We start from the raw sequence: 1,129,242 nt of genomic DNA, 5'->3' as shown, positions 1-1,129,242 counted from the left end.
TTCAAAACGACATTAGCTTTGGCTAAATATCACAGTAATATATTATAGTCTGTGTACATATAATATAATTATAACAGTTCTTTGAAGAAAATAAAAACATTTAAATGACAGTAAGATAAATTATTTTTTTGTAAAAAAAAAACGTCAAGCCCATCCCCAAAATTGGTGTATCAAAATATTTTGAGCACGAACATAAAATATTCATTTGTATGATTTGAAAATCTTTAAAACGAAAGTGATAGTTGATCACGATTAGTAACTGACAAGCTGATTGGTTATCACGACTGTGTTGTATACGTTGAATATAGAATGCGTTATGTATTATAGTGCACTAGCTTATTATAAACCTAAAAGCTTTACTAATATACTAAAAAAACATTTAATGTGTCATTGTCAGTAAGTATTGTGCATCAATTTATAATAATATTTTTCTTTTAATTTACCTCGTTATAAACTACAATGGTTTTCAAACTTTTTTGATTTAACGGCACTCTACAAGGTCGAATCGTGGATGGGTAAACAATTGTTCACCACACTGTTTCACAAATATTGAAATCAAGTTGATGTTAGTCTTTTCTCTTAAGAGTAATATCCGATTTAATGATTTATGGGTTGTCACTGTGTGTACTTCTTCCATCTTTTCTCGATGTTTCGGCCCCGTTGCGTGGAGAAAATAAGGAAGAAGTGCACACAATACGATAGTAACATCCAATATTATTGCTTTTTTATTTCTGCTGCCGTCAAAAACCTATTTTTGAATGGCCACTAATAAAAATGGTTTACTAAGCTTTTACAATCAATAAGATATATTTTATCTTTTCTTATTTTCCACTTAAATCTCATGACTGAAGATTGTGATCCATCGGACAGCCTTCTGCTTGGCTTGGTTTTTCCGGTGTTTCACAGCGCATAGAGCATATTATTATTTCAGTGGAAAACTTACGGCATTCTTAATTTGATCCGTCCATAAGAAGTAAGCTGTATCCTCTGATTTCATTGTCTATCGGAGATTTGCCACATCAAAGCAATCCTTGATGTATTGCCTGCTACCCGGAACAGTTTAGTAAAGGTCTAGTTGTACCAAATAAAGTTTTTATGCCCCAAAATGCAATGTCTTCCTCTACTACGTTTACCGATGAGTTTAAGAAAACTATATATAATATGCTTGTAAAACATGGACTCTCAACACACGAGAGATCCAAAAATTGAGAGTTGTGCAACGTGGCATGGAAAGGTGCATGTTGGGCATAACTCGTAAGGACCGCAGAGGAAACCAATGGATAAGGAAGCAAATAAGAGTGAGAGATGTGATAGAGGTCACCAAATTGATAAAATGGCGGTGAGCCAGACATATCGCACGGCGAACGGACAACCGCTGGACAAATACAGTCATTTAGTGGTACAGTGGTACCCGAGGGGCACTAAGCGGCCACAGGAGCACCCTAAAACCCGCTGGATTGACGAACTTGTCAGGTTTGGTGAAAGTACGTGGCAGAGAAAAGCAAGGAACCGAGAAGAGTGGAAGGAGCTGAGGGAGGCCTTCATCTAGCAGTGGATTGACTCCAGCTGAATATATATATATATAATAATAAAGCCAAGATACAATTTCCAGGTTGAGCGTTCATATCTAAATGTGATAGAAAATGTTTGGGATAACACAATAACAAACCATACACAGTTTCAGATTTAGGTTGAAGTCTCAATTGTTTAGTATACACTCGGTTTTGATAAACGTTCTCTTTGCCATTCAAATCTTTGTTTTATTTTCTTGAGACTGTTTGCAAATAATTGAAAATTTTTATCAATTATTACTCAAAACTTCTCTTCAATTTATGTTTATTAAGTTCACTTAAACGTTACCAGCTACAGTCATTCATTGCCAATCTGTAGACAAGTGGATTAAAAGTGAATCATGTGGCTCAGATAAACCACGAAGAGCCAGCCTATCATGAATGTTGACATCAACAAGTTTGACTACTTTTTATACAAAATTTTGTATAAGTCACTACAGGAAACTCCATGCTAATAGTAATATACTAATTTATATATTTAACCATAGGCGTGGTACGATATCATTATGTGGATTAATTTACATATAATAATTATCATGATTGACTGTTTTGTTAAATGGTTACAGTTACGAGATACGACACGTTTAACACTAATTTAACGATAATCGAATCATTAATTATCAAAAATGTGAAAGTAATCAAACAATTTATTTTATATTTTAAAATACTTTTAAATTTGTGGATGTCTAGTTGCAAAATTGTCCATAATACGATATAAATATAAAATTTTAGGCAATCGTTATGAATCATATATAGCTTAATCTTAGCTAAATATTATTTGTATCTTTACTTACGTATTGGGTAATATCGAAATGTTTTATTTAATTACAAATAATTAATCAAATAATAAAAACATTTATTTCTTCAATACTACAATGCAAACTTTTGATATTTCGTTTGAAACGGTTGATAAAAATCTCTAAAAATTTTATAAGTAAAATAAAATTTAAATAAGAATCTATTCACAAAAGTGTATCTACTTCTCAAATGATTTATGTTTTTTTTTACTCTTTAGACGTTTCCAGTGCGAAAAAGTGTCTCAAAGTCATATGATTTTTGTAGTTCCCATGTCATGTAAGAAAGTATTTAATAAACACAGTTTCAATCATCTTCAAAGCATTATTTTTACAAATGTGTGCTGGTTTTTTGCATGATACCTATGTTTAGTTTTAATTAAATTTTGACCGGATATGCTGCATTATATTTTGTTCATTGCCAAATTTCTAGAACGGATTTGTTTTTCATGTTTAACCGGCAATAACATTTAAATAAATAAAAGTCTGTACAATATTTATTACTTTCTAGTAGGTATGTTTTCTTGTAACTATTTTTAGTGTAATGAAATAGCTGAAACTAATTTTAAATGATTTAAAAATAACCAATCACAATTTGAGAATATATATTTAATACTTCAAAATTCATATTACTATTTAGACAATTTATCAAAATAAATTTAGCGCTACTGTAATATCACTTGGTATCTGCATCTAGTGATGGGTTTACAAAACATGTGATTAAATACAATTTAAAAAAACTTTTGTCATAAGTGTGAAAAGTTAAATAGTGTAGTGGAGGATTTTTATCAGACTTTTTGTGAAATATCGTTGTAAGCCAATCAACCAATTCATTAGATCCTTGCACTGGATCAAACATACATTTTGATTATACGGCAGATGTAAATGGTGAACCATATCTTTAGACACGGCCGTTTTTTCTAGTAAGCCACTATTCGTGCTATGAAGTTGTAGGAGAGATTTTTTTTAAATAAATTATAATAATTATAATGTGTTTTGATAATTATTTTAAAATTATAATATAAACACTGTATCTTGAAACTATTTTTATTTGTATCTAATCCATGTACCTACAGTATTATAACAATACTAAAAATATAACAATTATTTTTGTTGAATATTTTTCAGTAAAAATCAGAAATAAAACAACATAATAATAATTATATTGAGGGTTGTCTGCAGAATAGTGACGTATCTAAAAAGAGAATTTTACATGAGAGCAATATTAATATTTTAAATTATATATAATTCATTCATGCTAATGTTTTGTGGACAGTTTAGAGTTGTCATATAAAAATATAGGTATATAGTAAAATAATTGCACCAAAATATTACTTTTGATCGATTGTGGACATGTCGCTACTGTGCAGACAACACTCGCTATATTACATTTATTTTAACATGAAGATGTACATATTTTATTACCAACGTACTTTAATTTCTTCAATACCAATAAAATTATTTTAATCACTTCATTAACTGTAATAGCTTTTTCTTATAATTATTGTCAGATATTTCTTATGTTTTACACAATTTTACGACCTTCGTTAAATCGATAATATTCATGCTAGTATTAAGTACCTCAATAACCAAGATCTTTATATGTATTCATTTTACATAATAGTATTTTTTGAATACATTACGAAAATATGTATTTTACTAAATAGATATAAAAAAATGTATTGAAGTTATACTTCTTTTGGCGCGTTTGGGATATCAGATCAGAGTGTATTTTTGGCGTGTGACATGTAACACATAATTTATTTTTCACACGAAAAACAACGCACTCGATTGGGTTTGAACCACCGATTGTTCGGTTATCAGCCGAACGCACTACCTTTACGCCACAATGTGATACTACAATCGTGACGATTATACAGTATAATATTATAGCTTAGAATTGTTCCGTTGCCTAGGCAGCAAATTTATTATTGTCGGCCATTTGCAATTCCTTACGTAAACAAACGATTAAACGTCAGTTTCAACGAGCTCAACGAGTGACAGTTGATACTTTAAAAATAAAAACAACGAGAAACCATTATATAATTTAGTAATATAAGTTAAAGTGTATATAAATAAACCAACGGCGTTCCAATAAGCGGTCCTTTTTCTTGAGTGTGTAATTTAACAAGACAATTAAGATCTAGTTTATCACAAGTTTTGCTAAGCCAAAAAAGTATAACTTCTAACGCGCGTACATAAGTACACACACCGATTATTTAAAATTGTAATGGTATTTACACTTGCATGGTGTGCCACTCCAACCTAAATATAAAATATAATATGTTCCATTTTTCGAATTCTAGAAAACAAAAAAGTCTTAATTTAAAATATTTTTTATTTATACCTAATTGAGCATCTGTATATAATATGCAATTTTAAACTAAAACCATTTAACATATTATGCTCATTCTAGAATTTTTTTTGTAATTGTGAATTTATTTTGGAAAATTGTAAAATAAAATATTTTTCTTTTCATAGTTTCTTTTAATAATTCTCAATCCCTTATTTATAGCATTTATAGTATAACATTCTTTCTGAAGCTTAAACAGAAAAAAATATAAAATATTATAACGGGATGTCATATTGTCTCACAAAAATTAGTTTAATCGAAAAACAGAAAAATGGTATTGCAAATATAATTCCAAATAATGTCTTGATTCCCTAAAATTATTTATTTTATACATTTTTTATGAATCATAATATCACATAGCCATTAATAATAGGCAATGCTTTATGAACCTTTCGCTAGAACTGAAATTGACCTTGTGACCCCTTGCTCAGTGAGGCAGAGTCATAGACACTAAGCCTCGGGCCATCTTTGATCGCCCTATGGTTATCCAATGGACTTGTAACTATTCGAGTAGACAGCTTTAATTAAAATAATCAATCATATGGATATAATAAATGTACTTAGTCAGAGTCGCACTTGAGTATCTAACACAAAATAAAAAAGGATATTTTCTCATAGTATGTATCCTGTTTCAGATCCCTTTTCAGTATTAACAAAATTATTTATAACGAACATTGAATTTTTGTGTTCGTATCTGATAATATTTATAATGTAAATAAAATATGTTGTTATCAATTTACTTTAAATATTATTTATGACATCTTTCAATTACGGTGCTAGTTTTATCCATATAAATATTAACAACGATTACAGACCAATAATTGTATTGTGTTTAAAATACTCATGTATTTGTCTTGTTATAATTTTATTACAATATACAAAATATGGAATTATAAATCTGTTAATATGTCTAGGATTAAGCAACCATCTCTATATTTACATATTTATGCATGAAACTGGATTCAAACATAAATAATAACTGATAGGTATGAAATGATATAAGCATTTTGTTTTTAATATTGGAGTTTATCCAAATACGTTGTCGCTATTATCAAAAATTTATATATTTTTTTTTCTATTCACTTATTTGTTTTTTAAATACTGTAAATATTAATACAGATAGAGTAAAAATATCATGGAATAGCAATAAAGGATAATTTTAAAAAGAGACTTAATTTATAGAATATTGAAAATAGTTACGCAGAATTTATAATTTCCTATTTAATTCTGAAGTAGATTTACACACCTCAATTATTCCTATTTATGTCATGTCTAATATTTTTATCTAATATCTAATATTACACCCACGATCGCCGCGCAGCTTAAACGTCGGCCTATAGCATCTTGGGTCCTAGATTCGAATCCTGGGTCGGGCAAGTACATATTGTTTTGTTAGTACAATTTGTGTATCAGTCAGAGTATGGATCTAATAGATTGGGCAAGTGGCTGACATACATTTCTCGTAAAAACAAAATCTATTAATACAAACCTCCACTCTGTGGAGCCCCATAGGATCGGATATGATCGGAAAAATATTTTTACAATAAGTATTCTTCAAGTTCCATCTCCAGTAGAAGTTTGATGATTGTAAAACCTTTCTATAGTGTGATGATTATATAAAGTAATTTAATTGCAGTTTTATATTCGTACAATTATTATTGAAACTGTGATTAATTGGCACTTAGCTTAACCTCAGCATTTCCATTATCAACTTACTTACTATTCGTAAAAATTACATTATATTATATTTCATAAATTAAAGTTTTTAAATATAATATTTTACGAGTCATTGTAAACGTTAAATAGAATCGAGTCTTTAATAGTGCCAACTGTGGGCTCAATATAGTAATAATGAAAATAATATAATCCACATCTAGCCCTGCACAACATAAGTGTGTAGAGGTCCGATAGAAGGAGGTCAGTCGAAAAGAAATTGGCGACGGAGTCTTGAAACCGAAAGTTAAATGCCGACGAGAGCACATCAGACATGTTATTTTTTATTTGGGTATTGACTTCTGCACAAAAGATCGATGTATGTGAAAGCATTCGAGAGGCGTGGTTGATTACTCGCCCGTGGCCATTTTTTAACAATGGAATTATAACAACATTTAAGCCAGTGGTGGTCAGTAGACCGAGTGAGTCGTTCATGTACGACTGACTTGAAACATTTGAGTCAAAAGCTGCCCGTGGACCAGTCGTATACCAGTTATTATGCACATGCGTCATGATTGATTCAAATTTTAAGGCTAAAAACTATATTAATGTATAACCAACATCTTTTTTAAACGGTTTTAAGATAGAAACGAGTCATATGGTACTTTGTAAACGCTGTCAAGGCAAAAACAAGTCAGAATATTTTTTGTGAATACATTCACTAGAATTTTGGTTATTAGTGATTCGAAAGACCAAATCAGTAAGAACGAGACATGGAATGTAATTGACGCGAAGTCTTATATTTTATGTTTCAAATGTAATTGACTCTTTTCCTATGACTAGTGTTCAGTAGTAATAATTTCATCTTCGATATGTTTACCACCCCGCATTATCGTCATGCACATACTTTTATTATTCTATTTTGTGTTATTATTTCTAGCGTTATATAGATTTGTATTTTTTTATATCTAGACTATTGATCAGTGTTTTCCAAACTGGGATACGCGGAAAAGATTCAAAAAAAGTTTGTTTATAAAAAAATAACACCCATAGATTGAAATGGAGAATTAGAATCGCTTTTATTTTGATTCAGTTAGAAAAACTTTTGATTGGTTGATGTAAAGAGTAAAGACGTACAAAACTAAAAAAACTATTCTTAAGAATAAGTCTTAGATCTAATGGGGGATTAGTGCAGTGACTTTATAAACTCCACATATATTATGTACTGCCTGGGTATGAAAAGATAAGAAGCAAGGTTAAGTAGTAATATCGTTACGTAATGTAAGATAAGGTATCCATGAAGTCGTATGGGGGTAGCAGGGGATTAATATACATCAAAACTTCTGGTGGTTAAAGCACCCATCAGCCATTGCCTCGTGTTACAGCGACTGACCGCTTTAGTAGGCGGAATCCCTAAACGGGTATATCCCGAGACGACAAATATAACCTGACTCATCTTCAGATATACCTACCTACTAGCAAATTGAAAGTTTTTGGTACACAATACTTTGGATAGATACACAATTCATTCTTTGAATTATAAGTATTTTAATCATAGTGCGAGGGACTAACGGCATGTACTTGTATAAATCGTTTAAACTTATTGTTTATACAATGCTAATAAAATAATATAATAAAACTACTACCAACTTAGTTTGAGAATCAAAAAAGTTCTGAAATATACATATTATACAAAAAATAATATAAACAATGCACACATTCTCCGTTTATTCTAAAAGCTTTTCAGTCGAGGCATAGTCTAAAAAGATCGTGGCTAGGCGATGCGCGGATTGTGCAAATGACGCGTGCCGAACGAAATATAATTTGTCATATAAATCCAACATACGTCCATTTAATGTTCTGTTTATTGTTCTATTAGTAACAATAATAATATATTCATTGACATGTTTTCTTTTTCAAGTAAATTGGTAACGTTTTTTAGTCATCTTTACACGATTTAAGAATTAATACCCCCGTCGCCATCACGAAACAAATTGACGTGTTCACAGCTTGACGTTCGCTCTCCGATTGCCAGCGAGTCCAAAATTTCGTCGCACCTATAGTTGAAAATTATTTGCCGTTTCACTGAAGTACCGTCTTAAGCTAAATAAACCCGAAATAATTTCCGTTCGTCGCTTGGCGTTATTGTCTATTATATTATATGCATTATCATTGTATTAGTTTACACAGCGCTTACCACCATTCAACAACTAGTCTTCGCTATAAACACTGTCAATTTACGCTCATGTGGATTTGACCCTGCCGTGGGATTCTAACCTATAACCTATCTATCTAAACCTGAGAATCAGAATCTCTACTCTACTGCAAGCGCTGACATAATAAATGATTTAAAATATATATATTCAAAAGTATCTTTCACCAATCACGATGAATAGGGATGCCCTTTTTTTTTCGTTTTTTTTTAGTGACTTCTAACCTGTTGGCTCAATACAATTCACATATTATTTTCTCAATATGAGTATTTTGTCATATCATTTAAATTATGCGATCGTGGCCTAAAACAAATGACGCAGTAAATTATAATGTATACGTAGTAAGCAATTTTAATGGCAATTATAAAATCTGGTGAAAGACATTCACCTAGCCTTAATGAATGAACGCATAATCATTTTTTAAATAACCGCAAGATTGACTGAATAATTTTCTCTTTTGACCGTGCGTTGACATAATCTACTAATCCTACCTGGCCGGCTAGTCGACATAACGAAATATACAATCAATAATAAATCACAAAAATAAAAACACTATTTATAATTTTATTATAGTAGCACACAAGCCATTTAGTACACCTTTCTTTAACGTTACTTTTTACATGACAAAATATAATTTATATTACATTGTTTTAGATGTATAGGGGAAACAAAGTAATGTCCCACCATATTGAAGAAAGTACCCTAGTACCAATACAACGGTGATATAATTTTGAGTATATTTTTTGCAATACAAGATAAATTAAACAAATAGGAATATTCTATATTGTCATGTTACATTTCACGTGACATGTCTACATTTCAAACGCAGACTTAAATAAATAATGTTAATTTAATTAACAATAAATTTGGCACAACCTTGTTAAAAGTATGTGTCAACCTTGTTTCTAAAACAATGATCGTTAAAAAAATAGGCCAATGGGGTTTCTTCCCGCCTTTTTGAAAGCGTCATATCAACAAATAACTTATTTCCGCCCAGAAGATTTCACTCCGGGATTAGATTCAGTGCAGTGCGGATGTGTCAGGTTAACATTTAGATACAGTTTCCAAGCCATTTGTAGTTACTTCCTTTCGGACAGGAAGAAGGATTCGCAGTTCATAATTCCAGCCAAGATGAAGTTCCAGCCATCACACTTTAAACATAAAGCTAAGTAATCATTACCATCTTACAAGAAATTCTCTATGTCCATACCAAGGAACGCTTCTCAAATTTGTATTTGTTTTCGTATCATTTTAAATTTCAATGTAAATTGGTTGTGTGTAATTAAATAACACTTTTCACGATAAAGCTGTGTTCTTATTTTTATATTGTTATATTTAATTTGTAAATACACACATTTTAAGGCGCCCAAAAATTATAATTTAATATTTCAAACGAGTTTACAAATGACATTTTATTTGAGGTAGATAAATGATTTATAAAGCATTCTTTACAGAAGGTTAAGTTGGCAGAAAACCGAATCTCATACGCTGTGAGATTAATAGTACTAAATATTTCATGTTTTATTGATTGAATTAGTTGGCACTCCATGTTTAACGATTGTGCATTACAATTATTAAACTTCTTTTACTATTATCATTCTAACTATTTACTATTTTACACTCTTCTCTCGTTTTTAAATTTGACAATATATGTAGTTCAATAATAAAAACTCCACATTCCAAAAGCAACATAACTAATATTTCAGGTGATGACAGATCTACATACCTACTATTACTTTCTTAGCTTAGCGAATCAATATGGAAAACATTGTGGAATACTTTAGTAAATTGTAATTTTAAAGGAACATATACATATATATTATTAATTTCTTTTGACCACCTGAATAATGTTTTCAAAAATGACTTCTCACTATGCCCAAAGCGCAAAATTCTCAACCAATGAGTGCTTCCCTTAAGCGTCAATTACATTGAGCTTTTTTACGAGCTGCTTATTGGCGAATTTAAAAGCGGGCGGTTCAGCTACTGCGATTTCATGATTACACACAAAACTTTCCATTCGCTGATAAGCCACAAGCCAGCGAGCGATTTTGACGGAACGTAGCTCGTTTTTTTACCGGGAGGTCGCTACGCTCCATAACAATGTTTCCATTAAACGTCAAAAATGTAAATTTCAAAATGAGTAGTTCGTTTTTGCACCACCATCGCTCTACTGCGCAGACGCAGTAAGCCCACACGCCGGCGTGTAGTGTGAAAAGTTGACTGGATTTCAACTTTTCTAGGTGGAGTGTTTACAACCTGCTTATTAGCTTATTCGATGATTACACTGGGCAAATTTACAGGCAGATTATAAATTTGCCAATAATCAGCTCATAAAAAAGTTCAATGTAATTGACGCTTTAATCACATATGCGTATGAAATATGGACCCTAAGTAAAAGAGAGATCCAGAAACTTAAAGTGACACAGCGTCGCATGGAGAGATGCATGCTGGGCATAACGCAATAGGACAAAAGGTGGAATGAGTAGATAAGGAAACAGACAAAGGTTTGCGATTTAATAAAGTTCGCTAAAAACCTCAAATGGAAATGGGCTTAACACGTAGTTCAAAAAAGGGATAATCACTGGAGAAATCTAGTTATCCAGTGGTAATCAAGAGATGTAAAACGTCCGCAAGGAAGACCTAGAGGCGGCTGTATTGATAAAATAGTTTAGTTCTGCAGAAGTACATGGCAACGCAACGCACATGACCGAGAGAAGTGGAATTAGCTTGGAGAAGTCTTCATCCATCTGTGGATAGATTCGGACTGATGATGATATTAATAAGAAGTATTTGAGTCTTATAGTTGATTGTATTCATTTAATTAACTAGTTATGATACCTGAGAATTTTTTGACATAGGTATAATAATATTCTATTGAGTACATATTATATCTATGATTGAAATACTGTAAACTTTTCTATGCACTACGCAGAGGTATATATCAAGTTCCGCGAACAATCAAAACAAATTAATACTTTCAGATTTCACCGAAATTCAATATGTAATCATAGAAATGCATCTTGCAAAGAATAGAGCTATCAAAATATAATATGTAGGTACTGAATCACTTTCATTTATTAAAAACAGTCGTCACTTTGCAACATGCAATTTATTGTCTCATTTAGTACCTACATCATTCAAAGCGCTAAGTTAAATGATCACATTCATGCTTTGAACAATGAGAGAAATTATTCAATGTCTTCTTTTTGATAACGTTTCGTTTAATATTCTTATGTTATTTTTTTAAACATAAATAAATATATAGAGATTTTAATGTGGTACTGTAGTTAAAAACTATGAATCAATGAATATATTTAAATTTTATAATAGGCATAATAATGTATTATCATCTACGATTTTACATTCATGAGAGTTATATATGACATTGCTAAATTATTATTTCTAAAATCTTGTGTATATTCAGTGTTTAATAAAAAAAAATGTTTATTTACAATTAATTTGGTATACGTCAAACTATATGTTACTAATACCATTATATTTATTAAATATATAGCTAGTTGTCATCTATTGGCAAAATTTCATAGCATAGTTATTAAAATTTAAGCGCATGAGTAATAGAATAATAGTTTAAAATATAAGGGCACTCGCTCGGATAGTAAAAGAGTTCAAAAGACGCTTGTTCCAATATGTGTCGCTAGATTTCAAAATCAGCCAAGTCTATAATATATGAATAGGAGAAAAACTGCTTTTTGTTTTCTCAAATACACAGTCTCAAGGGTGAAAGTTTATATTATTTCGAGTATAGAATATTTAAAATGAATAAATTCCACATTTTGATAATGCAGAAATGTTTGAAAGCAGTAGTTTTTCATCAATTCATAAAAAAAGTTGAAAATACCTAAAGGTGGACTTGGTGGATTTTGAAATGTAGCAATACATATGTATTTTTTCGGCACTTTTCTTATTAGATATGTTTGGAAGGTTTTTTTAAATTATGTATTATAGAAATTTGTAGTTAGTGTTAGGTAGCACATCAATATACCTCCACAGATTAATTTTGGGAATGATGTAACATATTGAGAATTTAATGGAGTTAACTAATTCGAAATATTAATAATATAAGTACCTACTAATAATAAATAATAATGGGTAGGTATTAATAAACCCACGATTAATGACACCCACGGTGGCCGCGCGGTTTAAGCGTTGGACTATCACGCCGTGGGTCTCAGGTTCGAATCCTGGGTCTGGCAAGTACACATATTGTTTTTCAATTTGTGTGTGAGTCAGGGTATGGACCTAATAGGTTGAGCAAGTGGCTGACATCCATTTCTAGTAAAAAACAAAATCTGTTAATACAAACTTCTACTCTGTGTTGGCCCATGTGATCCTATTAGGATCGGACATGGTTAAAAAAAAATAATAAACCAAAATTGGTAAAAATGTTAGCGTTTAAAAATGTTATATTAAATTTCCGATACGTTATCCAGTGTCATTGTTTTCCAGTAATGACGATTTATACGCCTATTGAATTTATTATTAGTGATAAGTATATAATGATGTATTTGGTAGGGTTTTTTACAAACACTTTAAATATTCATAATTTGTTTATTATATTTTTTATTGTGATGCTTGACTTTATAGGAAGGTGATAAAAATTGTACCTACTTTATTCTATTAATTTTTTATATAAGTTAGAATTAACTGTATTCATTGTCAGCGTGTATTTACCTTTTGGTGAGTATAAATAGTGCCTGAATAGTGCCTTAATAGTTAAAAAATATTATTTTTAAATCTAAAATTTATACATTACTTTTACATTACATTTATACTTACATACAAGTCACTATCATTTATTACAACGTTTTTATTAGCTCGTATCCTTATTTGTCCGGTGGTTGTTTATCCAGTACAAATATTGCAATCGATTTTTAACTAATTTCCTGACTAGTTAGACATTTGAAACTTTTAGAATATATCAGAACACGATGCCAATGCATTCTTTTAATACGTTTAGCCATTTTTAAGTAGAATTAAATTCATTTTCAGTTAATTCTGTTTTGTATGAAAAGTTATTTCGGAAGAAATCCGTAATCCAATCCACTATTCTTGGTTGCTAAGTGGGTGGTCCTAGTAACTAAATTATTAATATATACGTGCGTTACTATGGAAATCAAAATGATATTTCAGTATTCTATATTTGTTTGTTTGTTTGTTTTTTATTTACTTCATATCAAGTACAAGTTTGAGCATATTGAGCATAATAATTGAACAGAAAATTTAAAAACGTTGTATATAAAAAGTTCTTTTTATCTTGTAATTATTTTTCTCTAAGCCTGGGATACCTACTAAATTTTTAAAATCTGTCCGGTATTGCAATCTTTGATAGTTTTGATTTTAGTGTTAAAGTGATAAAATCTCATTAGGTAATTAGTCGTGAATAACAAAACATTTTTAAGTCGCGAAAATAACATTATTATAATATATGTACATGCATATTATATTATTTGCAACAACCTTGTTTATACTATGTAAACTAGTGTAAACCATACATGTAATATAATATAACTAAATTCACATTGATATTTTTTTTTCAATTTTAAACTATAATTACAACGAACACTTATACATATTTAGACATATATACTTTTTAATGCTACCATTTTGTATTTACATATCAATACAAATCATAAGTTGTAAATATAATAATAATATTCATGTTAACCCACGCAATATAACACTTGTTAAAATATACGCACCATTAATAATATTGTCATATTGGTGCCTTACATATTTTCGAAAATTTGTTAAGCGTGTGTTTAAATTTCAATAAATATATTTAACAAATTTCTGTCAGACATCGAATAAACAATTCGATATTTTGTTTATTAGCAATGGTTAAAATACTCTTTCCAGTAAAATATTTGATTTATAATAGTTATAAAACATTTGAAACATTCTTTTAGTTATTTTTAATAATCCCAGTAGGTTATTTATATTCACTTCATGCATCCTATATGCAAATATGCATGTTAATTCCATACACCACACGTATACATTATTAACTAATATAAGCTTGTAATATTTCTGTTCAGAATTCATAGCAATACTTAATCCTAACATCATATTTGTGTTTGTAACATCTATTGGCATTCTTTAATAAATAAATAATTTATTACATAGTATTATAAATTGTCGTATATACATTTGTATATTTTAAAAAATGTACTTAATGCCTTGTACACACCTACAAAATGCGTCAGTTGCGTGCAGCTCGCGAACACATTATTTTTCCTATTCTGAGATTTTAACAGCTCGCTGGAAAACTGGTGTTTTATATCAAATATTATATTGCCCTTACAAATTTTATTTCCTTGATAATAATATAAAGATATAATATTTCTCTTGATTTTCATTTGATATAAACATATATAAATAGTTCGCAGAGTCAAACTTGCATGAAGCGAAGAATTTAATCTGAATAGTATTTTCAAAAGTGACAGCACACTGTGTATTAGGCGTAAAGTGTTCGACTAATGTGTCATATCAGTGCTCACGTATAAATACATGTGAAATATGGGCCATGAATGTAAGGTAAATCCAAAAAAATACGAGTAGTGCAATATGGCATAGATAGGAGCGTGTTGGGCATAACTCGAAAAGACCACCATGTAACAATAGTAGCCAAACCCAGCTGCAATGGGTTGGACATATTGCTCGGCAAGAGGACAACCGTTGGTCAAATACCGTCATACAGCAGTACCAAATGGGCACTAAATGACCATAGGGATGCCATAAAATTCTCGCTGGATAGATTAACTCATAAAGTTCAGTGGGTGCAGCAAATAACTAAAGACCGAGAAAAATAGAAGGAGATAGGGCTAGCCCTTATCCAGCAGTGGATCTAACGGAGGAATAGTTGATAGAACGCCTATTTCTGAAAGCGTGGGTTGGAAAAAATCACTTGTTGTTTAGTCAATTTGCGTTCGGTAAATGACTAACAATTTACTTTTCTTCATTAAAAGTCTTTTAATAAAACATAAACTCTATAGATACCCAACTCTGTAGAAAAAATTGATAAATTATTTAATTTTTTAAATTTTAATATTTCTTTATATAGATCAAGGCTGTTAAAAATGTAACATCCCTAAGTGACACATCAAATATTTTTTTTGATAAAATGTCCCTCCTGCCTAAATGAATTTATAATGTATTAAAACAGTAGCATAGGATCTATAGATGCGGTGGATTCGAAGCAATACTCGATAACACGCGTGTATTTACCTACTGTACAGATAGATGTCATATTGTATTTAACTATATTTTATAACGGTATTGTAGATTAATTGTGTTATGTTGTATACTTTTGTGTGACAACCGTTCAATTTGACTTTCTGTGTCTGAAATTATGTATGTAATTGATTACAGTTGTATTAAACAAACTGAACCGACAAAGTTTAGGAATGCTGATAAGTTCTAGTAAATAATGAGTAGTATGTATTTATGAATTTTTTCAACAGCATGCCCACGAGAAAACTTCACCGCACGCCACTGTATTAGAAATATTATAATGATTATAATGAAAATCTTTAGTTATACTTAATAGGTTGGCACTATTTCTTCACGTTGCTACCGTATGATTTCAATCAAGTAGTAAAAAATAAATGAAATAATATAACAAAAGCTGGTTTTAAATTTAAATGAATTTAGTAAATTAATAGTGTGTTCTTTTATTGTATCTAATAATTGTTAGATCATAAGTAAAATTTTTGCCAATCTTTTTTTTTAATTTACAAATTTCTCAGCATTCGACAAGGCATTTTCAGATAAATAACAAATAGTCTATAATTTCATAGCTCCACTTCGCGGTAATATTCATAGGAAACAATTCAGCCGTGAAAATGTAACGTAAATAGATAACTGTACCATTTTAACCTTCACAAATCTTATAATTAAATTTATCATTATTTATTGCAAGTCCGGAGTTTATTACAGTCTCGTGAATGAATAACGCAAAAATATACAGTAATAATTTCGTTCTTTATTACTTCTGAATCAATCTACCACAACAACTAACAATTTATTTTTTATGATAACGTAAAATATTGTGGGAGTTTTGTCTTGTGACGAACGGTTGTGAATTTCAAGGACACACGGTTACATTTATCATATTATTTTTTTACAAGTTTAGTTTTACAAAAATAACTACGATGGGCGACCATATTAATACATACCTTAGCAAAAAAAAATATTTATCCAATATAGTTTTTCGACAGTTGGATGCACTTTGTCCACTATTATTTCAATGAAGTTAACCCATTTGAGTTCAAATATTCCTAAATAAACTTGTCTTCTTCAATCGGGGCCTAGCACTATCTTTTAAAGGGAATGGGACGACTGGCCTCCGGACAATTGGACGCCGCACTGTCGTAGACACGTGTAGACGAGGTATTTTAATCAGTTTCTATCTACTTCTTAGTAGTTTGAATTCATTTTACTCTTAACATAATGTATTCTTTATCGCGGATTGAGTGTTACCATGCCTAAGGCTTTATATAAAATAAAAAACTCTTTTTTCGTTGGAACTTAAACATATGCACGATTATATCATTGTGTACGTCTACATATTTACATTCTCACCAACTATCAAATCATAATATATTCATTGAAATACAAATAATAATATTGAATATTTTTTTTAAAGTACCTTTAAGTACCTAACGTCTATTTATTTTCGAATTCTGTGGCGTCCAGTTTTCTGGTGCTAATCGTCCTAGACCTCTTTTAAAGTATCTCGTGATATTTAAGAAACTTACAGCTATTCCACAAATTTATGTCTTCCACATTATTTTGGATGTTGCTTCTACGGGTCATTCAGTAGAAGAGTCGTTTACATTTGATGCTTTAACCCACTTATACTGCTAGTTTCATAATTTTACTTTATAATTTGAAGGAGAAGACTCCTTATAAATGACCACCGTGTGTTTATGGATGGCTTTTGGATTATTTCCTTGTTTATGCAAGAAAATATCACTATGCGATATTCCAAATTTAAAAATACTCAAATTAGTTCGTCTTACCTACCCGCACTATAATGTATCTTACCTAACACTATAGTAGTGCCAATAAAATCGACAATTAGTAGCTTTTCTGCTTACGGAATTGACTAAACTCTACAAGCTCTAGAATAAGTCCTAATAGAAGAATTGGAAATAATAACAAGAAATAAACACGGTTAACCAACTATTGTGTCAAAATTCTTTCGCACACCGTATAATGATTTTAAAAAAAAATAATACGGTTAAAACGACTTGAAGCCGGCAAAAGCTGGCTGGACTAACTTAATTAGTTTTTCTTTACGGTACACATTTCAGGACATTTTCATATTATGTGGTTATAAAATTGTATTCACATCAATAGAGATAATATGTAGATCGATCTAAGGCCAAACTGAAAGAGTTGAAAAATCTGCATTATCGAAATAGAAGAGTTGTAATGATTATGGTAGACATTAAACCTTGATGATGGTAGATGCCTACATAAAGACCGAAGAATATAGAAAACTTATCATCTAATATTTATGATCAATAAATCAATATACATGTAGAGATTGGTTTACACGTAAACTTTAAAACACTCGCGCGTGCATTTAATAGACAGGTAGAGTGACTTTGGGAGTCGATAATTTGTTTCTCCAATATCAATTCACTTTCTACAAGTCCCGCATGCTTCCATTATTAAACCATTAACGCTGGAGATACTGTGGGAGATAAAAAACGGTAACTGAAATAAATTTCGAGAAAACTTCCCAACGCGCCTGTTCAATCAACATTAAAACAAATCAAAATGTTTTAGTTTAGTAAACCCTTCATCTGACAATATTATTAATAAACTGCATTTAACATTTTAATATAAACATCCAATTAATATTATATCTTTTATAGACCAGGGTACACTGAACTAATGAGAATTTGCTTACCCTCAGGTGTCTATCAGGTGTGGTATATGGTGTAGAGATTTTAGGTCTAGAAAAATATGGAATAAACCTTATCAGGTCATTCAAGAAGGCATTCTATAAACAAAACAGTTATCGGCGGCTATCTAAAATTCATATTATGGCGAAAATTTAGGTTGGTAGACATGTCGGTCAAGTTCGGATATGTTCGTGCTGCCAAACCCAAGCGGATAAGATCAAACACAAGCGGATAAAGCCATCTAGTCGGTAATGAGCCGAATACAAGAATTTTGTATTGACACGTTACAATTTAATGAGTCGTGTTATTGTGATCGCAGTACGACAGTCGGATCTTGCACCTCAATTCTCAATATTTAAAATTGACGTACTCTGTTTCGTTCTCAAAGTTAGCACAGTCAAAAGAGGACTGTTAAAAGATATCACCTTTTGACAGTTCAGACGGTTAATTTTTTTACATAATTAACCGCCAGAAAACGTAAAGTGATAAATATGATACATATATTTATCCTAATTAGCTCTTGTTTTGTATTAAGTGATATGTTAGAATAGGTCTGCACGTGTTAAAGAATATTTTATTTTGATTGGTTTCGTCTGTTTCATAATTTGCATTTAATATTTACGTACAGTTGGCTCGCTTTGTTTCCCATGGTTGTATGGCATAAAATAATAAATGGAATCATGCTTCTATACTGCTACTACGTTCTGGATGGTAAGTCAGTTTCCATTAATCTTTTGTATGGTACAGACTAATATTACTATCAGAAAGAAGGAAAAGCTTTACCGAATCTATATTTTTAAATTTAAATTGGAGTGAATAATTTAAATTTTAAACAATTGACAATATAATTATGGGATATAAATAAAAATACTATATACTGATACCAAATATCATAATGCTTAAATCCCCCATCAAAAATCTTGTAATCAAAACCCATACCTATCAATACTTATAACAGATAAATGCTGAACAAATCTAGTCATATAGTGATATGCAGAAGAGAATACATTCAAAAGGGTTGCTGGAGTAATGAAATAATTAAGATAGACACCATCAACGTGCAAGAATATGGCAATGCAACATACTAAACCGAACAAGCGCATCTATTCTATTCACAAGAATATTGAAACAATTACAATAAGTTAGTTGTAATTGTTACAATATGTGCTATGTTTTAACAGTACCTCTCTTGGCTGTGTTAAGTTTTTGAGCGAGATAGACAGTTGTCACTGTTGAGATGGCTAACTTATTTTAATTATTGTTACAATAAGTGCTAATACTTCGATATAAAAATGTAAAACTACCATATATAGCTGCCGATAGCGGCATATAGCAGTCTTGTGTATAGAATAGAAGCGCAGCTTAGAAAAGCCTTCACTCAGTAATGTCCAGGTTGATAATGAAAACTTTCCGTATGCAAATAAAATTCTAACAAAAAGTGCGACTAAACTAATTTTATAGTCAGTAATATACTGAAATAGTGATGTAGTTTGTAATAGAAGTGAAGCAATCACATACACCCAGACTTGTCTATTGTCTATTTCAGGGTTTCCAAACCCGGAAATTTTAACGGAACACTTAGTTTATTTTGTAGGTTATTTATTAGCGCAGCTAACCGTTCTGCCATGACTTGTCAGCCGGTTAGTTAAAAACAATATACCCCATCTTTCATCTAAAGATGGTCATCGCCTGTACATCCCGAAGCGGGCCTCCAGGCTAGGATCTTTGGCGGGCCCCCTACTTATCGCCAAGGTTAAAGACAACGTGACGATCTACAGTTGCATATTCCAAATTGTATTTGAGGTAAAATTAAAGGTATTTTAGCGATTTTTTGTATTTTTAATAAACCCACTTTTATGGGGATATGCACAATTATGGACATATCAAATATCGACAATAATCAAAAATTGTAAGTATGACAAAACTACATATTATTAAATGTTAGTATGCTTGAAGTGAAACCGCGTCGCAGGCGACATTTTTTTACTATTAGTGCATGTTTGTGATGTGTTTTTATCTCACTTGGCTGGTCGATCTCTCACGCTGGGCCCCCGTAAGCCCAGGGCTCCAGGCTAGAGGCCTGTCAGTTCCCCCCCCCCTTGTGGGAGCCATGACCTATCTAGATACTTGACGTCATAAATATCAGTGGAGATTGATCATCACTCGCCTTTCAATATGAAGCAGATACTTTAATTATTTTAGTTTTATTTATTTTACTTCTACTTAGTAGAAGATCTTTAAATGTGTTACAGTGTATAAAACTTTCCAAATGGTCGCGGAACACCTATTCAGGTTCGGCGGAATACTGGTGTTCCGCGGAACATAGTTTGGGAAACCCTGCTATTCTATTCACTTATGTAGAATATATTGTGAACTCACCTTGAATCGTACTGGACTACGATGGTCGATGTTTTATATACCTACTTAATTACATTATAGTATTTAATTTATATGTATTAGTCTAATTTCTTGATAAAAAGACGAAACTTAAGGAATGAAATAAAGAAACTAGTTTAAAAAATTAATATAGTAACAAACATATAATATAATTCTCTTTTTCTTATCGAATTAAGTTTTAAATAGAATTTATTTTAAATGCTGAAGAGGGCTTGTTACTACGATAGTTCATTGAAAGCAATATCGCAATGGGTTAAAAGTAAGTGGCTCGCGTGGGCATCGAACCCGGGTCAGAGAGTCCAGACGTAATGACACCTCCACTGACACTGACAGGTGCACCGCCGTGACCTTCAGTCGGCTGATCAGTGAAAGTATTCTTCCGCCTGTGTTACTCGGTTCGCTTCACAATACACCATTTTATTGACGATAAGTGCTATTGATGAAGAAGTTTTATACTGGATTTATTGTTATCGATCTACAAAAGCGTATAGCTACATCCGGCGTTGTATTTAATAGAAAAATAGAACATTTATTGTGATCTAATCTAGGTTTTTACGTGCCTCAAAGTAGTTTAAATTAGGTACTTGTATTTGTAAATTCATATAAGCCGAGTGGCAAAGTTAAACTCGTCACAACTGAAACACGTCAAATATTATGTCGATGTAATTTTGTTGGTACCTACCAACAAAACAATGCGCCGGCTACACGCTCATGTTTTACCGTGAGCTTAACTGCGCAAACCGGATCGTATTGGGAAGTCCATGTGTATGGATAGGAAAACTGTAGCTCGCGCAAACCGAAAAGCGCTGTAAAAGATTTTTTTGTACAAACTATACCGCACAGGCAAGTCGCTGCCGTCTAGCCGGCGCATAATGTACCTCCGCATACTGCTTGAATGCGACATTTCTGTTTGAAAAAAACATATGGTGTCGCAAGCAACAAATTTCACTAGGCCAGGTATAATTTCTAAATATCGTACTGGTACATGTGCAGAAGTGACTTTTTCATTTGTGTCTTCACTATCCCGGCATAGCCTCGCCAATGCGCACGGAAGACAGTTATAACATTGCGCTTAATTGATGACTATATCATAGACGAGACGATCTTCAGTCTACAACAGGGCTAAGAATTTCCAACATTATAATTTTTTATAGATATGAATTAATGTCTTGATATACTGAGGAATTATTTTTTTGTGACGTAACATCCTCTTAACAATAAAAAAAATCGGATGTTCATATTTAGTATCGAGCAGTACCCGCTTTATAAAAATGCATTTTTCAAGGATACGATCTTTCAGCCATCCCATGATATATTAATTAATATTATCCACTCCATAATATATAAATATAAGACAAAACCTGAAATGTCTTCCGTCTTATTTTACCACGTTTTTATTAGCTCGAATTCTTGTTTGTCCAGTACAAATTTTTTCTTGTTTGTCCAAGATTTTTATTGGACGATTAAAGATTTTTAACTAACTTCCCGACTAGCTAGACATTTGAAACTTTTAGAATATATTCAGAACACGACGACAATACATTCTTTTAATACTTTTAGCCATATTTAAGCAGAATTGAATTCATTTTCAGTTAATTTTGTTTTGTATGGAAAGTTATTTCGGGAAAAATTCGTAAAAAGTAAAACACTATTATTGATTGCTAAGGAGGTCCTAGCAACTAAATTATTAATATATACGTGCGTTACTATGGAAATCAATATGAAATGTCAAAATGATATTTCAGTATTCTTTATTTATTCAGTATTTCTATCAAGTACAATAAAAAGTTTTTATTAATACATAGAATTTTCAAGTTTATATGATTCAACAGAAAATTTAAAAACGTGGTAAGTATATAAAAAGTTCCTTTTATCTTGTAACTATTTTTTGATCAGATCATACGGTTTTTTCGCCTACTTTCCATATTTATACACATGTGCAAATACGTTGACATTATTTTATATTATAATTTGGAGGTAGTCAGAAACTTAGCGTTTTGATACAAATCATAAAAACACTTTTTTGGTAAATGATCCTATCAATTTAAAACCTTTAGTAGGTAATAGATTCTTAACGACTGAACGATATCTATATCTAAATAAAAAAAAATAAAAACATATGTGTACCGTCAATCTACTTTTCGAGAAATTAAACAATGCATCAGTGATAAGTAGGCTAGCGAGGCTGGTATCAAGGCCCTGAAGGCTACCATGGGGCAAATACCCTTAATGGTGACAAGAACTCTACTGATATTTTATAAATCGGTATTTTTTTTGAATATAGTCGACTGTATTTTTTTCATAAATACCTACAATAACCGATCAAATTGAAATCCTCGCATGATGGCACTTTTTCAGTCGTTGTAGAATGTAACTCTAATCTAGCGAGATTATTGTGGACATCTAAACATATTTATTAACCATTGACTTTCAAAGTGGCTTCATAGTCCAGTGCGTAACGCGCTGGCTTTCATCCAGGGGCTCCGAATTCGATTCCCAGTGAGGTCACAATATATTTATATGAATTTCTCAAAGTCAGGGTGTTTGTGATTGTTTCATTACTAACACATTACTATTTCACTACACCACTATCATTGGGCCTCATGGTCTGTTGTAGTGTTATAAAGAATATAATAATGAATATACAATTATTACTGTCTTATATTCCCTTTTATATATTATCCTATCATGATTTCCCTTGGTAATGTAAAGTTTCTTGTCAGAAATACAGGAATTATGATACTTGACTAAAATACTAGGAAATTTTCAAAAATTAACACGTACTCGTTTGATGATTTCCGTGTTCTGATGAAAAAAATTATATTAAAGAGTTGAAACATAAGTCATTCTTTTCAGTTTTGTTTGGTCTGACATTAAAAGCCCTGATATGTCAATGTTTATCAAACATTAAGATACTTTTAAATAAATGGTTTAGAAAAGTTTTCGATCCCTGTTCTAGGCTAATACGAGTATAAGCATTTTTACCTAATACTATCGAGATATGTTAATTAATAGTATATTACGTGTTCTGTAAATTTAATTGTACCAAATAGTTATTTACGTTTTTTAAAGTTTTATCGCTTAAAACATTTTATTATCAAATATTTATTAACAAAAATGTACTTGATTCTCTTTATTGTGGAGTATCTAAAAACGTGAGTGATTTCATTTTTACAGCTGCTGCGTTTAAAAATATTTTAATGATGGCTTAATTTTTTTTGTATATCATGTGAGGCCACTTTCTTCCGTGCCTCGTAAAATCATACAAGTATCATTTTACTATAATTACTTAGACGAGGTAGTAGCACAAGAAAAAAACTAACATAATTATGTCAATTATGGGCCTTTTATCAGGCCGTTAATATTTATGACTGCCACTTGATTAAACTGTGAAATAAAAAAATGGTTTGTGCTATTTTGAAACACATTTTGTAGTAGAAAATTAATACTTTTCACACCTGCTTTTCATTAACTTATAATAAATATTACTTTAATCAGATAACGTAAGAAACTATACGTTTAAAATAGCATGCGTTCGTTTATAAGACGTATCATAATCAATTTCTCGTAATCACTCCAATAGACAAATTGTCGAGATATGAAAGACAAAAATGATATTAACATTCAGTACATACCAAGCGAATATCCTAATAAAGTCTATTAGTTTTTTTTACGGTACTGCACACTTTTAAATGTATAATTTAACGGCACACTGAAGAATATGTTTTAATACCGGGGAGAAGGGCACAGGTGTATCTGGGTAGACCCTCCATCCAGCATCGCTTCATGTTGGGAGAAATGTGTGACGTCATAGGGCGTAATTATTGATAACACGTATTTTTGAGTTATAATTCTGCGCAGAATCGCAATATATTTAAGCTAACACATAGACAAACAATGATAATTTACATAAGAGGTTACATCGAAGATGTTTAGATTAAATATGTTATTATTGCGGGCCTATTGCCGCGTCACCATTAATTTCCTTCATTAAATTAAAGTCCCTTTGCGAGGGAATTGTCTCTGGTAACAGTATGTACTCACAAATAGGGATTTTAATACCCAAAGAATATATCAATACCGGTATTTTGGTAGCTATTATTGAATACCGGTATTCGTCAAAACATATTATATAAAAAAAGAAGTACCTATCAATAAATATATCTATTAAAATCGTAGTAGATTTTTGGGTTTTCGACGTGTGTCCTTCTTCCTTCTTTACTCGACGTTTTGGGCTCGTTGCAGAGACCATTATCAAGAGATGATATGTTTTATGATGAAAATGTAGTGTAAACCCTGAAAATATTGATAGGAATGATGAATTACGGTTAAAACGTCATGGCTTCCGGCACTATCAGCAAAATCCAATATTCGAGCCGGTAGCTTTGGTTATAACGATTGACAGATTACTCTGAGCAACGTTTGCTCTTAGCTAATCGGATTCCTTTTGACATTCTTAGAGCAACGTTTACATTCATATACATACACTACATTTCCATCATAAAACATTTTAATTTTTTATAGAAACCTAAAAATCTACTACAATAAAAAAAACCGTGAAAGCCTCAAACATTATATAACTATTAAAATCTATTTAAAACACTATTTTATATCAACCTTCAGTACCTACATTTATTATGTTGGCCTTTGTAAATATGTATTGATCATGACTGCCAATTTTTACAAATAAATACTCTTAATTCGGGTATAGAAAAATCTCCCTGAAATTCAAAGTTTTTGGGATTTACTATCAACGTTGGATCAATAGTTATAGAATAATTGGAAATATTTGGCACGAATGTTTTCTTTTTCGAAATATGTTAATTATTCATTGTGACAATAATTATATAGATAAGGTTTCAGTCAAATAGATTTGCGTTTGGCAACATAAAATTTATACAATATGGTAATGACATTAAATTTATTTTTGAAAATCACATACGTGTACGCCTTCTTAATATTGAAAATACTGGTAATTTAGATTTTTGAAACCGGTATTTCGTTATCGATAAATAATTGAATACCGGTATTGCAATCCCTACTCACAAAGTTATCACTTGTTTTTTTACTCTTAAGTTACTTATCTTTTGTTGCGTATTTCACTGAACAAAATAACTAGATTAAAGATTTTGGACTATAACCAGAGGGTATCATATGATTTTTTGTTTACACAATTAATGATGATTCCATCATGTTTTATTTTAGATGAATTGGTAGCTTTACAATATATATGTATGTATTTACCATAATATAATTTTTGGAATAATAACAGTTAGAAAATAAAATAATAAAGGTATGTGCATGTCATGTTAGTATGTATGTAGGAAATTAATATCTTATATTATGTTAAAACATTATTCTTTATAATCGTAGTATTTAGAGACTTATGATATGGGCCTATTATAATATAAGGATAAATAACTGTATTCAATTGCTACGTTTTTTTATCAATAAAATGTAGCCTAATAGTGAGTTTTCAAGATAAAAAATAATTACCTACACATATAAAACATTTTGTGTTCCTTGTGTTACACTATTGATAAACAAATACTCAACAACACGTCATTATCCTCTAACAAATTGCGCCAAAGGCTATTTTTTAGTAGAAGAAGGGAGAAATAAATTCACATAAATATATTATACAATTTAAAAGATATTTTTATCAGAATTTACATCGACTTTGGACTTTGGAAAGGAAAAGGGTGTATTCCACACAAATCACATTTTACAGGAGGCACAAAAACGTTTTTTATATGGTTTTCGTTCAAAGTTAAATTACAAAATAGACTAGAGAATAGAGAATTACAAAACCTTGAAGTGCATGATAATTAATTATTTGGTTTTTATAACCCTAGTCTGATATTAATTATTGAGTTAATTTAACCAAAAGCTAACTAAAATGATAATTAAGTCGTTTTTCCCACGTCACTTCCTTCTTTTTTTATTTAAATGCTAGTTAAATTTAGATAATAATTCAGCATTTGCAGCTAACATCCATTGGACAGAACATTTATTTAGTCGTGTACAACATTATTATCCAAAAAAGCCTATTTTGAAAAAAACTGAGGGTTACGCCCTTTTTCCTTTCTAAAGTCGACATGTAATATGAAGGAAATGAAAAAAAATGTTAGCTCACTTTCCAATAACTCGCAATGCACCGGTTGGTTATCACTACAATATGCATAATATTATCGTCATGTAATTACGCTTTCATATTAAAGTTTGAATACAATGCTATCTAGTGTGATTCATGAACTATAATACTTTAATGAACATCGTTAGCTGTAATATTGGTATTGACGTATAGACAGCAATATATTTTTTCAAATAGACTGATATTAGTAGTCTTTTTAATGTGTGTTAAGATTCAGATCATGAATTCAGTTGATTAACTGCGTGGTTAACAACCATTTCTCATAAAACTTTCATTTAGAGACTTGTTTGAGGAATCCATATCAAATTTAAGAGTCTGCTAGTATGGTAGAATTCTCCATCTTTAATCAATCACACAGCTACATAAATTCGTATATTAATCTCATTAAATGGCAAACATTCGTATCTTTGAAAAAATCTATTATAGTACAAAAGAATCCAAGATCTGCACTTGTCTGTGTATGAATGACAAAAAATAGCCCTTATACGCATAATAATTTAAAAATCAGTCATGATAAGTATACTTAAATAATATATATCTCTCGTATGATCAACGTCACTTTGCTAAACAAGGTGCACGCTAGCGGTATTCGGTCAGTGGAATAGAAACACGCCTCTGTGAGATAAATACACTATAATATTCGTTTAAAAGTAGAAGGTATGAAGTTAAAATAAATAATCCGAATCCATCGACAATATTTCCATAAATCAAATCAGTTTTTGCTTTGTACCTGTACCTACTAAAAAAAACTATCCTCTTATTTTGGTATTATATCAGTACAATATTGCGTGTATAGTACGATAGTACGGTGACCATAATGTCTTCAATACAATAATAGACAATTTAAAAAAAAAACTTTCAATTCAACCAAATGAAAAAGTGAAATAATATTTTATTATTATAAATATAACGGGCATTAGGTACTTCTAAAAACAAGAAAATCGGTTAAAATTGTAATATTGACATTTTTATTTTGGTATATCGTCACCTTAACCTCGTAAGTCCGATATTATGGAAAAATTAAGTTTGTAAAAAATTTAAACATAAAACATAACTTCACATTAAGAAAATCACGACAATTCTATAGGAATGAAAAGCATATTTTTATTATATATTTGTCCTTCAAAATATTGTTTATATTACGTTTTCTTCTTACCCTCAACATTATTTTCAATTTCGAGGTTTTAATAGTAAGGTTACGGTATGGTGTGTAATTTTTATTCTTCCACTATTTTACAACGTTTTTCTTAGCTCGTATTCTTATTTATCCGGTACAAATCTTGCAATCGATTTTTAACTAACTTCCCAACTAGCTAGACATTTGAAACTTTTAGAATATATCAGAACACGTTGCCAATGCATTTTCTTAATACTTTTAGCCATCTTTAAGTAGAATGAATTCATTATCAGCTAATTCTGTTTTGTATGAAAAGCTATTTCGAAACCATTATTGGTTGCTAGAGGGTCTGGGGTCCTAGCAATTAAATTATAAATAAATACGTGCATTACTATGGAAATCAATATGACATGTCAAAATGACATTTCAGTATTATTCCTATCAAGTACAAATTTTTTTGATCGTTTAAGCTAGTCAAGTCAAGTTTATATGATTCAACAGAAAATTTAAAAACGTTGTATATAAAATTTCTTTGTATCTTGTAATTATTATAAAACTAATTTTAGCTAACCATAATATATCTTTGTCCACTATTACTATTGTATGTAACTAAATTCTTTCTACAATACCACATTACATTAGACTTAACAATTTGTAGCAAATAGTAAAATCACCGCTGTAAACGTTTTTAGCATTTTTCTTGCCAGATCAAACATAATATAATATACATATTTCAATTTTTCAATAACACAAATACCTCAAATGCTTATATATAAAATTTAGAATTATCATTATATTTTCTTGGATATTTTTTTCGTACTAACCGGTTGTACCTTATATTTTAACAATACAATTTTTTTGTTAGCTATTGTATTTAATTTACCTATAAATAGTTACAGTTTTGTAATTATATATGCGCAAAAAAAAACTAGTTAAATAAAAAAATATGTGTACTTATTTCTTTTATATTCATATATACGAGACGCGTCCAATTATTAACCCCGATAAGTTTAGTAATTTCATATATAAATCTGGAGATTATACAAAGATGTGTATAATTGAATCTTCGTTTGACTTTAGTTTTACATATTGTATACACTGTTATTACATATATATGATGTTAATAATATAATATACTGCTGTGAGAGCTCCACTAAGATATCATTTATTTATCTTTATATTTATTTTTTAATTATTTGTTTATTAATTTTTTCGAACTAACTTGTTTTCTTATCCTGACTGGCGTATTTTTGACCACGTCAATTGTCAACATTAAGAGCGTACATAAGTGAAACGGCAAATAATTTTCAACAGTATGTGGAACGAAATTTCGCAGTCGTGGCCAATCGGAAACTGACAGTCGAGGTGTGAGCACGTCAATTTGTTTTGTGATGACGTCGGAGGAATATATTCTTAAATCGTGTAAAGATGACTAAAAAACGTTCCGCATGTACTTGAAAAAGAAAACATGTCAATGAATATACTATTATATTACGAATATAATAATAGACATAACATAAAAATGACGCATGTTGAATTTTTATGACAAATTATATTTCGTTTGGCTTGCGTCGTTTGCACAATCCGCGCATCGTCTAGTCACGATCTTTTCAGACCATGCCTCAGCAGCCTTAATTAAGATGCAAAATGAAATACCACCTAACACAGATTATTATTGAATAATTTAATAAAACGCACAATTTTTTAGTACTTTTTCCATTTTTATTATTAAATAAATCTGGACCGGTTTTGTCCGCCTCAGAGGGATATTTTCAACTAAGTCAGTACTAAAAAATGTGTGTTTTATTAAATTAATCAATAATACAATCAGTTCCACCATGAATTGACAGTTAACACAATAAAAGAAATTAACACAGATGTCATGAACCGACACTTTCTTACCAATATTTATATCTAGGTACCGATTTTCTAATTGGCAAAAATCTGTTTTTGGTCACAGTAATATAGAGTTATCTCAAAAACGGTGTTACTGTAGGAAATAATGTATTACGAAAATTCGCAGAATCATCGAATTTCTTATGCTTTATTGCGCTATTCGATAAACGTGATAAGTCGCGGCTGATTATGTGACTGCATTGTTGAATGTAGATCAGCAGTTTGCCGATAATACAGTGACATATTTATTTGTAACTCTCTTGGTCACGGCGAATCGATCGCCGCACAAATCCGCCGTGATCGAACGAATAAATAAATATTATTCGTAATAATTAAAAGTCGACGCGAAATATTCAAAGTGAATTGGAACAGAATCATCGGGACTCCCGACCTGATCGCTCGTGCATTCATAATTAAATTTATTTTCAACCAATTCATATGGAGTCGCTTTTTGTATTTTGTATCGAGCGACCAGATGCGCCCGGAATTAGGCCAAGACATTAATTAAAATGACATTTAAGGCCATTGCTTTTTCAAATACAATACTTTTTTTAATACTTAAAACTTCCCTAATTTCTAAATATTAGTTTCAGATTCATCCAAAAGTGAGTTGATACGGAGTTTTCAACATATATTTTTATTGAACATACATAATTTTGAAAACACTTCTGAAAAAATATATTAAAACCAATAGAAAAAATCTTTTTGAAAAAAGTAAGACCCCGCAGGAATCGAGCCTGCATCTCTCGGGGTATTGTTATATTAAATTATGAGTTCAATTAAGCCACAGTACTAAAATATCTTGGAGTGATCCGTGACGTCGGTTAGTAATTAAAGTAACACCTACTTTGATTTAAAATATAAAAGCCGATAGCCAATAGTAGCTCAATTTAGAAAGACCTTCAGAGAGCCATTAGTTAAAATTTGTCGTAATTAAGTATGGTACATTTAGCATATAGTGGTATATGTGCGTGGGCGCGAAACCCGAGAGATGCAGGTTCAATCTTACTTTTTTCAAAAAGATTTTTTTCTATTGGTTGTAATATATTTTCTTAAAAGTGTTTTCAAAATTATGTATGTTCAATAATTATAATGTTTCATTCTTAAATCTTGTGAATTATTCGTTGAACAATTCGTTGTTGTTATTATTATGATATCTAGTTACCAATAATAGTATTGGTGGTATCATAATTATGTTGCCAGTATTGTGTATTATTAATCCGGTTTTAATTAATTTGTTGTTTCTTTTTTTAAACAATACAGATTTTGAGAATTTTTAATAATATTCTCTAAAAATACAAAAAAATATTAACATTCACTACAAATATATTATACAATAGGCATTCTAATATGCCTACACATCTAATAATCTAATATGACATTTATTAGTTAAAGATGAACTCTGATCCTTTATAATGTTTTTATCGTACGATATCAATGCACATGCAGATAATGCATATGCAGGATTTTTTAATATAAAATATATTTTAATAGTCTTAAATGAACTTATTATTATTGATGTACTGAACATTTTAATATAATAAAAAAAGCTAGGAGCAGGTTTCACATTCGCATATATTTATTTATTCGCGAAATATGAACCAAACATATAATTGCTTTATATAAAAAGTTGTCAACATTTTACTCCTAGCATTTGAGTGTATCAAGAAGAGGGTCTGACAGGGCTCTTATCTATTGGCCCGGACTCAGGGGGGGCGGTGTGGTGAGTCAACCAGATAAATAAGATAAACACACATGAAGCGCCTAGTTTCAAAAGCCCCTAAAACGGTTTTTGAAAATTTTTGAGTTAGATATGTAATTAGATGGATATTTTTATTACATATATGATGGCCAAAGATTGAACTTTAAAAAACGTCAAAAACCGTCAATACGTATGATCAAAAATTAGGGTAAATTTCAAAACCTGCTAAAATGGTTGGGTTGCTTTTCAAATACCCCTAAAATGGAAAGCCAAAATACTCCTTAGAATTTTACAAATTAAAAAATAAATACATTAAGTTCACAGATTTAATAGATATGATTTCCTCTCATTTTTTTCATAACTACCTAAAATAGTTTTTTTCATTTTTCTCAGAACTACCTAAAATCGTTTTAGGGGCTTTTCAAACTAGGTGCTTCACATCTTAAATTTTCTCTGATAGTAAAAATAGTCGCTTTGGGGTTATAACCATTTTAAAATACATGGTTCGATGCAATTTTAAGTTATTATGTGTCTATAGAGCGTCAAACTGCCTTTAATATATTGGACGCTTAAGACCGCCCAGCGCGTAACGATTAGGCAGTCATTCGATATAATTAGAATGCTATTTAAATGTGGTAATTAAAAAGTAATCATCTAGTCAGCAGTCAATATGTTAACCTTAGAGATAGGTAGGGGAGCGCCAAAGATCCAGGTCTGGGTTCACGCTTCGGGATGTGGGGGCCATGAGTATATCCCATGGATATGCTATATAAAATGTCGTTATTATTTTCATAGCGACTGTATCACCAAATTTTAAATATTTTGGCTTGATGTGTCTTCCTTCAATCATTAAAAACATTAATAAATATAAATAAATATCAATAGGTTTGTCATGTAGTTATAGTAAAGAATTATTTTAAAACGTTTAAAATTTACAGAATGTTGAAAATAAATTACATATTTATATATAATTTACTGTCGCATATTTTACTTTGAAGTCGATTTATTTATTGTCCCGGTCTCTAGGCTCTGTTTGGTAGCCCTGACCTAAGTCATTCTGGTAAATCTATGCATGCTTTCTACAAACAATATTGAAATATTTTTGTCTATAAAACTGATCTACTCAATTAGTTTAATGAATATTAAAGGCTGTCATTTTGATGTTGGCAATAACTATAGTAAATACTTGTCAATCTTGTTATATTTAGTATTTTACTTGCTTAATAGCTATTCATTTGTTAATATTATTGTTAAATTGATACTGGCTTACACTATTTGTTATAGCAGTATCATAAAATACTAAATAACACAAATTATTCTTGTCATATTGGTGACTAAATTAAATTTGAGAAAATGTAAAAAACCTACCATGAATTCAAAGCAGGTCGTAGTCTAATAAAATATAGAAAATCGTTGATCTTTATACAATCCAATAAAAACAATAATATTGCCGTTCCAATGTTTGTTTTTCGTGTTGAATTGTTTATTGCTTTAAAATTCAAGAGCTGGTATAAAACAATAAATACGTGTTTCTGTGTTTTCAAACCAACAAGTAAAAGTGAGAACTGAGGTGAATAGTTGACCGATAATAATATTATAGTTTAATATATCTCAAAAATCTTTAAATGAGGATACTTCTATTAGTTAACTATACATAAAATAAGCTTCAAAAAACACGATTCAAGAATAATAATAGCATTGCATTTATTTATATACTTATTCAGAAATAAATATTTTTATATTGAAGAAATAAATTTTGCCGTGACCCATTTTTGAACCACTTCTAAAAGTCACAAGAAGATGTAATTGAGCTTTGCAAAACATTATAGATACCTAATCTTTTGAAAACCTCATAAAAACGCAAATAACAATAAATACATACATTTATATAAGCAACGAAAGCAATATATCGACAATAAAAGATTAAAATGGTTCCCCATAATGCAATCTCATTTTTTAATTCACAATTACGTCGTGTACTTACTCGTACCTTATATCGGATTAAAGTGTTATTGTTTTCATTGTGTTATCTTCTGTTTAAAATCGTTTCTTGACACTGATGTTTATTTATATATTTTGCAACCACAATTCAATTAAGTGAGTATTCCAATTTTCACATTTGTTTTTTTATATTTACTTTCTAACGCGGCTTTGCGATAAAACTCAAAAATTATTAGTTAAATGAAAAATCGTTTTTAAAATACATAAATATAAAAAATATTAAAACTATGAATTAGTGAAAAAATCTCTACGACAAAATATAGAAAACTTAAAAAACTAAATTTTAATAATAAATATGACCATAAAATATATGTAATATTAAGATGGGGTCCTTTGACAAATTCACATTTTATAACATTGTTTTACAATTATTGTAAGTTTATCTTTGACTTAAAATGAAAAAATATTTTTCTTTTTATTGTTTTCAGATACATATTTATAAATTAATACAGTTTAAATTGTAAATTATCAAAAAAGTGTCTCAAATTGCAAGCTTCATATTTTTCCGCCAGGTGCTTCTGGTAGGTAAAGGTGTCGCCTTAATCATTTTTTTCTTGCAGTTGTAAAGTATACGTGTAAAACATGGGCCTTAAAATCAAAAAATGGATAAAAACTAACAATGACGAGATGCATGTTCGGCACAATGCGCAAGGATTGAAAAATAAACAAATGGATAAGGGAGCATACAAAAGTATTTGATGTAATACAATGTCTTAACTTAAAGACAGACATCATTGAGCAAAGAATAAATGCAAGTATTTTTTTGCTGAATCAATAAAAATCAAGTTAAGCATACACACGTAGCAACAAAAGACTAAATACCGAGAATAATGGAGACAACAAGAAGAGGTGTCCAGCGATGAATTGAAAAAAACTGAGATTATGATACCATCATTAGTTTTTGACTGCCATATTCGATAAATGATATATTTTATTGTTTGCTAAAATACCAATAGAAAATCCCTCATTCTCGAGTCTAGTACAAACAATAATGTGTTGACCGCGACATGTTTTATTACCGAACAAAGTGGAGCAATATTTCCACGACCGATGTTCCAAACATTCTCCATTCCATATTAAATTATCGTTGGAACAGATTCCAGCTGGAATTATCGCCGGTCACGGCGGCTTGGAACACTGTCAATATTCGTGCCTACACCAAAGCTACGCGGAGTGAGCACGGTCTTGCGAATTATTCAATGCAAATCTAAGACGAATGGTATTTATAAAGCGTGGCGTGTATTTTTAATCTCAAAATAATTGTATTCCATTCATTTTTGCGCCATTTAGCGTCAGCTAGCAACGCTGCATACTATATTTATTATAACTGTGCTATGAACATAATCATTTGTAACTAATACTAACTATCGATTAAGATTAGGTGATGTATATACAATCATCGTTTTTATTAATTGAGGCGTGTATTTTCAAAGTGAACTTATTCCACCGTAAACAGCCAAAAAACTGTTTACGGTGTTGATGTTACATTTTTTTGTATTGGAATAAATTACTTTTGTAACTAACACTGATTTTGAAGTTGATTTTTCTACTGGATTGAATGTTATTAGATTCTTCCATAGAAAAAATACTTGTTCAAAATGTTATCCTTTAAATTATGGCATTCATAACTCATTTTTGTCAATTAGTGGAATAAGTTCACTTTGAAATTACATCCCTCGCATCTATTCAATACTGAATAAAGGCCTGCTTTAGTACTTTCCACTCTTCTCAATACATAGCAACGCAACCTTCTTTCCTTATCTGCCACGTACCTACTTCTGTTTAATTTGATGAGTTTTTCTATGCAACGGATTTCAGTGCCCCTTGAGTACCATTACTTACTTACTCACTTTACCATATTAGGCCAGAACTTTGGGACATACACAAGTACAAGATCGCGCCATTTTCTTCAGTCCATCATCATGTCCGACATGCATCACTTTTGTAGCACCACTGCAGGATGAAGAAAAATTGACCACGGTGAGTAAATTTTTGATATTGTGCCACAAAGGTCGCACTTTCTGGCGGCATCCGGAACACATGTCCCAGCAACTTGAAGCATATTATTAATGTAATTTATTCAAACACTATAGGCTGACATGGTTACTCACAAACTCAATTATTTATAATGCGGTCGTACCAATGTACCCTAAGATTCGACGGAGACATCGATTCTTAAAGCTCAAAAGTCGATAAATTTTGAGCCTAGTAAGATGCCAGATATAGAGTACCATTATTTGACTTTCGTTATCATATTATTTATTCGTTGAGCGATATGTCCGACTTATAGCCATTTCATCGACTTGGAAACTTTTACCATGTCATATCTCCCCCCCCCCCCCCTTCTCTCAATACACTTCCAGCATACATAATTTGGTTTTCTTTCGAATATGTTTATAAAGCCGAATATTAAAACTACGTGAAGTTTTTCCAATGTATATGGCGTTACAGTAGTTTCATGTCAATTTATAAATATCTAAAAAGTTTATCTTTATTTTTGTTAAATATCTTGTTATACGGAATGTTATATACTATTTTATTCCAGTGTTTATAATATTACATTAACGAAATCTTCCAAAACTGGCATTATTAGTCCTCAAATATTTAATTAAATACTCTTTAGTAATAACCCACATTCAAAATGATCTTCAAGCAAATATTGATACAAACAAAATATCATTAAATAATTCTTGATAGTACAGAATACACATTTACTTAACAATGCCATACTGAATCAAAGGCGTTATCATTTACAAAAATATCTTTTCAAATCGCCTAAGTTATCAGTAAATCTCAAACACCGGTAAATAATACTAAACTTCTATTGAAATCGATAAAAGCAAGTAGGCAAGCCCTTTATGGCAGTTGTTCTCAAACTGAATGCGTATAGACAATATGTATGTGATTAATAATTATTTTACGCATTCATAAATGCATATAATAATTTCCATTTTTATGTTTTTTTAATTTTAATAATATATTCATATTCAAAAAACACATACTAAGTAAATACATAATTTTCAAATGTGAATTTTTTTTTTAATTAAATATTTTGATTATACTAGCATTACTACACTCTGTTACTTGCGAGTATTTGAGCATATTATGGCAAGCACAAATTTGCGCCATTTTTCTCGGTCCATCGCCATGTCTCGTGTCCCTCATGTGAGACCGTATTAACTAAAATAGATAGTTAATCTCAATAGTTTATAAATGATAAGATGTGTCTTCGTCAACATATTGTTTACATAATATACCCCTACCATTGAAAAAATTCTTCATCGTGTCGTAGTTGAGAGAGCACACGTTTCTGGTGTTGTTGTCAATGTGTTTTTGATGATTAATGAGTCAATGAATGGGTTGGTAGAATAGCCAACAACTTTTCCTCATAATAAAAATTTAAACATGAACCCAAAAGATTATTTACCTTTTTTATGTGGACAATTAAAAAGTATGCAAATAATACCCACACTGGTCTAGTTGCAAGAGCGGGCGACTTTATATAAATATGACGCTGTGAGTCTGGACTTAAATCCGCTAGTCAAAATGCATGAAGTATGTTTTTTCAATGTTTATTTAATCCAGTATAATGACTCAATGCATTAGACGAACGTCTAAAAGCTATTCCTTATAAAAAAATTAATAAAAACTCCATGTTTTGGAGACCCACACTATTATTCCGTTTAGTAGCTAACATAGTAATTTACTCTGAGCAATAAATATCAATTATAATATTAACATAATTTATAATTATTACAACATAAGACACCATTTGTGTTTTATGTTTTTGAATTGGTTTCTGTATACGACTATGTTTTTAAATTATATAATTTAACTTAGGTACTATATCATACATACCAGTCACGAAGAGTGCCTGTTCAGCATATGGAAACGATGAATAGGTACCTAAACAAAAAAAAACAATTCATTAAATATAAAAATCTTCTAATAACACTTAAAATTCAGTAAAAATTACAAATTTTCCTGACTACATAATAATATGTTTTAAATTCTGAATTATTATATTTTCCATAGAATTTATCGATATTTTTGCTTACTGTATAATACTCGTATATAAGTAATACTGTTGTATAAGTGAATATATTTATATTATAATATGAACTGTCATTGAAAATATCTTCCCCCCCACCAAAGTATGCCCCAAATCACGCATCAGAACTTCATATCAAGTCAGTACTCTAACCAAAAACATCACTAGGATATCCCTGACGAAGAGTTAACTAGCCCTGCCTTACAAAATAATATTATTGCAACACGAGTTCTTCATCTCGGTATTAGTACCTATATATAATTTTCAAATCAAAAATATACGATAAACAATGTTTAAAAACTTAATATCTTACACAAACCGATAAATAAAAAAGAAATTACTTATCCAACTGGCGACATCTAAAATGCGGTAAACATTATAAACTCGTTTAGTAATGAATCATTGAAATATGTCACATATTTACAAATAGACCTTATTTCTATTACGAAAAATAGTATGAAAATTCTAAGCTAAATGGCGTATAGTACATTTTGTCGAAATATATCATCAGTTTCCTAAAAGTAAGACCCTAACGAAGCAACAACATTTTTTAGTAGAATATAATATGACGAAAACAATGAAATTCTTTTTTCAAATTGCTTTCTTGTAATGTTAAAAATTACGACTTGTGCCTGTTTTGAATTATAAAATATTGAATATAATAATATATGTAATATAACGCTATGATACAATTTGAAAAGCACTGCGGAAAGACAAGCTGATATTGTAGATTAATTACTATGAACACGTCAGGCCATCATTCATCCAATAATTACACATATCGGAGGAATGGTAATTACGGGTTTCGTTTTCTTAGAACCCGCTTCAAACCTTCGGGTTAATAGATGATCCTAATATGCATTCTAAACTATTAGAAGTTTCAATCGATGCAAGTCATTCAACCGAGTTACACATTCCAGTAGCTTGGGCGAGTCGATGATAAAATAATATTTTTTTAACTCGACTTACGTGTTATATAAAATAATATACTCACTATTAATAGATAATAATATAAAACCACATTAACACTTATAATAATATAATATGAAATAAACATAATTTTGTTTCATGTTTTTATTTATTTATGAGAATAACATGCATTTGTAGTCAATAGCTAATATTAAACAAGATTAAAGACACAAAATAATGAAAATAAATACTGCTAAACAATGCCAGTTATTATTAATAAATCCTCCGGTTTTGGTAGTGTAAACAAGAAAATATTGTGTAAAATATAAATAGCGCATCTATTCTATAAACAAGACTGCTATCGGGCGCTATCGGCAGCTATCGAGAGTAGTTTATCATAATATGATATGTTTATATTATGTTTGTAACTTTTTATTGAGGTATTATAATTATTGTCACAATAAGTTAGCCGTCTAAACAGTCAAAACTGTATATCTCGATCTAAAAGTAAGCACAGCCAAGAGATGTTATGTTAAAACATAGCACTTATCGTAACAATTACAACTAACTTATAAAAAAAAATTTAATACTTCAATACAAAAATATGAAAAACTACCCTTGATAGCCGTCGATAGCGGCCGATAGCAGTCTTGTGTATAGAATAGATGCACAGGGAAGCCATTATGAAAACACTATCACGCCAAACTCGACTGATGTAATGCTGTGTGTTTTATAGCAAAGTGTAATAATTGTACTCGTATTTCTTTTGCCAACAATAAACTGTCGCAACAAGAAAATGTTTCAAATCCATTTTAATTGAGTTTAAACGCTTGCTAAATGAACAACGGTTTTATAGTAAATATTTCTTCATATTAATTTATAATGTTACTGTTACTTTCAGAATACAACACTGTATCGAGGGATGAATGTTGGGTATAACGCACAGGAATCGGGGAAGAAATAAATGGGTATAGCAGCAAAAATTGGACATCATCCAGTGTTACCCGATATATATATATTATTTAAAAACCCAAAAATCGATAATATTATCAACTAAGTATAGCAGAAATAAATATGTAACAATGAAAGACTATGTACTGAAAATAATGGAAACAATAAGTTAAGGTCTTCATCTGGCAGTGGATTATGATTGGTTGAGAAGATGATTATCATAATATTTTGTAATAGTCATGACAAACTCATACATTCCTTCTCATTGTCTATGAATAAGAGTTTCTAACACGGCAGAAAATAAACAATCCTGAATAATCACTATCTTAGGAATCTAAACCATCGGTTTCTTGTTCTTCCAAACTAACTTGCCATTTGTAATGCCAACGGGGCAATAACTGTGTCCCACCAAATCGCTTCCGATATTTATATATTCCACTTGCGTTAGATGATTTTAGGTGGATGTTGTTTTTTTTAATACGGTATATTTATCTCTTTCGGTGGACTTCCATATAGTTACTTTTTTAAGATGTTTCTATTTTAGTCTTTTAATTACTGTTTTTGATACTTTTACACATATATTTGTTTTTTTTTTCTCATGTCATGCTGTGAATGTCTTGAATTTTTAATTTGTAAAATTTATGACTTAAATGTTTTAAAAAAAGTGGAAATAATAAACAAGTCAAATTATTTAGTTAATGTTTTTATTGTATAATAACATATCGGTCATATGGCATTGCGGCCCTCGTAGTCATATAGGTACGTAAGGATCCAGTTTTGAGTCCTGGTGAGGTCACAATATATTTATGTGTTTTTCTCAAAGCCTGGGTGTTTGTGATTGTTTCATTTCTATTACTAAATACATCACTGTTTCACTTCACTACTGTCATTAGACCTCGTAATCTGTTGTAGTATTAAAAATAATATATATTTATGTATACATATAAAATATATTGTTTAAAACAAACATAATTAATATATTACATCTAAGACTGGTTTCATCCTAACAGATACCTTCAATAGTTCTTGTAAAATGGAGAAAGGGCTATTAATAGATATATTTATTCTCCACAAGAACACTCTACAAAAAAATAATATATTGTTAATACGTGAACTAAAATAATATGATCGAGAAAGGTAAACAGCATAGAAAGGCTTTCATTTAGTAATAGATTAACAGTAGCCGAGATAATGATAATGATTTGTAATATACACATAAATTCACCATTATTGACATGTAAATTTAATAACCCTTATGTACATAAACGGATAAGATTATCATACAAGTCTGTGGCTTAATAAAAGTTTATGAAAGCTCTTAAACGTTTATTAACGCATTGGGGTGGTCTTCAAGCGAGCTTAAAATTAAATACACCAACAATTCAATCAGCCATATCGTAAAGGCATATTTTCTTCAAACAAGTAAGACGTCAATTATTTCCTGGCCCTAAAAAAAGTTTTACGCTCCGTTACTCTTAAACTGTGTATAATTTTAGATATTATTTTTAATAAAATATCATAGACCATTTTGTTAGCGTCTCTAAAATAATGATTTCACGATAAAAATATTATTTATTAATTTATTACATAGAACTTTGATGTTAAAAACTCCAAATTTTCACTAAGCATTATTATTATACATTATTGACTTTACGTTTATTAATAATAGAAAGTTGTATGCGTATTGCAGAGTATGTTTGATTATTAAAGTTAATGTATTAAAAAGGATGAAATATTATTAACTACGCTTTATTTAACTTGAATTTGTGTATAAAACGGATGTAAAATCGCTAGTTTTGACAGATTCCTTTTTCTCAGCCACAAACAACTTTTATTTTATACCACAAGTTATCAATATAATACTTTAATTTCTATATATTGTCACCTGAATACTACAACTAGATAACTCTAATTTGGTCATTGTTGATAAAATAACATAACTTGGTTGTTTAATTGGGAACAATTTAATAATGTTCAATTGCATGAAAAAATATTGTAGATATACTATTTTATTTATTTAATGCATTTATTGGTTTAGAGTTATCTAATATTTTCAAACAAAACATTAATACAGTTTCCATTAACTTCTGACTTACCTAGTTTTATCATTTTGCAGAGAAGGAAATGTAGAATCACATTCAATAGCTATCTCAAAAACAGTGAAAATCAAGTTATTTAGTTGTGTAATTGAGGTAACGATATCATTTGCATAATTAAGAAACGTTGGAAATACTGCCGAATTGTCTATCAGCTTTTTTTTCATATTTTCATATTGTCTGAAAGTCTTGTGATTAATTTTAGAGCTTTTTTAATTAAGCCCTCTACCCGGCTACTCCTATTTTACCATGTTTTTATTAGCTCGTATTCTTGTTTGTCCCGTACAGATTTTTTCTTGTTTGTTCAAGATTTTAACTAACTTCCCAACTAGCTAGACATTTGAAACTTTTAGAATATATCATGAAACGACGGAAATGCGTTTTTTTTTAATACTTTTGTTTGTTTAATTCTTTAAGCAGAATTGAATTCCTTTTTAGTTAATTCTGTTTTGTATGTTTTGGAAAAAATTCTTTTAAAGTAATATTTGCTACTCACTATTATCGGTTGCTAAGTGGGTCCTAGCATCTAAATTATTAATATATACGTGCGTTACTATGGAAATCAATATAAAATCTCAAAATGATATTTCAGTATTCTATATTTATTAACACATAGAATTGTCAAGTTTATAATTATGGTTCAACAGAAAAATTAAAAACGTGATATATAAAAAGTTCTTTTTATCTTGTAATTAGCTTAATTAGCTAAATTAGCTTTTAATTTATGTTGCACTTACTTTGAATGCTGACAAATACAATTATCCTTTAAAGGCGTTTTAGATATCGGCAAACTGTGTATCCAAAGAATCGCACAATTAGCTGAAGCCACACAAAAGACCATGTCACACAATATTATGATTTATTTTAATTTAAGTATAAAATATTAAGTTTACTCTGTATCAAACGTAAAAACTTTACGTGAATAAAATACTAGTGAAGGTATTGTAGACATCACTTAAATATAATAATACTTGGCACACGGTATCATATATATCTGTCTGTAGTTATATCTCTCAACGTGCCGTGGCGAGATATATATTAAGTATATATATCGTAATGTAATGTTACATTGGCCCAGTTTTATATTAAATTGACGTATCAATTTCATTTGGCCAATTACGATTCTCGACAGTTATAATTTCTATCACAATTACGTACTTAAAATCGAAGCGAAAGATAATACGTACTGTGCTATTTTTCACTTTCATCTGCATGAATATCGTATTATCGTTTTGTATGGCAACAAATCAAAAAGCTATCGACAGTGCATAGTCTAACTTTGATTCGTTCATAAATACAACTTTTACTATATTGCTATAAATAGTTCAGTTCTCGATTACCAACCAATTCGATCATGAAAGTATCTTATTTCTTTTACTCTTGTGATAAAGTATAATATATATTTTTAATATTTGGGCATTTCTCATTTTTGTAACAGCTTCATACTGTATTAACTGCCGCTTGTGAAACCGCAGTCATACAAATCGCCGAATTATTAAGCATTAAGAAAAAAATGAGGGCTTCCTCTGCACCACTGATATTTCCATGGAATATTATATATTATTTATATCCTCTAATAATGTGACCGAATTAAATACTGAGATGAACTTTCCCGTCATTTCTTTTATTTGTTTTAAAACTTCAACAAAAGTGACAAAAGAAATACATTGACTTCCCGAAAAGATACTCTAAAAAATAGTGAATTTCAAAGCGTTGCTTGACAACAAATAATAGAGATAAATTATCTAACATAGAGTCATGGTATTCAATGCTTATAAAATTGTAAGTATGGTATTGTTTTATTATTAATACTGACCTCTTATCAAAAAATTACTTGTTTATTTGTTCAATTCTTTAGTGTTATTAATAAATTTAGACTACACCTAAAAGGCACTCATTGTGAGACGTTTTTTTCATTATTTCACGATTTAATAACGTATCCAGAATAATATTTGAATACCTTTTTGTCAATATACATAACATCAGTGCCAAGTGGTGATTTTTTTAAGTAGGGATTGTGTTGAATATATTATATACGCCTACGATGGCCGATCTGTTTACGTGTCGATTTATTTATAACGTCGTGGGTCCTAAGTTTCTTGGGTCTGGCTAATACACATATTGTTTTTCAATTTGTGTTTGGAGTCAGATTATGGACCTAGTAGGTTGAATAAGTGGCTAACATACATTTCTCATTAAAAAAATCAGTTAATGCAAAACTCCACTCTATGGAGGTCTATATGACCATATTATTATCGGACATGATCATAAAATACTTATATTATTATGTTATTATGTCAGTTTTACACATATATTTTTTTTCTTATCACTTAATTGCAAAAAATACAATATGAAATTAAATATATGATTTTGTATTTCTGTGGATGCTTCACATTTACAATATCCACGGACCGGATGCCACTAAATGACAATAGTATAATAGTAGTAGAAGTGAAACGATTACATAAACACCTAGATTTTGAGAAAATCGCTTAAATATAAAATGACCCAACCGGAAATCGATACCGAAACCCCCGAATGAGAACATAGTACTTTATGTAATTGGTAACTAAATAATAACTAGTATTGTCTCTATTGCATTATAAATAACATAGTATAACATTTACTCAACAAACTAGACTCAACAATTTTTCACTGGACGATTCCCAAGTCAGTGTATGTAAAGACGAAACTTGTTATTAGCTATTTTCAAATCTTATCATTAGCGTATTTCTTCAAGTATTTCATTCATTTTTATCATCACCAAGTTAGCAATCATCTAGTGGTCCTGGTATCGATATGACAGCATCAAATTTAATAACATTATTTTTTACCATGTCCGATCCGAAGAGTACATATTGGTCTCCACATAATGGAGGTTGTATTAATAGATTAAGCCGATACTCTGGTTTAAAACACACTTTGAAAAACAATCCAGCATTCAAACCCGACACGTTATCCGCTCGGCTATCGTTGGCGAATAAGTAATTAGATCAGTGAAATCTGCATTTAAAGTCATATTTTGTATTAATGTTTAAATTTCTAAAGTTATTTAATATAAAGGGTTTCCGGCTGATAGATGGACGATATTAAGAAGATTATTAATAGGCGTAAAGTATAAAGGGACAAAATGAAGTGGAAGCCAGATAGAAATACCTATAATCTATACACAGCAATACATAAACAAGCCTGACATGAAAAAGAAGAAGAAGACGTTCTTGGCATTAGTTTCCATACACCAATGATAAAATTAATATAATCTATGTTTTTCTGCGCAAAAATCTTAAAATCTCATCACATAAAGTCCTATGATTTTTATCTCGTTTCTCAGTAACGACAGGCCGGTGCGAAGTTTTTTCCACCTGGTAAACCGGCTCCTGTGCATTTCTCACCTTAGTAGAAAGCCGAGACATCTCAAAGATCCATCAAGTTGTATCAGTGTTGTATTTTTTACCGTGGGTAACTCTGAATTTGTCTGTGTTTATTTTTATTGTAGGCAACACTTAATTCGACTATGTTTTTGTTTTACTCTTATATCTTATCAAACGATCTATAGTGGAGATTTGAGAGTTGAGTGCAATACTGCTGTGTCATTTTCAATACATTTCAATTTAAAAAAAAGCATACTTTATTTTTAAATTTAATGTAATAGATTAAAGTTGTTTTTTTTCTCTTTGATTTTAGATTCATCGTTATTTATCTACAATCTAATAAATGTTGATAAAAATCACGCATTCCAGTTTATGGCAACATATTATATTATTTTTTCTTAATTCTATTTGTTATTCTACTTTGAGTGTTTTCCTTTTGACTGAGCTTAACTACCCGAACTATTTTAGGAAATGGTGTATAAGTGAAGTGGGTAATTTTATTTATATAACTTCCAAAACAATCACACTGTTGTTCCATACTCAAAGAATCATATTATGCTAGACTCTATATTATGTACCACAACTTGCCTTAAAATGTATTAATTTTTGATATCTTGCGGTTGAATTCTGGTGCAGGACACGCATTTTGTAGCAACATATATTGCGTAATTTTTAATCCCATACTGGTAAAAGCTGCTATCTTCTCTCAGATACTATGGCACGCAGTATAGTTGGAATTATTATTTTTAATACTTACTATGTAATTTTCTGTGCATATTATTGTCTATAATATATAAGAGCATAGACAATAATGCGTCCGTTGTAGGGTTGAGTAAACCTCTACAAATGTTCTTAACAATGATATATAATACGTAACTTATGGTATTGATGAATCAAATAAAAGACAATTTATTGTCATTGGGGAGATATCATAGAGAGGGTAGTTATAGCTCCATAACAAGTGTGGCGGGAGTTAAAAAAAAGTTTGACAGATACTGGATTAATTTGTTTGACTACTTAGTTATCAGCGCGATTACTACAAACATTGTAAAATATATATTGCACTGTTATCTCATAATATCACCGTTAAAATCAAACGCAATCTTGCTCACGCTACAAGAAGAGTTTCCTTAATCTGGAGTGACAGACGCTCCGATCTTCACATGATCTCGTCTCGCTTTCACCGTTGGAAACCGCCATGAGAAATTCGGACGCCAAAAATGGCGGTTCAATTGCACTGGCCGACCACCGGACCGACCGCATGCCTATTATCGAGAAAGTAATATTCGGATGTAAGTTGTTGTAACTATGGCCACACCATGCGAACTGAATGGTTGAAAGACGACGCCCCGGGCATCCAACCGGACGGCAACAGATTACACCGTGTAACCAAATGCAAGTGAATATTATTGTTCATTTCTAAATATAAATTAGACGTGATTTATTTGTTTTCATGACTTAAAATTATTTTTCAATGGTCAATTTGGTTACATGTCAATTGTACGTAAAACGTATCACCGTAGCACAGTTCGCCGTAAACTTTCTATCGAAAAGAGATGAACGTATTCCAGTAGCGAAGGGTAGAAGTAGGCTATTAATATCCGCCATAAATAGTGCACAATAGAACTTTGTCAGTCATACGTAAGTTTTCATTGAAATAACACTACAATTTACAGATGGTGTTGGTTAGTTTTTAAAATTCAATTAAACCCTGCGAAAACCATGCCATAATAGATAATAATAAAAAAAATACTCGTCTATCTATAAAATATCTAAAATCATACGTGACTTTGTATATTTTATAGATGGAATAATATTTTTATCTATTATATTTTGGTTTAGGCAGGACTTAATGAATATAAAAATTAACCAACAATATGTGTAATATAAAATATTCTTAATCCAACGAAAACAAATAAGTACGAATGAAAAGGTGTGCACAATTGTGTCGTATCGCCTGAAATATGGCAAAACTATTATGGTTTGGTTTAGGCAGGATTTAATTTATTGTTAAAAACTAACCCATACCATCTGTAAATTGTAGACTTAGTTCCATAAAAACAAATACGTATGACTAACAGAGTTTAATATGCAATATTTATGGAGGATCTTAACAGCTTACCTCCACCCTTCACTGTTTACGTATACTATACGGTCTCCAATTTTCTTAGATTCAATATGAACAATAATTCAATTTTCATAGCTGATTTTGGCAAAATTCATGAATTCAAGAATGAAAACCTAACCTAACAAATAATACAGTAAATCGGCTATTTTCAAAATTTGTTTGCTGCTGACTTCCTATAAAGTGTAAATCGACAAGAACCGTGTTTTATTTCGACATGAATTTTATGTCAGTGCTATACGACCCAAAGAGGTTGGACGGTCTTTAATATACGGCCATATATTTCCGATACAATATTTCACGGTGAAGTGTGATACTGCGAACTGCATACGTACAAGTTTCAGAACACGGGGCAATTTAGGCTACCTGTACACTGTTATCACTTGTACGTACGACATATAGTAATGTTCTTCCATGTATCACAAAATCAGTAACTTCATCAAGAAGTAATTAAATCGTACCAAGATTTTTTTAAATTTTAGTAGTAAAGTTTAGTAGTTCAAAAACATAGGTATAGGCATGAGCAATTATAAAATACACACGATTGGTTTTCTCTTTTACACCAACTACAACGCTGCGACCAGTGACGTCCCGTGGGGGTAGGCAGATTGAGCGTCGCTTGGGGGCGGCAGTTACTTGATAGGCGGCAAATCAACGAGAATCATACGCTATATTTGTAGAAATAGCTACATAAACTTAGTAATACCTAACGAACATAAATATTTCCACTAAAAAAATCAGCTCACTGGTTGGAAACGAAATGTATTAATTAATATGAGGCGTCTAATTACAAAAAGCGTCCAAAAAGTTCACAATTCAATATTTTCGAGAAACAACGTTTTTATGTTTCAAGCTTCAATTATTTGTTTTAACGTGAGATTATTTTTTCCATTGTATTCTATATCGAAATTAGAACCAAATGGCAATTTATTTCAGCCGATAAACTCTTAAATGTAATAAATATAGGCAAAATAAAATTGGACGTAGCGCTATTTGTACTTCATTTTTTAATTTACATTATAATTATATTTCCGTGGTACTGTCATGAGTTTACCAGATGCTACAGCATGGGAGACGCCCTTTTCAATATTGAACGTTTTCTTATTGGTTGACTTAAACACGCGCAAAATCAACCAAGCTTTAAATAATATGAAACACGGTCTTACACGTAGGGTTATGTCGCGTTTTGAAATTTATAGATCAATACATATTGTGTAAAATTATACAAAGAATACGTGCGTATTTTTCTCGATTTTGACCAAACGTGGACTTATCGCTTTTTGGAATTAGACGCCTCACATAGAAGGTTGAACGGGACTGTATTTTTTTATCAGGCATTCCATTTTAAATTTAGTATGTCAGTAGCTTCATTTGGACTTTTTATAGAATCGGTAAATAACAAAGGACGTACCCCGACCATTTCCAATTCTAATAAAATCATATGGGCCTCCACAGACTGGAGGTTTGTATTAACAAATTTTGTTTTCACGAGGAATGAATGTCAGCCACTTTCTCAACCTATTACGCCCATACTGTGACTCATACAACTATTTAAAATATAAATAATTGATCCATATTTTGTTATAATGATCGGAACGGGTTCCGTTCAATGGACATTTCCAAGTACCTACCTAATGCAATTTTCATTTTTCAGTTATTCATCCAGAGAAATAATTATTAAAATCTGTACCAACATCAGAGCGAGTGAGTCGTATCTAGTATTTTGCAAAATATGTGGAACATACAGATTTTTTATCATCATGCGCTTATGATGGCTGATTGGTAACGTGTTGGTTTATAAATCTCTAGTCTGGAAAATTTACATTTTGTTTTTTTTCCAATGTGTATTTGGACCCAGAGTATTGACCCAATTGATTGAGCAAGTGGCTAACATGTATTTCTCGTAAAAACAAAAATCTTTTAAAAGAATATCCACTCGTTGGATGCCTACATGATCTTCTCGTGATCAAACTTGGTAAAAAAAATAGAACCTAAGTATTATTTTTGGATATGCAATACTCTTGGGTACACAAATAAAATCCAGACACGTAAGTTATGAAAATGATGTAGATATAAGTATATGAATATATTGTACATAGAAAAGTTTTTATATTTTGAATATTTTTGTTCAGAGACCGTGGTCGAATTTAATCGTTTAGTCAACTGGGCACAGTGTACATTGTACAAGGCACTCACGTCGCGCTTGCATCTCTACCGCATAACAACTTTTATTGCCAAAATTGAGAGAAAACAACAGCATTCCCCACGAAATTGAACGCTGTACTTGCAAGCTCTTAAGAGGACGGCCGAAACCGGGAAGTGGTTTTCTCAACGTCAAATAAATTGGGCAGGGCTTTAGTAAATGCAGTCAATTTTATACCTACGTATTTTTTTATAAACGATTCTGCAATACTTGAGTAATGACCGAATTAAACGTATATAATATATTATACACATTAGTACACAGAATATCATTTTGTCAATCTGTCCATTAGGGGCCTGTATTCAATGTCACGGAGAAGATTTTTTAATATAATATAGGATTTTCCTTTGAAAACTAAGACCCCGCAATATACCTAATCGTGACGTATGTATGTTTCTGACCGGCCAAGCCTCCCAAAAGACAGCATCCCCCTTTTATAAATTCTGTTATTCCATCTTGTCTTGTGTCCCTCGGGTTACTGAACCGATCCTTAGATCCCTTCGTAAAATAAAATAACCAACACTTAATCCCAAAAACTCTTGTATGGCGGCGCTCGTGGTGCAGTGGGTAAGGCACAGGCTTTCCGCCCGAGCGTTCTGGGTTCGATTCCCGGTGAGGACACAATATTTATGTGTTTTCCTTAAAGCCTGGGTGTTTGTGATTGTCCAAAATTACCTTGTACGAAAAAGCATGGACATGGTTATTAATAATTCAAAAACACATTACATAATACAATATATTGTTTTTATTTACAGCGAGCTTTTGTTATCCAGTATGGTAATTAGTGCCTAAAGAAACTGGTTAAATAAACTTATTTATTATTTTTCCGTTATTGTTTTGATTGCAAATGGCAATAAAAAATGATTATTTATTATCCGTAAGAATTCGGCTATGACATGTGCAGGTAAATACACGTCACTAACATAATGATTTTGTACAAATACCAATTTTATTGATTGTGATTGATAAAAATATCAATACTAAAAGTTTCGGGATTATGTTTACTAATCCCGGGATTCATAGCTATCTAATGTTGTCTGGGATTGGATTCCTTAGTCACGTTCATAATATCATAACAAAACTATACAATTTTTTTGATTATTTTTTGATTATTATCAAAATAAATAGAAAATATTACTAATTTTACACAGTAATATGGGTTGTTAAAAAATATTAAAAACGATAAATATTTTAATTGCCATCGATAACATTTTGCAGAAACAACTATTAATGCGGTATTACTTGACTGTACCTACACAACTTCAGAGTATCAAACCTTACAACTTCCTTATTATTCTACATGCAAAGTTTGGAACATTAAAATCAGCCTCATTATAAATTTAAGTGAGCGTATTATTTTTTGTAACCTTCCTCAAAAAAATACAGAAAAATTCGTTGAAAATTGTACTCGCATACATTTCTTTTTAATAAAATTACCCATATAGAAAAAAACATTGTTTAAAATTTATTTTAACAGAACTAGTAGCTATATAAAGAGCGAATGTAGAAGATAAATTTATTTGGAATATAGAACCAATGGCGTATGCTGAGAGTTTCATGTATGGCCAAACGTTTGAACCAGTAGTTAATCATCAGCGAACTACAGATTCGAGATAGACTCTCTTTAGTTTACTTGGAACCAGATGCTCTATTCTTTCGATCGTATATTCTGATGATAAAACTTATGATATTTTCACAGGTGATATCGAAATGGCGAGGAATATCTCTTTCAAGATGGACACACCAAATCAAGAAATAAGGGGGTTATCACCGACACATTCCAGCATGCTGTTGATTACCGAAAGGATTTGATCCAAATTATGAAACTAGCTATCATATATGACCAAATCATCTGGATCACGATCCTTAGTCCTTATAAAGAAGAAAAATAGAGCAATACTTACTTTATCGTGTAATTTATCATAATCCATTCCACGAATTTACTTACTAATAATAATAAACATAACATGTAAAAATAAAATAACCTTAGTAAGAGACACCACCCATATACATCAGGTTTTACTAAAGTCTGCTTATACAAAATATCGTAGAAAATTGAGCATTATCTATATTGCAATACGGGTCAATACTGGATATCTGTTAACACGTCCATTTTAATAATATTGATACTCAGTTGGAAGGAAGTATGCTAATAGTATATTAATGAATAATGATGTATCAAATTCATTCAACATAATATAAAGAGAAGATTTTTATGTGGAGAAAACTTTCTGAAAACACCTATTAATTAGCTATAGACTAATAACATTATAATTCCCAAAATGGTTTTTACTGTCAGAATTAGAGTAATGAACCAAACACCCGCGTCTAAATACATTGGTTGTTGTATTTTATTGGATAACAGGATCAAATTAAATTGACAAGCTATTTAATGCATTCGGATTTAGAATATGGACATGTCGGTTGCGCGCATGGATGACAATTATTTGTTTAAAAAATAGTTGATACAAATATTTCCATAGAAAACTGCTAATATATTATACACATTTATCATTTACCTGACGTTATTCTTAGCTCGTATTCTTATTTGTCTGGTGGTTCTTTGTCCGGTACAAATCTTGTAATCGATTTTTAACTAACTTCCCGACTAGCTAGACATTTGAAACTTTTAGAATATAATAACACGATGCCAATGCATTCTTTTATTACTTTTAGCCATATATTATAATGTATACATATTCGAAAAAATTTGCCATCTTTAAGTAGAATTGTATTCATTTTCAGTTAATTTTGTTTTGTATGAAAAGTTATTTCGACACCATTATTGGTTGTTAGTGGTCTGGGATCCTAGCAACTCAATTATTAATATATAAGTGCGTTACTATAGAAATCAATATGACATGTCAAGTACATTTTTTTTTATCGTTTAAGCTAGTCAAGTCAAGTTTATATGGTTCAACATAATTTAAAAACGTTGTATATAAAAAGTTCTTTTTATCTTGTAATTATTTATTTCCATTCTTATCCATTGGTTTATTTTGTGATATTTTCACGTTCTACCTAATACAACACGTGGTGCTCTTATTTTTTTATGTTTCATATATAAATTAAATTTATAATTAATTCATATTATTACAATAAATATAATCATCATCATCATCATCAGTTGGAGCCAATCCATTCCTCTTTACACTTTTCTCAGTCCTTAACTCTTTGCTGCCACGTAGATCCATCAAATTTGATGAATTAGTTAAATCATCGTATTTTATGACAACCATCTAGTCGTTTAGTGCACGTTGACTACAAAAATATATGAATACATTTATCCAGCGATTCTACTAGCTGAGCGATATTTCTAACTTACTGTCACGTCATTAGCGTCTATCTTATAATAATAATTATTTATCAAACGATGTAGAAAAAGTACCAAACACACTGTTAACATTATTGAAAAAGTTGTATAAGGTATTATGGAAAAATTAAATTTATTAGAGTAAACCAAAATATTGATACCAGTATATAAAATAATTGTATTTATATTTAAATTTTATTTCTCCATTCCTTTTTTTTCAGTGTGCCAAATATTATAATATTATTATGTTAGTTGCATCATTAAAAGGGTTATTTTATTACACCTCTAGTTAAGTGTTTCATTGGAATATTCAATCAGTCACAGTCGAGTGAACAATTTTATTCTTCGGCACCATTATTATTATATTTTAGTACTTATATAAGATCCGTCTTACGATGGGCCATTGACCACTGTTTAAGTGCGATCATGGTCGTCAAAGAAGATGTTAATGATCAGATACTACAACATTTTATTGTTATGGTTAAATTACATGAATATCCCCGATAACTCGCAGACTTGTTACATGAAGCGAATAATCGTCAAATAAGTTTTACATACGTACTATAATTCAAATACCAATAATTGTATCGTTGTTTTACCTTTTCCTGCCGTATCAACATTATTTAATATATTAAGGCAAACACATCATTTTTAATTGACATATATACTTATTATTGAACTCTCTTGGCTTAGTTCTACTATACACAGAGCCACCAGCGCATCTATTCTATACAGAAGACTACTATCGGCCGCTATCATCAGTTAACGAGGGTAGTTTATCATAATGTTTGTATTGAAGTATTATAATTGTTACAATAAGTTAGCCGTCGTAACAGTCAAAACTGTTTTTCTCACTCTTAAAAAACAAGAGAGGTGCCGTTAAAACATAGCATTTATTGTCACAATTACAACTAACTTATTGTAACTGTTACAATAAGTGCTAATACTTCAATACAAAACTACCCTCGATAGCTACCGATATCAGTCTTGTGTATAGAATAGATGCGATGCTGATGCTGATCTAAAAAGGTAATTTCCTTGCTCCGAAAATATTGCGGAATTAAAACATTTTGAATGAATTACACAAAGTCTAGCTTTCTCTTAATTCAAGCTCATAATACCCAGATTGTTGCACTCAAAGACCATGGCCATTTTGTGCTTCTCTTGGTGCAGAACTATGAATTTTGAAAATGTTTTGTGAAACAAGATCAAATTTCTCGCCTATGAAATTATTTATTATTTGGATTTTTTGCGTATTTTTCGTATACAGGAAGACATACAATTTAATACACTCATGTACTAACTAACATGTTGACAATGCATTATTTAATTAATTAATTAAATATTTATTTTATTTTTATCAACACAACGAGTATAAAAGGTGACTTTTGAATATTTACAATTTAAATTGATTTAACTATTTCTTAGACCGTACTAAAGTCTATAGATACGTCTTAGTCTAGAATTTCAACATATAAGATCCTTTAGTCTGCTCATCCAACAAATAGCCACGAAACTTGATTGAAATTGACAAGGTATTGATGACTAAGAAAACTTCATTTTCTATCAGTGGACCGATCGCTTTGATGACGATATAAAGTGAGTTTTTTTAACACTTTGATTTTTTTTTAATAAAAATATTGTATTTGTCAATGCCTGAAAATTGACACCTATAATGATTTTTATTACCGTCTGCCGTGTTAGAAATGTTTTTTTTTTCACTGGTATCTCTCGGTTTACACTGAAACTTTTCGTGTCTTTGTACAGATTCGTCAATAATAATTATGTCATTAAATTCGCAGTCATCAGAAGGCCGAAACTAATTTGTAAATTGGTCTCGTCGGGGTAAGTGTATATTGTGCAGGTGTTAATGTAAATGTACATGGAAGTTTGAATGTATACGAAGATCAGTGTTGCCAACAGTTTCCTTACAAGATATAACAAAAAATCTTCATTTTTTGATAAAATAATTAAACGCTTTTGCGTAAATTGAAAAATATGATTATTTTTTATTCAACGAATAATTCACAAGATTTAAAAATGTAACATTCTAATTAGTAAACATACATCATTTTTCAAAAGAGATTTTTTCTATTGGTTGTAATATATTTTCTCAAAAGGTTTTTTCTAAATTATGTATGTGCAATAATTATAATGTTACTTTCTTAAATCTTGTGAACTATTCATTGAATAAAAAAATATTTGGTACTGTTCGGTTATACCGGAGGCAGCGGAAAACGCATTTTGAAAATAGTCGATAAACTGGATTATTTGTTAGTTTGGGTTAGTTTAGGTTCGGTTAGGTTGGGTTAGGTTAGGTTAGGTTAGGTTAGGTTTGGTTAGGTTAACCTAACAAATAATCCAGTTTATCGGCTATTTTCAAAATACGTTTTCCGCTGCCTCCGGTATAACCGAACAGTACCAAATATTTAATTAAAAATTATTAGCAAGTACAAGTAAGTTACAACAAAAAATCTTGGAGTGATCCATGACGTCGGTTAGTAATTAAAGTAATACCTACTTTGATTTAAAATACAATCAATTTGAAAAGCACTTCAGAGAGTATTAAGAGCCATAAGTTAAAATTTGTCGAAAGGTATGTGTGCATGGGCGCAAAACCCGAGAGATGCATGTTCGATTCCTGCTGGGTGTCTTAATTTTTTTCAAAAAAGATTTTTTTATAATGCTTATAATATATTTTCTCAAAAGTGTTTTCAAAATGATGTATGAAAAAAATGAGATTATTCAATCTTATTTACAAATGGTAATTTTCAAAAGTGGTCAACTCAAAAAAAGTACTGTCGATAAGATAACTTTCTAGAGTTCTTGACAAAAATCACTATAAGTATTAACTTTAGTATATTTATACCAAGATGGTTATATAAATTATATTTAATTCCACATCTTAAAGATAAACGATTCGTCTCTGCTTATGTAGATGCTTAATTACCAGGAAACACTAGATCCTCCATCTCACTCATTAGCATTCAGAAAAACATAAGTATAATAATTAATATTCTTAAAATTCATGTTACCAATTATTAACATATATTTTTTTCTAAATAGTTGTGTAGTGAGTAAAAGGAGGGTTACTTACACTTTCTGTACATTAATAGACAAAGTGTTTATTTTTACAGTCTTGATAATGGTGGGGCAACTAAAATAGCTATCGACTTATAAATCAACCAGTAGAATTTAATATAATTTTGTAAAATGGAATTATGATTAAAAAAATATATACTTACTTAATTTATTGTTTTTAAAGAAAAAGTACAGCTATCCATTTTATTAAGACAGAACATAAAAATGATTTCACATTTTTACTTTACGTTTTTTTTTAATTCATTAACAATTCTTCACTTGCAAGTTTTCTTCTACGTGCGATAAGCTACAGCTGTGATATATTTTTTTCTTCCTGTAAATTTAACATTTTTACTATCAATTAATTATTTTCTTATTTTATGTGACATATTTTTGTCGACTAGAGTTGGTAACACTGACGTGGGTACGTTTGTCCTGCACAAGTATTAATGTGTAGTATAAATTAGTGTAAATTAATGTACAGGTTGGTGTTGGTGTTTCAGTAAGTGGTGTGAAATATTTTATATTTAATTTTTGAGGAAAGGAAATTACACAAATAACTCTAAAATTGCCGCATTTAAGTACATGCAATCAATGTTTTTTTCATAAACGAAATTCAGTACAAACATACAGAATCATTTGTTCAAGTATGTTACTTCATCTTAATATGATTTTTTTCGGAGTGCAATACAACATAGTATGTAGTGATAGTGAGGGGTTTATGTTGAATGATAAATATTGACTTAAACCATTGATTAAGAGCAATTAAATATTAGGTATATTTTACTTTTTACAAAAGATATAGGACATATTATTGTGTCTATGGAGGTAATTAAAACATAAGTGAAAGTTTATCTAATAATTGTATCGTCTCACTACCAAGATGCTATCTTGTTTTTAGGGGTGAAATTATTTCGTCAGATATTTTTTTTGGCGCAAAAATAATGGATTGTTATTATTATTAAGATGCGCCTAGACAGTTAAGGGCTAGTTGCCGACTGTTATGTTTTTCTTGAAGCCACGCAGAGGTATTACGTACGAAAATATGTTTATCATAGACTATAGATTAGACGCCACCCGTTGCATTGCTAAATGAAGCGGCGTGCCGTGCGTTTGGTTTGTAGGCGAGCTAACGCATTCGTCTACAAATCTTCGAGACGCTCAGAATTAAAATATAATTTTCTATTTTTTTACGTTATATAGTATTTTTAAGCGGTCAAAATGCAACCATTAGGTAAAGATATCCATAATTTAAGTTATTTTAAAGAAACACTACGTCACTTATATTAAAATAAATAATAATATACAAATAAATTATCACGAACATGTATCAACTTACCTATGAAACGTAATACCATCTTCTTGCTTATCAGTACGGCTACCATATTTTAACACAACACACAGAACCATCTTTCGTACTTAATTAACTAAAAATATTTACCACTGACTTTATGTCTAACACAAAAAATAGCAATTTTAGCAACACGAGCTCGCAAGTTATCGACGCTACGTAAAGCGATTCACCACGATTTGCCGGCGATACTTTTGGAAACTAACTCACACATATGTAGACCTTTTATCTTATTCTAGCGCGTGTTGCAGAGATTATAAGGGTGCCGAATACTTTCTCACTCGCCCTCATGCATCGTTTTTTTCAGGCCTGATGTTTATCTATTTTACATTGTAAACATATAAAATCATATTAGCACTCATTACAAATTATGAATTTATGATGTTAACAATAATATGACGGTAAATAATATTTTTTTTTAAATTAGAAAGAATAATAAATATAATTATAATCAATTCGATAAAAAAATATTTTAATTTTACACATTACAATATACTTATTACACCAATTTACATCGCTTAATAGTACTTATATAAAAAAATATCTACATAAACTTACCCGACACAAGTAAAATATACCGATAAGCGATTTTGTCGAACACCGTTAATGCTCTGCTAATTGGCATCACCAATGGCAAGTGGCAAGTTAGTTCTACTCTGCACGTTTCTTTTTCTTTCTTCGATAGTTATCAGAGACGCATAGATTAACAGTAGAAAGACTGGTATAGTTTTCATTTAGACCGTGGAAATGAGAAAAAAATTGTTATATTTAAAATAACGTAAGTACAGTTAATAAAAAATATAGTTAAATCGTCGATGTAGCTGCAATACCACAAACGCACCATTTTTCAATAATCTATATAACCCGCGCTTGCTTTCACGTAATTCCATATAGGTACGGGTAATATATAATTGATTTACGTCAAAGTAAATCCGTGTAGTAACAGGGTGTATAATTCAGACCAAAATATTATATCCATAAAGAAATAAACATTCCTTTTAATCATTCTGCATTTGATTAAAACTGGTGAAAATACTGTCAAGCTAGTAATTGTGGCCATATTTGGTCGAAATTATGTTTTGCCTTTTCATGAGTAGCAACATGTAGTTTTGTAGAATATTTAAAATTTAGAATTTGTACGATGTGGACTATTCAAACAATGTATAATTTTATTCTATTGTTTGCGTTGTGAACATGCATTTAGTATGCAGCGGCAAAAGTTAACAAACCGTCGTATAATTATTTTTATGCTACCATATGTAACTAAGTTTGAGCTAGGCATTACAGAGAACAATATGAATGATTTCTACGCGCTATTGATTCAAGCCGATAACAAGAAAACTATTAGACGATTCAGATTTTTTTAATACAACAGTCAACGCCAATGTCATTTCTAACGGAATATGGCAAAAAATGTATTTTATCAAAATTTGGCACTTATATTGTATTGTAACTCCGTCGACAAAATATTACTTGCATACACCTGTGTTTTATTTAAATTTGAGATTCGATATTATACCACAAAGAAAGCATTCAATCATAATCCGTTATGTAAGATAATACTATGTGTTTAAAATTACATAAACTTTATGTGACTATTATTTAAATAATAAAATTATATAGCACTAGCCGTTCAGTTCAATAGGATTTACAAAAATAATGATTTTCTGATAAATTTAAATTACTTGCAAAAAACATAAGTGATCGTTATTTGTAACAGGTTTTGTGTTGTTAGTTTAATAAAATACAGTAAGGTGCCTAAACCAAATATTCAACGTTATCATCTTTACTTTTCGCTGAAGGCGTTTAATCGACCAGTATGTACCAGACAAGTCTAGTTACAGAATAACAAGACATGGAATTAAATACAATTTACTGAAATTTTTCGATTAACACTATTAATACATAACTAAAAATAAACCAACAATAATACAAAATGATTTTTTTAAATTCAAAAATTAACTTCAATGAACACGTTTATCAAATAAACATTCATGAAATCGTTATTTACTTAGTATTAATTACTTCATTTTTATTATTATGACTATGAAATAGTAAATAAATCATGGAAATATTGAAAAAACGGAAATAATAATCGTATATTTTTCACAACTACTATTATACCGTAATAATAAATTGAACTATTTATATCCTAATTTTGTTTTATGATTTACCTAGAAATTAGATATTTTCCCATTTACTGGGACTATTTACAAATAAAAAATTGCTCCATAAGAATTCTGTTAGATTTTTTAGACGGCCAAATCTAACATAGCGGCGTGGTGTGTTAAGTCCGATTATAATTATAATAATAACAAAATTATTAAACATTACTTTTATACTCTATGCGTTCACTCGAAAAATAAGACATTGCAATGAGTATTTGTCCCAGCATTAAAATAATGAAATTAACCCGCAGTATATTTCAATTGAAGCTATTAGTTTCAAAGTTGATCACCTCCATTTTTACTTTTTTAATATTTTTCTTGATTATGATTCTGTAAGTACTTTAAATCATATGTATATTCATAAAATTAAATTAAATCGAAGATTGACTGAGAAGTGGTTTATTTTTATCAGTTGCCATTTTTTTAAGACTAACTTCAAATATGGTTTTTTATTAATGTCAGGGATATATTATTATTTTGCTATTTAGTTTTTATAAATGTCATTTAATAAATTAATATGATTGCAAAAAGAAAATTTTCTATTTGCAATCCGAAATGTACTTGATGGTTTTTTGCGATTATCTCAAAAATGATGAATATGGAAATTACAGACTTTGAAATTAACACCTCAATTGATCAAGGTAGAAACCGTATAATATTGTGCATTTAGACACCTGTCGAGGATAATGGATCATTTCGCGACTAGTGTCGAAGTTTTTCGTCTACACTTAATTGTCAGGTATGGTCAATTTTCCGTGAACCTTTATCAATTAATCAAAAACATTGATTACCTACTTATCATTTCGACGCAAAAAAAAACATTTCGCAACATCACTTTTAACTCGTTAACATTCTTTGAATTCATAATTAATGTAAAAATAATACCTCACAATGACGATATGATATTCATAATGACCTAATGAAACACTTATGTATGTAATACTATTTTTTTATATAACACAGGCTTGCCGCATAAGAATATGCAAAAGCATAGGAAAAATATTCTCAGACAAAATAATAATATGATCATATCAAACAAAAATGATTACTGCAAAATATTATTTTATAGACCTAATAAATTTCAGTTTACAGTAGCCCGTACACTAAATGTTTCGAAATCAGACGGGTACAAAGCCCAACGTTTTATTTATTTAAATACAAGATTGTGTACGTTGTATCCATCGGAATTGGTGTTGGTGAGTTTCATACATGTTGAGAGAGGTTCCCAGCCAAGAGTCTCTGGCTAATTTGTTATGGGTTCTACTCCAACCGCAAGTTTTAACCGCAGGTCTATTTGCGTCTGACTTGCAAAATTGCCGTTCGCTGCTCTTGGCTTATTATCCAAGTTGACCACTGGAATGGTGCGCTAATGTGGATTTGCTTGCATAATAATATGACTGTTACATGTGCCGGTTTATTTTTAAAATAAATGAATTCTCCGAATCGATGTATTAGGTCGACTTTTAAATTAGATTGCAGACAGGTTAACTGTTTGTTGTCTATAAAAAAATATGTCAAATCGGTAAAATGTGTTGAGAGACGGAGAACTAATCAACACAGTTTTATAGCGATATTACTCAGACGAAACGACTGAATATAGTTAGATCAATTGTGATGAAACCTGGAAATTACAATCATCATCAACGATGGAACGTTATCAGCAAAGATCAGGAAGAAGATTAAATAATTTTGTGGTACATTTTTGTCAAGAAATATAATATGAATGCCAAAACTCATATTACTTTTATAATTGAATTGATATTTATATGGAACTAATGTGGCCAAACGTCCCGTATTCAACGGTATTTTTTAACATTTTGTTTCATTGTCCCAATAAAGGTGATCAAACACTTAACTGTTACTTATTGACATAATAATTCATAGTAACAATCTATATTCATAACATAAAGAATATAATTTTAAAATGTGTATAAATATATCTACAAAAGTTATTGTTGTAACCGTAATTTTCAATTTCTGTTATAATGTTAAGGCTATACCTCAGTTGAGGCATGGTCTAAAAAGATCGTGGCTAGGCGATGCGAGGATTGTGCAAATGACGCGTGCCGAACGAAATATAATTTGTCATATAAATCCAACATGCGTCCATTTAATGTTCAGTTTATTGTTCCATTAGTAACAATAATAATATATTCATTGACATATTTTTATTTTCAAGTAAATGGGTAACGTTTTTTAGTCATCTTTACACGATTTAAGAATTAATACCCCCGTCGCCATCACGAAACAAATTGACGTGTTCACAGCTCGACGTTTGCTCTCCGATTGCCGGCAAGTCCAAAATTTCTTCGCACCTATAGTTGAAAATTATTTGCCGTTTCACTGAAGTACCGTCTTAAGTTTTACTGAAGAAAGCGTCATATTATTGATTTTTAATTCATGATTGGATATTTTTAAATCACAATTTATTTCGGTGAACAGATTGCAGTTTTACAATTTAAAAAAATTGAATAAACGTAAGTTTTAGCTTATCAACAGAGATAAATACCAGTTATCATAATGGTTTACACTGAATGACCCGTATTTACATTTCCTAAATCTGTGGGTCTATTCTGTACTTATCGACCGCTAAAGGGATAAAGTGATAAATATTATCAAACTTAGGGTACGTTTGTATCAAAGTATTAGCACTTATTGTAACAATAACAATACATTGGTTCTAATTATTGCAACAAGCGCTACATTTTAACAGCGCCTCTCTTGCTGCTGTTAAAATATAGCACGTATTGCAACAATTACAATACGTTGGTTGTAATGGTTGCAATAAGTGCTAATACTTTGATACAACCTACCCTAAGCTCGATAATATCTATCACTTTATCACTTTAGCGGTCGATAAGTATAGAATAGACACACTGGCCTCCATTGGAATAATTCCATTAAGATTATTAAAAAAAAAGTTTTATTAAATCTGCAATTTTCAATATATTGGTGTTTAAACCTGTCGCAGGCTAGAAACCTAATCTGAAAGCAATCTAACGAGATATCATTATATTAGTACCTGAATTATGTTGCATTACAGTTGCATAATATTACATGTTCAGATAAGCTATAAGCCCGCGATGGTTGAGCGGCTAACGCATCGGCTTATAATGTCGTGGGTCCCAGGTTTGAATCCTAGGTCTGAGAAATACACATATTGTTTTTCAATGTGTGTTTAGAGTCAGAATATGGACCTAATAGGTTAAGCAAATGGCTATCATCAGAACGAAAATGTGTTAATACAAACCTCCACTCTGTGGGGAGGCCCATATTATGAAGTGCTAGAAGATATCAATACTTGGCCACGTATTTTTTTCGACTTATACGTGGTGTGAATGAGAACTCTGCCATTCTTGGTAGTATTGACTTGTGTGTCCCTGATAACTATCTTAGAAATCGGGAGCATCAGTTGTTTGTTCTCCCGAGGAGCAGAACTAACCTGCCATTGGCGATGCCAATTCGGAGGGCAATAACTCTGTTCAACCAAATTGCTTCGGATGTTGATATATTCCATCTACGTGAGGATGAGTATAGGTGGACGTTATTTTATAAATTCTTAAAATAGGGTCTGCTTAACTCATCTGGTGTACTTCCTTGTACATATATATTTTTTTGTATTTACACATTTATACTGTAGAATGACTTAATACTGATCTAATCTCTTTTTTTATGTATCTTATATTGTTTTAATAATATTTCGTTGTTTCTAAATGTCATGTTGTGAACGTCTTAAACTTATAATTTGTAATGTCCACAATATGTAAAAATAAATGAATTGAATTGAATTGAAAAAAAAATCTTCTTATGATCGGACATGGTCAAAAAAAATAGATTTCCCTACATAAATTTCTCTGCTCCAACTTGACAGGAGAATATCATACACGAGTTGCTATCACACTAACTTCTGAACACAAAAATATGCTTGACTAATCTCTTTATTGTCAATTCATAGTGGAAAGACACTTTTAATAAAATGGAGCATATTATATAATATAATGTAGGGAGTCATTGTGTGGTGTATGAAGAGGTCGAGATTTGGTGGTTGCTCCAATGGATGGAGGAGCGAGTTTTATTTGCAACGTAAACAGTCGGTACAAGAGTTACAGTAGTTATGCTACAATACTTATGATACTGTTCCGAGGTCCGAGTTTCGGTAGAATAAAATGTTGTGCGGAGCGATACAGAGACCGAAAACTCATATTCGAGTGACATGTCCAATGAATTATGATCCGCTATTTATTGACATACAATCAAAATTATATCTAAAACTAATATTTAGGAAATAACTATTAATTATAATTGAGTAAGCTACTGTGTATGGAGTTTACGTCATTGCATATGACTGACTATGTGGAAAAATGGATATTACGTAAATTATAATTGCAGTAAGCTATTTACTGAGTTTATCATAATTTGACACTACGGAAAATGGCTATTAAAGAATTTATAATTGCGATCAGTCATTTAATATAGCCGATCAATATGCTGACACGGATTGAGTTTCTTATCCCCATTATCTGTTTTAAATACTCAATTTCATAATTATCGTTATTTTTATTGACCTTTTACAGTTTATGCGTTGATATTTAATACAAATAATTTAAATTTATTTACGAACATGTAACATTTTATACTTACTTTTAATTACAAATATTTATGAATATTGTACATCTAAGCTATATAAGGAGTTTAAAAATTATAACCATAATAGCAATAAATATTAATTGTATCCATAAATGGCGTCAGTATCTCTATCTCGTCATAATTGTTAACGACTTCAATGACGTATTCAATAAAAATATGTACTTATTTGTATAAAAAACTATCTTCTTCTTGATTCACCCTGTCACGACCCAGCATTGGGGCATAGGGCAAGCACAAGTTCGCGCCTCTTTCCTCGATCCATCGCCAACTTTTGCGCCTTCCGCCATACTATAACTTAATAAAATATATTTATGAACTTAACTAATTCTGATTGCCATTAAATCACGTGATATAAAAGTCTTGACCAATAAAAACTTAGTAATAATCTAACGATCACAATATGATGTTGAGTTTTTTGCCAAAACTATCAATAATCTTTGGAAGATCTGATGGGAAATATCGGTAAAGAACAAGAAGCGAAAGACTTCGTTTTCAGCATTTCGGATTAGGCCCGTTTCAGACGGGACACCGGTGTCGCGGTCGATATAATATAGGAGACCTTTGTATTCGAATAAAGGGGCATTTGTATTATGTTTATGAATGCCCCGGAGCTAATGAGTCAAAGCGTGTCCAGTACACTTTTCCGTCGGCCGCAACATTCTCAAGCCGCCATTTTAATTATCGCAGCCAGTTTTATGTTCTAATTTATAACACGAAATTATGCGTTAACTCGTTAGCTCTAGGGCATTCATAAATATAATACAAATCCCCCTTTATTCGAATACAAAGGCCTCTTATATTATATCGAGCGCGACACCGGTGTCCCGTCTGAAACGGGCCTTACTTGATTCAATTTCAACTAACAATACCATTACCAAATGGTTATCAAATTGCACGCATAATGTTGTATAAATTATCCTTATTTTACAAAAGACGTATTTTTATAACAACTTCCTCATATTATAGTGTTCACTTCCATAACCATAAACGTTTTTCCAGAAGATTACTTACTAAATACATAATTGACTGTCATTTAAAATTATGACAAAGATATCTACAAGCATGTTTAATTCACAAACACTGAGATGCGAGGTCATATTATTATGTTAGAAATGAGTTTAAATTAATTATTAACATACACCATTCGAAAATATCTAAGATATATAGTATACCTACTACTAGAAAAAATATTTTCAAAAAATACGACACCTAGTGGTTGGTACTCGAACCCGGATCCACTGGATTTGCGACAATGTACTTCATCTTATCTAATTACGACGAAATTAAGTAGTAGGTTTTACACCCTGAAGCGCTTGAGGCGAAGTCTTCACTGAGCCTTTTTTAAAGAGGCACCTAGCGGAAAAATACGAAGCTTGCAATTTGAGACATTTTTTTGATAATTTACAATTTCAACTGTATTATTGAATAAATATGTATCTGAAAACATTAAAAAGAAAAATATTTTTATTTTAAGTCAAAGATAAACTTACACTTGTAAAAAATAAAATAAAATGTGAATTTGTTGAATCGGACCGCACCCTATTATTACATATTATATTTTATAGTCATATTTATTATAAAAATGTAGTTTATTAACTTCTCTAAGCATCACTTAAGAGATTTTTGACTAATTCATAGTTTTATTATTTTTTATATCTATTTTAAAAAACATCGATTTTTATAAAAAATATAAATGTGTATAACTTGAAATCATTTTTATTTGTGCCTTTTTAAAAAAGGCGCAGTGAAGACTTCGCCCTAACAGATTGAGTCATGAAATCATGGAATCATGAAATTAATTACCTTAATTATTAACTACCACTAAGGTCTCTCCAAATTTTATTTATAACGTTCTTGCACTTGATAATAATTTAATAATCTATATTATTCATTTAATGAAAAATTTATAATATAACACTCTTATACCAGTGCATCTATTATATACACAAAGGTGCTATCGGCGGTTATAGGCAGATATTGAGGGTAGTTTATCATATTATGTATGTATTGAAGCGGTTAATTGTTAGAATAAGTTAACAGTCTGAACTGTCAAAAAGTGCTATGTTTTAACAGGACCTCTCTTGACTGTGTTAACTTTTAGAAAAATATAGACAGTTTTGACAACTTAGACGAAACACTTATTGTAACAATTATAATACCTCAATACATAAATATGGTAAACTACCCTCAATAGCCGCCGGTACCAGCCTTTTGTATAGAATATAATGTACTGAGGAGTATGTATACTCAATAAAGAATGTTACATTTTCAAATCTTGTCAATTATTTGTTGAATAAAAACATAGTTTATTAATTATTAACATTCTAATAATATATAAGTTGTTAAAATCGTCGATGTGATAAAATTTTAATTTTAAAGGAGATACAAAAAATTGCTTGATAAGTTGAAAAATGAAGCCAAGTTTTGTTGAGGAAATAACTTGATTTATTATAATAGGAATACAAAACCTTTGATGTAATCTAAGTGACTAATTAATTCTTACTTAATTATAAATTTTTAAAGTATTCTTTAAGTTTGTTTATATTTGGTAAATTATCAAGAATAGAATATGCCTAATAGTATTATCACATGATACAAGTTTAAAAATAAACTAAAAAGTGTTTACAAAAACGAATCTTAGTCATTGCATTGGGAAACAAATGAATAAAAGCTTACTTTTCTTACTACTGGTTAACTTTTTATAGCCACAAAGTAATAAACCTATTTCGATACGTCATTGTTTTCCTAGCGGTACAAATCACCTGACGCAATTGGTGGTCAGCATTTGAAATAGGTCAATCATGATACAGCCAATAATTTATGGTTGAGTATAAGAAATAGTAAATAGTTCGTTACATGTGACTAGGGATGTCAAAAAACTATCAATACAACCGAAATTTCTATACTTTTAAATCGACACTTTTTATAGAACATCCAGTGACACTAGATTGTAAAATACGTATGCATTGTAAATCAATACTAATGAAGGTTGAAAATATAATGTGTAAATATTTTAATGCATTTAGTATATTGCACTAAAATTAGTATTAAGCTGTGTTTTGCAACTAATGTACCATGACTGGTATACCATTAGTATTTTCCTATAAAGAGCATAATAATATAACGTCAAACCTTCTAAAAATCTAGTTATGAGAACAATTATTGGCAGATAAGCAACAAAACTATTGAAAAAGCTCTTACCACTCGTTGACTATTTTAAAATGGGAAAACTGATAATATATAACAATAATTCAACAGAGAATTGTATTAAAAATATGTGCAACATACATCAAGCACAAATTTTGCATTGAAATTATATAATGTTATCGTTGTTTCAAGTCTAAATATCTTCTTCTCTACTCATTCGACCATGTCTACCCCTTAGTTGGAAAATAACACGGCGCCTTCAATAATCCTTGATGATTTCCAGTCATCGTGCATCTTTCCAGGCTATGCTAGTATTCCGTGGCTTTGCTGTATACATTCTGTGGTTGGTATTTAGCTAGAAGAACAGGAAAGCAAATTGATGCTATTTTTAGGCATCCATAGCAAGTAGCTGAGCCAGGTCCAATGTCACTTCTTCACATTCAGTGTGATGAGATACTGATTGGTCGCTATTGCACCCTGTCAATATTCCAAAAGTTGTACCCCACCGCACATACAGTATCCACCGCAAACAATAATATATTTTTAAAGCTCAGCAGGTATATGGTTGCGCTAAGCCTTCGTAAGGTATTGTACTATATTGTTCCAATATAAATACGTATCATTAATTCTATATCACATAATTGCAATACTTATTAATCTGATTTTTTAAGTTCCGTTCAAATTTGACGTTCAATACAAAAATTTTTTTCCTAAATCATTACCTTTTGAAATACGGAACTCTTAAATGTATTCATTCAATTAATTACCTAATATCAAATCTTTTTTTGTTTAGTCTACACATCAAACATCAAATTAAGTACGTGTGAGTAGCACATTGTTTATAAGAAGCGTCATCTATAATTATTATTGTATTATTAATACCATCGACTGAAGGTACTTGATGGAATTTGAATTTTGGGGCAATTGTTACACTGTAATCTATAAATACAGGATTTATTTTTAACTTTTACTAGTTACCTTTGTTCCCAGAGCGGACGATTTTATACCTCTTGAGTGTAGTATTTTTATGGTTTATAATTACTAATGATCTATTATTAGGTTTTGACGATTTTTATACGCTTATCAAGTTTATTATTATTGATAAGGTAATGAGTTTTTTACAAACACTTCAACTATTCATAATTTGTTTATGTTTTTTTATTGTGACCCTTTACTTAATAGGTAGGTGATAAGTTTTTACCTACTTTATTGTATTGATTTGTTATAATATAAGTTAGAGTTAATAGTATTCGGTGTCAGTGTTTATCTGCCCTTTGGTGAGATTATACATTGCCTAAAGATGCCGAAAGGCGAAAAACAACTCAAATGGAATAGTACAAAGCTTAAATCCATTAGAATTTATAATTATTGTGTTGATGGTTGGCTTTCTATAAGAGTTAGGCAGGTGGTAAAAAAGATATATCCTAATAAATACAAACTTTCCTATACCGTTATACGTTCTAGCATCCAATTATAATGAAGCTTTTAACATATATTTTTTTTTATAAAGTAATTTATTATAACAAAAATTATAAACAATAAACTAAAATGCATTTGTAAGGCTATACGTTAGATCAACATACATCAGTTTAAATAAGTGTGTTGGTTTCTAGATCAATTTCAGTTTTCTCTTTAATCTTTCGGATGTTTTCCAATCAATGGTATATATAAATAAATAAATGTACTTAACTGACAAAAGCTCTCATCATTCCGGCAACGAGAGGAGAGAGTTTCGTCTCGCTGTCAATAATACTCCTATTTGTTTGTTGTATTCATAAGTGGCTCTCTTCCGACAATACAAACGAGCTTCATTGTTGTCAGCAAGAATGGAAACTTACCACAATGCGATTGTACCGGTGGCTGTATTAACACTCGTTAATTTTTTTGATTTATAACACCTGATTCACCATCTGCAGCCATTATTAAATGATCAATTGTACTGGTATTTAAACATTTTTTTCACATTAATGGTTTTAAGGGAGAGTAGTACAGCTACTCTCTCATCGTACCAATTTATATATATTCCTCTGAGTCTTAGACGGTAAAGGCAACCTTATCATAAGCTGGTCTCCACATCGTATTTCATTCAGATACATCAAATTTTAATGACGATCAAGACCGATTTCATATATTTACAAAAGACATTCTTAACTGATACAAGTCAACCATTGATTAAAATAACAACATGAAATCAACTTTTTCAGTTAATGTACCTACCTATGTCAGTTGTGTCTAACTTTAAGTACCTAAACTGTAATTTACAATCCATTTTTTTTTTGAATTATTAATAACCATGTCCTTGTTTTTTCGTACAAGGTGGTTGTTAGTAATTTTGAACAATCACAAACACCCAGGCTTTGAGAAAAACACATAAATGTTTTTGTCATGACCGGAAATCGAACCCAGAACTCTCGGGTAGAAGCCCGGCGCCTTACCCACTGCACCACGAGAGCCGCCAATTTACAATCCATTATCACCAATACTTTTTCATTGTCATTCTTAAACTTAAACAAACCCATATTTGGCTAACTACACTGAGGTGTTACAAATTGATCAAAACGTGTCATCATCACAAGAAAACTATCACAAGAAAAACTATGCACAATTTTAAAGCACGATAATTCACTTCTACTCTTTCTCTCACTTCTTCTGCTGGCCGTATGTGTTCGAATACGAATCAAGTGATACGAAGGGGTCACATGGGCTTCCTCGTAGGTTAATTTTAAAAGGGATTTAACGTAAGCTGCTTAGGGAAATAAAAATAGTAAAAGTTAATGCTTCTTCTTACATCGCGGTGCAGCACGTATGGACCTAGCCTTTAACCCGGGAGCTCCCGGTATGATTCTCGGTGAGGACACAATATATGTAAGTGATTTTCACAAAGACTGGGTGTTTGTGATTATTTCACTTATATTACTACATATAATACTCTATTTAAACCACACTTCTATCATTGGGCTTCCGATCCTGTTAAAATATTAAAAAGAATATAATATAAAATAATCTCAATGTGTACACAACTATATAATATTACAATTGAATGTACACGCTTTTTATATTTTTAATGACTGGATTTCTATGGTATGATTGACCGATCAATCGCAATATACGTGTTGGACATGCCTGCCGTATGCCATCCCAAGACCCGTGGATCAATAGTTGAACATTCTAGTCTCCATTTTTACGTGTATTTATTTTAATTGCTTTCACCTTTCTCAGATAGGATATTGTGTAGTCAGGCTTCTCTTGTTAATTATAGCTGGCAATCAATCTAATTCAATTGAATTAGTAAAATCCATTTCCTTAAACGGTCGGATGTTCACTAACGTACCAATTTCGTATTGATGTAAATGATGCTTGGAAAGTACAGGAAACTAAGCCAATCAAACAGGTATAATTGGTTAAGTATAAATTATGTATATATAATATTAAAAAATACAATTTATCCGTGTGTATTTTACTCACTTTAATTAAATGTATGTACTAAAATTATATTAAATTAAATATACATAAGTTATCTAATTTGCCAAATAAAACAACGATCAACATCAGTTTTGTTCTGTTTAGAAAAAATCAATTTCTGCTTTATAAAAAACTAGAAGATATTTTGAAAAATTATATTATATAAATCAACACAATATTTTTAACAGTTTTCACTACGATTTATGTTTAGAGTTCCGTGTCACCGCCTGACTATTATAAATAATGCTCCTTTTAACCGCATACGCTGCAGACATAACCGATGTACTTATAGAATGCATAATCGGAGACTAAATTCCATAGTGCTGAGGAAGCCAAACCACCGAGCAATCATAGAGACCTGTATATCGTGTATATCCGGTGGAACTTTTGCCATTCATAAAACTTATGAAGATGCGACAGCATATCGGTGAGAACTATTTTATTTATTTTTAATGATTTCTATGTACCTAGCTGTCTGTAATTATATTTCTATGTATATTCATTTATTATCATTTACACTCTGTAAGTATACTAGTGAATAAGAGAGCAAAACTTATAATGAAGATAAAATACAAACGATAAGTTAAGAAAGTACATTGGAATCTACAACTCGATATCATATCGTTAAGGAATCGGTGTTTTTTTTTAACTAATTATTACTGTGAAGACTTTCTTAGTTAATTAAACTCATGGTTCTGTGAAACGGTTAAACATTATTGTGGTTAGTTACCAGTTACGGTTATCATAATTGAGATAGCGTTTATTAATTGCATGTACCCTTTTCTCTTTAATTCAGTACATCTTAGACCTTTAATCATATACAAAATCTTCACTGTGTCTATCAACCAAGTTACTCGAGTTTCCATATTTCGAACACAAATGTGGCATGGTTGCGTATCCTGGATGGCACAGTTTGTCAAACATTTTTCACTTTTTCTTTTTAATTTATTTAGATTATTATCGCATGTATTTTTTATTATTATTATTTTCTGGTAACGAGGCTGGCAATCATTAGGCATGAGTAAATTATTTTTAATTTTACGTCCACTGGACGAGTTTCTTGGCTTCAGGCGTCCACGTAAATATAACTTATATCTAAACTGAACGTGTTTTTTTTTCATAATATGTATTTATTATACATAATCAAGACATAAAAGAGTCCCCACTTAGAGAGTATAATAAAATTCAAACCACGAAATATATTATTCTATCACTTTTATGCTTTTCCCGAATATTTTTAGATATATACCGAGCCGAACCGGAGCCTTTTGTATGGATTGACGCTCTGCTGGTTCCACTTAAACTTATTCTATGACTTGTTTTTTGATTTTATTTTTTTGGTGTATTTTTTTTACCCGGTAACTATCGCTATATCGTGGTATAAATATTTTGAGTATGTATCTATGTTGAATAATTCATTATACTAATAAAATTTAGTGTTAATTGAAACTACTTAATATATCAAGGACAAAATACTTAACTAATACTTTTATACTGCAAAACCTGAATATATTATATATAATTCCATTTTGCATACAATAATAAACAAGGACTAGGCAGTCTTATAAGATCAATAATCATATCTACATTCTCTCCAAGCGAGTAATATTACCTTCATGGTTGTTACTATAATACCTAGATTAACATAAATTAAAGCTACTGTTGTATTGGATGCACCGACCAAACGTACTGATTTAATCATTAACGAATTAATACCGAAATATGTACCGGTTTTGATAACCTAACCACAAACCGTTGAATATATCTAAAAACACGAGTAATCTGTTAAAGTTTGATAATATAGTAATTAATGGGAACTGAAATACCTAACGGGTTTGGAGTAACAAGCAACCGATCTCAAGTCTAGAAGAATATGGGATAAACTTAAACACGTGTCAAGAATAAGTCATTCTTTGCTTGACCTTCGTTCTGACAACTGCTTTCGGTATATGGACTGACGCTCATTCAATATTGGTATATTTGAAGGTTGCAACGCACACACACACACAATATTGAACGTCTATAATGTGTATTTCCTTTTTGTAAGACACTCACACATTCAAAACCCTGCTTCAAAATGTAGTGTATTGGGATATAGCCTATCTGAATTCTATTTAATAATCTGTTTTGTGATAATATTATCAAACTATACTAGTAAGTAGGTGATATTTTGGTTTGGAGGACCGAATAAATTCTGTACTCTTCTATTTTCGTATAAAATCCTTGCTATACAAGTTCCATTCTAACTTATTGTACATCTTACGAAATTTGGCACTTCTGGTGTTTACACATGTGTGGTTGTCATCAAAAGAAGGATGTTGTGGATAATCTGGAGAATATTCAGCTACATAACCATAACTTACTATAACCGTCATCAAACTTTGAAGATTAAAAATACCATACATGTAACGAAGCACATATTTGACACCAGCAAAATATCAGAACAACCGGTGGGCAGGCGATTAGGACCTTAGAACGTGTTACCATATTTTCCAGGGTAGCCGGAGCAGCCAGTTTTAGGGGATCGGTATGGAATAGGGAATAATGGTGAAGATTCTTGGATGAGGCTAGAACGAGCCCTTGGCTGTCAAATATTGATGATGATAAATGCGCCAACAAATATTTAGAAGCATTAGCGTCCACAATTACACTAAAACACAGTTTTGCGGTAGATTAAGTCGATCCGCTACGGTTAAAATTAATTTCCTGCTTTTGAAGATTGTGTTCCTGAAGTTAACTCAAAATATACAGACAGTATTATAGTCTTACAGACGAGAGGTGAATTATTACAACATCGTCATTAAATAATACCTAAGTAAATGTAAGTCCAATTAAATTAATATATTGTATGGAGAACTATTATTCGTTTAGAATATTAATCAATAATTCAATTAGATATCAATATTTTAGTCATGTATTGAAAAAATTTACATTCCAAGCTCGATAGTTTTTTATTTACCTATTATTTTATTCTTATATTATGATATAACTTTATTTAGTGCCGAACTGGATTATAATTTGTTTAAAAAACATCTTGGAAAAAATGTACTGATTTTTTTCATATTTCTTGTACAATAAAATTTATTTTTATGTGTATGTCGGCCTATAGCGTCGAGGGTCCCCGGTTTGAATCATATTATGGACCTAATAGGTTGAGATAAGTGGCTAACATCCATTTGTCGTAAAAACAAAATCTGTTAATATAAACCTCCGCTCTGTGAAGGCCCATATAATCTTATTTGGATCAGAAATGGTCAAAAAAAATATTTTAATGCAGATAACTGTCAGTTTGTTTTAGAAATAGACTATAATAAAAGCTAATTCATAATGGACATAACTTAATATAAATCAAGAACAACTCAATGTCCATCTGAATGGATATAAGTAGTTAATATTATTATCAATTGTATTGATGAAATATTACATATTTTCCTTCACAATTTTAATATATATTGTTTTTTGTAAAATTTGTTTTTTCTTAATTTCCTCAATTGAAATGTGACATTTTTTTACAAATAATCACAGTCTACCAGTTTTTTCTGGGTAAAAGCAAAAGCGGATTTAATCTCGCACCGACAACTTTAGAGATAGTCGCTTTACCAACTACTCCACCGTATAAAATAAAAAATATAACGTCCATTCCATGGAGATTCGCCTAAAATGTTCCGCTTAGAATGAATAGTAAATTACTATTTCTTTACTTAATAAGTATTGTAAATTTAATTGAAAGTCATTTTGAATGAGCTATTACTAAATTTATATATTTTTTGTTTATATGAAATTGTATTAACATTTATATTTTTTGACAGTTAGTAGTTTACAAAATTAATAATAATTTTAATTTAATTTCTCTGTAGCTCAATCTTTGTAAATACATCTTTAGATAATAAGACATAGGTAAGTTAATTTGGTACGTATGAGATTCGTTAGTGCACCGGAGTGAACCTTGATGTTACGCACCAAAGTTTATCGAGTTAAATCCTTCTCACAGTGGTAGCTCGTAAACAAGTGGTAATTTTCTTGTTTGATTATTCTCTTTTTTTAGTTTTCTTCGATGTATTTGTAAACACTTACAGTGACTGCTATTTTTCACTGCAGAATTTTAAAATAACCTAATTTTACTCCATCTCGCGGTGAAAAATAATAGATATTATAAAAAAATCGGTGTGTGTACTTATGTACGCGCGTTAAAAGTTATACTTCTTTGGCGTAACAAAACAAAAACAAAACTTGTGATAACCTAGATTCTTCGACTAGCTCTTAATTATCTCCTTAAATTACACACTCAAGAAAAAGGGCCGCTTATTGGAGCGCTGTTGGTTTATTTCTATACACTTTAACTTATATTACTAAATTATATAATTATTTCTCGTTGTTTTTATTTTTAAAGTAACAACTGTCACTGTGACGTTTAATCGTTTGTTTACGCAAGGAATTGCAAATGGCTTATAATAATAAATTTGTTGCCTAGGTAACAGAACAATTTTACTATCAAACTTGCATTTGTATACAGCTGACTGATTTGCAGCTAATTTCATACTGTTGCGCACTTTCGTATCGGTGTGCGTGCGCAGCTCTCAATTTTACTCTTTACCAAACGCCCCAAAAGAAGTATAACTTCAAAAATATTTGATTGTATTCCAAATATGTTAAAGATAAGCTTTATATGCAGATTTTTTGTTATCTATTTCCTGGGTTGGACTCTCTAGTTTTTTCTAATACTTTCTTATATACCGTACAAGGTCGACTAGCTTTTTTTTTACCTTGTGTCTTCGTGAATATCAGTTTTTATTATGTGTGACTCATCCATCTTATGTACCAAATCAGTTGAGGTTGCCAAATCTAATGAACTGACTGTTAAGCATATAACTTAGCACCTATTCTATATGAATATTAAGCTGGAAAATAATTATTATTTGCTAATAATCAGTAAATACATTAAAAAGTATTTTTCACTAGAGATATATTTGTAGTAGGCCAAATAATTATTACGTCTTACATACATAAACAATACGTCTTAAATTATTTCACAACGCGTGAGAGAAAACATATAAAAATATCTAAAAGAAAACGAGACAGGGATTGAATGTATTGGACATACACGCATAAACGCAAATTCTAAATTTAAAAAATTCGCAGTAATCGTTTATTCGTAAAAGAAAACAAATGATTGTCTCATAATAGTTTGACAGATGCTTACAGTGTGCAAATGTCATTTCAAACTAATGTGTTTTCCAAAAAATTTAAGGGTAATTATAATTTGCGATATGGTTGTGTAACCTACTGTGATGTTAAGCAATATATACAGTCAATCAAAAAATAGAAAGATAGTGGATAAAAACGGGCCATCAGCTAAGCGTTGTCGCTTCACAAATGAACGAGTTCAGCAATGGCGTGCTCGACAAAATCAGGAGACTCTACAAAGACTTCGCCAGGCTGATGCAGCAGCTCACCGACAAATAATTGAGTCTGAAGCACCAGAACAAAGGCAGTAATATAGAATATACACGTAATCCTAAGAGAAAGATGGAGGCAGAGAAAAATACGTATGGAAAAGTTAGCAGTAAGACTGCCAATTATTGGTAATATTTTTTGCTAGTGTTCTAATATTTATTTTCACTGACAATTATTGTTTATTAATGGAACAGTTTCTGTAGTATTCAGATAATTATTTACTTTACACTCGTGACAGCAGTTTTTCCCAGCAACTTGTATATTATATTATATTTTATTAATTAATTAATTTTTACTGACAAATTGTATTTTACAACGTTTTTATTAGGTCCTATTTTTATTTGTCCGGTGGTTGTTTATCCGGTACAAATCTTGCAATCGATTTTTAACTAACTTCCTGACTAACTAGACATTTAAACCTTTTATAATATATCAGAACACGATACCAATGCATTGTATTAATACTTTTAGCCATCTTTAAGTAGAATTGAATTCATTTTCAGTTAATTCTGTTTTGTACGAAAAGTTATTTCGGAAGAAATCCGTTATCTAATCCACTATTATTGATTGCTAGGGGTCTGGGGTCCTAGCAACTACATTATTAATATATACACGTGCGTTACTATGGACATCAATATGACATGTCAAAATGACATTTCAGTATTATTTCTATCAAGTACATTTTTTTTTTGATCGTTTAAGCTAGTCAAGTCAAGTTTATATGATTCAACAGAAAATTTAAAAACATTGTATATAATGTACTGAAGATAAAGGAACGGCTTTCGACGATATGTCTGAGAAGAATTCTGCAGTTTTTTGGACATATTGTCAGGCACGGACCGAACAACCTGGAGAGACTGGTAGTTTTGGGTAGCTTCCAGGGAATGCAAAGCATATGAAGAGCGTCTGCGCGATGGAGCGACCAAGTGAAAGAGCTGACTGGGGGCACCATCCATTCTGCTCTGAGAGAAGCAGAAGATCGAGAAGGATGGAAAATTTTGGTCGCTCAAAGGATGGCTAAATTTAAATGTGGTCACGATCCTCAGCCATGAGTGCACGACCAAGAAGAAGAAGAAGTATATAAAAAGTTCTTATTATCTTGTAATTATTTTATCCAATATTGAATACATTTACTTGCAATATTACTTAGAGGCCATCCATGTGCCATACTAAACTTATGATTTGTGTTCATGAAAATATATTTCCACTAAATTTGTAAGTGGTAGTGTATGTTATGAACGGATACGATCAGATGCTTATAATATACTTTGTGAAAATATATTTCCATGAACAGAAAAGATAAGCTTGGTATTGCACAAGGTTTTAAGCCGCATACGGTTTCAGTCCATGGATAGCCTATTACAAATGTTTTATATTTGGGAACATAAATTTTATTGGTGTTTGTAAATCTACTATTCAATTTAAAATGAAAATTGAATATGAATTACATAGTATTTATTAAATTATTACGTTATAGATATTTAATTAACTTGAGAATTATACGAACTCTCACTGAATTGATAATTAGTTAAGGGGTTTATCTTGAACCAGCAGATGGTACGCAGTTATGATTACATAACCGCTAAAAGATATTGATTTGCAACAAAAAAAAAATGCTTAGATAATTTGCATAATCCGACGTATGGAAATGAAATCAAACAGATCTAGCATTATCAGCAATCAATTTCAATATCAATCAGTTCCCCGATCGAAAATGCGAATTTAATGAAGCAATTTGATAGCATTACGTCAGATTAGAGTCATGATTTATGTAACAATTTTACTGTTTTATTATCATAATTTTATTTTGTTATTTTTTTAAGTGTAAAGAAAAATGTAGTTAGAATATAAAAAATACATGCATATAAATTCGGAGTACAATATTGATATATACAAACTTTTTAGGCATACAAATTTGTACGGAATTATTGTATTTACGTAGGTACTATTATTTGATTATTATTATATTATATTGTACCTGACAGTGACGAAGGGTGACTTTTGGAAAGAGGTAGGCTGTGGAGATCTGATGAAAAGAGCACACTTGCCAGGTATACTTACGAGAATAGTACAATATTTACTACTAATGAATAGGTACACACTAGTAAATGACAACGACACACTAAATCAATGAAACTTCAAAAACTCATTGACGACATAAAAATGAGCGATGTGTTTAAATTACGTATTTTTTCAAAACATGTATACCCATCAAAAATCATGAGATAAAATTTATTTTTATTTATAAAAACAATCTATACTCACTTATTTATTAATATTCGATTAAACGCCGTTGAAATTATTTTTTTAATTATCTAATTATTAATGATTTTGGACAAAAAGCGCAGTTGTGACAACATTATTATGCGCGAATGTTTTAGGCTCTGCGATAGGAGCTTACCTTATTTTGTACAAATCAGCAGACTTGCTGAGGTTACGAGACATAAAGTCCATTCGAAAAAAATTCAGAATTATTTCACACATAATTGGAGATTTATTTACGTCGAGACGTCGCGGCGTTTATTATTTATTTACGGCGCGCTGTGGTATATTTTTTTATACCTTTGCAGTTGTTTTGTAAACTGTGTAGTACTATAATACATTCCTACATATACGACATCTCTCGTTGGCAAAATAAATTATTTTTATATAACATAAAATAATGAAGTGATTAAGTTTATAAATATGTCAATATGCAATTAAAAAATATTTTTCTTAAGAAGGTAGGCTTTAAATAATCGCCTAGTATGGAGTCTTCGCCACTGGTACCTGAAGATAATGCTAAAAGGTAATTCAATTTCAATTCAATTCAATGTAATTTATCTTTACATATTGTGGATATTACAAATTATAAGTTCAAGGCGTTAACAACATGACATAAAACACTATTATAAATAAGAAATAAAACAAAAGTAATAAAAGGGATAAAAATGAAAATATAAAAAGAGAACATAATATAAACATACAAAGAGAATGAAAATACTATTGTACACACATATATATATATATATACAATATACATATTCAAAGAAGTACACCGAGTTTGTTAAGGAGACCCTATTTTAAGAATTTATAAATTAGCGTCCACCTAAACTCACCATCACGCAAGTGGAATATATAAACACCCGAAGCAATTTGGTTGTACATAGGTATCGCACACATAATTGGCATTACCAGTGGCAGGTTGGTTCTGCATTACTCATTAACTTTAAAACACTAAAAAGTTTATTTTTTACTCAAAATAGAAATTGACAGTCAAAAAAATATACTTGCTTATTCAATCTAACATGAACTATTACGACCTCAAAATGACATTAAGATACATTTTAAATATAGTAAAAAGTTTAATTACCATTTTCGTTTGTAAAATAAATGAAATATTTAAATGAGGTTATAATAACGATGAATAATTGTGAGGCATTTTAATTGGTCACATTAAAAAACAACACAAATTTCTTTCCAGTTGCAGGATCAAACCCGATATGCACAGCTGCAACGAAGGGCGCTCTACCAATCCAACTAGGTTACCATGGATGCAAATGTGTAAATATAAAACAAATATAAATAATATGCCATCTTCATAGGTGCCAATTGCATCAACAACGAGTAAATAATTATATAATGTATTTATATTCAATTATTTAAACACGTGGAGACCCGAGGCGCTGACTCCCTTATAAAAATAATCCTCTGCAGTAAACCGCCGTTGCGTTAAAAATATATCAGTAGTTACATATTTATCCAGGATTTGTAATATTTTGTGATTCTGAAAATATGAATAATTTTTATATGTTCATACTTTCTTACGTAAGTGATTTGCTACATGGAAAATCATCACAACTATGATTTTATAACTTATTATTTATTTTATTTGTAATTAATATTATATTATTACAGAATTTCAGTCAAAAAAATATTAAAAATGCTAACTTCATTGATATATTTTACAAAATTGGCAGAAGAGCAATTTATTTTAATACAATTTTACTTTTTGTTGTTCTCTAAATTGTTTCCGTCAAATTAAATGTACGATAAAACCAAAAACATTTTAGCCAGATTTATATTTTTATGTTAAAAGATTCATTCAAACTCGGTGGCAAAAAATACAATGTAATGAGAGCAAAAAAACACAATCGCCTTATCATTTACCGTTGCTGAAATATAATTAAGATAATACAAGTCTTGTAACACTGGCATTATGGTGAATTGTACCGCCATGTTATTTCGAAGAAAGTCTTTATTTAAATGATTACAAAACACAACAACGTTCGAGAAAAATCAAAGTTAATAACATACTTTACCTCAACATGTCGGTCATGAAAAATTAACAAACAATCCAACTCAATCAATTCAACCATCTAAGTTATATTTTGATTCTAGTGTTTTTTAACTGTTCTATATTTACTTTGGGTTACGACTTACTAGAGCTTGAGATTGAGAAATTTCGTTTAAAGAATTCTCAATAAATGATCAGAAAGGGCGAAACTCGAATCTTTATAAATAAATAAACAATGCCATAATTTCTAGAGAAATCACCAATTAGAATTTCCTGAAAAAGAAAATATGAACCCTCATAAAAAATATCTTGTAAATCTAACAAACCTTTGGGCAGTAAAATCTTAAAAAAAACGTTTTTGACTTTAAACTAGAACGGTTTTTGTAAAATCACTTGATAAAACCAATCTCGAATTGAAGAGATAACAAAAATTAATTGAAGAATTTTCAAATCCTCAGTAACAAAAAACTCAAGGAATCACAATATCTGCAACTCAGCGTTCATTTGGATGCAAACAATAATGAAAGTACGAAAAAATGACAAACTACACTTGAGACTGAGTTTCTATTGTTTACTGTTATATCAAGATAAATAATAAGTATATTTTACTGTGTTAACTGTCAATTGATGGTGGAAATGCATTGTATTATTAATCTAATTTAATAAAAGGCAACGCCTCCAAGGGAAATTATGTCCCTCTAAGGCAGACGAAACCGGTACAAATATAATTAGTAAAAGTGAAAAAGGGACTATAAAATGTTGCCTTTTATTAAATTAGATAAATGAATAATAGGTAGTAAAAATAAAATAAAAAGACATTTAAAAATAAAATCACAAAAATAAAATCATGGAATAAGTCTAGGAGTACAATATGTATGACTATATGGCTACAACTCCTCCGAGAAAAGCATACATGTTGCAGAAGTCCGTAAACTGTTCCGTGTTTGGAATCTCACAATTGCAAAATGGGGAATTTTTGAACTTCCCCTTCATTAGGTTAGGTACATGTTCATATTTAAACATGTACCTAACCGAAAATTATTTTTTTTTAAACGGTATATGTTCAAACACGTGCGTTACTATGATTTTACTCCCTATTTCATTTATCGTTTGTCAATTTATGGCTACGGCCGTAAGTTGTAGCTTAACCACTGGGAAATGCCAATAGAAATGGCGTATTACAAAAAAATACTACCTTATTCTTAGGTCAATAATTATTATAAAGCAATCAAAATTCGTAGGATGTGTATCAAATTTGAATGGCCAAAGACATCGCTTATAATCATTATCTTTAGAATTATCTTCAAATGTGTTAATTGTGCCCATTTTTTGAATGATAAAATGCCTAATTCTTGTAAAATTTGGGATCACAAAGATTAAAAAATATAGTTTTTTATCGTAAATATGTCACTATATAATGTTACCATTAATTTTACTAATAGTTTTTTAAATTCGTTGAAAAGTTAATAAACGTAAAAAATTTTAACACCACTGCACATGGATGTACTGAAATATGACTATATTCTAAAACATTAGAGCGGGAGGTTTAAAAGAATACTATTTATGTATTAAAAATACTTTATGAAGTTTTCAAATGTTTAAAATAAATATAATGGATAATAAGGCTTCAAAATTATATAAATAGATTGTCTACAACGTTTAAAGAATTTCCAGGGTTATGTTCTGAAAATACCATAAAAGCTCCATTTTGATCTACGCTGAGTATGTGGACCCTTAATAGAAGTGTATTCTTTATTTAATTCTATAATAAATATCAAGAATGATATTATGATAGCAAAAATTGCACCTCATTGATTGAAACCGATCCGCGATTTATTGATATTGCGTTTTATTACTTCATATTCATAATAATTTTCCGCTAAGACATTTAACGTATATGCAGCATGCTGGAATTGCAGAGCTGTAATATAAACCAGTAATCGATTTTAAAATTCAAACAGATTCGTATTGAGATATTTTTCAACTCAGAAGTAATGTCTTGAGGCGTTTATAATTAATACAGACTTTAAATTATTTAAAAATACGCCAAAAAAACACGATATAACAAAAAGCAAAAAGTATTAAAAGTAAAAATTCAAGACTGCTACCGGCCTTTACGGCAGCTAAATAGGGTAGGAAAGTATCGAAATATTAACACTTATTGTAACAATTAGGTACAATCAAAACTGTCTATCTCACTCTAAAATTAATCACAGTCAAGAGAGGTGCTATTAAAACATAGCACTTATTGTAACAATTACAACTAACTTATTGTAATTGTTACAATAAGTTCTAAAACTTGGATACTTTCCTACTCTAGATAGCTGCCGAAAACAGTCTTGTGTATAGAATAGATGCGCTGGTTCGACAATAAAATGCTTGATAGTGAAACAATTGTGACAATAAACTGCTTGAAAAGCTGGTCACTATAATTTTTCAGCATCCCTAGGTCGCTTAGGTATAATAAATGATCCTAAATAATAATACGGAAGCGATAATGAAGATATAAGTCATGTTGTCTGGCATTATCCACTGTATGATGGTCAAAGACGAATGCTCTTTAAAAATTTAAGACGTCAAAATTATTAATTACCACATAATCTTGAGATATGTATAGCTCAGCCAAATATCAAAGCGTTTTTGTGTATTCAAATATTTCTGAGATAATATAACCTGCTAGTATAAATTATAATACCTCGTGGTTAAAACTAACATAAATTGCCTACCTACCATTATAAAATAATATGTGTTTTTTTTATAATCATTAATCTTTATAAATGTAATAAACAGTGTAACTAAATAAGCCTCAGCTGGTACGTTAGGATCAAACAACGAAATATTTAAACATTTTCTATGACAAACGTATGTTCAATACATAACGAAATTGCAATCTTGTACGCCGTTTGCACTCTGAATGAAGCATATAACTTCACAAATTTTCAGAGTTAACTTTATAGACAAGGATTGGTTATAAACCATCTTTTCTGACTATATTCAATTGGATGGAAATTTAGGGAGCTATATAAAAACATTACAAACATTCACATGATACGAGTAGATTTAAATACACATAGGTACACAAGTGTTTTTCTTTCATTTATCCTGTTATTCGAAGAATTTAATTTAAGAATGTAGCAAACGTACACTATTTTTAACACCTCATGGTATGTCATCAACTTCATTATGTCTTCAACCGGGGTCGATACACTGCTGAATGAAAGCCTCCCATATCTCCTTCCATTCCTATCGGTCTAGTTTTTCGCAGCCACTTATATCTACCGAACTTTATGAGTTCGTCGATCTAGTGAGTTTTAGGGCGTTCCTGTAGTCGTTTAGCGCTCCTTGGGTACTACTGTTTGATGGCATTTAACCAGAAGTTGTCCACTCGCTGAGCGACATTCCATCCCATTGCAATTTAACTACTTGGCGACCTCTATATCGTATACTCTACCCATCTGTCTATTTGTTTTTTTTTTGTGGTCATTACGAGTTATTTTGAATATGCAGTTTTCCATGCCACGTTACGCTATTGGTAATTTTTGGTTTTCGCTTACATCAAAGGATAAATTTTTCACATGCATATTTGAGTATTGGTATGACATGATTTAGTTATGCAAGCAATCACATCATACACGTTTGATAAGGTACATATCGACCGTATTTAGGAAAAAAGGCGTAACCCACACAGAACAAATTTTACAAGAGAGGCAAAAAACGTTTTTTGAATGATTTTGGTTCAATATTAATAAAAAAAAATAGGCGCAGACTGGGTGTATGATGATTGATGATTTGGTGTAATATCTTTTCGATCTATTAATAATCAAAGAGTTATTACAGAAAAATCATTTAAATTGAGGGTAAATGGTTTTCTGCTTAAATTAAAACTTAATTAAAGGTCAATTAAAACCTGAATTTAGATAATAAATCGGCATTTGTGGCTTACTTCCTTTTTACAGAACGTGTATTTAGTTGTATGCATTGTTAATATCCAATAAAAGCACTTTTCAAAAAATCGAGGGTTACGCCCTTTTTCCTAAACACAGTCGATATGTATTTGGAACAATACTCTCTTAAAGTTATCCATTACAAAGTATGCTCGTCTATCACTATCTGCGACAAATTGTGAAACATTTCATATTATATGTATTTCACTACTCATACTTGTATTAAATTATTATTTTGAAGGCAATTAATATCGTGATCCGGCCCTGGCAGAACTTGAATTTAGTAACGCATCCGAGTAATACAAACAGTGAGTATAAATCTCTTTCTAGGTGTCATATACGGTCGTCGCCTTACTTGGGAAAAGCGAATAAATACCAATAAAAAGCATTTCCTTTTTAGGGTTTGTAATAAACGTCTTTCGAAAAATTGGCACAGTAGGTAAAGAAAAAATTACTAGATTTTTCAATCGGTAGCAATGGCCGTTTGAAATAAATTACTGCATTTTAAACGATTTGTTATACCGTAAATAAAATATTATACCTATGTAATAATATATTTCATTATAAATAATACCTACAATTGAACAGTATGTGATGCCACAGCAGTGATGCCACAGCATGCGTGAAACTCCACAGTCTACTGCCAATTCTGTATAAGGTTTTCACGAAAATACTCTCAAACCGCCTCGAAACAGTTCTAGACGAGAACCAACCAAGAGAGCAAGCCGGATTCAGAAGAGGCTACAGTACTATGGATCATATACAGGTCGTCAGGGAAATCATAGAGCGCTACCAGGAATACAAACTGCCATTATATCTTGGTTTTATAGACTATAAAAAGGCGTTTGATTCCATCAAAAAATTCTCAATTATAGACGCCCTTAGCAACCAAGGAATTTCCAGACGCTACATAAACATATTGAACAGTATATACAGTGATGCCACAGCATGCGTGAAACTCCACAAACGGTCGTGTAAATTCCCCATTAACAAAGGTGTCCGGCAAGGTGATACCATTTCACCTAAACTATTCACCGCTGCTCTTGTATTTAGTATTTAGGAAACTTGATTGGGAGAAAAAAAGTGTTCCAATTAATGGAGATCACCTCAGTCATCTGCGCTTTGCAGATGATATTGTAATACTCTCACAAGATCCGAAAGACCTCCAAGGTAGAATGCAAGAACTCGCGGATGTCAGTCAAACGGTCGGTCTTAAGACAAATGTCCCAAAGAAAAAAGTGATGAGGAACTGTTTTTCGGACCCTGCGATTATCTGTATTTCTGGCACCCAACTCGAGCAAGTCAGCAGCTACGTCTATCTCGGACAGCAGGTGTCCATAGACGGAAGCATGCACGATGAAATTTCTCGAAGAACAAAGTTGGGATGGAGTGCTTTCGGACGTCTGAATAGTATCTTCAAGAGTGACCTACCATTATGTCTTAAGCGTAGGGTGTTCAACCAATGTGTGCCACCCGTGCTCACGTATGGCTGCGAGACGTGGACCCTCAACACGAGAGATGTCCAAAGGCTAAGAGTGACACAGCGAGGCATCGAGAGGTGCATGTTGGGCATCACGCGAAAGGACCGTAAGAGAAACGAATTGGTTAGAAAGCAGACAAGAGTACGCGATGTAATAGACGTTGCCAAACAGCAGTGGATTGACCCCGGCTGATGATGATGAATACCTACAAACATTTCACGTTTGATAGAACTGTCTTGGTTAATAATTTATTACATACAAAGTTTTGTAATTTTACATATTTTTTTAATCCTGTAATGCAGTGAAAGTTACATATAAGGTCAGTTCACAGTTTTCAATTTTTTTTTTCGTCTTTTTCATTCGCAAAAATCAGGATTTTATCGTTTTTAATTCCATTGTGTTGAAAATCTCTAGTTATGACGGTGCTTAATCACAATATCTTGGAAATCCTGACATTAACCTTTATAAAATGAACCTACAGCATTTGAAAAAAGAATTCTCCACCAATCAGGGATAGTAACAATATTGAAGGTAAAATACAACACTAAAATCTACAACACGCTCAACCAATCAAGATTGGGCGACTCCGTTGAGTAGATAGTTATTAAACTATATGAATGTCATCTAAGGAAATTTTTAATTCCGTATATTATATAGTATGAATGAAAGGTGGGTACTGCATATTATCATATTCATAAATGGACATAGTATGTTTTCTCAGACTTTATAATATTAAAATGGCCACACCTTTTGGCCGTTACTTGGTCTTAAAATGACAAGCCATATACAAAGTTTACTTTTCATCTTTAGTTCTCCATATACAGACAACATTAAAGAAGAGAAATTATTCGTACTACTATTAAACTCAACATGTTTAAAAAAAATGTCATTAAAATTAAATTTGGCTGTCTAGGTTACAGTCAATAAATTAAATATGGTGTTGACAGTTAGTAGTATTAAATAAATAATAAAAATATACGTTACATCTCGTGGCGTAACGAACAAAAAACCGTCCTTCAAAATAGTTCCAGGAAGACTCTTATTATAAATGGCGTACACTAAGTGTACAGCATTCATAGTTTGATTTACATTATTAATACTTTTAGCCCAGGCACCCATAGACTTTTCGTATACATAATATGCGGAACGTACGAGTATTTTGACAATTGATATAGGTTCTAGGGGTCACAAACATTTATATAATATCGATGTTGCCAGGAAATATTTGTGGTCAATTTTTTTTTATTGATTCCGATGCATTGTATTTATACTGTTTAAGGGCTTTATTTCCGGAAAATCTCACTTAATCCACTTTTTGTACCTATTGATCCTATAATTAATTTGCTATGAGTTACGAGAAAATAATTTGTATCAAAACTAATGACAAATGGACATCTACCAGATTATTTAGTTATACCATGCGAATTTAACTCTAACTGCCATACATTACCATGTAGTTGTTAGAAATTGGCTTTGGCATGTGCATAATTTCATTGTGAAAATGTGTAAGTAGTATAAAGAACTGAAGCAGTTTGAACACTTGCTCGTTTGTATTTGTGTACTCACCTACCTATAATGTTTCTGGGTTAACCATTTTATTAAAACTATAGTACAAAAAATCAAATTGAGTGACTATATACACATACTATTTAATTAGGTAATCGCATCCAAGAATGATCCCACGAATCGGTAATTTTAAACACATTGTACTACCGACTATTTTCATTTATCCAAAGGGGACAAACCGTTTTGTGACCGTGCTGATAGCATGGTAAAAACTATCGCATTTCTAATCGATCCGTGCTTTGGTTTTACTTTCATTGAAGAACTCAGAACAATAATTTTTGGTTGGTTTTATTATTATTTTTATTACCCCAATAAAAAATGACGACTAATATTTCCAGGCAACATCGATATTATATATCTTTGTGACCTTTAGAACCTATATCAATTGTCAAAATGCGTTCCGCATATTATGTATATGAAAAGTCTATGGGAGCCTGGTCTATGTGTAGTCAATCCCAGGTGACAAGATAACTTCTCTATCGACGTATGACGCTGTAAATTTACTAAAAGCTAAATAATTTCGCCACGTAGAAACCAAGAGATAGTCGACCAGCCCAACTAAGTTAGATATAATATTTAAATAGATTTTCTTTTTTTACATGCACATGGAAACACTCTCAGATGACTTTATCAGTATTTTCGATTATCCACATAAGCATATTTAGGAAATTAACATAATATATAAAAAACACACTTTTCTCAAAATCTCAGAAACATACATATAAGAAAAAATCAGGTAGATGTCTAAACAATGAGTTCTATTTAATGTAATTTCGTCAGTAATTATTATTCTAGATTTTTCCGTAGTTTTCCGTAGTTTTCCGTACTACGACAATTGATTATTGATCAATTAATCTTAGTTAGATAGTTTTAATGTTTGTTCAACACTTGCGTGCTACACGTGTTCCTGTATAGCTTTGAGGCATGGCATCTTACTAAGGTTTCGGCTTTTGAGCTTTTTTGAGCGGAGGACTCGATGTCTCCGCCGAATCGTAAGGATACAGTGATACGACCGTGTTACAAACACTCGAGTTCATGAGCGGGGACAGCACCCCTCGGTAATTTAAGTATCGCGAAGAGACGCTACACGTGGCTAGGACATGTGTTCCGGATGCCGACAGAGAATGCGACACTTCGTACTCTTGTAGCACAACATCAAGGGTTCCGTCGCCATGGCCAGCCTTCCTTCACCCTGCAGCGGTGCTACAAAAACGATATACGCATTGCAGGTCTAATATGGCGGGAGGAACGAGAGTTAGCGATGTAGAGTGGCCGACACCTATCCTTGCCATTTGGAATAGATTTTTTTAAATTAAAACGTGAGTAAACCAATCAAGTGCTTAGAATTTACTAATACAATTTTATTATACGGCGTACCTGAGTAAACTAATCTAGTGTCTTGTTTAACTAATACAATTATACGGTTGCGTATACACATCGTATACCATCCTTGTCACTGTGTACAATGGAAAGTTTATCTGGAGGAAACTCTACCAAGAGGATTGGCGTGTGACTTGTGCTTGCCTTTGCCCAAATACTGGGCCGTAACAGGGTGAAAGAAGAAGAAGAAAAAAGTAATAATCTAACGCTAGTTTGCAAAATATTTTACTGTAGCTTTAAGACATCAATATTATTAATTACTGTCTATTTATTATTGAATTAATTCATCATACATTAAAGGATATCGTTACGATACGTTTTAATATCATTCATAGTATATATATTGTTAATTTTATGAATTTATGATGTTCATAACATTAGAGACATACTTAAAATGGCAGTAGTGCGTAGGCCTATCAAAAAAGTACAGTTGAAAACGAAACACTACGAAATTTTATACAGCAATGCGATGCAGCACGTTTGCGTTTAATTGCATACGTTTACTCAAATTTTAGACTATCGAATCAGTGATATAAAACATTATAATTGAATTTAAATTTTTTTTTTTATTTTTGTTAATAATTCACCCCATTCAATTGTCTCTTTCGACATCTATTTTGCAATCAAACCTTTTTCTTTACATTTATAATAGGACTACCTACTACTGTTATGTAAAGTACCTATATCTTTCATAATATTATTATATCACCAAAAATATCATAATTTGTACCATACTTTTATTATCTCTTTACGACTTTAATATTGATACATACCTACTTAATATGCATCATAAATAAAAATTTTAATTTTAAATTTATAATATGCATTTACATAAGTAATTAATATTAACTCGTATTTGGTATTACATAGTTTGCTCAAAAGTGATTTTATTTGCCGGTTGGGCCAAAAAATATTCAATTTTATTATACCTGATTCATATTTTCGACATACGTATTTAAACTGAAGACTGATTTTATTGTGTTATATTGTATTTAGGGCCAAATGCAAATATGTCGACTAACTTATTATTAAAAGTACTGCCTTTTTTGAAATTCCGATTTTACTTATTTTAAAAATATATATATTTTTCAATTCATATTATGCAATCGTAAAAGTGTCAAAATTGTGAAATTGTATAAACGATTTATATGGTTACTTTATCAGTATTTTTTTTCAATAAATTCATACACCGCGGATACTGTGTGCCTAGCATTTTGGCAATACTATTTAAATTTTAAGCAATGTCAGTGGAGATATGCATATAAAACAAATGTCAAACGGGTTTCAATAGTTCAAAATAGAACATAATAAAATTTTCGAATTTTTGTAGATAATCGGTTATGAAAATTAATATATTATATTAAATACAGTATTTACATCATCTATGTATACAATATGTATGTATTAGACTCGTTATGTACTGTGTGTTATACGCCCGACAATTAGCTATAACCCGACATACCTACAGCAGTATGACTATGCATAGGGTCCTTAGTTTTCCTTCCTAAATTTGATGCTAATCAGTTATCATTTTTAAAAAAAAAGTGCAATACTTCAACATAATGGTGTAGTAATATGCTTCACTTTTGCACGAATATAAATTAATGGTTCAAAATCCCTGCCGTAGCGGGGCAAACAGCAAGCCGGCCGTTTTCTATAGAAACAGGCGCAGACAACAGACTTGTTAGAAAGTAATTGTTGTCTTCATTTGTGAAGTAAAAGGTTTAATTTGATGAAAACACACACAAATAATGCATTCTAACTAAATGTATGTCGAGAAAATTATTCTAGTTATTTGCTCACATATTGAGTCCATGATTTATTTAAAGATGCTGAATAATATTAATATTAAGATAACAGTTGCTATTTGTATGTGCATTTTATTAAGGCAATAACAAATTAAAATCTGTGGTGGGGATGGCAAACCTTTTTCTTCCAATGTATAAAATTTTCTGCAAAAATATTTAAGTAGGCAACAAATTTATTATTGTCGGCCATTTGCAATTTCCTACGTAAACAAACGATTAAACGTCAGAGTGACAGTTGTTACTTTAAAAATAAAAACAACGAGAAATAATTATATAATTTAGTAATATAACTTAAAGTGTATAGAAATAAACCAACGGCGCTCAAATAAGCGGCCCTTTTTCTTGAGTTTGTAATTTAACAAGATAATTAAGACATAGTCGAAGAATCTAGTTTATCACAAGTTTTGTTTTATTACGCCAATGAGTATAACTTCTAACACGCGTACATAAGTACACGCACCGATATTTTTTTTGTATGTAAGTACATTTATTTATTTATAGTTTGATTGAAGACTGTCGGAAATTAATTGAAGATGCAATTTTTATAGGAGAATTTTACACATGGTTCAGTCAAACCATTACGAATGTGGTCATATGTTTACTCAAAGATGCTCAAAATAGCGGTTTGTTTTTTTTCATAGAATTAAATTATCGGGTTAATAAATATTAGTCATAACCTGCAATAATTATTATGTTGAAATTATTCAAATTTTCACATAACCTTTTCGAATACCAATGAAACATGGCAACATTTTCATATTAAATGAATTTAAAAACTCGTTAAGACTAATTAAAACTTTTACAAACAAAATTCGAACCGTTCCCGCGTGTCATACGAAAATGGTCCTCATGTCACTTAGTGATATGCTTGTCATAGATTTGCCATTCCTGATCTAGGGTATAATAGTAGAATAGTTATAACATGATTTTATTTTTAGAATCTTCTTCCAAATACTTGTGTATATCAAAGATGTTGACGAAAATCTTTTTTCATATAGACAGATGGAGCCTAAACACGAAAGTTAAGCAAAAAAAACTCTGCAATCTTGTGGCAGATCTGCATTGATTCTGTAGCTCTAGCCCTACCCGATTCTACCTCACCCTGCAGCGATGCTATAAAAGTGATCTACACGCTGCAGATTTCTCGTGGTAGGTAGCACCATATACCTTAATCTTATATAAATATTAGGTATTGAATAAAAATAAATTGTGATTAATATAGTGTTATCAGCAACTAAAATGACATTTTATTTAGATGATTACTGACACTAGCTATAAAATCATGTTACTAATATCATTACATTGACTTACTTTGTAAAAGTAATACCAATTTTCTGACGGAATTTGAGAAACCTCTGGAAGTATTTTATAAAGTGCTCACAATAATTGCATACAGATCGTGGATGGAATAATTAGTTAATTAATAATTATTGAATGATTTTTTTTTTGTGAATTACTGTTGTTTTTTATTTTGTTTCTTTTCTATAAAATTATTTCTCGCTTTGATTTTTTTCTCTACCTCGTTTTTACAACGTTTTTCTTAGCTCGTATTCTTATTTGTCCGGTAAAAATCTTGCAATCAATTTTTAACTAACTTCCCGACTAGCTAGACATTTTAAACTTTTAGAATATATCAGAACACGATGCCAATGCATTTTTTTAATACTTTTAGCCATCTTTAAGTAGAATTGAATTCATTTTCAGTTAATTCTGTTTCGTATGAAAAGTTATTTCGTACCATTGTTGGTTGCTAGGGGGTCCTAGCAACTAAATTATTAAATAATATATACGTGCGTTACTATGGAAATTAATATGAAATGACATTTCATTATTCACTATTTCTATCAAGTACAAATTTTTTTGATCGTTTAAGCTGGTCAAGTCAAGTTTATATGATTCAACAGATAATTTAAAAACGTTGTACATAAAAAAGTTTTTTTTATCTTGTAATTATTATTCTAAATGTCATGTTGTGAACGTCTTGAATTAATAATTTGTTATGTGCTTAATGTGTATTTTTTAAATAAATAAAAGGCATTCACGCTGAAAGCGAAAGACGTGAGTTTGAATCCCACTTAATGGATAGCTTTTTCAAAATAATATTATATCCACGAAGATAATACAGCCACGATAGGTACATTATTTTCCATCCCTACTGTATTGTATTGTTCCGAAACGGGACGCATGCAAAAATTATTGCGATCACCTCTAAAACAAGTGGAACTTTCGATTCGAGCAATCGCAAGGTAAAGAAAGGTCCGTTAAACGAAGCAGTTAAGAACTCCGGGCACGTCCGCAGAAAACTGATTTATTCATTTACGAGTCGCAGTCGTAAGTTGGGCTGTGTTCATTATGTCGTATGTGAACCTTCAATGAATACAAAGGTATTGTTGTGCATGTAGTAAAATTCTATTTAAATAAAATATATTCTGGCAGGCTTTACTTATGTTGTAACACATAATATGAATGGTGTATAATGGTTGCCATATTATTTTATTTTTTTTATCATATTATATAGATATTGTCTTGTAGAGGTTGGGTTTTTAACAGAATTCTCTTTCATATCTTAACTTTTTTGTATGTTTTTTAATAATATTTTTATAATAGAGGTCTCCAATTTGATACAAAATAAATACAATGAATAAGTTTCTTAGCGGCTGAATAACCGCTATAAAATATACATAAGAAATGCTAAACTATCAAAAATTTCCATTAAAACCCACTTAATCGACGAAATAATTATTTACAAGTGTAGCGAAAATACAAAACAAAGTAATGGATAACGTAAATAGTGAAATTAGCTATGATAGGCTTTTATCAAGTGTTGGATTGCACCCACGCTGATGATTGTAATGATTGTTTTCATTGCAGATTTACAGATAAAATGAGATAAATAAAATATAAATATGGAAATTATAAAAAAACTATTTCACTTAGATGTGTTTATTCTATTTATAAATAATAATTATTTATAATGTTCACATTAACCATATTTAAAGAGCTTCTTTCTAAGTCCACCATAATGCCACAGTAAACAAATGTTGGAATGTTTAAATATTTTCAACTCAGTAGAAAACATATTCTCCATTATTTGCTCATTACATCTACACCCAGACAAATTAAGGGCTGTAGATTTCTTACAACTTTGCAGCCAGGATAGACACAAATTAATGGATATTTTATTTACAGCACAGTAGGTACCATACGACTTTCTTCTTCTCTTCTTGTTCATTCCCTCGTGAGTGAGGATCATTACCACCCTAAAATGCAGTCATTTTCTGAGCGAACAAGAGTCTCTACCACTTAAGGACATCTGCTACCTTTATTCCTTAATATTTTAATACTGCATTTGAATAAAAATAATTTTTAAATGTTTTTAAATCATTTTCATCATAAAAGTTAATGCTTAAATTTAGATTTTCTTCAATAATTATGTTATTTAGGGTTTGAAAAAAGATTTAATAACGGATAAAAAATAATATCTCACGTAACAAAATTCACAATGTCAAGTAGAATTAGTAAAGACGCGGCAAAAGCAAACAAACGGTAGCTAAGCGACCAGTCAAGCTAATAATTAACTACACAGGTATAGCAATTTGTTAATTTACACGGTCTATGGACGTGAACTCGACGAGTGTGGCATTTCATGAGCAATATTGCTTGTATACTTCTCACAAATATTACATTTATAGATAAGATTGACTTGGATATAATATTATAATAGTAATCGTGCTGTTGCGAAATTAATCAAGATTATTTTTCATATAAATTTCAATATGATGTGCTCTACCTTTTTGGTTTGTATTAATAGTATTATAACTAGTTTCAGTAATTTAGAAAAAAATTCAAAAGCTCTATAACTATTGTAATGGTAATGTAATAATTTTATTATCAAAATTTAATAGAGACAACCTAGGCTTGATAAAAAACCTCTATTGATATGTCTTAGTGATACTTCTTTACGGGGTTGAAACCTTAACATTGACATAATCTACAGAAATATAATATCCAGCAGCTTTTTACATATGTTGTTACACAAGTATATTAAATATCTCCTGGGTTTCCAGGGTCCGAATAGAAGAATTACTTAATCGTGTAATTTTATTATAATGTTTGAATGATTTTTTGTGTTATGTTAACAAATAGTATTTTTAATTTAATTCCTGTTAACGATTCATTGTGAAATATCGATATTCTATATATTCATTTTCATTACCTAAATGTGATTTTAATAATATTGTCTCATAAGCTAGTTAAATATATTTGTTTTATTTGTGAATATTTATTGTCTCTTTTTAAACTGATTAATATAATATGTCTGTTTATTGTATACTCTTTATTAGTTAAAAATGGCCCTCTGAGGCAAATGAAACTAGTCCAGTTATATAATTAAAGTGGAATTAGTTCGATAAATTTGCGTTTTATTTAAATCAATAATACAATGCATTTCCACCATGAATTGACAGCACCATAAAAAAATTAGACTAACTTGAAAAATCAATTATTAAAAAATGTTATTTATAATAAAAAAAAAATTGGGATATTTATGACGTAATGTGATAGGAAGTATGAAATCATATAGACCATACTGCAGGGACAGTTTGATGAAAAATAAATATTGAAAAAAAAACAATGCATTTTATGGCTGATTAATATCACTGAATACTACAATAATTATAGCTCACGACTTCTTCATAGGTTATAAAAAGAGAATGAAAATTAGACTACGAGTATTAACCCATCTGCATACGTAATATCGATTTTGATGGATCGGCTTTCATCATTGTTCAACCACAAATAGCCCCATTTGACTTTATGGCATATTAAGGTCTTTAGATGCTGAGAGATGGCTTTGAATGTCATAACGATAGGTGTTTTTCACTATACTCCATACGTAAATAGCCCAATGGAACAATATAATATAGTAGATTGAGTTAAGCAGAAAAAAACATGCTAGGTCAATTTTTTTTAACCATGTCCGATCATTATAAGATCATATGGGCCTCCACAGAGTGGAGGTTTGTATTTACAGATTTTATTTTTACTAGAAATGGATGTCAGCCACTTGTTCAACCTATTAGGTCCATACTATGACTCATACACAAATTGAAAAACAATATGGGTACTTGCCAGACCTAGGATTCAAACCTGGGACCCACGACGCTCTACGGCCATTGTGGGTATTAAGCATTATAGAAAAAAAATCAGTTTTTAGAAGAAAGATTTACATAATAAAAAGACTATTTCGGTTACAATGAATTTTTGATCTGTTCATTCATTTCATTTGTTTCAAATATGCTATACCTTTTTAAAACTTTGACCATCATTTTTTTTTCAAATTCCATTAGCTTTAGAATTAAATATTTTCTCTCATATTATCAAGGTTGGTTCTTGAATACTTTATTGACAATTCGTGGCGAATTTAGTTTAATAGTAGACGTTTTTTCTTTCAAGCGTTGGTATCCTAATACTGCTGAAGAAGTATAAATTAAAGAAAAAATTCGGTATTTCAATAGAATATTCATTCAAAGTAAGGTATTAGTTGATATTAGCACATGGTTAATAATACTAGTAAGTAAATAATATAATATATTTGTTAGAGTAGGTAACGCATTGCCATCTTCGAAATACCTGTCCGTATAAGCAACATTGTAACGGAATATACTACGGAATTGCAACAAGTCATTGATTCAACAAACATCTAATATAATGTGACTATTTATTTCGATTCAAAGATGTATTACTGTAGTGTTTGTACTAATTTTATAAGCAAGTAGGTACGTAGCTTTGATTTAATATATATATATATATATAATTTGCCGTTTTTTATGCTTCTAACAACAAGAGTTCCGGGTTCGATTCCCCGTGAGATCTCAATAAATATATGTAATTTTCTCGAGCCGGAGTGTTTCTGTGATTGGTATACTACTATGATATACCACTCTATTAAGGTTTTGCAAGAGATAATCGATAAGCTGCGTAACATTAAAATTCCACTTATGTCGATCAAAGTTCAGGAGATTTCGTTTCAAATCATTTTTTTTACTATCCTGGTAACAATTTATCGATTTCTCGAGGTTCTCCTTGATGATTTCTCAAAAAATGAAAATCTGGAAATTTCTAAAAAATAATTTCTCGACAAATTTCGATCACTACCTCTAATTGATAGTATAATGCTCCAAATAGAAGTGGCGAAGGGTGACTTTTGGAAAGAGGTAGGCTGTGGAGATATGATAAAAAAAATATACTTGTCAGATATACTTACGGGTAATATGGAAATAAACCGATATTACTACTGATGAATATGTACACATCACAAAATACAATTATTTTTTATTTTTAAAATCAATTTTTAATTATATCTCATTGAATCCAACAGAAATTACTTTTTAAATCATTGTATGTATTTATTATTTGCTTAAAGCGATAGATATCGACAATAAACATATTCCTAAAGAGTGTAGGGCCTACAGTAAGCGTATTCTGTAGCGCTTATAGATTCGGTTCAAATTTACAGACATGCTTGATGTTATGTGACGTCATAGCAATACAAAATGTAGTTTGGATTCTGTCGATTGGAATTAGAAGCTAATTCAGTTGAAAATAGTTGGCGCTTGTGGCCACTTACTTTTTATTCGAAACTCAACTAAATTAAACGGTATTCTAAATTCTGACGATAGATGACTCTGAATCGTTTTATATTTTGCATACATATTTTTTATTAATCTATTTAATATAAATCAAATACTTGAAGATATAATTTTTCTTAGAAGGTAGGCTTTAAATAATCGCCTAGTATGGAGCCTTCGCCACTGCCAAATAGAATCATGTGGAATCCATATTCATCTATCTATACAATTATCTTGAGTCTAGGTAATATTTATAGATGGCGTCAAGGTTTATTAAAATATAAAAAAATCACCTTAGGTAGTCTAGTGAAACGAAAGTGGTGGGCTCGAATCACACTCGCTTCTAGATTTTTTTTAATAATAATGTGTTAAAGACTTTTCACAGTTATATAATATTCAATGAAGATTATTATATTCCTTTAAATTGTGGATATTATAAATTATTTTACGTGACACAAAACTGTCAAAGCCTTAAAGCCTACACAATTAAAAAGGTAGTAGTAATAAAAGCGATAGAATAGCGGCCACCCTTCGTATTCCCATTTCATTATTTATTTTCTCTTTCTTCGCGGGTTTCGCGTGTGACCATGCGTCGATACTTCTTATTGGCTTTACAGAAATTCTACAAATACATTGGGTGCATCTGTAACTTTACTTTCAATGAATAACAAGTAGACATTGCAACATAAATTAGTAAGTTCGACTACTAAAATTGGAAAACTATATTCATTTTACCTTTGCAGTGAGTATTTGGCACGTACTATGCATAATTTAACATTGACTATAAGGAATTTATACGTTGGCGAATAATATTTAATTACCCATTCTATGACCTTTAGAGACCTTCCAATTGATAGGCAAATATCCATGAGTCGGGATTTTATATCGAAAGAATAGCAACAAACAATACTTACACTCTCGGATTCCCGAAGAACGTATTTATTTATAGAAATTTTATGATTCAACAGAAATAAAAGATAAACAATATTGTACTATCATACACATTTAATTGTATTATAAATGAGTGGCTCAGAGTATGACAGAATATTTCCCTAACCCCCCCCGAAAAAAATAATGAGGTATTTCAATTTACAGAAGACGACAAGTAAAGGAGGCCAAGGCCCACCCAGGTAATAATGATGATGATTAAATTGAATATAATATACTATACTCATATAATATATACATTACGGTGGCAAATCTGCCTGTTATACTAAGATAAAAATTACTAAATCAAAGAAAACAATACATATTTTATTGTTAAGTAATTTGCAGCAATTTGTTCGGGCTTTTTCAGCTAAACTAAAAATCGAGATATGTTTAGTTGTTTATTTTATGTAATATTTTAATACAAATTTCCAAATTCCTATGTCAACAAATTGTAGTCAGTATACAAACTGTGTATATCTAACTTTATTTAATGAAATCATACTTTAAGGTTCGGAACAATTGATCAAAGGCAGAATATATTATAATTGAATGAATGATACAAAACCTTATTATATACATTCTAATGGATTCAAGCTCTGTACTATTCCATTTAAGTCGTTTTTTGCGACCCGGGTTTCGCCTTTCGGCATCTTCAGGCGTCGTGTACACTCACCAAAGGCAAACACACACTGACAACGAACACCCTTAACTCTACCTTATATAGTAAAACAATACAATAAAGTAGGTAAAAACTCCATTACCTACCTATTTAGTCAGAAATTACAACAAAAAGTACAATAAACAAATTATAAATAGCTGAAGTGTCAGTAAAAAAAAACCCAATTAGTAAAAACCCTATCTTATTAATAACAATACACTGGACACATAACAATATCTTATTAATAACAATACATATGAGACTATATTATGGTCAATTGTATTGACACACAATTTATATATGTTTGTATGAGATTATATATATTTGTAGGAGAGTCTAGGGATGAGGATTTAGGTATGCATAATTGTATAATATATATATATATATATGTTATGTTAGGTGAGTTATATATTATATTATATTAAGCGAGTTTATATGTATAATTTTGTTTGTTAAAAAATAATGTTATATAAAAATAAAAGTAGGTACCTTGTAAGTAGTATTATTATAGACATCTCATTAGTTAACTCGATTAATTATTTTTCTTAGAATTGACGATTTACACCTCTTGAGTGTAGTATTTTTTATTGTTATAAAGAATTTTGACCTATTATTAGGTTTGACGATTTATTATAATAATATGCTGTCCAGTGTATTGTTATTAATAAGATAGGGTTTTTACTAATTGGGTTTTTTTTTACTGACACTTCAGCTATTTATAATTTGTTTATTGTACTTTTTGTTGTAATTTCTGACTAAATAGGTAGGTAATGGAGTTTTTACCTACTTTATTGTATTGTTTTACTATATAAGGTAGAGTTAAGGGTGTTCGTTGTCAGTGTGTGTTTGCCTTTGGTGAGTGTACACGACGCCTGAAGATGCCGAAAGGCGAAACCCGGGTCGCAAAAAACGACTTAAATGGAATAGTACAGAGCTTGAATCCATTAGAATTTAAATTCAAATTCCATCAAGTACCTTCGGTCGAAAGTATTAATCTTATTATATACCATATGCGGATGTACATTTTTTAGTATAAATAAAACGAATAATCCACAATAATTAAGACTATTACATTCTTTATTGATAATAAATACCTAATTCGGAAACTCCGATACAAAAATTTCACTATGAAATATGGTCAGTACCTATTATCGATACCGCGATTTAAACCATAAAAACCTATCGCCAATATTAACAAATTTTTAGAAGCGTTTCAGTCATATGACTATAATTAATTTCACCGTAACTAAGTAGTGTGCAGGTGGCTAAATTGGTGAAACACATTGGCCATAATCAGAATCCCACCCAACGAATGATTTTCGAACTGAATGTCGATTAAAAACTGGGCATACAAAACTATGTATATATGCACTAATTCATCGATATTATGTAAATATAAACATTACGTATATATATTATTTAGTATACAATTTTCACCACCGATGTAGTATATAAATTATTATTACATATACATAATTTCATAACACAATGTAATTATACACAACGTCTTATGATTTGCAATTTCATAAGTATAAATATTATAAATCATAGCACGTGCACTGACTGCCAACGCACATCGAGTATAAGTTGTCAATTCCTGATGTCGTATAGATGAGCGCAGCCTCATGACTGCGAGGCGGCTCCGCGGATCTGTTGGCGTGGTTCACGCTTGTGATTTCCTTCGCATCCGCAATTAATTACCGCCGAAGAAGTTGATTACAATCGTGCCCGCTGGATTGTTGGCAGCGCTGAGCGCATGCTAATGCAAGCTTCAGATTTGCACAGCACCGGGTTTTAATGCGTTAGAATATTTTTGAATATGGAATGTGATTTTAACTGTATATCTCGATTTGTTTAATTTATCTTAATTTAGTTTAGTTAGTTAAATAAACATGGTTTAATTTGTTTCAGAGATTAGGTATCTCATTTTCTCATCACTGCTCTAGCATAATATAATTTAATATATTGCTTTTTAAATAACAACACGTTTTTTGCACTTTTTGGACGTATATTTTATTTGTTACTGATATTTACTACAACATATTCTACAATGGTTTATATATACACCACATGTTTGTTCTCCATATGTATAGAACATTTTTTTTTTTCTTTAAATATACATTTTGAATTATTTCTTATATACGTACATACTATACGTACATCAGTATTTATTATAATTTGTCTGTTTTAATATTTTTAGACATACAATATTTATGGCATCCATGACTCACTGCTACAACCTACAAAATATTATTTTTTGTAATATGACTATTACCACATAAAAAATGTACGGTATCGCGTTTGCAATCCATATTTTTTCGATAATATGCACTTATTCATTTATATTTTCGGAATAAATGCATTAAGCATTACTTACTTAAAGGAATGTATTAAAAATTGGTGTTCACTGAACTGAACCAATTTTTTGTGTAGTTAATAAATGTTATAATTAAAATCGATAAATACGCGAAAATCAATATTTTTCCATACATAATCGCCTTATCAAATTTCTCATTATATAAAAAAGTAATTGTTGTTTATTATTGTAGTTAAATAATTGATAATCAATAAATTATAAAATATAATAAAGCCCAGCTTTTTACGCAGTATTTATTTTAGAATCTCATTTTGTATAACGTCATTTTTTTTAAGAATTAGGGCAGATTTTCAATGAAAACATCTTTAATTCTTTACAAACTCACTCATCAATTTGATCCGGAGCAACAATGTTTAATTATTTTATAACCAACCATAAAAGTCAATACTTGAAATACGGTGTATATTAACGGTTGTTTTTTTTGTGGTTAGAATAAAGGATTTACATCAGATTAGTGGAAACAAAGTATTAAATTTATACCAACATCACAAAACCTGACCGTACCGACCATTAAAAGCTGCGGAGTAGCCAATCTGAATTAAATCAAAATTCTACGGGCCGTGAATAATTGTGATTTACAATGAGAGTTTAAGATTATTTCTATGCACGGACTTATACAAATACAAACGTTTTATTGCAGTGACGTCTAAAGAAAATTGATGCACTTTTTCAGACAATAAATTTTAAATAACCACATAAAAATATTGGGTACAGTTCGGTTATGAGGAATACATTTTGCAATACATACAATGCATACATAGGAAAACGCATTTTGAAAATACCCAATATACTAGATTATTTATTCATTTGGGTTAGTTTAGGTTAGGTTAGGTTAACCTAACAAATAATCTAGTATATCGGCTGTATTCAAAATACGTTTGCCGCTGTATTCCTCATAACAGAACTGTACCAAATATTGTTTTAAATATGAAATACTCAAAACTGTGACTAATTATTCTAAGATATGACCACTAAAATTATATTATAGTAGCATGTCATATTAAATACAGAAAAATATTTAATATCACAATAAATTCGCTCATATAATTTGACCATGTCCGATCTTAATGAGATCATTATGGACCTTCACAGAGTGGATGTTCGTATTAACAGATTTTTGTTTTTACGAAAAATGGATATCATCCACTTGTCCAACCTATTAGGTACATACTCTGACTCAAACACAAATTGAAAAACAATATGTGATTGTGACTTGTCTGCAGTCGTCACGTAATTATTCTATCGGCTCGTTACAATTATTTATTACGTACACCAATGTACCGGTAGCGTAATCTCGGAAGAAAGATATCCAAGTACCGTTTTGTTTGTATTTCATCGGAACGGAAAAAAAACTCATAGCGTGCTTACGATAATTACTAGAGCGTCTTTAATGTAATCGATCTGCTAAATGATTATGTCGCCATTTTCGGAATTTAAAATGAGAGAAAAGAACACTAGGTATCTCATTCCTCGATTTACGCAGTTTTGCAAAATTATTTTTCGGTAATACTAATTAAATGTATAATGATCCAAATGACTTCCTAGGACAACTAGCAGAAAAAATCAACTAAGTTGGTTTCAAAATAAATATCTCAAAGAATGATGAATCTTAAAATTTGAGACTTTCACTGACGGTAAATTGTCTTTTATCGAACACGCCAAAACGGCCGCTTCGAAGGCTAACATAGCCTATCAGAAGATGGCGGGAAAAAATTGGGGACTTAGTGCTAGGACCCTTATAATATTTATGTGGATTTCCGTTACACCTCCAGCGTATGGCACCCTAGAATAAAATCATTATCCAAAGTAAGAAGTATTTTAATTAGCCGTCAGCGACTCTCACTGATCTTATTGACAAAAGCCTACAGGACGACATTATCAGACGTGCTTCTTGTTCTGGTAAGGGTACTGCCCCTCTACCTGCACGTGCAAGTACAAGGATTGATCACCCTTCTCTTGAAAGGGATCAATACCACCATTGAGGGCGTCCACCGTGATCTGAAGACGTACCTTACAGGCATACTGTTAGCACGTTAGTCTACAAGATAGCACTTGATACATGGAAGTCGAGGTGGTCGGCATCCACCAAGGGACAACAAACGTATCTGTTTTTTCTAGATGTGTCCTGCAGGCTTCAGATGAGACAACTAAGACCAACACACTGGGTAAGCCAGTTCCATGGTGACTTCAGCAACTTGCAGCCAAGCTGCATGGTTTTCGTTTGATAGGACATGGGCCGGAATGCACATGCGGGCATGACCATCAAGACGTTGAACACGTCCTCCGGGACTGCCCGTTGATGGGATCCGACCGAGCGGAGCTGTTTTCCAGGATCCGTCCACAGACGAGCCCGATTGACCACGCCGACTTAATATCAACCTAGGCCAACTTTGAGGCATTTGAAAAATTTGCTGCGTCATATGGCGGACGGAATAATTTCGGTCCCTCCTTAGATTCATCACTTTCAACTCCTGACTTTTCTGTTTCGGTAGAGTATCAGTACATGGGTAGAGAGGTCACTTTATGTCATTAAAGATAAATGACGGCAGAGCAAGTCAAGAATCTTTTTATTTTCTAAAACTCTTTCTTTCAGCACTAAGGTGCTCTGTTGCTACATTAGTCCCGTGCAGCATCGCTTCAGGACAGGGAAGTGTGGCACTAAAATCTATTCATTCTGACACGTTTATAGGATCATGGAAGACGGCCGTGTACAAACCGCGACTGCATATACATTGCGGGTGGAGACAGGGTAACTCGAATCATTGTTCGTCGTGATGGATTTTTGAGTTTATATCGCATTTTCTTCCTCTTTCTTTCCTTGACGTTTCGGGCAGAGGCCATTCTCAAAAATTACCTCTGAAACGAGCTCTAAATGTCGACATAAGAAAGAGGAAGGAGATGCAGTGAAAACCCGAAAATATATTACGAATATAATGAACCACTTAATTGACAAAAAAATATAATCGATCATTTCAGAATATAGTGAAAACAAGTATATTATACGGTAGTATATATGACAAAATTATCCACCAAACGTAGAGGTAATCTAGACGTGCGAACATAATTTTCAACAGTGATCTTGCATTGTGCTTCAAACGAAGGATATTTAATCAATGTGTGCTTCCATTGCTTTCATATGCATACAAAATTTGTCCTCTTAATAAGAGATTTAGCCAGAAATTAAGAGTTATATAACGTGCCATAGAAAAGTGTATGATAGGTGCCATCGTAAAGACAGCAAAAGGATTGAAGAGATTAATGAAGAAACAATAGTATGTGACGTGATTTACCATTGATTGACCGGATACATATATCGTAGATAATATGGCCATTGGTTAAATGCGACAATCAATTGGTACTTAATGGATATAATATGAAGACCAAAAAATTGCCCCAGGGTTTTCTATAATAACAAAATATTTAAGTTAGGAACTTTCTGAAATTTTTATCAAATATTGTCACAAAATAATATGCTCATCTTAAATACAAGATGTTTATAAAATTAATATGTATATATATCCACGTAATAGTGTTGTTTTTTTAATCTGACATAATTTTATTTCATGCAGCTAATTTCGAACGTATAATTTTGAAATTCGCACGCAGAATCAACATATTTTCAAAATTTGGTTTTATTATGATAACCGTAAACGAAATATAGGCATTTCAAATAGTCAAACAAATATAGTTTTAATTAACTGTTTCTTTTATTCAACGAATAATTCACAAGATTTAAGAATGTACCATTCTGATTATTGAAAATACATAATTCTGAAAACACTCATGAAAAAATATAGCCATTGAAAAAATCTTCAAATATAGTTTTTTTCCCAAATGAAATACATATAACATAAGTCTTTAAAAAGTTTCTATTATAATTAGGTATAATTATTATTTTGCATAACTTTTAGTTTGTCTAATCTTGGTATAATTAATCTATTTACATGTCTAACATAACTTAATCAACACCAGCTGAGTTTTGTAGTATAATGTATGTTGACCCAGTGAAAGCCAATCTCGCTTGTGTCTTTTATTTAATGGAACGGAAGAAAAAACGCATGTTTTCGCGTGCATGTGTTATTAAATTATTACAGATTTAATCAATTTCTGTAATATGACAATTAATAATATGATATGCACCGGTATAGAAAAAAATATATTTTTTTATCAAAAGAAAGCGTTATTAATAACAATTAATTGAATGTTCTTGACTGCAGATATTTATTGGCAAATGTAATCTGTAATACGTATTGTATATATTATAATGTCGACGTTATGTAAAACTAATTAGTTAATATAACAATAATTCATAGTTACATTAAAATTAATGGCACATAAAAAAATAAAATGGTAACATTAATAAATAAATTACGATTTTTCGTATATTATTTTTTTTAATTCACATACAATAATAAAATTATAAAAACTGCATAATATAAAATGAATATAAATTAATCGTGAATATAAATTTTAAATAATTTAATTGTCACTTTATCAGTGTTTTAGTTGTAAATGCACTCACTACGGATAAAATATTTCCTGCATTATTTATTCATAAAATGGCAACACACTCTTCGTAGTCATTCATATTATATATTACATAAAATTCTATAGGGCGTGCCTGGATTTAGGGTGTAGCCTCATTAATAAAAAAAAAATTCTTGAACATTTTAATTTTGTAGATTTATTAATCTGGACAAATATGTAATTTTAATATGGTGGCTTTTTCATTGCAAATAATTAAAACCTAGCTTGTCTGTTCTTTCAGCCAACTGGAAGGCCGCCACATACTATCTACTGAGTCTATAGATGAAATTACGAGATGCTGGCATAACCTAGAATGACGCAACAGGGATTCTTGTAGGCACCGTGTGGTGTACATCTGCTCCGACTAATGGTCGAACATCGTTAAATAAGAAGAAAGAAGTAAAGTCTTGTTTATATCCACCATCTTTTTATCATATATATATATAAAAACGTTTGATATATTTGTGATTTTTCATCTAAATACCTTGACAAGTCTGCAAATGTTCTGCTTCTGAATTCCATAATATTGAGAACACGTTTCACTATTCACATAATATTACCAATAATTTCAGGTTAACTTGTATCTTATTCTCAATTATCAAACTACACGAATGCCGCAGTTTTAGGGATTGAGCATGAACATAATTTGTAGAATCTATAATCTAAAATTGTGTTGAAACCTGGTTGGAATTCTTGCGACTTTTTATACGGTCAAAAATAGTAAAATAGAATACAAATGAATCCAGAATGCGAAATGCGAAATGAATCACTGTTAATTCAAACAGTAGACTTTAGACGCGAAAGCGGTAGTTACAAAATGAATAAATACATTCACTTAATACTCGTATTTCAACATATTCTTGTTTTAGTTAAAAGCATCGATACAATTATTTGATGTGTGAAAGTTTTGCCATTGAATTATTACAAAGTGATTCGAGAATCGTGATTGTCGAAAAATATTACCGAGTGCATATTATTATATTTTATTTTATTCAAATCGAGATTTGAAAAAGAAACATGTAATTTTAACTGACATGAAAACATCACCAGAAAGAAATCACATATATATATATATATATATATATGTTTACAATTTTCTTTTCTTTGCAATAAAAATGATATTGACCCTAAAGTATTTCATTATCAATGTATACTTAACTAGCGATAGACTGCAAGATCATCTAATTAAAATATGAAAATAAAAAGTACAGAAATATACAAAATGAATAAGTTGGCATAATAATAAGTTCATTCATCAATTAGATAAACAACGGTTGGATCTAGGCGCGCGTATCTCTTCCATTACTAACTTTACTACACCACCGCTGCTATCTGCCTACTCGTAATGACATATTGCAAATGCATTATTTGTTGTAACTTAAGAATCGTTTATGATAACGATATATTATAAGTAAATTAAACTAGCACCTACTAAGAAAATAGTCTATACCCTGTGCACGATTCATTTACATTGGTATAGTAGCTTGTGAGTTACAACGGAACAAATATTCAGATAAATATTTAAAAGAGATGAGGGATTTGAACCTGCGACCTATGATTTCAGAAAGAGATATTTTACCATTCGACCCAATTTAGATTCTGCTCCAGATTACTTGACATAATAAGTCTTTTTTTATAAAACGGAACCTAAATATACGATAGTAAAGCTAAGAAAGGACCACTTTGACTGTTAATTAAATTAACTGCAAGTGATTTTGTATGGAGATTAATTTATAAGAAATGTTACACTACGGTCACCTGCATCTCTCAAAAACTATAAGTATTTGAAAGCAATTTTAAATTCAATAAGTTAAAAATTTGATTATGAAATATGCAGATATCGCCAATATAAATCATGAATGGCATTGTTGCATTATTATTACGTACACTGATTATTTTACACAAACAAAGTTCACTTGTATCAAACTCAAAACATTCACATTTTAATGTAAATGTAGCCTGTGAAAGGACAAATCGTATACATATATTATTGCACATAGATTGCACAGAATCACCATTATTTAGAATAAAAAAACATTTATTTCATATGGACATTATCGAAAGTAGTGATTTCAATACAGAATGAAAATAGCAAAACCGTTTTTTCGGTATTACATACTGAACACCCGTAACAATACCAGTATTCATTAAAAACATGTCAAGAGAATTCTTTATAAATCTTTTCTTAGCGCCATCAACTTCCCACACAAAATGAAATAATATTCCATCCATAAACCATAATCGACAAAAATTTCCATTCAAAACCAAATTCGGGAGTTTTTCACCTAAAATAAATATATGGACTATTTTTTATTAAGTATTTCACTTTTACCGCGTGATTTAAAACATATTGTTATTATTTTTTTCTACTTTCTTAATACCAACAATACCATTACTTTTTTTAAAACCGGTATCCTGGTTTTTGGAATACCAGAATAACAACCGCTAACCAAATCATCAAAAATGGCAAAAATGCTAATGTTTCAATGCACCAAAATATATAATATTATTATTTATATAGCTACCAATTCAACCGTATTAAAAACTTTGTGGAAAACGGCATCAAGTGTAGTTAGACAAAAGTTCATAAATCTACCTCTAGAGTCCAACCATTTTGATTTTAAAATATTTTATTTGGTTTATTATAATATTTCAACATACTCGTAGTAAATACGCTAGAATCAAAATGCAGTGCATGAAAAATATCACGTACGTATTAAAACGATTTGAGACGTTGATGTTTTGTTGCCGGGTTTACGAGGCTAGGTACTTTCCATGATAGCAATTAAAATTATCAATAAAAAACAGGGACTCTTAATAATTTCAAGCTAATACCATTATTTAGTATCAAATTATTATTTCTTGATATTTATAACAAATAATATACCTCCACAATAGTTATTTACATCATATTATTTATCTGTATGGTAAAAAATACAATTTAATAATAAACTTTTCCACGTTATAAATATATGTTGATAAAATTGTACGAAAACTATTTTTTTAATATACTATATAAAATTTAAATAATATATCTGATGAATCATTTGAGAATTTCCTGCGGACGAAACTGATATTAATTATTAATTAATGTAAATAGTACGCAAGATTTAAAAATGTAACATTTATTATTGATTATTACAACAAACAGTAATGCTACTATTCATTGAATAAAAAAATATGTATAAATCCAAGATCTTGACGCCATCTAAGAATTAAAATAACCGCTTAAAACAACCGAAATAACTATATACATAAAATATTTTGTAGTATTTAATACATATATCTAATTTATAATATGATCATTTTGTATTATTAATACTTTGATTCAAAACTACAAAAGCCTCGGATACATAGTTATTAATTATTTTAATTATGATTAAATATGGTGCGAGTGGCTAAATTGGTAAATCACATTGCGCGAGTGGAGAACTACAAGGTTCTAAGTGTTTGTCCTTGGAGAAACAAAAGTAACAATGAGGCATCTTAGAATACTACTTCTTTGTTGGGTGTGTTTTTTCAAGGACGAAAACTTAGAACCTTGTAGTATTAGGCTCAGGATTGGTTGAAATCCGATTGGAGTCCTACTCGCTACCAAAATTATTAAAAATATTTATATGTTTTTGAGGTACCTATTTCGAAGTATGAATATGAGAAAGTGCAACTTTTTGGGATTTATTTTAATTTATACAATTTCTTTCCAATGATAATGAAGTTGTTAAACCGATGTATTTTATTATTTGCATCAATCGTAATATAAACAAAAATAGCTGTTTTTAAAATATTTGTAATATATAAAACTAAGTTAACTTATTTTGTTCAAATTACGTAGTGAAATCAGTAGAGATTAAATTATTTTCTTTGTATGGTATTTTTTGTACAAATGATTTAACATATATGCTTTGTGAAAATTCTCAAACATAAATCATTTCCAACTTTAGTGACACCTGTTAATCACAGGGCCACATGTGACGTGACATATAAATGTATTTTGATTATATCAATATAACCTGGACCTTAACACTTGCCAGACTGATATAATATTTTTTATACGACATAATTCACAAAATTTTATTAAACTAAATGAAATCATTACTTAGCAATCGTATCGTGCATATTATATAAAATAACTGACTGACTAAAACTTTCAAGTTGTAGTTTAAGCCGTTCTAATTTTTACACATTTGTACCAATGTGGATATTAAATAATTTTGTTATGTTTTCGGCAACAGAAATCCTTACCAACGGGCTCCAATCCTTCTCGTGATCCAGTGGAAGGTTCATTTCAGTAATAAAACTCGATGGATGTTAATCTTCAGAGATGTTTATTCGTCAATACTCAATTTACAATTACATGGTGTATAAATAAAAGGGAAAGAACTCAATAGGGTTCGATCCGCAGTGAAACAACTCGGTGAGCAGAGCTGAATTATGTTTGAACAAGTCGAATGGTCCGAGTTGAATGAATTCAAGGATCATTTACAATAGTATTAATATGAAATAGTAAGTAAGTAATATTAGTGATGCTTAGTTCATGTACAAGGGTTTATATGTGTGTAGTAACACAGCTAGATAGGGTGGATAAATTGGGGTTGATCAATAATATAATATTGAGTAAGTACATCGTAATAGTCGAAATCACATTGATCGAATATTCTTAACAATAGTACATTATTAGTAACTTAGGGTATCGATGAATCAACAAAAGATAATTTATTGTCATTGGGGAAATATCGTCTCTGTTCTGGCAGAAGACACTAATTCGAAAAAATGACATATTGAGTTAGTTATACCAAAATGTTCCTTATTTCAAACTTTACCGTCTGTAAACTTTCTTAATAAATAAACAGTTTTTATTTTAAAGTCATCCTTTTACGATTACTTAATAAACTCATATGATAGACCATTTCAAACATTTTAAAAGCTTCAAAGTCAAATTATTCAAAACTAGTATTCTCCAGTTAGTGTGTTCTGCCAGAACAGAGACGATATTATACAGAGGGGAGTTACAGATCCATGACAATTTATATATTTATTTCCTGTTGATTCATTTCTCTTCGTTGAATTTATTTTATATCAATCTAACTTTGACATGTCAGGTAACTCTTCACAAAAACAAGGAATATATTATAATATGTGCTAGTAAGTATAACATACATAATATAATCTTGTCATCGCTTGATTATCTAACCTCATCCGGGTGTCTTCTTTTTTCATTGTGGTGAAGATTTCCATCTTGCACCACAAAGGTTATTACGCAAGGTAACTAAATGTTTTAAAAATAGCGTCCTAGCTCAAGTCAGTCCATATTATGCCTTGTACGAATTTTAGTTAAAATTATCTGACGAATAATTTCATTCTCAGTTAGTAGACGAGTGAATGAAAAATTAATAGTATTAAAATAAGTATATTTAGTTAGTTATCATTCTCAGTGTGTTAAGTACCACTAACTACAATCACAGTATATTTTTTTGATTTCTAGTACTCCGGGCACTATCACAGAGTGTGCAAACAGTTTAAAAATGATGGACGACATGTCATGTAGAATAAATTCGTGTGGGTGCCACAAAACAATGTCCTCATTAAAAGTTTAAAAAAAGAACATACCTACATATATTTATATATATATATATATATGCACGCATATATAACTTATACCTGTAAGTACATTTTACTCTTACAAAACTAGACCAACTCGTTAATTTACTTACGATTTGAAATTTGCCGCCGGAGGAGAAAAACGTTTTATTTCACGTGCGTTTTTATTATATTTTATTAAACACCTGCGACAAGTTATAAAGTTATAATTTTATATGGCTTTTTATAATTTCACTTTGATTTGTATTTTAACATAGCTTTACTTAAAGAAACAGATTTAACCATTATACCTACATAATTAATATACTAACCATAAACCAACTTATGTTAAAATGTAAGTACATAATGAAATAAATTGAATATATTTAAACTACAACAGTGTATTTTACTACGCTTTTATTAGCTCGTATTCTTGTTTGTCCAGTACAAATTTTTTCTTGTTTGTCCAAGATTTGTATTGGACGATTGAAGATTTTTAACTAACTTCCCGACTAGCTAGACATTTGAAACTTTTAGAATATATCAGAACGCGACGACAATGCATTCTTTTAATACTTTTAGCCATCTTTAAGCAGAATTGAATTCATTTTTAATGAATTCTGTTTTGTATAGAAAGTTATTTCGGAAAAATTAATAAAAAGTAATACACTATTATTGGTTGCTAAGGAGGTCCTAGCAACTAAATTATTAATATATACGTGCGTTACTGTAGAAATCAATATAAAATGTCAAAATGACATTTCAGTATTCTATATTTATTCAGTATTTCTATCAAGTACAAAAAAAAGTATTTATTAATACATAGAATTGTCAAGTTTATATTATGATTCAACAGAAAATTTAAAAACGTGGCTTATAAAAAGTTCTTTTTTTCTTGTAATTATTTTGTATTAATTAAATACGCATCTTATTATATATTCTCCAAGTAAATGTGTATGTTTTATATTTTTAAAAGTTGCTCAAAATTAAATACGCAAAGTTATACATGGATATTATAAGTGAGATATGATATGGAAAAAATATGGAGTTTTTAATTTATATCTGTTGTACCTATATCATAATACGAGTAACATTTAATATTTTTGAAATTATAATAAAAAAATTTACTTATATTCTCTTAGAGTTTAGTAATAAATACATACATGAATACTTTAAACAAAAATAACGGGTAAATTTAATTAAAATAAAATATAGTTCGCAATCAATCAAGCACTGAAAGAATAACATTATCCGTACGTCCCAAAACATCTTTTAAATTTTAATATATATATATGACTCTAAATTATTATTGCATTTTATAGGGTAATAATTACATATTCTATAGGTACAAAATTTATTGAATATCGGTAATCATTTTCAACTTATACTTATATTATTTACTCGGTCGAAAATCAACAATGCTAGATAAACGATAATAATTGAAAAATGAAAGCGTACCAAAGTATTCATTCTCCACATTGAAATATAACAATACATATGCGAAAAAAATATTTTTAAACGATTAACCTAACTAAAAACCATTAGAAGCTTCATTACTTAAAGAAATTCGGCTAGAGGAATTTTATAATAGATATATTATGACTTCTTCAAATTGGCACGAAACTGTGCCAGCGGTAATTTCTATACAACCTGTTACTAATTATCAAAGTCGGGTTATTATTTATTTATTTCGCAGTGAAAGTCGCAAAAAAAACATGCAGTAAACGACCGATTGTTTCGTTTTAAAGTCAATAGGCTTCGTGTTATTTCCGCCAATTTTCCCCTTTTGTTCTGGTTATATATATGTACTTGTATCATCGACACGAATAGGTCTTCTCTCACCCTAGATAGTATGTGTATTATATTATTATATGACCGTGTGTTTTCTTGCATACCTCGTTTGGATCATCAAAATAATTTATAGATATAATAATATAGTCATTTCGTATAGATTTCAATCTTGTCAGAACATAAAATCAACTTACGTAACCATCTGATTTAGTCATCAGATATTTAAAAAAAAAATAGTTTTCATCACTCATCAGCAGGTATGGCTAGATTTATATGTATGTAATACCCTTGCAAATACCAATATCCTATCTACTTTAATTCAATCCAAAATCTTATTATCTTAAACTAATAAAACTATAGTAGAGTATACGTTTTTTACTACACTGATTCCCCTCTCTGCCTGATTCTTCTTCTTCAATGGCGCTACAGCTCAAGTTGAGCCCTGGCCTCCTCCACCGCCGTTCCCCAGCCGGAACGGTCCTCCGCACGTCTTTTCCAGTTCCTGATTTTTATCAGCTGGTTGGCATCTTTTGTAATGTTATCACCCCATCATGTGCGTGGCTTTCCCACTGCCTTTTTCCTCCCTGGGTTTCCTTCGAGGATCTTCTTCGGTATCCGTGACTCAGGCATGTGCTGGACATGGCCTGTCCAGTTTAGCCTCTGGAGTTTTAATGAAGGTGGAGAGTTTTGAATCTTGGTATAAGCGGTATAGTTCCGTGTACCTAATTCTCCACTCCCCACCATCATTCATGGGTCCGTATATCCGCCTCAGGATCTTTCTCTCAAAGTAGTCCACCATTTCAGCTGCTTTTATATTTAGCGTCCATGACTCGCACCCGTATGCAACGACTGTGTGTATGACGGTTTTATAAAGCCGGGTCTTAGTTTTTCTGTGAACAATTCTAGATTTGAATATGGGCAGCAATGAGAAGTACGATTTGTTTGCAGCGGTTATTCGGGCTTTTATTTCTTCCTGTTCCTCGTTCTCTTTTGTAATATTGGAACCCAGGTATGTGAGCCGGTTGACAACCTCAAATTGATGGTTTCCAAAACTGGAACTTTGGCCCAGCCTACTCTGATTTTGTCGGCTTTGTACCATGATTTTAGTTTTGTTTTCATTTACTCTTAAGTCAATCTCTAGTGCGGCCCTTTGGAGGTGGTCAAATTTTTTCTTGACAATCTGTATGTATCTGCCCATCATGTTAAGGTTGTCTGCGTAGCCAACCAGTTGGCTCGGTCTGCTTAATATAGTGCCGTCTCTGCCTGATTACCTCGCATTAAATTAGATCAAATGACATTCACTTGTATTAATATAATATGTAGTAATAAAAAAATAGATAATACACGTAAAAAAAAATTGAATATATTACATCATTTCCATCCTAGAGCCAGGAGTGCAAAGTTATAAAATAACAACTCTACTGGGGTAACGATCAACATTCTCTCTAATTTTCCTATTGTGTGTGCACATCATAAGCTGAACAGAACAGTTAATTTTATACAAATAAAAAAAGTTTGCACAGTTTTTGCATAGATAAATTAACGCGTCCAATAGTTGTACCGTGAATGAAAGTACCTACCTATAAAAAATAGATTATTTTATATAAATAATGTGATGACATTCGTTCTGTGAGAAATAAGTCTGAACAGAACGTACGCAAATAGGTGGGTATAAGGTGTTATGGAATGTTGATCATTGTTAAGTATACTTAGTTAAGTATAACCAATAAGCTGGTATCGCTTTTTTTCAAAATTTATGTGTGCAGTGATTGGAAACATTTGTACGAATATTTTTTTAAACACTTCTTAGGGAATATCACCATCATGTTATGCAATGAAATGGTTTTGTTATGTGCCAGCTAGATGGCATCGACTTGCCTGCGCGGTATAGTTTGTGCAATCCAGCGCTTTTCGGTTTGCGCAAGTTACAGTTTTTACGTCCATACACACAGACTTCCCGACACAAACTGGTTCGCGCAGGTGAGCTTGTGATAAAGCATGAGCGTCTAGCCGGCGTTTTAAAGGTGAAATACATACAAAGTAATCTCCGCTGCAAAGTTTTGAAGATAAGTGACATGATTCTGGAAACCTAAGGAATTAAGTATGATCATTATCAAACGGCGTCGATCGACTGCTAGATGAATACCTTTTCTGGTGTTTTCCACTTTTCTCAATTTCTAATTTTTCTAAAAGTATTAATAGCAAACTTAATCATTTCAAGAGATTGACATTTTATCAATACATAAGATGTCATATACATCACAAAACAAGTTAATTTCTTTTATAGTTTTAACTGTCAATTTATTGTAGAACTGCATTGTATTATTTTATTAATTATTTCATTAATTAAATAAAATACATTTATAGTACCTTTTCCATTTTTTAATTAAATTTTGGACCGGTTTCATCTTCCTCAAAGAGACATTATCATTATTGAGATATATAAAACAAATAATTAATCAAATAAAACAAATTAAGTACTTATAAAATTTTATTTATTATGTTAAATATTATATTATATTGAGTTATATGTTTCATTATATAAATACTTACTTATGACGTTATTATACTATTATCTTTTAAATAATGAATGAGTGAAAAATTATATACATCCATTGAAAAATTTTGTGTTAACACATTGCATCCCATAAACAGAACAGTTCACCTTGCCAGTAGCGGTGCAAAGTTCATCATTTGTTAAGACAAGTCGAACAAAGCGTAAGCAAAGAATTCGCCACGGTTAAAACACACGGAAACTATGTGATGGAAGTCGCACTGCCGTTAATATGGTTATTACAATAATATATGATGGTATAAAAAAAAATAACGACTCAATTCATGTGAGAAGCGGTTCAGCCGCTTTCGTCTATATTCCACTCTACATTCACGAACGTTTTAACAATGTTTATCGACGTCCAGGAACGAATTGGATGTCAAAATACGATAAAATATTTCAATATCGCTACCTGAAACAGTGATATAAAGTAAAGTCGGTTTTTAGATAAGTATGCCAATATGTTGTTGAAAGCTATACCAACATAACGAATCACTTAGATTTATAAAATGTTATTTCCCATTTAATAGAAAAGTACCAACATTGCATTTATTAAAAAAAATGTCTTGTTACTTCTAAATAACAGTGAGATAACTGAAATAGCATTATCGATATAGAATTATCATAACTATATTCTAAGCTGTAGAAGAAAAAAAATAAGGCCATAACTAACGATTTTAATTTTATAAAACAAACATTATAGTTCGATTATTTAGAAGCTAGTATTTATGACTTATCCCACTATTGCTATCAGGTAGCGAATTATTATACATAATTACATTACTTTTGATTCAAGGTACATGTTATTCTTAATAGTTTTTTTAAATTTTTCATGATACATAAAACGTTCATGTTACTGGAACCTTTTTTTCATTTCATCATCATTTACAATTCGCTGTTAATCTCGGCAGTGTTCTGAGGAGTTTTATAATATAGTTTGCATGTAAATATAACATAATATTTCCTATATAATTGTAAATGTTATTGTTTTTTCAGTTGACAACAGATTAATAATAATATGACTTCGATAGTATATTATGTTAGCAACTAGGTACAATGTTTTTTTTTTACTTTGTTTAATGAAATGTATAAATCTTTACTACGGCCTATCGACTGTTTTCATATTTGAACTATTTAAAACTGCATATAATTGAAAGTAGATCTATCCATAACTCAACAATTAGGCCACGTAATGAAATACGTTTACTATGTTTGTAGTAATTTATTATTTTTGCGATATAGTTTTCTAAATTTTACGTCACTGAGTCATTTGTAAAATTCTAAAATATATCTTAACAATTTTATTATTAGTCGAAAATTGTATTCTAAATGTGAAATTTTGAATAGTTAAACTTTTGATTCGACACTTGATAAATGTTGCTATAAAATAGCGTTAAGAAAATGAATGATTATTATTAGGGAAATACTGATGCGGTACTGTCAAGAGTTGCTCTTGATTTAACCACACAAGGTCGATTTCAAAGATAATAATAACTTTTCAATGCACTTTTGTGTGAATTGGTCCAATTTATGAAAGTTTTTTCCCCCCATCACACTACAATCATTAGCCAAAAAAAGCGCAACGCAAACCCGCCAGAAATTATTATTTATTATTCGATACAAATTCGTTTTTATTACTCTCTTGTATACCCATTGTCTTCGTCATATTACCAGTGATTTACAGAGCATTGATTATTTTTATCGGCAAGAACACAAAAATGTGTTGTATTATTTTGCGATTCAGTTCACACGGTCTTTTTTATTTTAAACTTAAACTTTAAGTGATTTCGAAAGCTTCGGATACTTTTTATTTAAAGTATTGTTAAGTTAAATAATTTTGTTGTTAGCTTTGATTTACTGTCATTTTACGAGGTACACATTTCTTCCCATAATAATAAAAATATAACAACAAGTACTTATAGTCATTTTTCACATGATCTTTTGATATTTAATACGTTTGGGAAAATTCTTTTTTAGTCTTTCGGATTATTTTTATTGTCAGTAGTGAGTGATTTACACCATTCATGAGTTACACCATTTTTTCAATTCTGAATTAATCGTTCGGATTGGTTTAGTTTCTCACAATAGTCATAATTCTGCCTAGTTTACAACGTTTTACACTACTTTTGGCAAAATAAGATATTTTATTAATTTTTATGATTCTACTTCTTTAATTGTGTTGTTTCTTTAAGTTGGTGATTTACTCGCCTTAAGACAATAAAATTTTGTATAATCTCTTTCTTTTGATCTCTTATTCTCAAGAGCACAGCATTATTTACGACTTGATGAAGTGATATAGAAAAGGCAAATTATATACATAGCTAACTAAAGCTATCTCCTTTGGAGAACTGACCTACATACTAACTATTAATTAAGTTCGTATGACCTATACACTACTTTACACGGATCAAATAAATAAATCAATAAAACTTTAAGGGGGACATGCTCAGCGTAGGTCAAAATGGAGCTTTTGTTCTATTTTCAAAGCATGATCCTGGACATACCTTAAACGTTGTAGATAATCTATTTATATAATTTTGAAGCCTTATTATTCTTTATATTTATTTTAAACATTTGATGACTGCATAAAGTATTTTTATTACATAAAATAATATTCTTTTAAACCTCTCGCTCTAATGTTTTAGAATATAGTCATATTTCAGTACATTCAAACACGTGCGTTAACATCATTTTACTCCATACTTCAATTATATTTTATCAATTTATGGCTACGGCCGTATGTTGTAGCTTAACCACTGGGGAATGCCAAAAGAAATGGCGTATTAAAAAAAACACTACCTTATTCTTAGGTCAATAATTATTATAAAGCAATCATTATTCGTAGGATGTTTATCACACTTGAATGGTCAAAGACATAGCTTATAATTAGTATCTTAAGAATCATCTTCAAATGTGTTAATCTTGCCCATTTTTTGAATAATAAAATGCCTAATTCTTGTCAAATTTGGGATCACAGAGATTATCAATATAATTTTTTATCGTAAATATTTTACTAAAATTATCTCATCATAAATTATACTAATGGTTTTATAAATGCGTTTAAAAATTAATAAATGTAAAAAATCTTAACACCACTGCACAGTTATGTACTTAAATATGACTATATTCTAAAACATTAGACCGAGAGGTTTAAAAGAATACTATTTTATGTAATAAAAATGCTTTATGCAGTCATCAAATGTTTAAAATAAATATAAAAGAGAATAAGGCTTCAAAATTATATAAATAGATTATCCACAACGTTTAAGGTATGTCCAGGATCATGCTTTGAAAATAGAAAAAAAGCTCTATTTTGACCCACGCTGAGCACGTCCGCCCTTAATAAATCCGTTATTAGTAATTTTAAAATATTGTACAACCATTATTGGCATTATTATTACATAACTATACATATTTTATTATTTACTAGAGTTTTGCATATTTTCATTGTTAGTTTATACATGGTATATCACAAAATAGTTTTCAAATGTTCTGATACGATAACATTGAATCCTAAACCTACTGTATTATAACATAAATGAATATAATATTTTACTTCTTTATCATAATAATAAGGTACGGATCCACATCCGGGAGTACCGGGTTTGACTTCCGGTGAGACCACAATATATATATGCGATTTTCTCAAAGCCTGGGTGTTTATGATTGTTTCACTTAGATTATTACTAAATACACTACTGTTTCACTACACTACTGTCATTAGGGCTATTGGCCTGTTGTAGTGTTAAAAAGAATATAAAATAGAATATCCGTCGCCATCGGGCGTGCTCGCAATGGGGAAGGTACTCGTAGTTTCGGCTCCGCATCCCCCTCCTCAGAAACGGAAAAGTACAGATTATTTAGGTAAATATAATATTACTTCTGCTTCGTCTTCGTCAGGACCTCATGACTGAGGATCGTGAAACGGATGACTTGGCTGTCAAGGACCATTCTCAATGGGTTGATGCCACTCATCTTGACATTCTACGACACGTGACACCTGTGGTGACTGGAAGACTCGTGGCACTTACAAATTGGTCCAATTATCTGGAGCATCCAACGTGTGTTTTAATATGCGACAATACAAGACAGCACGGAAGATACAAAAGGACACTTTATACGTTAAAAGGACACTTTATACCTCTAAGATATACTCATTTGACAGCCAATGGATGCGACAGCTCTAAATGACCTCAAGACTTAAAGTGCAGAGTATCTGGGTATTGCAATTTACCTGGAATAGTGCGTTACATTAACGGTTTAAGCAGTAGGATAGGAATATATAGAGACAGTATTATGAATATTTTTCCAAATTGGGTTTTAAAAAAATATACATACAAAAAATATTATTTGATATGCAATAAACTATTTATGTACCTTCGTAGGATCCATAATATAATCTATAACTTTCATAAGTACTGTACTGGATTCTCTTGCGGGGGTTCCGGGTTCAATCCGGGTTAGGTTATAATATTGTATATATATATGTGATTTTGTCAACCTTGAGTGTAACTGTAATAATTATTGTTTCACCACTATGACAATTACGCTATACATGCTACTGTTTTATCATTATCACAGTACTGTAATTGTGTTCCTTATACTAATGTAGTGTTTTTATTGAATATAATAATATATGTTATAATATGATCAACCCAACTAGTTTTATTCGTTTATTGGAAGATATTAACTACGATATAAGCTATTTTATTTAATATTATAAATATGGTATTTTATCACTAGAAATTGTCATTTTTAATACAAATTTTAATTTAAAAAACAGTTATTTTAACACTTGTATCACGTCTACGACGTAATAGTTTACCTATGTATATTATAAATTTATGTATTTTAATTAAATTAAAGGATGTTTGTTAGTATGGAAATTTTTTGTATGTACAGAGATAATACTATTAAAACATAGGTTAATGGTAATTATATTATAATAAGTAACTTTTAGCTATTTATTAAACACACATAATTAAGAATTTGACCAATAACACGCCCATTGAAAATATTCTAGAAATGTATCGAATGGAATTTGAACCCATACATATCGCAATTCGGAGGAAAAAGTTAATTGGAAAACTTTCCAGTTAAGTTAATTACTGAAATGCGATTCATGCAGAAATTGAAAAGAAAATCAACTATGCATATGATACTATATATATATACTATTTCAAATTCCGTAAATATTGGTCATTATCAATTTATTTGCTAACTTTGATATCTAGATGGTGTCAGAATTTATTCAATTTTTAGATTTAATTTTCATAAGATATGTTTCTGAGGTGATAAAATGTCGTATGTTCAATGAAGAATGTTCATTTTTTATAATCTTAATGTATTATTCTGTCTGGGATAAAAAAAAACCTAATCATTATCTATTTATATTTTGCAGTATTTGGGTCCCGACAGTCTGAAAACAGTGCCGTAGATAATATATTATAAAGTTGGGTCGCATTGACGTTTGACGTGTGTGTGCGTCGGCCATCGTGCCTCTCCGCCTCTCGGCAACTGACAGATCAATGTCGTCGACCCCATTTCGTCTGCGTCGATTTGCGTCGCGACCGCGCACCGTTTTTCCACTAGGCCCCGCTAGACCGGACGTGAGCCCTGGAAAAAAATTGTCTACCCGACGCCACTGCTGAATTTTCAATGTGATAAAAAAAACTTATTTGATATTATCGGTAGATGATTTTCCCATGTCCGGTAACTTGTACAAAAACACGTCTTAAAATCAATGTTATTCACATATTACAGATAATTATTTAAACATTTTTTTAAAGCCAGATAACGACACTTTATAAATTTAAGATGAATTGCTCAAAAAATTTAATAAAAAACCTCTTCTCTGATTTTGAAAATATTAAATTATGATACTGTGAAAGAATCTTTACACACCAAGGTGAAACGAAATAATTTGAAAACCACTGCATGAAACTACCGATTTGTTTATTGTAGATGCGAACAATTGTATTTTGTATTTTCAATAATAGAGAATCTAAATTTTTTTAAATGTTTCTTCTTCTTGGCCGTGCACTCATGGCTGAGGATCGTGACCACATTTGAATTTCGCCATCCTTTGAGCGACCAAGACTTTCCATCCTTCTCGATCTTCCGCTTCTTTCAGGGCAGAATGGATGGTGCCCCCCAGTCAGCTCTTTCACTTAGTCGCTCCATCGCGCAGACGCTCTTCCTCTACTTCGCCCTCCCTGGAGGCTACCCAAAACTACTAGTCTCTCCAGGTTGTCCGGTCCGCGCCTGACAATATGTCCAAAAAACTGCAGAATTCTTCTCAGACATATCGTCGAGAGCCGTTCCTTTATCTTCAGTCTCTGGATGATTGACTGGTTTGTCCTGTTCTCCGCCCAAGAAATGCGAAGCATTCGGTGCCAACACCGCATCTCAAAGGCATCAATTGCCTTCCGCTTTCTTGCCTTCAGGGTCCACGACTCGGCTCCGCATAGAAATATCGAGAACACTAATTTTGCACAATGCACAAGCATCATTTTTGTGGCAATCGAAATTCCCCGATCTTCCCATATGTTGGTAAAGAGTGTCATCGCATTTTTTGCAATCTGTGCAATCTTCATATTTCCGCTTCGCATCCGCCCTTTCTACTAATGGTCGATCCCAGATATACAAACTCGTCGACTGTTTCGAGGTTTTGGAGTGTACTTGGTGTTGGTAGAAGGTTGGCCCGACCAACAACCATTAACTTGGTCTTAATCCTAATAATAAGGAGGCCGTATCTGCGACTCTTTTCCTCTACCCGGTGTAGCAGCTCTGTGAGTTCTCTTTCATCAGCAGCGATTAGTGTAGTATCACCTGCGAATTTTAAGTTGTTTATTTTCTGGCCACGAATTGTTATTCCACCTTGCCAATGATTATGTTATGTAACTATATATTATTAAATAAAATAATGATTATTTATTTCTTTACTTCCATCTTAGGAATGAGGACTAATGCCCGTATGCATAGTTGTATTGGTGTAGTTAATTGGGCTTATACATTATGTAACTGATTTTCGGGAGGATAATTATGCTGATATTGTAAACATAAACCATGTCAATATAGTACCTACCTATTTTTTAACTTCGCGTAGGAAACTGCCAAATTTCCTATTTAAATCAAATTATATTACTGACATAATTTAAAGCTGTATACACTATATATAATAATATAATATGCACATGCCTTTTTTCACATTTAGCGAATATTATTACGCGATATAAAGTTGCGTGACTATTTTTCATATACATGTTAACGAACAATGATCGCGCGACTTTGTATAATATGCGCTGCTTGTGTAAAATATGGAGCAAGTCCGCCAAAGCGGGCAGAACGTATGTCTTAGCCAAAAGTGTGCGTTGATTTAAAAAAAAAAAATTTAAAAACTCTATGTTTGCACTCGAAAATAAAATTATTTAAGTATGTCCGCACAAAGATTACGATAAATCTTACGTTTAGTTTAGATTCTATGCACCACAAAAATTTATTTGAAATATCACAACGATTGCTTATAGGTATTCTTATATTACAGATCATTTCGCGACTATTATACACTTATACGTCATTATATACTATACAGCATTGCATTTAAACAACACAAAGAATGATTAACTATTTTTAAATTGAGTTATAATCATCCACAATATATTATCATCACTGTAGTGTAATCAGCTGTCATTAATGCTTTTGTTATTTATCAGTTAATCAATCTCATTATATTGATTAATTAAGCATGACGTGATTAAATTGGAATAATGAACAATCAACATTCATAAGTATATCTTCTATTTAATTATTTATAATATATTTTACTAATGTTATTAGTGAAAGGCTTTGAAAGTAATACAAGATAAGGATCCGGAAATGGACCCCTAACAAAAAACTTAGGACCTTTTCACGTAGAAGTCCATTTAATATTGTCATAAGGACAAGATTTATGTCGTTTTTTTTTAAAGATTTATTAAAGACAATGATGAATTAAATGATTAAACATTAGAATTTTTTAATATTGTTCCTTTTATTGACATTTTTTTTCAAATTTATCAGAGTTTCATCTCACACCGTCTAAAAAATATAGTGTGATATGACATATTGATGCAACTTTATATTGCACCGACAAGTAAATAAACGTTGAAAGTACAGTAGCAATGAGAGTAGGCAAGTCGGTCGTTTTTATGGCGTATTTAAGTAGTGTGTATTGTTATCGTCCGATATCGACGACTGGCGATCTAACTCACTATCGAGAGAGAAAGCTCACACAGTGATGTCGGAGCGATTTTTTCCACGTTGTAATTAATTTATTAAATATTTTTTTGTAAAATTTAATAAAACAGTATTTTTTAAATTCAAATTTATTTATTTTTCATAATATAACGAACATAACAAATTATAAATTTAAAACGTTCACGACATGACATAAAATAAGTTTTAACAATTTTTCAAATAAAAATACAGAGCAATGAGAGTTAATAATACAATAAGTAATAAAATAAGAAATAAAAAAAGAAAAGAAATAAAGTAACAAAAATAAAAGTAGATGGAAACATAAAGAGTGAACTATTGAAAGACCCTGTGTTAAAAACTTATAAAACAACGTCCACCTAAATTCTCCCTCACGTAAGTGGAATATATCAATATTCGAAGTGATTTCATTAAGCATTGTTATTGCCCTCCCAATCGGCATTACTAATGGCAGGTTATTTCTGCACCTTGGGAGAACAAACAACAGATGCCCTCGATATAAGCAAAAAATGTTTGTACGTATTTGTAATTGCATTATAATTAATATTAATTGTGTCACTGTACCTATTTTATTATAATGTAATTATAATTATAATTTTACATATTTTTTGAACTACAATTCACATCTCAAAAAAACACAAATAATACACTCTTGTCTAAAACGGCTAATAAAATATTTATTATTTTTTACCAGGGAACTCAGAATTAATGGGAACTGAAATACCTAACGGCTAAGGAGTAGCAGGTAACCGATCTCTAGTAAGAAATAATCCGGGATAAACTTAAACACGTGTCAAGAATACGTCATACGTCGAATACTGACAACTGCTCTCGGTTTATACATTGACGCTCATTTGGTAATATTGGTGTATTACACACACTATTGCACGTGCATAATGCGTGTTTCATTTTTATAGGACACTCATACATGCAAAACCCTGCATCAAAATGTAGTGTATTGAATATTGCCTATCGGAATTCAATTTATTATCTTTTTTGTGTTTTTTACCATATTTTTTTTAATTTATCGTCATTTTTCAAATATACACAAAAAAATAAATAATAAAAATATAATAAAAGCTAATAGACAACGTGACCGAAACAAACATAACCTAGACAAATTTGAAAACTTTTGAAATTTTGGTAAATTGTCCGGGGCAAATGTTAAGCATTACTTCCACGGTGCAACGCATCTCGTATCCAATCTGAAGATTTTATCTTTAGATAACACATCCAAGACCGGATGATTGTAACGTTTTGAAGATTGATTGACACCCGTCTGCCTCGCAAAGACGCTCGTTCTCTACATGAATACAACTTTATTTATTAGGTTAGCGTTTTCTTGGAAGTTAACGATCCTTATAACGATCAACGTACGGCTAGATTTTGATTATATTTACTTTCTGAAAACCATTTATGCTTATTGTTTAAGAAAATATATTCTCAATAATAAAAGGTTTCATCAACCGGGATCGATTCACAGCTGGATGAAGACTTCCACTAGCTTCATTTACTATTCTCTTTCCTTATTTATTCGCTGCAACGTACATCCACCAAATTTTAAGAACTCGTCTATTTAAGGGGTTTTATTGCGTACTTGCGGTTGTTTAGGTACCACTATATGATGACATTTATCCAGCGATTGTCCACTCATCCAGTGACATGTCCAGCCCATCAAAATTCAAATCAAATCAAAGCGACCTCTATCACATCGCGTACTTTTGTCTGCTACTTTATCCATTTGATTGTTTTATGGTCTTTTTTGGGTATGCTCAACATCCACCTTTTAATACCACGTTGAACTACTCGTAATTTTTCATATGCATACATGATAGGTCACTTTTTAAAATACTATTCAGGGCCCCAAATGCACTCCATGCTAGTTTGGTTCTGCAAACAATCTCTTCAAAAAAGGTTCGCGTAAAATGAAGTCAATATGTTTTTATTTATTATTGTGAACACACAAAAAATAGTATTGAAAATCAGTAAAAAAAAATCACATGTCCAAAAAGATTATATATTAACAGTTATATTATAGAATCATTACTATTAATATATCAACAAAAATAAATTGTACACAATAAGACGATTATTAAATTGTTACAATGTAATGTGATTGTATTAACTGGGGTGCCGGACGAAATCCCGAAGGCCGAAATCCCGAATGCTGAAATCCCGAATGGCCGAAATCCCGAATGCTGAAATCCCGAATAGCCGAAATCCCGAAGGCCGAAATCGCGAAAAATAAAAAAAATATAAACAGTAATAATTGCGCAATCTTAACACTTATCTTGAATTACGCAAATTTTACAAGAGAGATAAAAAACCATTTTTTGTAGAAAATAGGTTTGTCTCTCCTGTAAAAATTTGCGCAATTTGACAATAAACCATTTTTTGTTGAAAAATGGGTTTTTGTCTCTCTCCAGATAAGTGTTATAATTGCGCAATTATTACTGTTTGTATTTTTTATTTTTCGGGATTTCGGCCTTTGGGATTCCGGCCATTCGGGATTTCAGCGTTCAGGATTTCGGTTTTCGAGATTTCGGCTTTCGGGATTTAGGCTTTCGGGATTTCGGCCATTCGGGATTTCGGCTTTCGGGATTTAGGCTTTCGGGATTTCTATTAATTGTACTGGCGGTTACGTGGTAAAACTGCAGTATCGTGCAGTTACTATAGCTTTAAAAACTATTATTATTCTATTATATAATTTAGAAAAACACTTTCTGAGAGAGTATATTATAACCAATAGAAAAATCTTTTTTGAAAAAAGTAAGCCACCCGGCCGGGAATTGAACCCAGCATCTCCACGGGTAAACGCCCTAATCGTCGCATTTATCCAATATGCTACGGTGTGACATACTTTTTTCATAAACGATTTTTTCTATTGGTTATAATATACTCTCTCAGAAAGTTTTTTTCTAAATTATATAATGTTCAATAATCAGAATGATATATTCTTAAATCTTGTGAATTATTCGTTTGAATAAAAGAAATAGTTAATTATATATTATTATTCTATGATTTTTATTAAAAAAATTGTTTTTACACAAACACGTTTAAATACACGTTTATTTAATTTTCTCATAATACAACAATCTGGTAAATACATAATTTGAAAATATATTTCTGTGAAATATTTGACCATTAGAAAAATACTTTTTGAAAAAATATGATTCCCAGCAAGATTCAAACCTACGCCCCTCTGGATTCGCACCCATGTGCCTTGACCACAACACTTGTCCTATTTAGTTGCGACGAAGGTAACTAATGTTTTTAGAATATTCTCTGAAGCGCTTTCTTTATTGCGTTACTAATTGGCAATTGGCAATTGGCTTTTTATTTTAAATCACAGTGTTGAATTACCTTAAGGCTATACTTCAGTTGAGGCATGGTCTAAAAAGATCGTGAATATTGGATTGTGCAAATGACGCGAGCCGAACGAAATATAATTGTCATCAAAATTCAACACGCGTCCATTTAATGTTATGTTATTGTTATATTAGTATTAATAATAGTATATTCATTGAAATGTTTTCTTTTTCAAGTAAATGGGTAACGTTTTTTAGTCATCTTTACACGATTTAAGAATATATTCCTCCAACGTCATCACAAAATAAATTGACGTGCTTACACCTCGACTGTCGGTCTACGATTGGTGACGAGTGAAAAATTTCGTCCCACCTACTGTTGAAAATTATTTGCCGTTTCACGTTTATCTACGCTCTTAAATACTACGTTATAAGAAAAAAAATTAAGTGACCCTCTCAACAGTTAGGTTAGGTTAAAAAAAGATTTATTTCTAGTGGTTATATATTTCTCAGAAGCGATTTCAAACTATGTTTGTTCAATAAACTATTGTTACATTCTTAAATCTTGCGAATCATTCATTGAATAAAAAAAATACTTTATTTTATCTCATATATCATAATAATGAATCTGTCGTGTACTTCAAAAATAGTAAACTCCATGCCCTGTAAATGTGTGTTAAGTAGTTTTACAGGATTTAACGGAAATCACCGGCCGCAAAAGATTGTAGCGACAGAAGGATTCCCTTGGGCAAGAAATTCTTCGGCGCAACTCGCTTTCAAAAGACTTCGGGCCGTATAAATCAGCCTTTACGCATATCTTAGGCTTTAACCCTTACATTTTTGCGTTGCGGAAATAGGAAACACTAAAATCTCAAACCTCTTCATTTTGAATAATAATACTATCGAACGAAGGTACGAGGGTGGGTCAATAATTCCTTAGAAAAAAGCATTAAAACAGTTTTTATTTTTGTATTTTTTTTTTATTTCTCAACATAATCTCCTTGGAGCTCAATACACTAGGTTAGACGTTTCTCAATTTTTTTTAAACCGTCAGAAAACTAAGTTTTCGGAAGGTCCTCAAAATAAGCATTCGTCCGATCGATGACTTCTTCATTTGAAAAAAAACGTTGTCCACTTAGCCATATTTTTAAGTTTGGGAAAAGGAAAAAGTCACTGGGGGCTAAATCTGGCGAATACGGTGGGTGGTCGACCAATTCAAACTTCAATTCTTCAATTTTAGCCATTGATCGTAAACATGTGTGAACACGGGCATTGTCCTGGTGAAAGAGGATTTTTTTCCTGTTTAAATGAGGCCGTTTTTCTTCAATTTTGTTTTTTAGCTGGTCCAATAAAGATGCATAATAATCCCCTGTTATTGTTTTTCCTTTTTCCAAATAGTCAACGAAAATAATTCCACGTGCATCCCAAAATACAGTAGCCAAACCTTACCAGCTGATTTTACGGTTTTCGCCTTCTTTTGACATGGTTCGCCTTTCGCAATCCACTGCTTTGACTGTTCTTTCGTCTCGGGAGTATAGTGGTGTATCCATGTTTCATCTACAGTCACAAAGCGACGAAAAAATTCATCCGGATTGCGTTGCATGAGCGACAACAGGGCTTTAGAGGTCACCACCCTATTGCGTTTATTGTCGACTGTGAGCAAACGCGGCACCCATCTTGCAGAAATTTTTTTCATGCCCAATTTGTCATGTAAAATAGAAATGACGCTACGTTTTGAGATCCCTGTAACCTCAATTATCTCACTCAACTTTAATCTTCGGTCACTTAACACCATATCGTGGATTTTATTGATCATTTCTGGTGTAGTCACCTCTACAGGACGTCCTGAGCGTGGTTCATCCTTTGTTGATGTACGACCACGTTTAAATTCATTTAACCAGTTATAAATAGTTGCAAGTGAAGGAGCAGATATGCCGTGAACTAAATCCAACTCATTTTTTATTTCCTTTGCTGTTAACCCTTTTATATTAAAATGTTTAATAACAGCTCTCTAAACTCAATTTTCTCCATTTTTGTAAACAAGCAAATTTTTTTTTTAAATGTACGAGAAACACACAACAACCCGACCAATCTGATTGAAACTTCGCAGCATACTGAATCGGTAGTGCCGCTGCATGAAAACAAACCGCTTACAGTACTAGTCGCGCCACCTGTCGGCTTTTCTAAGGACTTATTGACCCACCCTCGTACCTACTTGATGGAATTTGAATTTAAATTCTAATGGTTTTAAGATTTATATTATTCCATTTTTATATTCTTCATTTTGAATAAATTAACAATATACATTACGAATACGTAATATCACCAAGATAGCCGGTAACACTTTTGTTGAATCCACAATTGAATACTTAAACCACATCATTATACCAAAAATAAGTTATTTTTGATTTTACTTCTTCTCACATATTGCAAAAAAATTTATTCGCTTAGAAACTTATAAGTTTCTTATTGTTAACTCCTATGATATTGCTCATTTTATAATTAAACATTAGGTACTTCTAGGTTCCATTCACTGTACCTAGTCGATTTTTTATATTTATTTTTTTAATAGTCTAATATAATATTTTTATTATGAAAGTGAAAAATTGTTACAGGTACATACCTACTATATTAAATACGGTTTCCTGTATTTTTTCATATTATCCGGATTAACAATAAGTATACTTGTTTAGTCCATATCTATGTCACATATTTTTATTTTAGTTGTAGGTTAGAACATACTAAATATAACAATTTGTATAATAAGTATACCATCTATTATGGTGATTTCTAATTCTAATTTTTAATTTCAAAAGAGATTAATGTAATTATTTTTGGTAATCATAATATATCAGACTCAAAGTTCCTAGATTGTTTGACAAAGTCGCATTGACAGATTTCTCAATGAAGTAGAATATTATTATCAATTTGCAAAGAAATCAATCAGACAGATATAATCTGGCATTTAGCAATGTGATAAAGATATACACGCACAGATATATCCGTTCAGAATAAATACAAAATTGTATTATAAATAATTTAGTCAAATATACTACATAATATAAGTTATTTAAATATACACCACGAGTTCCACAAATGTGTCTCCAAGAATATCTCAAAAGCAATTATTATTACCCTAAGGCATTTTCACTTTATACGTACTTAAGTTGAGTGAATACTATTTGTCGTTTGAACCTTTTTTTACATAATATGACATATATGGTACTAATTTAATATAATTCATAGAATGTTACACAACGTTTAATAGTTCTACAAGAGCAATATACGCATTGCAGGGTTTACATACAATGAAGTCAACGATTTGTAGCTGAAATATATTAAAATAAAATGGTCCTGCATTGTGATTTCCTTATGCTCTGACGCAAGAAACGATGTAGTATATAATAGTAACATTTTCCGTACTGGATTTTGTGTGAGAATGCTTAGAAAGTCTTTCAGTTTTAAATTAGAGTGGAGAGGGACTATTATAGGGACTTGTATAATACGGTTATTTATCTTGTAAAAGAAGATAACACATCGGTTGACATTACTTTCTTCTCTGTACACAGTTAGATTTGTTATTATGAATACAATAATATTAGGCCTACATATAAAATGCAAACAATTAATCATTATAGTACACACGTGGCTTACATTATAAGTAAATTATTATTAGTGCTAAGAGTCAACGAGGCATTGAGGTTTCGGGTTATTTACACTTTGGACATTTTCATTCACTGTAACAAAAATAATTATTAGTTTACCGCAATATACGATAGCTATATATTATTATTAATTATACATAATAAAAACTTAATTTTGGCAGACTTAGAAACGTCCTACAAATAGTCATTTCACCCACTTTTCTCGGATTGTGCCGATTTTGTACTATCTTCATTTATAAATCAAATTACGAGTATATTATTGCATTGGTGATGCGGCTCCTTGAATCTTTCAGAACCCTGATATTAGAGAGATGTAGCTTTCTGCCGGATTCTTCTATAATAAAATACCACTCAGCCTTTATCACATCGACCAAATAAACACACATTATATATTAAATCACAATGGCGATTATAATACTAACAATTGTAACAAAAACATCATAAAATAAAATTACAAAAAAGTAGACAGATAACAATTCCCAGCAGTACTGGTAGAGCATCAGACACACATTCAAAAAATAACATTTAATTTTTTCCAGATACAGTTTCTAACCCGCAGCCATTTTAAAATTTACATAATTGAAGGGTTAAAAATCTATAGGGTCTAAGTGCCAAAAAATTCTATAACAAATATTTTACTTTAATATAATCTGTATGCCAAGCCTAGTGATATTCTGAAGGGTCTAAGTTCCTAACTTTACCATTTTTGTCACACAAATACATTGACATATGGGCGGGGTCTGTATCTCCTTACATACCCCTCTACATAGAACGTTTCAATATTGTCCATGTTTAAATATGTTATTCTTCCTTTGTTTGTTTTAACTTTATAATTATGTAAACTTATCATATTATACTAATGTTCTTCTGTAACTTTGTAAAAATAAAAATGTAAGTTTTCGAAAATGTATGGTTTTATTCTTTTTTTTTTATTATATCTCAGTTACAAATTTTTGGCACATAGACCCTATAGACTTTCAACTCTTCAATTTATCAGTTAAGTTTGTATTAAGTAATGTATACATGTCTCCGTGTTACGTAAAAAATAAATAAAATGGATACTCCAAGTAAGTCTGGTTTCAACATTCAATTCTTCTCAAAAAATCTTCCATTGTAGGTAATATAAAGGTAGCAAATGCCATCTAGAATGAGATAGCGAGAGATCTTAATTTTGGCAATTGAGGTTGCGAGCGGTTTATTGTAAGGAATACAAATCTGATTGAAGATTAAGGCTACTAATGGACGCGTAATCAAACACATTGATAAATTTTTGAAAGCCATTAATTCTTCTCAGTACCCGTCTCGTCCGCGATCATTACCAGTTAGCACATTTCGCCAAGTATCAATTTTAATACCTACTTAAAGTAATACATTTCTTTCTCGCCATTTTGACAACATGAATAGGCATTTTACAGTGGCTTATCGGCTAAGCGCTTGATTTTCAAGTTTTGATCAATGAAATTGTATGCATGAACGGATTAAAAATATGATCGAATGAAAGAGTAGTTTGAATACTTACTATTTCTACCGATATGAATTTTATCTATTCAATTACGACTTTTATAATTAAGGCTATACTTCAGCTGGGGCACGGTCTAAAACAAAACACAATTTGTCATAAAAATTCATTCATTCATTCATCTTTACACAATTTCAGAATTAATTCCTCCGACGCCATCACAAAACAAATTGACGTGCTTACAAGTCTACTGTTGCTCTCCGACTGGCAACACATGCAAAATTACGTCCCACCTATTGCCGACAATTATTTGCCGTTTCACTGAATTATTCTCTTAATAAAATATCATTAGATGATATTATATAGAAACTCAATGTATAATCTAGACACATAGGTACTGTCCATTGTGATCTATTTCAATGCATACTATTGCACCAACGACCAAGTTGATTAAATCGACCTCAAAATTAAATAAGAGATCACAGCTGATTTTAATAAAGAGATTATTTGGTATGCCAGTTTGTGCATTTCTGTAGGACTGACTTTTAGTTACATTTAATCTGTCCGCTGATAACGTAGCACTGAAAAAAATGCCAAAAAAACAATGTGTAAAAGAAAAAGAGCCTACAGGATTAATTATGGAATACCCAGAACAGATTATTAAGATAGAAATGTAAAAGCCATCGCCATGGTTCACTGTTTTGGAGCAGAGTACTTTATGACACTCATGTCATGAAACCCAAGTAAAACAAAGCGTACCGAATATCCTCAAATATTAAATGCGCGTTACATTTACGTGACAAACATTAGTGCATATTATTACAATTAAAAATTACATATTAGGTTGAAGTATTTATAATTTCCATTAAAAGTGTTCAAAAACCCAACCACCTTACAATGTTGCTTTATTATTTTATAATGCACATTCCATGGTACTTTATACAATTACCCTATCCAATCCCCAAATATCTAACAAAATCATTTCACACTACTTCTTTGTACAAAAACATATTATATTAATAACCACAATAATCTTCTTTTTACCCGTATAAAATGGTATCTATATCTAGTAATCATTTATAATATAACTGTCAAAAACGTTAATTCAGTAATAATGTATTATGTAGTAACTGTAACATTGCTCTGAACTAAAGAACGTGGGTTTAAAGAAAATTGTCTTGATCGGTATTAAAGGAAATTGTATATATCATCATCTTACTATTAAAACCTTGTAAATCTGTTGAAGATTGAAGATTGAAGAATGTTGAGGGGAAGGAAAAAACGTAATAAAAACAATATTTTAAACACCTTTCTAATCGATGAATCTGCCAGCACTGGTTGTGAAATACGAGGTTTTAATTCAATTTTTGACCTACGAGTTTTTAAATTTGTCGATAGATGGACAGCATACTAGTCTATAGAGCCGAGGTTTTAATAAGATTTAAAATGTTTTTTTGTTTAAATTTTGTCAAACAAACTTCATTTTTCCATAATATCGGACTTACGAGGTCTTATTAGTATGGTGACGATATGTACAATAATTGATTAGTAATCTTATATAAAATATATTCCGATAATCATGTAAGTCAGAGTCACATTACAGTTTTTCTCGTCCCTAAGTAAATCATGCCATTGACTACAGTCGCTTTACTAATGCAAGTAACTCGCGCGAGTAATAAGGACTATAATGCGCTTCCGCAATAGTGCGATCTTTGAAATTTCTCAGATTACACCTTGGTGGGCAGGTAGGAGTATCAAAGGTAAGTAGTTTGGAGTCTGAAGTCGTGCTTTGGTATCGTTATACGATCACCGCTAATGCGTTGACCCGATGCCTGATGCTAATATCTCGCAGTCAGGATAGCCGGTCAACAAACAAACACCCCGTCTATCATCTTATTCATAATGAATAACATTCTCTATCATAGTCTCTTTTTTAATTACCTATTTTTTTATTCAACGAATAAAAAAAATATTTAATTAAAATTATTAGCAAGTTCAAGTAAGTTACAAACAAAAAATCTTGGAGTGATCCTTATTTAAGACAAAATTCAAGTTATTTACAAAATATTTCGCCTGCGGCATCGTAAAGGTGATGCAATGTAGTTACCTACCAATTCAACAATACTAAAAAAACTGGAATTGCTATCAAATGTTATAATGCAAAAAAATCATATTTCTTCCTATATTATATTAGTTAAATCTCTATTTATAAAATATTATTAAAAGATAATTATCCAAGAATAGTGAAATGGTTACGGCGTCGGCTTATAATGTCGTGGGTCCCAAGTTCAAATCATGGGTTTGGCAAATTCACGTAATGTTTTTCAATGTGTCTTTGAACCCGGAGTATGGACCTAATAGGTTGAGCAAGTGACCAACAGTGGATTTATCGTAGAACAAAAATCTATTAATACAACTTCCACTTTGTTCTTCTTAGGATCGGACATGGTGTTATTAAAATATTCTACTTCTCATATGTTGGGTTATATTTTATTTTATACACATGTAATTGAAATGCATAGTCATTTTAATTGCTGTCAATTAATACAAATTACTAAGGTTGCCATGTAAATAATATATAATATTAAGTTAATTACTATTTCATAGACAATTATTACCTTCAATCAGTATACCATAAATATTTTCTAATAGTAAAATAATTAATTATTACTTACGACTACTATTTTACATCAAGAGAAATGGTTTATATTCTAGTCAATTAATTAATTATTACGATTGGTAGTTTTTTTAATTATGGCAATAAATATATTTTTTACATAGTGCTCATTAGTTTATCAATAAATTATCTCTTAATTGCAACAGATGAAAGGGATAATAGTCATACCACAATCTTTTATAGAATAAACCTAAATGGTGAATGCTGTTTCAAATCCCATTCGGTACATTTTGTTCTAAGATTATTTACTGTAGATTTTTTTATCACAAAGGACAATATTAGAATATTAATACTATAGACCAAGGGTACTTTGCGAGAGAATTTAAATTCTGATGGATTTATGTTGTGTACTATTAATTCCAATTGCGAATTTTTTGCGACCCGGATTTCGTCTTTCGCGATTTTAGACCTATTGAATGTAGTATTATTGTTGATTATTATCTAATGTTCTATTATTAGAATTTTGGCGATTTATACGTCTATCGATTGTATTATTAGTGATAAGGTAGGGGTTTTTTACAAACACAATTGTTTTGTTATATTTTTTTGTGATTCTTGACTTATTAGGTAGGTGATAATTTTTTTACCTACGTTATTGTATTAATGTATTATATAAGTTAGAATTTATTATATTCGTTTTCAGTGTGTATTTACCATTGATGAGTGCGCATAGTGCCTGAAGTTACCGAAAGGCAAAACCCAGGTTGCAAAAAACGACTCAAATATAATAGTACTTAGAAAAATGAAATCCATTAAACAATATTAGAGTTCACACAAATTTCTTTATCAGATATTTTTTTACGAAATTGTAATATAAACATAAAGAGATAAAAAATAATTTAATTAAATCTCCAATGTATCTTTTAACGCATTATATTTTTTTACTATCGACAATTATAATTAATAATTACCTCCAACCTGTTAAATATTTATAAACCTACCGATTGATCATTTCAAAATATCATACCTTCAGATTTGGTTAGGTTAGGCGTTGAACGCATTTCATCAGAAGATTTATAAGTAGATATATTTAATGACATAAGTTTATCGTGTGATGTACGTTACCATATTATGTTAATATTATAACCGGCAGTCGAATTTAAATGTCTGTGCATTTGAATGTTTTTCTTTCATTTCATTAGCATTTTTTGGTCTGACATCAATTAATATATGATACTAGAGAGACTATTGAACCATGGTGATTATGTGGTGTGATTGTTCTTGAAAAGTGGTTGTGTTATAGGTTTAATATTTTGATAAATTCCGGAGAATTTAACTTTAATACAAATGAAGTTAATTGTGCCGCAGATGCCCACATGAGCTTTTATACATTTATTTTAACGAAAGCAGTTTATTCCATGTAGACAATTATATTAAATACTTTTTTCTATCCGCCCAGATGCTTTTCGATCTAATAATTGTTAATTTGAAATTTTCATACACTATTAGGTTATATTAGATTGGGGTAGGTTAGTTTTTTTTTTAAATATTAATAACCATGCCCTTGCTTTTTCGTACAAGGTGGTTGGGTGGGTTAGTTGTATTGATGTGGGGCTAATTAGGTTTTTTCCATTTATATCTTTAATTTTCTTTATGGCCAGGATTAAATATGTTGTGTAGTGTTCTTGTGTTGTTCTATTGCTTAATACTTCATGAGGCTTTTGGAGGTCAATTTCATGATTATGCTGTCTACATCGAGTCCTGAGAGTCCATCGCTCCCTTTCTAGTATATGGCAGTCGTTGATGACATTCCACACAGTTTGAGATGTGTTGCCGTCACATGGACAACAGTCATCATCCCTCAATTTAAATCTTTTTAAATAAGCTCGCACCCCTCCATGGCCTTTTAGTATATGTGTGAGTTTGTGTGATATTTTTAAGTTCCTGGCAAGAATGATGGCAGAGTTTATGTTTGGAATAAATTTCTGCGTTATTGATCCTGTGGCGGATGTTGTGTATCTATGGTTCCATAGCTCTATTGTGTCTTCGCTGGGTTAGGTTAGGTTTGGTTTGGTCTAAAAATAATGTTACAAAATCTCATACGGGCATCTGCGGCATATTTACCCAAACAAATTTGCAATGCGAAATGATTTCTAACTAATTTAATCATTAACCCTATCAACATGTTTTACGTTCGCTCGATATCGTAGGTTATTATTACCTATTTTAAAAACCTTCAAATACATATTTATAAGGGGGAAAAAACCAACAAAGGGGGACGTAGTGGGATTCGAAGTCATACCATACACTTTTTAAATAAGTGATTCATTTATTCTTAAGATATCGTTCCATCTATGACTTATATAAATTATTTGTAATAACTTCTTAGTTTAAGTTTATTTTTTCTAGGATGTGTATGTTTGCATGTAACTACATGAATAATAAAAAAAATACAGCTATATTACAATGTTTTCTTGAATAAACTATTTTAAGATTGCAACGTATATATAGCACGTTATATGCAATAAAATAATACATACGCCGCATCTATACAATCATGTTCAATGTTAGTACTTAGGCACCTGACTCCAGGAAAGAAAACTTGAATGGGAAACCGTAGACTTAGCGCCAGACTGGAGCCACTGGTTGTTGTACGGTACTCTGTCATCCATTTACAGAAATATTCGCACATTTAAATGTCGACACTTTGTAAAAAGTACATAATATTAATTTGAATCAAAACCTTTTAAATATATCGGTTTAAATAAAATTTAAACCATTATTCGATTGAAAATTTTGCTTCGACTTCGTAAGATATTCGAAGTCGATGTTATTTTTTATAATTAGTTATACACAAAATATCAGGAAATTGTTTAAGTAAACCATTATATATATACGTGGATAGAGTCATCAGGTTATTTAAAAAAACTATTACTTACCTACTTTTATCTAAAGTGATATAGAAGAAAATTAATAATTACCATGCCTTTACATATTACTAATTGTATATTTCCAAAAACAATAATTTCAAATAATACAAACTCCTGTAGCTATTTATAATATTAAAAAAATTGAGGCTATAGCAAATTAAATGAGTTACACCATTCAGCTTTTCATTTTATTAATTTTGAATAATGGAGCGCCCATAAAATTGCCAAATAAATATTTATTAAGTTTGTCGTATCATAATTATAACCAAGCTTTTGTCTTTGTCGTCATCTGGACAAAAAAAATATCGGACTAAGTCAACTCTTATATTAATTCTATAATAATTATTTGTCATTAAATGTATATTCATTAAAATGCCTAATTAATATTTCATATTCCTAGGGTCGTATGCATGAGATTCCCAAATACTTTATAGGCTAAATACTGCTCATTTGTATGCATGAGTGCAAATGTAATCCGATGGTTAGCGTCGTCACGATGTGACGTCATAATGTGCCACGGCGTCCATATAATGGCAAACTTATAAAATTTCATCCCCCGATCAATAATTTAAAATTTTGAAATTGTAAATGTGACTGAAAGTGTGCGAACGGTACCATATAAATTTAATAATTATAAATGAATAATTATTATGAACTTTAAATAATTTATCAGTTATTTTATCATATTTATTTTATAATTCTACTGTGCGAAAGGATAGAGTTTTCCCAGTAAACATTTCCATTTGGTGGCAATACATACATATGACTAACTTCACTTCAATTACTTCTAGTATGAGATGTCAAAACGGAATAAGGATAAATGAATGAATGAAATGAATAAACAGCACGACTAGCAACTGTTTTTAAAGTTCGCAAATGTTTTACAGAGTCTAAAAAATGAACGAGGGCCTCAAGCAAACGTTTGTTGTAATGAATGCATTAATAAAATGACATTTTAAAGTGACATATAAGCAGCCATTTTGAATGACGTGTGATGTCATATTGCTTACGTCACAAACAGTGATATACGCTATATGGTGGAAAATCGGTTAAATAGCTTATTAAGAATTTCGGAATCTCATACATACGGCCTCTAGTGAATTAATATGTTTTCCGTAAATATAATATGTACGTATTGCAAAGTCAGTTATCTCTGTAAACTTTTATTTTGAGGCATCCTTAGCTGCATTCTATTTGTTATTCAACTATGTTTTGCTTTAGAATAAAAAAAATGTAAGATATCAATATTAACTAATAGACAATAGTGATTATTTAACTAGCTGATGTTTTTACTCGTACAAGTAGCATTTTAATTGACGTGGATGTCCCATATACTGATTTTGCATTGAAAACAATCCAATTAACTAATCTAGTTTAAAAATAAAAAAGATATACAAATTCATTTTTATAAATCTTACAAAGTTACTTTTATCGATTTCAATGAATTCGCATAACATCGACGCATGAACGTAGCCTCTTTTTTGTAACTTCTACATTTCGGGAAAAACAACGACTACAGTTCCGTATCGTATAAATATATTTAAAGTATTACAAATAAAGGTAAATGTGCTGCAGTGGTGGACATGAGATTTTACAACTTTCTTTTTAGACCAAACCAAACCTAACCTAACATAACCTAACCTAATCTAACCTACCCCAACATAATATTACCTCATATAATCTTAGTTTGTGATAATGGTGTATCAAAATGTATGAAAATTTCAAATTTTCAATCAACGATCGAAAAGCCGATGCGCCGACAGAAAAAGGTATTTATTATCTCGTGTCCACTTCTGCGGCACAATTACCCAAATAAAAAAGAGTGGTGTTAGCTTATTTTGAAACATACGCCTTCGAATTCTAACTATTTGATGTTTCCTAATACATGAAATATTCCAATGTCTAAAAGTGGCATGATCTTATATAATGAGTATAAATTTTATAATACGACCAGTTTTATTTTCATGACAAAGACAAAAATAAATCTTCTAAGAAGGCGTTCCAAAACTTTTAAAGATCAGACATTTTTTGTACAGTCAAACTTCTTTAGTGATTTAAAACGCAGCAAATTAAATACAAAACTGGTTAATTAAACAACTACCGACTGCGTTTTTTGTCATGTAAGTATATAGAAATCGAAGCATTACCGGTTTTACGTGATTGCTGATTGAGCATTTTCTAACTGACGCGTAAAACTCTAGCATTATTTCCAATTATGTCATGCTAATGTATGTCATTCAAATAAATAACCTCACTAATGTTCGCCGAATAACATAATCAGAGAAACATAAATTTCAAAGCCACCTTTGCACTGAAGACGATTTAAATTGTAGACCCTTGAAAGCACAGTTTAAAAGTAACAGTACACGAGCTTCTCGGAAGCTTTGGACGCTAAAGAGGTTGCATTAATTAACTTAATAATTATTGACTATTAAAAAAATAAATAGCTTTTGCTCGGACGCTTCTCGGACTTGACATGCAATAATATAATAATGATAATTTTACTTAGATACCAACTAACAATTCAAAATATTTTTTTTAACAATATTTTTCGAATAATGGTTGTGATCAAACACGCATTAAATTGTAACACTAATTTTTGCTATGAAATGATAAAAAATCACGTACAAATTTAAATCACGCGTTTGATAAAATTTATAATCCAGAGCAAGTGTACAATAAATTGGGGGAATGTTTAGAATTATTTTTCGTATATTATTAATTATTCAACCACCACTCCATTAACGCCTTCGCTAATGAGTGAGAATTGAATGTACCTACCTTTTTTAATGAAATATTATGTTAGTTTAATATAGGTTATTTAGTAATATTTTACCTATGAGTATGTTATATTGTCACAAGATTGTTATTAGATTACTTTTTCTATGGAGTAAAAGCATTAATAAAATGGAAATGGTGTATCAAAATGTATGAAGATTTCAAATTTTCAATTAACGATTATTGGATCGAAAAGCCGATGCGTCGACAGAAAAAGGTATTTCTTATAATTGTCTACATGGAATAAACTGTTTTCGTAAAAAAAAAATATAAAAGCTCGTGTCCACCTCTGCGGCACAATTACCCATTAGGTATATTATGGTCTCTTGTCTAGTAAATCTTCAATAATAGACGTATAACAGTTTATATATTATTGTTTCAATATTTTTGTCTGTTTTTTTAGTCATGTTTTCAATATTCAATACCGTCAACCTCTGTTTGATGGTGTACTTACTACTCACGTGATTATAAAGATTATACTTTATGAGCAAATAAGTATTGCTATTTTCAATTAATTATTAACTACATATCAAGATAATACATTAAGCAACTTCCTAAAAATCTTAACTCACCTTTTAAGCGCATGTGCAAGGCTGCAACCCCATGGCCTACAGAGCCTCCAAGTTGTATGACACTTCCGGCCAGTGAAAACTGGCACCCCAACCAATCGGAAACACTAACTAATAAATCAAACCACTTGCAATGCTTTTCAAAACCACTTAAAATAAAAAGAAAATACTGTACCGCATTTAGCACGTGCGGTATTTTTTTATAATTTATCAATTAAAGTTTATTTAATTAATTGATTGATTTAAATCATTGTTTTTTTATTATATTTTTTTCACTGTAGTTTATTTCTGACACTCGCGTATGTTATACGTGTTTTTTTATAGTAAGCTGGCACGTGCGCACGTCTCACTGCACTTCGTACGACACGACCGCTGATTGCAACGGCTTCGGCCCGACTAACTCTACGGAAAGTCGCGTGTATGCTGTCAACCTGCTGAACAACTGAAGAGACGGTCGACCAGCAAGTACTTCCACCGACCGGGAAGGGGAAAATTTCTCTCAACCTTTCCAACTCGCAAATATCCGTATGGTTTTGTCTCATTTCTTCTTCAGCTCTCTGGTGCAGTTTCACCGTTGGACCGATTTCACTGGCTGGTCGGTAATGCAGAAACCGCAACGATAATTGGGAGATCGGAAAATGCTGCGATCGCGCCTAATTGTATTTGAACAAGAGTGAAAGCCCGCCGGATGCGTCCACCATTACGGGAAAAGGGAAAAACTAATATTTTTTAACGGTGCGTAACTGGATAAACTATTTCAAAGCTTATATCCACGTTGGGATTTTTTTGTGAGACATATCGTCGTTTTTTTGTAAAAAGGGCGAATTAACCAAAATGCTATTTTACAGGAGGAGGATTTTTAACTTTTGAAATTTATTCATTAAGACGGTACTTCAGTGAATCTGCAAATAATTTTCAACTATAGGTGCAACAAAATTTTGGACTCGCTGGCAATCGGAGAGCGAAAGACGAACTGTGAGCACGTCAATTTGTTTCGTGATGGCGACGGGGGTATTAATTCTTAAATCGTGTAAAGATGACTAAAAAACGTTACCCATTTACTTGAAAAAGAAAACATGTCAATGAATATATTATTATTTTTACTAATAGAACAGTAAACAGAACATTAAATGGACGCGTGTTGGATTTATATAACAAATTATATTTCGTTCGGCACGCGTCATTTGCACAATCCGCGCATCGCCTAGCCACGATCTTTTTAGACCATGCTTCAACTCAGGTATAGCCTTAATTACCTGTGGATGATTATAATAATGTCTAACAAGTTTAAAATAATACATTAATTTACTGTTTGGTCGACAGGGACTCTTGAAGGTGCTACGTGGTGCTGATTGTGGAGCAGACACGGAGAAAGAAGAAAAAGAAATATAAAAATTCTTAATGCATTATAAATGTAAAATAGAAATCAATATCTGGTTTTAAATACACGTTATTGACATTTAAAAATTACTGAACATAAATATTGCTATAGGCAATCAGTTATTTTAATTCACAGATGATTGTACATGCAGAAACAATTAATATCAATATAAGAAGCATGCATGTTCAATAGAATCCTTAAAACTTTTATTTATGGTACAATCAAACCACGCCCTCTCTTATAAATGGTTTTAAATTACCATGGACCACCTATGTGAACATCACCCCAGGTCATGATATTCAAATCGAGAAAAATCAAATAATAATTTTGGCAATTTGGCAACTTTTTTTATTCGACATTCTTAATTAATCGTCATACATTTTGAACCTCTTCAAATGTTTCGCGGCATACATACTTCGGTAGTTTTTTGACGCTATTATTATTTAGAAATTAGAATTGATATTATCATCAAAAGACTTTTAAATTTCTCGATTAGATCTTGTAACATTATAAAAGAAATATCATTAATTATAAACACACTTCGCAAATCAGATACGAGTATGTACCTATATCGCGAAGTGAAAATGTGTTATGATCAATGAGATTAAAATTCCGCTTTACTATAAGAAGATATCTCAGAAAATTACCATTAAACGTTTACTTAGACTAATTTTCATAATTAATTAAAATATATGTGTTTAACTAAACAATGCAATCTCCACAAACAAAACGCATTGATTCATTTTATTATTACATCCATCATTAAAAAATACAATACGATAAATTATAAGTGGAACAATTTTTTTTTTAAATCATTCAATAAAAAATATTTTATGATGAAGGTATATTTAAATGTTTTTAATTTACAATATAGTGGAACAACTTAACCTTGAAATTTTGCAGATTGTGATTTCTTCTACTGCGCACGAAATACATAGTGTAATCGTAATAGATTTTTGGGTTTCCACCGTGTCTTTCTTCTTTCTTTTTCTTTCTTACGTTTCGGGCTCGTACCGTGGAAACCGCGCGTGGAAACCCAAAAATCTACTACGATAAAAAAACAACCGTGAAAGCCTCAAACATTTTATACATAGTGTAAATTTAATTATTGTAACCATTATTATATCTCTTACATGAACCCTATTGCATTGTTTTGTCTTGCTCGGCTTCACTCTATATACGTCATATTTTCTGTCAAAATTATCGAACTTAATGTAATATGGTATGTTTATAGCGACGTATATAAAAAGTATGAACTTATTCTTCTTCTTCGTCCACCCTGTCACGTCCCAACATTGGGGCATAGGGCAAGCACAAGTTGGCGCCACTTCCCTCGGTCCATCGCCAACTCCTGCGCCGCCCGCCATGTCAGACCTGCAGCACGTAGGTCGCTTTTGTAGCATTGCTGCAGGGTGAGGGATGGCCGGCCACGGCGACGTAACCCTTGAGGCTGTGCCACAAGGGTACAAAGTGCCGCACTCTGTGGCGGCATCCGTAATACGTGTCCCAGCCACGTAAATCGTCTCTTCGTGACAACTTCAATCACCGAAGGCTGTTGTGTCTGCTCACGAACTCGGGTGTTTGTAACGCGGTCGTACAGACATCGATTCTCAAAGCTCAAAAGCCGAGACTCTTGAAGCTTAGTAAGATGCCATGTCGCACAGCCATACAGGGGCACAGGTAGCACGCACGCGTTAAACAAACGACATTTTGATGTCGTGTCGTATGAACTTATTAGTTTGTAATATTAACTAATATATGAAGATAAACTACTAGCGCACTTTGGAGAAATAATAATGATTCAGATATTATTCATATTTATACATCTGAAAAAAGGCGGTGGACGCTAATCAGATATTATATGTAGGAGAGACCGAGGTGGCTTGACACCATTTTTACATTTTTGGTCATAACATGCTCAGTTTCACTACAAAGACTATTAAAATGTACTTTTTGGATAGCATATTTCATCATTTACTTGCATTTAAAAGCACTAGGTATAGTAGCAAACAATTACTTATTAGTGAAATTAGTGAAACTAAAATGATTATGCTACAAAATTATATTAAACTCACGTGCACTCACCAAAAGGTAAATACGCACTGACATAATATATGTACTGAATGATACACACGTTGCTCGACTGCCATGTATTAAGCGTCAATGACATTGGGCGAATTTGCAATCTGCCTGTAAAGTCGCCCAGTGTCATCATCGAACAAGCTAACAAGCTGATTGTAAGCATACAACCGAGAAAAGTTGACAGCCGGTCAGCTTTACACGCTACACGCCGACGTATGGGCCTACTGCGTCTGCGCTGTAGAGAGATGGTAGCAACCTCCCGGTAAAAAAACAAACTAAGTTCTGTCAAAATAGTCGCTAGCTTATTGGCTTCTCGGGGAATAGAAAGTTTTGTGTGTCACATCACTGAACCGCCCGCTTTTAAATTCGCCAACAAACAGCTTGTAAAGTAGCTCAATGTCATTGACGCTTTATTCAGCGTTGGCGACGAACGAAAGCAGTCATAGAGTTGAATTATCGGAATTTCGTTTGGGATAGATAGTTAAATGTTTGATACAGCATTAGTATTTCTAAATCTTCAACTAAAACATGAAGTAAGCTGCTCCCAGTTATAAGATCACCCCGTTTTAAGTCGGTTTCAGCTTAATTCCGGGAAATCATCAATATGAATGTAAATAGGTAGGTATTATCAAGGCTTTTTTTCACGGTATTTTTAATGTTTCAAAAGCAATTAGATGAAGCAATGTTCGCGTACATAGTACAAGTTAATTTTCCTGAATCATCTCATATGAAAAAACGGTACAGTTCGGTTATGAGGAATACAGCGGAAAACACATTTTGAAAATACCCGATATAGTGGATTATCTGTTAGATTAACCTAACCAAACCTTACCTAACTCAACCCAACCTAACCTAAACTAACACAAACTAACAAATAATCCAGTATATCGGGTATTTTCAAAATATGTTTTCCGCTGTATTCCTCATAAGCGAACTGTACCGAAAAAACATATCCTGAAAATTCGTTTGATATTTGCTATATGCATTGAATTCCATTGCCATTTCTTCAAGTGAATGTGAACGCGAATTTTCACAAACGAATCTAGTCAATACCCCAGTAAGAGCTTCGTTGAAGACCAAAACAGTTTCGGTACTTTTGTTCACCAAACTCGTCGGACCACCTTTGACACTTTTCGATCCTATCAAAATACGTTGATCGGTGGTTACTCAGTGGAAGACATTCGGCTATAGACTCTAACACTAATAAGAGGAATCGAGACAATTTACCAGACGAGAATTGGACTGAACTTTGGAAATCACCATTGCCACCACAAAGGGGGGGCTGACAGGGCTCTAGCCCGGGGGATCGACTAGATAAGTGAGATATATAGCGTCACACTGCCTTTAACCTATGTGATAGGTAGGGGATCTGCCAAAGATCCTGGACTGAGGGACCGTTTCAGACCGTTATGTGGGAGCCATGGAAATCACTATATACTCGTACTTTTATTCAAATATATGATGTTTTTACAACTTTAGTTGTTTATTTATATTAATGTTAGTTTGTTTAATTTTTACGTGCGCTTCGTGGCATAAGAAAAATTACTTTAAATGATATTTGAACATAATTTTCTTTAGTAAGTGAGAAGTTTGGCAATAAGTGAGTTCCGGCACCTTTATTTTTCAAAAAAAAGCCCTGGGTATTATCTATAAACATGATTCTCTTGTACTTACCACATGAGTCTTCACCTCTAGTGTACTCGGCCGAGACAGTGAATTCTGTAAAAAAAAAAAAAAAAAGAAGTCGCCCACTAAAATATAATAGTCAACATTTTTCTACTGGCGCAGTCTGATCATCTGAATAATATGATTTCGGTATATTAAAAGACGTTTTATTGATTGATGATAAGGAGGAACCAATAGTTTGTTGTATTTAAAACCTATTTGTAACTGATACACTCCTTTTCCATGTTAAAAGGCTGTCTGTAGATTACATTAGGAGACGAAGCGTTGAGTTCGTATCTCATTTCAGATCAAACCGTGTAAAGTTGATTAAACATTTCCGTTCTACCCCGCGCTTATAAAATATAAATAATTGTACTTACGTATACTATAACATATCTTTCGTACACATAAATATTGTTATGTTAGTGATCGTCAACTTTTATTTTATTTAAATTTCAGTAATTTTATCATTATCATTTCTGATTGCTTTTAATCTGTTTAGACGCATACCTTAGCCATAACAAGTTATGTTACAATCATAGAATAGATAAATAATAGAATTCCGATATAAGCTACATTTTGATGCAGGGTTTTGAATGTGTCCTGGGTCTGGCAAGTACACATATTGTTTTTCAATTTGTGTGTGTCAGGGTATGGACCTAATAGGTTGAGCAAGTGGCTGACATCCATTTCTCGTAAAAAAACAAAAATCTGTTAATACAAACCTCTACTCTCTGGAGGCCCATATGATCCTATTAGGATCGGACATGGTTGAGGAGTGTCCTACAAAAATGTAACACGCATTATGCACGTGCAATAGTGTGTGTAATACACCAATATTAAATTAGCGTCAATGCATAAGCCGAGAGCAGTTGTCAGTATTCGACGTATGCCATATTCTTGACACGTGTTTAAGTATATCCCGGATTATTCTTTACTCGAGATCAGTTACCTGCTACCCGTTAGGTATTTCAGTTCTTATTATTTCTTAGTGCCCTGGTTACAATATATTCGCATTAACTAAGTGTATCATGGATGACAGTAATATTTTGAAACAGAAGTACAGTAGTGAAACGAAACGATGATATAAACACCCATGCTTTGATAAAACCACATACATATATTGTGACCTCCCAAGGAGTCAAACCCGGAGCCCTCGGGAGCAAGCCCATTCTCTTACGCACTATACCCATGAAGGGTATCACTATATAACTGTATTTTTTAGTGTTTCTCTATACCCGAGCGACATGTCTCGCCGCTTCATTTGCTTGGCGACTTGCATTATATCGCGTAATCTTGTCTCTCTTTATCTATTCGTGTATTTTGTGGTCTTTCTGCATCGTGCCCAACGTGCACCTTTCCAAACCATGTTGCAGAACTCGCCATTTTTTTTAGTTTTAGTGTCATGTTTTACATGCATACGTGGTCACTGGTAGCACACATTGAATAATTTACGTTTAAGATACAATGGGAGGTGACATTTTGAAGATACTATTTAAGCGTCTGACATATTTTGTTATCCAGTATAGACGTAGTTTTTAACTCGCTCGATTTGAGTGCCATTGATGAGGATCGCTTTTGATTCAGCAAAGCAGTTTACCATTATATTTATCTTTAAACGTATTTCCCGGTTTTCATTTGCAAGCTACGAGTACTTAATCATATTCCGAATATCTTCTGGGTCATTGATATAGTGTAGGAATAAAATAAAATAATTGTTAATATCACCCATATTCGCATCAAAAGTATTTCACAAAGAATTAAAATATTGCGCTAAAATGTATGAAAAGCAAACAAGAGACTTAATTTCATTATTCCACGCTACTGCAGAAGCTCCATACAAAATTGCAAGTGACCTATATTTTTCCATTTCCCCATAAGTCCACACAGCAATATATTTATTACGCCAATGTGTTTACCAGTATGTGTACGCAGACTCTTCAAATCGTACACTAATCCATTAACTTGACTTGAACTTTAAAAATATATATCTTTGAAATAGTAAGTATTTATTCTTTTAAAATAAGTTTGTTTTTTATTGAATCGGTTCTTTGTGTAGGTTTAAATAAACAAAATTATGTGATAAATAATTATTATACATGTATCTCTAGTTAATTGATTTTTTATCTAAGTATATCTTATTTATAGTTATCTAGTTTCGGATTAAATTAATACCAGGTATTAACATACGAAGTGTTAACGACAGTACACCATGAAACTGCGTTACAAAAGGGAATACAAAACCATAAAAATAACAATTTAAAAAATGTGCAATTCAAAAAATCAGCGAAACCATTCAAACCACTCTATTTAACCTGTATATAATATAATATACCTGTATATTATAATACCTGGGCTCCGTGATGGCTGCCTATTCGGTGTATTTTAAAGAGATTATATTATATAGCCCACATCTTAAGCGACCTGTTTTGACGTTTCGCATAAGTCATTTATTATGTAAATAATCAAACAAGTAATGTATTGGTTTATTTCAAAGCTTATCTATTTGGAATTATTCATGATGACTCTTTTTTAGGTAGGTAGTTATCACTACATTTGTATTATAATACTAATACATATTTGTATCCGGTACACGTCAAACATATTATATGTTTCGTTTTTTTAAATGATCAATATAATATAATGTTGTTTTTAATAAATCAATACTATCCACTAATACCAAATCATATCAGAGTTTATCTATAATAAACAATAGTTACAATAGACATAATTTGATAGGAGAATAATTGTTACTTAATAATGTTTTCACAAAGCTCTTATCATACTTTTGTCGTTTAAAAAAATGTTCTCAAATGAATTCATCCCTCTCGCTTATTCACTTCCCTTAAATGCACACTGTACTACGTATAGTACAAACTTACAGTTCTTTGAGCAAAACAGAAATCCATTTTACCACACATTTTATATCCAATGGTAAAGTAGGAATCATTATTTCAAATTTGCCGATAAATGTCATTGTAAGTTTTTTTGATATAATTTTTAATCAAACGACGCAAGCTGGAGATGATATTATATATGAATATGTATGGACAGGATTTTGGCAATTATTTTTTAACGGCTATATTCAAATTCAGTTTAAACTTAAACGATAAAAATATAATATTTTCATCTGGAAAAAAAATATTACTGGATTCTATAAGGTGGATTAATTGATTAGAACTCTGCCATTCTTGATAGTATTGACATGTCTGTCCTTGATAACTATCTTAGAAATTAGGAGCATCAGTTTCGTTCTCCCAAGGTGCAGAACTAACCTGACATTGATAATACCAATTCGGAGGGCAATAACTCTGTTGAATCAAATCACTTCTGACATTGACATATTCCATCTGCGGGAGGATGAGTATATGTGGCCATTGTTTTATAAATTCTTAAAATAGGGTCTGCCTAGCTCAGCGATACTCAACCTGCGGCCCGCGGGCCACATGCGGCCCTTTAAGCTTTTGTGTGCGGCCCGAAACACATTTATTATCAGGAATTTCATTTATATTGATATTCGTTTCGACTCTGACGCACAGATAGTGACACTCGAAGAGGATTGTCATTATGGTCCACATCAGATTTGGTATAAGAGTGTTGCTATTGCACACGGTTAATTTAAATAACACGCATATTTTTTTAAATCTCAAAAATGTTTTGTAAAAAAGGGGGGATTTCATGATTTTTTTCGTCACACCAGTAGTGATGCGGCCCGAGTTACTTTACAAATATATGTATTTTGCCCAAAGAAAAAAAAGGTTGAGTATCATTGGCCTAGCTCATTCGGTGTACTTCCTTGTATCTAAATTATATTTGTTTGTATTTACACTTTTATACTGTTTAATAACTTTTATAATTAATACTGTTTTAATATTATTTCTTTGTTTCTAGATGCCATGTTGTGAACGTCTCAAATTGATAATTTGTATTATAACATATTATAATATATTAATTAATTTGAAAAGAAAGTTGAATTATTTATTTATTTATGATGAAATAATTGTTAAAAATAATTTCAACATAAAAAAATACTAAGTGTTTTTGGATAAATATATGTAGAAAAAAGGATTAAATATTCTTTAATTGTTGTTCCCGTAATTACGCCTATCCGTTGTATATGAGTATATTGTTGTTTTTATTTAAAAGTAGAAAATCATGCATTTAAGGGTTAAAGCTTGTACCAAGTTGACAGATTAGTGTTGGTCTCATACAAAGTTCCGGTTAAGAAAACAGACATATTCGCGGCACTTTAAATTCAGGTCAGGCGTAATCCTTATTTGATAGTATTATGTTCGATTGTTTGTCATACCGCATTAGTGCCATACACAGTTGCCCACTATTTGTTTAACTTCCTATGACACGCGCATCACTTATTTGCTGTTACATAATTGCTTTATGACACAAGAAGGTGACGAATTATATTATTAGTCGTGTCATGAGACATAACATTTCAATAATTGATTCTCAGATCTAAAAAAATAGATTTAACTTTCTCCAATTAATGAATCATGAATTAGAATTAGATGTATTTTATGAATCCGTTTTCCTCGTGGTAATTCCTTATTTTTTTAAATCATAAATTACATAATATAATGATTATTTTACTTACTTAATTTACTCTGTGACACCTCGGCATTGTGACATAAATGTCAAGCACAAAATTGCGTCACTTCCCACCGTCCATTGCCACGTCTCGCGCCTTCCGCCATGTGAGACCCACAGTGGTGCTACAAAAGCAATCTACGTGCTACGGTGAAGAAGGGTTGGCGACATAACGGCGACGGAACCTTTAAGGTAGTGCCACAAGTGTATAGAGTGTCGCACTCTCTGTCTATTACAATTTCCAGCCGCCTGAAGCGTCTCTTCACAAGGGCTACCGTGTTTTGTATTAGCTTTTATTACTTACAACAATTATAATCTTGTCTCTACGTGCTCGTCATATAAATTCAGTCAAAGCACATTTGAGTGCGTGGTGCCCTTAGTCTTGGGTAACTCCTCCTGAGACATTCCCAGTTGTAAAAAAAAAATGCTTCACATCCAAACGTCGGGTAGGTATCGTGATACGCCTTATTAAGATCGAGTGTAGTGCGACGCGGGTGTGGTTTGACGGGGCCATTACATTTAATGTAGGTGGTATTTTTTGGGTTTCTAGAATGCCGGAATATGTTTGATTTAAACAAAGTATCTAGCACATTTCCGAGCAAGATTCAATGTCGCTTTTCTATATTTAATATGGCAAGAGTCTGCTGTTGGCTTTCTTAAGGTACTCTTAAAGTCACACCCAGTATTCTACACAAACATCTTTCGACAAAAACTGTAACCAACGCTCGCAATTGATAATACAGCACTCTTCAGAAAAGAGTTACTTAGATCCATTGATATACTACTGGATGAATAATATGCTTCTTAAAATGACGCCTGATTTTCAGTGACTCGGCCAGTGCTAAAACTTTCTGTTTTAATATCAACGGACTTCACTCGATATAAGCTCACCTAATATTTGTCTCGAAAACGATCTGGCAATAATATGAGTAAGCCCGATCTAGCTTGCATCTTACTCTAACTAATAGTCAGCGCATGACGACTTGCTCTGTCCGCTCAGACTTGAATTTTTGGTAGCTTACAAGCTTTGGGTTGCATACACCCTTAGGGTCACTATTCCAAGAACGCAAATTTGGTTTTACAGCCAAGGCAATACGGGTGAAATTCGGGAATCCATGTTAACGGTCTTAACGCATTATACCTACAAGGAAATATTATAAGACGATATTCGTAATATCTTCTTTCGTGGTACATTTTTAAAATGACACTTGTATGGGAACTCCTCATCTAGTAGTATAGCAATGCTTAGATCACATTGTAATTTAGTCGCGTCACATAATTTAATCAATAAACATCGATCAAAAACAGTTACGTGTATTAATTAATTAAATCTGACTCCACGTCCCATAAACGTAAACTTAATAACCAAACAGCTACAAATTTGTGACCCCTAAATTGAATAAACAGCTGCACGGTTATTATGAGCTCCGTATGACATCGTTACCGTCAAGCCGTATCATCAAAATGCAAACGTATTTTAAATTTTGCAAATTATCGTGAACCAAAAATTGTTTTCATTCGCAACATCTGAATTATTTTTATGTCGCAAAATAATAATTTACTTTAAATCTTTTTTTGATTGAATGACAAAGGACCAACAGCGAAGCTAAGACAATGCTATAAAATTTACACATAGATATTTTTTTTTATTTATTGTCAAATAATTTTAAACGGTTTTCCCCGTGTTTTAAGTCTTTTGTCAACACGCATGCGCTAGAAAGAACATGACTAAATCATCTCGCAACGCAATTTGTCACAATGGAGGCTTAAACAATAAACAAAAATTGGGTAACCTTACGCAATGCAACACAAATGAATTGTTTGCCATACAAAACGCCATCTCTATTAGACGAACAAACATAATTTAGAACAAATTTTTGGATTTTTCAAATCTATACACTTACCTACTTCCGATTAAAAGATAAAATTGTTTCTAATCGTACTGCAAGCCAAAATTTATTAATACTTGTAATTAAAACTCAATAAATAATGAGACGCAGGCAGAGTAACTGCAGTCGTAATCTTTGCGAGGTTGTTTCAATGGGTGAATAAAAAATATTCAAATCATATTTTTATCTAACTGTTTTTTTATCCACATTTGAGTAATTTCTCGGTTAAACCCGACTAAATGTAGCTATTCTACTGGTATACTTCTATTTTGTTGATCGCCCGCACTGAAACCGTGGATCACGGATCCCACATGACTAAAAATGCCTGTTACTTAATTCCAATGTGTCTTTGTTCCATAGGTACATAGAAATATATAAGAAATAAAAGCGGTAATTTTCTGGGTTTTTATATCTCCAATATCTTAAGCCGGCTACTTATTTTCCACTCACGGTGCGATTAGGCCATGACCGCATCCTTCCTATCGTAATTCTACCATAATATAAGTTACATAAATCTTGTAAGATTTTCAGAATTTATACGAAAGGATCAGCAGTATTTATCTCAGCTAATGTTTTTTTTTCTAGATGCCTTCATGGATTGATACCTCGCATTTACTATCGAGGTTTTTTTAAGGACTTTGGCTCGCAAACTACTCTACTTGATGCTAATCAAATGGAAATTGTGCCGGCTGAGAGAATATGCCTTATTGAAAACTATTCTTCTACCCGCATCGAGTATTGCTAATTTTAATTCGGCCAGGGCCTATGAAACCGCCTTGCAAAAACCCTGGAAAATTCTTTGTAGCGCAAGGCGGTGGTGATTCTGATGAATATTTTGTCGTATTCATTGGGAACTGAGGACTGCGATTTGTAGCATATACTTATCCTATCTTATATGACTGCAGTCACTGGATCTGAAAGGCATGAATCATCATTATATGTCACCATTTATTATTTTTATTCTTTTTATTACATCAATACAGAAATTAAAAAGTGCATCTCTTCCGGCCTCGTTTAGCTATGGTTTACTTAGGGCAGTGTTTCAAAAAAACAAATGAATCATTGAAGTCATTTGAATCATTCTTTTATGTTATTTATCATGGAAGTCCGTTCCTAAATTATAGATGCCCGCATAATATTCCTATAATTCGTAATTAAATATTTTTCGAGCATCCTTGGATAGGCTTATCCTTTCCTAGTATTCAATGAACATCGCACTTATTTATACCGTTTGTTGGAAAATACTTATACTTATTACTAGCAATACTACCAAATCATCATCATCTGGCTGAATCTATCCACTGCTGGGTGAAGGTCTCTTTAAGGTGCTTCCACTTCTCTTGGTTCTGTGCATTGCATTGTCACGTACTTCCGCAGAACTTTATCATTTCATCGATCCAGCGGCCTCTAGGTCTACCTTGCGGACTTTTTGTACTTCTTGGATACTATTGGACGACTAGTTTTGTCCAATGATTGTCTCTTCTTTGAGCTATGTGTCCAGCCCATCTCCGTTTAAGGCTACACTACCAAATACTATCAATTAAATATACTCGTATATATATATTATTCATTCTATATGTTGTAGATATAAAGACAATGTCACTGAGTACGACCTTGTGTCACTATACAGAAAACACTCAGAACTTAAAATGGAACCGGAATCGAACTCCAGAGTTCTGAGAATCCCTAATTATTTTCGATCCGGAACCCTTCAATTGGAATTTTGACTAAGTGCTACTACCGCCATCTTGTGACACTTATAACCCGTAAGATGCAATTAAAAATCAAAGAAAAACATCGACGAAACGTCTTTAAATAGATATAAAATATCATTCTCTCGAATTTACCGAAGAAAATTTTATATTGCATTTAAAAAAAATGAAAATATAAAGTATGTATTTATAATGAAATTCTTTTTATTTATGTAAAATTTAACTACGGTAGTTCGCAAATATATACCACCATCAATAAACACATCGACTGTAATCATTATTTAATAAACTGAGTACATAATAAATAAAATGAACATAATATATTATTGTCTACGTATGGAATAATACGTGCTCGTATATATATGTTGCGGTGTTACATGCATTTTTTAATGCTTACAATAATTAGCATATTATTATGACTTGTGTGGTTTGTGTGTTATCAAAATTCCGTTTGCCAAAAAAACTACCACAAATTTTAAGTAGGTCAATGACAAATTCTCATACCGCATCAAAAATTGTTTATTTCACCGCGTCATAAAAGTTATACGGGTTTTATCGGTGTCCTTCCCGTCAAAAATCTAAACTTATAAACATATTTTCTATCATAGTATTTATGATATATTATCATACAAAATTTATAGTGAGTACTTAATTACGAAGGGACTTTAAATTCGAATTTAACATATTATATATTACTATTATATGGGTTTCGGTCGAAATCTCGAAGCCCGGAATCCCGAAGGCCGAAATCCCGAATGCTGAAATCCCGAATGGCCGAAATCTTGAAAGCCTAAATCCCGAAAACCGAAATACCGAAAAATACAAACAGTAATAATTCTCAACAATTACCAACTCGAAAGCAAAAAAATACTACTTTTTATAAAAGAAAATACAATAAAAAAAAATATATTTATATACAATTATTATTAATATCTTAGTTTCCATTTTTCCACAAAAAATTGTTTTTTGTCTCTCCTGTAAAATTTGCGCAATTCAAGATAAGTGTTAAGATTGCGCAAATTTGTACAGGAGAGACAAAACCCCATTTTTTTACAAAGAATGGTTTTTTGTCTCTCTTGTGAAATTTGCACAATTCAAAATAAGTGTTAATATTGCGCAATCATTGCTGTTTTTTTTTATTTTTCGGAATTCCGGCATTCGGGATTTCGTGCTTCGGGATTTAGGCTTTCGGGATTTCAGCATTCGGGATTTCGGCCTTCGGGATTTCGTCCGGCACCTCTATTTTATATATTGTAATATATTATAAATTTAATATTTTCATATAATCAATGAGAAGATCAAATATTGAGGATTATCGTTATATAAAATTAATGAAAATAAAATGTTATTGCGTATTTTATTATTTCAAGACATGCACACCTCATAAAATTATTATGGGGGATCCATTTATAAAAAATTCCTTCATATTTACCGCGTTGTCACTTTGATTTCAGTGAACATCCGACCTTCATTTAACCACTGGTGGGTCGCACACTGATGAGTGTCGATCCTATCGTGTGTCGGCCTATCGACCCACAAGTGGCTGTATTAGTTTCCGTATTAATGTCCGTTTGTGTTATCTGCGACGCGATTTCTTGCCGCATGGTAATATTAAAAACAAAAATATATATTTTCAGACGATAACACTGTTTGTCTATGTGCGCATGTATAATATTAGATCTAACAACGTCGTTTGTAAAATAAAAATATACATAATAATGAATTATAATAACTACAATCCGGTGTGAATATTACTCGCCTCCATAAGAACTTTTTAACTAGGAATGCTTGTTAACCATTCGCTCAACTTCTTAGGTCGATTATATGAATCAAATCACTTAATTTTTAAATTCATTGCCACACTAAAAGATTGGAACATTACTTTTTCAAATTGCATAAATTCCTAATTAATAATATTTGTGTGATGAACCCGACAACGTATTAGTGTTGCTAGTATATTAAAAAAATGTCTCTAAAATAGCAATATGCTTTTTCAAATGTCATTTTGACGTTTGATACCAAACTTTAGGCTCGGCGTCTACAGAAAAATTTATTGTGCATTTTTAAGAAAATCAAAACTGACAAAACGATTTTAATTAGTCTATTCTGTCGTTATCTATACTGCCAGGGTAACTAGGTATTTGCAATGTTAATATAATATGACTCGAATTGTCTTGTTTAAAGAAATTTACCGAGCCTAAAGATGTTTATCCGGATTGCAATTTATCCGGCACATTTAAATCGGGCACTTATGTTTGCATTACTTTGTAGAGAAATGCAACATGTACTTTACTTGTTGTAATAAACTTGCAATTAATTATTTTCTAATTACGGAGATGTTTAATAGAAGCTTAAATACTCTAATTATTAATATATGTTTACATTTAATATTTTCTATATTCAATGGGGAATCTATATTTAGTGTTGATCATCAGTTTATGGTGGATAGATCATTCAATAAATCACTTTTTAATAATTATTAACCATATATAATATGTATATACATACATTCATAACATAATATTATACATTTAAGTAGGTGTTTATTTGTCGGCGGATATCCGTACCTACACTCTATGTCAAAGAATTTGGAAGTAGGTAATTTGATTCAATGCTATTTTTAGAAATTTTATTATTTTTTATTTTTTATAATGTGTGTACTCGATAAATGTTAATATATTACTATTTTATTTTACAACGTTTTTCTTAGCTCGTATTCTTATTTGTCCGGTGGTTCTTTGTCCGGTACAAATCTTGCAATCAATTTTACCTAACTTCCCGACTAGCTAGACATTTGAAACTTTTAGAATATATCAAAACACGATACCAATGCATTTTTTAAATACTTTTAGCCATATATAAGTAGAATTGAATTCATTTTCAGTTAATTCTGTTGTGTATGAAAAGTTATTTCGACACCATTATTGATTGCTAGGGGTCTGCGGTCCTAGCAACTAAATCATTAATATATACATGCGTTACTATGGAAATCAATATGACATTTCAGTATTATTTCTATCAAGTACATATTTTTTGATCGTTTAAGCTAGTCAAGTCAAGTTTATATGATTCAACAGAAAATAAAAAGCGTTATATATAAAAAGTTATTTTTATCTTGTAATTATTTGATTTCAGATTTATTGATGCATATTAAGTAAATCTAAAACATTTCAAACATTATATGAAAATTACCTTATACTACATTACATTACATTAAATTAATTGAAAGTAATTGAAAATAAATTACATTATTCTAATATAGGTAAATACGTACTAAACATGATATTAAGAAAAGTATATAAAACATCATAAAAAGTACAATAAACTACGCTGAATGAACTTAATAGACCCTACCTTAATAATTTATTGAGCATCATCTACCTAAATTCGAAATAATCAAAACGATAATCAAAAAGAAAAGATTTCAATATCACAACAAACATTATTGATTAGTTTATAATTTAGAAAATAATCTGTATGTATGTAAGATGTCATGCTGGTATTTCACAATGTACAAGAATTTTAATATACAGGAGAACCTCGATATAACAGACTTCTGATATAACGGACAAAATATCTAGTCAAATGTGAAAATCTTTAAAAAATATCCTGTTAATATTATACATGTTTAAATCCAAATATATCCGCTTGAAAACAATGTTCTCAATATTGACTATTCGTCAGATAACGAAATTTAACTATATTACACATATTTTTGTAATTTTAGAGAGTTAATTATAAAAAAATTCAAAAGTGCTAAAAAAAATTTGATTCTTTTTTAAAACCTGTCATTCTATTCCATACACAAAGCGGTTATCAGCGGCTATCGACGGTAGTTTATCATAATTATGTATTGAGGCGGTTAATTGTAACACTAAGTTAACCGTCTCAACTGTCAAAAAGTTCTAGGTTTTAACAGCCCCTCTCTTGGTTGTGTTAACTTTTAGAGCGAAATAGACAATTTTGACAGCTAACTTGTAACAATTATGATACCTAACCTAAATATATAAATATGATAAACTACCGTCAATAGCGCCTAATCCCACAGGATTATCGAAAGCAAGCGCGTCGACATCGAACATTAACGTCACTCCACAACGGGTGTGTCTGGATATACCTACCACCCGAAGACGAATAAATATGATTTTATTTGTGATTTTATACAACGAACTTTCGGCTTTAACGGATACCCCTCACCCGCATTAGTCCATTATATCGAGGGTCTACTGCAGTAGTTAACCGGTGCACCGCTAGCTTGTTTCAAGTGCACCGCGAAAAAATAATAAAAGCAGAAAAATCCGCGAAATAGTGAAAACCGAAAAAGTCCTTCGCGAAATTATGAAAATGTACCAAAAAGAAGAAGAATTGGTCACCTTAACAGATCGTACTCTAAAAATTAAGTTTTCTGAAATAACTATGGAGAAGTTTGGATTCCTGTCCAGCTATCTACAATCTACATGAGGGCACTGAATTGTATGAGCTCGGTTTCTCAACAATAACTAATATAAAAACTTTACTTAAAAACGAGAAAGACTTGAATTTGATGGTAGCTACATTAAAAATTCGACCTAATATTTCTGAAATCTGCAAAATCCGACAAGCTCAGGTATCACATTAATTGATTTTCACATCAAATAAATTCGATTTTGTTAAGGGTAATTTTAGTTACAGTTTTTCCATATATCGTCACCTTACTATTAAGACTCGTGGTTTCAAACATGGAATTAAAACCTTGCATTTCACAACCAGTGTTATCAGATTCATCGATTAGAGAGGTATTTAAAATATTGTTTTTATTACGTTTTTTCCTTCCCCTCAACATTCTTCTAAAACAAACTTACAAGGTTTTAATAGTAAGGCAGTGTTGCCATATTTTTCTATGCCGATTATAGTACAAAGGCGTAAAAATTATAGTATTTCTGAAATATATATAGTAAAGGAACATTTTTCGTCTTAAATTCTTTGAAATTATAGTATTTTGGTATATTTGGCGTAAAATTATAGTATTTTACATTTTTCGCGAAATCAAAATTATAGTATTGTACTATAATTATAGTACGGTTGGCATCACTGTAGTAAGGTAACGATATCTTTTGTTTAATATTTTTTTTTCTTTGACTGTTTAATTAAATCTGTTTAATTTGTAATAAAAGTTGTATCCGCATTTTTTTCTTTTGCTCAAAAGTGCACCGTGACGTCGAAAAGGTTAAGAACCACTGGTCTACTGTATTATTACAATTACGTATTCATCGGGTAGAAATAATATTTCATAAGGGATACAATTAATTAGTATATGTCTTTTGTATTATGGAGGCATTTATGACTAAGCCCAGACCCCATAACATCCAGATTGTGTGAATGAGAAACAACGGAGATCTAGAAGACAAGCCTAGTCTGCACAAACACAATTATTTCCTTCTTTATAACATGAGTATGACGATGTGCGCTACATACCATCACGCAAGTATTACAAATTACAATAGCCGCCGATATTTCGAGTAATGTTTTATTATATTGGACATAAACAAAATGAGAAAGTCGCCGGCAGTGTGCTCTGTCAATCTCTCGCCCCCTCTCCCTCTGATCCCTCTTTCCTCTCCACTTTCTTCCGCCGACCACTTCAGACAGACTGATGACAAAAATATTCGCAACGGCAAAAACCTGAAGAAGCTGGAACCGGTTGTTGCGGACCCCTCCCTTCCCACCACTTGGGACATCAATCATTCTGGAGCTCAGGGATGGAAAACTAATGGATATAGTGTTCACATAATTTCATTTATCAGGAAGAGTAGTTGTTTTTCTATAATTATAAATTGAATTGCAGTGTATGATTAAATGAATAAACACTGCCAAAAATCGTTACTTTTCAATTAACAAAACCCGCAATATACATTACTAAGTAAGCCACGGGCGTTCTATCTAATTACGATGAAATTAACTAGTATTTTTTACATTTCGAAATACGAATCAAATTGTGTTAATTTTAGCTTTCTGCTTTTGTGTTTAAAATCAATGTTCTATTTTTTTTAATTTATTTTTTTTGACCATGTCCGGTCCTAATATGATCATATGGGCCTCCACAGAGTGGAGGTTTGTATTAACAGATTTTGTTTTTTACGAGAAATGAATGTCAGCCACTTGCTCAACCTATTAGGTCCATACCCTGACAGGCACAAATTGAAAAACAATATGTGTACTTGCCAGACCCAGGATTCGAACCTGGGATCCACGGCGTGATAGTCCAACGCTTAAGCCGCGCGGCCACCGTGGGTGTAAATTTTAGTTTAGGGGGTTTTATTAGTACCCTAATAATTACTAACCGACGTCCGGATCATTCCATATTTTTTAGTTATAACGTACTTGCACTTGCTAATAACCTAATGAATTGTTTCTTGCATTCAACGAATAATTCACAAGATTTGAAAAAGGAAAATTCTTTATATTGACCATACGTCATTTGCAAACACTTGAGTATAATATAAGTATACTAGAAAAAATATTTGAAATAGAACCTTGATTTAAAATACAAAAGCCGATAGCCGAAATGAATGCAATTTGATGAACATTTCAGTGAATTTGGTAAAAGTTATTTAGCCGAAATAACATTCATCATGTTATTCATAAATTATCAAGATAGTATGTTATGTTTGTTAAATTTTATTATTGGTACCATTATTATTTCCGACTGCTCTTGTGTGAAGCCTATTGTATCGTTTTCTCTCGCTCGGCGTCGCTCTAACTACGTCATATTTTCCGTCAAAATTATGTAACTTCACGCTTATGTGGTATTTTTACAAGGGCGTTCGATTAGGCGGTAAACAAAACTGAAAATGATTAAGACAAATTTTAATACAACATTTATTATGAAACAATTAAACGAATTCTTCTGTCAGAGCAATGAAATAACTGTGACACGAATTCTCATATAATAATATATTAAGTATGTATTTATTTTGTTATGTGTAAAAAGAAGACAAATTCTTAGAATACAAAATGTCTAGGCCACATTCATCATGATGCTGAGTCAAATTCATATGTTTTGCAATGTGTGTTTGATGCAAAATAAGGACCCATTTGGTGAAAGACTAACATCCATTCTTCGTAAAAAGTTTGTCAATATAAACTTCACCGCTTTTAGGCCTACATGCTTCGCTTTAAATCAAAAATATTAAATGTTTTATTAAAAACTAGACTTTGTGCAAATTCATTATTTGTATTGGATTCAAATTATTATGATATAATGGTTGAATGAATAAAGTCTCATTTCTTAGAAATGGACAAACAACCTTTCCCAGTATTATTTTAGCTAACTGCAATATCACTTTCAGTGAATATTAAATCATCATCAATTGATTAAATCATATTATTAGCTTTGCTTCCAACTTGTAGACATTTGAACCAGTACTCCGGGATGCTGTGACATTTGCAACGAAGCTTATTAAAAACCCATACAAAATTCTTAGTACCTACCTATGTAAAATATTCGAAAACCTACTTTTGATGATTTAGAACTTTAGCGGATTTGCTTCTTGTTGGTTCGTTTATATTTTCTCCTCCGTCATTTTTTTATTTATATCGTCAAATACTGAATAATATCAATATTAAAAAACCTAATATATCATTTTCATAACCCGGTAAACGACTAGTGAAGTGGTATTGCACGCTGAAGCTCGATACAACAACACAAATGTATTGAATAATTTCATTCAGAAATCAAGTCCAAAGTGTGGGCGGTATTCTCGCAAATTCCACATCTTCATATTATAAACCTGATTTTATGCAACAATTATTGTAATAAAACGACATGCAATAATATTGACATAACTTTCTCGTTCAGGTGGGTGACAAATGAATCAGGTGTTGCGAAATTATCGACGTAAGTACGATATTACTGAGAATGTTTACTTATACAACGATACTTTAAGTGCACACGACATGCGAGCATTGACTCATTCAACATTATTACATAGCCTTACATATAGAATATATATAATTATTTAAGTGGACAAACTAGCAACATATTATGTCAAAAAGATAATCAATGTGCACCCTTATTATAACGTAAGTGGTAGTCATGGGAAACGAGTCACTTAAATTTGAGCATAAGTCTTCGCGTCAATTATATGTCACGACTCGTTCTTACTGATTAGGTCATTCGAGTCGCAAATACAGACATAAAAACTTATCTGAAGAATGGATGGGGGAGTCACAGTCGAAAACTACCCAATCAAGACTCGCAACTGGACAGAATCTGACATTCGAATGGCGTCCATTATGGTAGTGTGTAGTTCCATTTCGACCGTTTTTTAGATAAGTTTGTAGGACTGTAACAAAGTTTCTTATCGAACGCATTCACAAATAATGCTAGGACTTGCTTCACAGCGTTAACAGAATACTCAATGACTCGTTCATGGCCCCCACATCCTGAAATGCGCCCCAGACTAGGATCGTTGGCGGGCCCCTACCTATCACTAAGGTTAAAGGCAGTGTGACACTCTATAGTAGCGTTTTCCAAATGTTGTTCGAGTTAAATTAAGGGTATTTTATTCAGTGTTCAGTGTATTCAGTATTCAGTGTATTTTAGCGATGATTTGTGTTTATGAATACCTACATCCACTTGAATTATGAAGTGGTCGAGTATTGACACAATAATCAAAAATTGCATTACACAACCACTGCTCTTTTTTACTATTAGTGTAAATTTGTGATTTGTATGTTTATCTCACTTGGCTAGTCGAACCGTCACGCCGGGCCCCCATAATCCCGGGCCCTCAAGCTAGAACCCTGTCAGCCCCTACCCCTCTTGTGGGGACCATGGACTCGCTCTTATCTTTAGAGCGTTTACAAAAGACGTAGGTTCGCTGGATGTAAACGTAGTTTTTAGCCATAACATGTGTATCAGTCATGATCAAAAGTAAAATGAAAAACCGAAAACCATGACTTTGGTGGATTGATGACTAACAGACAATGTCTAACAAATGAATGGTGAAGTCTACTTAAGTCGCCCAAGGTCCATGGTAACGTCAGCTGTAACGCTGTGAAAAAATGTACCTACACCTAACTAATTTCGATAATACACTCAGAGGTTTTAACGTTAATGTATTTTTGACTCATTTACATAATATAGAAAGTAAATAAAAATATAATGCAGACGACTTTGATACCACCAAAATAAATAATATATGGCACCAGCTGCATTATGCAAAACCTTTCAAATTACTTTCATTGTCTTTTTCTTTAGAAAGATGCGTGGTTTCCCATACTGTTTTGTATGTAAATCAGTTTCAATTTTATACACAACCTTCACCTAAATTTTGAGAACAATCACGACGATAGGTATTATTTTCATACACAAACATTTATCTGACACCGTTAAGCTAGTATGTTATTTAAATAATGGTGTATTATCTGCATGTAAGATAAGGTTTATGACTGAACAGGTTTTTCCATATTACCCACCTTAAGAAATTAGGTCTGTGCTTAATACCATGTACATAATAATATTATTCCATAAATTATAACGATAAGTTTTTGCACAAATTTTGAGAGTACCTACTAGTTAGAATTTGAAAGATAGATTACATATAAATCTTGTTGAAAACTATATTTGACCGTATAATACTTGTACACCATAAATGTAGGTATAATTAATAGAGTAAAAACTGGACATACAATATCTGTGCGAATTATGTACTATATTATAATAAGGGCTGGACATATTACGCAGTCACATATTTTTGTACCCAACTGGCACTATACGACCACACTACGGCTTTTAAATACAGAGCGTTGGATCGGAGCTCGGGGCAGGAGCAGTGGAACAATGGGGTTTCACCCGGAGCAGAAGTGGTGCTGGAGCACTAAGAATTTGTAGTGCTCCACAGCTCCGGATGTTTTTTATTATTATTAAATTTTCGTCCTAAAATCCAATGAAAATATTATATTTGAGACTTTCCAATGCTGGAACTATTCGAAATAGGTACCGCAACACTGCCGAATGATAAATAACCTCACTTTTTTTGACAGAAGAGGCAAATATTGAAAATGACGATTATTTTAAAACATTTTTTTTTATTTTTAATATTTGCATACTCATAGCCTATCTACCCATTAATACATATTAAAACTTTTTATCCGGAGCGAAGCCGGAGGGGGGAAACTCAAAAAATGGTCCGCTCCAATTCTCTACTCGATCTACAAACTCGTCAAGTTATGAAAGTTTTAAGTATTTTATCTTGTAAGTATTTGTCCATTTGCTAAACATTAGGAACACGCCCACATGGCTCGATAGAAAAAAAATGCTGCAATGGAACCCATATGGGACTTTGCGTACTTATATACTTATCAACAGAGGTGGATTGGTAGTCTGAGATCGACCTGAGATTTTTTTTATAAGCTCAGATTAAAATTAAATAATTGTACATAAGCCGACGATGCCCGAGCGGTAACTTATCAGCTTACAATGTCGTGAGCGTCGTCTGGTTAATTCACATTCTGTTTTTCAATTTGTATGGATCCAATAGGTTGAGTAAGTGGCTAACATCCATTTCTCGTAAAAACAAAAATAATACAACCTTCACTCCAACGTGACCCATATATATTCATGTTAGGATCGAATATGATGATGTAATATACAATACATTTATGTCCATAAAAATCAAAATAAACGTTATCATTAAACTCAATGAATTCTATTATTGAATATTGAACGGCTTGAAGGACGATAAAAGGGTAATGAACACAATACGACAAGGCATCGTGAATTGTTATATACTTAATATCATTCGACATTTTTTGATGTCATATTTGGAATGAATATAAGGATGTATTAACTGTTTTAGTTAAATTGCATAACAAAAAAATGCTTTCGAGGCTCGTCGACCTACTTTGATTTCTCCTGGTATCCTGCAAGAGTCCAGGTCTGGGAAAACTTTTTGGATGAAGGGCCACATTAGGAATAGGCATAAAATGAATGGCGGGCCGCAAGTAAAATACTATTTTAGACATACATTATGTATTATTATTAAAAATGAATGTCAATTCGGGTTTTAATTTTGTAGTTGAGATTCTTAAAACTGCTTGTAAATGTTCATCGGTGATGCTTGGTCATTAAGAGTTTTTATTGATATCCATAATTGAAAATGTTTGTTCACATAAATATAGGTTGATCCAAAAATAACCAACATTTTTCAAGCAGAATTTTTAAGTTGTTCGAATTTGTCCGAATTAAGAGTGCTATAAAATTTTCAGATTTCTTCTCAGCGGTGCAACTGATGCTTGATATGCATAATAATTATAAGATAAAAAGAACTTTTTATATACTTACAACATTTTTAAATTTTCTATTGAATCATATAAACATGACTTGACTAGCTTAAGCGATCAAAAAAAATTGTACTTGATAGAAATAATACTGAAATGTCATATTTATTTCCATAGTAACGCACGTATATATTAATATTAATAATTTAGTTGCTAGGACCAACTTAGCAACCAATAATAGTTTTACTTTTTACGGATTTCTTCCGAAATAACTTTTCATACAAAACAGAATTTACTGAAAATGAAATCAATTTTACTTAAAGATGGCTAAAAATATTAAAAAAATTCTAAAAGTTTCAAATGTCTAGCTAGTCCGGAAGTTAGTTAAAAATCGATTGCAAGATTTGTACCGGACAAATAAAAATACGAGCTAAGAAAAACGTTGTAGGTAATAATAAAAAGACGTCGAAACATAGAAAAAAGTAAACTTTTTCATAAATACGATTAAAGTTTGCGGGCCCTACAGAAATACTTGGCAGGCCGTATGCGGCCCACGACCCGTAGCTTTCCCAGACCTGGTCTATACAGACGCGCCCCTGATCATCAATAATGTTATCTCTACACAAATTTAAAATAAGTAATCATAGAAATTTGAAGAAATAAAGACAGTTTATTTATAACCAAAATGTTATTTTCTAAATTTGGTTTGACGCATTGTAATACGTGCCCATTTTTAAGGAATAATCGAAAGTTAAAAAAGTATTTAAGTACTTCTTTATAATGAGAATATTTCATTTTTTTTTAAATGTCTATGAATATTTTTGTTCAGTGCACATGACTAGGGTCATATCGAAACAAAAATTATCGGAGTATCGATACTCGCAAGTATCGGTATAGAATTATGTTCGTCTGCGAGGGATTTATTTTTCTAAAAAAAACGAAAAATCAGTATCGCCATCAAAAGAAAGTATTGAGTATCAGTCAAAAATGATAGATTCTTTTTTGACGTCCTACACAATAATGACTCTACTGTCTTGCGGTTGACGTTTGGACAATAATACGAGTACAATGAGAACATTTCAATATTTTTTATCTATATATATATATATATATTTTATCAATAGAAAATAGTCGCTTGATGGAAATAAAATATTTATACCCAATGAACAACATTTTTTTAAATAATAATATGTAAATGTTATAATTAAATGTAATTATTTTTAATTGTATTACTAGTTGTTTTGGTCAATAATTAGATACGTACATATAGATATTTAAAATACTCAATTAATAAAATACAACATATTTAATTAACTTTCATTTTGCACTGTTTATTTTAATGTGTTTCGATTTTTATCGAAACAAAATTTCAAAAGAGCATCGTCATTAAACATTCTCGATTATTTCTGAATTGAAGTCATTATTACAATGTACATTTTATCTCTGAATCTGTTTACAGAGTAACCCAAAATGAATGTACGATGGTATTTATAGTAGGTATATATTGTTATATTAAAAATGTTTATTGAATAACCGCAACGTGGTTTAGCAACGTTATGCTTTGCCAAAGTATTTTTCAAAGAGAAACGCCATAGTCGAGTTTGTACAAATTTGTACAAATTGAAGAAGCGGCACTACGAACTCGATAAAATAATATTATATTCTCTACAAATAGTTCACAATGAATCCTCGTTTAAGACCGATTTCACACAAAGGATTCACATACCCGACGCTAATATCACGGATACTCAGTTCACATTCTAACATAATTTAGTCTCCCACACGTAGATACTCGTGCGGCATCCGTATCTTAACCGCGTGGTAGCAATGACATTAATATGGACGAAGCATCTGGAAAAAATAATGACACTCTTTTTTTGTCGGGTCTGCCGAATGGCATAATCTGTTCTAACGCCGTTACAATAAAGGTGATATTGCTATAAATTCCCAATACTTGTTGTCGGGTCTGCCGAATGGTTCGCTTCGAACGGGTTCGCTCAAATGAACATTGACACTAGAAACACTGTTATAACGCCATTACAATAAAGGTGATATTGCTATAAATTCCCGATGCGTGATATCACTGATATCGCATAATGGAAATTGCGTGACGTATACTTATACACGTGCGAATATCGATATGCACGAATTTACTTGCTAGCTACTGTATTGAGCGCGTTGTCCATTAATAATGTCATTGCCTGGTAGTATTCGGACAGCAGGCAACAGTTTTATACTTAGTATCCGTTATACCCATGTCATAATATATGCGAATTCTTCGTGTGAAACCACTTTAAGAGGAGTCTGGTAAAACACTTTGACACAGTGCCGTTCATATTAAGCCTCGGTTCAGACACGGCGGATTCCGCGCGGATCAAACAGCGCGGTTTACATCCGCCAGGAGTCATTTTGTTTAGAGCACACTCATATTCAGTAAGTATGATTTCAAACGTATTATGGACTTTTTAACATAAACATATAATACGTTTTTCACATAATGTTAGGGAATATGAATTGTACGTAATATATTGTGTTTTAATCTAATTAATATATTGTCTTTCTGTCAATTATCGACAGTTAACACTATTTATGTAATATTATGGAGAATAAAAAATATTTATCACGAGCATAATTTGACGCAAAAATCTAACATTTGAAATGACCATATCTAAAGATATGAAGCATAACTTATTAAAAGCAGATATTTAAAATTTCAGTGAACAGTCTACATAGATACTAGCAAGAACAAAATCATCTCATTTTCACCACGCTAATAATATAATGAAATCAAGTTAAAGAGAACATGACGTAACATATGAATGCTCGAATCTGGTAAAAGGGCACTCCTAATATTTCGTCTTATAAATTAAAGAAGCAGATAATACGTAGTGTTGTGTGACCAGGTTCGAATCCTGGGTCTGTACACATATTGTTTTTCAATTTGTGTATGAGTCAGAGTATGGACCTAATAGGTTGAGCAAGTGGCTGACATCCATTTCTCGTAAAAATAAAATCTGTTAATACAAACCTCCACTCTGTGGAGGCCCATATGATCCTATTAGGATCGGACATGGTCGAAAGAAAAGAAGAAGTTGTGTGACTGGGAATACAAGGGAGTTATTGAATTGATTTCAATGATACGATAATAAATTCAAACTAATTTATTTTCAATATTTTATAAATAATGGCATATGTTCAATGGAGAGTACGTATATGAAAGAGATAGCAGCATAAGAAAAAATATTGCTTGCAAAAAAAATATTTTGTTCCCAATTATGGGATATCTTAGGAGATATACCTTATATTCAGATTGACATATTCAAATTATTCTTTGATATGAATAACAGCACCATTTACACACTTATATACCATGGGACTTAATCGAATGTCACTAATAAAATTCCAAACTATAGTATGCTCTAATGACGATTCTAAATACTTGATAAATCGGTTCCGCGTGTGAATCTTATTTTTTAACGTGTGTTAGTTATGTAATGATGTTAAAATTGTGACTTATTTTAACTGACACCTGTTATACCTCTTAAGTCAATTATAAATTCTGCTGTTTATAAAAACAGTTATTGCAATACATAATATATACTTTCATTCATTAAAATGACGTATTTACATACAGTATTTGTCATGAAAAGTTTACGTCAAATGTGTGGTAGGTATTCTAATGAATAGTTATATTTCTTGCAATTTATTTCTTTTGCGGTATCCGTTTCTTTTTAAATGTATGAGAAACGTTCTCTCATTATTGAAACGGACGTTGGACTGCACTTTTCATAGAGAAATTCAAGAGACACACGCTGTGATTTGAGAAAAATATTACAATTATTCGAAACATTTATTTTGTTTCACTTATTATACCTACTATTTAAGTATTCAGTAAACTTTTATTTTATCTATACACGTCACTGTCAGATCATACTATTTCATATATTTTTCGTAGAAAGTCAAAGTGGTACTTTTTACAGTTTAACTGAATATAAGAAAAGACACCAGATGAATCAACTACTTAATAATAATAATAAATCTTATTCTCACGTGCACTGCGGAAAACTGGACATTGATTATGTAAAATTATTAATCAATGAAAATCGGGAAATCATGTTTGCTCGGTGATATGTATCAAATCAACAGTGACGTCTCGTGGGGGTAGGCAGATTGAGCATCGCTTGGGGGCGGCAGTAGCTCGAAGGGCGGCAAATCGAGGAGAATCAATAAATATATATAGGAATAGTTACCTAAACTTAGTAATAACGGAAATATCTTTCCATTAAAAAATTCAGCTCACTGGTTGGAAACAGGACTGTATTTTTTGTCGGGTTCGCGATGTCTAGTTTACTTCCGTTGTCTTTGGACATTACTCCTTGATGACCAGCAATGACACGTGCAGATTTGCGAATTATATTTGAATTATAGGTAGGTGCATACTTAGATACCTAATTAATTTATCCAAATATATTTGCCAGTCATTCGCGAGTTTTGAAAGTTGTCAGGTGTATTTTTAAACGTATCTGAAACCGTGGACTCGCAATATTGTCTATTGAAGTAGAGATGACATTTAAATTAAATTTTGTGGTATATATTTTGTTTATAATGTATTTCTTAGATATTGAAGTCATGAAAGGATAATAAAAATACTGTGTAATGTGGTGGCATTTTGACGCTGCCTAGGGGCGGCATTTTGTCTAGGGACGTCACTGCAAATCAATGACAACAAACCATCAACGAGACAGTCGAAAGCGTGTTTGCTAACAAGAAGAGAAGAAGATTTAGCTATAAAGGACTGACAAATAATTGGAGTAACGAATTGAAAAATAGGTACTTTATAAACATGACTGGAGAGAAATTTTAGACAATGCCAAAACATACCTACACCCATCGCGCTTATGATGGTGATTCTACCAATATTTTCCCATAATCTTGATCGACACGTTAATCTTCATTACCATCATCATCATCAGGGGCGCGACAACCCGGTGTGGGTCTTGGCCTCCTCCAACAGCTTCCTCCACCTGTCCCTATCCAGTGTGGCCGCTTTCCAATTCGGTACCCTCAGAATACGGCAATCACTGGCAGCTCCATCCTACCAGCGAATCCTTGGCATGCCTCTTCTTCTACGTCCTATTGGATTGCTGTACATCACTCTCTTTGCCGGCTCATTGTCATTCATACGGTGCACATGACCTAGCCATCGCAGTCTCCCAATCTTAGTTGATTGAACTGCGCTGCAATCTTCGTACAGCCTGTAGAGCTCAGCATTATATCTTCTCCTCCAATCGGTGCCGTCCCTGATCAGTCCATATATACGGCGGAGAATTTTTCTTTCAAAAATGTTCAGGGCTCGTTCATTTCGCAGAGTTATTGTCCAGGTTTTCGATGCGTAGGTGAGCACTGGCTTCACAAGTGTCTTGTAAAAAGTGCTTTTAATTCGGCGAGATAGTATGCGGGACTTAAAATGTCTTAACAGGCCAAAGTAGCATTTATTCGCAGACATGATTCTCGACACGTTAAACTGGGAAACCAAAAACGAACGTTCTCAACATTTTGTTCCCATTTTAAATCTTGTAAATTATCATCAAAATTAATATGTTTGTACATTTTTCTATTTTGACTATTTCTATTTCTATTCTTTAATCCTATTTGGTGTGTATTATTATGTTATATTATATTTATACGCTATACCTACCACATATGAAGGGGTTATTGCAAGACAATGATATGGCACAGAAACATAGTTTGGAGATATGAGCAATTTAATGTTCTTGTTCGTTAAGGAAAAATTACTATCCTCATTAAAATGTTCGATATATCTCACATCTAATTATTCTGTTTGGAGCAGAAGGCGTGGATAACTGACCGATATCAATTTTGACTGGCATGGCATATCATATTATGAATTGAATTTGAATTTGTAAGAACTACACATTGATCATAATTATTGAGACATCAGTGTATTTTTTTTAAATGTCGTGTATGCCCTGGGAATTGGTTTTATTCAAAATCAACAAATTCATAATTGTGTGGCATATCATTGTCTTGCGATAACCTCTTAATAAATTTTCATTTAGAAGGTATGTTTATCATTAATTAAGTTCGCTTTGTCTGATTTTATAATGAAAACTTGCTGTTTTTGCTCTTATATAAATTAATATATCAATTGGTAAATTATTTTTAATTTATATATAATACACGGATAATAATTAAACTATGTTAACAATAAAATTTAATCACTACTTTATATGAGGGGTGTAGTTGCAAAAGCGCCACTGTTGATTTTGGTCAGGGCTCGAAATGGACCGGAGCGCACCGGAGCACCGTTCCTGTTCGTGAAGTTGGAAAAATTGTCGCTCCGTCTCGTGGATAAAACAATTTGACCGTCTGAGCTAGATAGGCCATATAATACAAAATCTAACACACTTATTTTTATGAATTACACATAAAATTTGATAACTATGTAAATATCTTCTGAAAACTGTCGGGCGCTCCGGTTCGTAAACTTTTCCATTTTGAGCGCTGATTTTGGTCGATATTGAGTTAGCTACTGATCATGAAAGTGTATCAAAAAGGCTATCGAACGCAGTCTTCGTTTTTATGCAAAAGCAACCCTACATACTATAAAAATCACTTTAAAATGTGCTGTTTGGTGCAAATTCACCACTGTTTAAGAAGTAACTTGCAAAAGCGCCACTGTTAAATTTCAACCAATCACAGAACAGCTCGGGTATAAAATTTGTATGGCTATGCGGTATTGTTTTTGTCAGTTGATAGTCATTATGCTGTATTAAAAAGTTCATATTATGATACTTAAGCAGAAACTAAATGTAGTCTTTAATTGTTGTTTGTCTGCTTATTCTGTTATAACTCAGAGTCTACTAAACCAATATTCATGAAACTTAGACAACATTAATTATAGACTACATTATTGGTACTAATTTATTCTCTTCAATCTTATTGGTTTGAAAAGTCCTAATCGAAACAGTAAATTATTTCTTCATTCTGCACACTTGCTAAATAAATAACAACAGCAAAAAACCTATTATTTTCAGGTCACCATGATTTAATTTTTTTTTTTCATTAAGAGTGTCATATCATGAAAAAGTTTGAGAAATACTGCACAGCACAACGGATACAAGACGAATGTTACAAATATTTAATAATGATTCATCGGTCTTCCCTCGCGGATATACTTCTAAAGTGAAGTATATGGTGTGCTATGCTGTGCATATCTTCGGATAAAAGTATCATTAATCAATTATATCTGATGTAATACATTGCATTGAGCTGGTGCCAGGTGAAAATCTTCATCACACACTCGTGCGCTCTCGTGCAGTGATTGCAAACATTTACATAAGCACTCGATTTATTGTAGTCACATAAGTACGCGTTGCAGACTCTATCAACGGATGCTGTCAAAATGAAGGTGGGTACTATATTTTCTTTTTCTCACATTTTTTTACTCTGATAAATCTCAGTAATATTTTCCGATTTTCACTAATTAAATATTATCATTTATCAAATTATAATGATATCTATTAATTATTGATAATACATAACATTGAAATCATATATTTTTTTAATATACACAGAGGGCGGCTCTCGTGGTGCAGTGCGTAAAGCGCTGCCCTTTCACCCGAGAGTTCTGAATTCGATTCCCGGTGAGGACACAATATTTATGTGTTTTTCTCAAAGCCTGGGTGTTTGTGATTGTTCAAAATTACTAAAAAAACCACCTTGTACGAAAGAGCAAGGACATGGTTAATAATAATTAAAATATATATATACACAAAAAAATGAACCAAAGGTGTTCAAACAGATGTTTTTTTAATAACTATGTTATCTCAGATGATTAGGTGATAACATTACAAAAGATGCCAACCAGTTGCTAAAAATCAGGAACTGGAAAAGACGTGCGGAGGACCGTTCCGGCTGGAGAACGGCGGTGGAGGAGGCCAGGGCTCGACTTGAGCTGTAGCGCAATCGAAGAAGTTATCTCAGATTTTTTTGAAATTACGTTAAATTTGATTTTTAATTTATAAACATATTACGTGAAGTACGATAATTGAAACAGAAAATATGACGTAGTTAGAGTGATGCGATTGCGAAAATAATGCAATAGGCTTCATGTCAGAGCACTCGGAAGTAATAATGGTAACAATATTTCAATTTACCCTTTGTAGATAATTCGTGCGCAGTATAATAAATCGCAATCTGCGCAATTTTAAGGTTAAGTAATGTTCTACTATAAAAAGGAAGTACACGTCATAAGCTAAATTTCGAAAAATCTTGACGTCACAAAAAAAGAGCATTCATATAATTTGATGACCTATTTTGACGTTTCATCAAAATTTACTTTCGCTTTTATGTATATGATTGACCCTCCAAATATACAATTACACATAGGTAAAATAATAAAATTGATGATAGTTTGTGTTACAGTAAAAAAAATGTATTGCAATGACAGTGCTTCGGTTCCGGTACAAGTCGAAACATTATATATATAATAAAATCCCACTAATTCGTAATACATTCAACAGGGTTCAACCCGCGCACTTGATTTTCTACGAAATTGACTGAATCTAATTCTCCATTTCAAGAAAATGTATGGGTAAAAATGTATTATCCTGCAGTTGCAAGCTTGCGTGCATGAATCATAAAAGTTTGGAAGCTTCTGAATTTTCATGCGACAGTAGGGCTTTTTTCGATCTGCGCCTGCGCACTAGAAGTCGTGGCGAAACTGCTGGCAAAAAAAGAACTATACTCATTTTAAGGTTAACCGATGTTCACTAACTGTCAAATAGTACCATAAAATGACAACATGACGTCTCACTTACTCTTGAAGAATGAGATTAGAGAGACAGTCAACACTTTTACATGTAAACATTTATTGTCATGATAGTTTAAAATGCACGTGTACAGGCGTTATACAAACCTTATTGCTATTTTTGACAGATGCGGCCAATGATAATGTAAAGTTTACTTCAAATGATTCTTCAAAGCAAAATAACTTGCAGTTATTGTAATCATTATTGTTATTAAGCACTTTTAAAGGTAAATATATGATATTTAAACCTCTTTCTATACAGACAAGACTTTCTTTGTGTGCTTAAAATTAACTAATAAATACAAATCTGTGTACCCCTGCTTGACTAATATGAACAAAAAAACAATGACATCTATCACCGTAATATATCACATTAAAATAAATATATTTATTTTGACATTCGTATTTTACAACAGTCGAAGAAAGTAAAATCTTTAAATAATACGACATGCATGCCCAATGAATCATTATTTTTCTAAATCATTTTGCCGAAGGCATATCCTTATTAAGGTCAGTGGCGTTCGTATTACAATGTACGACGATCATTGATCTTTAATAAAACATACCGGATTTTTTTTGGTATTTGATGAGAGATAATGAAAGAGATAGTAGCCTGTTCATGACGTGACGAAAAAAAATCGCTTGGAAATTAGGCAGATTTGTGACGTACAGTCAGCCAAAATAATATTGACTGTTCTTAATTGAACAAACGACTGGAGGCTTTCGAGATGTGTCTGAACTGATTGGTATACAAATAGTATTGTATGGGCTGATCTCGTCACTATTAAGTAGGATTGCAATATGATCCACTTGAGGAATTTACATCTACCATCAACCCCAGAATAGATGTCTACTACCGCTATATTTTTGAAATGAGAAAAATTATTAACTCCAATTTATAGTGCAGAAGAGGGTATGTAGCGGCAGGGACATAGGCAGAACGAGATTCTCTTGGTTTTTTAATACTTATTATTTATATGTGGCGTAATGTCCAGGGTGATAGTGGTTGAAATGAGTGGACCAAAATATGGAGATATATCGCAATTTTGTTACCATTTTTTGTTTAGAATGTTAATTAAGTTTAAATTTTACCTGAATAAATTCAATTTTATACAATATTATAGCAAATAAAACACGAATTAATGTCTTAAGACGGTACTTCAGTGAAACGGCAAATAACTTTCAACTATAGGTGCGACGAAAATTCAGATTAGCTGGCAATCAGAGAGCGAAAGTAGAGCTGTGAACACGTCAATTTGTTTTGTCATGGCGACGGGGGAATTAATTCTTAAATCGTGTAAAGATGACTAAAAAACGTTACACATTTACTTGAAAAAGAAAACATGTCAATGAATATATTATTATTATTAGTAATAGAACAATAAACATAACATTAAATGGACGCATGTTGACTTTTTATGACAAATTATATTTTGTTCTGGACGCGTCATTTCCACAATCTTCGCGTCACGTAGTCACGATCGTTTTAGACCGTGCCCCAGCTGAAGTATAGAAAACATTAAGCTGAATAAATGAACTTATTTGTAATTTAATTATTCAAATAAATGATAATTACGAATTAAATAAAACATAATTATGTCAAACAAATTGATGGAGAGTAAAATTCCAGATTTGAAAATCACTAATAATATTCTGCCCGAAGCCAGAGCCAAGGAAAACTGACGTGATAGACAAGATAGAAAAAAAACATGTGGACAAAAGAAGAAAGCTTTAAAAATGAAAGGTAAAACAGGCAACCTACGAAAGCTAGCTTCGAATGCTTCAGGACCAGTAACCGCCATAAAAAGCGAAGAAGGCAGAAGGAAAGAAGGAAAAACATCCTAAAGTAATGTCTTTTATATTAATGTTTGAAAATTAAAAAAACTATACTTATAAACAACTTTATTAAATCCCATGAATTGGTTTTTAGTTGACAGCTATTTCGTTTGTCACATCATTGTTAAAGGTATTAAAGAATGAATTTTCTTCCATGCACAAGGCAAACAATCTAGATAATTTGTCTATCAAAATATCCATATTTGATAAAACAATGCATTTTTTTCTTTATTAAGTATTAATTTAATTTGAAAAGGAGTCACCAAAAATGTCTTCGGAGATGTGACACTCCAGAGTTTGTTCATCCCTCTCGTAACAATCAAACTATATACTGTTAAAATATTACGTATTTATTATCAAAAACCGTATCATCATTGAAATGTTTATATACAAAATAAAATCATAAAGCTGCACTGAAAATTATTGTAGAAAACTGGACACCTACATTGCTATGCAGGTAAATTACCTCAGTAAGAATTTAAACAGAATATTGAAATATCTTAAGACGCTGTCAATTTTTATAGTATACTATTTCAGTTGACTGTACCTACTTACATAAACAATAAAATATTGGTAGGCACATAGATGATTAATATCAAAAAACCACTCATTTCAACCGAATGAAAATACGAGTATTGTATTGTTTATTTGTCATAATCGAAATTAACTCTCCATTTTTTGATTGATTCTGCAGATATCAAGAAATATTGGAGAAAGTGATGTGTTTATTTTAACAATTTATGTGAAATTTTAATGCTTTTTTTTCAGTAACTTTTCTACAAAATCTTTAATAGTTTAATTTTACTATAATATTTTACGTGTGTTTCCACCTAAATAAAATACTCGTAATCTCTGTAACATGCAATAAACAATAAAACTGTTCTTTATTCAAATTAATTCTAAATATAAATAACATGGTAGGTAAGTACTAACACCTGCTTATTACCATAATACGTAGAATTTTATTGAGCTTCTATCACTCATTAACAAAATTATAACAGTATTTTTAACCATATAAAAAATAAAGGTGTCAAAAATCAGATTATAAATCGCTAATTTTAATGTATCAAGATTTTCAATTTACGATATCCTTGTAGAATCACAAACTATTCAAATACTTTAAATAGTCCGTTAGCCGAATGCTTCTTAGCGTCATATTTTTTTTTTATGTAACATTTCTGTTAAACGAAATATTTATACATATTTAGTACTGGAACTGGATATGATAAAAATAATATTTTTTGTTATGTTTCCTAATTTTTTTTACTGTGGTTAGGCACTGTAGTATTGTTAGGTTAGTTCCAAATAATGTTTTAATAATTTTAGACTTGTGTGAATGTATGAAAAAGCAATGTGCCAAAAACTGAATTTTACATTCTATTAAAAGTGCATTATGAAGTGCAATTTTAGGTACATTAAATATTATTGTCATTTGTGTATACCTTTTAGATTAATCTGCATAATAACCACGACGTTGTCAATAATTCAATGTGTAAAATGCTGTCAAGATTTATTTATTTATTTATAAACATATTAGAAAGAAAATTTGAAATATAAATACATATTATTCACAAGGTATCTTCCAATATATTTCCCTTATCTTAACTAATGTTTGCCGCATATTTTGGTATTTTGTTTAGGTGAATATATAAAAGTATCTCTTTTGCGTTATATATATATATATATATATATATATATATATATATATATAACGCAAAGAAAAAGAGAGAAAGTTATCGTGAATTATATTAAATAACTACAAAACAATTTAAAAATTAAAAACATAAATACGTCCTCGGCAAATAATTTATTATAACGCAGTGAACTTGTACATTGAACTGGCATATAACTATCATATTTTTAAAAAAGACCTCCTCTGATATATACCACTATTGGTACTATTATATTCATATAACAACTAATATTCTTCTATTAACTTCTTTTTTTGACCGTATTACCGTCGATTGTCGAACAAGAACTTCTTGTCTACGTGTTAAAACTGTGAACTAGCAAGTTCCTCCCGTGCAGATAATCGCACTTACATTTTCAAATGAGGAACGCCCCCAAATTTATTATTTCATTTTACGCTTCCGTAGTGTACGGATCTATCAATTTACGTAATTTGATGCTTTTAATTATAAAAATATGTATAAAACGATCAGGAGTGATGTTAGAATTATTATTAGTAAACTTTTGGTTTATTGCGAAGAAAAAAGAGTCGCATCTAGAAAGAGACCCGTTACATTATTTAAACACGCGTTGCCCCCATGACAGGTACATCACTGAGAAGTTTCATATATGCGACTACAGCGACTTCCTATTATTGACAAGATCTTGTTGTCGGACAGCACACGAAGCATCTGTCTATACCAAAATACGTATTTGATGAAAACTAACATTTTTTTATAGTTTATTTTAAAGTTCCATTTTTTTTCAATGCATTAATGAGAATGGACCAATCACACCCGCCGGCCTCTACAATATTAACATTGTATATTTTCTGGACATTTCAAATCAATCCTAAATTTTCAATAAAATATTTTGTTTTTGACAAGAGTATAGTCTGGTTCTTGTAAAGATTTATTTGACGTCAGATAATAAAGAATGTTGGGACATGACTCCAGCATTCTTCAGACACGATGAAAGTAAGAATCATAAAAAATCCAATCTCGGAATTATTATTCGATGAATCATTAAACTCGATATTAAAAAATGTATCTATGTCATAAACAAACATTATATTTTCTTCATAAAACGATAATTATTATTTTTTTTCAAACGAATATAATACATCTATAATTCTACACTGAGTAATATACAAGATTTAAATATCTAAATTCTTCATTAAACATACATAATTTAGAACAAACTCGGAAACACACATTAGAATACAAAATCGGTCCAAGATATCTTTTCTATGGTGTTTCTATTTTCTGCCTAGAAAGCTATTTAAGATTAGTAGGTACCAAAAAATTCGAAAATGAAAATTCGTTTCACTTCTTAAACACGTACAGTAAAAAATTAGACGTATAATACAGAGCGTTGGAGTGGAGCTCGGTTCAGGACCACGGAGCACTGGACCAATGGGATTTTACCCCAAGCAGGAGCGGATTCGGAGCACCGAAAATTTGTAGTGCTCCACTACTCCGGATGTTTTTTTTACTATTAAATGTTCGTCCTAAAATCAAATGAAAGTGGTATATTTTGACAATTTGCAACACTGGAATTATTTGAAATATGCCAACACTGCCGAGTGATAAATAACCTCACTTTTTTGACAGAAGAGGCAAATAATGAGAGACGATTTGCTGTAGGTAATTTTTTTTAATAGAATTCATAATGAAAATGACGATTATTTTAAAACTACTGATTTTTTAAACATTATTGTATACATAATATAATACGTATTAAAACTTTTTACCCGGAGCGGAGCACACCCTGGAGTGGAGCTGGAGCAAGTATTACGTCCCGGAGCGGAGCTGGAGCGGAGCAACCCTAAAAAGGGTCCACTCCAACGCTCTGGTATAATATACGAGTAGGTATATAAAGTTGAAACTAACGTGTGAATTTTACAGTACCTAAGATTTGAACCCAATGCTCTCGAAATTATAAGCCGACGCAGTAACCACTCGGCTATAGTGGGCGTCAAATATGTAGATATTATAATTAGGCCATTAAAAAGTTGTCACAATCCTCAGCAGTAAAAACACGAAAAAGATTTGTGAGGTTGATGAAAACCTTATTTTTAACTGACGGAGAGACAGTACAAATGTATAAGCTGTCACAAGTAGCAATACTAATGAACACGAAAACGAATAACGTAATTAACAGTCATTCATATTACGATTATTGCAAATGGTGATTACTAGAATTACAGACGTTGCTCTGCGCTGATCTTTTTGCTTTTAACCAACGCTGACTGTATTCAGGCCGCGGCAGAGAATTGTGAATTACAACGGTAGTGCTAGTTACGGATTATCTTCAAATGCAATTCGGTAACCTTTTTGCAATAAATGAAGATTTTTGTTTGCATATTTCGTTAAAATTATTAGCATTTATATGCAACAATCATTATTTTCTACAAACAGTGTACTATAATATTACATTCGAAGTGTGAGAAGTAACTAGCACTACCATCTAAATATACAGTTTCTGGTTTTTCATGACTGTAGTGGGACTTGCTTCTGTCATTGATAATTTAGTCGCTTTCTTGAGATATCGCTCGATGCGGAAGACATATGTATTTACATTGCGACGCTATATACCAGTGATCATCCTTCCCTTTAGGCTATTCGGATCTATAATCTTTTAAAATCTTCTGTAAAAATATCCAAACAAGCACCTACATAACAGATATAGAAAGGCAAAAGGATTTAACCCTCAGTTTTTACAAAATTGATTTATTTAATAATAGCATTGTAAATGACTAAATAATACACGTTGTTCTCAATGGATGTACGCTGCATGATTACATGTAAGTTGTACGTAAACAGTTCACCGCAGGACACTTATTCGTGCGCCGCAGTACGTGAAACATGAGTTCGTATAACATTTTATGAAATGACGAGTTCTTCGTTAAACATTTCACCGTCAAATACATTTGTACGTATCTTACAAAATGCGGCGATAGTTTGCAAATAGTACTGTTCTAATTAGATTAACCCTAACCTAACCTAGTAAAGACATTTCATAAAATTCACCACATGTTGTAGCATACGTACAAATATACTCCACGGTGAAATATTCAACGAAGAACTCGTCATTTGATTAAATGTTACACGAACTCATGTTTCACGTACTGCGGCGCACGAATAAGTGTCCTGCGGTGAACTGTTTACGTACAATTCTCTGGATACGAAGCTGCATAATAATATACACAGTATAATTTCTAATTTTAGATTGTAATTTTTAATAAAGAAAGAATTTAAGTGAGAAAAAAGTACTAACCAACATTTAAATTGTGTTTTCTTTAATTACCCTATTAATTAACATCAAATTGGGAAAATAAAACACAAAATTATGAAACATCATGTACTTCAAGTATATGTATATTTTATATTCTGACTTTGACCAAAAATCATAATAAAAACAATTCTCCTATAAAATTAGTCCTGTAAAATTTAATTTGTGCGGGTTAAGTCCTTTTGCCTTTTGAAAATCGATATGTGTGTTTTTTAAATGATTGACTTTCTTTTATTACAAGTATTAAAAATGTAAGGCAAAAAAATCTTTCACGTCGTAATAAAATAAAAACATCTTCATCTTAATAATATACAGCGTCTATTTAATAAACAACACGATGCAACAAAATCTTTGTATTATAATATTAATTATAAGAGTTTACAGATGTGATGAGAAACCGGTTCTAATGGAAATATTAATAATATAAAAAAGACGATCATTAACTCGTAAATTGAGAATGATTTTTTTTCAAGGAGCATTGTATAATTCATAACATAACTACCGAAACTATTTATTTTCAATTAATTCCACAAGATTGATTTTTTTCGCAATAGCATAATTAAATATGCAAACGACCTCATTATACGGAGACTCTTAGAAAATTTCCCATCATTTTTTTATGTTAGTGGATATATCGAACCGCCTGACTGACACATATAGACTGACATTATTTTAAATTAAAAAAATATGTAATTACGTTACCAGTAAGTGAAAGCTAATTTAAATTTTAATATTTTATAAAAACACATCTGCTCTTCTTCAAAATTAAATTGGTTAAGATAAAATCAGAAAAATAACTTTTGTTTGTTGATTTTGCCGTGTCACTGTCAAAATTCAACTTGAATTCAAGTTGATCATAATAGTGAGTGATATCACGTCCATTTGGTTGCCATGTACTTTGACCGTACAACACCATCTACCAGTTGGATGCCGCTGAATGAGTAGATTATCGATTGTCTATTCTTCGAACAATGTGTTGGCTTATTTGTAATTCAAGATTATTAGCAACCCGATTAATTCACACACTTTCATTTGTTACCTCAATTCAGTGAAATGGTTTTTTTTTTCAAAAATTACTTACAAATATCATTTTACATAACTTAAGGATAAATCTAAACAATTTTTGATAAACGGTTGTTAAACGGCAAAAGTTTGCAATTAGTGGTTTTATCGCCTGGCAAGCGAAATACATATTTTTAAAAGACATGGTTTTTCCTAATTTTTAAATTTCTGAGGTTTTTTTTAATTTATGTATTTTTATTAATGAAATCATGTCATGTATCGTATGGACTCTGTAGATGAGGAGGTTTTTTCAACATCTTTGAGGAACCAAAATTACGTGCAGTAAATCTTGTCTCGTGATATAATATCTATAAATATATTATATATTTTATTGTAAGCAAATGAGCATTGTACAAAACTGTTTAAAATAATATGTATAAGGACTGCTTGCGAACATTTGAAATGTTTTATAGAAATACGTTTTAGTATTGCACCGCAGTTGAAAAATATATACAAATAATTTACTGACAAATAAACAAATATTTAGGCTTTGTGTACTAAACGTAAAGTGTTCAAACCGATGTGTGCTACCAATGCTCGTGTGTGCATGTGAAACATGGACTATTAATGTAAGAAAAATTAAACCAATGGATAAGGAAGCAGGCAAGAGTACGCGATGTGATAGAGGTCGCTTGTCAGATGAAATGGCAATGGACTGGACATGTCGCTCGACAAGTGGATAACCGTTGGATAAATGTCGTCATACTGTGATAACGAAACGACTACAAGGATGCTTTAAAAACCGTTGAATAGACGAACTCATAAACTTCAGTGGATGTACATGGCAGAAAAGAAATTTGGACCGAGAAGAGTGGAGCCAGCTAGGGGAGGTTCGTCCAGCAGTGAATCGACCCAAGTCGATGATGATGAAACAAAATATTTGGCGGCAAATTTCACCATTTAGACTGTAGACTGACGATGTAGAATTTCGAGCAAATTATTATAAATGTGCAATTAATTGCTTATCGGCAAAAATGTACTTAAGTATTATTTGTAAAAAGTGTGTTGGGTCACTACTGTGGTGTTCGATGTGTGGGTTAAGGATGATTATAATGAAGTCTACGATGTAGCAGGGTGAGATTTATTAGCAGCGTATCGGTACAATAGCATATTATACAACGATAGTACATATAATCTACTGAGATAGTTACGAGCTAGGTACTTGGATTCTAGTGACATTTAGATAAATTATTCTTCGTTATTTATACAATAAAAAGTAACACATTAACATTAAATTCTGGTACATAATCATATTGGACTAATTATAGAATCAGCGTTTTAAATCGCGTAGCGAAATGAAATATCATTTATTATTACAGTCGTAAGAAAATATGATACCATGAAAAATGATTATTCGGCTAATACACAATAATGATATTAATGTGCTGTGATATGATGTAACAATATACCATATCTAATTTCGCCAATCAACTTGCTGATCTAGCTAAGAGTTGTTTGCTGGAAATTGATTCGCTGGGAATATATTACTGCAGAGTAATTTAATACATTAAACAATAGATATTGGATCGCTATTACTATGCAGCTACAAGTGTAATGGTGGACATAATATTTATCTTAGTCTGGACAAGGTATTAGAATCAAAATTGTTGCATTTGACATTTTTGAACATCACAAAAAACACAAAAAACTGTGTTCAACGGGAATCCCCGCCAAGTAATACTAAACGGTAAAGTGTATTCTGACAAACAGAGTAAGTGTAATTTAATTAGTGTCGAAACTAATGAGGTAACAATCATGCAGGCCAAAACCACTATTCCGCGGTGGAGAGCATTTTAATATTGGCTCAGTATGCCACTGGAACCTACAAACCGTGACCGACCAACTGAATACCATTATATATATTTTACTAGCGTATACTACACGTTATCTACGATACTAGAACTGGCGAAGACCGATTTTTGATTGGAGGTAAACACTTAAGGGGGGACATGCTCGTCGAAGGTCAAAATTGAGTTTTTATTGTATTTTCAAACCATGATCCTGGACACTCCTTAAACGTTGTAGATAATCTATTTATATAATTTTGAAGCCTTATTATCCTTTATAGTTATTTTAAACATTTTATGACTGTATAAAGTATTTTTGTTACATAAAATAGTATTCTTTTAAACCTCTCGCTCTGATGTTTGAGAATATAGTCATATTTCGGTACATAACTGTGCAGTGGTGTTAAGATTTTTTACATTTATTAATTTTTAAACGCATTTATAAAACCATTAGCATAATTTATTACGAGATAATTTTTGTAAAATATTCACGATAAAAAATTATATTGATAATCTCTGTGATCCCAAATTTGACAAGAATTAGGCATTTTATTATTCAAAAAATCGGCAAGATTAAAACATTTGAAGATGATTCTAAAGATATTTATTATAAGCTATGTTTTTGACCATTCAAGTGTGATAAACATCTTATGAATAATGATTGCTTTATAATAATTATTGACCTAAGAATAAGGTAGTGTTTTTTTGAAATACGTCATTTCTTTTGTCATTCCCCAGTAGTTAAGCTACAACATACGGCCGTAGCCATAAATTGACAAACTATAATTGAAGTAGGGAGTAAAATGATATTGACGCGCGTGTTTGAACATGTACCGTTTAAAAAAAAATAAAAAAAAAATCGGTTAGGTACATGTTCAAACACGCGCGTCAATATAATTTTACTCCCTAATTCAATTATAGTTTGTCAATTTATGGCTACGGCCGTATGTTGTAGCTTAACCACTGGGGAATGACAAAAGAAATGACGTATTTCAAAAAAACACTACCTTATTCTTAGGTCAATAATTATTATAAAGCAATCATTATTGATAAAATGTTTATCACACTTGAATGGTCAAAAACATAAATTATAATAAATATCTTTAGAATTATCCTAAAATGTGTTAATCTTGCCGATTTTTTGAATAATAAAATGCCTAATTCTTGTCAAATTTGGGATCACAGAGATTATCAATATAATTTTTTATGGTGAATATTTTACAAAAATTATCTCGTAATAAATTATGCTAATGGTTTTATAAATGCGTTTAAAAATTAATAAATGTAAAAAATCTTAACACCACTGCACAGTTATGTACCGAAATATGACTATATTCTCAAACATCAGAGCGAGAGGTTTAAAAGAATACTATTTTATGTAACAAAAATACTTTATGCAGTCATAAAATGTTTAAAATAAATATAAAGGATAATAAGGCTTCAAAATTATATAAATAGATTATCTACAACGTTTAAGGAGTGTCCAGGATCATGGTTTGAAAATACAATAAAAACTCAATTTTGACCTTCGACGAGCATGTCCCCCCTTAACAATTATAATAAACAAATAAATAACAAAATACACTTGGCGATGATCGTTTAATAGGGTAATTGATTTTCTACCAGAAACAAGTTACCAGTAAAATATTTTATAAATATGGAGGTTATATAATTTTGAAAAACACTTCTGTGAAAATAGTATTATAACCAATAGACAAAAGTAAGACACCCGGTAGGAATCGAACCTGCATCTCCTGGGTTTACGCCCCAATTCGCGCATTATCCACTATGCTTTGTCTTCATTAGTATATCACCTTGTAGCGTAGTGGATAATGCGTGGATTGGGGTGTTAACCCAGGAGATGCAGGTTCGATTCCTGCCGGGTGTCTTACTTTTTTCAAAAAGATTTTTTTTATTGGTTATAATAATATTTTCTGTGTTTTTCAAAATTATGTATGTTCAATTTTTAGAGTGGTACATTCTTAAATCTTGTGAATTATTCGTTGAATTAAAGAAATAGTTAATTGAAAAATATGGAGGTATTTTTCTGTTTTAAGACTATTGCATGCTATGAAGCTGAATGACAGTAGTGTATTCGTAGTAATGAAATAATCATAAAAACCCAGAGTTTGATAAAACGCCACACGTAAAGGAACCCTTAGATGGGTAGCCAATACCTCATGGAGCTAATTACGGAAACCATAATCATAAGAGTTTTTATCGTCTTCATTTTTATTTATTTACACTGCCTTTATTCTAAAAATTCAACACAAATCTTGAACATACGTGATCTGATTTCAAATATTCATTATATGTTAATTAAAAAATAATTTAATATCGTCAGTTAGTTAAGTTAAGTCTACATATGGTAAAGAAAGATTACCTATTGATTGGAGATAAGTCCCGTTGACAGAGATTATTATATTACAATTACAGTAGCTATAAATAGTTAAATATACCAAGTAACGCGAGCGAAATTTTCTATCATATTTAATAATGTTTTTTTTTTGTACCTAGAGAAAATTATGTAATTATGTAAATCCCTATTTTTCGCGTTGCAATTTAATCACGATGGACGAGCGGCGTACGTGAAGGGCTATAATGTCGTGGGTACCTGGTGCGAATCCTGGGTCTGGCAAATATACATATTGTTTTTCAATTTATGTTTGCAGTCAGAGTATGGTTCATAAAAGCAAAAATCTGTTAATACAAACCTTCACTCTATAGAGGCCCATATTATGATCCTATTCACTACAATCAAGTATTGTAGAATTCGATAAACTGTATATTAACCACCCTATAAAATGTTAGAATAAAGTAGATTTTTACCTAATTTAAAAAAAAAATCTTGGACTGATAGAATGACAATAATGTTGGCACCCTCAAACAAATGGGAAAGGACCCAAAAATTCTGCGTAGTATCAAAACCAGAAAATTACAGTATCATGGTCACGTTATGAGAGGACAAAAGTACAGCATTCCCAACTCGTTATCCGAGTAAAATGTAAAAGTAGCAGAAGACGATGCCACGTTTCATGGCAAAAAAACACATGATTGATATGAATGTAGTAGCTCTATTGTATTGTTCTAGGCAGCAGATAATAGAGCAAAGAGTTCCCTGATAATGGTCGACCTCTAAATGGTTTATAAAAGAAAATTTAACGATGCATATAATATAATATAGCCGAGTCAATCAGGGTATGGATATAGTATTCTCATTGGGAGAATAAGCCCGTGGGGCGACCGAAACTTTACTGGATGACATTGAAGTTAATGCCCCCACCAAATCATTGTCGTCTGCATGAAAAATCATTTAACATTTTCTAGATATGAAATTACATTGGATCGGAAATACATCATCGGTGTTTCACAAAATAATATATTATATTTTTATTCAGTTGCGGCCTCCTTAAGCAATATGCTTGAAATAGCCATGCCATCTTCCATACTTCACTGACTAATTAGCTCTATATTTAACTAATACAGTTGCTGTAAACCATTGGCATTAGTGCCTCTTGTTTAATGTCATAGAATCTAAGAAGAATCATATGAATACCGTCCAGAAAACGCCACGATGTCACTGTATTCTATATAATACGTATTTATATTATATCAAATTTTCAAAAAATCTCTCTTCACACGGATATAATATTTCCATAATTCATGGGAGGACTTAGTTTAACTAACAATAAGCCTAGAAAAGTGGTCACGACATAAATAGCAGGCATTTGGTGTGAGAAACTCCCATCTGGTGAAAGACCAAAAGGTAGAGCTTCCAGGCGGCCAAGTCTTCCGCAAAGACATTATATGGCTTAAGGCTATACTTCAGTTGAGGCATGGTCTAAAGAGATCGTGGTTAGGCGATGCACGGATTGTGCAAATGACGCGTGCCATACGAAATATAATTTGTCATAAAAATCCAACATGCGTCCATTTAATGTTATGTTTATTGTTATATTACTAATAATAATAGTATATTCATTGACATGTTTTCTTTTTTAAGTACATACGTAAAGTTTTTTAGTCATCTTTACACGATTTAAGAATATTTTCATCCGACGCCATGACAAAACAAATCGACGTGCGCACACTTTAACTGTCGGTTTCCAGGCAACGAGTGAGAAATTTCGTGGCACCTACTGTTGAAAATTATTTGCCGTTTCACTGAAGTACGCTCTTAAACCAAACACACTACTGATATATCTGGTTTGAATATAGATGAAAACTTTCTGATATGTAACTGAGGCTCTACCGGTATCTTTAAAGTGATAACTATTTTGTTGACAATGTGTTGGTGACAATGTGTTGGTGACTATAGTTTTATGTAATATAATATAGCTAATACCATAAATTTCATGTAATCTTGGACTAATCTTAACGAAAATTCCCTGGTCTTTTTCTTGTTCATCTGGATTCTACCAAGTGATATAAAATATAAGCCAAGACTAAGACTTCTTGGTCCATCCCCTATCGGAGATTAGCCACCATCACAGCGGTTTTCACTTTATCATTTTCAATTTGGAACAATTTTGTGGAGTGGCATTTGTCTCGAAACGCCGCGTCTCCCTCAGCCAATCCTCGTTGACAACAGGTACCTCAACCTGGGCATGAAACTACGTATGGATCGCTGACATATTAATATCTCATTTTTCTATCACATGAAGGTATGGAGACTGATCATGGAAATATATTACAATACTACATATTACTACATTAGCCATAATATCATGAGGTTATTATCCAAGGGAAAATTAAAGATATTAACAACAAAAATATACACCTGTTAGATTTGTTAACATGAAAGGTTATTGACTACTGAATACCGCCAACAACTTTTGATTTATATTGTAAGAACACAAACGATTACTTACTGTTTGACTCAACCATATTAAATAATGTAATATAGTAGAGTAAGTAAGTACTTTGAATAGGTAGTACCTAGTTACATTGCAGAACTGCATTTAACAAAATTAATTATTATTAATATATTATATTGTAAGTTGCACGCGCCATATCTCGTTTCAATAACAAATTATGATGATTTTGATATGATAAAATATACCCCATAGTTTCTATGAATAATAGATAGGCCTGTATATGATAGTATTAATTAATTTATTAGAACACACGAGATTATAACTGTCAAAATTTCTTACATCTTCATTATTTTATCAAATAGGTAATATTATTATGAAGCAACATTATTAACATAATTTCTTTTATTTTGTTAACTGTCAATTCATTGTGGAAATGCATTATATGGTTGTTTAATTTAATAAAACGCATTTTTTTTTTAAGTACTTATTCCACTTTTAATCGAAAAATTTTCAACTAAGTTGAAAATGTCCCTCTGATGCGGACGAAACCGGTCTTAATTTATTGATTAAAAGCGGAATAAGTACTACAAAAAAATGTGTTTTATTAAATTAAACAACAGTTATTAACATAATTGTCTTATTTTGAGTTCAATATATTCAAAAGCAGTACCTTCTAACAAACCGTACTCTGGCTTGAGACGAATAAGGTGAGGAATCGAGGGGAAGAAGAGATAAAATGTTTTCGGTTATGGGGTGTTATTTCTAGATAAACACTTATGAAAATGAATTACGTCACCTTGCTTGTTCACTGCCAGATGTAGATAATGCGGTATCTATAGTCTAAGAGCGGAATGCAGAAACATTTGTCATAACTAAAATTTCCTTAGCAAAAAACACTATGCAGAAACATTGTCCTTAGCTAAGATCATTTCTATTGAAAATAATACCATATTTAAAAAAAGTGTATGGACTGTTTTATAGCACGCGAATTTATTTTGACAGCAGCTGTCAGTGGTAAAATGGTAATAAGGAAAGAGGCGTGTTCATAACAAAAGTTGTCTATGCGACTTATCCTTAGGACCGAAATCTTAGATTGTGCATGCCGCTCGGCTAAGGTAACGCGTTATTTTTGCGGAGCACATCTGGACAAGGTCATAGCATGGAACTACCACAAAAGAGCACGAAAGGAACCTAAGAAGACTGATAAGAGTTTTGATTGTGATAGAAGTCGCCAATCTGCTGAGATGGAAACGAAGCGGATATAATGCTCGACGAGTGAGTAAACGCTGGTCAAAATGTAGTCATACAATAGCCATAGTACTGGGAAAATCCGCCAAATGTACGAACTTATTAAGTAGGTACAGCGAATAACTAAGGACCGATAAGAGTGAAAGGAACCATAAGAAAGCCTTCATCTAGCAGTGGACCAACCTCGGCTGATGATTATGATATACATATTCGTATTAATATTATATTAGAAATACGTTATTTTTACAACGTTTTTATTAGGTTGTATTCTTATTTGTCCGGTGGTTGTTTGTTCGGTACAAATCTTGCAATCAATTTTTAATTAACTTCCCGACTATCTAGACATTTTAAACTTTTAGAATATATCATAACACGATGACAATCCATTTTTTTAATACTTTTAGACATCTTTAAGTAGAATTAAATTCATTTTCAGTTAATTCTGTTTTGTATGAAAAGTTATTTCGGAATAAATCCGTAATCCAATCCACTATTATTGGTTGCTAAGAAATTATTAATATATACGTGCGTTACTATGTAAATCAATATGAGTGTCAAAATGACATTTCAGTATTATTTCTATCAAAAACAATTTTTTTGATCGTTTAATATAAAAATAATGATAATTTAAAAGCGTTGTATATAAAAAGCTCTTTTTATCTTGTAATTATTTTTACTATCTTTGAAATCAAGTTTTTTTGTTGTATTGTTTATTAAAATTACTTATACTATGTATCGGCACGGAAATAGTATTAATTAAACATAATTATACACCTTGGTCAGAAAGATAAATTAGGTTATACAAAAAATCTTCAAAAAATGCATTTTTTTCTGTCGATGCAAAAAATTAAATGCTGTTATGAGTTAAGTCCACTTTTCTAATATTTAAAAATGAATGCACCTGCAATGGGCGAGTGGTAACGTGTCAACTTATAAAATCATGGGTCTCGGGTTCAAACCTCGGGTCTGTTAAATTCTCGTAAAAACAAAAATCTTTTCGTGAGGCAGTTCAGATCGACATAGGATTATTCAAACAATTAAACATATATCGAAACTCATACGCACGTATCTTATTACGATCAAAGTTCATGTTTGTAAAATGATGTAATTTTTCCGAAATAAATTGAACAGAATTGCTTAAAATAAGCCCTTGACCTTCTTAGCACCAAATCGGTATTTTAACTTAAACTAACATAAAAATACAGATGGCACTCGTGGTGCAGTGCGTAAGACACTGGCTGGCCTTCCATCCGAGAGTTCTAGGTTCGATTCCCAGTGAGGACACAATATTTATGTGTTTTTATCAAAGTCTGGGTGTTGGTGATTGTTCAAAATTACTAACAACCTCCTTGTACGAAAAAGCAAGGACATACACACAATATTATGATATCGTCACAAATGCCTCCATAGCTTCCTCTCTCGGCACATATTTTCACAAATCTTGCTAGATCTATCGACTAAGCGACTCTGAATATCTCTGGAGTAGCTTGCTACCTTTGGACGATGGTAATTATCCAATGTATTTGAGAAATATTTATTAATAAAATTATTATATTCTTATTTAGGAGGATTCCGATCAATTAATATAGAATAAGACATCACAGGTGTATTAAAGAATACCGAAAAGCATTCTTTCAAAATCTCAATAGGATCACTCAGCGTCGTACAATAATAATCAAAATATTTCTGCAACAATGTAATTATTTATGCTTCCGTACTTGGCCAACTCCATCAAACACTTTAATCATTTCAAAACGTTTCACGCTATTTTTAGAATTTTATATTTCTAATAGCAATATAAAAATATAAGATTTTTTTATTACATGGATATTTTGATTTAAAAAATCTTAGTATTTTTTCCATAACCTAACTTTCAATACAACTTTTCTTCTGTATTTACAATAAAAATATTTTTTTATTATTTGGGAGGTGACAATTTTAGGGTAGCACACCGGCAGCGCGACCTCGCTCATAAGCTAGCACAACAATCCTCGATGACGGATGTAATAATGAAGAGGCACTTCACGTGATTTTGACATACTTAATGTATTCCTGATGCCACCATATAGTGATGCACTTCGCATCCTTATTACACAGCAAGAAGTCCGTCGCCATAGCCGACTTTCATTCACCCTTCAGCGGTGCTACAAAGACAATCTACACGTATTTTGTTTCACATGGATATAGACAGAGGAAACTGACGCAACTTTGTGCTTTCTTTATGCCCCGTGATTTAAGTAAGTATGTAGTAAATCTGTTAGGTTATATTTTAATTTTGAAAAGCTTATATTCTATTCCGATAAACATATCGTTGAAAGTTGCCTCAGTACATGCACCTGTTTATATTTTGTAATTTTATAATGGCCATCCATCATGAATTGACAGCGAAAAACATTACCCACGTATGGAAAGTTAACCTCGCCATGGTTGGAGTATTCACTACTATTCTCTCTCAATGCAGCTACGTACAATCCGTGTTTACAAAGCATGGCAACTTAACAAAATTATACAATGCAAGTATATACTTAGCATATGTTTAAGTAGTTACTAATATTTGACATTGTATGACTTTCTTAATGAAGACGTTAATTTTTACCTTATTAATTTTTATTACAACTTTCTTTGCGCTTATTAGTGGCAGAAAAGTATGTTTACTTTCTCGTGTTTTCGGTTAATTGAAAGTCTTTATTATACTGACTGCAATTTTATTGCTATATTATTAAGTTTATTGTTGCTCTTTGGGAAATTTTCTAAAACCGAAATTTGCATCACTTTCATTTATTTTGCCAATGGTCCAAAATCTGGCCATTAAATGTCATCAAACCTCTTCCAAATTCAAATTTCATATTTTGACACTTAACAAATTTTCTTTTGTTTCATTTTGCATTATGTATGTTGTTTCATTCGATTCCAGCTCGTTTTTATGGGAGACCATGAAGATTTCATATGCAAATGAGGAGGTTTTAAGATAAGCCAATACGTCGATAGAAAATATAACTACTTATGTACCTACTACCAGAGCATTGGAGTGGACCTAATACTTGCTCCGGCTCCGCTTTGAGGTCTGCTCCGCTCCGGGTAAAAAGTTTCAATACGTATTATACCTATGTAGGTATAAAAATGTTAAAAAATAAGTATTTTTAAAATAATCGTCATTTTCATTATGAATTCTATTAAACAAAATTACCTACAGCAAATCGTCTCTCATTATTTGCCTCTTCTGTCAAAAAAGTGAGGTCATTTATCACTCGGTAGTGTTGCCATATTTCAAACAATTCCAGTGTTGCAAAGTGTCAAAATATACTATTTTCATAGTGTTTTAGGACGGAAATTTAATAATAAAAAAACATCCGGAGCAGTGGAGCACTACAAATTTTCGGTGCTCCGGGTAAAATCCCATTGCTCCAGTGCCCCGTGCTCCTGCTCCGAGCTCCGCTCCAACGCTCTGCCTACTACCAAGCACATAAAACCTGTATACTTCGTCTATGCAATAAGAATTATAATTTTTACTCCACCGTATAATGCAGTGTGGACATAGCATAAGTATGACTCCGTAATTGGCTCAATGTCCAGGGCGTTGGTAGTATGATACGACTGGCACAGAAAAGGGAGGTGTACTGCATTTTGGTCACCAACCTTCGATAGAAGACAACACCAAAGAAGAAAAGTTTACGGGCATGTGTATAATAAATACTTGAAACTTTGTACAAGACAATTTGTTTGGAATGTTTTCTCTGATAAAAGTTGTTTCATGAAACAAAAACTACCCTAAATAACAACACACATATTTAGCATTTCTAGCTGTGATATAGAAAACCCGCAAATCGATAATTCTTATATAATATATTCTTGTTTTTTTTAATACTACAACAAATCATGAGGCCCAATAACAGTAGTGTAGTGCCGTAATTAACATGAAATGACCACATAATCATCCAGGTTTTGAGAAAACTACATAAATATATGGTGGTCGTGAATCGACCCCGAACCCCCGGGTGAGAGCCCAGTACTTTACGCACTAGACCACGAGGAAGCACGTCGTGTATGAAAAGTGTTTTTTACGTCTATTGTTTTCATCCATTTCATTCATGGTGTTTGAAAATCGGACAACATTTCAAGCCTAGTGACGAATACCATGTTATAAACTGCGAACAAAGATACCTAGTAGAATTCAATGATATTTTCTAAAGAGCATTGTATTTCCATAGGTATACAACCATAGACAACTCAACACTCCAAGAAATCTTTACATACGGATAGTATTCTGATTGCTCAAACCTACTATTCATGGATGTGTATAGTATCAAAATAATTTGAATATGTGGTACATATTATTATTATTTCATACAAATTTAATAACGTATGACAGTATATAACTTTTATAATATAATAATTATTGATTGATGCAAGTTCCGAAAAGTTGTGACAATGGCATTTGAAAATACGAGCTGCCATCACGCGTCTACAGAATCTTAATCGGACTAACAAATCATGAGGTGTGTCCCATTTTTGGAGCAACATAATATTCATAATACAACATGGCTTATATTATAAAAAAAACTGTAAATTAATGCGACACTATCATAACAGGTATGCCTTAGAACAATGTAAATATGAACAAACATTATTAAAAACATGTATTTAAGGCAAAAAAAAAATATTTGTTTATTATTGAATTTGGCAGTTCGGTAATAAATAACGATGAATTTATAATACATATGTATCCAAGGTTAAGGCCATTCTACACGACCAAGTAAAACGCTGCGGGTTACCGACTACCGACCACCTCTAAATTTTGTAAACTACACATGACCGTCAAAAGCGGCTAATCTAAACATATAACACAAACACTGATAGATCTCGCAAGACGCATTAAATGACACAATCGGTTCATCAGAATAACCGCTTGCTTCCGCCTCCAGAGGCGTTCCGACCGCCGCCCGCTTTCCGAACCCCTCCATCCACGACCTAAAAAGTTTGCGTGGTTTTATAAAATTATATACCAATAGCATCGCTTCGGGACAAGGAAGTGTGGCATTAAAACCTTGTCATTCTGACACGTTTATAGCGTATGGAAGACGGCCGTACATAAACCGCGGCTGCATATACATGGCGGGTGGAGATGGGGTAACTCAAATCATTGGTTCTGTTTATTGATGCGGTCAGTAGCAGGTTAACCGTGGTATTTTACCTGCTTGTGTAAAATTGCTTTTAGTTATCGCTTCCCGTAGTGAATCGAAATTATGATTTTAAATTTATTTTTCTGACAACAATTTAGGACGGGTCATGGATTTTTTCAACAACTCCGTATGTCTTTGTCCAAATCGATACCTAAAATATACTACATGACAATAATTTCCATGCTCAGTATTCTGTAAGAAAACACTTGTTTCTCAGACAAGCAATGTTTTGTTTAATTCGTGCAAATTATCGTATCGGAGAAGAGCTAATCGATGAAATTCCCATTCGGCTTAAAAACATTTATGTTATTTATAAATTGACCTGATTCCGATGTTAATATAATTTTCCTTCGTGCAATTAGTGTTTTCATATGACATAACTTGCCTAACCGATTGCTTATCTTGCCAGCGAATTTTTGGCCCATGGATTGCTGTAACTTAGTTTATTCGTCGGTGCATACACTGTACCTTACCCAATAAGCGCAATCTGCCAATCTTGGTAATTGCCAATATCGGTGCTGTATATTTTCTTCTATGAGAAATTTTCAACCTCTATCAAATCTCTAATACGTTTTTGCAAATCACAAAAGGTTTCACAGACCGCAAATTATAAACTGCTACTTAAAATAGATACAGTAAATTTTGATTAATACATTAATTAGTCTACTCTAAAGTTATTTTCTTGGTAAAAGTTACAGATCTAGAAATTGATGTAGAAAGCTTCGTACTTGCAACGGGCGACGTACCTACTTAATAGTGTGCAGTACATCTTATTTGAAAGTAAGCGGTAAAAATTAGCTTCATTCGAATCTTGATATGGAAGACGATAAAGAAGTAAATAAAATAAATGTAGTTGAGGTAATAATGGTTTAGTATAAACTTGCATACCTTAAACTGTGTTGCAAGTAACAAAAATATTTATATTTAAATTATTTTTTGCACACTTTGTCTTCATTATAATAATTTTACACTAATTAACATTAACTAATTAAAATTCAAAGGATTATACTACGTAATAGAAATGACAAAAAATACTTCAGAACAGTTTTTACGGTACAAAAAAACATATTTATACATAGATTAGAATGTAACTGTTTTGTATGAAAATAATATATATACATAACCATTTTATTCCCTATACTGTGGTAAGTAATCACGTGGACTTCTTTCAGTACTGTTCGGTTATACGGAATACAGCGGAAAACGCATTTTGAAAATAGCCGATAAACTGGATTATTTCTTAGTTTGGGTTAGTTTAGGTTAGGTTAGGTTGGGTTAGGTTAGGTTAGTTTAGGTTAGGTTAGGTTTGGTTAGGTTGACCTAACAAATAATCCAGTTTATCGGCCATTTTCAAAATGCGTTTTCCGCTGTATTCCGTATAACCGAACAGTACCCTTCCTTCTTCTTTCTTTTGACCATGACCGATCCTTTTAGAATCATATGGGCATTCACAGAGTAGAGGTTTGTATTAACTCAATTAAATTATTTTGTTTTTACAAGAAATGGATCTTAGCCACTTGCTCAATCTAATAAGTCCATACTCTGACTTCAAACACAAATTGAAAAACAATATGTGTATTTGTCAGACCCAGTATTCGAACATGAGACCCACGACATTATAAACCGACGATTAAGCCGTTCGGCCATCGTGGAAATGTGTATAAAATGTCGTTGTTATACAGTGACGTCCCAAGACAAAATGCCGCCCCTGGGCAGGGCCATTATGCCGCCCCATTTTTTTATACAATAATTTTTATCATCAGTGCTCGTGTCGTATTTGGTCACCAAGGACGTTGAAGGGCAACGAAAGTAAACTAGACATCGCCAACCCGACAAAAAATACAGTCATGTTAAACCTCTTATGTCAATTAATACTTTTTGTTTCTAACCAGTGAGCCGAATTTTTTAAAGGAAAGATATTTTCGTTATTAAGTAGGTACTCAGCTTTCGTATCTATTTCTATATATACAAAATGATTATCCTCGATTTGCCGCCCTTCGGGTAATTGCCGCCCCCAAGTGACGCTCAATCTGCCTACCCCCACGGGACGTCGCTGTTGTTATAGCAACTGTATACAATTTGAATGTTTCAATTTAACTTGGGCTCCCATAAACACTAAAACCATTGATAAATATAAGATTCATCAACATTTTTTATAGAAATTCATGGAAAATCATTTGAAAACGGTACCTTACTTGAGGAATATTGACTGTATTATAACAGTTTTGTTCGATTTACGATATATTTAACTTTGACGTAAATTTAGTAGTCGTTCAATCCTCGTAGGCATAGATCGTACCAGTGACGAAGGGTGGAGGTAGGATGTTCAGATTCAACATAAACAGCGCATACTAAACATTGTCCGTCATACTTATTTGTTTTCATTGAACTAAAAATACAATTTACAGATAGTGCCGGTTAGTGCCGGTTAGTGCCGGTTAGTTATTTAAATTTCAATTAAAACCTGCCTAAATCAAACAATAATAGTTTAGGTATTCTATGGGCGATCAGACAAAAATGGTGCACACTTTTTCGGTCATACTTATTTTTGAATTAAGAATACATATTACAGATGGTGTTGGTTAGTTTTATTAAATTCGTTAAGCCCTACCTAAATCAAACCACAATCGATAAAACATATTCTTCTATCTATAAAATATCTAAAATGATGTATAGTGTAATGGCATTATTTTAGATATTTTATAAATAAACGAATATTTTTTTGACAATTATCTACTATGGCTTGGATTAGGCAGGGTTTAATTAAATTTTAAAGTCTAACAAACACTATCTACACATTGTAGTTCAATGTCTTCAATGAAAACAAACTGACTTTGACTGACAAAGTTTAGTGTAGGTACACTATTTATGTTAGATCTTAACAGCCTACCTCCACCTTTCGCCACTGTCTCGTACACCGGATGGTCACTGGATGAATGCGATAATTCAATTCAATATACATAAAGTACAATGAAAGGAGGCTCGGAGATACGGTGGATTGATTAAATATTAAGCTTCAGCGGAAATACGTGACAGCAAAAAACAAGAAAGTGAGGACAGTTTGAGAAAACCTTCATCCAGTGGTGAATTGAAACAGGCTAATTCAATTTCAATTTTCAATTTTCAATTTCAATTTTAATTTATTTGATGATGGTGATGATACAGATATAGCGTAAAAGTTTGAGAAACGCTTCTAAATGTAATCTGAGCTTGCAACTTTGTATCTCAATTTGTCGGTACGTGAAATTTAATTTACGGTTTCACATTGAATGCAATTGCAAAACTAATACAGACATACAAACCAACTTTATACCGATGTTTCTTTACCGTGTCTAGATAATTTATCATATAAGTAAACCTTTTCAACGTAAGAAGTTAACTACAAAATAATATATATCGACAGGCGGACAGTACACTAATAATTGACAGGTATCTTAAACATGCATACTGTCTGCTTCAATAGCGTATTTAATAACTCATAACAACTATAATAAATATATTTTTAAACTCATTGCAAAGTCCAGACAAACATACATCATATTATGTTCGTAAATAAATGTACAAACAACCAATTGTGGACATATTTTGAATATTTTTACTGTGTTACTAGAAGTAGCGACGGGTGGTTTTGTGTAATAGTTTATTTGTGAAACCGTCCTTTAAAGTTAATATGATGTGGACTGTCTAAATTACATTTAATTTTATCGAAATGTGAACATGCATTGGGCTTAAAACAAATAATTGAAGGCATCCCTATAAAAAGGGTATATTAAATACATTGATACCAAAAGTATTATATTTAAAGGGTCTATATAACAATATACACAGCTTCGGGAATTTTATTTTCATAATATTGCCACACTTCTTCAAATCAAAATTTATTCGAAAAGGTTGGTTAACGTGTAAGATGGGTCTACTTGCGATGTACAATTTGATACTTTTACTTTGGTTGTTTTAATGGTTTTGTTGTTTGCTCTATTACGTGTTAAATTAAAATAAGAAAATGCTTATCTTTTAAAATAATATATCTACACATAAAACATCGAAATTTTTGTATTTATTTCGCAGTGTTTTTCATGTCTCCAGAACATTTTTGTTTTTGCATATAGACCCTTTTTATAGGGACGCCTTCAATTATGCCCGTGCATTTGTGTAGCAGCAAAAGTTTAAAAACTAGTTAACATATTATAATTTGTATGTAGACATAAACGTTTATTAGTCCGGAATAGACTTTACAACGCTTTTCCCCGACACTATGCTCTTCCTCGACACTTTCTTGTATAAGTATCTAGAAGTGTGTTTTTTCAATGATTGAGTGTATGAATGAGAAAGACAGGTGATAGATTCAAACCAATTTGTGCGAGGTTGTTTGACACCCTTTTCAATCAAAAGAAAGTTGACACTTTTCCAAGAATACTATGAAAACGATTTACGCACTGCTGGGGGGGTAACATGAAAAAGGGCACAATACCAAGTCAAGAAAATTATGTTTTAATTAACAGGTAACCCATTGCGATTTATAAGTCAGAACTTACAATAATCAATACTAACTTTGCTTGTATTAAAAATCACTATTGTGCGTTTTTCAATCAGACGTATATTTTTTCGTTTTTTTATGGCTGTACAATCAATTATTATCACTTCCCTGCCCACCTGGTGGATAAGCTTCAACAAAGGTAAATATAGACATGATCAGATCTAGATAAGCACAAAGTTCTCTCTCTCTTGTTGCCTCTGTATTACATTCGCCCTGTTATTTTGGCACTCCCTTTTTGGACGAAATAATCAAAAGATCAGTCGGCCATTGTTCTCGAAGAAGTGAAATTCGCACCCATTGTCATTCTTTTTTTTTCGTTCAACTGGCGACTCACGTTTTCTTGCATTTTATTCGAGAGACCTTAGAAAAGCACCATAGATATTTTTACATCGCAGATAGATGGAACATTTTTAAATGTCATATTAACGTTCTATAGAATTTCAAATTGATGTCTCCCGCTCATTTATAAACGTCATTATAAATACATTTTCAGCGATAAAATCTCTAAAACTATACTATGCAAACTATACAATTTAAGTATAAAATATACCAAAGATGTTAAGGTAAATGTGCCGCATAGGTGGATTGAGATTTTACAACTTTCTTTTTAGACCAAACCAAACCTAACCTAACCTAACCTAACATAACCTAACCTAATTTAACCTACCCCAACCTAAAATTACCTCATATCGTCTCTGTTCTGGCAGAACACACTAACTGGAGAATACTAGTTTTGAGTAATTTGACTTTGAAGTTGTTAAAATGTTTGAAATGGTTTATCATGTGAGTTTATTAAGTAATCGTAAAAGGATGACTTTAAAATAAAGACTGTTTATTTATTAAGAAGGTTTCCAGACGGTAAAGTTTGAAATAATGAACATTTTGGTATAACTAACTCAATATGTAATTTTTTCGAATTGTCTTGTCGAAATGTCTTCTGCTAGAACAGTGACGATATAATCTTAGTTTGTGATAATGGTGCATCAAAATGTATGAAAATTTCAAATTTTCAATTAACAATTATTGGATCGAAAAGCCGGTGTGCCGACAGAAAAAGGTTATTATTATATTTGTCTACGTGGAATAAACTGTTTTCGTAAAAACAAAATTATAAAAGCTCATGGCTACCTCCGCTGCACAATTACCTACCGATGTTAAAATTTCAAGGATCCCATCGCGTGGTGCTACAAAAGCGATATATTGTAGGTACTAAATGTATGGCGATGAACCTATTACAAGTGTCGCGACTTTGTGCTTACTCTATTCTCCGATCCAGTAGGTCTATTCTTAACGGTTATCACTTTAGCACGTTTCCGTTATTATCACTGTTCCAAATTAACACGGAAGGTATTCTATACACTAAACGGTTATTGGCGGCTATCACTAATTCTTAATGCGAAGAAAATTTAGGTTGGTATACATGTCGGGCCGCGTGGCTTAAGCGTTGGACTATCACGCCGTGGGTCCCAGGTTCGAATCCTGGGTCTGGCAAGTACACATAATATTGTTTTTCAATTTGTGTGTGAGTCAGGGTATGGATCTAATATGTTGAGCAAGTGGCTGACATCAGTTTCTCGTAAAAACAAAATCTGTTAATACAAACCTCTACTCTGTACTGGTACTCTACTCTGGCGGTCTTGCATCTCAATGTGTAAAATTGACGTACTCTGTCTCGTTTTTAAAGTTATCACGGCCAAGAGAAGATAATATCAACTTTTGACATTTCAGACGGTTAGCTAATTCTAATAACGGATCACTAGTTCTTAATGCGGAGAAAATTTAGGTTGGTATACATGTCGGGCCGCGTGGCTTAAGCGTTGGACTATCGCGCCATGGGTCCCAGGTTCGAATCCTGGGTCTGGCAAGTACACATACTATTGTTTTTCAATTTGTGTGTGAGTCAGGGTATGGATCTAATAGGTTGAGCAAGTGGCTGACATCAGTTTCTCGTAAAAACAAAATCTGTTAATACAAACCTCTACTCTGTGGAGGCCCATATGATCCTATTAGGATCGGACATGGTCGAAATAATAATACATGTCGGTCAAATTCGGATATGTTCGTGCTGCCGAACCCAAGCGAATAAGACCGAACACAAGCGGATAACGCCGAACCAGCGCCATCTAGTCGGTAATGAGCCGAACAGAAGAATTCAGTATTGACACGTCAAACATAATCAACATAACCTACAATTTTATTAGTCGTGTCATTGTCATGTCGATTGCAGCAAAACAGGCGGTCTTGCATCTCAATGTGTAAAGCGTCAATTACATTGAGCTTTTTTATGAGCTGATTATTGGCAAATTTATAATCTGCCTGTAAATTCGCCCAGTGTAATCATCGAATAAGGAATAAGCTAATAAGCAGGTTGTAAACACTCCACCTAGAAAAGTTGCATGCCGGTCAACTTTTCACACTACACGCCGGCGTGTGGGCTTACTGCGTCTGCGCAATAGAGCGATGGTGGTGGAAAAACGAACTACTCATTTTGAAATTTACATGGAGCGTAGCGACCTCCCGGTAAAAAAACGAACTACGTTCCGTCAAAATCGCTCGCTGGCTTGTGGCTTATCAGCGAATGGAAAGTTTTGTGTGTAATCATGAAGTCGCAGTAGCTGAACCGCCCGCTTTTAAATTCGCCAATAAGCAGCTCGTAAAAAAGCTCAATGTAATTGACGCATAAAATTGCCTACTCTGTCTCGTTTTTAAAGTTATCACGGCCAAGAGAAGATAATATTATCAACTTTTGACAGTTCAGATGGTTAACTTTTTACATAATTAGCCGCCAGAATACGTAAAGTGATAAATGAGATATATTTATGACAATTAGCTCTTTTTGTGATGTTAGAATATTTGTACCAGTCTTACTTCAAATTTTGTATAAAATTAATCGTCCAGAGGTTCTTTCTTGTTTAATTACAATAATTAAACTATTTAGGTTTCTCTTGAAGAATCTTTTGATAAATAATTATACTCTTCACAACTGGGCTCTCTGTCTCTGTGTAGTCTGTGATCGTCCTGCAATAGTTTTTTTTTTAATAATACTAGGTAGTTATATCTTTAATACTTTTATCTATTACGGAATGTTAACTACACGATTCTTTATTGCATTATGTCGTCATTTAACTATGATAAATTTTGAATTATTTAACTGTACTTACAAATATTTTATGTCATCTTCAAAAATGCCATGATTATTATTTAATTTGCAAAATGACAATTCACATTGTTTACATGAAAACGGTTGCAAGCGGTTACACAAATGACACAACCATAACTCGTGTTTGTTCCATTGTACAAAAGTGAAATTTATTTCTAACAAACACAGGTAATGAATTATTTCATGTAGGGACATCTTCTCAGTGAAATACTTCACTAAAATAATTTAGAATATATTTCATGACAAATATTGAAATAGGCATTTCAAACAGAATTAAGCCGAATAGAGCAACTATGAACAAACAATTGAGCTGTTGAGTAGGCATTCCATTTTACCACGTTTCTTAGCTCGTATTCTTGTTTGTCCGGCGGTTGTTTATCCAGTACAAATCTTGCAATCGATTTTAAACTAACTTCCCGACTAGCTAGACATTTTAAACTTTTAGAATATATCAGAACACGGTGCCAATCCATTCTTTTAATACTTTTAGCCATAAGTAGAATTGAATTCATTTTCAGTTAATTCTGTTTTGTATGAAAAGTTATTTCGGCACCATTATTGGTTGCTAGGGGTCTGGGGTCCTAGCAACTAAATTATTAATATATACGTGCGTTACTATGGAAATCAAAATTACATTTCAGTATTCTATATTTGTTTGTTTGTTGCAAAATAGCAAAAAAATGATTTGTTGACAATTGCATAATTTGTCCTAAATTATTAATACATAGAATTGGCAAGTTTATATGATTCAACAGAAAATTTAAAAACGTGGTATATAAAAAGTTCTTTTTATCTTGTAATTTTTAAGTATCAGGGCAAAAATATAATCAAGGCTATTTTTAAAACAAACCATCCAATGAATAAATAATATTGTGTTGATATCTAACAACATTATTTTCGCTGTGAAATCAAATAATAATATGATTGATAAGGTAACCGATCCAATCTATATAATATTAATTAAACTATTTTTGTATTCAACACGCAAATTTTAAGACTGTAACATCATTTATTGAACATACAGAATTTAAAACATGTGTATTAATAAAAAATAGAAAAATTTCCGCAGCAAATGGGACATGTAATCCGGGAAGTGCGCTTTACCATTTAAGCTATCAATTCAATCGATAATACGTTCCTTTAATATCGGGGAGCATTTTAGTTTATTCCGATTCGGTACTAATATTTTTTTTTATAATCGGCATGTTTTTGAGGTGTATCAAATTATGTATAGTATTATTAAACTTGATAAAAATATGTAGGTCTACCACCAGGCGAACAAGCAGGGCGGCAGTAAAGAGCCCGGACCGCCCCCTGTATTTTATAATTTACATAGTAGGTATATTATGTTTGTGAAATAACATTAATATGGCATTGGCAAGTATTTACGACACTATCTTTAGACCAAAATCTCTTCTGCACATAATATTCGAATACAATAATGTACCGACATAACACTTCTGTGATTAGCAACATATTTTATTAGATTTTAAATTAAATAAAAAATCACTCTCATAATGTGCAGAAGAACAGATTCTTCTACCATTGCGGCAACGACGAAATCACTTTGGAACGGTCTTAGTGTCATTTGAAAGCAACGAAACCAACACCTAAATGATTCGCCTGCACTGCCGGAAGAATCTGACACCATTCTACTTACCTATCAAGCTTATAATGATATGTGTATTTTGTGTAATTTTAGTGACGACATGGCCTCGCAATTTGCTTTGAATTCTTGATAGTATGCAAATCTTGAAACCAAATCAATGCAGATTTCAGTTTGAATAAATCCTTCCAGCAATCACGATAAAATTCTCACACATCTGTCACACTCGCGAATTACATAAATATAAATCAGTCCATAATCTATGGTAGCTATTTCCGTTGTCTACTGGTTCCTACATGCTCTTTCCGCCTCGCTCTGGCGGTGTTGCTTTCGTTTCCCGGACATGTGTGTCAATATTTCATTCGAAGCGTTTACTTTTCTTTTATTCTTCCGCTGAATTTATGGCGTTTATTGGGTAAATAAAACAATAATTAAAGAATCGCGGAGCGCCGAGCCACGTTTTGTAGGTCAATGGTCTACAATTATTATTGCCATTTTTATTTTGCTTGGGATCTGACCAATAGACAGAACTGAAGGCAATTATTATGAAAGCCAATGAAATTAAAAATAAATTTGCTATATTGGTTTCGGTCTGTATTCCTTCTAAAATCTAAGCTGTGCTGTGAACAGGTAAAATTGAAAAATACCGCATATAACTCAGTCGAGTTTAAAACCTAAATAAAAGTGCTGCATTAAAAAATAAATTGGTATTTACTTATTATTCGTTTCGATATTGCTTTATAAACCAATGTTTTTAAAAATATGGATATAAACAACCGTCTCTAGAAAGTTTTCCTGTTTCTACGTAACAATTTTTTGCCGTCCAGATTCTGGCTTTTGCTTTTATATCCAGTCGCACACACGTACAACGTAAAATTATTTAGTGACGTCCCGTGGCACCAAGCACGCCATTGCTTAGAAGCGGCACATTCTAAAAAACGACAGCAAGAAATACAACTAGTCCTTAACTTACTCTATGCAGACGATACAGTTCTCATTGTAGACAGTCGGAATGGCTTATTAATTAATATGGTAACGAAGGCAAGCAACAAATACGTCCTAAACCGAAATACAAAAAAACTAAACACCCATTTGAATATTAGTACAGCTCTACAGAACCTTCGAAGTAAACCGAATGCCCTTGGAGATGACACATTACATTGCATACTTTGGTTACTATTTGTATGATTACTGGGGCCATACCATTTCACTGAAATCTGAAATAAGTCAAGAATGTTAGGGCTGCTTTTACATGACTAATAAAAATACTATTTAGCCACGACATAAACACGGAACTCAGATTGAGAATATTAAGATGATATTATGTCTTTTCACTCCTATTTTACGGAGGGAGGCGTTGACATTTACAAAAAAACACTCAGAAACTTAAAGCTTTCGAAATGTGGCTGTACACACAAATGATCCGTATACGCTGGAAAGACATAATTATGATTGTCGAGGTAATGTCGAAGATGTAGAAGACGAAATAAATAATCAGAGAAATAAAAACCAGACAGTTGGCGTATTTTGACCACAACATGCGACGTCCCCAGAGATATTATCTTCTACTTCTTATCATTAAATAGGAAATCTGCGGTAATCGAGACCCTAGATTCTAGAAGAAGGTGAACGTCCTAGCGAGAGAATCTCAGAGACTAGTTTATGCCCAGCACTCTATCCCTATTTAGAACAACGATAGACAGGAAAAATTGTCGTAGTGGAATTTGGAATTACATTCTATAGTAACAGTATGAGCGCGTGGCAGCGTTTGCGCTAAACGCTACTGATTTTCGATAAGTTGCGTTTGAATCTGTACTAGTTTGTTTGAGGGACGTTGAAATGCGGTCGCCAAAAGCTGCATCAATCTCTGCGCGAAAATTTGGTCTACCTTGTATTCTGATAAGTAGGCTTTGGTACGACTGTGCTGGGTTCTTTTCCGCTCTGTCGTGATACTTTACATGTTTGTGTTTTCCATCGCCTTGCCACTATCTTTCTGTACAAACGTTGAATGAATGACCAATAACAGCATCTACCAATCCTCGTAAGAAATGTCTTTTTATTTATTCCTCCGCCAATTTAAGGTAGCCCGGTGGCCGTGCGGCTTAAACGTTGGACTATAACGCCGTGGGTCCCAGATTCGAATCCTGGGTCTGGCAAATAAGTACACATATTGTTTTTCAATTTGTGTGTGAGTCAGGGTATGGACCAGCGATACTCAACCTGCGGCCCTTTAAGCTTTTATATGCGGCCCGAAACACATTTATTATCAGGAACATGATTTTTAATTTCACTATTGTAATTTTTGACGAACAGATATGTATATTATTATTCTGCTTCAGTTTATAATTTTTAAAATCTCAAAAATGTTTTGTAAAAAAGGGGGGGTTTCATGATTTTTTTCGTCAAACCAGTAGTGATGCGGCCCGCGTTACTTTAGAAATATATGTATTTGACCCAAAGACAAAAAAGGTTGAGTATCATTGGTATGGACCTAATAGGTTGAGCAAGTGGCTGACATTCATTTCTCGTAAAAACAAAATCTGTTAATACAAACCCCTCTACTCTGTGGAGGCCCATATGATCCTATTAGGATCGGACATGGTCGGAAGAAGAAGAAGAATTTATATACTCTACGACTATAAGAGATTGTAAAGTAAAATCAAAAACTCATTTATAATACTATAATATCACTCTTCATTTTATTCAAGAGAATGATAAGAAAGTACAATTGAGTATGAATTCGCTTTATCGTGAATAGACAAAACGGAATAAAAATTCAAATCAAAATCTCACAGATCTAAATGCAATCGCCATAAAATATTTTGACGCACAATAGTCTGCAATATTAAATTTATTATTCAATTTGAACAGACGAAAAATGAAAGTGTTACCAGTTATGTTTTATTATAAGCGAAAAATTTAATTAATAATGTGTGAAAGATCATATTGAGAATGATTACTTTTTAGGGCTATTTACATCGAAAGAAGTTCATTGCCGATAAATTTTACCGGTAAAAAATATATGAGATCAAGATGAGAATAATTGATTGATAAGAAGCACTTTTAAAATATAAAATACTCGTCTACAATCGACACATTATATACATATACATGAGTGCCCTACGATGGAAAGCGATCAAAGGCAACATTATAGTATATAACTCACCATTAGAAAACAGTGAAAAGCCGAAAAGCTTTCGAGATACGGTTGTATTAGGGGATTTCCTGGGTTGATCGTGACAGTAAAGTATCGGGAAGTGGACAATCCAAGAGAATGGATATTACTATCAAATCTACATACTTCAGTATTTTTTTCCTGTTATGAGAAATATGAATTATTGCAACGTATATGCAGCTTCATCGTCAACTTACAATGTCATGGATCCTAGGTTCGAGTCCTGGGTCTGGCAAATACACTTATCGATTTTGAATTTGCGTTTGGAGTCAGAGTATGGACCTAATAGGTTGAGCAAATGGCTAACATCCATTTCTCGTAAAGACAATTTTTTTTATACAAACCTCACTCTGTGGAGGCCCATATGATCCTATTAGGATCGGACATGGTCAGGAGAAGAAGATGCAGGAAAGGTAAAGTGCAGTTTAGTAGACATTTTTCTCTTGGCAGCGCAAGCTCCGTAAGTGGCTCAATGTTAAGAGTTTTCGTAATCCGATACGACTGGCTCGTGCTAGAAAGATGTACCTACCTACTAGAATTTTATGACAAACGTTTAACCACTTGATCCAAGGAATTCAGTGGGTCTATTCTATACTTATCGAACACTAAATTGATAAATAGTATCAAACTTAGGGTAGGTTTGTATCAAAATATTAGCACTTATTGTAACAATTACACGAAGCCGGTTTTTATTGTTGCAATAAGTGCGATATTTTAACAGCAGCAAGATAGGTGCTGTTAAAATATAGCACTTATTGCAACAATATAAACCGGCTTCGTGTAATTGTTACAATAAGTGCTAATATTTTGATACAAACCTACCCTAAGTGTGATAATATTTTTCACTTTATCACTTTAGCGGTCGATAAGCATAGAATAGACCCAATGATGCATGATCTACAGGAGTTGTCAAGAAACAAACTTATTAAAACTCACCGCCTAAAATGTGATAGATTTGGCATCAAGTTTCATTTAATATGTTTTCTATTGGGTGTGTTTCTGATGCTGTTCCAAATATAAATGTAAAAAATGGAGCTTTCTTTGTCCCATTACGAGATTTCTATTCTTATGCGTCGATGACATTGAACTACTTTGCAAGCTACAAGGCAGCGAATTTACAATCTGCTTGTAAACTTGCCCAGTGTCATCATCGAACTAGCTAACAAGCAGATTGTAAACAATCAAAACAATACCGAGAAAAGTTGAAAAAGTTGTTCGTAGAGCGCCCGTCTTAAACCTCAATGACATTGAGCTACTTTACAAGCTGCTTGTTGGCGAATTTAAAAAAGGGGTGTCAGCTAGTGCGATTGTGATGATGACACACAAAACTTTCCACTCGCTCAGAAGCCAACAAGCTAGCGAGTTGAAACCGTCATTTTTATACTATTTTGACAGGACGTATTGAGTAGTTCATTTTTTTTCCGATAGGTCGCTACCACGCTCTGCGTAGACGCGGTAGGCCCACAAGCCAGCGTGTAGCGTGTAAAGTTGGCCGGCCTTCAACTTTTCTCGGTAGATTGTTTACAATCTCCTTATTAGCTTGTTCGATGATTACACTGGGCGAGTTTACAAGCAGATTTTAAATACGCCAACAAGCAGCTTGTAAAGTAGCTCAATGTCATTGAGGCTTTAGAAGACGTGTGTGCAGTCGAGTGCCCGCGTTTGGAATTAATTGGATGTTATATTTTTTAAGAAAGTCTGATAATAAAACTTCCACTTTGTGGCAATTTATGGTAATTGTCTATAATACCTACTCATCATGTAATATTAACATTATAACAGTGCCGGTAAAGTGATTTGTTAACCGGTAATCCTATGCCGGCCATTGCAAGCCCTGCCACAATATACATGCATGCCATATATAAGCTAATGCAATAGCCAACCATCAATCTGAAAGTGACATTTTCCTTGAGCGATTAATGATAAGAAAGTCACACGTCGAATACCGGCAGAGCGGCGAATAAAATATCTCGTGATCATCAATTAATTTGCGGAAGTGTGCTGGAAGAGGTAAAGTCTCGCCGACACGGCTTGTCTCTTCGTGTTTTACCACTCTTACAAAACATCATAAGAGATACAATCTATATAGCTACATACCAAATACAATATCTACTCATACTTTTAAAATCAAGTCTAGTCCAGACCAATATAAATCTGCCTACAACAGTGTAGGTACTATTTAATATATCTATGGTTTAATATACCATCTTTTTCTACAGTACAAAGGTGTAAAAAATATAGTGTTTCTGAAAAAGCTATTATAGTACCTACATGAACATTTTTCGTTTTGAATTCTTCTCAATTTTATTATAGTATTTTGGCATATTTCACGTTAAATTACAGGGTCTAGGACGATTTGGCGCCGGGACAACTGGGTGCCATACAATCAGCGCTCGAAATGGAAAAGTTTACAAACCGGAGCGCTCGACAGTTTTCTGAAGAACAATACGTAGTTATCATAGTTAGAAGACATAGTTATCAAATTTTATGTGTATTTCATAAAAATAAGTGTGTTAGATTTTCTATTATATGGCATATCTAGCTCAGACGATCAAATTATTTTTTCGACGAGACGGAGCGATACTTTTGCCGATTTCACGAACAGGAACGGCGCTCCGGTGCGCTCCGGTCCACTTCTAGCCCTGCATGCAATCGAATGAAATTTGAAAATGAATAGAAGTTCGTGCATTATTATAAGTAGGTAATTACCCACTTTTAAAATATATATTTTATATTATTATTTATATTTAAATTATTATATTATTATGTAATACTTAGTGAGAATTTAAATATGCACAATTAAATAATGATTTAATTGTACATATGTTTAAATTCCAGACTTTCCAGAGATTTTCTCAGACATGATAATTCTCAATCTGCAATAAAAAACATTATTTTGACAGAAATTGATAAAATTCCTCATCTATTTTCTCTATAAACCCGTATCGAACTTATATTTCTTTCTTTCGGCAATACGGCGCCCAGTTGTCCTGGTACCCAGTTGTTCCATCCCTAAATTATATTTTACATTTTTGTAATTGCAATTGTACTGATTCGTATCATGGCACCAGGGGTATTGGAATGTGGCCCTTTCTACCACTTCCACCAATGGCGCACCCAGGGGGGGGCAAGGGGCCCTGGCACCCCCCAAACATGAAAATTATCAGAATGATTTTAAACATTGAAATTGAAAGCCAATAAACTATACCTTTGAGCTTAGACAAATAAAAACACGGCAAAAAAATGATTTGAAATTCTCCAGCACCCTTTTTAGAAAAATTTCTTTTCTAATACAAAAATTTCGAAACACTAATGTGAGCTTTTTTTAGAAACCCAATCCCTAATGGAACTGTCAAAAAATTCTCGGTGTCCACCCGAATTCCGGAGTGGTGTAGGTCATGGCTGGGGAGGGCTGACAGGGCTCTAGCCTGGGGTCCCGGGCTGTGGGGGGCCCGGCGTGTCGGGTTGACCAGATAAGTGAGATAAACACACATCATAAATTAGCTTTAATAGTAAAAAAAGTCGCCTGCCGCGCTATTATACTTCATGGCCATAAACATTTTCAATTATATAATTGTGCAATATATTTTTTGATTATTATGTGTCGATACTCGACAGCTCCATTATTAAAGTAGATGTATTAAAAATCGCCAATAATTCACTGTGTAAGTACCCTTAATTTGAACTAAAACACAATTTGAAAAACGTTAATGTAGTGTTTCACACTGCCTTTAATCTTAGCGGTAGGTAGGGGGCCCGCCAAATATCCTAGCCTGAGGGCCCGTTTCAGGATGTGGAGACCATGGTGTAGGTACACTGAGTGCAATAGACAAAAGACCGATAAACGAGAAATTAGGCTGTGACGAAGAAAAAGAGTCTATTGGACTAATTTACATTCTCCTCCTTGCCCCCCCCCCCAATATTAAATCCTGGGTGCGCCACTGACTCCCACTACCCCTCCCCCACCCCCACGCACCATCTGGAACATTGGGCCCATTGACCATAAAGTATTAAGGCATAAGCCTATTAAGCAGTTCTGAAATTGCATACTATTATTATGAACACAATCATAGGAAGTTTTTACGACTTTTTTGTTATCCATTTACTCTACTGCTATTTTGAGAATTCGACACTTCACTACCAACATTACCAACCGAATACCAGTTACCTACTGATACTTACATTTTGGACGCTCTTCAAAAACATACCAGTATCAAATAAGCAAAGCTGCAACATTTATAATATTAAATTTTATTTTAATTAAAAAATTTAAACTAACTTTAAGAATTGAAATAATAGAAACTATCTTTCGTTGAGAGCCAGAAAGTTGCACCATGTGGTGCTATCCTTCACCGGAAATGGCTTCACGTGAAAGGGGTAGAAACGTCGTACACATCATCACTTAGACCCGGCCTCTTACCCGGGTCGCTCGGACCTTACTTCACATGCAATTTGCTAGACCACCCATATCATGATCCTGTAAATCTTCGTACTGTAATTGTACCTTCGTCAAATTAATCATCAATCATACTTGAAACCCATCTGACATAGCTTCATGACCCTGAGCTGACTGCCCATATTTTAACCTGAAAAATCACATTATTATTGATAAATTTCACCCGGTCATCATGAACTCTTCAATGTCCACCAGTGGCAAAGACCGTATTGTAAAAAAATCAGAATTTTACAATCAAGTCAAGTAACACACAGCAATCTGTTCTATCATAGTCGGCTTAACTCTAAAATTTTACGTTCAGATTAGTTATTAGTGTTGTATGGAGTCTTCTGAATCCCATTTTTTCTCAAAAATGTGATGCTGTGAAATTCATACAAATATTAGTTCCCATTATAAACCTAATAATCATGCTATTCAATAAGTTATAAATGCTTGAAATAATTAATGATAATGATAATAAATAAAACCACAAATTAGTTATGTAACATTATAATTTGTATTTCTACTACTTCTATTTCATCATGATCATCAGGGACGCGACAACCCGGTGTGGGTCTTGGCCTCCTCCAACAGCACCCTCCACCTGTCTCTATCCAGTGTGGCCGCTTTCCAATTCGGTACCCCCAGAATACGGCAGTCACTGGCAGCTCCATCCAACCAGCGAATCTTTGGCCTGCCTCTTCTTCTATTAGATTGCTGGACATCGCTCTCTTTGCCGGTTCATTGTCATTCATACGGTGCACATGACCTAGCCATCGCAGTCTCCCAATCTTAATTGATTGAACTGCGCTGCAATCTTCGTCGTACAGCCCGTAGAGCTCAGCATTATATCTTCTCCTCCAATTGGTTCCGTCCCTGATCGGTCCATATATACGGTGGAGAATTTTTCTTTCAAAAATGTTCAGGGCTCGTTCATTTCGCAGAGTTATTGTCCAGGTTTCCGATGCGTAGGTGAGCACTGGCTTTACAAGTGTCATGTAAAGAGTGCTTTTAGTTCGGCGAGATAGTATGCGGGACTTAAAATATCTTAACAGGCCAAAGTAGCATTTATTAGCAGACATGATTCTCTTGTTGATTTCTTCTGTAATATCATTATGTCGAGTTACAAGAGAACCAAGGTATATGAAACTGTCGACCGTATCAAACTTGTATGCACCAATATCTAACTTTGGTGCGCCTTCTCGTAATGTGACATAGTAGTCATAATGATAATGATAATAAATAAAACCACAAATTAATTTTGTAACATTATAATTTGTATTTCTACTACTACTATTTAGCAATCATAAAATAATAAGTAGGTATCTATACATATCATTCAGAACAGAAGACGCTGTCTCGCCTCCAATATATTTAGATACACCTAAAGATCACCTTCACTATTCAAGTGCATAATTAAAACAAATGTTATCTACATTTTAATCTTAAGTTTAAAGGTTATCCATAAATGTCATCACTCCCTCTCCTCCCATTGTTATATTTCGTCAAACAAACTTTTACCCGGTTGTCTAAATTATTTCACATTTCTGACCCCTGCTCCCCTCATTCATTTAAAAATAAATTTGTTGAAATGATGATTTGTGATATTTTCCCTTCATCACAAATCAAATTATAACAAAATCCCTTATTGAGTGACGTCATAATATGGATGGCCTTTTTCAAGAAATGGTTATATAATTAATAAATTAACTTATTATCCTTTATTGCATCTAGATAATCAACAATTCAACAAATCAATGCATAATGATTTATTAGTCTGAACAACAATTATTCTACTTTTAAGTAGTTACAATGGTTAAAATTAAAAGATGAAATATCAATAATAAATTGTCAAACAAATTAAATATTAAAATTAAAATTGTGCATTATATGAGGCTTGTGAATAAGCACTGTTGGGCGTTGTTAGGTATCTGCAAAAAAATATATAAAACAATTTTATTATTCATGTCCAAATACATAGATGTCACCGTTAAGTTAACCAAACTAAGATGTTCTAATAAGCTTTCTTGTTTTTCTCATTGCCACTATACTATGTCCCAAATATTGATAGTGTAGTGTTTCTCAAATCCACTTAAGTATGACTATGCATTAGCCCCTTAAATGTTAAATAAATTGACTTTGGAAATTAGTAATCCAAAAGTGAAAAAAAAATCAAATATAATACTGACATCTGTCAAGAAACCATTTAATGCTCAGGTTTAAAATGCAGTAATACAAAAAATGTTGAAAACAACCTTCTATAGAGATGGAGCCTAAATGTAGGAAATTAACCAAAAAAAGGACCATTGTTCTACTGATTAAGTTATCTACAAATGACTTCACATAGATTTATTAGCCAGTGAACTTTAGACTACTGCTATATTGAGATGCACGCCGCGTACTGTCATGCTGTCACGGCGACAAATTTAGTCTATGGTTTCGTCATTTTGTAGAATATTTTGAATGATCACTACCTCTGTAAATTCAATTATGGAGAATGCTAACTCTAATGTGTTAGTATTTTGAATTATTATTCATTATTCATGCTGATTTCAATTAATTTTAATAGTTTCTATGTGTGCATACGTTAAAATTACTTGCGATATTATATCCATAGATAATATTTTGAACAGAGCCCAACCTGCAGACCATAGATAATAGACAGCATTCTTATAGAAAATACATAGTGCCAACCACTAAAAACAAAAACACGCGATTTTGACATCATTACGACACAATCGAAAATGTGTGGGCATGTGGAAAATGATAAAAAACGTTCATTGAGTCATGCAGGTGTCGATGCAGTGCGGTACAACGTGAGGTGACCTCATTGTTATTCTGATGATTTCGGAAGATTTCGCTAACTGACAATGTTCGTTTAAAGGTTCAAAATGTGCTACGGGATGGGAGTATCAGTCTGATAACACCAAGAAAAATGAAATTACACACTTTTTTCCTATAGTGGCAGCTTACTGTGACATCACGTGATAGTAAGCGACGTGCATCTCAATATAATCACAACTTTATTTGCCAATCTGTAGGACATTGCAAAATTTTCTAGAAAACCACCACCCATGTAAGGCTGTAGGAGTGGGAGCGATGAAAATCAAATTGATATACGAGTGCTTTGGATTACAAACACGTATCCAGAACGAATAATTATGCTTGCAATCGAAGGTTTCACTGTATATGTTATATTAATATGACTACTCACTACTTTAATTAATATTAACTTTATTCTGATTACATACCTAGAGCCTGGGGTGCTTCCATTTATCGACTGGGGTGTCAGCAATGAGGATGAACAGACGTAGGATGGTCCACACTCTGCTTGGGATGGGTTTCTCTGTAAAGTTCACGTTTCTTACAAATGCATATCAACATAAGGCAATGACGGTAACACTATATTATCTAATATCCGTAGAAGTGTTTAAATACGCCTGGCACAAAATGAAGTGAGACTAGAATACAAATATTATATTACACTGTTCAGTTCATGCCTTGCAACGTATTGAGCTTTTGTTTTTTAATTTCTCATTAAATAATGAGACAAACAATATTTTAAACATAATATGTAATTCAAATAATTATGCTTACTATTCTTCCAATTTTCTTAGACCCGATGACAGCGTGCTTCGTATTTTGAGCTTTATGCAGTCGCAGAGGTGTTACCAATGTAGATTGGAAAACCTGAAAATATATACAAAAAATAAAGCATCTCGGCTCAGTTAGCCTGTGGCGCTTACCAAAACAATTAAGTAGGTACTTATTTCTATAATTAATCATGTCTTGTTTATATTAGAAGTATTTAATCACTTTACAATACCTAACAAATTGATAAACTATGCTGTAGAAAAGTAATACGGGTATATTAGGTTATGTTTGAACCAATACAACAATATTGTATGCCATACTTTTTTTTACCATGTTTGATCCTAAGAGGATCATTATGGGCCTCCCCGCAGAGTGGAGGTTGTATTAACAGACATTTGTTTTTATGAGAAATGGATGTCAGCCACTTACTCAACCTATTTGGTGCATACTCTGTGTCCAAACACACATTGAAAGACCACATGTAAATTAGCCAGACCCGGGACCAACGTTCCCTCTAATTTTTTTAGTGTGTGTGCAGATCATCAATGTATCTGAGTAGTGGCGTAACTAGGGTTGGTGTCACCCACCCGGTGCAGCAAATTTACACCCCCCCCCCCCCCACAAACACACTCACATACAATTTTTCATTAAAACTTTTACTTTTAAGGTATTTCTTAATTTCAGTGATTTTATATAATAATACTACCTAACAACGATAATAATAAAAAAAATAGGAAATAAAGAAAAAAGTATTCGTTGATAAAATATATTAAATACTAAACTTGCAAAACGTTTTTTTATATTTACTTAAATTAAATCTATATTTTTTTGTACGTTGGGTTGTTTTTGTTCTAAATTTGTTGTAAATACTAGTCTACCCAAAACTCTTTGAGTCAACCAATTTTTTGCACAATTTCAAAATACAACACTTATTTGTTTGTCTCGACAAAAATATGACTTAAAATGTTATGAATTAATGTATTGAAAATTATATTATTATAAATGAGTTTAATTCGGACACTTAAAATAATGATTTATGTTTATACAATGAATATCTAAATAATTTATTTAGATTTATTAAATTAGAAATCTGGCAAAGGAAACTTTTTTTTACAATATTTTTGTGTGAGGACTGTGCGGGGGACACATTTTGGTAGGTGTGCACGCGCACACCTTACAGGGAACATTGCCCAGGACCCACGGCACCATAAGCCTAATGTGTAACTGCTTGGCCATTGTGTCTATTATTGTTAGGTATTATTTAATTCATGTGGTTATCTATTAGACACATTAACATAAAAAAATGATTTGAATTACATTCCCCATAATCATTGAGTGATATACAAAGTTATTTTTATACTAACAAAACATTGTCAAAAGAGCATTAAAAGGGTGTCTTTCCTTCACAGCTTTATCTCATACAAAAAATGACCTTTCTTTAGTCTTTCCAAAATGCTTATTTTAATCCAATTAAAATTGCAGTAGGTAAATTATTATCACCTGTGGCATGCAGTTTTTTCCACTGTTCATATTCATATTATTGGATGAAGATGAAATCGATCCTTGGGAAGATGCTGATAATGGCAAGGAGGTACCCGGGAAACAAGGAATAGAAAATGGAGATTTCTTCTCTAAACATAAGAAAATATTGAACATACATAATTTTGAAAACACTTCTGAGAAAATATATTATAACCGATAGAAAAAATCTTTTTGAAAAAAGTATAGAATCGAACGTGCATCTCTCAGGTATTGGTTATAATATATTTTCTCATAAGTGTCATCAAAATTATTCAATAATTACAATGTTACATTCATAAATCTTGTGAATTATTCGTTGATAAAAAAAATAGTTAATAAGAAAATATTATGCAAGCAAGTAGTTAAACGATGTCACTATTAGTTTCATTAAAACCGTTTAACTGCCGAAAGCGCAAAGTTTACACGCCGTAATTACACCAATTCTTACGTTAATTACACCAATTAACTAATTGCGGCATAGAAAAGATGAATGCTTATAACACATACATACATATTGCACAAGAATGTGGAAAACGTTCCTACAATTAAATTAAAAGATTTCTTAAAATTTCTTAATCACAGAGTGTTTATATTATGTCGCAGCTGTAATTCTTAATGTTATTTCTTATAGTATTTTTACCTATCTCTTTACTACAGAGTGTGCTTCATCCCAAAGATGTTGTTCTTACAAATAAAAAACCTTAATGACGAAACCTAAATATATGAAAGAAAAGTTGAAAAAAGGTTACTTAAGTTAATTTTCCAATGAGGTACAAGTAATTTCGCGTTACAAATTCATTTGTAGGAAATTTCACAGTTTTGTACTCTGACATTAATTCTGTAAGCGAAAGGAAGAGGGCAATACATCTTATAAATTTAAAAAAATAGTTAACATACCGTTGTTCGTGTACGAAGAAAGTGCTGCTTTCAATAATTTGTTTTGTTTATGGAGTTCCTTCATCTCGTCATACATTTTTTCAGCAATTTCATTTACGCGTTTTACCTCATTCCTTGCCTCTTTATACTTCTGATTCTGTTGGAAAATCATTAACTGTTTTTTATGTGTTCTTTAGTAATGAACAGTAAGTATGCAAAAATATTAAATATTTATGCACAACAAAGTTCTCCGTTATGAGAGTGATTTAAAAAGAAAGTGTAGAAAGGAAGTACAAAATGCAATAAAAAAATAGTTCAATACCTATTAGGAAATAATTTTTTCATAATGCTTTTTAATCAGCGATAGACGGAACATAGAGAGTATTGACTGCTAATAGTACCTAGTGGTGCACATCACGGGGCGTTGACACGTCATAAAGAGTGTTCACTATCCGAATGAGAATTGCTTAAGTAGAATTAAACTTAATGCTAGGAATGTCTGTGACCAAATGTTGCCTGTTCAACACTACTGACATTGTGGTGATGTTTTTTGGGAACTGGTCAAAAATATGTTGAGAACCTTGATTTACACAGCTCTTTTCAAGTTTTATAGGTACCACCATAGGTGCGTTATTTAAATACTACATTTTGCTTATTCTGAATGTTCATTAGCATAAAATAGCTATGTGATACATGGAAAATATTATATCTAATGATGAGAGTCAAAGAGTATATAAAACAAGACCTAGCAAGAAAGCTGGCTCTACTGGTATAAAATAATTAATTGACAGATCGGTCCCCTATATATTTGTAGTGTCATAGACAGAATTTTAATATTATGTTTTAAAACTGATTTTCTTTGTAGTTTACCACTGTTATCCAATAAGTTGTCAGCCTCATTCTGTGCTGTTTTTGAAACTCCAATAACTGCATCATCTTTGTAAGCATCTCATCCGGCTCCATGAAAAACTCTTTGACCTCACTCTTCATCTATTTTAAATAAAACACAATCATATGAAAACAATATTATGGTATCAAATTAAAAATGAACCTACATTATTATTAGTCTCACTATTATAAAGATTCTTACATCAGCAGTCAGCTTTATGGTGGTACATTCTGATTTGCATTTTAGACATATTCCACCTTCTGTGCCTGTAATTACAACATTACATATTATAAAAATGTAGTGATAGACATCGTTCTGAAATGCATATTATGCCTACTGACACTAAATTTTAGTACTTGAAGGAAATGTTGACAAACCATTTCTCACACAATCACAACAGTACATGTGGCCACAGCTTGTGATGGAAAATGCTTTTCCTTCCGATGGTTGAATATAGCAAATATTGCAATGGATCCAATCCATTTTTCAATATTTATAGTTTGTTGTTCACTCCCGGTCCACATTCAGCTGGTTTAAATTGTGTTCCAAAACAAAATTAAAATACTATAGACAATTTTTAATACAATAGAATAATTAAATTATTGTCTTTGGTAGACTTTTATGGCTGCTAAATTTCAATAATATAATTTCGATAATAAAAAAATATATGCGAAATCGTACCAACACCAATCTCATGTTTATCTAGGTATATTATTCAAAGTATATTGTACTATTTAGCTATAAAATAGTAAACACACAACAAACAGGAAAACCAACCTGTATGAACCAATATTGAAACCAATGAATTAATATTATTATCTTTTGAGATAGTAATTAATAATCATTGTTGTGTGAAATGAACAGATATATTTTAATATAGAGAAATATATCGGAACATAGTGATTGACCAATATAAGTTTTATATTAAAATAATGCTGTTGATAACATTGATTTTCAAAAATTTTGACTGATTTTAAATTCTTCAGCATTTTGAGCAAAATATAAAGTATTCTTATGCTCCAAATACATTATCATTACGTTCAGTGTTTCCCAACCTTATTTCTGCCAAGCCCCACTTCAACGCTTCAAAAATCTCCATGCCCCTCTATCAAAATTTTATAATTAAATACCTACCTAATTCTAAAGAAAAATGAATTGCTTCAAATAAAAAATGCTCATGGGCAACACTATTTTTAATTTAACTTCTGTAAGTAAATATTATGTAGGTATATTACGTTACATGTATACACTCAGAAGAAAATTAGTGCGATCCTTGTGCTATGCTTCGTCTTCAAATGGTTTTCAAGATTACCTACCTTTTTACACCCCCAAAACATTCAAATTGCCCCTCGGTGGGGCGTATGCTCCATGTTGGTAATCACTGCGTTACATGCTGACACAGAAAGCTGCCACTGCGGGAAAAAAATGTGTATTGTCATTTTTTTTTGGTAGGTATTTAAAATGTTATCAGACTGACGTTCCCATACCGTAGCCCATTTTGAACCTTTAACCTTACCACTGCCAGCCAATTTTTACTAGGTGGACACTTGTAGGCTAGCTTTAAAAATATGAAATAGGAACGGAATGATAAATATTTGTGAAAACTTAGCAACACAACATGTTTATCAAGTTTATCGTGAATATTTTCACACTAAAATGATAAATATTGTTTAGAAAATATACACAGAATGTTTATTCAGAAGTTATGACGTTTACAGGAACCCGCGAATATATTCGTCTGTGGCCTGACGCGACATACATGCTTTGGCGAGTTAATTCGTCCGTGACACGGATCAGGTTAAACGAACATTATCAGTTAGCAAAATCTGCCGAAATCGCTAGAACAGTGAGGTCACCTCACGCGTATCGCGCTACATCATGAATCGCACGAGTCAATGAACAGTTTTTTTATTTTCTGCAGGCCTACACATTTTCAGCTCACGTCAAAATCGCATGTTCTTTGTTTTTAGTGGTTTTCTCTGTGGATTTTCTATTAAATTATTATCTATGGTCTGCTGATTATCTATGGATGCAATATCGCAAGTAATTTTAACGTACGCACACGTAGAAATTGTTAAAATTAATTGTAATTACCATGAAAAATAATTCAAAATACTAATAAATTAGAGTTGGCACTTTCCATAATTGAATTTATAGAGATGGTGATGATTCAAAATATTCTGTGGAATAACCATAGACTAAATTTATCACCGTGTCAGCATGTGACGTGATCATAATCGCCGCATTAGTCACAATATTTTAATGTTTAATTTGTGTTAATGAAATGTTGATATACTTAATATGGTGTGCATTATAATATTCCAAATAAATAAAAGACATTCTGTATTGGATGAAAAGTTTATTATGAAATTCCACTATTAGTTTATAATTGTTTTCATACACATCACAGCGCATTAATCAAGTAAGTATAAAATTTAATAAATGTTATTAAATAAATGCAATTAGAAACTTACACAATATAAAAACTTTCCATAAAATAAATACTTAGATAAGAATGCACAAATTATTTATCATATTATGTACTAATTTTTCAGTGTCTCTCACATCAAATTAATAATGATGGGCAAAACTTCATATTATGTAAGAATGTAGACTGGAAGAGTGTCTAAATATGTAGATATATTATTTTCAAATTGTACACAAAAGGCAGGACATTGATTCTACAAAAACCCTTATGTGGGATTCTAGTGATTAATCTAAAAATAGTATGTAAATAATAAAACCTACTTTAATGCTGGCTACTAATTATTATTTCACATCAATAGACACATGTAATTAAATGCGGTACCATACAGTTCTAACTAGTTCAAAAGCTTGCACAAATACATCAAGACCGTCAAAGTTGACAAACAAGCAGTTTTACATATTTGGGAGCAACATTCTCAATGGTTGAAATATAATTAAGTAAATGACAACCAATAGAAAAATTTTAGTATGCGAAAATCTTTCCACTACCCATTGATCAATAGACATTTGTAAAATTACAGTAAATAATTGAAATTTGATTATTTGGTTTTCTTGGGGATATCGTCAATCTTTTCATCTTTGTCCAATTCATCATCAGAGCTGTCACTATCACTCGAACTGCTTGAACTACTTGAACTGCTTGAACTGCTTGAACTACTTGAACCATCTTCTTTCTTCGGAGAATCTTTCTTTCCACCTTTTCTTGTGGGAGTTTCAGTGCTAAAAATATAAGAATATAATTTATTGTTTCACAATGACAATAAGAAATACTAGCCTATGATTAGCTGAACATGATCAATGAGTTACATATTTAAGATTATGTCTTCTCTTTAAGGTGCCATCTTCTATTGAAGGTTGGCAACTAAACTGGAGTACATTTACCTATCCTGCCCCGGTTGTATCAGAGATTGCATAGTCTGCCTATGACTGCTTTCCTTTAATCATTCCTTGTACATATTATGACCTGGAATACTTCTCATTGCAGGAAATATGCCCGAAGTACACAACAGTATTAGATAGCAGCTGTATGTTGTATTGGTTTATTGGCATGTTTTAAAACATCTGCATTGATGACGTGATCAGCCCAGGAAATCCTGATCTGATACAGCCACATTTTGAAAGCAGTCATTCTTCTGAATATCCCATAGGCACTCGTAGTCTAATAAACTCAGTCAAACCACACTTTAATGCATAGCGACCTCAGTCATGGCATTCCCAGTCATAAACAACTTAAGATGCCTTACATCAAAAGACCTGGTATGGTACAGGCGGATTTAGTTGGTAGGACCGTTAGGTATTTGTCTGACTATTCATTCCTTTAATGTCCAGGTTTCGACTCTGTAAACAACTACATATGCAATGTAGCACCTGATTGCCGTAGATAGAGTGCCCAGGCTTATGTTTTTTCAATTCTGATATTGATTTCATGGTCTGGACTCGTACAAAATAAATTCAATAAGTATGCCATTTTTGCTTCAAAAATTTATCAACGTCAATACATGGAGAAATCGGATCTTTCTATTTAAATTAACAAAACATTCAGAATATATTGAATTTTATAATTGTATAGTATGTTACAGCCACTTGAAATGACCGAATAATTAAAATAGATAAAAATTTGGCCAACAAGATTCATAATACTCATAATATAAAACCAAACTTACGGATTTATAACAGAAAGAAGGCTAGCTACACTCGGGTCAGATACAAAGGATTGGTCAACTTTTTTATCGGCTTTCGTCAACAATTCCTCCACTTCTTCTTTCGGACGGTTTAATACGACTCCGAGTGTTTCTAAAGCACCTTCCTTAGCTTCAGCAAAACCGCTTTCCGATAAGTAAGTCAAAGCAGTCTAAAAAACAATAAACCATAATGATATTAGAACAAGAATCTAACATTCATAAATCTTGCATAACATATTCAATACTGAATAAAATATATACTAAATAAAATACACCAGTAATAAGTAGTCCGTACTAAAATGTATGTATGTACGCAGAAATTATTATGTACATAATAATGTTTTCGTAAATATGTAAGTAGGTCTAATTTATTTTCACCTATCCTTTGTAAAAAAACACATTATTTAAAAATTGCATGATGTTTTATTCGACTTTTTTGACATACACGAAAATCTTCGGAAAAAATTAATCACGTAAATCGAGGGCTTACTGTATAATGTATATGATTAAAATATGCAAACTCACAGCTGCGTAGCTAGGTCTCTTATTGGCCACAGCCAGGCGGGTAAACTTGAGAAGAGGCTCAGGCGATGTGGGAACTCCGACGGCTTGCGCTTCGGAGGAAAGCCGATCAACAGCGAGTTTAGCGTCTTCCAGTCGGCCCGCGGGCACCAACAGAGCTACCACGTCACTCAACATATTGCCGGTCCACCTTTAAATAGGGCATAATAACTATGTATCACCATAATTCAATATTAGCTTCACTTGGATTAATTCAATTCTGATACTCCAATCAGTTAAGCACCCTCACAAACATTATGACACAGGATTCCCACAATTCATGACAAAATAACATGTGAATTTGACCTGGCCATGGGATTCGGTCCTGCGGTCAAACAAAACAAGAAGCGAATATTCTGGCTACTTCTAGAAAGGCGCCAAATGTTGAATATGAACATTTTTCTTGGATGTGGATAAAATCTATTGTGTTGTAATAAAAATAGCATTTAAAATTCATAAATACCTCACAAGCATTAAATATTGCAGTAAAACCATGTTAAATCGACAGAACAGAAAATCGAAAAAAAAATCGAATTACGAACCTACAAAATACAAAACGTGAATTTTTTTTGTTCAAACTTTGTAAAATTGTTAAAATCTCTATGAATAGATTTTATGAATTTATAAAGCGTATGTATGCATGTGTAGTAGTATTTATAAATGAAATAAGTCGGCTTGATCACTAATTGGCCGAAATTAAGATCTAGTGGCTAATAACTGATATGCTGCGCCCGTAAGTTGGTGCAATCAGTTGACAACACTGGCAGCAAACCATTGAAAAACAACCATAAATACGTTTTGTAAGCAGAAATACTATACATATATAGTTTCGGACAAAGCAATATTCTATTGATTACTGATTTCCGGTGCAGACATCTACCAAAAAAGAATGACTAATTTGCAATAATTGTCGGTGGTCGATGGATTTTGACAAATTCAAGTGTTGTTTAAACGATGGAGTGTTGCTATTTTTATAATGAATATAAGTTATGTTTGGAATACTTTAACCGTGCATTTACAATTAAAACATTCAATTATTTAATGTTTATATTAACCATTAAATATATATTGCGTAGTTTTCATAGTATTACGTACCATTGCAAAGCAATTAAAAAATTTCAGGAAATAGTGATATAGTCAAGATAATCACGGTTTTGGTATTTGTCATTTCATTGACATCGTTGCATAGGTTTACATAACGTCAACATCACCAGCTTCATTCAGTGTACCCACCGCGAGTTCAATCTACCGCACTGATTAGCGAGTTGTTATCACGTCGGTCACTCAAAGCAACTTGAATCCACAGAGCGGTAATCTACCACACCGATTGCGCAACAGGATAAATTAGTTGCGCAACAGTTTTACAACTTATTTAAGTATTTTTGAAATGCGCGTGAGCACTAGACAAAACGAAATGTCATTGTGTAATTTCTATTGCAATTATGTACCTAAGTATTTGCTTCAAATTATAAAATGACAATAAATTCGCAGATGAAGGATCGTTTACTACTGTGATAATATCTCCACATATTACTCGCCATAGGATGTAGTCAGAAGGAATATTTTTATAATTAAAACGATACTGTAATGAACAATGACATTAATATGGACGAAGCATCTAGAAAATAAAATGACACTCACTTTGTGTCGGGTCTGCCGGATGGCGAAATTCATATTTTAATATCGGTATCCTACGCTCAAATTAACATTCTGCTTGCAAGCGGTCTGGCGACACCGCTGGGTCTGCCCATACAAAATTTCTGACTGTCAGGTTTCGACTCCACCGTTATTATTGTGTTACAAAATGCCAATGTGCCTAGTTAAAAATTGTAAAAAAATCTACTAAACACTCCAAGAAAGATGGGATATCACTTTGTATGTGTTAGTATTATTTATTATTTATAAAATGCCATTTTAAGATATTGATGAATGTTTATTCAATGCAATTGAATGACAGGAACCATTGGACAGTCAGTCGCCTGTGATTCGCTGCGCTCACTTGCGTCTAATCTCCGAGAAGTCGTAAGTAACGGAGAATCTGTTTCTAACGCAATGAGTCATGACACTAATACGCCATTACAATAAAGGTTATATTACTATAAATTCTCGAAGCTTGTATCGCATAATGGAAACGGATACGTCAATGGTCACGTGACATCTACCTATACATCTGTGAATGACTTTCATGCACAATTTCTCGTGCGCGCCGGGTATGAAGTGAGTCGTCCATTTAATATGTCATTGGTAATGAATGAAAATCACAGAACATGCTTGAATCTTTTGACATTCAATTTGACATTACAATATTACTGTCAATTTAAAAAGGAATAAAAAATAACCTAAACTACACAATTCTAGGCGAAACCAATATGAAACAAATATTGTATGAAAATGTAATTAACTTTTAAATATATTCAAAATGTAATTAATACAATTTCTGGTTACATGTAAATTGTTTGTAAAACATTTCACTGTGAGACAATTCGCCGTGAGCTTTCTTATCAGAAAGAGGTGACCGTATACTATACGGTCTCCAATTTTATTAGATTCAATATGAACATTAATTCAATTTTCATAGCTGATTTTGGCAAAATTCATGAATTCATGAATTCATGAATGAAAACCTCACCTAACCTAACCTAACAAATAATCCAGTATATCGGCTATTTTCAAAATTTGTTTGCTACTGGCTTCCTGTAAAGTGTAAACCGACTAGAACCGTGTTTTATTTAGACACAAATTTTATGTCAGTACTATACAACCCAAAGAGGTTGGACGGTCTTTAATATATGGCCATATATTTCCGATACAAAATTTCACGGTGAACTGCATACGTACAAGTTTCCGGACAACACAATTTCTATATAATGTACTATTTTCCGCGGCCAACTGAAGTTGCAGAAAATACTCGCGACAAACATCTCGACCCGTGGAACTATTCACGGATTCAAACATGGGTTGAATAGACATATCATTTATCATGGATAAAACCGTACAACACCTGCGTCACGTTTGAATACACCTGAAAGCTTAGTCTTTCTCCTAATAATCAAAAATTCTATAGAAAAATGAAAAAGTTGTTACACTATAGACTTCACTCTGTCAGCTGGTTGCTCCTCAACCCTAGTCCAAATTTCCCAAGCAATCCTTCCAAATTTATCCTCCACAGTGTCGGGTGCTTGCGGTTCCAGTGCATACTTCTGTCTTACAGCCTCCAGCCCGACACTCAAAGCTGCACCCAACGTATCACGTTCAGGTTTGCCTGAGGTAATATCTGAAACAATAATAGTAAACACGTTGCGGTACTTTTCATTTTATGAATGTCTAATTACGGTATTACCTACCGATGCATGCTCTAATTGTGCAACTCTGATATTGCCTACACAATATTGGCCAAAAAGGATAATTTATTTACAAGTATTATAAGATAATTTGTAATATAACAATAATTGTTCTACAGCAAAACTTGGAGTGTCGTTTGCAAATCGATACTGAAATTGCATTTGTCACGCAAGATCTTACTCATTAGACCCCCCTGGATTAAAATACATATAGGAAATAATAAGTTACCCTTGGTCGGTGGTGATTTCTCTATATCTTTATTGGGGAGATTTCTGACCATGGATTGGAGCAGATGTTCCAAAAGAGGCTGCCGGTTTGCCAATCGGAACATGACCATGTGTGACCAGATCAAAGGATAGTGGTCGCACGCGCCGTCAGCGTCAATCATGCGTATAATCTGATAAATAACAAAATGAAACATAAATACACAATACAAAATATTTGCCAACTATTGAGGGAAGAGAATAATGATAAATCGTGAATATGACTATGTAATAATTTTTGCAAATATCTTTTTTACAAAATAAATAATGAATATTACTGATTACTGAAGTGATAAAATTTAAGTGACTGTAAGCGATGGTGCCCACAGACGCGTCGGGCGCGCGAAGTCGGCGAATGCAGTGTTAATTCATAACCACACGTCTCTTCCCGCGCATTACCCTTCACCTATGTTATAAGCGGCCCAGGCAGCACAAAATAAATATTATTACAGCGCCTCTCATAACAAAGCAATAAAAATATTATATTATTTCGGGGCTTGTAATTAAAATTTACGATGACATTATTCAACCAGCGATAAACTGAACACGCAATAAAATAAAACAATGACTTCTCTGTAATTAAATAATTGCTTTCCGCCCGTCGATCGACGATGCCTCGCGCAGCATGTTTTTGCTCGCTGTGTTCAATGAATGGACTCATTGTATTTTCTTTCATTCGTATCGCCGAGAAGCGGTGATTCGCGAAAAAACGATGATTCATGCGGCGCGCGCGTATAATGCGTCGCCATATCCAGTGGGCGCTGGCGTATTTGATTACGTTGTATTTTCAATGATTTATGCGCCACTTGTAGAAATTTTGCGCGAGTGCGGCGCCCGACGCGTTCTGTGGGCACCATCGCTAAGGTTTATTCGAGCTTAGATGACAAATTCAGATAGCAAAAATATTACGTAGTGGGTTTGTAGAATTATTGTACTCGATATGTTACCATTCCTAGTGATTGATCGTCATATTAAAACAAATTAGGTAAGTAAATGAATACTGTCAGCAGTAAGTCCATGCACATGTAAACGGGTATTATTAAAAATCAATCACGATAATATAACGAATTCGCACTTGCCAGGGTCGCGATGAACAAGGCTTACCTTTATATGCAATGTGTTGCAATTAGGTGTGGACTACGTGATATTCACACCATAGATCATTGCAATAAAGTTAAACAGATTATTTTAAATAGTGTAACATCCAAACCGAGATAAAATTTAATCATCAAATGAATATGTATACCTACATAGAGTGAGTTCTCGACTTACAACCATCCAAACTTACGATGAACAAAAAAATTTAAAAAAATCCGTTTTCTTAAGTTTATCTCACCCCGCGTGCGCTGCTGATGTAAATAATAATTATGTAGCAATCGATTGCGTCATCTATATTATTTTTTAAATGTGCAGTTGCCAGCTAGTCATCCTTTGTGTGCGCATCTGGACGGTGGTTTATTTGCGGTTTAAATAGAAGCTAGGGCATGCCCGGCTATAAAGCATGTAAAGATCGTGTAACCCTTTTGTCGGGTGGAAATGTCGCCGGTTATAAGCTGAAGCCATTTTTAATTTATCATTCTAAAAATCCAAGAGCTTTCAATGGAATCGATAAGTCTATTTTACCGCTACATTATTGTTCGAATAAAAAGACATGGATGACACAATGCCTTTTTCAAGACAATTGTTTCATACCATAGCTGTTAAAATGTAATACGAAGCACTGAAAGAACTAGATGAACTTGACGAACCACCCAAAAAATTGTGCTAAAACACATAACTGCAGCTTTTAGCTAAATCAATGATGCAATTCAAAAATTTTAAAATTTGGACTCGGACACCGATTCGAAGGTACACCCGCCTCATTCAGCAAGCACTCGCCTGTTGTAATAAAATTCGACTACTGACCTGGGTGGCGGAACGGACCCCGTCATAAGTCGAGAACTCACTGTAATTTGAAAACAACTACTAGAAAAAACTCTTTGAAAAAATATGACCGCCAACGGAACTCTAACCCGCATCTGCTGGATATCTGAGGTGTTTTAAAATTATGGATGATCAATAAAGAATGTCTCAAAACAATCGAATTATTCGTTGAAACTAGTTTCTTTCAAAAAATATTGTAGATTTAGATTTAAGGCTTATTGTAGGTTGAAGAACTGATATTGTACCTCTTCCATGACTGCGGATTCAGGAACATAAACATGGGGAACGAGGTCATTGTACATCTGCATGAAGTTGTCTAGGGGCACAGATCGACACATCAAGGTGAAGTAATGGCGATAGTAAATACTCTCTTTACTAGAGTCACCGATCAGGTCGTAATTGGATTTATGTAACAACAACGCGTGAAGACGGTTCGCCAAATTTATGTCCTGAAAAAGAAAGAGAAAAAATAGGAAATGTGATAAAAACGATAAGAATAATTATTATTATTTACCTACGCTTAGATCATAGGTGGCCAACCCGCGGCCCGCGGGCCGCATGTGGCTCGCTGGGTGTCAACTTGTGGCCTGTGGCGCAGTGAGAAAATAAAAATAATATCAAATGCTACCTACCGCTAGATGTGCTAATTTCGGAAATTGAGATTCGATATTGGCTCAAGATTTTAAAAAGCACCGTGCGCTTTTTGCTGCATTTGTTACACAATTCTCTGTACACGTGAATTTATTACCAGGAAATTTACAAATGGAACATTGTGAACTATGTTGCGATGAACAGTTAAAGAAGAAATTCCATCAGGTTGGTTTGGAAGAGTTTTACAAAACATATTTGGACAAGGGGATTTCCCATCCTGCATTTTACAAACTTGTTCTAATGATGACTACGCTATTTGGAAACACTTACACGTGTGAACAGCTTTTTAGTCGGATGAAGCATATCAAATCCCGAGTGAGAACACAAATCACTGATGTGCATTTGGAAAACTGTTTGCGTGTAGGAACAACCTCACTCGATATCGATATTGATGAACTTAGTTCTGCCACACAAAATCAAACTTCTCACTAAAATTTATTATTTTTATACTTACTATTTTGCTTATTTTTTTATTATTTAAAAAAAGTCTAATCTAATAAATATGTTTGATTCTGATTTTTGTTTTATTTTATTAATATATATAATATATATTTCTTTTTTGTTTTGTACTATAAAATAGATCAGTTTTACGGCCCGGTAGGAAATCTCATTTTTAGAATCTGGCCCGGCTGCTGAAAAGGTTGGCCACCCATGGCTTAGATACATATGTATTATTATTCAGTTGTTCCACATTAGTTGCCAATTACCTTGAACAGGCTACTGCGTTCAGGAACTACTGGCCACCGGATAAACATATTTGTTTTTTCCTAAAATCAAAGGGCGCATAGAGATAACCAAGCTGCACGTAGACTAGTGGTCGGCAACTGGCGGTCTGCAAGTCGCATGCAGCCCAAACGCACATTTATTACGATCCACAAATGGTTGCCCATACTAACATTACACGTTGAATTATTTCAATAATAATTGTACGGTAAAACCTCGTTAATACGAATTCCATGGGACCGAAAATCGAAAAAAATTTCAAATTACGAATTATGAAATGTATGGGGGAAAAATATTTAAATTTCGAAAAAAAAAAAAAAATGATTTTCATTAATATCGTTTACGATCATAGACGTGTCTACCAAATTTCCGGTTCCGTGTGTATTAATAGGTCATAAAATGTCAGGGTTATTTTTATTACCTTCTTAAAATAAGTAATTTATGATGTTTTAAGAAAAATCTGTCACAATTTTCAATGACTGGCTCATGAAATAGTGTACTTTATTACAATTTATTGAATATTTTTATATGCCAGGACTATGAAATAATTTCGAATTACGAAATTGGAATTAAAGGTATGGTTTTATATGAAAATAATGTTCAAGGGACTTTTTTTTCGCGAAAATTTCGAATTATCCGTGTTCTTATTAATGAGGTTTTACTGTATATGACTAAAATGATTTAAGAATATATACATCATTTAATTTGTCGCAAATGGGTAGCAAGAAAAGAAGGCACTTCCGTTGCCATAATTCTGAAAAATTTATTTTTTGGATTTTCGTAGAAAAGCAGTGACTTACAAATGTTTTAGAGTCCCATTAATGTCAATGACATAGCAAACCGACCATAGATAGAAATTTTGATATAACAACATAGTACATTTGTGAACAAGCACATTTCATGTCATGAGTTTAAGAAAGAACAAATTTTCTTCTCGACAGACTGATTATGTATCTGCATGGTTCTTCACACTGTATTCAATTTAAATTTATATCCCGGGTATTAGAAATGGATATAGACAATTTGGCATGGGAAAGCAACCACAAGTCATATTTAGTAGAGAGACAGGGATGCATAGGGATTATCTCGATATCTGGGTTGGAAGGAAAGATCTACTCGATAGTGGTTTTTACAAGGAAGAATTATTTAGTTTTAAGTACAATTGCAGCGTCAACGTACACCCTATTAATCCATTAAATGCCGGGAGGTATTAGCATGGCGGTACACGGCGGGCCATGAATTTCAATGGATATATTAAAACTATATCATAACGACTTGTATTTCAGTAAAATATTTTACCATGATTCCAAGAGATGGCAGTGTATGTACAATATATTAAATTATTTAAAATAATTGACTGGGGCTAGTATGAGTGTAGCGTTTTTCATGGCTGGCGTTGCTCGTACGGAATTGTACACTCGTGGCATACATTCGATTAACAAATCAGGCTCTTGAGATGGAGCCTCTCCTAAAAGAGTATGGAGACATGGCGGGTGGTTGAGTGATGGAGGGAAAGCATGTTTATATCACTAACCTGCAATCGATAACGGCAAATATTCATAGCAGTCACAAAGAAATTGGTATCTTTTGGATCTTGTGCGAATAATTCTTTTCCTTCCAATTGATCCATAATCAGATACATGACATCATTTTTAGATGCCCCTGAAAAGTAAGATGGTTAATTATTAGGCAGCAAGTAATATAAGATATTACATATATGGAGCAAACACTATTCACTGATAACTAATTATACAAAAAACAAAATTAACGTGTCTGAAAATTTGTACATACACAGTTGGCCGTATAACAATCTATCGTGAGCCGTTGTATCAGAAAAAGGTGGCTGAGATCGAGTAGTAGAGTAGAGATAGAGAAATAAAACATTTAAAATACGCAAAAATCACCGGAATTTACGGCGAAGACAGAAGAAAATAGGTATATACATATATTAGAAATACAATCATATTATCATATATCTATTTTATATAAAATTTTGAATGATTCAAAAGTATGTTAGCGAGTAGGTGTTTGTAAGTATCAAATATCTGATACTAATAACAGCTTTATTATGAAATATTTGATAACAATCAATATCAAATAATGTTCTTATTAAATCTAATAAAATTACTGTCTGTAATGCTCCGCGAACAATGCATTATTTTTTTATCTCAATGCTATAGAGCTATCTCTTTCCGGTAAGACAGCTCACGGTGAACTGTGAAACCTAGTCCAATTCTGTTAACATAACGTTTAAGATGCTCAATCTTCATTTGAAAAATATAGATAAAAAATGTACATATATGTATTACTTACTATCTTTATAAAACATTTCCATAATATAATAATATGTTGCCAGAGACGGCTGTACACCGCATTTGGAAAACTCCATCAGAATACTGCAAGCCTTTTCTTCAAATTGAAACCTTTGCAGAGATAGACAATATAATGTCGCATTCAGCGTACCTATATTCGGTGTAAGACCCTGCAAAAAAGGACAGCATTGAAAGCATTAGTCTTTAGCATTTTATAAACCCAAAGTTAAAAGAAGAATTGCGCTGGGTAATAAATGTCACTTCGGTCTAAATTTCGGTAAAGTTCGCTAAATTACACTTATTGCTATAAATGCGAAAAGTATGGTATCTGTCAATAATTTTCAGATATTTTATGGGTTATCATATGAAAATAGATTACCCTATATCAGGGAGTGCGAACCTATGGCACGCGTCCCACTAGTGGCACGCGAGATGATTTTGCATGGCATGCGAATATTTCATTTTGAAGAGAAAAGAAATTACTATTTTATTTACACCCGATCGATCCTCTTTTTGCATGGTTTCGAAATAACACGATTTAAAAAAGTACTGATTATTTTTTATTTACACTGATTTTTTTGCTTTAAGTAGCACAGTTTAAAAAAAACTAAAAAGAATAAAAATATTTACAGTATAACCCCTATTTTACGTTTTTTAAGGGACTGAAGAAAAAAAACCTAATTGGAGGGAAAATGTAAAAGGGGGGTATTGAAAAAAAGAACATGTTTCTAAAAAAATAACGTTTTATTAAAAAACAACATTCAATTAAAAATTTTGCTGAAAATTTTTTTATTTTTTATTAAAAAATCATGTATATTAGTTTGTTGCATTTTTGTTTTTTTGTTATGTAAAGACCAATCACCGTGCGCCATTCTAAAGACACGGAGTTTTCCCTCCAAACACCTTACACCGTTCGAATGTCACGACCCAATCATTGTCAAGCGCACGTAACTCGCATATTTTGAATATTTCTGACGTAAATCGCGGGAAAGAAAAACGTAAATGCGGGTATTAAATGTACTGAAATAGATCGGGACTGAAAAAATTACACGCAATTGCCGGGAAAACGTGAATTCCGGGCACGTAAAAACGAGGTTATACTGTATGTATGTAAATATTTATCAAAAAATTGCATTGCAATGGACCGGACCGCACACGCCACCGGTGCATACTTATTATATTGTCACCGGATGCCGCCCAGACATACATACGTACATATATGGTGCCAGTATACATACAAACCTTAAGAAATATATTATCGGCAGTCATTCAAATATTATAACTGCTTGTTATTTTGCCTCAAACATAATCTCTAAAAATGGAAAATCGTTCAGCGATGGAGAATATAATATGAAAGAAGAGTGGTTTAAATGCTTCCCAGATCTCTTTCAGAATTTTGAAAAGAAGGAAAAAAATATTCAGAATAAAAGATCGGCTATAAATACAATGAAATATAGAATATCAAGAACTCAATTGTAATTTTTTTCAATAGTATAATTCTTTTACTTTTAATAAAATTTTTATAGAAAACTTTAAAAACCTCTTTTATGTTCAAAAAATCAAATCATTTAAACAAATACTTTTTGAATTATTAATATTTGATTGTTGGAAGTCAATTTTGCATTCTACATACAAAAGTAAAGTCGGTCACCAATGTGCTGAGAAAATAATATATTACCTGTGAATCCATGTCCTTCAACAAATCTAGAGTCATCTGCCATCTCAGATCGACACCTTCTTTTAAAAAGCCTACCACCGAGAGAAGACCATTATAAACGGTAGTATTCAACTTCACACCGGCCGCTTTTGATTCTTCAAACAGTTGATACGCTCTCTCGGCCTGAAATCATAAAAAAAAAAAACGTTTCAAAAACTGCCAGTAGATGTAAACGAATTTTTGTAAAATTTGTTATACACACAATACAAACAGCATGTATAAAATTACTCAGGCATGGTAAAATCTGTAGTTACATATATTGAACATAAAAATACCCACTATTGATAATCTTTATAATATTAAAATGTCATTACCACATAATAAGTAGGTACAGTACACTCTCAGTAATCAGCCGCTAGATTATCAGACAACTACTATATATTTTTACTAGTTGAAAGCACTAAATCAAGCTTTACAATTCGCCAGTATTCGATTGTCAAATTCAGTAGTCCGCCGCTTACAAGTATACAACGCAGATGAGACGGGTTTATTTTGGAAACTTCTCTTTCGTAAAATGTACGTTCATCGCGAAGAAAGTATTGTACCAGAGAGGAAAGTGCCCAAGGACCGCATAACAATTATGCCGTGCTCCAATGCAACCGGAACACAAACTGAAGCTTTTGGTCATAGGGAACGCCAGGAATCATAAGCCATTCAAGAATATCTGCCTCACTGAACAACTGGTTGTGTCAAGTGATTTACTGTTTAATATTTAGTTAATAAACTTAGTTAATAAATATGTATTGTTTAGTAAATACATGATTTTGATTATAAATAAAACCGTAATTTGCTAGTACAAATTTCTCAAAAAAACTATTTTTACAAAATACCTGTTTTAATTTTTACCATATTTTGTATGTATGCACTATAATCAGCCGCTTTCACTAATTGGACATTTGTCTGGTTTTTGGGGTGGCAATTTACTGAGAGAGTACTGTACTTAGTCTTGATAAGTGTGTTACAACCAAGATACCTATCGAACCATAAAAAAGCTATCGAATTTTGTGTTACTTATTAATATTATAATAAAATATCTTAGTTTGGTTGTTGTGTTGTCCCCAGAGTAAAGACGCAGTCAGAAATCCTCCTGCCCCTGTTGAAAATTTGAAAACGAGACCTCCCGTTGTGACGGTGATGGGTCATGTTGACCATGGCAAAACGATATTGCTCGATTCACTGAGGAATACCCACGTTGTCGACAGAGAATTTGGAGGAATCACTCAGCATATTGGTGCATTCTCAGGTATTTTGACTCATTTTATAATAATTTAGTATTGTGTGCTTGTCTGAAGAATCAATGTCTCCGGTAGCTGCGAAAAGGAAGTTAAACAAAGAATGCCATGAGTTAGTTGTCTTACCAAGATATCGACTGCTTAATCAGCAAACTAGCTAACTGCACTTTTGACCAAAAATGAGATTTCGATGGCATTTTGTTATAAAGCATGTTTTATATATGCTCACAAAATTTCAAATTCCTAAACCTATAAATAAATGCGTTATCGTTCTTCACACCAAACACCCAACTACAGGTGCCAAATTCCCAATATCGTAAATGGAACAACTCCGCTCTTTATATAATTTTTTTTATATATAATCCGCTGCTTTCACTAATTGGACACACTTGTCTGCTTTTTGGGGTGGCGGATTACTGAAAGAGTACTATAAGTCAAATTCAAAAAAGTCAAAAAAAAGGTACCTTCAATCAATAGTAGTATTTTTTTAATGTCATACCTGGTAATATTTGCACATTCCTTGTATCATCGCGCAATATGATTCGGGGGTTTTAGTTTCCATGCCAGCAAAAACTGCCTCCGCGACACCCCTATCTCTGTAATAATTTTATTCAAGATTAATATTATTAAGTTTACGGTATTTACTGCCAACCCTTGATTGATGAACATGGTTGATTTTTTTATAATATAACACAAGATTGGACCTGAATTATAAACATTTGAACACATTTTTTTATCATGTCCGATCCTTAGAAGATCATAATATGGGAGGTCGTATTAACAGATTTTTTCTTTTTTTTAAAACACATTTAAGTACAACCAAAAATTGCTATCGTTAATGAAGTTATGATTATTTTCAATTAAGTTCTAAATTATTTTCTTATATTTGTCAATAATATTGTAAAATAAAGTGGGCTTAAAAATAAATAGCTTAGAATTCCTAGAAATAAATAAAGATTTCTACTGCAATAAAACATTAATTAATATTTTAAAATCCTAATTGCATCCCACTATTCACAATTCAAACCCCCTCCACTCAATTGTAACTTGGAAATTTTATCAGCCATCTCTTTCTCATATTACGAGGGTGGGTCAATAAGTCCTTAGAAAAGCCGACAGGTGGCGCGACTAGTACTGTAAGCGGTTTGTTTTCATGCAGCGGCACTACCGATTCAGTATGCTGCGAAGTTTCAATCAGATTGGTCGGGTTGTTGTGTGTTTCTCGTACATTTAAAAAAAAAATTTGCTTGTGGAAAATGGAAAAATGGAAAATGGAGAAAATTGAGTTTAGAGCTGTTACTAAACATTTTAATATAAAAGGGTTAACAGCAAAGGAAATAAAAAATGAGTTGGATTTAGTTCACGGCATATCTGCTCCTTCACTTGCAACTATTTATAACTGGTTAAATGAATTTAAACGTGGTCGTACATCAACAAAGGATGAACCACGCTCAGGACGTCCTGTAGAGGTGACTACACCAGAAATGATCAATAAAATCCACGATATGGTGTTAAGTGACCGAAGATTAAAGTTGAGTGAGATAATTGAGGTTACAGGGATCTCAAAAGGTAGTGTCATTTCTATTTTACATGACAAATTGGGCATGAAAAATATTTCTGCAAGATGGGTGCCGCGTTTGCTCACAGTCGACAATAAACGCAATAGGGTGGTGGCCTCTAAAGCCCTGTTGTCGCTCATGCAACGCAATCCGGATGAATTTTTTCGTCGCTTTGTGACTGTAGATGAAACATGGATACACCACTATACTCCCGAGATGAAAGAACAGTCAAAGCAGTGGATTGCGAAGGCAAACCGTGTCCAAAGAAGGCGAAAACCGTAAAATCAGCTGGTAAGGTTATGGCTACTGTATTTTGGGATGCACGTGAAATTATTTTCGTTGACTATTTGGAAAAAGGAAAAACAATAACAGGGGATTATTATGCATCTTTACTGGACCAGCTAAAAAACGAAATTGAAGAAAAACGGCCTCATTTAAACAGGAAAAAAATCCTCTTTCATCAGGACAATGCCCGTGTTCACACATGTTTACGATCAATGGCTAAAATTGAAGAATTGAAGTTCGAATTGGTCGACCACCCACCGTATTCGCCAGATTTAGCCCCCCCCAGTGACTTTTTCCTTTTCCCAAACTTAAAAAAATGGCTAAGTGGACAACGTTTTTTTTCAAATGAAGAAGTCATCGATCGGACAAATGCTTATTTTGAGGACCTTCCGAAAACTTATTTTTCTGACGGTTTAAAAAAAATTGAGAAACGTCTAATCAAGTGTATTGAGCTCCAAGGAGATTATGTTGAGAAATAAAAAAAAAAATACAAAAATAAAAACTGTTTTAATGCTTTTTTCTAAGGAATTATTGACCCACCCTCGTACATAGGCAGTTTTTTTTCTAACCCTCCTCCCCATAATACACAAACTCAAAAAAGTGTATTTTTTATATGTGGTGGATACCAATTAATTATAGATGAATTATCAGTAAACACTGAATCTCTTGAAAAGATTAAGATTCTGGTGTTCTATGAGGAAGCTAAATATGTACCATTCAAAGGATGTATTTTATAGGAAATAGAAAACTATGGATATAAATACCATTAGGACACGGATAAAAAATAAAATATAACAAAAACATTGATATCTCACTTCCAATTGACAGACGGTACGTTTACTTTGTTATTCTCGGTTTGTTGGAACCACTTCTCCTCGATCCACTCCTCGGGCGGAGGTTCAGACTCGTTGTAAAAGCACATCAGTTCCAAAAGCTGCTGGAGAGTGTCAGGAGAGATGGCGCCAGGGCTGTTGACCTCCAGTAAGTTGTAAACAGTTTTGGCGTCAGTCACCAGCGAATTCTTTATCACAGTTATTAAGTCTTGTTCGCATACCTGAAACATTTTAATTCTTTATTACTAATACGTACAATTTTCGCTTGTACAAGCGTCTCTATGAGCATAGCGAACACTTTCAAAGAGATGTATGTGAAATGGCAGATGGATTTATAGTTCTCCGTATGGCCACTATGATGTGTCAGCCAGAATATAGAAGTCGTACTCTAATGCATGGTCACTCATTGATGTCTGTCACTTTAACTTCCTGAGTAGTATGTCAATATAAATGTTACTTACTTCTGTTTTATCATTATAGACCGGTCTTGGGATGTAAGCCTCAATAGGGGGGTCGGCGTTTTTATGAGGTGACAGTTTCCTCAGTGGAGGATCGGATACGGTATACATAAATAACTCTTTATGTTCTTGTCGAATCCAATGAGCAGCTTTGCGACCGGATTCCTGTGCTAATGCGTACATACGTTTATTCATATTCGAAGTAGGAATAAGATACGGGTCGTCGTGAAACCTGTCAAATAAAATTGTTTATAAAATTAATACTACGAATTCCTTAGAAAAAAGCATTAAAACAGTTTTAATTTTTGTATTTTTTTTTATTTCTCAACATAATCTCCTTGGAGCTCAATACACTTGGTTAGACGTTTCTCAATTTTTTTAAACCGTCAGAAAAATAAGTTTTCGGAAGGTCCTCAAAATAAGCATTTGTCCGATCGATGACTTCTTCATTTGAAAAAAAACGTTGTCCACTTAGCCATTTTTTTAAGTTTGGGAAAAGAAAAAAGTCACTGGGGGCTAAATCTGGCGAATACGGTGGGTGGTCGACCAATTCGAACTTCAATTCTTCAATTTTAGCCATTGATCGTAAACATGTGTGAACACGGGCATTGTCCTGATGAAAGAGGATTTTTTTCCTGTTTAAATGAGGCCGTTTTTCTTCAATTTCGTTTTTTAGCTGGTCCAATAAAAATGCATAATAATCCCCTGTTATTGTTTTTCCTTTTTCCAAATAGTCAACGAAAATAATTCCACGTGCATCCCAAAATACAGTAGCCATAACCTTACCAGCTGATTTTACGGTTTTCGCCTTCTTTGGACATGGTTCGCCTTTCGCAATCCACTGCTTTGACTGTTCTTTCGTCCCGGGAGTATAGTGGTGTATCCATGTTTGAACTACAGTCACAAAGCGACGAAAAAATTCATCCGGATTGCGTTGCATGAGCGACAACAGGGCTTTAGAGGCCACCACCCTATTGCGTTTATTGTCGACTGTGAGCAAACGCGGCACCCATCTTGCAGAAATTTTTTTCATGCCCAATTTGTCATGTAAAATAGAAATGACGCTACCTTTTGAGATCCCTGTAACCTCAATTATCTCACTCAACTTTAATCTTCGGTCACTTAACACCATATCGTGGATTTTATTGATCATTTCTGGACACCTCTACAGGACGTCCTGAGCGTGGTTCATCCTTTGTTGATGTACGACCACGTTTAAATTCATTTAACCAGTTATAAATAGTTGCAAGTGAAGGAGCAGATATGCCGTGAACTAAATCCAACTCATTTTTTATTTCCTTTGCTGTTAACCCTTTTATATTAAAATGTTTAATAACAGCTCTAAACTCAATTTTCTCCATTTTTGTAAATGTACGAGAAACACACAACAACCCGACCAATCTGATTGAAACTTCGCAGCATACTGAATCGTTAGTGCCGCTGCATGAAAACAAACCGCTTACAGGACTAGTCGCGCCACCTGTCGGCTTTTCTAAGGACTTATTGACCCACCCTCGTATCTTGATGAAATTTTAATTTAAATTCTAATTGATTTAAGTTTTGTATATATTCTAGATCTAAGAACTATATTCTGTGTTAGTTGTGCATTTACCATTGGAGAGAGTACATAATACCTGAAGATGCCAAAAGGTAAAACCTGGGTTGCAAAACATGACTGCAATAGAAGTACAAGTACAAAACTTAAATTAATTAGAATTTACAATTGATTTTACACTGTTATGTCTTCAAGAGGGATATTCACGGAGCGCCTAAACATCCAAATAATTTAGGTGGAAAGGTAGAATGAACTCCATTTCATTTCCAAGCACCCGATATTGTGAACTTTTTAAAAATCTTAAAGTCTCAATCTCAATCAAAATCGTGAAGCATACAACGAGTTAAATGGCTATCTATAGACAAGTCAGATCCACTCAGGATTAGTTGGTAATTGACTCCACACACTTTCAGGAATTTACTGTTGCATGATAAACAAGAAGCACTCTTCAAAGTTGTATTTGGAGTATCTCAGGAAAAATATTCCGGTTGTGAATGGCGTGCATTAGATAATGAATACCCAACATCCTGAACTGGAATATAGTCTTCAAAGACAGAGCCTCTCTTTGACAATGCCAACTGCTTCAGCTTGTCAAGAAATGATGAAGAAATATAGGGCACCATTTTCATCCATCAAAGAAAACCAAAACAATTCTCTATAAAACCCGTATATGCCTAATATTACCGTATGGAACAGAATACAAAGCACTCAGTAAACAGGAAGAGAAAGAGATATCTTTGCCGGCCGAATCTAAGATGGCTGGTCTGCGCCATGATAAATTTAAGAATGCCGGCCAAAGCAACTGGAGAGCAACAGCACTGAATCGTTCAGGATGGAAAAACCTTTTTAAAGGTAACAGTTTTAGTGCCATAAATGATGAACATAACACCCTTTTTTATGAGGATTGGTTATAAGTGGGTCCCTACACAGTTAATAGATACAACACCATCTTAATCTGCACTCAGAAACGTCAACAAATTGCTTCCCCCATTTCATAGACGCAATTTAATTCTTAGTCAAAACGTCAATATCAACTTAAGGCTATACCTCAGTTGAGGCACGGTCTAAAAAGATCGTGGCTAGGCGATGCGCGGATTGCGGGTCGCGGGTGCAAATGACGCATGCCGAACGAAATATAATTTATCATATAAATCCAACATGTGTCCATTTAATGTTCTGTTTATCGTTCTATCAGTAACTATAATAATATATTCATTGACATGTTTTCTTTTTAAAGTAAATGGGTAACGTTTTTAGTCATCTTTACACGATTTAAGAATTAATACCCCCGTCGTTATCACGAAACAAATTGACATGTTCCCAGCTCGACGTTCTCTCTCCGAATGGCAGCGAGTCGAAAATTTCGTCGCGCCTATAGTTGAAAATTATTTGCCGCTCCACTGATGTATCACCTTAACAGTCAAACACCTAAACTGGGTAAACATCATTGAATGACATGTCATCAAACATTATTGAGACAAATTTATGCATTATTTTTTTCAGCAATATTGCTCTATACTCTATACCGGTGGTCTCCAAACTCAATAAGGATGTGAATTACTTTCAGAAATTGAAATTGTCTGGTGAGCTACTTACTTATACATATTCCTTCTATATATGTTTTTTTTATCATTGTCCTTTATCTTACCTTACATAATATTATTATATTACTTAAAATAAATCAGGACTTATTAGGATTACAAACAAAATAATAATTGAAAAATATCTTGATATTATTGTGAGTAAAAGTAAAAATAATTAGTGATAAGAATGGCATTCACTTTCCTCCACAATTTATTCAATTCTCAGTGAGTACCTTGTCACTCCCAGCTGAATGCAATTATCAAGATGTACATCTGCGAGCCTTGAACAAAGTGTTTTTGGAGAGCATGAGCCCTCAACTGGTCAATAATTTTAACAAGTTTCATTACCTCGTTGAATTTTAGGAATTTTGCACACAGCGTCTGCTGGTGAATAATGCAGTGATAGGATGAGTGGAAACATTTCATCTTTCTGGTATAAGGAAATCATTGTTGACACCACAAAAAGCTCGAGCACCATCGGTAGTAATACCCACAAGAAATATGTTATTTCTGTGTCCAATAATAAAATTTGAGAGGCAAATTTTAAATATGATAAAATATCCTATGCGAGCTACCGAAAATGCCGCCGCGAGCTACTGGTAGCTCGCGAGCGACAGTTTGGCGATCACTGCTCTATACCAGTGGCGAAGAGTGGAAGTAGGCTGTTAAGATCCGACATAAATAGTGCACACCAAACTTTGTCAGTAATACGTATTTGTTTTCATTGAACCAATACCACTGTGTGTAGATAGTGTTTGTTAGTTTTTTTAAAATTCAATTAAACCCTGCCAAATCCAAGCCATAGTAGAATTATAATAGTCAAAAAATATTTGTTTATCTATAAAATATCTAAAATTATGACATTAAATCATATGATTTTTGATTTTTTATAGAAAGAACAATATTTTTTATCAATTGTGGTTTGGAATAGGCAGGGCTTAATGAATTTAAAAAAACTAACTAACACCATCTGTAATATGTATTCTTAATTCAACTAAAACAAATAAGTATGACTGACAAATTTTAGTGTGCACTATTTATGTTGAATCTTAACAGCCTACCTCCACCCTTCGCCACTGCTCTATACAACTATTAAAAAATCAAGGTGGGCTGTTTCAAATAACTGTCTTGTAAAATATTTCAAACGTAACTTTACTTTACGAAATATCACAAAATTTTTAAAAAATCAACATCAAAACATGTTTTTTACTGAATGTCAACAAAATTACATAGATAACATTGACGAATTGGGGTTACGTCGAGTTTGTATGAGCAAAGTCGCTTTTGCATTTGTTCAACCTTACAGTGACCCCCCACCTAGTATTCAAATATTCAGATTGACTTAAATACAGAGGATCAATTTAACATATCGAGCAGAATTCAAACCCACAATCCACCAATAACAAATACAAGTCGATGACATCTGCTTTTCAGGGAACATAGATGAATGATTGATAATATATAAACATAAACCTACTTGTAATGAGGCGCTGTAGGATCACGAGAAATAGTGTTAGCCAAAGCTTGCAGGATGTCAGTCGGGCCTCTCGGAATGCGCTGTGGAATTATTATCTCATTGTGTTTCTCTGAACTGCTCTGTACAGACGTGGAGGTGTATCTTTCAGATACACATGTCAAACAATAATTTAGAGGTTTGTTATACCTGTTAAATAATGACAAAGAGCAATATAATAGATATTTTCTTTTGGATGAGGATTTGGATGTTCTATCAAGATTAGTCGATGACCAAAATTTTAACATTGTTCATTTCAGTCAGTGTTAAGTAGACATAATAAGCCTAAAATCATTACTTTGAAATTTCTGTTTAACAACCGGTATACTGTATTGAATATAACTTTGAGGTTATGTCACAATAACATGCACATAATTACCTTATACTACGAATAACAGGCGAATAAATATTCATTTTGGCATACATTTTGTTACTTTATGCCAATAAATAACAACCGTAAGACGACTCTTGAAATAAACAAGCAGCTCGATCAATAACTTTCTGACAGATTCAAACCCTCCCTTCCCGAATATAATTGCCAGTATTGAAAAATTAAAAGTGAATTATAAAAAAATCAATAAAGTACCCAATTAAAAATTTTATTAGAATTTTAGGGGTAACTAGAAATAAAACATGTACTCTATTTATTGATTTCAAAAAGATTGAGCTAAAGAAACCTACATCGACATTACTGGATCATCTTGTTGGAAACGGAGATACAACAAACAAGCTGTATGCTTTATTTAGATACCCGCACATCGTTAACTTCATCGAATTGGGCTCTCTTAGATGGCTGGCAAGTCCAACATGACAAAGAAACTGACTAGTGGCGCTTATCACAGTGGACTGTATAATTTGAAGGATGATGAGGAGTCCGGATCTGGGGGTGGGGGCGATTTAACTGAATGCCAGTCACTGTGCTTTTTGATGATGGCTCCGTGGTCTGGTTTCACTGTCACTCGCGCGGTATTGTTTGTTTTGGGTCACCCTGTTCGCAGCACTTGGTACACAGTTTTATGGATGATATGTGAGGGTGAATCAATAATAATGATCTGTATGATTGAATAGGATGAGAGGTTCACTAAAGCCGTAACAGACTTAGTGCAACGAAAGTCTTACAGAATGTTTTGAATCACTCGATAGTTACCGTAGTGCGGCAACACGCGCTCAATCGTATCCTTGAGCCGACTGGAGCTGGTATCACGGCTTGGCATGGCATTCAGAAGTATCTGACGGTCACACTATTATCAAGCTGACGAACCACTTCTTAATCAGTCTTTATTTTCAATTGAATTACTAGTGACGGTAAGCTATCAGAAGCCCGCTCACGTCCCCTATTTGAATATAACTGCATGTTCATTGCAGTTACGATCGATTTGTGACCCATAACTGCCGGTCACTTGGGCTTGTGGCAATAATACTGGATTCGAGGTATGTGGGAAATAAGGATGGAATGCGAATATAAATGGCGCAACCACTGACATTCAGTAAAAAGAAAAATGAATGAAGACCTGGTCGACCCCATATAAGATGGAGGAATAGTATTGAGTTAGATTTAATAGCCTTGGACGTTCAAAACTGGAGTGAAACAGTTTTTCACAGACCTAAATGGAGACGGATGCCATAGGAGGCCAAGACCCACAAAAGGTTGTAGCACCAGGAAGAAGAATAGTTCTTCAAAAATCTTTTGTTTGTTATACATAGAGTATAGAGGCTGAATAGTAAGGCAAGGCTAAGCACGGATTACTAAAACCAATAATTACTATAAAATAGTATGTATTCAACTCTTATCAATTAGAATTTAGTTTAATGTGGGTGAGAGAGATGTAGAGCTTTCGGAAAAATGAACTGTATTATATTTTTATGACTGATACAAGTGAATAAAAAATTCCTTTTTAGCCATTGTACAAAATCAAGATTGGAGAACCTTCTTTTGTTGGAAGGCTGTATAAAGTTATAAGGCCACATTCATAAAAACATCAATTAGATTCACTTCAAAATGTATATTATTTAAAATTTTATGTGTGAATACCATATTATGTGTAATAGAATAACACATTTTATAAAATAAAATAAATAAAACAAAATTTCAAATTAAATTAATACAATTTATTATTCGCTATTTAGTTCAATGAATAAACTTCATTATTACATAATATTATAATTAAACTCTATCTTGGTCGTTTTATAACATCGAATTTGTCAAATTTATATCCATTAATGTCTAACTCATTCTTAAATACTGCCTTATCAATTTTCGACTGCGGACTGCCCGTGCTCTGAAGCCAAGATTTCCTGAAATTAAAAATAAGAGTTATACCTATTTTTTTTTTTAAATACACGTTGCTACACAATCTTTCACCCGGAATAGACGAATTGAATTGGCCTATAATAGAAATATGTATTTTTATTTTGCTCATGAGTCGATGAAAAGATTTAAACATTTCTACATAGAGCTAGACAGTGGATATGATTCATCCGAGCTAGACAGTGGAAATGATCTGCTCAAGTAATTTTATGAATAAGTGTAATCGATCACGCTTGTAACATAATTGTATGTTGTACGTTATTACTGATGACTATGTACTTACATTTCATTTATTTGAGGTACCGGACCCTGCGCCTGTCCTTCGACGGTCCCTTGTGGTGTGTTCTTACACCAGCCTCGGACGCCGAGTTCTACTGCTTTGTCATGGGTACACTAAAATTGAAAGAAATATTTAATTAATTGCTCCCAAATATTATCGGAAAATAAATTATTGTATTGATGTATATAAATATAACCAGTAAAACATCATGTCATAAAAAAATACTTCGATGAGATAAAAAATGATAACTGTCAGTGTGTTTTTGTTCTTGATTTGTTATTATTATGGGATTCATGTCATAACTTTATCCGTTGAAAGTATATTAATAAGACTGAAATTATTAATCCTAAATAGTTTGTTCATCAACATGTTCAATACCTCCATGTTTTCCATTCAGGTTCTCAACCAATACAGTTGATTAAACTTTATGGATAGTACTCAAACTGTCTTCTAGTCTGCATATTACCTATTTACTATTTATATAATAATATAATACCTAGGTATGTAGCTATTTTATTTTATTATATTACCTACTAACATTTATGTGCTGTTCTAACACATTCAGGGGAGGGACGGTCTGATAAAATGTGATGGCATAGGAAGAAGATTTTAAAATGTATTGTGATTTATGGTCTACCACTAACTTATGGTGTACAAGTACTTCAATACCTAGTCAAGGAAAATTATTACACCCAGTACCTCCTTCTGTATGTTCCAAGAGCACTACCACCCCTTGGGTTTAATAATACACCATAATATAATATGGGTGGGGCATACAATATAATATTAGGTATATGATGGCTTTCCAAACCAGTTATTCATATAAATTGAATTCTGTCTGTTTTTTAAATTAGTAATTGCAAGTCACATACTTTGCTGTTTAAAATACCAGCAATATGAAGTAACATGAAACACTTATTTCTTCTTGCAGACAATAAAGCAAACATGGGTATGAAGGAGGGATTCGTTAGCAACACATATAAACAAAACAAACTGATGATTCGTAATGCCTATATAGTATTATGTGAGATAACCTAAATATCCAAAGTAAAAATTTATTACGCAAATATCGAGTGCCTACACTCTACAGGACAAAATATGAATTTATCTCAAATACCTATCGATAGTTAAATTGAATTTTAAAATTGATTTTTTTAACTCTAGACATTCCAGGGAGGCACCGCCGGATGTGATACTTATCTATTTACATGATGGAATATAATGTTATTCTACAGTGTATTGAATGAAAATGGTTAAAGACACTTTATAGCCGTACCTTGCGAAAGAAAACTCCTTGAACTCGACCAAATATTTCAAAGTCAAAAGATTTTAGTTTGACCGACATGTCGAATCGCGCCAGACAAAAAATATTGACAATTCGATTAGTTTTTTGTTTTGGTATATGGTTGTTAAGTTTCAAAATGCTAATTAATGAAGAAAAACCTTTTCCCTAATAAAAAAAAATACAATTAAAATACAGCATACTAGACTGCTTGAGAATTTAAGAAAATGCATAGCTTATTAAAAATAAACGTGAAATGATTTAAGCACGCCCTTTTTTGATGTGTGACACTTCTACATTGATAAAAAAACATTGTCGGTAACTCTACCCGAGTGCCATTTTACCCACTAACATAAACATTGTTTATATAAAATGAATATTATTAGTTATTATTATTCTTATTAGTCTTAAATCATACCACTACATTTTCCAAAATCTACTGATATTATAAGGAATCTACTGAATTATTAGTCAAAATCTATTGAAATTTAAAATTTTGACTTGGCAACACTACTGCGCTGTCAAATTGTCAACACGACCACTTTTTTCTACATTGATTTTATTATTCGCAGGTACCTATAAAAGTTGTAAATATTCACAGAATGATCTAAAATATTCACTTGATCAAAATACAGTAAACATGAAACCATATTTTTTCTGAAATGGGCATATTAAAGCTGTTTCAGAGTTTGAAATATTTTTCAGGTTAGTATTCGTGACAATACTAGGTAGTGTTATTGTACACGTTTATTTACTAATGATATCCCGCAAACATGTTTTGCATCCTTACACAATTTTAAAAGGTCTAATATTATAGATTGACTGATGTGAAAGCAGAATCAAGCGCTTTAAAGCAATTTAATATATTTTAGTAACTTACCTTTCTTCTACTAATGCTATTCTGTTAGTGTTTCTCCTGCAAATTTTAATTTTCATGACATACTTTTTTATGTACATTTTTTAAATATCTTTTAATTTGTTAACTGTCAATAATTCATGGTGGAACTGCATTGTATTGTTTGATTTAATAAAACGCAATTTTTTTTGTAGTACTTATTCCACTTTAATACATTCACTGCTGACCAGATAATTACTAATTAATTACCACATTTAAATATGTTAATTATATCTAATGGCCAACTAAACCGGTTCAAAAAAAAATTGCGTTTTATTAAATCAAACAGTCCATTTTTTTATTAATTTCTAGGGTCTGCAAACTTTTCGAAGATGCCTTTGAACAAAAACAATATTGTTTGGGTAGACCTTGAGATGACCGGTTTAGATAGTGAGAGGGATCACATAATGGAGGTTGCGTGCATAGTTACCGACTCAGAACTGAATGTAGTCGCTGAAGGACCTGATATTATCATCCATCACGATGTTCAAACTTTAGAAAACATGAACGAATGGTGCATTAAACAACATGGAAAGGTACTTACCTATATTTTAAAAAAATACGTTGAAAAACTTTTAAATCTATCACTTCCCTGCCCATATCCATTTAATCCATCCATATTCAAATTCAAAAATGAAAACCTAACCTAAACTAACGCAACCTATCAAATAATCCAGTATATCGGCTATTTTCCAAAGTGTTTGCCGCTGGCTTCCCATAACCGACTTGTACCTTTATTTTTACCATGTTTAATCCCAAAAAGATCATAATTACGTCCCTTCACAGAGTGGAGGTTGTTTTAACACATTTTTGTTTTTACAAGATGTTAGCCACTTGCTCAACGTATTAGGTCCATACATACATTGAAAAACAATATTATGTGAAATTTTTACGAGACCCGGGACCCACAACAGTATAAGCCTGATGCGTAACCACTTGACCCCCATGGGCGAAAAATATTAACACTGATGAATTGCCATCAAATAGAAAACTCGAAAGTAGCTCTCAACGCCAAAAAACTGGGCGCTCATTCCTTAGTCTTGTGACGTAATTCTATTCATACTTAAAGTAATTCTTATATGCAAACAACTGAAATAAAACTCATTGTCACAGGCACTCATGGTAATTGCGTAATTGGTAATCAATAGAGTTGTTGACTGACAAGATGTTTCGGTTATAACCGGTTTGGAAGCTCTACTTACAATGTTCAGATCACTTTTGATATGCGCAAATATATATGTGCGCCATTAATTAATATTTCCTGTCATGAATTCTTTCAGACAGGCCTGACGAATGCCTGCTTAAAGTCCACAATCAACCTTAAAACAGCGGAAATTACAGTTCTGGATTTTGTTAAAAAACATGCGCCGAAGGGTGAGTGTCCACTTGCCGGCAACAGCATTTACATGGACAGAATATTTTTGCAAAAATACATGCCAGTCTTCAATTCCCATCTCCACTATAGAAACATCGACGTCTCGTCAATCAAAGAACTCTGCCAGAGATGGTATCCAGATGTATATAGAGGCATGCCGCCTAAACGTCTCGAGCACCGTGCGCTATCGGACATACACGAAAGCATCACTGAAATGATTTTCTACAGGAACAATTTATTTAAAAAACCACTTGTGACATAAGTTATTTATTAACAAAAAAATACATATTTACACATCACGATGGTTTAAAATTTAAGTAGCTCACGAATAATACTGGTAAGATAAAAAATACCCTAGGAGAAGCCGAATACAATATTAATGCCATGAAAGCACAATTTTATAAAATTCACCTATCACTTGGTATTCATCACATATATTATATTTTATATAACAATTATTATTTGTATTATAGTATACCTACGTATTATAATATGTGGTAAATATCAAGTGATAGATTATTTTTCTAAAATTATCATGATATAATTAAACGCAGAATCTCTTTATAAGATCAATTTGTTAATAATCTTAAGAATGTAAACAAAACAGTAGGAATTTATGTATTAAGTATTAAATATTGTACCAAATATAATATGAAAATGAGCATTTTTGGCAGTTGATCAGAAAGTGGAAATTTAGACCTGTTGCTCCCTTCTATATAAGTGCCTAGTACATCACTTGGATTTTACCAACTATTGCTGTCAGCTTCATATATTTTTTTTAAATAAACAACAAGGAAAGGTAACTTTAGTAAATTAAACACTATGAAAAACTTAGAGAGATGCAACAATAGCTGTCAGCAAGGCAGACGCACCGAGCATGGTGTATCCTGTGCTGTAGACCCCTTTGATGGTCAAAAACCGGCCGGTGTCCCAAATCAAATGCCTGATTCCGTTGCACCAATGGTAACACACTGGGAATGCGACCAAGAACTTGGCAGTCATCAATAAGGCCGGGGAGAGTTGCATGCTCTCGATCATCGTCGCGTAGTGGTTGAAGTCATTCGGCAGCGCAAGATAACCGATGCCCAGTGAAATCATGTAGCCAGAAAGTGCCGCACCTATCAAATAATGACAAGTTTATAATGTGCACCAAAATTCAAAATCTATCAGTTATTCCGCACGTTTGATGGACTTGTCTTTTATTCAATATTGCCTTAAAAAGTCTATCAAGGACTCTAAAGATGAATTTAATGGCACCTTCTTTCTAACAATGTAACATTCTTTTTATAAAACATACATAATAATACAATATACATAATTTGAAAACATTTCTGAGAAATATATAACTATAGAAATATTACATTATTAGCAAAGCCATGAAAGATCCATGACGTCAGTTAGTAATTAAGGTAATTTAATACCTACCTTGATTTAAAATACAAAAGCCGATTGCCAATAGTAATGCAATTTAGAAAGCGCTTCAGAGAGTATTGTAAGAACTGTTAGTTAAAATCCGTTGCAATTAGGTAAGATTCCTATAGCATAGTGGTCAATGCACGTGGGTGCAAATCCTGCTGGATATATTTTCAAAAAAACATTTGTTCTATTTATATATTTCTCAGAAGTGTTTTCAAATTATGTATGTTCGATTAAAAGAATGTTACATTCTTAAATCTTGTGAATTATTCGTTTGAATAAAAAAAAAAATTAAATAAGTACGTATGCAGTTCGCCGTCCCTGCTGTCAAGGATCATTAAAATTATACTGATACTTTTCTTCAAATGCTGATACCAGTATCAAAACTATTTCTTTTAATATGGCATCCCTAATTAACGGTAATTTGTACATTCATACTCACTCATAAAGAATAAACTAATGCATGAGAAATCTATCGAAAAGTTCTTTATTTTTATACAAATATAGGTGTTAAGTGACTCAAATAAATTTCTTGGAACAGGCAAGATGAATTATTTATCTTTCCAATCATGTAAAAAATGTCACTAAAGGGCTATAGGTATTTAGCCTTCCTAAAAAACGCAATTAATATTGTTATGTATAACCAGGCCTTTTTTGTAATGTAACGTGGTAGAACGGCATTCTGGCACCTTTCTTCACAGTATTTTTAATGTTTCAAAAGCAATTAGATGAGACATTGTTCGCGATTACATATTACAAGTTAATTTTCATGAATCATCTAATATGAAAAGACATATCCTGAAAAGTTGTAAATTATCACTATCATTATTTTGGTGTAGCACAATAGATATCATGGACACAGTCGTGTGGCAAGTCGGGTAGATATAATTTGAGAGTCGACCACACTAAGAACATTGTAACACCAAATGATACGTGTGCACACAGCGACCTGTGTACACGCCATTTGACATGACCAATTCCAAAAATGTCACCATATCCATTATCGTGTAACCATAAGGTTCCATATTCTTTGACTCATCGCATTCCTTCTCGTCTTTATTTTATAAATTTAACTTAGAATCCAAACTGTAAAAGACAATAGGTTATTATAATAAACTACAGTACTCTCTCAGTAATCCGCCACCCCAAAAACCAGACAAATCTCCAATTAGTGAAAGCGGCGGATTATAGGGCATACATACAAAAAATGGTCAAAATTAAAACAGGTATTTCGTAAAAATAGTTTTTTAAGAAATTTGTACTAGCAAATTACGGTTTTATTTATAATCAAAATCGAGTATTTACTAAATTATACATATTTATAAACTAAGTTTATTAACTAAACAGTAAATCACTTGACACAACCAGTTGTTGTGTGAGGCAGATATTCTTAAATGGCTTAGGATTCCTGGCTTTCCCTATGACCAAAAGCTTCAATTTGTGTGTCCCGGTTGCATTGGAGCACGGCATAATTATTGTGATGCGGTCCTTAGGCGCTTTGCTTCCTGGTACATTACTTTCTTCGCGATGAATGTACATTTTACGAAGGAGAAGTTTCCAAAATAAACCCGTCTCATCTGCGTTGTATACTTGTACGCGGCGGACTACTGAATTTGACAATCAAATATCGACGAATTATAGAGCTTGACTTTGTGCTTTCAACTAGTAAAAATAACGGCGGATTATAGTAGTTGTCGGATAATCAAGCGGCGGATTACCAAGAGTACTGTATTGCGAAAGTAGGCTCGTGTACCATACCATCTCAACTACTACCGCCAAAGTTGAATATCAATTGCATTTTTTTATCTTTTGAGAGGAATGTCACTATTTTCATATTACAGTACTTACCTACGTTATTTATAGGAATAAATGGATATTACCTGTTAATCTGTGGGAAATGGAAAACAAACTGGTGACTTGTATGGCGTAGATTGATAGATGAGGAGATTGTGGGCGTCCAATCCTGATATTGCGGAGGTCATGATCTTCGATTGCCTCGTTTTGGGCTTTTTGCGCTTTCAATGTGACAGGTCGGCATAACAGAAGACCTGTGTTGCTTTTCGATAGTAAATGAGATTGGAGGGCTCGTCCAAAAATCGAGCTGAAACAGAGCAGTTTATACATAAATAAGAGGTATTCACGGATCCATATTTACCAGGGACAAACATAACCTACATACTAATGACGTGTGTTGACAGTATTTTGATATTGAATAGAAGCACTCAATATTATTTTTGGACAATCCTGTCAAAAATAAAATGTAGAATGAAATTATTAGTGTTTTAATCAATTTCCTGCAAAACGCTTTGATTATCATTACATAATGGATTAAATTTGTTGACTGTGAAATATTGTCAATATAACAATTAAGTAATGAAATTTGTTTTGAAAAATAAATAAATCAAGATTATAAAACTTCACCTTCTACTAATTAAAGCCATGTCTATTATGCCAAAATTATTGAAAGTTGAAAGGTTTCGATTATTCGTGCTGTCAGTGAGTAATGTTGCCCACTTACTTACTAATACTCATAGACCAGTGTTGCCATATTTTGAAAGTGGAATTATAGTATTTGGGGATAAAATATAGTACGCGTTGTCATCTGTTGAAAATGTATAAGTTTTTTGTTTCTCAGAAAAAAATAACAGAGAATTTAGTAGAATGTGTAAATATTTCACTGCGGGCCGCAGGTTCCCAATTTTTCATAGTCGGCTCGTTTTTTTTAGGAAAAATATTTCACCGCGGGCCGCAGATTCCCTATTTTTCATGGTCAGTTCATTTTTTTAGGAGAAAATTTTACGAGAAGACAAGACGCGGAAAGCAGATTTTCAAATTTCCGAAGACGAGTCGATTGCAAAATGGCAAATGCAAAATTATAGTACTTTTATATTAAATTATAGTACGATATTCAAAATTATAGTATTTTGGGCGTACTATACCTATTTTATATCGTACATAGTACGCGGAACAAAATTATAGTACAAATACTATAATTATAGTACGGTTGGCAACACTGTCATAGACTAATATACTTTCTAATACTAATCTTACTATTGCTAACTATACTTTATGTTGCCAATGGTAAAATTTTTGTTTATGGAAAAAGAACAGAAAATCAGGTACACAAAATTATTCGCACGTACAAATCAAACGATTGGGTTTTAAGATAATTGACCAGAAAAAACCCAACTGTAAATCGAAAGTACTGTCAAGAGCACCTAAAACAGCTACTACTAAAATAAATGATAGCAAACACCAAGGCGAATATTCGCAGCGAATTCGCAACTCGCCCGCTATCGCTATCGCTACCGCATGCATTTGATGCAAATTTCGCGTTTGGCTGTTTGGCATCACAGCATCACACCAAAGCGTCAGCGACGCAGCCATACACTAGATAATTTTATTTCCGCGCCAGATTTAAAATTGTAAATAATATTAATATTTTACGCCAAATATTCTATAATTTTTATGAATTAAATATGAAAAATATATGTACATTATTGCGCTTTCAGAATTGCAACAACTTTTACCCACTTTGCGTAAAGTGTATTATTCGAATTTGACTTTGAAGTCCTTGAGATAGGGTTTGCTTCCTTCTTCGCGTTTTACTAATTTAATTTCCTTTTTCTTGTCGTTGGTCATTCCTCCCTTTTTATTTACTGGTCATACCCGCGCGTCCCTTTTTTATGTAGGGTTTGGGACTCCTTTGTCTTCATTCTGGATTTGGCTTCCTTATTGTTTAGATGTAGCGTCTGACATTTCATTTCTAACTATCAAAAAAAGTATTTTGGACGAACGTTAAGTAATAGTTAAGTGAACGTTAAGTGATCAATGATTATGGCGCAACATCTGAATGACCGTGAGGAGGATATTCTAAAAGTAATGGACACCAGACGGCGAAGCAGAACTGCTACAGGGGGAAAAGTTCAACGTGCGAGCGTCGATTAAGATGCTGATGTTTAAGGTATCCTCGTTACGTACCTTATTTCAGCAGGGGGGGCGCCAAAGAGTGGCACAACGCCCAAAAACAATTCCTACGTTCGTAGAGTTATGTCTAAATGACGAGTTTCAGCTAACCATCTGACGGAGAGGACCATCGCGGCCCTCCAGAATGCGATGTTTTCCCAACGGGACATCTTCTGCAAGGGTATGCAAGGGTTAGTGGATTGGGCAACAAATCCTCAAAACATCATAACAGCGATGGGCCTGTACCAAAAAATCGAAAAGGGTTTTGGGGACAACGCATAATAAAATTTGCGAAGACATGACTCAGATTCTTACTGGGAAGCGCGCCGAGATTGTACAAGTTCGGCGCCAGGTGATTTCGTCGTCAGTGAAGGATACCTTCACTCGGGAGGCACTATCAATAATTCCTCGGAGCTCAGAGTGCCGGAAGGCCCTCGAACTCACATTATGGCCAGGGTACTCCCAAGGGGCAACGTCATGTGGGAAGGGAGTTCTCCAGGGGAGGTACTGGCTCCACCAGGGGTCCGTAATCCAAGCGGAGGTGACTGCATCTGGACGACCAACAACATTAGGGGCCGCCTAAGAGACTTTCGGGGAGTCTAGATGGCGTAGGGTACCCTCCCCCACCCCCCAACATTGGTAAAAATAATAGCCGTAGCCTGCATACCTTTTGTGCGGACACCACCATTGGTAAGTCCTTCTTTACTTTTACGGAAAGAATTTCAAACGCAACAATCAGCGGGGGTCACTCTCGAGATCGAGGAGTTAAAGAACTCAAGGGTTCTAGAAGAAGCAGATCCAACCCCCAGTTTTCTCTGAACCCTCTTTCTGGTCAAGAAACAAGACGGGACCCTATGCCCTGTTTTAAACCGAAAGCGTTTGAATGCGTTCTATCATTTCCTTCCATTTTGAATGTGAATTTCAAACTGTCACTTTTATTTTTAGTATGGTTTTTTCCGTCTGGGTTCGGGATGTGAAGGTGGATAATTAAGGCACCGGAATAGTGATCAGAAACGGCGAGTTTATTTGGTGTTAATATATACTAGATTACTACATTTTATATAATTTATTTTTTGGATGACGAAATATGCGAGCGCGAGCGAACAGCGTTTTCTGCGTGCTGTCAAAAAAGCTTCTCCCCGCCAAAAAAAACCGTCACACTCGCGAGCTGTGCACAAAATGCGGCCTTGCCATACCTATTTTTTTTTTTGACAATGTTGCCGGTCAGATATTTATTAGACAGATATTAAACATTATTTAATTATTTTCGCAATCAGCCGTTATTATTTGTTGGCTTCGATACCGATTCGGGCCTCTTCAGATACACAAAGACATCCCCAAATGGGGACCATACGGGAGTGTCACAAGCGCACCTCTCCGGAAAGGCCCGAATGGGGGTAGGGCCAACTATGGGCTGTTTACGCTAGAGCGTGTAACCGGACAGTGCGGCGGCTTGATAAGGGGTGGTTGCGTCTCTAGACGTTGAACGATTGAAGCCCTCCCGGTAGGTCGGCGGCTGGAGAGACTCGGATGCAGCACTGTAGCATAGTGGTTCGCGGTTCCCGGGCCTACCGTAAAGCTGCTCAGAGAGGAGGGCGTCGCGCCCAGCCCTCTCAACACCCTCAGACCGTCGGCGACCGGAGAGACTCGGATGCAGCACTACGCCGCTTCGTGAGCGTAGTGGTTTGCGGTTCCCCGTGTCTACCGTACGGGCGGATGCTGAGAGAGGACGTCGCACCCAGCCTTCCCAACAGCGACCGTCCGAAAATCAGTCGATCCCTCACGAAAATGCATACCGGCATATTACTCGACCCCCTTTTTGCTCGCTTGCCCTGCCGTGGCTATCGAATTACACGCACTGCACTGATATTATACTAATATAATATGCAGAAAACTTAATTTAATACTTAAATGGCTTTAAAGTTTATAAAAATAATTTTAAAAATATATCAAGCCCCGAAATGGACTAGAACGCCATTCTGCCTCATACAACCGCTCCGGGTTGTAAAATTTTCCACTTCGAGCACTGAAATAACTTATTATACATCGTTTCCAAACACAAAACACTTAAAACTAACTATTCTATGATGCTAATGGCTGAGGATGCTGCTTGGCTGCTATCCGCTGATGGAGGCTGCTTTGCTCAGCTAAAGAAGGCCGCTTTGTAGCTCTCTTCATCCTGGTGCATCTGGGCCAGGGCTGATTGCAAGGCTCACAGACACGCTGCTGTTGACGAAGAGGGCTCAAGCGGCTGATGATGCAGGGCATTTGATGCCGTTTTCCCTCGTTGGAGCCAGGGTCTTGCCCGATACACTCGTCCGTGGGCCAAGTTCGCTGGCGGATGCAGTTGGTCGGGAGTACATCGGGAGCCCTGACTTCGCAATCCGGGTGTTTCTGCTCTTTTCTTCACTGGCTTGGCTTTGGAAGCATCCTCTTTCTACTGCTTATTATTATAGTTTGTTGAGCGCCACCAGAGGCAAGCCTCTGGATGTTTCTTCCTCGCCGTTTCCTATTCCAGTGTTTGGATCTCAGGGTGTGTGTCCGGGTGAAAGAAATTTCACCTGCTTCTTGATTCCAGACGATCAAAATCAAGAAGCGTAGCCCCACGTTGACTGGGGCCACTTATCATTTTCCTCCATTTTGAATGTGAAAACCAACTGTCACTTTTATTTTTAGTATGGTTTTTTTTCGTCTGGGTTCGGGATGTGAAGGTGGATAAATAACACACCGGAATTGTGATCAGAAACGGCGAGTTTATTTACGTTAATATTATAATCGTTACATTTTTTTATAATTTAATTTTGCGGAGGACGAAATCGGCGTGTTCGCGATTTAGCTGTTTGTAGCATTCTGTCAAGGAAGCTTCTCCCCGCCAAAAAAAACCATCACACTCGCGAGCTGTGCACAAAATGCGGCCTTGCCATACCTATTTTTTTTTTTGACAATGTTGCCGGTCAGATATTTATTAGACAGATATTAAACATTATTTAATTATTTTCGCAATCAGCCGTTATTATTTGTTGGCTTCGATACCGATTCGGGCCTCTTCAGATACACAAAGACATCCCCAAATGGGGACCATACGGGGGTGTCACAGTTCCTACAGCCAAAGCCATTCAAACTAATTCACCATTACGAGGTTCCAGCCGTCTTACAAAAAGAAGACTGGCTAGTAATAATAGATCTAAGCCAGGCGTATCTCCAGGTACCCATGGATTCTCAACATCGTTAATTCGTTCGACTAGCCTACCGAGGGGATCTCCTACAATTCACGTGTCTCCCGTTCGTGCCATCAGCCACTCCGATTATATTTTCATCCCTGACCAATTAGGTCACCGAACGCCTATGAAAGAATGGCTAAGAATATTCACTCACCTAGATGACTTTTTAGTAGCCAATCAATCCGAGAAGCAGTCTCGGTTCAGGTGGAATACAGGATAACCTTCTGACATGCCCATGGACTTTCCGTCTTAAATGGAAAGTCGGAAATATGGTTTTTTAGGCCTAAAGTGCGGCTCTTGACCTCCTAAGTCAATTAGCGGATATTAAGTATAGAATAGTGAAATTGTAATTTACCAATATGCGATTTAATAATATGTAAGATTAGATTAAGAAAGTACCGTATAAGTCAGAGTACAAAAAACAGCTAGAAACGATTTTCAAATCGATCGTAATTCTGCGAGCTCGTAATTTTCTTGATATCTGTAAACGCTATCCCTTCTGAATTAAGATCACCTATCTTTTGACACCTCAACGAGCTGATTCCGAGAAGGTTAATTTTTTTCGGAATGTCTGAAATGTATCTGACAGGTGCAAGGGCGGGGTGAGAAATTTTCAAAAAGAATTTAAATGAACATTTTCTGGAATTTTTTTTTGGAATCAAGTAACCCACTTATATGAAAGAAAACAAAAAAACTACAGCCTTTGAAAATGTGGGATCGCCAAATAAAGTGGAGAAAACGGCTCAGCATTTTGTAAACACATGGGCTCTATCGCAGCCATTTTGGGAATCGACCAATCACAACTTTGCAATGGCCGCTGCGGGCTAAGATACCGCCCATGTCTTTTAAATAAAACAGTTATAAATTGCCATTCGAAAAAAAAATCGAAAACATCGCGGCTATTTTCACACCCGCCGCGTAAACAAACAAGCACCCAGCTGTCACATTGACAATTCATAATTTAATTACTTTCCGTTACAAATAATTGTGTTGATTATTTAAATATAAATTACTATAAGCGAATAAAGACGAATAAGTTAATTGATAATATTATTAATCTAAATAAATAATGAGATTATAAAGTCAACCTATTGTGGATAAACATAGTTTCAAATTTAATAAATTAATATTAAAATACGCTGACGAGCAAACAATATAATATTAACCAGTGGTTTCCAACTTTGTCAATATTCTGAAGGAGTTAATTTTATTGTGGATAAACATAGTTTCAAATTTAACAAATATTAAAATACGTTGATGAGCAAACAATATATTAAACCAGAGGTACTCCAAGTAGGACCCTAAATTTAATTGCCAATAATAATGAAGCTAAATTTAAATAAAATTAACTTCACCGTTTGAAGTTAGAAATGAACTATGATTAAACCAGGGGTTCACTGAAAGTGGCCCTAACTTTTTGTAGTTTATGACTACCAAAATAATTGAGAAAACAATGTTAATGTGTACTTGTGTTCTGAATAAACAATAACTCGGACTCTGAGCGTTTTATTACTGGAAATAAAATAAAACTGTGTTACACACCCGGATATACATAATCAACGAGAACGACTAGAAATAACAAGTTACTAAAAAAGTAAAAGAAAAAATAACAATTTTAATTTTGTACTGTCGAGGTGTGCTAAACACCACCACCTGAGCTACCCGACACCCCCCTAGATATGTCACTTCCTACAGTGTTTAGGGTGGTTAATAAATATAAAAGATCCTGTCTGATCCCAAGCCAACAATGAGGGTTCCTGGACATCACGTGGGACACACACAACAAGCGGACGTTTGTAGTGAAGAAGTTTGTAGCACTCCGTCACCATCTGCTAACGCAGGTACAAAAAGGCAGTTGGTCCCTCAAACAGGTACATATCCAATCCCTTCTGGGCGACTCAACTTCATATCCTACCTCCACGAGAAAGGTTGCATTGCCGACGGCTTCAACGCTCTAGTCATCAATATGGCCAAGGTCCCATCCTCGCCAATTGATGACAATCCCACCACAGGTCCAACAAGACATCATATGGTGGCTCTAGGCGATAGGATCCTCAGAGTTGACACAATGCAGGTACAAAAAGGCAGTTGGTCTCTCAGACAGGCACATTTTCAATCCCTTCTGGGGCGACTTAAATTCGCATCCTACCTCCACGAGGAAGGTTGCATTGCCGACGGCTACAAAGCTTCAGTCATCAATATTGTCGAGGTACCATTCTCGCCACTAGGCGACAATCCCACCACAGGCCTAACAGGACATCATGTGGTGGCTCCAGGTGATAGGATCCTCAGAGTTGATACACAGAACGACATTCAATCACTTCCTGACGACAGACGCAGCTGACACAGGCTGGGAAGCCCAACTGAGTGAACACCACCTATCAGGTACGTGGAAACAAGACCAGTTAGCATGGCATGGCATTCCAACAGGGAGGAAATGTTTGCAATTCAATCTCGGGTACAAGCAATCATAGGATCAGATCTGCTTCTGCAAATAAAACAGTGGTGGCATACATCAACAACGAGGGCGGCACAAAATCTGTCACCCTCCTAAACCTATGCCGACAGATACTAGTATTTACCAGTCGAGCCAACATCACGTTTACTGCATAATACCTCCGCAGAAATCACAACTGCGTGGCAGATCATCTCTCCCGCAGATAACTCATTCCCGAATGGCACCTCATCAACACCGCAACCACCCCCTCGTTTCAAAGATGGGGAGTTCCCGAGGTGGATTTATTTGCAAGCGAAACAGCACATGTCGTTGCAACATACGTCTCACGAGACGTTACAGACAGTAGCGCGCTATTTCACGACGCCTTCAGCCGAGTATAGGACTTCAGACTGGCGTGGATATTTCCCCCACCAAACTTACTTCCACGAGTCCTAGCGCACCTGAACTCAGAAAAATGAAAGTACTTACTAGTGGCACCGAGCTGGAAACAATGCTTTTGGGGAGTGGACTTCCTGGAAAATGGCGATAGTACCTCCTTATACAATATCACTCACCTACATACGACACTAGTAGATACGGATGAACCTAATGGATCATAATACTCCTCAACCAATGGAATTGGCCAGATACCTAGGCTACTTGCACAACAAGGAGGGTTTGTCGTACAACACCTTCCTGGTGAATAAGTTAGCCGTAGCCACATTTTGCAAACCGATGATCATTGGAGATATCAGCAGCAACGTGGTAGTACAACACATATGTTAAAGGCAATTTCAGTACATAAATCCAAACCCGTCAAATCACCGGCTTGGGATCCAAGACGTGTGGTAGATCATCTTAGGAAAACAACACCGGTGAAGTACAAGCTGTACGAAACGTCTCTCAGGACAGCTACTCGGCTGCTTCTAGCATCGGGACGAAGGGTTCATGACCTCACACTACTCAGTAATATTAGACAATGGATTAGTGGATAAAGGTGGCCACATAATTGTATAGCCAATGTTTGGCGCAAAGACAGATACCGCCAAGCATCGTCAATCGGAATGGAAGCTGAGCGCTTCCACGTGTCAGAACATCGACCCAGTATTCTGGTTGCGGAAACTCGTCTGCGTGTCAAACCCAAGGAGAGAGGAAGGTAGGGATATTTCGGAATTATTTATATCTTTAAGAGGACCACCAAAACCAGCCACCAGGACAGTTATAGGGAATTGGATAAGGTCAGTACTGTTGGAAACAGGGGTACAAGAACCACCAGGCAGTGTCCGCTCAGTGGTGGCTTCCTTAAACTGTAAATATACCCAATAGATGATATCTTATAGAGAGTCAACTAGCGTAGTGAGTCGACATTTCACGACAACTCCCAGAGAACGATGGACACACCACCATCACAAGGGGAAAAGAACCAATCAACTTCTCTATTCAACCCTATACATCAAGGACTTCAAAGTCAACATGAATAATAAGAGTTTTATTGGTAGGTAAAACTCCTTTAATGGTGATAGCATTGGTTGGAGCCATAGACTAAATACATCAGAAAATTGATTTTGAGCTCTTTTTTCCACATTTTTTAAATGCATACCTTTGAGTAATTTTATTGCATATTTTTTCATGTTTTTTTATGGTTTTTCCATTGAAATTACGCGAAAAATTCGTATTTTTGTATTTTCACTAAGTACCCCGTCAAAATATCCCAAAAAAAAGCACAGGCAAGTCGCTGCCGTGTCGCCGTGCACTAACAAAGCTATAAAGTTATGACGCACATTAATAATAATATGTATTTTATAAATATCGGGACACAATAATTATTGTATTTTTATAATATCGTATTCATGCTGTCAAAAAAACTGTACATAGGTTAGGCAGCGACGGTAATCAAATAGGTAGGTACCTACTTTTTTTACATATTTTGACGACATCCTTACCACTTTCATTAATTTCGCTGCCAATTTCATCCCATATTTTATCTGTTTTTCTTATATTTTTATAGTCCTTGTCAAACAAATCATAAATCATTGGATATTTCCGGACCAACTCGATCAACTTTTCAATCTTCGCGATTTTGATTTTACTAATTCCCCTGGCGAAATCTGTCCGTCGCGAATAATTATTCGCTGCAAATTCGCACTCAAGACGCAAGGCGGTCGCGCAAGAGTGTTCTTTCCCGTAAGCCAGTACGAGCTTGATTGGCGAATATTTGCTTTGGTGTGTGGATCGCATTACCTGGATTTCTATACTCTTATTTGCTGTCTCTTGACTTATCAGTCAAGCTAACGTCGACCCATCTGCCACCGTCTTCAAAGCATAAGGTCAAAATGTCTCGAAACCCAGGGGACAGCATATAATTATTAGGTGACAGACGGTCGTATTTTCGGCTTTGTTACTCAGCCAAAAGAGCCGCTACGGCTAAATCTAATGATAAGTACCTATTGCACGTTCTTATTCGATGGTTTTACGCTCATTCGAACGTGTCTCAACGTATACCTACCATCTCGCTCGATGCTTTTTTGTTCGATATCGAGGAAACGGCTCGATGCGAAAAAGATTCAAGGGCCGTAATTCTTGCTCGATGCTCGACAGAAATTCATAGCTCAAGACGTTTTGATTGAGCGTCTTGTGTCAAGCTGCTCGAGCGTGCGGACGCGACGACGAGCATTCTTCCAAATCAACATGTTCGATCGAGCAAGAAGTGCGTGGGTACTTAGCATAGGTAACGTTTGAACTGATTTATTTAGGTGAGATAACGCGAATCCCAAACCATACATTTTCCTTCTCTCCTTCCTCCCATGGAATAACAATAAATACTTTAAAATATAATATGCCAATAATAATATTACCTAGGTAGGTAGGTAGGTAGTATGAATACAAAGAGATTGAAGGAGTCCAATCTCTTTGTATGAATAGCATTCAATTTTTTATAATAATTCATAGCAATGATTCAGTATACCTAATGTCAACAAAACATATTATTTAAAAAATGGCAATTATTTTTTCTGAAACGGGATACGCGAGTTGTTTACGCAACAGCGTTCATCTTTTGCTTCGACCAATCAAACGTAGGCATTCAAAATAAACGTCCATATTTTCGCGTCGCCAAGTGCTTTTGAGGCGTCAGGTTGGGATATGTTTTGTTTTTGTTTAAAATTTATAGTTATTTTAGAATAATTGCTATAAAATGGGCTCTGCATTCGTTTATCTCATGCGGTGTATAATTAATTTTGTTTGATGCGCTCTAGTCTTGAACATTTCTTTGTGAAAACGATTCGCTATCAAAGTTCGTGCGTTCCCAGTTTTTTGTGTTAGATAAGAAACCGCATTATTATAAAAGCGCGATAATAATTCATTTATCTCCAGCGTTGACTTATTGTCGGATTGGTTGTTTTCAGGATGAAGTCCGCGAAGGTCGAAAATGAGAAGCGAAAGGCTACGAGAAATCCGAAATTCGTTACTGCGGAGGATGTCCCGCCGACCCCGAAATCTCCCGCCAGAAATCGGAAGTCGTCTCCTGTGGCTAAAACGACTCGCCGTTCGCCGTCGAGGAAGTTGTCTCCTTCGAGGAAATCGCCGAGCAGAAAGTCGCCCGGCAGAAAGTCACCCAGCCGGAAGTCCCCGGCGAGGAAATCTCCTGCCAGAAAGTCACCTTCGAGGGTCGTGAAAGAAATAGCTGAAATAGTCGAAGATATTCCGAAGTCACCGTCCCGAAGACGAGCAATCAAACTTAGTTATACCGAACAGAAGGACAGCACTATTTTCAAGAAAGAAACCAAACTGCCCCCTCTCCCTTCTCACATATCTCGAAGTGAAGTGATTCTTGAAGATTTTTCAATCAAACTCAAGCCTTACAATGCAGAAAATCAAAACGGCCAAGATGTTTTTATCGGTGCTCGCAGCAACCTCCGCGAGAGAAAGACCAGGCTCCCGCAAGACTTTGGAACGTCTTCCAAAAGGTCCACTCGCTTGAAGGAGGCAACTGAAAGCTTCGAGAAGTTACTGTACAAAGCGCAGAACACTGCGCTGCCTCCGAGTGATTTTCAATACGACGATGACGCCGATAATTATTCTGAAGATGATACTTTGTTCAAAAAAGACATATCGGTCACCAGAAAATTGGCAACGCCGCTAAGAGAAATGAGTCTACCGAAAAGCGTTCGTCTAGAATTCGGCGGTGTCTTAGGTGTCAGCATTTTAATGTTGCTGCTTCCTCTATTTGTCGTGTTGGTCAACTTGTCATGCACGAGAACACAATGTTCATTCGCTTCGCTTCCCAATTTCACTCAGTTCATGAAACTCAACAGCTGGCTCACATTGCGTGGAGTCGGAGTCTTCTTTGCGTTTCTGATAATCCAGTGTACTGTAATTTTGATCCCATACTTTGGGAAGAAAGCGACACTTCCAGATAGCCATCAAACATGGACATGCAACGGGTTGTTTTCTCTGTTTGTTACGCTGACTACCTTAGGAGTAATGGAATTCTTCAAATATCCGATCCTGCAAATCATCAGCAGAGAATATATACCGCTGATGTTTATGTCTATCGTCTTCGGGTTGTTTTTATCTTTGGAAGTGTTCATGTTAGCCGGAAGAGTTTCTGATATCCAGAGGAATAAATTTGGTAACACAGGAAGAAAGCTGTACGATTTCTGGGTTGGACGCGTGCTCAACACGAATGTTTTCGGATTGTTTCCCATCAAAGTGCTTCTGATAAGATCGGCATTGATTGCAGCCGTAAGTACATATTAAATATCTTTGCTCATTCAACAAACTTGTTTTCTGTACACCATTCGTTCAAGGTGAACCAGATTATTTAGATATGAGTACTTAGGTATGTGTTGAGATAATGTAGATGATTTATATCTACATACAGTTAGTACTGGTTATTCCAGATTGTTAATTTATCTATTACATGTACAGTCCGACCATACTCAAATTTTATTGAATACATAATTAGGTACTTGTGACGATTTAGGACAGTAGTAAAAAAAAGATTAAGTAGGCATGTAATGATTTTAATTTTTTTGTCCGGTCTCAGACGTCCCTTTTAGACTAGACTACAAATAGGTTCAAGTCATTCAAAGAAAATAATACAAAATAACTTTTTGGCAATTGTACAAGGCAGATTTGGCAACGACACGCTTTAGGAATTTATGTTAAATAAATTTAATATTGGTAACACAGGAAGTAATCAGAAAGTTAAAAAGTAAGTATTTGCTTTGCTGTTGCGAGTACATGCGACAGAAGTGAAACTTCATTTTGCTCCCTATTTTCGAACACCCTGTCATATTCACTTACAAAAGTTTTATTAGGAAGTACCTACATTTGCAAATTTTTTTTCATACTTTGTCAATAGTTGTGCTGCTGATTTTGGCATTATTGAACCAATGAAGTTTATCTAACGAAACATATCTGTTTTATTTATTGCTGACATTTCCATAGCCACGTGAGCGTCGAGCAATTTACGCAGTTGGCCGGCTGACTTATTATCAAAGCAATCCACCTTGTCAAATGGTTGTATGTAGATACTAAGTTTTGTCAGTGTCAACCGAAAGACTGCTGGTTGAAAACCGACTGGGCGTTTATCGATTTTTGAATATCCAATTAATAACTCTACTTACAAAATTGTGTGCGCATGTAGAAAATTTGCATGCATTCTATAAATGTGTTTACCCAACATCCACTCCGTGGAGGTTCATTATGCTCTGCTTAGGAGCGAACGTATTATGATAATTTACTATTTTATTTTGTATGAATCGTTACGGGATGCGTTAACACAAAAACACAACATTTTGTGTTTTTTTTCTTCTTTTTATCAAAGGGAGTTGCAATGCCAAAAAGGTTGGAAAGTATATAGATCCACCACTATAAGTTGTCCGCTGAGTGAGGGCGTCGCGTCCTAACATTCGACATACCATTCAATACTTTTTATACTGTGATGAGCTTAGTTCTAAATTCGAACACCTGGCGATTTATGATGGTATATGGTATATCTATACCGGTTGCGGGGATTTAGAGAATATTCTTATAAAAAATGTGTAGGATTTCTGTGGAGGTTTGTGCTTTTTCTCGAATTTGACGATTCAAGTACCTGTTTTGTACTATAATAAATTTCGATAAATTCAAATACAGTAGGCGCTTGGTAATCCAGCGTTCACCAATCCTGTACATGCAATAGTCCAGCATTTTGCAACTCAGCTCTCCTGCTCTATAATCCGACAGATTTCACATTAAACTGCCGGATTACAGAGCGGAGAGCCGTTCACTTGGCAGTTTGGTGCCCGACCTTGACAGATTATTTATTATTTCCTATAGAAATCCAATAATCCGGTATTTCTGACAATCTGGCATAGGTGAAAAAATATGGGTGCCGGATTACCGAGTGCCTACTATAGTTCTAAATCGAATCAAATTGTTTTAATAGAAGACTCCCAGAGAAATTATAGCGATTTATATTGTACGTATATCGCGAGTGTTTCTATTAAACTTCTCAGTAAAATTGGCAAATAGACCGGCCGTTCAATCTCCTACTATTTAATTCAATCCAATTGTCTCAATTGACATCAAATTTATTTCACCACTGTCCTCCCATCCATCGCGCTGTATATTTATTTCACTCTATATAATTGTTTATTTACAGCTCCTCATGAACTGCATCACCCTCTACAACGGAATCAAACTGAAGAAACAACCGGCCCAAAGTCCCACTGTGGCCGTGAACGACATGGCTGTAGACATGGAGGCTGTGAAAAAAACCATTTTGTCCGCTTCTGTCAGCCCCACGCTTCTGGTGTTCACCGCGCAACAGATCATCTTCCTACTCTACTCCATCATCACCGAAGCCAGGAGTGCGCATTCATTCGACGTGCAGGAAGAGGGCACCGGCTACATGATCGTCATGCAATACTCTCTGTACCCATTCACGGCCGCCCTCATCTCCAAGTACATCTTGGAACATAATATTGTTGTCTCCAACGTTTTGCTTGGAGCGTCAGTGGCCGTCTACTTGATTGGTTTTTCCATCTACCACCTGAGCAGTACACAACAGCACGCTTTCAAACTCAACCCTACAGATCCGAAATTATGTTGTGAGTATTAATTCTGGTTAAGTTATGGTGTGAGTGCACTACTGCCAAAATACAAGACGCGTAAATTGATAAGTATATGATTTCATAATCGACAAATACTTTTTTAGTTACCGGATTAATTAATGCTATACTTCAGCTGGGGCACGGTCTAAAACGATTGTGACTACGCAACGCGAAGATTGTGCAAATGACGCGTGCAGTACAAAACATAATTTGTCATAAAAAGTCAACATGCATCCATTTAATGTTATGTTTATTGTTTTATTACTAATAATATATTCATTGACATGTTTTCTTTTTCAAGTAAATGGGTAACGTTTTTTAGTCATCTTTACACGATTTAAGAATTAATTCCCCCATCGCCATCACAAAACAAATTGACGTGTTCACAGTTAGACACTCGCTCTCCGATTGCCAGCCAGTCCGAAATTTCGTCGCACCTATAGTTGAAAATTATTTGCCGTTTTACTGAAGTACCATCTTAATGAATACTGAATATGAACCGTACCATAGAAAAACCAACCTGCCACAAATTACGGTAAAGCAAACCCACCCGCGTATGACAAGGTTTCTCCTCTCCTGACCGTCATCAATAATGTTTCATTCGAAGTATTGCACATACATACCTCAGTGCTATTTCTTTTAGTCTGGTTCAACATAATAAATGCAAATGTTTTTATTACATAGTGTTATTGAATTTTTAATAATCAAAAACTAATTGTTTCATTTGGAATACCAGAAGATCAATACGTATTGGTACAGCTGGCAGAAAATAAATAGATTTTTGATGATAGTGGATTTCAAAAACACTTGTGATGACTGTATGTACGTTGAATTTGTTTGTTTGTCTTGTGTGAATATCATTTTTGACTATTATTACTATATAAAAGCTATTATTGATTTCAAAGAGATTAAATTGCTGTTATTACAACTTGTGATTAAATCAGCAAATATAGACAAAATTATACTGTGGAGGTAGCATTGATCACTTTTTTTTATAAATAAAAATTTTAATAGCAGCCTACTGGTGACGTGTTGCTTTGTTCAGTTAGCCGGCTCTCACATCTAAAGCCGTCTTGCCTACGTGTCTAATACGTCACAAAACACACGTTGCCAAATGGATCTCTGCAGATTGGTCGAATGCGACTGTTACATTTGAAAAAAACATCTGTTGCAATCGACAAGTTGCATGCTTCTCGGGCTCCAGAGTCGAAGAGTCAAAGTCGCATACAAACACCTACGAATTGGTCATTCCTATACCAGCTCGCCGATCGCCGCATTCAAATATCTATGCGTTTCGAAGGCCACGCGCGTCTGTCGCTAGGTAGATGTGCTTCACAAGCAGCACTGGATTGCCATTCTCGGAAGGTTTGATTTATGGCTTTGCGGCACACGAGGCGAGTTTAGATGTGATAGATATTTGCAATCTTACATGATTTTTCATCTAAATAATGTTTCAATCTAAAAACAATTCATTTAGGCTTTGTAATGCTTAATGTAAGGCGTCTTTTATCTATCAGAAGTCAGAGCACACGTGTATGAATGAATTTGCACTGTGAAAAATGACTTGCCGCTAACTAACTAAATCATTAGCTTCTGAAACCTTTTTCTCAGTGTCACTTCTGTATATAGCGGCTGTGTCTTCACAAAAGGAGATTTATTGCCAAGGTGATGGATTAATTGATTTATTTATTTTCAGGTTTGGAATCGACATTCGGTCGTCGAGTTCTCATCAGCGGGCTGTGGGGGCGGGTGCGTCACCCCAATTACTTGGGTGAAATACTAATCGTCCTGTCGTGGGGCTTCGCGACGCTCTCAGCACCTCCATTACTTTTCATCTTGTCGTCTGTCGTGCTCCTCGTCTTGAAATCATTGAGAGACGGCTCCCGTTCGCATAGAAACTGCGGCGTCGCATGGGACAGATATCGTCGTAGAGTCCCGTACAATCTCTTGCCGAGAATATTCTGAATATTTTTACAGGGAACTCGATTTTGACTTCTTAATGTATGTAATACATTAATGTACTTAGGATAATATTATTATACCGGTTATAATAATGCTGTTTGGTTTTTTTTCACATGTTTACATTTTCCGAATTATTATCGAAGCGGCTCGATTGGGTGTTTATTGAATTTGTGAAACTAGAATTGAAATTGCAAGACTTCTCCGGTCGGACATGACCAGAAAAGACTTGCCAATTTATCTCTAGTTACGAGTAACGATCAAACTGTACTTTATAACTTTTTGTCGTTTATCAATTCGCAATGATGCCTGACCCCGGATATAGTAAGGTCGGACATGGTTGTGGTTGATTCATCAATATTAAAATACCTGCCTGTATTTTTTTTTAAGTGAGTGTAATAAATTTTTGTGTAAATGTTATTCTAGATCCGTTTACAATCTCGTTTATGCGTATGAGCCACCTATACCTATATAGGTATTAGTTTGAATTAAACATAATAAATGATAATTGAACCGTAACTATTATTATAAATAAAATTTTCTTAGATCTCTTGTCAATAAACAAAAAATGAATTGAAGATTTGACAATCTTGCAAGTTATACATGATCGTAAATATTTAATTTTTTTTTATCCAGAGTTGATCCTTCTGAAATTAGTTGGTAGTGTGCCTGTATAGAATCTATCTTTTTTAATAAACATAATGAAACACATAGAACTGAGTTGAATTTACTTCATGTTTAGTATGTATTTAAGATTTAAAGTGTACATGTTAAAATTACTTATAGATTAACATTATTGACATTTTCTATGAAGTAAGTATTTGACAGTTGGTTGAGAAAGAAAATATTATGTATTTGCATGTCGCCTATTATGTAAAGAATGAATTGTAAACAATACTCTGGCTGCAGACCATTTTGTAGATTTGTATTCTTGAGTACAAATATAACATGAATGACTGCAGAGTAAGCACATACATAATCTACATTGCGCATTTATAGACCAGCGTAACGAGTTTCCGTTATTTTTCTTGATCCAAAATAATATATCACTTAGGGCAATTCCGTATACAAGGCTGATATTTACAATAATCGGTAGCACAGTGATCCGCGAATAAGTTGGTAACTTCATATGAACTCATGCGGACCTTCGTGCATGCATATCTATGGCGTTAGTTAACATGACCATAGTGTCAGAAATTAGTATTAACTTGCAAAATCGCTGCATCTCAATATGTAATTTATGTACTCTACCTCACTCTAAACCAGGGGGTGGGCAAACTGCGGGCCGCATGTGGCCCGCCATCATTAATTGTACTTCTGATTACGAATAACTTTTTTATATATTTTTAAAAAAATATTGACGATAGATTAAAATTTGAAGAATTTGTTGTTTCATAAATGTATTATCTCAGTACGTCTTCCTTGCGTCTCGTCTCACACTATGTAACCACTATTTTCTACGTTGAACATCGTGACACATTTAAATACTTTTAACTCCGCGTTGCAAGGAAAAAAATATATGCCCATGATATGGTAAAAAGTTTGAATGGATTTCAATTAAAACTCAAGTTATTCTTTCGACAAATATCGAATAATAACGTGGACCACTTTCCAACTTTGAAGTTGCTGAATATACCAGAATATAAATTTGAAGAATATGATAAAATTAATAAAGCTCTGAGATTTTTCACAAAGATTTGGTGACTTCCGAAAAATTGAGACAAGTTTAGCAGTAGTACGCGATCCATTTTCAATAGATATTGATAGTGTACCGACAGAGCTACAACTTGAGATGCCCATTTACAAGCAGTTTTGAGAATATCAACTACAAAATTAACACCTGAATTTAAAAAAATGTTAAATGGTCAACAGTTTTATTCTTCTCATTAATTTTTTTGTAATGTTTATTTTTCGTGATGATAAATAGTGTATGTATATCTAAAAATGGTATTTTACGTGCGGCCCGCCGCTCATTTTGAATTCTTAAATTTGGCCCTCCATCCAAAAAGTTTGCCCCCCTCTGCTCTAAACCAATTAACGCAGCCATCTCAACCTGCGTTAAAAAAGATCATGCCTGACAGTTCATATCCAGGGATAATTAACTGCCGGAATATGACATATCATTTTATTTATTAATTTTGGAGTCAAGTAATATGTTAAAATAGCTCTGCAGGTGTCATTGTGACGTTACTGAACTTTTATCAACTACCCATTTCTTTTCCAGTCATTAAATCAGTAATCATTTTTCATTCCATGTACAGATCAACATTTTGTCTGTAGACAGCCGTTAAAGACAATATAAGCGTTCCGCTGAATTCCACTGTAATCTAACAACGGATTAAATTCATATTACCAATAATCTTATGGTTTTCATAGCCAATGTCTGCTTACTTGAAATTATAAACATAATTGAAATTATGTTTATAATTTGGTGTGGCCCTGTGTTGAAAAAAAATGCTTGATTTTTATACAATATCAAAAAGTTTGTTGTGGATCTCCCAGAACTATTATAATAATAAATAATATTGGGAGGATACACGGTAAACAGTGTCAATAATATACCCTGCCATATTTAAATTATTGATAAAATATAATATTGCAATGTGACATTTGTATAATAATTGAGATACAAGCACCACACCTATTTGCCTATTTGTTTACTGTAATATTAATCTTACCTCCTCCGTGAATAAGTGAAATGTTTTGTGTAATATTATGCGTTTAAAGACATTAGATACTAGTTTCTTAATATGTATGAATTTTTCAATTAGTTTAGAATAGACGAATATAATTACTAATGTAATCCTTATTGCGATGTGGAATTTTTAAATATTTCGTAACTATGTATATGTTGCAATTTATATGAAATATTTAAAATTTATTAGCGTAATTTTACAATTAAATTGAAGAGTTTGTCTATCGTAGCTATATAAATAATTAATGTGTCCTATTCTTCGTTCAGCAATATATTATTTTAATTTTGATGACAATCCGTTTTGCATTAAACATATTATTTTTTAATAAAATTACTGGTTTATAATGTGTATAGATTCTCTATGCCGCGAAGACGCACCTCCGCTATGCTAGCCAGGAAACCACAGCAGGACTACTATTCAAATACGAAACAATCTCTCGTTTGGTATGCGTATGTTGGTCGGCGGTGCGGGGACACCGTTACGAGATAAATCTATATGAATTTTTCCAGTTGTGATTTAGAACTCCAAATGATTTATATAAGCTTGCATTGAATCTTTTTATTTTTGACATCTATATGACAGATCTCATTTGAATAATATTATTTCAATATTAGTATAATCTGAATGTGGCCTTCTGTATAGACTAAGTTAATTAAGTAATGGTTTCCAAAGGGACTTGCTCAACGATAATATACATAAGCACACTTTTAATTTAGATTTTTAACTGTTGTGTTTTCTTATATTTATTATAGAGGTTTTGGAATGATTCAAAATTGTATTTTCTTCAATAATTAATTCCCTGCCAACTTGATACAGTAAGTACATTTTCGATTGATAATGTTTCCATTTGTTTTATTAACTCCATTTCACATATTGTCTCTTTATGTGTGTCTCATAAATAAATTAAAATATCATTGGATATGTTTCATTAATGTAACTAAAATGGTACAAATCATGTATTTTTAGTGAAAAATAGTATCTACATATAAGTTTTTTTTTAATAAATATGTTTTACATACCGCTTATTTTATTTTATCCTAATATTGTATACATTCGAAACTTTGTAACAGCAGGTAGGTATACCAAATATATTTTCTGATCTCCGATTTCCATGTACAGTATGATACATTTTATTGACAATGGAAATGGGAAACAGGATGAATCAGGTCTCATACTCTAAACCAGTGTTTCCCAACCTTATTTCTACAAACATTACAAACACATTCGAAGTTTGCCGCACACGTACAGACCACGTGATATTTGTTTACGCAAAATCGTCGCTTTTCAAAATGGCGAATTTGATTACCAGATTTTACTGCGATGAATCAGTATGTTCCTTTTTGTCTTTTTTTATTCGTAGTTTGTTTACTATGTACACCGAGAAATTTCCATTTATAAACTCGGAAACGATTTTTACAGAAGAGTTTTGGAATATAATGCAACCAAAACTGGAAAAAATTCTATCATGGGTGTTGACTTCCTGAATTAGTTAACCCCAGGTCCATGCCACTACGTGAACCACAGTGGATATTAAGCCATTTCCACACTGGCAACCTCATTAAATTTTACGATACTTACCATAATTGCTTAAGAAATTTTACGAAAATCATAATTATCGTAAAATCTAACGAGGTTGCCAGCAACTTAACTTGTTGCCAGTGTGGACCCGGCATTAGATGCACAAAACTTAAATAATATATATTATAAATAAAAATTTAAAATTATAGATATATATGATTTCTGTCTTCGACAGCCCTGATGAAATAAATGTGAAATATGAGTCGGATCAGTCATAGAGCAAATTTATTAACACAAACAACTTTGACACGACCTTTTTATATGAACTAGTAGACCAGATATTATGGACCACATGTTAAAAAATCATATTTTCAATTCTCAAGGCCAATTCTGTAGAACGTCCTCTTATTAAGTACCTAGGTATACAGAACATATGAGGGGCTAGTATCATAACCAGTGTTGCCATATTTTGAAAGTGGAATTATAGTACAGTGCCTTCAAAATTATAGTATTTCGGCAAAAAATATAGTACGCGTTGAGCGACCAATAATTTTCTGCATTTAAAAAAAATTAAACGTGGGGTAATTTACGTCTTGTTTTTTTTAGACAAAATATCCATGAAGGGTAATTAACGTCTCGTTTTTTAGACAAAATTCAAATGTTAAGTCAGTGGTTTCCAAACTTTATATTACTACGCCCACTTAAAAAAAATAATATAGACACCTTTTTAAATAGTCAACAATGAACCTACTGATACACCCCTGTTACAGGCGGGCTTCTCCCGGTGTAAAATAATCATTTAGTAGCTATAAGTCGAAACGTAACCCTGACCTCTAGAAACGGCTTCATAAAACATCTAATCTGATTCCTTGCTCAACCACGTAAGTATTTTTTAATCATAAGTAAAGGCCTTCGTCCGGTGTGTGAAAATCGCATATTGGGCGGAGGTGTAATTAAGATAAATTTAATTTAAAAGGTATAAATGATGATGGATGAAAGCGATAATTTTAAGACTAAATATAAGTATTCAAATATAATAAATTTTGCCGCGCATTGTGCGTGAAATCCTCGCGCGCCGGCGCCAGGGTCAGGCTCGTGATTCGCCGAATCAAAGATCATGCGATCAAGATTTGGCCAATCACTAGTCCCTTTTACTAATGGAGTGGGTACGCGAAGTTTAAAAAAATAAATAAGTTAGTAAGCGTCCCCTTTCCGACATATACGGATCTGCGTAACTAATTGTAAAAAACCTAAACATGTAAAGAAAGTGTAAAATATAAGCTAATACCAAGTTACACGAGACAGGCGTGATTTTATTTAATTCCACCCTCAAATATATCGTACTTTTTTTTTGTGAATCCGGGGTTCGATGGACACCTGAGCTAGCCGCTGGAACCCCGGGGATCTCACTACTTATAAATACAAAAATGAAAAAAAATATACAAGATTTTACTACGTATATAACATTAATCTTTGACGAATGTGCTTGTTTATTAGCACAATCAATTTCAATAGTAGTCAATCCAAATTCATCTTCGTTCATTGACAAATGTATTCTATCAAGGACCCCACATCCTGAAGCAGACCCTCCGGGTCAGAATTTTTCAACCATATATTAAAAAAAATTAATGGCTCCGAAACAAAGCAGCCCTCAGGCAACTTTTTTTTGCTATTAATAAAATAATGTGAAAAATATATTAGCAAACTAACCAAGAACTCAGTAAATAGATTTTTGTTTGCTTCAGTATATCTGGCGTAAAAATCATTTAAAAGTGGAGATACGGCGAACTTTTTTTTTTGTCATTTTGATTTCCTAAGCTCCAATATTTTTATGAATTGAACTGACTTAAAACGACAAAGCGAAGCGAAATCAATTCAACGACCACTAATATTAGTGGTCCTTGAATTGATTTATCCACTTAATTTTTTTTAAATTTCAACCAATATTGCCTCAAATTTCAACATTATGATTAATTTGACCCTTTTATTCCATTTTTTACGAGATAGCCATTGCTCTTCACAATAGTATAGAAGTGAGGGATTATAAAATTAGTCTCCATATTTGCAGAAAGGTTTGCAAACAACCTTTTATAGGACTGTTTTTTTTGTAGTTTATAACTAGCGGCCGTTTTATAAACTATGCATTTGCAAACTGCAAACCTGTGGCTACATTAATTGTCTCCCTTTGCAACACTCCCCGCCTCCTAGTTTGGAAATCGCCGTCACCTTTTTTTAGACAGAGGGTTTTTTTTTGCTTCTAACGAATTATTTTGGCGTTGTTTTTCTTTGTTTAACTTTTTTTCCTATTTCTCAAAATTATAGTATTTTGGGCGTACTATACCTGTTTTATATCGTACATACTCGTAGTACGCAGGCGAAAATTATAGTACAAATACTATAATTATAGTACTGTTGGCAACACTGATCATAACTCAGAATCTCCATCAATGTGTGTTTTTGGCAAACCAAAAAAAACTGTTTTCATGCTACAGTTACGAATAAACAGTTTGATTAGTATAGTTTTATTAGATGGAGGATCGCAAAAAAAATTGCCTATAGTAAACACAGATGTTATTTTTCGTCAAACATTCAAGATATCTTCAATTTAAACTTGGAGATTCTTAGTTTTGATGTGAGTCTATGGAGATTATTAGTTTAGAAAATACGCCATAAGGATATTGAGTTTTGAAAATAAAAATTTTAGGATGATGTCATGTTGGGATGGTATTTTTGATAGGGTTGTAAAAAAAGAAAAAATAACGTTTCTTGAAAAAATCTTTATTTTATCAAATTACGAAACAACTATTCTAAATAAAAATGAAGGAAATTAAAAATAAGAGTTGTTCAAAATAAAAATAATTCGAACAAAAAAACGAAATTTATTGGCACAGAAATCAAGAAAATCAATATAACTCAATAGGTATTGTATTCCTCACATAATTGAACATGAGCTATGAAAAATAATAAATTGACAAATTAAATGAACAAGAGTATGTACAATCTATTTACATCTAAAACATACTGGACCTATCTCAATTTTTCAATATGTTATGCGCGATAATATTAATTAATGGTTGATATACTTACCTAAGTATTGAACAGACAATCCAACCAAAATAGCAAAACTCATTATTTGGCACATACTGAATACATCAAAAACTCGTCATTGAACTTATTAAGTCAGAACTTTCTACTGAATATTTACAGACGTTTTCTTCATCTACTTCACTTTCTAGAACATGGGTGGCCAACCTTTTCAGCAGCCGGGCCAGATTCTAAAAACGAGAAATGACGGCCGCACAACTGATTTTTTTTATTAAGTATACAAAAAAAGAAATTCAATTCTGCCTTCTCATTGGCTGGAATGGAGATTCTTAGTTTAGAAAATCATAGGGCATTGGAGAATATAAGTTTTGAAAATAAACACAGATTTCACATTCATTTTGTATGGGAGATTGTCAGCTTAGAAAAATAATCTATACTTTGAATGGTAGGTATGAGCACGGAGAACAATGCTGCATTCATAACTCATTTTTGGTATATGCTGGAGATTATGAGTTTTGATACCAACGCCCTCATATGCAGAGATGATGTAAAAATAAATATTCAAAGGTGAAAGGGAGACAATGCAGTAGATTGCAAGTGTTGCATCTTGGAGCATTCGTTTTTTGTAACAATACTGGAGAAGTACAGACCACACCGCACTTTCAGGTATAAATACATACGCCTCGACCCCCTCTATAGTCTGTAACACTGCATATAGAGGTATAAAACCACGGCCAAGATATAAAGGTTCATGAATAGGTAGGTAATGCAGCGGATATATATTACTTTTAAATAATAGTAGGTGTAGGGGTCGTCGATGTGAGGGCCAATGGTGTTGTGACGAGGAGAGATGAGAAGTCGTTGTCGTGATTATGAAGGGTGTGAGTTTATTTAAATTGCATAAGTACGGGTGTACAATTGTTACAATAATGTGAATCACAGCACAGAGCGATGTGCTTCGGTCGAAAACTTACAATCGAATAATTCTCTTTTTATCAATCATGACGTACTGATTATTATTTTATCAACTTATAATTATGTAATAATTAGGCTATTAACTGAGTGAGAACAGATATACAAAGATTATTGTCGCGGTCATTGATCTACAAAGTTAGCTATAACTTGATACCTACATGGAAATGCCTATTAATTCAATATGTAATATGTAATATCGCCATATAACTCCCCTAGCAGTAATTACAAAGTAATTACGTTATATTGTAATATGATTACAGATTTATGATTGCTTAAATTAATTACAATTGTTTAGAGCTTAATTAAAACAAAATAACTGAAATAAAAATAAAATGACTAAAAATATTACTTAATTAAAACACTTGTATTATTTATATTTCGTAGCACTTTTGAATATGCAATTTTGGTGTGGTTTTCAGCAGTCTAGACGGTCGGGAAAGCGTACACGTCTGCCTGTACGTGTGACGTAATCGTGCTGGCTGATGTTTTCTGGTGCTGGATCATTCAGTGCCGGTTTCTCCTTTGATGAGTTGCCATCCTCCTCTGCCATTATGTATGCAGGTTTGAGGCGGTCTACAGTGACTGTGGTGTCCTTGCCTCGAACTTGAATGACGTAGATCCGGGTATTCCGGCGGATAACTTTGTGTGGGCCAGTGTATGGCGACTGCAAAGGTCCTTTGACCGTGTCATCTCGGAGTAGCACATGCGAGGTCTTATCCAAATCCTTGAACATGAATGAGTGCTTCCCGCCGTGGTGCGTTGTTTTGGCGGGTTGCAACTCACAAAAATGTTGTCGGAGATATTTGACGAAATTGGCTGGTTCGCAGTCGTTGGGTTGCTTTGACCCTAAGAATTCGCCTGGTAACCGTAGGGGTTTGCCATAGACCAGCTCGGCTGAGGTAGTTTTGAGATCTTCTCGCCAAGCTGCCCTGATTCCAATCAAGACTGTGGGTAGTGTCTCTGTCCAACGCGTGTTTTGATGGCTGCTTTCATTTGATGATGTAATCTCTCGACCATGCCATTTGCTGCGGGATGGTACGCGGTGGTGTGAATGTGAGTTGTACCTGACAGACGATTTAGTTGTCTGAACAGCTGTGACTCAAACTGTCTTCCTTGGTCCGTGGTGATTCGGACTGGAGTTCCGAGCCGCGTGATCCATCCGGAGTAAAATGCTCGTGCCACAGTCTCTGCTTCTTGGTCTTTCAACGGGAAGGCTTCTGGCCATCTAGTAAAGCGGTCTACACATGTTAAACAGTATCGATATCCCTCCGACGGTGGTAGGATGACAATGTCGATGTGGACGTGTTCAAATCGAGTTGACGGTGGCACAAACGCGCCTAATGGTGCTGAGACATGGCGTGTAACTTTATTTTTCTGACATTGAATGCAACTGCGAGCCCATCGCTTGCAGTCCTTTTCGATAGAAGGCCACACGAAACGCTGTGTTGCGAGTTTTGTGGTCGCGGTAATGCCAGGATGTGAAAGTCGGTGTATTTCGTTGAATGCAGCTTCACGGAATGGCTTGGTGATGAAGGGTCTTGCGTATGCAATAGACACGTCGCAAAAAATAGCTACGTTAACTTCCGGAATCTGCACCTGTTTCAGTTGTAAGGAGGATCCGTCGGGTAGGAATATCTTCAGCTCTTCATCTTTTTGTTGATCAGCTGCCAGGCTTGCGTAATCGAGTGGATTTTCGGCAATTGCTTCCACTCTAGAAAGAGCGGCTGAGTTTCTTGGAGAAAAACGCAAGTGGTTCCCATTGATCGTCGACCAATTGGTGGAGTGCTGCGCTAACAGCGGTGTCTGAGGCGTCACTGATGATAGCTAGCGGTGCATCATTTTTCGAATGAGCTAGCAGTGTTGCGTCAGCCAAACTTTTCTTGCATGCTTCAAATGCTCTGATAGTCTCGGGAGTCCATGGAATAGACTGCTTGCCTTTCATGTTGCCCTGGAGAAGTGTATGCAGAGGTGCTTGAGTACTTGCAGCATTGGGTATGAACCTTCTATAGAAGTTCAAAATACACAAAAACCGGCGTAGGCCCTTGATATTCTCTGGGCGGCTGTACTCCCGAATGGCTTCTACCTTGTCGGGTAGTGGACAGATGCCATCCGAAGATACGAGGTATCCGAGGAACTTGACCGTTGAGGTGCCGAACTCGCATTTCCTCGAGTTTACCACGACTCCGTACTCCTGCAAAGTGTAAAGAGCGTTTGCAGGTGTTGGAGGTGTTCCTCTTCTGAGCTTGAAGCAATCAAGATGTCATCGACGTAGGCATAACAGAAGTCCATGCATTGTAGTACTTCGTCGATGAATTTTTGGAAGGTTTGCGCCGCGTTACGGAAACCAAACGACATATATGGAAACCCGAATAGGCCAAAAGGTGTCGTAATGGCAGTCTTCGGTATGTCTTCTTCGGCAACTGGGATTTGATTGTATGCTCGGACCAGATCGATGGTGGAGAATAACTTCCTCCCGCGGAGAGCTTGGGCAAAATCTTGGATGTGACGTATCGGATACCGATCTGGTATGGATCTGGCGTTCAGACCTCGGTAGTCACCACACGAATGCCATTGTTCATTCGATTTGGCGACCAGGTGTAACGGCGATGCCCAACTGCTACCTGATGGTCGAGCGATCCCAAGTCTTATCATATCTTGAAACTCCCTCTTCGCAATCTGTAGTTTGTCCGGAGCGAGTCGCCTTAGGCGCGCAGCCACTGGTGGTCCCGGTGTTGTATTGATATGATGTTTCGTTGTGTGATGCGGTGTTTTGACTGTGCCATCGGGACGTGTGATATCTGGAAATTGTTGCAACAGGTCATGATACGCAGACCTGCCTGAAACGGTTTTGATCGACAGGACCTCTCCCGTACTGCGGTTTCCGGAAGTGGTGAGATGAGTGGTTTGGTCTAACAGACGTCTATTCTTGGCGTCGGCTAACAATCCAAAATGGATTAAAAAAACAATTCCAATGATGGGCTTACTAACATCGGCAATGACGAACCTCCATGTGAAGTCTCGTCGTAGGCCCAAGTTTAACGTCAACGGTAGGTTCCCGTATGTAGCGATTACTGTACCATTCGCCGCTGACAGCTCGTATGTCGTTTTTGTTAGACGTCCCGGAATCTTAGAACGTGGGACACACAGAGATCGGCGTCTGTGTCGACTAGAAACTGTATTTTCGTGTTGCGGTCGATGACAAATAGGCGGCTTGGTATTGGAATGTATTCGCTGGCCGCTATCAGTGATTGCCCGGAGCGTTTCCCTCTTCATGGCTGCAGGGTTGTCTGCACTTCTGTGCGGCTGCTCCGAACATATGGTGGTACCAGCATTTGCCTTGGGTATCTTCTCTGTTGCGACTGGATGAACGTCCACTTGTACGGCTTCGTGAGCGGCTGTTGAATCGCCGGCCGTGGTTCTTTACCCGTGGGTGTGATTTCATCTCGGATGCTTGTCATTTGCTCCTGCAATGACAATGCGAGTATCCGCATCCTGGTCTCAATCAGCGCTTCGATAAGTTCGTTGTTACTGGTTGCGGCGGGGCTGTGGGTGTCGTCGTATCCTCTCGGCATTGTCTTGAATATGTTGAATTTGCGGTTGCGTGGAACGTCGGGTTCACCACTGTAGGGGTCGTCGATGTGAGGGCCAATGGTGTTGTGACGAGGAGAGATGAGAAGTCGTTGTCGTGATTATGAAGGGTGTGAGTTTATTTAAATTGCGTAAGTACAGGTGTACAATTGTTACAATAATGTGAATCACAGCACAGAGCGATGTGCTTCGGTCGAAAACTTATAATTATGTAATAATTAGGCTATTAACTAACTAAGTGAGAACAGATATACTTACAAAGATTATTGTCGCGGTCATTGATCTACAAAGTTAGCTATAACTTGATACCTACATGGAAATGCCTATTAATTCAATTTGTAATATGTAATATCGCCATATAGGTAATAATACTTAAATTGATCACTGCCTACTGCTTATTATGAAAATTTATATTAAAGAAACGCATCTATCTAGAGATTTTACAGCGCTCGAAATGGAAAAGTTCCTTTGCGAACCGGAGCGCTCGACAGTTTTCTTAAGATATTTACATAATTATCAAATTTTATGCGTACTTTATAAAAATAAGTGTATTGGATTTTCTAATATATTATGGCCTATCTAGCTCAGACGGTCAAATTATTTTTTCCACGAGACGGAGCGATAATTTTAGCGATTTCACGAACAGGAACGGCGCTCCGGTCCATTTCGAGCCCTGAGATTTTATCAATTTTATGTAGGGACGCGAGGGGTGGGTTACTAAAAGGTTTTGTACCCACCTATCAAAACTAAGTAGTTTGAAATTTTGTGCAGAGCATTATTTTAAAATCTTGCTTACAATATTATTATTTTAATAAAATTTATCGATAAGGATAAGGTAGGTACTTCAAAGAGATAAGCGCCGTCCAACCTCTTTGGATTTCTACTTGTAGGTACCTACCTATTACCTAATCGACAATTTCACTTCTCAGAGTACGCCTACACAGCAGATTGGTGAACAGCTTAAAAAGTATAAACGTCAAAATAGTTCACAATGTTCACATAACCTCACTTCGGCGATGATCTGTCACATTAAGTTTCTATAATTTAATTATTTAACCAAAAATAAACATTAATCATAAATATTTGAGGGAAATTATAATATTGTCATGGCGAGAAGGTCTTTTGTAGTAAGTGAACATAATATTATGATTCCTTGAAACTTTGTATGTATTCTAATTATTAAAATTTAATAAGGTAGGTATATAAGATACCACAATGATTAACTCATTCGCTGCTGACTATATAATGATTTTTTAATTAGCACCTTTAAAATGCACGTTAATTACATCGATCGGCCGCCCGGTCATTACGCGCATGTGCGTCTTCAGCGTCCAAAGTATTAAGTAAATAATATTGCCTTTAGATATTATACAATATACACATTTTCTTAAATTATATTTTTTTTTTACAGAAAAAGCTATGGTCTATGTGTTATCTTTCGGCCGGCGGTTTCGCAGTCTACAGTGGAGTTTGCATCAACAACAACAATGAAAAGTTCTACAGGAATATACTAATGCCTCTCACCCACTGCTTGAGTCCGGAAGCTGCTCATAATTTGGCGATAATTTTAACCAAGTACGAATTATTCCCAAGAACCAAATATGAAGACTCACCAGTTTTGGTAATTTATGATTACTATTTAAAAAAACAAAAATGATTGAAATCATAAAGAATACTCCAAATATTAGGAAAGGCAACCGTCTATAATAAGGAACCGAATTTGAGTGTAGATAAAAGTATAGGTACTCATTTGTATGAACGCGGAGTAATCCAAGTCACTGAGCATATTGTTGAGTCCTTACATGCATACCACATGTCTTCCTGCCTTCTCTTTGTGTATCATGCATGCCAATTTCTTTCCAACACATGGGAGTAGGATACGATCAGCGTTACTAAGAACATTTTTCTTGCCAGATGTGACGTGAACACCAGCTTATAAAATACAGACTCTAGCTCCCTCTGTATCTGCACTGGCAGCCTCACCTGTTGCTTTGATGTTGTGTAGTTTATTTGGCCTTTAAATTTTTAAAACATCCGTGGCTTGCAGTGGATGTATGAGTATCAACACAACCATCATTTTTACACTAGGTAACTTTTTTAGCGCTTAATACTCTTTCAAACAGCGCTGTGGCACACAGTTTGAATAACACTGTGTTAGCTAATCAAAATGCGCTTATCGTTCCAGTTTGAAAATACAATACGATGGAAAAAGAAACTAATCTTAAAACATGATTACCATAAATTTAATATTGACTCGTGAGCTTATCAGTTTTTTGAAATAGAAAATTCATATACTATTAAACATAATGATTTCTGAATATTATTGTGTTGAATGGAGTGTAGCAGGTCTATGTTTATTTTTTAGTCGACCGAGTTTATCGGTAAAAAGCTGAGTAACCCAATTGGTATCGCTGCAGGCTTTGACAAACAGGGAGAGGCGGTGAACGGTTTAAACAGATTGGGATTTGGCTTTGTAGAAATTGGTTCCGTAACACCCGAACCCCAGCCCGGTAATCCTAAACCGAGGGTTTTCAGGCTGCCCCAAGACAACGCCATTATCAATCGGTACGGATTCAACAGCGATGGCCATGCGAAGGTTCATGAGACTCTCAGTAAAGTAACAAATGTTAATGGAACCGAAATGTTGGGAGTGAATCTTGGTAAAAATAAAACCTCTGATGATCCAGTCGCTGATTACATTTCTGGAATTGAAAAATTTGCCTCGATTGCCGATTACCTTGTTATCAATATTAGCAGGTATGCACTTTTTCATATTACTTAATTTTATTATCGTGCAGGATATTATTTATATATTATGCCGCAAGAAGGAAAGGAAAAGGAAGTTAAACATGGGCTGCCTAACAGACCTCCCATTGACACATCTCAGTGTTACTATTAGGTACAGAGGCATGCTCACTTTTCACTCTCTTTAATCTTGTAGGTCACTTCTGCTCTTGAAACATTTTTGCCTGCTATCACGAGGGATGGTTTCTAATCCAGGCGTCCTAAAGAATTTTAATTTATATGCGCCTGTCAATTATCTACGTGGTCGCAGCCATGACCTATTCTGGGTCAGAACTGTTTCCTCGAGTCAAGCCTATCAGGCACCATTAGTGAGGGATGCAAGACTAGTAAATGCGCTCCCTAAAGATATAGACATTTTTAATGATGTCCTTTGCATTTTGTTTTTGAAACTTTATTTTATTGTATAAAAGTGTTTGTTTTTTTTTTATTAATATTATTATTTTCTTCTTCTCTCCTGTGAGAGTAATATTTGTTATAATATAAATCTCATGTTGTGAATGTCCTGAATTTTGATTTTTTATGTCCACAATGTTTAGTTTTAATAAAAATAAATTATCTAACCCATTGAGACAATTGGCAACGTTGTTACAGGATGCCGGACATGGTGAAAATCAAACAATTTTAATCAAATTTCGACTTTTTTAAAGTTGTAATTACTTAATAATAGATGTAGGTAGCTATAATTTTATGATGTTAGTTATATAGAATCCGATATTTTTTTGTAAGAATTATTTGATTTATATCTATTTTTATTTAAATTTATCAAAATAAAGATCAGTTTGTAAGTATGATGTGTTTGAGACAGTAAAAAAACATTTAATGGCCATCCAGCTTCTAAATATCTTGAAGAGTATTTTATTCAGCTTCAGTTTTAATATACCTTTATTTTATCATTTTCTTCTATCATGTCATTTTGTATACAAAAAACTATGTTTGACATGTTTTCTTGATTCCACTGATACACAAAGTTAACTTAAAATATAAACAAATAATAGAATTTTCAATACCTATAAATATTTAAAAGATTTATTTGAGTTAAACGAATATTAAATGATTTACATCAATTTTAGTAATCGGTGTGCCTTTTTAAGTGATCCTGAAAATTTCACCCTGTCTCCAATGGGTTAATTTTGGGTAAAAATGACTTTCGATTGTGAAGATACTTTGATTGTATACTTTAGCACACATGGGACACTCCGACCCCCGAGTGGGAATCATTAGGTATCCCACAGTATGCACCTGAACAGGCGTGGAGTTTGACATACATATTCAAAATTCATTTAAAATTAAAATTTATTCCAACACATTTAATTAGGTACATGAATGCGAGGTCGAGGTAACCATTGAAATAAATATTTTGTTGCATTTGGATATGAACGGTTCTTTTTATAGAGATTGTCTGCAGTGCCTAAAATGCTAATGCGTTTGATTACTTTAGCCATGTTGGTCACGCAGTATTGTGGCATTCCCTATTTTGGCTCGAATGTTACGTTCGCAGTCGCTTGCTGCTGTCATTTTCCATTCTTATTGTTTACATCATTATTACGTTTTGTTTTTTTTTTGTATGTTATTTTTGTGCGTACACGCATTAAATTTATGATATACCTACAAGACGAAACGTTGAATTCAGTTTATAATAAAATATAAAATTCATTGTACATTTAAAATATTATCATTGTAAACAATGTTTTTAGTGTTTTATTATTCTTTCAAATTATTGAGTGTGAATTTGAATGACAGCTGGTGTCAGGCAAAATAACGAATATTTATGTAGGTTTGGTGCTTCTTCGTTTAATATTATTTCTCATAGCAAATTTTTACTTCTACAAATCATGTTAATTAAATTAAATGTTGTTTTATTTGTGTGAATATGAGTCAGTCATTGAGAAAACGTTATTGATGTGTACATAAAATCCTGTACAATGTATCGCGTGGCTTTATTTTTGCTATTACCTTCTTCACGTCGTGTGCTGTTCTAGGATGGCCATAATACGTATTAAAAGTAAAATGAGAGCATATCAATATTTACTGATGATTCAGCATCCTCATGTAACCGATATCTTTTGAATTTTGTTTTAGCCCAAACACACCAGGATTAAGAAATTTACAACAAAAAGATCATTTAAAAACGTTATTATCGGCCATTGTCTCATATAGAAACTCTTTGAAAGTGGATAGGAAACCATTACTATTGCTGAAATTAGCACCTGACTTATCGTCGAAAGAGAAAACTGAAATAGCAGAGGTCATAAGCAAAAAGGAATGCAAAATTGATGGTTTAATTATCTCGAACACGACTATACAAAGGCCCGATTTGAAAAATACCACATTTTGTAACGAAGTAGGCGGATTAAGTGGAGAACCCTTAAAAAATATGTCGACAGAACTGATAAGAGACATGTTCAAGTTAACAAAAGGTGATGCTTTTTTAATATTTATTTAATACAAACATTTATTTTAATTTTTTGATATTAACGTATAAGGTTTTGGAATGAATCATGTCTGTGGAGCAGTGTTGCCATCTTTTTCTATGCTGATTATAGTACAAACGCGTAAAAATTATAGTATTTCTAAAAAATATAAAGTACAGGAACATTTTTCGTCTTGAATCCTTTAAAATTATAGTATATTTGGAGTGAAATTATAGTATTTTACATTTTTCGCAGAAGTAAAATTATAGTATTGTACTATAGTTATACTACGGTTGGCATCACTGCTGTGGAGTCATTTAAACCTCCAAATACAACTCTTAACAATTGTGAAAAAAGTTTCAACTGACATTTTTTCCATTAAAAGTACATATACATTACCGATTAATTTATTAAAAGGCATTTAAAAAAAGGATGTAGTACGGAAGATAAATTGATTGTAAATTTATGTAAGATTTTGTTTTTCTATTTCTAGGTAAAATCCCCATTATTGGTGTTGGAGGGGTATCAAATGGTAAAGATGCATTCGAAAAAATCTTAGCTGGTGCCAGTCTCATTCAAATTTATTCGGCATTCGTTTACGGGGGCCCTCCCGTAATAACTAAGATTAAAATAGAGCTCTCTGAACATTTGCAAGCTAATGGATTTAAAAATGTCAATGATGCTGTTGGAAAAGAAAAAAATATTCAAAGCTAATAATTGAGCATACTTCAGTGAAACAGCAAATAATTTTCAACAATAGGTGGGACAAAATTTCGGACTTGTTGCCAATCGGAGAGCGATAGTTAAGCTGTGAGCACGTCAATTTGTTTTGTGATGGCGTTGGAGGAATATATTCTTAAATCGTGTAAAGATGACTAAAAAACGTTACGCATTAAAATTTAATCGGAAAAGAAAACATGTCAATGAACGTATTATTATTACTAATATAACAATAAACATAACATTAAATGGACGCATGTTGAATTTTTATGACAAATTATCTTTTGTTATGCACGCGTCGTTTGCACAATCTGCGCGTCGCGTAGTCACAATCTTTTTAGACCATGCCTCAACTGAAGTATAGCCTTAATAAATTAGTTGGCATAAAATTTAATATCCTCAGCTGATCACACATTGAAAGATTATATTTACTGAATCAATTGAATTGATTATGTAATGTATTTTTTTTTATAATATAAGATTAGGATTTGTGTTTATAAATAATTGGTTGAGCTTTTGTGGACTGAAATTTTGAAGGATGCTTGTGGATTCCGGATCTGGGGGAGGGGCGATTCAAACAGGATGTCAGGCACTGACCTTTGATGTTGAAAGGGCTGGTACACGCTGGAACTGGTCCCGGGTCATGCACTCACGCACTAGTAGGTAAATAGTTTTGGAGCGTCACTCTCACTGTTAAACTTGGGTTAATATGAATGATGATGACGTTTGTATAAATGATCAGACACCCTGTGCCGGTACACGGCTTGAATAGATGTTCTGATTTACTGAGCTCGTACGGAGACTTGTATTGAGTTCTTGCTTAAAGATGGCCACACTGTAGCAAGTTGACTCTCTCGTTGTCTACTAATAACTGACTGTCATTAAATCACGGTCTGCTAATGACCCTAATGACCTGGATGACAATAATAATTAGGATGGTAGGTGTGACATATTTTTGCGGGTTTAAGGATGGGATTGGGATCATAATGGGCCCAACCAATAATATATTATTATTATGTTTTTATTACAAAATAAAACAATCTAATATTTTGAAGTTTTTTTATTTGAATCTGCTCAGCGAGGAAAAATATAGGTATTGAATAAAGAATACACATTTTTGTAAATGAGGGAAATTATATCCAAGTATTGAATACAAGAAAATATTAAGAGATGTTTGAATTATTCAGTCCAATATCAGAGAATCTAGAAAACAGACATTTTCATGTATTAATTCAAGGTAACCTTGTTATTGTTATGGTATTCAATCCATTGAGACAGTTTTGATTTTGCAGGATCACTTACAAACGCATACTGATAAACTAAGATCATTACACATAATTTATTATTTAAGAAAATATGTAAAAAATCCATGATTGAAATAAATAATAAAAGAATGATATTCTAAAACTGGTTAACTCTTCAATACAGTTAAAAGATGGAAGGCTATTTAACGCTTTTTACCTGCCCAAATAGCTCATACCTACCGATCTGGTTGAAATTTTCTTAAATTGAAATGATAATCGATTGATTATACTAACCAAATAATGGGCAAACTATATGCTATCATGCAATGATATTATGTATTCACATCTTCGACTAAGCTAATATAGCTTATTAAAAATCGAAATATGATTATGAATGGTCAATTTTCCATTCATCCAAGGCTCCAATGGGCTAACGTACAATAAATATAAACACAAAATTGTCTCTAAATGAAGATTATATTACTTACATGAAAATTTTATTTTCACTCATGACATGATAGATAAAAAGATTTACCTACAATCCATAAAAAGTATGGAGATTCCCGACATGCCTCTATGTATTATCGCTGTAAACAGAAAAAAATATGATTATCTGCCTGTTATTTCATAATCGTCCAACACTATGGCATATGGAAATAAATCGGAAACCTCTAAGTTGTTTTAATTAGAGTTTATAAAATGGTTTGAAAGCACCAATATAATATATATTCTTTTAATAAACCGTCAGATAGAATTTTAGACCACTAGACTACAAGATGTCAAGTTTTTGGTTGAATTTATTTTTAAAATTGGGTTCCATGTCTAAAGTTTGCCAACCACTGAACTAGAAAGTTCTAAGATTACGTAAAATATATCTTGCAGGAACATAATTTTATTAATTCAGACGTCTAATTACAAAAAGCGATATGTCAACAATTCAATATTTTCGGGAAACAACGTTTTTATGTTTCAAGCTTCAATTGTTTGTTTTAACGTGAGATTATTTTTTTCGTTGTATTCTATTTCGAAATTAGAACCAAATGGCAATTTGTGTCAGCGGATAAACTCTTAAATGCAATAAACATAGGCAAAATAAAATTGGACATAGCGCTACTTGTACCTCACTTTTTAATTTATTCCGTATAAGGCACATATTTCCGTGGCACTGTCATGAGTTCACCAGATGCTACAGCATGGGAGACACCATTACCAATATTGATCGTTCCCTTATTAGTTGACTTAAACACGCGCAAAATCAACCAAGCTTTAAATAATATGAAACACGGACTTGGCGCTTTTTGTAATAAATCGAGACTTAAATATTTTTTTTCTTAGGGTTATGTCGCGTTTTGGAATTTATAGATCAATACATATTGTGTAAAATTATACAAAGAATATGTGCGTATTTTTTTCTCGATTTTGACCAAATGTGGACTTATCGCTTTTTGGAATTAGACGCCTCAATTACTTGAGTAAGCTTTGACTTACTTGGATTCCATTGCACAAAATAATAATATAAATTTTAGAAATTGCTTTTACTCCATAGCAAGATTCAATTATTGTCACACCATTATCAAGACTACAAAGATAAATAATTTGTATCTGTTTAAATACTTTACTTATAGAAAGAGTGGCATTCTTATTTAATACAACAAATACTTCAGAAATAATACTTTAATATAATATATTTTTAAAACCATTTTCAAAAGCAGTTCTGAATATTAAATGCGAGTTAAATTTATAAATAATTATTATGCTTACCCATTTTATCTTTTTGAATATAAATTCTATATACATATAATTATTTTCGTATCGTGGTCGTTTTAACGGTGAGTAATATTTAGAAGGTCTATTTCTTTTGTGAATCGGTAGTAGTTGTTACTTCACAATTTTGAAGTTTCTTTTTGATGTCATCTATACAACTGTTCAAATCTTTTACTCCAGAGAGATTATTCAATACAAGACAGCTCAATGTTGCTAGTTTTGGTAAATTTTTAAGTCCGTAATCGGTGACACTGTGACAACTAGATATTTCAAGGTATTTCAATGGAGAATCCGCATTAGACAATTCTAGAATGGCTTTATCTTCAATATAGTTGCACTTATTTAGAATTATTTTTTCAATGTGCTTGCATCCCTCTGAAATAAATAAATTGGCATCAGATTAGAAATTTTAAGGCCCCGATCTATACTGCCTATAGAAATATAAGAATTTAGGGTGTCATTATGTTTCGAATAATTAATTTTAGTATCGAAAATTTAACTTTAATTTCAATTTATTTATTTTTTTAAATATATTGTGGACATTACAAATTATAAGTTTAAGACGTTCACAACATGACATTTAGAAACAAAGATATATAAATATAACAGTATTACATAAAAAAAGAGATATATCAGTAGATGAATTAGATAGGTACAAGGAAGTACACCGGATGAGTTAAGCAGACCCTATTTTAAGAATTTATAAAACAACATCCACCTAAACTCATTCTCACGTAGGTGGAATATATCAACACCCGAAGCAATTTCGTTGAACATAGTTATCACTCTCCCAATTGGCATTACCAGTGGCAGGTTGGTTCTGCACCTTGGGAGAATAAACAACTGATGGTCTCTATTTCTAAGATAGTTATCAGGGACACACAGGTCAACACTGCCCAGAATGGCAGAGTTCTCATTTATACCTTGTATAAGTCGAAAAAAATACGTAGCTAAATAAAGATTTCTTCTAAATTGCAGACTGCAGTATGTAAGCATGCCTAAGAGAAAGTCAGTTGGATAAAGCCACGGATAGTATCCATACAACCTCAAGTAAAGGAGTCTCAAGAATTTCTTCTGTACCCTCTCCACCATAAGGCCATACTTCAACTGGTGCGGTGCCCAAACAATAGACCCACTCTCAAGTCTGCTTCGAACTAAAGAATTAAATAAAAGTTTTAATACCGTAACATCTGAAAAGAGCCGGGAAGTACGCATGACGAAGCCCAACATTTTAAGCGCCTTGTTACAAATGGTAACTATATGGCTAATAAATGTCAGTTTACTCTCAAACGTAATGCCAAGATCCCTTACAGATGATATTCGTGACAGAACTCTGCCATGCATCGAGTATTGGAAAAACAACACTTTTGAGGCTCTGGTAAACGACAAAAGATTGCATTTATCAATATTGAATTCTAGTTTGTTACGCCTGCCCCAATCTAATATATCGTCACCGTACTGGCAAAAGTTGGTAGGTGACAAAATTGAGAAAAATGAGTTAAGTGTACAGCGAGATTTTTGGGTATCAAGTCTTCGTCTGGAATAACTCAGTAGGTGCAATTTTTATTCCAGTTTATCAAGAAATAGCAATTTATTTTATTGGTAAGTACTTTAATGCAAATTATACACAAACAATTGTTGGTAAAGTCACTTCCCGTTAAAAACCACTCATAATATGCTTTACTATCAAAAAAATAGACTGGAAGAAGTTGGTAGGTATGCACTTACTAATTTGTGCCTGACAGCAATGTGTCGAATGTCAATCTTACGTTGATGTCAGTTCGCTGTAATCGTCAGTAATTGGGCAGTCAACATTAATAAATCTCTCCGTAAAAATGGATTACTATACAAAACCAAGAAAGGAAGTGGTCATGAAATGCCAGGCAAATTGCCTAAAGAAGTTAATTGTGATACATGTAGATTTCGATCCACAAATATATTTTCTGGAGATGAGATTTGTCGATCATTTTGGAGTTTAGATTATTCAAGACAAAAGGATTACCTTAATAATATTAATGAAAATCCTCCTATTCGATTAAAAAATGCAAATATTAGACCGAATCATAAATTATCCAGATCATATTACTTGAAAAAAAATCTGCTCATCGTGTGTATCAAAAATTCTTTATGAGCACTTTGCACATTAGTGATGGACCTATAATAAATGCGTTCAAGGCAAAAAATTCCTTAGGTCTAAATGGCAAACCTGACCAACGAGGAAAACACACCCCCATAAACAAAACCCCCGAAGAAACGGTCACTAGGATTAAAAATCACATTTAAAAGTTTCCTGTGACTGAATCACATTATTGCCAGAAAATAACATCGAAAAAATATTTGGATGCGTCACTATCTATTGGTAAATTGTATTAGTTATAAATGTTGCTGAATGTAAGGACGAGAAAGTTGATTTTGTTTCATTCATAACGTATAAACGCAACTTTGGTCAAAATTACAACCTCTCGTTTTATAAACCAAAAAAAGATCTCTGCACTCTTTGTCAAAGGTATCAAAATGCAATTGGCACAGTAAGAGCTTCTTTAGAGGTTGAATATCAATGTCATAATCAGAGATAGGTGGAATGTAATGAAGCAAAAGAAATTGATAAAAGGCGATGCTAGACAGATAGGAATTTCATGTCTGCTACATTTGACATGCAAAGCGTTTTGCAAATTCCTTCTGATTCAACTTCCCAAATGTATTATTCAAGGAAAATTAATGTTTATACCTTAATCATCTACAAAGCTGTTTCACCAAACGATGCCTATTGTATCTCTTGGACTAAATTGAATGGAAAAAGAGGAAGTAATGAAGTTGGAAGTGCTTTATTTTACTGGACTAAGGAGCTGCCTTCTGAAATTCATTACTTGAGATTATTCTATGATACATGCGGCGAACAGAACAAAAATCAGAATATTGCAGCACTTCTCCTACATATCGTAACTACCACAGGAAAACCTACGATCGAACAAAAATTCCTAGAATCAGGTCATACACATATGGACGTAGATTCTGTCCACAGCGCAATCGAACATAGAAAAAAACATGTGTCTAGGTATTCCATGATTGATTTGCTGAATATTGTAGTAGATTTTTGGGTCTTCACCGTGTGTCTTTCTTCCTTCTTTCCTCAACGTTTAGGGCTCGTTGCACAGGCCATTGTCAAGAGTGATAATGTAATGAAACGTCGAGGAAAGAAGGAAGAAGGACGGTGGAAACCCAAAAATCTACTACGATAAAAAAAACAACCGTGAAAGCTTCAAAGATTTGCGTGAATATTTTTCGCTCTGCCCATTCCACGAGAAATCGTAAATCTGCTCGCCCTTGTAAGACAAGGCAGTTAGATTTTTCTGAAATTTTGGATGTTGATATTTTATTTTAATTTGATTTAATTTCATCAATCCACTGTTTATTTCTAATTCACATCTTAGAGCCGCATGCAGAATCTAAGAAATCGTTCCTAAGGATAAGTCGCCGAAAAGGATGACTTAACTATAGACAATCCTGAGTATAGAGTTAAGGAATCCTTAACCATAGACTACTTTTGTTATGAACACGCCCCCTTTCGTATTACGCATGAGTGCAGGACCGTAACAAAAATATCGATATTTTGAAGTATCAATACTTTATGAAAGATACATTGATATTTTGCTATTGATAATTTCTTTCGATAACGATGGATATATAATAAAATTATAAATAATCCTTCGCAAACAACCATAATTTGACAACGATATTTACAAACATGTCCCCCGCAAGGCGGGGGGCTAACAGGGCTCTAGCCTGGGGGTCAATCAGATAAGTGAGATAAACACACATCACAAATTTGGTCTAATACTAAAAAAGTCGCCTGCGCACTATTTATTTCAACAATTTTAACAATAGTAGTACGATGCATTTTTTTATTATTGTATGTCGCGATACTTGACAACTCCGCAATTCAAATAGATATAAATTCTAATGGTTTTAAGTTTTGTACTATTCCATTTGAATCGTTTTTTGCGACACGGGTATCGCCTTTCGGCATCTTCGGGTACTATGCACACTCACCAATGGTAAATACAATTGACACACCGGCCCGGGTCGTATAAAAATGACCCATTCACTGCGTCCAACGCAACTGGTGCGTTGCCCATCGGGTGGACATTAAATATAATTAGCATGTTATTTAAATGTGATAATTAAATTATAATTAAATGGTCCGCAGTGAATGGGGACTGCGGACCTTTTAATATAGAGATATATTAAAAAATACACAAAATCACTAAAAATACAGTGAATATCCTTCATTTTACCTCGAACACCGTTTGAATGCTGTATTTCGAAAACGTTGCTTGACACATTTTAAAAAACAGTGACATAAGTTGCAAAAATCTTCATATTACCTAAATACACAAATGTTAGTAGTTTTTTTAAAGAGAACGGTTAACATTTGCTATAAAATAATATATTTTACATCTACCTACCTATTTATTTTTATACCTATAGGATTGTTGTTTTCACTATTTTGACTAAAACACAATAGTGACTTGTAACGTTTTCAAAATACAGCATTCATTTTGAAAACGCTAATATTGAGCGTCACATTGCTTTTAACCCTAAGTAAACTTAAAAATCCTGGCCTGGGGAGTGGGGGCCCGGTTCAGGTTGTGTGGGCCATCCTTTCCTTAAAGGACGACACTTTCTTTCGATACGATACCCATTCCATGTATCGATACTTTTTCAATGGATAGACAGGCCTATTCTCCCCCTCTCTACTTATGTTCGCCTGATACCGCGCAAAAAACAAGAGTGTTACAATGTTAAAAAAATATCTTGCGGTGCCTGTAGAATCACGTATAATGACTTACAACAGAAACATAAGAGTATTATAATTAAATATTAATATGTATTTATAGTTATTGCATTTATAAAGTGCAGTTGTCATAATTTTGTCATCGTTTAACAATTATAAAATAATTTACCTAAACTATAGGAAAGAGAATTTTTCAATATGGTATTATTTTCAATAGAAAAAACGACCGAAGCTTTAAGCGCTTGGCCGTAGTCATGGGGCGTGTACGACGCGGAATAGGCGCGGGGACAGGCACGGGTAGAGTGTCCGTAGTAGCCCGCGCGCGTCCAGTCGGGTTCAGCGTCAAATCAGGGATAGGAAACCATAAACACAGAAAAGTTTTTACTGGAAAATTCCTATTTGAAATGGCAAAACTTTGCAGCAAAATATGGGGCCAATGAAATCAATATGGAAAACACTAATTTAACAGAAGAATTTTATAACTTATACAAGAAACTGCGGGAACAACCAGACAAGTTTTTCGAAAAAGAGTAACATGAGAAAATATTTGATTAAGTATATTCTAATTGGTCTAAGTTTTTTTCTATTCTTTTTGAGTCAATTTTTGCGATCCGACTATCGCCTTTTGGCATCTTCAAACACCACCAATGGTGAATATACACTGTCATCTGATATAGTTAATTCCTGTTTATTTGGTAAATTTATATTTATGAATTTAAATTCAAATTCCATCAAGTACCCTTGGTCGATTTTATAATTTGATTATATATTGGATAATAATATTATCCAATATATAATCAAATTATCATATTATCAAATAATCATATTATGTAAGTAAAAGTTTAAAAAAGACTTTTCGGTTCATATGGTGTGAATGTAGGTGTAGAATGTACGCTTCATAACTTTGCACCCCGGCTCTAGGATGGAAATGATGTACCTACTTAATATATTTTATTTTTATTATGTTTATATTTTTTTATTAAGGAAAACAAACAGTTACATAGACTACAAATATGTATAAAATAGACTAGAAAAAGAAATTGCAACAAGCAAAGTTTCCATATAAATTATAATAATTATAGTTAATCATATTATAATTTAAATACAGAGAAATTAGATAAAGAGATAAATGAGAAAGAATATTGAATAATTATAGACAAAAAAAAACATTTTTTATGTACCTTCCTTTATAAATATAAGTAAGATAAGTATACAATATTATATGTGCGTTAAGAATTATTGAAATTTAAAGATATTATTTTTACATAATATATATTTATTTAGTACTACATATTATATTAATACAAGTGAATATCATTTGATATAATTTTATGCGACGTAATAAGGCAAAGAGGCGTATCAGTGTAGTAAAAAGTGCAAAGTTATAAAGCGTATACCTACTTTACATCACTTCGCACTATCTATGCTTTGTGAAAATAATACCACAAATACACCAGACGCGCGCGGTAAGCTCATGATGGTTTGAGACACCCGCTACTCGCTCGTTTCCCACGTCGGCGCCCGTCCATTCAGTGCGGACACCTCTATGCGCGTAGTATGGGAAGAGCCCGCCGCATGTACGATCTTGCCTGCGTCGAGCTAAACACGCCAAAACAACACACGCGAACACCCGTCCCCGCGCATTATCTACGGACACGTCGAAACATGTTCATACGTTTGAGTTGCCCGCACCGCCCCCGCGCCGCGCCCGTCAAACCACCACGGACGAGCACTAAGACGAGGTGAACCATAGACAACATGATCTTAGCTAAGGACGATGTTTGTGCAAGTATATTAGTCTATGGTTTGTGCATAGTGTTTTGTCCTGAGGAAATCTTAGTTAAGACAAATGTTTCTGCATCAGGCTCTTAGTATCTACTCTTATACTTGCACTCATTCTTTGAGAAGCAAAACTTTGTAAGTGCAACCTTTTAAATAAAAACTAACAAAATGGATATCATTTGTTTATCTATTTATACCAAACCTTATTTGTATCAGATCAGCATAAATCAATTTATATTTTGATATTATAATGACCAACGAAACCGTATATATTGAAGCTAGAGGCTCTATCCTAAAAGATCAAATTTTCATTTGCTGTTTTCTCAGAACTATCAATATGTTACTTACCAACTTCTGCCAGTACGGTGACGGCCTATATCAAGTTGGAGCTGACGACAATCGTCCAAGGTGACAACTTCCAAAAAGAGTTTCAAGTCATCAGCGAACAACAAAAACATAGCATTTTTTATTACCAATGCTATGTCATTTATAAAAATCGTGAACAGCAACGGCCCTAAGTTTGAGCCCTGAGGGACACCAGAAAATGTGTAAAAGGCCTGTGACTGATAAAGGCCGTACGATACGTATTGTTGACGGTTCCTAAAATAACTCCCGAATAGCTTCAAAAATCGATCAGACAATCCAATAAGTTGGAGTTTTTCCATCAGGACATCATGATCGACTTTGTCAAATGCTTTCGAGAAGTCATTGTAAGAACAGTCGACCTGGTGGCCTCTATCCATGGCCGATGACACATAATTGGTAAATACCATCAGGTTAGTTTCTGTCGATCGGCCTGCTCTAAATCCATGCTGTTCATTTATTATAAATGACTCAATTTTTGGAGAAATCATGTTGTGCATGATCATCTCAAGAACTTTTGCTGGTGCAGAGAGAACAGCTACCGGCCTGTAATTTTCCACTGATGACTCTGTACCACTCTTATGGATTGGAGTAACCTTCGACATCTTCCACGTTTCCGGAAAGATACCTGTCTCCATTGTAAGATTATAATATATATGCAAGTGGGCCTTTGACAAAATCAACACACCTCTTTAAAAAAAATGTAGGGACGTTATCAGGTCCCAAAGAGTGAGTATTTTTTAGTTTTTTAATAAATTTTAACACATCACTCTCATCAACTGGAAAAATATCAATGGACTGGGCACCGCATGATGGCTGTCTCGACGCAGAGGCAACATCCAAATAAGGAATACTACTTGCGTAGACAGACCTGAAGTGACCAGCAAATGCTTCTGCCACTCCATGTCCGGTCACCTCTTCGCCTTTCCAACTCATCGGATCGGCATACCCGCCATCCCTTCTTAATGATTTAATGTTCTGCTAGGCCTGTCAGTCTGAAGTGGTGTCAGACGATATTGTGAAGGCCAGACTCCAGAATATGACCCCAAATTTATATTGGCAGTGACGACTTGCAAATCGTAAAACTGACAAATCAGCGAAATGCCAAACTGTCTGAGGTGAATGAAAATCCATCCCGAAGGGAAATCTATGGCGCCGTCTATGCATACTTCACAATTATATTAATATCCAACACAGCCAAGCCGTCTGCAAGACCTAGCGAGACAGACTGGCGACCGCCAGCTGGCTCAGCTAGTGCAGTATAATATTATAGTTTAGAATTGTTCCATGGCCTAGGCAGCGAATTTATTATTGTCGGCCATTTACAATTCTTTACGTAAACAAACTATTAAACGTCGGAGTGACAGTTGGTACTTTAAAAATAAAAACAACGATAAACCAATATATAATTTAGTAATATAAGTTAAAGTGTATAGAAATAAACCAACGCGGTCCTTTTTGTTGAGTGTGTAATTTAACAAGATAATAAATAGCTAGTATAAGAATCTAGTTTATCACAAGTTTTGTTTTGTTACTCCAAAGAAGTATAACTTCTAACATGCGTACATAAGTACACACACTGATTTTTTTTTCATGTGTAAGCATAGAGTTTTTTGTAGGTACTTAATGTTTTCGAAATTTTATTATAAAGCCATTGACCAAATGATTGACAAAAATTGGCAAAGACAGGCATGTTACCACTTTGAGGATCTAACTCCGACTGCGTAATTAGGTATCCATTTGGCAAAGGTGAAAATACTACTGTCATTTTGCTATATTGTGCATTACTGCATGCACTGATGCTGACGCTCATCTGCGGGTTTTCGGTCTGCCTGTCGAGAGCCGCCAAGTTTAAATACGTACAACAGTTGCCGATGATGACAGTCTTTTCAGTGTGCATTCAGGCAACTTAAGAGACAAGTGAAGGTCAATGCTGTATTCTGTGATGACCTAATGTCATGCCAAATGGGGTACATTAAGACGACATTACAAACACTTGGGTTCTTGAACGGACAAGTCAACAATCAGTGATTTACGTAGCATTGAAAAGGCTTGAACATGTGTTCCGGATACCACCAGAGAGGGCTGCCATCTGTATCCTTGAGACAGAGCCCCAGAAATCTCGTCGCCGCCCCTCTGTCACCCCACAACGGTACTACAATATCAGTAGGTGCATGTTGTCTCTACATTCAGTAATTCCTATTGATTGGCAGATGGTTAGATATTAATTTAATGTTCTTACTTAAATGGGGAAATCCATAGTGAGATATAGAAGAATCGGTGCCGTCAATTTCTTGAACGAATTTCCGAACTTTCTCATCGGGTAAAATATTGTAATCGACAGTGGCGATTTTATCATCCTTCCACCGAATCGCACCGCCGTTCCTCAAAACCCATTCGGCACAAGCCCTGTCCGGCCCCACAGTTTCAATTCTGTTTTCGTCCGGCTTATTAAACATCATATTGACCCATTCCCAAAGGCCGCGTTTGTGATACAACTGTACATTCTGAATATTTCTTCTTAAAAGCTGCATATTGAAAAGATTAACAATATTATGTTTTGATATAAGACCATAGACTAATATACTTCAGGACTGACAGCCAGTGCTGCCATACTTTGAAAGTGGAATTATAGTACAGTGCCCTCAAAATTATAGTATTTCGGCAAAAAATATAGTACGCGTTGAGTGACCAATAATTTTCTGCATTTTCAAAAAATTAAACGTGGGGTAATTAACGTCTTGTTTTTTTTAGACAAAATATCCATGAAGGGTAATTAACGTCTCGTTTTTTTAGACAAAATTCAAATGTTAAGTCAGTGGTTTCCAAACTTTATGTTACTACGCCCACTTTAAAAAAAATCGAATTTAGCCGCCTCCCCCCCCGTATTTCATTAAATAATACAGACACCTTTTTAAATAGTCAACAATGTACCTACTTACGAATACAAAAATGAAAAAAAATATACAAGATTTTACTACGTATATAACATTAATCTTTGACGAATGTGCTTGTTTATTGGCACAATCAATTTCAATAGTAGTCAATCCAAATTAATATTCGTTCATTGACAAATATTCTATCAAGGACCCCACATCCTGAAGCAGACCCTCCGTTCAGAATTTTTCAACCATACATTAAAAAAAATTAGTAGCTCCGAAACAAAGCAGCGCCCCCCGCAGGCAACTTTTTTTGCTATTAATAAAATAATAATATAATAAAAAAATATATTGTTGTTTGCTTCAATATATCTGGCGTAAAAATCATTTAAAAGTGGAGATAAGGCGAACTTTTTTTTGTCATTTTGATTTCCTAAGCTCCAATTTTTTTATGAATGCCTTCAGTTTGTCGTTTTAAGTCAGTGAATGCATTAGTTGTCCTTGGATTGATTTATTCACTTATTTTTTTTTTAATTTTAACCAATATTGCCTCAAATTTCAACATTATGATTAATTTGACACTTTTATTCCATTTTTTACGAGATAGCCATTGCGCTTCACAATAGTATAGAAGTGAGGGATTATAAAATTAGTCTCCATATTTGCAGAAAGGTTTGCAAACAACCTTTTAGAGGACTGTTTTTTTTGTAGTTTATAACCTAGCGGCCGTTTTATAAATTATGCATTTGCAAACTGCAAACCTGTGGCTACATTAATTGTCTCCCTTTGCAACACTCCCCGCCTCCTAGTTTGGAAATCGCCGTCACCTTTTTTTAGACAGAGGGTTTTTTTTTGCTTCTAACTGATTATTTTGGCGTTGTTTTTCTTTGTTTAACTTTTTTTCCTATTTCTCAAAATTATAGTATTTTGGGCGTACTATACCTGTTTTATATCGTACATAGTACGCAGACGAAATTTATAATTATAGTACGGTTGGCAACACTGCCGACAGCTGATTTCTTGAAATTGGTGCTGCCCTACGTTAAATTTATATTCCATACTTTAGGTAGATTTTTTTCAATTATTAAATCTTTCGTATTGATTTAAATAAGAATATTCAATTAATTCTATTTACTCCCATAGAAATTTAATAATCACAACAATGCTGTGAATATTTTGTGAATCCAAAAAAATCCATGTTATCTGCGAAGTGTTGCGTCACCGATAAAATATAAGGAAAATAATAATAAAAAAATCTGTTTGTTGTCTTGTCAGATGCGTTGATATTGAAATGTCAGAAGTATTCCGTTGCAATTTCATCTTCATCCGATACGGCTAAACTACACTGATCACAAGATGTCCGAGTCCTACGGTAAGTTAAAAATATTAATAATACACTTTTATTAAACTAAATACGGGTGACATCTCGCTATACAATAACAGTGTCTTCCTTTTTACGTTTCAGAATACCTTTTCAAATTCTTGATCATCGGAAGCGCCGCGTCCGGAAAGTCTTCTCTACTTAACAACTTTATCGGGAACAGATGTATGTCATTATATGATTATATTTATGATTTAAGACACTATTTGACACAATGTGTTTTCCGCTGTATTCCTGATAACCGAACAGTACCTAATATCTTCATCTAACACAACTAATGTAGATAATAGTAATAATAAGCTCTTTTTAAAAATTGTAATGGTCATCTATAATACATCTTGCTATTTGATATACTGTAAAAACTGTAGTTAAATTATCAATACAAATTCTTATAAATTAGAAAGCACCAATAATCACTATCATTAGCAAAATCTCTAGAAGACAGCATAAATATTATATGAAAGCGAAGCGGAACAAAATACTACCTACTAAGAGCCAAGGCACATGTGTAGCAAACGTGACAGTCACAACGCGTCGACATACAATCAAGATAGATCGATCTTCTCATCGGCAGTACTTTAGACATCTGACCAGACAAAAGACAGCTTTGTGGACTAGAATAATAAATCTTTTTTTTCAAAATCTTTACAACTGGTATGTTCGCAATAATATAATATTACTCACTGACATTTTGCAACGGTGTGCGTCCTCGAATTACTGCTCGTGTGTCTACCCTCCAACACTAATAATTAAATCAACTGCAAGTCGTTTCGCATTGCAGATTCATTTGTAGCAAACTATCCAACATGCACCTTTTCACATCACGCTGCGGTACTCCCAATTTTTGGATCTTTCCTGCATTTAGGGTTCTTGTTTCACAACCATAATATTATTATGTGTACACTGGTTGTATACATTGGTTGAAGACAACACTTTTGATCCAATAAGATTCAAGCATCCTAGCTGAAGTATTTCTATGAGAATTTTCAAGAATAGAAAAATAATTAGGTAGCTGTAAATTCTGTAATGTCAACAGCGAGGCAGTGTAATGTCAAATAATGTGAGATGAAGTGACCTTTGATTTGTTTATTTTTTATACTCATAATTCTACAGATAAATTTTACAACAAAAAAACATGTCTATGTACATGGTTTAAAACTAATGTTTACAGTTCAATGCCATGTCATTTTTGTAAAACATAACACAATTATTGCTAATTGACGCAAGTATTTTGTAGTAGAATTTAAGCCGTCAATTATGACAAATAAACGTTGAGGCGAAATTTTGTGACATAATGTATTAAATCTATCAAAACAATGGTAATGTGGATGTCTATTATCTATAATCCTTCCTTTAAAAATAAAAATATGTGCTTAGTCACCATCCATTGATTCCCAACTGTTTTTGTTTAATGAAACATAACCTTTGAAGCTTTCGTAAAATCTCAGATAACGAAATTACAATAGAGATATGTAAAACAGTGATCAATGACATCTCTCAGCAAAGTGCCGAATCCCACGTCTTACTAATTTTATTCCTACCTACTTACTATAAATTACTGGCTATATTTTTCCAAAGAAAATCTTTTAAAATTATATCAAAAAACATCGGCACCCTGTTTATGCTGCAGAAGTAAGATTTGTCAACTCCACGGAATACTCTTTCGAAAATTGTGTTTATCGCAATCCTTTATTTGGTCGCCCCCTAGAGTGTGTCATTGATTTAACTTATCACATACTACGACATCTTTGCCAGAAAATTAGTAAATATCAACACTGTGCTGTAATTAATTGAAATAAAACACAATATAAGTGATCCTCGACTTTTGTACACAATTGGTTCCTGAAATTGTGAACATCATAAAGTGTATTTTTAAATTTTTATTTATTAATGGGTATGATAAAGTTGACGAGGCGCATTAGCACTCAGGTGTTTTTTTTGTGAGCTTGTCAAGAGAGGGAGCGGTGGAGAGGGGAGTGACTGCATGGAAGCGTACAGTTTTTGCATTATCAACAAAAATCTAAATTTTGAGAAATGTACGAAAGTAGAACTTACGAAAGTCGAGGACCGCCTGTATGTAGTACTAATTCTGCTTCATTCAAAGATGTGAAACCAGTACTGCATATTGTGTTTTTATTTTAATTAATACAATGCATTTCCATCAAGACAGAAAATGAACACTGCATAGTACCTAGGCCAGTGGTGGCGAACCTATGGCACGCGTGCCACCAGTGACACGCGAGATGATGATTTTGCATGGCACCCGTTCGAAGAAAAAAAATACCTACACTAATAATCATAATGACAGATCGCATTGTATAAAAATAGCAGGCAAATACTCTTCGAGAATAATCATTACATTTAATATAAATGTAATATAATTGCATAGGTCAGTCCTTAGACTTTATGCGTCACATATACTATTATCCCACTAGCCTCATCAGGCCGCGGGGAATGCCGTGCCGCAAACCCATAATTTTGATCGATTTATAATGCTTAAGACCAAACTTGGTGAAGCTAATTGTAGTAATTCAGGCAGACAGTTTCAAAATTGGTGGACCGAAATGTATGGTGTAATTGAAAAAAGTGATAAAGCTATATGTGTGATGTTCTGTGAGTAGTATTTAGAATGTCATCATTAGAATTTTGAAAACTGTTTTTCCCCCTAACTGCTCGGCACGCCAGAGAGTTGAAAAATATTATTTGGGAAATTTTGGCACGCATTCGTTAAAAGGTTCGTCGACCCTGACCTAGGCAATGACATTTGTTTATTACTGACACCAAATTCTTCAATTATTATTAGTACATTACTTCGTGCTACTTAAATTCCTCCCCCAGCTCTCGCTACTTCAATAATAACTATGTGCATTATCTCACCAAGCTGCATTTTCAAAAAGATCCATTGTTTCAAATTAGTAACATTAAATCTTTTTATTACTTCATTACCCATTTCAATTCCTACTTTTTTTCAGTATGAAGTATTACGGAACCCCAGGGTCCTGTGGAAACCGGTTGAGAATCAATGCGTCATCCGATAAAATGAATCAAATAAATAATTTGGCTCAATATTTTTTCAGTCAAAGATGACAGATGTCACACGGTCGGAGTGGAGTTTGGTTCGAAGATTATAAACATTGGTGGCAAATCCACGAAACTTCAGATATGGGACACCGCCGGTCAGGAGAGGTTCAGATCCGTCACGAGGTCTTATTACAGAGGCGCCGCCGGGGCTCTTCTGGTTTACGACATCACTTCCCGGGACTCTTTCAATGCCCTGTCCAATTGGTTGAGGGACGCCAAAACATTGGCCGGAGCCAATATTGTCATATTGCTAGTTGGTAACAAGAGAGATTTGGAGCAGTCCAGAGAAGTTACTTTTATGGAGGCCAGTCAATTCGCACAGGAAAATGGTAAGCGTTGATTTTTCTTATTAACCTCGTCGGTATGTACTTAGGTTGCGCATATTAAAAATTTGTAATTTCATTACGAAGGGAAATCATTAATTTATAGAGGAAGAGAGAATAATATGTAATTCATGATAATGAATTATTTACTAGATATTTATCAAATTGTGGTGGCATAATAATTGATAAAGCGTCTTCCTTATAGAGTGCTTGTACACATGCATGGATTTATTAGCACCAATACTGTGTATTTTAAACTATCGCAATAATAACTGTTTACATGAAAAAGTCCGACTGTCTCACTAATCTCATTCTTCAAGCCTAGCGAGACGCGATGTTATCATTGTATATTGGTATTTGACCAGTTGCGGTTGTGAAAATTGGTAAACGTTAAAAATCGTTGTACATATAAGTTGTCTTCGGTTACATTTTTCCAGCTAGGCGGGACATCTAAGTATTGAAAAGTTTCAGAATGTACAGGACCAATATTTCCTCCCTCGGGAATCTCGTCTTTGTCTTCTTGATCTTTTTCCTCTGATATTCTTTCCTCATCATTCAAAATTTGGAATCCAGTATAGTTTGCACCGCAATTTAATGCAATTCATACCCCCCCAGTGCAGTATTTTCACGTCTTGATGCTACCCAGTAATAGGATCATTGCCTTTTGATTTAAAGAACAGTTAAAAATGACGACCATAACTTTTGTTTGTTGTGCTCGGTTAAAGGGACGTTAAAAAAATAATATTTCTTAAGTACCTACTTAATTAACGTAAATAATGCACAAAACAATGAATACACTTTGTTGAAAGGTTATTATATTGTAGGTATGCGCGCAGAGGGGCAAAAAGTTTGATGTGCTATTATGAATATGAATCAATTCGCGATTAAAATCTCATAGGAACATAAATAGATAAAAATAATAAAGTACATGTATCAGTTTATCATGTTTATCTGATTAAAAATAGTTTGTCGAAAATGTTTTTATATTAGTAAAAATGCATTTTAAAATAAAATTTAAATATGGAGCAAGGCACGGCGCCATGTTGGAAATTATTTGTTATTCAGTGTTGCACACATGTCAAAAAAATGTTTTCCCACATAAATGCATGGTAAAAAATAGTGATGCGTGGAATGGTAAAAATTATTATGGATCAATCGAATACACCGTAATAGAATATTGGGGATTGAATTTTTTTTTGGACCTATCGGACATGATAAATAAGGCACACAATCGCTCGCAAAACGGAAATAGCTCTAGAATAATAATATATTTGTGATATTGCGATCCTTATTTAACTCTAATTAAAATGGTAATTTACTTAATTGGTGTAATAGACATAGTACTTAATCAAAGTAATCTAATAACGATTAGTACCAAGGCTGTCCAATGAATAGTTGCAAAATGGTCCGTAATACGTGGGTGATGCAAATGCACAAATCTAATGGTACGTTTATACCTGGATACTTATATCGTGATATTTATGTCTGACACCAAATTCAACTAGTGTAAACTCTAGTTACACTAGTATCTACCACTTGTATCGTATGTGTCAGACGCTTACTTCGCCACTTCTATGGCTCAAATGTACACACGAAAACTGCGACAAGTTCAAACTTGCAAACATAAATCGCAAAAGTTGAGCCACCGACGTCTACTTTTATATTAAGTCTCTGACACATTGTTTTGGTTCGCTAGTTTATATGTGTGTTTATATTGATATTGTTGTAATAATTGTATGAATAAAACATGTGGAAGTATACAAAATATTGTGTTTTAGTTTCAAACATAATTAACTAATACAGTCGAACTCGGTTGTTACGATCACGGATATAGTGAGATCTCAGATGTAACGAGAAAACATTCGTTGACATTTTAGTTTATGATTTTCTCCATTCATTTATTCACTTTTATAACGAGCTACTTATCGAGTATACCGAGTTAAAATACCGTCAAAAATTTTCTTAAAACTGTTAATGTGTCTATTGTTTAAAAACATTTCGACCCTAAGCAATAAAATCTGACTGGCCAGGATGCCGCCGGAATCGGATTACGTTTATGACACTAGTTAAGTGTCCAAGTACCTACCTAATTGGTGTTTTCGCCGACAATATTGAAAAACTATTCACGCATATGGTTGAAATGCATGTAAAATATCCAAGATTTGTAAAGTCAATAGGTACCTACCAGCTTTCATTACAATAAACAACTCCTTTTTAATGATAAATTAACCTAATAATATATTTTGTTATAATGTCTCCTTAAAACTGTCTGGGAAATTCAAATCTTTATCAATGCGTGTTTGGAAGAGTATGGACCTAATAGGTTGAGCAACTGACTTAACATTCATTTCTCATAAAAAAACAAAAATGTATTAATAACTACCTCCACTCTGCGGACCTATCTTAGGATCGGACATGGTTTAAAAAAATTGTCTAATTTTACAGAATTGATGTTCCTAGAAACAAGTGCAAAGACTGGAGAAAACGTAGAAGAGGCCTTCCTGAAATGTTCCAAGATAATTCTGGCCAAGATAGAGACGGGAGAGCTCGACCCGGAGAGGACAGGATCCGGCATTCAGTATGGATCAGCCGCCACGCAACGACTCTCAAACACCAAACCTGCCGTCAAACCCCAACCAGATTGCATTTGCCGAACATAATTTTACACACACGCCAGTCATAAAAATCCAGTGTATAAATATTGGTAACACTTTTGAGGAACACCGCATGATAACATTTGTCAAATTCAGCTTGACGACTTGTCGTCAATTGACATTATTAATAACATAACTTGACCTTCTCATATTGTTCCTATTGGCGTTTGAATACCGTAATGGCTATCTATCTGCATCTTGGAAGTTTAATCTCTGTAGTAAAGTTATTCAAGTAAAATAAAAATAGAATCACAAATTCATTTGACAGTTGCGGCAATACTATCAATTTATTTTTTTTACGTTGGCTGAATTTTACCAAAGATATTATACCCAGTGTTTCTCAACAGTACTACCTAAAGATGTTGTAATTACATAAAATAATATGTAATGTTTATTACCTATTTCTAACTACTTATTAATTGTTAATTTCCAAGTTAGTAATAAAGTGTTTAAACACATCTGATTACTAATACAACATGTGTTTTAATAACATCTGTTTTTTTCTTGTTCCTATTATTAATATAATTATTGATGCGATTATGGCATTGTATGAATACATGAACACATAAAGCAGTCTCTTTGTTGAATGTGCAAGAGTGGTATTTTTTACATGACACTTAATCTAATTCATATTTAATTATTTTGTAATTTGAAAAGTTTGATATTTCATATATTGAAATTAAGGTCAGCTTTAAATAATTGAGAGTATTAGTTCCAAAGACAGCACCCTCCGTAATGTTTTAGTTTGAGATAACCACATAATACTGCTCGTCATACTAAAGCTGGCAGGTAGAATATTTCTTTGACAAAGATAAAATCGAATAATTAGAAATGTGAAAGCCAAAATATAATAACATAAAACATAATAATTATTATACAGCCATATTGTGGTATATAACAATATATCAGCTACTGCATGTACCAGATGTCTTTGCAACTTTCCTTTACCTAATTTTAAAAGTGAAAGAAGCGTGATTTTGATGATAATTAATGAATCACTATATGATGGAAAAATTATGTATAAAATTATTAACAAATGTAAAGAAAAGTGGAAGTGATTGATTTTGCAACTAATAGCTTCAATTGTAATAAAAAAAAGTAATTATAGGTAATTGAGAAGCTGAGGATTAAAGAGATTTAAGTGCAAAGTAACCCAGTTAAATATGCTTTTATAAATTCTACCTAACTGTTTGACTTAAGATTTTCAAATGTTAACCCAATGTTTACGGGCCGCACAAAATTGTGTTTTTGCTAATTGCTTTTCAAATGCAAATTAACACGTTAATTACAAAATTAATTAAAAGGGCCCGTAAGCATTGTGTTAAGATTATTCTTATGCTGAGATAAAATATTAATATGTATTTCACTACGTTTATTAATGTTTGAAGGGGTGTAACCATAGTCAGATGTACATTGCTTTGAAAATAATAACATTTTATACGCAGGAGTTTATGGAATGAGATCAAACGTCGAATTCCTTTTCACGCATAAATAGATAAATACTATGTGGTGATACGAAAGCTGCTCCAATCTCATATCACTTGTGCCCTTCGTCATCCTCATCCTCTCAATTATGGCTGAGGTGTGCGACGCCTATTCAACAATAATAAATTGTTACACTTAAGTTTTTCCAAAGTTTTAAATTCAGGTCGTTAAAAGAAATTAAATATCTGGGGTAATTCGACTGGCAATACATTTCTACAATTGTTTTCTTGCCGGCTCCTATTCCTCTCCTGCCGACCCTCCCAGATCATTCTAATACCCGTCATGATTTACTTAACACATTTGTATTCAGGGATGTTACTGAAAATCTACAGAATCTCTTGTATGTCATGATGATGTGACTGTAAAATTTTCTCTTTATAAATTTGATATACAGTGATGATTTGACTAACTATTTGATTAGTATCGGTATGCAGAGACTGATGTAAAAGTTTGACAGTGTAATTATGTAAATCAAAATACAAATAAATGAAAGATTTTGAAAAAGTTAACACTAACATTGCTCTGATGTTTTAAATATATATATCAATAATGTTTTACGTGAGGACCTATACATGTATTATCCAAAAACGGTTATTATTTATTCTTTGAAGAAGTCATGCTAAATTTATAATAAAGATAATAATGTAACAAACTAATAGGTCTGATTAAATTATTACTCAAATTTGATTACATAGTGAAGTTATTAATAAGTGAAGACTAATGTTGGGATGTTGGGGTTATTTTATTTGTACTATGTATGAAGCATAATTTCAAAATAAAGAGTAAAACATATTATACCAAAATGTTAATTTCATTTTATAAATATGTATTGTCCCTTTTTACAGTTGCCTAAAATAATGTCATCAATGAGGCTCTGAAAATCCGTAATTGTTTCTTAACCGATTTACTGCAGAGCGTTTAATTAATTTTTACTTACCACATTCATATAACATACATGCTAATTACATCTAATGGCCCCATAATCAGGACACAACAGCTGTGGCGTTCGCGCTATAAGGATTAAAAAAGCCGTCATGGGAAAGGAGTCACTTATGTATGAATGTAAGTCATCGCATCAATTACATTTCATGTCTCACCTATCATTATTTCATATATGTGCGAATGAAACCAGGGTAGGATTTGGTCTCCTCTGGATCTTGTCCCTCACTAATCTACAATGTACCACACCTCTGTCCACCTTGAAATTAGTTTATAAAGTCGGTCCTCAGTTCAATGAAATATGTATACATAACTCATTCATATTATTTTTTATATAATATTTTATATATATTTTATAAAATACTAGCTGACCCGGCAAACTTCGTACCGCCTCAGAATCAATAATCTTGTGTTAACTTAACAGTTTTTTATTAAGGTAAAATGAATACTCAAAATGAATAAGTTCAATAAATGTACACACACGATGACTACGTGGATTAAGCGCCGGTATATACACGGTGGCCGCGCGGCATAAGCGTTGGACTATAAAGCCGTGGGTCCCAGGTTCGAATCCTGGGTCTGGCAAGTACACATATTGTTTTTCAATTTGTGTGTCAGGGTATGGACCTAATAGGTTGAGCAAGTGGCTGACATCCATTTCTCGTAAAAAACAAAATCTGTCAATACAAACCTCCACTCTGTGGAGGCCCATATGATCCTATCAGGATCGGACATGGTCAAAAAAAAAAAATATAGTGTCGAGGGTCCCATGTTCGAATCCTGGGTCTGGTAAGTTCACATATTGTAATTCAATGATGACTACCGAGCCAACCTTCAGTCGTTAATTGTGCGGTGGTAAGCCAGGCAGATCCAATGAGTTTCAAAATTCAGTTGGATAGTTGGTTGCTTCGTCTTCGTTTGTTACACAGTCTATAGATTTGAAGGAATACAGTGGACCAACGATTTGATTTTGAATTGTGAAGTTTAAGTAATCCACATCTTTGTTCTTTACCGCAAGAATGCTCGTTCACTCAACCAATTGTCATGTTTGTGATTAGCAATGATGTTCGGTAACACTTTGTTGATGAGTTCGTCCTTAGTTGAGACAAAATTGGAAAAATTCAGCGGAAACGAAATCAATCCGCTCGATTCATCGACAGGAACACGGCCGTTACCGATAGTCAGCAATTGCTTAGAGAAATCTTCGGCAGACGGATCGTTTAGCAATGTAACTCGCATGTTTGTCGTCAGCTGAAGTGTCTTCACATAGCACCACAGAGTCGATGATTTGAGGCAAGCATTTATTTCATCAGCAGCGGTCGATCTTGGAATGACTGGTAGTGTTTGGCGAAAATCGCCAGATAGTAGAATCATTGCGCCTCCAAAACTTCTTGAGTCATTGCGCAGATCTTTCATAGTTCGATTGAGTGCTTTCAATGCGCGTTTGTGCGCCATTGTGCATTTATCCCAGGTGATGATTTTACTTGCTAACAAAACTTTGGCCATTGCTGAGTATTTCGCAATGTTGCATGTCGGTTTCTCAGTCGGCAATTTCAACGTTGAATGAGGCGTTCGGCATCCTTCTAACAACGTGGCCGCTATCCCAGAAGAAGCAACTTCTACAGCATTTTTGGATCTCGCACGAACAGTAGCCAAAATCAATGACATGAGGAATGTCTTCCCAGTTCCATCGGGCGCGTCGAGGAAAAATAAGCCACCATTTCCATCATCAATTGCCTTCATTAACGTATCGTACACTTCCTTCTGTTGAGGGTTCAACAGTGGTACATTCGTTCGAACTGATTGGTTCAATGCATCTCGATCATATTCACGATCACGTTCCAATTCTCGATTGAAAGCGTCGTTCATTCCACGATGTGGCGTTGGCATTCCTAACTTGACTAAAAAACTGCCGCACATGAGGTAACACATGTATTCGATCAAAAACAAAGCCTGGTTATGTATCTCCTCATTCACCTCGAGATCGGGATTCGCTGAACTGACACAAATTCGATGTAAAATGTCTTCTGACATGTCATCCTTTTACTTGTTCCACAGCTCAGGTGTATTCGATGGGAAGCATGTCGAAATAATGATATCAAGAAATGTGTGTATCTGACTTGGAGATGCAGAAACAATTGCTTCAGCGATTGTCATATCCCAATGAGTATCTTTTTCAAGCAAATTGAGCTGTTGACATGAAGCACGAAATGTTGGGCACACTACACCATTGACAGTTAGACATTTCGACTATCATTCTTTCTTTTGTTTGTTTGTTTCTTCTTTATTGTTTCTGTCATCTATCAGAGATGGCGTTGTATACGGATTTAAATTTTTTGTGATTTTCTTTTATTTTCGAATGCGCGAGGTTTTCATCGTTCAAATTCATCAATGTCAGTCAAAAGCCTTTCCATACAAAATGTATGAAAAAATTAATTTTCTTCATAATTAATTTTTTCCGTGATTTATCCAATATTTTAATAGTTATTCTGCTATTCGGGGCGGAGACAAATCCAACAAATCAAAGATCATAAAAATCGGTCCAGCCGTTCTTGAGTTATAAATGGTGTAACTAACCCGACTTTGTTTTATATATATAGATTATGAAATGAAAGAATGAAATTGAAAACAATATATTATTTAATATCATAGGTCTTTATTTCAACTGATTTACATAAATAAATTTTAAATTTGCCGTTTGCTTCCAATAAGGACCAAAATTCATTCAAACACTTAGAATTATTTTTCTATTATTACTCATTACATTCGTAACAGCACCCGGCTGATCAATAAATATGTACAATGTTAAAAAATTACATCTCATAATGTTTATGTACATAACATGCTATAAATATTCATAGATTTTCAATAATTACACCATACAGGCCGCACGGCAAACGGCATCCATAATTAAAACAGACTCTTCGTTATGTATCACTAGAACGAAGGACGCGATAAAAATAGGTGTCCTCACACATCACATACATAATTTTACAAGTAACACACGAAAGTAAAATAAAATTTTATCATTAATTAGCCCCTAACATTAAAATACTTAAAAAGTAACTTTATACACATAGAAAATTATCGATCGTTCGATAACCTACTAAGTAAATTTCATTTAATCTATCTCACCCGGAGATCACTCTAAAATGCAGTCTATCGGAGGAACCCAAATCCTAGCTACGAAAATAAGTAAAATCGTGTCCGTCGAGCGGTAGAATTTTAATATCGGCTTTTCATTCATGAGCGGGATAAAATTTTCTCACGAGAATGCGACACGCGGACACGCACGGACCCGCCATCGGGCCGATCGTCACTGTACACTCGTGAATAATTACAACTAATGCTCTAACCCAATTCTTATCTATTGGTATGTTACGAAAAGTTACTACATAATACTTATGAATTTAAATTAATTATTGAATAGACGATCACTGTTATTGTTGCCGGCATGCCACGGCCGCTACCAGCGCCGCACCTCGACCGCTTCCGTCCTCTGACAACATCAGATCAAACTGAAACAAACAACAAAACATGATACATTAGCACTTTAATACTAACAAATCTTCGTTATAAACTGGGGAACGGTTCCTTGTTTCAAAAGCCATATAAATATATCCATTTTTGGTGACATGCATTTATTATACAGGTGAAAGTTTAATATATTATTTTTTCCATCCCGAAAAAAACATAAATTTATTCATCAATTTCAGAGCTTCTTTGTTACAGCATCGTGCTAAAGAGTTTAAATATGAATACATACCAGTGATGGCGAACCTGTGCCACTAGTGGCACGCAAGATGATTTTGTATGGCACGCGAATGTTTTATTTTGAAGAGAAAAAAATATCTATGGTAATTTAAAAAAATAATTGTATAATATAATATTAAAAAATAATAATGACAGACTTCGGCTAGAAACAAGGTGAAAAACAGAATCTCAAGAACTCCATTGTAATTTTAACATTTTCTTTGTAGCATTATTAAAAACTATTTTTTCACTTCTTTCCCCATAACAAACTGATCAGCACAACAGTCATAAAATGATATTTGGGAAATTTTGGCTCGACTGTTTGACGTACCGAGCAGTTTTTCGTGCAAAAAAAATGTAAAAATAGTTTATAAGAAAATTATTAAAAAAATTACAATTAAGTTCGAGTTCGATTCTATTTTTCAGTGTGTGTTTTTAACCGAAGGAAGGCATATCTTTTATTCTTTAACACTTTTTTTTTGTTTTTTAAATTTTCAGAGAGATGGTTGAAGCATTTTAACCACGCTTCTTCCATATAATCTGAACGGTTTTCCATTTTTAGCGATTATGTTTTACGCAAAAGTAGCTATTTATATTCGAATGACTGTCGATAAATTTCATCAGGTGTGTTAGTCGAATATTTTTATTTTTAATTGCCCGATTTGTTTCAATTATTGTAAATCTATCAAAATCAAGAGTTTCGTGGCGCAGCTTCCCCTGTCGCCTGATGAGGTCAGTCCGATGATATTATATGGCGCATAAAGCCTAATGACCAACCTATGCAATTATATATTTACTTGAAGAGTATTTGCCTGCTATTTTTTATACAATGCAATACGTCATTTATGCATAAATTTCGTCGTTTCCGTTTGCGCATCGATTGATAAATACTATTGGTAAAAATAATATTAAAAACGGAAGAAAATACGTTGTCATTATTTTTTAATATTATCATAATATACATTTATTTGTAACACTTTCTTGTGTTTTTTTTTAATTATTGTGAGTAATTTTTTTTCTTCAAAATAAAACATTCGCATGCCATGCAAAATCATCTAATAAGTTCGCCATCACTGATCTAAATCTAGAACAATAATACACATATCTCATACGCTGAGAACAAGTTTACATGTAGTAAAGACCGACAACTTTCTCCACAATCATGACAATGTTGGAGACAAACAAACCACCTTTGGATATCATTTATCCATGACAAAAACTAAAAATATTGTTTCACAGGCATGAGAATCTCACCTTAATTCCGGGTGTGACCAGTTGTGAAATCCTATCCACCATCAAATCGTGGAAGTGCGGGTGGAATCTGTAGACAGAGCCGTCGATGCCAACCGTCACGTGCGGGTCGCCCATCTTGTTGATGAGAGTTGCGATTCCTGCCGACACCAAGTGAGCCGCCCTTCGCGACACGCATTCGCAAACAAATCTTACATTTGCGCAATCCTGATCTGTGGCATGGGGTATACCTGAAATATCAATGAGTCTTTATTATTATATTGCCCGAGTGGAAACATTGTCGCTTACATATACCAGGGACGGCCCCGTCTACAAAATTCATAATTTAAAATATTTGTAAAAGCTGCTAAAATTCTGCCATGTAAAGTCAGTTTAAAAAACTAAAGAGTAAATTGCTTATTTTTTCCTTGAGAGTAATATATTGTAAAATTTCAGAGAACCACTGGATGACTGACATACCCATGTATGGTTTGACAGGGAGAAAATAAATTACAAACATTTTCAATTCTCATGATTTACTGCTTACAATTAATAGAACATTGTGTTTAATTATTATTTTGTAATGATTATGTTTTTTTATAAAATTGTTCAGCAATAGCGTGGTATTATAACACAAATAGAGTAAAACCTCGTTATTACGAACATGGTTAATTCAAAGTTTGCCGTAAATCGAAATTTTCGCGAATTCACAAATTTTATTCGTAGCGATTTCGAACAATTTTACAAAATTAGAACAAATATACATTTTTTCAAGTTTTACTGTTTATTTGGCATACATTTTGAATTTTTTCGATTTCCTGTAATGGGGATTTCGAATAAATGATAATTAAATAATTTACTGTGTCTAGCGAATAGAACAAAATTCTTCATAGTCTTTCTTATTGATAGTAGTTCACATGACAACATTAACACCATACTCCATTTACAAAATTACTTATTGTTACACATTGGTTATTGAGTGATTATCATGATAAATTATTTGGCTCTCTCCTCCATAAATTCCTATTTCTCCACACTAACACAAAAAATACACCTTCGAACACTTTGTGTAACACAAGAAGACAATGCAAATATTACTGGGACGTTCACTATACACACAAATAAATCTGATTTGTGTCCGTATCCATGTTTTAAAGAATGTGCGGTTGCGCTTTTAATCCGAACGCCCCACATGAATGTGTTTTACGTTACCATGATTGTGTTTATTACCACGGCCGGCGAGCTAGTATTCCGCAAGCGATTCATAAGATTACAACGCCCTTGACAAATGAATGCTTTGCATCTTTTTGTATTTTAGATGTTCTAGACCGGTAATACCACCACAGTGTTTCATATAACGCACCCCCAGAAGTACACTGGCGTAAGTTTGAATTTGGCTGTTTTGAGTTATGAATTTTTCTCAGAACACTAGCATATCTCTAAAAAAATTATTTATTAAGTTATACGTCTAACTTCAGTGTTCTTTAAAATAAATTGAGTCAAACATCGAGAAGAACACTCCAGTAACTCTGATAATCCATTGTCCTTATAATATCTTTAAAGCAAAAAAACTAGCTGAACACTGAGGTAACTGAGTTGCTCCAGTGTCCTTCTGGGAATTCATTTTTCAGTAAGTGGCAGCACTGAGTTACAATACTGATTATGACAGTTGAGCCCAGAGTTTATTTTAATTTCCTAGAAGAACAAGGAAGTAACTCAAAAAATTTTTTTTTTACAAAGAATACTTTTTTTTACAAAGAATACTGTCTATATATTTTTTTCCAATTCTACAATAAAAAAAAATTGACATTGTAAAGCCATTACACATTAAATCAAGTACCATAAACATGGTTCAAAAAGTTTGTTTCGGCACTCCTGGAAAATGGCTGATTTTGACATACTACAGTGTACTTCGGGGGGCGCGATAATATATTATTCACAGTGAACGTGTTAAAAAGATTTTTTTGATAATTAACTCACCGAGTTCTTCCATGACATCCCGACAGCTGGAGTAGTCTCCCTTCTTGTCCGACTCGATTTCAGAAACATACTTCGTGTAGAAGACTCCTTTCTCGAAGAGCATATCTGACCCCACCCCGCCGAATAACAGTCCCGCTTTTGTAAATTTAGCTAGAGCCAGCCGCACAAGTTCACCCATATACATTCCGGATATCATCTTTTCTTGACTGAAAAAATTAAATTATCATTAATATCTAATATTTAAACGGTTTAAAATACATTGTCATACCTACATTAAACTTTTGGAAATGAATAAAAATTCATTTTGATTCAAATTCAATCAATTTACTCACATTTGTTTGCCAGGGTTTATAGACGAAGCGTCAACTTCACGATCGTATTCAGTCTTGATTAAATCCAGATTTCCGTTATCCCCAAACGCTCCCCATTCCGTGTTTATCAAGACATCATCTTTTGTTGATACTCCGTCAAATAATTCAGCGTTTACAGTCTTTTCTACATAGCAAGCGTTGCTCCCGGTACCTTCAAAATCAACGGAATGTTAGATCATTGCCATAATGGTAAAAATACACTCAATCCATAATATAAAATAATAGGAAGGTAATTGAAAAAGGCATAGACAAAACAATGCATGCGAGAATATTTTAAAGAAAGATAGGTACATAATATAGGTATATACTCAATAAGAAAAATATTTAATTGACAGGTATTAATTTTACATAGAATTACATTTGCAACATACCGACAATAAGTCCTATCCGGCAATTGTGATTTTTCCAAGCGCAAGACATCAGAGTTCCGGTTGTATCATTCAATATAGCGCATACATCTATTTGCACATCCTATAATAGAAGAGGAAAAGAGACATGCAGTAAGCAAGCATAAGACAAGATTTAAATGAGAAATAGTAAATTTTTGTTTTTCGACCATGTCCGATCCTAATAAGATCATATCGGCCTCCACGGAGTGGAGGTTTGTATTAACAGATTTTGTTTTTACGAGATATAGATGTCAGCCACTTGCTCATAAATGCAGTTTATAATTAGGTAATGCTCTTATCTTCAGTTCCTATCGGTTTATTTTACATAGGAAAAAACCTTATTTCAGAATATGTAACAAAGTTTATTTCATCAATCCTTCATCCAATCAATATTATGTAAAGAAAAGCATTAATGGAATTTTTGAAACGCGTAGTGTAATAGAACATTATTTGCAATTCCTTGCGAAGGCGAAGATAGATAAATTATGTAGATATAGTCACGATGCATTTTAATTAACTCGGTTGCATAATTTTAACATTGCATCATGCTTTTACGAGTGATTGTAACTTACCAATAATTACACCCATACGACAGGTGTTTTTATCAAAAGCACATGACATTAATGTACCGATAGAATCATTAAGGAGAGCCACCGCGCTAATATTTATTTCCTGAAATATATTTTATTTTAAATCCATATAATTTACACAGCAGCCGATAAGTTCGTGAAACTATAAATTTTTAGAAAAATGAATAATACGGATTACTTACACCTCTTCTGGCGATGGCATCTTTTAACAATTGTACGACATCTTCACCGACTACTCCTGAGCATTTAAATCCTTTGGTCCACTTTTCGAGAATTCCTTTAGTCAGTCCTAATTGTTTTAGTGGAAAACTAAACGTGAAACCCAACGGTAGGCGTTCTTTGTATACATCATTATCCTAAAATAAAATTAATGAATATCTTTAATCAGAGTGTAAATGTTTAATAAATTTAAAAAGCATCATAATATTATATTATTATGATTATCTAACCTAGCGTTTGTATGTGACACAAATTTGGTGTCAGAAAAGTTAATAAAAAATGAATAGAATTAACACCACCAGATGACAGTGGCAACAATAAGTAGATACAAGTGACTTTTATATTTCAGCTGCACTTAATAATGAATATACCTTCATGAAGTTTGACAGACATTCAGCGATGTGGTCAAATAACGCAGTGCCGGATCCAACCATAATACTTTGCGGGATTGCATAAATCTTCGACTGCATGTCAAAGTGATTTTCAGCCAATGTGATAATAAGAACTCTAAAATTGGTCCCACCGAGATCCAGGGCTAAGAATTTACCCCGCTCTGAAAAGAAACAAAAAATATTACTATATAAAATGAACTAGCAGCATTAAACGGGTATGGATAGTAATGCCGTAATTGACTATCTCCTGTACAGTAAATTGAGTTAACGGGTGAGATGATTGTTAAACTTTGATTTTATTCGACAGAGTACACCTAATTGTTGTTTAGGAAAAAAAATAATACATTAATTTAATTAATATGATCACAAAGTATAAGGGCTTGTCTACACGGGCTTAGAACTAATCCTTAGTACTCGCTAGTCGCACTAGCGACTATGCTACTTGAAATGCTGAGTAGAGTTTGCACATGTTGACAAGTAAAAGTGTACCTATACGACGATAGGAAATACAAAAAATGAGACGCATACTCCTGCTTGTATTCCTATTCGTCAGTAAAGGCAAGGCAGTCAGGCAACAGTTGGATGGTTTACATGTTGCGACAAGTTATGAGTGGAGTTTTGACGATACATTCTGACGATGAGTAAATTGTCACAACGTGTAAACCGCCAAACTCGGGCTCAACTAAAATGTTTACTGACAAACAAGAATACATGCAGGAGTATGCACGTTAGTTTTTTTTAATATTTGTTATGGTGCTACTAATACACTACTTTTAGTTGTCGACTCTTGTAAATTAATTGAAAACTAATACATTTAATATAGATAGTTATCGATAAAAAAAAATATTTATTGAATGCAGCAGTTGTAAACCAATTTATTAAAGTGGTTGTTTTTAATTTAATATGTTTATAAACAGGTTGCAATAACTGACCCCTTTTTTGGAAAAGTAGTGTTATCAAATCAATTAAATATGATGCGGCAGTAAAGTTTACAAATAACATGATAGGTACAGACTTATCTAAAGAATGGATGGGAGAGCCACTGTCGAAAACTACCCAATCAAGACTCGCAACTGGACAGAATCTAACATTCGAATGACGTTTTCAAAATCGCGTCCATATGGTAGTTAGTTGTTCCATTTTTGACCATTCTTTAGATAAGTTTGTAGGACTGTACTGCGCGTCACCACTGTTAAGACTTCTAGTGCCATCTATTATCAAGATTAATAATTAATAATAACCGATATATCGAGTATAGACTGATGCATTTCTATGAATAACTCGAAGGTACATACCTTTCCCATTTGGCAAATCTTGCACATATGTGACAAAACATTTGACGACGGCCGAAGCGTTTGTCTTTTTGCCGAGGCCCTTATTCAAGTCATCCAGCAATCTGGCCATTATTTCTCTCGTCTTCTTCTCCCCGAGGACGAATTCCTCGCACAACTCGCGGATCTGAAAACAATGAAAAAGATCACATTAATATTGTGGGACAGTTCATGAACCTCCGATGATGGAATTGACCTTGTGAAACGTGACATTTTTGATTTTTAAAGTAGCTAACCAGCTAGACCATTTGGATTACAAACAATTCAGGAATACACTATACGTAAACCAAAAAAATTCTACAATATATAAACATCAACAGACCGAAGACAGAACATGTCTTCAAGCAGTGAACCAGAATAACCTTTAGAGGGAAAGGGGCCGCAAACGATGTGGCTCTAACAAAATGTTTATGTGAAAACGTAAATGCATCATAATGTATTGCACCATTCATTGGTGTATATTGTTCTCAATTTTTTTTAAAGAGTACGTACTTGTGACAATATTTTTTGAGCTGCTATTCAATAAAGTCTATAATTTTAAAAAAGGTTATCTGAAACTAATGATGTATAGAATATTAATGTCATAATTATTTTGTTACTTCTAATCAATATGAATTACTTAACTGTGGTAGAGAATAGGATATTCCTATATTTTTATCTACACATTATTCTGATAAGATACATAGGTAGGTACTTAATAAAAAGTGTCACATCCGGCTTCGAAATATGTTTTATGATGTGTTATTCAAAAAATTCAATATAATTGTCATACAATATACCTACATGGTTAAAATTTTATTATCCAAACCTCAAGGAAAATCATTACCTATCAGTTGGTGTCTTCAGTTCCTGATTTAAAAATAGTGATTAACAGTGATTTCTTAATATAAATCACACATTGAAAGTATTTTTTTTGTAAATTATCTGACCTTGATTACAAAACCACAAAAGAAGTGGAAATTTTGCCATCACAAGTGTTTGTAAGGCGTGGTTTATAGCTTTGCATTGCTATGGTATAAAATTATAATTCATGAACTACAATTTCTAATTCTACATACCTATCACACCGCCAACTAAACTGTTAAATGCCAAAAAGTTACTATCAATTTATTATTGGTCGGTTTTTTCAATTGACAATAGATGTATTTGTGTCCACTTCAAGGGTGAGGTCAAGCCTCGTTCCCTCGAAAAGGGGTAAATTTGAACAAATGGACAAAAATGGGGGTCTCTTCATATCATATTATTCCTATCTTGGCTCGACCGAAGTAACAATAGGAATTAAGTAGTCAAACTATGATTCCTGCATACACACTTATAATTATTTTAAAGGACGTCCTGTCAAGAAAGTCTGATGTGCCTAACAGTTTTGGTTTAAAAAAAGTTTTTTAAAGTTTTCTAAAAAAATAGTTTTTAAAAAATCTATTAAAAAAGTTTAAAATTACAATTGAGTTCTTGATATTCTAGCTTTCATCATAGCTAAAGGCGTATCTTTTATTCATTGATATTTTTTTCCTTGTTTCCAAGTTTCTCAAAGAGATCTTGAGAGCATTTAAATGGTTTTCCATGTATATTTACATTAAACGTAATGATTATTCTTGTAAAGGATTTGCCTGCTATTTTTTATACAATGCGATTTGTCGTTATGCATGAATTTCGTCGTTTCCGTTAGGGCATCGATTGGTAAACATAATATGAAAAACCGAAGAAAATACGCATGCCTATGCATTATTTATTCTTTAATATCATATTATACATAATATAAGTAAGTACTTACATATATATATTTATTTGTAAAAAAATATAACACTTTTTAAATATATATGAATTATTAATTTCTTTTCTCTTCAAAATGAAACATTCGCGTGCCACGCAAAATCATCTCGCATGCCACTAGTGGCACGCGTGCCATAGGTTCGCCATCCCTGCCATACGGCATACATAAATTATTATATGGTACAGATTCTGATTGTTGTGATATAATTATTATGATAAAGAGTGTAAATGCATCTCTAAATTGCCTATTTTTTATTATATCGAAACCTACCTATAATGATGGTCGACTGGGTATCGACTACTCTATAGTCGATATAAAAATAACCAAAAATCTTTTCAAGTTACCTATCTATCTCATAGGCACAGATAAGTAGAAACCATGAATATGTATGTATGCTTGAGATAAAATAATCTAAATAAACTGTCATTTAATGATTTAGAGTGCCAATAAATCCAGTTTTTTAAAGGTCAACATTAATGTTTGCAGTGTGGTGTGTACATATTTATTTATTTTAAGAACAGCTGGTTTGAAAAATATACTTGAAGATTAAGTTCATGGAAAAAAAACAAGTTATATCATTTAATGGTAAGACGTTTTCAAAGAATTGAGCATAGACTAACAACAATTTTATTAATATACCTACTTCTTATATTATAGGTTATCTTAATATTCACTCCTTGGGTAAGAGTAATGAGACGAACACATAGGTAACTTAATTACCTGCTACAAACTCGATTTGTCACTATGTCAAGCCGAAACAACATTGAAATCGGTTTTAGTACCTAATGTTATTGACATTGCTGATTCTACCCGTGGATTTAATTTTTTTTTGCATCGCAACATGAATTTAATGCTAATATTATCTGACACGCGTTTCTAAAATATTTACATACTTAGTTACCTCTACCTGCTTGACTTTAAAACAACAGTGAGAAAAAAATATCAAAAATACAATTAATTAGTACTTTTAATTCAGAATCGGCCTATCATGACCTATCTACATAATATATTGCTTCACGGAAATCATATTGTGTTAGTGAGATTTTCAAAATGGAAAAGGATATAATTTTTTCATATTAGTCTCCCAGATAAGAAAATAATAATAAATAGTTAATAGAGATTTCCAAAAGCTGTATGTCGTAGAAGATTATTACTACTATAATAGCTATAACACAGAAATAGAAAAATTCCATACAAAAGCATAATCTTATTTCGCCCCAAGATACAGTGCAAGACCTGAACAAAAATAACCATAAGTGCGAGTGAGAAACCATTCGGCACGCTTATATCTCCGCAATATGTGTTAAGACTTTAGTTAGAGTAAAACAGAATTTCTACAGCTGAATTAAATACTTTTTGTAAACGTCACCGGTAAATATTGCTTTGAATGACTACATTAATTTAAAAACTGCGAGCACGTGTTGCTGAAATTTATTGTTTTTGTGTTAAATATAAAGTTAGTGGCAATTATTTTTAGTTAATTTGGTAGAAAGTATGGTTAACTACCTATATTGTGTTTAAATTTGGTAGCCGTACTGAGAAGCAACACGATAGTATAATGCCGGGTCCACACTGGCAACATGTCGCCGGCAACCTCGTTAAATTTTACGATAAGTATGATAATTATCGTAAAATTTACCGAGGTTGCCGGCGACATGTTGCCAGTGTGGACCTGGCATAACGTTTCATAGTAAAGTTAATAATAATAAAATTGAGGTTCTACTGTGCAAGAAACACGGCTTCATTTTGCCGAATAATAGCCACTCTCTTTATATTATTACTCTGATACAGTGCGACTTTTAAGTCGCCGCTGTCACCGACACTAATACGAAGCGTGTTCTTTGCGTTTTGACTTCCCATTGCAGATACCTACTCTATCTCTGGCACTATTGAGAGCAAGCTTTCTTTTCTGTTTCTCCTCACAATACTTCTACATTCGAAATTATCTTCTTCGTCTGCTTCCGCAAAGGTTTAGGCATTTTAATGTTGATAAAACTCCACGCGACATCGAACACATACTGAATTATTGGCACTGGGAAAGTAAATGCGGGGCTGGTTTTAGTTCCAGTGACGACCGTGGTGACGTAGAGACAATATATAAAAGTCATACTGTAGTATTATTATATGGGCTATTATACCAATCACAAGTGTTTAAAAAGCAGCATATAATAATATATTATTGTATACTACTGTATATGAGCATAATACTTGGTATTACATTGTCAATCAATAGAATAATTGACCATAGCCAGTACACCAGCCGCCATACTACTTATTGAGTGCGGAACTCGGAAATAAATAAGTATGATTCATTTTTCCGCGAATTATTGATAATATTATAATAATTCCAGGCAGGAACTGATGCTAAAAAAATAATTAAATTGGCATACATACTTACATCCATGTAAGTATATTTGTTTATAAAAAAAAAACATGTTAATAAATACGAAGATACAAAATGCATTTTGTTTACGGAAATTGTGTTCAGTAAATTCTGAGTAAGACAAAAAACATATTTTTTTTAAGATGTAAAAAAAGTAGAAATTACTTTTAGCCATAAAATTGATGAAAAATCTTACAAGATTCTTATTTTATCTGCATTTTTATAATAGCCGATGTAACGTGTTTTATTTGTGCAAGAATTAAGATCCCAAAAATATGTCAAACGATGAATATCAACAACAATCAGGTAAGTATGTTATTGTTTAATCATTCAATCAATAATCATGGCCTAGGTACTTGATTATCGTGCAAGGTGTATTATATGTAATAGATTCTGGATACCGATCATACGCGATAAAATATTTTTTTTATTTTGTTACCCATTACACAGGCCTGTTAAAATTATAAATTCAAAATAAATAAACCAACTATTCTTGGAAGCAGCAGTAAAAAATAACAGGTAAATATTATAGCAGGTAAATGAATAAATACATTCTTATTAATTATCTCTTTTCCTGCTACATTTATTACCTATCCTTGGTTTGGTTAGATGAGACAACAATAAGAAAACAAAAATGCACATGGTAAATTGAATATTATTTGTATTATAACTACCTAGTCGTGTTATAAAAAATGTTTACAGATCAAGAATATTTTCCCCCATAATTTCCTCCTGAAGACCATAATATTATTTACTTTACTATAATAGTGAATAAGATATAAACTGGTAGTTCTGTTCTGAGCTAAATCATATTACCCAACACGAATGCATATTACGGAAGTGATGTGATCAATACCTACATTAGATTTCATTGAGGATTATTATATAGGTACGTAAATGATGTAGATAATATGACTAGGTAGAGTGTAGACCAATTATTAATATTTACGTTTCGAATGAATCGCTAGTATAGGTACAGATCATTACTATGTTACAAACATAAACAAACACAAAAAGATCTTTACAATGATTTGTTTTGTATTCCAAAAAATAAGGCTATCGAACGATGTGACCTCCCGAAAGGCCGGATGAGTAGTAGGAATTTTTGTATTTTACAATTTACATTTTCAGAGGTCTACAAATAAATACTGTTTGAAAACATTATAATTTAATTATCGTTATCTCTCTTTCAAATGATTCTTTTTTTACATTAACCGGCACATAAAGTAATGTTGATAAAAAATATGTAGGTATGTAATAAGCACGTGGATCGGCAACGCGTAGATATTCGGGCTATTTAATATTATTCATGTTTCATATATTACAATATTACATATTATTATTATGGCGCGATTTTGTGTGTTTTTAGATCTAGTACCTACCTACACTACACACAATAATTATTTAAATATGCTGGTCTTACTGTTTCTTTTTTTTTTTTTTTACAAATTTCATTATTTATTTTGATTTATTGTCTTTTAAAAAATCATCGTTATCTGCTTATAATACCTAATTATTGGACAAATTAATACTTACAATAATTAAGTTATTCTCATTATAAATGTAAACATACAACTCTACTGCAGGATGCAGCAACATTGAGTCAGTTATAATAGGTACACATTGGATAATTTTTTTTTACATCTTTAGATCTATCCCCAAAGTCACAAAAGTATAGGAATACTTTTAATAAATGTCTTTAATTTATAAAACACATAATAAAAACCGAATATGTTAAAACAATATTATTATTATCCTACATACAGGTCACTAAATTAATGTTGTGTTACCTGATTAGTGATTATGTATGTGCGATGAGATATCTACTGGGAAGTGACGTCAATAGGTATGCAACTATATGTCAGTTGCCAACACTGCCAAGTGCCGACCACCAATTAATAGACTCAGCAAGTTTTGTAAATATTTATATATTTTATATTATTGTGTTATGTCAACCGTCAAGCAGAGAGAATGTGTGAAAATGAGATCGTAGGTAAGTACTGAGAATTAATATATAAAAGTAAATTTACTATTTCTAAGGTATGCAATCATACGTTCAATCTGGATCACGATCGTGGATTAAACTTTAATCCATGATCAAGATGCAGACTGAACGTGTGATAACTGACTCGGTCGCGATCCAGATAGAACCTAGAAAGCCCGCCTAGGGTGGATAATAAATAATATAATAAATTAATAACGAAGGATAAATTAATTTAATTGCCGTGGATTTGACATTGAAGAAAAAATATTTTGCATGACAGTGACATAGGTACCTACATACTTAAAAATGTATTATGAAGTAGATTCAAGTAGGTAATAATTAATTTTCAGAGATTGCAGATAACACTTAAAGATGAATATTGATAATATTTTATTAAGTACCTACTGATGACAAAAATATGATAAATGCACAGATAAAACTCAGACTACCTAATTATACAAAAAAAAAAAACGTAACAATACAATTTCTTTATATGACGCAAAAATATAGTGGCAGTTTGTATTATTACAAGCGTAGATTAGTATGAATGACTATATACCTACCTAGTTAGGTACTTCTATTGAATAATATGCATAGGCACCTACCATACTTATAAATTTAATAATGATGATTGATAAAACATAAACTCTGTGAGAAACATACCTAGCTACCTATGCAAATGATATCTATAATGATGCTATTTCGATTCGACAAGGTACGGAAATAAATGATTTGAAAATATAATAAAAGTTATTGAAATTAAAACAGTTTTCAATTATTATAAAAATGCGATCCTGTTTGAATTTACGACACGGAGTGGGCGAATATTTAAAAAAGTTGAGGTATAATTGGTAACGATTCTACTTATATTCATTAAAATAAATATATAGCTCAATTGCTTCCAAAAAAAATAAATATATATATAGGTAGGTACCTAGTTATACCGAACCATAGACTCTCGACTAGGCGAATCCTTCTGCACAGATCATCAAAACCCAACGTCCTTGACGATGGCATGAGACGAATTACAACTAACCTAACCTAATCACGTATTTTTATAAACACCTAGGTAAATATACGCGTATTCAATGACCTTATTTCACAGCCCTTATTATTGTCACAATTTATGGTACCTACCGATAATAAAATTATAATTTGATGTTCTTGTAATGCCCACTTCACGTTGGGCGAAGTATTGCGAATGTTGGCACGCTTTGGTACGTCGTTTAGAAACACCGACACATCGTCTAAGTACGGCGAACATTTGCCGATCATAGCCTTGCTTCACAAAATGTGAAGGAGGCAACGATATCATCGTCGGGTGCTTACTGCATAAAATGATCTTAAGTTTAAGCGAGCACGTCATTCTGACCAAGAGTAATCGTAAGCAGGCGCTTACAAAAGGAACTGTAAATAATACAATACCTAATGCGAAGATTAGATGAACCGCAGTGACGTCCCGTAGGGGTAGGCAGATTGAGCGTCGCTTGGGGGCGGCAGATACTCGAAGGGCGGCAAATCGAGGAGAATCAATTGGTATATATAGAAATAGCTACCTAAACTTAGTACCTAATAACGAAAATATATTTTCACAAAAAAATTCAGCTCACTGGTTGGAAACAAAATGTATTAATTAAGATAAAAGGTTTAACTGGGCTGTATTTTTGTCGGGTTCGTGATGTCTAGTTTACTTCCGTTGCCCTTCGACGTCCATGGTGACCAGAAACGACACGTGCACGGGTGATAAAAAATACTGTATAAAAAGTGGGGCGTTATTTTGGCATTGCACAGGGGCGGCATTTTGTCTTGGGACGTCACTGATGAGCCGTGCACTCCAATCCGACTAATTCGGATGATTGATAAAAGTTACACAACTCGCTGAACTAGCGCCACCTATATTCCAATTATTATTGTATTGCATTAGGCATTATGGCAGCGATACTCAACCTGCGGCCCTTTAAACTTTTATGTGCGGCCCGAAACACATCTATTATCAGGAATTATCATTAATTTTATATAATTATAATTAATCATTAATTTTTGACGAACAGATATGTATATTATTATTCTGTTTTAGTTTATAATTTTTAAAATCTCAAAAATGTTTTGTAAAAAAGGGGGGGTTTCATGATTTTTTTCGTCACACCAGGGGCCCTATGTTAGAACTTGCGAGTGCAAGCTTCCCGGTCGACATGACGTCATATGACATCATTGTGGCGTACTACCGGAGTGATAATAGCACTCGACAAAATAACGCTACTCAGACAGCGGCGCTATTCATTGTCACCATACACATATAGGTGTTTCATCGTAATAATATCTACGGTGAGCACTGCTCGCGGGCGGCATGCCTCGAGCGTGTATTGGCTGACGTCACAATTACGTCATGTCGTCTGGTGCCACACGAGTCGATAGTTAGGAAATCGCGGTGCAGTAGTGATGCGGCTCGCGTTACTTTACAAGTATATGTATTTGGCCCGAAGAAAAAAAAGGTTGAGTATCATTGCATTAGGGGGTCATCCAAATATGACGTTTGGGTTCTTGCAGAAAAATATGATGTTAACAACATAATATAAACTCAACTGATAATAAAATACCTATACCTACTTACCTATGTAGGTACTCATTTTATCTGAAAATTAAATATTCCGTTTGAACATTATAAGTAAGTAGGTATTTACTTACTGAAATCGGATCATTTAAAAAAAGTGCGTTTAAATATTAAGCGATTTTGGGGGGAGTAAAATACAAAAATTGTGTGGCAGCGTCATAATAAAAAATTCTTGAATGTATAATTATTAAAAAATATGAACATAGCTTCAGATGATGCAATTGATTGTTTTGAATCATTACAAAGTAGTCGGTATTTTAAGTTATTAATAAAACCAGTAACCAGCAAATTGTTACTGAAAATGATCAAATGCTGTGTATACCTTATATTATCGCCCATTAGATCCTGCATTCGTACTTATTATCAATGTAACTTTTAATGAAGCAAGAAAAATGTTGTCGGCGGTACTTCCGTAAGTACCAATTTATTAAACCTATTGTTTTAATATACTTTGCTTTAATCGTATACATACATAAACGGTGGACAATATTATTCTATACAATATAAAAGTAGGTAAATCATCGGGCGTCTTAAAAAATCAAGAGAAAGTCAATAATTCCTAGGAATCGTTCTACATACCGCAATAATTTATTTTGCAACAGAAAACAACATACCATGTAACTACATAGGCATTTCTGTTTGTATTAATATTTTTATTTCATCGGGATGATACCATCTGTCACAAAAAGGCGGCAAAACTATAAGACCTACTGTCAAAAACAAAACTACCCACATTTTTAATAAAATTATCACCAACTTACACTTATATCAAAGAATGATATTATTTTATAGTAAAGTTGCCTAAATATCAACATGATATTTTCACATAACAATGTAGGTTTACTTTGCAAAATATGCAATTTCACATAAATTCCATAAAATAGGCTTGCATTCACAAGGTCAAATCGGTCATGCCCTAACAGCCGTTAAGTTCGGTCTAAAAATTCAAATAATTTATTTTAAAACAGCGGAGAGAAACAATTAATATATTAACTCACCTCAGGATTAATTTGGCTCTTCATGCCCATATTTAGTTTACAAATAATTTAAAACACTGTCCCGTCAAATTTTAATTAAATAAAAATACTATAAACTAACGTAAAAATACGACAATACAAAATTCCTTGCACTGAAGTAGCGGCACAAAACACGACGTACTCACCACTCAGTTACAATTTTGCGACTGAAAAAGTGAAAAAGCAAAACTAGTGAGAAAATGCCACGCTATCAGCTCCACAGCGAGTTGTATGTGTTTTCTATCTCTGTCTCACTTTGGAAGTATTCACGGAATTGTATCATTGAAGAGGGAGTCAGCAATATTCACATGAACGCGAGTTGAAATAATATAGCAAGGCTCACGTGAACGTCAAAGCAAAATAATATCACACAACAATTTTGTCGCTGATAATGAGTTTTTATTGAGGCAACAAGCTAAACTGAAATAATTGGGCACGTGTATGCGCGGCTGATAACTGAAAACAGTTTTGGTCTTGTGTCCATCATATCACCATCAGCCTGATTCAATCCACCGGTGGGCGAAAACCTCCTCCACTCTTCTCGGATGCATCGGTGCCACAATACCGTCGAAACTTTGTTCTTGCTAGAGTTCGTCAATCCAACGTACCTTACGGAGACGTTTTGGCGTCTTACTACCTTTAGGTACCATTGAATGGTCACATTCATCTAGTGGCCATCCTGTCTGGAAATATATTATCTCCATTTGACGGGTTTTGCATACTTAAATACTCAATTAATGCAATAACACTTACTCATTTCATATCAGTCGATAATGGCCAAAAACCATAAATTAAGTTTTGAACATTAAAAGCCCACCCACATTGAGATACATGTCGCGGACTAAAACGTGAACTCACGGCGATAAAAATGTCTATGGTTTCGTGATTTTGCAGAATATTTTGAACGTGTACCATCTCGTAAATTCACTGAATAATGACACTTGTGAAGAGTGCCTACTATAATGTATTAGTAATTTGAATTATTATTAATTATTCATGCTAATTTCAATTAATTTTAACAGTTTCTACATGTGCGTACGTAAATTACATGCAGCATTACATTCATAGATAATAGAACACAGCCTGCAGACCATATATAATAGACAGCATTCTCATAGAAAATTCATAGTGCCAACTGCTAAAAACAAAAAAGAACGTCAGTTTGACAGTTTCACGTGACATTCGAAAAGTGCAGGCATGTGGAATATGATAAAAACGTTCAAAACGTCATGCAGGTGAAGTGAAGTTCAACGTGAAATGCGCTCATTCTTGTTTTAATGATTACGGCAGATTTTTATAACTGACAATGTTCGTTTAAAGGTTCAAAATGTGCTACGGGATGGGAGCATCAATCTGATAAAATTTTAAACACCAGGAACAACGACATTACACACGTTTTTTTCCCGTAGCGGCAGCCCGTAATAGCAGGCGACAAGCACCGTGACATGCACCTCAATGTGGGTGGGCCTTAATTGTCGTACACATATCACGCTGGGGAGCTACGTGAAAAAACGTATCTCAAAATAATGCAATAAATAATAAAAAATAAATAATAATAATATATCGTATTATTCTGTTCTATTGTTTTCATATGTTCAGCATAGTGACTGCTTAAAACATAGATAATATTACAATTATTATCTTAAAAGAAACAATATTGTGTAAACAAAACGTTAATGTTTGTTTTAACGCCCCTTTTTCGTTTGGGTGAACTCTTGGAATATTTTATAAAAACTGTCGAAATACAACGTGTGATACAACAGGGTTTAAAAAGTGACACATATTCGGTTTGTAAGTAGTAATGATTCTGTGATAATGGAATATTTTCTTTGCGAAATTGTTAAATGATAATTCATAATTAGCATAAATACGTGTAAAACATATAATTTATTATAAAACGTTTTCCAGCGTAAATTGTGTGGACCATCTAAATTTTATATGAATTTTAAAAAGATGCTATTTAATTTCACTTAAATAACTGTTTTTTTCTTTTTTTATTATTTATAGTGTGGTCCTTGTTTTGCATGTAGAATTTCTGTTAGGAAATAAAATATTCAATATTGCTACATCAGTAAAGTTATTCGTTAACAAATGAAAAACAAATATTATGAATCACTGTATTTATTTCATAGATCTGAACAGTTTCCGCTCTATAAAAATAACGCGTGAATCGTCAAGGTTGCTTATAAACAGTAAATCTAGTTGAATTCTAGTAAGGTCGATAACCTATAAACACTTTTTAATATACAACATTATGTAGTTATAAAAGGTAAGTCTTAATGCATTGTGTGAATTCCGATTGCCAGGGGTTACAAACATCGCTATAAATGCAAAATTTTATGTAACGAAACGCTAGACAATTATCCGAAAGTATTTAAATTAAAGTTTGTTCGATTTATGTTATTTATCATTAAAAATTAAAGTTACCTATTATAATTCATGGACTGACATAATATTATAATTATTTAAAAGATGTTGTTATCGCGGACATCTGATGTACCAAAATATGGCTTTATTCTCAATTTGAAGTAACGACGCTAACCACAATTCCTTTTTATATTGTATTTATATGATCATAAAATGTTTATTTCTAGAATAAGAAAAAAGAGAACATAATGATACCAGAAATACAAATCTTTCATAAAAAGCCTCCAAATTGTTCAGACATACCCCAGATTCTCAATCTTTGGCCTTTACAGGGCATGTCAGTCCATAAACTACACTTCTACGACTGTCACTGTCTCTCCGTACGCTACCAATTCTGCAAATTCACAATATGGCGTAATGTCTTAAGCCGGGTCTACATTTAATACCGAACCTCACTCGGTTACGAAGTCTTATTTGCTATGTAACATGCCTATTGCCTAGAAAGCAGGACTTGGTAAACAAGTGAGGTGCGGTAATAAATAATATGATCCGGTTTCATGATTAGCGCTAAGCTGCTCCGCAGATAGGGCTCGGCGCCCATTAACACCGATTGTGGTTGTATTTTTATGGAAGTATTCCCTCTATACCATCGCCGACTGATATATATATATATATATATATATCTACACCCCGGGGGGAGGGGGTGTCGAACCAGTGTTTGGTGGTTCATGTTTGCGGAGAGCTTAAGGCGTAAAACCCACTTAACGGAGCGAGTGGGGCTCTCGCGCAAAATTTCACAAGTGACATGTAAATCATCGAAAATACAACGTAATCAAATACGCCAGCGCGCACTGGATTTGACGACGCATTTTGCCCGCCTGCCCCATGAGTCACCGTTGATGGCTTTTCAGCCGGACGAATTAATGAAAATACAACGTAGTCCATTCATTGAACACGGCGAGCAAAATCGCGCTCTGGAAGCGTCGCCGATAGACGGGCGAGAAGCCATTATTTAATAACAGAGAAATCATTGTTTAGTTATTGCGTAATTACAAGCCCCGAGAAATAATATAATATTTTTATTGCTTTGTTATGAGAGACGCTGATAATAATAATTATTTTGTGCTTTTTGTGCCCTTATTACATAGATGAAGGGTAATGCGCGGGTGGGAGGGGGCCTACTCAGTAGTGAGCGCACCGAACGCTTTTTTGGTGGGCTTTATGCCTAAAAGGACTTATGAATTTCTGTCGTTTTGTAATTCCTCAAATCTGCAGCTGGTGTGATCGATATCCTTCGGAAACAGGTTATATATTTTGGCTAAATTGTATTACACACCGTTCCGTGTTATGTAGCTAGACCCTATTAAAAGACATGAAGATAAATATATTACCATATTACAAACTTGACTAAACGACAAACAAAAATAAATTATCCAAAGCCCGTTGAAAAGGCACTATACTATACATTAAATATATAAGTAATAAAATAAAAGGGCTGCAGATAACAGTATATCTTACAGCGCTCAAGATATATGTCAATTCTAGTTTCTATTTTTTATCATTCCTATTAATTTATTATCTTTTTATTGATTATAAAACGATAAAAATCTATTATGTTGTGTAAAAATCAACTGTGTTAAATGAATGTGCTGATAAATTATGATAATAAATTCTATCACAGGAAAAATATTTTTATCGTGGTGCGACGAGACTTTTATCAGTATATTTTATTAAGTACTTAAACAAGAATTTCATCTTTAGATGGTCCAATGTCAATTTCAAGAGTTTGTGAAGATTGTCCTTTTATCATGCGTCTTAATCCTACGAGCAATAGAACATAATCCTGGAATAAATATTTCAGTGTATTGAGGTAAAACTGCTTATGTGTGGCAGTCGAGCCCTCCAGCCGAGTCATCCCATTGGCCGACAATCGGGCGCGCCTGTGGCCTCACTCGATTGCGCTCGTATTGACGTACACGTATTATATATTCGTTTTCTGCTTCGGTATATTTTCTGAAAGTGTGTGTTACAATATTGCTTTTATGTGTGTTGTCTTGACGTCACAGACGTCTACAGTAATGCATTTCATTTTGCCACGTGACAATATACACATTTTGATTTCAAGCGCTCGCTGGTGGTATAATAAATATGGATTTTGTTGAACTGGTAATAATAATTGTGTACCTACCTATATTTTATAGAATTTATTACCTACATTATTTATTTATATTATTTCAAGACACGTCATGAATCATGATATAAATAGATACCTATATGAAGAAATACATTAAATAATAAGCAGTATTTTTTTATTAATTAATTTATTACGAACCTTTGCTTTTTCGTACAAAGTTAACAAAATACCTACCTACCTAGTTAAATAGTTATAAATTTATCAATGATCTCACGTTTACATGGTAGATTGTAGATTTTCTCTACTTCGCGGTTGTCAACAAAAATAACTCGGATAATCCTTGTTTGAAAATTATTTTCACTGTTATTTTATTATGAGATCCTTACTTGTCTTATTCACATTAATTATGTCAACGGAAATATGTATGACCGGTTCAATGAAGTGACATCTAAAATGTTATCACTTGGGGCCTTATGTTAGAACTTGCGAGTTGTAGTCGCCCGGTCGACATGACGTCATATTATGACATCATTGTGACGTACTGCCGGAGTGATAATAGCATTCGAGAAAATAACGCTACTAAAATAGTGGCGTTATCCATTGTCCCCATACACAAATAGGTGTTTCAGCATAATAATATTTATGGTGAGCCGTGTGCGTTGGACGGCTTGCCTCGAGCGTGTATTGGCTGACGTCACAATTACGTCATGTCGTCGGGTGACTTTATATCACTAGTTAGAACATAGGGCTGTTGGTTCTTAAAACCGTTGACGTCATCGCCTGTCATTCCAACCTATGGAATCATCTTTGAAATCAGACCGATCCAATTTAAATAACTAGGTACTTACTTACCTACCATAGATTTAATATAACTAGGTAGGTACCTACCAAATTGTGTGACAAATCAGCAAATTGGCCTATAATAGTCCTACTCGGGGCCTTTTGAGAAAATGAGAGGCTCGAGGAAACCGGTATCCAATTTTTCAGAATTAAAACGTATGTCGATATTATTTGTCAATAAATTTGATTTTTCCATATTATGTAGGTACAGTTCGCTCTCAGTAATCCGCCGCTCGATTATCCGACAACTACAATAATCCGCCGTTATTTTTACTAGTTGAAACACAAAATCAAGCTCTATAATTCGCCGGTATTCGATTGTCAAATTCAGTACTTAGTCCGCCGCGTACAAGTTGCAGTGACGTCCCGTGGGGGTGGGCAGATTGAGCGTCGCTCGGGGGCGGCAGTTACCCGAAGGGCGGCAAATCGAGGAGAATCTTTATTTATATATATAAATAGCTACATAAACTTAGTAATAACGGAAATATCTTTCCATTAAAAACTGCAGCTCAATGGTTGGAAATCAAATGTATTAATTAAGTACTATAAAAGTTTTAACATGATTTTTTTGTCGGGTTCGCGATTTCTAGTTTACTTCCATTGTCCTTGGATGTCACGTTCTTGGTGAACATCAATGACACACGCATACCTAATTTAAAATTTATTCAAATGTTCGCCAGTCACTCGCGAGTTTTGGAAGTTGTCAAGTGTATTTTTAAATGTACCGATCTGAAACCGTATACTCGCAATATTGTCTATTGAAGCAGAGATGGCATCAAGAATAACTTCCTCACTGAACAACTGGTTGTGTCAAGATTGTCATGTGATTTACTATGTAATATTTAGTTAATAAACTTATCTTATAAATATGTATAATTTAGTAAATACTAATTAAAGTAAATAAAACCGTTATTTGCTAGTACAAATTTCTAAAAAAACTATTTTTACGAAATAGGTACCTGTTTTAATTTTTACCATATTTTATATGTATGCACTATAAATAATCCACCGCTTTCACTAATTGGACACTTGTCTGGTTTTTGGAGTGGCAAAGAGTAGGTACTGTACTGCGAAAAAAATATGTAACTTTTCTAAAAGTTTTAGAAATATACGCCCTTAAAATTACAAGGCCTATAATATCCATAATAATATGTTGGTATACTTAGGTACACACCAACTATAGTACCTATAATAATAGTAATAAATGTTGGATTTCTAATATTAACAATATTTGTATTTACCTATTTTAAACCGATCGATGTGCGTTTGTTCTATTGTGCGCAATTAACAATTTACATAAAGTGTGTGAAAAATACATTATGAATCAATTATTATCATGCCTCTCGCAATTTCCCACATCTCGCAAAATATTTTCCAACAGGTGCCAACATTGTCTCTGAGCCAAAGAAGCGTGTTCGTAAGAAAATTCTGGCAATGCGAAATGTCAACGTAAAATGACGTGTTTGTGTGGGTAGCACATGGTAGCAAAATATAACTAATAATACGAATTATTTTATCAATGATTATTATTATTTTATAAATCTAAATAATTTCTTGTGGGTATTTGACTTTATATTATTGGCAATTGGCATGTATTGTTTCCTGGCGCGCGCAAAGAAAAAGTGGTGTGAGGGTGTTGGGGCAAACAGTCCCAGGGCTCGAAATGGACCGGAACGCACCGGAGCGCCGTTCCGGTTCACAAAATCAACAAAATTATCGCTCCGTCTCGTGGAAATATTAATTTGACCGTCTGAGCTAGATATTTCATAAACTTAATAAAAAAAATAACACACTTATTTTTATAAATCACATTTACAATTAATGTAGTATAGTATAATATAGTTGATATTTTCGTAAAATTATCGAGCGCTCCGGTTCGTAAAATTTTCCATTTCGAGCGCTGAACAGTCCAATCTCTTTGTGTGAGGGGCAGTGTTGACATCTTTACAAAGTGGAATTATAGTACAGAGCCTCCAAAATTATAGTATCTGGGGAAAATATATAGTACGCGTTGTCATCTGTTGAAAATGTATAGGTTTTTTGTTTCACAGAAAAAAATAACAGAGAATTTGAGAAACTCCGAGACCCCTTTTTATTTAGGTACCTCTCCCGACCAAAAATGCTTACCGAATAAATCAAGAAATTACATTTTAATTAAACTTAAGTCAAGGGATTTTTTTATACGTTTTTCGAGCATTTTTTTCCTCGAATCCTCCTTCAACCAGTTCTCCAAATCTTCTTATATTATGAAATTATAGTATTTTGCACCAATTTCTCGAACGGAAATATCTAAATTTTATTATTTATTACATATTTTTCCTGATATTTAAAAGTATAGTATTTTGAGCGTACTATACCTGTTTTATATCGTACATAGTACACGGACCAAAATTATAGTACAAATACTATAATTATAGTACGGTTGGCAACACTGGTGAGGGGAATCCATTTCAGAAAAATATCCATAATAAAATTGTTGAGAGATAGCCGTCTAATAGTCTAATATAACAATATAATTAAGTAATATAATTAATAATATAAGAATAAAGCAGTACGTCTTTACATCTAGCCGTCGCTGCCCGACGCTGCTAGATACCCCCTCTTACGCCGCACCTGTTTGTGCGGCGTGATACTAATTGGTTCTCTTCGGTTAATTGTAACGCGCACATTAAAAATGTAATCTGTTATAAATTTATAATAATTCTGTATAATAATATTCATGCAGTTAAATATAAATAAAGTTAATCGTATATTAAAACTATGTTGCTTATTTACGATCCTCAAAACAATCCACTATTCCCAACAAAAATGATTGGGGGTTCGGACCCGAGCCGACTACATCCCTCGCACCGCATTGTTTTACATTTTATCGTCATATTTTTGACAATAATAAAATGATAATCATGAATTTATATTGTAAGTAATTTTATATTTATTCATAATATAATTTATAATAAAGTCACCACGCCGTTGTAAGAATGGTAGATATATTTATCAATGTGCCAACCGAAATTCCAATTTGAAATCCCATCGGGTAGATAGGTAACTACCTATTGTAAATCCAGATCAAAGAGATCCAAGATTGCAATCCTTATAATCAACGGCTGACTATAGATAGGCCGGGCCACAGAACTGCAAGTTACGATTATAGTGCTAGTTATTGATTATTTTCGAAATTACAGGGGGGACGTACTGACGCATTAAAATTTACCGTACCTTCCTAATGCCGGGTCCACACTGGCAACATATCGCCGGCAACCTCGTTAAATTTTACGATAATTATCATACTTATCGTAAAATTTAACGAGGTTCCCGGCGACATGTTGCCAGTGTGGACCCGGCATAGACTTCAGGAATGTCGACCACGATTACCACACTTTCGTTATAAAATTACTTATTCTGACTTCATACATAAAATCAGAACGCGTCAAAGCATCACAACTTACCTGCAGGCTATTGGATGCATGACCCTTAATCAGTTTACCTACACGTTCATACAAATTAAAATCCTTATTCCTTAGCCAGGTTGCCATGATAGGTGATAGTAATTATCCCCGTTATCGGTGAAGCGCAGCGCTGTCTCTCTTCATTTCAAGTCTAAAAATGTTATGTAAATTCAATATTTACTACATATTTTCCATTATTTCTTAGTGTGTGTCTTAAACAGATGCAATACATCTTCTGACATGCTCACCTAATAACTTATACGCAATTTGTCAGTGCCGCGAGTGAAGACATGTAATTTCTACGAAATTTTCTTTCAAAGGTTATGTTAAGTCCGTTCTACGTGTCTCGCCTCCATCAGAATGTGCTGCCCCTAAGAAGCGCATGACCTGCATATCGGGTTGGTACTACAAGGATCGCTAGATAGATTCTAGTAAACTCACTTAGGTGACATATCTAAATCATATAAACTAAGCAGGTCAGCTCAATTGTACGTAAGTGTTATTTATTGAAAACAAATGAATGCTAAACATAACACGTCATTCATTTGAATCATTGTTGAACCAACGTATCAAATGCACCATTCAATAATACTATCAATCATAATGAATTCATAAATCATAACTAACATACAATAAAATTCATAACATAACAACAATATTATATAGATGACATGCCAAAGGACACAGCGGAGTATCAAAACAAAACCACGATGGACTGCGTACCCGGACAATTTACCATTTATTATATTCACCTCAGACCACGAATTAAAAAAAAAATAGGTATAACACGAAAATTCTATTGTTAATTGATTAAGTATATAGGTATATGACATAGTAACAAAACTTCTTCAATTTTGAGAAACCAATGTATAGTTTTTAAAAAAATATTGTACAATCTGCAGCTGCATATTTGCTAGAATAGTTGATAACCGTGGCTTCAGTATTGTATTGAATAGAAGAAACTGCATTGGCATCCATTTGGTTTCTGTCTGTTAATTTTTTTTTGACAAATGGGCGACAATAATTATTTGCGGACAGATAGAAAATTTTTGCGGCCCGCCGGTTGGGAAACACTGGCCTACATTCTACGTCTACACAATAAACAGTAAACACTTCTTCTGGTCCGCTGGTACATAATTAATCATAATCATAAAGAAAGAGGTAACTGGGATTCCCATGTATTTATAAGCATCGAGGGGAACTCCAGTAACTAGTGCATTGGAAAACTTGTCCTTGTCTTTAGTTAGAAGAAAACATGCACAGTCGTAATTTAGCTAATACTATCTCAACAACAATGTGTATTAAAATGATAAATGATGATACATTATTTATTTTGTGGAACTAACTAACTAAGAGGAATAGGTATACGAGACACGAGTTAGCAGGTTTCGTTTTTGACGTTATCCATCGTCTATAACAGCGATTTCCAAACTGGGAGGCGCGGACTGTTGCAAAGGGAGGCGCGAAAAGTTTAATACAATTAAATGTAGCCACAGGTTTGCAGTTTGCAAATGCATAGTTTATAAAACGGCCGCTAGTTATAAACTACACAAAAACAGTCATATAAAAGGTTGTTTGCAAACCGGTCTGAAAATATGGAGACTAATTTTATAATATCTCACTTCTATACTATTGTGAAGCGCGCTAGCTATCTCGTGAAAAAATGAAATAAAAGGGTCAAATCATAATGTTGAATTTTGAGACAAATTTGTTTAGGAACGATAATTTTGTTGTTAAACTTGTCTATTTGGTTGAAATTTAAAAAAAAAATGAGTGAATAAATCAACGCAAGGACCACTAATGCATTCGCCGATTTAAAAAGACAGAGTGAAGGCAAGGCATTAATAAAATATTTTGAAGCATTTGGTTAAATAACTAGAATGATGAATTTGGAATAAACTTTTTTTGTCAATTCTACGACATTTGAGTTATTTATGTAGCTACTGTTTCGGGCTATAAACCCATCCTTTGAACGACCGAAGATAATTAGTAATCCTAAAAAATCGGACAGCAAACCAGTGATGCCAACCGTACTATAATTATAGTACAATACTATATTTTAATTTCGCGAAAAATGTAAAATACTATAATTTTACACCAAATATACCAAAATACTATAATTTTAAAGGATTCAAGACGAAAAATGTTCGTGTACTATATATTTTTCAGAAATACTATAATTTTTACGCCTTTGTACTATAATCAGCATAGAAAAATATGGTAACACTGCAGCAAACGCTCATAGTCCGCAAGACACCACAGAAAGAGGGGGTGCACGATGTTCTCATTGCAGACAGTATTTTTTATTTCCAGTAGGTACCTACATTCATTAAATATTATAAACAGTGTAATTAAAAAAAATATAATTTGCTAGCTGATGACGCATTTGTTATCAATGTTATCGTTATTAACATGCTGCATTTTCCTGTAGTAACATAATAGCGCTTGTACACGTGCATGGATTTACTTGAAGCAATAGTGTGTATTACTATCGAGATAATAACTGTTTACACATAAACGTGCAGACTGTCTCATTATTCAAGAGTAAGCGAGACACGATGTTGTCATTGTATAGTACTATTTTACACGTCGTGAAAATCGGTTAACCTCAAAATGCGCGGTGCAGCTCGGTTTTTCACCGCCAGGTTAGCCATTATCGTTCTACAGGCGCAGATATAGAACAAATCCCAAATGTCGCGTGAAAATTCAGAAGCTTCCTAATTTTTTTGATGCATGAAATTTGCAGGATAATACATGTTTACACGTGCATTTTCTTGTTATGGCCGCGATAATACGTACTGTCAGCAGTAAATCCATGCACGCGTAAACAAAGTATAACACTATAGTAATTATTAATATACCATATCAGCAAACATAATTAAATAGGTATGAAGGTACAAACAAACCACCCTCGCGGCTCTGGAAGATTACGGAATCGCGGAAAATAGTTGTTTTTTGGTGGTTTGGTAAAAGTTTGGTGATAAAATATTATTAATTTATTATCGTTGGAAACCCAACCTATTTTTGAAACTGGTAGTGACCAGTGCCGTTGTTATTTTTAATTTGGGAAACAAATCGAGAACTTATGTGTCCTACCCTACGTACCTATATTCATATCTAAGAAGCTGGGCTTGAAATGCGAAAAATACGCTTGAACAGTTCAATTCCGATGCGATTATGAGATAAATTATAGTCTTTGTCCCTGCAAGCATAACATTTCACCATGATTATGATAAAACAAGTCATAGGCGAATTATAATTTTCTCTACCAAACTATTTATTTACTTTGAAAGGACGACTAATTATTTATAAGTAAAAAAAAACTTCGTGTGGCAAGCATTCGTCACAACTCACAGTAGGTAAGGGGCGCGTCTGTAAATTGAATATTATAATATGAAATATGATAAAAACAATGTGACGCAATATTTGTTTCAGTTATTTCAATACAGCTGTTACAATAATTTGTAATGCCGTCTATTAGCTCTGCATGCATGGCGTTGTTTACGAGCTTTTTGAAGAAAATACACTGGGGATCTATTTATGCTTCTGCCGAAAATAGATACGAAGCACGCGCTTTCCATCGCCTACGTAAGCTCTACGTCCAAAATATTGTCTCGTCTTGCCGCAATCGTCATGCCGAATTTTCTTAAATCTCTCGCAAACAATTGTAATGAATTCTCTTATTTTAAATCTATCGTATTTTTCTCAATTTAACTAAGTAGTAGGTATATCATGCCACGATGCCCAATTACATTAGTATAAAACATATACCCAGACTTTGAAAAAACCACGTACCTAGATGTTTTGTGGTCTCACCGGGTATCGAATCTGGAAACCCCCGGATGAGAAGCCAGTGCTTTACGCATATGACCATGATGGCCGCCTTCATGTTCACGATGTTTACAAGGTGTACCAACCTAATCATCAAAATATAATAGTCATATTATAGGTATTTTAATATATTATTATACCAGTGGCAAGGAGTGCCTGTTGAAGGCAGGTATACATACCTGTCCACGTGAGATAAAATTGTGAAGAATTAAAAATTAATATTTTTTTTTAATAATGATTTTTTCGTAATAAGACTTTGTCACTGTCAAGAGACTATCAAAGAACGTGGATGGATGCATTATTAAAATGGTTTTTTCAGCTTACCGATCCACCACTCTAGTAAGCACTGGCCATGGCACAATCTCGGCTATAAATAGTAACTGATAGTAACCGCGAACCGGAGATGAAAATAAATATATTTTTTTCTCATGAGACGGCAGGCAGGGGCGGCTCTACCTTAAGGGTTCATAGGGACCATCCCCACATCGTTATCATATGGAGAATGCGTAAAAAACGTCTGATATTTTTATCATTATCATAATATACATACTTAATTAAATGATTAAATACATTATTTAATTTATTTCATCTATCTTAACCCGTCGCAATTTTCGTGAGATATTTATTATTATTATACAAACAAATAAAGCAATAATTGTAAATTATGTAATAACATAATAATGATTACTGAATACGCCCTATTTCACGGTGACACCTATGTACAAATTAAGAAAGCTATTGCGTTTATTTTTCGCTGATCGGGGTCACTCAGTCCCACCCCGTTGCTGCGGTACATATCTCTTTCTACAAAGTATGTGAATGCATCAGCGTTATTATACGCATACTAGGGACCGAATAGAATGACCCCATAGGTGAGTAGAAACGCTCGTTGTATGATGTTGTTCAAAATTGATGATGATAAATCTATAATAATTATTATTATTAATTAAGTTGATATTTTTAAGCACGATTTTTAGATGAGATTAAGTAACGACTCAGATAATCATATTATTTATTGTGAGAAATTACTCATTTCTTTATTAATAAAATCATATTATTATAAGTAGCTTCGTACATAATGTACCTATAGTAATATGAGAATGTAGGTAGGTACATACTTGTTCATAGGTACATTTGATAATTAATGACTAAACCCCACCACCTAGAAAGTCGTCGAGCCGCCACTGGGCAGGTAATTAGCTACTTATAAATTAAACTAAAATGATAGTAGATAATTCAAAGCCATTTTTTGTGTGCTATGATTTTGTTATGATAATGTCGAATAATCATAACATTATTCGACATTATCATAATGGTTAAACAACACCGTGATATTAAAATAGGGATGTGACATGCATCAACCAAACCTCCCTATTTAGTATTACTCAATAGATATTGACCATAGCTCTTATATGGATTCGTAGTTCGCACCCACGCACGTCACATACAAAACGAAAATTCAGTCTTCTTGCAAAGGCTTCTCCGCAACTTTCCACTGCCATTTTGATTTTTATCATGTTTTTTTTTCGAATAATGTTTGATCAGCGTTGACAAAATATAATTAAACATAAAATTTTCATTGCATGGCAACACCTGTGTAATTACTAATTATTATGACATGACTGTGAGATTGAGATCGCTGTCATTATTATCGACATGTGAAGCTACTAGGTACCAACATACGTACATAATAATATATCAAAGTCCATAGAAAAAATCTTTCAACAGATTCCACGTTATTTATCATGTTATTAGATACCCGATCATGGCTACACCATGACATTATCATCATAACATTGACAATAATATTATACGATAACGATACAACATCAAACATAGCATTATAGAAACTTACATTTTTTTGATAAATCTTAATTTTTAATATGTGGCTGAAACGCGCGAAACATGTATCGTATTGAATATTTGTTATGACGTGTCGTGAATACCTAGTGATGGGTAATTCATGTAAACATTAATCTTCCTATGTATAATCGAAGTAAGGCTAATATCATTACTATCAATATATAATCATTGCTTTTCACCGAGAATACCAAACCAGAGCACGCTATTGAATAAATAAAAATGTTGTCGTGTGGTCGAAGCACGATGCAGGCGAAACGTTGATGGATTTGTGCATTTTATTATTCTTAATAAATCGCAAACAGTTTCAATCAAAATGAATTATTTAGTAATTTATAATGTACATATCGATTTTCCTGCTGCGCCAATAAAGTAAATAATATGGCGCATGCAACAGAAGCGACAAAATGTGTTTTTAACACTAAATGTTATATAAAAAAAATACATTAGAATCGTACAATTTATATTTTATCATTATTATTTATCCGTTATAGTATTACCGACACGAATTCAAGCCATTAACTTAGGGATACATAAATGTTCTAAATGATAAATTCTACAATTTTGGTAATTCACCCGAATTCCTAAGCGGAACCGGAACTGGTCGGCGAAATAAAAAATATTGGGTTGGTAGATTGGAAACATATTAAATAAGTCTGGTACAATCTCTCAAAATATGGATAAGTACTGGTGACCATTGGCGGCTTAATCCGGAAAAACCTAGCAGGTCAATTTTGAATATATTATTTTAATTTGCCTTTTCGTTGTATACTGAAAAGACGTATTGCAAATTGACTTTTTATACATTATAGAATAAGTGCTAGAAATTGTTATAGGTCGGTACCTACTAACCCTTCAAAAAATGTCCGTTTTTCATAACGCCAACCCATCGTTAACCGAAATTGCACACAACGCGTTATAATTTTTTGTAAATCAGGTCCACTTTTCTTTCTTTGCTTTTGCTTTGATTATAAAAATTGTCTATTTTTCCCACATATTTTTTTTCAATACTGAGCATTGCAAGAGCGGTCAGTCTATCCTGGCCCTATTGCGTAGAAAAGTTTTTATTCTTTTGAGAGTGGAAAAACATCTTTCACTTTCAACTGTTGTCATTGGTATGACGCAAATAAATTGGAGAACTTTGATCGACTCGGAAAATGTTTCGTTGAAATTATTGCTGAGTAAAAAATGTAGAAGAGAAACTGCACTAATAGCGCCATGCAAATCATATCGTTGATAAAACACCAATAATTCATTTTTTAACTTGATTATGTTTATTTCTTCTAACAGTTTTACCAAATTTACTTGACGTGTGGGAAAATTATTTTTAATATCAGTGTAATTTTCTTTATTGAACAAATCGGATATAATGAGATGATCGTTGGATGCAAATCGTGCTTCCATTTCCATTATAATTGTATCACAGACTTCAATTGCTACTACGTGCGTACTAACTGCTTCACAAAAATGTTATAAATCACCAAAAACTCCTTATATATTATTAAAATAACCAAAGGCATTCGTCAAAACCTGTCAACGAATCCGAACCGCATACACAGTTGCGTCTTGAGACCAATTATCTAGTCAGTGTTATCATTCTGTTTCATTTAATTAGGTGAAAAAATCTTTTGTCTCACACTCGGGCATTGCCGATATTACAGTAATTCACGCACCGTTACAAGCTTCGATATCGTATTTTGTGTTATATCGATCTCTGTCTTATGTATGAGAAACGAGAGAGAAAATTTTATAAAAATATTCAATTTGGGTCAATTTTCAGACTGCCGGCGAACACAATATTTTTGTTCGGGGAATTATCGCCCAAACAAAAAAAGCCCAATAGACTGGGTTGACACAATATCGCGCGCCCTATAATTTCAAATCCACCGATTATTATTAATATTATTATATATGACATTGCACATATTATTAATATTATTATGTCGATTGTAAGGTATTTATTTTGGCAGGTCAATGACCGAATGACCTAAAGAGGGAGCCGCCAGTGCTGGTGACAAGAGAGAAACAAAGCCTTTGCCTAGGGCTATTATAGGGAAGTCTCGACAAATAATGAGAAACCTACAATCTCGTAGGTAATCTATAGAATATAGATTCTTGTTACCCGATTGATGATTCTCAAGAATGCTAAAATTTGAGAAACGTACCTATAATATAATATTTCGCTGAGAAAAAACATTACCTACATAGGTATAACGTTGAATGTTAATTTTCAAATCTTGACAATTGAAAAATGTCCAGAAAACATAAATCCTTATTGCGTTGGTGGAAGATAATGTTGCGAATTCCCTGGATGGTGAAGTGCACTAACGTATAAATAATAAGTATTCTGAAGGTGCTGAACATCCAACTTATGAGAGTATAAAGTGGGCGCTGAAACGTAGGCAGCGGCGATTTTCTTTTGACATAAATCACGCATTCGACTCGTTAAACAGTTAAAACTAGTCATCTAATTATTATATTATACCAAAATCTTAATTGGTATTTAAATTCAGTCCGTGAATTGGACCTATGTGTCACTAAACGTGTCACTGAACGACATCGAAGGTTTTTGAAGAGATGATCGTGTTAAAAGAAACTGTTTAGAGGACGAAGGGAAGACAAGAACGGTGAAAGATCGTTGAGGGCGTCGAAGCTGTTCCGATCAGCGCTGATTCATCATTCATTCTTCAACAATTAGAAGAAACCGAAAAAGAACTACAAGGTAATATCTGCAGTACTAATTTATATAAAATCGATGTCTTCTACTAAGTATAATATTCTTCATTCTACTATACCTCTGGGTATAGGTATTTGTTATTAATTTATTCACAATATTATTATAATATTGTTGTTAAACCGGTAAAGAAATATGTTTGTCTATTAAGTATAGGAAATAGATAGTTGCATTTTCGTGTCTGCATAATTTATTGTCAATGGAAATAAGTTTACCCGAAATACACAGATAAGAATTTGAAGCAAATAGGTGCCAACTTTACAAAGACTTGCATCGGATAAAACCAGATTCCATACCGGTACGGCGATAAAGCTCAGACGCCAGTAAATTATTAAAAAAATGTTTATACCTATATACTTCGTTTAGCAATAACGCTTGTCACTTTCAAATAAGAGCTAATAATAATTATTATACAAGTATGTAGGTATGTAAAGTTTGTTAACTCGATGTGGCTTGCCTTGGATTCCTCAACAGTGCAGACATTTAAATTGTGTGTTTAACCGGAGGTGAAGATTTTTATTGTAGTTTGCATTTTATTAATAACTAGCTGAAGTACCCGGCTTCGCACAGGGTCGCTTCGTGGTTATATTTATCTTAGATATTTGAAAAATAATAATAGGTAATTATTTTTTTAATATTAAAATATCTTTGTAATACAATATGGCAATATGAAAATAATTCTAATAGGAGTAAAGGTCAAACATAAGAACACTAAATTAAAATCGAATCCAAAATATGAAAACGTTATTAATGTTATTAATATGTAGTAAAAAAAAAAATCAAAATTGGATGGAACAAACAAACAACAAACTTTGTATTTTATATAATAATAATTTAGACACCTTCGCAGGTGTGCGCACAACAACTGACAAAAGTTTCATCGCAATCGGATGAATGGTATAGGAACGCATACGAATAGTAGAAGAAGATGATTTTCTAAATCAGAAATCTTCGTGGGCACGCGCATGACAACTCACCAAAGTTTCATTGCATTCGGATTAATGGTATAGGAACGCATACGAATAGAAGAAGAAGAAGATGGTTGTACTAATTCAAAAACCTTCGCGGGCAAGGGCACAACACTTGATCAAAATGTCATTGCAATCGGATGAATGGTATAGGAACGCATACGAATAGAAGTAGAAGATGATTTTCTAATTCAGAAATCTTCGTGGGCATGCGCACGACAACTCACCAAAGTTTCATTGAAATCGGATGAATGGTGTAGGTAGGCATTCGAATAGAAGAAGAAGATGATGGTTGTACTAATTCAGAAACCTTTGCAGGCGTGCGCACGACAACTCACCAAAGTTCCGGATGGATCCAAAAAAACGGATGAATGGTATAGGAACGCATACGAATAGAAGAAGAAGAAGAAGGCAGTTGTACTAATTCAAAAACCTTTGCGGGCTTGCGCACAACAACTGGTCAAAATTTAATCGCAATTAGATGAATGGTATAAGAACGCATACGAATAGAAGAAAAAGAAGAAGAAAATGGTTGTATCAATTCAGAAACCTTTGCGGGCGTGAACACAACACTTAGTCAAATTTTCATTGCAATCGGATGAATGGTATAGGAACGCATACGAATAGAAGAAGAAGAAGATGGTTGTACTAATTCAGAACTCTTTGCGGGCGTACTCACAACAACTGGTCAAAATTTCATCGCAATTGGATGAATGATATAAGAACGCATACAAATAGAAGAAGATAGAATAGAAAAAAAAGAAAATAGTTGTAACAATTCAGAAACCTTTGCGGCGTGAGCACAACACTTGATCAAAATTTCATTGCAATCGGATGAATGGTATAGGAACGCATACGAATAGAAGATAGAATAGAAGAAGAAGATGGTTGTACTAATTCAGAAACCTTCGCGGGTGTTGACACAATTACTGACGAAAATTTTATTGCAATCGGATGAATGGAATAGAAACGCATACGAATAGAAGAAGAAGAAGAAGAAGATAATTGTACTAATTCAAAAACCATTGCGGGTGTTACCACAACAACTGACGAAGGTTTCATCGCAATCGGATGAATGGTATAGGGACCATACGAATAAAAGAAGATAGAATGAAGAAGAAGAAAAAGAAGAAGAAGAAGATGGTTGTACTAATTCAGAAACCTTCGTGGGTGTTGGCACAATTACTGACGAAAATTTTATTGCAATCGGATGAATGGAATAGGAACGCATACGAATAGAAGAATATAGAATAGAAGAAGAAGAAGAAGATGGTTGTACTAATTCAAAAACCATTGAGGGTGTTACCACAACAACTGACGAAGGTTTCATTGCAATCGGATGAATGGTATAGGGACCATACGAATAAAAGAAGATAGAATGAAGAAGAAGAAGAAGAAGATGATGATTTTTCTAATTTAGAAACCTTTATGGGTGTACATACAACCACTTACCAAAATTTCATTGCAATCGGATGAATGGTATAGGAACCATACGAATAAAAGAAAATATAATGAAGAAGAAGAAGAAGATGATGATTTTTCTAATTCAGAAACCTTCATGGGTGTGCATGCAACCACTTACCAAAATTTCATTGCAATCGGATGAATGGTATAGGAACGCATACGGGACAGACACACAGACAGACAGACATTCATTTTTATATATTAGTATAGCCTATACTCTTCCCGCAAGTGCAAGCAATAAGTTTACAAAGTTTTATTGCAATCGGATGAACGGTATGGCTGCGCATTAAATACGAACAAACAAACACACAAATATTAATTTTTATATATTAGATATATCAATATCATCAACTTATAATAATTTGTATCAATGAATAACGATAAAGATCAATGGACCCTGCAAGGTGCAAATTTGTGATCAAAGATACACCGATATAGCAGATATTTGGGGTAGACCTGTCCACTTGTTCATCTACCCAAATCTCAATAGTAGATACCTACAAAGTAAATAAACCCGCAGTCATCTCAAGATATCTACGATAGGTACCTATATTGTTTTGGAATATATACAGGCTGACAGCGACACAATAATATATAAATCATGCATGAGACCAATTTCAAATCTTAGAAATGACAACACTTAAATCCATCACCGGCAAAACTAAAAAGATCCCACCATAAATGAACAGATCCGAAAAAAATCGAAGATGTGATGGATATATGACTATAGTTAATATTATTGAATGCACACGTGGAAAGAAAGGGTGAAACTATGAGTCCACACATCGTGTTGCACGTGCCGCTGTCCTCCCGGCAAACCTTCAAAAAGATAGAACGCTGCGAATCGTCTTGGCAAAATCTGATTAAAACAGACCTGACCGTACAAAACACTATAATCCTATAAGCTTATTTTAAAATGCGCCCAGAAGAAATTTCTTCGATGTCTTTATTTTACGACATATAGGTACCTAACTATTTTCCTTTCGATAATTCGTCGAATGATTATTTTCCGACTGCCTTTCTACAAGGGATGCTTACTTTTCACTCTCCTGAATCTCGTAGGTCTCTTCAGCTCTTGAAACATTTTTGCCTATTATCGCGAGGGGTGGTTTCCAATCCAGGTGTCCTAAATAATTTGAATTTACATGCGCCTGTCGTGGTCACCTACGTGGTCGCAGCCATGATTTATTTGAGATCGGAACCGTTTCCTCGTGGCAAGCCTATCAGGCACCATTAACGAGGGGTGCGAGACTAGTCAATGCGCTATATTCTCTTCTTCTCTCTTGTGAGGGTAATATTTGTTATCATGTAAATCTCATGTTGTTAATATCTTGAATTTAGATTGTGTTATCTTTGCTTTCTTAAATAAATATATAAAACAGGAAGAGGAGCATGAAAAAAGGGCATTATAAATTAAATATGATTAAGGTTGCTAATAATTAGGTAAGTAGTATAAAAGTTTTCGATTAGACTACTCAAAAATGTTTTTTAAAAAAATGTCAACTCGACTCAAAAAAGCAAAAAAAAAAAATTGGATACATTTTACTGGTTTTTTGCTTAATCCCAGAATTAAAAAATACCAATCCCAGGATTATAATCCTGTCAGGGATTGGAATCGTTTATACGGATAGGTAGGAACTACATAGGTAAGTATTTTGTTTTATTTTATTTTATTTAACGTAATAGAGTTAAATTAATTTTAAAACCACTACACACCTACCTTGACTTATCTAACAGTTTCACGTTTCACTGATCTCACATAGGCGGTATGTATTTACGATCGAACTACGGTCATTCCACTTTGACCGATTATAAAAGTAGGTTTGATCTAGTATCAGTTAAATGGGTAAACAAGAATAAAATAATCTATTACTTAGATACTGATAAAATAGTTTACCTACCAACTTTGATTAGGTATGCTTAGTGACCTTAAAAAGTAGACTAATTAAAATAATCACATTCGTGACGTTTAATTAAGTATACTAATTACTTACATCCAGTGTAATTTTCTAATTTTTAAAAATACATTTGTTGTGTATTTTAATAACATATAATAGGATAATTTTATTTTTAATTTAAGTATGTACCTATGTATATTATTATGTCACTACGTAAGTACGTATCTACCTATATTGGGTACAGGCCCAGAGGCCCATTACAGCTCTGTGCAAGAATAAAATAATATTACCTATATAAATGAAACATATTATATGAAATACCCGACGGCACATGTACTTATAATAATTCATAAAATCATAATATGCATAATATGCATAAATGCCTACATAATATGTACATACTACACACGTCAGTCTAGGACCTAGGTACTAATGTCGAATTATCAAGTTGTAATACAAAAATATAGCTAGGCTTGTGGAACATATTCATAAAGCGGAAATAGCCTTGAGGCACTTATCTGACGTATATAAGTACAATAGCGAGTGGGCACTAATTGAAGCTATTTATATAAAAAATATATATAAGTACAAAATATTTACATTATTATCGTCAACGTTTTACTTAGGTAGGTATCTAAGGTACCTATTGATTGCGAATACATAATAATTCTATAAATAACTTTATGGGTCACCTACTGACAGTATGAGTTGGTAATGGCGAATGGAGATTGAGCGAATAGCTGTCAATCGATCATAATAATATATTATTAAATTATTATAAAATACTTCTAATGCCGCGTTCTCACGTGGCGATTTTTATCGTTCAACATTGTGTTGAAGTGGGAAACAGATTTCATTGATTTCAACAAAGTTGATCAACGTGCAAGTTGAATTGAACGAAGTTGAAGTCCTTTCAACTTTCAGTCGTTCAACGTTCAACATTCGAGTCTACACTCTACTGGTTGCCCAAGCAAGTCACCAATGGGAAAATTGATAATGACACTTCGCATCGACACGTAAAAATTGTCTCAACGTGTACCAAATTGTATGACACTATTTTAGTTTATAAACGCACGAACTAACAAATTCACTAGACGCCATCTTAATTACAGGTATCAATTCAACGAAAATCGATCCTTTCGATTTCTTGTTCCTGATAATTGAATGAGAAAAATCGCCACATCTGAACGTGGTATTTCTTGGAAGAAAAATCATAATAATATATTATACTATCATTACTCATTCGGTATCATTAGGTAGTTAGGTATTGATTTGCCTGAGCACACATCGTTCCACAACCTGTTTAGACATACAACATAATATGTATTCCTCATCTTATCAGGAGTACGAATATAATAGCCACACTAAGGTTAATTATGTTTTAAATAGGTAGGAACAAATAATTACCTTATCATGATTACCTAACCATTTATTTACTGTGACAATATCAATTAATTGCTTATATTTATTTTATAATGTGTCACTCGGAGGGAATAGAGGGAAAATGAATTTGGGAACTAAACCAAATAATATTTATATATACCTACAGTCGAAATCGGTTATTACGATCTCGGACATAGCGAGATCTCGGATGTAATGAGGAAACATTCGTTGACATTTTAGTTTATGATTTTCTCTATACATTTATTCACTGTTATAACGAGCAACTTATCGGATATACCGAGCTAAAATACTGTTAATGTGTCGATCGTTTAAAAACATTTCGACCCTAAGCAATAAAATCCGATCGCACAGGATGCCGCCAGGGTCGGATTACGTTTATGACACTAGTTAAGTGTCTAAGTACCTACCCAATTGTTGTTTTCGCCGACAATAATGAAAAATTATCCACGCATATGGTTGAAAAATCCAAGGTTTGTGAAGTCCGTAGGTATGTACCTACCTGCGTTCATTACAATAAACAACTACTTTTGTAGTTTATGAATACCTTGCTTGTTTCGGGGATTTTTACGATGGTTTTCAGATTTTTTATTTGCGACTTTTTTTCGACTTTTTGTGTAATGTGACCCCGCTCATTTAAAAATACATATTCTCTGATTTATAACGAGTAACGCTTATAATGAGCAAATTCAGTCGGTCCCAGGTTCCTCGTAATAACCAAGTTCGACTGTATATTATTATATTTATATATCGCGGAGAAAACCGGAAAATGTTAGATGAATAAATTTGGCGCCAACTTATAAATTCTACCAGACCATGTACCTACCTAACATAAATACATCACAAACCTTGAACTGAAACAAATATTTATTTAAAGTTACGGCGACATTTATTTCGTAATAAAGATGATACGAGCATTGGAGGATAAAAAAATAACATAATGATATGTAATTGAGTGCGTTATTCGGACGTTTTCACGCATTTCCATTCATTTTATTTTCAAGACCTAATCGTTTGGTTACATTTTAGTGTGTGATAAATACTATTCGAATAGACTTTCAAAACAATATTAAATATATTATAATATTACCCTTTATACTTAATATATAATTATATATTATTTTCTTTTGATATATTCATCTTGAATATTATGCAAACTGCATTTGGATACAAATTCATCTTTTCAATAGATTCGGTATTTTCTACACTACACTCCAGTTTCCAGTACCTACCTTCTTTTATTGTATCTGTGATGTTTTGAATAATGTCACTTCATGTGATTTATCCATCACTAGAAATAGTCACAGTCACGATGGTCGAGGGGTAAAGTGTCGACTTATAATATCGTGGGTCCCGGGTTCGAATCCAGGATGTGAAAATTTTACATGCTGATTTTCAACGTGTGTTTGGACCTAGTCACCCAGTGTATAGACCAGAAAGGTTAAAAACAAAAATCTGTTAAGAATACCACCTCCACTCAGTGGAGGCCCATAATAATGATCTTGGTCGAACATGGTGATATGGTGTGTAATGCCATGCCTAATGTAGTACCTGAGAACCTAACGTCACCTAACTTACGACCAACTATTGTCAAAAAATAAAACATAGAAATACAACGTTTGTGATTATAAATAATTTACCATATTGTAAATAAGGTTCGATAGTAAAGTTCGCTGAGGAGGAGAGAGGGCCAAGAACAAGACAAGGTAATACAACACAAGCGATGCAAATTGCGAACACTGACGGATATTATGGGCGCTATAATACAATATAAGATTTAGCCCTGTCTTGTTCTGTCCCTGCTGTGTAGTCCCTGTTCTTGGAGACGAGAAGAAAACCTAATGACATTTTCATATAGTATGTGGATGAATCATTATCTATTACGCACTGGGAATTTTTATGATAATGTGATTCAATAATCATATAATCATATAATATATTGCAACATCATACTACGTAAGAGTATCTACCTACCTACCAACATAATAAATAATAAAATATACTTAGATAAGTAATTTGTTGTAGAAATACATTAATGATATTTCATATTATTATACCTATATCTAGTTTATTCTAATTAATAATTACTTCACTGTATTTCTGGGACTCCAGGGTGAAAGGGTAATAAAATAATCTTCATTTTTTTTATAAATTGGAGTGATAAAACAATCACTATTATTGATGTCTTTGATAGGCCAATGTGCAAAGAGGGCGTGAGCCTTGGACTTTGGTTTGTTGCTGTCATATAACATTTATAGAAAATAATATTATTTGCTCATATTTTCCTAAATATATTATAGCAAAACGTTATTATTGTATTTATTTCATGTCTGAAATAACAATCGATAAAAAAGATGAGCGAGCCGCCGAAACTACGTAGGTAAAATACCTATCTACGTTTAAAACTAAATTTTTACGTTAGTTACCTATTGTTTAGGCAGGTATAGTACGACGCGTGAGAAGCGTTAATAGTTTTTTTAACCTTTAGTTAGCCAATACCTAAGAATATACGTAACATACTTCAAAACTGACACGGTTTAAGTTTAAATTCAAAAATATTTGTAAATTTCTTAATTACAATTGAACATAACCATCTCATCAGACCTATTTTAACTAGTTAACATGGTAACATGTTTCCGTTGTTTTTCTTGATCCAAAATAGCACGGATATCACTAGGGGCAATTCCGTATCCTACGCGGCGATTATCTACATTCTACAATAATTGGTAACTCAGTGATAAGCGGACTAGAACACGTCACTACGTCTTACTTGATTCCAAATACATCCGATTAGAATTACCAATTGGATTTTTTTTTAAATAATATAGGTTGGGGTATTATACTCAACGACACTTAACAGCTCGCGGTATATTTTCAAAATCACTACATCTGAATTCTCAATAATATGTAATTGTTGTAGGTAGATACTATATCTCGCGCTAAAACAGGTAACACGCTCATGAGCGGCTTGCTTTAAAAACATCACGCATGACAGTTTACATCCCGGGAAAATTAATGAACTGTCCGAATACGATAGTTACCGATAATATTATTTATCACTTTTTTTATTAATTTTGGAATTAAGTTTAGTGATATGTTAGTATAGCGAACCTTTTTATGCTCAAGTGCCATACAAATCTAAAAAAGCCTTCGTTGTTATGGGTGACATTGATATGCCGAGTGATTTAAAAAAATATGAAAGCCATTTATAACGGCGAAAAACATTTTCCGGTTTCCCTTTTTTTCCCTTCACATATTTTGTAAAATGTCGTAGAACCCTGCATGGCTAATATATATTACGGCTCGGAGTGGCTTAATCACAATGATCCATGAACATTATTGCTTAATAAATACGAGTGATAGACGTGTTAAGTGGTAAGAGACTAGCAGGAAGTGATATACCTAGACAAATTGCCACCAGTAAGCATATATTTGTATTTATGCGTGGCTATTAATCAAGAAGAGACGCTTCACGTGGCTGGGCCATGTGCTCCGGAAACCGCCAGAGAGTGAGACACTCCGTACCGTTGTAGCATAACCTCAAAGGTTCCGTCTCCGTAGCAGGCCCTCTCTCACCCTGCAGCGGTCCTACAAATGCGATTTTCGCGCTGCTGGACTTGCATAGCGGAAGGCACGAGAGTTGACGATGGACCGAGGGAAGTTGCGCGAACTTGTGTTGCCCTAGCCCCAATGGTCGGGCGTGACAGAGTGAAGTAGTAGTTGTATTGCAAATGGCTACATACAAAGGAAAACTTGAAATTATAAAAAGGTGTGGACTTAAAATTTAGACGACGGGGAAAAATGACGGAAAAGCCTGCATGTATGGGGAAAATCCGAAAATGTTTCGACCTAGATTATGGTTGCTAGTTTTTGTTATTGGAAAACTGGTGGGATGAAAACAAAACCATAAATATGTCCAGTATTTCTCCCAAGGAAATATAGTCACCATAATACACCGAATTAATTATTTACTAGAATAATTAATTCTGTTTATTTATTTTTAAACGTGTCTTCATAAATTATAGTAGGTAATCAGTAAATGTAATAAATATTCGCACTTTGCTCATTTCAATAACGGTGTCATAATGATCAACGCTCCAAAGATATTTTAAGATCTAAGTATTTTAGACTAATATCTTCAAGTGGAAAGCGAATCATTGATACACTTTGTGACGTGGTAAATACTAATTAGGTTTATTCTAAGCCGAGCTATATTAATGCATCCCCAACCGAGCCACGAACTCCGATGTGTAGAAATGTGTATAGGTATTATGGTAATTATTATTACAAATTATTTGGTTGGACTTTAACCAATGTAAAACATTGTAAAGCAGAATAGCCTTCCATTCAGAGAAGAGCTCAATTGCTTCCAAATAAAGAAAAAAAAGTAAGGAATAATGTGTGCACGGAAAGTCGGAAACTGACTCGATTGTATAAGGCACGTGTTAATGGAAACTTTCACGAAAATGCGGAAAATTAAACAAAATAAAAGCATGAGTATCTTCACCGTTATCTTATGATAATTAATGGTTACAACTGTGTCATTAAATAATACAGTTTTATCTTGTTTATTTACGAATTTTCCGGAATTACCATCCATTTAATGGTGCTTTCGAAAACAAGTTAGATAGTGATTGCTTCCGACCTGGACTGGTACTTAATATTGTCAATCAATATTATAATGTATAATTCCATTGATTTGTTGATTAACAGATTCGTTTCTTTGATCAGTAAGTAGATATTATCATTATTAACCTATTATATATTGGTATGTTTAAGTTATTAATTAGATACATACCTAATTAATAAGTTTTGGGTCGTGTTTTTAATAATTACTGTGACATTATTAACTATGCAACTATACGGTTTCGGACATTACTTTATCCTTAATTAGGTAAGTATATTTTTTAAAAAATGGCAGTCATAATAAAATTGTTCAATGTTGATTTAGAATTTATTTAAATATAAGTGTGTGACGAAACTATACGTAAGGGGTACCTTGAATAGCTTTCGTCAAAGCGTAGTTTCATTTTTCTATTGTATTTCGTTTGACGTAGGTACAAGCTCAAAGTTGAAAAGATGATGTTTTGCTTTTAGGTATATTACAAAAAGCCATTTTGAAAAAATCTCAAGTGTATGTATATTATTGTAAAGTCAATATAAAATTTCTATGAATAAAAAACTCGAGGTAAAGACGCACATACCAGTAATAATATACGGTTGTCATGACACTCATGACGTGCAAAAATGACTTATCCTTATAGGTATGTATGCGAATATTTTTCTCAGCTGCAACAATTCAATTATATATCTTTTTAGAATGCATAAAGGCTACCTTTAGTACCTATATACCTACATTAGAAAAGATTTTTTTTAAATATAGGTAAATAGATTTTTTACATGCAACACAACGTCGATAAATAATTAGGGAGAGACCTATAATTATTAATTTTTACCATACCAACAAGGAATAATATACCTATTCACAATAACACATCCATGGCTAACGTAATGTGCACACGTAATTATAGAATACTGCAAATACTTTATTATAATACCATTCAATCGATTGGTATGCAAATTGTTATTTTAAAGTGTTGAATTAATTATATTGCAAAACAGTATGTTGCAACCGGTTATTTCACAGACATAAATCATAGAACTGGTTAGGTAATTTTAGATATAGGATATATATAAAAAAAACTCACGAAAAAACTAATAACTATACGCTTACTGATAAATAGGTAGGTACAATATATCATTATTTATGAAATACAATAATATGTTGTATCTTAACCCATTCAAAGCATCAACTTTATTAAACAAATATTGTTTTATCTAAGTACATAATTTTAAAACACCTCAAATATCTATTTAATTACTAGAAAAAAAGTCTTTTTTGAAAAAATATGACGTCCAACATAGGTAAATAGCATTAGAGCGAACCTAGTGAATGCAGGTGCTGTGGTGTTTTCAAATTATATGCATGTTCAATATAACGAGTGTTACATTCCCATGTGAATTATTCTTTGAATAAAAGAAATATAAAGAATCATTTAACGGTAATGTCACAATAACTAAAATTAGAGGATGTAGTTTTTAGCGATCATTTTTTATTGGGTTTCTACGGAAACACACATTGTATACGTTAACGTTAAACGGTAGAGATGCACGCCGAAAAGATGCCTTCGCAATTTACTACTGAGATGTCGTTTACGGAACCCATGGGTAGTAGGTATATCAGTGCGACTCTCTTGCGAGATTTTCTCTGATTTACCCGTAAGCCTTAAGCCTTGAGAAGAAAATAATTGCGCCAACACCGGATCAAAAGGTTCTAGTATTCGCAAACTGATGCTTTGTAACTGACTGGCGAAACTATGGAATCGCTGAGTAGGTGGTAAGAGAATTGTGAACTCTTTTGTCAATCGAATTATTCCAGATTGATTGATTGATTGAACAAGTGTTAATAATGACAGTGACAGTTTTATATGAAGCGAATGAGGCTGTTGCGTCATCAGAAATAATGACAATAACAATCTGATCGTATAGAGTTATAGATTATAGAAAATTCTGGCAACATATCTCTCCTTTCACATTATACGGTTTTGGCCGTACGGAAAAAAATCGAACGGTCAAAATCCGAATCGGTTCACGCTCTTTTCTCACTATACGGTTTATGCACGGTTTTTTCCGTCACTAGCTCAGTTTGTGGTTGAGTGTTGTATTGAGTCACCGGTGATCGTCCGGGCAGCGTACAATACAGTGACAATGGACGGCTGCTATATACGGCGCCGTTTCGGTTCTTAACCGTCGCCGAGTAATGTGAAAAGGGCCTGAATTTGTAATAGTTTTTCGCATAAGAAAAATTTCAAAGGGCCCTCCAAACAAGTCAGTGCAATTAATAGACCTCCGCGCACCTAAAACAACAACTGGACAACAGCGCCAATGAGAACGACGCATTAAAAAAAATGTGTAGGGGGTTCACAAGTACCCCAATGAGTCATCTGATTGGAACCATTTGCATTTGGGTTAATTATGTAACAAGATTGAACCGTAATTTGGTGGAATGATCGTTGATAAGTGGGCGGTATCAATATCCATATTATTATATCAGTACTTTTGTTAGAGGAAGTCGTACCAGGAACTTACTATTAAAAACGATGTAATATTATAATCGAACGATCTCGGAAATAAATCAAGGTCAATTTGTAGGTCGAAAGACTTCAGGATATAATATATTATACATATATGGAAAAATGTTACGGAACTGATTTGTATGCATCACATGATCACATATGCGAATTATTGATTCTACGAAAAGATTGTGGAACAAAGTATTCTATCACTTTTTGTAATTGCTTGGGAAGTGTCAATTACTGTTAAATTATCGGATAATAAGCAACTATGTGTACCCTACCTATGCTATAACTAGTTTCGAGTGACATTATTGATTAGTAAAGGCAACCAACCGAGTTGTCATGCAACTTGTACTGGATACCCTACCTATCTAATATCTATCTATACGGTACACTGACTAGTAGGAGGGAGGAGGTACCTGCCAATGGCAATACATATTAATTTATTGATAAAGTATAGGTTGAAGCAATTTCACAACGAACACTCCAAACATTGTGTGACATTTTTAATAGTACACAGCTACATATTTATTGTGAATTTCTAGAATTAGCCCGTGGAAACTTACTATGCAATGTTCCCTGTTAGGTGTGCGCGTGCACACCTACCAAAATGTGTCCGCACACATGTTTTCATCCCCCGCACAGTCCTCACACAAACATATTGTAATAGAAAGTTTCCTTTGCCAGATTTTAGTTTTGCTCGAATGCACGATCACATGCACAATTCGCCTACTCATTTCTCGGAAATACCTTAAAAATATAAGTTTTAATGAAAAATTATATATGTGTGTTTGTGGAGGGGAGGGGAGGGGGGTGTAAATTTACCGCATCGAGAGACGTCAGTGACGGGTAACACCAACCCTAGTTACGCCACTGCTCAGATGCGTTGATGATCCGCACACACAATAAAAAAATTAGAGGGAACGTTGACTATGACCACAATAAAATTTATGCTATAAGAAGAACTATTGAAATAGTGAGATGATAGTGTGATATTATCATAATCACCTTTGGCAGTAGTCAGCAACCTACATTATACTGAATATATTATTATGGTTTTTAAGTATTAGACATTGGACATTTATAAGAAAATATATAAGTTATGCTGATCAAATAAAGTTTTACACTTGAATTACTTCTCATTTATTAATCACCATTCTTCTATCAATTTGTCTATGTTTACATGTAAATCAATCATCACACTTTGTTTCGCGTAAAAAAATCTATAGGTAATGCTATCAATTGATGTTCAAACAATGTTTGAAAACAAAGTTTTTGTTAATTCTACAACATTGAGATATTTACATTGTTTCCGACAGTTGTTTTGGCCTATGAACCCATCCTCAGAATACAAGAAGACACAACAAAGAACATATGATTTTAAATTCTAATGGATTATTAGAAAATCCATTAGAATTTAAATTCAAATTCCGTCATGTACCTTCAGTCGATAGTATTAATAATATGATTTTAAATTGACTATCAATGGTAAGGTGGGGTAAAATGTTGGTCTACGGTAAAATATTAATACCTACATAATCATAACCAAAGGTGGATCCACCGCCTGACGAAGGCCTCCACGAATTCCTTTTATCCCTCACAGTTGTTAATGTTTAGCTGTTTCGAATTTTCGGTGACCGTAATTTACAGGTGGCCGCGCAGCTTAAGCGTTGGACTATAACGCCGTGGGTCCCAGGTTCGAATCCTGGAGCTGGCAAGTAGGTACACATATTACTTTTCAATTTGTATGTGTCAGGGTATGGACCTAATAGGTTGAGCAAGTGGCTGGCATCCATTTCTCGTAAAAAACAAAATCTGTTAATGCAAACCTCTACTCTGTGGAGGCCCATATGATCATATTAGGATCGGACAAGGTCGAAAGAAAAGAACGACAGTAGTTAAGTCTTTTTTATTCATTTCATAACTATTTATAATTTCAAACTGTTTAGATTGTTTATAATTTTGTATTGTATTTGTTTTATGTACGAGGGTGGGTCAATAATTCCTTAGAAAAAAGCATTAAAACAGGTTTTATTTTTGTATTTTTTTTTTATTTCTCAACATAATTTCCTTGGAGCTCAATACACTTGGTTAGACGTTTCTCAATTTTTTTTAAACCGTCAGAAAAATAAGTTTTCGGAAGGTCCTCAAAATAAGCATTTGTCCGATCGATGACTTCTTCATTTGAAAAAAAACGTTGTCCACTTAGCCATTTTTTTAAGTTTGGGAAAAGGAAAAAGTCACTGGAGGCTAAATCTGGCGAATACGGTGGGTGGTCGACCAATTCGAACTTCAATTCTTCAATTTTAGCCATTGATCGTAAACATGTGTGAACACGGGCATTGTCCTGATGAAAGAGGATTTTTTTCCTGTTTAAATGAGGCCGTTTTTCTTCAATTTTGTTTTTTAGCTGGTCCAATAAAGATGCATAATAATCCCCTGTTATTGTTTTTCCTTTTTCCAAATAGTCAACGAAAATAATTTCACGTGCATCCCAAAATACAGTAGCCATAACCTTACCAGCTGATTTTACGGTTTTCGCCTTCTTTGGACATGGTTTGCCTTCGCAATCTACTGCTTTGACTGTTCTTTCGTCTCGGGAGTATAGTGGTGTATCCATGTTTCATCTACAGTCACAAAGCGACGAAAAAATTCATCCGGATTGCGTTGCATGAGCGACAACAGGGCTTTAGAGGCCACCACCCTACTGCGTTTATTGTCGACTGTGAGCAAACGCGGCACCCATCTTGCAGAAATATTTTTCATGCCCAATTTGTCATGTAAAATAGAAATGACGCTACCTTTTGAGATCCCTGTAACCTCAATTATCTCACTCAACTTTAATCTTCGGTCACTTAACACCATATCGTGGATTTTATTGATCATTTCTGGTGTAGTCACCTCTACAGGACGTCCTGAGCGTGGTTCATCCTTTGTTGATGTACGACCACGTTTAAATTCATTTAACCAGTTATAAATAGTTGCAAGTGAAGGAGCAGATATGCCGTGATCTAAATCCAACTCATTTTTTATTTCCTTTGCTGTTAACCCTTTTATATTAAAATGTTTAATAACAACTCTAAACTCAATTTTCTCCATTTTCCATTTTTCCATTTTCCACAAGCAAATTTTTTTTTTAAATGTACGAAAAACACACAACAACCCGACCAATCTGATTGAAACTTCGCAGCATACTGAATCGGTAGTGCCGCTGCATGAAAACAAACCGCTTGCAGTACTAGTCGCGCCACCTGTCGGCTTTTCTAAGGACTTATTGACCCACCCTCGTATATTAGCTATTATGCCATAATACTCTTTTATAATAAATAAAAATTAAATTAAATTAGTCATATTACATCAAATTAAACAATAATGTGTTAGAAGAGTATACGAAAACGTAACTCTTCATCATACTTTTAAAGGAGTTCGCGACCCTCTAGAAATTACCTTGCGATCCCTCGGTAGTCGTGACTCGTGACCCGTGGGTTGGACCTTTGGGTTGGACCCAGTGCTCTAGCTAGAGTCTACGACGTACCACATAGTGGCACGTGTGGCATAGATTGCCGATTACTGATACATGGAAAATATCTATATTAGCCTTTCTGTGTAATCCTTTGACAGTCAATAAAATTATTCAGAACTACCTGTACATCCAAATTATACCTATATTTACTTAAAAAGACTAACATTATTTTCGTTTATAATATAAATACTTAGGTATTAATACTATCGACTGAAGGTACTTGATGGAATTTGAATTTAAATTCTAATGTATTCAAGCTCTGTTCTACTACTCAAATGGAATAGTACAGAGCTTGAATCCATTAGAATATCAATAGGTGTTAAAAACATTGCCTACCTTGCTACCTATTTTATGGGGTTATTCATCTTTTATGTAAATTAGATCTTGTATTATGTGATATGTATGTTGTAATGTAATATATAAAATACAACAGCTATTGATCGTCGATTGACCAATGACAACAAAATATTATACAATTGGGCCAAGGACAATAAATACGAGAAACGTCTAACCACACTTATAAAAATAAATGCCTATCATAGCATCCTGATTACGACAATGTTTATAATAGGTAGTTGATATAATAATCGATACACGACATAATGCAAGTAAGAATTTAGGGTATATTCAATCTATTCTATAGATTTTGTCTATTCTATCATACGTCATTGATTCTATCACACGCGTCTACTGTTATTTATTTTTATAGCGGAGCTTACCACTTGCGCATGCACAAAATTTTCCAACGCGCGCACAGAGTTGAATTCCGCGCTCCTAGAATACCCCATATTAATACATATAAGCCAAAAGATGCGATGTACAACGATTACGATACAAGTTATGCCTTATGTATAGCAACCTGATCAAATCCGGTTAACTGCCCCTGCGACATCTGCTGGCTCGATGAAAACGAGAGTTTAGCGATTTTTGTGAACATATTATTTCATTTACATATTTACAATAATACCCAACAGTGCATGAGCAGGTCCACCCCGCTCATATATTATGCAAACTGTGCATCGCGCGGGGGCAACGAAAACACCTTTAGTTTTTGTTTACCTACATTTTATGTCAAGTATTAAAATACTCAAAAGCTAGTATCGCTTTTCACATAGATATCCTCCAAACCGTAAAATAGTCATTTCGTAGTGAATAAACGGCCTCAGATATAGACAAATCGACTAAACTATTCAAACCCAGGTGGCTATTTTAATACGCAATTATACTTCAGAATAAGTACCACAATGTACTTTATTTTAGACATTTCCAAACGTATGTACTGAGCTGATTGGCAGCGGTTCATGATATTGATAATACAATATAAAACTAATTAATCCCTTAGTATTCACCACATATAAAAATATTTTATGGTAAGTGTTTCGCTCACGTGGCGAGCTTTATCAAATACAGATAAATATATAATATAAACAGAGAGATTCAGTGAAATTATAATTATTCCACTATTACGTAGGTATTAAATTTAATAATTAGTCATATGTACGTATTGTAATTTGTAATATAATAAAATGTTATCTCAGTGAATAATGAGGATAGTGCCAAGTAAGATTTTATAGATGCCCATAACTTGGGCATTATTTTATTGTGCTACTGTAGATGGATAGTGGTGGGTGGTAGAAGGGAAAACCTCAAATAACAACAAAAATGGGTAGGTACCCCATATTATGCAATTTAGAAAATGCAAAATGTGTTCAAAAATCATATTCAGAAATGGGTTTTATAAAATGTGAATTTTAAATTCAAACTCAGAACTTAAATATATTCGACAATTTCATATTGAATACTAAAACTGAAATTCTGTTCTCTCTAAATTTAAATTTAATTTTGACTCTTTGAAAACCATCTCTCTAATTCTGATTTTTTTTCTATACATGTTTTAAATTCTTGTACAATTTACATAATGAAGTTTATGTATATATTATCTTCGGCCATTGCAGCTTGACAATTGATAAAACATTTCACAATAGAATATCTGCATGATTAAATTATAGGTTATAATTAAAGATTATAGGTACACAAATTGATTATATGAACAATGAGGATGCTGTAAAAATTATTGATTTATTTATTTGGTTATCTATCTACTCAATATTGATTTACTTCGTCCATATAAATTATTATATTAGAGTATTAGACTATTAGAGGGCAAAAATAGATTTGGCTCCAGGCGCAACCCTGATAAGTGATTAGACTGATAAGAGTAATAAGTTATATCGTTATATGTAACATATGTATATGTTATATGACAATGTAAAACGATACTAGAAACTACTGCATTATCAACTCACATTAAGATTTAATTACGAATAGGTATACTTAGTAGGATAGTAATGTAACCACATTATAAAATCGATAATTTGAAATCAAACACGTGCCACCATGTAATTAATGAATGCAGTACCATATTAACACGATAATACAATTATGTTATCAGCAGTACCTACATATTACTAAGTTTATCACACGTCCCGGTCTGAGGATCTGTCCTTGCAATCCAGGACAGTGTACCATTCTGTCCCGGTTTCAAACTTGGTAGGTACACATCTCAATTAACTCTTCAAAATTTAAAACAAAGAGCCTATTTGAATAGGTACCAACTTTAAGTCGAATTATGAAGTGATAACATAACTTATTCGAAGAAGTGCTTGAATCTGGATGGAAAACTATTAAATGGAAGGAATAGACGATTGGACAGATACATGCCTCACACCTGAACCTGATAGCAGGAAAGTCCGAAATATTAACGTGTTCTGGTTTGGAAAGCATAAGATGTGGTAATCCTATTATCATCATTCATCATTATTTTCTCATCGTTCGTAATTGCGACGTATTACTGAGACGTTCAAACCTTTTCCACGTTAGACTTAGTGTTAGTACCTATTGTTTATTGGAGAAATATGAATATCGACTATACAATACGAAAACATTATGTTGAACTGGTGTGCGATATTTTAACAACATGGCCAATGGGCATTGACCAATAAATAAGAGGGGTTATTAGTGGTTATACTATTTAAGAAAATATTCATTCAGGAATCGTATCGGGGAAAGTATTTACCACATCGAAAGAGACTAGTTAGGTAAAACACTACTATTCCATACTAATTGCTTTATGGCACTAGTTTTTTTAAAAAAAATACTTAATTTAAGTTAAATACCCGTAAAATATGTGATTACCTACTCAGTTTATCATTAAAATAGATTATCATAAAACCATCACAGAAAAATAATAATAAAATGCATGATGAAAATCCTGAAAACAATATAACAATACTATTTATTGGGTAGGTGGATACCTATTCTAAAATGGCTTATCATGTTATTATTATATTATCACGTTACCTACCTATATTATAGAAAGGTTTCTTAGTTTAAGTAAAACAAACCTTATAAATAAGTTACATTTTAGGGCTTCAGGAATTTAGGACTTTATATTATAATGTATAAAATCATAAGTACCGAGTTTATAAAAAATAAATTTTAAGAATCAGTGAATCGCAATGTTATTGTTATTGAAAATAATCTACTTACGACATCTCTCGCCTGACGCATGCTTCGACTGGAAAAGCCGAAAGGCTGTAGTACAGCGAACAATAATTATTATAATATCGATATTAATATAAAAGGCCGTAGTAACAGATTAAACACTGTCTCGAAAAGATAACCTGAAATCAACGCGAGTTTGTAATGTTATCAAGTAAATGATCGCGGTCCTTAATCCCGGAGTAAAAACGCACACAACTTTCCAGGTTCAACGCGGAAAATTCACTGACTTCGCGAACCGACGCTCTGACGTACAGGCGTCGGTCGGAAGTTGTTGTTTCGACGGTAGGTATACATTTGTATAGGGTTGACGTTTGGCTTATTCCCGACAAAGCGCCGAAAAACTTTAATAACTGTTTCAAAAATACCACAGGATAGTTTCTTTTGACGCAACCGGTGGCTATTTCAAGAATGTTTTAAGTTGGTTTCTATGTACTGCAGTATAATAGTAATAGCTATGTAGCATAATAATTATTGTGGTTTGTCAACTTGGAAAATAATGATTTCAGTTGAATAAGTAAGTTCGTAATATTGAATATAATATCCATCATACCAAGGATACATAGACACAGTGAATGGTTTTAAAATATACATAACTAAATAATAATAAATAATAACATTACGATATGATATAGCACACACAGGCACAATGGTTAGTTACGTATTTATGTTTTATTTTGTATTTAGTAAAAGAATATTGTGTTTATAACTCAATGACAGTTTCACAATGTTAATGTTTCTAAAATAGATAAGTAGTAAGCAAATAAAAGATATAAGTGTCTTGATATCACATCGATTCTCATTATTAGATGATAAAGATCCAAGATTTATAGATGATAATAATAATGTTGTTTGTTTGTAAGAAGTGTTCCAGTTATTTGCTTTTTCCAGATGTTTGTAGAACAAATAACGGTAAGTATAACCAATAGACATGCGATGTGAGTTTTGTAAAATAAAGCCATTATTACTTAATTTTTTCAAAAAAAATTTTTTTCTATTGGTTATAAGTTTTAATACATTTTTTCAGAAGTGTTTTCAAAATTATGTAAGTATTTTCAATACTTAGAATATTACATTCTTAAATATTGTGAATTATTCGTTGAATAAAAAAAAATAGTTTATTAATGCCATTATGATAATAATATCTTGTTTTTTACAATTTTAAGCCATAGTATGTACCTTTTTAAACATATTATTTTAATATTATAACAACTACCTACCTACATAATAATATCATTCATGTGTTATATTATGATACTTTTATTCATATCCGCGCGGATGTGGTGGATGTAAAATAAGTCACGTCATTATGTTCATATTATGCCGGGTCCACACCGAAAACAAGTCGCGCGACAACTCGTTAAATTTTACGATAAGCATGATAATTATAAGTAGTAAATTTTCTTAAGCAATTATGATAATTATCGTAAAATTTAACGAGTTGTCGCGCGACTTGTTGCCGGTGTGGCCGCACTTTTATAGGTATACAGAATATTTGTCGTAGGCCCACCTACCTACATTCGACGACTAAATTTTATATTTTTGCATACGTTAATATTAGATAGCTACTGTCTTATTCAAAATAATACGTTACTTACCTACCTATAATTTTAGTTGTAGGTAATCTAAAAATTAGTCAGCCCAATTGGTATACTTAAATACAATGCTACAGCATTTATGCCATACATAATAGGTATTAATATTGTAAATTATTCGAATAGAATAGAGAACGGCACTAAAATAGAATCCATCATATTATTAAGTATAATAAAATGCATGTGCATTGTATTCATCCCTGTTATAACCTACAAACACCTGCAAACATAGCCAGCCCTGCATTTTAGCAGAGTAGTTGTAAACCAGTATGAGGTAGAAATAGTAAATCAGCGGCGCAGAAACTGCGGGGGCGCGAGGGCGCGGGAAATCGGCGCGGCGGAAGTCGAGCAGGCCTCCGCACAGGTCACCTTGGCGCCACACCCTCGCACACCCACGTAGCCTCGATCAATATGTGTGACGGCGTGACGTCACGGTACGGCTCGAAGGCTGTGTTTCGCAACGTGCAATTTTTCCGTTCGCATTGCACGATATTTTCGGAAGCGCTTAACCGTAACAGGAAACTGTCACAAAATATAACTAGGTTTTTAGCACAGAATTATTTCTGAGTTCCCTGGTTTTTAGTCATTCGTTTATTGTTAAAAGTTGGTGAGAATTATGTTACATTATGTGTTAAAAGTTGAAACCTAAGATGAAAGAATACGACCAGTAGGTAAAAAGTGGTAGCTACCTATTTGAAAATTAAATTCAGAAACATGATATTGAGTTCTGGTGATTTCTGTGGATAATTTTTAAATCGACATAAAGTTTATATATTCCAAAGAACGAATTCGAAACGTTCACAATATGATCTACATACTCCTAGTATTTTGTTAAAGAAGAAGAAACATATAATAAACTAATAATATTAGCAATGAGGACAACTTAGAACGGTAAAGATTTTAGCGACTCAGTTAAGCAGTCTATTTTTACAGACATTCCAAAACAAAGTTCACCTAAAATAACTCTCATTCATGACATTCACAACCTTCACAAGATTACAATAAAATTAAGCTTCACAAAATAATAATCTGCCATAACAACTATATAACATTGCTTCGAGCTTTAATCACAATTCAATTAAAATTACTAACGATACATAATATTTACCAGCATCAGCACTGCCCGGATTGCGACAAAAATGCGACTTCAAATCCCATTCGTATCAACATTTAACAGGTATTTTTCTTATATAGTCAGACAGAATGTGGAGACACTTAACAAAAACACAATTTTTGCATGTGATACCCTCAGGCCATGACTACTGGGGAGATGGTTCCTATCAAAAATTGAAAACTAAGGACGTAGTACGTGAAAAAAGTTTAGTGCTTTTTTCTGGTGTGTCCACATTCATTTCAAATTCGTCATTAAGATACCTTACATAGGTGGGTATGTGTGGTGGTAGGTTTATCACTATGTATATCATATCTAAAGTTTTTTTTACTATATTCGATGATAATAAGATCATATTTTATATAAATATTGGACTCCACAGGGTGGAGGTTCCATAATATTTTCATTTGTTTTAACGAGAAATGGATGTTACCTATATACATGCTAAACATAGGTAATAGGATCATACTACTTTTAATACATCTATGGTTCATACTATGGGTTCAAATACACATTCTAGGCCGACACGTTACCGCTCGCCCAACGTGGGCATACGTATATTGGTTGAATATTATTCCGCCCTAATTGGAATCACCGATGACGCGTTACGTAGGTATGTGCCTTGGTAGACTAAACCAGTGTTTTCCAACCGCCGGTCCGCGGATACTGCCGGTTCATGAATAATAATAATTATTATCCGCATTTTCAACTATACGAATTTAATCAAAATTTTTACACGGACATCAATATATAAATAAGCAGATTTAGAAAAGCTTCAACATTTTTCTTTGTCCGTTTTATTTTAATTACTTATAAAATACCTACAATTAACTGGGAATCACCAAATAATGTACGCTCAATAAAGAATGTTACATTCTTAAATCCTTTGATTTATTCACCGACTATATGATATAATTAATACTCTTTACCATGCAGTTAATTTATCTGGTGAACTTTCAGATTTTCCCGTTATTTTGTATGAAAATATTATGATCACCGTATATGTATAATATACTTAACTGATGTTCATTGTAGGATTTTACCTGTAAGATTAATACTACACTGTTGTAAAACAAGAAACGAATTTATATGGTTCTAATTTTCAGGCATGACAATGCATAACTTCTACTGAATGATGAAATTTTCCATTTAATCCTGACCTGCGATGCAGATATGTACTTAACATAGTGAAGAGCGGGAGAGAATTCGTCGACGTGGTCTGAATCACATAGATTCTGACAGTATTTTGAACCTAGGACCTAGGCAATATTAGTTTAACCAGGGCAACAAATAACTATTATTGCGCAATGTTTTGTTGTTTTACTATGGTCAATGAGCAACCGGTTGCTTCTGGTTACAGCTTATAATCGCCAATCGTCGAAGATATATTGCAATTAAAATTATTCATAATCTAAATAAAAACGTTCTTGAATAAAGTAAACTAGATTTTTTATCACATACCGAAATCTGGCTTTGTACTAAATTAAATTTTGGTTGAAGTAATATACCTACTCAATTATTATCTACTTATTTGATACACAATAAATAATTATTGCTTACTATTATTGGGCATTGGTTTAAGACTAAGTTCTAATTTGTAACTTAGTAGGCAACGCTCTAAATAGAAAAGTTTATGAATCGGAGAGTTTTTTGTTGTATAATACCTAAATACCTACGACGAACATTTTTTTTTGAAATAAGTATCAATTTATTTATTTATGAACCATAACATTGTGGACATAACAAATCTAAATTCAAGACGTTCAGAGATTTACATTATAACAAATATTACCATCACAAGAGAGAAGAAGAGAATATAACGAATAATAATAATAAATATAAATATAATTTCGAATACAAAATACGTAGCACGTCACCGAACATGTCTACCTCTTTGAGGAGCGCATTGACTAGTCTTGCACTCCTCGCTAATGGTGACTGATAGACTTGACTCGAGGAAACGGTTCCGATCCAGAATAAATCATGGCTGCGACCACGTAGGTAATTGACAGGCGCAAGTAAATTCAAGTTCATTAGGACACCAGGATTGAAAACCATCCCTCGTGATAACAGGCAAAAGTGTTTCAAGAGCAGAAGAGACCTACGAGATTCAAGAGAGCGAAAAGTAAGCATGCCTCGTAGAAAGGCAGTCGGAAAATAATCATTATACCTAACTAGATTTTACAACATCGTTCAATGTGTAAATTTATGTAGGAACACGATAATTTTAGTACTGTGATGACTGATGACGGTAAACACGAGTTATAACTTACGAGAACTAAAACCATACCTAACACAAAGAGAAAGTTGACAACCATTAATTTGCTATCGTTTTAATTTTAAAGGGTTGTTGCGTTATCGACAGCTTCATTTTAATTACCTTTTGCAAGATTTAACAGGTAAGTCGAGCAAAGCTACTATTATCATATTTATCATAATGTTGTCAACTTGTAGGTGTAAGTATATTCTTTTGTGACGTCTTTGAAAAATTCCAAATTAAATATAATAGGTAAGTATAATTTTTACAAGGAATGACAATAATAATAAAATAATTAATATCAAGCTAGTGTCTACCCATCAAGATGCGGTTTTTAGTAGGTACATACTTAGTTTATTTATTCAGTAGATAAGTATAAAATTTATATGATTCATTAATAAAAAACCGTATCAAGTGTCGGTGGCGGGTAGATCGATCATGTATTAAAATAAATTATAAAATACACTTAGATAGGTGAATTTAATATTTAAGACGGTCGATAACACCAACAAAATGTTTGTTATCTGATAGAATTTGCTTTATATGGGCTACCCATTTGGCCGATATAAATAGTCAGTATTATCAGTTATTTTAATTAAATTTTATTGTAAGTATAGGTATATTCTTTTAGTTTAAACTATTATTTTTGAGCACAAAAAGCTACACAAAACCGTCTTATAAATTTGTACCGAGTCGATTACTGATTGATTAGTGATTAAGAAAAGAAATTAATTTAATTTAATGAAAAATAAAATTTATACAAGTTATTTATTTCGTTATGAAAAAATATATTCATATCGTTACCTACTGTAAATTGCTGAGCATATTATACAATCCAAATCGAAAAACTCCTGGACACTTGGAACACAGGTACCTAGTTCGAAACAACTCATAGGTGTCAGCACTTTCTTCCCACCACCTAAGTAAGCAGAGAATGAGAAATGGCCAACAATATTAGCCCTCTGACTAGAATATTATAACATGTATTAATTTACATTGCGGGATTCGCCTCTAGCGGACATGGTGAAAACTTGGGGTGACATTGAATTACGTTACTATAGGGCTCGAAATGACCGGAGCGCCGTTCCTGTTCGTGAAATCGGTAAAATTATCGCTCCGTCTCGTGGAAAAAATAATTTGAACGTCTGAGCTAGATAGGCCATATAATGGAAAATCTAACAAACTTATTTTACTATACAAACTATACAAATATCTTCAGAAAACTGTCGAGCGTCCGGTTCGTAAACTTTTCGATTTCAAGCGCTGCGTTTCTACGTCTACGGAATAACCTGAGTTGAAAATATAATATAATAGTGATAATTGACAATATTGATAAAATATCACAATATCACACAAGACAAATTATATTTCTTTCGGCATATAACAAACTGCGAGCAGTGTAATTTTATTTTGTAAGTATTATTAATCAATAAAAATTTGTAGATGAATTTAATCCAAATTTTACCGACCCTATGGAAGAGTCACAATATGTAAATTGTAGGTACTCCATTTTTTATAATTACGAATGGATTTGCATAGCGATAGCAACCAAAGTACTCAATAATTAATGTATTCAATGCAATATAATATTATAAAACAACGCGGTAGTTCTTCTGTACTTCGAAAAGAAAACATTAAAAACGCTGTCTTGAATGCACATGCAATAAAAGTGTCGTTATCATCAGTGCCTGTATAAGTTTCAGATTTCTGTCTCGTAATTCTAGATGTCTGCCATTTTTAAATGAGGATTTGCATTATTATTATCACATTATCCGACACGAGCTATTTTTTTAATGTTGCCATGCTATTTCAAGCTTAGACAGGTTTATACTAAAATACATATTATTTATACAATCTGATCAATCCTGTTATTTTTTTAGCGTCTATATTTTTTCATTGTTTTTGCATGTGTCCAAGGAAATTCTATTTTTTTTATAAATATTTCATAGCCATTCAATTAATTTTAATTTGCCAAGGTCTTTCTTTGTTCTCTAATCTATAAAATACATTCATATTATATGATATAATATGTGTTTATTCATTCATGAGTTCAGCGATGCCAACATAGCATTTTTGTCGCCAGATCTAGCATTTTCACTGGTCACCTAGTATGCAAATTTGCATTTTTTCAATATCGAAACAAACTACTTATAAAGTTTTTAACAAAAACGCTACAGAGTTTATAAGTAACATGGAAAAGTGCGAGCATATTATTTTTTATCGATCCCACAAAAATGAAAAGATCAAACCGTCGTGTACCCTGCTAATAATATTTTGGAAATAAGTAGATACAAGGGAACTCAGAATAAAATACCTATACTTATTTATAGCGCCCGTACACGTGCATAGATTTACTGTCAGCAATAGTGCATCTGCATATATCGCGGCCATAACAAGAAAATGTACTGTAAACATGTAATATCCTACAGTTGGTAAGATTGCATGCATCAATCAAAAAAGTTCGGAAGCTTCTGAATTCTGAACTGTCAGCAGTAAATCCATGCACGTGTAAAGGGGGCATTACACTTACGACTATTTTTAGGCAGTACCAGTGATACCAACCATACAATAATTAGGTATTGTAGTATTTGTATTATAATTTTGGTCCGCATACGATCTCTCTTCGTGTCCTATGCCTCATTACTGAGGATGGTGATCAGTGAACAATTTACAAGCTTTGCCAACAATCTCCTTCCATCGTGAGCTATTCTGCAGTGACTACCACATAGTAGGTGCTATGTTTGTCTGTTCGATATAAAAAAAAATATAGTACCTACGCCAAATATACGATACATACCTAATTTCGCATTCATGTACTACTTATAATACTTATATGTTTGGTGGAAATTCTACAACTTTTTAATTTTGAGGAGATGGGGTAGATAAATAAAATATAGATAGATAAAATCGATTGGAATAGCGACATACGAGCAGTGCTCGAAATGGAAAATTTTACGAACCGGAGCGCTCGATAATTTGATGAAAATATTAACATTGTTATTTAATTTATTTATAAAAATACGTGTTAGATTTTTATTATATGACATATCTAGCTCAGGCGGTCAAATTAATATTTCCACGAGACGGAGCGATAATTTTGGGAATTTTATGAACCCGAACGGCGCTTCGGTGCGGTCCGGTCCATTTCGAGCCCTGCATACGAGACAAAATAATTGATCGTAAGATTTGGGTGGAAAAGACGACAGTTTTTTTCTTGGAGGTAATTCATTCTTTAGTCAGAAGAGAGTGAAAAGTTCTCGTTTTTCTTCCTGGAGAGAATTTATTTTAAATTATACCGGAAAACGGAATGGATGGATTGTTAGTCATAAGAGAATTTTACCACGTACGATAAAATGATGGTTGCTTTTTTTCTGAATAAGAGCTTCGTTTGTCGACAAACTAAGGTTGGCAAAACTGTTCATGAAAATATGACACGCTATAAACTACTGTTCGGGTTCCTTGCTCCAATTTGTTATAGAATGATACAGAATAATAATATATTCAATTTAATGTTGCGTTACCTGTTGAGTCTTGGTGGAAAGACAAATAAAACCAAATTTAGCATAGGTTAGGTACGTAGGTACGGCTTCGTCTGCCTAACTATATAAGATACTTTGAAAAAATATATAAAAGTACACTTACGGTAAAGTGAAACCCATATCAGTGCGATAAACTCTCATAGCTAACACACCTACTAGTAAAACTCAATATAAATGCGATGTTTGCCAATTTAAATATACGTCAATAAAGAATCTCAAAACACACAATGTTATACATACAATTTGTTTAAATGATCACAGTTTAATGATCTCAAAATATAAGAAAATTATGGGTACTAATGAAAAACTATATCAATGCGTTCTTTGTTCATTTATCATGCGAATTTTGTAGAGTCCGTGACAATAGTTTTCTGCAAAAAGTCAATCACAACAACAAACACCTGGTATAAACCGTATCGTATCCTATATTTGCGTATCAACATAAATATCGGATAAACAGCACAGGTGGATAGTATTAAATAATAATATTGAATGTGGGCATGTAATTTGAAGTTTGTCGTTGACGAAAATAGATAAAATCACTCCATGAGAGAACCTATTATATATTTCGAAAATTCTCAACACAGAAATGAACTTTTCCCGCTTATCTGAAAGTACACGTGATTACGTTATTAAAGTTAATCTAATATGGACAATTTCATTCTGAGAAATTCTTTGTGTTGTAATAATAAAACATTGAGGTATTTAATCCATTCCTTATCGCAATCGATAACGAAAATCGCCAGAAAACCTAGAAACGCTACATTAAAAAAAAAAATCAATGTGATTATGATTCTCAAACTGATTTATTGTATTTATATTTTTTATATGTAGGCACATAGGTATATAAATCACCAACTATCTATTCTGTTGAGAAATCTGAAAGCATAGTCATTTCTCCCCTTCACTCCGTGATTCCACCTATCCATAGATATGGCAGAAGCGTACTAAGTAGGTATATACATTGTATATTTTTAAGCAAAATGATAATTTATCATTACATATAAGTACTGATTATACACATAGGTAGTTACATTGAATTCATACACACCGGGTGTCTATATTTATTTACATCAGATTTACACAGTCATATCGACTTGAAAACGTGGCGTTTTTATACAAGTCTGTGACAACATTGCCAGAAAAGGTGGGTAAATGAGACAAAGTTACCAACTGGATAATACGGTGGATGACTAAGCTACTAATCGTGTATTTATCTCACTAAGGCGGCTTCTGCTGATCTTTGTTACTGCTTATCGATATGGCGGAGTGGGGTGGAAATTCGTGAGATAAAATAAATATACTATACCTGTCTGTCACTCACGAAAGCCCAGTTTGAGCGATAGCACCATCATTGAAGAATTTTTGACTTATTGCAACTCCTAATGCCTAATAAGTTGACAGTCAGATTACGGTGCAGAAATCTTAGATACATACGTTCAATTATGATTAAATACGTTTAAATATTTTTATTACATAAAAATATAGTCAATCATTATTACAGTACCTATTTGGAGTAGTCTAGGTACTTCAAATGTTATTTATATTACCAAAAAGTATAATATTAAATAAGTTCTTACAATTTAGTAAATTAGTTTTGTAGTAGGTAGTTAGCTATTTCAGTTGTCACGTTGCAATTGAAATAAAATTTATCTTTTGCTTGTCTATAATTAAGGTTATTAATAAGGTATTTTTTTTTCAAATTAAAATATAATTTAGGTATCGTTGTTGAGAATTAATCGGCTATTCATTCACTGTGTTTATTGATCGGATAATGTAGATACATAGGTATCTACTTAAGAATATGTTATCGAATTTGAGCATATTTCTTAGTAATCAAATCTGAAAAACAAAAAGTCATGTTACCTATTATCATTTTTGAAACTATCCTGCGTCATCGAAAGAGTCTGCTGAATTCTGAATGTAAAAAATGATACAATATTAAAATGAATAAAGTATAAACACACAAACCAAAGCAAAAATTAACCTGAAATATTATTGCATTATTATAATAGGACAAGAGCTATGATTTGCGTCAGTGCGTATCATCTGTGTTGGGAAAACAATGTGACCAACCGCGACATATATTTAGAAGAGGAAAAAAAACTATTCGGCATTTCCGCCGACCTGTGATTTTCCCGCTCATGCTCAATGCTGTTGGTATTTTTTAATCGCCATGAGTATTAGTGAACGTATACAGTTACAGTGTCTATTATTTATTCAAACTGATTTTATAATCAATTAATATGTTTTGAAAATCTAAGTGACATACAATTTCTACAGAGCTTTAAAACATTCTGATTGTTTGTGCAATTCACGTAAATATTTTTTTTAAATGTGTAGGCACCTACGTAATTATTGACAACATCTGAGCACTGTATTCATTTCTTTTCCAATGAATTCCTATACATTCGTTGGATTTTGCGGTATTTAGCTGCAATGCAACACAATACAATACGCTTGTGGGTGTTTTGTCGGTTTTTCTTGCTATACTTTGTCATTCCAATCGATGAGTCGGCAATCAGAGGAGAACTTGGAATCGAATAATATAATAAATAAAATTGAATTCTGCTCTAATCTAAATTATTTGGGTAGGACCCGCAAAGAGCCTCAACATGCGGATATTTGTGTCTTCTTATTTTCAAAATACAAATATGTGTATCTACTATAATACATAATAAACTCTAGTCTAGAGATAAAGTCCAGAGTCTAGACCAATGATACTCAACCTTTTTTTTCTTCGGGTCAAATACATATTATATTTGTAAAGTAACGCGGGCCGCATCACTACTGGGGTGACGAAAAAAATCATGAAACCCCCCCTTTTTTAGAAAACATTTTTGAGATTTTAAAATTTATAAACTAAAACAGGATAATAATATACATACCTATCTGTTCGTCAAAAATTACAATAGTGAAAAAAGTAAAACTCAAAAGTAATGTTCTCAATTAATAAACTCATGTTCCTGATAATAAATGTGTTTCGGGCCGCAGGTTGAGTATCGCTGGTCTAGACGCTAGTAGGTACTATAAATAATAAAAATATATCGTAAGTATATATTTTCATTATTAATTATTATGATTATAAGTATTATAACATACTATTACAATAATTACAACATCTTCAACACCACCGAAGAGCAAAAAAATTTACGTATATTTGACAAGGAAAACGTTTGCACTATCCTCAACATGTATTTTTTTTTTTTAATTCAATGACATGTTTATAAAACAAAAAGTTAATACTGAGAATCAGTATTTTCAAAAATGCAGTTAGGTATACTTTTGGTTTTAGAGTTTTCTTATTTATTTTCATATATCTACTTTGAATTACACGGGTTTTTTCATAATCATGTGCGGCGATGAATGGATTTTATTTTTCAATAGCTACCTACCTATCCAGTTTTTTTTTAGATTTGGCGGTTGAGTAGATTCGGAGAACTTTTATTACAGTTAAAAAATTACCATTAAAACAGAATAAACTTCTATCTATGTGTATGTATGTCTAAAAGGAATAAATAGCCTACTAAATTAAAAAAAACCGCACACGCCGTAACAAAAAATCGAACAAAAATCTGAAATATGTATTACACTGAAAACACTTAAGGTTTGTGAAAATTATGTTATTTATTTTTTGATAAACCAACATTGACATTGCTTCTTTATGTCAGAGCAACTTGGGTGCTCTCTTCGGGGTACAAGCGATTTCTGTAGTTTGTTTTCAAGTTCATTAGTCACGTGAGTCACGTCACAAATATTCGTAGGTACTTAATAATTTATTGAAAAACGAAGTATGTGGCGTTAGTAGGTACTTATTTCTATTACACCGGTATGGGCGGTATGCAATAATTATTTTGAATTTTTAATATTTGTCGTATAATAGGTAAAACTCATTAATATAATATGTATAGTGACACCCCACTTAATGAAATTTATATTTATATTGATAATTTATTAAGTAACCCCAAAATGTTCACGTTTACCCCATTTGATAGACATTTACCCCGTCCTCCGACTCTTGCGGAATAGAAAATAACTACCAAATAAATTCACCCTAACATCAATATTATTGATACATCGATCAATGTATTGGCTCTATGACAAAAACTGGTCAAAATACATAAGTATAATAATTTTCCGACCATGTCCGATCCTAATAGGATCATATGGGCCTCCACAGAGTAGAGGTTTGTATTAACAGATTTTGTTTTTTACGAGAAATGGATGTCAGCCACTTGCTCAACCTATTAGGTCCATACCCTGACTCACACACAAATTGAATAATAATTATGACGTATGGAATATGGTGAGGTGGTGGTGTGCTAACCTTATTGTCATCTAATCCGAGTCTTTCTCTTTTTTCCGTTTCTCTTTCACTAGGTACACAATGGGTTTAGTTTCCTCTCCAATATGTTTGTATGACATATTCGTATCAAATATATTTATTCATTTTCCGCTTGGTCACCGTATTGTACCTACAATTCATTTGGCAAAGATTGTACATTCCGGTCTGCACAGATTTCTAAACCGTTGTCATTTCGCAACCATTTCAAAGGCGTTGTATAGAATGGCTAGATAGTTACAATGATATTGTTATCCACAATATTTATATCGTAATTAAGCTAAAACATTACGATTAGCAACCGCTGTTCATAGTCTGTAGCCTGTACATCTTAATATGTTTGGTTTAGTTGTATATTATATAGGTAACCAACTACATTAACTACAGTAACGCTTATACTCTAACTTACAATTTGAATGAAGCGATATACTATATAGTATGTGGTATTACACCGTATGTAATGAAAAGCTCTACATCAGAATGATTACTAATTTTGGACCAGCGATCACTCAGCGGATGTATCCTCTTAAAACTATCTGCATGCCGATTGGGAGTCATATTTTATCAGGTAAAAGAAGCAGGCGACGTGCGCCATTGACTTGGTGAATCAAATCGACGGAAAACCACTATTATTCACTTCATGGCTTACAGACTTATAGAGAAAGATGGAGACAGCTGATGCGGAATGGTCGTGAATCATGATCCACAGTCTGCAGTCGGGATGAAAACTGCGAAGAAGAGGAATAAGAAATTCTTTTCTTACGAATAGGTACTAGCGATAAGCATCTAGTACTTACCTAATAAAAAAATAGTTAAGTATTCAAAAATGCTAAATGCAAAAAATGCTATGATTAACTGGGAGAGATTTCAAGAAAATAAATACTACGTAGATAGAGTCTGGGGTGTAAAAAAACAGGTATCTAGGTATGTACGTACAATAAATGCTTGTGAAAGCCGCATATAAATAAAATTAAACAATATTGTTGTATCTACTATGGTCACTTCAATCTAATGCAGGGATTAATTGTCTGTTTAAATTATTTCCTTGTTAATCAACTGCTGTATCGACTAGGTACGAGACCTTCCAGCGAATAGAAAAATAATGTGATTATTATATTATTATTACAAATGTAATACAATAATAACTCACTACCTATTTAATAATATTACAAAGTTTATCGCAGTACCTATATCAAATTGCATGCAGTAGATTAATAGTGTTTGCTATTATTGTTATTCAGTACAGAACTAATTTCAACAATAATGCATTTTTAACTGGGCAAATCACCACAATGAAGTAAATTTCCTAAGTATGCCCGTGGCACGTGACGCTAAGAAGGAAGATATTTGTGTTATATTCAGTGTAGGGAATCCAATCCCGAGCCAAAATTCTGATCCCGGGATTTCGGGATTACAATTTGACAATCCCGGGATCCCTGGACTGGTCCCGGGATTGGCAATTTTTTTCCATTGTTAATATACGACTAATTTTTACGACTCCTTTACTTTCGGTTGTATGGATATTATCCGTGGCTCTATCCGACTGATTTTCTCTTAGAGATGCTTACATACTGTAGCTTAAAATTTAGAAGGGATCTTTATTTAGCTACATATTTTTTCAGACTTATACGCGGCGTAAATGTGAACTCTGCCATTCTTGGTGGTATTGGCTTGTGTGTCTCTGATAATTACCTTAGGAATCGAGGGCATGCGTTGTTTGTTCTCCCACGGTGCAGAACTAACCTGCCATTAGTAATGCCAATTGGGAGGGCAGTAACCATGCTTAATGAAATCGCTTCGGATATTGATATATTCCACTTACGTGAGGGTGAATTTAGGTGGACGTTGTTTTATAAGTTTTTAAGATAGGGTTTATCAAAGTTCACTCTGTGTGCTTCCATCTACTTTTATTTTGTTACTTATTTAATTTATTTTCTTATTTTATTACTTTTTCTCTGTATTTTTATTTTTTTTTAATTATTAACACTTATTTTATGTCATGTCGTGAACGCTTTGAATTTATAATTTGTTATGTTCATTATATGTAAAATAAATAAATTTGATTTGATTTGATTTGATTTGATAACATTTTTATATTTACAAATAACATTGATAAAATCGGTCAAAAATAAATCTAGTATAATTTATACTATTTAAGACATTAATTGTTAATATTGTATACATTCAATCAAATACATAAGTTTAACGGAGTAAATAATATTGTAATATAAATAATAATGTGCATTGATAAATAAAGAGAGTGCATTGTTTAAGGGCACACATGCTTACCTAGAGTTTCTGTTTTTTCATTTAAAGTTGAACTATGACATTGAATACTAGGTATGATTTTTAAAGTGAAAGTGATATTATGTTACATCTCTTTTACGCATGCTAATATGATTAAAAAGTTATTCTTTCTCTTTCTGTCACATTCGAATTTGATTACCGAAGTTTAAACATTTACTATGCGTATTAGCTGACGTGCTTCGTCGTTTACAAATTATAACATAAATTTAAAAAATATATGTATTTATAATATTAAATATATTTTATAATGTACACAGATTTTTTTAACAACTATATTATATATACTTTTATTTATTTGTCGCATATTTAAAATGTTCTTGCTATATTAAAATCTTTTTTTTAGCCGGCCAAATAAATCCGTATTTTTGGCCATAGACTAATATAAAAATCTCTCTGCTGTCAAATATTATGTTTGCAAATTCAAAATTGCAAGGTACCTAAAACAATTGTGTTTTATATCAGGAATAAGAAACACTATCTGTAAGTACAATATTATGTTATTTATTACTATCGTAGTGTTCTGTGTGTTTTGCATATATTATTCAAGTGTTTATTTATTGTTTTCTTAGTCTATACATACTTTCAATGTTTCATAATTCCGACGTAATGCAATCCTTTTTTTGAGGTTAGTTACATTCATTCCAGAATTATATAAAACCTGTGATTTCATATATATTTGTTTGATATAATCTAAGGCGTTTTAGTTGTTATTAAACATGTTACCTACCTGATTACTTTATTTTAGTTAATCAATCTTTTTTGATGCTTTGTATTATCACTAATCCGTTTTAATTACCACTCTTCAAACAGTCGCCAACTATAAAAGATTAAAAACCACACTATTAACAGTTCCTATGTTATGTTTTTTGCAGATGGAGAAAATGTCTACCGAGATCTTTGCTTGTCGACGGTTTCATATGAATAAGATGGAATGAAATAAATCTTTTAATTAATAATGAAATAAATCCGACTTTCGGCGTACGATCCGAACATGGCGTGATTCATATAATATTATTTATGACGTAGACCATCAAGCATATACACCCATTTTATAGATTTAATAGTACAATTACACAAGGTAAATATAAAGTGACTAATGTTTAAAAAATAAAACAATTTTATAAAAACATTTTTGCACTAAATTTATTATCGATAATGATATAAAAGTTGCTATTTTGATTCGTAATATAAAATATAATATAATTATGCATATCAGTTACTTGTATCATATTAGGTATGTCATTTGGTAGAGCTCACTCTCCAAGTCTTGTCTTTTTCAGCCTCAATATCACTTTGATATTAGAAAAATTCTCTTTCCAACACCAATGAAAGGTGCATGTATCTATACACACACATTTCAAAGGCTTTAAGTTTTCTAGATGCTGTATATTACTTCTTCTCTTCGGCTATATCTGCATCTTAGTTGCAGCATATGGATACAATGCGGCGCCTCCAAGAATCTCTGTCACTCTAGTTTTTTTGCATCGTTCCAGGTCATACTAGCAGCCCGTAACTCTGCCAGATATGCTATATAGATAGTGTTTAGCGGCCATCCAGAACGCCGGAATCCGGTTGGCTTGAAGAACAGGCAAACCAGTTTGGGATTCTCTTCAGGCACCCGCAGCACGTGGCCGGGCCAGGTACAAAGTTGCGTATTCACTCTCAGCGTGATGGGAGGCTATTTGGTGCGTTCTTTTATCTCCCGTTACTTCTAAAATTACCGCACACCCAGTATCCGTCGTAAACATCTGTTCTCGAAGCTCAGTATACGGTTGCTCGGAGCCTTTGTAAGGTGCCATGACATAAAAACTAGTAAGATATTCAAAATAACTGCTAGAATGAATACATTGTTGAAAAGAAATGAAAACTGATAATTTGATATATCAATTAATTTGTCCATCTGAAGTTGTAGATAACAGTTAATAATTATATGTTATACCAGTAATTAAATGCTGACTTCAAATGAAAATTGACAATTAAATATTGAAATAATATATTACCAGTTTTGATTTTTTTAAGTACTATACTATATCCATGGTTCATATTACAATGTCATAGTAAAACTTAGAAGAATAAAATATGTCGCAAGACGAAATCAATCTTGGGGTTTTAATATAAGTTAAATAAATAGTACACAGCTAATTTGCTATTACTTTGAACACATGCCATGTCTTTACATCAATAAAAAACAGAAAAACAATTTAATAATGTATAAATATTTATATAAGACTTAACAACGGCTGACATCTACTTAGACACGATGAGTTCCATTTAATTTCCTCTTATTTTAAAATTCACCAAGATATATCCTAATAAGTAGGTAAGTATATTACATTTGTACATATAATAAGTAAATCAAGTACTTAACATAAATAATTATACTGTAAAATTAAATTACAATTGAAGCAGTATATATGGACCCCACAGAGTAATTAACAATATAATAATTTATATAATTATATCGGGTATATACTATATTGACACATTTTAATGAAGTCTATTTTTCTTGGTACCTACGTTCAATGATAAATGTTGTTTTATATTGTAACATAAACAATGGTAATATGCATTGATCTTTCTGATTTTTAAACTGTGATATCTATTTTATATATCTATTGATTTCTATGTGTATAATTGATATATTATTTATTTCAAATACAATACAATACAATTTAAAAACTAACAGTAAATAATATAGAAAGCGTCATGTTGTTCAGTTGGAATTTCTACTAGGAAATTCCATCCAATCCAAATCCAATTTTTACTAGGTGGGTAATTGTAGGTCAGCTATTTTTGGAATAAAATGAATCCCTTAAAAAACATGAAATAAGAATAGAATGATAAATATTTGTGAAAATTTACCAAATCAACATGTTTAACGTGAATATTTTCACACTAAAATGATAAATATTGTTAAGAAAATATACACAAACAGTTCATTCAGAAGTTATGACGTTTAAAAGATCCCGCGAGTTAACTCGTGCGTGGCACTGATCAGTTATGAGGTGATATCAGTTATAATCATTTATGAGGAATGGTTATAAGCCATTGGCACAACCAATTTGGTTTTTGACCTTGAGAACAAAATGTACTTTTTACACGGGACCAAACTCCACGGCTGCAGAGACGAATGCTTATACAAAATATGGCACAGTGGAATCGCCAGCAAGATCTGTAGGTATCATTATTTAGATGTAAGTATACATATTATTTTGAATTTCATAAAATTACACTTGTTCTGGGTGTCTCGCAACAGTAAACTATATTAGTAAATTAGATATATCTTGATGAACTATTGATACCGTCTAAACCCCCCCTTTCGGAGGTAACACTATAAAATAGTGATGTAATAAAGACTTGTTGAAAACATATTAAGTATAATAAAATTTAGAAATTTAGCCTTTCTGGTTCTCTAATATTCATAGATCTACTGGTTCTGGGATCTATTATTTCTGGCAGTAGACAATTCATATAAAAGTGATATATCTTTTTTTCAATCCAAAATGTCTCGTCTTTTTTGATTAATTCTATTTTAACAGGAAAATTATGTCCCGTCCAAACTCCAAATAAAAAGACATCTTTCTTAGTAATATGAAGCTGCCCCTGAATCTGGAAGTACCAATCGTGATTTTTATCTATTACCATATTTCTGTCTTTATCTACTTTCCAAAATTTAATTTTTTTCTGTACAATAGCTTCATCTGCACTTATTCCAGCAGCTGAGAAAGGACATTTTATTTCAATAATTGTATCATCATCGCTGATGCCATCTGGCGTTGCACCGATAAAATCATACACATCATCGATAAACAATCCACATCTCTCAATCTTAATTCGTTCTTGTACACTAAGCTGTTGTAAAGCTATTGATTCATTTTCTTTACCATAATTTACCGCTTTCACGTTGGCTAATGATTGGCTATATAATAAACGTTTTACCAAAGGCCCAAATTTTGTATTTTCTCGCCGCTTACACACCTTTCCAAAAACAGAGGCAGTAAGAAGGTTTCGTCGCCTTTCTAGCTATTCTGCACATTCAGATTGTAATACAGTGCGTCTTTCTATATCCCTCCTCTCATAGTTTGTCAGTTTGAGTTTTTTCAAAAAAGTTTCTTTTAACAATTGATATTGATTTTTGTCCATATCAGGTTTTTGGCAACTCTCTCCATAATCTGGATTAGATAAAGGAACAGAATGTATTGGTTTTCGCCAAGATTTTCCTATTTTTTTTTTTATTTATTTTCAACCTTCTTGATTCTAAGCGATTTATGAAGGCTTTTGGGCTATTTTTATAAACTTGTTTTTGAATTGTGCAATGTAACTTATTTGTATTAAATGCGATTACCGCCGCTGCACATCGTCCCATGTACGATTGTCTTTGAGAGTAGTTAATTCTCTTGCCGCTTAAAAATTATAAATTAAAGTTTTTGAATTTAGCACCAAACGAGAATTATATATCATTAATTGAGAAAATAGACTGCATTCTTTTAATGCTGGTACATAATTTACATCAAGCATGTCCTCTGTATTTGGTTAATTTGTACAAAAATATGGTAGACAAGAAGTATGGTCTCCAAAAACATGGTGCGGTCCATTAATTAAATCTTTTTTCAAAGCGATAACCTTTTCTTCGAAAGTACTATCTTGTAGTTTTCTATACTTGATTGCACCTATGACGGCTTTCCGCAGACGTCTTTTTCTTGACGCAATGATTTTTCTTACATTCAAGGGATATCTTGTGTCTTTGGTTAATGCCTCTATTTTGCCACAATAATTTCTAATTAAATGGTTTTTACATTCAACTTTCTCGACAGTTACATTCGGATAAGGGTGACAATCAAGAATTTTTTTGTATGTACTGGAATCTCCATCAGCAATCAATTTTGAATAAATCAATCCATGTGTATTAATAGATTCTTTAAAGCCTTCTAATATTGCTGTAGATTCCATTCCAGCTGACGGACCGGTGTAATTTAAAAAGCATTTATGTTGTTGAGCAGGGATATTTTTATTTTTAGCTTTGGCGCACAAATCGCAATATTTATTTTTCACTGACATGTACAAAATCTTCCCGGTTCTTTGACCAATGATCGTGGCAGCGCCAGATGCTGCGGAATAATTGCATCTGTATGAACGTTTCGACCAACAGCCGTCTGCAACAACTGATATCATGGGAATACCAGAAGAATCGACGTCACCATTTTCGATTGCAAGTTGTCGCTCTTCTTTCGCAGCGTTTTCCATACTCTTATTTTTGGTTTCTTCAAACCACTCGTACACCTTCTGTTGACTCTTTCTGTATGTTCTTGCTGTAATCGATGGTACATCAATTGCAGAACACATTTCTTCCAGATTTGAAAATCCACTGCCGATACTGATTATACTGGATACAAATGCGTCACACAGATTCATTTTGTTTTCGTTCATTTCAGTGGTATATAATTTTAATTTTTTACCACAAAGTTTACATTGGATAAAAAATGTACTACTAAAGTTTTCCCGATTTTCCCCAAAAATTTCTAAATGTGATAAATTACAATTAAATGGAGAATCATGGTGGCTAATTAATTGAAGTTGTTGGAAAAAATATGAAAAGTCTAAAATTCTACGGCCTTCTACACGGAATTTTTGACTTGAATCTTCAATTTCATTTTCTATAATAAATTCTTCGTGTTCGTGTTCAAATGTGGGATGAAATTCTGGTTCAGGTAGTATGCTTTGAGGATTTCCATGCTCAGGCATAGTCTTCGGCAATATATCAATACTATAATACATTCAAAAATATTAGTTTAGTAGATAGTTAGATATTTAACAGAAAACAAAATGTATAGCTGGTATTAATTATTGTACCAGATTATAATTTTTGTCACAGACACACTAATTTCGAATAAGACGTGGCACAAACATAATATAAAAAAATATAAGTACAAATGATCATTATACTTAATTGTGTGTATTAATAAGTAATACGCAAAACTTCCTTTTGCAAGATGAATAAATATTGTGAACCAAAATTTTCTGTGAAATGTGGTTTTTTCAACTATGTATGATTATGTCAAATTATAAAATAATAATTTCAAACCTTTGTGTTTTTAATGTATTAGTATTTCCATCTTTTCTCCTACGTCTTTTTTTGGAACTTCCAGCCATCGGATAGTGAGTTCGTATAATTGTGATAATATTGTTAGGTACCTATGTCAAAAACCGAGGATGAAAATTTCGCATTCCCGCTGAAATAAATGACGTTCATAGTATTGCCAGGCTAAACTTTCGAAATTAAAGTTAGTTTTTAAAAAAAAAATTACATTGGAAAATATTATGTAAGTACAGGCATCCATTATTATGTTATTTGATGAAAGTATTCTTTAAAATCATCTGTATTATTATAATCTCGCAAATTCATAATTTAGTCAAAGTTAAATTTTCTGTAATATAAATATCAGTAGGTACCTAACCTAGGTAGATTCATAATTTGGCTAAGTAAAAAATATAGATATTTTTACTTCGCGATGTGTTTGAGGTATTCTAAATTATGTAAGTATGTTTAATAACAAATGTGAAATTCGTAAAACCTCATGTGTATTATTTATTAAATAAAAATAGTAAAACTAATAGTAGATACAAATGGTGAAAAACTTCATTCAATTATTTACTAAAATATCAATCCAATAATATTTTAGTAGATATGGCAATACTGGACGACCTGATATATTTCACTGAAATAAAATAAAATCTATCACAATTTATAAAATACATACCTACTACAATCATAATTATTTTGAATGTAGAGGGAGATAGTTATAGAAAGGGACAGAAAACTGATTGCTATGTTGCAATATGAGGCAAAATAGATTGCAACAGTGTTAAAAATTATAATGTATGATTTAGTATGACATAACGTAGAATTGACGCAAATACAAATTTCTTCAGATTTTTTTTTGTTTTGTCCTCAAATGTCAAAATATGTTTTCCTTTTGAATAATTTGTCCGAATTTATGTTTGTATCACCTATTTTTGTGCTCAATTTGTAGCATTCACTTTTATAAACATATTTTTATACAATATTCGTGGATTGGCGTATTTTTTTGGTCATATGAAGTGAAAATAGCACCAGCTAAAGATTCCATACATCTAACGCCAAATTTGCAGGCGGTCTGACGTCCCATCGAGTTGGTCAAATATTTCGTGAAATGGTTGTTTTTAAAATGTATCTATTTAGTATTATAAATTTATATTTAACAAGATATTTCATCATTTATTCAATGATTAATGATAACCCTTCTGATACGTAGCTTTAGATTATTTGGAATGTCTATAATTATCGCATATTTTAATAACAAAATATCCAGTCGATTCCGTTAGATTTAGAGCCAACAGAAACTGCAAATATTATAATTATACTGAATATATTTTACTACATTATGTTTGATAACATTAAAACTATCTATAATAAACGGTTTGACATAATATTTAGTGGAAAAAACGGTTATCAACACAGTCCATTAATGTCACAACAATATGGCCTCGTTGTCCATTATTACATTTCAAGGTTCGAAAGAATATTATTTTACGTCATAAAAATACTTTATGCAGTTATCAAATGTTTAACATAAATATTTGCCGATGAATAAGCTTCATAATTATATAAATAGTTTTTCTATAAATCTTACGTAAGATTCAGGCTTAACCTCCGAAAATACCAGAAAATAGCTGACATGGAACACCTTCCCCCTTAAAGGTAATTATAACACCGGTTTTTAGATTTTTTTCATCATAAAATTATTAAAATTACAATGACATCTAGTTAAGATGCCTCGAAGGTTAATTTAAATTGGATTATAATTGGAATTATATTGTATTATAATTTTACGTAAGTATATGCTTCGTAATTCGTGTAATAGCTGATGTTTATATGAAATCACAACTTTTGATGTGATCCCCTTAACTATATATTTTATTTGACAGCTACAGATATGTTTTTGAGTGAAATATGATAAATTAGGTAGGACCTAAGTTATAAAATCATTTTCAGCAGAATTTGGCTGTGTACCTAGTAGGTACAGATCTAGAACCTTTTTATTTTTCAGTAAGTATAATTTATTCTAATAAATGCATGCAATCTTATTAAACATAAAATCTCCAGGCTATACAACCATGCATAGTTACAATACTATGACACGGTATTTTGTAATAGGTGGGTACCTACGTAATATAGAAATCACCCAAATGAAATTGAATATATTATTATACAACATTTTCCTCGTTATCTTTTTCAACTGAATTAAATCTATGCTCGCGGGTCTATTTTTAAATGTGCAATTGGCAACTGCATAATAATACGAAATTGCCATCAGCTGTATTTTGCTCCTCCGTATGACGTAAACGCCCTGCCCACTTACAGTTTGGACTCGTGCCCCAGTGAAACCCTCTACTTGCCGCAACAATTAAAGATAGTCAAACTTATTTATATTTTTTTCTGAATTGTTGTAGTTACCTATCAACAATCGCTTCATTGGAGAGAAAATATTAATTTTATGTATGAAATAATTAAAAACAATAATTTTTGTAACTTGTACTCTCGTATAATTTAAAATAAATAAAAATTGTTCGCGACCAAAGAGATTGAAAGACTCCAGTGGGTCTATTCTATGCTTATCGACCGCTAAAGTGATAAAGTGAAAAATATTATCAAACTTAGGGTAGGTTTGTATCAAAATATTAGCACTTATTGTAACAATTATACGAAGCCGGTTTTTATTGTTGCAATAAGTGCTATATTTTAACAGCACCTATCTTGCTGCTGTTAAAATATCGCACTTATTGCAACAATAAAAACCGGCTTCGTGTAATTGTTACAATAAGCGCTAATATTTTGATACAAACCTACCCTAAGTTTGATACTATTTATCAATTTAGTGTTCGATAAGTATAGAATAGACCCACAGGAGTCCAATCTCTTTGTTCGCGACATATCTTGTCCAACACATGTATTTAGATTTGACACCCCGATACCAAAAGTATGACAGAAAAAGTTTTAATGTAGACAACCATAGTTAATTTAAATAATATGTCATGTAACGTTACCGCCACACTCTTATCGTTAGTAATAAAAAAGTCAACCGTGTAATTGGATTGCAAACTTAATATTATGATAAGTACCTACACTGCACTACACACTCTTCATATCAATAGGTTTCAACGAGTGCAAAAACGTTTTATATATTTTTTATAAAATGTAATTATCTTTCTCTCGCTAATTAATTACTTTCATATTAACTTGCCTAATTATTCTTCCCAAGTGGAAAATTTTAAAATCCATTTTTCAGAAATCCAGCGTACCATTGCAGACCTTATTAATTAATAATCATACAGATAGCCCAAAATTACTGTCAAACATTAAGTTTAACGTAATTCGTCCTCAAATCTTTTCACTTCTACACGTCATTCAAATACATAAAATATCAATCTAGGTTACTATTGTCCTGTGGTCCGACTCTAGAGAACTATGAATCATCACAGTAATCGAATGGATGTTTTTTTTTCTCTTGCCTTTTTTAAATTAAGTTAAAATTTACCACTAATAAACTAGACGACTGTATTTTTTCCTTATAATTTCCAGTCTTCTCTTCATATATATTTTTTATTTTATTTTTCATTCTCTTATAAGTACTCACTACAAAGTACTTATATGTTATTCTCGTTTAATCATTTATAATAGCTCTCTTCAATGTATTTTTTATTACCACGTTTTTCTTAGCTCATATTCTTGTTTGTCCGGTGGTTGTTTATCCAGTACAAATCTTGCAATCGATTTTTAACTAACTTCCCGACTAGCTAGACATTTGAAACTTTTAGAATATATCAGAACACGATGCCAATGCATTCTTTTAATACTTTTAGCTATCTTGAAGTAGAATTGAATTCAATTTCAGTTAATTCTATTTTGAATGAAAAGATATTTCGGAAGAAATCCGTAATCCAATCCACTATTATTTATTGCTAAGGGGGTGGCCCTAGCAACAAAATTATTAATATATACGTGCGTTACTATGGAAATCAAAATGACATTTCAGTATTCTATATTTGTTTGTTTGTTGCAAAGTAGCAAAAAAATAATTTGTTCACAATTGCCTTATTTGTCCTAAATTATTAATACATCGAATTGTCAAGTTTATATGATTCAACAGAAAATTTTAAAACGTGTTATATAAAAAGTTCTTTTTATCTTGTAATTATTATAACTGTATTTATTGTTTGATTTAATTGTTCTTTCTGTGTCCTCCTGTTATTAGAATAATCACTTATTCTTTTACTTTAATTTTACCTATATGTTATATTATATACCTATTAACGTATTTATTCTTCTGTGATTGATCCCGTTGGTTGACTTAAAATAGAAAAATACGTGACAATGGGACTAATACAATAATCTAGCATGGACTAAAATTTGCAAATATTTCGCAGCTATATTGTGCTTTGACATGGCCCATTTTTACAAGAATCGTCCAGAATCTTACCTACCACCCTTCACAATATCACACATTGTGAAAATCGATTGTTGAAGGGGGTAGTTTTGTTTTTAAAATAAAATAATTTATAATTTACGTATTTAATGTAAAATTAGCGCTCGAAATGTAAATATTTACGCTCAATAATTTTCCAAAAATATTATTTTTAATAAAATTATTTATAATGTAGGTACGTATTTAATGTACAATAAATCAGCGCTCGAATTGGAAATATTTACGAACAGCAGCGCTGAATAATTTTCCATAAATATTGAGATAGTATTTATCTATTTGTATTTTATAACAATAAGTGTGTTCGATTTCTTTGTTATATGGCCTATCTAGATCAGATGGTCAAATTATTTTTCCACGAGACGGAGATTTCATTAACTGGTACGGTGGTCCGAAGCGCTCCGGTCCATTTCGAGCCCTGCACAATATTTAAATATAACATTCATGTTGGCCGCCGCTGCTTGCCGAATTTGACGGCTTTCGCAGCCCTCTATATCTACATAGATGCAGAGTACATATTTACTGAATATTTACGACAGTTACAATCGATGACGTAATATTATTATGTATGTGTGTAAATTTAGCTTATAATTTTATACTAATCAATAATCACATAATTTTTAAATTGAGTGCAAATTGATACTTCCTAATAGAACTAAATTTTCATGTATTCTTCATGACATCTAAAAAATTCTAAAACAAACATAATATATTGATACATTTCCCATTATCTATGTGATTGTGGTACGTATATACATTTATTTTAGCAGTAGCTATACTATCTATCCACGACATTTCAACTATGGGTGAATTACCAATGCCTAAATCTAATAAGTACATCGAACTGAAAAAGTTGTGATCGAATTCGTAAGTTTCACTTCCATTTTCCACCGTGTATATACACTCATATTTTTGTTGTTGTTAATCATGATTATCAATTGCTATCGCTATACGTACCTAGCAACTTAAAGTTACCTAGTCGAAAATATTACAATTTATACGTACCTACCTACCAATGATTTCAAAATAATTGTTATAATAAAGGAAACTCTTCATTTGGCCCTAAAAAAATAGACATGCCTTATTATTTACGTAGGTACTATTTTAGAAATATATCGTAGTTACTAGTTATAGTGTGACGCTATCTATTTTCACAAAAACTATCTCCTACCTCATATATCAGACCCCTCACAATATTATAATTTATAATATAGGAAATGGATCGTCGAAAGGGGTAGTTTTCTTAAACTATTTAGATTTAAAAACATCATTTTGGCTTGACGAGATCGAACTGAAGGATTTAACACAACGCTATAGTTTAGGTTTAGGCATGGCGCGATTCCCATCGCGATTTACGCTCGAGAACCAAAAATGTCTTCCGTCCAGATACAGCGTAGTTTGCGCGTTTGAAACAATAAGTGACGTAATTCATTTTTGAATCAGCATAAAAAAACAAACGCGAGTGTAGAAAAAAGCACTACAACTCGATGGTGTTAGTCGGTTTGTATGAGATTTTGTATTTCGCGATTACTTCCAATATCTATTCTCCGCACTTTACAACCTAGGTGACGTAATTTATTTGGGAGTAGCAATAAAAAATCTCGCGTTCGAGCGCCAAGCGGTCGTATTTCATTTTGTAATGGCTGTAAACGCTGCGATTGTCCAGAGTCTGGCGTTTGCAGGCGATCGTTGCGCGAGAGTCAAAACGCGCGAGCGCTTGTGGACAGCTGAATTGGGTCACATGTACCTGGAGAACGCGCGATTTGTCACTCGCGCGTAAAAACGCGCCATGTGGACAGGCTCTTATCTGTATGGTATGTCAATGTTGCTCAGTGCATAATGCAACCTAATTAAAGTAAAATTATAACACATTTTCTTTACCATTGAAAGATTTTTTCATAATAACCCGATTAAAAATTATCGCACTATTTTATTTGATCGAGAAATTTAAATAACAGTAATGTTGTCATTAAAATACCCTATTGTTCCACGCTTTTCTTCCACCACAATAATTAATATCGTATCACAGTTTATAAACAACACGTAATATACTATAAAATATATATACCTATATATATTATTATTAAGTGGTTCTAAGGAAAACATAGATAAAGCATGTGTTTAGAAAACATTTCTAAGAAGTACATACAATTATTATTGATATACCTATCTTACTAGGCTAGATTTATTGGAATATAATATGTTATTAACTTATTTATGAACCATCAATCGTCCTAAAGGTTACGGGGTTACAGTTATACTATCTATAGTTACAGTATGTATACGTAACCTCACTCTGAGAATCCCCATCTAAGAAAAGATTTTTAACAATATGACGTACCTATTCAACCCGTGCCGATTTATATTTTCCTTGTTTATTAAAAAAATCCCTTTGAAGGATAATTTAAATTTAAATCATTATATTATGTACACAATTACAACTTTACATATTGGATAGTATGGTCATATCATATCATATGGCTACCATTTGTAAAAAGGCGCTACAAATAATGTTCGTCTTACGTACTTTCTGGGTTTTTTGAAATGTTACAGAGTTAAAAATTCTTTATAACCCCTTAGTAAGAATCATAATTGAGAGTGGATATGCGCATCAGTTGAAAGTACGGCCTTATGGTGGAGGGGTTTAGAAGAAATCTTTGAGACTCCATTTCCTTATACAGTTTGGATATTATCCGTGGCTCTAACCGACTGACTTTCACTTAGACGTAGGTATGTTTACATACTCTAGTTTAAAGTTTAGAAGAGATCTTTATTTAACTAAATATTTTTTTCCGACTTATACGCGGTGTACATGGAAACTCTGCCATTCTTGGTAGTATTGAACTGTGTTCCCCGTTTAATTATCTTATATATCCGGAGCATCCGTTGTTTGTTCATTCAAGGTGCAGAACTAACCTGCCATTAGTAATGCCAATTGGGAGGGCAATAACTATGTTCAATCAAATCGCTTCCGATATTGATGCAAGGAATTTATATTGTGTCTAGGTACTTAGTTCACTTGGTGTGCTTCCATGTACCTACTTTTACTTTTATTATTTACTCATATTGCCCTGTATTTTAATGAAATACCTATTTTAAAATAATTATTTTTTATGTCATGTCGTGAGCGCTTTGAATTTGAATTTTAGACATTAATGTCGTAGTTTTTCAGTTTATATTTTATGTAATTTTACTTTGACTACGCAACAAGTGCCATTTTTATTGTGCCGATCTTGTCATTGTTTTCATAGTACCTAATACTAATTATTGTAAACAATGTTCTACTGTTTTCTGTATTATGTAGGTAAGTTAGGCATACCTATATTATTTGGGATATTACTGCATTATACAGACATATGAAAAATTATTTATAACCCCTTTTGACACGCTACGATTTGAATAATAAAATTAAAACATGTTTCACGGTAAGCCAGTAATAGAATGATAAGATAATACTTATACTTACTATCAGCTGTTACATTAGGTAGATACCTACCTACTCGTATTATTATTCATAAATTATTAATACTATGTATTTTCAAAACTGAATCGTTATCGTCAACATGAATCCAGGGAGGTACCTGTTTATCAAAATTTTCTATCACACACATATTATAAAAATAAACAATTTTCACTGTGTATAATAATTAAGTACCTAAGTAATTATGTTGGTATTATATTATGAATTAAAATAGAGTTTCATTACAGACGTATCCAGATTTCCGTATGCGATCATAGAATTTTCCGTGTTGGATTAAATATTACTTTGTTGAAAACAGAATGCGAATAAATAATAATAATCGAGAATAAAATTATTGTATGTAATTTAGGTATATTAATCATCATTACAAACGATTAACCTTATTAAGTTATATACTCAAGCACCCTTCAACCTCCTTGGTTTCTCAAATGGAGAATAATATAAACCCATACAATGGACATGATCTAGCAGTGTTTCTTAACCTTTTACACCTGCGGACCACTGATAATAGGAGAAACGTTTTATGGACCGCTAGAAATAAAAATATTATTTATATAGTAACGTATAATGACGTCTGATCGCGGTTGATTTCGTCGCGCAAACCCTTTATTTCAAGAATAAAAACACAATGCATAAACACTTTCAGGTGCACGGGTTTTGAAGATTTTATTGGAACTTTTGGCATAGGCAATTTGAACGTCAAAAATTCACGGACCACCGGAAAATGTCTGCGCACCACCGGTTAAGAAATACTGGTCTAAACTATATTTTTAATTTGATAGCACTGGTTTATGGACTTGCATTGAGTTTCAAATAAATGTTTGTGTACTTATGGACAACTATTTTCTGCAGGGGTAAAAATTTACAACATTTGTAGAATTTGATTGCGGACAGATATTATACCTAGATTTATGTATGTAGGTACTATGTAAGCTTATACTCTGCATTAGTGTTAAGAAATTTATATAACGACTGACAGTTTGACAGGAGGAATTAACTTCAATGACAATAGGTACATCGACATATTATTAAAGTTGTCTGGCAAGTTAGTACCTATTAAAATTTCAGAAAAATGCCAGGCGACTCGGGTAGGGTCGTCCGCTGGAAAAAAATAGATAGTCTTCAAGACCTCAGGATCCCAGGAAAATGACAAATGGATGTGAAAAAATGTAGCATGCAAAGCAATTCTCCAGTTTTCAAAATCAGTTTGCATATGGGCCTTGGTGTGCTCTAAAAAAAAAAAATTACCAGTATTCAGGTATGGTACCAGTTACCAGGTTTTAAAGTATAGTAATAAAATTATAATATTGTGAACTGGGGTTGATTAACATTGCTTTGTTAATAGGCATTCGTTGGATGAGCATTTCAATGTAACCTAATATTCACACCAATAGAAATTTTTAAAAAAGAACGTGATGTAATATGACAAATTAGATACCTAGGTAGGTACATAACATTTTTTCCTCTTACAACAATGATTTTCAAGTGGTTCAAGTGTAACTTTACTCACTGACCGTTAGATAATTGTTTGCAGTCGCTACCAATTTATTGCATGCAGTGACGTCCCTAGACAAAATGCCGCCCCTAGGCAGTGCCAAAATGCCGCCACATTTTTTTATACAGTACTTTTGATCATCGTTTCATGACTCCAATATCTAAGAACTGTGTTCTATGGATACATTACTAACAAGATATAGGTACCTATACTACTAAATCTAACTTAAATGCCATATCTGCTTCAATAGACAATAGAGTCTACGGATTCAGATAGGTACATTTAAAAATACACCTGACAACTTCCATAACTCGCGAGTGACTGTGAAAAACGTGTCGTCCAAAGACAACTAGATATCGCGAACCCGACAAAAAAATAAAGTCCTGTTGAAAATTGTATAGTACTTATCTAATTAATAGATATATTTCGATTCCAACCAGTGAGCTGATTTTTTTAATGGAAAGATATTTCCGTTATTATTGAGTTTAGGTAGCTTTCTACCTAATGATTCTCCTCGATTTGCCGCCCTTTGAGTAACTGCCGCCCTCAAGCGACGCTCAATCTGCCTACCCCCACGGGACGTCACTGATTGCATGCCAGACAGGTAAAGTTGAACGTTATGCACTCTATTAATCTTAATATACTGCCAGGAACGAATTTTACAATTCGGGCATACTACCCGCAGCATTAATTAATTGGTGGCACAACATATAGAAAGATGTGTAATGTTTATATTTTAAACAAAATTCAACTGTAAAGGCGTAAAGTAAAGCAAAATTCCTCATTTGCCTTATATGCACAGTTTGTAAATTTACACAATCAAGATCTTCTGATGTATGTCAAGTAATGCACTTTTTTTCGCCACATAAAAGAGCTATGATGGCTCCAATCTTCTGCGGCTCCATTCGCTTCCCACATGCACTCAGTGTATCGGTAAATCCACCCCTGTGTGCGAACGTCGTCGTATCGAAAGTGAATTTAATTTAATTAAGTACCTAGGTAGCATCCAAACCTTTTTGATTAAATAAGTTAAAACCAGAAAGCAAGTTTACCGAATGAAGCGAAAACCCGAGACGTAAGTATCAACTTGCGCACAGATTGCATATGTTTGGTAAGCGAACCCTTCACAGAAGAAGTAGGATATGCCCTGACTCAAAAATCTCAGATACCTACTGATTAGAAATCAGCATCAGCATTCGGCATTGAAAAATAATGTGTGTATTTACTCGCTCGGCTATCATGACCCATATATTATATGACAGGTATTTAATGTTTGATACGTTCTACACATATTAAATGTATATGGTTTTACACAATACATACATGCATATTATATTTTCTGTTGACAGTACATATTTGCTGACGCTCCAGTAGAAATGCCGGCCACAGACGGACAGTTCTCGTAACAGGTTGAACATGCCAGTTAATAACTATACAGTTATCTTTGGTAGATAATCTGCGGCGCCCATAGACGGACACTTTTCGACCTTTCAGATATGTGCCATGTTCAAACTGCCAGCGACCCCCCACTCCCGTGTTTTTGTAAAACTGTTGGAATTTCAACTAGCCGAAAGTTCTCGTTTGACGTTAGATGCTGGTAACGTAAAGTAGGAGTAGCTGGCGCGATTTGGCGGCAAATTTTGACAGTTCTGTCATAGTTCGTTCGTAAGAAGTATATTATTTTTGTTGCGTGTTAGTTCTTTTGCGAGATACTCATATTATATAATTACGAATATTGTGGTGTCAACTAGGTACCGCAAACAATATTTTCCACTACTTAAATGTAAATAAAAAAATAAAATGTAAACTTGATGTAAAATAAATCTAGACAAAAGAAATATGTACTTACGTAAATTTAGTATTAAGTTAATGTTATAATATGTACCAAATTAATAGATATTATTCAAAACCAATAAGTAAATTGTTTTGGTGATTGAATAAAACATATTACACAAATTTAATGTATATAACCCTGATTTAAATAAAACAATACGTATGTATTTTATCTTAATTAAATTTTATTAAAACAACAATAAGTATACTATGAATAATTTATTCAAAATAAAAGAATCTGGACATATATTTACACAAACAATAAATTGTAATCATAATAAATCTAACAAAGTAAAAATATTCGTAGATCAATCGTTCGTTCAAGTATACCCTACTTAAAACTAATTTAACACATGGTACCCCTGTGTATGATCTCGGCGAACATAACCTCCATAGTTTTTGACACTTGATCTGCCACAGACAATAACTGTACGTATATGGGCACGTCTGTTGACAGTTCGACAGATTTTAAATGGGGTAGTTAAACTGATCTGTGGTGTGTCCACTAACGTACAGTTATTGAACAGTTATTGTCTGTGCCATGTTCAAACTGCTACGAGAACTGTCCGTCTATGGGGGCCTATTAGGACAACGGTCGTGCAAATTCACATGCAAAGATCAAAAAAAGTTCCTCGTCACTGTCACGAAAGTTCAGCGTACCTATATTATCTATGGTTATATTTATCGACACTAAATCTGTGCCTGTATCAAGATCTCAAGAAAATTAAACATATCTTATGTCGCTTATGACTTACGAAAACGATAGAAGGTATAGTACGACAACATCTTTTTGGCTACGTGTTAAAACTGTGAACTAACACGCTCCACCCATTTTTACCCGCAATCCATTATAAACTAACAAGCTCCTCCCATTTAGTAGACAACAGCGCCTAGAAGCATAGCCAAGAAGATGTTGTCATACAATAGATACAAATATTTTTCAAGTTATCTGTAATACAATAATATGTACTTACTGTATTTTTTCCTTCTTACTTTATAACATAGATGAAAATGTATCATTTATGATCCAATAATAATATTTTCCTTGATAACATTTCATAACATTTTTTTCACAATTGTTTTATCTAAAGGTCTTTACTTCTAGGTGCAACACTGCTCGATTGGAAATGTTTCAAATTATATAAGATTGTACGTTATGCAGTACGCACTCTGCAATTACATACAATATTATACGATGGGTCCTCATTTTATACCTTAGAAGATATATGTAATCCAAAATCATAATTAATAGAAATGAGAAACATCAACAATGCAACTCATAGTAATTTCGAAAAAAAAAATAACGAATTTTTTGAGTAGAGACGGAAAATTTCAAACAAACTTATATTTTTTCATGATAACATATTGTCATAGTCAAACAATGAAAAAACTGTTTCTTTTCTTGGTTTATACATACAATATTATCATCGATAATGCTAACCGAAGGTCGTTTTAGTTACTTTAGTGACATATTTTATAAAAAATAAAAGAAGCGTTTTTAATGAGTGATCTACAAGATTATCAATACAATTTATATTGGTTTATAATACTATGCATAGAATAAGTTTAATGTTAATGTATTAATAATGTAAACAAGAAACTCACCTCATCGAGAGTATTGTCATCGTCCATCGTTGCTGGGAGTGATTCAAATCGCGTTCTGTTTCACGGTTAGTTCGATGCAAACTGCAAAAATGCCACTATCGCGAACTTTGAAATGACGCGTTCTTAAGTATTTACAAATCTTCCGACGCAAAGATAACACAATATTGCCTAGATTAAATTGTCTTTTTATCGCGAAAATAATTACGACTAACAACAATAATTTTCCACCTAAACGACGAGAGGGCTATTAACTAATACCTAGGCGAGAGTCGATCATCGTGCCTCATACAAATGATGACACCGATTACATGATCGCGATTTTCCTCAAGTTTTCCGACGCCTAGTTAACGCAACAGGATCAGCAAGTCGACACTGAGTTCATTCAAAAATAAATCTGCTATGTGGATCATCTGTTTAGCTTTAGTCGATTGAAACACAATTACCGACCGACAATAAGATAATGAACTCTTCACGCGGATATATACCGATATGTTATTATGCCAGTATAACTAGAATTTGTTATTATACCTATCAATAATTTAAATAATATGTTGCTAAGAATTAAAACTGATATGGCAACATAGCAGTGGCGAAGGGTGGAGGTAGGCTGTTAAGGTACGACATAAATAGCGCACATTAAACTTTGTCAGTGATAAGTATTTGTTTTTATTGAGCTAGTACTACAATTTACATGTGGTGTTGGTTAGTTTTAAAAAAACCATTAAACTCCGCCTAAGCCAAACCAAAATAATTTTGGTACGATTTGGGCGATCAGAGAAAATTGTGCACACTTACTTTTACATTAATACTTATTAGTTTATAATAAGAATACATCATATTACACGCGTTGTTGGTTAGTTTTTTTAAAAAAAAAATCAATACGCCCTGCCTAATCCAAACCATAATAGATAACAAATATTATTATACCTATCTATAAAATATCCAAAATTACGTATGATTTAATGGCATAATTAAGATATTTTATAGATAGACAATTATTTTTGGATTATTTTCTATTACGGCTTAGTTTTCACACGGGTTAATTGAATTTTAAAAACTAACCAAAACCATCTGTAAATAATTGTAGTCTTTGTTAAATGAAAACAAATACGCATGATTGACAAAGTTAGAATGCACTATTTATGTCGGATCTTAACAGCCTACCTCCGCCCTTCGCCACTGCAAAATAGTTAGTAGGTAAATAGGTACCTATGTAAAATCATTGTTGACGAAAATAAGTCATTCATTGACACAGTCTTCAGATATCAAGACCACAAATCCTGCTCTATTGACGCAATAAGGAAGATCGAATTTATAATGTGATAACGATAAGAACATAACTAGAAATGATGGCTATTCGCAAAAAAATCTCGGTTCTATTCTTTCCTGTATGGATATAATTATTACTGAATGGTTTATTTAGAAAACTTTTATAAGATCTCGCACCCTCGTACTGAAATAGCCAATTTCCAATAAAGAGAGGAGATGGGAAAATTACTGCTAAGCTAAATGCGCTTGAAGAATTATTATTAGTAGAAGAAAAGGCCGGATTGTATGTGAGGATTTTACAAACAGTACGCTGACGGCGGAAGGTAGAACCTCACCTCAGCAGAATTATTTGCATCGGACAGTCCTTGCGATGAGCTGAATAAATGGACAGACTTTAAGTATAAAAGTCACTTTATAGCTACAATAAAAATCATTTTATTTTAAAGCTTTCGAAAGATTTGTGGCATCATATTACGGGAATGGAACATTTTAGTTTCATCTACGTATGCCAACAATGTATAAATGTATGTATACCAATGAAACTGTCAGTGACGTTTGGTGGAAGATAAACACAGCCACTTTTGATAATACGTCGGGAGATCTGTTGGGAAAAGCCAGAATCCACTGCGGTTAACGGTTAATCACGCTAGTGTTATGATAAGGGCTATCCTAATATTAATTTAAGATACCTACATCAAGAGCGGTCATTGCACATTAAATTTCTGTCTAATTAATTACCATTAGGTATTTGTTTCTGGCTATGGATATAGGCATGATTAATCACCAGCGAAATTAAATTCATACTGCTTGGGCGGATATTATTATCTATGTTTTATATAATATTTATGTATCTTTGTTTTTGTTATGGTTCGCTGTAATTTAACTGTTGATTGAACATTTTACATCAATTATTAATTATTATTTTAATTCGATATTTATCATACAGATCTCACGTTGTTGTTCATTCGTAAGACGAGATGATGAAATTGGAAGGCAAACACCACAGTCATTCGCTGTCATATGTACAATGTGCTGTACAATTTAAAAACGATAAACCCAGCCACATATTATTATAATCTGCAAGTTTGAGTATTCAAATTTGGAAACAAACGCTGAAGAGAGAAGACCTTTACGAAATTATGAACCGATAAAGTTTAAAAAAAAAATGTGATAAGTACCTAATCTTGGTGTAATTTAATAATTAAGAATATCCACACCTTTTCACTCAGGTAATCTACAGATAGCAAATGAAATAACGTTTAAGCTCACTTAATCTCGTTTTTTCAATAAACGTTTTGCAATAACATTATCTAGAGAAACAAAAAGAAAATGCCAATTAGGTACTGCCAATGACTTTACTTTGCATTTTTTTTTATTAAAAGTGAGCTAAATAATAAAATTACTCTTGTTTATATAGGTGTAATATTAATTAGGTGCAATAAATTTCATTGAGTGCCTATGTAGGTACACAGGATAGAGCAGCTTTTATTATGAAATTTAACAATGGAATTATATTTAATTGTTATATTAATAATATTACTATACTGTTAGCAACAAGGCAGGTAAACACATAATATTTCGAATTATGATTTGATTACGGAAGTATTGTTTTGTTTCTTACAAGAGACAATTTATTAATAATTAGTATCACCACCTTCTCACGCTTCAATATTTCATTCGATTTCCATAAAAGATACTAAGGAGTTTAAAAAATATATATGAAAAATTACTTGACAACTACTAAAGTGCAACATGGTGTTTGGCCTGTGCACCACGGCAAACCGTCAGGCCTGGTCTAAGCATAGTATGCTATATCCAGACGTGTCCGGAGACTTGTACGTATGCAGTTCGCCGTATCACACTTTACCGTGAAATGTTGTATCGGAAATATATGGCCGTATATTAAAGATCGTCCAACCTCTTTGGGTTGTACAGTACTGACATAAAATTCATGTCTAAATAAAACACGGTTCTAGTCGGTTTACACTGTACAGGAAGCCAGCAGCAAACAAATTTAAAAAATAGCCGATATACTGGATTGTTTTTTAGGATAGATTTGGGTTTCATTCTTGAATTCGTGAATTTGGCCAAAATCAGCTATGAAATTTGAATTAACGTTCATATTGAATCTAATAAAATTGGAGACCGTAGGTATAGTATACGGCAGTGGCGAAGGGTGGAGGTAGGCTGTTAAGATCCGCCATAAATATTGCACACTAAACTTTGTCAGTCATACATAGGTACTTGTTTTCATTGAAATAAGACTACATTTTACAGGTGGTGTTGGTTAGTTTTTAAAATTCAATTAAACCATGCGAAAACCAAGCCATAATAGATAATAGTCAAAAAATACTCGAATATCTATTAAATATCTAAATTAAATCATACATGAATTTGGATATTTTATAGATAGAATAATAATTTTTATCCATTATAGTTTGGTTTAGGCATACCTCGATGAATTAAAAAAATGAACCAACAATATGTGTAATAGGTACGTATTCTTAATCTAACGGAAACAAATAAGTAAGAATGAAAAAATGTGCACAATTTTGTCATATCGCCGAAAATATACCAATACTATTATGGTTTGGTGGGACAGGGTTAAATTGATTTTTAAAACCCAACCAATACCATCTGTAAATTGTAGTCTTATTTCAATAAAAACATATACATTTGACTGAAAAAGGTTAATGTGCACTATTTATGGCGGATATTAAGAGGGGGCTCAAGAGAAGGAGATTGAAATATAATCTAGTATCAAAAGGACATCGGCGTCGTTAGGACGTTAATTTAAATCGATATTTTCGCAAAAATCACTAATCATCGGAGATTTTATTAAAAAAAAAAAAAAATATTATTGGTATTGTCGGCCGTCTTACACATTATTATTTGATAAACAACTGCACGTGTCCGCCGATCAGAAAACAGGGCTGTCAAAATATTATATGGATTAATATTTTTTAAATGTTAATTTCGTCATAGTTTTTAATCAAACCTGTAAGTACATACTGATAACTTGGGTGGATATCGTAGCAAACATACTATTGATATATCTACGGGTATATTATTATTATTACCTAATTCAAATTGAGCATAGGTTGATACTCAAATACTATTATAGTATGTTTATGATTTCGAGAAAATAATACGATGGTATATAATCCATATCAATTATTTGAAAACATTACATTTGCATGTAGGTACATGTATAATATAGTGAAAAGGTCAGATACCTGTTTAATTTGCAAGATAACATCAAAATTTGTATATACTTACCTAAATGAAGAATGACATTCATGAGTGAGCACGGCTCAAAGCTAGGAAAATGTGTTTTTTTCAATTTGAAAATATTTTAATTGTGTATTATTTTATTACTGATTCATAATACATTATATAACTAATAGAACATACTGTTTTTTCTATGAATAAAAAGACTGGAAGGAACATATTGTGTCACGGCAATCAAGAAAGACCGGAAAATAAGGCCAACAATGCATGATACACAAACATAAAATACACAAAATTACCTATTTAAGTTTACCGCACACGTGCACACCACGCGATATTTGTTTACGCAAAGTCGTCGCTTTCCAAAATGGCGAATTTGGTTGCCAGTTTTTATGGCAATGAATCAGTATGTTCCTTCCTGTCTTTTTTATTCGTAGGTTTGTTTACTATGTACACCAAGAAATTTCCATTTATAAAATCGGAAATGAGTTTTGGAATATAATGCAACTAAAACTGGAAAAATTCTATCATGGGTGTTTACTTCTTGAATTAGTTGACCCCAGAAACAACAGGTCCATTCCACTACGTGAACCACAGTGGATATTATGCCGGGTCCACATTGGCAACATGTCGCCGGCAACCTCGTTAAATTTTACGATAAGTATGATAATTATCGTAAAATTTCTTAAGCCATTATGATAATTATCGTAAAATTTATCGAGGTTGTCGCGCGACATGTTGCCAGTGTGGACCCGGCATTAGATGCACAAAACTTGAATAAAATATATTATAAATAAAATTTAAAAAGTACAATATAATTAATTGCGTCGACAGCCCTGGCGTCGCCCGCCAGTCGGATGGACTAATAAATAAATGATGTGTCTAGTGACTGTATGTTAATAATTATTTTTAGGCACTCATGATATAAATTATTTCGCCCATTGGCTTTACATACAATAATGCTTCTTCCTACCACTTGTTTCACTAGTATAAAAGTGAAGTTGCGCAGCCAATAAAAAGTCACTTTCTTTTTATAATAGGCAGACACTAAATTCTACGTTTTAAAAAATATGCATTAGAATTAAACAATACCTATTATTTTTAATACGTAGGTCCTAAATATTACAAATAAACGCTATTCATTAGTAATGTTTTTTGGATAGCACATGAAATAAAAATGTAGATAGATATGTATGTCAACATCCTTCGTATATTTAGTTCTCGGACAATTTCAGGTTAAAAAGTTATTAATATATTATTAAGTTTATATCGTGGCTAACACATAATCAAAAAAGTTATCATATCAATCATATCAGTTGCAATACTTCACACCAAAGAACTGATAAACATATTGAATTTATTAACATTTATTAGAAAGTACTATTTTTTGGTCACCCCATAGCTTCACTTCACAAGCTTCACTTGGAGGGATTTTATTGAGACAAACATTGGCGGCAACCTTTCTATATTAACTAGTAGACCAGTTATTATGGACCACATGTAAAAAAATCATATTTTCAATTCTCAAGGCCTATTCTGTAGAGCTTCCCCTTAACAGCCTACCTCCACCCTTCGCCACTGGTATACGGTCATCTCTTTCCGATAAGAAAGCTGACGGCGAACTGTGCCACGGTGAAATGTTTTATGTACAATTTACAGTATTTACACCCTATCCAGGTGGCATTGGGAAAATTAACAAGCGGCAAGAACAGGCGTGCACACAAGGTGGAGGGGCCGGGGGTTCGGGTCCGCACCCCCCTAGGAACGGTGTGTGAAATATTACTTCTAAGAAGAAAGACCTTTTCGTCAGAACCTCAAGACTGAGGACCGTGACCCGGATGAAATAAGACAAATCAGCGCGGAAGGCACCGACGGATACTGATGATCCTAACAATGAACATTTAATTTACGTCACGCCCATTCGATAACCACTTGTGGATGCGACATCTCGTACACCCTTAGTTAAACCCGCGGGCCAGGTGTTTATCGCTAGACTAACAGTACGTAGTACCTGAGTATGGGGAATGTGCCCGAAAACTGCAGGTCGAAGTGACGAGACGCTATAAATAGTAGGCGAGGTAAATGTGGAAGTCAGTGGCACCAGTGCTAGATTTTGTTAATTCTAGCCGCTCACACCAGCTTAACAATCAGTAATAAATTATTATAGATATTTTTTAATTAGACCCCCCCAAACCATTTATCTGTGACCTGTGTGCGCGCCTGAGCAAGAAGATAATAACAAAAAAGAAATGAGAAGAAAAAAGTTAGAAAGATAAAATGTGGGTTTTAGTTTCAATTACTGACGCTGCTAAGCTTGAGCCACTAGCTAAATAATTGAACTGGAACCGGAAGGGATAAATAAAATTATAGATAGGTGGATCTAAGGCATAAAGTCCACTAAAGCAGGCTTGCGGGGCGCTCGCGCATTTTCTATGTGAATCATCGAAAATACAACGTAATCAAATACGCCAGCGCACACTGGATTTGACGACGCATTGTGCCCGCCTGCCCCATGAGTCACCGTTTTTTGGCTTCTCAGCGATACGAATTAACGAAAATACAACGTAGTCCATTCATTGAACACGGCAAGCAAAATCACGCTCCTCGAAGCGTCGTCAATAGACGGGCGAGAAGCCATTATTTAAGAACAGTGACCTCTTTGTTTAGTTATTGCGTGTCCGATATTAATTACAAGCCCCGAGAAATTTAATAATATTTTTATTGCTTTGTTATGAGAGACGCTGATAATAATAATTATTTTGTGCTCCTTGAGCCCCTTATTACATAGGTGAAGGGTAATGCGCGGGTGGGAGGGGGCATACTCAGTAGTGAGCGCACCGAACGCTTTTTTGGTGGGCTTTATGCCTAAAGATACATAACATTGTCCTCAAATTTGAGAGGAACTTATTGTTAACTCCTTCGAACGAAATATGCTGTAAGTGGCATCGGATCTGAGTGGATTTTGGTAAGCGACCTTCAAAAAACCTCACGAATTTTTCGTAGACGATTTAAAAAATGCTGTGACATAAAAATAATGCTTTCAACTATGCTATGTTTCTTACGCCGCCCACAAACGATGATACATGTAATTTTATCAATTGAAAGTGAAGAGGCTCAGAATCTAAATATTGAGGATATCTTCAAAATTTTGCAAAGATATGAAAAGTATTCTATATCTAAACACCACACCCCATGGCCCCCACAAGGGAGGATGGCTGACAGGGCTCTCTCTCGTGGCGAGCTAATGGGAAAAAAGTCGCCTGCAGCGCTATTTTACTTGAAGTGTATTAACATTTTAAAATGTCTAGCTGTGTGATGCAATTCATGATTATTGTGTGTCGATATTCGACAGCTCCATAATTCGAGTGGATTTATTTAATAATACAAACAAATCGCTAAAATACATAGAATATGCTTAATTTTATCTAAAACAACATTTAGAAAACAATTTTGTAGAGCGTCCCACTGCCTTTAACCAGTTTAACCCTAGCGATGGGTAGGGGGGCCTGCTTCAAGATGTGGGACCCATGCCACTCCCACATAGCCCAATCGGGCCCGAATTTACTAGGACCGACCCTGCAAACCATAAGGCCTAAACCTAAACTAAAGGGTCCAAAAATAATATTCTAATGTTATTTCATTGTGAGCTGAATTTAATCGAAGCAGACGTAGTACCTACCCCTATAGTTGAATAAAATAAATCAACATGACGTGTTCTACGATACAAAGCCTAGGTATGGACCCCCGGACTGTATGGGTAGTTTGACAGAGTTTTACGGGGATTGGTTATTAACCATTCGCTCAATAATTTGCATCCATACGCGGATCCAAACGTATTTTTAAATATTTTGATTGAAAACACAATAATATATCTACGATTTGACCATACCGCGGGATTCGACCCCTCGACCTGTAGAACCAATGAGGTGTTAAATTAAAAGAGGGGCAAGGAATCGGCTTTCTCACCCAGCCGAATGAAGCAGGCCAACAATAGCTGACAACTTACGAGAAATAGCAACGCGATAAAAATAATTCAGGCCATCACAGAGGATTTACTTTGGTCATTATAACATACCCATATAATATAATGTTAACGTTCAAATTTTGCCACGAATTGATTACCAGCCCGCCTCACCATACTAGCCTGCTTCACCATACTTTCATAATATAACCTACCGCCCCTAGTGTAGATAGAACCTATAGAAAAATATCTGCCCTGTAGAGTGTAGACGGTGGGTGCCATGGGTTGTTATGATTCTTATAAAAAATAAATAGTTATATTTGGGCTTCTTATTCATTAGGTCGTAATCTTGACATATTATAGGTACCTACCTATCTAGGAAAATATTCTTTCGACAGGAAATTCTGATAGGTATTCTCGGTATGAAAAATATTAACAAGCTAAAATCGTATTCAATAATTCATAACGAAGGAAAGGATAGCATTATTTCCGAAAAGGATGAAAAATCGTTTCACTAACTACTATGAACGTACCTATGTTTTATTGAATTTGTTTTTGAACTAAAAAAATTTCACACACAAACCGAGAAAAATGTGTAGAGACATCTGTTGTATTAAATATAATATTGTTGGAAACATTCATTATTTTCACTGACTCAACTGAACTTCAATAGATGACTTAACAATTTTGATACCGATTACTGTATTAATTTAATATATTGAATAATAAAATAAAATATGATGTTGCTTTTGAGGTCGAAACTTTTTAGATAACTGTCACATATCATACAAAAACAAATGAACTGTAAATTATTATTAGGCTTTTGTTTCAATGGTGTACCTACAACACTGTACAATAAATAATTTATTATGGCTTCATGCTTTTCAAAAAAATATTTTGATTCACCGTTTTTCCTAATAGTTTTTAAATATCAGGATAAACTTTAATTATTGAAAAAAAACTTTGACAGGTTAGTTTACTTTTAGAAAAATAATTAGAAAAATAAACAAAGAAAATTCGTTTGAAAATTATATTGCCACACCGCTTACTATGTCTATGGTGTAGAGATGGGCAATAATGTATCAGTCAAAGTATTGACAATGAAACTGTTATAAAATTCCAAGTGATAATTTCATTTATTTTGATTGGTTTATGTGGAAGGTACATACTGTTTCAAATACATAAAACAATAATAATAAATACTATATAGGTAGTGATTTGTTTATAACGTGTAAGTTGAGTACGTAATAAAAGTAAAAAATGTGTGATATTTTATTAGTTAAATCGGCATGCATGTACCTATGTAGGTAAATCCTTAAGGCCGTACATCAGTTGAGGCACGGTCTAAAAAGATCGTTGCTAGGCGATGCGCGGATTGCGGGTCGCGGGTGCAAATGACGCCTATCAAATGAAATATTATTTGTCATATAAATCCAACATACGTCCATTTTATGTTCTGTTTATTGTTCTATTAGTAACAATAATAATATATTCATTGACATGTTTTCTTTTTAAAGTAAATGGGTAACGTTTTTAGTCATCTTTACACGATTTAAGAATTAATTGGCCCGTCGCCATCACGAAGTAAAGTGACGTGTTTCTAGCTCGACGTTCTCTCACTGAATGCGAGCGAGTCCAAAATTTCGTCACGCCTACAGTTGAAAATTATTTGCCGTTTCACTGATGCGTCACCTTAAGGGGGAGAGGCATGCCAGGAGAGGCAGCTAGCGGAAATATACGAAGCTGGCAATTTGAGAAAATTTTTGATAATTATTTACAATTTCAACTGTATTAATCAATAAATATGTATCTGAAAACATTAAAAAGATTTTTTTTAAGTCAAAGATAAAAATATAGGTAATTATTGTAAAAAAATGTACTTAATTAAATGTGATTTTTTTGCTATAATTGATTTTGTTGGTATAAGGATCCCCCTTAATGGTCAGTTTTCCAGAAAAGCTTTTGTTAGGACGTAAGTATTTATATTATTTTTAATTATTATCTGTGTTGGAATTATTTCGAGTAAAATACCTACCTATCAATTGTAAAAACTTGTCGAAGATAATATCGTATTTTTATTTAGAACTCTTTAATCGTTTGAGGTTCGTATGAGGTCTATCAACCCATTCTAATTACACCACTATTCACCAATATTTTGAGAATACCCAACTATAACTGTTGAGGAGTGAAATAATACCAGTTTAAAGTATTGACATTTCGATACTGTTGACACATTCCTATTGCGTTATTCTTTTTTTTTAGTCTATGAGTCTATGGATGGCGGCCTTGACGTGCATATTGTGAGCTCGTCTTGTGATTTCCTTTTAAGTGTAGGCAGACTTTTCATTTTGTTGACAAGATTATGCCATTGGCAAACTCAGTAGATCCATGGCAGGTCCAAAATATCGGCGAGAGCGTGGTACGTTAACTAAACCTTTCTATATAAACATAAACAAATTACCAGTTGCTTTTCCTCACTCCTCATAATATGTATTATTTCATATTTTTTAAATAATAACACTAATCCGTACATACCTTTCGATTATTTATTGACTCATAATCCGTCAGACGTAAACAAAACGTCAAATTTATTTTTAAAATATCAAATTAATTAATGGAATATTTACAGAATCGTATGAGAAAAATGTAGTGTTCATTGAAGGAAAAACGCATAAAATATTATTTTTATCCATTTTAATCTACCTACGAATGGGCGTTTCGCGGTTAGACGGAATGATATCATAAACCCCGATAAGTTTAGAAATGTAATTTTCCGAATTCACACGCCTTTCTATTTCTCATCGCATTACAAGTAGGTACCTACGTAGATTCGTAGAACATAGTGACGTTTGATAAATAATAATAATCAATTCATTGATTACAATATTCAAACTGTCCCTGTATATTAAGTATGTAGGTAATAAAATAAATAATAGGTAATGAATAAGGAAGTTTTACACACCAATTACCTACCTACTATGAGTAATAATGTATGAAGAGGGCACCCAAAAGATACAATTTTATTATTGACCACTTTAGAAATATTATAAAATTATTTATGTTTTTTGTTCGTAAAAGATCTTGAAAAAATATATTTCATTAAATTGTTTATTTGTACAATCAATTGAAAACATAACGAAATAATAATAATTATGACTTTTACATTAAAAGAGAAACCACAATATTAGTAACCACAAATTTCAATTATTGGCCACTCAAATCTTACAGGTACCTTCTACTTAAACAGTATTGTTATTCATTAATTACATAATCAACTATAAAACCCAGTGTGAAATATTGTTTCGGTAACTTCATTATTATAAATAAATACACTACTTATTATATCGTAAAAAATTAGGCTAGCTGATAACAGAAAATAGTTTTTAGAATCAATTATTGACCACTGTCATATATATTATAATATATACTATACTTATATACTTAGCCGGCTCGCACATCATAACTCGCCTCGTCTGTGACACAGCCATCAGTCAAACCTTTTAGGAATGTTGAGGAATGTTGCATAGTTGGCCATGCACATATCGTCACTGTTCTGGCAGAAGACACTAATTCGAAAAAAATACATATTGAGTTAATTATACCAAAATGTTCCTTATTTCAAACTTTACCATCTGGAAAAACACACTAATTTTTATAAAATATACATTTACCTAAAAACAGTTTTCTGCAAACGCACTAAATGAAAAATTACGAAATGTTGCCTGGAAATAACAACTAATTGAGTTAGTGTTTTCTGCCAGGACCATTTTTGCTTTTCACCTTATACTGGCAAGCGACTTAGTGTCTATATTCTCCACAATTCTACAACAATATTATGATCTGAGAGATTGACAGAGCCTGATTAGCAATTATAAATATTGCTTTTAATCATCATAGTACTTTTATTTATACATTTATTATTTTATAATCAAAATCGACAACAAGCCACTGATGTATAAAATACATTAAAAAGATTATTTACATGTAGTCCAGGTGCGTTACCTAACAAGCCGTATACATAATCATAGAGACATACTTTTGTGATTTGTCTACTTGAAATGATAGTATACACGAAAGGTTATGGTACCAGGTCGGGAAGTGGTCGTGACTCCCAATCCTCACCTCCGTAACTTGGTACTTGATGAGAATCCCGCGCGTACATCGGATTCGTCGGAATCATATAAAGTTTGTTTTGCAATTTGTCTACCTGAGACGATAGTACATATGCACGAAAAGATATAGCAACATGCCAAGGAGTCGACGTGGCTCTCACTCCTCACATCCTCGATGGGCACCGCGAACGCACCTCTGATTCACCTGCACAATATGATATACCTACACGGTCTATTTTGTAATTCGTCTACCTAAGACGATAGCAAGTAATACACGAAAAGTCACGGTAGCAGCATCGGAAGTAGTCGTGAATCCAACTCCTCACTACTTACCTTGGAACTACAATTACACTGTGTGAGCATCTTAGTTTCGTATGTATATGAGAGATGCAGTATGACTTTGTATATTATTTAACGCTGGCCATTGTCAAGAATATAGGCATGGTGCCATTGTATCCAGCCAGTGTATTGGTTACTTTGGTGTTAGCATCATTCTTCTTCTTCATAGTAGGAACCTCATGGCCGAAGGTCGTGACTCATATGGGCTCCACCCCTCTGTACACCCAACTTCGTGTTCAAATTAACTACGAATTTAATATGTGCTTCTACTAACAAAGCTCACGTGACTCTTCTAACATGAAAGACGCAATTGTTTCATTTGTGATATATCTACCCGAGGCAATAGGAAACCAGGAAAGTCATGTTTCCAGTCGTAGAAGTGGTCATGCCTTTCACGAATCACCACGTAACTTGACTACATGCACATGGTTGATTTTCTATTAAGCCACTGCTGAAACACTTTTTCGTAATAATTATGAGAGATGCAATTTATTTTATGATTCGTCTGCAAGAGCCATATGCACAGTGACGTCCCGTGGGGGTAGGCAGATTGAGTGTCGCTTGGGGGCGGCAGTTACCCGAAGAGCGGACAATCGAGGAGAATCATTAGGTATATATAGAAATAGCTACCTAAACTTAGTTATAACGGAAATATCTTTCCTTAAAAAAAATCAGCTCACTGGTTGGAAACAAAGTGTATTCATAATTACTAAAAAGGTTTAATAGGACTGTAATTTTTTGCCGGGTTCGCGATGTCTCGCGATGCCTAGTTTACTTCCGTTGTCTTTGGACGTCACGTCCTTGCGCACATGCGCAGATTAGCGAATTGCATTTGAATTATAGGTAGGTACCTACATACTTACATACCCTAATTTTAAAAAAATCCAAATATTTTTGCCAGTCATTCGCGAGCTTTGGAAGTTGTTACGTGTATTTTAAAATGTATCTGAAACCGTGGACTCACAATATTTTTTGTCTATTGAAGTAGACATGTATTTAAATTAGATTTAGTGGTATAGGTATTGTTAGTAATGTATCCATACAACACATTTCTTAGATATTGGTGTCATGAAAGGATGATAAAAAAAACGGTAGGTATAAAAAAAATGAGGCGGCTTTTCGGCACTGCTTAGGGGCGGCATTTTGTCTTGGAACGTCACTGCATATGCAGTAACTCAATTGATATTTTCTGGGACAACAAGGTGTCTGTAGGTGGATGTATTTTCGATGAAATTGTTTGCCAAGTGAAGCTGGGCTGAAAAACTTTTGACCGTCTGAATAATGTCTTCAAAAATGACCCGTGCCTTAAGCGCAAAATGTTAAACCAGTGTGTGCTTCCCGTAATTACAAGTGCGTGTGAAACATGGACCCTAAGTAAAGGAAACACCGAGAAACTTATAGTAGCACAGCGTGGTATAGAGAGGCTGCTGGGCATAACGCGAAATGACCAAAAAGCGGAATGATTGTATACGAGAACAGACAAGGGTTTGCGATGTAATAGTGTTCTCTAAAAACCACAAATGGAAATGGGATGGATACATAGCTCGAAAAAGGGACAACCGATGGACAAATGTAGTCATCCAGTGGTACCCAAGAGGTACAAAACGTCCGCAAAATAGACCTATAGGCCGCTGGATCGATGAAATGGTTAAGTACTGCGGAAGTACGTGGCAACGCAACGCACAGGACAGAGAGAAGTGGAATCAGCTTGGAGAGGGCTTCATCCAGCAGTGTATTGATTCAGACTGATGATGATGACTCTAACGATGCTACTTTTTCACCAATGATAGTTACTCTGAAATTCCCTTAATTAATATGTCTTCTACAAGTCACTATTTACACATGTACCTACTTATAATCTCTACGCTCTATAAGAATATACTATTGCAGTATGTATCTATCTCCTTTTTTTTATAAAAATACCTAGATAATTTTACGTACTAAAATTTTTCCCTAAAACTATGACAATGGCTTGAGAATATTCTGCATTTTTCTCCTGGCAGAAAACACTAAATAACACTTAGTGTAATCAGTACCGCTTAAAAAGACAAAATGTGTTCTGGCAAAAAACACTAATTCGTTTTTTTCTAAACAAATAAGAAAATAAACATAAAAAAAGAAAATTTTACTTTTTTTTAACTTTAACATTCTTAATAAATAAACAGTCTTTATTTTAAAGTCATCATTTTTACGATTACTTAATAAACTCACATGATAGACCATTTCAAACATTTTAAAAACTTCAAAGTCAAATTACTCGAAACTAGTATTCTCGAATTAGTGTTTTCTGCCAGAACAGAGACGATATGAGCCTAGCGACAATGACGATTGCAACCTCTCGAATCCTCAAAGTCGACAAAAAAATGAAACGCCAAACAAAAATGCCATCAGACACCGAAACAGCGATTATTATGTATTGAGCGCAGAAACCTTCTAAAGTATAACTATATTTCAATCTCTTGAACAAAGTAAATATTGGTTCGCTCGTCTGTGATTTTGTAGGAGATATGGTGATCTTTGAATTAAAATGGCCAACTCATAGCGGTTTGCGCAGGCGTAACTGCAACACTGACGGCGAGCGAATGTAGGCTGAGTCGCATGCAATTTGTTGCTAGCGACAGCAGCTGTTTTTTTTTTTTTTAATTAAAATGTCATTCCAGCAGTGTATGAAGGTCCATAAGATAACGATTACGTCACATTGACGTATTTGACATGTTGCAGACGAGACGAGTGAAGATTTATAATTTTCTGCACCAGCGCATCTATTCTATACACAAGACTGCCATCGGCAGTTATCGAGGGTAGTTTTTCAAATTTTTGTATCAAAGTATTAGCACTTATTGTAAAAATTACAATAAGTTAGTTGTAATTGTTACAATAAATGCTATGTTTTAACAGCACTTCTCTTGACTGTGCTAAATTTTACAGCGATATAGTTAGTTTTGACTGTTTAGACGGCTAACTTATTGTAACAATTATAATACTTCGATACAAACATATGAAAAAATACCCTCGATAGCTGCCGATAGCAGTCTCGTGTATAGAATAGATGCGCAGATAATTGAATTAGATACCTTTAAACAGTAGTAGGTACTTATATCTTTACAATAATTATAGCAAAATCTTACTTGTTACATGAGTATGATTGAACAGTCAGAAAAGGTACTAAATTTATGTACGTGTAATTGACAAAGGGATGCTTTCTGAGCCAATATAATAACGAGACAATTGCTTCCTAATCGTACCAAAATGAATTGTTACTGCAAATAGTCAATTGGCATGAGTCAATCTAGTTATTTTTAAAACTGTGCCATGGAGATCTACTAAAAAGCATTTCCCATGACAGAAAAATGTATCCTTCCAAATAATCTGGTTGACTATTCATAATGATAAATGTTTATTTACGATGTACTTGAATACAGAGATTGTATCCTTCATGCAATATAATAAAACTTCTAATAAATAATATTAGAATGAAACATTTTTTGTCAGGTCGGTCATACATTATGAAATCGCACATCTCATCTCTCATTGGCAGGACGTCAGATTATCTTGTTTGAAACCATTTTTTTGCTGAAGGAAGCTGGCTCAGAGACATTAAATAATACAAAGATGTCAAAATATGAAGTGTGAACTTGGAATGTCACAGACATGGCCCCCACAAAGGGGGGGCTGACAGGACTCTAGCCTGGGGGCCCGGAATGGTGGGTTGACCTGATAATTGAGATAAACACACATCACAAATTTGCCCTAATGCGGGAAAAAGTCGTCTGCGGCGCTATTTTATTTACAGAGTTTTAACATTTTAAAATGTCTAGTTCTGTGATGTAATATTTGATTATTGTGTGTCGATATTCGACAACTCCATGATTCAAATGGATTTATTCAACAATACAAAAAAATCGCTAAAAATACACGGAATACCTTTAATTTTATCTGAAACAACATTTAGAAAACAATTCTGTAAAAAGTCTCACTGCCTTTAACTCTAGCGATAGGTAGGGGGGCCCGCTTCAAGATGTGGGGGTCATGGTCACAGCTCATGAATAATTAATAATTAGTACCACATAATGAGATGAGACGAGGCCTATGATAAGAAAGTATTTTGAAAGGAAACATTAATCTATTCTTTAATGCTATTTAACATTACGTTACCTTACTTTGAAAAGGTTCTAACTGACATTTTGGCCTAAAATGACTTTTTGGTATGAAAAGGTTCCATTAGCCATATTATATCATATACAGTCATTTCAGAGTCATCTATTGTCAAATATGGGAATTAGCAGTATGCCGGAGTTCTATCTACATGTCTTTTTATATTCAAAATATGACCATTCCAAATTTCAAACGCTCGTAGCTCAAAACATGGTCAAGTGCAATTAGAACCTTTTCAAAGTAAGGTAACGATTATGTAATTTCGTAAATGCCAACAAACATGGAGCAACATGAAAATTAACCATGGGCCAGATCTATCAATGATTATTATATACCGAAACTTTCACAGTGGTTTGCATGACATAATATGCTTATCCCTATCTCTGATGTATGTAAGATTGTGCGATCTACCAGTTGGTTAACATGTCTTTTGAATCATAAATTTATTTTTCAATTAGATATGGCTTAGTTTATATTTTTTTTTACAACAAATTCATATAAACTTAAATTTTTGAGTACTTTTATCTTATCTTTTCAAAAACATGTTCGCATTCCTTGGATAAATATATACCCACCTGTTAACTGGTTTATATCTTATCCATTATAATGTAAATAAGAAACTAATGTCAGTTAACTAAAATTTGCGCCTATGTTTGAGGTATCAACGGATACCAATTTTGCTTTTCGACTTATTTGGCTGATGATCTACGAACTCAAATAGTATCTTTGATTTTAAAAGTCAATTTCAAAGATTGTTTGTCTATTAGAATTGAGGTGCTGTCCTGTCGAGCATGTAAACTTGTCCAAACAGATTTTTAATTTCAATTAAACTTTCCTGAAATTAATTTAAGTTAAATCTTGCTGCAGTTGATTAATAAAAGGCGAAAGGGTTAAAGGAGTATAAATGACGTCATGTAAAAAGTGAGTTGGGGCAGTTTTAACTTCACATAGTAATGTATGAAATAGGATTTAATCATGTCACTACTTTCTATAGTCTATACCTATAGAGTAGAAGCATTTTATTCCTAACATTGGATTACACTCCATGAACTTCAGTATCTAATTAATTGTAGTGACTAGAGGTGAGTTGGAAATACTGTCACCAGTTTGTGTACTCAAGTATCGGATGAAACTACCCATACTCAGTACGTGTGGCCCAATAAACTTGTTCCAAAAAACTTGTGATGATATCATCGCGAGTCGCTGGCTAGTTGGTAGACTTTCAATACTATTGACATTAAATGCGCGCGAGCGAGGTAGCACTTGAATACATTTAATTTATTAGTCTATGCATGCGAATGACATCATCTTATGTATGAACAAATAGGTCATAAATTTTCTGTAGCAGCATATTATTCCCTCGGAAATGTGGTGAGGTGACTGAGGTGACGTTGTTTACAATAAAAAAATCATTGTTATTCATTTTATATTAACAAGAATATTATAACATAAAAACAACTCATAAATTTAAAATGTGTTTTAATTTTATAATAAATGGGACATTTCGAAAAGCTCAGCTCAGTGTATTTATAGCGATTCTATTGAAGCCGATATTTCAAATACTAATATGGAGTTAAGTTTTAGTTCCAGTTTAGTACGAGACTTATATCGCATACGCACGACAACCGTTCTATATAGTATTCCAAATACTAGTAAGTATTTTGGAACAAGTTTTGATACTAAGTATTTTTTTATACTGGTAATAAGTATACTTAGTCTTCAAAATCAACCAGTTTTCCCGCCTCTGGTAGTGACCCTTCAGATTTTTGTTTTTTTTACGAGAAATGGATATTAGCTACTTGCTCAACCTATTAGATTCATACTCTGACTTATACACAAATTAAAAAACAATATGTGTATTTTCCAGACCCAGGATTCGAACCTGGGACCCGCGATATTATAAGCCGCTCGGCCATCGTGGGTTCATGTATTTACATGACATGAAACATAAGCATAAACAAAAATAAGTAAAACAATGAAAATTGCCACTCCATTTAACTGCTCATGACACATTGTTGTTTTTTGAAAGTTTTTAATCTTATTCATTACGCAGTTGGGTGCTTTTTTTCCATCTGCTACACTACAGGCATGGGTTAAAAAAATAACACGATTAATTATATTATGCACTGCCAAAGGGTATTTTTTCTAAAAGACTTGAAAATTGAGGCTACTAAGTTATGAGGCCAGTATCGGTTGCCCATCCTTCCCCATCTGATATGGCCCCAGTATAAAGAAGTATGTAGCCTGAGTATACCCTATTTCAAGTATTCATAAAACAGCGTCCACCCAAACTCTCCCTCGGACATGTGGAATGTATCGATTTCATTGTATACCGTTATTGCCCTCAGTTAGCATCACCAATGGCAGGTTAGGTTAGGTTAGGTTAGGTGTAGCACACGTGGAAAATAAACAACTGATGCTTCCAATTTCTTAGATAGCTATCGGAGACGCACATCAACACTAGCAAGAAGCTATAATTGTTTACCCCCGTTTATCATGACGCGTTCATCCCTTTATATGAGAATTATATTTAGTTGTTCCTAGACTCATCTAAATATATTTTCTTCTTACTGATCAAAAAAAACTTGATTTGCATAAAATCAACATCTCTGTTTGTTATGGTTTTCCGAGAATCTTTCTTAAATACATCCGTTCATGTATTTAATTTAAGCTGTATCTTGAACTGGATACGCATATTAGCTATAACATTTTATTTTACCTTGTATAGGTATATAAAATATAATCATTTTATTTTACGCCGTCAGTATAAATCCATGAAGTGTCAATAATGAATATTCACACCAAATTACAGAATGTAGGTATCTAAAAATATCACTTCCATGTTATATTATCAAGTAATAGCATGCATATTCTTGGAAACAATGTTATCTTTACTATCTACAAATGTGGTAAACTAGATTTTATGAAAATATATCAACACCAATGGCGACTTATTGGGCATGTACGATTATATCAAAAGAATAATAATTTACACTTCCACAATCCACAGTGATCTATCTATGTGTTATAATTTCTATGTATGGCGTGAATATGTTGATGTCTAAAAACATCAATTCTCAAGACAGCTATTTATTCATTTGGCTTTCTGTGGTAATTCAGATTATATGTTTTTGGTTTAAAATGTTTGTAAATTCTCAACAAACTAAAATTTAAAAACATTCCTGTTTTACCACAGAAAATCAACGTTACAAATAGTTGCCCTGAAAATTGATGTTTTTGACTGACTTATCAACATATTCATGCCGTACACCAGTGGTTTACAAACTTTATCTTACAACGCCTCCCTTTAAAAAAAACCTAATCTCGGCGCCTCCCCTCTCCCTTTATTCCATTAAATAATTTACATTTTTACGTCTATAAATGTACTAGTACAAAAAATGAAAAAATAACTTAATTAAGAAAAAACAAGGTTTTTATCGCACCGTGAGTGTAAAACCAAGGTATTTGCAAATTTTTCAATTTCGAGAATAAATGCAAAACAACTGCAAAAGTCGTGAACTTGATAATGTAAAAGTGAAGTAACTGAAAGAACATGCAATATAATGTAGATATAAACCAAATATTATGTTTTTTTTTAGAAACTCAATTTCTCCTAACAAAACGAAGACTTCAAACCCTAATATATCCAACATATTATGTCTTTTGCGCCTGGTTTTACACTCACGGTGCGATATATTCATTTTTAAATTTATTTGTTTTTCATGCGATTGATGTACTTATTTATTAGCACAAAGTGCTTTTTTTCCACTAAATTGGCCTGCATTGATTTATTCACTCAATTTTATCCAAATAGACAAGTTTAGCAATAAAGTTATCGTTCCTGAACAAATTTGTCTCTTCAATATGATTTGACCATTTTATATCATTCTTTCATGAGATAGCTAGCGCACTTCACAGTAGTATAGAAGTGAGGTATAATAAAATTAGTCTCCATATCTTCAGACAGGTTTTCAAACAACCTTTTATATGACTGATTTTGTGTAGTTTTTAACTAGCGGCTGTTTTATGAGTTATGCACTTGCAAACTGCAAACCTGTGGCTACTTGTGTAAAACTTTTCGCGCCTCCCTAAGCAGAATATGTTTAATTTTTAAAAAATATTATTTATTATATTTCTTCAAAGTGCAGAATTAATTACCAATGTTCTTATAAATATTTGTTATCATAGACCCGTTAATTTTGTAGGTATTATTCAGCCATTATGTGGGTAAATAGTGAAAAGGGATGAGTGTACAACGGTTGTGTGTGCACGCAGATTTAGCCACTAGTGGTCTAATAGAGAAACAACTTGTTTCTGACAAAGCAAAGTTATTTTGTTTACTGATTATATACCTTAATACGAAAGGCTAGCAGTATTAAATTAATGTATCTTATTATATTATTTTAACTATCGACGTTGCCAAGTCAATAAAAAGATATATGAATAATGAAAATACTGTAGATATAACTTAAAAAATCTAATAATTTTGATCGTAGAAAGCAACGATTTTTGCACGTCCGGGTGTCTCCATTAACCTGAAAAAAATTTAAACCTCTTTGGAAACACACGACCTGACACTTTGTGGATTCCACCTTCTCTGTATGACTTTTGTGTTTTCCTGGCAGTGTGCTTCGTCATCCCAGTCGGCGGAGAGCCTGCAGATGGCCATAGACGGGGAGTCGACTACGGGCACCGAGTCATCGAGTGCGGCCGACCACGACTCGGCGGAACATGAAATCGAACTGCGGGAGGTGATCAAAGAGGGGCACGACAAGGCCGATCCTTCCCAGTTTGAACTACTCAAAGTCCTCGGGGAAGGCTCTTTTGGGAAAGTCTTCCTCGTCCGAAAGGTCTTCGGTTTGGATACCGGAACACTTTACGCCATGAAGGTATCAAATTCACTCGCCTTCATTGAAGTTATAAATTTTTATTTTTATTAATCTTATATTAACTTATTAACCTCACTTAGAGTTTTTGCATATATGATAAATAATTTTGCATGAATAGCGATTGTATTAGTATCTTAATCGGTAAAGCTCACTGCCAACATTCTGACAGATACGGTTTTTGGTTGCTTTGGTTGTTCTAAAGTAAATTATGTAGAATATTTCCGTGTAGCCGGAGAATTAAAATTTTGTATGCGTGTTATTGGGGCGATAGCGCATTCTGTTAAAATTAGGAGCGGTCCAAACGTGGGGTCCCAATATTTATTCTTCAATATTATTTTAACAAATATCAATTACAAATGACAAAATGTCTTGATATTAAGTTAAGTCGACCCCGGTGTACTGAGCAAAATAAAAGCCTTCAAATATGACAATATTCAAAATATATTTTAATCTCTATTTAACATATTCTGTGGTTATAATTGTACCTACTTGTTGATTCAATGTGCTACAGTTACTCCTAGCCTCGTCGCTCATACAAAATTGACTCAACTGATACATGGTCATAAATTAAAACAGCCGACAATGTTACAACTACCTTCCGCGCGCACAGGTGGAACCATGTCAGGACAGTGAGTCATGCGGCTAGCCGAAACGAAACGTGTTGCTGTTTAAAAGAGTTTATATGTGCAACCGGGTTTACTTCAATATCTTTCTATTTTCAGACACTTGACCCCTCAGTTAGTATTTTGAAAATCTATTTTTCTTTAAATTAAACATTTGTCAATTTTACATTCCAGGTTCTGAGGAAAGCGACTTTAAAAGTGCGCGATAGAGAAAGGACTAAAATGGAACGTAACATACTAGTCGACATGGGACATCCGTTTATTGTTAAACTGCACTATGCTTTTCAGACTGCAGGAAAACTATATCTTATATTAGATTTCTTAAGAGGCGGAGATCTATTTTCTCGTTTAAGCAAAGAGGTAATACCGATATCGATGCAGACTATTTATTTCAATGGGACAGACCGGTTTGATTTGACTTTAATTTAAATCATCTGTTTTTATTTCAGGTTATGTTTACCGAAGAAGATGTCAAATTTTATCTGGCCGAGTTGGCTCTGGCTTTAAACCACGTGCATTCCCTGGGCATTATATATCGTGATCTTAAGCCTGAAAATATTCTACTCGATCAAGACGGGCACATTGCTCTGACGGATTTCGGCTTGTCGAAACTTCCTCAGAACGACAAAGCTTACAGTTTCTGCGGCACTGTGGAGTACATGGCGCCAGAGGTCGTCAACAGACGAGGCCATTCTTTTGCAGCCGATTGGTGGTCCTTCGGCGTGTTGATGGTAATATCCATTGATTCATCTTCAAATAACGAGACTCCGTCTTTTATTATTCGGCATTGGGCAACATTGGTTAGCTATCATATAAATTCTATGCAGATGTTTATTTTTGAATAGATAGAACCCATCCTCGTGAACACAACAACTAAAACCGAGACCCACATAAAGTAGTAGGAAAAATGGATAACCGAGAAACTTTAATAATGCTATGATTTTAGCAACAATGATAATGTGATACATATATTCTTTTAATAATCAATTTAATAAAAATATCTTCATGGTATAACCGTTAACCACAACTGCACTCATTTCTTATACTGATTGTAAGGGATGTTCATCTCGGCAATTGCTTTCATCAAAAATGTGTGACACTCCCATCTACCGCTGATCTCTGTGAGTACTCACACCTTCCGGCTACTACTACGTGTCTGGTAAGGTACCGCCGTGATGCGAAACGGCAAACATGTGGCTTAGACATGTACATGTGACCGGTAGCCATGTTTGTGCCAGGTGTAAATCTCAAATATCAACGGTGTCATTCGTGGACTACATTTTTTTTTCCATTTCAGTTTGAAATGTTGACGGGCAATTTACCATTCCACGGGGCAACCAGACACGATACTATGACTCAGATTTTAAAAGCCAAACTCGGCATGCCGACTAACCTTAGTGAAGAAGCTCAATCACTGCTCAGAGCCTTGTTCAAACGGAATCCTCACAATAGGTAATATATCCCTTCTTTTATGAATAATTATATTTGTCCTATGCAGGGGTTACCAAACTTTTTTGTTTCACAAGCGCCCTTTGTGTATCAGGATTTTTTTACGGCTGATTTTGGCCGCCTAGGATTAAGCGTCACTATAGGCCACACATGTGCTTAAACGAATATGAAAAATATAATGATGCAGAAATTATATTTCTTTTGGTCCGTTTGCTGATATGGTGTTTTGTGATGAAGTATATGAAAATAGTATAACCATTGCAGACTGGGAGCGGGTCCGAAAGGAATCGAAGACATTAAGAAACATGAGTTCTTCGCCACCATCGACTGGGTGTCGCTGCTGGAGAAGAGGACGCGCCCTCCTTTCAGGCCGGCTGTTTCCAGAGCAGACGACGCTTTCTACTTTGATTCGGAGTTCACTTGCCGAACTCCCAGAGACTCTCCCGGAGTGCCCGCCTCTGCCAACGCTCACGAGCTTTTCAGGTAATTATTAGTGCTATGGTTATCGTACCGGTCTCTTATAATATTTTCCAACACTGATTATTAATGACGAACCGGCATATGTGATTATTCTTTCTTTTTCAATTGACCGAGTTGTCTGAGCCTCTATTGATGAACTATGTACACCATAGGATGATACTCTGTTGTCTATTTAATTCCATTAGATCTAGATTTACCAATATGAATGTTGGATGAATGAGGGTGCCGCATCCACATGCGACATTCATTATTTTTTATACTGTGATGTGATAAGTTCCATATTTGAACATTGAACAATTATATTATTTTACTATATGTTTATAAAAGGAAGCTTTTTCTCTTGCGTAAAATGGTAACAAAAAAATAAGTAGGTATTCAAAAAAAGAAACAAATGTTTTAAATCATAAAACATTTTTAAACTCTGAGTATAAAGGTTCAAATACATTATGTGCACGTCGCATACTGTCACATGCTGTCAAGTCCTATGGTTTCGTCATTCTGTAGAATATTTTGAATGATCGCTATCTCTATAAATTCAATGATGGAGAGTGCCAACTCTAATGTATTAGTATTTTTAATAAAATTATTATTCATTATTCACGCTAATTTCAATTAATTTAACAGTTTCTACATGTGCGTACGTTGAAATTACTTGCGATATTTTGAATAGAACCCAACCTGCAAACCATAGAATATAGATAATAGATAATAATTTAATAGAAAATCATAATCATAATATATTTGAACTTTCATGCACTAGAAGATATACAGTCGAACTCGGTTATTACGATCACAGATATAGCGAGATCTCGGATGTAACGAGGAAACATTCGTTGATATTTTAGTTTATGATTTTCTCCATACATTTATTCACTTTTAAAACGAACTACTTATCGGTTATACCGAGCTAAAATATGGTCAAAAATTTTCTTAAAACTGTTAATGTGTCGACCGTTTAAAAACATATCGACCCTAAGCAATAAAATCCGACCAAACAGGATGCTGCCGGAATCAGATTACATTTATGACACTAGTTAAGTGTCTAAGTACCTACCTAATTGGTGTTTTCGCCGACAATATTGAAAAAAAATCCAAGGTTCGTGAAGTAAGTAGTTCATTCATTATAAGCGTTCATTACAATAAACAACTTCTTTTGTAGTTTATGAATGCCATGCTTGTTTCGGGGAAAAATTCTAATTGTGTATTTTTGTTTGAATTGCAACTTTTTGTGTTATGTGACCGCTCATTTAAAAATACCTATTCTCTGATATAACGAGTAACGCTTATAACAAGCAAATTCAGTCGGTCCCATCTTCCTCGTAATAACAAGTTCGACTGTAGTATGAAAAAAAAAACAAAAGATGTACGCGTCTAATAAGTCTCCTCGTAGAATGTTCAGGAAATTTATCCAAGTATGTTTTGGAAAGTTGCAAATCAATTGTTTTTAATATTATTATTCATTTTGTTTCAGGGGATTCAGTTTTATAGCTCCTTGTTTGTTAGAAGACGAAGGCGACAAGACTGTGGTGAACCAGCCCGTCAGTCAGGCTCCTCCCGCCACCAATCCTAGTCAAGAAATCTTTTGGAACGGCGCCATCAATAGAAATCTCTTCTTTGATGAATATAGGTACAATTTGTTGTAGCTTTTTTTTGTTTTGCCACGTCAGTATTGTCCATTATGGCAACAAACGGTTCCTGTTTATATAGCTTTTGAAGCTTTTAGATTGAACTCAAGTATTTGAATGATATTATATAGAGGGATTTAATATTAACTTCTTGTAATACAACACTTCATGGCAATTCCAGAATGTGTTAATATTCTATACGTTGACACATTGAAAGATGGTGACTATAAACAAGGCTCTTGACTTTTCTTTGTAATGTTCGTGTGACATTGAAATTACGCTTGTGACACTAATGCAAATCGTTTTTATGTCAACGTAGCTTTTAGCCTTTATATCCCCTTTTTAGCTTCACTTTCACATTATTTATTTATTTTTCCACGCCTCTGACTCGACTGAATTGAGACATGAATTGAGATATGTTGGATAGATACAGGTGACTTGTTTCCAAAAATAATAAGAGTTTTTTCAATTTTTAATTATTTTTTCCAGATTATTGGGAGAGTTGGGAAATGGATCGTTCTCTGTGTGTCGACTCTGTGAACACAAAATGAGCAAGATTCAATATGCTGTCAAAATCATCGACAGAACTGTTTATGATCCTAGAGAAGAGATTGAAATTTTATTAAGGTTTGCTATTTTATTTATCACCTATTCACCAATCCTGGGAGAACCTTGAGGCCAATAATTTTCACATTTTCATGCACATAATATAAATAGAGTTACATGCTGGATAATTTATGGCCCCCAACTATAGTAACGGAATTCAAAAACACTTAGATAATAATATAATATTGAATGTAATTCATTTCTGATAGAGTACAATTGTATCAAATACCATTAATCTACTTAGCTAATTACAGCATAATTTTCAACTATGCAGCGAGTTCTTAATAATTAGTTGGTTTAACATTACTTCGACATTTTTGCATTTGACCCTTTGAATGTTTCACTCTTAATATGTAAGCACTGTGTCCCCGTTTAACTTTTAACTGTAGTGGTTTTTAAATAAATATTTCAAATTTCAATTTATTTTTATAACATATTGTAGACATTACAAATTATAAGTTTAAGACGTTCAAAACATGACATGAAACATTATTATAAAGAAAAAAGGTAATAAAAGCGATAAAAATGAAAATATAAATAGAGAACATAAAATAAACATACAAAAGCAGTGAAAATACAATTATACATCTATAGAAGCTCAAAGAAGTACACCGAGTTTGCTAACGAGACCCTATTTTAAGAATTTATAAAATCGCGTCCACCTAAACTCACCTCACGCAAGTGGAATATATCAACACCCGAAGCAATTTGGTTGAATATAGTTATCACCCTCCCAATTGGTATTACCAGTGGCAGGTTGGTTCTGCACCATGGGAGAATAAACAACTGATGCTCTCTATTTCTAAAATAGTTATCAGGGACACACTGGTCCACCCTGCCCAGAATGGCAGAGTTCTCATTTATACCTCGTATAAGTCTAAAAAAATACATAGCTTAATAAAGATCTCTTCTAAATTGCAGACTGCAGTATGTAAGTCAGTTGGATAAAGCCACGGATAGTATCCATACAACCTTAAGTAAAGGAGTCTCAAGAATACGCACCTGTTTTACAAAAGATGTTTTTATTTTTACAAATATTTTTAAGGTTTCCGAGATTTGTCATCTTTCAAAATGTAATAGTAATAGAAGCCTTATATGCAGAGGCTATTTTTATCAATGAAGTGTTCGTATTTTAGCTATTGACGTAATGTTGACGTATGTATTGAATAATATGCAGATAGTTTTGAAAGCTTTTCTGTAAAAATAGATTTAATTTGTTTCCCACTAGCATTTTCGTTAAGTAGGTATTTGCGATTTATTTATTCGTCAGATTTTTACACGATAACAAATGGCGGTAAACTAATTTATTGAAAGATACAAAATTCACATTTCATCAGCTGCGTTTATAAGAACTTTTCAACTGACTTTTTCAGGTTTTATAATGGTTTCGTTGTGGTTCTTTAAAAATAGAAAATATAAACAAAATAGCAGTCAAATAAAATTTAAAGAATTATGTATATAAGTATGCAAAAAAAAGAAAGATGCGGTATCGATTTCATTTCACTATACCACATATGTCCCGAATATCTTCTCATAACTAGGATACATCGAGGTCCCGTTAATGCACGACGATATTATCGATTGTCATGCTACCTGTATTGTTTTTTGCGTTTGCAGATACAGCCATCACCCGGGGATAGTGACTCTGCGAGGTGTGTACGAGGACAACAATCTGCTGCTGGTGGTGACAGAACTGCTGCGCGGCGGAGAGTTGTTGGAATACATTACGGAGCGGCGCCATCTCACCGAAAAGGAGGCACAGGACATCCTCCGACATGTCCTGCAGGCTGTCAACTATCTGCATCAGCACGGAGTCGTTCACAGGCAATTGCATCATTACTAAGCGAAGCTCTATTCCATTCCTAGCTAAATCATTTGTCATGCGACTGGAAGATTTATGCATTAATGGCACAATTCATCATGGCTTGGTAATCGAAATGAAAAAATATTAACAAACCATTAGGGTTGCGGTATTATAATTCATATCAAGTATAAGTGGGAAATTTTTATAAAACTTCAAATTTGTCACTTAAAAAAATTTAAATATGTAACAAGTTTTCAAAACATTAATTTTATCAAAGATTAGGGTCCGGATGCTTAGTCATACTTGCATAATAATATAAGTTATATGGCAGCAGATACTAGCTGTTTAATGACTAGTGATGCCACTAATCAGTGGAAAAATAAAGGCAAATCGAAGATAACACCCACGATGGCCACACGGCTTAAGCGTCGGCCTATAACGTCATGAGTCCCAGGTTCGAATCCTGGGTGTGGCAAGTACACATATTGTTTTTCAATTTGTGTATAAGTCAGAGTATGGACCTAATAGGTTGAGCAAGTGGCTGTGACATCGATTTCTCGTAAAAACCAAATCTGTTAATACAAACCTCCACTCTGTGGAGGCCCATATGATCTTATTAAGGATCAGACATGGTCGGAAGATAATTTTTACACTAAATGGTCACCGTCCTGGACCACGTCATATTGGTTTATCTCACTTGGCCATCTTCCGTTCTCTCCCATCATCCATCTGAACTATCGAACTTCACATACAATGCGATGCATTTATGAGAGTTACCATTGCTTATTAATAATCAATAGATACCGTTGCGATCACAGACTGAGTTGAAGGACGATCCAGCCACTTTTTAATATAATTCAATAATTAACCCATTGTGAATTTCTAAATGAGAACTCTTTCTTTGCACATTGCAGTAGGGTTGACTTAATATTCTATGAGGTTTTGATAGCAACATTTTTGGTCATTATAAATTTCCTTTGCAGGGACATTAAGCCTTCCAACATCCTGTTTTCGACGTCAGAGCGCAACCCCAATGACATCCGCCTGGTGGACTTTGGTCTGGCCAAGCAGCCGCGCGCTGAGAACGGTCTCCTCATGACTCCCTGTTACACTGCCAATTTTGTCGCCCCCGAGGTACTTAAGAGAGCCGGCTACGATGCCGCTTGTGATATTTGGAGCTTAGGTTTGTCTTCTTCTTTTTACTTTCACTACATTTAATTTCTCTGTACACACATGTGTATGATGATTCGAGTCCTTAAGAGTTTCACCTTTTCATCTTTTGAGAGATAAAATAAATAATTTTATGTAATTAAAGTCATATGGCCCCAAACCGATGGCTTTGTGACCTGGAAAAAGGGTAGACATATTATTGTTATGTTATTACCGTTCCTCTGTAGTATTAGGTTATCATGATGTTGGTGATTAGATTTGAAATAAGCCTCTATCTTTGACCGTGAAGGGCGACCTTCAAATTGTCCAAGCGTAAGGCCACAATGGCTGCATTTTGCTTTGCGGTGAGGAGTATGCAGTGTGCATATTGTTTGTACTTGTTTAATATGTATGCTGCACATCCCGCTCCGAAAAACGCTGCCCGCCATTTTGCCAGCGCCTCTATGCTTAAATTTTTCTTGATAAAAAAATTCTACAGGATAGTAAAATGCTGTACAGTAGAACCTCAATTATCTAGACTGATTGGGGATGAAGATAGTCCAGATGATGATAAATCTTGATAATTGAAAAATGATACGTTAATCTTTTTTTTATGGTATTAACAAAAAAATTCTATTTACGGATTATGAAATGTACGCGGGAAAAATATAAAAAAATTTTGATTTTTATTTATCGTTTACGATCAGCGCTGTGCCTACCAAATTTCCGGTTCTGTGTGTGTTAATGGGTCATAAAATGTCAGGATTATTTTTATTACCTTCATAAAATCAGTAATTTATGATGTTTTAAGAAAAGTCTGTCACAATTTTCAATGACTGGGTCTTGAAATAGTGTACATTATTACGATTTATTGAAAAAAAATTTATATGCCAGGACACTGAAATAATTTCGAATTACGAAATTCGAATTAAAGGTATGGTTTTATTATATGAAAATAATGTTCAAGAGACTTTTTTTTCGCGAAAATTTCGAATCACGGCGAATTTCGAATTATCCGTGTTCTTATTAACGAGGTTTTACTGTATTATTAATTTAATTTAACCCAATTTATATACTGCCGTACTAAGCACAGAGGCCGTAACTGACGTATTTAGGTATTTTCATGTTTTTAGATATTTGGATTCTGCAGAGTTTTTGTATAAGATCGGTGAATAAATCCAAGCCGTAACTGCTATAGTTACGGAGAAATCAAGGGTTTTAATAGCCGTATCTACGGAGTTTGAAAAATAACCTCGATAAATACTAAGCGATTTGGTTGTAACTATCATTTACTAAGGCATATTAGCCGTATCTGACATATATATGGCTAATATCAATACATAATAATAATAATAACATAAATCAAATTTTCAAGATATGTAAACAAATCTTAAACCAAAATTAACTATTATAGGCAAATAAAATAAATAAAAAGTTCCCCAGTATTAGCAGGAAAAGTAAAATAATATGAAAGCTCAGATCTCCCACTTGCCTAAAATGCAGATACGGCCTCTGTGCTTAGTACGGCAGTATAGTACTAATTCCACTTTTTTTTTATTAAATATTAATTCAGACCGGTTTTGTCCGTTTCAGAGGGACATTGTCAACAAAACAAAATTAATAAATGTGGATTTATCACTATAAAATTGTGTTTTATTTAATTAATAAATCTTGTTATTATATTTTTTTTGAAAATGTTATTTTGGGATATGAAACTGATAGTCATTGGTTCACAACATATTATTACTTTATCATTTTATGTGTTTTTCATTTCACTCAAGGTGTCCTGGCTTACATAATGCTTGCTGGGAAAACTCCCTTCGCTTCAACAGGGGATGATTCACCTGAAGCCATTTTGGCAAGAATCGAATCCGGAAAGGTACCTATAATATTTTTTAATAAAATATTTATTTTATATCATGTCCGATCCAAGAAGAGCATAATGTGATGGACCTCCACAGGGTGGAGGTTGTATTAACATATGTTTGTTTTAACGAGAAATGGATGTTAGTCACTCACTCAACCTATTAGGTCCAAACACATGGCCGTTACCCGCTCCGCCATCATAGAATATTAAACATTAATGACACATTAAGTCTTTTACTTTATGCAGCATGGAGAATAAATGGCTGTATGTAAAAATCACCATATAATATTTGGAATCTCAAAACGAGTCTGTTAACATACGCAAGATGTATGTACTGAAATTCGGTGGTCGTTAACCTTCAATAAAAACCCGACTATAAGATTAACTCATTTAGTGCTAACACCGCGACTGGCACGTTTGGAGTAATTGGCCATTAGATATAATTAACGTGTTATTTAAATGTAGTAATTAAAAGGTAATTAAAACGTTGGCAGTGATTGTGTTAAGGTCCAAATGCAAAAATGTCGCCGCTGAATTAATCTAAAAGCCCTTACAATGTTTCATTTACTCATGTCGATTTGAAATATATGTTAATGCTAATAGAAGCTATAGAAGAATGCTAATGAATTCCTTTGACGATGACAAATTCTTTGAATCACTTCTTTACCATACACTCAATGAAATAATTACGTTTGCGGTATAGGTGGAGATGAACAGTGGAGTGTGGACGAGTGTGAGTGCGGCGGGAAAAGCTGCGGTGAGTCGAGCGCTGCACGTGGATCCTGCCAGGCGGCCCACGGCTGCGCAGTTCCTCGACGACCCGTGGCTGTCCAAATCGGACCAGCATTCGCAACACAATACTGCAATTCGACAGGTGATTTTTCAATGAATATTTATTTAAGTATCTATCCGCAGTTACAGCTATTTTCTTTAAAGATTCGGCTCTAGTGGACAAATCTAATAGTATTCAGTTCTATAAAATCAAGAATCGGAACCCTGGTTCCGATTCTTGATTGACACATCAGGTGGAGCATATGGACACTCGGACACACATATGGATATTCAACCACATTAGAGAATAAACTTTTGTAAAACATTATGTCAAAATGATTCTTTTTTGGAATAACCGGCTCCAGTGTGAGTAAACTATCAATAATAATACAATAAAAATATTATAAAATTGAAATAAACTTTAGAATTTCTGGCGACTCCTCCATTTTGTGTTCTGAAAGTGTTCTGGTTCTGATTTTCAAGATTTGGAACCATGGATTCCCGTTCCATGTCCAAAATAATTAAGGGATTCTTTGGGTTCCAGGGTTCAGTTCCAGTTGCATTTCCAGCTCTGCTCACAATACAAATGTAGATGAACTAAATATAATTCATAATAATAATAATACGAAATATTAATTATGAATTGCAGGGTGGAGGTGGTGGTGGTGTACCGCAAGCCATACCGGAAGGAGTCTCCGGGCTGAGGCGAGCAGTGGACAAGACATTCCAAGTGATGAGCACTTCCCCTAAACAGGCGCAGAGCTTGGGGCCCGTTTCCCTCTCGCACCTTGCCCAGCGGAGAACCAAACCGCACTACACGGCACCCTCTTCCGGAAAAGCTACGCAAGTTTAACATCGACGGGACATCTTCTTCGTTTGTCACTGACCGTCACCCGCCGCTGGAGAGTTATCGAATTGTCACCGGTAGCCTTAAAATGTATACAGTAGTACAGATTCTTCCCGCATTTTAAACGAGTGCTATCTCCTTTTCTACTGCTGTCTTTATCGCCGGACTGTTCGCTCTTCGATCGGTCGGTTTCCTTGCAGCATAGAAATCGATAATTGTCAAATGTCACAATGAAGTGTGTCATAAAAAGATCCTCACCTGACTAAATGCGCGTTAGGATACTTACACGATGATGCTACAATCGTTGAATTGGGAGACTCTTGCGCATATTATGTAATCAAGCTAAGATTCATGTCGGAATTTCCGTATCTGCGGCAACTGAAAAAAATCATTCTGCGCTTCACTGTGTACATACCCTTACCTGTAATAGACCCTCTAGTACTTCCGAGTTCCAATCACCGTAGATATAGTTTTAGAACATCGAATAGTTGAATGTCATTGACAGAGTCTAATTTTGTATTTTAAAAATGTTATTCTCCTAAGAAAAGTACATACATATTACGGTGTATGTTTTTAAAACTACCTACTAGAATTTTATGCTCGAATTTCAATTTTGAAAGGCATCATGGCATAAATAAAGGAAATATTATTTTGTATCTAAGGATTTGTTCCTTTTTTGAATTTATAGATACATAGCTGAGGAGCTGAGAATTGAAACGGTCCGAGTTGAGTAAACCGACTTCATATAAGGCGGTTTCACATGCGAATCTTTTCTCACAAACTGCTAATTATTTTTTTATGTTACTTGTTCCACTTTTTATACAATTTTTTTGCAATTTTTCTGCTCCGTATTGATTTTAGCAGCTTGTCCAAATGGTACAGAGTTTTAGGTAAGTGAATCACGTCATTACCAATTGAATTCAAAGCATACGGACATGGTGGTATTTTAAAAGACTTGATGAGGATCGGTTGTTAGCCAATTGAACAACCCAATGGATCCCCCTGGATCTAAAGACATTGAAAAAATCCCATGTCTTTTATGTGGTTCCTTATATGAGGCATCTATTTCCTAAAACTGATAAGTCCAGAATGTCTAAATCTAACAAAAAATATTATGTATGTATTCAATGTGTACTTTTACACAATATGTAAAACTCATAACATGCCAAGAACATATGAAACATAAACAAATTGACTTGCAGAAACAAATTAATTAAAATCATACAAGTCAATGTCGGCATGTCCAATATTATTTTGCTTATATTCATTGGAATTAACAGGCATTTTGTGTCAATGGAAGATACAAGTAATCATTTATGCTTGAAACACAGAAGCGTCATTTAACACAAATATTGAAATGTGGACTTTTCGGTTTTTAAAAATATACGCCTTTGACATATTATTATGTTTTCAAATTAATTGTAGATATGTAATAATGGTTCAGTTTCTTAAAACAAATTTATATTACTTATTAGTACATAATATATGTTTTTAATTATTATTACTACCTGATTTCATGTGCAGTATTATTCTTTTTCTACTGATTGCTTTAAATAAAATAAATTAAATAATTGTGATACCAATCAATTTACATGACCGTTTATCGATTTTCCATTTTTTTTTTACTCCCACGTGTTGATGTTGAAAAAGATGTGACTGATTTGTGTTCAACATTGTGTATTTTAATAATTATTTTGATCAATATCAATGTAGAATTGTCAGATTGGGCTCCGCATACCCAACATTTCTGCTTGTAGTTGGGAACAGCATTCTTCAAGTTGTTCGAAGTTTTGTAAAAAAAAAACTACTTTCAAACAAAAAATTGAAGAAATCAAGTATCAAACAGTATTCCTATGTGTACCCACTAGCATTTTTGACTTTCGGATAACAAGGAATGCTAAGTGTGTCTGCCATCAATGTAAGGAATATAACTGACAGAACAAAAAATCATCACCATGTTTTTATTAATTGGACTTATGTAGAACTCCATTATAATGGCTTTGAAACTAAACTAATTCTACAATGTCGTGAGTTATTGGTGTAGTCAGCTATTTCTGGCTTCACCTATCGTTCAGGTGTTTGATAAATCAAAATTATAGAATTAACAAAAACCTTCCTAAGCCATATTAATTAATTAATTAATTAACAAAACATGGGTCATTTGCATATTATAATTGGTTGCCTATATAATTGACAAAATATAGGAATCTTGTTTTATGCTTAATTTTTTTTATTGGCTTTTGACCGTCCGATGTGGATACACAAAATTAAATATTCTCTAACATTATCCGTTTTATTATGAATTGATATTTATGAGACAATATTAGTAAAAAAAATAATAAGTTTATTAATTTTTAATTAATAAAATGCTGCATTCGGTTTATTAAATAATGTGATATCGCTGTACTAATGCTGTTATTAAGTAATATTTGTTATTAATTAGTGAATTTATATGGTGTTGCCATACATCATATAGCTACTGTTCAATTATATGACTATACGTATTTTGATTTTCCAATAAATGTAATGTCCCCAACGTTTGAAAATACAGTAGACAATAATATGTATTCAATAGAGAAAGTGTAGAATGTTTTCGTAGGTTTCATTTATGACATGATCCATGCTTTCGTTCATATTTAATACTTGTGATGCACCGAGATATTTTATTAAGTTTAATTAAGAACAATTTTCTTATTCAATCGATAAACAATAACATAGTGTTGTATAATTTAGTCAATACTGGAATTATGTATGTCCACGTTTAGTCTTTAGAATGATTCATTAATTTTAGTGTAGTGTTGACATGATATACTGATGTTAACTTTTATATTATACAGACGGTGGTTTTTTGTTGAAGTTTATAAGTTTTAACCAATTTTATTTATATTTTCAAATTATACATATTATATCTAAATCGAGTGCCTGTTGAGCATAACTTACAAAACAATTATCAATCGAGTTAGTATTTACTGACTCGATAATAGAAATTGTATTCAATTTTACAGAGTGGTTTATTAGTCGATAGCTAGCCTTGATGACTGTATGACAGTCAAATAGCTACATTGTCATTTCATCATTTTTTTTTTTTTTTTTGACCATGTCGGATCCTAATAGGATCATATGGGCCTCCACAGAGTAGACTGAGTAGAGGTTTGTATTAACAGATTTTGTTTTTACGAGAAATGGATGTCAGCCACTTGCTCAACCTATTAGGTCCATACCCTGAGTCACACACAAACTGAAAAGCAATATGTGTACTTGCCAGACCCAGGATTCGAACCTGAGACCCACAGCGTGATAGTCCAACGCTTATGCCGCGCGGCCACCGTGGGTCATCATTTATGACACTACAACCCTTGGCGGGCATTGGTCTCCTTCTAAAACTGCCTCCATTCTCGACGATCCAGCGCCAACACTCTCCAGTTGCTTTGACTGAGCATTTTTAAATCTCCCGTGGCGCAGTCCAGCCATCTCGGCCGTCCAGATCTTCTCTAGCCATTGTGGGTTGCGTACATAATCCGCTTCTCCGGTATCTTCTCTGGCATTCTATGCATGTGGCCGATCCAGCGCAGTCTCTGCATTTTCATATGCTACGTGATCTTTTCGCCCCCATAAAGTGTGTACGGTTATACATTATACCTTGACCTCCAAATGCCACTTTCTTGAATAGCCCCAAAGATTCTTCTCAAAACTTTCCTTTCAAAGGAATCCATATTTCTCTCATTCTGTTTGCTGAATGCACAGCATTCTGATCCATATATTAACACCGGGTGCAGGAGAGTTTTATGTAAGGTTGTTTTGGTTTTCTTTGAGTGCTTTGCTCTTTTTTTTAGTCTTAAGTTTTTGGAGACCAAAATAGCACCTGTTGGCGAGGGTGATCCAGCGTTTTATTACTGTTTGTGACAAGGGACCCTAGATATTAAATGAATCCACGGTTTCAAAAGCATCGCCGCCAATAATAAAGGTGTTATTATCATCTTTTGCATTGTGGAGAACTGGCATGTATTTTGTTTTACTTTCGTTTATACGGAGTCCCATGTTTGCAGCAGCTGACTGTACAGAAATAAATATCAATCAATAAACCAATCTATAGAATTGAATATAATTTATTTGTTATTAACAAATCCTTGACTATCTGATCTATAGGCCAATCCGACATTCATTTTGTAACAGACAATGTTGCATAAATCTGTTCGTAAGTGCTTCGTAAGCTACATGTGTTTTATGAATGCCAACTAAATCACATGTAAACAAAGTTAATGAGTTGGTGTTGTGCTGCGTTTGTAGTTGTGAGACCGCTTACGGTCTGGTAAATTTTTGTGTTAAATTATATTTTTATACCATAATATTTTTCCACCACGAAAACATGTCAGTGTTATACCTTTTCGATGATAGTATTTAAAATTATATAATTGTATATTATGTATGTATTATGAATTTCATTAAAATTTTCCATAAAAAAGACATTATGGCTTGTCAGCTTCTATTTTATTCAATCATTTAATGTAAATGCCGATAGAATGTTTTAATAATATGCAGACAATTATGTTACATGATAACTTGTTGGTCAAATATTATCCATTATTAAATATCCTAATTAATATTATGTTTTAATGCATATCAGGTTTTTCGTATCTGATGATAAATGGTGCATTTAAAATTATTTAACATACCACTTATTATACCTAGAATATATTTATATAATATTCAGTCATTGCAGTTAAATATTTTTTGTATTGGGAATTTAAGAGCAAGATATAACCTGGGCATTTATGTATTTTATAAAATACCCAATATTTTTTGTATTATTTAAGTATCTACCTATATAATTTTTAGAATATTTTTTTATCAGTTCAAATATAAATTATACTAAGTGCCATGTTGATAGATTTAATATAAAATTTACTTATTTTTGTATAAACTATGTGTTATTGTTAATTAAAATTTTATTATTTGAAAAATGTATATTTATATTTTGAAATTCTTCCCTGACAATATTTTCCACATTTTCATGCAAAGAAACATGCCATAGCAACGTGAACAAATTGACTTTCCAAAAGCTAAATGTGCAACCGGGGCGGATTGGCCCGACGAAATGACAGGATACAGGTAGGCCGACGAATCCTAAATGCATTTTTTTTCTCTAAACATTGCCATCGCAAATCGTGAACAATAATTCCAGGTTGTTTATTACATTTTTATCGCCATCCGTGCTTTTCAGTATTTGACGATACGATTCATTAATTTTCGTGTTAAACCTTTCTTTTGAACAAAATATTTATTATTATTAATTTTTGGGCGATTCTTGTAAATTTCTCAGGCTACAATCCGTCCCTGTGTCAGGGCATCTGATGCCAAAGGTGGTTTTCCCGTATGATAGTGGAGTAAAATTAAGATATTTTGCTAACTGAATAAGAGTAATCGATAAAAAAATATTTTGTGAGAAGCTCAATGTAGAGTGAACAAATCCAAGGCCTATGTATTTTTGGTATTTTCAAAAGCCTATAATATAAAATACACTTGTAAATATTTTAAGTATTCGTAGGAGCATAATAAATCTGTCAATTCTTTGCAGTTGTGAATAACATAAAAATTAAAAAAAATATATAATTGCATATTTATCTATAAAAGATTTTTTGAAGTGACTGTTTTCAGAAATCTTGTAAGTCAACGTGGTTATTGTGATGCAATCATACATTTTCTTTTACATAGACAATACTATATTCTATGTAAACTATTTTGACAACACGATTTTGACTGGGTACGGTTTGTTAAAAATTCTATTAATGTATTGATAGATTATCACAAAGACAGTAATACTGTAGATATTATATTATTACTCAGTCCTTTCAAATATAAAATGTATACATATGTTTTTAATATTCCATTCCCCGCGCCATAATATATATATTATATTATAAAAGATGTTAATCTTATGCTTTTAATTTAAATAATATGTACGTAGTGTTATTAATGTTATAAAGTTGTGTCACAAATTTAAAGTTGAAATCGTGCACTAATTTTGATTATACATACAATAATTCTGCAATTACATCAATATGTATTTGTTACTTGAGTCGAATGCACCGTAGATTTTTCTTTCATAATCTTTAAAATCGAGTAAACTAATTAATACTTGTTGATAATAAATATATAGTTTTTATAACACAAAAATATATTTACTTACACGTAATTGAAACGATTGAATTCTAAAATATTGCTTACCAGATATTTCGCGAAAGCATCGTTAATCTATTAGCCGAAACCGTGATTATTCAAATTTTAAAAATAAATATGTCACCCGATAGGTGGAGTCGTGTTCTTTATATTATTCTACATTTGGCATAAAGGAATTGAATTCTTGATTTATCCTGTGAAACTCAAATGAAGTGCTCGAATCGACATAGTTGTATATGATATTGAAATTGATATAATCGAATTTTCACAAACCCATTAAATAATTAAATGGTGTGTGCTATAATATACATAATGGATTTGATGTTTTAGCTGTCATTGTATGACAAATTCTGTTTGGCAAGCATGTATGTAGTTAATGTATTTACTTAGTGTTTTATATACCTACTGTCCTATAAGTTTCACATAATACAGAAGTGTACTATAAAATGATAAAATAACGTTTACACATCCTTCTCTAAATTTAAACAATAAAATCAGTACATATTTAGTTTACAAAATTATATATTATCTACATTGTGTAATTTGATGGAGAAAAAGTTTTCCGTTGAGTGCGTAAATATGGATTTAAAACATGCTCAATGTCAGCTTGACAAATTGACGCTATCGTGATATCGAAACTTACATCCGTCGATAGCTATTGCAGAGTGGTGTAGGTTACTTTGCGGTGCGGCTTTCAAATCCTGTTGACGAAATGCATATATATTTTGTGGTATTTCTCACATTCTTTAGAAACATTTATTTATGTGATGACGCTTACTCTGACCTATGATTTTTAGCATCGCTGTTGTTTCTTAATGTAAATCGTTTTATCAATCTGTTGTTCCGCTGTTGAGAATAACATTTTTATTGTTATGTGATAGTGTGTGAAAAATGAATTAACAAGAGTTGTCTAGTGTCATAAGGGAGTCAGAACTAATGTAATGTAGATTTGACGAAAGTCTTTATTATTCAGAGTGGTTAAGATTGTTATTTCATGAGAAAGTGTCGCTTGATCCTTGGCATCGCGTCTAAGTCAGGCAATTTATATAAGGCATGTTAATATTATCTTCGATCGATATTTCAAAGTCAATAACATTTTTGCACTTGGTAGAAGATTTCATTAATATATTTTTATTATCTGTCGAACAACTCACTTCGACACGAGCACATATTTTATTATAACTTCAAGCAATCGTTAGATATCTCTTACACTTTTCAAACTCACCGTCAAATTGCGCCAACTTACAGTCTCAGTCGGGTATACCAATATTTGAAAATGTATGTTTTTTTAGTATACAAACCAATTTCTTTATAACTTAGCTGTGATTAATGTCTTTAAGCGAAGTGATTGGGGAGTAAAATGACATATTTAAATTGTTAAAAATTGTATTTATTTATACATTTATTACATCTCGTGAAATATTGACAAATTTAAAAATTTGGTAAATTTGTCCTCGCATTTCATTTTTTTTTCCTTAAAACCTGCCCTTCCGTGCAAAATGATTGAATATGTATACAATTCAAATTATATTAAATATCCTGTTATAGAAATATTGTTCTATCTCTAGTCTCACTATCAAAAAATGATCCTTTTTAAGTAGTTTCACGAAAAGATGGCCAAATAGTTATTTTCACATCCTTTTTACTGTCTTCCAAGCTTACAGTGTCGAATAAATTGTTTAGTTAGATAACATTGAAAAATATAATATATTTTACTAATAGAATATATTTTAAGAAACATAGTTTTTCCAATGAAATAAATATTTGTCAGGCGGGGGAAATGAAACGAGTTAACATTGGAATGCGCACGAATCTATCTACATATAAGAAATAATCTAACTAATTAATCAATTGTGAAACTTCATATTTTTGAGAAATGATATCTATTTTTGACATTTACGAGAATTTGATGCGCTATCTTTTCCCGCCGTTGAAATATTTCCACTGTCACGTTATCGATACTGAGAACAAAATTTAAAACGCTTGGAGCCTTCTAACTTATAATATGTATCTAATAATTCCAGACCTCATAAAATAAACAAATGAAATTATATTATCGTTATAAACAATCATATTATTGTTATAACATGTTGATAAATAGAATGTACCGCTGTTAATGTTGAGATCAAATGGTTCCATATCAAATATTTTTCTGTAATAAATATTCATATGTAAACAATTTTGTTTTATTAAAAAAATAATGAATCCCTTCCCAACCCGCACCTCACACTTCAGGCTGTATCCGAGCGAGAATTACATGATGCGATGGCATACGGGAAAATAAATTTTTCTGGTTATGTATTTTTAGATCAAGGAACATATCGAATAGAAATGAAATATTGTAAATGCTTATCGCATGAATATTTAAAAAATATTGAATTTGCAATTTGTGAGCGATTAAGAGTATAAAGACCCATATCAAATGGAACCCTTCACCATCCCATACCGCTGGTCTGCGAGTGCATCTATCTGTCTTCACTCTATTAACTCAATCTCCAGATATATAAAATTGCAACATCTCAAAAATACAATTATGTACATTTCTGAGATCTTCTAAACGATGTACATTCATAAATTTTGCGTGTTATTCATTGAATAAAAAAATATTTAATTGAAACAATCTGGATGGCGAACAAAATGTTATATAAGTATATCATTTATTGGAGTTGATAGGGTGAGATTCGAGCAATTATTAATTGATATTATTTGTAGACATTCCTTATTCACTTTATCACAGAAACAAACCATGTGACAACCTATTACATAATATGTACTTTGAAACGCATAGACTATTATATAAAAAAAAAATACAATGCCAGACTGAGGGCCAAATGCTCAGAGCGTAAAGCAGAACCATAATTAGAATTGTAAATAGGAAATATAAGAAATTTGTGAACAGCAGATAGCAAGTTTTTTTCTCACTCAAACTAGTTCACCGATTTCGAAATCATAAGATACACATATGTATATTTTTGGTTCTGTAATACGCTCTTAGTCTGGAAATAAGTGGTATTATGAGTAATGTAGCTGAAAATCCACTCCATGCAAGCACAAGTGAGTTGTAAAATTAAATACATTTCATACACATGAATCAAGTAAATATAATATTAAAAGGTGTTTACATGTTTCCGACAAAGTACAAGTGTGTCGGGTGCCAATAAATTATAAGCGCAAAAGCTAAAGACTTGATAATATTAAAAATATAGTTAACTATCATAACCAGTTTAAGATTGTTTGTGGGCGTGCATGCATTAAATAAACTGTATGAAATAGAGAGTTGTAGTTGCAACAATTAATTGTATGTATGTCAATCAAAAAAATATGAAAAATCAGAATTTTAAAAATGGCAACATTTTTGAACCCTAAAGCCAATGTTGTCTTTTAGCTGATTACAATAAAAATATATCATTGACACCTTTGCATTTGGCCCTAAGACTGATAAAACAATATTATTGTTGGTAAAAAAAAACATACCTAACGATATATACAAAAATAATGATTTTTTCCGGATCTAATCACTTCAAAAATATTCAAATACAATATATACAATGTAGCTTGCGGCCCAATATTAACAAATAAAATATATGTCACATGATAAACACATTGAAATACAAGATATTACAAACTATTCACAAACTAGGATATATTACATGCCGAATGGATATAATATATTATTATAGTGACTATTCTTATTGCTATAAGATCATCAAAATAAAACATTACAGTAAAACCTCGTTAGTAAGAACACTGATAATTCAAAATTCGCCGTGATTCGAAATTTTCCCGAAAAAAAAGTCCCTTGAATATTATTTTCATATAAAACCATACCTTTAATTCAAATTTCGTAATTCGCCCCTGGCATACAAAAATATTCAATAAATCGTAATAAAGTACTTTTCTTAAAAAATCAAAAATTACTTATTTTAAGAAGGTAATAAAAATAATCCTGACATTTTATGACACAATTCGGTAGGCACATCTATGATCGGAAACAAAATTAATGAAAATCAAAAAATTTTTTTTTTCAAAATTTTAATATTTTTCCCCATACATTTCATAATTCGTAATTCGAATTTTTATCGATTTTCGGTCCCATGGAATTCGTATTAACGAGGTTTTACTGTAATGGCGTTCTCGTAAAAATATCATCAAAAAACCAACATTACATTATACTTTAATCTGCACCTACAATATGTTTATTTTAAGAGGGCTGCATAGAACTTGCCATATTCTCGCCCCATAAGGCAATGTGTACTAAACAAAATGGCAATTACAAGAAAAATCAGTTACTTACAAATAACTCAAGGAGACACTGATATGAATACAATACAATTAGAGTTGGGTATTTCTCGAGAAAATCTCAATCTCGAAATTCAGGATTTCCCAAAAATAACTCTTGATATCGCGAAAATTTAAAAAAAAAAAAAACCTGTAAAAATCCTAAAATCAAATATGATTTTTTTTATTTAAGTAAGAAGACAAACAAATAGAAGTAGGAAAAGAAAAATAATTCAAAACACTACTTATTAAAATAGAATTTCAAAAAACACAGACTGTCTATGGCTGCGTCTTTTGAGGCACAAAATTCCCTGATGTTGGAAAATTGCGCTCACTTTGAGTCGACATTGGCTTAATTGTGTTTAATGCCCCGATCAGTCTTTGAACGTTTTGTGTTTTCTGTCCACTTTTTTCATATACATTTAGTTCGTAATCGTATATCTATTTATAGAATTAAAATCGCACACTCGAACTCAAATTTTGTTAATTTATTTCAATTAAAAAATCATTTTCAATTATTATTTGATAATAAAGAAATGTTAAAAATTTCAATTCTTGAGATTCGGGAAGGAAAGTCTCAAAAATTTCTCGAGAAATTCCCGAAACCCAACTTTTTTTTATCTTTTTTAAATATTTGCTTTATCTGTTTCTAATATAGCCGAAGTGAGCATTGCATTTACATGCACACATGTAGCAAATAAGGTAGCCATGGGATGTAACATAAAATTTACACAATACCTCCTATGTCCATAATATTATTTTTGTCAAAAGGTGTGGTATGCCAGTAAGATTTATGTTAGGAGAACACTGATCTACATGTTGTATCTGAATACTTAATCAAATTGAATTATGTAAAATGTTGAGACTGAGATTTGAGGGAGGACAACTGTTTTACATTTACGTAACATTTATGAGGTTGAAGTCCCAAACCAGTGGCGCACCCAGGGGGGGGGGGGGGGCAAGGGGCCCTGGCACCCCCTGCCGTTATGCATCCAATTTAATAAAAACTAGTAGAAACTGTACAAATATACCGCCATGTATTGTGAAAATATGTAAAAATAATTATATGAAGAAGAAAAAGAGCCTACGGGACTAATTTACATTCTCCTCCTTGGGCCCCCCCCAATATTGAATCCTGAGTGTGCCACAGTCCCAAACAAATGCTAAACGATACAACAAAACTTTGTCGTTTTCTTTGATTTAAATATTTAAAAATATATAAATACACCCTGAGTTACATAAATGCAATAAACATAAAACAATATTATTTTGTGATGACAAATTTTTTTTATTTCTGCAAATATAGTAGACTCCCGATTAACCGGGCTAATCGTGGGGAGTCGACACGGATAATCAGAACTATGGTCTTTTCTTTTTAAAATATGGGTAACCCCCTCCCTGTTCATCGCGACGCCGGCGAGTGCGGATTCGTTATATCGCGATCTTCTTTTAAAACTGGAAATTGTGGAAAGGGGAAATTATCCACCAAATTTAATTTTTATTGTGGATGAGACGGGACTCTATTGGAAACGAATGCCAACACGTACCTTTATTTCCATAGAGAAGACTGCTTCTGGATTTAAAGCATCTAAGGATCGTCTAACTCTCCTTCTCTCAATTCATTGAAGAAACTGACGGAGGTGATAGAGATGCCATGCGGGTTTGGTGGAAACAATTTAATATTACGAAAGCTATCAGAAACATAGATGAAGCGTGGAATGAAGTCACCCAGTCGTGTATGAAGGGTGTTTGGAAAAGGTTTTGAGTGAAATTGTTGAAGTTCACTGCAATTATGAAAATGATATTCAAAATATTATCGAATAGATTAGTCTTATAGCCATATCCGGAGGCATCGAAGGTGTTGATGTAGATGATATTCAGACTTTGTTAAAATCCCTAGAAAACTACATCTCCGAACCTATTCCCGTGCGAAAGTTAAGTGTTAAAACCATTGAAAAGGCTGTTTCTCTTCACAATCAATGCATGGAGATGTTAGAAGAGAACGACGAAGATTACAAGTGAGTGAGTGAGTGCTGTAAAACGTGGCTATAATGCATTACTTGACAGTAATCGCAAATTTTGCATGATATGTAAACGTAGAGGCCAAACAAGGGAATCCCCCCGTTGATTGCGAAATGTCACTTATTGCGACCATGTCCAGAACGTATCCCCCGCAATGAACGGGCGACTTACCTGTACATTATACATTTTCTAAAGCAGACAATTATTTTTTTTACTCATCATTTATTAAGAAAATCTGTGATTTTGGTTTGTCTGCAGGAATCTTTTAACGATTTTTTAATATCAGTTTGAATTTTCGAATTATATCGTTGTATACACTGTATCGTGCACGGATAATCCGCACACAGATCATTGGGAGATTACTGTAGATAATAAGAAAACTGATTTACATATTGTTATGTATGTATGCTTTGTATATGAAAGATCTTAACATACATAATTATCATCTGTATTTAGCCAGAGAATCTGAATTTTCCAGTGAAACTACTTTTCTTGTTGTTTACATAATTCACTCTTTTCACTCAAATTTCGGAGTGGTTAAAGCAAAAAATTGAAAAACGAAATTTTGAGTTGGGCAGCGCCCGTGATGGTCGAGCGGTAACGTGTCAGCTTACAAAGTCGTGGGTCTCAGGTTCGAATCCCAGGTTTGGCAACATCGAATGTTGTTTTTTCAATGTGTTTTTGTACCCAGAGCATGGACCTCATAGAATGAACAGGTGGCCAAAATCTATTTCTCGTAAAAAAAAAAGCGGCCAAGATGCACATTGTATTGTACAGCTAATATGACGTATAAAGATATATTTGAAACACACTTATGAGGTGTAAATTTTCCAATGAATCATGCGTAATCGAAAATTTTCAGGTCAGGTGAAGTTTGTTTAACAATATGACTATAATCATGAATATACAAAATATGTTTTGGACATTATTGTTTTGTGATGTCTTATTTGACTAAATATTTATTTTCTACACTTAATAATTAATATACTTACATTATAATACAAATAAAAAAATATATTCCGAATGAGGATTATACGATACGATGATTCTGTTTTTGCCATGTAAAATTGCCATTCTTACCAATTTAACTTCTATTTTAATAATGCTATTATCAAAAAAGAAATCAAATTTTACCCAAAAAAACTCTATACTTAATATAAATACTGATTTGTAAAGCTATCCTCGGTGAAATATTTAAAAAATTAAAATGAATGCAAACAATAATTGATTCCAAAGGATGTATGATAAAATAATGTATCTGCGGCAGCAAAATACACAGAAAATTCAATGGGATTTGTGGTATGTGGGATGAATAGTACCATTCTTCCATTATTTTACGGATAACAGGCTAAATATTAAATAATATATTTACAATAAAATTTGTATCAGCTAAGAACTAAAAATAACAATCATTGTTATTCTCATTACGAATAATACAAATAATAGGAAAAATACTTATACATTGTATTATAAAAATAGTTATCTGCGTAGTATTTATCAGACAGAGTACTGACGTCTGCCCTTTATTTTGGTGACGAGATTGCAAATCTTCAACGCCGGTCCCAGTTTCAAGCCCATGTACTTCATCATCATGTCAGAGTTTAACAGAAGGAGCGCTTTTCCGTCTATCTCCTGAAAACAAACCGAGGAAATAAATTTTAGCGATAATAACAATAACGCACAAGACAATTCTACCATAAATTGTAGACTGAGCCGAGCCAAGCTTACGGTTTTCGAGTGATCGTGGAAGAATTATGAAATCGAGAATAGCTCCCTCGGCTTCCGGTCGATGAGTACCGAGTTCAAATTTACATATCGTTTGAACAATCACCGTGTATTTTAGATTCATGGCAAAGATCTCACAAACATATTTATTGCAATCAGAAAACTCTTTTCATTGCCAGAGGGATACTGAGTAAAAGCAATGCAATATTTTCGATGTAAATAAATACAATCCACAACAGCAACTGTAACAATAATCACATTTGCTATGTGTAATTGCTGCGCACTGAAAGACATAGCATCTGCGAATGCATGTTCATGATTAACCACTACAGTTTAAACCTTTTTACTATATAAATCACATGGTACTTCCACATCTTTCCTGCTATAACATCCTTCATTGTGTTCATAATATTATGACAATGAGTAAATTTGGATGAATTGACTTATTTCTATAGATGTGTGAGTACATGTGTTCTCATTAGATATTCAAATATGACAAGTAACACATTATCTGTTGGCAGCCGGTTAGTTTAAGAAATACGAAGGAATTAAAAATATAACTGACATGTTTTCTGAAGAGATCTGCATGCACAGCCAGGGCTGAGTCTGCGGCTGCAATAAACCCGATCACGTCTTCGACGGACCAATCGGGAGGCGGCTTGCAGGAGGGCTGCGGGGCGACGGAGGGCGAAGGCGAAGGGGATGGCGGGGCGGGCGGAGGAGGGAGCGAGGTGTTGCAGTTGGACTCTTCGCACGGAGTCGTGGAGGTGGCGGGTTCGGGAGACACCCTCCGAGCTTTGGCTGCTGCCGCCGCCGTCCCGGCGGTCGGACTCTCATTTCTCTCCTCCTGAAAAAATTTCACATTCGTGATCTATTCACTCATCGCAATGTTACCCAAAAGAAGATGTACCATATCAATGAAGCCTTATTTTCCATGACAACTTTAAGCATCATTCAGCTGTAATATGTCTTTCATGAGGGAGAATTGACGGCTTGAGGCCCACGGCAAATTTTTTATTCAATCAGAAAAATTTAAAACAAAGTATTAACATGAAACTGTATGAATCCTATTAACTGTTGGATGTAGTATAGTTTGTAGCAGTGATTCCTAAATTTTTTTATTTGGCAAAATCAGCGTTGCCAACCTAGCGTTTTTCTTGCCAGATCTAGCATTTTTCGGTAGGCATCTAGCTTGCAAAAAATGCATCTAGCTTATGGTGTTTTTATTAGCATTTTTTGATGCCTTCAACAGCTTTAAATGTGCTGAAAATAAGCTAGATATATAGTTTATTTATTCAGATATTTAATGAAGGTAGGTCGGTACTTGAGAAATAAAACAACACAATGAAACAATAGAAGCATTCTTGGCGTTATAGTGATATAATGGTATCAGATATTGTAATTTAATGTGTACTTAGGCATGTGGCGTCATATTGACGATTATCAGGAATTCGACTCTGGTATTACCTAATTATGTATTACTTATCATAGGTTGTTGGATTAATTAATTATTTTTTGTCAATTTTGAAATGAGTCTCTGGGACAATGTGGTGTGACTTTTTTGCACTTTTTTTTTGATAGGCAAAAAAGGTTTTGAAATTTTATTTTCACAAAATCCAGCGTTTTTTCCTGCTGATTAGCTTGTTTTTGTATCATGTCTGACATGTTTTTGTCAACGACAGTTGGCAACACTGGGCAGAACCCTTGGAGCACTTTATAAAATCTCGGGGAACCCCTTACCTAGCCGACATTGACGTACAGAGGGGTAAATTACAAAAGAAACGTGCAGAGCCAAGACATGCCTAGAGCAGTGGTTTCCAAACTTTACGTTACTACGCCTCCCTTTTAAAACAATCTAATCTTGGTGCCTCCACCCTTTATTTCATTAAATACATTTTTACACAAAGTGCTTTTTTCTTCAGTTCGATTCAACCAAAATTTAACAAAGGGTTTTGTTTCCATATAGCCATTTTTATTAGTCAGGAAATACACTACAAATAGTTATAAAATAAAATTATGCATGTGAATTATCACCAATCACACACACACAACACAACACATGAAATTGTATCACACAAACACATATATTATAAAATTTTAATATTATGTAACAGCGCTGCAGGTGACGTTTTTTACTAATAGAACGAATTTGTGGTATGCGTTTATCTCACTTAACTGGTCGATCCGTAACAGGCTGGAGTCCTGTCAACCCCCCTCTTGTGGGGGCCATGCAACAATAGTATAGAAATGAGGTATAATAAAATTAGTCTCCATAATTATCTTCATACAGGTTTGCAAACAACCGAACTTTTATAGAACTGTTTTTTTATGCATTTTATAACTAGCTGCCGTTTTATAAACTATGCACTTGTAAACTGCAATCCTGTGGCTACATTATTGTGGTAAACTTTTCGCGCCTCCCTTTGCAACAGTTCGCGCCTCCCCACGGAGGCGCGCCCCCCAGTTTGGAAATCACTGGCCTAGAGTGAACGCTATCCCTTACTATGTTATACAAATACAAGCTTTAGAACTGTTATTTACACGGTCCAAAAATATTGACAGCTTGCCAGTGCTGCAGATGAAAAATTTCACATCTACACAAAATCGAATTTCAAAAATTTTATGGCAAATGGAATACTTTCTTGCAATGTATTCTGCGGAACCCCTGACAGAGATTGCGGAACTTTTGGGAATTACAGGCTTAGAGGATGATAAACGTGTAATAAACATAATATATATATATAAAGTGCCTAGTTTCCTAAAACGGTTTTTGAAATTTTTTGAGTTACTGTGCGAAAACATCTTCTTGGCTACATAAGGAAGCGCTGTTGGCGACTAAATGGGAGGAGCTTGTTAGTTTATAATGAAAGTTCGGTTAAAAATGGGAGGAGCATGTTAGTTAACAGTTTTAACACATAGCCAAGAAGATGTTTTCGCACTATAGATATGTATTTAGACGGATATTTTTGTTACCTATAATATGGCCAAAAATTGAACTTAAAAAAAGCCAAAAACCGTCAATACATATGATCAAAAATTAGGGTAAATTTCAAAACCCGCTAAAATGGTAGGGTGTGCTTTTCAAATACCCCTAAAATGGAAAGCCAAAATACTCTTTAGAATGTAACAAATTAAAAAATAAATACATAAAGTTCACAGATTTAATGGACATGATTTTTCTCATTTTTTTCAAAACTGCCTAAAATCATTTTTCTCTTCTAAAATTGTTTTAGGGGCTTTTGAAACTAGGTGCTTCATATATGAGTAAGTGAGAAAGACGTATGCACGTGATTTCACTCAGTATGAGGATTCCTAGCACATCTCAAAACAGGCGCAGGACAAAAAATATTATTAAAAAACGATTGCAATATGACAAATTCGCACACTAGCCCGAGTCGCAATGAATGGGTATTTTGCAACACACAGGTATGTTTGCCAAAAGAAAATATTCTCCATTTGCAGTTCTAAATAATGTGCTTGACGGTTTTTTGGAATTATCGCAAAATAGCGGATTATATAGATAACCGACTTTGAAACCAATAGCCTCATATTTATAGGCACTGTTCATGATTTGCAATAAAAATGATTAGCAATCTGTTTATCTGCCAAATTTCATACACTAGTGCACGGGTTCCCAACTTATGGGTCGCAACCCCGAGTGGGCTTGCCGGTTGAAACAGTAAACATAAAAAAAAAATTAACCATAACACACCCCTAGTATGACAAGGTCCAAGCTACACTGGTACAAAATCCATTTTCTGCTTCCTTGATATAGCCAGCATTCCGAATGAAGTACAAAATGAATAACTCTTGGAACTGCAAAACAATTCCTAAGCACGTACGTAACTTAATTCATGAAAAATTTTTGATTCAATTCTGGTGTGCTATGTATGTTATATCCAAATGTTACCATGCTTGCCTTTCGAATTTTACAACCATTTGCCTCTATGTATCTCTGCGTATTTTCAACGTTTCTTCATTTGAAAACCAAACTAGAATTTAACATTAACGAAAACTCAACTGCGAATTTTGAAGCTGGTTAAAGAGTTACAATTTAAACCATCACATTAAATATGTCATAGTTAAAACTATACTGAAAAATCTATTTTAGATACGTTTTTTTACCTTTAAGGTTTTTTACAATTTATCAGGGTCGCGGTTCACTTAAAATGGGGTCATGACTCGAAAAAGGTTGGGAATGTGTGCGACTAGTGCTTTTCCATTAAAACCAATACATTATATTAACGACTAGAGACCGCACCGCATCAATGCATTGGCCACAAATAAACAACCCAAAGATGATGATACGAGGGTGGGTCAATAAGTCCTTAGAAAAGCCGACAGGTGGCGCGACTAGTACTGCAAGTGGTTTGTTTTCATGCAGCGGCACTACCGATTCAGTATGCTGCGAAGTTTCAATCAGATTGGTCGGGTTGTTGTGTTTCTCGTACATTTAAAAAAAAAATTTGCTTGTGGAAAATGGAAAATGGAGAAAATTGAGTTTAGAGTTGTTATTAAACATTTTAATATAAAAGGGTTAACAGCAAAGGAAATAAAAAATGAGTTGGATTTAGTTCACGGCATATCTGCTCCTTCACTTGCAACTATTTATAACTGGTTAAATGAATTTAAACGTGGTCGTACATCAACAAAGGATGAACCACGCTCAGGACGTCCTGTAGAGGTGACTACACCAGAAATGATCAATAAAATCCACGATATGGTGTTAAGTGACCGAAGATTAAAATTGAGTGAGATAATTGAGGTTACAGGGATCTCAAAAGGTAGCGTCATTTCTATTTTACATGACAAATTGGGCATGAAAAATATTTCTGCAAGATGGGTGCCGCGTTTGCTCACAGTCGACAATAAACGCAGTAGGGTGGTGGCCTCTAAAGCCCTGTTGTCGCTCATGCAACGCAATCCGGATGAATTTTTTAGTCGCTTTGTGACTGTAGATGAAACATGGATACACCACTATACTCCCGAGACGAAAGAACAGTCAAAGCAGTGGATTGCGAAGGCAAACCATGTCCAAAGAAGGCGAAAACCGTAAAATCAGCTGGTAAGGTTATGGCTACTGTATTTTGGGATGCACGTGAAATTATTTTCGTTGACTATTTGGAAAAAGGAAAAACAATAACAGGGGATTATTATGCATCTTTATTGGACCAGCTAAAAAACGAAATTGAAGAAAAACGGCCTCATTTAAACAGGAAAAAAATCCTCTTTCATCAGGACAATGCCCGTGTTCACACATGTTTACGATCAATGGCTAAAATTGAAGAATTGAAGTTCGAATTGGTCGACCACCCACCGTATTCGCCAGATTTAGCCCCCAGTGACTTTTTCCTTTTCCCAAACTTAAAAAAATGGCTAAGTGGACAACGTTTTTTTTCAAATAAAGAAGTCATCGATCGGACAAATGCTTATTTTGAGGACCTTCCGAAAACTTATTTTTCTGACGGTTTAAAAAAAATTGAGAAACATCTAACCAAGTGTATTGAGCTCCAAGGAAATTATGTTGAGAAATAAAAAAAAAATACAAAAATAAAACCTGTTTTAATGCTTTTTTCTAAGGAATTATTGACCCACCCTCGTAATATCACATTTATATTCTTGTCTCATTGTCTTCTTAGTGACAATGCACTGATAATCGCACTCTGGATTATCAATTTATCAGGAATCTGTTCTAATGCTCTCACCTCACTGTGCCTTTTGATGGCGACAGGTCTGGGTTCGGCCACCGCTGGGCATTTTAAGCAGATTTCTGTGACAGGTTCCACGACAAACACTCCCGAACAAAATCCCAAACAGGAGCTGAGGGTCTCCAACCAGGCGATCAGGCCGCGCTCCCCATCTACCATCTCCAGCGGAGGTATTTTCACTGTGAACGTCTTTCCCCCGACTGCGATCTATAAAAGATTCAATTAAAATACACTCATTAAAACTGTTATAGATAATCTGAATTTATTGAATTAAATTTTGCCGTAAGTATTTATTTACGCATTGAATTCTCAAGCAAAATATAATCCAAATCAACGAATACATAGGAAAGGCTTTTCTATACTGAGACCAATTATGACTCATGGTCATATAATTTATAATTACACGCAATAGGAAATCCATGACATTGAGGTCATTTATCTGATTAACTTGTACTTTTTGATATTTTGACTTGATTGCCATAAATATGGCAAAAATACTAATTTTAGATTCATATTCAGGTCTCTATCAAATCAATGTAGAATGCAACAAAATATCCAGCATTTTTTATTGTAAAGCTACTATGCGCACTAGCCTATGCACTACTAAATCAAAACAAATCACAAATTTTTATTGTTATTTCCATGCTGGAAACAATATTCATTGCAATGCTTTGTTTTATGAGTGTAAATAGTCATGTTTTTATAATTTGACTTCTACAATTAAATTTAAACAAGTTGAAAAATGTGATGTGGCGTTGACGTCATGTGTCTGTGCTTCGCCAAGTGTGACTGTCAAATTTAGCAGTCTTCTCGCAGAGGTATTTTTTAATAAAATTGTAAATAATCTTTTACCTATCGATATAATTTCTAACCGAATCAAATAACGAAATTTGTAGGTATGTCTATAAATAGTTAAAATACATAATAGTATGAGACAGTAGGTATAAAAAAACCAGATGATTCTCGCTTATATTTTGAAGTAAAATAATCATATACGTTAAAAATTGTTTATTAAGAAAAATAGTGTGTCCAAACCCTGCGATTTTACATGTTTCACTAAAGTTTCTTCTTAATGATTAATGATGAAAAATAAACTGATGAATTTCCATACCTGCGTTTCATATCCATCCATCTGAGCGAGCAGCGCGATGGCGGCTGGCATGTCGGTGGACGTTGCGAGGAGGTCCCTCAAAATCCGTCGGGCAGCAGCTCGCGGCGAAGAGGCGGTAAGGCCGGAAGGGTAAAGTAGGCTAGTCCGTAACAGTTCGCCGCTGTCGCAACCCGTTCTCACCCGCAGACGCACCGCACCCCCTAACGGTCCCCCTCTCTCCAAGTCCGGCAGGGAAGCCACCGATGAGCGGACTTTAAACCTAATCAAAGAAAGGTGTTTTAGATTCACAAATTCAATTGGCATTGTTCACTGAATTAAAACAATAATGTAAATAAAAAAGTGTATAAGCGTAATTAACAAAAAACATAAATAAGGCAGTCACACTTCTGTGGAGGGCCGAAGGTAACAAATAATCATAAATCAACCTTTGTCGAATATCCACCCATCAAAATCTACGAAGGCCAGCAGCAGCCCATGTATCCATACTTGTACATCCACTCAGCCACCCCCAATTCCTGTTGTTGCAATAACACCTGCTAAATTTTGCAACCAGCTATAATTTCCCACTGTGGTTGCGCAGCTTAAGCGTTGGACTATAACGCCGTGGGTCCCAGGTTCGAATCCTGGGTCTGGCAAGTACACATATTGTTTTTCAATTTGTGTCTGTCAGGGTATGGACCTAATAGGTTGAGCAAGTGGCTGACATCCATTTCTCGTAAAAAAAAAACAAAATCTGTTAATACAAACCTCTACTCTGTGGAGGCCCATAATATGATCCTATTAGGATCGGACATTGTCGAGGAAAAAAAAAACAATTTCAACTATTAGCCGCCCTCACATTAAAATTCAGCCAATGACAATAAGAATCATGATGCATGACAATTATTTTATAATAATTCATTAATTAACTACAGCAAAATTTGATTATATCTAATTAATTATGGAGGTGTTTAAATGCACACCATAATGCATGTTTATTTTTATTTTATTTATTAAGGAACTTATTGATTACAGAAATTTTAAATATAATAATAAAAAGTTATTGCAACCAGCAAAGTTTCCATATATACATTATAATATAGTTAAACCTAACAAAAAAAAAAAAAACAACATAGAGAGTAGGAATAACATAAATATAAATAAATTACATAAGAAGATTACATGAGAAAAATGAAGAAGAATAATGAATAATTAAATGATATACAAAAGAAAAAAAGAAAAATAAAAAAGTAACAAAAAATAAAAGAATATATATATATATATATGTATAACTAAATACATTATATATCTATTTATACAAAATTTTGGAGATAGCATGTTTAAATGAAACAGGTGAATTATTAAAAAGATCAATGGTGGAGAAATACATATTATAATTTAAACAAGAGCGCCGAATAAAGGAGTTTTGTGCATAATTAGAACTGCTACGACTGATATGGTACAAAGTTTGGTTTCGCGTAAATCTTGATGGACAATGGCAACCCACCCTTTCGAGTAGGTTTGGCGAGTCAACAAAACCACTGATAATTTAAAAAGAAAATATTGATCAGATATAGAACGTCGACTTTCCAAAGATGGTATCATAAAAGTTGCAGCGGTCGAAGTAGAATTAGATAAATCATAACAGTAGGCTTTAAAATTAACGTGCTTGCGAAATCGCTTTTGCACCGCTTCGAGCCGATTTAACGAACACAGTATACGGTTTAAAAAAAACATTGCAGCAGCATCAATGAGGCTGTGGTCATAGACATTTCAAACAAAATTCGTGCCCACATTCAGTTCGGGCTCGACTGTGCCTTGTCCAGGTGGCGCGTGTCCCACCGTGCTTTACGATTGAGTATCAAAAATGTGCTCCACCTATATAGCGCATTTAATTTGGCAGTGAACAAGCTAGGTAACGTAATTCATTTTTGAATGGGCATAAAAATAAGCGCAAATGCGAGAAGAAAGACTGACAACTCAGTTATGACACGGTTTATCGAGATTTTATCTTCATCTTCTTCGACCATGTCCGATCCTATCTTATCGAGATTTTATATTTCGCCATAACTGGCACGTTTTGTTCTTGGCAGTATACAAGCTAGGTGACGTAATTTATTTTGGGATGACCATAAAAACTGTTGGCTTGAGCGCGAAGTGGTCGTAAATCATTTTTGAATGGCTAAAAACGTAGCTAAATGCCTATTCTATATGGTTAAGTGGTAAACCAATGAGAAGCATAATATAGTAGGCACCAGTGATAAAGGGTGCCTGTGGAAGATAACTGAAAGTCCTAAGACAGCTATATTTACAGAACTTCAATTTTGTTCATCTTGAATATTTTAGTGAAGAGAACAAAAAAATATTTTACCTTTTTATAATATGTAGATATTTCACGAAAAAAGACTAAAAACACCGAAATAGATATAAACAAGTAATGCCCATCCACGATTCAAATTCGGACTAGAAAATTCGACTATCTCAGTAATTCAGCATTTTGTATAATAGCGCCTGTACACACGCATGAATTTACTGGCACCAACAGTGTGTAAATTAAACTATCGCAATAACAACTGTTTACTTGTAATAGTGCTGACTGTCTCGCCAATCTCATTCTTCAAGCATAAGCGAGACGCGTTGTTTTCATTGTATGGTGCTATTTGGTAGGTTGTGAAAATTGGTAAACGTCAAAATGCGTTGTACCTAAAATAGGTTTGTCACTATCGTTCTACTGTGCAGGCACAGATATCACACAAGTTCCAAGTGTCATGTGAAAATTCAGAAGCTGCTAAACTTTTTTCATCCATGCATGCAATCTTGCATGATAATACGTGTTTACACGTGTATTTCCTTGTCATGGCTGCAATAATACACTGTCATTACTACTGACATCCATGCATGTGTAAATTGTTTCGCATCGAATCCAGCACAAAAAAATTAATGAATATGTATTGTAAACATGTCAGGTTTATATAGCCATAGATTTTGACATTACGTGCATGTGTTTTTTACAATATGCGTCTAATCTTTTGTGTTGTATGTGTGAAATGTACCAAATTAGATAGGTTGTTAGGTTGTGTTATAGCTCATTACATATTAGTGGAATTGCCGTCTCGTTGCCCAAGTCACTAATCATTTTATAATACAATACCTGCAGATGGATGTCGTTGTGATATTATATTTTTTTGTAGAATATTTTGTAAAATATGTTCCTTAATGGGCTATTCGACTGCTTAAAATCAAACGTTATCTACAAAAAAATATTCCATTACATGATCGTCAAACAACTTTATGTCGATCTTTTCTAGTTTCGGTAATTATGCCGCAAATGCCCGCATGAGCTTTTATAATTTTTTTTTATGAAAACAGTTTATTCTAAGTAATAGTTTAAGTAGTAATAGTTTCTTCTTAAATCGTCAGTAAAGTTTAACGTTAACTACATATGGTATCCGCTCACGTGAATACTCAAAAAAGACGAGACTGAAACTTCAGTATCTATCTAATGTATTTCAATGGCGGCTCGCTGACGGCAAGACTGGAATCTCTCAGTTTCAAAACGTCCGCGACCGAAACCGAAGAGACGCGACATGCTAGTCTCCCAGTCTCTCAGTTTCCAGTCACCCATAAACCAGTGGTACCAATATCAGTGGATTCGATGAAACATCATATATTCCTACCAAGATTGGTAGCACTGAACCTAAACAAGCAATAACAAGTCAAGATGTCAAAAGTTAAAGATGGGTGAACCGATTTTTAATTTAAAATATGTGGCAGATGTTGAGAAATACTCCTGCCTGTATAATAATTATAGGCTGCCAGAATATTCCCGTGAAGATATTACAGAAAAAGCTTAGAATGAAGTAGGAAAGACAATGGTTTTGACAGTTTGAGGTTATGAGATTATTAGGTTTCAGCAGCGCCGTGTGCGAGGCATCAGTCACTGGCCAGTTTAAAAGTTCCATCATCAGATTTTAGTTTCTGCGTGGGCGGATGGCCATAAAGTTACCCTTGTTTTCATATTTTTTTAAAACCATACCTATAAATTTTAATATCACCTAAGCAAGATAAAATCTACAATGCACAATAAATTATAAAACATGAACATCAGGTTTTACATAAAGATCTCCTTTGTTAAGTTACAAAAAACTAAAAAATCGTTTTTTGGCTCTCCTGTAAAGTTGCACTTTTGTAGATAGTGTTGTTTGACATTGAAAACTCGAATTAGAAAAATATATATATTAAGGTAGGCTTTAAATAATCGCCTAGTATGGAGTCCTCGGCCCACTGGTAGGCACTAAAACTGTAAAAATATGCTGGCATATTGACATCTTACTTTCCAATGACACCATTCAAATTTGGCAGTATTTATATTAATAAGTAGGTATATTAACAAACCTATTGGTTCCTTGCAAAGTTTTTTGTCCCGGGGGCTGCATGGGATGACCCGACTTAGCGCACCACCCCACGGGAAAGATATCCCTTGAATCAAATTTACACCAGTAGTCGAAAGCTCCTCTCCAACCGTCAAAAGTCACATGAATTTGATCCTGTTTTACCGCACCGACGGTTGCCGTGCAAATCAACTGCGGGTTTTTCTTATCCACCGCCTCCAGCTTCTGTCCCACCTCGAACAGGTTCCCGTCGGGAGTGGGAGGTTCTCTTTGGAATATCTTCGCGGGAGCCATCTCGGCTCCGTTTAAGGTTTTCAATAAAAACATCGGCCAACTGCTGGCGTTCATTCGAAATCCTAAAGGCGGCTGTAACATGCCCCCATTTCTTTCGCAGTGCCCGATCGGATGAATATCATTAGCGTCCACGAGCCTCCAGAAATCATTTTTGTTATCACTACCGTCTAACCTCAGCCTCAGGCGAGGACCTAAGACACCGACTATCGCCGCGATGCAGGTGGAAGTCAAATTTCGAGGATCCAACGCCTCCAGTTTCATTCCTATTTTAAAGTCATTATGGGGAGGGTACGGAGCTTGTTTAAAACAATCTTTCGGAGCGGGCGCGCTGCTCGTTTCTCTCAAATACTCCGACCAATCGAAGGTTTGGTATGTCTCATATTGGAAGGAGCCAGCCGGCGAAGCGGTGCTGCCGGGATGGTCCGTCCCCGCGGGAGCGATCGCCGAAAGGGGAGAATGCGCCGCTTTATCATTCTTCTTCTGGTACTTATTCAAGCAATACGTAGAACAGAAATCCTTGTTGTTAGACGGTGCATTTCCTTTGATGACATTATCGCATGACAAGCATGCTCCTTTGCTATAAGCCTTCCTGAACTCCGATAAACATGTCTCCGAGCAGAATTCCTTCTTCCCGTTCGGCGTGGGCAATACGAATTTCAAGGGGGCCTTGCTCTCGGCGCACCAGGTGCAATTGACAGTCTTTTTGGGGGGCCTTCCTGGTCCCCGAATTTTGCCGGAGCCGAGAGGTGTTCCGGTGACGCTACCGGGCGAAGACATCGTTGGAAATGCTCCAAAATGTAACTTGGTAAGTTACATTCTATTGGTAGAAGACGAACATCCGAAATTGACGCTATACGACCGGTACTAATATTTTTAACAAAATAGGTCAAGATACAATCAATACGTCAAATGCGTTAATCCACACTGTTTGCCAAAACTAGTCGACGCCATGTTCGAAAATTTGCTTACAAAATCAGTTGCCAGGAGACATGTGGTATAATTCCTTAAAAGCATATAATTAAACCCCAACTCTTTGAATACCCCAATAGTCAAAAAATAATCTAAAAAAATATATTAAAGATATTGAATTAATAAAAAAAATATTGTATAACAAAGTAAGATTAATATACACAAGTTACAATACATCCATAACAACAATATCACAAGCGAAAGTTTACAGTGATTTACGGATGAGTAAATAAAATACCTGGTTGTTTATTTTAGACATCATCTAACTAAATTACTAAATAAAGATTTTTTCAATAATCATGAATATATTTTAAGGATATGTATGTGGTACATAATTAGAGTGGTAATGACAAAAAAACATTACTATAGTTCAAATTGGTATCGGAGAACAAACTAAAGATACGTAAAAGTATAATTTTATTACCTAATTCCAAAGACATTGCACGGAGCCTAAAGACGGAGCACGTAAATATCAGACTGAAGCACGTTTTGTAGGCAATTGCCTACAGATGAAGTGGGCCGTACTCGGACATAAAAACGTCCCATTGAGTATTTTTTTAGTCATTCCTCCCTTTTTATTTACTGGTCATACCCGCGCGTCCCTTTTTGATGTAGGGAGTTTGGGACTCCTTTGTCATTATGATATGGCTCAAAGAACCAGATAGAAGTTACCTGGACTTCAAAGTCAACATGAATAATAAGAGTTTTATTAGTAGGTAGAACTCCTTTCATTATTCGAATTTGACTTTGAATTCCTTGAGATATCTGTTTGTTATCACCCGGTGTTCGGTATGCCAAATTCCTGTATGTAACAATAATTCATTGACGAGGTATAGACCATCGTGCCGTTCAATGTATAGGGTTGAATAGAGAAGTTAATGGGTTCCTTTTTCCTTATGATGGTGGTGTGTCCATCGTTCTCTGGCAGTAGTCATGAAATGTCGATTCACTACGCCAGTTACCTCTCTCTAAGATATCATCTATCGGGTATTTTTACAGTTTAAGGAAGCCTCTGCTGATCGGACACTGCCTGGTGGTTCTTGGACCCCTGCTTCTAACAGTACTGACCTTATTCAATTCCCTATAACTGCCCTGGTGGCTGGTTTTGGTGGTCCTCTTGAAGATATAAATAATTCGAAATATCCCTACCTTCCTCTCTCCTTGGGTTTGACACGCAGACGAGTTTCCGTAACCAGAATAATGGGTCGATGTTCTGACACGTGGAAGCGCTCAGCTTCCATTCCGATTGACGATGCTTGGCGGTATCTGTCTTTGCGCCAAACATTGGCCATACAATTATGTGGCCACCTTTATCCACTACTCCATTGTCTACTATTACTAGTAGTAATGTGAGGTCATGAACCCCTTCGTCCCGGTGCGAGAAGCAGCCGAGTAGCTGTCCTGCGAGACGTTACGTATAGGTTGTACTCCACCGGTGTTGTTTTCTAAGATGATCTACCACTCATCTTGGATCCCAAACCGGTGGTTTGACGGGTTTGGATTTATGTACTGAAATTGCCTATTGAAATTGCCTAAACATATTGTGTTTTACTACCACGTTGCTGCTGATAATATCTCCAATGATCATCGGTTTGCAAAATGTGGCTATGGCTGACTTATTCACCAGGATGGTGTTGTACGACACACCCTCCTTGTTGTGCAAATAGCCTAGGTATCTGGCCAATTCCATTGCTTGAGGGCTATTATGATTCATTAGGTTCATGTTACACCATGTCTTCAATTTGTTCCAAGCTGGTTTGTAAGTTTTTAGAATCTGGAAGTAAGGAGGGCCCTTTTTTTCCCACCGTTCAATTTTATGTTATTTTTCACCCTGTCCGAAATTATCCAAAGTTGAAGGGACATGTCCTGGGTCCTTGGAGGTGAACGGTTGGTCTCCGTATCTACTAGTGTCGTATGTAGGTGAGTGATAGTGTATAAGGAGGTACTATCGCCCATCGTTCAAGCCCGCTCCCCAAAAGCATTGTTTCCAGCTCGGTGCCACTAGTAAGTACTTCCCTTTTGCTGAGGTGAGGTGCGCTAGGACTCGTGGAAGTAAGTTTGGTAGTGGAAATATCCACGCCAGTCTGAAGTCCCATACTCGGCTGAAGGCGTCGTGAAACAGAGCGCCACTGTCTGTAACGTCTCGTGAGACGTACGTTGCAATGAAATGTGCTGTTTCTCTTGCGAATAAATCCACCTCGGGAACTCCCCATCTTTGAAACAGGGGGATAGTTGCGGTGTTGATGAGGTACCATACGGGAATGAGTTGTCTGCGGGAGAGATGATTTTTTTTTCTAGATGCCTTTATGGATTGATACCTCGCAATTACTATCGAGGTTTCTTAAGAACTTTGGCACGCAAACTACTCTACTTGATGCTAGTCAAATGAAAATTGTGCCGGCTGAGAGAATATGCCTTATTAAAAAGTATTCTTCTACCCGCATCGGGTATTGCTAATTTGAATTCGGCCAGGGCCTATGAAACCGCCTTGCAAAAACCCTGGAAAATTCTTTGTAGCGCAAGGCGGAGGTGATTCTGATGAATATTTTGTCGTATTCTTTGGGAATTGAAGACTGCGATTTGTAGCCGAGTTTTTTCCCGTGGTAAAAGAAATGTCGCATAGGACTGATATTCTGAGCATATGCTTATCCTATCTTATATGATTGCAGTCACTAGATCTGAAAGGCATGAATCATCGTTACATGTCACCATTTATTATTTTTATCCTTTTTATTACATCAATAAAGAAATTAAAAAGTGCATCTCTTCCGGCCTCGTTTGTCATGGTCCCCGGAAGGTCTCGAATGTCCGCATCTGCCATCTGTAATAAAAAGTTCAGATTGTGCCGCTCCTTGCTAAAGATTTGACAATCTATGAGTAAATTTAGAACGTCCTGGTCGCTTCCGTCGTCGCATGGACACTTTCCATCAGATGTTATTTTAAATCGGTGCAGGTATGCTCGCATGACTCCGTGACCTGTAAGAATCTGAGTCATCTCAAAACACAACCCCTTATGCACCCTGACGTCTCGTGCTGCTGAAATCGAAGGTAAAAACTTTCGGGTCAACTCCCCTGTCGATGAGTTTATGTATCGTGACTTCCATTCGTTTTTCACCATATCTGAAATTGTAATTTTCGCGTAGCTCAGAGGAAATTTGTTATAAGCTATCGCGGTCTTCGGTTCAGGGGCACCATGCCGAGCCAATTTATCGGCTCTTTCATTTCCTTCTATCCCGGTGTGTCCCCTTATCGACTTGAAGTGCACCTCGGGGTGGCGCCGTCTCAGTATTGCGGACTCGCTGTGAATAGAAAAGACAATCGGATTAGTAGACAAGGGGTCTCCAATTGCTTGGATTGAGCTTTTGGAGTCTGAATAAATACAAATACTTACTATGGTTTTCGGTGAGCTTTCGTTGTATTGGATCTGAGCCTGCCCACTCCAGACCGCATTGGATGGCATAGAGTTCGGCCTGCATTACCGTACAATACCAGTAAGGCGGTACTTACGAGCCGCTATCTCACCGCCATTAATGTATGCCACAAACCCTGCATCAGTAACGCCATCAATTTTGCTCCCATCCGTGAAAATCGGCATGTTATTGCATTCGTTGCTTTCCAACATTGCAGGATAAGAAACCACTTCAGAAAATAGTCTAGCCGGGTATGGCAGCCTTCTGTAGTCCACCGGTTTTTCGTAAAGCCTATCGTCTGGCAGAAAATCTGCGAGGCCCTCCTCGCCCTTCTTAGCTCTGTAAGTGAGAGCGATTTGTTTTAAACGTAAATCTAGAGGCTTAAGTCCTGTTAGAGCTTGCGTTGAATTTAATGAAGCCGTGTGGCAAGCTCTGCATATTCGTATCGCTAGTGCACGCTGAACCGTATTGAGTTTTTTTTTGCTATGTTTTTCCGTTTAGCAGCTTCATACCATATGCTGGCCGCATACGTGATCATAGGCTCAATAGCACAAGTGTAGAGAATTCTAAGAGCTTCAGAAGATACATTCCATATGGGTTTGGCCATTCTTGCTAGTTTGAGCGAAGTCACCGCTGCTCTTTTGCAGATGCTATCCGAGTGCTTCGACCAATTTAGTTTGTCATCGATTACTACCCCTAAACGCTTAAAATCCCTAGAAAAAGATAGAGGTTGCCCATTCATCACCAGCGAAGGCGGAGAAACACGCCTCCTAGTAAAGAATAAGGCCTTCCTTTTTTCCACGGAGAAAGACAGTTTCACCTTCCTTCCCCAGGCACCAACGCTCTCCAACACGCTGTTAATCATGGTTTCTAGAGAACCAAGTTCTTTGGATTCCACAATCAGCAATGCATCATCAGCAAAGGCCTGTGCGTGTAACCTTCAGGAAACGGCATAGATAGAAGATCGTCGAGAGCTATATTGCGGGAGAGATGATCTGCCACGCAGTTGTACTTTCTGCGGAGGTATTGCGCGGTAAGGGTGATATTGGCTCAACTGGTAAATACTAGGATTTGTCGGCAAAGGCTTAGGAGGGTGACAGACTTTGTGCCGACCTCGTTGTTGATGTATGCCACCACTTTTTTGTTGTCTGTCTGCAGAAGCAGATCTGATCCTTTGATTGCTTGTACCCGAGATTGAATTGCAGAGAGAACTGCAAACATTTTCTTCCTGTTGGAATGCCATGCCATGCCAACTGGTCTTGTTTCCATGTACCTGATAGGTGGTGTTCATTCAGTTAGGCTCCCCAGCCTGGGTCGGCTGCGTCTGTCGTCAGGAAATGATTGAATGTCCTTATGTGTGTCAACTCTGAGGATCCTATCACCTGGAGCCACCACATGGTATCCTGCTGGGCCTGTGGTGGGATTGTCGCCAATTGGTGAGGATGGGACCTCGACAATATTGATGACTGGAGCGTTGTAGCCGTCGGCAATGCAACCTTCCTCGTAGAGGTAGAATGCGAAGTTGAGTCGCCCCAGAAGGGATTGAACATGTGCTTGTCTGAGGACCAATTGCCCTTTTGTACCTGCGTTGTGTCAACTCTGAGGATCTATCGCCCGGAGCCACCACATGATGTCCTGTTGAGCCTGTGGTGGGATTGTCGCCAATTGGCGAGGACGAGACCTCTTCAATATTGATGACTGGAGCGTTGTAGCCGTCGGCAATGCAACCGTCCTCGTGGAGGTAGGATGCGAAGTTTGGTCGCCCCAGAAGGGATTGGATATGTGCCTGTCTGAGGGACCAACTGCCTTTTTGTACGTGCGTTAGCAGATAGTGACACTACACTACTGCTACACACTTATCCGGAGACAGGAACCTACGATTATTGTGTGTGTCCCATGTGATGTACAGGAACCCTCATTGTTGGCTTGGGATCAGATAGGATTATTTTTTAATATTTAGTATCCACCCTAAAGACTGTAGGAAGTGAGATATCCCGGGACCTGGTGGCTAGCTCGGGATGTTGGTGGGACCCGGGATTCACAAAAATTAAAACTAAATTGGTATCTGTTTCATAGTAGGGTTAAATGAAACTCGTTTTATTATATTCGGTTTATGATTTTAGATTACACGTGCTAGTTACACTTCGAATGTTTTATGCACTAATTTTAGTTTGGTTATTAATAATTATTATCGTTCACAATTTTATTGTAGCCTTTCACTCCGTATCCCATTTTTCACTTCCATGCTCGATTTTTTATTTGTTTTAGGCCTACCACGCATGGACGATTACATAACCAGCCGGTAGCATTCGGACAATCGTTGGTTTGCTCGCGCATGATCCAATTTATTACCGGCCAGTATGTTTGAGCGCGCATGGCGTGATATATATATCGGAGGCGATGCGCGCGCACTGAAGATATGCGTACGCACCGAAAAATGGCGCGATATGATAAGAAACGTCAAAATGGATTTTGTAGAGCTTATATTATATATAGAGGTTTTGTATAGATTATCAAACTATTTTAAAACGTGGGTATATATTATTAATTTATAAAGAAAGAAACTAAAAAAATGGGACTGGTAAGCGCATGCAAAGCCAATAGGTACGCTTCGATGAACTGTCATATTATGTGGATCTCGTAACAGTTCGATGTATGCGTGCGCTCCATACGACCACGTCACTTGTGCATGCTTGTGTGAGTGCACTCTCGGCCAGCTATGACGTGTCATGCGCGGGCTCTCATTTAAAAGCATTGCCAATGGGGCCCCGGCCGGTTCAAATCGGTGTAAAATGTTGTGTCTGAACATAGATTTTCAACTCGACCGTTCGCTCGATCGTCCATGCGCGGGGTTGCATTGCAATACGATGGTTACAACTCCTCGATTGTTGACCGTACGATAGTAAATCGTTCATGCGCGGTAGGCCTTCTCTCCGAATTGTGAGTACCAATGTTCACCGTTTTAAAATGGCGACCCTCTACTCTCTTCTTTCTCTCGACAGTGTTGACATCCTTCCCTTACATACTCCTTATTATTAAATTCCTCTGGCTTTAGTCTCTTTTATTCGGCAAATCACATTCTTCTCTGACATACTATTATTATAATTAGATAGATACAATTCTTACGAGCTAAGTACATGTTAAACATTTTGACAGTTATTCAAGGAATTTTGGACGTACGTACGCCCATTGTTGACTAGGAGGTCAGGTGACATGGTTATACCTAATAATTAATTTACTCTATCGGGAGAGGCCCAATAATCATGGGTATGACAGAAGGTTATCCTGTATTCTACCTGAACCGAGACTGTTTCTCGGATTGGTAGGCTACTGAGAAGTCGTCTAAGTAATTGAATACTCTCAGCCATTCTTTTGTAGACGTTCGGCGACCCAATTGGTCAGGGACGCAAACATAATCGGAGCGGCTGACAGCACGAACGTGAGACACGTGAATTGTAGGAGATCTCCTCAGTAGGCTAGTCGAACGAATCGACGGTGTTGAGAAGCTATGGGTACCTGGAGGTACGCCAGGCTTAGATCTATTATTCCTAGCCAGTCTTCTTTTTGCAAGAAGGCTGGAACCTTGTAACGGTGAATTAGTTTGAATAACTATGGCTGTAAGAACGCATTTAAACGCTTTCGGTTGAAAACAGGGCCTAGGGTCCTGTCTTGTTTCTTGATCAGAAATAGGGTTGAGAGAAAACTGCAGGTTGGACCCGCTTCTTCTAGAACCTCTGAGTTCTTTAACTCCTCGATCTGGACCTCGAGTGACCTCTGTTGATTGTCGCGTTTGAAATTCTTTCCGTAAAAGTAAAGAAGGACTTACCAATGGTGATTTCCGCACAAAAGGTATGAGGGCTCCGGCTTTCATTTTTACCAATGTTGGGGGGAGGAACCCTCCGCCATCCAGACTCAGAAAGTCTCTTAGGCGGCCCCAAATGTTGTTGGTCGTCCAGATGCGGTCACCTCCGGTTGGAGTACGGACCTCTGGTGGAGCCCCTACCTCCCCTGGAGAACCCTTCCCACAGGACGTTGCCCCTTAGGAGTACCCCAGCCATAATGTGATTTTAAAAGACTCTGAGCTCAGAGGAATCCTTGATAGTGCCTCCCGAGTGAAGGTATCCTTCACTGAGGACAAAATCATCTGGCGCCGAGCTTGTATAATCTCGGCGCGTTTCCCGGTGAGGATCTAAGTCATGTCCACGCAAATTTTATTATGCGTTGTCCCCAAAACCCTCTTCGTTTTTTGTACAGGCCCATCGCTGTCATGATGTTTTGAAGATTGGTTGCCCAATCCACTAACTCTTGCATACCCTTCCAGAAGCTGTCCCGTTGGGTAAACATCGTATTCTGGAGGGCCGCGATGGTCCTCTCCGTCAGATGGTTAACTGATGACGAGTGGTCATACCGACACAACTCTTCATTGAGCCCTAACTCTACGAACGTAGGGGCCTTTTGTTTTTAGGCGTTGTGCCACTCCTTGCCGAGGATACGTCAAACATCAGCTTCTTAATCGATGCTCGTACGTTGAACTTTTCCTCCTGTGACAGTTCTGCTTTGCCGTCTGGTGTCCATTGCTTTTAGAATACCCTCCTCACGGTCATCCAGATGTTGCACCATAATCACAGATCACTTAACGTTCACTTAACGATCACTTAACGTTCGTCCAAGATATTTTATTTTGATAGTTAGAACGAAATGTGAGACGCTACATCTAAACAATAAGGAAGCCAAATCCAGAATGACAAAGGAATCCCTAATAAAAAAGGGACACGCGGGTATGACCAGTAAATAAAAAGGGAGGAATGACCAACGACAAGAAAAAGGAAAATAAATTAGTAGAATATAACCTCACGCGAAGAAGGAAGAGCAAACCCTATCTCAAGGACTTCAAAGTCAAATTCGAATAATATGTATATATTCTTCCGAAATACTGTTACTCCTTTCTATTATTCCATTAATAAACACTTTTTTACCCGAATAACATCTGAAATCGTTGTAAAATACAATACTCAACATACAACAATATCCGCCATGTTTTTTGTGAAGTAGCAGCTTACATTAATACCAACAGACTTTTTTTTCTGTTTCGTGTTCGTACGAAAATTATGACATGTTCACTCTCCAGAGTCTAATCTCTTTACCTAATCCATTATTTAAGGTAGAATTCTCATCATGTGCTTGTCGCGTTATAATAAACTAAACAAAAATCGAGGAGGGTTATACCGTTGCCCTTGATTTAGTTAAATGTACATACGTTGAAGAAACGTTAAAATTCAGACTTGTAAGCTTCTAATAACAAAAATGAAAATTAGTACAGAGCCAGACAAAGGACTTTATGCCGGCGCTCCATTGGGGGTCAGAAGTTGCGATTATCATTATGTCTTCCGACAATCCTAATATGTTGTGTTTACATTACATTTACATTATAGACTTGCATAACATAATATAACAGTGAAAATATCACAAATTTCACGTTTTCTTTTATGAATGTCATAAATTCAAATTTAAAAAAATATATAAATTTCTCATTTTCTAATGTGTAATTAACAAATTAGGTACTTAATCAATAAAACTGTTTAAAAAAATAAGATTTTTTCGGTCCGAATGATTGCATATTAAGTAATGTCACATGGAATTTACGTAGTGAGTGAAGGACGAAGTCTTTCAACTCAGAGAGAAAAATATCAAACAAGTTTGAAATTCAACGAGACTGGTCATCGGATTGAAAAGATCGCAGATCTGGGGTGCTCGTCTGACTTGTGTGCCAATGGAGCACAGGCATTAGGTTTAATATTTATTAAAACTTTGTAGGCAAACGATTTTTTTCATTCCACATAATGTTTTTCAGTCCAGCTTGCTTTTTTTTAATCACAAAAAGAAAAAACGTTTTTATAATAAAGTCAGGGTATGTATTTAAATAAAATACCTACCTACATCTAAAGTAAAGGCACCGTCCACAAACAAAGAACGGGAAGTAAAGAAATTCTTTGGGCGTTATCAAAGAGATTGGACTACTCACACAGAGGGAGCACACAAAATGTCAGTGCGTACTCGTTATATTGTGAGCCAAAGTTATATCTCTCTGAAATTAGGTACATTTTGCTGCAAATGGGCCGTACTCGGACATAAAAACGCCCTACTGAGTATTTTTTTTGTCAATACTTCAGCTTACAACCAATTCATGATAAACGTATTTTCATTATAAAAAGTTCCAGCAATAAAAACTTTATTAGGATTCAGGGTAAGAAAGAATAATGCAAATGGAGTAAGTAACTATTTTATTTTTAATAATAACACAAAAAACACAATATTTTGAAAAATTAAACACAAATCAGTTAATAAGCAAATGGGTAAATCTTATAATAAAAAATATGGTCTTGTTTTTATATATTGTTCTATATAAAATAACATAGTATTATTGTTTAGATAAAACTGTTAAATAAAAAAACACAAATATTTACACAGTTAATTACAAACCAAAAAAAAGTTTATTATATTACCTACCTATTTACACATGTGTATTTTGAAAATATTTTATGAAATAAAAATATAACATGGGTCCGTTTTTCACATATTGTTTCTAAAATTACTTGTTTATATAAACCTATTAGACACAAAATATAGGTAGGTATGTTGAAAATTATTAATATTATTATGATTATATAGTTAATAACAATAGTTAATAACATAAAATTATGAGAGAAGCCCTGCATAATATGCAATATCAATATATTCATACAAAAAAAATCGAATATTGATGGTATTGAGCAGTGCTCCGCAACCGGTGTGCCGCGGCACACAGGTGTGCCGTGAGACGATGCTAGGTGTGCCGCGATGCAATACCCAAATTTGCGTACATGGCTGGTAATATATTTGAGCACCTGCACGAACTTAATAAAACAATGCAAGGTCAGAATGAAAATATATTGACATGCTCTGATCAATTAGCAGAATTCAAAAATAAACTCTAACTTTGGCAGAAGGTGTTAACAAAAGGATCTCTACAAATGTTCCAAAGGAACTACCAAACCACCATTGAAAACAAGCAATCAATTTTGGATCCGTCTCAAAAACATTTAACTTTGCTGCAAAATAAATTTTATCAGTGCTTTCATACAATCAATGCGACTGGATACGAAACCCTTTTGCAACCAATGCCGAAAATTCTATAGAAGCGCTTTTCCTATAAATTCGAGAGGAATTTGTTGAATTGATAAATGACGGGGTGCTAAAACTGAACTTCCCCGATGTTCCATTGGTTATTTTCTGGATTTCGGTTAGTAAAAAATATCCTCGGATTTCCGACAAAACTATCGCAGTTCAGCTCCCATTTTCGAGTTAAAAAAAGCGCGCTATTTTATTACGCTAGTATTAATATTTTAAAACATCTTATTATAGGATACAATTATTATTAGTGTCAATACTCGACAAATAATTATTCCAAACCCGACAACTAACCATAATTATATTAATATAATATAACCATACGAAAAATTGCTAAGCATAAAATCAATACCATTAATTTTACCTCGAACACTATTTAAAAAATGCTATTTTAGAGTATCACGCTGTCTTCAACCTTAGCTATAGATAGGGGCCCCCGCCAAAGATTTTGGCCTGGGGTCCTCCTTCATGATGTGGGGTCCATATTTTAGTGTATAAATTGTTTTACGTGTGGTGTGCCGCGGAATTCTGGGAGACCTTTGGTATGCCGTGGGTGGGAAAAGGTTGCGGAGCACTGGTATTGAGGACTCTTCTAGCCGGGTAATGTGTCCACCTCTGATGAAATCATTTTCCAAGAAATACTTTTCACACAGTAAAGAATATTGAGATGGCACCCAGCTCTCCCGCCCGACTGCATCAATCCACCATTTCCGAAGAACTTCACTTTTCGGAAATCTGTTATAATTTAATTTATATAACATTACAAAATTGCTACATATTATAATCTATTACATACTTCATATAAATACATTTTTTTGTTTGGTATTCTTAAAAATAGGTATATTTAACTCTAAATGAAATATAAAATCTATGTAAATAATGAATGTCATTAACTAGCACTAACAGTTTTTACTGTGAAAAACATATCGAATATTTTGGGTTCAAAATAATATTATGAATACGGGCCTGGATTTTCTACAATAAACAACCATTTGACGTTTGATGTAAAAGTTATGATTTGTTATTGTATAAGATCTTTTAGGAAAAACTATCAATGCATAAATAATTAATAGTATGCATATTGTTCCAAAATGCTATTGCTCATTTGTAATCTTCCATTAATGAACACTTTTTTAGCCGAATAATAACATAGAATAATACAACTCATTTGTCACTAAACATGAAGAAAAATGTACCTTATATTATTATTATAAATACCTGTGAAAAGATATGCCGGCATTTTTCATGGCTTTGCATCCTATTGCACTGCAAGAGACCATGGTTTTTTTTTTTACTTAAAACGTCGACGAAAATATTTCACTTATTTCAAGATCGAGAGAATAACAATATTATAACCGCCATGTTGTTTTACGACACGAACTTTAAGCTAGCAGCTCCAGTAATACCAACTGTCTTTCTCCGATTCGTATTTTTTCGTACGTAAATTATGGCATGTTCCCTCTCCAGTCTTCAATCTCTTTGGGCGTTACATTAAAAATTATTGAAACGACAAAAAAGTTTGGTTTTTAACATTTTTCAGTACTATTTCTTTGAAATATATAATATTGTTTAATAATGCTACAAAATATAGGTAGATATTAATAATTAAAATACAAGCACGTAAAAATTAAAAAAAAAATGAATTTCATAGATAAACGATTTAGAGAAATAGAAAAAGAAGATTAAAAGGCAAGAAAAATTCGAAAAATAAACACAAAATGTGTTTTTTTACATGTACAGGTACGAATTGAACTTAATTACATTTACTCAAGTATAAAACACTTGTTTTTTGCTATGGTATTATGTTCATAGTATTTTTTAAGGTGTCGTTGAAAGTACCAACCATAGATAATGATAATATACATACAGCAGAATAATCAAATTATTGAAAATTGCCGGCATTGTTGCTGTCAAACATACAAATTGATATAATAATAATTCCCCAAAATGAGCCGAAGAAAGAGAGTGAAGGTAAAAATATAATTGAATGCCCTCTAATCCATGATTTAGGTTAATTTTAAACTAAGGCAAGCTTAAAATGTTATAATAATCATTGTCAAAGAGTAAGGTTATTTTTATTTGTTTACGTTTTTATCAGACCGACGGAAAAGAGTTGGAAGACAAACTGAAGGTACCGGAAGACTCTGAGTCCGATAACTCAGAAAAACCAAAGATGGTTTCTTTGAGTCCTCTCCTTTCCGGTGTCAACCAAGATTCCCCTTCAACCAGAGGCTCTTCTGACACTCCTACGAATACTCCTAACGTTTCAAGTAAGAAAGAAGATAAGCCCGCCGATGCCACTAAGCCAGACGAGCCTGAAGAGATCAATTATCGAGAAATGCCCTCTGGGTATGTATTATATTGTTATTGTTACTGTAACATACTAACTTTTTTCTCTCATTTTTTCCCTCTTTTTTCCAAAATGCTTTTTGAATGATTTTTTAAGGTGAAGATCATTGCTTACCATGTCATCTTAAAATTTCATTGATCTTCAAAAGAATACAATTGGAATACTTCCTTAAGCCTCGATGACAATGAGCTACTTCACAAGCTGCTTGTTGGCGAATTTAAAAGCGGGCGAGTCAGCTAGTGCGATTGTGATGATGACACACAAAACTTTCCACTAGCTCAGAAGCGAACAAGCTAGCTAGTTGAAACCATCATTTTTGGTACTATTTAAACAGGACGTATTGAGTAGTTAATTTTTTTTCCGGGAGGTCGCCACTATCGCTCTACTGCGCATACGCAGTTTGGCCCATCGCCACTATCGCTCTACTGCGCAGACGTATATCAGCCCACACGCCAGCGTGTAGCGTGTAAAGTAGATCGTCTTTTAACTTTGCTCGGTAGATTGGTTACAATCTGCTTGTTAGCTTGTTCAATGATGACACTGGGCAAATTTACAAGCAGATTGTAAATTCGCCAACAAGCATCTTGTAAAGTAACTCAATGTCATCGAGCCATTACCTGCAAAAAATATTAACAAAACAATCCTAGTTATAGTTGTTGCAAAACAATCGAGTGACTTTCTTTAAATGACTTTGAAATTTCAATTATTATCCCTTCAATGTTCTTGTACGAAAGTACTTTCCATACTTTATTTAGTAATACAAAAGCTACACATCGATTAATGTGAGGTAAAACCTCTTATATCTCATTCAATTTCTCTTGGATGTTCCGAGTGGTGTCAATACTTACACCAAAGGACGGACTATGACTACAGATATGGACTAGATAAAAATTTATATCAAGAATAAAACTAAAATAATTTTATTATAATAATTATTATTCTAAAATGTTCCAGCCTTGAAGGAGCAGCTTTCCAGTCGAGGTTGCCTTTTGATCGATTGTCCTCTCTGGAAGCGGGATGTTTCCCGGATCTGACGGGTCCCATGTTGCACGTCTTCATCCAAGTGAGGAATCGCCTTTTGAAAATGTGGGTTGAAAATCCCAAATTACAGCTCACGGGCGAGAACGGATTGGCTAATATGGAGGTAAAAAAAAAATAATGATTATCTTACGTCTTATTGTCGTTTGTTCTTGATATGTCTCTGATATGACATTGGGTATCTTAATGTCCGATATTTATAAACAGGTTTTCCTCTAGCTGTTTAATTCCTTACTTGTTTTCACGATATCTTCATGTATTAATTTGGTATATAAATGGTAATTAGAGTCTGTCTTCTATAAGCTGGTGTGCGGTTTCCCCTCCCGCTTTAGCATTCAGCACTGTATTACCTTTCGTTTTCTCCCATTGAAAACTTGCAACAGTTGAACGCGCTCTCCGTCCGCGAACGACGTGACGTGAACGCCAGCTTATAGAATACAGACTCTAACTATATTATTCTTTGTCATTTTTGTGCAATTGCCATTGGTGAGTGTGCATAGTTCCTTAATATACCGAAAGGTGAAACTCGGACCCGCAATCACTCATCTATGACATTGTCACGTTAATAATTGATTAAATATAATTACAACAAGTTATTAGATATTATTGCATAATATAGCCCTGTATTATGTAATAGCATTACTATTTATTTCCAATTGAACTTGTTCTATAGTTTTACTACTTTAGTTTAACTGGAAAGTCCTATATTTTAATGAAATCTACCAATCTTATAATGTGAGACATGCATATGGTAGTAATAAGGATGTATACTGCAGTATGCACATAATCATTGTGTCAATTTCAGATTCCATACAACAGTGATCCAGTTTTGGTGATTCGTGTCCACAGCTTTCTCGAGAGGCACGGTTTTATAAATTACGGTCTTTATAAACGGTTGACACCCATTCCCATTCCCACACCAATCAAAGGAAAATCACCACCAAAAGTCATCATTATAGGAGCTGGTAAGCATTTTACACTAACTAAACCATTCCCATATTTAAAAATACTTTGTTAAATTATTTAAGCCTTTCACTGAACCAACTAAATAATTCCCTATGCAAAAAGAATAGCGAGATAAGGCTCAAATCACTGGTTGTCAGGAAAGCCAAAAGTTGATAGTATTTCAGATTGCAGTACTCTCTCAGTAATCCGCCACCCCAAAAACCAGACAAGTGTCGAATTAGTGAAAGCGGCGGATTATAGTGCATACATACAAAATATGGTAAAAATTAAAACAGGTATTTCGTAAAAATACCTTTTTTTGAGAAATTTGCATTAGAAAATTACTGTTTTATTAATAATTTAAATCAAGTATTTACTAAATTATACATATTTATAAACTAAGTTTATTAACTAAACATAGGTAAATACTTGACACAACCAGTAGGCAGATAAATGGCTTAGGATTCCTGGCTTTCCCTATGACCAAAAGCTTCATTTTGTGTGTCCCGGTTGCACTGGAGCACGGCATAATTATTGTGATGCGGTCCTTAGGCACTTTCCTCCCTGGTAGGTACATTACTTTCTTCGTGATGAACGTACGTTTTACGAAGGAGAAGTTTCCAGAATAAACCCGTCTCATCTGTGTTGTATACTTGTACGTGGCGGACTACTGAATTTGACAATCGAATACCGGCGAATTATAGAGCTTGATTTTGTGCTTTCAACTAGTAAAAAAACCGCGGATTATAGTAGTTGTCGGATAATCGAGTGGCGGACTACTGAGAGTGTACTGTACTTTGAATGAGAATACTTAAGTTTTTGTGAAATTTAGCGATTTAGCGGCGTCTTTTGGCTTATTGTTTTTCTTCTTTACGCATTTATGCCCCGTGATTAATTTTGTATAATTAATTTTCAGATTTATCTTCCTTCTCCTTTCGTTATTTTAGCAAAAAAAAAAAAAACATAGTGATGTATCATTAGCCACAACATCTACATTAGCCACATTATGTTAATTTAGAGTAGATACGATAATTAAATGGTTTTGTCGTTTTTAAGAGATTCAGCATGTTACTTGGTGGTAATTGTTGATAATCTTATAAATTTTGTCTATCCTTTGGCATTCACCACATATAATAAATTCCGAGTGTGAATTGTATATGGTGTTTGTGTTTCTTTGAAGGCGTGTCTGGATTAGCAGCAGGACGTCAACTTCAATCGGCAGGCTGTCAAGTCGTCATACTCGAAGGAAGAGATAGAGTGGGTGGCCGTGTAGTGACATATCGTAAAGGACCTTTCGTAGCTGATTTGGGTAAAAGAAAACATTCTTTCTCACATTTTTACAATGTAACATTACTCTTTTCACTTGCACATATAGGACTTCACAGAATACAGGTTATCTTAGAAAGCTCTTTCTTACGGGGGAATGATTTTTAGCCAATCGACAACATGTAAACTTGCCAGTATTTGAACCTACATCCCATGTCTTCAGAAACAGATGCTTGGCCAATACCTCACCAAGGGGATAAATGTAAATGTGATAATTGCTACAATCTAGTCCCCTCTACTGTACATATGACTATGAAGTATTGCCATACTAATAGATGTATAAAAGGTACCACGAGAATTTTCTTTGTAGACATCTGGGTGTACTCATATAAATTTTATTTTTTCAATAATTATCAGATAAATACAGCTAAATGTTGTTGACAAATGGACTCCTAACACTACATTGTAATAAAGGTTATTATTGGAAGTCCTCGTTACATCGTTGATGTTCTATAGCACTAATGTAGGTGCCGGTGTCTGCTTAAATTTAATTAAATTAAATTTTGGTAAGGTCAAAATATTGATGCTTGATTTGATATACCTAAATAAAAAAGAATTTCTGGTTATGTATACACATTATTATTTTTTATGAAATCAATGTTTTTTGAATTAAAATATAAAAATCATTAAAACTATGTGTTCAACGACCTCGAGCCTTGTCAACATTATTTCGACAATGTAAGAATTGGCAAGTCATTTAACTATCACATACTCGTCCCATCTATAGTCAGCATATTTTACACGCATTCACACATTCTTCGATGGGGTTCGACTGCCTCCGGCTAGGTCATCGAAACACTCGAAGTTGCAATGATGCAGAGGCCAGCAGATTTCCCAATTGAAAACTATATCAACAATGACTTGTAATTTACCGAATATTCATGTATATAAATAGTGGATCTTAGTTGATGAGTTAGTCGTTGTATCAATCTTAATCTCAGTCCGATCAGTAATCTTCGTGTTAGTCAGATCCCAGTTTCCACATCACTAAGCACAGCATCTCATCCACCGAGCCTCGGATCTCGGACCAGTAATATAACTTGTATTGACTATTTACACTATAATAAAAACTCACTCCTCCATTCATCGCAGGAACGTCCAATCTGACTTTCATCTCAACACCTGGTCATATCCCAAAGTGGTCTCGTCCCTCTACAACGAGACCCTGCCAAATATGAATCAGTCAAAATTTTTTGTAGGTTAGGAAAAATAACCATAATTAATTAATTAACATGTTGATCGCCATGGGGGTCACCGGTGACCGGCAAAGAAGACCTGCCTTAGAGTTGTTCTACAGCGCCGGCGGGCCGCGCGCAGTGCATTTTTCGATACGCGGTGACCGGCATGGCCCTTCTGTATATTACTGCCACTTGGCCTGAAAATATGTCTTCCCAGTCACAAAATATAGGCTCACTAATGTAAAGAATGTACATAATGAAAAAAAAAGTTTTCCTTTTAAATTGTAAATGTGTTTTTGTTGATATAAAAATAATAATTAAATAGATTATAAAAATGTAAGTTATAAAAAATATGTAAATAATAAAAAAATAGAATAAAAAAAATGATTATAAGGTATGTATACGTATATTTCCAGTTTATGTGTATCCAGGTATTATACTACCCAATTTGAAAACTTTTATTCCGTATTTGTGCCTTTTCTGCTTATTATACTATCTAAATATAATTCGACCGTGAAATGGCACCATGCTCTCGTCAACACATATGGACAGGTGACCGGCGAAGTGGCCGGCCCGGCGCAATAGAATAAATTAACTTGTTGGCGCCGCGACGGACACATGTGGCCGGCACATCATAAAAACTAATATTTACGTAAAAAAATCATCAAAATGAAAAAAACGTTATATTCTTTCATTACCTATCAAATAATACCTTAGAGACAAATAATCATTTTTTAACTATTTTCTGTAAAACTAGTTGGCGATCAATGTGTTAAAATACTTTAAAATGTAAATTATCAAAAAAATGTCTCAATTTGCAAGCTTCATATTTTTTCATTAGGTGTCTCTGTGGAGAGTCATGAATATCAGTGCATTTAGCCAGCATACTGCAGTAAAACAAATATTAATTAGAGAAATAACCCAACCTATGAAAGTTATTTTAGTTACAATGTAGATATGATAGAGATTTTTTAATATTATTTTAGGTGCCATGGTTGTGACAGGACTCGGTGGTAATCCGGTTACTACGCTTTCCTTGCAAATGGATATGGAACTACACAGAATCAAACAAAAGTGTCCATTATACGAAGCAACTGGACAACAAGTTCCCAAACATAAGGATGAAATGGTAAGAGATACACAATCAATAATGCCAATATTCAAAGATTATTTCTTGTAGGTATATCTAAAATGTTTTCATATTATATATACACATTAAAAACGTTGAGGGATCGCCATCAAGTGTTGAATTAGAAGTATAATCATACCACTCCCTCCAGTTATCAGTGGCAAAGGTTGGAGGTAAGCTGTTTAGAGCTGAGTGCACATTAAACTTTGTTAGCCATACTTATTTGTTTTTATTGAACTAAGCTACAATAATTTACAGATGGTGTAGGTTAATTTTTAAAAAGCAATTAACTCCTGTCTAAACCAAACCATAATAGTTTTGGTATATTTTGGGTGATCTGACAAAATTGTGCACACTTTTTCATTCATATTTGTTTGTTTTCATTGAATTAGAAATACATATTACACATGTTGGTTATTTTTTTTTAATTCATTAAACCTTACCTAAACCAAACTATGACAGATAAAAAATATTATTCTATCTATAAAATATTCAAAATTGTGTATGATTTAATGGCATAATTTTAGATATTTACTATTATTATTTGACTATTATCTATTATGGTTTGGTTTCGCAGGGTTTAATTGAATTTTAAAAACTAACCGAAACCATCTGTAAATTGTAGTCTTTGTTCAATGAAAACAAATACAATATATGACTGACAAAGTTAAGTGTGCACTATTTATGGCAGATCTTAACAGCCTACCTCCACCCTTCGCCACTGCTATTTATAGTTCAAACTCTTTGACCATTAGCGACCTTTGACCACAATCTATTTGGCCATTATTGTATTAACCTTTTCGATTCGTGCCAATTATTTTGTAGTTGAGTAATTAACTGCGTTAAAATTTTATTTTCATTATTTTCCGGCTTGGTTAAAAGCCCATAACAACATTTCCTCGATTTCAGTGGTGCATGATAACATGCACAGCGTATCAGTGACATCCCTAAGCAAAGTGGTGCATTTAAGCAAACTTATAATACCACCCCCTTTCATTTTACCACGTTTTTATTAGCTCGTATTCTTGTTTGTCCGGTATAGGTTTTTTCGTGTGTGTCTAGTATAAATTTCCTCTTCTTTGTCCAAGATTTGTATTGGATGATTGAAGATTTTTAACTAACTTCCCGATTAGCTAGACATTTGAAACTTTTAGAATATGTCAGAACACGACGACAATGCATTCTTTTAATACTTTTAGCCATTTTTAAGTAGAATTGAATTCATTTTCAGTTAATTCTGTTTTGTATGGAAAGTTACTATTGTTGGTTGCTAAGGGGGTCCTAGCAGCTAAATTATTAATATATACGTGCGTTACTATGGAAATCAATATGAAATGTCAAAATGACATTTCAGTATTCTATATTTATTTATTTATATAGTTTTTATTAATACATAGAATTGTCAAGTTTATATGATTAACAGAAAATTTAAAAACGTGTATAAGTTCTTTTTATCTTGTAATTATTTAGTTTCAAATTGTCTGCAAATTCGATTGGTACCTACTTGTAGAATTTATTTTCGGCTACTTTAAACAGACATAAAAAATCTTTAAATTTACATATACACACAGAACGGTGTCACCTCCGAAAGGAGAGGGGGGGGGGGGTATAGGTTGCGCTGGACGCATGGCCTTGGATCCTTGGAGGATGCCATGCTTTAGGCGGTAAGAACGGATAATAAATAGAATTATGATAGGCTATATACCAAGACAGTAAATTTTGACGCAGGATTTTGAATGTGTGAGTGTCCTATGAAAATGAACCACGCATTATATACGTGCAATAGTGTGTAATACACCAATAATAAATGAGCGTCAATGCATAAACCGAGAGCAGTTGTCAGTATTCAACGTATAACGTATTCTTTGATACGTGTTTCCCGTATTCTTACTTACTTGAGATCGGTTGCCTGCTTCTCCCGAGCCGTTAAGTATTACAGTTCCCATTATTTCTGAGTTCCCTGCATATCGAGGATCCAAGCGACAGAACGCATTAATTCAGTTTTTGCTGTTTTTCTGTTTTAAATGCCAAAATGTATACAATTTTACGCTCTACGTCCTGGTAAAACGCACAAAGGCATAGGATATAATGGTGAGAAAATAGAAACATTATTAAAACATATTGTTATTTTTTTATTCTGATAGAAAGCATGATAATGACCTAATGCGTTCTGCGTATACAAAATACAGGACTTGTAACATGTCATATATTGTGTTTGCCATAAAGATTAGTCTTTATAATGTAGAAAAAATGTTTATAAATCATAAAAAAATCTCAGAACTTGTTTTAATGAGTTAATGCTTTCTGTCAGTATACCCTCGATATACACCATTTACTGAGACTTAGACCATTTCCACGAAATCTACTCTCAAACAGTGGTGGTGTTAAGTGCGTAGAGATCTATTGCACTGATAGGTTCATAGGCAGCCTTGTGAAAATTTTGTCTGTGCGATAAACCTCCATTACAATATTTATTACAATGGGTATTAAAATACACTACTAGTTATGTTGTCAGGATTTTTTATGCTTAGATTATTTTTTAAACCAAGATCTGGATATATACTTTATAATGAAGCGACATCATCGTATACTTCACGGAAAACTGCCGTTACTTTCAAAAGTTGTAATGTTTGTGTGCGTTCATTCATTCGCCGCTCCCTAAATATTGTGCTGCCCCTGTGCAACGCATGACCTGCTTACCCATTTGGGACGTCACTGCAGCACAGTCAGTGTGCAGGTTGATTTTTTTCTTAATAAGTGCAGCATTTCTTCATTGCAATAAATTGTTTTAGTTTTTTATTATAGATATTTGCAAAAAGCTTATGATATGTAAATCAATATTATGTATTGAATTGCTTTTTTTTATTACAAATAACTATTTTTTTACATTATGCTTCAGATTTTCATACTTAACTTGTCAACATGAGATATAAAAGTTTTCTTTCTCCATTTTTAGGTGGAGAGAGAGTTTAACAGACTCCTAGATGCGACCTCTTACATATCCCATCAAGTGGACTTTAACTATTTCGGCAATACTCCCGTGTCACTGGGTCAGGCGTTGGAGTGGGTGATCAAGCTACAACAGAAGAATGTGAAGCAGAAACAGGTTGATTGAGATGTTCCTCATTAATTGTAAAATTTATAGGTGTTTCAATTGTGTCAAATAAATAATAATGATATATTTTTCCATTTCAAGATTCAACATCTGAAGTCTGTTATATCGTTGCAAGAAAAGTTGAAAGGCAATCAAAAAAGGTATACATAATTTCAATATTATTTATTGTTATATAATTTTTTAAATTTACATTTACATATATATAATTTACATAATACCTACCATCAACTGAAGGCAATTCAATGGAAATTGGATTTATGCAGGTTTCGTATTATTTCATCGGAATCATCAGTTATATTAATAGCCGCTCATAATTTATTAGCACCTCATAAACATACCTGTAAAAATATTTTTTCTAATAGTATGTCTGAGGTCTTTAAAATTATATACCTATTAATATGTTAATTTGGTCTATAAATGGTAAGTGATGATTTTTACATTATACACCGTTTACACATGCATAGATTTACTGCTGACAGTACGTATTATCGCGGCCTGCAAGTTGCAAGGTTGCATGCATGAATCAAAAAAGTTCGGAAGCTTCTGAATTTTCACGCAGCAGTTGGGATTTGTTTGATATCTGCGCCTGTGTAGTACAACGATAGTGTTGAACCTGCCGGAAAAAAAAACAAACTACACCGCGCAGAGACTCATTTTGGGGTTAACCGATTTTTACGACTTTCAAATAGTATCATAAAATGACAACATCGCGTCTCCGTTACTCTTGAAGAATGAGATTGGCGAGACAGTCAGCACTTTTATGTGTAAATAGCTATTATCGCGATAGTTTAAATACACACTATTTGTGCAAGTAAATCCATGCACGTGTACAGGCGCTATTACTCGAATAAGAATTAAATATTGTCACATGGAATATCTATAACGTTTAATAATGATGAATTAACCTGCAAACTAAAACTCCAAAAGAAGAACAAAATAGTAAAACTTTATGCTTCATTTCACTTCACTTCAGGTAGACATGATGAGGAGAAATTTTTTTTTCCCCGTCGCTGAAGGGATTTCAAAGTAGCTATCAGGGACCAATTAATAGTATAACTTCATTTTTATGAGTGTTCTATGTACTACGTAATTCGACTCATGATCAGCAGTGTAAAGTGTGGTTATAAAACAAAACGCCACAGTTAATAAACAAAAAATAATTTATATGTTGTTACTTTCAGAATGTCCGAGATTGAAGAACTGCTCAAATCTATGAAGATCGAAAAGGAATCATTGGCAAAGATAAAAAGCAGTAGCGGTAACAGTGCTTGGGGAGTTGTCCACGAGTTCAATTGGAGACGGCTGCAGAGAGAAATGACCTTGCAGTGCACTCAGCATGATCAATTGATTGAACAGAGAGCTGCTATTGAAGAGAAGTTGGCTGATATTGAAGCTAATCCTCCGAGGTATTCATACTTTGTTGTTTACCTGCAGTAAAGTACAGATAGAACGTCTATGTGTCAGGCAAATTCACATACTGAAATGCTAATAACCATTCTCCGTAAAAAAAAATGTCCAAATGGCCTCCGCTCCGTGTAGGCTGATATCCCTTACTTAGATGAAGCAGATTATCGTAATGCAATGCATTTAACCGGGCAATTTTGGATTGCAGATGGGCACAAAAAATTGACCGCCACAGACAATTCATTATTGGTCACTGATGAAATACTTTTAATAATCTTAATTCTAGGAATACTTTACCATTCCTTTCATAAATTTATGATTTATGCATTATTCAGAAATTGATCAAAATAAAATTCCTGTGGTGTCATTTTATCGACTATAAACTACGGAGATACTCCGTTCAATCATCATCATTTATGGCACTACAACTTTTGGCGGGTCTTGGTCTCCTTCAAAAACTTCCTCCATTCTGGATGATCCAGCGCTGACACTCTCCAGTTGCTTTGACTCCATTTAATATTTTCATAAATTGTTAGTGATGAAGCTGAGTAGTCAAACAGCCATAACCAAGGAGCACTAAATGGCAGTAGGACCTCCTTAAAATGTGACACGTATGGTGACAAAAAACTATTAATGAATGGGAATGAAAATCTTGTAGTGAATCGACCCTGGGTGAATGAAGATGATATATTTATAATAAACTATTTCTTTTATTCAAATGAATAATTCACAAGATTTTGAGAATGTAACATTCCAAATATTGAACATACATAACTTGAAAACACTTCAGATGCATACCCACTAGAAAAAATCACATTTGAAAAAAATACGTCGAGGTTCGTATTTTTTTCAAATGTAATTTTTTCTAGTGGGTACGTATCTGTAGTGTTTTCAAGTTATGGATGATATATTTGTTTCTTCTTCTTCTTCGACCACGTCTGTACCTTAGTTGGAGCATACGAACACCACATAGCGCCTCCAAGAAACCCTGCCGCTCGCTAGTTTTTTTTGCATCTTCCCAGGTCATGTCAACCTCCCTCCACCGTATACACTGTGGGTAGTATTTAGCTTCCAGGATGCCGGAGTCCAATTCCCTGGAAGAACACGCAAGTCAGGTTAAAATTCTCTTCAGCACGTGGCCAAGCGAGGTCAAACGTCGCCTATTCACTTTGAGCGTGATGAGAGGCTGCTTGGTCTGCACCCTTATCTCAGCTTTACTCCTAAAGTTATACCACCACACACCCAGTATCCGTCCCAAGTATATGTTTTTGAAGCTCAGTACACGGTGGCTCTGAGTCTTCATAAGGTGTCATGACTTGCTAACGGAAAGCAGTACCATCAGAACTCAAGCGTCGAAGAGGTGGCATTTGGTTTGAATTGAGTACAGTCGCTAGTCCCAGACACTCCGCATCGAGTTAAATGTTGATCTAGTCATTCCCAATCGGATAGCGAGCTCTCTTCACAAAACGCCATCTTCCGTGATGTGTATCTCCAGGTATTTGAAGCTGTCAACACGCTCGACGTTTTGCCCATGGCTATTCAGCGGGAATTCTGGATCAGGACAGGCGCTCTTGCACAAAATGTTGGTTTTCTTGATTTCCAAACGAACACGAGACGAATTATTATGCGCCCTGTCGATTGTCTCTTGTAGTAGAACTTTAATCTGAGAAAAATTATATTCTCATGATAAAAAATCGATTTAATACTGTTTATTTGCAATACATTTTTATTCAGTGTTAGGATGTGGGCTTTTGGCATTTATTTCTCATTGTTATACCATTTGTCTCAGTGATTTTCGTGACATTATTTTCATTTCTATATACATTTTGATTAAATATTCACTTTTTTTGTGTAGTTCCGTGTACCTGTCCGTACGAGACCGCCAGATCCTAGACTGGCATTTTGCCAACCTGGAATTCGCCAACGCAACTCCACTGGGAAATCTTTCGCTTAAGCACTGGGATCAAGATGACGACTTCGAGTTCACCGGCAATCATCTAACAGGTTAGTGATTATTTTCTGCATGTGACATTATCGAACAGAATCTGTGTACAACCTAGGCGGAATTTGCTCATTAGAAGTAAAACCTGTTTAGCTGCAGTAGCATAAAATCCGTTGAAGAAAAAGAATATGAGACCGAAGTCTGTCACAACATATCTTAAAGTATCAGTGATATGCGGACAAGTGTTCAGCTCTGAGATAGAGAAACCTCCAATAATTAAAACATTCAAAACTCAACAATTCCTGTTTCCTGTTTTATTGGTAGTACATGTGATTTTCTTTCATTACATAATATTTAAATCGTGTCTAATGCCTGTGCTCCATTGGCACGCAAGTCAGACGATTTACAGTCTTCATACTTTTTTTTTTTGCGTTGAGCACCATAAATCTGCGGACTTTCAAGTCTGCAGATCAGGTTCGTTGGATTTCAAACATGTTTGATATTTTACTCGCCAAGTTGCCAGAATCCGTCGTTAACCACTTCATAAGTTCAATTTGACATTACTAAACATTCCGACCAAAAAAAAACCTGTAATTGTCCTAAACTTTTTTATTGATTAATTTGTTAATTATTTACATATTATTAGCAAATGAGGGATTGAGCAATAATTTTTTTCATTCGAATTTATAAAATTCCTAAAAGAAAATGTAAAACTTGTATTGTTTTCACTGCTACCTACATTATTTTATGCAAATCTACACAAAATTTCAGGATTATAGGAAGACATTACGATAATTTTACTTTTAATAGCTCGACTTTTTTACTCGTTCGTTGATCGTCTGTTGGTCAGTAGCAGAGCATTGACAGATCGGATGATTTATTGTCTTCAGACTTTTGGCTCGCCATTATGGCCAAATGCAGAGAAGTCACCGTTAAGTTAAAACATTATTATAAATGTGCTGCATGTTTTTCTCACAGTCACTTTGCATTTGGCCTTTAATATCTCTGTAATTTTGTTTGAGAAGAACATGTTTTGGCTTGGTAAATGATCTCCAAGTTTGTGTACATATTACGTATTATTAATTTGTATGATCTCTTTGAAAAACCAAAAATTTTTCATTTTTGAAATTTGCAAGAAATCAGAGGTTTATAATTAACGTAAATAACTCGTCAAGTGGATACATATGATAGGGAAAGCTTGCTTGATGGAATCGTAGGTGCCCTTTTAAACATATAAATTGAAAAGGGTGAATATATTTATATAATACTAGCTGAAGTACCCGGCTTCGCACGGGGTCGCTTCGTGGTTATATTTATCTTAGATATTTGAAAAATAATAAGAGGTAATTATTTCTTTAATATTAAAATATCTGTGTAATACAATATGGCAATATGAAAATAATTATAATAGGAGTAAAGGTCAAACATAAGAACACTAAATTAAAATCGAATCCAAAATATGAAAACGTTATTAATGTTATAAATATGTAGTAAAAAAAAAATCAAAATTGGATGGAACAAACAAACAACAAACTTTGTATGTTATATAATAATAATTTAGAAACCGCACACAACTGACAAAAGTTTCATCGCAATCGGATGAATGGTATAGGAACGCATACGAATAGTAGAAGAAGATGATTTTCTAATTCAGAAACCTTCGTGGGCATGCGCATGACAACTCACCAAAGTTTCATTGCAATCGGATTAATGGTATAGGAACGCATACGAATAGAAGAAGAAGAAGATGGTTGTACTAATTCAAAAACCTTCGCGGGCTTGCGCACAACAACTGGTCAAAATTTCATCACAATCGGATGAATGGCATAAGAACGCATACAAATAGAAGAAGAAAAAGATGATTATAGTAATTCAGAAACCTTTGCGGGCAAGGGCACAACAACTCACCAAAGTTTCATTGCAATCGGATGAATGGTATAGGAACGCATACGAATAGAAGAAGAAGAAGATGGTTGTACTAATTCAGAACTCTTCGCGGGCGTGCTCACAACAACTAGTCAAAATTTCATCGCAATCGGATGAATGGTATAAGAACGCATACAAATAGAAGAAGATAGAATAGAAGAAAAAGAAAATAGTTGTAACAATTCAGAGACCTTTGCGGCGTGAGCACAACAGTTGATCAAAATTTCATTGCAATCGGATGAATGGTATAGGAACGCATACGAATATGAAGAAGAAGAAGATGGTTGTACTAATTAAAAAACCATTGCGGGTGTTACCACAACAACTGATGAAGGTTTCATTGCAATCGGATGAATGGTATAGGGACCATACGAATAAAAGAAGATAGAATGAAGAAGAAGAAGAAGAAGAAGATAGTTGTACTAATTCAGAAACCTTTGCGGGTGTTGGCACAATTACTGACGAAAATTTTATTGCAATCGGATGAATGGAATAGGAACGCATACGAATAGAAGAATATAGAATAGAAGAAGAAGAAGAAGATGGTTGTACTAATTCAAAAACCATTGCGGGTGTTACCACAACAACTGATGAAGGTTTCATCGCAATCGGATGAATGGTATAGGGACCATACGAATAAAAGAAGATAGAATGAAGAAGAAGAAGAAGATGATGATTTTTCTAATTTAGAAACCTTCATGGGTGTGCATACAACCACTTGCCAAAATTTCATTGCAATCGGATGAATGGTATAGGAACGCATACGAATAAAAGAAGATAGAATGAAGAAGAAGAAGAAGATGATGATTTTTCTAATTCAGAAACCTTTATGGGTGTGCATACAACCACTTACCAAAATTTCATTGCAATCGGATGAATGGTATAGGAACCATACGAATAAAAGAAAATATAATGAAGAAGAAGAAGAAGATGATGATTTTTCTAATTCAGAAACCTTTATGGGTATGCATGCATACAACCACTTACCAAAATTCCATTGCAATCGGATGAATGGTATAGGAACGCATGCGGGACAGACACACAGACAGACAGACAGACAGACATTCATTTTTATATATTAGTATAGCCTATACTCTTCCCGCAAGTGCAAGCAATAAGTTTACAAAGTTTTATCGCAATCGGATGAACGGTATGGCTGCACATTAAATACGAACAAACAAACACACAAATATTAATTTTTATATATTAGATTGACATTAAATTATGAAGTAAATTTTGATAAATTTTATAAAAAACTTGCAAATATGATAATTTTCGGTTGGTAGGTACGAGGGTGGGTCAATAATTCCTTAGAAAAAAGCATTAAAACAGGTTTTATTTTTGTATTTTTTTTTTATTTCTCAACATAATTTCCTTGGAGCTCAATACACTTGGTTAGACGTTTCTCAATTTTTTTTAAACCGTCAGAAAAATAAGTTTTCGGAAGGTCCTCAAAATAAGCATTTGTCCGATCGATGACTTCTTCATTTGAAAAAAAACGTTGTCCACTTAGCCATTTTTTTAAGTTTGGGAAAAGGAAAAAGTCACTGGGGGCTAAATCTGGCGAATACGGTGGGTGGTCGACCAATTCGAACTTCAATTCTTCAATTTTAGCCATTGATCGTAAACATGTGTGAACACGGGCATTGTCCTGATGAAAGAGGATTTTTTTCCTGTTTAAATGAGGCCGTTTTTCTTCAATTTTGTTTTTTAGCTGGTACAATAAAGATGCATAATAATCCCCTGTTATTGTTTTTCCTTTTTCCAAATAGTCAACGAAAATAATTTCACGTGCATCCCAAAATACAGTAGCCATAACCTTACCAGCTGATTTTACGGTTTTCGCCTTCTTTGGACATGGTTTGCCTTCGCAATCCACTGCTTTGACTGTTCTTTCGTCTCGGGAGTATAGTGGTGTATCCATGTTTCATCTACAGTCACAAAGCGACGAAAAAATTCATCCGGATTGCGTTGCATGAGCGACAACAGGGCTTTAGAGGTCACCACCCTACTGCGTTTATTGTCGACTGTGAGCAAACGCGGCACCCATCTTGCAGAAATATTTTTCATGCCCAATTTGTCATGTAAAATAGAAATGACGCTACCTTTTGAGATCCCTGTAACCTCAATTATCTCACTCAACTTTAATCTTCGGTCACTTAACACCATATCGTGGATTTTATTGATCATTTCTGGTGTAGTCACCTCTACAGGACGTCCTGAGCGTGGTTCATCCTTTGTTGATGTACGACCACGTTTAAATTCATTTAACCAGTTATAAATAGTTGCAAGTGAAGGAGCAGATATGCCGTGAACTAAATCCAACTCATTTTTTATTTCCTTTGCTGTTAACCCTTTTATATTAAAATGTTTAATAACAACTCTAAACTCAATTTTCTCCATTTTTCCATTTTCCACAAGCAAATTTTTTTTTTAAATGTACGAGAAACACACAACAACCCGACCAATCTGATTGAAACTTCGCAGCATACTGAATCGGTAGTGCCGCTGCATGAAAACAAACCGCTTGCAGTACTAGTCGCGCCACCTGTCGGCTTTTCTAAGGACTTATTGACCCACCCTCGTACTAAATTATATTCAAAATTCACATTCATATTTATATTTTTGTAAATGAAAAGACTCAATTTGTCATCACATATCCCGTGCTCTTGATTTTAACAACCCCCGTGAACTTACATTGCTTGGTTTTTTCTTCTTCAACCGTGTCCAATCCTTCGAAAATCATATTGGCATCCAAGGAGTGGAGGTTGTAATAACAGATTTTAGTTTTTTACGAGAAATGTGTGTTAGCCACTTGCTCAACCTATTAGGTCGATACTCTAGGTTCAAACACACATTGAAAAAATAACTTTTGAATTTGTCAAACCCGAGATTTGAATCCAGGACCTACAATATTAAAGGCTTGATGCGTAACAGTGGTGAAAGGTGACTTTTGGAACGAGGTAGGCTGTGGAGATCAGAGAAAAAGAGCAAACTTGTCAGGTATACTTATGGGAAATAAGAAGATAATACGATATTATTACTGATGAACAGGTACACACCAATGACAACGACACACTAAATTGATGGAATTTTGAAAGCTCACTGACAATATAAAATTGAGGGATGAGTTTAAATTATGTATTTACACACATCAAAATTCATTAGATAAAATTAATTTTTATTTTTGAAAACAATCTAGATTTATGTTATGTGAATTCAATCTTCAATCTTCAATTCATAGACATTATTTAAAAAAAAAATACTTAAGAAGGTAGGCTTTAAATAATCGCCTAGTATGGAGTTTTCGCCACTGATGCGTAAATGCTTGGCGCCGTCAAAGTAGTTATAAGTATACTAAATATACTGAAATAAGCCGAATAGTACGAAGAAGACGACACAGGCATGGTTCGCTGGTTAGGTGTAGTTATCAGTGACTGCCGTATACTTGAAAAGCGGCCGGTATGCATAGGGACAGGTGAAAAAAGTTGATAGGGGATGCTAGGACCCACATCGAGTCGATGATGATTATGAATACGATTATATTATTCCTGAAAATCTGCGGTTCAAACAAAACATACTTACTAGAAAATGTTATCCATTAATAAATCTACAGAAAAGGATAAAAAATAGATAAGGTGTATTCCTTTCATTGAATGAGTGGCCACACTTTTTAGGAATACTTTCGATTTTGTATGGTTCTGTAGTTCTCATACCTCTTTCCAATCAATGGAGGACTGTGTTCTGACATAGGGTTGGTAAACATTTTTTTGTAGTTTATTTCTTAAATAATCAAATAATGTTAAAATTTGATGTAAGCATACTTAAAATAGACAATTTTTAAAATATGAAACAATTTTACAAGTGCGTATTGTTATGGTACTGTGGTTTTAAAACATTATCGTTTCACTGCACCGTTAGACCCGTTTCACACTGGTGAGATTCCTCATTTACACATTACTGAATGGGCGCGTTTATTTATAATATTTATATGTAAATGCGGCATCTCGACACACACCGGTGGTTGTACACAGGGTGAGGGTCTTGACAGTGCCCGGGAATAGGATGGGTCCGGCGTGGCGGGTCAACCAGCCAAGTGAGATTAACACACATCACAAATTTACTCTAATAGTAAAAAAAGTCGAAATTGATATACTTAAATGATAATTCCCATATAGAATTTGGGAAACACTAGTGTGGAGCATCACAATGCCCTTAACCTTAGCGATAGGTATGTGGGCCAGCCAAAAATCCTGGCCTGGGGGCCCGCTTCAGGATGTGGGGGACATGATGAAGACACCTAAGCCCTGTCGTACGTTGAAAATCGTCTCGACTAAGATATAGCCATTAATCAAAACTGGGCGCAATGTTGCACCTTTCTTCCGTACGCATAAGCGATGCCATGCCGGGACCGTGACCTCACGCGGATATTCAAAATGAATGACGAAGTGCGACATTTTGGTATTATACCTGCGTTACATGTCAGGTGAAATTTTTTGCTTGCGACACGAGTTGTTTTTGTCCAAACTAAAATGTCGCATTCGGGCTGTGTGCGGAGGGAGGTACATCAAATTAATATGTGAATACCAACAAAACCACGTCGACATATAGGTACGACGTATTGCATGTTTATATGTGCGATATAAGATCCTAACCAGGTGGATAGGTACGTCAGCGGAAGTGACGTAGAGAGAGGTGGATTGACAGGGCGCTTATGGAAGACCCAAATTCCATCTTGCGATGTATCGCCGAGGAAGAAGAAAAAGGTTGCTTTGCAAATATAGAAAAATAAAAATATTTTTATAACACGTTTGATGTTTGTCGTCATATTTTTAATTGAAGGTACCTAATCTCGCAATAACTACAGCCAATCACTTAACAGCAGTGACGAGGGGTGGAGGTAGACTCTCTTGAGATTCGATATAAATAGTGCACACTAAACTTTATCAGTCATACCTATTTGTTTTCATTAAACTATGAATACAATTTGCAGATTGTACTGGTTAGTTTTTAAAATTCAATTAAACCCTGCCTTAACCAAACCATAATAATTTTTATGTACTTTGGGCGACACGACAACATTGTGCACACTTTTTTTCATTCTTAATTATTTGTTTTCGTTGGATTAAGAACACATTTTACACATATTGTTGGTTAATTTTTTTTTAATTCATTAAGCCATGCCTAAACCAAACCGTATTAGATATAAAATATTATTCTAACTATAAAATATCCAAGTTATGTATGATTTAGTTGTGTAATTTTAGATATGTTATAGATAGACGAGTATTTTTTGACTATTCATTATTATAGCTTGCAGTGTTTAATAATTGAATTTTAAAAGTTGACTAACACAATCTGTAAAATTGTAGTCTTCTTTCAATGGAAACAAATACGTATGACCGACAAAGTTAAGTGTGCACTACTTATGGCTGATCTAAACAGCCTACCTCCATCCTTCGTCACTGCTTGACAGTCCCTGGATTTGTTTCTGAAAGATGCCCATCATCACGTTTCTTAGGAACAGTTGGATAACACTCGCCAGGACAATAGAAACATATAGATTGTGTAGTACGCCTGGTTTATGCCTAGTCTGTGTCCAGTTCATGCCTATTTCACAGCTACGCCGCTAGGAAGATACGCCGTTATTGAAGGTATTATTTATGGCTGTATTGATTATCCACACGCACAAGAACGGACAGGGACGGATTAAGTCACATTGTCCATACCATATTATCACGGATCGTCCATAAATGACGATTTTTTTCGACCTCCCCCCGACCGACCACTTTACCACAAAATCTTTTACCCACCTGTCTAAATTACGTCAATTTTTTTTGCTCCCCCGTTCGTGAAATACAAATTCGCTGAAAATTATCGTTTTGAATATAATATTATTCATATGTAATATTTTATTCTGAAATAAATTATTATAATATTTTGTTGGTCTTTCTGACGTCATATTTTCTACAATCCCCTTTCCTCTTCGTTAGAAATTATCACATTATAACAGGGGTGGCGAACCTATGGCACGCGTGCCACTAGTGGGACGCTAGATGAATTTGCACGGCACGCGAACGAAAACCAATAAAAATTTTCAAAACAAGTATTACAAATAAATATTATACTTACATGCATATAAAAAAATAATGACGACATAGCCATGCGCTTTTCCTTCGGTTTTTAATATTATTTTTACCAATCAACGCGCAGATCGCATTGTACAAAAAATAGCAGGCAAAAAACGAGCCGACTGTTTGGCACGTCAGACACGCCAGAAAAATATTTTTAGGGAAATTTTGGCACGCGTATGTAAAAAGGTTTGCAAACCCCTGCATTATAACATACCTCCCCCCCTTAGGACGTGACGTCATATTATCTGGATGATAACTCATAAAAAAAAAATATTGCTGAGTTAATAAATGGTAAGGCGTTTGTAAAAAGTTATAACCGAAAGTTAATCACCATTTTCGACGTAAGCATATTATGCATTTACAATGTGTGGATTCGTCTGACCGGAATTTTACAAGATTTGATTCGATCAAGCTACCATAACTTTGTCCTGGATCCTACCATATAGCTTCCTGATTCCACAAGATATGAGGTAGGAAAGGTATCAATAAACTGAATATTATTTTCCACATATTTGGATATAAGACAAGCATTTTTTTATTTTGCCATAGGTGTTCATATCCACCACTATCGAATTTATGTTTCTTCATCATATCTAATTTCTAACAGTTCTTCTTGGCAAGTTGTATCAGCCTCTTCAATAATTTGTACAAAAATTGTCACGGGGAATTGTATGAAAACATAATGAAAATATTTTAAAAACTCCCACCGCCCACCATGAAAGCCGGAACGCCCACTAGTGGGCGGTAGGGACCAGGTTGACGACCCCTGGATAGAATATAGATTGTTACAACAAAAAAAACAACACATGAAAATGTTTTAGTCGAGGGATTCGAATCAGTGTCTTATCAAACTTAATTATTATTACATAAGTATATACACAACTATATTATTTTTAACACTAAAACAAGCAATCGGGGCTAATGCCAGTAGTGTAGTGAAACATTAGTATATTTAGTAATATAAGTGAAACGATCACAAACACCCAGGCTTTGAGAAAATCACATAAATATATTGTGGTATCACCGGGTCGAACCCGGAGCCCCCGGATGAAAGGCCAGCGTCTTCCAACGCACTGGACTATGAGTGATCCAAACTTATCAGTTTGTACAATAGGGGCAATGATTCATATTATAAAAAGTCGATAAAATGATAAACCATGTCTAAACCAATTTGTCCACTCTCCATTCTTCAAGTACGTAAAATCGAATTTTAAATGGATGATTATCAATAATTGACGCATTGTATCGACTTGCTTACAAACCCATGCCTTTGTAATGAAACCATTCGAAGAATAATGCTCTCAGACAGTAAGTAGTTTTGAATTTTAAATTTATCGTTAAATTTTCCATTTTTTTTATTTTCAACTGCACATATTTTATCGAAAACTAACAAACGTTTTGACTATATCAGTCATATTATTATGACAATGACCTCTACGCATGTATTTCCGATTGTTTATTTTTTCTAATTCACTAATTAGGCCCTGTTCACACAAACACCTGCGCGGGCAAACAGTGTCAATAGGTGTGTATTGCTAGGGGTATATAATTCCAACTATGCGTATCGAACTGTACACATAAAGCTAACTAGGCGAATAGTCCACCTGTGCGTGCTTGTCGAATGAGTCTGTGAACATCCCTTAAAATGCTAACACATCTCTCTGTTTATTCCAAAAAACTATCCAAAGTAAACATGACTCCATGACTAAAAGAGTTATATGCATGTATTTCTTAGGCATGCACCATATATTTTAATGTTCTTAGGCTTATACGGTCAAATATTAGAGTAAAAAAAAATACTTAATGTATCATTTTGAAGTCTCACAACCGTCGCTATTAGAAAAAAATATTTGACTTAGTGGATTCAAACATAAAGTTGTAATTTTGGACTATTCCTTTCCGAATGTTCCTTTGATGAATAATGTCATTTTAATATTTGACATGATCCAATGCCCGGGAAATTATTTGTTTACGAATAGTGTCATGATCTTTGACGATCTACGATACTTTATTATGTAAACATCAATAACTAGAGTTTACGTCATTTCTATTTTTACCAAAGTTAGATATACCATGCCTAAACATGTGGAAAAGCGAAACCTGGGTTGCTAAAAACGATTCATGTAGAAATTGACATAAATTAGAATTTTAATTAAAAATTCCATCTAGTATTGTATCCTCAGTCGATAGTGTTAACATATTCTTCAGTTTCCGGGCAAGTGCTCTTAATCAATTAATCTACCGACTCTTGCATGTAATTCCAAATTCTGTCAAGAAATGTCTTTCACATGGCCTCCACAACGAGGAGACTGACAGGGCTCTAGGCTGGGGGCCCGGTGTGGCGCGTCGACCAGTAAAGTGTGATACATACATAGGAACCACAAATTTACTCGAATATCAAAAAAGTCGCCTGCGGCGCAATTTTACAGGAAAATTATTTTTACTGTGTTTTCTGACTAGTAAAAATGACTATCTACCATGGCGAAAGGCCGCATGATACTTGGTTATCACAAAAGGTGGTCGCGATCAGTGCTTCATAATTTTACTGCCGAGAGCCGACAATAAAATTCATGTGAATTTATTTAAAAAACCAAAAATTGCCAAAAATACATGGAATCCTTTTGATTATAGACGTTAACCTGCGGAATATCATTTGGGGAATACTACTGTATAACACTACTCTGCCCTTAACCTTATCGATACGTTGGGGGGGCTCCAAACATCGTGGCCTGGGAGCCCGCTTCAGGGTGTGGGGGAGCCATAGTCTACCATCTTTGTAATTTAAAACTAGGCACATAACTAACTAACTTGACGTAGACAATATAAAACTCAGTTTTTGTCAAAATGCCACTTAACGAGTTTTACCAGGAAAGCCTTATTAATTTTACCTTTGGAACGACGGTATTTTCTTTATGACTTATAAATAGGGAAGTGGGTAGATTTCCATGTTAGTTTTGCTCCTGTGGCATACCGTTGTAATTTGAATCACAGCGAAGAAAGGTCTTTTGGAATTTAGAATTTTACCGCACACCAGGAAAACGGTGGAGCATTACGAATTCACCAAAGGCTTACCTTCTGGACTTGCCCCTGCTTTGTGGGAACGTATCTCAAGTCAAACATAAACCCTTTTCAGTGATTGAATGGCGCGGCGGTGCGTGAAAATCGAACCAACGATCGATTAAAACAAGTCTCCAAGACTGATTACTGTTAAAATCAACGATGCATAGATTCGTGAGACGGGGAATGCTGCATTTTTTTTATAAATGCCGGACGGCAAAGTAGTAATATAATTATTGACAAAAAACAATGATAATTGAGAAAAAGTTGTAATTAAAGAAATGCAACGGTCTGTGGAATTTAACAAGCGTTTTTGAACGCCGTATTAAAAAGCATATTATTTGGCATGCCTAATTCTTAGGGCACTTACAAAAAAGATTTGGTTATAAAACATTCTTGGTTTTTTTAAACTTACTTCACTATATAGCACCTGTACACGTGCATGGACTTACTGGCAGCAATAGTGCGTATCTTAAACTATAGTGACAATAACTGTTTACATGTGAAAGTGCTGACTGTCTCTCCAATTCATTCGTGAGTGAGCGAGACGCGATGTTGTCATTTTATAGTGCTATTTCGTACTATTTGACAGGTGGTGAAGATCAGTGAACCTGAAAATTCGTTCATAGTTCTTTTTGCCGGCAGGTTCGCCACTATCGTTCTACTGGCAGGTCGAAAAAATCTTACTGTCGTATGAAAATACAGAAGCTTCCAAACTTTTTTGATTCATGCATGCAATCTTGCCAACTGCAGGATAATACATGTTTACCCATATATTTTCTTGTTATGGCCGTGATAATACTTAGGTACTGTCTATTAATAGTAAATACATGGTCATGTAAACGTGTTATTAGTTTTATCATCATCATCGTTCGTGGCGCAACAGCCCGGGGTGGGTCCTGGCCCCCTCATATCGTCTTACCCACTCCGGTCTATCCTCTGCAATCCTCCTCCAATCGCTCGTGCATCCTGGACCACGCAATTTAACCGTATACATTTGGGTCTTCCAACACTCAACCGCACAGATGGTTTCATATTATTAAGAACTTTCCGGACTGGCCAGCCCAGGATCTTTCATTTGACGTATGCCATTGCAGTCGAGAAATTGTGATTGATTGAATTACGTTGGGTTCCACAAATTTCTCGTAGGCGTACCTGTATATGCGCCACAGTCCATATTCATGTTTTGCTTCATATACCTATTCTATTAACTAATGTAAATAATTTGTATTCATTATTCTTTCTTATTCCTGGGGGGACCCAACCCCTCTCAGTAGATGGCTCTGTGGTGCAGTGCGTAAGGCGCTGGCCTTCCATCCGGGGGCTCTGGGTTCGATTCCCGATCAGGACGCAATATTTATATGAGTTTCTCAAAGCCTGGGTGTTTGTGATTGCTCAAAATTACTAACAACCACCTTGTACGAAAATGCAGGGTGATAGTTATGAATAATTAAAAAAAACCCGTCCTAGATGCGCCTGAAAATTAGAACACATAAGGTACACATTCATAAAAGAAAAAACACCTTTTTTTTCTTTAACAACTAATTTAATCATTATTCTTAGTAATCTAGTTTTATCTTCGCTTTCATTTTTTTCGCATTTATATGTAGGTTTCGTATATCTATTTATACAGATTAGGTTTTCTTCAGCGTATTTAATTATTATTAATAACATATGAAGTGAGATAAAAAGTCATTAGTCGTCTCATAGACAACGTGACGCCAAGAATTGGATGCGAGTGTTGAACGTAATTCTAGTCCACACCACGCACTTTCTCTCACCTTTGTATAATTGAATTGACACCGGGCGCGTTTGATGGATCTGATTGGATCATCGCACCTGTTGCGGCTGCGCGGTGACGTCACACGCGACAAGTGATTGATCGAATTACGCCAGAAACAATTAACGTTTGAGAACTCGCGTCCGGCTATCGAGTGGCCAGCGCAGCCGGTTAAAAGAGATCGCCTCATTAATAATCTCGCCCAATTAAATAATTCCGGATAGGGCGTGTTTTGAATTTGGAACAATTAAAGTATGTAGGTAAAATTAAGGCCACGCGTTAAGGCAAACACTTGTCAGGTTGAAGGTCAAATGTTCATTGCATGGACCGCCTGGAAATGAAGAATCTATGCGTCGAAATGCGGGTTTCTTGCTATGGAAGCAACGAGGCGCTGCAATGTAATCAATGGGGGATGGTAAATATTGGGGGATAATGGCCGAAATGCTGCAGTTTTCTAGTTTTAATACCTAGGATACTCGGTCATTTCCCATTAGTTTGACGAAGTAAACATTAGTCATACTATCCGTATAAGCGATTTTCAGTATACGTCTATATAGCCACACTCCAAAGACCTCAAGTTATCGTGATATATCGTAGTTGTCCATACCTCCTCCGTGTGAAAAATATAACAACGAACCATACGAAATCTTAAGTTGTCACATGACATTATGAAGAACCCCGTAACCAAGAAGACAAATAAACGTGCCGGTGATAAAGAATTTGAATATTATTAGAGGGGAATGAAAACACCTTTTCCAAAACGATTTTAGTATGGTTGAATTGTGCCAAGAAAAATAATATTATGTACCTACACTGGCACACTGACCTATAATCAAGATGGCGGACGTTTTGTTATAATGTATGACATGTATTACATACTGTTGTTTGTGTTTGTTCATCTAAATATTCTAAACATTTTTTTTCTTTTATTGTGTTAACTGACAATTCATGGTGGAAATGCATTGTATTATTAAATTACTATTTATTACACTTTTATTAATTATATCTGGACCGGTTTTGTCAGCCTCAGAGGGACATTTGCATTTGAAAATTAAATTGATAATTCTAAACAATGAATGTAAAATGTATAAAAAAACAAAGCGTTTCTATCATGGTCCTGCCGTTGCAAATATATCTCAGAACAGGAAAGTGTTTTCTACACGTAATTTTGCAATAAACAATGGTTTGCAGGTACTTTAATCATTAGTCTTCGTAACTCTTTTAAGCATTACTATTTGGGTTCTTTCTTTAAGTATATAACTAAGTTTTAACGTGTTTGACTGATATTCATGTAGTGAAATAGCTGAGAGACACAGAAAAAATGATTTGTCTGGAAGTTAAATCCTTAAGGTGTATTAAAATATATTAAAATGATTTACCATTGTTATATCGCCCGGTGACGTAGCAGATTTTATGCATACATTAAAAAAGTATCAAGGGAGCAGACGAAAAACGGGGCTAGAAAAAAACGTGGTGAATAATAATACTGACTCGTGAAAATTGTATGCTCTCCGTCCGCTGTTTTGTGTGGCGTTTGTTGCGTCAACAAACTGGACCGAATTGGCCGATAGGTTATTCGGCTTTAATTAGATTTGCCGGTACATTAGCCGCTAGCATGTCGTGGAGTGTTGGACGTTAGTCGCCGCCTCGACCGTGTCATTGGACGTCCATTGTCGACGCTTTTTGTGCTGGCGATTCGAAAAAACTTCAATTTATTTGTGAATTCGGCATTCTAGATTCGGCCAGGGTTTGCAGTTATGCCGGTAGCCGGTGTAGCCAACTCGGGATATTTTAAGCAGGATTAAGATAATATGAAAGTTGAAATAAATCTAAAAAAAAGTCTCAATATAATTGCAGTAATCATCCGAATGGATCTGTCCACTGAGGCTTCTTCAAAGTGATTAAATTCCTCTTGATTCTGCCACTTCGTTGCCCAGCGAGGTTATTAGGCCTAGGTTTCGGACGTTGAGAACTACTAAATGACTAGACTTTTGATTATCTCGTTATATATTTGAGTCTTTTAGTAAACTCTGTTACATCTCAAAACCTTGTTTGTTATTTTGTGCATTCCGTGTTATGTCATTATGGGTTATGCTCAGCATGCACCTCTCCATATTAACACAGTGAATGCTCAAAACATGCCTGGTGTATGGCCATTATATACATATACATTCACTGCTGACCAGTTAATTACCACATTTAATTATCATGCTAATTGCTACACGCCAGGCGTGTATTGAACACTGACCGAGTTGTGGTAATTAACTGGTCAGCGGTGACTGTGTTAAGCTAATTTAAGTTTCTGGACCGTTCTTTTACCGAGAGATCATGTTTTTGCACGCATCACTGATCTCGAGAGGCATTAAACGTCAATAGAGTCGCTATAAAACCCACTGTAATGATAACTTTATCGAGTTGTGCAGAATTTCATAGTATTTAGTGAAAACTAGGAACCGGAAAGAGTGAGTGGAGGCTACGGGATGCTTTAATTCAGCACTGTTTAAACCTTGGATAATAATACTGATATGTGGCATTACATAAAATCCCGTGATTTTGTCAGTCTGATTATAATATATTTATTAAACTGTTCCATTGTTCCTCTTTCAATTAAAAAAAGGTATCTATCTACCTCGCTATGATAGCTATTGCATGATTACTTTGAGCCAATTAATATTTGCGGTGATAATTTTCTGAAGTGAGTCGGAATTTTTTTAACACGCATACAAATATGAAATATTATTTATGATGTGTTTATTTGATAAACTAGTTATGCATATGTGATGTGACATGATGTCAATGAATTAACATACATATCTACTTAAGGTTTTTTGTGCATCAATTTGTCGATGCAATTCTCCAAATCAAATAGGTTAGTATTATGAATATATTAAAAAAAGCAGAATGATTCTTATAATTTGAATATATTTTAGAATCGAAAATCTCAAAGGTAGTCTCGGGTAACGTTGTATTTCCGGGATCCCGGTATGGTAAACCCTCAATCCGTCTCATCTTACACGCAAATTGGAAATCCTCAATGTGTATTATTTGGGCGTTTGAAAAAACTGTGCGATTGAATTGGTATTTAATGTGTACAATGTGTTGCATCATTCTGTTGTCGCGAATATTTTTTTTACATACAAAAAATAAAGTTTTCGGCGAAGTTTTTGATTAATATTACTAACCGATATGAACGATTGAAATATTTTTGACACTCGAAATTCTTGAGCAAAATATTTTTCTTATACTCGTAGTAGGTACCTACTCGTACAAAAAGTAATATTTGTTTTAACTTGGGTCGTCCCTTCGGCCAGCTCTTCCTTCCTTTGCATTTCGGCCTTATTGCAGAAGCCATTCTCAATTTATAATGTGCCAACATATACTAGAAATATGCATAGACGACAGCGTCAGGCGACAGTATTGCATATAAATCTAGTGTCGCGCTGCAACGGTTGTGTCTTAGCGCGACTGACGAAATTACCGCTCCGAGAGCAGTAGTGTAATCCTGTCACCGTTGTCTATCTCGGCCGCAATGCTCGAACGGCTGTATTTAGGTGTTTCAATGCGCCAACGTATATACTATAATTTTATATATTGCTAGCGTTTCAACCACATTAAAAATGATGCAGAATTGCCATTAAGTGGTATAATACTAAACGTTACTAGGAATATCTCGGGTATTTTTTTTTAACAATAAGTACATTAATCATGTCCGATCCTAATAAGATCATATGGGCCTCCACAGAGTGTAGGTTTGTATTAAGAGATTTTGTTTTTACGAGAAATGTGTGTCAGCTACTTGTTCAGCATATTAGGTGACTCATTCACAAATTCAAAAACAATATGTGTACTTGCTAGACTCAGGATTCGAACCTGGGACCCACGACGCTATAGGCCTACGATTAAGCTGCGCGGCCATCGTGGGTGTCATTAAAGAATCGTGATAAACTCAATTCTTGGTGAAAAGACATCGTATTAATTAAAATAAAGTACAACATGTAGTACTCATTCCATATAATTTTACAATAATCAAGACCGGCTTTGATGGGACATCCTCAACCGAGTACAGACTACACGGTCTTATAGTTATTTATTCATTACTTATTGAAGACAGCAGTTTTTTAATACCTGGCAAAAAAAATAATTCAGATTGTATGCGCAACAGGACTGTAGGTTATGTCACTAACGTAGTAGGATTTAATGGCATGACTTTTAACGCAGGTTTTCTCTATGCGTTTTATCATTTTTCAAATATCTCTGTGTTATTCGCGCGCACGGTGTCGGGCGCTTAGGTAGATTGGATTGGGTCCTGTAAACACAGCAATATATTATCTATCACGTGACACATTATAACTTGTTACTTTCATGCGTGGCATTATCTGAATCAAACGGAATAAATAAATGGAGGCATTTACCAAGGGAAGAACACCACTTAACTCATCTTCGCGCCATGCTTTTCCCACTGGATTATTTACGAACCTGTCGCATGTTTTGCACGGTTTGTAACCTTATGATCTTTTATGAATAGATTGTCTCATACATGCTTTCACGCATTCAAGCATACATGGGAATCATTATTTGATTGATTGCATACTTAAAATTGTCTACAAAGTATAGCTATATTCGATGGCTCAGTTTTATAGTGGTACAACTAGAAATTAGTAGTTTTGATGGCTGATCAAAGTTTTATCTTAAGCGTTGGCCTGCCTTATAGCGTCGTGAGTCGCAGGTTCGAATCCTGGGTTCGGCAAGTACACATATTGTTTTTCAATTTGTGTATGAGTCAGAGTATGGACCTAATAGGTTGAGCAAGTGGCTGACATCCATGTCTCGTAAAAAAAAAAACAAAAATTCTGTTAATACAAACCACACTATGTGGAGGCTCATATGATCTTATTAAGATCGGACATGGTCGGAAAAAATACATTCTGACTTGTAGAAAAGTGACAAAAATATCGGCCCTACGAGGAAAACTAGTAATTTTTTCGAGTTGTAATTTTGTGGAACTGAAGAGGAGCGATATACCGTTTTTAAAATTTTTCTTTTTCCGGTTAGGTACATGTTCAAACACGCGCATTAACATGATCTTACTCCCTACTTCATTTATCGTTTGTTAATTTATGGCTACGGCCGTATGTTGTAGCTTAGCTACTGGGAAATGCCAATAGAAATGGCGTATTTCAAAAAAATACTACCTTATTCTTAGGTCAATAAATATTATAAAGCAAACCTTATTCGTAGGATGTTTATCACATTTGAATGGTCAAAAACAGAGCTTATAATCAGTATCTTTAGAATTATCTTCAAATGTGATAATCGTGCCCATTTTTGAATAATAAAATGCCTAATTCTGGATATTTAATTAATAAATTTGGGATCAAAAAGATTATAAAATATAATTTTGTATCGTAAATATGTCACTATATAACGTTAACATTAATTTTACCAATGGTTTTGTAAATTCGTTTAAATATTAATAAATCTAAAAAATCTTCACCACTTCACATGGACGTACTGAAATATGACTATATTCTAAAGCATTAGAGCGAGAGGTTTAAAAGAATACTATTTTATGTAGTAAAAATACTTTATGCAGTCATCAAATATTTAAAATAAGCTTCAAAATTATATAAATAGATTATCTACAACGTTTAAGGAATGTCCAGGGTTATGCTCTGAAAATTCCATAAAAGATCCATTTTGACCTACGCTGAGCGTGTGGGCCGTTAAGGGGGGACATGCTCGTCGAAGGTCAAAATTGAGTTTTTATTGTGTTTTCAAACCATGATCCTGGATACTCCTTAAACATTGTATATAATCTATTTATATAATTTTGAAGCCTTATTATCCTTTATAGTTATTTTAAACATTTGATGACTGCATAAAGTATTTTTGTTACATAAAATAGCATTCTTTTAAACCTCTCGCTCTAATGTTTTAGAATAAAGTCATATTTCGGTACATAACTGTGCAGTGGTGTTAAGATTTTTTACATTTATTAATTTTTAAACGCATTTATAAAACCATTAGTATGATTTATTACGAGATAATTTTTGTAAAATATTCACGATAAAAAATTATATTGATAATCTCTGTGATCCCGAATTTGACAAGAATTAGGCATTTTATTATTCAAAAAATCGGCAAGATTAACACATTTAAAGATAATTCTAAAGATACTTATTATAAGCTATGTTTTTGACCATTCAAGTGTGATAAACATCTTATGAATAATGATTGCTTTATAATAATTATTGACCTAAGAATAAGGTAGTGTTTTTTTGAAATACGCCATTTCTTTTGTCATTCCCCAGTAGTTAAGCTACAACATACGGCCGTAGCCATAAATTGACAAACTATAATTAAAGTAGGGAGTAAAATTATGTTAACGCGCGTGTTTGAACATGTACCTAACCGAATTTTTTTTTTTTTTTTTTTAAACGGTACATGTTCAAACACGCGCATTAATATCATTTTACTCCCTACTTCAATTTTAGTTTGTCAATTTATGGCTACGGCCGTATGTTGTAGCTTAACCACTGGGGAATGCCAAAAGAAATGGCGTATTTCAAAAAAACATTACCTTATTCTTAGGTCAATAATTATTATAAAGCAATCATTATTCATAAGATGTTTATTACACTTGGATGGTCAAAGACATAGCTTATAATAAATATCTTTAGAATCATCTTCAAATGTGTAAATCTTGCCGATTTTTTGAATAATAAAATGCCTAATTCTTGTCAAATTTGGGATCACAGAGATTATCAATATAATTTTTTATCGTGAATATTTTACAAAAATTATCTCGTAATAAATTATACTAATGGTTTTATAAATGCGTTTAAAAATTAATAAATGTAAAAAATCTTAACACCACTGCACAGTTATGTACCGAAATATGACTATATTCTAAAACATTAGAGCGAGAGGTTTAAAAGAATACTATTTTATGTAACAAAAATACTTTATGCAGTCATCAAATGTTTAAAATAACTATAAAGGATAATAAGGCTTCAAAATTATATAAATAGATTATCTATAACGTTTAAGGAGTGTCCAGGATCATGGTTTGAAAACACAATAAAAACTCAATTTTGACCTACGACGAGCACGTGGGCCGTTAACATTTTCTATTATTTCGTTTTGGTATTTTTTACAAATTACAGAGGAACTTTTCTAGCAGTTGCGTTTACAGTTAAAGTGACTCGCTTGCGTACTAGTGAAGTGTAGGCATCTCCTTTTTATATTATTATAATATTATATTGGTGTTTTTTGAAGTTTGTTTGGGTAGTGGTAACATTACTCAATGATTTGAGTTACCCCATCTCCACCCGTCATGTATAAATATGCAGCCGCGATTTGTGCACGTGTCAGAATGAAATGATGTTAATGACACACTTCCTTGTCTCGAAACGAAGCTGCATATTACCGATGTAGCCACCATGCACCTTGGTGCTTAAAGTAAAAGTTTAAAAAATAAAAAAGAATTTTCAGTTACTCTGCCGCCAAAAATTGTTCAGTAGATCACAGTGCAGGGGCGCCACGCCCACGTGGAGGCTCTTACAATGTCGTGTGAGAAAGGTGGATACCTGCCTACCTTCGCATACTAACAGGATGCTTGAAACCGACTCATGTGGCAAAAGTGAATACCATAGCTAGACTCGTAGACAATGTTAGAATGAAATATGTACAACGCACAGCTCATATATATGTTGAAAGACATCCACTATATGGACATATACCGGCGCAATCACGGCGGAACCCGGTTGTAAATCACTGATCTAGACAATCTATAATAAAATATTCATAATTTATGATCATTTATACAAAAAAAAAAACCGACTGCTAGAATAAGTCCTTAATGCCAACTTAAAGCAAAAAATCCATTAGAATTGTAAGCATTATCTGCAAAATCTCGAATTGTCATAAAAATCATAAATGTCACGTATTTTAAAAATTACCGCGTCGGCAAAGAAGAACTAGAGAACAATTATTTTCGGTTTGAATATATTTTTGTCTTTTATAAACCGGCGTGATGTCCAAAATTTATTCGTAAAAGTTACGTGTAATCGCTTATTGTAAGTTAAGATGGTTAACTGGTGACAATTGCATTCTGGTAGATATTCGATACATAACAATTTCTATGTTGTTTCATTGTAATATTTCGAAGTCACACTATGGATTTTTAATAGTAATAGTAAGGATTGTCTTCGTGCAGTGGCGGCACGCGAATGTCATAGCGATCGTGCCTGGTGGGGCCGTCCCCCGACCACGATGTTTTACGTCGATCCGATAAACCGGCAGCGTTGTCAATTAGGCCCTAACAAAGTAGAAATATGTGAATCCACCGTGTCGCCCGCGATAGCCTTTCATAAAAGCTCACGTGAAAATTGTGCCCCTCCGTTCAGCTGATACCTGGGCCCCTATCTCACCATATCGGGACGTGTACTATTTGTAATACGAGAGACGTAAAATACGTATCGGCTATGTCGAACGTGTGTAAATGCGATGTTAAGTTGTGATATTGTTGCGAAATAATAGGCCCCAAAACCAGTGGCGGTTTTTCATAAAACCGACGGGGCGGTCGCTTCGTCAGAAAGCACGAAAATATTTGAAACGTACGTATTTATCTCAATCTATCAATCGAACCAAAGAATTAAAAAAATGGTGACAACATAACTCAAGCACTTGCTTTCAAAAGCGGCTAAAACGGTTTTATGCAATTTTGAGATAAATTAAAATAACAAAATATATATATTTTTACTACCGTTTTAGCCGATTTTGAAACTAAACTAGATTTTTAATAATAAATATTGACGTATTTAACTGAGTTTTGAAATTAAAACTCAGACGATACTCTGGTAGACAAATATATTTAAGTATCAAAATATATATCCAACTAAAAATATTCAAAAAATCATTTCAGCCGCTTTTCAAATTAAGCATTTCAACTATTTATTGATATATTTTTAATATCAAATGGTGGGATATCGCATAGGATAGGCAACGTTTTCGCAAAGGGACTTGTTAGCGCCTCGGACCTCCACGTACCTGAAATCAGCACCGACTAACGCTGGGAATATTTTTTTGAATCGTGGAAACGTCAAATAAGTATTGTAAGATTGTAGAAAGCAAACAACCTTCAAACTTTGAAAAATATCATGTTATGAAAAATAGTATAAAAAATAATTATATTTAGTAATTAAAATAATACCTACACATTTTCTAATACTTATTTTACATAATTATATAATATACCGTGTTTTATTTTATCTATTACAATGCATTTTCACAAAAAATTGTCAGTTAAATTAATGTATACTTAATTGCATCCGTTCAATCGTTCACCTTTAAATTAAAAAATAATTACAAGATAAAAAGAACTTTCTATATACAACGTTTTTAAATTTTCTGTTGAACCATATAAACTTGACTTGACTAGCTTAAACGATCAAAAAAATTTGTACTCGACATGTCATATTGATTTCCATAGTAACGCACGTATATATTAATAATTTAGTTGCTAGGACCCCAGACCTAGCAACCAATAATGGGTATCGAAATAACTTTTCATACACAACAAAATTAACTGAAAATGAATTCAATTCTACTTAAAGATGGCTAAAAGTATTAAAAAAATGCATTGGCATCGTGTTCTGATATATTCTAAAAGTTTCAAATATCTAGCTAGTCGGGAAGTTAGTTAAAAATCAATTGCAAGATGTGTACCGGACACGTGCTATAAGAAACAAGAATACGTGCTATAAGAAAAACGTTGTAAAATACTTAATTCGTTTTACACGTGGGCATTAAATTTCCTCAGTAGCACTACAATTAATAGCATTAAGGGAATGAAAATAGTATGTGTCACGGGGTAAACGAAGTAAATTGGTTCAAGTGACACAGCAGTTAATAAAACAATTATTTTCTGTTTCTTTGAAAACACTAGTATGTAACAATCATGGTAAAAGTAAGTTATGAAAATAATATAACTAAATTTTCCTTTGTGTTGAGTGATAATATTATAGCGGTACATGAAAAACCGTATTCACGTTTTCCTGAACGCTACGAAACCGCACTTTACAAAGGACCATTCCTTTCATTTTGCATGATAAATGACTTATTCTTAGTGAGGGGTTTTAGACAAGGGTTGATTTTGAGTGTCACCAGCACGTGATTTCAAAGATTTTTTGTACTATTACCCACCCACCTGTATTTTTTATACTATACATAGACTCAGTACAAATTTATAAGACGGTTTTGTGTAGCTTTTTGTGCTCAAAAATAATAGTTTAAACTAAAAGATTATATACAATAAAATTTAATTAAAATAACTGATAATACTGACTATTTATATCGGCCAATGGGTAGCCATATAAAGCGAATTCTATCGGATAAACAATATTATGTTGGTGTTATTGACCGTCTTAAATATTAAATTCACCTTTACCTAATATTATAAAACTTAATGTGAAATTGTTAAACTTTATTTTTCAGCTAGTTTTTATACTATCGGTGAAAACTTCATGGTTGATTCAATTATTTAGACTTTTAGAGCCATTTTAGAGAATAAAATATGGTAATCATTTACTTGACTTTCGGAAAATAGTATATATATATTATGTTATAATATGAGCATTATTGAAGCCACAAGGTCACGCATATTTCTCTCTTTCCACAATTGCGCTATGCGTCTCGTAATATGACAACTGTAGCGTGTATGTCGCTCTTGTAACAACGTTGTAAAGTTGTACAAATTATACAGTAGCGCCACGGGTACGTCAAAAACGATTCGCAGCTGTCACGTCACGCCGCGAGTGCATGTGGATGGCTCAATGAAGTATCTGTACTTAGACCGCGCGCGAGAGGTGAATCATCGCGAGTGCATGTGGACGGCTCAATAAGGTCACACGTACCTGGAATGCGCGAGAGTCAGATTACGCCATCTGGACAAGGTCTAAGGAACCCGTAGGGACGTCAAAAAGTATCGATGCCCTTTCTTTCGATATCACGTCCCTACCCGTGAGAGTGATTCCATGATACTACAAAGGTAGAATTAAAACAGCATGAAAAATCTAGAGGATACGAATAACGAAGGAAAATAGTAATTTATATTCAGTTGTCTAGTATTCTCGAGGTTCGTCGACAAAATAATGCTAAAATGTAATTTGTAATACATTAACGTATTCTGGTAGGTACTCGACATTTTAAGCTTTTCTTCATGGATGAAAAATGTACTCCAATTTACAACGGCGACTAATTAAACAATACTGTCGCAAAAGTATGGCACTACGGGGATTTTCAGCGGCTCGCTGTGTCACTTTTGAAATTTTAACTAGGAACGGAGACCGGTCCACCTAAGAATTCCAGCCATTCGCACATTTTATTCCAACTATAATGTATTTAAATCAATAATTAGCCGTCAAAAATATTTTTTATCATTTGGAACTTTAGCGTTTTAGTTAGAATTTGTTTTCAGTTTAGTAAAAACACTCCAATATACACATTTTTAGTAGTATTTTCTAAACACTGTCGAAATAAATGGATAGAACGTAGTTTGTTAGCTACACTGTCTAGGTTTCATTTCGCGCCACGTTTCGGAGACATTTTCCACTGTGGTTTTACCACTATCCAAGTCAGTATATTCTCGGGTCTTCGTTACAGAGGTATGCCTGCTTTTCATGGTTACGTACATAATATACGTGTGTAGGTATCTAAAATAATTGTAACATTCGTTCTAAGGACTTACGGCGAGTCGGTTCGTTTTGTTCGTGACCCTTTTCGTTGTCAAAATGTCATGATGTATGATAATAATATACATAGGTATAACGCCTATAATATTTATCTTACTATCAAACAGTAGCTTTTTAAATATGTAAATATCATTTAATTTACTAAACTATTTCTTTTATTAAACGAATAAGACGCAAGATTTAAGAATGTAACATTCTATATATTGAACATACACATACTAATAGATACACAAATAATATAAAATCTTCTAAGTAAGTATGCTTATTTTCTTGCTCTCACAAGTAAACAAATTTAATAATATAATTACGCGTATTTAAGTCTATCCCACACACTCGAGAATTGTACCTTCTTACAGCCACACCCAGAGGGTAACCCATTTCTCATATTTCTGTGTTCCATGATTTTGACCCATGTTCAGAACCATATAATAATAGAAATTATAGAGTCCAAGAAGTTGCTGTCGTAACCACAAACTCATACATGATAATATTATAATGTTTATTTAAATTACAAAGATAATATTGATCTTGTTTGACGCAATATGAGACGCCCTTTAATCATCATATATTATGTACCTATAATAAATGCATGAAAGGCACTTCGGTTGATGACTCTGCGGCTAAAACATTCGCCCAACAGGCCGAATATGCGTATTGTAACTCACTAAATTCAATATGTTTTACCAGATTTTTATTACTTTTCTAAGGCTCTGCTGTGTTACAATTTTTCAATAAAATAATGTTATATTCTTGAAAATTGATTATCTTGATAATCTTCAATTAAATGCACGTCTTAGGAAGTTATTTAAATTCATGCAATTTCGTTTATTATGTAATTAAGTACATAAAACAATATTATTTATATAAAACCATGCCACATGTATTTTCTACCCTGTTCTATGCTTAGAAATGCAGTGCAGTGCATTATTATTTATTAGGTATAAGTCAGGTGCACTTTACCGTTGTCCGGTCGTGATTTGTTCGATATAAATAATAGCACCGCGATGCCCCGTTCGTTCACTTGAATCGTACAATAGCATCATTCAAAGGTGGATAGTGCAAAATAATAAGTAATATAGTGAGTTATTGATATAACAATGTATCGAATTTATTTCAAACAAAAGCTACGTAGGTAATTTATGACTCCAGAAATTTTATTTGAAAAAGGAAGCCCAGACCAAGAATAACTGAGAGTATATTATATTAAATGAGAATCAACAAAGTGTAATAATCGAATATTTTTTTTTGCTAGATAATAGATACTAATGACAATGTAATTTAACTTGTTCCACAATAAATCCAAAGTGTATTAAATAAATTGTTTTGAAAATAGGCGAAGGTCGACGTATCTACCTATGTTATTTTTATAAGAGTTGCAACACGAATTTTCTATAAGTCGAATAATGGAAAGTTAATTTTATTTTAAGGTAACAACGGAAAGTATTAGTGCCAAATGTATAATCCCGACTGTTGAATGGAAAAAAGGGGGTAACTTTCAGTTTTTTCAAAATAGGGTTTATTGCATGTATAAGTAATAACGTTGTACACGACTAAATACACGTTCTGTCCAAAGAATATAAGCTGAAAAGGTCGATTTATTATATAAATTTAGCTAGCCATTTAAAAAAAAGAAGGGAGTAAAGTGGGAAAAACGACTTAACTATCATTTTTGTTGTTGTTTTTTTTTAATTAACTCAATAATTAATATCAGGTTAAGGATATCAAAACGAAATTATTAATTATCATGGACTTCAAGGTTATTGTCTATTTTGTGTTTTAACTTTGACTGAAAACCATAACAAAAAACGTTTTTGTGCCTCTTGTGAAATTTGATTTTTGTGGATGACGTCCTTTTTTCTTTCCAAGGTCGAGTGACAATTTAAAGGAAGTGTGAAATATAATCAACTTGTTTATTATTATTCTTATGGGTACATATAACATTTTCCTTGCATAGAAACAGAATTGTAATGGAAACCGGTCCATTCGAGATAGCGACTTCAAAATGACTTAAACCGACATATGGGGGGCATACCAAAAGGATCTAATCGACATTCTGAAAAATTCAATTCAATTCAATTCAATTTATTTCAATAGCAATTTCAAATCAATAGTGGACATTACAAATTATAAGTTTAAGACGTTCACAACATGACATAAAACAATATTATAAATAAGAAAAAAAAATAATAAAAGCGATAAAAATGAAAATATAAAAAGAGAACACAATATAAACATACAAAAACAGTGAAAATACAATTATACATCTATAGAAGTTCAAAGAAGTACACCAAGTTTGCTAAGGAGACCTTATTTTAAGAATTTATAAAATAGCGTCCACCTAAACTCACCTCACGCAAGTGGAATATATCAACACCCGAAGCAATTTGGTTGAACATAGTTATCGCCCTCCCAATTGGCATTACCAGTGGCAGGTTTGATGTGCACCTTGGGAGAATAAACAACTGATGTTATATGATGATATATTCGACTAAAATTTAATATAGCAATCCAGAGTATTGTTGGTCTTTTTGTGTGTTTTCCCCGCGTGAAATGTGAAGATAATCACGGACCGGCCACCGTTTCGCTTTTTACTATCGCCGATCGATCAGAGAGTGGCTCGAGAGAGTTGGTCGGTCGTGATGCAGGATTATTCATTTAACGCCGGAAAGAACTGAATCGCATTCGGTCAGTGGGAAACTAATATCGCCCAGAAGAAAACGCATTAGGAAACTATAATATAATAAAGAGAATTTTTCGGATAGCACGCCAATGATAAATTGATTAAACGTTCCATTTTTAAATACGGTTGACAGTTAATTATGTTGCACAGTACATACAGTGATGGTATGGGTACAAATAAATGAGTGGAGGTTTTATTCAATGAATAATAATGTAGCATACGTTATTGAACATTTTGGAACTCCATAATATAAATATACTAATCAAAAAAATATCGGATTCTGGTTAATGCACTTTACCATTTGGCTGGCAATATACGAGTAGATAGATGCATTAACGCCGTGAAGGAATTAAAGTAAACAACTACTTATCCCTAAGTACCTTAGTTCAAAATCACAAAAGTGTTACACCTCCGAAACAATTCGGGCGAAATCTGATGGATGCGAGTTCGAGTTCCGCTATAATACGCTATATACCAATATAATTTCAAAAGCTTTTTTTTTTTTGGTTTCTGAGGTGTTCACTATTATTACTAAATAATCTTTCGTTGGTGTAAATAATTAAAAATTTAATTATAATTAAAAACTAAATAATTTATTGGTGGTATTAAATATACATATAACAAAAACTTAATATAGAAAGTTATTTTATTAAGACGAAGCGGTCTTGGAGTGATGTAAAAATTGTTATAAAAAATGTAAAACAATATTTTGTTTATTCAAATTTTCTTTAACCTTATACTGCTAGAGCGGAATGCAGAAACATTTGTCATAACTAAAATTTCCTTAGCAGAAAACACTATGCAGAAACACTGTCCTTAGTTAAGATAATTTCTATTGAAAATAATACCATATTTAAAAATTCTCGTTAGGTAAATTAGGTAAATTATTTTATAATTGTTAAACGATGACAAAAATATGACAACTGCATTTTATAAATGCAATAACTATAAATACATATTGATATTTAATTATAATACTCTTATGTTTCCGTTATAAGTCATTATACGTGATTCCACAGGCACCACAAGATTTTTTTTTAACATGGTAACACTAGTGTCTAGTGTCATTCTTCATCTGGTATTTTGTATTTCTGCGGGCTGGCGTATAAAAATAAAATAATATTCTGCAAGTACATGCCAAACGAATTAACACTATCAATATCCATATTGAGATACATTGTTAAATGAATTTGAGTGTATGGACTGTGTTATAGACATGCGAATTTATTTTGACAGCAGCTGTTAGTGGTAAATGGTAATACAGAAGGGGGCGTGTTCATAACAAAAGTAGTCTATGGTTAAAGATTCCTTAACTCTATACTCAGGATTGTCTATAGTTAAGTCATGCTTTTCGGCGACTTATCCTTAGGAACGAAATCTTAGATTGTGCATTCCGCTCCTAGTTATTAAAATATGACTCCATCTTTGATCCGCACTGAGAGATCCATCTAAATTTTCTCTAGCTGAGAGCGAATCACTAGTGATAACTAACGAAACCAGCACTGATCCTTGGCACATCGGACTTCTCAGTTCTTAACTAGGCATGGTGATCTTGTAACCGAGCTCTTGTTAGGTTATAATAATAGAATTTTCTACCTGTAACTAATTTTCGGTATCTTCTGGGAGTGTTCTCATTTGTCAGGTGAAAGGAAAGGCTTCCCAAGTCAGCCCATAACTTAGTTGGGCCGATCGGCTATTGAGAATCTCGTAGAGAAATCTATATAGATTATTATTTGAATATAAAACAGGCATACTCTACTGAACGGCAACTGAGGTTTTGGGAGGTTGCTCCTGGGACAGTTTCAGCACACGTTTAAAGTGTGTCTAACGTTTGTTACTCCACAATATGTAGTTACTACTTTTCTTTAGCGATCTATAAGCATATTTTCCTATTATTTTGGAGTGTACCTTCATGACGAATTATAATTAATAATGATTCAAACATTTTTCGATACTCCGTGTTTTATAAATATTAATGATCAATTGCTTTACGCTATTGTGCACAGAACAGTAAAATAATAATTATTACCCATCATGCATGTGTATTGCGTGTTGAAAAAAAACTTTAATGAACGGAATTTAATGATAACTTTTTAATAATACCACGATTATAATTACTTATATTCAATTAAATATTAATATAGGTACTGCATATAATTGTCTGTCTTTTCATATATCAAAAACATGCGAATTTTTTACTCCCGCATCCAATAACAATTGCAGTGAAATATTAATTTATAATTTAATTTATCTGTGATTTTTTGACGCACCACCTCAACAAATCCTAATAACTGGCATTGCACGTATTGTAAATTACGTTATTATTACAATATTCAGTTCAATCGAAAATAACGTAAATTTTGTAACAGATCATTTCCAAAATATCAACGGTGTTAAGGGGGGACATGCTCAGCGTTGGTCAAAATGGAGCTTTTATTCTTTTTTCAAAGCATGATCTTGGACATTCCTTAAACGTTGTAGATAATCTATTTATATAATTTTGAAGCCTTATTATCCTTTATATTTATTTTAAACATTTGATGACTGCATAAAGTATTTTTATTACATAAAATAGTATTCTTTTAAACCTCTCGCTCTAATGTTTTAGAATAGTCATATTTCAGTAAGTACATAAATGTGCAGTGGTGTAAAGATTTTTTACATTTATTAATTTTTAAACGCATTTATAAAACCATCAGTATAATTTATGTCGACACTATTATAGTGAAATATTTACGATAAAAAATTGTCCCAATTTGCAAATTGTGATCCCAAATTTGACAAGAATTTGGCATTTTATTATTCAAAAAATGGGCAAGATTAACACATTTGAAGATAATTCTAAAGATACTGATTATAAGCTATGTCTTTGACCATTAAAATCTGATAAACATCCTACGAATAATGATTGCTTTATAATAATTATTGACCTAAGAATAAGGTAGTGTTTTTTTGAAATACGCAATTTCTTTTGGCATTCCCCTGTGGTTAAGGTACAACATACGGCCGTAGCCATAAATTGACAAACTAAAACTGAAGTAGGGAGTAAGAACATGTTAACGCGCGTGTTTGAACATGTACCTAACCGAAAAAAAAACTTTTTTTAAAACGGTTCATTTGTCATTCAATTCATTTGTCAAAATTTCGCTAATTTTTTTTCCCATTTTGCCTATTCGTTATATTTTCTGTCATAATATAGTGAAAAAATGTATATAAAACGAACTATTAGAAACTCCGAGAATCAATAATAAAAGTAGGTCCAAACGATTGGCTACTTGTGTGGCACGTTCGCGAACATGGCTAGCGGTAAATCGTGGAAGCATTTCAATTTGCTCCCATAAGCAAAATAAGACTATTTCACACGGCTTATTAAGTGTGAGTCGGAGGGATATATAGATGAGGCGGCAAGAGGTAGCCTTGCTCTTGCTGCATAACGATTTCCGCTATCGTTTGACTTCTCTCCAAATGCAACAACAGTTGCACTGAAAACTGCAACACAGGGATAGGAAACCCGATATAAAGTGATTTACTTGAAAACAGTCCTTTGTTCTCAAATCAGTGATAATACTGCAAGTCTTGCATTTAATGATTTTCAGTCTGTTCAGATGTTTCAGCGGATGACTGGGCCGTGTGGAAATTACTCAAAGTAAAAATAAAAAAGAAGTAAGACTAATTGATTGTAATTTTTGCAATGTACCTATTTATTACTTGGTGTTCATGTTTACGAGACGTGTTTTGCTCATATGTTTCGTTTGAGTTTATGTAATGTTTGTATGCTTGGGGTAGGTAGAACATAATCTATGTAGGTAATATGGGAAAATTGTTTTTTAGATGGGCCCAATAGCAGAGCAAGTGGCTAATATCAATTTCTCGTAATACAAAAATATTTTGAGAAACCTCTTTGTAAGATGGGCCAGATTCACATAGGATTGTAGAGCTACTTAAATAAAATAATATGGTAAATGGTGGGTTGATAAAATTCAAAGTTATAACACATTTGAGTCGCTTAGGCCCAGTCCTAATCATAACTCACATTCTCCAAAATCAACTTTAGTTAAGTTAAGTTGCAAAAAACACTATTTTTCGTAATCACAAAATAGTAATGAAGTACATATCGAGTGTCTTTTTCGATTTTATTTTTTTATAAAGTATGTACCTATATATCGATCTCACTATATTACTTTCTTAAGATGTGAAATTCGACTTGACAGTGTGAGAAAAATACAGATTCCCGGTTGGTTAGACTTCAGGGTCAAAATATGATTTACTTAAGAGTAATTTTTGGAAATGATTTTTACATAGTTAAATGTTATTTTTGATATAGAACTATTTTTTTAAAGATTGATGCATTTGAAATCACTTATTATACGTTATTAACTAAAAAATGAGAAAATGTGAGTAGGCAACTCATTTAATGTTACAAACGGAAAACATGTACATATACCTACCAACAATCGCAAACAATAGTTAAGTATATTATATTATGAACATTATAAGAAAATATCACCAAAGACGTTGAAGATACCCTTATCTTGAAGAAGAATCAGAATGTGAAAATTAATTTATAAATAAGACTATTGTACATTTTTATCAATTTTGCCCGCATCTTTCAAAAACCTCAAGCGTTCCAAACAATTTTTGATTCACTCAAACAGTCAATCCCATAAATTAGGAAATGTGCAGATATTGCCGAGATAAATCATTAAATCAACATTTATTACGAATATACATGATTGTAAAACAATACAATAAAATATATAATAACATAACAACAAACTACATCTGTCCGTTAAACTAAACGACAAATTTGATCAATAATAATTATTGTACCTAGTAGATAGATGGTAACCAAGTATATCGACCCCTCATTACTTATAATATTTAGATCACCAAAAATCGCGTTGATAAAAATATCGATGATACACAATAATGTGCTGCGCCAACGTACCGAATATTAATTATTATATCTCAAGAAGCAACTCAAGATATAATCAACGGTTAGTCAGGGAACACAGACTTAATGGGAACTGACATACCTAACGGGTGTGGAGTAACATGCAACCGATCTTGAGTGTGGAATAATATGGGATAAACTTAAACACGTGTCAAGAATACGTCATCCTAAATTTGACCTTCGTTCTGAAACAGCTCTCAGCTTATGCACTGACGCTCATTCAATATTGGTGTATTTTAAGGTTGCAACACACACTATTGCACTTCTATATTGTGTGCTTCATTTTCGTAGGATACTCACACATTTAAAACTCTACTTCAAAATGTAATGTATACGCGTATAATGTATATGTAAGGGTATAGCCTATATTAAATCTATTTATTAATGTGTTCTGTGGTTGTTATACAACAAATTCTACCTAAGGGCCCCTTAGAGTCAAAGAAACGTATCTCATTTTTCTCTACTTTACAGGAGACCCCAAACACAAGTAAATTTACAATCAACAGACAGTAACAAGAAAGTTTTTGCAGGAGATATATATTGACTTATCTTTTATCCATTGAATTTTTTGATAAGTTTCTTTGTCACAACATGTCATTTAATGTCAAGTACCATACGTAACTTAAAATTGTTAAAAATTAAGATAGGTTTCTTTGACTCTAAGGGGCCGACTGTTGTTACCTAATAAACCTGCAAGAAGGTATCGAACCTCTGCTGTACGAGATCCACTTCTTAGAATCGCCGTGAGAATTTCTCTTCACTAACGACTCCAGTTCGATTATTATGACGAGAATTTCACTAAATGCATATTCAATGATAGTTTCGTACCCGCTTCATCTTATCGCCAGTCCGCATACGTAATAATGATTGACAAACTCGAATCGAATTATTTCAATACTCTAATTAAACTATGTCGCTGTCGTCATATGTACTAAGAACATTTGTACGTGAACAATGTATTTGTAAAGAACATTCTAACTGAAAACCGACGTAAAAGGTTAATGAATTAAATCAATATAATTATTTTATCCAGTTCTCAAGAAGTTGTTTCAGACTGCTCGATTTAATCTTATGTTTGTAATATAATATTGTACTGGTGTGTCATTTATTATATCGACTAATTAATAATATTCTTATCATAGGTCGAAAAGATATGTAATCAATCGTTATCTTTTAAAATTAATTTATATTATATTTTTCAACCGACTACTAATTAAATAATAAATAGACCGCCATCTATGGGCATATGTATATATGAAAACGATTCGGTTTGCATTTTCCCACCTGTGGTATTTATCAGTGCCTCGCGTAAGGTGAAAGTTTTGATGACTCGATTATATTATTGCGGTCGCAGATTTAAACAAAATGTAAATCAAACTTGTTTTTGTCAGTTGGCTCGTTGGTCTAGGGGTATGATTCTCGCTTTGGGTGCGAGAGGTCCCGGGTTCAAATCCCGGACGAGCCCTGTTTTTTATTGCTTAATTTTTTTTTATACACGAAATTGTTGGGGATTTTCAAATTATAGTATGACTAATATGACTACGCTACGTTATGATACCATTGATAAATATTAAATTCTGTAATTACGTATTGTTTTCACGATTTTATGATATTTTATATTTCAACGTCTGTCTTCTGAATTATTATAAGACAAATCATCGACCATACATCGATACAACGATAAATACAGTCAAACTCGGTTATCACGATCACGGATATCGCGAGATCTCGGATGTAATGAGGAAACATTCGTTGACATTTTAGTTTATGATTTTCTCCATACATTTATTCACTTTTATAACGAGCTACTTATCGGTTATACCGAGCTAAAATATCGTCAAAATTTTTCTTAAAACTTAATGTGTCGATCGTTTAAAAACATTTCGACCCTAAGCAATAAAAGCCGACCATCGATCGCATTACGTTTATGACACTATTTAAGTGTTTAAGTACCTACCTAATTGGTGTTTTCGTCCACAATATTGAAAAAGTATCCACGCATATGGTTGAAATAACTACAAAATCCAAGGTTTATGAAATCAGTAGGTACCTGCCAGCGTTCATTACAATAAACAACTTCTTTTGTAGTTTATTAATGCCATGCTTGTTTCAGGGATTTTTACGATGGTTTTCAGATTTTTTATTTTCGACTTTTTGTTTTATGTGACCGCTCATTTAAAAAAACATATTCTCTGATATAACGAGTAACGCTTATAACGAGAAAATTCCGTCGGTCCCATCTTCCTCGTAATAACCAAGTTCGACTGTAGTTTCTTCTGTACAATTTCACAGAACTTTATCAAAGTTGGTTAGAGGTATAATAAACAAGCTATTGGTCTTTCACCAAGAATACACGGGAAAAAATGAAATCGACTTTAAAAAAATATCTATTTATCGGGAAACATTTAGTATTAAACGGTTCTGTGCCATCTATAGTATATTTTAAGTTATTCTATTATATCTGTACTAATTGTCTGACTAACTGTCTGAAATTCTGCCCGTTTCCATTTGTTTGATTATAATACAAACACTAAATGTATAATGTTGATGAAATTTGTACAACTTGCTAATGTTTTGTACTATTGACTGTTGTTAACTAGGTACTATTTATTCCAATAATACATGTAAGGCATAAAGCCCACCAAAAAAGCGTTCGGTGCGCTCACTACTGAGTAGGCCCCCTCCCACCCGCGCATTACCATCACCTATGTAATAAGGGGTTCAAGGAGCACAAAATAATTATTATTATCAGCGTCTCTCATAACAAAGCAATAAAAATATTATTAAATTTCTCGGGCTTGTAATTAATATCGGACACGCAATAACTAAACAAAGAGTTCACTGTTCTTAAATAATGGCTTCTCGCCCGTCTATCGACGACGCTTCGAGGAGCGTGATTTTGCTTGCCGTGTTCAATGAATGGACTACGTTGTATTTTCGTTAATTCGTATCGCTGAGAAGCCAAAAAACGGTGACTCATGGGGCAGGCGGGCACAATGCGTCGTCAAATCCAGTGTGCGCTGGCGTATCTGATTACGTTGTATTTTCGATGATTCACATAGAAAATGCGCGAGCGCCCCGCAAGCCTGCTTTAGTGGACTTTATGTCTAAGAATGATAGAGAATGTTGCATTAAGTGGACTAAACTGGTCGTGATCATGATTAAATTATGTAAAAAAGTATTAAGTTCATAATATTATTGTGTATAATATCTTCTCAACAAGAATTCCAATTAACGTTTTATAATTTGTATATTTGGAAAATGTATTAACATCATACGATTTATATTAAAACAGGTTATTCGATAATATAATTATCATTTGAATGAATCAATATGCATTTAATTATATATGTAGGCATGATCAAGTTGAACGTTTTGAATATAATTTATAATGTACATTTACTTGTCACTCATTTTTGTATAATAATCCGTAGAATCATGCCACGTTTTTTATTTTTTATTTCGACAAATACGTGCATATAGATTGCCACTAATTCATTCACCGTATGTAAATCTCGAATGGCATTTGGTGTCGACTTCATAGAGTAACATTGTTGGTCCGTATCTGAGATCAAACTAATAGCGTTAAATTAGTTTCTCACACATAATGCTAAAGAGATGCTATCGAAGAGACATCGCACCCGAGTGTGGAAGAGTGGGCGACTAAAAAAGACGAAGTGCTATCATTTCAATTGATCGCGTGTCAACTTAGCGCTTATTCAATAGTCATATAATAAGAAGTCTCGCCATTCACTCAAGTACCGAACTGTTAATTTTAATACGGAGGCTCTTGATATTTCACTTTAGTTTTCTCAATAAGACTTCGAAGTAAACGGACAATTGATTGAAATTCAAGCTTAAATTTAATAAAGTAAATACATTTTCTTCGTCGTTCCTCTGAGGATCGTGGTCGTTATGAGTAAAGCTTGCAACTTCTTGACGTTTTCCATTTCTTGAGATTTGAGAATTCTCGAAATCAGAAATTATTTTTATTTCGAAAATTCGAGGTTAGCTTATTGTTTTCTCGAGATTCTCGAGAATTTTTCAATATTACAAATATATTACATACAAAAGTATTGCCGATTTTTTTCTCTTATTTTTTTAGACAAGTACTATTATTTTTGCTCAACAAATTCTGTTTTAATGAAATTCGAGATCATTTTTTTAGAGGAATCACATTTTCTCAGGCAGCTTAGCCAAGTGACAATTTCTCGATTTCATGAAAATCCCATTGATGATTTCTCAATGAAATGAGAATTTCAGAAATTTGGGAAAATTAATTTCTCGAGATTCGAGATTGGCCTTTTCTGATAATTTTTCGAGAATTCTTGATGACAACCTCTTGTCTCGTGAGTTCATATACCTATTGCTTACAATTCTCCTTCAGTTGTCCCTGCCGACACTAATGAAGATTCTGTCGCATTGTTAATTTGATCAATCCAGATTGGGGGTGTTCTTTCTCTTGTACTGTATACCTTTTATTTGTTTTACTCTGTATACCTTTGTGTTATGTAACCAGTGTGTGAGTTTTTTTTAGAAAACTATTTTTTGAAGCGAAATACGCTAAAATATGAGAGTTTCAAGATACCCAATTAGCATATTCTACTTCAATACTTTAAGATGAAGACATTAAAAGACACAACTTTTAAAAGCGTCATCTCCTAATAATATAAACATAACAATAGTGACAATTTTGTGGTACTTTTATCCTGCTGTGGGTACTCATTCATAATGATGATGTGGACTGATTCGGTGGAAAATGAAATGTGTATTGTACCTAACATTCCATCCTCCAGTTAACCTACACTACAATAGTGTAGATCCGCCAAACATGTTAACTAAAGGCTGGGTGAATTTAATAACAACATTTCGATTGGCTGGACGTATTTATATAGAAATTTGATAATTACATATTTTTGATGATATCTTATAAAACACATGAGTGTCAAAAAAATCATTTGTTTGCACCGGAAACATGGTGGAATAAAAGTAAATGGTTACATTACACTTATTATAATATACCTAATCATTTTAGATGTATACAACAATTTATAAAATCATACGCCGGGGTTATGTGACAACTAAATTCCTCATCAATAGTTTTCATCCCTTACTGACGGATTGTACTGATGCATACGTTCCTGTTTAACTAATCGTATTGACATAGCTGATTAGAGTAACTTCGATGTCTTCAGACTATCTTCGATTCGTGTATCTACTTATAAACGAGTTGAAATCGCTTTAGGGATCTGTTTATTTTAGTAGCAAGTTGCGCCACCTTTGAGCGTCAAGTCGTATTTCACATATTTGCATAGTACCCCAGAACCACCTATCACCACCAACCCGAAATTCAATTAAAGTCGCCGGTCGTATACCCTCTACTGAGACATGATACTTTTTCTCATGTTGCTACTAATCGAAAATCACTGCTACTCGTATAATATTAACACATTAGCTTCGAACCGCGCGATACTGCTCCAAAAGAATTAGATTCGCTAAAGTTGTTGAAATAAATATTTCACTACGTAAGAGTAAAAGAAATTAAAGTAAGAGACGAAGTAATCAGAAGAGAGGGTGTGTACCTAAGCTCTTCTTAGACCTGCGTTCAGCCTGACTATGAGGTATGTTGATATGCATAAGTAAATGGTTGGGCCTATTATGGTCGCATTCATACTTTCTTCCCACCAACTTCAAATCCCCAATTATTGTCACATGACAATAACCCTGATGTAATAATAATTCGACCGTGATGAAAGTTAAGTTTCGTTCGTTCAAGACAGCAGACGCGCCTAGGCTTGTTAAAGCTACCAGTAGAGATTAAAACTATCTCCATTGTATGACTGCGGAGAAAATTAAATCAGTGAGCATTATGTTGAAACCTTTATCCTGTATGCTGTAGGTATTACTAATCTGAATACTACATGAACTCCTTTGGTATGCATAATGATTTCATCTAACTCTTCGATAAACATTTGAGTTTATGGCTGATTTCCACGTTTTGTCATGATTATTAAATTAGGGAAAAATAGCTTCGAATACCGATATATTCAACTTAAATTACATAAAAAAAATATTTATAGTGATGTTGTAATATTTATTTTAACTGGTTTACGTATGTAGCAGGGGAAGTCACCCCACTTTGAAAACATTCGTGATTGGTATATACCAGTGAAGCTTCACATAATTATTCCGGATAGCAGACCATCGGGGAATACAAAAATAATGGTAAATAGATAACCTTCTACGTATGGTTGTAAAAAGGTCCGAGTCTAGAGTGTGGAATAATACTTAAATACGCATTAAAGAATATTATGTCATTTTCAACATTTACGTTTGTATTATAATATTACGCATTAGACGCAACGCGCATGACAATATTGATAATATTTGAGAACATTCAGGAGGCTTTATATTTCTTACGTATAATGGCTTATCCCTCATTTAGTCATCAAAACAGCGGTCTATGGCCTATGACTAGGGATTAAAATACCGGTATTTCAAAACCGGTATTCCAGTGTTTATCAATACTGAAATACCGGTTTTAAAAATCCAAAATACCGGAATTTTCGGTATTAAGAAAGCACGCTCGTTTACGTTTTTTTAAAATGAATTGTACGTTATGTGCTGCGAAAATGCAAATATATTGAGTGAATCCAACAGAGGCGAAAAAATAATAAAACTAATTTCATCAAATACATTTATATAAGTAATTGTCGTGATGAATTATCATAATAATATTTCGAAATATAAAACATCCACGACAAAAATGTTCAATTATTCTATAATTATTGATGACTGTACAAGCGTTTAATTTAAAAACTTGCAGCCGGACTTATTTGCACTTGATGAACTTTTGAGGGCTTTAGTTAAAATTATCAATATATTCAAATTATTTGTAAAAATCACTAGTTCTACGATTATGATCAATATATATTTTTAAATGTCAACATAATAAATGTAGGTATGTAGGTTTTTGCAAAAAAATAATATTTAAAAAGATTTTAATAGCTATACTTATTTATAAGCACCTTTTCTGTTTTTTAATGTTTAAGAAATACTGAAAAACCGGTATTGACATTTTCATTCGGTATTGCAATCCCTACCTATGACGGCTGACTTTTGAATTTCCATCTCATTATTCTATTCTGTGCAGCCAATAAAGAAAAGATCGTCTTGATGCCAAAGCATCAATCGCACCAAAAAACCATATGTAGGTATATATTCAGTAAGTTGTAATATAATATGAATTCATTGAAATTTTGAATGGGAAGCAGTAACCAATAATCCTATTTTTATTTCCTTAACCAGCTTACGCGATAGACATCTTCAAATTAACTCCAAAGAAGCTCGAGTGATCAAAATTAGACCAAAACTTATCATTTTCACGACGAATGGGAAATAGCGTAATTTTTCTGATGGCGAAGGACAAGTGTTGTTGTTAAGTTTAAGAATGACAATCAGATCACTGCCGGTTTTTATACGAAATAGATCACAGCCTACGTAAATTTGAATATTTTTGGCATTGAATATATAGATACGCCATAATTTTTTGATGGGTCACTGATTTTATAAATCATCTCTAACATAATTAAATTAAATTAATAATGACCAATACAACTATTAATTCGAAAGTGTACGGGGTGATATAGTGTCAACGCTTTCAAAGGGGAATGGTCCACAGAAAGAGAGGGGTGGAGTAGCAATGAAAAATAAATAAAATTGAAACTCATAAAGTATTGGCGCAAAGATATTTTATGAGACTGGCTGTCTCGGTTCGCTTCTGTTTCTCAGTATGGAGAACGTGCTGCAAATACATAATTTGTAGAGCTCCGATATATTTCAAAATATTAAACGCTCGCGTTCGAGGAATACCGCGGAACATTCTGGAGGTTTCGCTGCGTTGGCACTCGGGATTGAGACATGATTGAGTAGAGCTTACGGGGTGTTAAGTTTTTGTGAACACCACTTTAAGTTGTATATTATTATTATATTACGTTACAGTGGTTTTCTTTCTCTTTTATTTTAGACAGGATAAAAGACAACAATAAATTTACGCTAACTGTAAATTATTGAGCGACCTAGAATCAGAACTCACATTCTCCAAAAACCGAATCGTGAGAAAATCTCAAAAAAACACTGAAGCACTTAATTAATTACTTAAGTAATTTCAAGAAAACAATAAACTTCCATAAATATTAATGAATATTTTATAATATAATATATAAAGCTCATAATGTACCATTCTTAAGAAATGAGAAATACTGATCCCTTATTGATTAAAGAGGCATTAGTACCAGAACAGTACTCACATAATGATGGCCTGTAGGAATGATTTTAATTTATGGTTGAACGTGATTTTTGATGCCCAATTACTATTCGTTATTTCGATCGATGCATTTAGAATCATTTGCTATGTTTGAATGAGAAAATTTAAAAATGTGCGTTTTGATTCTATGCTTCTCAATTATTCACATTGGTACACTTAAAGAGACATTTTAGAGCTATGACTAAAGAACTAGAGGGAATCAATCATAAGATTTCTTACAGTACGAAAAATGCATTTAGCGTCATTATAATCGAACTGGAGTAAAGAGAAATTCTTACGGCGCTTCTAAGTAGTGAATCTCATACAGCAGAGGCTTGATATTATCTTCTTGCAGGGTTATTGGTCAAAAAGCAAAAAGCTTGTAAGCAGAACGTTTCAAGAAGATTTCACAACGTTAATAGCAAAATGAATTAAAACTACTAAGTAGTAGATAGAAACTGCTGAAAATTCCTCGTCTACTTTCTGATAAAATCGTAATGAACGTCTATTTATTTCATTTGACAATACGGCGCCCAATTGTCCTGGCGACCAGTTGTCCCATTCCCGAATGGTTTTGTACTTGACGGTGGTGAATTGTGTATACGAGCGAATGGGGTGTGTGTACCTACTGTATCACTGTGTAATGTGTATTAACTTTGATCTCCATTATAATAATTACTTCAGTGAAAATGTGAGAATATATATAATTTATTTACAAAGATTTTAGCATTTGTAGAACCTGCTATACACCTGTGATATGTAAATTATTGAATAATATAATAATGTTTTCACAGCAACGGGGTGTTTGCTGCGATTGCATCGAATGTTTAGTACATTTTGGAATAGATTAAGTATGTTGTCGAAGGTTGATACATTTGATAGGACTTTTATATCGCAAGCCGAAAACATTTACGCTGCTCTGACAGTTTATTCAGTCCAGGGGTTGACAATTATTATTAATAATTATTAATAATTGTTTTCTATTAAAAACCTTAAAGTTAGGATAATTTTGTCCCTATATATAACTCTTACTTAAATTACTATAAAAATAATATCAAGGCTTGTATGGTAAAATATTAACTCTAATCTATATGAGCAGTACGTAATGAATATATTTTGTCATACGCTTCATATTTATAAAATATAAATTGTTAACCCGCATATCAAGTTATTACCCGACCTGTAGATAATATATAGGTATATATTATATTAAACATATAATTGATATGTTAATGCTATTATCGGTATAATTAACATAAGAAAACGTTACCGGTATATACTATGCCAAACATCTGTTATAATATATCTAAGTATATACTAGGTACCTACATATTAACGCCAAGTCACGCACGGTAATTTGTTCTAGCATATTTTTTTTAAATTTTGAAGTTTCCAGAAAAACACCTGAATAATATGTTTCGTTTATTTAATTTTTTTTATTATAGAAACTTCCGTATTTTTCCAAAGTGTGGTACTAGTTATGTTTATACAAATATCAGTTACGATTACAGATCTAACTATTTTATAATATGCATTTAAAGGTTTCGTTTGTTTTGCATGTTGTAAATTCATTATTTAAGTGTAATACAGTTCATGGCGATAGCATTGTAGGTACATAATATCATTATTTTTGACTCTACAATTCTTTGGCGGGTTATCGCCTTCTCCTGCAACTTTCTATACCTCGGACGATTCAGTGTAGCCGCATTCCATTTACTTTCTTCCTTACTTCTCAGTATCTTCATTTCAGAGCATTCAAGTTTCCACTCATATTTTTTTTGATAAAGCCCAGAATTCCGAGTTCCGACGAATATGTCTAAATTGGTCTGATGAGGGGTTGTTTAATTAATTTTTTTTTTCCTTGAGAAAAAGTGTCTCTGTAAACTGTACTAGGATTTGTTTTCTAGATTACCTAATTATTATTGTTTTACCAAATTCTTGGCTAATGTTTTAATCGTAATTCTAGTTAGTCAAGTCACCTACATTCAAATTTAAATTCAATTATCATAAAAAAACTCTCACTGTACTATGTTAGCAGTATTTTTTTCAAAGGCAAGATTAACGTTTTAAAATTAGAAAAAAAAATCTTGCTATGTAACGGTTGTATATAATGTAGTGCTTTCCAAACTTTATGTTACTACGCCCCCCTTTAAAAAATCTAATCTTGACGCCTCCCCCTTATTTCATAAAATAATACACACTGGTGATGGCAGTGCTTGTATATTAGCACAACGTTTATTAATGTTACGTATGGCAGCATTACTTGCATTGCTTTGCTTGACAAAGAATTATATTCTTCACTTCGATTCAACCAAAATTGAAGTAGGGTTTCACTTTCACAAAGTTTTGTTTCAATGAAGTATTGCATGATAATTCTATCATTTTTTTTCCTTTTCAATAGTAGTCAATCTAAATTCATCATCTTGATCGCGCCTCCTTTTGCACTAGTCTACGGCTCCCCAGGGAGGCGCGCCTCCCGGTTTGTAGATCGCTGGTATACCGTGTTTTAATTTAGAATTTTAATAAAAAGTGATGATTATTGTTTTGGAATAAAAATAAATAGAATTTATCCAACAAGTTGGTAAAATATTAACGTAAAAGGTTATTTGTTAATTAATGCCTAAGTCTACAGTAGGTCCGCGGTCTCTGCATTGAAGTCCCTCTTTTAGTATGTGCTTGTATGCAATGACACCACACTCGTAAAATCGAATCGTAATGTAGCGCAGGACTTCGGAAAACACAAGTCCGACCCGGTCGTTACGGTCCCAATATAAATGTTAATTTCGTCAAAAAAATAAACGCGTTCCGGTGACGAGTAATGGCCGAAGTTGTCGCCTCGCGTGTTGCAGTACTCCGATCCTGGTCGTACTGAATTGAATTTTCATAAATAATATTGTATAAAGACACGTAAGAAGTATCTGAGATAGTGTAATCTTTGGGAAATATGCGCAAGGGTGGTACTTGAATCGGTAACTTAATTGGTTAAAACGCGAATTATGCAATTTAAAAGATGAATGCTACATTCTTAAAATTTGTGTAGGTACTGTGACCAACATAGTATCTAATCCATCGTAAAGAGATGTGCACATATGTGTTATTAAAATCGATATGTAGGTACCTATTCGATTTAAAAAAAAACCGTGCCAGTTAATGTTTTAAATTATTACTCGCTACCATTTTGTATTATTTAAGTAAAATTTAGCTAAATCCTGACGGGTGAGAGTGAAATTGCCTAAGGTTCTAAAAACGGTTCAGACGACCCCGGACTTTTTTTATCTCGCTCTCTGGGAGGTATTAATGATATCTTGATTGCTTATTCGATAACAAGTGTTAGAAATTATAATATTTAGAATAAACAATATCACGCATTTTTTCACACATATAAGACGAAACATGCCACACTTCGAAACCCCTACTGTGTTTCAATTTATTGTCTATAAGTGTAAAATTCGTTTGTGACATATCAAATTAAAATCTAGCTTCGCAGTTCTTTGTCTAGTAAAAGGTAACCCAAAGTCATAAAGATACAGTAGACATATTCTGGAGTCTCAAGTATTAGTAACAAGTAAAATAAAAACCATATGTTTTTTTAAATGTATGTTTAACACAGATCAAGGTTTGGACGAATGGCTAACAATCATTTCTTGTAAAAAGTCTGTCACCTCATCACCAAATTACCTCAACTCTGTAGAGGCACATACTATGCTCTGCTGAAGTTACTGTTATTTAAAAACGTGACCACGGTTTAACTTTAAAAAGACAATTCGTGTGTACTAACGAGGTTTATTTTTTTTAAAGGGGCCATATTAAAAGGTAAGTTGTCTGTATCAACAATATATATTGTCAAATAAAGGGGCTTTAATGAAAACAATATTCCGTATATAAAAACGCTTCGCCACAAAAACGACGTGATTCGTGCGCATTAAATTGGTATTTTATGGATACGAAAGGTATTGCCTTGCTACGCTCTGGCAACACATAATAAGGTATGCAGAGAAAATAAAGAGTAAAGATGTAATTTTGAAATTGAGTTGGGAATTATTGGTAAATTAAGTGATTCATTCTTTTATTGGTAACACAGTTTAATTTTTCATTCGTTACATTTTTAATTTTCTTCGGTGAACTTGTCGACATAGAAAATCATAAATTATGAAAATACACTATGACGTCTCGCGGGGTAGGTTGGTCATGCATAGTTTAAGGGCGGCACATTGTACAAGGTTAATGAAGGAACAAATACAAATTTTGAAATTAACGGCAGTTTCCATAAGTCAGAACGTACTTACCGACATCGTGATTTAAAATATATATAAGTAGGCCTCCAGACTTGTCGGCGCCTTAGACCTCTATGTAGGTACCTAAAACCACTGCTGTTTGGGTGTAGACTTAGTGAAAATGAACTAATCCATAGTATATGATAAAATGTATAATATATATTTTTTCAAGATTTTCCACATTTTTATATTTGGGATAGCCGGAAATAAATGAGTAATAAAATATTTAGGTATTTACCTAGCAAATTTGCATGCAATTTGATTCTAAAAACGAAACGGCACGGTATTCTAATAATTAGTCTACCTTGGGACGTCACTAAAGATACATAGAATAATAAATTGAAGAACCTTAGCCTTGTTTGATTAAATACAAATATACCGCTGACCAAGTTAAGTAAATCGACTTCAAAGTGAAATATGCGATTGTAAATTCTATACGTTTTTCAACATTCTGTAAATGAGATCTTGTTCTCTAAAATCTAATTGATCTATGTATTATTACCATTCCATGATTTGAAGGCTTTAGCCTAAAATATTCAAATTTGGATCGGTAATATGAAAAAATAGCACATACTATAATCCTACGTTCCAAATAAAATGCTTATAAACGTTTCATACAAAACAGTTACATATTTGAATTATTTTCCCCGTAACCATCAGTATGTGGGGAATATGAAATCTGCTACTAAATCTTTTACAAGGAATCGCATTTTTAATCCTTAGCATTAATTTAGCCACTTATATTTTACAGACGTCCCATATTAAGTAAAATAGGCACAACAACCAATGAAATCGGAACGTCTGGAGGGCTTATAACATTTTCAAAATAGATTATTTCAGAATATCAGAAGTCGAGCTTTTTCTATCTCTTGATATATAATGCTTTGAATAACCTATCATTCGAAATATTCAAACTAATAGGATATAAAAATACCTCATAAAATTGCATTCGAAAGTCGTTCAATTTATCTACTTGACAGCGGTGCATGTCCCAGCGCGTCGAGATGTCGATAAAGATTGTCTTTTGTTTATTGAATTCGAGTGTTGCTAGTGTGAACCCAACAATGTGTGTCTATGGTCTCTGCCTAGTGCGCTGGATCTAAATGACGACCCTACAATGCTGCCTGTCTGTACGAATGTCCGTTCCCTTATCGCTTTTCTTATGCCATTTGTTCCACGAACACAAAAATTACAATATCTGTACGCCACCACAAGACTCTGAAACGACCATCGCGCTGAATAAAATTATTCTATTCACGGGGATTTTACTCACGTCCAATATTGTGCGATCACAGTGGCGTAGTAATTGATTTAAATATATTATTTAAAAAAGTAAAAAACTATTTAATAAAATATAATTTTTACTGAACTAATATAAAATAGTTGTATTCTGAATGTATTGATGTATTTTTTTTATGTTTTCGTAATATCTTGAATTGTGTATTATATTAATGTGTTTGTCTGATTGGCAATTCCGAAATTGGTTGTTTGTGGTAAGGTAAAATTTACACTTCAATCGAAGGCAAGGGTATTTTGAATATCTTAATCGAATGGCGTTTAGATACCACACAACGTGGAGCACTACAACCTCTTCTAAGAAAAAAATGTATCTCCATTTTTGTTTATCCAGCAGAAATCTTAGCCATTAGGGATTTTGGTATTCGAAAAGTCTGCCTTCCGGATTTCAACTTTCAGGTCCCTAACAGGTAGATAACAAAATAGATAATCAGGTAGATAACAAACTTAACATTATTTTTGTGTTCCCAAACATTATGTAATAATTATGTATTTTTTTCAAGAATTATTGTTAGAAGCCTGTACTTGCATGAACTACTTGATGTAGAAATCTACCTAGATATATAGCAGTGGTTCTCATGTGAAATTTAGCTGTGGCCGCACAATTGACATTGACAGTTCTATGCAAACGTCTGGTGGCCGCAACCAAATTTCACTTTTGTTGTGATTGAACAAATTAAAGCTAAATTTTATTTACTAAAAAATAGATCAATTTATTTATAGACAAGTCCATTTAATAAAAGAAGTTTGAACATTTTAGTACAATCTATTTATTTAAAAATAATGCAAATGAAAATTCCTCAATACTCTTTTTTCCAATGCGAACCGCATGGGTGCTTCTAAGTTTACATCTGTCAACTGGCTTCGATATTTGTTTTTTATGAAGTGAATTATACTGAATGATCTTTCACAGTATACAGTAGTAGGAAAAATCGACAATATTAATAAAACAATAGTTGCCATTTTTTTTTTAATTGACTTTATTCTCAGAAACGGACTATTTCACACATGATATCATCACAAAAACACATTATGGACCATTTGAACGTGGAAAGAATTTTAAGTCATGTGTATTCAACGAATTCCATAATTTTATAAATACATTTTTGAAATATTATTATTCTGTAAAGCGCTGGTGGCCGCACATAAGAAACACTGGTAAACTATTTTATTAGCATGTGCGAAGTTTCAACATTTATTCATTGCAAAACCATGTTTTAGGTAACTACGTATTGATAACGTGTTTACTAATATTTATTGTTCTTAACAGGTAAAATGTAAAATCTTTGACAAATTTAATGTAAGTGTAAAATACTATACATACCCATGTTGTTACACGTAACGCTGTAAAACTCGATGTCAAATAATTTTATTCTTGGAGTTGTTTTAAATGAATTATTGTATTATACTTGAGCTATCAAATGATTCCAGATACACAGACAAGATCGTTAACATTTGGTTGACGATAAATAATGCGACCCCATATTATATAGTAATAATTGATCCATAGATATACGGATAAGATGTGGAATTTGGTCTTGGCGCCGATAAGAGCTTTAGATTTTTTTAAACCGTGTGAGTATATGTGAAAATGTGTGTCTGTGATTTCAGTTAAATGACAGAATCGGAAAATAAATTAAGCAACGTATTGCATAACATGCATACTCCTTTAACTCTTTGTTTTTGTCTAAAAACAGAAGCTTTAACTAATAAGCTTTACTTGTCTGTTTGGTGACTATCATATATCACTAACACCCACGGTGGCCGCGCGGCATAAGCGTTGGACTATCACGCCGTGGGTCTCAGGTTCGAATCCTGGGTCTGGCAAGTACACATATTGTTTTTCAATTTGTGTGTGAGCCAGGGTATGGACCTAATAGGTTGAGCAAGTGGCTGACATCCATTTCTCGTAAAAAACAAAATCTGTTAATACAAACCTCTACTTTGTGGAGGTCCATATGATCATTAGGATCGGACATGGTCGAAAAAAAAATAGTATTTGTAAAAATATATAAAATTGTTTCTAAAAGGATAAAAAAGTATTGCTGTGTCCAACATTAAATAAATGTATTATTTTTATAATATTGGTATGTAGTTAAGTAATTCATTAAAATTAATTTCTAAATAAACTGCGATTAATAAAAACTAATTTACGGAAAATACAAGTCCTTAGGTATATCTTTGATTGCCGCATTATTTAGGAATTCATAAACATAAAAATCCACTGGTGTTTATATATTCAATCAACTCTATTTCTTTAAAATTATACAGGAGATATTCCAATCCGTATTATTAAAATTGTGTGAATTTTTATATACTTCATTATCACAGAGAGTAGATTCTTTTTTTGAATAAGCTTGTGCATCTACCAGCGCGTGCAATCGTTCGAGTACGTTGGTAAATAATATGCAAAATTGTGTATTAATTTAATTTACCTTCTGAAGTTACCTACCCGTAGCTACCATTTTTCGCACACTTTTCAACATTATTTCCAGTGATTGTCGTAAATAATAATATGTACCCGTTACAAATGATGCAGCCTGATCTTCAACTATGAAATTTACGCTGATTGTCCAGAATCATTTGGTCAACAGCGCTGTCAAATTGGCGCTGATTGTCTCCTTGTTAATCGACTGTATGTTATATTTCTTTTATTGTGTTAACTGTCAATATATGGTGGAACTGCATTGTATTATTGATTTATATTAATAAAACGCAAATATTTTTTTGTACTTACACCACTTTTTTATTTAATAACTTTGGACCGGTTTCGTCCGCCTCAAAGGCACATTTTCAACTGAATAATAAAACAGGTATTTACCACAACAAAATCATAAAGGCGACACAAATAATCGCATGATTCGTGCAATAGTGCTTTGTCACTAACAATTAAATTAACATTAATGAGATTGGATATCATTTCTTACTAGGTACATCATTAAGGACACTAAACAAATATTCTAAAATTATTAAAATAACACATAACAAAAAATGAAACAAAAAGCATTGTTGTGGTAAATACCTGTTTTATTATTCAGTTGAAAATGTCCCTTTCAGGCTGACGAAACCAGTCCAAATTTATTAAATAAAAAAGTGGAATAAGTACAAAAAAATGCGTTTTATTAATATAAATCAATAAGTATGTTATATTTGATCAATTTTATATAATATTCGATGAATAGATAGTTGGATTAATAATTGACCAGTGTGCCGATATCCAGAGAAAATCTGTCAGATTATGTCATGACGTAGGATCCAGTCTTTCGAAATTACGACCGTTTTGAACGGTAACGTGTGGTAGCGATCCTACTGTTTAATGGGAGGTGTGGGCGCGTTGAAGCGTTTGGGCTGGCAACCCTGACGAGGCTTTCATATTCAAAAGAGAACTGTCATTTCACCTTTGTCAAAACGTTAATGTGTGTGTCCACCATGTTTGTTTTTATTAACGCTTTGTCAGTTTGGAAAGATATTCCATTATCTAAAATACGTTCAGGGCATAATAATGAAGTCATTCAAATTTCAGAATATAAATCACTTCATTCTATTATATTAGGTAGGGATATATTTGTGTTTCTTTAGTAGAACGGAATTATGTAATGTAAAGTCATTTTTATCAACCATTTTAATTCGACTTGTATAATCTACAGAAATTCCAGAAACATCCAATGTTTCTTCTGAACATGTTTGACTAATTAATAAATCTTCATATACGAAGCGAATTCTAATCGAAATGCATCTATTATAAAACGGCATTTGCATATAATATGTGAATGTTGGTGTATAAGTAATGCTCCAAAAAAATGTCAATATGTATAACTGTTTATTTTCACGTGACTTCTTTATTGGGACTAAAGCGTGTCCTGGATGATATGGCCGTCGGATTACCATCTCCATGGCTTTTACCCTTCTCGGCATTAAGCAGAACATAGGGTCTGTGTCATTGGAAACTATGTGGCATTTATGATTTATTCCGTCATCATCTTTTCCGATCTTTGATCTGACCGAATACTATGAATTGTCGTCCTCTCTACTGTCGATATTACCGAAAAATGGCGTAGGAAAACTGAGAAGAGTATGACGTATCGAATCTAGAGTTTATAATGTTTAACGTCTTTCTCATGCCATAACTGTCTATATACCTACATTCAGAAGGCAAGAGAGAGATCTTACTTGACACATTTTGGTTGTTTTTAGTAATGTTTTTACTCTTCCAAATCGGTGACATGACACATGACGTAACGTATATATTTATTATCAGAAGTGATGGTCAATTTAATCGATAAGATTATGTGCTGATTCAAAAGAATAGTTTATTTGTAATAATATTCATATCGGGAGATAGTCGTTATACACAATATAAAAAACCAAGTAAATTTCTTTATTTACATAAGAATTAATTGTCAAAGACTTTTCCTTAAAAACTCAATAATCTTTATCTAGATAAGTAAACACAATCAATCACGCCATTGTGGTAGCAGAACTGTTTAAAGGTGTTTATAAGCGGATATGCAAAGAATCGATTCTTGTTGAATGACAATTTATGATTGTTAAGTGACACACATAACTTTGGTCATTCGCCCGAGTCCAGTTGTTTGGCATTAAATCAGGACATTGTTAGCTGGAACAGTCCATTTAAAATTATTTATGACAATAGATATCTATATTATTATATTGAATAATTTAAGAAATACCTGTTGCTGAATATAATAGTTCTTTTAACAGTGCCGCACTTAATGGAAATGTAATTTAAATGCTACCTTTTTGTTAAATATAACAATTTTGTTCGAATTTTACTTAAAATTCAATATACATAGTATATGTGTTACACAGTAACTATTATTGTTGGGATGTATTATTATTATTATCGGAATTTTCTCTTCTGTTTCTGAAGCGATGTTACGTTTTATCAGCTCTACTGTGTACACTGTAGCGTAGAAGCATGGGCTATTAAGGTTATGTATTAAGCATCTTCTAAAAGCATTACCCATGCATTACTTATATCTTTTAAGTTTTGAGTGTACATGTATTATGCGTAAGCTTAAAATTTCGTAGAAAAGCAAGATAAGAAATGACACCGTGTAGTGAAAACTGGATTGTTTTAGATACCTACATGTTGCATTGTGGAAAATAGTACTTCATACAACGGATAAATCCAGAAAAAAGTGGTCCAGGCAGACGATGAATGCCATGGCTTAGGAATCGATGGACACGTTGTTTCGCTCAGCGGTCGCAAAATTAACATGATACGATTTTTCAGTATATTCTTCGATTTTTAATATCATTATTGTGGTTTTTAATCGGGATTTGTGCTTAGAAATGTGTTTGTACATATTATTGTTTGGTATTGTATTACTTGTGACCTAGCCAGTGGCGCGTTTAGTGATGCTGCGAGGCCGGATGCACTGACTGATTTTAAGGCCCTACATGACATAAATGATAAAAAATAAAAATGTTATTCCAATTTTACAAATAATTTCGTGCATTAAAACAATCCGTTGTTTTAATTTTGTATAAATTATACAAACATGATTTATTTGAAATGGTCAAATTTCTTCAAATCATAATACATAAGTACATAAATCAGTAAGTATACCTACCAATTTAGTATGGAAAACACTTTCATTGGTTTATATAAAGGGGGATCCTTATGCCAACAGAGAACCTAGCGGAAAAATACGAAGCTTGCAATTTTAGTATTTTATTTAATAATTTACAATTTCAACTGTATTCATTAATAAATATGTAAGTATCTGAAAACATTAAAAAGATTTTTTTTAAGTCAAAGATAATTTTGTGAATGAATTTGTTACATATTATTTACGTCATAAGTTACGGTATTATTAAGTACATTATTTTTATGGTCATATTTATTATTAAAATTTAGTTTATTAAGTTATCTATTTTTTCTCGTGTAGATTTTTGACTAATTCATCGTTTTAATATTTTTTATATTTATTTTAAAAAACATCGATTTTTATAAAAATATAAATGTGTATAACTTGAAATCCTTTTTATTTATATCAAATCGAGCTTAATACATAATAACTTTGTGACTGTTTTTAAGTCCTTGGAGGCCCCTTTTAAATACGAATCAGTTGCGTCATTTGCGTCAAAGAAACGCGCCTTTGGGCTTACCGATAGTCTGCAATATCTTTTTTTTTGATTCCCTAAAATGGGTCCGGTCGATTCACCTGCTTATAATATAATCGATCGAATGTTAAAACGGTTTTGAGTGCAGTCGTTCGGTAGGTGTCAGAAGTCCCGCAGATATTTATTGCGGCCCGCGGCCCACTCGCGTCCCGCCCCCGTCCGCTAAACCAATAAACAAGTCATATAAACATGCCGGCCGCGGACCGTAATTGCCACCTCTGCGAGACGAGGCCTGGATATTGGTCGCGAACATTTGATGTCCGGTCTGCCATGGGGTTGTTCATGAAAAATGTACATGAACAATTCCGTGTCCGGAAATATGTGCGTCTACAGTTCGCGGTATCACACTTCACCGTGAAATGTTGTATCGGAAATATATGGTCGTATATTAACGACTGTCCAACCACTTTGGGCTGAGATAAAATTCATGTCTAAATAGAACAAGGTTCTTGTTGGTTTACAGGCAGCCAGCCGCAAAAAATTGAAAACAGCCGATATACTGGATTATTTTTGTTAGGTTATGTTAGGCTAAGTATTCCTTCTTGATTTCGTGAATTTTGCCAAAATCAGCAATGAAGATTGGCGCGGTTAACAGACTTGTAGGCACCTAAAACACTTTCAAAATACGTAATATAAACTATCGAAATCGATGACTGTATAGTGTACGCCGTACGGTCTTCTCTTTCCGATAAAAATGTTCATGGCGAACTGTAATGTAATACGTACAAATTACACGTAACCGAACAATTCATCGCAAAGCAAGTTTATCGCAAGAAAAAATGTCACATAAATAGAATCTCCAAAACAGATTTTTATATCATAACAATACAACTAAATTTGATCGAATTGAAATTTTATTATTTTTTCATTGTTTTCTTAAGCGGTGTCCACATTGGAACAAGTTGCTGGCAACCTCATTAAATTACAATTAAAATAATTTATGGTCGTATAAATTATGATAATTATCGTGCCAGCAACTTGTTGAAAATGTGGACACAGCATTATATACTGTACGTCTTTCGTAGTACTTGTTTGTCATAGATAAGTGAAAATTATCGTTAACGGAGTATGAATTGCATTTTGGTCGACCTTAGGTGGAGTAGGTATATTTATCTATAGGTACCACTAGTTGACCCCTAGAATCACTGTCACTCTGAATCATCTGAATGTGTTTTAATGGAGTCGCCCGAAGATTTTTTTTTTAGCATTATTAATAACCATGTCCTTGATTTTTCGTACACGGTGGTCGTTAGTAATTTTGAACAATCACAAACACCCAGGCTTTGAGAAAAACGCATAAATGTTTTTGTCATGACCGGGATCGAACCCAGAACTCTCGGGTGGAAGGCCAGCGCCTTACCCGCTGCACCACGAGAGCCGCCTGTCGTCGCCAAAAAATTGACCCCATATGTTGTATACTGGCTGTTTCAATGCGTGCGTGCTTTTTGTGTGTGAGACGTAATATCTGACCAAAGCTCATGGGTCTCGTCCTTTGAGTTTCGAAAATCGATGTCTCCACCTAATTTGAGGGTTTACCTCATATTTACAAATAAATACGCGTTTCGTGTGGCTAGGACATCTTTCTCCAGATGCCGCTCGAAAGTGTCATCTTCTACACCATTGTGCATATTCTACAAAAAATGTAATTAGCCAACGAAATCAGTCTGCATTATAAATTGATTGGCAGACGGCACGTAGCAGTTCCACTAATACGTAACGAGCTATAACACAAACACAATTTAACAAAAGCTTCTACTAGTTTGGTACATTTCACGCATCCCACAAGTACAAACGATTACATATTGTAAAAAAACACACGCATACATTGTCAAAACCTGAGGCTATAGGTTTAAAAGCCTAACACGTTTAAAGTGATGTATTTTTGTATATATATTCATATTCTTTCGCCCTAGATTGGATGAAAAACGATTCCTTCGACAAAACTCTGAACTATCACAGTCCGAGTTCGAATGCGGGTGGGCATTACTTTTTTATATTATGTATTTTAGTGCCAGTTGTTTTTTTTTGTCGTAAAATATCAATTATAGAAAAGGTGAAATACAATAGTTTTTATACAAAATTCAAATTCAAGAAGTATGGATGTCCGTGGACTTTCTTTCAGTTACCTACCTTCAACAGGCACCCTTCGCCACCGTAATCTTCATAATATATTATAAATGTTCTTGTAATATCATGGAATATATTGGTATAGTGTAATTAATTACCAAGGCTACACAAAATCCACGTTTTTATAGTATTACATGTGACAATGTTGGCGATATATGTATATTTATTTTTCAATTGTTCTCTGTTGCTGTCACAGTAAAAACGCGCTTTTAGTTATTTCGTTTTCATGACACTGTTTGCGTTGCACGCCCATGCCAAAATCCATACTTACACTCTGTTTGATTTGTTGTTTAATGCAATTTTTAATTTGGAAATCTGTTTATATATTGTATTCATTCTTATTACAGTGAATTACGCAAACATTGATCTGAGGCAAAATTGTTTAATTATTCCTTACATTCAAAGGGTGAGAAAATTTCTATATTTTAAAATTAACCTGTTTATTTTGAAAGAATGATGCCATAATATAACCTGTAATTAATCTAAAAAAATCTAATACATATTTAGATAAATTGAAAAATGTTTATCGCGAAAATAGTTCTACTAAAAGCTTCTCGACTTTTATATTATGCGACATAAATGTCAATATTATGAATATGCGAGAAAAGGCCAAAGAGACTATTGCATTTTTTTACGGATGCCCAATAATTATGAAATAATCCATAGATCAATTATTTCATCCATAGAGTTAACAACTGCTAGATTTGGTAATTAATATCCGTCGTTATGTTATTCCGATGTGAAAAGCTGCAAGAAATGTTTCTACGATTTACTTAGGAAACAAAAATATGATAAAGGAAGAGGTTCTATTTTACATAATTAGTTACATTCATAAATCATTTATTTCAATTGATTATTGATAACCACGCTCTTATGTCTTTAGCAATGCGATCGAGCACATTTCGCTATAGAGAGAGGGCTAATAAGTAGACAGTTTGACACTAGACATTTGCCCACATAATCTCAAGATTGTATATTTCATGAACTGACTGGCATACGCTTAAGGATAAATCATTAGTGGTAGCCAGTATTAGATTGTACAAATTTACCGTCATTGTCATTATTATAATATCATTGGAATTAATAGATTTTTGTGTATTGACTGCTGCGCACACGAGGCACGCTGATCCTACGCTCAACAAAAGCTCTGGGATTATAATGCGGTAGGTAATTGAAACCTTTTTTTGAAAATTTATGTGAAATCTGGAATTGTCCCTCCCTTAATCCGATGCTAAACTAGAGTCAGTATTAAAAATACTACCCAAGAGAAGGATTTGCAACATGTTATGCATCTGTCCTCATAAATTTAGTAGCTGCAGGTTTCGAAGAACGAGTAAGGTCAGCAGTGTCTCGTTCACCCTTCCCACCACCCCGAAGCTAGTGCCGAACATGAAAAGCTCTCAAAAGGGTGTACACTAAAAAGCATGGAACACGCGTTTTAGTACCAAGTACGTCCACTGAAATACAATTTAATCCTACAAGATGTGACAAATGGTGTGGCTTGTTACCAACTTCTGGATCGACAACCTGCACCCATTGAAGATCCGACACAGCGAAGAAACCTGCTTGTAGTGATGATGACTGAAAGCAAAGGACGACTAAAAGTGATCGAAGATGCTAAAACTCTGTTCTTATGCGGGAGCTTTATTGGTGTTGTTTTCCATGTGGATGTCAATTTCGCATGTTATAATATTGGGATTTTCGTCACGGACATTTAGTCAGCAATTCGTCGTTTATGCGGTTAAATTGTTTAGAATACAGCCATTTTTTGCGTAGGGTACCATCAAATGGGGTGAATAGCAACACTTTCCGGATTTGTCGACTAAGCTGGGCCATTTATATTCAAACAAATAAAAACTTGTAACTTAACTAAAACTTGGGTCTTGGTCCAGCCATCAAGTTTAGCAAAGAATATGCACAACATTCTGAGCGTAAGCATTTTTTCTATTTCTTAAGTTGTTGTTTCTGTTCACCCCGCAAGATGGGATGGAAAAAACACGTGTGTTTCTATTCCTTAAGTTGTGGGGTGAACATAATCAATGCTAGACTATTCTAGAATCCAACCTAAATTTTTTATTTATTCATTTTATTATTTCACTACCTTACGAAATAACTAGAATATATTTTTAATTAAATAAGTCAAATAATTTCATACTTACAGATTAAAAGTTTCTGCAGTGTCAAAATAACATGTGCGCCATCAACAAATGATAAGGGAGCTGTCAAGAGTGGCAGTGTTATCAAGATAGAAAAACCACATGTTTATATTTATTTCAAGTGACACCAACAAAACAAAATAAAAAACGGCAAATTTTATATTTTGGCGCGCTGTCAGGTGCGTTCAAAATTATTTCGAAGTTTTGTTTCAATTAACCCCATTGTTGCTATTCATCCCATTTGACGGTAGTTAGTGAAAATATATAACGGAACTAACTTGAGAAAGCTTTCCTGTAAAGTTGCAGATTGTCACTTACGCTATTTTGGCTTAGCCAACTCGATATTACCATAACCGAGCGCGGGCATAAGATATTGATAATTCATACTTCTATAATTGCATTAATTGCCGATGCAAACCATCTCCCGCCCGCCGATGCCTCTTAACGCGAAACAAATGACCCCTTCGCCGCGACCCGTGGGCGGGCTCATTCGGCTCCTATCTGGCACTCATTACCGCCCTAATGAGGCGCTATTCCACCGCGAACGTGTTAATTAATTAACGCCAGGCCAATCTCTCATCTCAGCGACATTTTTTTGCCTATTTTTTTTTCTTCTTTGCTCGCGACAATCGGGCGAATGTGTCGTCTCGTTGTCGGGGCGGCAGGCGGCAGGCGGTAAGTCACGAGTTTCGAAGGCCGCACACATGGTGACCATTATAAATAAATCCAACTTTATACTTCATTGTCTTCGTAAGTGCACTCCTGATTCGAAGCAGCATTGTATTATTTGTCAAAAATCATCCCACCCCATATAGGCACTGCATTTCCAATTTTAATTCACTCGCATAACGTTTGAAAAATATACATGTTTACAATATTGAAAAGCTTACATCAAAAAAACTTAATGCGAACAATTAAGTTTATTATTTATACCAGTCTAATACGTAGTCAGGCAGTTAGTAGCCGCAATAATACACTAATTAACAAAATTTTCTTTCGCGATTTTCTCACTGAAAATTCTCACTACCTTCAATATTATGACATGAACAATTTTATCAGCTGTTTCTTACTCACAATCACATAGTACTTTTTCTATTTCCACCTCACAGTGTTGACAATAATTATAATGTATGTACCTCCCAGCAATGTTCCCTCCAATTTTTCTATTGTGTGCGGATGATCACCGCATCTGAGCAGTGGCGTAACTAAGATTGGTTTAAACAGTCAGTGACGGGCCGTCACCCGGTGCGGTAAATTTACACCCCCCCCCCCCCACCTCCACAACCACACACATACAATTTTTCATTAAAACTTATATTTTTAAGGTAAGTATTTATTAATTTCAGTTATTGTATATAATAATAACACTAACAACGATTCAACAACGTAAATAAAATTCATAGGAAATAAAGAAAAAAAGTATCTGTTGATAAAATATGTTAAATACTAAACTTGCAGAGCTCTATATATTTGCTGGGTTATTTTTGTCAAATATAAACACTTTTATGCAAAATAAACATTAAAAAAGAATGTGTTTCTTTTCACCCTGGTGATGCAACAAATATTTTTATTATTAGTTTTTCAACTACGTAAAAAAAATGTTTCCGCGAATTTTGTCAGTTTCTTCGAATCTGGCAAACAACTATTTTTTTTACAATATTTTTGTGTGAGTACTGTGCGGGGGATGAAAACATGTGTGCGCACACATTTTGGTAGGAGTGCGCGCGCACACGCGCACACCTTACAGGGAACATTGCCTGCCAGTGACATGCGGTTCATAGATGCTGCAGATGCGGCGCATCGCTAGTAATAATCAATAAGTCGCTATGTAATAATATTATGCAATCGTACGGTAAACTTCAGTTAATTTAATTATTCGAATAGGTCTATATTATTAAAATGGCGTACCTAAATGTTTTAGATTATATCAAAACTACCACCCTGCAAATCCACACACACTGTAGTATTTTACGGCCGTCAACAAAGGTTCAATTAGTTATAATTTCCCAGTAGGCCGAGAAGTTCTGCGTAGTATCAAAACCAGGAAACTACAGTACCTCGGCCACATTCTGAGAGGACAAAGGTACAGTATTCGCCAACATGTCATTCAAGGAAACATCAATGGTCAGTGCAGCAGAGGACGACGCCGCATTTCGTTGCTTAAGAATCTCCGTGATTGTTACTAGTGCAGCTCCACTGAACTGTTTCGGGTAACAGATGACAAAGCTAAGATCACCTTGATAGTGACAGACCTCCGCTAGGGGATGGAATAAGAAGAATAGCTAATATGTATCAAATAATAGGTACACTATATATACACAAATACACTGTATGCGTCCCTATAAAGAAAAGTCACCGCACGCCACTGTTACCTATATAATATATTTTCATAACACATCAAACTGCAAGAAAAATAATAATCGGAATTACCATAACCATCGCGTTGTGTGTGACCAAAATATGTAGGTATTATTTTTCATAAAGAATGGTAGAGTAAACGCTGCATAACTTTGCACTCCGGCTCTAGAATGAAAATGGTGTAATATATTCTAAAAATCTTTTCTTTACATATATTATCTATTTATTCATTTGTTACTGCATATATTAATTAATATAAGTGAATGTCATTTGATTTAATTTTATGCGAGGTAAACAGGCACAGAGGTGTATCAATGTAGTAAAAAGTGCAAAAAAATGTAAAGTTATAAAACGTATACTCTGCATTATTGATTCCAAAGTATTGTTCATTTGAATAGAAAAAATATTTTATTTAAAAATAATTAGTATACTATTACGTAAACTCAAACGTAAAGTTTTTGTACTCTAATTACTAATTGATAAAGCTCACTAGGCGAGCGAAACACTTGTCGTATAATGAGCTGTGAATCATCACCAATTAGATTAATTATTGTGTACTGAATCTCTTGTGAAAAGTCTGTTAAAGGACGATATTGGAACAAGCCAAACTTTGACATTGCGGAAGACCTGATGTTCCTATTAAATATCAGGATGTAGCAGAGTAATGGGTAGATCCTCGCGTGCAGAATTGCTGGTTTTAACTTTGAAAAGGCTGGTGCTAAAAAGCCTCATCGTTTCGGAAAATGTTTGGGACACAACTCCGTTAATGAACTGCCTCGCGCGTTACGCTCTCTCAACACTATACTGCGACATTTCACAAATTAAATAGTTAACTGTTTAAGTTTAAGGTTAAGTTTAAGTGTTAGATACCATAAAGGTACTGCTTAATATTTTGTGAATAAACCACCAATTCTTGTTGATCTATATCTACACGGTATGTATAAATAAAATTAAAATATAAAATTAATCGTGGTAACTGTAAATTCTCGGTAGAAAGACAATACCACAGTATTAAATATGCAATCGTGTAGATCAGCGCTGTCCAACTGGCGGCCCGCGAGCTATACAGCAAATTTTTCATCAAACATTGGGGAGAAAATTACCCATCATACATTAAAATATGAATACATTTCATTATAATACTGAATATTAAAAATACTTTTTCAAAACAAAATTATACTGCTTAATTTTATATAAATACACTTAATAATATTATTGTTTTTATTATTTCTAGTTAGATATGTGCCATTTTTGATTTTTTTTGTATAAAAAATAACTATTGAATTGACATTAACTGACTTTTCATTTACCTATCCTCTTTGGCCCCGCAATGTTTGCTAAAGAAAAAATGACCAGCGGCCTAAAAGAAGTTGGACAGCGCTGGTGTAGATTAAGTACCGTGCGGTATAAATTTCGTGGATGTTCAGCAATTATTGACATCAACAAATGATCGAATTTCAAGATTAAATGTACCGAACAAAAAAAAAAGTTTTTAAGCTACAGTCTATGGCTGAATTGGCACATACAGAAATGAAATGCAGTTGGCGTATTGAATGGCTTGCAATTTTCTCGGAGGATAATGCTGTGAAGTGCATAATATAGAAGAATTTGCAATTCAGCTATTTTAAGCGTTGGTCCCAGTAGTTCTTTTTAAAGTTTCAATTTCAAATATTTAGGCTTTTATTCAACGTGATACTTGTTATAATATAGGTATGGTGTTGTCTTATACCACTACTGTACTAACTAGCAAGTGACCCAATGATTTTATGACCTATGACATTATAAAAACGGTGACAAGTGGAAAAACACGCTTTCGGCTTTATAATAGTTTTACGTTCGGGGTGCAATCTGGTATGGGGAAACTGGTTTAAGCTGGCTCGTTAGTGGCGCAAAGTTAAGGAAAGAGCCAAGCGAATCGTCCGGCGGTATTTATGCGGCGGGGTTAAGTGCTTCGCTGGGAGATTTATAAATGCGCCGACATTTAATGGCCGTTTAATTATTTCGTTGTCTTCGCTGCACGGCGAGTTGCACGCTCGCGCTGACACTGACTTTCCTCCAAAGAGATTTTTCGCCGCAGGGGAAACCTTCATTGAAGAGTTATTATAAGGATTTCTCAAGTCCTAGATAAATCTGCTACATAGCAAAAACTAAAAAAAACATTCCTACAGCCTTCACATACCTACATCGGAAAATTTATTTACTGCATTTCCACAAATAATTGTGATACGGCAAACCTTTTAGGTATAGTAAAATATTTTGTAATTCAATTGATGATACACAAGATTTAAGAAAATATAATTCGATCTTGAACACACATACAGTAAAAACAAAACAATAATTCGGTTAGTCGATGGTGTGCGTGCCGATGTTTACCACTACTAGTGCTACTATTAACCTAGCAGCCGATGTACTCGTAGCGCTGACGACAGTATACGTATTCGTACGCATACAATCCACGAACCGAATCACTGTTTTGTTTTTACTGTAATTTTGAGCGACCCAGAAACAGCGTTGAGTTGCCACTTCATAACTGCATTCCGGTGGTAATATATCCTAAAAATATATTTTTCACACATATTATCTATTTATTTATTTATTATTGATTGTATGAATCAGAGTATGGACCTAATAGGTTGAGCAAGTGGCTGACTTCCATTTCTCGTAAAAACGATTTCTGTTAATATAAACATATATGATATATGTTTGTATATGTGATATATGATCTTATTAGGGTCGGACATGGTCGGAATAAGAAGATTATATTAATACAAGTGAATATCATTTGATCTAATTTTATGCGAGATAATCATGTAGTATATCAATGTAGTAAAAAAGACAAAGTTATAAAACGTAAATACTCATAAATTAGAATTTGACAACATACTTGCACCTGGCGGGACTCGAACCTGCATACATCGAATTCTGGCCAATATACCATATCTAATCACGCGGAAATTATTTTACAACTATGCGTCATCTTAAATTTCTTTAATAATATTAGCGACTATATTTTGTGATTTTGAATCAAGATATTAACAAAAAGTAATTCTTGCCGACTCTTCTGTAGACTCATCCACTTCAATTCGTGACACTCAGTATGCGGGTACACAAAGCGCTTAACGTCAGCGGACAGCAGAGCCAGTCCAAAAAACAAAAAAAAATCTTTCTTAACTTTCTTCTGTAAGCACTACGGTGCATGGTTGCAGCATCAGTCCCGTGCGGCTCCGTCTCGGGACGGAATGAGCACTTAAAATCACTTCTTTCAGACACGTTTAAAGCGTCATAGAAAGCGGCCGTGCATATCCACGGCTGTGCATATATGACGGGTGGTGGTGGGAACTTTAACGGAAGTTCGTCAGGATCTTTCGTTAAATTTAAAAAAAAAAGTTCAATGATAAATTATTAGCAAGTACGTTCAAAGTAAATTTTGTAAAGATCGTCACGCCGTGTGGAAAAGGAAATAGGGATAAGTGGAAATTGATAAAAGGAATCAATCAGAGAATTTAAAAAATGAATAGGTATGTCATTATTATACATAATTTACTTTATTTCATGCGCAAAAAAAATGAAATGAATATGTTTATTGCAGCTAATTGGAGGCGCATTGTGCATAACTCAATATTCTTTTGGTCCTCTTGAAAAGTAATGATTTTAGACTAATCCTATTTTTATTTCGTACAAATATTTACTTCACGGTAACTTCGTTTTTGATACGTACGTTACAAGTTTCGTGTTTTACAAAATATGGGTTAGGTATAAAGTATTTATGAGGTGCTAACAGCTAGGTCAAGAAAACTTCCGATAAACTAATCCACAATGGCTTTTAATGCAGGTGGGCGAAGGGGACGAAGTATTTATTAGTTCGTGCGAAATCGTTTATGAAAGAGAGGACGCTTTTGAACTTGGCCAGGCGTTATTTATGTCGCGTTGTATTAGCTGGGCGTTCTTGGAGTCGTCGCGTACCTTCGATTTTGCGCCGAGTCTCTCCGTTAAGGGCTCTAGTCGTGAGAGACTGTCTCGACTCCTCACGGCATTAGGCTCGCGGGACAAAGTGTCGTAAATTTTAAAGGGAAACTTGCCAATTGCCACCCGATGGCACGCCTTGATTTTGCACCTACTTGTTATCTGTTGAGCTTTCTGAAGCTTTTTTCAGTAATGAAATTATGTACATAAGTAATATTTTATCATCCAATGTATCCTATTGTGAGAGAAACAAAATATAAGAATAATGCAACGTAGCATGGAAATGTATGCACATGTTGTGCATTACGCATATTGAATTTAGAAGCTAATTGTCAAAACTACACAGTATTGTCCGACAACAAGAAATCTGCGATAACAGGAAGTCGCTGTACTCGCATGTAGAAGACTTATAGTGACGTACCTGTCATGGCAGAAACGCGTTCTAGAGGCTTGTTCAAATTTAATAATGTATCGGATCTCTTTTTAGATGCTACTTATTTTCTTATTCGCAATAAAACAAAAACTTACTAATAATAATTTTAACATCACTCATGATTATTTTAGACATGTTTTTATTATACAAAGCTTCAAATTACGTAAATTGATAACGATAAAATTTATAAACGGATGTGTGAGTAGCTGCACTGAAAGGGATTGTTAGTTCACAGTTTTAACACGTGGACAAGAAGTTCTTGTTCGACAGCACATTGGCGTACTAATAGACGCAGCATCTGAAGAATAAAAGCACCTCGTAAATGATGATATACGTATTTACAGAATCTAGATCAACACGCATTATTTCGTAAGAGATGAATACTGATGAATGTAATTGAAAGATGAACTACATTGCAATAAGGATGTTTATTTCAAATACGCACACGTATTTTTACGGCATTGATGTCCTATTCTGCTAACATGGCCAATTAAATATTTTCTCATAAAATATACATTTTTAATTGTATGTATCAATTCTGCCTATATTATCATTATGCAAATTCACGCTCATGCCTTTAGCCTACTGTGCTAGCGTGTTCACGTAAATATTAAAATTTTTACGATGTCATAGTTTGTTCAAATAGTGTGTGAATGGTAGCAATGAGATATACAAATGTACCTACATATTTCAAAGAAAGACACTCGTGGATTCTATTTAAATTATTTTTCATTGAAGTCTGAATAAATTCACAAGAATTGGTAATTTGGAGTAGTACCCTTAAAAACGTACATACCTATTACAAATTTCGGATGTGTAGTGAAATATGGGCATGAGTAGGGATCCCGAGCTATTTTCGATACCTATAAATCCCGGGATTGGTAAACATAATCCCGAAGATTTCGGGATTGATTTTTTTTATCAATTTTTATGGAAAATAAAATAAAAACGAAAATATAACAGAGAAATTACTTTTAATAACAAATAACTAAATTAGAAATAAACTGACTTTGAATGAAGTTTGATTTATATACATATGTAAGTTGCCAATTCATTTTATTTTTTCACATAAATCAATAAAAATGAGAAAGATTGGAAAAAACAATGCTTCGCACTTTTAACAAAGTAATTCCACCATGATCTCATACGTTTTACGGCAGTTTCATATTTGGCTAACTAATTAGATTTATGAAGCGGAAAGGCCATACACCACGATTTGCTTTACTATTTTAAATCTCGCTAAGCCATTCATTAAGTCTTTACTATCAGAAACAGCAATCTCATATTAAATTCACATTATTATTTATATTACAATATTATTTACTCCATTAAACTTATGTATTTTCATGATTGAACGTACACAATATTAACAATAAAAATGTCTTAAATAGTATAAATTATACTAGATTTATTTTTGACCGATTTTATCAATGTTATTTGTAAATATAAAAAAGTTATATTAACTATGGAAAAATGCCAATCTCGGGACCAGTCCCGGGATTCCGGGATTGTCAAATTGTAATCTCGAAATCCCGGGATCAGAATTTTGGCTCGGGATTGGATTCCCTAGGCATGAGTAATGAGTCGGTAGCTTAGATACTTAGTAAAGATCTCGTTTGCAATGCGATGGATGTGAGTTCGAATCCTTTTTTATAAAATGTTTGTTTCTGATTGCTGTTGCAATTTATTTATATTCATTGATTAATTTATTGTCCGGGATGGGTCGTCGCAAGGTTAGCGCCATTTATTCCTTGTATCCACTTTAGAGGAATTACAATCCGCGGTATCAATGCCTTCGATACACGCAATTCCGTTCGCTTTTTCCAATAGAGCAAACGATTAGGCGCGAACCAGCGATCGATCTAATTCAAACCGATCGCCACTGATTCGTCTCCTATAATCTATTCATTCTATAATCTATTAATAAAGGTTTCTCTATTTTTCGAAGGGACCCCATGACTGAGGTTCATTTAACGACAATTTAATAATGGCTTGACAACCGAAATAACCAACGGCGAATAATCAAAACTGTAGAATTATATATAATTTTAGTATCCCTTTTATGTGTATTTACGCGGATCCAATATGGCATTCGTTCAGTCAGCAATCGCCCAATTGTCCTGCCGTTCAGATTGCTCCGCTAAATAATTGGTGGCACTAAATTGTCTTAGACCCATCATATATTGACGGTCCAATAATAAATAACTGCGTAAGTCTCAAGGTGTATATGTCATTTATTTGTTAGGGAGAAAAAGATTCAATGCAAATGATTAAGAACGAGTTGGACGTTACTGTCCGACAACAAGAAATCGGCGATAACATATATAACATATACGACTACAGTCGCTGTAGTCGCATATATAAGACTTCTCAGTGACGTACCTGTCATGGCGGCAACGAGTGCTAGAATGCAATAAACGAAAAGTTTACTAATTATAATTCTAACATTACTCCTGATTGTTTTAGACATATTTTTATTATAAAAAGCTTCAAATTACGTAAATTGACAGATCCGTACACCACGTCAACATAAAATCAAATGATAAATTTGGCGATTAACTGCGGTGGAAGGGATTGGTAGTCTACAGTTTTAACATGTGGACAAGAAGTTTTTGTTCGATAATAATAATAAATGTGAAGTTTCAATGCGAAAAATTAAATAAAAACAAGTTTGTATTATTTTATATAATAGTTCAGATTGATGAGGATTAAACGAACTAGTGACCACGTTGAATAAACGACTTCAAAGATACGTATGCGATTGTAAATTCGAAATAACTGTTTTCAACATTCTGTAAATGATGAGGTCTTGTTCTGAAATAATTCATTAATACTATTCCATGAAATAAAAAATATTGATATTTATTTATGCTTATTATAGTTTTCTGCGTCGAGAACAAGTCGAGTCATATTATTTAAATTATATACAGTTTCTACATATACTCCAATATTAGAAATAAAATGATTATATATAATATATATCTTCATACAAAACAGTTATATACACGTTTGAATTATAAATTTGTATGTGGTGATGTGAAAATTGCGCGTAACTCTTTTTTTGAAAATTATATTATGTTCCTTGTACAAGAAAACTGGACAGTGCTTACATTTTAAATCTTCCTGTTAAACGCAATAGTACCTACTTACAAAAGAACAAAATTAGATTCATCCATACCTGCATGAAACGCTCTTACACTCTTGTATTTATTATTAAAATAGTTTAATAAAAAAATATATTACGTAAATTCATGCACACCTTAAAATTAATTGTATCTTACTTATGCAGTATTTCAAATAGATTTTTAACAGTTTTAAATTTACTGATGGCCCCAAAGCAGAGCGACAAAATCAAACCGTTTTTAATATTTTTTTTTTTACAATAATCGACTTATGTAGTATGATATACTATATTTATACCACCTACAAATTAAAAGAATACAAATATGTAGGTATACTTGTTATATCTTTTTAGGGTAAATTGTCTGCAGCTGAACATCCAATCCAGACACGCTGTCGGTCGTTCACGGTTCTGCACTGTTGAAATGCAATTTTGTCTTTCACGTTCGATTATTATTTCTCGTCGTGGAAATAAGTCAGGACCCGCGTCTGCCATTCGCCACTTATCTCCTTCGCCCTCCTCTATTATATTATGTTTTCGTATTCCCTTTTGAATCCTATCCAGCACGGCTTGTTTGCCAAGTCAAATATTTTAAATAATAAATGTAGGTACTATGCATACATTCTATTCAATCTGTCATTAATTCAAGGTGCTTAAATTGTGTCAGCGTTTGATGCAATTTAGACTACGTAAGTATCTTATGCGTATTGTTATACGACGTGCTGGCTAACCGCACACCGGTTTCAGTATTAAACACTATCAATTTCCAAGTAACAATTACGATTGAAGGAAATTTACCATCTTTAATTTATTAACATTATATTACTCTTCCTCTCACCCCAATTTCTACATAAAATCAACAGTATCATTGTGCCATGCGTAACGGAGGTCGGCCACCATCAGAGCGATCTTATATTTGGCATATGCAACCCGGAACAGTTCAGTGGAGTTGCACTCGTACCAATCAGTACCAATAGTCCTCTGCTTACCGTTTATCTTTCATGGGATGACAAGTTGGGGTATGCTGTACCTACCTTTGTCCTCTCATAATGTGGCTGAGGTACTGTAGTTTTCTGGTTTTGATAATACGCAGAATTTCTCGGCCTATTCCAATTTGATTGACAACTTGCAACATTTGTCATCCAGTCCGTCCAATGAATATTTAGGATGCGTCTATACAGCCACATCCGGAAAGCTTCAACTCTCCGTGATGTCTCTTGGTTTAGCGTCCATATTTCCATACCATAGAAAACAATATAAATAAATTAAACTCAATGTCGATTTTTTATACCTAAGTACTTGTGATTCGAAAACGTTTCTTAACATATAATTTTACATGAAATGAATGTTAGGGACTTGCTCAGAGTTCCAAACACACATTGAAAAATAACGTCAATATGCCAGACCCGGAGTTCAAACCAGAGACTCACGACTTCATGAGCGTACACTTTCGCACTCTTCCATCGTGGGCGCTATATCCATCCCATCTTTATATGTAGTTACACTATCTATAGTATTTATAGTCGGAAGACAAAATATCATTATCCATTTATAACCTCTGTGCTCAATTAGTAAATATATAAGTTGGCTCTTCTGAAAAGAAGGTTGTGCATCACTATTGGATTACATATGTATTCTAGTATCCCACCGATTCCGCCTAACTCAGAATCGTGTAAATTTTGTGTTAGATCTCTATTTACATTCTATAGATAGGTACGTCATATTAATAATCCATATTTCCCGCTTTTTATCAGATTCATGTAGTAGGTTTGTTTTGTGTTATTATTCTACCCACAATCAATCCGTGACTTCTGTCAAGGACGCACATCAAGTAGGTTCTGGCATCGTTTGTTTTGCAAGGAATTTAATGCGAGCCAGCTGGAGTTATGCGGATTCGCACTCTTGTGTCGAGGTTTATCGGAAAAACCGCGTAGCACGATATATACGGACGGATTATGTGCCCATCAATTATTATCGGTTCGCATTGAAATCTTATCCCGTGCCGGCGCATGCGCGTGGTCTCACACGTTGTTAGTGTTTGAATTTGTAATGGTGATGGAAAGAACGATCAAAAATCAATTTAGCGTTAGTTTTGTTGTTAAGTAATTTTGTCGTATGAGTACGTTTTGTTCTTTGTATTATAATAATGTTGCATAATGGGTTAATAATGTAATGTCGTTTTTCTTAGTGTTTAAAATGTTATCAGACTGATGCTCCCATCCCGTAGCACATTTCGTACATTTAACCGAACATTGTCAGTTAGCAAAATCTGCCGAAATCGCCATAAAACAATGATGTTACCTCGCGTTGAACTGCACTGCATCGACATCTGCATACTCAATATACGTTTTTATCATCTTCTACATGCCTACATTTTTCGACTGTCATGTCAAAATCACGTTTTTTTGTTTTTAGCGGTTGGCACTATGTATTTTTTATAAGAATGTTGTCTATTATCTATGGTCTGCAGGTTGGGTTTTGTTTAAAATATTATCTATGGATGGTCATGTCGTAAATAATTGTATCACACGCCCACATAAAAACTGTTAAAATCAATTAAAATTAGCATGAATAATTAATATTAATTCAAATTATTAATACATTATACTTGGCACTCTTCATCAGTGTCATTCTGCAGAATTTACAGAGATGGTTCAAAATATTCTGCAAAATGACGAAACCATACACTAAATTTGTCGCCGCGACAGCGTAACAGTAGGCGACGTGTAGGTGACATGCACCTCAATTTGATTCGCGCTTTAGAGTTGTCATCTCAACTTTTCTTCAAATCAATCTTCAGATCTCAATATTAATTCAAACATACGCTAACGATAATAACAGTTGAAAATATTTCATTGAAGTGGACGAACCCGGTCCTGATTAATGTTACATTATTTATTTATTTAAGAAAACAAAACATTGTTTACATAACAAATCAAGATTCAGGACGTTCACAACATGAGATTTACATTATAACAAAAATATTATTCTCACAAAAGAGAAGAAAAAAAAAATCATACTTAAACAATTTTATAAAATAAAATAAAGTTTCGGAAACAAAATTCAAAGTAGAGCATTGAAAATGTCTATGTCTTCAGTGTTATGTGGAATAAGTACCTACTGCATATTATTGTGTTCTGTCCACGATGGAGTAGGTAACGTGTCGGCTTGTAATGTCGTGAGTTCTGGGCTCGAATCTCAGATCTGGAAAATTCACATGTTGTTTATCAATGTGTGTTTTGACCCAAAGTAATAGAGTAATAGAGCAAGTGCGTAACATCTATTTATAGTCAAAACATAAGATCTTCTTAGGATCGGGCGAATTTGCAATGTGAAACTAGAGGTATTGTTTTTAAACCATGTAGGTATTGTGGTGTTAACGAAATAATTTAATTTGTTTATTTAGACTTAGATGTGTATAAACAGGTTCATTTACTAAGATCCATTAATTCTTCAGATGTCAGTGTTATACACCATTAAAAAAAATCTAATATTATGTCAATTACAATTAAACTTTCAGGAAATGAATTCAATATAATTAATCAATTTGTGAATATTTTTGTTGCATTTTGTAATATTTAGTTGCGTGCAGTTGTGACTTTCACATTGCTTCCCCTGTGCGCGCCATTCGTAAGTGTAGGGTTACCAACTGGCCGTTGATGGCTGACGTCAAGTGAAAACGAGCGTCGTGCATGTAATTTAGAATCAATTGCCAGAGAATTGTGTATAGCTCATTTGCAGCAGAATTACAATTACTCTGAGCTAATATTTGTTTCCCAGCACTCTGTTCTGTGTCCGATGTAATCGATTGCAGGATAGTGAAATCCATTTCTATTTGACCTTGTAAATCTGAATGTACAATGAACAAACACTTGAGTGGTGGAATACAACATTTTTTCCACATTTGTGGGGTTGCTAACAAAAGTTAGTAAATCTCGAAATCATGTTTTATTGTAAAACATTGTTTTATTATTTAATGATTAAATATTTCTGCGCGGCAAAGTTTTAACTAAACGCCATTTAATCTATCATAGAAACGCAGTTTACATTTAAATGCACTACTTAAAGCTTTTACTGCATTCGTTTTTGAGGTGTCACTGTGTGATTTTTACCTCGACATTTCAGGCTAGTTTCATGTACCATTCACAAGAGATCGGATAATATAGGTACATACTTACCTACTTATAATAAATTCGCATGTAGAAAACAGTCATTGATTTGTGACCGTAGATAACTTGCGCGTGGAATTAAGCTTGTTTGGAAATTATTATGTTTGTGCTATTGCTCGCAGTGCACACTTTACATATCACTGAGCTTTGGTATTCACATTCAAGTTTATTTATTTGCATAAAGTGAACTGTACAAATTCAAGACGTTCACAACGTGACATGAAAAATATAGAGAGACTTAAAAATCAAAACATTAAGTATTAAAAAACAAAGACATATATGCAATATTAGTAAAAGAGTAAATACAAAAATTAAGTACCTACCTATATGGCAATTCGCCGAATGAGTTAAGTACCTATACTCTATTGAATTGATAAAACAAAGCCCACCTAAACTCATTCTCACGTAGGTGGCATAAGTATATCAATATCCGAAGCGATTTGGTTAAATACGGTTATTGCCCGCCCAATTGGCATTACCAATGGCAGGTTAGGTTTGCACCTTGGGAAAACAAACAACTGATGTTCCTGATTTCTAAGAGAGAGAACACTGAATCACTACTACCAATAACGGCAGAGTTCGCATTTACAGCGTATAAATCGGGAAATAATCGTTTAAAATCAAATATCTAAATACCATACTAACAAGAACACAAAACACTTTTAGTGGTACTTAATTCCAAATGCTAGTGTGTAATAATTTATTTCAATTAGCACCTGTAGCGTTTTTGCTGTGGTGTTTTGATATTTTCTTTAAGTCAAATGACTTCCTCATATTATAATCGGCCCCATAAAACATCTGATAAATAAGGATTGATTTACTGAGCATAAATTTTATCGCATTATCCGCTAAAGCACTTAAATTTTCACAGTGTCTAACTTCTGTTATAGTCATATGGATATTTTATGCCCTATAACAATTGTTTAGTTTTTTTATTTTATTTTAATACATAATCAAAATTGACATTTTTATTTCGAATTAATACTTTGAATAATGGTGAAACATTAACATCAGTATGTCGTGCATTTAGGGATTCCGGGTTCATGTCAGGTATTGACGTAAATTTGACATGGTAGCGGGGTATAATACCAAGGACAAATACGGAGTCTCACAAGATGAAGATAATCATTTCTCGCCCGAAACAGTTTGAGTTTTATCCATTTTCACGTTAACCACGTATATAGAATTTATCATAGTATGTGCCAAAGTAGGTACTTGCTTGAGTCCTTGAGTGCATGCCATCACTTTAGTCACAATAATCGATCCTTGTCTCATAGAATGTAGAATGTATTTGGAGTTTGTAGGGTTTAAACTACTTGCTTTGTTTTTTCCATGACTCCACTTCCATGAATGTGTCCGGCCGGATTAATATCTACTTAAATTATATTCAATCAAGTAATATTTAATTATTTGCTGTCATGTAAAATTTTTAGTCTTAAAATAGTTTGTTACTCAACATAATTAAGGGGCAGTTTCCCTATAGCAACATGACGCAGCCGATTCGTGAGAAAAAATAAAAGGGGGCCTCCGAAAAGTTAAAACCTGCCCATCGGTTATTAAATTATATTTAAATTTGAAAAAAGGTTCACATTTCTCACAAACTGAGTAGAAAATAGGCTTTGCCCAAAGCATAACAAAATGCCTGATTAAAAAAGTAGGAGTTCTAATAGCTCCGATTGGAAGTAAAAATAGGTAAATTAAGTAGGTAGATACCTATGTACAGTGAACAAAACAAAAAGCGCCCCCTATGTAAATTTGTATCTTTGATATAGATTTCTTTTCAATAAACTTGTAGGTATTTAGGTAGTTAATACGAATGCAGCTATAAATATTTATCAATTAACAGAGATAATAACGATTTAAAATTGTTTGAATGCATTGATTTATTTGGAAAATTTAAATTAGATTGTTCATTTTTAATTATCGGGGGGAAACAAATCAGTCAAAATATATGCTTTACTAAGTAATAAGTACAAAGAATTAAGATGAATTACCATTTTGAGCTTGAACACCTACAATGTAGGTACAGGTTTGCTCAATTTATATCCAGGATCCAAAACACACTTGAATTCCACTAGGCCGCGAGTAACCACTCTGCGAACGACTCTCCAGGAAGTAAAATTGCTAGCCTCTGATCTAAGGTAGGCGCCCTAAGAGTCGAATTCTTATTTTTTTGGAGATTGTTTTAATTTATCGATTTCCGCTGTCATTTTAGATAGGTAACCTTCCTGAATGATTAATATTCTACGAATACGCACGATTTTTTGGAATTATATTTTTGGCTTTTGAAAAGTGACCTTAACGGTAGGTTATATCGGAAACCTATTTTATGTTCTGTAAAAATAAGCAAATAAAGTTTACTGTTATACTTACCACTTACTCCACAAGTTTTAATCAAAATTAGTACCGGTTTCATTGACTTTAGATGGACGGTAAAATAGGCGACACTGGTTAGGATATTAACTTATCAAAACCAATGACATTATTAATGGACAACGCACTCAATACAGTAGCTAGCAATTAAATTCACGCACAGCGACATTCGCACATGTATAGGTAGACGTCATGCAATTTCCATTATGCGATATCACGCATCGGGAATTTATAGCAATATCACCTTTATTGTAATGGCGTTAGAATAGTGTTTCTAGTGTCAATGTTCATTTGAGCGAACCCGTTCGAACCGAACCGTTCGGCAGACCCGAGTAAAAGCATCGGGAATTTATAGCAATATCACCTTTATTGTAATGGCGTTAGAACAGATTATGCCATTCGGCAGACCCGACAAAAAAGTGAGTGTCATTTTTATTCCCAGATGATTCGTCCATATTAATGTCATTGATCAAAACACATCCATTTAAAATTCTCTACAGAAAATAGTTTTATTTTTATTGTTCAATGTTTTTTCTTCAATAATTATTGACTGTGAAAATCAAGTGTATTTAATTCTAGAGTTACATAACGACTTTCACCGATTATGAATTAAAAAAGGGAAAGCATTTTCTGAATAGGTAGATTGGTAGATACTTAGTACTTACTAGTTACTACCCTATTACGTTAATCGAAATTATATCTGTGTTCGTCGTCATATGTAATAAAATTTTTACTACATCGTCTTGAATTTTACTGTTTTAAAATACACAAAATCATGTTTTGAAGTATGAAAACTCTCCACCCTTCTCGGTCCTCTGCTTTTCTCAGAACAGAGGAAGAACTGTCTCCAGTACATTGATATACTACTAGATGAGGAGTTCCCATACAAGTGTCATTTTAAAAATGTACCACAAAAGAAGATATTACTTATATCGTCTAATAATATTTCCTTGTAGGTATAATGCGTTAAGACCGTTAACATGGATTCCCGAATTTCACCCGTATTGCCCTGGCTGTAAAACTAAATTTGCGTTCTTGGAATAGTGTCCCTAAGGGTATCTGCAACCCAAAGCTTGCAAGCTACCAAAAATTCATGTCTGAGCGGACAGAGCAAGTCGTCATGCGCTGACTATTAGTTAGAGTAAGATGCAAGCTAGATCGGGCTTACTCATAATTATTGCCAGGTCGTTTACGAGACAAATATTGTGAGCGTATATCGAGTTAAGTCCGCTGATATTAAAACAGTAAGTTTTAACACTGGCCGAGTCGCTGAAAATCGGGCGTCATTTTAAGAAGCATAATTATGATTCATCCAGTAGTATATCAATGCTCCAGTAAAATCATTCAGTTGGTCACTCAAATGCGTATCCGGTCTTCATCTGCTTTGTCCTTTCTAACCTGCCTGTATATATGTTATTTTTCATGCAACATAATAAGAGATCATACCGTTATATATGCGTCATTTACCGTTTTCAATGAAAAATACTTTTTAACGATTATCGTTTAGCATAATATCCAAGTGACTCAAATAAGGTACCATAAATAAGTCCATTATTTTTTTATTTTTTTTATTTATTTATTTGAAAAAGATACGTTGAGTACATAACAAATTATTAATTCAGGACGTTCACAATATGACATTTAGAATAAAAATTACAAGTAATCAGTTCGGAAAATCAGAAAAAACAAAGTGGAGGAAAAAAAGAAAGCAAAAATAGTTTTATACAAAAGGAATAAAATTAAAAAAAACAACAATGATTCAAAAAGTACAAATTAAACAATAAAATAGAATTTAAAAAACAATATATAATGGATCGCCAAAAATATCTACATCTCTAGGGAGTGCATTTAACAACCGCACAGCCCTCGCTATTGGTGCCTGGTGAGCCTGACATGAGGAAACAGCTTTCACCCAAGGTCATGGCTGCGACCACGCATGTAATTGACGGGTGCGTAAAAATTTAAATTTTCTAGAATATCGGGATTGAAAATGATACCACGTGAGAGCAGGGAAAAATGCTTTAAGAGCAGAAGTGACCTACGAGCTACAATAGAATGAAAGGGATTATTACGTGTCTATTTTAAATAACCGCGAAAACAGCTGGTGACAATAATATTACAATATTATAGATGCAGCTCATTGACCAAGTTTTTTTAATGTCGATGATATCAGATTAGGATTGTGTGGTGTAATTAAATAAAATAAATATCTGTTATATACCTATTAGGTATATTTTGTATCAGTTGACGATGTCAGATTGAAGCGGAAGAAATCGATCCTGAGTAGGTGTTATTAAATTATGTGGAATAAGTACCTACAGCATATTATGTTTTATTTATATTGATGGCCGAGCGGATTACGCGCCAGTTTATAATATCGTGGGTCCCAGGTTCGAATCCTGGGTCTGGCAAATACACATATTGTTTTTCAATTTCAATTTGGAGTCGGTTATGGATCTAATAAATTTGGCAAGTGGCTGACATTAGTTTCTCGTTAAAACAAAAATGTGTTTGTACAAACCACCACTCTATGGAAGCCCATAATATGATCCTATTACGATCGGACATAGTCAAAAAATTATATTTTATTTTAATTAATGTAAGTAAAATAAATTATTACGATAAATTATTACCTATATATTTCATGGGGTGGTCTCATTCTCTTTGTTAAATATGATATTCCAAGTACACAGTATTCTTTTGCGTTGATTTTCGTTTATATTCACAACGGCATGGCCCCCACATCCTGAAGCGGGCCCCCAGGCTAGGATATTTGGCGGGCCCCCTCACCTATCGCTAAGGATAAAGGCACTGTGATGCTTTACAGTAGAGTTTTCCAAATGGTATTCGCGGTAAAATTAATGTGTATATTTAGTGTTTTTTTGTATCTTTTAATATATCCATTTGAATTGTGGAGTTGTCGAGTATCGATACGTAATCAAAAATTGTATCGTACAAGCACCTAAATTTAAATAATAACATTACCGAAAGAAAATACAGACTTATTTTTTTACTATGAGAGAAAATTTGTGATGTGTGTTTATCTCACTTATCTGGTCGAGTCGCCACGCCGGGCCCCTCCTGAGTCCGGGCCCCCAGGCTAGAGCCCTGTCAACCCCCCCTTGTGGGAGCCATGCACAACGGCACAATTCGTCACTGACGTATGTAGTACCTATTTACTATGTTGTACTAGTATCAGTGACTTGCCCGGCACTTCTGTGTATTTGATTTATCCTGCTCAACATTAGGCCATTCATGGGCCTGTAATAAGCGCAATTTATTATGAAACTAGAGCCGTTTTAACGATTATTGTTTGGATTTACTCGCTTTGAGTGCTAAATTATACTCTCGTTCGCTTTATAGCCGTTATTCAACTTTGAAATAATAAGTGTTGTCCTGTAATGTCTGTAATTGGTGTTATTATCCGGCTGTTTGCACTCTTTTAGAACGAGGTGTGTAAGTGTGGCCCAAAGTAAGAGCGGCGAATTTTATTATTTGCCAAGCAAAATAATCATCAATTATATCGATAGTTGAAAAACCGGATTATAAATATTTATTTATCTTCAGCCTTCTATGTGTATCTATTGAAAGTAGTTTTGTTTTATTACAATTATTTTTATTTATGCTAGTTACTTTGATCGTAAAATTATGCTAGAATGCAACGTAATCGCGTTTATGTAAACCTAATCGTTGACGTATTTTTTCATTACTTATATTATACTACAACTAGATACGAGGGTGGGTCAATAATTCCTTAGAAAAAAGCATTAAAACAGTTTTTTTTTTTTTTTTTTATTTCTCAACATAATCTCCTTGGAGCTCAATACACTTGATTAGACGTTACTCATTTTTTTTTAAACCGTCAGAAAAATAAGTTTTCGGAAGGTCCTCAAAATAAGCATTTGTCCGATCGATGACTTCTTCATTTGAAAAAAAACGTTGTCCACTTAGCCATTTTTTTAAGTTTGGGAAAAGGAAAACGTCACTGGGGGCTAAATCTGGCGAATACGGTGGGTGGTCGACCAATTCGAACTTCAATTCTTCAATTTTAGCCATTGATCGTAAACATGTGTGAACACGGGCATTGTCCTGATGAAAGAGGATTTTTTTCCTGTTTAAATGAGGCCGTTTTTCTTCAATTTTGTTTTTTAGCTGGTCCAATAAAGATGCATAATAATCCCCTGTTATTGTTTTTCCTTTTTCCAAATAGTCAACGAAAATAATTCCACGTGCATCCCAAAATACAGTAGCCATAACCTTACCAGCTGATTTTACGGTTTTTGCCTTCTTTGGACATGGTTTGCCTTCCGCAATCCACTGCTTTGACTGTTCTTTCGTCTCGGGAGTATAGTGGTGTATCCATGTTTCATCTACAGTCACAAAGCGACGAAAAAATTCATCCGGATTGCGTTGCATGAGCGACAACAGGGCTTTAGAGGCCACCACCCTATTGCGTTTATTGTCGACTGTGAGCAAACGCGGCACCCATCTTCCAGAATTTTTTTTCATGCCCAATTTGTCATGTAAAATAGAAATGACGCTACCTTTTGAGATCCCTGTAACCTCAATTATCTCACTCAACTTTAATCTTCGGTCACTTAACACCATATCGTGGATTTTATTGATCATTTCTGGTGTAGTCACCTCTACAGGACGTCCTGAGCGTGGTTCATCCTTTGTTGATGTACGACCACGTTTAAATTCATTTAACCAGTTATAAATAGTTGCAAGTGAAGGAGCAGATGTGCCGTGAACTAAATCCAACTCATTTTTTATTTCCTTTGCTGTTAACCCTTTTATATTAAAATGTTTAATAACAGCTCTAAACTCAATTTTCTCCATTTTTGTAAACAAGCAATTTTTTTTTTTAAATGTACGAGAAACACACAACAACCCGACCAATCTGATTGAAACTTCGCAGCATACTGAATCGGTAGTGCCGCTGCATGAAAACAAACCGCTTACAGTACTAGTCGCGCCACCTGTCGGCTTTTCTAAGGACTTATTGACCCACCCTCGTACCTACTTGATTTTCACTGTTTTTGAGATAGCTATTGAATATGATTCTACGTTTCATTCTCTACAAAATGATATAACTAGGTAAGTCAGAAGTTAATGGGAACTGTTTTAATTTTGTATTTGAAAATATTTGATTACTTTAAAACCATAAATGCACGTACGAAACTTAAATCCATTGGAATATAAATGCATTAAAAATAAATAATATAATATATCTACAATATTTTTTCATACAATTGAACATTATTTAATTTTTCCCAATTATACGAGCACAATTTTCCATTTTTTTTAAAAATAATAATTATAGCCTAGATTTATGTTTATCAAGTAAACTTTAAATTTCATTTTCCCAACAATGACCAAATCAGAGTTATCTAGTTTTAGTATTTAGGTGACGATATGCAGAGTTAAAAAAAACAGTGTGAAGAGTAAATACAAAAATTATAAAGTAGTTTTTAAGAATCTAATATAAAACAACGCCCATATATTAAACTAACTCATCCTCACGTATGCAATCAAATAGATTATCATCGTGGTAAATGTACATATTATATGGGTTTTACATTTTAGAAATTATTATTTTGTGCATTCGTCAAAAAAATAAAAGTATTGATTCCGACCTCTTTAACTACCTACCTAATATTATAAGCTATTGTATGATGTCACCTTTAATCGATTCATATGCTGAAAAGATATTGCGCACTGTTCGTGCAACATGATGTTAATAATTAATTTATAGTTACTATAAAAACTATGTTCTTATCAAATAATATGGTCCATTTAAATATGCGGAGCTATAAATACTTACACTTATTTTAAAATACACTAGTTTATTTTGCCATCAGGTGTGCAATAAGTGGCATGTATATTATGTACTTATGTAATTTATTTTTATTATTCGAAGTCATAATTCAATAATTGTTTAAATTGCGACATTAAGATAGTAATATAAATGTAAAATTTTATGCAATGTCGTTAAACATTAAGTACTTTATTGAGGTTTTTATAGTTACTATTGAGGACAGTATTCTATTGAAATTTGGTCATAAAATAATCGATAATAATAAATCAAATAGCATATCAAGCCATGTTCTGGCAGCAATTTTATGTATAAATTATTGTTGGTATCTGGTTATTGGGTGTATTTAAATTTAAATCATACAATGTCAGTATTGTTTTATTATAAAATTAGCTTTTCCGCAATATATCTGACGAATAATAGTCAATACTACTTATCGACTTAATTTACGACTGAATGATAGTTTTAGTAGAATAGTTTTCATGTATACAAAAAAAAATAATGGTTATCTCTAAATTATTACAATGCTTAATACCTTTCCCCCCATGAACTGTAAATTGCTTCACAATTATTCAAAACTTGTTAACAAAGATTTGTGTGGTATTGATAATGGTATAACAACGGAAATAGCTATCGATTTAATAATTTATATTATCATTTGTAAAATAGAATTCTACCAAGTAAATGAGCTGACTCAATTAATAAATTTTTAAAATAGGTTTTTATATAAATGTCATACTTACATTTTTTTGTATGCTGGAAAACAAATGCAAATGCACTGACGTCCTGACGTAGGCATGTTTGCGGGCAAATGTTCACTATTCCGCAAGAAGCTACAAGTGTGGTTTCGTGGAATTTGTTTTGATTAAAGCTTGGATTTTTTATGACGTCGATTTTTGTTAGAAAGCAATGTTTGCAGGTATGGGTGTGCTATCAGTTGCAAACAAATGTATTTTAAATACGGCAAACATTCCAATAAATCATTTTGTGCATTTGTGTAGTAGCAAAAAATTGTACACGATTGTGTAAGTTGTTTGTGAGAAGATGTATATAGATGTGTAATGAAGCATGGCGAGGGAAGTTCAGTTAAGTAAATCGTTGAGAAATATACTTTACGTGTGGTTCTGAAAAGTCATACATTTCATAAGGAAACAAATTTTGAAAATTCATCCTGGTCTTTCTTTACCCACCGCGAATCTATCGGTATAAATCCGCCAATAGTATTTTTTTTTTAATTCTTAAAACCGATTTTTGAAATTAAATTCAACTTCTCCAGTTGCTTGAATGACGGAAATACTTGATCCATTAAATGTACAAGAGAACAAACTGCTTTACCATAATTTTAATCGCGTTGCCGTCAATCCGCCATCGTTTGCTCGTTTCGCGAATGCAACCGCCCCCACCCCCCACCGCACTACGCCAGGTGCGTCAATTAGGGCTGCAACATGAATTGTTTTGGAACTCAAATAGGTTGTATTCTTATTTTGTAAAAATTACTTACTAAGTCAATAATGAAGGAACACGTACGTGTACATAATATACTATCAGTATAATTTCTTTTCTATTATTTAGATATGCGTTCCTTTTTATGTTAGATTCATTGGCATAATTCAATGTGATTTTTGCAAAAGTTGCCCCAAGGCAATACGCGGTGTACAGAACCATTGAAGGGATCGCATCGAACACTTGTCTAGTCCCGACATATCAATTTTCTGGCGTTTCTTTAAATTGTAGGTACATTAAAAAAATAGACAGGTAGACAAACGTCCAAGTGCTCGGTTGAATGCTCGTTGCAATAAATTAATTAGCCTAGTGAAGATTTGTTTGTAATGTAATATTGGTCAGAACGACATTAGATTAATTCTGTCTAATTCTAAATGCTTTTCCGAATGCTCATCGCCACTTCACCTAAATGGCGTTCGTCTATTTCACTATTTACCTGCCACACTGTCCAAAACGATAAACTTTTCCAGCTTTTCTGTATTTTGGCAACCGGCGTGTCGTCCAATTGCATATTGGCGTAGATACGCAGATGATGACGCAGCAGACTTGAGAGTGGGTCTATCGGTTGAGACCTGCATCAGTTGAAGTACGGCCTTATGGTTGAGAGAGTCCAAAATAAATTTTTAAGACTCCTTTACTTTCGGCTGTATGGATATTATCCGTGGCTCTATCCGACTGATTTTCTCTTAGGGATGCTTACATACTGTAGCTTAAAATTTAGAAGGGATCTTTATTTAGCTACATATTTTTTCAGACTTATACGCGGCGTAAATGTGAACTCTGCCATTCTTGGTGGTGTTGGCTTGTGTGTCTCTGATAATTACCTTAGGAATCGAGGACATCCGTTGTTTGTTCTCCCACTGTGCAGAACTAACCTGCCATTAGTAATGCCAATTGGGAGGGCAATAACCATGTTTAATGAAATTGCTTCGGATATTGATATATTCCACTTACGTGAGGGTGAATTTATGTGGAAGATAGGGTCTATCAAAGTTCACTCTGTGTGCTTCCATCTAATTATATTTTGTTATTTACTTTATTTCTTATTTTATTACTTATTGTATTATTAACTCACACTTCTCTGTATTTTTATTTTTAAAAATTATTAACACTTATTTTATATCATGTCCTGAACGCTTTGAATTTATAATTTGTTATGTTCATTATATGTAAAATAAATAAATTTGATTTGATTTGATGATAGCCTCTCGCTGATGCTTAAAATGTATGCTCAAATTTGACGCTGACTTTATATGCTCATGTGTCTGTTTCATATGTCTGTTCAGTTTTCATATGTTCAGTTTTCTGAATCTCTCGTGAAGCCACATAATTATATTACACAATATGTAGGAAATTAACAAAAAAATATGTCAGCAAACAAATGCTACTTGGTATATTAAAACATTTTAATTCTCGCCTGCTATCTTGCAGAACTAACAGTTCGTACGCTTTATAAGACAATTAATTATAAAGTATGTGTTCACTTACGCCTCAGATACCTGTACTATAGCACTGTGCGAAATGAATGATCCCTGAACATTTCTGAATGAAATCAGTGTCGGTAACCATTTGAGAAGAAGTCTTAACTCGACGGTCTATACGAAAATTGCAGCGCTGTTGAATCAATTAAGATTGGGAAATGACATGAGCACCCATAGAATACAAAAATAATGGGAATTGCGTTGGTTTCTGGGTGATGCTGTAACAAAGTTAATTGTTAGATAGACAAGTATGGCGAAATATGGGACAACACGTGTTAAAGAATATGTTATTTTTCAATAGTTACACGTGTATCATCATATGCAATGAAATATGTTACGTTAACGAAACACGCATTCTATATTAAACATATGTATGACGTGTCCGTCAAGTAATAAACCCAATCCTTCAAAGCCATCGTCCGTGACTACTGGATGTCATATTTCTATATTACTAATCTGTTCTGTGTTAGGACGTTATGATAACGTCGCTATAGGATTGGTTTGTCGAATATCCGTTTTTGTCGAAATCGACCTTTTAATGCAGAATGTTTTTTTGTATCTAAATTGACCAGAACCATCGTTTTCTTTAAATTACTCTGTAATGGTAATGAATACATCATTAATATGCTTTAAAAACAACAATTTAAATATTTCCAAGTATTTAAATATAGGATTATGAATTTCTTTTTCGTCTCCTGAACGTTTGGTCTATTCGACAAACTAATACTACAGCGACGAATTAAGTCGAGAAAATCCTACAATTTTAACGAAACCTGTCCTGGTCTTTATTAAATTATGCGGCTTGATCGTCGTCAAGTCATAAACGAAAATACGCTTAACATTTTTGGTCCATGGTAACTGGCTTTTTCATTTCTATTTTATTATTCTGTTATGTGTTGGTATATACACCGTATGAATGGACTGGTAGAGAGAGAGTAATGCAATCAAGTAAGACGCAGGCCAAAATTCACTGTATATATAGAGTACCAATTAATGCAATGACATTAATATGGACGAAGCATATGGAAAATAAAATGACACTCACTTTGTGTCGGGTCTGCCGGATGGCGAAATTCATATTTTAACATCAGTATCCTACGCTCAAATGAACATTCTGCTTGCAAGCGGTCTGGCGACACCGCTGGGTCTGCCCATACAAGATTTCTGACTGTCAGGTTTCGACTCCGCCGTTATTATTGTGTTACAAAATGCCAATGTGCCTAGTTAAAATTGTAAAAAAAATCTTCTAAACACTCCAAGAAAGATGGGATATCACTTTTCATGTGCAATTGAATGACAGAAACCATTTGGCAGACGCCTGTGATGCGCTGGGCTCACTTGCGCCTAATCTCCGAGAAGTCGTAAGTAACCGATAATCTGTTTATAACGCAATGACACTAATACGCCATTACAATAAAGGTTATATTACTATATATTCTCGAAGCTTGTATCGCATAATGGAAATGGTACGTCATATGGTCACGTGACGTCTACCTATACATCTGTGAATGACTTTCAATTAAGCGAGTTGTCCATTTAATATGTCATTGTGTATAGGTACTTCGGGTTCTATATTGAACAACGGTCACTATTTACAAGTGCAGGTTGGGAGAGTTGTACGAAAAAGACAGTACCACAAGATTATTCTCTTTTCACAAGGATGCGGTATTACAAATTGCCACCCCTACCCTTGATGTCCTGGTCTCGCGATCGCTCGATAGGTCGCTCTCTGCGCCTAATAATTACCGGTCGTTGGTCGGATGAGATAGCCGTGCCGCCCGCCAATTCGCATCGAGTCGCTCGCAGCAGGGCCGCTTCTCAGCCTCTCAACTAGATCAATATTAAAATAATATATTCGACGGGAGAAAATTATTCTTCAGTCACGAACGTCAAACTGCTTCGAGTCGGTGTGATTTTATCGCGGATTCCCGGCTATATAGTATAACTTGCGTTGAACATCTACGTTGGTAACGAATAATTGAAAAATGAATTAATATTAACACTTTCCTCTATCGACAAGTTCGCGAGGTTAGAGTACAAGCATAAAGCGCGAATGAAATTGAGGTGCATGTTGCCTACTGTCACGCTGTCGCGGCGACAAATTTAGTCTGTGGTTTCGTCATTTCGCCGAATATTTTAAACGATCACCATCTCCGTAAATTCACTGAAGAATGACACTGATGAAGAGTGCTAACTATAATGTATTAGTAATTTGACTTATTATTATTTATTCATGCTAATTTCAATTAATTTTAACAGTTTCTACGTGTGGGTGCGTTAAAATTACTTGCGACTTGACATCCATATATAATATTCTTAACAAAACCCAACCTACAGATCATAGATAATAGACAACATTCTTATAGAAAATACATAGTGCCAACCACTAAAAACTAAAAAAAACGTGATTTTGACATGACAGTCGAAAAGTGTAGGCGTGATGATAGGGGATAGATGATAGGGACGTAGGGGTATGATGATAAAAACGTTCATTGAGTCATCCAGGTGTCGATGCAGTGCAGTTCAACGTGAGGTGACCTCATTGTTGTTCTGCTGATTTCGGCAGATTTTGCTAACTGACAATGTTCATTTAAAGGTTCAAAATGTGCTACGGGATGGGAGCATCACTCTGATAACATTTTAAACACCAAGAAAAATGACATTATACACGTTTCCCCGTAGCGGCAGCTTACTGTGACGTGTCATAGTCAGCGACATGCACCATAATATAATTCGCGCTTAAAGGTCATTCATATATATAACCTCATATAATTGGACGATTGTGGAAAATATAACAAAACCAACCAATAATATAAATACGAAGCTACTGAAATCAACGGCGTTGGCCGAGCGGCTTACGCTTAGGCCTATAATGTCGTGGGTCCCTGGTTAGAATATTTTTTTATGGAAAATAAGCATATTGTTTTTCAATTCGTATTTGGAGTCAGAGTCTGTGCCTAATAGGCTGAGAAAGTTTCTCGTAAAAACAAAAATCTATGAATACAAAACCTTCACCCGGTGGAGGCCCATATGATGTGACGTATTTTAAATATATTTAGAGTAATGTTTGCAAAAAAATACCCAGCAGCATGTTACGTCGTTTATGGACGACCCCGCATATACGTTCGTTATGCTATTTATTCCTCTTAATGTAGCCACATGGCCACGGCGTTAAGGATTCAATTATGAATTTTTAGTTTAATTGGAATCACATGCGGATCAGAATTTTTCTCACTTGTAAAACACCTGATAACAGTCCTCTAATATTTTAAAGATATAATATATAGTATTATAGTTGTATATTATAGTATTACAAACAGTATTATAACTGGAGAAGAAGACGCAGCACTTTTGAGACGAAACAATCTTATGGAGATAGGAACAGAATCATGAGACTGGATTCGTTTTGTGGAGGAACCCAACATAGGGTCGCAATGCTGTCACTGGTGGACAAAACGATTAAAAATTAAATCAGAGCCGCCACTGGTCGCATCTCAAGGGGCGATATCAACTCAGGCGGCCCCGGTACAGTGGCGTAGATGGCGGCTCGTCCAACGCGGATGGTGCGGGGTCCAGTGCGGTACGTAAGAAGGGGTTATCAGCGGAGGCGATTGGGGTCGCCCAATTTACGGGAATGTGAAATCGACGCGAAAATTTTGTGGCGCAGCGAGCGGGCGGATAAACGCCGACAACATCGAATCGCACTTTTATTGAATATGAATAAGAAAATGAGAAAACTAGTATATATTTATTAGTGACAATTTTGTACGTTCAAATCCGATATGTATAACCGAAACTTTTTTTGCATTTAACCCATTTTGTTTTTTTGGTGTCTTCTTCTCCTTATGTTAGTCAGGGTTATGTCAGGGATGCCAGGCACTGACCTTTTATGCTGTCGAGGCTGGCTCCGTGGTCTGGTTGTCACTCCTGGTCGCACTCTCGCCCGGTATTCCTTATTGGGTCACCCGGTGCGCGGCACTTGACCGTCAAAAATGGTTTAGGTTATAGGTGTTTACATGCGTACGGTTGATTAATGACTGAGCGTTAATTGTCGACCTGGCAAGGATCATGGCATCAGGTGGGTAGGAATTTTTTGTTCTTTTAGGAACGCGCTAATTGTTCTAACCACCACATAAAAATGTAAAATAAATGTACCACATGTAAAATAAATAAATTAAAGTATGAATTTAAAAATAAGTTAGGCGAACGGCTAACAAACAGTCCTTATAAGTTAGTCTTGGTTTTTTTACTAGTAGGTATGTATTTTTTACGTTGATTGGCGCTAACAATCGACAATAGATTCCTAAATCCTTAGAAAGAAGCAATCTAATTAGTATTATCAATGCCCCTCGAAAGAGCCCCTCGAAAAAGCACCTACAACACAGTGTGCTTTGGGTCCAATGACGGCAACTGATAATCATGATGATGATGATGAAATAATTTTAATTATTGAAATTCCGCATAAAGGACATTGTGCCATAATACACATGCTCATCATTAGGCTTAGGATTGTTAGGTGCTAAAAAATGAATAATAGGTACCTAACATAAATGTAGATATAATTGGAAAATATTTTATTAAATTTCCATAATTATGTGCCAAAAAACGAAAAATAGGTGTTGAAAACATTTATAAGTATTACAATAAATCATATATATTTCAATGGTTTAATTTATTATTTATTTACCAATAGATTATTGCGTATATAAATGAAACTATTCGTGAAGTCGAAAACATTGAAACATCTGAGGCATCCAAAACAGTTTTAATATTCTGCAGCGTCTGAAGTCCGGTATTTTTTTAAATTTTAAACACTATTTTTATTCCAATTGGTCCAGGAACATTTTCTTATTTTAGCAGCAGTATTGTTTAAAATATTAATTTGCTCCACTACTTGGTGACTAACATTTCAATTGTGTTTACTAGTGTTATTGTGTTAATTAATTCTGTGTTTATGTGAAAATATGTGCTTAAACCTAAAATATGTAAAAATATGTAATTATCCAAAAATATTTATAAAATAGGTGCTAACAAATAGGGCATAAATGTTTTAAAATTGTCTGAAACAAATAGATATTTTTGATATTTTATTGTGGGGCCACTCAAAAAAAAAATTAAATACCAAAGAATCAAATCCTACTCGTCATTAAATTAAAAAAACTGTATTGTATTTATTATTAACAGATCAACTCAGTATACAGACAATAGACATAACAATGATAACTTATTAAAAAAAATCAACTTTTATCAATGCGATGCATGACGTGCCCTCAATATGTAAATATTATTACAAAAAAAAAATCATTATAATGCTTCCAATATAATAATACCAGGAGTTGAATCATAAAAATTCATCTAAAGATCGAACGTGATTGTTTTGAATATCCTTGAAGTGAGATCTAGATAACAATAGAATATTGGCAATAAATTCCTTTTTCTTCTGGCAATATTTCAAATGAATTCCACCAATTCGTTTCTTGCACTATAAATCGTGCATCAATTGACCCCGCGTTCCTTACCAGTTCCATTCCGTTTCGGCCACTCTACAGGATCTGATAATGCGTCGATATTTCTTGATATTTGTGAATTGACTAACCATTTATTTCATAGATTATTAATTATAATAATGTTTCTTAATAAATAATTTCTACTGTGGATAAAATATTCAATGAATTTAAAGGTAGGTATAATAAGAATAATTACAAGATAAAAAGAACTTTTTTTATGTATCACGTTTTAAAAATTTTTCTGTTGAATCATATAAACTTGACAATTCTATGTATTAATAATTTAGGACACATAAGGTAATTGTCAACAAATCATTTTTTTGCTGTTTTGCAACAAAAAAACAAATATATAATACGGAAATGTCATTTTGATTTCCATAGTAACGCACGTATATATTAATAATTTAGTTACTAGGACCACTCCCTTAGCAACCAATAATAGTGGATTGAATTACGGATTTCTTCCGAAATAACTTTTCATACAAAACAGAAATAACTGAAAATGAATTCAATTCTACTTAAAGATGGCTAAAAGTATTAAAAATGTTGGCACCGTGTTCTGATATATTCTAAAAGTTTCAAATGTCTAGCTAGTCGGGAAGTTAGTTAAAAATCGATTGCAAGATTTGTACTGGATAAACAACCACCGGACAAACAAGAATACGAGCTAAAAAAACGTGGTAAAAATACCGTATATTATGGCTAAGTACATTTGAAATGCATAAAAATGTATTACTCTTTTTTTATCAAATTGAGCATATCCGCAGAATGATGTACCTATATACTCTTATATTATTAAATCAAACCAGACGCTAGTATAAGATTACATTTCAATAAACATATCAGAATGTGAAAACATAATAATATCTCCAATACATCAACTGATATCTCAACGACTATAATTAATTATCTCGCATGTCATTCAAAGAGTATGTACCTGTCTCTATAGCTGGAGATTACAATTATTACACCTGCTTCTGTGTTCGCCGTCTAATTGCTCTTCTATAAAAGCTAATGAACTATACTCACCTTCCGTGTCATACGGCTAATTGACTAGCGCACTGCATATCGTTTGGATAATAAACAATCGGCTAATAGCCGGTAATGACTTAACTCCACTTAGACCGTGACATTACATCTTTTATGTTATATTGTATCACATTGTCTATTAGTGAAAACGAGGAGCTTATTAGATTGACAAATAAATACATAACAAAAGTTTAGTAAATGTCAACGTAATTGTGCTTAAACGTTGCCTTCAATTGTTTCAATATCAAACCATCTTACATACAACATAATTTGAAAAACGAAAACTCAGAAACTAACCTATTTAACAAAAAATCCTAGAATAACGGATGATGTAGTTATTATAATTAATTCGTATGATTCATGGACAATCGACGGCCCCTTAAAGGTAAACAATACTCACCAGATAGATGTGATTCTCAAACACACTCGATCATTTTTTAATAGATAGTTTTCAATAATAAATCAAATACTGTTTACCTATTCAGTATTGATTGAAAAAAAAATGGTATCTACGTATAAGTATTGTGTATTTTTTTAAATCTGCGACCTTCGGCTTAGTATTTATACAAAAACGGCCACTATACAAATTTGGCGAGCTTGCGTGTAATACGACATTGATACGATTATTAACCTGCGTGGTCATAAGACGGCTGGTCGGTGGCTGAGGATAACCACACGCAGTCCGTGTAAATGGTGAGATTTGGGTATGGAGAGTGACGACGCGGGAGTTATAAGGTGTGGTAAGGTACGCACGGAAGGGAAAGGGGATCACTGTGTGTTGAGAACGAGACCGTTGATTGGGCCATTACATTGAATTGCACCGGCCGGCCGTCTAATGGGTGAGCAGACTTAACATTCTAACCTCGTAAATAACTCGTTGTTCTTTATGCACAAATACCAAAGACAAAAGTGATGAGGAACTGCTTTTCGGTCCCTGCGATTATCTGTATTAGTGGCACCCAATTCGAGCAAGTCAGCAGCTACGTCTATCTCGGACAGCAGGTGTCCATAGACGGAAGCATGCACGATTAAATTGCTCGAAGAACAAAGCTGGGATGGAGTGCTTTCGGACGTCTGAATAGTATCTTCAAGAGTGACCTACCATTATGTCTTAAGCGTAGGGTGTTCAACCAATGTGTGCTGCCCGTGCTCACGTATGGCTGCGAGACGTGGACCCTCAACACGAGAGATGTCCAAAGGCTAAGAGTCGCACAGCGAGGCATGGAGAGGTGTATGTTGGGCATCACGCGAAAGGATCGTAAGAGAAACGAATGGGTTAGGAAGCAGACAGGAGTACGCGATGTAATAGAGATTGCCAAACAGCTGAAATGGAGATAGGCGGAGACATTGCTCGCTGAAAGGACGGCCGCTGGACAAATGCCGTCATCCAATGGTACCCAAGGGGCACGAAACGGCCACAGGGTCGCCCTAAAAGCCGCTGGATTAACGAACTGATAAAGTGCGGCGGAAGTACGTGGCAGCGAACGACACAGGACCGAGAGAGTTGGAGAAAGCTTGGGGAGGCCTTCATCCAGCAGTGGATTGACCCCGGCTGATGATGATGATACCAGTGTAAACTATTATTTCCACGCATTATAAAAATGCGACAAAACAAGTACTAGGTATTTTATGTACGTAATAATTCTGTTCCTCTATTTCTCCAGTACCCTCAGTGTTATTTCCAGATTTTTGTGGGATTTGTTTTAATATCACATTTACAAAAAAGGTGACATTATGTGTTTATGATTGATAAAATAAAACGATGAAACTTATGCGATACATTATAAGGCACGACGGTCGAAATGAATACGTACCATGTCAGGTGATTCGATCTAAACTTAATCCCAAAAGAGAAATGAATTTGTGAAAATTTTAATACATCATGACACCCAGCTGACTTCTGCACGATGGCCCTTTGCCATTCCTGCGAGTTAATGACCGTGTGGCGAGTCGTAGTTCCCCGTCTGGTGCAATGTGAATTTTAAGCACTTACCGCCCACTCTAGCTCACTTTGACTCTGTCCAGGATTGAGTTGCCCTTTGAGGTGTGCTTTAAGTATCCATGCGTTCAAATTTGGGCAGCTCGCTCGTTTGGGATTTATTGCCGACGCGTCTACACACCTTTTTATATTTCGGCAGGCATACTTATCCACGTCAGTGATGGCGAATCTTTAGTTAGAATGTCAGATTGAATTTGCACATACATGGGAGATATTATGCATGTCTGAAACATTTTGTTGATAATAATAATTATCCAGAACTCAAGGAAATTTTAAACTGAAACGAAAATGTAGCCTCTTCTATTTCCACATTCTTATTCTTATTCGCTGTGTCAAGTCTTATATGGCTACAGGGAAAGACACCATTTTATAAAATGAGTCAGTATTTTATTGGTAGAATTCCTTTATACAAAATGATAATAATATACATTGTATTAAATTCTACAGGTGTTTAGTCAAAATAGCTATCTGCTAGTATTTTTTTTTTCATGATATGGGAACAGTTACACATATTTTAATTATATCGTTGTCAACGTATAATTTGAACGACAGTGCATATATAGTTTTTTGTTGAAAATCTGTCATCGGTTAGTAAATTGAAACAATATATTTCAAATTGGAATATCTGACATGACAAAAATTGCAATAGATATCTCAAATAGGTACTAATTGTAATTCAAATGTAGGCATAATACTTTTTTAAGAGCATGTCCAATCTCGAAAGACATCGCACACGACTGACATATATATTTATATATTGAATATAAATAAATATATGTATTTTATATATTTATTTCTTCAATATTTAGGTGCAAACTTTTGATACCTACAGCATTGTTTGATATTTATGTTTAATAACTTCTGAATATATTTTGTTAAAGTAACAAAAACGTTTACTATGCGAAGAAGTGACTCGAAACCTTACTGGTTTTTTGCCTGAACAATATGAAGAAGTGTGACGAAAATTGTTTACAAAGTCTGTAAGGCGTCATCATGTAAAATGTTGTGCCGCCATTTGTTTCATACCTACGCCAATAAATTATCGAAAGCGCTTCTCATTTCGCGAACTCATTTTTTATCCCTTCTCGTATGCTAATCAAACTTAAAAGATACACTTCCACTCTTCGACGAACTTAATCTTTGTAGGCTTTTCGAAGTATGTATGTATTTTGTTAGCAATAATTTTGCATGCAAAAAAACCTCAGCAGTGTGGTAGCTTAATGCATGAATAATGCGGTGGTAAAATATTTATTCAAGCCAATTAAAATTAACTACCTACCTGAAAATAAACTCTATTATATTTAACAATATCATCATCAAGATAACTGTATTATGAGCGCGATGCTCAATCGTCTGTCATAATTACAGCAAAATTACAACAAAACACTATCCAGAAAGCCTTTCATAGTTATTATCGAGTTGTATATGGTCCACCAGATCTGCAATAGCTTCGTTCTGTTTTTCTATTGAAAATAATACCATATATAAAAATTCTCTTTTTCATAATTTAGGTAAATTATTTTGTAATTGTTAAACGATGACAAAAATATACAAAATAAATTCAATAACTATAAATACACAATTAATATTTAATTAAAATGATTAAATGTCTCCGCAATTAGTGAATAATCTAAGTTATTTTTTGACCCATGTTTTTCCCGATACGGTAACACTTGCCGTTGAAATGTCAGATTTTGTCATTTACAATTATTACAATATGCCATGATATGAATAATTATATAGAGTGATTAAAACTAATATTACCATGTTGGTGTGTAAATAACTAAGTACTTATATATTTTAACTACCTATCTATTGGTTTAATATTACATAAATATCTAAATCCGAATAAGAAAAGTTAATTCATAATTCATTGACACTGACATTTCAATTCGATAATCGGTTTTACTAAATTAAGACATGTACAGAATCAACGAAAGTAAAGGAAATATGTCGTATTAAATGTCACGGATATTTAATAATTGTTCAATACCCATATTGAGATCAATTGTTAAATGAATTTGAGTGTATGGGCTGTTTATAGACACGTACATTTATTTTGACAGCAGCTGTCAGTGGTAATTGGTAATACAGAAGGGGGCGAGTTCATAACAAAAGTAGTCTATGGTTAAGGATTCCTTATCTCTATAATCTATAGTTAACAGATGGATTTCGGCTATTTACCAATTTTACTGTAAGTTTGTGGTAAGTACGAATTGAGCATTACGCCCTATGTCTTTATCAACTAATTTACATACATTTTATTGTAATCATCACCATTGTCATCGCTACAGCAGTATTGCTAAACTATCTTTATTATTTTAACATTTTTCTTAATTGGAGTTCTCCATGACGTGCCTGGAAGAATATGTGTTGTTCGTTGGTTTTTTTTAGTTATACCAGTATCTACAGGTGGTTTTTAGGGTTACATGTAAATTGAACGTAAAACATTTTACCGTGGCACAGTTCGCCGTGAGCTTTCTTATCGGAAAGAGACGACCGTATAATATACTTACGGTCTCCAATTTTACTAGATTCAATATGAACATTAATTCAATTTTCATAACTAATTTTGGAAAAATTCATGAATTCAAGAATGAAACCCTAACCCAACAAATAATCCAGTATATATCGGCTATTTTCAAAATTTGTTTCCTGATGGCTTATGGCTGATGGTGTAAACCGACAAGAACCGTGTTTTATTTAGACATGAATTTTTTGTCAGTACTATACGACCGTTGAGATCGTATAAGAAGTTGGACAATATTTAATATATGGCCATATATTTCCGATACAACATTTCACGGCGAAGTGTGTTACGGCGAACTGCATACGTAAGAGTTTCCGGACACGGGTTTTAGTTTTATTTAAAGTCACAATTTGGCTTGAAGAAAGATTAGGCCAGGTTTGGACTATTTAGTCATTCGTAGCACGTACGTCGCTTCACAACTTTAAAGTGACGAGAGGCTGCATGGTATCTCCCTGTTTTTTTTATTCTTATAGTGAAATAAATTACCTCGTTGGAGCGGAATGCAGAAACATTTGTCATAACTAAAATTTCCTTAGTAGAAAACACTATGCAGAAACATTGTCCTTAGTTAAGATCATTTCTATTGAAAGTAATACCATATTTAAAAACTCTCTTTCCTATAGTTTAGGTAAATTATTTTATAATTGTTAAACGATGACAAAAATATGACAACTGCATTTTATAAATGCAATAACTATAAATACATATTAATATTTAATTATAATACTCTTATGTTTCCGTTATAAGTCATTATACGTGATTCCACAGGCACCGCAAGATATTTTTTTAACATGGTAACACTAGCGTCAAGTGTCATTCTATCACCTGGCATCTTGTATTTCTGCGGGCTGGCGTATAAAAGTAAAATAATATTCTGCAAGTACATGCCAAACGAATTAACACTATCAATATCCATATTGAGATACATTGTTAAATGAATTTGAGTGTATGGACTGTTTTATAGACATGCGAATTTATTTTGACAGCAGTTGTCAGTGGTAAATGGTAATACATAAGGGGGCGTGTTCATAATAAAAGTAGTCTATGGATTCAGGATTGTCTATAGTTAAGTCATGCTTTTCGGCAACTTATCCATAGGATCGAAATCTTAGATTGTGCATGCCGCTCTTAGCTTCTAATGCGGAATAGATATGACTAAACAGAGTGGAAGTCGTATTTTTTTACGAGGAATGGTTGTTACCCACTTGCATTAGCAGTTGCATCAGACACACATCGAAAAAATAATACACGTTTTTGGTTAGATGTTGAATTCTACGGATAAATATATGTACGTCCACTCTGACACTACTCCACCCTGGATTTTTTTAAATATCGATGGGTGTATACTTTTTGATAATTATGGTATCTTTATTTATAATTTAAATACTTCGTTGTTAATATTATTTCATTTTTCCGATTTTTGGTTTGAATAAAATTTTTACATATTTATTTGAACCTACCGTTTTCCGTTTTCCTCTTTTCAATTTTCAATTTCAATTTATTTATTTTTAACATATTTTGGACATCACAAATTATAAGTTTAAGACGTTCACAACATGACATTTATAAACAAAGAAATATAAAACAGTATTACATAAAAAAGAGATAGATCACAATGGACATAATATTATATAGTAAGTTATTAAAAAGTAGAAATGTGTACATACAAAAAAATATAAATTAGATATGTACAAGGAAGTACACCGGATGAGTTAAGCAGATCCTATTTTAAGAATTTATAAAACAACGTCCACCTATACTCATCCTCACGTAGGTGGAATAAATCAACACCCGAAGTAATTTCGTTGAACATAGTTATCGCCCTCCCAATTGGCATTACAAGTGGCAAGTTGGTTCTACACCTTGGGAGAATAAACAACTGATGCTCTCTATTTCTAAGATAGTTATCAGGGACACACAGGTCAACACTACCCAGAATGGCAGAGTTCTCATTTATACCTCGTATAAGTCGAAAAAAATACGTAGCTAAATAAATATTTCTTCTAAATTGCAGACTGCATTATGTAAGCATGCCTAAGAGAAAGTCAGTTGGATAAACCCACGGATAGTATCCATCTTGCCATTGTAGCCCTAGACCACGTAGATCGCGCTTGTAGCATCCCTGTAAAGTATGGCGAAAGACAGCTATGGCGACTGAATCCGTAGGGCCGTTATAAAAAAGCGTGTAATGCGGCGCTGTTGAGAGTCGGGGGGTGGGAAGGTCGTCGGACGATTACACCTCGGACATTAATTTCGGTGTAGTTTAGTTATGTATGGTGCAGGCGGGTTAATTAGTGAAGCGCATGTCCAAATTTTTTAAATATGTATGTTTATGTAAGTATATAATATATAACATAATTTACTGAAAATTTACGTTACAAAGTGTATTAGTTATTCTCAAATTTGTGAACACATCGAAAAGAATAATATTTTTTTAAATTCAAAGAAAAACTTGTACTTAGTACTTATATTTATATACCTAAGTAAGTATTTATATTATTTATATTATTAAACTATAGTTAAAGTTCTCTCGAAAGTGTCGAAGATTATTTAATAATCCAGTTTTAATTTATTTTTTAAATTTAATTAAAAATATATCGATTTTACTGTACAATTAAATACGTTAATAACTTGTAACCGTTTTAATTATTTATGTTGTCGTTTCGGTGTAGACTCATTAACAATATAACCGATCATCTATCACTACCATGGCCCCCACATCCTGAAGTGGGCCCCCAGGCTAGGATGGTTGGTGCCCCCCCCTACCTATCGTTGAGGGTAAAGGCAGTGTGACGCGCTGCAGTAGCGTTTACCAAAATGGTGTACGCGGTGAAATTAAGGTGTATTTTGAGCGATTTTTTGTATTTTTAATAGATATGTAGGTACTTACAGTAAAAACGAAACAATAAATCGGTCGGTCGATAGTATGCGTGCGTATCGGGAGCCGTGATAATTGCCTGGCAGCCGATGACCGCGTATTCGTACGTAGATATATGTACATCATACAATCGACGAACCGCATCTTTGTTTCGTTTTTACTGTACCTACATCCATTTGAATTAAATAAAAATTGCACCGTACAATCAAATACTTAAAATTTCTAATATTATTTAAGTAAAATAGCGCCGCAGGCGACTTTTTATTATTATTAGAGCACATTTGTGATTTGTATTTATCTCATTTATCGGGTCGACTCGCCACGCCGGGCCCTTCCTGAACCCGGGCCCCCAGGCTAGAGCCCTGTCAGCCCCCCCCCTTGTGGGGGCCATGATCACTACCCTTTCATACAAGGTAGGTTTTCAATTTAAGATTTTAATATTAATAGGGTCGGTGATAGTTAATGATATAGTTTACCTTCCCTTATTTGAAACAATGTCGTTTTAAGAATCGTGTATTTTCCAAGTGTTTACATCGCTAAAAATGGAAAATGAGTTAGGAAAAAAATTTAAGCATACCTAATTTTTCCGTTTGTATTTACAGAAAGTAAGTGCAAAACGGATCCAGATTTATGTCAACATTATTATTGACAAACCAGTTTACGGAATAATCAACTAAATTGCCATCTGATAATGCAGAAACCATGTACAAAAACATTTGACGCCGGAATCGCTCTGCTAACGTGCGACCGGGCTCGGCCGAAAGTGTCGGGCTCGTTCAATTTATCGATAAAATTTTCGAATTTTTTAGAAGCTTTCGCAGGGTCTAAAAGAATTCTGCACTTTAAATGATCAAACTAAATGCTCACTGATTCAAGCTTTCGAATAAAATTTTAATGATACACTTGACCAAAGTGTTTTCTCGTTCTTGTTTTAACGTTATGCTCGTTTCAAGGTAAATGCTCGAGATCATCGTATTTTTTAGGAAATTGCTGAAAAACACTAACTAAATATATTTCGATACTTACTTATTTTAATCATGTATTCTTGTAAAGAATTAGAGTCGGACACATTTCATTCGCTTGCCGTACTAGTGCTCTAAATCAATTAAGCTACCAGGTCAAAGATGAGTATGAAAAATACATTTGCTTGACTCCCACTCAGTTCAAGATTATTCTAATAGCTTATACTTTTCTAAAGTTTGCAATTTCTATAAAATTAATAGGTATGTAAATACTTGAATCTTATGTAGGTTAATCTGTTGTCAATAAAATAACATTAAAACGTATAAATATATAATATTTGAGATAAACACCATTCCAACTGATATATAATATTAAATAACATAACATAATGTCTCTAAAATTGTGAAGTGTATAATGGTATACAAATTATCTATAGTTTCGTGTTTTTGGTATATTTTAACATGTTGGTAATGAGGTGAACTGTAATTAAAAATAATTTAATAATAAAATAATAAGTATTTTAGAAGTAGAAAAGATATTCAATGACCTGAAAAAGGAAACTTGTTTAAATTAGACATTCCATTCATTGTCTGAATTAATGTTGCATTTTTTATAAAAACACACACTTTTCGTTGCAAGTTCGTTAACAAGACTACGCATGTTAAGTTTTCATTGATAAAAATAAATAGTATGAAAAATGTTTATGTTAATAATTCAAACAGCCAAAAGGCGTAACTGTCTGGTGGTTTTTTTTAACGAGTGACATGACACTGACAGTGTTTTCCAGTGGCGCGCGTATGACCATTTTTTATTACGTAATATCGTCTCGTAAATGTATGTTAGCCAGAATTTATTTTTATAAAATTAAAACAAAAATCATCTTCATTCTCATAATTTATTATCTACTTGTCTCAAACCAATCCAGAAGTGTCCAGTTTTTTTATTGTGCATTTATTTACTATCCGAAAAGCAATAAACTGTTTGTCAAAATGTATAACAATATTTCTTTAAAAAAAAGTATTTTGGTAGCACTAGAGTGACTAGACTATGCAGGTATATTTAATCTAATGTAACCGGTCCTAGCTAATCAAAGACCAAGTGTTTATATTCTACTGCTATAAATAAATATTAATTAAAGTTATTCCTAAGTTAACCGTATTATTTAACTGGATTCGGTTTTATTGGTACAGGTTTTGCCTTATCGGCATTTTCAGGATATGTGGTATATGTTGTGTAAACAACTGACGAATAATATTACAGTTTATTGATATTACAACGTTTTTATTAGGTCGTATTCTTATTTGTCCGGTGGTTGTTTATCCAGTATAAATCTTGCAACCGATTTTTAACTAGCTTACCGACTAGCTAATAATAGACTAGCGAAAATAATATTCAACATAATACTTATATAATATTATGTTTCGAAAGAATTATACTTTGTTTTATCCATATGATGTGTTTTTATAAAAACAGTACAACAAAACAACAACATAACCTTGCAATATTTTTTACTGCACCCATGTATCCTATTGATATGGATTAGTATCTCTTTTATATTTTACCACGTTTTTATTAGCTCGTATTCTTGTTTGTCCAGTACAATTTTTTTCTTGTTTGTCCAATACAATTCTTGTTTAACTAACTTCCCGACTAGCTAGACATTTGAAACTTTTAGAATATATCAGAACACGATGCCAATGCATTCTTTTAATACTTTTAGCCATATTTAAGTAGAATTGAATTCATTTTCAGTTAAATCTGTTTGTATGAAAAGTTATTTCGGAAGAAATCCGTAATCCAATCCACTATTATTGGTTGCTAGGGGTCTGGGGTCCTAGCAACTAAATTATTAATGTATACGTACGTTACTATGGAAATCATACATTTCAGTATTCTATATTTATTCAGTATTTCTATCAAGTACATTTTTTTTTGATCGTTTAAGCTAGTCAAGTCAAGTTTATATGATTCAACAGAAAATTTAAAAACGTTGTGTATAAAAAGTTCTTTTTATCTTGTAATTATTTATTTCTTACTTAAATTAAACGATAGTATAAACTATAAACAACATCATTTGTATATGCAATAGTATTTCCCACGCATTGGAGGGTTTAAGTATTAAAATGATTTTTATAGAATAGTACAAATCAATTAGTAAAATCGGTTTCCATTTTGTACCCTCGATCAATATTAGTATTTTTCTAAATTATCTAAACATTTTAAATCATTTCATTAGGGATGATTATTTATAGAGAGATTATAAACCTTATCACAAATGTATCTGTAAATTAATTATTAGCATATAATATTGGTCAATGTTTAAAATTGCAGTATTAAATTAAATGTAAATATTGAATCTGTGAATTGCAACTAAGAAAATTTATATTATAAGAAGAAAAACAAGAGTACCTACGTCAATGTCTAGAAATCTTCCAATCAAAATCTTCGTGTTCGCACTAAGTGACTAATACAACAAATTTGGAGATACGAAAGGCGAAGGATTGTTGAATCCTTTGGATCAGCTTTCCTGCCCATTGTTTGAATAAGACAATCCAAATATACAAGAATAAAAAAACATTAAGTTGTGTTCTCGTAAAATGATCGTAATCATTCTCATGGGTTCCACGACTTCTTGGTACGGACAAGGGATCTCCTTTGGCTTTTCCATATCTTGATACTCACATTTTAGTTGGTCAGAATGACTTGAGATGTTAGGATTTTTTGAACACCTAAATAACTTTCTTAATTAATGGAACACCAAGAAGTAATAGTACATACGTCCATTGCTGGTAGAAGATTAAATATCTGCACATAATTACTTCGATTTAAGTCACGTAATCTTCAGTATTTCTATAATTCTGATTTTGGAATGTTACTGATTTTCTGATGTTCGTGTTACTGATTCCAACATCCCTTGTCAGCTGCAAAGCATTCTCCGATTGCCGCGAGACCTTTTTATATTTTAGTATTCACGAATCCCTTAAAAGTAGTACTTCCGAAAAATGTGACCACAATATGCATGTACGTTTGTCAGCGACGACCATTCAATTATTGGCGGAATTAGCGAAAGAATTTTTTTGAAATTTGGTTTATTTATTGAATGAATTAATGCTTTATAAGTTATTATGTAAAATTTGAGATCGTTTGTAATCTTGAGAAGTTATGCGCATAAAATGGGCGCCGGGACGCAGTTATCGAGGCCTGTTTCCCTCCTCCCGTTTTGCGGATGACAATTCGGCAAGTTTCAACCTAGCATTTACTCCGTCGTTTTTTATTTCCATTTATTCATTTCTTCAAAAGTTATAAGCGTTTCTAATGTAACAACCTTTTAGCCATTATTAGCGAGCTGTTGGGGAACTACCTTGCTGAACATTAAAATGAAGGTATAGCTATATGCCAAAAAATATTAAGCATGTTTTGTTGAGGACAGTGGTTAGCGTCTGCTGTAGTAAGATTTGCTGAATTACACAATTATAATTTCGAAAACACGAAACTAGGAACTTAGGAACTTAATAACAAGTTAATACAATGCAATTTGTAGCTATTTGTGAATGTAAAATTGTAAAGCCTCTACGTAGAATGAGGCTTCGATCAGAATTGTAGTGGATGAAGAGTTACAGCATTTTTTGGACATCTTGTCACACTGATGATTATCAAAATTAATCGGTAACTCCTAGTTGGCTACATATTTAACGTATGTCGATCAAAATCTAATTATATCAGGAATGTTGAAGCTTTTTTGTAATATCAAAATAATGCAATACTGCATCACCCACACGTTAATATTGCAAATCATTTATAGGAGTAGACGAAGTGTTGAAATATGCAAATATTTCAGTAATAATTTAACTCTGACTGTTCTAGATATTATTCATTACAAGCGTTGATTTAAATTTTAAAAAATACGTACTCACCTCATATAAAATATCTCGATGTAAGATCGTAGCAGTTTTGGTCGTGGTTATGACAAAATAATAACACCGGTTAACATTCATGGATTGTAAAAAGAATATTATAAAAAGGTCACAAAAATGTTATCTTGAATACAAATAAATTATCGAACACGCATTATTCTCAAAGAGAAATATGAATTCTCAGCATGTGATTATGTTGAGGTTTTTATTTTTTATTATTTATAGTTGAATTCAGTGCCGCTGAGTTATTGATAGATACAAAAAATACAACCCACCCTAAGCATCTTTAACAAATAATAGTATGATGATGCAATGACGTAGACAAGGGAAAATAAAAATACGACATGCGTACGCTTTGTAAAAAAACAATTGTAAATAATATTAAATGAATTTTACTTAATATTGGGGCATACATATAAGTTCGGTGGATGTACGTGGCGGCGAAGAACTAAGGATCGAGAAAGGGAGACCTTCGTCTAGCAGTGGATCGAATCGATCGGTTGATGATGATGATGATATTTATTAAAATGATTTTAAAAATGTATATTTGGGGTTGATGAGGTAGATGCTGTAAAGATAAGGTCGTTGTTGCTTGTAGTTTGGAGGAGAGAGTTTATTTATTGATATAAGAATAAATAAATACAATGATAAAGATGACAGAGTGATGTTATAATAATTGCGGGTACGGATGTACTGATGAGATTGACTAAGTTAATGAACCGACTGGCGATGTACAGAGATGTTATTATAACCGAGAGACTGGACTCGAGATGAGTAGTGCGCCTAGTGTTTGACTCGATGTGAGTAGTGCTCCGAGTGGGCTCGTGTGGAGTGATGAGTTATGGATCGTCCTTGGTATTTACATTACGAGAGACTTAATTAAAGAAATCATAATAGACCCTATTGATCTAGTTATGATTGAGGAAATGCTGACTATCGCTTCCGTCATTTTGTTTTGCTTTGACAACAAAAGATACATATTAAAGTATCACCCTTTTAATGCTGTGTGTGATGATTGTTACATATGTCTTTACGAAGCTATTTTCTTAATAGTATAAGTTTTTTTTTCGATCCGACACTTACAGTGTTTTTATTACTAACTTAGGCTGGCGCTACATACCATTCAGGTCGACAGCCGACTAAATGACTTCTCCAGGAATCTCTATCCTGAGTTTTCCCTCCAGTCGGTCACACTCACCTTCAAGGCGTCCAATCACAAGACCCATTATGATATAAGTTGAAGATTTTGTAAACTTTATTGTTTAATACCAACTGTAGATAGTTTAATGTTCATGATCAATGAATTCTGTTTTTTATTTATAGAATATACCTACAATTATCTGTCAGTGGTTGAAATATTAAAAAAAAATGCTTTGGCTTTTTTGGTAGTCTTCGTATAATACTTTAATTATGACGGTGAATTTAATTCACCCTTCATAAATTCAGCTTTAATATTATTGAAGCGACTCGGTAGTACAAGCTTTGCAGTGGTAACTTTGTCCGTTCATTGTCAGCCCGCCATTGTACACGAAGGGTTAACTCGCTCCAGTCGACTTTATGATATTAATAATGACGCCGAGTACTATAGTAACTATAATGCGAAGATCTTGTCATGCGCTATTATACGAAAATTTAACTAAACCCTCTCATGCGAAATGTATTTGTCAGAATTAATTGCCAATTTATTTTTTTCTATCGATTAAGATTTATTGATACAGATTTGAACCTCGGTCGAAATTTAATTTAAATTTAAACGTATGCAAACCAAAAGACCGCTATAAGCCTTGTGTGATAAATTACCTTGAAAAATGCGAATTCAAACCACTTATAAACAGACTCCCTTCTATTTATCCACTGCATTATAAAAAAAACTGATTATTAAATTGGATAATATACGCCAAAGTAAATGAAACATTGGAAGTAGGTATAATTATGCAATTATTGATTGAATTAAAATAGTAATATGTTTTAATTAAGTAGGTAAGTATATAATTCTGAATTTATCAAAAATTCCACAACATTAAATCATATTTAGTCGATACTCATTCAATGAGCATATATACGTCCTTAACTATGATGATGATATATATTTTTTATTCTTTTCCTAGACGTATCTTCCAAACTCTTTATTATCAACCGTTATATGGCTCATGGGCCCTTAATGTTAATTGTAGTGCAGACATAATGCTTTCAACTATCTGTGGAAAGTTCTATGGATTGATTTGTGTCCCATATTTTTTGTAATGTCAGGGCTGATAATCACTCCATGAAAGCATGGTATTTCTATGGCCTCTTAATTCAACATACCTAGTCTATGTATATTGTCTTTAAAGCATGGGTGGCCAACCTTTTCAGCAGCCGGGCCAGATTCTAAAGATGAGATTTTCTACCGGGCCGCACAACTGATTTTTTTATTATACAAAAAAAAGAAATATATATTTTATTATTATATTATTATAGATTAGACTTTTTTAAATAATAAAAAATAAACAAAATAATAAATTATAGTGAGAAGTTTGATTTTGTGTGGCAGAACTAAGTGCATTAATATCGATATCGAGTGAGGTTGTTCCTACACGCAAACAGTTTTCCAAATGCACATCAGTGATTCGTGTTCTCACTCGGGATTTGATATGCTTCATCCGACTAAAAAGCTGTTTACACTTGTAAGTGTTTCCAAATAGCGAAGTCATCATTAGAGCATGTTTGTAAAATACAGGATATTTCTCCTTGTCCAAATATGTTTTGTAAAACTCTTCCAAACCAACCTGATGGAATTTCTCCTTTAACTGTTCATCGCAACATATTTCACAATATTCCATTTGTAAATTTCCCAGTAATAAATTCACGTCTACGGAGAATGGCGTTGCAAATGCAGAAAAAGCAGACGGTGCTTTGAAAATCTTGAGCCGAATATATCGAATCTCAATTTGCGAAATTAGCACAACTAGCGACAGCATTTGATTTTATTTTTATTTCCTCATTGATCCACGGGCCACAAGTTGACGCGGGCCGCGGGTTGGCCACCCATGCTTTAAAGGGAGTCACAGGATGGTGGTTAATTGCAATACCGGTACCACTGAATAACTTCTGATTATTATGTTGTTATCAGGGCTGTCAAAACAAAATGATTAAACAAGTCATGTATAGAAAGAGTAATTGGTGGTACTACATAATCCACCACAGAGTTAACGTAAGGTTTATAACTTAATTTGGTGTCTTTACGACCCCTATATTGTTTATAATTATGGACCTCGAAAACCTACTTTCTATATCGAGATTTATAACTTATTAGAGATATGTGTACTTGTTATGGGTTAATTATTATATTGTTTAAATATTAATTGTTAACTTTTACCTAACTGTACTTAAAAAATCCGTACCGTCACAATCGTTTCATTTCACGAGTATTACGGTATTTAAAAATGGAAATGCCTTTTCTTGCAAATAACTATATATGGCTGTATAAATATTTATTCATAATTAATTTTTGCTATTTGTCCATGATTTGATATTAATAACTAAAGTAGCGATGGCAAATACGTGGCACGCGTGCCCAACTTGGCACGCTAAAAGTTTTCGACGGCACGCCAAAAAAGTAATTCTGGATATGTATTCAATATGGAAAATTTATTTTCTTACGCTCTTGATTGGATGCAATTAGAAATTTTTGAAATGGAAATTATTCATTTGCAATCTAATCCTATTTGGACTGAATAATTTCTAAACATGCGAAAATGTATTGAAGAATTTCTTTAGAAAGAAGCTTTCTCAAATTGATGAATCGGAATGCCGAATTGAAAACATACTATTAAAAACATGGAAAACATGCCTGATACTTTTATATATTTTTAAAACTTAGCAATCGCGTTGTTGACCATTTTTTCTTCCACCTACTCACGTGTAAGTATTTTTTCTATATTGAATCATGTACATTCAAAGACTAGAAATAAGATGATAAATGAAGATTCAGCTGAAATGAAGTATTAATTTGCAATCGACGACACATCAGCTCGATGGAAAAAAGTCTAGCAAATAACATGAAAGGAAAAACTTCAAACAAAAATCAGTGTGTTATTAAATGTTTTTATATTTTCGTATTTTCTTTCATTTTATGTGTTTCATTTTTTTTAATTGTTTTTTTTTTATTCAATACATATTATGATTTAGGTTATATCAAGTTTAGTGTACACCTAAAAAGGAATGGCACGCGCCACGAATTAAACAAAATTAGCTTATTTTGGCACGCCGATCGAATACTTTTTGCCATCCCTGAACTAAAGTATGAAGGTATAAGGTACATATTAACAGAAATATAAAATATTGTGTAAGAACTTATGTAAAGGGATTTGACATCACAGAATGGAAATGGTTAAAATTGTCTTGCTAATATTATATATGAAATGAGACCCTGCACTAAAGTGTGATCAGAATCCTCTCCAGGTTGAATCGTTTTCCATTACCCAGTGAATAAATAAATACTTCTCCATTAAGTATATACGGATTGGACATCGATGTCTGTTTCCATGAATAGAATATCTCAAGTTTTCGATTTTATTTGATACTTATGTCTCGCTCGATTTCAAGTGATGTGTTATTAGAAATCCGTTCCTTCATACTCTCGTTTTGAATGCCCTCCCGTGTTAAAGAAATCTGTTTAGTAATAAATACAATATGTTTGACTTTCTATACAGAAACCGATAAGCAGAGTAACTTATATCGTTTTTATTGTATTTTGAAATAAAATTATCTTGGAATTGTGGGTTCGCGGAATATTACTGCTTGTATTCTTGGTATTGTGTATTTTTTCTTTCAAAATTTACATGCATAATATGGTACGTATGTCTAAAATAAGTAATAATACTACTAAAGAATAAAATAATTTTGTTACTTGCAATGAAAATAAGAATTCTATTTGGTAAATGCACATCGTAATTGATTTTTTTGATAAAAGTAATCTTTTTTTTAGATCTTTAGGGTATTAATCGAAACGCCATTATTATATACAAATTGAATTGTTTATATTATTTAGGTTACTAGAGAAAACTAGTAGTTTAAGAGGAAACTAAACAGCATCCGAGATGAACGAAGCTGTGTAAATAAACCATTTTGTTTTCGGTGTAGTATCTAAAGCATGGGTGGCCAACCCGCGGCCCACTGGGTGTCAACTTGTGGCCCGTGATGTGCTAATTTCGCAAATTGGGATCAAATATTGGCTCAAGATTTTAAAAAGCACCGTGTGCTTTTTGCTGCATTTGCAACGCCATTCTCCGTAGACGTGAATTTATTACCGAGAAATTTACAAATGGAACATTGTGAAATATGTTGCGATGAACAGTTAAAGGAGAAATTCCATCAGGTTGGTTTGGAAGAGTTTTACAAAATATATTTGGACAAGGAGAAATATCCTGCATTTTACAAACATGCTCTAATGATGACTTCGCTATTTGGAAATACTTACACGTGTGAATAGCTTTGTAGTCGGATGAAGCATAGTTTGCATGTAGGAACAACCTCACTCGATATCGATATTGAAGCACTTAGTTCTGCCACACACAATCAAACTTCTCACTAAAATTTCTTATGTTTATATTATTTTGTTAATTTTTTAATATTTAAAAAAAGTCTAATCTAATAAATATGTTTGATTCTCATTTATGTTTTATTTTGTATAATAAAAAAATCGGTTGTGCGGCCCGGAAGGAAATCTCATTTTTAGAATCTGGCCTGGCTGCTGAGAAGGTTGGCCACCCATGATCTAAAGAAATGTATTTAACGGGGTGTTGTGTGAAAAAACCCCAATTTCTTCACCATACTAATGCACTTGTTTTTATCAATATTTGATGCATCTGTGGATAATACCGTTTAAATTAACTGATTGATTCGTTGAGATTAACTTTAATTTACAATAATTCACACTGTTACTAGTGTGTGGCAAATACAATTATGTAAAATTTAATATAGTATTAGTACCTAGGTACATATATTTTATATGATACAATAATTATAATATGTAGTTATATGTAAAGTGACCAGAAACAATAATTGTTTACACTTATTGTCAGGCAAGTTGCGACATTGCACGCGTGCATAAAAAAGTTCAGCGGTTTCTGAATTTCTAGAAGATAATTGAAATTTGCGTGACATGTGCGCAAGCGCCGTCAAATGATCGCAGAGACCCTAGCGGTGAACTATAAGAACTATCCGCCTGAAATGAAATGAAATTCCATGAAATGCCATGAAAACATGTGAGCAACTACAACAATCGCGTCTCGCTGACACTTGAAAAATGAGATTGGTGCAACAATCAGCATTTCTGTATGTAAACTTTCATTTCTGTTTAAATTACACGCTATTGCTGGCAGTAAATTCATGTACGTGTGCAGGCAGTGTTGTAATTACGACGCTTTATGCAGTAGTTATAATATTATATCAGTTTGTAATATTATTTATGAATTATTGACTTCACTGAAAAGAGACCACACACACTGCTAACCTTTTAATTACCACATCTAAATAACACGTTAATTATAACTAATGGCCAAGTACTCCAAACGCGCCAGTCGCAGTGTTAGCACTAAATGAGTTAAAAGATCTGTGCAAACTACATATGTATTAATTTGTTACAGGAACGCTGTTAAATAGTTTTGTTCTTTAACATAATAAGTAAAGCAATATAAAATTTAGTAGGTATTATAATATATCTTGGAATTTAATTACAATTAAATTGTGTATACACTGTAGAAGAAAGAATATCGCAGACGGTCAATTTATTTATTCGTTGATTGTGAAGACACCCGCCATTCGTGTCAGAAGACATAAGGTCATATTTTTTCTTCATTTTAACATTTTCGTGATAAATCAAGAGAAGTCACCGATTTTCACTGACTGTATTTGCATTCAAGGGTGATTAATCATGCCCGCTGGACGTCGGGGGATATTTTGTTTTATGGGAAGCTCGTGTACTTGGAACAATTTATATAGTTATTAGAATTTTACGAAACTCTAAATAAATTAAACGAAAGAATATGCTATAAATGTAATCACGGTTTATTTATTAAGTATTTGTTGTAAAGAGATGATCTGATAAATTTTGGTACCTACATGGAGCATATACAAATATGATTATTATACATGTATTGTTTCATTAGACTTATTATGTCATAGTTGTAAAAACAGAGTATTTTTTTCTACGAAATTTGAGTTATTTATGTTAACTGTTTTGTACTAAAAATTCGCCGTTAAAATGATCATACAACAAAAAATACTTTATGATTACAACTGAGTTATACCATGTATATGTTACACCGAATGTGCGAAATTGACTATTACATGAAATGGGCAAAATTTTGGCTAATTCATGTAATAGTCAAGCCTGTTGCCTTATTCATGAATTAGGTAATTTTTCTGCTGAGTACATGAATTCGCCACTGTATGGAATTCTTGAACTGTCAACATGACAGAAGAAAAAGTAAATTTAATACGGATAGTTTTATTAGTTATAATTGGACATAATATAATATTATTATTATTAGGTTAGGTTAGGTTAGGTTTTGTAATTCTGAATTAAATTATTCCACTGAATGTCCATTTTGAGGTTAGCTACCAAGTGTCAACAAACTATCACAAACATTCAATCGACCATTGCACAATTGATACCCAAGCATGAATGAAATCGCGAAAATACTTTTCAATAAAATTCTTCCGTTATCATATTATAGTTCTAGAATTTTTTTGCGCATAGTAAATGGATATGAACGTCATTCAAATCAATGACATTTGACACATTTGTTTAGTTACAAAAAACACCACGGAGCGCGATCATCTATTTTGACCATAGATAATATAAATGTACATTTTGACCAATCCATGAGCATTTGATACATTTAGTTTAGTTGCAAAAAATACCACCGTAGCGCTACTATCTAATTTGTCAAAGACATGAAGTAGGCAGAAAAATTACTGCCGATTTCACGCACTCTCCAGATATTTTGTCTAATTCATGAATAAGGGAACGGGCTTGCATTTTTCATGATTTAGACAAAATTTTGCCCATTTCATGTAATATTCAATTTCGAACATTCGGCGTAACATATATACAACATGAATTAATAATATTTTAGTAATCTTAATATCGATGCTACAATCAAAATAGTTATCGACTGATACCGTAGATTTTAGACAATTTATTCACTCAGTTGTACGCGTAATGCGGTTATATTAACTTAGACATTTTTGTAAGTTAAATCTTTTATCATTCAATCAATACTTATTGCAGTGTGTGTACAGCTTTATTAGAGTTATGCTCTTTGCGTGTTGACTTGATATATTAGATACTCTATCTCTGTATCTATATCTCTGGCTCTATTGAAAGGGATTAAAATCTTTCTTGTCTGTTTCTCCACCTCATAATACTTCTACATTCGAAATAATCTTCTTCGTCTGCTTCTGCAAAGGTTTAGGCATTTTAATGTTAATAAAACTCTACGCGAACATACACTGAACTATTACGGGCGCGGGGAATGTAGTAGCGGTGAAAGTAAATGCGGGGGAGAGTTTTAGTTCCAGAAACGACCGTAGTGATTAGAAGACTTGATCTTGATATAAAAGTCGCACTGTTCTTACTAGTTTTTGTGTAATAGTGTTTTTCATTTAAACCTCTACTTTGTTCCAGATAATGAATTTCAAATTCAAATTCCCAATTCAAAATTTATTTTTATTTGGTGTAATAATGTATTAAAAAACATTGGACGTATGCAGTTCGACGTATCACACTGCACCGTGAACTGTTGTATCGGAAATATATGACTGTATATTAAAGACCATCCAAACTATTTGGGTCGTGTAGTACTGGCATAAAATCCATTTCTAAATAAAACACGATTCTTGACGGTTTACACTTTATAGGAAGCCAGCAGCAAACAAATTTAAAAAATAGCCGATATACTGGATTATTTGATAGGTTAGATTAGGTCAGGTTAGGTTTTCATTCTTGAATTCATGAATTTTGCTAAAGTCAGCTATGAAAATTGAATTATTGTTCATATTGAATCTAATAAAATTGGAGACCGTATAGTATACAGTCATCTCTTTCCGATAGGAAAGCTCGCGGGGAACTGCGCCATGGTGAAATGTTTTACGTACAATTTACACGTAACCATGCGAAACATGGTCCCATAGTAATATATATGTTTATAAACTTACAGAAAGACAGCATGATATGCAAAGGTGCATGATGGGCATAACGTGAGAAATAATTCAATGAGAGACCAGAGAAGAGTATGCGATGTTATAGGTACAAGATTTTTTTTAAAACTTTAAATTGAAATGGGCTAGATACAAAACTCAAGCGAGAGACAATAATTGTTGATTAAATTTAATCACCTAATGGTAGCCAAAAGGTATAAAACGATGACTATATGACGATGGATGTATATGACATTTCTACCCATTCCTCAGTCTTCCTGCAGCCTGTACGAGTTTGACTAACTGGATAACTACTGAACCTCCTTGATACGTAGGTATTGGTTGTATGTGGCCTGCCTCATTGAAGTAGATTTGGTGGAAGAATATTATAAAACAATATTGACGACAAAATTTTCTCACATTGTTTCAAACGAGAATGACGTCAACCAAATTGGTAGATTTATAAATTGAGAAATTTACTTGTAAATTGATAGCATAATGGTTCAATTATTTTAAATTCTACATTTTAAATACCACGACGTGGTGACTACTAAAATAGTTACCTATAAACTAACCTGTAGAATTTAATATAATTAATTCTATCGTTTTGTAAAATTGGTAGACTTTAATATGTTGTCTAAAATCGAATACAAAATTTAATATGATTAATGGCACTTTATTAACGTTTTTACGAATTCAATACTTTTTCATCGCTGTGCGTGTTGTTAAGGCAGCAAAATAAATTAGTCAAAAAACTTGTACTACATGTAAATCATCGTTGTTTCCTTTGCGTTTTTTTAAATGATCCCAGTACATATCAGCTGTTTGATTTATTTAATCTTTTCCTTCCGAGTACAACCTCCCGTGAGTAATGCTCATTATTCATCGTATAATAATATATCTTTCTCGGTCGCATACGTGTATAATAAATATATCCTTCTCTGTCGAATACAGCATTGTCGTTTGATGCATTATAAAAAGCAATTATGATGTATCTATTTTGCGGTGATAAGTAATGTTAAAAGTGTCATAAAATTACCACACAACTGCTTTTATTAGGTAACTTAACTTAGGTTGAATTTAATTTAATCATATTCGGTCCGGCGTGTAATATTTACATTAGTCCGTAAAGATGCCAACCAGGGCCTGAACAAAAACTAACAATAATAATTGTGAGCGAGACACCCTTCAGCACACGCATAATCTTCGCAATATGTGTTAGAGTAAGATAGAGGATATATGAATAAAAGACCATATAATAGATCACTTCAACTAATAATAATTTTTTTGTTATTTTTTTTATTGTGGACCTTGAGTTGATAGGTAGGTAATGGAGTTTTTATCTATTTTATTGTATTGATTTTTTATATAAGTTAGGGTTAATAGTATTTGTTGTCAGTATTTATTTGCCTTTTGGTGAGTGTAGATAGTGCCTGAAGATGCCGAAAGGCGAAATCCGGGTCGTAAAAATGGACTTAAATGGAATAGTAGGTACAAAAGTTAGATCCTTTAGAAGTTTTTTCTAATTATGTTCCAATTTTCTACATATTATGTTGAATAAAGAATGTTTAGCCTTTAGTCTTTAGCCGTGCGTAAAAAATATTCTAACGCAAATATGTGGTTTGTTAATATTTAACCATACCCTCTCTCTTATAATAAACAATATTACGCCTATACCTAAGTATACAATGTTAGCGCCCTATAAGCGTAACTGCAACGCTAATGACAGCCTGATGACTTAATAATTATTTTAGCTTTGACGCTTGCACACTCTCACAGGCACATCGAACTTTTTGTCGGATAAAATTAATACAAGTTGAGGAGCTTTTTCAACGGCCGATCGAGCTTATGGAAATGCATGCAGCCTGCCTGCTGAGTGATGCGAGAATTATTTGAAGCGTCATTAGTCAATCGTAATGTTGTGGATTCGAACCCACATGTGTTTTTGATCAATATTGATGGCTGTGTGCATTTTCAGCCTGTGAATTGCTGTGAATAGATAGACGAGATGTAAAACGTCAGTGATCACGTTTTTTATGGTGCTTGCAGTTAGCTTTGTTTTATAACTAAACACCCTGCGATACATTAATATCAAAGTGATTTCCCAGTACTCGTATTATTAATTACCTAAGCAAGTTGTAAAACACTCCCTGACATTTATTACAGAGCAAATGTTTACACTAAAATTTCTACATAATTCAATAGGTATATCAAATTGAGGACCTGCGTAGAAGAGAGGAAGGTGTTGTACTATAATTTGAAGAAGAAAAACGCGTTTAAACCCTATTGTACTGTTTTTTTTTTATATATATAACTAGTAAACATACATAATTTTGAAAACACTTCTGAGAAAATATATTATAACCAATAGAAAATTTGTTCAAATTGAAAATTCAATTCAATTGAAAAAAGTAAGACACCCCACCCCGCAGGAATCAAACCTGCACATCTCTGGTTTCGCGCCCACTCACATATAACACTATGCTAAAGGTACCTTAATTACGACAGATTTTAACCAATGGCTCTTATAATACTCTCTGAAGCGCTTTCTAAATTGAGCTACTGTTGGCTTTTGTATTTTAAATCAATTATTGGTTATAATATATTTTCTCAGAAGTGTTTTCAAAATTATGTATGTTCAAGAATTAGAATGTTACATTCTTAAATCTTGTGAATTATTCGTTCAATAAAAAAAAAAAAATTAAAAATATATCTAGTAAATGATGCATCACCTTTCGCTACAGCCCATATCCTTTTTTGCAATAAGCGCAAAATAGATGTACGTACTAATGCAACGTTTAAGATCCGTTATCTCGAAAAGTAGATCGATGACACCCATATTTTTACATATACATATGAAAACCATAAAAAATGAGGAATCTCAGGAAAGTTTCATATTGATACCGTCATATTTTTTTAAAAAAGAATATTGCACCAAGACGTCATGTTTGGAGTACCGGGCCGCCCCCAAATTTGAATACAGTGTTATTGGATCGATACTTGTGTACTGCAAAGTCTCTCAAGTATTAAATTTCAAGCCTCAGGTATACAGGGAATAATTATTGGTGAAAAGGCTATTTCTGTGACACAAAAAAACGTTGCATCTACGGATCTACGTCGGTATATAATATTATATTTTGAGTAGATAGGTATATGAGGGGTATTAGTATGTTGACATTTTGACCATCAGCGAAACCGGTAGTCGTCAGATCGAAATATTTTGGTAGCATAAGCGTACTATCTACCATTAGCTTCGGGGTGGGCACTTAAAAATCATCGTTACTACTTGCTGAGACCAATTGATCAAATAATTATATTATAAGTATGTAGGTATATTAGAATACTGCAATCTTCAAAGAGTCTCAAATAAATGTTCAATAGTAAAGAAATTGACATAATTAAAATGCCTTTGTGAATATCCAAATTCGATAACTCATGTTTATTATATTGTGCTATTTGAAATTTAAACTGAAAAGAGATAAAAGTAGTTATAAAAAATTATAAAAATGATTAATTAAAAATTACTAGCAATATTGAAAACGTATTAACGAGCCGTTTCCTGGATATGATTACTCGATAAATCTCTATCAAAAGATTAGTATCTCTAAATCGTATTATTTTTTTTATTAAATTCCCAGTGAAACTTGCTCACATATATCAGTTATTATTGCAGTCTCGTGGGTATCTGTCTTTTGAATATCACCAAAGTTATCTCGAACGCCTTCGCACGGCCATACATTAACACCGTCGGATTCTTCGATAAACTTCTCCTATATGTAACTACACACTGCAGCAATTTATTTATCTTCGAGCAAACCGTTCGGTCAAGTTTCGATGCTCGCTGCTCGGGAACTTGACATCGCGTAGCTAGATGCAGAAGTTCAATCTTGTCTATTATCCATTTTCAAAATTTTCGCCGGACGTACATGGTTTAAGTGTCGCTGATAATGATAATACTCTATCCTGAGTCCTGACATGTTATTATTATTTGATAAAGAAAGATAGCTAAAAACACTGTATTTTTAACTTACAAATTGACACATATTCATCATTATATGCTCCGCACACCAATCTATCGTGAGGGTAATGATATATTTTATATGTATGACTCAAAATTACGTGATAACGGTTGCGGTACAATAAACTTGCTACGGGGGTGGTGGATTGTATATCACAGGCAAAGAAAATTTAGATCTGTTACGAAGGCTGTCACATCGAAGTGAATCTGGAGAGGTGAAAACCTAATGGACTACAAACACGTACGGTTATACAGTCATTGGTAAAAATATTGATAATGGGATGTTTTCAAATGTATACTTTATAAAATAATTAATACACACATCATACCTACATGGTTCTGAAAAAAAATATTTTTAATCTTTGTGTAGTAGTATTTATTACGATGGCCGAGCGGCTTAAGCGTTGGCCTATAACGTCGTGGGTCCCAGGTTCGAATCCTGGGTCTGGCAAATACACATTGTTTTACAATTTGTGTTTGAGTATGGACCTAATAGTTGGGCAAATGGCTAAAATTCATTTCTCGTAAAAACAAATCTGTTAATACAAACCTCCACCCTGTGGAAGCCCATATAATCTTATCAGGATCGAACATGGACAAGTAATATTCGGGACACCCTGCAATCGGCGATATACTTACAATATTCAGTTTATCATAATGAAAACAAATGTATAATTAGTTTCTATACATTTGTTGAAAATTATTTTTTTATTCGTTAAACTATTACAAACGACTTGTAACTTGTAACTGTTGATAATAATATAAGCATCGTTTACCACCTAGTTCCACCTTCACACAGTGCTGAACTTTATTCTTGATCATTGATCGCTCAAAAAGCTCTGCTTATGAAAGTTTAGTGTAAGCTAACGTCTCTAGTCGGAATGCATCTAAAACCGCGGGAGGGAAGGAATGCTTTGCTCGTTTTTGACACTGCGCCGATTTATTCAAATTTCATTTACAATAAAAATAAGTAATCGTCGTAGTTTTTTCTTCATTTCAATGAAATATTTCCTAGTCAGTTAGTGCATATTGAAATGTCTATAATACCAACCATTTATTTTTCAATTTCGAAGCCGTTTAAATGAATTAATATAAAAAGCAATTTAATTTAATATGGTATACCTACGTATGCATTCGATTTTCCTATTTCACTGTTTTGATTCTAGTCATTACCTAGGTACATATATTATAAATACTTTATGAAATCAACGTGTAGCTTAATTCTGTGTTATTTATTTAGCTCTATATACCTACTTTATTGGAAATAACCTGGCTAGTATATTATTATTATTATGGTTGGTTTCATAAATGAACTATGTACTTAATATCAGTGAACTTTTCTCTGTGAATTACCAGGCAGTGCCACCAGTCAATATTCTTGTTGATGCGCTCAATAATACAATTTAGCTGACAATACTTCATACGCAAGGAAATATAGGGTAGAAATATTCATAGCGCGTCGATTTAAATACCAATGTAGATCGGTAAGTATCTATTTTGATAAAGACTGTGTATTTTACGTGAGCAAGCGAAATGCATATACATGACTGATTGATTAAAGTGTAGCGCGCGTGAGAGGGATGCACGTGGTTGTTTTATTTATGCGATCGCGCAACAACGACACAAATTCGTGAAAATTTACGTGCGTCAGAGATAGCCCGCTTATACGTTACAAATATACAAATAAAGACAAATAGGTAAGTATATAGAGTATTAAGCAACAAAAAAGGAGGTTTGTTGAACACATATGATTCATTCTTTAAGCATGGCCGCGCGGCCTAAGCGTCGGCATGTAGCGTCTTGGGTCCCAGGTTTAAATCCTGAGTCTGGCAAGTACACATATTGTTTTTCAATTTGTGTATGAGTCAGAGTATGGACCAAATACGTTGAGCAAGTGGCTGACAGACATCCGTTTCTCGTAAAAACAAAATCTGTTAATACAAACCTCCACTCTATGGAGCCCATTATTATGATCTTATTAGGATCGGACATGGTTGGAAAAAAGCAAAACGTGGGTAAGTAGGTACTGTGGATTTATTCGGCTACCAGCAGTTGAGACAGATTTTTTTTTACAATACAAATTTATCGTTTCAAGAATAAACCCAGATGTCTACGAACGAAAAGTTTACGAAGGCTCTATTATTCTTCAATAATCAGTGTTGCGTCCACCTGACTATGGTTTTAACACTTTTAATGAATATTCGTGGGTAATTGTTGAGTAAAAGTATCAGGCGAGCAGCGCACATGTCATCGTGGCAAAAATATTTTGCAGTGCAGTTTGATTAATCATTTGCCTACGCAGAGCGATTGATATAGGATTCGCGCATTCGATTGAAATGTTTTATCTCGACCGGAGTTGCGGTCGTGGAAATGCTGAACTAGTCACATGGAAGCTGCTCTGTCATTGCAAGTAGAATAATTGTGCTCCGCTTCGTGCAAAATAATGCTATATTTATAGCCTTAATAATAATATCAGTCGATAGTGCATTATTTCACAATATGAAGAATTTCAAACTTAATTGAGACGTATAGATTATATCAAAATTAAATATTTAGATAATATTGAACGTACATAATTTTGAAAACTTTAAATAAAAGTAGGAATTACTTTGATTACCCACTAACCGACGTCACGGATTACTCCAAGATATTTTATGTTGTAACTTACTTGAACTTGCTTATAATTTTTAATTAACTATTTTTTTTATTCAACGAATAGTAAACTACAAAAGCCAATAACCAATGTAGCTCAATTTTGAAAATCGCTTCAGAGAATATTATAAGAGCTATTAGTTAAAATGTGTCGCAATTAAGTACGGCGCCTTTAGCATTGTGGTCAATGTGCACGGGCGCGAAACCCAATGGATGCAGGTTCGATTCCTGCGGGATGTCTTGCTATTTTCAAAACAAAAAATCTATTGGTTATAATACATTTTCTCAGCAGTGTTTTCAAAATTATGTATGTTCAATACTTAGAATATTAGTCTTAAATCTTGTGACTTATTCGTTGAATAAAAAAATATAGTTAATTAAAAATTTAGATTATATATTATTGATGAAAAGAAGTACGTATTTTTACGATACGTATGTATTTAATTATGTAATGTATTTAATCGCCACGGCATTGAAAGGTTATTTAATTTAGATATATATGTAAAGAATCTATCATAAATAAGAATATTGAATTATATAAGGTTCCTTCTTTTTTGATTTTCCTTCTTATTTTTTAAACTTAAATGTTTAATTGAAATAAACACTATGCTACTGAATATTTTAGTAATGCACTAAGTATGATTGTAACAATTAGAATGCTCTGTTACAAAAATCTGAAAGAAAACAATATAAAATATATTAATTTATAGCGTGTGTTCCAATGTCAGCATAAAACAATGAATAACTATGGTGTTTAATTGGTATCGAATACATAACTTTTTCTGTGTTTTCAATACCATTTGGTAATTAAAGTAAATTTAATGACTAATACTTGGCAGTGACAGGCAGTAAAAATGTCTAATGTGGAATATTAAATCAGGAAGGTAAGCTACTTTCCGATTGTTTCTTGTCAATTTATGATGAATGATTTTTTTTTCTTTATATTATATTGATTTTAGAGTTGATATGTTTGTATTAATTTTAGATATCTTTTAAAATACATGAACATATATGAAATGAGGATTATGATTATATAATATTTTGTAGATTCGTGAAATTCATTCATAACGATAACTTAACGACACTCAGAAAATCAAATACATTTGTAAATGCCCATTAACTGGTTTCAATGATTAATACTAAGCATCTAATTAATAGAGTGCTCATTCGCAATGGGCCGATATCACTCGCGCGGATGCTTTATGTGGCCAATTAAAGATATCATTTAAGTTCGTTGATTGGCCTGTCAGATTCATTCACTTCTCTCATAATGCCGCCGCAGTGCGTTACATTCGTCACATTAGCCGGCCGGGAAGGTGATTTAATCGAGCGATTGGCCCGCCGCGTAAATCTTGCGGTCCACTGTGCGACGGAGCGGAATAGACTGGGTAAGGTTACCGATATGTTTACTAGAGACTGGCTCATTAGAGAAAATTTAATACAGGAATTAAAAGTCATTTACGCCTCTACTATCAAATACTTTATATTGATACATATTATATTAATTATTTGAAACCTGACTAGGCTTGTATTTTGAAACTATAATTGGATTTTGATCTGACTACGTATTAATTGTATTAATTTAAAAGTTTATTAACGGTTCTTTGGTAACATTAAAACTATAATTGAGTAGGTACTTCTTATTTTAACATACTTGTACATTGGCATAATACAGACGTCAGCAAGATACAATATTTGGAGAGTGATCCGTACAAATTCCGTTATGCAGAGGTACCGAAAACTCAATGTTGATGGTGGCGGTGCGCTTTGGAAACCACTGGATTGAAGAACTCGTTAATTTCGATGAACATAATAATTTTAAACTAAAATTTCTGGTACTGGCTTGGAGAAGTATTCATCCAGCGGTGGATCAACCAGAAACGAAAATTCTATTGCGATTAAAATACTCTGTCAGTTCCACGCTGCTATCATATAATATAATGATCCGTGACCTTCGGCAAATTTTCCTCCCGCGGCTGGAATATACTTACATACTTACTATGGTCGTGGCGAATGAAATTTTAATCCGGCGACTGTACATACTTTGTAGTGATATTTCGGATATTTGATGTAATTCAATTGTATTCTGAATTATTGATATTATCCAAGATAACTCACCGTCGGGAGAGCTGCAAGTTTTGAAAATACTAAACACAATTAAATATAATTTATACGCTAAACTGTATACTTTTCTATCTATTGTATCTACATTTACCATTGGCGAATTAAACCAAAACCCGGTCGCAAATTCGACTGGAAAAGTACGAAACTTAAATCCATTAGAATTTAAAGTAAATTTTCACCAAGTTTCTACTACCAGTTGATAGAATTAAGTAAGAATAAGATAAGAATTATTCTTATGATCACAATACAATTTACTTATTTCCTGATACCTACCTCCTTGTGATTCTTTCATACTACGTATTTGTCTGTTATTTCTATTCCGTGACGGTTATTGAACGAGCCTAGTTGTCGACGTCTCTTCCCCTTTCACATGGAACTCAATTTCGCGTCTAATTAGCTCCCCAGGGGATACTTCCTACTACTAACCGGCCTGTCTGTTGGAGAGATGATACCCAAGCCTATCCAACTAGTGACCAACCATGTAAAAAACGTTTTTACATTACCTACGTACTTATATACACACATAATTTATTATGTAAGTACCTACGTACTAATGCATTCGTGGTGCTAGAGCGGATACTATTATTTAGTGCAAAATTTACATATTATTTTGTTATGTGTCATGTATAACACTATTGACAATTTAAGTAATTGTTTAGAATATTCTATAAGGGAACGATTTCACCTAAAACATGCGCTGATTTATTCTGATGCACAGGATGTATGGCGTGTTTGGTTATTGTTATGGTTTGTATTAATTGTCGACTGAATTTACATCAAGCTTAAAGTGAAGTAAGCATATTATTATGTAACTACATAATATATACCTAAGTATTTTATACCACCAAGTTTGCATTTCTGATATCATAGATTAAAATAAAATAATGTATAAGAGTTATTTTATTCAGTAGGTAAGCACTCGCAATGACCGAGTCGTAACGTATCCGTTTATTAAGTTGAATCGGGTTCAAATCCCGGGTTTGATAAAATCCATATGTTGTTTTTTTCAATGTGTGTTTGAAGCAGAGCGTGAAGCTAACGGGTGAGCAAGTAGCTAACATCTATTTTTCGTGAAAAACTCTGACGAAACCTCTTTGTGAGGTGGTATCCACACTGTATTGTGAAATAAAAGTAAACAGACTGAAATGAAAAAGGAAGGCCAGATGTAGACATAGTTATTGGACTGTGTGAAAAAAGGCACAGCATCCCTAAGGCTTGTGAAGTGTATGCAGCTTGTGGCTGACATGGCCAAGGCTGGTGGCCAAGACCCACTTGTATGTACTTGTGTATACCAGTGGCGAAGGGTGGAGGTGGGCCGTTGAGATCCGCACAAAAATAGTGCACATTAAACTTTCTTAGTCATACGTATTTATATTTATTGTACTAAGACTACAATTTACAGATGGTGTTTGTTAGTTTTTAAAAATCAATTAAGCCCTGCCTAAACCAAACCATACTAGTATTGGTATATTTTGGGTGATAAGACAAAATTGTGCACACTTTTTCATTCATACCTATTCGTTTTCGTTGAAATAAGAATACATATTTCACATATTGTTGGTGCATTTTTTAAATTCATTAAGCCCTGTCTAAACCAAACTATAATAGATAAAAAAATATTATTCTGTCCATAAAATATCCAAAGTTACGTATCATTTAATTGCATAATTTTAGATATTTCATAGACATACGAGGATTTTTTGACTATTGTCTATTATGGCATGGTGTTCGCAAGGTTTAATTGAATTTTAAAAACTAACCTGGTCCATCTGTAAATTGTTATATTATTTCAATGAAAACAAATACGTATGACCGATAAAGTTTCGTGTGCAATATTTATGGCGGATATTAATAGCTTACCTCCACCCTTCGCCACTGGTGTATACATGTATAATGATATCCAGTAAAAACTGCCAAGTAGTTATACATTATTTATAAATGTTTCTGTTTAAATTTTGTATCATTTTATCTTTTGTGGAAATAAATATAAATTCCTACTGACGTAATTTTATTGATTTTGTTGCCTGACCTTAACAAGAAAAAGAAAATTATTTCTATCTATAAAACAATCACAAATACCTATTTAAAAAATGACACCTTATTAGCGAGACTATTTACCATAATAATAAACAGAGCCTGTCCGATGAAAATTATGCAGAATTGACTAAAGTTATTGTTTTAACTAAAATGTGACAGTAATTTTGCCTGATGATTCATGCATATTATCACAAGAACAAATAATATTGGTATCACTGATATTGACCGCCGCAAATAATCATTGTTCGAGCTATTTTCTAAATGATTTACACAGCGTCAGATCAAACAGAAACACAAAACATGTTAAAAAAAACTCTAAGTGAGAAAATATTTCACAGCAATTTAGAAGTGAAGATTCTTTCCTGTGTGTCAGTCAATATTGACTGAATATGCTTTTAACGACTAGGATGTTTTAAATAGATTTCTATACTTAACGTTTTTTTCTAAGAACATAAGTGATTACGTTTTGAAATCCACTTTTGCATGTACTATATTGTCATTTTGTGTCGATAATAGTTTAAATAAATTCAAAAGATTTTAGCAGTTTAAATTGGTAGATAGTTCGAATTATTGTTGTTTTATAAACATTGCAATGTTGAGATATTATAGTGCAGGTGCGACACAGGTGTTAAATTAAAATTCGTCTTATATTTATACAACTTATTAGGGTTCCTATACTCATGAAGTATATTGTCATAATTTTCAGTTTTTGTATTGAAAACGTTTATTAAAAGGATTTATCTACGAATTAAAAGCTGTCTTGCAGCTTCGGTGTAAGGCAAGGCGTTACAATATAACCCAAATTATTCACCGCTACTCTGGAGGGTATATTCAAGCGACTAGACCGGGAAAACAGAAATCTAAATTAGTGACTAATATTTCAGTCAGTAACGATTTGAAGACGATATTGTCATTTGCAAAAAAAATAGTCGATCTCGCTTCTTGCCTTCACCGCGTAGTAGTACGGATATTTACCGAAAACAAAAAATAAAAAAAACTACTATAAGCTTTTGAAATGATCTCTCGATCAAAATGCTCTGAATTACCTGGTCAACCAAGTTTACAATAGTAGGTAGGTACTATTGTCTCTCTCCTGAAAAAGGTAAATATTAAGAATAGATCATTGGCATCATGTTTGAAATACATAGGTACTCTAATTATTTAATATTTTCGCAAGAATGCCTATAATCGTAATGTCACTCACAGTACAATAATAGTTAGTAAAACATCAATATATTATTATGAACTCGCTTCTGGCTAAAACTACTTTTAATTTTTTACAACGTGTGTTTCATCCAAGGATTCAACAGGTTAAACAAATGGTTAAATTATGTCATTGCATACATAATATTGATTTAATAATTTACTTTATTTATTTATTTTTAAAAAGGACACGTTGAGCACATAACAAATGATAAATTCGAGACGTTCACACCAAGTAAATAAACTAGAGAAAAAACAAGGTAGAGAAAAAAAACAACGCAAAAAATAATTTTATAGAAAAGAAATAAAATAAAAATGGTGTGGGACGCGTTCAATCAGTGGTGATTGTGTCCTTCAGTAATGAGGATAAGCAACGTTAGAAAACAGCAGAACCTCTTATGAACATCTCATAATGACCTCTCGTACCTAAAATAGTAAATATAGTTTTGTTCGCTTTGAAAATTGTCTACGGACAGTTTGCAGTACCTGTAGTACGTGTGAGAATCAAATAAATAAGTAGAAAGATAAATAGCTCGTGCCCGTCGAAAGTAATGCTTTCTCGGCACTATTATGTACTATGGGTGCAGAATTAAACTGCCAGTCGCACATATTCAGTTTCGAATAAATCCACAGTTTTCTTTGAGGTTTTAACTTTGAACGTTTTGCCGAATGGCGAACAAATATCGCTGCGATGATGTAGCGCTGCGAAAAGTGTGCTCGGACAGGTAAAGATTGCCGATACTATGCTCTTAACCCTGGCGATTCGGCATAGAAAAAAGTCGATTCAGAAAACAATAACAAAACTTAAAGAATTGAGGGCCTTAAACGTAGATGATACATATGAAAGTCATGCTAAGAAAAAGTTACTAAATCTAATGGTAAAACTAATACTACTATGGAATTTTTAAAACATTGATCAGTTGGTATCAAAAATTCTGACTTCAAAAAAAAAATACACATTATTTGGAATTATCTAAAAAACATTTATTATTTACTTACTTACTTTGTCACGTCCCAGTGTTGGGACATAGGGCACGTATAAGATTGAGCCACCTGAGCCCTCGATTCGTTATGTGAGACCTGCAGCGCCTAGATCGCTTTTATAGCACCGCTGAAGTGTGAGGGATGGTCGGGCATGGCGATGGAACCCTTGAGATTGGGACACAAGGATGCGGAATATCGCACTCTCTGGCGGCACCATGTCCCAACCGCGTGAACCTACTTATTAAAGCGCGAATCGCATCCATCGGATTCCGGTCAACGTGTTTTACCAACTAAATAATATGCACAATACTAATCACGCTGAAATTTCCTAAAAACTATAAGTCAAATTCAGTTAATATTAGTGATAATATTAAAGAGTATTATAATTAAATTAAAAAATATAGAGATTACATTAAAACTTAAATTTGGAGAGATCTTGACGCCATCTAGAAATCAAGGTACGAATCTTATATCGAAAAATAAGACTTGATAATTTAACAGTAGGTATGTCATGTTTATAATAAATGCCGCTGCTAAATTACTATCATTGCGATGTACCTTCTGAGAATTATTATTACCATTTTTTTCACTACAACGTTTGGCGTGTTTTGGGTTCCTCCAAACATTTTTCCCATCCTAGACGATCAAATGCCGCCACTTTCCACTTGCTTTGTCCGAGGACCATTAAACGCACCATGGTGTAGTGAAGATGTAGTCCAACCTTATTAAATACGGTCGCCCAGGTCATCTCACATGACATATTTTGCGCCGGCACATTTTGATAATATGATACGTGATCTTTTATTTACAGCTTCTTATTGTACCTCGCCCTCCAAATGTCATGTTGCCATAGAATTGCCATACTGATTCTTCGCATGACTTTCACAAATATATCCATCTTTCTCTCATTATGTTTATCGAGTGAACAATATTATGATAGTTAATATAGGGCGAACTGCTGGAAATTACTATGTATTTGAAAAACTATTGACACGGTTTCTCGAAAGTTCGGCGAACAATGCATTTATGTTTATGACTAAGTTTGAATTTGTTGGATGTTAATAATGGCAGGGTTAAAATTGTTTGCTCGTTGCGAGTTCACGACTTGGCCGTGCACAGACTCGCCTCACCAACTTCTCCAAGAGATCTATTGGTCGTCATACTTCTGCGCCGATACAGAATATAAAAATAATTATACATATCAGTGGCGAAGGCTCCATACTAAGCAATTATTTAAAGCCTACTTTCAAGATAACTATAGCTTCAAGTATTTATGTCAAATTTAAATACATTTATAAAACGTAGAATATTTTAAAATATTGAGTCATCTATAGTCAGAATGTGAATTTAGAATAGCGACTGTTTAAATTAGTCAAGCTTAGAATCAAAAAACAACACAGAAGTAAGTAACACAGCTTACAGCTCTTTATGCAAATTTTATTGTCTATGCCTGCCGCTTTAAGCAAATAATAAAAAAATAATATGATTAAAAAAAATAATGTCTATTGGGTTCAATCAGATATAATTATTAATTGTTTTTAAAAATAACAGATAATTGTATCTCGTGATTATTATTTAGATTTGTTCAGTCATAGACAAACATAATTTATATCATTTTAATTCAGTCAGATCGTTGTTCCAAACGCGGTGGTAAAGTTTTATTTTGTTAGACAAAATTCAGTGATTTATTGTGTTCTGAATGTGGATAGATTATCTTATTTTGTACCCTAAGTCATTTGTCAGTGCTTTAATTATATAAGTATTTATTAAATGTCTAGTTTTCCGATTGATTTTGAAAATTGTGTAAGTACGACAGACCAAATTTTAAGAATATCATTCTCGAGTTTGACGTTTGTTAAAAAATCATATATTATCAAAGCCGGAAGGTCGAGGGTTCATTTAGATTTGCACTCAGCAAAAAAAAAACTTATATTCGATATTATCACAACAATTTATACGATGAATATTCGTTTTTAACTGGCAGTTGTAAAATGATTCAGTGTGTCGTTATTATATTAGTGTGCACATATTCATCAGTAGTAATATCGTAGGTAAGTATTATCTTCTTATCTCCCGTAAGTATACCTGACAAGTATGCTCTTTTTCTCTGATCTCCACAGCCTACCTCTTTCCAAAAGTTACCCTTCGCCACTGATACATATATATTATTATAACACCAATTGAACGATACTTATCTAACATGTAAGCTGTTCTTCTACTGTAGTCATGTTATATTTCCTTTAAATTATCAGTTATAGCCACCTAAACGAGCAAACACATTAATAGCTTCCTGATGAATGAAAATTTGTGGATAATGAGTGCAACGGTATTTAAATGCTTATTATATCCGCCGGATATTATCCGGTGACGTCATTTTAAGTTCCTCTTCTGTCGTGTACCTATATGCGAGGGATATGCCTATTTTTTTCTGGCCACTGTTATTTATAACTGTGTGATATGTATACGACACATCGTCAAAGGTACAGGTTTAATTTTCGTATGACACTCAGACATTCAAAACCCTGCTCCAAAATTAAGTGTATCGGCGTATAGTTTATATGAATTCTATTTATTAATCTGTTCTTTGGGCAGATAAGAAAAGAGACGAGTTGATAGAATTCGCCAAGTAGATGAATTAACAATAGGCTGGATATGTTGTTAGGCAAATGGATAACCTCAAAAAAATGCAGTCATACAGTAGTACCCAAGCGTAGTCATGTTACATTGAAAGAAAAAGTATCGATACCTGGTATCGGTATTGAAGTATTGGTAAACATATATATATCACTCTTTTGACGTCCCTACCCAAGAGTACGAGTATCACTAATCGGGTAACCGTCGTATAACTCGCGACCGATACCATTAGGAGGCGATAGTGGAATGGGGGAATTTAGCAGTAGAGTGTTGTAGACCTACCACTAATGATAATATTGATGGTGACAATGGTATTATCGTATTAAATTAATTTTTGTTTTTGATGTCGGCGCAGTTTCTAGCCAGCCCTTGATCGGTACTGTGAAAGTGAATAAAATTTATTGTTTTTTGCATTGTTTACTATCTTCTTTTAGCTTCTCGCTCCTCATGACTTCGTGCTCACATTTCCCTAATATAAATCTTAAAATGTATTTAAAGTCTATTTCCACCGCCGGCCGATCCGAATTATTTCGAAACTTGTCGAGGGAATGAGTGTAAACGATAAATATTCATGTTTATTAACACGGAGAAAATTTGTGGGATCTTAACTCATGCCAAATTGACGTTTATATGAAAATATAAATCATATGATATTATCATCATCATATGGAATTTACATGTTGATAGATCCTTTAAAAAAATACAAGTTAGTAGACAGCATATTTTTCAAAATAAACATCACTATCAACAGCTGCGGTCGATACACTGCTAGATAAAGTCTTCTGTTAGCTCGTTACACTCCCCACGGGCCCCAATAGTTCGCTGCCACGTAGATCTGTCGAATTTCCGATCGAAGGATTTGGGGCTTTTCTTCAGTCGTTTAATACCCCTTCCCGCTCGCGTACCACTGTACAATTACAGGTGTTCAGTGGTGGAGAAATACCTATCGAATAGTTCCCTCTAAACCAACCCGCCCCGCACCACACTCGGTCTTAATCGAGTGTATCACGAGGCCCTACGTTTGATGTGAAGCATCAGCAGTTGTTTGTTGCCTGGGAATGTCTCAGGAGCGGATGGCCAAGTCTCAAGTGTGCTTTGACTGAGTTTATTCGAGGAGCACGAGGAGTTAACAAAAATAAATGTTTCTAATTAATTTACAAGAATACACATATTCACTTATGTCAGTTAATTAGTAAGTTACCTAAGATCAGAATAATAAAATAGACATGTGGAAGTCAGTTGCCATGGACCAAGGTTTCGAAGCCGGTATATCTTTATTATTTTATGACGGTTAGGCCATTAAATCTAAAGAACACAAAACGTGCCGACTGTACTCAACTATTGAATGCGCGTTTCGTTTACGTGACAAACTTTAATGCATAATATTATGATACAGATACTAGGTACTGCAAATAACATATTCTTTAACATGTGTTTATGTTTATCCCATATTTTTCCACACTTACGATCTGTACAACTTGTTATACTACACCCGGTAGGGTAAGCAAGTTCTCATTAATTTTGTGTTCCCTGGAAAGTCGGTACCTACTTTTCAAGTTATAATGTTGATTTTTTTTTTATATAAATATTTTTGCAGTGAGTCGCATTGATAACGTAATAATATGGTAAAGAATACCTAAACATAAGAAATTGAGGCATAAAACGGATCTCTGAGACCTATAACTTTGCTAAAAGTGTCGATAGGTATATCCGCAATCATTGTTTTTTTTTGTATACCGCGAATGGCATTTTGGCGTCAAATTGGAATGTTTTTCAGTGTTTTTATAGAATTATCATGGGACGTTCCACACGGAAGAAGACGATTCTTCGTGGGAAAATTGTTTGTATTTAATTTATATCCATCATTTGTTACGTGGTAAAAGTAAATTATGTTAAGTATAATGAATATCATAAATTACCTATCAGCACATAATCATAAAAGGTTAAAAAGTATTTTATATACCGATGTATGTGTATAGGTACTTAATGTACTAATGTGTTGAATCGTTGCGATTTAAAATGTCCGCGGTTCACCAAAATCGATGAAATGAAATCGATAAAAACCTCACACCTCTCTCCAGAGACTTTTTATTAAAGATTTCAACAAATTTCCTTCCATGCTCATTATTTTAGCAAAAAGTCGTTCTCGTACAAAAGGACACAGGTTGTTGCCAAAAAGTTGAAATGCACATAATATCTCTCCCGTGCCAATAAAATACACCCGAGGAATGCCGACTCGTTAACTTGGCCATTGCCATAATAATTCTCACACAATTCTCCTTACTCTGAATCATTTCAGCATTTTCATCACATTTACTCCGAATTATAAAGTACAACTACCTAATTTTATTGTAATCAACCCAGTAGTGATTTTTTTCAATGAATATAACGCAATCGATTCGTCATAATATTTAAAAGGGGCCTGAAAATAGTTCAAATCAGTGATACGATACAATACCTGCAACTAACATAAAAAGGGCCTATAACAGTGATGGCGAACCTATAGCACGGCAATGTTTGATGCTGAAAGAAAAATCAGATTTATACATTAGGTAATTTAAAAATATTTTTTTTATATATAGGTTTTTCAAACTAACATACTTATATTAAACATACATAACTTGAAAAATACCTCAGGTATATACCCACTAGAGCCTCCTAAAGCCTCCTAGGAGGCTCGTAGCATAATTGGTTAATGCACAAATTGGCGTGACACAATGTTATACGGGTTCAAATCCCGTCGAGTTTCGTATTTTTTTTTTTAAATCTAATTTAATTCGAAATTATATTTCTATTGCGAACGTTGCTACGCCCTCATTCCGTTATATCAACGATTATTACATATCCGGGTCATAATTAATATTGATACCATTCACAATAATTAATGTTTTGGAGGTTATCTTCGTTTGTTGTGGAATACGGGATACCGCATCGGAGCATGGGATAAGTCTAAAAGAGTTTGGAGAGAAAGTAATTTCTAGGAGTAAAAAAGGCTGTCCCAATACCTACTACCTACTGAAAACTCGAAGCGCGTTGCCGATTTTAATCTTTTTACGAAATAATAATATCATTCATTTATGCAATAATGATATGCACGAATGACAGGTAATTCTCAATACACATCATGATATACAGGTCAAGTAGTTTCACACTTATTAATTGACGACAACAATGATAAATGTTTTCCGGAATAGTAGTTAGTCATATCGAAAACACATTTCGTATTGCACCTATCTATTATTATCGACATGATAAATTGGTAATGCATTAGAGATATAACGAATGCATTGTTATGCTGGGGTATATTTTTTGTGCACAACGTTATTAATCAAAGTTCTGTAAACACTGAGAGAAATTTCAAATTTTCAAAAGTTACCGGTACATCTTTAGTCCTTTCCCATTCGTTTGAGGACGTCAACATTTGTCACCTTGTTAGTCCAAAGAATAATTACAGGGACACATTCATACAGATACATCTCATCTTATCAAGGACCCAACTCTTAGTCAGTCGTATTATTTTGATCTTAATTCCATTTGAATGACATGTTATTCGTGTTGTCGTTGATATAGCTTATATATATATTGCTACTAAGAAAAGCTCAAACCGATATAAATGTATTTTTATATCTTTCTGGAAACTTGTCTGCGGGCCGCTGGCGTAAACCGGCCTCTGTTTTTGCTTGCACTTTTCCGTTGCTGCTTCTCATATCATATTGGGGGGTTGCGTGCGGTTAAATGCATTAAACCCTAGCCACGAGATGTGGTTATCGACATTAACCGGGATGCATGTATGATACGAATGCGTTTTGTCTCCGAGATACCATCACATTACTCCCTTATCCACCCTCACCTTTCCCCCACACACTAACCCAAAAAAATCATCACCACAGTTCAAAGGCTAGTTATGCTTGAAACACATTACTGTCATGTCACGTGAGCACTCACGAGCTGACTGTAAGCTCGCGCTACGGGCATACAGTGTGTAATTTCGTTTTACTTGGTACTTAAAATGTTATCATATAGATAGAATATAGATGCTCCCATCCCGTAGCACATCTTGGGTGGGAAAAGTATATAGTGTCAGTTAGAAAAATCTGTCAAAATGTCTATAACCACACTAACGTCACGACGTTTTCTATATTTTCTGCAAATTTCCACATTTTTGAATCGCGTGATCTTTTTTTTTCTATTTTAGTGGTTTCGGAGGGAATTACAAACGACAAATAATCGACACAATGTTTTTGTTCGTTGTCAGTTTTTATTATTGCAAATTTTTCTGATGGTTATAGCACATGAGCCCACGTGATGTGATGTTAATATGCTTCTAGCATTACTGTCGTTAAGTAATTTAACATCACTAACCTGCTTTATATATTATGAGTTTATGACAGTGTTAAGTATCAAAACTAAGATTAATTAATTAGGTAATTGTGACACTTGGATTGGTAGCTTATTAGCAGTACAGTGGTGTTCGAAGTCTTTTGGTCCAAGATTTTTTTTATAGAATTTTTGTAAAGTTGTTGTAATTTAATTTTAAACTGATGTTATATTTATATAATATATTGTAATATATAATTTAAACTATTGGTGTAGGTATATCCGGCGCAAAACTAAAATTATCATAAAATGTTTAGGTTTAGGGTTTAGCTAGTTGGCGTTTCAATTATATTACAGCAAGCTTTCAATCTTTGATTAATTGACGTATTATATGGTTAGCGCATTAAGCATTCAGCTGATTCAACCATATGTTGATTTTAACTTTCCATGTTGTGTGGGTTGTGAATGGCTTTTTGAGGGTTGGTCCACTTCTTGACGTTTCAAATAAATCAAGCGATCGCGTGTTTTAAATTAGGTAATGAATAACATTAATTAAACTTGAGTTAAAACACTGAGTTAACGATAAACAATTCTGGCATTGATATCGTGAAAGGGATACTTTAATTTTATTTAATTATAGAATTAATACACAAATCATTACGTAGGTACGTATGCATTGGACTAATTTAACAATGCCGGCACTTGGTACGGATAGTCCAGTAGTTAGAGTAGTCATCCTGCAAACGGAAGGTATGTGTACTTTTTCCAAATCATACCTATATTTACAACTAAAAAACTTATATGACATACATAATTTTGAAAACACTTCTGAGAAAATATATACCCAATAGAAAAAAATCTTATTTTTCACCTAGCAGCAGTTGAACCTGCGTCTCTTGGGATTCGCGCCCACACACATCGACCACAATGCTATAGGCATCATATCTAATTGCGACAAATTTTAACTAATGGCTATTACAATACTCTCTGAAGCGCTTTCCAAATTGAGTTAGATACTATTTGCAATCGGCTTTTATATTTTAAATCAAAGTTGATATTAATTACCTTAATTACTAACCGACGTCACGGATCACTCCAAGATTTTTTTAGAAGACGTACTTGAAGTTGATAATAATTTAATCAACTATTTTTTTTATTCAACGAATAATTCACAAGATTTAAGAATGTTCAATAAAAATAATGTTACATTCTTAAATCTTGTGAATTATTCGTTGAATAAAAACATAGTTAATTATGTAGTATGATATAATATACTCCTAAAAATAAAATTTTGCGTAATGGGGGTCAATACTTATACAAAGTAAAATATTTTCCCATGTTTGTGTCAAGGGTTAGCAAATAAATTTCGTAATGTATTTCATTTGGATATAGGTAAATTTGGATCGATATATAAATAGCGCATTATAATTATTTTTTATACGTTCTGACGAAAACATTTTGGATTATGATAAAATATTATCGACTAAAGTAATACACTTGTTACCCCGTGTAACAGGTGACAACAGTGACAAAAAAAAACAATATTTCTTTGCTCCATTGGGTTCAGGTTTGTGTGAACACATACGCGTACTCCATAATGTGTAAGTGTATGTGCAAGTATGCATGTTATTAAGCGTTCATTTTAAGGTAGTGTCCCTTCCCGCTGGGCGCCTTTTTGTGTTGTTCGTCTTTTATTATTTTGCCTTGTGACAGTTTGGGCGCGAATAAAAGCCCATCAATATTCATATACTCCCACGCTCCGAGAGCGAATGCACAACCCGTACGCCAATGGACAAAAGTTTGAATGGTTATTCAAGAGATATAAATTTATTATTAAATTTATTACAACGTGGTGAGATAGAATTTTCACTTGGGTGTCATGAATTCTTCTTATTTAGAAGGGCCTAAGATCATTAAGCCTGTATCAGGAAAATTGTACGTACTGTTACGTCCCCAAAAAGTGGAGTAGTTTAAGTAAGATAGTTTATCACTTTCACCAAGTCTTTTAGGTTTCGTAATTACGAATTTAAATAGTCTTTATACGTGTTAATGTATTATTTGCTATTTTATTATTATACAGAGGACTATGAGAATAGGAATCTGTTAAAGTCTCTTTTGTTTTGTCAGGAATAGCGAAAGAGAGCGGAAATGTTCACAGGAGATATCAAATTAAAAGAGAAGAACTTTTGATAGATGTTTGATTTATTAAACGGAGAAGAATTACAGTAATACAATTATTACAATTGACAGAAAGCCAACTTACAATACTAGAGGTACAATGGTCGACGAAGAACTAACAAATTCATTACGTGTGCAATTGTTCATATATGAAAAAGAATAATATTCTAGAAGTTTCTAATTATCAACACAAATAACATATATTATTGTTTTGTGGTTTTCTGGAATTAATTAGAATAAATTGAATCAATATTTAAATTGACAATATTATTGATATCAGAGGATGCTATTGTTATCAGAGGAAGTTGCGGTTTCTCTAATTAGAATCTGTTATCTACTTATCGATTTTATGCATAACAGTACGATGTTGGTTGTATCACAGTTCACAGTGAGCTGTTGTATCGAAAACCAGTAGCCTTGCAGCATTGAAATTGAATTCATGTATAAATGAAACAGTACATACATAAATAAATACGTAATAAAAACCTCTGGAATACAAGAGAAAGACGGTAGAAAATGCGTAGGTAATTAAATTACATATCGAATAGGTGTATTTATATAAAATTCAGAATGATTCAAAAGTAGGTTAGTTAGTAAGTACCTACTCGTGACTCGTGAGTATCAAATCGTTTTTATCAAACAAGTGTTTATAAATATCGAATTTAATAAAATTAGAACATTACTGTCATCTCTTTCCGGTAATTGTGATACCTACGGAATTACTGTCATCTCGCGGTGAATTGTGATATCTACGGCGAAATATAATATATACAATTTGCATGTATCCCATTAAGTCATCGGGCAGTAGTTTTCTGTATAATTCAATTTCAGCTCTTTCAGAGCAGATATTCAGCGGCACACAGGGACCGTCAGGGAACACCCCGCCGAACTCTTGATTTGGTCCGACTATTTCAGGAGAATGCTTCCTCTCCGATCTTCAACAACCTGACCAATATAATGATTTTTTAAGATTGTCATTGTTTTGCGGCTATAATGATCAAACAACTGGAGTATTCGGCGCAGGAAAATAAGGAGAATAATATGTCTCAAATGTGTCAAGTTTCTCATCAACTGTATCCGACACCAGATTCCAAACAAGTTTAATCTCTGCGGTCTCTGAATTTCTTTCCTTCTCGCCGTCCAGGTTCAAACTGATAAAACAAGAAATCTTAGCACCGATATTATGTATTTTAGTCACTGATGTTTTTGCTCTTCTAAATTGTTTGCTATGGCATTTTTTCCATAGCTGTACACCATTTGGTGCCAGTCTCACATGCACCTTTATCTGGGAGGTTGCAATCTTCCAGCGGTACACTGAATCATTGCATAGTATTGTGTGAATACCACTTTCATCTTGGATTTAGCCCCATCGATTCATTTTTTCATTCCGGTGAAACGAGATAGCCATATTTTTGAGATCTGAAGGAAACAACACTAAGCCTGCGCGCTTATTAGCCGGTTAGTCACTGTAACTCGACGCAATAGCCCATAAACGGTCGGCTGATGGCTAACCACCAGACGTTTTCGACACAGTGATCGCCTCTTACCCCCTTCCCCTCGTACGTTCGTTATTTCGCCTCATTACTCAAGCTTTACCTCATCCTTTATCCTCACCCACCAGGCATTGTGGGAGTTGCACCGGCTAGCCATCGTAATGGGGACGCAGGCTAAGACTTTATCCTGAGTATCAGTTTTTATTCATCCAGGGTGCAAAACACTGTAAAAATAATCTACAATTGGAGATGTTAATTGAATAGGTTAATTTTATCTGTGGTAAATCAAATCTATTCAGTCGACGATATATTGTTGTATTAAATTAATTGAATCTTGAAAAAGCGTATCTGTTATATGCTCATCTAGTGTACGTTCGGGTACTTGTATTTTGTGCATATGTACTTACACAGAGACATAAATATATATAATATGTAATGTATTATTTCACTGTTTCCACTGCTTTACTTATTCTTTATAATATGTTCGTGTCGTGTACGTCTTCGAATTTTTAATTAAGTAAGTAGTAATATTAACACATTTACTTACATACATAAATAATTAATTGAAATTTAATGCGAATAATTACAAGATAAAAAGAACTTTTTATGTACAACGTTTTTAAATTTTCTGTTGAATTATTATGCTCAATATGATCAAACTTGTTCTTGATATGAAGTAAATAAAAAACAAACAAACAAATACAGAATACTGAAATGTCATTTTGATTTCCATAGTAACGCACGTATATATTAATAATTTAGTTGCTAGGACCACCCCCTTAGCAACCAACCTTTTACTTTTTACGGATTTTTCTGAAATAATTTTCCATTCAAACAAAATTAACTGAAAATGAATTCAATTCTGCTTAATGATGGCTAAAAGTATTAAAATAATGCATTGGTATCGTGTTCTGATATATTCTAAAAGTTTCAAATGTCTAACTAGTCGGGAAGTTAGTTAAAAATCTATTGCAAGATTTGTACTGGACCAACAAGAATACGAGCTAATAAAAACGTTGTAAAATACATTTCTCTCTAAATTGTCTTCAGTATAAATTATTGGTTGGTTTATCGATTTGATTTGAATAATATGATGTTTTTTGTTCATTTGATTAGCAGTTTATTTTCGTATGGTAAATTTGGCGGTTTCACTGTATACCATTGAGCATTGACATAATTGTGGTCGCCGGTTTCTCCTCGGGACCTTTTCTGTTTTAATGTTTCCATTGGGGTCCCGGCGCGAGCTCGTATCGTCTCATTTTAGTTTAATTTACTTGACGTTTAACGGCGCATAAATTGGCATAAATTATCCCAGAGAATGTCATTTCTTAAAGGGTCTCTGCCGAGTCACACGCAGTCTGTTTTCTTCTTTACAAAGTTGCAACAGCAGACGTTCTGAATAAAATTATATTAATTTCTAATATAGGTAGATAATCAGTACTATTATTATATAAATCAAAATTGTAAGGCTTATAATAAAATAATCCTAGGATAATGTAGTGAATTCTTAAATAAGTTAAAACTTAATTATTTCAGAAGTATCGTTTTCCACATTGTTGACTTTGGCATGATTGCGATGTTATTATTGTGTTTTACTTTAATTAATCAATGACTGTTCACCAAGAATTGACAGTTAGAAGACGTTACTTGTTACTTGTACAAGTTAAGAGATATGCACAAAATGCAGTAGCTTCAACGGGCGTATATTTATCTTGGAAAGTATAAATACACCTGCCATTTCGCAAAGTATTACCTCTCGTACGATGCCACATCGTAGGTATAATAACTAAGCTTATTTATTTATTTATTTTAAAAGAGGTAGGGTGTGGTTAGGTGTGTGATGAGTTAACCAGCACCCAGCACCAGACTGGATTCTCGCGATGACAGTTTTCTCAATTAACAAGACGAAGGTTTCGCCGCCTCTTACTCTTGGCAGAGCAGAAGACTGGCAGTCACTCAGATGGCTACCTACCTTCGACGAGGTATATGCACTTGTTCATGGTTATCGAAGAATCACACGCAAAACATTGTAAGAAGGTTCACCTTATATAAATCAACAACGATGAATATGTTGAATTTTTACTGTAAATATATAAAAAAAATGTGAAATAACTGCATAAAATAAAAATACTGTTAACTGTCAATTGCTGACACATGCTAATATTTTTTTATTTAATAAATGATATGTACTGTCACGAGGTTTTAAATAATTAAGTAGTTTTGAATAAGAAAAAATTAAACTAGGTAGGTACCTACGTAAATACGTATTGAAATCATTTTTGCATTAAAAATTATCAACAAAAAAAAACTATTTTACGTTTTTATTCCAATTACGACTTTCTAGTAATTTAGCTATACTTACGCCCTGTCAAACAGGGCATCAAAATTCCACGAAATATCAGACCTCTCAGACCGTCAAAATAGGAGACAAAATCAGACCGGAGCTTTCAATAAATTACTAAAAATAACAACATATATATATAATTTTATGCATATTGTATAATAATAAGGGTATTGCATATTTTTTTATTATATTGTCCACTGCACATGCCAATCGTCGTAACCCCCACTTTTGACTGAAGTGACTTTTTGATGGCAATGGACTTATTGATACACGAACTGGCCTAGTATCATAAATCACAAAAATTAATTCATATCAAAATAATTCAAAACTAATATAATAAGCTGTAACCCTCTAAACGTGAGTCAAAAGTGTGTCAATAATATAAAATTCTCAATTTGTAATAAAATAATATTTCAAATAAAATTGTCAATGTTCACAATGAGTTGATTTTTTGCACATGACTCCTCCAAAGTGCTCCGAGCCAAATGGCGTAGCCCTCATTTGTTTTATGAAAAACATTAATAGTTCAATATCTACTCATCCTATCATTGCGAACAGAGCTTTCAGTCCGTTTTCAATCAATTATGATTGATAATTTTGATTAATATTAAAATAAATCTAATGCCTACAGTTTGTTCACTTCCTGAACAATTTGATATTTGAGGATTGCGACAATTGGCTCGGTAAAACGTCTTGTTTCAGTCTTTACATTTGTAGCATGCAAATGTTATTTTCTTTTGAGAAATGTATATACAGTATAACCCCTATTTTACGTTTTTTAAGGGACTGAAGAAAAAAAACCTAATTGGAGGGAAAATGTAAAAGGGGGGTATTGAAAAAAAGAACATTTAAATTTTATGTTTCTAAAAAAATAACGTTTTATTAAAAAACAACATTCAATTAAAATTTTTATTGAAAAATCGTTCAAATGTCACGACCCAATCATTGTCAAGTGCGCGTAACTCGCATATTTTGAATATTTCCAACGTAAATCGCGGGAAGAAAAACGTAAATGCGGGTATTAAATGTACTGAAATACATCGGGACTGAAAAAAATACACGCAATTGCCGGGAAAACGTGAATTCCGGGCACGTAAAAACGAGGTTATACTGTATTAAATGATTAGATACTTCACGAATTGTAACGCAATATTTAATTTTTCTACAAGATGGAGCGCAAAACTTCGGTGATTTCACGAACTGGAACTGTGCTCCGGTGCGCTCCGGTCCATTTCGAGCCCTGCATTATTCCTGTTATACCTATGTAAATAAACGGTAGAGTTCTTTTATTTGTCGTCGAAGTAGTATACTGTGTATAAGAGACTCTAAGAAGACGCATCAAAACATATTGCTTTTATATTTAAGAAATCTGAAGGTGTCGAAAGGCCGTAAATAACAATATGGACCCAATGTGGAGGTGTATTAAAACGTTAGTAATAATTGCAAATATATTAAATAAATACCTTTGTGAAATGAATGTTACTTGCAGACTATCGTTAGTTCACGCTAATAATACCATACGACAGAGATCACTATGTCATTAAATAATAAATATAATGTAAGATTTCCATCGCCTAGGAGTAAGCAATCACTTACAAATATTGGCTTTTCCATCTTCGAGAGAGGTAATAAATAAATATTAAAGATTTGTGGCAGACAAGTACACCGTACATACTAGTGTGCGAGGCGTCTCATAATTCTGTTGTAGTCGTATGTCTTTTCGCATTGGAAGACATCGTTTCACCTAAGAATTCTTGTTACCACACATTCAACTTAATTTTCTTACATGTTATGAATAACAGATTCGGTTATATTTTACATATTTCGAAACATGGAATAAATTCAAAATTGTCAATATTCAACATTGAAGGTAATGGCGCCACCAATCCACAACGCCTGCACCGCACCCGGTATTAATCATGCGTATCACGGTACCCTACATTTTTGTGTAAAGCACTAGTTTTTTTTCTGACTGGTAATTTCTCTGGGTCTGGCAAGTACACATATTGTTTTTCTATTTGTGTATGAGTTAGAGTATGGACCTAATAGCTTGAGCAAGTGGCTGACATCCATTTCTCGTATAAACAAATTCTGTTAATACAAACCTCCACTCTGTGAAGGCCCATTTGACCTTATTTGGATCGGACATGGTCGGAAAAAACAAAATTCTCAGGAGCAAGTTACCTAAAGTCTCCATGCACTTAAGTGTGTTTGACTGAATTTATCATGACTTTTAAGTATGTGAGAGAGGAGCACGCAGTTAAAATTAAAAAAATAAAAACAGCTAAATGTAATTCAAAACTGCCGATTAATTTAGATAAAAGGATAGGTATGTCGCCGAAAATGTAAAAAATGCAAAATTTGGCCTTTGTGCCCAACAACTGGTTGGATCGACTTGAACAGTTCTTCCCTTTCCGTATACATTTTAGGACATTTGTAGAGTATGTGGTTTGCATCCCGCATTTATTCGTCACATCGATATGCATTAATTACATTATTACACGTACCCTTCACGTATATATACTAAAGTAAACTTTTAAAACCACCACTGGAATTGTGTAATGAAATGGGGTTTACTTGCCTACGCCTTAATAATTATCGATTTATCAGCTGCTTGTCAAAAAACAGCTACTGTTGACAACTACTTTTCATCTTTAGAGTCGCCAATTTTACCAACTAAACTTACGTAGGTATATAATTACTTATTACAATAGATTTTCGGTATCTACCATTGCAAATAAGGGCTCTTTCACGAAATAAGAGGATGGACGGAGTAGAGCGTAGAAAATAATAAATTTTAACACTACACTTCGAGATTGAGATGATATTTGTAATTTAAGAAAGTGTTTTTTTTTCAGAGCAATCTGATTTGGTTAGCATATTTAGAAACTCAAATAAATTACCAATGACATGTGATGATAGCGCAGAATTGAATTTATATCATAAAGATGTAAGTATCCATGAATCATCAAATATCATATTTTAGTATTCGTAAAATGAGATTTTTCCTTGTTATTCTGGATTTTACAAAGACTATTTCGTCATTCAAACAAAATAACTAACTAACACCCAATAGTAATCGTGAGTCTAACAGATCGCATATTGAATTTCAACGCAGTTTGTGAAAACGAAAATGTATCCATGTTTCACCGTTTTACTTAGATTTACCCTAAAAACTATCAAGAATATCATATTAATTATATCAAATTAGTTTTTAATCGATATGTATTTTTGTTTCATTATTATCACACATACTATGAATTTGTGTAATTCAATATAACCATAACTCATTAAACTGCTATAAAATGTAAATCTAACAAATAAAATCTGTCGAAATAATTTAAATTTATTATAATTTTGATGTGAAGCTATGTCTTTATATTACAAGGTAGGTCGCCAACCGATCGGTAATGAAATCGGTCTATAAAAAGTGTTACTTACAAAAAAATCGCAAAATAAATAAACGTGTAAAAGTATAGACAAAGTAGAAATCTGGAGGTAAATATCAGACTTAACCGTGACGGATGGAGGAAACAATCCTCGATAACTACGTTCTGCGGGGCATTTTATGCGAATATCTCCGTGAGATCTTAACAAATCCGGAGGTTTACGTACTTTGTAAACTATTCATTTACGAGTTTTCAATTAAAACAAATATAATAAACATTTTTCCCCCTAATGTCACCTAGTATCACTGCCGACGAATACGTTCATAAACTCTCCGGTTTACATTACTAGTGAACCACATGAACTTTTTATACAATTTTTTAACATTGCCATAGATAGAAAATTTTGTATAAAATATAATTAGCAGCAAAATTTCTTCAGGTGAGATATATTAAATTTATGTTTAATTGTTTCGAAGTTTATGTGATGTTTTTAAAAAATATATTTTTTATATTTATATTCGGCTAATACACATAATATATACCTAGGTGAATGTATACACATACAAATAATATTATAAAAACATAGCCTCACAATTTTTGTTATTGTATGGCATCTATACATATTTTTTGTCGGTATGCTAATATTAAATAAAATATTGATAATCTTATTGCAGCCTTGATACATGGCAAAAATAATTGCCCAAGTCAATAGTTGTTTACGAATTGTGGTGTATACTGAATTAAAAAAAAAATAATACAAGGAATTAGCTCTGTAATCAAAACTGAAAACTCTCGCGATTAATAAATCACAAGAGGCCATGTTTCCAGTGCTGTAAATCATGCAATCATTAATCTTTCAGTTAGTATTAATTCAATATTGATTGTAAGTCATTACGAACACATACCACGGCAACATAGCCGAGCATTAATTTTATAATGATCGTAAGTCATGTGGGCTACATTGTATTTACTACCGAAGTTTTAATACAAAACTTGTTGCGTTTCGATCGGCAGGATCTGCATAATGCTTCATTGCCGTCAGACGCGTACAACGTACAACGGTCGTCGGACACATTCGTGCGATCAAAAAGATAACATTAACCCATTGACGCTATAATGTGTAGTTGGGTGTTAACATTAAAACTAAGCCAGTAAGCTTATAGTCAATAATTACGTATTGTTAAGAGCATACCGTCACTGTTCTGGCAGAAGACACTAATTCGAAAAAATGACATATTGAGTAAGTTCCAAAATGTTCCTTATTTCAAACATTACCGTCTGGAAACCTTCTTAATAAATAAACAGTCTTTATTTTAAAGTCATCTTTTTACGATTACTTAATAAATTCACATGATAGACCATTATTTCAAACATTTTAACAACTTCAAAGTCAAATTACTCAAAACTAGTATTCTCCAGTTAGTGTGTTCTGCCAGAACAGAGACGAATTACATATTATGTGAAACGGGAAATAGTTTTCAATAATAGGTGGGGCGAAATTTCGCATGGTCGCCAATCGGCATTCGAGGTGGGAGCACCTCGTTTTTTTGTGATGGCGTCGTAAGAATATATTCTTATATTGTGTAAAGATGACTAAAAAACGTTATGCCTGTACTCGAAAAAGCAAACATGTCAATGAATATAGTATTATTATTACTAATATAACAATAAACATAACACTGCATGGACGCATGTTGAATTTTTATGACAAATTATGTTTCGTTCGCCACGCGTCAGTACAATCCGCGCGTCGCATAGTTACGATCTTTTTAGACCATGCCTCAGCTGAGGTATAGCCTTAACCATTTCAAGAGATTCAGTGTTTACTTTTGGGACATTACATGGGGAATGCTTTATTAAAAATCGTCGGTGTTTTGTAAAAAGGGTTAATCAACCATTTGGGCGAAATTGACATTTTAGTGAACAAACAATATGTACCTCACTAGCTTTGTTGTGTAAAAACGGCGAATTTGTATCTCCTCAGGAAAGTACTTAAAAACGATAATCGTAAGGGCGAATATCCACTTAGTGTTATGAATAAAAAGCGAATGTGATATATTAGACCTTTTAAAATATTATAATTTAAAGCCTCTCATAAAGACAGTATTCTTTCTAAGCTTTATTATAAAGTTGTTATAATCATCCATAGGTAATTAATAAATAAATGTCAAAAGTTAAAAACCCTCCTGTAAAATAGCATGTTGGTTAATTCGCCTTTTTTACAAAACAACGACGACATGTCTACCGAATTTTACGTTTGACTTGATGTAATGTTATAATTATTATCCTTAATATTGCATGGTGGTAGAAAAAGAGTTCTGTAATGTGGGAGAGAGATAAATGATAAATTGTTCCAAGTTCAAATTGTGTAGAAGGGGTGGACATTTTTAATAAAAAAATCGTAAGGGATAATTTAAGTTAAAAAAATATTAACTTTATGCATTATTTCAGTTCATATTTAAGTTATTTCTACTATACCTTTCCCACATTACATGACTCATTTTATACCCCCACTATATTATATTTATTATATTTTAAATTATGTTGAAGATACAATCATGTATACAAAAAAAAACAGTGTTTTCGATTTAGCGTGTTGTAATGTTTTTCGAAAACTATAAGTGAAAATACGTTATTTTATCAAGCAAAACTTTTTAATTTAACAATTTTTGTCGCCAAATTCTAATTAGGTAGTTTAAAAGAGTGCCGCTAACTCAAAAATGTTGAAAAATACTGCCATAGAGCATTGTTGTATAATGCAGATTAGACAAGCTTGTATGATAACATTATCTGACATTAATTTCACTGAAAACTGATATTAATAATTTTTAATTTCCAAATGACTTCCCCTATTGAATGTCGTATCTCAAGAGAATTACACGAATGCACCAACACATTGGAATAACATATTGATTTATAGTAGTCAGTCGGTTTATTGACGCCTTATCTTATTTGTCAGGAATACTGAATTAACAAGCGCTAATGCCATTTAAGCCAAAGTGTTAAAACAAGGTTTTCGTTACCATCTATATTCTACGATAAAAGTACCTGTATTTTTACGCAATTAGGCGAACTTTACGTTTTATACGTCAGTAAATTTGCATTTGAGATGTTTTAAGAATGTTATTACATTTGTCCGTTTAGCCGAAAGTAAATAATAAAGTACAGTAGGTAATGAACTATTTACAATTTTTCATACTAAAAAACGGATGGGGTGGAATTTAATTGTGCTTGATGCCTCAAATATATTATCATCACGTTATATTCTGTCACATGCTGTCACAGTAAGCTGTCGCTACGAGAAAAAAGTGTGTAATTCCGTTTTTCATGGTATTTTAAATGTTATCACTATCAGACTGCTGCTTCCATCCCGTAGCACATTTTGAACTTTTAAACAAATATTGTCAGTTGGCAAAATCTGCCGAAATCGCCAGAACAACAATGGGGTCACCTCACGCGTATCGCGCTACATCATGAACCGCACTAGTCAGTGAACGTTAATTTTTCTATTTTCTGCAGGCCTACACATATTCGTCTCATGTCAATATCGCGTGTTCTTTATTTTTAGTGGTTTGATCTGGATTTTCTATAACATTATTGTCTATGTCTGGTATTTAGGTACATCTATTATCCATGGTCTGCTGGTTGGGTTCTATATAATATTATCTATGGATGTAATATCACAAGTAATATTAACGTACACACATGTTAAAATTAATTGAAATTAGCATGCATAATGAATAATAATTCCAAATACGAATACATTAGAGTTGGCACTCTCCATCATTAATTTATAGAGATAGTGATCATTCAAAATATTCTGCGGAATGACGAAACCAAGTGACAAGCACGTGACGTGATCATAATGTAATCGCCGCTTAACGGCTGCATTTTGGCTACAGGACTGTCACTATAACGTATTCGTACAGTATCGATATTCTGAGATTGTATCTATTAGAAACAAAATTGCAATGTCTCACCGGTCCAACCAATGAAATATTATTTTAGATTTTACACTAATATTATTTGGAACCATAAAGCATAGTCAAGAAGATGTATACCTTACCTACGTGGATAATGTTTTCCATCCGTGGCGAAATACAAAATTACATGGCCAATTCTATCAGAATCATTATGAAATTCCCGAAAAAGTCGGCTAGCTACGAGAGTAAACATGTTTTATACAACTTTCGAACAGTTTACACACTATTTTAATTTTGTTCACTATTCGATGTATCTTGGTATCGACGAGGTATAATAGGTACCTGTGCCTAAAATTCCAGTTGAAATAAAATGAATTGTGTTTGGTGTATATATTTTCTAAAGAACATTGAAATAAAGTCCGCAAGGCATTTCTTATGTCAGAAGTGTACTCTGAAATGCTCATTCCAGACATATCAGAAATGGTAGCGAAAGAAATGTCATTTGTAGCGCTTTAAAAGTCGAGAAGTACCGCGTTAATTTTTCTCGACGGACTGCGACAAAAGCGGGTCCACCACCGTAGCGCATTTGAAACCTCGCGACTTTGGACGACACAATAATTTACGACCAGCTGTGTAAGGTTTCTTTTTCTTTGTGGTTTTTAGTTGACTTACGATGTAAACTTGTTACAATTGCAGCCTTGTGACGTCGTATCCGGCCAGGCGTTTTTATCTCCAAGGCGACTGCTGCTCCGTTTTTTGACATCTGCCTCTTATTGTTTTACCTTTTCCGGTTAGATTTTATATTATATTTTCTTATTTTTCCAGACTTCATAGATAGTCTTGTAAATCATTTTTATAATTGAAACGTGGTTGTACATTATTTGAAATAGCATTTCAGGATCAAAGCACAATGAAATACCAATGTATCAGCAGTCTTACGGACATTACAATATCTGGATTAAATATTGATTTATTACATTTTTTTTATTTATTTTTTTATTTTATTTATTAAGGAAACAAACAGTTACGTCATATTGATTACAAAAATTTAAAATATAATAATGAAAAGTTATAAGCAACCAGCAAAGTTTCCATGTATACATTATAATATACGAGGGTGGGTCAATAAGTCCTTAGAAAAGCCGACAGGTGGCGCGACTAGTACTGTAAGCGGTTTGTTTTCATGCAGCGGCACTACCGATTCAGTATGCTGCGAAGTTTCAATCAGATTGGTCGGGTTGTTGTGTGTTTCTCGTACATTTAAAAAAAAAATTGCTTGTGGAAAATGGAAAAATGGAAAATGGAGAAAATTGAGCTTAGAGCTGTTATTAAACATTTTAATATAAAAGGGTTAACAGCAAAGGAAATAAAAAATGAGTTGGATTTAGTTCACGGCATATCTGCTCCTTCACTTGCAACTATTTATAACTGGTTAAATGAATTTAAACGTGGTCGTACATCAACAAAGGATGAACCACGCTCAGGACGTCCTGTAGAGGTGACTACACCAGAAATGATCAATAAAATCCACGATATGGTGTTAAGTGACCGAAGATTAAAGTTGAGTGAGATAATTGAGGTTACAGGGATCTCAAAGGGTAGCGTCATTTCTATTTTACATGACAAACTGGGCATGAAAAATATTTCTGCAAGATGGGTGCCGCGTTTGCTCACAGTCGACAATAAACGCAATAGGGTGGTGGCCTCTAAAGCCCTGTTGTCGCTCATGCAACGCAATCCGGATGAATTTTTTCGTCGCTTTGTGACTGTAGATGAAACATGGATACACCACTATACTCCCGAGACGAAAGAACAGTCAAAGCAGTGGATTGCGAAGACAAACCATGTCCAAAGAAGGCGAAAACCGTAAAATCAGCTGGTAAGGTTATGGCTACTGTATTTTAGTATGCACGTGAAATTATTTTCGTTGACTATTTGGAAAAAGGAAAAACAATAACAGGGGATTATTATGCATCTTTATTGGACCAGCTAAAAAACGAAATTGAAGAAAAACGGCCTCATTTAAACAGGAAAAAAATCCTCTTTCATCAGGACAATGCCCGTGTTCACACATGTTTACGATCAATGGCTAAAATTGAAGAATTGAAGTTCGAATTGGTCGACCACCCACCGTATTCGCCAGATTTAGCCCCCAGTGACTTTTTCCTTTTCCCAAACTTAAAAAAATGGCTAAGTGGACAACGTTTTTTTTCAAATGAAGAAGTCATCGATCGGACAAATGCTTATTTTGAGGACCTTCCGAAAACTTATTTTTCTGACGGTTTAAAAAAAATTGAGAAACGTCTAACCAAGTGTATTGAGCTCCAAGGAGATTATGTTGAGAAAAAAAAAAAATACAAAAATAAAAACTGTTTTAATGCTTTTTTCTAAGGAATTATTGACCCACCCTCGTAGTTAAGCCTAACAAGATAGAGAGTAAGAATAACATAAATATAAAGAAATTACATGAGAAAAATGAGGAAGAAAAATTATATACAAAAAAAGTAACATAAAATATATATATATATATACATATATAATATATATAAGTATATACATATATATCTATTTATACACCATTTTGGAGATAGCGCGTTTAAATGAAATATATGAATTATTAAAAGGATCAAATCAGATCGGATAAATACATATTATAATTTAAACAAGACCGCCGAATAAAAGAGTTTTGTGCATAATTAGAATCGCGTAATCGGTTTCGCGTAAATCTTGATGGACAATGGAAACCCACCCTTTCGAGTAGGTTTGGCGAGTCATCAAAACCATTGATAATTTTAAAAAGAAAATATTGATCAGATATATAACGTCGACTTTCCAAAGGTGGTACCATAAAAATTGCAGTGGTCGAAATAGCATTAGATAAATCATAACTTTGCTTGACGTATTCATGTTTATCCTGTATAGAACATAGTAAATCTTTCAAAATAAATTTTATTTTGATGTGCAGAATAAAAACATATCATCATAATTGCAAATATAGGTATATTCGTCATCTGCAGGACTAACTATAATTAGGGCAAATAACTACTGATCTTGTCTCCTACATTTTGTACCTTACTATAAAAAAACTACCCAGAATCAGAGTTAAGTTTTTTAGATTTACTTTCCATTAGTTCTACTGAGTAGATTTAGGGAACATAAAAATAAATGAAAGTGGGGTGCCTTCTGGGTGAGACTGTAACAAAGTTTAATTTTCGAATGTGAGGAAATGTGGGATAAACTTATAAACGTGTTTAAGGATATGTTATTTTCAATCGTAGTTAATATGCATGGTTTATCACGTAAAATAAACATGCCTTCAGTATTGGTAATATTTGAGAAAATTTAGGTGAGCTTTTTGTTTTGGCGCTTTGTGGTTGACCATCATTAAGTCGTAATCTAAAAGTGGCTTCATACTCTTGGTCTCTGGAAACTGCCTTTCGCATTTCTATCTTATTCATCTTTTCTTTGCACTTTCACTTGACTACTTGTCGACCTCAGTCTTTAGTAACTGGTCCTAAGACATTTTCAGTCGAAAAAATACTGGAGCTATATCTTGGAAAAAATCTTGGAGTGATCCGTGACGTCGGTTAGTAATTAAAGTAATGCCTATTTTGATTTAAGATACAAAAGCCTATCGCCAATAGTAGCTCAATTTGGAAAGCACTTCAGTGAATATTAAAAAAAAGTCATTAGTTAAAATTTGTCGCAATTAAGTATGGCTCCTTTAGCATAGTGATCTATGTGCGTGGGCGCGATACCCGAGAGATGCAGGTTCGATCCTGCGGGGTCTTACTTTTTTCAAAAAGATTTTTTACTATTGGTTATAATATATTTTCTCGGAAGTGTTTTCAAGATTATGTACCTACGTTTATAAATAGGTGTTTTCGTCGTTTGGTTAGCGTTAGATGTTTACCCCCCTGCTCTAAATGCGTCCGCAGGGTGTAATAAGCCCCCAGTGATTAGGTGAGTCACATGCCTCCTGCGCTTGTACGATTATCCGCCACTCATTGTAAATAAAGAAAACATCAACCTTTGTAGGGAGTAGGGACGCATCCATAACGTGCAATCGATTAGCGGGTCGATCTTACACTGTCAAACGCACGAGTCGTGTGTGAACCGACCCGACGCTGCCCTCGAAGCTCGCGGCTTATTTGTTCCGCAGACTGGAAATTCAAATGGATTTATCAAGGGGAATCAGCGCAGCGTGTAATGAGGCCGACGTCAAGATTGCCTTTCGGGCGACATCCCGACCAAATTGTTTCCCTGGCCGCGTTTTTTTTTTGTTTTGTTTTGGCTTGCTTGCTTTCCAGGGGTTTCGTCTCGGGATATTATCGCGCGGCTGCTTTGAGATCGGTCAGGAATTTGACGAGATTTCACTTTTTTGCGTTGGCTGTTTTGCGATCCGCGCGACCGTTCGCGAATTGCTTCACGCTTTGAAAAACATCTGAAGTCACCAATACACGCTTACGTACCTACCTACCTCTTTTCGGCATAGCAACGTTTTCCATTTCCCACCATATACATTTTTTTTAATCTGCATTATTTTAATCAACGACTTTTCTTTCTGTTTCAGGTACTACTTACTGCAAATTAAATACACTTCGCACATGCAATCCGACAACCCAAGTGTAAAATAGTGATAAAGTAAGTATTTATAAAAAAAACTCCTATATTAGAAACATCTGATTCGTATAAGTAATATAAATACATATTGCATGGTCTTTGGTAAATTTACTTTAGTTTTTCTTTAGTTTATATGCTTAATATTAGTTATTTCGAGATATGTATAAGTACTTACCTCAAATTTCGTGAGCTTTTTCTTATTTTAAATAAAATTATTGAATGATAGTAGGAGTAGGTATATGTTAGATAATTTTAAAGCTATCACTAATGAGAAGTTGAGATATGAAAGAATACTAGTGCACCATTGACCAACGTAAGCAATCTTCTTCAAAGTTAAATTTAATGTTGGATTGTATATTCTACAATCTACATATTTAACTGTTTATATTGTTTAAAGTACCTTATACAGGACAGGTACAAATTCTATTTGTTACTATGGACACATTAACACCCTTTCATAGACGGAAGTCGATTGATCTTGATTCAATATTAGGGATAAAATGGTTATAATTGTTCATACAAAGCAATTAGGTATAAATGTTTGAATCCTGTTTCAAGTATAAAAATGGGTTGATGCGAAATGTGTGTCATTTTAGTTTTCCATTGACACATTCTGCATATTTCAATGAGATTTCATTTTTTTATGTCTCAGTCGATGCTTGAAAGAGCTCTAAGAATTATAATCATGAACCTTTTTAAATACTTGATATTTACCACCGACGAAAAGAATGCTTACCGCGATGTGTGGTTGCAAATGAATGTCGCCATTGCTCTTTTCTCCAATATATAGCAAATCTTCTTTTACAATCAATCAACATTCAGACAACTGAACATCAAACCTTTTGAGTGTTCGATATTTTTTTCCTTTCTTTCATCGAAATATCGGTTTATTTTTTACAACGTTTTTATCAGGTCGTATTCTTATTTGTCCGGTACAAATCTTGCAATCGATTTTTAACTAACTTCCCGACTAGCCAGACATTTGAAACTTTTAAAATATATCAGAACACGATGCCAATGCATTTTAGCCATCTTTAAGTAGAATTAAATTCATTGTTAGTTATTTCTGTTTTGTATGAAAAGTTATTTCGATACCATAATTGGTTGCTAGGGGGTCCTAGCAACTAAATTATTAAATTATATATACGTCCGTTACTATGGAAATCAATATGAAATGACATTTCATTATTCAGTATTTCTATCAAGTACAAATTTTTTGATCGTTTAAGCTAGTCAAGTCAAGTTTATACCTATGATTCAACAGAAAATTTAAAAACGTTGTATATAAAAAGTTCTTTTTATCTTGTAATTATTTTATATATTCTTGGTTATTTATGCAAAAGTATTTCGAATACAATCAAACGTTTGATTATCGTTTTATCAAAATAGGGAATATCAAAAAAGGGAGCCTCTTCTTCCCTATATATACGGAAATGCTGCCATACAAGTTGCATTATTTTTTTGCTGGGGTTGGACTTAAACGCCAATCAAACATTGGAAGGGAACTATTATTTAGTGCTTCAGTTTTATTTTAATTGACTTTGTCGGCAACAGATAGCTTCGTATGATCATCACACCCAATGGAACGAATCGTATAACAGTCGAGTAGACTTTTTTTAAATTTAACTGAACGCATCAATATTTTGCGGCATACCTACCTACTTCAGAAACGCTCACGGCGCACCGTTTAGGAAGCTCTGGCTTAGTGTACTGTAGAATTGATAGTCAGCTCATCTAGTCAATCTCCTGGATATTTATACAAATCACAGTCCCGGGCGAATAATTAGCATCGGACGTTTGTCAGGGGTACAAGGAAACGCATAATAAATATCCTACAGGACAAACAGTTAACACGGGCCGCGAGTTAGAAGGCATTAAGTGGCTGTCACCATCACAAACGAGTTTCTTTCTATTTAATGTCACCTCGCCCCGACTCGGGGGTTTTATATGCATTATGTCCATTGAGTGCAGATTTATTTATCGCGGTTGTATCGTATGGGTGGTCTCAACTTGAATCTCTGCAGTGTTGAAAGTGTGACGTTTATTTACAATGGTGAGTCTTTTAGGCGCCCGTAGGTTTCATTAATTCAGCGTTAATGGGAAATCTACAGATGGAATTATTAGTGTTATTCCCGCATGAAATTGTGAATGCCTACTTGACGTTAGTACTGTCGTTATTTTTAATGAAAAGTTTAAAGACAGTCATAATGGTATGTTAATTTTTCAATTAAATTATATCATCATCAGCCGGGGTCAATCCACTGCTGGATGAAGGCCTCCCCAAGCTTTCTCCAACTCTCTCGGTCCTGCGTCGTTCGCTGCCACGTATTTTTATTAGAACTTTACCAGTTCGTCAATTCAGCGGCTTTTAGGGCGACCCTGTGGCCGTTTCGTACCCCTCGGGTACCATTGGATGACGGCATTTGTCCAGCGGCCGTCCTTTCGGCGAGCAATGTGCCCCGCCCATCTCCATTTCAGCTGTTTGGCAACGTTTATTACATCGCGTACTCTTGTCTGCTTCCTAACCCATTCGTTTCTCTTACAGTCCTTTCGCGTGATGCCCAACATGCACCTCTCCATCCATAAGTTAAATTATATACAGTGACTTAAATGGTATGGTTTACCTCAGGATTTTACATTATTTCAGGATTTGGTTGTGACCCAGCACTGGGTCGGATCATGGCAGAACAAACCCTAAATGTAAATTAAGTCTAAAAAAACATTAACATATAGAATATATTGACCTTATTAATTATCATGAATTAGATAGCTACCACCAAGTTAACCTTGAAACTCTTGGAATATAATGAAAACTACTCTTCTACTACCACAAACTATAAGATATACCATCATAAATCGTCCGGTGTTCGAATTTAGAACTAAGCTCATTATAGTATAAAAAATATTGAATGATATGTAAAATGTTAGGATGTGGCGCCCTCACTGAGCGGACAACTTATACCAGTGGGCCTATAAGGCCCTTTAGTTAATCCGCGCCTGAACTTGTGAGTGAGACCCAACCAACGAGTGCTTATGATTGGCTATAATTTCAATGTAATAAAGTAAATGACAATTTTCGATTAACATTTCGTATTTTTCGTTACGAAGTAGATAATAATCATTTATCGTAAATAGTTTACCGTATCACATTCCCAGTATACGCATTAACCTCCACTTCGATTAGAAGTTGTAATTTAGAGTTGCGGCCTGAATATAGAGCATCTTCCCAAAGATAGTAAAAATAAATATATGTAAGTACCTATGTTCCAATTTATACAATTGTTTTTCAGGCATTTATCAACAATTCTCCACTATTTTTTTAATTCAATATCGAATTTAAATAAAAAAAAATAAGAAGGTTGGATTCTTTACTATAAAAAAAAAAGTTGGGAATTAAAAAAGATTGCTTCCTGAATAGTGAAATTTGAAGTACTTACCCGAAATCATACGTGAATATAGGAAATAGTTCGCATACAGGGAATCCGTCAATCTGTTCTGTGTTCGCATGAATAGATGGATCGATAGATTATGCGCCGGCTAGAAGGCAGCGACTTGCCTGTGCCGTATAGTTTGGACATAAAAACACCTTTACAGCGCTTTTCGGTTTGCGCGTGCTACAATTTTCCCGTCCATACACACGGGCTTCCCGATACAACCCGGTTTGCGCAGGTAAGCTCGCAAGAGGCGAAAGCACTCACATGAAAGTGAACGACGCGAGTTTGAGTTCTACTCGTTTCAACTTTTTATCAATGTGTATATTAGTATGTTTCTCGAGGTTTTTCTATATTGTGTTTTTTTCATTTTCTCTACGTTTATAAATCTTATTCGTTCTCCGTTGGCAATAATTCACGAATACACATTAAATCAGCATTAAACTCACTCGTACAAGACGCATAGCTCGAGACTCAATCTATTTAATACCTCGAATAGCATCTGATTTGTGAAATTCACAATCGATTTATAGTTAGTTGGGTTTTAAACGCATCACGACGTGCGATGTGGGGAATCTGCCCGGCCGATTTATGAGAATTATACTGCTTGTAAATTCTTCCACGCAAGTCTAGCGAAGATCTTACTCGATCACGCAACTACAATATGCATTACACTCGAATTTAGATAGTGTGTAGAGATACGGTAACAATTGTGACTTTGTCGGCAGCTGGAAACCTTAGTGAAATATTATATATGCGACCTAGGTTCGATCCCAAGCTAATTATATCAAACATCTTAAAAATATATTTACTTACGGTCGAACAAGAACTTCTTCTCCACGTCCCGAGGAGCAAACCTGCCATTGGTGATGCCAATTGGGAGGGCAATAACCCTGTTCAACCAAATCGCTTCGGATATTGATATATTCCACCTACGTGAGCTGAGTATAGGTGGACGTTGTTTTATAAATTCTTAAAATAGGGTCCACTTAGCTCATTCGGTGTGCTTCCATGCTTTATAACTTATATTTTTTATAACTTTTGTACCTTTTACTTTACTTTTCATACTGTCTTTGTGATACTGCATATATTTATTTCTTCTTCACATTGTTTCTTTGTTTTTAAATGTCATGTTGTGAACGTCTTAAATTTATAATTTGTAATTTTCACGGTGTGTCATAATAATAATATGTAGGTAGATGTTTCAATTTACGTAGTTTATCTTTGAATCCATGACTCACGTATAATATGTCCTACCGTTTTCTCGTTCCACCATAAATCGATCTAAAGAAATGCTAACAACCAATTCTCGTTTAACACGTACACTTTATCAAATCAGCCAATTGTAGGCTAGCTGAACGTAAGTCGTAAAGCGTTGCCTAGTATGAATTCAATGATCCAAATAAAAAATCCTTTTCAGATTTACTCGAATTCGAATCTTATAGATAGATATTCACTGCAGGGAAGAAGTAGCAAGTTCCGTTTGTGATATAGGAGATTCGGATTCAAATCCCGCCTACTGGGTGAAATGTACGTGTTGATTTTTATTGTGTGTTGAATTTCATCCTTCCTATTAGCACCCACTTAAATATCTACAGATCTCCATAAAACATATTCACTTTTGGTCCTATTTTGGAAAATTTGAGCAGATATCAAGATTAACCCCGTCGCATCAAAACGATTGTTTAAAATAGCGCTTCGTATCCTTCTTTTCATATATCTATCTAAATACAACACTAGTATTCTTACTGTCCATCCCATTTGCAAACGAGATGTGCTAGGTACTTAGTTTTAACACGGTTTAGTTTATGTTGTTCATTCTCATTCAATTAGTAGAGTGTTATTTTATACTATGATACTTTTCAATTAGATATGTTTAAACGAACGCAACATTTCATCAACTTCTACAACAAACCAATTATTCTACTAATTTCGTTCACTTTAGAGTACTTATATATTAGTAAAACTTTATGTTGTCCTTTCTATAATATCGTTCAGTAATACAATGTTAAGAACGGAGAAATATTATACAATATTATTTCCCAATTATGTTCTTTTCAAGCTTATTACAATTACACATTATGATTGGCCACAAGTGCAGTATTATCCGGAGAAGATCAACGGCACACGTCACTGACGAAGAATCCGTATTATATGGATTAAGGATTTCCGTGATTTTTTTTTGATGTTGACACTAACTGTTTCTAGATAGCCGTTAATAAAATGAAAATCGAACTGATTGATGGTGGCCGACATCCAATAAATGTGATATTAGGAAACAGTTAAAACGAAATACAATTATTATTACCATGCGAAAAAAAGACCCTATAGTTATTTCCGGTTAATTTAACTGACTGCCGATGAATACAAAAATATTTCAACAATACATAATAAAATTTCACTATTCTTAAAATTTGTCATTGCTAATATTGAAATAAACTTTTGATATATAAAAGCATTTTATTGTTAACGTGCTTGGCAGCCCATTTTATATGTTATTTGTAGAATGTCCGCTTATAAGAAATACGTGATGTCGAAAGACATTTATAATATAATACTTTTAATGCAAGGAAATGTTGATAACATTGAAACTGACCGGTTAATATAACTACCTAACTGATAACAGGAGTGATGTTGGTAAAGTGATTTTTATTTTATTATAACCTGTGACCCTATCTATCTATATAATACAAAAAATCGTGCATTTGATTTCATGCAGTATTAAATCCTTTCGCTTATAAAACAATATTGTAAACTATAATAATCGATTAGAATATATTATTATTATTACCTCATCTGAATCAGAACGAAATTAAATATAAATAAATTATTATAAATACTTGAGAAAGTATTCCCCAGTAAAAAAATACTCCCCCTAAATTACGTTACTTGTTTACAAACTCATCGGCATTTTATATGTAATTTGTAGATTTCACCAAAAAATATCGAACATTGAAAAAATTTATAAATTCTCTTTTGTTAAGTCATTGTGCAATTATTTTCGGGAACCACTTTGAAATAATAGGGAAAAATGGATCATTTGTGAGACCCCGTAGTTTTTTTTACTTCCTCACTTTTTGCTTTTCACCATATTTTTTTTTCGTCCCTCTTTGTAACGGTCGAATTCGCTGATGAATCATCACTTTTGACGTTTCAATTCATCCTTTTTTTTCAAAGCTGATAATACAAAATGATGATCAAACTGTGCTTAAATATAATTTGTATTGTTTTTCAGTCCACTTAACAATATAATTTGAGTATATCGCGGTTTGATATTTTTTATATTAAGTATTCTCAGCAAATTAAAATAAAATGCAGGTATGTATTGCCAATCGTGCGGAGGCAGCTACTTCGTCTGTCTGAATGTATTTGAATTAATACCTAGTTTTTTCCTTCCACCACCCGCCATTTTTCCAACACCCGTTATGCGAGTGTATACCGTGGCGTAACGAACGTTGAGTTGTGCTGTGAGTGTCCCAGGAGCAACTTCGCAAGATCTTGGTTGGCGTGCACCAGAGTGTGCGTGATTCCTGCTTTGATACAGTAAATTACAAAAGAGAGAAAAACTTTCTTGCTCGCTGTAAAATGATAAATACATTAAAATATTGTTTTTCGGACCACAGGCCCCTACTGATATGGGGGCCATGAAACACAAAATTAATCTGTTCTGTGATGGGGGCCTTGTACCCCTTAAACCACATGGTAAATCTGACGAGAGATAACATACAAAATCTATCAACAATCTTTGTCACGGACTAGTGTATATACTAAGTGTATTGAAATTTCTCCATTACCATTTTTTTTAAAATTAATAACCATGCCCTGGCTTTTTCATACAAGGTGGTTGAGAGGGTTAATGACAATGATGTGCAGTTAATTATGTTTCTCAATCTCCATTACCATTTGTTGTATTTTAATTTAATTATATTTTGGTTTATTACCTTCATCTACAAAAGAAGAAATACTTGAGAAACACTTATTTTTTAGTAGGTAAACAATAACATACTTACACAACTTATATACTTACCTACCTATATTTTTTGTAGTACTTCAATAAATGTATTGTGCTAAAAATGATGATCCCCATTATGTTATCATTATTTATTCCTTTTTCTTTAGTCTGTTTTTTATCATATACTTATATATCATAAGAAATTTTAAATAGAAAGGTAAAAAAATATACTAGAATAGAAAGGCTCATTAAATAAAATACTATTACGAGAAAAAAACGCCCCATCAAAAAACAATTCTATCATGAAATAATTCCTGCATAACGACCGCCATCTAAATGTTGTTCTAAATAAAATACACTGCTCTATTTTTACTTTCGCCACCTTTCGATGCGCAATGCTAGTGATTCACAAGGACCCGGGTACGAATTCTGCCAAATATGTATTATTTACATTTTGTTTGTCAATAACTAATGTGTTTGGAATCTCTGTATTAATAATTTTCTTATACCTTTAGTCGAGTCAATTCACTGATAGATGAAGACCTCGTCACTCAACACGTACTCTATTAATAAGTAATTGTAACATTCACCATTTGTCCTCAGAACTTCTATCTTAAAAAGTAAGTTGAATAAACGCGTGTATCATATTTTTATCTTCGTTGAATTAGCTAATTTATATATATATATATATTTTATATATACTGCGAGCTGGTACTTAATATTATATGATTTCATAACTTAGTATTTACTTTTCTTTGTTTTAATGAGTGAACTTATTTTGGTTAATTTTATTTCGTAATAGAATCGATTATGTGTATAGTGATGTACCTTTGTGATAATCTAAAACTGTGCCCGATCCAGTGACGTGCGGTGTGAATGATCAGTGGGAAGTGGCAGGCGCGAAAAATTCAAATAAATACATTCTCGCGTTTTATTCAGTGGCGTGCCAGCTTTGAAAACCAGCTAGTTAGATATTATTTTATACGATACATGAGGACAATAAACTTATTATACAGAGTTTTTCATGGATGAAAGTAAATTAAATTAGTACTAAAACGTATCATCTGTATGTGTCGAAACATCTAATCGCAATTCTAATGGTCATTCTGAGACAAGCATTGCCAGACAACCATTATCTGTGCCCTGCACTATAATTCAATAAATACTGTATAATGATTTATTACATAGCATTTTTTTTAATATCTATGGGTTTAGTGGTATTCATACACGTATTTCGCTTGCCAGGTGATGGCTGCAACCACTAAGATTTCGACCGGTGTATTTTTTCCCTGTGGATATACATTATATACCTACTTCTATTTTACCATATTCGATCCTTAGATGATCATATGGGCCTCCACATAGTGGAGGTTGTATTAACAGATTTTGTTTTTAGGAGAAACGGATGTTAGCCACTTGCTAAACTTATTAGGTCCATACTGTGACTCAAACACAAATTGAAAAACAATATGTGTATTTGCCAGATCCAGAATTCGAACCTGGGACTCACGACATTATAGGCTGATGCTTAAGCCGCTCGGCCATCGTGAGGGGTTACATTATATAGTAACATACTTATAGCTATGATAACTGAATATAATTTTCAGATGTAAAATGATATACTTACATTTTAAAAATCTCTTCTAAGTAATACATTCAGCAATGAATAAAACAATAAATACATACTGAAAAGTCTTAAGCTAGTTGCTCCTACATGTTTCACGTTGCTACGCTCCAGTATACATCTTGTCGTAAGGGCGGAACAGAACATCTCATTGTACCGAGATGCGGACCTCGGATCCGTATCATAAGTTTAGTATTGTAACATAACTACTGTAACATACTATTGTATCGACCGTTACGCCGCAAATAAAACTCGCTCCTGCATCCATCTTCGACTTCTTTATCATCATCCTCAACACCATGACCTACGACACGTCGACGACTCCCACAGTGGTAACTCAAATAAAACCCCACAAATATATCAATGGTTACAAACTTAGAGCTAGCGGATTACATTTCTATTAATATCGGCACACCACTGACAAGCCCTATGTCTCGTGCAGAGAGATTATCATCGCCTTTTCAATATGATTTTGTTCTGTAATGGATTCGGAACGCATGCCTTCCTCTGTCGGAGTGGTAATCCATTTTGTGTTTTTGTCAAACGCTCTGTGTTAAGCGTTTGTCACTCTACAGAAATGTGGACTATTCGTCCGAATCGATATTACACGGCAATATGTCTTCCGCCACGCATAAGTCGAATTTGTTTCTTCATTACACAGTGGTTAGTTGACTCATTGGTATTATTTGAAATCTTAAGAATTTGATAAAATTATTTATATTAATAAGACTGTTTTTTTGAGATGCCACTGATCAGTTGACATACCTACTGTGTGTACATCTACGCCAGTAAAACACTATAATTTTTAGTTAATTTATTAATTATGTGCTAATTAATAGTCCGTTAATTATCTGAGTTAATGTCCATAGTCCGTTTGTCTAGCGATCTTTGTATACCAATAATATGTTTTTCTATAAATCGCTGCCTGATTTCCAGGTTGTTCTATGTCACTTTCAGTAAAATTATCAGAAGAGCAATTTGATAGTTCACATTGAAATAATTGCATACTTTATTATATATTAAAAACTGTGTTCTGCATATAAAAGAATAACTTATTTTCGACATTATCGACAAATCCGTTCATAATTTTTGTATTCTAACTAATACGAGTAGGTTAAACAGAGTTCTGGAAATAGAATAAAATGGCATTAAAAAGTCACTTAGCTTGAAAATGTGAGAACAACCTGGAAATCAGGCAGCGAAGTGTGACTTTATGTAAGGAACTTCTAACTATTTGGTTACATATGTTTAAAACTTCTTATTTATAATGATTTTCAATAATAAATACTGTGTGCATTGTAAAAATTATCAATTAGATTTGACAGTAAGCATTGTGTATTTATGTACATCGGCCAACATTACAATCATTTATACTTACATTCAAAACGTAACATAATGAAAAGAGTGAAATAATACTTATTACTGCTTACTTAATTTACTATATAATGATCCAGCAAAGATTGTGATACAAAAAATAAAAAGTTTTTTTATATAAGTGTACATACAAGGAAGTAAATTACGTGATCTTATTTTAAGAATTCATTAAATATGAGCAGAATGCAAAATATAATCCTTCCAAGTTCAAGTAACAAATGATATTCATTCAAAAAAAAAATCTGTCATTTTATTCATTAATAATTTATATTATATTTGGACTCCCACACGTTTTAAAAGGCCTTCTAACTCTAATAACATTATTAAAACATCAAACGATTGCGAAATCATTTGCTATCTTAATTTTATACGCGCTCAGTACGTTTAAAAATCACATTTTATTTACTTGTTAATAAATCGTGTTACCGTTTGTTAACGTGACCTTACACGAAAGAATATTCGTGTTAATAAAATCGGAACCTCTTTCAATAAAGATATTCCGCGTTTAAATACGTCTATAAATCCGGCTTACATGTTTCTTACAAACCTTAAGGCTTGTCATTTTTACACTAAGTCTATACATTATCGACCTTCTCACGTCAATTTATCATCATTTGTTTTCAATTTCGGTCAGCTGCATCAAGGATTGTCTTTGATTTTATATATCTTAGTATTTTGTTGAGAGGATTTTTATTGTACCATAATGTAATACCGATGTATACAAATTGTTTTAGTGAATTGATGCTGGTGTTATCCTTATGCATCATATTTAAATACGAATAAAATATATTACATTCACTTGAAATATTATTGAATTAAATTATTTACTACCATCGAATATAGTAGAGGACAGTGGCGAAGACTCCATACTAGGCGATTATTTGAAGCCTACCTTCTTCAGAAAAATATTTTTTAATTGCGTATTGACTTATTTATATGATTATAATATATTCTATAAAATAATTTATTTTGCCAACGAGAGATGCCGTATGTGTAGTAATGTATTACACAGATAATTATTACAAAACAATTTGCAAAGGCTTTAAAAACTATACCACAGCGCGCCATCTGTCTTGACGTAAGTAAAGGTCGAATTATGTTTCAAATAATTCTCAATTTTTTTCATATGAATTTTACGTCACGTAGCCCGCCCAGTCTATTGAATTGTATGGACTAAGGTAAGCTCCGATCGCAGAGTCTAAAACCATTTTAGGTCAAACGATATTAGATAATTTAAAAAAATAATTTATATGGTGTTTAATCGAATATTAATAAATATAGACTGTTTTTAAAAATAAAAAACACTTTTATCTAATGATTTTTGATGCGTATAAATGTTTTGAAAAAATACGTAATTTAAACTAATCGCTTAATTTTATGTCGTCAGTGAGTTTTTGAAGTTTCATTAAATTAGTGTGTCGTTGTCATTAGTGTGTACCTACCTATTCAATCAGTAGTAATATCGTATTATCTTCTTATTTCTCGTAAGTATACCTTAATTGTCTTCTTTTTATCAGGTCTCCACAGCCTACCTCTTTCCAAAAGTCATCCTTCGCCACTGGTAGACGATGGACTCAATGCTGAATGTCTGAGACTTTTAATTATTGTACTAAATTGGAACCAAACGTTGCCAGTTTAACGATTAGACTTATTGTTCTGTTTATTCCTATTTAGTCATGGCACCTTGGAAGAATCGTATCCTGAGCTTTGAGAATAAATGCTTGCTGCGAATTCTGGGTATGACTTTGTCGGTAACAACTGGATAAAAAAAACTGTCCTTACAATCTCTCGTCACAATCAAGGGATTCTACCTTATCTTATAATCAACCGGGTTTAGGTATCCTGAAAGACGAAGTAAGACAGTCAAGCGACAGGGATTCTTGGAGGCGCCGCGTAGTGTTCATACTATAGTCATATAACTTATATACTTCACCAAATGATCGGACATGGATATAATAATACATGAAAGAATGAAACTACTGATCTTTAAATGTTGTGGGACTCTGGGAAATAATAATATGCAGCCAAAATTCAGACGAGCAATATTTATAATAAATACTGCGGTAGGTACTCGTAGTATGACACCATTCATGTTTTGTAGGAAAAAGATTTTATACTGAGACTATCTATGTAGGTTCGTACACTTTTGTTTTTAAAATGTTATTTAAATAATGAAAACGTACATCTAAATACACATAACATTGGAAATGCGAATTAGTATTGCAACGTTTGCAACTAGAAAATTTTTCACAAATAGTAGATAAGTTCATCATGACACTGAAAGTATAACGTATTAAGAAGTATAACTTAAATCTTAATAATTACAAGATAAAAAGAACTTTGTATATACAACGTTTTTAAATTTTCTGTTGAATCATATAAACTTGACTTGACTAGCTTACACGATCAAAAAAATTGTATTTGATAGAAATAATACTGAAATGACATTTTGACACTCATATTGATTTCCATAGTAACGCACCTATATATTAATAATTTTGTTGTTAGGACCCTAGCAACCAATAATAGTGGATTGGATTACGGATTTCTTCCGAAATAACTTTTCATATAAAACAGAATTAACTGAAAATGAATTAAATTCTACTTAAAAATTGCTAAAAGTATTAAAAAAATGCATTTGCATCGTGTTCTGATATATTCTAAATGTTTCAAATGTCTAGCTAGTCGGGAAGTTAGTTAAAAATCGATTGCAAGATTTGTACCGGACAAATAAGAATACGACCTAATAAAAACGTTGAAAAATAAAATACATTATAAACGGATAAGTTAACATTTTAATATATATACTAATAAGGCTCCACTCATCTGGTCGCGTTCGGTTCCCCACCACGATCTCTAACCTCCATTCGCTAGATGCGCAACATAATGATGCGCACTAATGCAATGTTTAAGTTGAACTATATCGACAAGTAGACCGACGTCATCTATGTTTTTTAATCTTTCTATATTATATGATAGATATCACATATTGAAATTTATCCAAATCTATGTAAGAAATAACAGACACAGACATTTTATTTACTTTCTGTAAAGGTCAGTTATATAAAACCGACTTCCATGAGAATTTTATGACATCTTTGACAACCATTGAGGTTGGCGTTCAATTAGTCATATCCACGATATAAATTTATTTACGTCAATTTTGTCACATATATTATTATTAAAATATGCAATTGCGGATTGCCTTGCAAGCAATACCATTCCCTCAGGCTTTCATCTCCAATACTAAACACAAAAGAAACATTTGTGTTACATTTGTTATGAGTTTCAACGCCATCATGACAATTGGTTTTAATAACTTAATACCGTTTAGCTAGCAGCATTACTGTCAAACTGTGGCCCTGAAACGTTACGTAAATGAATTAATTGTTACCTGTCATTGTTATCGCTTATGGACATTTCGTGACTTCCTATAAGTGCATTATATTTTGTAAATGGAAAGGTAGGTATACTGTTAAACCAAATATCATTCGTCGTTTATTATCAAAATTTCATTCGGTACCTATTTTCTTTTATATTACTCCTGTACTTATAATTTCACGTATAGTACATCTTTAGTACTAGGACAGATGGCGACAAATTAATCCCGAATGAATTAACTATGTAACTATGTTACCACATTATATTGAATGTGATAAGTATGTTTCGTAAATACGGTGTCATGTTTTTAGGATTCGACGATGGCTACCATTTTGGTTATTCAAGAGAATCTCAAAATAAATGAAGAAAAGATACATGCAAGCGAAGATTGAAACTTTTTGTATAAATGGTATAAATAATAAATAAATGTGGATAAACAAGTCAATCCATGTCAGCATATTGATCGGCGATATTAAATACCCGTATTGTCCAATTATGGCAAACTCGGAAAATAGCTTACTGTAGTTATTATTTCTGCGATATCAATTTTTCCACATAGTCAGCTATATCCGATGACGCAAACTCCATATAGTATCTGGCTCAATTATTTCCTAAGTATTCTTTCCAATATATTATTTTGATTGTGAGGACGTCAATAAATAGCGGATCATAATTCATTGGACATGTCACTCGAATATACGTTCCTGGTCTGTTAGCATCTCAGTCTATGTATCGCTCCGCATAACATCTCATTCTACAGAGATTCGGACCCCGAAACAGTATCATAAGTATTGTAACATACTCTTGTACCGACTGTTTACGCTGCAAATGAAACTCGCTCCAACATCCATCGGAGCAACCACCAAATCTCGACCCCTTTATCCACAACACCATGGGTCCCCCAGTGATTCTTCTTCTTTGCCCATATCCGCCCCTTAACTGGAGCATATAGACACCACGCGGCGCCTCCAAGAATCCCTGTCGCTCGCCAGTCTTCTTGCTTCGTTCCAGGTCAAACCAGCATCCCGTAGCTCCGCCGTATACACTCTGTAGATTGTATTTAGCGGCCTTCCAGGACGCCGGAATCCGGTCGGCTTGAAGAACAGGCAAGCCAGGTTAAAGTTCTCTTCTGGCATCCGCAGCACGTGGCCGAGCCAGGTCCAACGTCGCCTCTTCACTTTCAGCGTGATGAGAGGCTGCTTGGTACGTTCTCTTATCTCCTCGTTGCTCCTAAAGTCATACCACCGCACACCCAGTATTCGTCGCAAACATCTGTTTTCGAAGCTCAGTATACGGTTGCTCTGAGCCTTCGTAAGGTGCCATGATTCGCTACCGTAAAGCAGCACCGTCAGAATGCAAGCGTCGAATAGGCGGAATTTGGTTTTGACCGAGTACAATCGTGAGTCCCAGACATTTCGCATCGAGTTGAATGTTGCTCCAGCCATTCCCATTCGGATAGCGAGCTCTTTCTGCAAAATGCCATCTCCCGTGATGTGTACCCCCAGGTACTTGAAGCTGTCGACGCTCTCGATGCTCTGTCCATCGCTAATCAGAGGGAAATCTGGATCAGGACAGGTGCTATTGCACAAGACGTTGGTTTTCTTCGCGTTGATTTTCAAACCAACGCGAGAGGAGTTGTTATGCAACCTGTCGATTGTCTCTTGAATGCCCTCGATTGAGTTGTCGAATAGGACAGCATCATCGGCGTATTCCAGGTCGCATAGCTTCACCGTGGGGGTAACAGGTATGCCTCGGTCGGGTGGTATTGACTTCCGTAGTATGAAGTCAAAGAGAATGATAAAGAGAAACGGTGCAAGGACACAACCCTGTCTGACTCCGGTCGTGACCCCGAACCATTCCGTGACAGTGTCTCCAATTCTGACACAGCATTCGCTATTCTCGTGCAGGCTTTTGATTATGGCAATGATCTTGGGAGGGATCCCGTATGCTTCCAGTATCATCCAGAGGGAGGGGCGGTGCGGACTGTCGAAAGCCTTCTCATAATCCACAAAACAGCAGGCCATCGGACTGTTCAACTCATGGCTCTTCTGGAGAAGACATCGAAGGTTGTGGATTTGGTCTGCACACGCTCGACCAGGTAGAAACCCGGCTTGGTTTTTCCTGAGGACGTGCATTATTGGGTCCCTTATTCTCATCAAAATGATGTTTGCCAAAATCTTTCCCGGAACACTGAGTAGCGTAATGCCTCGGTAATTGTCGCAGCTTAGAGGGTCACCTTTTTTAAGAAGTGTGATGATTTCACCGTTCACCCAGTCCCTTGGGCAGCGCTCTTCTTCCCACACCTTTGTCATCAGATGAAACATAGGGTGCAGGATTGCGCTCAAGCTGTACTTGAGGAATTCAGGATGAATCCCGTCTCCCCCCGGTGCCTTTCCGTTCTTGAGCCTTTTCACAGCCGATTTTATCTCGGTGTGCGTGGGCGGGCAATCGGAAATGTCGGTCGCTCGGGGAATGTCCAAAAGTAAAGCTTCCGCAGATATGTCAAAGGGATCCAAGGGGGGTGGGCGGTTCAGCACTCCGCAGAAATGATTCTTCCAAATCTTCTTGACGCATTCTGCGTCAGACTCTATTGCTCCACTGGGACCACGAATGGCTCCGGGAGTCGGTGGTCGCCTGCCGCAGACTTCACGGGTGATTCGGAAGAGTTTCCTGGTGTCATTTCTGCTTGCTGCCTCCTCTGCCGCTTCAATTTGCCGGTTCATAAAATTGCGCTTGTCCAACCGCACGGATCGTTTGACTACCCTGTCTTGGGTCTGGTAGTCAGTCCGGCGGTCCTCGGTTCGGTCGGGGTCTCTCTCCTCGTCTCTCAGGGCTTTCAGCCTGGCTCGTTCACCAATTTCAACCCACGTTTCGTCAGACATCCACTTTGGCTGCTCACTCCTTCTGGTACCAAGGACGGTACGAGCCGACGACACAATCGCACTCTTTATGAGGCTCCAGTCCGCCTCAATGAGGTCGGATTCAGATTTGTGCCGCTCGTAGATACGATCTACACTATCTCGTACAGCAGTTTCGAAGTCGGTCCGAATTCTTCGGCGTCGGAGCTTCTCAACGTCAATTCGTTCGCACTTTGGAGGCCTCGCCTGGCGACTGAGTTTTACTCGGATGTTTCCAATAAGTAACTCATGATCGCTGACCCCCAGTGATTACCTCCCACAAATATATACATACATTTTCAATTATCAACAATAAGTCAGAATACAATTCGTGATCTTTATGGTCACTGCTTCACATTTAGCTAATACGACGCAATCACTGCTGATGTATCATAGAATGGGTGGATGTGTCCCAAACACGTGAAGCGCCTCTTCGCATCACATTCGTCGCCTTATAATATAGCGCAGTTGTACCAGTTTATCCCTAAGTTTTGCTACCTTGTATACGATTCTTATCATGCCTTGATCAATTCATTTCTGGCTAAAAGCCTTCACAGCCTAATTCTATTCCTATATCGTTAATGTTATTTCCCTTACGGACATTTTCTATCTCATGGGTACCGTAAAATTACTAGATTTATTCAGCTATGTATCCTATACTATTTAAGGTTTTCAGCAAACCCTATTACATCGTATATGTATTATTTTATGTTGTTACGATACATACTTACTCAAATCGCACATTATATCACACAATAAGTACTTATACTTATCGTACTTAATAATATGAACCGGCACTGACCTCTGCACACTGTATTGAGGATTCCGCTGAAGGTGTTGATAATTTATCGTTAGCCGGGATTATTTTTTACGGAATCTGTTTGCGAATCATCACCGCCATAATGATCGCGAGGTTTCAACCTTTCGCCATTCAATGCAAACGAATTGCCGCAATAAAAATGAATTGAATGCATTTAGCGCGACTTATTTATTGCTCGGTGCGGCGCGTTACTGGAATATGAGGCATGCCCGTGTTGAAAATTTAACATGATTCTTTTTCGTATGTAATAGTGAATTATTGCCCACTGGATATTTATAATGCTGCTAAGGATACTTACAAAGGTTGCGTTATGTAATCATTTGCACATCGACTATCTGAATGCAATTATTTATCTGAAGGTACCCTTTGCCACCTATTATATTTACACTGTAAAAAAAAGTAAATTACTATTTTCGCTTCTATGGGGTGCATATGAGGCATTATAAATAAGTCGATTGCTGCGAGAATCCACATGTTGTTTTTCGATGTGGCTCTAGGTATCGGGGGAGGTTAGACGTTGGAATCTTACCCTTGATGTTATGTATATGTTCAGACGGTTGCGTTGTGTGTGTGACATGTGATGGGCAGCTTTGAATGAAACACACGTTGGTATTTGTATGGTTTATATTATGGCACCGACAGATTTGTTGTTATTACACGGTGCTATGAAAAGATAGTATATTAATTAAAGTTTTGAGTAACGGTTTATAATATTAATTTTGAAATATATATTGTAAGGAAACTGTGCCATTTCCGTTGCGTTCTTGTCTATTCTCCAGAAATGAGCATACATATGAACATGTCAGTTTTGGGTTGTATAAAACCTCTACATAGGTATTAATAAAATAAGTGAAAAATAATAGGTACAAATCGAAGAAGTAAATTTTGAGTAGGTTATCAATGTATGAATATTAAATATTAGTAATAAGTAAGTAACCATTTTGTATTAACGGATTTTTTTAGTTGATAGTTATTAAACATTACAACCAGTGATTTAGTTTTAAATAAGGAAGTCTCAGAGCGCTGAGTAATTTTACTCTAGTCCCCCTCACCATCGCCTCCATTTATCACAATCCAAAATTCAACTTTGCAATGGCAATATAAAAGATTTTTTGTTCAGTCAGAAGTTAAAGTGGTCCGACGTCAGATGAGCGTAAATGATTCACGTTCTGAATAAAAAATGCAATATAAATTATCGAAATTCACTGTAAAAAGGACCTGTTCCCATACTCATTTAGAATTGCTCCTTAATCTGCAAGTTGCCGCATTTAACCTCTCCTATAAACTCTCGCTAAGTACTTATTCTATGACACGATTATGTGATGGAGCTAAACTTTTGAAATCTATCATTATTCAAAAATAGGTCACGTTAGGTTAGACCATTTTCCTACAAAATTCAAGTAGTACATTTTCTATTTCCCGCGGTACCTCGATAATCAGCGACATGTCAACAATATACAGATTAAGTTTAACCAGTATCTCATAGATATATCAGCTTAATTAATTTAACTTAATTATCAACGTAGTGTTAAGGTTACTTAAATACAATATTTCAAGAATATTCTGTTTGAGTTAAAAATGGTTACTAAAATACAATAATGTATCCAATTCTCTATTTGCCTGAGCAAGTTGCCTGAAGAATTTTTTGGAGAATGTATTATGGAATGTCGTGAAGGTATTATGAAAAACTCTAGATAAATGACATGACTTTTTTAAACCTAAATGCACATATATTTAAATATTAATGTAAGTAACCATAGCGGGCAATGTTAATTATAAATATTATAATCTTTTGTGAAAAGGTCTATCCCACGCGTCTTATACTTGATTTAAAAGGCCCCACACATTTATTATATTTTATATTGTTAAAATTCACATTATCTCGCGTGTTGACGCTTCAAAACAAGAATGATAATTAATTATTACCTTTCGCTAATTAACAATCTTTATTCCCCCAAAATGACTGTGTTTTTATTAAATTAGCGAAATGAATAATGCAGCGCTTAATACATATGGATGGGATTTTATTTAATTTAATGACTGCTTTCTGCAAAAAATAATAGTTTCAATGCATTAAGGTCTGATTCATCAAACATTGCTACCTTTCAAACTCTTTCTCGATAGGTAAGTAATAGGTTTAGTAAACGTCTGTTGAAGGGGTCGGGGAACTATTTTGGATATCACCTGACATATATTTATTTACAACGATATCAACTCAAAAGTAGAAGGGAGTTGTTGATTGCTACCATATGTACGTGAACAGTTATTATTTATTAATATAGCTACATTGTAGATGTATAGTATACGCTTCATAATTTTGCACTTTTTACTATGATATTATTAGTATTACTGATACTTACGCCTCTTTGCCTGATTACCTCACATACAATTAGATAAGATGATATTCACTTGTATTAATATATGTAGTAATAAATAAATAATGGACAATTTATGTAAAAAATATATTTTTAGAATAATCATTTTCATCCTAGAGCCGGAGTGCAAAGTTATGAAGTGGCAACTGTAACAACTGTATAGGTACTATACTTATTACCTATACAAAAGTCAAAATAATGAAATGAAAATTAAATGTACCCACTCATGAAATTCAAAAATAAATAATAGATAAAATTACTAAAAATCTCCTTAAATAGTTTACCTGTTGTGCCAATTTGTCAAATTTATAAATGTTCGCGAACTGCACACTTAGACCTTCTACCATAAGTAATGATCACGAATATGGAAATATTACTATTTTTAATTATTTCCAGATACTTACTCCATTCTTCATTCTGTTGTACATACATATTTGTAAGATGAAATTCAGTGTCAACGGTCGTGAGATCACTGTCATTGCATGCTGGGATCGATTTGTCAATTACAAACATTTTGATTTTCGCTCAAGTGAGTATACAGATCTTTGTCAATAAATGCAATGTTTTGTGAGGAGAGACTATCCGATTGCTCCAATGATTATTACACGTACCTATATCATTGCTATCTGACGCAGTATAATACACTTTAATAGTTAAAAATGTAATGGATAGGGGCGGATTTACCGGTACTACGAATGCATACAGTAGTAAGGCCTCGCCCGCGCTGTACAGGGACCCCAACTATATTGAAAAATATATACAAGTATTTACTTATCCCAAAATTAAAAAAAAAAATCCATGAAAACCTTAAGTACCTACCTACATAATTCGACGTTTCAAGAATAATAACTTTTTGATTTTTTTTATTATTAAATACTGTAGCATTCTCCATTATAGATCCTATATAACTTATAAAAGTATCGGAAATATACTTATTAGCAAAGTTCTAGATAAATATTGAACGGAATGGGATCTGCATCCGCTCCATTAAATTCGTCCCTGATAATGGATAGAAGTATTTTGCCGTGTTTCAATAAAAATCTAGTTAGGTTTATTAGTTTCATTAGGTTTACTTTTTCGCACGTTTCAATTATTCGGTGGACAGCAATAGATGGCATAGTGAACGGCGGAGTATGCACCACCGTTTTCAGGGCTTCGAACCGGAAATGAACCGAAAACCAAAAACCGGAAAATCATTATTTTTGTCGGAAAGAAAACCGGAACCGAATCCGAAATAAATATCGGTTTTTTCGATTCGGTACATTTTCAACTACGCGTGTTAACATGATCTTACTCCCCACTTCAGTTATCGTTCTATTGCCGTAGGCGCAACACGTCTTACGTCTTGAGTCTTGGCTCTTGGGCTATAAGAGTCTTGGGTCACTCACTACCATCCACTCGGCGCTGAACCGAAAACCGGAACGAAAAAAAATAACGATTCGAAGCCCTGCTTTTTTACTTAAATTGGTGAATGAAAATTTTTATGTTATAGATTAAATTTAAAAAAAAAAAACATATTTTCAGTTGCAAAAACACATAAAGATACCGAAATTCACACATTGACTCGTCGATATTATTTGTTCGTGCGATTGCTATGATCTCGTTATTGTAAACCAGTGCCGGAGTAAATTAAAATTTAAAAATATAGCCGTAGAAATATTTGTTGTTTGAGGCAGTACAGTGAGGGTTCGTCGGCGGCTCGGTTGCTCCGTTTATCGCGGCGATCACTTTTTATTTAAGTACACATTAGTTTACATCACGATTTATAAAGGCCCTGGGAAACATGGCCGCATGCCCGCCCGACACATGTTACTTTCAATTATGTATTTTTTTTATTTTTATTTCTTTTCATAATGCGCGCGCAGTATGCGCCTTTGGAAGCGAATTTAATCTGCATAACGCATCGCCGGCTGTATACTATGTCTGCAGACTTAAATCTTAAAAACATATTTTAAATTATATTTATATCTTCTTATGGTTTCTGAACTTATTCCGCGTATGGTGCGCATCAGGTTTATATAACGATTTATTCAGGAAATGAGTAGGTACCTACATAAGTTAAACCTTTAAAACATGTATATTCCAATCTTTAAACGTTTGTAAAAACCAATTCCGAGGTGTGTTAATTAGCCATGGTTTTTTTCTATGGGTCCTTGTTCTTCATTCGATTTGTAGTTGCAGTAACAAGAAACAAGAGCAAGTAGATACAACCCAGCTTCTCGCAATTTTTATATACATTTTGTGATCTTTACAAATTATAAATCCAAAATGTTTTCACCATGACATGGGGGGTTGAGACAAAGAAATATATAACAGTAGAAACGGAAAATTAAATCCATCGCCTACGAGCTTGTCAGTCAAACTTTCAGACTCATCGTGTACCGCAAGATGACAATTTAGAACAACACGTGGTGTTTGATCAGGTCTAAGGTTGGAAAATGATTAAGAACTCCCACCAGATAGAAGGATCAAGTTTCCATTGACACACGATGTGTACCACTGAATACCTAGACAGGTGTAGTGGTGCCTTGGGGAAGGCTGTAAATGGTGTTAATCGTCCGTTCCACGATTCTCAGACGTAAGGTCTCGATGAAGGAAAAGAATATTATTAAGATCCAGTAATGCTAATATGTTATGATAATATGTTATGGCGGACACTAATCATCATGTTTTTCAACATTAATATTTTGTGTGCAGTCTATGTTTCAGAATCAATCATTATTATTGCGATGGTAACAATCTAAACACTTAATGCTTCACAGGCCTCATTCTACTAAACGCATGTAACTTTGAAGCTGAAAGTATCACCTGCACTGGCATACAATTGTCACAGTAGATACGTAATAAATGGTGGGCATACATTTTGCTAGTGCGCATGCAGGTGATAAGTTTGACTTGAATAATAAACGCGACTGTTGGAATAGGCCTTGTGGTATATCGATGGTAAGGGATATAGATAAGACAATACTAGTATGTAATGTGACATTCGTCATTTTGATTCTAGGGCGGCATTCTTCATCCTACTTGCGACTAAAAATACTCTAACTATTATACCTGAATTCGTATCCGGAAATTTGTACGTAGACAGTTCACCGTAGGACACTTATTCGTGCGTAAAACTAATAAAATTCGAATATGATGTGATTTTAAACTATTAAGACGTTTCGTCATTTGGCCATAGATAAAATTCTCTTCCCCTTGATAAGTCAATTCAGGTGGTTACGTGTAAGTTGTACGTATTCAGTTCATCGTGGGACACTTATTCGTGCGCCGCAGTACGTGAAAATGAGTTCGTGTAACATTTAATCAAATTACGAGTTCTTCGTTGAACATTTCACCGTGGAGTATATTTGTACGTATGCTACAATATGTGGCGAATTATATGAGATGTCTTTACTAGGTTAGGTTAGGTTAGGTTAGGGTTAATCTAATTGGAACAGTACTATTTGCAAACTATCGCCGCATTTTGCAAGATACGTACAAATGTATTCCACGGTGAAATGTTCAACGAAAAACTCGTCATTTGATAAAATGTTATACAAACTCATGTTTCACGTACTGCGGCGCACGAATAAGTGTCCCACGATGAACTGCATACGTACAACTTACATGTAACCACCTGAATTGACTTATCAAGGGGAAGAGAATTTTATCTATGGCCAAATGACGAAACGTCTTAATAGTTTAAAATCACATCATATTCGAATTTTAATAGTTTTACGGAAGTCAAATGAATCCACAATTATTATTATCGCTAATTAAATACATTCAGATTATAAATTAACATAAAACCACATCTTTGTCAATTTTGTAATGTGGACTTAATATACCGATAATGTTCTCTTTCATCCATAATAAGCAGCTTAAATATATGGTACCTATTATGCAGTGAAATGTACTTTTTGTAGTCGTAAATTACCGTTCAATAATGCTCGCTTTTGGCGGTATTTATAAAATTATTATTCATATTTTGTGTCGCGAGGAGATATCCGTTTTTGAATAATATCGAAGGTCTTGAAATAGTGTTGAGATAAATCCTGCAATATTTCAAACTAAGCCAATTATTTATTGGCAAATTTCTCGTCTTCGTTTCTCTCTCGTGCCATGATTATATTATTAGCGCCACAGGGTGATTCAAAACTTTCCCAATTTATTAAATTACTTAAAATTAAAAATAGGTGTATTGTGAGTATTGTGTCTCTCACTGGGAATCGAACCCGAAACTCCCAGTATGAGAAATCACTGCCTTACACATTGAACAACGGGGTCGCCCTGATAATTAAGAAATAACAATGAAGACTATTATTGCCAAACATTATTTGTTGAAATATCCGAGCACCTGAATGAACTCTATGGAGATACATCATGAAGCGGAATGTAAGGTGCAATGCCGATATGATGTGGTGTGGCGAGGTGTGGGAGTCGCGAGTAAATGATATGTAAACCCCTCTCGATTGCCATACCTCGCCTTGCCGTCTCCAGGGGGCTTTACGCCCAACACACCTATATTATATCGTGGGCGTACAGGCAGAAGTCACTAACTACAAGTATACAGTTCTGAGATAATCAATGTTTTGTGTTTTTGTTATTCTTAAAATGGTTGTAAAATTTTTATTTTTTGAGTTATTCATTACTTTTATTTTTTTATATGTTCAATAATCTTAAATCGTGACTTCTGCCAGTCAAGCAGCATTACCTTTTCTATATAATGACATTAACATCTCAATTTCGTCAAAACTGGAGTTAGTGACTTCTGCCTGTACGCCCACGATATTATACTACATACCCGCAATATTTCTACTATTACTATTTATTTGCACTGCAGCTACAACGCATAAGTTAAACGTACGGAAATGTCACGTCCAGTTGTCATGTTTGCAGTAGATATTAGATAGATATTGTAAGATCGTTGCTGGGTGAATCACGTTCGGCCATGGCTATTATTATATTATGTGGAAACTCAGTAGGAAAAGCAGATGATATTAATGAAATCGAAAGACTATCCAAAAAAATGTTTAATTAGTCATAATATAAACCAATCACGACAACGTTATATTAATTTTCATTAATTAAGAGAGTAGTTGACACTGATATTGTTGATAAAGGTAGAAGTTAAATGATTATTTTTATACTAATTATTGCAATATTTTGAATAATAAACAATAAAATGCAATTAATATTAGGTACCTAAACAAATAGTGTCAAAAATCATTGATTACTTTTTAAATATAATTTTACCGATTTATTGCATTCACCCTGTATTGCATCGATGAAAAAGAGTTAGCTGGAGTATACGAGATTATTTCTACCTTTCAATTATTATGTGCGAATTTAATTTATGCAGTTACTTATTTCTCATTTCCTCCGTTATGTCTGATATAAAAAGTATAAATTGTACCGAGAAAAAAATCGTTTCCTGGTAAATTTTTGAGTCTGCAAATGAATACAATGTTTTGATTCAAGTATTACAATCACCGTAATTATTATTATCTCTTTTTCTCTCGATAAATAATAAATATGCTATTCATTTTCGGCAGGCTCTCGATCAGGCAAATAAATTTCATAATGCGTTCCCGAAAATTTTTTCGTGTTCCCGTTTCAATGCGTTGGCGAAAAATGCTTGCCTGTATCAATGCACCAAAGTGTAATATGTGAGAATTGACCTATGGTATTATTTTTATTGTAATACGTAAAAAAATATTTTAAAGAAATTAAAAAATTAACTTAAAAATACATTTTTTATATGAATGACGCCAGTTTTTTTGCGACTGTACAAATAATTTTCAATTGCAGCTGAAAGTGATGTTATAAAACACAAAAACGAACCAAGCAGTCATCAAGAGACTAAACGTAAAACAGAAGAAGAGCGTCGGTACGCTGGTAGGGTATAATAGGGCGCCAGGATAACGGTCACCTGGGTGGCTGTTAACTGAACGATTGCAATTTTGCCGTTGGTAAAGATTAATACAATCCGTAAATTCGTCATTTGTTACACGTTTGAAATATACTCTGGTGCACGCAATTCAAATCAATTTCGTGTTAATGTCTTCCTGGGATACTCCCAGTCAATAACGACTCGTAGAAATAAACAAGTTATGCATTACATTGGGTGGCATATCTAAAGAGGTAGAAATTAAGAACATAATACAAATATTACATCATTTGAGAGTAGACGCTGTGGAAACAAAATTGCTTTAGTTAAGAGGACGTTATACAGAAATGGCCTTGAGAATTGAAAATATGATTTTTTAACATGTGGTCCATAATATCTGGTCTACTAGTTAATATAAAAAGGTCGTGTCAAAGTTGTTTGTGTTAATAAATTTGCTCTGTGACTGATCCGACTCATATTTCACATTTATTTCATCAGGGCTGTCGAAGACATAAATCATAATATATATTTATAATTTTAAATTTTTATTTATAATATATATTATTTAAGTTTTGTGCATCTAATGCCGGGTCCACACTGGCAACAAGTTAATTTGCTGGCAACCTCGTTAGATTTTACGATAATTATTGTAAAATTTCTTAAGCAATTATGGTAAGTATCGTAAAATTTAATGAGGTTGCCAGTGTGGAAATGGCTTAATATCCACTGTGGTTCACGTAGTGGCATGGACCTGGGGTTAGCTAATTCAGGAAGTCAACACCCATGATAGAATTTTTTCCAGTTTTGGTTGCATTATATTCCAAAACTCTTCTGTAAAAATCGTTTCCGAGTTTATAAATGGAAATTTCTCGGTGTACATAGTAAACAAACCTACGAATAAAAAAAGACAAAAAGGAACATACTGATTCATCGCAGTAAAATCTGGTAATCAAATTCGCCATTTTGAAAAGCGACGATTTTGCGTAAACAAATATCACGTGGTCTGTACGTGTGCGGCAAACTTCGAATGTGTTTGTAATTTTGTGCAAAGTGCGAATGTAATGTTTTCAAATAATTGATATGGATTAATTATACCATCGTATTATTTTCTCGAAATCATAAACATACTATAATAGTATTTGAGTATCAACCTATGTTCAATTTGAATTGGGTTATAATAATAATATACCCGTATATATATCAATAGTATGTTTGCTACAAAATCCACCCAAGTTATCAGTACGTACTTGCACAGGTTTGATTAAAAACCATGATGAAATTAACATTTAAAAAATATGAATGCTTAATATTATTTTGACAGCCCTGTTTTCTGATCGGCTTCATGTCGCAGGTGTTCATAAAATAATAATAATTCTCCGCGCGGCAGAAATTATCAGTAATAATAATAATATTTCTTGAAATAAAATCTCCGATGATTAGTGATTTTTGCGAAAAGATCGATTTAAATTGACGTAGTTACGACGCCGAGGTCCTTTTTATACTAAATTATATTTGAACGGCGGGCTCTTCAGCGGGCCCTTAAGGCGGTGGGAAGATACTCAAATCTCTAAGCAGTTTAATCGTTAGTGGATGTATACGATAACTATTAAGATAGCCATAATATAATCAATAAAACATAGTTCGTAATAATTTCATATAAAATTTGAGAATAGCGAGGAGTCACATTGTGAGTCTGCTTAATGGCGAAACTTTGCGTAGGGAAATTATTGGTCCTGCCTCGCAAAATAACTTTGAAGGTATTTTCTCTTTCGTTAAGTCGCGGTACAAACCCTAAAGTGTGTATATACGTAACGGATGTTGGAGGGTAGTGTTCTATAACATCTTTATGAACATGTCACATTTTAGATATTATCTTGGTCACATTAGGACTTTACAGATCAGGAAACAGTTCATAATGGAGATTTGACAATTTTAGTGGTACCTAATAATAATAATATCGCTCATCTTCTGTGGGGCAGCATACAGCTCGCGTGCTCTTGTAAGTTGGCGTCCTTAATCCGGATCATCCGATATGATTTATATCGACGAAGTTTCAACAAGCCTTCCTGCGAAGCCTTTTCAGCATACCTCTTCCAGAATGCATTCATTGTTGTTAACAAATAGTTATGTTAAACCTGTAGTGCCGCCGACAATATTATATAGTTAGACACGACTTCCTTAATAACAATATAACTATCGCTTGGAATTATTGCTCTAAGGAGCAAAGCTTTTCTTAGCTTTTGCTTAAATAGTGTACGTACGGAATGTGTTTAGAATACTAGTTTTAATTATTTCTCATTCAGCAAACAGCCAGACATGGCTATACATAAGTTTATTGATAATCCTGATGATATTAGATTTATTAAAACCTGCGATTGGATTAACAAGTATCGACAATTCGATAAATCTTTATTTTTGATGGTCCAGAAAGAAAATGAAGTACAGGAAAACGGCGATATCGGTGAGTGAATTACAAAGAGAGCGCTAGGAGTAATCGACTAGAAAGGGAGAGCAAAGTGGAGGAATCTGCTGGAGCCCGTCAACTTCCACCCTGGGCTGTAGTGAAAAGGAAATTCAATTAACTTGAAGCATGTTCTATTGAAACTGCGTGTTGGTTTAATTTTGAATTTCATTGAATATGAAAATATAACTGATATCATTTACTTATCGGAATTTCATTTAACCATTGAAATATAATATATTTGTCTTGATTTATTTATCTGTAACGCACGAGAAAAAAACATATATAAATGTGGAACATAGAACGAGACATGGAGAAGACGTATTAAAAGGGGTAAGGTGACAGAAAACATACACGTGAACGCAAATTCTAAATTAAAAAAACAAACTAACACAAAAATAACGGTTTTTTTTAATTTTAATTGGGTCGTGAATGAAATGATAGGATACTCTAATACGTTGACAGATAATGATTGAAGTGCAGTACTGGCATATTGCCACATCTAAGAATGTTGATATGTGGCACTGCCACATCTGGTACTTTTTTTCTAGTTGTATAATATTCACTTCAATTATTAGGTATATATATATCAAAATATTACCATCATCTATATACTATTGATTTTGTAATCATTACATAGTTATATATATTTACCTACTCATATTTTTCTAAAAAAAAATTTTTTGACCATGTCCGATACTAATAGGATCACATGGGCCTCCACAGAGTAGAGATTTGTATTAATAGATTTTGTTTTTTACGAGATATGGATGTCAGACACTTGCTCAACCTATTAGGTCCATACCCTGACTCACACACAAATTGAAAAACAATAATGCACTTGACAATGTACTTGCCAGACCCAGGATTCGAACCTAAGACCCACGGCGTGATAGTCCAACGGTTAAGCCGCGGGGTCAATAGTAAACTAAAAAACTAAACTGCATAATGCAAAATTCGTCGAAACAGAGAGGAATTCAACTTTCAATTTTTTATCCGCTACGAAATCTAGGCATGGACAATAACTAAACTGCACTGGTTTGTTTAGAGTAATATATTTATTTATTTAAGAGAAAATATTGTGGACATAACAAATTTAATTTCAAGACGTTCACAACATGCGATTTCCAATATAAAAAATATTACCCTCACAAGAGAGAAGAAAATATATATAATACAAAAAACATATGTGTCTACAATTTTATACAGATTTTTTTTTCGAAAACAACATAGGTACATAGCACGTCACTGAAAATGTCTATGTCTTTGGGAAGCGCATTGACTAGTCTTGCACCCCTCGCTAAAATGGACATTAAATGTAACATATATTTTGTCATAGGTATATCGGTGGACATGTAATGACTCAAACAAATGGAAGTAGCGAAAAGACGCCTGCATCCACCGGTGGGTAACCCCGGTCTAAGTGTATGCTATTTTTATTCGAAATACGATACAATAATACTGTATTCGATGTTCGTTGTTTTTTTGCGAAATATTCATAATATAAAACTTCTGCTCTGTAAACTGTTTATAAAAGTGAAAAAACATTATTCAACAAGTATTTGAATCCATAGAGTTTTCTGTCTTTACCATTCGTTGACATATTTTCGCTGTCTACGTCGAATTTTAAAACTTTTTATCTCGTAGAGGTCGGGTCGGTGTCTCTATACAAACAAAAAAGATTGTTTTTACCAAGCTTATGATATGTTTTTAAATCTTCTTTTTATTTATGTACCATATCGGGGACTGGTCTTGGAGATTACTTTGGCGAAGGTGACTTTGTTCTGTATAATGTGGAACACTGGAACTCTTCGATTTTTCAATTCCAGTCCAAATTTTTGATATTTCAAATAATATTTATTAATTTTTCCGTTTAACCGAAATGGATTCACATATTCCTCTCCATATTATATTATTAATAATTATAAAATACCTTTTTTCACTCCAAACATTTCGTATTTATATTTTATGTACTAACTACATAATAAAATCGATACCCACGTTCTCCCATTGTGTGTTATTGTTAGCGTCGAAACAATACAAACGTAAAATTTTGTCTTCTCAATGCGACATTTTTATGTTTGTATACCCGTTCGAACAATGCACTTACCTAAAGAATTTGTATCTAAAAACTTGTTAATTATCACTATATCACGACATGTTAGTTAACGCTGAATGTGTTTGCTCATACATCTGGTACTTAGGTGTGAATGGGGCTTGCCTTTGAAACTATGAGAACGATTTTTTTTAGATTTTAATGAATATGCATACAAATTGGCCTTTAATGAGACTCTCATATCAGCCTCTTGGATAATGCCTTGTTAAGTTTAACATGTCGCGTTAAACGGAATACATCAATATGAGATGTTATCACATCGAAACATGTTTAATTGCTTCGTGTGTTTTTTGTATAATTTAAAAATAAAAGTTTTATTAAAAAGAAAATTAATTTCTCGTTTTTTTCTGTTAGATAAATAATATGTACCTAGTAATATATTATAGAAAGATTTCACCAGTTCAGTTGAATGTCTTTATTATTGATATTGTCACTGAGGTTCGAGAAAAAGATAAGAAATCTTCTTCTTCCTGGCACAACAACCATATGTGTGGGCCTAGACATCCTCTTGCATCCACGTCTATGCAATTTACGTCACGGGATTTTTGCATGCTGGCGGTATTGCAATGGGTTTAGTTCCAGAAACGACCGCGGTGACGTGTATGTCTTTATATAGAAGCCGCAGTCTACAAGCCGTTTCTTTCCAATTTTGAAGTCCGAGATCTGTAAACCCAACTCGATATTATCCCTTCATTTTGTAGGTACGAGGTCGACCGGCTTTTCGTTTGCCTTCTGGCTTCCGAATCCAGTCAGTTTCTTTCTCATGCGTGAATCGAATCGACATTCCACTCCTTATCACCTCACCCACCTCCTAATCCCCAGTGTTATTGTCACCAGACAATCAATAAGCAATTACGGGTGATGAGAGATGGTATTGAAAGAACATTCAGTTGCATCACTTAAAAAGCTATACCATTATGTTATCAAGAGTTAACCTATTATTAATTATTTCACTGTTATTTCTTGATGGGAAGACATGGTATTAAGAAATAATACATATTTATTGCATTTCAATTTGTATGCTATTCACTAATTGCAATTGCCGTTCAATGGTTTTGAAGTAAATAAGTTTGGCTTAAACTGTGTTATACTGTCATCTATTTATTGTCAAATCTCTCCTATATAAGTTGTAGTAACCGGGCAAAACACAACATGAAGAAACGGAACATGAAGAAACAGAACAATGACAAAACAGAACAGCCAGTGGAAAAATAAAACATTCATTTTTGTCATATTTATTTATTAATTGAATACTTAAGTTTATAAAACAAATATATATAAATATTTAATATATGTTATATAATCACTGCATGTTAGCCATTCGGCATTAAAACCTCAATTTATCTGTTTGATTTTGATATTCATGCACAACTCCACAGAATTATTAAACTCATTATTCCGTTGTAACTAGTCACCCAATCATTTTGAATTTATTAGATCGATTAAGATGAGATATACCTATCTTGCCGACAACACCGAGTTGAGTCCCGTTTAATTGAGGTTTTCCTGCGATTAGACATGCAGAAATTATATAATTTGATTTTTACGGCGTATTGAAAACCTGTGTTATAAATCTATACAACACAGAGAGATACGACAATTTCAATATTAAATGTTATATTTTTCATAGTTCTGTTTATCGGTGTTCTGTTTTGTCACCGTTCCGTTTTTCATGGAACCATAAGTTGGCTCCTATAAAGGCACGTAAATATTTTTACTGTTATTGAATGCGTCTAACTTATATGTTTAATCTTTTCAGATCCCTATCTGCCTCCTATGAGTAAATGGATAATGTTTTAGTACTTATTCTTATGTTGTTAAAATAGTTAAGGTCATGCATAAATACATTATTTTTGGACACTGGATTGTGATGTACCAATGTATCACAAGCAAACTGGGAGATCAACAACGGGATCCGAAAAGTAGCACGCACATTACCATTGTTCCATCGGGGCGGTTATTGAAAGTGTAATTATTATGTTGTCTACATTAAAACATGAGTTATGTATGTAATACTTACACGTTGTTTGTTAAAAATGTTGAAAATATCATAAATGATTTATGATTTGAACGCAGTACGGCGTCGGGTGAATGAAGTACATATCGCTTTATGTAAGGACTCCGGTCACTCACACACTAGCCTACAAATTGTTATTTATTGAATCAGAATAGAATACGATAGAATGACTATTAAACGTTCAAAATATAAGTATCCATTTTATTTTGTTTAAAAACCGTCCGGCCAAAAAAACCCTTTCACCATATTATAATCGAATACCTGTGTCCATGGCCCCCACAAGGGAGGGGCTGGCAGGGCTTTAGCTTAGAGGCCCGGGCTCAGGGGGGGCCTGGCATGGCGGGTCCCCCAGATAAATGAGATAAACACAAATCTTAAATTTGTTTCAATAGTAAAAAAATTCGCCTGTGGGGCTATTGTACATCGAGATTATTACCTTTTTAAAAATATATAGTTGTGGCGAGCGCAATTTTTGGTTGATGTGTGTTGATATTCGACAACTCCATAATTTGATGTGTTAGAAAATCGCTACAAATACACTTAATTTTATTTGACCTCAAACACCATTTGGAAAACGCCACTGAAAGGCGTCAGATTGCCTTTAACCTTAGAGATAGGTAGGGGGGGTGGCAAAAATTCTGGCCTGGGGGCCCTCGTCAGGATGTGGGGGCCATGCCCGTGTCACCTGACTCACGGAAAAAAATCATAATTTAATGGTAAACGAGTTGGTTATGGACACAAAGTTAGTTGTGATATTAAAATGATCATTCAAATATTACACATTATGAATAAAAATAAAACAGTTTTTTAAAAAAAATGTTTTTACCTGTAGATGAAATTGAAAAAAGATTTTTTTCTGACGCTATGCATACCTTCTTATTATCGTAAATAGTACGCGGACCAAAATTATAGTTTAACTTCTATAATAAAATTATAGTGCCTACGGTCGCTAGTGGAGTATACGTTATATAACTTTGCACTTTTTTCCACACTTTACTATACTGATAGGCATATTTGCCTGATTACCTCGCATACAATTAGATATAATACTTACTTGTATTAATAAATAAACATACAGATAATATTTATGTAAAAAAAATATTTTTAAAATATTTTTTGACCATGTCCGATCCTAGTAGGATCATATGGGCCTCCACAGGGTAGAGGTTTGTATTAACAGATTTTGTTTTTACGACAAATGGATGTCAGCCACTTGCTCAACCTATTAGGTCCATACCCTGGACTCACACACAATTTTGAAAACAATATGTGTACTTGCCAGACCCAGGATTCGAACCTGGGACCCACGGTATGATAGTCCAACGCTTAAGCCGCGCGGCCAAGTGAAAAGTTATGAAGCATAATATACTCTATTAGCTGTGATAGTGCAGTGGGTATAATATCAATAAAACGACTAATGTTGGTACGCATGTCTATATATAATAATATAATAACTATTAGAATTTAAAAAAAAATAGAAATATATTTGCTCCGAATGGGTTTTGAACCTATAATCATCGTGATTCAGGTGCTGTGCTTTACGGTTAAAGATGCTGGTGAGATGCCCTTACTAATCACGCAGACATTTAAAAAAGGGAAAATTCTTGTTTAGGATGACTAGACGTGAATGTGGGAAAACTCTGTTGTATCGGAAGTTATTTATATTGTGAGTTTTTCTTACAAAACCGGAATTATTTAATGAAACGTGAGTCTGCTTTACCTCGTTTGCGGCGTCCAACTACGACGGTCAAGGCGTTAATTTGTCGGCCTTTTCCGAGAAAAAACCACATGCGGTACAGTGTGTACACTGTTTGCGAAGAATATAGCATTCTTTGTGACAGTTGATCCTTGGACAGACACTCCAAAATAAATCTCAAGAAATACAAAGAATGTTGAAAACCTGCCCAAATCGTCCTTGTATGTAGAGGATTGACAGATTATTCCGGCATTGCGGCTTCGACGAAATCACTTTGGAGCGGTGTTAGTGTCATTTGAAAGTAACAATACTTCAAGAATCTACACACTAATATATTCTTTGTTTTTATTAAATTGTAAAATAATCACATTAAAACATTATTACTCCACATTCAATTAACAACCGCAGCCACTAGTGGTAACCACGTGGTTTCGACTGCTACATGCTTCAGAGTTCAGTTCACTGCTAGCCGCCGAGACTAAGAACCGCTTTTACCTTACCGCGCCACGTCTCTATTATCGTTAAGCCCACAATTTCCCAGATACAGTCACAATTCACCCTATGCTTTGAGTTGAACAATGGAAACCTAATTTGCGGTTAAAGTGTGCGCGTAGTCTAACTACAATACACATACCCTGGGTTTGATGTGTGCGTATGAGTAAAACTTATTTTATGTTACCTACTTATTAAGGCTATACCTACCTCAGAGTTGAGGCATGGTCTAAAAAGATCGTGGCTAGGTGATGCGCGGATTGCAGGTCGCGGGTGCAAATGACGCATGCCGAACGAAATATAATTTGTCATATAAATCCAACATGCGTCCATTTAATGTTCTGTTTATTGTTTATATTAATAACAATACCAATATATTCATTGACATGTTTTCTTTTTCAAGTAAATGGGTAACGTTTTTAGTCATCTTTACACGATTTATGAATTAATACCCCCGTCGCCATCACGAAACAAATTGACGTATTCACACCTCGACGTTCGCTCTCCGATTGCCAGCGAGTCCAAAATTTCGTCGCGCCTATAGTTGAAAATTATTTGCCGTTTCACTGATGTATCGTCTTAATACTTTAATATGTATGCATGTCGGGCATAGTGCGAAAAGATCACAAAATAAATCAATAGATACGTATTATATTATATAAATCTCCAAGCAGATGAAATGGTAATGTGATGGATATGTCGCCTGGGTGGACAAATGCCGTCATACAGTGGTACCCAAGGGGCATTAAACGTTCACGGGATCGCCCTAAAACTCGATGGATAGACAAATCATAAAGCTAAGTACATCCACCGAACTTCTAGCAGCAAAGAACTATGAGACGGACCAATAAGAGTAGAGGAAGTTAGATTACGTTTTCATCCAGCAGTGGATCGACCCCGGCTGTTGATGATGATGATGACGATAATAATAATTCTATCATCCTGCGTATCTACCATTTAACTCATAAGTACATTTTTCAATATTTTGGTACACATTATGTAATTAGTGGAATTTATTTACCAAACTCTCAGAACGTCTTTATTATTTTGATACCGGAATCATAACCTTTAGAACTCGTAACCGGAACCATTAATAAATGTTGTGGTTTCGGAGGTTTCTATGGAAATTGGTAGGAGACTTCATTGCAGTAGATATACTTGTATTCGTCGGTGATGTGATCAAACTGTTCTTTGCAAATTTGTTCTTGAATATATGAATGAATAATCCATACATTGCTCACCCCGCGCAGTTGTAACCATATACAATGTTTGCGATTAATAAACACCATTTTTGGTCGTTCACTTACTTTTGCAGGTGCATCCTTAGAAGTGATCTCGAGTAGGAGCCATATTTTCATAATAATTGACAGGCATTTTCTTCACAATTTACGAATTTAACAAGATGTCGAGATTGGACGTAGCGCAGTGGTTATTTTAATCGTGTCAATTTTCAGTAAATAAATATATATTATGCGAAACCTTTAGCACAGTCTATTATTTTTGCCAAGTCTGTATTTACTAACATACGGTGCCAATAATTTCACCTCAAGTTTCAGGATTATTTGTTATGGTTTTTGTTTATTTTTTGTATCGTTACCATGTGTATGGTTATTGATTAGCCATTAAGTACACTGGAATCTCGGCAATATTAATACGGACGATGGGCTACCCAAACATTGTTTGAAAACATCGTGGGTTTCGTATATGTCAGAAAAACCCAACGTTCAGTTTGGCATATCTGGTCTCAATTAAGACAGTAATTAAATTATTTTTTTATTTCACAAATTATACGTTCAAGACGTTCACAGATGTACACGAAAAACCAAATAAAATAACAGTAAGTATTATTTTTTTCTTCTAATAATGAAACAGTGAATATTAAATGATAACGACAGTGTATACATACACAAAAAGGAAACGGAATTGAGAACATACACACAGGCACCCATCTCTGAGCAGATGCTTATGTCTGAATTGTATCACATGACATTAATAATTAAAGATGATATAATAATTAAAAAGTTGCGGCATTGGATTTTCTACTGTGGATATGGTCAAGACGCACCGAGGGTTATAGAGCCACGACTGATAAATTATTTATTATATTATACATCTAACTACTGAGATAGGCTACCATCACTCACTGGATTTCACCGTCCCGGATTTATTCTCTCAAAACCTAGAAGTCCTAAGGCATAAAGCCCACTAAAGGCGTCGGATCGGTGCGATCACCGCGAAGTAGGCCCGTGAAGCTTAAATACAACCGAAAAGACACTCCTCCCACCCGCGCATTACCCTTCACCATTGTAATAAGGGGCACGAGGAGCGCAAAATAATTATTATTTTCAGCGCCTCTCATAACAAAGCAATAAAAATATTATTAAATTTCTCGGCGGCTTGTAATTTATATTCACGATGATGTAATTCTAGCACCTAAACAATGAGTTCACTGTTATTAAATAATGCCGAGCCGCCCGTCTATCGACGACGCGTCCAGAAGCGGATAAAATAAACAGCGCGCGCTCCTTTTGCTTGCCGTGTTCAATGAATGGGCTACGTTGTGTTTTCGTTACTTCGTCCCGCTGAGAAGCCAAATAACTGGTGACTCATGGGGCGGGCGGGCACAATGCTCCTCAAAACCAATGTGCGCTGCCATATTTGATTACGTTGTATTTTCGATGATTCACATTGAATATGCGCGAGCGCCCCGCAAGCCCGATTCTATGTGCACGACGCCTAAAACTATTAAACAAGAACATCCGACATGATATGGGAACTAATAATATAAGATAACTGCAATAACTCCTGAAAATTGTCACAATGAAATTTAAGAACATGGTGTGTTTGCAAGTGAAGGTTTGTGGTGGTATTGTGTCCAATTTGTTTTACATAATATGATTCAGTTGCTATCCTTAAATAATATATTTATTACATATAATAAAATTCTGCTACTATGTACGTAGGTATCTTGCGTTATCAGTTGTCACATATTTCAAAAGGGCTCAATAATAATATTTCTATTGAAGTATAACTATTTACCTCGCGGTATTTATATGACTGTGGTCTGAGTGTATAATAAATAAGTAAAAGCGTGTTCATAAAGATTGTCGCGTGCTTTTAATACGGCATAATGAAGACATGTTAGATAAGTATGGCTTAGAAATATGGTTGCGTGTTGGAATCATTATTAAATTTGTCATTTTCTCTAGAAATATCTCAAGTACGTGATAATGACACATTAATTTTGACACTTGATAGTTTCCATTTATGAAGATTGTTTCTTATCTTGGTAATTTGAGATAATAATTTATTATTACTTTTATAAGTCAGTGTCGTAAAAATACAACGCACATGTGACATGAGTTTTCGACATGCAAAAAATATTGTACCTAGCTCTATAGATGTGACTTAATCGATATCTATATCATTCATTAAATTCAATCATTTCTTTACATGTGGCGTATGAGAATTTATCTACGCACCGCATGGCCCCCACATCGTGAAACGGGCCCCCAGGCCTACCTATCGCTAGTGTTAAACCAATGTAACAATTTTTCCAAATGGTGTTCGAGGTCAAATTGAGGGTATTTTTCAGTGTATTTTTAGCGACTTTTTGTATTTTTAATACCTAAATCCACTTGAATTATGGAGTTGTCGAGTATACACAATACTCAAAAATTGTATCGCAGATTGACACATTTTTAAATGTTAATATATTTAAAGTAAAATTACGCCGCAGGCAACTTTTTTTACTATCGGAGCAAATTTGTGATGTGTGTTATCCCCCCTGACCCCGGGCCCCTAGGATAGAGTCCTGTCAGTCCCCCCCCCTTGTGGGGGCCATGGTACACCGTATATATAATTTTACAGTTTCCAGAAGGTGAAGTATGTACGGGTCTTCTGCTCAGTTCAAGTTTCATTATTATTTTGAAAGCTTTGACAGATGAACAAAACAAATCACAAAATAACATTGTTGTCAGGAAATGAAAATATAATTAATATTAAATTCTACAGTTTTTTTTTTTTTTTTTTTTAAAAAGGTTTGTCGATAGCTATTTCGGTTGTAACACCATTATCAAGACTATTCAGATAGGCCGTTTGCCTTTGCTTAAATACTATACGTGTATAGATAGAGACAGAATACATTTTCTTATTCGTTCCAGCAATATTATGAATTTTTACATTATTATTAATTGTAATATTATTAATACTTTGAAAACCCTAAGTGGGTTTTTTAAAATGGATATCGAAATTTTCAAAATTTATCAAAATTACAGTATTCGATGGTTACTTATTGACATTATTGATCAATTAAAATATTATTAGTATAATTGTCTTAATCGTGTGTTTAGATTATATTTAATAGTGGCGACGAATACATTACCAAATTTTCATTAATTATGTCATTACTTTTGGATAATTCGCGATTAATTTCCAACTGTTCAAGTAAATTTAATTTTAAACCTTTATTACATATATGCAAACATTGTGGCGTTTCATTGTTACTGATGCTATGCGAGTTTGATATCAAATGTTTAGCAAACTGAGAATCTGTTTTACCATTCTTAAAAGACCGGAGGTGCTCTTCAAAACGAGTTTTTATTGACCTGCCAGATTGACCAATGTAGCATAGACTACATGTGCCACATGTTATTTTATAAACTCCGCTTTTCTCCAGTTTGTTGATTTTATCTTTACTATTTTTTAAGTTTAATCCTAGATTATTATTAGCTTTGAATGCTACGTTAACGCTATGTTTAATTTCTTGATAAATTTTGTCTGAAATAATGCCGTGATAACCAATGGACTTGTAATAACGATTTGAATCTTTAACGTTAGGATATATTGTTGATCTAGCTAATTTAAGTTGTTTTTTATATAATATTTTATCTACCATTGATGTTTCATATCCATTACTTAAGGCTATTTGTTTAATGGTATGTAGTTCATCCTCAAAATCTAATTTATTCATGGGCACGCTAACTAGCCTGTGGATCATGGCATGGTATGCCGCCAACTTATGAATCCATGGATGTTGCGATCCTTTATGTATAGTAGTTTCAGTATAGGTGGGTTTTCTATATATTTTGAAGTTATGTTTATTATTAACCCTCTGAATAGTGAGGTCTAGAAAATTTATTCTGTTTTATATCTCTACTTCGACCGTGAATTTAATATTACAGTGCAATGCGTTAGCCCTTTTGACGAACGAGTTAAGTTGACGGTCAGTTCCTTTCCAGCAAATCAAAATATCATCTACGTATCTATGGTAATATAATATGTCAGCTACTGAGTCTATTTTAAGTGATTCCGATTCGAATTTGTCCATAAAAAGTTCTGCGAGCAAAGGACTTAAAGGAGACCCCATAGGGACTCCGTCAAGTTGATTATAAAACTCTGAATTAAATGAGAAATAGTTATTTTCTACACATAATTTCATTAAAGAATAAATTTCTTCTAACTCAAATGGGTGTACTTTAGCTTTTTCTAGTTTTTCGTACACTATTTCTAAACATTCTTTAACTGGAATATTAGTAAATAAACTGGTTACATCTAATGATACCAGCTTACAGTTGCTAGGTAAATCTATGGTATTTATTTTATTAATTAAGTCAATAAATAATTCTTTTGGCTTTGAAATTTGTTAGATGTTTAAAAATTTTATTAATATAATATGCTAATTTGACTGTTGGCGTATTCGTATATGATACCACGGGCCTAATAGGAATATTATTCTTATGTATCTTCGGTTGACCATATAGTAAGGGTGCCATAGGATTCATAAGAGTAACACTACGTTTGATACGAGGGTGGGTCAATAAGTCCTTAGAAAAGCCGACAAGTGGCGCGACTAGTACTGTAAGAGGTTTGTTTTCATGCAGCGGCACTACCGATTCAGTATGCTGCGAAGTTTCAATCAGATTGGTCGGGTTGTTGTGTGTTTTTCGTACATTTAAAAAAAAAATTTGCTTGTGGAAAATGGAAAAATGGAAAATGGAGAAAATTGAGTTTAGAGCTGTTATTAAACATTTTAATATAAAAGGGTTAACAGCAAAGGAAATAAAAAATGAGTTGGATTTAGTTCACGGCATATCTGCTCCTTCACTTGCAACTATTTATAACTGGTTAAATGAATTTAAACGTGGTCGTACATCAACAAAGGATGAACCACGCTCAGGACGTCCTGTAGAGGTGACTACACCAGAAATGATCAATAAAATCCACGATATGGTGTTAAGTGACCGAAGATTAAAGTTGAGTGAGATAATTGAGGTTACAGGGATCTCAAAAGGTAGCGTCATTTCTATTTTACATGACAAATTGGGCATGAAAAATATTTCTGCAAGATGGGTGCCGCGTTTGCTCACAGTCGACAATAAACGCGATAGGGTGGTGGCCTCTAAAGCCCTGTTGTTGCTCATGCAACGCAATCCGGATGAATTTTTTCGTCGCTTTGTGACTGTAGATGAAACATGGATACACCACTATACTCCCGAGACGAAAGAACAGTCAAAGCAGTGGATTGCGAAGACAAACTATGTCCAAAGAAGGCGAAAACCGTAAAATCAGTTGGTAAGGTTATGGCTACTGTATTTTGGGATGCACGTGAAATTATTTTCGTTGACTATTTGGAAAAAGGAAAAACAATAACAGGGGATTATTATGCATCTTTATTGGACCAGCTAAAAAACGAAATTGAAGAAAAATGGCCTCATTTAAACAGGAAAAAAATCCTCTTTCATCAGAACAATGCCCGTGTTCACACATGTTTACGATCAATGGCTAAAATTGAAGAATTGAAGTTCGAATTGGTCGACCACCCACCGTATTCGCCAGATTTAGCCAGTGACTTTTTCCTTTTCCCAAACTTAAAAAAATGGCTAAGTGGACAAGGTTTTTTTGCAAATGAAGAATTCATCGATCGGACAAATGCTTATTTTGAGGACCTTCCGAAAACTTATTTTTCTGACGGTTTAAAAAAAATTGAGAAACGTCTAACCAAGTGTATTGAGCTCCAAGGAGATTATGTTGAGAAATAAAAAAAAAATACAAAAATAAAAACTGTTTTAATGCTTTTTTCTAAGGAATTATTGACCCACCCTCATAGCTTCGGTTGGGAAAGTGATAGTGCAATCATTTATTAATGTTTTAACTTTAGATGCGATTTTAGACGTAGGGTCTTTATTGAGTTTAACAAACTCACGCGTATTAAGAAAGTTATTAACTTTTTCTAAATAATCTGCTCTGTTTATAATTAGAACGGAGTTGCCTTTATCTGCCTTGGTGATCACCAAGTCGTAATCTTTAAAAAACTGTAGAATTTAATATTAATTATATTTTCATTTCTTGTAAAATGGAATTCTACCAAGTAAATGCTAACTCAATTAATAACATTGTTGTCATTTACAGAAATAGTTAATAATAAGTGTATATTACTTATATGGTGGTTCTTTGGAATACTGACGTACATTTTGCAAAACATGGAACAGATTTATTGGACGTTTTTAGAAGACATTCTGGCGATTTACATGTCTTCAATAATTATTAATTGTGGTAATAATATTTTTTACATAGTGTACCATTATTGTTGATGTATAGATTCATTTAGTTCGCTATTATTGTGTTCAGACAGGTTGCATAAGAATGTATACTGCCTTTCTAAGGAAGAAGGTAGTAACTGACTCACAAAGTTTCGAGATAAAGACATAATGTGTTTTTTCTCAAACTTTAGTACTTACTGTGAATTGATAAAAAACGGTGGTAATTTTTATTAGTAGGATATTAAAATAAAATCAAAGTAATAATAAACAAGCAATAACTGCAATGAATAGGTGCAATTACTGCCTTTTTGCTAAAGATGTCTATTTTTTCACTAAGGATTTTAATGGTATTTTAGTGATAATGCTGATTTTAAAGTGAACAGAATATATAGCTTTCAAAATTACCTAACGGATGGCATCCATAACTCAATTTCACAAATTTTGCGAGTTACTGCCTTCTTCCTTGGAAGGGCAGAATAGATATGATATATACCTACGGGTCATTGTAAATCGAAATACTCGTGGACATTTAGATAGTTTGTATTTGTATAACACTTCACATTGATAATTAATTACACGGCAGTAGATAAAGATTTTTAATGATTACATTGGTGTACGATATTTTCACTTTGAAGCTTAAGAATAGGCGTGTGTCTCGTAAGTATAGTAACATTGCGCAATGAGGTTGGTACGCAAATGTCGCGTATATTGTATTGATGTGATCAAATTTCTGACGTTTCCGTTCTGGTTTTGTCTATGCTCGTTTTTAGAGCTTAGATATGTCACTTATTTGGAGTTAGGTAAAACCTCTACACAGTTGCGTAGTGGTAAAAAATGACGATGGAACTTAATAGAGGGACTTTACGTAATATTTTTCTGTTATTTTCGTACATCCTTCGATGGGGTTTCCACTTGCCTAGTCAATATATAAATAATAACACTGTTTCTGCTAAACGGGCGCTTTAAAATAAATGCCTTGTATTCGTTGACAAATTGAGATATCTATAATTCCATGAACTTTAAATTGGCAGACATCTAAAAGTATTTATACACTATGAATAATAATAATATTAATTTCTAACCATATATGAGGATTAATCAGTCAGATTTAAATGAATATGTAAAATAAATATAAACTCATTACTTACTTATTCATCATCTCATGGATGAGGATTGTCATTGCTTATATCAGTGCTAACTAAATATGATATTATGTTTTTTTTCTAGATGCCTTTATGGATACCTCGCATTTACTATCGAGGTTTATTTAAGGACTTTGGCACGCGAATTACTCTACTTGATGCCAGTCAAATGAAAATTGGGCCGGCTGAGAAATATGCCTTATTGAAAACCATTCGTCTACCCGCATCGGGTATTGCTAATTTGAATTCGGCCAGAGCCTATGAAACCGCCTTTCAAAAACCATGGATAATTCTTTGCAGCGCAAAGCGGTGGTGATTCTGATGAATACTTTGTCGTATTCATTAGGAACTGAGAAATGCAATTTATAGCCGAGTTTTTCTCATGGTAAAAGAAATGTCGCATATGACTGATATTCTGAGCATATACTTATCCTATCTTATATGAATGCAATCACTGAATCTAAAAGGCATGAATCATCATTACATGTCACCATTAATTATTTTAATTCTTTTTATTACATAGATACAGAAATTTAAAAGTGCATCTCTTTCGGCGTAGTTTGCCACGGTTCCCGGAGGGTCTCGAATTTCCGCATCTACCATCTGTAATAAGAATTTCAGGCTGTGCCGCTCCTTACTAAAAAATGGACAATATGATAATATGTTATAGATTCTGAGTTTTTACACAATGTGCAATTGTCAACTGGTAATTAGGCGGAAAACGTCCGCGAATAAAGCTCTGAGTGACACTTTGAATATTTTCGCGATGCGCGCACAGACAGATGGGCCGACTCGTTATATCGAGCGATGCGGGAAATTTAATGTGAAAACGCCGCGATCGCCATCTCCATACGCGTCGCCTCTTGTATTTCAATATAAATATAGCGGAAGCCCCTTAACAATATGCTGATTTATCCGAGACAGATCTTGGGTTGACTTTGACGGCTGTTCACACAACGGACGGCGAGCTTGCCGTGTCTAGGTGTTCTTATGATGCACATTGTCCTATATTGTAACAAGCTTTTTCGATTCGCCACTGACAGCCAGGTGGGAAAAACTAAGTGATCTTGCCACTGTTTGCCGTTCATAGTTTTTACTGCTTTCAAACTTACAATACTATCAAGTAGGTATATAATTAAATTGAAAATTGATTGTTATTATTTTTAATTATTTATTTAAAAAAAGACACATTGAGCACATAAATTATTAATTCAAGACGTTCACAATATGACAAGTAAATCAACTAGAGAAAAAAAACAAAGTAAAAAGTAATTTTAGATTAATTCTGTTTATTTCATGGTTTTCACCAAATAAAAACAACTAAAACAGTATTTTTTGTCGTTAAATTCTCTTCGTTTAATTTTTAGCAACATCAAGTAGGTGCCTATTATTAGTACCTTAATTCAAACCACAAAGCCCGATTGCCAAAATTAACTCCATTTATTAAACGTTTTAAGATTTAAAGACTGCTAGTTTATTTCGTCATAATTAGATATAGTGGCTCAATTGAAGTTCATTGGTGACAACCCAATGGATCACGGTTCGATTTCCACCGAGCATCGTATTTGTTTCAGGTTTTTAAATGTTTTCTTGTGTATATGCGTCTAAGGTGTTATTTATTATGTATGTACCTATGTATATAACTAATACGCCAAACACTTAATTCAAATGGTAAATAATATCAATTAGTTGACATACCAATATACTATGTAGGTATCGCACATGGCCACCAAGTAAACACTGAATGTCTTGAAACAATTTGTGTTATTTTTAAATTATTTCTTTAATATAATAATAATTATAAGTATAATATTACTATTTGAATTCTGATTGATTTACTACATTGCTGTGATATCACTACTGTGAAGGGACGAGTATAATATTATAATTAATAAAAAAATCTGTAGAATTTTTAAAGATAATTTACATTGGTAGATTATCGTTTATTGCCACTTTTATGTATTCTGGTATATTTCTTGGGCGTTTACTTCAGAATATAAAAGGCATATTTTTATCTCTTCCATTGCACTGATTCTTCGCTACTGCAACAACTTTACTGTTGACCGTAACGTTTTCTCCAACATATTATTGATAGAACTCGTCAGGGCTTTTTATTGACTTATATCATGTTCTAATTTATTTATTTAATTACTTAGTTTTATATTTATTTCTGATAGTTTAATTCAAGTCAATTAAAATCATATTGTAATACATTTCGACTGCATAATCTCCAAACCAGCTGACTGCACTTTTGACCAATAATGAGATTTTGATGGCATTTTGTTATAAAGTATGGTTTCTATGCTCACATAAAATTTCAAACTCCTAAACCTATAAATAAATGCGTAATCGTTCTTTACACAAAACAGCCAACTGCAGGTGGCCAAATTTCCAATATCGTAAATGGAATAACTCCGCTCTTTCTATAAAATGTCTATAAAAGAATGCTAAAATTGTATTACTTCATAGTGCAGCTTATTTGTAAAAAAAAATCCAAATGTATTTTTGGAATTGTTAAATTCTGCTTAATAGTTAAATTATTAAGTTTTTTCTCCTTCCTGAACAATTTTCCCAAATAGAGTTAGCCGGTTTGTAGATTAAGCAGTCGATTTGTGTCATGCTTTAACAAGAATTTGGGTGTTTTTAGTAGGTTTCTTATCCTGTCATTATAATTTTATAAACGTACCTACTTAAGTGTAAGACGAATGATTTACAGATAGTACTCTCAGAATCATTTAAAAATATGATGAATACATTACATATCTCCAAAATAGCTAACCTTTTGAAACATCTTCCACTAGGTCTTATACTCTTATAAGTTATTCCAGTCATGCATGCATCATTTTGATGATGCATGATCGACGTTAGAATGACTAGATGCGTGCGCATTTGCGGCATCGCTGATGTCTTCTAAGCCCCGGATGCGAACCGTGGACCTGCGACTCTCACAGCATTTCTGCTCTTCTTTCCAGTGGACACGATGCGTGAACAGATGCGGAATCCGTTATTGGGTGACTGTATGATTTTTAACTCTGCACGCAGTGTGATAGACTGCTTATATTGTGAATTCGCTATTATTTAACATCCTGCTAGAAAATTCTTTACAAAGTATATTGGAAATGCGGATAATATCACAGAATATCCGATCTCACTGTTCCAGTGGACGTGACTCGGTATCAGATATGTAATGAAATTTGCATTGGGTGACTTTATGTGTTTGAATGTTGTGTGACTTTGTAGACTGCGATAAGCCTTTGTTTAGTATCTATCTGTTTATATTAGATTAGGCATTACCACAAATAATAGTATATTTTAATCAGGTAGTAGGTATATATAATTCCGCGCATTAGGTACATCTTAGTCTACATACATTTTGTATGTACCTACCTATAGTAATCACTTGCAAGCTTACAATGAAATTGTACATATTAAGATCGCCCTTAAAGTGTACGATATTGTAAAATAATAACTTTATATTCCAATGGATTCAAGCTCTGTACTATTCCATTTAAGTCGTTTTTTTGCGACCAGGGTTTCGCCTTTCGGCATCTTCAGGCTTCGTGTACACTCACCAAAGGTAAACACACACTGACAACTAACTTCAAATTCCATCAAGTACCTTCAATCGATAGTATTAATATAATAACTTTATATGTAAATACATATAAAGATATACCTATTTATAACGACATAGCTAGTTGCCCGTTTCAATTACCAGTATTTTTTCTCACACAGTTTTTCTGATAATGTTCTAAGGGCTCACGTGTTATATAAAGGATGAAAATGAAAATTTTCTGGTATCTTTGGGAGCTGTTTGAACAGTATGCAATCTTCGTACTTTACAAACATAATACTCGGGTAAAATTTGTGATTTCTTGAATTAATTTCTAAAATTGTCGAGAAAATTCCCGCGAGCAGATTTTTGTGAATTTCTGAAAGATATTTTTATGGGGAAAACATCGTCTGCGAATTTAAAGGATTCGGTATTAAAGTCGAGAGTTTTATTTTTTAGCTCTACCAGGAAAGAAGTCATAGGATTAATTTTTCGGTGTTATATGTAATAATGTAATAGTATGAAGTTGTCAATGCTGCTTGTTGATTGTTGCAAAAAATGTTTAAAATGAACTGACATAATTAATAACTGTTTCATTCATGCCATCACCATCATATAAAGAAATCTATTATTTTATTGTGTAGGTAAGTGTATACCTCATATGATTAAAAATGTTATGTCTGCTATACTATAAATCATTTTATTTTAATTACAAAATATTTTCTTTGCGTCGATATATTGGTAATTAAAACTAATTATTACGACAGCTACTAGGTATAAAAAAAATCTCGCATTTATTTAGTATTACGTAAACCTATACCAATACTCTCACACGGCGTGTAACTCGTCGATTAAAGTTACCGGTTGGTTTAAAATATGGCATTATTCCTCTATAGGAAGATCTTATATTCCGATACAGTAATGGCACTGTTAGAAGAGTGGTCAGGGAGGAATGGAAGATGGGTGCTTCGGTATATTCCTGACAGCCAACATGCATCATTCCATTTTGGTCTGGCATCCGCGTAGCAAGTATTATCGATGGTTATTTTCTGGAATAACTATCGATTGGATGTATTCCAGCAGACTCCAACAATAATATGATTTTTTAAGTTAAATTAGTTATTTTACGTTATTGGAGATTACGATATAAGTAAACACTTTAACTTTAGATTATAAAATTTGTTCACACTTAAATTTTTTGATAATTACGCATTAATAGAATATCTACATTGCATGATGATATAATATTATGCCGCATGTTGATACTACATTATTCGGAGTAATTGATAACGTGTTGCGATTGTGTTCTAATCTAGGAAATAGATTGGTATTGTTTTTTCTTTTATCGGGGGATGTTCTTCGTTGGCATCTTACCCCGTTGATATATATCGTTAAGACGGTTGCGTTCTGTGTGGAATGTGATATAGTACGGGTCTCATTTACGGAAACACACGTGTGCGTTTATATTGTTTTATATTTAGTATGAAGCATAATTACGTATTATACGGCGATATAAAATGACAGTATATTAAACTATGTTTTCAGTGTGAAGGTTTATAATAATACTTTTGAATTTAGATAATTTAATGAAAAGGGTGAGCTGCTCTTAACTACATTTTGGTAACTATAATTGACAACGTTTCGTTATTGTCTATGCTCTAGAAATGAGCATAGATAATAACACGTCAGTTGTAGAGTTGTGTTAAACCTCTACACTTTAATAAATTGTGTCAACTGTTACTTGTTCGTGGACAGTTGACAATGTTTCGTTGAAGCTGACAAAACCGGTCCCGATTATTGTAGAAAAGTACTTCAAATTATGCTTTATATTGATTAAGTTTGGTTTACCGCCGGCTGTGTATAATATTTTCAATCAGTTTTTTTTTTTTAATTAATAAGTTTATATTTGTAGAGAGCGTTCTGGTGTATGAATGCATCTTTAAAATTGAGCTTTTATAATGAGAAAAGTGGAACGAGCTTAATCAATGTGTGCACAGTTTGAATACCATTTGGTTTAAGTGTTCGTCTAATAATTCTAATATACCTACTTCAAATAATACATTTAAAAAAAAAAAACTTGATGAACGTTTTGAACTATTCCATATGAATAGAGCTATAAAATAGTATCATCAATTTTAATAGTACAAGCCTGCATCGATTCGAAATTAAATTCAATATCTACCTAGTCAGTGGTATTACATTTTAGACAATTACTCAGTCTATAGTTATAAATTTTTAATTATTGTTAAACATTGATTTAATTATTCTGATACTATCTTTTGGTGTTTTAAATATTAAACAAAAAGCGATACCTGACTTTAATGTCGCTGAAATATTGTTTGTGACATCGAGTCAAAATAAACAAGATGACACTGATTTCAATCGTTTGTCGGGAATTTGTCAACAAATTCACAAGTCTGTTAGTGGCATCTTCCATGATAACGGATGTACCTACATATATTATTAATTTTGCATGACCAATTTTGTAATTATCTATACGACTTATAATTATACGTTTTGTTCACTATAGTTTGTCATTAAATTACCTTTTTTCGGCTGATGGTCAAATTTACAGTATAAAGAAATCTTTTGGTTATCTCAAAATGTCGATTACACAGTGAACCATTAATAACTTCGTGTTGTTATATTTGATACTATATTCTTTCCATTTGTTGCTAATAAATTATATTACAAAGCAATTTATTATGCCATAGGCAGTTAGTAGTCGAGTCATCAAAACGACTCGTTTTATCGTCTTCATCGCGAAAAATCGAGACGTCATTCGTCATTGCGTCTTGTCATTAGAACGGGATGTTTTTCGCATACAAATGAAAATTATGTTCGTGAACTGAATATTATGTTCTGGTCTGATTTACTTCAGGCTATATTCTTCCTGCACTAACTTCCCATTGTTTTTTTTCTATTGACTTTATGATCCAGTGTGGATCTTGTACGCTTCAAGAAGAGGTTCCGTAACATTTATTTATTTATTTAAACGCTTCGAACTAATATAATTTACAATACAATACTTTTGAAACTAGGCGCTTCATTTTATGCGTTAAAATAAATAAACTGAAATCGCATACTAGATCATACTGATAGAATGTCGCAAATGGTTGACTATAAAAAAATTAACCGCGCTAAGTTAAAAAAATAGATTTTTTTAATTATAAATTTGTACCTACCAAATACTTATACATCAAACTAGAATTAAACACACCCAATATCCACTATTTATGTATCAATTTTTAAAAGATCTAGAAATATAATATACGAAACAGCTTAGACAAATGTAAACAAATCCGAAAAATGACAGCGAAAAGTTTGCCATTCGAAAACTTGTAATCGAGGAATGTTTCCATACCCGTGATATTGGTAAGTACCTATATTGCCAGATGGAATTGGCTGGACATCTCTGTTGACGAATGGATAATTGTTAGAAAATTTCAGTCTACTTCAGAGTTTCCAGACGGTCACAAGCCGCCATAAAACTTTCTGGATTGATAAACTGATTAAGTTTGGTGGAAGTAGGTACGTGCAAGCGAAAAGTAAATTACCGAGAGTAATGTAAAGAGGTAAAAGATGCCTTCATCCGGTAGTAGTATCAAAGTAGTTAATATGTTAGAATCCTATATATTCATTGATGTCCATAGATTATGCGAAGACAACATTTCCAGCAATGTTGAATTAGCTGCTGTGACATTAAACAACATACTATTATTGCATTCGTACTATTTTATCATTTCCTGAAACTGGCGTTTTTGCAATTTTCTCATAGGGTAATCGCGCCATTGCTTAAACTCTCTTGAGAAAAAGTTGCCTTGCAGTTAGTTTCCCTGTCTCACCGCCATAAACTCGGGACAGACGATAAAGTAAAGATAATTTCACCTAACAATTCCTCGCATTTACACATTTACCTCTTGATAAATGTTGGACTAAATTTAATATTGTTACTTTTCACGTTCAAAAGGATTACTCAACTGTTACATCGAGAACTCTTATTGTTTATTGTTGTGTTTGGTAGGTTAGATAAGTAAACATACTGTCTCTTCATCATCGTAATCCACTCGTCACTGTGACGTTGTAAAACAAGCTTATTCCTGTTGTCCCCATCCTCTTCAAGTTTTGTAGTTGGTGCTAACGGTTTTTTAATACATTCTTCATTTGGTTACTCCATTTCCAGGGTGTTTGCTCCCTGCCTCTTTTTCTGCACATTTCCTATTTGTCAAGACTTTCTGGGCCACGACGAACAAAGAAACGCAAGACACAACGCATGCACACATATGACAGTATCTCGCTGTTTAACATTAAGGTAACCTTATAATAAAGAATAAACAAATCGAAATACAACACATTGAAATCATGTTTTTGAGAACTATATAAATGTAAGTTATTTATATTATGTTAGAATGATTCATTCTAATGCCTGAAAACAATGCATTATGCCAACCTTTTAAAAGATTCGGGAAAAAAAACACATACGTATAACTCGTAAAACTGGTCACCACTGAATAAAAGAACGTCAGTGTTGGCTGCTAGGAATACAGACCAAGTAAAATGGTTGGGTCAATTATGTTCGCATTCATCCTTTCTTCCCTCCAACCTCAAGTCCCTAAGTATTGTCACAATACCTTGCGACCTCTATCACAGTTATATCAAGACAGCGGACGCGCTTAGGTTTGTTAAATCTAAGCCTTCGCTAACTGGCACTTCTGAATTGATCGTAAACCGCTGTGCGTACAGGGTGATTCGACCATCGAGTACCCTTTCGACCTCCATGCAGTTACATCTAGACAGCTGACTAGCGCCTAGGCTTGTTAAAGCTAAGCCTTCGTTCACTGCAGCGTGATTAAGCCAAAACGCATATGTTCGAGCTTCCTTGCCCTAAATCTGATACGGTTTGAGCGAACGTTGTGTCTTTTTATTAAATTTATCCCAAAACTAAAGTGAAACCGTGAGAGTGGCATTCCGAACCGTCCGTTTACCAGTGCGTGAGTGCATGAACACCGAACCAGCTCCAGCGCGCGCCATCCCTCTCAACATTCAGTCAGTGGTCAGTGTCTGGCATCCTGTTTAAATCCCCTCCCCTAGATCCGTAATCCACCAGCATCTTCTAATTACTGTCCACTGCGAAAAGCGCCACCATAAAATAAATCGGAAATCGGATTTAATTCAATCGGAATACAACACTAAAGAAGGCGCTGGAACAGGACGAATAGAGATGGATCTTGATAGGCATTAGTGGCAGCGATCATTCAGGGACAAAAAGCAAAGTAAATCCAATAGTTAATTTTCAAAATTAAACCACTGCCGGAATCACCTCGCGAATCGCAGCGCACAATGCATAACCGCAAACAAATCATATCTCTGATAGAGATGCACGTTATTTAGCGGGGCGGGCACCCGAGACGTTTTGGTATTTCGCTTTTAGCCCTCCTTCTACTTGCTGTTACGTGATGCAAAACACTTACCGTAGGCAGCTTACTTGAAAACATACTTTCTCTCAACTATTTGTACTAAATTATCATTAGCTGTATTATCAATTAGTACGAATCAGTACGGTGATTAATGTTGCATGCTTTAACACATTGGTGGACAACGATCAGCGTTCTTGTCTTCTTATCTTTATTATTATTATAATCAGTATCTTTAGAATTATCTTCAAATTTTTGAATAATAAAATAAGTACCTAATTCTTGTCAAATTTGGGATCACAAAGATTATAAAATATATTTTTTATCGTAAATATGTCACTATATAATGTAAACATTAATTTTACTAATGGTTTTGTAAATGCGTTTAAAAATTATAAAATCGAAGAAATCTTAACACCACTGCACATGGATATATTGAAATATGACTATATTCTAAAACATTAGAGTGAGAGGTTTAAAAGAATACTATTATATGTAATACAAATACTTTATGCAGTCATCAAATGTTTAAAATAAATATAAAGGATAATAAGGCTTCAAAATTAAATAAATAGATTATCTACAACGTTTAAGGAATGTCCAGGGTTATGCTCTGAAAATACTATAAAAGCTCCATTTTGACCTACGCTGAGCATGTGGGCCCTTAAGCACGCCGACTGTCCTAAAATATTAAATGCACGTTTATAATTACGTAACAATCATTAATGCATATTATCAAATTTAATATAGGTATGTTAGTATTGAAAAAAATATATTCCTTAACGCGTGTTTAAGATAATCGGATATTTTCCATTCGAGATCCTTAGCTTGTTATACCACACCCTCTAGGGTAAGCCAGCTCACACTAATTTTGTATTCCTTGGTGTAGATTGTACTTGTAGCATCGTCACAGGGTTAACTTTCAGGGTTAATAACTGTGGTAGTTTACGGCGATAGAATCGTATGCACTCTTATGCACCATCTGGGAGGCATGTTCCGGCTACGTCAATGGTTACATTATATTCAACTGGCGCTGTTAAGCGTGGAAGCAGCGTACCTACCCTTGTAATTTTATTGAACAGAGGCATGGTCGGAATTTTCACATCGAAAACGGTTGATTTATCACAGAAAATTGTTTCGAGTGCTTGGATTGTGTATTGTTTTCTTTTCTAAAGCCTTTATTACATTAAAATCACATTAAGAATACTTGATTCAAACGAGTTACCAATTGTATGAACTAAATTTAATGTTGCCAGTATCTTCGTTGTACTAAGTAAATCTGAGCGCTTCTTTCTTCGCCTCGTCGTAGAGTTCGTGAAATGGAATCGTTACTTACCTTCTTACTAAACTATTGTGTCATAATACAATTGATTGTATTTCTACATGGCCTTTTCAACTGTAATGTTTCAAAAGTAATATTATGAAATGATTATGTATGTTAAAGAAAATGTGGTGTGAGCTCCTTAAGTTTAGAGTTTAAAATATTAACTATTCGCTGTTTTTTTGGGTTGAAATAAAGGTTATATTTAAAAATATAAATTAAAGGTCAGATTTTCGCACTTGGTAGTATGAATCCAGTTGATGACTCGAGAACAATGACATAATAATTATAATAAACATGTTAATTTAAAAAGAAACATGACATGGCATAAAAAACAAAGAAAAATGAGTGTTAATAATATTTAAATAAAAATATGTGTAATATGGGTAAAAAGTACATGGAAACACATCCAGTAAACCATGTAGGTAGAGTATGTCGACCCTATCTGAAATACTATAAAACAACGTTCACCTTAAGTCACCGCATATAAGTGGACTATATCAATATCTGAAGCGATTTGATCGAACATAATTATTTCCCTCCCGGTTGGCATTACCAATAGTAGGTTAGTTCTGCATCGTAGGCAACAAACTTCGCCGACTAAATTAATTATGACGATATTATCAGAACAGTATCGTGAAATAAAACGTGCTAACCCGATACAAATAAGAAAACTCCCAGAAGCAAAACAAAAAAGAGTAGTTTCTGTGGCTTTTGTTTTACGCTATTTTTTCATTTTGTCTACAATTCGATATGGATTTTGGCTGCGTTCTAGCATTTTATGAAAAATGGTATAAATATGACGCAATTAACAAAACACTAAAAACATATTGAAAAAAAAACAATATGTGAATTTTCCAGATCTGTATTAGAACCCTGCAACTCAAGTCCGCGGAAGTGGACCACCTTCACGACATATTTCGATTGGCTGACGGAGATTTTGTTCAATATACAAAATGGAAAAGCGAGGCGATTGGCATTGGACAGGGTGACGAACTGCTATTTGGTCGTCAACCTTTGATAGATCGTCGTCTTCCGGAACCTTAATGATCTGTAAAATTTTTCGAATGAAACAAATTAGTACTCACCTACCTAAGTTTGTGACAAGTATTTTTTTCTATGTAATGTAGAATGCTATATTATTTTGTCTGTGATATAATTTTATGCAGTGCATTAAGCGCAAATCAAATTGAGGTGCATGTCGCTTACATGTCGCCTACTGTCTCGCTGTCGCGGCGACATATTTAGTCTATGGTTTCGTCATTTTGCAGAATATTTTGAACGATCACCATCTCTGTAAATTCACTGAAGAATGACATTGATGAAGAGTACCAACTATAATGTATTAGTAATTTGAATTATTATTAATTATTCATGATAATTTCAATTAATCTTAACAGTTTCTACGTGTGCGTACGTTAGTATTACTTGCGACATGACATCCATAAATAATATTTTGAACAGAACCCAACCTGCAGACCATAGATAATAGACAACATTCTTATACGTGATAACGTGATACGTAAAAAACGTGATTTTGACATGACAGTCGAACATTGTAAGCACGTAGAAGATGATTAAAATGTTCATTGAGTCATGCAGATGTCGATGCAGTCCAGGTCAACGTGAGGTGACCTCATTGTTGTACTGGTGATTTCGGCAGATTTTGCTTACTGACAATGTTCGTTTAAAGCAGCGATACTCAACCTGTGGCCCGCGGGCCGCAATGCTGCCCTTTAAGCTTTTATGTGCGGCCCGAAACACATTTATTATCAGGAATTTCGTATATCTTGAGATTCGTTTCGACTTTGACGCACAGATAGTGACACCTGAAGAGGATTGTCATTAGTGTCTACGTCAGATTTGGTATAAGAGTGTTGCTATTAGCACACGATTAATTTAAAAAACACGCATAATTTTTAAAATCTCAATTTTTTTTTGTAAAATAGGGGGGGTTCCATGATTGTTTGCGGCCCGCGTTACTTTACAAATATATGTATTTGGCCCGAAGAAAAAAAAGGTTTGGTAACATTGGTTTAAAGGATCAAAATGTGCTACGGGATGGGAGCATCAGTTTGATAACATTTTAAACACCAAGAAAAACGACATTGCACACTTTTCCCCGTTGCGGCAGCTTACTGTGACTTCACGTGATAGTAGGCGACATGCATCTCAATTTGATCAGAACTCTATTTGTTAAATCATTATAATACCTTTCACATCAAATTGATGTGTAACATTTTTTTTATTCAGGAATTTTTAGTTTGTAATATTGGTATTTCTTTTGGACCAAAAATGATTCATCATGAATATGGGTACAGAAAGAATTGTGACGACTTATGAAATTGAATTTTCAAATTACTTATTATATTCACTTAAGATACGAGTATGTAAGATAAAACTTTATATAAATTTGCCTATTAGAATATCTACCCATAATAGCACCGGCCATCTGCTTTTCTACTTATTTACCATAATGAACCAAAAGCCATTATCTAGATATTCTTTAATGGGAGTTGAGGTGGTGTTTTGGCGCGGCGGCTAGTAATTCCCATAAACCGCAAAACTCTTCCGCTTTCTTCCTCTGCATGTTAACGTAAACGTATGCCTGCACGGTATATATAATCATTCATCATCATCATTTTATTGTTTACTAACTTTATAATTATTGTATACTTAATTTGGAATCTATATGTATATAAATTCTAATACCCTTCTTGGTAGTATTAATTGACTATATTGTAACACAAAACTGATTCATTCATACAGCTGTATTCAAAAGATACCACGTTTGTCTTAGGATTGCTGGCGGTCTGACAGTTTCATCAATCGATTCCTTGCCATTGTTTGCGAAAAATAAGTCGTGAATTTGACCCAGTTTTCGAATTCGAATTCCTGTCCCATTACTCCCATTGAACAGTAAACAAGTCTTAGTGGCGGGCTTAGAGACGTAGAGGCCCAACGCACTGTCTGGTTTTGAGGCTCTCACTTTAAAAATTACAATAAATGCCAGAAATTACACCCTTTAGTCAAAATTATTTATTATTCAGGATAGCAGTGCTATATTATAATATTAGTGGTTGAGTTTTGTTGTTTACAGATACATATTTATTTGAGTGGTTATGTTGTGGCCCCGTTTGATGTTGGTTGAATGGATTTTGTTATGCTCTGGGCTACATTATTTTATACTTACTCATTTTGTGAAAAATACGCATCTTTTATTTATTTTTTGTATACCTACTTTAATAATTTTATGACTGGTTTGAACTGTTATATGTGTCAAAGAAAATCACCCCTGACGAGTCTTGTAGCTATAAATCACTTGTCTACAATATATATTACTTTACACGACATTTATTAATTTTGTCCCTTATATCCGATCCATGTATTGTGTCAAATATCCCTTATAACCGATACATGGATATTACGTTACGAGTCAAGAAGAAAATTCTGGTCGTATTTGAGATGTGATAAATGTAAATAAATGTGACAACGTTTAAGGAGTGTCCAGGATCATGGTTTGAAAATACAATAAAAACTCAATTTTGACCTACGACGAGCATGTGGGCCGTTAACTAAGGAAATCCATCGCTCATTCCACAATGCTTCTACACAAACTTAGCAAAAAGAAGTAATTACCGCCAGATAGGTAGGTACACCAAACAGATAGAAACGATCCATATACGCCCAACTCCGCTTCCACGATCAACATCGAAAACTTTTCGAAAATTTATATCTATTGACTAAAACACAATAAGGACCGATCACTCCATCGAAAAAATATCTCATAATCATAATGTAAGTGACGATATTAAAACCTTTGGCTAAAAGGGATGACAGTTATTGGTTTATTGACCTACAAACATAAACAATTCATGCAGTACCCAATAATACTGTCTATCCTATCATTAACGGTTATCTGCAATTGTTTTTGTTCTCCTTCATTAAACATTGCACCACAGCCGAAGGTTTGATGGCGAACACGATGCACGTGTGCCAGAAATGGCAAATATAAACAGGAAAAAAATCACATACGTGCAAGTCGGCCTCTACAACAGAGCGGGTGGTATGTTATCATATCTTTTTTGAGATATGGTTATCACTTACGCCTAACCGATTGGGCCCCTTACTAGCTGGCGGGTCTCGTGGAGCAGTGTAAAAGACGCTGGCCTTTCATTCGGGAGCTCCGGGTTCAATCCGGTGAGGACACCATATATTTATGTACTTTTTTCATACCCTGGGTGCTTGTGAATGTTTCACTTATATTACTAAATACACTACGGTTAAACTACATTACTGTCAATGGGCCTCTAGGCCTGTTGTGGTGTTAAAAAGAATATAATATAATTATTTACCATTGATTTGGATCACACACAATTTGAAAAACAACATGTATTTTTCCCAGATGCGGGATTCATCATTCATCCCCTAAACCTCAAATTAGCAAATGCAATTATTTAAAAAAAAAAACATTGTTATTACAGTTTTGACTACTTATTTATAACCAACTAGACGGAATATTGTTTTTTTTGTATTATTATTCCTGGTGGTAATTTCGCAAATCAATTAAGAATATTTTTAAAGATATAAATAATAATCTTTAACCCCCACTTAGCGTAATGGACTTTGCCACACCCAAACTTGTGGCTTCAAAATGTTTATAACCAAGTACTGTTATGTGTTTTCTTGATTTTTCAGTGAATTCTCTTGTATGTTTCAATTGTAAAGTTAAGCTTATTCATTGTAACGTGTTTTGGGAAAAATAAAATACATATATTGTAATGTATCCACCGACTTGCTTGTTTAATTATTAAGTAATTGATTACAAAATTAATGAAATGTAGAGAACAATGCGTAAAAATAGAGTTTTACTTGTAGAACAAGGAATAAAAAGAGATATTTATATCTAATTTTGAAAACACTTTGAGAAAATATATTATAACCACGCACGCACATAGTCACTATGCTAAAGCAGTCATACTTAATTACGACAAATTTTAACTATTGGCCTTTTAATGCATACTGTTCGTATATACGTAATGCTTCCCAAATTGAGCTACTATTTGGCGATCGGCTTTTGTATTTTAAATCAAAGTATGTATTACTTTAATTACTAACCGACTTCACGGATCACTCCGAGATTTTTTGTGTGGAACTAACTTGGACTTGCTAATAATTTTTAATTAACTATTTTTTTTATTCAACGACTAATTCGCAAGATTTAAGTATGTAACATTCTAACTTTCTTAACAGTCTCGGTAGTTTCCTAAAACCTAACGAGATAGTTGGGACTCAACTTCAAATCAAAATCTAAAATAGAATACAATGTATCAACAGAACGAAGACGAGAAAATAAAGTGTGTAGAGACTTTTTCAAATATGACAATAAAGAAATATCTAAATCAGAAACCTAAAAAAAGGTAAAATAATTGAGAAAATGTTTGTTGAAGTTGAGCAAATTCAGGCTCTTTCAAATTCTACAAACCCTGCGACGCCTTTGAAGATCTAATACTGAAGGTTCTCCCTCGCTGTCATTAGGCGTTGATAACCGACAGGTACCGTTCGCCCGTAATAATCACGTCTTTTTTGCGGTTGCGTCATTTTCAACGGCTATAACAATAATACATGTTGTGTTTTTCAACAACATGACGTTTTACTTCGACCGCACACTTTTTGCAATGTCAATGTTAATCATGCTTTCTTGCGCACTCATACAATGCACCGCTATTCCTTGTTATTATTATAATATACCTACTTACAGTAAAAACCCGACTAAGATATTTACTGCACTTTTTTATCGATTGATTGGAGAGACGTTTATCTTTTTGGAATTTTTGGTAGTATGGCGCATAGAATTTGCGTTTTTTTAATCTAGTTCCATAGCGACGTTTTCCTTTAAATAGCTTTTAATGAATGATTGGCTATTAAAAGTGTTTTATAAACGGTTTAAATTGTGTATTTTGATTTGTGATATAAAATGAGTTTCAAAAATTCATTCAGCTTACAAACGGTTACGGTATTTGGTTCGAAATACTGATTTTTATGCATTTTTTGTTATACTAAAAATCTCTAAGTAATAAATTGCATATCATTCCATCGTGTACCTACCTACCTAATATAAATATCACCAGTGTTTTGTAAAAAGGGCGAATTAACCAACATGCTATTTTACAGGAGGAGGATTTTTAACTTTTGACATTTATTTATTAATTACCTGTGGATGATTAGAAATGTCTAACAATTTTATAATAAAGCTTGGAAAGAATACTGTCATTATAATAGGCATTATAATATATTATTTTAAAAGGCCTAATATGTCATATTCGCTTTTTATTCGTAATACTAAGTTGATATTCGCCCTTACGATTATCGTTTGTAAGTACTTTCCTGTGGTGATATAAATTCGCCGTTTTTACACGACAACGCTAGTGAGGTACCTACATATCGGTTTTTCATTAAAGTCGCGATTTCGCCAAAATGGTTGGTTCGCCCTTTTTACAAAACATCGACGATAATAATGTATTGTTTAACATAAATAAACGTAATTTGTTCAAATTCAATTTTTTTTTAACATACCGTTAACATTATAAATTGTGAATTTAAGACGTTCACAACATGACATTTAAAAACAAAGAAACAGTGTAAAGAAGAAATAAATATATGCAGTATCACAAAAACAGTAGAAAACTAAAGTAAAAGGTACAAAATTATAAAAAAAAATATGTGGAGTACTTATATGTTTTAATAGTTATTGGCTCTGCCTATGCATTCTCTGTTTTTTTTTTTCTTCAAATTTTCGAGCTAGTAATCAGAATTATCTATACCACAACCATACGTCATGGTGCAAAAGCCTAGTTTGTGATCTGGCTTTCTCTAGTTGTCGTGATCATTCCTTATATATGTATCATTCCTCCAGTCTCATATAATGCTGATTGCTTGCGCATATTCAATTACGTCATCCAACACATCGCAACTTGTGTCTTCCAAAAGCTACACTCATCCGACCAGATTGTTTCTCACTTATTTTCTCAAGACTTTTCAAGGTGATCAATAATAATTCAAGAACCCTCGTTTTACATGCTTACATGTAAATTGTGCGTAAATTATTTTACAAACTTTCTTATCGGAAAGAGATGACCGTATACTATACGCCGTCCAATTAAATTAGATTCAATATGAACATTAATTCAATTTTCACAGCTGATTTTGGCAAAATTCATAAATTCAAGAATGAAAACCTAACCTAACCTAACCTAACAAATAATCCAGTATATAAGCTATTTTCATTTTTTTTTGCTGCTGGCTTCCTTTAAAGTGTAAACCGACAAAAATCGTGTTTTGTTTAGACAGGGATTATATTTCAGTACTATTCGACCCAAACAGGTTGGACGGTATTTAATATACGGCCATATATTTACGATACAACATTTCACGGTGAAGTATGATAAGGTGAACTGCATACGTACAAGTTTCCGGAAACGGTTTTATATGACCGAGACATCTTGGTGGTGGAATTTTAGTGTGTTTGGATCATGGTGGGTTCTTCACCAAATTCCTCACCGATTTTTTAATTGGGTGGTATACTACGCCACACTCCATCTTAATTTTTGGTTCTACAAAATATGTATATCAAAAATCAATTCAAATATGTTAAACTAAAATTTTGTGTGATGATTTTTTTTTATTTCCAACGCCATCTTGAGAATGTCCCACAGAAAACTTTTAATCTGACAATTTTGTTTTGCAAACATTTATTATTTTTTGTGTTACTGAAACGATTTTCTCACAATATCCATTTCATAAAACCTGGCGTAGCGTCATATTTTATTACATATATAAGGATTATGAGACTTTTTGGATTTGTAATAATATCGATTGATTTTTACGAAAATGGTTAAGCTGTTGTAAAATGATTTGTACAAAAAAACGGTTGTCAACATACCTAATTGCCATTCATGAGAAATCAAAGTGTTTTTAGGATTTTAGGATTTTTACATTGCTGTATTAACTGGAAAAATAAAGTGTCCATCATAAATTACTATTCCGTTCATATAATGTCTTACAAATTTAATTATTTCATAAGCAGATATAATATTATACAGACCATTGTTGTTGAAAAATAAACTCTATCTGCATATTTCGAATCTGCGTTCATGTTCCTATATCATCATTGTCATATTATCCTAGCGTCGATTATAGCTGACCGCTAAATGTTTTTTTTTTGTTGTAAAAATACTATTGCACAAGTGTCCACTTTAAATTGAACCGTTAAATGATGTATACCAAAAATACGTGGTCAACATTTTGGTTGTTCGTAAGACATCGAGAGAATGATATTGTCTCGTCTCAATCGTGATCGGAAAAAATAAATTATTATAATTTATATAACACTTGAGAAATCAAACAATTCTCACAATATTATGTTACTTAAGCTGTTTGTAATATAATAATTATCTAAATTTTAATCAGTGTTCAACTTTAGTTTCAAATAATTGCCCTTTTAAAATTCACTGAATTGCTTCATTAACTCAGTGTTGGAGCATTTGCTAAGAATTTACAAGCCCCACCCACACCGTGTTCAATATACATTGTCCTTATTGTAAACCTAAGTTTAGTTTTATTCGAAATATGCCAAACACTAAGCTAGGTATGTTCCGACACACATTCGTTACAGTTAAAATACAGTTCAGAATGCAATATCTACGGAGATTCTTCAACGGTTAGTGTCAAGTTTTTTTCTGTTAATATTTTATTATGTTGTTAATCCACTATACGTAGGTATGTAACTAAAAAGGATCCAAAATGATTTTTTAATGATTTATCTTCAAAAATTAAAGTGAAGATAACGTCATAAAATCAAAACTTAATAAATAATCAATCGAAATAATAGAGAATATAACTTTTCACCATCTCTATCACAATTATTATCATTATAAAAAAACACGAAGAATTATATCGTAACATAATCTACTAATAGTTTGATTTCTTAACCTTATTTAGGCTATGTCGTCGGTGTTTTGTAAAAAGGTTGAATTAACCAAAATGCTATTTTACAGGAGGATTTTTAACTTTTGACATTTATTTATTAATTACCTGTGGATGATTATAGATGTCTTACAAGTTTATAATAAAGCTTAGAAAGAATACTGTCCTTAAAATATAATATTTTAAAAGGCCTAATATGTCACATTCGCTTTTTATTCGTAATACTAAGTGGATATTCGCCCTTACGATTATCGTTTTTAGGTACTTTCCTGTGGAGATAGAAATTTGCCGTTTTTACACAACAACGCTAGTGAGGTACATGTTGTTTTTTCATTAAAATCTCCATTTCGCCAAAATGTTTCATTCGCCCTTTTTACAAAACACCGACGATATACGAGTTACGTGCATCTCAAAGCATTGACAATGTATTGTAATAAATTACGGATGTAGACTAGTTCTCGGTCATCATCATGGATCCCACATCTTGAAGCGGGCCCCCAGGCTACAATCTTCGGCAGGCCCCCTTACCTATCGCTAAGGTTAAAGTCAGTGTGACGATCTACAGTTGTGTAATACAAATAGTGTAATTTAGGGTATTTTATAGCAATTTTTTGTATTTTTAATACACATATTTGAATTGTGGAGTTGTCGAATATCGACAAACAATAATCGAAAATTGCATCGCACAAGTACATATTTTGAAATGTTAGTATGATTGAAGTAGCGCCATTTTTTACTATTGGTGCAATTTTGTGATGTGTGTTTATCTCACTTGGCTGGTCGGTCCGCCACGCCGGGCCCCCAGGCTAGAGCCCTGTCAGCCCCCCCCCCCTTGTATGGGTCATGATCATCATCATCAGTCATTAATAGTTCATCTGTATGTAATGTTGCCATCGTAATGGTACATCAGTGTGACTTTATCTATTAATCGAAACGTGATTAATTATGAGACATTTTGATTTTTGTTTGAAATCGCCGTCGTTAAAAAGCGAATGACAAGCGCTCCTGACTTTGCATACCTGAGAAGATCAGTTGGCTTTCGCCTTTGCTAACACGAACAAGATTCCATTCAAGGCGTAATTTCTCCAGGCTTGTAATATCGAGTCCCGCGGGATAAGTTAAAATCAATTCCATAACCGTGTACAATTACGATGTACCTTAATTCGTTTAAAAATTAATCTGTTTTGTTGAACCCGACCGTAATTAAGTTTCTATTATCAATTACCTATCCCTCGAATCGAAATCACATCGAGTTTTCTGCCATTACCTGTAAAGTACCATAAACCAGTGTCACAATAAGTAAAATTGAAACAGATGTAGTAAGCAAAAATCTATATTATTTAAGTAGAATTTAGCTTGTTGCTTAGGAACTTGTGGTATTGACTTTGCTTTTCACAGTCAGCTGTAGTCTATTAAAAGCGACGTGAATGAGTTTGATATTGTGCGGCTGCCCACTCTTTACTGGTTTGTTCAGTAACCCGTTGCATCAAAGCTTTATTAAAACAACCCCCGTTCAAAAGGAGAAAAAAATATTTATTTATTAGTCGTACAAAGTCGTACTAGCAATGCTATTCTTTGACCTATGTATTAGGTTTGATATATTATATATTGTGCCTATAACTACCTGATAAGGTTGATTCTGTTTGTAGAGTATTTGACACATATTTAAAACTTACCTATATTGAACATACATAATTTGAAAACAACTCAAGTCGGTTTTTGTATTTTAATAATTATAATAGTATTTTAATAAAAATTGCAAAAATGATCATAAAATTGTATTATAGCTCTGATGTTATAATAACACGAGTTAACACATTGTCGACATGTCTTTTATATGTTTAAGAAATTTCCAATAAATTCAATATGTGGGCCATTTCTTTGTTCTTATAAGTAATGCCATTTTCTGATCGTTTAAGTTAAATTAGTAGGTTTTATTAAGGCTGGGGGCAGAAACAACTTGGACGTGGAACGGTTTATAGTTTAAATATCAATAGCATTTTACAAATATTATTCTATACTTTAGACTGCCTTAGAGAAATATAATGAAGCGATCCACCTGACGAGGAACTAGCTCCTGACTAAGTGACTATACTACAGAATTGTCGTCTTCTCCAGGTGTCAAGCGCCGATGTGACATTCTCGGAAATGGTTCACTGGCAAAACATTCAAGTACAATAACGTTAGTAACTATTTATGCCCAGCTATAGACATTTATAAAACAAGTAAATAAAAATATAACGTAAATATCAGCTAAATTGCAGCCAACTACCGCTTAAGATCATCAGCAGTCAGTTACAGCCTAATCCCCGAAGAGGGTCAGTTTAGTTGACGTTAGTACGTACCATAGAGGTATTAAATTAAAAGAGGGGCAAGGAATCGGCTTTCTTATACAGCTGAATGAAGCAGGTCAACAATAGCCGTTAACTTACGAAAAATAGCGACGCGATAAAAAAAAAATCAGGGCATCACAGAGGATTTACTTTGGTCATTATAATGTACCCATATAATATAATGTTAACATTCAAATTTTGCCACAAATTGATTACCAGCCCGCCCCACCATACTTTTTCGCCATACTAGCCGGCTTCACCATACTTTCATATAATCTGCCGCCCCTAGGTACGTACCTAAATAAACATTGATATAAGAAAGTATTTTAAAGTTATATAAGTGTATGCCGCAACGCTTAATACGATTCCTATGGAATAGTACATAACTCTTTTGGAACAGCCCCAAAATTACATACTCACCTACTCGAAAAAACTTCTTGGATGAACCGACCACAATTTTTTAAAGTAAATTATTTAAGTGTTATAAATGAGTATATTAGTAATGCAATAATTATAGCCTAGATATCTACTTTTTTATGAATAGTGTATCTAGTTGGTTAGCCTTCAAAGCGTTTAATTTTAATGCATAATCCGTAAAAGCTTATCATACATCACAATTTATTAAGTTGTACGGATTATTTCAGTCTACCGCGAGCGCATTGTTCTCAAACAATATATACAATGGATTATGAATTAGTAGACTGCATATTATGATTACGCAAGTTTAAGTTAGTCGGTTAGTTAGTAGCTAACGGGTTAGTTGGAGGCATGTCTCGAGTCTGACCCAATTTGTCAAGAAAGTTGGCACATAAAGCATGTGATGTGTGATTTGTGCGAGCGACGCCTTGTGTGGGCGGCATTGTTCGCTAGTGACTTACACATTATTGTCACGTTATCCGTACCGTAGTACAATATGTTAGTATGTAGAAAAGGCACATATAACATAGCAATTAACTGCTAAAACATCTTATCATTAATGTTATAGGTTTGTGATTGATTAGCCATAGCCTGTGACATTGTCCGCGAGAAAAACGGAAAGAAAAGGTAGGCAGATATACGCAATGATTAAAATATACTGATTCGTATATTTAATTGTTCGATTCCTAGACGTGCGCATCTCTACTCGCGTCTCACCTCAAATTGTTGACACAGAATATATTTAACTTTTAGACGCGCGCTTCTTAACCCGAGTCTCACTTCATGTTGTTTCAAATATGTTATTTTTGAGAAGCTTATTTTGATACTTATATCGAAGATCCTTACCGAAGTCTACTAAGTTGTTACCAATAATGTAGTGTAGAAGCTGTGCAAGTTTTGACAATGTTCAGTAATTTTAGAGTTAGGTATGGTATAGCTCAGTGTTTTTCAATCAGAGTGTTGCACTGGTACATACCTACACTGGTGTGGTTTTTTTTTTGGAAAGCTCTAATGTGTTATTACTTCAAGCAAAAGTTTTTATTTGGTGTGTAGCGAAAACGGAATCAGGTTTGGTATAAGTGTGTCGTTAGCACAAGAAATACAATATAATATCGATAACATGTATAATACCTACATAACGACGTTTAATTCAGTGAACGAGACAGTTCGTCTGTAGATCGAAATAGTGGTGGTTGAAATCTTAATTTTTTAGTCATATATGACGATTTTTCGTTACATATCACCCGGATTTTGATAATTTTGTTCGTAATAGAGTTTCGCTTAAATAAGGGGTAATTATACCTTACACTCTGACTTATGGTCATTCATCGATCACAGCACAACGGTAGGCGGCATTAGAAGGCGAAATTACATTAATTAGAATAATCACACATTGACTAGGTCTAAAAATAATTATTAATTAACTTCGGATTGATGTTATGTAATGCCAATCGTAAAAAAATCTACATTCAAGATATCGTCGATTTCATTAACCGTAAGAATTCTCGTTCTCAATCAATAGCATTTAAGATTTCCTTTTCATTAGAGTTATTCACTGAGAGATTGCATTGTAATATCGTGTATCACTTCGATATTTTATTTATGTAGGTTAATAGAAAACAGGTTTTATCCGTTTACAATCTGTGGCGACACGCTAAAGTGAATAAATTCACACACGACTGTGCGATATTGTTAAATGTCGAATTACCGATACCCGACACCGCCGTCGATTCGAGTTGTATGCTCCGATGACTTTTTGACGAATGATTTCGCAATAATCCGATGACTGTGCGCACACCCGGACCGCGCTTTAAGCTCAGAACAAGCTTTTTCAGGAAGTGTATTGAAAAAAATATCTTTTATTAAAGTATTTTTTCAGGATTTATTAATGAATTATATTATCTATGATATCAAAACGAAGTTGACCAAGAAGTTCATAGGAGACTTACCTTAGCAAAAGAAAATCCTTCTACAGTATACAATAACACTTCAGCGCATCCATTCTATACACAAGACTGCTTTCGGCCGCTAGGGTAGTTGTAATTGTTATAATAAGTGCTATGTTTTAACAGCACCTCTCTTGGCTGTGATAAATTTTAGAGTGAGATATACAGTTTTGACAATTCAGACGGCTAACTTATTGTAATTGTTATAATAAGTGATAATATTTCGATACTTTACTACCCTAGATAGCTGCCGTAGAGGCCGAAAGCAGTGTTGTGTATAGAATAGATGCGTAGATCAAAAATATCAAGGAAATCTAAAATATAAATATTAAAAACCCCATTATTCCTATATTATTTGTTGTAGGTTGGTAGCCAATCTAGGCGATGCTTTCATGCGTCAATAAATTGAACATGACTGATTTTTTTCTCTCTGAAACAATGCAATGCTGCCCTTCCAAAGAAGAAGGCAGTAACTCGCAAAATTTGTGAAATTGAGTTATGAATGCCATCCGTTAGGTAATTTTTAAAGCTACATATTCTGTCCACTTTAAAATCAGAATTATCACTAAAATACCGTTAAAATCCGACAAGTGAAAAAATGGACATCTGCTAAAATAATACAAATTTCTTAGCAAAAGGCCAGTAATTGCACCTATTTATTGCAGTTACTGCTTGTTTATTATTAGTTTATTTGTATTTTAACATCCCACTAATAAAAAATATCACCGTTTTTTTATTAATTCACAGTACTAAAGTTGGAAAAAACCACATTATGTCATTTATCTCGCAAGTGTGTGAGAGTCAGTTACTGCCTTTTTCCTTAGAAGGGCAGAATAAACCTCATTAATGACAGCAGCGTAGTAATAACAATAAAACAATCGCAGAGACACCCAGATTTTGATGAAATCACATAAATATATTGCGATCTCACTTAGAAACGAACCAAGATGATGAAAATTATCAGCAAATACTTATTCATTATGTGTGTCGGACGTTGGTATATAAATAATACTAATATGAGAAAATACCTATTGTCCAAAATATAAGTTTAGCATCCACTTAATATTTGCGCAAGCATTGATAACTCGTACCGACACAATCACATAACGTAGCAACATTCATAAGGTCTCGCTCTAAAGTTGCACCTCAGTTCCTAATGCGTTGTATGATTGCATCTTCACACTGCGCTGTAACTATCTTCCTCCTAACCAGATGGCATTTGTGAATATGACATAAAGTCGCGAAGCTTCTCGCCCCGCTCATAAGTCAGGTGTATGTTAGATTGCTTTCGCCTTGATTACAATCAAGGGCTTTGTCTGCTTGATAATGCCGTGTTAAATATTACCCATTCGTTGCATATTATGAAAGGCGAGTCGAAAGTGCAGCGTACTTAAATCTCGACCTGATATTGTGTATATGTCACTCAGTACAACGTATATACACGGTTACGTGATTTTAAATTCGTAATTATAATAATTGAATTGGGTATAATATTAACAACAAAATAATCAAATATATCATTTCACTGTATTATAAAGACATTTTTGAGAATTAAATAATTATAAAATTCTGAACATTAAATTAGCACCTACTCTTAAATTAATATCGTAATAAAATCATAGTGTAATATTTATAATAACATTAATAACCATAGAAACGTACAACAATTGCATTTAGATGCGTCTTATAAGTTATAACAATAAAACCTTTGGTATGTCGCATATACATGCCTATTTATTATATAGGTGTATTTTGGTCGACTTATCTGGAAGAAACTCTTTCTCCTTCGACTTGGCCATATATGACGAGTTTTTTTCCAAGCTGTCATCTTCTTGCCAGTTACGAGGGTAAAATTGTAAGCACTGTGTAAGCAACCCGACAAGAGTTTATTAGGAATGTAGTGAAACTTTATTTTAAAATCATTCTAAATTATGTAGAATAAAATAAAGTGAATTTCACCCAACCAACGATTTTCGTGAGCCAACAATCACAAGCTTAGTGTAGTAGGTAACTTCACGGTCTGTGGTAATATTTTTTTTCTAATAATAATCATCATCAGCCTATATCAATCCATTGCTGAATGACGGCCTCTTTAAGCTGTTTACATTCCTCTGATGCGTTGCGTTTCCACGTGGTTTTGCAGAGCTTCAGTATTTCATTGATTCAGAGGCCTGTAGGCCACTTTTTCTACCTCTTAGGTAGCTCTGAATAACTAGATTCGTCTAACTCTGGCGCCATAAAATGACAGACCTTTGACAACAATAACAGATTAATTATTAAAACGAAACATCTCGGTCGTTGTATTTCTCATCTGAGAGAGATTGTCACCGCACATACCTAATATACTTCCCAAGTCTGACATCAACCCGATTGAGTACCTATGTCTGAGACTTGCAGTTTGTCAGTTGTGGGTGGACTATTTTGCTCACACCCGGCACTCACATATTCAGCAACAGTGAGTAATCACTCTCGGATAGCAGACATGGCGAAGGTATTGTACAATAAGTTTATGCTGTGACTACATAACAAACATATTATATTCTATACATATATGTATTTAGATTTCAGTCAAACTTTACAAGTTTCATGGGTAGGGAACCAAGAATATCGGAGGATTTTTCTTGTAGGTATATTACACTGCTAGAGTTCGTGACACTACTTATTATACTTATGGATTTCAAAGTTCACAGGAACCACGTTATCGCCAGATCAATTCAAAAATTCGTTTAGAATATTCATTTGGTTTTCATCACATATTAAATATATTTACTGCGGGACGTGTTTAACTGGGCGAGTATGTGTATCAAGATTAGTGTAAGTTAAGCTTATAAAGTATTATAATTATTAGTTGTCCCTGCGCCGAATCGTGCTAGACTCTAAGATTCCTTATAAATTTTTACCTAATTCGTTTATAATATTAATATGGACCATCGACTTCAGACACCAATTATAACTTTGCTCTTCATTTAAAATGCATTGAAAAATACGCCGTCCAGTACCTCTTTCTTTTTACGTAGAATAGATAATTCTTGTGGCACCGCTGCAGATGAATTATCGTCAATAACTGCTGACTCCGTTTAGTTGGCCATTATTAGCTAGCGAAGTGTTAATGATGGGATACCTGAATTTGTCAAATAATTCTTCTATTTAGCAATGGGTATGAATATATTTTATATTATTTCGTTCAATTCGTTAACTTATTATGTTAAGAATGCTGACAGATAGAACAGTTGTAGCTACGTTCTGTAATATGTTAAAATTATGAACACATTTGTTTTTCGGAAAAGTTGTGTGTATTTCAGCGTGTATGTAGATTTTCGTTATTATTTGTAGCGGAGGCGCCGCAGCCTCGCCGGTCCATTCTGCAGTCCTTTCGCGTCCAACAGATGTTGCGATCAACATTTGCATACTTGCATCTGTTCTCGAATGTTCGCCGAACGATAAACAAATGTTATTCATAACAATAGAATGTAGTCCCAGTCGTAAACCTGCGATCGGTATCACGGGCTTGCGCAAGGACAATAATAATTTATTTTTTTGCCATATAATCTCACGATTCTGTACTCGGCATATTTCCATTTAGGTCTTTATCGAGCTTTTCATAAATGCATGTACTTTTTTGTATCTTGCCTGAGAATCATACCGAGGGCTTTGCATCGCATTCAATTTAATGCAATCTTTGCATATGTCTCAATGAATACTTTTTTATTGTATTTTAAACATATTGCTGAACGTTTTTGTAATAATAAGAATCGTATGCATATTGTTATTGTTAAGATGCGGATTTGTGTCTGAGGAATAAGGTTACTGAATTGATTCTTCATAAAAATATATTAAGTAATCAATAGATATTTCGGTAACATCGAAATTATGTATGGTATCCCTCTGTTCGTCAATAGTTATGTCTTTCATATCGTTAAGGATACTCTACCTAGGGTGAGGTCGTGATATTTAGTTAACAACCTATAAATCGTAGAGATGTGGTATTTTGTACAGTAAATTTAATTAACAAGATAAGGCCAAGTTACACAGGCAGATTCTCACGCCAATCGTCTGGGCCGATCAGTCCCGATCAGTGGCGAAGACTCTATACTAGGCGATTATTTAAAGCCTACCTTCTAAGAAAAATAGACTAAAGGCATTATAAAATTGAAAAATAGACAGATCGATTTGTCGTCAGAAACTTCAAGCATTGTTTTTGGAATTTGTGTCAAAGGTAAAAACGATTATTTTGTTAGGAATTCAGATTTATTTTGGATGACCGCCAGGTCACGTGACATTAGTCCTATCTATCAACATGTGTGGAATACGGTATGCTCGAAACACAAAGCCTAAAACCTTTACGCATAATATTATTGTCTATGACTGCAGCTTTGTCCAAAATAAGTAATAATACGATAGTTTAAAAAAAAAAATTCTACGGTATCCAATCACATATAAATATAGATTGTTTCTAAAAATAAGGATCAATTTTATTTAATGATTTTTTATGTGTATAAATGTTTAGGAAATGACATAAGTAATTTAAACTCATTGCTCAATTTTATATCGTTTGAAACTCCGTCGATTTAATGTGTCGTTGTCATTAGTGTGCATAATATTCATCAGTGGTAATATCCTATTATCTTCTTATTCCCGTAAGTACACCTGACAAGTGTATCCTTTTTCTCTGATTTCCCCAGAATACCTCATTCCAAAAGTCACCCTTCCCCACTGCTCCCGATAATGAAATGTTTTTTTGGATCGTTCATTGAAGTCGTAGGCCAAATATTTCATATTTTTCGCTCACTACTTCATAAAATATCGGTTACAGTTGATTGAACTCTAATTTCAATTGTCCACATTTGAATAAAACCTTCAATGGTCTATATACCACCAAAATTTGAATGCTTATAATTCTAATGTGTCTAATTTTAATGATACCGTGTCACAGAACAGATAATAAATAGAATACCGGTAGGCTATATTCAATACGCCGCATCTTGTTGCAGGGTTTTGAATTTGTGAGTGTCCTACGAAAATGAAGCACGCATTATGCACGTGCAATAGTGTGTGTAATACACCAACATTAAATGAGCGTAAATGCATAAACAAAGAGCAGTTTTCAGTATTCGACGTAAAACGTATTCTTGACACGCGTGTAAGTTTAACCTGGATTCTTCCTTGGTCGAGTCGGTTACCTGCTATCACCTTACCCGTTATGTATTTCAGTTCCCATTATTTCTGAGTTCCCTGTATCGTGCTATTTCCAATATACGTAGTCATCATGTCGGAGTTATTACAAATGCTAGATGATGACGATTCTCCCACTACCTGTTATTTAGATATAAACATATATCAAGTTATGCAGAGACTTCAAAAAAATGCAAATCTACTTTCAGTTTTGTTCATATAAAGCTGTTATGTGTTTTTCCTGTAACAATATTTAGATTTGTAGCTTATCGAAAGTTTTAGCAAAGCAATGACGATATATAACAAAGTCCAATTACTTATGTTGTATGTGGTGAATACAATGCCAAGCATGGCCACCACAAAGGGTGATTAACAGGCCTCTAGCCTGGGGGCCCGGGGTCAGGAGGGGCCCGGCGAGTCAACTTGGCCAGATAAGTGAGATAAACACACATCACAAATTTCCTTTAATAGTAATTATTTTAAGCTATTTTCCGTCAATAATGTTATTATTTAAAAATATGTGGATGTACGATACAAATTTTATTTGTTTATCGATACTCGTCAACTTCATAATTCAAATGGATGTATTAAAATATACAAAAAAACAAAATATACATATTAATTTTACCGCGTACACCATTTGGAAAACGCTACTGTAGAGTGTCACACTGCCTTTATCCTTAGCGATAGGAAGGGGGGGCCTGCCAATGATCCTAGCCTAGGGGCCCGCTTCATGATGTGGGGGCCAAGATGCCAAGTGATATATATTTATTATAAAAGCATTTTGTTTTTTTCTTCTAAATAATATACGATATTTTATTGAAAATAATTTGTGAATACAATATACATAATGTGACTTAAACCGAGTTAATAATTATAATATTTTTTTCGAGCTTTATTAGATATATATGCTACTGCACAACCACATAACTCAATTAATACAGTTAGTTGTGTCTTAAGAGTATTTTAGCATTTTAGCAATAACTAAAACAACAGCAAATCTGATTACCATCAAATATTACATTACACATAATATAGTATGGGTACTATTTATCTAAAATAATACGAGTAGGTACATACATGTTATTATGTATAACACAATATTTTTCACTTTACTGTCCCTAATAATTATGGCGTAGGTACGTAATAGCTACCATAATATTAATATTTCAAATTTCACATTTTACGCAATCTTGTAATGAATTAGTCGTTTTATTTCTAGTCCCACATCTCTTGCTATATAATTATGACAATTTCGACCGCCGAATTCATTCGTCTATCTATGAATTGAATAAATATTTTATCACTCTCTCCCATAAATATATATCATTAAAAGGTATGTAACATTAAATTTTATGCACGAATATAAATAGCCTACAAAACTTGACAGCTGAAAACATATAAATGTGTCTTGGTGATTTAATTATAAAAATATCTGTACCGAATAACATGTATAAATTACCAATCAATCGATTATATTACATTGTGTTTTTTTTTTATAGTTCAAGTTTCACTATAATATAATATACAACAAGAAGCCATGATTCATTTGATACAACTGTCTGCATGTTTGAAACATAATGGCGGTGGAAACCGGATATACGGATATTTAAAAAATGCTTACAGTATGTATTATATAATGCTGGTAAACTATATAAGATTATTTAAAACAATTAAAGTTTTTAAAATGAATTATATCAATAGCGAAATAAACACTTTATGATTTTGCTTGATACTATCGAAGTTGATTTTAGTTTGTTTTTGGGTTGTCATTGTTTGTTCTTCCTACTTGTTGCTTCAACATTTCGGAATCGTTGCAAAGACCATTATGATATTGCAATAATTATAATTCGCAGAGGGTACATCGGTTTCCAAAGGTTTGCTTAATTTGTTTGCGTATTTTTTGTTTTAACGAAACACGGAGGCGCGTTTACCTAACGCAACAAGTGCAACCGATTCGTGAGAAAATTTAAAAGGAGACCTCCAACGAGTTGAAACCTGACACACACATTCGATGGTAGATTCTGTAGTTTTGTAGAGTCGTAAAGATTTTTTGATTAGATGTATAATATATATATATATATACTTATCTATTTAGAAGGTTTTGATTAAATATACCTTCATTACTGTGTAATTCGTATACTTCCGTTCTATTCTATTGTAAATATAAATTAATGAAAACTATTTTCCAAATACTAAATTGGTAGGTATTATGCTGTAAGTATGTACTTATTTATATATTATGGTTTCTTTTATTGTGTTAACTGCTGTCAATTCATGGTGGAACTGCATTGTATTATTGATTAATTTAATAAAACGCAAAAAAATTGGTACTTATTCTACTTTTATTATTTAATAAATTTGGAACGGTTTCGTCCGCCTCAAAAGGGTCATTTCAGTGGAATAAGTACTAAAAATTTTGCGTTTTATTAAATTAATCAATATTAGGTATTATGATTTGGAAGAAAGGAGATTCATGAAAGGATTTCGCGGACGCCGCGTCTCAATGTCGTTATTCTACGACATTAATTTTATATGAAATCTCAGGTGCCCACTTACCTACTTACACTTACCTACTTACTTATATTATTTTTGAAAACAGATTCTTCCAAAACTTTTGTATTAACTTAGTTTTCATTTCTTGATATCCTCTTTCCTACAATTCTATCACGTGCCTTATGTTCACCACCGCTGTTCTGGTAGGTACCTACAGTTGTGTGATTTGATTTGCATAAAAATATGCTGTGGTATTTTTTTTATAATAACCCGGTTGTTTTTATTGTGCCGTGCAAATTCTGGTTAAATGCCTCATTGAACGATTAAATCAATAATCAAGCGTATTATTGCACGCCTCGGTTATGTCAATTTAAATTAGCTATTCATGAAATGCATTGCGACACGAATCTCCGAAATTGTACAGGGCGTGTATTGAATTAAACCGCCTCTGTCGATAAACAAACACTTGGGATTTTTACTTTCGTCATATTGGGGCGATTGAATTAAAGTTGAACGAGATGGATTCGAATCTGGAGAATGTCAATACGAAATATTATTCCGCATATAGTGCTACGAATTTAACAATATACTACTGCAAAGGTCGGGGAACAGAGGTTAAATGCCCAAAAAATAAATGAGGTAAACGCGAAAAGATGATGGTGGTCTAAAAATGAAAATAACTATTATTTTTAAAACTACAAAATAATCGTAAAGCTTTTCAAATAGTGTGGAAGCGACCAATATAGTGCTGCCTCCTACAACAACCTATCTTTTATAAAAATTCGTTTTTTACACACGTGAACATAAAAATAATGGACAGAAATTGATTGGGCCACGAAAGCAGCACCAAGTGTCTCTAACATAAATAAAGGTTCGGTCATTATTCCGCGCATGGAAATTGCGCACACGAAAATTCCGCTAAAAGAAAATCTCGCATACTGAAAACTCTGTTCCGCTGTTGATGCATAGGGCAAGCACAGGGTCATGCTACTTTCCGTGATCCATGTGAGACCAGCAGCGCGTAGATCGTTTTTATAGCACCGCTGCAGGGTGAGAGGTCCGGCCACGGCGACGGAATTTTTCAGCTTTGCCACAAGGTTACGGGGTGTCACGCTTTCTGGCGGCATTTCAACATATATACATACTTTATTGTATTGATTTACTATATAAGGTAGAGTTAAGAGTGTTCGTTGTCAGTGTATGTTTGCCTTTGCTGAGTGTACACGACGCCTGAAGATGATGAAAGGCGAAACCCGGGTCGCGAGACTCGACTCAAATGGAAAAGTACAGAGCTTGAATCCATTAGAATTTAAATTCAAATTCCATCAAGTACATTCGGTTGAAAGTATTAATATTATTAATATATGTACATACCACGTGAAGCGCTTCATCATGATCAGTTCGGTCGCCGAGGACTCGGAAAAAAAATCTTAAAAAAAACTTTATAACTTTTTTTCCAGATTTTTATTAGAACATCGTATGTATTTTATTTAGAAGGTGTTTTGGAGATATTTGAAAAAATCCTATTTTACAGAAAATATAACTCTGTACCACAAAACAGATTCTCTGTTCCTATAATTTAAAATCCCTTTTTATAATATCCGAGCTTTCGTATTGCGACGGCATCAAAGCTTGATTCGATATAAATTTAAAAAAAACAAAACCCCTAAGTACAGTAAGTAATACTACGTAAAATTTATAAAATTTTAGTTTTTTTCTAAAAACGTTAGTCTGACCCTTAAAATGATTCTGTTGTCAATATCGGGTATCGTGGATCGATATTGAGATATTAATTCTCATCTCTAATTCGAATAATATTAATTCACGACCTGCGATCGAATTGTTGCATGAATGAGAGAAAAAAGGTCAGCAAAAAATAAACAATAGGCCAGAGATAATGGATCTCAATATCGAAAGCGAAAGGTTACGTCACCAGCCAATCCTTGGGCATTTATAACATTCTGTGCCAGTTAACTGAACACACTGCGCTAATATTTGCTTTGGGCACGATTTCTCAGCAGCGCATCGTGATTCTTGTCACTGCGAGAGATTATTTCACGAAATCTTCGCGTCATGTTCGCCGAACCTATCAACAATGGTTGCACTTTCACTGCAAAATCTCACACATTAATTATTACGATCCTATTGTAACAATTCAATTATGATCTAATCATTCGATTCATCAAGTATACCTCTTTATTTAGCGACGTTTGGACAGCGGCATTAGTTTAGATCAGTGGTTCTCATGTGTGACCACCAGAGGATTTTGCTGCGGCCACCAACATCATTTTCAGTATTTAATTTAATTAACTGGGCTAACGTTAAATATGTGTTATTGGAAATGAGTCATGACCAAGTACTTAAAAACTATTTTAATAATACCACGGTTGAAAAATTTTGGTCGAAGTTATACGTTGATCAAGAATCAATTCAATTCGAAGAATTGGCAGCAATTGCTTTAATAATATTGTGGGTTTTTCCTACTACTGTATACTGTGAAAGATCATTTGGTGTTATCATAAAAAAAAATATCCCCATAAAAAACAAATATGCCAGTCGACAGATGTAAACTTAGAAGCAGCCATGCGGCTCGAATCGGAAAAAAGGAGTATTGAGGAATTTCCATTTACATTAATTTTAAATAAATATATATGTACTAAAATCTTCAAATGTCTCTTATTAAATGGAAAATAATTTGATCCATTTGTTCCATTAAATAAAATTTAGTCTTATTTTTCAATCACAACCGAAGTGAAATTTGATGCGGCCACCAGACGTTTCCATATAACTGTCAATGTCAATTGTGCGGCCTCAGTTAAATTTCACGTGAGAACCACTGCTTTAGATATTGTTTATTTTCATATTTTGGAATGCAAAACTTCGGAGGTATCCAATTATTGGGTATTACCCAGTAGGTAACCAGTCGAAACATACGACTTAGACTCCCTTTGTAATTATATCCCATTTAGAAATATATGTTATTAAATTTATGAACTAAATAGACGCGGGAGTCTGCGACTCTAAAAGTGAAGTGACGCCAAATGTGAGGCGTGTGTCGTTCTGGTGTTGTCAGTATAAAATGGGATAACTGCATAGCTTTTTCCACCAACTTGTCACACTGTATAAGCTTCTAAGCGGAGTTCTACCATGTCTCAGAGGTGTACTAAAATATTATAACAACTAACAGTAATTATACTGTGTGCGAAAGGAAAGGAATATACGTCTAAAATAAATACTTTTCACAAAAGTCAAATGATTGAGTTTAGGACAACTTTGTATGTATCTGAATGTCTCTCTAGTTTTGGTGTGAACATAACTAATCTAGAAGCTTTGATTCATTTATGCATATCCCTGTTATAGTTTATTAATTGGCATATTCAAACTTCTATACTTATACCTTTCGCATACAGAATTGTTAGTTTTTAATTCAGCCTCCATATAAAAAGAGCGAAGAATAAATGGTAAACCACGTATTTTCGTCGGATCAATATACATTTTATATGCAATAATCATAAATATTAACACTAAAAACCTACCTACATATTCGTACTTATTATTATATATTTTGAGAATTATTCGTTTAAGACATTTAATTACTGAAATCGACGATGCGAAAGGATTAATTTAATTTAGTAATTCTAAGGACGCCCGTCATATATTTTTACTTTCCATTAAAATATTATATTTTGAATTTACATATAGGCACGCTATAGCTAATATTATTTACATACATATACCTACGTCTTTCAGTTACAAGCGATCTAATGGGTAACTAGTCGTATCCAAATCTGTTACAACTGTTACAAGTCACCATACATATTCTGTTTTATTTATAAAATTTAGTTTACTATGCAAGTAGACTATAAAAAGATAAAATTAAAATACTTACAGGTCTCTGAATGTATTATGAAAATATCTTATACCTGTGTATTTTATACTGTGTTCAACTACTTACTAATTAAAGCTTTCTTCTTGTTTCAGGTAAGACTCTTCTAGTTTCGCTGCATCGATATTTCCAAGAAGAACCTAAGTCTGGAATTTAATTATTTATAAGTAGACTTTAATACCTATCATTAAAGCTACCTTGTTGTGTAAAGAGATCATAGCCGATAGGCTTGTTTCACAATTTTAATCGAGTTTTTAATTGGCCCGGTAAAAGTGATCCGTTTTATTAGTTCAAAGAATATTCCACTACAATTCGACTTTTCACAAGGTTAACGCGATCGAAGGCACGGATTTGACATTATCTCGCCATGCTAATTCTATTATATGGTAGGTAAGCAAACAGGATACACTAACCATTGGTCTTTTCTCTTTTAAATTATATATAATTATGTGTTCACGATTGTACCTGTGATACCTATTTATTGATTTAATTTATCGTCCGTAGTACATTTTCAAGTAGGTATGTATACCACTTTTTCATAAGGTTTTTCAGCCTTGATATTATGTAATATTATTATAAATACCATTGGCGATTGATGTCTGTGAAAAGGAATTATATAGGTAAATGGTGGGTAACCGAACATTTGGACAGATAATTATAATCATAATATGACAGTACTTACTATTATTAAATAGAAATATGGCATTTCTAAAGCACATACAATTAAGTGCGTAGGTATTTAAAATTTAAAAAAATATAGACAAATAATTATGTCATTAATTTAATTTAATTATGACAACAATAATATAGACATATACTGTCATCCGTTATGGTTTGGAAACTGGGTGTGTTAAAACACAGTATTTTAATAACGATTAGTACCGTTGTCGTCCTGATAATAAGAGATTCTTAATTAATGTCATATTAAATCGAACGAAAGCGGTCCGTTATAAAATTATGTCGAATAATTATGATATTATGGTGTTTTATTTTGATTAATATGTATAATGTCTTTCCACCATGGATTGACTGCTAACACCTTGAAAGTGCCAATTATTAGTATTGTTTATTCTGATTTATACACACTGAACTGTCAATTCGTCATTTATCTATTGTCTATATTCTACGCGTACTGCTTTACAATCGCTGATTGATAATTAACTATCGGCTAGATGGTGTCGTCTATCATCTTACAACATGTATTCTCGATTCACCTTCGATAATTCCATTTATTCTACACATTACCATCGCGACGATTTCAAACATGCATAATAAAAAACTAATAAATTTGCACTATTGTGATATATGCTTTAAATACTCGAAATTCATAAAATATTTTTCGCATGGAGTTTTTGCCGCTGTTCTATACCCAGTATATTGAACTTATCCTATAGAAAATCACAAACATGCATGCTAAACAATAGTTCGGTAAAAACCGGTAGTGTTTCGAGCTTGGGAAGTTAATCTTTGCCCACCCAATGGAAAAGGACCATAACTGAAAAATCAAACTTTCGAGAAAATCGCATTTGTTATGTTTTGCATCTGCTTACAACACAGTTTTAACAACAAATATCTCGAGTATGAAGATATTTTTCTTTTGTTTTCCTAATGACTTATATTTCTGGTATGTTTATTGTAAAATTATATGAATATTACGCCTATTTTTGCATTTACACCAGAAAATCAAGATTTTATTAGCACTTGAGGTCCTTTTGCATTGGATGGGCGTGATGTGTAATTGCTCATATGCGCTCCCTTCAAAGCTTGTAAATAAGCAGACAGCACAGAGGGAACATTTTAAGCGTACAATGACTATTATTTTATTATGTATTAAAAATAAATATGGTAGGTATAATGCTCTTGTTACGTATGTAGGTAATTAAAAATAATCAATCTCCATTCAACAGATAGCGAAGTAGCCGCTAAAAGTGACTGTCAATAATTTTAAACACATTGTTAATACCCACGATGAAATCAATTATTTATTAATAATATATCGATCGGAAGCCTTTTGTTTTAAGAGTTTAATTATATGTCACGCTGTCACTTTCGCGTGACAGATAAAATTGTTTCGACACCGGTAATGTTCGATATTGATTCTTTGGTCTTGCGGTCGCGTTGCTATTTTATGATTGGACTCGTTAAACTATGTTTGCATAAGCAATCAAAGTCCAACATTGTTCTTAATCAAAGGTGATGTTGGTAAAAGTGAACGATCACGGTGCCCCGTGCGTTGGTGCTCAGATGAAAACTCAGTTGATATTGCAATATCGGTTGACTTATATATTATATAATACAATATTTTTTGACGGTTGTTTGTAGAAGGGAGGGTTGATGATCGATAAGAAAATACATAAATGAGGATGACAGTGTGAGAGTATAATCGCGGATGAGATCGATGTGATCAAGAGATTGATTATATTAATGAACTGAGAGACTGGACTCAAGTGGAATGACGGTTGTCTATGTCGAGTGAAGGACTCGTGACAATAGTAGTGCGTCTCGTAACGAACTTGATGAGTATGTGAGGATTTATGCATTGTCTTTCCAATTTATAAAAATTAATGCACTACATACCTGTATTACAAGAGATATTGTCGCAATTAATAAATCATAACAGACCCTACTAACTGATCTCGTTATGATTTAGGAAATGCTGAGGTTTATTACCTCGTTTCAATTGTTTTGTTTTGACAACTCATTTGATGCTGAGGGGTATGATTGCTACGCATTGTATAAATTAATAGTATCGACTGAGGGTACTTGATGGAATCTGAATACAATAATATAATGTTATAATTAATTTAAGTTTTGCATTCCATTTGAGTTGTTTTTTGCGACCCTGGTTTCGCCTTTCGGCATCTTCAGGCACTTTTCGCACTCACCAATGCACACTCACAATGACAATGTGCATTTACATTACATTAGTCAATGTGAGTATTACAAAACTTAAATCAATTAGCACATATTGTATGTTTTAATCATTATTTAAAACGTAAAATGACACAAAACTCCACAAACTTATTCTAAAAAATCATAGAAACAATCTAGAAACGAATTGGATACGAACACACGTCTTTCACTAATCGAGAGTTATTTTCTTGCATTACGCATTCCGTAAAATATTTGAAAAACTAGGTAGGTATTTTAAAAACCTTTCATCTACTTGATACCATATTAAATTGTCTGGACTACGAGTATTTCCAAATTTTTAGTCCAAATTTTTTTCTAGGAATTTTCATAGCATGCATTATGTTTTGATAGCTTCCCATACCTATCCCTTTCTACTCTTTTCGGCCTCTAGTTTTTCACTGCCATGTACCTACTTCCATTTAACTTGACGGTTTCGTCGATCCAGCGGGTTTTAGGATGGCACTGTGGTAATTTAGTGCCCTATGTCACCGCGTGACTGTGATTATGCGGTTGTTTTTTTAGTTTTATTTCAATAAATATTCGCGTTTTATTGCAGCGTATGTACCCAATAGATTGATGAATTACTACTGGATGTTATTGAAGTCATAATTTTTATATCACTGTTTCTACCCCGGGCGAAACAATTATACTTCCACTAAGCTGTGGTAACTAGAGGCTGTGTGTCTTAAAATGTAAATTTAAATTCCGTGATTTAGTGATTTCAATATATAAGGCAAGCTGATTTGACTCACTGTTTCGTCATGTTCTATGTAAATTAGTGACTATTACTATTTCATGTTGCTTTGTTTAAGTTTTTAGTTAGTTTAAGCAGTTTTAAGTCAAATGGAAAATGCAAACCTAAGTAACGTTTCGCAATTTTTATGTATGTGTAATGTCATTTCAAAATATCAGTTTAAATCTGAAATCGACATTTCACAGCAATATATTGCTTACAAACAATAGAATTTAACGGCATGTCAAATATAATGACATAATCTTCGACTATATTAGTGTATTTCGACGGAATACAAAACTAAAAAAGAAGACATTCACTAAACAAATATATTTATGCAGCGGTATAAAACGTTCGAAAAGTACATCTACTATCATCTGGGTATACGAGATTGTTAAGTTCTACAGAGGTACGTGGCAATACAATGCACATGGCTGCAGGAAATGGAATCAGCTTGGAAAGATTTTCATGAACCATTCAATTATTGTTCCGAAAGCGATGATGAATTTTATTTCATAGTAATCCTGGTTGAAAGCCCATTGTAATCCAATAAAACTGTATGTACTTCTCAATATATATATATTCAATTATTGTCATTGATTATTTTCATTTTAGATTAACAAAAACTTTGAGGAATTAAGTAATTGCATATAAATTAAACCCGTCCCTTACGGCATGCTGAGGTACATAAGTCGATGTGCTATATCTACAGTTGTTTAGGTCTGGTAATATCTCAGTAGTCATTACCCAAAACTTATGTCCCACTTTCATTCATCCACGTTTCGAGCTCGTTACAGAGGCCATTCTTAAGAGAAGAAAGAAGGGGGAAGAAAAGACGCAGTGAAAATCCAAAAATCTATTACGATAACAAACAACCGTGAAAGTCTCAAACATTATAGAAATTACATCCCGTGTAACGCTTAAATTTTTTGAATGCGGCAAAGTTGAGTTGGGAATTAGGTGGCCGAATGTTTGCCGTAGAATTGCTTTTCCTTTTAGCTGTAGATTTCAGGAAATTCTCGGAGGAGCAACTGTGATTCACAGCCTCGGGGCTATGTAGGCAGATATACAAGGTTAATTGGAAATTGTTCCAACGAAGTCGCTATGATCAGTCAAGAGCCAAGACCCGTATTAATAGTCCGGAGTCTGAGCGGTTATCTTCATTCACTATTCGTTTTCTGCCCGTTTTTGGAGCCAATGAGATGGATGGTTCGTTTCCTCATATAAAACTTCTCGCCTTTCGAGTATGGAGTAGAGATGGGAAAACTGGTCGATTTTGAAGACTAATTATACTTACTACCAGCATAAAAAAATAATTAGTATAGAAACTTGTTCCAAAATACTTACTAGTATTTGGAATACTACATAGAGCGTTTGGCGTGCGTAAAAGTTTCATACTCAACTGAAACTAAACCCAACTCCATATTAGTATTTGAAATACGTATCGGCTCAGGGAACTCAGACTGTGTATCGGCTTCAATAGAATCGCTAAAAATACGTTATGCTACGCTTGTCGAATATGCCCATTTATTATAAAATTTTAAACACATTTTAAATTTATGAGTTGTTTTTCTGTTATGTTACAATATTCTTGTTAACAAAAATGAATAACAGTGATTTTTTTTAAATTTTAAACATGTTTTGACCGGTCATTTAACAAGCCTAAGCCTGTGCCACTGCTGTGACGCAAAATTTATGAACTATAATGTCAATAGTGTTGAAAGTCTACCAAGTGGCGAGTGCACAGAACAGCGACTCGCGATGATATCATCACAAGTTTTTTGGAATAAGTTTATTGGGCCACACATACTGAGTATGGGTAGTTTCATCCGAAACTTGAGTACACAAACTGGTGACAGTATTTCCAACTCACCTCTAGTATGGAGGCAGGGTCAGGTGAATGTCACCTGCGTCTGTTTCGCTTACGAGGAGTATCGTATGTTGGGAGTATGATACAGGTAATTTTTTTTCGTGTGTATAAAATACAGTGTAATTTGCCCGCTAGTTTTTTTTTGTAGATTAAAATGTAAAAGAACACAATCTGCACGATAAATAATTACTATAGGATATCGATTTAGGAAATTTAGCACAAGCAATCCAAAGTTTTGGATGAACAATTTCTCAATAAACATTGACATTAAATCGTCATTATTATCGAATTTAATAGTAGACCGTCACGTAAATAAAACCGTTGATTTTTAATGATTGTCCAACCTTTGCGGTGTTGCACCCCATTTTACTTAATAATTCCAGCGAATATACACAACCGTCGCAAATATTAAGGCATTAAAACTTTTATTCATTAATAACAAATTGAAAATACGATATTTAATTTGTGATAAATGATAAGGAAGAGTTTTTGACTCAATTAATATACTCGTATGAGTAGGAAATATTAAAGAATATGTGATTGACTGGAATCTTTATAAGAAATGGGTTCGGACTGCGAGTCGGATGACACCTCTTTCACGGTTGGTGGGACGCTTATTTGATTTGTCATTTGATTCAATGGCTTGTCTTGGATCACTGACTTTGCGGTATACTATTAAAAAATGTCTGTCCAAAACAAGTAATCTATCGTAACTTAAAATTTTAAATGTCAATAATTATTTTCAGCATCAATTTATGTTGTACAAAATAAATAAAATTGCTACTATGTCGAAGGGTTACTGGCAAACGTTGATATGCCAACATTTTACCTACTTAAAATTATCCAAGACAATCGAATTCTGGCGTTTTTGAAGGATGCTTTATGCATTGTGTATACCTATGGCTGTAAAGCAAATGTTTGTAAGAACTGTAATCAAAATTAAATATTCTGGAACAAAAAAGGTTGTGTAATTAGACATCAATTTTCTTTATTAAATTTAATACATACCAGCTTGTCGCCGTCTTTTGCTATTATTGGAACAGATAAATTGTTAAGGGGGATCCTATATTCCAACAGAGAACCTAGCGGAAAAATACGAAGCTTGCAATTTGAGAATTCTTTTTGATAATTTACAATTTCAACTGTATTCATTAATAAATTTGTATATGAAAACATTAAAAAGATTTGTTTTTTAAGTCAAAGATAAACACACAATTGTAAAAAAATGTGAATTCGTCACATATTTGGTACATAGGTTACGTTATTATTACATTATTTTTATGGAAATTTAGTTTATTAAGTTTACAATATTTCATCGTTTAGATTTTTGACTAATTCATAGTTTTAATATTTTTTATATCTATTTTAAAAAACATCAATTTTTATAAAAATATAAATGTGTATAACTTGAAATCATTTTTATTTATATCAAATCGAGGTTAAATATAGGGACCATACCTAAATATGAACGACTCACTCAATCGAATTTTTCTGGGCGGTAGTCCATAAAATGAAGATCGTCCTGATGGTGGCTGAAGTCAGCGATGACGTATTGGATACTGTCCGAATTAAAGCTGGCATTAGAATTATCAAATCATGAAAAGCGCCACGTAGTTATTGTTTTTTAATCAGTTTGTCTTTACAACAGTGCATTTCATTAATTCGAAATGTTTTATCTCCTTCTTTAATTTTTGACCGGAAAGATTTTCTATTCTAATAACTGAATAAGTGATTATATTTAAAATTAATATATTAAAATAATTAACCTTATTTTAAATTCAATATCGCCGTTTTAAAAGAATGGTATATAAGTGGTAGAGCTTAAATTTCATATAAAACTGTTGTGGTAGGTATAGCACGTTGCCATTTACAGTGTCCGGTTTTGGCGCGTAATCTTTTTTCGGCAAACCTATTGTGTCAATCCCGCGTAGCTGTTTTTCCGAATTGCGGTTTTTGCACGCTCGAAATACCCGCGCCGCATAAAGCCTCCCCCACACCAAAGCGAATATTCGCGGCGAATATTCGCAGCGAATTATTCGCCAATCAAGCTCGTATTGGCTTACGGGACAGAGCACGCTTGCGCGACCGCCTTGCGTCTTGAGTGCGAATTTGCAGCGAATATTCGCTGCGATTTTCGGGAACTCTGTCGACAGCGAATTTATTCGCGGCGGACAATTTCGCCAAGGGAATTAGTAAAATCAAAATGGCGAAGACATTGAGCAGCTGATCGAGTTGGTCCGGAAATATCCAATCCTTTATAATTTCTCTGACAGTGACTACAAAACATGAGAAAGAAAGATAAGATATGGGATGAAATTGGCAGGGAAATTGTTGAAAATGGTATGAAGGTCGTCATAATAATATCTTTTATCTTTGTCTAACCAAAGTATGTAAAGTTTTTTGACAGGATGAATACGCTATTATAAATAAATAACTTTAATCTAAGGTCCCGATATTTAAAAAATACATATTATTAATTTGCGTCATGCACAGCCTTTAATAACAGAAACTTTATAACTTTGATTGTTAGGGCACTGACAGTTCTAACTTATTGCGATCGTTTGACGTTTTGGTTTCGACTTTCGAGCAGTCATATCAATAATGTTATAATTAGGTATCATTTACAATACCTACTTCAATCATATTCGGTATCGGTCACGTAAATACCCATTTTATATTCGTTGATAATATTTTTTTAGGTTAGATAGGTAGTCTTTAAGATTATTTTTTTGCATCTAACATTATGCAGCATAGCATTTCTATTGTAGCTAAAGATATAATATACATATAGGTAGATAAGTAGGTACTCCATGTCGTCATTGTGGTATTTTGTAAGGTTTTAGACCAAAAACCTTACATACTACTTACTATCGGGTTATTTACAGTAGGACATAGGTACCTAGGTTGTTTGTTTTTTGATCTCAAGAGACCTCAATCACAAAAACGATATTATGTACCTATATACCTACTAGGTATATATTTCCTTCATTATGTATAGGTATATTGAGCTAATAAACTGGTTTTGCCCAGTGCCGACCGCGAACCAAGATAATATCTACATGTTCCATGTACCTACCTAACATAACCAATGTTTTCTGTTTCACATTAATTTGTATACCTACCTACAAACATTTTAAACTTAATTGAGATGTTCTTAAACTTCTGTTCATGTAATATTATGTAGGTAGGTATATCTTGGTCTGCATTAGGCAATAAGATTAATAATTTTATGTGCATGTAAATATAAAGGTCAGGTACCTCCTCTAAGTACATAATATTATATTATCATCATGGATACCTACCTGAATGATGTTGGAGATATACTAATGCTTTGTGATGAATTTAATTTTAGCAAAGATCTTCAACCTTTCAACGTAGGTACAAAGCACCAGAAGAAATTAAAAATGAAATCCCCGGCATTAACAGGAATAAAATAATATTTCATCATCAACATCAGTCGGGGTCATTCCACTGCTAGATGAAAGCCTCTTCTAGCTCCTTCTACTATTTTCGGTCTCTAGTTCTTCGCTGCTACATACTTTTATTGTACTTCACGTGAACAAAGAGATCAACTAAGTGAAGTGTCAATCAACAAAAGTGGCATTTGTGCACAATGTTAATGAATTTTCCAAAACATTAAGTGTGATAATATAATATACAAGGATGAATAAGGCGTGGGCGAGGGCCAAGGTCCATTTTATGATTCCTCTATTGATGTACCTATTTTTATTAAGAAAAATGTTTGCCGTAGAATGGGGTGAATACTGAATAGACCCTTTTTAAAATTTCTATTTTTCTGCTACACATTATTCGGACAAATATGAATGACTTAAAACCTGTTTCTATGGACATAATCATACTCTAAAATATTTTTCAACTACCATTTATTATCAAACAGCCAATTTTGTGTGATGTCTCTTTCTATCCAGCGTTGGGGTGATTATAGACATGGCGGGTGGATAGAATCGAATAATGGTAATTTCCTAATGTTAAAAATGTAATTAAGTACCTACTGTACATTACAAATTTATGTAGGTACATTTAAGTATGTAAATCAAAATCAAAAATATAAATTTAAATGTTATACAACACAGTATCATGTAAGTATTTAAAAAAACATATACTTACATAAACATCTATTTATCCAAGAATTATTTGATACTTGAATCTGTATTTTATATACCATATTCGATGGATGTATGTGGTGTATTTTGTAAAATATTTGGTATGTATTTATTATTTAACTAAGCGTATTTAATTTGCTACGTGACCTGTAGCTCTTTTATAATCACAAATTATTGTTGAATGTTCCGAAAATGAGTTTATGTGCCGAAACAGCTGTCAAGGTAAATGACTCATTAACAAAAATAACTATATTTCAAAACCATTATAATCCATCTACCATATAAACACCATTTCAAGTAATAAAGAAATAAAAAGTCACCTAATTAAATAATATTATACTAGAAAAAATATACTATCTACCCACTTAATTTTCATTTAAAGTTGTAAAACGCCCGGTTACTAAATAGAGGAAGGACAGAGTCTTCTGGCACGACCGAATCACATTGGAACGGTGTTATTGTCATTTGAAAGTAACAATACTGACACCTAAATGAGTCGCCTGCACTGCCAGAATCATCTGAACCCTGTCACCTATCTATATACAATTTATTGTTATTTTTTTTCATATTTGTCCATTTTATTACAATATCGTGTTACTTTTAAAGCTCATTGTAATTCTAATAATTATATAAATATTTTTCTTGTATTCTGTGCAAAAATGATTATTAAAACTTTCTTAACCTAAACCAAGTATTTTTTATTGAATGATCCTGCAAAAAATTCAAGTACAGTTAAGTGACATATTTTGTTTCAGTGTATAAGCCATAAATAAATATACATAAATTATATTTAATATATACATGTATACTGTATGTATAGCCACGGTTGGTCTTGCACTTGTTGCTGTAGCTATGCGATCTGGTGTGGTCCATTATCCAAAAACACTCAATCACATCCCTGGTCAAACAGCGGGCAGCCGTGTAGTGAGTCTGGCTGGCCTATGGTGGCACTAGAATGATTTCAATATACACAGTCTGTTAATTTGAATATGTTTTCGACTGAAAGTTGTAAAAATATTAGAAATCAGGATTTAAATAATTAAAAAACTGTTTCATTAAATATCATATTCATACCTATGCAAAATTTTGATTCCTTTGAAGTACCTGTACAAAATACGGATGAATATAAACCAAACAAAAATATTTGTTACTGGTACTGCCATAGTAAAGTAAAGTTTAACATACTTCCCTAATAAAACAAAATTCCCAATTCTTGTCGTTCTGTAGATGTTTCATTTCAGTTTTTACCAACGATCCACTAAATATGAATTGGTCATAAACACTCAAAGGAAATCTGGCACTCACTGCCAGAATGTCCATGTCAGACATGTCAGATACCTGCATAAAAATAAATGTCATGTTATGATATTTATTACGAATTTCACATTTACAGAAAATTTTCTGCGCTCATTTTTGAAAGTCTCCAAGTATGACGGGTATATTCGCACATGGGTGCAGTTAATGCACCCAATGATTTTCGGGAAACCTGCCCTTTCTTGAAGTCTGAAATTAAAAAATATTTTTACCGACACAAAATAATATTCCCGTTAAATTCTTATTGAGTAGGTAATTTACTTGTTGTGTCTATGCGCAGTTACTCTAGTTACATGACATGTACATTGTAATATTGTATAAATTGATCAGAGGGTATCAACACAACACTAAAGACTGTCAGCGCTGTATGGCGACTGTATGTAAGTATTACTAAGCACTGCTATTATAGCATCGGACACGTTTCCTATGCATCTGCTTACTGATGCCTGGCTCATTGCGCAGAAGACTTGGCCTACCCGTTTTTGGTACGCTCCCTCTGCGTAGAAACGCAAAATAGTCAAAACCTACAATTCAAATAACGGAGACATGTTATTTCAATAGCATATTACCTTCAAATCCTGTTAACCCTTCATGGTAAATGCTTATTTATAATATGTGCAGTTATGAAACTGAGTAAATCTATCTTACCTATGAGCCATGGCAATCTTGCCCTGTCATAAAGTAAGGTTATATTAAATGTCGATGTAATTTGTCGCACGCCATCTCATTATATCTTCAGCGTGTAATAAGCATTCAGAAGTCGTGTACATTTTGTCAACACACAACTGTCACTTTGACATTCGTATATGTATTTAGTCTATGGCTGCATCCAATGCTGCCACCTTGTTTCAGATAATTAAAATACACTTTACGCAAAGTGGGTAAAAGTTGTAGCAATTCTGAAAGCGCTATAGTGTACGTGTATTTTTTATATTTAATTCATAAAAATTATAGAATAATTGGCGTAAAATATTAATAATATTTACAATTTTAAATCTGGCGCGTAAATAAAATTATTTAGTCTATGGCTGCGTCGCTGACGCTTTGGTGTGGGGCCAAACGCGAAATTCGCATCAAATCCAAGCGGTAGCGACAGCGATAGCGAGGGCGTTGCGAATTCGCTGCGAATATTCGCTTTGGTTTGGGGGAGGCTTAATCCGTGTCACTCCCTGCAATTTGCCAATTTTAAACTCCGACATACCGTTTTTATTTTATTTTACATCTTAATTTTAATTTTGAGACAAAGACACTTTGAAAATGGCCATTATTGAACGGTAATTTCTATTCAGATGACTGTTTTAGTTTTTGTGGATTGCTTTCGAAGAAACAAAGTGATCGGAAATGAGAAGCTTTTGCAACACCATGAAAATTGAGGATGAATTTCGTTAATATTTTAATAAACTGAAGACAATGTTGCATACTTATTTTATCTTCTCATTATGGACCGTTAGTTATTCAGATTTTTTCGAAGTTGAGTGACAGTTATCCAGTCATTTTTTGGAAGGTCTGCTTTGGAGTGAGGATGGCCAACAAGTTTTCCGTATATTAAAACTTGTGGAATTCTAAATCTTATTTGTATTCTTCTATCTGATCACACTCTCAACCACTGGCGGCTCCCTCTATAGGTCATTCGGTCATTGACCTGCCAAAATAAATACCTAAAAGTGCGGCCACACCGGCAACAAGTCGCGCGACAACTCGTTAAATTTTACGATAATTATCATAATTGCTTAAGAAATTTTACGATAATTATCATGCTTATCGTAAAATTTAACGAGTTGTCGCGCGACTTGTTTTCGGTGTGGACCCGGCATTACAATCGACATAATAATATTAATAATATGTGCAATGTCATATATAATAATATTAATAATAATCGGTGGATTTGAAATTATAGGGCGCGCGATATTGTGTCAACCCAGTCTATTGGGCTTTTTTTGTTTGGGCGATAATTCCCCGAACAAAAATATTGTGTTCGCCGGCAGTCTGAAAATTGACCCAAATTGAATATTTTTATAAAATTTTCTCTCTCGTTTCTCATACATAAGACAGAGATCGATATAACACAAAATACGAGATCGAAGCTTGTAACGGTGCGTGAATTACTGTAATATCGGCAATGCCCGAGTGTGAGACAAAAGATTTTTTCACCTAATTAAATGAAACAGAATGATAACACTGACTAGATAATTGGTCTCAAGACGCAACTGTGTATGCGGTTCGGATTCGTTGACAGGTTTTGACGAATGCCTTTGGTTATTTTAATAATATATAAGGAGTTTTTGGTGATTTATAACATTTTTGTGAAGCAGTTAGTACGCACGCAGTAGCAATTGAAGTCTGTGATACAATTATAATGGAAATGGAAGCACGATTTGCATCCAACGATCATCTCATTATATCCGATTTGTTCAATAAAGAAAATTACACTGATTTTAAAAATAATTTTCCCACACGTCAAGTAAATTTGGTAAAACTGTTAGAAGAAATAAACATAATCAAGTTAAAAAATGAATTATTGGTGTTTTATCAACGAGATGATTTGCATGGCGCTATTAGTGCAGTTTCTCTTCTACATTTTTTACTCAGCAATAATTTCAACGAAACATTTTCCGAGTCGATCAAAGTTCTCCAATTTATTTGCGTCATACCAATGACAACAGTTGAAAGTGAAAGATGTTTTTCCACTCTCAAAAGAATAAAAACCTTTCTACGCAATAGGGCCAGGATAGACTGACCGCTCTTGCAATGCTCAGTATTGAAAAAAAATATGTGGGAAAAATAGACAATTTTTATAATCGTGTGATTGATGATTTTTCAAAAAGCAAAGAAAGAAAAGTGGACCTGATTTACAAAAAATTATAACGCGTTGTGTGCAATTTCGGTTAACGATGGGTTGGCGTTATGAAAAACGGACATTTTTTGAAGGGTTAGTAGGTACCGACCTATAACAATTTCTAGCACTTATTCTATAATGTATAAAAAGTCAATTTGCAATACGTCTTTTCAGTATACAACGAAAAGGCAAATTAAAATAATATATTCAAAATTGACCTGCTAGGTTTTTCCGGATTAAGCCGCCAATGCTCTCAACTTCGCATTTTCTTTTCTAATCTAATAATTTTTTGTATGAGGTATGAAAAATTTGTCAGCAACGTATCTGAGTGTTACGATTTATTAGTTTTTAGTTTGTCCACAAGACATTCTTTTGAAAACCACAAACAAGAATATACAACAAAATGCAAATTTATAAAACTTACCTCATCATAGACCAGGGGGACGGGATGGTGGGTCTGAATATATATAATATGAACATATGAACAACGTAGTTTTTCTTCTGATTCATCTACCTGAGAAAATAGTGCAGACGAAAAGTCATGATGCCTATCCCGGATATGGTCTTGGCTCCCACTCCTCACCTCCGTAACTCGGTACTTTGAGGACACCGCACGCACGTATCGGTTTCGTATGGTTAATATGAAAGGCGAATTTCTTTTGTATATTGTCTACCTGAGATGATAATATACATAACAAGCTGTGGTACCAGACCCGGAGAAGATCGCCGTTCTAGCTCCTCACGCACCTAATTTGGTATTTGAAACGCACGGCAAGCGTGCACTTATTTTCATAGGCGTACTATTATGATATTGTTTGATAACATTATTATTCTGCTTTATCGAGATCTCATGGCTGAGGATCATGACAGGATGATTTTTCCGTCGGACAGCAGCATTATCGGCTCTACCCCCCTCGACACACAGTGGCATTCAGAGCCTACGTCAGTGGAAAACACTCTTGACTTTATTTGATATATTATATAAAATTTGCAGATAATTATCCCCAGGTTCGAGAGGTAGATTAAAGACTGTTATACTGGCCTCCACAGAGTAGAGGTTATATAAAGTAATTTTTGTTTTCACGAGAAACACATGTAATAAGCCACATGCTCAAGCTATTAGGTCCAAACACACAATGAAAAAGACGTTGTCAGTGTATGTTTGCCTTTGGTGAGTGTACACAGCGCCTGAAGATGCCGAAAGGCGAAATCCGGGTCACAAAAAACGACTCAAATGGAATAGTACAAAACATAAATCCTGCAGATGCCATCAAGTACCTTCGGTCGATAGACTCTCTTCTCTTATTGGTTGTGCACTCATGGCTGAGGATCGTGACCACATTTAAATTTCGCCATCCTTCTCGATCTTCCGCTTCTCTCAGGGCAGAATGCATGGTGCCCCCAGTCAGCTCTTTCACTTGTTCGCTCCATCGCGCAGACGCTCTTCCTCTGCTTCGCCTTCCCTGGAGGCTACCCAAAACAACCAGTCTCTCCAGGTTGTCTGGTCCGCGCCTGACAATATGTCCAAAAAACGGTCGATAGTATTAATATAATAAAGAGTGAAGTGTTTTCCAGACTCGGGATAGATGACAAGTTACCGCCTGGTCATTATCTTGGGTTGCGGTTATATCGACATAAGATTATTACCATTTTAATGGTATAAAACAAAACCTTAATAAATAACGAATTTTCGTCAAAATGTTCCTAATACCCCTTTGGCATAATACCCTCGATATGTATAATATAGTTAAATTCGGACGGACATTGTAATAAAGTAATACGTAAAAAAAATACACTGAAATGATGTTTAATTTGAGTAATGCGGCACCGCTGATGGCAAAATGAAATTATGAATTTGTTTTAAGTTCGCATTTTTATGGCGGGGAAATTATGTATGTGTTTCGAGACCAGAGTCTTGACAGCGCCCCGTCCCTAGCGGTGCTCTCTTGTAAATATTGTGAGCGCTTTTTCACAGAGACAAGTTGCTAATTATATGACGGGGCGTGCCCAAAGCGATTCCTCGGACGGGCCTTACAAACAAGCGGCCGCGGGGAGAATGGAATTCTTTTAGTGTATGTAAATAAGATAGACGGGGTAGTGCATAAATTAACCAACTCCCAAAAGCATACTATTGAGCTACCTAACTGTGTAACTTTTGAGTCGTTTCCGTTTGACAATCCGTCCAATTCATATTACGTTAGAGTTCTGCGTACAGAAAAGTTGAAATTGCAATTTTCAGCAAAGATTTAAATTCTGTTTTTTTTCAATCAACTGTATTTAAAAAAAAAATGTTAGATATGAATATTTTTTTGTATGTCATCATCATCATCATCATCAGCCTGAATCTATCCACTGCTGGATGAAGGCCTCTTCAAGTTGCTTCCACTTCTCTCGGTCCTGTGCATTGCGTTGCCACGTACTTCCGCAGAACTTTATCATTTCATCGATCCAGCGGCCTCTCGGTCTACCTTGTGGACGTTTTGTACTTCTTGGATACCACTGGATGACTAGATTTGTCCAACGATTGTCTCTTCTTCGAGCTATGTGTCCAGCCCATCTCCATTTAAGGCTTTTAATAAACTCTATTACATCGCAAACCCTTGTCTGCTTCCTTATCCACTCATTCCTCTTTTTGTCCTTTCGCGTTATGCCCAGCATGCACCTCTCCATACCACGTTGTGCTACTCTAAATTTCTGGATCTCTCTTTTACTTAGGGTCCATGTTTCACACGTATATGTCATCACGGGAAGCACACACTGGTTGAACACTTTGCGCTTTAGGCACAGTGGAAGGTCACTTTTGAAGACATTATTCAGGCGGCCAAAAGCACTCCAGCCTAGCTTTACTCTGCGAACAATTTCATCAAATATACATCAATCTATAGATACTTGTTGTCCCAGATAGATGTAGCTTTTCACCTGTTCGAGCTGAGTGCCATTGATGAGGATCTCTTTTTGGCCTGCAAAGCAGTTGAACATGACTTTCGTCTTTGTTACATTTATTTTCAAACCTACTTTGTTGCTTACTTCAGCGAGTTCCTGCATTCTGCTTTGGAGGTCTTCTGAGTCTTGCGAGAAAATTACTATGTCATCGGCAAAGCGCAGATGACTCAGGTATTCTCCATTTATGGGGATCCCTTTGTCATTCCAGTCAAGTTGCCTGAATAAGTCTTCAAGGGTAGCTGTAAATAGTTTAGGTGAGATTGTATCACCTTGTCGGACTCCTTTGCTGATAGGAAATCTGCGCGATGGTTTATGGAGATTTACAGATGCTGTTGCGCTACTGTATATATTATTGAAAATATTTATATAGCGTCCAGGGATTCCTTGTTTTCTGAGTGCGTCGAGTATTGAACATTTCTTTATCGAATCAAACGCCTTCTCATAGTCTATAAAACCCATGCATAGTGGCAGTTTGTATTCCTGGTACCGCTCTATGATTTCTCTGACGACTTGGATATGGTCCATAGTGCTGTATCCTCCTCTAAATCCGGCTTGTTCTCTCGGTTGGTTCTCGTCTAGTACATTTTGCAGACGGTTTGAGAGAATTTTTGTGAACGTCTTGTAGAGAATAGGGAGTACACTTATTGGACGATAATTTGCTAGGTCTTCTCTGTCACCTTTTTTGTGAAGAATGACAATGCTGGCATTTTTCCATACCTCTGGGACATCCTCTTTGCATATGCAGGCTGTGAACAATTGTGCAAGTACTTCATTTGCATCCTTTCCTGCTTTTTTGAGGATATCTATCGTTAAACCGTCTTCCCCGGGGGCTTTCCCACTTTTCATGTATTTTAAAGCATGGGTTACTTCCCAGGATGTAATTTCGGGAGTATGGTCTTCCGAATTTCCATTTCTCTGAAGATCTAAGTCTATAGTCGTATTGTCAGTGTCATCACTGTAGAGATCGCTGTAGAACTCTTCAACTCGGCTTAACAAGTGTTCCCAATTTCTGACGATAGAACCATCTTTTGCTTTTAGTGCTGTGATTTGACGTTTTCCTATCGACAAGCATTGCTTGTTTTTGTTTAAACTTCTGCCTGCTTTCACAATTGCTTGTATGAGGTTTACATTGAATTTACGAAGGTCTTCTCTAATCTTCCTTCGGAGGGTTTTGCAAAGTGATGAAAACTCCATATCGTTTTGCGCCTGTCTATCGCTCTTGGTTTTCCTTCTCTGCTCCATAATGCCGGGTCCACACCGAAAACAAGTCGCGCGACAACTCATTAAATTTTACGATAAGCATGATAATTATCGTAAAATTTCTTAAGCAATTATGATAATTATCGTAAAATTTAACGAGTTGTCGCGCGACTTGTTGCCGGTGTAGACCAGGCATAAGATTCAATGTTGCCTTCGAAAGCTTGGTGGAAGGTGTAACTTCTGAGCTTTTTACGCCTGTTTTTTCTGCACATTGTGGAATAATATTCGTTATATCCTCCGCGTTGGATAGGGAAACGGTTTCGTTCTCATCTAAGAAAGCCGATAGTGCATTTTTGAGTTCATTTTGGAATTCAGTATTGTTCTGCAGGTATACGCGAGCATTTGACTTCTTCTGCAGTTTGGATCTTTCTGATTTGACGTTCAATCTTATCTTACATCTCACCATCCGGTGATCACTGCCGGTTTTAAACTGATTGATCACCTTACAGTTTAAAAATTCTCTCATAATACTACATATTACATTTTACAATCCCCTATCAACAATCAAGGAAATGATTAACTGTATATTCTTTTAGAAAAGATCTGTAGAAATAAACCTCACAATCTGGGGCACATATTCTCAATCCGTTTGCATCTGTCACTACGTAGGTAGGGGAGACCGGGGACAATAGAAACAAGGGACGATAGAAACAGCGATTATAGCAGCTGATTCACATGTCCGAATCACGTGAGAGTTTGCCAAACTAAGTGTCATTGGGAGCTTCTGCCGCTCAGCAGTCGTCCGTCGAGCGCAGTTTAGAGCGGACCTGTATACCTCGCAAAAACATTATTCCCACCATTAAAGTAATATTTTGCGTTTATCGAAAAAGTGTGAATGAAGATACAAAAAAGTTAGATGATTTCAATTATATTAACATTTTTTTATATATTTATTTGTATATTAACTTTAGGTGGAATAGCTTACATTATTGCAAATGATCGTTGTTTACAAAATAATTAATGATTTAAAAAAAAAAATGGTGCGGGGACAATAGAAACAATCTAAGGTGGGGACGTTAGATACATATTTCTACTGTTAGTCCAGTGCATCGATTGTCATGGTTGGTCACACGAAGCATGCACTCAACAAAAATTTAACTATACATGTCACAATTGCTTATCAGAATCAATTTTTACTACTATTTATATTTTACTATTACTTTTTAGTCTCGTTACTATTACTTACCAACTACCTACTTACTTTAATATAACTTATTGTGTTATAATATTTTTTATTTTTTTCAATGTTTACTTTACAATAAAATGTAATTAAATAAATCTGTTTTCTTATTATTAGCACTAAAGACGCCATAGAATCTAAGTACTGTTTCAATTGTCCCCAGTATGTGTTTCAATTGTCCCAGGCACGGGACAATTGAAACACGTTCCCAATCTTCACTGTTTTTGTAATATCTCTTTGGTGCATGGTTGTTGACCATATATAAAAATAAACACAAACTAGAATAGATGTGACTTCAATATCTTACTTAAAATTATTGAAATTTGAAATATGTAAGCAGAAAAAAATTCTAAAACCCAAAGTGTTTCAATTGTCCCCGGTCTCCTCTACTACTTCTACGTAGTTATTTTTTTATTAATTAATTAATAACATTTAGTAGAATGATGCTATCGCTTATGATGAGCAAGCGATTACGCGTCAAGCTTATATTGTCGTGGGTCCCACATTCGAAACCCAGATCTGGCAAAAAACCACATGTTTTTTTAATCTGTTTCGACGAGCAATTGACCAACATCCATTTCGCGTAAATCAAAAATTTGTTAAGAAACCTCTCCGTGAGGCGGTCAAGATCGAAATCCATTTAAGATTGTAGAATAAATTAAAAAAAAAATATTTATGTTCTTACAGTTTTGTCCAAAGTAAGTCCAAGCTTAAAGAAAATGTAAAACATATAAATCAATCATCATTTTAAGCAATGTAACACGAATAGCACCTTAATTAATATATTCTTATAGCACGGAAAGTCACCTATTGAGGTAATCAGGTACGGGCGGTATCATTACGATGTTATTCGTTAGGGACGACCTAAAAAAATACGCAAAAAAAGTTAACTGTTTTTTTTTATACATTTATAATGTTTAATATTCAGCTCCGTGTGGTGTGAATACTTTTGGCATAACTTCGTCCGATTATACATGAAAATGTACCGAAGGTAGGCGGGGTGGTAGCAGAGATCTCGTAACAAGGAATACTTGCCTGCATATTTTTATGCCTGCTTTTTTCGATTACAAATTCGAATCGCCAAGTATTTGTAAGGACAGGTAACAGGTGTTTGTAGCTGGCCGCTGCAGATAGATGGCGAATTGTCGAATTGGCGAACGGTGGGCGTGGGTTCAAATTTAGACTGAGATTTTTCTTGACTTAATTATTGCGTATTTTGATAAAAAAAAAAATACACAAATCTCGCTTTTTTCACATCCTGAACATGGGCTAAGTTTAACACTTTTCCTAACAGGGTTTCTGAGATACTTCCAAATTGCTGTGTTCGTATGCTAAGTCTGGTAAAAATATGCTGATAGAAATGTATGTAAAGAATATTATTAGGAGTTGTTCATAGTTACATGTCCTAACTATATTACATACCAGTTTAAATATTATGAATAAAATCACTTCAAATAAGAGTTTCCAAACATTGTTGGACTGCTGCATATTATATTGATTTCGGTTCAAAAAAACAAAAATGATACACAGAAAATACAAACATTTAAAATGACACATACTGGTGTGAAACAACTTAAATATTATATTGGCATATCGTGTGTTTATCATTAGTATTTTTTGTTTCTTTTGAGAGCACCCTTGTGAATGCCGAATGGTTATCCATCGTCCCGTTGCCTTCAGAGCTTTCTTAAGTCTCGCTTACCACTCTAGGAATCACTGTTTTAAATCGAGGCTTGTTATGTTTAATGGGATTGTTAAAAGCGGAAAACAGTAGAACTGTCAATTGTAATTAGGCCTCCGTAGTTTGGAAAGTTTATAATATATTCAGCCTGGGCTTGTATATTATATCTTTCAAATCAGTTAGTTCTGCATTTGTGATTTAAACCTTTGATTATATGCAATTTGTATCAATATCTAAGCTAAACTCTAAATCACGTTAAGCGTAAAAGGCTTTTAGTGTAGACAGTAGACATAATATTGCCGGCAATCTACCGGCCGCTTATGATGCTTATATAAACAGAATAAGTAAAAATCGATAACTTATAAGTTCATAATAACGGTGCAATTTGTAAAACCTTGTAGCGATTTATCAAATGTCTCGTATCTGCCCGTACACTTTCCTGCCTCCACGTTGGATTTATTGTTTATCACAATTTTGACGCGAATATTATTTTCTCCGTTGGTTTTTCACGACGCTGTTTCCGCCTTTCGCGTGGTATTTATTCGTTGAACACAGATTCATTTCTGAGAGATGAAGTAGTTTTGCTCGTTACAAAAAATATTTTAAAACATCTTATTTTTAACATAAGACATGACATACATATACAAAAATATTGCCCATTGAGGAGCAGAGATTATGAATATTGGAAATTATTATTTCAGTATGTTCAAACCGTGTAATTTGATAAAAAAGCAAGATACTAGTGTGATATAATATGATACACAGTATAAAATATAGATAAGAATACAATGAGTAGTATATAATATATGTATTATTATATTTTTACCAGAATACGTGCCTAATAAGCTGAGCAAATGATTAAAATCAAATACTCATAAATCGTCAATAATTTAATATAATTGTCATATATTTCTTTTATTGTGTTAACTGTTAATAACATTCATGGTAAAAATGCATTGTATTGTTGATTTAATTCAATAAAACGTAATTTTTTAAAAGTATTTTGAGACCATGGCCCCCCATGAGGGGGGGCTGACAGGGCTCAGGAAGGCCCGGTGTGACGAGCCGACCATACCGAGATAAACACAGATCACAAATTTGCTCTAATGGAAAAAAAGTCGCCTGCGGCGCTATTTTCCTTTCATGATATTAATAATGAAGACTATTTGGTTGTACGATGCAATTTTTTACTGTGTGCCGATACTCAAGAACTCCATAATTCAAATGGATGTAAGTACATATTAATAATATAAAAAATGCTAAAAATACACCCATTAAATTTGGATAACGCTACTGCAGCGCGTCACACTGACTTTACCCTTAGCGATAGGTATGGGGGGCCGACAAACTTCCTAGCCTGTGGGCTCGCTTCAGGATGTGGGGCCATGCTGGAGACAGTCGAAAAAATTTAACATTAAACGACAAGAGTCTTGATGATGGTGATAAATCCGAAAGTGCTATCTACTAAAAAACAAAAATTGTGTAAAATATTATACTTTCGTTAAGTTTTAATGTGATTGTTTTAAATGATATAATATTATCTCTTTATTCATAACAATTCTTAATACTCTTAAATACATCTTCTCGGTGCCTTAGTACCTTTTCCACACTATGCCAATATGTTTCGTCTAGGTTATTGACATAAGTGACAAGTTAGCTATGATACAATTATTGTACTTATAATACTTTTGTAAGATCGTGTCATGTAAATGAAATATTTTTTTCGATATTCATTAATAAACTTATTTTAAAATATGATATAAACAATGAAAAGTTGCCGTTGAACAGACTGTCAGCATTCAAATACACATATTATAATTTTTACTTTATTATTCAGATGACTATTTTAAATAAGTGCACTACAATAATATGTAGCTACAGTCGCTGTATTAAAGTACCTACGTGTGATTAAATATCATTCGCATGTATAAAATTCCATAAAAGTATATCAATGAATGATAAAAACCTAATAAACGGCCGTGGATTAGGTATGCTTTTCGTCACGGACAATGATAAAAAACACGTCATTAAAAACATTTTGTATATTTAATGAAATTCACAAACACACGTAAAAGATTACAATGCATAATTAAATGCTATATTCTCTACAGATGATATGCTGTATAAATCTTAACTACTAGGATATGTTTTATCATAATTTTCATAATGTATGATATTAAGATATGTTTGTATTTTGTATTGTATACTGTTTTTGAATTTAATTAAATACTATTTTTAATACCAGATGAAATTAAAATGATGCAGTCAAATTTAATCACTTCCTTAGTATATTTGAAAAAAAAATATAGAAGCATTATTCTTATTGTATTGTTTGATGTTTGTACTTGTGTTGTAATTGCAGCTGTATTTTGTATGTTGTCATTGCAGTTTTTTTCTTGAGTAACAGCTTGTATCACATATAATTATCGATTGTGTCATAGTATTATAATTGATATGTGTTGTTAGATATAATAGCTACTCCTTCGTGAATAGAATTATAGTTTGGTGTACTAATATAATAGAATAGCGCATTATTGTATATTATGGAGAGTGCAACGGATTGTTCGCGCATCAGTAATGTTCGTCGCGGTCCATTGTGACATGAAATATTAGCAATGCCACTCTTCCCGAAGGCAGTGACCTCTGACAGTATCTATGGGGGTGTGAGGAAGCTTTGCATAAATCGTACTATTACACTGTAGCTAACATTTATACAATATCAAATGAGTAGTTAAAAAAAACACACCATACCAACACGTTACTATTCACAAACAATATAACAGTTAATATTAATTACCTACTTATGTCAAATACAATAAATTAGTTAATATTTTGTTATGCATATTCGCTGTGAAAACGGTATATAATAACTCGAGCCTTGCTAATTACCATTACAATATCCCGTGGTATTTTCACCAATATAAAGATTGAACCAACAATACAGCTATAAAGTAAATACATTTATAGAATTTATTTTAACAAGGGTAAATACAACAATTGATGGACATTCCACAACAATTTTAGTGTCCATACATAACTTGAAAACACCTCAGATACCTAATATCAAAAATCATATTTGAAAAAAAATATAATAATAATAATAAATAAGTATAACCACTGGTATCGCGCCAACTGTGCATTAACCAATTATGCTACGAGCTTCCTATCTAATTACGACAATTCAAACTAATAGGTCCTACATGAAATGCTTATCAAATCGCGTTATTATTGACTATCAGTTTTCGTGTATTAAATCAAGGAATATTAATAACCTTAATTACTAACACATTCATCACGGTAATACGGTAGTGACTTATTCAATATCTTGTTTATTATTAGGTACGATTAAGATTTTTTTTGCCGAGCCTTTGACTGCGACTCACTGTCATATCGCCTATTTTCATCTGGAAGAGGATCCGCGAATCCGACCCTTTCTCCAATTCTCGAAGTCTCCGAAATTAATGCTATTAATATTGATTATCTTATTAAGTAGAGTTCAATATTTTCAAGTAGGTAGTACCTAGTTTGGTTATTGATAAAATACCTATATAATTTTGAAAAACCTCAGAAACATACCCGTATGAAAAATATCGTAGATAAAAAGTTGGACCGAATGGGATTCGCACTCACATCTTTCACTGTCTGGGTGAGTTCTCTATCTGCTACCACTCCGTTTATGGCTCGTGCAAATTGTATACCTACTTTAAATAAATTCCGTTAGTGGAAAGACAACCAGCTTTATGATTGATATCATGCGTACATAATAGTGTTCGGTAATGATAACCATTTATTTTTATTAATTAGTTGTTGATGTTGGTAATTTTAATATTTTTTGTTAATTAATAGTAAATTATTGTCTCTGTCTGTAATTCTATATATTTATTAATTAACGTAGTGACGGATGTGTAAATAGTATATAGAAATAAGTAATTGTGTCGTTATGGCACCATCCCTGTAAAGATATTTTTTCGTCCTAAATTTCCAAGTTCATGGGTATCTGAAGTACCTAATAGTAGTAGCGTTGTTACAAGTAATCAGGTTTAGAGATGGTTGTGTTGTATAATTAGATTTTATGAACGGTCTTACAAAGTCTTACAGAACCGCAGAACTTCATTAGCTTAAACCGCGGTTTCTATGTTAAATTTGAAGCGAGTCGCTTATCTTTTGGCGTCGACTTGAGAAATATTAACCGAGAGCATAATAATTCTCAAAGTACTGCAACTTTGCAGACCAAACTGTGTATGTATGTATGTTGTACGTTGTATCCAGGGGCGGCTCTACCTCAAGGGTTCGTAGGGACCATCCCCACATCATTATCATGTCAAAAATACAGCCGATAGTTTTATCATTATCATAATATACCTACTTAATTGCATGATTAAAATTAACTATTTAATTTATTTTATCCATCTAAACCCGTCGCAATTTAAAAGAGAATAGCATATTGATGATTGTGCGGTATTAAAATAATTAATTACATTAAATAAGCCCTATTTTACGGTGACACCTATGTATAAATTAAGAAAAGTCACTCAGTTTCATCCCGTCGCCGCAGTACAAATCTCATTCTATAAAGGATGTGAATGCATTAGCGTTAGTATACGCATAGTGGGGAGCAAATCAAATAACCCCACGCTAGGTGAATAAAAACGCTCGCTGTATGTCGTTGTTCAAAACTGATAATGAAGTCTGTAGTAATATTATGATTACCTAGACTATAGTATGTATATTTATTATGATTACAAAATAAAGTTATTATTTTTAAGTACGCTTTTTAGATGTGAATAAGTAACGACTCAGATAACCATATTATGTTTTCTGAAGAATTGCTTATTTTCTCATTAATAAAGTAGCTTGGTATATAATGTATAATATGAGAAAGTAGGTAGGTATGTATATTTAGTAATTAATGGCTAAACCCCACCACCTAGAAAGTCGTCCAGCCGCCACTGGTTGTATCTATCTATCAATGACCGAACGAACAGCGTGTCCAAACTTAGTAACTCGAACATTAAGTAACAGTAATTTTTAAAGGAGAACTCTGTAAAATAATCCAATAGTATATTATGTTGGGTTACATGTAAATTGTACGTAAAATATTTCACCGTGGCACAGTTCGCTGTGAGCTTTCTTATCGGAAAGAAATGGCCGTGTACTGTACGGTCTCCAATTTTATTATATTCAATATGAACATTAATTCAATTTTTATAGCTGATTTCGGAAAAATTCATGAATTCAAGAATGAAAACCTAACCTAACCTAACAAATAATTCAGTAAGTATATCAGCTATATTAAAAATTTGTTGCTGGCTTCCTGTAAAGTGTAAACCGACAAGAACCTTGTTTTATTTAGAAATGAATTTTATGTCAGTACTATACGACCCAAAGAGGTTTATTTTATATTTCCGATAAAACATTTCACATTGAAGTGTAATACGGCGAACTTCATACGTGCAAGTTTCCGGACACGATTAAGTGAAGCAGCGGCGTGCGGTCCATAGATGCTGTAGATGCAGAGCATCCCCAGTAATTATCGATAAAAAAGTAATAACATTATGTAACATATTGCGCAATTTTATGGTTAATTTTAATTAAGTTTCCTTCTTCCAAATGTTCTATACTATTAAATATTTTTAGAACATAGAAAAGCTGCCTCTCTGTAATACTGCTGACCGTACTACTTCATTGGTTGTAAGTCAGTATTTAATTAGGTGCGAATTCTGAGTAATTAGTTAGGTGCGAACTCTGAGTAGATAGTTAAGTAGCAAATAGTAACAGCATTCCTACAAGTAAAAGTCACCGCACGTCACTGTTAGATTTGTATCTATTTTCCAGGCTGGACATCAAGTTGTTTTCTACTATCTCTGTCTTCAATTATCCAGTGTTCACATATATTCCTAGAATTTATCCTGTCTGTAGGAATGGTCCCATTTTTGATAAACTGCATAATACTATTATAATTTATGAACCATACTCCAAGATTTATTTCAATTAATAGAGCGTGCTCATCGTCTAGATGGGTGTTTCCCAACCACCGATCCGTGGACTGGTGGCGGTCCACAAATAGTATTGTTGTGCATTTTAAAATGCATAATATGCCAAAAAATCGTCATTAAAAAATAAAAATACCTACACACTATTTTTCTATTGCACCTCTAGTGTTTAGACATCGAATACAAACATTGCCTTAGATTTTCAAATCACTTGAATTATTATTTGGATTTTCAACTATCTAGGTACCCACATATCCTACATATTGATATTTTTTTTATTTACTAAGGAAACAAACAGTTACATATTGGTTACAGAAATTAAAATATAATAATGAAAAGTTATTGCAATCAGCAAAGTTTCCATGTATAAATTATAATGTAGTTAAGCCTTACAAAATAGAGTAAGAATAACATAAATATAACGAAAATTACATAAGAAAATTTCATTAGAAAAATGAGGAAGAATGCATAATTAAATTATATACAAAAAAGTAATATTTAAAAAAATATATATAAGTATATAGATATATATCTATTTATACAAAATTTTGGATTTATACAAAGCGCGTTTAAATGAAACAGGTGAATTATTAAAAGGATCAACGAAGGAGAAATACACATTGTAATTTAAACAAGAGCCCTAAATAAAAGAATTTTGTGTATAATTAGAATCGCTACAATATGAGAATACTTTTTCGGCTATGTCAGTAATAAAAACTAAATATAGAAACCGAAAAGTTGTCAATGCAGCGTTTCTAACTATTCGAACAATTTATTTACAGCAGTCGGTTTCTTATTAACAATAGAATATTCATGGTATATATTTTTTTATAATCAGATTGTTATGTCTATTATTTACATAATGCAAGATTTAAAAACTAATAAAAAAATAATATATAAATAATACCAAATTTTATTTTGCGTAAGCGGTCGGAGAAATATTTTTCCTATTTTAATCGGTCCGCGTGTGTAAAAAGGTTAGAAAACACTGGTCTACAGTGCTTTCAAATATAGTTTTATGTACAATTAGAATAAGTAACCTAAAATAAGTAAGTTGATCAGTTTCTTTGGAATAATATATTCACACCACCTGCGGCACTGCTGCAGAGGTTACGATAATATTATATATTTGAGATATCTGAACGATATTCTTTTTACAAGTGCCTTTTTTACCAATAATCTTCCATTGAATAATAAAATGAAGCAGTTGATACTTCTCGGGTTATCTCTCGTCACGTTGTCAAAATATGCTAGCTTCTGCTTGTTTCCTAGTTTAAAAATATTGGGTTATATAATCTTCGATACAAGTTTCATAATTAAATTAATTTCTATACGTAATAATTATGTTCAATTTAATATGGTTATACCATGAAAATGCTAACTAAATTTATTACCGCATAATTTACACCCACTAACCGCAGAATAATGAAAAAAAAATATTTGTTATTTTGAGGCTTCTATTTTCAAATATCGATAAATTCATAATTAAATATTTGTGGCGAACGTTTTTGTGTTTCAGTCGTCAATTTTTGATTTTAATGTCAGTTTCTTTTTCCAGTTGTATTTTACTTTCAAATTACAATACCCTGTAATGCGATAAATATGTGCAAAATAAAATGGGAATATCGGTATTTATCTTTATCGATTAATTAAATCGATTCATGAAAATCATTAAATTAACTTTATTTTTGTTTGGTTATGGCAAGTTTTGGAAATTGCCGATAATTTCTTATCGTCGCCTCAATACTACAACTATATAACTTGATTTTCACTTGTTTTGTGATAGCTATTGAATATGATTCTACATTTCCTTCTCTACAAAAACAACTAGGTAAGTTAGAAGTTAATGAGAAATGTATTAATTTTGTGTTTAAAAATATTAGATAACTTTACAACCATAAATGCATTAAATAAAGAAAATAATATATCTACAATATTTTTTCATACAATTGAACATTATCTAATTGTTCCCAATTAGACAAGCACAATTTTCCATTTTCATTTTAAATAATAATTGTAGCCTAGGTTTATGTTAATCCAGTAAAGTTTAAATTTCATTTTCCCAACAATGACCAAATCAGAGTTATCTAGTTGTATTGAGGTGACGATAATATAATATTATGAAGTTGCGTATTGAAAATGTGCGTGTTTTTTGATAGAATTTGGTCAATGTGGATTTTCTGATTTTGAAAATAGACGCCTCATTTATATTAATTCATTTGGGTGCCGTAATTTCTTAATCTTAATTACATCATCATGATCATCAGCCGGGGTCGATCCACTACCGGATATAGACCTTCACATGGCTCCTTCCGCACCACCGTATGACACACGTTATTTTACTCGTTGTGTTTGAATTTCTCTTATATTTTAAAGCCATAATTAAGTATACATAGATAATAATATATCAATATAATATTTTCTATTATATAAAACGTATAGTTATGATATTCAGCCGCCATTTCGACACGAATCAAAAGGTGCTCTATTATATAAATCTCTCCCTTTTGCACTTTAAACGATTTCGTTCGGGCAAAACGCTTGTCTGATTTGAATCCATTTAAAATGCACGACGTTGCGCAGTGGATGCGAGCTTCAAATAGTTCAGACAAAAGCGCAAGTTTCCGCCATCGCCGAATGGAAAAAGTGAAACCTACGCGGCGGATCCACGGCGTCTGAATGAAATCTCTATCAGCCATCTTTTTATTTCTCTAAATTAGCCGCGTTGGCCCGAGGGAGGTTTTATTGAATTCTGATAATGAAATTAATAACGGTGCTCTAGTTTGAATAAAATTAATCGTTCTGAAAGCGTTCATTCATTCCGATTTTTTTTAATGAGATTACAATTCACGTTGTAATAGGTAAGACGTCATTTGTAATATTTAATCGTCCAACGTGTTAAAATTACCACACATTCCGAATACAGTATTACAAGCACCCTACTATTTTTTTTATTTATTTGCTACGTATTCGGAAATTTGCACGTAAACAGTTCACCGCAGGACACTTATTCGTGCGCCGCAGTACGTGAAACACGAGTTCGTGTAACGATTAATCAAATAACGAGTTCTTCGTTGAACATTTCACCGTGGAGTATATTTGTACGTATGCTACAACGTGTGGATATGTCTTTACTAGGTTAGGTTAGGTTAAGATTAATCTAATTGGAACAGTACTATTTGCAAACTATCGCCGCATTTTGTAAGATACGCACAAATGTATTCCACGGTGAAATGTTCAACGAAGAACTCGTCATTTGATAAAATGTTATACGAACTCATGTTTCACGTACTGCGGCGCACGAATAAGTGTCCCACGATGAACTGCATACGTACAACTTACATGTAACATATTTCCTAGCATATATTAGACATGAAGAAAACAACTTCAAATTTAAAATACGTTCTTTATAGAAAAAAAAACAGATGACATATTTACAAAACAAATGAAAAATACATACCTACATAATTTATTACACACTGAAAAATTAGTTCATTTCACAAATATAATATTGGAACGTAACAAAGTCATCTATATACCTATATTATAAAAATTAATAATGTTTCCTACGGTATACTGTGAGAATAAGTTCAGATGGTCGATTTTTTATAAATTTTTATGATTATCTTATTCACTTTTTGACGTCCACTTTAGCCGAGTTGGTAATGTGGCGGTCTATAATATCGAGGTCCCCGGGTTGGAATTTCGGGTCTGATAAAATAATCACATGTTTTTCAATTTGTGTTTGGACCCAGAGTATGGACCTAAGAGACTGTGCAATCCCTATTATGATCTTCGTAGGATCGGTCATGATGTATATATATTTATATGTCGATATTATCTAACTTTTTATTGCGTTACTTCTTTGTTTTATACATGTCATGTTGTGGAACTTAATGTGCATATAATTTGTAATGTTCGGTTAAGTAAATTATCAATTTAAATTTGAATAAATTTAGTTTTTTACTTTTCGCAACCTGTTCGTTTTGGCGAAATATGTGTAGGTATGTATGAAATAAAGCATGACGACACAATTTATGTAGGTACTTAGTGGATTTAGTCGTTTTACATGACAGAAATCTATGAAAATTGTATATTGACAGAATAAAATTAAAACTTATCACAACGAATTTCGACCTCAATTTAAATCAATACAAAGCTTGCACTATATAAAGAATACCGTGTAACTCGGCAATATAGACAATTTCAAATGATAAGTTCAAAACCCAACATCATTATGTCGTCTATAATAATAATAATATTATATTCTCAAACAATAAAAGAAAGATCGTATGCTCTAAATTATTTTACCTTTGACGTTTCTGAAAGTTCGAATTAGATTGTTTTAGAGCAGGGGGGGGGGAAACTTTTTGGATGGAGGGCCAAATTCAAGAATTCAAAATGAGCGGCGGGCCGCAAGTAAAATACCATTTTTAGATATACACTATTTATTATCACGAAAAATAAACATTACAAAAAAAATAATGAGAAGAATGAAAGAGTTGTACATTTTTGAATATTTGTTTTTAAATTTAGGTGTTAATTTTGTATTTGATACACTATTTATTATCACGAAAAATAAACATTACAAAAAAAATAATGAGAAGAATGAAAGAGTTGTACATTTTTGAATATTTTTTTTTTAATTTTACTTGTTAATTTTGTATTTGATATTCTTAAAACTGCTTGTAAATGGGCATCGGAGATATTTGATCGTAAAGAATTTTTATTGAGATTCATGATCGAAAATGTTTGTTCACATATATAGGTTGATCCAAAAATAACGAAATTTTTCTTGCATAATCTTTAAGTTGGTGGAATTTGTCTGAATTAAGGGCATTGTAAAATTTGGAGATTTCTTCACGACGATGCAATTCTCTTAAATCAGTGTCACACTGCAGATCAATAATCTCAAGTTGTAGCTCTGTGTGGTAACATAGTGTGAGACAAGACGCAAGGAAGACGTACCTACTGAGATAATACATTTACGAAACAACAAATTCTTCAAATTTTAATCAATTGTCAATATTTTTTTTAAAAATATAAAAAAGTTATTCGTAATCAGAAGTACAATTAATTATGGTGGGCCGCAAAAAAATACGCGGCGGGCCACATGCGGCCCGCGGGCCGCAGTTTGCCCACCCCTGTTTTAGAGGCTTGTCTCTATACACTTAAGCACTACTAACTGCTGAGCTGTGGTAGAACGGTGAATCGTGATTTGCATTATCTGGTAAAAACATATTTAAAAATTTGGTAACCCGGTTACACGATGTAGATAAATTGCCTATTATTACATCGCACATAATAATGATTATACAAATAGCCATTTTTTGCCAGCATATATTTCAATAAAAGTTTGCCTGTTTACCTTGCATTCTGTCTTCGAGGCAGATATTATTAACTGCATTCTACTAAATATTTTTTGTAGTTTTTTTCTTTTTCAATTTCGACATGCAGTTTATAATGAATGCAAACAATCACGTCAATGTCAAAAATAAATAAATAATGATTATGTTTTTATGGTAACATTCTAAAAAATATAGCGCCAGTTAGTAGTCTGATTATAAATCTGCAATTATTTTTAAAACTAAATAAAACACTTTTTTGCGATCTATTCAATATAAGTGTAATAAAAAAGTAAACTAGGTATCGTATATATAATTTAAGTCATGTAGCTCATATTGTTACTAATATATAAGTTCACCATGGGAATTCTTTTTATATCCATATCCTCTCATAAGGTATAGTCTCATTCATTTGCGGATGTCAAAGTTACCTTAAGAGCCCAAGGTATTTTGATTTATACATATAGACAGCCATATCTCGCAGACGTCAACTCTCCGTAATATTTCCCAGTTTAGTGTCCATAGCTCCAAACGATTAAAAACAATATTATGAGAATATATCAGCGAACCATACGTAGTCTTAGGTCTAGGTTAAAGTATCTATTGTTACAGGTTACAGGCCAATTATTCAAAAAATAACGGTCAATGATATAATAAATATATTAGGGGAGCAAGGGGGAATTGGAGCCTACTAAGGAAATTGTTGAAAAAAAGTAACAAAATGTTCTAATCGTTTATTATTAAGACTTGAAATGAGTCCTTTGGTTACATAGTAATAATATTACTGCTATTTCCACTCAAAAATTCTATAACTAAGGTACAAAAAAAACGTTTTCCCAAAAAACACATTTGGCTCCAATTACCCCACATGTAGGGTAATGAGAGCCAAAAATTTACCAAATATGTAATGGGCGCTTCATATTTTAATATGCTTACAAACACTTATACACATTATAACAGACATAGGTACAATAAAATGTTAAATATTTACTAATGTAATTCAACAAAAATATGCTCTAGTAGTAAAAATATCAAAAGAATCAATACGTCATGTTATGGAACTAAGCAAAAAACACAAATATAATCTTTCTGGTTTCGGAGGGCATTTTCCAACGAAGTCACCGTCCAACCAGCCTTGAAAGTCGTCAGATTTCTATTTCTGGGCATCTGGAACAATTAAAATCTTGTCTACTAGTAAAAGAGGTGTGGAATTTATATAGGGGTAATGGGAACCACCTAGGCTTCAATTACCCGAATGTCAACCACTTTGAAGATTGATAAAATAACGTAACCAAACCATTTTAAACCTTGATTATGAAACTACTAAACAAAAATACATGTATCTGGCTATACAATGGACACAAAATATGATGAAATAAGTAAAATTTTAAGTACTTACGTTGATGTTTATGTATTGTAAATTGATATAAGCACCTAGCCCAAAACACACTTCCACTCGCCACGCGCGTGCACGTGCCACTAAGAAGCCGACAGCGATCGACGGGCTTAGCCGACGATTGATGAAGGTGTTTTGGTTATTTCCGAGTCATTTTAGTGTTAGATGGTACCTGTTTTGCAGTCGCTCCCATTACCCGCAAGCTCCTATTACCCCTCGCTCCCCTATATGAAAAGACGCATTTAGTGGGTAAAGAATCCAGAAAGAAAGAAGTAGATAAATTCACTGTTATAATATTCTGTATATTCGCGTTTGTTATAATATATTGGTGTTATAAACAAAACTACACTATTTCCAGAGTAACTAGATAAATGGGTAATATTGAGTTTCGTTTATAAAGCGCGCGAAAGCTGACACATTTTCTCTAATTATTTCCATAATCATTTATATTTAGATATTTTTTTCTAATATGTAGAGTTTTTTAAAATGTATATTTTTGTGTAGTATTGCGTATTTATTAAGAATAGTAATATATAGAAGATAGTTCTCTTGGCTACATGACGAGAGAAATTTTTCATAGTTCGTGAAATTGTGACATCATGAGACATACCTACTGCAGTTTGGTCGCCAACCTTGGACAGACGACAGCAAATCACTATGACTAAGACGTACATTTGTCACAGTATTAAAGATATTCTATTCTGTTATTAAAAAAATGATTTATTATATCACCTTCAAAATAAAAGTATTCGATTGTCAATCTGACAGATTAAGTAGATATGAGTATTGAAAATGAAAAGTTATTAATTAATAACATATCTACACTCATTTATTATAATTCTGATGATATCTGAAAATACTAATATGTACATAATTAGAGATATAAAACGTTCGGAAGGTAGATCTGGTTGAATCGACGAAGTTCCGCGAACGTGGCAAAGAAACGCATATGACCGACATGAACGTTATTAATTTGGAGAGACTTACATCTATAAGTGGATTGATGGTACTGGTGTAATTATTCTTTGATTCACTCACTATGGCAGGACGCACGGCGCGAGAGACGTAAAAATCACATGCTTTGCGCACTCGCAGTGCAGTGTGCTTTCGCCCTAAAAGATAACTTGTATACAAACACTGCAATCGCAATCGACACAAAATCAAAATGTCGGTAATTAAAAATCAAACATAAGTTTCAAAAGTAATGATTTTAGTGCTTATGTAAAAGTCGTAGGTAGGTTGCTACTATAAATTATTTTCTGTATAGGTACTAATGTTAGCATAAATTCTCAGAGGAAATAATTATAATGCAGATATAAAAAAATTAACTCAGTGAATTATTATTTCATTTGATGATACCGCTTGATTTCACTAAATATTCTCTAATGAAGCACGCCCGATGTGAGTAAGTAGGTAGTTAAATATAAAATACACTAAGTAATATTCATATCATAATGTTCAGTCGAAAGCGAAAGGCCGATTTGTTACAACTAGTTATCTACTTAATTACTTTCTTATTTTTTTTACAAAACTTCTCATTTATACATGGGTTTTTTTCGACATATTATGTATTTATGTTTTAATATTATGTACGTGACTTTGCAACGTAATATTATCAATTTTAATAATTTCTGTATTAACATGTTCCTAAACGTGACAGATCGACCCCAATATGTGTAAGTGGTATTGATAGTTATAATTTTAATGAAATGCTTTGTAGGCGTTTTTGCAATATATTTCGTGTGCCGTAATACAATTTTTATAAAAGCCGATCGACGAGTGTGAGACATTCGTATGATTAGGATTGGGACGTTGTTATTAATACTATCACTTCCGTGTGTAAGCATTTTTGTGCTATTACTCTACCTACAACGTGATTGCAAAACGATGTTCCTTTGTACGAGAAATTCTGTTATAAAATAATAAATAAATACAGTATGTTTACGTGTGTACGCCGCCTTTGTAATACCAATAATTTGAGTTACGTTTTGTAACTGTGTTTTTTCCCCATTGGATTTAAACATCCGACATGGATCTTGGTCGTCTAACGAAAAGGTTTCTTGACAGCTATTTTTATTGAGGAATCGTTATTAGCCACTAGTTCAGTCTATTAGAATCTAAACTCACATTGTAAACAACCTCAGCCTTCCTTCGCGGACGGTTTTGTTTCATCATGATAGATGAATGATTGTAACATTTTTTCACTGCACAGTTATTGTTAAGTCAACAAATATGAAATTCAACGATTCATACTATTCCATAAAAATCGATTTAACCTATCCTGGTTTCACTTTTATGTCCATATAATGTAGGCAGAAAATAAAACTTCAATGAATGGAGGTTATATTAACATTTTTAATGAGAAATGGTTGTTAGCCATTTGCTCAACCCAGTGGTTGTTATCTTTGGATCAAACAATATCGTGTCATTTTTGCTTTTGCACGGCTTTAGAGATGGTTGTTCTGACGACTACGTCACCGTAGGACATAATACCCTGAGATGAAGGCAATGGCTGGAGCATATGGTAAACAACAGTGAAATGGTAGTGGCCAATATTTACATTTGATTAGGGTAGTGACACCCACGGTGGCCGCGCGGCTTAAGGGGGGACATGCTCGTCGAAGGTCAAAATTGAGTTTTTATTGTATATTCAAACCATGATCCTGGACACTCCTTAAACGTTGTAGATGATCTATTTATATACTTTTGAAGCCTTATTATCTTTTATAGTTAATTTAAACATTTGATGACTGCATGAAGTATTTTTGTTACATAAAATAGTATTCTTTTAAACCTCTCGCTCTAATGTTTTAGAATATAGTCATATTTCGGTACAGAACTGTGCAGTGGTGTTAAGATTTTTTACATTTATTAATTTTTAAACGCATTTATAAAACCATTAGTATAATTTATTACGAGATAATTTTTGTAAAATATTCACGATAAAAAAATATTTTGATAATCTCTGTGATCCCAAATTTGACAAGAATTAGGCATTTTATTATTCAAAAAATCGGCAAGATTAACACATTTGAAGATGATTCTAAATATACTTATTATAAGCTATGTCTTTGACCATTCAAGTGTAATAAAAATCTTATGAATAATGATTGCTTTATAATAATTATTGACCTAAGAATAAGGTAGTGTTTTTTTGAAATACGCCATTTCTTTTGTCATTCCCTAGTGGTTAAGCTACAACATACGGCCGTAGCCATAAATTGACAAACTTCAATTATAGTTTGTCAATTTATGGCTACTGCCGTATGTTGTAGCTTAACCACTGGGGAATGACAAAAGAAATGGCGTATTTCAAAAAAACACTGCCTTATTCTTAGGTCAATAATTATTATAAAGCAATCATTATTCATAAGATGTTTATCACACTTGAATGGTCAAAGACATAGTTTATAATAAATATCTTTAGAATCATCTTGAAATGTGTTAATCTTGCCGATTTTTTGAATAATAAAATGCCTAATTCTTGTCAAATTTGGGATCACAGAGATTATCAATATAATTTTTTATCGTGAATATTTTACAAAAATTATCTCGTAATAAATTATGCTAATGGTTTTATAAATGCGTTTAAAAATTAATAAATGTAAAAAATCTTAACACCACTGCACAGTAATGTACCGAAATATGACTATATTCTAAAACATTAGAGCGAGAGGTTTAAAAGAATACTATTTTATGTAACAAAAATACTTCATGCAGTCATCAAATGTTTAAAATAACTATAAAGGATAATAAGGCTTCAAAAGTATATAAATAGATCATCTACAACGTTTAAGGAGTGTCCAGGATCATGGTTTGAATATACAATAAAAACTCAATTTTGACCTTCGACGAGCATGTCCCCCCTTAAGCGTTGGACTATCACGCCGTGGGTCTCAGGTTCGAATCCTGGGTCTGGCAAGTACACATATTGTTTTTCAATTTGTGTGTCAGTCAGGGTATGGACCTAATAGGTTGAGGTTGAGGCTGACATCCATTTCTCGTAAAAAACAAAAATCTGTTAATCAAACCTCTACTCTGTGGAGGCCCATATGATCATATTAGGATCGGACACGGTCAAAAAAAAGGGTAGTGATTAAGGTATGGGAACACTTATAATTTAATACTTCGATAGAAGTTTTTGTAATTTTTTTACCATGTCTGCGTTATTTGAGTTTTTAGTTCGAAAGCCGTTATTGTCTGACATTGGATAATGTATTTTACAATAGTAAATATTAGTTATCATAAGGCAGGCATAAGATACGTCTGTCTGGAGTAAATCGTTGCTTGCAACCTAACTTTTTTTTTATCTCAACGATTTTGGCGTGTTATTTTATCGACTTATTATAGACACCCGGTGTAATCTGTATTTTGAGAAGTGACAGTCGCCCGTCTATCGGCCGCGTCGCAGGGCGGAGCAACTCTGACACGCCGCGGCCGATACATATTCACACTTTATAGCCACCGTACCAAAGCCAGGCAGGCTCACACTGATTATATTCGAACATTAATCGGGTATTTTCATAGCCGCAGATACACTTGGCGCAAAAATAGAAATTACCCTTGAGGTTATCCCGTCTGAGATATTTGGATCTGCCGACCGAAACATGCATAACGAAGCTACGCTGCTGAATATGCCCTGTATTAGAGATGCTACGTATTAGAAGCTGTCGTATAGGTGTTTTCCCTAAAATGTTCGAAGTGCATTTATTGAAATAATGATCTATCTATATTATGTAAGAAGACTTCTATGAGTCCCTGTAGTCGATTGATTAGGTATGTAAATAGTTACATTGAATTTCAACGAAATACGATTTTATAATACTAAAAAATGGGTGAAATTAAAAATAATGAATTCAATAAATTTGCTATTTATATCTGTCGTAGATTACATTTCGTTTTGGAGCAAACGTACCTTTTTTATACATTACATGTAAACAACTCGACAAAATATGTAATAATCAAAAATACGACACCCAGCGGAATTCAAACCAGCGCCCCCTGGGATATCCTGACCACTAAGCTATCTGTGTCCTATCTAATTGCGACGTAGTTAACTAATGTATTTTCGAAAAGTTTTTTTCTAGTAGTTATATGTTATTATTCTGAGGCGTTTCAAAATTAAGTATGTTCAATGAAGAATGTTACATTCTTAAATCTTGTGTATTATTCGTTGAATAAAAAAATGTTTTTTTCTTTTCTCAAAGCATACAGTCAATCATTTACTCAGGGATTTACATCCTGGTTTTTAAGGACGAAAATACTGAAAAATGACCGCAGCACACGAAAATTCTATTTTTATTCCAAAATAATATGTTTGTTAACTCATTGTAAATTCTAAATAATCAAAATTATTAATGAGATACTATAGTCCGTATCATTTAACGCTATTAATGGAGAAATGAAGTAGTCAATACACACTTATTGTTTTTTGATATGATTGTTATTGTTACACTATGCGCATGGGCAATTTGCACGTCTAGGCGAAGGTGGAAGCGTCGTTATTATGACTATGAAATATTAGGATTTGGACCTGCTTGATTTCGTGTTGCTGACTATACCACGCCTTCACTTTCCAACTTCTAACATGACGGAAGTCGATCGATTTTGATTGATTGGCATCCGAAATGGGTTACGCAAGTGTTTACCAATCGTTTTCGTCTTATTTATTTTTAATAAATGCTGATTAATTTTTTGAAACTCGTTTCCACTCGGCCCGTGTTAATGTTTCAGATTTTCATTTTTAATCGAGCGGGCTTTCTAATTATAGTTTTTAGAGACTCTACTCTTTCATTAAACATAGAAAAATTCCATAGGAGATCGAACTAACGAAATTACCAATGCTGTAATTTCAAATCGATTTTATTATTCAATATCATATTATTATGTTCATTATTCAAGAATTTTATTTTTTCTAAAATAGTACTTTTACATATATTAATAAGTAATTTTAAATTTCTTTAAAATAGAAAACCTATGTGTTTTCCTAGATATTTTTATTAATGTATATTGTGTGTGATCCACGTGGACGACAGTGGCGCAGACTATGAAAGAGTGGAGTAGATTAATAAATGTATATTCAATGTGGGAAACGAAGATGATACGAAAACATTAAAAGTTTTAGTATATATTATATAAAATGGTAGTATATATAAAAAAAATACACAGCAATCGTATAATATTTCCATTAAAGTGTCATTTAGGTCGCGCTCAGTATACGTTTTCTAATTTATGAGGTCTTTCGAATTATGCACATTCAATAAAAAATATTAAGAAAATTCTTAAATCGTGTGAAATATTCAGTAAATAATAAATGATTTAATTAAAAAATAGTATTCATTGTTAAGCTTTGAATGCCCGCCAATTTCTGACTAAAATACTTTAATTTTCTGTTCCTTTTGGTGTATTCTTCTATCGAAATTGGGGATAGTGCATATCCATATTCTGAGCCAATCATATTAAATCACCTTGGACATTACACTACTTATAATATCATTTACCTACGCCTATGCTGTTCTCTACTCTTCATTGCATTATGAACTATTAGTAAACATACTTCCCACTAGGGAAATAATACAACAAGTTTTCGTAGATTTTTTTAAAACCTCATTAATAATGCAATCAAATTGAGAGATTGTTATTGTACGCCTAGCTTTATGATGGCCTATCTCTTTAACGTCCAGGTGCCCTATGTTATAACTTGTGACATGAAGTCACCCGACGACATGACGTAATTGTGACGTAACCTCAATACACGCATCGAGGCGAGCCGCCCAAGCACACGGCTCACCATATATATTATTATGCTGAAACACCTATTTGTGTATGGGGATAATGAATAACGCCAGTATTAGAGTAGCGTTAATTTCTCGAATGCTATTGACTCACTCCAGTAGTACGTCACAATGATGTCATATGACGTCATGTCGACCGGGCGACTTCAACTCGCAAGTTACAACATAAGGCCCCAGGTTTCGACTCCGTATACCTATATAAATACAGTGTAGCACTTGGAGTTTCCCAATTTTAGAACAAGTTAATATTGTTCTTCATCGCTTGAATTTTCTCGAAGTTTGAAAAGCGTCGTATATCGATACGTCATTTGGGTCTTTGTTAAAGCTGTTTTTGCAAGTAATCGTTTCTATTTTACGTCTTATCATTGCATTTTTTGCGTATTTGGATTTAAAAAAAAATCTCTCTAAAAATTCAAAAAGTCACCGCCGCCGCCTATACTAAATACAAATCAATCACTGTCCGAAGGAGCTTTACTTTATCGTCTCGGCAGAAATGTGAAAGTAAATTCAATTTGCTTATGAAACATATTTATATAGGATAACATCTTTTATTAACTCTAACAATGTTTAAATAAAAAAAAATCAAATATTCGACTTCAACTATTACTTTATAATATCGTATATATATTATGTACATAACTAGATATATCGATAGAAAAATTCTTTTGTAATTTTGAAGTCAGCATTTAAAAGGCAGATATAAATATGGGGTCACCGAAAAGTTCATATATAATCCGATTCTTGAAAAAATAAATAATTTTAGAAAGGTATTTGTAGTTTATCGATTAATCTGACATTTAGGTAGGTACATGGCAGAAGTCCTTAATAATTGTGAGAAAAATATAACAAGGTAAGTACTTGCCTATGTTTCTTGTAGTTGATTATATTTTGTCAAATTATGAAATAATTACAGTGATTACATGTAGGTGTCATTTATATACTGTGCAATTATGAAATAATCATATATCAATATATAAATTTGATAAATTCAGTGGATATGTAACACATGCGATGATTAATCGACAGCAAACCACATATTCAGGTGTTTTCAAAAACCCTAAAGAGTGAAAAGGAATTAGCAGTCCTAGATTTTGATATAGTACAGGTAGTGGCCGCGTTGAGGCTTGGTTTATCCAGGATTGGCGCTTGGTAACAGAATACCGTTGAGCTTGGAATATACCATGTACTGTGACAGGACAGTGACCTGCACTGGATTGTGGAGATAGAACGATCGTGATGATGATTAGACTAAGTATACGATCATTGGGCCGGAATATTCTACATCTATATATGTATATGCTGAAGATAGTGGAAAAGCAGTTTATTATTCTTAAATGCTTTCCCCCTCCTCTATTTTATTGTTATTCATTCATTCAAGTCCTTACACTCCTTACTCCTTATATAAAAAATATTGAAAAGATAATTTAACATTCTTAACTTCGAATTATCGAATCGAACTTGTGCCGCTCTTTCCCGTGTACAGCTTCCCCATATCCAAACCGTTCCTTTAATAAACACTTGGTCTGCAATATTCAACTACTTGACACAACATAATATGTTGGTTGTCGTCTGTGACATCTCTAGGTGCGTATTTTTTTTTTTTGTTTACTTATATACAAATAACCTATATGGGGCTCTCAAATTTGAGGTTGTATCAACGTACATTTGATCAGCCCATTAGATCTTGGCACTGAATCAAACTACATGACTTTTTAGCCAGCCACTTAATCGAACTCACAAACCACGGCTTCAGAGATGGACGCCCTACCAACTAAAACACCTTGAGTACTGATTAATAGTTTCTACGAGCAGGTACACTTACGCTGTTTTTTCCGCCTTAGGGAATGTATTGCACTGTACAAAAAAAAATGATTGAATAATCATAATTGGTTGTATTGAAAAATACAATGCCATCAAATGCATCAATCTTAATTACCTAGCAAATCTATGCAAATTACAGTGTTACATACCATACAAATAAATCAAAATCGATCGTACTAGGCCACGGTCGCTTGTTGTACATTATCGTTGATTACGATTTATTGATCCAACGTCAAGCAATCTGCAATTTTATACGTGTTGGAAAATCAATATTACTTAAGTTTATTATGTACGCGAAGTTATTTCAACAGTGCCATAAAAACTAGCGTACAACACAACATCTTGACTTGGTCAAACAGCTGATGGATAGCTAGGTAGCGCGCATGTTAAATTACTGATACCATGGTTATAATATTATCAGTTGTGCAATTTAATTATTGATTGACGTTATTAAAAGCGTTCAATACAATCATATTATGATTATTAATTTATCTACTAACTGAATTACTGGGAATATGTTAATACCTACACATAGCATTTCATTTTTATCGACAATTATTATTGTCTTGTAATTTTCCTAATAATATTGTTTTAGTGTTTGAGAATTATTTAAAAAAAATCAGTTGAGAAACAAAAGAAGAATAAAAAATGATACATACCTACTACAAAGTGAATGATTTATTTATTTTAAAACGATACATTGAGCACATACCAAATTATTAATTCAAGACGTTCACAACATGACATTTAGAATAAAAAGTACAGGTAAATCAACTTAGTAGAGAGAAAAAACAAAGCAAAAAAATTATTTTATAGCAAAAAAAAAACAATTTAAAAAAATACAAATTAGTCAATGAAATAGAATTTTAAAAACAAAATACATAATGCATCGCTAAAAATGTCTACATCTCTAGGGAGTGCATTGAGCAGCCGTACAGCCCTTGCTATTGGTGCCTGGTGAGCCTGACGTGAGGAAACAGCTTTCACCCAAAATAGGCTGCAACAACGTATGTAATTGACGGGTACATTAAAAATAATGAATGATGAATCCATTGTAAACATTAAGTAGCTTTAAACTGTAAAGTTTACAAATAAAAGTTTCACTTGCATCGACGCGGAGCGGATAACCTGGAGAGACTGTTGGTTTCGGGTAGCCTCTGGGGAAGGCGAAGCAGAGGAAGAGCGTCGGCGCGCTGTGAATAACCTTACTGGGGCCAGCATTCACTCTGCCCTGAAAGAAGCAGTAGACTGAGAACGGTTGAAAGTCTTGGTCGCTCAGAAGATGACGGTATTTCGAAGTGGTCACGATTCTCAGCCACAAAGGACCGACCAAGAAGAACATCACTTGCAAACAAATATCAAATTTCGTCGAGTACGATTTTTTTTACCAAGTAAACGCTAAATATCCATGTTTATCTAATATAATAATTATAGGCTTCAATCAAGAAATAAATAACGGAAAACAAAATTAATTTTATGGAAGGATTTACCAGGATCTCTTATATGATATTTTATTGTAGTGTAAGTGATCCACTAGTGTTATTCTACTTTTGCGGATGACTTATTAACTGTCGGCGCGATTATAATCTGTAACCAATGTAAACGTTCAACACGAGCAGTGAAGTTTTGTAAGATGATTATTGCGTAGTTTTGAATATTTTCATTTGGGTTTCGAATTAACTAGTTATCCAGGTACCTGATAGATTTATCCATTATTCTAGTAAATCGACAGTCAACTGCAATCAAATTTGAATGGATTCTAAAACATTAGTATAAACACTATAAACAGTATTATAATCGATTCCAATAAATATTCGAACTACAGGAGTTTTGAAATGTAAATTATTCGAGATTTTTAGATAACGGAGAGTAGGCAACCGTGTCCGATGGAATTGATAGGATTGCTTAAATTCTATGAAATACACGTTTAGATTTTCTGTAGATAAATAAATACCATTTAAGATGAGGTGAGGGGTCACCTTTTCCAATCATCACTCAAATTCTTATCGACATGCTATCGAAAATGCAATCGATTGCGATTTCTCTGGTATTGTTTTGTTACATATATCTTTGAATATTACACGACCGGCCATAATACATACGAATGGGGTCAACGAATTCTGTATTGTAACTAACTCTAACATGAGCGTGTTACAGAGATCAAGAATATATGAAATGTTTAGTAAGATTACATATTTATGATACGTTAATAAAATCCCCAGAATATGGTAAATGGACTTATGTTATATTACAACACACAAGAACACTTACACACTGTTTCATAACCATCATCATTGCCAATACAACCCAATGTGGGCCATAGCTGCTTCCAGGAAAGTCTCCACTCTGTTTATCTACCTCTACTGTCTTAATCCGAAAGATGCTGTATCTCTTCTTACACAGCTTAACCATTGCAGTGTAGGATCTTCACGACCCTTATTCATCTTTCGGTTTTGTTGAAGAAGAGTGTCTTGGGTAGTTACTGTCCACCATAATTGAAACATGGCTTGCCCAAAACCATTACGCTAAACTTTCACGACCCTCGTCGCCCTGTGCGTAAGACGCTGGTATTTCATCCGGGGGTTGTGGGTTCAGGCCCGGTGAGGTCTCAATAATGTATATGATTCTCTCAAAGCTTGGGTATTTCATTTATAACACTGATTGCACTACTGTCTTTAGGGACTTTTAGGCTTGTTGTAGTGTTAAAAAACAGAAAGAAAAATATAAGACAAGGAGATGTTTACAGTAAGTGTTTATAAGTCGTGTTGATATCTACAATTCTCACCACATGTCATACAGCTTCTGTTCAAAGATATCAAGCTTCCGCTAATCTTTTTGACAAGGCCCAACATTCTGTCCCATAATATGTCAATATGGGCATGATGAAGATTGCGTAGAGCATTGTTTTAGTTAACTTATTTTATATTTACGAATTTGGTGTCAAAAACTAAATACAGAAAATAGACTAAACGTCAAAGTGGGTTAGAAATTAAATCTGTTCTGATTTGATTATAAATATGTATGGGAATAGATTAAAGAGATAATGTTGTACATAATCCCTAAGTTTCCATGTATAAATTATTATGGCCTATGAAGGTAGCAATAACATAACATAGAGAGAAATTAAGAAATATAATTAATAGAAAAAGAATATCAAATAATTTTGAACGAGAATTTAACATTTTTAAAATAATATAAATATATCGGTGTTAGGTATTATACATATTAGTGTAAGAGACAATAGACAAGAGAAAACGATAATAGTGAGAAAAGAGAAAAACCATATATTTGAATTTCGAAGTGTCGTTTAAAAAAAATGCGCGAGTAGCGCGTTTAAAGGAAACATGTGAGTTATTGAATTAATCAGCGATGGAGAAATAACTATAATAATTTAAACAAAAGAATATAAACATATAAACGTTTAAATATATATTGAATCGCATTAGCGATTGAAAGTCAATTGTTGTATTTTATAATTAATGTCGCGAAAGTTAACTTCCTTAGTAAACAAAATCTTTCCTACTGTTAGGATCCATCGTCTGTTGGAGAGTGGAATATAATGCGTCAAATAAAGTTTTTTCTAGGTTTACGCATTGATTATATTAATTAGAAATTTGAATATTAATAGCATACTTAATGATTCACAATTTATAAATAATCGTGTAGATCTGTTGCTATCCATAGTTTCAAATATTGTAAATTGTAATTTAACTGGATATTCACAAAATATCTGATCAAAAGTGTTGAAACGTATTAAATGCTAAGATCAGATCGATAATAGATATTAATTTTAAATGCTACCGCATATAGGTATTTAACACTTTTTGATGATTTTTTATTGATAATTTGATACTTACTTCCATGCGACTGTCACCACAGTCTCGCTTCTGAAATAATAGTAAAATTATTCACAATCTTTAAGTAAAGATACGATTATGTAGAATCATATTGAAGCCTTTATCGACTAATAGAAAGATATGACGTCACAAAAATAGAATTACGGGAACTATGATGATAAATCAATTTAACGATTATATTATAAGTTCTAAAATTGAAATAAGTATACCTTTAGACTTAAATATCATTAAGGTAATACAAACCTTAAATTTTTGGTGGCTGAGAAATTTTGTGGTGAAATGCAGTGCAGGTTTTCAATGTTGTGGTGGATTATCTTCGTGTACAGATCGTTTTATATAAAGATGCTTGCCACCGAAGTTTACTCACCTAATTCTTTTTATAAAGAATCTTTGTTACTGATTCGAACTCAAGACTTTACCTGTTTAGAGCAGAGAAAAAACTGTCAGAATCATTACCGATATCCATAAGCAGATATGGAAAAAAAGAAGAAGAATGTTTATTTTTACCCTTTCAGCATTACAATCCAGGGTCTCCTCCACAAGATACCTGGTATCGTACTGCGCCAATATTCCTAAGTTTATAGGATCTTTATCCTAATATAATTACTACATTTGAAAAAAGGGAGGCATAGTACCTACACTCAAAACAAATGTCTCATGGCTATCAGGACTTTTTATATTTTATGTAATTGGCTGCGTGAATTTGAACAGTTTTTGACAAATGTGATTTATTTTCGAAACGAAATGACTTGTAGCTAATTTAATCATAAGTTTTTGCAGTATTTTTTTCTATAGGTGTTCACCTATTATAAATACTGTCACCAACAATATTAATCCGGATAAATCGGAACCGATTTCGGGCGGTCTTATAATAAAATTGGGAGTTAGCTTTGATTTAAAATGTAATGATAATTGATTGACTTGTAAGTATTTTAAGTTTCTGCTAAAATTTAATTAAATAGCTCGTAAGATTGTAACATACCCTAGCTTGAATGGCTACCAGTGAGCCATTTTCGAGTAAGGTCAGACGGACCTTATTTTATATTATATACATTTAGGTAATGAAAAAGTCAGCTATGAGTAAGACCGGGTGATGATTACTTATTGTTATCACTTGCCGCTCGCCTTAGATCGGCAGGTAAGGATGGCACTCGGCTTTCGTCCCTTTAACAGCTGCAATTCTAATTCGCATACTTAGTTAATGTAGTACGCTGTAATAGTCATTTTCTAAATAAATACTGCTTCCTGTAAATTGTCCTTTAATGGATTCACTTCCCCCAGCTTTAAAAATATTTAGGCTCCGTTTATTTTATACACAGAACGTTTTCTTCGATGTCTTTTTTTCACATTATTCTTTTCAGTATTGAGCCTTCCACTAGAATCACTACGCGAATCGAAATATTTGAGATTCAATCGGTTTCAATTTAAAGTCGCTGTTCCGAAAATGCAAAATCATTCTTCAATCAAAACGAAATTGTCTTAACAATATTATCGAATTGAGCAAGAAGCCATTCCGTGAATGTCATTTTACTCCGCGCAATGTTCCGTTGACATTTTCCGGTGGCCAATCCAGCGGCAGCTACTTCCATCTGTCTCAGCCCATTGACTTTTACCTGGACATTCGCTTCCATACAACTTCTTAGTATTAAAGTGAACACGTTAGCGAAATAACCCAAAGATTTCAACGTAAACTGTGGGTAGAGTTAGTTTTCCAACTAAATTACAATAAATGTGTATGTGTCCATGGTAATATTTAAGCATACACCTGCAGTTGCAATAGGTCAACAATACTGCTAAGACGTAAATGCGATTTTCCTATAGTTTCTATCATTATTATAAAAAGTAAATTTTTTAACTGCATTCTAGTGTATTTATCAGTTAACGGAAGAATGAAAATTGAGTGATCGAACTCAGATGTTAATGAGCAGGTTCGTATGGCAGTTAGTTATAACATAAAATCATAAGAAAAATAAATTAAAATATAAAACCAATAGGCCGGCGAGCGTCGCTTTTGTGAAAACGGTTAATAGAATAATGGTCAATTGCTTTACTCTCAGTTATTTCGAGGCCGTCGTACGTTTCAATTATTTTTTCAACACTAACTACGTCGTAAATTATTAACATAATCTAAATTATATTAAAATACCATATAAGCGGGAATCTCGATAGTTTTGACAAAAACTATGACATATTTGGAGTAACGCCGGGCGAGAGACAACGAAGCAATATGCTTCATGTAAGAGTAGTCGGAAATCGTATCGGTAAAACTAATTTAATTCGACCTGTGTAATTTTTATTACATAAAATAGTATTCCTTTAAACCTCTCGTTCTAAAGTTTTAGAATATAGTCATATTTCAGTACATCCATGTGCAGTGGTGTTAAGATTTTTTAGATTTATTAATTTTTAAACGCTTTTACAAAACCATTAGTAAAATTTATGTCGACATTATTATAGTGACATATTTACGATAAAAAAATTAATTTTATAATCTTTGTGATCCCAAATTTGACAAGAATTAGGCATTTTATTATTCAAAAAATGGGCAAGATTTACACATTTGAAGATAATTCTAAAGATACAGGTTATAAGCTATGTCTTTGACCATTCAAATGTGATAAACATCGTACGAATAATGTTTGCTTTATAATAATTATTGACCTAAGAATAAGGTAGTATTTTTTTGAAATATGCCATTTCTATTGGAATTTCCCAGTGGTTAAGTTCATCATACGGCCGTAGCCATAAATTTACAAACGATGAATGAAGTCGTAAAATCGTCTCGTATTATTTCAACCTCAAAGTCGTACCCTTAAAACAAACTAAAAATCGAATTGTTATGGGGCAAGCATCAATTACAGATCCAATCAATATTCTACAATTGTTTACGACTGCATTTTTATTTTTAATAATGTACTACGTCCATTGGTAAGTCAATGCTCGGCCCTCATAAGAATCGCTACGTTTTACGTCGATAATTGAAACAACTCCCGCAGTCATTCAATCATTTCAATTATTTATTATTCAACAGAGAAAGGCCGTTTGAAGAGACTTTTAAAACACTTTTGGATGAAAGCAACAAACGGAAGTGAATGGTGGATGAGATAGGTAATATGCCATGGAAAGAGTAAGAGTGTAGTTACTGACTTATGAAATTGGCACTTAGCAGAAATTCAATGAGAAATTTTCAAGCACGATTTGAATTCTATGCATCAATTATGTGCCTTCATTTATTAGATTAACAAAAAATCGGTTTAACTTATAGTGTTAGCTTAATCATGCATGTAAATATTGAGAAATCATGCAACACCTCTGAAAAGAAAGTCACAAATCAGGCATAAAAATAAGTATAGTCAATTTTATGTAAAATGCGTTTATCACTTGTATTTTAGAATGTGTTTCGCTCACATATTGAGCTTTATTTAGAATTCCTAGACATAAATAAAAATATTATCAGCAATAACACATTGATTACCATTATTAAAAAACCTAATTGCTTTCTGCTTGTAACGATTTTGCCTTTAATTATTCCCCCCCCACTGATATGTAGGTACCCCAAAAATATGTATAACATGCTATTTACCTAACTCCCCCTTTTCCATATTTAAACCTCAGTTATTTTCCTACCGTATCACACAGTATTGACAATAAGTATATTTAAGTTCTAATGGGTTTAAGTTTTGTACTATTCCATTGGAGTCGTTTTTTACGACCCGGGTTTCGCCTTTCGCCATCTTCATGCACTAGCCCGGGTCGCAAAAACGACTCAAATGGAATAGAACAAAACTTTAATCTATTAGAATTTAAATTCAAATTCCATCAAGTACCTTCGGTGGCCCACGATGGCTGCGTGGCTTAAGCGCCGGTCTATAGTATCGAGGGTCCCAGGTTCGAATTCTGGGTCTGGCAAGTACACATATTGTTTTTCAATTTCAAACACAAAGAGTCAGGGTATGGACCTAATAGGTTGAGCAAGTGGCTGACATCCATTTCTCATAAAAATAAAATCTGTTAATACAAACCTCCACTCCGTGGAGGCCCATATGATCCTATTAGGATCGGACATGGTCGAAAGAAGAAAAGAAAGAAGACCTTCGGTCGATAGCATTAATATAATAAATATATATTATTTTGTGTCCAACATCAAATTTCAAATGCGTCTAGTCTCATTAATTCATCTCTCTGCATTAAATTGTTTTGCCTTCTCGAGTCTCGAAGTCTCGTAGCAATATACTATGTATGTATATTAGTAATTTGAGATCTCATATTTTAGTGACTTTGGTAATGTTTTTGCTTTACCAAATTTGTTGTAGTTTCGTCAAAGCGTTTTTACTATTAACCTTTTGTTGTTATCTTCGCATATATTTTTATCGGAAATGCTGTCCCGCTCGGTCCAACCTTTTTATGATATTTTCTAATAAGTTATGTATATTAAATATATTACGCACCTAATTAATTTGTACATAGAAAGTGTTACATGGAATTAGTTAGTAATATGTTTTATTAAACGAAAATTCAACTTATTGTTTATAGTTTTAATGAAAGTATACCATAAAATGATCTCTACCTAGATTTACAGTTAATATTGTATAGGTATTGTATATCTGCTGTTGTTATTTCGTAAATTATTACCATTACATAGTTATACAAGTCAAATAACAGGTGAAGCATGTAAAGCATGGTTGAGATACGTTTTACGCTTGTGTATGCAAATAATAATAATATTATATTTGTTGTACAAAGCAACTATTTCTTGTGTAAGTCGAGCTCATAATCCTTCCGTTTTATCTGTGATTTTATGAGCTGCATTTACGATTGCATCACATGCTGGCTATTGCAAGGCTTACGTATGCGCCGGTGCATAAAATATCATAAGAAGCACACAGATAAAGAGGGTTGGCGATTTTCCTGCCTGGGCTTCCGCCGGAGATGAATTTCCGGTGATGTGGGAATAACCGGCCCTGTGGATATTCGTTTAGCGATTTAAGTTAAAAATGCATTTTTAAGGCTGCATTGCTTACAATTTCGTCATATGATAATACCAATGACATTAATATGGATGATTAACAAGCATCTGGAAAAAAATGACACTCACTGGCATAATCTGTTCTAACGCCATTTACAATAAAGGTGATATTGCTATGAATTCCCGATGCTTTTTGTCGGTTCTGCCGAATGGTTCGGTTCGAACGGGTTCGCTCAAATGAACATTGATACTCGAAACACTGTTCTAACGCCATTACAATAAAGGTGATATTGCTATAATTTCCCGATGCGTGATATCGCATAATGGTAATTGCGTGTCGTCTACCTATGCATGTGCGAATGTCGCTGTACCCGAATTTACTTGCTAGCTACTGTACTGAGTGCGTAGTCCATTAATAATGTCATTGGATAATACCTATTGTACCCATAACATAAATAGTGTTGTTAACTCATTCGCTGCTGAGTCGATAATGATTTTGTAATTGCCTCCTTTAAAATGCACGTTAATTACATCGATCGGCCGCCTGGTCATTACGCGCCGTGTGCGTCTTCCGCGTCCAAAGTATTAATTGTCGACGACTGTCGGCCGACAATGTTGTTGGTCCCGGGTTCGAATCCTGAAGAATTCACATGTTGTTTTTAAATGAATAATTGTATTTAGACCTAGAGTATGGGCCTAGTATGATGAGCAAGTGGCTAACATCCATTTATGTAGTATATAAGACGTAGCTATCGTTTTATGACGCAACTAACGTTGAATCCATTGCATCTTATGATAATTATTTGTATTTTAATGATCAAAATAGCGGTAGATATATTCTTTTTGTTTGGTAATATATATAAAATAGCCCATAATAGATTAGGTATATTATTTTGTTTTATGTATTTTTATCGTGTTATTTTTTTTAAAAAAAAATTTATAAAATTTAAGTAAATATATAGGTACATAAACAAATTTAAAAGTATGTATTCGACTTGCATTATATTATTTGTGTTACTTATTCATACTTATCAATTGTAGTCAGGATATTCTTTTTAATGTTCCTAAAACTCAATTCAGTATCCAATAGTTTAAAACTGACTAACTTTGTCTCAAAACTCTCGCAGTTGGTAACCCTGAGATCGGTAGACATTTTGAAAACGTGCCGCTCCAGTTTTCGATCTCGTCCCGAAGTAAGTATCTCGGCTGCAGAAAGCAACGCTTGTTTTCCTTTGCAGGGCCCCCTACCACAACAAAGTGTTGTATTGTGCAACGACTGTTGGATTACGAGACAATGGATCCAGCAATTTAACTGCAGTTTTGTGGAGGTTTTACATATTTAAAGAATGCTCAAAATAGTAATTTCATTATAGTGTAATAAAGATCAATGTTTCAAATCATATTTGCCAATCGACAACACCGTGCATGTTTTGATGCGTCCACGTCATTAATCATAAAAATATGAGTTGCCAACATCCACACATCTTAGGGGTCATCCATATACGACGCAAAACCTTAAGGGGCAGAGGAAATTACGTACCTACGTCTCATTTTTTTCGGAAAATAAAATATTCGATCACAATAATTGACAAAATAATATGTACTGAAATTGATAATTTTCAATGAATTTGTTATTTAACGAATGTGAGTAGAGCTCAGAAGTGTGATGTACTATGTATTTTAGAAGATTCTGCAATGGAATGTGATGGAGGGTGGTGGAGGGGGTCAAAATATCTATTATCGTATGTCATCATTTATCGACTACCCCTTACTCTCTGACAAAGGCATGGAATTTATTTATTATCTTTCTATTTCTTTCTTGTCATTCAATACGTGGGATGTATTACTTTTCAGTAAGTCAAATAAAAATTTAAAAAAAGTATTTTGTCGTAAAGGACAATACATAATGTTGATTGTTAAAAGAAAAATAAAATATCTAAATGACACAATGGTAAAATTAAGGTTGAATGGTCACAGTAGCGATTTGGGGTTCGTAGTTTAAAATTTTCTGTCGCCTGAAGTGGATCAGTGCATTGAATTGTGACTATAATAGGTTCTTTCTGACAGCTCGCAGCTTTTTGTTTATGAATTTGTTGGAACATTTTTGTATGAAGGGAGCCTGTTTGATTTATGCAGAACGCAGAATAACCATGTTATATAATATTATTATTGTTGCGTAATTTCGCATTTTTACCCAAACTGTGGACTAGCTGCTTTCTGCATAATTACCCTTGAGAGAAAGTATTTTCAAATACAATTCTGCCAAGTAGGTAAATATTAACGGAATTGGTAAATAAGTAAACGGGAATTTTTATTTTGATGATATTAAGGTGATCTAAATTGAAACGACTGATTGAAGTAATTTCTTGTGCTTATCTATGTTGAAATACCTCTTGTTCAATAGGCGAACACTGCTGAACTCAAGATCCATGATTCGTAAGTTGCAACAACCTCAAGCCCCATGGCGGCCCCTCGCTTTCCTCTCTTTCTATCTTCTCTCCTTGGTTTGCTTTTATTTTTTCCACTCTAGATGTACGGATATTTCTGCTCGGGCACGATCTAGTGCTGCGGTTATGGTACTTCTCTACTAGTATAATATGCATAATTTTATATTTCTATTTTTTGTGATGCAAATTCGATATGAGTGGTTGCATTAATAATATGCATATGATTTAGTTTTTATTTTGTATCTAATATAAAATAGTTATAACAGTTTCTTTACTCCTATGTTATAACATAATCATTACCTAAATATAATCATAGGTAGGTACTTGATTATTGCTCTTTATTCTAGCTTCATGTTTCGACATATTTGTAACGATGGACTTCAATATAACTGAATACGTTCATGTATAAGTATTTGTATATATTAAATAATGTACATATTACTAGCTACTCGGTACTGCTACCTATGGGAGCAAATCGTTAGCTGAATGTAGAATTATGATTGTCACTGACATTTGAAATATCGTTACCTTACTTTGAAAAGGTTCTAATTGCACTTGACCATGTTTTGAGCTATGAGCGTTTGAAATTTGGAATGGTCATATTTTCAATATAAAAAGACATCTAGATAGAACTCCGGCATACTGCTGATTCCCATATTTGACAATAGATGACTCTGAAATGAACGTCTATGATAGAATATGGCTAATGGAACCTTTTCACACCAAAAAGTCATTTTAGGCCAAAATGTCAGTTAGAACCTTTTCAAAGTAAGGTAACGATATTTTACAAAGTGTTTTTTGAAACAGCCTATTTAAGTTATTTATTACATAAATAAACAAATTTATGCATCACTAGTTCTACTAAATTTTCATTTTCACATTTATGTATATAAATTATAAATAATTGAAGTAGGTTGTTTCAGAGAACTCCCTTCTAAAAAAATCAAATGTGAGTTAGAATAGTTGTGCATTAATTTGTAAGACTAAATACTGACTGGTAATGAAAAATTAAATTAGTATACCTACTGGAAATTTACATTATTACATAAAAAAATAATACGTAGGTATTCCATACGAAAGATTGTTAGATGCGTAATTTTCAAATCGATGCTCGGAAAAAAATTGATTGAAATTGATTATAAATCGGCGGTTAAACGACACTTACGTTTTTGAAATGTCGTTTTCATAGTGCGTAATGCGAATAACATCACTATAGACAATCCATTTATTTTGTCATTGAGTATTTAGAAGAAATGTTATATTAAAAGCTTGAATATTTGGTGTGACAAAAAATGTTACATCTCAATACACCCCTTGCCCCTGAAGATTTTAATAAGTATATTATTATAATATCTTATTTTTCAATCAAGAACTATAAATCAATACTATTCGTAAATAATAATTATCACAGCAGTTTTGAAGAGTGCCTATATATTGTATACCTAGAGCTATTTACAACAAAAGAACATTAAAACTAACTGTTAACCCATGTAGGTAGGTAAACGATGCAGATATTACCTAAAACCTGTGCTATTCAGTGTGTTTAAAAATTGAAGGATTAAGGGCGGACGTGTTCAGCGTGGGTCAAAATGGAGCTTTTTTCTATTTTCAAAGCATGATCCTGGACATACCTTAAACGTTGTAGATAATCTATTTATATAATTTTGAAGCCTTATTATCTGTTATATTTATTTTAAACATTTGATGACTGCATAAAGTATTTTTATTACATAAAATAGTACCTATTCTTTTAAACCTCTCGCTCTAATGTTTTAGAATATAGTCATATTTCAGTACATAAATGTGCAGTGGTGTTAAGATTTTTAACATTTATTAATTTTTAAACGCATTTCTAAAACCATCAGTATAATTCATATCGAAATTATTATAGTGAAATATTTACGATAAAAAATTATATTGATAATCTCTGTGATCCCAAATTTGACAAGAATTGGGCATTTTATTATTCAAAAAATGGGCAAGATTAACACATTTGAAGATAATTCAAAATATACTAATTATAAGCTATGTCATTGACCATTCAAGTGTGATAAACATCCTACAAATAATGATTGCTTTATAATAATTATTGACCTAAGAATAAGGTAGTGTTTTTTTGAAATACGCCATTTCTTTTGGCATTCCCCAGTGGTTAAGCTACAACATACGGCCGTAGCCATAAATTGACAAACTATAATTGAAGTAGGAAGTAAAATGATGTTAACGCGTGTGTTTCAACATGTACCTAACCGAATTTTTTTTTAAAACGTTACGGTACGGAATTAGTAGCTTAATGGTAAGATATCTTGCTCGGCAATCGGAATAAGTGTTTTAAAATCTCATTCGATCCTAGACTATTTCTATTTTTTATATTTCTGCGGCCTCTCTAAGTTATGTAAAGCTATATTTTAAAATTCTGTGTAAAGTCAGTCTTGAATAAAAATATATTTTCATTACTTATATTAAATGAGCTATTGTTTGTTTTAAAATAAAACTGAGTAATATATTTGAATAGTTATGGTTGCTTGATGGTGACCATACATTTTAATGCGTGCGTAGCTCACCATGCGTAATAAATAATAATGTCTGTGGTTCCAGAAGCTTTAGAAAGTTTGTATTCAATCTTGTGACGGCCGTCAGTATAATTCGTATGTTATGATGCAGAAAATGCGAAGAAATCATTTCCTGGAGTGCCTGCTGAAACTATTTTATTTTTAGTTATACATATTTTTCGACCACATTTACGCACTTACATATAAGTTATTATCCATAAAATTATTGTTTATGCAAATATTGTATTTTCTGTACTCACTTGAATTTCTTTTATTTGTACTTATTTATTTCCCATGCGTCTAGTATAAAATACTATTTTTTAATAATTTTGCTCTTAGAATATTTCAACCTACAAATCGAATGATTTTAGTGGATTTAACATATTATTTATAAATTAAATTTATTATCATTTTTTACTAGAAAGAGTTAGTTCTACAGAATTGTAATGTTTTGTGTGAATGAGTGTTCAACTACTTTTGAATTAGTAAATAAATTACAATAAAACTAATTAAAGTAATGCAATTACGCATTAGTGAACGAAAGAGTAAACATAGTTTAATAGAACACAACGTTAGTTCTTTTTGTGTCAAGGTAGCTACAAACAGTTAGTTTTATGCTTAGGTACTTACCTAATTAGTTATCTTAGCGTCGTGCTAAAGATAGGTTCATACCCCGAAATACATGTCAGTATAAATAAATTAATTATAATAGAATTTACAAATAATAACTTTGTTTTAAAATCATTCTTATTGATTTATGTTTTCTATTTCCGTTTGAATTGTTTTTAGCGATCCAGGTTTTGCCTTTTGGCATCTTCATGTAACATGCACACTCACTGATGGTAAAATATATAAAACTGAAATAGAATATATTTAATTAATTACGTAGTGAAAAATACGTTTACAGGTCGTGTTAAGACATTGTTACTAAGTTAAGAATTACTTAAATATCGAGAAATCTGAAGTGTTCGACATTAAGTGCAGTAACGCACACTGATATCTAACACATTAACTAAACCTATCATGGTATAACGAACAACGGATATTGTTACAAAAAACAATTTTCGATGGCTGGATAATTTTCTACTTAGTAATAATGTCTTCATGATATTTGAATGTATTAATTTATTATATAACGCACGTTTGACACTTTGTTTTTATACAAGAACGGAAGTGTCATTTTTAATAGTTTTTTTTTATTCGACAACATCTTTAAAGCCTCGATTACATTGAGCTTCTTTACGAGCTGTTTATTGGCGAATTTAAAAGCGGGCGATTCAGCTACTGCGATTTGATGATTAAAGCGTCAATTACATTGAGCTTCTTTACGAGCTGTTTGTTGGCGAATTTAAAAGCGGGCGATTCAGCTACTGCGATTTGATGAATACACACAAAACTTTCCATTCGCTGAGAAGCCACAAGCCAGCGACTATTTTGACGGAACGTAGTTCGTTTTTTTACCGGAAGGTTTGTACTGCACTCTACTGCGCAGACGCAGTAGGCCCACACGCCGGCGTGTAGCGTGTAAAGTTGACCGGCTTTCAACTTTTCTCGGTAGAGTGTTTACAACCTGCTTATTCGATGATTACACTGGGCGACTTTACAGGCAGATTGTAAATTCGCCAATAAACAGCTCGTAAAGAAGCTCAATGTAATTGAGGCTTAAATGACTTAGTGGGGTACTGACAAAACACATCATCTAAAAGGGGCGGTGTTTATATATGGAAAACATACATTATAAACTTTGACATTGTATGACACACGTGTTCATTGATATATTTAGTCATTGAATATTTTTTTTTAAATATACAGCTATAACTTTTACAGCATAACGTTACACCCGCGAGGTAGCCTTAGTGGTGTTGCAGGACATTCTTTAGAGCGTACACGTAATAAAAACGTGGTAAGTAAATCACCGCACTTTCACCGGGGAAGTTTATTTCATTGCTGCGAGGTGCACCGCCGACACTAACTGTTCCGAAGCATTATTCTCTGTGAAGTAAGTTCCCATTGTTGATTGCAATATTTGATACCATTGTAACGATGCACTCAAGTGAATATCATACGAAAAGCTCGTGGGTAAAACGAGGCAAATCATATAGTTTTTTTTTTATATATTATATGAATTACTTTATTTTATTACGCTCCATGTTCCATCATAATTAGAACGAATTGTCACGCCGTTGATTTAGCCCCACGTCTTGTGCGCTTATAACATTCCTGTAGCAAAAGGATGGGCAAAGGATGATAGATTTCGAAGATATACTCCGTGGAATCCATCGCCCTTTAATAATAACTTTGTCCTTAATTGGGTACTGATGCGTCTACTCACTTACTTATATATTTGTCACGCAGTTGTACCGACGGAACTCTATGATTCGGCTGGTATATTTTCGATTGCCATTCATCATGTATAAAAAGTCGATAGAATTAATTGACAAATTTTACTTGCGCTATTCAAATTTGGCTAGTTCTACTTATACCGCGACTGCAACAGCCAGTTCTAATATCAATTATTCACTATGCATATTATTATGGTGTAAGAAAGTCAAGTGTGTGCTGCAGACTCTTCTAAAGACATCCAGACAATTTTAATTCGATACAACTGACGATCACACTTTTTGGAGGTATGCTTCAGGGGTCGTAATAGAAGGCCGTTGTTGCTTGGTTTTTGAGATGAAAGTTTATTGGTTGATACAAGAATACACTGAATACAATAATAAAGACGATGGCGTGAGATTATAATCGCGTGGTAATGATGTATTGATGAGATCGATATGATCAAGAGATTAATTATAAGAATGCACTGAGAGGCTTGATTAGAGTGGATTAACGGATGTACTATGTCGAGTGAAGAACTAGTGACAATAGCAGCACGTCGTTTGACAGACTCGATGAGTTGAGTGTAGATTCATAGATTGTTTTTTCTTATTTATATTAAATCAGTACATATATTACCATAGATATTGTCGCAATTCTCAATGAAAACAAACACTACTGGTCTAGTTATGATTGAGGAAACGCTGAAAATTATAATTGCTATAATGTATTGTTTTAATAACAAAACCTAGATATTAAAATGTGTTATTCATTTATTGCTGAGTGGTATAATTACCACACACTGATAAATTTGTATTTCCAGTATCTGTTTTCATCAAGCGTTACTGCTTTACCCATACCTCTTGTTGACTAATAGTGCTTTATTTTTGAGGACGTCTTTTGTCTCAGCGGAATGTCATTTAGATTAATTTTCTTCGGATACAAAAACGCATCACATTTTTCTGCAAATTTACTGATTAACCTTAATCTTACTATGCCAATTTGTCAACAATTCTAGGGATAGTTCTTTAGTACGAGTATATGAAGAGCATAATACGTGAAACATAAAATACGTATCGTGACTTTATATCATAGAATGATCAAGGTAAAAAAATAATCAGTGTCATATTTTAAAGCAATTTTAGCTTTTGGGGATGTAAATTGTAAACTATCTGTTGCGATCAAATTAGTGACACACTAATATGTTGGTTTTGTTATTACAACAAAACATTAGCAATAATAGTTATTGTCAGCGTTTCCTCAATCATTACTAGACCAGTAGTGTTTGTTTTGATTGAGAATTACGACAATATATATGAATTTAATATAAATAAGAAGAGCAATATATGAACTAACACTCCACTCATCGAGTCCGTCACAAGACGCAGTAAATCCGTTGTTCCATTCGAATCAAATATCTCAGTGCATTATTATAATTAATCTCTCGAGTATATCAATGACTTATTATCTCGCGATTTTAATCTCACGCCATCATCCTTATTATCGTATTCAGTGTATTATTGTATCAACCAATAAACTCACATCTCAACAACCAAGCTACAACCACTATTCAACTACCACCACCTCATCATAACCTCTAAATATCTATACCACATTTATCGTTAAAACTTGTTGTGACTCTCCTCGTGTTTCCCACGATATCTTCAATGCACTCACTTGCTTATTTCACCAAGTGGATGTATATCCGAATCAGCCGTAAGGTACACTACTCGGAGTCTCGTTTTTTGTATAAAAAATTCATTGTTTTAAATCGAATAGCTTTCGGCTGCCGGTTCTTCTTTATATGCATGCAGACAAAGGTATTGTGCAGAAGTTTTTAAAAGGAAATAAAAAAAAAACACAGCCGATATAAGTAAGTAGCTTCCTTTGTAAAGATTTCTCATTGGAAGTAATGTTGATAGTACCATCATGTAAAACTAGCCAGGTTCGTAGTTGGTACTAGCAAAGTGAGTACCTATTCACTGAATGTAAAATTAAACTACAATTTCAATACTTTGCATTATGTAGGATATAATATCACAACATCAATTAGATAATATCCGAGATTGCACGGTATTGTTGATAAATATTGTCAGTATTGGTCAATTTCAATTATATTATTTTGCGCAATATTATTAGTTGTTTGGTCGTTTACTTGAAGGTTGAAATTTAATTATATTGTGCTAATTAAAACTAAATGCCACATATTCAACGCTTGCACTCTGACGGTGCTGGTTTACGGAAACTAATCATGGCACATTAGTCTGAGCTATAAGAACATTATATATTTGTGAGGGGTACGGTGTGTATGACTTTAGTAGTAACAAGGAGATAATAGCGCGAACCAAGAAGCCTTTCATCTTGCTGAGAGGCGACGTTGGACCTGGCTTAGCCACGTGCTGCTGATGCTTGAAGAGAACTACAACCTGGCATGACTTCTTCAAGCCAATCGGATTCTGGGATGCTGGCGTGACTTGGAATGAATTGTTGGAGGCGCCGTGTGGTGTCCATATCCTCCAGCTATTGATTGTAATTATTATTGAAAATTAGCGCTGTGGTTCACTGCACTATTACATATACGAAATGTTAAAGAACATCATCGGTATGAGTAGATGGCGTGCTTTGAGTAAGGGTAGATATTTTAGATTATACTTGCCTGTCTACTTGATGGTTCAAGTCGCAACGTACATGTATTTCTTCACGCATTTAATTCATCTTTGCAGCACCCGGATGGCCGTTGTTTCATTCCTCGGTCATCTCACTGTCATGCCATCCAGTCGGCCTCATCCACTTGGCGGCGTCCAGTTACCAGAACGAAATTGTCCCATTCCAATCCATGGTTATTGCACTTGCACATAGGCCGTAGATAATTTAGGTACTTGTAAGAGAAATATAATAAAAAGAAAAATGTTTAAAATCCCATTTGAAGACTTTTCAGTGATTTTATAATATGAACTTAATATGATAATTTTATAAGTTAGGTACGTAGATATATATACCAATCCCAGAAATGTTTAATCTATAAAATAATATTGTATATTACAACACTATGTTGTACCTACAATGAGACATTAAATTACGAACGACCGCTAGGATGTCGTAGAAACCTGGTTTCGTTACTATTACTATATTACTGTAACATATACTTAAGTTTTGGACATATCTACGTAAGTTTGGATTTATCTATTTTAATGGATGTACCTAATTACAGATATTTGAAGGCTTTATTTCACCGATGGTAGTTAAGATTGCATTGTCTGTTAAAGCGTTAACCAAAACGCATGGTAACGATGTAAATTCTTTATTTCACTGTCTTTTTTAACAAAATTATCTTATCGCTGTTAACATTTGCATAGAGCAAACGGCCAATAAAATTAATTTGTTTACATAGTGAACCGCGGGAAAGACGGCAATTTGGTTAACAACATAATTATTTATTCGATGAGAAAAGTCTGAAGACTAATAATTGACATAACTAATTGTCTAATTATCTACTCTTATTTCTAATAAATGCTAATTATCTCGACTTGTTTCTTTTATCCCATTCATAACTGTTATTTTGAACTAATGGTTGAAACGGTATATTTTTCTCTAATGTCTGTATATTATGAACAAAAAGTATAATTATTTTACGAAACTAATGATTTCCGACTGTGTTGCTTGTGAAGATGATGTATAATGTAAGATTGACATATAGTAATTACATTATTATTATATGCAGTTTTAGATTAAAAAATAATATGCCGAATTCATTCTTAACCACGAAAATCACTATTCATAAATTCATTTAATACGTAGGTACAATATACGCACGTTTAAAATTATAATTAATATATGAATCGTTACATTTGGTATCAAAATAAGATGTGTATCTAGTACCTGACTGTTATATAGACATATAATTATTTGTACAATTAATAGGTACAGAAGCTTGTAGTATTGGTAAAATAGTAAAATAAGTAATATGCTAACTTACTTCCAAACGTCTGACCCACCGTTCCAAAGATGAGTTTATAGCCCGAAACAGCTGTCAACGTAAATGATTCAGGTAAAGTAGAATTAACATAATTACAAGATAAAAATAACTTTTTATTTACCACGTTTTTAAATTTTCTGTTGAATCATTAATAAATACTTTTTTTTGTACTTTATAGAAATACTGAATAAATATAGAATACTGAAATGTCATTTTGACATTTCATATTGATTTCCATAGTAACGCACGTATATATTAATAATTTAAGGACCTCCATAGCAACCAATAATAGTGTTTTACGATTTTTTTTCCGAAAAAATAACTATTCATACACAACGGAATTAACTGAAAATGAATTCAATTCTGCTTAAAAATGGCTAAAAGTATTAAAAGAATGCATTGTAATCTTGTTCTGATATATTCTAACAGTTTCAAATGTCTAGCTAGTCGGGAAGTTAATTAAAAATCTTCAATCGTCCAATACAAATCTTGGATAAACAAGAAAAAAATTGTATTGGACAAACAAGAATACGAGCTAATAAAAACGTGGTAAATAATAATATTGTTACAAAACCATTACATCGATTTTGGTGCGAAAACTGTTACTCTCTGATAAGTATCATTTGAGAATACATCGCCCGGACTTATGGGGCAGTTATGGGTTCAAGTCGCATTCATTGTAAATATTTGTTGCGAAAAATGATGTGTTATGAGTATTGTGATAAATTAATTAGTGATCAATTTTACATATAATGTTCAAAGTTTATTTAAATTCTAGTTTATACATTAATCGCACTCATTTTGAAATCTGTGTGTTTATAAGGCACACAAATCGCAAAGCATTGACCTCAAGATGCAGGAGTGCTTGCAAGTGGTACGCTGGGCAGTCGCGGGGAAAACGCGGACACGCCTTGACAAGGTGCGTTGAAATAAGACCTCCGGGTAATCCTTATGATTGACGTCCCATATACACAACGCACCGCCAGCCGCGTACGATAGGCCCAAACCTGATGCGGCACTGGACGATCGAGATTGCGCCAATCGCAAATTATTGTGTTTAAATTCTCCTCTCAATAATTGTATTATATTTTTAAGACCTGGTTTTATCGGTGGAAATATTTTTATCACTGTGTGTGTCCATTCGTCTCAACCAGAAAAAAATATTATGATATAAGTATTTACGTGCAAATATTACTTTATTTGAATGATTACTTACTTAGCATTTATTTTGATTAATTTCGATCGATACTCCCTTGGTTATGGGCTTGATAAAGGAAAGCGGGTTTCAGCACCCAGATTAATAATATCTTGTTTATGGGTACGTGTAATTTTTACAAAATTATTTTTACCAAGATAAATCGCCTAAAAGACCAGGCCCATTCATAAAGAGCAGTAAAGACGAACTTGTACGAATTAAATGTATTTTTTACATTTATTTGCATACAATGATAGCAAATTAATATATTAAATTAAAGAATTTCGGTTTTATATAAAAAAATTACGCATAATATGAATTGTGCTTGACAAAATTTTTAATATAAGTACAAAATTTGTAATCTAATTTCGGTTAAATTTGACTTGATGCTTCTGGGCCTGAGACACATTCCTGGTACTGTTCGGTTATCAGGAATACAGCGGAAAACACATTTTGAAAATAGCCGATAAACTGGATTATTTGTTAGGTTAACCTAACCAAACCTAACCTAACCTAACCCAACCTAACCTAAACTAACAAATAATTCAGTTTATCGGCTATTTTCAAAATGTGTTTTCCGCAGTATTCCTGATAACCGAATAGTACCTACCCAATTCCTAAATAAAGTTATTTATAACAATTTTAACATTACAACAGGTCGCGAGGCCCAATGACAGCAGTGTAGTGAAAGAGTAGTATATTTAATAATATAAGAGAAACAATCAAAAACACCCAGGGTTTGAGAAAATTACGTAAATATATTATTGTGACCTCGGGGCCCCCGTATGAAATGTCAGTTTCTTACACACTGGACTACGATGTCATCACTATAAACCTTTATTTATACAAGCGTTTTTGTACGAATTGGCGAATATTGTATGATCATTAATTTGAGAATATTTAAATTTCGGTTATGGTTGACTTAAACCTATTTCTGTTCTATTCGTTGATTCAATAAACAAAAACCGATAGCCAACAATAACGCAACTTGATAAGCATTTCATGTATGACCTACTAGTTTAAATTGTCGCTATTAGATAGGAGGCTCGTAGCACAATTGGTTAATGCACAGTTGGCGCGATACCAGTGGTTATAGGGGTTCAAATCTCGTCGAGCTTCGTATTTTTTATCATATATTTTTTTTAGTCGGTATATATCTGAGGTGTTTTCAAGTTATGTATGTTATATTTCTGTTCGTTTTAAAGACAAAAACTATCAAGTATTATCGCCTTAATCAATTTATCAGATTTTGTTTTACAAAGCAGCAAATTATAAATTGTTTAGTAATGTAATATTTTTTTAAATTCATTGATATCTGAAAATAGCTTTCAATTCCCATTTGTTACCAGCTAACTATAACGACAATAACATGGCACATCCTAATACATTTTATGATTATTTGTAGGTATACCAAATAATTATGTGCAGACCTGTATAAGCATGATCTCGTTAATACTTTTCTGAGTTTTCAATTATCTCGTTAGGCATTTTGACATATGTACACATCTTATGCTCTTTACCAAGACACGCGGAAATGCGAAAGCTGAGATGATCATGAGTGTTACGTTAATGCAAATCTTGTTTGTCACGAACCTTATCGGTATAAGTACATGTTAACTGACTTTTTGGGATTTTGAATTATAATCAGATTAATCGCTATTGTGTAGAGGTAGTATTACTGATTATAGGGACTTCAAAATTCAAAACAGTCAGTGAACTATGCTTGGCTTGATGTTTTAATTTTTTCATTACATTATGATTTTGGTCGCATATTCTTGACTGTGACAGCAAGGTTTTTTAAATGAAAGCTGCATTTTTTGAAGGAGAGCATCATAATTGACATAGATCCTGTCCACGTCCATTGTCGGCGTTTATGAAGGAGACTCTCTTTTTTATTGCACCAACAGAACGGCGTCGATGTTGCCCGAATTGCCCCTCAAAAATATATAGTTAGGAGTCAAATTATATGTTAATGGGGATGTTGAATTAAAAAAAAACTAAGTTAAACGTTATTGAGAGTCCAACATGTTGACCAAAGTAGATGCCGTGTAAAAAATAAAATTTGATAGCATTTTTTTCGCTGACGTATTTTACGTATACCTATATCTTTCATTATGTAGCCATATAAGTGATGGCTTTGCCAAATATATTTTTTCTGTAACGCTGGGTTCTACGTCGAACGAGACGTTCCGCATGCCAATAGTTGAACCATTGCACGACGCAGTATTATCCGATTCCGAAGTAAGTAAGTATAGTCCACCAAAATAAAGAACTAATGGTCAACCGCGGCGATAAGAGAAAAGTAGTTTATATTGTAATATCGCCAGAAGACAACACCCTCCGAAAGCATACTAATGTATCAACTTGCAAAAAACATTGTCAGTACAGTCTCATAGTAGTCCTTATTGTGAAAACATTACAGATCTTGTATATATTCATATTTTTTAAACGGTAAAATTGTTCGTACCAAAAAGCAGTGATTGTATGTGTGAGTTGAAAATTTGTATGTGTGAATTTCTGAGGGGGGGGGGGGTGTAAATTTACTGCACTGGGTGACGGGTGTCACTAACCATAGTTACACCACTGCTCAGATGCGTTGATGATCCATCCGCACACATAATAGAAAAATTAGAAGGAACGTTGCAACCAAGCATTCTTCTCTCTTCCTCCGTCTTCTCTTTATATGACTGAAAGTCTGTTAACCTGGAGGTGGCCAATACCCTCACTGGGTTGTGCTGTAGTGGTAGGTATAACATTCAGAATACTGTTTGCTTATTTAAAAAATATATAATATAATAAAATCTTAATGACTGAAATTTGTTCGTCATGCAAATAAAACACACGGGTTCTTTGATAATTTAATCAAATCCACGAACTGTCATGAACGAGTGCCAAACGATTACAAAACGTCCCGAGTGGACATGTACAAATTGCATTATCATTCCCGTGTTAACGAACCGAGGATCGCACCGTTCGCTTATTTTTATATTATTATTATCATCAAAGTATGTGTGTGTTTTGTTTTTTTTAGTTTTTTTTTTATTTCACATGTATCGAATAAAAATGAGCAAATTGTTGGCACGTCTCACGATCCTGCCGCGGGGGAGGGGCGAAGGAGGTCTCACACGATTATACAGTATAGTATTTTCCGTGTCAGTTGATATATTTTATGTAAGCATATTATTATGCATCGAGCGTAGGGATTACCTACTTAGTTTGATAGATAACAATTAGATGATCGCTTTGTCCACTGTTATTGAATACAAATTATATTTTTACAACGTAAAAACTAAGGCTTTATTTTGATTGCCTAGAAATGTGATGGACGAAGGTTGACTTTTGGAAAGAGGTAGGCTGTGGAGATCTGACAAAAATGAGCACACTTGTCAGGTATACTTGCGAGAAATAAGAAGATAATACGATATTACTACTAATGAATGGTACGCACTAATGACAACGACACACTAATTCAATGAAAATTCAAAAACTCACTGACGACATAAAATTGAGCGATGAGTTTAAATTACGTATTTTTCAAAACATTTATACACATAAAAAATAAAATTTCTTTTTATTTTTAATAAATAGCTATATTAATTTATTACCTAATATGCGATTAAATAGATGCCATAATTTTTTTTAAATTGTCTAAATAATTGTTGATTATTTTGGAAAAGTGTAGTCATGACAACAACATTATGCGCGTAGGTTTTAGGCTCTGCGATATGGGCCTACCATATTTCATATAACGATATTACGATTCCTTGACAAATAATCGACATTTATTTACGTCGAGACGGATGGCGTGCGCTGTGGTATATATTTTTTTAAACCATTGCAGGTTGTTTTGTAATCTATATAATACATTCCTACAACAGGTATACAATATCTGTCGTTGGCAAATTAAAATATTTTTATACAATATAAAAGTTATTATAATATAATATATGAAAATTAAAAATATTTTTCTTAAGAAGGTAGGCTTTAAATAATCGCCTACTATGGAGTCTTCGCCGCTACAATTTCCAATATCCATTGCATATATCTTTTTAAGGCAAGCTTAGAAAAATATGTGTATATTATTTTTTCCGGACGCGAACCCATAACTATTGCTTTAGACGACGTATAATTGGTGCACAATTTTTGCACAAAACAAAAGTAAAAATTCATAAAGATAGTTTAATTTGGAGTTTTCACTACAGCATTTTACTTGTACCTACTAACTTGTGGCGTATTGAAATTTATTTATTCGTAAACAGCTTATAGCTCGCTTCTTCTAACGGAATCTTTTTCATAATATGGAGCCGATTGACAGGCAACAACACATCGAGCGATTGATTTACGACCTTCTTTGGTCGCGTTAACTTGTACTGTCGTTTTTTCTCATATGAAATTCATTTTCCGGTATTGAACCGGGTAGGTATACTGAAACAGGATAGTTTTTAATAGCCAAATGAAAAGATTATCTATGCTGCATGTGTAATATTAAAATCAACTGAACCTACGCTTCGTGTGAAACGATTGTCATGCGTAGTGCAGCTACAGAAATCACGTGAGTTTATTCTGATTGAGTTTAAATAAAGCTTTTCGTTAAACATATTCTATAATTCTTCTTCTTCTTACACCCCGTCACGACCCAGCGTTGAGGCATATGGCAAACACAAGTTCGCGACACTTGCCTCGATCCATCGTCAACTCTTGCGCTTCCCGCTATTCCAGAACTGCAGCGCATAGATCGCTTTTGTAGCACCGCTGCAGGGTGGGGGAGGGCCGGCCACGACGATGGAACCCTTGAGGCTGTGCGACAAGTGTCGCACCCTTTGGCGCCATCCGGAACACATGTCCCAGCCACGTAAAACGTCTCTTCGTGATAACGTCAATCACCGAAGGTTCCTGTGTCTGCTCACGAACTCAGTTGCTTGTATATAATACATATATATAAAAAAAAACATAAGAAACACTGCAAAACATCTGTAACGTTTTGTCATGAGTATACACAAAAGTTTCGTCTACTTACCATATACACAGTTTCTTGATTATTTACGTGCAGACGTTACAGAGGTGATGATACTACCTACGAGTATTATACCTACATTCGGTTCTATTAGGGCGACCCGGTACTCCAAACATGAGGTCTCGATATAACGTTATCATTAAGGGCGGACGTGCTCAGCGTGGGTCAAAATGGAGCTTTTTTTTCTATTTTCCAAGCATGATCCTGGACACACATTAAACGTTGTAGATAATCTATTTATATAATTTTGAAGCCTTATTATCCGTTATTTTTATTTTAAACATTTGATGACTGTATAAAGTATTTTTATTACCTAAAATAGTATTCTTTTAAACCTCTCGCTCTAATGTTTTATAATATAGTCATATTTCAGTACATAAATGTGCAGTGGTGTTAAGATTTTTTACATTTATTATTTTTTAAACGCATTTATAAAACCATCAGTATAATTTATATCGACATTATTATAGTGAAATATTTACGATTAAAAATTTTATCGATAATCTCTGTGATCCCAAATTTGACAAGAATTATGCATTTTATTATTCAAAAAATGGGCAAGATTAACACACTTGAAGATAATTCTAAAGATACTAACTAGGTATAAGCTATGTCTTTGACCATTCAAGTGTGATAAACATCCTACGAATAATGATTGCTTTATAATAATTATTGACCTAAGAATAAGGTAGTGTTTTTTTGAAATACGCCATTTCTTTTGGCATTCCCCAGTGGTTAAGCTACAACATACGGCCGTAGCCATAAATTTACAAACTATAATTGAAGTAGGGAGTAAAATGGTGTTAACGCGCGTGTTTGAACATGTACCTAACCGATTTTTTATTTAAAACGGTAGAAGGGAGAACTTGCCAAGGGCTTCGAGTCTCACTATTTTACTATCAATATTTCTTGCGTGCAATTTTATTGTGTGCTGCGACAGATTGATGGTGTGCAAAATGAATTAATTTCCATAGGTAGTGAATCGGCGCAAGGTGTATTTATCTGTGGGATATTTACCGTGCGAAAAATAGACATATTCTATAAACTTATAAAGTGTTCTCACAAGGGTAATGAAGGGACACAGAGGACCTAGTAGGTATAGGGTGAACATTCTAACCTAAGAACATCCGACACAGCTAGGATTAGGTGAATCAAGGAACTCATCTACATAGCGCCGGATTCACCAACGCCGAGGGACATTATTTGGCACATTAATCAATTTTATATTGAAAATAGACATTTAATAGTTGAAAACACTAACTCTAAAATCTAAAATTTATTGAAAACATTGAATAATTTAATAAATAACAAACGGTACACCATCTGATGTTTTTGAAGTTCCCGTATGGTGATGAGTAGCCGGTGGTAGTACCTACTTGTCACCGTTTCCAGTGGGCAACAGCGTGGAGGTTCTTTACACGCACGGAGTGGGGGTTCTCCGATGATCAAACCTGCAAGTGCGGTGAAATGCAAAACATGGAGCACGTTTTTGCCTACAAGGTTTGCCCAGTAAGCTGCAATTTTGACGAGATCCTACAAGCCGAAGAAAATGGTGTTGCCTTCGCCAACTTCTGGAGCGACACATTGTAGCTATTGAAGACCCGACACGACGAAGAACCATCTAACACAAAATACAGCGTTGCCACGCTAATATTAATTGATTTGCGCACTTTTCAATGTCGCTAACTCGATGGAAGTCAAATATATTATTATACTTACATTGTTGAATGTTGAGACGACTTTATTGATGCAGATAATAATGGTTTTTGGTCCATTATAATGGCTTAATAGCACTGGTATTATTTTGATGCCCACATGGCTGGCAAAAATTATTTAACCATGCATTTAATAAATAACCATCGGCTTCCTACACACCTAAACGGTAGAGTTAATCGGCTGATTTCTGAACACCGCGAGTTAATATCAATATTGATTCATAGAGCACGATCTTACTTCTGGAGTCGCCCCCGTAAATTCGTCTGAAGAATGACATTGCAGTTTCTCGATATATTGTAAACAGTGCACGCCGTGGATGGAGATTAATTAAATTCTCAGCACGAATATTATCAGTGAAATAACTCCCAACAATCCCGCCTGTGAATATGGCGCTTAGGTGCTATACTGCACGGGTGTCCAACTGGTTGATTGCGAGACTTATTTCACTTTATTATAATATGATTTGATATGATAATAATTACAAGATAAAAAGAACTTTTTATATACAACGTTTTTAAATTTTCTGTCGAATTATTATGCTCAATATGCTCAAACTTGTACTTGATATAAAGTAAATTACAAACAAATATAGAATACTGAAATGTAGTTTTGACATTTAATTTTGATTTCCATAGTAACGCACGTATATATTAATAATTGAGTGGCTAGGACCACCCTCTTAGCAACCACTCTTTTACTTATTACTTTTTAAGTCTTACAGTTTTACAGTCTTTTACTTTTTAAGGATTTTTCTGAAATAAGTTTCCATACAAAACAGAATTAACTGAAAATGAATTCAATTTTGCTTAAAGATGGCTAAAAATATTAAAAAAATGCAATAGCATCGTGTTCTGATATATTCTAAAAGTTTCAAATGTCTAGCTAGTCGGGAAGTTAGTTAAAAATCGATTGCAAGATTTGTACCGGACAAACAAGAATACGAGGTAATAAAAACGTTGTAAAAATACTATATATATTTGTTGAACATACATATTTTGAAAACACTTCTGAGAAATATATAACCACCAGAAAAAATCTTTTTTGAAAAAATACGACACCTGGGATTCGCGCCCATATTGTGCGTAACCACTAAGCTATGACTTATGGTTTTTACAATAGGTACTCTTTGAAAGCGCTTTCTAAATTGCGTTACTTATTGGCAATCGGCTTTTGTATTTTAAATACAAGTATTAAATTACCTTAATTCGATTTAAAAAAAAAAAGTTTTTTTCCAGTAGTTATTAATTTCTCAGAAGTATTTTCAAAATATGTTTGTTCAACAAATATATATGTATGTAGTATATACGGTGGCCGCGCGACTTTAGCATTGGACTATCACACCGTGGGTCTCAGGTTCGAACCCTGGATCTGGCAAGTACACATATTGTTTTTCAATTTGTGTGTGAGTCAGGGTATGGACCTAATAAGTTGAGCAAGTGGCTGACATCCATTTCTCGTAAAAAATAAAATCTGTTAATACAAACCTCCACTCTGTGGATGCCCATATGATCCTATTAGGATCGGACATGGTCGAAGAAGATTTTCTAATTATCTATGTTCAATAAAAGAATATTACATTCTTAAATCCTGTGAATTATTTGTTTGACTAAAAAATAGTTGTGTATAGGTATAGGTATATCAGTCCTGTTTTATACATCGTATCTAGTTTAAATGTTTTGATCTGACTTGAACCGCTTATCCCACAAAAACATTAATATACTTACATAAATAGATAAGTATTAATACTTTGTCTTATTGAAATATAATGTATCATTAGAGATCTAGACCTGATTAAATTTACAAAATGTTGAACACAGTTACGTTGAATTCCTACGCTCAGTTAATTTTGAAGTTACTCATTACATGCACTTGTATACTTGTATATAGTCTGGGCCTCAATTATACGTTACACCAGATACCTTTATTTTAGTAGGAGGCAACATTTTCAAACTCGCTTATTTCAGAATTTTACTTATACTGTGCATACGATGTCGATATGTTGTGATTTATTTTCAAAAAAAAACTTTCGCGCCAAGGATCATTTTAAATGTCAGTATTTATAAATCGATACTTCTCTTTCGATATAATATCCATAGTTATATGTAGCTCACAAGTCCAAAAAGGTTGGGCACCCATGTGCTTTAGCACAAACTATACCTTCGATTGCTTTTGTTAAACACCTTGTTGATAAGTAGTGTTTTTTTATTCTGTCTGTCTTGGTTGTATTGCTTATTCATTGCTAAGTGATACCCGTAATAATAACGAACTCAGATAAATAATAGGGAGATAGTTCTCGAATACCATTCTTTTAAGATTATTCGGGCGCTCGTAAAGAAAGGCTCACGTTTATTCTATTAATTAAAAAGGTGTATTGTTGTATTTTATTTGTTGGCTTTCTACTAGAATTAATAGAAGTTATAATCGAGGTATTGTTTGAAAATGTTTACAACCTTCTGAATGGCAGTCTACTGAAGTTATTCGAGTTATTATTAATAGTTTTACAGAAAACTGAATTTTATATAGAGACCATGCGGCCAAGACTCCAAGGGATTTGCTCATTAGATCGATACATATGATTGCGATATTAAAATACGTTAAATCTATATTAGTTGTATTTAAAATGTAACGCACTGACTGGTAAAGGCATCGCCTTAGATGAAAATTTTTTTTTGATTATTGTATCAGTGTTGACTAAATTTGACGTTGTAGCATTTTTATTTAATTTGCCAATTTAAAAACGACCAAAGATTTAATTGAACGTTTCAGATCGAAGGTATCACTCTTGTTTTTTTTTTGGAAAAAGGTTTATAGCACTGCCCCAAATTTATTTATTGTATTTTTATAGCTTTACCACATGTGCAACGAATATCTATAAGTATGTTTGTTATATAGAAAATTGGCGAAAATTCTGCTGATAATTGAAATATACGTATATATTTGTGGTACAATGTACAATGCAAAAATAGACGCAAATATGATGTTTTCGTTAGAAGAGTTTGAAACATTATTTTCTGCCTGTAAACCAAGAAAATTAACTGAAATGGTAAATCTTATATACTTGTCTATGTACTAATATCTATTATTATGTAGTTAGATTCTACAATTGTTTGGATTGACCAAAATAAATATTTCACAAATCTTTGTTAAATTGTATTCCTAGGTATCTCGAAAATTGATTCAAAATCATAGATATATACATAAATATAACTCAAGTAATGTTAATATTAAGTAATTATCGGAGCCATTACAGTCCGATTACGACACGATTTATTGTTAATAACGGTTCATTGGAAAATTCCGATCCGGAATAATTTGCATGTTATGACGCTGTGTTGATTAGTTTTCATCTAAATTTAACTGAGCTTATTTATGCAGTAACTACGAAATCGCGTTGACACTTATCCATATCTATCGCACAGCATCTAATAACGAAACAAACTTGGAGACCAGCTGATAATGTAATAATTGTGCGGCAATAGTAAGAAACATTGCATTGTTGAGAATTTCACAGTGAAACGAATCGTTTTGTGGTTTTAATAGTAATTATTATTGCAGGAATACAATATTATGCGTGACTAGGAAACAAATTTATCGTTAAATCTAAACGTTGGTAGCTTTATTTTAATTCATACGTATTGGCGTGATGATTAATTTCTGATTATAATTAAAGCTGTTTTGCATAAAATATAGCATAATGTTCAGGATTAAGTAGAAACATTCCGTTGATTTGTTGTTTTGATTGGTTGTAAGCTGTAAATTATTATCAGACGACAATTGACACAACGTTTAATTTCCAGTTATAGGTACAGGCTTTAAATCGCAATTGATTTAGAGTTTTGATTATGTAAATGCAAGATTTTAGAAGAAAAAATATATTTGTTTAACTTATTGACAACTGGATATAAGAACGTTTTTATAGTAATGTAAAGAGTAACTATTTGACACTCGTGTTGTCAATCAAACACATTTTATACTTATTTCAAATATATACTTAAGCTTGTTATGGATCCAAATCATGGTTCTATACATGTGCTTCTATGTGACAAGATCATCGATTCAACCTCATGTAGCAAGTGTAGATCAATAAATACATGGAAAAAAAGTCCAAGGATAACCAAAATAATGCAAATGTGAACCTATTTAAAACTGTTTTAACAACCTTTTAAATATTATTCAAATCTAAGTGCCTAAGAAATATTAAGGTTCGACGAAATTATGAAACGCCAAACAACGAACCATGAAAAGTGGAGGGATGTTGATGAGTTCATCGAAGAGCGGATTGAAGCAGGCTAACGATGATAGATTTAAATACAAAAGTATTCCTTCCAGTGTTCCCCAAACTTTCAACATCTGTGTACCCCCTTCTATAATTTTCGTAACACTGAGTACCCCTCGTCAAAAAAAAAAAAAAATTACTTAGGTACTTTAATAACAATTAAAATATTTATTTTTTCCTTTTTATTACATAGACAAAAAAATAATAAACGAAAAATAAAATTCATTCATAATAAAATATAAATAAAAGTTATATTATAAAAAACATTCATTATAATCAATGAGAAGGGTGAAATTGCTTATGTTGAGACGACAGATCATCGTAATTTGGTTCCCTGGTTATTAATTTTAATCTGAGATGCGGATCCACACCCAAAAGCCTGTTCCTTTTTTTTGACCGAATGTCCACAAATGCTGTAAAAGAAATTTGACATAGATATGGAGTTAGAAAGGCAGGAAGTATTTCAGGACTTTCTCTGTTAAAACTGGATACACATGTTGCATTTGCAACCGGATAGATGTTAAAGTACACTCCTTATTTTTATTTTTCAAGAATCCGTCTGAAGCTAATTCCAACAATTGCTCTTATTCCGCATGCGATAAACCTTCAAGCATGGATTTGTATTGATGTTGTATTAATGCTTGTTGCATCAGCCGCAGCCAAAAGCCGGTGCAGCGCGTACCCCCACCAAACTCTACCCGTACCACACTTTGGGAAACACTGCGCTTAGTCATAAAATCTAAAACGAGATTAGAATTATTTACAAAATAAGCCGTCAAACCCTTTGTAATCATTCGTGCACTGTTACGCAGTCACCAAAGCTTATCTCAATATTTATTCGCGGTATTATCCGTACTCCAGTTGATTTCTGCACAAAGAAAACGACTTGTACTTGCCCCATTCAATGCGGGCATAAATTTATTTATTTGTCTATTTACAACCGGTACTAATTACTCATAAACCATAAACGCCCGCCATCTCTACCACACTGGGGCGTAGTGCTTTACTTTCAATTATAATTTATTATCACAAGTAGAAGTTAATGTCAAAATGTAATTAAACGTTATGGACTTGTGGTTGATTACTGAAATGTAAGCAGTAAATATTATAGAAATTGAACGGCTTTGTAAATTTATCACAATAAATTAATTATATATGTACCAAATAGTTATTCGATTAAAACATAGATAAAATTATCATGATTAACTAGTTATCTATGTATTATTTTTGTCGTGATTACTTATTCATAAAAAAAAATATCAATATACTAGAGATCATTTGTTGTATATATTTTAGGGTTTGTGGTCTCAAAAGCACCCATTACATAGACTCGGATATGACTCAGTTCTAGACAATGTGGGAAAGCGACAAAAAACAGTCTTCGACCATTAGTATCGTTATCAGCCTCTGTGAGAAACGTATTTTTCTTTGATAATGGATTCTCAGTCTACGAATGACTTCAATATTTTTGGGCTAGGTACCGAAATGGAAAGCGGGGCTGCTTTGGAAATGGATATACATAAGGAGAAAATTGTTGAAGAAAACTTTGACCCGTCCTGGATTGTCACGCTCTTGGTAATGATAATGATACTGAGTAATGGCGTATTATGTTGGTAGTGTATTTTTAAGCTGGCGAAACCGGTGCTGAACATTTTTATATGTTTATTAAATCTCTTCTATCTACTTCTATTCTAATAATAATTATTACTATTTGTTTATAATTGATAATCTCATGGTGGGAGGCGCGACCTTGTGCTTGGCCTATGCCCAAACACTGGGGCGTAACACACGTTGGCAACCAATTTGCAGTAGGTATATCTCAATATGGGCCAGTCGTATCAGATCCCCAATACCTTAACATTGACCCACATGTTGCAGACAAAAGAATTTTACCTACGCCTAATGTGGCCTCAACCTTTCCCTGCATGTTGAAAGTTGTGTTGAAATAAATCATACTTGTCATTACGGAAAATATAGCCAATGTATGCTGGCTTTGTACACTTGAGGGTAGCTAAAACTTTTCTTGTATAATAATATAATTATTATAGTATTATACTGATATCTAATAGAATATTAATTCATTTAATATCTTTATTGTACTTATATTTAAGGATAGCCGATTTTCAAATTTCATTTTTCATTTATTTATTTTTACATAAAGTGACAATTACAAATTATTAATTTAAGATGTTCAGACGTAAGACATGGCATTTAGAAACAAAGAAATATTATTAAAACAATCTAATATATAAAAATTAATATTTGTGTGTTTGTTTGTTCGTATTTAATGCGCAGCCATACCGTTCATCCGATTGCGATAAAACTTTGTAAACTTATTGCTTGCACTTGCGGGAAGAGTATAGGCTATACTAATATATAAAAATGAATGTCTGTCTGTCTGTATGTCTGTGTGTCTGTCCCTTATGCGTTCCTATACCATTCATCCGATTGCAATGAAATTTTGGTAAGTGGTTGTATGCACACCCATGAAGGTTTCTGAATTAGAAAAATCATCATCTTCTTCTTCTTCTTCATTATATTTTCTTTTATTCGTATGGTTCCTATACCATTCATCCGATTGCAATGAAATTTTGGTAAGTGGTTGTATGCACACCCATGAAGGTTTCTGAATTAGAAAAATCATCATCCTCTTCTTCTTCTTCATTCTATCGTCTTTTATTCGTATGGTCCCTATACCATTCATCCGATTGCAATGAAACCTTCGTCAGTTGTTGTGGTAACACCCGCAATGGTTTTTGAATTAATACAACCATCTTCTTCTTCTTCTTCTATTCTATATTCTTCTATTCGTATGCGTTCCTATTCCATTCATCCGATTGCAATAAAATTTTCGTCAGTAATTGTGCCAACACCCGCGAAGGTTTCTGAATTAGCACAACCATCTTCTTCTTCTTCTTCTTCTTCTTCATTTTATCTTCTTTTATTCGTATGGTCCCTATACCATTCATCCGATTGCGATGAAACCTTCGTCAGTTGTTGTGGTAACACCCGCAATGGTTTTTGAATTAGTACAACTATCTTCTTCTTCTTCTATTCTATATTCTTCTATTCGTATTCGTTTCTATTCTATTCATCCGATTGCAATAAAATTTTCATCAGTAATTGTGCCAACACCCGCGAAGGTTTCTGAATTAGTACAACCATCTTCTTCTTCTATTCTATCTTCTATTCGTATGCGTTCCTATACCATTCATCCGATTGCAATGAAATTTTGATCAAGTGTTGTGCTCACGCCGCAAAGGTTTCTGAATTGTTACAACTATTTTCTTTTTCTTCTATTCTATCTTCTTCTATTTGTATGCGTTCTTATACCATTCATCCGATTGCGATGAAATTTTGACCAGTTGTTGTGAGCACGCCCGCAAAGAGTTCTGAATTGATACAACCATTTTCTTCTTCTTTTTCTTCTATTCTATCTTCTTCTATTCGTATGAGTTCTTATACCATTCATCCAATTGCGATGAAATTTTGACCAGTTGTTGTGCGCAAGCCCGCGAAGGTTTCTAAATTAGTACAAACATCTTCTTCTTCTTCTATTCATATGCGTTCCTATACCATTCATCCAATTGCAATGAAACTTTGGTGAGTTGTCATGCGCATGCCCACGAAGATTTCAGAATTAGAAAATCATCTTCTTCTACTATTCGTATGCGTTCCTATACCATTCATCCGATTGCGATGAAACTTTTGTCAGTTGTGTGCGCACACCTGCGAAGGTTTCTAAATTATTATTATATAACATACAAAGTTTGTTGTTTGTTTGTTCCATCCAATTTTGATTTTTTTTTTACTACATATTAATAACATTAATAACGTTTTCATATTTTGGATTCGATTTTAATTTAGTGTTCCTATGTTTGACCTTTACTCCTATTAGAATTATTTTCATATTGCCATATTGTATTACACAGATATTTTAATATTAAAAAAATAATTTCCTCTTATTATTTTTCAAATATCTAAGATAAATATAACCACGAAGCGACCCTGTGCGAAGCCGGGTACTTCAGCTAGTATTATATAAAAAACAAAAATATAGAATTAATTTATTAAACAGTAGAAAAGTGTAAATACAAAAAATATTAATTAGATACGAGGAAGTACATCGTATGATCTAAGCAGACCCCATTTTAAGAATTTATGTAACAACGTCCACATATACTCATCCTCACGTAGGTGGAATATATCAACATCCGAAGTGATTTGGTTGAACAGAGTTATTGCCCTCCCAATTACCATCATCAATGGCAAGTTAGTTTAACTGATGCTCCCAATTTCTATTTTAGTTATCAGCTCTTTCTATCAGGGACCAAGAATGGCAGAGCTCTCATTTACACCACGTATAAGTTGAAAAAAATACGTGGCCAAATATTGATATCTTCTAGCATTTTAATTCATACAGAATGCGCATTTTGTTATTCTGCTTTCGTTTCTATTTTGGAAACGGTTTTTTTTACTTGGCCATGCAACATTATAATTAAATCTATACACCTCTATTACGTGATATCTTCATTGATTATTCATTGTTTCCTTACACGATTGTGACAGATTTCCGATTTAGCATACGAAAATCGTGGGAGCTTTTGACTTTCTAAAATAATTTGAATAACAGATAACCATAGCTCTCGATATTGCCCGAGCAGCTCTACTTCGTCGATAATATTTCGACCAGTTTCGCCGAGATAGAATATTTATGCAGTGCAACCGTGCGGAGCAAATTGACGGTAGGAGTTGGATTTGTTATGAATAAGCCCCTAAGCGAGTCAAGATTGTTCTAACTAAGTCAGTTTCTTGCGAGTTTATTGGAACCTAAAAATACAATATGGTAGTGCACGTACTTTAACTCATTTTTGCTGCTGTCGACGCTTGTATAATGCAGCAATTTACAAGACATTAAAATAATTTGTCACAAGTCTGTTTATTGTAAGCTAGGCAGAAACAACGGCAATTTTTATTTTCATCAAATTTATGAATAATCAAAAAATCCAGTAAGTATATCAGTATTTTCAAAGAAAAATCGCTGCTGGCTTCCGCTAAATAGAAGAGAACCAATAATTTTACAAGATCAATTTTTATACTTATATTAGGTACTATCGCCCATTATTAAAAATACGCTAGGTATTTAAAAAAATATATAAATTATGTACGTGTACAGACAGGACTTTAAAATGCATCCACCAGATTCCGGCCAATGTGCTTTACCTTTACCAACTGTACCGCCTACTACTACTACTATAATTACGACGAAAATTACTAATTTTGGCAAATCGCGTAAATTGAAATATTAACATGATTGTAATCGACACTTAACTACATTTAGTACAGCAGACAATCTGTAACACACATTACCTACATACTTTGACTATTTTGTCTTTTACGTATACAATACATATGTGTATGTGAAGAGTAACTTTGTGAATATACGGAAAACCATAGTGGATGTGAAGATGGGATGAATGGAAGTGATGGCGAGAATTCCGTGCATAGTAGGTTGCCATACATTGTATTATTTTTTTTATTATTTGACCATGTCCGATCCTAATAAGATCTTATGGGTCTCCACAGAGTGGAGGTTTGTATTAACAGATTTTGTTTTTACGAGAAATGGATGTCAGCCACTTGCTCAGCTTGTTAGGTCAATACCCTGACTAAAACACAAATCGAAAAACAATACAATGTGTATTTGCCAGACCCGGGATTCGAACCTGGGACCCACGACGTTATAGGCTGAAGATTATGAAAATGGAGAACCAAAAAAGATTCATTTCTGTCGCGTCTGTTCGTTCACTAATTTTTGAACATTATATTGATGATAGAAATCGATATAATACTACAAATAAAATAATCAATCAAACTTTTTTGAAACCCGATAAAAAGTTCACGAGCAGGTTGAATTAGTATCATATAATAAATAATATATTCTCTTTCTTCTGAACAAAGAGCCTCAGAGAAAGTTTTCTGATAATATTATCCATGGACATTTTGATGAATAACAACTAAACAGCGACGCATCTCTATGGTATATTATAATATGTAGTATAGAATTCTCTTCGTCACACCGCCCAGTCTGCATGACAGGTTAATTGTTTTTGAGGAAGAAGTCTGTTGTATTCTTGCGAGTTGAATAAAGTCAAATGGCCTCGGGCGCGAATCCCGGCACTCGAGCGAATTCTGCGGCCGGACAACTGTGAAGCGATCAATTTACACGCTTTCAATTAGCACTTCATAAAACTTCGACTCTCTCTCTTGCTCGGGACAATCATGTTGCCATGATGCCGAATTTTTATTTGCATAATATTTCCATATTCGTTTGTTGGATTCGTGCTTTCTAACTGGAATTAATGGCAGGTTGTTTGATTTTTTAAATTTAATTTGTTGAGCAACAAATTATCTTGCGATTATTTAGCCTTTGAATGATTCCCCAATGTTCATATATATATATTTATTATTTTTAATTTTACAGCAGGCCATGAGGATACTAGTGTAGTAAAACAATATTATAGTAGTAGAAGAAGACTTCGTACTTAAGAATTGAACCGACATTTAAATATATATTTTGTACAACACATGTGCATGACCAAACACACGGAAAGAGTGTTGGGGTCATTTGAGAGGAGTGTGCTGCGCGGTATCTTCGGACCCATCAATGACACAGTTGGGGTGGCGATGAAAATACGATTACAACCCGTAAGCTTTGTATGGGGAGCCTACATTGTGCAGTCCATCATATTGGGCTGCCTTATATAGCTGAAACATAATATACACAGGACATACATAAATCTGGAAGGAAAACGAAGACCTCGTACAAGATGAAGGGATAGTGCCGAGTAGGATTTAAATATCGGGATTTTGGCGTGGGAAGCTGGAGGAAAACAGCTTTTAGCAGACTTCGATGGAGGCAAATGCTCGAAGAGGTCAAGGTTCACATTGGCTTGTAGCGCCTGGAAGAAGAAGAAGTAGTCGAAGTAAAACAATAAAGGATACATTCTAAGATTGAGAGAACCAGATAATTTGTTTATTTAAGAAAACAAACCATTGTGGACATAAAAATCTAAATTCAAGACGTGCACAACATGAGATTAACATTGTTTGGCTTAAGCGTTGGACCATAACGCCGTGGGTCCCAGGTTCGAATCCTGGGTCTGGCAAGTACACATATTGTTTTTCATTTTGTGTGTGAGTCAGGGAATGGACCTAATAGGTTGAGCAAGTGGCTGACATCCATTTCTCGTAAAAACAAATTCTGTTACCACAAAGCTTACGGGCCCTTTTAATTAATTTTGTAATTAACGTGTTAATTTGCATTTGAAAAGTAATTAGCAAAAACACAATTTTGTGCGGCCCGTAAGCTATGGGTTAATACAAACCTCTAGGTACTCTGTGGAGGCCCATTTATGATCCTATTAGGATCGGACATGGTCGGAAAAATATTACCCTCACAAGAGAGAACAAGATAATATATAAAATAATAATAATGAAAATACTTATTAACATAATTAATTAATATAATTATAAACATAATTATAACATGTTGTCTTCTACTGTGTACATGAGTCAATTAACATAAACTATAAAGTACCTACTTATCGGAACGTACAGGATCGAAAGGAGTGAAATTATATTGGGAAGACATTCCTCCAAGTTCACAAGATAGTGGATATATACAGGCTACTAAGCCTACAGGTAGTAGGTAACTTAATAACTTAGATGGAAATAGTCAACTGTAACCCGTAACCGTATGGAACCAGCCATAATGGTTATATATTATCCTAGTTTGTTGATGCATGTGCAAGAATTTTTCAGGGCTTACGTGGGGGTAGTGTACTCGCGATTTACTACCGAAACGGTACACTTATATTTTTTTATGCATAGGTAGGAGATACATTGTGTAAAAGTTTCAGGAGTCGGAGGTGTTCCTATTGTATAGCTTTGTGATACATACTAGACTCGCTTATGTAAGTTGATGACGTGCCATTTCAATATTTTGACAATCGTTTCAGAGTGATTCCTCGACTCAACCTGTTTGTCGCGTATATATTATACGTTTTAATCGATAATAGCATATTATGTACTTGGTATACTAATTTTTGTCATTCCTAACGATTGTACCCCTTTTTTTAAACTCCTGCATATGGTACTCATATCGGACTTAACTGTTTTTACTGGCAAAATCGTTATGAAATAATACATTTTCGCGTCGAACAAAGATTGATAATGAGCCGGCCCAAATTAAAGGGAAAAAAATACTGTATCAAAATACGTTCACGAATTTATTTAATTTATGTTTTGCATTAATTACAGTGTCGGCGCGTATCTCTTTTTTGCAAACTTATTTAGCGGGCATTGTCGTTAATTTCTTTGTTACAAATGCGAACTGAACAATTGGCTTTGTATTGTTTGGGCATTGAGCGTGCGGAAGGGAAGGCAGCCCGCCGAGATATTTGGCCGTGCGTGGGACTTTCGAATATATTACATTTTAGCACACACGGTGCCCAGAAACGCACGTGATACTATGGAGATTTAATTATCTATCATCCTCATAGTTTGATATGTTGCAAGTGGACTGTAATTTTGAGGATGATGTGGATTTCGGATCTAGGGGTGGGGGCGATTTTACAGAATGCTAGACACTGACCTCTATGATGGCTCCGTGGTGTGGTTGCACTATCACTCGCGCGGTATTGTTTGTTTTAGGTCGCGGCAACATGCACTCGTTCGTTTTCTTGAGCTGACTGAATGTTCATTGCCGTCCTGATCTATTATGACCCGTAATTGTTAATTGTCTGTTTCACCGCAATTTGGCGAAACCACAAGCGTCTATTAATCGTATTATGAATCGACAGTGCCGAAATTACCATTGGTAAAATAAACCCGAAAAATAGAATTCCAAAAATTTATTTATATTTAATAACCTTGAGGCAGAGAAGAGATGCCCCCGCGCGAATGAATTTTCAGGGTTCAAAGCTCCACAAAAGTTGATATCTCAACTGATAATAAAATTAATTATTATTAAAATCAATCGCAAACAAATATGCCACAGGTGGAGATGTTTACTATGTCAAAAATTGTATGTAGGAATCCATCATGGTGTTTAAACGTTATCGGCCAAAACATTTGTGATTGAAAGACGTGAAATATCATTCAGAAAATTTAATAAATTCAGACAGAGTTCATGTTCTGGAGCCCCAATTTATATTAGTTTTTTATGTGTCAACCCGGCCCTATTTATTGATCCGCGCCTGCTAAATTCAAATAAATAAATTCAATTCCTCATAAAAACGTTGTAATCCCTGACACAAAGACGTAGAATTGCTATGATTATGAAATAGAAGTTGGATAAAACAGTGCTGCTTTAATTTTATTTTTTCAGAAATTTTATTTTTTCATAAATATAAGAATTGAAATGAATGTGGTTAAAAATAAACTTTAGCTACGATACCATAAGGGTGTATATTCATTCAATCTCTGCAAATCAACAGCATTGTCTTTAGATTCTGATAACTTGTCCGCACGTGTCCACCATAAATATTGCTACATGCGAATTCATTTCACCTTGTATATGGTTAAAAAAAAATTTTACTCACATTGATAATAAAATATAACTATGTTTCCCTTACAATGGAAATTGTTATATTATGAGTTTCAAAATGCCCTGTACAAACGGATGAAAAATGTGTAGCGAAAAGGATCGTATGGACGACTTTGCATTGCTTTTTGCAACTTTGCATATTTTCAGACAAAGAACACATGTTTTTTTTATGAAATTCACATTCTATATTATCTTAAGTTATTTATGTAGTCCGTTTATTCGCACAAACGTTGCGCTAATTGGGAAAATACGATTTATTTCCACAACTTATTCCTTTCGTTATCCTGTTATAAAACAAACATCTCTCCTTTTAGTAAATTATTATAGAAATTTCACCATTAAAATTTTAAATTCGCACACATTCCGAACATTTCAAAATTCATACGCACTTTATTATAATTAAAAGACTCGTAAATTAACCCTCGTTTTAAAGAATTCGTTTTACTTGGTATATATGGGCACATTTATATTTATCGGAAAATTCGTAAAAGAAAACTATCACCACCCATTCGCTATTTACCATGTGTGTCTAATTTCAATTAGCATGGTATATACTTACTACCCAGTATTAAAACTGGCAGTGATTTACCACACGCCCCCATTGTCATTCTTACACCAAACTAAAGCAGTGGTCGCCAAACTTATTAATCAAAAGAGCCAAATATCAACAGTAGGTACACAAACTATATAGGTAGGCACACTGTTTATCAACTTAATAAACTTTAATTAAAGTTTTAAGTCTTAATTTATATCAGTTTATTTCTAATGTAGTTATTTGTTATTAAAAGTATTTTTTCTGTTACTTATATTTTCGTTTATATTCTATTTTCCATAAAAATTGATAAAAAAATCAATCCCAAAAGTTTCGGGATTATGTTTATCAATCCCGGGATTCATAGGTATCAAAAATAGCTTGGGATCCCGGGATTGGAATCCCTACTTGTAAGCAATGCTACTTATATACATTTGAGTCCACTCTTAAAAAAATATATTTTCGTCAATAGATTTTTACAAATTATTGTTTTTGAACAATTCACTCTACTTACATTAAAATGGAGTAATTTTGAAAATCCACGTTTATATTTTTACATCTATCATTGTTGTTAAATTCTGTTAATTCTGTATCAATTTGATATCGATTTTGTATGTTAGTTGTTAAAAACGTATTTTACGTGGATTGGCCCACCTTGTAAAATAGCTGTCTTTGTTTAAAAAAAAACAAAGCCGTCGGTCGCTGGTTAAAAATTCATTAGGGTTTTTTCCAATATATTTGATCCAAACACATACTTAATAGATTGGGCGAATGGCTAACGACTTGAGATTGAACATGGTAATTTAACTATTTAATTACTTACCTACATTGCAATAAGGTTGATTATTTAAAATTTGCGTGCACGCCCTACATATTTCTTGACATGTCCGCTTCAATATTGAAATTTTGTATAAGAACGAGTGTACTGATTCAAGTCACAAGTCAAACGTTCAGTACAAAGAAAAAATGTATTTTTTATAGTTACGAGTATTTTGGTTTTTTTTTTGGAGTATGTATTTGCTTTCAATATTTGCATCTCTCATTATGCGAAGTCCTCATATTTGGACGCATATCCAAATTTATTCAGACCGCTCGCGCAAACAGTAGTTATTTCGACTCGCACGCCATCACCGGAGCACCACCGGCGATGTTCCTGAATAAAATAAACTTTCAAAAATAATGGTTCGTTTTCATAATACATCGGTTAGCCTCTCCTCTCTTGTCGATGCGATATTTATTGTGTTGGTGCAGATTTTGTTGCATGAGTAATGCCGGCCTGTATGAACGTCGACGGGCAGGCAGAAGTCAGGGCTTCGAATCTAATGACGAATTTTCGAAGAATTGTTCTCCTGAGATCAGCAATACAAAATAATTTGTAATAAGACAATCAAATAGCCGATTTAATCAGCGGCAATTTTCTTTGACGCAGATGAAGCTCGAAATTTTTCAAACCAGTCATACAATTATTTATGTAGCTATACCGAAATCTGTGTATTTTTCACAAATTAAATACCTATACAGTTTACCCATGGCATAAATAACATAATTCCTGCAATTAACATCAAAGGGATTTATAACAAAACCAATTAAAGAGAATACGTACCTACTTAACACTGAAAAATTAACCACTAATATATATATTTTTAAGTGCCTTTATGGCCATAGGTCCATATGGCCGCATTTACTATCGAGGTTTCTTTAAGGACTTTGGCACGCAAACTACTCTACTTGATGCTAGTGAAATGAAAATTGTGCCAGCTGAGAAATATGCCTTATTGAAAACAATTTTTCTACCCGCATCGGGTATTGCTAATTTGACTTCGGCCAGGGCCTATGAAACCGCCTTGCAAAAACCCTGGAAAATTCTTTGTAGCGCAAGGCGGTGGTGATTCTGATGAATATCTTGTCGTATTAATTGGGAACTGAGAACTGCAATTTATAACCTTTCCCGAACCACTAATATATTGTTATATATCATATTGTCATCTTCAATAATAAATATAATATTATGTTTTTATAGGAATGTGAAACGATACATTGGGTACGTTGGTAGTTTGAATGTGGTATTTTTTAAATATCAACGCTTCATAATATACCTAATGTAAATTAGCAAAAATTGAAATGCAAGAAAATCATTTCATAGCATTATTGACATGTACGCAAAATGACATACGAAATAGAGCGGCTATTTTATTATCGCGTCATGTCTATTGTACGTGTAACTGAATTATCTAAAGTGGCCTCGTATTTTTATTTGTTTAAACGGGCACCAAAAGTTCATTGAGCGACTGGATATATTTTTTTCATTAGCTCATTGTACCTACCTATATCTTAACCTCCTTCTGAAAAGGCTACTGAACAGATTTTTTTTCGAAAAAAGTTACCCACTTTCTCATCCAATTAGATCCACATTCTGGGTCTAAAAAATGTGAATTTGACAAAACTAACGACATGCTAAGTGTACACTTTGCCACTCGTCCATCGCGGCCGGTGGATAGGATTTATAATAAATAATATCTTTTCGGTAGTAGAAAACTACCAACCCTCGCTTCTTATTAAAAGCTTACGATGTATGAATGTGCACGATTGTGAGTCTAGTGCAATTAGCAATAAATTTGCATTCGTGTTTGCGCGTTGATGAAGTACCTTGCACGCACCTCTCGATATGTCATTTTTCTTCTCAGCTCAAATCGTGCGATTGCTTTAAAATCACCTAGAATGGATTGTGACAGGAGTGTTCCAAGCTTTTATTAGAATCAGAACATAATATTTTATTAGCATGATGCATCGATATAGTCTTGTGCGTGTACTAAGAATGATTATTGATTGTTTATCATATTATTTTAATACAGTATTTCCCAAACTCTGTGCGTCTGGCATGTGCTGAAAGTATTTACTTCTACCTTCACGCAAGTAGTATATACCTATCAAAAAATAAAACTATTTTCTAAATACTGTCATTGCCTTCCTAATTGCCATTAATGATGGCAGGCTAATTCTGCACCTTGGGAGAACAAACAACTGATGCTCCCGATTTCTAATATGTATAGTTATCAGTGACACACGTGTCAATTTCACGTAGTTAACGTACTTCGGTGAGTTTTAATTTTTTCGTCGATCCAGCACCCTCTGACGTACATAGATAAATGGCTAGTTTTCATCTCGCGATATAATATTTATATAATAGTATTACGATTTTATACGAGATTTCCATCGTCAACGTATGCTGGTATTTTATTTTGTTAATATGGTTTCGTTCAATATGACTATTGCAATATGTTTACATGTATTGTAATGATATTGTGCTTCACTTTTGATTTCCGAGAAAATAGGCCATCGTGTATTGGATATATGCAAACATTCGAACAAGTAGATTGGTAAATACGAGCTTTGTGCAGTTTCGGTATTCCATGCACTCGCATGCAGTGGTATGGAATTTAATATATTACTGTAATGAATTCAGTCCTTGAATTTTTTGATGTCCAATTTAAATATATTTATTATGTACAGCTAAATTTCAGAGTATTTGAAAGGTACTGAAAGAACTAAATCAATATGATATTGTGTTGAATTGTCATACCTTAGCTGCTGCCCAATAATAATGATATATTATTATTGATTGCATACGAGGTTATCAGCTATCCTAACGAGCATATACAATCATTCTTCATTATTTATAATAAGTACCTAAATTTTAAATATATATTAAGTACCTAAGCCGTAAAATAACTTGGCAATACTTACATAATCCCGGATTTATTAATTGTAATTAATTTTTAATTACACCACGATCGCGTGTGTCGAAGTGTTAAACACGTAGTAAAGTAAAATTTAATAATAATTGTAAAAAACCTATACATAGTAATATTTAATATTTAGTTGAAAAGATATTATAAACATATTCACAAAAGTACTACTATATTTTTTGTGGTATTTTTTGTAATAATTAAATTTTGAAAGAGAAAATTAACTGATGCCTAAGACACTGGAGTTGAATTAATTCTGTTGATTAGGGTCTAGGACGATTCGGCACCGGACAACTGGACGCCACGGAATTCGAAAATAAATAGACGTTAGGTACTTATAGGTAACTTTAAAAAAATATTCAATATTATTATTTATATTTCAATGAATATATTATGATTTAATAGTTGGTGAGAATGTAAATATGCAGACGTAAACAATGATTTAATCGTGCATATGTTTAAGTTCCAACGAAAAAAGAGTTTTTTATTTTATATAAAGCCTTAGGCATGGTAATTCTCAATCCGCGATAAAAAATACATTATGTTAAGAGTACAATGAATTCAAACTACTAAGTAGTAGATAGAAACTGATTAAAATACGTCGTCTACACGTGTCTACGACGGTGCGGCGTCCAATTGTCCGGAGGCCAGTCGTCCCATTCCCGATGATTAGCTGTCCCATGTGAGCTGTGACAGAAAATACTTCAAGAAGCAGACGCCTAATTTGGGCAATCTGAAAAAAGGAGATAAATATATATGTATTTTAATTCAATCTTTAAAAATGTATATTGTTTTGTAGTGGTATGCATGTCACCACGAATTACCCAGCAAGAGTATATTTAGATCTTTGGGGAAAAAAGGTAAGTACAACTACATACATACATTATTGTGTCAGTGTGTCATAATAAAAAATAATCGGTGAACTTATGTACGCGGCTTAGAAGTTATACTTATTTGGCGTAACAAAACACAAACAAAACTTGTGATAAACTAGATTCTTTGACTAGCTCTTAATTATCTTGTTAAATTACACACTCAAGAAAAAGGACCGCTTATTGGAACGCCGTTGGTTTATTTCTATACACTTTAACTTATATTACTAAATTATATTATGGTTTCTCGTTGTTTTTATTTTTAAAGTAACAACTGTCGATCTGACGTTTAATGGTTTGTTTACGTAAGGAATTGCAAATGACCGAAAATAATAAATTCGCTGCCTAGGCAACGGAACAATTCTAAACTATAATATTATACTGTATAATCGTCACTTTTGCAGTATCATACTATGGCGTAAAGGTAGTGCGTTCGGCTGATAACCGAACAATCGGTGGTTCGAATCCAATCGATGCGTTTTTTTTCGTGTGAAAAAATAAATTATGTGTTACATGTCACACGCCAAAAATACACTCTGATCTGATTTCCCAAACGTGCCAAAAGAAGTATAACTTCAAAAATAACCAAATCAACGATTTAAATAAAACTAACTCAATATAATATTTCAATTATACCTAAATATTAATTTCCCTTTAAAGTTACGTATCGTCTGAATAAAAACCCATATCTGGGTGAAAATAAACCGTTCTATAACCCATTCATATATTAACATCTTCAAGCAGAATATACATTCTAACTTTACTAGATAACTGGATTGCCAGCATGGACGATTTTATACTTGGAAACATTTACAAACTTTTTCGAAAACTATTACTGTCTATTATGTATATGTAAACTTTTATGTAGGTAAATAACCACGCTATTGCATTCCAATCCACGTTTAATAATAGGCCACCTGTGAAAAATTTTAGTGAACAGCAAATTAAAAAATATACTATGTATACCTGAGTGTATTTTTATCAATAATTCCTGAATAATGCGGTATAAAAAGGATTGGGATATCTTACAATAATTAAAATATAACACTGTTTTTAGATAATTTGAAACACCAGTGACATTTTGTACTTAGTTTTGATTGGGTATGGCACAGTTGGTTTGGTTGGTAAAGCACGTTGGTCGGAATATAATGGATACGTGTTTGTGTCCCGCTCAATACGAATAATTTTATAATTTTTGTTTGTGAGGTGTTCCAAATATTTTATATGATGATTGATGATTGATTGTGATTATGAAGATGAGATGATTGTGAATGCTACATTTTTACTATAATTTATAAATAAATAAACAGATAATGCACCAGTGACGAGGGTAGAGGTAGGCTGTCAAGATTCGACATAAATAGTGTACACTAAACTTTGTCGGTCATACATATTTGTTTACATTGAACTAAGAATATAATTTCGAGATGGTGCTGGTTAGTTTTTAAAACTCTATAAACCCTTCCTAAACCAAACCATAATAGTTTAGGTGTACGATGGTCGATCTGACAAAAATAGTGCACACCTTTTCAGTCATACTTACTTGTTTTCGGTGAATTAATAATACATATTACATAATATGTTGCTGGTTAGTTTTTTATAAATTCATTAAGCCCTTCCTAACCAAACCTAAATAGATAAATATATCCTTCTATCTATAAAATATTTGAAATTATGTATGATTTAATGGGATAACATAAGATATTTTATACTTAGATAAATGGATATTTTTTTACTCTTATCTACTATGGGTTGGATTAGGCAGGGTTCAGTTGAATTTTAAAAACTAACAAACACTATCTACACGTCATTGCAGTCTTAGTTCAAAGAAAACAAAAAATACGTTTGACTGACAAAGTTTAATGCGCACTATTTTATGTTGGATCTTAACAGCCTACATCCACCCATCGCCACTGAAATGTATCAATGATTTTTGTGTGACTATCTAGAAAATTTAGTTTTTAATTGTTGGCCGCTACTGTGCATTCTAAGGAATTCGGAATTGGAAATTGAAATGGGTCCAGCGACGTTTTACCCGTGTTTTTGTCATGTCCTGCCGGCGGCGCACGCGCACACAGCGCCGTGGACACAATAAGCTCATATGCAAATCGCTGCATTATTGTCTATACTGTCACGTAACACACTGTTTACGGAAACGTTTTTCCTAATATTTACTCTAATTCAATACATTTATTATATTTTTCTCATGGCATCTTGATTTTATTCATTTGCAACACACATTAAAGTTTTTGAAAAATGAACTTTGCCTAAATTGCTCTAAGTGTGAATTTTACCACTTCGCGTTCACGTCTTCGCATATTCGGCGCGACATAAATACATATTGAGATTTTATATTTAAGTCTATTAAAAGACACTGTTATATTATTGAAATATGTAGTTATGTACGTTGGTTCGGTACCTAGGTACAGCGTGTCCCCATAATGCTGATGTTTCAATGGTAAATGTACTAAGACTAAACTAACTGACATTATGAAACAAACTGAAAGCTTCTAATTATCAGTATCCGCTATCGGTTTTAACAAGGTTAATTATTTTTATTATGTTTTAATATACACAGGATTTTACGAATCTTAGATTCTTGATTAAGTGCCAAGCCACACCGGGCGACTCTGGTCGCCAGATCAGTCGCCGAGACCAGACCGATGCATGCAGTTATATGGAGCATGCCACACCTGGTCGCCCAGTAGTCGTCGCGCAAGCAATAAAGTCGGGCGACCAGTAAAATCTCGTTCGTGCGCTCGGTCTGGTCTCCCGATCTCTCTGGTCTCTCTGGTCGGGCGATCAGTAGCGATGTATGAAAACATATAACTATGTATTGAGCGCTGCCACACTGGGCGACCAGTCGCCGGCAGCCACGCCGCGGATAGAACGTTTTTTTGCATACTTGCGTGTACATTCATTATTATTATTAATATTGGCTGCCTCTCAGCAGCCCGATTTCCTAACTATCGTCTCGTGTGGCACCAGACGACATGACGTAATTGTGACGTCAGCCAATACACGCTCGAGCGGGCGGCATGTATTGGCTGACGTCACAATTACGTCATGTCGTCTGGTGCCACACGAGACGATAGTTAGGAAATCGGGCCCCTGCACCGCGATTTCCTAACTATCGTCTCGTGTGGCACCAGACGATAGTTAGGAAATCGGGCTGCTGGTCGCCGGCAAGTCGCCCGAGTAAATCGCCCGAAGAGACCAGTCGCGCGACTGGTCTCGAGACCAGAGTCGCCCGGTGTGGCTCGGCTCTAAGTGTTGAAGATATGTACATGTTTTTTCGAAATATAAATCTATTATTGTCAGGACGTTATTTTAAATCTTGCACATTAAAAACAACTCTTGAAGTAGGTACCTACCTAAGTTTTTATTGGTACGTGTAATAATTAGTTTACTAAGTGGGATTAGTACAAAGTTAATTAATTAACCTATTTTAATCAAAACGATTTATTAAAATTTATTTATTAAAAAATAGTGAACTTTACAAATTACGAATTCAGCATGCTACTTAAAAACAAAGTATTCAATCAATATAAAAAACAAAGAAATATACGTAATATTAGAAAAAACATAAAAAAATATACAAAGTTGATACATGGAAATAGACATCAATAAAGTTTCTTAAGTTGTAAGTTACCTTTTTTAGTTAGCTTGATTCCGTCTTCTGATTATCTATTTTATATACAAATATAATTTTACCTTTTTATTATATGCTTAAACAGATACTTGCCCATAATAAAACTGTTTTGGGAAAGAAAAAACTCATTTGATCGATAGTGATAATATACCTACAATATTTAACTATTCCTTAAATATATTTTTTTATCTAATCTAAAAAGTTTCTTAACACCGTGTTCCAAAATACTTAGCAATCGACACTGGCCAAAAAGTATGAAAAAGCTTTACAAAGAAGAGACGCTACGATGGGTTCGAAATGCATTGTGATAACAAAACAAAAACAAATTTTATAGCGTTTTGGTTACTCTATTTATAAAAAAAACTGTATAGTTTTGTTATATTATATATAAAATAATGTGCCTACTAATATTGCTACTTACTAAGATGTTTAAAGATTTCCATCTAATTGGGAATCACGGAACGTGGAGACGGGCTGGACATGTTGGTCGGCGAGTGGAAAACCGCTGGACAAGTACCGTCATACAGTGGTACCCAAAAGAAACTAAACGACCACAGTGACACCCTAAAACCCGCTGTATAGACGAACTCATAAAATTCATTGGACATACGTGGCAACGAAGAACTGGCGACCAAAAAGAGTGGTGGAAGCAAGGGGAGGCCTTAATCCATAAGTGCTTCGGTCCTGGCTAATGGTGATGACGAATATCAAATTGTTTTATCCAACTGGACAATACCACGAAACTATGGAATCATCTTTTTCTTGTGGATGAACTGCATGTTTGTGTTGATTTAATGATTACAGATAAAGTGTATAGCTAAGTGATTCGAGCCCGTGGATCACTTAATAGATTCAAAGATTCATTACGGCTGTGTCTTGGGTTAAAGGTTTTGCTTTGGACAGCGATCGTTAGGCTGATGGACACGAAAGAGGTCGGTTCTGCATTCCAACACTGTTCTGCAAAGATTAGCAAACTCGTACGTTGCGTCCTGTCAGGTGCGAACGCATCGTAGACATATTAGCGAACAGGAAGTAATAATAACATCATATGTCTGTGCTGATGAACGACATTAAGCGAGTTCTAAATTAAGTTTGATTAACCATTTATTTTATTCAACGAATATTTCACAAGATTTGAGAATATAACATTCCATATATTAAACAAACATAACTTGAAAATACCTCAGATATTATATACCCACTCGAAACAATCACATTTGAAAAAAAATACGATGCTCAACGGGATTTGAACCCGTCTATCCACTGGTATCGCGCCAATATGCTTTAACCAATCAAGCGACGAGCCTCCTACCTAATTGCGATAGTTTAAACAAGTAAGTCCTACATGAAATGCTTATCAAATTGCTAGTTGCGGCCTAGTACTTGCCTATGCAATATTACGATGAGCACATCGAGCGATGTTGAAAAAAATTAAGATATCCGTCGGTAAATAAAACTCACAAATAAATATCATCCATACACAACAGCATCTCAAGTTGGTAGGCCTCATACAAGGTGGCAGATATCAGAAAGCCGAAGATACATTGGGGAGGCCTGCGTATGTTCTGCAATGGAGTGAACATTGGCACATGAAACATTATTTAAGATATTATTTTTATTATATACTTACACTCCACTATTGCCGTATTACGACTTGCATGCGTATACATTTTATTGAATCATTTATAATTATATCCCTCTGAAACACCCTCTAGTGTCTTCTTCTTATTCTTCGGCCATATCCGCCCCTTAGTTGGAGAATATGGATACCACGACGCGCCTCCAAGAATCCCTGTCGCTAGTGTACGTATATCAAAAGTATGACGTATAGATAAGTCACTACTTGAAGTCATACCGCGGCCATGTGCCTGAGGGCCGTTTCAGACGGAACACCGGTGTCGCGCTCGATATATAATATAGGAGGCCTTTGTGTTCGAATAAAGGGGCCTTTGAATTATGTTTATGAATGCCCCAGAGCTAATGAGTCAACGCATAATTTCGCGATATAAATTAGAACATAAAGCTGGCAGCGGTAATAAAAACAAGGTATCGGCGGCTTGAAAATGTAGCGGCCGACGGAAAAGTGTATCGGACACGCGTTGACTCATTAGCTCTGGGGCGTTCATAAACATAATACAAAGACCCCTTTATTCGTATACAAAGGCCTGCTTATTACATACGAGCGCGACACCGGTGTCCCGTCTGAAACGGCCCTGGCTTTCGCCGCAGTCGCAGGCGGCAATGACGGCACGTTGCATCTGCGCATTTGCGGCGGCCGCGTTGCATTTCGCCGAAATGAAATATGGTCGCGTCACGTTCGCAATTAAGCCGTCACGTCAAAAGCGTCACTGCAGCCTGTGCAGCACCTCCTCCACGGTACCTAGCATTTCTCTCGAGAGTTGACCAACGACCAAGTCGATTCTCCTGGTGGTGATAATCAATAATTGCAAACAGTAAGATATTAATAACTTATTTATTTAGTAATATTCTCAATAGCTATTTTTATTAAATTCCCGATACGTAACCCATTTCTAATATTTACGAGAAATTACAATTTAATGCGCTTACTGAATATATTAATAGTGAGTATCTAATAGGTATAGGTATCTACTATGGGTTTTTACAAACACTTAAAATATACTAAACTTGTTTTATACTTGATCCTTTACTTAGTAGTGAGGGTTTTTACCTTCTCTATTGTATTGATTTATTATATAAACGAGAGTTAAATGTATTATTTGTCAGTGTCAATTGACGCGCATATTACCTGAAGATGCCGAAAGGCGAAACCCGCGTCATAAAGAACGACTTAAATGGAATAGTATAAAACTACATCAATTATAATTTAAACTTTACATTAAGTACCTACATTCTTTCGATAGTATTAATTTAGTTAAATATTTGTTCAGCTATAAAATACTCGAAGGTACCTATAGTTTTTTTTTTTTTGAACACAATTGCTTTTTTTACCTAATAAGAAATACAAAAGATAAAATTTCGCTCAGAATCGATTTTTTAGCGTTAACCAAATTTTTGAATAATGACATTCAATTGGGAGGCTTATCAAAATCTCAAAAGTCAATCGTCAAGTTTAGTGGAGACGGCTTCACCTAACGCCAACCAACGACTGAAACTACTGGACGAGGATTGATGTCGGACTGTAAGGCATAAAGTCCACTAAAGCAGGCTTACGGGGCGCTCGCGCATTTTCTATGTGAATCATCGAAAATACAACGTAATCAAATACGCCAGCGCACACTGGATTTGACGACGCCTTGTGCCCGCCTGCCCCATGAGTCACCGTTTTTGGCTTCTCAACGATACGAATTAACGAAAATACAACGTAGTCCATTCATTGAACACGGCAAGCAAAATCACGCTCCTCAAAGTGTCGTCGATTGACGAGCGAGAAGTAATTATTTAATATTAGAGAACTCATTGTTTAGTTATTGCGTAATTACAAGCCCCGAGAAATAATATAATATTTTTATTGCTTTGTTATGAGGACGCTGATAATAATAATTATTTTGTGCTTCTTGGGCCCCTTATTACATAGGTGAAAGGTAATGCGCGGGTGGGAGGGGGCCTTCTCACTAGTGAGCGCACCTAACGCTTTTTTGGTGGGCTTTATGCCTAACGCACACTGATTATAAGCTTTACGCTACTGACTTATTTTTTCTATTTTATGCAACAGAAAAAATGACAACTGCCCCTAACTCTCCTGCTCTGATTATAAAAAGAACGACCCCATCTTGTAAATACGTTTAATCGAGAATTGTGAGGGGTGGAAAAAATATATTCCAGTGATATATGAACTGACCAATGAGAATTATTTCTACAACGTAAATACTATCTATGTTTTTCGATATTTTATTTTTATAGTTTTTATGAATCTTAACGGATTTATTGTTCACTATAATAGAATAAATCGAAAAAAAAATGTATATTCATTACGGAATTACGTGGCAGTGAAAATCGAGGAACCGAGAAGCGTGCAGAGAGCTTACAGGGGGGCCTTCATCCAGAAATGTATTGAAGCAGGCTGATGATCATACAGTAGTTAATTATTGTTGCATTTCATACATTTTGTTTTTTAGTCGCTAGACATTTTGGTTGCGGCGTCATTACAAGAATCTTTGTGGAATTTAATATTAAGTATTAAAATTATTCTATTGTACAATGGAATTCTACCAAGTAAAATTGTTTCTCAATTAATAAACCATCTCAAAATTTATTTCATAGATAATTGGAAGAATTAATAATTGTGATTGAGCATATTTTTTTCCTTTGGCTTTTTCATTTTAACCTAAGTAAACTAGCGGCGTGAATGAGTGAATGCAGGTCCACAACATTATCCACAATTTATTTACGAAATTTCGGTATATGGGTATTAGGTTTGTTGTAATTATATACAAACCAGCCAGAAGGTTTTCAAATTGCCTGTCATAATTATGGTTTAAAAGTTCTTTTAATTTATAGTTTAATAATTTTATTGAATTCAACTGATGTGTTTTGTTGATAATTTCTTCATTATCAGACCATTTTCAAAAGACTACTACCTACAAATGGTATTAAACCGAAATATGTATCAATTGCTAAACAAAAATACGATAGAATTCTACTAAGTAAAACGCTTATTTAATAAATAATTTTATAAAATACTTACTAATTTAACGTCAATAATATGATTAATTAGAAACTTTCAGTTTTGTTTCTTTTTAATCAACGTTACTGACTATACTTATAATTAAATGCGTAATTCTAACACACAAAAAACTATTATGCTACATATTAAGTTACTTAATACAAACCAGGCTAAATGATGAAAAAGTGCTTTTATTCTGTATGAATGTGTTTTCACGTCGACGTAATTAATTAGGTAGTACCACTTGCTTAATAACAATGATTTTTATTTGGCAATGTTGTAAGTAACCATTTATATCGCGTTTAAGTTTTGCTTTCATTTCAACATTAGGTAATTTATTTGAAATATCTGTAGTAGTGTAGTGAAACTAATTTATTACGCAGATATCAAAACTGTCAAAAAAACGCTCAATTGTAATTCGACTACTCGTTGTTTATTATTTGTCGATTAACCCCGCCGCGTCTAATCAAAAATGACGTCTGGTGCAAAGAAACTCAGATATACATAATATAATAAATAGGTAGCCATTAATTTTTTAAAACAGATTTTTGTAAACGACGTTTGTTAACGACCTGCATTCACCAACTGGTATGCTAAAACACTTTCACACTGACTCATCACAAGTCATAATAATTATTACATATTATGAACAGGGTTCATTTTTATATTATTTTATGGCTTATTTTTCGTTGTTGGCAGTTTTTTTTAATAGTTTTATGCATAATAAAGATTTAATGCTATATACGAGTAGTTGGTAGTCTTGTTTGAGAGTTATAATCTTAGACCATAAACTATAAAGGATGTCGCGACATCGATAAAATTCCCATAAAAAGAGTGGTAAGCTGACAATTTGTAGGTACGTACACGCACAGGGAAAGAGTTTATGAATATCTTATTAAACGTATTTGTTTGTATTTAATAAAACTATCTTAATTTCAGGCAATACAGCCATTGTCTCCTGAACGATTCCAGTTACGTTGGCTGAGTACCTACCCTTAAATTCTTTGTGACGCAGTCCAGCGATCTCAGTTTTAGCCGTACAGGTTTTCTCTAGTCTTTAAGGTATGCCTAAATAGGCCCCTTGCTCGTGAGTGACCCCAACGAAAATGTAGAATTATATAGGTATATCAAACAGGAAAAATGAGAAATATTTTCTAGCATGTACACACACTATCCCCAGAAGCTTTTGTTTATTGTACAACACCTAAGTTAGTTATGTTGAGAGCTGCTTCCGTTATCTTATCGTAGTTCTGAAAATGGGTAGAGAAGATGGGGGTAAATGCCAATTTATTAAATTAACAATTATACGGGAATTTTCGCTAAGCTCTCAATTGACACGTAAACATATATTAGTTTAATATATCAACTATATTTATAAAATAATATAAGTCGGTATTAACTGTACAGTCTACGCCTTTTTAAGTCTATCCTTTTTAATGTTTTCCAAAAATTTAGTTTTACAAATAGGTAGGTATTTTTAAATAATCGTGTGTTAATTCACTCAGAAGTTAGTCGCAATCTCAATAAAATCCATCTGCCGACATTGATATATAAACTTAAAACAAAATTTAATTTTCTGTACGACAGCCGTATTTTAGTATTGCGTGATTGTATAAAATAATGATAATGTATGTAACTGGATCACATGTTATTTTTCAAAGTGTGTTTGGACTATGGACCCAATAGATTAAGTAAGTGGTTAACATCCGTTTCTCGTAAAAACAAACATATGTTAATACAGCTTACTGAATTTCCAACTTGTATCCTAAAAAGCTCCTTCCCTTATAAATTTTGATATTACCTACAATTCATATTTTCATACTACCTTCTTGAATTTGTTGCGCAGTTTTCTTCGAGAGCTTCCGGCAAGAAATTCATTTTTGACCACCTGCTTGCCATTGAATTAGTACGATGCTTAATAATAATTGCAACAGTCTGCCGATTAATGCATACCTACCTTAAAATGGTGTAATATTATACGTATTTCTTGTTCACTTAATATAATATTTCATGTTAAGATTTTGGTTATACAAGCCAGAGTTTGGTAGCTACATTTAGTCGTGTCGCCCGGGAATTTCGTATATTTGCGAGAGTTCGGCAAAGGCTTCGGCGGAGTATTGCATCTTGAAATAAATATTAAATTCCGTTTGTCTCACCAACCCACCCTATCATTTGCCTTATCATATTAATAATTCTGATATAATCGACAGATGGTGGAAGAAAGCTCATTTGTATCTGAAAGCTTCCAAATATCACTAGGGAATCCAATCCCGAGCCAAAATTTTGATCTCGGGATTTCGGAATTATAATTTCCGTGTGATTATTTCGGAGTCATCGAAAGTATCTACGTACCCAAGTGTAAATTTAGATCGTAGAGCTACTTCGAGTGAGTTTGTAGGAAATTATGATTGTTTCATATTGAAATACGTACCTACATGGTATTTCGTTAATTTATATTAATTAATTAAATAATAATTGATAATTGATAAAACGGCAGTTTCCATTTTTATAAATGTTGGCCAATCAATAAAAATGTATCATTTCTCTTTTATGGGTATAATTTCTAAAAAAGTAGTATAAAAGTATTATTAGTACATAAAAATCGTGCGAAAATACTTTTTTAAGAAGTTATACCTAGTATAGATATTATATAATATAGATTTAAGACATTTTCCATGACTCGCCAACATTTACGAAAATGGAAACAAATGTTTCTGCTTCCAAGTCTCTCATTTGAATGATATATTAATAATCTAAAATATTCAATTGGTGCGAACGCCGAACAGGTCTTTAATTTAAAAAAAATGTAAATAACTAGCACTACTATCATAACTCACGATTCAATGCCCCGGCCAGTCTATAGTCGGCCTAACTACGTACCATACCGCCAGTCAATTAAGTCGCTCTTGACTCATTGTTGGCCGTACACAACCATGGCAAAAGCAGCAGCTAGACGCTTATGCTTTACCACAAGCTAACCTGCGCAAACCAGTTTGTATCGGGGAGTCCGTGTATATGGACGGGAAAACTGTAGCTCGCGCAAACCGAAAAGCTATACCGCACAGGCAAGTCTAGCCCGCCTAGCCGGCGCATAAAAAATTCGGCATACTTAATTGATACTATGCGTTAAATGATATTTATAGATTTGTTGTATCCTCAAATCATTAAACCTCGAACAGACTATCTCTCCTGCCCCTTCCCCTCTAATATGACCTTATTAATATTGCATACATACTGCTATTTAATATTGCAAGTGGAAATATACAGATTTTAAGGCGGGTTCTCGAATACTCTTTATAGTTTTTGTTGATATTACAATGCGTAATGGCTTTGTTTGGAAAAGTCGTTTTCATGATTAGGAAACAATGCTCAGATAAAACAATGTATCAACAAACCAAATAATATATAGCGCAACACCGAAAGGTTAACGAACCACTTTTGTTTAGTCTTTTTTCTTATTTACTCTATTTGGTTAAGACAGCTTCGCGTGGGCAAAAGCGGATAGCAATTATTTACGCCATCTTATTAGAGCCTCTTTTTTTTTAACTTACCAGAAGAGTTGTTGCAGATTTAATTGTTTGTAAGTTTCACCATCTGATGCCGCTTTTCCTTCGGCCACACGATCATTATTTTCTGAGTAGATTTTAATCCTGTAATCGCTCAAATTTCACATGAAAAACTCTCGTATTTGCTGCCTTAATAGCATTTATAACCTTAGCTTTCAGGCTTTATTGGTACAGTTCTCATGATTTTTCAGAATTGGCATTATTATCCGATCAACTATAATAATGATTTCCCAATCGAAAAATACTGTAGTTACACAACATAAAAGTCCGTATCAATAAAAAGAACGACGAAGTCATTGACTTTATAAAAAGTAATATTAAAAAAAATGAAACCATGCGTCTAAACGTTTTATCATTTTTTTACTTAAAAAAAATATTGTTGAATTATCTCATTTTTAGGTCACATTATTTTATTGCCCATAATTAAATTACTTCACCTTGAAGCCACATCCTGCGTTGTATTCTTGAAACAATGATTGTAATGCAGTCACTTTAAATTGCTATTCACTTTCAATCTGTTACAAAAGTAAGAAATGTTTATTTTGATACAATGTGGTTACATACATTTAATACCTCTATGTTACATACTTTTTAAAAGTCTGACATGATTGAAGAGTTTATGCTAGATTGCTAAATTTTGTGCTTTCCGAGTGGTGTGACGAGGGGGATGTTCGAGGGAAGTATGTAGTAAGTATTCCACTATGGACATCAATAGTGAGGATATTAATTCGTTCTTAATCGATTCTAAAAAAATACAGGTTATATTATTTAAATACCTACTAGCTACCACCTAACAAACATGGCAAGCAGTAAGCATCTACAGATTTTTCATCATCTACTTGCCATCAACTTCATCTGCCATCAGGAACCCTTGAAATATTTTGTGAAATTTCAAAAAATCCCCATTTGGTTGACACTTTTGACAGGGTACAAAATTACAAATTTCTTCATTAAAAAATAATACCTACTATCAACTTACTGAGGTAGTTGATGAAAATTGAATTAAAAAGGTTTTTTTACTGTTTATATACTGAAGTATATAAATATATTTATACTATTCATTTTTTTTTCGACCATGTCCGATCCTAATAGGATCATATGGGCCTCCACAGAGTAGAGGTTTGTATTGACAGATTTTGTTTTTTACGAGAAATGGATGTCAGCCACTTGCTCAACCTATTAGGTCCATACCCTGACACACACAAATTGAAAAACAATATGTGTACTTGCCAGACCCAGGATTCGAACCTGGTATATACGGCGTTATAGTCCAACGCTTAAGCCGTGCGGCCACCGTGGGTTATTAATTACATGATCTTAAAAATGTCATTATTCATAAAATGAACCGTTAAAACTATTGTAGATTTTAATAACAACAAAGCTTTTGTGTATTATTTTTGCTCACTTTAGGTAGGTACTTCAAATAAACAACCCTTATAATCCCTTACTTGTGTATTTGTTCTTATTAATTTTGTGCGTGTTTTTTTTTTTTACAAAAAACATTGACAATAACCATTACCCGTATAGCGTAATTTTTCGCTAACTTTACGATTTCCCGGCACGAGGTCGCGGAACCATGGTTGAGAATTATACATCCAATGATATCAAGATTTATTATTTTAGATATTATTATATTCTTATAAAACCCTAAGGGTATGATGCCATTAAAATACGAGGGTGGGTCAATAATTCCTTAGAAAAAAGCATTAAAACATGTTTTATTTTTGTATTTTTTTTTATTTCTCAACATAATTTCCTTGGAGCTCAATACACTTGGTTAGACGTTTCTCAATTTTTTTTAAACCGTCAGAAAAATAAGTTTTCGGAAGGTCCTCAAAATAAGCATTTGTCCGATCGATGACTTCTTCATTTGAAAAAAAACGTTGTCCACTTAGCCATTTTTTTAAGTTTGGGAAAAGGAAAAAGTCACTGGGGGCTAAATCTGGCGAATACGGTGGGTGGTCGACCAATTCGAACTTCAATTCTTCAATTTTAGCCATTGATCGTAAACATGTGTGAACACGGGCATTGTCCTGATGAAAGAGGATTTTTTTCCTGTTTAAATGAGGCCGTTTTTCTTCAATTTTGTTTTTTAGCTGGTCCAATAAAGATGCATAATAATTCCCTGTTATTGTTTTTCCTTTTTCCAAATAGTCAACGAAAATAATTTCACGTGCATCCCAAAATACAGTAGCCATAACCTTACCAGCTGATTTTACGGTTTTCGCCTTCTTTGGACATGGTTTGCCTTCGCAATCCACTGCTTTGACTGTTCTTTCGTCTCGGGAGTATAGTGGTGTATCCATGTTTCATCTACAGTCACAAAGCGACTAAAAAATTCATCCGGATTGCGTTGCATGAGCGACAACAGGGCTTTAGAGGCCACCACCCTACTGCGTTTATTGTCGACTGTGAGCAAACGCGGCACCCATCTTGCAGAAATATTTTTCATGCCCAATTTGTCATGTAAAATAGAAATGACGCTACCTTTTGAGATCCCTGTAACCTCAATTATCTCACTCAATTTTAATCTTCGGTCACTTAACACCATATCGTGGATTTTATTGATCATTTCTGGTGTAGTCACCTCTACAGAACGTCCTGAGCGTGGTTCATCCTTTGTTGATGTACGACCACGTTTAAATTCATTTAACCAGTTATAAATAGTTGCAAGTGAAGGAGCAGATATGCCGTGAACTAAATCCAACTCATTTTTTATTTCCTTTGCTGTTAACCCTTTTATATTAAAATGTTTAATAACAACTCAAAACTCAATTTTCTCCATTTTCCATTTTTCCATTTTCCACAAGCAAATTTTTTTTTTAAATGTACGAGAAACACACAACAACCCGACCAATCTGATTGAAACTTCGCAGCATACTGAATCGGTAGTGCCGCTGCATGAAAACAAACCGCTTGCAGTACTAGTCGCGCCACCTGTCGGCTTTTCTAAGGACTTATTGACCCACCCTCGTATCTAAATTAACGTAATATTTCGGTTTACTACAACGCGATTTAGTTTGTAATCAACTAATTCTAATCTTACTTTTCCACTCGATCGGAACGGCTATTTTTTTAAATTTAATGAAGCTAATACACAATTTAAGCAACATTACGTAAGAGCGGTGAAAAACAATCTAAAACGTTTTATTATTCTAACCTTTTAAATAACATGTTACCATCTATAAAAATATTTGTAATTTCTACACCTCTACTTATTTAGTTGGAAGGTTAAAGTGCGACGTGCGTAGTATCTATTTGCATTAGGTACTGACAAACAATATGTTCACAGGTTTTTATGAATATTTTGTATACCTTGTATTGGACATAACTTAAATTAAAAGATTTTAATTAAGCTTCAGAGAGTATTAAAAGCCATTAGTTAAAATTTGTCGCAATTAAGTATGACGACTTAAGCATAGTGGTCTATTTATATATTATTTATATGCGCGTATGTATGTGCGAGGATGTGTATGATGTACCTATATGTATACATGTACTTAGGTATAATAAAAAAAATAGTACGCATGTTTAACCACTATAGGTACTTTCTTAAAACCTGACATTTTGATGGCACAATTAATAATTGTTGTTCAGTTTACAGATTATGGATTATACCTGCCTTAATAAAATTTAGTTGGTGGGTATATTTAGTGAAATTTTTCATTTGCTAATTGTATTAAATTCCCAACAGTAGTACCAAGTACCATTATTTACGAGTACTGACAATTTAACAAACACTTGCAATATTCAAAATTTGTATTTATACTAGAATTCCTTTGTTTAGTAGGTAATAAGATTTTTACCCAACGTTGGGATTAGATAAAACATTGGAAAGTATTAATAACATTAAATTATATATTCCGTATTTGGTTGCTAGATGCCTTCAGTAGATTTACAGTAGTACCTACTGCGTTTCGACATAAGATAGAGATATTTATTAATCAGTAAGTGCCCTGCATAATATGAAAGGAAATGGTTTTTTTTACTTTATAATTTGATGTGCCAGTTATTTGATTTAAAACATATATGCTTCGTTTAATTAAATTAAGCAGTTATGTATTTATTGTATTATTTATTATATGTATTGTATTATTATGCAGAATTCTAAACTTTATTTTAAAGCTAATTTGTAAATGTACAAATAATATCACATTTATATTATCCAGTAAATATCATAGTATACCTATGTATGCACGAGTTTAATTTAATTTCTCTCAAAGATAAAATATTTTAAACAGCCTTTCGGCAATGCTCGCGTTCGTGTTTACTTATATTCGTTGTTTTTTTTCCTCTCGGTTTCTCATAATCTCGGAAAGTTAATATAATTGGGTAATGGGATAATTGCGATGTAAACAGAAGATAGTGAGCAAAGCGAACTTGATTGCTCCCGGGATGCCTTTTGTAGATAATTAACATTTCAAATAACTCATTATGAATGCGTTCACCCTTCAAGCATCTGTGTACTTTCATTCTTATATTTCTCATTCTTATCGTTGGAAAAATTTATCACTCAACAAGCATTTTTCTACCTACATAATATGTCTAATAATTTACGTACTAATTATGTATGTTTTTGAAATGTGGTGTTGGAGAGACATGTTAAGGGTTCCATTGAGATCCCGAAGCCGAATGATGTAAACGGCACAGAGTTGCTGAACTGGTGTACAAGTTCTGTATTTCACTTATGTATAGTTAATACCGTCTCTTTATTACATGTTTCGTGCTCTATTGCCGATCATTGAAAAATACTGCTTGAAATCTGTAAAAAATATAATTGTAAATGTGGAAGACATTTGAGTATCCTAGTTGTAAAAATAAGTTTAACTATCATACCCTTTATTGTAAACTGGCTGTGATATACACAGCATGTGATGAGAATAGCACATGATAATTATAAATGTGTCACACATGACATAACCATATTTTGGTCTTCCTCAAAGTAAATATGAATTAATATTGTTTGACGAATGTTAATGAACGATTTTTCAGCCGATATGGAGCTGGATTTAATGCTTATTGAAAATATGTTTATAGAAAATAATTGAAGACTAAATTGTTAGGTATAGATAAAGGCGAACGGAAGAAGTAAAAATAATAATAGCGAATTCTCAAGAAATATGAGAAAAATCTATTCTCGTTTCTCGTAAAACTATTAATAGATTTTTTAGAGAGAATTGAGAATTAAAAATATTTTACCCAGTTACAATGACTATACTGTTATAACCATATATAATAGTTGCTAAACGCTAGTTGTAATTGACCAAATTATAGAAAAATATTATTGTAATTTTTATTTAACGTGTTAGTTCGGAAATTCTAAAAATGTCCTCTAAATTTAAACGTATACAGTTCATTATTTTCCGATTTATATTTATAGGAGATATCGTGAAAGTAAAAAAAGTACATAAATCACAACCGATAGTAAGATGTGGCTATGAAACTAATACCCCCATTTAGTGGTCTAATTGGCAAGAAATCATTTTTCATATTTGGCGTCTGTGATACATTATAGTGTTAATAATGACTGAAAAATTATTTATATAGTGGTATCAATACTTTCACCTAAATACGTGTGCCAGATGTATTCACAAAGAGGACTAGGTTAGAATTATTTATTACCGTGGTAAAACCTACCAACGATTACAGTGTTATGTAATTTCACAATATTTGAATGCTACATGTGTCTCTCTTATATTTACAAATCTTTTTTTAATTATTTAATTTACATTTTTATAAAACGATGATGTTATGTATTAACCCGTGAGTTTCACATATCTAATTATTATCTTATAGGATATTCAATCGCTGTGTAAATAAAAATAAAATAAGAAAAAAAATGTTATTATTCAAAAAGCGTTATTTCCCAGTTTCTTGCACTTTTTGGTTCACGTAAAATTATTATCCACAGACGATAATATATTTCAATTGCAGGAAATTTTTTTAAATTTATTTGTTTGTTTGTTATTTACATAAATATTACTTGTAGCAAAACAAAATATTCATTACGGAGTTATTGCTTAACACTGATTATTAATTATTTTCAATATTCAGTGAAACAGTAATAGGTTTTTCAATAAGCCCGTGAATCTATCGGCACGTAAAATTATTGAGGTTCAGTAGTTTTTTATCGCATTGATTTTATTTTAGAATTTGACCTTTTAATTTTTATTAATTGAAGCGCCTAGTTTCAAAAGCCCCTAAAACGGTTTTTGAAATTTTTTGAGTTAGATACGTATTTAGTTGGATATTTTTGTTACTTATATGATGCCCAAAGATTGAACTTTAAAAAACGCCAAAAAATCAAAAATTAGGGTGAATTTCAAAACCTGCTAAAATGGTTGGGTGTGCTTTTCAAATACCCGTAAAACGGATAGCCAAAATACTCTTTAGAATGTAACGAATTAAACACAATGATGATTGAATATATATGATATTTTCTCATTTTTATCAAAACTACCTAAAATCGTTTTTCTCATTTTTATCAAAATTACCTACTATCGTTTTAGGGGCTTTTGGAACTAGGAGCTTCAATTTAGATGTTTGAAAGCTTTCTTTGTAAGATCAATGTTTGCTTAATTTTTTTATATTTTTTTTTACTTTTATTATAAAAGTCGAATTAATTAAAGCACGTGGTGTGCGGAGGGTCAGCGTTTGATTCCCCACTCGGCTCCATCGCGTGATATGTCAAGAGCTCGCGGATGAGATGTATGAAATGTCAACTGTGATTTAGATACCTGTATATCCCTCGTTCGCCAGATCGCTTCGATTATTTTCGATTGATTATTTATTGAGTCTGTTTCGTTCGCCGGCGTCGGAGATACAAAAATGAAAAACTGCCGACCCGAGATCGAGCGTATACCAATGACAAATTAACGTACACTCCTGTTCTTTGATATGAATAAAAAACTTTGTATAGCTGCCAGATTAATAAATCGAATATGAGCGGCTTGATATTTGTCATTCATTTCTCATCTTGGCGAACTGGCCGTGTTTCTGCACGATCATTTTCATAACAAAAACAAATTAGAAACGCATGGGAAGAAAAGTTTAAATAACTTAAGAAAACACTAGCCTTGAATGGATAGTAAAATTGTCATTACGAAATTTTACTGAATTAACTATGGTCGGGTTTGACCCACTGCTGATTGAATCACTCCCCTTAATCTTTCTACACTTAATGTTTGTTAATTCACTGTACCTACCACTCGCCTTCAAGTCTTGATGCTGAAAAAATATCCCTGAGTTAGCGGACCATACGTCTTATGGCGCTGGATGCGGCGTCGAAAACCTGGTTGCGAAAGTTGGATGCTTCTCCCAAGGGCAGGCACACATGTTTGGCGATTGGAGATAACCAAGTTGACGCCTGACTACTACACTAGTCAGTTTTTGACAGGGCATGTTGGATTCGCAGCCAATCTCTATGAGTTTGGACTTGTTTCCCGGCCAACATGTACATGTGGCGGAGAACTATAGGATGCAAACCACATCCTCTGGGAAGGTCCAAGAATGTGCTTAGAGAGGGAAAAGATGCTTAAGTCGATCCAACCAGCTGTTGGGCCCATCGTGCCGTCCGACCCGGTCGCCTTAAAGGTCAATTATATTGCATTTAAAAAATTGCGGCGTCTTGTTGCTGACGTGAAATCTCTTCACATAGTTTTGTTTGTCCGTATTGTTTTAGCTTTGATTTTTGTATCTTTTATATATCATGCAATACAATTATTTTTCTTAAGTCTCCGTGCCTTTGTCTCCAATGGCACTTATCATTAAATTACGTCTTTAAGTAAACTCAGTCAACGCTCACTTGAGAGCGTGGCGATTTCAGTCTTAGATATCTGCTCCTGAAACATTCCCAGGTTCAAACAACTGCTGATGCTATACAAACGAATGTAGGGCCTCGTAGTACACTCGATTAAGACCGATGTGGTGCGGGGCGGTTAGCTTAGAAGGTCCATGTTTGTGTTGTACCTACCACTATGTGTTCGAATTTATTCAGCGCTTAGTATCTCACCACATTGTCATGTCATCAACTTGCTATACCTATCACACCCTATTATATGTCGTCTACACCATTGTATAGTATACAGTGACAATAATCTTTCCACGTTATCCTGAACATGTATATTTTCATGCCAAGTTACGCTACTATTATTTTTGGATTTCTCTCACATTAACGGGTTGTTTCTGTTGGCACTGTTAACGTACATTCCGTTAACTGGTTGCGCTTTAGGTTCATTGGAAGATCGATTTCATACATCAAATATTGTGAATACATTGTGAAGGTTTTCCTTTACAGAAGGCTAATAATTTTCTCGCAATGACGTCCTTGCTAAAGTGATTCCTACGTATAATAAATAAAATAAAGTGTAATGATGAATGAACGAAATAAATCTTTTCCCCAGAACACCCCTACCAGGGAGAAAACTCATAAATACTGTTCTGTGACCCCTAGATATTCAACATATTCGTAAGTAATTATTTGCTGTTAAAATATTAAAGTTTATCTATGAATCGTGTAGGGCTGATAGCCGAAAACAGCTGTCAATGTTAATTATTAAAAAAGTAGAGTTAACGAAATCATGGTTTAAACAACCACAACAATTTTATTGTATGCTTTAAATTTTTAGCACACATCAAAAGCTACCTGTATCTATTTTTTTTATATTTACACCCTAATGAGCGCCCTCTTGGACAATAATAAAAAAGTCGTTAGTTAATACAATACAAAAAGTAATAAAAAGCTCTCAGTTGCGCCGTTGGAGATCGTTCCGCTCGGTGCAAGTCGTCGCTTCCGGCCCGGCGTTCCTCTCGCACCCCTTCTATTTTCACGTGCGAGAGTAGGATGATGATAGAGCCCCGGTGCGTGACCAACGCTAACTGGGTAAGAATTGATGGCATGGTCGCGGCATGCTAATTTGTACCGACCACGGCAGGGGCAGGGTTGACGCCGTCGGGCATCGACGCCGCGATTTGCCACATTAGGCAATTAACATAGCTCATTATGCTTATTGTCAAATGATTTATTAGCTTTTTAGGGAAGTCTTTGAATGCATTTATCATTCGATCTCGTATGCACTTGTGTGACTGAATATTTTTGTGTTTTGACGTTTATTCCGTACTAATAATATATTTCATATGTGTGTATACAAGATTTAATGATAAATCATTCAAAATTCATAAGTTAACGTCAAATGATATAGGAAACACATGATTTTATTTTTTGGCACATAATAATATGACTCGTCTGTCTGGAAAATGGACGCAGTCTGTTTTTGTTATAGTTTTCGGTTAAAGTTAAATACAAAATTGACATAACCGTGAAGTGCATGATAATTCATTATTTCGTTTTTTTATATTCCTAATCTGATATTGTTTATTGAGTTAATTAAAGGAAAACCAACAAAACGTCGTTTATCCCACTTTACTTCGTTCATTATTTAAAAAATTGTCAGCTAAATTTAGATAATAAATCGGCATTTACAGCTTACATCCTTTCGACACAACGTGTATTTAAACGTGTATAATGTTATTAACCAATAAAACCTATTTTGAAAAAACTGAGGGGTACGTCCTTTTTCCTTTCTACAGTCGATATGTAATAAATCTTCTCATTGCAATGATATCATTCAATTTAATATTATTTCATGTTCGTCCATTATTTTCTTACGTTTGCTACATTAAAATAATTGTCACTATCTTGATATGGTCTATGAACTGGATTTGCAGGATTTTGAAGAGAGAATATTAATATCCCTCTGTTCGCACAATTAGTTTACTTGCCTATCTTAACATGTACTATATCTGTTATAATTGCTTAACAACATTTTATTCCGGCCAGTTAATAACATGTAATTATATAGGTACCCTGTAAATACAAATATTTGCCTAGTTACTAGTAGATAAAGCGGGTGCGTCTCGGTATAAATTCGAAGTTACGGCTGGTCAAAAAATGTACGTTTTTTTCAACGTACCTACTACGTAATATTAAATTTAATCTCGTGCAAGTAGCAAATGGGTTAGGGTTAGGTCAAGGGTCGGCAAACTCTTGGACCAAAAGAGCCAAATATGAGTATCACAACGGTTAAATTTTTTTTCGAGAGCCATACATATATTTTTATAAATATGATTTATTTCAGTGAATGTTATTGTTTATTTATCAAGTGAAGAAGATTTTGCGAATAAAACTAACGCAAATATAAACTTTTTTATTGTTGAAATTATAAATATAATTTTTACAGAAAATGAGTGACATACAATTTTCACGCATTCCTTAAAACTAATGTGTACAATGAGCTTCCTTGCATTTCTTTGGAGAGTGTCTGTATGTTTGGTATGTAACTTGTAGTTTTCAATTTTAGGCGCGACTCCAAATTCTCATCGGTTATTTGGCTTCTCTAAATGCTATTTATATTGTTCATGTTTGAAAATGATTGTTCACATACATATTATGTAGACTCGAATATGAGTTCGGAAAGCTATACCATGTATTAAAAATCGTAGTATCTACCTTATTTTGTAGATGTTTTAGAGCGCTCCGCTGTGTTGTGAAATTAAATTGCATTTCTCTCTCTCCAAATCCTCAATTTTGGTGGCAAGACCTACAAATTTGGAGCTACATAACTCTATGCTTGTTAAATCCACCAAAAAAAATCTATTTCAAAAGTGCTCGTGTCAATATGAAATGGAGAAAAATTTAATTTGTCGACTTTTGCAATGGGCGGATTTAAAACGACAACAATTATACTTACCTTTTTTTGTAAAATATGTGAATTGGTAATTTGGCAAAGAGCCGCCCGCCAATACCCAAAAGAGCCGCATGTGGCTCGCGAGCCGCGGTTTGCCGACCCCTGGGTTAGGTGAATGACTCACAATTATTTCTCGTAAAAAAGTATGTTATTGAAACTTCCATCATGTGGAGATCCGTATGCTTCGCTTTGGAGCGAACCTGGCAAGTTACTTTTTGTACACTGTAATTGTTATGTTAAGTAAGCAAACGAAACAAAGAGTATCACATTAATTTATAACCTTAGTTACTCTACTCTGTATCGCTACAGCTGCGGCCTTGGAGAGTCAAGAATTTTTCGGTCGCTTAGATTGCTTTAGGTCTTTAGGACCATTGGTGGGTGTTTGTGGGTCGGGTTCGGGCATGATACATAAATTCGTGAGGCCATGTCACAAGAAAGCAGAGTATCGCATTTTCATGCGGCATTTTGAGCAACTGCTCCAACCAGGTGAAGTATCTTTTCGTAATGACATATTCTGTTATTAATAACTGACGCAACTACTTATGAACTTCGGTGTTCTTAACGCAGTTTTTTCAGTGTATCTACTTCTAGGGTACCTATACGGATACGTTGGTTCACAAAACCCGAGATGCTAGGGCTTCTGGAAAATACCACGTTATATGGTCATACAGGAACACAAATACGCTTTCCACAACTGGTCTTTCATCCTCACAATATTATGCTTCTACGGTTTCCAATCATCAAATCGATATTCACATTTGCTATTGCGGACCAAAATAATTAGCTTGCGCACATATGGAACGCGGATTGATGAGTTGACGAAACGTTGTCTTAGCCCAGTCGCACATTGAAAATCGTCTCGACTGGCATGATAGTCATAAATGAAAACTGAGCGCAACATGAAACTTTATTATGTGCGCATAGCAAGGCCGTGCGAGGACAGTGACGTCACTCGGCAAGCCAAAATGAATGACGAAGTGCGACATTTCGAAATTATACCAGCGCTGCATGTCGGGTGAAAATAGTTGCATGTGTCTCCAAATGTTTTTTTCCAAACTAAAATGTTTTATTTCAGAAGTGTGCGAAGGTCCATAAGATAATCTGTGTTTTGTGAATAACGATGACGTCACATCGACGTATTCGTCATGTTGCATACGAGACGAGTTTAGATATGAGAGCCGGCTTACACTGCTATCTACATCCTGCTATTATTTGTTGTTGCGTCTAGCAGTTGTAATGGGCGGTGGACCTAACTTCAAAAGGCATGGTAAATAATTTATTATGTTGGTTACTTTCACGTGCTTCTATTTTCTGTTTAATTAACATTTTTCGTTGTCTCTTTATATATATTTATTACGTAAAATAAAATAAATACTATTTCTTTAAATGTACCTACCAGAATAATTTATCGTAAAAAAGTGTTATATAAACATTAAAAATGAGGTAATGCTGTTCGGTTGTAAATACTGCTGTCAATAGATCGGGGTTTTTTTTTAATTCGATTTCAACACACCGTGAGAGTAAAATGCAAAAAAATCTAATCGCGCTTATTCAATCCTGACATTTACGGACTTATATTGCCTCTTGATAAGTGGAAATGAAATTTCACTTTATTAAAGTGTTAATCATGCTTTATGTGGTCTAACAACCATAAATAAAACATTGGCAAATGGTTTTATTTATGAATCAAATATTCTTAATTTATGGCACGTTAATTTTGTTAGAAAATTTGTAAAAGTGATGTTAATATCGTAATATACTGTTTGAAAACAAAAATAAATTAAAATAATCAGCGAGTTTATGATGTATGTTCGCTGTTCTTATATACATAATATAAGTATTTATTTTTATAATTAAAAATGCAATCTTTACAACAACCTGTCCGAATGTTATTAATGTAGACGTGCGAAAATTGTATGTAAAAGTAAATAATACTTAATTCTTCACGTCGCTCAATAACAATCTATTTACTGTAATGTTTTTCCACAGAGAATGCTCAAAATTTGGAATTCTCAGTTTTACTTGGTCAGAATTAAATGCCCCTTGTTCAACGCCATTCTGACGGTGCTGGTTTACGGTAGCGAGTCGTAGCATCTTACTAACCAATATATCTTATAAACCAATCATATCAACAAGCAACTGTATGCTGATCATGGAACACTACTTGCGGCGGATACTAGTTTGGTGGCATGACAAACTTACGGTATGTTGTATGCTGCAGCTTCGTATGCTGGTATGCCATGGAAAGACGCAAGCAGACTGGTGACTGATATATTCTTGAAGAAGTCGCGTGGGGTTCACATACCTAAATAGCGGACATGAATTAAGAAAAATAAATCGTAACTGTCAGATTTTATTGTTTAATCTGTTATGCGATAAATGATAATACATGAATTTCTGTATTGCAAACTCATCCATAAAATAAATAAATTCTATGAAACAAGTGTTTCATAATATTGTCATCAAGAAATTTCAAAAAAAATAGTAAAAATACCTAACAGAACTGTGGTTTAACTTAAATAAATTGTGATGCAAAATTCAATAATATCATTATACATCCTTTACCGGTGACTCGATGTATGAATAACAAACTTTGAATATGGTGCTATTTCGTACGGAATTTTTTATTAACATTTATTTATTTTGTTCAACCTTTATGTCTGTATGTGCATTTATGTGTCACTCGGGAAATCGAAACTTTATTAACCTTGCCGACTGTAAATGGAAAATTTCTGAAAGTGGGAACATACAGTTTCAGACACATACAAGAATACAAGTGCAATGAATAATGATTTATTAAAAAAACAAAAACAGTCAGGTTGGAAAGATGCAAATAAATTTTCAAGGCACAACAAGACAGTAACCTAACGTGTGTACAATAATTACTGTGGTGATTGCGAATTCAAATGAATACATAGGTCATAGAGAAAGTGAAAGAAAATTACCTTTGTTGCTGAATAAACCACATATTAAGAATTATTTCATGTATATTTTTGTTTTATTTTTCCTATTCAATTTTCCTTTATTTATACCTATGTATACGTGGAGGGATTCGCAGGTTACTTAGCTAATGTAAAAGGGGTTGGCCCGTATAACAGCTAGTCTAGCTAGACCGATAGTCCCAGAAGTACCCGACCTGACGTATAGATAGCAGTTGTTGTTTGAAAATAATGACCATGATAAAAAGTACCAACCTTATAAAGGCTAAGTTTGAAGTTTGACGACGCTACGTTGTTCAGTGATTATTTGTCAGCCATCAACAGTGAACGCTCTCAGTGAATTTATAAACATGGAAAAAATTGGTCATAATTATGTTATACAATACTTTCATTTGAAAGGCTTCAGTCCAACCAATATCAAAGCGGCGCTAGATTCTACTCTGGGGGTGTCTGCTTCTTTGTTTACAACAGTAACAGATTGGGTGGCTGAGTTTAAACGAGCTCGGACGAGCTGCCAAGACGAACATCGCAGTGGTCGACCAAATGAGGTGACCACGCCAGAAATGGTGACGAAAATCCACAAAATAGTATTGGATGAATGTCGACTGAAATTGCGCGAGCTAGTAGACATGGTAGGCATTTCAAAAAGTGTTGGACATCACATATTGACTGAAAATTTGGACATGAGAAAGCTGTGCGCAAGGTGGGTGCCGCGATTACTCACAATGGAACAAAAACAACATCGTGAGGATGTTTCAATCTAGTGTTTGGCGAAGTTTCACAGCAATAAAGCAGAGTTTCTGCGTCTATTCATAAACATGGATGAAACATGGGTCCATCACTTCACACCTGAGACGAAAGACCGGTCAAAACAATCGACTGAAAAAGGAGAATCGGCTCCAAAGAAGGCGAAGACAATTCCATCTGCAGGCAAGGTCATGGCGTCAATTTTTTTGGGATGCGCGTGGGGTAATTTTTATTGATTATCTTCAGAAAGGAAAATCAATAACGGCGTGTATTATGCAAACTTATTGCAGCGTTTGAGTGATGAAATCAAGAAAAAACAACCGCATTTGGCGAAAAAGTTTCGTTTCATCAGGACAATTCATCAGTTCACACATCAGTTATCGCGATGGCCAAAATCAATGAGTTAAAGTTCGAATTGCTTCCTCATGAACTCTATTCGTCAGATTTAGCCCCCTCGGATTATGTTCTGTTTCCAAAGTTGAAAAAATGGCTCGGTGGTATAAGATTTGCCAACAATGAAGAGATGGAGTCTGCGGTTGATAGCTATTTTGAGGAGCTCGACGATTTTCATTATAAACAGGGTGTCGAAGCTATTGAACATCGCTGGGAAAAGTGTATCGACCGAAAAGGAGACTACGTAGAGAAATAAGAATATTTTTTCCCAAATTTTTTGTGTTTTCTTTGTTAGGTCGGGTACTTCTGGGACTACCCTCGTATACCTAATATTAATAGTCTAGGTTTTCTGTTGATACTGGATTCATTTCACTTCACTTCAGTACCTACTCACATTGCCATTGAAACTGAAACACATTCTGACTAGGTACCTACTGCTTTTATGTACAATTTTTTTTTTGTAATATGTAACTACCATATTTAATTTTAACTTTTTTATAATAATGTTAGTTTTGTTAGTGTCACAAAACATATTGAGTCATTGTTAATGATAGGATTAAAAATAATTTTTCTAGTGGGTATGTATGTATATAGTGTTTCCAACTTATGTATGTTCAATATTTGGAATGTTATATTCTCAAAATCTTGTGAATTTATTCATTTGAATAAAAGAAATAGTTTATTAAAAATATTCATATTTTTCAATTACATTTATATTCAATGCAATTTAGAAACGTCATTTTTCTCGTATCATTGAATAGGTATGCTTTTATCATTGTGCTTCCGTGCTTTATTTCATACAATATATTATATCGATCTAAAGCGGTTTATAATATAATTCTAAATATTATATTATTTAATACGTAAAATATGTAGATAATATATTTAAATAATTGCTTAAAATTTTCTTTGGCTTCGGTCATATTTCCACTATTTAAAAAAAATGTATTTGATTTCTACCCGAGTGGCAGCCACCCATAGTGCGTCGTTAGTATCCTTGTACAAAGTATATTAAGATCCCTCTAGACTCCTAGAGTATGGAGTTCATATGATTTAAATATGAGTGAAATCAACGCCGTGTTGAGTTTAAATCTTTGTATTTGTAGTTAAAACTATTATTTTAGATTCGTTTCGATGTAGAAACTTTGACTAGGCTGCGAAAAACTGCCTCACCGGTGAACTTCGAGGTCATAAAACCTCGATTCGATCGAAGCGAACATACAAAATATAAACGATATCGTTAAGAAATGTCGATAAAAACCGACCAGTCAACGTCTGCTTTCTATAATTCAATCCAATTTACTTGCAGTCATAAAATGAGACTGTAAATCTGCGTAAGGTTACGGAGTTACGGATGCCATAGGAGAGACAGAGCTTATCTAAGCTAGACCTCTTTCAAACATTACCAGCTTTTCAAGGAAAACAGCTAAGCTCGGAATGGTTTCTTAGTTGGATTTTACGGCAACTTTAAATTGGTTTGCTTACATCGGTTTACGGTTTACTTTTATTTTAAACCATTCTTCATGGAATGATTATCACTATGGAAAAGCTAAAAAGTGCAAGCGTAGGTACTACTACAATATGTTTTTCTGATTCAATGAAAACTTTTTATATCGTTACTTTTATAATTGATACAAATCGACGTAAGCATAAACGTAATTATTTATTAGTTTGGCGCATAGTCAGATTTCTCTTATTTCAACATGCATTATGAAAAGACGAATTAGGTAATATATGTTTTGGAACCACTTAGTGGTGACGAGTGTAGAGATGAAAAGAGACTGGTTGGAGGTTGCTCAGATGAATGGAGGAGTGAGAGTTTATTGCTGCGTAATGGTATACAGTTGGTACAAGAGTAAATGATATAGGGGAGATGTTAGCGGTCTAAGGCTCGTTGGAAGTGAGTACTGCGCGGGGTGATACTGAGAGTGAATCTGATCTGAGGTACTGGATAGACTAAAATAATCCATCAAATATGACTAGTTATTTATATACACGAATATTCGGTAAATTGCGAGTCATTGCTGATGTAGTTCGCAATTGGGAAATCTGCTGACCGTCGCATCGTTGCAACTTCGAGGCGTTTCGATGACCAAGCCCGAGGTAGTCGATTCGATTCTAATCAAAGTATGTCACACCTGTGGAATATACTGATTGTAGATGCGGCGATTGTTCGATAATTGAATAAATCGCTGATTCTTACGTTGTCGTAATAATACTGACAAGGCCCGAGGTTGTTGCCCGCTACAATATGTAAAATTAGTAACTGCATCTGTAGCTTAGTGATATAAGCCCTCGTCCGAATAGCGAAAGACGTGTGCCCGAGATTTTTTTATAAGAGATTTCTAATTGATGTTTTTGTGAAACATTTCTAACTCATGTTTATAAGTATTTTCATTGATGTAGGTGTGTCACATTGTCATGCCTAAATGAACTTGAATATTTTATTATTATTTGACTTTTGTATTTATTATGAGATGCCACCCATTATAGTTTTCTTCATTACATATGAATAAGCGGGCGCTTACAAAAATATCTGTAAATATTGCGGAATGCTACAATTAAATACATTTGTTACCTAGGTGATAACAGCTTCCTAATCCATAATACTTATTTTATAACAAAAATGAACTTAATTGTAGGTAGGTAAATGATCAATGACTATAGTACCAAAATTAGACAGACCAAACAATATTATTTTTAATTACAAAGCATATCATGTCGTATCAAATTATATGAGAATTATCATTATCTAGAAAATTAAACTATGTGGTTAAATGCACCCGCATAGATTGTTTCCCGTTTCAAATTTAATTATAATTAATTCTTATCAAGCGGCACAAGAATATCAATCATATTAAATTATTTGTTGTCCCGCGGCCGACCCCTGCCTCGTTACAGTGTTATCGCTGCGAAGCAAACAATTCGGCCAAAAGCAACCGAAGCGTCAACAGACAATGATTTCAATAAATATATTGGTATGCAAATACAAAACAAAGTGTTTTATTTAACTCAAGTAATCTATTATTTTAATATTACATTCACTATGTAGATACACTTTTAATTATGACGGCATTAAACAGATAAATGTAAATTACAATTGAAGTAGTGTATAATTCCATTTGGTTTTCGACTTTTAGCATCTTCACACTCAAATTGAATAGTATAAAAGATAAATTAATTAGAAATTATATTAAAATTTCATCAATTATCCTCGGTCGATAGTATTAATTAGATAAATATAAATGAGAATTTTAAAAAGATTTTGACACAATTCTTTATTCTACAATAAAGTTGATTGTAATGCTACGAATTGTAATTAGTAACAAGTACTTTTAAATTGTATATTCATTTGTAGCTAGCCTTATATTTATATGATCTGAGCCGTCTTATTTGCACAGACAGAATATGAAATTATAATAAGATAGCTGATAGGCCATCGTCGTCATAGATCAATATTTTGACGGCATTTTTGGTATATAATAAGTGGGATGTCATTTTCAAATATTGCCAATAATAAATGCGCGCTCCGATTACGTGACAAACTTAAACGCATATTAATATGATACAACGCAAATATTGAAAATACGAGTACCATATTCTTAAACGCGTGTTTAATGTCGAGAATCGTATAAGTAGGTATTCTTACAACCAGGAGGTAACACACTTCCCATTATTTAAGTATTCCTTGCTTATTTGTAAGCATCGCACTGGGATAAAAATATATAAGTCTTGTAAATTTTATTTAGATAAAAATTGGCGTAAAATTTCAAATAACTAAACATGTTAAGTTATTAACCAATCCAAGAGCGTAAACAACAGATCGCTATCTGCGTGTTATTTCTAACCATTTTCGTGTAGGTACGTGTCTTGTTGTGGAGTAAGTGGAGTTATAAGTCTTAGTTATATCTCTGCATCACTCGATCCACAGATCCACATATGAGAGGGTCGTAAAATCATTCACTTGGATGGTAAATCTAGTAGAAGACCCCTCTCTGCTGTGATATCACTCGATGTTAGAACTGAAAGTGAGCATTACCGAATCATTGATTCCACTTTTGGCTACAGTATGTATCTACTACATAATTATCTGGAGAGTTGGTTCATTTTGACATAGCACTACTTTTCCTAGGAATTTGCTGTAGCTACATCACTTAGGTATTCATTATAGTCTTGATTTGATAGTACTGGTGAAACAACCAAAGTAACTAAAAAGGAATTTAATTTTATAAATATACTAAACACACCTAATTTGAAAACATCTTATGCATATCCTCACTAGAAAAAAATACGACACCCAACGGGACTTGAACCTGTAACCGCTGGATTCGCGCCAGTTTTTTTTTCAAATAATCTACGGGCATCCTATTTAATTACGATGGTTTTAACCAGTAGTTCTTACTTACATACATCATCATCATAAATCAAAAACTAATCGACGTCACGGATTACTCCAAGTATTTAGTTTTTATAGAATATAATAAGAGAAGTGGTTTAATGAATATAAATCTTTTGAAAATTTTCTGTAATATAAGAACTGTTAGATTAATATTTTTTAGCTTACACGGGAACGAATTGCGCGGAGAAACAAGCTACCAAAACACCAACCAAAAACTTGATCGTAAATATCCGCTAGTTAATTTTAATTTATATTCAACTGCTTATAGGTATGACGTTTTGCCAAATCTATGTGTCGACGACTGTCTCAATTTTAAATAAATATTAGCTCCACTGTAATGAATTACAAGTTTCTACTTTACTGATTTATAGTCAGCTAAAATTTGTTAAGTTAAAATTATGCTATTTATATGCAGACCAATAAGTATGTTTTTGGTGCAACCAACGCGTAGGTTAATAAATAAAAATAGTTTCCCATAGTTAAAAATGATGAATAGGTACAGCATATTATTATGAATATAATTTAAATTAATTCCTCAATAACCTTGTATTGGTAAAAGCAAATCGAGTTAACACCAATCATCTTTTCGGACAACATAAGGATCTGCAGATTTTCTCAGTCCACTCTCATTCAATAAAGATATAAATGGTTTGCTTTATTTTATAGTATGTTTGAAATATAAGCAAATAATTTGAAGTCCAATGATGGCAGGCATTTAAGAAGCATATATTTTTACCTACAAGAATAAAATGTATATAATTAATTACAAATTATCATATTGCTAATGTTTTTATCGGTTATTTTCTTACCTAATTATCTGTCTTTGTTGTTGTTTGGGCTGTTACCGTGTGTTCTGTCCAAGGCCTGAACAAAAACGATGCATGAGTGCGAGTGAGAAAGTATTCGGCACCCTTTTAATCTCTGCGACACGCGCTAGAGTAAGATAAAAGGTCTACATATGTTTAAGCTAGTTTCCAAAACTATCGCCGACAAATCGTGGTGAATCGCTTCACGTAGCGCCGTAGCTCGTGTTGCTAAATTGCTATTTTTTGTGTTAAACATAAAGTCAGTGGTAAATATTTTTAGTTAATTAAGTAGGAAAGATGGTTCTGTGTATTGTATTAAAATATGGTAGCCGTACTGATAAGCAAGAAGATGGTATTACGTTTCATAGGTAAGTTGATACATGTTCGTGATAATTTATTTGTATATTATTATATATTTTAATATCAGTGACCTAGTGTTTCTTTAAAATAACTTAAATTATGGATATTTTTACCTAATGGTTGCATTTTGACCGCTTAAAAATACTATATAACGTAAAAAAATTGAAAATAATATTTTAATTCTGAGCGTCTAGTGCGAGCACTTTGGGCGAGCACTACCGAAATGGTCTATGGTCTCGAACATTTGTAGACGAATGCGTTCGTTCGCCCACAAACCAAACGCATGGCACGCAGCTTCATTTAGCAATGCAACGGGTGGCGTCTAGGTGTATCTATAGTCTATGGTTCTGTCTTACTTTATTCTCGACATTTCGGGGTCTTTGGAGTAGATGTCAAAAAAGAGAATTAACAAAAAACATTGACACGATAGTTAGTTATATATTTGAGTTCTTGTATTTGCTTCTCTCCAGGTTTTCTGCGTGTCCAGTCGTTGATCTTTCTTTTTTGTCGTAGCTTTTCACATGTTCTATCGTACTTATTATATTAGTGACACGTGAGTTCTTCAGACTGGAAGTATTAACGGTATTTCTCCTTCATTTCGTACTACTTTTACTTAGGTCGTGCAGCATTTTTATTATGCCATTCTTAACCCAATTATATAATTTAGCAATGTGTATGAATGCACATAACGTCATAGATATTTAAAAAAATGCGAATCTTATAATATAACGTCTGCATTAGTCGACTACAATTCTTATAATTTTACGTTGATACTATTGTACAAATCAATTTTCGAGCTTCTGTGTTCGGCATATGATTGTCATATTCTGCCTATGAAGTGCCTGCGTGGATTGTTGTATAGTGCTTCATTCCATTTTATTCATCAAGCTGTTCCTAGTTGGGTTCAAAATGTTTAATCTAACCTTTCTTTCAAAATAATCCAACAATTTAAATTTTCTCACTAGTATTGTAGACTCATTGTGGTTTGTCCGTGATGATTCTTGGACTTCAGCATGGACAGTAATAAGCCACATTTAAGCGTGTTTCTCATGATAATTGTTGATGTTTATAAGTCTATTATTTCGACGTCGTATGATTTGAAGGTAAACGTTTGCTCCAGAACCCACATCTTATAGTTATATCATATCTAAATTTTTGACTAGTTCACTTTCAGGCCTAAAGATTTATCAGCCCTTTTCAACATCGATCTGAGCATCTGATTAGATACTTCCGTGTTTAATGTCCGGCTGCCCAGATTATTTGGGGTTAATTATTGAAAAATAATGGGTATTTATTTTATGTCTACCAGCGTGTTGCTGTCGACGTGTTCCAGTAGTTATTTATTTACCGATTGGTGTTTTTAATTAGTTTCTCTTTTATATAACCCATTGTTCGACAGGTGACTCCCCTAATCGCAAAATCACATTAATTATGGCATTTGTTGGATACAGTTTTTTACGACCTGCAAATGTTCGTTTATTTTAGAATCATGCACGAACATGCATCACCGACCAACGAGGTGTGAACACGGCCACGTCGTGCGCAGCCCATCCCTCTCCCACGTCTGTCGGACTTGACCCGAGGACTCGTTGCCTCTCGTTCGCACCCTCCTGCTTTGGTGGAGCCGGCCGCGTTGATTGGACGCCGCGATAAATCAAACCAATTTTGTTTTTAATAAAATTTGACGTTTCGCCCTGCGTGTAGGGCTGTGGTATCGAATGAAATGAATCGTTACTTAATATCGGTATTCTTATTTAGTTAGCTATTTAAAAATATATATTTTGATATGTGATCAATGGATATTTTGTGCAGTCTGCCGAGTAAAAAACACAATCCATATTTTAAGATTTCACATCAATTACCATCTACTCTCATTTTCACTGAGGTCAAATAATCATGTCTAGTTGAATATAGTCATTGGATATCTAAATAATTGTTATCACTAGCGGTATATTAGTTCTTTATAATGTGACACAATTAATATTCCCGATTTAGGTATTATGTGTTTCTTGAATGGCGGAATTCTCATTTACAGAGTAGGTATTACTGTTATTCTAACATAATTTGATCGACCTACTGGTTTGTTCTATGTAGAAATAGTTACATGATCAATACAAATGTAATATATAAGCAATACTGTTTTTTTTAGTAATATGTTCACAGTGTTAGTTCGCGTATTATAGTGTTGATAATCAAATATACTAGATATTATAAAACTATATTTTGTTCAACGTATAATTCACAAGATTTAAGAATGTAACATTATTATTGAATATGCATAATTTGTAACACGTCAGAAACATAACTGCTAAAATAAATTTGGCGCTCCACAGAACCTAGGTATGGAGAGGTGTTTCTAAATTATTTCATCTTCAGTAAAGAATGTTATATTCTGAAATGTTATGAATTACCTATTCTTTGAATAAAAAAAATGTTTATTAAATTATAGCAAGTGCAAGTACACTAAGAATAAAATTTGAAAAGATCCTTCCCCTGGTTAGTAATAACCCTACCTATATTTATTGGTGTCGTGATTCAAACCATAAAAGCCAGTCGCAAATATTAGCGAAAATTGTAAAGCGCTAAAGTTCCATGACTATTAGTTAATTTTGTCGTAATTAAGTAGGTCGCAGGTGGCTAAATTGGTAAAGCACATTAGCCCGAATCTGGTTGATATAGGTTCGAGTCCTGTCCAGCGCCATACTTTAAAAAATATTTTTTCTAATACTGAAGTAGATACGCATGTTCCTGAGTTCCCAAAATTTATGTAATATCTAAATTTGCAGCACTAAAGAAAATAAACATTACATCAACGAGAACAGTTCTATAGTATTATTCCTCTTAAAAGTAATTTCAAGGACGTATATGAATATATACAAATAAAACATTCATCAGTATTTATAGGTAAATAGTGTTTCTTAAGGTTTCCTCTTGTTTGTACGATTGCTAAGCGATTTGTCCTGTGTACTAAGTTTTAAGTAAGTACTTATTAAATTATTAAGTTTGTATTGGAAACATCCCTACGAGCTGGATGCCCGCGGGGTGGATCGCACGCTGATCCCCGTCCTGTGGAACGGCTCCATAAGGACCCAAATCGTTTATCATAGCGACTTGCCGTACCACTTGTCCGAATAGGCTTCGTGAATATTTTCAACGTAAATTATGTTGAACACATTTTTCCCATTGTAAAATTTAACGTCTTGTCGTTCTGTGTTTACTGTTGTTTTTTGTATATATTTTAGTCAGTCCGGTATTAAAATAATAAAAATACGTAAATAATAAATGTCGCGTATCATTTATCACTTTCCTTTGAAAATTTTCTATTATCTTTGTAAGTAGCCATAATGGTCTCCAACTTTTTTCGGGAGAAGAGAGTGAAGAAAAAAATGTCCACCCGATTACAATAAAATGTCAACTAGAGCTACATACACATAAAAAAGAAATTACTACTTTTGGTCTTCTTCTTGTTATAGGCCGTTATGTTTGCTTTAATTCAGCATTTTGGAAAGTCAGATCTATCCTTTCATCTGTAAGGTCTGCTGGAGTGACAGCGGGTGATGTATGGCTCCATAGTTTCAACCGGTATGTCTTCTCTATCTGACCACAAATTCGTCTTTATCTGTAAATTTTATATGATATAGCCATTTCTTGTATGATATTCGGGGTAAATTCCTGTTATGCATCCAAATGGTCTTAATTCAAGGATTCGTTACATAACGTTAATGATTATTAATTGGTGTGAGGAATGTTTTATAAATTAGTATTTTTCTGACTATCTTTGTTTTTAAATTATACCATGTAGACATCCATCCAGACAAGATACGTAGGTATACATAAATTTTATCACAATTGTGATATTGGTTTGTGCGCATATAGGTACAATCGCTACTTCCTAAAAAAATTACAATCAATAATTAAGTGTAGATGATATACATAATTTTGAAAATATATTATAACCAATAGAAAAAATCGTTTTGAAAAAAATAGGCACACCGCAGGAATCGAACCTGCATCTCTCGGGTATCGCGCCCACGCACATTGATCACAATGCTAAAGAAGTCATACTTAATTACGACAAATTTTAACTAGTGGCTTTTAATACTCACTGAACCGCTTTCTAAATTGAGCTACTTATTGGCGATCGGCTTTTGTGTTTTAAATCAAAGTAGGTAGGTATTACTTTAATTACTAACCGACGTCACGGATCACTCCAAGATTTTTTTTGTTGTAACTTACTTGAACTTGCTAATAATTTTTAATCAACTATTTTTTTTATTCAACAAATGATTCACAAAATTTAAGAATGTAATATTCTCTTGCCTTGCCTTCCACCCGAGAGTTCTGGGTTCGATTCCCGGTCAGGACACAATATTTATGTGTTTTTTAGCAAAGCCTGCGTGTTTGTGATTGTTCAAAATTACTAACAACCACCTTGTACGAAAGAGCAAGGACACGGTTATTAATAATTCTAAAAAAAATATGTAAGTATATATTTTATCAGAAGTATTCTCAAAATTACGTAGGTATGTTCAATTATTAGAATATTAAATAAAAAAAATAGTTAATTAACAATTAAGTGTAGGTATGCTGAAAAAGTTTGTTAACCATTCGCGCAATTTATTGGAATCTAGCTCTCAAGTAAACACATAGCCTGTTAATTTGTGCCAAAACCTAAATAGAATGATAGATGCTCTGACTTTACATCGCAGCTGGCGTATAAACCTTTGACGTACCTGAATCTAATTTATTTATACATACTAATCATTCTACTGCCTGTGCGTGAAATCGCAAGTAGGTAATACGATCACAAGCTACTTTCAGTTGTAAGAAAAACTGTGGATTCCAATTTTCGTCAGTCGGCCAGTGCGTGATGCGTGCGGCGAAACTGATTCGGCCGTCTCCTCTCTCAACGGGTCACCACTTAAAGACGAAGGACTCAAAGGGATAAAATATGTTAAGAGAATTGGCTTCTGTAAAATGGCTTCATTTAAATCGGACCCCGAGGATAGCTCGTTAACACGCGGTCGTTTTGCACATCACGTAATTGCACTGAGTATTGAATGTCTAATGTCGCATGTGCTCAAGAGAAGGTACTAATTAAGAAACGTTGATGTTTCTATCAACGAATGATTTCGTATGGTTTTCTAAGAAGAGATAAACTATCTGCAGCGACTCATTGATATGTTGTTAGTGGTATGACTTAATACCTTATGCTCTCTGAATATACTGCTGGTGGCAGTGGCGAAGGGTGGAGGTAGGATGTTAAGATCCGCACATAAATATTGCACACTAAACTTTGTCAGTCAAACGTATTTGTTTTCATTTAAATAATACTACAATTTACAGATGGTGTTGGTCAGTTTTTAAAATTCAATTAAACCCTGCGGAAACCAAGTCATAATAGATAATAGGCAAAAATTACTCATCTATTTATAAATATCTATAAATTAGGCAATTAAATCATACATAACTTAGGATATTTTATAGATAGAATAATATTTTTATCTATTATAATTTGGTTTAGGCAGGGCTTACAAAATTCAAAAAAAATTAACCAACAATACCTATGTTTAATATGTATTCTTAATCCAACGAAAACAAATAAGTATGAATGAAAAAGTGTGCACAATTTTGTCATATCGACCAAAGTATACCAAAACTATTATGGTTTGGTTTAGGCAGGGTTTAATTTATTTTTAAAAACTAACCACACCATCTGTAAATTGTAGTGTGAGTTCAATAAAACCAAATAAGTATGACTAACAAAGTTTAATGTGCACTATTTATGGCGGATCTTAACAGCCTACCTCCACCATTCGCTGCTGGCTGGTGGTATATAGTTTAGATAGACATTTAGGTTCATGGCTGATTACACAAATATTCTCCAGATAACTCTATCCCGAGCTCAGTCACACTCGGCAGATCTCTCTCTTGACGTTGTCTGCCTATCTTTTCAGGGAGTGGCGTAGGGACTGAATGCCTGCTGGGTATATCTAACTATTGGATATATACAACTGATATGTATTCGATTATATAATGACGTGTCTGCATTTTCTAATAACACGCTTGATTGTCCAAGCTGACTAGGATTGTTATTTCCTTCTCAGAATATTCGATCGAATCACCTGTTTTCAAGCTAAAAGAATAAAACCACAAAACACTCGACCTTTTTTAATTGAAAAAGATACGGAATAGGGTAGCGAGTTAAATGTCTTATTACGTAGGTACCTACTCATTTTTATCAAATGTCGAATCTATATTCACTTTTTCAATGTTTCTTTATATATATATAAAATATGCTGTCGATATCGCCGCCCTGGAACCAGACTGTAGATCTCGAAAAAATGCAGTATTGAGTTAACTATAATACTTTTATCAGTTTTCAATCTTATATCCAACAGTAAAACTGTTGTATCTGGATTCATTACTATTCTGGAGATATTCGCAAAAACACAGTCTTACTTTTGATGAAATTGTGCGTATGCACTCGAGCTGGACTGTAGTAAAAAAATTACTTACTTATATTTACAAATCATTAGCCAAAAATACAGGCTTCAACAATAATAAAATTAATGCTCAAGGGGAATCTGTAAAGTAGAACAACATTAAAGTAATAATGGTTCAGAAAAACAACGAAGATACACTATTGTATAAAAATAATTATGAGGAAGAATTCAAAAAAAATTCTATGACGAAGCCGGAACCAAAATGAAAATTTAAGTTCAGCATATAAATCGCAAATTAAAATATCAGATGCAAAAAAGATTTATTGTTGCTCTGCAGCACAAATGTGATTCCCAGCATCCATCATAATTTTTTTGAATCTCTATCTTCATCAACAGCTGCTGATAACAGTGATAACAATTCTGATGAAGATTAAAAAATAAGAATGTGAACATAAAATGTGTCAAATTAACTTTTCTTAAATTTCTTACGTAATTTCTTGTTTATAAATGTTAAAATTTACTGTTAGTAAATAAAAATAGTATTTTAGTATGAAATTATTTCTATTACCATACCCACAATTGTAGTAAACAATTGTTGTATTCAATATTTTCATACAACACTGCTGGAGTAAAACTGTAGTAAGTCAGCTTTTTTTTATACAACTGTATACTCTTTGCCCTTTCATTTTCAGTTTCAAATTGTCTGAAAATTCATTAGATACCTGCGTATCTATTTTATTAATTATTTTCAGATATATATCTTAAAAAGACAACTTTAATATACCAAAAATCTTAAAAATGGACATACACACCATTAACAATAAAATAAGATCATTTACACGAAACTTACTCTCAAAATTGGGCACGTGGATATCTGTGGCGCTGAGACAGCACCATCTGCTTCATTGAAAACCGCCACTTCTCTCAAAAGTAGTAATAACTGTATTCGTTCCTTCATTCGTCGGCCTTCTCAATGCATCGCCCATATGCAACGCATGGCCTGCCTACTTCCACGGGGGGGGGGGGGTACCTAACATATATTTCGATATAATAGTGACCGTCACTAACGCAGAAGGCAGGGAAGGGACTTGCGGATTTTATCGAATTGATGATTGTAACCGCTTCGTCTGATACCACAGTTTTAAATGTGATTAAAATTAGTTAGGTTAGCTTTCTAGAATCCCTTTGTAAAAATAAGAAACCATTACAAAAATCAGAAACCCTCGCGGAACCCTTAATATTACCCTTCCGTACCCGTTTGAGAAACCCTGATATATAGTATGTGAGTATCGAGTTCGATTCATTTTAATATGTCAGAATATAAAAACATGAATATTCCAGCGAAGGACGAAATTGCCGAAAGCCACGCAATATTCAGTGGCAATGGAAAATTTTACAGTCGCTAAAAAATATTTTACAACATTTAGCGCAGCGGGTGCACATATAATCACACATGCACTGTGAAATCATTGCAATTGCACTTTTTAATAACTACCGTGTATAGCCAATACTTTTTTTATTCCTTTCCAAATTTTACTGGTAGTATGCTGAACTGTATATGTCAGTGGCGAAGGGTGGAGGTAGGCTGTTAAGATCCGCCATAAATAGTGCACATTAAACTTTTTCAGACATACATATTTGTTATCATTGAAATAAGACTACAATTAACAGATAGTGTAGGTTAGATTTTAAAATTCAATTAAACCCTGAGAAACCAAGCCATAATAGATATTAGTCAAAAAATACATGTCTATCTATAAAATATCTAAAATTATGCAATTAAATCATACATAACTTTGAGTATTTTATAGATAGAATAATATTTTTTATTTATTATAGTTTGGTTTACGCAGGGCTTAATGAATCAAAAAAATGAAGCAAAAATATGTGTAATATGTAGTTTTAATCCAACGAAAACAAATAACTATGAATGAAAAATTGTACACAATTTTGTCGCATTGCCCAAATTAGACCAAATCTATTATGGTTTCGTTTAGGCAGAATTTAATTGATTTTTAAAAACTAACTAATACCATCTGTAAATTGTAGTCTTAGTTCAATAAAAACAAATACATATGACTAACAAAGTTAAGTGTGCACTATTTATAGCGAATCTTAACAGCTTACCTCCACCCTTCGCCACTGGTATATGTACCATCGTCAAAATTCCAGACACATACAAACTTAAAATAAAATCAAATGTTGTACACAATCGTGAGTACTGTTTTGATGATTTAATAATATACTATATGTATAAGCTTAGAAAGTGTTTGGAATCCACCTCCTTTTATTAAAACTGACATGTAATTTTTTATTATAATGCGTTAATTTCAGAAAAGGATTTTTTCAGTCACATCATTAAAATATACACATTTAATTCCTACCTTCGAGTAATTCATAAAAAACTGTTTGATCTTGGTGATTGAAGTAGCAAAAACGTCAAACTCGGATACTGTGGATAGTTAGTTTGCGCAAACGGATGTACTAATGAAAATGATTATCGAATAATTCTAAGTTTTATTGGTTTGAAATAATTATTTTCTTCGCGCAATATGTATTACTTGGCAGTTGTAACCTGTATTTTTTTTTATTTAATAATATTCCAAAAAAGTTTTTGCAACGTAATTTTAAAATAAACCACGTATAGTGTGAAGAGCGATATTACTACTTTGAATCTACCATGGTCGTGATATTGTTGTTTCACAAGAGCTTATTGTATTTAACTAACTAAACCATGTTTTTTTTTGTTAAAAGAAACTCGTATAAAGAAAATATGGCGTATCTGGAAATGTGATAAGACTATTTTTTTTAACATTAATACTATCGACCGAATGTACTTGATGGAATTTGAATTTAAATTCTAATAAATTTGAGTTTTGCACTATTCCATTTGATTCGTTTTTTGCAACCCGGGATTCACCCTTTTTTACATTGGTGATTGGTCGAACATATACTGTTTGCTATAATATCACTATGTAGTATGTACATACATACCCAGGGTAAGGGCACACTTAAGTTCGTTGGTCTTCCATAAAATTATACACTGATTAGGTACAGTGCATGTACCTTTGTGCAATATTCAGAAGGTATTTTGAAAAGTAGATAACTATACATTTAATATTATGATAGTATAATGAAGGAAAAATCTGCATCTTAACTAAAGTGTATTAAACGAATCCAAGTACACAAGTGACTAAGTAGAGTAAATCGACTTAGTCGTTACTGTTTTCAAGGTACAACAATTTCTGTGTGCTTTTTTTATGTATCATACTTACAATCAAAACAGTTACACATATCATGGTAACTTCTTCTGAAGTTATTTATCAATAATTGTTCCCCCGTTAATCCTCAGTCTCTCTATTATTAATATCATTTTTGACATGTCAATATGATAACTTTGGCAAAATCGCTCCCCATACAGCATGTTTTATGATTTCGCACATTACAAAAGTATTGTTCGATGGGTGGGTATTTGAAAATGGCTGATACTCTTTGTGGGCCAATGATAGAATGTCTGCTTCTAGAGCCGCGAGTCGTGTGTTCGATTCCTGCGATGGTTAAAACAGGCTGGGCGAAAGGCTAGCAACCAACAGCATGCGTTGTCTTTTGAGATCAGGCATGCTTTTCAAAAGCATATGCCTATATTTCAAATTTGAAATTCCTTATTTCTGATGATAGATTATGATAACAAATTAATATAGTGGTGCTGTCATTAGTTTTTAATGAAAATATAAGTTGGCCATGTGATATGTTATAATGGGAAACTATTAGCATAGCATACAGCACATTTACTCTCATAGGGAGCAGTGCCGGAAAGCTAACATGTTGTTTATTTATTGGGGTTTTGGATTAGTATGTAAAGTTTACTATGATATTTTGGAATAAATAGAGTATGCGCCACATCCACAGCATCTATGATCCGCATGCCACTGCTACCAACCATTTATTGTAAAAAATCCTAATATAAATTACAATTTGTAATGCGTGTATGAGCGAACATTGGTTTACCATTTTGTAATAAATATTATTTTTACTATCGATCAAGTATTTTATACGCGAGTATGAGCAAAAATGAATTTACATTTTTTTTAACCAAATACGAGTCTTCGCTATCGACGAAGTGCTTTAGCCCGGCGGTATCTGAATTAGTAGCATCCATAGCGAGGGTATTTCATGAAACACTCCGGTAATCGACCGCCAGGAAGAAGTGCCGACGAGCTGATGATATCTCTTCAGACGGTGTGGTGATGATGACTATGAAGTGGCGGTCTAAGTGCCACGGAAACGCTTTCATTAGGCCCTGCGCGGAGGTGTTTAACTGACGAGCGGTGGCGATCTGTAATGCACGCAGTTACGTAGAAAGACACAATCTCACAGTTTGGTGTAAAAAATGTTGGGTGCAAAGAGATATTATATAAAATCATGAATTAATGCTATTTTAACATTTATTCTGATTGTAGTTCGTTGCGCAGATATCCACTGGGATACTGAAATATATATTATTGAAAAATTATTGGATGTTTAGCAGTTCATTCAAATTGACAAAACCTGTCAGATACTTTTATTTTTAGTGCCTAATTAATTTTTTTTAAAGTAAATAAGTTCTTATTGGCAAAGATAGAATTATCATGAAAGCACGTAAAACAATAATCGTCAGCTGAATGCAGAACTGTTAACTCACATTTTAAATATTTTACAGAAGTATTCTTTGAAACATCCTATTTAAGTTATTTATTATTTATATAGCCCCATGTATGCATCATTATTTTCATCAATAGTCCTACTAAAATATGATGTATACATTTATCTGTACAAATAATAAACAACTTAAGTACATAGGTTGTTTCAAAGAACTCCCAATTTTCACATTTGAGTTAGAATAGTTCTGTTATTATATTTCCATGTCTTGCAGCCTTCTATAAGACTGGCTCTGTTGGGAAAATGATTTTTATTTCTAGAAAATATGAAACTAGTATAAGAGCTGTCAATAGAACCTATAATATGAAATAATATCGTTCTTCACAACCCCATCGCGTTTGTCCTGGACATCACGATCGTGGCCTTGTATGCTTCCCTCCTGCTTTATCAACTTAAAATGTTTACATGATACAACATTGTTTTTTATGTATATATGTGCTGCCATACGAATTTTTTATTTAGTTGGTGTAATATTAGTTAAATATGTACAAAATTCCACAAATTAGTTTTATTAGTATAGGTAGTAGGTATTAGGATAGTCAATGTCGTGAGGGCGCGAAGACTCGATGGGCCGGTTATGAACGAACCCTGTGCCGCTCCCGGAGGAGACAGGTGGATAACGTCATGATGAACCTAGAAAGGCTGTGTGTGACCGACTTAAGAAATAACGCTCGGAATAGAGATTCCTTTAGTTGTGCAGTCGACCATGGAGTTAATTAGTATGTAGCGCTAGCTTTAGTAAGTAAGTCGTTGGCTATTGAGGTTGTCACACTATTCTTGTAAGTGAATTAATTGCCTACCTAAAATAAATCATTCATATTTATAGTTTTGATAATGGTGTGAAAATCAAAACAGCCATTGCTTAAAAAATGTGGAAATTAATATTATACTGTTGTATAATGTACCTACTTCTACCAAAGATATGCAATTAAAATTAATAGTTTTCTCTCATTTTGTTAATTATTTCTGACAATGGGCTAGTTATTTCGGCATCCTTAACGTTATAAGTGACACATTACGTTGATGTCACAATATGCTTATGTATGTGATTTTCTCAAAACCTCGGTGTTTTTTTATATTACTATATTACTTGTCATTAGGGTTCACGGCCTGTTGTTGTGTTAAAAAAGAATATATAAAGAGGTTTGGAAAGCTTTTGTAAGTTGGCTAGTTTTTACGTAATTCCGTCTAGTTTTGCTGACTCATCTATGATAAACGCCGGCGCCATACTAAAAACACATCTCCTGTTTCTACTACGATGATAATATGATTGTGAGGTATTTAGGTTTTAATGCTTTTATTTTCGGCAGTGTGGGATATAGGATATGTCATTCATTTTAACACTGTAATAAGTGAGAAGTTATGCTACCTAGGTACCAGAATTCCTTTTATTGACTTGGCAATTCTTACAGATTATAATGTTTTTTTTATTATTCTGGATTGAATTTAGTTTCACAACTTTTACGTGGCATATAGCTGTGTAGATAACCCTTAACGGAATTTTAAAGATAATAATATAATATAGTTAGTTGTTGCCTCGTTATTTTCGGTTTGTCTCTTGGATCTAAATATGTACTATTAATTGCAAAAACATTAAGTAGGTACTATTGTGAATATCACCCACCCAGCAGGGCTTGCTAGAATTATAAATTATAAGCGATACCCCACAGTACGTACATCAACCTAGTGGCAGAATGTAATGTGTTATTTGTCAAAAGATATTTTATAAATCTAATTATAAGTTATTTTTTTTTGCTAAATTTAAATAATGGCTGTTAGTTATTTGTATTGTATTTACACGAATATTAATTGTATGCGTGGGATACATACACATACGTTTAATGTAAAAGAAACAATGAAAAAAAAATAAGAAAAACGCTGTATGGATAACCGATAAATAAATTAATATAGACATACATTATCCAAAGGGCATTAAACGTCTACAGAGGCATCGTGAATCCTAGTGGATTTACACAGTTGTCAAATTTGTTTGAAGTACGTGACTGCGACGAGCTAGTGAAGCTTTTGATACCGGACCCGTGTATGTGAACCCGGTGATAATGATGATAAAATAAAATTCGTAAATGTGTAGCTACGTTAAACTTACTGTGGAATCATAATATACTTTGCTAGCTTACTCAATTAAAACAAATCTTCGTTGAGTTTTTTTGCGGCTTCGGTAGCCAAATATTTTGTAATTAGAAAAAAACGCGTTAATCAGCTAACTAAGCGTGGAGGCCGTTGTCAAAATTAGAAACCGATGGAATCGAAATACCTCAATACAAACATGGAAACACACCTTGATTGTTGTTTTAGGAATGGGACGAAACAATACATTCCACTTTTTGTCAGCGTTATGACTGTGGCACACTGGAAGACCCAACTGAATTAAACGCGACCGGGAGACGATATACTTCAATTGGACAGATTTTTGTAAGTCAAGCAGTGGATTAAAATAATTAATTTCTAATAACAATATTGGTGGTATTTTTTTTAAATTAAAAATATAAAGATTATGACGCTTCATGCGGCGACTGTATAGATATTTTGATGACTTTTGATTGACGGCAAAGCCATTTTAGTAAAACAAATGTATCGCACATCGCATAAATATTTCTCACATCGTGGGAAAATTAGAACTTGATCACTCAGTTTCGAGTTAAGGTAAACCTTTTCGGGACGGCACTTGCAATTATGTACCCCTGATAACACCAGTGGAATGGTAGAGAGTGGGTAGAATGATGCGCGTCTAAATCCAACCGTTGATATTCTCAACTTATTATTTCACCCAGAAGAAGTCGTGGGATATCACTATATGAGAATCACAATGTAGGTATTTCGTATATCAATATGTTTTTACTTTCATGCTAACTCACATTTCTATATTAAAACGAATTTAAGTTGGTATTTTAAAATCTGTCATGTTTTCATTTTCTTTTCTGTCCAGTTTCCTTAAGAGCACACATAAGTGAAACGGCAAATATTTTTTGGACGAAATTTTGCACTCGTCGCCAATCGAACAGTGGTAGTCGAGGTGTGAGCGCGTCAATTTGTTTTGTGATAGCGTCGGAGGAATATATTCTTATATCGTGTAAAGATGACAAAAAACGTTATGCATGTACTCGAAAAAGAAAACATGTCAATGAATATATTATTATTATTACTAACATAACAATAAACATGACGGGATAAATTAACGCATTTTGAATTTTATGACAAATTATGTTTTGTTTGCCACGCGTCATTTGCACAATCCGCAGGTCGTATAGTCACGATCTTTTTAGTTTAGACCATGCCTCAGCTGAAGTATAACCTTAAGTCTTTGTAAGGAATAACCACCAAAGTGCAACTTGCGGGATTTCATTATACCTTACAGTAGGGTTACATTGGGATATTCAGTGTAATATTACCAATAGAAATCGTAGCTGGGTACCGACTGAGATAATGGCTTCCTCGGTGAAGTGGATGACGAAAGTCACTCAACGGCGATCCGCTCTACCAGGTTCAGCCTTTTTTTATCCACCAGCAGGCCGGATGTCCCTCAGTCTTTCAGAAATCCTCCGAGAAATTGTTGCGGGACGTTTCTGGTGATTGGCCACTTTAGGCTCTGAAACGAAAAATAAATGCATAATCAAATAGATATTTGTAAAGGCTTGGTTCCTTACTTTGAAATTTCATAATTCGTTGGGTGGGATTTGGCCGCAGTATACTTTAATGCCAGCGCTCCATTGGCGAGCCAAAAGTCCGAGGACAATAAATCGTCCGATATGTTTATGCTCTGATACTGATCAACGAACGAATAAAATAGTCAAGCTGTCTAAAGTGAAAAGTTACGATTCTCGTAATGTCTTCCGATAATCCTATAATTTTGTGTTATTTATATGTAGACTTGCATAAAATAATATAGCAGTGAAAACAACACAAGTTTTACGATTTCTTTTATGAATTTCATAAATACAAATAAAAAAATAATTGGTAAATCTCTCATTTTCTAATATGTAAATTAACAAATTAATCAATGAAAATGTTTAAAACAATTACAGATTTTTTTTCGGTCAGAATAATGTCAAATCGAATTTGCATAGTGATCGACTGACGAAGTCTGGCAAAAATATCAAACATGTTTGAAATCCAACGAGCCTGGTCTGCGGATTAAAAAGTCCGCAGGTCTGGGGTGCTCCACGCGAAAAAAAGTCCGAAGACTGTAAATCGTCTGACTTGCGTGCCAATGGAGCGCCGGCTTAATACGATATTATTTATGTTAATACATTTTAAAAATTAATACTTCGGCATGCCCTTTGCTTTATAATAATATATATGGAGCTATATTTTCATGAAATCAGAAAGTTTTTACCATAATTGAAGTCAATCATTTGAACTTTCTGTATTTCAAATTACAACGCTTGATGGCAATTATTCTTATTCCGTTGAATTGGTAGTCTTCGGAAAAATATTATTGTATATTATTAAAATGTTACTGACTGTTTTATTACTATGTTTGTCAACATTTTCTAAATATAAATCTTTCTACGTTTTTAACACTGATGTATGTCGTTCTTATCTCATAACTGTCTTGATAAAAAAAAATTGTATTAGCGTTTTTGCATTATTCGTTATGGACTGTCTTGTCTTATCTTACTCGAGTCATTAACTATGTATTATTGTTACCTGGTATCTTCTCCTTTCTGTAGTATGCCGGAATCAGCCTTAAGCATATTATTGTCTCTATTAGTGTATACCTAGCAGTGGCGAAGGGTGGAGGTAGGCTTGGATTAGGCAAGGTTTAATTGAATTTTAAAAACTTACAAACACTATCTACACATTGTAGACTAGTGCAATGAAAACAAATACATTTGACTGACAAAGTTTAGTGTGCACTATTTATGGCGGATCTTAACAGCCTACCTCCACCCTTCGCCACTGATACCTAGTATATCTAGTAGAATATAGTTTGACGTACTATAATAACTTACCTATAAGTTATCTCCTTAAGTAAGTATTATGAGGTATTATTTTAGTTTAGAAAGTGCCGGTTGCTTGGTACGAAGTCATCCTCGAGTGTATAGCTAAATAATAGATGACCGTCTATTGTGGTCCGGCAGACCCTCCTTTGGTTCTAGTCTAGTACGGGATTTGTTTTGGTGCATTGAAGCGTGACGGAGGTGCAGGTGCGTCACTGCATTACTTCTTCGCTTCACTGTGGTACTGCGATGGCGGTTGCATGCATTCCGCCGTGTACAGTAGTCCTTGTGTACCGTAGACCAAATGTGCAACTGCACAAGGGCTTAGGAAAGGCGAGAAATGATTTGTTTATGCTTCCAATCAGATCTATAAATCTTGGATAAAAAAATCAACTGTATCAATTTTTTTTTATATAAAAACCATGTAAAGCCGTAAATGTCAGTAGGTAAATAAGCAACTGAAGCAAGAACACTACACATCGACGACTTTTTATTTAAAAGAATTCAATACTCCCAACGCATATAATATTTTTCTATCGCAAGACAAATGTTACATACATTTAAAAAAAATCATAGTTAATACTGCTCTGTCAAGCATTAACTTGAATGCATCCCAAAATAGATTTAATGCAGGAAGGTTGTTTGTGTAAATCTAAAAGCATATTAATGTTAGGCACATTTTCTCGATTCTTCAAAAATATATTGCTATAAGTAGCTGTTCTAAGCAGAAGACACCGGTCATGATTAGGAGTAATAGAACTTAGGGGATAGATCATGGCCCTCACATCCTGAAGTGGGCTCCTAGGCTAGGATCTTTGGCGGGCCCCCTACCTATCTCTAAAGATAAAGGCAGTTTGACGCTCTACAGTACCTATCGTTTTCCAAATGGTGTACGCAGTAAAATGAATGTGTATATTTAGTGTTTTTTTTTGTATATTTTAATACTTTTCCGACCATGTCCGATCCTAAATTAGATCATATGGGCCTCCACAGAGTAGAGGTTTGTATTAACAGATTTTGTTTTTTACGAGAAATGGATGTCAGCCACTTGCTCAACCTAATAGGTCCATACCCTGACTCACACACAAATTGAAAAACAATATGTGTACTTGCCAGACCCAGGACTCGAACCTGGGACCCACGGCGTGGTAGTCCAACGCTTAAGCCGCGCGGCCACCGTGGGCGTATAAATATATATTTTTTAATACTTACATCCATTTTAATTATTATGGAGTTGTCGAGTATCCATACACAATTAAACATTGTACAGAAACTGTGTAAAAATATTATTGAAGGACGTAGCGCATGACATAGCGCCGCAGGCGACTTTTTTACTATTGGAGCAAATTTATGATATGTGTTTATCTCCCTTATCTGGTTCACTCGCCACGCCGGGCCCCACCTGAGCCCGGGCCCCCAGGCTAGAGCCCTGTCAGCCCCCCCTTGTGGGGGCCATGGGCTAGATATGTCAGCTGGATAATGAACAAATTTGAGGTTCTAGAAAAATGATATGTTATAAGTAATTACTTTTAATTTTAAACTCATTATCAGTGTTGAGAATGTCGTGATAAGCGGACAAAACACATGGAATAATTGTCACATATTGCGGTTTATTTTAATTAATATAGGTGTATTATTTTATTAATCTATTAATTCATTTGCAGAAATGTGAATAGGTATGTTTTTATATCTAAAACTTCAGAGCCATTACTCTGCTAATTACCTAGTATAGGATTAAAGCTATATTCTATGTTAAGAGTGCATTATTGTAGATTATGTTCATTACATTTGTATTTATTTTATTTATAACCGAAAATATATCCTATCTTGGTTTTACTTTTATATTAAAAAAACAATCAGTCTTGTTAAATTTTAATGGAGTTTTTTTCGAACGGTGTTCTGATAAAACTATCTGTAAAGTGTTTTATTGCGTCAATTACGTTTATTGATTTTTTCCTTTAACAATCAATTTGGAATTATTCAAGGTTTTACTACGTAGCAATATTTCAACGTTCACGATTTGATTTTAAAGGGCAGTAGATAATTACTCTTAGCCCGGAGACGGTGGTGGTATTTCAATGGAATTTATACAAACATGGATTCATAATTATACCTAGTAATATTTTATGAAATATATAATCTCGAGTTATATCGATATGTATATTATTTAAGATGTCCATCTCTTGTATTATAAACGTCTCATATATTTTACGCTGTAGTTAGATAAGCACTCGTCCGACAAGAGTTTTTCGCAATCACACAATATTAATTCTTCAAGGTTTTGTTATGAAATATTTCTGTTATGTATTTTAAGTGGCGAAGAGTGGAGATAGGCTGTTAAGATCCGCCATAAATAATGCACACCAAACTTTGTCAGTTATACTTATTTGTTTTCATTGAACCAAGAATACAATTTTCACGTTAGCGAAAAGAAAAGCGAAAGCCAAACCATAAAATACTCGTCTATCTATGAAATATCAAAAATATGCAATTAAATCATATATAACTTTGGATATTCTATAGATAGAATAATATTTTCTATCTATGATAGTTTGTTTTAGGTAGGTATTAATGAATTTAAAAAAAATGAACCAGCAATATGTGTAATAACGTATTCTTAATCTAACGAAAACAAATAATTATGAAATGAATGGAAGTGTGCACAATTTTGTCGTATCGTCCAAAATAAACCAAAACTATTATGGCTTGGTTTAGACAGGGTTTAAGTGATTTTTAAAAAATAACGAACACCATCTGTAAATTGTAGTCTTAGTTCAATAAAAACGAATACGTATGACTAACAAAGTTTATTGTACACTATTTATGGCAGATATTAACAGCCTACCTCCACCCTTCGCTACTGATAGGTATACAATGCTTATATTATCGAAAACAAAATACGGAGTGATTGTCTGAAATCTATTGCGCCAAAAACGGCGATTATTTATTCTTTATTAGGCATTGTTAAGTTAAACAAACCATGGCATTAACATCTTCAATCTGGAAGAGCTGTAAGTATATATGTATGACTGAAAAATATTATTATTAGGTAAGTAGGTACTGACAATCTGAGTTCGGTGAACAACGTTATAGTCAGGAACTTAAGAGGACACGACGACGTGCAAGACTAGGAGTGACTAATTTAGTGGGTACCTACACTAAAGGCTTTTCGGCCTGGCAGAAGGGATTAGTCGAGGGTTGGAATTGGCAATGAAGCCATTTCATTCAGTTAAAACCGTGATGTCGCGAATGGTTTCAAATTTACTGTATGCTGTCAATTCATTTATTATTTTGGCGGGGTTTCTTCATTTGCACTAAGTTTAATAATATTTATACAGTTTTGCTGTTCAAAAATATTTATTCATTTTCATTAAGAGGTGTGAAAACAAAAAAGTGTAGGTACTCTACCATAATCAGTTAGTGTGTTTTAATGTTACAGGCAGACGACTACCGGATACGACAGTTCATATGTCAAGACAAATACGTAGCATAATTGAAACTGGTAGAGATGGCATTACGTTAGGACACTGATCATTCTGATAATTGTTGACAATTTGTGATTTCAAGTCATTTGTATTTGGCGAGATAAACGACGAATAATCATTTGAACTATCGCAATGGAATTAATTATTTTATTAATTCGAATAAAGTCATTTGGTGTTAGTTAAATTTGGTTGGGTTTTAGTGTCACTGCCGGAATCACTGTGTGATTCGAAATATACTCTTGCGGAGTTACAGAGTGTATCGAAAAAATCTCCTAAACCTGTCACGTCAAAGTTTCAGTCCAATTCGTCACGCACGGTAGCATATTTTACGGATTTTAATTTACGCAGTGTTATGACTGTATGCATATTAAAATTTTGTTAATTTTGCGCTTAAGTGGTCACATCGAAATCTTTCTGAAAGAGATTGTACCTAATGATTTTATGAATAGAATATAAATTCAACTGATTTGGTGGTACAAGGGGTATCTAGTGACGCAATTACGAAAGCAGCAATTAAATACAATTTACTGAATTGAAAGTGAAAACACTGCTATAAAATTATTTTTTTTGAAAACTTTCGCCTTCTTACTACTTAAGTAAATAGGTACATGTTTGTTAAGATTATTTTAGCATTCAAAAGTAGTTTTCTAAGTATATCGAATGTTTATTATATAAATTTAGAATAACTTATTTATATTTTTTTCTTGAAATAAAGAAACCTCACTTTTTCTAGAAAGTAAAATTTATTTAATTTTTTGCATACCTACTTACACATTTTTTTATTCCGCAAACGTAAACTAACTGGCGTATGCATATAACAGCAAACTGCATTCAAGCTATTTAATGCAAATTTGCATGCATAAACCTAAATAGAGACCGTTGAATAGTGATGTCACGTTGCTGACGTAATCGCGTCATGCCGTGACTAATGTTACCAACTTTTAAATTTTGATTCCCCGATAATTAATTTAAAATTTTGAAATTGTGAGTAAGTGTAAAAATGTGCAAACGGTAGGCAATATAAATTTAATAATTATAAATGAATAAATATCATGAACTTTAAATAATTTATTTGTTATAATATCATATTTATTTTATACTTCAATGCAGAAAAGGATAAAGCATACCCAGTAAACATTTCCATAATATGGCAATACAGCTTCGCGGGCTCATTGACAATATTGACGTTTCCATCGACCCTCGATATCTGTATACATTTTTACAATTTTAGCATTTTTACCATCATGAATCCAACGACGACGGGCAGTTAACTTCAATCAAGACGAACTAAACCTACTAAACGCTTGTTGTGATGAACTCATTTTAGACATATATTATTAAAGTGACACTGACAGATCGCGCAGATCGCCGCCATTTTAAGTTTGGTGCGCATTCCTGTACGCATCTTCGTGACGTATGCATTTTTTATAGTTTTCTTTATTCGGCCGATAAACCACTAACTGCGTTGAGCGCGGTTCGAAACTGTATGAATACGGCTGTAAAAACAGATTAGGTATTTACATATTTTTCTTAATAATACAGCAATATAATAAATATATGTATACCATAATTTTATGTTGAATATAAACAGATTAATAATAGGTACCTACCTACTGTGAATTATTCATGAATAAATTAAATACCGAATTTATTACAAATATGACTTATTGCCATAGTTTACACTGCTAATGCTTATGATTATAATATGTATTAACGTGTTGCCCCAATTTTCAAAATATTATGTTGAATTTTTTTTGTCAGACTTATTATACTTCATAAAAATTTACGGCGGTATTAAAGATGTTGTTTATTTATATTCTTCACATTCTATGGTTGGTGGTATTGGATTGTGTGTCTCTGATGATTATCTTAGGAATCGAGGGCATCCGTTGTTTGTTCCCCCGAGGTGCAGAACTAACCTGCCATTAGTGATGCCAATTGGGAAGGCAATAACCATGTTCAATGAAATCGCTTCGGAGACTGATATATTCCACTTACGTGAGAGTGAACTTAGGTGGACGTTGTTTTGTAAGTTTTTAAGATAGGGTCTATCACTAGTTCACTCTGTGTGATTCCATCTACTTTTATTTGTGTTATTTTATTTCTTTTCTTTTCTTATTTTATTACTTCTTGTATTATACTCACATTACTTTGTATTTATAGTTCAACAATTGTTACCACTTATCTTATGTCATGTCGCGAACGCTTTAAATTTATAATTTGTTATGCTCATTATATGCAAAATAAATAAATATGAATTTGAATATTGGATACTATTTTCATTTACAAAATCGTATGATAATAATATCGGTTATTATGTTTTAAAGTCATAACGATTAAATTAATTCATTGAATTAATGTGCCGCTAATGGGCTTTTAATACTTGCTGGAAATATTGCTCATGCATCAGCATGTATGTTAATAACCACAATGTAGTGATTAAATCTATACATTAAGTAAAAACCAAATTATTCCAACAACCGTGAAAATCTACGATCACACTGGTCGGAGTTTATTCGGTGTTCAACGTTTTATCGGCGGAGTGATTCCGTCACCTCTCCAGTGCCGTCCGCTATCTGAATTAATTAACGATTAACATGTATTTGTCCCAATCTTAGGGCCGCATCTCTTCTCTCGCTAGACATTTCTAGTTCCAGGGGTATTCATTGTTTTTGGTTCCGTAGATAAGATACATACATGTTTTAAATGATGTGTCTTATAGTGAGAAAATTTTAAAATTAAGAATTGGTAGGGAAGTACCTATATTAAAAGATACGTGTGCGTTTGATGCTATTTTGTAACATAATGGTGATTAGAACAGTATTGACCTTTTAAAATATGTATATCTGTATGTATCTGAAAGTCCTGAGTGGATGTATCTATAGTCTAAACCTGAGTGCCATTAAAAATATTGGGGAAGAACGTTCGTAGCGTCGTTTAATTATGTATTATGTTAATGTTCATATTGCATTCAAAACGGATTTGAAAGAGCATTGGGTCTGTTTTTTTTTTTTTTGGGAAACACCGATGTCATTATCTTCATCCACTTCATTCCACTCTTGGATGAAGGCGTCACCTAGCTCTTACCACTCTTTAATCCCTAGTTATTCGTTGCCACCTACATCCACCGAAATTTATAAGTTCGCGGGTTTTAAGGCTGTGACAGTTTAGTGCCCTTTGGGTAATACTGTATGACGGCATTTTGTCCGGCGGTTCTCCTCTCGCCGAGCGACATGTCCAGCCCATTTAATTTCATCTACTTAGCAACCTTTAACCACACTGTACTATTGTTTGCCTTCTTATCCATTGCTTTATTTTGCGAAGTTTTCGCTTTATACCGAACATGCGCCTTTCCATGTCATGTTGCACTACTAAAAAACATGGTAATATAAACTCATAAGTGCCCAGGTAGGAGGGGAGAGGATATAAGGATTCTTAGGTATATCTTTTTATCGTTTGACTCATTACTGAGAATGGCTATAACAAAAATTATAGGCTTTACCAACACCTTCTACCCTTCGAATAATCTTCGACCTGCGCTGATTTAGTTTCTTTGACCATTGTTAGTCTAGTCGCTTTTTGACGATGTCACTACGTCTGGTAAGCGTATGCCTGCGTGCTCATTTTAGTAATGCTAGGTTCAAGTCCCGTCGGGTGTCGTATTTTTCTAAAAAAGACTTTATAGTGAGTATATGCACGACATGTTTTCAAATTACGTATGCTCGATATATATAATGTTACATTTGCAAATCTTGTGAATTATTCGTTCAATAAAAGAAATAGTTTATTAAATCTTTTATAATTAGGAATTAATTCTCTTTATATTATAGTCGCATTGCTCAATTTTATAGATGTAGTCTTCAGAGTAATACAACTATTAAATGAAAAGTATGTTTATTTTTCAAATACTAGTTTTGGCATAATTATTTTTTAATTTTTTAATATAACTTAAGTAGGTACTTAAATATCATATCTTAAATTAATAATTTGTTATGCATGTAATATAAATAAATAGTATTGACTCATGGCTTTGATTCTAATATTAAGTTGAACTAGTCAATGTATCTAGAAAATTGTACGTTACGTTATACATGACGGAATCTTTGGCAGTCGAATCCTTCTCACGTATAACTAAGACGGTATCTACACGATAAGTGTTTAAAAAAGCAAATCCACTCGCCATCACTGTCTTTGACATGGTAGAGCTACGTTTTAATTGTCAGAAAGAGACTTCTGTTGTAAAGTTTCGATTCGGGAATTTTGACAGCTGATTCAGGCTACTTGTTAAACGGACTGTACCTACTATCTACTGGTCTGCGGGCCGTGCACTTTTTCAACCCGCTGCCTCGTTACAACTAACAAGTTACTGGCCGCGACTCGATCACTTCGCCATTGTATCAAGTTTTATGTTATTATTGAGCCTCCACTTATCGGCGTGACGATCTATTATTCTACGCCAGCCTTTGTAGTATTGAGTATTGACCCGTCCAATACGAACGACTGGCTACTCAACTATCTCTGTAGTTTAGTTATTACCTACCGACGCATGATATAAATAAATGAATACAGATTTTTTTAATTCAATACTAAATATACAGAAAATTTATATTGAAAATACACAATTTCAAACTGACATATATTATTATGTTGGTATTGGCAAATCTTGGACTGAATTAGATTCAAACACAACTCTTACCAAATTTATTATTCCATAAATACTGTGTTAAATTCTTGAATAATTATGATATTAGTGAACAAAAAATATTTAACGTACCTACATAATTTTATTTACAACAACCCCCGACACATTTTTTATATGTTTAAATCTAGTGGAAAATTAATGGTACTTCAATGCCCAATGAAAAATATTATATTCGAAAATTGTGTATATTATTCATTTACTGCCTTAAATATTAGCAAGTCCAACAACGTCGAAACTAAAAATTCCGATGAAAATTTTAATTATGCTATCTGCCCTAGTTTAGAGATTTGAAAAGTGCGTTACCATTATTGATGTAACTTATCAACGCAACCTCAAGTCGAGTCGGCAGCTTAATCAGTAACACTCTCATCGGATTGTGATTGCTATGTGTTTAATTCTCATTCGGTCCTAGGGTTTTTTTTAAGGTTTCTGTGGTTGTTTCAAATTATAAATGTTCGATGCAGAATGTCATCATTTAAAATCTTGTGTACTATTCCTTGCATTAAATAAAAAATATTTTTATTAAAAATTATTAGAAAATATAAAGGTACAAAAAACTCAAAAAAACAATGATTTTGAAGAAATCGGATATTTTTTTACATGTGAAATATTAATATTGAAGAGGACGTGTTGGCTGAATAAGCTAAAGAAATGGCGCGAATTTGTAATATGCACCCTTATTATAGTTACTTTAGTAGTTAGTACTAAATCGGGTTTTTTTACCATGTGAAATTAAAACAATATTTCTAAGGTTTAATTGTATAATATCAATCATAAATAACAAAACACAAACTACAAAACTTTTTAACTATCAAAATAATACTTTACTTCCTGAAAATATTCTTTCTGCTGGTAAAATTCAGTACATGAGTATACCATGTTGAATTGAACAAGTAATTCCGATTTTATCAAATCAATAGAATATCTGTTTATTGCATTTGACCATTGTAAATTCATCTGAGAAATTACCCGTTAGGATTAATTAATGTTAGTATGGTTAAAATAAATGAAATTAGATTGAACATATTTTTAGTCTCTTTAATAGCTAAACTGCCATTTATGTGCAGCTGTGTCTTTAGAGTTTTTCGCAAACACCTCAATTAGGTATATAAGTTTTCAGCTAGTTAAATTCTTAATACCTTCATCAGGTCCATACTGCTTATCCAGTTAAATTGATTATTGATATACACTGCATTCTCTATACCTTCGAAACTTATTTCGTTATTCATGGATATGTCGTTTTTGTATTTTTTTGTATATGAATATTTTTCGTCACTGAGATGCTACTTCTATTATTAAGTCAATGTTATTATCACTAAACTAAATTTATTTTACCTTTACGTGGGATTGTGTTCTGACTTTTATCACAGTGCATTTATTATTTCATAATTATAGATAGTTAACTAGATATAAACTTAACGCTTTCGCTGCTGAATAGATAATGAGATTTTAATTGCCCCCTTTAAAATGCACGTTAATTACATCGATCGGCCGCCTGGTCATTACGCACCGTGTGCGTCTTCCGCGTCCAAAGTATTAATATGTACCTAGGTACTTAACTATTTCAATTTCTATATCGATTTCTTTATCGGTGCTTAATCGTAATAAATCGATTGTTCAGAAAACTAAATCTGGAAGCGTTAAGAATGCAAAAATCTGACAGCGCAATAAACAATATTATGAACTTTCTTTTAGGATGGTCACGTTTTTGAAAGAGATCAATTGTGTCAGCATCTGAAGTAGGGTCTGTAATCCCGGAGATTCCGTTTTTTATTTGGTCCACAAACCGGGATCGAAAAACTTACGACTAATTTAATTAGTGTTTTTTTAATTGTGAATAAAGTTATTCCTCCTTCAGTTCTTTTATTATTACCCTTTGCCGGTAATAAGAGTCAATAAATAATGAATGTCATAATTATTAATGATTGTATGAGTAGGTATCCTTTTATATATACATTTTTTTTTTTAAATAAAACCTTTCCTATTTTAATGGGTTGGTAGCTTTTAAAAAAAAAAATATTATTGTATCGTAAAGGTGAGAGCACTTGGTCGAAAAAAATATTGTTTTCATGGAAAGCTTAACCCAAAATCCAAATTATCACAAACTAAACTAGACAAATTCTTAAATAAGTATCTATCCGTATGACGATAGATATCAGCTTATGTGCTACACATTTCGTATCCATATTTAGTACCTACCTATATGCTACACCAATTACAAATGTTATCAAACAAATTGTCAACACTAATCAGATAATTTATTATGACAATATTTTTATATATCAGCTTTGAAATTAGTATTTTTAATGGCCGACAGATCGCCGTTGCAAATTCATGCTCTTTTATAATATGATATTTTATAGGTATATAACCTAATATAATTTGTGTATATCATTAACTTAGCGTTTATGTTATATACTGAACAACTTAGCATTGAAATTGCGATTTTTAGTACTGCGCACGAATTAAATAGGGTAAATGTAATTATTGTCACCGTTATTATTTCCTACTGCTCTTACATTGGGCCTATTGCATCGTTTTCTCTCGCTGCGTATTACTCTAACTACGTCATATTATCTGTCAAAATTATCGAACTTCACGCTTACGCATATTATACTGAATCATGAGTAGAACATTAATATCGTGGTAAATAAAGATCATGATAGTGTTTCAAATTACTTTAAAATTACGACTTAATTACAAACCTCAATATAAAACTTTACGTAGGTATTATATTTATTAAAATAATACTTAGTTAACATTGAAGTAAATGGGTAATGCGCGTGCTAATAAAACAATATAACATCTCTTTAATTATGTCCTGAATAAAGTTAACAGCATACTTTAAAATAATAAAAAAATATTATAGTTACTTACACACATTTTATCGCATCCTATGATGTTTATTCTTTTGATGGAAACAAAATTATCCCTGAATAGCGATTGAACTCCAGTTGGGATTGCCAACCCTGATTTGAAGTGCTAGGTCTGGTTAATCAGCCGCCCCGTCTGAACTAAGCGGCCCTCCGGTATCCGTGTTTAGATTTGTAGAATGAAGTGAGATCGAGGTTGTGATATGGACGCCCGAAGTGGGACGCGGGATCATTGTTTTCATTCCGAGCTGATGTTGTAGATGCGCTGTGATGTAGCTGTTGTTCTTGTTAAACGAACGTCCTCGTGTCTTAACCATGCGGCGTTAGAATAACTTCATTATTGGCCACACAATGTGAGATTCGCCGATGAAATGGGCACAATAGAGCCAACTATCGAACAGATTAACTTGATGTGTCCATTGACGGTATGCAGTATGTACGGTTACTCATAGAAACCGTCAATTCGTATTGCATTCTACAATTTATAATTGCAGAATCTTCAATTAATCTGATTATATTTTTACACCTGATATCCATTGCATCTTAACACCAAAAATAACATATTTACATACACGATACTTAAATAGAATCTGTATTTAACTAATAGTCAGCAAAAATGTTTTACAGCCGAGCATAATTATTATTATTAGTAATCTTATCTTATCTAAATTCCAGTGGGTCTATTCTAATACTTAACGACCACTAAAGTGATATAATGATAAATACGACGGCTAATTAGGGTAGGTTTGGTTCAAAGTGTTAGCAATTATTGTAACAATTAATACAATAAGTTGGTTGTAATTGTTGCAGTACGTGCTATTTTAACAGCACTTCTCTTGGCTGTGATAAAATTCAGAGCGAGATAGACAGTTTTGACCGTTTAGATGGCTAACTTATTGCAACAATTATAATACCTCAATACAAATATGTACTAAATACTATCACTTTATCACTTTAGCGGTCGATAGTCGCCTTGTGTATAGAATAGACCCGCAGATTACATACTAACCTACCTATAATGTAACATTTTAAAAAAATGACACTATTATAATATATTCATAATGTAGGATGGAAACGATATATAAACGATAGTTATTTAATTGTGAGTTGGATCGTTAGGATTGTCATATTTAGCGTCCCGTCGTCAGCAGGAATTCTTCTGTGACAAAGTTACAGATTTTTTATAAAGTAGAAAGATATGACAAAACCTCACACTTACGCTGCTTTGGCCTAGAAACCTCGAAATGTATTTATTATTTTTTTAATATTGTTATTTATCATGCCGTGAACATCTTAAGCTTGTTATCTATTATGTCGCTCGTACAATTAAATCAATTAATATTTTCACTCTTTCTTCTGTGTATAATATATTTATATACAATATATCTAGCATTTATAATTCATAAATATTCTCAAAATACAATTTTGAAGAGTATTGGTTAAATGTCATATTATGGAGGTATTAAAATGAAACGAACGTTTGTTCCAAGAAGATTAGCCTTAGTACCTTTTTAAACTTCACTTTCATAATAATATAACATTTATTTTCACGAAAGATTCATAATAAATATCTTTATGAGATCTTTACTAGTAAAATTTATGGATAGATTCTTATTGTTGTATCTATTGATACATTTTAGTGTCTGGCTTCTCTCTCATCCTTTATCCATGATTGTATGGTTCTATAATAATGTAGACTTCCACACTTGACTTCTCCCTTGCATAAATTTTCTATTCAAACATAAAACGGCCATTGTGATGCCGTATGAATATTATTGTAGGAAATGCTCATCTTACACGAAGTTCTTTTGTAAGGATAATACAATTAATATACTGAGCTGCTGCAAATATTTTTGTCGAGCCTCTATCAGATGTGAGTCACTCACCTGTCACGCTGAGAACGATGAGTTATGTGCGGGGAATTTAATCGAAGAATTTTTCTGAGAATGCCACATACATTTTTATATTATCTGCACACGCGGACTACAGAAATGAAAACTGAATTTTGTTATCTTTCATGGTTTAAATTGTTTCGCCAATTCGTTTGTCTGTACGGGAAAACAATAGGTTTTGAGGCAATTAAAACATCTTACTAGATAATGGTAAATATTTTATTCGCATATTATTTTATCTGTAAAAAATAGCTGGCGATAAACGTATTTTATAGTAGAGTATGCACTAATTATTTTTGAATTCTTCATAATTTATGGTACTTATCATATTACATAATATCACCTACCATCAACTGTGGATCTGAATTTAGCGCTTTGGCCTTCTGACTGATGGATCCACGCATTTGAATACCGACCGCTGTATATAATCAGCATGTTCTTTTTTAGAATTATTAAGAACTGTCCTTGCTTTTTCGTACAAGGTGGTTGTTAGTAATTTTGAACAATCACATATATCCAGGCTTTGAGAAAATCACATAAATAGTTTGTCCTCACCGGGCGTCAAACCCAGAACTCTCGGGTGGATGGCGAGCGCATTACGCACTGCACCACGAGAGCCGCCCCAGAATCAGCATGTTGCATTATCATTAAACATCTAGTTAGGGTATGGATACCATAGTTTCACTAATTTGTCAATATTTAATATCCATATCCGTATCCGTAATATAAAAGTCCATATCCGGGGTTTATTGACTGTTTGACAAAGCCGTTCAGTAGCTCCTTCCACTAGTCTACGTCCCTATTTCTTTACTGCCACGTACTTCCGTCAAGTTTGATTAGTTCGGGATGCAGTGGATATTTGGTCGACCATGTAGTCATTCATTGCATCTTGGAAATTATCGATTGTCTGCAGATGTCTTCTTTGTCTCTTTAACTATTGGTTTTTTGTGATCTTTCCGGCTTATGCCCAGCATGTACCTTTCCATAATACGTTGTACTAATAATTTTTCAATGTCTATCACAGAAACCGTGTTTCACAATAATACATTACCATTCGTATCACATATTGGTTTGTTAGGCAAAATGTGTGAGATCTGTTCTGAATGTATCATTCGTTTTCATCATCATCATTAGGGTTGCGCAGTTTTGGGTGCAGATTTCATTGGGCGTCAAAATACATAGAAAATACGTTTTATAATACTTAGGTACCGGCTATCTGTAGGTATTATTATAAATATAATATATTCAACTATGTAAATTGAATCTAATGTTGAAATATTATGTGAAGTAGGGTATGATGCATTCTATCGAAGCATTCTAACATAAATATAAATATTTTGATTGGCATACAATAATAATTTCAACTGTTCTGTTTCCATCCCATCCATTCCAACCATCCCTAGCGCAGCCATGTCTCGTTTTCAAAAGTGTTGATATGTATCTGTATAGTATTTTGTATTTATTTGATCTTGTAACGAAAGAGGACGCGAATACCATTTAGAATCTAGACCATAGTTCTCTAGACGTTTTATGGCTCGCCGCCTCCTTTTGAAATATATTTTTCTTCCCGGAAAATTTCAACTTATCTAAAAAAATGTGTGGTTTTTGAATTTCTCCTACTTCAATGTTTATATTGGTATTTAGTTTGTTGAAAATTAAAAATTACTAAAAGTATAATAATTAAAGACCAATCAGAAGGATGAGTCCGGTCTTGTCACTTGCTAATCAACTCTCCGACACTGCAGCTGAGGTCAGCAACGTAATCCAGAGAAGATAAAGGTTAAATATTTTTTTTATTATTACACGTCTTGTCTATAGTCACGGGTACGTTCGTAAAGTAAATAATTTACTGTCCATACATAAGCAGTAGGTATCCGAGTACATGCGAAGAACGTACCTATATATAAAATAAGTGTACCTAACGTGCAGGTGTTATCGGTGTCGTAATGAAGTGTAGACCAAGTCTTCCGACCAATTACCTTTACAACTTTAAGTGCAAGAATTTGCGATTGTTAGTGCACCCACAGGAAACGTTGATTGGACAGCAATTCTTTACTATTCACACAAGATAGATCCAATATTTGAAATAAAATCCAACTCTACTAAAATACTACCTCTACTAGTAAGTAGGTACTACCAACCATTTAATACGTGCTTTCATAAACTACGTTTTAATGATCAAAATTACCACGAAATAGAATATATTGTCAATAAATTTAATGGTTACATGTACCTAAATATTGTAAATTGTACGTAAAACATTTCAACGTGAGCTTTCTTATCGGAAATTTCAATTCAATATGAACATTAATTGAATTTTCATAGCTGATTTTGGCAAAATTCAAAAACGAAAACCTAGCCTAACCTAACAAATAATCCAGTATATCAAATTATTACCATGTTTTCAAAATTTTCTTGTTGCTGGATTCCTGTAAAATGTAAACCGACAAAAACCGTGTTTTATTTGTACATGAATTTTATGTCAGTACTATACGACCCAAAGAGGTTGGACAGTCTTTAATATACGGTCATATAATATTTCCGATACAACATTTCACGGTGAAGTGTGATACGGCGAACTGCATACGTACAAGTTTCCGGACACGAAATTGAACACCGCTTTCTAAACTATTATTTATTGTAGATAATATTATGATTTTTGAATTTATTAAATATTTTTTTAATGTTATTATAATAACTAAGAGCGGAATGCAGAAACATTTGTCATAACTAAAATTTCCTTAGCAGAAAACACTATGCAGATACATTGTCCTTAGTTAAGATCATTTCTATTGAAAATAATACCATATTTAAAAATTCTCGTTAGGTAAATTAGGTAAATTATTTTATAATTGTTAAACGATGACAAAAATATGACAACTGCATTTTATAAATGTAATAACTATAAATAAATATTAATATTTAATTATAATACTCTTATGTTTCCGTTATAAGTCATTATACGTGATTCCACAGGCACCGCAAGATATTTTTTTAACATGGTAACACTAGCTTCAAGTGTCATTCTTCACCTAGTATTTTGTATTTCTGTGGGTTGGCGTATAAAAGTAAATTAATATTCTGCAAGTACATGCCAAACGAATTAACACTATCAATATCCTTATTGAGATACATTGTTAAATGAATTTGAGTGTATGGACTGTGTTATAGACATGCGAATTTATTTTGACAGCAGCTGTCAGTGGTAAATGGTAATACAGAAGGGGGCGTGTTCATAACAAAAGTAGTCTATGGTTAAGTCATACTTTTCGGCGACTTATCCTTAGGAACGAAATCTTAGATTGTGCATTCCGCTCTAAAACACTTTAAAATATAACTTATCATTAAGTCGTATTATATTCAATGTTTAGTATTACGTCGCTAGATGTATTTAATAACAATACACTACCCCTTAAATTAATAATCTCGTGAGATGATTGGTACGGGAAATGATTTAAATCTTTATAACAATTAAGTGATATAGCTACATTAATTTAAAAAACCGTTTCCTAACTCTACAGTAGGTGCCACCTATATAATATTGTACCGTTTGAATTCTTTAATATTATTAGTAGATATTTCTTTCAGTGTTTCGTAACCGGATTGTTTGATGTACTTTCCGGAATGTACAACAACCATACTACATTGTATTAGAACAATGCGTTATCTTTGTGTAGAAGGGCACTGATCACAATGATTGTTTCCTTTTTGAAATTTTGTCGTGGTATTATTTAATACTTATTGAGAACTACAAAATAATTGGCTTTAAATTAAATCCTAGAAATATAACCGGTATCCACACATTTTTTACACCTTAAAAACATTCATATTAAATATAAAACACAATATTACTACTCATATTTATTTTAAATTGTGTACCTACTCAAACACTGCTTGACACTGCACGTGTAAGTTCATAAAAAAATATTTGACAAATTCAGCCACTGGCCAAGGTCAAACACAACCCAATTACCGTGGAGTACGGTCATCTGTATTTCGAATGTATTCGTGACTTACTGATAACTAAACGCATTTAAAGCACATGATATAATACACAATATAATGAATTCGTTCATTATTTTTGTAAGTCATAATATGCTGTCATTTCTTCTAGTTGTTCAATTTTGATTTATAATGTCGGATGATTCTTTTGGTAGTATGGGTAGGAGCTTTCTCCACTGCTCATCTTTTCCCTTCTCAGCATTCTGCGGCGTCCTGGTGTCCTAACGAATTTGAATTTACATGTTACTACGTGGTCGCAGCCATGATTTATTTTGGATCGGAACCGTTTCCTCGCCAAGCCTATCAGGCACCATTAGCGAGGTGTGCAAGACTATTCAAAGCGCTCCACAATGACCTAGAAATTTTCGGTGACGTGCCATTCGTGACGTATTTTGTAGGTATTCGAAATTTTATCTTTCTGTATAAAATTGTACTTAAGTTATTCTATTATTATTATATATTCTCTTCTTCTCTCTTCTTGTGAGGGTAATATAATGTAAATCGCATGTTGTGAACGTCTTGAATTTAGATTTGTTCTCCACAATGTTTTGTTTTCATAAATAAATATCGTCTATAGATTTGGATTGATTATTTTCTTCGTCCTATTTGATCTTTGGTCTGCAAAATTATGGTGCCAAAATGTGATAATCTCGATCAGAAAGAAAAAAAAACTGTAATTTTATGCTAATTTGAATTTTCAAATATATGATTCGATGTAGCTTGCTATATAAGATAATTACCTATTTCACTGTAATCATTTTGCTTTAACAGTCGGTTCTCACTCTATAATACCGTGGCAGAGTCATTTTCAAGCACCTTTGCTTTTCAAGGCAACAGCAATGTGCATCGCAGTTATTTTCTGCCATAATTGGTTCTAAGCCCTAACGTCTCGCAATAAGAAACTGACTCAAAAAGTGGTTCTTTTCCGCTTATTTTACGGTAGTTGTGCATCGGACGTTAGTGCCGTGAATAAAAAGCAAAGCGATTAGGTGCATCACAGCGGTGCGGCGTTTTTAAAAGCTGTTTCCAATGAAGCGTGCATTGTCAATTTACGTAGATTATTTTCATTACCGTTTTTTGATTGCTAATTCAAAAATCTATTCCACGAGCCATCTGTAAGATGTTTTTTTAACTTTAAATTGAATACCGAATAAGTATCTTTTCAAATTATTTGCAATTATGTATTTTTTTTGACGTAATGCCTACCAACCGATAAGGCCTCGTACCATACGACCCACAAAAGGTCACGTGATATATCTACAGTTTTTAAAATCTGGGAATGTCACCGGAACGAATCGGGTTGTCACCATGTCCCCACATCATGAAGCGGGCCCCCAGGCTAGGATCTTTGGCGGGCCCCCGTATAGGTAAACCGTTCCACAGTGGCACTATAAGCGACGCGCGGTTGTATTGGAATAGTTTTCTGCAATGCTTGTTTCTATGCTAGCAAACAATACCACTACAACTGCATGGTGGGTTTACCGTGTCCATGGTGCCACTGTATACTGATTTATCTATACCTATCGCTAAAGATAAAGGCAGTGTGATGCTCTACAGTAGCGTTTTCCAAATGGTGTACACGGTAAAAAAATATTTGTATAATTAATGTTTTTTTTTTGTATATTTTAATTATGGAGTTGTCGAGTATTGATATATAATTAAAAATTGTATCGTACAACCACACAATTTTAAATAATAACATAATTGAAGAAAAATGGCAATTTAGAAAAAAAATACTATCGGGGCGAATTTGTGATGTGTGTTTATATCACTTATCTGGTCTTATCGCCACCCCGGGCCCTTATTGAGCCCGGGCCCCCAAGCTAGAACCCTGTCAGCCCCCTCTTTGTGGGGGCCATGGTTGTCACACACATGAATTTGGTACGGTCTGGATCTAGACTAACTCGAATATATTTCTTAGTTTTGACCTATTGGATTTATCCTATAGGTGAAATGTTTCGATACATTCGAATAGATACCTAGTCATTGATTCCGAGGAATTATGTACCTACCAAGTTGATCAAAATAGGCATATACCTACTCGTCTGATTGATCTTCAAGCCTAGGTTTTTTGCGGATGCTAAACAACACAACTAAACACTCAGGTCAAATCATAATAATCATGTTTAGGAAAGATAGGTAGGTATATACCTACGTCAAAGACGACTGAGATGACGATAGTGGTACTTACTTGGTTACACAGTTTTAAGTTAGTTTTTTTTATATATTATATTATGTAACCGTTATGTAGAAAACTCTATGTAGGTTTTATTAGAATCAACCTTCATACAACGAAATGCTGGTTATAAAAATGCTACTATTAAATTAATTATTGTACATTGTACCATTGCGTTCAGTGTAGTTATACATGCATAATATAATTATACACATCATAGAGAGGTAAATACTGCTACAGTATAATGATACGATATAAAGTATATATCACTGATGCTTTCAAGCGAAGAGCTCACCAACGATGTGATAGCCGGTTCTATTTCGCGTTTACATGCGGAATTAACATACTTCATAAGAAATTACGGCTGAATGTCATCCCAGACTTATAAGTTAACAAGGTAACATCCTTGTTATGCTGAATACGATGTATGTTTAGTGAGACAGGGTTATAGTGTAATAGTCATGATTCATGAACATTGATGGAAGAACAGAATTGTTACGTGGCTCTTGTTGTATTGATAATTAAGGTGTTTTTGTAATTTGTACGATTTATGAATTACTTAAATTGATAATTATGGTTAACTTGTATGCATATGCATATGAAGGGGTGGACAGGTTCACGTATCTCGGATCCAGCCTAAATACCTAAAATAAGGCAGCAGAGGAGATAAAAATCCGCCTTATCTCCGGGAATAAATGCTGGCATGCCTCCAAGCGACTGGTGGGGTCGAAAATTCTAATCCGAAGAAGTAAACTTCTAATTTATAAAAAATTATAAGGCCAGTGGTCACTTATGGCTGTGAGTCTTGGTGCTTAACTCAAAACGAGGACAACAAATTAGCTGTCTTCGAGCGCAAAATACTCCGAAAAATCTTTGGACCCACGTTGGAAAATGGGAACTACAGAATAAAAATGAACCACGAGTTGGAAGAGCTGATTGAACGGCAAACAATCATAAGATACTGTAAGTCCCAAAGACTACGATGGGCGGGAAATGTGGAGAGAATGCCTGAAATTAGAGCGCCAAGGATCATACCCCAACGGAAGAGACCCAGAGGCCGTCCAAGAAGGAGATGGGCTGACGCCGTAGAAGTGGACTGGCTTCATATAGGAAGACCCGGTAACTGGAGAAGTGTGGCGAGAGACCGAAGTGAGTGGAGAGCGGTTGTGAAGGAGGCCAAATCCCACCCCGGGATGTAGCGCTGTGGAAGAAGAAGGTTAACTTGTGTAACTATGTGCATTTAGCACAATATTATCATATTATAACGCTCGCTATGAAGTTATGGGGCTCAGCTTCGATTACGGATATGGCAGTAAAGCTATGTGCATATAGCACAATATTATCATATTATAACGCTCGCTATGAAGTTATGGGGCTCAGCTTCGATTACGGATATGGCAGTAAAGCAACTGGCTAATGTCCACTTCTCGGAGAACAAATAATTTAGGAAACTCCTTTAGGAGACGGTCAAGATCCACGAGCAGATTCTAGAGCCAATGGAAACTAAATCCATGCCATGACTAGACTAACCTTTGTCATTTCAAAACTCTTAACTTGTTTCGATTAATTAGATGGTGTTACCTACATGCGATTTTTATTCTTTTATTATTACTTAATTTAATTCGTAATGATAATAATATTATATATCCATAGATTTTGGCTATTTGAATTAGTGTTATTCTTAAGTTTCCAATAGTGTTCAAGCGAAGTTTAAGATGGCTTTGTGAGCTATACCAAGCGCCTTGAGCTACCTTCTTCCACCCGAGTATGAATAGTATGTATATATAGGTACATATAACTCTGAGGGGCTTTGGAATGGTCACTGAGTGAAAGCTTCCAAGTCTTAATCTTGTTAGTCGGCCCAAGTCAAAGCCGTATTTAGTTTGACTAGACTTTAATTTGTTCCCAAAGCTATACTAAAACCAAACGCTAATAAAATCAAGGACCGTGCGCGGGTTCTCTACTTACGTTTACATAAATAAAATTAATTATACGTCTTATATTGTAATTGTAATCTCTCTTCTGATTTTTTCCTTTCATATAGGTATTTAATTTATTGCGATGTTCATATAAGATATTTTATGTATTGGTGAAACTGTTAAAATTACATTTAAATCCCTATTTATTCACACGACTTTATATTATGAGCGGTTACTTATTCTTTAATCAGACCCGTCGAGATTCAAGAATAATTGCTTTAAGTAATACGGTTATAATAAATTGTAGAATAAGTCTCATACTGTTGATTTGATGTATGGAAATCAATTCTTACATCTTCTTTATAATTCATAATTTTTTCGTCATATTTTAAGGAATAAGCTCAACGATAGACAGCATGGCCCCCACATCCTGAACCGGGCCCCCATTCTAGGATATTTGACGGGCCCTCTTCCCCCCTACCTATTTCTAAGGATAAAGGCAGTGTGATGGTGTTTCTTGTTGTATATTTTAATACATCTATTTGAATAATTAAGGAGTTGTCGAGAGTCGATACACAATAAATTTTTTTTTATAGTACAACCATATACTTTTAAGCAACCATATACATTACTGAAGGAAAATAGCGCTGCAGGCGATTTTTTTTACTATTAAAGCAAATTTGTGCTGTGTTTATCTCACTTATCTGGCGACTGGCCTCGCTGGGTCCCTCCTGAGCCCGGGCCCCCAGGCTAGAGCCCTGGCAGCCCTCCCCCCCTTGTGGGGGCCATGATAGACAATGATTGTTTAAAGTTTGCCTTAATAAAAACAACTTAAGCATCGACACCTTTATATGCGCTGCGTCGTTTATTAATCATCAAAATTGGTGCGTTCAAAGGCTGTAATAATCCGTACGTAAATGTATCAAATTTTGTATAGAATAGCGTGATATCTACCGGTTTATTATCGTAACAGATCAGCAATTTGCACTAAAGATAGACTTTTCATTATTAGCCTTTAAAAATAATTAGATAATTTCAAATACGATTTAATTTTAGATGTTTCGAAAATTATATTGAAATTTCATCTCTTATGGTTTTTGTTCGGTATTTGAATAAATTTTACATAGGTATATTTTCATAATTTTACCGGTAAGTAAGTAATGTTATATTACTATTATCTTCTTAGGTCCCCTAAATATGATTGGCAAGTCACTACCCGTGCACTATGGTCCTCATAGTCTACCTACTTTCGAAAGTCACATTTGCCACGGATGTTACTCCTGTTTTTTATATGTGGATATTTTAAAATTAAAATTACTTTACTAATTTTGTGATGCAAGGACGTCGCCGAAGGTTCGTAGCAAGTTTCTTCATCCGTTGCCCGTTGTCCGTCCACTGTGTACGTATTCTAAACACGCGTCCATCAACTGTTTGCCAATGCTTCGCTTCGCGTGGTGCTCGGTCAGCCGTTCCGAGCAGCCGCTACCCGGTTTGTAGACAACTTACCGCACCACTGGGCCGCTATCCCTACATACATTACTGCTTTTCCAGATATCTATTCGTTGCAGCAATGGATCTCAATTCTTGCGATTTTTATTTTATTTTTATTATTCGTATGAGTAAGCGACTGATGAAGCTATGTCGATTTTTGAAATCTATAATTTTATTTCAATTAATGCGAAAGTTTCTCATTTATAATTGATAGCACACATATTTCGTCATTAACGCTGAAATTATTGTAAAGTGGAAGTATGTAAACAACAGGGTCGTGCGATGATTTTCATCAACTAATTAATATAAGTATTCTAATGAATCTAATGGATTTAAGTTTTGTACTGTTCCATTTGAGTAGTTTTTTTGCGATCTGGGTTTCGCCTTTCGGCATCTTCAGGCGCTATGTACAGTCACCAAAAGGCAAACGAAATTTAAAACAAAGTCAACGATCCAAAAAAAAGTTAGGTGATAAGTTTTTACCTACTGTATTGTATTTGTTATATAAGCTAGAGTTGATAGTGTTCGTTGTCAGTGTGTGTTTGCCTTTTGGTGAGTGGACACAGTGCCTGAAGATGCCGAAAGGCGAAACCCGGGTCGCAAACAACTATTCAAATGGAATAGTACTAAACTTAAATCCATAATTTCAAATTCCGTCAAGTACCTTCGGTCGATAGTATTAATAATATAAGTATGACGGGTGTGTAGTTTTGAAAAGTTGTAGGTCAGACTGCGATATTAAATTTACGTAAAATTCATAAAATAGAGAGTGAGCAATAATAACCAACCGTGAAAGTCTCCAACAATATAAGCTACTATTATTATAACCTTTAGAAATATAGATAAGTTTACATTCACCATGCAATTGCTCAATAAATACTTACATAGTAATTTATCGAATGTATCTGGGGATGCTCTGGATCAACAGCATTTATCAACCGCACGCCACTGCTAAACAGTTGTAAATAAATGATGCACGGAAAATTCTGAGTATTGCGTAGATGTGCGTGTGCTGAACCCAGGAAACTCAGAAATAATGGGAACTGAAATACCTAACGGGTGTAGAGAAGCAGGCAAGCGATCTCGAGTGTGGAAGAATACGGGATAAACTTAAACACGTGTCAAGAATACGTCATACGTCGAATGCTGACAACTGCTCTCGGCTTATGCATTGCCGCTCCTTTAATATTGATATATTGAAGGTTGCAACACACACAGTTGCACGTCCATAATGCGTGGTTCGTTTTCGTAGGCAACTCACACAATCAAACCCCTGCGTCAAAATGTAGTGTATTGAAATATAGCCTATCGGGATTCTATTTATTAACGATACCATTGTACTGTCTGGAAAAATGTGCGAAAAATTTATTATTAAATAAAATATACAAAATAGTGGAATAACAAATGTTTTTTTTTCACCACTTTGAATTTTTTTTATGTAAGTACCTACATTTTTAATCTTATACTGCCTAATAGGCTTATAGTTAGTTATTTAGGGATTTTCAGGATTATGTCTAATTTTATGCCAACGTTGTGGTCAGAAGATTATTATAGGCAAGATTGATTTATTTTATTATAATTTTAATGTGCATGTGGGTTTTGGAGAACCACTGCCATTCCGGATAGATTATGGAAATCTGTGTGGCTATCGACAGGTCTCTAATAAGTTTTTTTCTTATCTGGTTTTCTGTTAGGTAAGGCTAGATTCCTCGTGATTGCTAGAATGCTGGTAGTGGCCAGACATGGCAGTTGTTAAATAATGCGCCTTTAAATAATATACGATCAGCTGCGATTACAAATCACTGTTTATTTTATAAATATAAAAACTTTGTTTACCAGTCATCAATAAAAGTAAAAGTCAGATGAATTTATTGACTGTAATTTATTTGCATAGAGCTTATCTTAATTTAAAATCTGGAAGCTCTATGTACTTAGATTGTTTTTATAAAGATTTTGTTTTGCATGTTAAGTTTTCATTTAATGTTATCTATTCAAATATTCTAAATTTTACTATCGTTTTTATTTTAAATTAAGTACTTACTATTTGATTTCTTTTGTTTCAGGTAAAACGACATCCTTCTTTTTGAAATGGTAATAGTTGAATCGATTTTGGTAAGAAGAACCATACATTACTACGTTTTATATTATTATTTATAACACAATACTGCAACTCGCAACGAAATGAGGTTTTAATAATAAATAAAGATTCCTCTACGTTAAGGATATCCTCAAAAAAAATAGTATAACCACCATTTTCAGTAAATAGGTGAGCCCCACTCAGTATCCTAAAATCTTTGAGATATTAGTTTTTAAACACGACGCATCAGATCTGCGCGTTACCACTATAATAGTTAATTCTGCTACCACCTACCTGTTGTGAAAGTTTAAGTAAGAATTTTTGGTTGGTTTCTAGACACACGCTTCTTCCTGAGATGGGTTAATAGTAAAATCATTATCCCTTTAATGCACGACATTTTCTATGATGGAAGAATCTAAACTTTTAATCAGATGAGTGTTCCCACTCTTCTACTGTAGAACTACTGCATTCATGTGCACATTGCACATGAATGTCCTCAGTACTTCATTTGTTTAAAAACCATGTTTAGTGCTTTTTCGTATAGTAATCGATACTACATTAGTTTGTAAACTCAATATTTATTTTTAACTAGGTATATATTCGCTCATACTGATGTACCTACCTATTTATACCAGTAGTTGTTGGAAGACAATGTCCTATTATACTGCCCCAACAAAAATACTTATATACGTTTGTATACTATTAATATTATAAAGCTATATATTTATGTTGTTCCGTCAAAAATTAAATTTCGAGTGTGATAATATATTAGTATTGTTTTTGAAACTTTATTTTTCTGTGTAAAATTGTATGTTTTTTGTTTTCAAAATTTTATTTTTCTGTATTAAATTGCACTTAAGTATGTTTTGATTTAATTTGTTTTTCTGTTTTTATTATTATTATATTCTATATTGTAATATTTGTTATAATGTAAAGCTCATGTTGTGTACGTCTTGAATTTAGATTTGTTACGTCCACAATGTTTTGTATTATTAAATATATAAAGAATTTAGAAATTGTTCAGGAAAGAGCAAAATGTCACTGTTCTCTGCGTCTCTAATTTTTCTGTCACGTAGCAGAATATTATTGTATGCTACAATTCCATAATATGTTAAGTATACTATTTTTAATTTTAGTTTTTATGTACTTACTAAAATAATTACTTTGGACACCGGACTATATGCATAAGTAGACTTAATATGTAGACAAAAAAATGACTACTTTCATAACGTATTCGTAAAAGAAAACGGACATCCGGCTTTTTGCCTCTGATGTACATATAATAATATATAATTTATATTATTTTTTCTACGCACCATATAATAACTCTAGTATCAATGATAGGTGAGGTCATTTTAATATTTAATATTACGTTAATGAAAGTATTGTCTTTGTTGCAGTGAAACAATTTTTATAGCTATATCACGCATTGGTATTGACTTATAGGACCCAAGGCGATCGGTACTTCCGATAAAAAACACGTTAACCAACAATATTGGTGTGCATAGTATCTTTCCGATGTAGTCACTAAACTACTAACTTATTGCACACGGCAATGATGGTTACGAGCATACTGCAGCTGGTTCTAAGAAACAGCACCAAGTCTGTGACCAGAGGAACTGCAAACAACTTTTTTTTATATTGACATAGATGAAAAAAAAAACTTGACTCTTAAGTTGCTAAGTATTATTAGAATCTGTTTAGATTTGTTACGTGTGATGATTCACTGTTGGCAGTATAATTGTATCACAAAGTCAAACAATATTGTATTATTAGTGCTTCTACTGATCTGCGTATTCCTGAAGTGCAGCATTGTTAGACTCGTTGCTATGGCTACCTGTGCTACTGTATGGCTTTGCGACGTGGCAACTGATTTTGACAAAAGTTTTAGTTTTAAGACTACTTGTCTACGTCGAAATCTTGGCGTGCACTGGTACGACCGTGTCATGAACACCTGAGTTCGTGAGCGTATACTAGTCCTGTATGTTCGGAAATTATAAATACCAGGCGATAATACATGCCCGAGTATATTATGGCACTAAGAGTTTTGAGATTCGATATCTCCGCCGAATCTTAGGGGTACATTGGTACGACCGCGTTACGCTCGAGTTTAGTGAGCTGACACGGCAGCCCTCGGTGATTGAAGTAATCACGGAGAGATTCTTCGCATGGCTGGGACATGTGTTCTGGATGTCGCTAGAGAGTGCGACACTTCTTACGCTTGTTACACAACCTCAATGGTTCCATCGCCGTGACCAACCCTCCCTAATCCTGCAGCGGTGCTACACGGGCGATCTACTCGTCTGGCATGGCGGGAGGTGTGAGAGTTGGCGATGGACTGAGGGAAGTGGCGCGAACTTGTGCTTGCCCTATGCTCCAATGCTGGTGATATGGTGGAAGAGGAATAATAATATGACACTACGCGTAAGCCCACAAACTCATGAATGATCTTCCCTCAGCTTGCTACGATGCATGAACGATTTATATGTTGTAGGATTTGCATGGTAATTGATATTAAAGTTTGCACTAATTATAACTTCACAACTTACTTCAATCAGCGCTGTTATTTCATTATACTGACGGTGACCTTGGAAATGTAGGGCATATTAGATATTTTTTTTCATTTTCCCAATTTTTTGGTACTGTTAAAAATGTAAATATAATATGTATCTAAAGAAAATATAAATCTAGGACACCATGTGCAAATAAAGTGATTTTTTGAAGTGAGCGTGGATGGTGACGTCCACAGAACAGATAATAAATAGAATACCAATAGGCTATATTCAATACGCCGCATGGTGAAGCAGGCTTTTGAATGTGTGCGTCCTACGAAAATGAAGCACGCATTATGCACGTGCAATAGTGTGTGTAATACACCAACATTAAAGGAGCGTAAATGCATAAACCGAGAGCAGTTTTCAGTATTCGACGTTAAACGTATTCTAGACACGTGTAAGTTTAACCCGGATTCATCCTTACTCGAGTCGGTTACCTGCTATCGCCTTACCCGTTGTGTATTTCAGTTCCCATTATTTCTGAGTTCCCTGGTGACGTCACTATAGTTACACCCGAAGGGGTGCGTAAACGTTGTGGGTTGTAGATAGAAACAATGTGGATTGATAAAAAATGACATTGAGCTCGCTCTCTGCTCCGAAGCTGCAAAGTAATAATGCGTAATAAATACATAAGTAAGCAATATTCGCGTGATGATAATGAATATCTGACTATTAAGATCATTGATATACTACTAGATGAGGAGTTCCCATACAAGTGTAATTTTAAAAATGTACCACAAAAGAAGATATTACGAATATCGTCTTATAATATTTCCTTGTAGGTATAATGCGTTAAGACCGTTAACATGGATTCCCGAATTTCACCCGTATTACCCTGGCTGTAAAACTAAATTTGCGTTCCTGGAATAGTGACCCTAAGGGTGTCTGCAACCCAAAGCTTGCAAGCTACCAAAAATTCATGTCTGAGCGGACAGAGCAAGTCGTCATGCGCTGATTATTAGTTAGAGTAAGATGCAAGCTAGATCGGGCTTACTCATAATTATTGCCAGGTCGTTTTTGAGACAAATATTAAGTGAGCTTATATCGAGTTAAGTCCGCTGATATTAAAACAGTAAGTTTTAACACTGGCCGAGTCGCTGAAAATCGGGCGTCATTTTAAGAAGCATATGATTTATCCAGTAGTATATCAATGATTAAGATATAACATTTCTATACGTTATTGAGTTCTATGAATAATGACTATGTAAGTTCAGAGTTATTCTAACCTAACCAAATCCTCGAAATATCCCACGCTTTATACGAGTCTAGCGCAACAGACAAAAAGAAATAGTAATAATACAAATGGAAAGAAAAAAATAATAATCCGTAAAGTTACCGGAGAGTTGATTCAATTAAAATTCTTGTTGATGCATTAATTTCCATACAGTGGTTTTACTACCACTTTGCGAAGTCGGATTAGTGTCCGGTACTTCCAGGACGCCCGTCTCGTTCTGTCAAACTGTTCACAGTGGATGAGCCCAATCCTACGCTGACTTCACAGCAGTGCTGGAATGTCAATTTAATTAATTATATTATTATTAAATATTGAACGTCATTATTCTTTATAATATACCTACCAGTTGTGCACATCTTATAATGTACGAGTAGTACATACCTAATTAAATTTTACTTTCCTTGTGGTTGTAACTTTGTCTTACAAAATATAAACGTAAATAATTAGAACAATATATAGTTATATAATTCGAAGTATGTCTGTTCGTTCCTTCCAATTTTTACCACAGATTAAGATAAAGTTAGGAATAATTCGACTTAATTTTGGTGTTCTTTTATTTGACTTTTACTGCCGTCAGAATTATTTTTATTTTTACATATTGCATTCCTGGATTAAACAGTTATTTTGACATTGAAATATGTAACTCTTGATATTTTGTTAAGTTATATAAATGTCTTTCACAGTGTTAACTGTTACTTCTTGTTGGAATATATGAAACAACGATTTATATAAAATGAAACACTTATTTTAGTCTACATTGTATGTAATATAAGAAAATTAACACTATCGCCTGAGGATACATATTTGTTGTGTGTTCTGTACCTTTATATTTAAATCGGTTTTTTGTGGTCCCTGTTTCGTCTTTCGGCATCTTTAGGCACTCTGCATGTGATGCATGAGCAAATTGGTATTGGTATATCTTATTAATTTTAATAAGAACGCAAATTGTATGGTACTTATTCTAATTATTTAATACAAAGCGGAATTAGTACTATAATCTTTACGTATTTATTAAAATTAATAATACAATGCATTTCCACCATGAATTAACAGTTACTTAACACAATACAAGAAAAATATTCTTATGCAAATTTGATTAAAATATATGTTTTATGTATCAATTTAACGATATTATTTCTTCTTATAATGTTGTATTAGAGGTCAATTCAATAACGCAATGATTATTTTTATTAATGGACAGATTAAGTTATTTTTATTTAATATAGCAATCCATCTAAAAACCCCATTCTGCTTCAAGAAATTCCTCTTGGAGCAGACATTCGACGCCATAACTTTAAAAATTATATTCTTATAAGTCATCGACAAGTATGGGCCACTGGCCTCACTTGTAGCCGGCAGCAGATCTGTTTGCCTGGACCTAAGTAGCTTCCACCAATTGTTGCCAACGCAATTCATAAAGTCATGTTTAATTATTTATTATTAAGACTTGTCTAATAGTTGTCTCGCGTTTCACACATTGTTAAAGTCTTGTTAATTTCTTGGCAATGTGTAGATTTTAATTAATCATTCAATAATCCAAATTGTTTCTTAGCTTGATGAGAACACCAAATATTGAATTAGATACCGATCTATTGCCCAGTTAATTGAAATAACACGAAAAACAAACAATGAAAGATTCCCGAGGGACCTTTTCTACCAAGATTAATGAAACCCCGCGTAGAGTAACCGACGCAAGATTAATATTATACAATAGTACATAATATTATAATAATATAATATGTCGGATGTTCGAGTAAAGTAAGTCGAAAATTTAACTGGAAACCACTTTTTTTAAAAAGAAGAACTTCTAAGTAGTGTACGTACATACCCTTTGGATGCAATTGTACATACATAAAAATAAATTAAATACATACATCCGAATCTGCATACAAGCCATTCATAACTTGTTTTTTAGAATCTAAATTAGAATGGGTTGGAAATGGAACAGTTACGCAGTTACAGTACGCTCAACATGAAATTATATTTGACAGGTTAAAATTTTATCATAACTTACGTGCTTCTTCTACCAATGTTTTTACTTATATATTTTTACCCGAACACCACATATGTATACAAAGCTTAATGTGACTGTATTATAATTATTATTGTATGATAATTGAGGCGACTGACGATCGCATACATATTCATTCAGAAACAGGGTCTAAACATGTAAGTACCTAACTGCTTTGCTTGAAAAGTTAAAATCATTGTGTCGTTAACACTGGATTGCATATTATGGATTTCTATTCATAAAATATTATTACAGTTTAATAAACTTTTTTTATCCAAACATATATTATAATACACAAGATTTAAGAATGTAACATTATTTTTATTGTGCATACATAATTTGAAACCTGAAAAATATATAACCTATAGAAAAAAATCTTTGTTGAAAAATCACCCAGCAGGTTCGAACCTGCGTCTCTCGGGATTCGCGCCCACGTGCATTGACCACTATGCTATAGGAATCTTATCTAATTGCGACGAATTTTAACTAATGATTCTTACAATAATCGCTGAAGCGCTTTCTAAATTGCGTTACTATTGGCAATCGGCTTTTGTATTTTTTTTTAAATTAATTTTACTAACCGACGTCACTGATCACTCCAAAATTTTTAGTCCTGCTTGGTGTCGTATTTTTTTTTCTTTCAAAAAAATATTTTTCCTATTGGTTATATATTTTTCAGAAATGTTTTCAAAATATTACTATGTTCATCGCAACATATATAAATGATAATTTTGACATGAATCCTTCAAACATTAAAATCGTTAATGAACCATAAGTAGGTACAAATATATGCTTTTTAAATGATAATAATGGATCATTTGAAAACACGATCTAATTTATACAGTTTTGAAAACAAAACTAGTTCTGTAGAATTTATAATCGCATGTATAACTTCCATTTACTTAACTTGGTTATTATAACTCATCAGTTTAATTCTATTCGTGAAATTCTCAGTATGGCAATAATTGGACATTTGATAGGTTTATTTTTCACATCCAATCTAGACGTATCATTCATTGTAGAAATTATTCTTCTTGGATAATCAACCATGGAATGGGTTTTGAGATATCGGGACTGAAAGAGAAAAATGTAATTTTGATTGCAAATTATAAAATATACCTATATATTATATATAAAGTAGATTAGCATGATTAACCCATATTTAGTAGGTATCCAATTGGTGAGACGTATCGAATAAATTACTATAGATACTAATCAATGCATTAAAGTCATGACAAATGTTTGATTTAATGCCGAATCATTTGAAAAGAAAACAGCGCAATTTGATAAGACCTTACATATTATGTAGCGACCCACTGATAAAAATCTGTGAAAAAAACACGACGCCCGGCAGCACGATTCGCGCCAATGTGCTTTATTAAGTTAACCATGTGCGTCTATTTACATCTAATTATGACGAAATTAACTAATAATATTTACATTTTCATGTGGTTAACAACTTGTGGTCATTTTAGCAATCGGTTATTGTGGTTTAAATCAAGGTATCATTTACTTTAATTACTAGATGACGTCAGAATCTCTTCAAGTTTTAGTAGTATTGTACTTGCACCTTGCACCTGTGAATATTTTAATAAAGAATTTTGTTTATTCAGCAGATTCGAGTACCGTTGGCTGTCGTATTTTTTTATTTTTTTTTTCCTAGTAGGTATCTTTAATGTTTTAAATTTATGTATGTATGTTCAGTAAGAAATGTTACATTCTCAAATCATCTTAATTATTATTTGATTTTTTTTTTAGAAAACATTGAAAATAATTTATTCAGTTCTATTGTTTAAAAGTGGCAAGCTGGCAACACCGACCCTCCGGCCGTGATGCGGTAATCACAATAACGAAAACTCGTTTCGTATAATCACGGCGAGTTAGTTACACAGCTCGATTGGCCTATTAATTGATACCTGTTCGATTACAAACGCCGTGCTAGCCGATGGATAATGTTATTGTCGCGGCGAGAAGTCTTGTTGCGGACCACTTATCGCCGTCTCTGCACCACCGGAAGACCAATTTTGACGGATGAAGACCGATCACCTGGCCACATTTATTTTATTACGTATTTATTATGCCTCCAATGCAAACAAATGCCTCTGCGTGTAGTCGAATGTGCGAGTTTTTTTGTTGTATAAATTGAATTAATTCAGTTTCTATGGCAGTCATTTTTTTCCATTACCAATGACAATTTGAACAAACTGATTTTTTTGTATATTGGGACAGCTTAGACAGACATTTATGCCTTATTTGAATTTATATAACAATATATCAATATTGTCTTACGTATCAAATCTCAGTGATTCCTTGAAACTATAGGTGTTTGAGCGCAGTACCGTCGTTATAATCATGAGTTTTACAAGGTCTTTGATGGTCCTGATGTCGTCAGATTTATCAAAACCCAACGTCAGTAATTAGCCAACCACGCGATACGTATGGATGAACGAAAAGCTAAAAACAGGTTAAATTGAATGGTCAAGAATAGGGAATCCAATCCCGAGCCAAAATTCTGATCCCGGGATTTCGGGATTACAATTTGACAATCCCGGGACTAGTCCCGGGATTGGCACTTTTTCCATTGTTAATACAAAATTTTTATATTTACAAATAACATTGATAAACTCGGTCAAAAATAAATCAAGTATAATTTATACTACGAGTATTTAAGACATTTATTGTTAATATCGTATACGATCAATCTTGGAAATACACAAGTTTAACGGAGTAAAATATAATATTGTAATATAAATAATAATGTGAATTTAATAGGAGATTGCTGTTTCTGATAGTAAAGACTTAATGAATGGATTAGCGAGATTTAAAATAGTAAAGCAAATAATCATAGCGTACTTATGGCCTTTCCGCTTCATAAATCTAATTAGTCAGCCAAATATGAAACTGCTGTAAAACGTATGATACTCGTATCATAGTGGAATTACTTTGTTAAAAGTGCCAAGCATTGTTTTTTTCCAATGTTTCCATTTTTAATAATTTATGTGAAAAAATAAAATGAATCGGCAACCTACACATGGGTATAAATCAAACTTCATTCAAACTCAGTTTATTTCTAATGTAGTTATTTTTTATTAAAAGTATTTTTTTTTGTTATATTTTCGCTTTTATTTTATTTTCCATAAAAATTGATAAAAAAATCAATCCCGAAATCCCGGGATTATGTTAATCAATCCCGGGATTCATAGGTATCGAAAATAGCTCGGGATCCCGGGATCCCGGGATTGGAATCCCTAGTCAAGAATGAAAACGGAGTGTCGGAATACCACGAATTCGGTTACTGGGTGGACTACAAAGAGATTTCGAGCAGGGAGAGTGATCGGGTAGAGAATGAGAGCGGAGGACCGAGTAGGGTGTAGAAATTTGCTTCAGGCGGGCAAGGTCCAACTCGGGTTTTAGTCTCAAATAGAAGTAGAGAGCGCCAGTCTAGTTTTGATAGAGAAAGAACTTTGTAGGGTCCCGCTTGAGTTCAGTTGGTCGCAGGTCTCCGAACGCGGTTCATGCGTATTACACACTTACCCCACAAGTCAAAATTACATCTTTATTTAACCGACTCAAATAAATCTAATATAAAATGTGAAAAAAACACACATGTTTCACTGATCATCCAATACCACCGATTCCACAGTGGTGACACCGACGTGATCTGAACACGAAACCTACTGATCCCACAATCTTAACACTATCGGTGTGCCCAACTGCCTATTCAGGGCAGGAGTGAGTAATTTCTACGAGCGGTGCTGGAAGAAAGCAGTGTCCACTCCGGGATATAGTGCCAGTCATCATTTTTTTTTTAGAATTATTAATAACCATGTCCTTGCTTTTTCGTGCAAGGTGGTTGTTAGTAATTTTGAACAATCACAAACACCCAGGCTTTGAGAAAAACACGTAATTATTGTGTGTCCTGACCGGGAATTGAACCCAGGAACTCTCAGGTGGAAGGCAAACGCCTTATGCACTGCACCACGAGAGCCGCCTTAATAATTAAATTATGAATTCCGGAGATTTCGTTTTTTGTACCCTTAAATTAAATACAAATTTAATTTGTCTAATCTTATTGATTTTTATTTAAAGAAAAGGTAAACCAGAATAGCGTGTCCCGCAAAAATACTAATTTTGTATCTGATATCTCTTTCGTGACACAGCGCTCTTATAATATATGATGTTTGACCCATATAGTTGATAAAATCGTGGAATCAAACTAGGCACAAAAGTCGCCGTTCGCCGTCGAGTTTTGAGTTATATTTATATTTTATTTATTGCAGCTACTACCGAAAAAATGTCGCCAATTGTCACTCAGTGCAGTGCAAAAAGTCAGTAGGCTGTGTTATATAAGTTTGTTATTTTCTGAAATAAAACATCCATTGAAGCTTACGAATCTATAATCGTCAGCGGTCTATCAGTGCATTAAATTAAGAATAAATCCATTAGAATTTAAATTCAAATTCCATCAAGTATCAATTAGTCCATCAAGTACCTACCTTCGGTCGATAGTATTAATATTATTAAATTAAGATTACTGGAGTTATATTTTAATGTCCTTTAGGGCCAGGTGCGCGCACACAAGAGGAAGGTTTTCGCGTCAGGACCCATCCTCCCTGAAACGGAAAAATATAAATTATTTAGAAAAACGAAAAATCGCATCTTATTGTTCTTCGTCAGGACCTAATGTGCCAGGATTGTATACTGGATGATTTGCCTGTCGATCAGCCAATCGCCCTACTAATCTCTGAATTCATCTGGAAGATCCATGGCACTCGTAAATTGGTGTAACTATCATTTTAGTTTTGTTTTTTGTACTATATATTTATTAATTAGAATATTTTTCGTGCTCCTCTCTCCCGTGGCCTCTTTTCATTACAAAGTCTCCGTAAGCTCAAACTGTCAAATACGGTTGAGTGCGTGGCGACATTAGTCTTGGGTATCAGCTCCTGAGACATTCCTAGGCGTAAAAAACTGCTGATGCTTCACAACAAACATGGGGCCTCGTGATACGCTCGATTCAGACCGCGTGTGGTGCGGGGAGGTTTGGTTTAGAGGGGTCTATGTTGGTTTGTGTTAGTGCAACTATCTGTGACGTACAATGTTTGGTTTAATATTCTAAAAGATGAGGTCGGTGAACACAAACGGACACTTACGATCTTAATAATTATGACCGTAAAGCCATGCCCATACGATAACCTTTTGTGAATGGGACAGATCGCAATAACTCATAGGTGAACACCCTTAGTTTAGTGCAGGCAAGATGTTTATCGCTATACTCAAAGCGCGGAGTGTCTGGGTATTGAGAATGTATCTGGAAAAGTGCGGTATTCCACGGCTTAAGCGACATGAAGCTACATACAATTAATAGGCGGAGTAAATTTGGAATTCTGTGGCACCTGTTAGATTTTCTTAACCCTACCCCCACCCACTCCCTTAAAAGTCAATAAAATAATATATATTATTGATATTTTTCCAAAATGCCGCCCCCAGCCATTTTTCTGTGTGCGCGTCTGGCGAAGTAACCGAATCGCCTAAAGATGCCATGATGCAGACTTTGACAGTTTCTGTTTTAATTTCCTGTGTTTACTTTTCATCTTGATGTCGATCAAACATTTTGTCGGCAAAATGTAATAAATTTATGAATTCATTAGGTACTGATATCGGTTTGCGTATTCTATTAACGCCTAGTCATTTATAGGGCGACATTTGATAATAAATAATTGCCAATTTTGCAAGATGCGATAACACATTTCCGCGACATTTCGCATCGAAAGGTCCAATTACGCGACATCACGCCGTGATGGACGTGCAAAGATCAAATACTCTTTTTATAATAATATTTTCGGCAGCTGAAGCAAATAATTAATCGCGGATCTATTAAATTACCGTAATTTATAAAAGCTAATTAATTAATGCCATCCGCAGCGTTTTCATTTGATGACATAATATAATGCAAAAAGTTCTTGAGAAATGACTGGTGATTAAAAGTAATACCTTGGCGTATTGAAAAATAAACACTGTTTGTTTGCTATAAGTTAATTTTGGAAGATTAATGTATCGTTTAGAATTTAGATACACTTTTGCCTTTTCCATTAGCGTTGAGTCAACAGTCAATACATGGTAGCGATTATATCAAATGAAATGAATAACACTGCATATTTAGACAGTGATCTATACCGTAAGTCGCTCACGGAAAAGTACCTGGTCGCGCTTTTAGCAGTGGACTGTAATTTGAAAATGTTGTTGGATTATGGATATAGGAGGGGGGAGGGGGTTATACAGGATGCCAGACACTGACTTTTATGTTGAGGGGGCTGGCGCGCGCTGGAGCCGGTTCGGTGTTTACGTACTCGCGCACTGGTAAACGGATGGTACACTTTTGATGGATGATATATGACGTTGATGAATGATGATGATAAGTTCAGGACGTTCACTCAAACCGTAACAGATTTAGTGCAACGAAAGGTCGAACAGATACATTTTATATAAGTCACGCTGTAGTTAGCGACGGTAAAGCTATAACAAGCTTTCACACGTCCGCTTTCTGGATATCGTTTGAGCTAACTAAATGTTATTCGCAATCACGGTCTTCTCATGACTGCTAGTCGCCAATTATAAATAAGGATTTGGAAGTAGGTGGGAAGAAAGGAAGGGCTAGCATATTTAGCCCAACCAGTACATACATATCTATTAGTGGCGAGGAGTGAAGCTAGGGTGTTAAGATCCGACATAATTAGTGCACACTAAACTTTGTCAGATATACATTTTTGTTTCAATTTAACTATGAATACGAATTGCAGATGGTGCTGGGTAGTTTTTAAAAATCAATTAAAACCTGTCTTAACCAAACTATATCAGCTTAGGTATGCTATGGGCGATCCGACAATAATAGTGCACACTTTTTAAGTCATATTTATGTATTTTAGTCGAATTAAGAATATGTTTTACAAATGCTGTTTTTTTTTTTAAATTCATTAAGCCTTACCTACACATAACCTAACCACAATCAATGACATTAATAAATAGATAAAAAACATCTAAAATGACATTTTTTTTATTATTACTTGGTTTACGCAAGGTTTAATTGAATTTTTAAAACTTGCCAACAATATCTGTAATTTGCAGTCTTAATTCAATGAAAACAAATACGTAAGACTGAAAAAGTTTAGTACCCACTATTTATCTCGGATGTTAACAGCCTACCTCCACATTCGCCACTGCTATCGATAATTACTTTCATAATTTATTTTACCATAAAATTGTTAGTGATTGCCGATTGGTGTGTTGTAGTGAAACTATTTAACGAAGAATATGCCCAAATGTGATTTTTCTCTATGCGCAGAGCCAATGTGATGTGAACTTAGACTATAGATACATCTAGACGCCATCCGTTGCATTGCTAAATGAAGCTGCGTGCCGTGCGTTTGGTTTGTGGGAGAGCGAACCCATTCGTCTACAAATGTTCGAGACCATAGACCATTTCGCTAATGCTCGCCCAAAGTGCTCGCACTAGACGCTCTGAATTAAAATATTATTTTCTATTTTTTTTTTACGTTATATAGTATTTTTAAGCGGTCAAAATGCAACCAGTAGGTAAAGATATCCATAATTTAAGTTATTTTAAAGAAACACTAGGTCACTGATATTAAAATATATAATAATATACAAATAAATTATCACGAACATGTATCAACTTACCTATGAAACGTAATACCATCTTCTTGCTTATCAGTACGGCTACCATATTTTAATACAACAGACAGAACCATCTTTCCTACTTAATTAACTAAAAATATTTACCACTGACTTTATGTTTAACACAAAAAATAGCAATTTTAGCAACACGAGCTCGCAGATTATCGACGCTACGTGAAGTGATTCAACACGATTTTCCGGCGATACTTTTGGAAACTAACTCACACTTATGTAGACCTTTTATCTTACTCTAGCGCGTGTCGCAGAGATTATAAGGGTGCCGAATACTTTCTCACTCGCACTCATGTATCGTTTTTGTTCAGGCCTTGGATGTGAATGTTGTCTATGGGTGCTATAGTCGACTGTCCCGTGCTCCCAAGATCATGATCACATTGTATCGTATTTCATTTTTTGCATATCAGATGTACTAACCCAAATGAGTAGATACTGTTTCCCACCTGTGCATAGCTCAGATTATAATACATCTTCAAATGTACTGAATAATTTACCGGTAGAGTTATAAGGTCGTGTTGAATATAATAATATGTAGGTAGTGTACAAAATATTGATAGGAATCATGCAACACTTAGTTTAGTCATCATTACAGATAACATCATTAGAACAGCGCTTTTCATAGGCGTGTTTTTTTTCTTCGGTTGACCCAGTGACTCGATCTTCCGTTGCTTTGTTATCCTAATCTAATCGGAACAGCGACCATGCTTTTTAATCATTGAATGAACAATGAAATATAGGTTTGGAATTACAGAATTATTATTACTTAAAAAAATCTAGCTTTCCTCTTTCTCATTGTAGTGTAGCGGTATGTGAATATGAAAAAGTGTAAAAACACTTTGCAAATTTAATGTTAGCTGTACGTTGCCTGACTAACGCAGTGCTTAAAGTAATGATGGATTTTTTAGCGTAAATGTATTATCATTTGCACGCATTCGCGATACCAATGATTTAAACATTGATCCTTTCTAAAGCTCGCTCTGTTACTCTTAGTTTGTGTACTAGGCTGACTGCCGTAATCTACGTCTCTGATATGTATCACGCAGAGCACACATTTGTTGGAAGATCTTAGCCATGTCGCACATCTAAACTCATCTCGACTGAAAAACGTCGAATATGTCGATGTGATTTTACTGGTACATATTCACAAAGCACAATATGTAATCCAATGCACATTGCTTGAATGCGGCATGTTTGAAAAAAAAACAGCTGGTGTCGCTGAAAACAAATTTTACTCGGAATGGGGCGCATTTTAATTCCAAAATGTCGAACTTGCCTGTAGGTATGCAAAAGTAACTTTTTTATTCGTGGCGTCACTATCTATCTATATGAAGAACATTGTGCCTAATTTAGATTTATGACCATATCCCAGACGAGACGATTTTCAATGTGCGACAAGGTCTTAATTTTGGGGTATTGCGGTAGATTGTCGTAAATGGCATATGCAGTAGAAGAATTATTAAAAATAAAACTAATGAAACTGGAAATACTTGACTATTGGGTTTTAAAAAAAGTCCATTAATTCGACATGCCTTGTTTTGATACAATTATTGTGATAGTATTCTCTTGCGCACAGTTCTCGTGGTTACTTACGAAAAGCGTTTTCATTTTGAAATGCAATAATTATTGGTTACGTCTCGCTTCTCAGTCGGTCACGATTGCTAGTTGATTGAAAAAGAGGATAATTATTGCGGATCGAATCCTTTGCTCGGAGAGGCATCTGACTTTACACTCCTTTATCGCTGCATCTTAGAGAATCATTTAAATGTTTTTAAATTAAACCAACGTAATAGTTGTTTATGGAATTTTTCAAACATTTTGTTTAGATCGATTTATGACTTGTTTCTTAACATTATACCTCTACCTTACCTACGTACTTATTATTGTATAAATTTAAATATTTTTTTACGATACTTAATAAAAGTTAAAATTTTAAATTTAGCAATCAATTCGCACTGGAAACTGAAAAGCCACCAGGTATTTTAAATAAAATTCACGGTTATTCTCTCGTACCTACGCCGTAGAACACTGCATAACACTACGCAAAGAAACAAAACCGCGGGCACATAATCACATTGTCAGAAATATCTCCAAATAGCACAATAAGTAGAGCCTTAATTTATGCCAGTTTGTACTCATCAGATTGGTGTATGACAGAAAGTCCCCCAGGGTGTCCGTGAAATGCTCAGTTAGATATCATACGTTAAATACACTGTAAGTGCAGTACCTACCTAATCCAAACAAATTAATAGCGATTGATACCGATTTCATCCGTTTCCATGGATATTGTTGACTTTGATTTGTTGGATGGATGTCCATGGATATTGTTGACAGCATCAGTTGGCAATGTCTATTTGTGCACGCGGAACTGGTTCCGATCGTTATTAAAGTTAGTCCATTCTTTCCATTTATTTTATTTGATACGATTGAACTTTTAAATTTCATTCATTTCGCAATTTTCTATTTAACCAACAGGTTTCAGACTCGTAAAAGTCGTTGATCATTATAAGTTTAATAATATGTTTATTTTTTGATGATAAAATGTGAGCAATGATATTAATAGGTATGTACTAAATCAATATATTCCAGTGATTTAAATTGTTTGTATTAAATTTTTTTATTTTTACAGTATTGTCAAAAGGCATAAATGATTTATCAGTTATTGAGTATATATTGCACAGAAATATATAATCGCAAAATTGTGTGGGTTCTTTGTACCAGTAATTTAATGATATTTATTCTTCATTGACTTAATGTTTAGTATTTGTTAGAATATATAAAATAAAAAATCTTTTAATATAATAAGTCGAAAATATTTAATTAAAAAATTATCGTCATTCGCGACGCAACAGACCCCCTTGTCCTCTAATTGTCGTCCCCATTTCAATGTATCCTTTTCTATCCTCCTAATTCAATATATTAACGTTACGCTATCAAACCACAAACAATTTGTGCCCTGCAGTAGGTACCTCTGAATAGACAAATTTTCCGGATTAGTCGATCCAAATATAACTTGTTCAGCCCATCTTACCGGAAAGTGTTGATGCACTGGAAGAAGTTCGTTTCCATGTCCGATCCGATCCTAAGAAGATTATATGGGGCTCCACAGTGGATTTTTGTTTTTACGAGAAATGAATGTTAGCCACTTGCTCAACTTATTGGGTCCATTCTCTGACTCCAAACCAGTGTTGCCAACTGCCATTCACAAAAATAACGCCAGATAGGGTAAGAAAATAAGCTAGATGGCAGAAAAAGTGCAGATTTTTTCAAAATTAGAAAGTGTCTAGAAACTAGCATTTCAAAAAAAGTGTCATAATTTATTATAAACATCGTTTTTACAAGAACTCACAGATATTTTACAACTAATAGAATAGGTCATAAAATTTAAATTGAATGAATGTATTTTTTCGTAGTAAGATAATATAGAGTACGTAAGACCAGCACGTTGATTTCCAAGCAAATCTGGTGTAATGTTCTAGCTGTATTATTAGAAGTTTTTAAGCTGTGTGCGGTGTCGAAAAATGTTAGATATAATGCCATACGCCAGGTGGAAATTTTGCAAGCTAGATGCTTATTCAAAAAGAAAAGCCATAATATGTGTATTTGCCAGACCGAATTCGAACCTGGGACCCACGACATTATCAGCCGACGCTTTAGTCACTTGACCATTGAGGACGTTTGATTCAGCGAAATCTTTAAAATATATTTCACAGTTGAATCGTATGCGTTACACTCCATCATCAGTTTTAGTTCCAAATATCGGTAGGTATGTTATCTAAATTGATTATTCAGAAATACCTGTATCAAGTTAATATGTTGGCGATGGTGTTGATGCATGCTTAACAAGGTTCTCGTTAATAGTGATAATATACTTGGATATTGGACTTGTTTTTTTTATTTAATTTTTATGGTTAAGGAGCGACCTGTTTATTCGGTACTCATTTTCATTGAGACACAAAAAAAAATACAAACAAAAAATACGTCACCCGTACGTTGGGATCAGTTGAGTAGGCTTATATGTGCATCAGTTAATCGGAATCTTGTTCTCACGTCGGCATCTCCATATAACCTTTACGGCTGTTATTTTGATTTCGATTCTGACGAAACACGGTGTATTTGAACTAATCCGTGACATCGTTTTGGAATGACTGACAATTGATGGTTTAACTGACGTACGTATTTTTTTCTCTGAATGTTCAATATATATTATAAGTACATTGCTTGGGTTATATTATTATTTAAAATTCGTTATGTTATTCGGACAATCGTTTCCATGTGTATAACATAAATAAAGGCCAAGTTATAGTAGTATTATGTACCTATTTGAAATTGGGAATTGAAACAGTGTGGTCAAAGACCACGGCATTTCCGTGTACCGAAAAGCGATTAATTTTGTATTAGCGAATAAGGAAAAAAAACTACAATCATTCTATTATCCAAAAAAAGTTTAACATGTGATTTAGCACGTGCGCTAAACGTGGATGCCAGAATATGTACGCCCTGGCGACTGTCCTTTCAAACTGGAGTTATGGTTGGGAAAAATAACGTCGTAGTATTTGAGAAGTCGAAATTATGTTTAATATAAAAAAAAATATCTACGTAATAAAATTGTAACTTGGAAATTTTATCGGCTAGCCCTTTCTCACATCATAAAAACAGCTTCTCAAACGAGTATTTTCCGACTAACTTTCTTCAAGGCATGCTCGCCTTTCATTCTCTTGAAGCTCGTATGCCACTTCTGCTCTTAAATCATTTTCCCCTGTTCTCACGTGGTATAGTTTCCAATCCCGATATTCTATAAAATTTGAATTTTTATGCACCCGTCAATTACATGCGTGGTCGCAGCGCAGCCATGACCCATTTTGGGTGAAAGCTGTTTCCTCATGTCAGGTTCACCAGGCACCAATAGCGAGGGCTGTGCGGCTGTTCAGTGCACTCCCTAGAGATGTAGACAATTTTAGCGATGCAATAAGTATTCTATTTTTAAAATTCTATTTTATTGTTTAATTTGTATTTTTTTGAGTTGTTTTTTTATTTTATTTCTTTTCTATGAAATTATTTTTTGCTTTGTTTTTTTTTCTACCTTGTTTTTTCTCTAGTTGATTTACTTGTACTTTTTATTCTGAATGTCATATTGTGAACGTCTTGAATTAATAATTTGTTATGTCTTCAACGTGTCTTTTAAAAAAATAAATAAATAAAGTACTTCTTTAACGCCAGCCTCATAACATTGGAAAGAATTATATTATTATATCATAAACTCGTATTTTTGAAAAGTTGATTATGTGATCGTAACACTTGTCGTTTTAATTATATTATAGTAAATAGTACTTACATGTTTAATTAGTTAATAATATTAAAACCAAGGTTGCAGCGAATATATAGGTAGGTACACCGCTGATTCACGTTATGTATTTTTTAAACGTATTTGAATCAAAAATACCTTTAGAATTTAGACCAATTTTTAATTTCACACCGTATTGATTTCAGATACGTTATTTAAGATTTTTTTTAAATATAAACTGCGTATCCTTCATGCATGTTCGAATTTTTTATCGGCCGAAACCAATTCTAAAATGGGAGTCCACGAGGCTGTGCTAGAGTTCTAGGAAAAGCTTTCGCCAAGTCAGCGTTAAAATTACAATACCTAATCAGTGTTATCGGCTGCTTTTCGAATTGACCTATGCTCGCCGGAATACCTGCTAACAATATATCTCAGCCAAATATCTTCCCGTTAACACGGCCTGGGTGATATGTTTCGTCATTGAATATTAATATATTTGAGTAGGTATCAGATTAATCCATTATAAAAACCTTCGTAAGTTTTAGAGACCGTAAATAACGGGGTGTTTTATGTTGATGTGAAGTCACATCGTCTTGGTGACTTTATATTTAAATAAAAATCTAGCACTGTCGAACTTGATGGGACCGACTGAATTTGCTCGTTATAAACATTACTCGTTTCTCGTTATATAACATTTTTCGCGCCACGTTCTATTTAAGCATAGAACATAAAACATCTGAAAATCATCGTAAAAATTCCCGAAACATGCATGGCATTCATAAACTACAAAATAAGTTGTTTATTGTAATGAAGTGCTGAGCCGCCGGCGCTGGTAGGTACCTACTGACTTCACAAAGCTTGGATTTTTTACACGCAATTTCAACCATGTGCGTGGATACTTTTTCAATGTTGTCGGCGAAAATACCAATTAGGTACGTGGAAACTTAACTAGTGCTGGCGGCATTGGTCTAGTCCTGCCCGGTCGGATTTTGTTGCTTAGGGTCGCAAATGTTGTTTTTAAACGATCGACACATTAACAGTTTTTCTCGGTATACCCGAGAAGTAGCTCGTTATAAAAATGAATACATGTATGGAGAATATCATAAACTAAAATATTAACGAATGTTTCCTCATTACATCCGAGGCCTCGCTATTTCCGTGATCGTAATAACCAAGTTCGAATGTACTTTCATAAAGATATTATCTTGAAAAAATCTCTAATTACATGTAATAAATTTAAAAAAAATGATAATACATTCGATATAGATAATGACAATATTAATATACAGGTCCAAAATATTATAGTAATCTGCCCTTCCAAGGAAGAAGGCAGTAACTCGCAAAATTAGTGAAATCTAGTTGTGAATGCCACCCGTCAGGTAATTTTGGAAGCTATATATAATTCTGTTCACTTTAAAATCAATATTATCACTAAAATACCGTTAAAATCCTTTATGAAAAAATGGACATCTGCTAAAATGATACACATTTCTTAGCAAAGCGGTAGTCATTGCACCTATTTATTGCAGTTACTGCTTGTTTATTATTACTTTGTATTTTAACATCCTATTAATAAAAAATATGACTTTTTTTATTAATTCACAGTAGGTACCTACTAAAATTTGAAAAAAAAACACACATGTCATTTATCTCGAAAGTGTGTGAGAGTCAGTCACTTACTGTCTTCTTCCTTGGAAAGGAAGTAATACGAACAAATGCCAAAGCAACAGGTAAAATTAATCTATAGGTTACATTAGTGAAGGGTACATCAATATATTATTTTTTGTTTTTGTACGAGAAATGGATGTAAGCCACTTACGCAACCTATTAGGACCATATTCCATACTCTGGGTCCAAATGCATATTTAAAAATAACATGTGAATTTGAAGACCCGGGACCAACGATATTATAAACCGACACAGTAACCGCTCGCCCATCTTCACTATGGACAGCCGTTTGAATTTTGTTTTATTTTCTTTTTTTTGCTGCTACAATTTACTGAACAAAAATTATTATATTTTTACTGACTTAACTGAAAATTATTACTGACAATATGTAGACGTCTTCAAGTTATTTATTATATGTCTTTATATTTCTCAAGAAGGTAGACTTTACATAATTGCCCAGTATAGAGCCTTCGCCCCTGATATGTACCACTTTATAAAATTTAACAATCTGTCCGTTCCCATTGCTTATATTATCACTCAAAAACTATTGGATACAATATATCGATATAACTTGCACTGCCTTATAGTCTACACTACATTGATGGTATTAACTTACTCTCATCTTATTCTGGTTCTTCAGCTTCCTACCAAAAAAAAAATTGATGATGCTATTAATAAATCTGAAAAATCCACCGATATATTCCTCATGACCGGTTTATATATAAAAAATTCTAGTGGCGTATACCTGAATGTGCGTTCTTCCTATTACAATTTTATATATTATCGTCAATTTTCATAATTAATTCATTGACAGGAATTCATAACACTAGTTTTTATTTTATATAAGTATTTAAAATCCTGTCATTTGTCATTTATTTACCTTAGAATTGAAAATCTCTTAAAATATTATGCTGTACTTATTTTTAATGAATTTTCTTGATGAATTTTAGTGTCGCATAATTTCTTCTTTACAGGTGATTCAGACGGTTAAACTTTATAAACGTAACATTTAAAAAAATGTTCATGATAATATTTTATTCAAAATTTCTACATTTCAATTCCATACTCTGATTGTATAACTTTCTAACAGTCGATATATCGGGTTATTAATAAATCTTTAAAACTTATAGCAGGCTAATTACTAGCTGACTGCCTAAATGGATTATTAAAAGTATTTTTATAAATGCCAAAGAGTCCATAATCGTTTTCTTGTTATTGATGCGTGGAGCTTTAAAGCTCAAAGTTTTAAACGGCGCGTGGGCGATCCAGCGATATGCCAGAAGCACCCTTGTCAATTTGTCAAAATTTATTTGTCAGTTCCCTGTCCAATATCAAAAATTATAATTGACGCATGAAAATTTAAATAAATCTTAAAATTTAAATGACGGATTGTTTGATTGTCATTAATTAATTGGGTTTTGCTCCTGCCCACTAAATTTCAGAAATCATGCCTTGAAGCTTTTTACGCGAAAAATTGACGTAGTGGATGTTTTTTGCCAATGTTTAAAAGAGATTATTCATAGTTTTTAAGCATAATACTAGGAAAATCGTAGCGGGCCTATTTTAGCTCAGTTATAGCTCTTTTCTCCGTTATGGCTGAGTATCGTATCATTACCACTTTAAAATGCAGCTATTCTTTGAGCGACCAACATTATCCACCCTTCATAACCCACTGCTTCTCTCATAGCTGAAGGCTGCTCCTAGAAAGCCCATGTACTTAATCGCCCCACGATGAGTCATACGTACAAGGCATTGCATAGTGAATCTTAGATATATTGTAGACAGCAGTTCCTTTATCCGTAGCCTCTGAATGACTAATTGGTTGGTCCTGTGCTTTTTAAAAGAGAATGAAAGTATTCAGCCCCACACCATCTTTTAAAGGTATCAATTATTATCCACACTTTTGCCTTCAGGATCCATGACTCAATCCGCTAAAATGTATAGCTAAAATACCCCAAAATAGCTCCTTCCCACCCACGCCTTGGCATAATTAATTCATAGACTACACTGTAATGTATGTCTAGTATGAAAATCTTGTGCCTAGGTAGATAATATAAAATTTAGGAAATTAATCCATTCACTTAATTTAAAATATGAATATTATGATATGTTGTTTCTTGCAATTTGTCTTTGATCCTGTTCAAGAAACCGATATATTCATTCCTACATTACTCGTTAAAACTTGATTAATATTACCTACCTAATTTATGAATACACATATGCTCGGCTAAGGAGCAAATATCGTTTTAAAAATACGTATATAAGTTTTTTTACTACTTCTATTATAATAATTTTTACAGCTTCCCAGAATCTTAATAAATTATTAAAATGTGGGAATGCCTTCATTGTTAACATTAATATGTGCGTATGGTGTGCCATGTGGTTGACTGAATATCGCGTGATTTTAATCTGTGAATTTTTCGAAATATAATTCTCATGTTTTTCACAACATATGCCGTCCGCTCTCGGAGGTGTAGCAGGTAGGTAATAAGAATAATGGAAAACAAACCCTATAATTAAGTGTAAATTTTTTCAATTATTCAAGTTGTTGGCATTAAATTCAATTATATATTCCACAATCGTTTCAACTCGTCCCTTTATAATTGATGTTTTAAAAAGTATTTTTCAAGCATTTAGACTACCATTAAAACGTCATCGTCGAATTCAAACATGATGGATTATATTTTTTATTTATTAATATAATCTTAATTGCATATAAATTAACGGGTAATTTATGATTTATAGAGCTGTTTTAAATAATTAAAACAATGATCCTTTGTTGATACTAAACTATTTGAATATTAGATTCATAATACGATAAGGTGTATTCATAGCAAAAAAATATATCTACACAGCATTTTTCTAAAATTATTGTAAAGTGTAATCGCCTCTAAACATCGCCTTGAAAAAACTAGATTTACGTAACGCAATACTGTATTCTCTATGAATAATGTTCAAACGCAAATATTTCTATATTATATTATAATTAATAACCAAAATCATCCTTCGCATATCCATGCAGTGCTCGATGAAGCTACTCGTATTATCAAATTTCGTTATTTTGTTGTTGTGTGTCAATTAAGTGATATAATTTTATTATAATAAGCATGTCATATAACAAAACTACTAATTAATTTCGTCGTAATTAGATAGGACGCCCGTAGCTTAATTGGTGCAGCACATTGGCGCGAATCTTTTGAATACAGACTCAAGTCCCGTCAGCGGACGTATTTTTTCATTAGCTGTATTAGAAATATATCTAAGGTGTTTTCAAATATGTCCAATATAAAGAATATTACGCTCTTAAAACTTGTGAATTATTCGTTGAATAAAAGAATAGCTTATTAATAACGTACTTTCGTAACCCGAACTGAAGCATAACACCTACTTACCTAAACTTATTATTTCAAATTAATTTAAAAAAAAAAAATGGTAGGAAACTGTAAATAAACTGACTGCCTACATCATAAAATTCTCTTCTCATGAATTCAATTGATGAAGAAACCTGAAGTGTTCGATCCCCGCTTGCCTGTCAACCCTTCCGCCGTAAGAAATGTAGAAGCCAGTCGGCGCGTATACCTGGCGTGACTACCATACAGCGTAATGGGAGGGCAGCTTTGTTCGTTTTAATTATGATTTGAATACGTCATCCATCGATCTGAGACGTATGAATGTCTGCACTAAAAAGGGTTGCGAAATCAGACCATCAGGCCAGTCAGCTGTTGCGCATAACAACAGTACTGTTTATAAAGTGTATCATACACGCAATCATAAATCACTGTAATGATCATTAAGCTGTTTAAAGTTATCCGTATCGCTCATAATTTGGAGATTATGCTCCTCCGGTCGGCTAAAAAATATAATCACCGTTCATGTAAAGAGTTTGGTCTACATATGCACAATAATTGCTGATATGTGTGGGAATGAGTTTAATTATATTTAAAGGTATGTAAGTGATGGCACGGGTTTCAATAAACAATATAATAATGTTTCGGATCCCAAGAAAAGAAGAACAGATGGCCCTCGCCATATGTTGGGGCAGAGCACTTTCGTCCGACAATGTGGAGTTATATAAGCCTATCAATTTAGTTTAGTGTTGGTTTATGGGTTTATGCAATAATATCTTATGGTATGGTTTTGGAATTTACTTTCAATTTATAATATTTTTAAAATCTGAGGTAACGGTGGCATACAGGGGAAATATTACCAAATAAATTGCTGACGTCCATTAGCGAATACAAAAAAATATTAAATTCCGTAAATTGCTACAGTAAACTGAGTATGGTGAGTTTTATCAAGTAGTAGAGTGGCAAAATTTACGTTTGAGTTAAATATAGTTAATATTGTTTGATAGGGGTAGGTAGTTGTGTAATGTAAGAAATGGACAGCTGATAAATTGTTCTTTTTTTCGTGCCATATCAGTTATGGGACGTCGGTGATGAGTTCGGCAAATTTTTCTCTTTGTCTATCGCTGCTCTAAATAGGGATGGAGCGCTGAGTGCAAAGCAGTCTCTAAAGTTCTTGAGCTAAAACGTTCTTCTGCCAGGGTCTCGCTTATAGGAGATCTTCCCTTCAATGATAAGATGCCGAAATTGATATCTCGAGGGTTGACGCACTGTTATACACCTTCCCAAGTTTCAGAGTAGGTTTTACCTACCAAACTTTGCAAGTTTATAAGGGTTAATAAACAATAACCATGTAATATGATCAGTACCTACAGAATATTCTAACTTGATAAACACAAATGTATGGCGTCAGACCGTCATTTGACTATGGAGCTACGCCGGATATCACACACAAGACCTCAATAAACTAATAATATCACCAAAAATCTATAAGAAGGGACACGCACCTCGCTCTCTTCGTCTATTATTTTTAATTCTTTGTAGCGCGTATAATATCTTGTCCGCAGTATATGTACTTGCATTTCCGTTGAATAAACTTTAATGTTTTAACTTTCGTGAAAGCTTCTTGTTTCCCGATCATCTTCTCGCCATCTAGTCTAAATACATTCTTGAAGGTAAATCATCTGAAAATTATTACCTTCAAGATGACGGTCTTTGAATGTAACAGCTGTGAAAACTACTCAGGAGTTGCACAGAAGTAAGGAGACGAATGAAGGATAACACCATCAAACCACATCATGTTCTTGTCAACCCAAGCTACCTGTTTCCCTTGCCTTCCTCCCTGAGAGACATAACATCACGATGTGTTGAAAGTATGCCAACTTTATTGTTTTTATTTATTTGATTATTTCTTTGGGCGTGTTAATCTTCGACATCATCTCCACATTTGTAACTTTGTCTTTCCAGCTGATACGGAGCATGGTCTGTCCATCCACATTTCAAAAGTTTCAAGTTTTTTGATAAATTACCAAGTTAAAATTGAGTATAGGGGTGGGGTGCATACTATGTGATAAATCCGTTTTATAAATCATTATTATTTTTTAATCAGTTATATCAATGCAACTATCACATCTTGACAGTTAAATTAAACCATATTCATCTAAATTTATTATTTTTTAGTCCAATCGGTATCTTGCCTGATGTGTATGTTGCATTGTTTCCATTGATTTGTTCTACGTAAGAATATGTGTGACCGTCGTCTTATGTGCGATCGAAACACTCGAAATAATAGTGTGTTTGATTCCCAATAACATAAATCAGGCAAGAAGTGTTTAACCATCATCACATTGGGCCTCGTTGCCATCCCACGTGTACAAGTTCCCTCAAACCATCTTGTATTAACAATCTCCTTATAAGAATGAACTCTTGTATAGAGGTTAAAATACCTCTCTGACCCCTACATTGCGGAAGGTTTATTTATAATATTGAGTACTAACTCTCTTCTGTGCATACATATATATATGGGATAAGAACAGGTTCAATTTGTGATTACAATAAATTACGGTGTATATTTCGCACGCGACTATGTGATTTGCGAACGTTAACTTTATTTGACGCTTTGTTTTTTTATTGTTCGAAATGTAGCTTTACAGTAAATGATGTCGATTAATCAATGACTATGATCATGCCCATCGCGCTTGTCGTCATAGTTAGTTGAGGTAAACCACACCCGGCCGCAAGACTAGCTCTTAGTTCCTTACTCTTTGTAGTGTAAAATATTCTTTGTTGGTAAGAAGGAATACAATCCCGAAAAATTCAATCCCGAAATCTTTGGATTAGATAAAAAAAAATATACGGTTTTTAGCATCTGCGCATCTATTATATACACAAGGCTGCTATCGGCGGCTATCGAAAGTAGTTTATCATATTTATGTATTGAGGTTTATAATAGTAACAAAAAGTTAGCCGTCTGAACTGTCAAAAAGTGCTATGTTTTAACTGCACCTATCTTGGCTGTGTTAAGTTTTAGAGTGAGGTAGACAGTTATGACAGTTTAGACGGCTAATTTATTGTAGCAATTATAATAGCTCAATACTTACATAAGTATGATAAACTACCCTCGATAGCCCTCGATAGCAGCCATGTGTATAGAATATCGTGGCATTCCCAAAAACGGAAACCATATATTTTGTTATTTTTTAGGAATATTACGTGATTTCTCGTTTTCGTGAGATATAAACTAAGATATCACAGGATGCACGAGCATTATTAAATTCAATATAATATGAGTATAGATATATCATCATAAATCATCCGGTGTTCGAAATTAGAATTAAGCTCATCACATTAGAAAAAGTATTGGATGATAATAATTATGTCAAATAGCATGTGGCGCCCTCACTCAGCGGACAACTTATAATATACTGGTGGATACACACTAGGTATACAGTAAGTACTTATATACAAAAGATTTGTGTGACGTAATTTGTATTACTCGCTTTTCTGTTGTCATACGTTTATTATGTTTTATATCAAGTAGGTATTAAATTTCTATGTATTTTCTCATGCTTCTTACAGAGAGAATTACTTGGACTGATTTATGATTATATTCGTTTAACTCGAAGGCGAGGTATTCCTCTACAATTTCATGCGAGCGGTGTCGGGATTTCATTGTAGGCGCATCTGAATAATGGGACATAATTTTCTCATAGGAATCCAGAGATATCATCGGATCATAATCCATACATTCGCATCTTCTTCGCCTTATCACATCCTGGTATATGCACCAATATTTACATTCAGAAATCGCGGAATACTTTCCGTATGCTTCGGGCATCACCCACATGGTAACTGTTTGTGTCAATATTATATTACAAGCAAGCCAGTTAATCTAGATTAGCGGAGTCCTAAATCCTAAATAATCAGCAAAATTTAAAGTAAAGTATACCTATATCAATCTCTCTATTGACAAAAATCTATCCGAGGGCAGTCCAGTTTCTTATTTAGATTAAATCTAACTTGCGGGTCTATTCTATACACAAGCCGGCTTTCGGTCCGCTACAGCAGCGAAATAGGGTAGGAAAGTATCGAATTATTAACATTTATTGTAACAATTACAATAAGTTATCCGTCTCAACTGTCAAAACTGTCTATCTCGGTCTAAAATTTATCACAGCTAAGAGAGGTGCTGTTAAAATATAGTACTTATTGTAACAATTATAACTACATTATTGTAATTGTTACAATACCTAAGTGTTGATAATTCGATACTTTCTTACTTTATGTAGCTGCCGTAGCTGACCGAAAGTAGTCTTGTGTATAGAATAGACCCGCTGGCTTGGTTTAAAATTATTTTTATAGACTAAAATTTAATATAAAATCAACGCCAGCTAATTAAGCAATTGAAATGCATGTAATAAATTATTTACTATATTTACACCATAAACATTTTTCATAATACTAATAAACCTTTTCTATAAAATTCGACGCCGTGCAGCTAAAATTAAGCTTATTATATATTTATACATGTATTATTAAACTGCTTATATTAAATAAAAAATATATTTCAAGAATTAAGATGACACGCATATGGAATTAATTTTCATTCCTCATTGACAGTATAGTTCGATCGAAAATAATCATATTATTCGGGATAGGAAGCTGAAATTCGGTATGTAGGTACCTACCTATATAATTGTTCAAAGCATAGGTATGTGTTTGAAATTCTGCTTTAGCTAACATAATATTTTATGATGAAATAGCTACCTAATCATTTGAATTTTTAAACATATGTTTTTTATTAGTATTATAGTACATAGGTACATGTTTTTGGGAAGATGAGTGCCAGTTACATTTAAATTTTCTGAAAGATTTGTATTGAATATGCTGGCCAGCGGATTTTCCGTGTAATACATCCTTTCCCCGTGTGCATACCAGACTTATCTTCTCTTTCTTCTTGAGTTGACAACATCCTCATATTCCCAATTTTAATATAATGCAGAAAAGATATTCTATTTATATGCATTTTCATCCGCAAACATCACGTCTCAACTTATTTGGATATAATATTAATACTATCGACTGAAGGTACTTGATGGAATTTGAATTTAAATTGTAATGGATAAAAAAGTAGGTACCATGTAAGAGTATTATTAAAGACTAATATCTCATTAGTTAACCCCATTAATTATTTTTCTTAAAATTGCCGATTTACACCTCTTGAATGTAGTATTTTTATTGTTCATAAAGAATAATGATCTATTATTAGGGTTTGACGATTTATTATAATATGATATCGAGTGTATTGTTATTAATAAGATAGGGTTTTTGCTAATTAGGTTTTTTACTGACACTTCAACTATTCATAATTTGTATAATGTATTTTTTGTAACCTTTGACTTGAGAGGTAGGTAATGGAGTTTTTACCTACTTTATTGCGTTGATTTATTATATAAGCTAGAGTAAAGAGAGTTCGTTGTCAGTGTGTGTTTACCTTTGGTGAGTGTACACGGCGCCTGAAGATGGCGAAAGGCGAAACCCGGGTCACAAAAAACGACTTAAATGGAATAGTACAGAGCTTGAATCCATTAGAATTTATTTGGATATATTCTGTGGCATTACGAATGTGTAGCACCATTCAAAGCTGTGATCGCACTATCCCTAAATTTATTTGAAAATTACTTTGAAAGGGGTTCGAGTGAAAAGAATAATATGATAGCGATATGATTGCCATAGTTATGTGAAATGTTGCTGTGTAGGTCTCACGTAATATTCCTGTCGTGTAAGCCTTACACAATAGTGCAATGCATTCACAAATCGAGTAATCTCGCACGCAGTTTATTTCTGGAAACATTTCCTTGCGAAGATAACTTTATTGACCCAGAGAATCATTCAGCATGTTTCACGGCAACAACTTATAACTTGTTCGATAAAATATTATTTAGTGCCCTAGCATAGCAACCTGATAACATTGTATATTGTCCGAATGCCGTTAATGTAATTAAGTATCCGACCAGACTAGTGGAAGCTTAACAGTCCACATCGCTGGCTGACGATAGTAACGAAATCGTTCACTTTTTGATACTATGAACCAGAGTTTCCCTAATGTTTTCCGATTAACGCAATCGTCAATCAAAATTAATACATTGAAAAAAATGTATTAAAGAAGACTACTTAAATTTAGAACGTTGGAGCGGAGTTCGGAGCAGGAGCACGGAACAGTAGAGCAATGGGGTTTTACCCGGAGCACCGAAAATTTGTAGTGCTCCACTGCTCCGGATGTTTTTATTATTATAAAATTTTCGTCCTACATAATTATAATATTATATTTGACACTTTGCAACACTAGAATTATTTGAAATACGCCAACACTGCCAAATGATAAATAACCTCACTTTTTTGACAGAAGAGGCAGTTAATAAAAGACTATTTGCTGTCAGAAATTTTATTTAATAGAATTAATAATGAAAAGTACGAATAATAAACTTTATTTCAAAACTACTTCTTTTCAAAAAAATTAGCATTTGTATACATATAACACCTATTAAAACTTTTAACCCGGAGCGGAGCAACTCGAAAAAGGGTCTGCTCCAACCTACGAATAAAAAAAAGAAGGAATGGGCATATGTACAAATCACGGCAATCAGAAAAGGGAAATATGGCCCACATTGCGTGATACACAAACATAAAATACACAAAATTACAAACACATTTTATACGCACACGTACAGACCACGTGATATTTGTACGTTCTATAATCTAAGACGTGATATTTGTTTACGCAAAATCATCGATTTCCAAAATGGCGAATTTGGTTGCCCGTTATTATACTGCAATGAATCAGTATGTTCCTTCCTTCCTTTTTTATTCATTGGCTCCAACAACAAGCAGAAAAGCACAATATTGCCATCGCTTGACAACTACTCATATTGATCAGGCTACGATCGTGATAATTGATTAATAAATATCCGTTGACCGTCTACAAAAGTATTTATTTTTCTATATAGGCAAGAAATAGCTTTTTTGGGGATAGTGAACAATATAAATGAAATAGTACTTACAGACATCGACGGGCAAAACCAAAAATATTAAAGACACGAAACTAATAATAATTATATGATTAAAAATGTTAATAAATCAGTAGCAATATATATTATGATATGTACATAATGGTGATAGTCGCGGGATATTTATGTAGGTAGAAGGTACCTATCTACATTTTAATACAATATTAAAAAATGGAAAGGTGCCTAACACTATATTATTTGATATATTTTTTTAAGACAGTGTTGTTTTGTCAAGAAATAAAGCTAACAAATCTTTCTCTAAAAGAATTGTATTTTTTTTTTTATTGTGATCCTTGACTTAACTCATTAAGTGCTGCCACCGCGACTGGCGCGTTTGACTTAGTTGGCCATTAGATATAGTTAACGTGTTATTTAAATGTGGTAATTAATTAGTAATAAGTAGGTCAGCAGTGAATCGGTAGGTGATAAAGTTTTTACCTACTTTATTGTACATATTGATTTGTTTTATAAGTTAGAGTTAATAGTATACGCTGTCAGTGTGTATCTGTCTTTTGGTGAGTGTACACAGTGCTTGAAGATGTCGAAAGGCGAAACCCAGGTCGCAAAAAACGACTCAAATGGAATAGTACAAAATTTAAATCTATTAGAATTTATAATCATTTTTGATTTAACTATAATAATTCTAAACCTTGCTCGATGACGATTCACATCATATTCATTATAGTGTGTTAGTCAGATACGAATTAGAGTCAGTATAATAATTAAAATTATTATTTTATATATTCTGATGTTAATTAGAAACTGTTTTCATTTTCATTTTCATTTTTTAACAGTAAAGTTGTGATTTGAATTCATCACAAAGTGAACGATTATATTTCGAGTGAGGTGAGCTGGAGTAGGAGCCTATCGATATTCCGTCCGTGGAAATAACCGTGTACGATTATTATTATATTTGTTTTCATACATATTGCCCTCAGGGCAGTTTTTTATTTCGGATTATCAATTACCCGACGATTGTTCAGAAATTATTTATTTGCTTAACGAATAACGTGTGATCATTTGCTCACAGCAGTTTATCATTCACGTTGCCGAAAGATGGTCTAATAGCCACACTTATTTTAATCAGAAATTGGCCACACACGCTGTGCTGATTTTTATATAGGAAGCTGTTAAAAAACATATTCTTATTTATTATTGTACGATATGAGTTCATGGCCTCCATACATATTGTATTATTATCAATTTATCATTGATCGTTTCATATTTTAACACCATTATCATCAATTATTACAACTCAGTCAGTACCAATAGTCAAGAAACTCCTCTAAACTATATCGGAAGGAGAAAGAAAGTTCGAAACACTAATAGATACAGTATAGGCCTTACTTACCCCCATATATTTTTACGGATTAGGTATAAGTATCGTATATATTTTTCTAAAGCCATTTGTTGTATGATTTTTCTCAGATTGGCTAAAGTTTCGCGGAAATCTCATACTTAACAATTTTATAGGTTTGTGAAGGAACGTAATATCTATAGATTGTGTATATAGCAGTTAAGTTTACAAAAGCTTCTAAATTCTAATATATTTAAATTCAAATTCCAACAAGTACTTTCGGTCGATAGTATTATTATTATTATAAGTAAAAGCTTACAGAAATGTATAACTTGTCAAGTTTTCTATAATTATTGATCCACAATACAAGTCATGAAATTGTCACTTGACCCATTAATAAAACGATGAAAAGGTTTATTTGCAACTAACAGAGTGTGTAACCAACGCACTAGGTTATGTGTATGTAACCTTAGTCATACCAGGACATAAATAATTATAAATGCTTCTCTTTTCTATTTTACCCATGATAAATCTACATATTATTTGTTAGCCAGGCAGAATGACGTGAAATTTTACAAGTGTTTGAAGAGTTCCTCCAAACAAAAAAGTTGGTAATCACTGGTGTACATTATAAACAAAGACATCATCTTCGGAAGTGAGGCGTTGGATAGAGAGACATTGAGACGTTTTCTGAAGGTGCCTAATACTTTAATGTTGACGTAGTCACATGGTTTCCTACTGCTACGTGCCATGTCTCCATAACCTTTGAAATTGTAAAAATTAGTATTCCCCAACCTTTTTACACTTGTGGACCACTGAAACTTGGAGAAATATTTCGTAGACCGCTAATCCAGAAATAAACACTTTAAATAGTATTTTGTTTATTACTTATTTATAAGATATAAGATAGTCTGATTGCGAATACAAAAAATATATGACATGCAAATTCTATTATTAATTGAAATCATCAGAAACCGATCAGTGAATATTTTTTTGATGAGTAGTAAAAATTTGTAAATTTTGGGAAACCAATAGTTTTATATTAATAGTTATTAGTTTCTAAAAATATGTGTGAATTTTTCCTCTGCATAATAATATATAACCATGGATTCCGTGTTGTGTTCATTTGCTTTCTATATTTTCTTTTTATTATCGACTAGACAAAAATAATAATTATATAACAGTGGACCAGGGGTTGGAAAAAACTGGTGTAGAGCATCCTAAGATTTTATTTTAGTTTATTTTACATCCTATGAGTTTGTAATAGTAAGATTCTTAATTTGAATTATATTGTTCTGTGAACTTGTATCTTTGAATAACGACGGCAACGCTCTACTAGTTATTTACAGTGTAAATAAAAAAAGGATAATACTAATTATTTTACTCGAAGACGAAACAAGATTAGGTATCACATGAGGACAATAATACGTAAACTTAGGTCTAGATTGAGGTATCTATTGCTAAACTGCGGTCTCATTTTGAGAAATGTACCGCTTTTTAAAATTCTTTTTTTAGTTTCTTGAAGCTTAGTACATTATCTCACTGACGCATGTCTCTAAATATTTACATTCAATTATGCGTTCATTTGGTTGACTGTTCCAAGGAAAGCGTGTTTGATTTTGAATCGGTTGATCGGAATGATACGTTAGTTTTCATAGAAATGATTTGATTACAAAAAACATAGTATAATATCAATGTTAAGTTCACATTGCCATGTTAATATTGTGAAAACAGTGGGAAAACATTTTCCATTCAAATTACTGACCGTGGGGATGAACATTCCTAAATAATATTGATTGGTATCCTGCGATTTGTCACATAATATATAATATTTTTTGTTTTATTTCATTTAATATAATAGCTTTCCACCAATATTAATTGCCAGTTTTCAGTTATATCATAAAAGTGATTTGTTTTCTTATTGCTGTTTTTTTTATTATCTTCGATTCAAATTGCAAAGAAATTTTAAGCGATCGCCTTCAGTGGAAAGTTTCAATTAGTCTCGTGTGTGTTTTGTAAAATGTTCTCGGTCGTAAAAACATCATTCCTTTTGTGGAGAATGGAAGAATGAAAAAGAATACAGAAGAACACGGTGTCATACAAGTTGTTCTTTCGCTAAGCATGCCAGCATACCTGACGCAATATCTGCAGTAGAGGTCTGAAGGTGTGCAAGGTCTTCGCCAGGATCGGATTGCTCAGTGTACTCCCGCTGAAATTCTTGATTTATAAAGAATTCTGATGTTTTCGAGAGATTCAGCGTTTACCACCAGGTATTGACAATTTTAAAAAGAACATCGCGATAATGTTATTGTTTTTTTTATTTATAGAAATTATAAATTAATATCTTTTTTAATCTTCTATGTTTCAATGAAATGATCAATATTTTAAATGGAGAGATTCTGAAAAAAGTCTTACTTTAACACATAAAATATAATTAAGTATTCGTATATTCATATCGAAGCTTCGAGGGGCTTTTCAATGTAGGCCCGGCTGCGTACTGCCAGATCCTACTATCACACAGTCACACAATGGAATTGTCGCGGCTGCATGGCTGTAGCTTTTGGCAACTACATTGTAATGCCGCACACACAATGTGCATTGCCAAACCCTAATTGTCCACCACGAGTGCTTGTTGGTCCTTTTGGCGGAAACATTTTAACGACGTCCATAAAGTGAAATAATTTGTTTATTGGTTTGTTTATTATTTTTTAATTACTAAACGAAATTCTATGGGTTTTTTATAAGGCGTAAATATGCCTCATTAGTAAGATATTTTTTTTTCTGTGATTTGAACTATATCTTGATTTTTAAATTACTCATTTTCCTGCCAGTCGAGAAAATGGTGACAATTTTTTATATGCATCAGTGGGTCTATTCTATACTTATCGAACACTAAAGTAATAAATAGTATCAAACTTAGGGTAGGTTTATATCAAAATATTAGCACTTATTGTAACAATTATACGAAGCTGGTTTTTATTGTTGCAATAAGTGCGATATTTTAACAGCAGCAAGATAGGTGCTGTTAAATTATAGCACTTATTGCAACAATAAAAACCAGCTTCGTGTAATTGTTACAATAAGTGCTAATATTTTGATACAAACCTACCCTAAGTTTGATAATATTTATCACTTTATCACTTTAGCGGTCGATAAGTATAGAATAGACCCACATATCTATATGAATATAAAAATAAATTACGATAGATATTTATTTGCTTATTAGTTTAATATCTACTATGTATATTTATAAATATTTAAAAAAAACATTCGATACCTACCTGATAGATCGTACGAATAAATAATTATTTTACTGTAGAAATCAGTAGCGAAGACTCCATACTAGGCGATTATTTAAAGCCTACTTTCGTAAGAAAAATAATTTTAAAGTGCATATTGACGTACCTATATATACCTAATCACTTTATTTTATAAAAAAAAATGCCAATGACATGTGTCATATTACCTACGTCAGAAAGTAGAAATGTATTATAAAAAAAGGTTTAAAAAAAATATGCAACAGCGTAACATTTGTAATCTATCTGTAAATATCGTAATGTAATTATTAGTTATTTGCCGTGCATAGTGATGTTTTTTTTGTATGAAATTTATGTCACGTGACCTCAGGATGTCTGGAACAGTCTATACAAAACGATAGGCTCTAATGCGAAAGCCTAAAATCTTTACGTATAGTATATTATTAAAATAATTATTAATTAGGTAATATAAATAAATAATTTCTATGACATCCAATCACATGTAAATAAATATAAATTGTTTTTAAATATACAAAATAAATTTGATAAATTTGTATAAGTGTTTAGGAAAAATCATAATTTAAGCTCATCTCTCAATTTTACGTCATCAGTGAGTTATTGAAATTTCATCGAATTAGTGTGTACCTACATCAGTAGTAATATCGTATTATCTTCTTATTTCCCAAAGTATACCTGACAGGTGTGTTTTATTTCTCTGATCTTCACAGCCTACCTCATTACAAAAGTCACCCTTCGCCACTGGTAGAAAAAGAATACGACTGCGCGATTACTAATTGATTTATAATGTCGAAGGTCCCGTGTTCAAAAAACTCACATACTGTTTTTCAATGTATGTTTGGAACCTAATTTGTTAAGCAAGTGGTTAAGGCCATGCATTAGTTGAGGCACGGTCTAAAAAGATCGTTGCTAGGCGATGCGCGGATTGCGGGTGGCGGGTGCAAATGACGCCTGTCAAACGAAATATTATTTGTCATATAAATCCAACATACGTCCGTTTTATGTTCTGTTTATTGTTCTATTAGTAACAATAATAATATATTCATTGACATGTTTTCTTTTTAAAGTAAATGGGTAACGTTTTTAGTCATCTTTACACGATTTTAGAATTAATTGACCCGTCGCCATCACGCAGCAAAGCGACGTGTTTCTGGCTCGATATTCTCTCACTGAATGGCATCGAGTCCAAAATTTCGTCGCGCGTACAGTTGAAAATTATTTGGCGTTTCACTGATGCGTCACCTTAATATCCACTTCTCGTAAAAAAAATCAAAAGTCTGATATTACAATCTTTACTCTGTGGAGGTTCATACTCCATATTATGATCTTCCTGAGATCGAATATGGTATAAAAAAGAAACAGAAGCTACAATATGTAGTGTACGCTAAACCAATGAAGAATTATATGCTATGTACAAAATATCTTCGTGTGCCTCTTCGAGAGTTTTACTTAATGAAGCTTTATATGATATTAACTGACGTTGCTATAATTAATGCCTGCGGTTTTAAATATTCATCTAACATTCAGATTATAATGCCATAATATTACCATGAACTTTGCATTATACCAAGTGATGCATGAACTTCAGTTCTCATAAGTCTCAAATCCGCCACTGCACCACCCGCCTGCATACATAGTTATTCACTGTACGCAATTATAAGGCCTCGTACAATGGTTCACATTGTGCCTCCGTGTTTGACCCGTTCATTAGATTACGCACGCGGAGTTGCAGATACGAATGTTATGTATGGGTCAAGCAACGGAACGTTTTCGCCTTAGCTAAATGTTCTTCTCGATTACACGCTTCGCCTGGTTGTTGGTGTACATCCGGACGCATGGGCATCTTACATCAACAAATCCAAACAATATTTTCCACGTGAGTCTGTCTATGCTTTAGTCGTCGTAGTCGAATGTCCCCTTGAATAATCTCATGCTCAGTTTAAGATATTTGTACTAGGGATTGCAATACCGAATGAAAATATAAATACCGGTTTTTCGGTATTTCTTATTGAATACCGGTATTCGTTAAAACGTAAGTTGACCTACTTATCAGTAAATATGGCTATTACAATTTCTTTAAAAACATTATGTTTTAGGAAAAAAATACCTACCTACATTTATTATGGTGACATTTAAAGATATATTGTATTAATCGCAATATTGTCGAATTGGTGATTTTTACAAATAATTTTAATTTAATATATTGATAATTTCAACTAAAGCTTCCAAAAAAATAAGCGCAACTGCAGGAAAAGCTTCTTCAATTCAACACTTGTAAATAATAAGAATATTTGTAATAATAAGAATAATGGAACATTTGTCACCGATGTTTTTGTTTCAAAGTAATATCAGTACCTATGTTAACTCATTCACTGCTGACTAGATAATGATTTTTTAATTACCACCTTTAAAATGAACGTTAATTACATCGATGGGACGCCTAGTTATTACGCGCCAGGTGCGTCTTCAGCGTCGAAACTATTAATTTATCGATACAATTTTATAAATGGGTATAGTTTTTAATGAATTGGATTTATTGTTATTTCACCTATGTTGGATTCAGTCAACATTTTGCATTTTATCAGCACATAACTTATACACTCAATTGAATAGTAAATACAATACGAACTAATGAAGAAAATAACATTAAATCATCGTCAAAAACGTAAACGAGTCTGGCTTCTTAATAACGAAAATTTCGGTATTTTGAATTTTTAAACCGGTATTTCGGTATTAATAAATACTGGAATGCCAATTTTGAAGTACCGGTATTGCAATCCCTAATTTGTACCCAACATTAAATAGTAATATAGTATTAAAATAACTGGCAACATATAGTCAGGTCATTAAGTGACAGAAAACAAGTTGTAAAAACAACTGAAAATATTATAGAGTAATGTGCATATTTCGAGGATATTTTGGTTTTTAATTATACATCACAAGAAAACGACAATGCATTGAATATGTTTAAGTATATCGGTAGGTAATATCTAACAAAATCTTCTTGTTGTGTTAAAAACTGTGAATTAATAAGCCCCTCCTACTTTTAACCGCACTTAGACTGAGACGACTTCCGGTTATCGACGAGTTCTCCACGTGTTAAAACTGTGAACTAACAAGCCCCTCCTATTTAGTTAATCGCACTTTGACTACTGCAACTTCCGGTTATCGCCTAGATGCCCTAGATCTTCTTGTCGGACAGTTGTTGAAAAATATTATTGTGATGGTTACAGATCGTAAAACGTGTTATTGATATACAGTAGTATAATTTTCTTCCTCTTCTCGTAGTCGTCTAACCCCCTATCAGTGATTGGTGATCATTAGGGCGATCTTTGTTCTATCGTCTGCTACCCCGAATGGTTCAGTTGAGTCACGAAATGCGGCATCATATTCTATTACATTTAGTTTCCGCCAATCTTTACTTCGGTGACGAGTTCGATAATGCTGTAGGTACCTACTGTAGTTTCCTGCTCTGATAATATTATTATCAGAGCTTTGAGATTTGGTTATTACACCATTAGGATTACCTTGATAATATTGGTACAATAGATTTTTCCATATTGCTGTTAAATTAATTTGTGGAATTTAATAATAGATGTAGGTACTAATGTAAAATGGAATTCTTTTAAATAAATAGTTACTATTTCATTTAACAATATGATATATTATTATAAATGCAAGTTCTTCTCATAATCAATTAATTTATACTAATTATGAGATGTGCACGTTGGATTAAGCTAGAATTCCGTTCAATGAAATCGTCGAAAAACTAGATTCACGTCACCCGGTGTAATATGGTTATCAGAAGACTGATTCACTGATCGTCTGTTGTGTTGTTTTTCTCTGTGCCGTACTGGTGCATACTAACAATAATTGTACTCGGCATGCAATGCTTAGTGTTGTTCTAAATAAAATATACTACACATAGCTCCGAACAATTATTATATGGCAGTCTTTGATATAACACAACAGTCAATTCATGTCTTCATTCACTGAACAAATTATAAAATTATTATTATCTGAAACCGATATGCTACCTATGTCCTATAGGTACATATATAATTAACTATAACTAGACTCACTAGAATACATTTTGTGATGTAATAGAAATTTACATTGTTTGATATTCGTGAAGGAAGAAATGTCTATCGATAACCAAATTGAAAGATCTTAATTAATAGCTAAAAAGTATTTAAAATTGTAGAGTTTGTAATATGCCACATACCTATATATTAATTACAAATATGGCGGCGAATCGTACATATAAAAAAATTCTCAACGGTGACTCATATACCTCGAATATATATAGGTACATGCGAAAACCTGTCTCCATAAGGGTTTTGAAAGCAGTTTTTTTTAAATATTAAATGAGAGTATTCCCTGAATTTCCACAAATATGACCGATATTGAATATGTGACGAGATTTATTGCATAGGTATCAGGTAGGATACAGATGTAAATATTGAAAATAATATTCTTCATCACATGTTTATGTTTGTCTCTTCACCCTCGAGAATCTTAAATTTTTACATCCACGTCTAGAAGAACACACTTATCAACTATTATTGTGTTCCCCGGTATCTCAATCTTGTCGGTGCTTTGCCTCCATATACCCAAAATAGTTGCTGTTGTTAACTATGGACGCATTTTTGTCTATTCACTGTGAAAATAATTCCATTGTAAAAAAAACATTATCGTATGCAAAATTCCATACAATCTGTGCCTGATTTTTTGCATGTAGGTATCTATAAAAATTCAAAGTTATTTGCGACTCCGTAATAAGTTTAACGAAAGAGGTTAAATTACCTGAAAATATTTACCACTATAGTCAATTTTTTTATCATGTCACTTGCCGAAACGACTGTTCTGTCTCTGGTTGGTTCATGGTGAGAGCGTATATAAACAATAAAATACTATTTGGGTTTTATGAATGTAGAACATATTTTTTTGTCCATAAGATATTACATTAAACAATCCGCGGAGGAAAAGCGATATGATATTTGTATTCACGAAATGACTAGTTACTAGTTAGGCTGTGGGAACTATAACTATAAATTTCGCATACAAAATTCGCATTTCAGAAACACGAATTGCAGTATTTGCCTAACGACATCGGTCAAATCTGTATTAGTTACCGGTGCCGCGTCCAAAAACGCATCGCGTACAATCGAATGTTATATATCTTACTCTAACGCATATTGCGGAGAATAGTCGCGTCAATCACTCGCACTTATGGTTAGACTGTGTTTTAACTTATAAATAGAACACTAGCCCTTAGTTAGTAGGTAACTAGGTAGTATTTCTATAAACCTAAAGTAGTTCATATTTCGTATATCTTAGTTGGAATCTTCGACAATGCTTTAACACCACTCCGAAACAAGGAAGTGCTTGACCGTTCGATGTTTATTTACTCGCCTTGTTGGAGGGCAGCGCGTTGTACCTAAAAGAAATCTTAGGAATAGATTACTTTAAAACTTGCTTAGTACCTACTGGTAAGTTTGGATTTTGTACACAAGAGTACAGTTTTCATTTTTTGTACTCTTATTAGATACTTTATATAAGCTTGTTTTAACATTTGAGTTTTTTAATAAATTAACAAATGATGTTATGTTAGATTAGACTGTTCAAATATCGTTGAATTGTCAAAAAAAACTTTTTCGAATGCATTATAATGTAGTTTTCTTTCGTTAGTTTAGTAATTTCGCAGACAAAACAAAACGGTCCTCATAAACCACCCTGATCATACTTACACACACTCTCAGTCTGTTTATATAATTTTCATGTCTTTGCAGTATTGTTGTGCTACTCTGCTAACGTGCCACCTGCAAAGGATGGAGGTAGGCTGTTCAGATCCGACATAAATAGTGCACACAAATCTTTGTCAGTAACATGTATTTGCTTTCATTGAACTAAGGCTACAATGTGTAGATAGTGTCGGATAGTTTTTTTGTCAAATTCAATTCTTCTTCTTTCTTTTGCCATATCCGCCCCTTAACTGGAGCATATGGACACCACGCGGCGCCTCCAAGAATCCCTGTCGCTCGCCAGTGTTCTTGCTTCATTCCAGGTCAAACCAGCATCGCGTAGCTCCGCCGTATACAATCTGTAGATTGTATTTAGCGGCCTTCCAGGACGCCAGAATCCGGTCGGCTTGAAGAACAGGCAAGCCAGGTTGAAGTTCTCGTCTGGCATCCGCAGCACGTGGCCGAGCCAGGTCCAACGTCGCCTCTTCACTTTCAGCGTGATGAGAGGCTGCTTGGTGCGTTCTCTTATCTCTTCGTTGCTTCTAAAGTCATCCACCGCACACCCAGTATTCGTCGCAAACAATTGTTTCCGAAGCTCAGTATACGGTTGCTGTGAGCCTTCGTAAGGTGCCACGATTTGTTACCGTAAAGCAGCACCGTCAGAATGCAAGCGTCGAATAGGCGGCATTTGGTTTTGACCGAGTACAATCGTGAGTCCTAGACATTCCGTCTCGAGTTGAATGTTGCTCCAGCCATTCCCATTCGGATAGCGAGCTCTTTCTGCAAAATGCTATCTCCCGTGATGTGTACCCCCAGGTACTTGAAGCTGTCGACGCTCTCGATGTTTTGTCCGTCGCTAATCAGAGAGAAATCTGGATCAGGCCAGGTGCTATTACACAAGACGTTGCTTTTCTTTGCGTTGATTTTCAATTTCAAATTCAATTATACTGCGTAAACTAAGCCATAATACAAAATAGTCAATAAAAATTGTCTATCTATAAAATATCTAAAATTATGCATATATATTTTAAAAAACTAACTAACACCACATGTAGTATGTATGTATTCATAATTCAACGAAAACAAATAAGTATGAATAAAAAATCATGCACTACTTTTGTCTGATCGCCCATATTACAAAATTTGAAAACAAATAAGTATGATTGACAAAGTTTAATGTGCAATCTTTATCTGACATCTTAACAGCATATCTCCACCCTTAACCACTGATTGTTAGGTACCTACCTATATGAGTATTGTTTTTTGTCGTAAAGTGAACTTTACATCCACTGTAATAAGGATCATTATAGTAAATTCCCGTTCATGTCTTTGATCTATTACTTAATCTTGATCAGAGGAATGTAAAGGTTTGTAGGTATGTACCGAACTACTTATTGTGTTTCCACCACAATACGCAATGTGATCAAATAATAAGAAGGCTCAAGTGAGTATTAATTTTATATGTGCCAGCCAACGGTTGAAGTGCATCGATTCTGACCAGTAAGTAACCTCTCTAACCGTAAACTTAGCATAATGCACGGAGTCTGGCGAGTCGACGCGATGTGTTCGGTGCCTACGCAATTAAAAGAGAAATGGAAGTCCCGGTGAGTGAATTCTTTATGGCTGGAGCCGTACGCGATACATCGGCGGGTGGATTTTATTGGGCTCGTTCGGCATAAATGAAAATAATACACACGCGAAATGTGTGCTTTGTATGTTATTCATGCCCCACAAGAAAATTATTTTACGTAAGTTACAAATTGTTAGGCTGTCCTTTGAATAAAAAATAAATTAATAAAATTACTTACGGTACCAGAGAGCCATATACATAGCAACGTCTAAAAGACAAAAGTGATGAGGAACTGTTTTTCGGACCCTGCGATTATCTGTATTAATGGCACCCAACTCGAGCAAGTCAGCAGCTACGTTTATCTCGGACAGCAGGTGTCCATAGACGGAATCATGCACGATGAAATTGCTCGAATAACAAAGCTGGGATGGAGTGCTTTCGGACGTCTGAATAGTATCTTCAAGAGTGACCTTCCATTGTGTCTTAAGCGTAGGGTGTTCGTCCAATGTGTGCTACCCGTGCTCACGTATGGCTGCGAGACGTGGACCCTCAACACGAGAGATGTCCAAAGGCTAAAAGTCGCACAGCGAGGCATGGAGAGGTGTATGTTGGGCATCACGCGAAAGGTCCGTAAGAGAAACGAATGGGTTAGGAAGCAGACAAGAGTACGCGATGTAATAGACGTTGCCAAACAGCTGACATGGAGATGGGCGGGGCACATTGCTCGCCGAAAGGACGGCGGCTGGAAAAATGTCGTCATCCAGTGGTACTCAAGGGGCACACAACGGCCACAGGGTCGCCCTAAAAGCCGCTGGATTGACGAACTGGTAAAGTTCGGCGGAAATACGTGGCAGCGAACGACGCAGAACCGAGGGAGTTGGAAGAAGCTTGCGGAGGCCTTCATCCAGCAGTGGATTGACCCCGGCTGATGATGATGATATACATAGCAGTGGCGAAGGGTGGAGGTAGGCTGTTAAGATCTGACATAAATAGTGCACATTAAACTTTGTCAGTCGTTCGTAGTTTTGTTTTTATTGAACTGAGACTAATTTATTTACAGAGATGGCGTTTGTTAATTTAAAAAAATCAATTAAACCTTGCCTAAACCAAACTATTTTAGTTTTGGTATGTTATGGCGTATGAGTCATTCGACAAAATAATGCACACTTTTTCATTCATATTTATTTATTTGTTTTTGTTGAAATAATAATACATATTAGGTACACATGTTGTTGGTGAGTTGTTATGATTCATCAAACCCTGCCGAAACCAAACCATTGTAGGTAAAAAATATTATTCTATCTATTAAATATCCAAAATTATGTATGATTTAATGGCATAGTTTTAAATATTTTATAGATAATACCTATATGAGTATTTTTGACTATTATGAATGACTTCATTCAGCCGGGAACCAAATTTCTGAGGGAATGACACAAAGTGAATACCTATAGCTACAATACTTTAAAGTTACGTCTTGTACGAAGGTATGTATAAAGATAAAAAATAAAAACCATGATAGAAGACTATTTCACGTAAGTTCAAGTGTAGTTTTGTTTCTTCTAAATTTTAAGTTTCATATTTTCATTATACTTACAACATCGGAAGATATGATTGATAGTAATGCGAAAACCACCCAATCTATAATTAATCTTCCCCTTCTGATGCACATGCAAATAAGCGGTGCATCGCCGAGATGAGTGGATGGGGGAACATGCGAAAAATATCACGCTGTTTATTTAACATGCGACGGGTTGTCAGCTTGCCCCTTCGTTGAAGTCGCACGTCAGAACAGTTATGTATGGACTACGGATATGTTCACGGCCGTATTCAGGCAATAATTGGCATTGCTTGGAGCTGGTGGTCAGTTTCAACGTGGTTATCATTAATTAATATTATTTTTTTAAATTGAATTTATAACTTGATATTCACGACATAAGAATTGCTTTACGATAAGTAGGTACATGTTTCGCTCACATGGTGATTTTTATCAAATCATTATCAAGTGATTGTAATGTGAGAAAGGAATAGTTAGTAGAAGTAGAGGGGTGGCAATATTGAATGGGAAAATTTTAAGTAGAGGGGCCAATTATTAATTATTAGGGTTTCACGAATCACCACCAAGGGCGTGTGTAGGTAGGTACACTGAATTTCCGGAAAAAATAATGTTAACTTTACCACAGATCAATGAAATAAATGTGATCCTATAATAATTCATTTATTGATAGTTACTTATAGTTATATTGGTCGAGACTTATGGTTGGTTTGTATCGTAGGAACTTAGTTATTTGGTTTTTGGGCTGTTACCGTTTACTCTACCTCCGTCTTTCCTCGGTGTTTCGTGTACGTTACAGACGCCTTTCTAAGATAGTAGGTACATATATAACCGCATAGACATTAGACCAAGCGAGCGAATGTTTGTTTTTCCGCCAATCCAGCGAAATCCTTATGCTCGCTCAACAAAAATTGTTTGCGTCAAGAGAATTTCGCTGGAGTGGGGGAAGAACAAACATTAGCTCGCTTGGTCTAAATGGGGCTTAAGAAGCTGTAACGAACACGAAACGTTGAAAAAATGAGGAAGAAAATACGGTGGTAGTTCATTAACCAAATACTCTTATTGATAAATCATTGACTTACAACAGAGGGCACACACTTATATAGGTACACAGAACATATCAATCATTAAAGTGAACACGTTAATAATTCCTCTCAAGTATCTCTTTTAGCAATCTTACAAAAAGGTACACGATCTCAACACATAAAATACGATCTTACCTATTAATACTATCATAAAAATAAAAATTAGTGGTTGCTCGGTGTAAAGTAATGAGGAAATCTGTATGTCGAATGTTTATCGAGAGGTCGATTCAACAACAACTCATTCTGTTTATTTAGTCATAAATTATTATGCTGGTATGTTGGACAAAAACTATTGTTTTATAGTAGATACCTACTCCTACTCACCAGTATGTTATTGACTTTAGGGAGACCGCATTTCGGTTGAATACGGAAACTAGACGGGGTCTCGTTTAGGTACGATTATATCGGCGTATAATCGACGATTAACTGTGTTTTACAGACTTACGTAAAAAAATCTAACATTATGTGGACACCTAATGTGGAGAAGTTTGCAATATGCACACTCGTTTTAATTCAGGTAGAAATCATTTTACATAAAGGCATTCAGGATACCCAGATAGATTATTAAAGCAGGAGAGTTTACGTGGGCTATTTCATACTTTAGAAAGATGCTGCGTCCATTAGTAATTTAATGGTTATTATGGATATAAGTAGATATTTCCGTATTGATATAATAAAAAGAATCAAAATAATAAACGGTGGCACGTAATAATGATTCATGCCTTTCAGATCCAGCGATTGCAATCATATAAGTTAGGAAAAGTAAGTATGTGCTCAGAATATCAGTCCTATGCGACATTTCTTTTAGTACGTACTATGGGAAAAACTCGACTATAAATCGCAGTTCTCAGTTCCCAATGAATATGGCAACATATTCATTAGAATCATCACCGCCTTGTGGTACGAAAACATCCAGGGTTTTTGCAAGGTGGTGTCATAGGCCATGGCCGAATTCAAATTAGCAATACCCAATGCGGGTAGACGAATAGTTTTCAATAAGGCATCTTCCTCAGCCGGCACAATTTTTGCGTACCAAAGTCCGTTAAGGGGGGACATGCTCGTCGTATGTCAAAATTGAGTTTTTATTGTATTTTCAAACCATGATCCTGGACACTCCTTAAAAGTTGTAGATAATCTATTTATATAATTTTGAAATTATATAAATAAATTATCTACAACGTTTAAGGAGTGTCCAAGATCATGGTTTGAAAATACAATAAAAACTCAATTTTGACATACGACGAGCATGTGGGCCGTTAAGGTGATTCATCAGTGAAACGCCAAATAATTTTCTACCATAGGCGCGACGAAATTTTGCACTCGCTCCCATTCTGAGAGAGCATGTAGAGCTGGAAGGACGTCATTTTGCTTCGTGATGGCGACGGCCGTAATAATTCCTAAATCGTGTAAAGATGACTTAAAACGTTACCCATTTACTTTAAAAAGAAAACATGTCAATGAATATATTATTATTGTCACTGATAAAACAATAAACAGAACATTAAATGGACACATGTTGGATTTATAAGACAAATAATATTTGGTTTGACATGCCTCATTTGCACCCGCGACCCGCAAACCGCGCATCGCCTAGCGACGATCTTTTTAGACCGTGTCTCAACTAATGCATGGCCTTAAGAAACCTCGATCATCGATAGTAAATGCGAGGTATCCATAAAGGCATTATGATATAGGTATTATGTGTTTCGGTATTAACATTTTTTATAATGTCAGTAGGCATGTAAAATAGGTTTTTATTCTTACGTGTAAATATGCAAAACCACACATATCCCTCCAGATTTGTATATGTACCTACTAAATTATTTTATGAGATTTCCTTTGCATTAACCAATAATAAGATTGTGCCAAAAGTACCTATGCATGTAACGTAAATATGGTCCTGGTCATATCTCTGTCCCTATCTGCATTACATTCTCCCGTGTATTCATAATAAGAGATGTCGGCCTGTAAGTATTGTACACTGGCGTACTTTTGTATGTTTTTTTGTAGATATAATATGCCCTTATCGTAAATAGTAACATAATTTAATAATGATCACCTTAGAAAAATATTGTCATCACCTATTTATGCATTTAAAAAAAGTATATATAAATATATTTAACGATAGATGAAGTGGAGGTGAGATAGTCGTAGTTGCTCGTAGGTTTCAAGGAGATTTCATTCTTCGGTATTGGAATAAATAAATACCTACAATAATAAAGATGTAAAGATGAGGTTATAATCGCGGGTATGGATGTACTGGTGAGATTGATGTGATCAAGAGATTGATTAGATTAATGAACTGAGAGACATGGTTCGAGTGGAATGACGGTTGACTATGTTGAGCGAATAACTCGTGACAATAGTAGTGCGTCGCGTGACAGACTCGATGAGTAAGTGAGGATTCATGGAGTGTCCTTTTGATACAGATGCAGTACATATATTACAAGAGATATTGTCGCAATTAACACATCATAACATACCTTACTGATCTAGTTATGATTGATGAAATGCTGACTATCATTATCGCTCTATTGTTTTGTTTTGACAACAAAACATACATATTGAAGTGTATCTCTCATTTAATGTTGAGTGGTATGATTGCTACATATATTTTTGGTAGGTAAGCGGTACAACTATAGAATAAAACCTCATAATATTATTTATAATTTGGTAAAAATGAACTCGAACAATAAAATTATTATAACGAGAAATAAAATGTATTACGAGGAATGGTTAGTTGTGGGCGAAATTGGGTGAAACAGACATTACTACTTGCACCCACTGAAACTACTGCATGGTGGATAAGTTACAAAGTTTCAATGTGTATATAGGTAAATATTTAACCGTAAGAATAATATGATTTAAAAAAAAAAGGTTTGTTTTGCACGCTACTGGTTTCGGGAATATAACACGTTTTCCTGGCGGGCTCTACAACAAATTGATGGTTTCACTTCGTGCCATGCAAAATGATCGCGCCGTTTCATCTCCCCGATATGCCTGTCTCGCTTTTCTTTCAATAACTGGATGTATACAGTTTTTCGAAATGATATGTTTCTGTTTTGGAAAACTTACAACAATGTTGCATTCGGGCTTGACAGCACAGATTGGTGTCTCGTTATTGTTCTGATGTATAGATGTTCATATCTATAAAATAATACTGTCAACGAAGTAACAGTAAGTATTTATTCACAGAAAAAAAAATCAATAAACATCAAATTGATATTTTTCAATAAAGTTTTCATATCGTTTTTGATTTGTTTTAAGAAAGGTAAATGATTAATTTATAAATGGATCATAGATAATCAAATTTAGCGGACGTATGTGGCGATGAAAGACTAAGAACCGAGAAGAGTGGAGACAGCAAAGAGAGATCTTCATTCTGTAGTTAACGTATAGTACCTAGTTGAGATATTATTTTTTTTATTCGAGACTGAATATAGGTACCTACACACCGTTTTCAAACACCTCAAAAACATACACAATAGGATTTTTTTGGTACTTACAAAAATCAACATAGATACGTTTTTCAGCTTCCTGTCAGTGATCTGAATCATTTAAGCTACCGAATCAAGTGACTTCCTCGTGAATAATTCATTATTAGAAGGTACCTACGCTATATGAGGTTATCAAATTTTGTCAAGTGATGACTACCATCTTTTTAATTTAAATCACATTATGCCTAAGTTTTCCAACATAGTACTTATGCCGAATAGTAAAAAGAAGTCTATTTGATGTACTTACATATTAAATATTATCTGATTATAACCGTACAGTCCCTACATATCTACATAATTTTAATTATCTTTACAAATTCGTCTATAATACATTACGGTACTTCCCTACTGCAGGTTTCATATTAAATTCACTGTATTGAAAAGAAAAACCGATGTTTTTACAAAATTAACATAATAGGTAGCTGGGAAAATTCATTTATGCCCAAATTTAACATGTGTTATATAAAATAACGTTATATTAGTATTTTATTTATCGCTTAGCCTTGTTAAGTTGTCCTATATCAGGTGGAATTCGTAACGAGCAGTGAACCTTTGAAGTCGTCACAGCTGATTGTTGCTTACACGTAGCGAAATATTTGTCGATTCTTTTCATTGTACGTAATACATACTCACATAGTTTAAATTTAAAAGATAGCTAACTATTAGCTGTAGGTATCCAGTTTTTATTAATTGTTAAGTTGAGTTTTATATTATTCCATATAATACTATTATAGTAAAATAGATTTGATAACTCGTGATAATAGTTATTCATAGTCCAACCCAGATTAAATAGCTAACTTTTAAATAATCATTTTTTTTTTATTATACCAATAATTCTCAAGATTTAAGAATGTAACATTCTAATTATTGAACATACATAATTTTGAAAACACTTCTGAGAGATGCAGGTTCAATTCCTGTGTCTTACTTTTTTCAAAATAAGATTTTTCTGTTGGTTATAATATATTTTCTCAGAAGTGTTTTCAAAAATAACTGACTCACTCGGAAGATAAAATATTAAAATAGCGTTATTTATCATTAGATATCAATGTTTCATTATATAAAGGTTTCCTCCATAAGTATATCCGGCAGCAGTTAGAATTAAAACCTGGATCAATTCACTGCTTACCGAATTCCTCTCCAATCCTATCCCATAACTTCTCTTGATCTTATGCGTTGTGTTGCAAAATGACTATCGTAAAATTTAACTATTTCGTCGATACAGCGTCTTCTAGGGCTAACTTACGAACATTTTATAACTCTTTAGTACCACTAGATGCTTTACATATTTCTCTAGCGGTTGTTTTTTCTTCGAATTGTGTTCTACCCATTTCCATTTAAGGTTTTTAGTAAGGTCTATCTCATCCTATATTATGCCCACGATGGCTAAGCGGCGAATGCGTCGTCTTATAATGTCGTAGATTAGAATCCTGGGTCCGGATACACATATTGTTTTTCAAGTTGTAATTAACTCAATCGTATTTAACTAATAGGTTGAGTAAATAATACAAACCTCTAGTCTGTTGAGGTCCATAATATGATCTTCTTAGGATAGCACATGGTCAAAAAAGTACTTTCGTTCGTTGCCTTTATTTAATTAGTTCGTTTTTTATCATGTTGACGTTATCTCCAGCATGTATGTATATCCTTATACTCTATATTGTTGGACCTCTCTTTTATGCATAGTTAATAAATATTTCACACGCATACCTATATGATTAAGGAAAGAATACATTTGATTTTAAGCAAAATAAATAATTCTTTATTCTACTACTTACTCGACAATACGTATTATATGATTTAATCTTGTAGCATTTTTACTTGCATATGCTACTAAAATTTGCAATTTCATACAATATTTCATCTCATGCCAACGCTACATTACTACATGTGCCGTAACTCTCCGCTTACTTCCTATACTTCTTTCGTCTTATCGCACCCTTTCATTTTGAATTCAAGTTTTTTTCGTATTTTTTCTTTCAACGTCTTCCTCTTTCTTTATTTTATATTATTTCTAAATTTATACCACAATATCGAACGGAGACAAGCGTTTTTATTATTAAATACTATTATTTAAAAATTGAACAATTTCTTTTGGTCATGGCATGATAGTCAATCACATACAAAACGTTAATATTATAAATATGACGTTGGCAAAAGAGGTCAAAGATATAAAATAAAATCTGCAATAATTCAATGAAATTCATCTGTATTTATCTGTCAACGTAGGAATGGCATTTGTTTTAGATTCTGACAAACCTCAATGTTTATGGGTAGGATTTTTTTATTTTACATAATATAATATCTACTTATGTTCATTAGTAAGTCGTCGCAGTAAATATGTTCATGATAAAGGCTATTCAGATCTGAGTATTTTTCCTTTAAGGGGTATTATTTATTAATTTAAAAAAAATCAGTTTATGTGGCTTTGTAATAGTATCAAACGACTATAAACTAATTATTTGACATTTCGCTACTTCATTAATTTATTACTGTAGTGGTGTAATAAATTGTCCATTCATAATTATTATCGGCTAAGGATAGGTACTTAGTTGGAATTGAATCTATATTATGTATATCAATATTAGGTAAATAATAAATACTAGATATATATATATATACATACATAGCCGAATGGCGATGCCCGAATCGCTTTAACTGATTCTTCTATAATTGTTCAAAACTAGGTATCATTAATTTATACAGCGTCTCCAGTAGGGTAAAGACATTGATAAGTATATCTACTTATACGATACACCACTGTATTAATATATAATTTACAATATGGGAACATTATCATAATATTGTGCAGGTGAATCTTTTCCAGAAAAGGTTATAGAATTAGAGGCATTTTACAAAAATGTGTACGGAACACCCACACATCACAAAGTCGATTTCTCAAAACTAATAATCTGGGGTGATGAGATGTCCTATTTTTAAGGCTATATTTCAGCTGGGGCACGGTCTAAAACGATCGTGACTACGCGACGCGAAGACGACGCCTGCAGAACAAAACATAATTTGTCATAAAAATTCAACATGCGTCCATTTAATGTTCTGTTTATTGTTCTATTAGTAACAATAATAATATATTCATTGACACGTTTTCTTTTTCAAGTAAATGGGTAACGTTTTTTTAGTCATCTTTACACGATTTAAGAATTAATACCCCCGTCGCCATCACGAAACAAATTGACGTGTTCACAGCTCGACTTTCGCTCTCCGATGGCCAACGAGTCCAAAATTTTGTCGCACCTATAGTTGAAAATTATTTGCCGTTTCACTGAAGTATGCTCTTAAATTGAAAATGTGATTCACATAAATATAACAAGCTATTAATTAATTATAAACATTAATTTTGAATAAACAATCTTGTCGTTATTTATATTTTAGTAATTAATTTTTATGTTTTCATAATTAATTTTATGCATTAGTACATAATTATTATTGTATTTAACGTCTAATTTTCTTTTTGTTTTAGGTACGGGAAGGCCCCACATATATCATAGCAGCGCAGTATTATCTATTGCGAACGCGCCAGCCGGTAATCGTGATAAAGCACGTAAATGACCGTTAAATATTTACCTATAAATCTCCGTATGAAAAGATAATACGTTTTTATTTTCAATGCGTTCTCACATAAGACCAAATTTAATAGAACATAAATTACAATGCACGATTGTGGATTACGTTGCCCGTGTAATTTCACGCACATGTAGTGCTAACCAGGAAATAACGCACCGAATAATGCATGTTCGTAAAAATAATAATGAACTACGATGATGCGCCGATAAATTGGCCCTGCGTTAAATTCGCTTTGATGAAAAATTCTGTATAAACTGCATCGTATATTTGTGTTGTTTTCATAATATTTTGCTTGCTTTGCCTGTATCGCTATCCTTGGATGAGCACAATATCGCGCCGCTTATGTTACGCTTAACCCCCCCCCGTCCATGTCCGATCATAATAAGATCATATTGGCCACCACAGTGTGGAGGTTTGTATTAACAGATTTTGTTTTTATTAGAAATGGATGTCAGCCACTTGCTCAACCTATTCGGTCCATACTCTGACTCATACACAATTTGAAAAACAATATGTGTACTTGTCAGACCCAGGATTCGAACCTGGGACCCACAACGCTATACGCCAACGCTTAAGACGCACGCTAAAACCACGCCATGTTTATTTGTAAGTCGCAAGTGTACACGTTACAATACTAATGGAACGTCTTAGAATACCATACAATAAAATCAACTTTTGTAAATAGCTGACTATTAGTAATTCTTGGGCGTTTTGTTGGTGCACTAAGCTTTGTCATACTACAGTCTTAATGAATTTCCCCTTTTATCAGACTTTCTTAGACCAACGCGTAAATCATTCTTATAGCATTGCATACAGTAATTCTCTTGACCCAGTGATACCTCCAGCATGTTTTGCGATATCAGACTTGTGCTGTTCGCTCTTACTGCAAAGTGACAGTAGGTTTACTGCGACAATGGAACCTGTGTAGTTGTGTCACATGGCCAAAGAGTATTGTATTCCCAAGCGGCATCTGCTTCAGACGTTTTATTCTCGTGAACAATCCCACACCATAGTTATCTATAATATTCGGCGTAGACAAAAGTCTTGAACTTTCAGCTCAGATGTCATGTTTCATAGCCATACACGAAAACAGGCAGCATGGACACATGATACTTAACTCATTATATTTATGATTATCAGCCTGAATCAATCCACTGCGGGATAAAGGCTTATCCAAGCTGATTCCATACCTCTTGACCTTGTGAATTGCGCTGTTATGTACTTGACTTTTTATTTATTGTGTGACTAAATTTATCAATTAATTGCGTCTAATTTGCGCCATGTGCCTGCCCATTTCTATTTTTTTTTAAGAAAACTCTATTATATCCATTTATTTAATCGTGTCCGGAAACTTGGCCGTATATTAAAGACCGTCCAACCTCTTTGGGTCGTATAGTACCTACTGACATAAAATTAATGTCTAAATAAAACACGGATCTTGTCGGTTTACACTTTACAGGAAGCCAGCAGCAAATAATTTTTGAAAATAGCCGATATACTGGATTATTTGTTAGGTTAGGTTAGGTTTTCATTCTTGAATTCATGAATTTTGCCAAAATCAGCTATAAAAATTGAATTAATGTTCATATTGAATGTAATAAAATTGGAGACGGTCAACTCTTTCCGATAAAAAAGCTCACGGTAAACTGTGCCTCGGTGAAATGTTTTACGTACAATTTACATGTAACATTATTTAATTTAATATTTCTTATCTTATATTTAATATTTTTTGGTTTAATATTAACGATCCACTACCTATTCAATAATATCTTAAAAATTCCATTAAAATAACAATTGAAGTTAATAAGTTGGTACCTACTTGGATTAGATACCCGTATGAATTGGTTTACTTTATAAAAAAAATCATCGAAATATCTACATACATATTTTTGATTTGGCATCAGTATACGATACGGTATTACTTTAAGCTCTAATAATACGTGCCTATATCTTAACTAAATATCCAATATGAGAGTATATTATATTATTATTGTGGGACGCATGCCTATAAGTACGCGCAATATTCGTTTAATTTATTTCATAGGTGTTATGTTTGTCCGCTTGGCCGAAAGAGTACAGTTAATTTCACAATGCGATTTAATTATGTGGAGATTGATGCTTTTTGGCGCCGCGTGCGTGATCGTTCTACTACAAAAAGCTCGCGTATTATTCAAGTATCTATTGGACGGGCGATTCCTTAACTGTGGCTCCAAGAATTGACTGCGAACATTTGCTAATGCTCGCGAAGACTCTTTCAAATTATTTAGCATTAACCGCAATAGGTAAATACCGTACCTAATTATTATATTAAGAAAACATAATTTTGATTTAGCATATACCTACTACTCCCTACTAGTATCTAATATATAACAATAGGTATCACAAAGTACCTACCTTATAATTCCAAGACATCAGATTTTGTGAAAGACAATTCGTATCTCGACATTCATAATAACATACATTCAGATCTAGTTTTTTCAGATAATCTGAAACTTTCATAAGTTTGTGCCTTTGTGTCCGTTTCTGAAGAAAAGGTTTATATACTAACATATTCTTATTTATGTATTTTTATTCGGCGAATAATTTACAAGAGTTAAGAATGTAAGTACTTAACATTCGTTATTGATCTTAATTCGGAAATACATCAGAAACATACCTGTTTTTTTGTTGAAGTTAAATCTCTAAATTATATCTCTAAATGTTGACAGTATTGTACCTAAAATTCCTGATATTATTTAACTTTATGTGTTGTTAAAATACCTATAATATGAAGAAAACTTTCATCGTCTCTATCACATTTATTTTGTGGGAGAAATGTTGCAATGTATCAATATAAAAATATACGAATTATGAAGACATTGTGGATAAAGTAACCATTGTAATGTCATTTAAAGTTTATGCTAATTATTAATTTATATATTTTTTCAATAAGATGGTATTACATGTTAGCTTATTCCATGTTATTATTATAATTAATACATCCAGGTTACATTCTCTCAGAAACATTTAGATACATAAAAGCACTTTGATGTTTTGCTGAGCTATAATGATCTCAAGATTAAGTGGTAATTGAAAATTTTGACTATCACATTTATGTTGGGGTGGAAATGATGCAATGTAGCAATAGAAAAATATACGAATTGTGAAGAAACTGCAGATAAAGCAACCATTGTTATATTATTTATAGTTTATATGTTAATTATTAATTTATATATTTTTTTAAATAAGATACTACTTACATAGCTTACATGTTAGCTCAACCATGCCAGTAACATTCTCTCGAAAATATTTTGAAAAAAAATCAGTCATGTGTTTAATTAGAACTATGTGGACAAAGAATTAAGTAGGTAGCTAGGTATAATGTTTTTCCTTATTTTATATTATGCAGTTACGATCTGAACACATTTTGCGACAAGATACTTATTTTTACGAGAAAGCTTTAGTGATAAAAATGTAATATTATTTGTGTAGCAAACATCAAATGGCTAAAATAAAATATGATTCTTTTCAACTACACCTACGTACAATGTCAAATTTCGCCATCTTCTGAGAAACCAAGGATTTTCATTCCTTTCGGTCCGCTACTTCTGTTTGGCGTTAGTACCTACACCAAATATGATTATTAAACTATACGTAGGTTTATACCCTGTTCATGCAATATTTTCGAATGTGATTTTACGCCAGATGGCGTGCAAAACGTATAATTGCGTTCATCCAGATTTTGTATATAAGCATCTCGCCGAATCCGTACACAGAATGCCCCTCTACCATAAGTTTAGCGAACTGATTGTTAAATATGGCAGAGTCGATGTTTGACAGATTGCAACTGACAGCCCGCGTTTGTTGATAATAATTATTGTCATACGTACTTGTTTTCTTCCGTATTTCATTATGATTCAGTGAATTATTTTGATTATTGTCTAATGGTATTATCTATTTTACAATTGATCCTTATAATTCGAGGTCTTAGTGTCAAACAACACTATCTACAAAAGTGCAACTTTACAGGAGAGCCAAAAAACGTTATTTTAGATTCTTGTAACTTAACAAGGGAAATGTTTATTTAAAACCTAATGTTAATATTTTATAATTTATTGTGTATTGTACATTTATCTTGCTTACGATGATGTTAAAATTTATAGGGATAGTTTTAAAAAAAATATGAAAACAAGGGTAACTTATGTAGCGTTAAACTTTACTGACGATTTAATAAGAAATTAGAAAAGATTGACATAACGTTGTTTGACTTTCATGTAGCCGTAAATGTAAAATAACGTTATCTCAAAAAAAAAAAACACTTTTTTGTAGATAACGTTGTCTGACTTTAAGCACTCGAATTGGTGCTTCATTTTATTCAATCATGATTGCTTTCTTTATTACTAAACTTTGCTTTCGTGGATGAAACTAATCTACAACGCCGTAAATTTCGTAAAAGCGATAATGCTTTCGGATTTTAAAGTTTCGTTAGTAAATACTTATCAGACGCAGATGAATGAAAATCTAATTAATATATATATATATATTAATAACTCAATTCATATTATAATTGTGCTGGAAACGATTTATGCATAATACATGGTATACTATCACCATCACCATCAGCATTTACTTTTATTTGTTTAGATAGGTACCTACCTTCCGCGATAGTAATTATGTACTTACTTTTCAAGAGTATTATATTTGATTATGATGATGATATAATGATTATATTTATTCAATAACGTTTATTTGGCATTCGGATTATCCGGCCATAATGTAATATAAATCACTAAATATAAGAAATAATGAGTATGTAAATGACGTAGCGATTTTAACATCTTTCATTTTCAATATTGGCATTGTACTCGTATTACTAGAGGTATCTCGCGGCAAAATGCAAAAATTACGTCCTGTGTCGTTTTTGTTTGACGTTTAAGCGTCCATAGACATCAAACTTGTTAAAAAATGACCATAGAGAAAGATATTCTTCTGATTTTGGTATAATGAATACTTGATCCAAATAAGCGATCATAATAAACACTATGTTTTGAGTGAAGCATAACGGAACACGAAGCGATGTCTGTAAACAGTTTCGCAAGCACTTCCATGAACACTCGACTAGTTAGTAAATGGTTGAAAACGGAAACAGCGTAAGTTTGAAGGGTACCGTCGTTTGGGGTGAATAGAGACTGTGGGGTGAAAAGAGACAAAAACATGGTATGAATTTCAACACAACTTTAATAAGTATCCTACGTATTTATCATGAGTATGTGAATATTTTTTGACTGCTGGTAATCTCATATTTTGGATGACAACACCAAAGCAACTCTATAATCTGTCAAAATTTAAACAACTGCGTTAGACTTCGGTGTCCGTGAATCGTTACTTTTCGACTGCTCAAAAACTTTGATATTATTCCAGAAAACGTAAGTATAACTGTGTTAACATAATAATTTACATTTACTGCAAGTGTTTTTTATACTATAAACACAAGTTTGTATAGTATTTCATCGAATTTCGGCATTATTGGGCTCTTTTTACAGAACTTGAAATTTTCACATATTTTGGGGTGAATAGAGACGAGAAGGGGGTGAATAGACACGCCATAAGGGGTGAATAGAGACGCAATACGGGGTGAATAAGGACAGCCTGTGGGTGAATAGAGACAGTGATGATACAGAAAACTTAAATTTAAATAGTTTGAAAAGTGACTATGTTTGGTATAATATTTCTTCTTTTTCTTTTTTTAGAAAGATCACTGTACAATATAAACATGCCAAGTGTTTTAAACCAGATCCCCGAAGCACCAAAAGACACCTCAAACACAACCCATAGGTTTTGAAGAATGCTGTACAAGCTATTATATTGGGAAAACTTCCAATAATACTAATTAATGTTAATAACTAAATAATAATGATTTTATTCATTGATAAATATCTTTTTAAATAGTGCACATGTAAAATTAATAATTTCATTTAATACCTAAACTCCATAGATTTGAGCATTTTTAATTTTCAGTTACCTACTCATCTACCTAATAAACTCACAATATTAATTTTATGTAACTAGATACCTACCTATTTTATAATATTTTCATAATTGATTGATAATTATCTTTCAAAAAGAAACCTAGTGCAATAATTGTAAAATAAATATTTTGATTTTATAAATTCCATAAATGTATGTAAAGTTAGTGTAAGGAAACCAAATGCTTATATATTTTATATATTGATAAATATTATGTTTTATAAAATTGCACTTGTAACATTATAATTCGATTTAATAATCTCAAATGTATGAATGTTTATAAATGACCTACATCTACCTACCTTCCTATACATTTTGTCTCTATTCACCTTCCAAGTCTCTATTCACCCCCCTCTCGTCTCTATTCACCCCAATTCAAGTTAAATAGAGACATCGAACAAAATTGGCTGTTCTTTAATAACCTTAAAGGATATTTGAAAAATATGTCCATAAACATGTAGAAGGACTATAAAAACAAGTTTTAAGCTAATCGTGTTGATATAATTTGGAATAAGTATGCAGATACATTATCGTCAAGGGAAAAAAGTGTCTCTATCCACCCCAAACGACGGTAATAAACGATTCGGTTTGGCTTATTCCATGGATAGGGTATTAGGCAGGTATATTGAATATGTTAACTTAATATGTTGTCTTAATATCCGTAATTTTTATCGAAATTGATATTTTCATAGATAATGTATACAAATCAAGTAAGTATGCCACATTTATTGTTACATATTTATTGGAATGAATTATCGGAGCTCAAAAAGAGAAAATAAATTAAGTTTGAACGAAAAATATGTTTTAAACTACAAAAATTTCATTAACATAAATTGTAGGCTCTTCCGTAAAGTTGGTAATATTGTACTTAAGTACCTAACTAGGCCTTATTACCCGAATGCCCGTGATGTCGTTTATTCCTTACATTTGTTTATATATTTCTGTCGGCGACGGGTTACGAATCAATTCGTACGTAGTGGACCGCCTAATCTAATGGGAAATATAGTTTGACCATCTCCGGCATTCCTCGTCTGCTTACGGTGTGAATATCACTGTCGAATAATATGAATGTCGATCCACGTGAAGTGGCTAGATCTTTTAAATCTTCGCACTCGTCGAGAGTAAAATGACCGTTTCACGTTTCTCGTATTTTAATAATATAAGCAATTTTTCGAGAGCGCTAAGTGTGCTCGGGTATTTTCAATAGCGCGCCGTATTTATTCTTCACTTAAACACATTTCGACTGCACGCTTGTCAATCATCTCGACCATGGGAACGACCGCTATTCTACTTGATAGGTCTGTCCATGAGAGATGTGTGATAAACTTACCTCCGTTGTCAAACCGTCAAATTGTCAAAAAAAAAATATCTTCCGTATATTACTGTCCCGAATCTCAAGTTTGCCGACGATATAATGAAACCCCGATTCTATGGTTTTCAAGGGAACCAAAAAAAAAACAAAAAATGTGGTAAACGATAAATGCGGGATATATCTATAATTTAAAAAAAAACTCGTTCTTCTCCTGATTTTTTTTCGACGTCTTGAATTATTTTCAGTTTCTCAGCTAGAGTTGTAGTTTTCTTCATGGGGGTAATTTTAGTTGAGACTAAAAATTCGTGATACAAGATGCGAGGCAATACCGTAGCGAAGCGACTGAAAGGTCTGTATGTATCATAAACAATTCTACGAAAGCGAAATGAAAAATATTCAATGAAAACGGTCAATCGGGATAATATTTGTGACTGTACCATAATATTTAGACGATATATCGAGGAAAACGACAAATCGGGGAACGGTTAATGCGGGATTATTTAACATTGTTCTTATGGGTGTTTGGCGGGACTTTCAAAAACGAACGATCCGTGCGGGAAAACGGTTTATGCGAGAACGGTAGATCGGGGTTCCACTGTATACACAAGAATCTCGTTTCCACCTTCAGCACCACATTTCAAAAATCTATAGCCTCCGGCTTTTTCTTGCTTTTACCGTTAAGTCTTACAGACATAACATATCTATATACCGCAGAATAGATAAATAAATATAATTCCGATAGGCTATACCCCAATACACTACATTTTGACGCAGACTTTTATTGTGTGAGTGTCCTACGAAAATGAAACACATTATAGACGTGCAATAGTGTGTGTTGCAACCTTCAAATACACCAATATTGAATGAGCGTCAGTGTATAAACCAAGATAAGTTGTCAGAACGAAGTGCAAGCGTATATCTTGATACGTGTTTCGTTTATCCCATATTCTTTCCGTTACACACCCGTTACGTATTTCAGTTCCCATTATATCTGAGTTCCCTGCTGTATACATATGGAAGATATGAGATTTTACTAGACGCACTTTAGACATTTTCGTAATGTTTTTGCTCTTCGAAATTGCTCGCAGTTTTGGCATAACATGAACCTGGCAAAGTCTTTCGTCCGCAATCTTTCGGTATTGCACCTTGAACCATAAAAGAAAAAACAGTAAAATTAGTCTTTGACATGAATGGTGAGTCATGGACGGTAAAGATGGCGATTATTTGTCTATATTCCCAATGAAATAAATGTGCAAAACTCTATAAAGAAAGAATTCTGCAGTTCTTCACATAGTTAGAAAGGAAAATAATGATTAGCCAAAGCTCATTGTCAGCGGAAGCATTGCAGGTTTGCTCGGAAGAAGTATAGTCGTACCAAGTAGATGATTCAGGCCTCGAAATATGTTCAGCTATGCAGAGAGCAGAATGTAGGAAACGTTGGAGAGACACAATATGTAGGACATTTAAAAGGAATTACGATTCTCACTATGGACACAAAAAAGATATATTATTATTTTGTAATTTTCTTTTTTCATTCCCTCCGAAAAATACATTCTTTATTGGATACAAACGTTATATTGTATAATAAGTTTTTCGATCATCTCTCCTAGATTAGGCTTTGTTTTAGAAAAGCATTACTTTCAGGTTAGCATAGTCATGTAGGTACTAGGTCTCATGACTAATATTGATTTTTCTCACTTTTGCATGAGATTCTTTCATAACCTTTATTTTTAAGGCTTAACTTAAAGTCTCACAGTCATGCATGTAGTCCGGGAAAATGTTTAACAAAACTACCTTTCTTTAGTCATCACCTGAGATATATTATGATATATTTTAATCAATATTTTTTACACCTAATTATTAAAAAGAACATTTGTAAAAATTACGACTGTACAATTAGATAAAACAATATTACACGTAGGTACTTAAATTGGTTTTATGTGTATGTTTCCAATATTTGATATGGTGATGGTGTTGTGCCGGTATATTTATATTTTTAAATGTCACTCTGTTTGCTAACAAATACGTAAGAAGGAAGTATTTTTTTTATTCAATGCAGAATTCACAAAATGAGAGAATGTAACATTCCTAAGAATTCTTAAATAACGTTCAATATAGCATAATTCGATGGTTTTTTTAGGTGTCAAATCCATTTAAGAGTCTAAACCCTAAACCAAGGATGAAAGCTTTTTTTTAAAAAGAATAGTGTACTTACATCCTTGTTTATGCTTATTGGAAAATTACGGGAAAATGTGTCTTAAATTTTTAGAGTAATAATAATGTTAATATATTTTTGAAACCATATTTCTACTAAGAAAAATGTATGTAATTAAATTCTAACGGATTTAAGTTTTCTACTATTCCATTTGAGTCGTTTTTGCGACCCGGATTTCGCCTTTAGGCATCTTCAGGCTCTGTGTACACTGTCAAACGTATGTTTTTCATTTAATAATTGGTTCGCAAAAATTGATTTGTTATATTAGTTAGAGTTAATTGTATTCGTTGTCAGTGTGTATATTTGCCTTTGGTGAATGTACTGAAGATGCCGAAAGGCGAAACCTGGGTCGCAAAAACGACCGAAATGGAATAGTACAAAACTGAAATACATAAGAATTTAAATTCAAATTCCATCAAGTACCTTCGGTCGATAGTATTAAAATCTAAGTACCTATTTATTTTTCAATCGACTAAACGTGTTATTGAATTTAAACGAACCCAATTATTTTGAACGTTTGCGATGTCTGCTAGTATGCAAGTAAATGACGGAATATTGTGTGATAAATAGCAAATTTTAAATTATTTATGAAATAACTTTCTAGACAGTTTTTGAAGATGCATAAGTATATTTATTGAATAATTTATTAAAATATTATATTATGTTAAGACAGTGTAGTTTTTTTAAAAATCAAAATACGATAGAAACAATCCCGACTATTAAAAGTATACATGCCTATATTCTAGTTCTAGTAGACCCTGTAAACACCAGACCTGGCCTTTGCGAGATGATACTTATGTCTACGAACTCAGTTGTTCCACTTGTACACGAACCTTTTCATTCCACTAACTTGTACCCGTATGTATATGTTCACCTTACGCGTGCACCTTTGTTTTGATGAGATAAACGATGAACGTTCGAAGTAAGTAATTGTAAAAGATTTGACTGTGCTTTGTTGAATAGAATACATGAACGCTAGATATGCCTGGTTAATCTTCGATTTGTTAACGAGTCGAAATGTATGCCATGAATTTTTTTTAGCGGACGAGTATTCGGTACAAAAAAACATGGGAAACTTTTAGTTTGATTACTTTAACATTCTGAAAGTATGTGCGAAATAATTGTCATACGAAAATAATATTTTGGCAAGCATTTATAGTAATTAGGCATTTAATTGAAATTTTTGGGATCTGTTGCAATAAATATATAATAGGGGTTATTCAGACGTAGCACACCACACTGTCTAGGCGGGTTGCTGTGTGGTTTTTGGTCTGGGTGTTCCTTTCCGTAGCCAAATGTTTCTGGAAATGTCGCTCGGCGAGTGTACAACCGTTGGACAAAATATGGCGTCTTACAGTGGTACCCAAGGGGCACTAAACGTCCACAATGACGCCTTTCATAAAGTTCGGTGGATCTACGTGGCAGCGAAGAACTAATGACCGAGAAGAGTGGAGGAGCTTGGAAGGCCTTAATCCAGCAGTGGATCAAGGAATCTTATGTTTTTTAAATTTGTGTACTGAATAAAAAAAATCATTCAATTCATGATTATTTGTTTGGTATGTGAAAATACAAATTATAAACAATCCTATTTAGGTATATTGTATAAATATATACGAGGCATATCTTCGTGGACTTCGTTATATGTATTGAATACGTGTATAGGTATTTAAATTCTCACCTTGTTTACTGTCGTGTACTATATGCTTTGTATATTTGTATTTATGTATATGTAAGTATTATGATACATAAATATGCTGTTATATACAATGTAATAATTATCGGATCTATTTATATTTATTTATGTTGGCATTATTTACAACCCGTTATCCCATAAAATATAATTTATATGTAACTGTATGAGTATGTTACCTACATATTATTCCGAGAATTGTGATTTAAATACTTGCTTATTTTGAGTTACGATAGTCTTACGCCATGAATAGCGTGTTACTGAGAATCGTAAAACTTTATGTTTTATTATTTCAACTATAAAACACCGAAAATTAATTGATTTACAACAGGATATCGTTTAGTAAGTGTAAAGTGGCCACACTGGATCTTCCAAGCGATCCTAGGATGTTTTAATTGATTAATTTAGTTTTTATGTTCGTAATTCATTAGTACCTAAGCTACCTATCACTATACGGTGAAAACATAGATAAATGGATAAATTTGGAATGCATGTTAACAAAATACATATCGTTGTCATACAACTAAAAGTGAACCGCTGCAAAAACATCATTATACTTCGTAACAGACTCAGAAACATACCTGTTGGAAAAATTGAAAATAATCTTGGATCGATTTGTAGCATAGTTACTACCTATTCGTTTAGTATTTGATTCTTGTAGAGTAGTGTTGTCGCTTGACGGTAGTTTGCAAATGTCGGATAGTAGGTATGCGATGCTTCATGAGGTAGAGTTTTGCAAATCCGGGATTTTGTCCTATGTCTTAATCCCTACATCCGCGAATGAGAATGCTGTAATCCTTCAAATACCCTGATAGGTATAAGTATGATTTTTTAAATGAAAAATGAGGTATTTTTTTGAACCAAATATATGAATATGAGTCGGTACTTACATAACCTTAATTTGATGGCAACCGTTAAAAAAATGCATTAACTTATGGTAACTCATATGATAAAATATTGTTTAACAAAAATATCACATTTTTTGAACCAATAATTATCTCATTTTAATTTGTAATGATATATTATATTATACATTTTATAGGTTGTTTTATAAACCGATGGCTATTTAGATTGTTTCGGCATTATCAAGACTACGAAATAATGATATTAGTTATATTGATTAAGGTCATATTTTCGTTCAATTTTTTCATATTTTCTACACCAAAAATAATGCATGTTGTTAACATAGGTAGATGTATTAGAACCATTAACACTATTTTTTATTCCCTATTTTCATCTTGCTGCTGTTTAATTCAAACTTGAAGAATTTGTACTTTTCGTAAAAAATGTATTTTTTGATATTACAGAAATATAATCACATATCCGAATATAATATAATGTATTTAACACTAAGTAAGTACGTTTTAATTTATAAACTCGCTCTAACAATTGAAATGTTTAATATTGATATTCAATGGTAAATTACTTGTGGTGTCAATTTTCAAAAACCGACGAGTCCACATAAGGTCCAACATCTATCAAAAAATATACACATATTCAATGTGTTATTTCACACAGTATACCTACCTAAAGATGAATTGTAACTTCAAATACATTTTTTTTTAAATTATACAGTTAATAATTATTATCAATATGCCCATTTTTATTTTGATTATATTTATTGAAATAAAGCGTTTAACCGATGTTAAAAGTGGGAAATTGTTCTAATTTGAAAATATAATACGATAGAAAAAAGAAACTCGTGTGCAAACTAACCAGTTACGCTAGGTACACAAAAACGTCGTTAACCACTAGTGGACTTATCGGTTTTTGAAAATAGACACTTCAAGTATTCAAAAGATTAAGCATATTAAGTACGCATTATATCCGTGACACGATTTAGTTATACATTTAGGCCTTTTATTTTCATATCTTCAATCATTTGTGTCCACAGAGTATTTTGGTAGGTACCTCCATAAAATTGTTATTATAGTAAAATGTCATAAGCACAGGCCGTTTGTACAATTTATACAGCAATAACGTCGGGCTTATTCTTCACGAACAATAATAAAAAATAAACGTTCAGACAACAGCCATTTTATTAAGTGAGATTTAAACGGGTCTATAAAATATTGGGCGGTCCACGGCAATTGAGCACTGCACTTTGTTCAACATATTGTAACATTTTTTGGAGAACGCATTTTTTATATTGCCTATTGTACCATAATTTCGTAAGTATGCCCAGAGATCTGCAATCAGGCAAACATAAGTTGATGCGGTGAAAATAAATTTTATTAATATATCCAAAGTCAATATTCATCCTCACATCATTTAACTTTCAACTGATTCAATCGTATATAACCTATCTGGGGTAGGTACTATGGTCTGGAGGCTCGACTTTACACGATACAAGGTATAAATGAGAACTCTGCCATTCTGGGAAGTGTTGACCTGTGTGTCCCTGATAACTATCTTAGAAATAGAGACCATCAGTTGTTTATTCTCCCAAGGTGCAGAACCAACCTGCTACTGGTAATGCCAATTGGGAGAGTGATAACTATGTTCAACGAAATTGCTTCGGGTGTTGATATATTCCACCTACGTGAGAATGAGTTTAGGCGGATGTTGTTTTATAAATTCTTAAAATAGGGTCTGCTTAACTCATCCGGTGTACTTCCTTGTACCTATCTAATTCATCTACTGATATATCTCTTTTTTATGTAATACTGTTATATTTACATATCTTTGTTTCTAAATGTCATGTTGTGAACGTCTTTATGTGAACGTCTTTATGTTAAAAAAATAAATAAATTGAAATTGAATAAATTGAAAATTGACTTTGTAGAACTTTTAATCATCGTAACGGTCGAGTGGAACTGTTTTGTTCTCTTGCCTCTTTTAAATTAAGTTTATTCCAAAATTTACTACTCATTATAACTGACTGAGTGTCTTGTTGTGTAAGTACCTACGTATTGATTTTTTTCTTATATTGCATGTCGTCTGTTCATATATATATTTTTCATGTTTTTTTACTAAGTATATTTTGTTTTTAATTTTTCTTCAATTTAATATTTTGTTTTTCTCGTTTAATCCTTTTTAATAGCTCTCTCCATTGTCGTTTCCATAACTGTATCTACGATTCGATTTAATGATTCTATGTCCACCTGTTATTAGGGTTATCACTCATTTTTTTTTTTTAATTTTATATCTCATAGTCATCATAATAGTATTGTATCCTGTTGGGTTGAACTAAATAAATAATTAAAAAAAATACATTTCGGGACGGTCGTTGGTTCAAACGTGAGGTATTTTGTTGTGCTGATGAATTAAAAATCGATTATAATTGTCAGATTTAATGAATAATCGGGTAGTCGTTATCGTATTACTATGCCGTGACGATTAATTGTTTATAATTGTTTTGTAATTAAAATGTAGGTACCTATCCAAATTATTATACGATAGTAATATTATATATCGATTAAATGATCAAAGATATCTCTTACGTTACGTTAACTTTCTGGTTATGTAGTTCTTATCCTAATATGAAGTTAGTCCATCAAGAAATAACATAAATAGCAATTAAGTTGAAAATGTCCTTCTGAGGCGGACAAAACCAGTCCAGATATTAGTTAATAAAAGTGGAATAAGTACGATACAAATTTGCTTTATATTAAATAAAATTAAGAATGTGACGCTGAACTCTTATCTTTCGAATTAGCGATTAGTTATACTAAATCGTCCGTGGTGGGTTATAAAGGCCCGTCTGACGATAATGCGTTTTGGTAAACGAGCAGGCGTCTTCGCTTATTCGTAGACCTAGGCGCCTAATTAAATGATGCCTTGTGGAGAGGAGAGGTCACCGTTTAACTCATATTTTCATGAAATGAATATCTTAACGGTTTAATATTTTAAATAACAACGAATTCTTGGCGTAATTGGTCAGCGAATGAGGAGAAGCGTAAGCGAAAGTATCACAAAAAATATACCAAATTGAAAGAATAAAGTTCAATTTCACTTATCTGTTATGAAATTAATCTTACCAAGATGCGTTTAATTTATTGTATTCTTTTAGTGAAAGTCATTCACTGCATAGTTTGAAGGAAATAATTACAGTTCATTTTACTAATGTCCACAGTCAATTCTATGTTTTTAACACTGTTGAACTTGTGTGGATATCAATGATTTTTAATAAAACCTTTCATCGATGCTAACAAAGCTTTAAGACGGTACTTCAATGAAACGACAAATAATTTTCAACTATAGGTGCGACGAAATTTCGGACTGGCTGGCAATCGGAGAGCGAAAGTCGAGCTGTGAACACGTCAATTTGTTTTGTGATGGCGACGGGGGAATTAATTCTTAAATCGTGTAAAGATGACTAAAAAACGTTACCCATTTACTTGAAAAAGAAAATATGTCAATGAATATATTATTATTATTACAGATAGAACAATAAACATAACACTAAATGGACGCATGTTGAATTTTTATGAGTAATTATGTTTTGTTCTGAACGCGTCGTTTGCACATTCTTCGCGTCGCGTAGTCACGATCGTATTAGACCGTGCCCCAGCTGAAGTATAGCCTTAATGTATGGAAGTGTAGTTAAAATAAAAACCCCATAAAGGGCATAAAACCTCAGACAATAGAAAATTTATAGACTATGATTAATATGATGCCATGATCTATATAACTATGAGTATTTATTTAATTTATAGATAAACCATTGGTCATTGAATCAAGAACGAACACGGAAATTATTGAAAAAGAATAAGATACATTTAAAATATAAACTAATATTAAATACGCCATCGTTCTAGATGAGAATATTTCTTTATACTTTGAGTTAGCATAGTATGAGATTATGGCATTTTTATTTATTCAGGACTTATCAATGTCATTTTGTATTGCAGAATTTATTTTAGGATACTTTTGTGAATGGGTTTATAGGCTGGATTATCGTCGTTATGTGCAATACATCGCAACTGCTTTAGCGGGTTTCTGTATCTGTTTGTATAAGTTTACGTTTTTGGTCCTCTTTTTTTAGTTAGGTGTATTGAGGAGGTGTCTCTTGGGTAATTTTGGTTTCTTCCATCATATCATCGTCGATTGCCTTACGAGATCACCCCATTATCACGTGTGTGTCGCTGTAAAACACGTATAGTTTACGGTTGTAACTGTCAATACTATTAGAACTCAAAAATTGTATAATTAACAAAAAAATTGTTTCAAAAACTTAAACACCAGTTAAATTACTATTACAACCATATTCTAATAACAACAAATCTACCTTAAAAGAAAAACTAAATTAAACAATATATTATAAAAAAATAGGACAAAAATAATCTAGATAAAATAATATGTACGTACCAATATATCAAACAGCCAAGCTTTTTGGTTCAACCTTGTTGAATATTTTTACACTTGGTTAAGTGGATAAATTCTGCTTTTGTAGGCGGTAAAAAATGTATGTACCTATTACTTACTACAGACTAGAAAGTTATTCATATTATGCATGTAATAAGATTCATAAAGGGCCGCATGTAGAAAACACGGCTATGAAAATATGTTATAAGTATTTTGAATAATGACTCAATGAATAGGTAATAACTTTTGAATTGGTACCTACCCTCGTTTTCTGTTGTAGTTTTAATTTAAAATTTTTAATATGGTTTATTTAAACAATATGCATCGTCTTTTTCACAATGGTTAGGCAAACGACTAACAACCATTATCGGTAAAATATTTTGGTAATTTACTCATATTCTAGGAGACTTCATTATTATATGTAATGTTCAAACTAAAATCTAATTTAACGTATCACTATTGCTGTCTTCTTTTAGCACATTTTTAATTACTTTTGACTTATGACAAGATTAGCAAAGAATTATCAATTGTTCTTACTAAATAATGCAGTCTCCTGAAAGTTAATAGCCCACTGGTGAATACTTTAGAATAATTCATAGTTTCTGTCTATACATACTTACACAATAATTTATGACTAAATAAATGGAATTACCGTCATTTCGTTGTTGTTAAACCGACTTCTCAATAGGCAGTCGGCATACAAATTTCACCATTAGTTTACACCGAACTGCCTCTAATTTATACGGTAGTATTAGATCGTATTTTATGTGTTGAGATCGCGGGCCTTTTTATGGACTTACCAAAAGAGATACTCGGGAACAATGTATTGTTTTTATCTTTGTCTAACTCTAAACAAGCGTTAGACTTTTTTAAATATCAGTTTTAAATATCCATACTTGTTAACAAGATCATATTTTGAAAGTAACGAATATCATTATAAACTAAACGCTATTTTCTACCATTGTATTCTTTTGATTTTCGCATAACTATATTTTTAGTTATCTACTATATATGAGATTAGTACCTATGGACTAATAATATGGTACCAGATTTATACAGTAAATATTGTTTTGCACTAGGTGCGTCTTGTGTAAACATAATTAATCTCAGAAACCCTATATTATTTGATTTTAACAAACTTTTTTAAATATCAGTTTTAAATATCCATACTTGTTAACAAGATCATATTTAAAAAAAATCGAATATCATTATAAACTACACGCTATTTTCTACCATTGTATTCTTTTGATTTTCGCATAGATATATTTTTAGTTACCTATTATATGCGATTAGTACCTATGGACGTAATAATATGGTCCCAAATTTATACAGTAAATATTGTTTTGCACTAGGTGCGTCTTGTGTAAACATACCTAATCCCAAAAACCCTATATTATTTGATTTTAACAAATTTAAATTTGATATTGGTAGATAAGTATTAGTTACAAAAATCTCCTATATATTATTATCCTACAGCTTTGCCCGTTTTTGCGAGCGATTGTGTGCCTTATTCGTTATGTCCGATGGGTTCAAACACACTAATTGAATGTTCGAAATTCAAATAGGTCATATAGAGTGTGAAAGGAAGGGTTTTCCGAATTTAAGTTATCTTGCGATATAATATTGAAGTTTTTCTAAAGCTTTCCGGCACGATTCGTCACTTTATTGACAATATGGGAATTTATTTTTTCACAATGTTTGTAACACTCGAACCAACTAAACAAAGATGGCCGCTTTAAATTTAAAATGTTTTAACCGATATATACAATCAATTTTCACAAACTAATCATAATAAGATTAATCAATAAACATATTAGAACTGATTTATTTAAATTTTTATGAATTAAGTTCTTTGTTTAAGTTAAGTTTCTACACCTCTGACGGAAATCAAGTCTTTTGACACTATAAATTTATTACGCTATGTATACTAACATACGGTATTTCAATTGACTCACCACATATTTACTTATCAGATGCATTCGAGTGACTATAAGTTGAAGTGAGCACAATTTTATTAAACTTAACACAGTCACAAAAAAATCACTTTTAAAAACTAGGTACCATCGGTCATTTGTTGTTTATGTAAAAAACGACAGGTGATATTATTTACGTCTCATAATGATTTAAAAATGCACAGCACTATATAATAACTCACATTTATAACAAGCACCCATAGATAACTATAAATATTCAAATAAACAATAATAAACAATAACATTTATACGAATTCCGATTAAAACTGATCATTTCATTGAAACGCGGGCGTACGACATATCGGCGTTTTACGATACCAAGGAAAATTTTATAATATGTCACTTTTGTTTTTTTTTTCTGTAAGGCTGTTGAATCAATTTTTTTTTTGAACCAATGAAACTTATATACATTTAATTAGCTCATTATAACCCAAAAATATTTAAAAGGTATCAACTAGTGTTGCCAACTAACATTTTCAAAGTTCAGTAGATTTTTTGATTTTTTCTTCAAAATACCATTGATTGACAAAAATGTATGAAATTCAACGATTTTGTTTGGTGAAAGCGTGCATATTGACATAATCTCACAAGTGTGTTTTAAAAAATCATGTAAAAAGTGACTTTTGTTCATCACAAATATCATAATTTCTTCTTTTCCTGACAAAAATTTCAGTAGATCTAATGAAATTCCAGTAGATATGGCAACACTGACTATGCAATCAACCCAGTGTTGCCAAGTCAAAATTTAAAAATTCAGTAGATAGACATGGCAACACTGACTATGCGATCAACCCAGCAGTGTTGCCAATATACTGAATTTTTGATTTTTTTTCTAAATTCAAGAAATCTACTGATATTTGTGTTTCTCCATAATTGTAAATTAACTGATGATTCTTTTAATAATAAACTTGAAATGATTTACGCATGACCTTTTTTGATGTTATACACTTCTAAATTTACATAAAAAGCATTGTAACTCTACCCAAGAGCGCCATTTTACCCATTAATATCATCATTGTTTACAGTAAATTAATATTATTAGTTATTGTTATTCTTATTATTTTTAAATCATATCTAATAAACCACATTTTTCAAAATCTACTGATATTTTATGAAATCTACTGAATTTTTTGTCAAAATCTACTGAAATTTAAAATTTTGAATTGGCAACACTGGGTTGCAGTGCTGCCAAGTCAAAATTTAAAAATTCAGTAGATAGACATGGCAACACTGACTATGCGATCAACCAGTGTTGCCAAGTCAAAATTTAAAATTTCAGTAGATTTTGACAAAAAAATCAGTAGATTTCATAAAATATCAGTAGATTTTGAAAAATGTGGTTTATTAGATATGATTTAAAACTAATAAGAATAACAATAACTAATTATATTAATTTATTGTAAGCAATGATGATATTAATGGGTAAAATGGCGCTCTTGGGTAGAGTTACAATGCTTTTTATGTCAATTTAGAAGTGTATAACATCAAAAAAGGTCATGCGTAAATCATTACATGTTTATTATTAAAAAAATCATCAGTTAATTTACAATTATGGAGAAACACAAATATCAGTAGATTTCTTAAATTTCGAAAAAAAATATCAGTTGATCTACTGAAATTTCAGTAGACATGGCAACACTGGATACCATAGAATATTATTTCAAAATTTGATAACGTAACATTTTTTTATGGCTGTTAAATGATAATTTTTTAAACCAATGAAACTTATATACATTCAATTAGCTCATATAACCCAAAAATATTTAAAAGGTATTCAACAATAATTGGTGTTATATATATTATTTAAATCATTATCAACCAGAATCAATCCACTGCTGGATAAAGGCCTCCCTAGCCTGATTCTATTCCTTTCTGTCATTTGAATTCCTGTATTTATCAAAATCGGTTATATTATATTTATCCTCATATTCATATCGTCATCATAAGCATCGACCTGAACCAATTCACTGCTGGATAAAGGCCTCCCTACCCTGATTCTACTCCTTTCTGTCATTTGAATTGCTGTATTTATCAAAATCGGAGATATTATATTTATCTACATATTCGTATCGTTATCATCATCATCATCAACTAGGATCAATCCACTGCTGGATGAAGGGTTCCGCAACCTGATTCTACTACTAGCAGTTAAACGAATTTGTGATACTATACCTATTTATATCATCCTTAAAGACATCGACCTGAACCAATCCACTGCTGGATTAAGGCCTCCCTAGCCTGATTCTATTCCTTTCTGCATTTTAATTGCTGTATTTATCAAAATCGGTGATATTATATTTATCTACATATTCGTATTGTCATTATCGTCATCGACCTGAACCAATCCACTGCTGGATAAAAGCCTCCCTAGCCTGATTCTACTCCTTTCTGTCTTTCGAATTGCTGTATTTATCAAAATCGGTGAAATTATATTTATCTACATATTCATATCGTTATCATCATCAACTAGGATCAATTCACTGCTAGATGAAGAGTTCCCTAGCCTGATTCTATTCCTTTCTGTCATTTGAATTGCTGTATTTATCAAAATCGGTGATATTATATTTATCTACATATTAATATCGTTATCGTCACCATCGACATGATCCAATCCACTGCTGGATAAAGGCCTCCCTACCCATATTCTACTCCTATCTGTCATTTGAATTGCTGTATTTATCAAAATTGGTGATATTATATTTGTCTACATACTCATATCGTTATCATCATCATCATCAACTAGGATCAGTCCACTGCTGGATGAAGGATTCCGCAACCTCATTCTACTACTATCAGCGAAATGTCAAACTGTCTGACGTGAATAAAAAACCCATCCCGAAGAGAAAACTATGGCGCCATCTATGCATACTTCACAATTATATTAAAATCCAACACCGCCAAGCCGTCTGCAAGACCTAGCGAGACAGACTGGCGAGAGCCAGCTGGCTCAGCTAGTAAATAGTAATTTCTGCAAGTCTGTTTACTGGAAGCCAGGTGGCAAGAGGCAATTTACATGGCCGATTACGGCAAAATTCATGAATTCAAGAATGATAACCTAACCTAACCTAACAAATGATACAGGATATCGGCTATTTTGAAAAATTGTTTGCCGCTGGCTTCCACTAAATAAACAAGAATCATAATTTCTTCTTAGAGCATTCTGAAATTTGAGGATCTAATGCCAACTCGAACTAGTGTAGGTACTTATCCATGATATTTGATTACAAAATTAATAAGTTATTGTCGTTTGTATCTCACCTAACAAGATGTATAATGTTTTCATGGTATTTAGCGTTTACTGTTTTTTTTAATTGTGTTTATTTATAAAATTAGTAGTTCAATATTTACCTACTCTTCTATTTCAATGTGTAGATATTATTTGATACAGTGCAAGAACCCAATGGGTCCCCTGAATTGGCAAACACTATTCCTTGTAAAAAGCATATTAATATAACTTCTACTTTGCGGAGGGAGACACATATGCTCTGATTAGGAGTGAATATAGTAGTTTTTTTATTAAATGTTATTTCTTCGAAAAAAGAATTATCTATATTGTAGATAGGTAGGTACTTTGTTAATACAGTACATCATGCGCTATTTGTTGAATTATTAGAATATGTGTCATAACAGGCTTTGGCATTTGCGCCACTTGTACAAAAGGTACCCGAGTATAAATAATTTATGTAAAATTAAGTCATATACATAGGTACTTGATCCCACCAACTACCTAGGTAGTGAAAAACTTTAGCGTAAAATATAACGTACCTAAGTAAGTACAACCGATGGCCGCATGGCTTAAGCGTCGGCATATAGCGTCGTGGGTCCCAGGTTCGAACCCTGGATCTGACAAATACACATATTGTTTTTCAATTTGTGTTTGAGTATGAACCTAATAGGTTGAGCAAGTGGCTGACATCCATTTCTCGTAAAGACATAATCTGTTAATACAAACCTCCACTCTGTGGGGTGCCATATAGATCTTATTAGGATCGGATAAAAAATGTATAACAAATATTAATTTTGTCAATTGCATGGTAGGCATCATCCTGTTCAATAAATTAAATCGTCACGTAAGTATTTTAAAAATACTGACATTACAGTTGACCTAGGAACATGGATGGGAGGGAACTTGGGAGGGAAATATTTAGGCAGGCCTGAACAAAAACGATGCATAAGTGCGAGTGAGAAAGTATTCGGTACCCTTATAATCTCTGCGACACGCGCTATAGTAAGATAAAAGGTTCACAGATCTGGGAGATGGTTTGCTACGATGTAGCCGGCAATTCTTAGCTTATTGCATAACTAAGCGTCGATAACCGTGTTGCTAAAATTGCTATTTTTGCGTTAAACATAAAGTCAGTGGTAAATATTTTTAGTTAATTAAGTAGAAAAGATGGTTCTGTGTGTTGTATTAAAATGTGGTAGCCGTACTGATAAGCAAGAAGATGGTATTACGTTTCATAGGTAAGTTGATACATGTTCGTGATAATTTATTTGTATATTATTATGTATTTTAATATCAAGTGACCTATTGTTTCTTTAAAATAACTTAAATTATCGATATCTTTACCAAATGGTTGCATTTTGACCGCTTAAAAATACTATATAACGTAAAAAAATAGAAAATTATATTTCAATTCTGAGCGTCTAGTGCGAGCACTAGCGAAATGGTCTATGGTCTCGAACATTTGTAGACGAATGCGTTCGCTCGCCCACAAACCAAACGCATGGCACGCGGCTTCATTTAGCAATGCAACGGGTGGCGTCTAGATGTATCTATAGTCTATGTATTTTAGGTTTATTGAAAGGTTGTAATTTACCTAACAAAGAATAGCTGAATAAGTGTTTTAAAAATACTCTTAAATGCGCCAGTTGCTTGCTAAGTGAAAAGCGATTGTATCAATTAAATAAGAATAATATTTTTTCTTTTTAAATGTATGCATAGTGTACTTTATATTGCCCTGACATTGTTTCCAGCGATGTACTTTCAACATTGTAAAAAGAATTGAAGGCAAAAGAAAGATCGAATGACGTTAACTGCTCGCAAAAACAACAGCTTGTTACTTTATATTCGCGATCAAAGTCATTTCCATACAAATTTCCCTACGAATAAAATAATACATTGTATTTTTTATTACAAGAAGGAATGCTGATGGGTATACCATTATATAAAGCATTTTATAATGAAATTCGAAACCTGGAAGGCCAAGCTTTAATACTTATTATATGTTATTATTTTTGAAGTTATACTTCTTTGGGCGCGTTTGGAAAATCAGATCAGAGTGTATTTTTGACGTTTGACATGTAACACATAATTTATTTTTTCACACAAAAAAACACACTCGATTGGATTCGAACCAACAATTGTTCGGTTATCAGCCGAACGCACAACCATTACGCCACAAAATGATACTGAAATCGTGACGATTATACAGTATAATATTATAGCTTAGAATTGTTCCGTTGATAGGCAGCGAATTTATTATTGTCGGCCATTTGCAATTCCTTACGTAAACAAACTATTGAACGTAATAGTGGCTGTTGTTACTTTAAAAATAAAAACAACGATAAATAAATATATAATTTAGTAATATAAGTTAAAGTGTATAGAAATAAACCAACAGCGTTCCAATAAGCGGTCTTTTTTCTTGAGTGTGTAATTTAACAAGAAAATTAAGAGCTAGTCGAAGAATCTAGTTTATCACAAGTTTTGTTTTTGTTGTTACGCCAAAGAAGTATAACTTCTAACGCGCGTACATAAGTACCTGCACACACCGATTTTTTTATGCATTCATTACTAAATATAGGTACACGTGCACGATGGCCGAGCAGGTAAGACGTCGGCTTATAATGTCGCGGGTCCCGCGTTCGAATCCTGGGTCTGACAAAAAATACAAATTTTGTTTATTTTGGATCGAGATTCCATATTTCATGTTCATATTATGTAGACACTATTAGCACGCATTAGTTGTCCGGTTGACGACGGGAGCACATTTGGAATGTACGTATTATTGTTACGTATATTGTATGGTATGACAACTAAGATGGCTGAACGTCAATCTTGTAATATCGTGGGCTCCAGATTCGAATTACGCATCTTGAAAAAAAATTACATGTTGTTTTTCAATGTGTGTTTGTATCCAGAGTATGGACCTAGTAGGTCGAGCAAGTTGCTAACATCAATTTCTCGTAACACAAAAATCTGTTAAAAAACCTCTTCGTAAGGCGACTAAGATCCACATATGATTATAGAGCCAATTAAAAAATGTATGCTATTGTTTTTATTCAATCCTATTGGCATGTTATTTTTTTAAAGGAGTCTGAAATCTGAATGAATTATTTAACTTTTATGTGACGTTTTCGCAAATTGACACTGTCGTAAGTAACATTGTAGTTACAAATACATAGGTGAATTATAATAATGGTTAAATTTCGTGCCGAGAGGCGTTTAGGATGTTTGGTTCTACATTCTCGGTTTGCGAGAAAATTCCTTTCAGAGGGCGTTACAATAATCTATTATTTAAACTTTTATCGGTGAATTATTCCACTTTGCCGTGCTATGCTAACGTACCAATGCGATGATTTGTCGTTTCCTGGTTGCAATTCTATAAACCATTATTAACACTTAACATAATATTTGATATTGGAACGTCTTAATTTATGGTGCTTTGAGATATGAAATAAACCGTTACTTTGGATTATTTTTCATCATGATTTATATATTTAACATTGTTTGCATTTACGAAACTTATTTACTCTTGTTCAGTGAGGTTCAGTGGTGAATTCTATAGATTGACAGTTTTTTCTTTTATGGATTTATTTATTTCCTATCGCAGATTATTGAAGGACTTTGGGCATACAAACGACTAAAAATGTGCCGGCTGAGAAAAATACCGCATCGAAAATAATTTGTCTATTCACATCGGGTATTGGTGATTTGAATTAGGCCAGGACCTATGAGACCGTCTTGCATAGACCCTGTAAAAAGTGCAAGACGGTGGTTTGTAATTGTTCCATGGAATAAATGCCACATAGGGACTGAACCTCTGCATGATTTAGATTTGAATGTAATATACATAAGTATAATATTATGACTGCAACCGTAGGATCTGAAAATCACCTACAATATTAACAATTGAAATGAAACACTATATTTAGTAATAATTCCACGTTTTTTTAATATTATTCCGAACCGGTTTCGTATGCTGCAGTGAGACATTGTCAACTAGTAACAAATATACAATAATATAATAATTTAATAAAAATATGAATGTTACTTAAATAAACTTCTAAGAAATCACCCACATTATGTCGATACGCAGAGCACTATGGAATGGGTAATATTCTTATTCTTATTGTGTCAACCACTAGCGGAGGTCGGCCACCATCAAGGCGATCCTTCATTTGTCGTCTGCTACCCGGTACAGTTCATTTGAGCTCCACTCGTACCAATCACGGAGGTTCTTAAGCCACGAAATGCGGCGCTATTAATATATGATTAAGATTGTATCATATTTCTGGCGTTAATCAACTATGTATCCTTTTTTTATATATTTCGGAAATGTGTTACGGTTCTTCTCAATCCTTCTTCGACATTTTCTATCGAGCAATATATCTAGTATCATGTCGGCCATTTTGCTCCCATTAAAGCCCCGCAGTCTGATCAGGTGTATATGTCATATTAGTGTTAATAATTAAATTTTTCAATCAATAGGACCTAGTTATAGTAGATATTATTCCGTTTAATCTGTAATAAAAATATTAGTACCTACATCATAATTGAAAATAACGAAACGTTATTACATCAAATCATGAATATTTTAAGGCAGCAGACATGTCGATTTTTCTTTGTGTTGAAAAAAAATGAATAACAAATCGCTATCAAATATTAACTTGAATAATCTTTTTATCAGCAGGGAACCTAAAGAGTACAGAACTTCGTTTCGGAAATAAAATAATATATTATCGTGCGCCTCTTATTCCTTGTCTTTATTAAAACGGACATAAAATGTCGAGCTTAGCGTCAATTTTATTATAATGGCGTCTTTGTAAAAAAATGTACACTAAGTTATCGCGCAGGCATTAAGTGATTATTTAATAACTATCAAAAATCCTTAATAGGATTATGGGGAAATTTTTTTTAAACTGAAGTTCAGAACAATTTATATACTGTTAATTCATCGACGAAACTTTTATATTGGCACCGTTATAGTGTTTTTTTTTATCAAGAGTCGTAAGTTTTTTTTATTGCCGGATAAAAGATAGCCAGCGAATAAAACGAATTAACTAACGATATAAAAATGTCGTGAAAGGTTATATTTTGTTAATCCGTTTTGAATATGTTTATTTTGTGAGCGTTAAAAAAAATAGAGTGAATAGACATTTTTAATCGGATCTGACTTACTGTTGACGTGTTGATTTTTTGAGAAATATAATGAATGAATCCTTACATCTTCATTGATTGACACGGGCTTTATATTATTTACGCTTTTGAGCGTGACACGATTGAAACAACCAGTTTTCGGGTGACATTGAAACTAATACATTATTTGATTACTATAGCTACTTGTTTTATTTTATTTTACATTACACGCGTCAGCAAAGGTAATCCTAGCTTATAAAACTAGTATATTATTATGTCCTCAAGTCGTATGATCCTAAAGGTGGAAAGAGAGACTCTTGTCTATTGATGTTTGGAAGGCAGTGAATAAGAGTCGATGTCCTAAGATGCAAGACTGGTCTGAAAAGGTGGAGAATGTCTCATTTGAGTGTGACGAGGTATGCTAATCCGATCGGGGTCATGTATAATGAAGAATACACGCTGAAAGCTGCAATGTTTTAATTACATATGACATAATTCCGTACACGATATAGTGCCCAGATGCTCTAAATATTCGTATATTAAAAATGGAGAAGTTGTAGTATGTAAGGGAAGAAAAATATGTATAGTTGGTAGTTGAAGTTTCTAATTAGAACACATTAGACAAACAGCCCTCATAGTCCAGTACGTAATACATTGGGCTCTCACCAAAGGGTTCCGTGTTAAATTTCCGATGGGGTTACAATATATCTATGTGGGTTTCTCTAAACCTTGGTGTGTATGTAATCGTTTCGATTCTACCACTGCACAATTGTTTTACTACACTACTCTTATTAGGCATAATGGCATGTTGTAGTGGTAAAAAGAATAATATACTTATGTTATTTTAATCATGTCCGATCATGTGGAGCTCCATGAAGTGGAGGTTGTATTAACAGATTAAAAAAAAAAAGTGAATGTTAGCCATTTGCTCAACCGATTAGGTCCGTACTCTGGGTTCAAACACACATTTAAAAACAACGTTTGATTTTTTCCCCCGCTAGACCTGTGATTCCAACCGGGGAACCATGACAATACTGGCCAATGCCTATCCGCTTAGCCGTCGGGAAAAATGGTAATGATATATAGTTAAAATAAATAAAATGTAAAGTTGTGTGCAAAAGGCATGGACTTCAAAAGAATACATCCAGTCATTCTAAGATGATATTATGCAGGTCATAACAAGAGTATGCTGTTAATAAATGCATTTAGTTATATTTTGATCCTTCTGACATTGTGTTTAAAATCTGAAATAGTTGTCAATATATATCATAGAATTATTAACAAAAACTTTCCAGAAAAATCGGTTGAAATCTAGATAAAAATAGTTTTAAGGTTTATGCTTTATGTGATATCATCATCATCATCATAAGCCTGAATCTATCCACTCCTGGATGAAGGCCTCTTCAAGCTGCTTCCGCTTCTCTCGGGTCTGTGCGTTGCGCTGCCACGTACTTCCGCAGCACTTTACCATTTCATCGATCCAGCGGCCTCTAGGTCATGTGATATATTATTCTGAAATACTGTTTTCCTTTTAAATTAATTGATTTCACATAGGTACATACTATGGATAAAAAAATATTGTCCGAAATATAATAATATGTTCTTGAAAGTCTTAGCGTACTTAACGTATATTATAACATAATAATATTCGCATGTTATTAATTATTTCACAATATGGCACCGGTTTTATGTAAAACCTTTTCGATCCTTACTCGTTTATGCGAGATAAATGTTATTAACTCATATCGTTAAACATGGACATTAATTAAATGGGGGAGGGGTCAACCCTTTTTATATGGCACTCAGTTCACCAGCGTAGTCCGAGACTAATTCCCTTTGGTTAAAGCCGTACAGACCATTTTGCATAATGATTACTTTTACTTACACATTATTTGATGTGTTAATGAAAAACTATTCGATATCGTTCAACTGTTCCCAAGCCTTCTTCGATATATTTTGCTCGGTCAGTCCTCGTTTTCTTAGACCTGCTCCAAGATCTTTTCTGGGTTAATATACATCAACGACCACATTTAAGTCATTATCTGCAGAATCTTACATATAAAATAATTGAGTAGTCTATTTTTAAATAAATACACAAATTCAATTATTTTTTAATTAACCATTTTTTTTGTTCAACGAATAATTCTTAAGATTTAATAATATAACATTATAATTATTGAACATAAATAATTTTAAAAACACTTCTGAGAAAATATATTATAACCGCACATGGATGCAGGTTCGATTCCTGTCTTACTTTATTCAAAAAGATTTTTTCTATTGGATATAATATTATATTTTCTCAGAAGTGTTATCAATATTATGTATAAGTACACAAATTATTAATGAATAATAAGTTGTCAATATACTTGCGTACCTACCTAAAAATAAAGGCTGCAATGTCCCTGTAGAGCGTAGACTGTAGTATTATTAGTCGTAAATATTCTATTCATTTTCATGGATACTATTAAGTACCTGCAGTATTATATTCATACAAATATTAGTTACGATTACGGATTCACTAATTTCGTAGTGTTTAATTCGCCGCTGTATATACGCCATAACGGTTGGAGATACGGTAACTCAAATATTTAAAATTGTCGTTAGTTTTTTACGTTGTTATTCGATTGCTGGTTTTACAAAGTTATTTACTCGTGGCGATTGTCTTGTAGGTTTAATGTTTGGAAAGATGTCGGATTTGAATTATTTTTATCAAGAGTCAAGGTAAACAATCAATAATAAATATAATTACAAGATAAAAAGAACTTTTTATAAACAACGTTTTTAAATTTTCTGTTGAATCATATAAACTTGACTTGACTAGCTTAAACGATCAAAAAAATTTGTACTTTATAGAAATAATACTAAAATTTCATATTGATTTCCATAGTAACGCACGTATATATTAATATTAATAATTTAGTTGCTAGGACCCACTTAGCAACCAATAATAGTTTTACTTTTTACGGATTTTTTCCGAAATAACTTTTCATACAAAACAGAATTAACTGAAAATTAAATAAAAAATGCATTGGCATTGGATTGCAAGATTTGTACCCGACAAACAACCACCGGACAAATAAGAATACGAGCTAAGAAAAACGTTGTAATAAAATAATAAATACATTTGTTTAGTATACAGTCTTTGCCCCTGGTAGGTAAATATGTCATAATGACCCATTCGCAACACCTCATAGGCTAGGATAGAAGCCCGTGTTTTAGAGTTCAAATAATAATGGATACATGAAATTTTGACTGCAAGTGTAGGTGTAGATTTCGTGTTTGACCACAGGAATTGCTCCATGAAATGAAGTCCAGTTCCTTCGTGGGTCGCTAATAAGACGTGGCTACAACCGCCGCCGAGCAGTTTCAGTAGCAAAGAAATGGCGATTTACCTCTTTTAATTCGTATTTCCCGTTCGCGCGGTATTTGCCTGCGGACCTCGTTATAAATCGAGTGACAGTTTTTGCGGCATAAACATCAACTTTTGTCACTGCGATTGCATTTTTTTCTCTCCCTCGCTTGCATACGAAGTAGATTGTGGAAGATTGCGTCCGAAAATGTACGTCGTTGCACCGCATGATTAAACGGTCCATTTTAATAACAATAAAAAAAACTATCACATGGCCTGGACAGAATTTCGCATGGCAAGAACTTCTTCTAATATACCTACTCCAAGTATCATGATCCAACACATATTTATCGTGACATAATTAAAAATAGTTATACCTACCAAAATATAATACATATCCACGGTTTTTTAATATGCACCCGATCCTCTTTTTGCACTGGGGATACGTTTCAAAGACTATCGTGCAAAACAAAACCGTGTAAAAAAAGATAAGGTACCTATACAAAAATGGTAGATAGGTTCCTTTACTTAAAATCAACTCAAAATACGAAATTCTTGAACTCAAAAAAATAAATCGAATTTATTTATTATTTATACTTAAAAATATTTATGCATAAAAATACATAGTTTTAGATGTCAATTAAATTTAGCAGAGAGAAATATATTCATTCAGTGTCGCTACTTGTCAACAAACGTGCCCGTTACTGCTGTTTTTCGCTGGCGAAAAATCACTCTCATTGCTGGATATATTTAATGACGCTGACGCCGAAACACGCGGCGCGTCTTTCGTATAGAATCCGAAGTGACTGACCAGTGGCGCCATGTAAGTACGTATGTATATCTGGGCGGCATCCAGTGACAACATATGTATGCACCAGTGGCGTGCGGTCCATTGCAACGCAATTTTTTGATAAATATACATACATAGTACATACATACGTATTTTTATTCTTTTTAATTTTTTTAACCGTGTTAAAGCAAAAAAATCAGTGTAAATAAAATATAATCGCTACTTTTTTAAACCGTGTTATTTCGAAACCGTGCAAAAAGAGGATCGGGTGTATATCTAAACTGTTACTATCATGGCCCCCACATCTTGAAGCGGACCCCCAGGCTGGGATCTTCGGCGGAAACCTTACTTATCGCCAATGTTAAACGCAGTGTAATGCCCTACAGCAGTAGCGAAGGGTGCAGGTAAGCTGTTAAGATCCGCCATAAATAGTGCACACTAAACTTTGTTAGTCATGTGTATTAGTTTTTATTGAACTAAGACTACAATTTACATACGATATTAGTCAGTTTTAAACAATCAATTTCAAGGCAAAACCAACTAACACCATCTGTAAATTGTAGTCTTATTTCAATGAAAATAAATACATTCGTATGACTGACAAAGTTTAGTGTGCACTATTTATGGCGGATCTTAACAGATTACCTCCACCCTTCGCCACTGCCCTAGAGCTGTGTTTCCTAAATGGTGTTCGATGTAAAATTAAGGGTTTTTAGTAAAATATTAGTAATTTTTGTATTTTGAATACATTCACTTGAATTATGGAGTTATCGGGGTATCCACATACAATAATCAAAAATTGCGTCGCGCAATTACATATGAAAAATTTAATGTTAACTATCTTTAAGTCATATAGCCCCGCAGGCGACTTTTTTATTATTAGAGCAAATTTGTGATGTGTCTGTTAATCTCTATTATCTGGTCGACCCACTACGCCGATTCTTCCCGGAGCCCGGGCTCCCAGATTCGAGTCATGGCCACCCTCTTGTGGGTATCATGGCTGCAATAATTTAGATCAGGGTTGGCGAACCCTTTTACGTACGCCGGCCAAAATTTCCGAAATATTATTTTTCAACTGTCTGATGCGATCAGTTATGGGGAAAATAGTTTTTAAAAATCCTATTAAAAAAATGATGATGTTCTAGATATGTATCACTCACAGAAAATAGGACACATATAGCTTTATCACATTTTTAATTACGTCATACATTTCGGTCCACCAATTTTCGAAATTGTCTGCCAGAATTACTACTATTAGCTTCAGTATGTTTTTGTTTCTTATTTGATGCTGTCATTTTTTTTTTGGCTAGAAATGAGATTGTTTGCTAATGTATTAATTATTTTGGTTATTTACGCACAGATTGACACCATAATTGCAATCAGTTGAGGCATTCTATTGCTACAGTGGTCTCAATCATTGTAAATCGATCAAAATCAAAGGTTCCCGGCGCGGCATTCCCCGCCACCTGATGAGGTTAGTGCGATAATATTATATGTGACACAGAAAGTCCAAGGACTGACCTATTCCACTTTAAATCTTTACTGTCTCATAGTTCACAAAACACTGACTCAACATCCATTACGTCCATTCACCGGTTCGGAATTCACTTGGAAAAAACGACATGTAAATCTGCCAAAGAATTTCGATTAGATTCGCGACATTCTACCACACGTCCACCGCAGTCGCTCCGAAGCAGAATACGGCCCGGTTTAATTTTTGTGAGGAATGGTTGTTAGCCATTAGCCCAACCCATTGGATATTTGCACACAATGTGGGATCGGATCCGTGATCCGTTTAAAATTACTGCCCTTCTATCAACAAGTTTAGCCATATATTTGAACATTTAATATTTTAATATCCATTTATGGGTAGATACTTGATACATTTTATGACAATTTGTTACAATTTCATACGTGGTGAACATCAAGTAATGCAACTTTTAAATAATCTTATATTCTACATACATATTATTTTACAGTTAAACGAAATATGGCCTTTGGTTCAAAGACTGCTACATTTTTGAAATATTTTTATGGAGTTTCAAGACATCAAAGTCGATATAATATAATTTGCCATTTATATATAACTATTTCTTATTAACGCGTCTGAATTCGTACTCCGAAAGTATCATTTTAGGAATGCAGTAATATGTAAATCTATTGAAACCAATAATGGCTGATTCAAATTTATGCGATTTTACCTGCTCAGGTCGCTGCGTCATTTTATTATTTTATTTTATTGCGAATTTCAACCGTGTGAGAAAAAAATGTTCATAATTTTTAATCGAATAAATTTTTCAGATTCTTCGGCTTTTTAATGATTATTATCGTCTCTGTAATATTAACTTATCTTTCTAATGTTGGTTTTGTTACATTATGACCAGATAATATAAATTAATTTGTATTTAAATCTGACAGGCGTTACCAACCATTTTTAGTAGAGATTGTGAACAATCAATTGTAAATAAAACAACAGCATGTAGTTGTAGATAGAAAAATAGTAGCAAAATCTGTTTACGTATGTACCATTTACCTAGTAAGTAATTACCTGTAAACGACCTGCAATATTATTAATTACTACTCTCCACTATTCGCCATGACGCATAACTAGATTGATTCTTTAATAAATTGAATTAGTGTTTAATTGGGGAATTATTTTTTTTACTATGCTTGAATAATTCTAATAAATTACTTCATTTATCAATCTTTTGTCATTGATATGGAGCTAAGAAAATTTTCATTTGGCAGACTCGAAGACCTAAAGAAAACACAAATCTAACTGAAGGGATTTTTTTCAATTAGCTGCACTGAACAAAAAAAGGACCCATCTCCAAAAGTGGAGTTTTAGAGTTCGACAGTAAAAAAATTCTAATAAATTACTTTATTTATCAATTTTTTGTCATTGATATGGAGCTAAGAAAATTTTCATGTGGCAGACTCGAAGACCTAAATAAAACACAAATCTGACTGAAGGGAATTTTTTCAATTAGCTGCACTGAACAAAAAAGGACCCATCTCCAAAAGTAGAGTTTTAGAGTTCGACAGTAAAATATGTCTCGAATAAGGTATACTAATGAAAGTTTAAGAAAACATTTCTAACACGATATGACTCAATTAACAAAAGTATGTTAGTTAAGATACTTACAGCCTACACGCTATGAATGTTTGTCTATATCCTCCGTTTTAGAGCCAAAATATGATTTACCTTAGTTTTCTAGTTGAAATCAGCAACAGTAAGTAATTTTAGTAATGATTGTTAACTCACCTGATTGTTATATTTTTTTATCATATTTTTTGTAACGTAAAAATACTAAGGTACCTGCCCACGTTAGACACTTTTAAGAGTTATTTTTTTAAAAGTGATATATTATGAAAAGTATGCCATGGCTTGTAGCGTAATTAATAGTCCATTAAAACATGATAAGAGTTACGGTGTGTGAAGATTTTGTTGGGAGTTTATTTTATTTTTTACGAGAATTCCTGCCACAGAAAGCGATGAACTCATAATTGGGACCGATGCACGATATACCCTTTTTTCTAATACAACTTTGTGACACAATTAATATGAAAATGACATAAGTTCATAGATAAATGCATGGTGTCCTAAATTTTTCTTTCAGTATAGGAATGAATATAAAATTTTAGTTAACTGCCTCAATTTATATTTAAACTAATAAACGTACTTATATCTAACGTAATCACTATACTGTAGGATAATATTTCCATTCCAGAAAATTGACTTACTAATAATAACCAATGACATTATTAATGGACAACGCACTCAATACAGTAGCTAGCAAGTAAATTCGCACATAGCGACATTCGCACTTGTATAGGTAGACGTCACGCAACTTCCATTATGCGATATCACGCATCGGGAATTTATAGCAATATCACCTTTATTGTAATGGCGTTAGAACAGATTATGCCATTCGGCAGACCCGACAAAAAAGTGAGTGTCATTTTTTTCCAGATGCTTCGTCCATATTAATGCCATTGCTAATAACTAATAGATGCAACATCTGGAGAAAATCTAATTGGGTTAGGGTTTTCATAAATTATACGTGAACTCTATACCTACTGCGTTCATGCACTTACATCATTGTTGTCCTTTTCTGCTAACGTGTCTGCTGGTGATAGCTTAAATTTTTCATTATACAAATACTACTACACATTGTATTTAGCTTAGATTTTAAAGGTAAATTATACGTAGGTACATTTCAAGAATAGTGCATATTGTAAATTTGCATTTATGTCTTTCGACATATTTCCTAACGCGTCCGCTTTAATATTACAGTGTTGTCCGACAGTGTCCTTTAATAAGTGTACTATAACGTGTGCCTTGTCCTGTGTGATTTAATGCTCGTAAATGGATCATTTTGATCCCGACAATATGGTAGATGATAGAATGTACATTTTATGAGTATTTGTTTCGAACATTGGTCCAACTCAAAGAAATTGAACTACGTCCTCTTTACTACGTACTTTTTGTACCTTCATTAATTACTTTATAAAAAATTCTTCCGAACTCAATCGTGATTTTGAAGAAATGTTTATTTAAAATTTATATATAGAAGTCTTCTACGTATACTATATCTATTTAGTACCTAGGTACTGCTGAAAAATCTGTAAATTAATAGAGAATACTAATTCCGAAATCCTATGATTGAAAATTCTATACTAGGGAATATAAACCCTAGAGCGTGTCCTAGCAGCGTATTATTTATTTCTGTACACGCCTTGTCTTCGTCTAGTTTGTCCAGCATAAGGTGAAACATTGTCAAAGCAGCTTCCGTTGGGATTCGGAGGCCCGCGTAGATTGATAACATTAATTTTGAAAAATGGAACGCCGCGCGAAGTGGACAGGCCGGGGACAGTTGCGATGGAATTAATGGCCGCTGTCCGGGTAATAAAAACTCGCATTAACTAAACTAGACCAGCGACACGACGAGATCGATAAGCCTCTCTGGCCAAGGAATTTTAATGAGTGAATAAAGGTCTCGGCCCGTTGTCGATACGGAAAATCTGTCGTCTATCTATCTGTGACCTCTTCGCTTGCTGATTTTGCAAATTGTGCACGATATTATAAATATCAGCTTTAAATACCTATACAATGTTGAAATTTTCGTCACGATTTTTTAATATATTTAATTCTCGAAAATTCACCGTAAACAACAGGTCAGTAGCAAGGCATAGATAAGTACCTAATCGTTTTTTTTCTTACAGTAGGTAAGTATAAGTATAAATTCTTTTCATGAGATTCACAGCTTATTTGGTGGTAAATCATGATAATTTACAATAATTTAGTTTATCACTTACTTTATTCACCACAGTCCCACGATCGAAACCTGGGTTTGACAAGTAGGTACTGTGAATTGCTGAAGAACTACTCCTTTCTAACATTTCTGCATTATCGAAATGTGGAACATATTAATTTTAAATATTCTATAATTGAAATAATATAAACTTTCACCCTTGTGACTGTGTACTTGAGCCGTTTTTTTCTATTCATCCATTATCGACTTGGCTGATTTTGAAATCTAGTGACAATTAATATTGTTTTGCAATTAGTGTAGAGTCAGAGTATGGACCTACTAGGTTGAGCAAGTGGCTGACATCCATTTCTCGTAAAAACAAAATTTGTTAACACAAACCACCACTATGTGGAGGTCCATGTGATTTTATTAATATCGGACATGGTCGGAAATATTCACCACACATCAAAATTGTTTTACAATACGTGTTTCGCTCACATGATGAGCTTTATCAAGTACCTACCTGTACTTGAATTGATAAACCAATTTTACAATTAATACATGTCACAGTAAGAGTGATTATACCTACTACAAGTGAGAATAATGTTTCTTCTTCTTATTGTGCCATCCCCTAGCGGAGGTCGGCCACCATCAAGGCGATCTTATCTTTGTTGTCTGCTACCCGGAACAGTTCAGTGGAGCTGCACTCGTACCAATCACGGAGGTTCTTAAGCCACGAAATGCGGCGCCGTCTTCTGCTACGCTTCCCATTGATCTTTCCTTGAATGACAAGTTGGGGAATGCTGTATTTTTGTCCTCTCATAATGTGGCCGAGGTACTGTAGTTACGTAGATACGTAGTATCAAAACCAGGTCCTTCCAGGGTCCTTCCCCATTCGATTGAGAACTTCAACATTTGTCACCTGGTCAGTCCAAGGAATTTTGAGGATGCGCCTATACTATATAATACTATACTATACTATAGAATAATGTTGGAATTGTGTAAATGTGTCAATATACAAAAACATGGAACATAATTTGAGAGACCGTAATGCAGATCATGTTTAGTTGTTACGTTGTTACATGAAAGTATTGTAGGATACGTCATGACGAAAATAGTAAAGCAAATTTAAACACGCAATCTATCAACGAATTTGACGTCAGTGAGTGGTTCAATTGCAATGCATAACATACTGGATTCCAAATTTCGAATTATGAGGAAATAATTCTCATAAGATTAGAGTAACAAGACAAAGATAATACGAATGAGGCTGCCGAGGGAGGAATATTGGTCCAACACAAAATATATCTATCTACATTCTGAAGTTTTTTTTTATAAATATTTATATGTTGCTACTTGCTATAGAGTGGTTTGAGAAGAGGAAGAACTACTATATACGTGTGTCAAAAGTATATAACTTGCCAGATGCGAAGGGTGGAGGTAGGTTGTGGAGATCTGACATAAATAGTACACACTAAGCTTTGTCAGTCATATTTATTTGTTTTCCTTGAACTAGAATACAATTTGCAGATGGTCTTGGTTAGTTTTTTTTAATTCATGTTCTCCTGCCTACGCCAAACCATAATAGATGATATAATATTCCATACAATATCTAAAACGATGTACGATTAAATGGCATAATTTTAGATATTTTTTAAATAGACAAATATTAATTTTTTTTTATTATGGCTTCTATATATAATATCTATATTGGAATTTAAATTCTAACCAACACCATCGTATGACTAAAAATTTTTAGTGTATACTATTTATGCCATATCTCAACAGCCAACGTCCACCCTCCGCCACTGTTCCATGCTTTGGATATTTTACAGCAAAAATCAATATGTATTATTATATATTGTAATATGTGAGAAGCTATATATTTAAATATAAAATATAAATACTTATCTCTTCTCGATTTTCCAAATTTTTCGTTATCCGGACAATGGTCGGTATTATATTATAAAATATCATTAAGAATTATCTTTTATGATGAATATTATATAAAAATATTTTACACTGTAATAGTAGGTACATAATGTTATATATTTTTATCGAATATGTATTATTATAAAAGGTAATAATAGCACAGCATTTTATTTTATCAAAGATTAGTCTATAGTGAAGACTGTTTTGCAAGGTTTGGCGGATGACATTTTCAAAATTCAGTAGATTGACAAAAATATATAACATCAACGATTTTACTTGATAAAAAGTAGAAAATTGGCCTCCAAAGCGTGTTAGTGATATATTCTCACAATAATCTAGAAATTAAGCTTTAATTTAATATTATATATTAATACATCTGCTAAAATTTCACTAAACATTACAAAACTGGGATTACTTATTTAAAAAATAGATAACGGCATGAAATTATCCTACAAAATTATCGATTGTAGAACAATAAAAATATGTAATGCTAGGAAGGTATAGATATTATAATAGTAGCAACCCATATATCAAAAATACAAGCCATAATTATGTTCGTTGTCAATTTTTTAAACTTAAAATATTTTACGCAGTGCATGTTTTATAAAATAATGCTCTTAAAAGAAATGCTGTAAAATATTTGGTAAAACTTCTTTGTCAAAGATCTTCTATAGTCTAATACCGGTCAAACTTAATCCACATTTGGCCCGAATAATTGAGGTTCTACTGTACAATAAAAACAGACCGTCAATTTGAGCACGGCGTTAGAACAAATTAATAATCCTGACTTTAATTAATTGGCACTGATATGGGTAGATACGAAAAATGCCTTGTGTTTCTTTATTGGCGAGATCATGCACGAGATTATATGGGATAATTTTTATATTTCATACACCTATTAATAACACGTAGTTAGTACTATTATTTTTGTTATATTTCGCCGAATCCGAGTAGTGATAGCTAAATGTTTTGGTAAACGAAATAAATAGCTGCGCTTTGATCAAACGTACTGCTCTGTAGCGAAATAATTAATGATTCTCGTAATTATCTAGTTTGGCTGCTATACATCAAAGATAAGTCTTCATTAAATTTTCTACTTGTTTTCTTGTTACGTTGTGTCAGTGCAGCGGGTTCAACGGCCCCCCTGATTGGATGAATGATATCTCTCATTGTTCGGATAATTTTTTTCAAATCTCATCGTCTGAACGAATGTTGCGATATCTATATATCGTTTTTTAGATACTCAATCAGTCACTTTTAGCTTATAAAAAAATTGCGCCAGCAGATTTGATTACGTATCATTTATTAATAAACAGTGTTCTTTATTTGTGCTTAGGTATTTAACGTTGTATGTAGTAAGTAGTCATGAAGTTACCGTAATTGGCTTTCGTCGTATTATAGATAAGTCTATTCGCATGGGAGGCGAACCTAGCCTCTGAGGGTCTCGAAGATTGGGTAAAGCCAGCAGATCATCTCCCACCAGGAGCCAGTCTCGGGTACCGTACATGGAAAGCCCTAAACAGACTGAGAACCATGGTAGGGCGCACTCGAGAAAACATGGTTAAAGTGGGGGTCCTCCGATGACCAATCCTGCGAATGCGGTGAAATGAAGAACATGAAGCACCTTTTTTCATGCAAGGCTTGACCAGGAAGCTGCAATTTCGACGAGATCCTACAAGCCGAGGAAAATGGTGTTCTTCGCCAACTTCTGGAGCGACACACTATAGCTATTGAAAACCCGACACGACGAAGAAGATACAAGAATTCGTTGTCGTACTATAAAAAAAAAATCTAGCTCCCGAGACATTACCATGGTTAAATTACTTCACACGCCTCACGTTATCTTTTTCCGCCTCGTGATAAACTCTATTGAGACGAAGTATGGCGCGGGGTGGTTTGAGTAATGGGAGTGTCATGCCAAATATAAACACTACGTATATTCAATTGGCTCTTACATTTTTACGTGTATCTTAGCTCATCCTCTTCTCACTTAAATTTCGTATTGTAGTAATCTTAGAAAAATGTGAGGATTTCACATGTTTAACCGAGTATAGCTTTAAGTCCCAGATATTCCGCATAACATTTGATGTTGTTCAGCCATTCCCGTTCGGATACCGAGCTTTTTTGCGATGTGCACCTTCATGTATTTGGAGCTTTCGACACTTTTGATGTTTTCCCGTAGTTAATCAGGGGAAATCTGGATCGGGGCAGGTGATATTGCACAAAACGTTGGTTGTGTCATATACCACGAAAATCGATACCACCTGACAGAGCTATAATAGGTGTCATCTCCACATTAAAGCTGTGCGATCTGGAATACGCCCATGACGCTGTCCTAATCGACCGAGATCATTCAGAGTCTGCCTTACAATTCGTCCCGCGTCAGTTTGAAAATCAACGCAAAAGAAACCAACGTTTTAGAAAATAGCACCTGATCTGATAGCGGATAGACTCATTAAGTCTTAAACTTTTCACCACCACGTATGTCACTGGAACTTGTTTCATCATGTTTTATTGTGACTCGTGGCCGTATACTGTATAGTATAACTGTGGTACCATGTATCAAACAAATTCTCTACCATCTTTTTGTTTAGTGTTATGCCAGATTATATCCATTTTAGCAGTTTGATTTCAAATCGTGTACCTACCTGTGTATTGTATATTATGTATTAAATTCTATCGCGGTCCTTCAGAATTATACACAACGAGTACCTTCCCGTGCTACATCATTGCTTTCGTATTAATTATTATATCTTTCCTGGATTGGGTCCATGTTTCATACGCATATGTGAGCACTATCTATTGTTTTTGAAGTTAAAATACTTACCCTTATTGTAATATAACAATAATGCTTGTATATACACATGGATTTGGCCTAGTTACTCTGATTGCAAAGTCTGCATTTATCTCGTTTACGACAAAATAATGAGAATGATTATTTACGAGATCCTTTTTAATTTTCAACATACTATGTATATTAGTAAGTACTTAAGTCAATAGTATTAGGTACCGCATGTATTGATTTATATACTTAAAGTTTTACACAAGTTTACTTTTGAAAATCGTAGGATGAATGAGCTATAAATTCTTCTTCAATTTGAATTCACCAGCTAGTTTGAATGACAGTTTCATAGTCCAACATAGTATTCTTAACGAGCGTAATAAAAAATGATAAGCCCGTTAGCGGTTTAATTCAATATAATTAAAATTATGACGGAAGTTTAATTGTTTGGCTTAGCTGGTAATTATCTTATATAACTCTTAAGTGGTTAAACAATACGGCGTGTTACTTATTACGTCATGTATAATATTATGAGTATTATGACTAATATAACATTTTGTGCTACTAATCTAGAACTGGCAACCAATGCTAAAAATACGTTGTAAATAAAGAGCATCTCTACCACACAATGTATTGCGTAAAGGATTTTATCATTGAATTTTCTATAGGCTCTGGATCCAACACACAACAATATAATATGAATGAAAGAAACACGTGATTCGAACCCACGACATACAGCTAAAGAGGCGGATAATCGACGGCGCAAAGTCTCCAGAAGGCGGCGCGGCTATTTCACAAATATACCATACAAACGAATTCTGCAGACTACACTAGGAGTGTTCGATGATACGGGTTGCGGTTGGCCTATTTTATCGCCTTTAGAGGTGCTGGTAATAAACGGTAACCTCTATTTACTACTAATCTAATCGATTTGAAATCTTCGCCAATTGAATCTTTGTGTTTGGTGTTGTGTTATTTAAATAAAATATACGCCGTCGATCTACTTTCAGATATAATTAAAGGTAAATATTACACTACTTACGCCATGCATGGCCCCCACAAAGGGGAGTCAACCAGAAAAGTGAGATAAATCACAAATTGACCCAAATGGTAAAAAGTCGCCTGCGGTGCTAATTTACTTATAATGTTAATATCGATTATGGTTTTAAAACATGTAATTATGCAATGCAATTTTTGATGTGTGTCGATACTCGATAATTCAATAATTCAATTGGATGTATTAGAAAATTGCAAAAAAATATACTAAATATTTTACCTCGAACACCTTTTGGAAAACGTTACTGTAGAGCGCTATACTTACTATAATCTTAGTGATAGGTAGGGGGGCCTACCAAAGATCCTGGCCTGGGGGCCCGCTTTAGGGTGTGGGGCCATGACGCCACGTAAGTGACAGGATTTTTTACAAACTGTATGCACATCATTAATACACTTGTCTACTGTTAATAAAATCAAATAAATTATTTTTAAAGAATCAATTAATATTGTCTTATTTGGATGTTTTATTTTTAACCTAATCCGACATTGAACTTCTGACCATTTATAAGAGTTATGAAACAATAAAATGCTCGTGTCCGATATAACAAGTATTACCGAGCACGCAGGTGAACGTTCCCACATGATTTTTCATATAAGTGCAAATATGGTCGCCTCTATCTGTGAAATTAATTATGACTCTCGGCTCTTGCGCTGTTTACATTAATTGGCATTGACTCTCAGAATCCGAATGCCTCGGTATTGATGATCTGCTCATGTGTTTCAGCAGGGCTGGCACACTTGTGAATAATTAATAAGTTAATACGTAGATCGTTGTTTTATAAATCAGATCCATAACGTATTATTTTCATTTGAGCATGTCTGATCCTAATGGGAGCATAATATGGGCCTCCACAACAGGTGAAGGCCCATATCGTCACCTTACTATGCAAAGCTTCTATGTCTGTCTTAGAAAAAAGTTCAGGAGAAAATTAAAACGTATTATTTATTACAATTCTTTATAAATAAAAAAGTTTTAATTCTGAAAACACTAAAAATATCTTTTTTGAAAAAAGTAAGACACCCGGCAGGAATCGAACCTGCGTCTCTTGGGTTAAAATTGGTCGCAATTAGACATGGCATTCGTAGCATAGTGGTAATGCACAGGGCGCGATACCCAAGAGACTCAGGTTCGATTCCTGCTGGGTGTCTTACTTTTTTCGAAAAAGATCTTTTATATATATATATATATATTATATATAGGTATATAAAATAGATATAATATAGATGGCTATATTTTCTCATGAGTGTTTTAAGAATTATGTAGGTATGATCAATAATTATAATGGTACATTCTTAAATCTTGTGAATTATTCGTTGAATAAAAGAAATAGTTAAATAATTAAAAAAGTTTTAAATTTATGGTACCAAAAAAGAGTGCACTTTAGGTACGTTTTAACTATCTCCTGATTTTTTTTCTAAAACAGACATAGAACGTTTGCATAGTAAGCTGACGGTACGATTAACAGATTTTCGTTTTTATGATAAATGGATGTAGCTTATTAGCCACGTCTTGCCTAACTTATTAGGTGCATACTCTGACGCCAAATACAAATTGAAAAACAATGTGTGTATTTTCCAGACCCAGGATTCGAACGTGGGACCCACGCTAATAGGCAATGATAAAAAAACAAGAATTTAGATATAAGGAGTAAAAAAGCAATATGCCTTCATGGGGCTTAGACACACGGGTCTGCAATTTGCTGAAAACTGTGATAGTTATTTCTTGGTTTCGTTTAGATCCATTTATTCCACAGATTCTGTAGTAGATATATGGACAAGTGAATGACTTTCATTTCATATATGTTTGTATATGAATAAGTTATATTATATTTTCGACATTCTTCTTTTTCATGTTGGGTTTTCCATAGCTACAAGGTGACGCTCAAGAAGTTAGCGAAAGGAACATAGTTTTTCTCAGCGATGATTCGATGCTTTGCGTTTCTTTGGAACTTGATGTAGATTTGGGCATCAGAGCTCAGTGATCCCAATCTTTCAGATGGTCATATTTCCGTGGTTTCTAGTTCAAAAGGGTGTGCAGAGATTTTGGCAAACATAAATTATTAATGGGGTTTAATTGTGTAGAAGGTCATCGTCAGTCTCCCAAAAGTACGTAAACAAGAGTAATTCTGTGACAAAGTTTGAGCTATTATTGGTGGAATAGGTAGTGAAAAATATTATGATGACAGCAGCAAATTTCTTATTTTAAATTCCTCTTATGTAACTTTACAAATTGTCACTTACGCATATTCCGTTTAGTATTATTATCTTATTATGTAATATATAATTAAATGGTTTAGTTTTCTACGATCCGTACCTAGATGTATTATGTTGTATTGATATATTATTATAAATATATTTAATAATCATATAGAATAAATAGAAAGGGCGGATATTGAATATATTTTCTACATAATTACACATAACGACATCTAAAATTTCATATTAACTCCAAACGAAAAGTGTAATTAAAATTAAAAACACTTCAAAATACAAATAAAAAATACTTATATAAAATACCAGTCCTTCAATTAACACATCCTAAATGTGCCATATCCAATCGCAGCAGCAAATTTCTTATTTTAAATTCCTCTTATGTAACTTTACAAATGGTCACTTACGCCTATTCCGTTTAGTATTATTATTTTATTATGTAATATAATATATAATTAAATGGTTTAATTTTCTACGATTCGTACCTATAAGTATTATGTTGTATTGATATTTTATTATTAACCTTATTGGTGTCCCTGGTTCAGTGTACTTAAGTCGTTTTGGCGGTCGTTAAGTTTAGTTCAGCCGCGAAACTTGTTATCTTTACGTATATGGCTCTATGATAGAAACCTGTGGCCCGGGTTTGACCGTTCGGTATAAGCGTATAACTGCCTATATCATTTCTAAAACGCAAGATACGGCATAAAAACTACATTTAAAATAGGACACAATTTAAAAATATTAAAATTACGTAAACACTTTTTTGAATGACAAAAGGGAAATAATTCACTCAGTTTTTTTTACGTTTTTTTTTCAATTAATTTTTGTAAATATATTATTTTCCTCGGCATGCCGCATCTATGATTTTTTATATGTTTTGATGGGAGGCGCTGAGTTTTTGTACTGGCAACTTTGGTGAGGAAAATAAAAGCGTTCGATTTTTATATCTCACAAATTAGTAAGTCAAGATAAGGTATCATTAATTCAATTAACATTAACATAATTAATATGAAAAACACATCAGAAACGGAGTTTTAGTACTATTATAACTGTTCATTCGGCGATTGGATATGGCACATTTAGGATGTGTTAATTGATGGACTGGTATTTTATATAAGTATTTTTTATTTGTATTTTGAAGTGTTTTTAATTTTAATTACACTTTTCGTTGGAAGTTATTATGATATTTTAGATGTCGTTATATGTAATTATGTAGAAAATATATTTAATATCCGCCCTTTCTATTTATTCTATATGGTTATTAAAAAATAGGCCAACTTTTAAAACCATGTTTACATATTTAATTACTTCCTCAGAAGAAATAAGGATACTATTAAGATATTAATGTTTAATTAGTACATATTTAACTGGTATGTAATATTTCCATGAAAATCGATTAAGTGTGTTGTCTATAACTAGATAGAGCTCTAATTTGATACTAACGACTGAGTAGGTACATGGTGGAAATAGAATTTAAATATTTTGTAAAATACAATATAAAAATAATTCATTTGATGAATTAATTACTAATTTATATAATGTTTTGTTGAAATATGAAATCTATATAAAAACGTTAGTAGTTAGGTACCTAATTGACAATTTTATCGGGAGATTATTAATGTTTAACTCGTGTAAGTCACGATACAAAGATTTTATACTAAAGTTGAAAGTCAACATTGCTTAACTAAGTACATACTTAGTTTATATTATAACTCAAAATAGAGTGTGTATTTCTTTGAAATTGTTTTTAAAAAAAGTGATAGTTTCACTATAATATACTTACCAAATTCGTGGAATAAGAAAATATTGTCTAATTATTCTCCATTAGATTATAAATAGATACTAGATTTAACATAAATTATTGTAGCAGCCGCATTTATTAGAAAAATCCTAAAAAAAATATCAGACCGAGTGTGTGTGGGATTTGAACTTATATCTTCGCAAGTTTATAACTACCAAGTTGTTCAACAAATAACTCCACTAACATAGAACACTTGTAGTTCTGTGTTTGGAACCATCTCGGGCAAAAAAGCTCTAGGATTTTTCTAATAGTTATGTTTCTGAAACCATTAAAAGTTATGTGTCAAAAATACTTCAACTAATGATTAAAATTATCTCCAAGGCAACGTTAACTAATTTTTAATACCTACTTAGTAAATATAGTAATCGTCTCTACTGCAAAACAAAGTATCACAGTGTGAATGTGATAATCTGTTTACGAAGTATTGTATCATAAATATAATTGTGTAAGGGTTAATGGCTATGAAAAGCATTTATTTGAACCTTATTGTATGTTATATTATGTATTAAAATAACTAATACGTTTTGGATTAAAATATAATAATATTCCGAACGGTTAACCGTTAACCATTTTTTTTAACTATCGATAAGATGTTTTCTGGTTAAATATATATACAAGGCGTAAGACCAAGAATAGATCTCCGGTGCAATCAATCTAGAGCAGGTTAAGTGTAGAATGAAATCACTCGTAATGTTATGTTATCATTGTTACGATTGTAATATTACTCCATTCAGTTGCAAGCAAGTAAGAAGAAACAATACTGAGTGTGGAGAAATGACGGGCTAACTGTTGCGACTGAGCTCGCACTGTGAAACTGGTTTGATATCCGCATTCAAGGAAAGGAAGATGTATTTTTATTACTCTCGTTTCTTTTTGACGATGCAATACTCTGCTGCCGTGTTGAAATTCATCAAGTCTTCTCTATGAGACGTGACATACTATGTTTGGATTCGAGACGTAAGGTAAGTTAAGGCGATTCGCTCATTTTTTCGCTAGGTATCGTTAAGAAAACGTATGTCGCTCAAGGAATTTTTTCATGCCTATATCAGACGCATCGTAACAAACCTACCATAATAAACGAAGCAGATAAAAGAAAGTAGGTAAGTAAGTAATAAATTGTAAAATATATGAATATTTAGTATAAATGTGGGTATTATACTAATTTCTCGTAAAAAACAAAATCTGTTAATTCAAACCTCTACTCTGTGGAGGCCCATATGATCCTATTAGGATCGGACATGGTCGGATATTGTTTTTTAATGTCGAATTGTTAAATCAATCAAAATACATTTTAAATACCGTAATAATTCAAAATGTCATGAGGGCACTCGCTTTCGTAGAATTCACGAATTGTACGAATACAATATAGATGAAAACATTTGTACATATTAAATATGTGATGGGAGGATTTAGAACAAACGTATTTTTCATCGATCGGAGTTTTTTAATTTGGTGATTTGTACGATTTTTTTGAACCACCTGCCATTTACTTGAAACGAGATGTTTATTCAAAGACAGTCATATTTGAATAATGCGGATCGGCCATCGTAGTCCAGTGCCCAAAGCGCTCAACTTTCATTCGGAGGCTCTCTGTTCGATTTCCGGTGAGGTCATAATAATATTTATGTCATTTACGTTAAGAGCGTACTTCAGTGAAACGGCAAATAATTTTCAACAGTAGGTGCGACGAAATTTCTCATTAGTTGCCAATCGGAGACCGACAGTCGAGCTGTCCGCACGTCGATTTGTTTTGTCATGGCGTCGGATGAAAATATTCTTAAATCGTGTAAAGATGACTAAAAAACTTTACGTATGTACTTAAAAAAGAAAACATGTCAATGAAAATATTATTATTATTAGTAATATATCTAACAATAAACATAACATTAAATGGACGTATGTTGGATTTTTATGACAAATTATATTTCGTTCGGCACGCGTCATTTGCACAATCCGCGCACCGCCGAGCCAGGATCTTTTTAGACCATGCCTCAACTGAAGTGTCTGTGCTTCTTTCACTTATATTCTAACTACTACTATTTCACTACACTACTGTCATTAGGCCTCATGGTCTGTTGTAATGTTAAAAAGAGTGTATATAATATATTATTATTGATTCATAAAAAAAATATTTGATAATAATTGTTGTAGGTATTTAAGACTCTTAGGAATATTAGTATAAATGGTTTCGGCCATATTGTATTCGTACAATATTTATCGGACGCGTTCTTAGCCATCACATAATACAAACATAATATGTTTGATTGATTCGCAAGAATTGAACTTATTTAATAATTTAACCTCCCGCAGTATACCTACTACCAGCGGCTTTCCAACTTTTTTCAACAAAAAAAAACTTACAATCTCGCTAAATGGAATTTTGATTGGCGACCTTCGCGCTATGCAAATCGAGAGGTGTTGCCGCACTCCTACGGAAGTTTGTTTTTTACATTTTTTAGCCATCTATTGAATGAATAATAATAGTTAAGTAGATATTATAATAAAAATATGTTGCTTTTTGTTCTCCGAATTTCTTAATCCGCTCATTGTAATTAAATTTTTACACCTCGTAAATGGATTGCAAAAGTATCGTTATTTTTATTATTTGTAATGTGTTAATCATAAGTTAACACTATCGAATAATTTTAAATATTAACACATCAAATAACGTATGTGGGTCTATTCTATACTCAAGGCGGCTATCCATTGTAGTTGTATCATATTTATGTATTGAGGTATTATAATTATTGTTACAATAAGTTAGCCGTCTAAACTCTCAAAACTGTCTATCTCACTCCAAAAGTTAACACAGCCAAGATAGGGGCTGTTAAAACATTGCATTTTTTGACAGTTTAGTCGGTTAACGTATTGTAACAATTAACCGCCTCAATACATACATATGATACACTACCGTCGATAGCTGCCTTGTGTATAGAACATGCCCAATGAAGCACTTTTTTGTTGTGTTTTTCTAAAAATAATATTAATGAGGTTCGATCATAGACTGCTCCAGTTGATTTTTTCAAATATTAGGTATATTTTAGATATAGGTACATAATATAATCATGCATATTTTAAATTCGAAATCATTACATTAATATATTCTGCAAACGTATCCACTTTGGTTTTGTATGTGAGTGGGTGTTCGGGTACCTACCTATACATAAATCAAATACCTATTTAAATGCATATAAATTATCACAATAATTTTAATAATTAATAATATGTAGAATTATTTTTTCATCTATTTACTAACAATTTGCATTGGACCTATGTGAACGGACAAAATGCTTTAATAACATAGATGCGGATTTGCAATAATACCTCTTATTGCAATGTAGGTATGGGTCATCCTTCAGTCAGCAATCCGTTAATATCCTAAAGTAGGGTCTGGCATACAAGAAATGAAAAGAGCGACAAGGATTATCGAATGCGATACCGAATTTTGATTAAATATTATCATGTACTGCGAGATTTCTATTTTGGACAGAAAATTTATTCCCGAGATTCGTATTTTCTAAATCCCTGGAGCAGACAAAAGCATGTAAAATTTTGTCTTTTTTTGTGTCTCGTACCGAAATTATATAAATGTATGCTGACTTAAAATTAGTACCCGTTAATCGATAATTTAGTATTTACGGAGTAGGTATTATAATTATAAGTGTGAATATTTTTTACCAATTCGTGAAATCGCGTGTGAGATAATGGTATTTTTCTGAGATTTTAATATTTAATAATACATATTATATTATAGAGTAAAGTTTTTTTTTAATTATTGGGTATCTACACTTATTTGCTTTGACATGTATAAATAAATAAATGTCCGGTATTCTAACATTTTCAATCCAATTTAATCTCGAAATTGTAATTAAAAATGTAAACCGATATACAGTCCACTTAACCCCTCCCCTACCTACATACTTATTATATTTATTGTACAAATATTATTAAAAATACCATATTGACAGTACCTGATGATGGGAATAGGTCCACACGATGGTGATCTTAGCTAATTGTGCAATGTGATGAATATATTATCAATACATTAGTGGGAATATATTATTTTGATTTATGACACACTGCTTTTGCTTTTACGGTAAACGGTCATTAAACTCCCGTTTTCAATGCAATTCTCTGGGTCGTTTACTATGTAAAGTCGTATTCAATATTACTCATTGGTCAGGCACCAATATCTACTTGCATCTGCCACTGACTCAAGTGTATGAACATGTTGATCATCGAATTGTCAGCGATGTTGAATACGACTTTACTAAGTACTTAGGTACGATAAAAATGTCAAGATTTTTCATGTGAATTTTTCTTCACATCACATATTAGGAAGTTGCTTATTTTTATGTCAAGCAATATATCAATTATATACTTTATATTTACAATGCTCTTAATCAGTTGCATCTATATATTCGTCTTTAAATACTTATCCGTTAAAATTTGACATAGTTGCGTAATTAAAAATCCAATTAGTACCTACTTATGCGAGGTGAATTACGTGAGATGTTTACATTTTCTCATGGACAGATCGTTTATTAACCTCTAGAATTGAAATGTACCTTTGTTTTGATTATTAATTAGATGTGCTAAGTATATCGTAGCATTCATAGCACCTCGTGTAGATTATACATATTAAAACCACAAAAAATATACAGTATAATGCAGGCGTTCACAAAGTTTTTCGTCAAAGGGACAATTTTGAAATCAAAAATATTTGGCAGGCCCCCCTTTCTTTCGTAAATATTTCATTGTGTAATCTTATATTTTTAACTAAATATTTTTTTTTCGACCATGTCCGATCCTAATAAAATCATATGGGCCTCCACAGTGTAGAGGTTTGTATTAACAGATTATGTTTTTAAGAGAAATGGATGCCAGCCACTTGCTCACCTATTAGGTCCATACCCACTCATTGAAAAACAATATGTGTACTTGCCTGACCCAGGATTCGAACCTGGGACCCACGGCATTATAGTCCAACGCTTAAACCGCACGGTCGCCATGAGTGTAACTAAATATACATTATTATTACACTTATTAATATACTAAAAATTAATATTTAATTTTTTTCACCATGTGATTTATGCAATTGTTTGTTTGAAACTAAATTCTGCAATCAAGGCAAAAATTTTCTGGGCCATTCATTCTTGCCAGAGCATATTTAATTTTAAATATTCGATATGAAGAATAGAAATTATACAGATTTAACATAACTCTCGTGGGACACATGAAAAAGTAATTCGGGACATAATTGGTCCGCGGGATGCACTTTGTGAACCCGTGGTCTAATGCCTAGTACAGGCCAAGATATGTATAGTTAAAAAGTTGTTTAAAAACTGTATAAATACATTAATAATGTTTTTTATTCAAATTCACATGTTAAGTGGACATATTCTGCAGCGAATGAAAAACATGTACAAAATTATTGACACACAAGAAAATATGGCCATATTTAGAGGGAAACTTTTAGGTACCATTTCATTGGAAGTAGCGGCGCTTAGATTTGTGGAATCAACAAAAGCGCTCAAGTTTCTACGATGCGGACTGTCCTAACTTTATTTATTTTGAAAGTTTCAAAACATTCAAACGAATGACTGCACGCGCATTTGTGCAGCAGCAAAGGTTTACAAACCATTGTATGATTTGTATGCGCACGTATTATTATGCATATTGGTCTGGTCTAGGCACAAACCAGCTACCGCTTTTAGTGTTTATTTTGTTTCACCCCTAGGTGTCAAATGTGTCAATAAATAATCAAATAAAATGACCAGGCTCTATAGAATTGTGTATATTATTATACATTCCCTACTCTGTTGGTATACTAATAATAAAAAAATAAAGTCAAGTAAGTGGGCATATAACCGGAAAAAGAAGAATTTGTAGGCTGTGTTTGGGCCATATAATTTATCGCCTTTTTACGACTGAGGCGAGTTCGTTCACTTCACCTGTCATCGTCTCTTAGACTTTTATTGCACGTCCAATGAGAAATTTCACGTGAATTAATAAGCATAGTATTTTACGAACGGGCACCGGCTATGTTGATATAACCCAATGAAAAGATTACATATTATAATCTCGGCCTGTGAAGTTGCTTTTATCAATCAACAGTAGGAAGCACATAATAATAAGAGCGTCAAAAATACTTTACTCTTTGAATCTATTGGCAGTGACATTTACTCTATCGTATTTTATATGTTCTTTGTCATATATTATTATGATAACCGTTATTTTATTTATTTATGTATTGCATAGGTTTTCGATTGGTTTTTGATCATGAGCACCCACCCGTTCGAAACTCAGCGGCAGGCTTATTTTGTTTGCATTTTATAACGTAATACGAGTGTAGATAATACGAGGGTGGGTCAATAATTCCTTAGAAAAAAGCATTAAAACAGGTTTTATTTTTGTATTTTTTTTTTATTTCTCAACATAATTTCCTTGGAGCTCAATACACTTGGTTAGACGTTTCTCAATTTTTTTTAAACCGTCAGAAAAATAAGTTTTCGGAAGGTCCTCAAAATAAGCATTTGTCCGATCGATGACTTCTTCATTTGAAAAAAAAACGTTGTCCACATAGCCTTTTTTTTAAAGTTTGGGAAAAGGAAAAAGTCACTCGGGGCTAAATCTGGCGAATACGGTGGGTGGTCGACCAATTCGAACTTCAATTCTTCAATTTTAGCCATTGATCGTAAACATATTGTGTGAACACGGGCATTGTGCTGATGAAAGAGGATTTTTTTCCTGTTTAAATGAGGCCGTTTTTCTTCAATTTTGTTTTTTAGCTGGTCCAATAAAGATGCATAATAATCCCCTGTTATTGTTTTTCCTTTTTCCAAATAGTCAACGAAAATAATTTCACGTGCATCCCAAAATACAGTAGCCATAACCTTACCAGCTGATTTTACGGTTTTCGCCTTCTTTGGACATGGTTTGCCTTCGCAATCCACTGCTTTGACTGTTCTTTCGTCTCGGGAGTATAGTGGTGTATCCATGTTTCATCTACAGTCACAAAGCGACGAAAAAATTCATCCGGATTGCGTTGCATGAGCGACAACAGGGCTTTAGAGGCCACCACCCTACTGCGTTTATTGTCGACTGTGAGCAAACGCGGCACCCATCTTGCAGAAATATTTTTCATGCCCAATTTGTCATGTAAAATAGAAATGACGCTACCTTTTGAGATACCTGTAACCTCAATTATCTCACTCAACTTTAATCTTCGGTCACTTAACACCATATCGTGGATTTTATTGATCATTTCTGGTGTAGTCACCTCTACAGGACGTCCTGAGCGTGGTTCATCCTTTGTTGATGTACGACCACGTTTAAATTCATTTAACCAGTTATAAATAGTTGCAAGTGAAGGAGCAGATATGCCGTGAACTAAATCCAACTCATTTTTTATTTCCTTTGCTGTTAACCCTTTTATATTAAAATGTTTAATAACAACTCTAAACTCAATTTTCTCCATTTTCCATTTTCCACAAGCAAATTTTTTTTTTAAATGTACGAGAAACACACAACAACCCGACCAATCTGATTGAAACTTCGCAGCATACTGAATCGGTAGTGCCGCTGCATGAAAACAAACCGCTTGCAGTACTAGTCGCGCCACCTGTCGGCTTTTCTAAGGACTTATTGACCCACCCTCGTATATATAAACTGTAGACTTTTTCATATAGTTTTCGTCCTAGCGACTACAAATTTGGTAAGTATATGTACCTAAGTGGTTTAGTGAGGCCATAATATCTGTGTGCGAAAGGAAGAAGGCGTTAAGTCTAAAATCGCCATGTTTGAGGACAGCCAAAAGAAGATATTTTTGGACGGTTTTGTATGGAAAGTCAAATATTTCTGTCTGGATTTTCGTAATTTAGATGCTTTGATTTGACTTATCCCTTTGCTCATTCGCGAATAGTTTATTATGATTTATTTGGCATAATGTAATTCGCACCGTGAGTGTAAAACCAAGGCATCTGCAAAAGACATATTTTGGATATATTAGGGTTTGAAGTCTTCGTTTTGTTAGTAGAAATAGAGTTTCTAAAAAAAACCATAATATTTGGTTTATATCTACATTATATTGCATGTTCTTTCAGTTACTTCACTTTTACATTATCAAGTTCACGACTTTTGCAGTTGTATTGCATTTAATCTCGAAATTGAAAAATTTGCAGATGCCTTGGTTTTACACTCACGGTGCGAATGACTCGTTTTTAGAGGATTATCGCCCTTTTACTTTTGCTCATAGTCCTATTATAATTCCTGTAAGGTGTCTGACGGGCCATTTTCGAGATTGTTCGTTGGACATTAGTTGTGATCCTAGCTAGATCTGAAAGAAACTTAACAAGGCAAACGTTTGATATCGCTTTTCAGCGTGATATTTAAACAATTTTATTACATCTTGGTCTACATCCACTCCAGGACGCAAGCATCTTTCTATTTCTTCCAATATCTTAGACCCTGTACAGGTTTTTGTTGTCGTTGATTGTTGTGGTTGACGCTTTAATCGCTAACAATTTTCTGATGCCGTCTAGTCATCATTTCACTAAGTCCTTGAGATCTTTCAGTTGATCATGGGTCTCAATTTTATTCCATAAAATGTCGTGCAAGGCTCTCGTTGGGGTGTTCACATTAACGATACTGTAAAATAGTCATAAACTTCATTGATTCAGGATTTGGTCTGTTCATGTGATTTTAAATTTGACAATATTCTACGATAACGGTTTTGAGATGTGTGAACACGTTAGTTGTTAAGCATTATTATATTGTCTACAATATGATTGCGGAGATATTTCATTAAGAGATAGTGGATTACAATAATTGACACTATTATCGATATAGTTTGGCATTTTTATTATGAAATCGTAATCAGGAACTTAATATAAAAAAAGCAACTTTCAACAAGTAAATTTCAGTTTAGCAGCAAGATTCGATATTGGATACCCGTTTTTAACTTCTACTGCAAAGTGAGTGACTGGGATACGGAGTAGGTAGTAGAAAGTTCAATACATTGACATTTTTAAAGCCATCTTATCACTTGTATAAAAAATAATAATTGCGGAATCAAGACTGGAGTAAGTACATACTAATTTTTGTAGGGGAACGCGTGCATTAATTCACTACTTGCCTTATGGAAGTTGACATGAACCAAAAGGCAGTGAATAATTTGATGCCTTGAGCAGGAATATTTCCTAAATACACTAGTCGTGGGAACAATTCAGGCCTGCATTTATGTACGTACTTGTTGTCTATTTGTATTTTTGATTCTACTTACTTAACCTTATAACTTTTCTATTGAATCGTGATATCGCACGATCCATGTATTATCGATTATTTTGTCTTACATAGCCGAGACTTTTTTCACTATTGTTTTACAAACCTATCAACGTAAACACCTTCGGCTACCTGCTTGTTTAATGGGGTGTAGAAAAACCTCAAGGAATAATAATAATTCTCACCGTACAAAATGCTATGCGTCGGCATTCGGCGGCATCCGTTCTCATTAAAGATTTCACACTTGTCCTTATATTCTATCAAAGAGACCAGCTAGGACAAAGGTTGACTTCTATAAACATTTTTTTCTATTGTTATGCAATATCGCTTTGTTTGGTTCTGTAGTACATACTCAGTGGCCAATGCGTATCAAAACGAGGATCTCTTATAATTGATATATTAAAGTATGTTTATAACATCAACTGTCCCTAGATACCTTATAATATGAGCGAATCACAAAAAATGCCTGGTCTTGAGTCACCTTTTCCATAGCAAATGTCTAAATACGCTGACATAGTAATATGATTATTTTATTAAGTATGAGTAGGTACTTAGTTATATTTCTGTTAATAGTTAGGAACCAATTTTTTTCATTTTTTTAGTTTAGTTATGAAGTGGTCACAAGTTATTTAAACACCGTGTCAAACGAAATACCAAACGTTTGCGCCGAAATATTGAAAAAATAAAAACGGCGGTCGTATCTTTTCTTACCCACATAATTGTCATACTATTAGTGCTCGGCCGTAGTGATTTGGCAGGCGCGGCGCGGCGGCGTCTTGCAAAACTCAAACGTATAACCGTGTGTATTATGCCCCAAAAAAGACACTGTCTACGAACATTTTACGCACGGTTATACGTTTGAGTTTCGAAAGACGCCGCCGCACCGCCCCCGCGCGACCACTACGTTCTTGCACTTAGACTATTTATCAGTAGCAAGGGGTGGAGGTAGGCTGTTAAGATTCGACATGAATAGTGCACACTAAACTTTGTCAGTCATATTTATTTGTTTTCATTGAACTATAAGAATACAGTTTTAGATGGTGGTGCTTAGTTTTTAAAATTCAATTAAACCCTGCCTAAACCAAACCATAATAGTTTAGGTTTGCTATGAGCGATCCGATAAAATATTGCACACTTTTTCTGTCATACGTATTTTTTTTCATTGAATTGAGAATACATATTTCAGACGGTGTTGGTTGGTTTTATAAAAATTATTAAGCCCTGCCCAACCAAACCATAATCGATAAAAAATATCCTTCCATCTATAAACTATCTAAAATTATTTATGGTTTAATAACATAAGTTTTGATATTTTATAGATAATCGAATATTTTTTTTACTCTTATCTATATCTACTATCCTTTGGATTAGGCAAGGTTTAATTGAATTTTCAAAACTAACAAACTCTATCTACATATTATTGTAGCACTATCTACATATTATTGTAGTGCTAGTTCAATAAAAACGAATACTGTTGACTAATAAAGTTAAGAGTGCACTATTTATGTCGTATCTTGATAGCCTACCTCCACCCTTCGCCACTGTTATTTATAAAACAGTTAAGTATTCAGATTTACTTCTAAGTTAGGCCGCCAGTAAGTACATATTATGTTATTGCATATACCGGGACTATTTCCATGCCTTACAATAATTAAAAGATTAGTCCGCATTGCTAGACGATTGTCTATTGCCATATTGTCAGTAGAACGAGTAGAAGTACTACTAGCAAAGCGACATAACATTTACTCCGCGCTCTGCAGTATGTATTTTACGCGTCTGATGATGGTTGTGATAACAAAATCACTAAATTATGACTTAAAAACTCTACACTTCACCTCAAAAAAAAATATGATAAATATTGATGTCAGCATAAAAACAACAATATAAAATCAAAATCAGTTTCAATATAGTAAGTTTCAATTTAAGAAATCCTATAATATCGTATCATTTCCCGACAAATCGTCGCTATAGGATTTGTTTCCCGAATATCCATTTTGTCGAAATCGACATTTTAATGCAGTTCAATTTCTTTTATTCAATTATTTATAAAATCATTTATAAAAAAAATATTTTTTTTATCTAGGAACAGAGATATTTTTTTTGAAAAACCCGAATACGCCATGTTAAGTTACAATTACTCCGTGTTGTTCTCCCGAATGTCCAACTATTCGTACCTGAATATCCAAGTTAATTTCGGTCGAAATAAATCTCTGGCTGAGTTTTTATTTCCCGAATATGACTTTTAGCCAATCAAACCGCGCTGACGCCGTGCATCTCGCTCCCACATTCACGCTGTCTAGCTCTAAAACAATGACGCCCATTTTCATATTTTTCGGCCGTCTGGAATCCTCTTTCAAATTTCGTCTTATTGATATTGTTTTTAAAGTTACTATTGTTTTAATAGTGAATTCATCTAATTTGAAGAGATCGTTTATAGCTGATACATCACCAGTTTGCCCTGAACTTATAGTAAAGTTATGGAAGTGAGTATTTTAACCTAAATAACTGCATTTTGTTTTGATAAATGACACAAAATCCCAACGGTTATATGAATTCTACAGTATGACCCGGCAACTACTATGACGTAAAAAATAATTATTATTTCAAATTATTAATAATCAAACATTGTTTGTCTTTATTTTACTTTTAATCTAGGTATTTCTATGAAAATAAAGGCGATGCTATGATTTATTTTTGAATGCGCTGATAGTTAATTTAATTTAATATGTATGTTAGTAACTATTTATTTGGTGAATATTATATACTTAGGATATTGGTACCTACCTAATATTAGCAGCCAATGGTAATTAATTTATAGATGCTTTTATTTTGTGTTGTCATTCCAATAGTAAATATATAATATTTATTTGGTGGTTTGTAATAAGTTTAATTGTTAATTATTGAAATATATAGGTATAATAATATACAGATATATATACATAGTTTTTTTTTTTTTTTTGAAAAAGTATTAATATAAAATTGTTAGCAAGTACGAGTAAGTACCATCATAAAATATTGGAGAAATCCGTGACGTCGGTTAGTAATTGAAGTAGACGATACCTACTTTTATTTAATAAACAAAAACCGATCGCCAATAGTCGCTTGATTTTGAAGAATACTGATGAGCAGGTATTAACAGGCCAATAGTTAAAGTTTGTCGTCATAAGTATGTCACCTCGTAGCATAGTGGATAATTCGTGGACTTGGTCGTAAGCCCAGGAGATGCAGGGACGATTCCTGCCGGGTGTCTTACTTTTTTCAAAAAGATTTTTTCTATTGGTTTTAATATATTTTCTCAGAAGTGATTTTCAAAATTATTTATGTTCAATAATTAGAATGGTACATTCTTAAATCTTGTGAATTATTCGTTGAATAAAAAAAAAGATTATTAAAAACTATTTTATTACTTATTACGAAAAAAACCGAAAAAAGCGAATGCCGCATGTTATTATTACCTACGAACTTGGGTTATTACGATCATTAGGTATTTAAATAGTAAAAGTAATCATTACCAATTATCGTGTAAATAAATATAACATTTGAGGTGCGTACTTTTTAACCACTCAGTAATCCGTGGGCCGTGCAGCAATACGCTACGGTCTTTAGTCCCGAACGTCCATGTTTTGTCCCGAACATCCATTATTCTGAGAGTGCGCTAAAAATTTCCCGAATATCCACAACGAGTACTTGTAAATAAAACGCATTTTCTGTGCATTTACTGATTTATACCAGTATATTATTCTTGGAATCTATTCTTAGATAATGTTGCAATCATACAGTGTAGAAAGAATGATTGATACATCTACTGATATTTCAATATACGACAATGAAATTTGTTTTTCGTCTCCTGAAAAATTGACATTTGGTCTATTCGGGAAACAAATCCTATAGCGACGAAATGGATCGCCTTAACATTTAATGCGCCGGCTAGACGGCAGCGACTTGCCTGTGCGCCGTGCGGTATAGTTTGTGCAAAAAATACGGAATACTTTTACAGCGCTTTTCGGTTTGCGCGAGCTACAGTTTTCCCTCCCATACACACGGGCTTCCTGATACAATCCGTTTTGCGCAGTCATGCTCCCGGTAAAGCTTGAGCATGTAGCTGGCGCATAAAAGATAAAAGTTTTTTTCTGTATTGACAGATACATACCCTTAGTACATATATATATAAAAGGGAAACACATTTTATGCTAGTTTAATTCGCTGCGGTCATATTGCATTGAAATTAGTTTCTACTAAATATTACACTCGAATAACCAAGACTATACTTACTTACTAAGATGAAAAATTTCTACATTAGGTGTTACAAGCATAAAACACGTTTTTTCGTATAATATCCGTTGTTATAATAATGTAGATGAACAATAAAAAAGATCGCAAACATTAATATGCCTTCCATCATCCGTCATATATATATTTATAGTTCTTTGTAGGACGATTATTAATGAAGGCGTTTACTTCATATTATATATTATATTCACATACACACTGTTGCATAATTAATTTATAATATACATTATACAATATCTAGGTAGTTTATTGTATTGGTTTTATTGTTTTCGATCTTGGAATTTCTTGTAGCGGATATTATGATCTTTGCTCCTTTATTAAATCCTATTTGCGGTTTAATAAATTAATGATAAGAGCCCTATTACGAATCAATAGCAATAGGTTAATACTCTAACCTTTGCCCATCTGTTGTGAAATGACAAATTATTTAAGTGATATTCAAATGACTTCTATCGTGTTTGAAGACTGCAAAATGCCATAATATAAGCCGATAAGATATGGTGCATATTGATAACATTCATCACATATTGCGGTGGCCATATGCTGATTTAATGGGGTGACGTGTATCTCAGTTAAAGCTTGTACGGAGGAAGCAGAATTGAACACCTTGACAATAAACATGATTGTATTCATAACACAATTTACCTATCATTCGTTTATTTCTTGATATTATTATTATATTTTAATATTATACTTATACGTATAGCGATACATTATTATATACAAATCATCGCACATATTTCATATCATCTAAGCTAAGGCACATATTCCCAACCTTTTTCGAGTCGTGACCCCATTTTATAGAAATCAACTGATCCGCAACCCCGATAAAATATTGTAAAAATCCTTTTTTTAATTTAATTTTTAAATAGAGTAAAGAAAACACATCGAAAATTGTTTTTTCAGTATAATATAATTTAACATAATTTTTACTTAAGTCGTGGGTATTTAATGCGATTGTTGAAATTGTCAAAATTCGCGGTTGAGTTTTCATTAATGCTAAACTCATGTCTTTCTCAACATTTAATCTGTTTCTTGCTTTTGTTTTCGAATGAAAAAGCGTTGAGTAAAATATAAGGCCCGTTTCAGACGGGACACCGGTGTCGCGCTCGATACAATATAGGAGGCCTTTGTATTTGAATAAAGGGGCCTTTGTATTATGTTTATGGACGTCCCAGAGGTAATGAGTCAACGCATAATTTCGCGTTATAAATTAGAACATAAAACTGGCTGCGGTAATAAAAACAAGTGTGTCGGCGGCTTGAGAATGCAGCGGTCGACGGAAAAGTGTACCGGACACGCGTTGATTCATTAGCTCTGGGGCGTTCATAAACATACTACAAAGGCCCCTTTATTCGAATACTAAGGCCTCCTATATCTATATCGAGCGCGACACTGGTTACGGTCACTGTTAAACGGGCCTAAGGCAAGCATGGCAACATGTGGATATGACAGATACTTAGCACATCAGAATTAATTCAGATTTTTTTCATTCACGTGGCGAGGAATCGTTTTGGAGTTTCGAGAATTCATCTTGTACGTGAGGTGCTATTTGGAAATCAATATTTTTTAATGTTTACTGTTTCAATCGCCGACCGCACTTGGAGTCGCGACCCATATAGGTTGGGAACCTGTTATCTAAGGGGTCCGGCAAGGTGATATAATCTCACCCAACCTATTTATGGATAATAATATAATTAATAATTATTCAGCCAAAGTGTTTGTTTATTCATATTTAATAAATGTAACCTTACTGAAGGGAAATTTACTCTAATGAAACAAACGTGATATTTTTTTATTGTTTGTACGTTATATCATAATGTTGTAGATACTTACATAAAATCAAAGTGCATCTAAATATGAATAATTGGTTTCATGGATTGTGCCATAGAATAATACAAAAAGTAGTTCATTGTATTACATTAAAATAATTTACATAGCAATTAATAACCAAATTTTAAACATTACAAATTCACTTCTTTCTTATCAATAATTGGATGCAACATCGCTGCTGTACCATACTATACTGGAGGTGCCTTTACCAAGACGTTATGCTAAAATTAATCTTTCGAATTTCATAAGTTATCATCATCATCATTAGGTCAAACCAATGCACTGGCGAATGAATGCCTCTATACGCTGATTCCATTCCCCTGGTTACTGTGAGTGGCGTTACCAAGTATTTCGACAGAATTTAATAATCTTCTTGACCCATAATTCGAATTCATATGTAATCACAATAATTATTATTTATTACACACTCTCCATCATAGCTTTGATATAATACCTATGAATAATGTCATCAAACATATTAGGATCCAACTATATAGACTTCCTGAATATGTGTAGCTCTTCACTTGTTAATATATTATTTGGTATATTGATATTATTAAATTAATAATTTGAATAGATTGCATAGCAAGTTGCCTATACAAATTCGTATAGTCACTAAATTGCAGCCAATTATATCACTTGCTCATATAAAATATATTATAGTTACTGTGGGTAACGGAATTGTTAACAATTCACCTTATAATATCAAGTAAATGAAAATAATGACATATCGTATAGTGAGTAGTTACAATAAAACCTACGACTGCATAATTACTGCATCATTAAAATATTTCTCTAATTAGATATGTAAAGTAGCTAGAGTAAGACGTATTTAATTGTGGTTAGGTCATATTATTACCGGAATTGAAAAACAATGTTTATTACGATGATATTGTTACATCGGGTCGGTGATCGGATTAACGCAAGATAAGCTTTTATTCACTCAATTTCGGCCCAATCATATACCTAACAGTGGCGAAGACTCCATACTAGGCGATTATTTAAAGCCTACCTTCTTAAGAAAAATATTTTTTTAATTTTATATTGACATATTAAATAATATAATCACATAATTATATATTCAATATGCCCAACGACATTTATTGTATAATTGTCATAATAATTTTACGATCTTTTCCACTATTGCAATAAGCACCATTTATGGCATGTCTCGAAGGTTTGAAAAAATAAGCGACATCTCGTTTCGCTTCACATATTGTATGGATTAGGTTCGCGTGAATCGAAAACTTTTTTATATGAAGTTTGTTTCTTATAATTTCAAGACGTCTGCGGCGGCCCATATAAATTTGTAAGCTATTTAAGGAGCGCTTACATTTAACGTAAGTGCACATTTATTCAAAATAATTTATAAGATAATTTAAAAAAATAATTTCTAGGGATTCAATCACATATAAATTTTGATTGTTGTTAAAAATAATAAATAATTTATTTCGTGATTTTTATTTGTCAGTTAGTTTATTCATAGACTAAGACAATTTTTTCAGCCAATTATGTAAGTTTAAATCTGATATTGTATCTAAGTCTGTGTTTTAAATATATAAGTATTTTAAAATGTCTAGTTTACGGGTTAAATTATAAATTGTTTTGGAACAGATTCTCAACAACGGATATTTTCAATATATTTTGAGCGTATCTTGCGTTTATATTTAAGAAAATACATAATTCAAATTAATTGCTTAATTTTATACCATCAGTGAGCTTTTGAAATTTCATCGGTTTTTGTGTACCTACCTATTCATCAGTAGTTATGTCGGATTATCTTCTTATTTCCCATGAATACATCTAACAAGTGTGCTTTCTCCACAGCCTACCTGTTTCCAAAAGTCACCCTTCGCCACTGATACCTAATACCCACATAATATTAATAATTCAATTTTCAGTGTACCTGAATCTAGTGTTGCGATGTTTTTGGCGTTGGTACGTATTCCTATACTTTGAAACTGTTGGGATGAATATTGTTTATATGGTAATGATTTGAGTTTCCCCATCTCCACCCGCCATGTATATGCAGCCGCGGTTTGTGCACGGCCGCTTTCCATGACGCTATAAACGTGTCACAATGAAAAGATTTTAGTGCCACACTTCCTTGTCCCGAAGCGATGCTGCATGGGACTAATGTAGCAACCGTGCATCTTAGTGCTTAAAGAAAGAGTTTTCGAAAATAAAAAGAATCTTATGGTAAAGAAAAAGTTAACCCAAGTCCATTTCAATATGGTTATATGTAAATTGTACGTATTCTATTTCGTCGTAGCACACTTCACTGTGAGCTGTCTTATCGGAAAGAGGGCTGTATAGCATTTAAATCAAAGAATAAAAGCGTCGTTCGTGGAGAATTGAAGTCTTCTTCTTCTTCAGCCATATCCGCCCCTTAGTTGGAGCATATGGACACCACGAGGCGCCTCCAAGAATCCCTGTCGCTCGACAGTCTTCTTGCATCGTTCCAGGTCAAACCAGTTTCCCGTAGCTCCGCCGTATACACTCTATTGTATATACTATTTAGCGGCCTTCCAGGACGCCGGAATCCGGTTGACTTGAAGTACAGGCAAGCCAGGTCCAACGTCGCCTCTTCACTATCAGCGTGATGCCACCGCACACCCAGTATCCGTTGCAAACATCTGTTTTCGAAGCTAATCCCTATTTTATTAGACTCAATAAGAACATTAATTTGATATTTATTGGTATCAAATATCTCGATACTATCGAGCACCAACCAGAATTTCATATATGTCATACGATATGATTGTATTTCTAATTTACTTATCCCACCTATTTTCATATGTCTTTCCCCTCTTTTCTGGTGGTTTTATCACTTATTTCGTAAGATACTTTATGTCAACACTATTCGGCCATTTATTTATTATACATCTCACGATGGATTGTGATATAGCCAATTACACACGTACAATTGACATGTAATTGGCATATCTACGCCTTTTGCTCTAGCGGCCGCGTACTGCCTGCTTCTAAGCGATGGTGCCCACAGAACGCGTCGGGCGCCGCACTCGCGCAAAATTTCTACAAGTGGCGCATAAATCATTGAAAATACAACGTAATCAAATACGCCAGCGCCCACTGGATATGGCGACGCATTATACGCGCGCGCCGCATGAATCATCGTTTTTTCGCGAATCACCGCTTCTCGGCGATACGAATGAAAGAAAATACAATGAGTCCATTCATTGAACACAGCGAGCAAAAACACGCTGCGCGAGGCATCGTCGATCGACGGGCGGAAAGCAATTATTTAATTACAGAGAAGTCATTGTTTTATTTTATTGCGTGTTCAGTTTATCGCTGGTTGAATAATGTCATCGTAAATTTTAATTACAAGCCCCGAAATAATATAATATTTTTATTGCTTTGTTATGAGAGGCGCTGTAATAATATTTATTTTGTGCTGCTTGGGCCGCTTACTACATAGGTGAAGGGTAATGCGCGGCGAGAGACGTGTGATTATGGTTATGAATAAACACTGCATACGCGGACTTCGCGCGCCCGACGCGTTCTGTGGGCACCATCGCTAAGTCTCAGGTTCAATCTGAGCGTTTATCGATTTTGCATGTTGTATTGTTCGTTTTATCCAGAGCGTGGGTGCAAGGGAAGGCTAAGATCTAAATCGAATTGTAGAGCTATAAACATACCACATAAGCGTGAAGTTCAATGGTTTTGACATAAAATATAACGTAGTTAGAGCGACATCGAGCGAGAAAAAAACAATGCAGTAAGCTTAATATAAAAGCAGTCGGAAATACAAACGGCAACAATAATTATATTTACCCTATGTATATAATTCGTGCGCAGTAGACAATTTTGCAATATTCGCTATTGCAAGGCTAAGTTGTTTCACTCTAATTACATATATTATATTTCACCAGCTATCGGCAATCCGCTGCTCTATGAAAGCTTCCATACTACGAAACTTCCTACAACTGCTATTTAATCTAAATTTGTCATATGTTTCAATATAACCACGTCCCTACTTTATCTATACAATTTATTATTTGAAGAAAACCATCAAGAATTTATTCTATTTCATTTTTATCTTCACCAAGGTACCGAATAATATGTTAGAAGTCGTATGATGCCAAAATTGGTGAATATAGAGAATGCCGCAGAACGGAGATATATTTATTCGTTAAAAACTACTTCACGGACACCGGGGTTGTCTTGAAGCATTATTACTTATTAGATATGCCCACATTAAACTATTAGTAAGTATTTGTATTTTTTTATTATTATACTTTGGAATTTGGGCGGTGTATCATATTTTTAAGTTGTAATATAAAAAATATAATTATAATTATCTTGATATAGTATAGACCGGAGCGAAAATTACTACTATGTACCGAATTGTAGGTACTGTATTAACAATATTCTCCTTATGACAGAAGATCATGCGTATTAAAGTATTACACTATTTCAGTTTTAGTAAGTAAATTGTAGGCCCTCATAATATAAAATGGAAGCATAAAAACATTTTTTAAGTGGATTTGTTATGACTATAATTTTGCTCTCGACAGGGTGAAGAAAATGCACACGTCCATGTCGTGGATTAAAACAAAAACAATAATCCACGAGGATATAATATACTCGTATTGATTCAAAATATGATGCTATAAAAATGCAAAAATATTTTTTTCATCTTTAATTCGCTCTTAATTATGTATCATCGTCATCATCATCATCAGCCTGAATTTATCCACTGCTGGATGAAGGCCTCTCCAAGATGATTTCAATTTTCTCCGTCCTGTGCGTTGCGTTGCCATGTTCTTCCGCAGACCCTTACCATTTCTTCAATACGGCAGTCTCTAGATCTACCTTGCGGACGTTTTGTACCTCTTGGATACCACTGGATGACTAAATATGTCCAACGATTGTCCCTTCTTCGAGCTGTGTCCAGCTCATTTCCATTTGAAGTTTTTGCGAACACTATTATTACATCGCAAACCCTTGTCTGTTTCCTTATCCACTCATCCCTCTTTTTGTCCTTTCGGGTTATTCCCAGCGTGCATCTCTCCATACCAGCATGCACATTATGTATAAATAATACTTACATAATATTTATAATCAATAAATATAAGATAGAGTGATACAAAGGAGAAAATGCGCTTTACCCCTTTTAATCAAACCATTTTTTTGATGAACTATTTTCTTTCGGTCCATTGCCCGTCGTTTTATTTGACTCTATATAATTATTAAGCTAAAGCTTTATTATAAAACTACGCCCACCTCTTTGAAATTGATAACTGAAGACATTTTTATTGAATTAAAAATATTTGTGCATTGTAGGTGCCCTAATATAAAACCTATCGTTTCGGTTCCATTATTCGGTGAGAGATATTAATCCTTCTATAACGGCTAGTCGGTCAACGGCTACCGTCATTCTCAATGCGAGATTGGGCATTCAGACAAAATTAATATGAAATAAATTTGAAAGCATCCTCTATGAAATTACTGGCAGGTATTCTGTCGGCATCTTTATTACGCATTATTACTCAGGTGCATGCGCTTCCAAGACATGGACCTGCGGTCGGTTCCGGTCTGCCGAATGTATCTATGTAGGTTAACATGGATATTATTTAATTGAAATTTTGGTTTTGGTTTGGCTTACTTTTGCTCATTAGGTTCTTGACATTAATATAAAATTTTAATTTATGACTCTTATCTCTACCGAATTGCCATCTTTTATTAACTTTAGATACCTAGGTACCTTACAATACGTATCTTAAGAGTCCACATGACATCTGTTATATATTAAGAATTTTAGGTATCTTAAAAAGTTTAATCGGAATGATTTGTTGACTAAGAAATATTTAAATGTTTTTATGTTCCATCTTTTCTCGTTTTAAATTATATAGTAGATATTTCTTATAATTAAGTACATACACCGATTGCTTCTAGTCCTGTCTTAAAGACTAATAAAAAATGACAGCCTAAGTCCAACGCATACTAGTGGAATATATCTATACATTTCAAAATCAGCCAATTCCACCTTTAGGTATTTTTGACTTTTTTGTGAATTGCTGAAGAACTACTGCTTTCTAACATTTGTGCATTATCAAAATGTGGAATTTATTAATTTTAAATATTCTATACTAGAAATAATATAAACTTTCACCCTTGTGACTGTGTATTTGAGAAAACAAAAAGCTTTTCTCCTATTCATCTATTAATTATGGACTTGGCTGATTTTGAAATTTAGCGACGCATATGAAGCAATTTGACAGCATCGATACAAAGTTAGTATCTATTGCAATTTGGGGAGGACAAAAACTAATATTACTGATTTCTTAGATGGTTATCATTGACACACGTCAATACTAATAAGAATGGCAGGGTTATCATTAACACCACCTAAAATAGTATAAAAATAAAGATATATTAATAAGGGCATGATAATGACATACCTAGATATCTTTCCAACAGCCTACCTATATGTTATCCATAATGGCATAAATACCTGATATATATATATATATATATATATATATATATAGCACATTCCCATTGTTAACAATGGGAATCAACAAGAGTTATTGTGTTTTCCCCTTAAAAGTTCCTATGTAGGTAGGTATTGCATTATATCATTATTCGTTTTTAATTTAATCACTGTTTTGATAAAGACGTAATATTTTTTTTCTTGTATTACTCGAAGCTAGGTAGGTAGGTAGGCTGAGGTTGGTAACTGAAAGAAAGTCCCATGACAGCCATATTTACATGTAATTGTTTGTATGTGTTGTATGCGTGAAGTGTACTGAATTGATTGAAGCCTTTGATTGTACTAATGCCATTGCTATACCTATGTCCATATGATCGAGTAATACATACCTACAGTCAGATGTTGGCATGTTATAGTAGGTATATGCGAGGAATAGGCAATTATTATTAAAAAAATATAGTAGTATGAAGTCTTCGTGACCGCTACATCTATACTAATGTTTTGTTAATGAATTATATGGTTGACGCACATATGTATAATCTGAGAAGAGATTTGTGACGCCTGCAATGTAAGAAGATTCTTTTTAAATTGAAGTCTTTGTGCCCGCTGTGTAAACTGACCTACCCCGTCAATTCGACTTTTCGATATAATGGTATCGTAAAGTAAAATATAAATGTGTATCCGCCACCTTCGCGCTGGTTCAGAAATTTAATCAAAAGGCATTACCGATTCGTCTCTACGTGTGAAGCTGTGATTTTAATTTATTATTTCTTAGCACCTTCGGGTTTATTTCTCACCGTTTCTTTGCGAAGGAACATTTTAACTATTGTTATTCAACACCTAATAGAGACTTTTAAAATTGTTTATAAAATATATCCTGTTAGCTTATATATTATGTACCTACATACTCTTGTGATTGGAATGCCACTTCAAGACATTAATGGTTGTTTGTTAGTTACATATTAAACAATTTTCTATATTATATAAAACCATTACAAGATACTGCAGGTGGAAGCTGTATAGTTTTAAATTCGGTTCATAACAATATTATAGTAGGTATATTAACAAATACCTTTTAAAAATGATTTATAGATATATATTACATATATTATTATATCTAGTAATATTATCTAATATTCCCACGTATCAGGCAAATGACAATATGTTCAAAAGAAATTTGTTCTAAGGAGATGGAGCCTAACCATATTTTGAAAACGAAGCAACAAAGCGATAGATAATTGTTTTTAATATAGAGAAATACCGCTAGCGACGAACTGAAACTTTATTCAGCGATTTTGATAAGGAGACTACCCCTGATATCTGCCTGAGATCTTCGACATCTGTGCTTCAGACGAAACACGTGTCTTGGTATAATAATAATAATATAATGTCATGTTTGTTGAATAATATTTAAAAAAAAAAAAAAAAGTACATAAAAACTCACGATGTTTAGAACCCAAAAACACCAGAAAATATTTCCCAAATTCAATTTTTTTTATTCAATACCGAATATGCACAAGATGCAATTGCTAATTTCTTAATTTTTAAAAATATACATAATAACAAGAGCACAATGAAGGAAAGGTCTGAGGTTCGAATGACATTTTGTTTAGGTACCGTTTTTCTAGGTTTTTTTTTAATATCTCTATTTCAAGGTTCGTATTTATTATTCAATACCCACTGAATATGATTTTAAAATTTTGTATTTTCAATTGACTCATATTTTTTAATAAAACATTCAATCAATTTTATAATATTTAGGTTAAATAAGTGGTTAGTTAGTATATCACCTACTTTCCGAAAATATTTGTTAGGTAGGTACTAGAATACGTATCTTTTTAAAATGAATTTTGTATTTATCTACAATAAAAGTACGACCTTTAATACACGTCTGGCTAGGCCGAAGCAAGTGAAATATTCGCCAAATCAAAATCCCGACAAGGTTACAGTGGCATTTAGTTGGTTTCGGTTTTACATAGATTTGATATCGAAGATAACAAACTTACCAATAAGGCAGCACGTGGCAATTGCATACCTACGTGAATTTTATTGATCTTCGCTCTCGAAATACGTTTTTTTAAGATTATCACCTACCTAAATGTCACATGAAGAGCTATAAGATTACATATATGGTGAAAATATACATATCTGGATCATGTATTCGGAATTCCCATAACGATATTTTTGTTGATCATTGCAATATTGGGTCTGTTGTTTCGTTGGTGACCGTATAAGTATACACCCACTTAAAATGGAATAAATCGATTTCATCTTAAGATTTCCATATAACATTTAATAATATTATGCTCTTTAGAGAGGCATTTTTTTAAATTTGATTTTAAACGTTTGAATTAGTTACATTTAATATATATATTTTTTGCAATGCTCGTATGTGTTGTTATTACATTTTTTGTTAACTTTTATTTCCTCATAATATTGTTTATTTGCGATTATGTAGGTATCTAACTTTGTTAGCTACATTAATATTGAATGAATAAAAAACAAGGTTGTATAAAGCGTTTATAACAATTAAATTTAAATATATATATATATACTTACGATTTTGTGTCTCAATAGACTTTTTTTATTCTAGGGATTTGACCATCAGTATTTTTATTGTCGATAATTATCGGGATTTCGCAGGACAGTAAACAATTGACGTTACCCTCCTACGCATTATGCATCTTATTAGGTAACCGTCATATTAATTAGTCTGTTTAATTATAGCAGAGTTTCTCAAAATATTCTGGAATACTGCCCCCTCTATAATATTATAATCTACTTTCATTGGCGACCCCCGACTAAGTCTGTCAAAAATTAAAATTATATCCACATCGAAATACTATTGAAAGTGCGATGTTTGTTCTTATACAATCGAAGATAACGCATAAAATGACACTGGTTTTTTTTATGAACATAACTGAATTTATAATTTATAGGTATGTATTTTTACAACGTTTTTATTAGCTCGTATTCTTATTTGTCCGGTGGTTGTTTATCCATTACAAATCTTGCAATCGATTTTTAACTAACTTCCCGACTAGCTAGACATTTGAAAATTTTAGAATATATTAGCCATCTTTAAGTAGAATTGGATTCATTTTTAGTTAATTCTGTTTTGTATGAAAAGTTATTTCGGAAGAAATCCGTAATCCAATCCACTATTATTGGTTGCTAAGTGGGTGGTCCTAGCAACTTAATTATTAATATATATATATACGTGCGTTACTATGGAAATCAAAATGACATTTCAGTATTCTATATTTGTTTGTTTTTTATTTACTTCATATCAAGTACAGGTTTGAGCATATTCAACAGAAAATTTAAAAACATTGTATAAAAAAATTCTTTTTATCTTGTAATTATTTTATATTCTGATCATTCTGGCTCCCCGTACCGTTTTCTTATGGTTTTCTCTTTTGAGCCCACTTTGGCAATCGCTATACTCTGTAATTATCTATGTACTTATAACTATTTAATGTTTAAACGAATTGCTCTATATGTAATGGAATATTAATGGTATTTATATTAAATAAATTGTGAGATGTATCTATTTTTAACGTATTAATTAGAACTGTATAGCGTATATAATAATAATTAATAATAATGTTAATTGGCTGTGTGACAAGCGCAAGTGATCAATCATGTAGATACGCATCACATGTTACGAAAATAATGCATTTTGACAGTAATGGATATCTACTTAAAATTTCATTCGGGCATATTAACATAATTGTATTCAGCTTACCGTGATTGAAACGCGATTGTTGTGCATATATATATAAATACAAATATAGGTACGTAAAATATATCAGACTTTTTTTTAAATATATTTAGGCAATGTCTGAAAAAACACGTTTCGTCGGAGACATTCTTCATTCATCGCGTCTATTTCTTTTGCGCGGCGCTATTGTTTTTTTTTTGTTTGTTTTAATTGCTAAGTATAAAAATTAATATTCAAATTAATTCCCGTCAACCACCCTCACTTAATTAATTTATACTAATCTGCTTCTCTGTATTTGTTAATAATTGAGAGGTTGTCAGCGTAGAAGACATAAGTCTACAGGGGTGCCTACTCTTGGTCTGGGATCCACAGGCAATTTTATTAGAATTTATTACAATCCTATACGACGTTCATTAAGTATAGTAAATAACTTCGGAACACGCCTTTTGTAATGATCTTAGAAAAAATGTTGGACTGAGTCTGATTCGAACACGAATTTATCACTTGCCGGATCGAGTGCTTTAACCATTAGATTAAGCTACCGGCATAGCTGTCATTCTTATTGATATTTCCTAATATCTATGTTCTTGAAGAAGTTTTCAAGTTCCGTCTTTTTAAATTAAATCTAGTTTATAAAAATAATGAAGAATTCTACATTCTTAATTCTTCCGTGTTACAGTTAATAAAAAATAAATAAAAATTAAAAACTCTTTCATACTGTCAACTGTCAAAATGTCCCTCGAGTGGACGAAACCGGTCGTGTTTGTTATTAAGTTATTTAGATACATCACTACTTATATTGTTTTAAGTTAATTAAGATATAATAACTATTTTTTTTTGAATGAATGAAATTTAAGAATGCAGCATTTGTTATTGAATATATAAAATTCAGCTAAAACAGCTGAAAAACAAAGGTATGTTTCTTAGGTAGGTATTCTAAATTTATGTGTGTTTAATTAATGTAATATATACTAATTATGATGGGCACATTAATGTAATTTATAGCTTGCAAATAAAACAATGTTCTATTGGTAGATGAAAAAATTTATTTAAATTTTAAATGATATAAAACCGACTTATAAAACCAACCAGTATACGTTGCATATTATAATAGTTGAAGACAACTGACATTTTTGTATATAATAAATAATAATAATATTATGTCGATAGCTCGACTTATTTGTCGCGATAGCAGTTTATTTATTTCTATCCTACGAACGAATAGGTCATGTGCCTGGAGCGTATTGGTTTTCACTAATTCCTTGTCCCTCTAGGTCCAGTGCGCTAGGCGCTGGTTTTTCATCCGTGGGCTGCGGGTTCGATTCCCTGTGAGTTAACAATATATTTATGTGGTTTTTTCAAAGCCTGAGTGTTTCTGATTATTTTACTTTTATTACCAATACACCACTACCATTGGGCCTCTTGTTAAAGTTTTATAAATAATAAGAATATAATAATCGTACTAATTTAATGCCGTCATTGTATGAACTATTTCAAATATAAATAAATACTTACGAATTTAACTGCTTACCCTAAGTATCGTGTGTATGAAGGTTATCTATTTTTTCGTTCAATTTAATCTGTCTATCAAATCTCTAGCTTTTATCGTGTTAAAATTGATAGTGGGGTCCTATGTATTTTAATTCGGTTTTAATAGTTGATGCGTGTCTGAGTCACATTAGCGCATCATTTGTTAGAGGCTGCCCAATCCATATGGCAATCGGAAAAACGACCCGTTTTCTCCTGTCTAGTCGGAGAGACCAGGTCAGTTTTTTGAATTTCGTTTTGTGGCAAGAACGTTTCGATTTCTACAAAATACGATGTCCGAGATAACAATATGATTCTTGAAAAGCCCCAACCAAGGCATACGACTCTAATATATGGTCTTGGCCTCATAGTTGTCTAAAATAAAACTGCACACAAATTAGATTGTTCTCAAATCAACATGGTGTGTTAACTTAAAATGTAACTCGCCTGATTTATTTTTAATTTAAAAAAAATTGTGTTGATACCATATTGTTGTCAGTATCCATTTGAATGTGGATTTCGTCATTTTACAGTGATCATCAAAAACTTGACCGTGTATGAAAAAGGTTTTACTCGAATTAAACAAAACATAATAATAATACCAGGGATTGGCAATCGTCGAGCTGCATGCAGCGAAAACATGTTTTTTGCGGCCGATATATTATTGACCAAATTAACATTACTTGCGACCGTATGTTGAATTATTTTAATAATATTTATTACACGAATAAAATTATTAAGAAACATAATTTTATAAAAAGTATTTTTCAAAGCTGTGTCTACAGTCTGATGGTAAACACAAAAAGTCATTTTATTGATATTATTGAAGATTTACAAACTGAAACTTCTTAATAACGTACAAAACCAACCACACATACCTAATTACATTTTTTAAATTATAACATACGATTTACTAACATACATTTTCGGTCATTAGTTTTCGAAACAACAAAAATTATTTTTGAATGACTGATGAAAATCTATGCTTCAATTAGAATTAGTACCTCGAATTAGCGGACAAGACAAATGCTAAATTTGACTATCGTGAAATGTCCAAAAAAGTCACATTTAGCGGGGAGGTTGACAGCCAATATTTATATAAACAGCTTCAATTCTATATTTTTATTTACTTTAGGAATACAACAAAAGCGTGAATAACGATAGTTTTATCAGAAAATATGTTGTAGTTAGAGGAACGCCGAGCGAGAGAAAACGATGAAATGCAATAGTCTTCATGTAAGAGCATTCGGAAATAATAACGGTGACAATGATTTAATTTACCATATGTAATAATTCGTGCGCAGTAGAAGAAACCGCAATCTGCGCAATGTTAAAATAAAGTTGTTCCACAATAAATAATATTTGAATATCACGATTGTTTTATTTTAAATAATTATGTGTTTCTAAAGATTGGACTAATGAACAACATGAGTATTTTGTTCAACACTCCTCATTTTTTCTTTAATACTTGCTGGCTTTGCGGCCCTGGTATTACATCTAAAACTGTAATGCAATCCATATGCTTGAACAATTGTTAATGCAACCTCCTCTCCTCCAAGGTTCATATTATGGTCGTATTAAGATCTGATAATATATCTAAAGAAAGCTTGAAATTTTTTGACCCATAACCATTAAAATAACGATAGTATTGGAATACTTTTATAAAATTTACCATTTCAGTATTTTCGGCTTACAGGAAGAAATTAAAATTTTAAATTCTTATAAAATATACTTACAACTTTTCCACTTACCTACCACAGAGACGACATATTATATTATAGGTAGTTTATACGCATATTTTAATATGATCGGAATCGTGCAACGTCATTCTTTAATTGGGTACTGTATTTACCAGTTTTAATTAAATTGTTTTCAAAGAAAATGCTTGATTTATTGAAACGGGAGCAATGTATTTGAATGGGTCGGAATGAGAATTCAACATTTGAAGGAAGTGCTCCTGTAAAAATAGATTAACAATTTTTTGTATAAATATACCGATACACTGACGGATTTTTAAGTGATTCTTTAAATATAATATGTTAAAATTTATTCATATACTTTGTGTTATTGCCACTAGGATAGTGTCATCTTTGACTTACTAATAGATAAAGCATGTGGCGATGCTTTTAGTCAATTAAGGAACTAGCTGACAATACATACAAATATGTGATGTTCGAGTCTTGGGTTTTTCTGTGGTTGTTTCAGTATTACTACTAAAATGGGCCTTGTGCCTTGTTGTAGTTTAATATATATATATTATATACAAAGGGGTCTCGTCAACGATCCATCCTATGTACATAGGTATACCACTATTTATTAATCTTATCGACCGAAGGTATTTGATGGAATTTGAATTTAAATTCTAATGGATTTAGTTTTGTACTATTCCATTTAAGTCGTTATTCGCGACCGGGGTTTCGCCTTTCGGTATCTTCAGGCGCTGTGTACACAAGAGTGTTCGTTGTCAGTGTATGTTTACCTTTGGTGAGTATACACAGCGCATAAAGATGCCAAAAGGCGAAACCCTGGTCGCGAAAAACGACTCAAATGGAATAGTATAAAACTTAAATCCATTAGAATACCACCATTTGTTAAACACATGAATGTTGTTCAAAAATTAACTATACCTACATTGCAGTAAGTATCATAATTAAGTATCAGTTTTCATGTCTTTACAATATTCTTGTCATATTCTGCTAACGCGTATACAGCGTCTGTATTTTATATATTGTAAAAAATAAATAGTATGGTACCTATGCAGTTAAAAAATTAACTCTGCATACGTTATAATGTAGACGATTATTACACGAGTGTCTACCTACGTCTATGGCCTATTTTGCTAATATGTCTACTTTATTATTGAAATGTTGTGATGTATAAAATATCCTAGTAATATATTAAGGCGTCTCATATAAATAAATCAATCAATGGAGCTCAATAGAGAAATGAGAGTCGTGCACTTCTTTGCAAGTAAGTTTGAGGATGCCATATTTGATTTGACTTGGACGTGAGCTATACAATATGACTAATGAGCACCATAACCTCACCTGTCGTTTCATTTCCATGCTGATTCTGGAACTCCGAAAGACGGTAAAGCCTTCACATGTTGTGGTCGTAGATTGTGTATAAATTGACAATTCCTTGTTGATTCTTTTATTTTGATTTTATGTTGAATTTAATTTATGTTTTTAAACACTTCGTTAAAAGTGACATCTTAAAGTAAACATATTGTATTCTATAAAATAAATCTATCACATTTAACCAGGTATTGTAATCGTTTCAATTATTTAATGTTTAATACATATACTTATATTATGTACATATTGATAATTCTTAAAGGCTTCTAATTATTCGGTAAGTATACATTTTCAAAAACAGGAAGTATCTTAATAAAAGTATTTTATTAATCCTTGGGAGTATTTTAAAATCCACAACAAGTAAAAAATGCTCAATGGTAAGTATTCAAATAAAATGAGAAAGTATTTGAATAAGCACAGGGAATTATTAAAATGTTTAATGTCAAGTATAAATATTTGTTTGTCAGAATAGATTAAAATTTGGGCAGAAATAATTTAGCTGGCCGCTTTTTTAAATTTAATAGGATAGCATTCGTCTCTGTCATTCCAACCAGGGTTATACCATAGACTAATATTCGAGTTGGTTCTATCATATACTAATACCATAATCGTCTATAGTTATGTTGTACCTTCACAGAATGATGACAGTTGACTTATATGTATAGGAGCAGCAAAAGTGTGGAAGCATTTTAAATACCATCCATATTGTCAATTAGGAGAGAAATAACTGTATTAAACCAAAATGCGTTGGATTGATATATCCCACTTGTTTTCAATTTTTATGCTATGGTTTATCGAACCTAGGAACTAAAGATTCTAGTAGAGATCGTACAATTTGTTATGTTATCTGGATAATTTCGGGCCACCAACCGTCGATTTATCAGAACAATTTTATTATTGTGCTAAAATACATTTTAAACAGTGCCGGTATGCCTATTAACTGATTTGATTTATTTTTTATTCTCTGCTCTCCCGCTGAAGACAACGATTACCGAATATTCTCGGAGTCCAGGACTTACTGTCCCTATTCTACCCTATATTCCTATTTACTTTGTGTTATTTTTCACATAATTTTCTTAATAGTTAAATGTATCATTTATTTTCCTGTGTTATTTATTTTTATTAACACGTTTCTTGGCGTGCTGTATCGTCTTCAACATGTATTTTGTAATGTTCACTCATGTGCGTTTGAAAAGAAGCCGATGGAAGGACAAAGAAACAAGTAGGTAACTATATTAATGTCTGTGTGTTTTTTACCGTATGAAAATTTATCAGTGTATATCACAAATAAATATGCATAATATGCACCTCTTCGGTTAGTTAATGAAAAAACTAGTTAAGGAACGGTGTTTTGGTCTAGTTAGTGTGATCGCTTATAATTAAGTGAAATAAATTGTGTCGAATGGTAGGCAAGAGTCGACCACTCCTAAGGAAGGGGGCAGGTGCGCCTTGTCGTGCGGGGAATTTATCGCCCAACAAGCCGATGAGTGTTCGCAGCCGCAACCACACCGCAAGTGGGAGGAAAGTTAATCATAGAATTATAAATAATTCCCTTTTTTGTCTTATCTAACTAGATTGGATCAAGATAGATATCGAAGAAAGCTAATGATATTTAAACGTATATTGCTGTTCGCCTAAGTTATATTTTATAGACTTTATACAGTACCTACTCTCTCAATAATCCGCCACCCCAAAAACCAGACAAGTGTCCAATTAGTGAAAGTGGCGGATTAAAGTGCATACATACCAAATATGGTAAAAACAGGTATTTCGTAAAAATAGTTTTTTGAGAAATATGTAGGTACTAGCAAATTACGGTTTTATTTATAATAAAAATCAAGTATTTACGAAATTATACAAATTTATTGACTAAATATTAAACAGTAAATCACTTGACACAACCAGTTGTTCAGTGAGGCATTTATTCTTGAATGGTTTAGGATTCCTGGCTGTCCCTATGACCAAAAGCTTCATTTTGTGTGTCCCGGTTGCATTGGAGCACGGCATAATTGTTGTGATGCGGTACTTGGGGGCAATTTCCTCCCTGGTACATTACTTTCTTCGCGATGAACGTACGTTTGTTTTACGAAGGAGTTTCCAAAATAAACCTTTCTGCGTTGTATACTTGTACGGCGAACTACTGAATTTGACAATCGGATACCGGCGAATTATAGAGCTTGATTTTGTGCTTTCAACTAGTAAAAATAACGGCGGATTATAGTAGTTGTCGGTTAATCGAGCGGCGGATTACTGAGAGTGTACTGTAATTCTATTCGCATCCACTTTTGATAACACGTTTAAAGAAAATAAGTAAGTATAGGATTTTAAGTATTTAAACCAATTGCTTAATAAACAGTATTTTTTTCTTTAATATTTACAAAATTATTGGTACACTTGTTTCTCTACCAAACCCTCGTGGGACACAAATATTTCATTTACTAATAAATTAGACACTACGCTCCCTATAGTTAAAGTGCGACTCACACCAAGTCAACATAACTTGGCCACACATCTCGAGGGTGTCAAACAAAAAAGTGAATACTATATCATAGTCATACTATGCCTTAATAAAAATGATTTATCAATCGAACTAGCGTTTATGTGGTGTAACTTCTTTATAGCTGTTTTGATACAAAGTTAGTTTTGTTAATTCTACTTTTACTGAGTCATTAAAAACAAATTCAAAGATGACATTATAAGTGTAGATGTTAACCTTTTAACTAGTCCGCTCCTTAAACTGTTTTAATACCTGTTAATTAAATCTCTGGGAGAAACAAAAGAAACGACAATTGAAAGAATATAAAAAACTTAAATAATATAAACGAGGACTACGCCACTGTAGTCAACGAGAAGAGAAACAGATTGACATTGTATAATAATATCTTCTCACAAATCTATGTTATTCTATGTTACGATGCTCTTTATGGGTAAATTTTGGTGGCACACCGGTTGAAAAATACTGGTCTAAGTATGACTGTAGCATGATTAGTGAACATCTTTTATAACCGATTGGCGGAAGATATTAATACAAAATAATATCTGATATTATTTCAATGTGAGATCTAAAAAATACATTACACTAAAAATACGCTGAGAAATTGTCGCAGATTTTTAACGTAGTGCTATATTTTTTTAATAAAACGTGTCATTTTTCGTGTAAGTATTGTGATAACTGTTGAGTGATAGTTGTGATAAGTATGTTTATACTTACTCTGATCTTAAATTGACATACAATATCTAGTAATACTTTATCAACAATCAAAATGTTGCAAAAACTCTCAAGATTTCTCCACTATTAAAATCTGCTCGTGATACCTATTGTTTCTATTGAATTTTTACGTATGTACATCTCAATTATTACGGACAATGATGTTATATTTACGACATAATAATAGTATACTTCTAAATGACAGAAAAAGTTTCATTGTAATTTAAAATAATTGTTATTGAGATAGGTAGAAATCTAGTGGAAATGGGAACACATTAAAGACATTAAATTTATTTGTGAAACTATTAGTGGGTACCTAGGATTTTCTTTTTGTTTATTTAAGTATTTCATTTTCCCATGATTTCGTGTATTAAGCCTAACGGTCGCTGCGACATTGTTACTGAAATTTTATTGTTGTTTAATGTGGCAATTTGTCATTTTTAAAACGCTACGTAATCTCTTTCTTGCTCTGTTTTTATTTAGCCTCTAAAATTCCCTCTTCCTGTACGTAATATTTTGGCCATTTTGAGTCATTAGGTGACGCCGCGCAGTCTTGCGCTGTATTTAATAATATAATTTACTTATACTGCCGATTGCACACAGATAGAGAGAACGTTTATGCCTTACGATTATTTGTTATTTACTGTTTCCCACGACTCGAGTAATAATGTCGCGCTGATCAAATGCTAGAGACATTTACCACGTTTTATAGCCGAAAATGGTCTCCGCAATCTACTGCCCGGAAACGGTGTGTGTTTTTTTTTATTTATTCTTATTGAAATCGTCGTTTCAATTCTCTAATCGTTTTTATACGTAAATATTGTAATTTGAGAATTACGATTATCGCTTAGTCCTATTCTTATACAGAAATATTCCCAAAATTTATCGATAAGAAGACAAAGAATTGTCTCAAGGCAAACATTTTTATTGCTAAATCGCACAGTCGGTATAAAGTAGATAAAAAAAAATATTCGAAATAAAACGATCCATTGTTGTTTCATCGTTTTTTTGTACAAATATCATTTTTAGATCTGCTAACACTTTAATAAAACAATAAAACATCCAGTGTATTTTTATATACCTGCCTACATAGATTCCTATTTTCTTCTGCAACACAATAGCAAAAAGAATCGATAATGATTTTCAAATTTACCAAGCAACAGAAATAAAAAAATATTACGACAGCAAAAAAATAATACAACACGAGCTAGTATTTCTATCACTATAAACACAGGATTAATCTTAACTTACTATTAATCAAAATTTTACACAAAAAACCCGTGCTAGCATGACACTGTGTATTCGATGTTTTTTTTTAGTTTTGGCACTTATCCCAAATGAGTAATATCTCGCTAAACTAATACATGCATTATCATTTTTTTTACCTACTATTCTTTCTTATACCTATGTTATGCAATGTTTTATTTTTATACAATATGTAGTGTTACCAAAATAAATAGTGTATAATGGTGATTGGGATGCAATACCGATTTGCATGTTTGTTGTGATAGTTTTATTAACATGAGACTATGTCATGTTAATAAATCGTGCGTGTTTTTTTTTTTACAAAACGTATGCATTTGTTGTATGCGTGAATAACTACAAATTCATCGGAGCCTGCCTTGTTATATATATCTTTCATTGTGATAGTTTATGTAATAGGACTTACTTGTTCGGTTGAGAAAGTCAGACGAAGATCAATTTAGACTACATACCTACAGAGTACAGTTTGTGGTAATTAAAATAATTATGTTTCGTAGAATATCCCTAATATAGGTAATGCTTATTCAAATACGTTAACCTGCAATTAAAAAATATATTTCTTACTCGCTTAGGATGGAGTCTTTGCCACTGCTGCTGGACGAGTTTTCCCATGCTTGGTGTGTTCGTCGATCCAACAGGTTACGAAGGTATCTTTTAACCGTTCGGTGCTTTTTGAATTCCACTATATTTAATACGTTTGTAAGATGGTAACTGTATGGGAATAACATAAATGAGGAAAATGGTGGAATTTTGATTTTATGTAAAAATCATGAAATAATGATTTGAAAATATACTACATTATATAGTGCAAAGAGAAACAAATGGGTTAGGAAGCAGACAAGAGTACGCGATGTAATAGACTTTGCCAAACAGCTGAAATGGAGATGGGCGGGGCACATTGCTCGCCGAAAGGACGGCCGCTGGACAAATGCCGTCATCCAATGGTACACAAGGGGTACGAAACGGCCACAGGGTCGCCCTAAAAGCCGTTGGATTGACGAACTGGTAAAGTTCGGCGGAAATACGTGGCAGCGAACGACACAGGACCGAGAGAGTTGGAGAAAGCTTGGGGAGGCCTTCATCCAGCAGTGGATTGACCCCGGCTGATGATGATATAGTGCAATAATGTTAATCAGTAGAAGTGCGGAAAATATAATAGAATTCAACTAAAAACACGATGCAGAACCATCTGGATTAATTTGGCAATATACACTATCTAGAATTGATAATTTAGCGTGTCCAGACTGCATTTTAAATGGTTTCGTTCTGGGCCTCTGCCTTTTTTTCGTAGATTTACTACCTGTATGGCGTATTATTATATACGGGTATTATAGCCGACGCCATCTATGTTGCCGAAATTGGCTTCTTAAAGATAAGCGCATATCTTACGACAATTCAATTTTCCACTATTTTTTTCAATTACACATCGTTTACCGTATTCCAGTGTTGAAGGGTGGAGGTAGGCTCTTATGATCCGACATAAATAACGAACACAAACTTTGTCAGTTATACGTATTTGTTTTCGTTGAACTAAGACTATTATTTACAGATGAAGTTGGTTAGTTTTTAAAATTAAATTAAACCCAAGCCATAATAGATAATAGTCAAAAAATACTCGTCTATTTATAAAATATCAAAAATTATGCCATTAAATCATACACAACTTTGGATATTTTGTAGATAGAATAATATTTTAAATCTATTAAAGTTTGGTTTAGACAGGGTTTAATGAATTAAATAAATGAACTAACAATATGTGTAATATGTATTCTTAATCCAACGAAAACAAAATAAATATGTATGAACGAAAAAGTGTACACAATTTTGTCGGATCGCCCAAAGTATACCAAAACTATTATGGTTTGGTTTAGGCAGGGCTTAATTGATTTTTGAAAACAAACCAACACCATATGTCAATTGTAGTCGTAGTTTAATAAAAACAAATACGTATGACTAACAAAGTTTAATGTGCATTATTTATGGCGGAACTTAACAGCCTACCTCCACCCTTCGCTACTGTCGTTTTCCAATATGTCTTCGCTACTGTATAACGTAGACACCTACACGTCAATGATCACAAGGCGAAAGGTGGTCTGGTGAATTTAATAACATTTTTCAATTAATTGTAAATTTATATCGGTTTTCCCGAAATGCATTTCTTGAATTTACTATGGCGTAAATAATTAGCGCGGCGTAATCTTGGTCATTCAATTAGGTACGCGGGAGACTATCCGCGCAAAGTTAATTAATCGGAAAGCGCAGTTGTGAATTTTTATTGGCGCATTAAGTAAGTTCGAGAATTGGTTCTTGTCGAATGCAAAAATATTTCATACAGCTCTCAGATTCGGCCCAATGGAGCCTTTGAAAGTGCAAAAGAAACAACACGGGCGACCCGCTAAATTTGATTACTCTGAAACAGTAGTGCTGAACCCGAGCATCATGAACCGATGAACGATTTTGTCATCAATCGATGGGGTCTATGGAGAGACGTGTAATAAAATCTTATCTATATAGACGTCGGTCTCAATATATAAAATTTAAGCAGGAAAATGTTTAGTCGGATTCATTTGTAGGGACTGCACCTTATTCATTTCCCCAAACAACGATTACAGACGAAACTGTGGAGTGTAGTATAAAATAATATATTGATATGTATTATAGAAAATCCTGACGAAGAAGAATATACATAAAAACCATATTGATTTATTTATAGTCTCTCTAGCTATTTTAATATATAAATTACTTCTTATATGCCTATCTAGGTACCTATATTACTGTAATTATAACTATCATATTATGTAAAAATGATCATGACATATGTACATAATATGTATAAAAATTAAGGTACCCACATACTTATTTAAAATCTTAAATACTATTTTTTTTATATAATATTTATGTCGATGATGAAAATCGATTCATACGGTGTACATACTGCAAAACTTTTATCAATAAAAAAAATCATAAATACGATTGTTGTAATTGTTTCATTGCTTTTTTAAACAATTTATTTAATTTTATTTCAAATGGATGTAAAAAATGTTGACGATAGCCTATCTCAAATCGATGCGAAGTCGTGTCGCAGCCTCTCAGTGACAGAATCGAATTAAGTGAGACCGGTTGCCATGGAAACGGCATTTTATTTGATTCTAATTATCTGATAAAAGTGATTGTTAGTCATTTATTTTATAATTAAAACTAATAGGCAATGTATTAAAAGTGAAGTATTGGATAGTAGCATGTAGAAAAAGTTTTCTGTAAGTATAATATTTTGTAGAAATGAATTCTAACTGTTGTGGCAATAACTTTTTTGTCCTGTTATTATTTTTTTTATTATTTAAAAAGCTGTAAAGTGAAATGTTACATCAATACATTAGTAGGTAGGTATTCAAAAAACGTAGTCACATAACATATAATATATTATGTTTTATTTAGTCATTAGATTAAAAAAAATAGTCATATCATTAACATCGCATCTAGGTAAATCTTTAAATAAAATTACCTATAAGTCGGTAACGTGGCGGCTGTGAGGTGTGTATCTTATGCTTTCACTGGAGTGAAAATTTAACCATCAACTTACTAAATAATGGAGAAAACGGTCCATCTAAAGATTTCAAAGTATCACCAAAATAATAGAAAATCAGATTATCTTACACTTTCCTCATTTAATGTTGTTTATACATTTAGTATTTTTTGCGCAATACTAGATGCATAGTTCAATGTTTTAATCAGGGCGTTTTGACTTCAACATTAGTTCTTTGATATAAATAGGTAACATCAACGATAACACATCCTAATCAATGCGCTAGCAGAGGACCGGAAATATTGACAACTTCAATTATCCCCGAAAATCACACAAATTACAGTAATTTAATGGATATACTGTAAAAGCCTACGCATACATCTCCATTATATTTAATCAAGAAATATACTTAATACCAATTTTAACTGTTCCATTATAAGACCTTTGATAATAGACAGCAGTTAAAAAGATTTTCATTATAGATTATTTTAATTTCATAGTCACACATCTATTATGTATTTCCACCGAACTTTTTTTTGTGGTCTGTCTTGTGCACTTCTGATAGCTCAAGAGTATCACCACTTGACTAGAATACGATTGACCAAGTGACAATGTTATGCCACAATCAATTGGGAAGTGTCATAAATTTTTTGGACGCTATGTAATACCTATTTGCATAAATTTTCAAAGGCTATTTATTAGCCATATGAAATCAGAGTGTAAGCCCACCTCTGATATATTATTTGCATAAGTATGAGAGTTCAAAAAATCCAATAAAATGATTCACTAGTCGATAGTGAGGAGATAAATGAATAGATTCAAATGTATGACAGGTAACGTCCAATCTTACGAGGTGGACAGCCATCTTGTATAGTTAGATTCACGTAGATTGATTAATGTTTTTGTAAATTGAATAAAATTTTGATCTATACAATTTATTTTATTATTTTATTATTAGAAAATTGAATTGTACCAAGTAAATGAATGTCACCTAAACATAACCTTCACCATATGAGAGCCCACATGGTAATTTGGTTTAATTAATGCCTATATTGATTAATAATGTCACATATAATTAAAACCAGATCAAAAAAATCGAAAATAGTTAGAAAATATATCTAGGTAGGCATCTAGTAGAATGTTGCTAAATTTAAAATGATCAGTACAGTAACAAAACACAATGTGTTAAGTAAGAATTATAAAAGTTAAAAATTTTAGTTTTTTTTAATGACGTAGTGTTTAGTAATTACAAATTAGATTTCTTTCAGTAGGTACCAACAATTGTTTGCATAATATGTATAATGTATCCAATATTTTAAATTACGCACAAGGTTAGAATAGTCGTCTGATACTGTGATCGTTGGTAGGTACTACAATAAAACATTTTTAAAATCTTGTTAAATGCACGTCTGTTATTTTTATTTTCATCGTTAGTTATGCAGAGAAATAATTAAATATACCTACTAACTAATAATTACCTACGTAACGATTTAAAAAATGATATCTACATAATATAAAGTAAAATTTTATTGTGCTTACCTTAAGCTTAAACAATAGGATATTTTTTTTTAAATTTATATCTTTGTGTATCTGTTGAATCCATAAAATACTTAATATATTTTTATTTCGATATTCAAAATACTATATTGAAAGTACATTAACTACTTATTACATTGGACTTTTATTTTTATGTAAAACATGATATACACGTAAACTTGCATGAAATAATAATCATAGCAATCACACATTCCACACAACTCATTGTTTCGTCAATTTTCCCTAAGCCCGCTTCACACGATGCCCACCTCGACTAATCAAAGAATCCAATCTTACTTTCCGAAATCGTTCGTCGCTCGCGGCATGCAAATTGTCATATATTATATTCTATATGTTGCGTATATATTTTTTTCGACATTCCCAACGCAAACAATTTATTTTGAACAATGTTAGTCTGCCAAACGAGGCGTCGAAGTCAGCGCCTGTCATTCTTCTTCCACCAGGTCTGTTTTAGTTTGGTGAACGCTGTTTAATTAATTAAAATAATTATTTACTTTACTTAATTTTGATCTTATTCGTCTGTTTAATTTTTAAAAGCACTCACAATATATATATTATACCGAACATCCTAATATATCTAAAATCAAAAAATTATATTCGTGGGTACATTCATCCACCAAAAATGTATTATAATTCATTTATTAAATATCACAGAAATCCAGATAATTATTTTACACAATGAAATAGGGTCACTATTATTTATTAATCACACATTTAATATAATATATTTTATAATAATTGAATAATCATGTAGGGATCTGGATAATCAAAGGCTTAGATCATGGTTTCCCAAACTATGGGTCGCGACCCACCAGTGGGTCGCGAGCGAATATTGAGTGGGCCCTCGCCACTGTATACATGAATAAAAAAAAAATAGGAAGTGATAAATTTGATATTTCATTCTGCTATTTATAATTCCTAAAAATTGAAATAAACTTAAGTTACGCAAAATATTATGATAAAATAATAATAATTTGAATTGCCAATGCACTACAGATGGCTGCACAGTCGCGGAATATCGCCAGCTAGCGCTGGAGCTAGCTCCAGCCATATTGATAGCTCCGTCGGCGACAGCGCGGCGAACGAAACACATGTCGTGAGCCCGTCCATGCGAAACGTCCCAAGCGAGACGGATGTCTATTGTTTTTGCGAAGTTCATTTCGCATTGTCGCAGCTTACGCGTACGTCATTGTAATCTATGCAAAAATGGAAGATGAACGTACTGTCTGAAATTTCCAGTCATTTATCACTGTTAATAAATAACTTTGACGACTATTTTGGGGAAGAGATGAAAAAGATTGGTTGCGTTGGATTTGTAACCCATTTCAAGACTACTTACCAACTAGTATGTCAACAAAAGCAAGTGAAGAACTCATTGATTTATCAGAAGATACGTCACTGAAAAATAGTTTCAATAGTAAACAGTTAACGAAATTCTGGTTCTCAGTTGCTGATAATTATCCTTGCCTGTTCGATGAAGCTATGAAAGTCCTCCTCCTCTTTACTACCTCATATCTATGTGAGGTTGGATTTTCGGCTATGGTTAACATTAAAACTAAATACTGAAATAAATTGGATATATCAAACTCACTGCGATTAAAAGTAACTAAAGTTGAAGTTGATGCTAAAACTGTAATGAAGAAAAATAAGAAACAAATACATCCTGCCCATTGAAATAACTTTGTAAAAAAACCTTGCAGGTGTAGGTATTTAAGTAATAATTTTTATTTATTTAAGTTGTGTTTCTTATTTTAACAGTCTTTCATTCATATTGGTAACACTTATAAAAAATATATTTTTTTATTTCAATTAGAACAAATAAGACAGCATTAAGTAGTTCCACGACTCGCCACTAGGGAATCTGAGCATTACCAATATTTATGCCCTCTTTTCTCTAAGACAGCTAAGAGGTGGGTCCCAAGATTGGAAATTTTTGTTAGATGGGTCGGAGCCCAGTCAACTTTGGGAACCACTGGCTTAGATTATTATAAAACAAGATTTGAAGACCGGATATTATGACGCGTAGAAGAATTTTATATAAAACTCAATGACATTATTAATGGACGACGCACTCAATACAGTACGCTAGCAAGTAAATTCGCGCATTCGCATGTATAGGTAGACGTCACGCAATTTCCATTATGCGATATCACGCATCGGGAATTTATAGCAATATGACCTTTATTGTAATGGCGTTAGAGCAGTGTTTCTAATGTCAATGTTCATTTGAGCGAACCCGTTCGAACCGAACCGTTCGGCAGACCCAACAAAAAGCATCATGAATTTACAGCAATATCACCTTTATTGTAATGGCGTTAGAACAGATTATGCCATTCGGCAGACCCGACAATAAAGTGAGTGTCATTTTCTTTTCCAGATGATTCGTCCATATTAATGTCATTGATAAAACCAGTTAAATATAGTACAATATCAATTATTGACAATGATAGAAGTCACCAAGCCATTAAAAAAACAATAGAATAACTCGGCGAGTGAACAGTCGTTGAATAAGTGCAGTCATATTGTACCTAAAGAGTAGGGACAATTTTCTTTTTAGCAGATGACAATTAATTCGTCAGAAGATTTAAATGGGGTAAACAGTACCTAAATCAATAATATAATAATATATTATCAGTATTACTGTCATCTCAAATAATAATTGTTTTAAAGTACATGATGTGATTATAGAAAAGACGTACCTATCTAGATTTATTGTTTTCGTAGATAACTACGTTGATAGTTGAAAATTATGGTTTTAATGTAATTTAAAATCAGACAGTGTCTCAAGTTTCCACGTATTTAAACCCACCACTCCCAAGGTGTACTAAACGGCCAATTCATAAAATTTAGCCGATATCATAGTAGCGAAGCACTAAGAACTGATAGGTACCAGAGGAATAAGCTAAAGTTCCGTTTACGTTTCACTTTTGACGATCATCGCGGAGGAATCATCCGCAGTGACAAGTGTAAACGCACATTCATCAACGAATCATTGAAAGTGATCATCCGGAATCAAAAGTGAATGAAGTTAAATTTGTTCTACTTTGGATCACTGCGGATGATTTCGCGCATGCGCACTGCACCCCTGAGTACTGTCATGATATTTACATAAGTACGTAAACTGTCATTTTGAATAATTGAAAACTAAACGGTTAAATAGATGTTCCTGCAGTCCACATCGTATTTGATAGTAGGTACATACTGATTGTAATAAACAAAGTGTTGTTTTGTGGTTCTTGGTTGCTGTTTCTGTGATTTCTGTGTTCGCTATTTCACTTGACGCCATTTTGGAATGAATCGAGTATTTTACTTTCGGTGACAACTGTAAACAAAAAGTGAATGCCTGAATCCAATTCTCTACGGAGGATCATCCGCAGTGACTCGTGTAAATGAGCCTTAAGGTTAGTCTTCGTTGGCCAGTGAATCGACCTTGGCTGATGATGAATTTGTATCATATTATTTGAAGAAAAAACATATGACTAGTTGTTTTTGTATTAATAAAAATACTCCAATATCCGGATAATCCTTCTCCGGAAATATAATATGTCCGGACTATTGAGTTTCAGTTTTACTTTAGGCACCTCATTTAAATAGGGTTCGCGATGACTATTATTTAGGAAGCACTGTTCTGAAACCATTCTCATGCAGGCATACGTGACCGTGGCGTAGTCATTATTGTATTTCAAACACTTAGTTACGATACAAAAGGTTTTCTATTAACAATTTAGGCGAGCTGTCAGGGTGGCTGGCGTTCGCGGTCCGGCGCTCATTCCCGCACGACCTAATTTCCGGTCATCATTAAAAAAAAACTGTTGAGAATCCCTTATTTTTTGATGTTTTTCTCTTTTTGAATATCGAACAATAAAATGACGCCGTTGTAGCTTTTATTGATTCAAGTTACCTTAATAAAAACACAGCTTTCTACTAACATACACACAATTAAACAAAATACAATACATATTCTTTATTTGAAAAGCATCGAAAATATAAAGAAAACTTTGACCCGGATTACCTAATTCACAATATTTAAGAATGCAACATTTTTTTTTAAATTTTGCGACAAGTTTGTCGCAATTAGATAGTATACCTATAGCATTGTAGTCGATGTGCGTGGGCGCGAATCCAAAGAGACGCAGGTTAGATTCCTACTGGGTGTCATATTTTTTCAAAAAAAGATTTCAGAAGTGTTTTTAAAATAATGTATGTTTGATAAAAAGAATGTTACATTCTTAAATTTTGTGAATTATTCGCTGAATAAAAAAACTGTTAATGAAATCAAGTATGTTTGAATCCAACTTGATCCATTTTTTTAGTAGGATGTTTACGAGGCTTTTCAAAATTATATACTTAACAAGTTTTATGAAGTACATATCTATATATAAAAAAAAATATAAATATATGTTGGTATATACTGTTTAGATCTCATTGCCACCATACAATGTGATTGTAAATTTTTGTAGTAGTTTGATTACACACAATGTATAGTAGGTTAGTTCACCTCCAAGGCGAGTACTATAATATAGTCAATAATTAAATCATGCTAATACTGCTCTACGCAATCCTCTTTATGTGACCACACATTATTATTTAAATGTTATTTATCTCAGGTAATTTGTCTAACACCTAAATAATATTTATATAAGTAGTTAGTCTTGTTAAAGTGTTGATTGACGAGGTACGAGAATGACTGTCACAGGTGGGTGGGTACATTGGCTACTTGCTGTTCTAATGAATATACCTATAAAATAACGTGTAGTCCACGCACGGCTTTAAAATAAACATTAATCATTTTGAAAATCTATGACTTCTAGCCTTAGAATTGATATGCGTCTAATTTATTTTTTTCACACTATTTACTACCCATTGACATTAAATTCACATTAGTTATTTTTATTTTGCTGATTAAGTTTATTTTAATTTTTTTAATATATATTATACCTATTGGATCTATCGTATATTACATAATATACAGGTGTACCTATATGTAGTGCTGCCAACCATTCCAATTTCATCCCGAAAAGAAGATCCTGCGGCAGATTCCTGTTAAACTTCAACCGGAACACATCATCTTGAAAAGTGACATCTAGAAAAAATAGAAAAGAAAACTGATGACGAAGGATTCTGTATTTTGGGGAGAAAGCTCGCACGAATGGGAAAAAAAAAACCTCCCTGGTTTTAGACAGAATTTTGAAAAAAGTGATTACTGAGGACTATTTTTTGGAAGCTCACGAGTCACGATATTATTCTAAACAGATTCTTGTGCGGAAAAACTGCTTGGTTGATGTTGAAAATGCTGTTTCTAATATAAAAAAATATTCTTTGACACGCCACCCATTATGATTATACCTAATAACCTTTAGTATTTAGGTTCCTAAGCTTAAAAAGATTCGCCATCCCTGGTATATTTAATACATTTGAATTATATCCCGCCTATTTTAAATTTTATGGGTTTAGCTAATATCATCATCGTCATCTATCCATTGGTGGGTGAAGGCCTCTCTAGGTTGATTCTACTCCTCTCAGTCCTGTACGATGCGTTGTCATGTAATTTAACCTTCCATAATGTATTGAGTATGAAAATAAATGATAATCTACTATATAATATTATAAAAAGGTAAGCTAAAATATGCAATGTTTTTCTATTACACAAATTTCCATTAAACTGGCCCAGAAATTGCCGTGAAAAAACTCTACAAGTTCAAGGAACTGTCAATAAAACTGTGGCAAAACGAACATAGTGATCAACCAGGGAACAAAAAATAATGGGAACTGGCTTACCCTACTGGGTATGGTATATCTTGAGTGTGAAAAATGTGGGATACACTTTAAACACGTATTTTAAATCTTTAAGTCTATATGATAATAGTATACATAAAAGGTTGTCACGTACATTCAATATTGAGGGGAGTCGGTACGTATATAAAGTACCCTGTTTCAAATCCTTGGTCGATGGCGATAGCATTTATATTTTTATTTATTAATCTGTTCTGTGCGGTGAACTCATCGACCAATCAAATCGGAATGTCTGTTAGTAGTGTTTTTTTTTTATTATGTAATATTATCATCGAGTGTAGTTTTCTATAAATGAAAAAATGCTTGCTTATGCACTGTAATTATAATGGATTTCCGCCAGCTAAATTCCAACTTAATTCATCAGGAGTATATTGTGTCCAATCAGTAAAACTACGGCTTCAGATAGTCTTTCTCTCACCGTATTTCTTCATTAATATACCGTATAATGGGATTGTACAGAGACCCTATCGTATCTACATAATATTATATTCTCCCATTGTGCCGGCAGATGACTTTGCCATGTAAAGCATCGAAATGTGTGCTACACATTACGAAGCATTTCAATGCACTGAATGCTAGGCACGTTGATTATAATATTTTTTTTGACAACGGTAAATGATATATTTAAAAGCCCGTTTTTTTCAATTTCACATTTGGATTTTTGTGAGATACGTATTAAGATATGGTGTGTATTCAAACAATACAATAACGTTGTACCGTGGCTAAAATTTGACTTAGTGAAATAATTAATGTTTAGATTGTGGTATAATACCTATATTTCATATTTCATTGTTGTTCACACATCTCTAGAAAAACTTGCCGACTTCTACATTATATAATTAATATAATCTTCCAGTTCTATGGGAGAATATATTATTATCTACCAAGTAGGTTTGTGTTAAAATATATAAGTATAACAATTGACTTATTAGATAGACACAAAAAGAATCGTTTAAGGGGGGACATGCTCAGCGTAGGTCAAAATGGAACTTTGATTGCATTTTCAAACCATGATCCTGGACATTCCTTAACCGTTGTAGATAATCTATTTATATAATTTTGAAGCCTTGTTATCCTTTATATTTATTTTAAACATTTGATGACAGCAAAAAGTATTTTTATTACATAAAATAGTGTTATTTTAAACCTTTCGCTCTAATGTTTTATAATATAGTCATATTTCAGTACATGAATGTGCAGCGGTGTTAAGATTTTTTACATTTATTAATTTTTGAACGCATTTATAAAACCATTAGTATAATTTATGACGAGATAATTTTTGTAAAATATTTACAATAAAAAATTATATTGATAATCTCTGTGATCCCAAATTTGACAAGAATTAGGCATTTTATTATTCAAAAAATGGGCAAGATTATCACATTCGAAGATAATTCTAAAGATACTAATTATTAGCTATCTCTTTGACCATTCAAGTGTAATAAACATTCTACGAATAATGATTGCTTTATAATAATTATTGACCTAAGTATAATTTGAAATACGCCATTTCTTTTGGTATTCCCCAGTGGTTAAGCTACAACATACGGCCGTATCCATAAATTGACAAACTAAAATTGAAGGAGCGAGTAAGATCATGTTAACGCGCGTGTTTGAACATGTACCGTATAAAAAAAAATTAAAAAAAATTCGGTTAGGTACAATCGAAATTTTACATTATAGACAAAAACTTTTTATAAGCACAAAAATGCAAGTAAATTTATTTTAATAGCGTGTGTTGAGGGGCATAATCACCATCGTGTGTTTTTAATAACTACGATATCACTAAATAATGTTCCCACCAACCAAACTCGCCCCGCGCCACATCGGGCGTATCACGAGGCACTTAAGTTTTAATGTGGATTGTCTCAGGAGCAGTTAGACAATATTGAGGTCGCCACCTATTTAATTGTGCTTTGACCGAGTTTATTGATTATAAATTACGAGTGCCCTTATAAAAAAACACAGGTAGGCAAAAAAAAATGCTACCTACTTACTTACCTAAAGCTAAAAGTACACCGGCAGACTTTCAATCCGGTTGTCTACCCGAACGTTCTCGGTAATCATCGACACAACTGTCTCAGATCTTCGACTGAGTTATGTGTGAAAAATAGGAATTGGTCTATTTTGACCACGACTCTAAGGGACGATCCAAAATGATATTTCACGATTGAGTGTAATCGGAGAAGACGAGAGGCGTAATATGTACACATAATACACGCTGGGTCTGAATGTTTCCAGTACTTACCTTTGTGACTACTTTTGTGTCCAGGGGCTCTATGTTAGAACTTGCGAGTGCAAGCCGCCCGGTCGACATGACGTCATATGACATCATTGTGACGTACTACCGGAGTGATAATAGCACTCGAGAAAATAACGCTGGTCAGACAGTGGCGTTATTCATTGTCACCATACACATATAGGTGTTTCATCATAATAATATCTACGGTGAGCACTGTGCGCTGGGCGGCATGCCTCGAGCGTGTATTGGCTGACGTCACAATTACGTCATGTCGTCTGGTGACACAAGAGTCGATAGTTAGGAAATCGCGGTGCAGTACCTACTAACTGTCACCAGAGTACTTGTAATATTAAAGCTTCTTCTACTACATTGTTCGTAAGTGAGAAAGTAAACACTGTCCAATCAACATATCGGTAATCAGTCGGTTTAAAAACAACACCGGAAATGTTCCGCTTCGCACAATTTCTACCATAGAGCAAGATCTTCTTACCAAATAATATTATCATGCATACTTAGGTAAGTAGGTATTGCCTTAGAAGAAGTTGCTCGACTGCCATGAGTATTTTTTGTGTTGATTGCCTGCGAAACGATTTCGACGTTCACAGTTATATAGTTAATTGAATCGACATTTCGCTCTTGCATGACTTTGCTAATTATTATTGAGATTGGTCTGAGTGGTTAAGAATTCGCACTTTTATCTACTAACAAGTCGTACCGACCCCTCAACTTTACGCTGATTTAGTACCTACTGTCATCACCATAGTGATTATAAACCGATGCATTATAATGAATGGGATAATGTAGCATAATCAAGGCTCGGTTAATTTTATAAAGTTTATTATACTGCCAGATTGGACAGTATGCAAACATGCCGAAAGAGGCAGCTGAATCCGCAACGTAACCTTCAGTCGTTGTCCAGGTATTTAATCTAATTCTTTTGGATGGACAACAGTTCTGTAGTAATATAATGTTTGAGACTTTCACGGTTGTGTACTTATTCTTTCTTTCCTCGACGTAACGATTGACACATTACTCTGAGCAAAGTTTGCTCTTAGCTAATCGGATTACTTTTAGCATTCTTAGAGCAACGTTTGTATTCATACAGCTACATTACTCTTCATCATAACATTATTATAAATCGATTATATAACAAGTATATAACGATATATAACAATACATAACAAGATTATAAATCTTGATAATGGCTTTTGTAGTAACTTTCACAAAAAAATTCGACCGTTACAAGCATAATGATGCATAGTACCTATATTCCTTGCACTCCTACAGTCAAGTACCTAGGCCTAACTTTAGATGAACATCAATATTGTTATAACGTTATTTTGAACAATGTTCCTTGTTTTCGTCTGCTTAGAGCGTTTTTACGAATTTTATTTTGCCGTGTTTGTCTATGTAAACTAATGGGTAGGCTCTCGTGAAAAAGGGCCAGAAATTGTTATGCTTTTATCATTATGCTGGAAAAGGCAGTGTTTTGTTTCCGTTCTCGAAATCGCTACTCCATACTTTTTTATTATTTTTTATTGGATATAATATATATTACACAATTTTAACTGACATATTAAGATCTTTATTTGTCAAGTATATAAAAATATGAACCGTTTAACTGTTAAATTAAGCTCATTAGTTAGGTACTGTGTAATTGTCAGTGTTGCCAACACCTTCACAAAAATGTCATTACGATACGAAAATAAGCTAGATGGCAGAAAAAACGCCAGATATATTCAAAAATTCTAGATGTAAAAAAACGCTAATATGTCAATGCTGATGATATTACACTAAAAATATTATAACCACAGTTTTGTATTTTTTCGTTTAGTTTGCTCTTTGGTCTTTTGTAATTAATTGTTAGGTAATTGAAATGGTTTATGAGTAAGTAAAAATATTGAGTTAGTACTTAAGTCCATCTAGTTGAATTAGGAGACATGTAAATATGACCTATAACCCGTTAATTTATTTTATGTCTTCATTCTCCCTTTCTTCTACGTGTAGGGCGCTGGCGGATACCATTATTGCCAACTTTGTTCCGCCACGGCTTTCTTGAACAGGGCTTGAGAGTCGCGTCTGCACCATTTTCAAAAGATCATATTCATACCTACCATTCTTTATTTTTTTTATTGAGTCATGCAATTAATATAAAGTGAATAGATACCATACAGATTTTTATCTTGAAACTCAGAGGATGTTTTTGAATATTTTGTTTCAAATTACATAACTCGAATTAACTATAGCAATACATAGCTGTTTTATCTACCTAAATGAAAATGCAGATCAACATTTGAATTGACTATTGTATTTATAAAGTCTTCAATGCAATCTGTTTACGGTATATGAAGAATTTAAAGTCTTGATTTTCAATCGCCTTTATTTTCCATAAATTAAATGCAAACGTTTGAATTCATATTAGTATATTGGTATATAAATAGGACAGTACTGAAGCGTTTGGAATATGAATATTTTTTGTTCGGTTTATCTCTTAAGTTTGTTTCAATCATTCTGAAAACGCTGCCGCCAATTTTTCACACCAAACAAAGTGATCTCTTCAAGTCAGTGACATATATTATTATAGCCATAGTTAATTCATACAAAGACTCGAATTACTAATCTGAGGAATGCTAAAAGCGATCTGCAGCGCGCATTAACATTATTGCGATAGTGGCTACCGTTTTGCGCTTATGGTCCATTGTCATCTTATCTTCTGTGAGCAGTTAGCCACAAACTCGGAGCAATTTCCCAGTAAGTTAGTTGTGCATGTCTCGTTTAGCCGAATGCCCATGCCAATGAACTTTAATAAACTTGATTTTAAATGCGGATAATTAATGTGTTTTAGTATTGTTGGACATGAGATCGGGGGCACATTCGGCGTGCGGCTTGGCTCGAATTGTATCAGTAAATTAAATTATTGTAGTGGTCTGTTGAAATTTTATTAATGCACTGGTAATAATTATTGATGTGTAACCATCTTAGTTCGCGCCGATACCCCATCTCGAAATTTGTACAGTAAATATAACAAATGACTGAAAGAAAATTTATCAAATTATCCGTGGTGTGATCGCTTGGAAACACTGAAGAGATTTTGAACGGCTACCGTTATACGTATGGTCGAAATATAGAATCTTTTCACAAAATCGCTTGTCGCTACATAGTATGCAGACGGCATCTTTACATCGTTGTCTGTATACGAGATTAGGAGCTATACGAATAGTTATTGTAATAATCATTCTTCATGATTGATATTTATTTTAAATTTATGTAGTTATTAAGTTAGCCGTAAATGATTTGACATTATCTACAAAACCACACGATGTTGACTCATAACCATGGGAGAATTTATTGGACATTTTTTTCTTTGATTGTTCTCTCGGGACATGCTGTCGATATTTAACCATATCAGGCTGAAGTAGGTACCTAGTCATTCTTACTAATTTGATTTCTTTTACATTTAAATACTCATATATATTGGGATTTATTTTCGAGAATAATACTTCGCTCGGTAATTAAATTGGATAAAGCACTCATTATCTAAGTGATACATAAGTAATCGAATCCTACCCGGTTCAGGATGTTGTCAAATAATTTTCTAATAAATATGTACCGATGTGCCTTAAACCCTTAAATGCATACTATAAAACGTATAGTACAAACTTTAGTTTCTTTTTTTTGAGCAAAACAGAAATCGATTTTACCATACATTTTATATCCAATTTCAATTTTGCCGATATTTAAGTCATTGTAAGTTATGGTTGTTGTATATAATTTGTAATCAAACGATGCGGCCGGAGATGATATTATTATGTATGGGCCGGATTTTGGCAGTTATTTTTAACGGCTATATTCAAATTCAGTTTTAACCACAAAAATATTAGATTTTGATCGGGAAAAAAATATAACTGCATTCTATAAGGTGGATTGATTGCTTACTTATGATAATATAATTGTTAAACATAATTTTATCATAACAAATATATAGAAAAACTATTAAATATTCTTAGAATTATTTTTCCCGTAATCACACCTATCCGTTGTACCCATATCAGTTTTTTTTTTTTTTAACAAAATAGGATAATCGTGCATTCAAGGATTAAATTATGAGTTTCTTTCTTTATGCTGTTATATAGGTGATAAATGTGACCGAAAAAGTAAAGAATTCTCTTGTGAGCCACAGTTAGCGAATTACATACAGACGACAGTGATTCAATACTGTGATATCCATGTGCTTTCGATACGTCTTGTGAGTATGTATTCTAGTTAGTATTTAGTGCAGAGACTTCAATTACTTAATTTATAAATCTTTTTAAATTTTCTAACGAAGTGTTAAACGGGAACGACTCGGTCCACTTATCCAAAAGCCTTCGACGGACACATAGATACCGATCATTAATTACTCAGAAGCCGGACTCGACTGTAGGTGAGGGAACCGTTTGGTTTTAGTGCGGGCGATGCACCACTTCTAAATTAAAATGAATGTCGGTATGTTTTAAATTTTCTATCGTGCAACATCACTCACTTTACACTCACAATATGGAGAAAAAGTCGTGGCACGAGGTTAATCCTGGTATAATGCTTAAATAAATTTCACTCTTTACGTCCGTATCTTACAATAAAGGTAAACTAGCCCCTATATCCGAATTTGGTACGTCATAGGTAATATACTTATCCATAAAAACTAAAATAATTATTTAACGATCTATTATTAATGACATGGTAAAATATACCCATATGTAGCATTAATTAAATACTTTTGTATACAATGTTAAACATTATTTTATTTGTTCCCTGTTTATTGCATGGTATAAACTATAAAGTATGAACACATAGATTAAAATTGAAAACTGGTCTCGGAGTAAAGACAATAATGTTAGATCTTAAGAGCATACATAAGTGAAACGGCACATAATTTTCAACAATAGGTGGGACGAAATTTCACACTCGTCGCCAATCGGAGAGCGGGAGTCGAGATGTGAGCACGTCAATTTGTTTTGTGATGGCGTCGTAAGAATATATTCTTATATTGTGTAAAGATGACTAGAAACGTTATGCCTGTACTCGAAAAAGCAACATGTCGTTGAATATATTATTATTATTAAGTACTAATATAACAATAAACACAACATTAAATGGACGAATGTTGAATTTTTATGACAAATTATATTATGCCTCAGCTGAAGTATAGCCTTAAGAAGATCATAATATGTGCCTCCACAGAGTGGAGATTGAGTGACAGATTTTTTACTAGAAATCACTTGATCAACCTATTGGGTCCATACTCTAGTCCAAGCATACACCGAAAAAACAACATGTGAATTTGCCAGATCCGGGATTCGAACCCGAGACCTACGACACTATAAGTCGACGCGATTACCGCTCGGCCATTGTTAATATAATTTTTAATGTTATCATTTGTAAAATGGAATTCTACCAAGTAAATAAATGCTGGCTCAATAAAAAAGACAATGTTATAGATTGTTCATGTCAATTATTATTGTTTTTTTTTTAAAGGATGTTACCAATTTTTGATTGACCTATTACAAATTGTAAATATGTCGCACGAAATTTACTAGGTGAAAATAATTTTATACCTAAGTAGTAGGTATGTAATGAATGGATTTATAAAGAAAATTTGTTTGCCTGTAATATGCATACCAAAGGATCGTATTCCTGCTAGCTTTTTGGTCCGAGCTTCAGAAATCCGTTGTATGTAATAATTTATCCCCTTTCTTTCACGCGCTTTGAATGTTTACGGACGTGGCAGGTTTACCCTGCTGAGGCCCATTTCCTTTTTCACACATCATTGTATTATATTATAGTATTATTCCCTCTTATTCAATTTTGCATTTATTCAATTTGTCTTGGGCGAGATTTTCGTTTGATTGCGTTCGCTTTATTCATCGTTCGTGTTGTGTTTTAGCCTGCGAGGTGTCCGACGTATTAGCGTTTTCTTTTTGGTTTCGCTGCGAGCGACAGCCGCGCGCCATTGTCTTGGGAGTTTGACGATCTGGTCTTTCATCATTTTCTTGAATGGCACGAGAAGCAGCGAGACTGTTTTGTTTACGACCGAGAAATCACTCACCGAATGAAGACTATTGTGCGAAATGCATTTTTTTGTGTGTTTGTTTGTTTTAAACGGCTGTAATTTACGGTACCCACCGCAATACATCTTTGTACGAAAGAAAAAGGATGAAAATTAAATTTTCTTTTCGAACACACCTTGCATGTTTGTTTTTTTTAAGAAAATATGTATTTACCAGAATTTGGATTATAACTCGAAGGAACCGGTTCACTGGGAATAATTCGATGGTCCAGTATTGAACGGTAACAAGTCAAAAATTCGACATTTCGCGATATTGGTATCAAAATATTTCTAAAACTGAGCTCATGCCAGTTTTGTACAAACACAATTAGAAAAATTAATTTAGATACCTTGAGAGCCAAAATCCCATTTGAAATTTTAAAAAATTTCAAACAAAACCAGATTTGTACAAATCCATTTCGAATTGTTTCCATTTAAAACTGGCGATTGACCATACGTTTCAATTTTGAATAGATACATTCAGACATGTTTCCTTTTAAAACTTGTAAAATCTTGTGTATTGTAAAATATTCAATTATGAAGACATGATTAAGTATATTATCAAAACTACGTTTTTTGAGTCGTAACTGTTCAATACTGGACCATCGAATTGGCCGCGTGGTTAATTTTGACCGCAGATTATAGGTACTTTTATTTGTATTTGAGTTTCGTTTTATTTGTTTACTTTATGGTTGCTGCATTATTCAATATTGAATAATATGAAAAAAAATGAATGGACCGACTCATTTAAAAGAATGTAAACACGGTATATTTTAATATTGTTGAGAATATTTATTGACATTATTGTTTTGTAATGATAAGGTGATTATTAATTTGTTATATTATCACTATGACTATGCCATTCATTCATTATTAATTTATTTACCTGCCAACTAACTATTATCCTTCTAGAATTCCATCTTACAAAATTCTACAGGTTTAGATTTTGGTTGTCGGTAAGTTTTATTTGTAGCATTATCTGTCTAATTCCTTCATCCACCCCCTACCTCACCCACAGCTTTACTATGCACCCCAAAGTCCAGATTACCATTCCATCTCTGCACAGTGTCTATGCTAGACTTGGATGTAAACTGTAAACCCTAGTAATGGTGTGCTTCGTGGTCACATTTCGCTGTAAATGCAATGGATATAAAACAGAATAATTTGTTATCCCAGTGTGTGAGGAGACAATCTTCTTTAAGGCATCGCGCCTCAGAACGATAATGTTAACTTTTATAAGGCTCGTTATTTTCGTAATTTATTTGAGCATGAAGCACCTTCAGACCAGGCTAAAGTCGATGCTATCAATTATAAAAAAAAGTTAGCCCCCCGGGTGTGTGTCGCGCTCACGATCGCCTGGCACTTGTTGCTCGATTACAAACACACTGTGCTTTGGGTCAGTATCATACAACCGACCAATGTTTTATGAAAAATTAAGTCTCACATATTTTCCTTCAATAATAATTGAATGTATTATACTTTCTTGAATGCTTTCGTCTATTGTGTCGTAGGAACCATTTTAAGTATGTAATATATAAAATAATGGGATAAGAGGTTAGTTATTAGTTAATTTATTATTTCCAATATTACACGGTAACATTTGATAAATTACCAAGAATAGAGAAATACACTTGTTTTGAGTGTTTTCTAAACTGTACTATTTTATTATATTATTGTTTTTATGCAATCTGAGCATTATCAGTATTATCACATATCGCAAAACAATAAGTTTATTTAGTAGTAGTTTAGTAATTTTAACCGTCAGTAGAATGAGGAATTGTAGTGGATTCAGGGCTCGAAATGGACCGGAGCGCACCGGAGCGCCGTTCCTGTTCGTGAAATCGGTAAAATTGTCGCTCCGTCTCGTGGATAAAATAATTTGACTGTCTGAGCTAGATAGGCCATATAATACAAAATCTAACACACTTATTTTTAAGAAATACACATAAAATTTGATAACTAAGTAAATATCTTTAGAAAACTGTCGAGCGCTCCGGTTCGTAAACTTTTCCATTTCGAGCGCTGAGTGGATTCATGATATATTCAGCAAATTGGCACCTACGAGTATTATTACAATATTGTGTATCATGTATCAATGTCTACTTTAAGATTTTAATTATTGTTGTTTATTTATAATTAATACTTACAAAGCTTATAGGCCATCCATGGACTGAAACCGTATGCGGTTTCGAACCGTGTGCTATACTAAGCTTATCTTTTCTGGTCATGGAAATATATTTCCACAAAGTATATTATGAGCATCTGATCGTATCCGTGTATACCATACACTTACACTTACAAATTTAGTGAAAATATATTTTCATGAACAAAAATCATAAGTTTAGTATGGCGCACGGATCTAAACCGCAAACGGTTTCAGTCCATGGATGGCCTCTTAGTATATTTTTTCGCCTTGGTCCTTGATGTAGTGTAGTGGATTGTCTCGCCTTTGATGCTTGGAGATGTGTGCAAGCTGATACAAATAGTTATAATTTAAATTAAACTACCTGATTATCCATGCAGTCTTTAATGGATCCCACTTGAAGTGAGACTTATCTATAAATAACTCAACTGCATGTAGGTATATTAAATATTAACCCAATGATACTGCATACTCCAGTACCTTTTGGTCGCTTCGTTACTTTTTATATCCTTTGTATATTTACTTAAAGTGTTATTGTAGTCTATATTCTATCTATACTATTATTAATAGGTTACCACAACTTAAAAATATATAGGTATTTTTTGTTCATTATTAGTGTATAATAAGATTTTATAGGTATATAGGTACCTACCTATGTCGTCTACAGATTTTATCTATGGAAAACGTAAGTTCGACTAATTGTGGTTATTATTGTTGAGCTCTTGCTTAAATAATTTATGATTTTTGATTTTTGCGTATGTATATTGGTCTATATGTACATACACCTCATATTTTACGTAATTGTGCAGAATAGAAATCAATATCCTACATGTTATAATATTCTGTACTTTAGGTTTTAAATGCAGGGTTAAGGCTATATACCTCAGTTGAGGCATGGTCTGAAAAGGTGGCTAGGCGATGCACGGATTGCGGGTCGCGGGTGCAAATGACGCATGCCGACCGAAATATAATTTGTCATATAAATCCAACATGCGTCCATTTAATGTTCTGTTTATTGTTCTATTAGTAAGAATAATAATATATTCATTGACATGTTTTCTTTTTCAAGTAAATGGGTAACGTTTTTAGTCATCTTTACACGATTTAAGAATTAATACGCCCGTCGCCAACACGAAACAAATTGACGTATTCATACCTCGACGTTCGTTCTCCGAATGCCAGCGAGTCCAAAATTTCTTCGCGCCTATATTTGACAATTATTTGCTGTTTCACTGATGTATCGTCTTAATATTATTACTTGTATATTGTTTGATAATAATTTTTTTTAATACATAAAGAACATACTTAATTCTATGTTTGCGGGGCGTACAAATTCTTGTTTTTGCTAATTGATTTGAAAATGAAAATAATACGTTAATTACAAAATTAATTGAAAGTGCCCGAGAGCATTTTGTATAAAATTTAAAATAGTCTAAATGCTAATTATTTTTATATCGAAGTTGATATCATAATTATCGGAAGCTGATTTGAAACTAAAGTGTTATGTTACGTAATTATTTCAAAAAATATCAAAAATAAATGTCGTATCTACAGTATTGATGTACAAGCTACCTTTGGTTTACATGTAGAATTTCGAGTAACGTGCATTTTACTTCCTACAAAGTTTCTTAAATTTGAAGAGAACACATTAAAACTATAATTATTCAATACTTTCTACTTAATCGCTTAAATTATTCATAAAACATACATATTGCATAATGTCCTTGTATTGTTCATTATATAATTTCTTCATAACTTTAAATTCACTTTCATGAGCATTGTGTATTTTTTTCTAACTTAATTATAATATTTCTGGTACGGCATAATAACTGCTTCATATACCAAAACTAGCTGACAGTACGTGGAACCCCCAGAATTGATTGTAATTTTTTTTATTGCACACCTATTTATATATTTTTTTATCGGCCACCGCACTTACGCCGTAAAGAGAAGCCGATTTAAGGGTACAGTTTTTATAACTACATTAGGGTTATACCTAACATTCACATAATTTGATAAAGCACTCTCTATCAGCTGTAACCGCAAGAGTACCGGAAACCGAATTCATCAATGATTTCAAGACTAATTCAAGGTAGCTTTTCAAATCCAGAAGATTTTCTTTCGTTCTTATTATGAAATATGTATATTATCACTACATAAGTATGTATTCGTATAGAATTATTCTAAATAGCAGTGAGACTTGATAGATGATTTAAACTACACTGAATTCTACTAATTCAATTTGTATTGTTAAATGAACATTATATTTAATAAGGTATAATATGCTCCCTGTAATTGTTACGTATGACTAGTATTACATACAACATCGTATGAGTTAGGCATTCTTTTATAATTGATGATTACGAAAGATGTACGGTCTATCGGCTATCCAATGGTGTGGAAGAATACCATCTTTTTCCAGATAGAGCCTTTTCTGGCTTCCCTGTCAATGTCACTAGAGTAAGTGTCATTTTTCTAAGCAACATCAACCACAGATATTTTTAACTCTTCAAAGTTTGTATGATGACTAGTTGACCGGGGTCATTTTTTTGATTCAATTTTATATATCTAAGTATTTAAGTTTTTTTTTTATAGAAGGTTTTCTTTTCGCTGATATTCGTTTCTAATTTGAATTTTTGCTGATGGTTCATTCTACAATAATTATTGAGTTAGTGACATTGGTAGTTGCTTTGGGCTATAAACTAACCAACTCAGAACGACATAGGTATCCCGAAAAAACTTGCAACATTACCAACATGAAATTACAAAAATAATGGATAAGTATATTTATTTTTTGAGATAACTATAAACTGTCAATATTTAAATTGAACGAATAGTTTTAACGTTAATTAATCAAGCTTAAATGAATTTCATTAAGCACACAGTTAGTCAGAAAAACGCGATTAATTTAATTCATAAGAAAAATAATGAAATAATAAATTCCACATAATTGGATTTTTAGTTGATACCTATCTAATTCGATGATTATTAAAACTCTTGTAACAGCGAAAATACATTTTGTCTAATACATTAAATTGTTTAAATTGACCATTAAGTAGGTATTAATATTATACTATTGAATGGAAGTAGAATAAGGTACTTATACAGAGTAAATGCAAAGTATCTAAATAAATTATCATCCACAATTTAATTAAGTAATAAATTGTGGGTGTAATAGAAGTGTATGAGAAAGAAATTTATAATCTACTCAGGTTTTTTTCTTTCTATTCCAAAAATTTTAGTTATCTTGTAACAGGTAAAATTCACTAACTTTTTATCGATGGTGGTGATTTTATTTCACCTCTTTTAAAACTGCATATTTTTTCGTTCCAAAGACGACAGACTAATATAACACAATTTTGTTTTTCGTGTTGTTTTTTCCCCTTGTTGGATGTTATTTTTTTTTTCTTATCCATCATATATTATGAATCCGTCTATCTGTCTGTGAAATTCCGGAGAGTTGGTCGTATCGAGACCATTGGATTGGTGTAATTACAGGTTTGCGCAAGCCGCCACGTTTCACGATATAAATGCGATAAACTTCGCCTGACCATGAACGTCTACGAGCGATACATATATCGCTTTGTATAAACATCCATCCGCGATAGGTGAAAAGCATCGCATGTGAAAATAACTCATCAGATTAATATTTAAGAATGTTGAATACACAACATTAGTATTTATTCGGTTCAAGATTTTTAGTAGGTATATTTTCCAAGTCTTCTCCATGTCATCTATTTTTATTATTATTTCATATATCTTCTTACATCTTTTAAACTTCAAAATGTAAGGCGTATGCTGTATGGAAAGGAGTATGAACCGCAAACAAATTTAATATGAGTGTAAAAATAATGACTTGTTTGTATAACGGTACATATCTCCAAAAGGTAACACTACAGGTGAATTTTTAAATGTACAGTAGGTATTTAGATAAAAAGCTATGCGACAGAATATTAAGGGTTTAAGTTGAAAGATTCAATGTTTAAGTAGGAATACAACCAGTAACCATTATCTTACCCAGTACGACTTTGAAAGAACCTTGACATTCGTTACTCTTTATAATGATTTTAAACACATAATCAGGACATGAGGTCCAATGACAGTGATATAGAAGCAATACAAGTGAAACAATCACACAGACCCAGGCTTTAAGAAAATCACATAACTATATTGTGATTTCACTGGGAATCGAACCCGTACCCCTCAGATGAAAGACCAATGTTAGATGACCAATGAATTAGTCTACTTTTTTAACCTATATAGAATCTAATGTTAATGTTGGCTAAAGACACTGAAGGATGATTAAATGAAAGTAGAAACTAAATATTAAACTTCGTATATACTTAGTATTTTTAAAAAGGCCCGATAGATTATGTTTTTCAATTAAAATTTAAAAAAAAAACATATCTCATATAGTACCTATATAAATTCTTAGTATTACTTCATCTAAATTCAAAGTTCAACTCTTGCAACAGCAACTATAAAAAGGATCCTATCGATCTGTACTGCTGTGTGAACATCGATCGTTTCTTCCAATTTGAACGTCTGAGAATATCGTAGTTTATGAAAATATGTTAACACACTTCACCACTGTTGAATCAATGGCCGATGAACAAGGTTGCATGGTATATTATAAAACCAATAAACTGTATTATTCCCACTATGAACAATGCATTTTGCGCTTTGGCAAATAACAGAAAAGCACAACATTACAATTACGAATTTTAATTAAATTATGTAATGATATTATTAAACTCACGAATTAGTCTTATTGAAATCATGCTTCTAAACTAAATAGTAATATTTTAGATTATTTCCTAATTTATTATCTGTTTCTATATACTTAATTTTTGTTTTTTAACAAACATAAATACTAATATTACTTTTTTAAAAGTGAAAATACTTGAAATTTAAGAATAGAATTTCAAATATTAATTTATTTTGTATTTTTCTCATAATTTAAAATATTGCACTGAAGTAAGTAAAATACCCACTTAATCAAAATGATTTTTTTTTCGAAATTAGGTCTAATATCCTCAAAATTGTTAAATCTTCCATTATCTAGCGAAATGGCCTTATTTAAGAAATCTACTTAGGTAGAGACAGTAATTGTTTTGTCATTTGCTATATTATTGTATCTATACCTTTATACAACATAGGTACCTAGGTACTTACTCAAAATATAATACACACACGAGACAGTGAAGTTTTTAAACTGTACGCATAATTACCTACGTAAGCAGTATGTAATGATGATTGACAAAGGTACAGAAAGAGATACTCAAACAAATTTCATTCTTTCATTTATTTCCACTAACGTAGGTACCTATTTTACCACGTTTTTATTAGCTCGTATTCTTGTTTGTCCGGTACAGATTTTTTCTTGTGTGTTCAGTACAATTTTTTTCTTGTTTGTCCAAGATTTTTAACTGACTTTTCCCGACTAGCTAGACATTTGAAACTTTTAAAATTTATCAGAATACGACGACAATGCATTCTTTTATTACTTTTGGCCATCTTTAAGCAGAATTGAATTTATTTTCAGTAAATTCTGTTATGTATATTTCGGAAAAAAATCGTTAAAAGTAATATTTACTACTCACTATTATTGGTGGCTAAGGGGTCCTAGCAACCAAATTATTAATATATGTGCGATACTATGGAAATCTATATGAAATGACATTTGAGTATTCTATAATATTTATTCAGTATTTCTATCAAGCTCAAAAAAAAGTATTTATTAATAGGTACATAGAATTGTCAAGTTTATATGATTCGACAGAAAATTTATAAACGTGGTATATAAAAAGTTCTTTTTATCTTGTAATTATTAATTTTTAGATTTAGATACTGTTCTGATATAAGCCAATGGCAATGATTGTAATGAGCATGTATAAATATTTTTTATAAAATTTATTAGCAAGTGCAAAATACTATACATCAAAAATTTGGAGTAATCTTGACGCTTTATTGTAATCTATAGTTTTGATTCAAAATTGCAAAAGATGGTCTCCAATATTAACGGAATTAGGGTATTTTTAGAAAATTTAGTCATGACTAGTACCTACCTATTGCATCGGTTCCTTATTATTGATAAAGCAAATTACCTGGATTACAGTTTCAATTCTAGCTCAGTATAAAAATTAAACAAAAGTAGGTATGTTTGTGAAGTGTTATGAAAATTTGTAAGATATTAAGTATGTAAAGCTGAAATTTCATGCAGAACACATATTTATAACGATTATTTTACTTTGTTTCAGGTTTGTATTCAATGAATTTCACAATAATTGATAAGACACGATATCAAATAAGAGAGCAATGCATCTTGCAGAATGTAAGTAAGAATATCTTCAGTTACTTATAATCGTAAATACTTATCTCAAGTTCATATTTCATCGTTCTCTGTTAAATAAAATTTGATATCTTTTATTATTTATTTAATATCTGAGTAATAAATGCATGTTGCTACATGAACAGAAGCACAGAATAATTAATAACATTGGTAGGTAACTGAAAACATTTGAGTCTTTCCGGATAATTATAATATCGAATGCTCATAAACTTTCATTAACAATTATCCTCGTTTCGTTTTTATCGGAGTTAATTATTGAAAACCAGAGCAATAATATTAATTGATTCAAATCAATCAGTAAAATCGATTTCATTCATGAAACCACTTAATAATTCATATTAATCATTTTAGTGCTAGACGTGAATTATTTCATCATTGAATAAATACTACATTCGATCTGTAATAATATTTTGTAATAATAAAGAGTGGAGCATGGTTAAGTGTAAATATTGTCTAACTGTGAAATTTAAATTTTGCGCAATCGTAATTTAATCAAGTGAAAATAATTGAAAAATAGACCAGTGGATTTCAGCCGGACGTCAATTTCACAATAAAATAATATTGTTATTATTGAATCAATATTCCATCACATTCATCTTTCACTTGGTTGTTGTTTTTTAATATATTGAGCGGTCGCAATACCGGAGAAGTTATCTTTTCGATCCTGATTTGTTTTCGTGGTTTGCGGTGTCGGATATACATTTTTCTTCCAGGGCGACGTGGGTAGGTACTGTCTTACGATTCACCGGGTGTTGAGAAAGGCGGTATTTCACATCTTATACATTTATATTTTAATCTATTCGAGATACCTATTTAGCGTTTTTACTTGGTGGCACATAATTCATAATAATTTTATTAAAAGTACTCCATTTATTAGCTAAACGCTTGTTTTAAAACTATCTTTATAATATGTTGTATGAATGCCAAGTTATAAACTCATTTTATAGGTAGGTATATACTGTTTTTTTTTAAACTTTGGATCATGTTTTTCATTTAATGTAACATTGCATTCCTTATTTTAAAGGCTTTGATTCATGTTTATGGATAAGTACCGGTTTCTTTATATGTAAATATTTGGTATAAACCTGATGAAAAATAAAGTATTTCTCCAATCTGTAGCAAACAAATATTTAAGTAAACATTGAATAAATGTGATTTGCCATAAGTACTTATATCATTTTATATTTAGGTATCGCATAAGCCAAAAGTACCCACTGAGGCTTACGAAATAATCATTCGATAAGCAATTATACATTTGAATAATTGGCTGCTTAATTTCAATGACAACATTTAGGCATCCGTTTCCGTTACAAAATAGATAAGTTTTTTTTTATATTTGCTCCTAACATAACTTTAATGAGAGTATTAAGGTGAATAATATTTTTATATATATTTCAATAGGTAATTAATTAATACTATGTTTTGTGAGTTAGCTTAATTAACAGAATGCACGATTTTAATACGATGTAGGTACCTACGTATCTATGTATCTGTTGAAACTCTGATTCGCTATTACCTTACCATATTTACATAATGTGTAAGTGGTACCTACCTACCTGGTATTAATTGCCTATATATTATGCCTTCTAAATTAATGAATGTTTTTAGTAACAATACTACACGTAATACTATCTGGTATCTAAATTTAAGAAAATTCTTTTAAAAATCCATATTCGTAAGACATTCTTAACATTAATTAAAATACAATACAATATACGTAGGTATACTTTGTCAATAATCCACATACTACAATAAAATATCAAGCCTGGATTATTGTTAAAAGTGACGTAACTATTCGCGATATATTTATATACTTACCTTACATTGATTGGATTAAGTCTAACATACTGTATTTTATCTTAATTAAATATTAATATGATGCAATAATTTATAATGTAATTATTTTAGGAAAACCCTGTGAATAGTCACTGATATCTATGAAAATCTCAATTGTTTCATCATCGGTTAGCGATAAAGTAGAGTAGACAAATCTACCATTGAATGAAATCGAAAATCATTCATACTCAAAACAGATCCAATAATGGGATTTACTCGTTATTAGTGATAAAACCTGTGTTCAATTTATTTTCATGTCACTATAGAATCATCAGATCGGTACTTAAATTGAATTAGATCGTGTTATCAGTAGGTACCTAACTGCTTATCTGGTTGTTAAGTATATATTTATTTGCAGTTCGCAACTGTTATTCTGTGAAATGCTAAATATTAGTATCTAGGTACATACGTGTCGTTATATTAGGTATTTCAATAGGGAGTTTATCAATCGAATGATTGATTTCGCATATAGGCAGCTGTTCCCAGAAAAAGCATATTTACCCACCAATAAATATACATAACTGAGTTGCTTGCATTTTTTTTAATAAGAACTACCTACACCCTACTAACATACCAATTTCTTATCTTATCGGTAATAGACATTGCAAATAGTTTATTTTATATGAATGCATTTAGTACACCTTGTTATCTCCATTTTTTTGTACTTACAACATGAAAAATTGTGAATTTGTACAAATGCCTATTTTATTGAGTAGAAAATGTCAGCATAAAAAGAATAAAATAAAATTATTACATATGAAATTAAATTAAACAATAAATTCCAACTAGCTTGACGTAGGTATTAAAGGCAACTATGTACTTAGGTGTTTATACATTCTAACTCACTAAAATATATATGTATTTATGTTATAACTGATGATTTATGCATATATTTTCCTAACGTTTAATTATTATTACAGATTTTTTTAGCTAAACGCGTAGGTAACCGTCTAGTTAATTGCATAACCCATAATAAGTAATGTTGATATAGTAATCAGTTGTAAGTTAAATTAAATTATAGGTATTGTAAGTCATTTTTTTATCATTATTTTTTTACTTTATGTATGCTGCTTATTCCTTGGACTATTTATTTATTAGTTTTATTAAAAAAATCAAAACCAGACGTTTATGTTTTCCAATTCGCAAACGTCGGAGATGCAAAGTTGTTAACATACAATTTTATCGTTTCGTAATAATCATATTGTCATCAATTGTCTTCAATTTCGCATTGATTATGATTACTTTATCAGTTTTGTAATAAGATTATGAAAATGTCAACTAATGAAATTATCCCGCGGTAAATTATTGCACGACCATTATTGAATTTATACTATAACAACGCTATACCTACAAGTATATATTATCTATACCCGAACTTGATTCGTATATCAGAAGTTGTAGTATATTATTTTTACGGAAATCGAAAAGGAAATTGATTTCAAAGAGATATGGAATTGCGAGGTGGGTTTATATGAAATAAGATTGTTCCCTGACTTAATTTCCCACAGCTGACCGCAGTGGAACGCTGTTGGTTTCGGTTCAAGAGTAATGTTCGATACAACACTGTAACCATAAAAGCGAGAATTTTAATGGATTTCTACCAAACGACCAAAGAAGATCATGATCCAAAAAGATATTTTAAATCATATCATTCAGCGATAAGAAGTTATAAGAATTACCCTCTAAAAGTACCTATTTACAATTCGCCTTTACTGTTTAATAATAACCATTTAATATGATGTTAAGTATATTATCTAAAACGATTTTCTGTCCCAAAAGTGATGGTAGATACCTACATATTCGATTTTTGTAAGTATCTATGCAAGTAATCCGTATCTGAATATTAAATTGCCCAGTATGTATAATATGATAAAGGATAACTACTTAATCGGTCGCTAAGATCGATTCTTATGGAATCGCAAAAACTCGCATCAATGAATAAGGTAAATACTATGAATTATATAAACAACATTTAATACATAATCAAATGATTTAATACATAATTAAAATTGTTTTATGTAAATGTAATGATATTAATATATCTGACGGATGCATATTTTAATGTTAGACGCTAAATTTTGATTTAGGAATAACGTAGATTTACAGACATTTTTGTCACATTTATGATTTTTTCTAACTATGCAGACTGCGGTGCCATCTTATTGGATACATTTGTAATCATGCAAGATCTGCATTGTGGTACGGCAGCTGCGTTGATTTGCAGCGGAGTGTGTTTTGGCCCTTAGCCCATAACAATTTTTTTTATTATATATTATATGCGTATGCATATTTACTTTCATTGATTGCTAAGTGGGTATTAAATCGTTTTAAAAATGCATATATTAACGTGCAAAACTAAAAATTCTTCATTAGCGTTGCAGTAGGTACCAAGCTACTGCAAAGGCGATTCGTAGTGTCATTGTTACCGTTTGCTACAATTCCTGTTTCAGTGTTAGCAAACAGTATAACAAAAAACAACTGCGATTCATTTTTGCCATACCGGTGCCATTGTAGTTGTAGAATGATTTACGTAAAATAATTTCTCACCCACTTATTTATTTGATGAATAATGCCAATTATTGATTACCTAGGCTTGAACGTAAATTTGGATAATTAAAAACTTTTATTAAGCTTCGAACTAAATATTCTTGTTAGATTCCAATTTAAAGTAAATACCTAATAATACTGTTATTATGTATTTGATATTGCTTATATGCCATATAATATGATCGATTCGATGCATTTTATCGACTAATCGCATACCTATCAAATTTAATCGTGCATTATTCAGTATTTGAATAATGAAATTTAGTTCCTAGGTACATTATCTCAAATTTTTTTTTCATGTTATCTTACAACAATTTGTATTAATTTTTATTGGTATTTCTGAAATCCAAAGTGACAGCGTATTATTATTTGGTATGTCATCTTCTTTTTATTTAGTAAAGTACTGTTTACGTTTACAATATACATTCCTATTAAAATCAATATAGGTAATGTGTTTTCACCAAGATTTTACGGTGACTTCATTTTCAAGTAGGTATAATATGTTATAAGTATACCTATCATTTTGATATTTTACTTTATTAAATACTTATTTATTATTTCGAAATAATTTTGATTGTATCATATTTTATTTTGTGTATGATTAATAAATAATATGTATAGTATATCTACAGGTAAAAGTAAACAGTAATTTTAATAATACAGCAGAATACCAAGTCGAAGTGAGGAACATGTCGAAAAAAATGTTATCCTTATTTTGCAGTAGGTATGTACCTACTTAAATAATATGCAGTAACCTCATATTGTGTGCTACATTGAAAAGTGTGTTGATTTTTTATAGTTTTTACTTGTGTGGTTGGGCTACAAATCATCGCACGGTTTTGTGGTTTGTCGTTTAATTATTGTGCTCTCACGCTTTCAAAAAACGGAGGTACCTACTAATTTATTTTTTCTTATCCAGGTTGTCTGATTCCAACTGGATTCGTATTGACTGTGAAGGAATATTTCGCTTGAAATATTTTCATATTGTGAAGGGTTGTTTTAGACTTTTATAGTATTTGAAATTATAGACAGCATTATATTTTATACAAATTTATTCGTATACATATTATGTGAATCGAATTTGTGACTTTAAAAATACAATTTATGTAAAAAAAGACATGTAACTTTTTATCGAAGACAAATATCACAGTAAAAACAATTTCAGCTTCATTTCAATCGTCATAATAATAAAATAATAATACATGTTTCAAAAATCGCTCACCTACAGTAAAGAGTATTATAAAAAAATAGTTATGCTCTGACATTCAATTCACCGTATGTTCTACAGGTTGTTAAATAAGTAGTATTATGGAAACATTGCACTATACATATTTTTTTTCTATTTACACATTCATTTATGTACACAGATTTCGTTTTATCCATAACGAAGATTTATTTACATACATACACAATCGATTCACTCGAAATATTACACATAATCGTGCTTTCGTAGGTAATGACTTGATACATATCTTTTTATATGCAGGCTAGGGAATATCACATTTCATTTTTAAATTAGGCATATGAGTACTCGTTAATTTTAACTTTCGTCTATTCGGAAAATCCAAATTCTGTCACTAACACTAACCTTTACAGAACTTTACAAAAATCGACCTTTTCGTTCGAAACACTTGTTTTTATAAATATTATAGTCGTTGCACTAGAGAACTAACAGTCTATGGAGTGTTCAGTCAAATATGTATGGAGACGGTCCTCGGTGGCCCCAAAGGAGGAGGACCCCCTCTGTTGGCCGTGTGGTTTCTCGAATGCTGCTGCCGGTGAGGTCTCCTGAGAGGAGTCGCTCCTGGTCCTAACCCAGAAGCGGCCCCTCGTCGCCTATTATTCGGAACATCAGGCAGCGCGAACCGTAACTTCTCCCAAAACAACTTATCACCCCACTGCAGATAAGTATTCGTTTTAAGATAAAGTCTTATGTCTGGGTCGAGGTCTTTCTGCGGGACTTCACCGAGAAGGACCACAATAAGCCTCCTCCGCCTGTCTCGCAACACTTGGTGGTGCGCTGATTTAAATTCGAATCTACACCACTCAGACTTTATGAAGTTTTCACTTAGCACCATTATTGTTCGTCGACTTGATTCAACGGCTTGCACTATTGTGTCAGCTATAAAAGCTCCGACGGGGAAGTCTCTATAATGAAGGCACAGTTTGTATTGAGGATCGCCTTGTTCCAGTGCGGGTGCTAATTCATCCGCCACGAAAGCTTCGTCTTTCGAACTGTAACTGACGAAAGCATCGAATAATTTTTCTCTATCGTCACTGTCTAGATCCGATGGTCGGTAAAACAATCTTATTCCGAATTTCGAATGAAACCAAACTCTCATTTCTTGTCTGAATATAAAAATCATCAGAGTAAAGAAAACGACAAGTAAAAATGATCCAGCTGTCGCCATCAGTAATGGGATATAATCATGTATCGCTTGTCTATGTATAATAGTCTTCGTAGCTGTCAGATTTCCGTTTATGCTATTGTTTATATTTTGTAAGCCGGTACAAGCCGTTATGTTTTCGTACATAACGTAAAAACCATTTTCAGGGTTGTCCGTGAAAATTTCTTCAGTGTAAAAGTCTAATTCTGTGTTATTGTTAGCGAATACACATCTGATCCGGGAAACGTCTTTCACAGAATTCACTCGTTTGGCCCACTCTCTGAATTTCTCCGAGAATTCACAATCACAAGACCACGGATTCGACGCCATAGTTATTTCATTGAGAGCCGGTCTCAGGTACCACATAGAGAAAACTGTCAGTCTATTGTGGTCCATATGCAGTACTCTCAACCTGTGCATATGGGTGAATGTTTCGTTTCCGATAGCTGATATTCTATTATGTTGAATGTAAAGTTCGTGCAAATTCTCCAAGCCTTCGAACTCGTGACCGGCCAAATAATTTAATCTGTTATGATCAAGATGTAATACTTCTAACTCTTTCAGTCCATTGAATGTTCTGTTGTGAATCACTTCAATATTGGAAGCATTTAGGAATAGAACTTTCAGTCTTTTTCTTCCTATAAACGCATGACTCGGTACGGCTTTTATGTCATTTCCATCTAAGTAGAGTTGTGTTGAATCCATTGGTATTCTGTCAGGCAAACGATCAACGTATCCAGATGAGGAGCAATCCACAACATTTGCTGACCAAGATTGATCATGGTAACAAGTGCAATTGGTTGGACAAGTCATTTCGCAGTCACATGCGTCGAAATCACAACAATGACACAGTGCAAAACAGTGAAAATCATACTTGCATAAAAACTGGTACGGTGCAGCTTCTAATAAAGGAACGTACGAATTACCTCTGTTATAAAGAAGCTTGCAATCAATACTATCCAAATCCATAAGTTTCGGCTGAGTTCTTGCTCGATTGCCCGCGTTTACTTTTTGCAACCAATCCATAGTGCAATCGCATTCCAGTGGATTTCCTCCAATGAAAAATTCCGGAATTGCTTTATCTTGTGGCACAGCTGATATTCTCAACGAGTTCGGATCGAGACTTGTAATATTATTTCCAAATAAATCGACTCTAGTCAAATTTGGTTTTTTGAAAAACGTGTATGATTGAACTTTTGATATTAAATTATCGTTTAGGTACAACATTTCAACAGAGTTCGGAATGGCACTGCCGGTTATTTCAGTCAGTTTATTTGCGCTGGCATCAAATGTGCTCAGTGACAGTTGAGATTCTATTTCGAAATAGTTTCCTAGTTCCGCAATCTTATTGGCGTGAATGTCAAGCCATTGCAATCCAGATGGAATCTGAGCATAGTCGAAAACTTCCAACTGATTTCCCGAAATATTCAACCAGACGAGACTTGGTAATTTTTCAAAAAGTCCACTGATTTTGCTCAAGTAATTTCCATCTAGTCGGATAGCCCTCAAATTTGAATTCGCGTTAAACGCTCCAGGTTGGATGACTTGTATTTTATTTTTCGATAAATTTAATATTTTTAGTGCTGTCATTTTATCAAATAAACCTTTAGTTATATTCCTGATATTATTTTCCGTCAGTCTTAATCCATACATTTGTTGCATCATACTAAATGACGAATTTTCTATATTATTGATATGATTTTCTCCAAGATCAAGCGTTTTCAGCATTGGGACATCTTTTAGCACCGTTGGAACTTCTAATAGTTTATTGCCATTGAGGTGTAAATCTTGAAGACTAGAGCAATTTTTCAAAGCTTCGGGGTGTATTGTCGATATTTGGTTATTGTCTATGGATAGCAGCGAAAGCACGAACAGTCCGTCGAACGTGAAACTTTCAATAGAAGTCAGACTGTTGTTTGACATTATTAGCGTGTGAAGATTGTAAAGCGCGCTAAAAGCGTTTTCTGGAATGTTTTCTATAAAATTGTCCTGCAGCCGTAAAATTTGTAAACTATACAAATCTCTGAATACCGAGGATTCCAATTTAGCGATCTTATTATTTGAGAGGTCCAATACTACCAATCTCACAAGGCCCGCAAAGGTCGCCGTATTTATCCAGTCAGCGGTTAATTCATTCTGAGACAGATCCAACACTAAGAGCTGAGTTAATTCGCTGAAGAGTCCGGGTGCTAATACGTTTATAGAGTTATTATTGAAATACACTTCTTTCACGTCTCGAGTGTCCGCAAACAGTTCGGGAGGCAAACTTCTCAGTTTGTTATCTGACAGTCTGATAGTGGTGAGAGACGACAGACCTTCCAAAGCGCGGTCCGCCAAAGCGGATAACCCATTGCCTTGCAGATATATTTTCTGCAGTCTGGTCAAGCCAGAAAACACTCCCGAGGGTAAACTTTCCATATTGTTTTTTGATAAGTCCATTACGATAATGTTTTCACCGCATTCACTATCAGGGTGCCGGTCACCGGCAGAAAACCTAAAGTTTGACACGTCTCTAATTCTGTTTTTAGTCAAGTTCAAATATTCGAGATTCCTGAGCGGACATAACACACCGTCGGGTAGTCCCCACATATTGTTTTCACTTAAATCCAATCTCTCTAGATTCGCAAGTTCTCGTGAGAACGCGTTAGGAGAAATGTCCAAAGACATCGCTGACCAGTCGGTGTTGTGCGTGCGCACAGTCAGATTGCGCAAATCTCTCAGACCTCGAAAGGCTCCATCCGAAAGATTACCTATCTTACAGTATTCTATGGAGAGCTCCTTGAGTTCGACCAACGGCCGAAAGCTGTCCGTGTTCAGAGAGCTCTGGAAGAAGAGCGCATCGCTGCACTCCAGTCTGAGCCGAACCGTATGGTGCGGCTGGATGACGCTGAAATTGGTGTTTTCCAGTTCGCTATTGATGGTGCGCAGGCGGCAGAGAAGGGCCACGTCCGGCAGAGAGGCGTCCGCCGCCTCGCTCCCGTCGCCGCCTGCGGAGATCCAGCGGCACTCATCAGGTGCCTGGTACCTCGGCACTTGACTGAGAGACGCCGGCAGCACGCCCAGGATAGCTCCCAGGAGAAGCATCCCAGCCCACAAGGCTGCGCCGTAATGCATTTCAACATCGGCGGTCACTCTCACTCGCGACTTGCACTCCGTTAAAATACGGTTCAGTTCACTTATACGTTACTGTCACTGTACTCCAAAAATTAGTAAGGAAATCATCGACTTTTACATTATAGTCCCGGAACTATTTACAAACAGATCACAACGAGACGGCATCATTGGCCGTCCACCGTTTCGACACCATGTCACCGCGACATAAATAGTTACCGTCGGCGACTCACCAATAAACACACTGTCACTTGACAGTACACTTAGATTCACGTCGGTTTTTTGAGAATTTCACAATTATCATTTTTGAAATACACTGTTATCGGTTGCTGCTGCCGGAAATGAGCGCGCAGCCGCAATGCGAACTCTCGTCCGCCGGGAGAGAAGCGCGCGAGAGATCGGGTCGGCGAGATCGCGTTCGACGGTCGATACTTTCGACTTGCGCACGGGCAGATTGGTTTCGTTTCGCACAACACGCGTCCGACCAGCTCGCTGTTTGCTCTCGTACTGTTTGCGAGGCGGGTCGGTCGCGCAAGGCCACCGCGGCCCCGACAGGTAAGCGAGCCAACGAGGCCCTCGTCCCGAAAGGTCCCAAGTACCCCGCCTCAGCACCGCCGCTGCCCGAAGAAAAAAAGTTAAAAAGCATCCATACTCGCGCCGCTTTTTGTGTTCGGCTTGACGTTTAGCCTCTCGTTAGCGTTCGCTCGTCCGCGGGCCGGAGACTTCCGCGCGAGGGAGCGGGATGAGGCGAGATAATTCGCTCTCTCCGCAGCGCTCGATGGCGTCCGATAGTATAACTTCGTTCAGCCTATACGAAAAAAATATATCGTCCCAACCAGCCGATAATTTTATAATAAGAAATTTATCTTTATCTTGAATCGTTCTTTGGTTTTAGGAATTGCCGGTATCTATCAGCCGTGTTCGCGTATGAACCTACCTATTTAATCATCTATATTAAATGTAACATACTTACACATTTTTATTTGGTATTAAATTGTATTCTTCTCTAACAATACTATGAAAAGTTAGTACCTTTTACACTCCAATTCAAACTAATTCAATCACAGTAAAAATCATAACACAATAATTCAAGTAATACAACAGTATTCTTGCTCTGAACACATTAATGTTTTTCGGATAACAATAAAAACTTTTACAATATACCTAGATAAGTGGGTATCTCTTCTATTTTTATAAAAAAATATCAATATTTTTTACTGTATGATATAAAATAAACACTAAAATATAATTTATTTAATATTTCAGCTAACGTCTGAACTTAAAAATGAATGTCTACGTAATTTGTAAGATTGACAAAGTATGTACTTATGTATATTTTTTTTCACTTCACTAGTTGAAATTATATTAATCCTTCTATTATATAAATTAATCATAGAGAAAAAAAAATAACAACCATCACAACTGAAGATCTGCTCTTGATGGTTTTGGACACTGTTGGATTTGCTTCTAGTTAGGACTTCAATTATGAAAGCTTAGTAAAGAAATTAAATTGGATCTACCAATAATTAAGGTAAATATTTCTATTCCATGTGTATTGGATCTAGTTGCATTAAAACATTTCGGTGTATATAGGTAGGTACCCAGTACCCACCTATCTACCGAAAATAATGAGGTACCTATTCTATATCAATAGGTATAGGTATTATGATTAAGCACCTACAACCACAGTCTTCAATTTATTTTATACTTACATGTTAACAGTGGATAATATCCTAATCTTAAAAAGGTATGTATGTTTTCATTTTAAACATTCTTTTTTATCTCGCTGTCCCATCGATTGCACAAAGAAACAGATAAAATAGGTAATGTTATGAAGTATTAGGTTATGCCTTCATCTACCTGCATACCAATCCTAAAACACACATGATTGACGTGTTGCGAATATTTTCACAAATAACTTTTTACTTTTCCTATGGTTTGCCGTAGGTCCTATAAGATAATATTATTATAAATAAATAAATTGCACCTCTAAAGAAATCGTGTACCGGCGTCCGCCGCTAGAGGCCTTCGTATGCGCGCGGAGACTTCAACACCCAGTTAGGAAACAAACCCGGCAATATTACAGCTTATATATTTTTTCTCCATTATACGACTATTGCACGCTTATATTATAATTTAATTATAATATTTCTCTATATTATATAGTAGTATTGTCAATAATACTTAATAATATTTAAATGTTCATTATCTGATATTATATATTATGGAGTGGTTGGGTACGTAGGTAGGTACAAGGTAGATACAATTATTCATCAAAAATAATTTCAGAGATTTAGGTAAGTATTTACTTATAATATTATTTTTTTTCGTAATTTATATTGCAGAATTCTGATATTATTTTTTTAAGTCAAATTAGGTATACTACCTACCTACGTCGTATTTAAAAAGTAATATTAATTACTATTTTCGCTTCTAATCGGATCGTAAATGCCACACCAAACCATCAGTAAGTTAAAAATGCGACATCCAGTCGCCATAGATACTTAAATAAGTATATAAAACTTGGATGTCATTTTTGGTTTATGTCTTAATGAGCGGCAGGCCATTAAACGAAACTAATTTCTATATAACCCCCCTGTATATTCCCAAATATTACCAATATTGAATTCGCGTCGTGTTTAGGTACCTACGGGGAAAATTTTAGTGCAGATATAGACAGATGTTCAAAGAAGCATAATATTTGTAACCCGTGTAAGCTTTTAACCCATATATCTCCACGCCCGAGAATCAGTCCATTTTACAACCACACCCAGAAGGCAATCTATTTTCTATATTTTTATATTCTATTCTCACAATAGTTAGGCATTCAGTACCTACTTTAAATGTGCAATTGTTATGACAGACACTAACTTTTTGAATATTGGTGTACATAACTACTCTCCAGCATGAAGATTTAGGCAAAAGCCGGAAGGCGCTGTTGTCGACTAAATGGGAGGAGCTTGTTAGTTCACAGTTTTAACACGTAGCCAAGATATTGTTCGAGTATAGCTTTTCTCATTTAAGAAACTGAAACCATTATTCTGTTTGTTCGTCTATTTTCATATATGATGTAAGATAATTAATATTCTTTCAATTATTATAACCTATTGATCTCTCCATTTATTGACAATTTTATTTTAAACGCGGTAAGGCCCGTTTTAGACGGGACACCGGCGTAGCGCTCGATATAATATAGGAGACCTTTGTATTCGAATAAACGGGCTTTGTATTATGTTTATGAACGCCCCAGAGCCAATGAGTCAGCGCATAATTTCGCGTTCTAAATTAGAACATAAAACTGGCTGCGGTAATAAAAACATGTGTATCGGCGGCTTGAAAATGTAGCGGCCGACGGAAAAGTGTACCGGACACGCGTTGACTCGTTAGCTCTGGGGAGTTCAAAAACATAATACAAAGGCCCCTTTATTCGAATACACAGGCCTCCTTATTATATACGAGCGCGACATCGGTGTCCCGGCTGAAACGGGCATAAGACGATACCTATCAAAGAATTTGATCTATGGGTAGATACCTACTATGTAAATAACAAGTTGTCTCTTCTTCGAATCTGCCTCTTAGCATTTCCTTCTTGTTCTGCCAAATTACAGAGTCAATAGGTACATCAAACCTACAATTGTGGCAATTTTGATGTTATCGTTTCTATCAATTTCTTACCTCTTACCTACTAAAAGGAAATGCCTATCTCCTTAAATTTATAGGTATATACAATATTATTTCCTGTACGTATTTCATTGTTAGATACTAATGTCTATTCTATAATAGGTACCTACCCAAACAGTTTATTTTGTTATATTCTCTATACTTACTTAGTCTGTTAGGTACGTACATACAATTGATTATTATCATAATATTTTCTGCTTCGCCACACCTAGACTCTTTTCACACCTATGCCAAATTACCTGCTTGTAGGTATTTTGGTTTGTTTGAAATAGGTAAGTAGTAATTATGTTAATTTACTTGCAATTCGAGACGTAGATATATTTTTAACGATTGCTATTGCTAAGCGGATATACCTAACAGTAATTTAATGTACCTACTCGAAAACGGATATTTGCAAGAAATGAGGGGATGGGTATAGTATTATTATGTTTATAGATATAGATAGTGTGGGGCTGATAATCATATCACTTATATTTTATAGATTATATTTCTTAGAATTTGTTCGCGGAGTCATGTTATCTGTTGCAGACAGCTTACTAGGTAATTATAGTTTTAAATTTTGAATTTGTAGAAGGCATCAACCCAGCTAAGTATATATAATTATCCTTTTTTTAAATCAATGTTTGAAATAATATTTTCAGTTATATTTATTTAAATATACCTGCCTATGTTGAAACTCTAAAATAGATTATATTCGTATGGTGGCAGCTTGTCGACAACACAAGAATCAAAAACACAGAGTGACTCCAGACTGGTCTACTGGCAATCTAGTCTTGTAATTTTATTAAAATACACTTTATGCTACTGTTTATATTGCCGTAATTTGAGATATACTGACCAAACCTTCGATACAATTTTTAGCCGTATTTCTTTTACTGGATGATCAATTTTGCTACTGTTAGCAAATTCGAAACATTTTAGGGCTTGCGCAGACAGAGAGCGGTCGGAGTTCTGCGTTCAACCGACCGTTGACCGCTAGCGTTCAGGGACAGCAGACAGGTGGCGGTCAACAATAAGCGTTCCATTTGTTTACAAACGTTGTAGTGACACAGGCGCTGCATAATGCGAGACCGCTATATTCCGACTGCGAGTGGAAGTGAGAAAGCACCGCTGTTGCGTACTCACTCCCCCGTGTGGTTTCGCTCTATGTTGTGTGACTGCTCAAATTCCTATGACGGGACTGGACGGGAGGTACGGCGTTCTTTGTAATTCCGGGAATAGAACTCTAGAACGCTAGCGTTCCAATTGACCGGCGCGGTCTGACCGCCGGCTGTGTACCCATACAGTATGAAGTCCATACAGTACAAAGAACGCAGAACTCCGAACGCGGAACGCAGACCGCCTGACCGCTCTCTCTCTGCGCAAGCCCTTAAGGCATAAAGCCCATTGACGCAGCGAGTGCGGCGCTCGCGCAAAATTTCTACAAGTGGCGCGTAAATCAACGAAAATACAACGTAATCAAATACGCCAGCGCCCACTGGATTTCACGACGCATTATACGCGCACGCCGCATGAATCATCGTTTTTTCGCGAATCACCGCTTCTCGGCGATACGAATGAAAGAAAATACAATGGAGTCCATTCATTGAACACGGCTACCAAAATTACGCTGCTCGAGGCGTTGTCGATGGACGGGCGATAAGCAATTATTTAATAACAGAGAATCATTGTTTAATATTATTGCGTGTTCAGTTTATCGCTGGTTGAATAATGTCGTCGTAAATTTTAATTACAAGCCCCGAAATAATATAATATTTTTATTGCTTTGTTATGAGAGGCGCTGTAATAATATTTATTTTGTGCTGCTTGGGCCGCATATTACATAGGTGAAGGGTAATGCGCGGGAAGAGACGTGTGATTATGGTTATGAATAAACACTGCATTCGCCGACTTCGCCCGCTCGACGCGTTCTGTGAGCGCTATCGCTAAGACTCGCAAAATAGGTTGTCAACATTCAACTTGTCGGCATGATATTTTACGTAGGTTGGTACCATTTGCGGTTGCGGCTATTGTTAAGCCCCACCGTTTTTTAACTGTTAGCATTACTTTAGTCAACTTCTCTAGATATCTTTATCGGAGTACTGAAAAGTGAAAATTGAAGCCATAATATTACCTATATTATATGTCTATTGATATAAGTAGGTAGCCTAGATAGGTAGGTACTGTATGTATTTAGTGACGGAGTGGTATGTCTGTACTGCAACCATGTGACAATATGCATGTGTTTATTTATGACACTCACTGTTGCCAGTCTAGGTCCTAGGAATATTGTTTGTTGTAATTCTTGTACCTACTTAATAACTTACCGATGGCTTTTATTATCATCCGCACTTAACTCACCAATAGAATGGGTTTATGAGTAAGTAGTAGGTATGTGTCTACTATTATGAAGTTTATATTATGGTGAAAGTGAATCCATATTAGGATGTTTCCTGTTGTAAACATTCCTTATCTTCGCTGGTCACACGGGTGGTCCTAACGATTAAAATATATGTTATCTTATATTTTTTAATCTATGATATTATCATTACAATATCGCAGAATAAATATTTTTTATTATATAACATAAAATATATCTACATTCTACAGGTTCGCATAATTCCATAATTGAATAAAGGAATTGGACCCATATCATCCGCTTAGAAAAACAAAATTAACTAATACAAAAAACAGCAAACATACATAGATACGTTGACACTTCACAGTGGCTTGAAGTGAACGAAATCGTCCCCTAAAGTTTTTTTAATTATTTGTATTAAGTAATAAGGTAAGTACAAAGTACATATCTATTTTAAATTTGGTTTTATTTTGTGTGTATTAATTAGGTATACTTACCTATTATTATTATTCGTATGTTAGTGCACAAAACTATATAGGTATTATGTAGGTAGGTATATTATGTTTGTAAGTATATATTTTATTTATGTTCACTGTGAAAGTAAACTGGTACCTATATACCTATGATTGCTGATGTCGTTTGATAGGAATGGTAGGATCATGATAGATGGATGTTGGTGGTTTCAGGTATAGGTAGGAACAGTGTGACCGATTTTTGAGTGTCATTTACACCTTTGCTATTTTTATAGGTCTCAGAATAGAAATCGAGAGTGTAGTGTTATCTTTTCAATGGCCATTCTGCAAAATTTTCAACCCTTGAGTAAATTTGAGAGAGAAACCGTATCCTATCAAAACACACCTGCTGTTTACTCTAAAATTGCAACGTCCAGGTAAGTTGATATGTATGTACGCAGATGTATCGTATACGTCGGTAAATACGTGTACACATTTCGTAATATTGTTAAGCTTATGATGTACTAATGTTTAATCAAACCGTTCCTACCATTTTCTGTAACTGTGTAACATCTATAGTTACGTACTGACAAGCCGAGAGGAGAGAGGACAGAAGTACATATTTTATAGAGAGGTAGGTATTTTAACTATATTTTGAAACGTAATACCTAAGTAGTGTAAAATCAACAGTTTTTTCATTGGCACGACACTCCGATGTGCACATGCTAAAGTCTAAACCCATTAGGTTCATTCTCTGGGTTAAAACCAAACACATTAAAAAACGGCACATGAATCCCGGCTCTGACCAATTTTCATTCAGTATGAAAAAATAAACATCGGTAATTAATTATTAAACATAAGTAGGTACTTATACATATACCTAGTGACCATTACAAATTATTAAATCAACCTGCCATTTTAGTTAGATTTAAAAAATCTTATAAGTACCTAAGAATATATTATGTACCTACTACTTACCAAACATGGAACAATAGTTAGGAACGTCTGTATGATAATAATATACATTCAAGTAGGTATGTCGCGTAAATGTAACGTGCTTTCAATATTGACGGCAGTCGTCACGCTTTGTTATACCTACTTGGGTTTTCTGGCATGACCGTCATAAAATACCCTGCTTCAAAACTTGGTCCATGGCGATGTTTTTTACATTTTTATTTATTAATTTGTCCTGTGGGTGTAACTCTTCCATCAGGATGTTTGATTTGAAGAGTTTTGATTCTGGTTAGGTAGGTAGGTAGGTACATTTCTATTAGGCATTAATAATATAATAATAATATACTTAATGATTGGAAACCATGCCACTTGCGAATGTTAACATGAGTTAAGTGCAGATGTGGCTTTTGAGCTTCGAGGGAGTGAAAAGCTAGTAGGTACCAATGCATTGAAAAAATACAGTCGGAAAATATTCGTTTGAAGAATTACGGTTAGATAATATATATATTAATGTGTTTATTTATAGGGCAGGCCTTTATCTACAAACGCATCGGTCCTGGCTGAAGATGATGAATTATGTATTATGCGAAGAAAAAAATAATTGTGTCAAAATCAGAATGAATGCTTATGTTTTGTTCTCACAATTCTTCAGACGTACCACAGCCTTTGTTATATTTAGCAATATCCAGGTGATTCCTTTGTCATTCTGAAGAAATGTAAAATTGAATACATAGGTACCTATATAAATAGTTATGTATCGGCAACGAATACAGAAGTCATTAGGTTCCGTATTTATGAGTGAAGAATCAAAGTGGTGCGGTACAAAGACGGTCCAATTGTGTGACTCTTGTTGGGCAATTCATCGATAAATAGGCGGATAATTGGGGGGGCATGCGCCTCAGACGGAGCATTACGAAATGCGGCGACCACCATTGTGCGATTGGAGATTTATTTCGACTCAGAGTTTTAAATTAACGGGGGACCTAAGGCCGGGTGCTCATACACATATTTTTTTGTTTGTTTGGAGGGTTAATTGAATTGGTGTATATGTACGTGGGATAGTATATTATACTTATTCAAACTATTTGGGAAATGAAAGCTATCATTTCTTAACCATGCATATAGGTATTCGGAAAGGAAAAGTACTGATGGAACAATTTCATATAGGTACTTACTGAAATAATACATATCTTTGAGTAATTTAATTACCATTAAATCAACAGACAACAAATATATTTTACAATATTTAAATAATTTCTACAAATTAATGGATAGATCGATGATTATTTGAAATATTATAGATAGTATGAAAATAATATCAATATAATGATTGTTTCATGCATGCGCCGTTTATAATAATATAAAAATATGTATTTATATCGCCCACGACGACCGAAAGGCTTACGCGTCGGCATGTAATGTCGTGGGTCTCAGGTTCGAATCCTGGCAAATACACATTGTTTTTAAATTTGTGGTTGGAGTTGGAGTATGGACATAGTAGGTTAAGCAAACATCCATTTCTCTTAAAAAACAAAAATCTGTCAATAAAAACCTCCACTCTGTGGAGGCCCATATGCTCCTATTAGGATCGGACATGGTCAAAAGAAAAAAAAGGAGAATAATTTACTCTCACAGTCTCGTATTAAGTTAAAAAAAAAACACAGTAACATTTTAGCTATTGCCCATCTTATTAGTTAGTAAAATACCTACTATAAACTGGTTGTTGCTTGAAATTAAAATAGAATAGATAAATAGTACCTAATTTATTTGAATTATTCATTTCTCATGCAAAATTTGTATTAAAATTTAATAATATATAAATACTTGCTGACCCGGCAAACGTTGTTCTGCCATATAAATTATTTCTAGTGAATATTTTGGTTGTTAAATAAAAAATAAGGAATGCATCGTAAGTGTGTGGGGATGGGATCTATGACAGAAAGAGGAATGGAGCGCTGTAGACGATGACTGCCGATAAAAACAAAAAATCACCAACCATTCATTTTCTCAATTCAAAATGAGTAATGATGTTCATAATGAATGAATTACCTGTGACAGGATCTCGTTGTTTAATGTTTATGCAATATCCGTCTTGTCCCTACCAGAAAATTAGCGGATATTGGAGAGCGTCGTATGAACGGTGTGTGTCAGCGATGAACTCCAGATTATTGTTTCTTCTTAGAATCATGAATTCTCGCGTCGATGTGCGGTCGCCAACCATGATTCCAGCAATGTCATAAAAAACAGGTGCATTGAATCGACGCACGTGCTCTCCAGCTGATGTTTTATCAGGATTGATGACAATAGCGTGATTGTCACTTTGCAATTCGTGCATGTGTGCTTTGAAGAATTTCAATAATTCATTGTGCTCATTCAATAGGGCGTCCAGTTCGCCGACGATACGCCTGGCATTAGGCGAATTGAGGTTATTGTAGCCGCAACGTGCATCCACACGATTGATGTCCTCACCGCCCATGAAGTAGATTTGTAAAAAAATAATATGTGGTTCGTTTGGCATTGGCAGCAATGAGCCTACTTTGTGGTATACCTGGCCCTTGATTTTGAACGTAGAATGGAATTGTTGACCATTTGCCGGAGTATTATGAACTATTTCTGTTGCTCCGAACGAAGTCATTTGGAAACATGAATTGAATGTGCGAATGGACTTCAGGAACAGGTTTGAATCTGGAACCGTGCCGATGAGCAAGCCGTTCAATGGTTCTGGTGGGATCTCAATTTCTGGTAGTTGCACTTTTCCTGATGTGCAACACATCCCGGCTGACTCATGTTTGAATTTGAGCGCATGACAATGGAGACATTATTTGTCCATAGCACCAATCAGCACTTTCGAATGAGCGGAATATTCAATATCTGGCTCGTACTCAAATGCGAGACGAAGAAATGAAGCGGATGTAAATGCTCGATGTACTTGTTGGCGTTGTCAATCATTTGCTCTGCGTGTGTTGACTACGAACCGGCGCGCTTGGCTCCGTTCCAATTGTCGTTGTTGATTTCGTTCAGCTCGTGCCTCTTGTGATTGAGATGCACGCAATTGCGACATGCTCACACGCACGTTTTTGTTATCTTGTTGGATTTGTTCGTTTGTTCTTTCTGCTCTACTATTTCGCATGTTTGTGGCTTTATTCATTCGACGGCCCAAATGGCCCCCTTGCGTCTTGCTGGCATTGTGCACTGTAATACACGCACACAAAAATAGATAAATTAAAATAAATTGTACAAAATTTTGCACGCACTACGTTGTGATATGCAGAATGAAATGTAAAAATGACGCGACGCTTTTCTTGAATTCTTCTCGGACGTAGCGCCATCTGTCATTCAATAACATAAATAATTTCGTGTGTGAAATACGAACGACGGTTAAATTTGTTCATACAAAAATAATAAAATCGCAATTAAAAAAATGGGAGGGAGGGGGTAGGAGGGTGAAAATTTGGGGTTATAGGTATTTTCTGATGCCAAATAATAAAAAAAAAAATACAAAAAAAAAATGTCAAAAAAATAAAAGAAATTTTTTTCTGGATAGAGATACCCTAATCACCTAGCGGTATGAAATATACTTGTTGACCTATTCTCATACCTAACAAATATACATAAAAAAAATCATAAAAATCGGTTGAGCCATTTCGGAGGAGTGCGACCACAAACATCGTGACACGAGATTTTTATATATATAGAGATTGTTCCCTGTTTATGATTACCTAGTCAAGGTACATGGAACTAAGAAATAATGGGAACTGAAATACCTAACTGTTAAGGATCTCGAGTAAGAAAGAATACGGGGTAAATTTAAACATGTGTCAAGAATACGTCATACGTCGAATACTGACAACTGCTCTCGGTTTTTGCATTGCCGCTCATTTGATATTGGTGTATTACACACACTATTGCACGTCTGTAATGCGTGGTTCATTTTCGTAGGACACTCACACATTCAAAACCCTGCGTCAAACTTTCCTATATTAGTATATTGCCTATCGGAATTCTATTTATTATTTGTTCTGTTTTAAGGTACATTTTTATTAGTAATATAGTATATAAGTCACAACGGTGTGCGATTTGCCTTACAATAATTGTATGAAGTGTTACGCGGTGTCCATGCGAGATATTTCTTTTGTCCTCTTAGTCCTTCGATCCCGCGTGTCATTGATTCCTTTCATGTCCTTGAAATCTTTTTGTGTCCCTAATTCTTTTGGTGTCGCGAAAAAAATTGCGGCCGTCCTCCGTCTTGTTAGATGTCCGCCTCTTTGATGAGCGTCCGATCCGAGAAATTTATGGTCGCGAGGTTCAAATTTTGACAGCTGAAGTCATACATATTCGATTTGATGAGCCGACCGTCATATTACGAGAATAACGGCCCTCATCTTTGGGTATTAAGCGAGTTTTTAGGATCTGTCTGGAAATGTATAAGGATATGATTACCTACATAGCTCTGTGGGGAATGGGTTAAAGGAGTTTAGATAAATTCACAAATTATTGTTTTTTTTTCATTGCGTATTCAAATTCTGAACATATTTTTAACAGTAGGTATAATAAGGCCATGATGCTAAACGACAGTAGGTACTGTAGTAGGGTTACATGTAAATTATACGTAAAACATTTCACCGTGTGTCACACGGTCTCTAATTTTATTAGATTCAATATGATCATTAATTCAATTTTATTTTCATAGCTGATTTTGGCAAAATTTATCAATTCAAGAATGAAAACCTAACCTAACCTAACCTAACAAAACAAATAATCCAGTACTTATATCGGCTATTTTCAAAATTTGTTTGCTGCTGGCTTCCTGTAAACCGTGTTTTATTTAGACATAAATTTTATGTCAGTAGGTACTATACGACCCAAAGATGTTGGACGGTCTTTATTATACGGCCATATATTTCCGATACAACTTTTCCCAGTGAAGTGTGACTGAGTTTATCTGCGGTCAAATTTTTGGTTATTTATATTTCATTGGTGACAACGGTGCGCGTTTGTTTCACTTAGCGACGAGTTGTTTACGCGCTTTTCAATCGTAAGCATCTAGAAAATGGAGTACCTACCTGGCTGTTATACACACAACACAGTACAATGCGGAGAAATCCAAACCACTGATTATATCATAGACAACTACGCTCTGTTCCTACCCTTTCCTGTAGAATGTATTGCCATTCGTTCGACCGATTCGAAGACCTCAAATTTGTAAACTGAAACTGCACGAAGCTGATTTTTGGTGTTGTACGACATCCTTCAATTCCTATTACTTGTCTTACATTATCATATCGAAAATTATAAAATACCCACACAGTTATATTTCTCTAATAGTGATAATTTTACCATCAGTAATGTGGATGTTTTCATTCAGTATTGGATTATAGCAAGTATCAGCTTCATACTTATTATAAATTTATTTCAATTCATTCAATGTTAAATGCATGTGTCTGCCTACAAACGTTATTTGTTTGGGATTTTTTTTTTTTTGCGACAAATAGGAATAGAGCAGCTGCTGTAAGCCTAGAGAGAATTACGGTAGAGATTCGCATTTACAGAGCTTGCCAATAGTTTAATTTGTATACAACATATTACTTACCTATCTATTTACTTTTATCATTACTATTTATTTCAGTTTTAGCTAATTGGTGTATTCATGATTTAATTTTGAAGTACCTAATCATTTTACAGATAGGTAATCAATTAGTGTTGTATAACTTCATCGTCATCATTTTAGGCTGGTTTTAGACCTTTGTCCATCAGAGTCTGTTTTGTCGACTCTTTCCGGTACATCCATTTGAAACCAAGAAACACATAAATTATTCTTCTTCGAAACATTTCGACAAGTAGGTGCAGTACGCGTTTAGTTCACCTTGTCACCTGGTATCCTTAACTTGTGATGTATCATACCGTTTTTCACTTTTCCATTATATAACCGTAGCGTTCTTTCCAGTATTTCTGGAAAATTATTTTATATGCTAGGTAACCGACACAACAGTTTTTTTCAATAATATTAATACCATCGACCGAAGGTACTTGATGGAATTTGAATTTACATTCTAATGGATTTAAGTTTTGTACTATTCCTTTGAGTCGTTTTTGCGAACCGGGTTATTTTTTTTACCAAAATATCTGTAGATAGGTTGAAAATTCACTGCCGAACTAAGTTATGTTTGTTAATTCGGAATTATTCGGATTCCCGTAATTGTGGTTCTGCTTGCTTAGGGTGTACATTGACTTCGATTAATATTCGCTAGGTGGTGTCATACATTTTCATACAAAAATTCAATCAAATTATTTCATACAGTCGAGAGGAATGACTTGCTTATCTTATAGATACCTCCGGTTCATTTTAAATTAACATAATATACTTATACAGGAACTAACCATTTTGCGTTATGGTGGAATTAAAAAAAATACGTTAATTTTCTTGTGATTAATAAATAGTTTTCATATCACGTAATCATTCTGTTAATTTCGGTTAATTAATATGTATAGGTAACAGTTGAATTTTGATTTTTTCACCGAAAGTTTGGGCAACTGCGGCTACTAATGAATGGAATAAAATAAATTAATTTGAAACCATAATTTAGGGTGGCCATACCAGCTGTAGCTACCTTTATTGCACCCCTATCAACGTTATTAGCTGTTTTATAACCTACAGTATAAGAGTTTTCTAAAACTGGCGGAATTTTAAAACAATCGATCAATATTTTGCTATAAATGACAATCAACCACTATTAATTCAATAATCAATGTTTGAAATTCTGTTTCCAGATATCATCTTTTTGTCGTTATAGAAACATAAGTCCATCTATCTGCTCGCTATGTTTACATAATATTCTTCCGAATATTTCAAGATCATCAAATTAGTAATACAGAATACAAAATATCTTAATGTTACTTGGTGTGTACTGTAGATATACAGTAACAGATAACAGTGTTGGTTACAAGTAGTGGCAACTATTGTCGTCAGATCGATTTAGTTTTTGAAGAGATGTTAAAGACAGGATCGAGAACTCTAAACTTACTCCCCGCAGAATGTCCCAATTTTACTAATGCAGCTTATTCGAACCTAATTATTTTCATGAGGGAAAATTACAAATTATGAGACATTCACAACACTAAAAAAAGAAACATTATTAAAATGAGAGAACTCACCTATGCGGGATACACTGAGATATATTATTTTTAAAGTGATGTTTTAGTACAGCCATTGCCATTTCAATTTGGCATCACTAACTGTAGATACCTACTTATGTAGGTAACACATTACTTAGAGCCCCGTGCAGAATCCAAGATTTCGATCTTAAGGATAAGTTGCCGAAAAGCATGACTTAACTATAGACTATACTGACTATAGAGTTAAGGAATCCTTAACCATAGACTACTTTTGTTATGAACACGCCCCCTTCTGTATTACCATTTACCACTGACAGCTGCTGTCAAAATAAATTCGCGTGTCTATAAAACAGTCCATACACTCATATTCATTTAACAATTTATCTCAATATGGATATTGATAATGTTAATTGTAGCATGAACATGCAGAATATTATTTTATTATTTATACGCCAGTCCGCAGAAATACAAGATGCCCGACAGAATGACACTGGACGCTAGTGTTACCATGTTAAAAAATTATCTTGCGGTACCTGTGAAATCACGTATAATGACTGATAACAGAAACATAAGAGTTTTATAATTATGTATTTATAGTTATAGTTATTGCATTTATAAAGTGCAGTTGTCATATTTTTGTCATCATTTAACAATTACAAAATAATTTACCTAAACTATAGGAAAGAGAATTTTGAAATATGGTATTATTTTCAATAGACAAAATGAACGAAGCTTTTAAGACAAGGCGAACCATAGACAACATGATCTTAACTAAGGACATGTTTCTGCATAGTGTTTTCTGCTAAGGAAATTTTAGTTATGGTAAATGTTTCTGCATTCCGCTCTTATCAGAGATACACATAACTACTTAGGTCTCAGTGGCCCAACCAATCAACCCAATGCATTATAAGGAAGATTTTGTACATACTGTAATATCCGAATCTGTCCTGGAAGTACATTAGTCAAATTGTAGATACATCCGTGGCCGTTACCGTCATACTCTGAGGCAACAATACAGGGGTGCACTCATTATTAATTCTATTAACGATGGCGATAAATGACATCGTGTTGATCTAAATCATGCTCATACCTCTCTGAGCATAACCTGGCGATTAATGAGCCTCCTTTAATTTAAATTAAACCAAAACTCGTTAGTTTTAACGGCTGAATTATACGAAAACTCTTAATTTCACAACGGCGACGGGCGTTTATTAAGACAAGCCCGAAGCACCTGTCAACATTAATTACAATCAATAAGGCGAGGAAAAGAGCCGAGAGGTCGAAAAGAACCGAGTCTTAGAAGCGGATTCACCTACGTAGCTGCAGCAGGCCAGCGCATAACTCGCCGTTTATGGCTCGAGCCAGAACCATTAAAGGGTTCCCCGTTTGATGATTCGGCGTCGTAAATTGCATTGCCGCAATAGTGCATTAAAGGGAAATAATGTTGATAATTATTATTTAGTTTATTTCACATTATTTCGGCTTTGGATCAAGTGGAGTTAATTATCAAAATACTCATAACTCTACTAATATTTTCATTGATTAAAAACAGCAGAACCTGAATAATTTCTTACGTTCAAGTAGCATATTATGGGTATCTATATACCTTTTTTTAAATTATTTTTAATCATATTTATTATAAACAGCTTCTTCTGGCATCGCGGCCACTACGAAATCACATTGGAACGGTGTTAGTGTCATTTGAAAATATCGATACCGGCACGTAAATGAGTCGCTTGCACTGCCAGAAGATGACATTTACGCAGAACAAAAACATGAACTAAATAATTAATTAGGTACTCATATTATTGTAATTTAGATTGAGTCCATTTATCTATTATCAAATAAGTACCTATATTACACTATATTTATTAATTATTTTTAAAGTATAATTATCGGAAGAGCTGTAGACACGTTAGCAGAATACGCGAAAACAATGCTGGAAAGATTTGAATGCCGAACAATGTTGGTTGGTACAGTTAAGTTAAGTACTTACTTATTTAAAATTTATTTGTTTATGTAAGAATGTTGTTTATTAAAATTTTTCATACAATGCATTTTCACCATGAATTGACAGTTAAAAAACTGTTATTTCTATTAGCTGAGCCATAATATGTCTATCGAGGTGGTGGTTTACGGTGGACATTCTTTTTTCACATCTTATTTTTTTTAATTACATAGGTAATCAATAATATGTTAGGGGCACATTACTGTTTAAGCCTCACCTAGAAGGCAAACTTCCCATTATTTCTGTGTTCCTTGGTTATGGGTAATAATATACGTAACTTAGAAAACTTCATCAGAGTATCTTAATAATTTTAACTTTTGAACCTTACTTTCTTTATTTTATCAGCTGAAGTAGGTCATGAATACGAATAATATTGAACCAGTGCATAATATGTTCTCGCGCTATTATTCATGACCCCCGAGAGTTCAGATATGTAGTGCATCTCATTCACATAACCTTAATTAAGGAATAAGGTAGGATTTAAAAGCTGTTTTCACATCAATTAAAATTACCTTTCGAATGTAGGTACATACATACTGTTCGTCGAACATTGATTGTTGCGGAAAATAATTTATAATGTTATAATCACAGGATTAAAAAAAAATGTTATTCGTTTATTTTGTGATGCAGAAATAGATGAAAACAAAATTCACTGGTGTAATTCATTCAGTAGGTCATGAATACGAATAATATTGAACCAGTGCATAATATGTTCTCGCGCTATTATTCATGACCCCCGAGAGTTCAGATATGTAGTGCATCTCATTCACATAACCTTAATTAAGGAATAAGGTAGGATTTAAAAGCTGTTTTCACATCAATTAAAATTACCTTTCGAATGTAGGTACATACATACTGTTCGTCGAACATTGATTGTTGCGGAAAATAATTTATAATGTTATAATCACAGGATTAAAAAAAAATGTTATTCGTTTATTTTGTGATGCAGAAATAGATGAAAACAAAATTCACTGGTGTAATTCATTCGATCTTTTACTAAAATCTGAATTAATAAAAAATCCGTATTTGTGATGAAAAAATGTTGTAAATATTTTGTTGTTGTTTTCCAAGATTATGGTGTTTAATTTTTTTTTTTTTTCAAAAATGAAAAATAGCTTGGCAAAGCTAGTGAATATGTCCGAGCGGTTAATTTCCCAGACACAATAAATGCACTACTCAAGCCATGGGCCCCACATCGTGAAGCGGGCCCCCAGGCTAGGATCTTTGGGGGGCCTCCCTACCTATCGCTAAGTATACAGGCAGTGTGAAGCTCTACATTATCGCCTTTTTATCGACTTTTTTATTAAGGCAAATTTGTGATGTGTGTTTATCTCACTTATCTGGTCGACTCGCCTCGCCGGGCCCCTCCTTAGCTCGAGCCCCAGGCTAGAGCCCTGTCAACCCCCCCCCCTGTGGGGGCCATGACTCTAGCTACCTTTTAGGTATGTAGATGAAGGCATTTCACAAATTAATATAATATACCTGCCCGTGTCTTTATGTACCTACAATTTCTTTTTATAATGCTACACCAGTTATTATAAGTTTGAATACGCATTTGTAAGTTTCTAATTTTTAAAATATGTTTCCCAATCTATTTTATGTTTTAAAAGTCTTTGCCGAAACTTAGAATTCGTGATTTGAGTTCTTGGTGGTGGATGTAATCACTAAGGGGCGTTTCACGTAGCTCGGACGATATGCATACTATGATGATGTCAGGGTAAATTAAGTAAGTAGATAAGCATTAATGATATTGAATTGAAATCATCGACTAGACATAAGAAAACTCTAAACTCTAAAGTGTATTTGCATTTTAATTTTCACATTAAGTCTTAAAAAGTAATTCTGGCAATCTTCGCTTGTATTATTTCACACCTGAATTATTATGTAGGTAATACAGAACAGTGAACACCTCAAGTATGTATAACGCCTCTGTCAAGCCCATTTTCATGGTTTAAATAGCGTTATATCGATAGAATTCACGTATTCTGACGTTCGAATGGCAATAAATACTTGCTAATTTCTATAGAAGAGCCCCCTTGTAGTTCTTTTGTACGTGACCGAGACGGTGATTATTTATTGGTGCGGTAGGTTTATGGGGGCAGTTTTGGTCGGATTCGTATGAAGTATAAAAAATATATATTATAATACAGTACCTATGAAGGCATCTGGGCTTAGCTTTGCATTTTTGTAGAGCGCAAGTACGTGCCGTCGCATCGAGTTTTGAGGATTACGTGCGATAATTTATTGTTTGAAAAAAAATCTTAAAAATGGTTTGACAAGATTTCATACAATCGCTTTGACTCCGAAGTGATTGATATTCTGTTTTAGTGCTTTGTAATGTACCTAACGCTCATTCTACACCTGCCTTCTTTCGGTTACACAGATTTCTCTAAATACGTTTGTATTATAGTTACATGCTTAAAATAATATACATACATAGGCGGCTCTCGTGGTGCAGTGGGTAAGGCGCTGGCCTTCCACCCGAGAGTTCTGGGTTCGATTCCGGTCATGACAAAAACATTTATGTGTTTTTCTCAAAGCCTGGGTGTTTGTGATTGGTCAAAATTACTAACAACCACCTTGTACGAAAAAGCAAGGACATGGTTATTAATAATTCTTAAAAAAAAAAATACATACATAATAATATTATTGACTTTGGATGGGACCCATTACTAATATTATTATTTTTGCGGCAGCTGCGTTCACATTTAATAATCTTGCTCCTTGATAATAATTATTCACTGAACGTTTGAGAAAAATAAAATTGAGGTATCATCCTATTTTTACTCTCTGTGTCGTTAAATGATGGGATTTGGGCAAACCATGGAGAAGACTGACCAATCAGATGGCCAAACTATCCGAATCGCGGTCCTCAGACATGGGAAGTATTTTTAAAACAACGAAAAAAATAATTGTATTCGTAGTTCATGCCTCGCAAAGCGGAACGTTATGAATGTTATGATATATTCTACTTTTTTTCTGCCATATGACATTAGAACGCGTCCAAAAAAAATTCTTCGATGTCTTTATTTTAAGACATACCTATAACTATTTTCCTTTCGATAATTCGTCGAATGACTATTTTCCGACTGCCTTTTTACAATCCATGCTTACTTTTCACTCTCTTGAATCTCGTAGGTTTCTTCTGCTCTTGGAACACTTTTGCCTGTTATCGCGAGGGATGGTTTCCAATTCTGGTGTCCTAATGAAGTTGAATTTTCAAGGGCCTGTCAATTATCTACGTGGTCGCAGTCATGATTTATTCTGGATCGGAACCGTTTCCTCGTGTCAAGCCTATCAGGCACCATTAGCAAGGGGTGCAAGACTAGTCAATGCGCTCCCCAAAGACGTAGACATTTTCGGTGACGTGCTATGTATTTTGTATCCGAAATTTTATTTTTCTGTATACAATTGTATGTTTTTTGTTTTCGAAAATGGAATTTGCTTTCTCCAAGGGCAATCCATTAACTTCGCAGGCTGGCTCTGATAAGGGATTGGCTTATACTTTGTCTTCTTAGTATTTAAGCTATTTGTTGCAGACATCTGTTACCCTATTAATGAGTATTTGCAAACTTTTGTATGTATATGCGATGTTTGAATGCTTTCGCGGATCATAGAGTAGTCTGGACCGGCACAAATGTGGAGATAAAATTATCAACTACGCTCAATTAAGCGCTCCAAAATATGTGGGTACCTACGGACCGGACCTATTGTGGTTTCTCACGAGAATTACATTAGATCATACTTCTTTATGTTAACTTCTGAAGGTTAATTAAATTGAATTTAAAAAATACTTTAGGCGAAAATTCTTTAATAAATGTCATGTTTTAACTGTAAATAACCTTCACATATAAAAGCAGTCTTTTTAATAAGAGCTCTTTTTCTGCAATGAATTTTGCAATTTCTGTCCCCATATTCTTCGCATACCCGATAATAAGAGTCTTATAAATAAATTTTTGTTTCGTTCCGTGAAAAGAAATAATGGTCGTCGGGCATATATAATGTCAAATAAACAAGAATGTATTGTGATCCGGGCCGGGGTCAGCCGCAATTTCCTCCGATAGAATCTTGTATTACCATACACCAAGAGAATTATTTTGAACGACAGAATATAAAGTGAAGATACGGCTAAATAAAAATTAATTGATAATTTACATACTTTCATAAAAGTGAGTATCACAGCAAGGTTTTTATTTATATTTAATGATTAAGGCTATATTCGCACACGATGACAGTTCAGATAAGATGTTCATTGCATACATCAAAGCGTGGAATGACTAGGCACGGGAAATGTATCCAGAAAAGTGTAGGTGTCAGCGGTAAATTGACGTGGGTTGGTGATGAATAAGGTGGTACTAACGGTGTTCAGTAGCTTTGGATTTTCCAAACTCGGTAGCGTGTTGCATCCAACCTTCGCACGCTACACTGCGAGTGCGAATGTCCCCAATATTATGGCCAATGTTCCAATCAAAATTAATAAAATTATCTGTTGGAATTTCAACATTTCAAAAAGTCATTAAAGCCGTTTTGTTTCATACGTACTCTGCGAGTTATGTTTGTCAGAAGCGATTAATAGTATCTAAGTATATTATAGCCTAGAGAGACAGGTGCTGTTGAGTACCCTCCAGGGAACTCACCCACTCTTCACTCTGCCCAGAGAGAAGCTCATGACCGTAAAAGTAAAGAGTATTTTTCGCAAAGAATATGGTTATATTTTAGGATGTTCACGATCCTCAGTCATGAGGGAAGGACCCAGAGAAGAAAGAAGTCAATTAAATTTCTATCATGCATATCTATTCGTCATAAATAAAGACATTACAATATAATATGGCGATGTTAGGTTTCTGTATAAACACAAAGCAATGTAGATTAGTCCTAGTCTTTATACTGATACGCAAATTTATTATATTTTTTAATAAAAAAGCCTCAGGAATATAGTACAAACATTAAGAGAATATTAAAAAAATCTTAAAAATGCAAGGATGGTAGGTACTTGAATCGGTATATTAATCGATTGAAGCTCTCGCCTGACAAAGCAAGACATGTGTTTGAATAATTCCTCTCTGTCGTATAGATTTTTTATTCAACGAATAATTCACAAGATTTAAGAATGTAACATTCTAATTATTGAACGTACATAATTTTGGAAACACTTACGAGAAAATATATAACCAATAGAAAAAAATCTTCTTTGAAACTCAATTTGGAAAGCGCTTCAGATAGTATTAGTGAAAGAGTTATTAAGAGCGATTAGTTAAAATATGTCGCAATTAAGTATGATACCTATAGCATAGTAGTTTATGTGCATGGGCGCGAAACCCGAGAGATGCAGGTTGGATTCCTGCTGGTGGTCCTATTTTATTTAGAGTTTTTCTATTGGTTATATATTTTCTCAGAAGTGTTTTCAAAATTATTCTTATAAATAATTATATTATTTCTGAGCCAATTAAGCCATATACAAATCTATCATCAGAAATTGTATGCTCATGTAATGTTATTCACAATTTATATTGTATCCTACCTATATCTTATAACTTATAATATTGAAATGATGTTTTTTGTCATCCATCCGCCAATGTGTGGGCGTGTTTCTAAATCTTGGGATGAAAATAAATGTCTCATTCTATTAATTTTAATTAACTCAATGTATATTTTTTTATACTGGAAATGAATATTACATCATTCGATTATATACTTACCCATATCAACAGAATATATAATTTTATGAACTCTAAAATGATATTAATTACTTCCTTTAGATTTTATCCTTTACCTATGTATATTATTACGAATTTAGGAAATTGCGTGTTGGTTGGTGTTGTTCATATGACAATTTTTGTATAAAACATATAAAACACGAAAATATATTTTTCGTGACATAATGCACAAACCAAAAACATCTTTTATATAAATATAAAATAAACATGAAAATGAAAATGAAACAAAGGGAGGGAGCGTCTGCGACCATCAAATTATAAAACAAATTCTGAAGTGAGAGATTATTTTTTATTATTACCACGTTTTTCTTAGCTCGTATTCTTGTTTGTCCGGTGGTTGTTTATCCAGTATAAATCTTGCAATCGATTTTTAACTAACTTCCCGACTAGCTAGATATTTAAAATATCAAAACACGATGCCAATGCATTCTTTTAATACTTTTAGCCATAATTAAGTAGAATTGAATTCATTTTCAGTTAATTCTGTTTTGTATGAAAAGTTATTTCGGAAGAAATCCGTAATCCAATCCACTATTATTGGTTGCTAAGGGATTGGTCCTAGCTAGGTCTTTTACTTTTTACGGATTTTTCTGAAATAACTTTCCATACAAAAAAGAATTAACTGAAAATGAATTCAATTCTGCTTAAAGATGGCTAAAAGTATTAAAAGAATGCATTGGCTTCGTGTTCTCATATTATATTCTAAAAGTTTCAAATGTCTAGCTAGTCGGGAAGTTAGTTAAAAATCGAATGCAAGATTTGTACTGGACAAACAACCACTTGACAAACAAGAATACTAGCTAATAAAAACGTTGTAAAATAGTATTGCCTATGTGCATTTTTATTTGAAGCAATTCATTTTTTTCAGAATTAGTTAGGTAACTATACAATTTGAGAGGGGGGAGGGGGCATGGAGATTTTTGAAGCGTTGAAGTGGGGCTTGGCAGAAATAAGGTTGGGAATTTAATTATTTAATAGACGAATATAATATGCTTAGATTATAGAAAATATAGATAATATGCTTTGAAATTTTGATTCCCAGCTTCGTGTTAAAAATGACATAACAAGGAGAGGTCAGGTGAGTACTGGATATATTGGCGATGATTTACGATTAACCTTCACAGAATACTCAATACTGTATGTGAGTACGTACATGTTTTTATTTTTCCGCGATAATAAGTAACTTGCAAGAGTGGCAAACCGTTTGACGTTTATTCCCACATAATAAAGCTTCGGTTGTCCGCTCGGAGGCGGGTCGGCCCCAAAAGAGGTTACATTGTAAGGCTGAGTATTTTATGGACAGTTCATATCTACTCGTTTTGTGGGGGAAAATTTATTTTACAATAGCGGGCGACAAGATTCACTCCTTCGTATCCTTCTCTTGCAGTCTGATCGTTGACTTGTTCCGTACGGGACTACGTTTGTTACTCAAAAGTCAAAACTATTCCATATTGCGATTAAAATATTATTTTCGTACTTATATCAAAAATTAGGTCATATTGAGGTACGTTTTTTTATACATTCTGCATTTTAATAAAGTCGTGAATTCTTCTATTATGTTACTAATCGATATCGATAGCACCCTTTTGAGATGAATAGCATTATAAGCACAGGTACCACATTAGCGTGAAGTTCAATAGTTTAGCTAGAAAAATAGTCGGGCGCCAAGCGAGAGAAAGTGATGCAATAGTATTGATGTAAGTACAGCCGAGATTTTTTTTTTCGACCATGTCCTATGATAATAGGATCATATGGGCCCTAACAGAGCGGAGGTTTGGTTTGTGTTAATAGATTTTCTTTTTACGAGAAATGGATGTCAGCCAATTGCTTAACTTATTAGGTCCATACTCTGACTCATACACAAGTTGAAACACAATATGTGTACTTGTCAGACCCAGGATTCGAACCTAGGACCCACGACGCTATAGGCCGACGCTTAAGCCGCGCGGCTAGTGGGTGTATAGAGCCGAGAATAGAAACCGTTAAAAATATTATATTAGCCTTGCCCAATAATTGCATTGAAGAAATCGCATCTGCGCATGTTCAAGATTGAACAGATCCACTATAACATAAGTCAAAGGTTATCTGTTTTCAATGGTTTTATAATAATGATTACTAGAAATATTATTATTAGCAGTGTCCAAATTTTTTAACATATATTTGTAAGATGTTAAAAATGTCTTTCTGAATGTAAAAGACATGCTTTGATCGATATTAATTGCTGCTATTGAAGTAAGTGGTTACCTGCTAAATTTTGAGTTTGTATTTGTTTATTTATAAAGTCGTGTTTACATTTTTTAATCACTTTATAAGTCTAAAGCTATGCATTTATTTCATAATCCCTTAATATGAGGTTAACACAGTTTATTTGAAGTAGCAAAAAAGAAATATTGATTTTTTGTAATTTAGGTGTTAATCAAGAAATAATTTTATTTATATTATTTACATCACCATTCATCAATTTTATATGGTTACATAAATTTGAAAATATCAACTAAATATCAATGACAACCTTCTCCACTATAATTATATGTAGGTACATATCTTAAATTTTAACCCATAGCTTACGGGCCGCACAAAATTGTGTTTTTGCTAATTACTTTTCAAATGAAAATTAACACGTTAATTACAAAATTAATTAAAAAGGCACGTAAGCATTGTGTTAATATACCGTTTTTTCTTATTTAACTAACTTTAAAATTAAATTACGTACTCATTCGTTGACCTGAAATAGTTCAAAATTTATTTTCTTTTATTAAAGATTTCCAAAATTAATATCCTTTGATTACGAACTGTTAAACATTTATTCTGGGTGAAATATAATTATGCCTAAAAAAGAGGCGCAACTAATTATCATAATAATAAAAACCCTGCCATAAATGAATTAATAATATAACCGCGTCTTGAACGTGTTTTCTTGCACCGAACTCGGGTATCGCATCTTAGTTTTTTTTTCGCTCATTCTCTTGGTGGTATAAATAATTTTCTTTATTATTTGTCCTGATACAAGCAAATGAAATGAGCACTTGATGTCAGCTCTTCCAATTTTATCGTTTTTGGCATACGCTTGCGAAAACAATAAATTCGCCGGTTAATATTCTGTTCCGAATAATTTATATGTTAAAAAATAACTTGTGCATTTAATGCGCGTCAAATATAGAACGCGCGCATTTTTAATACACCTTTTATTTCATGACTGGACAATTTACTGTGCAGAAAATTATTGCACCGACAGATAGTTTCACAAGCTTAATAAAAACTGTTACCTACTCCTTGTGCTACAGATTAATTGTCTTCTTTATTTTTGTTTGCTCATTAGGTGAAACCATAGAACAGATAATAAATAGAATACCGATAGGCTATATTCAATACGCCGCACGTTGGTGCAGGGTTTTTGAATGTGTGAGTGTCCTACGAAAATGAAGCACTCATTATGCACGTGCAATAGTGTGTGTAATACACCTAGCGTAAATGCATAAACCGAGAGCAGTTTTCAGTAGTCGACGTACAACGTATTCTTGACACGTAAGTAAATTTAACCCGGATTCTTCCTTACTCGAGACGGTTACCTGCTATCGCCTTAGCCGTTGGGTATTTCAGTTACCATTATTTCTGAGTTCCCTGGGTGAAACATACACCTTCCTAGGTTTTTCTAACCAAAAAAGTAAACAGATAAATGTTGGATGCAATTAAAATTTATCGTTTGAGATCAATTTTCCGCATTATACATTTTTCTCTAACGAGCCAACAACTTCGCTGACTGCCTTTGGAATAAGTAGGGTTAATTAGGTTTAGTTAAATATTGTTTAGAAAATATACACAAATAGTTTATTCAGAAGTTATGGCGTTTACAATAACGCACGAGTAAACTCGTCCATGGCCTGACGTGACATACATGGTTTAACGAGTTAACTTGGTTCTGGCAGTGATCAGGTTTCTTTGGTTTTACATTATGCGCTTGATTTCGTCGTCGTCGCTGACTCAACTTTGCTATACATACATTATACATCATACGAGATGTCTTTGAGCTAGAGTGCGACAGGATAAAGAAATAAATGTAATTTTTAAGTTCCTTATCATAACTGTATAGGTATACGTTGTCTCGTTGTTATGTTGGTTGGACTCTTAAGTTCATTTGATTGTAAGTACATAATAATATAGATGCAGGTTTATGTAAGTACATGTTATTATTATACAATAAATTATTTCAAATAGGTTTATTTATGGCAATCTTAAGGAGCTGTGACACTTTATCTCATTAATTAGCTTGTCTTTGAGGTTATCCCCGCGGGGAATGTGTTTAGTCATGCCAAATAAAATAAATATTAAACGATTTGAGGTTTTGTTGTGGACAAAGGTGCCTCGCTTGGCATTTTGTTTCACCCCCGGCGCGTATATGATTCTGTGTACCTGTATCCTGGCAAGGTTGTATATATAATATTTAAGGCTGTTGTAATTTATTCATTTTGTATCCCCGTTTACGACCACATGATTGACTGTTTTCTAACGAGTCTTCGTTTAATTTTTAATGTTTTTATCATATTATGAAAAATGAATTCATATAATATCATATAAAATACGATTCTAAGAGTTATAAGATCGGATACGTTTGTTTAGACATGTCTAGTCAGACGGATTCATCCATCGGCATTTACATGGTAGAATTCCATTTTACAAACTTATAAATAATGCTAAATTCTACACGTCATGTGATATATATATATAATATATCGGTTGTGGGATTATTGATTATGACACTGACTTCATTATTTACCCCGCCCGCGGAATTCCATAGTTTTCCATATCGTCACCTCAATACTACAACAGATGGATCACTGTTTTTGAGATAGCTATTGAATATGATTCTACATTTCCTTCTCTACAAAACTAGGTAGTCAGAAGTTAATGAAAACTGTATTGTTTTTTTTTTTTTGAAAATATTAGATAACTTTAAAACCATACAATATGCATTAAATAGGTATATAACATAATATATATATACAATTTTTTTCATGCAATTGAACATTATTTAATTGTTCCCAATTAGACGAGCCCAATTTTTCATTTTTATTTTAAATACTAATAATGGTCTAGATTTATGTTAATCAAGTAAAGTTTAAATTTCATTTTCCCAACAATGACCAAATCAGAGTTATGTAGTTGTATTATTGAGGTGATAATATATTACGTATAATATATATTATAAAAAGGTAAGATACAATATATTTTGTTTAGTAAAATACTAAAATAAAAGATGAAAAAATTTAGATTCAAGTATACTTACTGTAAATATGTGGTTGTCCTAGGATTTTTTCAGTTATCTAACACAGTCTATCTACCTTAAACAGGCAGTTTTTGCCACTGATGTCTATACTTAATGTATGACTATTATGTCATATTCATCCTGATTTTCTCCACCTCACCATTCGATTAGAGCTTGAAAGATTCTTCTTTACATACGAGAGCTTAGCATAGTAAAAATTAAGCAATGTGGCCCTAGTATTTGAATACAATACATTTTATCATTTATCTAACATTTTTAAAGGTAGGGATACCTATACCGATTGCCTCGATCGAGGTGTAGGTATTATTTTCAGCTCAGAGCGTCACGCTGGTATTAAAAGTCCCGCAACACGGGGGGCTTGAAAAAGCATATGTTTCGTGAATGCCCTTGTTATGGAGCCAATCCTACAAACCTTTTCGGAAATGATTGGTATCTTTTTAAAACACTTAATGTTAGGAACGGCCATTGCGTGTATAATTTAGAAGGGTTGGATCAAAAGGTCCCCGTGACTATTTACGTTGGCCGTTTATCACATCGACGAATTCACGACTGACATGTAGAGTTTTTTGCTATAGGTAATGTGTTGTACCTATGCATTTAATCTAATAATTATGACATTTTCGTGTAGGTACTCAGAGCATGAATATCGAAGAGATATCTAGGACATTGTCTAGCTATAATATAGATGCAGTTTAATAATTTTTACTGTTTTTTTTTACCTACTAACCTTCCACTCCTACTCAATATGATTTTTTTTTTACTACGAAAAGAGACTTTACCATAAAGTAGAACATCAATGAGGTTATCCGATAAAATAGTGGGGATGCCACTACTCTAGATTATGATACATTTTGATTGTCAAAAAAACTATTTTATACATATTTAAATGTTTTCGTGATTTTTTTTGAAAAAATCACTTCATTGACTGATGAAGATTTTGGCCGCCTCTCGAAAAGATTTTTACTTTTTGCGAGAGACGGTTGTTGGCCACTTACTCAAAGTCATGATCTGGACCCAACACACACATTGAAAAATAATATATGAATTTGCCGGCCGCGAGGGTGGAGGTAGGCTGTGGAGATCGGATATAAATAGTGCAAATTAAACTTTGTCAGTCATTCTTATTTGTTTTCATTTAACTAATAATACAAATTGCACGTGGTATTGGTTAGTTTTTAAACTTCAATTAAATCCTGCCAAAAACAAACCAATATTGGATTTAAAATATTCTTAATTATGGTTTTGTTAGACAGGGTTTAATCGAATTTTAAAAACTATCTGGAATTTGTATTCCTAGTTCAATGAAAATAATAAATATGACTGACAGACTGTGCATTATTCTCTACTCTACTTTTATGTTTTAGTCTAGGCAAGGTTTAATTATTGAACTAACCAATACCTTATCTAATTTGTATTCTTAGCTTAATTAAAATAAATAAGAATGACTGACAAAGTTTATTGTTAATTATTTATGAGAATTCTTCATCCTACCTCCACCCTTCGCCACTGGAATTTGCTACACCTCGGACTCGAATCCAATTCCCACAAATTTATAAGCCGACACATTACTGCTCAGCCATCACGGGCGTTACATATATAAGTACATGTTTATTGATTTATTAGATTGATATAACAACTTCAACATTATATTATTTTCGCAATTAATCATTCCACTCTAAAAAAATAGTTCAAAATAATCTAGGACCTCGAAAATATTCCTCATAATATTATGTATGCCGTATGGCAATGTTGCACTTTCATTTTATAAAATAAATAAATAATTTTAACGTAAGTACCTATCTACTTCGAATATTTTTGATAATGATCGTACCTACATTTTATAATGTATTATTAATAATATCGTAAACCTACCGAATAGTAGACATATAATAGGGCTTACTTTAAATCTTTTTATTAAAATAATTAGCATAATGTTGGTTGTATCTGATTCGAGGGGTCCTTTTGTTGTACTGCCATTAAAGGGTGGCCTTCGTTTAATAAAATTCTATTGTGGTTTGTCAAGTATCATATTTCTTCATTTGAATTTGGTATTACTGTATATTAAAAATACGATCTTAAAAAAGCTCCCTTCGATGTTTAAAAAGCAGTTTACAAAAAGGGCGCGTAATTTATTATCATTTGAATTATTTGTGTTTTTAGTTTTTGATATTATTTGTATTCTATTGTGTATCATCAAGTTTGGATATTTTTAATAGTGATTGCGAATACGTAACAAAATATATTGAACACCCAAAAAGGATGAAAAATGGTTCAAGTAAACTTTATATGAAATAAGATGTTGGCGAATTTGCGAATATTGGTGATAATGCAGTGGAAGTGTTGCACTACATTAATGCCTCGATTGTACAGTAGCTGAGTATCAGTCAAAGATATTCTACTTTTCTGTCTGCTTGTGACGTATCATTTGATTTTTTTGATTCTGGGCGAAAGTCTAAATAGTATGTAATGACTACATATCGATTCCGACATAACTTTTTAGTTAACTCAAAAATCATATAAAATTTTGATAAATTTGCTATCATGTATTTTAGGCATTTAGAATGAAATACGACTTTTCGGATGCATTAATTGGATCGGCTCTAGTTATAACGTGCCATCGCAATGAGCTGGTAATATAGTATACGTTTTATAACTTTGCACTTTTTTACTACCCTGATACGCCTCTTCGAAAGATTAACTCGCATAAAATTAGATTAAACGATATTCACGTGTGTTAATAAATAAATAGATAATATCCATATGTAAAAACAATATTTTTAGAAAATATTACATCATATTTATCCTAGAGCCGGAGTGCAAAGTTATAAAGCATATAGGTACTGTACCTCGCACGAAGAACAACGAGTTCGAATTTAGGGTGAAACCTGGGTAGGTACCAACTGCCCTTTAGATAACTGCAGATAGCCGTTTTGCACAAAGAATACATCTGTAATAATATTATTATATTGGGTCGGATCTGGAAAATATAACGAAATGGTGTTATTGGGTCTAGTGGAGTTGTGTAGTTGGAATTTATATAGATCCACTGGACTGGTCTTTCGGAATGGCTACGATCAACAGTTATGAGGATGACTAAAAATAAGTATTAGTGGTTTGAAATATATAATATATATAGAATATGTTTTATGATACTTTTATCGATTTTCTAATAATTATTGACTAACGGTTCAATTAACGCTCTTTTAACGCCTTCTTATTGCAAGACATCTACAAAATATTGTATTAAAGAAAACAACAGTAGGTATAAATTTACATTTTAATAAACTTTTTATTGATTAGGTATGTACTTGCCACAATATAACATTAATTATATGACACGTGTTTCATCTGCGTTGCTGGCATTATCAATGTTATGGTATAACATCTCTGCGATGCTGACGGCTATCGTGTAATTATATAAAACACCATAATAATAATATAATGTAAGTCGTCGTGGAATCGACTCAAAATAAAATGTACTACTTACATATTTAGCAAAATACAAAATTTTTGTCTTTGACTAGGCCAGGGGTCGGCAAACTCTTGGACCAAAAGAGTCAAATATGAGTAGCACGACGGTAAAATTTTTTTTCGAGAACCATACATATATTTTTATAAATATGATTTATTTGAGTGAATTAATTACATGTTATAATTATTTATTTATATCACATTTCCCAAATAAAAATATATTATGTTTTTTATTGTTGAAATTATAAATATGCTTTTTACAGAATATGAATTGCACACAATTTTCACGCATTCCTTAAAGCTAATGTGAACAATGACCTTCCTTGCATTTCTTTGGACAGTCTCTGTATGTTTGGTGACTTGTAGTTCTTAATTTCAGGCACGACTTCAAATTCTCATTGGTTATTTAACTTCTCTAAAAGCTGTTTACATTTTTAATGTTTGAAAATGATTGTTCACACATATTATGTAGACTCGAATATAGTAAAAATAGCAAATGCAATTTGTTTCAACTAGTCATAATATGAGCTCGGAAGTTCTATGTATTAAAAATGATATTATATACCTTACGAAGATCTTTTAGAGCGCTCCATGTCTTGTGAAATTAATTTGCATTTTTCTCTCTCCAAATCTTCAATTTTGATGGCAAGACCTACAATTTTAATTTAGAGATCCATTATTCGTTAAATCTACCAATTGTATTTAAAAAGTGCTCGTCTCCAACATCAAATGGAGAAATTTTAATTTGTCGACTTTTGCAATGGGCGGATTTAAAACAAATGCCAAGGTTTGTTTACCATTTTTAAATTCTTGCAATCTCCGTACAATATATTCCGTCATATTTCATAATGCTGTCCTAAAATAATCAGTGCTAATGAGGGCATTACTATTATAGAGTTAGGTATTTATAGTATTTTAAAACTATATTTATATATTTCTGTTTTATTTGTTTATAAAAATCTTAACGAAAAATGTTGTATTATTTATGAATATTTTGCACTCTATGTACCTACGTGACCTTTTTGCATTCCAAAAAACAAACAGTAAACAAACGATCATACCTTTTTTGCATCAAGCATCACGGAAGAATAACTCGTGACAATGTCATTGTATAATGTAATTAGATAAGTGTACACATCAATGACAAATAATTAAAATTGTGAATTTTGTAAAAATCGTGAATTGGGAATTTGGCAAGAAAGGAGCCGCACGCCAATACCCAAAGACCCACATGTGGCTCGCGAGCCGCGGTTTGCCGACCTCTGGACTAGGCTATAAGTTGCTACGTAAATGCGCTAACTTTCGGTCCTCGTATGAACCAATCATTAGGCAGAAACACATTGTCAATAGTTAATGTATTAATTTAATATTACACTATTCAGACAGTACTACACCTAGTTGAGAACAAAAAATACTAATTAGTATAGGCATTATTAATTTGACCACATATTATAAATTTAAAATAAATGTTGAATATTTTATGTATTTTTGAAGAAGGTTGCAACCCCTGATAACGAAACGTTAAAAATTAACGAAATTTACTACATACTCTCGATTTGTTTTGTGTTTATGGATGACTTTAATGTTCAGTAGTAATTCTTGACGGAAATTCATTGCATGAAATAAAATAAAACAAACTTTATAGCAAAAACCTTTACGTATCAAATTCTCTTTTCTTTACTACCAATATCTTATATTATAAAAATGCCATAGATTTTGTTATTTACACGTAATTTAAAGATAGCTCAGAAAATCTACATAGCAAAAATTCTAAAAAAACTGGACCAAGTAAAGCTCAAAGCTCACGTTTTTTATTATCGAAGTGACCGCTCTTATCCCTTAAGCAAGCTACCGGTCCGACTTTTTTTAAAGAGGTATTTCAAGATAATAATTTGACATTCTTAAATCTTAATCAAACTCCTCTAGTTATTTGGATAAGTAGGTAAGTATATGAATTTTAAATTAAAGCACATTTAAAATAATTATAGTATAAGTATATCTGTTCCTTGCTACACATTCGTTTTAAATAAGTATATATAACCATGTTTTTGTGAAATCCTATGTTTGTATTTTTTTCTCCAAAACACATTACATCTGCCGATGCCTCACTGAATAGAAATCAGAATCTTTATCTAAAGGTGAACTAGAAGTAATAATATAAAGGAATTATCGTAGGCCAGATTCGAAATGTTGTACGTATACAATGGCCGATGTTTTTATCTTGCGTACTTTCTATGAATAGGGAATACTGCCACCGAAAGGATTGAATGAATGTCGTATTGTGTTGTCAAATTTGTTCCTAGGGTAAGGTTTTCCATTGTAGTAATCTATTTCACCTAGTCATAAATGTCCCTTTGTACGAGACAATAATTTAGATTCAGATTTTATTTCTGTTATCTTATAGGCATAACGTTTAATCTCCTCTTTGTTGTGTATCATACAAATGTTTCAGAAAAAAATATAGCTTAGCCATTGAATATGAAATATAGATATTTTCCCTGGATAGCTGATATTATATTTTAATAATTTAGCTGTGCGCTAAGTAATTTTCGTTTTTGGGCGTGTTTGGTTTGTTACAAGTAAACACAAACTTGAGACAAAGAAGGCATGAAAATATCGCATATTCTGACAATGTCAAAAAATTAATTTGACCAATTTTGAAAACTACATCCTGATTACGTATTTACTATCAATTAATATTGTGTTTCTACGAAAGATTAAAAATCCTCAACCCATTGAAGCAAAATAATGATATTACATCTATTTTCGACCCCTTTTTGGATTCAGGACAATACCTAATATATCTCTTATAAATACCATAATGTCTTGCCAACAAGAGGTTTTTTTAAAGGTTGTTTCACGTTCTTTTCATTTTTATCTAACCTTAAATTTAATTTGCCGTTAAATTGAATTAGCACGCATGGTTTGGTTGACAATAAGATATTTAATGAGCTTACAATTGAAAGATCTTTATCGGATTTGCAAAGACTGTAAAAAGACAGTTATATCAAAAATATGTTAGGTTAAATTGTTTGGGTTTATAATTTTTGTTATACTTTCAAAATGATTGAATGTAGTTTTTAGTAAATTATTAATGTGATTTTAATATCATAGTATGACGTCTATGTATAACGTTTATAGCATCATTCGTGTATACATAGTGCGTTAGGTATATAAAAAAGTAACAATATGTAGGTACTATGATAATTAATTTGAATGTTTAAAAGGGAAAGAGGCGTGTAGGTAAGTATTAAATTATTGTTTTGGGAAAACGCATAGGTATAAATATTTTAATTTTCACATATTATTTTAAAATGTTATTGACCATTTGCTGCGTCACCCAGCCTAAATCCCGAAAGCCGAAATCCCGAATACCGAAATCCCGAACGCTGAAATCCAGAATGGCCGAAATCCCGAAAAATAAAAAAATACAAACATCAATAATTGCGCAATTCGAGATTGCGCAATTATTGATGTTTGTATTTTTTTATTTTTCGGGATTTCGGCCTTCGGGATTCCGGCCATTCGGGATTTCGGCCATTCGGGATTTCAGCGTTCGGGATTTCGGTATTCGGGATTTCGACTTTCGGGATTTCGGCTTTCGGGATTTCGGCCATTCGGGATTTCAGCATTCGGGATTTCGGCCATTCGGGATTTCAGCGTAAGGGATTTCGGTATTCGGGATTTCGACTTTCGGGATTTCGGCTTTCGGGATTTAGGCTTTCGGGATTTCGGCCATTCGGGATTTCGGCCATTCGGGATTTCAGCATTCGGGATTTCGGCCTTCGGGATTTCGTCCGGCACCCCTACTAGACCTAGAAAAACATGACTATGTACTGTTGGATAGAGCGTCATCTCTGTCTTTTCGCAAACTTTCATCATGGAAGAAGACAATAACAATCACAAGAAATATCCTTTTTACGTGTTTTTTTTAATTATAATTCGAATCGATTATAATTTTCTTATTATTTCATGAAATGTGTTTCAAAAGAAATACAGAACCGAGAACTTTCTTTCATGCATGTAGTAATTTTAATTTTCAAAACAAATTACTTAACGGCCGACGTGCTCGTCGTAGGTCAAAATTGAGTTTTTATTGTATTTTCAAACCATGATCCTGGACACTCCTTAAACGTTGTAGATAATCTATTTATATAATTTTGAAGCCTTATTATCCTTTATAGTTATTTTAAACATTTGATGACTGCATATCTTTGACCATTCAAGTGTGATAAACATCTTATGAATAATGATTGCTTTATAATATTTATTGACCTAAGAATAAGGTAGTGTTTTTTTGAAATACGCCATTTCTTTTGTCATTCCCCAGTGGTTAAGCTACAACATACGGCCGTAGCCATAAATTGACAAACTATAATTAAAGTAGGGAGTAAAATGATATTGACGCGCGTGTTTGAACATGTACCGTTTAAAAAAAAATAAAAAAAAATTCGGTTAGGTACATGTTCAAACACGCGCGTTAACATAATTTTACTCCCTACTTTAATTATAGTTTGTCAATTTATGGCTACGGCCGTATGTTGTAGCTTAACCACTAGGGAATGACAAAAGAAATGGCGTATTTCAAAAAAACACTACCTTATTCTTAGGTCAATAATTATTATAAAGCAATCATTATTCATAAAATGTTTATCACACTTGAATGGTCAAAGACATAGCTTATAATAAGTATCTTTAGAATCATCTTCAAATGTGTTAATCTTGCCGATTTTTTGAATAATAAAATGCCTAATTCTTGTCAAATTTGTGATCACAGAGATTATCAATATAATTTTTTATCGTGAATATTTTACAAAAATTATCTCGTAATAAATTATACTAATGGTTTCATAAAGCGTTTAAAAATTAATAAATGTAAAAAATCTTAACACCACTGCACAGTTATGTACCGAAATATGACTATATTCTAAAACATTAGAGCGAGAGGTTTAAAAGAATACTATTTTATGTAACAAAAATACTTTATGCAGTCACCAAATGTTTAAAATAACTAAAGGATAATAAGGCTTCAAAATTATATAAATAGATTATCTACAACGTTTAAGGAATGTCCAGGATCATGGTTTGAAAATACAATAAAAACTCAATTTTGACCTACGACGAGCACGTGGGCCGTTAAGCATATTATTTTTCTCTATTAAATAATATTACAAAATAATTTTATTCACATTAAATACATCTTGTCGTATGTAAATATTATTTACGATAACATTTTATAGCATCCGCCCTGATAATTCCTTCTTTACCATCTTTATAGTATATAGTAGTTTTTATGATATATTGGTAATGAGTATATTTACGAGTAGTATCGGCAATATTGACTACTTACTTACTTAATAATATATTTTAGTGATACTTAATTAAAATTTTCGCAACTTATTAACTCAGTATGCAGTGTCAAGGAATGTAAAATACACATTAAATTTGACCTTAGCTTTAGAGTCATAAAAAATAATCAATAAATTTAATTAAGGCGAATATTATGTAAAATCATTCAGGATTTAAAAAAAACACTTTGCATATTCTTTATCATCTGTGCCAGTACTTATGAAATATAACTTCATTTAAATGTTTTAAATTGGTCTTGGCGTCGTTAATTTCAGATTAAATTTTTATGTGATTTACTGATATAGCACATCCATAAGTAAACTTAGAATAGGCATGACAAATTTAATGGCATCGGTGCCGTGTGAAAGCATTATTTTTCTCCTATTGATAATATTGCATTTTTTTAGTTTTTACTACCTCTATCAGTTACAGATTATTTTAATGTGCCGTTAATGATGTTGCACTACAAATGTTAATAGAATTTTATTACCGGTTGACGGTTAAACAATCCTAATATAGAAATTCACATAAATTAAGAATGTTTTATATTCTGCCAAATGATCATTAATCTACCATGACTTATGACATCATCATTAAATTTATTTTAATTTACAGCTAGGTATACTACTTTGACATGGGTTTAAAATGTTTGCTTTAATTATTTATATCATTAAATTTGTCATGGTTTACGTTTACAATGTTTACGTCGGATCGTGTTTAAATAAGAATCTACTTAAAAGAGAATTCATATTATATAACATACATTACATGAATTGGTGAATTTTATGCTAACCCGATAGTAAATTGGTGGATTGGTCGAAGGGATCAGTAATCTATTACAATGCATCAATATACCAACGCTGTTTATGATTCTAGATCGTTGCTTATAAAATGCAAAGTTATTAGATTATATTTGTTATATACCTATTAGTTTTTTTTTTTATTTATTAAGGAAATAAACAGTTAAATTTTGATTACAAAAATTTTAAATATAATAATGAAAAGTCCCAGCAAAGTTTCCATAAACTCACTAATGCTAATGCTGATGTTAATATCACGATTTTATTTGAAAAGAGCACTGTTATGTTATCGAAACTTATTTGAAAATGCATGTTTATAAAAATATTTCGTATCAATAATTAGTTATCTATTAATAACGGTGGTTAAAAGTGCCTTTGGAGGGAGGTAGGCTACCACAAAAAAGTGTCAGGGCTGTCATACTTACGGGACTTGAAGCTGAATTTGGTAATTGGTTTTTTATTTCATATTTCATCATCATCATCAGCCGGGGTCAATCCACTACTGGATGAAGGCCTCCCGAAGCTTTCTCCAACTCTCTCGGTCCTGTGTCGTTCGCTGCCACGTATTTCCGCCGAACTTTACCAGTTCGTCAATCCAGCGGCTTTTAGGGCGACCCTGTGGCCGTTTCGTACCCCTTGGGTACCATTGGATGACGGCATTTGTCCAGCGGCCGTCCTTTCGGCGAGCAATGTGCCCCGCCCATCTCCATTTCAGCTGTTTGGCAACGTCTATTACATCGCGTACCCTTGTCTGCTTCCTAACCCATTCGTTTCTCTTACGGTCCTTTCGCGTGATGCCCAACATGCACCTCTCCATGCCTCGCTGTGTGACTCTTAGCCTTTGGACATCTCTCGTGTTGAGGGTCCACGTCTCGCAGCCATACGTGAGCACGGGTAGCACACAATGGTTGAACACCCTACGCTTACGGCTTAAGACATAATGGTAGGTCACTCTTGAAGATACTATTCAGACGTCCGAAAGCACTCCATCCCAGCTTTGTTCTTTGAGCAATTTCATCGTGCATGCTTCCGTCTATGGACACCTGCTGTCCGAGATAGACGTAGTTGGTGACTTGCTCGAGTTGGGTGCCAGAAATACAGATAATCGCAGGGCCCGAAAAACAGTTCCTCATCACTTTTGTCTTTTTATTTCATATTTAACTGATACAATATATTAAACATAGCACTTACTACAGATTGCCTACTCTGTAGGAATGTATATGTTGTATTACGTAGAATTATTTAGGATGTTTGGTCTTCTGATATCTACCATTGTGGGAAGTGTTTATAGAATATGTATTACATAAACTACTACTCCCGACTGATTAAGTGGTTTAGCATGCCTTTAATGGGCGTGGAATTTTAATAATTGAACCCCATGACTGACTTAAGCCTTAAAAGAACTTTCAATAGTGATAAACGTTTAAACCTCCGTTATAAATTACAACGCATGGTAGCTAAATCATCGCCTTAGTTGGATCAGCTAAAATAATCCACACGTTGCACAACTTACTATATATAACATGAAAATATGAATGTAGATTGGTACTATTTTGTTACTTATTCGCATTGTAGATATTGTATTAATTAATATAAAATACAATTTGTAATACTTATTCCACATAATTTCATAACGATCACGACCGGTTTTGTTTTCTTCAAATCTATTCTCAGCTGACTTACTTTGGCTGGGCTTCGCCTTTCAGCATAATATTCATGCATTCACTGTTCACACTTACTAATGACAAATATACAACTGACATGATATATGCTTAAGTAGGTACTTACTACATAATATATAATAAATTAAACGATGGTGAGAAATTATTATTCATTTGTAAAGTAAACTACAATAAACGGATAGTATCTATGAATTTTATTAATATTATATTGTTGTAAAATGGTATTCTATCAAGTAAATGTAACGGTTAATGGCAACGAATATTTATAATAATTTGAATTTTAAAAAATACGCTCACGAATAAATATGTTATCATCACCTGAAATTGAAACAGCCGGAATATATGGGTACAACAATTACACTGACATAAAGCATTAATTTACCAAAAGCACTTGAAGCTCTTTACGAATCTTTTAAAAGCAAGGATGCATCCGTAGTGTTTGATCGACAATATCTATAGCATAGCTATAATATGTCGTAACTTTGCTATACGATAAATAGGTACCGGAAGCCTTTTGTCGCGTAAACCTGTGTTTAATAAGGTGCCAAAGGGTTACCGCCCATTCAATTCCCTCTCTGGAGAGATCCGCCGCGCCTACTTTGAAATAATAACTCGATCACTTAATTTACTTACCTTCTTCAGTGACGTGTAAGCATTACGATATAATAAACTTATTAGAAGCTCCATGACAGCTTTCATACTATTTAAAAATTGACATGTTGACAGTAAAAACATTATTAAACGTATTACTTTTCTTATAGTGATTCATATGGGTGATTATCAATATAACTCTCTGGTTAACAATTTTTTGATGGGGACCCCTTGTGAAAAAGGTGGAGCTTGTGGAGGTGTTGTTTCTTTACCATGTTAAAAAAAATAATTTAATTATAATTTAATAATAACTCCAATAAAACTTAGTCGGCTCTCACATATAAACTCGCCTCGCGTGCCGCACAGCCTTAAATCAAACCTTCAGAGAACGGCGATCCAGTGTTGCTTGTGAACACCGCGCTCATCTACCAAGCGACAGTCGCGGGTAGCCTTCGAAACGTATAGATACTTGAATGCGGCGATCGGCGAGCTGGTGTAGGAATAACCAATTCGTAGGTGTTTGTACGCGACTTCGATTCTTCGACTCGGAGCCCGAGAAGCATGCAAGTTGTTGATTATAACAGCAGATGATTTTTTCAAACGAAACAGTCGCATTCGACCAATCTGCGGAGCTCCATTTGGCAACGTGTGTTTTGTGAATAACGGTGACGTCACATCGACGTCTTCGACACGTTGTAGTCGTAGCCGACTTAATGTTTTGTACATTAGCTTACGGTGACTTATGATACGGTACCACGATATGTACATACGATACGACACCATTAGTCTCAGGTTCAATTTCAGCGTTTCTTAATTTTACTTACATACTTATTGTATTTTTCTTTTTTTCTGAGGATAGGTTTAGGAGAAAGCGAATATTTACATCGAATTGTTGCACTTAATTAAAGTATAAATATCACCGGCGACATAGACGATGCGGTGTTCTATGAAAGCCTCCCATACATACCACAAAATTTCGGTTCCATGACAAAACAGAACAGTGACAAAACTGAACAACGATAAATATAACTATGACCTTTCAGGAAAAATATAAATTTAAATTGTTTTTGTCACTGTTCTGTTTTGTCATGTTCTGTTTTGTCCGGTTACCGAAATTTCCGGCACTCTATTTCACTTGAAATTTACTGTTTCTATTTTAAGAATGACATGTTTAATAAGCTTTGTGCCAATTTTCTCGAAATACAGTCGAACTTGGTTATTACGATCGCGGAAATAGCGAGATATCGGATGTAATGAGGAAACATTCGTTGACATATTAGTTAATGATTTTCACTAGACATTTATTCACTTTTATTACGAGCTACTTCTCGGGTATACCGAGCAAAACCGTTAATGTATCGATCGTTTAAAAACGACATTTTCGACCCTAAGCATTAATACCCGACCGGCCAGTTACTAGACCGATGCCGCCGGGATCGGATTACGTTTATGACACTAGTTAAGTATATATACCTAATTGGTGTTTTCGCCGACAGCATTGAAAAATTATCCACGCATATTATGGTTAAAATTGCATGTAAAAAATCCAAGCTTTGTGAAGTCAGTAGGTACCTACCTACCAGCGCCGGCGGCTCAGTACTTCATGACAATAAACAACTTCTTTTGTAGTTTATGAATGTCATGCTTGTTTCGGGGATTTTTACGAGGGTTTTCAGATTTTTTATGTTCTATGCTTAAATAAAACGTGGCGCGAAAAATGTTATATAACGATATAACGAGTAATGCTTATAACGAGCAAATTCAGTCGGTCCCATCTTCCTCGTAATAATCAAATTCGACTGTATTCTACTTTGCGATTATCTACTCCACTGACGAGTTTTATTTATGAAGCTATCCCAAAGAGGCGTACGGCCACGTCTCTTTTCAACACTCGATCAATAAGCCGGCGCTCTGCAATAGACGAACGGCCTCTTTGCACGCAGAAAGTATCGGATGTCAACATTACCAACTGCATTTCGCATTGAAAGGGTACGCGGTTCGCCGTTGACACTCTTTCCTCTGTCGGTAAAACTGGTCGCTGTTTTATCAAAAGATCGGCGAGTCGTTTGTACACGTGATACTTCCTATCATATCCTTTGTAACAGCGAAACGGCAATTGATTCGAGGATATTACACAAATACACGCCGAGAAGTAGAAGTCGAGATCATCTTTATGCTTTTGGTTTTGCAAAACGACGCTCAATAGTGTCACACGGTAGGTATGTGAATTATTGTGAATAGTTGCGATTCGTTATAGGGGGTATGTTCGATTAATATGCTTACTTATTGTATGTGTATTATGTATAGTATACGTATATGCATATAAGATATTATTCACTATTCGTATCGAGTTCTTCATTTGTCTTGTATATAAAATTATTGATTAGATAGACTCGATAAATAAAGGGTTAATTGATTTGTTAAATGAATGCATACATATACAATAGGTACATCAATAAACATACATCTTCACGTAAGTAGGTACTCAGCTATTTGTTTAAATTCAAATATTGTTAAGTAAGGCTAGTGAATAAAATTTATTTTAATATATACACTAGTCTTCCATCTCTTTGATTTACACGCTAGTAATATGCCATTATTTTAATACCCGATACTGATGTAGTCTTCTTAAAATTGTAAATACATAATCTGTCAATATGTCGCTTAGCGTTACAAAAACTCGTTGTAAATATAATATATACCCGATATTTTGTTTTGAATCGGTTATTCTTAATGTTAAGAAGGCTGATAATATCTGTAAGACAACCTTGTATGAAAGTGATAGCAAAACAAAACATAAATTCTCCTGATGAGATAACTACCTATGTTATTTACTTTTTTGCGTAGAAAGTTGCGCTTACGTACATAAAATCACAGCTGATTTCATAAGGAAGAAAATTTTAGGTTCAAAATACTCAATTTGAAGAGACAGCCAAAAAGACATTGATATTTAACCAGCCTACCGTCTTTTCATATAATGTGTATATAAATAAGAGCGCAGTAATTAAATGCTCACCTAAACATAGTAATGCATTGGCTGTGCTTTTTAAATAATTGTTGAGGAGGGTGTTCTCGAGTATGCTCATTCGTTTCGGACACATTGGTTAGTAGACAATCTAAATAATAATAAATCTTAAATAAAAAAATATATTTTTGCGTGTTTTGAAGAGTAAATGTTAAGTAAAATAACCAATATAATGAACATCTCAGAACAGATAATCTTCACAGGTAAACAGTCATCTTCTTAATGCTGTTTTTAGTGTTCGCCTCATTTACAATCAAAGCTCTCTTTTCACTCGGAGCTTATAACGATCTCGCATATTTTCATATTAAATATAAAAGCTGTGTCGAAATTGGATGAATGGATAGCCTCGTGACATGCGATGAAGATGTAAGGAGTGCGAAGGCGTGCTGGGTAGCACGGGTGCGAATGCTCGCCCTCTATGCAAACGAGATGATTTGGCTCATTTCTGAGACCTCTTTTTTTTTTTTTTTTACTTGGGATTTCGAAGGCTGACCGCTGATTGAATGTTTGTGAAGCTTTTTTAGAATTTGTAAAATACACAGGTTTGCGTACTATTGACGATAGGTAATTGCTTTAGTAACCATACAATACAAGTGTATTGTAAAATGGAATTATACCTCAATGGTAACCTAATTACAAATTTCTTACTGTTATTTACTGTCAATTCTTAGGATAAATCTGGGAAAAATGAAATAATGGTAGTTATATTATAGTAATTAGTTGATTGACATTTTATAATAACGATCGGGACATTGTCAAAGTTGACAATAATCTTCTTAGTAAATGAAACTAGTTTTGACCGCTATAAACGTAATAATGTAACATGGAATTTATTTAATATGTATATTGTCATAAGGATTTTTACCATATCTTTACTGAATTGGCAAAACGCGTTTCTTCCAAGAATGATTAAAAGTGTAGTAAAACGAACTGATAACTATTTAAAATACCTTATACATATAAACGACACCTAGCATATATATTTTTTTAATTATTACTAACCATGTCCTTGCTTTTTCGTACAAGGTGATTGTCAGTAATTTTGAACAATCATAATTACCCAGGCTTTTTCAAAAAATTGCATAAATATATTGTGTCATCACCGGAAATCGAACAAGGAGCTCCCGGTTGGAAGGCTAGCGCCTTACGCACTGCACCACTAGCATAATTATTATGTCGTTAACGTATTCATATTAATTTCTTTAATGGTGTTAATTGACAATTATTGATGGAAAGACATTATACCAATGAAAATAATAACACAAAATTTAGTAAGTACTTATACTACCCATAGCCAGTTTCGTTCAACTTATATAAAATATTATACATAATTATACTAACAATCTAGATAGGCAAACGTATGTATTGAAGATATAGACAATATTTAAATAATGAAATAGACGAAACAGGTCCTTACAGGTATTATTAGATTCACTAAGTGGAGTTAGGATTGTGTTTTATTTTATTGATTCATAGCAATAGCTATTAGGAAAGCTAAGTTGATCATTCAAGATATTATGTAGGCTCGAAGGTAGCATAGATTAGTGTTGTTATCACACAGGATTATTGTTGTAACTCACTTATTTTTTTCAAATACGTCAAAAATTTTCTTACGTCTTACGCCCTTTAAAATTTAATATTTAGTAGTTTTAGGGCTATGAATATTATACATGAAATATAATATGAGACCATTATGAGACAATTCGTTTGACTAAGAAGAAAATATTTCTAATATATATTAGGTACCTACTTAGGTACGTAAAAAATTACGATTTTCAAACCAAATTGACAAAGTTTAAGTCAGGGGACACAAAAATGACGTTTGATTGTATTTGTCTGTTAAAGCAATTCGACTGAAAAATATTATTTTGTGCAATTTAATATTTTTAATTAATTTTATACTATTTCAATAAGTATTAATTCTCCGATATCCCATGTACATCAAAATATTTAACCCGGTCTTATAGGACCGTTGCTAATCTGTTTTAATATAGGATCTTATTGTTCAGTTCGACCGCCATGAATAAGTTTACGCTTCAATGGGTTTCTGGTCTCATTCCAAGAAATCCAGAACATTGCACTCCTGCACAGTGCACACAAATTTCAATCAGAAGGTTTTATTTATATCACGTGAGCTATTTCATTACACTACAGTAATATAATATTGTTATTATTTTCAGTACTACCTTAGATAGTGCCTAGTTTTTTTCCTGACTTGCAAATTATGATATTTAATTAGAAATTTATACAAGGATTTTTTATGAACTGAAAATTTTTTATTCGCTGTGTGGCAATTTCGCAGGTAGGTATATAAGTAAAACAGTCACAAAAACTCAGGCTTCGAGAAAATTACATAAATATATTGTGACCTCAACCGGGAATCGTATCCGAAGCCTCTGGATGAAAGGCCTGCACCTCACGCAATGGTCTTTTTCCCAGGTCCAATGTTTAACGAGTAATCTAGTGAATACGAAAATTGCCAATAAAAACGAACTTACCAATACGAATATTGCAATATAATTATACACTGCGTATAATTGCTAACATTCCCACACAGTTGGTGTCATTGAGAGATGTTACAAAAATATCTCACGTTCGATATTATTAATAAAATATATATGTTGATATGTCACATCAAATCTTAATAAAATCTGTCTACGGCTTAAAGAATTGATTTTGCATATTACCAGGAAGCCTTGAGGCAGTTTATCCTTTCAAAACGTCGAATGGTAGATTAATCTTTTCGTACATAAAGAATACCAAACGTTTACCTACCGTTACCGGATTAAATCTTATGCTACCAAAATAATTCATCACTAACAATCAAAATAATATATAATAATACAATCCACTGTAATTTAAAAATAACATCGGTCCGGTACGGACAGTTACATTGTTTGTATCTCAACTTACATCTTTGAGCTCTAACGATGCAGGTGTGTAGCGGCCAGTTTCGTATCAAGGCCATGGGCTAACAATGCTATATATCTTCAATTAAACTATTCAAGAAACCATATTTATATTGCAAAAATTGTCATTTCCGTATAGAAATATTATTCCCCATACCGGTTGCGAAAATTGCCTGTTGAACAGAGGTAAACGGCAATTTGTTAGAGGGCTCGCACATCAGAACTCGCCGCATGCGTCTTACGACGAATTCGTCGATGTGACGTCATCGTAAACCAAGAAAAAAAGTTATCAAATGGAGCTTCGCAGATTGGCCGATGCAACTGCGACGCTGCGACGCTCCTGCATACGACGAATTGCGTTTGCTAGAGCCTGCATGTCGATTTCGAAAAATGTCGACTCCGCGCGTGCGCACAGCCGCACAATCGGCCATTTCTGTCTCTGTCTCTGTCTACACTGTCATTGCTCGCTCATCGCTGGTCACCGCGTTTGACGTTTGTTCATACAATCAACACAATAAAAATGGCAGACGAGAGACTTCTCCTTTTTCGCGTTTGACGTTTGCCGCTAGGCAGATGTGCGAGGTTGTAGCATGCAACATTCGGCGGCGGTCTCGGAAGTTTTGATTTATGGCCGTCAGGCACACACGGCGAGTTGTGATGTGCGAGCCGGCTTAGATATTATATTATATTTAGGCGAAGTGACCAAGTGAAAGAGCTGACTGGAGGGGGAGAACCATTCAATTTGCCCTGAGAGAAGCGGAAGATTGAGAGGGATGGAAAGTCTTGGTCAAAGGATGACAAGGTTCAAAGGTGGTTACGATCCTCAGCCATGAAGGGACGACCAAGAAGATATTATATTCGGCTTCGAATTTTTTTCTCGGTTAGTCTATTTTAGTATAAAACCTGATCATTATTATTTCTAAAAAGTACTGAGTTAATTGGGTACCTATATTCATTCACAAAACCATATGGGGCTCCACTGAGTAGAGTTTGTATTAACATATTTTAGTTTTTACGAGAAATTGATGTTAACACCTGAATTTTGACAGACCCGCGATTCCAACCCGGGACTTGCGACATTATAAGCTTCACGCATAACCGCTCGGCTATCGTGGACGTTCAGACCCTTTATAGTCAACGGCCCTCGCGGTAAAGTAGTTAAGGTACTGGATTCTCATCCGGGTTCGATTCGTGGTGAGGTCACAATACATTTATGTGTTTTTCTCAAAGTGTGTGATGCTACTGAAATACTATGTTTTACTACACTAGATACTGTTATTGGGCCTATTGTAGTGTTTTTTTTTTTTTTTTTGTATAAAGTATTTGAAGGTGTAGTTAGATTCTCACAGTGTATTTTTATTTACTTAGGTGTAAGGGTTGTATTTAAAATAAATTTTCGATATTTGTTTTCTTCTTGGGTCGGTTTTATGCAATTAAGTGTGTTGTATGGGCATCATCGCTACCGATACGTCTCTGGCAATAGTATAATATTTTAATATCATACATTTTTTGTGTATGCGCAACAAAAGACCTTTAATAAAACGTTTTTAAATTGAATATCACTCTTGAATGGTGTCTGCCTTCTGCCTATTTGATTCATAACGGTAGCCGGAACATAATGGTGTGTGGTCAAAATCCATCTCTTCGCGGGAAATACATCGCTGTTGGTTCGTATCCGACCCAATCTGGTGGGTGAAACTTTATATATTTCCATTATTAAACAGTTTATTAAATTAATAATTCCTTTTACTTTGCACACAGTGCTAATCGCTCTTTCAAGTTATCTACTATTAGCGCCATTGTGGAGGCATATTTTTACAGTAATTAAAAAAGACTAAAATATAATAAAAACATGGTTGCGCCATTGGTCTAGATCCATCGCCATGCAGCACTCGTATTATCGTGTGAAACCTGCAGCACGTAGGTATAACGATTCTGTAGTATCGCCGCAGATTGGGTTTTTGGTGGAGAAAAATAATTGCAATACAATATTATATAGGTTGGTACTTAAACAGACTTGAATCATGCTAAATAACATGGAAAATTTCCATTGGAAATAGTACATACTACCTAGTGGCGAAGATTCCATACTAGGTGATTATTTAAAGCATACCTTCTTAATTTTAATTGCATATTAACATAGCTGTATAATCACTTCATTTTATAAAAATAATTTAATTTGCCAACGGCATCTGTCGTATATGTAGGAGAGTAGGTATGTATTATCATTAACAGATTTGTCTTATTATTTGCCGTGGATAGTGATGTTTTTTTGTATGAACTTTATGTCATGTGACTTCAGGATGTCTGGGGCAGTCTATAAAAAACGATAGGCGCTAATGCGTAAGCCTAAAATATTTGCGTATTACATATTATTAAAATAATTAATAATTTAAAAAAAATCTTTGGCATTCAATCACATAAGTATAAATAAATACTTATAGATTGTTTTTAAAAATAAAAAATATTTTGAAGAATCTAATGATTTATGATGTGTATAAATGTTTAGGAAAATACACAATTTTAACTCAACGCTCAATTTTATGTCGTCAGTGAGTTATTGAAATTTCACCGAATTAGTGTGTACTTATTCATCAGTAGTAATATCGTAGATATTATTATCTTCTTATTTCCCGAGCAGGTCAGCAGCTACGTCTATCTCGGACAGCAGGTGTCCATAGACGGAAGCATGCACGATGAAATTACTCGAAGAACAAAGCTGGGATGGAGTGCTTTCGGACGTCTGAATATTATCTTCAAGAGTGACCTACCATTATGTCTTAAGCGTATGGTGTTCAACCAATGTGTGCTACCCGTGCTCACGTATGGCTGCGAGACGTGGACCCTCAACACGAGAGATGTCCAAAGGCTAAAAGTCACACAGCGAGGCATGGAGAGGTGCATGTTGGGCATCACGCGAAAGGACCGTAAGAGGAACGAATGGGTTAGGAAGCAGACAAGAGTACGCGATGTAATAGACGTTGCCAAACAGCTGAAATGGAGATGGGCGGGGCACATTGCTCGCAGAAAGGACGGCCGCTGGACAAATGCCGTCATCCAGTGGTACCCAAGGGGTACGAAACGGCCACAGGGTCGCCCTAAAAGCCGCTGGATTGACGAACTGGTAAAATTCGGGGGAAATACGTGGCAGCGAACGACACAGGACCGAGAGAGTTGGAGAAAGCTTGGGGAGGCCTTCATCCAGCAGTGGATTGACCCCGGCTGATGATGATGATTTCTCGTAAATATACCTGACAAGTGTGTTCTTTTTCTCTGATATCTACATCCTACCTCGTTCTTAAAGTCTCCCTTCGCCATTGATACCACCTAATATTTTTTATATGTATACTTTATTTTATTTTGTGTACGTAATACCTATAAATGGTTACTTCACTGCAATCTGTCGGTTTCAAACTGTCTGCGATCAGTGATAAACTTCCAGAATTCAAGTTGTTAATACTACTGTGTGGTGTGAACATATCACAATAACTAGATACCTGCCAGTTACTGCCGAGTCACTTTCGATTAAATTCAATTTTATTCAAATATCATTTTTCCCATGTGCTATTTTTTACTAACAGTTAGTTTGTAGTTAGTACGAGTATTACACGTCATAATAATGTACCTGCGTATTGCACTTTCTGGTACAAAGCCGTGTGTCAAAATGGAACAAGAAATTTTAACGATGTGTATCACGTGGTCATATAAATATTCGAATATTTTTTGATTATTAATCTGGAACTATCTATTGATCTGTGTTGTTTGCTGGATGTAATGACGAAACTTATTAGTGAGTTTGGCTTTGAATGTAAAAATATTCTATTAATCATATTTTTCGTTTTTGATAACAGATAAGAACATGTATTTACATATTATTTTCTAGTACGTAATAAGCTTTGTTGACTACCTACTTAATATAATTTATTCATAATTTCGTAATAAAATAAATGTACCTACGTAGCCTGTCTTACCTAGCCATATTTAATTTGAAAGTTTCGTTTAGGTTTCGCGCTTGTCCTGCCGCTTAGCGTCAGTCCATAAAAATGCTTTAATTCGAAGTCATTAGTCAATCGGTATTTTTACTTACATTTATATTACAGCGTTTAAACGTTAGAAACAGTATCAGAATATTATCTACATTTGAAGCAAACATAATGTTTGTAGTAAATTTCACACTGTTTTCGCCTCGATAAATGATAACATATTATGCAGATATTACCAAGTTAATCTCTGAATCTAAAGTTTATCAGGAATGGGTAGTTCCTATTGTTTTATTAATAATTTTCCCACTTTGGCCTAATTGCTAGAGCGCTCTTTTTCATATAAATTACGTAGTTGTAGATCGCAGAATCTTATCCGCGGCTATTGTAAAAATGCATGCTGTTTTTTCAATGTGTGTTCGATCCAGTGGAACGGCCAAACCGGTTGTGCGAATGGACTACAACTATTCGTAAAAAGAAGTAATATTAGCTACATTAATTTTATTATTAGATTGCGATTTCTTACCATTTTGTGAGTAGATACCTGCATTCTTTTCACGAAGTTACTTATTTTGCTTATGCAAAATCGTAAAAAGCATTTTTTTAATATCTTTTTATTTAAATAAATACAAAATATCGTACGTATTTTCTTCTTCGCTGTTTTCCATTTTGAAGAGGGGGTGGAAGTCCATAATATCGGTTCCCCAGAGCCTCGCGTTTTCCTGTATTTATACTCATTCACTGCGGACCAGTTAATTACTATTTAATTAACATGATAATAGTATCTAATGGCCATTTAATGCCGACACGGCAGCCGTGTTGTCAGCGCTGTATGAGTTAATTTTGGTATTGCTACCAAGTCAACTTCATTAAAGGCGTTCAGGTATCAACTGACTCACATGACTCCTTACTTACTATTTCCAATCTGTGGCTAAGTTCCACAGTCGGTTATAGTTTCCATTGACGATGATTATAATCATCTACAAGTATTACAGTGAATATTACGAGTATTTATGTCGATTTTTTAAGGTCTTTGCTACCGTCGTACGCCTGATCATTTCCGAAAAGGGTCTGCCTTCGATATAATGACCGCGGATACTTCGAGGTGACGTATTATTATAACTACTAGGTGGGTTTATACTGCTCACTAAGTCCGACAAAAAGCTACTGGATGACGTTGCAATTACTGCTAATGGCGGCCTAACTATGCAGCGGCCTTTATTTGAGTTTGAGAATTTCTTGCAATGTGACTGAGGATGCTGTGTTTATTGATTAATCTGTAACAGGTGATTTACTTTTTTCATTTTTTTTTTTTTTATTAATTAAATAGTATCTATAAAATTAAACTAGGTGCACAATTAAACTCCGCGTGTTTTTCAGTTCAGTCTTCATCGTAAAATTAATAGCATATACACACGTAATTTTCCTATACATACCTACATATTTTTCTATTCCCCAAAAACTAACATTCGTTCAGAAAAATAAGATTTTCGATGTGTAAAATTCTTTTACTTTTACTTAAATTATTTCAGAAGTACCTGTTTGCTGTATTATTATTCCTTAATCAAAGTATGACTTAAACTTTTATTTTTTCTTTATAATACAGTCATTCTGACCACTTTTATATATTTTCTGTTGACTTGGTTCCGTAAACAATATAAAAGGTTTTTCACAATTCCTTTCGGTTTGTACTAGTTTGGTTTTTGGAATGTGAATAAACCTATTACCCACCGTCTGTATCCAGAATCTAGACACACATTAAAGATTGAAGAATTTTTAATAAGCGTATTATTTTATCGCAGCTAGAGCAATCTGAACCCATACATCAATCAAGCAGAACGTACTACCGCTGTACTCAGTGGAGGGCTAGGTCAGTGGTCGGCAAACTCATTAATCAACAGAGCCAAATATCAACAGTACAACGATCGACATTTCTTTTGAGAGCCAAATTTTTTAAACTGAAATTATATAATATGTAGATGTGTAGGTAGGTACACTGTTTATTAACTTAATAAACTTTAGTTAAAGATTTAAGTCTTAATTAAACTATAGGTAGGTACACTGAATGAAATTTGATATCATACGTAATAATGATCTTATTGATTGGTAAAAATTAAATTGTAAGTAAGGTAGGTAGGTATCCATAAAATTAAATCATGACAATGACTGACAAACACTCAATGTGAATAATGGCCTTGCATCTCCTTAGAAAGTTTGGGTAAGTCAGGTTTGTATGTTGATGTTTTTAATTTTAATCACGATTCCAGGTTCTCATAAATAAGATGACTTCTCAATTTAGGTAGGTAGGTACTCTTTTGATTTCCTCTCTTAGAAATCTCTTTACTAACCACAAAATATGCAATATTAACATTGTTGGTTGCAATATTAAAATTAAGATTGTACTCAGTGATTAAACACAGAACTTGATTTTTGAACTCTTCTAAAGTTCCTCAGCTGCTTTCTTCTCTGCATCACCGACAGGATATTTAGTGCTAAATGACGCGTGTTTACTTGTTTCTAAATTTGACTTCGTAAACGCGAAAGTCTTGGTCCATTCAACTTTAAATTCACGGTGCATCCGTTTTTCTTTGCTTCTTCTTTATAGCCATGTCAAATAAGGCAGAGAGCATTTGTGATAGAGCGGCAATCAAAGGGCCAAAGAGCCGCATGTGGCTCGCGAGCCGCGGTTTGCCGACCACTGGGCTAGGTGATAGTAAATTTGTCAATATTTAAGTAGGTATAGTCTGTACAGTAGCCACGTTTGTAGATTATATCATTCACATACGGACCAGAATTTTTGTTATTTATTTAAAATAGTTTAAACGGAGTGTTTCAGATTTATTAGATAGTTTTTACCTAAAATCGAGTTAGGAATATATTTGTATATGAACACATACATTATTGTGGGTGGGTTGCCTTCTGGGTGACCTTGTATGAAAATGTAATTCACAAGTCTATAGAGATGTGATGAAAACATATTAAATATGTCATCATAAATAGTCGGTATTATAATATTTATTAAAGATTGTCTCATAACAAAACGCGCATGCAATAATGGTAACATTCATGCTTGCTTTGTATTTGTCTTGTGTTTTATGATTAATCACTATTAGGCTGTGAACTAAAATTTGCTTCAATTCCCTGGTCCATGGCGACTGGCTTTCGCATTTATAGTTTATTAACCTGTTAAGTGGGTATGTAGTCAGGATTTAGGTTTCTCGTTCTTCTGCAAGTTATCAATCAACACTTTTGGATTGTGAAATTCAATGTTTTATTCAATTGGTTATCATCATTAGCTTACCATTATTGCTTCCTCTACCGCTATTGATAGAATTCGTTTTAAAGTATGATTCTTACCTATTTATTTTTGTCTAATAGGTAAGTGAAAGGTTGGTTATTTTAAGTCAGTACTTCCTTCTATAGATTAGAGCAGTGATTCCTAACCAGCGTTCATGAGAGCTATGAAATTCTGCGACTAAGGTTTTGCGAACAATGTAGAACAAATACAGGCTTTCAAGTTTATCTAGGTAAGATATTGATCAAAATTTAATCAATACTTTTGTATATTGTCGATGCTATAGGTACGATGCTTTTAGATATTATGTACATTTTAAATAATATTGACATTTTCGTAGTTAAGAAAATTTTACATTAGGTCTAGTTAGGGTTAGTTGGGTTGACGCCCATGATTGCCGAGCTGGTAACGCGTCGGTTTATGTTTATAATGTCGTGGGTCCCAGGTTCAAATCTATTATATGTTTGGAGTCAGAGTATGGTCCTAATTGGTTGAGCAAGTGGCGAACATCCATTTATCGTAAAAACAAAAATTTGTTAATACAAACCTCCAACCTGGAAGATCATTTTTTGATATTTCTAGGATCTGACATGATTTAAAAAAAAAAGTCTACGTAGATATTTCATGATTTGACAGTTGTTTCGTTGTATTATGATAATATCTTTTGTAAACAAATCTCGTTAATAAATTTGATGTACCTACCTACAAGTGGGTATCATTTTGACATTGTTATTGAGCATTGACATTAACTTCATATTACGTATGTAGTTTAAATTTAACCACAAGATATCCGAAAATAAAACATATACCTAAGTACCCTTAAGCACCCTTGGTCTGTATTAATATATACCTACCTTCCTAAGTAGTTAAGAGTCTTACAATGGAAGGTAGGTTGGTACGCGAAATGTATTAAATGTGTAGAAATGTAAAAAAACTTTTATAATTTTTTTATGTACGTAATTACTAATTTGTATGTATAGACTTAAATCTCTTGTATTTTATGAAGTTGTTTAGATATACACACCGGCCCAAAAATTAGTAGGATCCGATAATAATTTACCTACTACAACACAAGGTGGCTACTATTATAGTAGGTATATAGTCCTCAATTTTATATTATACTTATCATTCATTCGGATAGCATTGTATTAATTTCAATATGTTTTAGGCAAGTAACTTATTTTATAATGCATATTGTGGAAATATGTTTGTTTATTTTAATTAATCGATGACATATCTACCGAAAGTACCTACTGACTGATTACAAATTTCAAGACAGCATTGATTGAGGGCGCTAACTAGTAGGTCATAGAGGGTAAGTCAGTTCTGCATTAAGAAACGGTTTTGTAAGTGTGCCAAATTAATAAAACGGTGGAATCGCCCACAACTTAGGTTTTTCACAAAATCGTTTACATAATATAGTTTTCAGTTAATAGATAAGTAATTAGTTTCAAAATTTCCCGAACACCAACATATGTATATTATTATATCGTTCATATTATTAAGAATAAGAACACATTGCTATTTTTCATTATTTTATTCTCACACAAAGATTTCAATATTACAATCAAAAAATAATTATACTCTTGTGTTATCGCATTGATGAAACTGTTTTTATATCTAATATACATATCAGATTCGTCATGCAAAACTTAATAAAATATTTCAATAGAAATTGGTATATTACTTGATGCACATTTTCAAAGTAGTAAGGTATATTCTTATCAATATATGAAATACTTATAATGTTCAATTGATACGCTCCATTATATCTTTTATGCACAAAGTATTCCTTTTCATTATACAAACAGCTGAAATAATTTCATATCTTCAGATATTTTTAAGTATGTTTACATTTCAATGTATTGTTCTCGCATTCTCGAAAATACAAAAGCCAGTACGTAATATTCAGTAATATTATTTCAAAAAATAATCTACCATGAAATATAAAATAAACACAGGGTACAAGTAGGGCCGCATTAAGTCATGGGCTTTAGAGACTACAGCCCAGAGGCCTCAGGCAGTTGGAGTGAAGGACCTCAATAATAAATATATGTTTATTATTTTGCTGGATACCTCTTTATAGTTCGTAAATATTGATATCATATAAATTAGGTACTCTTCGATTACCAGAGTTTTCCCAAATATAATGTAAATACGGATATAAAGGATATTCTTGGTTACGACCCTTTCTTACCTTCATTTTATGAATCCATATCGCATAATTTTTATCGGAAAAATAATTGTTGTTATATTTGATGGGTGTACATACTATCTAATGAAATATTGATAGGTAATCCAAAACACATGTTTGAAATTTTATGTTAAGTATCATACGTAAGTATGCAGGTACAGTTCTGTGGTATTATCATGTACATTATGATATTCTTCTTGAGTATCGTGACTCGGATGATTTAGAGCCATCTCACTGTTATCTTTACAGACCTATCATGTAAGTGCAAAACCCGTAGTGATTCGGATTAGTGATTCGGACCGACCATCTCGAGGAAGCTCTTCCTCGTCCTCCAATGCTCAAACTGACTAAAAACCACAATTTGTCCAGGTTGCCATCCTACCTATTGGTTATATGACCAAACAATTTTGAAGACTCGGGTGCTGGCAAACTGATGGAAGTCTGTCTCAAATCCGTAGATCGGTGATGATGGGATCATTCAATTTAGTACGTATGGTCATGTATATGGCTAAGCAACCGACCCCAGCACGAAATTTAAAATTCGTCTAAACTATAGTGTCTGTTTTCCTCTTACTTGTGATATATTACATGATATTTGAAGAATTATTTTTTATTCATACAGTTATTAAAACAAATCAGATTATAACACCAAATTAAATGCCAATTGATCAAATACCTATAGTTTCTGAAGCTTCTGAAAAATAACTCTTTTTATAGGATTTTTCTTTGTAAGTAGTTTGTTCAAAACTTTTTTCACACTATATAATAGCCCTGCGGCCTACATATATTAATTCGGCTCTAGTTATAAGAATGGCTACAAGAGTGGTCTTGAAGATATTTTTTATTTTGTAAGCTAACATGCGCGTCTAATTGTGCCTACTGCACCCATCCCTCGAATCTTTTTGTATGGAATCAATCGAAATAGTAATATAATAGAGCCGTCATATTTTTGAAGTCTTTTTTTATAGGTGCCTATGCAATTTGTTAAGACAGTTATGATTCTAGTATAGTTGCTTCAATGCCTTCGAATAACAAGACACAATATGGGGGTCGATGGTAAAGCATGGTACCTATTATTACGATATAATGAAAATTGAATATTTTTGATACGTTTTTATAAGCTGCCCTTTTTAGTCGCAGTTATTATGATATCCACATAGATAAAAAAATATGAGATATTTTATCGTCAAGTAAAATAGCACGTGGATTGCATTGCATCATTGTTTTGTAGTTTTATTCATGCAGCCAGCGGTGGACGAATGATTGAATGTACCTATACTTCTAAAGCCGTGTATCGTGGATCGAATCCTGCATCTGACATACTATTATACATGTATTGTTTTTTTAATGTTTGGATCCAGAATACGGACATGACCTATTGAAGGAATGGCTAACGACAGTTGAGTGTTTATATAAGTATTTGGAAATATTTTACTATGTATAAGTAGGTCCTACGTATGTATATAATACATATTAACTCTACGTTTTAGATTGTTTTTTTGTCATTCTCTCAACCTATTGATACAATACTCTGCATCCAAACACATATTACATATGTGTCGCTAAATTTCAAAACCCGCTATAACACTTTTTTGAAATATATTAAGATATACATATATCGTTGGATTCGTTATTAAAATCTCTACATGATAATTTTATCGCCTATTTCAAAAGCCGCTACGATTAACTGTCATTTATGAAACAAAATCAACGTGTCTATCAAATCCCGCTATTCAAAAACCTTTTTAGTTCAAAAAGTTTTTATTGATTTTCTCAACATAATGAAAACGTGTTATAGCGGGTTTTGAAACTCAGCGACACATATATTGATGAAAAACAACATCAACCATTCGGGTAATGACTGTGCTTAATTTATTTGTGGATTTCATCCTTCGTGTCTAAAGTAATCATGAAGTAGGTACCTATAAAAATGCAGGAAACTCCTAAATTGAAGCAAGAATAAATACAATTATCATAATATACCTATGAATTTGCTTAGGCAATATAGTTTGTGTCGGCACCAATGACGTACGGTGGCTTTTTCTTGTAGGAATAGTGTTGAAAATATCACATTATACATTACAATATAGTACATACTATTTATTACAACAGTTAATATCCGTAATCTTCACATTTTTTTCTAACTAAGCAGTTTTTGAATTTTGACGGGAATAATAGTATGGTGTGTGGCTTTTTGGGGTTTAAAAATATAGCTATTCGTAATATTATAATAATATTGAACATCCAGAATAAGTTTAATTAAGCCAAACTTACCATAAAATTGCATACTAAATACCTACACAACTTTATAATATAGTAGGTACCTTACCTACTAAGTATGTACTTATATCAAATATTTATGGGAACTCTCCGCATCTACAGCATCTCTAATACACAATAATAATAATATATAGCATCTCTAATACACGCTACTTGTAGCCACCTTCTTTTAATCTAACTATATTAAGGCTATACCTCAGTAGAGGCATGGTCTAAATCTAAAACTCTAAAAAGATCGTAACTATGCGACGCGCGGATTGTTAAAATGACGCGTGCCGAACGAAACCTAATTTGTCATAAACATTCAGCATGCGTCCATTTAGTATTATGTTTATTGTTATATTAGTAATAATAATAATATATTCATTGACATGATTTCTTTTTCGAGTACATGTATAACGTTTTTTAGTCATCATTACACGATATAAGAATATATTCCTCCGACGCCATCACAAAACAAATTGACGTGCTCACACCTCGACTGCCGTTCGCCGATTGGCGACGAGTGCGAAATTTCGTCCCACCTATTGTTGAAAATTATTTGCCGTTTCACTTGTGTACATATTATGCTCTTAAAACCTACTATTACATGGCATTGCTAAGGTAAAGGTATATGATAATAAATAAGGTATATTATGTAGGTATCTTGCTTATATGCCCATTTCAATTTATTGTTATTAGTAGATTAGTATTTACTAAGTATAATTTATAGTATATATTATTTATTTAATCGTTATACTCATAAATATGTTATAATCATATGGCTATCTAAAAACGATAAGAGACATTTTAAACTTTGCACATCAGTTTATACTCATAAATATGTTATAATCATATGGCTATCTAAAAACGATAAGAGACATTTTAAACTTTGCACATCAGTAAGTGGCTAGTACCGAAAATCGCTGAACTGTTTGTCGGTCACAATCTAAAGGAACACTGTCTACGTACAATAAAAGAAGGTTTACTATGAAGAAATAATCCGTGTTTATTGTTATTTTGCCGAAGTTTTTTACGACAACAATGGAAATGCACATATTCTTTTATTTGGCTTACTTTGTAAGGACGGTTTTATTCATTGGGGGTAGATATATTTTGGATAAGAAGGAAGGTCTGCTTTTTGTATTTACCAGGAAGCAATAACTACCTTTTGTATGACGTTTAAAAGGAAAATGAAATTTGGATCTTTATTGAGGCACTGACAGTCGGAAGCATTATTGGCAGTAATAATTCTTATTTTTAAATTACAATATATTGGTAATCTGTAAAATATGTTCAAAATACTCTGTTGGAATGGGTGCTGAAATGATTGTGTTGCTTGATAATATGTTGCAATCATCATCATCATCAGCCTGAATCTATCCACTGCTGGATGAAGGCCTCTTCAAGCTGCTTCCACTTCTCTCGGTCCTGTGCATTGCGTTGCCGCGTACTTCCGCAGAACTTTATCAATTTATCAATCCAGCGGGCTCTAGGTCTAACTTGCGGACGTTTTGTACTTCTTGAATACCATTGGGTGACTAGATTTGTCCAACAATTGTCTCTTCTTCGAGCTATGTGTCTAGCCCATCTCCATTTATGGCTTTTAATAAACTCTATTATATCGCAAACCCTTGTCTGCTTCCTTATCCACTCATTCCTCTTTTTGTCCTTCGCGTTATGCCCAGCATGCACCTCTCCATACCACGTTGTGCTACTCTAAGTTTCTGGATCTCTCTTTTATTTAGGGTCTATGTTTCACACGCATATGTGATCACGGGATGCATGTCGCTATATTGTATTAAAAAATTAAGTAAAATCAATGTGCTGGATGACAACTAATGAAAAGTGTCATGTTGGTGTGTCTACAAGTTTAAGTAATTCACGAGCCTTTAGGATTTTAATTCCATAACAAAAATATTTTTATAATATTCCAGATAAATCTGAAATTGCACAAAATAACCCCTTGTTTTTTATTATGATTTTATAAGATCGATAACATATTCTTTAAACAAAAAACACCATCGGTCGCTTTTTTTTCTCTTGACTTAACACCTTGAAATTTTGAATCATGGTGTATTTTTTGCCTGTATGATATTTTTTAAGAAATACCTGACGTCGTCTCGCGATATGATACTAAACAAATTTATTTGACACCCCCTTGCTTCGGCGAACTGATGCGACTGTCGATTGCCATAAACCACCCCCGAAGATGCACTCCGGGTGATCTACCCTCATATTAGTCGACGGTTTTTTTAGCATTATACTGCGATCTACCTGTTTTCATAATACATATACGAATAATATAATGAATAATGCAATGAATTTTATTTATAAAATGTGTGAGAAAATGGTTGAGTTCATAATTTTCATACATATCTAATTGGTATGTGAGTTTTCTGGATGTTCTGTGTATTTTTTTTTATACTAGTGAATTTATTTTAGATTACAATAAACGTTTACACATACTTATTAAATACATTATTACGTGACTCAATTTATATTTGATTCTCTTTGAAGACAACTGATTTCATTATTACATAGGTAGGTAATAGATTTTCACAGTTTTAGATAGGTCCGATTGTTTTTTTTTTGAATTATTAATACCCATGTCATTGCTTTTTCGTACAAGGTCGTTGTTAGTAATTTTGAACAATCACAAACACCCAGGCTTTGAGAAAAACACATAAATATTGTGTCCTGACCGGGACCGAATCGAACCCAGAAATCTCGGGTGGAAGGCAAGCGCATTACGCACTGCACCACGAGAGCCGCCTAGGTCCGATTGTAAAGTATTTTTAGTCAATTAATTTCTTGTTACCTACAATACTATTAGTAAAAATGTTGACATGATAGATTGATAACTGGTATTGATGAATTTCATCGTATTTATACATAGGGGACACTACCAAATTACGATTAAACATTTAGATAGGTATATGAACGGAATCATAAGAGAACGTGACGTTAGACGAGAATTTCAATTACTTAACAATATATCGAGTGCTTAAAGTCAATCAACGTTATCTAATTTTTTTAGATAACGTTATTTTACATTCTCGGCTACATGATAGTCAAACAACTTTAATATGTCAATCTTTTCTAGCTTTTTATTAAATCGTCACTAAAGTATAACGTTATCTACATAGTTACCCCTGTTTTTCACATATTTTTTAAAACCATACCTATAAATTTTAACATCACCATAAGCGAGATAAATATACAATACACAATAAATACTCGTACGTAATTATAAAATATGAACATTAGGTTTTAAATAAACATCTCCTTTGTTGAGTTACAAGAAACAAAAAAAACGTTTTTTGGTTCTCCTGTAAAGTTGCACTTTTATAGATAGCGTTGTTTGACATTAAGCCCTCGATATGTATGAAACGAAGTAAGATGAATTTTAATTAAGTACTTTTAAAAATAGGTAAGTATGTTAGTTTCACGTATTTAAACGTTATTGTTATTAATGTCAAGTATATTATTGTTTAGTATTCTTATATAAATAGCAGTTAACTTACGGAAAACTGCCTCCAGAATTTAATGTCTCACTCAGAGTTACATAAATAACAAATAAAACAAAACTAAAAGATCGAATTTCATTGTTTGCCATACGAAATCGTATAAAAAAAGACAATAATTATCACGATTATTTGTTCTAAAATGACATTTTGAAAAGCTGGAATGCCACGGCGATAAGATAGTGGGTAATTTAGTGACGATGGAGGTCGCAGATTAGAGACAAATTCACTTCACCTGGCGCTAGTGTCATGTTTTTTGGGCACTATTTTATAGCGACAGACACCATTGGCAGGCTGGACTAGACATACCTACCACACCGTTCGCAGACACCATACGGGCGAACAGATGACGGTAATTATTATTGTTTCAGGTTGCGTTGTCAGTTGTGACGCGTCAAATTGATTGAAATATATGGGGCACGCTTCGTCTTTTTATTCTCTATGTTCTATATACATAGGCAATAAAATGAAAGGTCGCTATTGGACTGTTAGTATGGTATTGGAAAACGTAGACGCGATTGACGATAAGGGATGACAAACTATTGCTGCCATAAAAATGGCGTCTAGCGAATGAGGTACTACTTTGTTAGAGATTTATTACCTATCTTAGTACCAGCTACCATATATTTGAATGAGAATGAACCTTGACGGAAGAAGACAAATTGAAAGACCAAGCTTGATATGACCTGACAGGATACAATATATAGAGGCGATTCCACTGGATTTTCAAAACTGTAGAACAAGAGCACATGACGGGCAGATGTGAAAAGATATCATAAAAACGGCACTGATCCATATCGCATTGTTGAGCCAATGGTTATGATGAGATCTAGACATACAGTAATTAAATTCTTATTGAATTATACATTATATTATCCATGTACAATTGCGTACAGTTTAGTAGGTACCTATATATTTATTCGCTTAAGTCTAAGCCCACAGTGTAGAATGTTTTTCCTGATATTAATCGGCTGGTATGACCATTTTGTATAAACGCGAAGAGATTTGGATGATTTTTCTATAAAATAAAAAAAAATGATCCACCTTTTTATTTTTTTAAGAAAAAATATTTTTTCAATAAAATATAAAAATTTGTAAAAAAAATCTCTCCCGCACATTCAAATGCGGCGCTCGTGGATTAAGGCGCTTGAGGACTCCAGGTTCGATTTCCGGTGGGGTTACAATATAATTTTTAAATACCTATAGGTATGTTGTTTTCTCAAAGTCTGGGTATTTATGTGATCTTTTCGCTTCTACTACTGCACTACTGATTCACTACTTTAAAAAAAAATCATAAACATTTTTAGAATATTTATTAAGTCATTATAGTAATTCCTGCGAGACCTTCACATTCAATAACTGCTTTGAGTCCGCTCTTTGTGCCCACACAATAAAACGCGTTGCTTTGCATTTCTCTTGTAATGTTAATCGAAATGAGCAAGACCTTCCGACAATCCTTTCTCTCCATCCTGACAAATTATCTTATTCCTGATGGCTGCTTTACCATTGTTGGCGTTTCTCCTCGGCCTTTGTGTGAAAGGAAAAAAAATGAAACGTCAGGGTTGGCTGTTGTTTTTTTGCTTTGCTCAAAAGTATGTACCTCGTTCTGCATTTTTTCTATTTGTGGCGAACCGGCCTTTTGTTAGACAATGATGAGATGACTGTGTATTGTATTTCTTACCTAAAATATAAACATTAAACTGCAGAGAAATGCAATTGGGTAACAATTCACACAACATGATTGATATTTTTAAATGGCATTAGTCCAATACTGGTCCACTGATAGATACTGTCATGTACGGTAACTCGTAGAATTTATAAATGTTTAATAGTTATCATCTTGCGGCAATTTACTGCGTTCGAGACATGTACGGTAAAAATGACTCTTATTGTGCCATCCCCTAGCGGAGGTCGGTCACCATCAAGGCGATCTTATCTTTGTCGTCTGCTACCTGGAACAGTTCGGTGGAGCTGCACTCGTACCAATCACGGAGGTTCTTAAGCCACGAAATGCGGCGCCGTTCTCTGCTACGCTTGATCTTTCCTTGAATGACAAGTTGGGGAATGCTGTACTTTTGTCCTCTCATAATGTAGCCGAGGTACTGTAGTTTTCTGGTTTTCATACTACGTAGAACTTCTCGGTCCTTCCTCATTCGATTGAGAACTTCAACATTTGTCACCCGGTCAGTCCAAGGAATTTTGAGGATGCGTCTATACAGCCACATCTCGAAAGCTTCAAGACTGGTATGTAGTAAGTGATAAATGTATGGATTTAATACAATGTTTTAAATTTCGTTCCGATTTGATTTTTTTTTATTATTATTTGCTAAACGTATTTTTATCAATCATTGTTTTTTTTAAGAATATTTTATACGTACTTACAATGATATCGAAAAGCTAATGAAAAAGGTACGAGTACATAATTGCTGGCTTTTATGAGAGAATGGTTCACGCTCAATACAATACCAACCGTTATTAATGCAATGTGTATTAATAATATTACATAATATATTGTTGTATTTGTCGTACTCTTGCCACACATTTTTTTCACATATCACTGAATCGAACTTTTATCATGAAGTTGTTTCAAATTCTCCATATACCAAGAAGATCATCATCTTGTACCCTTCTCAATATTCGCCAATGATGTAAATTGCGATTACTCACGACGTCCAATATTGAAGTTTTTTTTATATAAGTATAATATATACTTACCTATCTTATCTGTATGACGGATAAAAGATATCACACTTAGTTTCAGATATTTATATTCTAAATTTGTTTGTCACTCATAGATGAGACAGTACTGTTACAAAGTGAATCAATAATGAAAGCAATATACTTACCGTTTGATAAACAACAAAAATATGCTCAAAATCTTTCTGATTTTCCTTATAGAGTTGTTGATAATGATGATTTGGACTCGATTTGATGCAATTTACTGTTTTTTTTTTTATAATTTTACGCAGATTACGCTAAACATACCTACTTAAATATATTATTTTTATGATTCTATATTTCTTTAAAATTTTTCACGTCTTTTGTACAATTTACCCATAATGATTTATTAAATTTTAAGCCAGAATTCATTATTTGGTAATACATTACTCATAGTTTGTAAATAGTACTATTATTTTTAACCATGACTATTGGTTTTATGGTCTTCTGTCCTTGCATCGCAGGACGCTGATTTGGTTTTCTCGGAAAGTTGGTTTGTCGGTGAAATCTCTCCCTCCGTGAGGCGTGAAACCAATAAATACCTGGCCAAAGACAAAACCCGAGTTTTCCACCGTTATTTAAGTTATGTGTTTACCTTAAAGTAAAATAGTTAAAAAAACTATTTTTTGCCATAATATTATGACATTTTGATTTACAATTTAGATGTTGCTTTGATAGGCAGATTCATTACATACCTACCTATTGTATTTTTTTAGCTTTACTAAACGGAATTTTGAGTTACAATAAAAACAATGCCTGCCTAATATTCAGGCGCGCACACAGAAGGCAGGTTTCGGGTCCGGACCCCCCCCCCCCCCAAAACGGAAAAAGTATTTTTTTAAGATAAATCGAATAGTACCTACTTCTTCTTTTTCGTCAGGATCTCATGACTAAGAATCATGATCCGGATGATTTGTGGATGCGACAGCTCGTAATACGTTTTAGGTTAACATCTTTGTTATAGGTACCTGCATGACCTGTATTACCTGCAGATTATGTGTTTATCGCTAGACTCAAAGTGTGGAGTGTATGGGCATGGAGAATATACCCGGAAGAGTGCGGTAGGTATTCCGCATGCGGGGTTAATGTGAAAGTGAGTGGCAGCTGCTAGATTTAGTTATTTACTCTCCATTTTGAAAGTCAATAAAAAATATTATAAGTACTTAAATATTTTTTCGAAATGGTTTGCTAATATTGTATTCTCTCACACAATGAGACTAGGTACCTACCTACCAGCCATAAATAAAATTAAATAAATATTAGGGTATGATTAAACAAAATGGATAATAGAATAATTTCTACAATTTTACCGTATTCGACCGAACTGAAATATAATAGTTTATTTAAATTTTAAATAAATAAATATACGTATACTTCGAGGGCTTAGTGCCAAACAACACTATCTACAAAAGTGCAACTTTACAGGAGAGCCAAAAATCGTTATTTTAGATTCTTGTAACTCAACAAGGGAAATGTTTATTTAAAACCTAATGTTAATATTTTATAATTTATTGTGTATTGTACATTTATCTTGCTTATGATGATGTTAAAATTTATAGGGATAGTTTAAAAAAAATATGAAAACAAGGGTAACTTATGTAGTTAGCGTTAAACTTTACTGACGATTTAATAAGAAATTAAAAAAGATTGACATAACGTTGTTTGACTATCATGTAGCCGTAAATGTAAAATAACGTTATCAAAAAAAAAAACACCTTTTTGTAGATTACGTTGTCTGACTTTAAGCACTCGAATTGGTAGTGGGAACAAATGGACGATGCATCGTCATGGAAGCGATACTTTAAAGATTTTAAAGGGACGATGACGTGCTAAGATCGGTATCACGATTTCACGAAATGTACCTCCAGTCTATTGGCATGACCAATTCGACATCCAAGACAGTTGACATTTTTCCAAACATGAAAGACCTACACTCTCCATTAATATTGATATTATCTTGATCACTCTAGTTAAATTAATTTTCATATAACAAAAATAAAATATAATATGATGCGGTTGTCATTTCAATTCAAGCATTTCATTTATTTAGGTCATTTAGGAGATGACATCTTTATATTATTATTATAAACGTATATTGGACCATTATATAAAATATGGGTTTTATATCATTTAATTATAATATTAGATCCTGCTATAATTCAAATAATTAAAATTGAAGATGTGGGTTTCTTTGCAAAAGCAATCAAAAAATCCATTTGTTACAAAATCCAAATTTTACGCCAAAACCTTTGTTCTCTGCAATGGGTCGTTGGCAACCTTTGGTTGATACTTTATTACTTATAATATTATTATGTTATATTTATTCACTTTCGTATAATTATATGGATCCTATTAATTTATTCCATTCTATCGTACCACAGGTATTTCAAAAATGTATATACATAGATGTACTTATGGGTTACTCAGTTAACTTTATTACTTATCTACGTTTTTTAATATGAAGTTGTTGGCATGATTCTTACATGCTGTAGTAATGTTTTTAATAGGCACACAGTACCTTAGATTATAGCACAGTACCTAATATTGTTTTAACTATAGTATCTTGTACCACGTTTCATGATGATTCATGTTAAAATTAACAGTAACTATAATTATTATAATATACAAATACAAACAAAGAAAAATCAAGTACATAATCGTCATAAACAGTATTGTGACTATTAATGCTTCGATTTTTACGAGGTATATTAATTACCTAATAATAACTGTCAGATTGAAATAGGACGTAAAATAATACACAGCAAAAATATAACAAAAATACAAATACTAGTGGTAAGTGCCTACAACCGTTAACATTAATTAATGAAATATTTTTCTTCATAAATGAAAAGGTGACTAACCAATGCGTGGCCCATTTTAGTTCCTTTGGTAACTTTAGTTCTTGGGCTTACAATACAATTTTGTATTCATTCCTTTATTACAGTAGTTTTTGAAAATGTATAGTCAGATTTCGGAAAAGTGATTGATCCACCCCACAAAATCGTTTATTGCACAAATCGATCAAATCAAATCAGAGGAACCGAGAGTAAATAAATATGGAATAAGGTACTGTTCGGCTAAAGCGGATACAGCGGAAAACGCATTTTGAAAATAGCCGATAAACTGGATTATTTGTTAGGTTAACCTAACCAAACCTAACCTAACCTAACCTAACACAACCTAACCTAACCTAAACTAACCCAAACTAACAAATAATCCAGTTTATCGGCTATTTTCAAAATGCGTTTTCCGCTGTATCCGCTTTAACCGAACAGTACCTGGAATAATAATCAAACAAACCATATTTAATTGGCTTTAATAACGAGAACAAAATGTTATATAATAACATTATTATTCGTATCCTATAACATACCGGGAATAATAAATATTATATAATAACAGTATTATATAACACACCTTATCAAAATGACTAAAAATTAGTACCGGTTTCACACACGTAAGACATTTTCAAATAAGTGTAGGTAGTATCAAAAAAATATATACTTAAATATAATTTCACACAACACATAAAAAAGGTTCATTAGGTGAAATTAAATTTATTTTCAGATTTGCTAATGACACCAATCCATTATCAAGTATGTATCAGTAGTCCAGTGGGTAAGGTGCTGATTTTTCACCCGGGGGCTCCGAGTTCGACCCGGTGAGGTCACAATATAATTACCTAATGTTCTCAATGCCTGGATATTTGTGATTGTTTCCTTACACTACTGTCATTGGGCCTAATGGTATATATAATTAGTTATCAGTGTTGTTTATTGACATAACTATAATACATATATGGAGTTGACGTCCAGACCATACTTTCAGTAAGTAAATTACCATTTTTGCTCTTAATAAACTGGCTTTGATACTAAAAGATTGTCTATAAATGAGGAATGGTTGTTAGCCATTCGCTCAATACTTTGGCTCCTTGCACTATCTTGTATACTGGTGAAATAGGTTTCATAATAGTGTGACGGTTGAAATAGCTATCGGGGTATAAAAACCCTATTTGAAGTGAATGGAAATTAAATATAAATGTTAGTAGGTATCATACTTTTTGTGATTGTATATAGTTTCTATGCTGTAGCGTTACAACGGATACCATTTATCATTTATGTGAAAACATGTATACATTTGAGCATAATAAATAATATAGTGATCGTAATAAATAATTAATTATTATTTTAAGAAAACAGAATTTTTTGTACTGAATCCAGTTTTTTGTATTAAATAATTGTATCGGTTCCATCCACCTCAGTTGAAAACGTCCCTCTGAGGAGAACGAAACCGGTATAATTATTGATATAAAAAAGTACAATTAATTGTGTTTTATCAAAATTATTAATACCTACAATGCATTCCCACCATGAATTGACAGTTAACAGAATTAAAGACATAATTAATAAGATATGTATATTATAGGTTTAACATTATTATCGATAGTAATGCAGGAAGACTAGTGTTTATAAGACATGTTTTTGTAGTGTAATTATTATCATACCTATGAAAAACTTAGGGTATGCAAATGAAAGTTTAAAAATTATCAACGATCTCGTCGTCTCTTGCAAATTAGGCTGTAATAAAAATGTGTAAAAGTAAACTGGGAATTCTCTCAGGTAAAAATAACTTTTTAAACGTTCCCATTTTTTGCACCGGGAAGGTAATCTATCCTGGCCCGAGGTCCCTTTCGCCCTGTTATTATGGGGGTATTGGGGGGCGGTTTGTGTCCGTTTGTCCATCCATTATCGTTTGGACGGTATTGTTCTGGGCTAAGAAGTCCCTGATCCCACCCGACTTACTATGATGACTTTCGCTTCCTCCACACGTTATTGTGCCTGCGTGGAGTCAGTCAGTCGCCGATTTCGTTGATAATCAGTGGATTTCAACTATCGATACGCAACTTATCGGGTACTGTTCGGTTATCAGGAATACAGCGGAAAACACATTTTGAAAATACCCGATATACTGGATTATTAATTTGTTAGTTTAGGTTAGGTTAGGTTGGGTTGGGTTAGGTTTGGTTAGGTTAACCTAACAAATAATCCAGTTTTTGGCTATTTTCAAAATGTGTTTTCCGCTGTATTCCTGATAACCGAACAATACCAAAAAACGTAATAGAAACAATATTTTAAACACCTCTCTAATCAATGAATCTGCCAACACTTGTTGTGAAATACGAGGTTTTAATTCCATGTTTGAGACCACGAGTTTTTAAAATTTGTCGATAGATGGACAGCATACTAGTCTAGAGAACCAAGGTTATGATATGATTTAAAATGTTTTTTTGTTTAAATCTTGTCGAACAAACTTAATTTTTCCATAATATCGGACTTACGAGGTCTTAATAGTAAGGTGACGATATACCTATGTATCCATTTCAAACAGTTATTTTGTTTTGAATTTAATCTTTTATCGAATTTATTTGTACACCTAAGTCATAAGGCGACCCCATAGTCCAGTGCGTAAGACGCTGGCCTTTCATACGGGGGTTCTGTATTCGATTTCCGGCGAGGTGACAATATATGTGATTTCTCCAAAGCATGGGTGTTTGTGATTGTTTCACTTCTATTACTAATTACACTACTGTCATTGTACCTCATGGCCTGTTGTTAGTCTAAAATAATATATTATTATGTAACGTCACAGTGTATTATTTTTGATATTATTGAAACTTAGTTCTTAATAATTGAAAACACCTGTATCATCTGCGCACAGCCTAATTTCATGTGAAAGACATTAAAGTGAGCTTTTGCTACGATTTATGGCCTGGAAGTCTGGAGGAATCTAGGATCGTTTAAAGTAATTGTTTTGGTCGATCTAATTTCGGTCGTTATTATTTAAACCTATTTTCTCTGAAGACTTAATTGCACCTGCAGAATCATTTATAAATATGTAGGTAGGCACTAATAAAATGCCTGTTGTAGTTTTTTCATCAATTTAATCAACTCTACAAATAGTATAACATTTAGAATTAATTCGTGTAATTAAATATAATATTTCAGCCATTATCGTTGTTATAATATATAAAAAATATTGTTTGATGTTCTATAGTTCCTATATTCCTAATTTTAATTTAATCGAACTAATGCAGGACTAAAACATCTTCTATCCTCTCCATAGTTTATGTACACTCAGGCGAAGCATATACCATGCGACCATTGATATCAATGCATGCGACGCATCTGAGAATCCTTGTCACTGCACGTGGTGTTCATTTATGTTTAATCTGAAATGGAATTGCCAAGATATCTTCTTAGGTACTTACTATACATATTGGTCTGTGCCTATTAGCATAAGATGTGTAAAAAAATACATAATAATACTGGGGTTTGAAAATTGTGTAAATTCAAGCGAATTTTTTATTTAAAATAATATACTTAATGCTTAGTGATTAATCCATGGTCTATTCCAGGGTTTCCTAAACTTTTTGTGCAATGGAACACTTCGCAAACCCGGAAATTGTAACGGAACATTAATTAGTTTATTTTGTAGGTTATTTATTAGCGCAGCTTACCGTTCAGCCAATTTTGGCAACTTACTGTCGTTAAACTGATAAGACTTGTCAGCCGGTCAGTTAAAAACATTATAAGTAAGTACCCCATCTTTTTCATGCGCACAAGAAAAGATGGTCCTCCGTCTGCACCTAGATCATGGCCCCCAAATTCCGAAGTGGTTCCCCAGGCTAGGATCTTTGGCGTGTCCCCTACTTAATGCTAAGGTTAAAGGCAATGTGACGATCTACAGTTTCATATTCCAAATGGTGTTCGAGGTAAAATTAAGGGTATTTTTAGCGACTTTTTGTATTTTTAATACACCCACTTTTATGTTGATAATATGCACAATTATGGAGAAGTGTGGCAAAACCATACATTATTAAATGACATTTTTTTTTACTATTAGTCCATGTTTGTGATGTGTGTTTATCTCACTTGGCTGGTTGATCTCTCACGCCGGGCCCGTAAGCCCAGCCTCCCAGGCTAGTGGCCTGTCAGCCCTCCCTTGTGGGAGCCATGACCTATCTAGATACTTGACGTCATAAACATTAGTGGATATTGATCATCACTCGACTTTAAATATGAAGTAGATTCTTTAATTATTTTAGTTTTACTTATTTTACTTCTACTTAGTAGAAGATCTTTAAATGTATTTCAGTGTATAACACCTTTCCAAATGGTCGCGGAACACTTATTCAGGTTCGGCGGAACATAGTTTGGGAGACCCTGGCCTATTTTATAAGTCTATACAAATATGTTGCATATGCATAGTCCACTGTTTGAAAGTTTTGAAACTCAATTCACTTCCAAATCTGCAAACGTTGCTAGAAAAATATATGTAGTTTGGACAGTTTGCATCGTAAACATTTGTGCATATTAATCAAAACAATATTCAACGAGACTACGCGTCGCTACAACAGATGAAGCATTAAACTAATTGGTGCAGTTCTGTGGTCTTATCGAATTTCAAATCCAGGAAGCATTCGGTATTTTTTTCTGTAAAATTCCGGATAAACGAAACCTTCTTAGACCTGTATTTATTTATGACTTGTACAAAGGTGGGGCAGGGTGGGGCGGAGGAATGCGCCCATCAAACTAGCTGCACGTGAAAAATACAATAATGTTATTTCACAAAGGTTTGTGTAAACACGTCCGATGAATAAGGACAACTGCAAGTTGAAACATTTAGTATGGGATTGTAAACGTTATTGTGGAGTGATTCACATTTTTGTGATTTGACACTGAGGCGGGATATGTTTACTTATCCGGAACAGAGGCTATTGCTGTAATATTTTATAAGATTTTAGACTGGTGAACGCTAAAATAATTTATGTCATATTGTCATTTTATATAATCTTTCAAGCGTTCAAGTTTGCTTACGTTTTTCGTGTAATTTACAGCAAAAAACATAGAAGAAGCAAGACCACAGGACAAATTGGGACCGACCGAGTTTCACACGTTGTTTATTTACACTGTTTACTGACTTACAGAAAGCCAGCGGCAAACAAATTTTTGAAATAGCCGATATACCGGATTATTTGTTTGGTTAGGTTTTCATTCTTGAATTCTAATTTATATTTTCTTGTATTTACACCTGTTTTCTCATTCATTAATGCTGATCTATTTCCTTTTTTATATATATATCTCTATATATATAAAAATCTCGTATCACGATGTTTGTGGTCGCACTCCTCCGAAATGGCTCGACCGATTTTTATGATTTTTTGTATGTATATTTGTTAGGTATGAGAATAGGTCAACAAGTATATTTTATACCGCTAGGTGATTAGGGTATCTCTATCCAGAAATATTTTCTTTTATTTTTTTGACATTTTTTTTTTGTATTTTTTTAATTATTTGGCATCAGAAAATACCTATAACCCCAAATTTTCACCCTCCTACCTCCCCACTCCCATTTTTTTAATTGCGATTTTATTATTTTTGTAGGAATAAATTTAACCGTCGTTCGTATTTCAAACAGAACGAAATTATTTATGTTGTTGAATGACAGATGGCGCTACGTCCGAGAAGAATTCTAGAAAAGCGTCGCGTCATTTTGACATTTCATTCGGCATATCACAACGCAGTGCGTGCAAAATTTTGTACGATTTATTTTAATTTATCTATTTTTGTGTGCGTGTATTACAGTGCACAATGCCAGCAAGACGCAAGGGGGCCATTTGGGCCGTCGAACGAATAACGCCACAAACATGCAAAATAGTAGAGCAGAAAGAACAGACGAACAAATCCAACAAGATAACAAAAACGTGCGTGTGAGCATGTTGCAATTGCGTGCATCTCAATCACAAGAGGCACGAGCTGAACGAAATCAACAACGACAATTGGAACGGAGCCAAGCGCGCCGGTTCGTAGTCAACACACGCAGAGCAAATGATTGACAACGCCAACAAGTACATCGAGCATTTACATCCGCTTCATTTCTTCGTCTCGCATTCGAGTACGAGCCAGATATTGAATATTCCGCTCATCCGAAAGTGCTGATTGGTGCTATGGACAAAGAATGTCTCCATTGTCATGCGCTCAAATTCAAACATAAGTCAGCCGGGATGTGTTGCACATCAGGAAAAGTGCAACTACCAGAAATTGAGATACCACCAGAACCATTGAACGGCTTGCTCATCGGCACGGTTCCAGATTCAAACCTGTTCCTGAAGTCCATTCGCACATTCAATTCATGTTTCCAAATGACTTCGTTCGGAGCAACAGAAATAGTTCATAATACTCCGGCAAATGGTCAACAATTCCATTCTACGTTCAAAATCAAAGGCCAGGTATACCACAAAGTAGGCTCATTGCTGCCAATGCCAAACGAACCACATATTTTTTTACAAATCTATGGGCGGTGAGGACATCAATCGTGTGGATGCACGTTGCGGCTACAATAACCTCAATTCGCCTAATGCCAGGCGTATCGTCGGCGAACTGGACGCCCTATTGAATGAGCACAATGAATTATTGAAATTCTTCAAAGCACACATGCACGAATTGCAAAGTGTCAATCACGCTATTGTCATCAATCCTGATTAAACATCAGCTGGAGAGCACGTGCGTTGATTCAATGCACCTATTTTTTACGACATTGCTGGAATCATGGTTGGCGACCGCACATCGACGCGAGAATTCGTGATTCTAAGAGGAAACAATAATCTGGAGTTCATCGCTGACACACACCGTTCATACGACGCTCTCCAATATCCACTAATTTTCTGGTAGGGACAAGATGAATATTGCATTAACATTAAACAACGAGATCCTGTCACAGGTAATTCATTCATTATGAACATCATTACTCATTTTGAATTGAGAAAATGAATGGTTGGTGTTTTTTTGTTTTTATCGGCGGTCATTGTTTACAACGCTCCATTCCTCTTTCTGTCATAGATCCCATCCCTACACACTTACGATACATTCGTTATTTTTTATTTAACAACCAAAATATTCACTACAAATAATTTATAATATGGCAGAACAACGTTTGCCGGGTCAGCTAGTATATATATAATACTGTTTTATTAATATGTCATGCTGTGGACGTCTCAAATTAATAATTTGTAATGTTCAATATGTAAAATTAATCAAATTTGAATTCACAAACTTTGCCAAAATTGGCTATGAAAATAAGCGCGGTTTCCGCTTGGCTTCCTGTAAACCGACCTGTACCGATAATTTTTTTTTTTTTACTATTAACCAACATATTCATTTTTATGTAACAAAAATCTGTGAACTTCTCTGTTTAAAATTTTTACATAACATTCAGTTTGATTTGATTGTTTAAGAGCATACACCAGTGAAACGGCAAATAATTTTCAACAGTATGCTACGAAATTTCTCACTAGTCGCCAATCGGAGACCGATAGTGGAAGTGTGCGCACGTGAATTGGTTTTGTCATGGCGTCGGAGAAATATATTCTTAAATCGTGTAAAGATGATAAAAAACTTTACGTATGTACTTGAAAAAGAAAACGTCATGAATATATTATTATTATTAGTAATATAACAATAAACATAACCTTAAATGGACGCATGTTGATTTTTTATGACAAATTATATTTCGTTCGGCACACGTCATTTGCACAATCGGAATCCGCGCATCGCCTAGCCACGATCTTTTTAGACCATGTCTCAACTGAAGTATAATAGCCTTAACACTTTAACGTTTACGTTAATAATGCGTAATTAAAATTTTAACGTAACACAAAAGTATGAATCATAAAAATGATTGCATTAAACTTGAATATTGTGTGAATCAGCACTCATGGCTTCAATATTATCCTATTTGTTTACTTATCTGGAACGGGGGCCATTCCTTTTCATTATTCAATACTTGGAAATTTTGCCCGTCATTGCCGCCGGGAATTAATATCCCGAATATACAGTAACGGAACCTATATGAGACACAATCTTCTTTTTCATATATTATTTCAGGTTAATCATACATTATTTTTATTCATTATGAAATATAGATCTTGGGAATTTAGCTAATTAATAAACTCTCTTATACATAATTTTGAAAAACTATTAGAAATACAAAAATTCTGATAATTACAGCTAGCAATAAACAATTCGTGAGGATGCCATCATTTATGTACCTATCGTTTGATGAATTAATATGAGTTGAATAAAAGATGTGAGTTCAATTCTTTTCTAGTAGACTGTATGTTTCTGAAGTTTTTCAAATTTAAGTAAATTTTAAATTATTAAATATTTTAAATATTCAATACACTATTTTTGGTACTGTTCGGTTATCAGGAATACAGCGGCAAACACATTTTGAAAATAGCCGATAAACTGGATTATTTGTTAGGTTAACCTAACCAAACCTAAACTAACCTAAACTAACAAATAATCCAGTATATCGGGTATTTTCAAAATGTGTTTTCCGCTGTATTCCTCATAACCGAACAGTATCTACGTATCTATAGTCTATGGTATCAACCCTTTTTTTATTCATCGAATAATTCACAAGATTTGAGAATGTAACATTCTTTTGTAAACTTTTTTTAGTTTTCATCAAATTTAAGAATGTAACATTCTAATTATTGAACATACATAATTTTTAAAACACTTCTGAAACAATATATTGTAACCAATAGAAAAAATCTCTTTGAAAAAAGTAAGATCCCCCGCAGGAATAGAACCTGAATCTATCGTTAAATTATGCTAAAGGAGTCATACCTAATTATGACAAATTCTAACTATTGACCTTTTAATACTTAGGTATGTCGGTAGGTCGGTTAGTAATTGAAGTAAAACCTACCTACTTTGATTTAAAGTACAAAAGCCGATCGCCAAATAGTAGATCAGTTTGGGAAGCGCTTCAGTGAGTATTAAAAGGCCTATATAGTTAAAATTTATCGTAATTAAGTATGACTCCTTTAGCATAGTGGACTATGTGCGTGGGCGCGTAACCCGAGAGATGAAGGTTCGATTCCTGCGGGGGTCCTTCTTTTTTCAAAGAGATTTTTTCTATTTATTATAATATATTTTCTCAGAAGTGTTTTCAAATTTATGTACCTATGTTAAAGTTATTAAGAGTTATTTGCCTTTTCTTTTCGTACTAAACATCTGTAGTATATCTTTTCCCATCTCCCCATAAGCAGATATTTCCGCTCGCGTATGGCTGATTCAGATGTTTGAATTATATTTTAATGCTGTTTTGATAAAGCGTTTCCGTTGATCGTTTGTTCGCGCTATATTATTCTTAAGTTGGTAGGAATAAGCAATGTAAATATTAAAATCGATTCATCAAATTTATGAATTGTTAATAAGCAAGAGATATAACACGTATCTACATACCTTGAAGAGATAAAGGTAAACGAATTTTTTCATAATATCTTAAAGTTTTATCTAATTATGATGAAATTTGTTGGACTGAATATCTAATATCAATTACACGTAATCTCTAAATTTTATTAGGTAGGAACGTGATAAAGACCTAGGTATATGATTTGTAATGTAGAAAGTTATCTCTTTGAAGCCTTGTCTGTCACGGCACAGCATTGGGGCATAGGGCACGGACAAGTTCGCGCCACGTCCCTCGGTTCATTGCCTACTCACGCGCCTCCCACCATGCCAAAACTGCAGCCCGTAGATTGCTTTTGTAGCACCGCAGCAGAGTGGGGAGGGCCGGTCACGGCGACGGAACCCTTGTGTCGTGCTCTCTGGCGGCCATGACCCCCACATCTTGGTGCGGGCCCTCTGACTAGGATCTTTGACGGTGCCCCTTACCCATCGCTAGAGTTAAAGCCATAATAGTTTTCTAAATGTTGTGTCAGGTAAAATTAAGGGTATTCGATGTATTTTCAGCGATTTTTTTTTGTATTGTTGAATAAATCCACTTTAATTATGGAGTTGTCGAATATCGACACACTGTAATTAAAAATTGCATCACACAACTAAATATTTTAAAATGTTAAAATAACACCGCATGCTACTTTTTCGCCATTAGAGAAAATTTGTGATGTATGTTTATCTCACTTATCAGGCCGACCCGCCATGTCCCAGCGAAGTGTAGCGTCTCTTCATGATCACTTCAACCACCGTTCGCTGCCGTTAACAATGTTCTATTTTAATTAATATCTTTTATTTTACCTATGTATGACAAGTTAAACCTAAACGGTCTTAAAGTAGACGGTCCATCGAGAAGAGTCAATCAATTACTCATAAAGCTTGTTTGCGTGGAAAGCTGTTTTAATTCTACTTGCTACGCGTTTCGATTACATAGTTAAATGATCACAATACTGAATAAATAACCTACTACCACAATAATTATTATGTTCCATACATATATAACGATTATTAATGTAATTTATTTTGCTTACCAATATGTATTACTAATTTAAAAATATATCATTATGTTTTGATTATAATGACTCTAACTGTGCATATTATTTTTTTTCTAGGTAAGGAAATCTCACATGTACATCCTCCACGCATCAAATTAAGTGCTCGGTGAGTTTTTTTTTTTGTTTAACATGATTAAAATAAATTTGATTTGAGTTTTGACTAATTATTGGTCTCGTCTAGTTAAATTGCTGACTGTGTACCTAGTGAGTGTATTATTATGAACGTCTTGTTTGATTATACTGTGTCCACATCTGTGATTGCACAAAACTACGAAGAGCAGCGAAATCTCTTCCGATAAAATCGTGATCGCGAAACGAGATCTTAAATATCTTTCGATAATAGCATCACGTTATGCCGTCTCTTATCTTTAAACTGTTCGCATAAAAACTCTTATGTTTTAAAGTTTTTTATTTTAATTAAAGTATCTTCCATTTTACCCTTATAAGTATAAAGTTTTGTAGGTACATAGATATGTACCTAAATTTAATCGATAATATTAAATTTTTATTAATTTACTTCTCTCGCTGGGTATGATTATTTCTAATTTGATAATGACTATTTCTAATTTCCTTCACTAATTCAAATTATATGCGTTGCTAACAATCTCCTTATATTTGGAGCGATTTGGTCAATGACATATTAAATGGACGACTCACTTCATACCCGGCGCGCACGAGAAATTGTGCATGAAAGTCATTCACAGATGTATAGGTAGATGTCACGTGACCATTGACGTATCCGTTTCCATTATGCGATACAAGCTTCGAGAATTTATAGTAATATAACCTTTATTGTAATGGCGTATTAGTGTCATGACTCATTGCGTTAGAAACAGATTCTCGTTTACTTACGACTTCTCGGAGATTAGACGCAAGTGAGCCCAGCGAATCACAGGCGACTGACTGTCCAATGGTTCCTGTCATTCAATTGCATTGAATAAACATTCATCAATATCTTAAAATGGCATTTTATAAATAATAAATAATACTAACACATGCAAAGTGATATCCCATCTTTCTTGGAGTGTTTAGTAGATTTTTTTACAATTTTTAACTAGGCACATTGGCATTTTGTAACACAATAATAACGGTGGAGTCGAAACCTGACAGTCAGAAATTTTGTATGGGCAGACCCAGCGGTGTCGCCAGACCGCTTGCAAGCAGAATGTTCATTTGAACGTAGGATACCGATATTAAAATATGAATTTCGCCATCCGGCAGACCCGACACAAAGTGAGTGTCATTTTATTTTCTAGATGATTCGTCCATATTAATGCCATTGGATTTGGTGCTGAACTTGTTGCTTCAGACTGTAAAAAGACGTTCTTTTTCTCTGTTTCTTTGATCTTTTATCTTACTATATTGTATATGGTATTAGGTATTTAGTAGTAAGTAGATAGTACCTACATACCATAGTGGTATTAAATAAACAGAGGGGCAAGTAATCGGCTTTCTCATACAACTGAATAAGCAGACCAACAATAGCTGACAACTTACGAGAAACAGCGACGCGATAAAAAAAATTCAGGGCATCAGGGAGGATTTACTTTGGTCATTACAACGTACACATATAATATAATGTTAACATGGAAATTTTGCCACAAATTGATTACCAGCCCGCCTCACCATACTTACATATAACCTGCCGCCCCATATCTGCATACTTCAGTTTTAGCAGTTATTTAATTAGTGGTATAAAAATAAATCACCCCTTTCGCTCCTTAGCAGAGCGTAAGTAAAGATTTCCACATTTCTATATTATTTCAAAAAAAAATATTCAAATATGATTTTTTCTAGTGGGTACCTATAATTATATCTGAGGTGTTTTCAAGTTATGTGTATGTTCAATATATGGAATGTTACATTGTCAGAATCTTGTGAATTATTCATTGAATAAAATAAATGGCTTATTAAAAATTGTCAGCAAGTTCAAGTAGACGTTATAACTAAAATATTTGGCGAGAGCCGGGCATCGTTCAGTAATCACGGTAATTACCTAATATTCCTTAATTTAATACATAACAACCGATAGTAAATAATAACGGAATTTGAGTTGACATAGTTTAAACTGTCGTAATTAGATAGAAGGTTCGTAGCATAATTGGTTAATGCACAGTTGGCGCGATACCAGGGTTCAAATCCCGTCGAGCTTCGTATTTTTTTTCAAACACCTATGATTTTTATTGTCGGTATATAGGTATCTGAGGTGTTTTCAAGTTATGTATGGTTTTACGCCAAATAGAGTTTGTCTCTGCTGTTTTTTAAATAAACATTTTCAAAAAAAACAACAGGTAATTTTTGCCTGACGTAGGATTTGATCACGCACCCGCGTCCACCGTGAATATATACTACCTACTTACTAATAATGTATCGATGTGTGTTTTAGTGCTTTTATTTGTACATTTTTGTTCTTTTCTACATTTTTCTAGCATTCTCGACCCCTGAAATAGTAATGTCTATTCTCTCGTCTCTTTTTCTCATGTCTTTGAACAGCATTATTGGTAAAAATCCCGTCGTCTGAGCATCGTACAAACGTGACCGCTTTTGTTTTCGTACTCGTTTCGACACGATCATTGCAGAGCTATTCATATTCCACGGCAGGAATCCGCGAGACCGCATGTCGTGGCCAACTTGAATATAAATGGGATATTTTTATATGCAATTTATTTGCGGAAAACACGACAATTTTAGCTATTCGACTTGTGCTATGATCGCGCAAACAGGAACTTTGCAATTTTTTTCTTTAAAATCCGCTATTTACATGATAATTTTTAGTACAAGTCATCATCAGCCTGCATCTATCTACTTATAGATGAAAGCCTCTCCAGCTTGGTAGCATTGACTTGTGTGTCCCTGATAACTATCTTAGAAATCGTGAGCATCAGTTGTTTGTTCTCCCAAGGAGCAGAACTAACCTGCGATTGGTGATGCCAATTGGGAGGGCAATAACTCTTTTCAACCAAATCCCTTTGGAGGGTAATATATCCCACCTACGTGAGGATGAGTATAGGTGGACGTTGTTTTATAAATTCTTAAAATAGGGTCCACTTAGCTCATTCGGTGTGCTTCCATGCTTTATAATTTTTGTACCTTTTACTTTACTTTTCATACTGTTTTTGTGATACTGGATATATTTATTTCTCCTTTACACTGTTTAATAATGTCATGTTGTGGACGTCTTACATTTATAATTTGTAATGTTCACCGTATGTAAAAATACATAAATTTGAATTTGAATTCCACTCCTATCGTTTCTGTGCGTTGCATTGCTATCTCTATTTTTCGAATGTTTTATACTTGTTGATTAGGCGCCACTACATGACTATATTTGTCCAGATATTGTCCCTTCGAGCTATGTATTCACCCCATTTTTATTTGAGGATTTGGATACCCTCTATTAAAATTTAATTATCTATCACAATATAATTACGATTGTTTTTCCCTTATTCATTCATTTCGTTTGTTCTTGTTATTTCCATATATAGCAATACCGCTGTACCTAGTAGTTAGTTCTTTTACTGATAGTATAATATGTAATTATGTATATGAATTGAATACTTTGCGTTTTAGACACAATTAGAGATCACCTTTGAAGACATTCAGGTGGACAAAAGCACTCCAGCCAAACGTTATTCTGCGAAACATTAATTCAAATATGTGTACACCCATTCGTAGACACGTATGTATTGTCCCATATATATGTGATTCTTCACAAGTTCGATCTAAGTGCAATAAATACATAGACTTAAACATATGTGTAGATCAAAATATAACAATAACCGTGTACCGATCTAATTACTTAATTCACATAATGTAGTTCCAATCAGAAACTCTTCGTCCTTTTAATAAGTCAATTGTCAACTTATGTACCTAACTACCAACAATGCATGCAATTTAAATACAATATGTCAAATTAATATTATCCTATGAGATTAATTGATGGAAATTTAAAATTAATTTTAATCGACATGCATGTCATAGGACTCGATTTTACTGACCCTTCCGACATCATTAGACTCTCTATATACCTATAGTAAATGTGTACCTAATAAAGATTACATATTATTTTAGTTTTGTTTACAGTTAAAGTAAATCACATAGCAATCCTATTTACTTACTGTAAAATCTACTGATCGTTATACAATTATATGGACTAAGCTTTAAGTATGTACCTTCCTTTTAACTGTGTTAAATTTGAATTTATAGTATAGGTATTGAACGTACCTAGGTACTTATATATTTTCAGGGATTATTGACAGTTTACTCCGTTAAAGTAAACTTCTGTGTAAAATTGAGTAGGTATCTACTTACCCACCTAAAAGTTTTTATCTCATTAAAAAATATTCTACTCACTTTCTATATTCGCTCTTTATTGGTAGGTACTTACATACTGCTTCAGTGTTACCTATATTTTTTAAGTTTATTACAATGTACACATATGAATATATACATACATGATGTTAACAAATAGTGGAGTACGGGGTATCTACATAACATTGAAATATGTGTATATCTACTGTTTCGCCACCCAGGTTAATTTGTATCTTAGCAAAAGTTTTCATTACGTGCTAGGGGTTCCATCTCACAACTCGTCCGGTGAATCGATATCCTCGCGAGGAAGCTCGTGATCAGCTCTCGTGCCGCGGTCCTCCTCGGGGGCGACTGACCCCCCTTCACGAAAACTAACTTCTTACATGCTCTTGATCGGCCGCTTTACAACTTAACTTTCATGACAAACAAACATGTGCTCTCTTATGTGAACCTGTATCTGCTACATGCAAATTATATTAGAGATGCTCTAGCCTCGTCGTAGGTTCTGAATTAAAAAATATTATATCATCCTGAACAATTGTTTGGGATATTACGTAGTTTTGAAACGAATACTCGAGAAAAAAGGTTAAATTGAAAGTATGGACTCTTAATTTAATGTAGGTATGTGTAATTTATTGCTGAAGTATATAATACATATTATAAGAAGTATGTATATATAATTTAGCGACTTATTTACTTTAATAAATTCGAATTGATTTATTTATACATAGTTATATAATATTATATATGTATATTACAAATTCAAGACGTTTTCATAGCATAACAAAGAAAAATTGAAAAATAAAGAAATAGTATTAAACATTTACACTATTTACAAACCATCATTAGCGTCTTTCCTATTTCCTGGATGGATTGATGGATACCTTCAAATTTGTGACATTATTTCAATCTACCTAAATAATAATAAAAAAACAATTAATGCCGACATTGATTGAGCATTTTTGACGAATTCCGAATGAAATGGAAATACCATATGTCTATATTATGTTTAGTAGACAATGATGCACTGCGCGATGAAAAGTCCTTATCTACGACGATTACTTATCTACGATTGATTTACTTTTAATTAAATCTGTATTAGATAATACAATTAGCAAAGGTTACGATAACTTTCATCTTCTGGTCCCTTTATTGATTACTTTATTAGTATTTCGATTTTTTGTTATTATTATTTTGCTAAGCCTAGACGCAAAACCCACTGAAAATGGCTTAGCGACGTGTGGTCCAGCTTACGCTTCGTAAAACCTCTCGTGACCTCAACATCCAGACACGCCGCTTTCTGTGAGCTTTTCTCTTTAGGTACAATCGATGAAAATATGCCAGTGTTGTTTTTTGGTTGCAGGTCTATTAAATTGTGTCTGGTAACTGCTACAAAATACGAATCTTTGTTTAATAGTCTACGATTAACTTTTTTACAAAACAAAACATGCTTTTTCATATACGGCTATTTGTAAAGTGAATGATAAGCACGCGTATAATCGGTTTCCGGTACAGTTTCCTGCAGTTACTTGGCTAGTAAAATATGAGTAAAATAATATGTTCGCAAAAATGGCTTGAAATTAAATTTATGTTGCCACTACGATATAAAGACTTCAACGGTCAGGCAAGCGAGAAAAGTAATCAAATTTAAGATTATAACTACGTTACTCAGTAGAAGTGATTGATTATATTTATAAAGTAACACGGGTATATGTTTCACACACCTAGAGATTTTTTAACTATGTCTTCTTCATTATTACAGAATGTTAAAACGGCTCCTTACAATCCATATTTATTTTATAGATATTTTCGCATCAAAAAATATAATACTTTACTAAATAGTTAAGTTCCAGATTAATATCTAAATTGAAAAAAAAAACAATACATTATATAGGTAGGTACATACATCATACATTTCATTATTTTTTTCTTATTAGGTAGGTACACGTTTCAAACTTTTATTTCGCCATACCTAT

General features: G+C 33.4%; 14 protein-coding genes, 1 long non-coding RNA gene and 1 other non-coding gene across 22 annotated transcripts; 8 read left to right on the top strand and 8 right to left on the bottom strand.

Moving 5' to 3' along the window:
• Positions 1-213,689: 213,689 nt before the first annotated feature.
• narya (RING finger protein narya) lies at positions 213,690-219,864 on the bottom strand. The gene is made up of 8 exons (XM_085941945.1): positions 219,684-219,864; positions 219,508-219,572; positions 219,288-219,407; positions 218,439-218,574; positions 217,521-217,651; positions 216,024-216,116; positions 215,678-215,772; positions 213,690-214,357 (listed from the first exon to the last, which is right to left on the bottom strand). Exons 1-8 carry the CDS (start codon positions 219,787-219,789, stop codon positions 214,300-214,302), a joined length of 804 nt encoding a protein of 267 aa, XP_085798071.1. The 5' UTR covers positions 219,790-219,864; the 3' UTR covers positions 213,690-214,299.
• A 1,783-nt stretch (positions 219,865-221,647) lies between these two features.
• On the bottom strand, positions 221,648-244,531 carry LOC147075558 (small ribosomal subunit protein mS39). The gene is made up of 14 exons (XM_085941844.1): positions 244,365-244,531; positions 243,950-244,135; positions 239,338-239,566; positions 238,859-239,097; positions 236,699-236,795; positions 234,929-235,090; positions 233,252-233,420; positions 232,473-232,600; positions 229,810-230,013; positions 227,607-227,775; positions 227,121-227,310; positions 224,001-224,187; positions 223,458-223,645; positions 221,648-222,513 (listed from the first exon to the last, which is right to left on the bottom strand). Exons 1-14 carry the CDS (start codon positions 244,409-244,411, stop codon positions 222,333-222,335), a joined length of 2,376 nt encoding a protein of 791 aa, XP_085797970.1. The 5' UTR covers positions 244,412-244,531; the 3' UTR covers positions 221,648-222,332.
• Positions 244,532-246,107: 1,576 nt separating this feature from the next.
• LOC147075557 (acylphosphatase-2-like) lies at positions 246,108-247,955 on the bottom strand. The gene is made up of 3 exons (XM_085941883.1): positions 247,850-247,955; positions 246,577-246,686; positions 246,108-246,280 (listed from the first exon to the last, which is right to left on the bottom strand). Exons 1-3 carry the CDS (start codon positions 247,916-247,918, stop codon positions 246,157-246,159), a joined length of 303 nt encoding a protein of 100 aa, XP_085798009.1. The 5' UTR covers positions 247,919-247,955; the 3' UTR covers positions 246,108-246,156.
• Positions 247,956-248,358: 403 nt separating this feature from the next.
• LOC147075556 (oligoribonuclease, mitochondrial) lies at positions 248,359-250,396 on the top strand. Of its 2 annotated transcripts, none has more exons than XM_085941867.1 (3): positions 248,359-248,560; positions 249,063-249,286; positions 250,031-250,396. In XM_085941867.1, exons 1-3 carry the CDS (start codon positions 248,518-248,520, stop codon positions 250,385-250,387), a joined length of 624 nt encoding a protein of 207 aa, XP_085797993.1. In that variant the 5' UTR covers positions 248,359-248,517; the 3' UTR covers positions 250,388-250,396. The 2 variants fall into 2 exon arrangements, with proteins under 2 accessions (XP_085797993.1, XP_085797994.1); XM_085941868.1 differs by having other exon boundaries at positions 248,368-248,427.
• Positions 250,397-250,764: 368 nt separating this feature from the next.
• LOC147075555 (succinate dehydrogenase cytochrome b560 subunit, mitochondrial-like) lies at positions 250,765-254,067 on the bottom strand. The gene is made up of 3 exons (XM_085941870.1): positions 253,963-254,067; positions 253,422-253,642; positions 250,765-251,243 (listed from the first exon to the last, which is right to left on the bottom strand). Exons 1-3 carry the CDS (start codon positions 253,980-253,982, stop codon positions 250,957-250,959), a joined length of 528 nt encoding a protein of 175 aa, XP_085797996.1. The 5' UTR covers positions 253,983-254,067; the 3' UTR covers positions 250,765-250,956.
• A 10,111-nt stretch (positions 254,068-264,178) lies between these two features.
• Positions 264,179-272,053, top strand: LBR (lamin B receptor). The gene is made up of 4 exons (XM_085941835.1): positions 264,179-264,298; positions 264,570-265,908; positions 267,815-268,262; positions 269,962-272,053. Exons 2-4 carry the CDS (start codon positions 264,571-264,573, stop codon positions 270,228-270,230), a joined length of 2,055 nt encoding a protein of 684 aa, XP_085797961.1. The 5' UTR covers positions 264,179-264,298; position 264,570; the 3' UTR covers positions 270,231-272,053.
• An 11,000-nt stretch (positions 272,054-283,053) lies between these two features.
• Dhod (dihydroorotate dehydrogenase 2) lies at positions 283,054-293,027 on the top strand. Of its 2 annotated transcripts, XR_015069937.1 has the most exons (7): positions 283,054-283,173; positions 283,458-283,667; positions 284,412-284,803; positions 286,931-287,268; positions 287,756-288,022; positions 288,520-288,645; positions 291,969-293,027. XR_015069937.1 is itself a non-coding variant. In XM_085941831.1 (5 exons), the coding sequence occupies exons 1-5, from the start codon at positions 283,153-283,155 to the stop codon at positions 287,974-287,976; spliced, it is 1,182 nt and encodes a 393-aa protein (XP_085797957.1). In that variant the 5' UTR covers positions 283,054-283,152; the 3' UTR covers positions 287,977-288,256. The 2 variants fall into 2 exon arrangements, 1 of the variants encoding a protein (XP_085797957.1); XM_085941831.1 differs by lacking the exons at positions 288,520-288,645; positions 291,969-293,027 and having other exon boundaries at positions 287,756-288,256.
• LOC147075552 (ATP synthase subunit s, mitochondrial) lies at positions 289,031-300,510 on the bottom strand. 3 transcript variants are annotated; one of them, XM_085941834.1, is made up of 4 exons: positions 300,173-300,510; positions 290,988-291,365; positions 289,715-289,813; positions 289,031-289,185 (listed from the first exon to the last, which is right to left on the bottom strand). In XM_085941834.1, the coding sequence occupies exons 1-2, from the start codon at positions 300,462-300,464 to the stop codon at positions 291,076-291,078; spliced, it is 582 nt and encodes a 193-aa protein (XP_085797960.1). In that variant the 5' UTR covers positions 300,465-300,510; the 3' UTR covers positions 289,031-289,185; positions 289,715-289,813; positions 290,988-291,075. The 3 variants fall into 3 exon arrangements, with proteins under 3 accessions (XP_085797960.1, XP_085797958.1, XP_085797959.1); XM_085941833.1 differs by having other exon boundaries at positions 289,034-289,185; positions 289,762-289,813; XM_085941832.1 differs by having other exon boundaries at positions 289,033-289,813.
• A 1,572-nt stretch (positions 300,511-302,082) lies between these two features.
• On the top strand, positions 302,083-310,536 carry Rab4 (RAS oncogene family member Rab4). The gene is made up of 4 exons (XM_085941843.1): positions 302,083-302,181; positions 302,275-302,355; positions 305,268-305,600; positions 308,040-310,536. Exons 1-4 carry the CDS (start codon positions 302,166-302,168, stop codon positions 308,252-308,254), a joined length of 645 nt encoding a protein of 214 aa, XP_085797969.1. The 5' UTR covers positions 302,083-302,165; the 3' UTR covers positions 308,255-310,536.
• A 2,772-nt stretch (positions 310,537-313,308) lies between these two features.
• Hex-A (Hexokinase A) lies at positions 313,309-402,059 on the bottom strand. Of its 3 annotated transcripts, none has more exons than XM_085941841.1 (9): positions 401,944-402,059; positions 320,892-321,054; positions 319,576-319,757; positions 319,168-319,341; positions 318,378-318,477; positions 317,968-318,157; positions 317,636-317,841; positions 315,680-315,906; positions 313,309-314,190 (listed from the first exon to the last, which is right to left on the bottom strand). In XM_085941841.1, exons 1-9 carry the CDS (start codon positions 401,968-401,970, stop codon positions 314,113-314,115), a joined length of 1,347 nt encoding a protein of 448 aa, XP_085797967.1. In that variant the 5' UTR covers positions 401,971-402,059; the 3' UTR covers positions 313,309-314,112. The 3 variants fall into 3 exon arrangements, with proteins under 3 accessions (XP_085797967.1, XP_085797968.1, XP_085797966.1); XM_085941842.1 differs by lacking the exon at positions 401,944-402,059 and adding an exon at positions 367,847-368,085; XM_085941840.1 differs by lacking the exon at positions 401,944-402,059 and adding an exon at positions 330,678-330,864.
• Positions 382,982-384,859, top strand: LOC147075550 (uncharacterized). Its single transcript, XR_015069947.1, has 3 exons — positions 382,982-383,489; positions 383,882-384,087; positions 384,503-384,859. It is a non-coding gene; the product is annotated as an uncharacterized LOC147075550 (long non-coding RNA).
• A 10,605-nt stretch (positions 402,060-412,664) lies between the features above and the next one.
• On the top strand, positions 412,665-436,914 carry S6kII (Ribosomal protein S6 kinase II). Its single transcript, XM_085941837.1, has 13 exons — positions 412,665-412,823; positions 423,636-423,899; positions 424,697-424,882; positions 424,972-425,253; positions 425,820-425,974; positions 426,236-426,454; positions 427,923-428,078; positions 428,566-428,703; positions 430,300-430,506; positions 431,470-431,669; positions 433,417-433,514; positions 434,206-434,376; positions 434,923-436,914. The coding sequence occupies exons 1-13, from the start codon at positions 412,767-412,769 to the stop codon at positions 435,124-435,126; spliced, it is 2,337 nt and encodes a 778-aa protein (XP_085797963.1). The 5' UTR covers positions 412,665-412,766; the 3' UTR covers positions 435,127-436,914.
• A 12,019-nt stretch (positions 436,915-448,933) lies between these two features.
• Scm (Polycomb protein Scm) lies at positions 448,934-461,774 on the bottom strand. Its single transcript, XM_085941839.1, has 5 exons — positions 460,516-461,774; positions 456,142-456,400; positions 455,028-455,237; positions 449,888-450,169; positions 448,934-449,229 (listed from the first exon to the last, which is right to left on the bottom strand). The coding sequence occupies exons 1-5, from the start codon at positions 461,580-461,582 to the stop codon at positions 449,095-449,097; spliced, it is 1,953 nt and encodes a 650-aa protein (XP_085797965.1). The 5' UTR covers positions 461,583-461,774; the 3' UTR covers positions 448,934-449,094.
• A 12,438-nt stretch (positions 461,775-474,212) lies between these two features.
• Positions 474,213-1,124,720, top strand: LOC147075544 (lysine-specific histone demethylase 1A-like). The gene is made up of 11 exons (XM_085941836.1): positions 474,213-474,322; positions 474,450-474,700; positions 475,656-475,845; positions 476,545-476,704; positions 477,865-477,993; positions 480,175-480,317; positions 483,274-483,423; positions 483,514-483,572; positions 484,614-484,838; positions 486,692-486,840; positions 1,123,013-1,124,720. The coding sequence occupies exons 1-11, from the start codon at positions 474,299-474,301 to the stop codon at positions 1,123,063-1,123,065; spliced, it is 1,533 nt and encodes a 510-aa protein (XP_085797962.1). The 5' UTR covers positions 474,213-474,298; the 3' UTR covers positions 1,123,066-1,124,720.
• TRNAP-UGG (transfer RNA proline (anticodon UGG)) lies at positions 520,456-520,527 on the top strand. The gene has a single exon. It is a non-coding gene; the product is annotated as a tRNA-Pro (tRNA).
• Tollo (Toll-like receptor Tollo) lies at positions 1,041,797-1,046,752 on the bottom strand. The gene has a single exon (XM_085941825.1). It carries the CDS (start codon positions 1,046,246-1,046,248, stop codon positions 1,042,439-1,042,441), a length of 3,810 nt encoding a protein of 1,269 aa, XP_085797951.1. The 5' UTR covers positions 1,046,249-1,046,752; the 3' UTR covers positions 1,041,797-1,042,438.
• Positions 1,124,721-1,129,242: the final 4,522 nt, after the last annotated feature.

The sequence above is a fragment of the Rhyacophila brunnea genome, unplaced genomic scaffold (genome assembly GCF_057557595.1).
Source record: "Rhyacophila brunnea isolate RB1 unplaced genomic scaffold, BYU_Rbru_1.0 scaffold_14, whole genome shotgun sequence".
NCBI lineage: Eukaryota > Metazoa > Arthropoda > Insecta > Trichoptera > Rhyacophilidae > Rhyacophila > Rhyacophila brunnea.
The sequence above is the reverse complement of the archived record's forward strand: the minus strand, read 5'-3'. Positions and strand labels throughout refer to the sequence as shown.

Bases quoted from the DNA above. Each gene is read 5' to 3' on its own strand.
- Dhod (XM_085941831.1), top strand. From the start codon at position 283,153: ATGGCGAGAAGGTCTTTTGTA. The intron at 283,668-284,411 runs GTAATTTATGAT...TTTATTTTTTAG, and splicing joins ATGAAGACTCACCAGTTTTG to TCGACCGAGTTTATCGGTAA. The intron at 287,269-287,755 runs GTGATGCTTTTT...TTCTATTTCTAG, and splicing joins CATGTTCAAGTTAACAAAAG to GTAAAATCCCCATTATTGGT.
- LOC147075556 (XM_085941867.1), top strand. From the start codon at position 248,518: ATGGGCATATTAAAGCTGTTTCAGAGTTTGAAATATTTTTCAG. The intron at 248,561-249,062 runs GTTAGTATTCGT...ATTAATTTCTAG, and splicing joins GAGTTTGAAATATTTTTCAG to GGTCTGCAAACTTTTCGAAG. The intron at 249,287-250,030 runs GTACTTACCTAT...GAATTCTTTCAG, and splicing joins GCATTAAACAACATGGAAAG to ACAGGCCTGACGAATGCCTG.
- LOC147075555 (XM_085941870.1), bottom strand. From the start codon at position 253,982: ATGGCTTTAATTAGTAGAAG. The intron at 253,643-253,962 runs GTGAAGTTTTAT...GCTCTGTTTCAG, and splicing joins ATGGCTTTAATTAGTAGAAG to CTCGATTTTTGGACGAGCCC. The intron at 251,244-253,421 runs GTAATATCCATT...ATTATTTGATAG, and splicing joins CATTTCCCACAGATTAACAG to GTGCGGCACTTTCTGGCTAC.
- Rab4 (XM_085941843.1), top strand. The intron at 302,356-305,267 runs GTATGTCATTAT...ATATTTTTTCAG, and splicing joins CAACTTTATCGGGAACAGAT to TCAAAGATGACAGATGTCAC. The intron at 305,601-308,039 runs GTAAGCGTTGAT...CTAATTTTACAG, and splicing joins TCAATTCGCACAGGAAAATG to AATTGATGTTCCTAGAAACA.
- S6kII (XM_085941837.1), top strand. From the start codon at position 412,767: ATGCCATTGGCAAACTCAGTAGATCCATGGCAGGTCCAAAATATCGGC. The intron at 425,254-425,819 runs GTAATATCCATT...TTTCCATTTCAG, and splicing joins GGTCCTTCGGCGTGTTGATG to TTTGAAATGTTGACGGGCAA. The intron at 426,455-427,922 runs GTAATTATTAGT...ATTTTGTTTCAG, and splicing joins AACGCTCACGAGCTTTTCAG to GGGATTCAGTTTTATAGCTC.
- Hex-A (XM_085941840.1), bottom strand. From the start codon at position 330,707: ATGGGCATGAAGAGCCAAATTAATCCTGAG. The intron at 319,342-319,575 runs GTATATTCATTA...ATTTTATTTTAG, and splicing joins GTCTGTCAAACTTCATGAAG to GATAATGATGTATACAAAGA. The intron at 317,842-317,967 runs GTGAGTAAATTG...TAATTTTTTCAG, and splicing joins ATAAACCCTGGCAAACAAAT to TCAAGAAAAGATGATATCCG.
- LOC147075544 (XM_085941836.1), top strand. From the start codon at position 474,299: ATGAGCCGAAGAAAGAGAGTGAAG. The intron at 474,323-474,449 runs GTAAAAATATAA...CGTTTTTATCAG, and splicing joins GCCGAAGAAAGAGAGTGAAG to ACCGACGGAAAAGAGTTGGA. The intron at 474,701-475,655 runs GTATGTATTATA...AAAATGTTCCAG, and splicing joins TATCGAGAAATGCCCTCTGG to CCTTGAAGGAGCAGCTTTCC.
- Tollo (XM_085941825.1), bottom strand. From the start codon at position 1,046,248: ATGCATTACGGCGCAGCCTTGTGGGCTGGGATGCTTCTCCTGGGAGCT.
- LOC147075558 (XM_085941844.1), bottom strand. From the start codon at position 244,411: ATGTATGCCAAAATGAATATTTATTCGCCTGTTATTCGTAGTATAAG. The intron at 230,014-232,472 runs GTTAGTGATATA...TTTCTTTTTCAG, and splicing joins TTTGCCGTTATCGATTGCAG to GACATAAATTTGGCGAACCG. The intron at 223,646-224,000 runs GTGAGTTTGCAT...ATTGTTTTTTAG, and splicing joins AGAGACCTAGCTACGCAGCT to ACTGCTTTGACTTACTTATC.
- narya (XM_085941945.1), bottom strand. From the start codon at position 219,789: ATGGATTGGATCCATTGCAATATTTGCTATATTCAACCATCGGAAGGA. The intron at 219,573-219,683 runs GTTTGTCAACAT...TTGTAATTACAG, and splicing joins TTGTGATTGTGTGAGAAATG to GCACAGAAGGTGGAATATGT. The intron at 219,408-219,507 runs GTAAGAATCTTT...TATTTAAAATAG, and splicing joins CCATAAAGCTGACTGCTGAT to ATGAAGAGTGAGGTCAAAGA.
- LOC147075557 (XM_085941883.1), bottom strand. From the start codon at position 247,918: ATGTCGGTCAAACTAAAATCTTTTGACTTTGAAATATTTGGTCGAGTT. The intron at 246,687-247,849 runs GTACGGCTATAA...TTTCAATTTTAG, and splicing joins AAGGAGTTTTCTTTCGCAAG to TGTACCCATGACAAAGCAGT. The intron at 246,281-246,576 runs GTAAGTACATAG...TTTTAATTTCAG, and splicing joins GTACCTCAAATAAATGAAAT to GAAATCTTGGCTTCAGAGCA.
- LOC147075552 (XM_085941834.1), bottom strand. From the start codon at position 300,464: ATGCAGCTTTTAAGAAGAAATATTCAGAATGTACAGTTGTATCACAAA. The intron at 291,366-300,172 runs GTAAGAACATTA...TATTTATTTCAG, and splicing joins CTATGGATTTCCCCATTTAA to AGGGATGCAAGCACATTGAA.
- LBR (XM_085941835.1), top strand. From the start codon at position 264,571: ATGAAGTCCGCGAAGGTCGAAAATGAGAAGCGAAAGGCTACGAGAAAT. The intron at 265,909-267,814 runs GTAAGTACATAT...GTTTATTTACAG, and splicing joins GATCGGCATTGATTGCAGCC to CTCCTCATGAACTGCATCAC. The intron at 268,263-269,961 runs GTGAGTATTAAT...ATTTATTTTCAG, and splicing joins TACAGATCCGAAATTATGTT to GTTTGGAATCGACATTCGGT.
- Scm (XM_085941839.1), bottom strand. From the start codon at position 461,582: ATGTCTTCGCCCGGTAGCGTCACCGGAACACCTCTCGGCTCCGGCAAA. The intron at 455,238-456,141 runs GTATGGAAATTC...AATCTTTTATAG, and splicing joins TGGATGGATATGAAACGCAG to ATCGCAGTCGGGGGAAAGAC. The intron at 449,230-449,887 runs GTCAGTTATATT...GTTTGTTTTCAG, and splicing joins CAGATCTCTTCAGAAAACAT to GAGATAGACGGAAAAGCGCT.